We start from the raw sequence: 1123625 nt of genomic DNA, 5'->3' as shown, positions 1-1123625 counted from the left end.
CCAAGCACAAACATAGTCTGTTAGATTCAAATAAAATACATATGGATTGGTTTTATAATAATTATACTAAAAAAAAAACAAGTAAAGTTTTCGAAAAAATTGGCAAAATAATATAAAAAATTAAAATTCCAAAATTAGAACGAAAGCACGAAAAAAATCTTCCTTAAATTACTCACATTTTGAAAGATATAAAAATTGGAAACGTACTAACCCGTTTCATCATTCAAAAAATTTGCATTTTTATTTTTCAAAATGAAAACATTATTATTTGCAAATAAAAATTTTGTTTTTTTAAGCTTTATGTTTAATATTATAAAATATAAATTGTAAAACTAAACGAAATTAATGTAATTTTTTTTTATTTTCAAGTGATTATTAAAAAACTTAATTTAAAATGCTACTATTGGTACAAAAATAATTGATTAAAACACGAGTATCTGAGGAATCACCCCACGAATGCTTTAACACCAGTTACGGACCACTTTGTACATTAAATTCATTAATATACATGAATATATCTTAAACTTATATTATTTTGCCTTAATATTCTGAGTTATACATTATATTGATCACTATATTTATTTTTAAAAACAATTTAAAAAACGCCGTCGGGTAACATATACAAATTTTAATGTATGATTTTTACCCAAAAGTTCTTCATTGCATAAAATATCAATCTAAAAAATAAATAATTATTTGAAATTTCACAAATATTTCAAAATATTAGGCAAAACAGAATATGTCAATTCTCAATTATATTAATTTTCAAAGAGCCCTTAAATTTATTTTAACTAAAATAAAACTTGACAATAAATTTAAATGCGTACATATATATATTCGCGATTTTCTGCACAAAGTGCTAATTTTAATTCACATACTTTCACGTTTTCAAGGTCTCAAATCATTGGTCATTGAGATTTGTTATGCCTATTTTGATATTGAAAAAGATTTATACCTCTCTATATTTTTCTATTCCGTTTAAAACTTTTTTTTGCTAAAAATTTCTTTAAATGAGTGATAGTTGATTGAGAACTACACCTAGAAAACCTTCATTGCAATTTTTTTAAATTGTTACTACTACACTCTAAACAAACATTAACTAGCTCATCTAAACTATGATAGCCGGATTCAGCATGTGCTTCATTAACCTTGTCATCATCATCTTCATGATTCTGTAGTAAATCTTTTGGACAAGCTATATTACGACTTCTATAAAAATCTCTTTCCCTCTTCATTTCATCTAAAAAGAAATATTTCTTTTCAAAAAGTTCCCAGTAAACTTTCAACGTAAGTAAACCCAGTAAACTTTAATACTATAATCCAATAAGTTTTTTTCCAGTATGACGTTCAGCGCTATCTGTTGTCAAGTATTTATATTCAGACTGGAGAATTTATGTCATAATCAATACAAACTATAAAATATATGTTTTGAGTATAATCAGTTTAATAATTTGGGCCATATTTTTTAACGCTTTCATATATAATACTGCGTTTTTACTTTACAATATGTGTCCAAACTGAACACTAAAATAAAAAAAATTTTGACATTCTAAATCTTCTGTCAACAAATTATATACATGTTCTAATCATTTTATTTGCAACATGTTTATATTTGCGCGGTTTCGTGTCAAACCAAATGTATGTGTTAAACACATTTCATATTGATTTTTTTTCTTCAAATTTTATTTTACTGATCGTTTAGTGTATATGTATGTGTTTATCTACATATTCACTATATGACCAACAAATTTAAGCTATAAATTAGACACGTACATATTATGTATTTTATTTGCATACATATCCATTTTAAAAAACAAAAGGGATTTCATACTTAAAAAGCTTTTAAAATATGTAAGTTTTACAATTTTAATGCCTTTATTACATACACACTTATGTATGTGTACGTATTCTAACTTTTTATTAATATTTTCCCATATTTTTTAGTGAGGTATAAACGACCACAAAATAAATGCACACAAAGTAATTTATGTTTATGTAGCTGTCATTAAAAAAGCAAAGTATAATAAATTGTAAGAATCATAGAATCCAAGCACAAACATAGTCTGTTAGATTCAAATAAAATACATATGGATTGGTTTTATAATAATTATACTAAAAAAAAAACAAGTAAAGTTTTCGAAAAAATTGGCAAAATAATATAAAAAATTAAAATTCCAAAATTAGAACGAAAGCACGAAAAAAATCTTCCTTAAATTACTCACATTTTGAAAGATATAAAAATTGGAAACGTACTAACCCGTTTCATCATTCAAAAAATTTGCATTTTTATTTTTCAAAATGAAAACATTATTATTTGCAAATAAAAATTTTGTTTTTTTAAGCTTTATGTTTAATATTATAAAATATAAATTGTAAAACTAAACGAAATTAATGTAATTTTTTTTTATTTTCAAGTGATTATTAAAAAACTTAATTTAAAATGCTACTATTGGTACAAAAATAATTGATTAAAACACGAGTATCTGAGGAATCACCCCACGAATGCTTTAACACCAGTTACGGACCACTTTGTACATTAAATTCATTAATATACATGAATATATCTTAAACTTATATTATTTTGCCTTAATATTCTGAGTTATACATTATATTGATCACTATATTTATTTTTAAAAACAATTTAAAAAACGCCGTCGGGTAACATATACAAATTTTAATGTATGATTTTTACCCAAAAGTTCTTCATTGCATAAAATATCAATCTAAAAAATAAATAATTATTTGAAATTTCACAAATATTTCAAAATATTAGGCAAAACAGAATATGTCAATTCTCAATTATATTAATTTTCAAAGAGCCCTTAAATTTATTTTAACTAAAATAAAACTTGACAATAAATTTAAATGCGTACATATATATATTCGCGATTTTCTGCACAAAGTGCTAATTTTAATTCACATACTTTCACGTTTTCAAGGTCTCAAATCATTGGTCATTGAGATTTGTTATGCCTATTTTGATATTGAAAAAGATTTATACCTCTCTATATTTTTCTATTCCGTTTAAAACTTTTTTTTGCTAAAAATTTCTTTAAATGAGTGATAGTTGATTGAGAACTACACCTAGAAAACCTTCATTGCAATTTTTTTAAATTGTTACTACTACACTCTAAACAAACATTAACTAGCTCATCTAAACTATGATAGCCGGATTCAGCATGTGCTTCATTAACCTTGTCATCATCATCTTCATGATTCTGTAGTAAATCTTTTGGACAAGCTATATTACGACTTCTATAAAAATCTCTTTCCCTCTTCATTTCATCTAAAAAGAAATATTTCTTTTCAAAAAGTTCCCAGTAAACTTTCAACGTAAGTAAACCCAGTAAACTTTAATACTATAATCCAATAAGTTTTTTTCCAGTATGACGTTCAGCGCTATCTGTTGTCAAGTATTTATATTCAGACTGGAGAATTTATGTCATAATCAATACAAACTATAAAATATATGTTTTGAGTATAATCAGTTTAATAATTTGGGCCATATTTTTTAACGCTTTCATATATAATACTGCGTTTTTACTTTACAATATGTGTCCAAACTGAACACTAAAATAAAAAAAATTTTGACATTCTAAATCTTCTGTCAACAAATTATATACATGTTCTAATCATTTTATTTGCAACATGTTTATATTTGCGCGGTTTCGTGTCAAACCAAATGTATGTGTTAAACACATTTCATATTGATTTTTTTTCTTCAAATTTTATTTTACTGATCGTTTAGTGTATATGTATGTGTTTATCTACATATTCACTATATGACCAACAAATTTAAGCTATAAATTAGACACGTCCATATGTATTTTATTTGCATACATATCCATTTTAAAAAACAAAAGGGATTTCATACTTAAAAAGCTTTTAAAATATGTAAGTTTTACAATTTTAATGCCTTTATTACATTCACACTTATGTATGTGTACGTATTCTAACTTTTTATTAATATTTTCCCATATTTTTTAGTGAGGTATAAACGACCACAAAATAAATGCACACAAAGTAATTTATGTTTATGTAGCTGTCAATAAAAAAGCAAAGTATAATAAATTGTAAGAATCATAGAATCCAAGCACAAACATAGTCTGTTAGATTCAAATAAAATACATATGGATTGGTTTTATAATAATTATACTAAAAAAAAACAAGTAAAGTTTTCGAAAAAATTGGCAAAATAATATAAAAAATTAAAATTCCAAAATTAGAACGAAAGCACGAAAAAAATCTTCCTTAAATTACTCACATTTTGAAAGATATAAAAATTGGAAACGTACTAACCCGTTTCATCATTCAAAAAATTTGCATTTTTATTTTTCAAAATGAAAACATTATTATTTGCAAATAAAAATTTTGTTTTTTTAAGCTTTATGTTTAATATTATAAAATATAAATTGTAAAACTAAACGAAATTAATGTAATTTTTTTTATTTTCAAGTGATTATTAAAAAACTTAATTTAAAATGCTACTATTGGTACAAAAATAATTGATTAAAACACGAGTATCTGAGGAATCACCCCACGAATGCTTTAACACCAGTTACGGACCACTTTGTACATTAAATTCATTAATATACATGAATATATCTTAAACTTATATTATTTTGCCTTAATATTCTGAGTTATACATTATATTGATCACTATATTTATTTTTAAAAACAATTTAAAAAACGCCGTCGGGTAACATATACAAATTTTAATGTATGATTTTTACCCAAAAGTTCTTCATTGCATAAAATATCAATCTAAAAAATAAATAATTATTTGAAATTTCACAAATATTTCAAAATATTAGGCAAAACAGAATATGTCAATTCTCAATTATATTAATTTTCAAAGAGCCCTTAAATTTATTTTAACTAAAATAAAACTTGACAATAAATTTAAATGCGTACATATATATATTCGCGATTTTCTGCACAAAGTGCTAATTTTAATTCACATACTTTCACGTTTTCAAGGTCTCAAATCATTGGTCATTGAGATTTGTTATGCCTATTTTGATATTGAAAAAGATTTATACCTCTCTATATTTTTCTATTCCGTTTAAAACTTTTTTTTGCTAAAAATTTCTTTAAATGAGTGATAGTTGATTGAGAACTACACCTAGAAAACCTTCATTGCAATTTTTTTAAATTGTTACTACTACACTCTAAACAAACATTAACTAGCTCATCTAAACTATGATAGCCGGATTCAGCATGTGCTTCATTAACCTTGTCATCATCATCTTCATGATTCTGTAGTAAATCTTTTGGACAAGCTATATTACGACTTCTATAAAAATCTCTTTCCCTCTTCATTTCATCTAAAAAGAAATATTTCTTTTCAAAAAGTTCCCAGTAAACTTTCAACGTAAGTAAACCCAGTAAACTTTAATACTATAATCCAATAAGTTTTTTTCCAGTATGACGTTCAGCGCTATCTGTTGTCAAGTATTTATATTCAGACTGGAGAATTTATGTCATAATCAATACAAACTATAAAATATATGTTTTGAGTATAATCAGTTTAATAATTTGGGCCATATTTTTTAACGCTTTCATATATAATACTGCGTTTTTACTTTACAATATGTGTCCAAACTGAACACTAAAATAAAAAAAATTTTGACATTCTAAATCTTCTGTCAACAAATTATATACATGTTCTAATCATTTTATTTGCAACATGTTTATATTTGCGCGGTTTCGTGTCAAACCAAATGTATGTGTTAAACACATTTCATATTGATTTTTTTTCTTCAAATTTTATTTTACTGATCGTTTAGTGTATATGTATGTGTTTATCTACATATTCACTATATGACCAACAAATTTAAGCTATAAATTAGACACGTACATATTATGTATTTTATTTGCATACATATCCATTTTAAAAAACAAAAGGGATTTCATACTTAAAAAGCTTTTAAAATATGTAAGTTTTACAATTTTAATGCCTTTATTACATACACACTTATGTATGTGTACGTATTCTAACTTTTTATTAATATTTTCCCATATTTTTTAGTGAGGTATAAACGACCACAAAATAAATGCACACAAAGTAATTTATGTTTATGTAGCTGTCATTAAAAAAGCAAAGTATAATAAATTGTAAGAATCATAGAATCCAAGCACAAACATAGTCTGTTAGATTCAAATAAAATACATATGGATTGGTTTTATAATAATTATACTAAAAAAAAAACAAGTAAAGTTTTCGAAAAAATTGGCAAAATAATATAAAAAATTAAAATTCCAAAATTAGAACGAAAGCACGAAAAAAATCTTCCTTAAATTACTCACATTTTGAAAGATATAAAAATTGGAAACGTACTAACCCGTTTCATCATTCAAAAAATTTGCATTTTTATTTTTCAAAATGAAAACATTATTATTTGCAAATAAAAATTTTGTTTTTTTAAGCTTTATGTTTAATATTATAAAATATAAATTGTAAAACTAAACGAAATTAATGTAATTTTTTTTTATTTTCAAGTGATTATTAAAAAACTTAATTTAAAATGCTACTATTGGTACAAAAATAATTGATTAAAACACGAGTATCTGAGGAATCACCCCACGAATGCTTTAACACCAGTTACGGACCACTTTGTACATTAAATTCATTAATATACATGAATATATCTTAAACTTATATTATTTTGCCTTAATATTCTGAGTTATACATTATATTGATCACTATATTTATTTTTAAAAACAATTTAAAAAACGCCGTCGGGTAACATATACAAATTTTAATGTATGATTTTTACCCAAAAGTTCTTCATTGCATAAAATATCAATCTAAAAAATAAATAATTATTTGAAATTTCACAAATATTTCAAAATATTAGGCAAAACAGAATATGTCAATTCTCAATTATATTAATTTTCAAAGAGCCCTTAAATTTATTTTAACTAAAATAAAACTTGACAATAAATTTAAATGCGTACATATATATATTCGCGATTTTCTGCACAAAGTGCTAATTTTAATTCACATACTTTCACGTTTTCAAGGTCTCAAATCATTGGTCATTGAGATTTGTTATGCCTATTTTGATATTGAAAAAGATTTATACCTCTCTATATTTTTCTATTCCGTTTAAAACTTTTTTTTGCTAAAAATTTCTTTAAATGAGTGATAGTTGATTGAGAACTACACCTAGAAAACCTTCATTGCAATTTTTTTAAATTGTTACTACTACACTCTAAACAAACATTAACTAGCTCATCTAAACTATGATAGCCGGATTCAGCATGTGCTTCATTAACCTTGTCATCATCATCTTCATGATTCTGTAGTAAATCTTTTGGACAAGCTATATTACGACTTCTATAAAAATCTCTTTCCCTCTTCATTTCATCTAAAAAGAAATATTTCTTTTCAAAAAGTTCATATTAAAATGCAAAATATATCAACGCACTTTCTTGCAGATTCGGTACTAGTTTATATACTTAATACAAAAACTTATATATTGCAATGGATGTGACTGATGAATAACATTCTCGCATGTCGGACAAGTTTTCTTTTCTTCCAAGTGTTTTACTAAACAACTTTTGCAAACTAAAATTATGTTGTGTGTTTAATTTTTTCAATAAAAACTTTGTTTTAAAAAATATTCAATTCAAATTCCCGATATATAAAATTAAATACTCTCGAGACTTACATGTATGTAAACATTCAGTGACTGTGGTTGCATCAATGAAGTAGCCTCCACATATTTTGCAAGTTATATGAGTGTTTAAAGTACGTAATCTTATTCTTCTTTCCATATTAATATTTCATATATGATTTCCCTCTTCTTCTTGAACAATTTGTTAAGCGCCGTTGCTCAGCTTAATTTTTTCAATCAAAAAGCGTTTTTCCCGCTAAAAAATTATAAAAATTGGTTAAAAAAATTTTTATTCCATAACAATTTCAGTATTTAGACGATATCTACTACAATTTCATATCGAAACATAAGACTATAAATATTTTTAAATTTTAGATTTTGATTTCCATTTCTTCGGAATTCTCGTCTACGTCTTTATAACTTGTTTTATAAATAGATTTTGGTTTTATGTACTCTTCTTTTATATAAACGAAGGGATTTATTCTCAATTGTTCACTACTTGGAGGACTCTTAAAAATTACTTTAGTTATGAATTTTCCTTCCCGCTTCGGACGATTTGAATTTACATCTTTTAAAAGAGAAACTAAGTTGCCTTCTAATTCTTCACTTTTCATATTTAACTAAAATAAAAATTTAAATATTATATATTGAATTTTCCAATTGGATAATAGAATTTTCTTACAGTCCCAATACATGTTGTAATTGAAGCAAAATCTGGCTGATTTTCATCTTTTTCCGCCTTATATTCAATTCCATTTGAAAATTTGGTGATTATATCTTTCAAATTAGGTTGTAGTGCTTACTGGTAAATCAAAATATATGAAAATATGTCAAAACAATTTAACTTTTTCTAATTTGACATCTTGCACTCAGCGCCACATATTGGCAACTAAAGACTTTCATACAACCCAGTAAAGACTTTTTAAATTTGACATCAGCGCCAAAGTATTTATATTCTAAACTAAAGATTTCAAAACATATTTTCTTACTAACAACAATGAAATTTTTGCAGGATTTCTTTAAGAGAAAAACTCTCGGAAAACAGCAGAAAATAAAATGAATTTTTAAATTTTTAATTGAAAACAGGGTACTTTCTTTACACTAGTCCTATAATCAACGAAACCAACTACAACAATATAATACAATATTGCTTATAATACTTACAACGTGCCTTTTTTTGTCGGTATATATTTAATCTATTTCGTTATACGAATTAGAAATGCAACTTTCAAAAGTATATGTAAATCCAATCTAAGTCTGAATCTTATTCAAACAAGATTATAGTCAACGTAAGAAAACCTAGTAAACTTTCATAATATAATCTCATAAACTTTTTTTCTAATAAAACATCTAGCACTCAGCTATTTATTGTCAAGTATTTATATTAAAAACCTGTTTTCAATCTCCTAGGTCATTATAGCCAATAATTTGGCATTTTGAAAAAGTAAATGACAATTAATATTATGCTAATTTTCACAGTGACTTTATCTATGCTTTTAAGCTGCTCTCTCTTCCTCTTGAACAATATGTTAAGCGTCGTTTCTCAGCTTCATTTTTTTTTGCTTTTTCTTCTAAAAATTGTTTATTTTATGCTTACATTAATACCATGACTTATTTGAAAATTTCATTACATTATGTAACTATATGTATATTGAAAAGTTTATCGATTTTTTACGAAGTCAATATATTTTCTTTTGAAAATATATCCAGCATCCATTTAATCCATTTAATAGAAGTGAACTTTTTAGTTTGTAGCCCAGCTCCCATTCCGCGAAGTTAAAATTAAAGTTCGATACATTTTGAACAAAAATCCGATATTTTTTCCAGTGTGTGAGAACACTGCATACAATACGATGACAATTTTATATCAGATGACAATTAAAGTTCCAAATGTCTATATTCAAAACCGTACAATTGAAAATTTATGAATTTAGTATTAAAAGATGATCTAAAAAAATTTCAATGGCATTAAATTTATTTTTTTCCATTTGAATATAAAGGAAATAAGATATATAAGTGTTGAACATTACTTTTAAATATCAGCGGTTTCTTTTGTTTGCGGAGGCCGATATATTTGGAATAAAGCTGACGAGACTTTTCAATGTTATAAAATGTTGGTTTACATTAAGTGAATAGCTTCTACTAAAATTAGCTGAGCAAATAAAACTTATTTAACAGTGATAGTTAAACAAATTTTGCTGGTAAGATATTTTTAACTAAACTTTGTATAAAAATCCAATATACAGTTTAGTAGTAAGTGAATACGAATAAGTTTTTTTAATACGAATAAAAAACATTTTCCGAAAGAATCAAATCGACATTCGTTTAAATTCACAGAAAGTGTGTGCACTTCTCTTAAGAAAAAATACAAAAAGGACAAAATTACGTTTCATTATTTTGTAAATTTAATAAAAAATTTATGTACTTATATGTGTGTACGTGTGTTCTCCCAGCAGTATAAAATTATAGGTTATGTCATCACAAACCATTTAAAATATTTTTGACATCTAAATTTTTAAAATAGTGTTGGAACTAATAACTTAAAGTTTTGCAAATCATTCAACAATACAAGCTCTTGAAAAATTTTTTTTTGAAAATAGCAAAAATTCAACAAATTGTGGAAAAGCATTGCATAAATTGTGTTTTGAAAAATTTGATTGGCAATTTGTAATACTTGAAAAAATCAAATTTTCACACAAAATTAAAATAATTACGTAAAATAATTCATTATTTTGTTATGGAAAAACAACAGGAATATAGAAATAAAAAGCTTGAGTTACAACAAATTCAAAGTTTTTCGAAATAAATGTTTTAGTTTGTGCAATATTTGCTTCATATGCGGTAAAATTGAAATAAAACAAAATTTTTATGGCTGAAAAAACAAAGCTAAAAAAAATGTTCTTTGCCATTGTACGAATTCATCAAAGTAGGAAAAAATTTGTTAAGAAATAAAATAAATTGTAAATGTATATTTTAGATTTAGTTTTGTGTGATTGCTAAATTACAAATTTTCATTATTTTCTTGTTTAACTCAACGATCGTACATTTGTTTTAAATATATAAAACATATTTTATCAGCGCATTAAAAAAATATACGCCAAATTTGTTTCCAAAAACAAGAAAATCATAACATAACGTCTGACCTTAAGTTTTGCATTTAATTTTTAATTTCTAACATGCAGAAAAAATCAACATGAAAAAACTATAGACCCATCACTATGACAAACGATATATATATTTTGGAGAGTTTTATTTAATTAATGTCAAAATAATATTTTGAAGGCGGCTTTGCTTTGCGCGAATATTTTTATTTCCAAAGTTTATAAATTTATATAAATTACAATTTTCAAACTACCTAGTTGCACTTAATTTTAAATAATAAAATTACATGCATAACGCTAAAGCAACATTTTTTCCACTAAAAGTAGACTATTGCAATTTTTAGAAAACTTCCGCATCGGCAGCTAACTTACCAATGTGAGGATAGATACCATTTTATAGATTCATTATGTATAGGTAATGTCATTTCACAAAAGGATTAAATCACACTTAATGTATTAGTTTAATTTTAAGTTTTTGGAATAAGGTTAGTAAATATACATGCATACATACGTACATACCTAATTTTTGCTTCTATTTTCATATTATATAAAAATATTGTTTATGCTCAAGTATTAAAGGCAGATATTAAATTCTCCGTCTGAATTTATAAAAAACAACTTTTTTTATGTTAATAAGTAAGGCAATTCTTTTCATTAAAAGATGCCTTAGTTATTACCGCTGACGCTATTCTTTTTATTTTTTAGAATCATCTTGCGGGCAGAAAACGACAGAACATCTTAGAGTACGTAACAACAAATACCCAATATTTCTATATTTAAAAAATTATATTGGAGCAAATCAATTCAATTTAAACACGAATTTTTTTATAAAATCTTAAAGCGTTTTTTCATTAATAACAATAACTAGACATCAAAACTTTTATATTATCAACATTCACAATGAGCCCTAGAAGAAGAAATCGTGACAGCTCTCCTTGGTCAACAAAACGTTCAAGAAGTCGAAGTTATAGCCCAGGACGCCGGTATCGTCGCAGTCCCAGAAATGATAATAGAAGAAGGTCACGTTCGCGTGATAAATATGCTAAAAGAGATCAATCATCAAACAATTATAGAAGTGATTTTATACCGCATAAAGGAATTTCTTCGTCAAGAGTTCCACCACCGCCACCTCCAACTGTACATTCAATATCAACGGCAACCACATATAACCCTGTACCAGAACCAGATTATAAAAATTATGGTGGGTATAATCAATACAATACTATGCAACCAGATTATGGTCAATCTGCTATGACATCACAATTCAATATGTCATATCCACCACCACCATCGTGGGGCGCAGCTCCTACAGAAACACACGCAATGGCAGCGCCTCCACCTTGGCCAGTGGCTCCACCTATTCCAGCTCCTATCCACCAAGTTCAACCAGTACAACAAATTCAGCCTTTGAAAGAAAATAACTTTGATAATGCGCCTAGAGATGCAGCAGTAGCCCAAGAAATACAAAATCAACGTGAAGAACTTAAGAAGCAACGTAATGATTATTTGAGAAAATCTGATACCATGAAAAAGGAGCTCAAAATGTTAAAAGAACAAATGATTGATTTAATTGGCTCTGGCGACGCTCCTCCAAGTCCAACAACTAAAGGTTATATAGACGAAAATGAAAAACTGCAAGGTCAAATACAGAAAAAAATAAATACAATTGAAAATGTTCTTGATATGTTAAACGGTATTATTGGTGAAGACGATAAAAAAGACAATCTAACAGAAAAGCAAAAAAGTGAATCCAGTGATTCATCTCCATCATCTTCGTCGTCATCTTCGTCTTCAGAGTCAGACGATGATTCATCACCTGAGAGACTGAAGACAAAAGTAATTGAAAGTATGAAATCCAGGAAGGAATCACAAAAAAATGAAGAGAAAAAGAAGGAAAAACGGGAAAATAATGGCGTTTCAGAAAATAAGTTCAATTTTGTTTTCTATGACCCGGAAATGAATTGGTGCCAAACTTGTAATGTATTTCCAAAAAGTGCAAAGGACTATTTAAATCATTTGCATTGCAAAGAGCATATAGATAAAGTTCAAGTTCCACCAACGCCATGGCATGACGATTTTAGAAGTGATGAGTTTCCACATATAGAAAATGCACAAATAAAACGAGTTCCAATTCGTGGTTTGCAATTTTTTGTTCCTTCCCGTGCTTGGTTTTGTAAATTATGTAAAGTTTGGATGGGTGATTTACATTGTGCATCTTTACATTTAAAATCTCGTAAACATTCTGGCAAATACGATGAATTTTTCCAAAAAAATTTAACTTATGAAGTTGAATGGATGGCTGAACGTCAGAAGGCTTTAGATAATTTAAACAGGCTTATATCACCTAATACCAGAAAGATAAGTCAAGCAGAAAATGTTTTTGATAATATTCCGTTGAAACTGGGCAGTTTAAAAAACTCAGAAGATAAACAAACTAAAAGTAAGAAAAGTGAATCTAAAAAATCTAAGAGCAAGAAGAAAAGATCCAAAAAACATAAAAAAGGCTCTTCGTCTTCAACTTCAAATAGCTCATCATCTGAAAGTGAAGCTGGTCCTATTGCAGAAGATCGGGCTGCCTCAATTCGAGTTGCAATGAGAAATATTAAAAATCAGCAAGAAGATATTAAAGATGATTTAACTAGCAAAGGTGGTTATAATCCAATGGACGCTGATGAAACTGAAAGGAAAAAGGATGATCTTATTATGACACAATGGAATACGCCTCAACCAATCATAAGCGAAAGTGAGAAAAAACTTTTAGAACAATTAAAAGGGAAACTTAAAAATAAACCTCATGATGAACCTTCTAAAAAAGAAAATGATTCAAAGAAGTTCAATAGAGATCATATAAGGAGGAGGAGTCCAATAGCAAAAGAGAGGAGTCCTGCCACCAGAAGCAGACAAAATCGAAGTAGAAGTCGGGATCGATATCGCATTCGGGGTGATAGAAGGAGTAGAAGCATTAACCGATATAACAGAAGAAGTCGAAGTCGTGATAGAGACAGACGAAGTCGTAGCCGCGATCGTGATAGACGTAGTCGCAGTCGCAGAAGAAATGGTAGTCGAGGGCGTTCTCCGTATCATTGGAGAGGTGCCAGGAGAAGTATTAGTCGAGAGAGAAGACGATGGAGCGCTTCAAAATCAAAATCTAGATCAAAATCCCGTTCTTCGTCGGCTAGTAGAAGATCTTCACGAATTGAAAAACCATCAGTTCGTTATCCAGAGTTTAGACCCAGAATATCAGAAAATGAATCAAAGAGAAGGTCTGAAAGAGAAAGAAAATTAGCTGGAAATGTTGAAGAAGAAGGCAGTGAACGAAAAAAATCTCCTGCCACGTCATCTAGTTCATCAAATAAAAAGACTACAACAAGCACATCGTCTTATGCCGGTGGAAAGAAATTACCATTTATTGGCAGAATGCCTGTATTAGCAAAAAAACAACAAGAACAAAACAATGAGAATAGTAATGCAGATTTAGGTGATGAAAATATGAATCAAATGCGAGATCCGAAATCAATGGAAGATGGTTATTCACAATATGATAATGACGGTGTTTATTATGACGATTTGATGCCAGATCCAATGCAATATGCGTCATTAATGGGTGCTCCACCACCACCACCACCACCAATGCATGCAATTGATGACAAAGAAATTTTACCACCTGGTATTGATGAAATGGAAACTGATTTTGTACCGAAACCGATAAGTGAAGCTCCAGTGCCACGTAAAGGGCCGCTTCCAAAAGATTTTGAAGAAGCTCTAAATATTATATTTCCAGGTGAAAATAAAACTGATAACAAAATGGATTTACCATTAGAAACTAATACACAAATAAATATTGAAACACCACATGTAGATTTGCAAGATATACAAGAGAATGTTGTTATTGAAACTATTATCGAATCTATTAATGATAATAATCGTAGCGATGATAACCATGATAACACTATTGAAGAAACAATCGTCGATAATATAGAAATAGAATTGCAGCAAATAGAAATGCCTCCTCCAGTTGAAATTTCGGCGATAAATAATGAAAAAACAATGGAAACTCAAGAGGATACTTCAAAAAAAACTCAAAATATTTCAAATAATTCTAATTCTGTACCTCAAGTAGTTACAGAAGAAACTGTTATAAATGAATTATCAATTGCATTACCAGAAGAAAATATAATAACATCTGAAAACAAATCAATTGACGAAAAAAATTTGTATCTTTCACCTGAAATCAAAACATCGTCAAATGAAAAGGTGTTGTCTCCGATTCCAGTACCAAACCCAAAACAAAAAGAATGGCGACCCGAAGAACTTGATGATTTAGCTATGCTTGGTATAGACGCTGATGATTTAGCTGCACAATGTATTTAGTTTCCAAACTAAGAATATAAGAGACCGCTGTTATTAATTAAAAACAACAAAAATTAAACAAAATTATACTTGGAATGACTTTTAAAGTATCCATTACGATTATAAAATTAAAAGAAAAAGGAAATTTGAATTTACTTAAATAAAAATGTTTCATATTAAAAAATTAATTTCAGCTAATTATTTTTGATTCTCTTTCAAAATATTCTAAAGGATTTCATAGAGAAAAGTCGTAATATAATAAAAAATTTCCAAAAAAGTTTAAATTGATATTTATCAAATTCTTCTTAAAAATAATTTAATTTGTTTAAAAAAGTCGTAATATAATAAAAAATTTCCAAAAAAGTTTAAATTGATATTTATCAAATTCTTCTTAAAAATAATTTAATTTGTTTGGCTATACATACATACTAAAATCAGTTATAACAAATATTAAAAATATAAAATTTAGTATAATTATATATTGGTTACTTTTATTCTTATAATTGTATATGATTAATTTATTATAAGATGGTGACAATTTAATATCCGAAACACATAGATACATATATTAAATTCAATTTATAAATTTTAAAAATTTCTTAACTAATTTACAAGTTCTACAGAATAGTAAACAATGTGTAGGGTTTATTCATCTTTTTTGTTTTTTAAGATATGGATAAAAATAAAAATACAACAAAATTTTAAGATTGTTATATAAATATTAGAGTTTTATGTCAGAGTATTTGCAAGGGGTGAAGTTTCGATTATTAAACGAAATAAAGTTAAAATATTAAGAAATTAAAATTAGATTACCTATCAATATAAATTGCTAATCATTCATTTTAAAGAAGAACTGACATTTTCATTTGAACGTTAAACCGGGCATTACATTAAATAAAAATAAAACTGACACAAAATTGAAAGTTTTTATTTTGTTTACCATTCCGTTTTAACACTAAGGCGTTTTTTGATCAGCGTGGAGTTTTGAGTCAATTTAGCCTCGTCTGCCCGTGCATCCGTTCGTCCCTGCGATAACTCGAAAATCCATCAGGCTAGATTTATCAAATTTTCCCCAACTACTAAAAGTTATTTTGAAATTTTTGTTTTATAAATTTGGTTATATATCGGAAAGTGTAAAGGCAATTGAATTAAAATGTTGCGTAAGAGATCATAAGTTATAACAAGGTTGCTATTCCATTAAATTTTGATTGCAGTTGCGAACGTTTTTGCAAAAACTGCCCACACATCTTTGAAAATAATTTCAATTTATTTTGAAAATTACAAAGCCTACAGTATTTAAACTTAATATAAAGGAGCGTTAAAATAGAGGCACTATTTCAATAAAATTTCTAACTTTATTTTTATACTTTGAAATAAAGTATATAAGTTCTTATTTGGTAGTGGTTGTCTAAGTACTTCGAAAATTATAAAGCCTATAGTATTTAAACTCTATATAAAGGAGCGTTAAGGTTGAGCCACTATTTCAGCAAAAATTGGTAGTGATTGTATGAGTTTTTATAACTGGTGCCATACAAATTCAAAAATATTTATATATTAAACAACTTTGCGAACCAAGTGCAGCCAAATAATTTTAGCAATAATACTATAATGAAATATTTTAGTAATGAATATTTTTGTAAGAAAAAATAGTGAAATGTCAAATAACTTTTTAATACATTCGTACGGGTATCAATTCTAATTTAATGTGAATGCATAGTGATTATAAATTTGTTCAATCAAATTTTGTATCACATTCTATCTGTTATTTTTACTATTATCATTTATGAGTATGTTAAATGCATATTTAATATAATCTCTTCCATTCAAATTCTATTCTATATCATTTAAATTAAATGCACACTTTGTATAATCTCTTCAATTATATTTTATCTGGAGATCTACGATAGTACAGTTGTATTAGAATTATACTACATTCTTTCTGTTAGTTTTACTTTAGTAGAATCTTTAGCTTTGCTAAAGTAAAAATTAAAGCTTTTGTTTCTTTAGTAGTTTCTACTAAAGTGGCAACAGCTTTAACCCAACATAATTTTTTACTTTAAAATAACGTATTAAGTAAGAGTTTATCGGTAATTAATTAAAAAATTAATTGTTAATGAGTGATTTAATAACACAAAGTGACTTTTATATAACACTAAGTATAGTGCCTTGACCTCAAATTTATTTTTTTTAAACATTTTTTAATTTTATTTTCTTTTTTTAATTTTTAATCAATTAAGCTCCATTTAAAAAAATTTATATTTTGATTAAAATAATTTTAATATTAAAAAGTAGTGTCATGATAAAATAATAACATTTATTCAATTTAAAGTTAAGTAATATTTAAAATGTTTAATTGTAAGTATACGCATTAATTATGTAAATTAAAATGAAAAGAATTTTAACGGTGTATATAATTTATAAGATATAATTGTTGTATTTATGTCAGTAACAAATTAATTTGCATTAAGAAGATGTGGTATGTATAGAAGTTCAATCATGTATTAATTTGAAATAGATTTAAAATAAAACAATATCAAATGAATTTAGGTAATGAAATTTCCTAAAAGTATGGTACTTGCAACAAAATATTTTAAAAGCTTGAGATGCACTTGCTTTTATTTATTGAAAAACTGACAATAAAGTAAAGCGAAAATATTCATATACTTAATTAACTTTAAAAATTATTTTATAATACGAAGTTTTATTTCTACATATTATATATGTTATTATATATGTAGTAACATGTATAATTATTGTTATGCCCAAATTTCTAAAAAATTATGGATGCAAGAGAAGGCAGATACGGTAAGAAGTTGGAAAGAATTCAACAAAATCAAATTTTGTTATAAAAAATAAGTTGGGCCTAATATACTTAAAAGGATAACTTTACACTTCTTTAAATATAAATTTATAATATCATTTTGTACTTATTTTAATACATTTTTAAATCTTTTCTCAATTAAAATTGAATATAACAGTATCTGACTTTTTAGTTTTTAACGAATGCTGGTGCTGCGTTTTTTAAGACTTGAAACTATTATTTTGTAAATTGTTTTGCCGCAGGCATTACTAAAGACAAATATTTAAATCTTGCTCATTATCGTGTATGCATGCTAGTTATTCAAGCAAACAATCGAAAAAAAAACTAATAATTTGTGAAGGAATAAGTATATGTAATCTAGGAAAGTATTATATTAAATAATTTTTATACAAAATATATTCTTCAATATAAAATTAAAATATTTTATTTTTTTTATTTTTGCTACATTAAAACAGGATTTACACCATTGGTTTTGAGAAAAATTGCTAGGTAGTTTACGGAGCGCGTAAGCGTGATATTTAATTGTAAGGGGTAAGTTGAAAAAAATCATTTTATTAGATGGAACCCTAAAACCTTAAGCTATTTTTATAAAACATCGAACTGTTAAAGTGGAATAATGTGAACGGAACAGTGTAGCCTAAAAAAGTTTGTCCACCACAACAATTGGGAAATGCATTTATCATAAATTTTCCAAATGTACGTAAGTTTATATAATATAAATTTCAACTATTTTACTTTGTGTTATTTAAAATAAAAGTCAATTAAATCAGTTAGCACATTAGAAAAAAATATTGATACCCCATAAATAGAAGATGTTGTTATAATTAAAGAAATTAACTTATTTCAAAATGACGGAGTTGAAAATTCAAGACAGAAGCTCGTCACAAATGCAACTTTCAACACAAAACAATTAAAAAAGCATGTGAACTCCTGAAAAGCGTCTGAGCTCCCGAAAATAATGCGAAATCAATTTCACAAAAGAAGAAAAGTATGTATTTATTAAAATCGGTATTTTTTTTATGAAATTGATCATATTTTTATGTTTAAAGTAATACATTTATCATGTATTTTAATAAAATTAAGAAAAATTTGATTAAAATTACTAATTTATTTATTACTTGAAATTTGAACTTGAGTGTAAAAAATGCATATTTTACTTTGCTCCCACATGAAAAATAAAAAATTTTTTCGTGTCATAAAAATTGATTATACAAAAATGTAATTGTTCTTAATGGGTTAAAATAATTAAATAATTTTATGATTCCTATTTCGAACATGCATATTCCACATATGTATGCATATTCGCATCAGGAATTTAAAACACAAGTAGCTAAATACATTTCTTAATGGTTCTTGATTGTGTTTTCTTGTTTGTGAGAAACTATTGAAAAGTCAAAGCAGGATATTTTTAAAAGCAATGCTTTCAGTTGTTTAGGAAATTTGGCTAAAATTCAATTACCCTTAAATAATGTTTTAAAATTTTCGCTTTTTAATTAAAAATAAAAGTCAATCAATGCTCAGCAATAAGATTTCAAATATTATGTAGCTTGGGTATTAAATTCTTAATTGGGTCTAAAAATTGTATTATTACATTAATAATATGATTATCTAAGGAGTAATGAAATAGATTCTGCTAAATCTTATCTGCTGAAAATGTCTTTTATATTTTTTAGCACGAAATAGAGAATGATTTGAGCTGGGAAACATAAAAGAAGAAGGCGAAAATCTTTTTAATTTATTAAATTTATAAGTTCTTGGTGGAAAGCATAGAATTTTGAATCTTGTGGAAATTATTTTAAGAAGTTTCGATTGAATTTGGCTTTTGAAATTTTCAATAAAATGCTTGTCTATATGCATTAGCAATACATAAATATGTTTGTATGTATATTCTCATTTAAAATTACTTTAGTCTAAGATCAATTCGAAAGTTTTTTTATATTAAGGCAACTTAAATTTTACTGATTTAATAAATTTCTTTTTTAAATTTTATAAATTAGTATAAGTATTTAAGGGAAAATTTTAAAACAAAATTTAATGAATTTAATATTTTTCTTTTTTTTCTTGTTGTCATTTTGCAGGGCGATGAAAAATTATTTTTTAGTATTTTGATTGAAAGTTTTGAATTCGTACATCAGAACTCCTTATGAGATAACACCTATAGACCTAGTTCAACTAATTTGTGAATTCAAGAATAATTCTAAAAATAAATTTCATAAATACAAAGAAGAAGGCATCAACAGAAAATCATAAATAATATAAAAAATGAGCTGGTTTTTTTGAAAGTGGTATAAGTCCACTTTGTAAAAAGACTTTGTTAATGGTGATTTTGATGAGCTATAGACACCTTATCTCCACAGTAACAAACACAATTTCAATTGAGTTCTGCTTAAACATAAAACAAACAAAATATGTTATTATGGTCAAAATTTTTAAATTGATTCAAATGCAAAACCCTTAATATCTCAATATATGAAAAAATGGATTTATAAAACTTTCAAAAAAACCATTTTAAATATAGTTAAAAAAATTAAATGAAATTGGAAAAATATCTTAATGTTAAAGATAACGAAAGATTTTGTATAGTGTAGTTTTTATTTTTATATTTTTAAATAAAAAACTTTGGGTTGTTAGAATACAGCTTATATACTTATTTAATTTTATTTGAACGATAATTTTAAAGTCACTATTATTTTAGTTTTGCAGTCGTGGGACAAATGACATTTTTGTGGGAAGTGACCGTAAACTAAATAAAACTTATCGGAAGTGACCGTTAACCACTAATGAGGCCACAAAAAATACGATGACAGAAATTCTTTTCAACTTGGTTGGTTGGTTTACAGCCACTTCTCACAAAAATACCATTCGGGCTATTTAATTTTCATAAGCTGTGTAGTAATTAAGCGGAAAGTGAAAAAAATACTATTCAGCTAATGAGAATTAAATAGGATAAAATTCTCATTGGCTGAATAGTGAGTTTTCATAAGAATGACAATTAAATATGCGGAATGGTATTTTTGTGGGAAGTGACCGTGGACTTTATAAACGGAATAGTATTTTTGTGGGAAGTGACCGTGCAGGAAGCTTACGAACTCCACAGTAATTTCCCATAAAAATACGGGTTAGGGTTATTTCCCACAAAAATAACATTCAGCTTATAATAATTGAATGGGATGAATTGTATTTTTGTGGGAAGTGACCGTAAACTACCGTAGACCTTATAAGTTGAATAGTATTTTTTGGGAATTGACCATGAACCTCATAAGCTGAACGTTCATAGTCGGTTTACGGCTACTTTCCACAAAAATACCATTTATTCAATTGGTTTACAGTCACTCCCCACAAAAATACTATTTATCCTTTTTAACTCTCATAAGCTGAATGGTATTTTTGTGGTAAGTGATCGTAAAACAAGCATGATGTCCACGGTCACTACAAAAATACCATTCAGTCTATTTAATTCTCATAAGGTGAATAGTACTTTTGCGGGAAGTGATCGTGAGTGTAAAACACTGTAAGCTGTTTTTGAATTTTTTTGTCAGAATTCCACTTTTCATTTAAACTTAGTTTTTTTTTAGTGAAAATATTCAACAAGAGGTGGCGCTTGTATTTTATATATATATATTTTATAAATTATATTTTGACATTTAAAGTGAAAGAATTTTCAAAAAAACTGTACATAGTGCAGTGTTGTTGCAAAAAAAATTTTTGTGTTTATTTAATTTATATTAAAAAAATTCATTATAATCAAACAATAAATGAATCGTATAAAATAAAATATAAATATAATGAAAAACAAAATGAAAATTGTAACAATGTAAAGTGAATAGAAATTAAATGCAAAAACGTTGAAGTAAAGTAAAAACGCTTTCTCTCGGATTGCAACAACGAGAAAAAAAAAACGGGAATAGACGGGCGTTGATCTCATTTTTCATAAAATAAAAGGTTTAATATTTTATTAAAATTTTCAAAAAAAAAAATTTCTTAGAAAAAAATATTTAATATTACGATTTTTAATTTAAAAGCATTTTCATATAAATTTAGAAAAAAATTCGTAGAAAAGAAAATATTCATTGATTTTTCCTTATATTCATATTCTTTTCTGTTCATTCTTTTCTTGTTCATTTTCTTTTTCAAACAAAAATAATATACATACCTACACAAGTGCCATAAAGTAAATATCACTATGTGCGTTTGCAAGTATTTTGTATGTTTACATATTAAAGTTACCAGGTATGTCAAACCAAAATTTGAGAGTTTCAATAAATAGCTATTGTCAGGTATGTAAGAAATTTGGAATTGATTTAGAAAAGCCAAAATCCATGTAATTTGTTTAGAAAAAATTCATAGTTATTTAAATTGTGTATTATATTTTGATTTAAAAACAAATAAGAAAATTAGGTTAAAGATGTTTAAAAACTCTACATATAATTTGTACATGAAACTTTAACAGTTTTCCAGTTCTAACCTTAAGAACTGCAGTTTCAAAATAGCTACTAGATACTTTACTAGATTTTTAATAGCTACGTCAAAGAGAGTGAGTTTTTTCATATGTATCTATCTTTTAAAGCTTTGTTTTCGAAATTAATATTTTGCTTTTTAATCTGGTAACTTTATGCAAATAACATAGGTATGTATGCATAAAATGTGTAGGTAAAAACCGTTAAAAAATAAAAAAATCGCAAGATATGTCTGCCTGCATCTACCTGTATATTGATAAATTCTTTTTATATACGTATGAATGTAGGTATACCTACCCACATACCTAGTTATCATTCAAGTTTTTTGTCATATACATACACTCAATAATAAATATTCATGCATTATAGTTAGACAATTAACTACATAATGGATGTATATAAAATACATAATAAGGTATATATAAGTAAATATGAAACTTAATGTATCTATATTATGTTTATAATAATTTGTACAGATGTTATGTGTTTTTTTCGGATGATGAATAAGATGCCTGCTCCTTTATAAAAAAATAATGTAAATGGTTTTTTATATTTCAATAAGTATGTAATTTCATAGTTATTTTCTTTTGGAAAATTGAACGCAAACCTAAGTATTCAGAAAGCTCATATCTATTTCGTACCATAAAATTTACATTAGTAAAACTAATTTTACATAATATGCTTTGAGGTATATCCATTTATGTACATATGTGCAATTTACTAAAATATGTATGTCAATGCATTTCTTACGTTTTGTTTTACTAGTTTAAAACCATTCCAGTGTCTTCCTTGTCTTTTAGTTTTCTTTTCTTCTAAAATTTTTAAAAGTCAAATAGTAAATACTATTTTATTTTATACTAGTTTTGTTTTACTATTTTAAAACCATTCCAGTGTCTTCCTTGTCTTTTAGTTTTCTTTTCTTCTAAAATTTTTAAAAATCAAATATATATCATTTTATAATGTAAGTGTGTTGTGTAAAATAAATTTAAATTTCAAATAATAAGGAAAGAAAGTTTAATATATAAGAAAGTGTTTAACAATTTGAACGAATTGAAATACCTTTCTATATTACATATTTATTTACATACATATGTTCATGATTATATTTCATACATAATATGATTTGTAAATATATATATATATATATGTATATGTATGTAAATGTTTGTTTTCATTTTTTTCATATACAGAAGTGAACATTTTCCTCACACAAATAATAGTCAAATTGAAAATAATTGTTTATACACAAAATGATCAATATCATAAAAGGAAAAAACAATTTATTTATATATAATTAAACAGCGAAAATAATCTTAATTTAAGAAATCTAGAATTTCAAAAATGCTTATGTATAAATATATGTATGTATAGGAATTCCTAAATTAAAAGAGAAAGAAAAGAAATAGAAATAACTTATTGTTGGCATATGTGTATGCGTGTATATACCAAAAATCTCGTCTTTTATTCAAATTTTTTCTCAAACACAATTAATCTATTGTGTCACTTTTAAATAAAATTAAGCTCAATTTAATAAAATTGATATTTTAATTACAATTATTCCGATGGATTAATATATAACACAAAATGATTTGCATCTTTATGTAATGTTATCGTTTCAAAGTAATTTAAATAAACAAAAAATATCGTAAAACTCAATATGTAATATGTACATACATATGTATGTATGTAAGTTTGATGTAAGTTCAATGTCTAAAAATTACGATTAAAATATTATTGTTAGCTGAAACATGAAAATTGGCTAAAAAAATATGTATGCTCGTTTATGCTTAAATTTATATTCGTTTGAAATGTTTGAATTTGATACATGTTATGCATAATATATGTAGCTATTGAAATTCATTTTGTACGACTGACTCTGCCAGGTTTGAATCGGCTATAAAATTATTATTAAAAGATGAAAGAATTTTTGTCTACTTATAGATAGACTTGTCGTTTGCTTTTGTCCTTTATTTACTTATATACTTAATTTTGTTTAATTGGATTAGTTTCATAAATTTCGATTAGAACATTTCAAATACCAAAGTGATCGTAATTCAATTTTCAAATTTAGCTACATATGCTTCCAAAAGTTTGCTAACACAATGTAACTTTGCACAACTGTAAATAATTCTCCTGAATATAAAAATAAAATTCACTTGTGTTTAACTTACTTAATTACAAATAATAAAAATAATTTTGATATTTCCTTATTTCTGCATCATTTCCCGAAGTACCTAGTATCTACACATTAAGAAAAAAGGTTCCGCACAAAGTCGTATTTAATGTATATAGCAATAGCAATATTATTAATTGAACTATAAAACATTTTTGACACAGAATAAATTAAACTAAAACACAAAAACTTTTCAAATTTACGTATCGAAAATCAAATGATTTATTAAAAAACCGTAATAGAGAATCACAAATAAAAATTTTGAAACAAAAAAATAAACAGTCGGTTTAAAAAACACTCAACAATGCAGCTGTATAAACGAAAAAAACTAAACAATATAAAAACAGCAAAAATATAATACATATAAAGAAAAAATAATGTAATAATACAATACGGAAGGTAAGGGGCGTGCTTATAACACAATTCCAATTAAATTTATATTGTATACTATGTCTACTTTAGCCTTTATTGTTATCGTTTATAATAACTTAATAAAAATATTAGAAATTTAGAAAGAAATTTTAATTAATACACGAAATAGGTGCAGAATAGAAAATTTATTGAATAGCAACTATGTTGCAATTATTTTAGTGTTAATTTAAATTTTCTTTGAAATGCATAAGAGTAGATAAGTTAAATTCATATTTTGATTGTAAAAAGTGATTAACTTTAAATACATACATATGTGTATTCATATTAAAAAAATTAGGTTATATTATTAAATTTATCAATGTAAAAATAAATGTGTGCATTAGAATAAAAAATTTTTTTCTTTTCGTAATTAAGGAATTCATTGAAATAAATACATAAATAATTTGATATATTTTTAATGAGCAATAATTTGACTAAAACAAAAATTGACAAAAAATTTTGTTTTTATTGAAAATAAAAAATTTAAAAGTATAGAGTACAATTTTGAAATAATCATGTTATATGAAACTACAAATTATTTTAGTTCTTAATTTATAATTTAGTTCTTCATTTATAATTTAGTACTAACTTAATTATATAACATTAAGTTAATAATTATTTTTATAAATGTAGTTAATTTGTATCGAAAATTTTTTAACTAAATAATTAGATCAATGAATTTACCGAACACGTTTTAGTAATATCAATTTTTTGCATTTAATATTTTAATACCGCGCTTTAATTTTAACTTGAATTTTAAGAAGTTTTTAATTTTTTTTAATAAGTTAATGTTTAAGTAGTTTTTAATTTTTTTTTACATTCAAGCACTTTAAATTCAAAATAAAAAATTTATAATAATTAAAAAAGATTTCTTATAAATTCTTAGAATGCTCAATAATTCTCACGTATTAAAACTATAATATTAACAGGTCGTTGGGGATTTACATTCTCATTGAAAATTTTTTACATTTAATATTTTAATACCGCGCTTTAATTTTAACTTGAATTTTAAGAAGTTTTTAATTTTTTTTAATAAGTTAATGTTTAAGTAGTTTTTAATTTTTTTTTACATTCAAGCACTTTAAATTCAAAATAAAAAATTTATAATAATTAAAAAAGATTTCTTATAAATTCTTAGAATGCTCAATAATTCTCATATTAAAACTATAATAACAGGTCGTTGGGGATTTACATTCTTATTGAAAATTTTTTTTGAAAATACAATTATATACGACTTTTTATGTATTTAATTTCTTATTATTTATATATAATTCTTATTATTATAAATCAATACTATATTATTCCAAGGATTTTGAATTGTTCGTTAAAAGAATAATAATGAACAACGGTGAATTATTTTTTATTATTTTATCTTATCGCAGAATGAAGTTCTTTTTTAATTTTTATCGTAATTGTAAATTTTTATCAACACATAAAATTCTTATTAAAAATTTTCTTTGATTTTTTTAACTAGTACCTATAACTAATATTTATTTTTATTTCTTATAGAGTATTCAAATACCAAGATTCATTTGTTATCATCATTTGAAACCATTAGAAGGCAAATTTGAAGAATTGAAATATAAAATAAATTACAAAAACTTTTGAAAAAAAAGAAGAAAAGATCAAAATGTCTGGTGGAAAAGATCGAAAATCGCGATCTAATAAAACTCAAGGTTGGGAAGAGGCTGGTGGAGAATTTTATCAAGAAAGTTATCCAGGGGATTTGGAAAATTTACAACGGGATCCTGCTGCATTAGCTACATTACTGCCATCAAAACAAAATAGAGCCGGTAAGTTAGATATTCGGCATAAGAATAGTACATATATTCTACGAGCTTGTTCAATAAGAATTTCGGCCGTTTAAGTGCTGGAATATCATTGTTAATAATCATATTTTTTACAGTAATATTTTCTTTAAGTTATTGAAAAAACATATGAAAAACATACACAAAATGATTTGCATCTCTATGTAATGTTATCGTTTAAAGAGTAATTTAAATAAACAAAAAATATCGTAACATTTAATATGTAATATGTACATATGTATATATGTATGTAAGTTTGATGTAAGTTCAATGAGCCTTATTCTAGTTGTCGCGTCACTTACGTGACATTTGTCGTTGTCGCTGTCACGTCACTTGAAATGTGGTATTCTAGTTGTCGAGTGACGTGACTGCGAGAAATAAACGAAAATGAAACGTTTCAAGTGAAATTGATACATTTTAAAAAGAAATTTTGGCGAGTAAAGTTCAAACTAAAAAAAAAAATTCGGTGTATATATTTATATTTTTAATCCGAGGGAAATAAAAAATGTCGTCATTTGCATTATGGTTTATGGATTCATCAGATTCCGAGAGTAATGAAATTGAAAAAAAAACAACAATTAAGGATCAAAAGATTTAAGATTAGGGACAACTCTATTGGATTTGCCAAATGGAGTGTTATTTACATTTACATTTACATTATAACCGGATGGGTTATCATAGCTTAAACGTTATGTTGATATGTATAACATTGCTTGTTAAATATTTGTAAATATTTTAATATAATGTGACTTAAAGGTTTGAAAATAAAAATTAAATTATATATTATATGGTTTAATTTATGTATTAAATTACAAAATTTATTATTTTTTATATTTTTATTATATTTTTATTAAATTGTTTTGTTTAAACTTACATTTTTGGTGTATCCATCTCGCTTGTCACTTGTTAAATACATTTCGACAAAAAACGTCGTTTTACTACGACATTTGTCGCTCTACAACGACAACTGGAATATACCTGAAACACATTTTCCCGCTATTCCACGACACGTGTCACTGTAATCGCCATTTAGAATATCAAATTCAAGTCGTGACGACAATTGTCGCTCTACTTCGACAACTAGAATAAGGCTCAATGTCTAAAAATTATGATTAAAATATTATTGTTAGCTGAAACATGAAAAATGGTATTTGGAATTGGTATGAAAATTGGATTTTACAGTACTCAATATTTTGATATTGAAATGATAAATATTTAAAATTTAACACTTTATGGACCGGTTGTGGTTGAGCTGCCACTCAGTAAGTACCGGCTAAGTCGCGCCCAGTACCGGTTAAATTTTCACTATGCATTGTGTTGTGCTTATTCCTTTTGTTTTAAAGTAATGAAATTTTATTGATGTTATTTAGAGTGTGGTATCTCTCGTAACAGTCTCCCTTATGTAAGGGAATATTACAAAATTTACATACGAAACAAAAGCCGATTAATAGGTTACCGGCCGATGAGCGTAAGGAATCGAAAAGCTGATAAATAGGCTACCGGTCGATAAAGTGTTAAGTTATTGAAAAAACATATGAAAATTTATATATAATTTGTCCATATATTTACAAAATTTATGTACATATATATATGAAAACCGGAAATGCAAAGAGAGCTCCAAAAAGTTTATCTAATAATTTAAAAATATTAATTTATAATATATTTTACTTAAAAATTTAGTTTATCTAATAATTTAAAAAATTACATTAAACAACTAAAAATTACAGCTTTATTTTTCAATAAAATATATGATTTTAAATGCTTAATGTATTTAATGAAGCGAAATACGTTTAAATTTTTTTTCGGAAATCATTGTCATTTTAAATATTATCAGTGTTGAAAGATTACATTTCTATAAATAGTAATGTTAAACGTAAATAGTGCGCATACCTATAAGTTTCTGCACTTTTGATATTGCTTTAAACAATATTTTGAAAAACTTGGATTTTAAGCAAAACATTTAATAATTCATTTTATAAACTTGAACTTACAAGATTTCACTCTGCTGAAAGTGATTGGTCTGGAGAGAAAAAATTGATTTTATTCTTTATTTTTATTTACAAAAAAAAAATTAAAAAAAATTATGTTTGCATATAAAAGAAAATTGATGTTTGCACATAAATAGTTTAAAATTTTTTGTAAGATAACTTTAAAAGAATAATATGAGCACATTATTAGCGTTAGTTTTTCTAACACGCAACTTTAACCTTCCTAAATTTAGCTAGTTAATAATCATGTCCTTTCCCTTCTTATAAATGGTGTAATTTGTTTGTCATTAAATTGATAATTGCTTAATTGTAACTACATATATTATGACATTTTTTATGCCTTTTAAACTTACTTAATTTGATAGATGCCAACACAAATTTTTTTTATTATAACATATATTATAAAGTACATTCACGAAAGCTATATAAATTAATCATAAAAAGTAAGATCACGAATTAGGTAACGAAAATTTAAAACTTTTTCAATTATAGAACAAAAAGTGTAAAAATAAAATAAAATAAAGAGTATTTTAGACCAAAGAAAGCTCTAATCGTTCATTTACTTCAGATTACATATGCTCATATATATACCGAAAAAAGAATAGTAAATAAAGTTGGGTCAAACCAATGGTTTGTATTGTAGCACTTTTCCCTTCAACAAGTGAAAATTCTGCTTTTAAATACAGTCTATGTGTACCTACCACACTATTAAAATTATTTTCATTCATACATAAAACTATTTCTAGGATTGCCTATATTTAGGATGACGCATATATGCAGTCTTTGAAATAAAGCAAAAATTAATATAAAATGGGGTTAACATTATGCTCGATTTTAAGGGTTAATTGTGTGAGTTAAGAAAAATAATTATATTTTTTAATTTCATGGAATTTACCGTTAGCTTTTTGCGTTTATTAAAATTTGAAAAAACTTGCGGTTTCGGAAATATAAGGTGTCAAAAATTCAAATTTTATGAATTTCAAGAGGCGATAACTTGAGAGGGGGTGGAGATGGAAAAAAATTTTCTTCTAACGAAATGAAGTATTTGTTAATGTCTAAAAGCCCCTGAAATTTCAAAGCTCTATATTATGGGGTCTAGAAGAAAAACGAGATCAAAAATTTAGAAAAAAAGAACTTTAGATAACGGTAAATTTGAACGGCCATTTTGTTTTTCTAAAGTCTAACTATACTATACCGCGCTAGGGGAAGCAAGCCATTGCCTTTCTGCGTTTGCAAAATTTCAAAAATGCTTATGGTTTCATTGCCACAAATAGTTAAAAAAGGCCATTTTTAGGGTTTTGGAGGGGTATAACTTCTAGAGGGGGGGAGATAGGTAAAAATTTTGTTCTACGGAAATAAGTTTCTAATGAAGATCTATGTACGTATGAAATCTCAGCTTTCTATCTTCAAGGGTGTAAAAGTTTTGTAAACAAAAAAAGTGTCCACGGACGGACGGACGGACGGACGGACGGATGGACGGACGGACGGACGGACGGACGGACGGACGGACAGAGTGAAACTAATAAGCACTTTTTTCAAAAAATTTTTTGGAAAAGTGCTAAAAACGAGAAAAAAAAGAGTTGACCTTGTCAACTCTGTGATACCCGTACGAATTTGTTATCCTATGTGCGAATAAATTTGCCATAACTGACTATGGGACAGACTATGACTTTAAGTTGCCGTATTACCATATTAAATTATGCAAAATTTCACTACTGTGTTTTTCAAAATACTGTGTGTGCCAAACTACTATTGAAGTTGTATGGCAGTTACCAGAAAGAGCCAAGCAATTTTAACGTATTTTATTAAGCGTATCGGCCCGACTAATATATTTTCTTGTGTGAAATTTCAATAACGCAGCTTCTATAGTTTCAGAGATATAGCCAAATAAATTTTGAAGTTGTATGGCAGCTACCCGAACCGGTACCCCGATCATGTCCAATTTAAATAGAATTCTGGCACTACAATAAATCATTTGTGAAAATTTGCTAAAGTTAAAGTTTGTTTATCAAACAAATTGGCCCTACTAATATATTCGCTTGTGTGAAATTTCAATACCATAGCGTTTATAGTTTCTGAGACATAGCAAAATAACTTTTGAAGTTGTATGGCAGGTACCAGAGGGAGCCAAGTAATATCAACGACTTTTATGAGACACATTGGCCTACTAATATATTCGTTTGTGTGAAATTTCAATACCACAACTTTTATATTTTCTGAGATATAGCCAAATAAATTTTGAAGTTGTATGGCAGCTACCCAAACCGGTACCCCGATCATGTACAATTTAAATAGGATTCTGGCACTACAATAAATCATTTGTGAAAATTTGCTAAAGTTAGCTCAATTAGTTTTTGAGTTATCATTGGGACGGACGGACGGACGGACAGAAAAAGCTAAATCAACTCAGAATTTGACGCTGATCAAAAACATACACTTGAGTCTATATCTAAGACCGTTATTTCTTAGCGTTACAAACGGTAAGGCAAATTTAGTATACCCTTCGAACATACGTTCGTACGGGTATAATGAAAAACATAAGCAAAGCAGAAAAAAATCAATTACACTTTTCAAATTATTGCTTTAAATAAACCTGTCGTGAATACTAATAGGAATAATATTTTTTTGATTACAGCTTGATAATTTCAGCCGGAAATCCTAATTTTCTTCTTTCTTTTTTTGTGTAATTTATGACTAACTGTAATTTATGACCAACTATTAACTACTTATTTTTTTGATTTTGGTTAACAAATTGATTTCAATTTATTTTAACAAGCCAAATTATTATAATTTTCAAAAAATGGTGATTATGTATAATATAGTTAAATTTTCTTAATTGTTTGGAATGTAAACCATATAATAAAAAATATTTTGCTGTAATAAAAAATATAAACAGTATTGTAGCATTGACAAAAGGATATTCTCCTATAAAGATTTTGCAATTATACGGTTGGATAGGTAATTTAAAATATATAATTATATTTTCTCATAAAAAGCATTAAGCTTTTTATAAATTTTTGAAAAAACTTGTAGTTTCACTTTTGTTCAAATAAAATGAACAATATTTCTGCAATAAATTTAGATTTTTTGTATAAATGGGTGTGAAAATGTTATATATAATGGGTGTAAAGTTTTATATGTCATGAAAAAAAGAAATGAAGAAATAATTAAGATCACTTGTTTTTAAGTTTGTCCAAAATATAAATTAATAAAAAAAAAGAGAAAAAAAAATTTTAGAATAATAACTTATGAAATTTGGAAATTCTATGCCAGTGAAATTAAAAGAAAAATTCTAATAAAAAATATGTGGGTAAATTTTAATTTGGAACTTTTAATAATTTAGCAGTTTTAAATAAAATTGTTCTAATAAATTCCAATTTTTTTCTAAATTTCATTTGAATCTAATATGCATTCGAATATTTACATACATTAATTAAAATATTCACCTACATAATTTACCTAAATTTCAATTACACACACCACTAAATTTCAATTTAGAATCAAAAATTTAGTTTTACTTGCATACTTACATAAACGAAAACTAAAAAGCGTGAGCTTAAGTCGATTAAAATGTTTTTGTTTCGCAGCTCAGATTTCTTCATTATCTTTAATTTTATTAAAATAAGCTTTAATTTAAATTTATCTTTTTTTTGAAATTTTTTTTACTAAAAATGCTTATGTATAAAAAAATTGAACTGAAAATTAATCTTAATCTTATGTATTACACAAAAAACAAATTTTTATTTAAGCACAATTCACCATAAATTGCATACGATGGTAAACTAAAGAGTTTTTACAAAATAATTCCACAAAAAAAAAATGATCAAGAGCCAATAGCCCAGCAACTAGTGCTTTTTAAATATTTAGAAATTAAAACTTTATAATTGACTAATAAACAAATAAATAAATAAATAGCTTTTTAATCTTCTTTTACAATGACATTGAGTTTGCTTTTTAAATGAACATACGTATGTAGGTCATGATTTAGTAATAATGTTAAACTTTATCGAAATAATTTTTTTGAATTGGATTATATGTAGTTGATTTTATTCAATTTGGTAGTTACATATATACATACATACGTATGTATATGAAATTTAGAGAAAAATTCTCAAATTCAAAATAAATATTATTTGTATACAATGTTAGGAAAGACCGCGTTCATTATTAATATTTAAATTTAAAGCTACGTATTACTTAAGATATCTAATATATTTGATCTTAAAGACGGATTTGTTGTTAACTAAATTTTTAAATTTATCATGTGGTCAGCCTTTTAATTTCTTAATATTTCAAAACGTTGTTTTTTAATTTTCGTTTTTTTAGCGTTTTACTTACTCATTTTACATATGTGTTTCTACTTATTTTTTTTTATTACCACAAATAATAAAAATAAAAATCAAAGAAGTTAGGATTAGAGAATTCACTTTTAAAAAATTAAGTCTTGTCTTATTTCATTAAATCAACCAACTAGAAATAACCGACCAGGTACTTTTAATAAAGGAAAATTCCAAAGTTAATGTGATTACATTATTAAATCAAGATGACGAAAACCTTAGTTTAAAAGTAGTAAATCATAAAATGTTTATCATGAACCATTAGGTCGATAAATTGCAAATTTGGCAGCAAAAATTTTCTCCAATTTCAATACAATTTGATAGTCAACGTTTTTATAAAATAAAAAGAACATTTAATGAAGTACTTACCCCTAATAATAATATGGAAAAGCAAAAAAATCCGGTACCTGGCTTGCGTGACAGATATGTTAATTTTTTTTTATAAAATTTTTATGTATATTTTTATATAGATTTATTTAATGCATTTAAGTAACTGTAATGCGAATTTGAATTGGATTACGGAAATAGTTTTTTTCTCTACATACCTAACTATGTTTATATACATAGTATTAAATTGTATTTTGCAATCAAAAAGAAATTTCTACAGTAATACTTAATAGTAACGACTTATTAAAATTACCAGACGACGATTTTCATTGCTTGTAGATTTTGATATTCAATTTTATTTGATGTGTGGGATATTTATGAATACCTATTTATTTATAAAAACACGGAAGCCAATGTAATTGTTGGCTATTTAAGAACAACATTTTTTCTTCTTAAGACTTTATCAATTAGAAGATCAAAATAAAATGAGAAATATTATGTATTTAAAAGTATATAAAAAAAAGAATATAATAGTTATATTATTAAATTAATAATGCAGTTAATTATGACCGAGTATTAAAAACTATAAAATTTCGCCGCATAAGATTATGTATCTTCAGCAGTAGTAGTTTTAAGAGAAGTTCTTCTGTTTAAACATGTTGGATGTAAATTATGAAAAAAAAAAAATGAAAAGAAGAAAAGAAAAATAATTTGTTTTTGCCTAATATACATAGCTTTTATTTTATTCTAGAAATTAAAAGAGCAGGTATAATAAAATAGATAGTTAGTTAGTTTGATAAATTGAAACAGAACTGAAAACAAAAATTATTTTTTTGTCTTTATAAGTATTTTATAAATTTTATTGTTATTATAAGTATTAAAAACAATATTAGTTTTTCATGATATTTTAAGCTATTTGCAAGTATAAAATTTTGTCAAAAATTCCAAAAAAAAATTTTTACTCTTTTAGTTTCATTTTAAATAACAATAGTTAATAGTTAAAAGATGCTGAAATAACCATTAATGATCATAACAGATTTTTTTGTTGTTAATAACAGTAACCGAAAAAACAGAATTTTTTATTTTTTTTTAAATTACAAAATTATTTTACAATTATTTAGTAATATTGTCGTCATTTTTAAATATTTCTTCTGTTTAAAAAAATATTGTACTCAGTTAAAAAATTATTGATATTTTGAATTATTTAAACGTCAATAAGGTGGTTAAAAATTTCATTCAATTTTTCATATTAAATCACATTAAATTTCACACAATTGAGAATGAAGAACTTTTTGCTAACGTACAGAACATTAAAATACAAAATAAAAAAAATCGTACCACTACACGTTCACATAGTTTTTGGTACTATTTTATTATTGATATTATTAATTAACATTTTCATTCTAAATTTATACCTTTTGGCAGTTCAATTTTATAATGTCGTCAACGGGCTGCGTATTACATATGCTTACATGTACCTACTTATATGTACATTAAAATATTAATAATTTTAAAATGAATAGATATATTATATTAATAAACAGATAAAAAACAAACATCATACTTAAAAATCATGTAGTAAAAAAACGAATTCGAAAAAAGGGCATAAAAACCATTTGAAAATGAAAATTTATAGATATTAATTTATTATTATTAATTTAGTTTTTTTTAATATTTAATACAAAGAAGTGTTCAAGATTTTTTGTACTTTATTGTGATAATTGTTTATTTTGTCAACTGAAGGAATATTTTGATTTTTTTTCAAATACATACATACATACATAAAATATGCATTTGTAGCACTTACGAAAATTAAATATACGCACTAAAAAACGACACACACACAATGCTTCATATTATGCTTACGTACCCAAAATACATATGTATGTAAATTATTTAAAAAAATTAATATTCAATTGTTAATATGTTATAAAATTACCGCGATTCCATTATCTGCTAAACAAATAAATAAGAAAGTTGTTAAATTATTACAGCAAATGTAGTATTACGAGTATTAAGTTTTTCGATAATGTACATTAAAGTTAAACTAAAGAAATGCAAAAAAATGTTTAAATCTTTGGGAAATTTTGTGAAAAACACAAATTAACAAAATATACACATTGTTGAGAACATTATTGAAAAACAAATTGTTGAAAAAGAAAAATAAACAAAAAAGTCTTTTTTGTTTTTGTTGTAATTACAAAATAAAATGACATTATAATGTGATACTTACATACACACTCACATGTATTTTTATATAGTTTTTGAAATAATAAGTGGTTGTACATACTTAACATAAATATAGTGAAATATATTTAAAAGTTTGCTTGTTCTTTTAAATATTTATGATATTTTGTAAAATATTGGCGTAATCTGGCATAATTAAATGTTGTATGGTTAGCATGCCGCACTTTTATTTATGTATGGTTAGGTTTTTTGTTGTATGGTTAGCATTAGCACTTTTTACTTTATATACGCTTTACGAAAAATGAGTGTGAAAAATTTTTTAAACACAACATATGTAGTTACATACATATATTTGTTTATAGTATGTATAATAAATTTATAGAGTATATGAATTAAAACTCGAAATATTTAAATAAAAATAAAATAATTATAATTTAAAAAAAAATAAGTTTTAAAAGTTCCAGATCAGTCACGAAAGATTAGAAGTTAATTTAATGTTAAATTTAAAAGTAAATCAGTATTTTTTTCGTTTTGATTAACCAAAATAATTTTTTATAATGCATTTTAGCTCGTTACACAATCATATCTCGTTAATCTTTTACTGTAGACGGATGGGAACTTAAATATCTTCTTTTATTTTCCACTAAATGAAAAAAAAAATAATGACAATGATCTATTACTATCGTTTATATTGTATAAATTAAATTCAAAATCTGATGCATTTTACATACAAACATCAATTTTATAGTCTACTCTTCTATTTTATAACATGAAATTATTTTTGAATTTTATAATACATTATTGAATTTTATAACATAAAAAATTATAGATTATATATAAATACATAATAATATCTATGAATAATATATTTTATTTTAGCTACAACACGACGTGTTCGACCAAATCAACAAGATACAAAAAATACCCGCCGAAGACCTGGAACGGCAACTGGTAGACGTAGGAGTTCACAACCAGGTCAACCTCAATCAACCGCTAATCGTAGAAATTCCCAATACGCAGATGTTCAAGTTTCAATGCTACCAGATTTATCTCAGGATTTAACTGATGAGGAAAGAATATGGGAAGAAATAATGGAAATCAAAACAATGCCAGTTTCAATGGCCCAGAAAAGAGAAATGAAAGCACAACTGCAGGTTAGATAGATAACAAATAAAATTTTACAACTTTTTAATAAATTTAATAACAAATTTTCATTTTTTGTAGAACACGACCACATTACGTTTAAAAGGTTTAGATCAAATCAAATGGCAAAGACGTAAAGTATGGCAACAATTTGTAACAAAATGGTCCGAAATATTAAATAAAATGGAATTATGGCGTTATTCATTAAAACGTATTGAAGGAAATTTTGGTACTGGTGTCGTAGCATATTTTTTGTTTCTAAGATGGCTTATGTTTTTAAATTTAGTAATATTCATTTTGATATTTTCATTTATTGTGATACCACATACTGTATTACATGTACCAAAAGATAAACCATGTGATTCAGATAATGAAATGAATTCAACGCAATGTTGTTTTAAAGATTATATGAATCGGTCTATAGCATCATATACCGTATTGGATATTATACAGGGCACTGGTTTTATGGAAAGGACATTAATGTTTTATGGGATGTATACAAACAAGATATTTGGTTATCATCCATATGGTAATCCATATGATGACGATGATGATATTGATAGTAATTTAAATAATCAATCCTCTTTAGATAGAAAATTTGATCATATTACGGATATATCTATAAATAATTATAACTATAATAATCAAGTCAATGATATTAATAATATTAATAATAATAATAATAATAATAATAATAATAATAGCAATAATAATAACAATAATACTTATATTAATAATAATAATAATAATAATAATAATAATAATAATAATAATAATAACAATAATAATAATAATAGTAATAATAATAATAATAATAGAAATAAAAATAATAATGATAATAATAATAATAGTAACAATAATAATAATAATATTAATGGCAATAATAAAAATAATAATAGCAATAATAATAGTAATAATAATAAGAGTAACAATAATAATAATAATAATAATAATAATAATAATAATAATAATAATAATAATAATAATAATAATAATAATAATAATAATAATAATAATAATAATAATAAAAATAATAATAATAATAATAATAATAATAATAATAATAATAATAATAATAATAATAATAATAATAATAATAATAATAATAATAATAATAATAATAATAATAATAATAATAATAATAACAATAATAATAATAATGATAATTATAGTAATAATAATAATAATAATAACAATAATATTAATAATAATAATAATAAATCGAATGAACTCTATAAAGAGAAAGGTGAGGATGAATTAAATTCAGATGATGTATTATTGCAACAATTGACTGAAAATAATAACAATTCAAGTTCAACTATTAACAATAGTTTTAATTTAAGAAAAAAATTATTATTTAATGACTTGCATAATAAGAATGTAAATTCTAGTCAACAACCTCAACAAGAAGCATTACAACAACAACAGCAAAACACGGACACAAAATCACCTACAATGAGTGAATATGTTACGAATGAATTATATTATGATTTACCTTTAGCTTATGTAAGTGTAACTGCCGTTTACTTTTTGATATCTTTGGCTGCCATTGTTAAATCAGCTTCAAGAGAATTTAAAGACCGTTTGGTTGACGGCGAAGGGCAATTTTATCAATATTGTAATTTAATATTTGGGGGCTGGGACTTTTGCATACATAACGAAAAGTCTGCTGATATTAAACATAAAGCATTATATAATGAAATAAAAAGTTTATTATACTCAAAGCGAATGGAATATGAACGTCATAACCGTTCAAGGGATTACATGTGTAAATTAATACTGATAAGATTAATCGTGAATTTTATTGTGATTTTAATTTTAATTTCGTCAGCCTTTTTAATTTATTATTTATTTAATGTAAGTCTAGAATATTTAGATCCAACACTTAAACAAAATGAACCTTTAACTTTATTCCCAAAAATGAATTTATATGATGAAAACAACAATGAATTTTCAATACCACAAGCAAATGCATTACTAAGTGGTTTACATAATAAAAACAATTCAACATTATTTAATGTTCCATTTGAAGATAGTAGTTTACAAGCATCGGCCGTATCCGATCATACAAACGAACAATATCAAGAAGTTCATAAATTATCAGAAATTCAACAAAAACAACAATCGTCTTCTATATTAAGTTCATCAGAAGAACAATATAATATAATAAAAAACTACGGAAATAATTTCATTGACAAAAAATTATCAAGTGAGGATGATGATGAAGATGAAAATGATAGTCCATTTATTAGAAAATCCGACAGTGAATTATTATTTAAGAGAAATCAACCAGATTTAGTCAAACAGTTGGAAACATTATTTTATGAATTCCTTCCTTATATTGCTATAGTATGTTTAAATCTTCTAGTACCAATATTTTTTAATTATTTATGTGAATTTGAACAATATTCACCAATGTTTGTTATTAAAATAAGTTTATTACGCACTGTATTTTTACGTTTATCGTCATTAGCAGTTCTATTAAGTCGCTTTTATTTTTTGACTATACCTAAAACAGACGATCAATGTTATACAGAAAAGACTGGAACACCACAATGTTGGGAAACTTTCGTTGGACAACAATTTTATAAGCTTGTCATTACAGATTTTGTAACTCATATTTTAGTTACATTTTTTATTAACTTTCCGCGTTCGTTGATAGCAAAACATGTCAAAACAAAATTTGCTCGATTAGTTGGCGAACAAGAATTTGAATTAACGAAGCATGTTCTGGATGTTGTATATTCTCAAACATTGTGTTGGTTAGGTGCTTTTTATGCGCCGTTTTTACCAGCAATTGCAACAATTTTAACGTTCTTTATGTTTTACATCAAGAAATTTCAATGTTTAGTCAATTCAAAACCATCAATAATTTTGTATCGAGCTTCACGCTCTAATTCTCTTTTTATGTTCATATTGTTACTATCATTTGTCATTGCTATTGTTCCAGTAGTCTATGCAATAGCCGAAATAAAACCTTCAAAATCTTGTGGACCGTTTCGTGGCTTAAATTCAGTGTGGGATGCAGCAATAGATTCATTTATGAAAATGCCATCATTTTTTCAAAATTTTATATTTTTTTTGGGTACTGCCGGTTTTGCAATCCCTTGCTTTATTGTACTAACGTTATTTTTATATTATTATTATGCTGTATCCGATGCTAATAAACATATGGTGGAGGTATTAAAAAATCAATTAGTATTAGAAGGTCACGACAAACAATTTTTATTAAATCGATTAAGTTCATTTATCAAACAACAACAAGAATTTCAAAAAAAAATGAGGCAATATGATCCAAGAATGGTTGATTCACAAGTACCACAACATCAACAACAATCACAATCCCATAGAGAAAGTAGAGATCACAGAAGTAGTCGTGAGCGCAATAGACCTGATGGAATGTGTGATTAAATATTATGATATATAAAATGTGAAGATATTAATTTTATAAAGAAGGAACTAGATTAAATGAATTAAGTTGATTGTAAAATATTTAAAAAAGTGATAGTTATTTAAATTTTATTTATACTTCGGAATCATACCTTTACTAAATTTGGTATGCAAAAATATTGCAAAGTAGTGTGTTATAACAGTATTTCAACACAAAAAAATATTTGACTTTCATATTCGTTATTCACAAATTTAGTCTGTGATCTTCTTAATACAAAGAAAAAAATAGTTAAGACACATAGATTAATTATGAAAACAAGTTCACTCAAACTTTAAAAATCTACATAATTAATTCTGAATGTAGATTTTAAATGCACATGGTTGTAACACACTATTAAAGCAATCATTCGTTTATATTAATTAAGAAAGTATATTTATTTATATTCTCATTTTGTAAATAAAAATCGATCATACTTAGATTTTATATAGTTAATAAACAAATTTTAAACAAATATTAGTTAAATTATTTTTCAGAAAAATTATTTTTATTTCACATAAAATAATTGAAACAGTTTAGAAATTATGGAAAAACGTTACAGTTTTTAAGTAATTAAAAAATATTTGAAGATTTTTTATTACGAATTAATAAGAGTAATTTATCTAACTGAAAAAATTTTTTTTCTTTGATTTTTAAGAGCAGAATAAATTATAGTTTATATTCAGTTGTTTTTTCTGTGAAATTTTTATTCTACACAAAAAAAATCTATCCATAAATAAATTACACTAAATATAACTTAAAAGTATCATTTAAATAAAATAAAATAAATTAAAAAAAAAAAAACAAAAAGAATATTGCTTATAATAAAGCAGATAAAATTTTTGTGCATAATAAAGCAAAAAAAATAATTGAACTTTAAGCTGTAACATATTACTATCTATATTCTGAAACTTAATAGAGGAAGAAATAAAATTAAATTATTATTATATTGATTTTGTAAAATTAAATTAATGTAAAAAGAGAAAAAATTCACAAGATTTTATAATTTAAATTGAATAAAATTATGAATGTATTTATGTATATGTGATTGCTTCTATTTGAATATTGTACATAGTATACATATATAAGCTACATAAAAAAATATTTTAAAATTTATTGTTTAAAAATACAAAAAAAAAACATTATATTGCTAGTACACATATTATCTCATACTATATTTGCAAAATGGAACATTTAAGTATTTAAATCATTATTGTTTAAATTATAAAATCCTTAAAGCAACAAAAATATTTTTTTTATAATGGTGAAATATTAACTAAAATTTTGATGTTGTAAAAAAATCGTATTTATAATTTATCTATACAACTCATACGTTATTCTTTCATTAATGTTTGTATTTTGCATTTATTGCAAAACTTCGTTTTTACTTAAGAAAAAATGTATTACAAACAAGTATGTATCTATAAAAAAGGCATAAAAGCATTTTTTCATTTCTCTACTGAAAACAATATAAAATTTAACTGCCAAAACACAAACAAAAAAAGTAAAATAATTAAGTATGAATGTAGTGTTTCAAAAAATTACTGAAATATATAACAATTTTTTATATATGCATCTTTTTTTTTCTTTTTTGTGTTATTCCATTTATATTAAATCTATCTAGAGAAAAGAATAATCATGTAACTAGGTAAAATCAAAGAAAACTTTTTTAGAAATAACTTTTTATAACGAAGGTAACTTATTTCACTGAATTTAAGGTTACATGGACATATGTTCTGCAAAGGTCTTAGTTCTCCATGGTTTTTTGTTCGTCATCAAGACTTTTTAATATGGCCTTTTTTTGGGATAACTTTTGTGATAAACTCTTTTGATCCCTGAAATATTTTCTATTAAAGATATTGAATGAATTGAAAATGATAGATACATTTAAATTGAATCTAATTTACCCAGAATTATTTATAAAATTTTTAATAACTTCTGAAATTGCTAGAAAATCTTTAATCTTATTTTCCTGACTATTTGCAGATTTTTCAAATGCTTCATCTAGTCTCTCAAATTCAAATTTAAGGCAGGAAATTTTGTCTAATAAAACCTGTTTTTCTGCAACTAACTCCTCAAAAACCTAGGAAGCCCAATAAGTAAATTGAAGATTTTGCGTTTTTATGAAATTTAAATATTTTTTAAGATAAGAAGCACTTTAAACTAGATTACCTTTACTTTCGCAAACTTATTGTGTTGCAAAAAGACTGATGAATTTTCACACAAAGTTTCTTCGATATTTTTCATTGAGTATTTACTATTAATTTTTTCAATAGTTTTCATGAAAGAAATGATAAGCAGGTCAAGGGATTGAAGCTTTAAAAATAACTGTTCCGCTAAAATTTAAATTAATTTGTTATTACTCTTTCTAATATACATACAAAGTAAGGAAATGTACATACGTGTAGTTTCACATTCCTTTAAAAAATTAGTTTTCAATAAATTCGCATATTCATTTTTTTCGTCTTGGTATTGTTTTTCAATTAAATTTAGGTTTTCTTGTTTATCTTGAAGTATTTTTTGCTGTTAAAAGGAGAAAAAGTGTTAAATATTTTAAAATTAAATAGTTAAAGCTTAAACACCATATCTTTAAAAAGCTTTTCCAAACATTTTTTATGTTCCATATTTTTAGTTTTCGGATAAATTATATAGGGAGTTAAAAATTTCTCAAAAGTTTTATCTTGAAATCAAATTATAAAAATAGCAATAGGTTTCATATGTATGTACATCAATACTGTACTGTTTACAATCCGTTATTCATACAAAAAACTAAGTGATGATAATCATTCATATAAGTAACAAAAGAACTGTCAGATGACTTACAATTCACAATGGGTAAAAATAAATTAAAAGATTGCAGTAACTTCCCACAAAAATACCATGCAGTTAATAAGAATCAAGTAGTTGAATAGTTTTTCTAGTGATTGTCAATCGTCACTTCACACAAAAAATCCATTCAACTACTTGATTCTCGTAAGTAGAATTGCCTCTTTGTGGATAGTGTCTGTCAATCGTCAATCCAAAATCCGTATCAAATACGCTGAATGCTGTTTTTGTGGGAAGTGACCGTCAATCTTCTGAACGCAACTTTTCGAAATTGATTTGCAGGAAAAAATTCGTAACATATAGTTTATTGGGTTAATCATTTAGCTGTCAATTTTGTTCTATTTTATTAAATAAGAACTAAAAACAATTTTTTTGGAATAAAAATTTAATAATAAAAGCAATATACCCAAAAAAAAATTAATAAAGCATTTAAAGATTTTTTCATAGCTTAAGCATAAATTTTTTGTAAAAACTAAAACTATGGCTCTCAACGGTTGGTTGGATTTTTTTCAAAAAGGAAAGGTTTGTTTCTGAGTAGTACAATAATCCTAAAATATACATTTCGTTCTTAGACTTTTAGACCGAAAAAGCGATTTTCAAGCGGAACAATTCGGTATTCATTGCATAAGCAAGCACAGGCAAGCTTACAATCTGGCATAAATTTGAGACAAGTAGTCAAATTGCCAGCCGGGGAAAACTTAAATGATTGGTTGGCTGTGCATGGTATACTTTAATTTGTGTACGCAAATTATTTTTAAACTTATCCTAATTTTTTTAATTACAGTTGTTGATTTTTTCAATCGTATTAATTTGATTTATGGGACAATATCGGAGTTTTGTAATGAAACTACTTGCCCCACAATGTCTGGGGGGTCTCGTTATGAATATTTATGGGCGGATGGTGATAAGTAAGATTAATTAAATAAACTTTTTAGAGAAATATAATTATCTCAAATTATGTAGTTATAAAAAGCCGACAGCTCTACCGGCTCCTCGTTATATCGAATTATTGATGGACTGGATTGAATCACAAATTAATAATGAAAGTATTTTTCCTGTATCAACAGATGTTCCTTTTCCAAAATCTTTTGCACCTTTATGCAGAAAAATATTAACACGTCTCTTTAGAGTGTTCGTACATGTTTATATTCATCACTTTGATAGGATTGTCAGTATTGGAGCTGTAAGTTATTTCAAATGGTTTTTTTATACATATGTATCTACATATTTACCTATTTAGTCAAAAAATTTTTTTAAATATCCATGTCTTTACATATTTACTTATTTTGATTATACAAAATTAATGTCAAAAATTATATCATTTTAGGAAGCTCACGTAAATATGTGCTATAAACATTTTTACTACTTTGTTCAAGAATTTGAGCTGATATCCAGTAAAGAATTAGAGCCACTAGCTGTAATGACATCGAAACTATGTAAAGATTGTGACTAATTTTAAGATAAGAGATCGAATACTTACAAGGATTATTCCCTAGCATTTACGAACACCACTCTTTAATAGTTTTATTCCATAAGATTGTTTAGCGTTGTTTTAATTGATTTTATCTATTTTTGTGTATATACGTAGATATATAAGTACATATATTAAATAATATTTATTTGAATAGTTAAAATAAATAGGATTTTTAAAGTAAATTTCTTATAATTTTTTTCTGAAAATCCTGATAAAATATGTATACACACTTGACATAGTTCAGATTTATTTCCATAATTCTAAGTCAATTCAGGGTGTGCCTTTGTCATACGGAAGATAAATAATCAAAATAAATAGCTTTTTGTTTGATTGGAATGTATTTCTTATTGATTTTGGTTGTTGGAAAAATACATTTTCAAAGATTTGACCAGTGGAACTTGTTGTTACTTTATTAAAACTCATAAAAATTTTACAGCTTTAAATCTGTTTCAACCCTTTTTAAGTCTTTAATTCCATTATTAAGAACTTTCTGGAACTGAAACTGCAATGAAATAAAACAATTCGATTAAAATGTTTGGTGAAACGAATTTTTATTATTTACTCTTTATTTACAATTCTTTTTTACAGAATAAAGTAAATTTTTCTATTGAATAAAATACTAATAAACATTTCCTTAGTATAAAAGTAAAAGAACATATGTATAAATAAAAATTCAAACGTAATATTTAAGGGCACTTTATTACCCCTGCATCGCAATGAGATCCTAAATCAATTTTCAAGATTTACAAAATAAAATTTTATAGAAAATTTGAGAAAGATTATTCAGATTACACTTTCTCAACAAAAGCAACAAAGAAACATGAAAATTTTATATTAATGATTTCTTACATATTAAAATTTTCTTTTTTAACTAGAAATAATTAACATTAATGTTCTAAAAAGTTTATATTTCTATATTTTCATGATAATCCAGTCTATAACATAATTTTTATTAGTTTATGTGTCAATGAGCAGACATATACACAACGAATTCTTTTGTTACATATTTATAATTAAAATAAAACTAGGATAATTTGCCTTTGACATACATACATGTATACTCTTATCAATGACGAAACGATTGGCAATCGAAAGGAGCGCTTTCATTTTCCTAACCATGTGCAAAACAACATCAGCTTACGAATTATTTGAATACTTTCTTTCATTACTTTCAATATTTTAATTTAGCGCAACATTCGCTTAGATGGATTCGCTGTTGTTGTCCCCAATAATACTCATTTCTCAGTTTTCGATCGTGTCTTTATCGTTGGATTTAATGCTTTTTCCGGTTTCTTTGTTCGAGGTAATGTTGTGTAACTAGATGACATTATTTTTTCCTAAAATTAAACATGTTATTATAGGCAATTATTTTAAATTAAAAAGAAAAAATTACTTAAATCATAAAAAAAAAAATAAAACAGTGATCAAACTATGTATTTAAATTTCTATAATATGCAATGAATTAAATGTATGTATATACATATTTATTATTTTATTCGAAGTTTCGTAAACTTTTCTAAGCAAGAAATCATGTCAAATCCTTGTAAATCGTAATCTTTGTTATAGAATATTGTATATATATTAAATGTTGAAGTATAAGCACCAAAGAGCAGCATGAAAGGTTATTGAGTTACTCAAAAATCAATGAATGATAAGCTTATTTTGCAATGTATATAAAATATAGTGAATAAAAACAAAATTACAATGAAGCTCATAATAACCACTGTAATAATAATTAGTTATATACCCCATGCGAAGATTATCAACGATTTTTTATAAGAATTCGATTAAAAAAACGTTATTTTCAAATTTATAGAATTAATCTACAATAAAAATGCAAACATAAATATTGTTAATCTTGCCTTCTCAATAATCGCCAAGTTTTTGACATTTACTTGAAATCTAATTGCGAAATTATATTTGCGTTTCTTTTCCAAGAAAATCATCATCTGTTTTTGGTTTTGGTGATTCAGAGCGAAAAATAGATGGTAAGTAACTTCTAAAAATATTGCGTCTTGGTTTGTTTACTGGTTTCGGTGAAGGAGAACGAGAATTAGAAGTTGTTTTAGTTTGGGAACAATATTGGATTTGAGGAAATACAGCGGAAGAGGATGATATTGTAGGAGAAGAAGATCTTGATGAAATAGGAGTAACAGAATTTTGAGAAAGATTAGAAGTTAATAGTGTGCTAGAAGGACTGAAGTTGGAACTTAAGGTGGAAATCTTCTTTTTATCAGTAACAGATGCAGTTATTGGACTAGATGGTTCTTGTAAAACAAAAGGTTTAAAAATATCATGCGATGATTCAGTTTGAAATAAGTTTGAAGAAGAAATGTTGCTTGAAATTGAAGTTATTGAGGGTGGGTCAGGAGCTTTGCCTTTACTGTGATGTAATTTCGTATCTTCTGATAAAGTTAAAAAGTTATTTATTTCAATATTAGTATTCGGTTCTGGCCCATTATGGTTATCAGTTTTAGTTTTTTCGGAAACAAATGATAAATCTGGTGTCAATTCCGTTTCCTGAAATTCTTTCGTTCGTTCGTCATTCAATTTAAGAATATGTTCTTTCAATTTTGTAACACTGTCAACTGCTACTGATATATTTTCTTTTAAAGTAGACTTTGAATATTCACTTGCATCATTCGTTTTAGAACTTTCTTTGTTTGAAGTTATTTGGAATAATAATGTACCTTCAGAATTTGTTTTCAGAGTATCCTTTGTTAATTTATCAGTAACTTTTGGCTCATGTGGAACATTTTCATCATGATTTTCTCCTACTAAATTTCTTGTATTAATATTTTTTTCTTCAAGTAATTTGGAGTTGTTTGTTTTCATGTCAAAAACCGCAGTTTCATCAAATCTGTCTAAGCTTCTGTCTTCGTTACTGCCTACCGATATTGTATCTTTAAATTCATCATCTGATATTTGTTGTGCTTCAATTTTTGTTCCAAGCTTTAGAATCTCATCTCCAATTTGACCATTTTCAAGCCATTCACAAAACATTTCAAATTTAGATTGCATTTCTGGGTGCATTTGCGTAGATATAGTTAGAATTTGCCTATCGCTACTTTTATTATCTATAATATTGTTTTTATCTTCTTTCAATATTGTAGAAGACAAGTTTTCATTATTTAAGAAGGCTTGATCTCTAGGTTCTTTTAAAGTTGTTTTATTAAGTGATAATCCTAAATTAGTTTCCAAGCTATATGAGTTCTCTTTGGTGCAATTTTGTTGAGATATATTAGAAATTTGTGGTACATTTTCTATTAGAGATTGAGAACGAATAAAATCAAAATTAGGTACAAAATTTTCACGCAAAATATATTCATTTTCATCATATTCTGAGAAATTTTCATCCTACAATTTTTAAATTAAAACCAAATAAAAAAACAAAAATTAAAAAAAAAATAAACAAATAAAAAAAGACTAAAATTATATTTACCTCTGGTTTTTTTGCTTTAAATCTGAGCCCCTTTGAACTCGTCATCGAAGATGTACGACTTAGTCCACCTGATATTGGCTCAGCACTAGAATATCCAGAACTAATATCATCAGTCGATTTAATATTGTAACTGGAAAACGAAAACAAATATTTACCCACTAATACAAAATATTAATTAATATCTAAGTACTGTAGTGTATCTACAGGTCCTTTAGCTCCAACATCTATTTCAGAAAAATACATTCCTGTTGAATGTCTAGCACCAGATGAAGATGATCTACCTACTTGGGTACGTGGTCGTAAGCCACGATGTTGGGGTCTCGTTAATTCGTCAACCTTTTGAAAGAGTTTAAAGTTTATATTTTTACATCTTTTTTATAATAAATTGTTAAAATTGTTAACCTCGTCTTGTGTTCTATGGACGTCTGGCTCTGATAAGTCACTCAAACTATAACTCCTTCGTATAGTTTGGACTAAATTACCACCACCCTAGAATTAAGAATCGTACAATTTCCTTCAAAATTTATTTAATTTTATAAATATTAAATAAAATTTCCTTTTTTTTATGTTTTATAATGACGAATGAAGTTTGGAATGAGCAAATTAAACAATATAAATTTTTACTCAAAGAACATATAAATAAATAGTCATGCATTATGCGATTTTATTATATTATAATGAAATTTTTCTTTTATTTTATATTTGTAAGTTATCAAATTTATAGTTTAAAATTTTAACATTAAGATTTTTAGTATCATTTTTTTTTTTTAAAAACATTTAACATTTAATAATTTTTATTTTAATAATGTAAAATTATGTTTTTGATTCAATAGCTTATTTTAAAGACAAGAAATTAATAAATTTTATTAAAATAAATCAAAATATTTATGATATTTTGCTATACATATTTGTATTAATGTCTTTATTCTGTAAATATAGAAAAATAAAAAGTAGAAAATTATGTAAATATAAAATATTTAACAAAAACAGTAATTTTTGTGAACTATTTTGAAAAACTATAAAATTAAAAAATTATATACATAAATACGCAAGTTGTAAGTTCGTTTCATTTATTCAGATAATAAATTCAGATAATTAATTTGTTAATTTTAAAATAAATTAAATATCGTGCATACACATTCGAAGGGTATTAGAAATTTTACACTTTTATTTCGTTTGTAACGCTTAGAAATAGACGATTGACACACAGACACAAGTATATTATTTTAATTAGCGCAGAGTTTAGAATCGATTTAGCCATTAGTATCTGTCTGGTTGTCCCTCCCAGCGATAGCTCAAAAACTAATTTAGTAAAGTTCACCAAATTTTCGCAAATGATTTATTATAGTAAATGATAAAAGCATATTTAAAATCTATGTGATCGAGGGAGTTGGCAGGGTAGCTTCCATTTTAATTTTCAATGTTTTTCAACTGAAATTATGGAAGCTAGAGTATCATAATTAAAAATTTTTTCCATTAGAAGTATCTATTTGAATTTAAATTGGTAATTTTAAGCAAAATCGTATTCTATGAACTTTGTTTTCTCATTAACATTCAAGAAAGAAATTTTTACAAATTTTTCTTTATTAAATTTCAAATTTTAAATTTTTAATTGAAACTGTTGTTTAATAACACTGTATATGTACAATATGTAAAATAAGTGAACACAAAATATTTGTAATCAAATTTTTTGTTAACATAATTTTAACTCTTTTATTACCAAATTATTTGAAGAAAATTACTACAGATATGTATATAAACCTTAACAAACTATAAAAACTATCTTAACGTCTATAGCAAAATCAATAAAAAAAACTCTGATTTATTGAAAGGTTATTTTCAATCAAATTCATATATTAATTATAATTATTTCAATTATGACGAGATCATAAAAAAAGTTGCATACGATTGTACAGAATTTGATTCTCAGCAAACTAAAAGTAAGAAATTTTTTTTGTAACTAAACAAGCTATTAAGTAATCAATCGAACAAAAATATTATAATAATACATATTATCTAACTTTTATATTTTAATTATATAAGTGAAAAAAAATCTAATGATATTTTTATTTTATTTATAGCTTGATTGCGTATCTCTCTTTTTACTCACCGAGTGAAAAGAAAATGAGTGAATGTTATATATATCATGTACATCTAATGCAATTTTCATTTGAAAAAATGTTTTTCATTTTGCGTACATATCACTTTTTTTCTAAAAATATGCAACATTAATTCAACATCGAATTATTTTATACTTAAACACGGTAAGTTCAGTTGATATTTTAAGTTTATTTTAGCAAAAAATTGGAAATGCCAATTGTGAAAAAAAGTAATTTTATTGAAAAATGGCATGTGTATTTAACCAAAAACACGAGAATTCTAAATTAAAAAAGCCTAAAAAAGAGAGATACACAGTATATCTCTTTAGTTAGGCTATGTATTTAAATTCAAATATTTGTGGTATTCGCAACTAATTATGAAATAATCTGATTCGCTATGCCTAAAAAATGTGAAAAAGGGAAAGAATGTACATTTTTATTTTTTTAATCTTTTCATTAAGACATTACTTTTATGAATTAAATCTTGTTCATATTAGAAAATTCAAAATAAGTTTTTTTGGAACAGAAAAAATAAATTTAAAATATGATTTAAAATATTAATTCATAAAAAACCCTTATATGTATGTGTACAATTAAAATTTAACTTTCGACATTGCAAATACAAAATTAATATAAACGTATGAACCTTTAAATTTCATAAATAAAAATAAACCTAATCCTTATTTCCTCGCTGAGTGTGTTCAATTTTCATTACTTCAGTTTGCCTATGTTTCATCCCTTTTTCCACAAATTAAATTTGGAGTGTTGCAATTATGAAATTTCTGTCGTCTGTTTTGAATCTAAATTTTTTTAAAATTCTGGAACTATTAACCCTGAGACATTTTTCTTTGTTTTTTTTTGTCATTTATTTTTCGAATTCTCGTTCACTTCATATAAAATACGTTAATTGTACTAAATTCTTTTAATATTATTAAAAAATAAATGATATTTGTTTTTATGTTATATTTGTTTTTCTTCAAAATTTAATTTCAAATATACGTACATATGTACATGTAAAAAAGGATTTAATTTTCGAAAATGAAATGATGTTCAAAAGTAATGTGATGAAGTTGTAAAATCAATAATGTGAGCCAATAATTGTTGAGATGAAACGAAACTTTTTTAAAGGTATGAGATTATTTAAAAAAAAAATGTACATAAGAAAAAATGAAAATAAAGTACATATACATAAATGCTTTCGATAATTATTTTTTTTTCATATTATTCAATATCTATATGCTGCTCAATATTTGCCGCTAGTTCTCTTAAACGTTTGCGTCCCTTAATTGGATAAAGATTACTTCCAGTTACTGTTTGTTTTTTATTATTTATGCTATTGTTTTGCTGGGATTTTTCATTTTTTGATGGAACTGATGCAGAACGTGTCTTACGCTTCGGTAAGACTCGACTACGTGCAGCACCCGATTGTACTACAACGGTTGATTGTAATGCTTCACTAAAATTTTCATCAAATTCATCGTAGGTTTCTAAAGATTGTGGTATAAAACGTTCATCATCTGATGATCCTTGATATAAATATTCATCTTGAAATTCAAATGATGGTGGGCATTTTATATCCATTGACTGTGAACGTGGCATTATATTGTCATTATTATTATTGCTTGATAAATGTTGATCATTAATATTATCTGTTTGATCACTATTTGTTGTCGAAATGGTTGCTCTATTTCTTAAACCATATCTTGACGAAATAGCATTTTCGGAGCGACTTGATGTTAACATACGTCTTTGTTCTAATTGCATTGATCCTTGGCCAAATGTCTATATTATATATATATATACATATATAATGATGAAAATTTTAATTTAGGAAATGGTTGGGCAAATTAAAATTAATAGAAAAAAAGAAATTAAAAAAAAAGGATGGGAAAAAGTATGTATGTACATATAAAAAATGATATTATTTTTAAATTAAAATCATAAGGAATTGTTTTTTCTTGTATTATTCATGTAGATTTTAATTAGGATAAATTCAATATTTTCGGATATAGGTTTTTTTAAGAATTTTACACAATATTTTTGGCTAAAATCTTCATAACATTTTTTTGACTATTTAGTTTTCTTTTTCTAAGTATTTAAAGTTTTTTGTAAGTTATAATAATTTACATTGTTCTCACTTTGTATTTCGTTACAAAAAAATTTAAATTTTTTGGCAAATGTGACAGTTTGTTATTATGAATGGGGAATTCGATTAAAAAACTGGCGACTGAAAATACGATGTCGATGTATTGTGACAGATTTCATTAGAAGATAGTAAAATACCTACTTTCAATACTGTACAATGCCGCCATCGCTAATCCATCGCTATACATAATGCTAGCGAATACAAAATGCTAGCAAATTCGTCAAATTACCGATATCACGATTCGTTGAATGAATTAAATAATGAGAGTTGAATTAAATATTTTAACTAAAACAAGTACGTGTGTGTACAAATATAACAAAGTGAAACCTCCTAAGAATTTCATTTTTAACCTAAATATGTATGTATATTACTTGTTTTCTCTTTTTTTTATTAATTTTTAGATAAAATTAAAAATGTAAATTATTCATTATAATTTCAATTCACGGTTCAAAACTTATGAGCAGAACACCTAAAATATAATTTTTTTTTGTTTTGAAATTTATTGTTAAAAGTTAGAACGGAAACAGAGGTAAATTCAACATTGTTTTTTCAATTCAAATGTGATTCACCCGAAAACAAAAAAAAAAAATAAAATCTCAAAACAAATTTATATTAAATAGTTACCAGGTGAAACAAGACAAAAAAGAAAAAAAATTCAACATAACTTAGTATTATGGAAGTGGAAAAAAAAAAGAAAAATACAGATAACTTATAGAAAGAAAAAATGATTTTCAAATTGTTCCACTTTTGATATACTCAATATTAATTCTATTGTTATAAGTGTATTTTGTAATTATTTCTCGACCGAAACATTAAAATAGAATTACTAAATTTCAAAATATATAAGAACAAATATTTTAAACTCACATGTATGTACAAAGTTCAATAAGCTTTTCACACCTTCTACTTAATTTTAAACTAATTATTTGATTCTGTATTTATTACCTATCCAGAAATTCAGGAATATTTATGAAAATTTAAAAGAATTTAGAACCGGATTCGAATTGAACCGGATTTTTTTCGTGGTAAATTTTTGTGATAAAAGAAATTTATTTAAGTTTTGAAATTATTATTAGAAGGTTTTAGAGACATTTATTGCCGTATTTACATTTACTCATTTGCATACAGGTAGTGCACATATTAAAAATTCTAGCAGATATTTATAGATTCTCAAGAACATAATTCCAAATCATAAACAAATTAAGTAACATTTAAATAGTTTAAAATTCAGGGCAATGCATGAACATTAAAAAAATAAATTATCATAAAGAAATATTCAAAAAGGCTTAATATACATACTTATTTAAACAAATAAGTACGTATATTAATAAAATTCGAGGAATTTCATATTATTCTAAATCAATATTGAGTCAGTCTTAAATTATACTATTATTAGTATATTATATTATGCATTATATTATGCACGTCTTAGGAGTCATTCTTTTGGAAGTATTTCTATTTTTCATTTTCTTTTAATTTTATGATATTCATTTAAAAATTATTTGATTTATATCTATAATTTAATGAACCTATTTAATTCACGGCTGATGACCATTCCTCTTTCATATTATATGTGAATGTAATTTATTTCTTTTATTTTTGTTAAATTAAGTATTAAATTAAACTAAGAAAGTAAAATAAAATACAATGAGGATAATTCTGTTGCACACACCAAATTTCATTAATTATATTTCATTTCATTAAAAAAAAACAAAAATTTAAATTTTTTTAAACTGTAAATTCAATAAGTAATACAAAATACTAAGAAATTATACAGTGAAATTCATTCGAATATAGCAATAATTGACATTTTAAAAAATAATTTTACAATCGACACTATTTAGATATTTAAAATTTTGTTTTTGTAAGTATTTTTATTGAGTTAAACTTTATAATGCGGTCATGTTATAATTAAAAAAATTAAGTTTTTTTCTAAGTTGATGATGCAAAGGTCATAAAATAAATTTAAAAATGTAAAAATTTGATATTTATCCTCCATCCGAACTCAAAATTCGAAACTTCATAAATACAAAAATTAGATATATTAAAATTGTTAAATTCGTTACAATAATAAAAAAACCAAATTCATGAATTGAGAAGACAAAATATACTTTTATTCCAGGTGAATGAGCTAATTTTAAAAAAGATTAACAATGGGAACAAAATAATATTAATTAAATCAGTCAAATTTAAAACAATTTTTCTAAATATGTATAACATAATTTTTGCTAAAAACATTTGTTTTTTACTAATTATTTGTTTTTGGCAAATACACAATTATTGATATAAATAAATTTCACTATATTTATTAAAACTTTTCGCCTTTATCTCTTTTTCCTCAACACCAAATCTTTTTAGTTGTGCCTTTTTTCATAAATAATATGGTGCTAAATAATGAAAATTATTTTTAAAACATTCATAAAATTGAATTTTTTTTAAATGTTTATGTATGTATAGTATAAGTATATTAGAGCATATTATTATTATATTAGAAAATGTGCACATATAAAGTATGTTAAATCAAAATAAATTAATTTAAACAATGATGACAGTATAATTAAAATGACATCAATATTTTTATTTAAAAAAAATCATAAAAAACCCAAATTTCAAAATTGATTAACGAAACGAATTAAGAAAAAAACAGTCCGATTATTATATAATATCATTATAAATAAAATATTTAACGATAAATATAAGAAAAATCAACCAAATAGCCAAGAATTAAAAAAGAGCATCGTGGTTAGCCATAAAACATTTATAATATTATTTAAAATAAATAAAATTATAAATATATATGTATGTATAAATAATAAAAAATGCAAAAAAAATTCAAAATAAAAAAATATATGTATGTTGAACATGAAATTTTGGTAGTTTGTTAAACAAAATAAGAAATAACGACAAATGAGTTAAAATAAAGATAAAATAAAGAAAAAGTGAAAAAAAAAGAAAAAGAAAATTATATAAAATAAAATTTCATTAAAATTTTGTGCGTTTTTCTCTTAGTTTTATAAATATAAAAAAATTTTTTAATAATTCTAAGTGTATATTATATTATTTTTAATTAATTTAGGATTTATTTTTTTTAATAAATTCTTATAAAAGACCAAATTTGGAAGATTATAATAAGCAATGCAAAAACTAATTAATTTATATTGAAAATTAAATTAATTTTGTCAAAATTTAATAAATTAAATTTTAAAAGTTAAAATTTAAAATAAGTTAATTAAAAATTTAAAAGCAACATTTATAAAACATATGAAAATATTTATTAAAGAATTGAAAGTAACATGAAAAAATGAATAAGAAAATAATATAAAAAAAGAATACATTTTTTGAATACTATTAAATACATTTTAAATTTTCAAGAAGTAATAAAATCTACTTCTTTCTAAATAAAAAAAAATCTGTGTTTTTCATATTAAATTTATAATGTTTGTAAATTTTAATATTATCGGTCAAATAAATAATTTTGTTTAAATTTTTTTATTATATAAATTTCTAGTTCGATTTCATAATAGATGATTATTTAATCTTTTTCTGAATGGTATTAACACGTATGTACGTGTACGATATTTAAAAATTAAATTCATATACATATGTATGTATACATTCAAATCTTTATACCTTAAGAGCTGTTTGCATAATAACATTTGTTGCATAATTAACACCCTTAGAGCCAAGTTGTATAACAGCTGTATAACCACGTTCTTTTGCTTGGTTGAGGTACTCATCAATTTCCTACAACAAAAATACAAAAAAAAAATTAAATAACGTTTTTAAAAAAAATTTATTCGATACTTACTTGTTCCCTTCTAGTTAACATTGGGTGCACAAATTTTCGATACAAAACTGAGCTACCCTTTGTTGCAGGATTCAATAACCATAATACAACTATAACTTTTACCTCATAATAAAGCGGAAGCCATGATAAAAATATATCTGTAAAGGTTTCTATACATGTAAAAAATGCAAAAACTATCCAATACATCATCCATTTAACCTGAAAATAAAAAAGTATCAAAAATAATATCCTTATTATTTTTTATTATATTTTAATTTTGTTAAATTATAAATAATAGGTTACTTAATTATGAAATATTGAATTTAAAAATTAAACTAATTCTGTAAAATTAGATATTTTAGACTACACCAATTTAAAAACATACCAAAATTCAAATTATAGCTATATTAGGAAATATTTTATTAATTCAAATAAATTCATTATAAATTTTTACGATTTGAAAATTACTATACCACAGTCATTAATGTATACATACTGTATATTTTATTTACATAATATATTTTTGAGTGCAATTTTACCGAAAATTATGAAGAAAGAGTTTAAAAAAGTTAAAAGGCAAAAATTAATTTATCACTAATTTAATTTTGAAACGTTCGTTTTATATGTCTATATCTTTGATACGTAAAATCATGAATAAGAAACACCGTGTAAAAGAACCCTCGATTAATTTTTAATGCAGTATCGCATAAATTAACAGGTATCTATTCGCTTAATTCACAGATATTTCCAAACACGAATCTCCTTTATTGTCACCAAATTTCGATTAAAATTACATCCTCTGTTGCTGATAAAAGTGGGTGATCCGTCATTTATTAGGCAGAGGTCCTGTTTATTCTCCAACAAATCTTCTAGTTCGCGACCATTTTTGTTGTTTGTTTTGTTCCCCCCATTCTTGGCTTCGTGCGTTTTAGATATGGCGCAGAGGCGCTTTTAATGACTTCTTCTATGACTCTGAAATTGATCGTATTTGTCGAGTGCACATAGGTGTTGATTAACGTCACCTTTTTCGGGATACCTGGCAGGAAGAGTTTTACGGCTATGATTACTTCTTTTGTTTGTGTCGATATGTTGAAGGAATTTTTTGGTAGTTTTTATCAGTCAAAAAATTTGGAATCGATTTTGACGTTGTCAAAAAAAAAATTTTTATTGAACAGACCTTTTTCAAAAAATTAGTGTTGAAGACACTTATGTTGAAAATTTCATATTGAACGATCTTTAATTATAAATAATGATTGTTTTTATTATTTTTGTTCAAAATCTTTTTAATTGATTAATTTGAGTTTGAAACACTAATATGACAATGTTTCTAATAAATCTCTATTATTTAGGTAAAGTTTTAATTGTTTTTAAATCTTTTGACAATTTTTATAATTTTTTATTTGAAATTAGAAAAGTTTTTGTAAGTTACCGGCACGGTGGTAACCGAAGTTACCGGCATGGTGGTTTGTATTGAACACTTACATTCAATACAAATTTGCACTATGCCAGGGATTTTTGACTGTAACCTAAATTATATATTAATCGCCCGATTGCGAAATATTATTTTAAGAGTAATTAATACTGTAAAATTAACAATTGAGATTTAATAAGCACGTCTTTTCGCTTTAAGTTAACACGATAGACTGCACAAGATCAAAATTTTATATTATAGTACGGACGGACAAATTTTTTAGTTTAGAAGTAGTTTTCAATTGAAATTTTTATTTCCAAATTTGACGTTGTCAAAATGGGTAGTTTTTATAAAGTTTGACGTTGTCAAAAAATTTGGAACCGATTTTGACGTTGTCAAAAAAAAATTTTTATTGAACACACCTTTTTCAAAAAATTAGTGTTGAAAACACCTATGTTGAAAATTTCATATTGAACGACCTTTAATTATAAATAATGATTGTTTTTATTATTTTTGTTCAAAATCTTTTTATGTTCAATATGACAATGTTTTTAATAAATTACTAGTATTCAAGTAAAGTTTTAATCGTTTTTAAATCTTTTGACAATTTTTATGAATGTTCATTCCAGGATAAAAACGATTTGTAAGTCGACAGTTTTGTGTTAACCGCCGCCGCGGCACGCTTTATTTCAATACAATTCTGCAGAATGCCTGGGAATTTTGCCAGTGACTAAAATTATATATTGACCGCCTGATTGAGAAATAATATTTTATGAGTTATTGAAACTGTTAAAATTGATAATTGAGTTTTAATTAGCACATCTTTTTGCTTTAAGTTAACATAATAGACTTAATTGTCAAACAAAAACAAAGTTTACATTTCAGAATATTTTTTTAAATTGGCATTATAAATAATATTAAAATTTCCAACCTATTACCTAGTATATTTTTCTACACCACAATCAACCCAAAAAGTCAAAAATTAATGTTGTCAATTTAAATATTAATCAAGGTATACTAAGACGTTTCGAAATCCACTGTATACAATTCGGAACCCGCTATTTTTTAAGATATAATACGAACAGTAATAACGAATACGGAATTGTGCAAACGTAATTTTTCTAGTGCCAATTTTGGCTACAGTAAACTTAACATATGCACCTTGTGCACGTGTATGCATATGTATATCAACACATTTCTGATTTTTAATTTTTGAAATATGTGTCTACTTTCATTTGTAACAATTTAAAAAAACAAAGATGTTTAAAAAATTAACCTAAATTAACCTAAAAAATTAACCTAGATTATAAAAACCTAAAAAATTCAGGTTGAAAAAAATTCTGATCGTGTCATAAACAAAAACAATGAAAGTTTTAAATTAATAGTTAGCAATTTTTTTAAATCCTTGCAACGTCCCACAGCGTTTTTTTGGTTCCCTAAGGTTCTTCGAAACTTCGAAAAAAATTTTTAAACTTTTACTTGAGAAACTTGAAAACAAATTGCTATTATACTTCTGTACCATTAATTATATTGGAAGCTCAAATTGCTCATATTTATTATACTTTTTCCTCTGTAAAGTACAAAAATCCCAACTATGAATATAAAAATCAATAGACTAAAATTTTAGTATAAAATTACTATTAACTTCGCCGAATTTTCCATTTAATTTAAACATTTAACCTGGTGTAATGGTTTATCGAGTGCAAATATTGAGGTGGTAAAAAATTACTATCACATTGTACGAGTTTGAAAGGTTTTACAAAAAGAAAACACGCACTGATTTTGACATCCGCCACTACTTCAAGATTGGTATCATTTTTAATTATCATGCCTACCTACGACTGCTAAAATTACTTCATGCGATATTTGCTTGCAATTGACTATCCCTACATGGGTAGATTTTAAACCGTTTCAAAAATTATCAAAAAATTTTAATTAATCAAATATACAACACAAGTTTTGTTTGTAAATAAAATTTATCGAATACGGGACTTTTTTTCGTAATCACTGAATGCACTCAATGAATTTTGAAAATATGCAAAATTATTTATTGATATAAACGTACTTGCTGCATATATTTATTATTCAATGCGGAATGCACCATTCAATAGTATTATCATTCCTTTTTCTAAAAAAATCATCATTAATGTTATTTAAATTACAATGTTAATTCTTCTACTACTATAAGTATGTGCGCTACATGTATGTTATGTATTATTTATACAATATATAAAATTTCATTTTATTTTTTCTTTGTTCCTTTTAAATCGGTAATTTTCAGTTCAATCAAAAAAAAAAAAGGAAAAAATTAAAATGAAAAAAAACATGAAATAAATTTTACATAAAAACCGATTAATATTCTTTAGTTATAAATGCTTTTTGTATACACAAAAACTGAACTTTATCAAACCAACGCGATTTATACATTTCTATACACACTTCTGTTTTTATTTAACATCTCAGTTGAAAGATATTTTGTTATACATCTGGCCACATCACGTCTTTGCTGTTTTGTAATAAAAGACATTTTAAAGATTAGTTTCTTTTTTTTAATAAAAATTCCTGATTTTATAATTTTTTTAGCTATTTTCAAAATTTATTTATTCTATTACAAATATTCGTATATACGAGTACATACACACAATATTATTATGAAAAGAATATTTAAATTTCAATTTTATTTTCATAATTTAAAAGAGTGCTGTAATTTTTTTTCCTTTACAATTTCCTGAGGATACATAGGGCCCCCACATAGTCTCGCCACCTCACTCTGATTTTGGCTATGTTCTTAATTTCCGACCAAGTCTCGTTGATCCATTCTGTTCCAGCGCTTGACAACCTTCATCTATTTCTGGGTGCTTGATAGTCCATTTCCTTCTTCTTATTTGCATATATGTCGGATCTTGTTGTGCCATACGCCAAAACTCTTTATTTCTGTTCTTCTATGGCGGAAGATCCCACATATTATTTTGAGACAGTAGCGAAGACCTGTATTTTTTGTGATGTTGGTTTTGTTGTCAACCAAGTCTTACTTCTATATTTTAAGGTCTCTTTCAATTTTTTTGTTGCATTTTAAATATATGCAATCATTTGAGATTTTGATATATGATATTTCGTATTAAAACCAGAATTATGACTTTTTAAAGAGAAAAGTACTCTTTAAATTGGTTTGATTCAATTTCCTTTGCTCATATTTTGGCTGTTATTCAAAAAGTATTTATACACTCTTATGTACTCAACACTTCTTTTATACATACATACTAATCTATTCTAAATTGGTTTATAAATTAATACACAAATTAAGAACATTTTGAATTTAGACACGAAAAATTTTATTAAAAGAATGTGAAAATTATTTTTGCTGCGTATTTCTTTCTAATAAAAATAATCGAGGTACTTGAAAAAAACTAAATTTAAATTAAACACACATAATAAATGTTTTATACATAACAAAAGATTTGATCTGTGCGACAGCCAGCGATGCAACATTCATTTCACTAATATGAAAATTTTTCCGGTGGATTATTGAACTTTAATGTTATTTAATTAAAAGTTGAATTTAAGTTTTTCATACACGCTTTTCTTTTTTTTATACCCTGCACTTCGTGAAGGGTATACGAGTATTAACTTTAGTTGAATTTAAGTTTTTCATACACGCTTTTCTTTTTTTATACCCTGCACTTCGTGAAGGGTATATTAACTTTGGTATGGAGTTTGTAACTACTTGAAGGAGTCATCTGGGGTATGGACATATATATATATTCTTTATAGGATATATATATATGTATGGACATATGTATATATTTTTTCCGGTGGATTATTGAACTTTAATGTTATTTAATTAAAAGTTGAATTTAAGTTTTTCATACACGCTTTTCTTCTTTTTATACCCTGCACTTCGTGAAGGGTATATTAACTTTGGTATGGAGTTTATAACTACTTGAAGGAGTCATCTGGGGTATGGACATATATATATATTCTTGCTCAGCGTAAAATTCTGCGTCGATTTAGACATGTCCGTCCGTCCGTCCGATCGCACGATAACTCAAAACGAATAATGCAATTGACACCAAACTTTCACGAGTTTTTTCTTTTGTGCCAAGGACGAACCCTATTGTAATTGGACTAATTCGGACAACTAGTTCGGGTAGCTGCCATACAACTCAGAGAGTTTATTTTAATTATTTCAAAAACTGTTAAAGCTATAAATATAAAATTTTGCATACATGTGTCCAATCATATTCTATACATGCTCAAAAAGTTTTAATATGGTAGCTGCACTGGTTCGGGTGGCTGCCATACAACTCCAAAACCAAATTTTTTATATTTGGAAAAATTCATGAAACTTGGTAGCTGTGTGTTGAGTTATAGCTCAGATATATTTCCAAATATTTATTATAAGTCTAAAAACTTATTTTAAATATTTGGAAAAAGAATAAATTCAGATTCATGAGACTTTACAGTCGTGTGTCTAATTGTAGGTCAGACATATTTGTGAAGTTTTAGTGGACTTGCCATACAAGTTCAAAAGCTAATTTTAAATATTTGGAAAAATTATAAAGTCAGATTCATGAAACTTGGCAGTCGGGTGTCCAATTATGGGTCAGACATATCCGTAAAGCTTCTATAGAATGGTTTCACAGGTTCAAGTAATTGCTATACAATAACGAAAGGTGTAGGGTATAATTCAATCGGTTTATACCGGCTGAAACGTTTTTACTTGTTTTAATTTCTAATTATCCAGTATTTTTACCTTAAATGTTTAATATCAAGAAAAAACTACCACAGACTAGTCACCTACCTAGAGTTAAACTCTACGACGCAATGAAACTAGGGCATGACTATCTATCTAAGTATGGTGAGATTACATGAAGTTAGGTGTTAACTTTTAAAGTATAAGTATACGATGATATTGCGTGTTGCTGTTGCTAATTTGTGATGTACATCAGATGTTGTTCCATAGGTTGTGTGCCTTCAGTAAGCGTGTGATTTGCGCCCGGTCTTGGATTTCGTCGCACCACAAAGCTTCTACCGGGGTGATATTGATATTCTTCCAGTTCGTTTTGGTTATTTTGTAGGTTGTTAGTATATTTTCGATCGTGTATGGGATTCCGTATGTTGTGCACATAAGTCTGTTTGCACCCGTAAAGTGATGTCCATGGTAGAACATGTTAGAACATCCCAGGCGGAGTCTTGCAATATTGACCCAGGAGTTGCGATTCGTGTCTCTTGTGGTTTTTATAACCGCATCTTTTTGTGTACTTGTTCGGTGATTGTTTTTAGTTCTTGCCAGTTTCTTTGGTTGTTTACCGCGATCATGATTTTAAGGTGTCTAGTAGAGTGTGTAAGGGTGGCTGGTATGTCTGTAAAGTTTGGGGCTCTGATGACCCTTCTGGCCTCCTTATCTGCTAGCTAGTTACCGGGTATACCAACATGCCCTGGCAACCACGCCAGTTTGATGTCGCCTCTGCCTTCATACAACAAGGTTCTTATTTTGCGAGCCGCATTGAAGTGCTTATTTGATTTTTTGAATCTACTTTAAGGCTGCCAAGTTGTCGGTCCATACAGGGTTTTCTGTGTTGTCTCATTTGCCCATTTCACGGCTCGAAGTATCGCTTCACGTTCAGCTTCAAATATTGATGTCGTTGGAGGTAAGTTATAGCATTCTATGATGTTAGTTTCAGAGGTGACTGGTAGGCCTACCCCCAGATCGCTTTTAGATGCGTCGGTATATATATTGTTATGGGAGTGATGACGTTCTTCTAATTCCCTGTGCACCTGTAGATACGCGTTATTGCTGATGGTCGATTTGTTATGTGTGGCTAGAGTGGTGTCAATATAATTTATATACACTTGAGGTAGTTCCTGAGCTTGATTGTTTGGTTCGAGCTCTACCTGTAGTGCTTTTAAGTTCTTAGTTGAGAGGACCAACGCGGAACCTTCTGTTCTGTTGTACGTGTGGTTCGGGTTGTGGTAAGCCCTTAGGGCATGCTTACCGGACAAGTAGTCCACCCGGCAGCCCAGGTTGGAAAAACCCGCCTCGATCAATAGGGGAACCGTCTTCGTTGATGTCAGAGCGCCAAGTGCCGCTCTCGCTGTTGGTTCATTGATATCTGTAGCTTGTTCATACGACATTTTGCTGAAAACCCGTAGATACGTAAACCATAGTCTATCCTCCACGTTATTAGTGATGTGGCAATTTTAGATGCAGTTTCGGGTGGTGGTCCAAAACGCCTTCTGCAGAGAAATTTTAACAGTCCGATAACTCGTTTTAAGTTGGCATTGAGTTCTTCTACGTGTTTACTAAAATAGGGAGACCGTCTTCGTTGGTGTCAGAGCGTCAAGTGCCGCTCTAGCTGCTTTGTTCATTGATATCTGTAGCTTGTTAATATGACATTTTGCTGAAAATCCGTAGATAGGTAGACCATAGTCTATCCTTCCCATTATTAATGCCCTGGCAATTTTACATGCAGTTTCGGGTGGTGGTCCAAATGGAGAATGGTGGTGGTTCCTCTATCTCTCCTAAAGCTGTGTATTTTAGGTTTCAGGTGTCTTTCTATTATATCTTCCAGCTTATTGGCTACTAAGCGCTCGATTGCCTTCCCCATAGTGTTGAGAAGCGATATAAAGCGATAATTTTTGGGTAGTAATGGGTCCTTTCTCGATTTGCGGAGTGGATACAGTTTTGCTAATTTCCATGAATGGGGGATAACGCTTGAGTTTATTATGTTTCCGTTGGATCTTTGTCTGGTAGTATAGTGCGCGAGGGCTCCACCCACACCAATTTTTCATATTCTTCAGCCATTTTGTCTAGTACTTCTGGGAGCTCTGTGTAAGTTTGGCCGTCCTCGCGGCAGATTATTATTTTCGCGGGTCTGTGAGAGGTTGCAGTCGTTTATCGATTCGGCAAAGTTGACCCAGCTCTATTTCCTTAATGATTTTGATAGCCCGCCTTAGTAGTGCATCGCTTCTTTTTTAATCGATCAGGTTGGTTTTATTTGGTTTACATTTAAATCCCTGCAGGGCCGTATTTTTCTTCTTTGTTTGGTCACGGACTTCCCGATTGTACCATTTTAGTACCATTTGCCTCGAAGTCTATCCTGATAGCCCTCTCCTCCAAGAAGATTCTTTTAGCGCGTTTGCCTTTTTTGTTTTTAGTTGGTAGGTTGATCATGATTGGATAGTGGTTGTTTTTGTTGTTTGTTTTGTCTCCCCCATTCTTGGCTTCGTGCGTTCATATCTCCCAAAAGGATATATGGCACAGAGGCGCTTTTAATGACTTCCTCTATGGCTTTGAAGTTGATGGGACTTGTCGGATACATGTAGATGTTGATTAGCGTCAATTCTTTCGTGATGCCTGACAGAAAGAGTTTTATGGCTATAATGTTTTCTTTTGCTTGCGTCGGTATGGTCTTAAAGCAAAGGCTTTTATCCACAAGGAATCCGACCTTGAGATCCTTGCCGTGTTCGTTTCTTGAAGACATATAACTAGGGGATCATGTTTCTGTATCAGTAGGTCGATAAATGCTATGTTGGTCTCAAGCCCTTGGATGTTGTATTGCATTATTTCATAATTATGGTGTGTTGTGTTGTTCTGTTTGGCGATCATTGGTGTAGAATTCATTTGGCATTTGGTTGGTTTGATCATGGCCTGATTTATTCATGTTTCCATAGCATTTGTGCGTTCGAGTCGTCAATATCTTCGAACGGGTCACATGTGTCTTTGCTGATTTTTTTGTTTTGAGTTCTGGGAAGCATTTGTATGTTTATCTTTTTTAACTCTTTTATTTGTGCCTTGGTACTGTGATTGTCGGACTGTGTTATTTTGTACTGTATTATTTTTACCAATTTTTGGGTGAAGACACTGGTTTTCAGGTTCTTTAGGCCTGATCTTGTGGCATATTTTTACCGATTGTATTGTGTGCACAATAGGTAGGTTATGTGATGGCAACAAATTTTGCATATCGAGTTTTCGGTGGGAATGCACTTGTCCACAGTAGGGAAGTGTAAATAAACTATTTTTACCAACCTGTCGGTCCGTCGGTCTGTCGGTTTGTCGGTTTGTCGGTCTGTCGGTCTGTCGGTCTGTTTGTGCATGCGCGTATCTCAAGTTCGGCTGAACCGATTTTGATGAAATTTTATATGTAAGCTTATTTCCATGATGGCACGGATTGATCAACTTTTGGGATATATCAGGCCTCGGGAACTGCACTTTTTAGCGGACCTAATTTACATTTTTGAACATTTTGAAAAAAAATTTCAACCAATTTACTTGAAATTTCATATATAAGTTCAGCTCGACCGTCTGCGAAACCTCCTTTTGGAAAAAATCAGGCGTCAGCAACTGGGCGTTTACTACGGGCCAAATAAACATTTTTGCGTATATAAAGAGAAATAATCAACCGATTTCATTCAAATTTAATATTTAAATTCTTCGTACAAAAACAATTAACATATAAATTTTTTGGAAAGATCAGAGCTTGAAAACTGATCTGCGGGCCGATTTTACATTTTTCACCATATCTACAGAACGAATTGATGAAATTTCTTGAAATTTCATATTTGACTTCTGGTTGTTACCGAAACTAACTGCCGAGCATTTCAGTGAATTCGGGTAGCACAAAGCGAAACTCTACTAAGAGCCAAATTTACATTTTTATAGGTATGTCAACTATAAACTTACTAATGTCCTAAAAATTAAAGTATTTAACAGGAAAGAAGTATTTAACAGGCATTTTTTATAATATTCTGTAGCACTTTCACTTAACTAGACAATACACATTGCGGTCGGTTATGTGCTGAACACATCAGATTTTTTATAAGTAAATAAATAAAGCTTGCAAAAAAAATTACTTGTAAAAGTTCTAAAATGCAACCATATTCTTTCAAACGTTTACTTTTCTAGCTTAACAAATTAAACAATGATGGATATTTAAATAAATAAATAATAGTTTAACAGTATTATATAAATTAACGGCTTGCAAAGTAAAAATATAATTTTACTACACTTATATTAATTTTCTCATACATAGATTATCTAATTTTAATGAAAATAAGAAAAACAATTTTACTCAATAATACTGATGTAATACAAAATGGTAAAAATAAATTTCACACAGCAATACAGTCATCACAAAACGATAAAAAAGGATTTTTTTTTTATATTAGAAAATTTATTGCAATAACATTACATAATGAATCATATGCAATTTTATTTAATTTATTAAATGTAATATTTGTCACTCTTTTTGTTTCCTTTTTTTAATTTTTACAACGAATCGACTATTGTTTCTTATTTCTTATAGAAAATTGATTAATTAAAATTTTTCAATATTTTAACAACAATAGTATTTATAATAAATAATAGTAACAACTACATACGTATATAGGTAACAACTACGTATAAAAATAGGTAATTAGTAATTGCTTTCTCAATTTACTTATAAAAAAATATACGAGTATATACAATATTTTTCGAGAAAAATGCAAACATTAAACAACTACTTATGGCAGAATTTTCTATAATTATTATAAAAATAAACAACAAAGAAATGAAAAATAAAATTAGAAATTTTAAAATTATAAATTTAATATTCAATACCAAGCATACTTTTACATATGCATTATTAGAACTTAATATATAAATTCTTATTAATTATTCGTATTGTCACAACAATTTAGTTAAACTTAGATGTGTGAGCTAAATAAACTAAGATGATAAGGAAACTACACACGATATTTTAGCTCTATGAGTTCTTTACTAAAAAATAAATGATTTTTTTGTGTTTTTAACATTTTTCGTTCCAAAAGACACTTCAATTAGACAATTTCAGATAAGCTTACTATTTAAAGCGAATAATTTTTTAATTTTTTACAACCCTTGTATTTACTCACACCGGATGTTTGGGTTTTTGTAAGCTATTTCTACAAGTCTGATGACAATGCAATATTTTAGTTTTTCTTTTTTTTTCTTTTTGCGTTTGGCTCAGTTGAATTAGCTTCCATACAACCCCACCCTAGCGAAATCCGATATCTTTGAATCTGTTTAAATTACATACTTCAAATTTTGCAAAACAGTTGTCGAGTCGTGTGCCTACAATTATGTTATACTGTGGAGGTTTAATATGTCTCCGTTCGATGAGTCATCGAACAACAACTTTTCTGCCCACACTGATCTAACAAATTTACATATTTGAAATACGAGGAGAAGTTGTCGAGTGTTGCGCCTAGAAATTGCCTAGTTGCGCCTATATTGTCGTATATATAAAGGTTGTAGAAAATTCGGTTTCATGAGCCACCGAACAACTCGTCTTCTACCTACGACAATCTATTACAGTTACATTCTTGAAATTAGAAGGTTTGGTTCGTTAAGCTTCCGAACAACTCTTATTTCGCTTGCGATCAAAATTATAAACTTGAAATTCCGTATGATAAAATCGAATTTTGTGCCCAGAAAATTTAAACAAAAATGCTTTAGTAAAAAATTTCATTTAAATTTACACACATCCGCTCTCCAGTGGTGTTATACGACCCGTGTCCAGAGGAAAATGGAGACCAACCTTCATCATACCTCCGCAACAACCGCAGTACAGATAAAGGGCCAGAGGATACTCGTAGCAAACCCTCCACATCGACAGAAGCTGGCACTGCAGGGCGCCTCTCGTGCGAGGAGGTACTACTAAAGAGGCAAATCCGCAAAAGGGAAGAGACTGTAGCAAACAACCTTACTTACCCCCTCTAGGCGAACGTGGAGACCTAGATGACCCTAAACGTGGACTCAGCGGAGCCGATGTCAAATGGTACCTTCGTTTCCTGGAGCAGGGAAAATTCCCTGATGAAGCCAGGAAAATAGCTGAGGACCCGAAGAGATCGGCTGGAGACCTACCACCATCAGCTCACGGAGGGAAAAGAGCACATGAATCCTTAACACTCCAAAATGCTCAAGCAAAAAGAAGAAGAACTCTGCTAAAAAAGGAAATGGAACGCACCCCATATTTTCAACATCACAAGCGGAGCCCGGAACGAGTTACGCCACGGCCACCAAAGTGGTCAAAATATCTACTTCAAACCGGGTATGATAATTGTCGACTGTGCAGGTCAGGAGACGGCGGAGTGGCTGATGGAACGGGCACCAGTGCTGGAAAAATGGGATGGACCCCACTGGTAAATCCCGAAACCACATGTCATCACCGTCTTCATCCCCAGAAGTGCGGCACAGAACTTAAATAGAACGCTGGCGATTTTTCAGGCCCAAAACAGGGGAATTCACACCCCGGTCTGGAAACTCTTGGGCCAGAGAGAGAACGGGGGTGGCCAGGTCTTGAAGATCGGTGTTGACGGTATCGGACAGTAGAGCGGACACTTTTTTTCGCGTTACCGGTTCGGTTAAATTCCCGTTTACGGTCTCAGAACGGGACAGGCACAGGCGGCTGATTTGCACCAGGAGTGGTGTCAGGAGAAATCTCTAGAAGCCGCTCCTAAAGTGGTAAGAAGGATTAGCGATGGGGAAGCATTCTCCGAAGGGTATGAAACACCTGAGGAGAGGTAACCCGCATCGCTAACAACGATGGATGAAATGGTTGAGGACCTGGAGCTAACCCTCCCTAGTCTGAAAGAGCCATCTCAAAAGGGAGATGCTCCAACGGCAGAGGAAGACACCCCTCTCGACAACCAAAGCTATGAAGGCTTGCCAGAAGAACGGCATCCGCCGTCCTTAGCAAAAATATTCACAAAATTACATCAACACGCAGTTATGTTGTAAGAACCCTGTGTATATAGAGGACAAATCAAAGGATTCACGATTAGAGATTTTAAGGTAGTATGGGATTATGGGCAGAACATACTCATACACTGCAACAAAAAGAAGTGGCCACTCATCATCGGATGTAACGCAAACGCACATCACAAGACATGGGGTAGCAACGATATCAATAAAAGAGGTGAGTCGTTGCTAGAATATATAATTAAAAAAATTTAGAAATATTCTATGTAGGGAATCTCCCAACTTTTATTACTTGAGTTAGAGAGGAGGCATTTGATCTTTGACAACACTGTGATCTCGGCATCTGAGGAGGCCGGATGGTAGTTACATGGAGAATGAAGAGCAAAGGGCTCTTCTTCTTTTGGAAATGCATTTTCCTGGCGGTAATTCTGGCCAAAATCGAGTGTCATGGGAACATAGGTCACCATGTCGTGAGGATTGGGAAAGGGCGGCCGATATTTTTACGTACCAGAGGGTTAGATATTGGCACTTTCCGGCCTTTTAAGGCTCCAGGAGTGAATGGGATATCACTAGCACTTCTGTAGCGCGGCCTAGAGGAAGTCTTGCCCTTCTTAATAAGAATATTCAGGAGCAGCTTGGCTCTTGGGCACATCCCCAGATCCTGACGGGTGGCTAGGGTGGTCTTTATCCCTAAGATGGAAAAGAGAGACATGATACCCAAGTTATTTAGGCCAATTCGCGTCACGTCTTACCTTACTGAAGTCATGCGGAAGCCGACAGTCAGCATGCGTATCAGGCGGGTAAATCGACGGAAACCGGCTTTATAGACTGACGAGCACCCTAAACAGGACACTAAAACAAAAAGAGGTGGCGCTGTGTGCGTTTCTGGACATTGGGGAGGCCTTCAATAACACCTCACACGAGGCGGTAAAGAGGGCCTTAGATACCTGGATGTCCAGGATGCATTGGCGTGGATACCTGGATGTCCAGGATGCTCACTACCAGGGCTGGAGAAATTGTAGTCGAGCGGGGCACGGTGAGCATGTGCGCGACTAGGAGCTGTCCACAGGATGGAGTCCTTTCTCCACTGATGTGCAGCCTGGTGGTGGATGGTCTACTTGAGGAGCTTGGCCAATGTTGTTATCATCGCTAGGGGAAAGTTTGAGGAATCTGTTTGCGACAGAGTGCAAAGAGGTCTGCGGGTGACACAGGCCTGGTGTGGCACTGTGTGGGTCAAACTTAGCAAAACGACCTTCACTATGGAAAGCCTTCACTAGGAGGAGGTGACTTGAGCATCTGCGCACTATAAAGTTGCGCGGAGAGACAGTAAAAAGAAAAACGGAAGTGAAATACCTAGGTGTGGTATAGCTTCTTCTGACTCGGACCCCGAACGATTCGAGGAGAATTAAGGAAGGAAATGAAGAGGCAGCGTTCGGAGCACTGGGGGGATACTTCAGGACTTCAGGCAAAGGAGCTTCTGGAATATTATAACTAGAGGCGATTTACGAAAATAATATGGGTCGGCAAGAATCAGGTGAGAATTCTCGAGATTTTGACGGGCCATTGTAGGCTTAGAGGTTTCCTTAGAAAGCTGGGCCTAGAAAGTGAAGGTGTTTGCATGTTTTTCGGACCCTCGCCCGTATGAGAAGGGATCTACTGGGGAACTTCGTGCTCACTAAAGCGGAGTTGCGGTCTACCGGTCCTTTGAGTTCACTATCGACGGGACCAATTGCATGAATATGACATTCCTGCCATGATAGTAAAATTGCATGAATATGACATTGCGGCCAAGTCATAAATCACGTTAGAGAAAACTTTTAAAGCCAATTTTACCTTAACTGCATTCTTGGCAGTCCACGATACACAATTTGCATTTTGCAAGCACTGTATATGAAGCCACAATTACATTACTGATATAATAAAATTTTATGTTATGAGAATGAATATGTCGCATCAAAAAGATATGTAGACTTTTGTGAAAATTCGGTTATCTAACATACACTCGAAAGTCATTATTTGTAGCTTCAAATGTTATAAAAATTAATGACGGCAATTTTACTATTTCTTATTTTTAATATATGCACAACATTTTAAGTTTAGTGAAAAATATCGTGAGAGAATAAAAATAACTTATAGCTGTAATTAGCGCTATTTGGCAAAATATCAAATAGTAGATAAATCTATTTTAAAAAATTTTGTATCACGGACTAAATAACTTTTACTTATTCTTTAAAAAATATATGATAAAGATGCCAAATTTTTCATATTTCGTTGCACATGTGAAGTAATGTACAATACTTAAAAATATATTACGTGTTATCATGTTTTTAAATATGTACATTTACATAAATCCAAAAATTCATAAATTAATTATTTTCAATATTTTCGATTTCTGGCATCAATTTTTGTGTCATAATATAGGACGAAAGTTTACTTTAGGCTAGTTTTTTACCGACCGTATTGTGTATACAATAGGTAGGTTATGTGATGGCAACAAATTTTGCATATCGAGTTTTCGGTGGGAATGCACTTCTCCATAGTAGGGAATTGTAAGTAAACTATTTTTAGCAACCTGTCGGTTTGTCGGTCTGTGTACGCGTGTATCTCAAGTTCGGCTGAACCGATTTTGATGAAATTTCATATGTAAGTATATTTCGACCATGGCACGCATTGATCAACTTTTGGGATATATCAGGTCTCGGGAACTGCACTTTTTAGCGGGCCTGTTTAACATTTTTGACCATTTTAAAGAATATATTCAACCGATTTGTTTGAAACTTCACATATAAGCTTTGCTCGACCGTCCGCGAAACTTCCTAACTTTTGGAAGAAATCAGGTGTCAGCAAATGGATGTTTACTACGGGCCGAATATACATTTTTGCGTATATAAAGAAAAATAATCAACCGAATTCATTGAAATTTAATATTTAAATTCTTCGTATTGAAGTAATGAACATATAGATTTTTTGGAAAGATCAGGGCTCGAAAACTGATCTGCGGGCTGATTTTACATTTTTAACCATATCTACGGAACAAATTGATGGAATTTCTTGAAATTGGATATTTGAGTTCTGGTTGTTACCGAAACTATTATAATATTTACCGGATAGCACAATTTGAAATTCTTGTAAGAGCCAAATTTACATTTTTCTAGGTATGTTAACTATAAGCTTACCAATGCCCTAAAAATTGGAAAGAAGTATTTAACAGTAATTTTTATAATATTCTGTAACATTTTCACTTAACTAGAAAATACACATTGTGGTCGGTTACGTGCTGACCACATCAGATTTTGTTTAAATTAGATAGAAAAGTATATATTTTAGAAACTTTCTCTTCTCTATTTGGAACGTGTATGTTCTTGTTATTTTTTTAAAAAGAAATTATCGAGTTGGAAAAAATTGGTACACGTTATGCAACTGCTTATTGAATCACGTTGTATAAGTAGTTACGTATGTATGTATGTGCGTACATTTCCGTAGGATAATTAATTTTATTTTGAAAATATATTAAATCAGTAACAAAGATAGGAAAACTATTTAAAAGGAAGATAAAAAAACTAAAAACTAAAAAAAAAAAAAATTAAAAAAAAGATAAATTTCTACTTACATATTCTTTAACGTTTTTCGTTCTCACAGCCTTATAAGACGCATATGCTGGATATAATGTACCAAATACCAATCTGAAAGCAGGAAATAATATATTTTGGACACATGCTTTTGGTGATATAAAAGTTGTGATTAAAAAGCATATTCCCATCGCTGTTGTTGACATACGTGGCCACCTTAAATTTGATAGCATATCTAGTAAACGTCCAACGCGTGTTAAACTAATAGCAACATCTTCTTTAACATTATTACCAACAACATCGGCATATTCATTATTATTTTGAATACAAATTGATTTTTTTAATTTATGTTGACGTAGATCAACATCACTGTTATAATAATCAGAATCAGTTAATGATCCAATTGAATCATTTAAGTTACGTCTTATACGTAATCTATTGGCTAATTCTCTTTCAAAGCTATCTCCACCAATTGCTGAATTAAATAACTGTATCGGATCAATAATACCAGCTGGACTGGTACCTCCAACGCCGTTACCACATTGTTGTTGTTGTTCATAATATAATGCTAAATCACGTTGCAATTGTGGTGATGCTTGTAATAATTGTTGAAATAAATTAATATCAATTTTTGATGGAACACCACTACCACAAATACCATATTGACTTGATAAATCTGATTCTGAATCAACGCTATATGATCGTCTTAATGTTGGGGGTGAAATTGGTGGTGATATTGGTTCATTATTGTTAAAGTTATTCATTATTAATTAATTATAGCTACTCATTAATCATTAAAATTTTCTAAACTTATGAATTATTATTTATTTAAGTATTAAGTAATATTTAACAGTTATAAACATTTGGTAATGGACAAGAAATTAAATAATAGAAAATGTTGGAAATTCATTATGCGTTATTTTATGCCTGTCCGTCAGTGTTTCTACAGTTTCACTTTGTTTTTTTTTATTTTTCGTCTTGCTTTTAAAATTTCTATATTATTTTATTGCTTATTTCATATTATATGTAATATAATATTTTCTACATTATTCTATTGTTTATTGTATGAACAAATTTCTAAAACATTTTCGCGATTACGTAATCAATAAACGATGCTATCGCTTTTTTAATATTTTTATTAATGTACCTATGTATTAGAAAATTATTTTTAAAATTAATTTTTTTAAATTTTTCCTTTTTATTAAATGCGCTTTTAAAATATATTTTATATGGGAAAATTATAGAAGAGAATTTACGCAGACCAAACAATTAAAAAACGCGATACAGCAAAAATAAATATCAAACGCTTGAAAATGTTTCATCTTCACAATTGAAAAGAACAAAATTTTCACTAAAAGAATTTTCTTTCTTTTTGATTCAAAGAAACGAAAACAAGAGGAGCCCGAAGATGACTGAAAATTTTGAATTTTTTTGTTGGGAATTAAGAGAAAAAGTAAAATAACAAAAACAAAGCGAAAAAAATTAATGTATGTATGCTATTTAATAGAAAATTTCCACTATATGTCATCACATTATAGAGAGGGAAATGAAAATTAAAATTATAGAGAACATTTTTTCTCAGAGCAAAGATCATCAGATCATATATATTTTTCTTTGTGCTTTTCTTTCATTTTTTTTAACTTCGTAATCATTCAGGCACGCTTTTTCTATTATTTATTTTTTATTTTTTTTATTATATTTATTTATATTCACAATATATATGTATGTAAATAAAAGCGATGATCGGCAGCGAAATCAGACTAAAAATAGATATTTTAGATATAACATGAAAAAAAACAATCATAAAAAGAGTACGTTTTGTACACACAATAATTGTATTATAAAATGTATCATCTCTAATAGAATTTAAATTTGTAAAAACTAAATTAAGAACTTAAAAATAATTCAAACAAAAATAACTTAGTAAAACCACAGAAAATATACAATAAAACATAAAAATTTAATAAAATTTATAATTTAGTGAAACTTTTAATGTTATTCCTTGTTCTATATCATTGGAATTGTTATTTTTAAGTGTATATATATGAATATAAATGTTTTTTTCTCGAATAATAAAAACTAAAGTGACTAAAGAATCATTCCTGAAATTATTTGGCAAGTTATACAAAACTCTCTGTATAAATATGTATAATTAACTTTTGTATTACAAAAACTCTTCTGTAGTCTACTATATTATAATAATGAGGCTATAGAATATTTATTAGAAGGCAATATAAAAATATTATGACTCTACCTTATTACAAATGCATAGTAGGAACGGCGACATATGTTGTTATAACAATATTTTCCGATACGTTTTCTGATAAATTAGCAGAGAATTCGTAAAATTAACACTATCATAATATATAGCAAGCAGATGCAAACGATTCTACAATAGGCAATCAACCAGTTTACGCCTATTAGATAAAACATTTATATAGAATTATCTTAAAGATTAATTACTGAAATTAAAAATAGAAAGGAAATTCTTCTTTTTTTTATTTTGGCCCAGTTTTCATCATGATTTTGTAATATTTAAAAAAAGAGCTAATAATTTCGGATGAAAGATGTTGATTTAAGAAAAATCGAGAAAAGGTAGGTAGGAAACCTTGCGAATGAATGATTTTATGAGTTGTGTGATATTCTTACCACGCTTTTGTTGTTTTATACACTCACTTAATCTTTAGTAATTTTTGAGATAAGACCAAAAATTTTTTAAAGTTTTACGACAGCTATCAAAACGGTTCATGAAATTTTCATGACTTTTATCAACATGAAAAGGAGGAAATTTAAAAATATTATTAATATACATATGTATTTCCCGTATCTTCTTGTATTAAGCATAGAGTATGTTAGAAAAATGTTACCTATCGCACACACGAGAACATTAATGTAACTATGGAGTTAAAAATCTTGTTAATGACTTTTATTATATTGCCGAAAAGAAAATCTTCTCCCTGATATTTTTTATACCCTGCACTTCGTGAAGGGTATATTAACTTTGGTATGGAGTTTGTAACTACTTGAAGGAGTCATTTGCGGTATGGACATATATATATATTCTTGCTCAGAGTAAAATTCTGCGTTGATTTAGACATGTCCGTCCGTCCGTCCGTCCGATCGCACGATAACTCAAAAACGAATAATGCAATCGACACCAAACTTTCACAAGTTACTTCTTTTGTGCCAAGGACGAACCCTATTGTTATTGGACCAATTCGGACAACGGGTTCGGGTAGCTGCCATATAACTCAAAGAGTTTATTTTAATTGTTTAAAAAACTAATAAAGGTACAAATATAAAATTTTATATACATGTGTCCAATTATATTCTACATATGCTGTAAAAATTTTAATGAGATAGCTGCACCGGTTCGGGTGGCTGCCATACAACTCTAAAAGCAAATTTTTTATATTCGGCAAAATAATAAAGTCAGATTCATGAAACTTGGCAGTCGTATGTCCAATTGTAGGTCAAATATATTTCTGAAGTTTTGGTGGAATTGCTTGACTGGTTCGAGTGGCTGCCATACAGGTCCAAGAGCTTATTTTAAATATTTGGAAAAATAATAAAGTCAGATTCATGAAACTTGGCAGTCGTGTGTCCAATTATAGGTCAAAGATATTTCTGAAGTTTTGGTGGAATTGCTTGACTGGTTCGAGTGGCTCCCATACAAGTCCAAAAGCTTACTTTAAATATTTGAAAAAATAAAAAAGGTAGATTCATGAAACTTGGCAGTTGTGTGTCCAATTATAGGTCAAAGATATTTCTGAAGTTTTGGTGGAATTGCTTGACAGGTTCTCCCATACAAGTTCAAAAGCTTATTTTAAATATTTGGAAAAGTAATAAAGTTAGATTCATGAAACTTGGCAGTTTTGTGGCCAATTATAGATCAGATATACCTGCGAAGTTTTAGTGGAATTGCTTGGCAGGGTACCTGCCATACAACTCCAAAAGCCAATTTAAAATATTTGGAAAAATAATAAAGTCAGATTCACGAAACTTGGTAGTTGTGTGTTCAGTTATAGATCAGACATATCCGTGAAGTTTCTATAGAATGGTTTCACAGGTTTGAGTAATTGCTATACAACAATGAAAGGTGCAGGGTATAATTCAATCGGTTCATACCGACTGAAACGTTTTTACTTGTTTTTCCTTTTTACTGTTCTTCAGATATACCTGCGAAGTTTTAGTGGAATTGCTTGGCAGGGTACCTGCCATACAACTCCAAAAGCCAATTTAAAATATTTGGAAAAATAATAAAGTCAGATTCACGAAACTTGGTAGTTGTGTGTTCAGTTATAGATCAGACATATCCGTGAAGTTTCTATAGAATGGTTTCACAGGTTTGAGTAATTGCTATACAACAATGAAAGGTGCAGGGTATAATTCAATCGGTTCATACCGACTGAAACGTTTTTACTTGTTTTTCCTTTTTATTGTTCTTCAGTAAAAATGAAAATTAGGTACCATTCACCATGGGGTGATTATTTCTTAGTCATGATGATTATTTCTTTATTATATAGATTAATTACCATGGATGAAACATTTTTTCTTTTTTGAAGTTATTTAAAATAAAATTTAAATAATAAACTAATGACTTCATATTAAAGTAGTTGCGAAATAATATAATAAAATAAATGTTAATTTTATAAATACAAAAAAAAATATGAAAATTATGGAGAATTCAATTATCATAGAAAAATTATTTATATCGATTTATTTGTTGATAGCACATACAATATATGTATAAAAAATTAATTTGTATTAATATTTATTGGATGTTTTCGTTTTTCACTCAGATAAGATACATATCCGTCAGCAGATCCGTAAAAACAGATCAGCGTTCTTTTTACCGACCGTATTGTGTATACAATAGGTAGGTTATGTGATGGCAACAAATTTTGCATATCGAGTTTTCGGTAGGAATGCACTTCTCCATGGTAGGGAAGTATAAATAAACTACTTTTAGCAACCTGTCGGCCTGTGTGTGCACGCGTGTATCTCAAGTTCGGCTGAACCGATTTTCATGAAATTTTATATGTAAGTTTATTTCGACCATGGCACAGATTGATCAACTTTTGGGGTATATCTATTGAACAACATTTAGGGTATTTGGGGGTATGGGGCTTTGGGAACTGCACTTTTCAGCGGGCCTGTTTTCCATTTTTGACCATTTGAAGAAAATATTCAACCGATTTACTTAAAATTTCATATATAAGCTTTGCTCGACCATCCGCAAAATCTCCTAGCTTTGGGAAGAAATTAGACGTCAGCAACCGATTTCATTGAAATTTAATATTTAAAGTCTTAGTATTAAAACAATGAAAATATAAATTTTATGGAAAGATCAGGGCTGGAAAACGGATCTGCGGGCCGATTTTATATTTTTCACCATATCTATGGAACGAATTGATGCAATTACTTGAAATTTGATATTTGAGTTCTGGTTGTTATCCAAACTAACTGGCAAGCATTTCAGGGAATTCGGGTAGCTATTACATTAACTAGACAATACACATTGCGGTCGGTAATGTGCTGATCACATCACATTTTTTTACCTTAAAGCGCTCAAAGCGCAAAAATCGTTTTGCATAGCAAGAACGCATACACAACTATAAATTAAAGAAATCGTTAAATGGCAGAATAAACTCTATTGTGTGAGTTTTAAAGAAACGAAAAAGCTCAAAAAATATGGCGCATATCAACAATTTTTGACAATTATGTTATTTTTATATTCAAAGTAACCTGAACATATTCTTGCAATAATTAATTGCACTATAAAAACTGATTCAACATTATTTTTAATGAGCACATTTCGCCATAAATTTGGCAATTAATTTAAATGTTCTCCAATTAAAATTATCAAGTGCGTGAAACAATAATTGAGCGTATAACTTTAATAAAACAACAATTCAATAAAGAAAAGCCACAAGCAAGCATTTTATTTGATCATAGCATTAAAAAAAAATCGTTTCTACTTATATTTATTTGATTAGGTATATTAATAATGCTATGACTTAGGCTTATAATAAAAATTTTATTAAAATAAAGGGTTTTTTGAGAAAAGAAACCAAATAATTAAGAACTAATAATGGAAAATATTTCATCTATATTTTCCTCATTCAGCGACATATTTTTTGATTGAATAGAACAAAATTCGACATAAATACTTTTTAATTTTAACGAAATCAAAGGCTAAATAAAATTTTTATGCTAACTTCATTTGTGCAAATATATTCGCATATGTATGTATGTGACTAAATATACGTATATAAGATTGTTAAAATTTCTTTTTCTACTTCAATTTTCTAAACCCACAAAATGGGGTTCTAAACCCACAATTTGGGGCCCAAAACCGCACTGTCACCTCCTAGTGGTGGGCCCGGTAATGGCGGAGGATAAAGGGGTGATTGAAACGATCAAAGTTACGTTCGTGTCGTATTCATGTCTCGCGGCGAGCCTCTTGCTTTGTGAGTTTCAGCCCTATATCTATACGTCAGCTGACGATAGGCGTCCCAAGTCAAGGTGGAACAGCATATGCCGATGACTGCGTGGCTAAGGGGGAGCTTAGTCGTTAGTATGCGGACTCTGGATACCAGGCGCCCTCCAGTTTAAACGAGCCTTCCCATGGTATGCCGGGCTCTGCCATGGGTGACTACACTTTCCCGCGCTACTCGTGGGAACAAGATGGAGAACGCAAACAATAACAATAATAACAACAACAACAAGAACAATAAGAACAACAACTGTGACAAATACAACAACTGCAACAACAACAACAACAATAACAACAGTGACAATTACAACAAGAACAACAATACTAAGGACAACATTAATACAAACAGAGTTAGTGCTCAAGGGTCTGCGGAACCAGAGCTTCTCTCGACTGACGCAGAGGAGCAACTCCTTCTCACGCCAGTAGAGGAAAAGGCTGCGCCTCCGATGGAGACGGATAATCAGGATCCTCTTGGACCTATTATCCAAAAAACTGAGGAGGACCTGAAAAGGTTGGACATCAGGGAAAAAAAACAATATTTCTCTGGTGCATCCAAGCGGCGTATCGCGTTTTATATCAGGGATGGCATGTCCCCAGAGGAAGCTCGCAGATATGAGAAGGAAAGGTTGGAAAAGCTGAAGGCCTGCGGATCGGGTGTTGTGGCCGACCATCCCCAAAAGAGGGAAAGGTCGGAAAGCAACACCCCTGATGCAGGGCCCTCAAAGAAGAGGTCGATGAAGGGCAATGTTGAGGAAAAGGTCCCTGGGAACATTCCTCAACAAAACCCGAAAATGACTTTTTATCGGGATGCAGTAGCACAGGTCAAGGTGGCCATCACTCATAGACTGCATCCAGAGGAAAGGCTATCCGAAGTCCAGATGAGGAAAATCAAAGTAGCCATCATGGATGAAATGGATAGGGTTGTGGACTCTCATCCACAATTCACTGCAGCGTTGCAAAGGGACGGATGGATATCCGTAACATGCAACAATCAAAACACCAGGGAGTGGATAACCAGTGTCTGCAGGAAGATAAAGCCTTGGGACGGTTGCGATGTCGTGGTACTGGTTGGCGACGGCATGCCCAAACAGCATGTCTGCGTCACCTACGTACCAAAGGACGAGACAACCGTCAGTCTCTCCAGGGACAAATTTCTAAGTAGGATAGGGAAGCAAAATCCCAGCCTCAAGATAAGTTCCTGGAGGGTGCTGAGGATGGATAAGGAAAAGGACGGGGGCTGCTGCATCACCTTTTCCGTGGATGATTCCGGATTGGAAGATCTACGGAAAACGGAGTTCCGACTTTTCCTGAATTTCTTCCGTGTTACCGTTCGGGTTAAAGGAAGAAAAACCTCTCAAGGTGCTGGCACCAGGGCAGGACAAAATAAAAAACAAGTGCCCACCGCGACAACGACGAGCACTTCGGGCCAACCAAAAGAGCCAAAACTCATTGGAAAGTCTGAAGTCGCTCCGAAAATGGCGGCAAGGGAAACGGAAGGACCATCGACCAGCACGCCAAATACAAGCGTCCCGGGGGAACCAAAAGGGCTCAAGCCCATTGGGAAGCCCGGAACTGCTTCGGTATTTGCCGTTGGAGGGGCTAGCGTGGCACCTGGGACGGCAAAAGAGGCTGTGGCAGGGCTGGCGCCCACCAAGACGTGTAAAAAGGCGGCAATGGGAGGTAAGGCTCATGTAAAGCCTTTGTCTAAAGGGCCAAAGCCCATAGACAAGAGCCGGAGGAAATAATATGGCTGTGAGGTGCATCCAAATAAATCTACAGCATGCTAGGGCATCCACTGATGTTCTAGCTCATAGATTTATGAAGGATTACCTCGATATCGCCCTTATCCAAGAGCCTTACATAGTGAAGGATCAGGTTAAGGGCCTAACAGATGAGCTATTGTATGATAATACAACTGGGGGCAGGCCTAGGGCTTGCATTTTGTTTAGTAAAAGGCTAACATATTTTCCCATTCCAGATTACTGTTCTAAGGATCAAGTGGCTGCGTTGGTGAAGGTGAAGTCCTGTGGGGGCTGGACAGAGTTCATTGTGTGCCCATCCTACCTCCCGGGGAACTGTGCCTACCCGGACGAGCAACTGAAGGATCTAGTGGACTTTTGTGGAAGGAGGAACTTCCAACTCATAATAGGAAGTGATGCCAATGCCCACCACATCGTCTGGGGAAGCAGCAATATAAACAAAAGAGGTGAGTGCCTACTTGAATTTATATATAGCAATAAATTAATGATTATGAATGAGGGCAATAGGCCGACATTCATAAATGCAATTAGGGAACAGGTCCTTGACATCACCCTTTGCACTGAATTTATCGCCAGTAGGGTTGGTGGATGGCATGTCTCAAATGAGACATCCATGTCCGATCATAGGCAGATTAGGTTTGATATCATGGTCTCCGGGGGCCTGGCAGAAGAAATTTACCGGGTGCCCCAATCCACAGATTGGAGTCAATTCGAAACGCTCCTCATGGATGGGATTGGATCCGTTCCTGCTTCTGTCAGGACGGTGATGGATATCGAACTGGCCAGCGAGTCCCTGACGGCGGCTATTACTAATGCCTATCACGGGAGCTGCCGCGCTAAGCCGAGGCGGAGCAATAGGAAGTGCCCGTGGTGGAATGAAGAGCTTTCAAGGCTTAGACTAAAGACCAGAAAGCTATTCAATAAGGCCAAGCCGTCAGATTCGTGGGAAGAGTATAAGGACTCACTCACAAAATACAATAAAGAAATTAGGAAAGCGAAGAGAATCTCGTGGAGGGCGTTCTGCAAGGGCATTGATGAACTCCCCAGCAGTGCGCATCTTCACAGGGTGCTTTCCAAAAAGTATGCTAGCGGGTTGGACCTAATGGAACGTCCTGATGGCTCCATGACTGAGAACGGAAGGCAGACGTTGGAACTTATGGCGTCAACGCACTTTCCTGACTCGGAGATTCTTCGGAATCACTCAAATGCGCTCATCGAACCGAGGGCATCCTGGCCCAGGAGGGATGACTGGCAACGATCCCGTCTAGTCTTCACGATGGGCAGGATTAGATGGGCTGTTTTCTCTTTCAAGCCCTTCAAATCTTCAGGTGATGACGGGATATATCCTGCATTTTTGCAGAGGGGTTTCCAACATATCGCTAGAGCACTGTTGGAAATTTTTCGTGCCAGCTATGCGTGGGGTTACATCCCTCAGGCATGGAGGGTGGCTAAAGTGACGTACATTCCGAAGGTGGGTAAGCGACCAAGCAACCACCCAAGGTCTTTCCGTCCAATCAGCCTTACTTCTTTTCTATTGAAAGCAATTTAAAAAGTGATTGATAGATTTATACGGGACGACGCACTGGGAAGCAATCCCTTGCACGAATCTCAGTACGCCTATCAGTCGGGAAGGTCTACTGTACTCGCTCTGCAGAGTCTGGTGGGGGTCCTTGAAAACTCACTGGAAGTGCGGGAGGTGGCAGTTGGCTGCTTCCTTGATATAGAGGGAGCTTTTGACAACACCCCATATCATGTCATCTGTGAGTCGTTGCACAAACGAGGGATTGATGCGACGACTAGCAGATGGGTTAATCGGATGCTACAGGATAGGATTATTAAGTCCACCATAGCTGACGATATACTCTTCATCTCTGCTGCAAAAGGATGTCCGCAGGGCGGGGTTCTTTCGCCCCTCCTGTGGTCCATTGTAGTGGATGATCTAATCGCTGCTCTCAGGGGCTCCGGGGCGCGTGTTTGGGGATACGCTGACGGTGTGGCCTTCGTCGTGCGGGGAAAATTTGAGAGCACTATTTCTGATCTTCTACAGCAAAATTTACGTGTTGTGGAAAGGTGGTGCAAAGGCGTTGAGTTAAATATAAATCCAAGCAAGAGCACTTTGGTCGCCTTCACCAGACGCAGAAGCAGGGACAGATTAACGAGCCCAATTCTGTTTTGTGAACGTATTAGTTATTCGAGGGAGGTGAAGTATTTGGGGGTAACCCTGGATGATCGTCTCTCTTGGAATACCCATATCGATAGAGTTATCGGGGGAGCTACGGCGGCCTTGTGGACGTGTAGGAGCTTCATCGGGGGGACCTGGGGAATTAGTCCCAGAATAGCACTGTGGCTATATACGGCCCTTGCTAGGCCCATCGTCACCTATGCGTCGATTGTATGGTGCCGTAAGGCTCAGCAGGCGGGTGTGCGGGCCAAGCTGGAAAAGCTACAGAGGCTGGCCTGCCTGGGAGTGACCGGGGCGATGCGGACGGCTCCCACCGCTGCATTGGAGGTGATGATCGGATTGCCGCCACTGCACCTCCATATATTGAAGGAAGCTCGGCTGGTGACTTACCGACTTCTCTCTGGCGAGGACGGGGCAGGGCTAAAGTTGGCCCACAGAACTCACAGAGACTTCATTGAGGGCGATCCGATTCTAAGGATAACCATGTCAGATACCTTTCTGCCGCGGTACAACTTCGACCACAAGTACAGGATTCTGTTTCCTGATCGATGTACGTGGGATCGGGGTGGTCCGGTACTTAGTTCGGGTTCGAGCGTGTGGTATGCGGACGGGTCCAAAACGGAGTCGGGTGTGGGTTCGGGCGTATACGGTGTCCGCCCGGACACGCGTGTATATGTAACCCTTGACCCGTATTGCACAGTGTTCCAGGCCGAAATACATGCAATAGAGATCTGTCTGAGAATCAATTTGGAAAGGGGGTATAGAAACCGCACTATCTATGTGTTCTCAGACAGCAGGGCTGCACTGCTGGCGCTCCGTTCAGCTCAGGTTACATCCAAGCTGGTCTGCAGCTGCCTTGCTGCACTTATGGAATTGGCATCGGAAAACAGAGTGATGCTCATTTGGGTGCCGGGCCATAGTGGCCATGCGGACAACGAAGTTGCCGATGAGTTGGCGCGGAGGGGATCTGGGGCTGCCTTTGTGCAGCCGCTGCCTTTCTGTGGTCTGCCTTCTTCCGCCGTGGGGGCCAGGCTTGCCTGCCTACTCGCGGCGGAATGCGGTCGTCACTGGCGGGACACGAAAGGGTGCCGTCATGCGAAAGTGTTTATTCCGGCGTGCTCCGGCGGATTCGCCACGGAGTTGCTGGGGATGAGCAGGAGCCGGGTTCGCACTATTGCGAATTTCTTCACGGGGCACTGCCCGGTGAAGTACCACCTGCATAGGCGGGGGAAGTCGGGCTCCCCCCTGTGCAGATTTTGTGGGGGTGGCGATGAGACCGCCGTGCACATTCTCTGCGACTGTTCGGCGCCGCAATTGTCTTGGACATGGGTCCCTAAGTGTTCGGGAACTATTGTCCAACTCCCTTAGGGATATCTCCGGCTTTGTGATTGGGACGGGGATATTATAGACGGGGGAGTGGGGTGGCTACAATAAGTCAAAAATGGCTGCGGTGGCTTGGGGGGATGCTCCTGTCCCACTCGGTTCCCTTAGAATCTACAATCTACAATCTACAAACCCACAAAATCATGTCTGCATGTCGTTATTATTATTACACATTATATATGTATATGTAAATATATACCTACATTATGTATAAATAATTGTAAAAATATTGATATTCAAGAAAAAGATCAAAATTTTTTATTTATTGATTCATTTTATTGTGTCATTTAAACTCTGAATATAAATAATCAAAATAAATCGTTTAAGAATATAATATGGCAGTTGATCTCAAATTGCTAGCAATAGTCAATGAAGATGAGAAACAAATGAGAAACAAAATTTTCACATTCATTTTTTTCTATACTGTATGTTTTTTTATTTGGCCTTATTTATTTATATGGGTGCATATGCACATATATGGTACCATAAAATTTATTAAAATAACCCAGAAAGTCGAGAATTTCTTTGTATATTTTTCATTAATGTTAAAAAACAAATTTTTAATATAGCATCATTACTCATTTTGAGTAATATATATTTTACATGCTTAATGTATATATCTATATCTTCAATTCCGCAAAATCCCAAAAATAAATTATTTTTTTCAGGCATAAACCGCGTTGCCGTCGCTAAATTATAACGCTACATTGTGTTTGAAACTTATCTATGTACATACAAATTTTAGAACAGAAAAACCGCCAAAAATATAAATGAGTTGTGTTTGGAATCTCGTGCCATTTAAACTTTAAATATAAATAATCAAAATATAACAATTAAGCATGAGTGGATCGGGTGGATTCGTCAGATTTCTTCACAAATTTCACAAAAATGTGCGCGATTTCCTCAAAAATATAAAGAAAGTATTTTATTGTCATAGTTGATTTTAAAAAAGATAAAATGCTGCCATTACATAAAGAGAAAAGGCGACTAAACGAGTTTACCACACTTAAAAAAAATTAAATTTTATAAAATAATGTTAGAAAAAGAAAAAATCATATAAACAAAAAAGTTTTATAAGCTGAAAATAAGACTCTTAATATTGAAAGAGTTGACTCATAGGTCAAAGAAAAAATTCGTTGAAAATTACTATTTTTTCCAGCTAAAATTTTAAAATACGAAACATCTTAAACGGCATCACATAAACTCGATTCTCTCTTTTTTGTTGATTTTGAGAAAAAGTAACAAAAATTACACCCAACTCTTTTTTTACACGGTAGATACGTTCCAACGAAAACCGTGTAAAAAAAAAACGTGTAAAAAAAGAAATGCTACTTATATTAAAATTGAGGATGTGTTCCACAATTTTAAAAACCAGTGTAAGATCAAAAAAAGAGTTTTAGATTGACCTAAAAACCATGCAAAAAAGTATAATATTAAAAACCAACAACTATTATAATGAAAAAAAACATATACTTACATACATATTTAATATATATTAATATTAAAAACAAAAACCAAATACAGTTCAAACATATTATGATTAAAAAAATATAAAATAAATAAAAATATAATATAATTCAAATATATTAATAAATTAATTAATAGAAATATAATTAATAAAAAATAAAAATATAATTCAAATATATTAATATTAAATTTACACAATATTATTTCCTTTTTGTTGTAAGTAAATCCAAACGGAAATTATATTGGCACTAAAACTTAAAAAAAACAAATATTTTTTTCTTCGACACACTTTTAATATACAACTATGTTTACATTCTAAATGATAACGCAATTTTGAAAAACAGACAAATATACTCGTAAAGTGCGACTAAAAAAGTTCATCATTTACATTTATTTGATCAGCTCTTTTTTTTACTTCTACATTATATTATACGAATATATTGTATACATTACTTGAAAGACTTAATGCTCGGCAATTCCCAATTCAATCCGTTATAAAATCTTAAAAGTTCGATTTTTAGAACTGTGCAAAATTAAAAAAAAATTAAAATGTAGGCAGATAATTTGGTCATAACAACTTATAGTATTCTGTTTACTTAATGTACAACCTATTATTTTTTAAACATGCATACATACATATGTATATATAATATCCAAAACATCGCATATTTAAGAATAGGTAATAAAGTACGTACATAAAATAATACGCAATGGAGAGAAGAGAAAGGAAAGTTCATTAAACTTACTTTGTAGGCTGTGTTGTGACTATATTTGTTTACATGCACGTATATGTATGTATATGCACATGTATATATATACATATATATATATGTAGATGTGCATGTATATATATAAATATATATATATATATATATAAATATATATATATATATATATATACATAATATGCACATATGTATATTTATGCATTTATGCAAATTTATGTTATTCGTGTACATGATGGCTAAGATTGTGTCTAAAAGTTATGATTAAATCAATTTTGGTAAACTTTTGGAAAAGTGCTAAAAAAGAAAAAATAATAGTAGAAATAAGAAAATAATATACGAAAATAAAAAGAAAAAAAAAAAAAAACAATATAATAGTATTTAATAAATTAGCAAATTAACTTACAAAAAATACCAAAAGTTCATAAAACATAACATTGATTTTTATAAAACATAACATTGATTTTCATAAAACAACCTTTGATAAATTTTCAATTTCACGAAAATCAAAATTCATTAACCAAGACCTTACATTTTTTAAGAAAAGAATAGAATTCCTCTCAGACGTAATTGCAGGTGGGACTTGATTAAAAATTCTCGGAGCCAAAACATCAAAAAAAGTGCTTAGAACTACAGAACTGGGTTCTGGGTACAGAAAACTAAAAACATGATTACTTCTTAAATTATATGATGGAATAATCCTAAAGAGAAGATTGATCTTAAAAAGAAAAGTTTGAGCGTTTTTAGAAAAATACAAGTGATTTAAAATTTATAAAGAATTGTCCCTTTCACATTTATTTTTGAATCTCGTATAAATTTTCCAAGGCGAGATTAAAGAGCATGCAAGATAGACCGTTTCCTTGACTTAAACCATTTAGTGTTAGAAAATTGAATTCTCTCTTTGCTGCATAGAGACGTTTTCTAATTATGCAATTATGTGCATGATTTAAAGTCTATGAACATATAATACGGGTCCATGTTATGTTCTCGAGTTTTTTCGAGTACTTGACTCAAGAAAAATATTTGATCCGATGTGAACATTCCAGATTCGAAGTCAGCTCGGTAACTGCCCATAGGGTTTTCAACAAATGGGCGCAGTTTTTGAAAGAATTTTATAACCCACATTATTTATAACGTCGCAGTTTAATTGGTCTACTTTTTTATGGAGTGGGCATATAAGTCCAACTTCTCATTGTTCTGGCATAATATCATTATTACACATTTTAAGAATGAGACGATAAACTCTATGTAGAAAATCCCCTTCTATATTCTTAAAAAACTCAGCAGGGATTTCATCTAAACTCGGTGATTTGTTCCTATGAAATATTTTTATAGCGGGGTTAAGATCCTCTAGTGTCGGTAGTTCAATTTCACCTACATTTTCTGCTGTATTTTCTTGAATATTTACTACGGGCTGTACATCTTCACTTTTATTTGAAAGTTCATCAAAATGCTGTACCCACCTTTCTAAAATTTGAGACCTATCTGTTAATAAGTTTATTTTTACAATATGCTATCTTTGGTTTGAATTCTTTTCTTTGTTTATTTTTTGATAAATTTTTTTGATTCTTTTCTAGTTTTGTGTTCTTGAAGCTCTTCGAAAATTTTATTATTGAAAATGCGCTTTTGAGCTCTATGTATTCTTTCCTCTGCTCTCCTCAGTTCTTTATAGTTCTCCTCCGTTGCACGAGTTCTATGCTTACTACGCTTTATTTTTTAAATACAAATTTTTTAAATACATGAAGCGGCTTCTGTACTTTAGCCACATTTATTATATTAATAATTAAATGCAAATTTATATATACTGCATTTAAGTTAGTAAATTTATTTTTGAACAATACAGTAATGAAAATTTTGAAAAATTCCCTATTTTTTATGTTTTAATTAAAATGTAATTTTAAAACATTTTTTGTTAAAGACAGATAAACTATTTTTAGCAACCTGTCGGTTTGTCGGTCTGTGTGTGCACGCGTCTATCTCAAGTTCGGCTGAACCGATTTTGATGAAATTTTATATGTAAGTTTGTTTCCACCATGGCACGGATCAGGCCTCGGGAACTGCACTTTTTAGTGGGCCTGTTTTACATTTTTGAACATTTTGAAGAAAATATTCAACCGATTTACTTTTATATATAATTAATTTTATATATAAGCTCAGCTCGACCGTCCGCGAAACCTCCTAACTTTTGGAAAAAATCAGACGTCAGCAACTGGACGTTTACTACGGGCCAAATATACATTTTTGCGTATATAAAGAGAAATAATCAACCGATTTCATTGAAATTTAATATTTAAATTCTTCGTATTAAAACAATGGACATATGAATTTTTTGGAAAGATCAGGGCTCGAAAACTGATCTGCGGGCCGATTTTACATTTTTAACCATATCTACGGAACGAATTGATGGAATTTCTTGAAATTTGATATTTGAGTTGTGGTTCCTACCGAAACTAACTGCCGAGCATTTCAGTAAATTCGGGTAGCACAAAGCGAAACTCTACTAAGAGTCAAATTTACATTGTTCTAGGTATGTTAACTATAAGCTTACTAATGTCTTAAAAATTGGAAAAAAGTATTTGACAGACATTTTTATAATATTCTGTAACACTTTCACTTAACTAGACAATACACATTACGGTCGGTTATGTGCTGACCTCATCAGATTTTTTATTTATACAATGCAGCTAGCAAAAATTTAAAATAAATCTTCTGAAATTTTGATAATGTTAAAATTGGTTTAATTTTTAGTACATTAAGAAACTTAAATTTGTATTTTATAATTTTGACTGCATTTTGCTTATATATATTTAAAACAACTTAAAGCAATAAGCAATATAAAACTCATGTAATAATATATTAATAGTAAGTGTAATTATATGAAATTACAAAAATTATGATTAATACATAAATAAAATTATTTTTCTACATAAATAAATTATTTTTCTTATCATAAATAAGCCTAAAAAAATTTGAAAAATTTTATGTGTTTTAAAGTAATTGTCTCGCCATTACTCGTATAATTAATTAAATATCAACGAAAAGAAAATAATTACATAAAAAAAGCTCAAATACTCTTCCTCCTCCATCAAACTTGTGATAAAAGAATTTATGTTTTAAGATAGAAACTTCCTCAAAATGTCCACCTTTTTAGACATCAAAAAAAAAAAAGAACAATTAAAATTTTTCTTTCTTTTTCTCAAAGTCTAACTATGTTTTTATATCATGCATAAATACTTTTAGATAGTTATGTAAACAAATTAATTAAAACTACTTAATTTATTTTTGTATAACTTATTGAGCTGTAGCAGACCCGAATACAAAAAACAAAAAATTAAAATTTGTTCAGTTAATTACCAAAGTAGCTATAATTTTCGAACCGAAATGGCTGTTATATCATATGTTCAGCGACCGTGAATTTTCAATAAAAATAAAACAAAAATTTTCCATTTTTTTCTTTTTATTTTCCTTAACCTTTCCTTTTATTACGAAAAAATATTGAATGGCGTACAATTTAGTTAAGTTAATATATTAACAGTACACAGATATTTCGGTAAGTTATAATGCAGATCTTAATAAAATTTTATCAAAATCGGTTCAGCCGAACTTGAGATACACACATGCACACATAGATCGACAGACCGACAAACCGATAGACCGACAAAACGACGAACTGAGAGACCGACAGGTTACTAAAAATAGTTTATTTATACTTCCTTATTATGGAAAAGTGTATTCCCATCGAAAACTCGATATATAAAATTTGTTACCATCACATAACCTACCTATTGTATACACAATACGGTCGGTAAAAATTAATGAATCGTTATTGATTAATTATGTGACGGTGTTAGGATCTCAAGTTTGGCTGAACCGATTTTGATGAAATTTTATATGTAAGTTTATTTCGCCCATGGCACGGATTAATCAACTTTTGGGATATATAAGACCTCGGAAACTGCACTTTTTATCGGGCCTGCTTTACATTTTGAAGAAAATATTCAACCGATTTACTTGAAATTTCATATATAAGCTACGTTCGACCGTCCGCGAAACCTCCTAACCTTAAAGAAATCAGGCGTCAGCAACTGGACAACTAAAGATCAACTAAGGATCCATATCTATGGAACGAATTGATGAAATTTCTTGAAATTTGATATTTGAGTTCTGGTTGTTACCGAAACTAACTGGCGAGCATTTCAGGGAATTCGGGTAGCCCAAAGCAAAACTCTACTATGAGCCATAAACTTACATTTTTTCTAGGTATGTTAACTATTAGCTTACTAATGTTCTAAAAATTGGAAAGAAATATTTAACAGACGTTTTTATAATATTCTGTAACACTTTCACTTAACTAGACAATACACATTGCGGTCGGTTATGTGCTGATCACATCAGATTTTTTTTATGTAATATTATGTATTTGATATTCGTTTAATATAATTAAATACAATTATGTAAGCATACTTAATTATTATTACTTACTATGATTTTCATTTTTTTTTGCGGTTTTTAATTCAAAGAACATTTCAGCACATAAAATATATAATTCATCGTACATACAAGTGTATATTGAACAACACCATACACCATCTTGTAAATAATATTAATCGGTTGCGGTCTGATATTTTATTTCACCTAAAATTTGTTGATGATATCATTTTTTAAGACAATTTACTCCTATAATAACAGAAGTAAAAATCTGTGTAGCATAATATAACATGAACGTATATTATAGCTAAAATAAATTTGTATAAATATATAATTATCTGTATATATACTTAAAATACAATTTATATGTTCTTTGACGTTTAATTCTCAATTTTAAAAAACTATTAAATGTGCTTCTCTAAAAAAGTTTGGTATTATTTTAAAATTTGTTTTGTTTCATTGAGAAATATAACAATTATTGTTTATTTTTTACCTTTTCTCGGATTTTACTAAGAATCTAAGTAGCCTAAAACTTATCAAAAATTAATAAATTAAATTATTTAGCCTTGCTTTAATTGTCGAGATTCGGGTTTTGCACTTTTTAGGATTTTTAATATTTATAGTTGTTTAATATGCAAGCATGTATGTATGTATGGTGTATAAGGTATTTATTTGTGTAAAAACATAAAATTTTTCCTAATATAAAATCGAAGTTAAAAGCATGTATTAAAAGAAAGTTGAGTCAAATGTAGAATCTATGGTTTCTAAAGCAGCACCTTTTCCTTCAACAAGTGCTTTTAAAAACAGTCTATAAACAAGTATTTTTAAACAATCTATTTAACAAACCATAACATTTTTAAACAATCTAAAAACAAACTATATCTTTATTAAATTATTTAAATTATTTTCATTCAAATATCAAAATTTAAGATGGTCGAATTCAAAGAATAATTATGTGGATTAAGAAAAATAATATTTTTTGACAGCATTTACGTTAGCTTTTGCGAGGTGCCGAAAATCCTTTCAAATCCTTAAGTGTAAATAAAGGATGATTCTTTGATCAATTTTTGGCGAAAAATTGGAAGGTGCAGATATACTCGCTTTCGAGCTATAGCTTGTTGAAAAAAAATGTACCAGACTTTTCCTGCATAAATATAAATAAATGTCTATAACTTCGGAACCATACAACATAAATAATCATTATGATTCATTATATAACTTGTTTTACAGACGATTGATCGTTCTTTATTTTTTGTCTTACAATTAATTTGATTCGAGCTTTAGTTTTCGAGTTACAGCTCGTCAAAGTCAAATTTGTCGAAAATTTTTATTATTTTTATTAAGTTTGAGTAGATAATTAAAAAAATACCACAATTTACACAACGACTTTTACATCAATCGTTGACATACGTTTCATTCCCCTTCACTCACTGCTTAAAATTTTACGTTCCCTAATTTTTGCTGGAAGTAAAAACTCCTTTTTATGAAAACAACTCTGCTAGCTATATGTTGTAAAGTGTTAAATATCTTAAATTGATTAAAGGGTAATCGAATTTTTTTAAAATTTAATTACTCAACTCCTCTCTACTCCAATAAAAAAAGGAAGACTATATTTTTATTTTGTGTTGTCAGGTTACAAAATTATGTGATAATTCATTACATACCCTTGCGAAAAGAGAATCCCAGCATTGCAAATTAATTAAATTTCTATACTTGCAAAATTTCTATAATTATTTATTTGTACTCGTATACATATATAAATGTAAAAATAAGCCTAATTTTTGTAACAGGCACATACGTACTCTACATTTAATTTTAAATATTTTGAGGTGGGAATAATTTGACGTATTTCTCAGCAAATTCAATATGAAATTTAATTAAGAAGAATATTTAGCAATCAGAATTTTGTCGAATTGTTTTTATGCTTACGTAAGTACATATGTATTATGGTATTGACCTTGATCATGTTTTTTTTTAGGCGAACACTTATTATTCAACAAAACGATGTTGAATAGTACATTAATGTCTTTTTAGTTTCTTTATTTAACTCTTTTTTGTAATTTTTTTTTACTCAAAGCAACAACCGAAAACTGCATCAATAAGATTATTTTTTGTCTACTTTTTTTCCCTTTATTTGTATTTAGTTTTGAAATTTTATTAGAATCATAAAAAAACATAACGAAGAAAAGCATTATTTTTCATTTATTTTTCACTTTGATTGAAAATAATTGGATTAAGTGTGTTTTATTATATATTATACTTTATATATAGTATAGCAAAGAATACTTATAGACATTAAAGTAAATATGGTAAATGATGTCACAAACGATTTTAATAAACTTTATGCACGTTGAAAGGAATCCGAATTTCGTCAAGTATGATTGGATCATGTAATTTAATTAACCCGAAAATATATAATTATTAATGGAAAGGAAGAAGAAAAAAAACAATAGAAAAACGTATGACATATTTTGTAATCTAAAGATTCAACTTTCTTGTAATCTAAAGACTCAACTTTTTTCAACTAATGGAAAAAAAACACAAACAAATTAAATATGCATATAAAAATTATTAATAATAGAAGCAAAACTTTTATGAAATTAAAGTGAGTGAAAATTGACTCTGTCAAGGTCAATTTATTTACAAAAGAAAAGAATTAATATGAATAAATATTTACGAGTAAAAACAAGAAAAAAATTTACGAACTAAAAAAAACATGACAAACCTATATAAGTAATCTGTTTTAAGAAAATTTTCAAATAAAAATTTAAAAATTGAAAATATTTGATATCGTATGTATCAGACATAATAGTATAATTATAAACGCATAATATTTGAATATAATGTGGTAAATTAGAATATATTAATTCATAAACGAATAATTGTAGCATTCCAATTTTTCACCATCAGTTTTAAAACCAAAAAATCTGATGTGGTCAGCACATAACCGGCCGCAATTGTATCGTCTAGCTAAGTAAAAGTGTTACAGAATATTATAAAAATGTCTATTAAGTACTTCTTTCCAATTTTTAGCTTATAGTTAACATACCTAGCAAAATGTAAATTTGGCTCTTAGTAGAGATTCGCTTTGTGCCACCCGAATTCCCTGAAATGCTCTCCAGTTAGTTTGGATAACAAGCAGAACTCAAATATCAAATTTCAAGTAATTGCATCAATTCGTTCCGTAGATATGGTGAAAAATATAAAATCGGCCCGCAGATCCGTTTTCCAGCCCTGATCTTTCCAAAAAATGTACATTGTTTTAATACTAAGAATTTAAATATTAAATTTCCATGAAATCGGTTGCTGACGCCTGATTTCTTCCCAAAGTTTGGAGGTTTCGCGGATGGTCGAGCAAAGCTTATATATCAAATTTCAAGTAAATCGGTTGAATATTTTCTTCAAAATAGTCAAAAATGTAAAACAGGCCCGCTAAAAATTGCAGTTCCCGAGCCCTGATATATCCCAAAAGTTTATCAATCCGTGCCATGGTCGAAATAAATTTACATATAAAATTTCATCAAAATCGGTTCAGCCGAACTCGAGATACATACATACACACACAGACCGACAGGTTGCTAAAAATAGTAAATGGAAAAGATAAAAAAATTTCATTCTCAATAATACCCCCAACGAACGAATGTTCGAAAAGGTATGATAAGGAAGGACTTTTTGACATTGCGTGATGCGCTGCAAGCTCATAATCAGAAATAAAAAAGCTTTTTTGCAATATTTGAAGTAATACAAGATGCGCAAGTATATCAAAATTAAAGTCAGCTTGTCGTTTAATTAATCGGTTCCAAATACAAAATTAAAAAGAAATTGAGAGCGAATTTATTTCAAAGTTGTTGAAAACGCAATTATTTCAGGGCATAAAAATAGAAAAAATCGAAAACTAGTGATAGTATTAGTAGTGTATTATAATAATAAAAGGTGGATTCCCAAAAATTAAAATTATATACACCTTCAATATCCGAAATTTTAATGCTAAAAACATTTTTTGCAATGAAATTTTTTAAACTGCTCATAGGCTAAATGCTGAAACTAATAACTGCTCAGTACTTCAAAATCAAACACTACAAATTTGTAGTTCTTATAATAAATGTTCTAAATAAGAACCGAAAAAGCCCTTATTCAGGTACGAAGCAAAACGCAAATATTAATTTCAAGAACTTCCATCAATTAGTTCCGTTGAAATGTAAAGTCGGCCCCTAGTAAAAGTTCAGTTTCCTAGAACTAATGTTCCCAAAAAATGAATTTATTAAATATTTATAAAGCCGAAAGAAATTTGGTAGTCGTATGTCCAAATATTGGTCATACATATCCGGGAAGTTTTTATAGAATGGTTTGAGACGTTTGTGTAACTTCCATATAATTATAAAAGCTAATTCTAAATATTTCAAAAATAAGTTTTTATGTTCAGATCGTCAAGGTGCAGGGTATAATTCAATCGGTTTAGACCGACTGATATGTTTTAACTTGTTTCTATTTTATTTTGTTACAAATGCAAAAGAACAGAATGCAAGAAAACGATCAAGTAAAAGCGAAATACTGCTATATTACAAAACAGAATATGTATATTACAATAAAATAAACTAACATATTCATGAATTTTTTTCCCTAAAATTCTGAATTTGTATCAAGATAAATGTAGATATTTATGATACAGAAAGAAAAATAAGAAAAAGCAAAAAGAAGAATACGAATAGCAATTATCAATTCAAATCAATTAAGAATATTGTACTTAGTACATTATTACTTAAATATAATAAATGCTTAAGAAAAATATTTATTTTTATTTATATTTATTAAAATGCACATAACAAAAAAACAGCAGGTTAATGATCGTATTTCAAGGACGTAATATCTAAGTATATATCTACATGATATGTACTTCAAACTTAATTCTACTAAAATTTATGTTAAATGACAAATAAATAGGAAAAACTTACTGTAAATTAGAGAATAATTTATATTTTTATTTAGACGATGCCTCGATAAATAAGAATATAAATTATTTAAAGTATTTTTGACTTTTTATATAATTTTATAAATTATGTAAAAAATAAAAAATATTAGATTAAATTTAGGTATCTAAAACTGGTTCCTAATTGGTAACTACTTATCGTGGGATGAGTGCTATTTTGATCCATACGCCATGACTTTTGAATCGAGAAAACCGCATTTGAAGTGTAACAACACTTTATTTCAAAACTAAACGATAGGATTTCTTAAATTTTTGTTACTGGTTTTATTATAGTTTAAAGAGTTTGACTATAAAGTTTTGTGCAATTCCGACAAAACGATGGAGAGTTTTAGTTAAATAATTAGAGAATGTCTAGTGCGATTTTGATTCATATCCACTTTTTCGATCAAAAATGTTGGCTTTGTATGACGTGGATCAAAAATTCATGGATATAGATCAAAATTACTAGACTTTATAGACATTTAAACATACATATATTCTCACTAAGCGTAGGATTCTAGATTCATTTCCGGGTAGCTGAGTAGCTGGGTAGCTAGAAAATAAGTAAGCGATTGAAGTGACACAAGGAAATTCGGTAAAAAAGTTCCAAATTATAGTTTATACATGTCTTAAAACTCAAAAAGAACGAAGCGATCTAATGCTTAATGTGCTATGATGATCCATGTCATAAAAACCATTTTTTTTGTATGATATGGGTCATTATAGCACTCCAAAAATTTTTTGAAAAATTTATATGGAAATTTGATCCATACGCCAACGATTTTGGATATTGATCAAAATACATCGCAAATCGAATTTTAAGTGGAGGTGGATTAAAGTGACATCGGCGTATTCACGAAATTAAATGAGATAGCGAAAATTTGACTAAATATACTGAAAGTTCATCGCCGAAAACCTATGAAAGTGGTCTTATGTCAGAAATTTCAAAAGTGGCGTGTGGATCAAAATAGCACTCAGTCGACGCTATGTAAGTAGCTTTAACAGAAAAAATTAACTATAGAAATAAAAACATATTAAGTAGGTTTTCATTTTAAATTTAGTGTCTTTTTTAATGATTTAATCTTGTAATCATGCTTTAAAATATGGCCAGGCTTACGGGATTTTTTACACTTTATGCAAATCTGACCAATATTTAATTTAATAGTGATTAAATTTGTTTATACGGAAGCAAAGGCAATTATAGTGCAAATCTTGAATTACAAAAAAGGAAAAAATAACATTTTAAAACTGATTTATTAAATTTAAGTTACTTAGTATATCATCAGTATACTATGCTTTGCTAACTTTCCTTTGTCTACATTTAATTGAATAAAAATGTGTATATATATGTATACGTATATGTATAAATCTACTTTTATATTATACACATATCTATATATGAATCAAAGAATCTATATACATACATACATGTATGTACATAGTTTTTTTTAAGTTAGTAAATTATCAATAAACTATGCTTTTCATAAGTTTCCTTTGTCTATATTTAATTGAATAAAAATGTACATATATGTATATATACGTATAAATCTACTTTTATATTATATACATATCTATGTTTTTAAGTCCATAATTTAAAAAAAAAAAATATGAGAAAAGAATAAGTGAAAAATTCAGCCTAAAATTATTTGTAAATAGATAGGTCACCTATTTTCATATATTTTTACTGAACAGAAAAAATTTAATAGGTCTCGTTAGAGCCAATATACTTATAGCAACTTTTTTTAAATTTCAAAAAGCCTAACTAAACTTTTTTAAACAAATTTATAAGATTTATTTTTCATGCAGTAAGTTATGCATTAGTTTTGTTTTAATATTTTATGATAAAATTTACAATGGTTGATAATTCGTGTCCTCCAACGTCCCTGATTGCTTTAGAAGATAGTTATTAGATATTTAAAGAATAAGTATACATACCTACTTTCTTGTATGCATTAAAAAGTTTTAAAAAAGTCAGATATAGATTGTATGTATGTATTTGGTACAATTAAATTTTTTAAGAAAATAACACCCACGTAACATTATGTTACTTTTCTGGTAAGAAGCATTCTTAAATGTTTATTGTAAAAATAAATACATACCTATAATTAAATCTGTGTTTATAAATCAAAAAAATTAAAATTATACATTGCGATGTTTCTTGTTTAATAGTTAAACATAAACAAATTGAAATGCAGCTGTAACATTTCAGTTTCGTTATTAAAAAAAAGCGAAAAATCGATGATGTTGAAATTTATTTTTCTATATACATATTAGGTATACATTAGCTATATAAACGCATATGTATAAATGTATATAGTTATGAATCGCGATGGATATATGCTTTTCAAAAATCCTTGAAAAAAAAAAAACATTTATATGTAACAAAAGATTAATTACTTACATGGCTAATCGAGAAAAAATTGCAGTTATCATTTTAAAACTAAATACTTAAATCTAGAAGGAATCTAATATTTTTATTATTTGGTTAAATTATTAAAAAAAAACTGTGTGCACACAAAACTTTTTATTTTTTTATTAGAATTTTTTTCAATTTTCTTTCACCATGGCATCCTAGTATTACCTAGGATGCGCCTGAATATTTCCTTTTTTTTCTTAAGTGTTAGTTTAAATAAAACAAACACATTAAAATTTTAATAAAATATATGCTTTTTTTTAATTTAAGAAAATTCTATAAAAAAATTAATAATTTTATATTTTTTTCCCCTTTTTAACAATTTTTGGCAATACTCTATTTTTTATAACGCACAACGCGCGCATTTAACAAACAGGAAAAACTGAACATTCAAAAAGTAAAACAATACTACAAAAAGTCAATTTTAGTACATTTTCGCAGCTGTTAAAACTATTTTAAACAGCTGACATTTTTGTAATTAATAGAGTCAGTAGAATTTTTCATATATTTTTGACACAATATCAAGAATGCAAGATTAATACATACAATAACTGCGTCACGATATTATTAAAATGAAATAATTAATCTTCAAAATTTTATTTCACTTTATAACTTTTCGAAAAAGCATTGCTTTTGAATATTCGGTTAAAGTGTCTCATAAAATTTTTGTATTTTATTAAATTTTTAAGCGCATTTGTCATATTTTGAGTAAAAATATCAGCCAAGAGCGAATCACCTATTATGCTTGCGAACCAATAATTATAGCTTAGTACATATTTATAACGATTCAACCCTGTATTCAAACCCAATAATTCCGTTTATTCTAGAAAATTGAGCGTCTGTTATTTTGAAATATTTTTATATTTCAATTAATTATCTTTATTATAGAAAAAAATATGTGCGGACGTGGTTGTGGAAAATATATCCAATGAATTCTAGTTGCCTTGCAATATCGCTACTAATTAGGGTTAGGCACTAAGAGCTACAGATTTTTTTAAATGTTTTTATTTCAAATTTTGTCTTACTAAAATCATCTATTATATAATGCGCCAAACACATTTAAATTCTTATCACAACTCTTCGATCATTAAAATATCTAAAAAAGTCATTTAACATTATAATAATAAATTTTGCAACAGAATCAATTGCAATAACGTAATTACAAAATTGCATATCAGTTAATTTACATAACAATACTAATGTTATATTAACTATTAGATTCTGAAATAATACAATCCACAAAGCAAACAAAATCGAATCTTTAAAAGCGTAAGAAACATGGAAAACATTTGAAATTTAACTGCATCCACAGTACTTGCGTTCTTTTATTTCATTCATCTGCAAAAAAGTATAGCAAACCTTTTTAGACTGATTTGTTTTTATATGTATATATTTGTTAACGGAGCATTCTTAGCTTTGTAAAAGAACTGAATGAAAAATCATGTTCAAAAATTAAAATTTAACTGAATTATTTTCAATTTTTATTTTATTTGAATTTTAATTACGTTTATTTATTTAATTCAAAATTATTTAATTTTAGTTTAAAATTAAACAATTTAATTTAAATGTGAAATTTGTAGTAATTTATATTAATATTTTAATTTAATTTTAGTTTAATTTAAAATTATTTAATTTTATTTTATTTTTTAATTAAACTCAATTTTTATTATATTTTCAATTTTTATTATATTTTACGCAAGTAAAATAAGAGAATTAAGTTTTAAATCAAATGTTGACAAAATCAGCGTAAACAAGGAGCTATTTTCATAAAGTTATGTTAATCGTGTTACTACTAGCTCTTAAAATTTCACAATGGCACTTAGCATGTATTTTATTATGTACTTCAATATAATTTCGTAAATGTCAGAAGTAGGTTTGTTTTTTGTCAAATTGTTGCATTTAGATGCAACTTTAAATTTCACTTTATATTTTTAGAAAATTTTTGAGCGAATATAATTTTAAAGGAACGTTTATACAAAAACAGTTTGTTAATAAGAAATTTAGTATTTTCATTACCACAAAAAAAAATTTTCGCTGAAAATAATTAAAGCTTCAAAAAATACACAGTTTGTTTACATTTTCGATATTCTAAAAGATTTTATAAATATCAAAGTTTTGCTGCCCAAACGAAAAAATATTTTAAGTAAAAGTGTGTAATAATACCATAAATATAAAAATAAAAAAAAAAATAGAAAATGTTAAAACCCTTGCCACAAGATGCTTTTTTTCGTGTAAGACCCCCATCTGAGCTAATGATTCCGCAGCATTTTATTAACCAACAAAACACAGCAGCTTTATTCCAACAACCACACGGACATGATGTTTTTTTAAATGCAAATAATTTTGAAGATATACAAAATGCTGTTGGTATAGATAATTTACCAGGTTCAATAAATCCACACTCGGCTACCACTTTAAATCCAGATCCAAGCTTTTGTCCCGTTTGCGGACAATCATTCATTTTACCTAGTTTATTGCTAGAACATATGCATTTGGTTCATCAAAGTGAACTACTTCTTCCAGGTTTGGAAAATAATATTACTTACTCTTGTCAACAATGTGACGAAACTTTTCGAACAGCTATTGAACTTGATGATCATATGCGAAGTATGCATCAAATTTTGAAATTTTCAAAATGTTCAAATTGTGGCTTATATGGCGTATCTGCAGGTACTGGTGGAGATTCAAAATGTTTACATTGTGGTGCACCGAATATTTTACAGTCCGGAGGTATTTAATAGAAATTGTTATAAATTTCTACATAAAAAACGAATTCATATATTTAATATAGAATAATTTATTCGATTTAGATTCAGGAAATTTGAAATTATTAAAACCAAATACAAAGCCAATTGAACGAGCTCACAGTAGTGTAAATAATAACCATTCAATAGAAAAATTAAGTACATCAAGTCATGCTTCAGCAAACAATTTGTCGAAATCTTTGACAAAAGAAGTAACTGATCACAATATTAATAAATTATTTCCCCACAAGTTGCCATTACAAAATAGTCATCAATTGGATAGTGACCCGAAGCCAAATGCTGGAACACCTACAAACAGGCGCCATAAATGTCCAGACTGTGATAAAACATTCAAAACAACAGCAACTTTAAATTTTCATAAAAAAGTTCATACCGGAGAAGCTGAGTAAGAAAAACTTATAAAAACGCAATATTTTTTTTTTTCTAAATATTTTTTCACAGATTACATGCTAAAGAGCGGCCATATATATGCGCATATTGCAGTAAAACTTTTACACAAAGTAATACGCTTAAACAGCATACAAGAATACATACCGGCGAGAAGCCATTTCAGTGCACGTATTGCGAGAAATCTTTTAGTGTAAAAGATTATTTAAGTTAGTTAAAAAAAATTAAAATTCTTTCAAATATTAATTGAAAACTATTTTAGCGAAACATATAAGAACACACACGGGGGAAAAACCATATAGCTGTACTTACTGTGAAAAGAAGTACGTTACTATTTTTAATTATAACAAAAATTTTATTTATTTTTATGTTCAATATTTTATGTCAGGTTCACCCAAAGATCTGCTTTAACCGTGCACACTTCGAAATTGCACCCTATTTGATGCGGTCCATCAATGTCTAGTACAGCAACAGCAACTACAATTTCAACATCAAAGTCTTCTACATCTCTATCTTTAACACCATCTGCAGTAACAGAAACTGCATCAACCGCAACAACAACAGTACCGATAAATAGACAAACATTTCAAAGAACTTCTCTTTTAGGAAACGAAAATAGTGTAAATAAAAGTGATATAGCCCTAAACAGTAACCTGAATAGCAACAGTAGTAATAATATTAACAACAGTCACAGAAGTTATATCAGTCCGACAATTAAAAATAACTTTCATAATTATGCAAATTATAATTATAGTTGTTTGCCATCAAATTTTGGTAGTTACAATAACTACTCATATGATTGCTGGCGAACAAGTATCGATCCTGGAGGTGCGGGGTCAAATTCGGCAACTAGTAATTACGTATATTTCTATTAACAATTTGATTTTTTATTCTAACTTTTTATTATACATACAAGCATGAAAAATGACGTGCAAAAACAGAACAAACTTTTGTGCGGAAACTATTTTAGATATCTGTATTATAGCAATGTTTGTGTTTTGATAATCTAAAAAAATTACTCAAATAGAGAAATTAATTATTTTTTTAAACACCTGACAAGTAAATGATTTTTAGCAAAGTCAATATTTTAGCAGTTTTAAATAAAATATTTTTAGGTTGTTTTAGTTTTTGAAAAAATGAATAACGAAAACTAAGATCGTTTAAAGACTAAAATAAATTTTTAATACAATTGTAGTGATTATAAAAAAAAGATAAAATAATTTTACATGAAATACCTAGACATATATTTATATAAATTATATCAAATTCTGTTTTTATCAAGATACTAAAAAAGTTTTTTAAATAACAATTTATTTATAAGAATTATTAAGAAATTATATAATTTACCTATTTAATTATGTAAAGATTGAATTAAAGAAATAGATAAATAAAATTTGTATAATAAATAGCTACACTTTTATTTGATTTTCAATTACATAAAAATGAAATTTTTTGATATAATGTAACTTGTTTATTTAAAACAGTAAATGATAAAAACAAAAACAAATTATTTTCAAAATCATTTGGCGCTGAATTCGTTTAAGCTTTATGAAGTTAATATAATAATAAAATATGAAAAAATCTATATAATAATAATAACGCGATAATTATTTATTTTCTTACTTTTAAAAATTTAATTGAGATTATTGAGTATGCTTAGCGGCTTCATTAATTGCTTTCAATTGTTCTGCTGAAGGAAAATGAGTGCACGATATACGTTCGCCTTTTGCGAGCATTTCAGCAAATTCAGTAGGATGTGTAGCTTTTAAATGTCGATGATATGATACTTTATGAACAAATCTTTCACTACATATGCGACATTCGTAGGGTTTTACACCAATATGAATTATTAAATGACAGTGCAAATCTTTAGATCTCTTAAATTCCTTAAACAGTTAAATAGAAAGTCAATAAATATTAATTTTAAAATACTACCTACTTTGTTACAAAAATTGCACTTAAAGTCTTTTACATCTGAATGGACCACCATATGTTTTTTGAGCAGTTGTTTCGTGTTTAAGAGAATACCGCAAATTGAACAAGGAAATGATTCTCCATGAATTAATGTATGTGCCTTATTGAAATTCAAACATGACAAAAAGAACCAGGCAACAATAAATCAGTATTATAATTACCTTTAACCCAACTTTTGCTTTAAATCTTGCGGGACAATATGGACATTGTAAGTTTTTTACATTTGAATGACTGATTTTATGTTTGGCCAAATGACGTTTTGTACGAAATTCTTTACCACATTCTTCGCATATTACAACTTGTTTTTTATCGTGAACTGAATGTATGTGTGACCATCTTCCACCCTCTGAATTGAATTTTTTTTCACAATGTGGGCAAGATAATTGCTTACGTTCGCCACAGGGTAAATGTGCATTTTCATGAGCTTCCAGTCTTGATCTTATTTCAAATGTTTTATCACAAAATTTACATTTATATGGATCTTTCAGAATAGAATGCTTTATTTTCATGTGAACTGTTAATCCTCCTTGATTTGAAAATTTTTTTTCACATATTTTGCACTGAACAGGCTTTTTCTTAAAATCCTTCACATTATTTACCTTTTCTAGTTTGTTTGCATTAGATATATTTCCAGCACATGTTATTTCCTTAATTTGGTAAGATTGTTTAAAATTTTTAATGCTAATTTCACATTCAATGTCGTTCAACAAACTGTAATTAGACGCATCTCCTGAATTCGATGTTCCAATCAAATCACCGACTCCCTTAGCTTCTTTTAAAATGTTTTCCTCGTGTGACTCTTTTATATAAATTAAATTAGTTTACGAATTTTTTTTTAATATTGAAAATACTTGCAAATTAGTGTGTATCACATATTACCTATCAATTCCGGAATTGATAATACATCAGCTTCTTCTTTGATTACATTAGCACAAGTAAATTTATATTTGCTACGTAGATATTCCCAATTATCTGAACTATTTTGTAAAAATTCAATAAACATTTGTTGAGTATTAAAAGAGTTAGTTATGAAATCTTTTAAACTCATTATACTAACATAACAGTTGTTGCATATTTTAGATGGCAAATTGATTCTATTTTCCAACTACAATCGAACAAGTTGTTAAGAAATAAAATACGTAAATTGTAATTTCTAATGTAACACTTAAATACCTTTAAGTTACAAAACTTAACTAAGTCCTCTGCAATAGCAAAATTACTCTCCGGATCTCTAACAAATATATCTATTTCACCTGCTTCGCCACAAGCGCAAAGTCTGCACAAACTTTTCCACTCTTCCATTTTTATGTACCTTTTTAAAAAGATTTTTAAACAAGATCAAATTTAAAGTTCTGCATTTTGCAATAAAAAATTAATTTCAAAAAATATTCGCAAATTTCTTATCACAATATGTCATTGCAAATATTTTAATTTTTATCCTTATAAGATAACAAGATTAATAACAAGATGTTTAAAGTTAATCAACACTAAATAGTTTTTTGTAGTATTTTTTTTTCAAAGTTGTCCGTCCAGTGAAACTCGAAATGAAGAAGTCTTTCATTCTTTACTACATTCAGCCAAGTTAAAACTTAAATCTTTGAAAAACGAAAAACTAAAAATGTCGTGCTATTTAAAATTTCTAAGAATACTTGAAATCTTAATCAACTTCATGCACATATTCATATTGCTTATGAACTCATATGTACATTCCATGGCTGACAGCAATATTGATATTTTTGTTATGTCAAGATATACACTCTATTCTCATGTAATAAACATGTGACATTCAAACAATAAACAAATAAAATTATTGGCTTAACAATTTTTACGTTTTTCAATTTTTGACAGTTTTTTGACGGGTTCTCCAGGGTCGAAATCGTTCTTGTTTTTTATAGCAGATTAAGGCTATTGACTTTTATAGTTTTAAAACTTTCGATTACTCAATCAACTCAATAAAAACCCTTTTTAATGAGGTATTTTTGCTGCTACCTGACAAAACTTAAAACTCCAAGTAATTTTTTATGTAACTAAAGTTTTCATGATTTTTTCTTCAAAACCCATAAGTTTTAGGGTAATCAGATCAAATTTAAAGTTCTGCATTTTGCAATAAAAAATTAATTTCAAAAAATATTCGCAAATTTCTTATCACAATATGTCATTGCAAGTATTTTAATTTTTATCCTTATATAAACACTAACCAGAAACCTTTTAAGTTTAAATAAACTTTTAGAGGCTTAAATTTTACCGTTCACTTGTTATTTTGTTTTTTTTTTTCAAATTCCATTGATATTATTTTGGTAATTACTGTTTTCATTCTTTTTTTTTTATTGGTATGAAAAGGAAACTTCCTTTTATTCGGAATAAAATACTGTTTTTTATTTTTGATAATATATTTCGTGCGCTACATACGCACTTTTTCAAAGCTGATTTTCTCCGAATAAAAGGAAGTTTTCTTTTCATACCAAAAAAAAAAGAATTATATTTCGGAAAAATTATCAACCATTGAAGAATTTTTTGAATGCTGTTTTCATATTATTTTTGGCAGCGTGTAAATGGGGAGATAACGACTATAACGTCAATATTTTTTCAATGAAAAACCTTGACATAAAACAATATCAGCGGTTGAACCTGGACACCTTTTTCTTGACATTTGTGAATCATTTTCGTTTTCATTTCGAATCATTGAAAAATTAATTTCTTTTAAATTGTTTTATAATTTCTATATAGAATAGAAATTATAGAATTTTATATTTTTCTATATAAAATAGAAAAGTGTATTACTTATAATATTATTTTGAAATTTTTTTTTTAATTTATCCACGTATGTGTTAAAAAAAGAATGTACAAAAATTGTTTATAACCGTCATTTTGATTATCAAGTATGCTTAGCTGCTTCATTTATTGCTTTTAGTTGTTCCGGGGGAGGAAAATTACGAGAAGATATTCGCTCACCTCTTGCAACCATATCAGCAAACTGAATGGGATGTGTAGCTTTCAAATGTCGCCGATATGTCATATCGTGTACAAATTTTTGACTACATATCCTACATTCGAAAGGCTTAATACCAATGTGAGTTATCAAATGATAGTTTAATTCTTTAGATCTTTTAAAGTCCTAAAAATTAAAAAAAAATCTAATATAAAAACAAAAAAAATATAATATCAAAATACCTTGTTACAAAAATTGCATTTAAAATTTTTTACATCAGAATGCACTATCATATGCTTTTTTAATAATTGTTTGGTATTCAAAAGAACACCACATATTGCACAAGGAAATGATTCGCCGTGAATTTCTATATGCGCCTAAATTACGAAATATAAATACAACTCAAAGAAAAACTATATGCAATTTTATTACCGTTAATCCAACTTTTGCTTTAAATTTAGCAGGACAATGTGGGCATTGCAAATTTTTTTCTTGAGAATGACTAATTTTATGTTTGACTAAATGATGTTTTGTAGAAAATTCTTTCCCACATTCTTCACATATAACTGCTTTTTTCTTATCATGAACCGAGTGTATATGTGACCACCTACCACTCTCTGAGTTAAACTTTTTTTCACAATGTGGACACGATAGTTGTTTACGTTCTTCAGAGGGCAAATGTGCATTTTCATGAATTTCTAATCGTGATTTTCTTTCAAATGTTTTCTCACAAAACGAGCATTTATATGGATCTTTCATTATAGAGTGTTTTATTTTCATATGAACCGTTAAGCCACCCTGATTTGAAAATAATTTTTCACATATTTTACATTGGAATTCTGTGCATTTCTCGTCCCGATCTTTTCTAATTTTTAATTTATTTGTTCTACTTTTTTTCAAAATATCATCTGAATCTGCTGTTTTTTTAATTTCATCTGATTTTGTTGGACAAATTTTGTTTTCAAGACGATTTGAAAACGTACCATTCAAAGATTCTTCTGCTTCTTTTAAAGCTTCGATATCTTCAAATCCTTCTTGAATATAGATATCAAAGCCTTCATTAGAAGTTATTGAATTTTCCTGAGTAGATTCATTTCTTTCATTCACGAAATCAGAATTAAATTGACATGTGTCTTCTATAAAAGAATCGGACTCAGTTTTGATTTCAGTAAAACAAGGTAATCTGTATTTTTTACGTAATTGATCGTGGTCACTCATATAGTCTTCAACAAATTCAACATACATTTTTTGAGTCCTAAAAACTATTTTGAGGAACTTTTTTAAATTTTTTATGCTAAGATTGCAATTGTTGCATATTTTTGAAGGTAAATCATTTGTACTTTCCAACTGAAATTTTTGTAATACATTAAACGCAAATTTAATACTCATTTACGAGTATATTATTTAACATAAATTATAATTTTCAATTCCCACCTTTAAATTGCATAACCTTTCCAAATCTTCTGCTATGCTGCAACTATTTTCAAAGCTTTTAAAAAATATATCGATTTCATTTATTTCCTTAGAAGCACAAAATCTACACCAGTTTTTCCACTCTTGCATTTTTTTAATTGAATAGTTAAAATAGCACAAGCTTGTTTTCATTAATTCTTTTCTTGCAATAACATTTGCGTATATTCTTTTTTAAATTAAATAAATAGTTATACCTTCCTTGAGGTATAAAAATATTTTCTATACATATATAATATATATATATATATATATATATATATATATATGTGCATATATAATGCATATGTTAATAATAATTTTATATATGTTAGTTCAATTTACGAGTAAGATTAAGTTTTAAGATATGCCTCTTTAATATAAAAAGCGTCTGGGTGAAATAAAATATTCACAAAATATCAAAATATACCGAAACATAAGAAATTAATAAAAATATTTACATTTTTGTTTACAAATGTTGATAATTCACAATTTTAGAATATAGTCATAATACTTTGAAACGAAACGGCATCACTTATTTTACTCCTGCTTTAGTACACTATTCTACCCACAGGTACTTTATAAACTGACGGTCACTTCTAACAAAAATTCCATTTAGCCGCTTAATTTTAATGGGTTGAATGATATCTTTGACCGTGATTGACAGTCACTTCACACAAAAGTATCATTCAGCCCAATTAATTTTAATGGGCTGAATGATATTTTTGTGGGAAGTGACCATCAATCATTTAGGATAGTATATGCATATATGTAAATACTCCGGCTGTCTTAGAATACATAATTAAATATTATATTTCAGCTCTTGTCTCGAAGATTTAGACCTATATTAAATTATTTTGAAGTAGATTTGGAAATAGTATTTCGCAGTTTTTTCAGAATATTTTTTTTTTTGAGTTAATATACTTTGTCTATGAGTGCAATATGAAGATTGAAAATAGATAGCTGTCAAAACTAGATAAACAAATTATTTGTTTTATTTGGAATTTAAAATTTTTCGAAGCCATTAATTCTTTAAAATTTATTAAATACAGAACCTACTTCGGAAAAAAATAAAATTTAAAAGAAATTTAAATTTTATGTTAAGCAAACCTACATTTCCACCAGATTCTAATAAAAAAGTAAAGGAAATTGATGTAAATTTGCTACGATTTATAAAAATTGTATTAAATTTTAGGTTGAAAAATCGAAGTATTTAATTCCTTATTATAAAATTAAAGTTTTATTTTTAAATTAAATCTAATACAATGTTAGAGTGGAAAAGTTGGTGTCGACTGTGTGGTTGCGAAGGATGTAACGAAATTGATATATTTTTTAAAGATATGGAAAATAATGCAACCATAGCGGATGATTTAAAAAAATTATGCAATCTGAAAGTAAGGTTTTAATTTTTTGGCTATTAACTACGTTTTTTTTTATAAATTCCTATATTTTTATATTTTAACATTATACTTGAAAAATATTAAATTGTAGTTGGAGAACACTACTGATTTACCATCAAAAATTTGTAACAACTGTAAAGCAAACATAATTAATTTAAAACATTTCTTATCAAGCACAATTAAAATACAAGAAATGTTTACTGAATTACTGTGTAGTAATAAAAATGATTTTGATGACTTAAGAAAGAAGTACAATCTACATAATGGTACCAATATAAAAGAAGAACAAGATATTTTTTCTGTTTTAGAATCACCGTATAACTATGAAGATATTAAAGCTACTCATTCCATAAGAAGTCAGAACGATGAAAATATGTTAGAAAAAAGTGATTTATTTCAAAAGAATCGCTTAAACGATAGCGTAGATACACATTTTGTGAATACGAAAGGTAGTGAATTTAGCTATAGATTTAAGGCAGAACAAGATGCCAGTGAAATAGAACTTTTTATAGAAGAGGATAAAAGGTTAATTAACTTCAAACAGTTTGAAAAATTAAACATGCAAAGTCACATTGAAATGGTAAAAGGTGAAAAAAATACACCAAAAAAAGGTAAAATATCTATTAAGAAAAAACAAAATAAGATTCCAAAAGATGTAAAAAGGATATCCAAAACTTTTCAATGTAAAGAATGTGAAAAGAATTTTTTAAATCAAGGTGGCCTAACAACACACTTAAAAATAAGTCACTCTATAACAAAAGCACCTTATACCTGCAAATTTTGTGGGAAAAGCTTTGAGAGACGACAACGATTAGAAAACCATGAAAACGCGCATTTGCCATCTGATGAGCGAAAACTTCTATCATGTCCTCATTGTGATAAAAAGTTTAATTCAGAAAGTGGTAGATGGTCACACATTCATACTGTTCATGATAAAGAAAAGGCTGTTATATGTGAAGAATGTGGAAAAGAATTTTCTACAAAGCATCATTTAGGTAGACATAAAATAAGTCATACACAAGAAAAAAATTTTCAATGTCCAAATTGTCCTGCAAGATTCAAAGCCAAAGGTGGATTAGCGGTAAAATAAATATATTTTACTAACTTTTTTTATTAACTCTAAAAGTTTTCATACGTTTCTTCTATACAGGCACATATGCAAGTTCATGGTGAATCTTATCCGTGTTTGACATGTGGGGTACTTTTAAAAACAAAGCAATTGCTAAAAAATCATATGGTTGTTCACTCGGACGTTAAAAATTATAGATGCAATTTTTGTAAAAAGGTTACTGATTTTTCTTTAGTTTATGCTGACTACAACCTAAATTTACATTTTTTTTACAATAAAGATAGGCATCTACATATATAATTTTAAATTATATCCAAATTTTGTATAATACCTTTGTAAATGAAATTTTGCGGCGATAAATTTAAATGTCGAGGCGAGTAATTAAAAAAAAAATAAACAATGTTCTTTTTTAGGATTTCAAAAGGTTAAACGATTTAAATTATCATTTAATAACACATATTGGAATAAAACCATATGAATGTCGTGTTTGCAATCAGAAGTTTGTACATGATATGACATATCGACGACATTTAAAGTCTACACATCCGATACAATTTGCTGAGATGATTGCAAAGGGCGAACGAATTTCTTGTCGGAATTTCCCACCACCGGAACAATTGAAAGCAATAAATGAAGCAGCCAAGAATACGCACGATTATCAAGATAATGTAAAAGCAGAAAATGTTGTAGGAAAGACTAATTGAACTCCTTCACAATTTAATCAGTGTCGTAAAACTAGTTAAAATTTAACTTAATATAGCTGTTATATAACTTAATACATATTCACAAGATTATTATAAGGATCTTTTGTAAATAAATATTTTGACAATGCTGAAAATATGTACATACACATTAGTTATTTTTCATTTTGTTTCTAAAAATAAAAATATACAATTTACTAAATTAATTCTTTTTATTGTTTTTCTTCTAGAGACAGTCATTAAATAATAATCCCTGCAGAAATCATCGCTTCATATACTTATGTAAATATTTATGAAAAAATATGAGTTTTGGAGCAAGATGATAAAATTTCGGAATATGTCTTTTTTTTATATCCAACCATATCGCGGCTGACAAGAACACATACGATATTTTTGTTATATCAAGCATATAATTTTTTCTAGAATATGTAGAATAACTTGACTGATTCTTTAATATTATAAAATCTGAAGAAACAGTTTTAAAAAAATAATGGAAATAAAGTTTACCATTAAGCTTGCTAAAAAATGCCGCCAAAATATTTAAATAAATTTAATTTGAAGAGTTAAAGCTTAAGTTATTTCGTGTTTTCCTTGTTTTAATAACTTCTGACATGTTTTAATTGTTTTCAAAACGTTAAGTTTTTTTTAATCGAAACATTACTCTTATTATTCAACAGGGATTTTCAACGTATTCAACAGGGATGCAGCGGATGTTATAAATGAAACATTTCACTCCACAAACTCCTGGCTTTCCAACTTATAATTTGGTTTTAATTTTGTCAAATTAAAATTTTCCATAAAAACTTATTAATTTTATATTCATTTTCCTGATAAATTTATTAATTTTATATTCCTTTTCCTGATTTCCTGTTTTAACTGAAATTAAATTGTTTACTTTTAAGTAGGTTATTAATATTTACAAACTATTTGTAACGATGCATATATTATTTTGAAATTATTTTCCATTTTAAATAATGAAATAAATAAATACTTCGCATTTCAAATTTTCATTCCTTTTTTTTTGAAAATGCCTTAAATTTTAAATAAAGTTCTTAAATAAACTTTTGCCATTAACATACTAAAAAATAATAATATACTAAAAAATACGCGTGTACAAACATTTTGTAGATTTTGAAATTTTTGTTATTCGTACATTTTCATGAAAACGTTATATATATACTAGCTGTTCTAATCTTTTATTTTGATTGAAAGCAAACTGACATTTCGCATTTCACCCCAAAAGTTTTTGAAAAATTACATTTTTAGCCGAAAAAATGTAATGATGCAAAACTTATTACCATTTAAAAAAAAAATAAACTTCCTAGCATATCCCAATTCTAAAAACAGAAGTTAGAATATGTAAATATCCTAAGCTATTGTTGTTAGATTTTGGCAATGCTTAAAAAAATTAGGATGTCGCTTACTAAAGTCATAAATTGTCAATTATTGACAAAAGTAAATTTAAGCTATAAACGTCAAAAGTTGCCTAAAAAAAGTGATTTACAATTGTAAAGAGTTAGTTTTTATTACATTCGATATATTTAATATATAAGAAAATATTGTAAAAGGAGCAGATAAAAAATAGGTGTAGGTTTAAAATATTCAGAAAGCTAAGGCAAATAGAACAATAATATTAAGATTGAAATTGACTCTTTCAACTACAACTTAGTCACAATGGAAGAAACGCGTGCCGAAAAAGTTTATGGAGGATGTGAAGGTCCTGATGCAATGTACGTTAAACTAATATCTTCAGATGGACATGAATTTATAGTGAAAAGAGAGCACGCACTGACTTCTGGTACAATTAAAGCTATGCTTTCTGGTCCAGGTCAATTTGCCGAGAATGAAGCTAATGAAGTGCATTTCAGAGAAATCCCGTAAGAAAATTTAAAATTTAATTAAACATCCTTATAAAATCATTTATCATTCGAATTAAGTTATGCTAAGTTTTTTGTAATAAATGTTTGAATTTTTTTTATTTAATATTCATGATATTGCCGATATCTTAAAAAATTAAACGCTTAAATACTTAGGATTCTGTAAACGTTTTATATATAGTATAAGTTTTGACGGAAGTGAAAAAAAAAAGAAAATTATCCGTGCAGTGAAAATTAAAGAACGATAAGCATAAAAAACGTTTATCTTATCAGTTTATTTAGTGATAACCTAGGATTAAATTCGGAAGTTATCTTTTAATATAAGAAAGACAAAAAAAACCCAAAATTCCAATAGTATTTCGGGAAGATTCAATATTTTTTTTTCGAATCATGCATTTGGGTTTATCTTTAATACTTTGTTTTACTTTTTTATTAATCGGTTTCTTCACTACAAATAGATTCATGTTATGTCTTGATAAACGTTTTAGCACCAATATTTAATTTCGTAATATGGATCTCTTTTCAATATTCGTCAGAAATTATTTTCTGGCTTCAAATTTTTTATTAATTTTTATTAATTTTTATTTTACAGATCGCATGTACTACAGAAAGTTTGTATGTACTTCACTTATAAAGTTCGTTATACAAATAGTTCAACAGAAATTCCAGAATTTCCTATTGCTCCTGAAATTGCCTTGGAACTGTTAATGGCGGCCAACTTCTTGGATTGCTAAATCAATTGTTTTAATTTTTGTTGTTTAAAAAACCATTATTCAAATTTGAGAATAATAATTATTTATACTTTATCTGATAAACATACTGACGTATCATAATTTTGATTCGATTAAACTTTTTCTTTAAAGAAAATAAATTAATGGATTAGAATATAATTTTTTTTTTATAATATGCAGTAAAAACAGGATGAATAAGAATTTGAAAACTAAATTTTAACACAATAATTGAAAAGATTTTTTTGTTTTTTAGATTATTTAAATTGAAGTTTACTATCCTTCAAGAGGTTTTTTATTATATTACGAAAATATTAGGTTTCAAGTAAAAATATTTATTTTCTCTTATTTTTTCTTTTATATTTCACATTCAAATTTAGTAATGAATGTAAAAAATATTGCATAGCAATTTTAAATTATTTGTAATTCGCCTAAACAACAGCGAATAAACCACAGATTTTATAGGGAAAGACGGTATCTTAATAAAAATCATAAATTTACAATATTTTATTTTTTATTATGTAAAGATGAAAATATTTTAATTTACATTTAATACAAAATAAAAAAATTACGAAAAAATTAAACTTTTGTTATATTAATTCCATACCGCCAATATAAAAATAAAACAAGGGTTTAATGTAATAATATATTTATTATCTAAATACATAGTATATGATGCACTGCTCAAAATAGATTAAGGAATTTTGATAGTTCAGACATGTGTTTAAATTTCTTTTTTGATAACATTACAGATCTTCAGGAACTAACTAGTTTACTTTATCAGATTTTTTTTATCTTATTTGATTTTTAATCTTTCTATAATATATAATAATATTTCTATGTGATTAATTTGAAATTTAAATATAATTTTAGTTTTTTTTTTAAATATACTTTAGAACTTTTTTTCTTCTGTATTTATCGAACATGTTACATTTTAAGATTTTGTAATTTTAATCTATTGAACATGCTTTATTTTAAGGTTTAAGTTAGAAGTGAATTTTCAAAAAATCTGCTAAATACTGTACAAAATTTCCATATTAAGTTAATTATCATAAATCCTTATTAAATCATTAATGTTCATTGGCAGGCTTGTTACTGGACAAATTTTCCTATTTTCTAAATGCGTAGCTATACATTTCCAACAAAATACATATCCCGATATGCCGCTAGCTGTTGGAATGCTAGGTATTTGCAAGCAAATTGGACATTCATTTTTATTATTTAAAGCTAGGATATTAATTTCTGTATTTTTGAAACAAGGTGGATTCTTTAAATTTCCAATATTATTGCTTTCAGGACGTATGTACCACCACTGCATAAATTGTAAAAAAAATGCGAAAAATTCAACTGATTTCAATATTATAGATGTTGCCCTTTCTTCTGTCCCTTGACTGTATGATAACTTAAGACCTAATATGTGGAATATTGGTGAATGCGTTGAGCTGATTTTAACAAGATAAGTTAATATGTTGATTGCTTTTAGAATTTGCAGGAAATAAATACCATTTAATAATAGCTTTTCCATTATATTTCTATTTTCATGATTAGCAGCTCTTGTTTTAAGTTTTTTTTCTAAATAAGGTAATAAGACTAATAATAGAGCTGAATGAAAATGCATTTTAAGTGACGTATCATTTCTTGTTATTCTTTGTAAACCATAAAAACTTTCACCAAATGAAGCATCACGTTTTTTTAAATAAAAGTACTGTAAAGCTAGAGAAATAGCTGGAGAAACATCGTCACTGAATTTTATATACTTGTTTTTTATAGCAAATTTTAGCCCAAGAAAATCACAAATTTTACTCAAAGCTGGATACAACACACTGTCTAGAAATTCTGACGCAGTAACTTCAAAAATTGATGGTAAATAATGAAGATTTGCGGTAAAAGTAACACTTTCTGCCATTTCGATTATGTTCCCATTTATTTTCTTTATTATATCACTTTATTTCTACAAGACAAATATTCTAATTTTAATTCATGTTTGATACAACATATGATTTTGATATTGGAAGAAGATTTTTTGATACAAAAATCATAGACCAAAATCATATATAGTGATAGAAAAATCATAGACGAATAAAGTTATCATCGCAAATACTCGTTTTCGTGCTACAGCCTGTTGAAAAAATTAGTGCCAGATTTTTCCTGTATATAAATAAGCGGTTATGCCTTCGGAACTATGCCACTTCGAGTTACTATGAAGATCATTTTAGAGGTGATTGATTGCTTTTTACTTTCGGCCTACAATTAATTAAATTTGAGCCATAGTTTTTGAGCTAAAGCTGGTCAGAATCAGAATAATTTTTTTTTTTTACTTTTTTTTAAAAACTCGAAATTTCTCGCATATTTGAAAAATATATTTGTGTCAAATATGCATTTTTTGCTTGTTTTTGAAATACATTTAATAGGTTTTACTGGCAAAACTATCAGACATAGAGGAAAATGTTATATGGGTTATATAGAAGAAAATAAATAACATAAGTTTTGTATGAAAATAAATGTGGCAAATTTTCCAATATGAATTATAATTTTCGGCTAACACCCAAAAAAAAAGAAAATCTAACATAATTTAAAATTTAAATCAATTAAAATTTACAGCAAATATTACTTTTGGCGACAAAAGTAAGATTTTCAAAAGAAAAATTTTAAGCTTATTATTAATAACTTTCAGTATCTTTGTAGAATATCTTGGTAAATTAATTTGTTTAGTTCAAAAATTGTGTTGCGTTAGGAAAAATATTTCGCTGACTGAAATACTGTAAAGGAAATATAACTTTTCATAGCTTTTGTTTTTTTTTTAAATTATTTTTCTTTCAAGAAATAATTTTTTATTGGATTAACAATTTTTGAACATTTAAAGTAGCAAATTTATGACTTTGCAAAAACAGTTATTGTATAACAAATTATATTGTATAGCAAGAGAAAATTTAGGACCGGTAGTCTGGTTATTGCTTGTGTTAACTTATGAATATGTTGTTTTTCAATGTTGCAATGTAAGCTCTGAGTTTAAAAACGAGTATGATAGAAATATAATAATTTTCCATATTTGAGGTGTCAAAATAGTATATAATTTCTGTGAAATCTGAAATTTTTTTCGAGATTCAAATGTGATTTGAATATGCTCCTATAATAAAAAAAGAACACAGATTTTTAGCATAGAAACGGCCATATTTAATTATTTAAATATGACTGATATTTAATATTTCCGGCCCAAATTGATTCAGTTCCAACTTTGACTTATTTTACAAAATGAATAGTTTGTCAAAATTATAGGAGTTCAAAATATACATTTTTTTTACGCAACAACACCTATTACATTACAGACATATTTTATTAAACTGATTATATGAGTTCAAAATATACATTTTTTTACGCAACAACACCTATTATATTACAAGCATATTTTATTAAACTGATAATAGAGTCCATAATAGCGACAAATGACTAACTAAATAATAAGGACCTGATTGCCTATCTCGCTATTTTACTCGGCGAGTGAGAAGAAAGCGAGTAACTATTATATGTAACCTCAATGAAATAGACGTGAACATAGAGAGTATAATCGTTGCCTATTTTTTATTTTCTTTAAAGTTAAAAACAGAACAACAACGATTTTCCGCGGTGAAATGTCGGAATCCGTATGGAATATACATTATATATGTGTTTTAATAGAACTGCCTTAAATTGAAATTGCTGCCGCAAATTTAGCCGCCTAAAATACTATTTTGCCGCTGGGATTTTTTTTTCACAAAACCTGTTTCCATGTGTGTGTGACAGTATATACAAAATACTGAACAGTTGATTTTGACGCTCCGCTTTTGTTCTGCGTTAACAACGGATATCGTCCGCCGCTGTCACTCAGCGCTTTGGTTCTGTTTTCACAATAATGAGATTTCATATTTACCCATTTTCCGAAAAATAAATGTATATTTTGGAAAAATATTTTCGTTTAAATCCATAATTTTAGTAGATCATTTCTATTTAGTATTTCTGTCAGCCTTACTTATGTACATACGGAGTGTGCATCTAAAGTCGTATACATTGAAATAAATAAGAAACTCATATTCTGAAAAGATTCTTAAAAATTATAAAGCAATGGAGTAGGTTAATTTTCAATAATACATAATACGAATAGCATAAATGTAGGTAGAGAAGAAGAAATAGGGAGAGGAGAAGAAATATTCAACCACAAAGATTATGACGTTTAAAAAAGAAATTGTATTGTCAGTGTCACTTGAAAAGTTAAAGTAATTTTGCTAAAATATACGAGTTGTTTTGAAAGCTATAGTTTTTGTATTTATTCTGTTTTTAGAGCACAAGCATATATGTACATACATAGGTACATTTGTGTGCATATATTAGCATTTGTTGTTGGTGGAAAATCGTATTTTTCCTGTCAGCAGTGGTGTTTATTTTATAAAATTGTGTTAAAATTAAAACTTTGGTGCTATAAAATTGAATTATAATTTAAATAAAATAGAAACAATTAAATAAAATAAAAACGCCTAAAATGAGCGTACAAAAGGGACTTACAACAAAAGGCAAAGAAATGTACTTATACGAAGGTTTTGAATATATATATCATTAGTAAGTATCTTTTATTTGATTTCTTATAATCTTTGAACATTAAGATACACATGTATGCATATGTAGGTAAATACGTGTAGTATAGGCCGAAAATATTGTTCTTCGTTAATTCTATTTCGATTTGTAGAATGAATTTGCGTTGGCCTAATATTTCTCATATATAAACTCCATTAGATACATTCAAAACCGATTCCCATGTACATTTATAGAGATTTATTTAAATTTGCTAACTCAACATTCTTCTCTCCTGTATCTTTGAGTTTTATGATTCTACTGGTCCAGTATCAGTTTTACTTGTTATGAATCAACTTTTCTTTTATAAAGGACTAGTAATCTGTCCATAAAAAACCATAATCCGAACATGCATAGGTATACTGAATTAAAAAATTATATCCAATTAAAAAACAATTTAACAAATAAATTGAAACCTACATAAATACTTACTATCCTCATTCTAGGATACTTGACACCTGTTGTTTTTATTTTATTTTTTATTTTATTTTATCTCAATCTACTGGGAAATAACCCTTACAGATTTTGGAATAAAAAATACAAAATCAGCTTAAAATTAAGTAAAGAAAAAATTAAACAAATAAAACAAAATTCATTATATGTATATAGTATATAATAAAATTAAAGCTTAAGTACTATTGAAAAATTTGGTGACATCTCTTCTAACTTTATCTCTATTAGAATCAAAATCAATTTCAGAGGAACAAATGTTAAATAAACGTTGAGAAGAAACTATAGGCTCGCAAAAGCCATAATTAGTTCTATGCGAATGAAGATATAGAAAACGACGATTTCTGACAGCATGTGCTGGGGCGTAAATATTATATAAATTCAAAATTTCTGGGCAATTTATTCTCGCAGATAAAACATCATAAGAAAACATTACAGAAGCAACATTACGTCTACATTCAAGAGTTTGAATATCAATGAGTTTACATTTGGCAATGTATCCAGTGGTATTCAATTCCCAATTAAATTTACGCAAGCAAAACCGAACCATATTCTTCTGGACAGATTCAATACGCTTTATATGATTTTCGTACGATGGCATCCAAATAAGAGCAGCATATTCGAGGTGAGGACGGACCAACGAGACAAATAAGCTTTTAAATGTATAGGGATCAGAAAAATGTGCAGACTGCCTCTTGATGAAGCCCAGCATAGAAAAAGCCTTTGAAATTACATGGTCGATATGAGGATTCAAAGTAAGCCTGTTATCAAGAATTATCCCCAAATCCTTTATTTCCTCGACACTATCTAATATAAAATTATTCACCCTATAGCTAAAATTATTGGAATTATTTGTTCTATACAATCTCATGACCTTACATTTTTCTACATTTAACATGAAACCATTCGAAGAACACCAGTTATAAAATTTATGAATATTTAACTGGAGCCGATGACAATCCTCCACTGATCTAATAATAGAAAACAATTTTGTGTCATCAGCGAATGATAAAATAGAACAGTCAATATGACAAGCACAATCATTTGTGAATAAAAGAAAGAGCAAAGGACCCAAATGCGTTCCTTGAGGAAATCCAGAGGTAGCTAGAAATGAATAAGATTCACAATTGGAGATTTTAACTGAAATTTTGCGCTCTAATAAATAAGAACGTATCCACTTCAAAGTTGTACCATGAAAACCTAGTGCTTGTAGCTTAGAAAGAAGTTTAAAATGATCTACTTTATCAAAAGCCTTAGATATATCAGTGAAAATAGCGTCCACCTGGAAAGCACGTTCCACTGCGTTGTAGACTGAGTTCAAAAAAATTGATAAATTAGAACTGGTTGATCTACCTTTGACAAAACCATGTTGATTTGGTGAAATAATTTCCTTGGCTAAAAAATAAACTTTGTCAGTGACTATAGCCTCGAATAGGTCTGTAATTTCTAATATCTAATTTTGAACCGTTCTTAAAAATAGTAAAAATATTAGAAAATTTCCACTGATCAAGAAAAACACCTTCTTTCAAAGACCTATTAAAAATTAATAATAAAGGTTCAGATATACCGGATATACAATTTTTTAGTACAGAATTTGGAATCCCATCTGGACCTGTACTTAAGTTATGATCAGATTGGGAAATCTTATTATAAACGTCACCGTAAGTCAATTGCAAATATCCTAAATCTAGAACCTGGTGAACATCGTCATTATAATCCAGTGACTGAGAAATATTAGATTTTTCATAAACAGATTCAAAGTATTTAGCGAACAAATTACATGTTGATTGAATATCAGAAGCTATAGATTCATTATAAAAAATGCCAGTAGGAAAACCAGAAGATCTTTTATGCGCATTGATATATGTCCAAAAAAATCTAGGGTTAGACTTCATATTCGATTCACAAGCCAAAATATAGTTTTTATATAAAAATTTACTTAAAAAATCGAATTCCCTTCGCAACCTCTGAAAGACTATTTTATCTGCTGAAAGCGAGCTGCGCTTAAATTTTCTATAAGCATTATTCTTCGCATTTTTCAAAGAAAGAAGCCTCTTATTATACCAAGGTGGATGCCGAGACCTGATTACACTTTTCTTTGGAATATATTTAGAAATACCTAAAAATAAAATTTTTAAGGTTTTAGGTCGTAATTCTTTAATACTATTTCACGCAGCCTGTTGAATTGCATTTGTCATAAAATAAAAATCGTAAATTCAATTCTTTTCACTCTTTACTATTTATTTTATTTTTTAATATAGGCAAAGTGCGTCCAAATATCTGTATATTTCTGTGGGAGATTTTCCGTTTTTCCCTTGAGCTATATCAACGTTATCTTTCATTTTTTAACTAAATGCTAGTTAACTAAATTTTAAGTAATCTTTAAGTATTGCTTTGAAGCTGTACAAAAACTATGTATGTATGTACATATGTACGTATACATATTTAAAAACTGCCAATAAAAACTTTCCTGTTTATACTTTATTTTGAAAATGTCCTCCGCTCGTTTTATATTGAAAATGACTTCCGCTCGTAAAACAAAAATTTAATTTTGGAAAGACGTTGGCTTTTTACAAACTGAAGAAATACTAATTTTCAAAGTTTACGTTCTTTTTTAATAATATGACTCTATTTTATAACAGCACAGGAAAAGCAGCTACAAAATATGTGTGCAGAGAACTGCGAAAATTTAAATGTAACGCATATCTTATTGTTAATAGAAAAAATGGTATGGTAACTATTCATCGAAGACACATGCATAATCCAAAATTACAGGAATTAAGGGAAGCGGAGCAAGCTGTAGAAAAAATGAAGCGTGCCGTGGAAGTAAGAGGAGAAAATCCAAAATCTGTACGTACATATGTACATGTATTATTAAACAAGTTGCTTTTCTTTTACAAATTACATATAATAAAATTTAGTTGTCTAAATTTAAATTTTCTTGTTATACATTTATATATTTACAGGTAGTGGAAAATTTCCAACCAAACTTGTCTACGAAAGTTTTGCAAGAAATGCCATCTATATCAGCATTGCATAGAAGACTCTCGAGGGCAAATTCGAGACATTGTAATGAAGATGGAGTACCTGTAGGTATGTTGCAGTATCTGCTATATGATTCAGGTACTTCAACTGATGATCGGATGATGATTTTTTGCAAAACTGAAATGGTACGGGAGTTCGAGAAAAGCGATTTATGGTTTTGTGATGGAACTTTCAGAGTTGCTTCACAAAAAATGGGTTTCAAGAAACTTTACACGGTACATTTTTTCAAAAATAATTTCGCTTTTGCAATAATATTTGCATTGATGCAAACAACATCAAAAAAAGTAATATACGAAAAATTTTTTGAGATTATTAAAAATAAATTAAATCTAAGTTTTGGGCCAAAAATGATGATATGCGATTTTGATCACAGGGCAATCATAGCTTTCAAATCGAAATTTCCTGCAACACGAGTTGCAGGTTCCCATTTTCTTCTTGGACAAAATATTATTAAAAGTTTGAAATCCTTTTCTCTTTATAAATTATACGAAGAGGATGCGGCATTCAAATTTTTAATTCAGAAACTATATTGTTTGAGTTTATTACCTCCACGTGAGGTACGTACAGCTTTCTATCTCCTTTGTGAAATCGAATTTACTGAATACCAAGAACTACCGGCAGTTGACAAATTCTTAAAATGTTTCAGAAGGTATTATATTTCATCTCGAGCTGTATACCCAATAAGCTTTTGGAACCACAATCAAACTGTTTTGGATGGTTATCCGAAAACTAATAATTTCTTGAATGGTTTGCATAATATCCTACACAATAATTTCCAGATTGATCCTACACTTCCAAATTTTTTCAAGACTGCGTTTAAACAGATGGATTTGCAGTATGAAAAATTAGTCAAACCTCCTGAGTCATGCTACCCCTCCAACAAATATATCCAGTTGCCTGAGAAGTTAAAAGAGCTGTTGGAAAATTATGTTCTCACTGATGGGCAGCAAAGAAGTACGGATGACATAATAACATTTCTTGGAACAGCTGCCCTTTTAACTCCAATTAAAGATGTATCCCCGATTTCTGCCTCCGATTAGTTTTTAGTTAAACATACTTAGTGGATTAGGCCTATTGGGGACAGCACTCAAAAAAAAAAACGCGCCAAGTCCTCTACCTCTAAGGTGGTGTGGAAAAGGAGGCAAGTCAGTAACAGGGTCAAAGAGCTAGCTCCAGAAGAAGGATGAAATATTAAAAAACGGTTTTTAACGAAAGAATGAAACGAATGATAGAGATGGACTGAACTTTTCCAGTTGAGAAGGTTAAACAGATGTAAAAGGTTGTAAATGGACATGAAATGATGCAGGAACCGCTATTAAATCTAACTGTCTTGTACGAATGTACATTCAACATACACGTATGTACATATATACATGTACGTTGTACATATATGTATGCGTAAAACACATTTTTATATTCTTGTTAATTTATTAACATACACAATTAATTTCCATGTAGATATGGAAATATTCAATTGTCTACGTTTTGTAAAATCTTGTAAAAATAAGTTATTGTAATTAATTTTGTAATTATGTATTACAAAAATATCATTTCTAACCCAACATCTCATAAGCTTCCCTCAGCATGTTTTTTTGACTACTATGCTTTTATATTGATAGTTTTGTTTTTAATATGTAAAAACAAAACTATCAATATTCCACCGTCCATAATATTTTGTATTTATTCTATAATTCATATTATACAGTATGAATTCCAGGATAAAACAAAAATCAAAGAAATATTTTGCCTACTCATTACATAACTGATTATGTAAATGTAAGTATTTTTACAACTTTTGAAAGAAAGTTTTAAGTTTTTCGGAATATCTTGACAAATTTGATTTAAATATTTTTTGGTATTTAATTTTGTGCGTAATATATAAAAATTTCCATTATGACATCCATCATAGATGGAAATTTTGTATAATTCGGTACCTACTTGAATATAAAACTCTAAAATAAATTTTACAAATCGTTTTTTGGATCATTTTAGATCTACAGAAACAATCTAGTTTACCTTTTCAGGTTTTTAATGTCTTACATTTTTCAATATAATTTTTTTCAAACTAAAAAAATCTTTAAAAATCCTATAGAACTTTAAACATGCTATGATTGTCGATCGTGCTGCTCTTGTAATAAAAATTGCAAGTGCTTTATATTAGGTTCAAGTTAGAATTGAATTTTCGAAAATCGCCAATCATTTAAAGTAAAGAGAAAAAAGAGGTATACCTTTTAAGGAAAAATTAAACGCATTGTTCTAGTAGTGTCTTTTAAACTATTTATTTATTTATTATTTTCTTTAATTTGTGTTTTATTTGAATAATTATGTATATCTTTTACTATGTTTATATTATAATTGTAATAAATATATAAACTTATTGAATATTTACGACATTATAATCCAGGCTTTTTATTTGTTCATGTGTTTTTTTGTAAATTAGTTTTTTATTTCTTAATTGAAACAACTTTGAAGAATAATCAACTAAAATGGGAATTTATTAATAATTTGATTATATAAAATGTTAAGATTATTGTAAGAAAAAGTTAATTCAGAACATTAAAAAAAATATACGTTTATTTTAGACTAGAAATTTTTTTTATGTATTTTACATGAGTAGTATACAGTGATAAATATACATATATGTCTATTTGTTTTATTTTCTAATAAATTGTGTGTATAAAAGATGTTCCTTTTTTTAATTTTTTCATTTTTGTTTATTTACTATATAAAAGCAAGAATTTGGAACGATTTAAAGAAAATACATGAAAAACATGTACATATTTTGTATATTTTGAATTTTTTCCTTTTTTGTAGCGGCAATACATGAGTATAAACTTAAGTATATACCCTTAAAACAGTTAAATGAAACGAAATTATAAAGATAGTGTGTAGTATCATAAAAATTTGAAAATTAATAGTTCAAAAAATTTATATAAAACAAATGTGTAATATTTTCATTTAAGGTTTCTGTATAATTTGATTAAACATTAAATTATAGTTTTGTTTTCATTTCGTTTGCATATTTATGAATTTATTAAGGCTTCAAACAAATTTTCCATTCTTGTTATGTTTGAAAGTTTCGTTTATTGTTAATATTTTCGTTAATTCAAATATTATTTAATTAATTCTTTAAAAGGTATTTGAATTTTGTGTGTTGTAATCGAGATTATATATTCCACTAATGTTTATTATCCTTTTCATTCTATTACTTTTATTTTCATTCGTTCGCATTCGATATTTTATTATGTTTCATATATTTTTATTATTAAATTGAAATTTTTGCTTTTGGTATAAAAAATATTTAAATTTCATATAAAAAGCTGTATTTTTTTAAAGTCACTTTATGTTTTACATTACAATGATTTTAAATAGATTATATAATATAATGAAAATTATAATTTTATTTTCATTTTTATATTATAAAAGCATTTATAAACTTATTTTTTGTTCTTCCACATTACAAAAAAAAAAAGTTTTTTCAGACTTAAAAATTATTAACTAGGTATAAATAGCAATTTTATATTAATAAGTTGCAACTATTATCATAGAAAAAAAAATTTTGATCTATAAAATAAGAAAGATGTTCATAAAGTTATTCACATACAAAGTAATACCTTAAATGACAACTGGAAAAATGAATCACTAATCGAAACAGAATAAATTTATAAAATGAAAGTTTTAAACACCTTAATTTAAAAATCAGATCGGTTAATTTTAATGGATATACTGTAATTTAAAAATCCGATAGCGTTATATAACTGAACTGAACTAGTTAATAATAATATTCATCAAAAAATTTATATATTTATAGACATTTTTTACTTTATTGACTATAATAATAATTACAATTTGCAAGTCCTATTTATATAACAGAACTAATTATTCGTTAAAATTATAATGCTTTTTTTAATAAATTTAATTGTTTAAAAAATTGATGTTCTAATCCGTTTAATTCCTGCAAAAATAAAAGTATTTTCTATAGATTTTTTATAAAAATATCAATTATATTATAATATAATATAATTTAGTATGTTTATATTGTGTATAAAGAACATTTTTGATTTTATTGAGAAAAAGGAAAGAATTTTTATATTTTTATGCTTTGCTTTTTTGGATATTAAAAATTTACAAAATTCTTACCCATAACTATTTCGTAATTAATTCATAGTTAATATTGTTATAATTTAATATATGTGTTTGATTATTAGTTTTTTTCCAATTTAAATTTAATGATATCAAATATGTAGTACATAAGTCAAAATACAGAAATTTATATTAATTAAAATATAAATACACATATATATATAATTATATATATATATATATATATATATATATATATATATATATATAGTCATATATGGACACATAACGTACATGTAGAATACATTTTTCTAAATGTAAATCGCTTTAAATTACAATGAATTATACATTATATTATACTGCTTAAAAATTTTTTTTATTTAACGAAAGAGTCATTATTTCTTTTTTTACTTTACTATACATTTGCAATTTACATAAATTTTTATTTTAATTTTTCACTTTATACTATATTGTAGGATAACTAGTTTTTATAAAGTTTTTAATACCTATTTTCAATGTTTTATTAATATAAAAATTTAACATTCTACAATGATTTCTTTATTTTTCTTCTTGTTTTTTTTTTTTTTTAATTAAGTAATGAATGTTAATTGAGGCATTAATAAATTAATTTGAAATGTGGAGAAAATATAAAATACATCACCAAATAAAATCTACAGGAATAATTATAACAAAAAATAATATTAAAAAATTATGAAGAAAAACAAGAACCAAAATGCAAAACAAGTTAAATCTTTTAGTTCAGAAAATAAAAAAAAAACTATTAAAAAAGTGGAAAAATAGGAAATATTGATTATTAAATAATGATTTTTGTTTCATATATAAGAAAATCTTTTTTTTTATTTGAATTATTATACTTGCTTAAGTTAAGCCACAGCATTTTACAAAGAATGTTTTATCGTTTTTTTAATAGGTCTTAAATGGATAAAAAATTAAGAAAAAAAATCATTATACATTTTTAATATCTCCCTTAAAAAAATTTTTTAATTGCTTCTTTGAAGACTCTAAAATATAAATTATTGAAAAATTTGAGATGTTTGTCAAATCTTTTATTTTTAAATTTAAATTACATAGTTGCGCATATGTGCATATATACATATTATGATTATTTTGTCTTATAAAGTTGAACTATGTATTAATTTTATAAATATTTATTATTCATTTTGTTTAATTTGTAATAAATTTTCAGGTATAACATAAATGTCTTTATTTATACCATGCAAATTATATGCACTTCTAAAAAAATTTCCAATAAAAAGTGATCTGGTAAACATTCATTATTCTTTATTAAATTGTATTTTACTTAAGTAAAAAAATTTAAGTAATTAAAATAAATAAAATTTCCATTTAAAAAAATAATAGTATAATATCAGATTTGTGTGTATATGAATAAATATATGATAATTTTTTTTCTAATTTTCTCCATTTAATTGATTTTCTATTGATAAATTTTGTTCAATTATTTTTAAGCCATTATTTGTTAAAATATCACTCTTCAAGTTATTGCTCGTTAAACTTGAAGTATTGCAATATAAATCATTCGGATCTTCTATAATTTTAAGAGGTTCATCTAAATATGCTGTGGTATTACTAGAATTAATTGAAGATAAGTTTGAGAGTGAATTATTTGTGTTTGTAGCTGTACTATTTTCATTGCCAATAATCGAATTATTAGCTTTGCTAGATAAATTATCAGAAGATAATTTAAAGGAATTACTATGCTTTAATTTACTTTGGATATTAGATGGTTTTATTGCAATAGCAGGCTTTTGTGAGTTTGTTCCTCCCACTGCAATATTATATCCCATTGTATTTCCTATGGTGCTTAAATCTAAATTACCAGTATTACATGCTGCATTTATTATACTACTACAACCACCACCAGTGTTATTTCCGGTATTATATATTCCGCTGGTAGTATTTGAGGAAATGTTATTACTACATGATGTAGAGGAAGATATTTCAAGATTTTTCACCTGTTGTTGTATTATGCATTCGTTATCATAAATTCCTGTTAAACTTGTTGGGGGAGACGTTGTATGATGTAAAAATTGTTTATTTTGCAGTTGTGGGAAATTTTGATAATTTTCACTACACATAATTTGATAACCTTCTTCATTAGTCGATTGGACTGACGATTGTTGTTGACCATGTAATTTAAAATCAACAACATGCTGTTGTAAATTTTTTTGTTGTATTGGTTGTAGTTGTTGTTGCTGTCTGTTTTTTAGATCTACGGACGGAGATTGATGCAGTGTTGTAACTGATGTTGAAACGTTGTTTACCACTGTTCCTAATTTTGCATTTGCAGTTGGAGTTTGAGGTGGTTTGTTAAGAAACAGATTCGGGAAACGTTGCTTAATGGAATCGACAACATCTAGCAAATTTTTAGCATCCATAGCTAATATGTGGGCTGCTGATAGCATATTTCTAAAAAACGTATTTTTTTTCATTAATATAAGAAAAATTGTATTTCAGCATTTATACTCGTATTATTACTTTCTATATTCCGCATCTAATGTTGTTTCGCTATATTGCTGAGCTAAACGCATTGCTGCAACCAATTCAAACATGTCTTTAGACAAAACTTTGTGTGCCATTTCCACTTCCCTGTGAATAAAACAATAAATGAAAATTTAACAAGTTATTTACATTTTGTCTTAATAAAAATATATTACTTATGAGCTTGCGCAGGAAAAACTGTAGATAATGCATCAACTGAAGCTAAAAGATTTCTCAATTCCAGTCCAACATTTTTAACTAGTTCTAAATACTGGGATGCATTTGCCTTCTCAACACCTTGACTCAACATCATAATTGCTTTAACTACTGCTGTTGTAGCTGCATATACAGTGTCGTTTGCCCGATCCAGCGGACATATTTTTGTTGTTCCTGCGGCTGTTGATGCTGAAGTAGTTGCCGTTGAAAATGAATTGATCACCTCGGCACGTAACGATCTTTGGCCACCTCTTTCATCTGATGATGATGAAGGTGTAGTACTTCTTTCGTTTGTTGAATTACTCGATTTTAAAGTTCCTGGATTTGATCCAGGTGTATGCGGTCTTGAGCTCGTCGTGCTATTTGGTGTTTGGGGACAATCGATAGGTAAACTTGATGGACCACAAGATGTAGTTGAACTCTGTGGAGAGAATCTGGTTGCTTGATTAAAACTACTCTGCATTATTGGTGGTGTTGTTGTGCTTGAACTCACAACGTTATTTACATCTTGCTCATTTAGAGATGTTATTAAACTTAAACGTTTCTTCTATAAAAAATAAAATAAAAATGGAATCATTCTCTTGTAGGAAGTCCACATCAAAAAACTTACCAAGTTGTTTTCTTCTTGTATAAGCCATTTACTATCAACCTCACTTTCCATTTGTTGTTTTCTTAATTTAGCTTCCAATTCCTCTTTCGCATCAATTTGTTTCTGTTATTGTAAAAAAGTTCTTAATTGTAATTAACAATTATTTTTAAACATTTTTTTAAAATTTTAGAAATATTTAAAATATTTAAAATATGTAGAAAAAATAATTAGTACTAAATGTAAAAAAATAAATAAAAAAAAGAAAAATACACAAGATAAAATAAAAGGATTCTAAAAGTATAATAAAATATATTAGTTGATAAGAGTTTCTATGATTTAGAATTATTCTGTCCGCATGGAACAGAAGTAAAGAGATTGGTATAAATGTTTAGCACAGGTACATGCAACTTTAATGTAATTACTAAATGTTTTAACTCAAAATTTACTTAGAAAATCTAGAGATTACCAATTAAGAAAAATATATATGTATGAATTTTTTATTACAGGCATTCAGGCTTCGAATCGAAATTATAAAAACATAACTTTAAATAAAAATAAAAAGTATATTCAATTAGCAATCAGCTAATAAAAGTAAAAAATCTATAATCTCGTAATTTGCTTTCAAACCTGAATATCTGTTATTCCGTCACCATGAAATTGTTCATTAGAGTTACTTAAAGCTTTTTGCAAGTTAGCAACATTTTGTTTTTTACCAAAACCAAGGATGGAATTATTGGGAGGAGGACAGGATTGGACGTATTGAACAGTTTGAGAATTTTGAAGTTGAGTTGATATTTGTGTTTGGTGTTGTATTGCTAAACAAGGTCCAACAATTATTTGATTAGCTTGATTTTGCGAATGTGGAGGAGGTAAATTATGTGGCGACACAACTGGGTTCAAAATTGTTAAAGAGGTTGGCTGTGAATTAGACATTTGGGGATGATAACTTTGAAATAGAATTGAATCTTTTGTTGGAATATTTCCAGTTTGCCAAAATTTTGGTACCATTGGAGTATAAGTAGAGTTTTGTGATATTTGTAAATTTTGGTGTTGTGGAGCTTGATAGAATATTGTATTTTGATTTTGAGATTGTTGTTGGGTTGATATTTCTTGCTGAGTTTGTTGCTGATTAATAGAATTATTGCTAGCACTACTTAACATACCGGGTATTTGTGTACCAACTGGTAATAAACCTTTAGCAATACTTTTATTTAATGCAATAGCAGCACAACTTTTAACGTTAGCTCCCCCAAAATCATAAATTTCCTCTTGGAATGGTTCTACTTGTTCAATAGTTTTCATTTGATTGCGATACGCGAAATAACTTGGATTGCGTTCCAAGCTTCCAGAACGGGTTACTGAAACTTGATGAGTTGGATTACCACCACGTTCAAGACTATTTGCTCGATATGCAGCACGATTTCTCATTAGATCATAAGCGCTCGACATTGATTGATTACGCTCTAAACTTCCTCCTTTATTTCGAATTGAAAATTGAGGAGCAACGGGAACGCTATTTTGATTTCGTTCTAAACTACCGTATGATGTACGACTTCGTCTTTCAAGACTATTTTGATGGGAATCAGATGCATAAGTAGGTTCTTGGCCGCCACTTAACTGACGAGTTAAGGAATTTGAACGATTTGACTTAGTTAGTTGTAATCGTTCGAGGGAATTCATTTGGTTTTCATACGGTTGTTGAATATACTGAATATGATTCGGTGGAATTTGTTGATGATACAATACATAATTACTATTCATCACAGCTATTGGGGCCGGATTCATTGGCTGATAGGCTGATTCAATAGATTGTTGTGATTGAATAATTTGCCGCTTCGGAGAAGTGTTAATATTTGTATTAATTACGTCACACGAAGCTGGATATGCTGGTTGAGTTGGATTATGATTATGGGGATACATAGGTGGTAAACCTTGTGGTAATACACTATGAGGATCGATATAACGATCCAAAGTATTTGATTTTGAAGAAGGCGTAGAACCAAGTGAGTCAATAGTTGTTGATGGTGTAATGCCACTACCTCCAGAAGCAGCTGAGGAAGAAAGATTTTCTGAGCAAGATATTTGAGAATTAGCCAAAGAAGGAGAAGAACTTATAGGTATTAAGGATTGGGGAGAGGAATTTTCGTCAGGAACTATAGGATCTAATTTAAGTAATTCAGCCGCAGGTAATTTAACAGTTTTTAAGCTGATTTCAGCTGGATTAACATTAATTAGGTTAGTAGTTTTTGTATCATCCACATCTACAGCTATTGTATTAAATACCGAGGCTGGTGTTGTATAAGAGGAGGGATTTAGTGAACGTTGATCTGTTTCCATCATCAAACGAGCTAAAACGGCTGGATTTTGTGCTATAATATATGTTTGAGGTGCACCAAACTGTTCTATGTCATCAGAGTTTCCTAACCCTGCAGACATCGGAATCATCAATGATGAATCTAAATATATTTGTTAAATTTGAAATAAAAAGAAAAATTAATCAATTGAAACACTGACAAAGCTATTAAAACAAAAATATAAAATAACTACCTCCTGCTGGTCTGGAGGGTTTTGGCGGTGGTACATCATCACCAGCTCCCCAGGACATTGCAGCAACTCGTCTATTTTCTCTACGCATTACTTCACAATCGCTTAAACGTTCTTCAACCAAAATATCACTGTAATTCACAATTTTTCATTAATATTCACTTTTAATTTATAACTAAATTTTAATAGGCCTCACTATAAGGTTTCCTTAATGTTTTTGAAATTAGGTCGCTTTGAAGGTTCGTAAGCCCAACACTGTGACATCAATGAATATAAACGAGGAGGACAATTATTAGGTAAGGGTAAGCGTTCCCCATTTTCCAATTTTCCTATTACATCACTATTTTTTATTCCTTGAAATGGTTTAACACCTAACATCAAAATTTCCCAAACGCATACGCCTGCGAATGGTTTATTTTAAATTTAAACATTTTTTATTATTGTGGATTTTAATTACCGAACATCCAAACATCACTAGAAGCTGTAAAACGCCGAAAATTAATCGACTCTGGTGCCATCCATTTTATCGGAAGCATGCACTTGCTTGAATGATAATATGATTGATCCTGAACCCAACGTGACAAACCAAAATCAGCAAGCTGTGAAAAAAATTTATTCATATTTAAACCTAATTGACTTGGAATTTTTTTTTTATTTTATAATTTCAAAACTCAAACTAAATTAATGTTTATTAATATTTAAAATTAATATAATTTTATGTAACTTCAATACAGACCTTAATACAAGTTGACGAGCTAACAAGCACATTTCTAGCTGCAATATCGCGATGAACAAATTTTTTTGATTCTAGGTAACTGAGAGCTGTTGATAATTGATAACAGTATAATAGAAGAGTGCCCAATTTCAATCTGAAAGATCACATTGCATCATAAAATTAATCAATCATAAAATTTTGAAATAAATATGCGCTTCTATCCTATTCTCAAAAATCCTCGAGTATTTATAGAAAACAAACTAGGATGGAAACAGTGGACTAATTTTGATGAATTAAATCAATGCCATCGGCAAAAATATAAAACGTTGGCAGCGACATACCCAATTATATATAATCCAGAAATTAATGTGGATGAAAATATTGCAGTGAAATTAAAACAGTATTTTGAAAATAGATGTATACGCAAGAAATTAAAAAAATCATATATGGAAAGAGGAAAACAACAACTGTTGCGTTTCAAAAATTATCCAGTACAACCACCTCCAACAATAAACTATTATAAGGAATTAAATTTAAATAGAAATTTTCAAAAGATTACAAAAAAAGATCTATATTTTGAAAATTGGGAAAAAACGAGACGTAAACCAAATCGTTTTGTTAAATTACCTTGCCGCTATACAGCTTCTAAATTCAACAACATAACAACTGAACCACCAAATAAATTTACTAATAGTATACCAACAATGAATTATGCGCAAGTGAAAAAAATTATGGATATTGAAAGAACGCAATCATAAATCAAAGATGTAACTTTCTGATTAAACATATAAAGCAGCATTTACATACATACAAAAATTAAAACTGAAAAATATGTGTTCGCCAATAAAAAAACAGTTAGCTCTAAATTTAATTTAAAATTATTTGGTTATACCTATCTGAATTTGTCTTTAGATATGCTCTCAATTCTCCAAATTTTGCCAATTCCATAACAATCCAAATAGGAGGTGTGCTACATATTCCAATTAATCTAATGATATGAGGATGATCAAATTTTTGCATTATAACTGAAAATAGTAAATTAAAACATTTAAAATATATTAATAAATTTGAAAATATATTTATAATTTTGATTTTACAAGCTTCTTCCAAAAACTTTTCCGTTTTAGCTGAATCATCTTCTGATTTACAGGTTTTCACAGCCACATGAATTAATCCAGTTTTATTATTTAGTGTATCATTATTATTTTCTGTACCACTACTATTCCCACCACTCATATCTGAACCAATTGATGATGTGGAATCACCTAAACGATTTCTTGAAGTTTTCTGTTGTTTAATTCTACATGTACCAATATGAACATCACCAAATTGCCCCACACCGATTATTTCATTCAATGTTATTTGTGAACGGTCTAATTCATAATTTCGTACAGCTGGTGTGGAATAATCACCTTCTTCTTCAATTAAGCCAATTTCTGCATAGTCTTCACTTAATATTGGTTTTTTATTTTCATTTGAATTGGACTTATCGCAACTTTCACTCATATTATTGCCGTCATCTGTTTCGTTTGTTTTATCTTTGGTTGTTGTTGAATTATTTGATTTTTCTAATGAATTCGTTGTACTAGTATTTGGTGTTTGATGTGATCTATTCCATACAGATATATTTTCTTTGGTGTTGCATATACGGCAATAACCGTCGACTAAATCAGCAATACTTTCAGCCGTCTGTAAATTTTTTTTGGTGATAATTTACATAGTTATAGATAATAACCATTTTTTAAATTTATACTTACATTAATACCATCACAGGTTATTACTAAGTCTTCGTCGTTACCGCTAACTTTTATCTTTAATTGTGTTTTGATTTCTCTGCAATTGCATACTTTTTGTTTGTCAATTATTGATTTTTTACTACTTAACGGACTATTTGTTATTGAATTGCTATTACTTGTAACACTGGAATTTAATTTTTGTAACTCACTACATGAATTAATCGATTGCAAATGATATTTTTCCTGATGGCTATCTTTGTCCTTGTTATTGTCTGGCAAAATATAAGTTCGAATCCTTTCAATATCTTGAAAATCAGCAACTTTTGTTAATTTCGCCTGCGGATGTGTTAAGTATGAGATTCCAATGTGAGGGCCAATATAAAGGTGTCCAGATATATTCCAAGCAGAACTTAATGTTACAGCAAATGTTTCCTGATCGTAAACATATTGTGATCGAAGAAGTTCAAAGAATCTAAAATATGAAATATTTAATAAATGTAAAATAATTTTTTAGATTTACAGTATAAACTATCGGGTTAAGATTACCTTAACATGTATTCCATTTCGGTAAAATTATAAACTTTTTTATAGCCAGCTTGTATCATTTTTTTCAAATTTTTTTGTTTGACTGTATGTATCACAGATTTTGGTAAGAAATTACTAAAACCTATTTCTTTTTCAATATAATCCAAATGATTTTTTTTATCTGATGCCTGATTTGTGTCCTTATAATAATGTCTGATACCCAAACAACATAATTGTATTGCAATATCTTGATCTACTGATGGTGTATTTGATTGTATATAATCTTGCTTAACTTGATCAAAATAAAAATGGCAAGTTGTTCTATCTTTTTCGTATAATTCTTTTAAATTTTTTGGTATATAACGTACTCTTAATTCAGCTCTCCATACACTTGTTGTATGTAAACCTGCCGATAAATTTTTTTGTAAAATTTTCTTAGCTGTTGCTGTCTTATCATTATTTGGGCAGTCTGGATTCGGACAGGATGGATTTAATATATGTGCAACTACTTGCGATATTGAAGTATCTTGTGGCATCCAAAGTACTTCTTTGGTAACAATATTTAATAAACGTAATGCATAACAATTTGAATTTGTTTTATGCCCAGTGTTCATATTATTTACAATTAAATTAATTATTTGTTTAACATCTGATGCTTCGTGGAATTTTATCATACGAAATCCTGAATTTGGTAAATGAACTGTTAAAGTGAGACTTTCTGAATCCGCTTTAAATTATACGAAAAAAAATATACATAGACATTTAGTATTTTACAGTAATATCAAAATAATATAAGTATGTGTGTACAGCGTTTCGATTTTTCTTGTATACTTAGTGATTTGTTTGTTTTTTAAAAATATACTCACTCCCATTATTTCGCGATGGACTAAAATTTGGTGAATGGCCCCTTTGCAAATTTATATCAGTCATTTTTATTGATTGATGTTTTGTTAAATATTCACCGCCGAATAAATTTATATGGGTACCTCCGACACCACCAACCCCGCAGCCGTCACTTCCGCAAGATTTTTCACGAAAATCTACAGCAGAGCCGCCTGTCCTCCAATGGAATACTGAATTCGCAGCCGTATCGTATGAAAAACGTGTGTGACGACTGCGTAACAGATTGTTTGAGTTATGAGTGTTTCGTAATTCAGCAGTTATATCGCCATCCTTGTAAAATGAGTCATCATAACTATGTTTAAAATATAGGAAAAATAATAAAAAATATATTAATCGAATTTTGAAATAGAATTCAGTGGAACAGTTGAAATTTGTAAATTTATCTCAGAAAAAGTTGGTATAAATATAAATTAATTATTATAATTGTTAAAAAAGCAATTTAGTTATTATCAATATTATAAACAATTTAGTTATTATCAATATTTTTTTATGCTTTAATAAATTAATTAGATTTTTTTTTATTTTAATGTAATCTATTTCAACTATTTACAATATTTTATGGTATTTTCGCAAGTTTTATATTGTTTTGATTGTAAATATTAACATACAATAATTTCATTAATCATGTTAGTTGGTGTGCATGTCAGTATCATGCACAATGTTTTCTTTTTATTCAATATTAAGACTTGAATTATAACTTTTATTAATATTTCTTTCATTTTATTCGTATTTTATGTACATATGTGAAATTTAATGTATTTTTATAAATTTGCGGTTGCTAATTGTTATGATAATGTCGTTATATTTTAAAATATTCATCAAATTTTCTTTTTGAATTGTATTAATTAAAATTTTATCTATAAAAATGTTTAATTTCAAAAAACCATTTTGATTAATTTTTTTTAAATTGTATATTTTTACAATTCGCGGAAAATAAATTATTTTAATTTCAATAAAAAGTGTTTGTGTAAGTAAACAAACATATATAATATGTGGTAAATATTTTAACAATCTTAAATATGTATGTAGCTATGCACTTCTCATTTTTATTGAACTTTTTGTCTTATACTTACAATTTTTATAATTTATTTTTTTTTATTTGTATAATTTTTGTTTGTTTAATTTCAATAAAATTTTTAAATAAATCAATGTCAATTTTTTAAATTCGAACGACATGGGCTTATTTTAAAACACTTACTCCTTTTCTCATAGTGTTTTATTCGAGTGTTTCTTAATGAGGATATTCTCCTGTTAGCACAGCGCATTTAAACGACCTGCAGAGAAAAAGGTAAAATTGGGAGAGCCTCAGAAACTTAAGGGGGACAGAAAAATTTTTATTGTTTAAAAATAATAAAAAACAAGCAATTTTCACGTTTAAACTTTTTTAAATGACAAAAACAGATAGGAAAACTGAGAACAATGACAACAATAAATGGTAAGTGACAGCTATTTCAACAGGTAAATAAAAATTGTTTTGTAAATAAAAATTGTCAATAGATGTCATAATTAAAAAGTCAACACTTTTTTTAAAAAAAAATAAGAATTGTTCCTCTTAATCCGACTTAATTTTTTTTTTTGTCAAATTTTAATTTTGTAATTTTAAGCGAGCGAAATTGAATGAAATTAGATATTTTGATGTCGAGAATTATGTGATTATAGAAAAATTTTTTTTAAGCGAGTTCCAATATGTGTGAAAGTATATGGAGATTTTTCTTCTCAAAAATTTTGTGAATTTAAGCGAATTGTTCTGCTAGACAAACGCAGAAAAGTAGCTAGCTTCTTCTTCGACAGCTTGTCATAGTTAATCATAGAAATAACAAAATGACAGTTGAAATTAAAGATTCAAAAATTATATTTGTACTTACAACCTTAATACAAAAAATTTTTAATTAAAATAATTTAGTTACATTATTTAAATATTCAACTAAAAAAGACACCAGTCCACAATATAATTGATACCATACATTTGTTGTATGGAAAAGATAAAACCCCGTTTTATCACATAAATAACGCATTTTTAATGTTTTAGAAATTCATAACTATAAAATACTTATAACAAAAAGCAAGAAGTATACGATTTTAAACATATTTACTTGATCATATTAGGTCTGTTTAAGATGAATTCTGCTGTAAGTTTTTTAAGTGGTATATTTTTCTCCAATAAAAAATTATTAATAACTAACTCACATACATATTTCTTCAATTTTATGCTGTCACGTTTCTATTTTAATCAGGTTTCATTACAGATAATTAATACATTAATCAGGTTAATGTATTAATTATCTATCTTGGACAAAACTATTATGTAATCCACTTACTCTTGTGTTTTAAATTTAAAAACATAATTTTAGTCGAATAAGGGTGAATTTAAAATAAAATACACTATGCGTTTGGTATGAGTTATGAAATATGTATTTTAATAAATTTTTTGACAAAAAAATACAAAAAAAGTTTTTTAACCGGTTATTCCAAATGCGATAATTATTTTCTAATTTGTCACACTTGTAAAAAATATTTTGTTTCTTTGAATATTCTCACGTTAAAACTTTTATACGAAAAACATAGCATTGGATTTAAATATATGCTCGTATGTGTATACATAATTCGAAATAATATTTTAACATATTTTAAAAAAATTATTAATTTAATAATAATAAAAGTTATGGCGTTCTCAATTTTAATACATAAACGTTCAACTGTGCAAATACATACACATATATATATATATATATATATATTGAGTATATATATATATATATTATTGAGTATATATATATATATACTCAATAATTATGTATGTATATAGTATATATATATACTATCTTACTGTAATATAAGTATAATTATATATACTACATAAATATTCCATTATTATATAGTAATTTATAACTTTATAATTATACATAGTATATATGTTATATATATATTTAATAATGGATTAGTAAATGAATGTTTAAGAATTTACCCCTGAAATACATATGTAATACATATACATCAATACAAACATTGGATTTAATAATAAATTAAGCTAAAATTGTGATGATTTTTTAGTTTCGGACGTTTTAATGTTAAACAGGGATTATTTATGATAATAACATACTTGTATAATAAAATTTAAGTTCGTTTGTTAGTTTTTTATTTTTTAGCTGCAAGCTACACAAGCTATATGTCCTTTTAATTTTACATTAATTTCGACATCAATTAAAAAATTGAGTTTTCTAAACAAAGCAAGATAAAAGGAAGATTTGGTTTAACTTATTTAATGGGCTATTTTTTTTATTTTAGAAATATTTATTTAAAAAGTAATTCACAGTAATGGTAAAAAAAAATTCTCAGTGATTTTAATATAAAATTTAGAGGTTAATATAAAGTAAAAGGTAAAATGCAATTTAAGTCGACATACTCGTATGGTATAAATAGTGAGGTAGAAATAAATCTGGAAGAATATCATGATTGGTTTTATAATGTGACATCATTTATGTTTTATATAAATGATGTCACACAAAAGTCATACTGGAAGACTTTTTAATGGTTTGATCATAAATGTGTATTATTATAATTGGTAATTTTAAATCGCTGTGCACGAAGAACATGTTAAGATCTACAATAAACTAGATTATCAGAAAAAATTTAAAAATTTTGTTCAGAAAAATTTAAAAAAAAAATCTTTACTTAATTAAAATTTATGATATCGAAATCAACTTTATACTTTATTCAAATATTGCGCTACCAATATTTGAAGAAAGTATAAACATAATTTTAGTTTAAATGTTAATTGTGATCTATAACTAAAAAATCTGATGTGATCAGCTCATAAACGACCGTAATGTGTTTTGTCTAGTTAAGTGAAAGTTTTACAGAAGATTATAAAAATGCCTTTTAAGCACTTCTTTCCAATTTTTTGGACGTTAGTAAACTTTTAGTTACCATTCCAAAAACAATGTAAATTTGGCTCTTAATAGAGTTTCGCTTTGTGCCACCCGAATTCCCTGAAAACCTCGCCAGTTAGTTTCGGTAACAACCAGAGCTCAAATGTCAAAATTAAAGAAATTCCATCAACCCGTTCCGTAGATATGGTAAAAATTGTGAAATCGATCCGCAGTTTGGTTTTCGATCTCCGATCTTTGCAAAACATTTATATTTTCATTGTTTTCACACCTCAAATTTATATTTAATTTCCAGGAAATTAGTTGATTACTTCTCTTCATATGCGCACAAATGTAAAACAAGCCCGCAAAAAAGGCCAGTTCCAAAGGTTTGATATATCGAAAAAGTTGATCAATTCATAACATAGCCAAAACAAACTAACATATAAAATTTCACGAAAATCGATTCAGCCGAACTTGAGATACCCGAGTACACACACAGATAGACAACAGACAGCTCGACTGACTGACATCTCTCTAAAAATTGTTTACTTATAATTCTTTACTATGGTGAAGTACCATCCCGCCGAAAACGATATGCAAAATTTGTTGCCATCACATTACCTCCCTTAATGTATACAATGCGGTAGGTAATAACGTGGTGAATAAAAAAAAAAATTTCAAACTACTTGCAGTTTAATTGGTTTGTTTCAATTTTTTGTTTTTGTACAAAGTATGAATTACTTTCAATGCCCGAACTGTGGAAAGTTGATTGAAAAACTCACTTATTTTTTTCGCTACAAAGCTAAAAATAAAGTTATTTAGCTACTATTAACTTTAAATTTTACGAATAGAGTACATGCTTGAACGATTATTGACAAGAAAACTAGACGAGACTTTATGCAGCAGAGGCGTTAGTACGTTGTTTTTTTTTAGCTTTTTATATTTTTGTATTTTGCTCCATGGTTTTTTTAAAAACCCATGCATGTGTAAAAAATATATAGAAAAAACAACTTATATAAAACTAATGTATGCACATTCTGTATGTTTTACAGAAAATACGACATCCGTATTCAATGAAACAAAAATATACAAAAAAAATTATAACTCAAATTAATAAAGAAACAAAAAATATTTTACACTCTATGTATATGTACACAGTGCTATTTTGGATTATACACCAGGGAAGCGAGCAGCAAGAGTTCTATACCAATTCGTTATGTATAGAAGAAAAATTGAAGCAGAGAAGGAAAATCAGTAGAATAATGAATATTGCATGATTGTGTAAAATATATCAAATTTACAATAACAAATTCTTTAATAATAGTAAGTTATAAAATAATATAGTAATTTAAAGGTTATTTTCGTTACTTTAACGTTGTTGTAGTTGCTCTCTTTTTTAAAGCATTTATTGTTGGCTATATTGAGTCTTCTAAGGTGAGTTATTTTTCTGTACCTATAGGTGGATTTAACCAGATGTCTTAATGTTAATCAAGATCATATTATATTTTATTATTATACTATGGGATTTATTTTCTATTCATTATAATATTAAATATTACATTTAACATATGAACGAGATTTTGTTTAACGCGCTGACAAGAAAAATATGCTTATCCGTTTTTTATACTCTGTACTTCGTGAAGGGTATATTCACTTTGGTATGGAGTTTGTAACCACTTGAAGGAACATATATATAACGTATATTCTTGTTCAGCGCAAAATTCTGCGTTGATTTAGACATGTCCGTCCGTCCGTCCGATCGCACGGTAACTCAAAAACGAATAACGCCATCGACACCAAACTCAAGTTTTTTCTTTTGTGCCAACAATGGCTGCTATTGTAATTGGACAAATTCGGACAACGGGTTCGGGTAGATGCCATACAACCCAAAGAGGTATTTTTAAATCTTTTAAAAACTAATAAAGATATTGATATCAAATTTTGTAAAGGTGTGTCTAATTATGTTCTACATATATTCTGAACATTATAATGGAACAACTGCACTGGTTCGGGTAGCTGCCATACAATTTCAAAAGTTGATTTTAACTATTTGGAAAAATAATAAAGAGAGATTCATGAAACTCAGCAAATGTGTGTCCACTTATAGGTCAGACATAATATCCGTAAAGTTCCTATTAAGTGGTTTGACAAGTTTAAGTAATTGCCATTTAGCAATCAACTAAAACACAGATTGTCAGTAATTGTCATTTAAACTCAGATTGTCAAAGTGCAGGGTATTATTCAGTCGGTTTATACAAACTGAAACGCTTTTACATGTTTTTGTTTACTGTAATATATGTTAATAACGAAAAATATAAGGTTAGTTGTGTTATAAAGTAAAATGTGCTTTAGTAGTATAGTAAGATGTTTTGACATTTTGTTGATTAATATTTTATACAACATGATCTTGAAATTGATACATATACATACATGTACATATTCACGTGCATATATACATATATATAAAATTATTTGTTATTCATAAAATGCAAAAATTGTTGTACATATACATATGTATTTAGATGAAGTTGAAATAATGAAGCAAATTCAGTTAATTGTTTTTAAATTAATTGAAGCATAATATAGTAAAAGTCATACTTTTTATATAAATACATGTAACGCTTTTATAGGTTTATCATGTATAACGACATACACAAAAAATCTGGCGAACGAAAATATAATGTAAGGGTACTGTAAGAACTCTTTTGTGATAAATTATCTTACAGAAAATAAAAATTAAATCAATAATAAAATAAAAACCTTCTTCTATAGATCCAAGTTTTCACAATATCTGTTGAATCCATGCTTTTATGTTCTTTTTCAGTTTCATTACATACGGGACTGTTATGATTATCACTATTATTGTAATGAATGCTGTTGCTACTACTATTATTGCTATTACCATTTAAACGAGAATCAGTTGTTGTATAATTAGTGCTGCTACAACGATGAAAACCAGCAACAGATATATGACGTGATTTACTATTTCGTCTACTCCTACCTTTTATAACTCCATTATTTTGGACAATAAGTATGTTATTGTTATTATTATTAATATTATTATTATTATTATTATTATTATTATTTTTATTATTATTATTATTATTATTATTATTATTGCTATTATTATTATTATTATTATTATTATTATTATTATTATTATTATTATTATTATTATTATTATTATTATTATTATAATTATTATCATGACCTTTAAATGCTGTTTCTATTATTGCATTTGTATTATTTATGCTATTATCATTATTATCTTTGTTATTTATATAATTATTATTAGAACCGAAACGAGGTGGACGTTTAGTTAAAATTTGTATTGAATTATTTTCATTTAATATTGCAGGAAGTAATTGTTGCTCAGGTTGTTGATATTGCTGTTGTTGTTTCTGATCTTGTTTTAAATTTTCGTTTAAGGCACTATTTTTATTCGTAGCGGCTTGATTATCGCTATTAAATTCATTGGTAAATTCAAATTCATAAAATCTCTTCGGGGTATTATTTGAACTCGATGACTTTTTTAAATTTTGTACACTTTTATTTTTCCTATAATTATTATTAAAATTATTATCTTCAATATTGCTGTTATTATTCGTAGTATTTTTTATAAAATACGTAGATTCACTATCTGTCGAACTTTGCCGTGACCAATTTTTATTTGTTCTATTAACAGTAGTTTTTATATTCCGACCGATTTTTGTTGATGATGATGCAAGTCCTCTTATTGATTGTCTTAAGCAAATTTTTCCTGTTATTGGTAATGAATTAATCTTTTCATCATGATCATCTTTATTACTATTACAATTACTTCTAATTGAATCACTAATGCTTACATTTGGATTTGATTCACTTGTAGTTAAGGAATCTGTTATGGACGTAGAATATGATGAATTTAGATGTTGCTGTTCAGCAACTTTTTTCTCATCAGAACGATTAAATGAAAATCTTCTACTCAAACGTTTGAATAAATGCGGTGATGATGTAATCGATGTAAATGTTAAATTAGATGCTGATGCAGTACTTCTATTTTTATTTGTTTGATTTAAATCATCAACACTTAAATTTCTACAGAATGGAATAATGGAATTTTTATTTTTCATTTTAGAATTACTTGATATAACATTTTTGGCACAATTATCATTATCATTTGTAATTTCATCAATACTATCTGGAGTTTTAATTGCAATTGGTAACATTGGTTCACTTGATGATAATGAAAATTTTGATAATCTTAATGCTAACGCAGGCGAATTTGGGATGGAGATATTATTATTTTGTTTAAAATCATCAATATAATTATCAATATCACTTAGAGTATTTAAATTATTATTAATTTCAACATGATTTGGTGTTTTTTGAAATGTTGAAATATTTTCAGAATTCTTTTGAATTTTTTCATTAGAACTATTTTGAAAATCGTCATTGTATTGATTTTGATGGTGAATATCATTTAATTGATAAAAATTCGATGAAGATGCTTTCACTGTTGATGGAAATAATGATGGCGAATTTGAAGATGATGATTGTTGAGGGTCATTTTTACGACGTCTTTTTTTCCACATAAAATTACTTAAATTTTGTTGTTTCATCATGAAAAATCTTTTAAATTTATTAGGTGCCGAAGAATTACATTCAACAACTGGCATAGACGATATAGATAATGGTGTTGTCATTTTATCTGAATTTAAGTATAATGTTTTTGATTCTGATGATGCGACTGTTTCTAAAAATAATGGAATCATTTCAACCTCTTCTGTTAAATCTGGCAAGTGTGTCATAGTTGTTGATGTCGATGGTGTTGTTGATGATGTTGATGACATTCTTTCTTTAACTTTAATTTCGTTGATATTCTCTCTTTTTGATTTGTCTTCCTGTTGATTTGAGTTAATGAACAGCCTTGAATTTGAATATTTTGGTGGCGGCCGATCAACAATAAAAATATTTGCTTTTGTAATAGTTTTTCCTACGGTTGCTGCCTTGGCAGTTGTTATTCGATTGGACATTGTTATATCATGTTTAAAAGACACATTTTCATTTTTATCATTTTTCATTTTTAAATTATTCATATGACTACAAACGTCACTTAAATCCTTCATATTATTATTATCGTTGAGTGCTTCAAATAATGCTAGCTCATTTGAAAAATCAATTAGTCTGTGACAATCCTCTTTTGATGATAAATTTGGTAGCTTATCTGTGAGGAAAATGGCGAGGATGAAATATAATACATTTTCTGATTAAAAATGTATAGCAATTGTATAGATAAAAAAAAAAAACAAAAAAAATTTAGAATTGAAAAAATAATTTATAATTTTTTTTCTACTTAGTTTTTTTACGATTTTGTTAATTTAATTTGCAATTTTCAGGCTAAGGTACAAAAATTGAGGTATTTGACTTTTATGTAAAGTAGATACATATCAATTAAGAGAATTTGGTTTTTTTTTTGTGCGTAGGCAAATAATTGATATGCATATTCAAAAAATGTTCAATATTTATTTATGGGAGTTACTTTTAATTTAAAATAAATGAGTTGTTATAATTACTTGGAAAAACTGGTTTCTTCCAATTTACAATTTATTTTTGCCTTATATAAGTAGATTTAAACTATGGATTATAACATTATAGGCTTACAAGGTCAAAACAATTCTTTAACTGAACTTTTAAAATGTTTCTTCAATAACTTTGAATCGATCATTTACTAACATCAATTCAATTCTACTTAACCTTCAAATTAGCTTCCATTTAAGTTAATTTTATTTTATTAAACTGATAAATGTAAACCGAAATTAATAAATCATAATGTATATTAACTAATTTCATTTTTAATATAAATTGAATTTGTAAGCTTATTTTTCATAAATTCTTACAAAATTGTGCCGAAAAATTAAATTTTATTCAAACTCATTAATGTATTTCAAACTAAAATACTTCATTTTTACCAACTCTCAGCCTTTTTTGCGGTGTACAATATATGTTAAGATCCACTTAAAATTTTTATCTCAAAATATACCAATATTTAAATTAAATCCTAGAAAGAAGTAATTTAAATATTGAAACTAAATCCTAAATTCGAGGTAATTTTAATTAATTTTATTTATTCTTTTATGGGAAAATTCTTTTTTCTTAGTATGGTAAAGGTTAGGAAACATTATTTTAGTATAAATAATTTTTTAGTATGGTAAAGATAATTAAAAAATTGTTGTAGCTAATATCAAAAATAATTCGATTAACGCATTAGCTGCCAAATACGAGTTATCTCGTAGTTGGAATTCGTATCAAAACTGCCAACTACGAGATAACTCGTGGTAAGAACTGTGCAACTATATGAAACTTAATATCTGAAAAACCAGCTCTTTGCGTGAATAATTGTTTCAAAATTTATCACCACAAGTAATTTACTATATTTAATACTTAAAAAAAAAATGAATTTTGTTTTGTTATGGTTTATTTTATTGAAATAAAGTTGAATTTCGAATATTAAATTTAGACTTTTTCTTTTTTATTTTGAAATCAAATAAAAAACTAAGTACGAGCTATCTCGTATTTGGCATATTCAAATAAAATTGTCTAAAGTAGGCCAAAGTACGAGATATCTCGTATTACCTAAAGATACCTAAAAACACCTTACAATAGTTTTGGGAAGCCTCATGAGTGTTTTTATGCAATATTATTGCATTATTTGTCTTGTAAAATAAAAATTTTGAATTGGCACCAGGAGTTAAATATTCCAAAACTCTCTTGGCAGCGAATGCGTTAAGGAAAAACAAAATCATAAAAATATAAAAAAAAATATTGATTTTTTTTTTTGTTTTTTTTTTTGTAAGTCTGTTACTTTTGTATTTAAGTGTAGTAAATTTATAATGGAACCCACCAACATCTTTAGAATTCGAACTTGAACTTCCAGATTTAGGTAATTTTAAAAGAAAATCAAATGTTAAATCATCATCGTTATTTTCATTATCAGCTAAATTTTTTAAATTATCAATGTGCTCATAATATTTTTTATTTGGATGAATATTTAAATTATTTCTTAAACTATTTGAATCACTTTCACTTTGTTCTTGATTGCTTACGATGTTATTACTATTACAATTACTATTATCATAAGTGTTTTGATTTCTGTTATTACTATTATTGCTATTTTCAGGAGGAGAATATTTAATGTCTTTATTTGAACCTTGATTATGTACTTTAAGTATTTTAAGTTTACAATTTAAATCGGACTCAATAATTTTTGAATAACTATTTTCACATTTTTCATCGCTTTCTTCTTCATTATTATAACTATATGTTTTTAACTTTGTTTCTTTAACATTATTTATATCCCATAAATTTTGTTTTTGATCTGAATGTTGATTATCATTATTAATTTCATGATTTGAAACTGCATTTGAACTTGTAACCACAATTAATTTATCAATATATTTTAATTTACTTTTATCACACAATTTTTTTAATTCAATTTCATTTATATCGTAACGTTTAAAAACTGGATAATATTTTGTGTTATCAACAATTAAAATGGATTTATTTTGACCATCATTAACTGATATGTTTCCATTATTTACATCATTTTGAAATATGGATGATGTATTTAATTCTAGGACGGTAGCTTCTTGCGGTTGTGTTGTTGTTGAAGGTTTTATTGAATTTATTTGATTTGATATAATTAAATTACTTGCATTTTCATTACGATTAGTGTTATTATTATGATTTTTATTAATACTATTATTATTATTTGATGTATTACTATTAACATAAATGTTATTACTACTGATATTATTATAATAATTATTATTGTTATTACAATTTAAAAAACAGCCATGTACATTATCATACAAATTTAATTGGTTCTCTACAGTATTTGGTGAATTTTTTGAATTATCATCGATTGGTCGTAATAATAATGGCTCAAAATTTTTTGTATTAACAAGTAAAACTGGTTTATTTTTATGATTTGAGTTGGTAGCATCAGAATTTTTGTTTGTGGTAGTATTAATAATGCGTGGGCATATATCGTGATTAAATACAATTGTAGTATCATTATTATTAAAATTTAAATTATTACTATTACAAGTATAATTTTCAGTCTTTCTGTTTTTGTCTTGTCTTTCATCTAATATATTTAGTTGTTGCTCCCTTCTATGTGAACAACGTATAGCACAACCATCGAGTATTTTACCATTTTCTTGTTGTTCCTTAAATTTACATTGACGACGATTACTACCGCCATATAATAACTCTCTTTGCTTATAAATTTCATCCTCAAGCTCTTTAATCATTTGTAAATTTAATTGGAAATCATCTAAATGGTTTAAATTTGATAATGATTTTAATTCATTACTATTTCCATTTGCTGATTTTGATGTTGGTTGTGATGAATCAGTGCTATGTTGTCGTTGTAAGGCAGTTGATATACGTCTTGTTAAATTAAAATTTGATGGTAAACTTAATGGACGGGTAAAAAATTTTGGCGCTGGTCTTCTCCTTTTACGTACAGGAATTCGATTTTTGTCTAAATTTATAATATTTGTTGGAATGTTAATATTTATATTATTATTATTGTTATTATTGTTATTATTATTATTAGCATTATTTGCATTTTGATTATTATTATAGTTATTATTATTATTTGTATTACTTGATGGAGTTACTGATTCCGGATTTAAAGAAGAATTATTATTGTCATAATTAATTTTTACCATTAATGGTGGTTTTCTACTAATGACATCATTACTTTTATTATTGTTACTATTAATAGCAAAATTTGTATTTTTATTTATGCGTCGATTTGATGCGAAATCATTTTGGGATGGTTTTTGTAGCTGTTGTTGTTCATTACTTCTAGAACGAATATGAGGAACACCGTCAACATCACTTTCATATGCCAATTCTTTTGTCGTAATATTATAGCTATTATTATTGGTTTTGCTGCAGTTGTTTTTTATACCGGCAGGTTCTATTTTTTGTATAGAATTATGTCGATTTGTTGGTTGGTCGACATCATCATTTATATTGCTAATATTGTGGTTCATTTTAATAACTGTGACAAGTATCGTATAGTTATGAATATTATATATTAAATGTTGCTTCTTTAATTAATTTTATATGTACATACATATATGTAAGTGTTTACTTATTGACAATTGAAAAAAATTATACCTGTTTTATTAGTTTCCTGATTTATCTTAATATTTTCATACTCAGATGATTTTGTAGTAGGCGTTGCAACAGTTTTTTCTGTTTTCGTTGAATTACTCGAATTTTCTAATGGTGATGAGTTGTAATATGTTTTTAATATTGATCGCGATAACATATTAAATAAAATTGGAAAAAAAATCAGTTAAAACGCACAAATTACTCAAATTATGTTTGTTTTTATTCCAAAATATTATTCACTCTCCTCTTCATTTATAATATATTTCGGCATAAGTAATCTTAAAATTAATATTAATTTTGGTTTATAAATTGAATTATGATAATAATATTTATTTAAAATATATCTAAAAAATGAAATTTATTAGAATTCAACTTACATCCAAATATAAGTCAGCTAATAGGTAATTTTTAAAACAATATTTTTTTCAATCAAACTGAATTTTTATATTTCTTTTAATATAAATTTTTAAATTTCGATACTTAAATTTTTCTTACGTTTTTAATTTAAGTTAATATTTTTTCAAAATTTGAATAATGTTTTCTATTATCATTTATTTTAATAAAAAAAAAAATTTAATTTCTTAAACCGCATTCATTTATCACGAACGTAAAAAAAATATACAACTTTATTTATATACACAATACACATTATTCATACTTTAATTTTGTAAAAAGACTATTTAATACAAAAACTAATAAGAAAATCAAAACAATAATTACTTGTAGAAAAAATAAAATAATTTATAAAGAGTCACAAATCAAAAACGCCCACTAATGTTTTATATCATTTTTTTCAAGTCATTGAAATTGAATTATACAGTAAATTCTTAATTGAATAAGACTAATTCATATTAATAATTGTTAATTAATAATATAATTATTGTTGTTAATACTCTAGTTCATACATAATCAATCGACTTTATAGTTATATTTTGCAATATAAATTAGCATTTGAATATAATTACTTAATAAAAAATATTAAAATAAATACAGCAAAAGTACTTTTGCAATAGACATTTTCTATCTTCCTGAATGTCGCGTTCCTTTTTTGAAATTATTTAAAACCTAAAAATTTTCGGAATTTTGAAATAAGTTACTGATAGATTACTTAAAATGACTGACTCTAATAATTCTGTTCAATTATTATAATTAGAACGTTCCTGTGCGAGCTTATAATTTGTATATACTTATATACTTATATAAATTTGTAAACAAATTAAATCTAAGTAATATTTCACTAAACAAATTTGGATTTTACTGTAATTGGTTTTATTTTTACTACAAATATAAATATATTTTCTTAATATTGTAATTATATAGTTTCATTTTAAATTCCATTTTTTTCCGATAGTTTTTGATCTCGTTCACAATCATTCTTGTTTGCAGTTTTTCACAGATTTTAATTTTAAACCTATAACAATAATTCTATTTTCTCTTATGTTATAAATGTATTTGTGTGTAAGTTTTATAATAATATTATGTAGGTAAAAATAAGAATATCAAAAAAACAATATTACGAAATACAAATAAACATACCTATTTAAAGAAAAGAAAAAACTAAAAAAAATATATTTTTTTTTCACTTGATTGCCCAATATGTGAGTCTGAAATAAAATTGGAAAAACAGAATTTCCAAAATATTAATACGGAAAATTCTTGAAATAAAAAGTATAAAAGTGTATATGATATGTGTGTATTTATTAGTTTTTACGTATATTTAAATTAAGTATTATATTTTCAAATTTTAGAAGGTAGGTATTGAAATTAAGTTTAAGAGAAGTCTAAAAATTGTACGAATTTTATACACGTATGTTATTCCACATTTAAAATTTAATTTAAAATAAAATTTTTAAAGAAAGTACAGAACAAATAAAATAAAAAAGTTTCGTTTTGCTGTGTGTATAAATATTTACATATATTGCATGTAATTATGCTTTCAAAAATAATTTCCAAAAATAACTTTACGATAATATTTAAATATCATAATATTGCAGGTAGTAAGTATCTCAATTTCTAATATGTAGGTACTTACAAAATTTATAGTTTTTATTTTTTTTATGCAATACAATTTTTAAACATTATTTTTTTTATTGTATTTAAATCACAAATTAAAATAAATGACAAAACACCAAACACAAATATATTGTCAATTTTGATTATTTTTTCATTTTAAAAATTACTACACAAATGACCCAAATTCATGTCAATAATTTTTTAGACGAAGCAAGAAATATGTATATATGTACATAGTCTGTGGAAAATTTATTTTATTAACTTTTTATTTTTACAAACAAAAAATTAAACAAAAAATATAATCATAAATTATTTTAGCTAAGATATGTAGATGAGTACTTATGTAATTTAAGTTTCTTTTTTATAATTAAAAAATATTACTAAACTTTATGTTGTAACATTTCTTTTGAATTTTTCTTCTTAAGAATTTAATATTAAAATAAATAAGTATAAAATACATATATATCTAGAGAATGTTTAACATTATAAAATAGAGTATATACATCAGCGAATATTCAGAAAATTTCTTTTTTTTTAATATAAAATTATGACACTCTCGCAATTAAGTACCATAAATAAATTTTGAACACTTAAATCAAATTTTAAGGGCCTGACCGTCTATCTCACTATTTTACTCGGAAAGTGAGAAGAAAGTGAGTAACTATCATATACTTGTATAATGTAATTTTTGTATTAGAGGAATTATTTACTCGTTTTTCTCTAAAATGCATACAAAACGTTCAATCGATTATTTGAGAAAAAATACAAAAATCCAATTAAAAAAATTAGTGATCTTATTGGAAAAGGAAAACATCCATTAGAAAATACTGACAATTCTCATTTAAAAGTGAATAAAAAGTGAGTAAAAAAGCGAGACACACGATCAGGTTGTAAAGCTTATGCTTCTATAAAAGACTTTAAATTTTAATTTTGTATAGTACTTACAAAGAGGATTTTTTAAGTGTTTTTCTGTTCGAATTTTGAAATAAAAATTACTTACAGCATTTAAAAGCTATTAATTTTTTTAATTAGTTGTGTATTAGTTTTTTTGACATTAATTATTTCGACTTTGTCAAGAATATTATTATTCTCGGCCTTAATTGTGAAATCATTTTTGATGAAGTTATACTTATACTAAGTATAGTATAAATAAAGCAAATTCATGCGAAACTTATTATAAATAAAGTTGGGTCAAACCAATGGTTTGTATTGTAGCACTTTTCCCTTCAACAAGAGAAAATACTGCTTTACAAAACAATCGATGTATACCTACCACACCATTAAAATTATTTTCATTCTTATATGAAACTATTTCTGGGATTGCATGTATTTAGGATAGACAGTCTATGCAGTTTTTAATATAAAGCAAAAATTAATTTAAAGAGGGGTTAACATAATGCTCAACGGACGGACGGGCGGACGGACGGAGTGAAACTAATAAGCACTTTTTTTCAAAATTTTTTTGGAAAAGTGCTAAAAACGAAAGAAAAGAAGGAAAAAAAAATTCACTTCAATGTTTTAGGCTTTTTTTTATTTACTTGAAAGGTGTTTTTTTCTTCTGGTTTTATTATTTTTTAGGGTTTTCATGCTTTTTTTATAATAACTATATTTTGATTTTCATACATAATATTAGATTTATAAACTTTATAAAATGGAAAAACTATTCCATATATTAAATTATAATAAATTAATTTTATAATTTTTGTAAATAGAGAAAAATATAATAGCTACAATACTTTTGCTTTTAATAAAAAAAAGAAATCTTTATAATTTTTCTCATTTTATTTAAATCCATACATAATATTATGTAAATTAAAATGCTATTGATTTGATTTTTAAATATTTTTATAACCTAACCTCTTTTAAGAAATTAAGATTTCTTTGTATAAAAAGTTAGGTTATAAAAAATTTTTTTTTTACAATTACATATATAATTATCGTAGGCTTCACTTAAAAGAAAAGTATCATATATTCATAATCATCAACATAGACACCATTAATTTTTAATAAAGTTATCTAACTGTAAGTAGATGACGCCCTTGACTTGAATAGAATGCCCTTGACTTCTGTAATTGGAATGTTGTTCATAAATGCTAAAATTTATGTTATTTTTCTTGTTTGTACACATTTCCCACAGAACTAAAAATTTATTCATTCTTGCCTGGGAGTTTTGCATTTTGTATTTTTAACTACAAACTTCCGGAAATTATAGATCGCGAAATGTTCAAGGTTGATATATACATTTTTTGATAACTTTATTCAAAAAAAATTTTGTAACATTTATGTAATAAATTTTTTTTATTTATTAGAGAAAATGGTATGCTATTAAATATTTGCAACTAAGAAATATTTTTGTAACTATTGTAGTTTAACTGTTTTTATAAACGAGGGTATACCTATACAATAAGATAAATAATAAAATAATATAATATATATGCCTATATATATTATATATATATATATATATATATTATACATATACATAGTATACTACCTATATATGTATATATATTATATAATATATATAGTAATAGATATGAAAATAGTTAATTAAAATTTATTGTTTTTAAACCTCTACACCATATATAAAATATTATGGTATATAAAATATGTTATATTTACAAATTATTGTTTTATGTTAATATACATATGTATTTTCTACATAATAATACTTATGTAGTAATAATTTATAGTAAAAATAAAAAAAATTTAGTATAAATTATTTTCTAGTTGCTTTATTTGCTTTATATTGAGTCAGAAACATATAATTAAGCATAGTCTGAATATTTCACACAAATTTCACTTTATTTTTTAATGTTTATTATTAATATTTAAATTATATTATCTTTTTGTTTTTAATTAATTACACACACTTATGAAAAAAATTTTAAATTTTCTTTTCTTCTTTTTTATTAAAATCAAAATAAGTTTTAAATTTAAAAATATGTACCACGCGATGTGATTTGAACGGACTTAAAATAAAAGTAATTGCAAATACTTAAGTATATATGGTAGGTAAAAAAATCCATAACTAACGCAGAGTGAAAAATGAAAAATGAGTGCATTTATATAAAAAAAATTAAAAATTTCACCAAAAATAGAAATTTCATTCTAAAATCTTTCAACCGATTCATTCACATTAAAATTGTTGTTGTGTCTCATTTTAAATTTTCATTTTCATTGTATTTCTAGTGAAGGTGAAGGCACATATCAAGTGTATAAAATAAATAACTTACTTAATTTAAACTTAAATTATTGTTAAAAATTTTTGCTTTTAATTTTGGAATTTTGTGCTATTAATTGAAATTTTATTTTGATATTATTATGTATACATTCTTATATACATTCTTAGTTAACAATTATACAAATTTAATTTTTATGTATTTTAGCTTAAAAATAGAAATTACATTGGACATGATGACCCAAATAACTTTATTTCTAAAAAATAATCAAAAGATTTATTATTCATTTTTTTCAATGTAGGTATCCATAGGTATATTGTTTTTTATTATCTATTATATTTATAATAGGGTTCGTTTCAATTATTCAGATTTGAAGTGATTGAAAATCTAAAATAAATAATAAAAATATTTGAATAAAATTATAATTAATGGTTTTGACATAAAACAGATAAGTCTGTTTTTTTACACTTTAAAATATGATTTTTATCACTAAAAGTAAAATTGTTTATTCCCATTAGAAAAATCGATGTTTTTTCTCAAACTTTTCAGACTTTTTATCAAAGGTCAATTTCTCTTTTTCGGATAATTTTGTTTTATGATATATATATATGTATATATAATATATTTGTATACATATGATAATCAACTTCCCGAATAAATTGTTTATAATAGCAAACATCAATATAAGTACGCATAATAAATTCTTATTACTTAAATTTAATTTGACACAATTTCAAATATATTTATTTGCGCAAACTTATTATTAAATAACTTATTCTTTAATATAATTAATATATCTGTTTTTGTTGAAAATTTACGTACACAATATTAACGTACATAAATTTTAATTTTTTTACAAATATTGTTTTCACATACATACATATGTATATGTGTATGTACGTGTAATATTTTATTTGGCTTAGCATGTAAATTCGCAGTACCAAAATGGTTCAAAAAAAAAATTATTATCTAGGAAAATATAGCTTTGGTATATAAGTATATAGCTCAGGTATATATGCAATTATTTAAAATTAATTTTTTTTTTAATTTACTTCGAATAATTATAAATAACTTAATATTGAAAATTGATTATACTTAATATTGAAATTTTAAAATTAAATTACACTTTCTCAAAAAAAAAAGAGAACAAAGAAGTCATTGAAAATCATTTAAAAAACTTTTATTTCATATTATCTTTATTTTTAACAGAATTCAATTATTTTTTATTTTAAACATCATAAAACATGCTAATTAACAGTCACTTAATATTGTATATCACTGATAGGAAAATCGAAGTTATATTGGCTCGACATAACGCCATTATTCACTGTCTTTGTTAATGATGGTCATTATTATTATTCTAAAATAATTTAATCATTAAGTTATTTAAATTTTGAAAATAACATTCTAACAATACTGTTTTTGTTCTATTGAAAGCATAAACCGTTTATCGTTTAGATAAGAAATCAGTATATTATTTACGGTAGTTTTCTAAGCACATAGAACCTTTCAATGCGTGCAAATAAAATTTTATAATAATATTTCCAATTTAAAAATATAGATATAAATATAAAATTATTTATTTCTTTTTTAAATTTGAAAATCATATCTTCTAATAATTCATTAAATTTTTTAATTATATTATCAATTTATGTTTCGATTATTAACATAAAATCATTTCCTTTTACTTTGAATTAAATTATTACAATTTTTTGACAAAAATATATTTAAGTACGTAGGTATTTAATAACAAATCAGACTTTTTTCCTATTTTATTTTTTATGATTTTTTGCACTTAATTTGATTGCAATTATATAAAGAAAATAACAGAATTATTTTTTTTATTTCTTTTCTTTTAAAAAATTTCGAACCAAAACTCTATATGCTTTTTAATATCAAATTAAAAAATAATATTAAACCGATTCCCGAATACAAATGCGTTTAAAATCGTTTTTGTTTTAATATTATTTTTTATGTTTTAAAGAAAACGCGATGTACCACAAATCGATGTTAAAAATAAACTGAAAATACTTTAAAAATTATGAAAAAAACAACTTTATTTTCTTTTTTATTAGTTATTATTTTATTTTCAGATTTTATACATTTAAATGAATGGCTGAAGCTGAATACATAAGTAAAAACGAGTAAAATCGAGTAGCTGGCTAAAAATAAGCGGCTGCTGTAAAATCATTATTATTTATTTAAATGTTTTGCTATTTTATATAATATTATATTAGAGCTAATTGGTTGAACGACTCAAACATAAAAAATATTAAGTAAGTCCTAGAATAACAGTTGTTAAGTGGCCGTGCGCATTTTTCTTTCAAAAAGTAAGTAGCTGCTATTGATTAAAATTTAAACATTATTTTTGTAATGCAGCTGATTTAATTATTGCGACTGTGAAAACCGCTGGTAAAATCAGCTGACTAAAAGTTAAATTCTTTACGATATGATTGTCGTTTGTGTTTGTTTTCTCGCTCTTTTTGTTAAACCAATATTATATTTTACTTTTGCTGCTTTTTTTTTACTTTTGTTATTATGATTGTTTTTTTTATGTGTGTACTTCTTGTTTTTACCTTTTGTTGGCTCATGGTCAGTGTTCCCACTCGGTAAAAAGAAATATAGCCAAAAAGCATGCACTTTCGTAAAGTAGAGTGATTATATTACAATATTAATGTAAACTTGCTTTATTCAGTAAATGTTGGGAGCTTTAATATTTATAGCTAATTCTTTAAGAAACAACATATACATTATGTCGCATTTGAATTATGAATGTTATTTTTAAATAAAAGAGCAAATTGATATTTAGAATAAATTTCCTATTCATGTTGAACATGCTTTAAAAAAATATACATACAAATTATTAACTTTTTCTTGTTAGCATATACAATTCGAAAAGCAGCGCCAACTTAAAAAATGTGAATATTATAGTAATGTTTACTCATTCACAATAATTCGCATTATAAAGAACATTCTGAAAACTTGAATTTAAATAATATAGCATTTTGTTGGTTTTTAATATTTCAGTGTTTGAGGAAGAAATGTGTCCATATGTCAGCAAAAATTTTCAAATGTAGTCGATTTCGGTGTTTTAACAGATTTGAATATATTTGTATCCACACTAAATTTAGAGAAAAAATGTATCCAAATCGATAAAATTGTATCTATGTTGGCATGCTGTTCATAGTATACCTTGGAAACTTTTCTCTTTTTGTTGTTATTGTTATTAAAATTATTTCTCTTATTTGCTGTTGACGCTGTTGGTAACCCGGCTCTCTGAAGCAAAAATATCAAAATTCTAGAAAAAAAGTAGCACAGCTTATTTCATCCAAAATATAGTTTTGAAAGATGAAAAATATTCCTATAACAATAAAAATGGGTCAAACACAAGTAAGTTTTAATAAAAAAAAAAACATTTTCTTAAACTTAAAATATTTTACCAATCCATTTTATAAACAATTTTAACTTAATTTAATTTACTAAAATTAGATTTTAAATAAGAGAATCCGACAGTTTAAATGACAAAAATGCGCTAATTTCAGTCAGTGTCTTTTTATTTTAAATCACAATGACATGAAAATCATTTTATATTTGTAATACTGCCATGATGTGGTATGGCAGTATTACAAATATAAAATTATATAGTATTAAAACTAAAATAAACGCCAAAAAAACAAACAATTATGCAAATGTGAATGGATTTATAAAAAATATAAGTTGAAAATAGCAACTTCGAAATTTAAGTAGCACTTTAAATTTAACTCAAAAAAGTAGCACTTTTGCTACTAAAGTAGGGTCGTGATAACTCTGCCTGTTATATTGTTTGCCTGAGTAAAAATTGACTCATTGTTTGGTGTTTTTTTTTATAACGAAGTGTTGCTAGTGTTAGTTAGTGCTTGTTGCTTGTATATTTGCTGCTAAAATTTATATCATGTTAAAATACATACACGATATTAACTTAAACGAGAAAAAACCCAAAGAAAACCTAAAAAAAATTTTACAAACATAAAAAAAATTTGGATTGTTTAAGCTTACAATGGGATTTTTGTTAAAGATGGTAACTATACCGTACAAAAAAAAGAAAAAATTAAAAAATTTTAAGTGTATAGTATGTATGTATAAAAAAAATAAATAAATTCATACATACTTATACATACATATGTAATCCACAGAAGTACAAAATTTACAAAAAATGAAAATAAGTTGTGTGGATGTACTTATGGAGATTGGGTATGAAGCATTTTTATGCTCAAAAACGAAAATTTTTATGGATTAAATAATGTTTCTTTAATTGTGTTATGTTAATATGTTAAATATACAGGGTGTTTCACAAAAGTAAAAATTTCAGTGAAAATTTTTTGATCAATTTCCCCAAAAAATTGAATGGTCGATGGAGGGGGAAGATGGTGCAGGTATACTTGCTTTCGAGCAGCAAGCTGTTATCGCATCTCCCCCATACAATTTTCAAAGAATGATCCCTAAAATTATTTGCCATTTCATGCAAAACATGCTGTATATTATATTACGAGGGAGGGGGAAGATGGTGCAGGTATACTTGTTTTCGAGCAGCAAGCTGTTACCGCATCTCCCCCATACAATTTTCAAAGAATGATCCCTAAAATTATTTGCCATTTTATGCAAAACATTCTGTATATTATATTAATATATAGTAGGTATATACATACTTATGTGTACGTATGTATGTATATTTATAAATACGTACATAAATATTTATAGTTCGCCATAATATTATTTTATTATAATAGTATTTTAAATAATTTGTATCTACATACAAATACATATATGTATGTATGTACGTAAATAATGTTTTTTCAGAAGAAAAACAATCGACGAGAAAAATCGGATTTTAAAATACCTGTGCTGGAAGTTTACAAGTGCATACAAGGTTCGGTTGTAATTTATCTGTAAATTTTTTTGTTTTTTTTTTATTTGATTATTCTCGACCCACGTTTTTATCTTTTTTCTTCTTTTTTATTTGATTATATGTATGTATGTTATTTTATATTTATTTGCAGATATTTGTTAATAAATAATAGATATATGTATATGTAAGTTTATGTCTTTCGCATATAATTAACATGTACATATGTACATACATAAGTTAGGTACGCAGACTGAAGTTCAAATCATCATATAATCATGGCGTTCACATGTGTATATCGATGTGTTCTCCCCTTCTTATTAAAATATATACCTAAAATAGACGAAAAAATAATAATAAATATGTAAACGTATAAAAGTGTTATTTGTTTTTAAACAGTTGTTCTCAATGTTTTCCCAAAATATTAATTGACGAGTAATAATTGCCTTGGGCTAAGGACCTTTTCATGTAGTTTTACCAATGTTCTTTTAATATTTTAATATACAATATTTACTTTATTTTTCTCAAATGTTAGTGTTATCTTTGGTAATTTTTTTTTGTTTTATTTATTTTTTAAAAATTAGAATTTAAAACTTGCTCGCTTCGCTTTATTTTTGGTATAACAGAATCAACGATGTTTTTCTTTATTTTGTTTTTTAGCATTTTTGTATTTGAAAATAAGTATAAGCATTTTTTTAAAATGTTTATATTCGTATTTACCTACATATACATATGTATACGAACATTGTGTATTTAAGTACCATAAAATAATGATAAAATACTTACATTGTTGCGTAGACATTGGTATTTAGATACAAAATTACTACATTACATAATATTATATTTATATCAAATTTTATACAAATATTTTTATTAATGCCACGAATTATTTATGTAAATATTAGAGTCCGTTTACTTTGCAAAAAAAAAAATTAAAAAGTAAAAAAAAATTGTTTAAATTGTATTAGTGAAAATTAGTTATCATTAGATTTTCATAATTATCACTAGTAATAATAACCCCATTAATATTAGTATACAATGCTTTCAGCATTTTTTTAACAAAATTGAAAAAAGAGCGTATTAGTTTCACTTTGTCTGTCTCTCAGTCCGCCTGTCTGTTTATAAAATTATTACATCCTTAGAAATAGAAACCTGAAATTTTACATACAAATAAAATAGTAGAAACTTTTTTCTCTAGAAGAACATTTATGGTACTTTCCCCTCTTTGTAACAGAATAGTTTCAATGTAAAACTGTAAACGACAAAATGACCGTTAAAATTTTTCACTTTTTTCCGCCTTCATCCCCTCCCAAATTGTCACAGTAAAATTTCAAATTTCCTAAAATTGCAAAAAGCTAACTGTAAATGTCTTGCCAACTAAAAATATAACTATTTGTCTTAACTCAGTTAATTACCTTTTGATTCCGACTAATATGCTGCCGTTTCTTTTAGTTTTTATTCCTAAGAAGCATGCAACATTTTTTTATATGTATGTAGGTAGCAAAAAAATATTTTTTTTATATCAATGAGAATAATTTAAGTATGTATGTGGAAGATTTTAGAAGTTGTAATTCTTAAAAGGAAAATTGATATGTATACAGACCATTGGTTTAATTCAAATTTATTTTAACTTCCAATTAATTTGCACAAAATCCATTAAAATAAGTACACAAATTCATTAAAATAGGTGCACAATGTACTTTGAAATGTAACGTTACCGCTTTAGTCCTTTTTTTCCATAAGTAAATAATGACTTTTCTAGTCATATCTAATTTTTAACAAAATTAGATTACATATTGGGAATACCTGTTAAATGCCTCATACATAAGTGCCACATTTTTAGCACGTCTATTGCATCATCAGCTGATAAATAAAAAATATAGGCAAGCAAAATAACGATTTCATAAAAATTTTATGGTTAAAATCAAAACAATAAAAATTCTCAGATTTAACGAAAAGCAAAAACAAAAAATAAAAAGCTCTATTAATATTCGAAATTTCGTTAATATTTCGAAAAAAAATATAAAAATACTCGTCAGTTTTGTTTCTCTTTTTAAATGAAAGAACAAAAGTATAAGAAAGAATACGAAAAAGAGTGCTAAATTTATACATTTCTAATACATATGTACATATAAAAAATATTCTAAAAACAAAAAAATAAGAAAGTGTTGAAAGTTGATTTCTGGTATGGGGGCCAACGTTTGGCATACTAAAAATTTATTTCTTTTTTTTTTGAATTTTCGTTAATGAGAAAACTTACAAAAGAACCGTCCGTGATCTTGTACTTCGTGAATTTTAAAAATAGGAAGAAAAAATAAGAAAGGAATTAAAAAAATTAATAAAAGAAAGTGGAATAGAAAATACATATAGAACATAAAAATTTTTTTGCAGAATTCAATGTGAACTGTGCAATATAAACGAAGGGGGAAAAAATTTCTTTGTGACAAAGTCAACCCCTCGGCTGAGCTCATTTTCTTTAGTTTGATCAGAACTGTACACAGAGCATCCAATTTTGTAAAAAAAGCGGTTTTTAAGTTTAAGAAAGAGACCGCTTGATATTCTTAAAATACGCTCATACACTATAATACAGATAGATTAATTTTCTGATATTTAATTATACTTAATTTGTATTAGTTTTCTAATTAGGGACCTTTCGTAAATTATTATTCAAGGATGACTAATTTATATTCAACAAATCATACATCTATCTGAAAGCAAGCTATATCTACAAGTATATCACACAAAAATAGTTGGTTGGTTGGTCGTTGACTGTCTAGTTTACTCTGTCTTAACTCCAGAAGAAAAAATTAAATTTAAAAGACGCTTTTTGTTGATATTTTACGCCTCCGCAGATTTTATAATTTTTCTTATTTTGTTTTTATAGTTTTTATTTAATTTTTTTAGTTGTGCTTTCGAAGATTGAGTTTTCTTTTTCATCTTTAGCTGTGCTTATAATTTCGTATATGTACACACATATAAAACTGAAGAACAATGAACATATCGTCGGTATTATGAAAGAGCCACAAAACTGCTTTATTTGTGTTTCGGGAAAAACGTATTTGAAAATATACACACTAATGTCAATTTGTAGATACGTGTAAAATTTACAACGTTATTTTTTCGAAAATAACTTCTAATTTACGCAACATTATTTCAATAGTTTCTTAGATTTAGTTAAACAACTATTAAAATTGTATGGCAGCTTCAAAAAATTTCAACGATTTTTAACACATTACAGACCTAAAAATATATTTGTTTTCGTAATATTTGGATATTATACCTTCAATAATTTCTGAGATAAGTTCAAATAACTTTTGAAGTAATAGAGCAGCTACTTGAACCAGTACCTCCATGACATCCAATTTAAATACGATTCTGGTATTTACTATTATACATAAATCATTTGTGGAAACTTGGTGAGCTGAGCTCAATAATTTTTTGAGTTATCGCTGGGACGGAGGGACAGATATGATTAAATCGACACAGAATTCGACGCTGATCAAAAACATACACTTATGCCTATATCCCAAACCTTTATTTCTTAGCGCTACACTTGCTAAGGCAAATTTAGTACACCTTTCGAAGATACGTTCATGCGGCTATAAAGATAACTTTAGGCAGATGACATTTGGAAGGATTTATACATGTACATTTGCCACTTTATGTGAAATACGCTGTATTTGTGTACAAGAACGCAGGTATATATAAAAAATGTTACTAAATATACACTGTCAAAAATTTAATTTAAATTTTAAAACAAAAATATTATAAATTAGTATGTAAATTACATACATATTAAAATTTGAAAAAGTTTAAAAAAAAAAGGGAAAAAAATAACGTCAAAATAAATCAATTTTTCTGTCTGGAATGCAGTTTTAGTGAAAAAAGCAAAGTAAGGTTAAAATAAAAAAAACAAAATAAAGTCTATTTGGCACGCAATTAACTTGAAAACAACCAAAAACTATTTTTACCAGAAATTTAATATTTTATTTATATTAAAGTTAAATTAATTATATGTATGTAATGAAGTACACAGTTAAAGATATTTTTTTTTTAAATTTCAATAGCCATGAAAATAAAAACTGATATTCCCGATTTTTTCCTTTTCGACTCTTTCTTTTTCCCGATTATTTCTTTTTTGAATTTATTTTAGACTTTAATTTCAATTATAATTCTTATCATAATTCCAACGTTTCTATTTTTGGAACTTAATAAGAAATTTTGAATAAAAAAAAAATAATTTTTAAATTTAACAGTACAATATCTTAGAAAGTTAAAAATAAAATGTTTTAAACCTTGATGGCATCAGCTTCCAACATTTTTAAATAAAAATTTCCCTTTAAAAGAAAAAACTTTTTTTTTTCTACAAAAATTTTATATTTTTATTTAATGTTATTGCACTTATTCACGTTCTTTTTTTGTATAATAATGTAACTATAATTTCCGAGTCAATTTAGTATTCAACACACAAAATTTATATAGGTTTTAATTGTATTTAAATTTTTTTATTTAATTTTAAAGAATGTGCACATGCATTATGTATTTATATACTGTACATATGTATGTAAGTATACACAAAGTATTAGCAACTAAATCAACATTATTTTGTGATCATAATATAAAAATACAAAATTTATTTAAAATATAAAAAATCTTCTGGATTTCAGCGAAGATGTGGTTCTAGATAATGATTTCTTACTTTTTGACGTCATAGTTTATTGTATGAAAAGAAACTTTTGTTCTACCAATCTTGGCCGAATAATATTTTAAAAACGATATTTTCCGAAAAAATATCGTTATTTAGCAAAATAAATATTATTTGTTTTTAAAAAAAACCGTTATATTTTCAAATCCGTTATACTGTTATGTCTTGTATAGAATGATGACGTTCTATGTGTAATAGAAAGATGTCTTAGACGATTGTAATTTGGCCTTGATAGCTCCATTGGTTTAAAAAATTTAAGCTTTTAAAAATTTAAAAAATTTTTTCTTTAAGATTCTTATCGTCATTCAAAGACATGTTGGCCAAAAGATGTAGAACAAAATGTTCCTCTCCTCTGAAAGTATGTGTAAAGCCATTATCTAGAGCCACATTTTCGCTACAATGTCAAAAATTCTATAAAACGCATAACTATTGAAGCTTAGCACACACACAAAATTATTAAAACTTAACATGTCTGAGCTGAGATTGGAAACATGACTGGAAAATCTGATATTTAAAATAAGAATTTGGGACTATACGGCAGATACATGAATCAGCCACTTCACTAGAAATTTCTGAATATTTGACACTTAATATGTTTTGATTTACTATAAGGTATAAAAAGTTCAATAAAATGCGGAAGTACACGAAAAATATTTCAAATTTAAAAATAATTTTAATAAAAGCAAATTTATTCATTCTAAATTATTAAATTAAAAATTATATGAATCACTTAACAGCGAAGATTAGCATTTCATTTTGAAGAGCCATAACTGCGATTTTAAAAACTGATATTTTATTTTCACTTAATTAATAATGCTCTTAGGCAACTAATTTGGAAACACATACAAAAACATACATATTCAACATTCACTTTCTAAAATCAAATTAACCAATATTTTTTATCAATTGCATTTATATAACACAACATTTTACGTGATATGCTTGAAAGCTAATGAAATTTTGCACTTAAATTGATGATGACACATTTGCGAATAATTTTTCCTTTTAAATGATTATTTTGATTTTAAACAAAAACAACAAAAAAAAGCAAAAATAAAAATGGTCATACTAATCAAGTTGATTAAAATGTCAATAAGGAATTTTTTATTATAGTTCCCATATGATGATTATAATAATTACGTGTAAAGTTGGTGATTAGAACTTATTATAATTTTAGTTATATTTTAGGTCGTTATTTTTTTGATTATAGAAAACTTCTAAGCGGCTTTGCATACCATATAGATGATTGATTTTTCACATTTTTAAATTTCTTTCTATATCTTTAAGTGCTAATGACTTCTTTCATTTGATATTAATCGAATTAATAAGAATTTATCTTAAAAAAATAATTTTTTATGTGAGAGAAAATTATCTCCTTGCATTTTTTGCAAATATCAAATGTTAAAGTATTAAAATGAACAAAGTTAAAAAGAAACACACATTAAATTTCTATGGTTAATAGCTACAAGAGTTTTTTTTTATTAATGTGGTGCAATTCGCTTTTGTTTTTAAATAAAATAAAGTTGGGTCAAACCAATGGTTTGTATTATAGCGCTTTTCCCTTCAACAAGTTAAAATTCTGCATTAAATACAGTCTATGTATACCTATCACACTATTAAAATTATTTTCATTCATATACAACACTATTTCTGCATATATGCAGTCTTTGAAATAAAGCAAAAATTAATATAAAGTGGGGTTAACATAATGCTCGATTTTAAGGGTTAATTGTGTGAGTTAAGAAAAATAATTATATTTTTTAATGTCACGGAATTTACCGTTAGCTTTTTGCGTTTATAGAAATTTGAAAAAGCTTGCGGTTTCGGAAATATAAGGTATCAAAAATTCAAATTTTACAAATATTAAGAGACGCTAACTTGAGAGGGGGTGGAGATGGAAAATAATTTTCTTCTAACGAAATGAACTATTTGTTAATGTCTAAAAGCCCCTAAAATTTCAATCTTCTACAGGCTGGTGTCTACTGCCTTTCTGCGTTTGCAAAACTGCTAAAACGCTTATGGTTTCATTGCAGCAAATAGTTAAAAAAGGCAATTTTTAGGATTTTGGAGGGGGTATAACTTCTAGAGAGGGGGAGATAGATAAAAATTTTGTTCTACGGAAATAAGTTTCTAGTAAAGATCTATGTACATATTCAATTTCAGCTTTCTATCTTCAAGGGTGTAAAATTTTGTAAACAAAAAAAGACGGACGGACGGACAGAGTGAAACTAATAAGCACCTTTTTTCAAAAATTTTTTTGGAAAAGTGCTAAAAACAATAAGATTTGTTTTTGGGAAAACTATGTACATATTTTAAGTTTTAATATTTTATTTTTATGGATGTCTCATATTTTCACCACTCTTTAAGTCATTTCTATATGTATGGATGTACGTATATATTCCGTAAAAATTTAATAAAATTATATGAAATAATAATAGGAACTGAAAGTTTGAAAGTTTTTTTAAGAATGAAAAAATATTTTCATTATTAAAAAATATAAAGCATTTATAATACAAAATTATTGAATACATTTATTTATAATTTCACTAAATTTATGTGAAATTTTGTAATAAAAATATTAAATATTAATAAAAAAATTTTGCTTATTTTGTAGTGTTTTCGCTTTTTTCTCGTTCCCCATTAAGAGGTTTAAAGAGTGTTAAAGCAATGAACATGCAAATTTTTTGGAACGATCAGGGCTCGGAAACCGAATTAAGAGCAAAATTTACATTTTTTGCCATATCTATGGAACTAATTGATGTAATTTCTTGAAATTTGATATTTGGGTTTTGGATGTTATCCAAACTAACTGGCGAGCATTTCAGGGGATTCGGGTGGCACAAAGCCAAACTCTACTAAGAGGCACATTTACATTTTTCTAGGTATGTTAGCTAAAAGCTTACTAAAGCCCTAAAAATTGAAAAGAAGTATTTAAAAGGCATTGATATAACATTTTCACTTAACTACACAATACACATTGTGGTCGGTTATGTGCTGATCACATCAGATTTTTTTTTAAACATTACCGCAGCATTTCAAAATGAATCCAATGAAATAAAAATATTAAACTTTTAATATGAACAAAACTTTTATGTGTTGATTTGAACAATAACAAGCAACAACGTTTCAGTCGGTATAAACCGATTGAAAAAGTTATTTGGCGTTATCTCAGAAGTTATTGAAGCTATAATATCGAAATTTTATACAAGCAAATATATTATTAGGTGTAAAAAGTGATAAAAATCGTTGAAATTTCTTGTCTCCTTGCGGTAGCTGACGCACTACTTCAAAATTTATTTGGTAAGGCCACTGTTTTGTGTAAAAGAGATATGATGAGCGCTTATGACAACTTCGATAATCTTTTGATATAGAAATTTCGCGAAAACAAGTATGTTAATGGGGCTGTTACGCTTGTTTTCATACAATTTCAATAGAAATTTTGCATAAATATATATCTGTCCTATAGTCACCTATGACATATTTGCTCGCCCATAGTATAACAAATTCGTACGAGTATCGCAGGTTGTCATGGTCAACTCTAATTTTTCTCTTTTTTAAATATTTTTCGCGTTTATGTTTATAGAAAAATAAAGTTAAAATATGAATAAGTAGGTGGATGGGGAATTTGTAAAAAAAAAAGTTCGTCAGTTAATTCCGGTAGATAATAGGACTAAATCATTCAATTTCAAGTTTTTCGTTCCTTAGACATGATAAAAAATGTTAAATAGACTCGGTATGAAAATTCAACTTCTGTATAATGATATTCCCAAAAATTTAAGAGTTAGTTCCCGAGACTACCCCAAAAGTTGATCAAGTGGCCCCATGTTCGTCGAAGTAAGCAGATATAAAATTTCGTGAAAATCGTTTCAGCCGGACTTAGGTTACAGATCTGCACAGGCAGACTGACAGATATACAAACAGTTCTCAAAAAGTAATATATTTACGTTTTCACCGAAACATGCGAAATTTGGGCCATCACATAATCTCCCTTATTGTATGCCATGCGGGCAGTAAATACAGATCGTAGTCATACAAAATAAGTCAGATACTTATTACTTACAGTAGAAAAATTAAAATGCAAACATAACATATTATTTTAAAATTTACAAAAACGAAAAAAATTTAAAAAGTAATTCAAAATAAATGTCCTATCAATTTATTTAGTTGCTGGTTTGTCTCTCCATTTTTTCGTTTTGTCTATTTTAATAATGACCTTGCGCGGTATTTTTGTTTCAAGTTTTATAAAAACTGACAAAAATTTATTTGTTGTGGAAAAGAAAAAAAAAAGCAAAAACAAATAAAACTTCCATAAAAACTACTAATACACAATTATTGTAAAATGATACCTTATACAAAAAAAATCTGATGTGATCAGCACATAACTGACCGCAAAATGTATTGTCAAGTTAAGTGAAAATGTTACAGAATATTATAAAAATGTCTGTTTAATACTTCTTTCCAATTTTTAGGACATTAGTAAGCTTATAGTTAACATACCTAGAAAAATGCAAATTTGGCTCTTAGTAGAGTTTCGCTTTGTGCTACCCGAATTCACTGAAATGCTCGCCAGTTAATTTCGGTAACAACCAGAACTCAAATATCAAATTTCAAGAAATTCCATCAGTTCGTTCCGTAGATATGGTGGAAAACGTAAAATCGGCTCGCAGATCAGTTTTCGAGACCTGATCTTTCCAAAAAATTTGTATGTTCATTGTTTTAAAACAAATAATTTAAATATTAAATTTCAATAAAATCGGTTGCTTATTTCTCTTTATATACGCAAAAATGTATATTTGGCCCGTAGTAAAACAGGCCCGCTAAAAAGTGTAGTTCCCGAGGCCTGATATATCCCAAAAGTTGATCAATCCGTGCCATGGTCGAAATAAACTTGCATATAAAATTTCATCCAAATCGGTTCAGCAGAACTTGAGATACACGCGTGCACACACAGACCGACAGACCGACAGGTTGCTAAAAATAGTTTTTTTACACTTCTCTACTATAGAGAAGTGCACTCCCACCGAAAACTCGATATGCAAAATTTGTTGCCATCACATAACCTTCCTTTTGTATACGCAATACGGTCGGTAATTTACACGAGATAAAATTTTTTTTTTCAAATAGTTTCAATGCTACTTTTCAATAGTAGTTTTACAAGAATCGAATAATTTAATTAATATTCAGTGGTCAGGCCGCTGCACTACAATTTCAAAAGTTATTTGGCGTTATCTCAGAAGTTATTAAAGCTATAATATCGAAATTTTTATACAACCAAATATAATATTAGGTGTAAAAAGTGATAAAAATCGTTGAAATTTCTTGTCTTCTTGCGGTAGCTGACGCACTACTTCAAAATTTATTTGGTAAGGCCACTGTTTTGTGTAAAAGAGATATGATGAGCGCTTATGACAACTTCGATAATCTTTTGATATAGAAATTTCGCGAAAACAAGTATGTTAATGGGCGATTTGCTTGAAATTTCATATATAAGCTTCGCTCGACCGGCCGCGAAACCTCCTAACTTTTGGAAGAAATCAGGCGTCAGCAACAAGACGTTTACTACGGGTCAAATATACATTTTTGCGTATATAAAGAGAAATAATCAACCAATTTTATTGAAATTTAATATTTAAATTCTTTGTACTAAAACAATGATCATATAAATTTTTTGGAAAGATCAGGGCTCGAAAACTGATCTGCGGGCCGATTTTACATTTTTACCATATCTACGGAGCGAATTGATGGAATTTCTCGAAATTTGTTACTGAAACTAACTGGCGAGCATTTCAATTTCAGGGAATTCGGGTAGCACAAAGCGAAATTCTACTAAGAACCAAATTTACATTTTTCTAGGTATGTTAACTATAAGCTTACTAATGTCCTAAAAATTAGAAAGAAGTATTTAACAGACATTTTTATAGTATTCTGTAACCTTTTCACTTAACTAGACAATACACATTGTGGTCGGTTATGTGCTGACCACATCAGATTTTTTATTTTGACATGACAGTTTAAAATTTTTAACGGTGCCAACACCTTCAACAACCAATTTTAAAAAAATTTTGATATGAATTCTCAAGCAATTTCTTTAATTATAAAGTGTTAATCCATTTATGGGAATTCGAAATATAAAATGCAAAAAAACTCATTTTTAAATTATAATAATATTTTCTTATTACTGGTTGACCATATTGTTAACCAACCGCCATCTCTTTGAAAGGATCCCATTTCAAGGTGTACGATATGATGTGACTTTTAACGATGCCAAACCGCGAATAATTGAAAATATAATTTATTAGTGTATGTAAGAGTATATTTACTTTGTTGGGTGTATGTATATGTATGAGTATATTTTATACTACATACATATTTGTACATGAGCATATTCTTAGCTGAACAAATAGTTCTTATCTTTTTCTGAAGTTTCAAGTAATGATGTCTTCTATTTAATATTTAAGTTATACTTAAGTTCTGACTTTTAACATTCTTTAAGAGGGCATTGCACAAGAAGAAATTTTTTTTTCGTTTCCTTTTGAAATTATTTTTATTTAATTTTTTTTTTCGTGGACTTAATTTTCATAAAATTATACTTGGATTAAAACCTGAAATATTAAATGAAATACAAACAAAAAAATCTGATGTAGTCAGCCCATAACAGACCGCAATGTGTATTGTGTTGTTTAGTTAAAGTGTTACAGAAGGTTACAAAAATACGTTTTAAACACTTCTTTGAAGTTTAAAGGACACTAGCAGTAGGACATTAGTTAACATACCTAGAAAAGTGTAAATTTGGCTCTTAGTAGAATTTACTTTGTGCCATCTGAATACTCTGAAAAGTTCACCAGTTTGTTTTGGTAACAACCAGATCTCAAATACCAAATTTCAAGAAATTCCATGAATCGGTACCGTAGACATGGTAAAAAATGTAAAATCAGCCCTCAGTTTGATTTCCGAGGCCTGATCGTTCCAAAAAATTTATATATTCATTGCTTTAAGACTCTATTCTCCTCATATTTTAAATTGTTTTGACATATTTTTCTTATATGGGCCAAAATGTAAAATTGGCCCGCGAAAAAGTCCAGTTCTCAAGGTCTATATCCCAAAAATTGATCTTAGTTTCGTCTTTTAATTGTTAATACTTATTGTGATTCATCGAAAATTGAAACACGGAAATACATAAATACATATAACGCTTCTCATTTACTTTGTATTATGTATATAGCAAATATTCAAAAGTAAAATTAAAATGTAAAAAAATAATATAATAAAATAATAAGAGGTATTCTTTATTTAATTGTGCTTCTTCATAAAATCTTATATGTATATATTCATACATTTTCAAAGGGTATTGTTTAAGAAATTTTGATTTCTTAAACAATCCTAATTTTTCGCTATAGTTAACTTTAATTTTTCCAATTAAGGATGCAAAATTTATTTTTCATTAAATTATAGAATTTGAAGTCTCTCAATTTTAGTATAATTTACACATTTAGATAATAAATAAATAAAAATCTGATATGATCAGAATATAACTGATTGTGATATAAATTGTCTTGCTTACCGAAAGTGTTGCACAAGATTATGAAAATAACTTTTAAATAATTCTTTCTAATTTTAATGAATTCCTTGATAATTTTCCCTGTCGATTCCGGAAATAAACAGAACTCAAAACAATAAATTTCAAGAAATTTTGTCATTTAGATCCGTAGATATGGTGAAAATGTAATTCCCAAAAAATTTACAAGTTCGTTGTTTTAATACCCTTAATTTAAGTATTTGATTCGAAAAGATGGATTGGCTCTTTCTCTCTAAATGCGCAAAAATATAAATTCCGCACCTAGTAAAAGTCTAGTTGCTGACACCCGATTCCTTCCAAACTCTAGGTGATTTTCCGTAATTCCAAATGAAACTTAACTACTTTCTTAAAATTGATGAATAATATAATACCGGCCCATAAAAGGACCTATTTCTCGAAGCCTGACATACCCCAAAGTTAACCTAACCGTGACATAGCCAAAATGAACTTATAATCGTGTTTTCGCGTACTCTCACACGAAGCTTATAGGACCTTCAAGCTAATATTAAAATAATAGATCTAACTGCGTAAAATTTGGCAGTCATTCTCCGATTATAGTCCAGATATACCTTTGAAGTTTTTATGAAATTGATTAAGTGGTTCGGGTAACTAATACTTACCCCCAAAATCCATTTTTAAATGTTTCAAAAACAGTTTCTTATTGTCAGATTTCCAAAGTACAGGGTATAATTCAGTCCGTTTAAAAACAATTTTTTACTTGTTATTGTATAAATTTTGGTTATATGTTGTTTCAAAATGAAATTAAAATCAAAATTAACTAGCATATCAAAGAAATATAAAAATTTTATTATAAAATTTATTATAAAATTATCAAATTTTAATTTAATAATTTTATAAATAAATCAATACATCATATTTTTTGCTAATGACTTTTTAAAATTTAATACTAGTAGTTAGTTCTCAGGGAATTAACATATATTAAACACATAAGATTATATTCAACAATTTACAAATGGTTCTGGTCAAGACTATACTTTGCCTTTTCCATTACAAACTGTATTTAAAAAATTAATATGTAAGAAGCAAAGAATATTATAATAAATTGAATTTTTCTGCATTGACTCGTTTCTGCTGTTGAATATTCTTTGCTAAAACGAGAATAGATTAGTTGAACTTTTCAGCTCTGCGACACCCGTATGAATAAATAATTTTAAATGTCGGAGATTATTGACATATACAGTTTCATATAATAAAAAAAGTAGCAGATGGCTTCTTCCACCGCGGAATACTATATTTGAACTTTTGAACAAAAACAAAATGGCCGTTAATATTTACCGTTATCTAAAATCCGTTTTTTACTTATTTTTCATATCGTTTTTCTTCTAGACCTCAGGTTGTAGGAGTCCGAAATTTTTGTAGCTCTTAGATATTCATAAATAATTCATTTATGAATATCTATGAGCTACTTGTTCCTATCGAAATTTGTGAAAATTATGGACACATCATCAGATTTGTTTGTTCAAAATTTAAGCTTTCTGCAGCTTCAATAGTTTCCGGGCTATGATGAAACAACTTATCAAGTTGTATGGAAGCTACCAGAAGCAGTCGAGAAATTTTAACGGTTTTTATCTAACATTACAGCCCTAATAGCCCTAATAATATATTTGCTTCTGTGAAATTTCGATACCGTAGCATCTATAATTTCTGAGAAATTGTCAAATAAATTTTTAAGTTGTGTGGCAGCTTCCCGAATCAGTATATCGATCATATCCAATTTAAATAGAGATCTGGCATTTACTATAATAAATCATTTGTGAAAATTTGGTGGATTTTGTTCAATTAGTTCAGATTAGAATAGATCGGACAGACCGGCAGGCGACAGAAATCGTTAAATCGACTCAGGATTCGACGTTGATCAAAAGCAAATGCTTAAGTCTACATCCTGGACCATTATTTCTTAGCGTTACAAATCGTAGAGCAAATTTATCAATAGTTAGAAGTTTCTTTTATATTTTTTTATATATAGAAATTTTCTATATATTTTAATATTAAAATAAAGCGTACGTAAATTTTTTTAGATTTCCAAAGTAATTCGAAATTTTGAAGAAAAGTATTTAAGTTATTTAAGAGACCCGAAAAAAATTCGGCTATATTATTAATTTTATTAAAAGGTCAAATTGGTCATATTTGTTATTCTTTTTGTTGTGTAAAATACAAAAATAGCGATTATCGGTATAAAAATTAGTATAGTAAAACTTTTGCCATAATGTTAATAAAATAATTTTTGTAATTACTAACTTCACCGACCTGCGTGTGCGCATGTGTATCTTAAGTACTGCTAAAACGATTTTGGTAAAATTTTGTATGTGAGTTTTTGAGTGAGCTCTGTCAAAAATTCATCAACTTTTGGAATATGTCAGGCCTCAATAACTGAACGTTGTAGTAAAAGTGCAGATGCTCCCACCAACCACATTACACCATCGACTTTTTTTTTTACTTTTGCTTTTACTTTTAAATTTTTAAAAAAGGACTTTTTTCATTAGTATAGTTTACTAGTGTTAATTTTTGATACAACAGAAACTTTGTAAATTTTTGATTAAGAGTTGATTAAAATTATAGGGCCACTTATTACTTCTAAAAAATTGGGAGATTTCCCGTACTGTCAAACGAAGTTTATACATAAAATTTTAAGAAAATCTGTTAAATATTTCCTTGAAAATGAACAAAAATGTTAAAAAGACTTGTACAGAATTTTACTTTGTGAGTCCATATTTATCCCAAAATTTAAAAAGATAGAATGATATGACAATATCAATAAATGTCGGGTTAATTGTTAATACGATGTTCCATTTCTTTTCTTTTATAAATGTGGATATGTAGATAAAATGAATCATATATAAAGAATATTCATGCGTGTATAAATATATTTGTACAACAGCAATATTTGTTAAATATGGACTTCCTTTACATCTTAATTTATCATAATAACTATTTTGTTTACTTTGTAGGAACATCCAAATTAGATAAGAATTTAAGAATATAGCAAACTGAGAAAATGTTCTGTTAAACGAAAGAGTATAAAATTGAACAAATTTATTTTTCTTTACTTTATTCAATATTAAGCTTTACTTTATTCAATATTAAGCTATTAATTGTAATAAATAAAATTAAAATATTCTTATGATAGTCGTTTATATGGATATACATACATATTATCATTTTATTGAAAGTAAAAACTGTAAATATTTATAAAAGATGAAACACATGAGCTACAATTCAATTGAAATGAAAAATTATTTTTTTAAGTAATTGCATTGCACGTAGGAAAGAAGAAAGTTTCGTAATTTTAAATTACTTAACTTATTTTTATTTTTAAATTATACTACGGTACATAATTTTACAATAAAATTTTATAATGCGTATGATACTGTTAACAATATCTCACATTTAATCTGAGTCTGATGAAAGTAGTATATATGTAAACACTAGTGCAAATAATATATGAATTTGTCTGACGGCAAATAAAAGAAATGATTCTATTTCATTAGATTTACTGTCACATTTTTATACTTAGCTCCTTGGAAAAGCGTTTAACTTTGATGTGAAGATCATAATCATTTTGGAAGCAAACAGAAACAGGCATTGCACAAGATTATTTAATAAAACACTCCTTTGAAATTTAAGGACGCTAATTTCACTTTGTGCCATTCGAATTCGATGAAAAGTTTGCCAGTTATTTCCAGAATAAACAGAACTACTTTCAATTCGGTTTCCGAGTCCTGACATTCCTAAAAAAATATTTAATACCCGAAGTTCAAATATTAAATTTCAGTTTGGCTGATTATTTCTTTGCATATGTAAAAATGTAAATTTGGCCCTTAAAAAAAGTCGAGTTTCCGACACTTGACTTATTTCAAAAGCTGATCCAATCGTTCCATTTTCAAAATAAGGTCAGGTATAAATTTCCGTAAAAATCAACCAAGCTTGGGTACAGATGTGCACAGATAGGCAGGCAAACACACATCTCTCTAAAAATAGTATATTAACTGTCATGGAAAAGAACGTTTCCTTTGAAAATGCCGTCTTTATTGTAAATATAAATTTGCTGTCTTTATTGTATGCAATGCGGTCGGTAAGTATAGTACATTTTTCTGGTGTGTAAGAAATGACCCCGTACATAAAAAAAATTCGAAAATTTTATAAAAATAGTATTTATAATTTCATGTATTCTGCATTTTATCTTATATTTTTAAAAGTGAAAATTGTCAGATAGTAAAATAAAATGTTTAAAAAACAAAGCCACAAAATGTGCTAAAAGAAATACTTATGTATAAGTATAAACAAAAATCACTTTTATTTTCATTTTTCAAACAATATTTTCTATATTTGACATCACTTAAAATGTGGCGCACCATTATTTACGATGACGGTAAGTATAAAAATGGAAAAAAAAAACATTTTTTTTTTGGCAACACTACTAGGAAAAACAATTTTGATTATTTCATATTATGTTGTACAAATGTATGTATACATAAATGATTTAAAATAAGATACATAAATATTAAATTTTAGAGTATTTTATAAATATAGCAAACGTATAATTAAATTTTTAATTTAAAAAAAAGTTAGGTCAAGCCAATGGTTTATAATTAAACAGTTTTCCCTTCAACAAGTGAAAATACTGCTTTTAAGAACAATCAGCTATACACTAGACGAACTTCGGGTATTGTGGACCAGTCGGCTAAAGTGGACCACCAGTGTTTCTCAGTAATAAGCATTCGCTCAACCAAATTAAACGCGTCAAAATATGAAAAAAAATTCAAAAAAGTGTCATAACAAATTAATTTAATTCAAAAAATGATAAGTGATTTTTGAGAAAATAAAAAAAAATAGTGTGTGAGTATTGCACTATTTTTTCATTAGTGTTTTTGTTGTGTGATTATTTGATGTATTTCCAAGTAGCCCTAAGTTTTCTCTTTTCAAGACAACAAAACATTTAAAAAAAAGTTAGGTCAAGCCAATGGTTTATAATTAAACAGTTTTCCCTTCAACAAGTGAAAATACTGCTTTTAAGAACAATCATCTATACACTAGACGAACTTCGGGTATTGTGGACCAGTCGGCTAAAGTGGACCACCAGTGTTTCTCAGTAATAAGCATTCGTTCAACCAAATTAAACGCGTCAAAATATGAAAAAAAAATTCAAAAAAGTGTCATAACAAATTAATTTAATTCCAAAAATGATAAGTGACTTTTGAGAAAATAAAAAAAACTAGTGTGTGAGTATTGCACTATTTTTTCATTAGTGTTTTTGTTGTGTGATTATTTGATGTATTTCCAAGTAGCCCCAAGTTTTCTCTTTTAAAGACAACAAAACAAAATAAAGGGACACATTTTCGTGTTTTTTTTTTTTAAATGGTAAAAAATGACAAAAAAAAATAGATGTATCTTGCGAATTTCTTAAGGAAAATAATAATAATTATCGCTTTTTATTGTTGTATTTCAACCAGGCCGTAAAACACTTATTTACTCTCGAAATAGAAAAACAATTAGTTGGACTCATTCAGGATTAACGTGGCGAGATTATTGAATTTTATAATTATTACATTTAATAAAATTTTCATATTATGTTACGACGAGATTATCATATTCTGGTTAAAAAAGACTAGTAGTCCTAATTACCCGAACATGTGGTCCACATTACACCTCCAAAATCAAAAGTAGAAATTTTGGAATTCATATTCTCTCATAATTTCTGCAAATTCTGAACTAAATAAATTTTATTAAAGTCATTGGGTTTCTAAATATTTACACAATTAGAAAAACCATGGACTGTGAAAGCTTAAAATTGCGGAAGATAAATAGTAAAATATAAAGGGTGGTCCACAATACCCGATGTTCCTCTATTGAAAAATTACTTTCATTCAAATACGAATATATGTATATGTTATAAAAAAAAATGCATTTTTTAGGATGGACAATGCATGAAATCTTTGAAATAAAACAAGAAAAATTGAAAGAGGCGTTAACATAAAATGCTCGAATTTAAGGATTATTTGCGTGAGTAAAAAAACATAATTATATTTTGTAGTGGCATGGAATTTATCGTTTGCTTTCCGCATTTATAGAAATTCGGAAATATCAGGTGCCAAAAGTTCGAATTTTACGTATTTCGAAAGGCGATAACTTTAGAGGGTATGAAGGTGGCAAAAAAATTTTCTTCTAACGAAAAGAACTAGTTATTAGTGTTTGAAAGATGCTTAAATTTCAAACTCCTAAACCTTTCAGTCTAACGGTAAATTTTACAACCATTCTGCTTTTTTAAAGTTAAAATTTTTTTGGAAAAATGCTTAAAAACACCTAAAAACTTAATTCAAAAAAATTTAAATGACCCAAACGCTGTTTTTTGGTGTGGTTTGAAGCACGTTGTTTATTTGTAATTATATATAAGGCGCTCAGCGTATTAGTGGCCTATCTAACATTTTTGCAAAAATGAGTTATTACGTTTAATAGAGCTGTAATGGTCTTAATAATTGTAATGGTCTCTCTAAAAAGAATTCAAAATACTTAGCTTACTCTTCTTTTCACTTTATTTTGACTTAATTTTGCTTTTGCTTTTTAAAAATTTTCTTAAAAATTAAATGTTTAACATTTCAATCGCATATTACTCGAAATGTCATTTTTCCAAGTAGGCCACTAATGCGCTGAGCGCCTCATATGTAGAATCGCATGTTAAAATTTTTTCAAATAATGAATATTACTAGCTACATATTTTACTTATTTTTGAAGCACAACTGTACATATTGTTGTTTAAATAACAAAAAGAAATCACAATTAATAGAAAATAGGGAAACAGTTTAAACTTATAAGTTTTTTATTTATAATACGAGTATAGTAAAAATGTGTTAAGAACACTTATTTATTTATTGTAAGTACATATACATGTGCTATTATTATACGAATTTTATACAAGGTGGCAAATAATTTCGGGGATGATTCTTTGATCAATTTCCTAAAAAAATTTTATTGGTTTGGGCGGATGCAGATATACTCGTTTTCGAGCTACAGTCTGTTGAAAAAAAAAAGTACCGGACTTTTTCTACATATAAATAAATACTTATAACTTCAAACTCATCAAAATCAAAAATTTTTTTCTCGAAAATTTTTGTTATTATTATTTTATTTTTTTTCGATGCGTTACGATGAGATCTAAAAGTTAAACAATATAACATTTTCCTCTATCTCTCATAGTTTTGCCTATAAAACGTGTTAAATGTGTTCAAAAAACATGTAAAATTATTTTCCACCTTATGCGAAACACCCAGTATATTATGTAAATCAAAAACAAAAATTAAATTAACCTTGTTTAGTATTACAACATTTTAGTAAATGAAGCTACATATGTATGTATAAAAAAATTAACAATGTTTTTTCAAATTAAATTTATATTTGCAGGAATGGCGGAATGAAATTAACATTACACATTGGAATTGAGCTTTAATTATGATTATATAAAGTTAAAATTTGAAAGTAGTCTGACAGATAACGTGAACAATGTGCTCTTTTTACAAAAAAAAAATATATTCATTGTTTTACCTATTATTTTGGAATGCTTTTGACTATCCAGGATAACTTTTGCAAAATCTTTTTCTTCTAGTTGTTTCCATTTATAAAAGAAGAAAATAATTATTTTTGGCGCAACTTTCAAAAATTTCTAGTTGTTTTAAAAATATTACAAAATTTGATGATTTCGAAAATGTAAATTTTTTTTAATTCCTCTATATGTTTTTAAAACCTAGTGGATTAATATTTCTGTTCAATTTTATTTTTTTTCTTTTAATATAGACACTTTTTGGAAATTTGGAAATTAGTTAAAAAATTTTATATAATATTATCAACATGAATAAAACCGCTACACTCAAAATATTAAAAAAAAAAAATCGGACAAATTGGTACGTAATAAGACAATTATAGGGAAAAAATGCATTATAAAATTATCCAAAAACTATTAGCAGATGGCATTATGAATATTTCAATTAATTAAAAAAAAGTTGTTTTTTAAATTTACCAACTTTTTCTGAATATTTCGGTTTTTCTGCTTTTCTTTCGTATTGTAAAATACTATGTTAAAGCAACATTTAATTGGTGTATTCGATTGTGGAGGTTCACTTTCTTTCATGAAAACAGATCAGATCACTTACCTGAAATAAAGACAAAAAATTAAATATTAGCATGAGTTTGTTTCTTTTTTTTGATAAAATTTAATTACATCAAAGAGTTTAATGTAAAATTGGGTATAATTTTATGTAAAAAAAATAATTTGAATTTGTTTTACAAAAATGCATAAATATATATTAAAATTAAGAAGATATTTTTTGAAGACAATGAAGATCTAAATTGGGTAAATTTGACCCAAGAGTTTAACATGAAATGGGACTTACATTCAGGAACGTTCAGGACACACATTGTAGAACTACAGTGCAAAGTCCAATGAGAATAGCAAAAAGTTCCACCTCACCTCATCTTCCCTGCCTAGTTGATTCTATTTAGAAGCAATAACATAATTTCTGAGGGAGTTTAAAGAAAAATCTCTCTACAACATGTGGTATAGAAACTATTAATTTCCGACGATAATTTTTGATCTATACTTAAAGTTAAAGTATAAAGTTAAACTTGAATATTCAACAAAAAATTAAATTTTAAAATAAATTCGTAATACCTTTCATTATTATTACCTGCCCAACTATATACTTAAAATATATAAATAATATTGTTTTAAGTTTTTAGACCAGTGATGAGCAACCTTTTTTCAAATTGGGCTAAATGAGAAAAAGCAATCATTTTCCGGGCCGCAGTTATAGCAGATTTATTTTCTAGTTTCAGTAATAAGTAAGTTTAATTTCAGTAATAAGTATTCAAGGCATTTTGTAGTTATTTCTAAATGTTTATTGAATGTATCTTGGGCATCATAATTATTTTCTTAAACTTAAACATATTATTATAAAAATAGTGATTGAAAAATTATAATAAGAAAAAATAAAAATAAGTATTAAAAGTTTTAATGAGAAATTTGACACTCCTTCTTGTCGACAAGTTTAGAAATATTTGCGGGTGTATTAGAAACTGCGACACGTAAACAGCTTTCCAACCTTTCATCATTCAGTCGATTTCGAGCTGAGTTTTTGATAAATTACATTTTTGAAAAAAGCTGTTCGCTTTATATATAATAATTATATATATGTAATAATTTTTATAAGCTAAACTGACTTAAATTCTCAGAATTAAAAACAAACTTTCCATTCAGCTGATACATATATTTACAAAAAAATAATCTGTACTGTACTGACTGATTTAAAATAAATAATTTGAATCATGCTTATACTCGTGCAACTAGTTTTTATACTCTGAGAATTCTATGAGTACTATGATGGAATATTTAAATTTAAATTATAAATTATGTTATTATTATATTAATATTAAATTATGTTAACGGTCTATTACTACGCGGATCTGTGTAAACTGTTTCATAACTTCAATGTTCAGGCCACTGCATTGTACACAGAGTGATTTTTTTATGGGCTGTCGCAAACAGTTAACTTATTAGTTCTTAAATTAATTTTATTTTTGCATTGATTACACGCACCATTGTTATTGCTTGACATCTTCGACAGTTCGTCCTTGGCACAAAAGAAAAAACTTGTGAAGATGTGATGTCGATTGCATTATTAGTTTTTGAGTTATCGTGCGATCCGACGGACGGACATGTCTAAATTGACGTAGAATTTTACTCTGAGCAAGAATATATATATATGTCCATATCGCAGATGAATCCTTCAAGTAATTACAAACTCCATACCAAATTAATACACCCTTTACGAAGTGCAGGTTATAATGAGGAGAAAATATTGGGAAGAAACATGATGGAATTAATAATTGAAGACTTCATTGATTGAAATTAATTAATGTTACGAATTCGGCTAATTTTTGTACCCCACAACTTAGTGAGGTGATTTTTCACTTTCGAAACATTAAAAAGCTCTAAACTTTTTGAAAGTGTTTCTTTAAAGAGGGTTTCTTTAAAAAACGGGCTCGAGTAAATGCCAAATAATTCCAAAAAGATGTTTTAAATAAATTTTAAAGAAACGGCTGTAGTAGTTAGCTGCCATACCACTAAAAGCTAATTTCAAATGTTAAACAGAAAAAAAATGAAGCCAGTATATACTAGAAATTTTAGATATATACTAGAAATTTTTAATTTCCAATATACGTTCGCAAAATTAATATTGTTAAAATTTGGCAGTCGCATGTCCAAATGTAGACCAGATATATCCAAAAGTTTGTAAAATGGCCTACAGATTCAGGAAGTTGCTATGCAAATCTAAAGGCTAATTCTAAATATTTTGAAAACCAGCTTTATAATTAGATTGTCGGGTGGGATGCGATTCAAATTTAAGTAAATAAGTAAAGATAAGTAAATATTCATAAAAAGTTTAATAAGTTTAATAAGTAAGTAAGTAAACATACATAAATAAGTTTCAACAAAATAAAGAAAGCATAATTCACAATTCTTAATTCGGTCCTCTTGCAAAAATCGACTCGATAATAAATCGACTTAATTACGTTTGATCACAGAATCACTATCCCTTCCATTTTCAATAAAACCGAAATAATGTGTTTCAGTAAGTATAAAGATCGTACTACACTTATGAATTCTTAAATCTTTTAAGGTTGCACATTGGTAGCAATTTTAAAAACTATAGCACAGAAAGCATACAATTTCGCCGTATAATTTAAATTATTGTTTATAAATGGATCATATTATTCGTATTGCATATATTTAGGAAGGATGATAGAAAAAAGCAAAATTAATATTGTTAAAATTTGGCAGTCGCATGTCCAAATGTAGACCAGATATATCCAAAAGTTTGTAAAATGGCCTACAGATTCAGGAAGTTGCTATGCAAATCTAAAGGCTAATTCTAAATATTTTGAAAACCAGCTTTATAATTAGATTGTCGGGTGGGATGCGATTCAGTCGGTTTTTGTCAACTAAAACATTCTATCTTGTTATATAACTTAATAATCAGATTGTCAGGTGGGGTACGATTCAGTTGGTTAATGTGAATTAAAACATTCTATCTTGTTATTTCAAAAAATTTTGTTCCAATAATTGAAAAAAGCAAAAAATAATGAATTAAAGGATTAATATAATGTTTAGAAACACCAAAAAACCTACATATAATACAATAAAAAGAAATTAGAGAGAAAAGCGATACAAATTATATTATAATAGATAAAACGATTTTTTGAGTATGAATTATCGCGAGCAATTCAAATTTAAGTAAATAAGTAAAGATAAGTAAATATTCATAAAAAGTTTAATAAGTTTAATAAGTAAGTAAGTAAACATACATAAATAAGTTTCAACAAAATAAAGAAAGCATAATTCACAATTCTTAATTTGGTCCTCTTGCAAAAATCGACTCGATAATAAATCGACTTAATTACGTTTGATCACAGAATCACTATCCCTTCCATTTTCAATAAAACCGAAATAATGTGTTTCAGTAAGTATAAAGATCGTACTACACTTATGAATTCTTAAATCTTTTAAGGTTGCACATTGGTAGCAATTTTAAAAACTATAGCACAGAAAGCATACAATTTCGCCGTATAATTTAAATTATTGTTTATAAATGGATCATATTATTCGTATTGCATATATTTAGGAAGGATGATAGGAAAAAGTTAAAAAATTTTAACCGTTAGGAAATTAAGTTTCGTAAGGTGGTAAGTGGGAAAGGGAAGGGTGAAAAAAAATTTCTTTAAGTCAAATAAATTATTTATTAGGGTCTAATATAATTTTAAATTCTTTATAATTTAAATTTTTTTTAGAATTTCAGGGTCTACAACTCGCAGAGAAAGGAGAATAGGTGAAAATTTTCTTCTACAGAAATAAATTTCTAGTAAAGGTCTTTTTTTGAATATGTCATGGACAGACGAACTGACGAACGGACGAAGGAACAGGGTGAATATAATAAGCAGTTTTTAAACTTTTTTTGGAAAAATGCTAAAAAAAACTAAATAGAAAGCACATTAAAATGATCTGATAAAAATCTTTTGCTCTTGCAATTCACATATAATATACCTACAAAAATTAATTGAACCCAATTGATCGGGACAGTTTTGAAATAAATCTAAAATTTTTCTTTATAAGCCATTTATTACGTATAAAACGGTATTTTGAAATTATAAAATAGAAAATTGTGTAGCTATAACGCTTGTCATACTTATAAGTTTATTGTTTAATTTTTTTTTTAGTTTCGAAATCTTGATTTAAATCAAGTTATTGAAGTGTTTGTAGCGAGGTTTTATTATATGTTTTAATAATTGTAAGATCGGATATTGCAACATGATAGTAACATGATATAGAGTAAATTTTTAAATAAAATTCAAGTTCAACTTATTTCATGATAAATTGAGATGCACGACGAAGCTTCAAAATTTGATGATCATTATTTAATTTTATTTTAAAACGAAACAAACACAAAGAACAAAATATTTGACTCATTAGAGTTACAAAGATTGGTATGCTTAGTTTCAAAAATGCTACATTTCAACATTGCTAATGGAGTTCCATAATGAATAATTGATAATTTGTAGTGAAAAAGTTATTGTACATATAATAATATGAATAAGAGTGTACAAATAGCAAAGTTTTGACATGTGTTTATAATTATTTTTCTTATGTACTGTTTTTAGAAATGATTTGTCATGAAATCTTTCATTGTTAAATTGATTTTATAATTTATATGGCTACAAATAAACATGATTTTATAGGGCTATTTTTTAGTTATATTATTTATAACATTATCGCGTTTGATCAAAAAATATTTAATTTAAATAAATTTACGTATGTATGTATTTAAAAATTAGTACAAATGCCCAATTCGCTGAGCCTCTCAAGACAGACATGTACTGCCCCTGAGGCTACTAGAAATGAATTCAGTGCTCTAATAACAGACTGACTATTCAACATGATCAAGATTTCCTCTTTCAAGGTGAAACTCAATTGCCAACTGCGAACACCTTTGCCGGATGGGTACGTCCACATTGGCTCGAAGAATTTGATTCTTGAAATATCATTGCACGTATCCCCACCTAAATCTTTGATCCATTCGTGTAACGGCGTGTGATTCAAGCGGGTTATGCGCAAACTAGCCTCGCCAGTTCCTTCTATAAATCAGAACCGAGGTGAAGTTTTTTTCGAAGCTATCTTTCCTAACCATATCACCGATGAGACGATCCCAATGCCCCCCCAAATTCGTACAGGTAATGTCTTTATATCTAACAAGTCCCAATACTCAATTTTTTTTACGAAATATTACGAATTTTTGGCTTCGTTGCTGGTTTTTTCTTTAAATGCCACTGATCGTGTCATATTTTTTATTATTTTTTTCTTTTTTTTACGTAAAAAAGAGTTTAATATTTTAAAAAATCTCAGGATACGAGTATTATACACATTTTTTAAAAAGCTTCCCATTTAAATTCTATTGCACGAAAAAGAAAGAAAGGTAGGAGGAAAGAAAAAAATGATAAAAAATTTCAAATTCATATTTCAGTATGGTTTCAAATGTTAATGAGGAAGGATGCATGATTTTTCATGCACATTTTGTATTTCCCAATAAGGTAAGTTGAGTAGTGTCGGCTAACAAAAATGTTAATAAAAGTAATATAGGTTGACACATTTCAACAATTTGAATTATCTCATTTCGATTATTTATACGTTACTTATAAAATTGTTTCAAATAATTTCAGTTAGTTTTTAAGTTATTAAAAGTAAATATGTATCTACCTACTTCCAATAAATTTTTTTTTAAATAATTATTTTAAAACTATTTCAAACATGTTATATTAAGTGCTTCAAAAATTTTGCTGTGCTCTTTTTTCATATTTTATTAGCAGGTAAACAAGAGCACTCTATTTATAAAATGTCCCTGCATGTGTATGTATGACCTACCTTAATTCTAAACGGAAAGAATTTTAAAATACCTGAACAAAAATTTTAAAATACCTGTTATTTTACAGTCGGAATTTTTGTGTCATTTGATAAAATACCATTTATTTCAAAAATAGAAAAATATTCAAATCCGGTCATAAAAATATATCATTGTTTTTTCCAAACATTTCAAATATTTTTTTTTCTTAGGTAATTGATATAAATGATAGTAAGTTTTTAATATTTTTTCAAATAAAAATAGAGGTAATATTTTGAAGTTTATATAAAATTTGTATTTAAAAAATAATATTTGATTGTATTTTAGATATTATTTTCTAATTCCCTCTTAAAATTTTTTCTTTACTACGTATTTATATCAATATTTAATAATTATCTTTCATTAATTATATTTTCAACTTGACACCACAGTTACTCCCCATATCTTGAGTTAACTTACCCTATGAGAAAAAAAAGCTGTTCACTTAAAAATAATGAAATGCTTTCAGTAACATATAAAACGTTGAAGGCGAAGGATGTGCTTGTTGTTTTTCCGCTTTTTTTTAAATTTTAAAATAATTATCAATGAAAATATTAATATATTTTTTTGATTTTTCAAATATATTTTCTAAATTTTACCTGCTTTATAATAAGTGTGAATTTATTTTAATATTTCTTCTCAAAAAATAGCCACTTCGATTTAAAAAAAAAACCATATAAAATAAGGTCGTGCTTTCAAGTTTCTCTCTGAGCATTGGGACTTGTTAGATATAAAGACATTAGTACAGGTATCACAGAATTGACACAGTCAAATCAATTTTTTTTCTATTTTTTATTATATTTGGCTATAAAATAAATTATAGCTTTTCATTGCACTTTTAATTCCTATAATGCATAAAATAAACGAGGAACGTTGGCCTTGATATTTAATATGATATTCGATTGCTTTAGAATAAAAAAATCGAGGAGAAGAAAAAAAAAACTAACATCCAGAAATGGTAAAACATGAAGTATTAATAATAAAAAAATGAATATTTTCTCGACAATGTGTCACAATATTCATTTAAAAGAAATACTTTTTGATATTTTAGGATATCGGCGCGTTAAGTGAAAATAAAAATTAGTAATAAAAATATTAACAACTTTAATTGAATTAACTGTTTCTCAAGAAATATTTTTAATATCGATAATAGAGCTGGTTGTTAGTCAACGTTTAAAAGCCTTACATTTTATAGTAAAAAAATGTTGTAGTAAAAAAAATGTTGTAATAAAAAATTGTTTTATAGCAAAAACGAGAAAAAATAGAGTTGACCGTGTCAACTCTGTGATACCCGTACGATTTTGTTACCCTATGTGTGAATAAATCTGACCATTGGTGCAGTGGTTATGGCACCGGCCCTTTAACCGAAGGGTCTCGGGTTCAAACCCCGGTCAGGTCACTATAAAAATTATATTCAATATTATATAACTTAATATGCAATACTAATAAATATTATACAAGTAATTTTCAAATATTCATAATATTCGATACTAAAAACTGAGAAAAATAAACAGTGTAAATATTAATAACCTCAAATAATTAATATAAATAAAACTACGGCAGGCTAGTCACCTACCTAATTAAACTCTATGACGCTATGAAACTAGTGCATGAGAAATCATGCACTAGCCCTATGCTCCCTCTAGGAGTGAAGAAGGGAAAAAAAAAAAAAAAAAAAAAATGTGTGAATAAATATGCCATAGCTGACTATGGGACATACTATGACTTTAAGTTGTCGAATTACCATATTAAATTATGCAAAAATTACAGTGCTGTGTTTTTAATATTTTTTAAAAGTTTTCACGCTCCCCTACCTTGACAAAAAATTAAAAATTTTCACGTACAAAAAATTAATTAAAATGAATCTCTTGGCAAAAAAATTAAAAATTTTTTAAAAATTTTCAAGTACCCCTACCTTGGAGAAAAATTTGAAATTGTGGAAAATCTGCTGATAACTTTCTCATAAAAACGGTAAATCGACCCGTAATAAAGATCCAGTTCTTAAGAGCTGACATGTCCCAAAAGTTTAAGGACATATCGGTTGTCCCATTCAAAGGAAACTCAGATATAAATTTTAATGAAAATCGATTTAGCCGAAATTGAGATCCGGATCTGCACAAACAGATTGACAGACGAATTGACAGACCGGCAGACATCTCTCTAAAAATGTTCGATCTGCGCTTTCGTATCATGGTCGATACGCAAAGACTGGTGCTACAACGTAACCCTCATTATTGCACGTAATGCGGACGGTAAAAATAAAGAATATATAAATTTATTACAAAAATTCTAAAAACAGGTATTGTTTTAAATATCTTCATAAGAATGTAATGATGCATAAGGACATAAATGAATTTTTTAAAGAAATTAAGAGTGAAAAGAAAAGGAACACAAAAAAACTACAAAACAAATTGCATATGTATTTATTTATTTATTTTACTCAAATGTAAATTACTTAAATAAAAACTAGTTGACTTAACTATGAATTATATGGAAATAAACATAATTTAGTTGATTGATTTTTGAAATTACACAAAAAAAGCTATAATGAATATGTGGTGAATTTTAACAAAAATAAAGTTGAATCAAACTAATGGTTTGTAAAGTAGCACTTTTCCTTTTAACAAATAAAAATACTATTTTTAAAAACAATCTACTACGTTATAATAAAAATACTACTTTTAAAAACACTCTACTACGTTATTAAAATAAATTTCATCCATGTACCGAAATATTTCAAAGATTTATAAAGCATATATCAGGGTGAGCAAGGTATGCAATCTTTGAATAAACAAATAAACACAATGAAAGAGGCGTTAATATATCGCTCAAAGGTTGAATTGCGTGAGTTACGAAAAATAATTATATTTTTTTAAGGGCATGGCATTTACCGTTAGCTTTCTCTATTTATGCAGTTTCGAAAGTATCACAACTTCAAATTTTCAAATTTCATAAGACGACAACTTGCGGAGTAGTGGAGGTGGAAAAATATTTTCTTCTAAAGAAATTAACTATTTGCTAATATCTAAAAGCTGCTAAAATTTCAGACTCACTGGATTTATGGGATTTTCTAACCGATTTTTAAGCCTTTTCTACAAGTCCCATTGGTTTCAAATTTTGCATGGAGTCCTAAATTCGGTGACAGTGCAATATTTTGAGCTTATACGGGTTCCTCAATCCGATGAGTTCCATAGAACTCCCCCTTAGCGAAAGCCGATACTTCAAATACTTCAAATTTTAGGAAAATTTGTCGAGTCTTCTGCCTACAAATATGTTTTGCTGTGGAGGATGAAGACGGCTCGGTCCTCACGCTGATCAAACAAAGTTACATACTTGAAATTAGAAAAAAGGTGGTCGAGTGTTGCATCTAGAAATATATTAGAACATAAAGTAAATAATAAACCCATAACACAATATTTTAAAGTTATATAATATATAAGCGAGTTTACTGTATATATAAGTTTAATACAATTGGACAATTGCAATTTAGTTTTACATAACTCCTCTGGTATTTTTATTATTTATAATATAGGTTGTAAAATAAAAAAAAAAAAATAAAACTGAATACCTAAACCAAAACCAAAACAATGGCCAGAAATAATTATAAAAAGGCAAACAAAATGTATTTGTTCTTATTCAGGAAAAAATTGTTACACAATGATGTCATAAAATTCCATTACCTCACATAACAAAGAAAAATTAACAAAAGCAAAATAATAAGCAAATTATAAAAAAACTTCCCACAACAAAGATTCACTATCTCTTTCTTTCCAGTATATTATTTTATTTTTGTCGTTTAAATAAATTTTTAACGTAAGCAAAGGTTCACGAATTTTTCGTATGGATTTGCATATAAAAAGAATAAAAAGAAAATTGATTTAAAATATTATGAAAATCAAAAAATTTGGATAAACGGTAATGTTTAGCGAATAAATCGCAATAAAAAAGAGCTCAATGAAACGAAGTAAAAATGCTTTAGAAAATCAAACAAAAATTTTTCAGGACTCTGATTATACTTTTGCATAATTACTGGGTAATAGTTATTGCCACCGCCACAAAAACTACGAACAAATAAAGTGAAATCTCAATTATAGCGGCTTAAAAAATAATGCAGAAGAAAACTTTTAAAATGCAATTTGAAGGAATGCACAAACCAAGTGACACATATGATGAGTCATTGTCATTTAAAGTCTTCATTCAATTGGCATAAAAAATAAAACAAAAAGTAATTTTTTTTTTGTAATCCAATTCATATTATACGAGTACATTCATACATAATTTACTTTCCATTCTCTTTTATTTTTTGCATTGATTTTGCATCGTTTTTGCTGCTTTGTTTAGTTTCACTTTGACGCAAATATGGTAAAAACGAATTCAGTTATTTATTTATTTTTTTGTTAAAAAAAATTGATGTGATCAGCTAATGTCTTTATATCTAACAAGTCCCAATACTCAGAGAGAAACTGGAAAGCACTACCTTATTTTATATGGTTTTTTTAAATCGAAGAAGCTATTTTTTGAGAAGAAATATTAAAATAAATTTACACTTATTATAAAGCAGGTAAAATTCTAAAAATATATTTGAAAAATCAAGAAAATATATTAATATTTTCATTCAGAATTATTTTAAAATTCTTGAAACAGCGGAAAAACAAGAAGCACAACCTTCGCCTTCAATGTTTTATATGTTACTGAAAGCATTTCATTATTTTTAAGTGAACAGTTTTTTTTTTCTCATAGGGTAAGTTAACTCAAGATATGGGAAGTAACTGTGGTGTCAAGTTGAAAATATAATTAATGAAAGATAATTATTAAATATTGATATAAATACGTAACAAAGAAAAAATTCTAAGAGAGAATTAGAAAATAATATCTAAAATACAATCAAATATTATTTTTTAAATACAAATTTTATATACACTTCTAAATTTTACCTCTATTTGTGAGAAAATTTTTTAAAACTTAATATATTACCTAAGTAAAAGAATATTTGAAAGGTTTTGGAAAAGACAATTATATATTTTTATGACCGAGTTCGAATATTTTTTTTATTTTTGAAATAAATAGTATCTTACGAACAGCAAATGACTCAAAAACTCCGATTGTAAAATAAAGTAAATAGATAGTAGGTACTGATGTAAATTTTTGTCCGTTTGTGTTTACTATTAAGATTCATACACAGGCAGGGCCATTTTATAAATAGATTGCTCTTGTTTACGTGCTAATAAAATATGAAAGAAAAGCACAACAAAATTTTTGAAGCACTCAATATAACATGTCCGAAATAGTTTAAAAATAATTATTTAAAAAAAATTGATCGGAAGTAGGTACATACATATTTATTTTTAATAACTTAAAAACTAACTGAATTTATTTGAAACAATTTTATAAGTAACGTATAAATAACCCAAATGAGTTAATTCATATTGTTGAAATGTGTCAACCTATATTACTTTTATTAACATTTTTGTTAGCCGACACTACTCAACTTACCTTATTGGGAAATACAAAATGTGCATGAAATATCATACCTCCTCCCTCATTAACATTTGAAATCATACTGAAATATGAATTTGAAATTTTTTATGATTTTTTCTTTCCTCCTACTAATGTCTTTACATCTAAAAAGTCCCAATACTCAATTTTTTTTACGAAATATTACGAATTTTTGCCTTTTCTAACTTTTATGCTCCAACTTTCTGGAAGAAGCATATAATTTCATTTTGAAAAATAATGATACCGCTGTGAAATTATGGAGCATATCTTCAACTAATTCTCCAATTTAGAAAAAAAACATTACATCTATGAAGTTTCATTAAGGGTTCATACAAAATGATGCTTGTACTTAGATACATATCATGTACATGAAAAGTGCGACAGGTTTCTCACCAAAAAAGAAAGGAGGAAAGAAGTAAATAGTTATGCAAGTTTTTCAATACGCTTACTTACTTTACGACACTGAAACTGATTTTACAAAAGAAAATAAATAGATTTGTTCAAGTCACGGATATAGATTTACAGGCAGATCATATTTTTTACAATCAACCAACTGTTATATACAATATTTTATTTATGCACCATATGTTATTTACTTATATTACTGCTGATGCAATTTTTAATTATATAATTAAAATTATATAAGTATATTTTTAAAGCTGTAGAAAATAAGTAAATAAAATACTTGAGAATGAGTCTTGCTAAAAAAAAATGTGACATAATTTTTCATTACAAACTTACGTTTCTAAACACTGAAAATGCTGATAAACCGGCGGACGCCGATAAAAAAATCCTTCAGCTTTTTCCACCATCATGACTTTTTAATTCAAAACAAAAATCTTTTTTTTATTTTTTTTCTTCGGATTTTATGCTAAAATTTTTTATTATTAGTCTCTTTTAAGAGAAAAGAGTCTTTATTTACACACCTTTTTTATTATTCATTTAATTCTTTTATTAAAAAAGAACGTTTAATAGAATAAATTTAATATTTAGTTGAACAACAAAATTTTATTGGAGAGAAAAAATGTTGTTTTTTACAATGAAATTGTAATGTTTATGAATAATTTTTTTTTTTAATTTTTGTTTATGAGTGTATGTATTTAACTAAATTTAAAAAAATTTCGCTTATGTTGAAATTTTAACATAACAATTTAATATTTAATGTTTTTACTTTGTTTTTTTAAAATCATTAAAATCATTATTTTGCATGATTATATGCATATACTGCAGCAATATTAACACAATAAATTATTTTGTATGCTTTATGTTTTACTTAAATTTTTTTATTTACTTTATTTTTGTTCTTTTAATTAGTGCAGAGTCTCTATAATAATAGACTGACAATAATAAATTTTTATTACTAGATTTGTTTAATTTTTGCTCAACACTTTTTATTACACGTATATTATATGTATATTATATGTACTTTTTATTACACGTATATTATATGGCGTTTGGATTGCATTTCAAATTTTATTTTACATTCTTATGTTTTAAATTATTTTAAATTTTCATTATTATTATTAAAAAACTTTTAATATTTGTGAGGTTCACTTTTGCTTTAATATAATTATGTAACATTGAATTTAATGCAAGATTTTAAGATCTTATACTTTAAAAGAATTATTTAATATTATTTTACAACGGTAACTTGCATAAAACTTTGAGGTATTTTTACAATGTATAAGAATTGTCATGTCAAAAATACGTCATTTTTTTTTATTTTTGTAAATTCTTATTACAATCAATAATAGCAAACTGCGTTAATATGAAAATACAATATGTATATTTTCAAAATTTATTTTGACATATCGTTCACTTTTTTCGTCACTTCTTTTCTTAATAAACAATTTGACATATGGTGTTAATTTTACATATTTTTCAACTCCAGTTTTTATTTTCTTTTGCCTCTATTTTAAAAATTTCTGCTTAAATTTTTGTCGTTAGAATAAGTTAAACATAAACAAAAAATAATGTTTTATTAATTTTTCTTTGTTTCCGAATTTGACGTTTTCTAAATTTCTGAAATTATGTTTGTTTATTTATTTTTTTTTTTTAATAAAAATATTTTTTCGGTTAGATCGCTATTTCTCTAAAAACAAAAACTCATTAAAGATATACAAATTTTTTTTAAAATAAAAATAAAATAAATAAAAAAAAATATATTTAATTTGAAATTTTGAAAATTTCTTTGAAAACAAGCAAGGTGGTGACAGAAGAAAATGTGAACATATATAAGCACGTGAGCACATATAAGTATACTAAAGTTGGATAAAATATTTTTTTGTGAAATTGAAGTGCACTTGAAATAATTATTGAAATGTACGTCGATGCAAATGATTGAAGATTAATCATGTGTTATGGATATTTAAGCGTTTTAAAAACGCATCAATTTAGTTTTAAATTTGAAAATGGTTCAGTAAATTGTGAATGAAAAACAATCATTGAAAACTCCATACGCCACTATATGAAATGGTTGCAAATACCAAAATTTTATATAAAATTGAAATATGATAACTAGTTTTGTTAAAGTACATCACATTTTCGACGGAAATTAGCACTTAAAATTTTCATTTTAATTGAAATTTTCGAAAATGTTGTTAATATTTTAAAAATTTTGTATTAATTAATTACACGAATATTAAGTTTCTTGTAAAACGTTCTTTTTTTTAATAAAGTAAAATATGCATGTACTTAGGTATATAATTCTAGAATTTTTTAAATAACACATACATATGTATACATAAGACTGCTTTCATATATAAAAATGTATTTAATTCTACAAAATAAAAAAATAAATAAATTTTATATAATTACAAAATACAAAAATTTTATATAATTACATACATATGTATGTGTACGTTTAATGTATATATATAGAACAATTAAAATATACAATTGGACCTATGGTGTCATCAGTTCTCTTAAAGAAACAAAATCGAAAGTAAAAAAAGAAAGAATATATCATTTTATTTATTTAACTAAAAATAAACTACTTTTACTCTTTCTGGTGGCCCTTAAAATTTGAATAATTTTACTTTTCCGTTTTTGTCACTATACTCATCTTAATTTTTATAATGTAAAACCTAAAAATATTAGAAAAAAACAAAAATGATACACATATTATGTATATACATTTTATTTACTTACACCATTTTTTGTGTTTTCAATAATTTTTAGAATTTTACCAAAGAAATTTTTGAAAAAAAGTACTTATTAGTTCCACTCTGTCGTCCGTCCGTCGACCCGTTCACAAAACTTTTACAACCTTGAAGATAGAAAGCTGAAATTTTATGTATATATTAACTAAAAACTTATTTGCTTAGAAGAAAGTTTTTTCATATCTCCTCTTTGAATAATGAAAGTTTAACTCTGATTGTATACTTTTTAGCACTATAACAAAAAAACCCGATCGAATTACAAAAGTTAACATTATTAAAATACAAGAAAACGAGAATAAATATAGTGACCGTGTCAACTCTGTGTTAAGCGTACGAATAAATGATTTAAATGTCGGAAATAATTGACATACAGTTTCATACAACCTCTTGCTTTTTATGTATAGTGCTATTTTATGCATGTATGTAAGTTACCATATAACTTAACTTATAATTTATTTGCAATTTTTTTGCCGATAATTTTCAACAAACGTATAGATTAGATTCTCTTTCTAATTATGTCTATACCCCCCCTAGTATAGATAACGGTCATCCCCTTTTTAAAGATGTTCATCTTTCAGTAGACAACGTACTTCAGGGTATTTGTGACTTAGAAACCAATAAAGGACCTGGACCGGACCTTATACCGCCTATACTTCTTCATAACTGTAGACACAATTTATCTTATCCGCTTACTTTGATTTTTAACAAATCATTATCCTCTGGTTTTTTCCCCTCAATATGGAAAACTTCATACCTCATACCTATTCATAAAAAGGGGGATAAGACTGCGGTTGAGACTATAGGGGAATTGCCATTCAATCTGTCATTCCTAAATTACTTGAAAAATTGGTTACGGGTATAATTGTACCCATTGTTAACCCATTACTAAATAATGAGCAACACGGCTTTAGGACTGGTCGCTCTACGACCACCAATCTTTCAATTTTTACATCCGATAATCTTTCGTTTATGGAAAGAGGGTTTCAAGTAGATGCGATATATATAGACTTCAGCAAAGCTTTTGATCGCATTGATCACATTATCTTAGAGCATAAGCTAAGACAATTTGGTTTTAGGAACCCACTATTGGGATGGTTAAAATCTAACTTCACTGAAAGGACCCAATTTGTCAAGTTCCAGGGTGTTAAGTCGAAACCTATCCATGTCTACTCTGGAGTTCCCCAAGGAAGTCATTTAGGCCCTATTCTTTTCAATATCTTCATTTCTGACCTCTCTCAGTGTTTGGCGGGTGTTCCGCATCTGAAAATGTATCATATTGTAAAGGATATTTCTGACACTAATTATCTCCAATTAAAGTTAGAACATCTAAATTCTTGGTGCGAGACTAATAAATTAGATCTTAACGTTAAAAAATGTTATGTTATTAGTTTTTCACGTAAGCGTTCAAACCTCTTTCAAGAATATTCACTTCAAAACTCCACTTTAGAACGCGTTGACCATATTACTGATCTAGGTATTATTATGGACAGTAAGCTCAATTTCAATTTTCATTATGATTCTATTGTTTCTAAAGCAAGCAAAATGATAGGTTTCATTAAGAGGAGAGCCAGAGAATTCAACAATACTGAAGTAACTAAATCGCTCTATTGCTCCCTTGTTCGTTCTGTTCTTGAATATGGCAGTATTATTTGGGATCCGGCATTTTCTGTACACAGAAATAAAATTGAGTCGGTTCAAAAACAATTTTTATTATTTGCTTTGAGAAGCCAATATAACCCCAATGACTTCCAGAATATTCCTTCATATAAAATTAGACTTCAATCCCTGAATATGTTGAGTCTGGAGTCACGCCGGTCTTTGTTGTCTTCTTGTTTTACCTATGATGTCCTAAAAGGAAAAATAGACGTGGACTTCATTAGAGACAAAATTATTATCAACAACGTCGTCAGACCTACCAGACATACTAAATTCTTAAAAAAATATACGCATAGGACTGAATATGCTAAAAATGAACCAATAAATAGATGTTGTACTGTATTCAATCGTTTTAGTCATTTTCTTTCACCAGCAGTTACAAAATACACCTTCAAAAAAAAAAATTCATAATTCACTACTGACCTAGTACAATATCATATGATAATTATATGACCTAATTGTACAATTATTAAATCATATTAATATTAAATACCTACTCAGCATAAATGATAACATAATAAAATTCTTTCTTTTTATTTATTATTTTTTTTATATGTATCATATTACATTACTGTAATAAATTCATTTAATGTTTTGTTAGTTTATAAGTATGTATAATGTGTATTTTTGTTTAATTTTTGTAAACTATGTAAATTTTTGTAATTATGTAGCATCTTGCTTGGCGCAAATTAAAAAAAAAATAAAAAAAAAATAAAATAAAATAAAATAACCAAACCATATTACCAAAATAACTTTTCCATACCATATTATAACTAAAATAACTTTCGTAGTTATGTGGCAGCTGTCAACAGTGCTCATGAGATCTCATCGACTTTTAATGAATAAGTATAGCTGCCATTTAACTATATTTGTTTTAACAAAATTTCAGTATATCATACTATTTTTCTGTTTTTGCAAAATTTGAAAAATGTTTATGGCTTCATTGCAATAAATAGTTAAAAAATGCCGTTTTTAGGGTTTTAGGGGGGTATAACTTTTAGAGGGAGGGAAATAGGTGAATATTTCGTTCTACGAAAAAGGGTTTCTAGAAAAGATCTATGTAAGTATAAAATTTTAGCTTTCTATCTTCAATGATGTAGAAGTTTTGTAAACAGGCACATGGACAGACTAACGGACGGACGGACAAAGTGAAACTAATAAGCACTTTTTTTTTAAATTTTTTGAAAAAATGCTAAAAATATTGATTACTAAGAACTGAGTGTCATATCATATCATATACTTATAATTATAAAAACTCATAATCTAAAATGCCAATTACAAAACATCAATCAATTTGTTAAAGTTTAGCAAAAAATGGAATACTTGATTGTACTCGTATTCAAGTAAGTTTTCCACTTACTTCTAGTTTTCATTATTTTTCATAGTTCGTAAAATACCGTGCTAGAAAAATGTTATTTTTCATCAGAAGGGATCGCATGCTGCAAGTTTTAAAGCAAAATTTTCGCTACTTTTTCAGGAGAACCGAAATGTAAATTAGGGACCAAATATTTAGACTTAGAATTTTTTTTGTTAAACAATAATTTCAAAATAAAATTAAGTTGGAGTTTGATTCACAGAGTAGTAGAAGATCGCCTAAGCAAAACACAAATACTAAGAAATAAAATTTCTAAAGAAATTAGAATTTTTTATTTTAAAATCAAACTTATATAACGTCTTTATAGATAATACAACGCATGTGTATATAAAACACACAAGCAAAATATTTTGTTAAAGATATTGCAGGAGACCAGTATTAAATTCATATAAGTAAATAAATTCTTTTTTTTAATTACGTCATTCTTTATCAATATATGCAACTACGTATGTGTACAAGTATGTATATATAAACGTGTAACTGAACTTGACATAATGATTTTTTTTACCAAGCCTACAATATACTTAATGCAAAGACAATGTATAAATTTTACATAAATTTAATTAAGTATTGGGATTTTATAGTATATGTAAATATGAATTTTACTCTTACTGCGTTTATTAATGTTTGTGTAAAGATTTCGCTTACATAAAACGATAATAAAATTTAAGACCTCAAAATATTATTTACCTACATACAGGTGCATATATAGGTACACAGCTTCAGCCCAGAGCTCTTGTGATATGATAAGTAGAACATATTTACCGACCGTGTTGTGATGGCAACAAATTTTGCATATCGAGTTTTCTGCCAGTGCAGACAGGCGTGTGTCTCAAGCTCGGCTGAACCGATTTTCATGAAATTTTAAATGTGGGTCTGTTTTGCCTATATCACGAATTGACCAACTTTTGAAAGAAATAATAAACCAATTTTCTTGATATTTATTATTTAAATTTAAAGTGTTAAAAAAAACCGAAACTAACTGGCGAGTATTTTAGGGATTTCGGATGGCACAAAGCAAAAAAGCCAAATTTACATTTTATTAGTTATGTTAACTAAAAGCTTACTAACGCCCTAAAAAGTATTTAAAAGGCATTTTTATAAAATTCTGTAACACTTTCAGTTAACTAAACAATACACCGTGCGGTCGGTTATGTGCTGGCCACATCAGATTTTTTGTGTATATATATTAGGTTTTTTTATGCGCTGACATTTCAAATAGCAGCAGCAAAACAACAAACAATATTAAAAAGAATTGAATAACTAAAAAATATTGACGTTTACATTTTTTAAATGACGGGTTGGTACGGCTCTTATTTTTTTTTATATATGTACATATATTAAAATTCACAAGAGCTATGCTTGAAAATGTCGTGTTTTTTAATTTTTTTTTATTTTTAGAGAAAATTAGTTTTATAGAGGAAGTCAAAATCTCTATGTGATTTCCTGTTGTATTTTCTAAATGCTATACGTATGAATACCGAAACACAAAACTGTGAAACACTAATTTTGATGGGAATTATCATATAGAATCAATATCTGTGTACATTTGTATGTTTACATAAATAATTAAAATATTTTACATTTTATAAAATAAATACTTGGCACACTTAATAATTTTTTTTAGACAAAGATAGACCATTAAAGGAGCAGAAACTTTTTTCATTTTTTAATTTGCTGTAGACATTTGTAGTAAATTTTTAATTATAATTTAATTGCCCCCTGTTTTATAAGGGAAAAATAAAATCCAACATAACATTTATGTTGACAAACTAATTTTAGATCTCACGATAATGCGTCTTTTTTTTAAATTTAAATATCAAGTGTAATAATTTTTCAAATTATTTAAAAAAAAAAATTAATTTTAAGTAAATAATTTAAACTACCGTTTTGAGTTTTTAGATACGCTATATTTAGTACATAAACAAAAAATTCTGATGTGGTAAACACATAACCGACCGCAATAGGTATTGTCTAATTTGGCAAAAATGTTGCAAAAGATTAAGAAAATACAATTAAAAGATTTTAACTTAATGAAATTTCTTCATACAACTGCAGAACAGATGGATGACGTAATCAAAGGAACGAGTTAAAGGCAGAAAAATTAAAAAATTTTTTTCTCCTCGAACTGGACTCGAACCAGTGACCTACCGCTTTTTAGGCGGACGCTCTACCAACTGAGTTACAGAGGTATGAAGAAATTGCCGACGAAATGTTCTTCACATTGCTTTATACTGTATTCCACATGATTACTGTGGACATGTATTTGTTTACATTGAGTTGCTACATGCAATCTACTATTTGAAACACACATATTTATATTAATAGGTATTAATAGGTACTACATGCAATCTACTATTTGAACAAGAACATATTTATATTAATAGGTATTATGCCTATTACACTAATTATATTATGAATTTACTAATAAATAAATAATAAATTCATTAAGATGTCAAATCGACTAGGACCGCAGACATGTATAGTAAAGAATGCAAAATCAGCCTCAAGTGCGGTTTCCGAGCTCTGATCTTTCCAAAAAATTTATAGGTTCCTGGTTTTAACCACCCAAATTGAGATATTAAATTTCAATTTGGTTTTGGAGATTGGTTGAATATTTCTCTTTATATGCGCTAAAATGTGAAATAAGCAAAAATGTCCAGTTCCCGCGGCCTAATACATCTAAAAAGTTAGTGGATCTGTTACATAGTCAAAATAAACTAACATATAAAATTTCTTCAAAGCCGATTCTGCCGAGCTTGAGATACACGCGTGAACACACAGACAGACAGGTGGACCGACATCTTTTAATATTAAATACACCACAATTGAAATAAAAATCAACTTTAATTATAAGTTAAAATTGACAATTTCATTGTAAATTAAAACTGTCGCAATTGTCTATTATAATATAAGCGTTAAATTTTACCTATTTTGCACTCAACCTAAATATTTTTGTCACGTTTAGTTATTACCTGCAATTAAATTATAAAATTTGAAACATTAAATCAAACTAGAACATTGAAATATATTATCATTTTTGTTTTTCTAAATATGCAAATATATAAACTTTTGAGAAGTGATCGTAAATTGATTATTCAATATTTATTTTTGTAAAAATTTACCAAATTTACTATTTATTTAAAGCTAATAACTATAAATTTAAATTAGTCGAATTAATCTTGCACCTGAATTAAAAAATTAAATTCTATATTCAAACTTGACATAAATAACCATAGCAAATCAAAAAAATTAATTAAAACCAACATTTTCATAGCTACATACATCTATATTCAACATTTTTCTGTTTAGAATGTCACTTCCGGATAATTTTAATTTATGTTTAATACCATAAATTATATTAATATATTTATATAGTGTCCATTTACTTCTGTTTTTTGACTCTTATTTTCAAACTAAATAAGAAAAATTAAAAAAAATTGCTTGAATTAAATATACATATTCAATTTATCTATTATAGCATTAAATATATTCAACGCACGATTCATGCTTCCTTTAGAGATTCATACATCTATAAGTATAGTTTCAACACACTTAATACGATATTTTAGTCGTTTTATTTATTTAAAATTTTCAAGTTGTCTTTTTCATAATATTTTCATTAAAAAATTCACTTATTTATAGCAATAAAATATTTTACAAAGTTCGTTACAGTAAAAATTTTAATAATTGAACACAATTGACTTGTAAAATAAAATAAAATAAAAATTAAAATTTTAACATAAGTATGTATGTATAAAAAACATTTTTATGTGATTTTCAGTACATTAAATTTTAAAAACTTTTAGAAAAAAAATGAAGATTGCTAACAGACTACAAGTTTAAAGCACATTATAAAATTGAAGTGCTAAAAATTACTATACAACATATATGTACATATTTGTTTTTTTTTTAATTGAAAGTAATCATCAACTTGCTTATTATACTATTTTTCTGCTATTTGTAGGTATTAAAATAATTAAGTAATTAAATATGCAATTATTTTAATATTTACCAGTTAATTTAAAATTATTGTGATTTAACATTTTCATTTAATTTTTATTATAATCCGCATAAAGAATATTTATTATCTTAATTATTGTAAACACATTAAAAATATATTTAATTATTGCACTTCAGAATGTAGGAGGTGGCAATAAGCTGAGATTAAGGTAAATTTTTTTATTTAATTATATGTATGAATATTTAATTGTAAACAAGTTCGCCTTAATTATTCTGCATGCAAAACTACCTAAAATTTAATATTTAAAATATGCAGTTAGATAGCTAGAGATATGTTTATCTTACAAATTCAAAAGAAAAAAAACATTTTGACCAAAAAGTCAATTTACCGCTACTATGACAGAAAATTTTTGATATTCGCCACTGCAATTAATTCTTGTATATTGATCGACTTGATACATTAAATACATGTGCATACGGCTCGTGATTATGTGATTGTGCATGTCATTAGTTTTACTTTTTGGTGTCTGACTTAGTCCAAATTGAAATCGTGATATTTTGGCTTCCTACTTTTTTCCTACCTATATTTATATTTTATTTTATCGACGGGTTCGAGATCTTCAATTGAAGTTAAATTAAAAAAAAAAAAAAGATATTTAGATTAGATTAGATTATAGGTATCTTCCCATATGCAAAATAAACAAAAACAAAATTTATTATCAATGATTAAATTTAAAACTTAAACTAAAAAAATCATAAGTTTACTTAGATATATTTAAAAAGCAGAGAATAGTCAGAGACATTTTTATTTTTAATTAATAAAAAGATTAACAAAAACATTGGAAAATGTCACTTCATTGAAAATTAAATGCATTTACAAAAAATTTCAATTTTAAAACAAATAAAAATTAAATGTATGTATATATAACAAATAAAATTAAAACAAAAAAATAAACTTCATTTTCTTTTATAAGATTGTGTAGTTTACAATAGCAAAAGAGAGTAATATTAAAGAAAAAATAATGATTGTAATAAATCAAAAAAGAAATTAAATTAACAAATAAGCAAAATAAAGTTACAAAAAAAAAAATTAAACTTAAGCTATGAAAAAGCAAAATTAGGAAATAAGTAAATTAAAAAACATAAGAGGCAAAGTAAGGGTAAAAAAGAAAAAAAAACAAAAATTGAAACAAATTCATTAAATAATAATATTTTTTAATTATAAAATAATAGCTATTCCTATTTTTTACTTTATAAGAAATTATAATATGGCAATCAATGCTAAATTATGCAATATTTTGATATTGTATTATTGATTGATGACTTTCTTCGAGCATATTTTTCCTAAATTATGAAAATTCCTCAGTGCATAACGCAAGCATTCCTTCAATCGACTCGCATGTTTCATCCATCCCGTATATTCGTCAATAACCACTCCAAGATATCTAAAGGTACTAACATGATCAATTGCAAAACACTCTGAATCACATACAACAGAATTATCATAACAAGCTTAATCAGAACCACTAAAAAATTTACAACTAGAAAGCTTAAAGCGCTTGCATCTAGCATTGTTTCAAATAATTTCAATTAGTTTTTAAGTTATTAAAAATAAATATATTGTATGTAACTAGTGCTTTTAGAACTTGTAAAATTTATTTGTCTTCTTCTTTAATATTTACTAACAGATAAAGAAGAGTTATCTATTTATAAGATGCTATTACCAGAGTAGACATAACCTATTTTAATTTTAAATGCAAAAACTGTACTGTAAGGGACAAAATTTACATAGTTCCCTGTCATTTTACAACCGAAATTTGTGAGTCGTTTGCCAAGATAGTATTTATTTCAAAAATAAAAAAAAAATCAAATTCGGTCAAAAAATATATAATTGTCTTTTCCAAAATATTTTAAATGTTTTTTTTACTTATGTAATTGATAAAGTTTTTAAATTTTTTTTCAAATAAAAATTGAGGTAAAATTTTGAAGTGAATTTGTTTTTGTAAAATAATATTTAATTGTATTTTAGATATTTTTTTCTAATTCCCACTTAAAATTTTTCCTTATTATGTACTTATATCAATATTTAATAATTGTTCTTTCATTAATTATATTTTGAACTTGATGCTGAAATTACTTGTCACATTTTGAATTAACTAACCATAAGAAAAGCTCCTCAATTAAAAAAAAATCTGATGTGGTCAGCACATAACCGGCCGCAATGTGTATTGTCTAGTTAAGTGAAAGTGTTACAGAATATTATAAAAATGTTTGTTAAATACTTCTTACCAATTTTTATGACATTAGTAAGCTTATAGTTAACATACCTAGAAAAATGTAAATTTGGCTCTTAGTAGAATTTCGCTTTGTGCTACCCGAATTCCCTGAAATGCTCGCCAGTTAGTTTCGGTAACAACCAGAACTCAAATATAAAATTTCAAGAAATTCCATCAATTCGTTCCGTAGATATGGTGAAAAATGTAAAATCGGCCGGCAGATAAGTTTTCAAGCCCTGATCTTTCCAAAAAATTTATATGTTCATTGTTTCAATACGAAGAATTTAAATATTAAATTTCAATGAAATCGGTCGATTATTTCTCTTTATATACGCAAAAATATATATTTGGCCCGTAGTAAACGTCCAGTTGCTGATGCCTGATTTTTTCCAAAGGTTAGGAATTTTTGCGGACGGTCGAACAAAGCTTATATATGAAATTTCAAGAAAATCGGTTAAATATTTTCTTCAAAATGTTCAAAAATGTAAAACAGGCCCGCTAAAAAGTGCAGTTCCCGAGGCCTGATATATCCCAAAAGTTGATCAAACCGTGCCATGGTGGAAATAAACTTACATATAAAATTTCATCAAATTTCGGTTCAGCAGAACTTGAGATACACGCGTGCACCCACAGACCGACAAACCGACAGGTTGCTAAAAATAGTTTATTTACACTTCCCTACTATGGAGAAGTGCATTCCTACCGAAAACTCGATATGCAAAATTTGTTGCCATCAAATAACCTACCTATTGTATACACAATACGGTCGGTAATAATGAAATACTTTCAGTATCACATAAAATCTTGAAGGTGAAAATTTATTTATTAGATTATATTTCAAATATCTATATTTGAAATATAACTTCGGAATTTTACTTACGTATAAGGCAGGTATAAATTTATTTGTAAATTGTAAGTAATTATAAGTAAGTATAAATTTATTTTAATATTTTTTCTCAAAAAAAACCATGTCGATTTAAAAAAAACTCATATAAATAAAGGTTGTGCTTTCAAGTTTCTCTTAGCGTTGGGGCTTGTTAGATATGAAGACATTATTACACTAATCATTTGATTATATTTTATTCTAGTTTTCACGCTGTTGAAAGTGCAGAATGCAGTTATTAACTATTTTAAAATTAAATGTCAAAATATCATATGTAATAATTCATTGTTGAAAGTATACATACATATATTACGTACAGTTTTTGTCCATTTTTGTTTTCTTACAAAATATTTTCTATTATTTCAAAAAATCAGTTTTTAATCTTTATTATTAATCTTTTCTATGTACACTTCGTTTTATTTCAAAAAAATTGCATTGCAACTTTATTCATAATTTTGTTTTTCTTTTGTTTTTACTAAATTTTTTACTCTATTTCAAACCTTTGAACTTTGTAAACTTTAATTTTTCTTTTAGACTAATTGGTTGTTAAAATTAATTGTTTTCTGCTTTTATTTATATTTAAAATTGAAAAATTTATTACAATGGAAAAAAGTAATACAACGCGCTTAACATAATAAACGCGTCTGAATAAAAACAAAAAAAGAGAATACATAAATAAAATGAATTAAAATTAATGAATAAAATATATAATTTATTAATCAGACGTAAAAATATACTTTGAATAATTGTGAAATATTTTGAGCATTATTGTGAAGTAAAAATTTTCTTATTATATTAAAATTTGATTTATGAATTAAGTAGTGTTCCTTATTATGTATCCACTTTTAATAAGAAAGGGCTAAAAGTAAAAAATAATCATGTTTATGTTTATGTAGATGGATTGCTTTTATAAATAGCAAATTAATTTTCGATTACATACATGTTTTAAATTAGAATATTTAAATTCAATTTCATTCATTCATTAAAATTAAATTAAAATTTTCGACTTCAAAGACGTTAGAAATTTTGATTATATACTCCCAAACTTTAAGCAATTATTTTATAATTTTTTAATTGCTATCAAATATTTATCGATATCGCCCTTATCCAAGAGCCTTACATAGTGAAGGATCAGATTAAGGGCCTACCAGGTGAGCTATTGTATGACAATACAATTGGGGGCCGCCCTAGCGCTTGCATTTTGTTTAGTAAAAGACTAGCAAATAACAGCTGAGTTATTGAAGGTGAAGTCTTCCGGGGGGTTGGACAAAATTTATTGTGTGCTCATCCTACCTCCTGGGAGTCAGTGCCCACCCAGGCGAACAACTGAAAATTCTAGTGGACTTTTGTGGAAGGAGGAACTTCCAACTGATAATAGGAAGTGATGCCAATGCCCACCACACCGTCTGGGTAAGCAGTGCCTACTGCCTACTTGAACTTATATATAGCAATATGTTATTGAATATGAATGAGGGCAATAAGCCGACATTCATAAATGCAATTAGGGAAGAGGTCCTTGACATCATCCTTTGCACTGAGTTTATCGGCAGTAGGGTTAGTGGATGGCATGTCTTAAGTTTGATATCATGGTCTCCGGGTGCCTGACAGAAAAAATGTATCGGCTGCCCCAATTCACAGATTGGAGTCAATTCGAAACGCTCTTCATGGATAGGATTGGATCCATTTCTACTTCTGTCAAAACGGTGATGGAAATCGAACTGGCCAGCGAGGCCCTGACGTTGGCTATTATTAGTGCCTACCATGGGAGCTGCCGCGTTAAGCCGAGGCGGAGAAATAGAAAGTGCCCGTGGTGGAATGAAGGGCTTTCAAGGCTTAGACTAAGGACCAGAAAGCTATTCAATAAGGCTAAGGCGTCGGGTTCGTGGAAGGCCTCGAATACCTCGAATGCGTTCATTGAACCGAGGGCATCCTGGCCCAGGAGGGATCACTGGCAACGATCCCGTTTGGTCTTCACGATGGACGGGATTAGATAGGCTGTTTTCTCTTTGAGGGCCTTCAAATCTCCAGGTGATGACGATATATACCCTGCGCTTTTGCAGAGGGGTTTCCAATATATTGGAACACTGTTGGAAATTTTTCGTGCCAGCTATCCGTGGAGTTACATCCCTTAGGCATGGGGGTGGCTAAAGTAACGTATATTCCGAAGGCAGGTAAGCAACCAAGCAGCCACCCAAGGTCTTTCAGTCCCATCAGTCTTACTTCTTTTCTATTGAAAGCAATGTAAAAAGTGATGGATATATTCATACAGGACGGCGTATTCGGAAGCGATCCCTTGCATGAGTCTCAATACCCCTTTCAATCGGGACAGTCTACTGCACTGACTTTGCAGATTCTAGTGAGGGTGCTTGAAAACTCACTGGAAGTGCGAGTGGTGGCAGTTGGCTGGCTCCTTGATGTAGAGGGAGCATTTGACAACACTCCATATCATGTCATCTGTGAGTCGTTACACAAACGAGGGATTGATGCGACGACGAGCAGATGGGTTAATCGGATGCTACAGGATAGGATTAATAAGTCCACCATAGCTAACGATACCATCTTCATCTCCGCTGCAAAAGGGTGTCCGCAGGGCGGGGTTCTTTCACCCCTCCTGTGGTCCATTGTAGTGGATAATCTAATCGTTGCTCTCGGGGGCTCCGGGGCACGTGTCTGGGGTTACGCCAACGTTGTGGCCTTCGTCATACGGGGCAAATTTGAGAGCACTGTTTCTGATCTTCTACAGCAAAATTTACGTGTTGTGGAAAAGTGATGCGAAGGCTTGGGTTAAATATAAATCCCAGCATGAGCACTTTGGTTGCCTTCACCAGGCGCAGAAGCAGGGATAAATTAACGAGCCTAATTCTGTTTGGTAAACGTATTAGTTACTCTAGGGAGGTGAAGTATCTGGGGGTAACCATGGATGATCGCCTCTCCTGGAATACTCATATAGGTAGAGTGCGGGAGGGCTACGGCGGCCTTGTGGACATGTAGGAACTTCATCGAAGGACCTGGGGGATCAGTTCCAGTTCCGTTGTGGGGGCCACGATTACCTGCCGCTCGCGGCCTTCACTGGCAGGGCACAAAAGGGTGCCGCTATGCGAAAGCGTTTCTTTCGGCGTGCTCCATCGGACTCACCGTAGAGTTACTGTGGATGAACAAGAGCCGGGTTCGCGCTATTGCGAATTTCTTCACGAGCACTGCCCAGTGAAATACCACCTGCATAAGTCGGGGAAATCATGCTCCCACCTGTGCACATTTTGTGGGTGCGGCACTGGCTGTTCGGCGCCGCAATTGTCTTGAACATGGGTTCCTAAGTGTTCGGGAACTACTGCCCATCTCTCTTAGGAATATCTCCGGCTTTATAGTTAGGTCGGGGTTATTATAGGTGGAAGCGTGGGGAGGCTACAATAAGTCAGAATGGGTTGCGGTGGTTCGGGGGGTTGCTCCTGCCCACTCGGTTCCCTTGAAATCTACAACTCTAAAATCTAATTATATGCAGAAAAAATATGGTACCTTTTTTTTCAACAGGCTCGAAAACGCACATATCTGCGCCCTCAAAATTAACCAAAGATTCATCCCAGAAATTATTTGTTATCTTATGCGAACCACGTATACACCACGTATACGTATATATACTATACATAAATCGCCAGCATACATATTTACTAGTTCATGCAATATTATAAATCAATACAAAAATGATAACGTTTGCATACATTATTCGTTTGCTATTAAGATTGATGTATGTTTCCGTTTTTTGTACGCTATTATTAGTTAACTGCAATCTGAATAACTTACTACCTTTTTATATTACCAATCAATTTACAACAAAATTACGTACTACAACAAAATCTTTTGTGTCTCAACAAAAGAGTTAAAAAGAAAAAAAAATTACAAATTATAAATAATTCCAAGCACACACAATATGCGTTCGAGCTTATGAACATGATGAATGGCTTTAAAATGGCAACACAACAGCTTAAAACGGTAGACAAAAAAGTGTTTTTTTTTGTACATATAATAATAATGTGAACAATAAGACTTAAATCACTTTGAATGAATTTTCCAGGAAATTAAAATGAAAGAGCAAGGAGAGAAAAAAAATACAACAAAAATTGTTGATTTTTTTTGAAATTTGCAAAAAAAAATCTTAAAAAATAAGTAATACGAACACCGAAGTGAGAAAGGGTTCATTATTAAAATACAAACAAAGCAAATTTTAACATTTAGTACATGAATCCAAATTTTTCCAAATTGTTTAATCATGTCACTGAAAATAGACGTATTTCATCAAATAACTTTTACAATTGCGTATCTTTTTTTAAAGAATAACAAAACTGGAAATACAATTCGTTAGTGAATCATAATTCATAAGGCATATGAAATAAAGATAAACTCAAAGATGAGAACAAAAAATATTCAATGAGTTAAAAAAAATTAAATTGAAAAACAGCTTCGAAGCAGTTGAAGAGCATAGTTGTGTTCAGAAACTTTTTTCTCAATTACATAATTTGCCTGCAAAATATTGTGTTTGAGCAGCTATTACTTGAAAACGGTAAATTTGACACCTATTATCGGCATACTGTTATGTAGGTCTATCAATACCCGTATGATATTTTTTTCAATATGTATCATCAATAAATCGTATGATATTTTTTTTATGGCATGCATAGTAGCTTGATTTCAATATGAAAACATTATACAGGTGCTAAAACAAAACGATAAAGCGTGCAAGATTTTATATGTTGTAATGTAAAATCCAGATAATTTAAAATCAACTCAGAAACGGAAACCTGATTTAATTCTAAAATTTCCTTCCTTAAATTAATCATTTATGTAGGGTGTTATATACGTTACATTCATGTTTTAATTTTGTTTCAATATTTTCGAACATATTTGAATTAAATGCGCTCCGCACTATGGGCTTGTAGTTTTATGTAAAATGTAAAATTCAAAATTTTAAATTAAGATATTTAAAAGATATTTCATCTAAATTTCCATTATGGATTTAAATTATTTAAATTTTTTTAAATAAGCAATTTTATTTTATTATTCCGATTTTATTTTTCCGCCTAGAAGCATGCTTTTCTCTCATCTTATTCTCCCATTTTTAAATGTAATGTATACATCTTTTCACAAAAAAATATTCGAAAAACATTTATTACTAAATTTTTTCAGTTTAAGGATATTCTTTTCAAACTAATTTTTAAATAACAATCGCATTGCTATTAAGTTTTTTTTAAATAAACAAAAATTTAATTAAAAGCTTTTTTTCATGCTGAAAGCTGTAAATGATTTCAACAAAAGTATCACCTTTTACATACGATTGTTTCCATTATTATACTCTTTTTTTTTCTTCCTCTATCTTTATTAAATATAATGACGTTTTATTGTTGTAAACAAGTTCTGAAGGATAAATCGCATACATTTTGATATTTTAACACATTCATTAAAAGTACATATAATACTATGGAAGTGTGTTGCGTCGTTGAAAGATATTCAATCAAAAAATTTTATAATAAGTGCAAATAATGTTCAATTAACTGTAGATTTTTAGATCCATTTTTAAAGTATAATGTCAACAAGGACAGACCAATCACTTACACACATATATGTATATACATACTTTAATAACATTTCAGCTTACTGGTAAACTAAATTCCAGTGTTTAAAAAAACGATAAAAAGTTTTATGACGTAGTTTTTTTAATAAAAACAAAATATGACATAATAAACACTTTTTTAATTTTTAACTTTTATAAAGAAATTTCTAATTGCAAATATAAGCTTGCGGGGCAAAAAGTTTGAACTTGGAAGAGTTGAGACGGTTTTAGCAGGTTAATTTACGTAAAGAAAAATTAAAAAACTTAAAAAATTTGTAAAGAGAAAAATTTACTGGTGCTTTAACGTACGTTTCGATAATTTCAATTCATTTATTTAGTATTTATTACTACAATTTTTCTTATTAATTATATCTAATATTTACTAATTATATTTATAATTAATAATATATTAATATTTAATAATATATTAATTTTTAATAATATATTAATATTTAATAATATATTAATATTTAATAATATATTAATATTTACTAATTATAATACTATTATAATTAGTTGCATAATTTAATTAACTATGTATAAGTAAAACAACTGAATTTTATATAACATTAATTTTTTTCATAATATCAACAAATTTTCCTTTTCCTTATATTAATAACATTTCTTTATGAGTACCAATATCTTTCTTTTAAATCTGTTAAAGTTGGTCTAATTTTTAAGTTTTCTTGGCAATTCATTAAAAATTTTTAAAACATTATACATTAACATGTTCTTCATTTTCTCATTTCTAAATAAATCTAGCCTAAAATTATGTAGAATATATATAAATATTATAAAATATTAAACCTGTTACTGCCTACAGGCAGGAACAGGTTATTAAATATCAAATCTTCTACTTTAAATATTTGGTGATATTATTAAAATTATATTTTAAATATGAAAAATTCTATAATTTTTGAATTATTAAAGAAAAATATTTTATGGAAATTAAGTAAAGGTTATAAGCAAAACAATTTTTTTTTTTTAAATTTTGAAAAAAAAACAAACATTCCAATTTCAAAATAAGATAAAAATAATCCGCCAATTTTTCCATTTTTATACCTATTTTCTTATTAAAATTTAACAAGCATTTCGCCGTGTTAATTTCATTTTAAAATTCTTTTCTTACCTTCTTTTTATACTCAAAAAGCAAAATTGAAAAATTATAAATTTCACAATTAAGGCCTTCATGCTTTTCGTTCGCTACAGCAAACTATTCATTGATTATATTAGAGACCATCAAAGAAAAAAGAAAATTATCGATTTTAAAATTTTTTCTTTAAGTTATTTTCAGACTTTTTTTCACCTTTTTATGGATTCTCATACAATGAAATTTTACTATATTAATTATATGGTACTGCAAAACAGAAGAACAAAAAATCAGAAAAAAATCAATTTTTTAAGTACATACGAGAATGTATGTTGAACAATGGACTCAATAAACAAACAAAAATCAGTGCAAAGAGTAAAAAAATATTCCCTCGCGCCGTCTTTCCTCCCATGTTAAATGTTTAAATCTTTTTTCAAGGTTTCAAACAAAATATAATTTATTTTCTTTTAATCGATTTTTATTTTAAAAATGAATCAGTTAAATATTAATATAGGAAACATTTTATTGTCTTAACAACAGAAAATACATCACTGTTTAATAATAAACGTTATTATTATTAGTGAAAGAAAAGAATTTCAATTTAAATAGGTTTTTCTTTAAACGTGTATTTGTAGCAGTAAAACTGAGCCGTAAAATATAAGCATTCCCGCATGTTATTTCTCTCTAGTTTCCTTACTTTTGCTATCTATCTACTTTCATTTCTCTCGTTGCAAAGACTCGGACTGGGGTCGACTTCTGCTAATCTACAATCTAATCCAAACTACTTAAAAGTTCTCAAATTTAGAAATTCATACACTATATTCGATATAATTCTAAAATTATAAGACTCGATCATTTGATATAATTTTTAGAAAGGTATTGATAATTTTTAATGGTATTGATACCACTAGGTACATGTTAGTTGTCTTGAATCTGTGACTGTATTAAGAAAATACTATACCGAAATAGCATTATTTAAAAATTTTATTTTTAGATTTATTTTTATTTGCTTTTCTATTTTCATAAGTAAAAATATGTTAAAAACGTCAATTCATTTGCACTATAACCATTAAAAGAATATTAAACGACAACGAGCACGCTGAAAGAAGCGTGCAGAACTACTGAAAGGAAAATTAGAAATCTGGTTTTATGGTATTCCAAAATTTGAAACATTGGTGGCATCTACAAATATTCTAAATGCAACTAATCTAGTAAAATTAACTTGAATCTAAATTAAATAACTTGAATTGAAAAAGTGCTTATTAGTTTCACTCTGTCCGTCCGTCCGTCTGTCCGTGTGTTTGTTTACAAAACTTCTACACCCTTGAAGATAGAAAGCTGAAATTTTGTATGTATATAGATCTTTACTAGAAACTTATTTCCGTAGAACAAAATTTTTACCTATCTCCCACCCTCTAAAAGTTATATCCCCCCAAAACCCTAAAAATGGCCTTTTTTAACTATTTGTTGCAATGAAACCATAAGCATTTTTGAAATTTTGCAAACGCATAAAGGCAGCGGCAAATTTACATTTTTCTAAATATGTTAACTAAATACACATGTCCTTAAAATTGGTGTAACACTTTCACTCAACTAGACAATACACAATGCGGTCGGTTATGTGCTGACCACATCAGATTTTTTAATTGGTTTATATTTGAGCTTTCTTTTTAAGTTTCTAATTAAAAATATAAAATTCCTTGTACTTAATTATACATTACTTGTATCATTTTCATAAACCCTTATTTATTTTGTATAAGGTAACAATTTTATTGTAAGAGAATATTGCAGTCTTTAAATTTTAAACAACCATTGGCACAATAAGTATTGCCAAAATTTGAAATGGCATGTTGCTATGTTATTGAATTGATCGTGTCATGACGTTTCCATACTCTTTATTTATTAAGAGCCTCTTCGTTTAGAATGTGCCCAATAATGTGCATATGGATCGTAATAACAATAATATAATTGTTATTCCGACATTGAATTCTTTGTTTTGCACAAATAAGACGACAATAATCTGACACATTTAGGGATAACAGGTAACATCAGAAACAATGTTGTTGAAATGGAAAAGAATGTTATAATTTGCAAGGCATACATTGCAAGGTGTATTAATATAAAAAATAAAAGAAGAGAAAACCATTTAAGATTTTAAATCAAGTGTCAAACAACGTACATTTTATAAAGTTCAGATGCTTATTACTCGTATATGCTTAAAATAAGTGAAATTTTTCTCTACTTATATAAGTAATATAGTTTTTATTTTTTGTTTGGTTTTTTGTTTGTTTTTTCATCAATTGCCAAAATCATATGTTTAAAATTTCTCCGTTAACCTTACATTTTCTGCCAATAAATACCCTCGGCGATTGCAAAATGAACAAAATTTTTGAATACTTAAAAATTGGCGACCAGTAAAAGGTTGTCTTAATAAAGTTCTTTGTAATAAAAATAATTTTAAAGTTCACTTACAAACTTGTTTTTCTTATTAAATTTAATTTTGCAAATTTTTAATTTAAAAAGTCATTTTTTGATAAACTTTTGCTGAAACAAATGAATTAACTTTATTAAAGGAACATTTTACAGTCTAAACTAAAATTATTTATAAAAGATTCTGATCTTCTGTCTGATAAGTCCATAATTCGCAAAAACTATTGTTTTCTAATTCCAATCCGATTCGGAGTTTCTTTATGTATGACATAGCTACAATAAAAAACAAAATTTTTATTTTAAAAAATTTCCTAAATATATGCAATTTTTTGCATATATAATAGTTTTTAGCACTTTTCCAAAAAATTTTTTGAAAAAAGTGCTTATTAGTTTCACTCTGTCCGTCCGTCCGTCCGTGGACACTTTTTTTGTTTACAAAACTTCTACACCCTTGAAGATAGAAAGCTGAAATTTCATACGTACATAGATCTTCACTAGAAACTTATTTCCGTAGAACAAAATTTTTACCTATCTCCCCCCCTCTAGAAGTTATACCCCCCCAAAACCCTAAAAATGGCCTTTTTTAAATATTTGTTGCAATGAAACCATAAGCATTTTTGAAATTTTTCAAACGCAGAAAGGCAGCGACTTGCTTCCCCTAGCGCGGTATACTATAGTTAAATTTTAGAAAAACAAAATGGCCGTTCAAATTTACCGTTATCTAAAGTTCTTTTTTTCCAAATTTTTGATCTCGTTTTTCTTCTAGACCCCATAATGTACAACTTTGAAATTTTAGGGGCTTTTAGACATTAACAAATACTTTATTTCGTTAGAAGAAAATTTTTTTCCATCTCCACCCCCTCTCTAGTTATCGCCTCTTGAAATTTGTAAAATTTGAATTTTTGACACCTTATATTTCCGAAACCGTAAGTTTTTTCAAATTTTTATAAACGCAAAAAACTAACGGTAAATTCCATAAAAAAAATATAATTATTTTTCTTAACTCACACAATTAACCCTTAAAATCGAGCATTATGTTAACCCCTTTTTATATTAATTTTTGCTTTATTTCAAAGACTGCATATATGCGTCATCCTAAATATAGGCAATCCTAGAAATAGTTTTATATATGAATGAAAATAATTTTAATAGTGTGGTAGGTACAAATAGACTGTAGTTAAAAGCAGAATTTTCACTTATTGAAGGGAAAAGTGCTACAATACAAACCATTGGTTTGACCCAACTTTATTTTTTCTAAAGTACGTTTTCACCTTCTTTTTAGGACCCTGGCAGGATCGATTTTAAGGGCCTCCAACAAATTTTATAGAACCTGCCAAGATCTTTTCAACCTTATTTGATATTTACATACTCTCAATATTCGATATTTACAAACTCTTTCCTAACAGAATCGTTTTTCGCGGAGTGTCTAAACGCAAAAATTTAGAACACACCGAGATCTTTTGAACCATACTTCACTTCACCATATTTAGGATCTACAATTTTATATGATGGTCGAATTTGGTGAATTAGTCAGTAATGATTATTTTCAGAGTTCTACAACTTGACATCACGGATTTAGAAAATTGAAAAACCTATAAAATTTCTTAAACAAATTTCCAAAGCCAACTAAACCAATAACAATGCTTAAAAACTAAGGCAAATAATAAAATCTCATATTATGATTAGAAAATGCCATCATATGTACATGAACAAGGCAAATTTAAAATAAAGCGTCTCTTGTATATAAAAATTCTTAGTAGATTTTTTGCTAAAAAATTAAATATTGTTTCATCCTTATAGTTATTAGAAAAAAAAGACAAAAATAAAATGAAATAATAAAAAATATTTATGTAGTGCGATCGGTAATAGAGGAGAAAATTTATAAATTTCATACAGATATGTACATATATACAGGGTGTTTCACATAAGGTGGAAAGTAATTTCAGGGCTGATTCTTTGATAAATTTGTGCCACGTTATGCGAAATACTCTATATATGTAAGATTTTATTTTCTTTTTATGTAAGATTTTATTTTCTTTTTTCCTTTTACGTAAACAATATAATAACCATAATAATATTAAGTTTAGGATACCACCTGGTGGTGGATATAACCAAAATTAGACAGTTTAAAACGGACGTGATGTTTTTTTTTGTATGTAATATAAAGTTTATATGACACTTATGATATAATAAAATTCATATGTACCTATAAAAAAGAAATAGAATAGGAAATTTTCAGGTGTGCTTTAATATTAGGGATGCAAGAAAAATTAAAATATTTTAAAAGATATATGCTATAATAAAGGTAAAGAATTTTTTTTACCGTTGAAATAAAGTAAGTATTCATGGTTGATACACAATCTAAAAAGTTACAATAAAATACTATATTTTGGTTAATAAATTATGCGAATATTTTCAATGTAATAAAATAATTAACTATGATCTAAAGTTGCAAACAGAACCTATTTATTTTTATTGTTTAAAATACGATTGACCATTCTTAATATCAATAAGAGTCTCGGTTGTTTTTTTTAAACTACCTTAATTAAGGTTTTGTATTTAACTTAGTGTTTATTCACCATATTCGAAATTTATTCATTTAAATGTTATAAGTCTTATTAATTTAAATTTTTTTTATAATGTTCAAAAAAAGATCAAAATACAAAATTAATGAACGTTAAAAATATCAAATCTTTAAAGAGATTTTATTTTTTGCTTATAATTTTTGTTATGATTTTATCGGTTTTAAAATATTTGTTATTTAACAATTATTATTACCAGAAAAGCAGCTATCTATTAAAAGTAATAAAAATCAGTAGAAAGTCAGAAAAAGTAAAAAAGTTATAGAACCTTATTTATCTATTTTCTCTTTAAATATTACTGTTTAAGCTATTTTTTTTAAATTAGAAAATTTTTAAAAATATTTTCCAATAATATTACAATCATATTAAATTGATATTATTGACCAAATATTATTTAATAAAATATTTTGCGACAAAAATAACATTGTTAGTATAATAATTAACAAATAGAGCACTTATCATACATTTTCTACATACTTACGTTCTAAAATTCCTGGCTTCACATATTTTGTACATATGTGTCACACAAAACGTGGGTTTATACATTTTTTAAGTTAATAATTAATTGCGTTCAACATCGTTTCCAAAAACACACATAATATAAATATGTAATTTCTTAAACAATGTAATTATACGAATAAAGAATTCAACTAATAGCGTTTATATTATTGCATATTATCGCATCTCTATTTTTACCGACCGTATTGTGTATACAATGGGTAGGTGATGTGATGGCAACAAATTTTACGTATCGAGTTTTCGGTGGGAACGCACTTCTCCATGGTAGGAAAGTGTAATTAAAATATTTTTAGCAACCTATCGGTTCGTCGGTCTGTCGGTCTGTGTGTGCACGCGTGTATCTCAAGTTCGGTTGAACCGATTTTGATGAAATTTTATATATAAGTTTATTTCGACCATGGCACGGATTGATCAACTTTTGAGATATATCAGGTACTGGGAACTGCACTTTTTAGCGGGCCTGTTTTACATTTTTGACCATTTTATAGAAAATATTCAACCGATTTACTTGAAATTTCATATATAAGTTTTGCTCGACCATCCGCAAAAATTCCTAACTTTTGGAAGAAATCAGGCATCAGAAACTAGACGTTTACTATGGGTTAAATATACATTTTTTTGTATATGAAGAGAAATAATCCACCGATTTCATTGAAATTTTATATTTAAATTCTTCGTATTGAAACAATAAACATACAGCATCAAATCAGCATATTTTCACCATAGTTACGGAACGAATTGATGGAATTTCTTGAAATTTGATATTTGAGTTCTGGTTGTTACCGAAACTAACTGGCGAGCATTTCAGGGAATTCGGGTAGCACAAAGCGAAACTCTACTAAGAGCCAAATTTATATTTTTCTAGGTATGTTAACTATAAGCTTACTAATATCCTAAAAATGGGAAAAAAGTATTTAACAAGCATTTTTATTAATATTCTGTAACACTTTCACTTAACTAGACAATACACATTGCGGTCGGTAATGTGCTGACCACATCAGATTTTTTTTATTTTGATGTTTGAATGTGCACGTTATTTTAAATTCGTTTATATAATTATATATGAAAAATTCCCTCTTTTTTATCAAGAACAAAAAAAAATTAACATCCGGTCACAATATGCAATTATAAGGAAACTAAGAATAAAATAATAATCTGAAAATATATTCGGATCAAACTAACGGTTTGAAAAGTAGCACTCTGCTCTAGAATAAGTGAAAATACGTTTTATAGAAAAAAAAATATATTGGATATTCTTTGCTAAATTTGAATGGAAATGGGCTTGGCTAATAATAGTATTATGGTATGTAAATTATTTCACGTGCGTATAACTGTTTACTTGTTAAATAGCGTGAAAAAATTTCACCGTAAAGGGGGGCTGTATACATAGAAAAGTTACATACACAGTTGCTGTATTTTCGTTTTTTTTTACCTATGGTTTTTTTTTAAATTGTAATTTCTTATTTTTGTGTTTTTGCGTTTTCTTTTTTACTTTTACTCCACTTCCTCGTAACAATAGCAAAGCAAATGAATATGAATAAATGAATATGAATTTTTCACCTGAAATAAAAGTCACCAATATTTTTCATTTTATTTTTTTTTGTGCAGTACTTCTACTTTTTTATATATATATATTTTTACCGACTGTATTGTGTATACAATAGGTAGGTTATGTGATGGCAACAAATTTTGCATATCGAGTTTTCGGTGGGAACGTACTTCTCCATAGTAGGGAAGTGTAAATAAACTATTTTTAGCAACCTGTCGGTCTGTCGGTCTGTGTGTGCACGCGTGTAACTCAAGTTCGGCTGAACCGATTTTGATGAAATTTTATATGTAAGTTTGTTTCCACCATGGCACGGATCGATCAACTTTTGGTATATATCAGGCCTCGGGAACTGCACTTTTTAGCGGGCCTGTTTTACATTTTTGAACATTTTGAAGAAAATATTCAACCGATTTACTTGAAATTTTATATATAAGCTCAGCTCGACCGTCCGCAAAAATTCGTATGTTTTGGAAGAAATCAGGCATCGGCAACTAGACGTTTACTACGGGCCAAATATACATTTTTGTGTATATAAAGAGAAATAATCAACCGATTTCATTGAAATTTAATATAAGAATTCCCCGTATTAAAACAATGAACATGTAAATTTTTTGGAAAGATCAGGCATCGGCAACTAGACGTTTACTACGGGCCAAACATACACTTTTGTGTATATAAAGAGAAATAATCAACCGATTTCATTGAAATTTAATATATGAATTCCTCATATTAAAGCAATGAACATATAACTTTTTTGGAAAGATCAGGGCTCGAGAACTGATTTGCGGGTCGATTTTACATTTTTTACCATATCCACAGAACAAATTGATGGAATTTCTTGAAATTTGATATTTGAGTTCTGGTTGTTACCGAAACTAACTGGCGAGCATTTCAGGGAATTCGGGTAGCACAAAGCGAAACTCTACTAAGAGCCAAATTTACATTTTCCTAAGTATGTTAACTACAAGCTTACTAATGTCCTAAAAATTGGAAAGAAGTATTTAACACACATTTTTATAATATTCTGTAACACTTTCATTTAACTAGACAATACACAATGCGGTCGGTTATGTGCTGATCACATCAGATTTTTTTTTATTGGTAAACGCTTTTGAAGTTGTGAACACATTCAATTTAAAATAAAAAAAAAGTAAAGTATAAAATTAATGGAAGCAAAAACATAAGAAGAAGAAAAAAGAAAATGTTGGTTTTGTTGCTACTTAAATAAAGTTGCGTCAACCCAACGGTTTGTAATGTAGCACTTTTACATTCAGCAAGTCAAAATATTGCTTCTCAAAACAATCTATGTACTATGTACACTGTTAAAGTTACTTTCATTCATATACGAATATTTTTCCAAAATTGCATAACGTTATGGTGAGTATTGTATGCAATGTTTGAAATAACACAAAAAAAAATAACGAGGTGTTGGCATAATGCTTCAATTCAGGGGTTGGAAAAGCAAAATTTATGAAATATATGTATTTTATGGAAAATATGTATTAAAAATATTTTAAGGAATATTTTAGAGCATATGAAATTTAAGCTCTATCATTACGATAAAAAAAATTTAATTACAAGTATTTTCAAACATTTAAAGGATATCGAGTCTTTTTCTTCATCATACGTACACACATACATATAATAGAAATAGTTTATTTGTGTATAAAAATCTACATACTAACATTTATAACAATTATTTCAATATTAAATACTCTAACAAAAATCTACATAAGTATTATATGTATGTAGTTACTCGATTAAAGGAACGTATTACATTTTATAGTATTTCAGAAGTAAAAAAGTAATCATAATAACCATATTAATATGAATATTAAAATATTTATGAAGGTAAATATAAAAATGTTATTTTCTCTTATGACTCTTATATGTATCTATTATTTCTTTTATATGTATGTATTAAATTAATAAAAATGTTTCAAAAAGTATAATATATTTTCCGAACTATGCTATGAAAGGTAAGTATAAGTATAAACCTTAACTTTTTTCATTAAATCTTAGATGCCTTTAATACAATGTACATTGCATAAGAAACAAGTAATTAGTATATGAAACAACAGAAGCACTCAAACAAAATATAACAACTACACACATACACGTACATTATATAAGTATAAAATTAACTTCCAAAGATTAAAATAGGAACATCAGCTTTCTAAGTGCTTTTTAAATTAATTTACCAACAGAGACAACAACATTCATGCCTTCTTTATTTTTTTTAAATATATTATCAAATATGTCAAACTTTACTTAAACATAGCGTATCCGTACTTAGTTACCTATCACCTCCGCACTCAGTAATAGAACTTATTTATAGTTTGTGAATAAAGCAGAATAACAAAGCAAAATAAAAAAATTTCAACTTTCAATTTTATTCTATCCAAACAAAATACAAAAAAAATTTTCATTTTCTGCCAATTTTGTTTTTACTAAAAAATTAAAAACCAACATGAAAAATTAAAAACACAATACAAATATAAAAAGTACAAGAATCCAGCATTTATTAGTCATGCGCTGAACATCATCACATTTAACATGAATAATGTCATTACTTTTTCTGGTTAACGATACAAAATACGACAGTCCTAGTGTTGACGTTAGTGAAACATTTAGAGTGCCTGTTAGATTTATTCAGTCCGTCCGTCTGTCCGAATGTCTGTTAACAAAAGTTTTACACCCTTGGAGATAGAAAACTGAAATATCATACGTACGTAGATCTTTATTAGAAACTTATTTCCGTAGAAGAAAATTTTTACTTAACTGCCGTTCTCTAAAAGTTATAGCCCCCGAAAACCCTAAGAATGCCATTTTTTGACTATGTTAATTGAACAGTATATAACATGTTATTCTTTCATAGTCTGAATAGGGTATAAGTCGAGTTAGGTATACTCAGATTTCATTTTAAATTTGAATTTTCTTTTAATTTGTCTTAATTTTCGAATCTCATGACCCGAAATTAGAAGTCTTAAGTCTAAGTAAAAATTATGTCTTAAGATTAAACTTAATTTGCAAAGCAGAACTTGACATTTTTCTTTAAAGTTTTTATAAAATTAAATTTTTCAAAGTTTTACGACGTTAGATTAACTCACATATGTGGTTCCAAAAAAAATGGAATTTAATTATACATTTAAAAATTGAAATTTCGAATTAAATTATGGCAAAGGAAAATCCGAGTGTTACTACTCCAACATTTTTTTTATTCATAGGTTTATTTTCATCTCACAAAACTTTAAGAATTCCCTAAGTAATCTTAAAAGTAAATGGTTATATTTCTTCCACATTGTTTTATGTGAGGAAAAAGAAACAAAAACAAAAAACCCTATAATTCTTCTACTCACTCTGAATATTTTACGTTCCTTGGCTTTTGTACTGATAAAAACACTTTGTTTCTTTCTTATAACTTTTGAATAACACAATAAAAGAAAAGAAAAATAGTCAGAGAGGCAAGTAAGCAACATTAAAAAAAATTAACAAAGAGAAAAAAAACTATAAATAAATACACGCGAAATGATATAAAACGAGAAAAGGTAGGGTTGATCGTGTCAACTTTGTAGTAGAATGAATGATTTTATATGTTGTGTGAATTGCTACACTGCTTTATATAATTATATTTATATAGCGCTTTTTTATACGTATATGGTAGTTACCACATAAACTCATACTATCTCAAAAACTTTTACCAAAAACAATGGTCATGTATATTCATTAAAGCACAGCTGTTTCAATAATTTCAGCACAGCTGTTTCAATAGTTTCTAGGATAAGACTAAAAAACTTGTGAGGTTGTATGACAGCTATCATAAAGATTCGGCCAATTTCAATATCTTTTTTCAAACACAACAGCCGCTACAACGTAATTTTTTATGTGAAATTACATTATCTAAGTAGCTTCTATAATTTCAGAGATAAAGTCAAATAACTTTTGAAATTGTAAAGAAGTTAACGGAACCACTACATCAATCATATCCAATTCCAATAGGATTCTGACATTACTACAATAAATTATTTTGAAAATTTTTTAAACTTTACTCACTTTTTAAGTTATCGCTAAAACGGCAAATGAACATACGCACGAACGGAAAGGTGTGGCTAATTCAACTCAAAATTCGACGCTTATCTCGGACGCCTAGCTCTTAATAAATGCCTAGTTCATAATAAACGGTGTCGAAAATTTTTAATATCCTTAGTAGGTATAAAAAGTAATAAAAAAAAAACGATACTGCAGGAAAAATATTAAAAATAGGGACAAAATATAAAAAAAAGTACATGAAACTATAAGGGAAAATCCTATTATTGGAAAACCACCTGGAACGTCAGGGTGTTGAAATTTTTTGCTTAAGTGCTTAGTCCCGTCTATCAGAAATGCTCGTTTTTTCTACTTAAAACAAGACTCAATCATTTTTTTTGCGGAAAATCGTGTTCGAGAAATGAAACCAAAAGTAGTCATGAGTTTTACGAAAAAAATTTGAGAAAAGATTGTTAAATAATGTTGGAAGATACACTTAATATGCTTTTTAAGAATGGAGTTGCTAATATTTTATAACACTTAATCACTTACATTTTAACTTAATCACGAGGTATAGTTAATTATGACAAAGAATTGCAGAATTATGTATATATGAGAAATACGCTCTAAGTTCAAATTTTTTTGGATCGAAATATCGAATTTCTATAGAAATTTTCGACTGTTTCTTCTCACCACTTGGAATTATTCGCTTTAAAAGATTCAACACAATGTGATAAGACGAAATTGCAAATTAATAGTACCTTTTTACGGAATAAAAAAAAAAGGAAGTAAAGATATAAGGAAAAGTATCAAGATTTTGATTTAGGAACATGGGCCTATATTACACAAAGTGTAATAAACTATATTATTCTATTTATATTGTTTAAGAAAACCCTATATGTATATTAATGTACCCATAATTTTATAAAATAAAGAATGGATTCTTCTATAGCTCTCTACAAAGCGAAGACACTTAATATGTTTAGTATGATCTTTTCAAATATATTTTACATATAAATACTAATATTTATATACAAATCAAATATCCATATATACATATTTAATAGACTATAGAGTGTAGTTATTATATAAAGTCACCTTAATATTAACGTGATTAAAAACCTGGTATTGTAGGAATTTGAAAAAGATGTGAAAAATCTTTTTTTACATTTTTATGTGAAAAATGATGAAAATTTTTCCACATTTAATATTTTTATTAATTAACCCTATATATATAATGTACCCATAATTTTATAAAATAACTAATGGATTCTTCTATAGCTCTCTACAAAGCGAAGACACTTAATATGTTTAGTATGATCTTTTCAAATATATTTTACATATGAATACTAATATTTATATACAAATCAAATATCCATATATACATATTTAATAGACTATAGAGTGTAGTTATTATATAAAGTCACCTTAATATTAACGTGATTAAAAACCTGGTATTGTAGAAAAAGGTGTGAAAAATCTTTTTTTTACAAAGGAAAAGATATAAACGAGCAATCAGAAAATTACAATTTTTTGAAACAGTTAGAGCTCTTTTTGCACAGGAAGAACACCACAGCTGAGAAGAGAATGAGTAAACTTTATCGTGACAGCTTGATAAATCTTTTATATAATATGTAGGTATGTATACACGTATATGTACAACAAAAACGAGAAAAAATAAAACTTTTTATTTAGCATTTTTTTTTACGCTTTTCAAAAGTGTTCTTAGAATTTGAAATGAGTATGTTTTAAAAATATTAAGTTCGTATCAGCGAAGAATGTAAAACGCTGTATGATGATTCATATTATCCCATACTAAGCTTCAACGTCTTAGATGGCTGAGTCATGTTGTCAGAGCAGACAATGAAAGGCCAATGTGTAAAATTCTTAATGGCTATCGGCTATCCGTAACTCGGTAAACGGCAAGTCAGACGACCACGAGCAAGGTTCCTAGGCTCTCGAAGAGCTGTAGCGCCATGGAGAAGAAGAATGTATTAAAAAATATTATAAATCGTGCCTAGTTCATTATACACACACGCAATTTATTTAAAAGTTCGTGAAATGCGGGTATCATTAAGCAATATTATACTCTCAGTTAAGTTACTTAACTATAATAGCACAAGGACAAGTACATAAGTAGATATTTCTCATTTTTAAATTATAACAATGCAATGTAATGAAGTGAATAAAATTAATTTATTATATAAGTAAATTGACACTGATGCGTTAACACAGTTTTCGCTGCACAATAAAATATACATTGTAAACTATTATTAATTTCAATAGTCGATCTTAATTTAGGCAGTTATTTTTTGTTGATTCTCGTTTGATATTGTTTGATATATGTATAAAGCGCTTTCGAAATTGAATTTTTAATAAAATCATATATAAGTATAATACTCATATGCTTGCGCAAACAAATTAAATTTTGTTTATGTGGTGATATCATCATTTTGTTGGTATTGTTAACGATTTTGTAGACTTCATTGAATAATTTAAAAAAAATTTATTTATATTTTTTTACCGACCGTATTGTGTATGCAATAGGTTATGTGATGGCAGCAAATTTTGCATATCGAGTTTTCGGTGGGAATGCACTTCTCCATAGTAGGGAAGTGTAAGTAAACTATTTAGCAACCTATCGGTCCGTCGTTCTGTCGGTCTGTCGGTCTGTGTGTGCACGCGTGTATCTCAAGTTCGGCTGAACCGATTTTAATGAAATTTTGTATGTAAGTTTATTTCGACCATGACACTGATTGACCAACTTTTGGGATATATCAGGCCTCGGGAATTGCACTTTTTAGCGGGCCTTTTTTACATTTTTGAGCATTTTGAAGAAAATATTCAACCAATTAACTTGAAATTTTATACATAAGCTTCACTTAACCGACCGCGAAACCTCCTAACTTTTGGAAGAAATCAGGCCTCAGCAACTGGACGTTTACTACGGGCCAAATATACATTTTTGCGTATATAAAGAGAAATAATCAATCGATTTCATTGAAATTTAATATTTGAATTCCTCTTATTAAAACAATAAACATATAAATTTTTTGGAAAGATCAGGGCTCGAAAACTGATTTGATATTTGAGTTCGGGTTGTTACCGAAACTAACTGGCGAGCATTTCAGGGAACTCGGGTAATACAAAGCAAAATTCTACTAAGAGCCAAATTTACTTATTTCTAGGTATGTTAACTAAGCTTACTAATGTCCTAAAAATTGGAAATAAGTATTTAATAGACATTTTTATAATATTCTGTAACATTTTCACTTAACTACCACAGTTAAGTGAAAATGTTACAGAATATTATAAAAATGACCACATCAGATTTTTTTTATAATGTCATACAAGAAATTTTTTAAATAATTGAAAATTGTTTTTAAACATATATGTATGTATGTAATGTGAATAAATTTTAACTTTTACTTTTTATCTGCACTTTATCTCCATCAAGTTTAAATTATTTTTTAAAATGTTTATCTAATACCATTAATGTTTTTGAGTTCGATAACAATAAAACAAGGTTTTTTTTTGGTATTACTTAAAAAGAATTTATAATTAAAATTTGACAATTAAATAATTGAAAATTATAAAATTAAAATAACTTCTCCCAGAGGATAACAGATTATTAGAGATTTTATTTACAAAAATTTAGTAATTTTGATGTATCCAAATGGAAATACTATTAAAAAATTGCTCCTTTTTATGTTGTCCTTCGATTATGCGGTAGACATAAAAAAAAATATATAAAAAACAATATCTGTTTCACATGAGAGTAAAAGTAGACACTCTCACAAGTAATGGGTCCATCACGCCATGCAAGAGATGCCAGAGATTTAGATATACACAAAGATTGTATTTAAATAAGGTAAAGAATGGTGTTACATACTCACAAGTACCTTCCCAAATTGCAAAAGATTATATAGATAAAAGACCTAAGACATTAAAAAGATTAACTACTTTGGGGAATTGGTACGTAGAATGCTAATGGCGTTCTAAGTAGAAACCACGAATTGGAGGTTTTCCTTAGAGCTTAAAATATCCATGTAGATCTCATGTTGTCAGAAACACACTTAGCGAAGAATTTGGATGTGCTCAGTTATAGATTCTATAGGGCAACTCACCCTAGTAGCCATTCAAAGGGAGGTAGTGCTATTTTAATCAAGCAAGTTTCGATTTTTATGGTTAAAATTGAGTTGCCTAAGCAGAACTTTGATGTTGGTTCTGTTAGCAAAGATGTAACATAAGAAAGGATATTTTTAGGGATCTCCTATACGCGCGTGGAAGTAGGTTCTTTCTGGGAGGTGACTATAATGCCAGATGTGGATTGGAGCTCGAGACCAACCCTTAGTGAGAAAATAACTGAGAAATGGAGCGGGTCTACTTTAGTCAACATAATCACAGATTAAGTTTAAACGCTGAACTGCAGACTAGTAATCAACTAGATTCTGAAGTGGAGAGATTTATTAAATTGATTGAAAAATACAAGATAATGTTTGGATTCTCTGAATTCAGAGAACAGATAGATCACGGGCGAAAAGCAATAGGAAAAAAAAAAACAATTTGATGTAAACTTAGTTAAAAATCTCTTAAATTTGGTTATAGATTCCGAAGAACTATTTAATTTCCCACACAATATGACTGCAGGTCTTGTTTTACTTCTGTGTCAACTTTAAGTAATTTTATTTAAAATATTCTCGAATTCTCAAATATTGAATTAACCTTTTATATATCCAAATAATTTTTCTATTCCTTTATTTACCTTTTCTCCCCTTCGTACAGGATTTGGATAAAAAAAAGTCATTTTTTTTCTTAATTTGAAATTTTTTTTGGAATGTTTATTATTTGTTAAAAGGAACTTCCTGTTAAAATTATAAACCATAAAAAAAAAAATAAGAATTTGTTGAAATGTCAAAAATATAAAACATACACACAAAAAGTTCAGCTATTTTGTTTTGGTTTCAATTTTCATTATAATTTAATTTTAGGCTTTATAGCTTTTTTAAAAATAAATTTCAAACTTTCATGTTATAAAAATATTTTGTATGATTCATAGAAAATAATATGTAATTTTTTCAATTGAATGGTTCCAAAACTCAAATTAGTTTTTTTTTCCTTCTTTACTCCTAGGAGGAGCATAGGGTTATTGCATGATATCATGCGTTTCATACCGTTAGAGTACTCATAGAGTTAACTAGGTAGGTGTGACTAAGTAGTTTTTTTTTTTATTTATATTAAATATTTAAGTTTTATTAATATTTACTGTTTATTTTTCTTATTTTCTTTTAATATCGAATATTATGAATATTTAAAAATTACTTTTATAATATTTATTAGTATTGTATATTAAGTTATATAATATTAAATATAATTTTTATAGTAACCTGATCGGGGTTTGAACTCGAGACCCTTCGGTTAAAAGACCGGTACCATAACCACTGCGCCAATGGTCAATACTCAAATTAGTAATTGATTCAAATTTTCTTTGGTTGTCAGACTCCACACTTTTCCGCACACTCCGCACTTTAGTTCCCAGTAACGAGTTTAATTAGTATGTTTCAATCTCTTTTTATTACATCATTAAAGCAATAATTTTTCATTTTTAAATTATTTCTAATAACTTAGGTTACGTAATAACTGATTAAGTATTTAGAAAACTACTATTCATTAAATTGTTTTTTTTTATGTTTTATTCAAAATGAACATAAAATTTCAAAAATAAGAATAAAAATCCCGCGAAAGTATTTCGGTACAGGAAGTTTGTAAGTATATCAGTAACATATTTTTAAACACCCTATAATTTTGAAATTAGGTAGGTATCGCTTTAAGATATGTGTGTTTCATATTTTCAAATAGAAATATACCTATGAACACATTAAGTACGTAAATTAACAGTTCACTGTAATAAATTAAAATTTATACTATATTATCTACATAAAATAGAGGACATTGACAGTCTGTATAGACTTTTTTGTCACAATGACATACATATGTACTATCATCAGTCTTGAACACACAATTTTGAGAATAAGTCAACCGACTTTTGAAAGTGTTTTGATTCAAATTTTTAATATGGAAAACAATATCGATTTATAAAAGAATTTTATTTATTAGTTTTTTGCTCAAATTCAAAGTTTGATTATATGTATGAATGATTTTTACCGACCGTATTGTGTAAACAATAGGTAGGTTTTGTGATGGCAACAAATTTTGCATATCGAGTTTTCGGTGTGAACGTACTTCTCCATAGTAGGGAAGTGTAAATAAACTATTTTTAGCAACCTGTCGGTCTGTCGGTCTGTCCGTCTGTCGTTCTGTGTGTGCACGCGTGTATCTCAAGTTCGGCTGAACCGATTTTGATGAAATTTTATATGTAAGTTTGTTTCCACCATGGCACGGATCGATCAACTTTTGGTATATATCAGACCTCGGGAACTGCGCTTTTTAGCGGACCTGTTTTACATTTTTGAACATTTTGAAGAAAATATTCAACCGATTTACTTGAAATTTTATATATAAGCTCAGCTCGACCGTCCGCAAAAATTCGTATGTTTTGGAAGAAATCAGGCATCGGAACTAGACGTTTACTACGGGCCAAATATACATTTTTGTGTATATAAAGAGAAATAATCAACCGATTATTTTTTTATTAAAAAAAATACCGATTTTACATTTTTCACCATATCCACAGAACAAATTGATGGAATTTCTTGAAATTTGATATTTGAGTTCTGGTTGTTACCGAAACTAACTGGCGAGCATTTCAGGGAATTCGGGTAGCACAAAGTGAAACTCTACTAAGAGCCAAATTTACATTTTCCTAAGTATGTTAACTACAAGCTTACTAATGTCCTAAAAATTGGAAAGAAGTATTTAACAGACATTTTTATAATATTCTGTAACACTTTCATTTAACTAGACAATAGACAATGCGGTCGGTTATGTGCTGACCACATCAAATTTTATTTTTGTACAATATTCAACTTTCTGAATGTTAATTAATTTTATTCACCAATATGAACAAACACAAATTTTGCAAAAATATTGACAAAAATAAAAGAAAAAATCTTAATAAAAAATTTTGCTTATTGGCCAGTTGAGTGAGTTTTAATAGAAATGTGTTTTTGATTAAGTTTGGTTAAGTTTGGTTTTTTTTATTTATATAAACTGTTGGAATCTATTTTCAAATACGCGTTTGTAATGAAATGTTAAAATCAGAATAAATTGATCATTCAGGATTAAACTTATCTAGAATTATGATCACACCACCTTTAAGTCTAATATAAAATTTGAATTTTTATCTGTTGTTATATAATCGCACTATTATTTATCAATTATTATTATATATAAGAAAATTAAAATTAACGTTTTACCTAAATTTTAAAAATGATTCTATTCCTCCAAAATTAATCTTTAAAGAAAAACTTACAAAATTTGCCACTGATACGAAACATAAAAATTTTACTTATAAATTTTTTTTATGAAGTTATTAAAATGAGGTTTACTAGCCTTCAACATACGTGTTAAATTTACACATTAATTATAACAATAACGTCATACTAAGTAATATTAAATTTCATAGATACTAATCATCATGCACATGTTTTATAAGTTTCATCTATAATGACAATAATTTAAAAAATATATGAGTATTAAATTTGATGAGATCATACTTTAATAAAATTTATACGGTTTTCAAAATCAGTAGCAAAACGTTATAAAATTTTATGAATTATTGAAAAGTGAATCAAATGAATTAAAAGTTTATACATCGCATAAAATATTGTGTTGAACATTTCAAGTATAAATACATCAATTTCTTCAGATGCATTAATCAATATTTCCATAATTGCTTAACTACTTCACACTCTGTTACTTAAAATTTAATTTCCAATTAAATGGATTATTGCTATGGATAAATCATAAAAATTAAATCTATGAATAAATTTATACATATATTATAGTATTACATTGAATAAAATTCCTAATCAATGTGGATAACGGATTGGTGAAATATAATTAAAAGTTTGAAATCAAGTTCAATACAACAAAGTGATCAATAAGTAAGTACTATTTAAGCCACATAAATAATCTTTCATTATAACATAATAATTTTTGGTATTCCTTTATTTTCTTTAAATATTATTCTACGTAAGTGACAAATTTAAATGACTTATGAATAAAACTCTTGTTGAACTCATTTTTGTTCGACCCAATTTTGGTCGATTGTATATAAACTAAAATTTTAACAAAAAAAACCCAATTTTTTTTATTTGTTTTCTTATTTCTAAAAAAATATTTTTTGTGTTTAAATGCTTTTCTTAAAATAATAAGTAAAAATTCACTTTTGATATAAAATATTAGAAAAAAAAGAATAAATGTTCTCTTATTTCAAACATTTCGTTGTTTTACTTGTAGTTGGAACAATCCAAAAAGCAGAATTCACTTATAACGAATTTTCAAAATAATTTCAGATTATTCAGAAAGAAAAAAATTATTTTCTTACTATTTTAAATTTTTTTTTTAAATTTTCCATTCTTTGTTAAAATATAAAATACTTAAGAGCACATGTTATGTTTTTTATTTGCAATTTATTTTTAATTAATTTTCAATTTGTTGCAAAGAAAAAAAAATGAAAAAAATTAATACAAATACTTTAATTAAAAATGACCGCACATTATTCTTAATTACTTTTATATTTTTATTTTGTGAATTGATTGCAAAAAAAATACACTTAAAAATTTATAAACTTTAAAATACACACTTGAGTAATGAACAAAATTTTTAATTAAACTTCGTTTTAAATTTAAAAAATTTCAGGTAGGTAAGATTTGTTTTGTTTATAATTGGTTTTTAATTTTGCTGTGTTTAATTAGTTACTCTTTTTTAATCACTAATAAAGTAAATATTTACATGAATTTGAATTTTTTACATCAAATTTGCAATTTGAATATTTTATGAAAAAAGGAAATATTTCGAAATATAAGTATAAAAATACTTTTCCATTGAATTGCAACTTTACTCAAACGAATAATTGATTCAAATATGTAGAACTAGTACGAGAAATGAAGTGATTTTATTTAAGTATATCGATATTATTTACATACATACATACGTATATAACTTACAATAAAACTCCATTTCAGATTCGTTTTGAAATATCACTTTCGTTTTTCAATTCCAAAATATCTATGTAAACAGTAGGTATTACGTTAAAAAAATCAATCAATAAAATATTTTTTTTTTTTTTTCAGTGTGTCCTATAAAATATCCTTTGAAGGTTTTATAAAGCTGCTTTTTAATTTGAATACTTAAATACATACAATTTATTTATGTACATTCATATATGTATGTGTTATGTTCACAACACATACATATGTAAACTACAAATCGTTAAGTTTTCGAATATCCACAATATTTTCTTGCTATATTTTGCAAAAAAAAGTTAATAAATCTTTCTTGAACGGTATATCAAAATGGAAAACAAAATTACAGCCTTCATTTATTTTTCTTTCCTTAGGAAAAGATTAGATATTTGTTGTAAAATACGACCCCGCACGCCGAAACTTCACATAACATTTTTATGAAAATTACGTATTGCACACAGATATTACGTAAAATTTGTAAATTTCAACTTCTTTACCGGCAGCCTGTCGTTCAAAAACTAAATTGAAATATGTTAAGAAGAAAAACCTCGCCAACCGAAAATGTTTTTTACTGTTTTCTCATTCACTATCAAACTAACAACAAAAATAATCAACAACAATAATAAATACAACAAAAAAAACGCAAAAAAAAAAAATTATATGAAAAATAATGTTATGAATAAAAATATATTTAAAAACAACAAAATATCAATGATAGCATAGCAATAGGCAGAAGTTGTGGCAATAGCAGCGACAATAATAACAATAAAATGTTTTACTGTTATAACACAGTAGCAAAATACATAAGTATGATTTTTACCGACCGCATTGTGTGTACAATAGGTAGGTAATGTGATGGCAACAAATTTTGCATATCGGAATACACTTCTCCATAGTAGGGCAGTGTAAATAAATTATTTTTAGCAACCTGTCCGTCTCTCGTTCTGTGTGTGCACGCGTGTATCTCAAGCTCTGCTGAACCGATTTTGATGAAATTTTATATGTAAGTTTATTTCCACCATGGCACGGATTGATCAACTTTTGGGATATATCAGGCCTCGGGAACTGCACTTTTTAGCGGGCATCTTTTACATTTTTGAACATTTTGAAGAAAATATTCAACCGATTTACTTGAAGTTTCATATATAAGTTTTGCTCGACCATCCGCAAAAATTCCTAACTTTTGGAAGAAATCAGGCATCAGCAACTAAACGTTTACTACGGGTTAAATATACATTTTTGTGTATATAAAGAGAAATAATCAACCGATTTCATTGAAATTTAGTATTTAAGTTCTTCGTATTAAAACAATGAACATATAAATTTTTTTGGAAGATCAGGGCTCGAAAAGTGTTACATTTTTCACCGTATTTATGGAACGAATTGATGGAATTTCTCGAAGTTTATTACCGAAACTAACTGGCGAGCATTTCAGGGAATTCGGGTAGCACAAAGCGAAATTCTACTAAGAGAAAAATTTACGTTTTTCTAGGTATGTTAACTATATGTCCTAAAAATTGGAAAGAAGTATTTAACAGAGATTTTTATAATATTTTGTAACACTTTCACTTAACTAGACAATACACATTGCGGTCGGTTATGTGCTGACCACATAAGATTTTTTTATTTAGGGACTCTGTACAAGAATAATTAAGTATGTAAAAATATTTTAAATAGTGACAGTAGCATTAATTATTATCATTAAAAGCTTTGGTTTTTATCTTTGACAAATTGAGTTTGTTATGTATGAAAAAATGAAAAAGTTAAAATGTTCAACTACGGCAGGCTAGTCACCTACCTAGTTAAACCCTATGACGCTATGAAACTAGTGCATGAGAAATCATGCACTAGTCCTATGCTCCTTCTAGGAGTGAACAAAGGAAAAAAAAAAAAAATGTATGAAAAAATGAAAAAGTTAAAATGTTTCAGAATTCTTTTCTTAAAATCTAAGAATGTATGTATTTATTATTTTAGTTTAACTTTTCAATTGCTATTTGTTATGAAAAAAATGCATGTTACTTACACATAAAAATACAAAACATGAATATGAATAAGTAATGAATAAATGAAAACTTGTCCTCCTGTTATAAAACTAAACACAATCACTTAGAAGCATTTTTCTATCGAATATCGTTATCAAAATGAAAAACCGTTATTATCATCGCTATCATAATCATAATCTCTTTTTTATCCTTCATTACTGCTCCAACACAAGAATGTTATATTGAACATGTGCTAGTGTTTTGTTTTGATATATGTATATTTTTGTTTGAAGTGATGTAACGTATATGTTCTATCAAACTTTAGTGCTATTAAATAATTTTTTCTTCATATTACATTGTTTGCGGAATTTTTAATATGAATTACATTTTTTTGTTTCATTGTTTTTTTGTTTTGTTTTACTGCCTTTGTGGATACACAAAGTATATCCTATGATGATAATAATAAAAAGTCAGCTGATTTTATTTATAAAAGAAGGCAAAAAAAATACAATAATAACATACCGAGTAACATAACAATACATTTTTTGTATACATATGAATTTATACAGAAAACTTGTTTCGTGACAGTAAAACAAGAAAAAAATAATCAAAATGTTTGATTGAAAAGTAGAAATAGGGGATTTTGATGGCATAACAGTAATGTGCTTTTAAAAAAAACGTAATAAAAACTGGGAGATGATATTGTTGTTTGATTCTCTTTTGTCGTTTCTCTTATTTATTTGAATTTTTTTCTTTTTTTTTTGTTTCGTTAGGGCAACAAAAATTCATGTAGTATAAGAAATTCTTAAAGAATGTAAAAAAGTACAAAGCTATAAATGCATGTACATACATACAATTAAATTGAAGATAAAATATTTTCGTATGAAAATCAATTTATTATTAACCGTCTCCACTCACACTTATTTTCATTAAACAATTTCACATTAGGATCTACCAGATTCCAATGTGTAATATCGAAAAATATTTAGAAAAAAAATAATTTTGTGCTAATTTGAGTTTTTTTTTCTTTTATTTGAAAATGTAGGTCATACATTTTTTTCCCCAACCTAAATTTCTAAAGAAAAAAAAACTAACTGCAGCTTGCAATATGAATTCCATTTCATTCACATCTTATCGGCGCAATCAGAGTAAATAGGTGTAATTTATATATATATATATATAAATACACCTATATATAATAGGTGTATAATAACTCTCTGTATGATACCTCTCGAAATGTTTCCACTTACTTCCAAAGAGAATTGAATGAATTAAATTCTGTGGGTATCTACTAGACCTCTGTAAGAGTATTTCGGGCTAATAATAGTTAAGAATTCAATTATTTTAATTAACATAAAATATTCTCTTTTAAATTTAATTAAAAAATTAAATTTACCTACTTTTATCTTTAAAAGTAGAGGAAATATGTGACAGCACATAATTATTACAAATTTTGTACACATTTTGTTTTAAAAGCAAGCTATCACATTATACTTTATCTTAGTTTTGTAATAAAGTGTATGAAAAAATCAAAAAATTTTTAAAATTTTGTTGTTCTTTGAAAAAATGAAGCTAACTTATAAAAACTACAGAATTACCATACGGTTAAGCGCTACTTTACAGTAAGAGTAAAATAATTCAAAACGTGCTTATGATAATTTTGAAAATTAATTGTTTCGGTAATTTATGCAACATTCATTCTTATAGTGTTTAATCAGTACATATTTAATAAAATTACAACTTTTTAGAAGATGCTTTAGAGTTATCGACGTTAAATGGACTTAGTTTCGCCTCACGATTCAGAAATATTATTATTCTAAAAATTTTATTTAAGAACACGTCAAGCGAGCAATTATTTTACATACATCAACCGTCACACCTATAAGTGTAAATAAACTATTTTTAGCAACCTCTCGGCCAGTCGGTCATTTTACATTTTTGATCATTATGAAGAAAATATTCGACAGATTTCATACAAAAACTTGAAATTTCATTCAAAAGCTTTGCTCGACCGTCCGCGAAACCGCCTAATTTTTTGGAAGAAATCAGGTGTCACCAACTGGACGTTTACCACAGGCCAAATATACATTTTTGCATATATAAAGAGAAATGATCAACCGATTTCATTGAAATTTAATATTTAAATTTTTCTTATTAATATAATGAACATATATGTAAATTTTTTCAAAAGATCAGGGTTCAGAAACTGATCTGAAGGCCGATTTTACATTTTTTACCATATCTACTAAACAAATTGATAGATTTTTTTGAAATTTGATATTTGAGTTATGGTTGTTATTACTGCCCTAAAAATTGGAAAGAAGAGTTTCAAACGTATTTTAATAATTTTCTGGAATATTTTTACTAGTCTAGACAATATACATTGCGGTCGGTTATGTGCTGACTACATCAGATTTTCTTTATATCGACTCAATACGTTTTATAGCGCTTTTATTACATGGTTTTTTATTTTATGAATATCAAAAACAATGTTCTCCTTTTATATTATAATTATAAGTAAGAAATCAAACGCAAAATAAGAATAAAAATTTATTGAAAAATTCTAGCTGAATAGAAGCTTCTCATAACTTTAATAATAAAAGAAAATTTTACAAAGATGGAAAGAAGTGGAAAGCGTCAAAACTATTTGTTAAAGATTAAGCATGTACGATACTTATAGTGTCATATTAAGTAAGATAAGTGTACCCAGAAATTGCAGATAAATAATAATAATAAATTACTTTACTCACAGTATTATTTCCTAAATGTTGATAAACAATATAAGATATTTTGCAACAATGTAGTTCAATTTATCTATACTTATTACTTAGTTATTATAATCAAAATTTCAATTTTTGTTCCTGAATTTTTCGTGCTGCTCGTGCACTGTTATTTCAAAACCAATGAAAATTGTATTTTACCACTATTTTCATTTTTCATATACATAAGTACATATAACTCATATCTTTCTTTTTTTTATAATATAAACAAAATTTTTTTGTTACCGTTTTACTCGTGCATTTATACCACAGACCTCTTTATATTATTGAGTACTCATATCATTATATGAGAGTGTGGTTTATACGCATGTCACACTCACACATTTAAACGTGCAAAACGGCCTGCAGTTATGATTGAAGTGTTTTTAGTTGCATTCAAAACAATAACTAAGCAGGAATATTAACGCTTATAAGTTTATTTTGATATGTTTTTTTTGTGTTCGCTCATGGTTTATAAATCTATGGTGGATTTTAAAGTGTATTATTTGTATTGGTCATGTAAAAAAATAAAAAGAACAAAAAAAAAAGGAAAAATAGTTCAACAGTAATTCATGCTGGAAAGAGAGAGGGAAAAAGAATGAGATAATAAATCACTAGATTATCAATGGCTTTTTTTATTAAATTTTTAAACATGAATTCCCTGATTTCTATAATGAAGCAACAGTAAAAATCTATTAAAATTTTTTTTCTGAAAATTTTTTTAAAGCAGTCATCAAAATAAAATTTTTATAAATCTTATAACAGGTGAAATGACATGAATTAAACAAATAAAATGTAATGAGAAAAGGCAAGGTGGGGAATATTTACGAAGAGAACGGTAGAGGAGCTAAGGATTCCGTTCTTTATTAACTAATAATATTTTTTTTAAATTTTACTCGGGTATTTATTTACGCACGTTATTTTTTACAATTAAGTATAAATAAAGTCTAATGACAATTTTTTTTTGTTTCAAATTTTTTTTTGTTTTTTTGGTTCAAATTCCTTTCTAATTTTAATTGCTTGATGGCCCCTTTGCAGTGAATTTGGATGATTTTCGACACATAAATAACTTTCCAAAAACCACTTTTTCCAATTTTGCTACAAACTCGGCTAGACGTTCTAGCCCTCGACTAGGTTCTAACCCTTTTCCTAGGCCTGATGGTATTCCTGAAATAATTTTAAGCAAGTTTTGTTTTCAATAAGTCTTACTCTTCAGGAATTTTCCTTTTGATTTGGAAGGAAGGCTTCATTAGACCGACTCATAAAAAGTGATGTGGTAACCTATAGTCTTATTCCTAAACTTTCAGCCATTCCAAAAGTTTTTGAGCTACTGATTTATGATGGCATTTACTCCCATTGCATTTCATTTATTAGTAGTTACCAGCACGGTTTTCTGAAGAAAAAATTAACGGTGACTAATCTGGTGGAAGCTGCCTCTGTTTTTTTGAATAATATGGAAGATAGATGTCAAACGAATGTGGTTTACACTGATTTTAGCAAAGCTTTTGACGTTTTACCCCAAGACGTAATTCTTTTGAAGTTGAGATTATTAGGATTTCCCAATAATTTTATAAGTTGGGTTGGTTCTTGTCTTTCTTCATCGGTGTCATTCCCGCTTGTGTTAATGTGGCAGCGTCCGTTTTGAATTGCAGTGGAATGTTAATTTATGCTGATGATATGAAAATTTTCAAGAGGATTCGTTCTGTTAACGACGCAATTTCTCTGCATAACTTTTGCCGGTGGTGCACTAGTAACAACTTGAAAACCAACGTTAGTAAGTGCGCGCTAATGTGTTATTCCAGGCAGAGACAGCCAATAATATCAGATTATATTTTTTAAGTGTTCAAGTTCTTAATAGGGTAGATTCAATTATGGACTTGGGGGTTTGCTTCGATATTTTTAATATGATCGTCGTCAGTTCTAATGTTAGATCTTGTTCTCCTGATTTCTTATAGTTCCGTTTAATAGAACTAATTATGGGAAACACGAACTTGTCAGAACGTTGAGCCTGTGTAACAAGTTCAAGAACATACTTGACTTCACTTTAACAAAGGACACTACATTTTTTTATACTCTGATTTTCTTATAGGTTTATGCTTCTTCTAGACGATTCTAACTGAATTAATGTTAAATAAACTAAATTAATAATAATACATGTAATATTCGAATACCTGTAATCTTTTGTATTGTTTTTATTTTCTATTTTGGAAATATAGATTTTGGTTTTCTGTAAGACAAAATATGTAAATTGATACGTACATTATATTATAATGTGTTTGAAATATGTTTGAGCTAAGCATGCAAAACAAATAAATAAAAAAAATGCTTCGCACCTTATATGCACATAGAAAAAATAAAAAATAAAAAAATAAAAGAAATACTTCGCACCTATAGGCACAATAATTATACAATAATTTACTCTTCCATTGTAATGTAATTTATTCTTAAATGTAAATCATAACAAGGGAATACATGAAGTTTTTTTCCTTTTTTTCCTTTACATTATTAAAATTGTGATTTTATACTTTAAGATAGATATTATGAAGTCAATTAGTTCAACAGCAAAATATATTTTAAGTCTCAATTTTATTATTACAATTAAATGCAATGTAAATCTATACGCGTACGCACGGGCCTTCCTTATAAATTAAAATAATTTGTTAAATACTTAAAAAAATATTGAATGGCTTTTTTATTTATTCTCAATTTTCAAAAAGATGTGTAATTTTTTTTACGTACTGTCGTATTCACACATCTTTACGTGCAAAATATTTGCAATCTATGCGCATGTTTAAACTTTTAAAAATGCGGAAATCAGTTCTTTCTGCCCCTATTATAACTTTTCGGTTAATCGATGATTTGTTCTATCAAAAAGTAAAAAATAATACTGACTTCCATTTTAAAAATAGATTTTACATTTTTTAAGTGGTTATACCACCGTACAATCGAATGTTCGAAGGGTACTATTATTAATTTGCCTTATAATTTGGAAGGCTAAAAAAAATGGCCTGAGTCGATTGAACAAGATTTGTCTGCCAGCACTTCCGACTGTCCGCTCGCAAAAAATTTATAATAGTAAATGACGGAACCTTTTTTGAATTGGAACTGTTTGAGATTTTGATTCTGGTGGCTGCCCACAAAAATTATTGAAATAATAATATAGATATTTTGACGCAAACAAGTACATTATCAGGGTTGTTATGTGTTAAAAAAGTAGCGTGAATTTTTTGATTTCTTGTGGTTACAACTTTACAGTACTGAAATTTTGCATTAATATGATAATATAGCAACTAATGCTTTCGTACGAACGTTTGTTCAAAGAATATTATAAATTCGTCACTCTGTTTATAACCCTTTGAAAAACAAAACCAGCGTAATTAAAATCACAGTCTGTCCCATAGTCAACTATGACATATTTGTCCGTATCGCAGACTTGACACGATCAACTATATTATTCTCGTTTTTTTTTACTCTTTTTTACGCATCCACTTTATATTCTCTACGCATAATCAGTCTTTTATTACAAAAATAAAAAAAAAAATTTAGACGCTTCGAAATATATTTGCATGTGTTTTTCTGGCTTTCAATATTTTAATCAATTATTCAACTTAAGGAGCGACTACCCTCCTTAGGACTTTTTAAAAAAGTATTCAAATATTTAAAAGTCGTTAAAGGTGTTGACAGTAATTGCGATTTTAATTTCAATTTATTTTCTTTTTATTAATAAAGGTTTTAAAATTTTGATTATTTAAGATTTTTACTTTTGTTTTTTTTTGCTTTTGCTTACTGGAATTTAATGGCTGCAACTTATTCTAGTTTTCCAATTCAATTAAAAAGGGAAATCTGTTATTTTGCATATGTATATGTATGTAGCTTTCTAACGATGTCCTTTTATAGACTTTTCTAATTCGGTAAAGAATAAAAGTAAGTACGTTGCAAACTAAACACTGTTCTTTTGAATGTTTCTGAGCTTACGGGTTCCATTCTATGGGTTTTCAGGTTGAATAGTTATGCACCATAATCCGAATAGAGTTGTTGAGGTACTTTTTTTTGAATAAAAATATAAAAACGAAATAAAGAAGAAATTTTTTTTAATAAAAATTCACAACTCGTGCTAAAACGAATTTTATGTGGTTTTTATTGTCTACTTATTTTGCATTATACGGTCAACCTGTGGAATGGTTTTTCTTTTTTTATATGGTGGTCATTCTGTTATTTATATCTTAAACTTAATTTGTTAACAATAAAAATTAAAATCTGTATATATTTCTGTGTGAAGTAGAATTGGGTTATAAAAATTATAATTATTGAAATAAGCAAAGGAAATACAAAATCTGAATATTTTATCGTAGGCAAAAATATTCTTACAATCAAATGACTTATTTGAAAAATGAGTCAAAAATTAATCATAGTCAATAAATGGCGATTACTAATTGATAATTAACATAAAGGAATGTACAAAATTTAAATGAAGTTAGTTTTAAAAAAGGCTTAATTTCTGTTTTATAAAGTGTTGTATTTATCTAATAATCTATTTGCACATATACGACATAATCATGATAATTGCACTGTATAAAAATATTTTTTGTCAAATAATCAAAAATATATTTGTACAGCTATAATTTCAATAAATTGTTACAGTTGTTAAGAAATAATTAAATTTTATGATTTTTCTTATAATATTTTATATCTTTTCAGATTAGTTTTTAACTGCACATTCCAAGATACCTTTAATACAAAGTAATCATTTTCATATAAGTAAAATTATAATCATATCAAGGAACATCATTCTTGAATTTTCGTATATTACAAAATGTTATATTACAACTCCTATTAAAACATCAATATCATGTCGTCAGAAAGACAATAGCCCTCTTACGCGACATAAATTTTGCATTGGTCACAATTTTCTTATCGCGTAACAAATCAATTTATTTTCTGGTTTGAGTAACTAAATTAATTTTAAAATAGAAAAAATATCATTAAATGAAATAAAAACACTTTTTTAACTTAAATTTAAATTACAATTTCGCGTAACAACGTAAATTCGTACATTTTCAATTAAATGTTCTATTTATTCTCGCATAAAAATCAGTAAATTAATTTCAATTATAAAAACTAATAAAAAATCACTTCCAAAGTATAATTATAATTATTGTGTTTAAATAAAAAATTTTCTAATTTTGTTTTTAAGAATTTATTTAGAAAATTTTGTATTTAATGCAAATTTATTAACTACTTTATTTATTAACTACTTAAAGTTTTTCCAATATGACAAAATTACTCTTCAAACCCTAATTCATTCAAAAATTTCATTCTAAATTCACAGATTATTTAGCAGATACTAAATCATAATTCCAGACTATTCATTAAGCAAACATTTTATGATAACAAATTCATTCCGAAAAAGCTTATCAAAAATTCTGTTTGTTTTTGTTTGTGTACAATTACTCTTTTACAAAAGAATTTACATTTAATTACGATATTTACTAGCAATTTCATGTCGCATATATATATAAAAGCTATTCTTAGCATTTTAATCTTCATTCAAATTCGTAACCTTATATCAAAAGAGCCCAGAAAAATCCACAAAAAAATATGAAATTAATACTAATATTTTTAATTTTTGGAGAAATTTCTGCTACTGCATATTCATGATTCATCTCATTATCTCTATTCACCATATTTTCAAGGAATATTAAGTCATTTCAAAAATTCTGTCGATGATGTTGCTGTAAAAAATCAGCCAGATGAAAAGCAAAATTTTCTTTTTATGCCAGATGATAAAGAAACTAAAATATTGGAAAGAATACCAGAAATGAAAGTTAATCATAATATTCCAGAAACTTTTCATGCTAAAAGATCAGCAATAAATCATGAAAATAGTGGTGGTAGTAAAATTTCAAAAACTAATAAAATTGAAATTTACATTAATATTGCGGATGATAAAGAAGAAAATATTTTAAAATATGTTCACATATTGCCAGAAGATAATGTTGACGATGTTTGTAATAAAGTCAATGCAAGACAAGGAGGATCTTTGCCTCATGATAACACTTTCTTAGAAGATGAATACTACACCATAGGTGGACCATTTTATAAGGGTGTGTAATATAGATTGGATATATTAAGAAGGAAAATGTTTTTTTTTAAGATAATACATTATATGTATTATTATGTTTGTAAAAAGAAATTGTTAAGTAAAAATACTTTATCTTAAAAAAAAGCCGTTGTGTTTAAAACAACATATAATTCAATTTTGCACAAAATATTCTATAATTTGTTTAAAAATAGCATGATACAATGCAGAAAGGGTTGAAAATTAATGTCGAAAATATCCCTACTTTCATTTTAAAATTTTGAAGTTTTGTAAATAAACGACTCTAACGCAGTAAAGCACTGTCGAACAAGGAAATAAGCCCATGACTCAATATTAATATTACTGTGTAAACGCTGGTCATAGTAGAGCTTATAATCAAACATGTTAAATTGCTAAATATTTTATGGAAAAATTAGAAAACTTTTTTTTCACTTTATAGAGAAATAATATTGGGTGTCTAGGATGACATTACTTTAAAATTCCTTGGGTGTTATTTTATATATTATACATATTTATTCAACATGAGGTCTGAATATGTTTTTGTCTGAGTACTTCTTAATATTAAAAGTAGCTTTCCTGTAAAAAATTATTATTGACAATTCAGATAAGTTGTGTAATTCAGATTGGGAACACGAGTCTGAATAACATCACTTATCAGAATAGGTACTTTTTTCTAATTTTTTTGGAAAAGTGCTTATAACTAAAGTAGAACCAAAACCGTTATCAAAACCGTTAATCTTTGCGTCTTAAAAATGAAAGAAACGTCTTTTGTTAATTATATAATTAATTATATGTGTTACGTAATATCTGAGGTTGTTTGTAATATATCTTCTAAAAAAAACTACATATGAAATGTAACAGAAAATTTGCTACAAAGTAAACCAAATTGAGAAAGATTCTTCCTATCTTCCAGGTACCAAAATATAACCCAATTTTGTAATAAATATTCCCAAACGGCAACCCTGATTGTGGATTATCATAATCATCTATGAAATCTAATGATCATATAAAATTATTTTCGTGATTTCCCACTGTTGCTGGACTTTTTACAGTAATTGACGAATTAATATTAAGTATAAAAAAAATGATTAAAAATTGTTTTTTCATTGTGTTTTGATTTAGATGAAGAAAACTTTGATATTTCTTTTTGTTGCAACAAGATGTATTTTACATACGGTTCCAATCAATTAATTAAGCGAAATCTTATTTGGTTTTAGAATTTTTCTAGTAAGTTTATGTTGAAATTAAAGTTATGAAAGAAAATGTAAAACTCTCACTCTAAAATGATTGTATGCGAGTGGGCAATATAAAAGCAAAAATTTTTGAAAAATCTGTATAATGAAATGCCAAGGTAATTTTTTATTTCTTCATCTTATGGATAATTTTTATAATTTGAGAAGCACCGAAACCAACAAGCGTTTGAGCTGATTTTATTAATTTTTAATTTGAAATAATTTGATGGTAACAAAAATTAATTCAAATTTTAATGTGACAACAATTATTATTGTTAAATTAATACCTTTTTTCAAAATAATTTATTATGAGCATTGGTGGTTCAGTGGTAGAATGCTCGCCTGCCACGCGGGCGGCCCGGGTTCGATTCCCGGCCGATGCAATTTTTTTTTAATCCTTAAAATTAATTTATTAATTTTTAATAAAATTAATTATATTAAAAAACTATTTATTATTTGTTAAAGCAAAAATGTTTATCTTTAAATTGAAAAAAAAAATTTAATCCTAAAATGTCAGAATGTTTATAAATATGAATTGTTAAATATTTTAAAAAATATATTGGAGTATTTTATTTTTATCAAGAAAAAAAAATTTTTGGGCTCAACCGGGATTTGAACCCGGGACCTCTCGCACCCAAAGCGAGAATCATACCCCTAGACCATTGAGCCACATAAATTTACTGTTACTTCAATATGCTTTTTAATATTACTTACTTAATAAAATATTCCAGTTTTTTACTTTTTAATTAAAGTGTTTATTATCAAGATCAGCGAAAACATAACAAAAATAAAAAATATTGGCCAAAACTGCATAAATAAATTATACAACATAAATGAAAAACATTAAACTCCAACTGATCTACCATTGAGCATAAAATATGAATGAAAAAAGTAACAAAACGAAAAAATAAAATCTGTTATGATCAACACATAATCTATTGTAAGATGTAATGTCTAGGTTAGCAAGTGTTGCTAGTAGGCTTTTAGTAAAATTCTAGTAGGCTTTTAGTAAACATACACAGAAAAATGCAAATTTGGCTTCTAGTAGAAATTATGTTTGCTTTGTGCCATTAGAATCCATAGAAAAGTTCGTCAGCTTTTCCGGTAGCAAAATAGCCTCAAATATTGAAAATCAAAAAAAGTTCGGCAATTAGGTGCTCAGACATGCTACAAAATGTAAAATCTATGTTAGGGTAAAATGGGTAAATTTGCTTCATGGTAAATCATGGTTTAATGGAAACGCACCTCGCCATTATAAAAGGTCCGGTTGCCAAAGCCTGACATATCGTAAAATTTGATCAATCCATGACATAGCCGAAATAAACCTTTACACAAATTTTTATCAAAATCAGTCCACCCAAACTTGGGATACGCATACACAAATCAATAACAGACCGACATCTCCCTAAAAATAGTTCATTTATACACTTCCATACTATACGGAAGTGCTTTTCCACTACAAACCCGACATGAAAAGTTTAATGTTATCGCATAACCTCGCTTTTATTATGCAAAACGATTAGTAATAAGGCTACCTTGCTCTTCCAGATTATCAAAAAAATTTTGTTTTCATTGTTTTTGGTTTTATATCTATTAAAAATTATACCTTTAAGTATTTTATGTGGTGTGGTGAGTAAATTGATTTCATTTCTTTTTTCAATATGTTTCGTACTTTTCCCCGCTTTTAAATAGGTCTGCGCATGAGCTGATAAATGATGAGCTTTTATTTATTTTTTTAAACTTACATATATCTTATATATGATTTCATATGATAACTTTTAATGGGTTTTGAAAAACTACGAAAAAAAATTATCTGGTTTTATTTGTTTAAGAGAAAGTGCACATTTTTTTAGCTTTAATTCTATTTTTATATGGAAAAATAAAGATTTTGGAATTAAATTGTCTGTTGTTTGGTTAATGCCTTTATATCCAACAAGTCCCAGTGCTAAGAGAGAAATTTGAAAGCACGACCTTATTTTATAAAAATTTTAGTGTGAAGCATAAATTTATGTTGTTATTTTAAAAGATATAACAAATATCTTATTATACTCGTAAAGCAGGTGAAATTGCGATGTTATATTTCAAATGTTTATTACTTAAAATGATATTTCCATTTATAATTATTTAAAATTCTTGAAATACATGCACAAAAAGCGGAAAAACTAAAAGCCAACCTTAATCTTCAACATTTTATTTTTTACTGGAAGCATTTCATTATTTTTAAATGAGAAGAGATTTTTTTATAGGGTAAGTTTATTCAAGATATGGTAAGCAAAGTTGAAAATAAAATTATTGAAAGAACAATTATTAAATGTTGATATAAATACACAATTAAAAAGAGTATGAAGACGGAATTAAAAAATAATATCTAAAATACAATTGAATATTATTTTACCCATACAAATTTTATATACACTTCGAAATTTTATATTTTTATTTGAGAAAAATTTGAAAAACTTAATATCTCAATTACCTAATTATAAAATATATTTAAAATGTTTTGGAAAAGACATATATTTTTATGGCCGGATTTGAAAAATTTTTTTAGTTTTGAAATAAGTAGTATCTTACCAAATGACTCAAAAATTCTGATTGTAAAATACCATGTCCGTTTGCGTTTAAAATTAAAATAGTCATACTTGCACAGGTAAGGAAATTTTGTAAATAGATAAAATGTAATTCTTCTTTACCTATAAATAAATATGAAAGAAGAACACAAATAAATTTTGCAAGCGCAAGATGTAATACATATTTATTTTTATAACTTAAAAACTAATTGAAATTATTCGAAACAATTCTACGAGTATAAGTATCTTTTAAATACTGAGGAATGAGATAATAATTAAAATTACTGCTTTATATTAATTTCATTACATTCTCATTTGCCGACACTATCCAATAATGTCTTTATATCTAACAAGTCCCAATACTCAATTTTTTTTACGAAATATTACGAATTTTTAGCTTCGTTCTGTTTTTTTCTTTAAATGCAACTGATCGTTTTTTAAAAAATCTCAGGAAATTATACACATTTTTTAAAAGCTTCCCATTTAAATTCTATTGTACGAAAAAGAAAGAAAGGTAGGAGGAAAGAAAAAATGAAAAAAAAATTCAAATTCATATTTCAGTATGGTTTCAAATGTTAATGAGGGAGGAGGTATGATTTTTCATGCACATTTTGTATTTCCCAATAAGGTAAGTTGAGTAGTGTCGGCTAACAAAAATGTTAATAAAAGTAATATAGGTTGACACATTTCAACAATTTGAATTATCTCATTTCGATTATTTATACGTTACTTATAAAATTATTTCAAATATGTTCAGCTAGTTTTTAAGTTATTAAAAATAAATATGTATGTACCTACTTCCAATTAATTTTTTTTTAAATAATTATTTTAAAACTATTTCAAACATGTTATATTGGATGCTTCAAAAATTTTGTTGTGTTCTTCTTTTACATTTTATTAGCAGGTAAACAAGAGCAACTTATTTATAAAATGGCTCTGCCTGTTTATGAATCTTAATAGTAAACGAGAACGGACAAAAATTTACATCAGTACCTACTACTTGTCGTTTTCCAATCGGAGTTTTTGAGTCATTTGCTAAGATACTATTTATTTAAAAAATAAAAAAGATATCCGAATTCGGTCATAAAATATATTATTATCTTTTCCAAAACCTTTTAGGTTTTGGAAAAGATAATTAATAGTATATTATTTTACCTTACTTAGGTAAAAAATTTTCTCACAAATAGAAGTAAAATTTAGAAGTGTATATAAAATTTGTATTTAAAAAATAATATTTGATTGTATTTTAGATATTATTTTCTAATTCCCTCTTAAAATTTTTTCTTTACTATGTATTTATTTCAATATTCAATAATTATCTTTCATTAATTATATTTTCAACTTGACACCAAAGTTACTTCCCATATCTTGAGTTAACTTACCTTATGAGAAAAAAAAGCTGTTCACTTAAAAATAATGAAATGCTTTCAGTAACATATAAAACGTTGAAGGCGAAGGTTGTACTTGTTGTTTTTCCGCTATTTTAAGAATTTTAAAATAATTCTGAATGAAAATATTAATATATTTTCTTGATTTTTCAAATATATTTTTAGAGTTTTACCTGCTTTATAATAAGTGTAAATTTATTTCAATATTTCTTTTAAAAAAATAGCCACTTTAATTTAAAAAAATCCATATAAAATAAGGTCGTACTTTCAAGTTTCTCTCTGAGCATTGGGACTTGTTAGATATAAAGACATTACTATCCAACTTACCTTATTGAAAAATACAAAATGTACATGAAAAAGTCTCATATCCCTCTTCATTAATATTTGAAACCATACTTAAAGGCGAATATGAACAATTTTTTCATTTTTCTTTCTCCCATTTTTCTTTTAATTTCATTCAACAGAATTTAAAAGGGAAGTTTTTTAAAAACATGTAGAATTTCAAAAAGCAAAAATCAGAGCAAGAGCAATTTGTAAAGTTCGTAAGAACATCTGTATGCCACCAAGGACTTCACCACTTTTCCCACAAGATCTGCAAGACTTCTTGCTTTCTGTGTTTACCTTCTAAATACACTTTTTCAAATACGTAAAAAATAGTTACCGAAATAGTTAACAATTCGATAAATATCCCGACGGTACCACAATCGTACCAAATTTTTGTGTGATATGCCTGTATGTTTGAAGAGGTATTGAAATTCTCCCTCAATTCCACATCAAATTGTGTTAATACTTCCTGTCATATAAGATTTTCCAACTATTTTCGGAAAATATACGTAAATTAATATTATATTAACATGAATAAAAGATTCAGTTCCATATTTTTATAAAACTTACAAAGTTAATAATGCACGGGTACGTGATTCTGGAATATTCCGTTTGCCTTGTTGTACTGGGTTCCAAAATGGGATAGCGATGCGAATATATGCTGTTGTATGCTCTCCTATCCAATTCCTATCCTCACCTTCGCGAGGTGGAACCTGATACCCTGAGCAACCAGTATGAACGATTGGGTAACCAACCCCAGTGTAGTAATCTGGTCAGGAACGGACGAGGAAGGAAGAAACGGTGCTGCCTTGTACTTGCTGAGATTGGATTCTCAAAGGCTAGGAGACGGAAACTCCGAAATTAAATGACCTGGTCCCCCAAGTTGGGGGTTGTTCGTGCGGCTAACAACCGGACAACGTCAAAAAGAATATTGTTATGGAATCTCACAATGAGCCTCGGATATCGAACGGAAATAATGGTTTGATAATGATTTGAAAATAGCGACTTGGAATGTTAGGACTATGTTACAAATAGGGAAGATGCAAGAGGTAGCAAATGAAATGGCAAAATATAAAATCGACCTTATGGCTTTGCAAGAAATAAGGTGGGCCAATGAAGGAAAAATCGAAAAGCCTCAATATACGTTATTCTACAGCGGAAGCGCACCTGGTAGGAGAACTGGATTGTATGGTACTGGATTCATGATAAACAAAAAGATAAAAAGCACCGTAATGGCTTTTGAACCAGTTAATGATAGAATATCTATGATAAGATTAAAAGGAAAATTTTGTAACATCACAATAGTAACCGCTTACGCCCCGATCGAAGATGCAGATGCTGAAGACAAAGATATATTTTATGAAAGTCTAAGTAATGTGTGCGAAAAAGTAGATAGATATGACACTTTAATATTGATGGGGGATTTCAATGCAAAAGTGGGCAGAGAGCAGCATGTAGTGAATATTGCTGGTAAATACTCATTACATGAAGTATGCAACAATAATGGTCAGCGGATATGCCAGTTTGCCGATGAAATATCAATGAAAATAAAAAGCACGGCATTCGAGCGTAAAAATATATATAAAGGCACATGGAAAGTACCGGGGAGCGGCATAGTAAATCAAATTGAGCATGTTTTAGTTACAACAAGGAGGGCTTCGTCAATAATTGATGTAAGGTCGTGCAGAGGTGCTAATTGCGACAGTGACCATTACCTTGTTAGGGTTACTGTGAGGCAAAGAATATCAAATATTACAAAGCAGCGAGGTAAGAAAAAGATAAAGTGGAATACAGAAAAACTCTTACAGCCCACCGTCAAAGAAAACTATCAAGAGAAAATACAGCATCATTTGTTCCACAATGTAAACAGTCAGAACGAAACAATAGAGAACATGACAGAAAATATCGAAAAAGCCATAATATCAGCTGCAACAGAAATAGTGGGTAAGGCACCAACACAGCGAAATAGTGAATGGTTTGACAACGAATGTAAAGATGCAATTGAAATTAAAAATGAAGCGCGGAAAAAAATGAGCAAACAGAGAAGAATGTAAACGAAAGAGAGTAATTGCTAATAAAATTTGCAAAAAGAAGAAGAAACAAATGATGAAAAGTAAGGTAGAAAATATTCAAAAGGACCACAATAAAAATGACGTTAGAAAATTCTATAATAATATTAAGAAAATGACGAATGGATATCAGCCAAGACTGAATATATGTAGAGATAAGGCAGGGAATATGTTATTAGAAGAAAATAAAATAATGTCACGTTGGGTAGAATATTTTAAAGAGCTATTAAACGTGCCCCATGAACAACAACAAAATGACGAAGAAGAGTTGATGACGGCAGAGCCCCTGGATATATTACCAACATTTGACGAAATTAAAACAGCAATTTTTAAATTGAAAAATAATAAGGCTCCTGGTGAGGATAACGTAACGGCAGAGCTGTTAAAAATGGGTGGTGAGGAGCTTCAGAAAAGTATACATAGATTAATATGTAACATTTGGCAACAAGAGACTATACCTGAAAAGTGGAATATGGGTTTGATTTGTCCCATACACAAAAAGGGTGACAAAACAGACTGTAATAATTATCGAGGGATCACGTTATTAAACTGTATGTATAAGGTCCTGTCTAATGTAATTTATGAACGTGTCAAACCAATGGCTGAGGAGATAATAGATGAATACCAATGTGGGTTCAGAGGCAATAGGTCGACGGTAGACCAAATATTTTTACTGAGACAAAATATGGAGAAATGCTACGAGCACAATGTAGATCTTCATTTGCTCTTTATTGACTATAAACAAGCTTTTGATAGTGTAGATAGAATTAAATTAGAAATAGCACTGAAAAGACAAGGAATACCGCAAAAACTTATAAATTTAATGATAATGACAATAAAAAATTCAAAAGCCAAAATAGTTTTACAAGGACAAACCTCGGGTGCATTTGAAATTAAAACTGGTGTGAGACAGGGAGATGCACTATCTGCACTAATGTTTAATCTTCTTCTACAACATGCTTTAGGAAAATTTTATACTGATGGTAACATTTTTTCAAGAACGTCACAAATAATGGCATATGCAGATGATGTTGTTATAATTGGGAGAAGTGTAAGGGCCATGTGTGAAGCGTTCGTAGAAATCGAAAATGAAACATCAAAAATCGGTTTAAAAATAAATGAGGCAAAAACAAAATACCTAGAAATGTCTAGAACACCGAGAAGGCGACAATTACAAAATATGACAATTGGTCAATACAATTTCGAACGTGTAACAAGTTTTAGCTACCTTGGGGCTGTAGTTCGCAACGACAATAGTATGCACTATACCATAAATGATAGAATACAAGCGGGCAACAGGAGCTATCACGCCAACAAGAAACTCATACAATCGAATCTACTGTCCAGACGAACCAAGCTAATTATATATAAAACAATTATACGTCCAGTCGTGACATATAGTAGTGAGACATGGTCAATGACAAATGGTGATATGCTAGCCCTGCGAGTATTTGAGCGAAAAATATTAAGAAAAATTTTCAAAGCAAGAAGATTGGATAATGATGAATATGAAAGACGAAGCAATAGTGAATTAGAGCAGTTAATAGGGGGAGAAGATATCGTTAGATTTATAAAATCACAGAGATTAAGATGGGCAGGACACGTGGCCCGAATGGATGATGAAAGGGCACAGTTCAAGATTTTTAATGGTCGTCCTTACCTCAGTCGTGCAAGAGGTAGACCAAGAACAAGGTGGGTCGACAATGTAGAAAGCGATGCGCGAAGGCTAGGGATCCAAAATTGGAAAACATCGGCGCAGGAAAGGACAACTTGGAGGCAAATTGTGCAGAAGGCCAAAGCCTACCCCGGGCTGTAGTGCCAAATGATGATGATGATGACTTGTTGTACTATTGTCAGGGGGGAATAAAATGAAAATATATGATATGTAAAGTAACATATAAATTTTCCAGACGTGAAATAATTTTAATACATAAGTAATAACATTTAATTGCAGTAATATTTAGTCCCAAATTATTTCAGAGACTAAATATGTTTTTAATTTGGTATATTTAATAAGAAATTTGTATGAAATGTGTGGAATTTGTATTTTTTGTATGTTTTTTTAACACATTTAACACGTTTTACTGGCAAAACTAGGAGAGTAAAAGGAAAATGTTATATGGATTAACTTTTAGCTCTTATTGCAGCGCATTATAAACGGAAAACAAAAAAAATAATAACACAAGCTTTCGAAAAATTACGAATTTTATACAAAAAAACAATAAGATCAAAAATAAAGAACAATCTTGTAATGTTATCATTTCAAGCTTGTTTTATGCTATGTTATCATTTCAAGTACATTACTGTGCACGGTGCCGAAGTTATAAACATTTATTTATATGCAGGAAAAGTACCTTGTAGCGGTACCTTGTTTTTTAAAAGGCCGTAGCTCGTACTAAAACTGATATATGTATATGCATTATGTTATTTATCAAATTTTTAAGCAAGTGATTTGTATAAGATGTTGATCTTTATTTGTCATTAAATATGATTTTATACATATCTGCGTACATATGTATCTGCAATTGGTATTTTAAATGCCTCCAAAATGAAATTATAAAAAATCAAATGAATTTTTTCTTCTTGTAATAAAGAACTTTTAATGATTGAATTAGCATTTATTTTTTATAATATATTGTAATTTTTTTAGAAAAAGATAACTGACACTTATTTTGTTATAATTATGTTTATGTACTTAATACTCGTATGTAATCATTTTCATTAATTATTAAACACATCGATATACATGGTACTATAGAATTTTTTAAAAAGAAACTATTTACACCTGTTCTCAACAGAATTGTGCTTTTTTCTTGCTTTTTTTATTTCAGTTTAACAATTTCTTATACTTATTATTGGTTATACTAACCAGAGCAGTGATATTATATTATGTCATATACGTTATTTATATGTCAATTTAAAATATGTGTAAGTAAAATTTATGTTCCTTACGATCCTGTTTTGTATAAATAATATTAAATGATAAACAAAACATGTCGCATGTATTTAAGGTACATAAAACATGTATTTAAGGTAAATTTTTAAACGGATTTATTAATTCTCTGTTCACATCAGGACAATGGAGAATATAAGCATAAGTGTGAATTTTATTTAAATTGGTTTTTTGTTAAGTTAAAATCATTATAATTATTTAAAATCTTTATGAAAGTATTTTAATATAACTGGAAATGAGTGGCAGCTGCATTAATAAAATGCAAATATGTACATATATACATATACATAAATATGGTTAGAAAATATACACATGTTGTTGCAGTAAAGACACACATAATGTCTGCATTCTTAAATAACGGTTTAAGATCCAAAAAATTTAGAGCAAATTTTTTGTCTTCCAGCAAGAAAAATATTAAATTATGTTGTATTCGTAAATACACATGTGTGTATTTCATGTATATATGTACATAGTTATAAATTTATACTCAAATAATGTTCTTAATTAAAAATAATTACAATATTTAAATAAATAAAAAATTCTCATTTTAAAAACATATTATAAATAGCACTGCTTCCAATGTTAATTAAGTTTCCCACATGCAAAACAAAATTAACAAAATTTCTCATTGATTTTTGTGCCTATACAAATAATAACAAGATAAAAGAAAAGCAACTGAATCTATTAAGATTCTACTTTTACTGTTCGCAGCATATATTCAACAAGAAATGCGAAAGAGTATATGTATAAGTAAAAGTAATGTACAAAACTATAAATTCATTATATAAACTGAATTATTAAAAACATTTCCTAAATAAAATTTGGAAACTTCCAAAATTCTGCCGCAAGTTACAATGTTGCTTTTTGAAATTGTTGTTTTAAATTTATTTTGTGAAACTTTTTAATTTTTCACTTATTATGTTGAAATTATTATTATAATTCATGGTTTACTTTAAATTTCTTTTACAAAAATTTTGTAATTTGAAAATTTTATTAGCTTTAAACTCCTTTAAAGTGCTTCAAAAGTTTAATAAACCAACTCAGCTTAATTATTTTAGTTCTTACACCTTCAAAAAATTGTTTACCATTTCCAATTTTAATTTCCAATTGCAGGCACATAAATTTTAAGAAGCATTTAAAAACAGCGACACAATAATACAAATTTTTGATGTTGATTTTTAAAACAAACTGGTAAGCGACTAAAATATAAAAATAAATCAAAAAAACAAGAAAAAACTTAAAAAAAAAACGAACAAAAAAAAGAGAGTTGACCATGCCAACTCTGTGATAACGAATTTGCTATCCTATGTGCGAATAAATATGTCATAGCTGACTCTGGAACCGACTATTCCTTTGTTGCCATATTACCATATTAATTTATGAAAAATTTCAGTACATTTCAATATTTTCTAAGATAAAAATAGCGACACAATAATACAAATTTTTGATGTTGATTTTTAAAACAAACTGGTAAGCGACTAAAATATAAAAATAAATCAAAAAAACAAGAAAAAACTTAAAAAAAAAACGAACAAAAAAAAGAGAGTTGACCATGCCAACTCTGTGATAACGAATTTGCTATCCTATGTGCGAATAAATATGTCATAGCTGACTCTGGAACCGACTATTCCTTTGTTGCCATATTACCATATTAATTTATGAAAAATTTCAGTACATTTCAATATTTTCTAAGATAACTCAGAAAGACCCAAGCAATTTCAACAAATTTTATCGAATATATTTGCTTGTGTGAAATTTCAATATCACAGCTTCTATAGTTTCTGAGATATTGAAAATTTGGTAAGCTTAGCTCAATTAGTTTTTGAGTTATCGTTGGGACGGACGGACAGACGAGTCGGAGCTAAATCGACTCAGAATTCGACGCTGATCAAAAACATTCACTTGAATCTATATCTAACACCATTATTTCTTTGCGTTACAAACGGTAAGGAAAATTTGCTGTACCCTTCGAACATACGTTCGTCGGAATAACAATAAAGAGTCATGAAATAATGAAAATAATAATATATGATATATAGGAAAAATTTTCTTTTTTTTAAATCATTATTTTATTATCAATCAACTTTGTAATTAGTAGTCTTGTTCTGGTACATTGTTTTTTACAAATGTCATAATAATGTTACCTTAGTGTGAAAATATTAAAAGAAAACAAAAAAAAACTCTGTGGTTCTCTCTTTGAAAAAGAAAAATTTGATACTTTACTTTATAGTGGAAATTTAATTAATATCAAAAATTAATGTTGGCTACAAGAGTGGTAGAGATTGTAGAGGAAGGACACGATAGGCATCTGTGGAACTAGGAGGGGTCCATAGGATGGAGCGCTTTCTCTATTTACGCTAACATCAACCACGCTCTCACAACGGGCTTGCAAGGAAAGGCCGTCAGCGTTCAGAAATCTGGAAAGGATTGGCCGCATTCCGGAAAAAGATATGTCAGACGCAGAAAGGTCCACATACAACTGGGCAAAGAGTATAGTGGACAAGCATAAGCGAAAAGGAGGTGGCCACTAAACGACAACGTTCCACGGAGGAACCAAAGTCGGAAAGCAAAGAGTCCCAGGTCAGAGAACAAACCCCCAAGCGCAAGGCCGTATAATGAAATCCTGAAGGACCAACTAATTATTGTAGTGGTAGTCCAGGCAAAAGATGATGGCAAGATTTCAGCAGAAAACTGGCGGAAGGTGAAGAATCGATTGATGGCAAGCTTTCCCCAGGTCATGAAAGAAAACCAAGGTTGCAGAATCCAAGGTTGGCTTCTGGGATACGTCAAGCTCGTAGCCTGCGCTGATAATAGATCCCTGCACCTTTATAAGAAGGCAATAGCTAGGAGAGCTCTTTCCCGGCACGAGGCTCGCGGTCGTTGCAAAGGACGATATTGCAAACAGGCCGCGAGCTCGTACCTGGATCCCAGCTGAGACGTCGAACACGGAAACCACCCTAGAGATGATTCAGCTAGGCAATTCCAACTTGCCCACCGCCAACTGGAGGGCAGTCAAGCTAGAAGAGAAGGACGACTACAGCCAGGCCCTCATCATACTGAACAAAGAATCGCTTGCTCCATTGGAGAGGCAGAACTTTGTTCTAAATTATGGGTTCTCCTCCATAACCCACAAGGTGTACAAAACTGACAGAAAAATGGAGGGAACCCAGATGCCGGAGGACGAAAGAGGACCAATCCCAGCCAGGGAGTCCGCGGTCGCCGCCAACAAGAAGGCTGCTGAAGAGTCGGCTGCTCAGATTCCGCTTTCATCAGAAGCAAAAATGCTGGATGGGGCGGATTTGAAAGACGACGATAGCATGCATATGGATCTAGAGGGGGCTTTTTAGCAGCTGAACCTAGATGACGTTGGTGGAGGTTGAGGAAAGCAGTAATGCTTCGAATAACGCAGATCAACCTCCATCCCTTTAAAGCGACATCGGCTGCGCTTTTTCTCCGCCTACAAAGGGGCGGAGAAGACATAGCGCTGGTCCAGGAACCCTGGCTGGCAGGTAGAAGGATCTGTGGGCTCAGGACGGCGAACTACAAACTGTTTTATAGCAACAGCGGCGGAAAAGTACTCGTAAGGTCATGCTTATTATTTAAAAGTAACTTAAATGCTCTTCTGTTGCCTCTTTACAGCAATAAAGATTTGACTGCAGTCAGTCTAGAGGTCGGTGGCAGGATCTAATGGTGGGCCTCAACACACCTGCCCTATGATTTCCAGCGGGTCTTCCGCCCAAAAATATGAGGGACTTAGTGGAGAAAGCACGGTTTTCCAGCACGGACCTCATAATTGGTTGTGGCGGTTAACTCTTCTATTAGGTGCTTAAAAGAAAAATCCAAGAATTTAAATCGGCAACATACGAAAATTATATAAGGAACTTGTCAGCTACGAGGGGAACGAATTAATCCTCATGTAAGGCGGCAGGGAGCAAAAAGAGACCGATTAGGCACGCCCCGCCACTGATGAAAGCAAATGGCAGTTGGACGAGGAGCAATATAGAGAAGGCCGAATTGTTTACTGATCACTTGGAAAACATATTCACGCCAAACGGAATAACCTCAGATGTGGGTTTGGTAGAATCTATCGCAAATGAAGCAGATACCATAGCTCCACTTACTCAATTAGAGGTTGCGGAAGAGATAAGATCCCTCAAGTTGAAAAAATCGCCAAATTTTGATCTTATTACTGCGGAAGTACTGAGAGAGCTACTAGACGAGGCATTGGAACATCTGACGAAAATCATGAATGCAGCTATGGATTTAAGGTATGTTCCTTGTGCTTGGAAAGTCGCGGAGGTACTTATGGTGCCGAAACCCAGGAAATCCTTGAGGGAAACAAAGTCTTACAGGCCCATTTCACTGTTAGCAATGATGTCTAAGCTTTTTGAAAAGCTGCTATTAAGGAGATTGAAGCCAATAATAGAAAATAGGGGCATAATACTGAACCATCAATTTGGTTTTAGAAGAAACCATTCTACAATAGAGCAGGTCCATAGAATAACTAATATTATAGAAAAAAGCTTGGAAAATGAGGAAATCTGCTCTTCCATGTTTCTAGACGTAGCACAGGCATTCGACAAGGTGTGGCACAGGGGCCTTATACTTAAGTTAGGGTAAATGTTACCATCGTCATTTGTAGAAATTTTGAAATCTTACTTAGCTGATAGATCATTTAGAATTAAACAAGATGCTGAACTCTCCACGCTAAGAGAAATAAAGGCAGGTGTGCCTCAAGGCAGTATATTGGGCCCAACGTTGTATCTGCTTTACACGGGTGATTTGCCACAAGTGCTACGATAGCCACTTTTGCTGACGATACTGCAATATTGGCAGTAGGAGCGAACATTGACGATTCGACAAAAAAATTACAGGAGGCAATTGACAAAATAAGCCAGTGGACTAGAGATTGGAGGGTGAAATTGAACGAAGCAAAATTGGTTTACATAAACTTCACCAATCGGAAAATAGTGAATCCACCACAAATTAACGTAAATGGAACGAACGTAGCGATCCATAACTCAGCAAAATACCTAGGAATGACTTTAGATGTCAAGCTAAGGTGGAAAGAGCATATAAAGAGGAAACACATTGAATTAGAAAATAAATATAGAGAAAATTATTGGCTCCTAGGTCGTAAGTCCAGTTTGGCAATTGATAATAAGATCTTAATTTATAACCAAATCATTAAACCAATATGGCGATATGGCATTCAGCTGTGGGGTTGTGCCAAGAAGACTCACATTAACAAAATTCAAACCTTCCAGAATAAAGTTCTACGGGGCATGGTAAATGCGCCATGGTATATACGTAACAGTGATATCCACAGGGACTTAGGAATTCCTTTGGTTGTAGATGAAATTAGGAGTTGTGCTACAAAACATAGGGCTCATCTAGAACAGCATGTAAATATGGAAGCAGCTCGGCTGCTAGACAGCGGCGTTATGACAGAAAGACTTAAACGAACAAGACCATTCGATTTAACACGAAATACCAATTTCCTTATGGAAGGTATTTAATTCCTGCACGGAAAAACTAAGTTAGCGCGGAGGTAATAGTTGGTCTGTAGGACCAGTTTTATCCGTTCAGAATTTGGGTGATTTTTTAGGGTAAGAGTCACGCTCCTCCACTGTCGGAGGAAAAAGGCAGATAGAGCCGTCCTTCTTCGTCTTTCGAGATTTTTTCACCTAGTATAGAAAAAAAACTCAATTCAACAAGGCGAAGTTCACCAGAGCACCATCTGATTGGCTTACAAGCATGACCTCAGAGAATTCAAGAGAGGGTTAGGGAAGACTCAGAGAATCTCCTGAAGGGATTTTTGCGGGAGGATTGAGGGAATCGCAGAGATCTCCATATTTAGGCAGGTTTGACAAGCGACCCAGTCGTGCTAAATTGCCTGCTGGCTTCTGGCGATTGCTGGACCAAGTCTGCTGCGGAATGTTTTGAGTTGCTGCTGGCTGCACACTTTCCTGAAGTTCGCGGAGAGTGTGTTCAGATCCGTTACGATGGCGAATCCTGTGCGGGGGAAGCGGTCTCTGAAAGAGGAATATTGTGGGTCATTCACAGCTTTGAGCCCTACAAGTCGGCGGGCCCTGACGCCATTACGGCGGCAGAAATACAATATGCAGCGGAGGTCATCCTTCCTTGGCTAAGGATCATATATGAGTGCTGTATAGGCTTTATCTACATTCCAATGTTGCTAGGATGGTCTCCCAGCTTAACCTTTAGAAGGAAGGCCAGGTTCCTCGGTTTAATTCTGGATTCAAAACTGAACTGAAAGTCCAACATCATGGAGAGAGTAAGGAAAGCTTCACTCATGTAAGGGGACCATTGGGAAGAGTGACCTCAAGCCTAGCATGGTCTATTGGCCATTTGCCGCGGTGGTGAGACCGATCCTGATGTATGGTGCTCTGGTATGATGACCGGCGCTCCGTATAGTTGCGAATGTTAAACTAATAAGCAAAATTCAAAGAATGGCAATGCTGTGTATCGGGGGGGAGCACAGCCCCCTACTCAAGTCCGTGAGATTCTTTTCCATTTGCTGCCATTAAACATGCAGGGCCGGTAGATGGCCCATTGTGGAATCCGCAGTACGACTCATGGCCGCATCTCAGTGAACATGTGGTACGCAGGGACATGCTTCCGTTCTTGTGGGCTTGGTTGGCACACTTGATTCTGTTTCTCTTGTGCTCTCATTCACCATGAACTTTGGTACCCTGATTCCGCCGAGGCAGACTTGGCTGGACGGGGGCGATCTCGAGGGCGGGTCTGCCAATTTTTACACAGACGAATCTAAACTTGACAACAGAGTGGGGTAACTGGACAAGAGGTCGCGATTGAGGAGGCTCTGCGCTGGCTTGGCGGCAGTGTGATATCTGCCGGTAACGTCAGCATCTTCACGGATAGCCAGGCCGCGATAAGGACATTAGAATCTGGGGTCTCTACATCCAGGACGGTTTTGGAGTGCAGGTCGTCTCTCAATGAGATGGCGAGGTAGTTCGAGATGAACTTGTTTTGGGTTCTCGGACACAGTGATGTTTTCATTAGGACCGTCTACTTTTTAAAGGAAACTATATGGGAACCCTACTTAACGACTGGTAACATTAATTTCTAGTGTAAATTCACCATAATAACAAAAACATTTAGTTATGTGTTTTATTATTTACATATTATACTTCTCATAAAAAACACTATGTACATAAATACGTGCTCTTCTAGATATTTTTTAGGCTTGTGGGTAAGAACTTATGTAATAAAAAAGAATTAAACACAAGAACATAAAAAATAATTTTAAATAAATACATACATAAGTATATGTACACACTAATTTCATTCTTATGCGATTGTATTCGAATATACAAACCGCTTTACTTGCCCAAAAATATTCTATATATGACATATTATACATATATTTACTTTTGCAGATAAATGTTTATACACACAATATTATATTTCATTTGTGCGTATAGACAAAGTTTCCTCCATTTCGTAGCAAGTTGATATCTAAACAATATTATATTAGTAAACATTTGAAGAAGAACTCCTTTAAACCTTTTCGACTTTACGCGATTATAAACATTTTGTTACATACATATATGTAACATGTTGTTTTCATTGTATAATATGATTTACAATCAACATTTTTAAAAAAGAAGTTATTCATACATGTGCTGAAAAAATCTTGAAGAACCTCATAACAATAATAATGAAATGCGAAATTATTGACACATCTATTATACATTATATTTATGCACATTTATTATTTATTTTTCTTTTATTTTATTACTTATCCCATAAAGTATAACTGCAATTGTAGAAACCAAGTTACAATAAGTACTTTTTCTTTTAGGTTTTCTTAAATTTTTTCTAAAATTTTCATAGACGATATTTCAACAAAAAATTTTAAGTCATTTAAATTTTTCAAAATTTCCATTACTTCGTGGGAGATTAATTATGATCTAAATACTACTGTACATAGAACTCCAAACAAGATTTCATTAAAAGTATAAACACTATACTATCATGGTAGCGCGCACAAAATAAAAATTTGGATTGTGCAATACACATATCATAATTAATTTATTTAAAAATAGCAAAAAATAACTGCTAATATGATATTTTTATTTTATACACAATATGAATAAGCTATCAGCTAAATAGCTGCTACAGAGAGCAATTTTAATCTAATTTCTAATTCCTCTTTTTCGTGTTTTGCTTATATTTTTTTTAAATATATTTTATTATTAATGAATGAAATACATACTTATTGCTAACAAATTTTACATCATTTAAAAAAAATCTAATGTGGTCAGCACATAACCGACCGCAATGTGTATGATCTAGTTAAGTGAAAGTGTTACAGAATATTATTAAAATGTCTGCTAAATAGTTCTTTCCAATTTTTAGGACAATAGTAAGCTTATAGTTAAGATACATAGAAAAATGTAATTTGACTCTTAGTAGTTTTTGTAATAAACAGAATTGAAATAACATATTTCAAGAAATTTTATCAATTCAAAAAATGTAAAATCGGCCCTCAGATCAGTTTTCGAGCAATGATCTTTCCAAAAAATTTATATGTTCATTGTTTTAATACGAAGAATTTAAATATTAAATTTCAATGAAATCGGTTGATTATTTCTCTTTATATACGCAAAAATGTATATTTGACCCGTAGTAAACATCCAGTTGCTGACACCTGATTTATTCCAAATTTTCTTCATGATGATCAAAAATGTAAAACAGGCCCGCTAAAAAGTGCAGTTTCCGAGGCCTGATGTATCTCAAAAGTTGATCAAGCCGTGCATTGAAATCGGTTAAGCTGAACTTGAAATACACGCGTGCACACAGACCGACAGACCGACGGACTGCTAAAAATAGTTTATTTAGACTTCATCACGGAGAAGTGCGTTCCTGATGAAAATTTGATATGCATATTGTATACACAATACGGTCGGTAAAAATTTAAGCAAAAACAGAAACAATATTTTTTTATAAAATAAAAGAAGATCATACACTTAGTTAACAAAAAATAAGTAAAGACGTTTAATTTGGTGCGAACAAATTGAATTATACCCTGCATCTTGACAATCTGGATTTAAAAAATTTGATTTATTTAATATTTAGAAATAGTTTTCGGAGTTGTATGTTATCTACCCGAACTTTTCAAGCGATTTCACAAAAACTTTAGTAATATATGACCTGTATTTGGACACACGATTACAGAGTTTCATGAATCTAACTTTATTATTTTTCCAAATATTTAAAACTTCCTTTCGCAGTTGTATAAAAGATATCCCAACCTGTCAAGTAGTTGTACAAAAACCAATAAAAAGAAGAAACTAATAAGAATTATTTTTAATTTTTTTTAAAAAGATGAAAATATTTAAGAGTAGTAAGAAATGAAAAATGGGCTAGATAAAAATATCAAAACTATATACTATACTTATAGACACATAAAAAATAAAACGCAAAATTAAAGCAAAAAAAAAACAATTGAAAGGAGTGAAAAGTTGAAAAAAAAAGAATTAAAAAGAAAATTCAGTTGTTGCGACTTCATGTATTTTATAATCAGAAGAACAGAAATTATAGAAAGACTCGAACGCAACAAAATATTGTATTTCTTCAGCAATAAAAATATTATTTATACTTATCTAAATGTAAATTAAGTATACTTATATAAATAAACATAAATAAAATTCTCATTTATTTTCGTTTATATATTTTAATATTATAATTTAAAAAAAAACAGAAACAATGACAACAAGAAAAAATAGAATTGACCGTGTCAACTCTGTGATACCCGTACGAATTTGTTATCCTATGTGCGAGTTATGAATATCCCATTGCTGATTATTGGGCAGACTATGACTTTGAGTTGCCATATTACCATATCAATTTATGCTAAATTTCAGTACTGTGTACCTTTTGTGTGCAAAATTGCAGTACTTTTTAATATTTTCCAAGATATTGCCAAACTACCGTTGAAGTTGTATGGCAGTTATCAGAAGGAGTCAAGCAATTTCAACGACTTTTGTCAAACACATTGGCCCTACAAATATATTCGTTTGTGTGAAATTTCAATACCACATCTCTGAGGTTTAGCCAAATAAATTTGTAAGTTGTATGAAAGGTAACCGAACCAGTACCACGATCATAACCAATTTTAATAGAGTTCTGGCATTTACTATGATACATCATTTGTGACATACAAATTTGATGAACTTAGCTTCATTAGTTTTTGAGTTATCCTCAGGACGGGCGGACGGACGGAAGGATGAACGGACGGATGGACGGACGGGCGAACGAACGAACGAACGGACAGACGGATGGAGAGACTGAGCTAAATCGACTCCGAATTCGACGTTAATCAAAAACATATACTTGGGTCTATATCTCACACAATTATTTCTTAGCGTTAATAACAAACGAACAACAAGTACAAATTTAGCATACCTTCGAACATATGTGTATACCATGCTGTGTGTTATCACAATAATGCTATAAAAATGATTAAAGAGTAAACTTTGAAAACATTCTGTTGCTTGCATTTCCAAATATGTACGTATACTTATTTATCTTCATATAATTGTGATAAAAATTTAATACAATATAAGTATATAAGGAAATTTAGTAATCTACTCATTTTAGCATGAGTCATAAAACTCGTCGATTCGCTCACAGTAAAAGAGGATTTTTATTTGTAAGAGTATTACTTAAAAATATTGTACATAGAGTAAGTGCGGTGATCGTGGACCATCTATTTTGTTTTTGCAGTTTTCTTTGTTATCTTAAACTTTTTTAACCTGGACAAGAGCCACAGTCAAAGATTGCTTTATTACAATTTTAAATGCAAAATTTGAGACTTCTATGTTTTTGTTGCAAGTTCTTTTTCATTGCAAGAAGTAAAATTCGCAAAGTTCTGAAAATGGATGGGAAATTTGAGCCAAACATGAGGTAAAGGTGGACCATGGTATCAGAATAAAAAAACATTTAAACAGAATAAAAAAAACTACATAAGCAGAATTGAGATAATAAAATTAATCAAAAATTAAACTTTATTCAACAAAACTAAAATGCATGTAAAAATGTGCGCCAAAATACCCGAAGCTTAGTGTACCGAAATACACGGAATTTCGATCCTTGAAAAGAATAAAAATTTTATAATCAAAATAAATGCTTACATCAACTTATTTTAAACAGAATTTTGTATGGTAAAAAACACTTCTTTAGCAGAAAACGGTTTTACCGCGACGGAACACTAAACTACAAAACACAAAAAAACACTGTCGTTAAAAATTTACAATATTTTTTGTAAACTCTTTAGATACTGAAAGATATAGCTACATATACAGATTTCCGACTAATCATTTTTTTTCTTATTATTAATTACAATTTTGCATGTTTCGACATGCATAGATTTAGTAGTTTCTCAGATATAATGGTGGTCCACATTAACCGACTAGGCCATAATCACCGCGCTTACTCTAATTTTGTTCACTACGTATTAATTACGTCTCACAACAAAAAATTTTAAATTTTAAAAACTAAATACTTATATTAATAATTGAGCCGATTGTTTAACTGGTACATATTACTTTTAATGTTTAAAATGTATTCGAAAAATTCGTTTTGATTGTTCAATTAAACGGGATTTTTAAAATTGATTTTTGAATGCACTTTTTTGCATGTTCTCAATGTATATTCAATAAAAGTTTTATAATTCAACAACTAAATTTAATCGGTAAATCAAATTTACCTCAAAAAAATATTTTTTGTCCACTATCACAATTTGACAAGTTTGCAGTCATACAAAACATATGACAATGCCATTAAAAAACGCATTTATAAAACTCTAAAGATAATTCAGACCCAAAAACAATAAGCGAAATATGAATAAAACACAACGCAAAATCTCTACGTTTAAAAGATACTCTTTATACATCAGACAACATGTGTGACTTTCTTGGATAAATGTATTATATCTTAAATTTGTCATTCTTAAATAATGAACTAAAAAAAATCTGGCAAAAAATTATATATAATGAAAATGGCAAAATGACTACTTTGGTTATAATTTTATTTAATTCAAAATTGATCATACATACATAATCAATTTTTTCACTCAATGCTTACATTATGTAGTGTAATACATAACATATTAGCATGAGAACTTCATATTATGTTGAATTTTACATACAATTAGATACAATTACATATTTAAAGATAGGGGTTAAGAAAATAAAAAACTAAATGACTAATGAATTATAAATATTTAAGAGCAAGTAAAATTTTATATAAATTTTGATTTTGATTTACATAGATTTTGTGACAATAAAAATTAAACTTATTTCGTGACTAAATTATAGTAAATCTAGGATTTTGGAAGGAATTTTCAAAGAATTCTAAGCAAAATGGAAGGAACTCACACCATGATGTAAAAAATAGCAAGATGGTGTCTAATAATGCAACATCACTCTCTAGAAAGTGCAATAAAATTTGTAAAATAAATAATATTTTGTGACAACAATATTTTGTGACGAGTACTGCAACAAACTTTTTCACAAGTTCTCCTGCGATTTATCTGACAAAGATTCGCTAAAAGAAAATGTTATGTGTTTTTCTCACTTTAATGTTATACGTTTATTTTCAGTTTAACGTTATATGCTTTAAAATCACCATAGCTTTGTATGGTTCTATTTTCTTGTATTCTTCTTTTGAATTTCAGGTTCATATTGAAATAAATAAAAAACCTAGTTTTTTTTTCGTTTTTGAGTTTGACATTATTATAACATTACGTTAATACAGATAATTTTTTATTTATGATAAAAAAATTTTGCAATATAAAACTCAAAGAAATTTCTATAAAATGTTCACGCTTGACCATGTTGACCAATGTAACATCTTTTTACTGAAATATATTTTATATTCGTACTGCCTACGCAATATGTAGTTATACCACTGGGTGGTAGTTATATAAAATAAAAATTATAAAAACTGTTACTCGTATGTGTAAAAAGGATTTGGAGGAAAAGTTTAATAATTTTTAATGCAAATTAAAATACAACTAAATATATTTATTATAAGCTAAAATTTTGTAAAATTTTTCATAAAAAACAATATGAGATTCAAAATTTATCAAATAAGATTAAATAACTCACCTCGATTTCCAAGGTTTAAATGTTTACCTAGAAACATAAAAAATTGTAGTTAAAATTAATTAAACGTTAAAATATTGCACAAAAAATATATTTCTAAATACTTACATATATAGTAACTAAGGATATACAATATTAGCATAAGTATCTTATTTTATAAAATAAAAAATAATTGACATTTCCTTAAAAATTTTTGCGAAAACTGTGCAAAAAAATGGTATTAGAAAACATATACATATCTACATTATGTATGTATAACTTGATTTGAATATCTGAATAAAAATAAGTACATATATGAAAAAATTATGAAACAATTAAAAAGTCTTAAATGGTGAAATTAGTATGAAGTACTAAGAAATTTTCTGAGAGTACCAGTAATTTACAAAATCAACATTCAATTAAAAGTTTAAATTCAAGCACAATACTAGTAAATAGTAAAGTATACATATTCATTTTTTGCGCAAGTCAAACATTCAATAAGTTTAGAACTATTCTTAGTAAGTGTTTATAGTTATTTTATTTTTGAATGGTTGTGATTTATTTATGTAAATTAAAACTTTTATTAAAGTCGCTTCAAAACGCAAAAGCACCAGTTTAAGTTTATTTATAGAAAAACTTAATACCCATAAGCACTTATAATATACATATCTTAAATAAATTCATCGATTACCTACTTAAAATTTATTTTCTTTGTCTCGTAATTTTTTTTTTTGGAAACCACACCTTATTATCGTAAACAAAAAGAATTAGATTACTATAAAAAAAAACTGGAAATGATAAATTTAATTAGAAACGAGAAAAAAATAGAGTTGACCGTGAAAACTCTGTGATACCCGTACGAATTAGTTATCATATGTGCGAATAAATATGTCATAGCTGAAATTTTCCATATGTTTATGAAAAATTTCGGTACGGTGTTTTTAATGTTTTCTAAGATATGGTCAAACTTCAATTGAAGTTGTATGGCTGCTACCAGAAAAAACCAAACAATTTCAACGACCTTTATCAAACACATCGGTCCTACTTATATATTTGCTTGTGTAAAATTTCAATATCACAGCTTTCATAGTTTCTGAGATATAGCTAAATAACTTTTGAAAATGTATGGTAGCTATCAGAAGGAGCCAAACAATTTCAACGACTTTTATCAAATACATAGGCCCTACCAATATATTTACTTGTGCGACATTTCAATAATAAATCTTTTATAGTTTCTAAGATATAGTTAAATAAATTTTGAAGTTGTATGGCAACTACCCGAACCAGTACCCCGATCATATCCAATTTAAATAGGGTTCTGGCATTTAATATATTAAATCATTTATGAAAATTTCAACTTAGCTCAATTAGTTTTTGAGTTATCGTTGAGACGAACAGACGGACAGACAAAGCTAAGTCGACTAAGAACTCAACGTTAATGAAAAACGATGTTGACGAAAAACATACACTTTAGTCTATACTCAAACCATTATTTCTTAGCGTTACAAACGGTAAGGCAAATTAAGTATACGTTCGTACGGGTATAAACACAAATTTGATCCATCATAAATAAAGAAAATTATACAAATTGAAGGGAGCAGAAAATTACATACTTTTTGTCGATTTGTCTCCCGTCTGCTCCAAAGATATCTCAAAATATAATTAAGTTAAGTTCATAAAATTTTCTTAAATAGTTTATTGTAGTATTGAATAGTTTATATATAGTTAATATACAGAATGCTGTTTAAATTAGATACGATCGAGATGTTGGTTCGGGTAGCTGCCGTAGAACTTAAAAAATTATTCAGCCTATATCGGAAAATTCTGAAGCCAATATATTGAAATTGCCAATATATTGAACACGAAATATATGAATAGCAAAGTCAATATTTATAATAAAAAAAGCATTAAGCAGTGCTGCAATTACCATACAACGCTTTCTTGCATTTATTCGTTCGGTTTTCACAAAACTGAAACGGTCAACTTCATGTTTTTACATCTATGTATGTATGTATATGTTTTCTAATAATATTTATTGGAATTTTTTTTAAATGAAGAAAACAAAACATGTATGTACGTGCAAAAATATAATTTAAATAAAGACACGCATAACCTAGATCTGTTTTTTCTTTCATAAATAAACAAAAGTTATACAAAAATTTTTCTTACTTTTTTTACAACAATCGTACACATCGTAAGTATATGCCGTAATCTACCTGTAAATCTTATGATGTTGGAATATGTTTTACTTTTATATGATATTGGTTTTAATTCTGATTATTGCGAAATTATGAGAGAATAAGACAGCTTTTTAAGAAATACATATACGTATTTAATTATATACTCACCTTTTCTACGAAAGAAAACTTACTATACATAAATAAATATTTTTAATTTAAAGATAGGCACAGCAAATATAGTAGTTTACTATATGTATTTGTGGAAACTAATGTATTTGATTGACATGCATTGGCTTGCCCGAAGAATCTTAGACCTATCAGTCTAACATCATTTTGATCGAAGAAATTGGAAAAATTGATAAAGAGTATCTTTAAACCGTGGTTGATATCTCCGACACATCATGGGTATTGTGAGAGGAAGTCAACGTAAATGGCCCTTTACTCTTTGATATACCATATTGAAAAGTCTGTGGACTGTAGACAATGCACAATAGGTTGCCTTCCTGGGTATTGAAGACGGTTTAAACAGTTTCAAACGCGGCTTATGACACAGGCGCTATCGGAGCTCTCAATACAGAGAGCTCTTTAAGTCCTCTGATAAAGAACATGCTGTCAGGCCGAAACATCAGAGCCAGCTTTGGGCGTACATACATCGAGCGTCTTCCTTGTCTTCTCTGAAAGGTGGATTACATGGTTGTCTTCTACGCTGTTGAGTTCACGGTTGCTGTATCTGACAGCACCTTCATGCCCTAGATGAACTGTTATAAAGAGCCCTAACCTCGTGGGTGATGTTAACCTAACCTAACCTCACCCATACAAAATTTAATAAAAAATAGAAAAAAAATTTGTATTCTTTTTTTATATAATAGCTATTTTTCACATTTTGCTTCTTGTTTTTTATACTGCTTGAGGAGCAATGCACGTCATCATTAAGAATATTGTTTTAACTTTATAAGAAAAAATTTGGTCACCTTTGATTATGAATTTTTAATTCATATTTGCTGCTGATCACTTGATTGAATTTTTAATTTAAGTAAAAAAGAAAAAAATCTGATGTGATCAGCACATAATCGACCGCAACGTGTATTGTCTAGTTAAGTGAAAGTGTTACAGAATATTATAAAAATGCCTGTTAAATACTTCTTTCCAATTTTTAGTGCTTACAGTTAACATACCTAGAAAAGTATAAATTTAGCCCTTAGAAGGGTTTCGCTTTGTGCTAGCCCAATTCTCTGAAATACCTGCCATTTAGTTTCGGTAACAACCAGAACTCAAATATCAAATTTCAAGAAATTCCATCAATTTATTCCGTAGATATGGTAAAAAATGTAAAATCGGCCCTGAGATCAGTTCCCGAGCAATGATCTTTCCAAAAAATTTATATGTTCATTGTTTACGTAGAATTTAAATAATAAATTTCAAGGAAATCGATTGATTATTTCTCATTATATACACAAAAATGTATACTTGGTCCGTAGTAAACATCGAGTTGCTGACACCTGATTTCTTCCAAAGGTTAGGAGGTAAATCTGTTGAATCAAGTAAATCTGTTGAATATTTTCTTCATAATGATCAAAAATGTAAAACAGGCCCGCTTAAAAGTTCAGTGCCAGAGGCCTGATATATCCCAAAAGTTCATCAATCCGCGTCATAGTCCAAATAAACTTACATATTAAATTTCATCAAAATCGGTTCAGCCGAACTTGAGATACACGCGTGCATACACAGACTTACAGACCGATAGGTTGCTACAAATAGTTTATTTACACTTCCCTATCATGGAGAAGTGCCATCACATAACCTACTTATTGTATACACAACGCGGTCTGTAAAAATATATACAATAACGCACTCGGTTTGCTATTGATCCTTTACGTATGTATCTTCCTATCATAAAAGCAGACTTTTACAAATCGAATGATTAAGTGCATATACATATGTATAAGTTTTCAGATGGTCGAGAACTAAAGTTTTCCATTTCAGTATTAAAAACGGGTTATAACACGGCGAAACATTGACACTTGATCAGGGAAAATTTAAATTTCGTTTTTTCGCAACCTATTCGAGAAGTATAATATTTATTCTGCTGGGACGGAAAAATTATAAAAGCATAAAAACCTAAGTGATTTTTAAATATGTACGAATTTAGTTAAGTTTATTCTCAATGGGACAATCAACATATATACAAATTTTTATATATTAATTGGCCTGCAATATTCTTAAAGTAGTCTGGTACAAAGTATTTATAGACTTATTACAAAATTTTCCTGGACTAATGTTTCCCATTGTAGTAGTTATGTACATTGTGAGTTTTTGATTTTATAATAAATACAAAGTAGTTTTCTTTTTTTATGTTTTTTATATTTTTTTTTTATAAATAATGAACTTTAATTTCAATCGATAAGGTCAATTATGATATTAAAAAATTAACTTAAACCAAAAGGAGCGCCTTGAACAAGAGCTTGAACAAGTAAAAATACTTTTCTAAAAGTAATCTAGTAGCTATATAAATTAATTTCATTAAAATATTAAAATATGTATTTCAAATTATTGTATACATTTAGGATTAGCAAAAAAAAATGAAGGAAGCGTACTTCGAATTCAACGATTACTTGCCTGAGTTAAGACAAATGATTACATTGCTTGATATCACGGCATTAACCATTAGCTTTTTGTTTTTGATTGAACTTTGGAACAGTTTGTAGTTTCAAAAATATAATGCGCCTTAAAATTAACATTTTCGAAATTTCAAAAAGTAATAACTTGCGTATTAAATTTCAACTATATATATATATATGGTAAAGGCTGCAGAAAATTTGTACAATATTTTTTGTATTTAAAAAATACCAATACTTCCATTGCATCCCCATAAATTGCACAACACATTTTTAAATCCTCATACACAACACATTTTTTAAATACAAAAAATACCAATACTTCCATTGCATCCCCATAAATTGCATATTTCTTCCAAACAATAAATATATGTATGTATACCATAAAAATATATTTGAATTACTTAATACAAAAAGATTTTACGGTATCCTTTTAGGATAAATTATTGAAAAAGAATTCTAAACTTTTTGTTTGTGTATATATGTACCTTTTTTCGAAATGCATAAATAATTTAACATAAATAATTTAAAAAGAAATGTTTTCAATAAGTACATGTATAACAAAACAAATAACAAACAATTCCCAATAGAAAATTTTTTCTGTACAATTTATCGTAGTGTTTATACTATCCATAAGTATGTTTATCTTTAAAAATGTACTTATCCTATGTAAGTATATGTTATTATATGTACATGTAAGAAAACTGAAAATTATTTAAATATCGTGACAATTTTCCATATATTTAGTAAAAGAATGTGTTCCTGATTAAATATTTAAGTATTTACAGGTGACTAAGAGCAAAAAAGTTGAAGCAAATAATTGTCAGAGCAATGATCTGTTATCATCAATTTATATCATATACTCTAGCTAATTCATATTTTCTACACTTAGAGTTAAAAATATTAATATCACAATTTTATTATACCCTGCCCTTCATGAAGGGTATATTAACTTTGGTATGGAGTTTGTAACTACTTGAAGAAATCGTCTCCGGTATGGACATATATATATATTCTTGCACAGTGTAAAATTCTGCGTCAATTAAGAAATGTCCCCCCGTGCGTCCGTCCGTTGTTTTTTTGTGCCAAGGACGAACCGTATTGTAATTGGACTAATTCGAACAACGGGTAACTATCATGCAACACAAAGAGTTTATATTTAATATTTCAAAAACTAATAAAGGTATAAATATAAAATTTTGTATACATATGTCCAATTATATTCTACACAAGCTCTAAATATTTTAATGAGATAGCTGCACCGGTTCGGGTAGCTGCCATACAACTCCAAAAGCAAATTTTTTATATTCGGAAAAATAATAAAGTCAGATTCATGAAACTTAGCAGTCATCTGTCCAATTATAGGTCAGATATATTTCTGAGGTTTTAGTGGAATTGCTTGATAGGTTCGGGTACCTGCCATACAACTCCAGACGCTAATTTTAAATACTTATTTGGAAAAGTAATAAAGTCAGATTAATGAAACTTAACAGTCGGGTGTCCAATTATGGGTCAGACATATCCGTAAAGTTTCTATAGAAAGGTTTCACAGGTTCGAGTAATTGCTATACAACAACGAAGGGTGCAGGGTATAATTCAATCGGTTTATACCGACTGAAACGTTTTTACTTGTTTTTAATTTAATATTATTCGAATTACAATTAGTATATAAAAGAAAGTGAAACTAATTATGCTCAATTATTTTAAAAATAATTTATGGGATTATGCAAAAGAAAGAGATGTACGCTAAACTATTGAATTTAATTGATTTAAAAATCTTTATTATAATCGGAAATTTATTAATAGAACAGCTTTCATATCAATTGAATTTAGGAATTGAACTGTATATATCTTATCTTATACATTATTTTTAATTTTAATTAAATAATTGGAAATGATGTTTAAGTATGTATTAGGCACTTCATTTTACCAGAATTGTAGTTTGTAAAACAAATCTTCATGAAATTTTATGGGGAGTAATAAAAAATAAAAGGTACCGAGAGAATAAAATTTTGAAGTTTGACCAAAGTAATAGACAGACATGAGTGCAAATTAAAAACGTCATACCTAGAAGATGTAAATCTATAAAAAATATGAACACATTGTAAATCTATGAAGAAGATAATACTAAACCCTGCAGTCATTATCATTTCGGAGTTGGGTTTACCTTGTTCTTAAGAATTTCATATGCAACGTTTAGTTGCTCACATTATATTTTCTTACATTTCCCAGAGCTACAGTTTTTTACTTAATAGTAAAATATAATTTTAATTATTATTACATATAAGATTTTTTTATAAATGGCTTAGTGTTTATTTAAATTTACTTACAACAAATATAATACTGTAGGTACTTGGTACTTTATAGTAAAATATAATTTTAATTATTATTACATATAAGATTTTTTCATAAATGGCTTAGTGTTTATTTAAATTTACTTACAACAAATATACTGTAGGTACTTGGTACTTTAATTTTCAAAGTTCTTGTAAGAATAACATTTTTGAGCTTCGTAAAATAAAGAGATAGATAGAACTGAAATAACTTTATAAAATATATTTATTCAAATTAATTAGATATTTGACTTTAGTGGATAATTAATTTTCATGTTAACAGTTATAAATTTATAATTTTAATTATTATTAACACTGTAAAAATTTTTTTACCCACTTTCGTAAACTGCAGTTAAAAAAAATCTGTTGTTGTCAGAACATAACCGACCGCAATTGGTATTGTTTAGTCTTTAGTCTTTGTTTTGTCTCTAATCTTTCCAAATAATTTATAGGTTCATTGTTTCCACACCTCAATTTTAAATATTAAATTTCAATTTTGCGCTCCTGTTCTTGAACTTATGAAAATCATATTATTTTCGGTTTTTAATTGATAAGGATGAAATTGATATCTCAAATGCACAATAAATGAATCAATGAAAAGAATATCAGTATGATTTTACAGAATTAAATACATTTTCTTACCTATATACTTACTCATATTATGATTGTAATGTATATAACTATATTGATTATATACGTACAAGTGCCTTAAGTAGTTTAAACAACTAAGTAGTAAAGCATTAGGGAATTAAAGAAATTGAATAAAAATTGAAGTTGTTTATTTTTAAGATTCACTTTGTCTTATCCATCAGCCATATTTTTGCATAGTGAATAGAAATCGGGACAGTGGTTAAAAATAGCATTCGTTACTCAGAGCCATAAATTATTGCCGATGCAGCAAAAAATTTTATTGCTCTTCCAATTATTTATTTCAGTCAAGCCTTTGTAATTTGACTTAAGCATTCTCTTTCTAGATTTTACACGTATATATAGAAAAAGCAAGCTATATAAATTGAACAAATTGTCAGCACATATAAACAGTCATAATATTTAACAAAATTTTCATTGACGCAATTATTGAAATATTTTGTTTGTGAAAAATCTCACAAGGTCAACTGAAAATTTTGTTATGAATCGTGGCTACATTTTATTTGTCACTGATTATCTATGTATACCACTACAAAAAAAATATGTATTCAATATTGCTAATAAGTACTGTAATTTCTTTTAGCAGCTTAAGATACAATGCTGCAGTTATTTTTTTGGCTACCAAAATAGTGGCCAGTTATTCAGTTGGAATACATGCATCTGTATATATGCATATTATATGAATATAATAAAAACGTTTTTATATGTATATATGTACATAATTCTATCATTACAAATAAACACATACATATGTACATATAAAATAAGTAAATAAACTAATATGCATGTATATCACAACAAGATATTACAACAAGAAAATTTAATAAAAGCCATGCAAACTGAAATTAAAAATAATAATTGAATAAATTATTTAATTTCAGTAAAGGAAGCTAAAAATTAATTATAATGATTGAATTTCTTAGATTAAAGAAAATATATTTTACTAGGCCATAAGTATAAGGGTGAAATAAGAATATAATATTTCGCAGTCAATGATCTTAACAGAATCGTACTCTTTTTAAAATCACTCTTTTTTTGAAAAATATTTTTATTCCTTACGAAATAAATTTGGTATTTCTTTTTTTTTTAGAATTATTTCTCACATTTTTAACGCTATACGTACTTAATTAATAGCTATTTTAATAGTTAGATACCAAATATTAATACGATTGCAGTTCAGTAGTTAAATCAAAAATGTGCTCACTTATTTAAAGTATACTTGCCTACTACGATAATTCACTACATTAATATGTACATTCAAACCTAACTAACTGCCATAAGTAGATATTTTTATTCCTTTTCTTTTTAGATAGGTAAGTACATATAAATAGCTTAGTATCTATAAATACTCTTTTTACCGGTACATAAAAATGTGTATATGTATGTACATTTGGTGTTAGTAATTCTTATGAAAAATTATTAAAAAAAGATAAAAAATAAATAAAAACAATGAAAAAATTCATGCATACATAGAAATTCTTTTATAAAAAGAAAAGTTTTTGCGAATTTGAGATTACACAGAGTTTAAGATGAAATCATATAAACACATATACATTTGTACAATAAGCATACATAAGATTAACTATTGTAATCTACGATGGGATAAACTCTTATGATATATAATATGTAAACTCCTATAATATAAAGATGTCTGTGAATCTAGGGACACAAATAACGTGTACCTACTTATAATATACATGCACGTTCTGATACGTAATATGAAATGTTATTTGTAGATTTTTACAATAAAAAATTCTATTAATAAAGCAGAATATGTTAAGTATACTACAACCAGTTTTGCAATACTCAGACTCCAGCAGCCAGATCCGATTTTATAGAGAGGTTTAATAGGATTAATGCGTTACATCAGTTACAAAAGGTTATAAGGCAGTTACATTATAACTGTACATGATGACACAATGAAAATAATTCCCATAAAAAACGTTAATTTACGGTGGAGAAATGTAGGTAAAATTATATAACCAGTATTTAATAAAATTGATCATATTGAGAGTCCTCAAAAATTATGTTATTTTGATTGTATTGTTGCATTTGTACATTCCCTATTAAAGATATTTTTCAACAGTATATCATGCACTATTTTGACCCTTTAAAATATTTTGAGCATTTGTTGAGTTTGAGCAAAATAATAGAAGTATGATGAAAATTTGGGTTGAAAAATTTTAATTTAATTAAAAACACACATGTTTAATAGCATACAACTTTGTTTTTATACCAATAATTTCCTTTCATTATCAAAAAAAAAACTTGAAATACTTCAGTTTTACAGCAACAGTTTTATAAAATTTGAAAAATTGTGGTATCTAAAATTTTCTAATTTGCACGTAGTTATGTGCATATGTATACTTATGTTATGTATGTATTTTGGTTTATAATAAATTTCTATGAATTCTCGTTTTCTTAAACTTTTATTTTATATTAAAAAACTAACTCTATTCATTAAATTTATCACAAAATATTACCAACATCTTAGTAATTAATATGAACGGGTTACTGAACCATTTTACATGTTGCTGTAGCAGTTAAATATTGCATAAATAACAGCAGTATAATAATGAAACATTTAAAATAAAGAAAACAAACTTTTTTAAAATATTTTCGGAAATTTATTTAGAAAAAAATATGTTCAGTTATTCAATTCCACGTGTTTATTTATATTATTTTTCTATTGCAACCTCCTTTACATCTATTAATTTAAAAAAAAAACTAAATATTTTTTCACAAAAATGTTCGGATCAGTTCTTGAGCTTATAATTAAATATGGAAGAAAGATTTTCAGATTTCGACAATATATCAAATGAAATAACACTATTTGAAAATCCTTTTACATTTGACGTCGATGTAGCATTTCCAGATATACAGCTTGAGCTTTGCCAATTACAAAGTACCAATAGCTTGAAAGTAAGTTTCAATAAAAAAACATTGGTAGAGTTTTATAAAGGACTATCGAAACAAGATTTTCCAAACCTTAGAATTTTTTTATCAAAAGTGTTTTCAATTTTTGGCAGCTCATACATATGTGAACAAACTTACTCAAAAATGAAAAATGCAAAACCTAACAGCAGAAATAAACTTTCAGTTAATCATTTGCAGGACATTTTAAGAATTTTAACGTCAAAAATAGAACAAAACATTACAAAACTGGCATCTACCATGTAAGCACATTCATCGCACCATATTTAATATATGTAAATATATTTTTGATTTAATTTTTTAAATGTTTTCATTGATAATAAAATACAATAAATTCCAATTTTTATATTATTGGGATTTATACTTTTTAATTTTGAAAAAAAATGAATTAAAATAATTATTCATTAAAATACGCTTAATTTCTTACTTTTGTATTATTGTTTTTTTATATAGTACTTTTTAATTGGCCTTTTTTTTTAAAAAATTATCCCGCCATATCTTGTAAATTTTATTTTTTGGCCCAAGTAAAAATAAGTTTGGGCATCACTGATTTAAAGTATAGTTAGAACTGTACGTGTGGTGTACCTTGTTGTTTACATATTCCAATTAATATACATAAATACATATACACATATTATTTAAGTAACAATAGCCGCTATAGTGAAAAAAAAATATAAAAAAAATGGAACAAATAAAATTTAAATATGTCAAAAATCCTTTTAAAGAAAATAAGAAAAAATCGTACCAAAATAACCATTTTTGAAATATCCTTAAGTGAAGCATTTCTTATCAAAATCTACAGTCAATTTTTTAAATAGATATAATATGTATGTAGATTACTCGAATAAATAAATGTCAAAATAACTAGGTAACCCGATTATCCTAAATATTAAATTTCGATGACACAAGATATATCACCAAAAAAATGTAATAAAATCAGCAAAGAAGAAGTAATAAAATAAGTATTTTGATTGACTTATGTCTATCTGTGCATTATAATACATATTGGATTATAATTAGGTAACAGATAAAACCAAAATTATGTATATAACACACTCAAGTATAAATCATATTTGTACGTAGCTACCTACTATTAATTCACAAAGAACATTTTAAACTATGAATGTATTTATGTATTTATTTAATGTACATATGCATTGTTAAGGAAAAGCACTACGATAAAATCTGAAATATTTGAATATTTAACCAAAAAAATTAATTATATTTACCATTTAAAATTTCACATCAATTTTTATTCAACTAGTCTGATAGTATGTTTTTTATTGTAAGCAAATATTAGTGTTTCAATGTTGTTATACTGTCAATGACCGTCTCTGATTATTAAAATATGAATAGCAGGTGATTCGGTTATTTTTATCAAATTATAATATTTTTTTGCAATTTCACAAAAAAATGGTAAAAAAAAAACAATTTGGGAGCATAAAAAAATACAAATAAATCTTTTTAATTTATCTCAAACTTATTTTTTAGTAAGATTTATTCAATTTTGCATTTCTTTGGAACTTATTAATACATAATTTCGTATTTTATTTTACTCTATAGTTTTTGAAAAAATTTCAATAATAATAAAAAGAATTATTTCCAATATTGAAATTTTCTAATAAACTCAAATTTACTAAGACTAGATATACTTCTGTTTTAATTTAATGTTGCTAAACCTGATTAAAAATAAAGTAACAAAATATTGGAATTTTCAGAATAATTTTTTTTCCAATTTAATTTTGTTTGTAAAAACAAATTTTTATAAATGCTAAAAAAGTAAACGCCACCCAAAAAAGTTCATATTTTTGTTATCACCACACATACAAACCGCAAAATCTATTATATTATGTTATATTGACATTAAAAAAAACAACAAGAAAATAGGAAAACCGATCTGTGCAGAAAACAATAAATTTGTGAATTTTGTTTTCAACTTTTTCACTTATAAAAAACTTTTATTTACCGTAAATTATATTTAAAAATGATTTTGCGTTATTTTTATTATATAAATTTATAAAAAAATTTTAATATTTTACGTTTTATGACAGTAAAAAAGCGTCAGAAAAATAAATACAAACAAAACCCGATTTTACTACTTTTTTCACTACCTTATAATATTTCTTTTGTAGCTGACATTATTTGACAGTTTGAAAAATGTCATTTCATTATATACGAGAAGAGCGACAGTATTCAACCATTTCTATTCTTATCGTTCGCTTCTTGTTGAAATTATATTGTATGTATGTATTATTGTAATATGTATAAATTTGGGTTTTGATTTCAAAACTTCAAAACTACAATACTACATTTTAACTTACACAAAATGCTCTTGATAGATGAATATTTTTACAATGTTATAAAATCATGGATATATAAAAGATTGACGGTTCGTGGCCACTTCGCCCAAAAATACTATTCAGCTTATTTGATTTTGATATGCAGATTGGAAGTTTTGTGGAAAGTGACGAAGTAAAGGAAGTGAAAATATGAAAATGAAATAGGCTGATTGAGGTTTTTGTGAGAAGACGATGAAGACCAAACACAACTGACATGTTAAGAATTGAAAAAATTTTATATAACTTGTTAATGTGCTTTTCATGATTTTCAAGGTACATGATTACTTAACACAAAAACACAATACGAGTATAGCCTATTCGGTTTATGATTGCTCCCACAAAAACACCATTCAGCCTATTTAATTTTAATAGTCTGAATCAGGGCTGACAGAAATACAAAAAATAGAAAAAAGAATGCAATTTTTTTTTCGAAATATTTAATTGATATTGGTGTATTTTTTCAAATTTGAGATAATGTACATTTGATATTAACGAGTTTGCTAATTTTGTATTACATATCGCCCAAAATGCATACTTCTGATATAATCACATATGTATCTAAATATTTTTCATGTGTATACTGTATAAATTAAACTTATATGCTTCATAATTCATAAAAAATATTTCATAATTCTTTTTAGGTATGTATGTGATTTTAGTTTTATAAGGAAATATTTTCACATTGCTAGTAAGAAAATATATTTAATCAAAATTATAGTTAAAATTTGGTATGTTGTTCAGAAAACTGCGAATTTCATGTTAGTATAAAAATTTTTAGGTTTTAGTAAACTTTTCATATAGAAAACTCGAAATGAAAATAGGTAAAAATCATAATTTTTCTAAAAAGACAACAAAAAAAAATTATTCTTCAGAAATGTCATTTCGCTATAAACACATGCAATTTTACAAATTCATTCACAAAAGAAGCGGGGTTTTTTGTAATGTCAAGGTCTGAATGGTGCTTTTGTGGGAAGTGATCATAAAACGGTTAGCTTGGTTTTTTGAAGAATTGTAAATCCCTAGTCAAATCCAAATCTATTTGGAAATTTTCTTGCCAACACATTGCTGAAATCTGTCATTAGCATTTTACTCTGGCAATGACGTGTGTGTCCAATTTTGATTTAATTTAAAGTTATTCAAGTGAAGTAAACAAACCGCCTGTTTTTTTTTATATATTTTCTTATTATGCGAGTTACAAAAAAATTAAAATATTTTATTGAAAAAGAAGGTAATCAGAAACGAAATGTCTGAAAAGAAAGTGTCTGTAAGCGATAGAATAAATAAATTAAACAACTTTCGTTCCAATACACGAACTTCGGGGCCGTTACAGAAACGTTTACATGATTCCAATGGAATTTTTTTAAATAAAAAGATAGGAAGTAGTGAAAGTGATTTAAACACAGCTTTTTTAATTAATTCACCATTATCGAAGCAAACACCTCCAATATCGAAATTCAAATCTAAGTCTTCTACTGCAATAAACGCCTGTTACACGCCGTCTTCGCTGTACCGATTAGCTAATACGACACCTACAACATTGCGAACCCCACGTAAGTTTATCGGCACGCCAAAAAGGCAAATTTCTAGTTCAAAGAAAAGCGAGGAAAATGATATTGATAAAACACCAGAATGTTTCTCAAAAGTTAAAATTTATTCAGCACGAAAATTTGCAAATTTATCAGACGAAGAGAATAAAGCCTCAAATAAGGAAAGTGAAATAAGTAATTTAAAAGTTGCTGTAAGAGTTCGTCCTTTAAATACACAAGAATGCCTAAATCGTTCAGTTTCAAATATTGTAACAGTAAAAGATGAGGAAATTATAATTCATGGGAATCTTTCAAGTGATAGTGCTTTTGGAACAAAACATAGTTTCTTTTATGATAAAATATTTTGGTCATGTAACGCTGATGATCCAAATTATGCAGATCAAAGTTGTGTATTTAATGGAACTGGTCTTCCTTTGATAGAAACAGTTTTCCAGGGATATAATGCTTGTCTTTTCGCTTATGGACAGACAGGTTCTGGTAAAAGTTATAGTATGATGGGGATTGAAAATGATGAAGGCGAAGATACTAATGCTAGTGTTGATGTTGGAATAATTCCACGATTTTGTAAGGAAGTATTTAACCACATTAATCGCGAAAAAAATAAATTGCGAGCTGAAGTTGAGATAAGTTATTTTGAGATATATAATGAAAAAATTCATGACTTGCTCAGTGTTGCTTCGATATCCAATAAAACGGTCGATTGTGGCACAGGCAACTATGTTCAAAAAAATGCGCTTAAAGTTAGGGAACATCCTATCTGGGGTCCTTACGTTGTCGATTTAAGTTCACATCCAGTTGATAACTACACTGCTCTTCGAAACTGGTTAGCTCTTGGAAATAGTCAAAGAGCTACTGCAGCTACTGGAATGAATGATAAAAGTTCTAGATCGCATTCAATTTTCAATATAATTCTAAATTTATCTGAAATCGAAACTACCAATGAAAAAAACAAAATAAAGCAAACAAAAAGAAGTAAAATCAGTTTTGTTGATTTGGCTGGATCGGAAAGAATCAGTAATACATCAGCTAATGGTGACAGAATAAGAGAAGGTGTAAGTATAAACAAAAGTCTTTTAACTTTAGGAAAAGTTATAGCTGCTCTGGCGGAGTCTAAAAAGGGGTTAAACTTCGTTCCTTATCGAGAATCAATTTTAACATGGCTTTTGAGAGAAAATCTTGGTGGGAATTCCAAAACAGTTATGTTAGCAACCATTTCTCCGGCTAACATACATTTAGAGGAAACATTAGCAACTCTTAGATATGCCTGTCAAGCTCGTTCAATTGTAAATCGTGTGAAAATTAATGAAGATCCACATGATAAAGAAATTCGCGAATTACGAGCAGAAATTGAACGCCTTCAAACCTTACGACAAGAATATGAAAGGCAAAAAAAACTTTCGTCAAACGAAAATTTACCTCCTCGAAAAATTATAATAGAAACATCTGTGGACGATTCTGAAATAGAAATGTTACGACAACAATTATCAGAAACAGAAAAACAATTAGCAAAAGCTGAAAAATCATGGATGGAAAGACTAAAAGAGGCCGAAGATCTTCGAAAGTCTGAAGTTAGAATACTAAAAAGAAAAGGTTTAGCAATTGAGTTATCAAGAGAAAACAAGGAAGCTTGTTTAATTAATTTGGCAGCTGATCCAATATTATCAGGCACCTTATTTTATATTTTGCCACCTGGAAAGGTTCTTATAGGACGTTCGGCACCTTCAGCCTTCACACAGCCTGATATAGTATTAGACGGTCCTCTGGTAGCTTTTGAGCATTGTTCAATTAGAAATGAAGAAGGTAATCTATATGTTATACCAGAAAATCCTGATTTTGAAACTTATTTAAATGGAGAATTGGTTCAATATATAAAGCAAATGTATCATGGAGATAGATTAAGTATCGGTGGATCTCATTACTTTCGTATATCTAACCCATTTTGTGTAAATAGGAATGAAAATGTTACCGTTGATTATCAATTAGCTTATCAAGAGGTTTTGCAAAAGCAGGAAGAGAAATTACGCAAAGAAATTGAAAAAGAGAAAAAAGCTGCACTGGATCAAATTGAAATGGAACGTTTAATAAATGAAAAAGCACTGAAAGAGCAAGTGGAAAAAATTGAGCTGGAGAAGGTAAAACTGATATGTACTAAAGAACTCCTAGAAAGTGAAAAAAAAGCTTTTGAGCAAGAACAGTGTGATAAAAAATATGAGTATACTCCTTTTAAATCAACTATCTTAGATGAAATTAGAAAAATAATGGAACGACCAACTGCAGATAGTTTGCATGAAATTCAATTAAAAGTAAAGGAAGCTACAAGACGTTGTCGAGATATAGGCTTGAGATATGATTTTAGACAGTTTCAAGTTTTAGATGAATTCGGAATATTTCGCGCTGTAATTTCAATAATTGATAAAGACAATTTAAGAAAAGCTGAATGGCCCACAGCAAGACTTGATGTTTGGCTAGATATCATGCGCCAGGATGCAAGTCCTGAAGCTGATAATGTATTTAAGCATGTTGATATTGAATGGATCCCATTAGATGAAAATTTTGATGAAAAATATAATGACTCAATAAATTCCAGTAAAATTTCATTAAATTTAAGTGCGGTCAAGGAGGCTTTGTTTAAAGAGTCAAGTAATAAAAAGATATCGAAAATGTTATTAAAAGAACATAATAAAGAAAATTTAATTAATTTGGAGAACATAAATGATTCATTTTCTTCAAATAAAAATGTTCGGAAAACTTTGACTTATGATAATGACGACACTGAAAGATCATTAAAATCGACTTGTATTGATATAGAACAAAAATTTAGTTCAAATGCTTATATGTATTTATCAGATATGCAAAGATCAACTTTAAAATTAAAAAAATTATGTGAACGAGCAGAATCTAAAGATAATTATGATAAAAAGAAACAAACTTTTGACCATTTTAAACGATCTATTGATAAAATAGAAAACATAATATATGATCTAAAAGCAACTCTTACTGAACAAAAACTATCTATCTCACCAACAAAGACTCCAAAATCCGTTCGATTTTTGTTAGACTAAATTAAGATGAATTATGTATACATATATGTATGTATATTTATACATGAAATGATTCGGTAAGCTTTTGAAAATACTGTTAAGCTTTTAAAATGTTTTTGTGATAATGATTTTAGATTTATTCTTGCAGATGGTTCCGTTTTCGGGAGCAGTCAAAGTTTGTTGAATAATGTCATAAGAGTATTAAAAAAATGCATGTTATAAAAACCAATGATTGACGAAATTTTCAATCTGTTATTACTTTATCAGTATGTACACATTTTGTAACAAGTGAATGATATTTTTAATACTTTGCATTAAATAAAAGTTTAAACTTGTTTTAAATTTACCCATAATTTAATTTAAAGTAGTTTAAGTTATAAAAGTTTTTCTTTTTAAACTTTTTAAATTTTGAGGTTTGTATATCTATTAAAATGCTCATTTATAGATGAATTTTATTGTTTTATGATGTTCAAATGTTTTATTGTTTTTAATACAAATTTTATTGTACAATTAATAATTCAACTAAACTAGTAGAATAGACTTTAGGCCTAAATTTATTTTGGAAAAAAGTACTTAACATTTAACTGAATATAAAATAATTTATTTAAATAACAAAAGTGAAAATCGAAAATTTAAATCGAAAAACAGATAATTATGGCACATAATTAAAGTACGGCCACTGAAATCGAATTTTGAGCATTTCATTTTTTAGCCAAAATGGAATTTGTCCTAGTTTTATTGATTTCAGAGTTGTGAAAATCAGGAACATTTTCCAACATGTGGGTACAATTAATTTATACACCGCAATTTTGTTTTTGTCGCTTTCAAATTTTAAATTATAATATATTAAAATTGCAATTTTTCAATATTAATTTTAGGTAAAAATTCAAATGTAAGTAGCAAGTTCACAGGTAATAAATTCAGCGTAAGGAAGTTCATATCTTGACTCCCAACAGCAATATGTATGAATGTTCTAATATAATACAGACTCTTCACAAAACTAAAAAAAAAACTTCCTTATAATTTTTTTGTTAATTTTTTTTTATTTTTAAACATCAACAGTCACTGTAATACAATGTTTCATCATTTTTTTTTCGTTTTGTTTAATTTGGATTTTTTTTCATATTACTGGTCTTTTCTTAACATTTATCTCAAAGTAAATTTTATATAATATGTATTTGTTAAGATTGTACTAATAAATAAGTTTTTACAAATTAAATCAGAAAAATATATACATGAGTTAAAATAAACTAATACAAATACATTTCTTTTTTTTATACATATTATATTTTATGAGAATTGTTTGTTTTATCTAACTTAAAATCATAGATAATTCGTTATACATAAGTGTCCTATGATAATTACTATTATTAAATGTAACAATAAAAATGTAAAAGGAAATAATTATTAAAAAATAAACGATTTTATAATAGTTAAAGTAAGTTTCGATTTTGATTAAAATATGCTGATGAAGGAAGATAAATTTATGCTATAAAATTTTTATAAATGCAATTAATTTATGTAGAAAATTTCAATAAAAAAATTAAAATAAATTTTATGAAATATGAAAATTTATTTAAAAAAATTTTAGATAAATTTTTTATAGTTTATTGGAGAAAATTTTAAATAATTAATGTAATGTCGGTTTCAGTTTGGTTATTAAAATAATTTCAAATTAACGAAATTCGAAGAAAAATAAAATTTCATTTAAATTAAAAATTTTGAATTAGAAGAACGAACGAGTATTTAATTATTATAAGCAAATATATAAATTTTTGAGATTCTAAATTTGAATAAAACACATAAGGTATGACACTTTTTATATTGAAGTTATTTATAGATTTATTTTGCATATTAGCTACACTTAATTAGCATTGTGCATATTAGCTACATAATAGTTAATAAATATAATATAATAAACTTTTTTTTTAAATTTTGTCAAAATTATGATTTGTTTAATGTAAAATTATTGCTTCATATAAAAGAAATAAATTAGTAAAAATAATTTAAGTTGTTGTATATTACTTTGTTTTTAAATTAAAAATTAATATGAGACATAGTATTTCGTTAAGACACCCTGTATGTATATTAATTTGTGAAATATACAATGAAATGAAAAAACTTTTTTATATTTTATTTTTATTATTTAGTGTTTACGCTATATTAATAAGATTCAATAGATTTGAATAGGGTAAAATAACAAAAATAAATCTGATAGGTATATATTCATATACATATATATTATATATATTATATATATATATATATATATATATATATATATATATATATATATGTGATATACATAATACATATATTATATACAAACATGTATATATGTATGTATATATGTATAATTGTATTAAATTTTTTTTCCAAGTATAAAAATTATGTTTGTTTTTTTTTTTTTATAATATATATTTATATATATATATATATATATAAATACATAATAATAAAAAAAATATATATAATAATTTACATTAGTGGTTAAAACGTGTGATTTTATGATTAAAATATAATAAAGGTACATCTGTTTTTTTTCATTTTTTATTTTCTTTTTGTTTTTGTTATAGAAATATTTCCTTCTTTAATAAATTTTCTTTATATTTAACGTACATTAATTTGTAATTTTGGTATTTATATTAAGAGATAGATATTAAATAATTTTTCTTTTCAGAATGTTAAAAATTCTGACAATATCGTTCTAAAATTATTAATATAGATAATATAGTTACAAAGTTTGTTTAGATTATATTGCGTTATTAAATTTGGTTTGAAAAGAAAAATTAAAATATCAACACATAATCCAATCACCATAATTTACCTTATAAGTTTAAGTTATTATGATGATATATGTAGAAAAAACAAGATTTTATAAATTTAAGAGGCATATGACAGATGACTTGAAGTAGAATCCCGTTAATTAAAATTAGGAAACAAAAATTTTCATCTTTAAGATTTATTATAACTATTTTTTACATAATGAATATTTTGAAAACATATTTTATTGTTTTTTATTGTTAATAATTTAATTTTATTATTAATATTTCCAATGTTAACATTTCAAATTTTCTTATTTGATAAAAATGTTTTTTTTTATTTAAAATTTGATTGCTTTTATTGACTAAATAATTCATTAATATTTCTTTAAACTAAAAATTTGATTTCTTTATACAAGATATATTTAATATAAATTAGTATTTTGTGCATTCAATTTATATTTAAATTTACTTATTAAAAATTTAAAAATATTTTGGTCATTGAAATTTTTAAAATACAAATTGCAAGAGAAATAAAAGCATTTAAAAATTTCTTTTTTATTTATTTGAATGTCGTTTGCTACCGATATATTGAATTAATAAAGTATTGTATAAATTTTTTTATACATAAGGTTTATATTTTAATAATTTTAATCAAATGACAAGCTCAATAGAATTACTAACTTCAGTTTAATATTTTTGTTTGTAAACTTAGAATTGAATAATTTTGAATATAAACAATAATGGCTTCAGTTTTCTTTCTTTTTTAAATTAGTTTTACATAATATATATGTAGTTTCTGTATGTATACATATAAAATATAAAAATATTTTTAAAATTAAAGTATATTTGAAGCAATTATTGTGTTAAGTTCAAGCGCTATCTAGCGATAATGAATAATTATATCTTAAGTTCTTAACATTTATTACATAAATATATGGTATCAAAAAATATTTTACGCAAATTTTAAGAACTTAAAATTAGTTAACAAAAATTTTGTTATAAATTATAATTTGTAAATTATAATTTTACATAATATTTTACATAATAAAATTATAATACGGAATATTATTTAACTGAACGTATGTTTCCCCAATATAAAGTATTTTAAATAATTGAATTATAAAATTAAATCAAAAAATTGATATTATATAAAAACAGGAAATTTTGATCGTTTAATTAAAATTTTCCTTATTTTGGATGTGTGTGGAAGCATTCAACACTTTTAAGATACACAGCCAATTATGGAAAATTAGATTAGATTATATTTTTTTATTATGTTTTTATAACATTTTACATAACGTTCAAGTGTAGATAGTAGTTGAAAGTCATTAAAATTGTTAACAGGAATTCCATAAATATTTTTATAAAAAAACGAAAATATTAATAAACAAACTTATTATCTTTCCATTATACGTATTACTTTACTTTCTCTGTTTTTTTTTTTATAAAAATATATACTCAAATATAATATTATAGTTAGATAGAAGATATAAAAAACTTTGTCCAATAAAGTTATTATTACAACTATAAATATCAATTATTACTTAAATTATACAACCTTATTACTACGGCAAAAAAAAAACTTAAATAATATGTGTACATATATAAACACTTCAAATTAACGAACAAAATAACATATTAATAGTAAAATAATATTTTAATATTTTTTTATTTATTAATTGTATGTACATACATTTCGTGTATGATGCAAGTGTGCTTATTTTTATTACTTGGCATTCAAATTGTTTCTTTTTTGTTTCATTTTTTTTTGATTTGCTAAAAGTGTTACTAAATAAAGAATTACTCTTGAAGAATAATTCGATTAATATTTTTAAATAATTGTGTTCTAATGGCACTATTATAGTACATATACGATAATGTTATGCAATAATTTTGATATTAAAAATTAGGAAAATATATGTACATATAACGTATACATACATTCATTCAAATGGATATTTCCGAAACAATATAAAATCAAATTTCAATTAAATTATTGTTTTTTTGACAACAAAAAAAAAGTTAAAATAAAAAATTTTTGTCTTTTAACCTTTACTTGTTTTTAATTTTTTCCTTTTTCTAATTAAATTTTGTTATTTTGTCCTTGACCATTGAATTATTGAAATAAAACTACATACATATATTTTATATATTCTATTTTTTTTTGGGCTAGGTTTTTATACATAGGATATTATCACTATTTTATTTCCATAAAATAATAATAACAACCTATATAATAAATAAACTATATAATTTTATCATTATTTTTTTCCTTTAAATTTATATTTAACATGTATAAATATAATGTTAGCTAAAAAATAGTTAATTGATATATGCTTGTGTACATGTGTAAGATTTTTTTATTTAATATTGAATATATAATGTATATGTAATATTTTTTTAGCAAAGCAATAGGAGGTAAAAAAAACCGGTGTCCTTTTATAAGAAAAAATTTAGTGTGCTTTGTATTCTATTCTTTTTTTTGTTAAATGTTTATTTTTTATCTTACATTTAAAGTTCTTTAACTATGTTAATGCATTTTTAAGATATACATATGTACATATATATTTTGTTTTTGGATTATTGATAACTTGTTAAACGTATATAAATATCGGCATAAATATTATATTATTATAATAATTTAAGTAAAAAATTTATTGTGTTAAAATATGTACGTAATTGATATTTAAATGTACATATTATTATGTCCGTGTGTAATAAATAACATTCATATAATTTCAACGAGTATAAAGAAAAAGATTTATAAGTGTGTTTTCGATAAATTTATTTCAGAATTTAATAACACAGCTATTAAATTTTAAATTAATTAAAAATGAATACCACTTTTTACTATGAATATCGCAGCTGTGATATTTAAGACCGAACGAATATTAACGAAACCCCATCTTAAATTTCACTATATGACTTTTCGATTCATCTTTTTCTATTTTTGAAGATAATTTCTACTGTTCCAAAAATTAAAATTTAATCCCAAATGGAAATCTGAAAAAAATTCAATTAAAAAGTTCTCTAAGGAATGAGACTATTATGAAAAATTTGAATAACACTATAATGAATTAAGCTAAGTTTCTGATGCAAGAATTTTTCAATTACATTTTTTGGAACAGTTTGTATTAGAATAGGGTTCTAATATCAATTTTGTTTTTTGTGGCAAATGGTTAGCTTTAATTATTCATTTTAGAATTTTTTCCATCAAATTTTGTTCAATTAAACTTTGATTAGTTTTTCAAAAGAAATTATTGCGATATAAGCATTTTTTTTAAATTCTGTTATCCAATATTCCAATTTTTTTTTAAATTTAGCCAATTGAATATTTAAAATTTAATTTATTTTTAACTCAGAAATTTATTTTCTTACTAAATGAATTGCACTTAAATTTTGAACTCTTTTCCGTTTTGATAAAATTCAATATTTAATGTTTTGTAAAATGAATCTGTAATTGAAATCTGAAGAACAAAATTATTATGGCGCAAGATTTTTTATGAACATATGTAATTTTAAACTGAATCAAATACATAATATTATTTACATAAATTTTTATTAATTGTATTTTTATTCATTGTTAATTCACTTATTATATTATGTTAATTTATGTTATTATGTTAATTTATTTCTTTTATATCGTTCATTTGTAATTTGAAAGGCAGTTCATCTTCGGTCTGTTTGGTATTTAATTTAAAAAGTGCAAGGAAGAAGTATAAAGAATTAAATTATTAGATTTTATTTTGTGAATTATGAAAAAAAAATTAAATTTTAAAATATTTGTGTGCCTATATTTGTAAAAAAATAATTTTACTTATAATTTAATTTTTGTTAATAACTGGGTCTTTCCATTTACTTTTATTGTTGTTATTATTAATTTAATCATAGTTTTTATATTATGATTATTATTCTTTTTTTTGAGATCATTGAATTCAGTTGCCTTGTGGTTTTCGTAAATTTGTATCATATGCACGTATAACAGCTGACTGTGGAACAACACCACCTTCTTCTTGTGAAAATGCATATCCGTCTGTACACAAAATGTTTGAAAAGATAAATAAAACATTAATTTTTAGTTAGTTTATTTAAATAGATTAATTTAGTGTACATCAATTAGAATATATTAAATATCTATTGTTTGTTAAGTTTTGTTAATAATTTAATTTTAAAAAATTTTTAAATTTCAATTTAATTATTGCGAATTAAAGAGAGGTGCGAATTTTTAGTGTTGTTTTTTTGCATTTTAGTGGAATTTTTTTATGATAATTTTGATAAAAGGATTGAAATACAATATGATTTTAATTGCGAAAACTGCGAAATGATTTTAATTGCGAGAAAATAAATAAATAGAAATTAATTTTTAATTTATATATGATTTTAAAATGAAAAAAATGAAAATTTTTTTTATGAAAAAATTAATATTTTTAAATAAAGAGCAAAAATGATTGAACCATCTTTTTCCAAGTTATCTTGACTTTCTTTTGCACAGCTTAAGTATACATTAAACCTGTTTTTTTTTTTGTAAATTATGATTAATATTAACAGAAGAATCCATGAGTTGAATGGAATTTGAGAATCCATGAGTTGAAATTAGTTGAGCGAATCCCTCTTCTAATCACGTTTTTTTGTCCCATAAGTTCAAAGATTATTTAAAAATCGACTGAAATTGTATTTCATGATCATAAGATATTAAGGTATAAATTGTCTTTTTCTATGTGAATGTTTTAAAAATATACAAATTTTAAAATTATTTATATTTCAGTGAAACTTTTTAATATCAAATTTAATATCTTTTGAGCATTACACTTCAGTCACCGTATATTAAGGGCATCGACGTGTCCCACATACAAAACGCAATTATGTTTTATTACCAAATTTCTTAAATCCTGACCAATTTGTTTTTTCCATATTTTAACATTTTAATCGAGAAATAATTTATTCAGTGAGTTTCAAATTATTTTCTGATTAAATCTAAGGTTATTAAAGCTAAATTTTGATTTTAGATATGACTCATTCAAACACAAATAGAAAGCAAATCCATTTTAAATCGTTTTATTGTAGAGGCCTTGAAATTTTATTTCAATCTACTAGTATATCAGAGGTTTTCAATATTATATACTTTTGTTTAATATATGTATATAACTGATTTCAAGAATTAATTAAGGAAGTATATACTTGAAATATTTGGCAACGGAAAAGCATATACCTAAGCACTTTGCTGTATAAAAACTGCAATGTAAATTAAATTATTTAAGAATTAGGCTCTCATATTATGAAAAATTTATAGAAAAATTTTTGATGCAATAATATAATTTTTATGTCTTTATTTTGATTTAAATTGAATTCCCATGTTGGGCCTTTTATTTAATGTAAATTAATCTTAATGTATTGTACTACTGTAATTGAAAAAATGTAGCAGCTTACGTTTCTGTGCAAAGAAACAATTTCAAACGTAAAAATAACGCAATTCTTTGTGACATGTTTTACGGTTAATAACACCTTTCATTATGTTTAAAATAAGTAAGACACGAAATTTAAAAAAAGTATTGTTTCAATTTCAAAATAGCTATATGTATGGACATTCAATAATACTATAAGAATAAAGGCTACTAGAGTTAGTTAAATATAAATGGATTTTGGATTTAAAACCACAAATATATATTTTTGTATGTGTGTTTAGAGGTCTATTAATTTTTTTGTTTTTTGGTTTATTTTAGAAAATTGTTTGACTAAATTGTTATCGATTTTAGCAATCAGTATAAAGAAAAGGAATGTGTACAATAACATAAGAAAAACTCCTTTTAATAATTTATACCGTTTCGATTATATCAAATACATTTGGATATACTAGGTTTTAAGTTTATTTCCAGGGCAAAGCAATAAAATGTAAAAGGCAAAAATAAAAAAAAATTGTTTTTTTTTTTAAACTATAAAATAATAACGTTCGACAAAGTTCGTTTTCCTCTAAATTCTACTCGTAAGTGTTCTTATTTTTTGTTTTCCTTTTTTTACGTAAATCAAACTTTTCATATGATTTCCTCTTTATGAAATACTTAAATATTAAGTGCAGAAAGTTTCGTGATTAAAAGGAAAACACAACAATTATACATTTATAAATATGTTTACTCAGAGTATATGATGTGTACGTCTTATACACAAACAATTTATTATTTGTCTATAAAAGATACATATGTATATACAATTTAATCGAATAAAGTAATATTAGAAATAATTATTTTCATATGGGGATAAAATTTTCTTAACGGACAAGTGGCCAAAAAATATCATTAAATTCAGGGTTTAATAATACGAACATTGGCATTCTGTTGTCAATGGAAAATTTATTCCGTTGAAGAAATAAAGTTAAGTTACATTTAACAGACAATGTTGTATTAAAAAGTAAATAAAGAAATGCGGCTGCCATCACTTAAATATTTAGAGAGATGTTCTGTATTCTTTTAATGAAGTATGTAAATTTGAAGATTTGTATAATGGGGGTAATAGTGTAGGGCGACCGCATATAAAAATCTATTGTGCCGTTCTTTAAGCGTGGGCCATCCCGTACAACACTCACTGGAGATTCAATCTCTTGTTAAACTCGTGCCCCCTGTGAGAGCGGAAGGGCTCCGAGCTAAGAAGATGTGTTTTAGTCTCATTCCTTGTTATGTGCCTCATTTTCTTCTGTGCCCAAATGGCCTGGCATTCAGCACATCTTAACCCGGTTGCGCCTATCTAATTCATTGAGCCCCTCAAGACAGCTCCATACTACCGCGGAGAGTGTCGAAAACCAATTCAGCACTTCGATGGCAGACTGGCTATCCAACATAATTATTATTTCCTGTTCCAATGGGTAGCCCGAAAAGTCGCATTCCAATCCTTTAGCTGTGCTTCCTTACTACAAAGGGGTAGATCCTTAAATCACATCCGTTGCCACAGCCCAATACGTTCTTATAGTCCCTCTAATGCAGAGGCATACGAGTCTCAATAACGTATGCAAAAACAGACAATTATTTCCGCCAGTTTGTTAACTTCAATTCACAACACTAGCGTCCAATGATATTTGAATTCATTGTTTTTGCAAAATGTTTGCAAACAACGTTTATTAATGATAGAGAAGTGCTTATATTACAATGCAAAGGCATTATCACGTAAAAATTTTATAAAAAAAGTAAAAAAGCAAAATCTTTTCGTTTTTGGTTAAATTAGAAACTTAATGTCTTTATTTTACAAAAAAAATTAATGTCATGTAGTGCGTTTCCAAATATTATTATAGTTTAATATATGAAAAAAAGTCTGTTATAATTAAAGCTGTAAAAGTTACTGTGTTAGTTAGTTTGCTTCTAAATTGTTGTTTTTGTTTAATTTAGTAGGTGTAAATATATATAAAATAAAAAATTATTATTATTTTCTACTTTTTTTATATCATACTTAGTTTCCTTGTTTCTCTTTAATTTTTTTGTGTTATTTTGTTTTATTATTACAATTATTTTTATAGTTGTTTTAAATGAATTTTGTATTGAATTTTTTTTATTTTGTTTCCTTGTTGTTATTATTATTATTATTATTATTACTTTTTTTCTGTTCATTTATTATTTAGAGAAACAATAATATTATTATGTACTCACGGGAAAGTTCTAGTTCCGTGTCAACTCTAGTATTTGTACGACGTGTGAAAACGCTTCGGACATTTCTCAGAAGCCTTGCGGTTTCTGTTAATCTATATATTTTTTTTATTGGCGATGTGGAAAAGAAAAATTGTTTAAAGAAAAATGATTTTTTTTTTTAATATTTCAAAAAGGAATATCAATCATAAATTTATGAGTAGTTAGAGGTAGGTACATGTGTAGGAATTTTTGATTATTACCATTATGAATTGAATTTTTCAATTAATACTTATTAAAACATTGGAATTAAAGGATAAGTTGAAAAGGATATTCAAATACACACAATTATATGTATGTATATAATAATATTAATTTTATATTTTTAATTTTTATTTCATATACTTTTTTTAATTTGAAAAAAAATGGAATATTAAGTTATTGGGACTATAAAGGATTATAGTTTTATATAAATGTTAATTACTTAAGAAATTATAAAAGAAATTTTATACATAAAATTAAAAAAATAAAAATATATAAGAACTATATTAATAAAAAAAATAAAACAGTAAAATCAAAATCAAATAATAATAAATGCTTTTATTCAATAATCTCTTCACATACTCATATTTTTATATTTTTCGAACATAATAATATATAAATATGAAATTACATACGTTTATAAAACAACATAAATATACGAGTATAACAATTATATACACAACAATAGAAAATAATCTATAAAAATTTAACAATTAAGCCGATATAATTGTTAAATTTTTTAATCTCTTTTTAATAGTCATTATTAACTCTAAATTCATATAGAGTATTTTAATATTTTTATAGAAATGAAAAATAAAATAAATTTAGAAATTAATTAAATTGTTTAGTATCATTACACAAAAAAAGGAAAACTATTCAAATTAAAATTTAAACTACAATTTTCTTTAGATTTTTAATAATTTAATTTTTTTTTTTAAACAACATTGACATTTTTAAAAATACAAAGAAATAAATTAAATTACAGTAATACAGTGTCTATACATAATTCATTTGTAGTTGCAGTTATATATTTGCATAATTGAGTAGGTGTCATTGTAGTTTTGATATAGTTTTTTAGTATGTATTTAGGTGGGCAAAAAAAAAATATTTCATTAAGAGTACATTTGTGAAGAAAACATTAATATAATTTAATACAGCAAAAAAAAAACAATAATATGAATATGGAAGCGAATAAATTTTTCATTGCAAATGTGCCATATAATTTGAAAATGTTTCTTATTATTCTATAAGTAGCTATTTATTATTTAAATTTTATTTACAAATAGGATTTGTGAATATTATTATATTATTAATATTGTTTGTGAATATTATTGCGTATTTAAATTTGAAAAAACAAATATTTCATAGTTCACCAAAAAATATGCAATATTTTCAGTTTAACAACTAAGGACATGGTATCAACCTATTTTTTTAGGTTACTCTTAACCTTGTTATAAATTTGTTATTCAATATTATAATTAGGGTATGCAATAAAACGAATATAATTCTTTAATTTTTTTCCGGCATACAACATACTCTTTAAAGTAAATAAAACTGTTCTCGATTAAAAAAAAAATAAATTCAGTTTTTCCAATTAATGAAGAGATTAATTTTTATAATTCGGCATTGCTATTTCCATATTAGTTCTAAATTAGGAGAGAGGTAAAGCTATTTAAAATTTTTCAATTTGAAAGTAATGTTTTAATTGAAACATAAAAATATTTAGCAGCATGAGAAATACAAAAAATAAAAATAAATATTAAAAAGGTGAGGTGATATGAAATCGTGCGAATGTTTTGTAATATGCATTGAAGTAATGTGTGAAACGCTTTTATATGTAAATTGTTGAGTTTATCATAACTAATCTTAATAATGTCTAGTTATGGTCAAAGTAATTTTTTTATCTTTCCCTTATATTATTTTATTTTCAACTTAAAGTGCGTATTTTGTGCTATATGTAAAGTTTTATGTGTAATCTAAGTAATTTGGTTTTAACACTTTATTTTTTCTGTTTTTTGCTTTCTTCTTTTTGAATTACTTACACCTGATTAAAGATCCCAATGCATGCATGGTACTAAAGAAGAACAGAAATATAATATAAAATGATAGTTAAAGAATTTTTTTGTTTTTGTGGATGTTTATGATTATTATTGTTTGTATTTATTTAAGGATTTTATTTTTTTCTCATAATATATAATTAAATAAAGAAATATATATAGAATATATGTAATTAAATTTTTAAAAATTGAAAGGAAAAAGAAGTTACATAGAAAAAATAATGCGTCTTAATTATTTAAAAATTCAAATTATGATTTGAAGATTATTTTATATACTTCCACCATAATCACTTTATGATTAGAAAAAAAAACTTAAATAAAAATAATTAAAAATAGGTAATTAATAGGAAAAAAGAGATGAAAACACATAAAAAAACATATAAAAATTAAAAACAAAAATACTTTACTTTTCTCAGTATAAATGTTACATTTTACATAATGTTTCGATAAAATATTAAAGTATTAAAGACAAACTAATGAAAATTGATTAATTTTATGTGTTGGGAACGGTAATTGATTTAAGTAAGAAAAATTATAAAACTGTACGTGGTTTTTGGTCTTGATTTAAAAATCAATAATCGAAATTGAATTAAGGTAAATTTCTTTAAATGCATTCAATTTTAAAATATACATTAAATGTGACAAAAGAGTTTTTATATTTGTATTAAAATATTCCGTTATTGAATAAAATCGTTTCTTATTTTTTTTTGTTAAATGTTGTTTCAAAATCCAATAATTTGTGCATTCAAAAATTCAAATTTCGATTTTTATAGACCTCAAGTAATATGATGATAAATAAAAAAAAAAATTAAAATTAATTTTTATGAAGAATAAAAAATAAATTATTCTTTTTTTAAAATTCATTAAATATAAAACAATTAATTTTTTTTTCATTTATATTATTTTCTTCTTATCATATTTGATTAGACTGAATTGCTTTCGTAAATTAATATATTCTTATATGCAAACATATAAAGAATTCATGTTACAAGAAAAACAAAGAAAAATCTAGTTTTTCAATAAAAATTTACAGACCCGAAATTTAACTTACATCAAATTTGGATTATAAAAAAATGAATTAACTACTTCTTTTCAGTTTATAATAACCATCTTCCAGTTTTTGTCAATGTTAATTTTACTGTTTTAATTTTTGTGATTTTATCAAATTACTTTGGTGATATAATAAACTAAAACACTTAGTATTTGTAAATGATTACTCACTTTAGTTAACAAAGGAATTTTAAAACCTTAATATTTTATATTTGGTCTAATAATTTTTAGGAAGAGTATAAAAAATCAATTATTTTTAAGTATTAACTAATATTTTCGATTTGTAAATGCAATTGATTCGAATTTCTTTACACACGACTTAATCAAAAATTACTTTTAAAATTTACTTGTATTTAAAATAGAATTATGTATGTATTTTACTTACATGAACTATTATGAACTATTATGTTTTTGTACAAATATGTTTTAATAAATTTTGTTTCATTCTTTTTTAGAAGGACGCAGTGCAGTACGGACAATGAACAATAGCTTTCTTCAATTCAAAATATAACAGAATTATCTCATTCCGATATTTCATTCACCTTTAGAAACACAATACTAAATGCTTGAGAAGTAAATCAAAATACTGTCAGCAACCACAACTTAACGTCCTTAATTTATAATTCAATGTATAATACATGTGTAATTTAAAACTGTACTATTGGATTCAAACTATGTAAGTAGATAATCTGTTCTTAAGTAAGTATTTGCTTTTGAAATATTCTTACTAATTTCTTCTTTAAATAAATTTACGGATAATGAATAACGACGATAAATAATGAATGAGCGCATTTTTAAACAAATAAATAATTTATAAAATAAAAAAAAATATCGTAAATTAATAAGAAAAAAGAAATAATTATGTTATAAAAAATTTATTTCTATTTAACATTAGTTTTAATTTTAACATAATAAGAACACAATATAAAAGTACAGCACAGCTTTAGTTGTTATTTTCAAACTTAATTCAAAATTAAATGCTTATTTCATAAGATTGTTGAATTTTTCAAAAATATAATTTTTTAAGTTTTTTTCGATTTTCATTGATTTATTTAAAACGTATACGACTAATAAATTACTAAATTTTCATTTTTCGTCTTACGAATTAGTTATAGGTTTTTCTTCATTGAAAATTTTCCTTCAAATTTTTCCTTTATTTCATTGGTTAGAATTTTGTTTGACTTTCCGAATAAAAATAATTTTTCTTTATTTCAATTTAAATTGAGTTAATTAGACTTCAGTAAATCTTGTGAGGGGATCATGAACTGTAGGAGATTCTCTAGAAAAATTGAAATGAATGAATTGTTTGTTTTCTTCTTTTATAATTTTTTTTTACTTTAAGTAAATTTAATTTATTTTAACGGTGAAATAATTGCAAAAATTTATGTTCATTGAACTACAAGAATGTTGATTTGTTGAAAATTTTATTTTACTGAATTCAGTGCTATGTTTTTACAATAATAATTTGTCAATTTGCTTAAGAAGTCAAAAGTAAATATTTTGTGGTTATTATTGCGATATGAAAAAAACGAAAATAATTTACGAAAAAAAAGTAGTTTTTTTTTTAAATAGTAAGATTAGCATGATTTGAAAAGAAAATCTATTTTATCTTTAAAATTCAACAATATGAAACAGTTTTAATTATAAAATATTTTATACAAAAAATAATCGTTTATAGCTGATTTTCTCTTTATATGTGTTATAAATGATTTTGTAAAATTGTGATCCTATTCGAAATTAAGCTTGAGATTTAAGTATTTATGCTTCTAGTGCCTTTAAATTGAAACTTTTATTTCAGTGTAATTCCATTAATGTCCAGTGCAGTACTTTTGAATATGTAAATATGTAATGAAAATTTATATTTTACTTGAAAATCTTCAAAAAGTTTATATAAAAATTAAAATTTAATTTCTTAAGAACTTGTAATTCAAAACGCAATATTTTATTAATTAATATTTTATTTTAAAACGAAACCCATTTTATTTATTTAAAACATAACCAAACTTTAATTGCAGACTTATAAAATATCATATGCCGATTATGTCCGCCGCCTTAGTGACAAGCCATAACAAATATAAAAAACTTATAAGAATTATATCAAACTTTTACTGAACAATTTACAATCATACCTTATTTTATTGAAGAGTTTTTAATTTTATTGAAAAGTAGAAATATTAAAAAATTTAAAATTGTTTGAAGAAGAACTGAGCCGAGACGGTATATTTTTTCTTTTTTTTAATTTAATTAATAATTATTTATTATAGCTGAATTTAAACATTATTTAAACATATTTAATTTATTTGTTAAAAACTAAATGAAAGAAATACACTTTTCTTTTAATAAATTTGGAGTTTTTGTGCACAATTCGGACAGAAAATCAATAAAAGCAATTGAGTCTTGTGTTATTTTAAACTATTCAATAACAAAAAAACCCAAAAACAAAAATCAAATTAATAAAAAAAATAAAAACATTTTTTTTTACAAATTAGTAATTACTTTAATCATGAATTACGAATTATAAAATTACGAATCATGTGGGCAATGTAATTTTCAGAAGTTTAAAATTTGAAGTTTTTCATTTAGAAAATTAGACAATAAGTTTGGTATGCTTTCTTTGTAAAAATAAATGTTGTTGTTATCTCAAGATGAAAATTAGTGTGAAATATATTCTTTAATTGTATATAAAAGGAATATCTTAATAATATACAATTTCGCATCGTAATTCATGATATTAAAAAAATGAAAAAAAACATTATTAATATTTTAGTGATTGAAACGGGTTTTTTTTATTTAATTTTTTTAAATATATTTGTATTTTTAATTTTATTACAGTTGATTATACATAAAACTAGCATTTATTCTAAAAAAAAGAAAATTATAAGTAAAATATTAAAAAATTACAATTCTTAATTAGATATTATGGATAATTGATGAGGAAAAAGTTTTAACAGCACATAAAACAAAAATTAAAATTGTAAACAAAAATCAAAATAAAAAAATGTGAAACAAATATTCGGGAGTAGAAAAATTATACATCTAGACAACAATAACTATAATAAATATTTATATAATTAATGTTAATTTTATTTTAATAATTATCAGCTAAATTATATCTACTTGTTTTTCTGCTCTTTTTTTTCTCTCACAACAAACATTTTATATATTTAATAACAATAATTATTTCATAATTACCTATATGTAATTCTAAGTTTTTTTTGTGTTTTTTTTTTCTAATTAAAAACAAAAACGTTAATAATAAATATTTTTGTTTCCTTAATTTTTTAAATCTAGTTTTAAGGTACATCTAATTTTATTTTTTAGATTTTACACTTGATAGTCAAATTTATAAAGCAGCGAAAAAGTAAAGGTTATATATTTAAATGTACCTTAAATAAAATAAACCTGAAATAGTTTAAGAAACTTAAATAATTAGTAATTGAAAATTGCATATAAGCACTTATATTGAGAGACTTGAAACTTACTCATAGATGTTTCCTAAGATTTTGTTTATAATAACTTTTTTTCCATTTATCTTTGCTTAGCATTATTTAAAAAATTATTATTTTTAATAGATTTTTTTGCTGTAAATAACTTATGTTTAAATAATTTTTTTAGTAATAACTTTACAAAAACAAAAAAAGTAATTATTTTAGCAAGAAATATTACTTAGGCAAGAATTTGTTAAACAATCCCTTAAGAAATATTTTTAATGACTTTTTTCTAGTTTTAAAACACAAATGCATTTGAAAATATTAAAGTTGTTAAATAATTTCGTTTAATCTTCGATGATTTATTTTTAATTTATTATTGTTTGATTCCTTTGTTAAAGACAGTTATAGTAAATATATTAAAAAATAAAATATTATTCATGTCTTTACAAAATAAATTTAAGAAGTTTCGATTAAACCTTCTAAAAATGTTTAACATTTTTACATTTCTAGAATCTCATTTCTTTTAAATTATATTTTGAGGTCATAATAAAATATCCTACAACCGAACAATAATGTATGCAGTACAAACATATTCTTAGGAAAATTGATGACTATAAATTACCGACAAAAATTAATTAATGATAAAGGTAGAAACAAAACGAATAAATTTTTAAAATATTAATATTTGAGCTTTGTGCGATTTAAGTCCACCTTTTAAATTTTTAATAAAATTTATTTAATTAATTTTTATTACAGTTATTTATTTTTGGAATAATCAGGTGCAGATTAAATTTACACAAAAAGTTACTTTAACTAAAGAAGAAGTTTAATATGCTGCAATATATAAATATAGTTGTATTCTTTTCAATCACTTTGCCAAATCTTTTCTTTTCAATCACTGTTGATTTTTAGGTGACTAAGGAAAAAGCATAACTCTAGTTAACTGAATGAGATGAAATTGTATGTGTTTTATTAAATGTTCACATCATTCTGAATTTGAAAAATGTTTAAATAACATTTAGTTTTGTAAAATAATAAAATTATTTTGTTCAAGATTGCAATACGATTTTTCTAAAGAGTATTAACATATATATCTGAAGAATAATTTAATCTAATTTAAAAATATGTATTGCTTAGGAAATAAATATCGAAATTGATTGTTATACAGGAAGGTTTATTTATATTCATAATTTGGCGCTTAATTTTAAAATTGATATTTTTATATAAAAAAATAAATTGTATTAAAAATATTAAATTTTTACTCATTTTTTATAAATGAGTATATAAATAAATTATAGAACAGCAAAAATTGTATTTGAATTTATATCATACTGTTGTTCTAAAGATTATGGTCCCTTGATGTAGAACACAAAAATATTTTAAGATCATTTGTATTTGATACTAGACATATTTTAAGGTATCTGATAGCATTTAATTAACGATTTGGTTTTTAATTTTTTTAACAAACATATATTTGTATTTGACTTTTTTAATAATAGTATGTCAATTTTTTACACTTATAACTAAAATTGAATTAAAAATTTGTTCATTGCATTAATTCATATATATATACCATGAATACTGTGTTTATGAAATTATTATTGTACATGTTTTTGTAATACCTATATAAAGAATCTACAGTGTTAAGTACTTTTTACTTTACTGTAATTCAATATAAAATAATTCTTTTATATCATACAAAATCAAATTAAATCAGTTTAGTTAATTATAAGAATCAAAACTGTAATTCAATGTTAAAACTTCTAATATAAAAAATAATTAAGGAAAATGCCTGTGTTTTTTATAAATTTTTCGAAAATTAGTTATCAAATACTATTTCTAATTTAACATTTTATAAAAAAGTGTTTTATTGAGTCCAAATTATTTATAATTGTAATCTTGTGATTTGTTAGACACTTTTGCTAATATTTCATTTAATTTTGTGTAGAACCTCTTGTGTAAATTCTATTTGTTTTTTATTTTAAACTTTTTTTTCTTCATTTTGCAAGTGTGTATAAGACTTACTAAATATCAAGAGTAAAATTACTAGTTTACTTATAATATTATTACATTTTATTACATGTGCAACAAAAGTAATAAGATATATGGGAACATTTTAAAAATTACTACTCCAATGAATTTCTCATGACTTATTTAAAAGAAATATTTTTATTAAATAGTTATTTGTAATGTACATTTTTTATATTTTATAATTTTAATAGCTTATAACTTAATGTACATTTACATTATGCATGTAAGGTTTTATTATCACAGTTGTTTCTAATATTTTTTTCATTTGATTACAAATGCATCGACTATAAATTTATATTTTTAAAAAATAATGAAATAAAATATTATATTTTTTTCATTTGAGCGATTAATTTGCTTTCTTGGATTGACTATTGGTATTTTCTGTGCGTTAATTAATTACTTAATCAAAAAAGTGGAAAAAACGAAATCAATCATTAGAATATTAGTAACTGAAATTGTACAATTTCGATTTTCATAGAATTAATGATTTTTTATGTTTACAATCTAATAAATATATAAATATTATACATAAGAAAAAAGTTATGTTATTTAATTATAAATTAAAATAAATTTTGTTCTCAATTTTGTTTCCCATAATTTTTATTTGAATAGAAAATTTTTATCTATGATAATGAGGATTAAATAAATTTTAGTTTAATTTCCCTAGTGCTTCATTAATGTATTTTTTTTATTTTATAATTTATCTCTTAAATATCAAATATGTAAAGTAGTTGTTGAGGTTGCTGCAGAACAATCAGAAATTCTATTTCGTGTTTTCCAATCATTAATTTCATCTGTATTTTTTGGTGTTATTGGATCCACAGTATTATTTCTTCGCCATGATATACAAATCGGATCATTGCTTCTTCTATACCATTTTGTGTATTTTTATGTACATTTATGTATATGTATGTAGATGTTTTATTATTTTTCATGCATATGTATTTTTTTATTGTATTTAGTATTATAATATTTACAGATGCAAAAAATTGTGATAAAATTTAAAATAAAATATTATTTTTGTTATATGTATTATTAAAAATATGCATATTATTATTTTATTTTGAAAACAAAAAAGAAATAAATAATTAATTTTTGACAAGATTTTAGAAAAAAATAAACGAAAAGAAAAAACAAAAGAAAATTAAAAAAAATTGATTATTTAATTGAAAAGAAAATTTGTTTTACTTAAAATAGTTAAATTTTTTTAACAAGGAAATGTTTTGTGTTTATAAGAAATATGGCAGTTTATATCAACCACTTTTTATTAATAATTTTACAATTTAAATTTGTTAAAAAAATAAAAAAAAAATTTATAATATACCAACGACAATGCATTTTTTATTACATTATTTTCTACCTAAAATTATTCATTTTATTTTAATTTCTATTTATATAATGTAAACCAAACATTAGAAATTGTTTGAACAAACTAGAATGATTTTTAAAGATTTTTTCAAAAGCAGCCGAATCATTTTTATTTATTTTCTTTTTAATATATATTTGTTTACGAAAATATTGTAATTGTTTGGAATAAAATTTTAAATAATAAATTTAAATAGTAAATAATAGTAAATAATAAATTATTTACTATTTTTTACCACTACTATATTTCTGAAGATATAACACATATAAATCTTTAAATATAATATAGTACTCCTTACCCTGTAGAGATCGGTTTTTAAAATCATAATAATATTGATGACCTTAAAATTTAAAATTATTGGAGTTTTACATTTTAAAACTTCTAAAGTTTAAAATTTACGTTTTAAACTTGTAAAGTTTTTTAATAAAATAGCATTATAAATATTTTTGCCTTTTAATTATAGCATTAACTTAGGCTAATGTATTATAAAACCCTCTTTGTAAACTGAAAATATTTCAACATTTTCTTCTTCGAAATCTGAAAAATCTTTTAAGAAAAGTCTATTGAAATTTAAAATCTAACTATATACGTACATATATAATAAAAAATATTAACGAAATTTTTCCACATTATCAACAAATTTATTAAAAACATTCAAACGCAAACATATACTTACATACATACTAATTCAATTTTTTTAAATTAATTGCTAATACTTAATTATTTTCTTTTGAATATATTAAGTAACTCATAATCTGATATTGCCTTTATAAAATATCCTAAAATAATTGAAAAGGTTATGCAAGAATGAAATTTCCAATCAAAAAATTACTAAAATCAGCTTGAATTTTAAAAGTTTTTTTCTTAAATAATATGCTATTTAAACATTTTTTTTATTACCCTGTTAAAAATCTGATGTTAAAAGCAACTTTTTATTTTTAATAAAAAATAATTATAATGAAATTCAAACAAATTGTTAACAGATCTGGAAATGCTTTAACATCTAATGTATAGTTTTTAAAAAGAAAATATGTTCAGTATAAAAGATTTGATCTGAAAAAAGGATAAGAATTAATTAATAAAAAGAAGTATGTGTTCAATTATATATTCTGTTAAAAAAATGCTTAGTTGACGAGGGATTAAGTAGGTGAAAGTAAAGTGAGAAAAATACTACAAGTTTAATATAATAAACAAATTCCCTGATTTCAAAATTGCATTGAGGTTGCTGTAATACACAACGCATTTTATGAGTTATGGTTGAAATGTGTTTTAAAACCGTATTATTGCAATTTAGAAGTATGATATTGTAAGAAATTAATGATTGCTATTAAAATTTTACAAGATTTTAGAAATATTTCCTTAGTATGTATTTAATAATCCCAATATTAAATTTTATTTAATAACTTTTGTGTAAAATTTAATCCCAACCACAGCTTTTGAGATAAATATGTATATGCATTAGAGATAGAAACATATTTATTTTACGCAACAATTTCAATCTAAAATTTTAATACCAGTATATATATGCAGCTTTAAAATAAATAAAATTTAGTTTTTAATTTTAAATCAAATGTCATATCAAAATCCAGTTAAGAATCATATTAAAAGTATTTATGTAAAATTATTTTTTTTTAATGATTCAAAATGCATGAAAATTTCCAGTATATTTTTCATATCAGTTTGTTCAAACAAATAAATGATTTTTAAAAGTTTACTTAGTATCCAAAAAAAATTTGTTCTTAGTATCCAATGAAAATTTGTTCACTTGCACCAGTTTTTTTTTAAATTCGTTATTTAAATACTTAACAATTTCTACGGTTAATTTAGAGGCTCTATATTAGTATTTAGCTATTACTAATTAGATTAATATAGATAATTTTTACCCTTCAATTACATAATTTTTTGAGGAAAACGAAAATCTTTTAACATATTAAATTTTTTTATACTATGTTCTCTTAAATAAATGAATAAATAATAATTTTTTTTGTTATTTTATTAATAACTGCGAAGATTTTTCCAATTATATTCAAGTTCAAATGCCGAATATTTGAATTTTTTAATTATGCTTCGATACGAAGCACGTTTTTCTTTTTCTCATTTATTCAGAGTTTTCCAAAGTTATTATCGTACCTTATTTGCAATAATTCATAGTGGGTTTTGTCTCTGAAAGTTGTAAATATCAAAATGTTGTAAATTTAAATAATAAAAATTATATAAGATTTCTCATTTTAATTTAAAAATTTAATATGCATAACAATAAGAAAATTATTATTATTATTATTCTTAATGTTATTATTTTGTTACATACATTATGATCGAAGATAAATTAGTTAATCGAAGCATTTTACTTTTTTTTGTTTAAAAATTTATTTCTATTTTTAATTATATTTATGATTTGACAATAAGCGAGCAATGTCGATTTCTTTTTAAAAGCATAAACACTGATACAATGATAATATGCGTTATTTATATCACCATACAAAAATTGGATTTCTCTGCAACAACTAAAATATTAGCGCAGTACAATACATTTGTAAATTTTTCAATAAATTCTAAATATTGTCTATTATGTTCTATTATTTTTTATTTATCACTGGTTTCTATATAGGTGATTTAATAGAAATCTGCAGATTATAATATGTAAAAGAAAGAAATGTTGAAATAATAAGAATTAAGATTACAATCGGAAAAATTAATATTTAAGTTGATATAAACGTTTAAATCCAAGTTTAATATCAAATTAATTAATTCAGCAATTAAAATTAGATTCCTGTATAAGTCAATCTGACGTTAGATGTGCCTTTTGATTGTCTTTAAATTTTTTTTCATTAATTAACACAGTTCAATCACAAACATCTATCATAATATGTATATTCAAATTCACATTAATAAAAGTTTAATCTTTATTTGAATTTATGCTTTTAATTTAAAATTTACCTATTATAATATGTTTAAACCAAACATGATACGATCGAATTTTTAATATTATAACAAATCCGTAATTTCATTTACTGTAAAAAAATGTCTAAGAACAATCATATCCTAATATCCTAATTATAATATAGTAATTTTCAAGAATAAAATAATACGGTATATGATATGAAGTTAATCATATTCAATAATAATGAATGCATTGAACAATTGGAAAAATAATTCAATTTAGCAGATTCGCTTCTTCCTTAATGCAAATACATTAAATATTGAATAAAAATCCAAAATAATATACAACATACAAAGTAAAAGAAAACAAAAATATAAAACAAAAATTTTAAAATGAAAAAAGAAACGTATGAATAGAAGAAATGGAAAAATTTTATTATTCAACTAGATTGTAGTTCAACAACTTAAGCTTTATTTTGATCTAACTCAAATCTTAGATTTTAAAATAAAATTTTTATTCCTTATATGATTCTTTTGAGGATATTGCATATTTAATATGAAATTCGTATAATTATAGTGTTTGTTTGTGTTAATTTATAAAAAAATTGTCAAAAAAGTCAAAATGAATTGTTTACCAACAATTTCATTTCTTAGCAATACCACGCACATTTAAACGCTTCATTTAAATTTTCATTTATGATCGACGCCAATATTCAAAAATTAAAAAAAAATATCATAGCATAGTGTGAAGTAAAATAATTAATTTACAACATTTAGAGATTTAACAGAACAATAAATTAAAAATATATGCATATATCTGTATAAAATATACATAATGCAAGCATTTACCTAGCATATACCACCATATTTTTAACAAAAAACTTAAAATATCTCCTTTAAGTTTTAAATGAAATTTATTGAATAAAATGCAAACCGGTTTATTTAAGGGAACAAAAAAGCATAATTCTTAAGCAAATATGATTTTATAGTTTGTTAAACTTTTTTTAAATTAAAATATTGTAAAACACCATAGACTCCTTATTTTCAACAATAATGTTAATGTAATAAATGCAATTTATATATAGTTAAAAGCGTAAAATACATTGATTTAGAATATACATATATTCTATATGTTAAAATAAAATATAGCATACAGTATATTTAAGATAAAATATAGCATATATATTCAAGAAACAGAAAAAATTGTATGCATAATTTATATTTATTACAATTTAGTAAGACTTAAATTGATTACAGATATTCGTACATACTCATATTTTATATAAAGATATTATTTAAAAACTTATTTGAAAACTCTAAATGAAATAAATTGATAATGGTATCTTATCTAAAATTAATAGTATGTTACGTAAAAAGGGTGTAAAACTCAATAAACAATTTTGGTAAGTTGTAACATATTTTATATTCACTTTGAAAATAGAAACACATAATCATGTCCTTTACAAATTTAGTTTTAATCGTTAATAAATGAACAAGATACCATTTTGATATTATAAATTATCATTTAAAACGAAAATATTGTAAGGAGAGATTATATATAAAATTATTTTATTATAAAACATAATATAATTTATTAAAAATATATATTAAAAATAAATTTTAAATAAGTATGTTATATTTAAGTTATTATCAAAGGACGTATAGAGAAAACAAAATCTTTAGAAATTAATTTGAAAAAAAATATATATATATAAAAACATATAAAATGCGTTTGAAAACCCTTTTAACAAAATATCGAATGTAAAATGGAAAGTTTTCTGTATATAAGAAAGTTAAAGTTAGTCTTAGACATAAATAATTTTACTAATGAAATTTTGAACTTGATTAAACAATTTTTTAATTTATGGTATGCAAGAAATTCGTTATCATTTAAAATAAGATTATAAATTTTAAATTCACAATTTAAAACATTAAAAAGAAAAACTTTCCATTATGAATTACTATGCATCATTATTTTAAAAATAACATTTACGCATGAATATTAAATTTTTAGGTAAATAATTATACATACGTTTAGATAACATTTATTAATTTAATATTAAAAATAAAAAACAAAATAAACTATAATGCATAATTTTGAAACTTAATTACATAAATTTACGTACAAATATATTCATTCAAATTTAATATACATATATAGTAATAATTCTACAAACTCTTATATTTAAAAAAAATATACATATTTTTGTTTTATAATTTAGATTTTAAGATACATTTTACTTTTGATTAGATTTATTTACTTAATAAATAAACGACGTAGATGAAAATATACAAAATATTAAAACTCAAAATACAAAAACGTTAAAAACAAATAAAAAACGAATAAACATTACAAAAAAAATAAAAAACCCTTTTTCCGAACATAAAGAAAATAGAAGTTCAACAAAAACTGGTTATTTTTTAATAACAGAAGATAAAAGCTTAATTAATTTTATAAGTTTGTAAAACATAAAACTACAAACTGCTTTTTGATTAAAAAAACAACGAAAACCCAAAAAATTAAAAAAAGTTTTTAAAAGGAAAGTAAACTATTTTTTTTGCATAGAGGGATTGGTTTAATGATAGGAATTATCAAAATTAATTTTGAATACTATAAGTCTATGAAGTATATATATTTTTTTTGTGCGGTTTATTATAAATTTCAATAGAATATTAAATTTATAAAAAGCGTATTATTTTAAGTAAATTTATTACTTATTATTAAAGCATATTATTTTAATAAATTTAGTTAGATTTAATAAATTTTGGAATGAATTTTTGTGAAACAATAAGTGGAAACTGAAATAACTTTTCTTTCTTAAACTTAATTTTTTAATTATTTAAAAACACAGTGGTGATTTTCAAAATTTTTAAAGTAAATAATATTTGAGATGTAGTAGGCTACAAGATAAATTCACTCCATGATCGTTTTCAAATATCTTTTATTTAAAATAATTTGTTTTATTTAGAATTTCTTAATTTATACAAATATATATACATTTGATTTGACTTTTGCATTCAAAAAAATTTTGTTTTGGATATTTTATAACGGAAATATATATTTTCAAAATATTTAAAATTTTTAATTAAAAATATATTCCCATTTGAAAAGAGATTTTGTTTGAATTTGTACTTACGAAGATCTAGATTCTCTCATAACATGACCTGGATCATCACGTTTAATTTCCATTTCTCTAACAGCCTCTGTTAGTGGCTTATAAATAGATAAATGAATACTAAAATGAAAATTTTAATTTTTATTACTAAATGAACTTTTAATTACATTAAAATGGATTATTACATTAGATACTATTAAAAGAAATCGATTTTTCGAGCATCTTGGTTTTATAAATAATTTTTGAAGATATAATCATTGATTTTAAAATCATACTTACAATTTAACTGAAACATCTACTAAAAGTGAAGCTAATGGAATTAAAAATAACCCCAACCAAAATACAGGTGATGATAAGAGAATTTTATCCATTCCACAAAATACAGCAGCAAATGGAAAATGAGGCCATAAATGGCTGTATACAAGAATGAATAAGAACCATAATAATATTGATCCCCATATTGAAACATGAGTTAACCACGTCCATGACTTCATAATGAGACCGGCTTTCAAACAAACTGTGATCACCACAAACTAAAATTTATGAAACAAAAAAAAACCAATTAGTTAGGACAATGCTTAAAGGAAAATAAATAACTAAATTTATGCCTTTATCTCTACTCACTGTATAAACTGTATTTCCTAAAACTAAATAGCCACCAGTTTTTCCATTACCCCATATCGATTCTGATTGATAAGCCAACAGTGGTAACCAAAATAATAATATCGAATGTAATAATGCATTACCAATCCATATCCAAAAAACTTTGACATTAAATAAAGTTGCACTTTGTGACGTTTTATATAATGCGGGATATTTTATCATAGTTTCCGCTGAACATACTTTATCAAAAAGACCCATGGAAAAAGGTGGTAATGCTGTGAAAAACACATTGTAAAAACCAATAGTCCATCTTTCAAATAGAATTTGTCCAGACCTAAATAATTAAAAAAGGTTTTGATAAATGACTTAAAATATATCGAAATATTGAAAATTTACTTACCATCCAGAATAGATGGCGAACCATAACTCAATTACGTATAAACAAACATTTTTATAAAAACTATATAAAATTAATTTTGTTATTCGGCTATAATTCCATGCTCCATGTACTAGTAGTAAACGTAACAAATATTTAAATTGTGCTATTGAATAATCAGATGCACATGCCGCTTGCAAACCTTCTACTCCTGAAATTCCTACGCCTACATGTGCTTTTTGTATCATTGCTACATCATTAGCACCGTCGCCAATTGCCAATGTTACGCTTTTAGTATTCGTTGAAACTAAGTCTACAACCTATTTGTTAAAGAAAAGTTCTCCATAAGTTATTAAAAATATTTTGCGAAAATTTTGTTTTCGTACCTCCGCTTTTTGAATCGGGGAAACTCTACAGCATATAACGACTCGACATGCTATACACAATTCCAAAAAATCTAATCTCAAATCACAGCTTAGAGCATATTTTAATGTCTTTCCATCTATAATTAATGCAACATTACATTCTTTTATACCTTGTTCTCTAAGTTCACCACAATGTTTATGAATAATTTCTCTAGTACTCTAAAAGTCAAAAACAAAAATATAAACTTAATATTGCTTACTTATGAACATTATTGCTTTTCATAAAGTTTATTACTTACATCTAAACTGTCTTCATTCAATATTATTAAGTCCATTGAACTAGTTATAAGTTTACAAGAATGCCCAATATTGATTGCAGTTTCTTGTTTATCTCCCGTTAGTAACCATATATTTATATCAGCCTTTAATAATGTGGCAATTGTTTCTGGAACACCATCTTGTAATTTATCTTCTATAGCAGTTGCACCTAACAACATTAGATTATTTTCTATTAAATTTGCAGCATCTTCTAATTTTCTTTCACGGTAGTTCACTGCAGTTGCTGCTTTATGATAAGTTTCTTTCCATTCAGCATAAACATCTTCAGGTATTACAGCTACAGCACAACATAATGTACGTAAACCTTCACAAGCAAATTCTTCTAAATGTCTTAAAGTAACTTCTCGATAAGCTTGACCTTGTGGTGATAAACGTTCAAATATAACAGTATCAGCTCCTTTACAAAATAATTTTATTTCACCTTCTGGTGTTCGAACTATAACTGACATTCGTTTTCTAGTGGATGTAAATTCAATAACATTTAAGATTTCAAATCGCAGGAGTTCACCTAAAGCGAAAATTTCAACGTATGTAGGAGTTCGATTATCAAAAATATAACCAAAATATTTGGCACCATCAACTAAAGCTCTTTCATCTGGGCTAGCCGCATGATAAGTAATTGAACCATCATCATTCTTTTCCGGTATTACAGTATGACAAACTGCTAATAAATTCATAAATTCCTTGATTATCGGTGCTGTTTGATGCTTATTACGAATATTTTGAACTAAAAGTGATTGTTCGGGATCGCTTTCAACTAAATATACATTTCTAGCAATTGAACATTTTTTAAATTCCATAACGTTTCTTGTTAAAGTGCCGGTTTTATCGGAAAATATATATTTTACTTGTCCAAGTTCTTCATTTAAATTTGATGTTCTTGCCATTGCTGGAGTATCAGTTTCTTCATGATACATTTCAACATCAAAATTGATGAAAATTGCCTATAAAAAACGAAAAAACAATTAAAATTTGGAAAATATATTTAAAAAAAAATAAGGCTTTACTTGTAAGAAACGAACTAATTCCAGCGTTACTTGGAGAGATATAGGAATCAAATTATTGTATAAAATAATAAATGTAAGAAGATTGTATCCAAAATTTTTACTTAAAACATCTACTGTAAAAAGAAGCGATTAATATACAAAAATTTAAGGTTAGTTAATGAGTGAAATGGGTATTTTAATGGAAAATGATTATTATTAGTACTAAGTGTATAGAAAATTAAAATTTTACCGTCTAATCCAAGATACCAGTCTGTTGTTAAATGGTTTCTTGTCCATATTTCGTTAAAAATGGCACTTGTAAGGCAAAGAAAAATAAGTATTATAAATAACATCAAAATCTGTGTATTGGTCAGTCTGTCAACAGTTGAACGCTTTAACGGTGCTGAGGTAGAATTTCTTAAGAGCTTTGTATCATGCCCAGTATAAACAACAATACCAAATACCCATGATGTATTGCGTAACATTGCACCTCGTAATAACAATTGATCTGGTCCAAGGGCAACAGATCTATAAAAATTTTAAGTTTTTGAATTGTATTTTAAAATTTAACTCTTGAATATAAAACTAACGGAGCAGCAGTTTCCTTAAGAACTCCATTGAATTCATATAAATGTCTATTTGGCAATTCACATTCTAATACACCCGTTAAATTATTTAAACCATATGTATCTAATAGACGAGCTGTTGAAGGTACACCTTGTCGTATTTTCAAATTTGTTTCACCATCAAGATTTGCTGTTTCTATAAAAGACATACCCTGTGGTTCACTGAAATTTTAAAAATTTTTGAATATAATTTAACTAGATGAACTAATAATTGAATGAAATAAATTTATATTGTAAGATTTTAACGTACATAGATATATATTTTTTTTAATATTAACATATATATATGTTGCATAAAATGAATATTAATTTTCTAGTTCCCCAATTATCGAAATGTTAAAAATATTATGTTCGCATGACATATTTTTAAAAATATTATGCCACTTTGATGACAGTATAATGAGTTTGTCGTTGAGGAAATAGGTATGTAGTGAAAAATATTATAATAATTATCTTCTCTGTTGAATTTTCAAAGAATAATTAAATCGAAATTTTTAAAAATAATTCTAAGTTATAAATAATTGTAATGAATAATTATGATGTCATTGCATTTAGTTCACCCTTCAGATAGTTTAATTATTTAAATTTTTTATTAATTGAAATCTATCAATTACTAAAAAATTTAAATAATATTTTAAATTCAAATACAATTGAAAATAAATTTTTAAACTTACAAGAAAGACTGTTTTTCTATTTTAGAATTTGTCGCACATCAAAGAGATAAACATGAATAAAGAAAATCGAATGAAATGCAAACAATTTATGAGAAATTTAACTCGAAATAATAGATATTTATTTGAAATGTTGTTTTATTATATATTTAAATTACCTTGAAGACAACAAAACTAAATCGGCTGGGAAGAATGTATTATTATGAATTTTAACAATATCACCTACTGATAGCATATGCCATTGAACAGAACTCCATGAGCCATTCTTTAATGTTTCAACTTTTCTATTATTAATTTCATTGTCAGCTCTATGCCGCTTCTGAAATAATTTTTAATATTTTTAATTTTAATTATAAATTTTGATTGAATATGTTTCTATACACTGTACTACTCACAAAATCTTCAACAATTTCTTTTATTGCGCTCACTGCAAGTATAAAAATTAATGGAACTAATGTTGTATAACGGCCAGTTGGGGATACATCTGGAATTTGCTGAAGTAATGCAATTAATAAGAAGAAACAATTTGAATATCGTCTAAACTGCTCGAAAAGAAACGATGGTAAAAAGCTAATGATACTGTAATATGTAAAAAATATAGAAAAAACAAAGAAAAATTAACTTATCTTGTTTAAAATAGAAAATTTTTAAAATTTACTTCCGCAAATCTAAGTATATATATTGTTATTTATTCAAACAATTTATTGAACGAAATTTTTATTTTGTTTAAGTTGACAACATTAGCAAAGTCAAGTAATAACAAACAAAATGATTTGGGTAAATACAAGGCAACAAACGGATAATCAAATTATCGCTAGGCCAAAAACTGAATGTTGAATATAGATTTTAGTTATAAGTAACGAAATATGTCTGTGCTGTTTATTACTCGTTTATTACCGACCGTATTGTGTATACAATAAGTAGGTTATGTGATGTGATGGCAACAAATTTTGCATATCGAGTTTTCGATGGGAATACACCATCGAAAACTCGATATGCAAAATAGCAGTATTTTTAAATAGTAGTATTTACACTTCCATAGTAGGGAAGTGTAGGTAATCTATTTTTAGCAACCTGTCGGTTTGTCGGTCTGTGTGCGCACACGTGTATCTCAAGTTCGGCTGAACCGATTTTGATGAAATTTTATGTGTAAATTTATTTCGACTGCGGCCCGGATTGATGAACTTTTGGGATATATCAGGCCTCAGAAACTGCACTTTTAAGCGGACCTGTTTTACATTTTTGACCATTTTGAAGAAAATATTCAACCGATTTACTTGAAATTTCATATATAAGCTTTGCTCGACCATCCGCGAAACCTCCAAACTTTGGGAAAAAATCAGGCGTCAGCAATCGATTTCGTTGAAATTTAATATTTAAATTCTTAGTATTAAAACAATGTACATTTTTTGGAAAGATCAGGGCTGGAAAACGGATCTGCGGGCCGATTTTATATTTTCCACCATTTCTACGGAACGAATTAATGCAATTACTTGAAATTTGATATTTGAGTTCTGGTTGTTATCCAAACTAACTGGAGACCATTTCAGGGAATTCGGGTAGCACAAAGCGAAACTCTACTAAGAGCCAAATTTGCATTTTTCTAGGTATGTTAACTATAAGTTTACTAATGCCCTAAAAATTGGAAAGATGTATTTAACAGTCATTTTTATAATATCCCGTAACACTTTCAGTTAACTAGACAATACACATTGCGGTCGGTTATGTGCTGATCACATCAGATTTTGTTTACTTTCAAATTAACGCTTAAATATTTCTAATTGAATGCCAAAGATGATTAAGAGTGTTGACGGTGTAACTATCTAAACTCTATTTAAAAATTAGAGCTACAAATTTATTTATTCCGCACATAATCTTCATAAACTAAAATCTATTTTATCGACTTCATTTAACTTTAATTCGTCCTTTAACATTTGATGAAAATGTTTTTCTATCAACAAAAAATTGTAATTTTAATATTTATGCTTTTCTAAACGAGACAGGATAAAAAAGAAAGATAATAAGATTTAATTTCTTAAGAAAATTTTTAATATCTATGTTATAATATGAATTATAACAGTTTTCTAAAAACGCTTTATTAATTTCTTCGAGTGTATCATAAGTATATCTCAATATAAAAGCTCGCCATTTTTAATAGTAAAATAAAGATATGAACATTAACCATTTTAAATAACCTAATTCGCGTGTTTGAAGAAATCGAACTTGAAAAAAATATCCACATCATTTAGAATTATTTCAATACATGGCATATACATAAGTATTTTCAAATTTAAGAAAAACGTCCTATTATTATAAAATTTTTTTTATTATAAAATAAGTTTTATAAGGAACCCTCTCTGCGTGTGGAACGCATTTTATATACTTACAATATAATATATAAATTTATTGATATTATTGTAGAATTAATCATCAAAGCGTTGTTAAATTCCTAAATCTTGCACACTATTAAAATTGCCATCGTTAAGATGTGGTTTGTTTTTGCTTTTTGCAAACATTAAAACACATAACATGCAACCTTAATTTTTTTAGTTCAATGAACCTTTTTTACTTTATTTTAAGTGTTCAATATAATTGAAAATGCAATTCAAGGATTTTAAAAATATTATTATATTAGATTCCCCAAGGGAAAAACATTTTTGTAATAAATTTTATTTTTTTAAAATTTAAAGAGTATGAGTAAATCATTAGATTGAATTTTGTCCAAGACAGCTGAATGAATAATTTGGCAATTAAAAACGTATGTACCCAAAAGTCACAATATCACACAACCGTTGTCATCGAATTACATTTCTTCATAAGACACATACATAATATATATCACAAAAACAATAGACATTCCGAATGAACCAACAGAAATATTGGAGCTTATCAACAGATATGCGACCCTATCGAAGAATTAGCTTTAGAAAAAATAAGAGGAAAAAGAAGAGCTCTCCGCAATTTCGTTGTTCGACTAAAACAAAAATGTTTTAAAGTTATGTTATAATGAAGTACAAGAGCTTTTTTTATGGAAAACGGCAATTTACCTTTTTAAATTTCAACATTGCGTGCATACTTGTTCTTTTAATGAAATAAATTTTTTAATGGTAAAGCAGTTTACAAAAGAAAATTCTTCTACTATTACTTGTAAACTATCAAAAATTTTTAACATTCCCTAATAGAAAAGCTAGCTAGAACATACTTGAACGCAAACGCAGGTAATTTTTGCTTAATTGAATATTTTCAGTTAATAACACCGCATACAATTAATTGAAGAGTGTGTTAATTAATTTTATACGAAATTTAGTATGATAGTTAATAAATAAAATAGCAAATTGTAAGAAGTCTATGAAAACAGAAATATTAATTTTTTTACATATAAACTCATCTCATTAATACAATTAAATTGAAATACATTTCGGGTGTAAAAATATCAATATTTTTTCAGAAAGTGTTTCATTAAAACGAAATCTATAATTAAAATTTTGTTTTTTTATTCGACAAAATCTATCGATTATATTATGCATTATTTTATATTTTTCTTATTGATTTTGCATACTTCAATTTAAAAAACATATGTGTATTCCAAATTATGTTGAATAATATACTATTCCTATATAAATGAAAATGCATGTGTAAATTTCCATTTTACCCACATGTATAAACTTGCATTATGTGTAAACTTGCATTATACATTTACACATACATACTATTGGTAATTTTTTATACGTATGCATATGAAAAAATTTTTATATTATATGATTGTTACCTATATTTTGCAGTCGATATGTAATTATTACAAAATTTTTGTTGTTGCGGTGAGTTTATATATATGACACGTTTTTCTGAGTCTTCTAACGTCACACCAGATGTCGTTGCGTCATCATCATCTAGAATAAATATAAAAAAAAATTAAATTAAGATAATTTTAAATTTTGGATGTTTTTTAATTTAAAATAAGGATTCAGTTCGCAATAAATGATATGTAAAAAAAAATTAAAAAAAAAGTAATACAAATATACATAAAAAACATTATTGTTGGCGGTTTCCTGCAGTATGGCAAGTGTAAAAATGACACTACGAATTTCGTTTTAAATTTTTGATGACGATTAAGGTATTGAATTGTAAGTTTTTATTGATGGATTTAGCAGCTCGGGCAGTAATAGTTTGCTTTCAAAGTCAACCTTCTTTATTTGATTTATTTCACAAACTGGACAAGAAAAACAAAATTGCTACATATTATACTTAAATTTTAATTTTTCGAATGTCAAAACTTTTCGTCCAAAAATATAAAGAATCGTCTTCAAAATATCAATTTTAGATTTTTTTACTTTTTTAAAATATCCTCTAATGCGGCGATTTCTCCTACTTTTCCTCATATCTTTTTATACCTGTACGAACGTATGTTCGAAGGATATAATAAATTTGTCTTATAGTTTGTAACGTTAAGAAATAATGCTAAGAGATCTGAGGTACCTAAGTGTACGTTTTTGGTCAGCGTAGAATTCTGAGTCGATTTAACCATGCCTGTCAGTCCGTGTTTACTGGGGCTCGTTGAAATTTCTTGACTTCTTGTGGTACTTATTAATAACTTATAAATTGTTGAAGCTACGGTACTGAAATTTTGCAATAACAAATATGGTAAAATACATATACGTTACTTTCGGTAAAAGCTGTTAACTTTAAAAGTAATTTCACTAGATTTCTGAAATTATAAAGCCAATATTTTATTATGGTTCTTATGTTTAATAAAACTAGTTAAAGTTTCTTGACTTGTGGTGATACCTGTTAGACAACTTCAAAACTAATTTGGTCGTATATTATGAACACTATTGAAATAACAGTGCTGCAATTTTACATAAAGGAATAAAAAAAAAGGAATACATGTGGAATATTGTCACTCAGCATACAGCACTTAAAATCATTCATTCGTAAGGGTATCACAGAATTGACACGGCCAACCCGTGCGGTACAGGTATCACTACATATTCTCGTTTCTTGTGTTTTTGTTTGTTTTAACATTTAAAAATTTTTTATAATATAAAGTTATAAAAAAATAAGAAATTATAAATATCGTATTCCTACGAGAGTGCATTTTCTTCACAGCTTGAAGAAATGGATTTTCAAGGTTTCATTTACCTTATAACGGTTTATGCAATATAAATATATAACGTCAATTCAATTATTATTTAATACGTTATTAATTTAATGTATCAGTAAAATATCAGCAACAAAAGAAAAATAACGCCGTCAAGTTGATTGCTGTCTATACTCAATATAATACGCATGCATTGTCAGGTTGTGGAACAAGTTCTTTCAATTTTAAAGATAATTATCAGATGTAGGTAGTATTTTTTGTGATTATCATTATCATCAAGTATTTGGATCCTGATCCGACATTACTATATTATTATAACAGCAGTCTCAGTATTTTGAATGAATACTCTAATGTTGAAAGCTTACTGGGAAAAGTTTTCTGCTTACAGTCATTTGAAGGAGTACACTTCAAGCTGGGAATGATAATTATCAACTGTGTTAGTGAAGAGACGGCGGAATGATTACTGGTCGGGTGGGCAGCAGTCGCGGAGAAATCGGATGGGTCCCACTGAGTTCCAAGAAGGAATATGACGTCGCTGTGCGAGATAGAAGTTGAATAAGGCGGTAGCGATTTTTCAAGTTCGGCACATATAGATTCACATTCGGCTCTGGAAACAAATAAAGCCCTTGCGATAAAACGAAAAACTACCCTCTAAGTTAACTTCCACCATGCCGGTTGAGCATTTCTTGTTGTGGCTGTAAAGTTCGCGAAAAAAAATCTCGGCATAGTTATGTTGGAAGACCCAAAGGGTATATTAGAGGACAAATCAAAGCATTATCAATTAAAGATGATTATGGTTTTCGCTTCTCTTCGCACGCTTTTTTCTCCATTGAGAACTAACGGTGGACGATCGACGACATTCTGGCCCATACTGATTAGATTGTTATTATAGCTAGGCGGAAATTTTAGGAGAGCATGAGGTAGAGTCCAACCGCGGCAATGAAATGATTTTAGGACTAATACCACTTCACCTCGTTCTCGAGATTCGAGCGGTGAAAGCTGCCATTTTGAAGTTCGGAAAGAACAGGATGGGAAAGATTGGGGTGGATCATCAGGATAGTCTTCTCGGTGAGGTTTCGGTCCTTGCACTGCCTAGGGATGATATAGTTATGAAATATAGCTTCCGGGAAAATTTCACCTCGTTGCTGATAAGAGAAGGGACTAAGGAGTTGACTTCGCGGGTTACCCGGTTGGGTTACACGCCATGGCCATCGTGTGGTATCGAATGCGGGGTTATTTGGGCCAAGAACTATATTCTTCAAACCAATGGGGATGTACCCTAGCGTCTTTTGAACTGATGAGGAAACCTCAGTGAATCTTTTGGATTGTGGGGACCTCATCTTCAGGAGAACAAAAATACTGGGAAACTACATACTCACTCCGATGAAGTTGCGGTTTGTCAGGACTTGCAATCTTCTCGAATTCATCAGGAGTATATACGATGGTCGCGGTGCGCTCATATCCCATCTGCATAATATACACTGATTTATGGCATTTACTTTCTTAAATTTTATTTTTTTAAACCTAAATTTTATTCATCTATACATATTTTAAAAGAAAATCGATAAAAACTTTAATATTAAGTTACTATTCTGTTTTCGTTCAAAATATAATATGCAATTTAAATTTTATATTTTAATTTTATATTCCTAGTGGTGGGCCCCGATAATGGCGGAGGATAAAGGGGTGATTGAAACGATCAAAGTTACGTTCGTGTCGTGATCATGTCTCGCGGCGAACCTCTTCCTTTGTGAGTTTCAGCCCTATATCTATACGTCAGCTGACGACAGGCGTCCCAAGTCAAGATGGATGGCATATGCCGATGACTGCGTGGCTTAGGGGGAGCTTAGTCGTTAGTATGCGGACTCTGGATACCAGGCGCCCTCCAGTTTAAACGAGCCTTCCCATGGTATGCCGAGCTCTGCCATGGGTGACTATACTTTCCTGCGCTACTCGTGGGAACAAAATGGAGAATGTAAACAATAACAACAACAACAACAACAATAACAAAAATGACAATTACAACAACAACAATAATACTAAGGACAACATTAATACAAACACAGTTAGTGCTCAAGGGTCTGCGGAACCAGAGCTTCCCTCGACTGACGCAGAGGAGGAACTCTTTCTCACGTCAGTAGAGGAAAAGGCGGCGCCTCCGATGGAGATGGATAATCAGGATCCTCTTGGACTCAACAAACTGAGGAGGATCTGAAAATGTTGGACATCAGGGGAAAAAAACAATATTTCTCTGGTGCATCCCAACGGCGTATCGTAGCTTATATCAGGGATGGCATGTCCCCAGAGGAAGCTCGCAGATATGAGAAGAAAAGGCTAGAAAAGCTGAGTTCCTGCGGATCGGGTGTTGTGGACGACCATCCCCAGAAGAGGGAAAGGTCAGAACGCAACACCCCTGATGCAAGGCCTTCAAAAAAGAGGTCGATGAAGGGCAATGTTGAGGAAAAGGTCCCTGGGAACATTCCTCAACTAAAACCCGAAAATGACTTCTTATCGGGATGCAGTAGCACAGGTCAAGGTGGCCATCACCCATAAACTGCACCCAGAGGAAAGGCTATCCGAAGTCCAGATGGGAAAATTAAAGTAGCCATCATGGATGAAATGGATAAAGTTGTGGATTCTCATCCACAATTCACTGTAGCGTTGCAAAGGGATGGATGGATATCCGTAACAGGATAGGGAAGCAAAATCCCAGCCTCAAGATGAGTTCCTGGAGGGTGCTGAGGATGGATAAGGAAAAGGACGGGGGCTGCTCCATCACCTTTTCCGTGGATGATTCCGGATTGGAAGATCTACGGAAAGCGGAGTTCCGACTTTTCCTGAACTTCTTCCGTGTTACCGTTTGGGTTAAAGGAAGAAAATCCTCTTAAGGTGCTGGCGGCAGGGCAGTACAAAATAAAAAAACCAAAGCCCACCGTGACAACGACGAGCACTTCAGGCCAACCAAAAGAGCCAAAACTCATTGAAGAGTCTGAAGTTGCCCCGAAAACGGCGGAAACGGAAGGACCATCGAACAGCGCACCGGATACAAGCGTCCCGGGTGAACCAAAAGGGCCCAAGTCCATTGGGAAGCCCGGTACTGCTTCGGTATTTGCTGTTGGAGGGGCTAGTGTGGCACCTAGGACGGCAAAAGAGACAGAGCAGGCGCTGGACGGCAAAAGAGGCAGGGCAATGATATGGCTGTGAGGTGCATCCAAATAAATTTACAGCATGCTAGGGCATCTACTGATGTTCTAGCTCATAGATTTATGAAGGATCACCTCGATATCGCCCTTATCCAAGAGCCTTACATAGTGAAGGATCAGGTTAAGGGCCTAACAGGTGAGCTATTGCATGACCTGGTATGGGGGCAGGCCTAGGGCTTGCATTTTGTTTAGTAAAAGGCTAACGTATATTCCAGATTACTGTTCTAAGGATCAGATAGCTGCGTTGGTGAAGGTGAAGTCTTCCGGGGGTTGGACAGAGTTTATTGTGTGCTCATCCTACCTCCTGGGAGACTGTGCCCACCCAGAAGAACAACTGAAAAATCTAGTGGACTTTTGTGGAAGGAGGAATTTCCAACTAATAATAGGAAGTGATGCCAATACCCACCACACCGTCTGGGGAAGCAGTAATATAAACAAAAGAGGTGAGTGCCTACTTGAATTTATATATAGCAATAAATTAATGGTTATGAATGAGGGCAATAGGCCGACATTCATGAATGCAATTAGGGAAGAGGTCCTTGACATCACCCTTTGCACTGAGTTTATCGGCAGTAGGGTTAGTGGATGGCATGTCTCAAATGATACATCCATGTCCGATCATAGGCATATTAGGTTTGATATCATGGTCTCCAGGGGCCTGGCAGAAGAATTGTATCGGGTACCCCAATCCACAGATTGGAGTGAATTCGAAACACTCCTCATGGATAAGATTGGATCTATTCCTGTTTCTGTCAGAACGGTGATGGATATCGAACTGGCCAGCGAGGCTCTGACGGTGGCTATTACTAGTACCTACCATGGGAAATGCCGCGCTAAGCCGAGGCGGAGCTATAGGAAGTACCCGTGGTGGAATGAAGAGCTTTCAAGGCTTAGACTAAAGACCAGAAAGCTATTCAATAAGGCCAAGGCGTCGGGTTCGTGGGAAGAGTATAAAAACTCACTTATAATAAAGAAATACAATAAAGAAATTAGGAAAGCGAGGAGAATTTCGTGGAGGGCGTTCTGCCAGGGCATTGATGAACTCCCCAGCAGTGCGCGTCTTCACAGGCTGCTTTCCAAAAAGTATGCTAGCGGGTTAGGCCTAATGAAACGGCCTGATGGCTCCATGACTGAGAACGGAAAGCAGGCGTTGGAGCTTATGGCCTCAACGCACTTTCGTGACTCGGGGATTCTTCGGAATCACTCGAATGCGTTCATTGAACCGAGGGCATCCTGGCCCAGGAGGGGTCACTGGCAATGATCCCGTTTGGTCTTCACGATGGAGGGGATTAGATAGGCTGTTTTCTCTTTGAGGGCCTTCAAATCTCCAGGTGATGACGGTATATATCCTGCGTTTTTGCAGAGGGGTTTCCAATATATTGGAACACTATTGGAAATTTTTCGTGCCAGCTATGCGTGGGGTTACATCCCTCAGGCATGGACGGTGGCTAAAGTGAAGTATATTCCGAAGGCGGGTAAGCGACCAAGCAACCACCCAAGGTCTTTCCGTCCAATCAGCCTTACTTCTTTTCTATTGAAAGCAATGGAAAAAGTGATTGATAGATTTATACGAGATTCATGCAAGGGAAGCAATCCCTTGCATGAATCTCAGTACGCCTATCAGTCGGGAAGGTCTATTGTACTCGCTCTGCAGAGTCTGGTGGGGGTCCTTGAAAACTCACTAGATACGGCGGCCTTGTGGACGTGTAGGAGCTTCATCGGGGGGACCTGGGGAATTAGTCCCAGGATAGCACTGTGGCTATATACGGCCCTTGCTAGGCTCAACAGGCGGGTGTGCGGGCCAAACTGGAAAACCTACAGAGGCTGGCCTGCTTGGGAGTGACCGGGGCAATGCGGACGGCTCCTACCGCTGCATTGGAGGTGATGATCGGGTTGCCGCCATTGCACCTCCATATATTGAAGGATGCTCGGCTAGCGACTTATCAACTTCTCTCTGGCGAGGACAGGGCAGGGCTAAAGTTGGCCCACAGGACTCACAACGACTTCATTGAAAGCGATCCGATTCTAAGAATAACCATGTCGGATTCCTGTCTGCCGCTGCCTAGAAAGGGGGTGTAGAAACCGCACCATCTATGTGTTCACGGACAGCAGGGCTGCACTGCTGGCGCTTCGTTCAACTCAGGTTACATCCAAGCTGGTCTGGGGCTGCTTGGCTGCACTTAAGGAATTGGCATCGGAGAACAGAGTCACGCTCATTTGAGTACTCCAGCGGATTCACCGCAGGGTTGTTGGGGATGAGCAGGAGCCGAGTTCGCACTATTGCGAATTTCTGCATAGGCTGGGAAAGTCGGGCTCCCCCCTGTGCAAATTTTGTGGGGGTGGCGATGAGACCGCCGTGCACATTCTCTGCGACTGCCGGCACTGGCTATTCGGCGCCGCAATTGTCTTGGACATGGGTCCCTAAGTGTTCGGGAATTGTTGTCCAACTCCCTTAATGATATCTCCGGCTTTGTGGTTGGGACGGGGATATTATAGGCGGGAGCGTGGGAAGGCTACAATAAGTCAAGAATGGCTGCGGTGGCTTGGGGGGTTACTCCTGTCCCACTCGGTTCTCTTAAAATCTACAAATCTACAATCTACCGTTATTAAAATTACCTCCAATTACTTTTTTATAAAGCTATAAAATGAAACAAAAAGCAAATAAATAGAAAAAATGAAACTGTTCTTTTATTCGCTTCGAATATTTTTTTTAAAAGCATAAAATTCACATAAAAATGAAATCATTTACGTTATATGAAATCTTTTATATCATAAATGAAAATTTTTATCAAATATTTTCACCTGATGTTTTCTCTATTGTTTTTTTTTTCAATTCCCCTCAACAATATTCCTTTTCTGTATATGAATAATATGTATGTCCTAGTTTTCCACTTTAAAAAAATAAAAAGAAACAGCCAAATTACTTTTGAATGTAATTTATTATCTTAAAACTGTTTACATAGCAAAAATAAAATAATTCCAACAATAATTTCAAAAACTAACGTAAGATATCACAAAGGCTAAAAAAGAATTAAAAAATTTGCATATCAGGAGGGAAACAAATAAACAGAGAAAGGAGAAAAAGAAACAAAAAAACCTTCTTTAAACAATTACATTAAAAGCGGCAATACAAGGGAGTGCAAATTTTTTTGAATTTTAATTTAAAAAAAATATAAGAAAGAGAGAGAGACCAAATTTGTATGAACAAATGAAGATTTATGTAAGTATATTAGTTTTTTGATGCCATGTTTAAATTTATGTAAATTAATTTTTAGTTGTCAAGTTCCATAATATTCAATAATTTACGCGTAACTAAATCTTGTCATAGTGAAAGTGACTTCTTGGAAAACTAAATTTTCTCAAAACCTTTAATAACTCACAATTATAAACACAAATATGATTTCATATAACTTAATACGAGTACTATGTTCATTAAATTTTAATGAACATAATGAACATGTATATGTGCATAATAAAAAACCGTTTCTTTAACGTATTTGGTTTTGGTACAACTGGAGAGTATGGATGTAAAAGAGTACACAAATTGAACTAAGAAATAATAATTTTGGGGATGGTAAATAATAATGATTTGTATTGTATAAAATCAATGGAAAAAATACACAAGTTTCTGACCTTATATTTCTAGAAAATATTAAAGAGTGATTTTATTACAAATAATTTTAAAATATTTTTGTTTCACAAAGAATCATTAAAAAGCGTTGGTTGTTCTTTTGCAATTATTTTTTTCCAAATTTTATAATTTTTGTTTAGTTTTCCTTGGTTTAAAAATATGTATTAATTATCCATGTATACGTCAAGTACATACTAGCATAAATAAACAGGTAATCGTAATTAAACGTTTTATTTTATTTATTTCACATAAAATATTTATTTTAGAACTATGTAAATAAAAATTCCGTTTTATCAAATATAATTAAAGCCGCTAGCGGGACTTTTTCGACGAGTTAAAAATTTTGGTCACAAGGGAAAAAAACAACATCGACAAGGTTCAAATGAATTTAATATAAGCAAATTTAATAAGTAAGCGATTTTTGAAAATATTAAAAAAACATTTTGAAAAAAAGATCGAAATGGTACTTAGTGTTCATGAACATCAATAAACCTTGCTGTATAGCGTTTTCCATATTTTCAATCATTATTTTATCCTTGGGAAAGTAGAAATATTTTTTTACTTTAATTTAATTAACTTCATTTTATGTACTTATTTCCATTGTTATATAGGTATTTTTTATAATAATTAGATATTTGTTTTTTCTTTATCAGAACAATATCTTGAATATACGTAAAACAAAGTAATATGGATTTTCGTTAGGAATTCCCAAGGCAATTTATGTACAAATAATTAGTTTTTAAAAATAAAAACTAAAGCAAAAAAAAAATTAAAAATTAAGGCAATATTATACATTCATACATAATGCTTGTATAGTTGATTGTTATTACTTAAAATTATATTAAGTAAGCAACTTTAAATATTTAAATAAGTTAAAATACATTTTTCCCATGTTTTTCATATTATACTGCAAAAATGAAAACGTTGCATAGTTTTAGAAGCATATTTCTATATGTTAAAGTATGGTGTTTTAAGTTAATTTATTTAGCTAGTTGTTTTTTTTTTGTTCTTAAAAAAAATAAAATATTACCATTTAACACACAACTTTACTAAACACATTTTGTATATTATGTGAAAAAAATTTCTACTTTTCTTTCAAAATGAGTTTATAAGAGTTCTAATAAAAAGAATATGGAGCTATTCTTACGGCAAGATGCAGCGATATTGTCACTATAAATGAAATTTCAAAATCATCTAACTATTAAACGCTTCCCAAAGACTGTTTACAATATGTCGTAAGAATACAGAAATTGAATTTACTATAGAAATTAAATTCTATATGAATATAGAAAACAATATGAATTTTATGTGCGTGTGTATTCAATTTAATGATTTTACCTAATATGTATTTCTACAAAAGAATGTTTTGTTTTTTTCTTATACATTTTCTTATACTTATTACAGCAATAATTGAAAATATAACAGAAATACTTTTATTTAATTGTTTGTTTTCTGATTTTTCTTATTCTTTTTATTATTATTACATTTTGTTTCTTTTTTTATGCTTTTATGTAAGGACAACTACGGTATATTTTTTTGAAGTATTCAAGATCCTAATTTTCTGATAAAAGAAATATATCAAATGGTTACTCATTTACACACACATTTTGGTTGTTCTAATAGTATTTTTTTTATGGAAAATATTTATAGGGATTACGGTTTAACTAAAAATTACGGTAATTCTAAATCAATTACAAAAAAAAAAATAATTTGTCAATGAAAATTAAAAATTAAGTGTGAGACTATATTGATTTTTGATACAATCGAAGAAAAAAAAAAGAAAAGTTAAAGAAAATTTGTACGTAAACCAAGGAAATTTTTGGTTTCCTTAAACCTTGTTAAAAAGAGAAAAAGGCTAATTTAAAATTTTAAAGCTTTTTGCTTGACCAATTGTTTGATTGACCTTAATAGTTTTAAAGGTTAATAAGATATATATATATATATATATATATATATATATATATATAAGTTATTGAAGGTTATAATCGAAATTTTCATTTTATATTCAATATATATAATGTTATTTACTCAGTGTCATTTGATACATTTTAGCTTTAATTTATTCTTACGTTTATGAACGTTTAAGATATTATCGAACTTGTTGTCATACGTTTTTTCTAAAGTTGCTAAACGATTATTTAAACGTCATTTAGACAGTTTTTCAATAAATGTTTAAACACCTAATAAACATGTGTCAAAATATTATTCAAACAGTTTGACAGATAATTAGTAAAAATTCGTTCAACATCTTCTCTTGATGGACAATTTTTTTGGAATCTCTATATTACGACTCTCTATTTAATGAAATTCTCTATATTAATGATTTCCAAAATGTCTATACAGAAGATTGTACGGAGCTACCACAAAGAATCAAGAAATCTCAACGACTTTTATAAGATATAACAGTCCTAATAATACACTTGTTTTCATGAGATTTCTATATTATATCCAATAATTTCTGAGATAGTGACAAATAATTTTTGGAGTTGTATGACGACTACCAGAAGGGGCCAAGCAAATTCAACGACTCTTATCAAACACATTGGCCCTACTAATATATTCGTTTGGGTGAAACTTCAATACCACAGCTTTTATAGTTTTTAAGATATAGCCAAATAAATTTGGAAGTTGTATAACAGGTACCCGAACCAGTACCACGATCATAACCAATCTATATAGGGTTCTGGCATTTACTATAATAAACTGTTTCTGAAAATTAGGTGAACTTAGCTCAATTAGTTTTTGATCTATGGTTGGGGCGGACGAACAGAGGGACAGGCAAAGCTAAATCGACTCAGAATTCGACGCTGATCAAAAACATATAGTTGAGTCTATATCTCAGACCATTATTTCTTAGCGTTGCAACCGATAAGGCAAATTTAGTATACCCTTCGAACATACGTTCGTACGGGTATAAATATGAATTTAGTTAAATAAGTTTTTTATTTAACTTTCTCACATCATAGGTGTACCTTGCTAGTGTTAAAAATTTAAGTCTATCAAAGAAAGTGGCAGGGAGTCTATCAAAAATTGATAAACACAACAAGTGTCTACGAGAGAAAAGTTTGGGAGCCTTTGCTATATACTATATAATAAACAAATTAAATTTTCTATTTCTAATAAATATCCTCTCCATAACCTTAAAAAATCTTTTGTCAATTCGACTAAAAAAATTTGGTGACAATGCTCTTCTTTATTTTAATTGACATTTGGTTGGTATAGACAATTGACATGCCATTACTAAGTGTGGTTTGTAAGAACACAGTTATATTTTATCTTCAGTTTTTATTTTTGCCAAAAAGAAATAACGCAAACATTTCACAATCAATTTTAAATTTTGGTATGTGCACATATTTAAATTTTTATAATGTGTATATACATACTTATTGTGCTTTTTTCGAAGCTCACTAGATTACATATTTTTGTTTGTAATAAAAAGGATACGAGTTTATCTACATTACGAGTGAAATATATGTGTTCGTAATAAAGAGAACGTCAATTTAATGAAATCTCAATACAACAAGAAAAAAATTCTTGGGATTAAAGATGTTCGTTATATGGAGATTCCACTGATTTAAAAATTAGAAAATAATAATAAACGACTTTTATATGTTCAACAATTATTTAAAAGTGTTTTAAATCAACAAATCTGATCCATTAATTTTATTCCATCTACCATTATCATATCAATTATTTTATAATAGAACAAAATATAAAATACAGTTAAAGATTTTTATTAATGTTTTGTAAATTGATAATTCAAATATTATAAAAGTTATGTTAAAAATTAATTTATTTGATAGTTATTGCAAAAATGATTACTTAAAATCCATACGAGTATCACATAAAAATTATCGTACTACATAATAAAAATATGTATAGTATGAAATATATGTATAGTCTTAACATGGCATTTATTTTTTACAAAATATTTTTGGCGTCACCGATACTGTTATGAATGTTATTATAAACATATTATATAATCAATTAATAAATTAGGAAAATATTTACTGAGTTAAGAGTAATATTAAAATCATTATAATCATGATAAACATGTTAAATACCCATATAAAAAAAATAACAAGTAAAAACGTTTCAGTCAGTTTAAACCGATTGAATTGTACCCTGCACCTTCCGTTGTTGTATAGCAATTACTCAAACCTGTGAAACCATTCTATAGAAACTTCACGAATATGTCTGATCTATAATTGGACACACAACTGCCAAGTTTAATGAATCTGACTTTATTATTTTTCCAAATATTTAAAATAAGCTTTTGGACTTGTATGGGAGCTACTCGAACCTGTCAAGCAATTCAACCAAAACTTCAGAAATATGTTTAAATTTTACGGTTTCTCAATTTAATGGAAAATAATTTAGTTTTTTAATTTCCTTCATAAAGAAAAAGTAAAGTAAGAGCAAAAATTTTACTTAAATTTCAAATAAATTAATTTTTTACGGAAATTATTTTTAGTAGCACTTGAAATTGCATGTCAAAAAGCTTATTTTCTATTTTAAAAATTAAAAACAAAATTAAAACGAAAAGGATATTAGGTAAAGTTATTTTTTATTTTAAAATGCATTTTAATGCATTTTTTATCTAGATTTTGTAGAAATTGTTATTGATGCTAAGTGAATTTAATTAAGTAAATGGTAACATAATAGTTTTTAACATTTTATGTTTGTAGAAAGAGGAAATGGGTTTACTATAGAATTTGCTTCATAACACGTAAACTTGGCAAAGTTTTACTCATTAAAAAGAGTATTGAGATCGTGCTTCAAATAGTTTTTTTTACGTTATTTTAAATTTTAATATATTCTCGTACCCATTTAGGCCTTCCTCTTAGCAATAAACATTATTAGGTTGTAAATGTATCTTTAAGGTGTTAAATACCTTAAACATACCTCATAACCGAAAAGTATGCAATATTTTTGAATTTATTCTATACTTCAATTTAATTACATATTCTATTAAACTTTTTCTTTTTTCAGATATTCCTATTGTATTTACTGTTTTAGAATGAAACTAGCTAGGTTTTTCTTTAAGAATAATTACATTTTGTTTTTTGTCATTTAAATTTTAAAGAACCATATTGCAAACTTTAAAGCAAAAGCTATTATTTTTATATGTTTACTTTTTTATTACTTTTCCAAAAAATTTTTGAAAAAAAAGTGCTTATTAGTTTCACTCCTTCCGTCCGTCCGTCCGTCTGTCCGTGTGTTTGTTTACAAAGCTTCTGAAATAGAAAGCTGAAATTTTGTACGTACATAGATTTTTACTAGAAACTTATTTTCGTAGAACGAAATTTTTACCTATCTCCCCCCCCCCCCTCTAGAAGTTATACCCCCCCAAAACCTTAAAAATGGCCTTTTTTAACTATTTGTCGCAATGAAACCATAAGCATTTTTGAAATTTTGCAAACGCATAAAGGCAGCGGCTTGCTTCCCCTAGCGCGGTATACTATAGTTAAACTTTAGAAAAACGAAAAAGCCGTTCAAATTTACCATTATCTAAAGTTTTTTTTTTCCAAATTTTTGATATCGTTTTTCTTCTAGACCCCAGCTTGTAGAAGTTTGAAATTTATCTAAAAGCGGCTTTTAGATATTAACAAATAGTCCATTTCGTTAAAAAAAATTTTTTTCCATCTTCACCCCCTCTCAAGTTATCGCCTCGTGAAATTTGTAAAATTTGAATTTTTGACACCTTATATTTCAGAAACCGCAAGTTTTTTCAAATTTCTATAAACACAAAAAGATAACGGTGAATTTCATGACATTTTTCTTAACTCACACAATTAACCCTTAAAATCGAGCATTATATTAACCCCACTTTATATTAATTTTTCCTTTATTTCAAAGACTGCATGTATGCATCATCCTAAATATATGCAATCCTAGAAATAGTTTTGAGTTTTGTATATGAATGAAAATAGTTTTAATAGTGTTATAGGTATACATAGACTATTTAAAAGCAGAATTTTCACTTGTTGAAGGGAAAAGTGCTATAATACAAACCATTGGTTTGGCCCAACTTTATTTATTTTTAAAGTTTTAAACTTTCTTTAAATGCATAGCAATTTAAAGGAAGAACGAGAGAGCAAGAGCACGTTATTAAAATAGAAAAACATGGAGAAAGGAACCATGAAAAATAAGACTACATGGAGGGGAAAAGGTAAAATCAAAAAATATTTATGCGCCTTTAAAATTTGAATGGAATAGAAAAATTAATTTATGCAAAAATTTTTATTAAATTTACTTTTTTCAAGGTCAATTAATTAAAGACTACTTACTATCTTTCACAGAAGCACGACGTCCTTATGAATGTGCAACATGTTGGCATCAAAATCTCTAGACTTCCGTGAAACAATACCAGAGGACATTCACAGCGAGGTACTATCACCCTTGATATAAAGTCTGGTTATGAACGGACTTCTCACGGAGATGACTGGCATCAATAGGCCTATGTTGATGATATTATATCATTATTGTCAGGAGGAAGTTACGCCAGGTTGTATGTGATGTCATACAGAAGGGGCTCTAAATATTCATTAAAAAAAGAAGTCTGCGACGTCTGTATGCAATAACATTGCATGGAGAAGTTACTGAAACAAGGGAAGTCAAATATTTTGGTTTCACATTTGACAAGGGGGTTCGGTAGAACAAACACGAAGAGGTTGGCTGGTTAACGTGGCCGGTGCACCAGGTTCACCTGACTCCAATTAGGACAAATGTGCCATTTTGCTACCACTATCCTATGATCACCAAGCTGTCGTTTAGCGTACGATTACAGGTCTGGCCGTGCCCAGAAACGGACACTGGCACAGATAGTGCTCCAGCTTCCTTCTCCTAGTGAAGAGTACCAGAGCCGTCTTGCTAGGGTTAAGTCTAAATCCACCATCGCACCAGGCCTGCGCCACCCGTAATGCTTTTCGGACTATTTCTAAAGGAGTCTCCTCAAACTTACCCCTGCCACTGAAAAAAATATCATCGGCATAAGTCTTGACACCAATTTCTTGACAAGGACTGAATGCACCACCAGACTCCACATCACCGTAGATAGAACTCCACCCTTTGGACATCCCCTAGCCAATCTTAGGATGCCTGGCTCCTTGTCATTTTCTGCAACTCTCATAGGCAGCATGTTATAACGTACAACCATAGAAAGGTGGTGGGACCCATGTTCCTACCGTCCCGACGAACTCTAAGGAAAACACTACCCAGTCTTTGCAGCCAGAAAATCCCCCCAAACTCTGGCTATTTGCGGGGCGACAAAGTTCTTTCATATTTTCTGAAGTACTTCTTGCATGATTGCCATGACCTCGTTCTAAAAGCAGACATTCAAATTTTCTCTAGCTATCTCCCTGTAATTCGTTGAATCTCCATTCCACCATGGGCGATAAGTTTAGAGAGCAGGAGGCCCTGAAGGCCACATCCGTGACACCGAAGGGTAATCATGGCGATACTCCTGTCATCATGAAATACAAGGCTGCTCAATGAATACAAGGCTGCTGATGGATGCCGAGGAAGCATGTGAAAACTGTCACAGGTTTTCTGACGGGACATTGCGGCTTAAGAAACATCCAAGCAAAATAGGCTTAGGGATTGACCGATATTGCTGGTACTATGGAAAAGGTTTGGAAACCCGAATGAACCTTTTCAATAAGTGTGCAGAATTTGCAAAATTGATTCATTAGAGATGGGACAACTTGGGTGGACACGTCGTTGTAGAATGTTTCCTCGGAATTAAAAATTGTAATAAATCCCGAGGAAGTGCTTTAGAGTCTAGACAAGACACTAGGTACTCATGAGACGAGGAAATTAGATCTATTAGGTCGCAGTGCATCATAACCCCAATCTGCAATATACAATCTACAATCTTTCATAGAATTTAAAACAAAGGTTTAAAGGATATTTTTATAATATTATGCAATACTAAATAAAAATGCTACCGGTAATATCTTAAGTGCTTCTTACCCTTTTTGATTTGCTTTTGAAAATAGGGTGTCATTAATAAAAACATATTTTACTGCCAACACCTGAATATTAAAAACGTTTTAGTGAAAAAAAAAGAAAAAAATAAAAATAAATAAACGTAAAAATAAATGTGAAAATAGATAACTTAATGTTCGGGAGAGGTACTTTTAATGGTTTTTTTTTTCATTTTCATAGAATTAAGAGAAAAATAAAAAAAAATACAATGATAGATTGATGAAAATTACAGTCTCTTTTAAGTTCATACCCTAAGAAAAAAAAATAATAAAATAACCATCGTTTCTGATTAATATTTTTGTATAAAGTAAAGCAAAAAGTAGTTGTTTCTTTATAACTAGAACAAGAAAAAGAAAAAAATGAATGCCAAAAATTAAATCACTTAAAAATTTGTTATTGTTAGAGAAAATATAAACAATAACAAATAAAAATCTTAAGTCTTGAAAACTTGCAAAATTTTTCATGTCAACACATATGTTTTTGCATGGTCATCATCAGTCATTAGATGATGTCTAATGTCTGTAAATGGTGTATTCTTGGTGTCTGTTACATAAATAGGTGACATAAAAAGCTCTCTTTTAAAACAATATTTATGTAAATAATAATATACCTTAATAATAAGTAATAGACATCACAATAGCTTAAAATGGTAAAATAAAAGTTTAAAAAACTAAAATGTTATTCTATTAAAACCTAATAATTTCTAGTTGTGGGAATTATAATCATACGTACATACATACATATGTATATTTGCATATAATATTTATATTTGAATTGTGTAACGTCAAAAACCTAAAAATTAAACATAACTTAACAAATTTTTACAACAACTTAATTTTATTAAGACTAAATTAAAAGATATTGGCCTTGAACTTGATCATAAAATTCCTACAATTTTCATTTCAATAGCATTTTCAATAGCATTTATTTTAAAAATTTCTTTTATTTGATTGTGACAGATAAATTACATATTGAAATCAATCGAAATATTATTATTTTTATTAAGCATAATAAATTAAGAGCTAGGTAAAAAAAAGCAACAAAAAAAAAACTTGAAGCGAAAAGCAAAAGTAAGAAAACCATAAAGACCATTATTTTTTTTTTGTCAAAAAATTTCTATTTGCTTACGGCTAAGGCGCATTCGAAAGGCTTTATAAACATTTCGAAACGCCATTATAGTCGTTGGTTTTTTATTGTTCCATTTGTTTTGCACTTTTATTAGTTTTTATTCTTGTTTCTTTTTATTCTCCTTAATTGTTGTTTTTTTTCCATTATGATTATTCCTTGGACTTGACAGTTCAAAAATAAACGATTACAAATATGACTATGTTATGTATGCTTATTTTTGTTTTCATTTTTTGTTAGAATTTTTTATAAATGTGTTGAAGCGTGTATAAATACTTTTATACACTATAAATCAATGCATACATTTATATTCATTTTGCAATATAGTTTATGTTATAAATTGTCCTTCTAAAAATTTTATAATACAGCGTTAAGAATAAATTGTATAAAAATAAAATGTAGATGTGTGTGAGATTGTGTAGAAAAAATTATAAAAGAAGAATGTTATAAAGAAAATGAAAATAAAAAGAAAGATATAAAAACAAATGTTATATTGCGCATGTACGCGTTTTTCATAATGTTTATTGACGTAAGACGAGGTTTTGATAAGTAATAAATTATGTCGAAGCTGATTTTTATACTTGTACACTGTAATAATACGAGTGTTTTGTATGTTTAAATTTAGATGAATATTGTATTGATATTATCGTTGATATATCTTTTCTTTTTTTTTATAGTCAACATAGCAATATATATTGACAGGTTAATTTTATCGTTTCTACTAAGAAGTTTTAAGTGAAGTTTCCAAAATTAAAATTTCTTTTCATCTTGTTTTTTTTTGTCTCAACGTAGAATTCAATAATTATTTTACGTGTAAATTAATATGGATATTATTATTTTATTTATACCACAATATATACATTTATGTATATATTTTGGTATAAATAAAACTATTTTGTATAAAAATTTTGTACATATCATTTGTACATTAAGACCTTTTTATATATTTTGATTAAATTGTTTTGCATTTAAATAAGAAAAGACAATTTTAATCCACTATTTAGACAAGATTTTTTGTGATGAACACAGCATAGATTTGGAAACCTCTGGTGTTATTACTTAATAACCAATTAATTCGACACTTGTACAAAGTTATTTATTAAAGATAGTATTTCGAGTATAAAGCAATTAAATCAAAAAATTAATCAAAATAAAATTTGAGAACTTAAAATTAACAATATTCACCTATTATGAATAAGCACGAAACGATTTACTGATAACATTTTAAAATTTACTTATATATTCTAATTTTAAGAGCTACTTAATTTTAAGAATAAAACACTGAACTAAAGTGCATCATAAATATTAATATGTTATGATGAAATGGCATGCGAAATATATAGTAAAATTACGTAAACAGATTAACATACTAAATTTAAAATGTGTACTTTTAAAATGCATTTAATAATATTTCGAATTCAAATAAAATTCCAATAATTTTAAAGATTAAAACTTTTCACTTTAATTTCCTAGTATATTTTATGTTTTAATTTTCTTCTGTAATTTTTTATTTTAAACACTAATTTTTAATATTACAAATTTTTATATTTTAACACATGCATGCGAATACCACACAGGCGTTATGAATCATTAATAATTGTGGTAATTCAACGAACATTTTTCCAAAATCTACTCGGCGCGGTACATAATTTTATTACATTTTCAATTTTAAGAGTTTTACGTTTTTTACAAGGGCTGTAATAAAATTAATATAAAAATAATCAATTATAATTATATACGTTACATTTTTGAAACTATTATATGTCGAAAAAATATTGTGTAAAAATAACAATTACGAATTTTTACATAGCTATGTTGTAACATAATTATAAATCTAATAAATCTAGTTTTGAAATTGTATTATGTAAAAATGTGTATGTGATAATAAAATTTTTGTGACAATAACATATTTTAACTGAATCTTACTCGATATATCATGTGTATTAAGATGACAATTCGATGGTGAATTATTCATTCTATGACTGTCATCAAATTGAAGAAATAATATTAAGAATTTTAATGTTATTTATGCATTGATTTACTTTTTAACGTAAATACAATAATTTGTATAACGGTAGATAAATAACATAATATGAAATACAACAGTTTGTGACATAATTTATAGCCAATCAAAACCCGATGTAATTATATATTTTGTATGCGGCCCTGTATTTCTACATGTCAGTTTTTTTTATTTTATTGTTTTTTTTTTGTATTATTATTTAGGTTTCTATGTTGAAAAATTTATTTGATAATCCCTATTTTTATTTTTTACATCACAGTTACACACTAACACTATTGTAATTTTTTAGCTTTAATAAATTTGTTTTGCTCCGTTTTACTCTTATATGCTCTCATCTTTATAAGTTGTTAACATGTATTTGTGTACATATATATTTTTTATATATTTGTGTACATATGTATGAAATATATGTCCGTTAAATGTTATATAAATTTATATGATTTGTGTTGTATATAATTTGTTTTTGTAAATATGGAATGTTACGTATTTAAGCGTATAAGTGTTTGTAGACTTATATTTACATATATCTAAAAAATTTTGCTTAAAAGAGAAACAAAATTAGGAAAAGAGTTTAAAGAAAAAATGACTAAAAAAAGTGTTGGTTTGTTTGTCATAGAAAAATGTAGAAAAGAAATTGAAGAATAAGGAAAAAATTTAAAGAATTTTTCCAATATAAAATTTTTTTCTTTTTGTTTTTGTTTTCTCTCAAAAATAAATTATGATTTCACTTCAAATTACTTAAAAGACTTTTGCTTTCTTTTTCTACCCTTTAAACTTTTTCTTTAATTTGAAAACAACGTTTTAACACTTTTTTTTACTATCGTTATATTTTACATTTAGAAAAAATTAGAAACACTTTGTAACTTTTAAAATTTTAATTAATTTTTTCTGCCTGTCTATGATTTTTAGAGTTTTTTTGTTATATATCTTAACATTTTTAAACAATTTACATTAATTTTGAAGCTTTTCTACAAATTTTATAGTATTAAAGTTGCACACACCACATTTAAATATTAAAATCTTCTTCACTATAAATTTTTTTTTTTAAAATTCATTTTTATTTATAAAAAATATATTTTATATTTAAATTATATAAAAAACATATTTTAGATTTGTATAGAAATTTCTTGAATTTGTAGAAGTTTTGTATATTTGAAACTTTTTTATTATTTTGTTTTCCATAATTTCAAATTTCAAAAATAATTGACAAGTTCATTTGCACACACAAAAGCAGGAAAAGAAAAAAAAAAATAAAAACATGAAAAATTTCTTATGAAATTAAACGAAACTAGAAGAATTATGAATTTTTTTTTATTTTATTGTAATAATTTAACTATAAAAAAAAACTAACAAGCTTAAATTTTAAAGTTTAAAATTAATCATTCAGCAGAAAAGTCCATTTTCTTCTTCATTTTCATGTAAAAAACCCTAGTACATGGTATTATAGAACCTAGATTTTTTTTAAATTCGAAAATTAATAACTTTTTTTAATTTTATTTTAATTTTTTTATTTATTAAAAAATCTATTAAAAAATTTTGTAAAGCAACTCAATAGTTGCGAATCCACCAAATGACTAAAAAAAAATTAAATTTAGGATTGAAAATTTTTTCGTGTTATTTTTTTTATTACGAACAATCACTAACACATATTGTGCTATGAAAAACTGGGGAACAATTTTAAAAAAAAGGAAAAAAAAAAAACATTTTTTTAGTCCTTTTTACTTTTCAATTTGTTTATTTTCCTTTCCGAGGCCGCTTATTTGGTTTTTGTATTTAGCAGGGTTCTACAAAAAAGTGTTACCCACCTCATATGCAATCGATAATTACATACCAATGGCAATAACACAACATTCTAAACCAAAATTGTATTTTAATTAGTTGAATAAAAATGGCATGTGACTTATTTTACACTTATGAAAGAAACGAAAAAGTTTAGATTTTTTTCATCTTTTATGAATCTTATATAGGAAACCTATTTGCAGAAGATATCGTAAATAAGTGAAATAAAAAGTATGACATTTTTTATAAAGTTCAAAATTCAAATTTAAATTCCTGAAGTAAAGCACGCGGTAGGAGTAAAGTTTAAAATGAAGTATAAATTTTCCTTTTCTTGTAAAGTATAAATTTTCCATTAAGCGGAATTAAATTATTAAACTATGTACAGTAACACAATATTATAGTAATTTCAATAATTTTAAATTTAATAAAAATATTTTAAAATAATATGGCAATGCCAATACCAATAATTATCTAAACTCAAACAATAAATATCAATTTGAAAAGAAACTATATATAAAAAATACCAGTATACTAAACAAATAACATGATTACATGAATAAACGAATACACAAACACATAGCCATAAAAATAGCCGGATAAAATCAAAATGCTGTGAACAAAATTGAAAGAAGAATTTGCAATAAATTTGAGTGGTATAGGTGTTTTCTTATCATCTTTATACACACTGCATGAAAATATAATAATAAATACATGTGTGTGTGTATAGAGTGTATGAGCAGAGTAGCGCTGGGATGGTATGTGAGAACTGTAATTTGTGACAAAAAAACATGAAAGAAAACATACATCGAAAACATGAAGAAAGAGAGAAACAATATAAATACAAAGAAACAATATAAATACAAAAATAAGAAACAGAAAATGAAATTTTTGATTTTTCTCTTGATTTTTTTGTAGCAAAGGGAAACAAACTTTAAAAGCTTTCTGTTCTGTGCTTTATTTAGTGCAAATTAAGTGCATACACGTTTATTTCACATTTTTTGTTGTTTTTTATTTTTTATTTTGTTCTCTTTATTTATGATAAAGTTACTCTTATGAATTTTTCTGTTTTCTACTGTTAATAGAAATGAAAATTAAAAATTTTCCCTTGATGAACTAGCTGATGTCATATCCCATATATTTTAGCTTTTATAGGATACACTTAACTGTGTCAACATATTTAGAAATATAAAAATATTAAATATAAGGGACTATAATAACATTTAATGATTTATATACATACATTATTGACGTATATATGTATGTGGTTTTCAAAAACTCTTACATATTTCATTGGAATATGTTATAATAATAATAATAATAATAATAATAATAATAATAATAATAATAAACAATAAATTATATTAACAAAAATTAAATTAAAATGAAAAAAGGATATTTTTAATCGGTTATATCGCAATGAATGCTTTAATATTATATTTTGGTGAATATAAATTACATATTGACAAATGTTTAAGCAAATATATTAGTTTGTACACATAGATATATGTATATCATTTTGTATATATGTAGTTATTTTCCATTTATTTATTAATTAGTTTTGTTCACATGTGCACCTACATATATGGGAAGTTTAATGGAATGTTAAGAAAATTATATATACAGAAAAAATAGGATAACAATAAATTTTTGTATTAGGGTCTTAATATTTACATATAAAAAGCATAAGAAAGAGTAATGTAATATGCATATAGAAAGTAAATATTGACATTAGTGAAGGAATTTGAAATAAAAAATTATGTAGGTCATAGGGAAATATTTAAATTCATTCATTGAAAATACAGAAAAAAAAGAAAGTGAATCGATTATTTTTAATTTAAATTTGTATTTGAAAAAAAAATTATTTTTATTGTTTTAAGTTAAAATTCAAGTTAGCAAAAAATAGTAAATAGTATGATACTTCATACTTAACTCGCTTTATTTATTTATTTATTTACCAAAAGTACAATTTAAGAAAAATTAGAGATACCTAAGCAAACCACATATTTCTTAGATTTCCTGTATATGATATGTATATTGTATATGATACAAACCCGGATTGAACTTAATAAGAAATTCCAGAGTCAGCATGTGGTTATTCCTGGGCAAAATAAGACATGTTATCCTTCTTCATCTAAAAAATCTAAAGTACTTGTATAAGTAACCCAGACAGTGAGTTTTAATTACCTTTACCAAAAAATCAAAGATCGAAAATCAAGATAATCACATCAATCAAAATAACACATAAGTCAAGATAATATTAAAATACCACATATGAGAAACTGTAGAATATAAGGCGAAACGTTATCTCTCCTCTACAAAATGTAGACATACATAGTTATTGAATTAAATGACATCGAATTTCGCAATCATACATCATTTATGGCATTGCATTGTGCCAACCCTATACTAAGAGGGTTGGCATAATTAGATCCTTATATGCCGTCGATTATCGTCGATAATCACATTTATATTTACTTGGATTAACGGACAATCCGTTAGTAATTGACGAGGCATTTATGAGGTTCAAATCAGCGTTTAAATGTATACTTGAGTGTTAGATTGTGATAAATATATCAATAAAAAACATAGAAAATAATGAAAGCCTAGTTAGTTTAATATAACCTTAATTAACTACTTAGTTTTATATTAACTAGTTAGTTTAGCTCAAAACCAACCCTATCAAAAGCTCTAGAAAAATCGAACAACACCCTCAGTCACTAGGTTTCAATCAATATCATGGGTATTATCAGTAGAACAGGGCAGACGGGCATCTGTTTCACTATTTATAAGCCTACGGTAATCCATGAAATATCGACCTAAAGTCGCCGCTTTTCCTATCTTTGAGAATAGGCACTATTTTAGAAAATTTCCAATCTCCAAGAAACTATCTCCCTATGGGAACATGGCAGAAATTTTTCTTATACATGGGAAAAAATTTCAAATATGAGTAAGGTGACTTCTTTCATAGCTTGTTCATGTTTGGAATAACGCAGTCTCTTTAACTAACTAAATTTTAAAATAAAAAATTGCATTAAAAATCATATTTCTTACAATTCAATGAGAAAACGCATTCAAAATTATTGCGAATTTTTTCGAATAATTTGAATGCAATGCAAATGCAATTTATTCACAATATATCGCGTTTTAAAAAAATAGAGTTTTAAAAAAAAAAATAGAGTTTTAAAAAAATAAATATAAAAATTTAAAATGTAAATAAAAAAATGCAAAATAAAAAAGTGTAAAATGAAAAAACAATAATAAAAGATAATAAATATAAGCACAAGAAACAAATATATAGGAGAAGAGGAAATGTTATTAAAAAACACAAAAAAAGAAAATAAAAAAAATTAAAAGCAAAAAAAATAATTGACGCATGCTCACATTTTATCCTGGAATTATCCAATTTACTATCATGGTCACTACTACCATTTACATTTCCTATTCTTTCTCTTTCACTACCGTTAAATATATCTATTGCAAATGATTGTTCTGTTGATGACGTTGGTATTGTTATTTGTGTGGTTGTTATTGCTCCTTCTCCTATTATTGTTCCGCCTAGCTCTGTTGTTGTTGTTTGTATTCTTTTTTGATTTCGAAAACTTGCTTTACGTTTTGGACGATATCTTCGCCAAGTTTGTTGTGTTGTTCTCCTTATACGATTGCCACTATGTAATAAAAATGTTCTCACTTGTTGCAATCGTATTGATATAAATGTCATCAGCTGTGTACTAATACCATTACTACCGATTGTGTCTGTTTGATCCATTGATGCGATTGTTTTTATGTTGTATAATAAAACGGTTATTTTGTTATTTTTCTTGCAGTTGTTGTTATTGTGCTTAATAATACTGTTGTTATTATTAATATTGCTTATTTTTTTTACAATAAAGTGGATTTTTTGTATTATTTTAGGAAAGTTTCACAAAAATGAATTTTGTTGAAATGTTCACAAAAACGAATTTAAAAAACTGTTTTTTTTTTCATATTCATTGGTTTGATGGTGTAATGCAATGTGAAATTGAACTTTATGTTTTTTAATCTTTCACTTCATGCACCTTAGTATATTAAATGTCCATAAGTATTTAAATTTATTAGCACTATTTTGAGTTAAAAGAATTTTTTTTCTCTTTTAAAAGAAAATTTTTTTAATATTTACAATTTTTTTTATGTTTTTTTAAAATGCCAATTGATTTTCAAATATTTAAGAATTTTAAGTAAGATGTTTATGCACGGAAAATTGTGCTATTATAATTATGAATTATTAAGGCAATTTAATTTTAATTCCTCAAACATAATTTAATAATTTATAAATTTCAATTTATAAATTTAAATAATTGCTTCTTAACATCACTTTTTTTTATATTTTTGAAATTTCAAATTTCAAACAAAGTTCAATACAGATTTTATTTAAGCTCAGGAACAAATTAATAATTTTTTAAATTTTAAATTTTTTTTTAAATTGAATTTCTTGTTCAACATTCTTAAGTAAGCAATTTAATTCTTTAGATGATCAAACAAAATTAAAAATTAAAACATTTAAATTAATTGGAACTTTGAAGAAAAATAATGAAAATGAAGGAATATGAATGAAAAAAAATTATATGAGTACATAACGAAATTACAAAAAAAGTGTACAAATTTTTAATGAATACACACACGTATAACAAAAAACAATTAATTAAGTGTTATAAAATTTTATACCGTTTTCCTTTCTTTAGTAATGTTGTTCTTTTCTAAATAGATTGCTTTTTAATTCTCAGCATTGCTTAAAGTGTTTATCGAAGACGTGACGAAACATTTATTTTTAAAACTATTTTACAAATCACGTTATACAAATGAATATATTGTTCTACACGGAATTATATTATAACTTTTTAGTTTATAATTTATTCCATTTATTTTGCCGAAAAATAGTATTCGTTCGATTTTTGTGAATTTTATGTGTTTAATTTTAATTTATTTTAATATTTTAAATATATTTTAATTAATATTTTTGTAATGTAATAAAAGTAAACCAATTATAATTTGAAAATAAAAAAGTCTTAGTTCACAAAATTAATATAAAAAAATATCTTTTAAAAATGCAAATCGCTTTGAGATAAATACGCTGAACACGTTATTTTTTTAAATATACTCGTATATTAGAACATTTAAATTTAACCAAACAATGAAAATGTAAATTAATTAATTTTTGAAAATTTTTCAAATTCATTTGATAACTTTTTTATTTGCCATTCTTTGCTCTGTAATGCTTAAAGTTTTTGACGCGCAATTTCAAACACACTAGGTAGTATTGATTTCTTTTCAAATATTTTATTTCGTTACAATTTGTAATCCTTTCTGACAATGCTCTGTGTTTCTCGTTTTGTTCCAAGTTTTTTTTCTTAAAAAAGGATAGTGTCACATTAGGAAGATTTCAAATGAATTGCTCTGAAAATTTGCAATAGAAAAATGTTTTTTAAATTGTTTTTTATGGAAAAAATTAAACAGGATTTTTTCATAAAATGCATTTGAATGCTTTTGGTTGTTTGTGTTTAAAGTAAATGTTACGTTAATTTCCAAAGACTAAAATAAAACGCAAATTTATTTATGATTATATATATGGTTGTGAATTCCATTTTAATTTAAATTTCATTGAAGCTTTAATACTATTTTGGCTCAAATTTGCTTTGAACCTAAACTACAATTAAATTAATCGTAAAAACTACAAAAATATTTTTTACTAATGTGAAAGGAAACAGGTAAAGAATTAATTCCTATAAGCTCCTATCCAGTAGGAATTATGTTTTAATACTGAAAACTGGTGTCTCTAACCGAAATACAAAACCTGGTACTTGTTAAAATTATTGATACTTTTTTCTCCATACTCATCATTTTTTTTTTTTTTTTTCCTTTGTTCACTCCTAGAAGGAGCATAGGGCTAGTGCATGATTTCTCATGCACTAGTTTCATAGCGTCATAGGGTTTAACTAGGTAGGTGACTAGCCTGCCATACTCATCATAGTGAGTATTAATATAACTCAGAATGAGTAGAACCATACTTCTTCAAAATTACAGATGGAAAATCCTATTTTATCCGACTTCAACTAAATTATATACATTTCACATGAACATTTATTAAGACTTCAAAGAAGCTTCATAATAACTAATATCTTCGAGGGTATTCACAACCATATTTTAATTAATAACATTTTTTAGCTTAAGCATATTTTATTTATATCTAATATGGTTTTACTAGTATAATACTCATATATTATAACTTAAAAATATATAATTATATATATGTTTCTTATTTATGTAATAACTAATTTTTTAATCCAATTATTTTCCAAGTACACAACAACACTAAGTGTTACTGCATTTTAGTAAAAAAAAAGAAAAAAAAATTTAGCACATCCACATTTTCTAATTAGTACAAAATGTTCATTAATAATTGAAAAACATAACTATATATTTAACAAAAACATGTACATAATCTACAGTAAAACATATTCAATTTAAAAGCAAACACATGTAGTCAATTTAAAAGCAAAAATATTTATTACAAACTATAAATATGTACAATATTTAATTTTTCCTAAGTTATTTATACCTTCAAAACACCAAAAGAGCTGTAACATTAAACAGATTACACTTTAAAATTAAGAAAATCCAACATGCCCCAAAATATTATACAAGCAGAAAAAAATTTATAAGCATCCGTTTAGATACAATTCATTAACGAAAAAAAAAATTCAGGGGATATTAATTAATTATAGAAATTTTGTACTTAATATTACTAACACGAGAAAGAGGATCATCATAGTAAAGATAAAAAATAGAAAAAATCAACTAATAGCAAATAAGTAAAAAAGTTAAAAGTGAATCAGCGGAAAACTTTTCCATAACGATGGAAAAACCAAACCAAAAACAAATTGTAAACCCTTGTTAAAAAACATAATAAAAAAAAATTCAAGATTCACAAAAAAAATGCCATTAATTCTAATAATAATTATTAATTCTAATAAATGCCATTGCACTAATTGATTAGTTTTACAATTTTACGACTATTTCAAATTGAATTTACTCAAAACACAGTTTCCTGACTTAATGCTTTCTGCTTTTTAACCGACGTTATCATCTTTTTCTTAAATTCCTGAATCTTACACACTCTTTTACTTTTATACTCTTATATATATAATAAATTGTTCCGTTATATACAGGAAAATAAAATTTTTGTGTTCTAGTTAATCAATTTTGTATCCCTTAATAGTTAACAATAGTATTTCTATGTATCAATATAGGTACTTGTATTTTTATAAGTATATAAAATTGCACGTAGAGATCAGAAAACATAAAAAGCAAATCTTTTAAAAATTAAAGGACAGAAAAAGTTTATATACCTATTGTTTTTTGTTTTCCGATTCCTTTTTAAATTTTAATAAAATTAAATTACATATTTGGAAAAATGTTTTGCCTGTTATTCGGATTACAACATTTGAAACACAAATTTTACTATGTAGTTATGAAAAATAAATTTCAAGTTGAAATTTGCAAAGTTTTGCTTATTTAAAAAAATTCAATTGATGTGGTAAGTAGAAGGTGTTTTAAAATAGAATATTTAAAAATTTAATTTTTAAATTTTGATTATTGAAAACAAACAATTTTGCGTGCCAACAATAGTATAAACCTTTTTTGTATAAAACATTGACGAACTATTAAATTTCGAATTCTCTTTCAGTACACGTATCAAGGTCTAATTAACGTAAAAGATTGTTTTATATCAATTTTTTTAATGAGAATATGCTTTTCTAAATAAATTGTCTCTGAATTCTTTATTTTCTTATACTTATTTGATTTTTTTGTGTTTTTCCTTATATTTTATAATTTCTTTTTAAGAAGATTCAAATAAATTTAAAAGAATATAGCATTACTAATTTACATTTGTATAATTACGTGTAAAGACGTATAAGTATAGAAATCTAACATATAGAATTATAAGAGAACAGACCGACAGCATGGCGTCAAAAGTAACAAAATACGGTTGTTTAATTTTGTGTTTTGTTTTGTCCCCAAGTTATTAGCACTTTTCCAAAAATTTTTTGAAAGAAAGTGCTTATTAGTTTCACTCTGTCCGTCCGTCCGTACAATTTTTATTTACAAAACTTCTACACCCTTGAAGATAAAAAGCTGAAATTTAATACGTACATAGATCTTTACTAGAAACTTTTTTTATTTACAAAACTTCTACACCCTTGAAGATAAAAAGCTGAAATTTAATACGTACATAGATCTTTACTAGAAACTTATTTCCGTAGAACAAAATTTTTACCTATCTCCCCCCCCCCCCCGCCCCCCCCCCCCAAAAAACCTAAAAATGGCAGAAAGGCAGTGGCTTACTTACCCTAGCGCGGTATACTATAGTTAAACTTTAGAAAAACAAAATGGCCGTTCAAATTTACCGGTATCTAAAGTCCTTTTTTTCCAAATTTTTGATGTCGTTTTTCTTCTAGACCCCAGCCTGTAGGAGGTTGGGGGCTTTTATACATTAACAAACAGTTTATTTCGTTAGAAGAAAATTTTTTTCCATCTCCACCCCCCTCTCAAGTTATCGCCTCTTGAAATTTGTAAAATTTGAATTTTTGACACCTTATATTTCCGAAACCGCAAGCTATGCAAATGCAAAAAGCTAACGGTAAATTCCATGACATGAAAAATTATAATTATTTTGCTTAAATCACGCAATTAACCCTTAAAATTGAGCATTATGTTAACCCACTTTATATTAATTTTTGCTTTATTTCAAAGACTGCATATATGCATCATCCTAAATATATGCAATCCTAGAAAAAGTTTTGTATATGAATGCAAATAATTTTAATAGTGTGATAGGTATACTAGACTGTGTTTAAAAGCAGTACTTTCACGTTGAAGGGAAAAGTGCTACAATACAAACCATTGGTTTGATCCAACTTTATTGTTTTATTTTATTCACTTTTTTTAACCTTCCATTTCATACATAGAAACAGGAAAAATTTCAGAAACTTTCTTATATTTTATTCCATTTTATTGTATAACAAACAATAATCGTACCAAATAGCATGAAAAAAAAGGTAAAGAAAACTTTCGTACTTTTTGGGTTCCATGCCGTTTTCTTTATTTTTGCCCTAGTGTGAAGTCTAAAAAATCCAAAAAGAAAAAATTTTCAATTTTTTAATATTCTTCTAAGTTGATTAAGTTTTGACTATTATATTTATTTTAGTTCTTAAAAATTATTCGAAAGTGAAATGAATTCTAAATACTTGTGTTTTTTGTCCTCTTAAAACGATGATTACAAAAAATATTTATTTTCAAAAGGATAATTTAAAATGATTTCAAAAGAACGAAATCTCGAATGACTCTTAATTTACTCAAAATATTACTGTATTATTTTAGGCAGCGTTTACAAATCAAGCAAAATCGTAAGATTTAGTTTGATACAAACTAAATTTGAAACATAAGTATTTATTTTGTAAATATCCAATCCAATTAAATCGTATGAGAAAAATAGAATCTTGTCCTATTTTTCATCGAATCAAATTAAATCGTATGAGAAAATCAGAGTCTTGTTCTATTTTACATCCAATTTTTTGACAGCTGAAGCAAAAAAATAGAATCTCGTCCTTTTTTTTTATCCAATTTTTCATCAGGTGAAACAATTAAAAATGCTGATGTAAAATTTTCGATGTGTTATATAAGTGTGATCAGCTGATTTTAATTTGTTTTTACTGATTTTTAATTACCTATTTACAGAATATTTGAGTTGTCATTTGTCACGGCAATATCAATATTAAATATTTGAAATTTTATGTTTTAGTTTTTCAAAATGTCTATAAGAAAATATAAATTGTGCGGCGACAATTTAATAGAATTTGCTTTGGAATTCGAGAAAAGGGAGTGCCTTTGGAACATAAAAAAATTATAAAAACCTAAATATATAGCAAAAGGCGTATGAAGAGTTATCAAATAAATTCGAGCTGTCCCTGTATGAGGTTAAAAAATATAAATAAGATAAAATACTTTTGTGTTGTGTTTGACAGCTAGTTTCTCTAACAAAAGCACGAGGAAATTTCGCAAGCAAAGTTAAGAGAGCGGCCGTATTTGGGCCGGAGATTAAACATCTCGTCCGGTTCACACTTGGAATTTTTTTTTAAATGAATTAAGAAATTTGAAAAAATCCTTAGATTATTTTTTAAAAACAACAAAAAATGTTAAATCGTCCCATAATAGAGTTCCACTTTTTTTGAATTCCACCTACCTCATAAGTTGTACATTTCGTCGTACAACCAGAATAAACTCAAAAATAAATTTACGATGAAATTTTTTCAACCGCAAGTACAAAGGCAGACAGGCATCTACCCTTCTTTTGCGAAATTTTGTTTCATCAGATACCTTTTATAATAAAATTAAGTGTATTAATAAAATTAAAATTAAGTGACTACACTTCGTTCTTTTTTTATGTGGTGGACGCGTTCCAGGGAAATCCGCATATAAAAATATCGCACAAAAAAAGACATACATTTATATGTAAAATGATGGATACGTTCCATTTATTAAAAAAATCGCATAAAATCTAAATAATGTTTTAAAATGCACCAGAAATCGCATAAAAAAAGATTTGTAAATAATATGTATAATGAATTATATATAATAAAATATAATGAATTATAAATAATATAAATTTTTTTTCATTATATTTTAATAAATGGCACATATGTATATTAATAACAAAAGAAAAATTAATATGTAAAAAAAACGTAAACAAAACTTAATTTAAAATCATATTAAGAATGTTTTCATCATTATTCGTTGTCCGATAATGTGCGATCCCGTTTGTGGATTGGTGCAAGATCACTTTCATCACTTGAAGATAAAATTACCTCATCAGATCTACATGGTAATGCTTCTTCAGGAACTTCAGTGATTTTTTTTTTCTTTGACAAGGTAGTCAGTAATCAAACGCTGTGTTGGCTTGACAAGTTCTTTGTAGATTTCCAGACATACAAAATTTCAGATCACGTTGGAATTTTAGGGCGCGTTCTACATCATTATCATTTTGAATAAAAGAATTTACCAATTTACCGGAAAGTTGAAGGCCTTCCTCAAGGTAATTTTTCATCCAGTGGAGTAACATCTTCTTCCGGTTCGGTATCTACTGTTTCGAAAGTATCTACCATACTTTCCAAAATTTCATCATTATTTAGGGCTTCGGCCACAAGCAATTCTTCTATATCATCCTCGCCAAAATCATCAAAACCTTCCCTACCTATTTTCTTAGCAATTGAAATAATATCTGATGTTACTATTGTTGTTCTACTTGATTCAGAGTTGTAGTTGTTATTCTTATTCATTTTCAGAAAAAGCGAATCACCAAAAAAATTTAAATTTCGAAATTCGAATAACTTTTTTTCTTTTCTTGCATCGCATAACTTCTAAAACCGTATAAAAACAGAACGAAGTTATGTTGAATTTTTGTAAAAGACTTTTTTTTCAAATTTTTTCTTAAAAAAAATCAATTAAAACATTTCAGATTATTAATATATACATATAGATAAAAATATTAAATTATAGTTATTTAAAATTACGTTATATTTACGTATTGTAAAATGTTACAACAAGATATTATCCTACATAAAAAAATTTTTTGTGTGTCCATACACAAGAAAATATTAATTTTCTTTAATCATTCATTCAAGGTATTAAGAATATAGCATATTTATGGGGGATAATACGATATAATATACAAGAATACATCAGTATAACATTTGTAAGCTTAAAAATCTATGTATTTAAATACCTATTGAATATGCTATAAACGGAATTGTGAAAATTAAATAAAAAATATTTTTAGTTGAAGTATGAAGATTTTCAAAAGAAACCATATCGCAAACAATATTTTTTTGCAAAAGAGCTCTCCTTCAGCTTATCGAATCACTGCAACGTCTTTCAAGTAAAAGTGATTGTGGTTGAAGAGGTTCTGCACCGACTTGGTGACAATTTGGCGCCTGCGTTAGTAACAGACAAACAAACTACGATAAGGATGCTAGAATCTGAAAGTTACACGTCCAGAATTGATCTAAATTGTAGATCGGTTCTCAATGAGATAGCGGGGAAATAATGAGCCTGATCAACCTCAGCTACACAAATTGGACAACAAGCAAGAACAGACAAGGAGGTTCTGACTTGCATCGCACAAGGGATCTGATATCTCTTTAAAAGAATGATGTCAGGACGGCAATAGGGCTTATAACCGGGCACGGTCTGATTGATGATCATTCCAGGAGGATGGGCCGTCCTGCATACGGTCTCTGTAAGAGCTGCTATGACGAGGAGAGAAGGAAACTAAGGACCCACCTACCGTGCGGTACTGGCGAGCTCCAAGCGGAGATTTCTTCGGTCTTACTCTTTTCAACAGGCTATGCATTTAGGGAATGTAAATGGTAGGAGCCTCGGCCGGTTCCTAAATGGCATACGTGTATCCTTTGAGGAGCCACGTAAACTCAACCTAACCTGGTAGCAAAATGGTTTTACCTAACCTGGTAAAAAGCTTAGTAGTGATCTTAAAATTTGATATTTTCATAATGTTACAATTTGCGGTCAAGTATGTGCTGACCACACTAGATTTTTTCTTCGTTTCTATTCTTAATTTTCATACACAATGAAAAAACAAACAAATTTTTAAAATTTATTTTGCGCCTATCAATTTTAATTCAATTTATTTGATCAAACCCTTTCATGTGAAGTACATGTAATTTTTTTCTTTAGTAAAATAGAAAGTTTTGAAGTTTTTCCTTTTTTCAAAATTTTTTCAAAAACACATTTTCATTGAAAAAGGCAATATTTTATTTTTACTAACAATAGCTAGTAAAATATTTTAAAATTAAAAACTAAAAAAAAGTTATTCTACAAAACACACGCTTTTTTCCATCACTACATTTTTTTCATAACTCATAATATTTTTTTACAATTAAAGGTTGTTCAACTACAAGTGGTATGACATATTTGAAAATTAAACATTCAAAATGAAAAGGAAAATGAGAAATGTGGAATGTGTATACATAAACGATCTCGAATTTTCTGCCAAGGATTTTTGAAATTTTCTTATTTTTAATTTCCTTCGTATGCAGTTTGTTGTCATATGCTTTTAATTTCACTGTAGTTTTTAAATTTTACAATACCTTTTGAAAGAATGAAAATGAACTTTCATTCTTTTTTATGATTTTTAACGAGTTTATATACTTGAAAATTTAAGTTGGAGTTTACAGTTGGTCGGATATAATTCTGAAAATATTAAAAAACAAGTAAAAAACTTTCAGTCGGTATAAACCGACTGAATAATACCCTGCACTTTGACAATCTGAGCTTAAAAATATGTTTTTGAAATAATTAGAAATAACTTTGATTGCTAAATGGCGATTACTTCAACATGTCAAACCACTTAATAGAAACTTCACGGATATTATATCTGACCTGCAATTGGACACACGACTGCCTAGTTTCATGAATCTAGCCTTAATATTGTTCCAAATATTAAGAAGTAACTTTGGGAGTTGTATGGCAGTTACCCGAAACTGTCAAGCAATTCTACTAAAAGTTCAAAAGTACATCTGACTTGAAATTAGACACACGCCTGTCAAGTTTCACGAATCTAACCTTAATATTTTTCTAAATATTTAAAATTAACTTTCGGCAGCTACCCCAACCAGTGCAACCATTCCATTATAATTGTCAGAACAAATGTGAAGTGTAATTGGACATATCTTTGTTAAATTTGATGTTAATATCTCTATTACTTTTTGAAATATTAATAAAAACCTCTTTGAGTTGTATGGCAGCTACCCGAACCCGTTGTCCGAATTAGTCCAATTACAATAGCAGCCGTTGCTGGCACAAAAGAAAAACTTGTGAAAGTTTGGTGTCGATTGCATTATTCGCTTTTGAGTTATCGTGCGATCGGACGGACGGACATGTCTAAATCGATGCAGAATTTTACGGTGAGGAAGAATGTATATGTATGTCCCTACCGGAGACGACTTCTTCAAGTGGTTACAAACTCCATACCAAAGTGAATATATGCTTCACGAAGGGCAGGGTATAAAAATTAAAATATTATAAGTATGTATATGATAATTTTAATTTCTCCAACGAAATTAAATTTAGTTTTTCCAAAAAAATTTTTGAAAATCAAAACCTCAACAGAGAAATTAGCGTATGCGTACTTATCATACATGGAATTCGCAAAAAAATCCGGTTCGATTTAAAATACAAGCTAAAAGTAACGTAAGACAAAATAAAATGTGTTTTTTTTTAACACAGGTCATCAGACCTATCAATAGTGGAGGACTTTAACCCAACCTAAAACGCACCTGAATGGTAATAAACTCCTAAGACAAGTCAAACTGACCATTAGTTTTTCTCTATCGTGCTTTTGTCTATATTCCATAAAGGAGGGTATGGAAGTACATGGAAAATTTTGTATTGATTCCTTTATTAGTTTTTGAAATATTTAAAATAAACTCTTTGAATTGTATGGCAGCTACCCGAACCCGTTGTCCGAATTAGTCCAATTAAAATAGGGTTCGTCCTTGGCACAAAAGAAACAACTTGCGAAAGTTTGGTATCGATACCCTCCACGAAGTGCAGGGTATTAAAATTGTTTTTGTATATTTTTCCTATTTAACATTTCGAAAAATAATTTCAGCTTGGAGGCGTGATAGATATATAGGGCATTAGTTGCATGCCTGTATGATACTGATTTTAATTTTTCTTCTGAGCGTTTGAGAAAGTCTATTCACAATCGATTTATCATCTGAGTGCCACGACTCTTGCTATTTACATCTAGCCCTTCTTTTTTTATACTATTAAATCAGTTATATCCTTAATATAATAACTTTAATACAGGTTTTAATTCAGAGAATATTGTATTTTTCCAGGCGGCTTCTGTATCAATTTGACCTACCCAATGGTTGTTGTTCACTAAAGTGGCTACGCTCCGTTTGTTAGCTATTTTCTCACTAAGGGTTAAATTAAATAAAATGTTAAAGTTTTTTCAAGTGCATTCAATAATGTCGAAATTTTTCAGGTCTCTTTTATCTATTGTTAACGAATGTAAATACACGTTGAAATACCGACCTTCAAAAGCCTTCATATTTTTAAATAGAAGAAAAATATTTCTTTTTATATTTTCCTCTTTAAAAAATAGTATTATTCTGGTAATTTGTTTAGTTTAAAAAGTAGAAAACGACAATAAAATATTTATTACAAAAATTTTAAAAATTAATCAAAGGAAAATATTTGTTTTATTCTCCTTTCACTTTAAAAATTTTTCATTTCAAATCAATCAATTTGATAGACGGTTGAATACACGTCATGACAAATTAATGAAATTAAATTTTAATTTTTTTTCAAATAATTCATTTAAAATTTACAAAATTCAAGTTTTTATCTGCAAATATATTCATACATATATATTTTATATATGTGTAAGAACATAGTTAAGTGGAAAAGAATATGTACATCGAACCTCGTTTGGATTAGTAGCAGAGTTGAAAATTTCATGATTCAGAGAAAATTTAAATTCATTAAGTATTTCAATTACATTGTAACAACATGTATAATGAAAGAGATTTGACTAATAATATACTGCAGTAAAAACAATACATATTTTATTTTAGAGCTTATTTTAAATTTAAAGTTCTAAAGACTTCTATTTAAGAAGCTATTTAAGAAGTAGATAAATGGAAATACAAAGAAATACACTCTTAAATGTTCTAATACTTATACTTTAATACCATGAAAAGTAGAAGCATCGGGGGCTAAAAAGAATATTAAGTAAGAATTTCATTTCTAATAAAATATTATTGTTCAAATTTTCATTTCATGCAAATAAAATTTTAAATCTGTTTTAAAATTAATATTAAAAATCTGTTTTTAAAATAATAAAATGGTAAATGATTAATTATTTATTATACAGAAAAATACCCATTAACCACAAATTTTTTTGTAGGTTTTTTCGGATTTATTTAAAATCTGTTTGCAAAAGAAAGAAAAAGTTATAAACAAACTTTTATACAGAATTTATAGAAATTATTTTATTTACATTTTAAAATATTTTTATAATATAAGGGTCTATACTTTTATGTGACTTACCTAAAGTGTGCACATCAAAATAGTATTACGTATATTATTACATGTATAAATAATACATAAGTTAATAGGTATACTTATTAAATTCTAATCATTTATAAATTTCCTTTTTTTATTAAATATTATTATTTAGTTCAAGGGAAATTTTTAAATTAAATACAAGTGTTATATAATAAATTAATTATTAATAACTTATCTACTATGTAATTATGTATATGTATACATAATTAAAAATGTGTGCACACATTAAAAAGAAACTAAATACTTTTGTAAAAAAATATTTTTGAACATAGCACAAGTATAAACGAGTATATCAGAAAATCGTGACGTAACCATATAATTAAAACAATTAAAATATAAATATGAATATTTAGATCAAATGTAACATATGTATAGTAAAAGGAAAGAAAGTATATGCACATACGTTAAAACCTAAAAAATACCTATTAAATTTGCATGGTATTATAATAAATTTATAGGTGGTTTATGTAGATAAAATTATAAAATATGCACATACAATTATGATTAAAAATTTTAAATTTTAAAATATGTACTCGTTAATTTTATTACATATGTAATATTTAACATCACCAAAATCTGTAGGTTCAAATCGGTTTATTATTTCCCTTTATATACTCTGAAATGTATATTGTGCCCGTAGTAAACGTCCAGTTGCTGATGCCTGATTTCTTCCAAAAGGTTTCGCGGTCGGTCGAGCAAAGTTTATACATGAAATTTCAAATAAATTGGTTGAATACTTTCTTCAAAGTGGCCAAAAATGTAAAACAGGCCCGCTAAAAAGTGCACTTCCCGAAGCCTGGTATATTCCAAAAGTTGATCAATCCGTGCCATGGTCGAAATAAATTTACATATAAAATTTCATCAAAATCGGTTCAGTTGCACTTGAGATACACGCGTGCACACATAGACCGACAGGTCGCTAAAAATAGTTTATATACACTTCCCTACCATGGAGAAGTGCGTTCCCACCGAAAACTCGATATGCAAAATTTGTTGCCATCACATAACCTACCTATTGTATACACAATACGGTCGGTAAAAATTTACATCATATCTGTACTTTCGCACATACCTATATGTACATATGCATTTTGCTCTATAAAAATTACAATTTCTCAATTTTCATTTATGTTTTATCACATGTTATAAAGAAACAATAAAAAAATCAAAATTGTATGTGTTGTGTTCTTAACTTTTTAGTTTTTATTTTTGGAATTATTCCAAAATTAAGTAGAAATTTAAATATATTTATAACAAAATACTAAGCAACGGCTGTTTGATTTCAAATTTCTTGATTTGAAAAGTGATAAATGGAAAAATATGGGTGTTAGGTAACAAAAATTATAAAAAAAAAATATAAAAAAATAATTTATCTTCTCTCCTCTCTGTTGATTTCATTAACTATGTTGATGAGGTTGGCTAGTGAAGTGATCAACGAATGACGAACTATTTATAAAGTGGCAAATTTTGACAGATTCAGTTTCTAATTTATATTTTTTTTAATAATTTTATTGTCATTAAAATTATGAAAATTTTCAGAATTTTATAGATTGAAAACTCCAGGTTCCTCATTTCTATATGTACTCGTATGTATGTATGTTTCATATATTTGTCGCCATTAATTTTTTTTCTTTCGTTTTTTGATTTGGTTTAAAATTTTATAGGCGTATCAAAAAGAAAAACAAAAAAAAAATTTTTCATGACCTTCATAAATTTTAAGAGCTGATTTGAATTTTCAATATGTTTTTAGATTTTTTAAAAATAGAGAAAATTCTAACACTTTTAAGAATATTCGAATTCGTGTGGTATTTGAAATCAAAAAAAGTGTTTGAAGGTTAGAAGAGTTAGAGTCAAACAAGAAAATTGATAAACTTTTAAAGTAGACTGCGCCATTCGATGAATGCAAAGAATTTTTAAATGAAAAAAAAAAATTTTATTGTTTTAAATTTACAAATGAAGATTATACAATATTGTATATTGTAAAGAACTTTGCTTTTAGTTTTACATATGAACTTGTCATGTAATAATCATTCTGATGATTATTATGTATCTGATGAAGACGTATAATATTTAATGCTTGAATATTTGAAAAAACTACCTTATCTCTCACAAAATAAGATAATAATGTGTACACAAAATTGGCCATTGGTTCGTTCCATAAAGTATATTTACAGTTATGTTTATAAACGTAATTATAATGAATTCTTCGAAAAAAGCTTAAAAGAAAAAATAAAAATTTTATTTTTAAAATTTTTGTCGCAATTCGTCTGTAAGATAATAAATTTAAAGATAAGCTATATACGTCCTTTGGTAGGAAGATCTTTTTAAAAATATATATTATGCATAGAAAAACGAGAATAGGTAGAGCTGAACATGTCAATTGTGTGTAAAAGTTTAACTAATTCAGTAAAAGTTTGCAAACTGGTTAAAAATTTATTATTACAATGTTTCTATATTTCCAGAATTCATACACAAAACTTGTAAGCTATTTAAAATTTTGAATGTACTTATTAAGAATTAAAAGTAGAAAATTTAAATAAAATTTTTGACTCTTTATGAAAATATTTGCTTTTTATTACCAAGTATGAAGTTTTCCATTAGTCTTACATTATTTATCTGAATACCCTGACGGTCAGTACATTAAATTTCAACAAATTCTATTGTTTCCTAGATATGGTGAAAAATTAAAATTCGACTGCCGGTTCCAAACCTTGATATTTCTAAAAATTTTACAAGCTCATTGTTTTATCACCACGAATGCATGTGTTAAATTTTGGTGCATATGGGCAAAAATGTATATTTGTCCCATAATAAACGTCCAGTTGCTGACATCTGATTTCTTCCAAAAGTTAGGTGGTTTCTCGTCTCGTCCAAGGAAGCTTACATATAAAATTTCAAGTTAATCGGCTGAATATTTTCTCAAAATGATCAAAAATGTAAAACCGGCCATTAAAGAGTCCAGCTTCACGGGGCGTGACATATCCCTGACATATGATCAATCCGTCCCATAGCCAAAATAAAGTCACATAAAATTTCATCAACATCGATTCAATCGAACCTGATATACACGTTTGCATACACAGACCGACAGGCCGCAAAATCGACATCATTTCGCAAATAGTTTATTTACGTTTCTCTACCATGAGGAAGTAAAACACATTATGCGATATTGGGTGTGATCATATCACCCCTCTTATTGTATGAAACGCGGTCGGTACTAATTTATGGCTTAAAAAATACTGAACATTTTGTTTAATTTTAAAGAATATGTATAAATAGATATTAGTATAGGCGCAGATAATTTAAGAAAGTTCATAAAAGTGATTTGTACTTGTATTAAATTGTTTGTCATTAAATTTATAAAGAAAAATAAGTTGTGAGAGTATTTAAATAAAAATGTATTTACTTGGATAATTATTATTTTACTTAATTCCATATGAAACTCATATGTTATTTTCCATTTTAAATCAAATATGAAACAAAATATGAGCATTATTTTTATTTTAAATATGTAATTATCAGCCGCTACACACTAATGAGGTTAAAAATGTATAAACATACAAAAAAAAGCGATAACGCGTTATCAGTAATGTATTTAAATAACTTTAATTTGCATACATATGTACTGACATTCACTACTTATATTGTAAATTCTATGAGTTTATTAATTATTAATTAAAGTGTAAATAAATATTACTACAAGAATTCATTGTAGATTGCAGATTATACAGATGAGATAACAGTGCACTGCGACCAGTTTATAGGGATCTATTGTATCTACAGTGGGTGCGGGATTCGCTTTCACAACAACCAATCGAGACTCACCATTCTTATGAACTCGAGTAACCAGAAAACGCAGCTCCACTGTAGTGAGTAAGTTGTTTTCCAATATTACCCTTCTCCAGCAGGTAAAGGCCACACAACTTGCCAGCAAGTGAATTCAAATCACATCATTCTCCTTCTAAAATCTACAAGGCCCCTTCAGTACTTTGAACGCCACCTCTAAATTTCCTTTATTAATTCTCCACGAGTTGAATCTACCCAATTCGTTGAGCCTCTCAAGGCGGCCCAGGAGGATATCGAAAATAAATTAATCATTCTGATGATAGTTTGACTGTCTGACATGATCACGATTTGCTGTTCCCAATATCCTCTTTCAAGGTTGAAATGCAAGCAAATGCCAATGGTTTGCACCTCGCCTGAAAGACGCCAGAGTACGTCCTTATGGGCCCGAAGAATTAACTTCATGACCCAAATACCCTTTACCAGTACCCACACAGATCTTTGAGTAAGTGAAGTTTTTCTCGATATCAGCACATTAAAAATTGCAATTTACTGAAATGAAGCTTATATATGAAGTTTCAATTAAATCTATTGAATATTTTCTTCAAAATGATCAAAAACGTAAACCAGGCCATTAAAAAGTCCAGTTCCCAATATATCCCAAAAGTTGATCAATCCGTGCCACAGTCGAAATAAACTTATACATATATAAAATTTCATCAAAATCGGTTCAGCCGAACTTGAGATATACGCGTGCCCACACAGACCGACAGGTTGCTAAAAATAGTTTATTTACAATTCCCTATCATGAAGAAGTGTGTTCCCACAGAAAACTCGATATGCAAAATTTGTTGCCATCACATAAAATGTAGGTTACCGTTGCTATCACATAAAGGTAGTTTACCGACCGCATTGTATACAAACAGTTTATTTATGTTTATTTATTTTAATTTTAGATTTGTTTCTGATTTTTTGTTAATATTAGATGAACTAATAACGATAAATTCGAAAAATTAAAAAATTTGGGAAATCTTTTTTGCTTTCTTTAAAAAATCAAATCCGCAATAGTTTATGGACTATTTTTCTTCATCAATTAATTATCCAAATCAGTGAAATAAAATATTTTCATGATAATGTAGTCATGAGTGCCATTCTTACAGTCATTATAATGAAAATCTTAGACTTAAATTGCAGTAGAATTAGAAATTTCAGTAAAAAGAATGTCTAAATATTCAGTTACACATCTTATTGTGTTAAAGAATTAGTTGATTAAAGAATTTTTTACTCGCCAACAAAAACTCAACAAAAAACTTTAACGGTGAAATACTACCTTTTGTTTCTTTTCAGGGAGAATCAAGTTCTTGCTTCCCTTTGAATTACTTTGTATTCATATACAACCTTTATAATTATTTTTATAATTAAAGCTATATTCTTAAATAATTATTAATTTGATATTTCTAAATTAATAATTTCATTTTACTCCTTTCGAAATAATTTCATATGATTTGAAATAAATTTTTTTGGGGTTGTAACATAGCATGCGATATTGCATGCCACATATTAACAATACTATTACTTAATATTTATTTTTTGTCACCAAAATTTTAAAAGTACAAAACCAATTCACATGCATAACTTTTGTTTCTTTGAAATTTAATACATATACATATGTAATTGTTATTAGTTTTTTTAACGTCACAATTGTACTACAAATAACATATGTAGTAATATTTTAAAAAAGAAAACAATGAAAGTCGGTTTGAAATTCTTTGATTACAATTTTTTTTTGGGCACTTTATTTAAAAAAAATTTAAACCATATTTACAGAAATTTGTTTAAGAAACTTTAATTTTTTTAGATAATATTGCATGTAACCTTCCTTTACTTTCCTTTGGATTCCAAGGTTTCAATCTTGATTGACCAACTATTACTTTTTTAATTTTATTAAAACTTTAACCTGCTATTTAAAGTAAATTATTTACAGTAAAGTCCAATATAACGTAGTCTATTTTCATATTTAAAGTGCTTTTCTTCTTAAAATAATATTTAACAAGTATATTTTTGCGCAAATTTGAAATGAAGAGAAACAAATATAATTTAAATATTCAGTATGAGAATTTTTTTAATTGTTTTTCTATATTTATGTCATTTTACATTTGACATACCGAAAACATGCTCATATATACATAAGTATAACAAAATAAAATAAAAAAGCAACAAAATAACAAAATGGTTTCAAATAAATATTTTCATTTTTATTTTCAAATATATTTTACTAATTTGTTTGAATTTAATAAAATGAAAAACACCTACAAGGACCATGACATTAATATTTTAAAATATTTAAAAAAAATCATTATTGTTTTTAATAATTTCATTCTGTTGCCTTTGAAAATTCGTTTCAGATTAAGCTTGAAAATTTCACAAATAAAATTACTGAAACAATTCTAATTTATGTATGAAGGTTAATAAAAAAGGAAAAGTCAATTTGTAAATAGAATATCTAAACTTAAAATTGTCTTTTGATAATTAAAAGGTAGTTTTAATATAATAGATTACGTATTTCAATCACGTAGTACAGTTTTGGATGAAAATAAAATCGTAACTCAAGTAAAGCATTCTTTAATAGAAAAATTATTAAAAGTATGCAAGATTTTGTGGTTTTTCTTCGAATTTCCAAACTTAAATTTGAGGCATTCAATGAGTTCTAATACAACATATTATTTTGTGGTTATATATGTACTTAGTAACTTAAAATCTTACCTTTTTTAAATCAATTATTTTCATAAAGTGAAGCCTTAAAGTGACAAAAGTAAAAATCTGAAAAAATTTTCTAAACTTTTACGTGTTTATTTAAAAAAAATATAATTTTTTCTTTGTTTTTGCACAAATTGTTTTAATTTTTTTTACTACTTACATATGTATGTATATGGTGCTCTAATTCCAAAAAAAAATAATTTGAGATTAAATTCACCAAGTCTAATTCAAAATTAAGTACGAAAAAGAACATACATTATATTACTTATTTAAACGCATGATACAAAACAATAAAGATTTTATAAAAAAAAGAAAATTTAAAAAATTTTTGACATAAGTACTTAATATTTTATAAAAATGTGATAATTGTTTTGTCAGCATTCCAAGAAAAAATAAAATAAAAAAAAAGTTTAAAAATTAATTTTTAAAAAAGGAAAAACAAAAAATGTTTTGTCTCTTAAAACAATCTCCTTCCTACCTGATTTTCTAAACAATAACTTTTTTATATCATGAGAGTACATTTTTAACTACATAGGTTAGCGAAATCATTTTATAAGTCATTTTTAATTATACGCTCTTTTTCATTGTGAAATTATTTTTCTCATCTATCAAATATAAAGTTTCATTTATCGGCCATCCGTTTGTTACTACTACATAACTGCTTAAAGTGAGTTTTTGAAGTGAAAATTCTTATGCATTTAGTATTTAGGAAATGTGCTTTTTTTTACACAAATAAAGTTTTCTATTCAAATTTACATGAAAATTTTTCAGTTTTTCTTCTCTATAAAACAGCTACTGTTTTCATTATAGTTTTTGTTTAATAAAGGAAAAAAATTTTAACTAAATGAGATGTATATAATATTTAATATATACTCACTGAAATTTTACTGATAATGAAGAGATATACCATTTCATAACAATACACCGCACATTGGGAAGAATAACGACACAAGTCAAAAATGTAGCTTCCGGAATTTAAAGTATTTATAGCTAAGTGTAAATTACTATCGAAGGCTAAACTATTCTAGAAGTTTCTGTCTTATTTTGTTACAGAAAACTTTTATATATTAAAATATAGTAGTAATAAAAGCAAGTTTACGACTTATTGCATTTTGACTTATGTCATTGTTCTCGCAAATGTGCGATATGCACATCATTTTATTAATATATGCAGGCTTTCTAAAGTAAACACATGGCGTATAAAGTAATAAAATTTTTACATTCAAACATGTTTCATAAATAGTTTCGTTTCGCAACTAAGTTGTGAAAAATTATTATATTTTTTGAAAGCATGGCATTTACTGTTAGCTTTCTGCATTTATAGAAATTTGGGAAACCTTGCAGTTTCAGAAATATAAGCTGCAGAGAATTCAAATTTAACAATGTTGCGAGAAATTCAAGTTAAAAAAAATTAAAAAAAAAAGCAAAATGAACTGCTGGTATTTAAAAGCAGTTAAAATTTCAGACTCGTACAGCTTAACGTCTAGAAGAAAACCGATATCAAACGTTTAGAAAAAAACGGGTTTTACATAACGATTGATTTTATCAACCATTATCGCGGTAGAAAATGTTCTCTACTACTTTTCTGCGTTTATAGAATTAAAAAAATGTAAGGTTTCGCTGTAATAAGTACTAAGTAATTAGTGATACCTACTCATCACTTTTGTTGGCAGATTTGTCCAAATATTTATCTTTACATACCAGCCTCTTTATATACAAAATATATCAATATGTTAATTGCAATTACAACCATTAACGAATGTATTTAACAATTAACACAATTTGTTGTAAATATATTTTTGTTTTTCTACAAAATAACATTGTATGGAGGAATAAAGTTAAAAAATTTTATTTTAAAAATGTTTTGCATTTCACTCGAGCTATGAAGAGATGTACTTTTACAAATCAAAATAAAATTTCAATCTACAAAAATTTTGACAATTTCAAATTATGTTTGTATGTATATGTATGTATGAAATAAATATTAATTTTGTTTTTATAATTTGCCTCTTTTCAATGCTAAAGCTAAAATATCAATTATGCGGATATTCTGACCTAAACTTTGATGGAAAAAGTTAAAATTCATTTAAATAATTAAATATATTCATAAATATGTATGTATATATGTACAAACACTCATAAGTATAATCAAAAGTTTCCTATTCTTCTTATTTTTGTTAGTAAAAAAATTATTCTATAGCACCTATAGTGATTCTAATAATATAACAAAATAAGTATAAAACAAAATAAATATAAAAGCATGACGCCATGGTTAATGCCAATTTTAAATGGATCCAGATATGTACATACATATGTATATATGTACATATCTGGAACTTTGGGTATAAACAAATAACAATTAAAAAAAAATTGCTAGTTTTATTTTAGAGAATAAAATTATTTGGTATTCGATATACATAGTATTGGATATGGTATTTATCTAATACTGAGGACGCATCTGAATAAATACTGAAGGAGAATTATATACGCTATATACATATATATGAATATATTATACAATACAATAAAAGGAGAGAAAATTGGAGGCTTATAAACAATGAAGTTTATCCAGAAACATAATACATGCATGCAATTATTTATCGAATTCTTACACTAAATTGATATTTGAATAAAATATATGTCCGTCCAGGAATGATAAGATCAAAATTATGTTAGTAAGATATTAACATCCAATGAATGCAAAATTTTCTAACTCAACTTTCTGTGTAATGTTGTTCAACATGTTGCTTAAGATATTCCAATTCAAATACTCATTGTTAGACATTTCAGCTCTACACTCCATCATAGTGTATACATATAATCAATTTATAAATTTTAAATACAATATGCTTAGACATTTAAAAATGAGCTTACAATATTACAAATGTTTCTTTCCAAAGCTAATTTAAAAACAACAATACTACTTATTTATAATATTTAAAAACAATCTACTTATTTATAATATTTAAGTAAATAGAAATTTTAGAACAAAAAATGTCGCTGGACAAGTATGAATGAATAAAAGCACTCAAAAGCACATAAATATATATAAATATATATATACATATATACATACTTTCAAAATTACGCAAATAAGTATATACACCCATGCAATGTGAACCAGAAGCAACCAAATGCATTCTGTTATTGCAAATTAAAAAAAAAAAAGCAACAATAAAATTAATAAATAGAATTTTTAAACCACCTGCCTTTTTTTATGTTTTCTTTTTTTAAACTGTTTATTCATATTTTCAAAAAAATTTGAATACCCGAGTTGCTACAAAAACAAAATAGATTGATAAGATAAAAATGACGAATTTATTTTGAATTTTATTTAAATGGAAATTTGCATAAAATATTCAGTTCTTTAATGCACACTTATTAAGTAAGAAAAGAAATTTTTCGACGTAAATTGACATTAATTTCACTGCACTTTGACACTTTGTCAAATTATAAAACAAATCAAACACTTTTTATTTTCCATTTAATTCGCATTTTTATTTAACAAGAATTTGCAACGAAATATTTATTTTTGTAATGAAATATAAAAAAAAAATAAAAAAACCAATTTGCAAAGTATTTATAAAAATCAAAACCATGCGAAAAAGAGAAAAAATTTTCACTACACATTGGGGAATTTTAATTTTTTTTATTAATTTCTCAAACCAAAAAAAATATAGAAAACTTTCTAAATTTCTACAAACTACATAATATGTATGCATGTATAAATATAAAACACAAAAGCAAAATATTTTTTTTGAATTTTAATTATAACACATAATTTTTAAGATAAAATTTATTACAGATGATTTTTAAGATTTAAATTAATTTTTAAACATAAAAAAACTATATTATAGTGATTAAACGATGTAGAAAAACGAAATTAAAAAATTTACGAAAATGCATTTAGCCGACGCATTTCGACAACAACAGTACACAATTGACTCGACATCATACTATTTACTATTACTACATCATTATAGTAACGGTTCTATTATTTTTTTTCTCTATTATTTGTCTATACAAAATTTGTGCTCCTACGTGTGCATGTATGTTTGTAGCAGTATAGCAACCGTAAATTATAATTTTTTTATACACACTATTCGGGGTTCGTACATCGACTATTTCAACAAATTTATTGAATCAATATGAAAGAAGCAACAGAAAATAAATAAAGAAGAAATAGGTTTATGCAGGGCCGGTACTACTAAACGGAAAAAATGTTCGACTGCCTAGGGCGCCCCGTTTAAAATTTTACATGTGTATAATTTAAAAAAAATAATTTGTAAGTTTATTATTTCAACTTTTTTATAGACTTTGTTAGGATTATAATTTAATCTTCTTTGTACAAGAAAAACTTCAACACATGTGAAAATGAAACAGTTAACAACATATTAAACTTCAAATTGGTATTTATATTTCTACTTTTGGTAAATTCTATGCCAAAACAGGAAGAAAGAACCAATATGGAGAAAAGGGAACCATGTAACAAAAAGAAAGAAAGAACGCAATTTTGGTTGAAAACCTTCGAAATCACTAAAAGTAGCAACCCTGATTATAAAGTACAAAATGCTGACATTCTTTACCACAAAAAGCATACTGTAACTGTGTAAGCGACAAAAATTGTTCGTACATTATATGTAGGGAAGTGTGTATATAATACATGCATAAGAAAAAATATTAGAAATCCAACAGAAAAAATAGTTGAAATAGAACAACAGCGAAATCGCCAATCAGCAGTTTAGTATTTTTCATATACGTTAATGTTACACGCGCATGGAAACAAGTGATATCAAACAAATCACCAGCAATAAAATAGAATTTAAGACTATTTTTCGCTTCATTGGGGGCAGTCACAACTTCAACTTGTATACATATGTGCATTCTATATGAATTTTAATTTTTGTTACAGAAAATCGCTCTTATTCTACCTTGTTCTTTATAGTCTTACATTTGAAAAAAAAATAAAAAATTCAAATTGAAAAATTTTAGAAGTGAACGAAACTCAAATTTTTGAATGTTTTTGAAAAAGTTCTCATATAGAAATGTTCAGAAAAAAAGGTGAGTAAGAAAAAAAAAATTAAAAACAAAAAACAAAAAAAACACTCATTGTATTTCCCCTACTTAAATAGCGTCACAACAGAAAATACGTACTTATGTATATTAGCGTTTTGTAATAGGTACTTTTAACTTTTTAATTTTTTTTTTCCTTTCTCTTTCCATCTTCTTTTTCGTACCGGGAATCATGTAAATGCGATCTGTCTTAACACAAAATTAATTAAGTTTTGAACTTGAAAGAGCTTTTTTCTACATACTTTTTCTACATTTTTTAGAAGTTTTTCCATTCTGCTCCTGCTGTCCTGCTATAAGCCCAAGTACTATAGTATACAAGCAAAACTACTGAAAAGTACACTTTGATAAGTATAATTTATATTTGTGAGTTGACTTTTTAATCTAATTTTGTGAGCTCTAAGCTTTTGCCTGTAGAAAAAGTAATAAAAATTAAATTAGAAAATATGAATTTCCAAACCTCATACTTATTAATTGTTATATTCAAAAATACCGCTAAAAGTTATTTTGCTATATAAAAAAGAACACAACATGCATAAAGAAATTGTTAGTAAAGCTAAATAAGTGAAAGTTTCACTATGATACCTTATTATTCTTAACAAAGCTTTTTAATCGATAAAGTAATTATTATTTTAAAATTTCAATAAAGAAATTCAGTTTCAATATGATATACATATGTACAAAGACAATTTTTCAATTTTAATGTATAGGTACCTATTACATAATAACAGATTTTTTTACTTTTTAATTATTCATAATAACAGTACTTGCAGTTAGGTTAACATATTTTTTTTCATAAAATTTTTCACATACAATACAAAAGCTCTTAAAATTGTTTTATGAGCAAGTAAAATAAATGAATAAAAACTCTTAGTATTAATTAAATTCATGGAAATGTACTTAAGCACTGAAAATATTATTCACCATTGCAGAATTATAAGAGCTCAAAAACAATAAGAGACGTGACTATGTTGACTAATTTTCAGGTTTTTTTTTTTGTTTCTACATGAAAGAACAAATTCAAAAAGAGATTAAGGTACGTGAGAGAATTTTTTCTTATAGTTTTGTATACAAATAACTTGAAAATATATACATATATATATATATATATATATATATATTTGAATGAAATATAAATAAAAGTATCAAGTCAGGTTGGCCGAGCGGTCTAAGGCGCCAGATTTAAGCTCTAGTTCCCTAATGGGAGCGTGGGTTCGAACCCCACACCTGACAAAGAAAAGTTTTTTTTTAGCCATTTTGTTTAACTAAAGTTTAAAAAAATTTAAAATATATTAAGCAAATTTTAAACCTTACAAATAACCAATCACCTTTCAAAATTAATTCATTTTAAGCAAAATCAAACTGAAATACATACAATACCTATTCTACGTTATTTTTAAATTTTCAAGAAGTTTTGAATATATTTTTTGTTGTATTTAAAGATCTTCCATTTCCATATGCTGCTGCTTACCTAAAAGAAAATAAAATAAGAGTAATGATAATTAATATTGTTTTAGTACAAATGTAATTTATATTGTATATTTATATAATATTGTGATTTTTCAAAATTTAATTTTATAAATAGCACGAAATAAATAAAAACGTATCTTAAATTAAAATTAAAAATATGTATACGTATTCGTACATTAGTACCTAGTTGAAAAGATAAAATATATTTTCCATTCTTGTGTTAATCATAAAGGTTATGACGAGCAATAAATTCAATTAGAAATTTTTATATTGGTCATAATTTTAACACCAGGAGGAGTAATGATAATATATACCAATACCAAATGTATGTATTTTTTTTTGTTAACATAATAATAAATTCTACGATGATGATTGAAAGTAAATTTAATAACACGAATATGCGACAACAATAATTATTGTGTAGTAATTTTACAATAGTAAATATAAATATAAATTTTATATTGACTTTTTTGAAATTATATAAAATTTTTTTAAACAATATTTTTCCAAGATAGCTATTTCTACGGTTTTCTATCAGAACATGATGTCTTTGCTTGCTAATTTACAGCCTTGCTTTCTAATGCAAAAAAAAAAAAACTAATTTTTTCAGTAGTTTAAAAAAAATCCTTGCTAAAAATTTTTGGAACAATTGGTTATTTATATTATAATTGGTTATATATTATATTTATGAAACATCTGCAAATATTCATTTCTGCATTTCATATTTAAATGTTCCTGTTGGTTATTTTCATATAAGTGAAGTACTCGTTTAAAAATATTTAAAACGAGATAAGTGAACTTAGTCAGTTCTGATTGATACTAATTTCGATTGGAAAAAGTGTATATCTTATTTGATGTCGAAAAATATGTTAAAATTTTAATACTATGTAATATTTAGTAGCAAAATTTTAAAATGCTGATTTTTTAAACCATCTTTATTTAACTTTCACTAGTTCATGTTTTATGTTAGTAAAACAAATATAACGCAAAGAAAATTTCAATGGTGTTTTGCTCGAAATGGCAAAAAGATAGATATCACGTTCTGACAAAGAAACCTATATTTTTAGTTATAATTTAACTGGAGTTGAGCTTTTAGAAATATTTCATGTTTTAGTATCATAAGATTATTATTATTATTGTATAATTACAATTTTTTAGAAATTCTTATTTTAAAAGCATAATGTCACTCTAAATTTATAAGAAACTATGTACTTAGGTGTCAATATAAAGTAGAACTTGACAAAAACACTTATACAGATTTAGTATCGCAGACGACTCGAAACACAATATACAAACATAAAATAATCGTCAAATTTTTGATATTTGACTTCATTTGTCTAAGTTCACATTCTTCATTTCAGTATCATTAAACTGAAATTGTATGAAACAATACAATACTAATTTTTAAAATATATACATACTCGTATATGTAACATATATGTATATTTTTTTTTCCATTTCCAATTTTCAACATATTCACCGACGCATGGTTGTAATTTCTATTAATTCAACTGAATATACAAAAAATAATTACAATTAAAAGATAAGTGTTTACAATTTCTACAACACCAAAAAATTTAAACAAAAAAAATGTATATTTCAAACAACAATAAAAAATAATTAAATTGTACAAAACAACTAAACGTTGAATGAATTTTAATGAATAAGAAGCTCCAGATAGAGTGCAAATTTATGAGCTGAAACTCACATAGAACTAGATAAGCGTATTTATACCGTGCAACTTGCTGAAATATATGCAAAAAAAATCTGTCTGATAGTCAATTTAGAAAGGAGATATTAAAATCTCGACATCTATGTGCTCTCAGACAGCATTGGTGGCTTAGGCTGCATCAAAGCAGGTTTGGAACTGTGGGGGGCTGGCATCAACAAACAGACAGAACAGGGGCGACGAAATTGATTACGGTTCGCCCCCTTTTGTGGACTGTTAATATCTGCCATTAGAGACGGGTTTGACGTTGTGATTGAAAGGGAACCCAATTATCGCTGGGGGACTACTGAGGGATGTTATCGTGAGAAGTTGTTCCTTCCATATCGCTCACGGAAGTTTTCTTCATAGTTGCTAGGACCTTCTCCAAAGATTCTCCTGGGATGGTAAGGCTATACATATTCTGTGTGACTGTTCTGCCCGTCAGAATGCTCGGATGATTTTGGGCGGAGCCTTTTCAGTATTGAGGAGCTCGCATTCATTTCCCTAGGGGTACTTCAGGGTATTTACTTTGAATCAGGATAATACAAGTTGGATATGAATGTGAGGGTACTACAATAAGCCATCGTTCCTCTCTCGGTATCGTTCTTCAGTAGTCTACAAGCTGCTATTGTAAGTGAACCAATTCGGACAACGCGTTTTAATGGAATGGCTGCACGGATTCAGGTAACTGCCATATAACTTTAAAAGCTGATGGATATTAAATAGTTGAAAATATGCGTGAAATTGAAGTTTTTATGAAATCGCTTAACAGGTTTATATTCAGAGCACTAAGGTTCAGGGTATAATCTACCGATTTAGCCCGGCTGAAGCGTTTTTGTAGCTTTTGTGTTACAAAAACGTTTCAAATACAATGTATGCGACAATTTTAGAATGGAATTTGAATTTGTATTTTTGTTTTATTTGAATTACATTTCGATTTTGCATTTATTGTTACAATATGCAACAAAATAATTAGGCAAGAATCTATGAATTTTTTTCATCGACCTATACAATTTCACAATTATTCAATTTTAGAAGGTGAAATAATGGCAGCTTTTTATGCTACCGAACTTGTTGTTTTAATTTCCAAAAATTTCTATTGTTTTCTTTTTCTATTTCTATGAAAAAATTTTAAAGGATGCGTGTAATCACGCGCCCTTGGTAATTTTCCGGATAGCCTAACTTTTGCAATTAGTAGCACAATTCAAGTTAATGTTTAAAATGAATTCAATACTTATTTTATCCTTAACTTTTTACTTTTAAATTTTATTTTAACTCTATTGTGTTAGGTTTTTTTTTCATAAAAGAGAAACCCTCACATTACATATTTAACCTAAAAATCAATTTTGTATGTATTCCTATATACATACAAATGTACACATACAGTTGTATATAAAAGAATAGATATTCTAAATAACAAGGAAATTATAGAATTTTTTTAAATAAACTGGTATTAGGTCATTTTTGTACAGACACACATATATATGTATAAAATAAATATTCACCTGTTATTTTTCTCACCATTATATTAATAAGTAGATATGAAATTACATAGGTACGTGTATTGTAAAAATAAATATACATACTTATTTCTATAAAAATATATGAAGGTACACACCTTATTTCATATAGTTATTGGATCACACTATGCCTTTGAAGAAGTGACGATGGTATATATATGTATGTGTACATGTTTACTAATGGAATGTACTTTATTTAAGTATAGGAAATAATTCAATTAAATTTATTTTGGATTCCAAATTACTAATAATTTTTACTAATTATTTTTATATAATATTTTTTACTAAAATATTTTTTAAATTTTTAAAACTTTAAGTGAAATTAAGTTATCTATAACAATTTCATATTTAATATTGAGCTTATCTGAGACCGGAATGCAGTCATACTTAAAATTTGAAAAAGCAAAAAAGACAGTAGAGATTTTAAGTCAATGTAGGAGTAGTTCGAAGCCTGAAACTTATACATACACTGGTGGCCAGCTAAATAAGACACCCTAGCTAATATTAATCTTTTGACTGCCTTCCTCTCTCAGAATTTCAAAGCATTGGCTATATATTTTTTTGATTTAGCTTAGAAAATTTAAAAAAAAGTTTTACAGATAACGGGAGTTTTTGTTTTCGATATAACAGACGCCTTAAATGTACTTCTTCATTTATACTGTGGACATCTAAATAAGACAGTGTGCAAAAGTAACAATTATTTTAATAATTTTAATAGTAAAAGCTAACAATTATTGAGTTTTGGAATTTTAGAGCTTCTATATTAAAAAGAAATAAATATTGCTAAGAAATATTGTGGAAGTATTCATAAAATAGGAAAATGGGGAGAGGAAAACACTGAACTCCAGATGAAAGGCTGTTAAGTTAGAGTGTGTTTGAAAAATGTACTAGTAAGGGCCAAATTTCGACCCTGATAGGAAGATCTCGATGTTTTGTACAAAACCAACAGTTTTTGGAAAAGTTATAAAGCTTAAATGAAAAAAAAACAACGGTCATAAAAGATAGAACTATAGTACGTTTAAATTAAAAAGATTCTTTTCTTGCTCTTTTTCCAAGATTCAGCAACAACTGAAAAAAGATTTAAATTTAGAAGTGTCTGCGAAAACTGCTAGCAAACGTTTATTAGACGCAGGACTTAGAGGGTGCATTGACAAGAAGAAACCTCTTGTTTCTTTAAACAATATAAAACGTTACTTAGAATTTCCGAAAATGTAATTTTCGATGAAAGTAAGTTTAATAGAGTCTGTAGCGACGATAAATGCTGCGTTTGTTGCCAGAAAAATGAGTCTTGCAACCAACTCTACTCTTTAGCACGGTGGTAAACATTAAAATTTCCTGTTTTAATTTTTAAAAATTAGCTGGCCACTAGTGTATAATGTGAGTACATAAACATTTAATTAAAATTTCTTTTTTAGAAAATCATACATACATACGTACATATTTTATTTTTAAATATCACATTAATAAACACGATTTTCGTTGGAACATCCAATAAAAATTAGCAAATTAATAAATTAACCTGTTCGCTTCAATTTTAGACTGCAAAAATTTATAAATATTCTCAAAATAACAAAATTAAAATTATGTTACAACAATAATAATTAATATTATAAAGAAAGCTTTAAATTTTATTTATGTGCACATCTTTAAAAATAAAGAAAAAATTAATTTTATTTTTTGTGAGTAGAAGTAAGAAATAAAAATCTATACCCGTTCGTTTATTCTAAAATAACAAATAAAATTGTTCTGGTTCTATGATTCTAGGAATTCAAAAAATAAACACATACGAGTAATTAAAATTAAATATTACAATAGAATTTTTTTTGCTTTTAGTTGAATGATGCACTCCAATTAAATACAATTAAAATTTAGGAAAGCAAAAATGTTTTTGTGCATTCGACTTTACCAATAATTTTAAATTTTATGAAGTCAATCTGTTAAAAATTGCAGAGTCTAGATGTAAACAAAGAAAAAATTCTATTATGTACAAAAAAAAGAAATTGAAAATGTAAATATTGCATTTTATTTACATTTTAATGTAAACAAAATTTTCTAAAAATTTTTAATTTTAGTTTTGCAATTCTTTCTTTTATGTAAATTTATGGATTAATGAGCTGCTGGACGACAGTGATGGGAGTGATTTGGGGATTATTGCATCTAGTCGTATGGATGATTTCCAATGCTGGTTGGATCGACAATATTAAGACAAAGCGAAAGCTGTTAGGTCAGAAAACAGAAATGCACTAATGCTCTAATAGAATACCGCTCCCAGAACTCTCTGGAATTAAGCTGCAGACGTAGAGAATCATAATTGCACGCCTAGGGAGGTCGCGAGTGTTGATTTTGTACGCTCACTGGCATCATGCTTTCTATTTCAAACCCTGGAGGCTAGTTTTTTCCAAGGGAAAGGTAGCAGCCATTTGCAGGCTTCGCCTATTGAGGTGCCTTCTAAGTCATCAGTGACCCGAAAAGATCGATAATTAAAATGAAAAAAATCATCATTATTACTTGTAATGAAGTACTACTTCATTTATAGGAAACAATGAAACATCAAAAAGTTTACACGTTCAATTAAAAATATTGCGAAAATCAAAAAATTAAAAATAGTTTCTTTTATTTATGGCAAATATTACGCTTATTTAAATTCAACAATGAAAGCTTTGATACTTGATAATTTATTCTTTGATAATTTATTCTTTACTTACTGTTTTGTTTTACTTACTGTTTATTTTTACGATATGCATGAGAAAAAAATTGCACCACTAGCATAGTCAAATGATGATGCCGAAAAAATTGGTGTGACTATGAAATAATTTTTACACGTTTAGAATTTTACACATGAATTGTTTACATTCGTAATAATAGAAATTAATTGGATTGTGGCTTTTTTGATTTGTTTCTTTTTTTTCTCAATTGAAATTTTTATACTCCTTTAATCTTTGACAGCCCAAAATTTCTACTAATTTTTCAAAAAGGAAAATAAAGGTGCTCAGGTATACATGTTTAGATTAAAGTTTGTCATATTTAAGTGACCTATTTTTAAAGTTGTAATCAAGAATTGTCTAGTTTACGAAAAGACGAATATTTAGAATAATGATGTTATATTATCTATGATGCACCCCATTTATGCTTTAAGAGGGCTTACTGCAGGTGCGACATATTGATTATGTCAGGCAGTTTTATTTAGATTGCTATTTGATTTCTGCCTGGGTAGTACGCGAATATCTTAAAAGACTCAACCTGTTGGAACAAAATAATTTCGATGTGATGAAAAACGTGAAGCTGAGGCCATCCTTTAGTTTATTGTACTAAAGCCTTTTTGTTGATTCGGACCAAGAAATATGCGTAAAATGCCAATATTCGCAGTGAACCAGAAAAGACGAGAGTTATGGAAAATGCGTCCTATCATTTATTATCATGTTTCAAATGCAACCAATATTAAAGAAAATATACAATTTCAACACATTTTTAACTTTTACAATGGTTTATATAAAATGGTAAAATGTTTTCTAAATTTGTTTTTTCTAATTTCTTTTGTTCTATTGTAATTCCAATTGGAAGTAGTTAGTAATATTACTAATTACTTGAAAAAAATTATAATAAAAAAAAATTATATTACCTTTAATATTTTTTGACTTTACAAATGGTTTCAATTTTTCTTCCGGGTATGGAAGTAGTTTTATTCATTTTCATAAAGAAAATATTTTCATTTTAAGTGTACCCCCATTCAGTTTAATAATAGAAATAGCATACTCTTTATTTGATATCATAACATGGTCAGGTTACGTAAAACAAAAAAATTTTAAAATCAAAATTTTATTTACTCTTAATATTATTCAGTTTTTCTTCTACTTTTAATATTATTCGGTCTTTTTTTATACCCTGCACTTCGTGAAGGGTATATTAACTTTGATATGGAGTTTGTAACTACTTGAAGGAGTCATCTGCGGTATGGACATATATATATATTCTTGCTCAGCGTAAAATTCTGCGTTGATTTAGACATGTCCGTCCGTCCGTCCGTCCGATCGCACGATAACTTAAAAACGAATAATGCCATCGACACCAAAATTTCACAAGTTGCTTCTTTTGTGCCAAGGACGAACCCTATTGTTATTGGACCAATTCGGACAACGGGTTCGGGTAGCTGCCATACAACTCAAAGAGTTTATTTTAATTATTTCAAAAACTAATAAAGGTACAAATATAAAATTTTGTATACATGTGTCCAATTATATTCTACATATGCTCTAAAAATTTTAATGAGATAGCTGCACCGGTTCGGGTGGCTGCCATACAACTCCAAAAGCAAATTTTTATATTCGGTAAAATAATAAAGTCAGATTCATGAAACTTGGCAGTCGTGTGTCCAATTATAGGTCAAAGATATTTCTGAAGTTTTGGTGGAACTGCTTGACAGGTTCGAGTGGCTCAAATACAAGTCCAAAAGCTTATTTCAAATATTTGGAAAAATAATAAAGTCAGATTCATGAAACTTGGCAGTTGTGTGTCCAATTATAGGTCAAAGATATTTCTGAAGTTTTGGTGGAATTGCTTGACAGGTTCGAGTAGCTCCTATACAAGTCCAAAAGCTTACTTTAAATATTTGAAAAAATAAAAAAGTTAGATTCATGGAACTTGGCGGTTGTGTGTCCAATTATAGATCAGATATATTAGCGAAGTTTTAGTGGAATTGCTTGGCAGGTTCGGGTACCTGCCATACAACTCCAAAAGCTAATTTTAAATATTTGGAAAAATAATAAAGTCAAATTCATGAAACTTGGCTGTTGTGTGTCCAATTATAGATCAGATATATTTGCGAAGTTTTAGTGGAATTGCTTGGCAGGTTCGGGTACCTGCCATACAACTCCAAAAGCTAATTTTAAATATTTGGAAAAATAATAAAGACAGATTCATGAAACTTGGCAGTTGTGTGTCCAATTATAGGTCAAAGATATTTCTGAAGTTTTGGTGGAATTGCTTGACAGGTTCGAGTGGCTCCCATACAAGTCCAAAAGCTTATTTTAAATATTTGGAAAAGTAATAAAGTTAGATTCATGAAACTTGGCAGTTGTGTGTCCAATTATAGATCAAATATATTAGCGAAGTTTTAGTGGAATTGCTTGACAGGTTCGGGTACCTGCCATACAAGTCCAAAAGCTAATTTTAAATATTTGGAAAAATAATAAAGTCAGATTCACGAAACTTGGTAGTTCACGAAACTTGGTATCCGTGAAGTTTCTATAGAATGGTTTCACGGGTTTGAGTAATTGCTATACAACAATGAAAGGTGCAGGGTATAATTCAATCGGTTCATACCGACTGAAACGTTTTTACTTGTTTTAATTACCTATGTTAACGAAATATACTAAAAAAAAGTATTCATTTCTTTTTCTTACAATATCTGATTAACAAAATGATGATAATGCATCTGAAATGACGTTGATGGCAAAGGAAAGAAAAAACAATGATGAAAACAAAACAAAAAAAAAACAACAGAGAGAGAAAAAGCACTTTTTTAAAAATGAAAATTTTTCTTTCATAAGGATTTTACAACTTTATTTGTTTGGTAAATGAAGGCGAATTCAAATATAATATTAAAATACAAACATAAATATTGAAATAAACTGAATGTAAAATTCATTCTGCAAAGCAAGCAAAAATTATTCAACAACAAAAAAATAGAACAACGGTAACCTTCCCTTTCCTCTGTTTTTAACTAACCTTCACTTTTAAATAAAAATAAAAAAACATGTGAAAAAACTAATAATCCAAGCAGATAAATTGTCAGAATATCAAAATGGAAGAGAAATAGAGACTTTCTTAGTTTAGTTTACACCTCATTAACGCTTCCATAGTGATATGTTCTCATTAAAATAAAATGTCCTTAAATGTCCTTCTAGGATTAAAATCTAGATGATATTCTTCAATTTCTTTTTTTTTTTGAATTTTATTTTTTACTTATTTTTTTTATTATGTGACATATTAATTCATAGTCAAATATCAATTAATTAAAAGACATGTTGTTGGATTTGATCAGAAAGACAGCATTTTTTCCGTGATTAAAAACAAATAGACAAAGGTGGAGAGTAACATTTGCCTTTTCTGTCAACTCTAGATAAAAACTGATGAGAGGCATCTGTTGTACTTGTGCAAGCTCGTTGCCTGCTTAATTTCCAATTATTTGGGAGGGCAGTAGGCTAAAATTTGCAAATTTCGTCGATTAGTATAAATGCTCTATCGGAATTTATTATGAACTCAGTAACCTAGAAAAAGCTATAACGTAGGTTTGGCCATGATCACAAGTTTTCCTGTGGGCAAAGTTATATATATATATATATATATATGACAGTTGTATTTAAATAAAAATTATGTTGCCCCTTTGTATTGGCAGGTTTAAATTGATTTCTGCCTAATTATATAATATTGTCAGAAATAAAAAAGATATATCATCATTCGCAAGAACAGGAAATTTACGATGGTGACATTTTCTATTTTCTGAACTCACACATACATAAATCAAAATTAAATATGCAAACATAACATAGATCAAATCTACAAACGTGATACAAACATAAACACCATACATACATTCAATAATAGATACTGAGTATCGCCGTTCTTCTTATAAATACGGACCGTATTGCATTCAATAATGGAATTTATGTGATGGCACCAAACTTCTAATGTTGAGTTTTCGGGAAGCATAACAAACTATTTTTAGAGAGATGTCGGTCTGTCGGAATCTTTAAATTTTTTGAAAAGGTCACAGCTCTCACATCGAAGTGGGGTGAACATTTCAAACCAAAGTGAAATTAACATTTTCAGGGAATTCGGGTGAATAAGAGCCATATTTAGACTTTTCTAGGTATGTTAAATAAAAGCATGCTAACTTCCTTAAAACTGAAGTGAGTATTCAAAAGGAATTTCAATAATCTTCTGTAATACTTTAACTAAACTAGGCAATTCACATTGCGGTCAATTTTGTGTTCACCACATCGAATTTTTGTTAACATGCCATCATAATTTTTCCATACAATATTATGCCACATTGTATGTTTATATATATAATTATATATGTATATGTACATATAATATGTGCATTCATAACACATTCACATATTCATATATGAACATACAAAGTCATTTCAAACATACAACATCATTTTATCATTTTTAATGACTCTTTTTAATTAAATTCTAAATGAAAAAAAATAGACACAAAAAACAAATAATAAAAAAAAATAATAATAAAAAAAATAATAAAAATGGTAACAATAACAAAATAAAAAAATAAAGGTAAAAAAATTATAGAAAATAAAAATAGAGTAAAAAATAACAATTTCAAATAAAAAATAACTTGTGTGTGTTCCCAAAATGATAATTAGTGCTATTTTAATAAACATGAAATGTGTATTCACTTTTTTTTGTAATACACAAGAGAGCGAATAGAAATAAAATGTAAAACAAATATGCGGTATATGACTTTCACAAAAAAAAAAAAAAATCAAATAAAAAAGGATATAATATATGTATATGAAAATATCAAGAATAAAAAAGTATTTCATTAAAATACATAAAAGAAATTTAAAATTTAAATGAATATAGAAGAGGAAAAAGGAAGAAATTTTATTTTAATGGTTAGTTATAAATTATTTAGCAACTATGAAAAGTATATAGAACAGATTGAGTACACTAAAATCACTTAAATCAACAAGATTCCAGATTATGATTTCATTGCTGCTAAGATAATAAGAGAATTAACACAAGCATTAACACTTTTGAAAAAATTGATGATTGCAGTAGTAAACCAAGCGTATGTTCCTAATCCTTGGAAAGCAGAAGTTATTATGATAGAGATAGAGGAACACCCTCAAATGAGTCAAAGTCATACAAGCTGAAATCTCTGATACCAGTTATGTATATCAAAAATTTTTGAAAAATTGTTGTTAACTGAAACCATCAATCTGTTTCTAGAACGAAGCATACAACATTTGTAAAAATTCGAGTGTCCAGATCTTCTTGAACATTGTGGGCTTTACTCTAAACTCATTTTGGCTATGTTATTCAAGGGTTTTCTTAGAAAGCGTCCAATCCACCTCCACTTGTTTGTCGGATCTGCTTGCCGATAGGTTCATGTTATACAAGGAATTAAAGCTCCCCATTACTTATAGTTTTTGGCCAGAATATTCGACATAATATTCAAAGACATTTATTTGTAAAAAGCTTTTAAATAGTTAATTTCGATGTAAGTCAGGTTTTGCTACCGTATATTTAACTTGATTTTATGCATGAGTGAAATGTTCTGCGTTTAGCTGCTCAGGATATTTGAGTATTTCGGTTGCAGTCTATCAAATTCTGCCCTTGCTTTCTTGCCCTACTTTCCATATCTCCTTCCGGCTCGCCTTCAATCGCCTGCCAGCACACACACAAACAATATTGCTTTATTAAAAGACTTACTTTTTGTTTATGTAGTAACTAAAGTATACACCATTTAAATAAAAGTAATATACAATCATATAAAAGTAATATACAATCTATAGTTTAGATTTTTTTTTAAATTGAACTATACATACAGCAATAAAGTTTTAAAAACAATTAAACAAACAGAATTGCACATACATACTCTTACGTATGCATATATATATATATATATATATATATAAATCTTGGTTTATTTGAATATTATCCTTTTATGAAAATATTCTTTTTTTATATATAATATTAATCTATTCACCTTTAACTTTTTAATAAATTTTTATATTTTTAATAAATTTTAAAGTATACCAACAAATAAAATTAATAATTTTTACATATTAACACACACATGCGCAAATTATATTTATATACATCAAATTATACACATATAAATTAACAATTGCATACAGCTTGTATATTATAAATATAAAGTAAAATAATTTAATTGGAAGAAACTATATGAATAATATATATATATATATTACATATGTACATGTATACACGTAAATATTTTGTATAAAAATATTGAAAATTAACAATCATTATTTACGTACATATATAGACAACAATAACAAACAAATAAGGATAATTTAATAATTTTTTAATGGATTCACTTTTATGAAAAGAACATTTTCATTAAAAATTTAAATAAGGCCGGCACACTGTCTCTCTCTGTCCTCCTTATCCCAATGCCGCTCCAACTGCCATATTTTTTATACATTTTTATCACATTTAAGGTAATATCTCAAATGGTATATATATTTCTTTTAAATTTAACAACGTAAATAAAAATAAAATATTATAAACTGTTTTTTTAGACCATATAGTAGGTCCAATTATTATGAGAAATTCTGGTCATGGGAAATTTTTAATATGAGTTGTAATATGAGCTGTCCAGAACCAAGGGCATCCTTTTTTAATATGAGTTGTAATATGAGTTGTCATTCCACCGAGGGGATCCTGGCCCAGGAGGGATGACTGCCAACGATCCCGTTTGGTCTTCACGATGGGAGGATTAGATGGGCTGTTTTCTCTTTCAGGCCTTTCAAATCTCCAGGTGATGACGGGATATATCCTGCGTTTCTGCAGAGGGGTTTCCAACACATAGCTAGAACACTGTTAGAAATTTTTCGTACCAGCTAAAGTGACGTATATTCCGAAGGCAGGTAAGCGACCAAGCAACCACCCAAGGTCTTTCCGTCCCATTAGCCTTATTTCTTTTCTATTAAAAGCAATGATTGATAAATTTATACGGGATAACGCACTGGGAAGCAATCCCTTACATGAGTCTCAGTACGCCTATCAGTCGGGAAGGTCTACTGTATTCGCTCTACAGAGTCTGGTGAGGGTCCCTGAAAACTTACTGGAGGTGCGGTAAGTGGCAGTTGGCTGCTTCCCTGATATGAAGGGAGCTTTTGACAACACTCCATATCTTGTCATCTGTGAGTCGTTGCACAAACGAGGGATTGATGCGACGACGAGCAGATGGGATGCTACAGGATAAGATTATTAAGTCCACCATAGCTGACGATACACTTCGCTGCAAAAGAGTGTCCGCAGAGCGGGGTTCTCCGGGGCACGTGTCTCGGGTTACGCCGACGATGTGCCCTTCTTCGTACGGGGCAAATTTGAGATTATTATTTCTGATCTTCTACAGCAAAATTTACGTGTTGTGGAAAGGTGGTGCGAAGGCGTTGGGTTATATATATATCCAAGCAAGAGCACTTTGGTCGCCTCCACCAGACGCAGAAGCAGGGATAGATTACTCTAGGGAGGTGAAGTATCTGGGGGTAACCCTGGATGATCGTCTCTCCTGGAATACTCATATAAATAGAGTTATCGAAAGGGCTGCGGCGGCCTTACAGACGTGTAGGAGCTTCATCGGTGGGACCTGGGGGATCAGTCCCAGGATACGACTGTAGCTATATACGGCCCTTGCTAGGCCCATCGTCACCTACGCGTCGATTGTATGGTGCCGTAGGGCTGTGCAGGCCAAGCTGGAAAAGCTACATGAGCTGGCCTGCCTAGAAGTGACCGGGGCCATACGGACGGCTCCTACCGCTGAATGAAGCTCGACTAGTGACTTACCGACTTCTCTCTGGCGAGGACTAAAGTTGATCCACGGGAGTTACAGAGACTTCATTGAGAGCGATCCGATTCTAAGAATAACCATGTGGAATGCCTGTCTGCCGCGGTACAACTTCGACCGTAAGCACAGGGTTCTGTTTCCCGATCGATGGACGTGTGATCGGAGTGACCCGGTATTTGAGACGGGTTCGAGCATGTGGTATGCAGACGGGTCTAAGACGGAGTCTGGTGTGGGTTCGAATATATACGGTGTCCGCCCGGAATACATGCAATAAAAATCTGTCTGAGAATCAATTTAGAAAGGGGGTATAGAAACCACACCATCAGTTCTCGGACAGCAAGGCTGAACTGTTGTTGGCGCTTCATTCAGCTCAGGTTACATCCAAGCTGTTCTGGGGCTGCCTTGCTGCACTTGCGGAATCGGCATCGGAGAACAGAGTCACGCTCATTTGGGTGCCGGGCCACAGTGGCCATGCGCGCAACAAAATTGCCGATGGGCTGGCGCGAAGAGGATATATCCGACTTTGTGTTTGGGACGGGGATATTATAGGTGGGAGCGTGGGGAAGCTACAATAAGTCAAGAATGGCTGCGGTGGCTTGGGGGGTTACTCCTGTCCCACTCCGTCCCCTTGAAATCTACAATATGAGCTGTGGATTCCCGCAAATAAATAAATGTCGAACAAAGAGGTTTAATTAAAAACACATAACATTTTAAAATGAAAATTCTCTTTATTTTTCTATTTTCTCCTAACTTTTAAAAAATTTTAAAACTTGTTTTTTTTTGCAGGATAATCTTTAACACAACATTTTAATGAAAATTTGCTCAAAGCCAATATTATTTTAAAAATTCTTGCCAAAAGATTGTAAAATCCTTGCCAAAAAATAAAACGAAAAAAAGAAAAAGGTAATAAGTACGAGGGACACTTTTGCATGCGCTGAAACCAATTTTCGTAACACTTTTTCCACTTCGATTGAGACACCTCCAAAACATGGTTTTTGAACGCATCGACTGCTTCTTCAGGTGTTGAAAATCGTTGTCCACGCATTTTTTTTTTGATGTGAGGGAATAAGAAGAAGTCATTGGGTGATAAATCAGGACTGTACGGCGGATGACCCATCAATTCGACATTTTGAGTGCTCAAATAGTCCATTGTTTCAGCTGATTTGTGAGAGCTTGCATTCTCATGATGAAGAATGATTCGCCGGCGCTTGTTTGTTTTCCTTATTTCTTCGAAAACTTTCGGCAAACAGATGGTGGTGTACCATTCAGAATTGACCGTCCTACGTTCAACTAAAGGTACTGTGGCCACATGACCAGTTATACCAAAAAAAAACGCGATCATTTGCTTCGATGTGCTTCTTTCACGAACAACTTTTGTTGGATTTGGCTCGTCTTGGAACACCTATACATATGCATAGATCCATGATTCATCACCTGTGACTATCTTATAAACGTCTTTTGACGCACCGCGATTGAATTTTTTCAACATTTCTTTGCTCCAATCGACACGAGCCTTCTTTTGTGCAATCGTCAAATTTTTTGGGATCCATCGACAACACACCTTTTTCACGGCAAGATGTTCATGCAATATCTTATGTACGCTGGTGGAACTAATGCCCAAGGATGCCTCAATCTCACAGTATGTCACCACTTATACTACCACCAACCGTATTACCACTACCGCTACCTCCTGCACTGTAAATAAAACCACTTCCCCCTCCAATACCGTGCCCAGATGTACCAGAAGTACCACATGTATTTACTGAAAATCGATCATCGTTATTATTTACATATGATGAATTGAAATTATAACCATTATTACTATTATTATTATTATTATTATTATTATAATTATTATTATTATTATTATTATTATTATTATTATTATTATTATTATTATTATTATTATATAAATTTTGTTGTGAAAATGGTGGAAATGATGTTGTTGTATTTACAGAACCAGGTGTCGTTAATGAATTTAAATTTGATGTACTATCATCAGCAAAACGCAATATACTACGGTCATTACGTGCTAGAAATGATTCAATATTTGGTTCACTTGGCGTATGCTGTAATAATTGATTGTCTGATAGTATTTCAGTTTGTGCTAATGGCGGTACTTTTTGTTCTTGCTGCGGTTGTTGTTGCGATGATTGTTGTTGAAAATTATAATGCAATTGTAATTGTGATCCATATGTACCAACCGATGAGGATTTTTTTTGTAATTTTGGTTGTAATTGTTGAGATGTTTTTAATGGTGCCAACTGTTTTTGATATTGTTGTAAACTTTCCAATGGAAGTGTCAGATTGCACCTGGCAGCACTAGTATTGCCAGGACCCGAAATATAAATAGTGACCCTCGTATTAAAAATTTTTTAAAAATGTTCCACGAATTTTTCAAAAATGTAAAAAAAGCACTGAATAAAATGAAAATAAACTCTATGAACATATATATTTACAAATAATGGTCAGTAACCAACTTTATTAACTTTAAAAAAAAACTAAAAATTAAAATAAAAAATGCAAAAGGAAAACAGGTAAAAAAAAAATCTTTTTTATTCAATTTTCAACCAAATGAGGAGAAAAACAAAATTAAAAATAAAAGAAACAGTTTGGAGTAGCAATATCGATATTTTTCAAAATTTAATTTACTTTTTCTATCGAAGGAAAAAGCCACACTATGAAAAAACCAAAAAAAAAATGTAGATAAAAAAATAGGATTTACGTTTTAGAGTATGTATTTTCAATCTATAAATAACCTAAATTTCTTTTCGAAAAATTATTCGAATGTAATCGTTACGTACGCAAAATTGAATTACATAAATTAAAACAAGAACTAAATTTTTTAAAAAATTGTAATTAATGTTTTACCAAACAAAATTCTAAATTCAATTTTATTTTTCAACTGGATGTTTCGTGCCTACTCTGTCTTTTTTATTACACTCGTCACATATTTAATTGATTTTGCAAAATAAAAAAAAATAGTGAATTAAAACTAAATTCAATTAGGCAAATTTGGAATTTGACTAAATTTTAAAGTAACACAAATTTAAAAAGACCTGTATCCAACCCGTAATTCAGTATAATATGTATATAAGTACAAATGTTATATGAGTTGATTTTGTTTAACTGCTTGAGTTATAGCTGAAAATGTAAGCATACAGCTCTTTTTCATTCATTACCCTTAAAATGCTTCGTACTTATTTATCTAAAAGAATTCAATATTTATTTAAATTATATACTTTATATACTGAACGTAGTTAATAATAATACAATGTATATGTGTTTGCGTATATGTATATGAATATTTCAAAATAAGGAAAAAGTTTAAAAAAAAAAATTTCATTTTACCAGCAAACCAAAATACGAATTGTCATATTTTGTTGATTATATGCTTAATTAATAAAAAGCTTTATTGAAAATTTGCCGAATTATTTTCTTATTATAGATAAATGAATTGAAATGCAAATGTGTCCGCGAAGAGAATTATTACACCAAGACTTAAGAAACATTTAAGTCAGGTAAAACGTGCAGGGAGAGTAGGAATTAACACGACTTTCGATTCAATAGTTGCACAAAACATTTATAAACGGATGACATAATTATAGAAGATAATTTGAAGGTATTAAAAGAGGTGAAAGGAAAACATAGGAAAGAAGTTCATAAAAGCATGCAGATATACACATCAAAGAAAGACAGCCTATTGAACACGGATGAAGGTAACGCAGCTACTTGGCTCTTTAAATTAATTATTTTACCAGTTTTAAGGATTAAAACTTTTAGTTTGTTATTAATAATAACAAAAAAAAATTAGGTTAAGTCAGGTATAATATTTCCAATTTTATTAGATTTTAATTTTATTGTTTGTTGTCTTATTTATAACTAAATCAGATTCGATAAAGTGCGTATGTACCGCAGGAAATATATTAGGAAAAAAAAAGTATTTTATTCCGAAAAAAAAGGAGTTTTCTTTTCATACACCTAAAAAAAAGATTTCATATTTCGGAAAAATTATCAACATTTTCATTGAAGATTTTCTTTTTAAATGGAATTGAAAATTAATTATAATTACATTTTGTTTTTGTTTTTTTCAACAAAATATTTGCAAAACATGTTCAAAGTTCATAAACACATATCCTTTCCCATACTCGGGCCACTCCATTTTTTTTTGACATAACCCATTAGATTTTTCATTTAATTCAGCATTAAACATTAGATATTATTTTATGCCAAAATTTTGTTATTATCTCAAACCACTCCTATAATACACTAGTAAACATTAGTTTTATAGTATATTCTATATAAGTAAAAGATAATAATATACTGACTCATAACAAAAGAAATAACTGTAGACATGAGCAACATTGATATTCAATTCAATTATCAAATAATGTTACACTTCAAAAAAAAATGGAAAAATAGAGTGATATAAGAAAATAACACACCTTTACAAGACTTTATTTTTTCTTGCTTGTTTTCTTATGTTTTGACATTATAGTACATAATTACATACATAATATATGTTTGTATATTATTTGAGAATTTTTAACAAGAGAGCCAAAAAAGACATCATAAATTAAATTAACAAACAAATAAAAAAGAAAAAAAGTGAATTAAAAAAGGATATGAAACTTTGATATAAGTAAAGAGAGAAAAGGAAAAAAAAGAAAGAGAAAGAAAAGAGTAAAAAAATAAAGTTTCTTGTTTTGTTTACATTTTGTTTTTCTTTGTATTTTTTTGTTTGTAACAATCGTTTCTGATTAGATAATAAAATGAAAAATAAAGTTTAAAAGTCAATAACCTTATAATTTACAAGGGAAGTTAATAAATAAATTACTAAAAAACAATAAAAAAAATTCAATTCAATTTGAAAAATTCACTTCAATTTAGTACTAAAGTAATAAAAAATAAGTAAGTACAAATTTAGTAATAATCCCTTATTAATAAATTTAGTAATAAAGAAAAAACATGAAAAACAAAAAAGTGATTTAACGATTTTCAATATTTAATTCATTATTCAAGTGTTGAGTACTATGAAATTACAACTATGATTGATCGTGACCAAAATTAAAATAAATTGAAAACTGCGAGTAGATCATTTTGAATAAAATTTTACTGTCTTTTGCGTTTTTTTTAATAGAACAAAATAAAGCAATATTTCAATTATGCAATTTACTAGTTTTTAGTAATTTGCTCTTTGGTATTATAGTATAAGAAATATTTATATACCAACCTTCAAATTCTTGTCTTTTTTTTCTTATAAATGATGCTGTTAAACGTATACCACGATTAATATCTAGTATACTTTTGCGGCTTTTTGCACTTAAACTACTTAAAATTGATCCTTTCGATTCTTTACGTTTACCGTATCCATCTAATGTATCATTAAGACCTCCACTTATACTACCACCAACCGTATTACCACTACCGCTACCTCCTGCACTGTAAATAAAACCACTTCCCCCTCCAATACCGTGCCCAGATGTACCAGAAGTACCACATGTATTTACTGAAAATCGATCATCGTTATTATTTACATATGATGAATTGAAATTATAACCATTATTACTATTATTATTATTATTATTATTATTATTATATAAATTTTGTTGTGAAAATGGTGGAAATGATGTTGTTGTATTTACAGAACCAGGTGTCGTTAATGAATTTAAATTTGATGTACTATCATCAGCAAAACGCAATATACTACGGTCATTACGTGCTAGAAATGATTCAATATTTGGTTCACTTGGCGTATGCTGTAATAATTGATTGTCTGATAGTATTTCAGTTTGTGCTAATGGCGGTACTTTTTGTTCTTGCTGCGGTTGTTGTTGCGATGATTGTTGTTGAAAATTATAATGCAATTGTAATTGTGATCCATATGTACCAACCGATGAGGATTTTTTTTGTAATTTTGGTTGTAATTGTTGAGATGTTTTTAATGGTGCCAACTGTTTTTGATATTGTTGTAAACGTTTATTACTATTATACGATGGTATATTATCATTTGATGTTGATGAAATTGATTTTAATTTATTAATAATATCATTGTTATCACTGTTTATATTTTTATTACGACCGCTAATGTCATCATTATTATCATCATCATCGTCATCATCACTATCATCTGTTATATTAAATGGTGGTAATGAATGACGAAATGTAGCTTTTAATGTAGAAGTATCATCATTAACGTTTTTTAATTCTAAGCTGTTACGTTTGCGATTCCGATTCGATGACATTTCGTTGCGTCATTTATTAAAAAAAAATCCGTTTTTTTTTCTTTCTTCCCTTTATACATACATAAAATAAATATGCATATGTTTTTAATTTTACAATTATATTATCGAAAGGTTTTGTTTTATAAGGTGAAATTATATACAGTTATATTAAATTAAAGGTGTTATTAATTCTGCTTTCTTTATGTTAATTTCTATAGTTTTCTTTTTAATTTAATCTTATGTTATAGAGATTTTTGTTTTTCGGAGAATTGGTTCGAAATATATTTTATATAAACATATACTATATAGCTATTGCAATTAAGGCACAGACTTAATCTGAGTATTTTTTTTTTTGGTACAATCTTAAATATTTTTATAGAAATCATTATGGTGATTATATAGAATTCATTATTTAGAATTCATCTATAATTCATTTTTATTTTTTATTAAAAAACAATCCTTGATTTGTGGTTGTTTTAATATTAAATTTCACGTTATTATTAATTGTAAAATTCAAAATAAATAATTGAAGATAAAGTTGAATTAAAGTTTAAGTGAGAGTTCAATAATTATCAGAGAATATTTATTAAGTAGAATAAATTGGATTTCGAAAAGAGAGTAAGAGAAATAGTTGTAGAAAGAGAGAAGAGTAGTTGAATGTTTTTATAATTTTTAATACTAAAAATAAAAATTTTAATTTATTTTCGTAATTTAATTTTTCTAGCAATATTTAAATTTTTCAATATTGTAAAATTTATTTTCAAATACTGATTATATTTTATAATAAGTTATTTATTTTTTGTTTTATATAATAATAATTATAACATTCTTTGGTTGTTTGATTTTAAGGCACAAGAGAGGGCACACAATTTTTGTATACAATTTTATATACTATAAAGATTTTATTTTTTTACATATTATATAGTTAATGTCAAATAAAACATCCGAGATCAAAAAAAGTGTTAATAGATTTTTGCACTTAATTATATGAAAAATTTTCGAAATAAATAAATTTATATATATGTATATATGTATATGTATTTGTATATATATATACAATTAATTATATAGAAATTGTGTTGGCACTACAATTCTAGTTTTCTTAACACTATTTAAAATTTAAAAATTAAAAACACTGAACTAGTTTCACGATTTTTTTTTGTTTGGTTCTTCAAGCTTTTGTATAGTGTTGAAAAATGAACGCGACTATTATTTTAAAATTTGTTCGTCCCTTTACTATTTTTATTTTAGTTATTATAATTATTATTTTTTTGGCTTTGTCGAATAATGAATCTTTAAATCATATAATGTACACAAAAAACTTATTCTTTTTACTTATTTTATAGTTTAATTTCCTATGTTAAAGTGTCATTATAATAAATACAAAATATAAATTTTATTGGCATATTTTTTGGATTTTGTGGAGAATTTCATACATAATTTATTTTTTATTTTTTTTGTTTTTTCCTTAATTTATTGGAAATAAAATTATGTGAATTATGAAAAAAACAAATCTTCTTTTTTATCAAAAATACTAAAACCACTAAACCGTGTAAGAGAAAAGGACTAAGAAGACAAAAACAATTGTCAAAAGTGTTAGGATTTGCCAGATGTGCAATTACTTTACATCTTCAACTCTTTCAGTTAAATTTCTTGTGTTTTTGAACAAAACGTTTATCAAAGGGAATAGATAGCGTTGTTACCTTTTATACTGTGTTTAGAGTAGCGCATCAAATTTGTTACCAAAGACGTTGAAGAAATATGTTCATTAACATTTATTCCACAAACATCGACTAATGTCAAAAGAAGCTATTCAACATACAGTTAAATAAGTTAAGCAAATAAATCTTTCAAAAGAAAATGTAAAATATAAAACACGAATATCAACTTCTCTTCCCTATATAGCAAAAATCATATTTAATAACAGCATGAACTTTTAAACATACTAAAAAACTCATTTTAGTCTTACATTTCTGAAATATAAAGTCAGTATAATTTTTTATACATCCCACACAAATATCTTTGTTTTTCAATTAAAACAAATGCTGAATTCAAGAAATCTTTTTTTTATAAAATGTGTGAAAATTGCTCAAAGAAAAGTGATGACTGTAGCAATGATAAAGGATTTAAAAAAAATCAAAAATTGAAATTTTTTCTGCAATTTAAATTATGTATATTTGGGATCAAATGTCTTTGAATTCTTTTGATGTTTTTGATTTCAGTATAGTTGTTATACATACATAATTATGATATAACTAGTAAAACAACAACTCGGTCTACACCGACTTTATTATATCCTGCACCTTGACAGTCTGCGCATAAAAATTTGTTTTTGGAATATTAAAATTAGTTTTTGAGAGTTGCATTGCGGCTGCTTGAACGTGATAAACCATTCAACAAAATCTTCCACAAGAAAGGGTATATATTTGAGCTAAAATTGACCACATAACTACCAAATTTTACGCAACTTTAATATTTTTTCAACTATTTAACATCAGCTTTTAGATTACATGGCATCTAACTGAATCAGTGCAGCCATTCCATTAAAATTTTTAGAATATGTGTAAAATTTTATATTAATACATTGTTAGTTTTTTGGAATATGTAAAATAATCTCTCTAAGTTGTTAACTTTGTTAATGTTTAACTTAATTTTAAGGTGAGCAAGGCAATATATATACTTAATGAAGTAGGTGAAAATATTTTGAACCAGAAAACAAATACAATAATATTATTTTGTAGACAATTAATATAAAATAATAAGCACTTTAAATTAGTTTTATATTAATTAAGAAAAATTATTTACAAAATTGTTAAAAAAGCATATAATTTATAAATTGTTATATACTGCATATTTTATATACCGTTTACTTTTTTTATTATCATAACTGTAATAAAATATAATGTAATACAGGACAAGTTGTTATTGCAGAGAATATTCGATAATGCATAATAAGAATTTCTATAAGAATATATATATACTTACATGGCAGTATAATACATACGTATGTATAAAAGAAAACAACAATCTGAACTGAAACACGATATTCTGTCTATAAATACTCGTACATAGTTTAATTACAGTGTTTCTTAATTTATGTACATGTTGCGTACATATACGTGTATACATTGTACATGCATATAAAAATAAAAATTATTACGAGTATATGTCAAAATTTAATGCGTTATTAAATTAATAAAATTAATTTAAACTCGTACATAGTTTAATTACAGTGTTTCTTAATTTATGTACATGTTGCGTACATATACGTGTATACATTGTACATGCATATAAAAATAAAAATTATTACGAGTATATGTCAAAATTTAATGCGTTATTAAATTAATAAAATTAATTTCTTAGAAGAAATTTGCAAAACACATACTTTATTTTCTTGCAGTTATAGCGACTATGTATACGTATAAGTGTAATAATTATGAAAAGAGGATTATATTTATTAATTAATTGATCTGGATGCTCAAAAAATTCTTCAAAAAATCTTCAAAACTCTCAAAATGAAACTTGTCCAAAAAATTTTTTTTTTCATAATACGCAAGCGCTGGCGAAGTACAACCTTAATTATCCCAACAACTCAAAAATACCAACAAATGCTCATATTTAATGTTTTGGTAATTTATTTCACAAGTGCTGATTCAAGTAAAGTATATCGACCGCAATATTGTTTTGCTAACACTAGTAGAACTATCGCCCTCAACCTGGCTATATATTTTCTCGACCACATAACACCTTGATACTTTCGCACATTTATATGGTGCCCCAAAATACTTCTTTTCCTTGTGTACATTAAAATAATTTTCAATTGCCTCAATGTTGTATGCTTCGAGCAATCACTTTCTGAAACGTTGTACCCAATTTGATCAGGTTGTCAACCTTATTTTGACCCCTTTCGTTCCTAAAACCTTTAGAGCACTCACGTAATCTTCCCAATCAAACTCTATTTTGAGTAACTTATTTTTTCGAGTATTACTTTTTCTGCTTAACATATAAGTATATAAATAAAGAAAAAGTATAAGATATAAGTATATATAAAGAAAAACATTACAGTTTAAATACTACTGATCTATTTTAAGTATACGCGCTTGTACATAAATAAAACATTTGTCACATATATGATTAAAAGATATAAAATAAATAAAATAAATGAAACAGAATACAAATCGATCAATTATTAAAAATAATTTATTAAAAATAATTCACGTTTATTTTGATTTCTAAGCAATATTTCTACATACAGATGGCGGTATTATGTTAAGTAAAATATTATATTCGAATAATACTCAAATTATATGAATAATACACAGTCAAATAAAGAAAAAATGACACAAATATTTAATAAATATTTATATGTATTGAAAAATATATAAATATTTCATTTAATTTCTTTTTGTCCATAGAATACGTATTACCGTGTACTCACATGACATTGACATATGACGTTTTTTATTTGGGTTCAGCTCTTTTATTTTATTAAGAAATATGCAAAATTGAAAATAATTAATTCATTAAATAAAAATTATTAAATAAAATGAGGCAACTCTTATTCGCTACAAGTAGTATGCAGTTTTTTAAAAATACAATACACATTGAAAATATAAATTTTTTGATTGATTTATACGTATGTATATTGATTTAAGTTTAAAGCGATTTAAATTAAAAATACTGTTACCAAACTTTTTTCTTACGTTACGAGTATTTATGTGGTAAAGTATGTTTATTACATTCTCGCTTGCATAAACTTGTAAATATTATAAAAAATAAAATAATCTTATTATAAAATTAATTTGTTAACAGAAAAAAGTGACGTTGAAAATTACAACATAGATTTATAGACATTTTTCTTGTAAACCGTTATGTTATATTTAATTTATAATAGTGCATCCATTTTTCACATTTTAAGGTAACAGTTTTAAGGTTTTTAAATGCGGAATTTGATAAACTAAAAAAAATTGCATTTTATGATATGTAAAACAAAATATTAATTATTTCACAAATGACAAAACAGATTGTCAAATAGTTATACTCGTACTCTGTCAAATTATCAAAGATATCACTTTTGTTAAAGTACTTTTATAATTCAAATCGTTCGATAAATTAAAGAAACTCAGTCAAGTTTGATCACACATTAACATGACTATACTAACAAAGCGCGGAGTAAAAAACATTCTTTTCTGTAAGTTTTAACATTCAAATTAACAATCAAATACCACTTATCAATATAATGCATATAATTATGCATTGTATTATGTGCTCAGTATGTCATATGCAGTATTTAATAATTTTTTTTTTTTATTTTGAATTCAGTTTTTCATTTTTATTTATTTATTTGACCTAATTAAATTGTATCATTTTTTTATATGTATAGGAAATATTATTTATATATTATGAAAATTAAAAGTTGTACACATAAACACTAAATAAAATGTTAATTTACATTATTGCATATTTAAAGGGGATATGTATAACGCATAAATTTGATATTTTTTTTTACAAAATATGGCGACTGTATTAGATTCAATTCCTTTAAAGTTTGAGGTGATTTAGAATTATGTCAAAGTTCTCGCAGGTTGTTTCCTTGGAGTTTGTTTAGGAAAAAAAAAAAATTTTCGCAATTCGCGATGAATTTTTAAATTTTTAAATTTTTTAAAGAGCTGATTGTGTACTTTTTACCATGTGTAAGAAAGTAACTCACAAACTTTTCTTAATTCAGATAGTATAGAGTGAACCTCTACTAACAGTTAAATTTTAGTTTTTCTAGGAACCTTCAAACTTCTTTTTCTTCCTTAAAATATTTTATACAAAAACAAATTATTATAAATTTAAACCATTTTTTACCAATTTTTATTTCCAGTTCAAGTTTATATTAAAACACTCTTCACCCTTACTTTTCAAAAAAACTAATTGAAAATTGGATTATTTACCGAAAAAAATTCAATTAATGAAAATCTTATAATTTTAAATCTAATAATAAAATAATTAATTACAAACAAAAGTTTTTTTTTCAATTGTTTAATGAATATTAACCACAAAACAAAGGCAAAATCGAAACCACAAATTTCGAATTGAAAAACAGATTGTGGTGCACAAATTCGAGAAAAAAATTATGACCTTTCTTAAAAAATAAACCACCCTTACGAAACAACTTTTGACCTAATTTGTTCACACAAACAAACATAAGTAAAAATCTAAATTTTATTTTTCATATTTCATTTATCAAATTTTTTGTATGAATTTACGCAGCAATGAACCACAACGATCTCAATCAAAAGAAAAGCAAATCAAAAATCAAAAATATCACAATAGAGGAGAAGAACAGAAGAGCAACAAAATCAAAAAATGTACTTTTTTCCTCTATACATACCGAAACATATAAGAAAAACAACAAAATTGACGAATATCAAAAACAATAGTGTAACACTGCACAGCTATCAAAATGAAAATCGCTTTGATTGTTCAACTGTTGAATTGTCAGTGAAACTCAAAATATTTTCAACGTATTTGAATAAAATTTTCAAATGTATATACATATGTATGCATATTATGTATTGTATGTTAGACATTTTAGACAAGAATGTAAGACGTTTGAACTTTGTATAAGGAAACAAGATCTATAAAGCAATTAAAATATTTAAATAATTTATACAAAGTTCATCTAATGCATCTAATTATTTATAATTGTATGGGTTTATATTTGTAAAAGTTGAAAGGAAACTCTTAATTAAATATTCTAAAAACTTTAAATATTTTCTTGTTCAATTGTAGACTAAATCCTCCACAAATTTAATTTATTAAATTTATTTAAAATTTTTCTCTTCGTTCAAATTATATTTTAATTAATTTATCAATTTGATTTTAAGCAATTTATTAATTCAATATTGATTAATAATTAATTACAATTTCACGTTATATTGTAATATTAATTTATAATAGTAATCAATAATAAGTTAAAAAAAAATTCTGATATTTAATTGTTTAACGGTAACACTTTTTATTTTCTTCAAGGATATTATAAACATTTAATTAATTTATTATAATTTTCTTTATTTTTAATATCATTTCAATTAACTTAAGAACTTGATTAAATTCATTTTAACAATAAAACATAAAAAATTTAAAAACTTTATATCCAAGGAATATTGATATTATACAACTTTATGCCAAAAATTATTACAGCGACGATAACGGCAATCACTGCGATATCAATATTAACGACAGAAGTGATGACCAAAACGTCAATAATAACGGTAAGTTTAAATTGAAACATTATATTTATTTCAAATTAAAAAAAAAATCAAAATCACGGCAACATTTTCTATTCATATCGGAACACATATTATATCAAAAAAAAATTAGAAAATTGAAAATAATTCCTTTTGAATATTTTTTTAATGTTATCTCTTTCTATTTTTTAGTGATAAATGCAAATTATTATAAATACTGTTAAGGATAATTACTTCATTACAATTTTCTCACAGTTAGTTACACGAGTATATTTTTATTTTTTGCATTTTCTTATATTTTTTCTTTTTATTTAAGTGTTTCATTATGTACTTTTTCCTACTTTGTTTCCTTTTACTATCCGACTGAACACGACTGCCTTGACCAAAGGATAAACAACGACTGAAGAATAATTGAACGAAAAGAAATTATGAAAAAGAATATTTTTTTATATTTTGTATTTTTTCAAAATGTACAAATATAACGGTATTTTTAACAGAATATATTTTTTTAATGATTTGTTGTTCTTCTGTTGTTGTTCTTTTCTCTGTTCATTTTATATTTTATACAGTTTTCACGTTTGTTATTTAACACTTTGACAAAAAATTTACAAGAATATACATACATAGGAAATAGGAATAATATGTATGCACAGAATATACTTGCCTGTTTGTTTATTAAATGAGAAATATTATTGTATAGGTTTTATGTAATACTGAGATAATAATGCATATACATATTTATTACTGTTAGATTCAGCAAGGATAAATACTTGATGATATACCTAACAGTTGAATAAAAAAATCCTGAATAATATTTTTTTCTTTTTTTTTTTGTGTTTTTTTATACTTTGCGTTTTGTATTTTATGCTCAATGTTGTTTTCATCCTCTTTTAATGACTTTATTTTTAATTTTTGTGTTTTGTTAATTTGTTTTAGAGGTATTTGGATGTGTGTATGTAAGTATGTATACATTTTGAATAAATGTTCGAAGGGTATTAAAAATTTACTATCCCATTTATAACGGTAAAACAAGGGCGTCTGGGGTATAGACATATATAAATACATACATATGTATATTTGATCAGCGAATTCTGACTTAATTAAGCCATGTTTGTCCGTCTATTTGTTTACCTGCCTCAGCGATAACTCAAAAATGCATTGAGAAAAACTAATCAAATTTACACGAATTGCTTAGTAATTATGGTACCAACCCTATTAAATTTGGGTCTGACAAAGCATTGGTACTTTTTACCATGTGTAAGAAAGTACTTGCCATACAACTCCAAACATAATTTGCTTGCATCTCAGAAACTATTCAAAAATGAGTCCGATCAGTGTAAAATAGCGGTAAAATTTCGAAAAAAATTTTAGCATTAAGTAAGTTCTTCTGTCAATTTTCACATAACTTTTCACAAAAATTCGTACAGGTACCATAAAGTTGACATGGCCAACTTTATCTTTTCTCGTTTGAAACGGGGTTTTAAAAGTAAAATCTAATATAATTAAAATTAATTTTTTTTTACAAAAATATACTGATTTGAATTTATGCATATATACATATAAATATACAGAATGTATTTAAATAATATTTATAATTGAATTATAAAATTTAAGTGAGTTAAAATAAATATATAAGCTACATTTTTACACGAAATAGCTACATATGTACATATATAAAAATAAAATATTAGAAAAAAAATAGAATCAATTCAAAAAAGATTCAAGTTCAAAATAATTGAGGATTAAGTTCTAAATTTGTTACAATAATTATAAAATGCATAAATATAATTTTTTATAATTTTTAATTACTCTGCCTTTATTATTTTTACATAAATGCTTTAATTCCTGATGACATTGATTCGGATTTACATATGAATGTTTATTTTTTTTAATACAACTGTTTTCTTTTACATCTTGACCTTGTTAACTGTACATTTATAAATGTACTTGATAATATACATACACAAATAAAGGGTTTGTCATATACTTTATAACAATATATAAAATAAAGTGTTAAAATGTTCTGCAACTATGAAATAAAATATTCAATCTAAATTTCTATATCTAAAACTTATAAAGTTTTTTATCCGGTAGTTGAATTAAGGCACGTCTTCAAGCATATAATCATCACCTAGTTTAAGGCGCGTATTGTTCATTATATTCAATCTTAGGCATTCAGTTTTATTGGTGTTAATATTGAGGTCAACTCCCGCAACATCTCTTTCTAGAATGTTTATTTTAGTTTGCATTTTTTTTATTGCCGAAGAGTGATATGGGCAAAGCATTTTCGTCTTTTCCAGCAGCCAGTCATGGCTTATTATAGTCCTTCCATATACCACTTTAACTAACCCAAGCAACTGCCCAGTGATAGTATATTTTATTTTGCATATTGGCATATGTATGTATGAGCTCAGAGGCAGATGTTATCATATTGTTCTAGGACAATTTGGAATTTTTTTCGAGTGGTCTACGAGTATACAGCTTTCTTTCAGAATCCGGCCTGCTTTTCTCCACGTAATTGATCTATTTTCGGTTTAATTCCACTCATTTTCTCAGTCAGTGTCAGCACCTGATGTGTTAAAGCAAATTATACCCCTTGGATTCGCAAATTCTTGAAGATTGTTTTTCTTCAGCAGTTTTATAAGTATTCCTAGTTTCCATTTGTTATCTTTTTTTATTGCGAAATCTTCTCTATTATGGGCCCGAGACGTCTAGTTGCCAGACTAGAGTTAGCCCCAGTTCAGCCGGCACTCCTACCAAAACTGAGGCCTTGTTGTCTTTCAATTTCATAATTGCTTTAATCTTCTGATTCTCTTTCACGGCTTTCCTAGCCTAATTCAAATTAATCTAAATACTCCACCCATTTTGGAAATTGTTCTTGTGTGTTTTTAATCAGGTTATCTTTCTTGTTTTTAATTGGATCGCGTCTTTTGATGCTTTTATTTGTAAGGACATTAATGCATTTATGTATGCGGCTTATGTTGTTCATGTCTCTGTTCGTGCTTTTCTCTCTATTTTGTTATGAAATCTTCACTTATCTCTTTTAGCTTTTTAATTTCCTTTACAACCGAATTGTGTAGAGTTTCTTGGTTGTTATTTTGTTGGAGTTGCCTTTTAAGCTTACACCTGGCCTCTTTTTTTGCCCACATCTCATCCGATATCCACGTTGCTTTTCTGAGCGTACTGTGCCTAATACGACCACATCCACTTGGCTATATACGTAATGTTTTGTGTATGGTTTTCATTTATATTTCTTCTGTCCTCTGTTATGTTTCATATAAATTTCCGCTTTATATCTCTATTGTTCAGTTTGTGCGTTTCAATATTTTCCGTTCTTGTGAATGTATTCTGACCTCTTTTGCCTTGGGTTTTATTTGTCTGCTGTGATCAGCACATAGTCATTGTGTATGTTGACACCCCTCCACGTCCTGCAGTGAAGAAGCGAGTTCCTCAACTTTCCGCCCATAAAAATGCGGTCTATTTCGATTTTAGTCACATTGGTAACCACATGCGTGTGACTGGATGGCAATATTTATTTATTGTCTTATGCGGCAAGATGCCGAATATCATACCGTGTTCTTCGCATATGTCTACCATTAGTTCTCCGTTGTTGTTAAGGATATCCAGCCCATTCATATTTATTTATTTATTTAGTTCATGTTTACCTCAAACATTTTACAAAATATTGTATATACTAAGAATTTTTTTAAGAATGAAAACTTACAATAAGATCTGTAATTATACATATTACAAATTATTTTTTTATTTCTACTTATTAATGCATGAACAATTATGCATATATTCATGCATACATTTTTTATACATCTCACATTAGCGTTAATGTTAATTTACTCAAAATGAGCTCCGATTTCAAAATATGGAAAGCAAAAGTAACAATTTCTCGTCTTTTACAGGATCTTTCCATTCTTAGACGAAAGGAATACCATTTATAAATGTTTTTCAAGTCATTCTGAAGTACTTGGGAATCAGCTAATGAAATCTTTTTAAAAATTTTCATATCATCAACATAAATTAGGGCCCCGCTGTCTCTCAACTTCGAAAACACATAATTCACAAAAATTATGAATAACAATGGCTCGAAATGGCTGTCCTGTGGAATTTTTAATTGCGGTTCCCGTGGAATTTGAATCCACGCTCCCATTTTAATAGGATATGTCTAGAAATTATAATAGACTTTCTCCCTAGTTTTAAAAGAACGGGGAATGACGCTCCCCCGTTATAATGGAATCAATATTTAAACCTGAAGCAAAAATGCGTAAGAACATGCATTATACTCGTACATGTATAAGAAAAAACTATACACTGAAAGGAATCGTCTTTTCTATGTACAATAAAGTATACAACAATAAAAAAGACAATAATAGGCTTTTGAATTTAACATAAAAAAATATCCTGTTGTGTTATACAAATAAAGAGTATAGAGGGAAAATAAAAAGACAAATAAATCGAGACGAAAACTTAATCCCAACATTTACAGTTTTATTCGTGCTGCCAACGTTATACTTCAATTTCGTCGTCTATAGTTTTATACATACGAAAAAGGAATATAAATTAAAAAATGAATCGTTACTCATGAATGAAGAATCATGTAAACCCCAGTTGAATTAATTGGAATGAGTTTTTTTTTAACAAGAAAGTCTATACCACAGAAGGTCCAACAGTAGGAGGAAGGAGGAAAACTATACTATCAATTCGTTTCTATTTTCTTTAATTTTTTGCTTTGGTTTGACATTAATTTTTTTTTCTTTCCTTTATTTTATTTTTGTTATTTATTTTGGCGGGCTGACCAAATGAAATAAAAGAATTATTATTTTTGTGATTTTATTGCACTTTTTTATTCCTTTTTTTCATTTTTGCATAGTTAAAGAGATTAAAAATTAAAAAACTTTTATACTTTTGTAAATAAATTATTTTTGTTCGGCGTACTCCGACGAGTGTCTATACACAAAGATGTTCACGTATTATATACAAAGATGTTTCCACCCGTACGGCTCAGTAATTTTTTTGTTTAAACTCTGCGCATGTGTCGCAACATCATCACCGTCAGCTTCAAAAAGTATACTATTAAAAGTATACTATTAAAATAAATCATTTCTGTACATTTTAACTAAAAATAGTTTAAAGCAGGGGTTCCCAAGGGTTTTTCCCTCGTAGACCCCTTGTCGTGTTTTTGAATTTTTGTTAGACCCCCTTAATACTTATTTAATTAATTTCAAATTGGAATCACTGGTTTAAAGCTTCTCAATTATTAAAATCAGCTCTTCTATACTAACATATGTATGTATGGTAAATGTTTAAACTTAAATTTCAAATCATTTTAAGAACAGTAAAATTTTATGCACGTCTTTAAAAACATTCAAGAATCAAATAGTTGAACTAGCGACAATTATGGTGGAGAACAAATTGTATACATGTATATATACATATATAAGAATATATTATGTATGTACATATATACATATAAATGTATTTACTTAATCATTTTAGTATAACACAAATTCAAAATTGTATTTTATATGCAAAAAGTTATCTTAAGATCATAGAATTTAAATAAAATACCATATTAAAATTTTCTGTTATACTACATACCGATAAATATTGGCGCCTTATAAATTCTTTAAAAAAATTAATGTCACACACACATATACCTATTTTACTCATGCTATATACGCACATATACATATTTATAGTTATGTGCTCACATTTATTGATATTGGCTTTCAATACAAATAATATGAAAAACAAAAAAATTAAAGCATAAAAATATTGTAGCAAAACCAAAAAAACAATTTTTTATTTGTTGTTGTTTTCCTTTTCATCCTCAAGGAGCACAGTGGGAATTTAATATACTATGTTTCTACATACTTGTTCCAATACAATATTCTCTTCTATTTCTATAAATTGGAGACAAAAAGAAAAGACTTTAAATAAAAATATGTATAAAAATTGTACTTTTCTTGCTCTTGAAGTTTCTTAACGTATGATCCATTGAGAATAAGCGTTAAAACAGCTTTTGTTACCAATTTTTTACCAATTTTTTTTTTCTTTTAGCTATTTTCGTTTTTCTTTCTCTTTTCAATAAAATTGTTGTTTTCATTATAAAATATGTGTATGTATACATAAATACAATATTATAATTTTTCTATTTACTGTATATTGTTTTATGAAACTAGGTTAAACAAAAGAATGACATAATCCTTAAAGTACTAAGTATTAGTTAAGATTTTCAAATTTTTTCAATATTTTTTATTTTCGTATACGACATATTATGTTACGCCAGTTACCATTTATGTTGAATTGGTATTAATGTTGAATTTCTTATTACGTTGAACGCAATAGAACAAAATAAAAAAGCAAAACTCTCTCATACTAATTTGTCAAAACTTAATTTGTCAAAATCCGATACTACCAAATTACAGTTTTAAATACTTATAGTACTTTTTTCTTTTTGTTGTTTCGATAGAGAAGTTGTTAATAGTTAAGTTGGCCTCCTTCTGTATCAAATATACAATATTAAATTATATGTTAGTGTTCAATTAAATGGCTAAGTTTTGTATGTAATTCTAAGACCAAAAGCTCTAAATTTTCTCAAAAGTTTTGCTTTTTAAATTTGAGGTTCTTGAATTAATAATACATATTAAGCTTTATGAATAATTGTAAGAGACTACAATCTGTATGAACAGGATAAACTAGTAAAAACGTTTCAGTCGATACAATCCGATTGAATTATACCCCTCACCTTTCTTTATTGTATAGCAACTACTCGAACCTGTGAAACCATTCAATAGAAACTTCAGAAATATGTCTGACCTATAATTGGACACACGACTGCCAAGTTTCAAGAAACTGGCTTTATTATTTTTCCAAATATTTACAATAAGCTTTTGGACTTGTATGGAGCAACTCGAACCTGTCAAGCAATTCCACCAAAACTTCAGAATTATATCTGATCTATAACTCGACACACAACTGCCAAGTTTCATGAATCTGACTTTATTATTTTTCCAAATATTTAAAATTAGCTTCTGGAGTTGTATAGCAGGTACCCGAGCCTGTCAAGCAATTTCACTAAAACTTCAGAAACATATCTGGCCTATAATTGGACACATGACTGCCAAGTTTCATGAATCTGATTTTATTATTTTTCCGAATATAAAAAATTTGCTTTTGGAGTTGTATGACAGCCACCCGAACCGGTGCAGCTATTCCATTAAAATTTAGAGCATGTGTAGAATATAATTGGACACATGCATACAAAATTTTATATTTATACCTTTATTAGTTTTTGAAATATTTAAAATAAACTCTTTGAGTTGTATGGCAGCTACCCGAACCCGTTGTCCGAATCAGTCTAATTACAACAGGGTTCGTTCTTGACACAAAAGAAAAAACCTGTGAAAGTTTGGTGTCGATTGCATTATTCGTTTATGAGTCATACCCTCACGAAGTGCAGGGTATAACTCATTAATTAAAAAGATGATTAAAAAAGTTTTAAAAACCAATTTTTCTCTTTAAATATTTTGTGATATCTTATGGATCACAAAACACAAATTGTCCACAATATGCCCTGCAAGAATTATAAAATAAAAACAATAGCAATAAAAAATGAAAATTTATAAAATAAAAAGAAAATGCAACAAAAAAAACTAAGAAAAACAATTGCGAGTGAAATTTTTCAGGATTAATTGACTTATTTTGGGCGCGTGTACATGTGAGTGTAAAATTTTTCTTTCTTCTTTTTGTAAATAAGTAAATTCGGATCCTTCTGCTTACTAAGTAGCACATAGAAAAAAATTTAAAAAAACCATCTTCTCTATTTAAAATGAGAAGTAAAATTAAAAGAATATTTACCATAATGGTTGCGCTTAATCATTCAAAGGGAGTTTCTTTTAAAAAAATAAGTTTTTGAGGAAAATTCATTAGTATATAAAATTTCTCCTTTGCATCTCATAGCACAAGAAAGTTAGTACACAAACGCACGAACGGACGGACGCAGAGACAAAAAAAAACTAATAAACTTTTTTTTTAATTTTGTTGGAAACGTGCATTCTGCTTTCTTGGACACGTTTATATTTGTATACAAGTAGTATTTTTCTTTAAAATTTTTATCACGGGCAATGTATACAATAAACTATAAAAATAAAAGAGTAACAAAAATTACTGGGAAGGATAATATCATTGAATTCGAGAATAAAATATATGTATTCATTTAAAAGGGAGACAAGTTCGTGTTTCAAGCAAAATATAATAATAAATGACATTATATATGGAAGATATTATTCCTCAAAGGCCATTTTATATATTTATCTCATAGGACATTTAAAATAAAATGGAAAGAAATGACCATAAAATCACTTAAAATGATGTTTATCTAAAATAAAATGTTATGATTTGTGCGTGTTTATGAAGAAGCAAAAATCAACATGGAAAGAGAAGAAAGTAAATTATACATGCAACTTTTATATTATACAAGAAAGATGAAATGATCTAAGCTTGTTGTAATTTGAAGATTTTATTAGACAAATATAGGAAGCCATAAACTGCAAAAGTAATATTGTCCAATATTTTGAAAAATTAAGACGTGACGTTAAATAAACTGTACGAATTTTGTATTTTTTTGTAATTAATTTTGAAAAATGTTTGCAGTAATTACGAAAATACAGAAGCTTGGAGTTTTGGAAATATAAGGTGCCAAATTTTCAAATTTTTCAAATTTCTAGAGGCAACACCTTGAGTGTGGAAAAAAATTTTCTTCTAACGAAATGAACTATTTATCAGTGTCTAAAAACTGTTAAAATAAAATTTTTAAATTAGCGTTGTAGCGATGCCAACGTACCGTCTAGAAGAAACACGATATCAACAATTTAGAAAAAACTTATTTTAGATAACATTAAATTTTATTGGCCATTTTGTTTTTTTTTAAAGTTCAAATATATTTTCTGTTTTTACAAAATTTGAAAAATGATTATGGTTTCACTGCAATAAATAGTTGAAAAAAGGCGTTTTTTGGGATTTTTGGGGGCTACAACTTTTAGAGGGGGGGGGGGGGGAGATAGATAAATATTTTCTTCTACGAAAATAAGTTTCTAGTAAAGATCTATGTATGTACATGTCAAATATCAGCTTTCTATCTTCAAGGGTGTAGAAGTTTTGTAAACATGTTCACGGACGGATGGACTGAAGGGCCGAGTGAAACTAATACGCACTTGTTTTTAACATTTTTTTGGAAAAGTGCTAAAAAAACATTAGGAAAGAAAAGATAAAATATTTTTATTACAATGAGATTTACGGATATCAGTTTAGTTTCTTTTGTGTAATGTTTATTTTTAATAAAAATAATTAAATAAAATTTAATATACTCGTATATATGAAAATATATTTTCAAAGATAATAATAGAACATAAATAATAGGAAGATTACAGGATTGGTTAGTTTAATCAACGCAGCTTTAACTTTGCACACCCTTAATTTTAAATAACATAAAAGTTTTCTTAATTAAAGTGTTGATTAACATTACGATTAATAACGCCAAAAAAGGAAAAAAATTTTAACACCAAAAACTTGGTATTTAATAAACAAAATTTGTTATTGCTTTTAAAAAAATCGAAAAATAACTAAATTATAATTTAATTGTTGTTAGATGTTCATTCCTCTGATTAAGTGTACCAGTAGGCCATTGTACTCCAAGTATACAATGGCCTACTGGTACACTTAATTCTAAATTAAAGCATCTTTTTTATATAAGTTGGACCGCCACTGATGTTAAAATTCTCTGGGAGGAGCGAAGGAGACTCAAACTTTTAGGGCTTGTTTTGGAAAATTTTGTCTGAAAAGTATTTATAACATAGTTTCGAAAATGAAAACATTAAAGCAATGCCACACGTACCATTTGTCAGGTAATATACCTAGGCAGAACAATAACAGCAAACTACTAAAGACATAGAGCACAGAATTACTAAGGCAAAGTATGCGTTCAGCAGGTTGCAGGTAACCTGGAAGTAAACTAACATAGGACGCGGAACCAAGTTAAGAATATTCAACGCGTGTGTTAAGTCGGTGCTGCTTTACAGAAGTGAGACATGGTTGGCGTCCAAAGCTAATAAGTTACAGGTCTTCGTAAACAAATGCCTCAAAATAATATGTAGAATATTCTGGCCAAGAAGAATCATTAACCAAGAGCTGTTTCGGTAATGACGAAACAAGACACTCAAAGAAGAAGAAAAAAATGGAAATGGATTGGCCACATTCTAAGGCGCCTAAAAACAGCCGTTGCGCGGAAGTAGGGTCCCTAAGGAAGAAATATGAGGAGTCCGAGAGAGATTTGGAGAAGAAGTGTGTATAACGAGCTAGAAAAATCAGTCAGAACGCGGACAGAAGTAAAGAAAAGGCTATATTTGAAAAACTATATTCCCAAGGCGAAGAACAAGAAAGAAAAAAAAATTGCATAGTTTTAGGACATATGTATTTTTAAATCTAGGCTGTTACTTAAGATTATATAACTTTTTTCTTATATAATTTTTTAGTATATTAAATTAAATTTAAACACTTATATAGTTATGGAAAAAATTTGTTTTTTAAAATATGCAATTCCCTTTATATTTTCCTAAAAAATAAATTAAATGAAGGCACTGTTACATAAAAATTTTTAATTATAAAATTAAATATTTAAATAAAGACTGTAAACTTTCAAACATTATAAAGTATCCTTTGGGATTCAAGTCAATAAGGTACATTAAATCTATACATACATATAGCAAGAATAAAGTTTTTATATAAAAAATATGTTAATTAAAATTGAAATGTTTTGAAACTCAAATTTTTGTTTACGAATTTGATGGAAATAAAAAAAAAAACAATTTAATATGTTATCTATGTATGTTTCCATTTTTTGAAATAAAATAAGTTCATTTTGAGCATTTTACACCAAAATATGTATGTAACATATGTATATAATTGTAAATCTATTCAGGGAAGGTGATGTAGCGTGAATCTTAAAAAATTTTTTTGAATATAAAATGAAATATTAAACAAAAACATAAAATATTGCAAAAGTTCGTGGTACAATATATTACAATGTACACCAACATACGTACATATATATAAATCCAAAAATTTAATGCAAAAAATACATTTTATTTTATTTACTTAAAACATGATTGTCGAAAATAAAAAAAAATATGTATGTATCTTTTATTTTCGGAACATAAAAAATTTTAATGCCCCAATAAAATTTTCATTTCTCATATTTGTATAGGTTTTACACAATAAGTATATTAAATAACGTACATAACTGAGCTCATAACTTATAAGTACGTATATGTATATGTATGCACAATTTGTAGTTGTAAATTTTCCTTCAAGTTGTTATAAATACAAACATGCGTGGGTATTTAAATATCTACGTATGCATGCATACATATGATATATATACATAAATTAAATATGCATTAGCATCCTTCAATGAAAATTTTCTTCTTAAATAAAGTTAAACACAAGAAAAAACGAGCAACCTTCATTATTTGAAATGTCCTTCTTCTGTTAACAAAATCAGTCATCAATTAAAACTAAAAGAAATTCATTATACTTAATCAAATGAGTGTGTAGTTTATTTTCATACTTATGTACATACTAATGTATATATTCATCACATTGTACATTTATTTAAATATAAAAATATATAAAAATTTTATGCTTATTATACCTATACAAATACAAAATAAGTTAATATATAAATTGAAAATAAATATGATGATAAAAGTGTTTATGATGTCATCGATTTTATTGAGGTTAAAATGAAACATGAAAACTACATCATTTATTAAAGAGAATAAAAAAAAGAAAAAAATTAAAAAGAGTAGTATACATTTATATATACTCACATATAATATTTATATTATACAAACACAGGCCCTTATATATTTACTAGAGTACACAAATATAATAAGAATGACAACAAATTGTTTTTGCTCAAAAATTATTTACTCAGTGGAATTTAAATTAAATAAAAAATGTAAAAATTAGGAAGCCCTCCTATCTGCCATCACTGGGTCAGCCTGGGTGCTTGGATGATCCGAGGAGACGAGGACTCAGCGGTGCAGGTGTCAGATGGCGCTTCCTGGAGCAGGGAAAATCACCTGATGAGGAAACTGGCGGAAGAAAGGAAGAAACCTATTGGAGGCGTACCTTCACTGGCTCCGGGGGGCAAGCGTGAACGTGAGTCCTTGACACCCCAAGAAGAGCAGGCCAAAAAAAGGAAGACGGCTGAAAGAAGGAATATTCACTCCATACCCTCCAACTCGAAAGCGGAACCGGGCACTAGCTATGCCACGGCCGCCAAAATTGTGAAGCTGGCAGTTCTATCGAGGGAATACCCCTCCATTATGCTGACCCAGCTGGAGGAGGCAATAATCGACGAGGTAGCCAAGGGCTGGGATAACATCATCCAATTTAAGGGAATACACTTCAGGCCCGGGATGGTACTCGTCGATTGTGCAGATGAGAAGACAGCTGAATGGCTGATCAAGCGAGCGCCAGTTCTGAGTACATGGAGCGGACCAGAATTGATGGCAAGGAAGGGAGATGACATCCCTAAGCCTTGTGTAATCACTACCTTCGTCCCCAGGAGCGGGGACTGGGAAAAAACGCTGGCCATTTTCCAGGCCCAAAACGGGGGAATACACACCCGGGTCTGGAAGCTGATGGGGCAGCGAGAGGACGGTAGCGGAAAGGTTCTCCGAGTAGGGATCGATAACTCTTCCGCGGAAGCCATCAGGCGGGGCGGTCACATTCTGCGGTACCGGTTCAGGAAAATCCCTGTACACGCGCTCAGAATGGGGCAGCCCGAAAGAACGGGGTTGTTGGAATCCTCGCCGGGCCGGGTAGAATCGCCACGGGAGTCATATGATCCCAAAAAGGAATCGGCGGACGAGGGGGATCTTTCCGAGAGATATGAAACCCCGGATGAAGGACGTTCCCCTTCATTAACGACGGAGGAGATGGTGGAGGACCTGGAGCTAACTCTTCTAAGTCTTAGGGAGTCCTTCCCAGAAAATGACATCCCGATGGCAGGGAAAGATCACCCTGCCAGTCAACTCAACAAATGAGAGACGAAGGAAACAGGATCGCCCAGGTGAATGTCCACCACGCCAGAGCTCCTTCGGCTGCTCTGGAAAGGATGTTCACCAAGGAACATCTGGGCATAGCCATGGTACAGGAGCCCTGGGTATACGGGGGGTACATCAAAGGACTGTCAATTGGGGATGCGTAGGTAGTATGGGATTGTGGGGAGGACCAGGACCTGCATTCTAACTAGAAAAAATATTAACTTTATTTTACTTTCAGCGTACATGACAAGTAACCTCACACCTGTCAGGGCCCGCATTAATGTTGGGGGCAAGGATTTGGAGATAGTACTCGCATCAGCGTACTTTCCGGGGGGTGGAGCATCCCTCCACCACCGGAGGTACGGAGGCTTGTGGAGCAGTGCAATAGGAAGAGGTGGCCACCCATCATGGGCTGTGATGCGAATGCGCATCACGTTTCATGGGGCAGCAGCGACACCAATACTAGAGGTGAGTCCTTATTAGAATTTGTAGTTAAAGAAAACCTAGACATATTTAATGTAGGGAATGCCCCAACTTTTGTAACTAGGGTTAGAGAGGAGGTACTGGATATCACATTCGGCAGTCCGAATGTGGGGTTTCTGGTACGCGACTGGAAGGTATCGAGGGAGGTTTCTATGTCAGATCATAGAATCATCCGGTTTTGTCTGGGTGGCTTGATGGAGGAGAAATCTTCCTTCAGAAATCCGAGGCGGACAAGCTGGGAGGGATACAGAAGGGACCTGGAGGCAAAACTGTCGGGCGCCTCGGTTAGAACTGTGGCCAGGCATTCCCTGGTGTTGAGAAGCTGTGGAGGAGCTCGGGGGAATTATGGTCGAGGCTTTTGAGTCGAGCTGCCCCATTAGTGTGCGGGGTTCGCAGGCTTTTCAATAAAGCTAAGCGAGAGGGTACTTGGGAAGAGTACAAGATGAACTTGACAGCCTACAGCAAGAAGATCCGCAGGGCTAAGCGCAGAAGCTTTAAATCATTCTGCGAGAGCAAAGCGGAGACGCCGGCGGCTGCGAGGCTGCACAGGGCCCTGGTTAGAAATACGGTGTCCAGTGACTGTTTCTTTAAGGAGGCCGGATGGCGGCTACACGGAGAACGAGGAGCAAAGGGCTCCTGAGGATTGGCGGAGAGCTGCGAGCATAATTACGGAGGAAAGGATAAAGTGGGCTGTTGGCACTTTCCAGCCCTTCAAGGCATCGGGAGTGGATGGGATTTCACCAGTATTTCTACAACGCGGGCTGCAGCCAATTATGCCTTTCTTAATAAGAATATTTAGGAGTAGCTTGGCTCTCGGATATATTCCCGAGTCCTGGCGGGTGGCTAGGGTTGTCTTTATTCCCAAAGTGGGAAGAAGGGACATGTTGCCCACGTCATTCATACCGATTAGCCTCACTTCGTTTTTATTGAAGGCGATGGAGAAAATAATTGATAACTATGTCCGGGTAGGGGTGCTGGCGAGGAGGCCGCTGAGCGATTGCCAGCATGCGTATCGGGCGGGGAGGTCGACAGAGACCGCTTTGTTTCGCCTTGCCAGTACCCTAGAAAGCACAATAGAGCAGGGAGAGGTGGCGCTATGCGCGGTCCTGGATATCGAGGGGGCCTTCGACTACACTTCTCATGGTGTGATTGCGGGCGCACTGAGGCGTAGAGACGTGGATGATAGCACCCCTCTATGGATGTCCAATATGTTATCTACAAATGTGCGTGGCCAGGGGATGCCCACGGGGTGGGATTCTGTCCCCGCTAATGTGGAGTTTGGTGGTGGATGAGCTCCTTGATGAGCTGCTTCGTCAGGGAATTGGTGTCCAGGCTTATGCCGATGATATAGTCATCATCGCTCGAGGTAAGTTTGAGGGAACCTTTTGTGATATAGTCCAAAGGGGATTACGGGTGGCCCGGGCCTGGTCCGATACTGTGGGCCTCAGGCTTAACCCTAACAAGACGGCCCTGGTGCCTTTCACTAGGAAAAGGAAGCTGGAGCATCTGCGCACAATATACGTGTGCGGAGGGGCTGTAGAGAGAAAATCGGAGGTCAAATACTTAGGTGATACTAGGAGTGGCTAAGTCACGAGGAAGCTGTGTGTACACGGGCAACTCGGGCACTTATGGTTTGCAGGGCCATCTCGGGCAGGTCGTGGGGCTGCTCCCCGTCTGTCATGTGGTGGATGTATACCATGATGGTCGTGCCGCTCCTAACTTATGGAGCAGTGGCATGGGCAAGAAGGGTGGCTCTTGGTACGGCTAGAAGAAACCTGGAACGATTGCAGAGACTCGCATTCGTCTGCATCACAGGGGCTATGAGAGCTTGTCCAACGGCGGCAATGGAGGTGATTTTGGGACTAACCTCCTTGCATCTTGTTGTGAAGATGGCAGCGAAGGCTGCCATTTTCAGGTTGGGAGAAATGGAGCCGGAATAATCGGTGTGAGAGATCGGGGTCGTCTTATCGGGGAGGTTCCGCTCCTATCGATGCCTAGGGACGACATGGTAAAGAGGTACAGCTTCGAGAAAAATTTTGCCTCGTTGCTGAGTAACAGAAGGGACTGGAAGCGTGAAGGGACTGGGAGCGTGACTGTGTTGGATGCCGGGCCATGTGGCCGTGGAAGGAAATGAGGCCGCTGATGCACTTGCGAGGAAGGGGGCAAACACACCTTTTCTTGGGCATGAGCCCTTCTGCGGAATCGGACCACATACTATTCTTTGGGAATTAAGGAAGGAATCAGAAAGAAGGCGGTCGGAGCGCTGGAGAAGTCTTCCGGGGCTGCGACAAGCCAAAGAGCTCCTGGGAGATTATGACCGGAAGCGATTTAAGAAAATTATAGGGTTGGGCAAGAACCAGGTGAGAGTCTTTACCGGCATTTTGACGGGTCACTGCAGGCGTAGGGGACACCTCAGTCGGACACCTCAGTGAGGATGCTTACAGATTCTGTGGGGAGTATGGAGAGACCTCAAAGCACCTCCTGGGGGAGTGTGATGCTCTTGCTCGTAGGAGGGGGGAGGTGCTGGGAGGCTTCGCTCTAACGGTGGCGTAGTTACGGTCTTCTGGTCCTCACAAGTTGCTTGAGTTCATCAGGAGGATGGGTCTCGAGCGTGTGTTGTAGGGCATGTCCCGCACTCGGGTGGGGCGCGCAATAGATCCTTATACGAGCTCGCGGTGCATTATTGCCCCTGTTGTACAAATCTACAATCTACAATCTAATTATTGTATATTGTTTTTTTTTTATTTTTTATTTTAATTTGCACCAAGCAAGATGCTACATAATTACAAAAATTAACAAAAAAATATACATTATACATACTTATAAACTAAATTGAACTACACTAACAAAACATTAAATTCGAGGTTTAATTATTAAATCATATTAATATTAAATTATTTACGTCATATTATTATGATATGATATTGTACTAGGTCAGTAGTGAATTATGAATTTTTTTTTTAAGGTGTATTTTGTAACTGCTGGTGAAAAAAGATGACTAAAACAATTCAATACAGTACAACATCTATTTATTGGTTCATTTTTAGCATATTCAGTCCTATGCGTATATTCTTTTAAGAATTTAGTATGTCTGGTAGGTCTGACGTCGTTGTTGATAATAATTTTGTCTCTAATGAAGTCCACGTCTATTTTTCCTGTTAGGACATCATAGGTAAAACAAGAAGACAACAAAGACTGGCTTGACTGCAGACTCAACATATTCAGGGATTGAAGTCTAATTTTATATGAAGGAATATTGTGAAAGTCATTGGGGTTATATTGGCTTCTCAAAGCAAATAATAAAAATTGTTTTTGAACCGACTCAATTTTATTTCTGTGTACAGAAAATGCCGGATCCCAAATAATACTGCCATATTCAAGAACAGAACGAACAAGGGAGCAATAGAGCGATTTAGTTACTTCAGTATTGTTGAATTCTCTAGCTCTCCTCTTAATGAAACCTAACATTTTGCTTGCTTTAGAAACAATAGAATCATAATGAAAATTGAAATTGAGTTTACTGTCCATAATAATACCTAGATCTAAAGTGGAGTTTTGAAGTGAATATTCTTGAAAGAGGTTTGAACGCTTACGTGAAAAATTAATAACATAACATTTTTTAACGTTAAGATCTAATTTATTAGTCTCGCACCAAGAATTTAGATGTTCTAACTTTAATTGGAGATAATTAGTGTCAGAAATATCTTTTACAATATGATACATTTTCAGATCATCAGCATAAATCAGATGCGGAACACCCGCCAAACACTGAGAGAGGTCAGAAAAGAAGATATTGAAAAGAATAGGGCCTAAATGACTTCCTTGGGGAACTGCAGAGTAGACATGGATAGGTTTCGACTTAACATCCTGGAACTTGAAAAATTGGGTCCTTTCAGTGAAGTAAGATTTTAACCATCCCCATAGTGGGTTATTAAAACCATATTGTCTTAGCTTATGCTCTAAGATAATGTGATCAATGCGATCAAAAGCTTTGCTGAAGTCTGTATATATCGCATCTACTTGAAACCCTCTTTGCATAAACGAAAGAATATCGGATGTAAAAATTGAAAGGTTGGTGGTCGTAGAGCGACCAGTCCTAAAGCCGTGTTGCTCATTATTTAGTAATGGGTTAACAATGGGTGCAATTATACCCGTAACCAATTTTTCAAGTAATTTAGGAATGACAGATTGAATGGCAATTCCCCTATAGTTTTCCCCCTTTTTATGAATGGGTATGAGGTATGAAGTTTTCCATATTGACGGGAAAAAACCAGAGGATAATGATTTGTTTAAAATCAAAGTAAGCGGATATGATAAATTGTGTCTACAGTTATGAAGAAGTATAGGCGGTATAAGGAAGTACGTTGTCTACTGAAAGATGAACATATTTAAAAAGGGGATGACCGTTATCTATACTAGTGGGGGTATAGACATAATTAGAAAGATAATCTAATCTATAAGTTTGTTGAAAATTATCGGCAAAAAAATTGCAAATCTCAGAGTTAGAAGATGATATTAACCCGTTCTTGCTCATGGAGCTCGAATATCCCGACGATTTACGTTTGGAGTTGACAAAGTCAAAAAATCTTTTCGGGTTCCCCAAAATCGAGCTGCCTATATTTTGGATATAAATATCATATGCCTCATTGGATTTATTTTTGAATTCATTCGCCAACTCATTATATTCATTAATAAGTGAGTTATTGTGTCTAGAATGCTTAATTTTATTGTATAATTTATTTCTCCGATTACGTAATTGTCTTAAATTACGGTCTAACCATGGTTCCGCCAGTCTATCCTTTTTAAGGATTCTTGGAACATGGGGGTCAATTATTCTGAAGAAAATAGAGTAAAAATCGGAAACAATATTGTCTAAATTGTGCTAATGGAACATATCGTTCCAATTAATTAAGCTAAGAGCATAATTGATGCCGTTGTAGTCGGCGTTAAGAAAATCATATACAATCTCTTTATTGTAAGATTTAGAGAACTTAAGTTTGTTATTAGGAAATTCGAGAACAATTGCATTATGATGAATTGAATTTTTGAAAAGGTTCTCTTCGTCTGTAGCAAGTCGGACCCGTATGCTGTCATAGGCATTTGAGAAAGCTAAGTCCAACCAATTACCTCTTTCATTTGGGTAACGTACCACCTGCTGCAAGTCATTCCCATAGAACATACTAACGAGATTAAAATCGATGTCTTTCATGAAGTTGACTGGAAGAAGATGGTTATCATATTCATCGTTGATAAACGATAAAGCCGACCGATTAAAGTCACCTAGAACAACTATCTCATTATCCTCATGCATTTGTCAAAATATTTCGTTACATATGGTAAAGGAATCGTTATAAGAGGATTCGTCAGAATTAGGGGGAAAGTAAACCACTCCCACATAGGTATAGATTCTACCTGAGTATATTTTGATAAATTGATGGTCGAATGTGGAAAAAACTGAAGTGGATACCAATTGGTTTGGTAACCGATTATTGACGGCGATCAAAACGCCCCCGCCCCTGGATTGACCAGTAGTTGTATAATCACGGTCTTTTCTGTATACAGACCCATTACTGTCAAGTATTTCCTCATTTTTGAAAGAATCGTTCAATCACGTATCCGTAAGAGTTAAAATATTGAAATTGCAAGATTTAGCGTCAATAAAGAGATTTTTAAGCTTTCCTCTTAAACCGCTGCAATTATGGTAAAATATGTTAGGGAAAACAGACGATTTGATGGGACGAATGGTCACAAGACTACTATGGGAGGCTTTAAAGGTGGGTCCGTCACTATTTAAACCATTTTGATGGCGATTTAGAGGATCCTGACGGAAGAAAAAACCTATCGTTTGATTCCCTCATTCTTTGAAAGTAATCAACCCATTTACTCTTCATGTGTTTCCGATAAGTCTGTAGGTCCTTCTCGACACTTGCAGGTTGCATATTTAAAGTTTCATGAAATCTTTTGTACAGTCTCAAGAGGAGAGTGTAATCAGAGGGGCAACCCTCACTTTCTATGAAACTTTTATGCTGAACTATATAGGGTAGTTAAGTCATCTTATTACAATTTCTTTATGTTATAATTCTTCATTATACCTAAGCATGAATTATAAGGTTGTATAGGTAAAGAGATTTCATTTTTGATATAAAATTTTATTAAAAAGTTGATGATAAAAGACTGTAGGATAATCCTCGTAAAATTGGTTATTCGTTAAGATTATAATGGAAACTAATCAGGTATATCTATTAAATTGAAGTTTTACTACGCTTATATCTATTTAATTGAAGTTTTACATATATTTTAGGATGTGTGAATTAAATAAATGAATGGTATTCATCGAAAAAAAAAAATTAAAAAACCAATCACCTTAAATTTATTTAACATGCTCTCTTGAATTATAAAAAATTTTTTGAAATTATGATTATTTTTATTTTTTCATATTATTTAAAAGTAGGTTCTTTTTTTTATATTATACCAGCCATCAAGTGAGAAGACAGTTGACCTTATTGTTCATTATTTAAATTCAAATTTGTATGTAAATTTTAGAATTGTTATCAAGGAAGTTAGTTTAAAAAAGCAAAATTAGTTAAGAATACAAAATGTTTTACTCAGTTTATTATTTGCTTTTCTTTTATATCTTACCCTAAATATTATGTGCATAATCATAATAATAGTTTTTAATAATAGTATGGGATGAAATTATAACAAAGAAATTTTTTTCTTAATTTAAATTAGTTTTTTTTTTAAAACATATATACTTCAAGAGAAAAATTTTTTTAATTAAATATGAAAAATATTTCATCCTCTCTCTACACATTATCACTTTGCAAAAACTTAAAAAATTTTCATATTAACAGTGTTGATAGATTCAGTTCCTCTCTAAATATATTCATGGCCGAAACGTACCTAGTAAACTCATCCGCTTACCCATTTTCCAATAAATTTTAGTGCCGCGATTCCCAAGACTCGCAGAAGCGTGACGCAGTGACAATGCCTTTTCCACTGACTACGAGAAAGAAATTCAACACAAAAATTCTTGTCGAAATCCAACATTGGAATACATTAGTATGTAATCATAGGGGTTTTTCCCACAAAATATTACCATGGCAATACGACCTTTCGTTCCTGCACCCAGCTTCCCTGAATCAAAGCTGCCCAAAACTCTACCGGAAGCAAATAAAGATGCGTCTTTAAGCATTAGTGGGTGACGAACTTTATACCCCCTTAGTACGAAAGCATGCAATGCTTTGAACCCTACAAATCTTGCTACGATTTCATGCCTTTTACATCACCGAGCACCACACAAGAGCTTCACAAGCGGGGAAAAAAGGGGCTCAAAAAATTATTTATTTATTTTGTTAGAAAAACTATAAAGATTGGAACATATAATTGTATAATTAGAATAGCATTTTCTCATTTGAGTAGGTTGGTCTGATCATCTCAGAATGCCGCCGTATAGAGATAGCGTATTATTATTAGCCTTCCTAGCGTTGTGCTCTCGTAGAATAATCGGTCACGTAGTTTTTATTCATCAACTTGTTTCGAGGAAAGTTTTTCACCATTTTTGTTGGAGCAGGTGCCTTCACAGTACCGATTATGGTAGGAATAAGCGTCGATTATGCTTAACTAAGGGCTATATAGCGGTGATCTTGCTGGTTATTTTTTTTTTCGCTATTTTTTGTTAATTTTTTTTTGTTTTTCTGTAAAATTTAATACAAAAATCTTTTTACGTCACTCACACTAATAAGCTCTTCACTTTCCTTTTCGTCCCTCATAAAATGATGACGATTTTGCTAGACAATCTGAATAATCGCACTGAACTTCTAAATGATGATTGATTTGGCTCTCTCATACAATATTGGTTTGCATGGCAATTGATAGTTTTCCTTCAAAGCAATTTCGTCTGACATAATTTTAAATTCAAAGAAATTTTCTACTAATTTCTCTTCAATATTTTACTCTTTACTCATCCCTGTGTAATTTAAGTAATTTATAATAAAGTATAATTTAATTAATTTAAAAGCAGAAAAAATATATTTTAATTTAAAAATATGAGAGTAAGCAAATAGATGTGGCGATGATCTAACAACAAGTTTTATTATTAAAGGATGAATTTATGTCTGAAATGAAATATTCGTACAATTTTGTTTTGGTTAACTTTTTATTAAGGAATACGTAAGTATATTATGCTTACCGGATTTTTCGTTTTCGTTTTTCTTTTTTCTCATTCAAAGTATAATTTTGCTCACTTATATGTCACATCTCTTTGATGTTCACGAATTTTTTTCATATTTACGACATTACCAACATAACATTTAAAAAATTATTTTGATGACAATGATGGTGATGTTGTCTTTGCAAGATTAATAGCTTGCTCTTCATTTTGGTTCTTATTAACTTTTTTGTTGTAAATTGCTTTATTTTATTTACTGTATTCTATTAATTATGTGTGCTTCTAAATTCATAAAGTAAAACATAATTTAGTCTTATTTCTATTCCATGATCTTTTTTGGATTTTTTGAAGCTTTGAGATCTTACTTTAAATGTTAGTAATAAAAAAAATGTCGAGATAATTTTTCTGCGAACTTCGCTTTAAAGGAAAATGATCAGAAAGTACTTATGGTAAATTTTAAAATGTGCTGAAATTGGTTTAATGGGGAAACAAAAAAATCGAGTTACGTAAGGGGTGTTTATTAAATAATTTTTTAATTCAAAGATCGAGTTTTTGGAATGAAAATGTATAAATAGTGGTTTCGCGAACTTGAGATGATACCACATATTTCTTTGTAAATTTATACTTGAATTACTTACTATTTTATTACTATGAACACTTTTTAAAAATTGGAAATTCAGTTATTAAAACTCATGATTTTAGTTAAAAAGCATAAAGAACCACTAATGATAATAAAAAGTTAGATACTACACTTTACTATTTTCCTAAAAATAGGAAATGTAATTTTTTGAAGTGACATTAACAAATTTATAAGGTTAATATTTGTAATGTGTATAAATATATATACACATATAACTATGTAAATAAATGTAAAGGTTGTGATAACAAATTGTAAGTATATCGTCAGAAAATGCTTAACATAGAACCAAAATAATAATCTGTTACGTAATAATTTCAGTAACAATAAAATATAGATATGCAAGTACGAGTAAAAGATAACACTTAAAAATAAAAATAAAATAAAAGTAATAATAAATCATTTACAGTTTATATAATATAATAATTACATATATTGTAATATATAGAAGCCATAATTTTTATTAATGCTAATAAAAATTAACAATTTTAATCTGAAATTTTGCTTTTAGAATATTTAACATTTTTCAAACCAATTACATTTAATTTAATTATAAAATGACAATGAGCGTTTTTTATGAATCGAAAAAATTGTGACCTACAAAAGCACGTTTATCAAATAATTTTTTAATTTAAAATATGACAAGAAGATTAATTTATAATATAAATTACATTTTCGTAATTCTTACTACTTATCCACACCACTGTACACACTATTACCCTTATCATTCAACATTTCATACTTTAAATCCAATCAAAAAAAACACGTGCATTAATAGCGACGTCAGTATTCAGTACTCTTTTTGCTTTTTTATGTTTAATGAAAATGGAGGCCTAATAGTAGACGAAGAAAACTTACTATTTTTTAATATTACAAAAGTAAATTAAATTAAGTTAATAACAAAAATTGAAAAGCAAAATTTGTATACATCTAACTAATTATAGAATATGTCCACAATATAAAAATAATAGTGAACATTTTCCTTTTTTCCACTACTTTTCGATTTATAGGCCACTTCTTTAATCCTTTTCAGAAAAACTATAGCTTTGATCATTTTTTAAATTTTTTCTTATAACTCGTCTTATGTACGTCTCTGCTCTTACTATTATCTTGATCCAACAGTACCATCGAATTTTGGACACACTGTATATTCATTAAAATATTATGGATGTCCTTCAAATTTTAAATGAATAATAATAAAATGCTGAACATTAAATAGCAGCTAAATTAAAAGGATAAAGAAATAAGAAAATAGAAAATGCCGGTTGTTTTATTATTTTCCACAAAGAAATATACGTAAAACATCTTCAAGGAAATTCATTTAAAAAGTAATTATGCAAAAAAAAATACTTCAAAATTAATTAATGTTTCCAAAGTGTATTTTTCTTCGTTTTTTTTTATGTTTCAAACGAGAAGTAAGTAAGATAAAAGAAAAACACAAAAAATAATGAAAAAAATTCTTTAATACACAAAAATTCATTAAAGAAATGTTTTTAATTTGATGAATAATTAAGTGTGTCAATCTTCTCATTTTATATTCGACATAAAGGCGCTAAAATTTTAATAATCCTTTTTTATTATTATAAACACAATAGATGACAATAATAATAAAGATGACAACGATAAATGGAATTATTAAATTTTTTAATCTAAGTTTTAAAATATTAAACAAAATTCCTGAAAATTTTGGTATGAAATCATAATTTTTTGCAATTTATATTTTAGAACGAAACTTTAAAAAAATTTAGCAGATTGGGTATAATATTATTGTTTCTAAAATCGAATTGGGATTATTTGCTACTTAAAACTATAATTAAATAATTCTTTTCCATATAATCATTTTTACAATTTTTTTCTTATTGCTGTACAATAAGCAGTATATTTTATATGATTGAAATCATTACTCCTTAATAGACTGCTTCCATCATTACACCTATAATAGATTGCTTCCATCATTATCATAAGTTCATGGGATAAAATATGTTAACAATTAAGTAAGCGGCAACATTAGCCTCATATTGAAATGTTTTAATATACCTATTATACTTATAAATACATTTTATAATAAACTATTAGCGTGTGATTCATAAAAATTTGATTAAAATTAAGAATAATTTATTAAATAAATATAGGTAATTACTTTACTTTTAATTTTATTTCATTAGATTTTTATGCGATATTCAAAAATATTTAATTTAATAAAAAAAAATAAACCGCTAATAAGCTGTTCTACTTAGACATTAGAAATTGTAAAGAATCCAAAATGTTAAAAATAATGCTTTTCTTTCACCTAAAATATGGTGTAATGTAGACAAATGGTAGTAAATCAGTGTGTATATTATGTAAATCAGTTTACATTATATGCATCTACGTCTTATGCAAATTATTCATATTCACATATGATTATACAGAAACTTAAAAGGCTTTAAAGCTTATATCTATAAATATATAGCATATATTATTATATTTATACTCGTTATGTACATAATATGAGCATTTTGTTCATATGCATACACTACCTAAGTATATATATTTTGTCGTTATAACTTATAAATTAATATTTACACATGTAAATATGATTTTACATAATATGTAAACTGATATCTAGCTCCTTAATGTCGACTTGTATTTTATTTTAAACAATAAATGTGTATATATATAAAACGAGGTTAATTAATGCAATAACCCTCATATTCTAAGATAAATATTGGAATACATACATAGTATATGTTAGTACATAACTTTGCTGTACGTCAAAAAGTTTTCAATTTATGTGGATGTATTATAGGCATAAGTACATTGAAATCCATAATTTGTTTAAAATCTAATAAGTAATAATTAAGTTTTACAATATAATAAATTAAGTTGTTTTACAATAATTGAATAAGGGGCGTTAAAAAAAATACAACTTGCATTTTTATTTGCTGAAAAGTCCATATATTTGCATCAGCATAAAGTGTATGTATGTATATGTATATCTATTTATGTATATATATTTTATTTTCGCTTGACTTACCTTCATTTACTGGACATTTTTTTCTGTTCCTAGGAAAATATCTAACAAAATCGATTCCAAAATCCATTTGGATTGGATTTGCTGAATTTCTAAGTCTAAACTTTAAAATTTTTGCATTAAAATCTTATTGTAACATTTATAATACTTATTTCCTATTAATATCTTAATTAAAATTTCTATAAAACGCCAATAAAACACACAAAAATACAAATTTTATCATCAAAATTTCAATTTTAAAAATTTTGGTCTTACATAAAAATGACAACATACAACGCTTATTAAAAAAAAAATCCTAAATATCTACAATATTCAAAATAATTTCAATATGACGAATAATGCACATTATATCATTTATAAATAACTAATTATTATCTTGAAATTCAACAAGTTCTACTTTTAAAAAAATATTATTAAAATCTAACATTATTGTTATGATGAGTATACACTACACGGCATTTACATTAAACACATACAATACAATCATTTTCTTTTATTTCAATTAGAAAATAAAAACAAAATTATAGAGTTGCCGTTTCACCAATATGTCAGAGTTACTGCCATATTTAATAAATGACATTTTATTAAACATCATTCTGTAAAGGAGATGCCACAATCAAAATTAAATCAAAAATTAATGCCATATTGCGTTAATTAAAATCTGAACAGAAGTTTGATGCGTACTGTTTTTTGAGTTTCTATTGTTCTTTATTTTCATATCAAACCGCCTCTTTCGACGAGCATTCCTTTAGAGGAAGCACTCTACTGAAGCAGGCTATTTTAAATTCTCTACTGACTAAGCAGGATTGTCTAACTATTATGTATGTACATATTTAAAATTTTCAAATTATACACACCAATTTCAATTTAACATAATTTTTCGAACAGAAAAATTTTTATTTTAAAAGATATTACATTGTAGGACGTTCAAAAAAACTAAAGCTTGATGTTTGCCTAAACTGAAATATACGATCTATATACACTTCTACAAATACTTGAATAGATGTACAAAAAACACTTTCAATTACTATCAAACGTAAATCAAACGTAAACATAAATGACAAAATTATAGAATCTCCAAATCAACATTCCTTTCATACTCTGTCATATATTTTTGATCTATATACACTTCTACAAATACTTGAATAGATGTACAAAAAACGCTTTCAATTACTATCAAACGCAAATCAAACGTAAACGTAAATGACAAAATTATAGAATCTCCAAATCAAACATTCCTTTCATACTCTGTTATATATTTTTACGATAACGAAAATGTACATATGCATCTAGCTATTTAGGTGCAAATTCATACATATGTATGTACATAAGATGCAAATTCAATTCATGTGTACGTAGATGCCTTCAAAAGTATTTATATATTTATGTAGAGTTTTCAATGATCTATGTACAATTAGTATATGTATGTATATGTATGTATGTTTTCTAAGAATGATTTGGATGCTTAATATAATTTCCTTTTTTTTTCAATATAGGGCATTAATTGTACTTTATAAATATTCAAATAAGGATGTATGTATGTATGTAATTAATGATTAATATTTTTGTTCTGTTATTATTATAATCTTATAAAAACTTTTCCCTCATTTCATTTGCATTTCATTTCACAGAAATCGCAATTTTTTTTTTTATTTTTCAAATACAAAATAAACAATTTAAAAATAAAAAGCTTTCCTGGTATTCCCTAATTTTGACCTTTTAAATTGATTAAATTATATAGAATAGCCCCACCATTAAAAATTATATTCCGATAAGAGAAATTTGCAAATAAGGAAATTTAATATTTAAAGGAATTTTAAATGAAAGCTCTTTAGTAAATATTTAGTACGCTTCGTAATGATGGGAATTTTAAATTTTATATTTTCTGCTACTTTTGTAACAACGGCATTAAGTGCCACTGTTCCATCATCGTCTTTTAATGCAGGCGGAAGATGTGTTTTACCAGTAAAATCTAATAAACATTGGAAAACATTTTGGCCTTTAGTATTTCGAGCTACTGGAACTTTGTATCCAGTTAAAGAAACTGAAATAAATTCAAGCGAAGAATTGGATTCAGAATTGGATGTTGTTGTAACCAAAGGTGAAGAGGTTATCATTTCATGTGGACCAAATTATATTGCTTCAGAATATAGATCGACTTCTTTAAATGTGAAATGTGGAGAAGATGGTAGTTTTTATACATTGAAAGGTGATGCTAAAGAATTAAAAGAATTATCATGCGATTTAAGATCAGTCGAAGAAGTTATAGTTCCTGTGGATGGTTGTCCAACAACTGCAACTTCTGGAAAATTCGGTTATGTTCACCCGATTGATAAAACAACAAGAATAATTGGTGAATCATGTTATTTAGAGAATGAAGGACGTACTTTGTTCGCTCATATTCGTCTTGGTCAAGATGCTTCAGAAGATTCAATTTCAAATGAAAAATTAAATGACAAATATTTTATTGGAAAACAATTTCCTAATAGTCGATATAAATTAGATTTTATGAAAGGTTTTCGTATTGATGAATTTAAAAATAAAATGAAATTATTATTAGATAATGACGTTAAAATACCGCATTATTCATTGGGTAATTTCGTTGACATTGAACATTTGATATCGAATAAACAATTTTTTGCTGTTAAAAAATTAGTTTGGAATTATTTTCCTGTTTTTGATAATCAAATACCATATTTAGATGCAGTTAGAAAAGATATTGTTGAATTAAGTAGATCTAATGAAATTGATGTTTATGTTGGAAGTTATGGTATTATGGAATTGGAAGGTAAAAGTGGTGAAAAAGTTTCAATTTATTTAGATCCAATTGGTAATAAATATCCTGTTCCAAAATATATTTGGTTTATTATCAAGAGCGGCAAGAATACAATTGGAATTGCTGTAGCAAACGATCCAAATACTACTGTTAGTGATAGTTTAAAGATTTGTTCAAGTCAATGTAATAAAGTTTCATGGTTAAGTAACGTAAAAACCGCTGGATATTCAAATCAAGCAAATAAAATTGTCTGCTGTGGTTATAATACTATGAAAAATATTATACCTGAAATACCAGACATAGCACTTACTTCAAAAATTTGAGTCAAAATATGTAATTTTTAAGTTTGTTTATTATAAATTAAATTTTTTTATATAAATTAAGTATTTTTTTTAATTTTTTTTTTATATCTGTTACGAAAAGATAATGCAAGAGAAAAACAAAATTTTAATAAACACCAAAACAACATTTAATTTTTGACTTTGACTTCTTTATTTTCATCTTTACAAGTATATAATAATAATTAATAATTTTTCTTTAAATAAATATTCAAATACAATAAGACACGAAAAAGTTAATTCTGTTATTTTATTTCCTTTTTTAATTTTTCTTTTTCGAATATAATATATAAATTATAAATATTACAATGTAATATATATATGTATATGTAATTAAATTAATTTTCGAATATTTTTTCTTCACAATTTAATAGATAGTTTATTACTTTTATTTTTTGTTTTTTTTTTGTTTTTTTTCATTAGGTTTTTTGTTGAACGAAACTTTTACAAACATGAATGTATATTTTTTTCTTTTTTTTTTCATTTTTTTTTATTTTTTTTTATATTCTCTTATTAAAAGTTTATTATTATTTTCAGCCCAATTAAATATTGTATTTTTATGTTAAAAAAATTAATCAATACATTGAAAGCATGTAAATACTTTTAATAATTTAGTTACATTTTTAAGAAGAATTTAATTTACTCGATTAAATACGTGTTTTAACATTAAAATGATTTTGAAAAGTATAATATCATTTATGGTGAAATGGTTATGATTAAATATACAATACTACAATTTTATTTTCAACAAAGAATTAGAGGAAGAATAATCTAAATTTGAAAGAATTAAGTTTTAAATCGAATTAAGGATGGGATAGTTTAGCCCATATAATCAATTTCATTTTCTTCGACACATAATTTAAGCTAATTAGAAATTATTTAAAAAACTTATAATTTTCAAAGTAAAATCAGTTTCAAAATTTCGACTTTTATACCGAATATCCCAATAATTTTAAATAATCATTTTTTTGATCCATCATTTTGAATTATATAAGTATAATTTTTGTAATAATTAATGTAAATCTATATAAATATTCAATAATTTTTAATGAAACTTATTGAATTGAGATACTGATTAATTTCATTTTTAATACTTTTTTGTTTCGCAGAATAAAAAAATATAGACCTGAGGTTTTGGGTAAAATATTACAGCGTTCAATGTATATATTTAAACATTCCCACATTTAACTGACTTTTTTTTCTTTATTAAAGTTTTTGAAATGATAAAAGACGATGGTTAACAATTTTCATTTTATTGTGTTTTAAATACTATGTATACCTATATATATACTGAATTTTATTTTTTCCTTTAAAATTAATATTAATTTATTTTTTGTTTGTTCCTTTAGTATGTTCTTAAAAAGTAAATTTCTAAAATTTTTATTTTAATATTACATTTTTGAGTTATTTTATATAATAATTATTATCATTATTTAGTTTTTTTTTCAATAGCCCATAAATATATATTTCATAATAATTGATTTTTCTTTTTGTTGAAATATATGTAATAAATTAAATATATATAGAGTTATGCTTAGATTTTCATTTTTATTTGTTTTGAAAATATCGACACATTGTGTATTAAAGTTAATTATTATTATTTTTATAATTAAATTTTTCAAATAGTATAATTTGAAAAATTGTATGTGTGTTTTTTTCTTTTATTATTAAATATTATTTATTAAAATATTACAATATTATTATTTTGAAATTTTAATTGCTTAGACATCATTTTTGTTAAATAGATTCTAACATAATAAATAGGATATAAATATTAACGTTAAATAAGATAACCTTTTTAATTTGTAATGTAATAGTAAAAATGGTAATGAAATGAACTCGTTTTTTGGACAGGTAGTGTTAATTACAATAGAAAATAGGAAGTGAATATTTTTTAAAATAATTTTTTGATCAAACAAGAATTAAAAATATAAAGTGAAATTTAAAACTTTTACGTATTTTCCTTTTTTACGAAAATGTTAATTTTATTTAAAAATCATCATTTGTTTAAATCGCAGTAAAATTGACTATATTAACCCTAATACGGCAATTACTTTTTTATATAGTTAAAAAACATCTATTTTTTTCATTTCTTATGCTGTTTATTTGTGTTTATTACACATAATTACAATTAATTATCCTATTTTTTTTTTTTGTTTTAACACAATGTTTTTTAACAATTTCATAATTCTGAGTTATTTGGGTATTGTTTTAAGTATAAAATATTTTAAAAGTTATATCTCTTGTTTTTTTTTCAACATTTGTTATTATACCCGAACATATAAACTCATTTGATTTTTTAAAACTTGAAAACAATGAATGATTTTTAATTTTTTAAAAACATTTGTTATTTTTTAATTTTAATTCATTTGATGTGTTTAATTTGAATTATTTAAATTATATTGGAAATTATTTAAATGTTTCAATTAAAGTATCTTCACTATATTTGTTTATTTTTATTGAGTATTTTTCGAGAAAGTTTAAGTATTTGAGAGTTAAGTGGGCGATTTTTTATTTTTTAATAGGGTAAATAAAATATATAGACTATTCATAAAAAACTATAATATTTTCCTTTCATTGAATTAGTACATTAACTGTCCAAATTTTGTGAGTACATTATTGTTCTCGCGTTATTGTTATAAAGAACAAAACAAAAACTTAGTATTATTAAGTTGATTATTTAACATTCGAAGATAAATATACAATTTAATTTTGATAGAATATCAGTTACATTTAAAAATACATTTAATTTATTTGTTTATTTTTTCTTTTTTTCATTTTGTCACAAGCATATTTTTAAGAGAATTTAAAGATAAAGAAAAATATTATGTAATTCCAAGTTTTTTCTTATTATTGATTAATTTAAAATTTCAATTTAAAAAACGACACAATTTTTATTATTTTTTTTTGTTGTATTTTTAATTTAATAATTCAACGTAGAGTTAAATGCACATTTAAATACATTATGTACGCATACATGTAATAATAATATTTATTTGAAACATACAATTCATTTATTTTTCGTTTTAATTGTATAATAAGTAAAAATTTTAAAGAGAGAGAAACTAACAAAAAGAAAAATAAGCTGAGAAATCATTTTTTTAAGAGGGTATTAAAAGCATTACGATTTTAATAAAGCTTTGCAATGGCGAAAATTTAATTTATAAAAATTTGTTTTTTTTTTGTTTATTTTTTATTAAAATTTACTTTATATTTCATTCAATTATTAATAAAAGTTGTTAGTAACATTTTTTATTATCAGAATTATTTTGAAAGAGAAAAGTTAAAAAAAATGCATTTTAAAGATTTTAAAATATAAAAACGTTATTGAATGTTACTTATTATTTTTCATAGCAAATAAATTTTTTGGGTAAAATTTTTAATGATTAATTTAAGTAAATATATTATAATTATTATCACATATTACAAAAATTCAATAAATGCATTTAATGCTATGTAATGAGAATTTTTCAATAGTATTTATATTGTAATTTTTATAACAGTAATGACAATAAATATGTAAATAAAATATATTTTTATTGTAAAAATACTATTTGTAACAATTACTAATTTCCTTTACAAATAATTTTTGCAAATGAGAGCACAAATTTTAAGTAATTTAAAATGTTAAAAAATGTTAAAAATTTTTTAATATTAATTTAAACTCGAAATATTTTAAATATTACCCTTAAAATCAAAGTTTGTAGATACATAAAATCTCAAAAAATCTGTGTATTTTAAACGTTTTAGAAATTTAGGTTTGTTCATGTGTCTGAAAAAAATTATAATATTTATAATATTCTCTTGATATTTTAAAATAAGTTACCAATTACAATATGGAAATTAAAAAAAAACTGATAAAATTAAATGAGTACTTTTACAATAAATTTATATTTATTTAATTTTAACATAAAAAAAACATACAAAATGTTTGTATATTTTTTAATTTTAAAAATTTAAAATGATTTTTAAAAAACATTTGATACATATGCCTTTTTTTTTATTTTAAAAAAATTCTATGTTTGATAAATAAAACATAAATATTTTATTTTGTATTAAATTTTTAGAAAAAATTCAAAAAAAAAGATAATAGTTATTTAATTTTACTTTATTTGTTTTTAAATATTTTATTAAATTGTTTTTCGATATTATATTAACGAATATGAATTAAAATTTTATGATTCTTATAATATTTGAATAATTTTATCAATTATTTTATTTTATGTGAATATTAAAATTTTACGTCAAATGTTTTAGATAGTTATATAATATTATAATAGTATTTTTTTACGTGTACATTTAAATAATTTCTTTTTTTTTCCAAAATTCTGAATACCCTACACTAGTTTGTTGTATCTTGTTTTCTATTTTTTTAATATATTTTAATATTTAATATCTTATTTTTGTATGCATATTATAATTTTATATATATGTTTTTTTTTCTTTTTTTTTGAGATTTTGAAAACAATAATTTTATAATTAATTAACTATGTATTGTCTTGTTTTTCATATTATGTATGAAATATTCAAATACCTTTTCTTTATTAAATTGTATAAACGCTCAATATTAAATTTTTTGATTTCCACATTATTTTACATTTCATTTATTTTTTGCAATTTTTTATTTTCTTATTTATTTTTTCTTAGTCAACAAGAGAGGATAATATTAAAATAAAACAAAAAATATGTTTGAAAATTAATGAATTTTTTTTAATTTACTACTTATTAATTTTTATTTACATTTTTTGAAATAAAATTTTGCAACTTCATGGCAATACGGTTTTATTCAAAAAATTGTAAGTGAATTTTGATAAAAATCATTATGCAAAATATTCGGTAATATATGATTCATAAGTATATTTAAAAAACGATGGTTTGAAACCATATTTTAGAAGTTCTGTTTTTAATTACAATTTATCTTTTGTTTTAAATATTTGGTTAAAAATGCTTTTTTAATTTTAAGTAATGACAAGTTTTCTTTATTATCATTAGTTTAATAGATTTTATAATCAATATCATAAAAATCATTTATATTTTATATAAATGATATTTTTTTGAAAATTTAAATCAAATTTAAAATATGTTCAGGAAAAAATTGTTAAAATCCTATCAAAAAAATATTTTAATTAGTTTTTAAATTTCAGAAATTTAATTGTAGTACTTCAATATCAAACTAAAGTATAATTGTAATATATGTATGTATACATGTTTTATAATATTTTGTTTATTCAGTAAAATCATTTCAACTCATATTTATATAAATAAACGTTCATATAGCATGCAATACATATAATCTTCACTAATTGGGCTTTAGCTATAATTATGGACCAATTCCAAATTATATACAATATTATTAATTTATTTTCAATATTTATAGTTAATAAATGTATCTAAATAATTTAAAAAAAGTTAAAATCCTAATGACTATAACAATTATTTGAAAATATTTTATAATGAATAATAAAACTTGTAAGAAAATAAAATAGAATAAAAGTTATATATTAATAAATTTCAATTTAATTTATTACATATTATTTGGACAGTGATATTTTTGATGAAATAAATTTTATAATGATTGATACTAAAACAACTATTGAAAAATAACTGTTTTTTACATTATTTATGTTTTAAATACAGAACTTCTATATATTATTAAACGTTTTTGATTTAAATATAAAAATAATAATTTTATAAATATTTATTAAGCGAAAGTATGATATTCTTTTTTAATTTAATATTTTCATGAATTTAATTTTCGTTACACTTAATTTTAATTGTCATGTTAAAATCTTTTTTTTTTTACTTAATAAAACTTAAAAAATTATTCAATGACATAAAACTTAAAGGAAACTTTTATTTTTAACAAAAAAATAATTAGAAATACAAATACGAAGTGTTTTTACGTAACTTTCAAACTTTTTGAAATATTATACAATAATATAAATGATACAATTCTTTTTTTTTATTAGGTATTCTGAAACATACTTTACCAATTATTCTTTTTTAATTAAAATAAATCATTTTTAAATTTCTTTTTATTAAAATTAGAAAACAAGTTTAAATTCTTATTTGAAATTATCAAAATATAAATGTGTTTATGTGAGTTTTGGATTTAGTAAAATTATAAAATTAACACAATTATATAAAAGCAAATATATTTATTTATAATTTGTTCATTTTGTACATAATAGTTCTTTTTATCTTAGTTTTATGATAATGATAACAGAAAATTTATAACTTGTAACTCGTTTATTTATAAATTAAATAATAACTACAATTACATATGAAAAAGTTGAAAATTATTTTACTACAAAACAAGAAAAAAAATAATAATTTTTTTTTATATAATATTAAGTATTATCTTTTTATTTGAATTGTTTATTCATTCATTTTTCATAACTATTGCATAGTTCTTGATAAAGAATTATTTTTCTGATTAACTTAATGTCGAAATTAATTATATTTTTTTTCTTTCTTTGTTTATGAGATTAATCCTTCTTGATTTATGGTAAAGGAACCACAATTTGAACGTAAGTTTGTGGAAAATATCCGGTTCGACCATTAACACTTCCTTCATACCAATTTTCATCAACTCGATTTAAAAGTGTAATTATATCATTTTCCTAAAATATAACGAAATTTTAATTCAAATTTTTTTGTAGTTAATATGAGATTAATATGGTATTAATTTTTAATATTTAATTAATATGAATTTAATAACAACAGTAACCTTGAATCCTAATTCGCCTGGATTTTCTGGTTCAAAATCATATAATGCCTGACAACATGGTTGTTTTTGAGTGGCCGGAGTTTTTGCTGGAGATCTCATTGGTGATGGTAATGGTGATGCTATAAATTTATTAAAAGTCAAAAATTAATTTAATTTTTTTAAATTTTTCCGTTTGTTTTTTAATAAAACACATTTAAAAAAATATGCATTACAATATGCGAGTACGTGGCTTATAAATATAGTTCTATTTACAAATTCAGAAAAAAGCTATTTTTAAAATATAATTTTTTTTATTTAAACTATTCATGCAATATATAATGAAACAAAATAATATAAGAACTAATACATATTTACAATACAAACATTATAAATAATACAATAGCAAATAATATTACTGACATGTGAAGGGTAATGTTAAACAAGAATTTCAAAACCATGTACATATACAATTACGGAAAAGGCTGCAAAGGATATTAATAAAATCATGTGCACAAAAACGGAACATAAAAGAAAAGATTAACTGAATTAGTTTTCGAAAAAAAAAAGTAAATGAAGACAGCATAGACAAAATGTATAACAAAGATGTACCTGGAAACCATAAATAAATTGATAAAAAAAGGGATAATATTTAAAAGTTAGATAAATAAATCACTATATTTACTTAAAATTTAATAAGATTTGTAACTCATAAATTTTAATTTAAGTATTGGTTGTTTAAGTAGCTTAAATGTTTTTTGTTTTATATAATGTATGTTATTATATAGTATATTATATTATATTTGTATTATATAATATAATGTCTGGCATTTTATAAATAATATAATATAATATTATAATATAGAATCACAATTTTAATTATATTTTTAAAAATTTAAAATTTTTGTTTAAAAAAATAATTTGCACAAATTTTAGAATATCTTAATAGCCAAGCTATATACGAATTAAATAATTATAATTTTTAATGGTCATATATCAAATATAGTGTACTGAAAAAGGGATGTTTTTCTTTGGTTCAAATCTTACTTTTTTAAATATCACGTAAAATTCAATAACGAATTTTATTATTTCTATTAGAAATTTATAAATTACCTAGGAAAATATAAAATAGTTAATCCTGACTTAATCAAAGAAAAATCATGATAAAAAATTATTTAAACAATCTGTATCTGTATCACTTTTACAAAATTAATTGTATTTTTCAATTTGAATTTGTTTGAAACTTTTCATTTTACGGTAATAACAAAAATTATAAACTAAAACTACATTTTGAAAATACAACACAAAACGTAAAGAACATTTATATAAAAACACACAAAAATACTAAAACACATTTTACGGGAAACTTTTTGAATCATGCAAATTTCAAAAAATTTTGAAATTCTTTTAATCTTGTGATTTAATTAAGTAATTTTTATTTTTCTCTAATTATTGTTTAATTTATTTATTATTTTACTTTTAAATTAAAAAAAAAAAAAAAATTAACAAAGCTCAATAAATAAAAAAAATTTAGATTAAATATTGGGATTTAAATCAATTTTAAACTTATTTTTATTTTATCATATTTTATTTTTATGTGAAATTTTAAAATTAAATTTTCATTTTACCATTCGTAGATCTAGCTTGTACATGACCATTATCCAATTCCAGATGAGTAGGTTTCGTTACTATAATAATATTGTAATAATTTAGCAAAAAAGCAATTCTTTGTGTTTTTATAATTTTGTATTAAATTATTTAATTAAAAATAAGTATTTTAATATTTTATTTTTTTTTGTTCTTTAACTTTTTTTTAAAAGAATATCAACTTTTTCAAATTTAAATACTTTATAGAAAAAAAAGAGAAACATTTAAACAAAAAAGCAAATTAAATACAAAATTTATATAGAGAATGAATATAAGAAAATAAAAAAATATATCTTTCAACATTTTAAATTAGAGAGAGAAAGTAGTTTATAGCAAAGTCGAAAAACATTTCTAAAAACAAAGAACAATTTCAAAAAAAACTTTAATTTCCTAGCTTTGATTAACTAACTTGAGTAAATAACAAATTTCAAAAATGACTATTATTTCTAAGCAAGACAACAAATCAAAAATGTGTATAGAAAATATTGGTTAAGACAATAAACATATTACAAAATTGGAGGTGCTTTATATAGAATAGAGGATGGAAAAATTTTAATTTCACAGAATTTAGATAAATCATTCTTTTATACCCTACACCTTTCTGAAGAATATTGTATGAACCTTCTAACCACTTGAAAGAATCTGTAGTATAAATATATATGTGCCTGCCTCGATTTAAAATTGCTGTCAGTAGTTTCAAAAACAAATAAAGCTAACTGCATGAAATTTCGTAGTCGTGTGTCCAATCAATTTGATTGCATGGCTCACTACTTTAAACGAAATGTTTTTTAGCTCAAATTTTTATAAAATTACGAAAATTTTACAAAAAAAAAATGCAGAAAAAATTTTGTTAATGAATCTGATTGAGAAATTCTAAATAGTGAGATATTTCTGATGCTAATAAGCTGATTTTTTTTATATCTGCCTCGATAATAAGTAAAATTTTTGCAAGCTTTGAAACGAGTTGGTAGCATGCAGCTGTTTCTTTAAAATGAAGATGCTTCCGACGTTCTAAGTAGCATTTATACAATAGGTTTTAATGATTAAGCTGCATTTCCGTTATAAAGCAGTTTGAAGTGCTTACTTGCTTGAAAGATTGTTTAAATAACACTTGATTCTGCTCAAAAACAAAAAATCTAGGAGCACATACTTTGATTAGCAGAACTTTTGGAATGTTTTTTTAATTTTTTTTTGTCTTAATAAAAAAAAAATAAATGGTTTTCTATTTACTAAAAGTAAGAAGCAAAATGAATGGTTTTCTATTTACTAAAAGTAAGAAAAATGCTAATGGTTTAATAAATTTGTATAAAATTCCTCAGTAAAAAGTTATAAAATATCATAAACATCAAAACAAGGAATCTTTCCGTTTCTAAATAAGTTCACATACATGATTTTAAGTTAACTATTTAAAAACTTATTTTTAACCTGCATTAATAGCAATGTCTAATGCGATTTCAATAAAAATAAATACACAACTAATGTGAGAAGATAACCGCAAACATGAGAACTCCCGTTATCTAACATTGTAGCTACAATTTTATTCCTGTGTGAGTGTTAACGCAACATAATTATTCCCTATTTACAAATATTAATTGTCAGGAAAATATTACCTTTTTTTTTCTTTGTAAATGAATATACTTGTTTTTTAGTTTTTTTTAAATACAGAAATTTTAGTGGAACGGTCTGACAACCTCACCGAAATTCTTAAAAACTAATTTTATGTATTTCAAACATTAATTAAGGTAACTTCAATAAATTTTATAAGAAAGTGGGATTTTAGTTTACATACGCTCCATAATTTTTTTTCTGGCTGGTCGGCTATAATTTAGTCAATTAAGTTCGACTGATCCATTTACAATATTGATATTATTGTTATAATTTTAATCTATTCAAAATATTACAAATATTTCATTTATTTCAACTTAGAAGCAACCAACACCCACAAATTTATCTAAACAAAAATATTTCATAGTTATACATATTTCATATGTTTCATAATTTTATTGAACATGAGTTTTCAATATTACCATTGCTATTTGGAAAACATGAAGCAAATCAACTTTTCAATTTTAAATTAAATTTCAACAAGATATTATTCGACTTTCCAAAAATATTGAGATAGAAACATAATTACTAATAATGTATATTACAATTTTACGTATAGAATACACATAAAATTGAATTTGAATAGAATTAATAATAGACTTCTAAATTTAACTAATATGAAAACAATTCTTATTTACTTGAGAGTCAAATGCAATATTCTTTTTCCAATAAAAAGAAAGAATTAATACAATGTCGTTGAACTTTTCAATATTATATGTATTAAAATTAATATAAAATTCCTTTTTATAATGATTATTTCTGATATTTATAATTTACGAACAAGAAAAACATATTAAGCAACATAAAATATTTAAAATAATAAATAAGAACGTTTTACAATATATCCTTAAAGAAATAAATGCTAACACTCACAATATATAAAAGCTTAAATTAAAAAGATTTTTCAGAAAATATCAGAAATAATTATAAAAAAGAAGATAATATTGTCAAAAAACTTAATCTAATTATTTTATGCTATAATATAATGGAGGATAATATAGACATGACAATTTAAAATTTAATACTCTAGAAATAATAAAAAATTCAACATTAAATATTAATATAATTATAAATATAAATATATGAAAATGTTTATCAAAAAATAAGATTTCAATTGCTGATTTCGTCTTTTAAGCAATGCAAAATAAATTTTTTCAACAATACAAACTCTCTTTAAAATAAATAAAATAAAACAAATATACTTTACGAAGAAAACTAACTAAAAATTCAATCATAATTTACTATATTTTAACTTTAACTAATAAATCTTATTGAACAAATAATAATAAAAAACAATGTTAAATAAATAATTTAAATAATTTAAAATTATTTTGTTTTTATTATTTTATTTTTTTTTTAATTTTGAAAGAAATTCCGAAAATCCCATCACCAGTTTTTTTTAGTTGTTTCGTGTTTTGTTTTTCTGTTATTAGTGTTTTAGAATATGGTTATAATGTACTTGAATTCATAATTTGATTAAATCATAAAATAGAAATAATATAAAAATAATATAGAAAGAAATTACGTATTTATCTTAATGAAAATATTTGGAATTTCATAAGAAAAAGAATAAAGATTTAATTATAAAATTTTTACTTAAATTTATTTGACGGCAAAATTGACTTTACTAGGTTATTTTACCGACCTTATGCTAGATAAGGCAGTTTTCTCTTTAACAAAATATTTAACATTATACTATATAAACTTTAAATTTTATACCATCTTAAAATTATTCGAAAAAATTATAATTGCTATATTATTATTTTTTTTTTTTGAAATTATGAATTCAATTTTATGCAAATGACTGTATTACTTTTTAATATCATATTTAGGATTAGTATATGAACTAGTTATTAAAAATGGGAGGAATTTAGAAATGAAGAATGTTCTGAAAGAAACTTACGAATGTTTTATTTTAATATTTTACAAATTTTTTACATGGAATAACCACCTATATTCTTTTAAACATACCATTAAGGAGATAGTTATTATTCAAAAATGTCGTAATTTTGAAGATTCACAAAAATTTTGGTAATTTCCAAGCTGATATACTTTTGAATAATACTCTATAGTTACAAAAAGAATATTTGTGATTATCTATTAGTGTGTACACATGTGATATACTCCAAATTGTACTTAAAAATATGTTGATTAAATTATATACATACATGTAATAATACTAAAATATATTATTATTTACAACTTGATTAAAAATAAATAATTTACGTTACTAATAAAGTAAGATATTTTCCTTATTATTTTATTTCAAAATATTTGCAAAATTTGGAGTTTTATTTTCAATTTCATTTCAATTTTTCTAAATAAGTTTTAAGTAAAATTGTCCATAAAGTACTAAACTAAAATGTACCGTTTGGGATAGTAATAAAAATATACTCTGATTAAATAACTAAATTTCAATTTAGTTAATCGAACTGTTTTGCTTTAAAGAAACTTTTATACAATATTGTGTATACAAACTTTTATACAATTTTTAAAGCATATCTATGTTATACTATTCAAAGCACTAGTCAAACTAATTTGAATAACAAATCTTTGTCAAAATTACTTGCACTATAAATTTTTTTATTTTTAAAATTAATACTTACAAAAGTTGAAAAATATCAATATAAAAGAAAATCTTTATTTAAGAAGAAGAATCGCTATTTCTAAATTAATATTAATTATCTAATTGTTGAAATTTTGCTATTATTAGAAAATACATGTAAGTGTTTCTAGAGTTGAATGTTTTATATTGTATATATATTTCAAAAATATATATAAATATAAAAAAATTAATAATTTTAATTTTTATAAAATAGTATTCAGTTTTATATTTACTCGATAATTATTCGATATATCAAAAAGAATTACTAAAAACTTATAACCTATTAGAAATCCAAAAAAATTCAATCATGTGCCCTGAAGGATGAAGAATGTTTTTAGTGCTATTTTTCGGGTAAAAAAGTTAAACAGTAATTATTTTTGAATTGGACACTTAAAATTACGTTTTTGAATATAATAAATTACTTTGATTCGAATCATATTAAGCAATAATGTTTCAGAATAAAAATGATATCATTCATATGTTTGTTTGTTTAAAACTCTAAAGCATTCAAATAAAAACTGTGCCTTGGATATGAAAACAACAATAATTGGATTTTTCTCAAATGAGGAAAAGTGTTTTTGGTTTAAACCGCATTTAAGAAACACCTATCAGTCATACAATTCTTGTCTGAATACAAATTATAATAAAATGAGATTAATGGGTTTTCAAATTCTAATTATGATAATGAGATCATAAAAATTAATCCAATGAAATTCGAATATAAATTAGAATGAAATGAAATTTAAACGAGAAAAATGATGTTATTCAGTCATTTATGAAAACAAAAATCTGATTTAAAAAAAATTTTAATTTTTATTTAATAATGAATTGTGAACTAACTTAAAATGTAACTAGAATTCAAGTTTTTTTCCAACGATTTTTAAATATTTCATGATTTCAAAACAAATAAAGTGAATAAAAAAAAATTTATGAAGTGAAAAATTAACATAAAATAACAAAAAGAAATGAAAAAAAAACAAAAAAAAAATCACCTGTCCAAGGATCTTTGTTGAAATTAGAAACATTCGTTTTAACAAATTGCTGTGAAATGTTTCTACTAACATTACTATTTAAATTTCGATCTAAGTTATTCTTATTTGCCGCTATTGTTGATGAATTATTTTTATTTACTTTACCATATGATGGAGGAATAGGTGGGGGATTATCCCAAGCATTTAACCAATCAAAACTAGAATTTAAATCAAGAGCATCTGTTGTTATTGACATTTGATTTTTATTATTATTATAACTACTACTGTTATTATTTGAACTATTATTACTATTAACAAGTGATAAGTTTTTTGGTGTTAATGATTGATGTGAACCATAAATTCGATTTCTTGAAAAATTTGTACTTTTTGTGTTATTTGTATCATATGTTGTACGGATTGAATTTTGTTGAGAATTATATAGAAATTGGTGATGGGAATTTTGTTTACTATTATTATTAATATTATTAATATTTGTACTAATGGTTGTTGTTGGGCGACTACCACTGTTAAAATTTATATTATTTGAATTTAATACACTAAAAGAATTTGTCGTTGTTGTGCCGCCAAAACCACCACCATCATTATAATTATTATTGCTATTAATACTACTTGTGCTATTACTAATAATTGAACCTCTATTCCCTCTAGTATTAGCACTAGTAGTTAATATATTATTATTATTATTATTGTTATTATTATTATTTTTATTTCCCCAAAGTCCATGTCTATTCGCACCTCCTCCGTTGGCTTCTACACCATCAGTACCTTCATCAATTTTCAATTCAGCCAATGATTTCGGTATAAATTCTGACTTTGGTCGACACTCAGCTTCATTTCGTCTTAAAAAAAATATGAAATTAATTAACTTGAATAAGATTGATGGATGAATAAATATTTACTTTTCTTCCAGTGTTCCTTGGAGAGTTTTCAATATTTCAGCGCATTGTGAATGGTAGTCATGCATAGCTTCACAGAATGTTACTAATTGAGAAATTTGTTCAACCTAAGATAGTGTAAGATAAATAATCCAAAAACGTATTATTATTAATTTTACTTACATCATTTTCTAACAAATTAAACATTCCCATTTGTGCCAATTGCAATGATTCAGCAAATTTTTCTTCAGCACTGCGTATTTCATCATCTGTAATGTGAGATCCTTTCATATTAAAGTCCCATAATAACATTTTTTTTAAATATTTTAAAAATGTTTACAATTAAATCCAATATTTTTTAAATAAAAATCATTTACAATTAAATAATTGTATAATTATGCAATAATTGTAGTGTGTAAAATTAAAAAAACAAAATATATGATGGATTAGGATTTAAAAAAATATATAAATATATTAAATTTACAATCCAAAGTAAAATGGGAATCGTGATAGTTCAAAAATGTCATCGTTTTTTTATATGATTAAATAATGTTAAGTTAAGTGAATTTCCAAAAATAAAGCCATCCAAAATTAACATTGGTCAACCAGTGTAGAATCGTTAATGATTTTTTTGTAAGTTTTGGTGTACAAATCATAAATAAAACCGAAAAAGAAAATAAAAAAAATTGCTAAATATGAATATATATTTTAAAGCAAAAATAATATAATTTTTTTATATTCTAATTAGATATAAATTAAAAATATAAAATTGTAAATAATAAAAATTTTGCATACACATAATTATATACATAATGTAAGTAACTAAATATTTATATAATGAATTTTAGCGATTAAGAAATTATTTAATAGACAAAAAATGCAATTTGTTTTTAAGATTATTGTATTTATTTTATTAAATGAGTGATTTTACTAAGGGATGTCTTTAAGAGCGCTTCTTATCTAACTTTTCAATATTTTTATAATTTTCAACTATATAGAATATAAAGCTATTCACTCTTTGGTTAAGGGTGTAATAATCTTGTAGTTATGACATTTAGTCCTATTTAAAGTTTTTTTTAAAGACTTTTTTAACATTAAGTATGCAATGGAATTTTAAAAAAATAATATTCAGAAGGTTTTGAATTTATATAATAAATCATTGCCCTGGTTAGTGTTTAAAAGCCTTCGCGAAAAGAGAGCAAAAATTTACACATACTCCCAATTTTACTAGTCTTTTACTCGATTTTCTCTGAAATTCAATCCTAATCGCTTTTGGATGTACTTATAGATATGAATAAAAGTGTTAAGTAATTTTAATAATTGCAAATTTTAAATTTGAGCTAGTATATATAAAACTATAAGAATTAAAATTTAAAGAAAAATAACTATAATAATAATAAAAATACGATATATTTGGGAAAAATTAAAATAAAATGTTATTGGGAGTCAATAAACAATTGATTTTATCATTTTGAATTTTAAGAAATTTTATTCTCTTAAAAGCCATATAGAGATGGTTTTTAAATTTTCATAATTCTTTATCCTAACATGTGTGAGGCGTCCAATCAATACGATTAAGCATAAACGAATTAATTAAAATTATACTACTAACTTTCTTTTAAAAAAGATAGATCTTACGTGAATATGAGCATATAAATTAATTGAAATGAAACTTTTAGAAGCGCATCCTTGATAATTTTAACCCAAAAAAAAATATTAATATATATATATGTATATATATACAAACATACATAAATATAATAAAAAAAACCTAGCGACATATTACTACTTTTTTTTTAAATTTTATAATGAAAAGTTTTCTTTTGTTTTTAAATATACCATTAGATTTCATTTGTCGGATAGGACTGCTCATAGGTGAAAGATATCCACCTGTTAAATCAAAAATTGTTTGAAGAATATTTCATTGTAAGAACAGCATTAAGAAATAAACATGAAATTAATAGAATTTTATTATAGCTATAACCAAAAAATAACTAAAAAGGGGTTCAACAAAACAAAAAAAATAAATAAAACCAGAACAAATAAAACATTTGAAAATCGTTTCGAAAAAAATAAATAAGTACTTGTTTTTATACTTGGGATTTTGATGTAATATTATTTTTAATATTTTTTTATTATTCAAATAAAATAACTTTTTAAAACTAAAAATAGAAAGCAAAAGAATAATAACCAACACTTTGGATTTCATTTTTTAAATTACCTTTAGCTTGTCTACGTCTTTTACAATCAAAATCAAGTCGACGTCCTTGTAATTTTTTTCGGTGATGCTACAATTAAAAATTAATAAAAAATTAGAAATCATTCTAAATTTTTTTTCTTGGTTAAAATAATCAAATTGGCTCCAATATTATAGAATTACATACTGCGAAGACCCAGAAGTTCGAACATTGTTTGAATCAAAAAATGAAATGAAAATATTACAATAATATTGCAAAAGTATTCAAAGTTCTTGGGAATATTAGCATTAAAAATATTATAAAATGGAAAAAAATAAAAAGTAAGTTTAACAATAAATTTAGTTACAAATTCGGTGAACTGTTTTGTAAATTAAATAAAATATTAAAATTAAAAATAGTAACTAAATAGTCAACTAAGAGAAATATTTCCTACCCAACTAGAAATAGAAATTATACTTAAAAAAATTAAATTATATTTCACATGACAACAATAACAAAGAATTATTTTAAAGCAAAAAACTTTTATTTAAAGCTAATTTTTCATATAAAATATTATCTAAGATAATAGAATAAAAGTAATTATATAGTTTTGGCTAATATATTTTATAATTTTTCAAAATGTGGATTTTATTATTTTTATTGCAATTTGGGCTCTACACCACTTGAAAAACGTAATTGTATTCTACAGAAATTTCACACGGTATTTGTTTTCGCATACAAATGTTTAAATTTAAATAAAATTTGTTTTTATTGATTTGATTTCACGGCATTCGCGTTTTACTTCGCGTTCGTTTAGACCGAAACTTTTTTCTTTGACAAAAATTTGGAATTTTCGCTACGTAAATTCAGAATTTAATGTACTTTAGATTAGTAATAAAGTAGAATTTGCATAATTTGCATTTTTGAATAATAGAAATAAAAAATTTAAAAATATTAAATCTAAAAATTTAAATTATTTTTAGATATTTTTTTTCTTTACATTTTTAATGAATTTATTAATAATTCTGTATTATAATTGGTATAATATAGAATGTTGGGAGCATTTTCAGATATACAAAAATAAACACTTACTTGTTTTATTGTAAGGTAAAAAAAATTAATTAATATTAACATTGAAAATTTAGCATGGGAAATATAAACTTGATATTGGTTGAGACCTACAAATATTATGATTTAATGTACATAAATAAAACTTAATTATAACTTGAATATATTTTAAGTAAATACAAAAAAAAATTTACAAAATAAAAATCTTCTAGTTGGGTACAAAATATTTTTAAAATCAACCAATGTCCGAACTCTTTTTATATTTTGTACATATTAGTTTTAGCTCTTAGTTTCTGATTTCTTTTTGTCTTTATTTTGTTATAGAATTGAGCTTGTTAGTGTTATTAGCTTTTATAGATCAAACAACAACCATTTCACAATAACTTTAACCAAAAGTTCTTTTTACCATAACTTCTTTAATGTCTTTTGTTTGCAAATGATGTAATGGCTCAAGAACATTTTGTTTAATATTATCATCAAGTGAGTATTTAACATCAGCCATTTGCCTCAATGATTCACCATATTCAATAAGAGCTTGTGCTAAAAAATTCAATAATTTGTTAATAACATTTAATCGATACACAAAAAAAAATTAGTTTATTTTTTTTATTCCAAAATTAAAGTCTCGTTTTCTTTTGAGAAGAACCTTAGGCTTATAAATAAATAATGAATCTTACCGAAAATGCTGTCTTCTCCTAATTTTTTACCATATGTTAGCATACATTCTGAAAGTATACCCTCTGGTTGTGGGTAAGTATTTGTTTTTGCTTGACCAGATAATTTTGATATTCCTTTTACAGCTGCCATTTTAGCTCTTGCTGTTGGATTTGGTTGTAAATATTCTTTTGTTTTTATTTGCAATTCTTCTACTAATTCAGCTGTAACATCAGTTTTCTACAAAAGAAACAAACAAAAAAAATATGTGGATGAGTATATTCAAAAATTTATGACTCATAAGATTAATTTAAAGTGAATGCTTACTCTTTCCATTTCCATAAAATCATAGTCCAATTTTGTGCCTTCGGCACCACCCATCTTTTCCGTGACATACTGCAAAACAAAAAAAAAAGTAAAATTATTAAATATTTAATACTTATTAAATGCTACATTATGCACTTTGCATAATGTATATAAAAAATATATATAATGTGAATATTATATATATTTACACAGTATAAAACACCTTAATTGAATATTTATTTAACGTAAAAACAAGTTAATATAAACATTTCTAGCAATAACAATAACATTTGATTACAAAGTTCTTTTTTTACGGCTTTTTTGAAGATTTCAAGGTTTCTTACAGTTATGTATATATAACATTTGTACAACCCTAGAGGTAAAATAAATTGCATAGAGCATCAATAATTTTGATTAATCAAAATATATAAAAAATTTATTATATTTAAAAGGCAAAAGTTTGAGTAATTGAAGATCTTTCAAATTGAGTAAAGAGAAATGAGATAAGAGACTTGATTTAACCAGAATATTATATTAAGTTTCTTGTATTTTGTATATTTGAATATTTACATATTCCTTGAGTTTAAAAATATAATTTAGAACTTAATATTCGACGTGTTATTCGACGTATAGCACGACGTGTTTTCAAAATTTAAATCGAATCATAAAACCATTCAGTTTTAAAATACTTATAAGTTTTGTTTTAAATTTTTGTTTATAACGTAAACGATAATAGTACCAGCTTTGAAACTGCTATGCATATTTGTCAGACAGGACTTTTTCATCTGATTTTCTTTAATTCTTGACTTGGGGACAGTAAATAATGATTATGTCCGATAATCGAGCTGTGATTGGAGCGCTGAATTCATTTCCGTCATCCTCCACAATAAGGTGGTTCTGTCTTGAGAGGCGCAACAAATTAAATAGGCGAAACCAGGTCCGTCTGTGTTGGGCGGTAGTTTATTTGGAAATAAATTACGACGCTTTGGCAAAGATGGAGTTAACACACCTCTTCTTGCACCGGAGGCCTTCTTCGGAATCGGACTACATACTGTTCAATGGGAACTACGAAAGAAGTAAGAGAGGAGGCAGTGGGGGTGCTGGAGAAGTCTTCGCGGCTGCGGCAGACCAAGGAACTTCTGGGAGATTATGACTAGAAGTGACTGAGGAAGATTATAGCGATGGGCAAGAATCAGATGGGAATTCCCATCGGCGTTTTATCTCATAGTTCTAAACTTAGAGGGCACCTCATTAGGCTGCCTCTGGAAAGTGAAAATGGTAAGATCTCAGTACACCTTCCGGGTGAGGATGAATTACAATATATCACTATGCGTGACTGCAAAGCACTGTTACCCTGGCTGTACAAATCTATAGACTACAGCCTCTAAACTTACTATCCGGTATTTATTCATAATTTAAATAAACACTTTTTACAGTTAAAATATAAGATGTAATATTAAAATATTAATATATTTTATACTAATATGTGTTTGTGCACCAAATCTATATGCACATTATAACTATAAGAGCGCATGTGTGTATTTTTGTTTTAAAGTTACAGCAGGATGTGTGCTTTAAATTAACATTTCATAAAATTTTAATTTAACTGAAAGCATTTAAAAGGATTTGTTTTTAAACTAACAATTACTTAAAGATGATATAAATGAATTTTTGTAGATATTTAAATACATAATGTAAATTTAGGCTTTAAACATACTCACTTATATTATAAATTGGTTTGTTTACATACTCACATTCAAATTTCAAAATACGATTTCTCAAACCCACACACATTTGTGTTTGTATTTAAAATAAAAATGCTTGGAAGCTATATTTAATTTTTGTTTTTCCTTTTGAATAGATTTAATCAAAGAAATTTGTGTACACATTTACAACAACGATTCAAATTTTGAAAACGAATAGGCAAAAAATAATATTGTACAGCTTATTTATGTGAAAAAAAAATAATAATCTAAATATTAAAATTAAAAAAATTAAAAAAATATATAATTTTTTATAGTTTTTTGCAATTGCTACACAACTTAAAAAAAATAAAATTATAGACTAATAGTCTGTGGATCAGTTAGGCATTTTCCGACATTTAAGATTTTTATAAATACATATTAACATTCCATTTTGTGCGATTACATTTACATTATTTGTATGTTTAGATGTAGATATATACATAAGTAGAACAAAGAGTTCAGACCCAAATTCAGTAAGGGCGGATGTAAAAATTTACCTACATTCGAAAACAAAAACAAATATGAAAATATTACCACCAGCTTATTAAGATGATTCAAAGAAAATGGAACAAGAATATTTGATTACCTAAATGTATAAAACTAACACTGTACATGTACATATGTATATGTATACAGGTATTTAGTCAATTTCACACTCACAACACTTATGAACATATTTCGTTTTTTGGATATTTTATAATGAAGCTTTTATAATTGGCTTTTTAAATTTTTAAATTTTTTCCTTTGAGTGACGCACAATCAGAGTAAAACAATTACGGTAAATATGTAATTATTTTAACATGATTTTTTTCTGCAGTGTATTAAACAAAATTTAAGCTCATTAGAATAAAGCTATTAAAATAACAAATAAAAGGTTTAAAATAAGTAAAACAAATAAAAAATTGAGAGTAAGTAGAAGAAAAAACAAAAAAATGAGACGTTAAACTAGGTCAAAATTATATTTAAAATAATAGATAAAAAATTTATTTTGCTTTATTCATGCAAAAGTGACATTAAGAAGAGGTAGGGCATCGGTTTACTGGCTTTAAACCGCGGTAGTGTGACCTGTACTGATGTACGGTGTTCAGGGGTGGTTCTGGTGTGGTGGTCAGTACGAAACTGGCAAGCAAGGTCCAAAGGATAACATTGACATGCGTTGGAGGAGCATTGCGTTCAACTCCCACATAGACCCGCACGGTAAATATGATGTCTCCCCTCGACGTGACATCGGTGCTATCACAGAAGATATAACTGGGCACTGTTTGATTACTGGATACGCTAGGAGGTTGGGCACTCCGCTAACGGTTTTTGCAGGAGCTGCTCTGACGAGAAGGAAGAAGAGAAAATTATTTTAATCCTTCTAGTATTTATGATGTCTATGTGTAGTATAAGGCCTTTTAAACTAAATACCAAATTTTATGACTTGCATTCAAAAGTTCAATGTACTTATACGCATATACAATTTTTATTTCATAATAAAAGTTCGGTTTTTAAAAACTTTAATGTTTCTCTCCTTTTTCATGAAATGAAAATGTAATGCGTGACGATAGGAAAAATATTACTTATAAACAAAAATATTTAACATTTCATATTATTAGATTATTTAAATAATCAAATACTGACTGATTTAATGTGCAAATGCTTGTTAAAATATTTGTGTGCTTATTAAGGAATTTTTTGATTGCAAGTATATTTAATAATAAAATAATACAACAACCATATTAAAAGTTATAATCAATTTTAAAAAACTAAAAATTAATTGTTTTTCCTCTTTCCAAGTTTAACAATTGTCTTCAAAATAAAGGAAAATTTGAAGGTCCAACCTAGTAAGTAAAATAGATACATGCATAGCAAATTATTGGAAATTTTAATTGCGTTTCGTGGTGAAACTGCAAGAATATTTTTTTAGAAATAAGAATACATACTGCATATAATCTAATTAAGTTATAAAAAAAATTTTGAGTTTTCAATGAAACTACAAGAGATACAGATCTCTTGCCATAATTATTAGCTCCGTTTAAAAGGTTTACAAAAATGGATGTAACGTGCAAAAAAAAACAAAATATAAAAAAATGTGAATAAAAAACTATAATCTGTTTTTCTACATTCTTACAATTTGTTATACATATATACAATATACAAATTTTTTTATTTTTGTAGCTATAAAATACTTTCATATTAAAATTGCAAGAACGGAACTATTAAATTATACAACTCAGAGTTTTTGTTTGAAAAAAAGAACACTCGCATTTTATGCTTGGGACGTGTATATACACACACCTCTAAATATATAGGTATGTATATAACAAAAAAATAAATTTTTTTTTTTTATATAATAAAATAAATATTTATAAACAAACATTCTGCATAATTTGACTTTTTTCGTATAATATACAAAGTAAGTATACAATTATTTAATATTGTTAGTATATATGTATATAAGTTGTAATTGTGACAACGTTATTTAATGTATGAAAAAAAAACAAAAAAATAATTTGAAAATTAGGTCACGGTCATGAGCAAGAACGATTTTGTAATCATCATTATCGCAACTGTCATATTTTGTTTTACATATGTATGTTTGCATGTATGTACACACAAAAATTTTTCATTGTGTATTAAAAAATAATACTATTTAATACATGCCATCAATATAATCATCATCATCATCATTCTCATCATATTAAACATTATTTTTTAAATATTAACTACCAACAAGTTCTATTTTACTTTGTTCCTTCTTATCCCTTTAATACAACAATACAACAAAAAAAACAAAATGAAAATACAAATTTATATGTATATATATACCTATGTAATATAAAGTAAAATACCGTCATAAACACAAATAAAGCACAACAAGGAAACAAAAATAAATATGTACCTACACAATAATATTATGTATATTTTTAATATAGTAAAAAAATTATATTGTATTTAGTTTTTCTTTTTTTTGTGCGTACATAATATGATTTTCGTATTACAAATATATACACATATATGTATATTACGATGTACACATACATTAATATATTTTTACTTAAGAATTATGTGTAACCCTATAATCAATTTTCTTTCAAATATCAAAAACATTGGTTTTTTAAAATATCCATTTTTCATTGAAATACATACATATGTACATATATCAATGTTTTCCATTTTCATTTCAATTTAATTCTACAATATGTACGTAAAATACAATATACGTCGTAACGCATATAATTACATATGTATATAGGTGTATATTGATGACATATAGGTTTTTTATAATATTACACATATACCATTACATCGACTGGAAAATTTTCCTTCTAAGAATCTCTCTATCTCTCTATGCGTATAACCAAGACATCTTTATAAATAGGAGTTTATTATATTTATATATGGTACATTATAGGAGTTTATGGTATAAAATAAGAAACATTAACTTCATCTGTTATCGCTAACTTAAAAGTATACCGTAACATAAAATGAAATGAATCTTTTTTTTCTGTTATTGATAGCAAAAAAAGGGCAATAAGAAAAACTTATGAAACCTTACGAGTATAAGCAAAACTAGAAAGGCAAATAAATCTAAGCAAAAACGCAAAAAAGGATAACGAATATTCTTTTTACATGCTATTTTCTTAAGCATTAAATTTCCATTGAATTGATTTACAGGATTTTAAAAAAATTCCTTTTTTTTATCTTTATTTTTCCATATTATTATAAACTAATGTAAAATATAATAAAACGTATGTGTTTGTGTATACAAAAAGATTAAAATAAAAAACTGGCAACATTTTCTTATTATGAAGAAAATTTACGATGGGTCTGCGATAAAAAAAAATATATATGCGTATCTAAATATATGTATATGAAAATAATAAAAATTACTCCCTTATTACTTTTATTACGTCCAAATCCTATATGATAAATTTTTAATTTTCTTACTTTCATATCATTGGATATTAATTTATATTACAAAATATATACGCATCTGTGTATCAACATTTATAAGATTTTCTTTTAAATTTGTGCTTGTATAATCTACAATATGTCTATAATTTGAATAGTAATATACGTCTATAAATTCAATAATACACAATTTTGAAACATTGAATGTGTTTTAAATTTGTGTAGAAAAAAGTGAATTAATTCAGAGATTCTTTTTAAAAAAAATTATAAATTTATTAAGCAGTATTAGGTTAAATTTTATTATTTAAAATTGAGAATAACTATTTAAGAACAATATTTTTTTAAGTCCATGCGATACACAATGACAAGCTAAATATCATAAATTTTTAATGTCCGTCTGATCTTACACTAAAGACATCCAATACAGCTTATCTTACTTAGTTATATTGAAATAATAATATTACTGCATGAATATTTTTTTAATGTTATTTTTTGTTTTGTTTCACTTTTTTTGTTGACATAAACTTTAAATTTATTTTCTAATATAACTAAGTAAGAAATAATTTAGATCAGTTTATCTAGTTGTAATTGAAATTAAAAATAGATAATCTGATCTTCTACAGTCTCAATCTACAACTGTTTTTTAGTACTTTCTTTCGCAATTAAAACTTATTTTTAAATGTAATATATAAATTACTTTTGTATTTTATGGACATTACCATAATACAATAAAATAATTATATAATTACAATTATTCACTATTAACGACCGCATAGAAAGGTAAGGGAGGTTATGTAGTGGCACTAAATTTTGCATGTCAAGTTTTTGCGGAAATGTGTTTCTCCATGCCAGGGAAGCGTAAATAAACTATTTTTAGACAAATACCTATCTGGTTGTTTGTCTGTGTATCCGTTTGTCTATCTGTATGGCTGTGTTTCAGTTTATCTGTGTGCACTCCTGTATTTCAAGCTTAGTTGAACCGATTTTCACGAAAATTTATATCGGTGTTCACTTCGAGTAGGAGGTCGATTTAACATTTTTAACTCTTTTGAGGAAATAATCAACGGACTTTCCTGAAATTTTATGTGCAAGCCCTCTTTTACAGACAAATTTCCATTTTTGCTCATATTAATACTTTTTATATTTGCTCATACACATCGTATTTTTCAGAAATATTAGGGCACAGAAACAGAACTTTCATTAGTAGCCGATTTTACATTGTTTTTCGTATCTAAAAAACATATTAAAATTAAAAATTTGAGTCCTGGTTGATAAATGAACAGAAAATGAACCTCTACTCAGAACCAAACTTATATTTTCCTAGATATAGAAGATGGGTAGAAGCTAGAGGGTATTTTCTATTTTTTATAGAATTGCAATTAAGTGTTTAAAGGATATTTTTATAATCTTATGCAATACTACAGTCGTTTATACGTTGCTCATAACAGATCTTTTTTAACCTCTAAATAGCGGAATAATAGTAATTAACGAATAACCTAAATTCTTTACTTAACTAACTTCTTTTTAATTTTAAAAACGTTCTGGTTAATAGAAATGCACATACATGTATAAGGAAAAAATAAAATTGATTTAATGTAATTAAACTCACCTGATTTGCTTTATTTATTTGTTTTTTGAATCCAGCGAAAGCCATTTTTTCTGATTAATTTCTACAAAAAAGCAAAAAAAAAAACACTTATGCAATTTTTTTACATATTAATTCAAAAAAACCGGCTAAAAAATTAAATATTTTCCACAAATATAGTAATTTATTTTTAAAACGTACTGCAATCACAGCTGCTCTCCTGAAGGTTTTCAAAAAGAAAAATTAAAAATAAAACTAGTGTCGTCAGACTAGTAATAATTTTCTTTGTAGTTTTCTTATGTTTTTATTTAAAATTGATTTAAAAAAACTAAAAATATTTAAATAAAATTTAGGCTGAACGTACTCGTACGTTAAGTACGTTTATAATATAATTTTTTTTACAGCACCGTACAATATTAAATATTTCGCACCGTTATTACTTGCGCACTCCAAATATAGTTAGGAAATTGATTAAAACTGAAAGTATAAAGAAAAAAAGAAAAAATTAGTTTATTAAATGAAAATGAAAAATTTTACTTTTATATATTAATATAAATGTGTACAGGTATACATTTGTATATATATATGAGTACATTGGTATGCTTAAGTAGAATGAAGAGTGAAATGTATTATTAAACCGTCACATGTACACATTATTATTGTTGGAGAGAAATTATGACTATACTTTAAAAGTAGTCAAAATTAGTATGGCCTAAATAAAATTCCAGTTTGCATGATGCTAAAATATACAAAACGGTAAAGAAAATATAATAGTGACTGTTAATTATGGTTTTAAATAACGATAAATAAACGTATGTATAAGTACGTCATAAATATGCTTTCTCACATGAACTTCTTTAAAGGCATGGAAATCGAAAAATTTCCTTTTAAAAATCAATAGAAGTCTTAATATGAGTACATACAGATAGGATTTAATATGGATATTAAAAGTAGGAAAATCACTTAATATTTTGAACTTGAATAAATTAACGATAAACGCTGTAATTTTCTCAAGGTAAAATATACAAGGTAAAATAGTTGGTAACCAAGAGTTCTTACGTAGGACGTAGTAAAACTTAGAACTACAACACACTTTTTTTTTAAACTACAGCTACAAGTGATTTGATTACGGACATAAATTTCTAGTAAAGGTCTATGTACATATAAAATTTCAGCTTTCTATCTCCAAGGGTGTAGAAGTTCTGTAAACATTTCTACAAACGGACGGAAAGAGTGAAACTAATAAGGACTTTTTTCTAATTTTTTTTAGGAAAATTGTTTCAAATTATAAGTTTAAAATAAAAAATTATGACTCATTGCAAGTAGAGTAGAGAAACTTTAATTTCAATAATAATAATCTGCTTTTGTGGAAAAAGCAAGAATAATTATCTGCTACAAGCATTGAAATTCGTAATCACATATATGAAATAGATGGTGATTTCTAATAGTATAAGAATGAGTGAATTTTTTTTTAGTGTTTATAGTTAAATGTTAAAATTAATTTTTAATTCTATGGTTGCGTTCATCGCGGTTTCTTCCACTTGCCCGTTCATTTTTTGAAAATAAAAAAATATTACTTATGTGTTATATATTAAAAATGATTTTACAATTGGTTGTATAGTGAAATTTTTGCAAATTCGTAAAAACGTTGAAATGTCACATAAATATTGCATTAGATGACGTCTATGAATAATAATAGATATTAAAACTAAACAAACTAACTTCACTAGTATAAAAATTGTTCGTGTGGTGCAGAATCAGTTTATCATTTCATTATTAAACCATTAGTTTTAAATTAAATTTAAAATTAATACCATAACTACCACTTACCATAATACCCACAAAAATAATAAATTTCATTATTTCATAAATCTATATAGAAAAATTCAAAAATTTCACTTAATTTCAATTTAAAATATTTATTGATAAACTTCATTCAATATAACATTATTACATAATATGCAGGTATATATGCTTATACGTGCGCATGCAATGTGTACAAATATAATAATTCATCATATTACTGAAGAAAGTTAATAAATTTAAATTTACAGCTACTATTTTGAATTACTATCCATACATATAAGTACGTAAAGCACAAGATATTATTTGGGATAATATTTTTTTAATTGAATGATAAAAATAATTGATATTAACCTAAAATAAAATTCATGACTCTTTATGTTTAAGGTTAATATTCGAAAATATGAAATTTTGAGATAAAATTAAATTTATAATAAATAGTCTGTTATTTTAAATAGAACATAATATAGAATAAGAACAGAATGACACAGAATGAATGTATTTTCTATTCGCAATTTCAGGAAAATATAAATTCTTCAAGTGTTCCTGAGGCATTTAGGTCTTTTTAAACCTAGTGGGTTCCACCCCAAGCTCATTCTAGTGATATTATTGGCGGATTTTCTTAGACTGTATTTAATCCATTTCCACTTTCTTTATATTATTTGTATACCGATATATTCCTTGCCTTATATGATCAAGATTGCCTTATATATATTATTCTGAGGCATTCAGTTATGAACACTTGCATCTTCTGGTTAACGGATTGACACTTTCGCTGTCGTACAACAGAATCGATTTTACACAGGACTCTAATATTTTAAGTTTAGTCGATCTGGATATCTGACTGCTTCTTCATATCGGTTGTAGTCTGCCAAACGCGGTCCTCACTTTCTTCAGTGTGTTGTCTACATCTACCTAAGCGCCACTATTAAGTCTTATAATGTAGCAGAAACTGTTATTTGACGAACTCTATTTGTTGGCTTTTGATTTCCAGGTTGGCTATGCTAGATGAGTTTATTTTCATCGCCTTAGTTTGGACTATATGTTTATTTCTAAACCCACATGTGTAGCAAGTTGCTCAAGGTATTTTATTTGGTTCTGCATGTTGCTGTTTGAAAACATTGCTCGGATTAGCCCTATTATTTTTTAATTTTTTCGGCTGTTCCTTTTTCCTTATACGTATTGCGGTGGATTGTGTTGAAAGCTTTCTGAAGCCGATAAAGAATATATATAGCGGTGTTCCATACTCTATAGATTGTTGGGCTACGATTCGAAGTGTATTTGCTTGATCGACACAGCTCCAAAGCGGACGGAACCCAGTCTGTTCATCACGATGTTTACCTCCTATTTTTTCACTCAAGCTGTTCTAAATAATTGTTGCCAACACTTCCCAATTATAGCTGTAAGACAAATTGCCCTTCTTATGTTAGTGTAAGGTTATTATACCCATACGAACGTATGTTCAAAGGGTGTACAAAATTTGCCTTATCGTTTGTAACGCTAAGAAATATTGTCCTGAGATATAGACTCAAGTGTATGTTTTTGATCAGCGTCGAATTCTGAGTTGATTTAGCTTTGTCTGTCTGTCTGTTCGTCCGTCCGCCCGTCCCAGCGATAACTCAAAAACTAATTGAGCTAAGTTCACCAAATTTTCACAAATGATTTATTGTAGTAAGTTCCAGAACCCTATTTAAATTGGACATAATCGGGGTACTGGTTCGGGTAGCTGCCATACAACTTCAAAATTTATTTAGCTATATCTAGAAACTATTAAAGCTGTGATATTGAAATTTCACACAAGCGAATATATTAGTAAGACCGATGTGTTTGATAAAATTCCTTAAAATTGCTTAGCTCTTTCTGGTAGCTGCCATACAACATAGTTGTCATAGTAGTTTGGCACACACAGTATTTTGAAGAAGCAGTACTGATATTTTGCATAAATTAATATGATAATACGGCAACTTAAAGTCATAGTCTGTTCCATAGTCAGTTATGGCATATTTATTCGCACATAGGATAACAAATTCGTACGGGTATGACAAGGTAAACTCTATTTTTTCTCGTATTTTTTATTGTTTTTATTGTTGCTGTTATACATGTTGGATACAAAATTAAGCTAATATGCCATATTAATTTCATATTCAATTTATATATTTTTAACTATATTGGAACCGCTGTGTCGAATAGTTAATGCAGCACCTGTGGAACTAGCAAAAATAGAGCATTTTTATTGAAATTTCAATAATTAATTTTCGCATTAAGTTTATGATACACCTACTTATTCACTTAATGTGGAAAGTTTTAAATAACTTTGAAAACAATGTTATTTGTTAAGTGCATAAAATTAATTCAATTTAATTATTATTAATTAACAATTGAATTTTAAGACAGGTAATTTTTTAATGAAAAAATAAAATCAACAAGTTATTTAATATTTTGTATATAAAAAAATTTTATTAAAAATTGTTAACTTAATCAATGAAAATACTTAAATACCCAATAATTATAAGAACAATAATATCATAATTGAATTGAGTAAAAATTTTTATATTAAATTATAATTTATTGAAATTTTACTGTAACATCACTTATTTCATAAAAATAAACCAACATATTTTTACATACAAATGTATGTATTTTAATAGTACATAACTTCGTTAGTTCTATATTAAAAATAAAATTAAAATTTTTGTTATAGAATTAAATTAACGAAACTCATAAAATTACGCGTTATGCATAACAGTAAAAATCACGAAATTACAGCACAATTAATTTCATAATTTTAAACGATAATTTTCTCGTATACTTAAATGTTTTCATTTTTGATATCACAATATATAAATTGCAATACATAAATTGTAAGTGAATATCTTCTACTTAATATACATATACATAATATTTTATTTATTATATGTGTTTGTATGTATTAGCTTTCCGAAAAAAAAAACAATTCTATCTAGAACAGCGTTTTAAATACACCAATGTACTATAATCATTTATTATACACAGAAATCACTCTTTCTATTTCATGATAACTTAAAATTATTAACAGTTTTAATAAAACAATTTATACACACACATATAAAATATAAAAAAGAATTCGTTTTTTTTATATTATTATACATATTATATGACAAAAAATTGAAATGTAAAAAAAAATTTGCGTTGATAAGTAATGATTGTAATAATATGAACTAATGCCGCATTATTTGAAGAGAGGGCGACCGTTTAATAGTTCAATTTAATAAAAAATACGTAATTTTAGATTGATGTCTTCATGATGTCGCCAATACTCATTTAAATATTTTTATACTAAAATCATTCTAAGACTTAAAAAAATAAATATTATTAAAAATTCTTTTGCGTGAATTCTGATTAATGAGGAATTCTATTTTTCTTTGAAAATAAAGTGGGACCCACCTAGTATTACTTTATATATCCGTCTATATACGAATCAAAGGCATGAAAATAAAAGATTAAATAAAAATGCATTTCACTCAACAACGAAAAAAAGTCTAAAAATTTAAAAGCGAAAAAATATCAACCAGAATTTCGTTTTGTCACAAAGAAATGGAAAAATCATAAAAAAAAAATAAAATAAACATTGATTTTTCTTTTTTAGAAATAGAATAGCAGACATTGCTTTAGAGTTCCGGGTTTATTTGTTGAGAAGTTCCAAATCATTGAAAATGGTTAAAATATGTATTTTGAATTTTCACTTGATTTCTTTTTATTTTAAATTTTTAATGCTTTAAAAACATTCCAATTTTTTTTTTCAAATAATTTAAAAAATTTAATTAAACAAAATAAAAAATTTTTTGATGTGTGAAGTCCCAAATAAAAAGGGAAATAAAGCATTTCTGTTTTCAAAATTATACTTATCCACATTCAAAAAGCAAAAAGTAAATTTTACTGCAAATGAGAAATTAAGGGAATCTACAACTCTAAATAATAAATTGAATGTTTAATTCGTAGTTTCTTAGTTTATTTTTTAAAAACAACGTTAATATAATAAATTAAATATAATTTATAGTTAAATTATATTTAAATTTTCAAATGTTAAAATAATTTAATTAAAGCTTATGGCACTGCGATATCTTCATGATAATTTTCATCTTATCTTCCCTAATTAAATATGACTTAAAAAATAAGAATGGTAACATAAGCGACAGAAGAACTTTCTTTTGAAATTATATAGCATCAAATAAAACAAAAAGAATACAATAAAATGAAAATTCGACCCAATTGTCACATATAATTATGTATATTTATTTCACTTTACTTATACCTAAAGGTTGCCATTTTATATCGCATTTATTATAAAAGAAAATTTAGAAAAAATTTTTTCAAAAAATTTTGCTAAATTTCAGAAGGGCTTCAGAAAATTGAATATTTTGTGAGAAGAAAATTAATTTATTCTTTTGAAATCATTTAAAAACGAGAAAAAATAGAGTTAACCGTGTCAACTCTGTGATACCCGTACGAATTTGCTATCCTATGTGCGAATGAATGTGTCATAGCTGACTATGGGACAGACTATAACCTTGAGTTACCATATTAATATATGCAAACTTTCACTACTTGGTTTTCTAAAATATGGCCAACCTATTATTAAAGTTGTATGGCAGCTACCAGAAAGAGTCAAGCAATTTCAACAAATTTTATCAAACACATTGGCCCTACTAATATATTCGTTTGTGTGAAATTTTAATATCATAGCTTTTACAGTTTCTGAGATATAGCTAAATAAATTTTGAAGTTGTATGGCAGCTACCTGAACTGGTACCCCCATCATATCCAATTTAAACAGGATTCTGGCTATGTAAAAATTTGGTGAACTTAGCTTAATTAGTTTTTGAGTTATCGTTGGGACAGACGGACAGACAAAGCTAAATCGACTCAGAATTCGACGCTGATCAAAAACATACGCTTGAGTCTATATCTAAGACCGTTATTTCTTAATTATACGCTTCGAACATATGTTCGTACGGATATAATTCCTAATTGCACTTGCATACTTTTATTAATTCATGAATATACATATGTATGGCAAGATTGCTCCTACGACTTTCAACAACAATTTCTTTTATTATTGTTAAAATGGCACACAATACATTAATGAATAATTTATTGGCTTCACATGGTACAAATATGACAGAAGGGGAATTATATTAAGTTCATTTAGTTATGTGTAATATTATTGATTTTCAAATGGATTTCTTAAATGCCAAATTAATTACGAAACAATTGTAACAAAATTGTAATGTAATTTTTATGTAATAAGTATACAGTTTCATACATATGTAATTACATGACAAATTAAAGTGTAGAGAAAAAAAAACGGATATAAAAAGAATATTTTTTTTCCTTTTAATAAAAGAAAACTTTGAATCGAAAACATTTATTCAGACCCTAAATTGTTAAAATAAAGAATTTATTAGATAAAAAAAAGTAATTATGAAAATATTGATGACATTTAAATTTTGGACGACTTTAATTAGTCGTTCAATCGACGAATAATTAAAATATATTAATTTTTTTTTATTTAAAAATTATTTTTTCCTGTTTTCCAATAAAATGAATTATATTTTGTACAAATTATGTTTATTTATAAACTAGTTGATAAATTAAATTATATAAAAAAAAAGTTAATTATGAAAATTTTTTGTCATTCTCGTTAATTTTTTTAATTATTTTACTTTAATCTGAAAATTGTATTAAAGTCCTTTAAAAGAATTTAATTTACTGAGAAATATTATATTAACTTTTGTTAGTACGTATTTGTTTTTGTTAACACATTAATCTTAAATAATTAGATATATCCATTATTATGTAGTTACCCTAGCTAGATGTTTTGCAATAGATCACTTACTACATGTAACATTAATATTATCTTTACGTCCCTATTCATTTGAACGATCATATCATATAAAGTATAATTCTTGTTACATCTAGTAATAAATTAAAACGATTTACGCCTAACGTTAAATGAGTACACAGTACACTTGTTTTGATAGGATGAAAGGGAATATGTACTTTTTTGTTTGCAACTGAATTTGTTTATAAAAAGGTATGTATAATGTATTTTATGTATGTGAATGTGTATTATTGCGAACATTTATTCGTTACGATAAACTGACTAAACGAACCACTTTTAATTTGAAATACTATAGTGACTTAAAGTTGGGAGTTAAAGAAATATTGGAGATTGATTTTGCAAATGGGAACTGTGGTCGAAACAAAGAGTAAATACTTAAAACTTCTTAAATTTCTATACACAAGAAATATTTTAGCGAAAAGAACAAAATGTTAAAGAAAGAAAGTATACTATTATACGCTGTTAATATTCATTAAACTAAAGTTTTAAAAGATTATCTATATGTATATAAAGAAAATGTATAAAAAGAAAATCTATAAGTATATAAAATTTTTATTTGTATAACATTATTGTAACATACATATATTTATACTTACACACACATTTAATTAAAATTAGTGGATTCGAAAAAGACTTCTTTTATTTGTTGTTGAACAACACACATAAATATGTAATAATCTTAGTGAAAACTTTGGTTAACCAGTAAATATGTTAAACTAATTTTGGAATGGTATTTTAAATTAATAAAATAAAATTTTTGTTTCATCTTTTAAGTAATTTCAAAAACAAGTATTCCCAACTTTCATTAGAAATTTATTTTTTTTTTTCAATATAATCAGCTTACAATTTTAATATTTAATAACAATTTAATCTCTGCAAATCAAAGAGAAAAGCAAAAGTACCGATTAAAGTTTTTTTTCGCCCTCTGATGTTTTTATTTTAACCTAAAAAAACCACAGAAACAGAAAATTCTAATGATAAAAAATTCTAAATTGATGAAAAAATTTTAGTACAAAATGTCCTTGTAATAAAAAAACTTTCATTTAAAATAAGTTTTTTAAATATTTTTTAACATTAATGTTAATATTTAACATTAACGCAAAAATATTTACGATTACATATGTACTTATATGTACATTAATATTTACTTTCGTAATCGAAAGTTACTATAAGTAGGTACTAAATGCTTATGAATTTAACTTTTAGGTTTCGATTTTATACAAATTATCGTTGTAATATTGTAAACTGTTTTGTACGATTAAATGTTAATGTTGCATGTCACTCCAAATTCCTGCTCATTATATGTAAAAGTCACACATTTGAATTACTTAACATCAGTATTGTATTAGTTGTCACGAAGATTTTAATATATTGTTTCCACAATATTATCCTATTAATTTTTTTTTAATTATTTTATAAAACTTTTCTTATTCTAAAACAAAAATATAATGTACGTTACGTACATATGTTCATATTGACAGGGTTTAACTGAAAGACTATGCATCATTTGAACTCAACCTTAAGAAAATTCCACAATATTATTGCTTTATTTAATTGTTTTTACATTGAGTAAGCATACACATCAAAACAATAATCTATTAAGAATTTTAAAATTTACAAATTTTTCTTTTACAAAAATCACTTCTATATACAAAAACACAATTAGTTTGAGTATATGTATGTATTTTCATTGGTTGTTAAAATAATTTTTTAAGAAAACCTTAAGTCTTTGAAGTCGTTAAATATTTTTATTTCTCCAACGGCATTGATTAAATGAAGTTATGTATTGTCTTTTGGGAAAATATTTTTATTATTTTCATCAGAATTAATTTTCTTTGACAACACAAAACTGTTTTTTTAATAAAATATTGCTATTATAAATAATAAAAAAGTATAAAAATGTCGAAATTTATTAAGAACGATATAAGTATGTATTTTTATTTTGTTTTTATTAAATAAATAATTAGTACCTTTTCCATACATATAACGTTTGTTCGAATGAGGCTGAAGACAAAAATCGCCTTTTTTTCATTTTATAAATAATTTTTTATTAACTTGAGATTTATAGGACAAAATATACTTAATGGAAAAGGAAATAAACCAGGACTGTCTGTTTAAAAGCTAATATTAAAAAACAATTCCAATGAGGAAAAATTTTTGCTTTAAAAAATTACGTGCGATATTTAAAAATGGCAATTTCGAATATCACAATCTAATATATAAAAATATTGCTATATGGAAATTTGAGGAAAATGTTTTGATATTACGATAACAGACATTCAATCGCTAGTGCATTGTTTGAAATCAACATAAAAATTCTACTTTCTTTTTGAAAACTATTATTTCCTATATTAAGTGTAAATAATATATTCGCGCTATATATTTCTTGGCGAATAAAAACCAAAAAAATACAATAAAACTTATTTCATTAAAACATCAAGCATATTTTTGAAAAATTTAAATATTATTGTCAATACTCTTACATTTGTGAGTTTTATTCAAATAACAGATACATATCTCCAATTTTTAAAAACAACAGGAGATAAAAGAAACAAAAAACTAATTTAAGAAAATCTCATTCTCAATAATGAAGAACAAACAATTGCTGGAATACCCACCGGATAAATCCCTACGCATTTTCTTTTAATTTTCATTATAAAAAAAATTCTTTTCCAGATGTATTTCAAAAATGTATACAATAAAAGTGAATAAATAATTAATGCTATAAATATGTATATACTTACGAGTACATATATGTACATAATTTCAAAATGGAAATGGCTATTCACAATTTTTTATTTTTGTTTTGCTTTATTTTATCATATCCAATTTTTCATCATGCATCAATATTTTAGTTTTTTCTTCTTAAATTTTCATATTTTATTTAAATTTTGATCCAAATTTTCATATACATACTAAGAATATGTCTATCTATACAAAAAGAACATCATATTTAAGAAAATACAGATATCTGTCTGCTAAACAACGTATGCATATAAGAACAAATATGGTTTATATTATATGCAAAGATATATAAATATAGTGTTATACTCGTATGTGTACATAAGCTGTATAAAAGTCATTTGAACATATCTGTATCAAAAAATTCATCATGATTTCTTTAAAATTATTGATTACATTGTTTTTTTTTTTGTTGTGTAGTTCAGTTTACGGCATTAAACCTAAAATAGAACACTGCTTTATATTAACAATTTTCTTATTGACCGCTATTAGGTTTGTGATTAAAAGTGATCAACTTTTCTATAGCGTGTGGAAATCCGTTTAGGACAAATAATTTATAGGTTTTCATATTGTAACAAAAATTTTTAGAATTCGTTCTAAGTATGTAAGAAATTGATTATGAACAGAAACTAGTTTTAACTGGTCCCACCAAGTTTGCGATGCTGAAACCTAAAAGAAACTAAAATAAATTAACATGTAAGTAATTAAAAAAATTATTACTAGTACCACCATTTAGCCGTCATCATTACTAGTGTAAAGATCAGCTACCAAATTTTTTTCTTCTGCGATGCTTTCAAATTTCAATCTACTTTTTAAGTGTGAATAGGTTTAATAATTTGAAATTAAACCTATTTGAAAAACTTATTTCCAAGCATACAAATTCCGTATTTTAATTAATTAAAGATTAATTTTTTGTTAACCTATTTTTTTTTAAGTATTTAAAAAAAAAACATGATAAACAAAATCCTTTGCTAAAAAAAACTAATAAATTTTAATGACAAAGTGAAAATAAATAATCGACTCTCCCCACCACAAAAATATACGCAAAAGTAGTTTGTAATTTCTACACCAGAAAGTTTGCCTTTGCATATTGTTGTAATTTATAAGCAACGAAATATACATATGTATGTGCAAGCATTTTGCACGTATCCTAATAAATCTAAATAACTGAATAAAATGTTTCAAAATATAAATATATTAATAAGCACATAATAAGTAATTATTTATTTCTGTTTCTAGTGATTTAAGAAAATTCAAATGCCAATGACATTGAAATTATTCTCATATTTTTATAACCGTACGAACGTATGTTTGAAGGGTATACTAAATTTGCCTTACCGTTTGTAACGCTAAGAAATAGCGGTGTTAGATATAGACTCAAGTGTATGTTTTTGATTAGCGTCAAATTCTGAGTTGATTTAGCTTTGTCTGTCCGTCCGTCCGTCCGAATGATAACTCAAAAACTAATTGAGCTAAGTTCACCAAATTTTCACAAATGATTTATTGTAGTAAGTGCCAGAACCCTATTTAAATTGGACGTGATCGGGGGTACCGGTTCGGGTAGCTGCCATACAACTTCAAAATTTTTTTGGCTATATCTCAGAAACTATAAAAGTTGTGGTATTGAAATTTCACACAAACGAATATATTAATAGGGCCAATGTGTCTCATAAAAGTCGTTGTAATTACTTGGCTCCTTCTGGTACCTGCCATACAACTTCAAAAGTTATTTGACTATATTTCAGAAACTATTAAAGCTATGGTATTGAAATTTCACACAAACGAATATATTAATAGGGCCAATTTGTCTCATAAAAGTCGTACTTGGCTCCTTCTGGTACCTGCCATACAACTTCAAAAGTTATTTGACTATATTTCACAAACTATTAAAGCTATGGTATTGAAATTTCACACAAACGAATATATTAATAGGGCCAATGTGTCTCATAAAAGCCGTTGAAATTACTTGGCTCCTTCTGGTATCTGCCATACAACTTCAAAAGTTATTTGGCTATATCTCAGAAACTATAAAAGCTGTGATATTGAGATTTCACACAAGTGAATATATTAGTAGGGCCGATGTGCTTGATAAAATTCGCTAAAATTTCTTGGCTCTTTCTGGTAGCTGCCATACAACATAGTTGTCATAGTAGTTTGGCACAACCAGTATTTTGAAAAACACATAGTACTGAAATTTTTCATAAATTAATTTGGTAATACGGCAACTTAAAGTCATAATCTGCCCCATAGTTAGTTATGGCACATTAGTTATTCGCACATAGGATAACAAATTCGTACGGGTATCACAGAGTTGACAAGGTCAACTCTACTTTTTTTCTCGTTTTTTATAAATTTCACTCATCTTAGTCATCATTATCATTATCATGATGATCAACATCACAGTGTACACACCACAGAGCATTATATGTAAAACGATTCTCGTTTTTTTTTTATTTATTTTTTGCTTTAATTCTAATTATTCGTAGAAAACTTCCCCTTAGAACTTTGATGCTTTTAGTCATTTTTATTTTCTTTTTTTTGTTTAGTTTAGTTATATTTGTATTTGTATATTTTATGGCTTTTTGTCGTCAGTTTTGGAATTTAATTAATGAAAAATGGGCTTCTGGGCTTTTATCATAAAAATGGATAAAAAAGAACAAACTACAAAAAGAATAATAAAAAAAAAAATAAATAATATATATGCATGTATGTATGTATGTATGTATATATTTTTTCGATTTTTACTAAATTAGCAATTTTTTTATTTTCCATTATATGAAGAATTACAAAACATGTAAAGGAGATTAAATCACATAAAAAACAGTACAATTTTCTCCCCATTTCATACATAAGTACATATATATATAGGTACATATGTCCATACTTTACAGTACATAAAGAGTCATATTGTCTTTTTGTTTTCTAAATTATTTTGATATTTTGCATAACGCCTACAAATAAAAATAAGCATTTATAATTAACTCTTAAGATAACTGAAAAAAAATAACAGAAAAATTTATCTTAATTAAATATGTATTTCTGAAGAAAATACTAGATGTATTTTTTTTAAAATAAAGCACTTTGATGTTTTACACAACGAAAATTATCTTTTCTTAAAAAATTGCAAGCAATAACTCTGTCTAAGTCGAATTTAAAAAATCTTATTTTGTTAGAAATTCCAATAATCTAAATACATTTTAATTGATATTCTATTAAAATTTGGGAAATGTATCGCAATTGCATAGTGGATGATTATGATGAGAATTTTCTTATGTTATTAGTCAAGTCTTTTTAAATCACAAATTAAAAACCGTTTCATGTGAAACTTTTACTTACCCTTACATTCAATTTATTTATTTTAAGAATTTAATTTAACACAAAAATATGTATTTACATATATAGTTGAGATTGTATGTATATTTAAATACAATTTTTTTGTCTTTCAGTATTTGCATTATATTTTTATGATTCAACTGTATTTAAGTATTTTGTTTAACAAAATTAATGAACTCATTAAAAGCAAAATAAACAACACTGAACATTGCTCTTTTTTTAATGCACACCCTCATACATACATACATATGTACATTAGCATATTTATCTTAGAATTTCATGAAATTTAAAGTTAAACTAAAAGGAAATATGTATGTATATATTATGGAAAAAAAAATATGAAAGCTTTCAGTTCGGCATATTTTGTGGTCACTGACACAATCTTAATTTTACAGTTAATATTAATTTTTTTCTTTTTACTTCTACCATTCTCTTAAAAGTGCAATACATATATTTATATACTTTTTCTAAGTTTAACAATTTTCTATTTAAATTAAAATAGAAACAATAACGTCGCTTTATATGCTTAGGAAAAATGACCTAATTTGGAAATTTTTAATAATAAATGTTACTCATTTTTTTACATATATAGCTTAAGATTCCGTAAATATTTACGACTTTATCTACCATATTTGATGTATAAAGATAGTTGGAACTAAGATTACATATACGAAATTTTAATCATTCAAATAGAAACTTAAAAACTCTAACTCCAAATTTGAAGAGTATGTATGAGTTTCTTGAACTCAATATAAACCAATGCAATTCAGCACATGTTGAATATTGATTTAACTCCAAAGCTTTAATATGCGTGAGTTTTTTTCATGAATTATTTACAATACATTAATTTTCTAAGAGGGTAGACTTATTTTTAATAGTTCCTCACATCTAATCTAACATTTTCAAATTTACTTTTATATTATAAGTTATTATTTATTATATAAATTACATGATTTTGTAAATAATTTAATTACGTTCACATTATTCTCTTTGAAAATCATTCTTTTTAAAATTATTCTAAAACTTACGATATCAGCAAGCTTAAAATTGATAAGAATTACAAACATTTTTTTTTTGTATTTATCATAATTCCAAGGCAATAGTTGTAAATAAAGTATCACACACATTTAAAACATATGTACTTATGTGTATATATTTATTAATTAAGTAACTACTACAGTCAATATCAATAAATCTAATACAATGTTAAATTTTCTAAATTGTTCAATAAACAACTTATCTATGGTGAGTTATGATGTGATAAGTAAATGCGTTTTAAATTATTAATATAAAATTAATTTATTATTTCGTTATTATGGATAAAATATACTAAATATTTGTCATATTTATATTAAATGCATTAAAATAAATGTGTACCTAGATGTATACAAAATATAAACAAAACAGAATATTAAAAAAACAGAAAAAGATCAATAAAAAATATTTATAATTTTCAATCTATTTACAGAATGATTATAATTACAGAATATTTATACTTGTCATTTCCACCATTTACTAATACGCAATAATATGCAATAAATTGAATAATTAATGAATTTAAAATTTTATGCGCTATACAATTTAAAAATTTTTTCATTAAAATGAATAAGCTTATTGTACTTCATATAGTACAATTGTTCTTATTGTACTTCATATAGTACAATAAGAATTTAAGCAAATTTTTTTGAAAAGTATTTACTTAACCTACATACAGTTTTTACCATTGCCGTCTGCTACAAAAATTATGATTCAATAAAGTTTTATAATTTAAATTTATTGCAAACAGCAAGAGAGAAATTTTTCTTTAATTGTAAATAAATTTATACTTAATAATATTGTGAGTTAATTTATACTCGATATTATTTTTATTTTTATTATGAATTCAAACATAAAATTTGACAATCACTTGACATAAAAAATTTTTTGACAATCATTGACAACCAACACACATACATTAAATTTTTTTCTGTTTGACATTCATTAAAACTACTTTATTTCATTTCTTTTCTGCTGTTTCATGAAATGCATTATAACAATATGCAAAAAGAAAACCCGCACATGTAAACACGATAGGTATTAAAAAAATAAAAACAAAATAGTTAATGTAAAAAGATTTGACCCATTTCAAACACAAAAAAATTTTTATAAATTGTTCATTTTTTTTTTTTTTTGTTTTATTTATTACTGACTCTATAGTATATATGGTTATTTATGCTGACTATGCTATATCAGCAGATAAAAGCAGGACTAAAATTATTTAATTATCAAAAAATAGGACACATTCGGATAAATTATAATAAATATTGGACATAAGTAGTTATTACAAGCAAAAACTACTTATATGTCCAATTCGTTTATTTTAAATTTTATTGAAAATTCGTATAAGTAAAAAAACTTAATTTCTATTGCTGATATACTTAAATAAATATTTTTCTTTCAGTAACTTTTGAAAATTAATTAATATTTGTTTTCCTGTGTTATTTTTTTGTCAAAATTGGATTAATGCTCCACATTTTATTCCGAAATTATGGATAAAAGTATATGAAGCTCCAACTTTTCTAAAATAAACTTTAACTTTGATTTATTCGAAGTAAGTGTTTTAGGACGATACCAAAATCTCATTTCGTTTTAACTTGAAGAAAGAATTTTTTATCAATATTATTATTTATTTTTATAATTTAGAAGAATAAGAAAAAAAATATTTTAATAATTTTAAAAAAATATTGTGCTTTGTTTTTGTGATTTGATTTTATTGAAACTCCCTTCAAGGTATTTTTGTTATTTTACGCATAATACATATATAATTATAAAAATTCTTTTAAGAAATTTTGTTTATCTCTTTGCTTAGTTAAATCATACGCAAACAATTTTTTGGCTTGAGAATATTTTCGATTATACTTTTTATATTTTTTATAATAAAAGTTGATATTTTTAATACTTCACGTATTCGGAAATAAAATATTCACAATTTGAACTAATACATAAAAATCTTATTTAGCAAAAAATTATTCAACCTTGAAATATTTAAATTTAAAATACTTAAATTAAGAAAAACAAACATCAAACAGAAAATTTGTTATAATTATTTTTTTTACGAGAAATGAAATTAAAATGTGAAAAATATTGTGAATTAAAATAAAATTTTAAATATTCATTAGAATTTATTTTACACTAGAAAAAAAAATTGATTTTTTATTAAACAAATTGAATTCAAATCATAATTTTTATTGACCCCATTCCCGCAGGCTTTACTTTACGTTACGCCCCTAAATATTTTTAATCATCTTCAATATGTTAATATTTGACTCCAAACATTGTTTCATTCTCATTGCTAACATTCAAATTGAATTTGAATTAATTTCGAATGTTAACAATGAAATAAAACAATGATTTGAAATTTTTGGATAAAACTTTTTTCATTCTTGTTTCTTTCATTAATTTTACAAAAAATATTTTAATTTTAATTACAAAATTTTTAATTTATACAAATTTGACAATAATAATCGAAAGACAAGCAATTTAGTTTAATCCTTGAAAATATTCTTAACAATATTTTTGTGTATATACATATAGATGTATTCTATTTTCTACAAAATTCTGTGTAACAATAAAAAGAAATGAAAATCTTTTTGAAAAAGAGCAAAACAAAAAAATCCAAATCTAATTTAATATAATGTAAGAATAAAATTAAGATAAAAGAAAAAATTAAATAAAATACAGAAAATATTTTTTAAAAATAATTTCAGAATGAAGTTAATTTTGCAAGATAAAACATTTATACACTATATACATACACATATATAAAACATAAAAAATTACAGAAACAAGGCAACAATATTTTTATAAAACACCGTTATGTGTAGAATCCTTAACGAGAAAAATGTTTAAGGATAAGTAAGTACAACATAAGGATAAGAAAAAGGGAAAATAAGAACAGGAAAATGAGCATTTAGGTATATTATTCTTACACCTTTAAGGCTTTAAGTATATCCTAAAGGATTTTTGCATTTTTTATTTTTCTTTCTTTTTGCGTACATGCTTATACAATCTATAAAATGTCATACACAATATTAAGTGTGTTGTATAAGATGTTCAAATATATATAAAATACGCAGATAAATGGAAGTTTTAACTTAACAATCAAATAAGAATTAACTCCATCATTATAAAATTTTAAATTTTATTCTTATTTCTATAATTGAAAAGTTTTAATAAATATATTAGAACAACCACATTACACACAACAAGTTGATGAATGAAACCCTTGTTAGAAAACACTCTATGACAACGAAACCAAATTCAAAAGCTGAGATCTATTTTCATAATGGTGCAATCTAAATGGACCAATTTATAATACGAAAAGCAAGATTACGTAAACGTTTTTGCACAGTCTTAAAACGAAAAGGAGACCAGTTCAGAAATCCGTACTCAAACATCGGCATCGCGAAAGCTACATAAAGATGTTTTGCTATAATTAGATGATTAAATTCCCTATCCCACTCATGACAAAACAAAGAATAGAATTTACCCTTTTAACCACCAAATTAAGATGGATCTTAAAATCGAGCCTACAAACAAATATACATACAGTAAGCCTGTTTATATTACATAAGAAAGTAACCACCTACATGAATAATATCCATTGACATTTGTAAATTGATTTTTTTTATTCTATTTTCGAATAAAAAAGGATGCTTAGACTATTTGGAGACAAAAGAAATATTTATTATAAACCTACCTCCTATAGATATCTATATAAAATAAAATTTATACATATATAAATATGTGTACTAAATGTAGATAAAATGTATTTTTATGATTATAAAGTAGAAAAACCAGGAGCCGCTGTGGTTACACAAAAAATTTCTGAACTGGAAAAAGTCTGACGATGATGATGAAAAATATTAAAATATAATATTGTATATAGATGAAAATAAATTTTATATTTATATTATTTTTCCTATATTTTTATAGTTATATGAACATACAAGTCTTTAAGGTTTTCGTTATAGGAATATTGATTTTTGTCTCTGTGCCATTTTCTTCTTTCTCACCTATCTAGTTTTCTCGGTCCTTTTTTCTAATTTATAATTTTCTTTTTTTCCCTCTTATATAAATTTTATTTTTATTTATTTCTTATTATTTATCATTCTTATTATTATTGTTTATATGAAATGTGATTTTAGAGCATTTATGAGAGAATATGCAAGAAATTTAATGAATGATTTATAGTTTCTAAGCAACATAACATGTAGCAGTATGCATTAACTTTTTACCTATTCATACTATTTAACTATAATGCCATTCTATATATGTAATCTATCTACAGCAGCATCCATATTTTTGCACGAATACCTTTTTGCCCAAAATTTGTTAGTATACAATACGATTTAGAACAAATACTTATGTACACATAAATTCTTAAATTATATGGTTGATATTTATAAAATATCCTTACCCTTACCATTTGTAATTATCCTTGTTCTTGCTCTTTATAAACGCTCATTTTATTTTTATGTACATACTCGTACATACATATTATATAAGTAGTGTTTTTCTCTTTTTTTATATAATATTTCTGCTGCTTTATATATACAAAATCTAAGAAGTATGAAGATTATTATTTTTGTTTTTGTTTTTTTTTTTTCAAATTTATTTTTATTTTTAAGTACTTTTAAAAGGATGAGACCTCATTTCTAGGACATTTTCTTTTATCGTAAAAATTAAAAAAGTATATAGCGCATATGTAAAGAAAATATAGATTTTCATTTTGTATGTGGAATGCAAAATGTGAGTTGAATATTGTAAAAGGAAAGAAAAGCAACATAAATAAAAAATAAAAGAAAGAAACAAAAATAGAAACGAAAAAACAAGAAAAAGAAAACTAAAAAAAACCAAAATTAAATTAAAATAATGACGAAAGTTTTCGTGAATTTTTGTAAATAAAGAAAAAAATTTACAACGTCTTGAATCCTGCCTTGAATCCTTGAATTTGTACAGAAGGAAAAAATGACAAGGAAATTATATATCTTTTTCTCAAAAATATCTTTATATGCTTTTTTTTGTATTTGACATGGATACGCGAATTTTTATGTAAAAAATTTTATCACATGAGATTAAAAAAAAACACCAAAAGTTTAAGTATATTTGGAATTTAGACATAATTTCAAAAATAGTGTTACCCATTTTATTTATATAAATGACATTTGACTTTTGTAAGCACAGAAAACTTCTTCCTCCTTATGTGTTTGATTGAACTCGCGTTTGCGGTTCTGAATACGAGAGATCTTATCAGTTAAAAGAGCAGCAGTAGAACTACTAAAGCAGCGCTACCTGGTGTCAAAAAGTTAGATTTATATTTTAACGACATTAACAGTTGATAATAAATTTCAATAATAATTGATTTTCTAATGAATGCGGCTATGGAAAAACTTTTATGCTGATTTGACAGAAGCAATTATACCAACAAAACCAGAAAAAATTTATCGGAAATTAATATGCCGCTATATAGCTAAGTCGTCATGCTTCGGTTTCTTTTTAATAAAATTTAGTTGACAAACAGCGCGTGTAATATCTTTAATTATTACATCGCATTCAATTATTACATATTCATATTTGTTACAAATTACTTTTGAACCTTTACTACATCATTTTGCAAACCAAATCTATTGCTAATTTTAATTTTAAAATTATCAAATTCCAATAAGACAAACGAAAGACCTGGAAAATGCGAACAAATTTGTGATTTTCATAACTAAAAAACATTGTACAGGAGAAGTATAAATCTTAAGTTCGTATGTACATAAATGCACTAATTTTTTTTTCCCCCTTATTCACTCTAGAAGAAGCATAGGGCTAGTGCATGATATCATGCTCTAGTTTCATAGCGTCATACAGTTTAACTAGGTAGGTGACTAGCCTGCCGTAATTTTATTTATATTACAATTATATTTGAGGATATTTACTGTTTATTTTTCTTAATTTTTTTTTTAGTATCGAATATTATGAATATTTGAAAATTACTTGTACAATATTTATTAGTATTTTATATTAAGTTATAATAATATTGAATATAATTTTTATAGTGACCTGACCAGGGTTTGAACCCGAGACCCTTCGGATAAAGGACCGGTGCCATAACCACTGCACCAATGGTCAAATGCACTAATTAATTGATAAAAATAAAAAACAAAATTTATGAACTTTGGGTATGTAAAAGAAATTCACTCCTCTTCACGTTCATCCATTCACTACACCTACGTACACAATAACAAAATTATTAGAATTCTTTTTCGATTTTAAAGTTTACTTCTCAACAGCAATATTAATAAAAATATTTATTGTTAAACAATGGTTGGTAACACCAAAAACACTGAATGCGTGGAGTCATCAAATACATTAAAGATTCCCTTATTTGCTTTCTTTTTTCAATTTGTACATATGTACATATTTTAACATTTATACGAGTAGTATGTGAATGTATATTCATTTTCTCACTAATGGATTGCATATATGTGTTGATATATATTTGTGAATGTGTTCATAGAATTTTCAATAATTTTATAAGTTGCGTAAAAATATTGAACTCTCAGGCGTAAACATATATATTTTATTTAAAAACATCCAAAGGAACACCAAAAAATGATTTTCATAAAAACGAGAAAGAAAATCATTTAAACTTTTGCTTCTCTTTCCCTTTCGTTTCTGATATTTATTTTAAATATTAGCATATGAAAATAAAAGTATTGATCTTTAATAAAGTAAATGTAAGAAATGTGAGTTTTGTTATATGTAATCATTCATTTATCCTATTTTGTACAAGGAGAAAATACATAACTTTGTATTTATAAATGTAAATATACATACATGCATAAGCCTTTGCTTCTACAATAATATTCGCATTAAAATATTATTATAACAAGACATCAAACATAAGAGTCTATGTACAAATATAAAGATGTCTGTGCATCAAATTAATTTGAGCGCCATTATAACTAATATAGCTTAAACTATTTAGTCATTATACATTCATACTATATGCACTTATTCTTTTATGTATATATATGTATATGTTAAGATGTACAAATATGTGCAGTAATGTAATTTTAAATTATGTGATCTGATAACTAATCAAGTGGAGTGTGCAGGTGTGTTAGGCAAAACTGAATTGAATTTAAGAATAACACTACTGCAAAAACAAATTTCCAATTAATTCCAATATTTTCTGTAATTATTAAAATAATCTAACAAATCTCATAAAATTCGAGTCAAAAAAAAGAATAAATGTTAAGTTAAATTTAAACTGCAAAATTTTCGTATAACAACATTTGTGACATTTTTTAAAAATAGCATTTACTTAAAAAATTTTTTTTGTATTCAAAAAAAAAAAAATACAACAAAGTAAAAATAATCTCCAATACTTACTAACCTGAAACGAAAACAACCATAATATTCAGGACATCAATTTCCTTCCGTTTAATTTTTTTTTCTTTTGTGTTCCTTTTTTCATTTTATAACGTTACTGCCTTTTTACTGTTTATGCCATCTTTATACTACTATTCAACTTGTATTTACTTGTAAATATTATTAACGTCACACTAGAGTCATAGGTTTTAACGGGCCTTATTGTTTAAACAATTGAATTTTAATAAAGTTGTTTTTATTTTTCAATTAAATATATATGTACGTATGTATATCAAAAGTTGTTTTTATGTATTTTTAAATTATCTACATATTATGTATGTAAATATGTGTTTTCACCATTTTCAAAGTAATTTATAACCGAATTTCTTTATCTACCTAATGTAAGTACTTTGTTTTAAAAGTTAAAAAAAAAAATACATAATTTGTGTTTCTTTTTGCCAATGCCTAACTCTATTTAGTTTTTGGCGAAGGGGAAATAATATGTACTAAATATCAATAAATAAGCAGCACTCATTTAACACAAAAAACTTAAATAATTGCAGGAATGATTCTTTGATCAATTTCAAGCATAAAATTTTTTGGGGCGAGAAGTACAGATATGCTCGTTTTCGAACTACAGTCTGTTGAAAAAAAGGTACGAGATTCCTCCTGCGTGTAAATAAATGCTAATAACTTCTTAACTTTAAAATTATTTGCCATTTTATACGAGACACCCTATATGTTATGTTATATTATGTATGGGGCAACTTTAATTAGCACCTCGATCATACAGGTTTTTTGTGAATCCTCGCGCCAGATCATTAGAACTCAAGATTAAGGCTTCCGATAAATTTTAACAGGCCCGCCATGCAAAACGATTCATAAGAATCCAAGTCCAAAGCCCCGAGAAATCTGCATCTAGAACAGACCAAGCTGTCACACTCAAATAGGACATGAGTGGAGTCCTCCGTGCTCCGGTCGCAGAATCCACATTGCTGCGTATTTGATCTATCAATTTTTTGTAAATATGAGTTAAAGGCCCATGCCCAGTGACAAACCACGATAGAACCCTCAGTGGAGAGCGGCTCCGCCTTATGATGTAAGGAATGTCCGCGATCCGTCGACCAAAGAAGTCTTTGGATCGCAACAGCCCCGCACGGTAGCGCAACAGCTCCGTGGAACCTTTGTTTCCACGTACTTGACGTGCGGGTTCCACATTAGACGCCTGTCCAACATCACCCCCAAAAATTAGACGTCTCCAGTCATCAGAACAGGAGGGGCGTGATCTTCCATGCCCAATTTCGGTGCATGGAAGATCACGCCCCTCCTTGGCGAAAGGTACACACTTTACCTGGTACACATTTTAAATTCACATTTAAATCCGCCCCTTACACCAGTCCTCAATTACAGCCAAAGCCTGCTGAGTGCGTTTTGACACTGTGGTCTTGAACTTGCCCTGGACCATCACAACCAGGTCATCGGCAGTGCTAATGCATCCGAATCCTGATCGCTCCTATCTCAGAAGTAGCTGGTCCATAACCAGAAGCCGCAAAAATGGGGAAAGAACCCACCAGTCAGTATCAATTACCACCTCGATTCTTCTATCCCTGAATATCCAATGAAGGAGGAGCAGGTGTCCCTCGACCTCATCACTTGCTCAATGACCCCAAAACTGTTACTGTCGAAAGCACGCGAAATATCTAAGAAAGTACCCGCCAGTATCTCCTTATAGCGCGAAACACGCTGTGTAAATAAATATATGTAAATTTATTTTGAGTGCATGTTTATATGAAAGTTTATTATATTCTGATAAGAGAATAAATATAGCTACTATCGTATTAGATTTTATGCATTTACCGAGAGTGCTCTAGTTTTTCATGTCGGCACAAAAAAATTGTTAATTTCCAAAACGAGAGAAATAAATTAAGAGGGGTAAAATGAAAGAGAATTTTAAAACTCAACCGAAAAAAGTAATAAGAATGCTATTTAATTACCAAATACTTTAATGATTGGTGGAAAATTCTAAATTTTGTTTCTGTATGTTCGTATTAAAGAAAAAGAAATGAATTTTCTTGGCCATAATCCTGGCCGTTTTTTCTTTTTATTTTAATACTGATATACGAGTTCTGTATAGCATTCTTTATTTTTAAATTTATTCCACTAGAGTCACCTATAGAAAGTATTATAAAAGTTAGAAAATTTGTGTTGTTCCTATTAAAAAAAAATCGATTTTCTTTTTTTGTTTTTTATTGTAGCAAAGTTTTTTAATATATTTTCTATTCTATACTATTTTTGTCAATGTGGTGTACTTATGATACACTAAAAAAAAACCCCATTAGCTTCATTGTGCACACATATACTTTTTTTACATTTAACCTCTAGATAAAAAGGTATTATTATAGTCAGAAAAAATTTCACATTTCTTGAAATTTATGTTTAAAAGAAACCTACATATTATATCGAAAAGTTTTCCTTTCTTTTTTTGTTTCAACCTATCTTTTTTCTTCTTTCCTATTCTCATTTATATAATAACAAAATTTAATAAGATTATCAAGTTTTTCAAATTATACTAATTGACACAATCTGTAATTGCAATTTATTTTTCCATTTTTAATTGTAAGTGTAACTTTAATATGAAATTTTTGTTTCATTTTAAAGTTAATAAAATTAAAAAAGGAATGTTAGAAGATTTGTTATACATAATTGTTATTAAGAAATAGGTACATTGGCCACATTCGTAAATTGGCTACAAGGAGACATAAAATCACTAAAAACTAAAACTATGGTTCAACAAAAAAAGCATACGTAATAAGTTTATTCCACAAATTATTGATTGTGGCTCAAAATAATAAATCAGCTCTCAAATATCGGGTATATCAGTGACTTAAATTTATAAACAAATTTTCTAAAATTGTGTGAGTATTGGGGAGAAAAATTTATTTGAGATTTTATAAAATAATTACTGTTGTAATTTGTATTTGAAATTAATTCAATTTTGATGAATATTTCTTATAATTTACCCCAATTTTAAAATCATTAATTTTACAATCATTCATTTACATATTTCACATTATATAGAAACCGAATTATTAAATTTGATCCAGTTCTATTATTCTTATATTATCAGATCTAACATGCTTTACAATAAATATTCAATTTTAATCAGTAAAATGTCACTTTTAATTTAATTATAATTTAATATTTAATACTTAATTATCTTTTTTAAAAAGATGAAATAAAATGAAATAAAATTTCAATATTTAATAGATTGGGCTGAAGAACTCAAGGAAGAACACAAAATCGACAAGAGAACTTAAGAAAAAACTTTTTAACAAAAAATATTGCTTATAATTGCTTATATTTACATAATTACATACATAAAATGCTTTCGACTCGTTATTAATACAATATTTACTTAACAGATATTTACGTAACCCAGATTATTTCCCAAATACACACACATACGTTAACTATATAGATTTTACATATACAGTACATATCCATATCATATTACATAATTATCATACTTATAATTTCTAAAAAGCGTTATTATTTTTGAAATATTTTAGAAAAATTATATATTTAAAGCATTTACTAACAAAACCATCTTAAAAATTCAATTATAAAATATTCTGCTTACTTAATCTATAAGAATTAGCTTGAAATTATTTTGTAAATGTTTCCCTTTCTTACCTTTTAAGAATTCTTAAACTAAGTTTAATTCTTAAACTAATTCTTAAACTAATTAGTAACTAAGTTACTAAGTAACTCACTAAAAAGGGGAACAATCTTAAATCTCAACCAAAACCTAGAAGATATAAATTATGGGCATGACATCTGCTTTCTCTCTTACAAGATCAGTGACATGCAGAATAAACTAAAACACCTTCAACAACTTCTCAGACGTACGAGTTGATAAATAAACATAGACAAATCTAAGGCGATTAAAATAAAATCTACTAGCACAAGCAGCCTGGATTTGATTTCAGATTTTTCTACTTGGCCAGCATCATAATACCTAATGGTGGAGCCCATCATGGAAAGAGGGCTGAAGAAATCAACAGCAACATTTGGCAGAATACAACCGATATAGGAAAGTATAGCCACTCACTTTTTCAGACAAAATTTTTTACTGAAATTTCACACAAACGAATATATTAGTAAGGCCAATGTGTTTGATAAATGTCGTTGAAATCGCTCGGTTCTTTCTGGTAGCAGCCATACAACTTTAAAAGCTATTGGGCATTATTTTAATTATAATATAAACGAGTGTGTTTTTAGGGCTGTAAGGTGTAATGTGAGTTTCTTGACTCGTTATGGTAGCAACCATACAACTTCAATAATAGTTTGGTCATATCTTAGAAAATATTGAAAACACAGTACTGAAATTTTGCATAAATTAATATGGTAATACGGCAACTTAAAGTCATAGTCTGTCCCATAGTCAGCTATGGTATATTTATTCGCACAAAGGATAACAAATTCGTACGGGTATCACAGAATTGACACGGTCACGCTATATTTTTTCTCGTTCAATTAAAAATTTATTAGGAGTCCAAATATGAACATATTATTAGGCATACAATATGTACACCTAATAATTAGTTTAGTACACACGTACGTGATAAATTCGCGTAAATGTTGGAGCATGTATTGCAATATAAAACTCATTTTAAAATTATCAGAAGCTAATTAATTCAAAAAAGTTGGATCTTTTATAAAAAATATAGTTTTTATAATGTACGTTTTTTTGTAACGAATAAACTTTACAAACTCGAAATTATTTGTAATTTTTTTTATAACAAGAAATTTCACTTTAACTAAAATTTAAATTCGAAGCCTCATTTTACGTTTATACTGGCAAGTGGCGTTCACTCACTTTTTTTTCATTAAGGAATGACTTATGATCTATTTAAAAAGTCTACAGTTTAAAAAAAAAATTAATTCTTTTTTAAAAAATTAATTCATGTATTTCTTAATCATACATTTCCTGATTTTGGATTTGATTATCAATTCGTTTGGGATTTTAATATTTTTTATATTCATAATTTTTCTCATGAATTTTCAATATACACATTATTAAATTTAAAATAGACTAAACTAATATTAAACTTATTAAGAAGATATTCTAAACTCGGGAAGACATGTATCAAAAAATCGAATTACACTCAATCCACGTCAACACACGTTTTTTATATGTATAAAAAAATAATTTCACTATATTTCTTTTATTAGTTAATATCTCTTTCATGTATTGTTAATCACATCACACTTTTTATAAAATTGATTTTTCAATTTAAACAAAATACAACAAAACAACATAAATAAATATGAGAGAAAACCACTTATACAGGCACTTGAATGAAAATATCTACGTATTTGTTGCTAAATAGATTAGAAATCCGCATGCTTAACTATACGTATCCAATTTATCAGTGCATTAATTAGCATTCATTGTCAAATATTGACGTTATTATACATTAAAAATAATAAGATATGTTAAATTGATACACTATGTACTATAGTAATCTTTAGTTTTAGTTATACTTGCAAATAAAAATAAACCCATGTGTAAGTAAAACAATTTTCTTTTTAAAAAAGAATTAATGATATGACCAAAAGTATGATCACGTACGCAATGGATTATTTGTAAATTTTTTTAAAATATAAAAGCCCAATTACAATTTGAATTTAAGTAGAACTAAGCACAGGTTCATACAATAGAATATTTCCGCTAATTTCATATAAATATTTGCTCAAAATTTTGTAATTTTAAGTAAATAAAAAAATTTTGTAATTAACCTCGAAAACTTGATTTCAATTAGTTGAATAAAATAATGAGTTAAAAACAACAGTTTTATAAGAACGTAAGAATTTGTGTAAGTGCTTTAGATAAAATATTTTTTAAAACCATTTAAAAAATATAAAATAAACAAATTTGTCCTTATAAAATCGCAAAATTTTACTTTCAATCAAGATTTACTACTGCTCCAACAACCTGACAATTATAATATGAAGAATTCCGTTGCTAAGCGACTCTTAGGGAGCATAGAGCGACTTTTAGGGACATTAATTCTCATATTTGGTTATTATTTTGGACATTAATTCTCATATTTTTTTGTCTATTCGTGTTTATTCAGAGACTGACTCTCATGGCATTTTATTTCAGATCGTGTAGTTTGTTTCGAATGTCTTTGTGTGTGGGCAAGTAGGGCTATGTCATCTGCATATTTCAGATTTTCAAATCTATTTGTAAAGGTTTACTTAATACCAGTGGTAGTAGTTGGGGCTCCTCTTACGGCATCGTCTAACATCTCATTGAGCAAGAGTAGGAAGAATGGACATCCTTTTTTGACTCCCACCCTCAATGTTGTTGAGTTGCTTAATTGGCCTTAATGAAACACCCTTAGCTCCGCATCTTCATATAGTGACATTATTGCGTTGATTTTTTTGTTTAGATGACCTTTATTCTCTAAGGTTTGCCATACAGCCTCCCGGTTGATCGTGTCGAAGGCCCATTCGAAATCCACGAAAGTGATGTACAGTGATAAATTCCATTCGGTTGACTGTTCTGCGATTATTCTAAGTGTTCTAGACTGGTCGATGCAGCATTTATGACATGTTCGACATAACCTTATGTCAATTATGACATAAAAAGTTTTTAACTAATATAAATCCCTTACTTTTTTTTGAAAATCCATACGTTTTTCTAGAATTTGAAGAAGATCATAACATTTTAAAAAAATTTTTTATGAGTATACTCATGTTTTAATATCGTGTATTTTACGTATAAACACGTCATTAAATCTATCATGTAGACATGCAGTTAAGAATTCATTTTTTTTACTGCAATCCAAACATCTGCTTTTGAAATTTATAAATATATACATATACATGTACATATATGCATACAGGTATGTCGCAAAAAAAAAAGATGTAACATAAACTATTGCACTTAAACGTAAGTAATATTTTTAGAACAAAATACATACTTAAACAAAAAAATTAATAAAAAAACGGAAATTCTATAAAAAAATTAATGACACAAAAAATATAACATCAAAATTGATTTTGACGTTCTCACCTTTTTCTTCAAATATAAATACAAAAAAATTAATATTCAATAGTAGTAGAGTGAAAAAAATTAATATTCAAATATGAGGTTCTAACAGATATTTACCGAGAGCTTTATTAATTTATAATTTTTCTAAATAACAAGAATATTCAATTTAAATAAATGCAAAAATAAAATAAGAATTATATTAGAATTAGCATTTATACATTCATAATCCACAACAAAAACATTTTCTTTGCACCAATAAGCCATTATACCAATAATTATATGAATATTAATTGTAAATTATGTGGGAATACAATTTTTGGATAATAGTTTTTTTAGTGGCAAGATAAATAATAAAATATAATTTAAAGGTTTAAAATCACGCAATCCCTTACAAAAAAAAGTATTCATTAAATTGAGTTATGGTTATTATTTTATAAAATGTGTTGGGAAAAATAAATCATACGCGGTCACTCTATTTTAATTGCTAAGGACAGAATTTCATAAATTTTTAATTTGGTTTTTTTTTAATAAGTTTTATGCTATTAAAATCGATGAAAATTTTCAGAACACATTAAAATATTGGTGTACTACTTAATTTACGTACTTAATTACATATATACTTTCATGTATATAAATACACACAAATCCATGTATTCAAATTTTTTGGAATGTAATATAAGTAATATAATTTAATAGATTTTTATTACTTTGTATTATTAAATAAGGGTGTCTATTAAAATTATTCATATTTGCTCAAATAAAATAAACATTAAATGTACGTTGTGTCCTCTGTGTTAGGTAAATGAAGAAATTAAAAAATATTATAATATTCGATGTGAAAAATCAAATTCGATTACTCTTATTCCCTAAAGTTGCTTTAAAACAGCCAACGTTTTTATCGTTTGATTTTAGGTTTTTTACATATTTTACAAACTATTATACTTTTTTATTTAACGATCACATTTAAAAAAATAAAGTTTTTTCAAACCGTCATTCTTTAGCATTCTGAAATTTAAATATATACTTACATTACTGCCAAAAAATGTTTTAGTGGATGTGATTAAAACTTCAATCTAACACAGAAACCTTATTTCAATAAAAAATTCTAAATTTAAAGGAAATGTTTGGTTAAATAATTGAGACTGGTAGTTTCCTAAATTCATTTATATTGATTTCATAACGTATAAAATAGCTGAGCTGTACTAAAAAAATTTTAGCATAGATTATACGACATAAAAAAATCAATTTTTATTAAAAACAAAAAAAAAAAGATATCAATTTAAAATTAAGTCACCTTATATAAAATAATCGCGATTGAAATATAGTAGTTCAGATAATTATAAGAAGAAAAAATATATATTTTAATATGTATATTAAAATATTTAATTGCTTTTCTTTATAAAATACAATTTTATAATATTCATAACTTTAACACATTAAAGATTAACCCAAATTAATTCCCAAACAAACAAAAAATTTTATCCCATTAAATAAATTAAATATCTAGATATTCATTGTGCATAAATTTATTTTTATTTTATGTAATTTACTTAAATATCGTTATTGTTCAGGAAACAAGACTTCACGCGTCTTATACAACAATTTAAAAAAATGTAATTAAAAACAATGAAATTATAATTTTGTATTATTATGGAATAATGGAAAATAATAATAACACAGAAACTTTATTTTAATGCATTAAAATTAATACAAAATGCAAAGTTTATAATGCAATCTTATAGTTTTTATGAAACTTTAAAACTGATTTGTTTTTTATCGATAAAAATCCTTACGCCTATAATGCGAATTAATTTTTCTGTTCTTTGAATAAAATTTACATTTTAAAAAAATATATTTAAATTAATTGCATTTAAAGAGATTGTTTGTATATGGCAAAAAAAAAAACCAAAAAAACTTGTAATTGATTATTTTTATATAAAAAAAATCTCTCAGTCACTCAAAAAAAAATCAATATCTCGTGCTTTTATATTTGCCAAGAGAACATGAGCACATAAGCTTTTAAACGAAAAAAGGGTTAAAATTTTATAAAAGAAGGAAAAAGAATATTTTTAATTTAAAAGCTTATTTTTCTTTACAAATTTGGTTTATTAGTCAAATTATCAAGTATCGAAATGTTAAATATACCACGCACACTTAAAACCAACTCCAATTTTCATAATTATTAATTTTAAGAGTTTAACATAAATTAAACTAAATTCACCAACTTATACGTTTTACACTTCGTTTTATACATTCTCTTATGGCTACATAAAAAAAGTTTTAATCTCTCTATACTTATGTGATTTTACAAAAAAAATGATGTAAAAAAAGGGACCAAACTGAATTATAAATAATGTAAATACAATATTTAAGCCATTATAAAGTCACAATATTTTGAATTAACAAAATTTTGTACAATAAAAATACAATTCATCCTCAAAGATCAAATTTTTACACTTATTCTGTAACAAAATTTAATAAAAATTTATTTATAATTTAATGACCATGATTTACTGTTATTTTATAATAAAAAAAAATTATTATTTTACAGAAAAAATTATTTATGCAGAAAAAATGCGAATTTAAGTTGGAGGTCCTTTTTATTTTTTCTCATATTTTTTTTATAATAAATTTCTCTCAATTTTACCCTTGTTTTTCTGAAATATTTTTTTAGCACATTAATTCATATCATTGTTAAACCCTATGATATATCTTTCATTATAATATTATTATAATCGATTTTGGATTTGATCCAATTTAAGATGGAAAAAAAAATTCTGTTATATAAAAAATTTCTAATATAAAAATCATGTAATCCATCCAATAACAAAATCCTTCAAATTGTCTTTGAAAGAAATAATAAGACATTTGCACTAATTCTTATATTTGTTATCATTGCTACATCAAATTTAATTTTTTATTGATTTCTTATTTAACGTGCTGAATTTATTTAATACAAAAAAATACCCAATAAGGAACGAAAAACATACTTATAAAATAAAAATATCCTTTGTTAAATAGCATATTAAAAAGTAGAAATAAAATAAAATTCAGAAACCAAAAAAGAAAGAATTTTTTCAATTTTCTACCACGACTTTTTATAATTTTCGAATTTTGCTTTAAAGGAACAAAATATTTTATTAATAATATAATAATAATAAAGTTACATACATACATCCGTTATACTTACACACAGTTAAACATTTTTTTTAAATTAAATAAAAAAGAAAATTGTATGAGATGCATGGAATATTGTTAGAAAATATTTTGTTGTAATCAAGAAATGTAAATGTAATTTTCCGCAAGATGCATTGGCAAAAACTGGTACGTCAATAATTAAAATGATTCCAAAGTTGTACTTGACCTTATGACATATACATATTATTCTGCCGCAATATAGTTTTAATTATAAGTATAAACTGTGTTTTCTCTGATTGAATTGTTTGTGAACAGTCTGGTTTTAATTTCGAATATTATTTCACTCATATCATACAAAATTTAGTTTTTATTATAATCCCAATTCTAAATCACTCTGAATGATGTTTATTTTTGAGTACTTATAAATATGAATATACAAACATTTATACATCTGTAATTATTGTGCTTACGTAGAAAAACGGGTAAATTATAATAATTTTCCAGTTAGAAAACTCATATGTAATAAAAGCTCAATAACTAACCAAAAAAAATTCAGTTTTAAGTTTAAGCACCTATTAAATAGGTACCTACATATTCACATGCATGTAATACTAAGAAACCAGATAAAAATTTAAGGGAAAGTAAGAAACTGAAAGTTAAAAGATCAAATAAAAATGCGTTACTTAAATATTATTAAAAAATTTGTAATGTATTAAAAAATCTTGTAAAAGGGAATCCAAAGGAAACAACTTAAAAACTAAAAAACAAAAGGGAGACGAACAAAAAAAGAAAACAAAAAATAAATTAAAAACAAAAAGAAATAGACAGATTGATAATATTTTCCTGCAGCAAAATTAAAAAATTTTCTTTTCTCTCTCTCTCTCTCTCTTTACCATCTGGATTCTTGAATTTTGACCGGCTTCTTCTTTTCTCTTTTTATATTTTGTTTTATCAGTTTTTATTTTTTCCTTTTTTTAAATTCACATTTGAATTTGAAAGGTCATGTATGCAATTGTTGAAAAACAATTGCACATTTTATTTTCAATTTTAATTTTATTTAAAAAAATTTAGAAATTTTCCATTGTTTCTTTTATACATACATACATACATACATATCTTTTTTAGTTACCTGATTTTTACAATTTTGGTTAATTTTTTCTTAATTTCCTCGATTGTACGAAGAAAATTTTCTCCTATATCTTACATTTCTTCTGATTTTTTAAATAATTTTGCTGTTTTCTTTTTTTATTAGAACATGCGCAATAATTTTTGTCATTGCATAATTTCACAATAACAGAAAGCAAAATAAAAAATATTATGAAAAACTTAAGAAGCAAAAAAAATGTACACGCTTTTCTTTATTATTTCTTTAGCTTTCTTTTATATAAATATGTATATAAAAAAAAGCAAAAATATTTTTTTAAATACCCACTGATGGGTACTGAACAGAAAAAAAAAATTATTAAATTTTGTAGATATCAGTTTAGTAGTCTCCATATAATATTGAATATTTAAAATTAATATGTATATGTATGTATGTATGTATGTACATATGAAGGCATTTTCAATAAATATGAAGATATGTATATGCTCTCATGTTACAATTATATGTACATATATATATATATATACATAATTAGAAAATGATAGTGAGTTTAAAAAATTAGTTTAAAAAGTATCAACACATAAGAGGTTATAAGTATGTACATATAACTCATATGGATATGGTTTTATATACAAACATATGTATGTATATAGTATGTAAGTTTAGAAAAATTCTTTTAAATCAAAGTTCGAAACAGATTTGAATACAATTCGGTTTATAGCATTATGGAATTCAATTTTATGCCATTTTTTAAATAACCAACTACATACATACATATGTGTGTAAGTATGTATGGTGGACATAATCAGTTATAAGGTTAACCTAAAAAAAAAATTTAATAGAAAATCTGGAAAAAGAACCTTGAACTTGAATGTATCTAAGCCTTTTTTTTATTTTGATTTGTAATTTTAATTTGAATAATTCCTAAGAACTTAAAATTAAATGCATAATTAAATTTCTAACGGAAAATCATTTTTTTTATGATAATCCCTTTGAAAAATTTTGGTAGAAAAATATGTTGAAAAAATATGTTAGAAAAAACGTGTAAAGGGTTTTTCGTTTTCAATTAAATTTTAATTTATTTTTCAATATATTAATTTAATGCAGTGACGGATACCTAATATATGTACAATTGTATATTTTTATTTTAATTTATTTAAAATTGATACTATTGTAATATTTATAACAAGCAGCGAAATGGTCATTTCACCTACAAATAACTTTTAAATAAAAAATGTAATGTTTTTATGTCAAATTTTACATATCAAAGCTAATTAAGAATTTTTAGCCAATAAGAATACATTTCGCACCCTTACGATAAAAATGTAAGAATTAAAAAAAAAAAGAGAAAAAATAGAGTTGACCGTGTTGTACGAATTTGTTATCCCATGTGCGAATATATATGCCATAACTGACTATGGGACAGACTATGACTTTAAGTTGCCATATTAACATATTAAATAGTGCAAAATTTCAGTAATGTGTTTTCAGTATTTTCTATGTGAAACGAGCCAAGAAATTTCCATGATTTTTATTACATATAACAGACCAATAATAATATCCTTGTTTTCACGAGATTTCTCTATTATAGTTTCAATAACTTCTGAGATAATGCCAAATAACTTTTCAAGTTGTATGGCAGCTACCAAAGAGAGCCAAACAATTTCAATGACTTTTATCAGACATTGGCCCTACTAATATATTCGCTTGTGTGAAGTTTCAATACCATAGCTTTTATAGTTTCTGAGATATAGCTAAATAAATTTTGAAGTTGTATGGCAGCTACCCGAACCAGTACTCCGATCATGTCTAATTTAAATAGGGTTCTAGCACTTCCTACAATAAATAAATTGTGAAAATTTGGTTAACTTAGCTCAATTAGTTTTTCAGCAATCACGGGGACGGACGGACGAACAGACAAAGCTAAATCGACTCAGAATTCGACGCTGATCAAAACCATACACTTGAGTCTATATCTCTGACCATTATTTCTTAGCGTTACAAACGGTAAGGCAAATTTAGTATACCCTTCGAACATACGTTCGTACGGGTATAAAAAGAGTTCAAGAAAACTCTTTTCAAGTATACGGTACAAAGAAATGTAAAATCCGAATCAATTATAGCAGAAACAAATGAATTTAAATCTATAGACATATATTTATACATAGATACAGTTAACAAAATCGGGGCAAATAACCATCTCGGAGATCTCCGCGGTATATCTTTCATCGTTTATACGAAGTAGTGTTTTCTAATCAACCCACGTGGCCACAGAGTGGTCTAGTTTTTAAGATTGGTTCTGGTGCATGGTACACTGGTAGGTCAAAAAAGGACTCGGAGGTGGGTTCGACCGTGTACTGAGTGCAGCTAATACTAATAATAACAACCATAACAATAATAACAATAGTAAAAATAACATTAATAATAATAAGTGATAATTTTAAATTAATAAAATATTGAAATTAAAAAATTGATTTTAATTAAATGTTACTGCGCACTCGTATGTTTGAAAAATTGAAAAGAAATAAAAAAATATTTATATTTTTACTTTTTTTGTAAAGTATTATTTAAATTAGAATGAAAATGTATTACATAAAACCAAACAAGCAAATGATAATATCCTTGAAAAAAATTTACGCCTTGATTCATGCAATATAAATTTCATGAATCTACATTTATGTATATGTAAATGTATGTATGTTCAATTAAAACATACAATAATCTAAATGTATAATGAATTCCAAATTGCAGAAAGATTTTTAATAATTTTTCCACTTTCAACACAAAATTAAATTTAAATTATACGAGTACAAATTTATATAATAAATAAAAAACCAAAGTTTCAAAAGCATACAAGAAGAAAAAATAAAACAATATGGGAGAGCCTTTAGAGATCCTTCAGGGATTTCTTTTTCATACATGTACATATATACGTAGCATCATGATTTTACTTTGAAAATATTATGAATTACTGCTGTTTTTTACATAAATATAATCTTACTTTATACTCTCTCTTTTCTAATTTTCTATCTCTCTTTCTCTCTCTCTCTCTTATTCTTTAGTTATAATTCAGTTCAGCTTTCTTTTTTTTGTTAATTGATTTAATAAAAGAAAAATATTATATTGAGAAGACAAAAGATCTTTTTAGTAGTGTTGCATTCACTTGAAACAACACAAACAAATAAACGTAGAAGGAATATATTGAGAACACAATAAAGAAATAAGCAGATAATAATTGCAATAATAATAAGAGTGTGTAATAGAGCAAAATAGAATCAACAGTTTAAGTACTTATTTTCTGTTTTAAACTTTTTCTTCTTAGAACAAAATAAGTACATTATGTAGATAGTATGAATTACCATGGGACATACGTAAATTATATATACAACATAAGAAAAAGCAAAAAAAATGGCATTTTTATCCTTTCAATTAACTGTGATTATGTTTTTTTTCTTATATCAAATGATGATTTTTTCCCTTTATTTTTATGAATTCATACAAAAGTAATACCTATAGTCTTTTCATATTTACATATATGTATGTATATATGTATGCATGTACGTATACACTCGTGTTTATGTAAATCTATTTACAATACACAATTTGTATTGTATATACATGCATGGCATTATATTACTTTGTTTTTTAATAAAGTCGTTGAGAAAAATCATGGTCATTTGTATTACTTACATATTATTGTATATATAAAAACATAGAAGTAATTGTATACAATATGTACTTACATATTTATATATTAAAAATGAAACTTGAAATTAATAGACAAACAGACGTGGGCCTTTTCAACAAATAAATAAAAAATTAACAATTAAAGCAGAAAAATCAGAATAAAAATACATTGGAAAAAGGAAGAAAAATTTTTAAATAATGTACTTGTAACTACATACGTACACATATTTTTATAGGGGTTAAAATGAAAAAAAATATCCTACTTAATTAAGTTCACAAGGTTTTCTCTTATATATCATACACATTAAATATATTTACATGCACAAATATATTTTGTATACAAACAATCATAATCAAGATAGTTTTTAAACTAAATACATGTATGTACCCATAAAAAAAATTTGTACCTTTTGAAAGATAGGCATGTTAACATTCACACTGTATTTTATAAATAAAAATAGAGGGCTTTTCGTAATGGATTTTCTATTGCTTATATTTCGTATACATAAATTATTTTACGTATAACATATTAACAAAAGTAATTAACGAAAAAGATTGCGATCCTTTTAAAACAACATTATAAAATTCAAACTACCACAGAGTAATAGCATCCAGCGAGATAAATGTGGGCAATCCCTCAACAATTCTTATGCAGCTACTGGTGTATCAGTGTTATACTCTTGGATGAGTGCTTCGCGTAAAAAATTATACATACACTCTTAAAATAAATGTTCGTTATGCCTAGAAATGTAAATATGTATAGTTTATCACTAAATTATATAAATGAGTACGAATCCTCAATGTGATCATCGCATTCTTTTATATCAATAAATAAATCATATTAGTTATATTGTATAATAATATTTATTATGAGAGTATTGTGCTACACCATTTATAATTAAAACAATGCTTAATTGGAAATAGATATTTTTGCAGTCTTTCTGCTTAAATAAAATTCAGAGATTTGTTAATTTTATACGAGTTGTGTTGTAATGCCCCAGTCTTCAAATAAAATGCCGAGCAAGATTATATTTATTAATTTCTTCATTCTGTGACTACGCAATTTTCTTTGAAAATATCTATATTAGTATGTATGTTCTTATATTTAAGTAAGTATATATGTATGTGTATAAGATTTCTAAAAAAAATATACTTAATAAAGTTGAATAATTCATTATTTTTCTAATATTGAATACACAAAATTGCAAATTTCGTAGAAGAAGGATATGACAAATTGAAATAAATATTTAGTGGAAACAAAAACAAAAATATGAAAATCTGAATAGAATTTTAAGTATGTAAATATATAATTGTATTATGTAAGAGAACATTTAGTTTAAAAGGAATTTAGAAAATTCAAATTTCTTCTCATTATTAAATTTAATGTTTTAAAAGCAATACTTATTATAAAAAAGTACATATACCACAATATTATGATTTTTATATTTTTATATTTTTTTTCTTGTAGAGTCCTTGTTAGAAAATAATCAAGAATACTTTGTGGTGGAAACAAAAATCTCAGTTCAAACATCTAAATTTCAGTACCCAGAGTTATATTAGATAGAAGAAGCAAAAAATAAAGTTGTGATAAGTTAATGGTACAACTAATGGTATGAGAATGAAAACATATTAAAAATAGTGATCTACAAACTGATTCTTACAACTAACCATACTTGTTAATCATATCTCCTTTGATTTGAAAAGTTAATTCAAACTCTGAATTTTAAAAGAAAGGCTTTCATAAAATTTAACACCAAATACACCGAAGCATTCATATTGCAGAAAAATTGTTAAAAGCACCGAAGCATTCATATTGTTAACAAAGGTTAAAATAAACTTACAGTGAATCTACATCCTCAAAATTGAAATTTATTGTAAGGTAAATAAAAATTACTTATTTAGTGACATGAAGAGCGATAATTATTATCATTACTAATTATTATTAGTAGTGATTATTATTATAACTTTAATTTTGTGTTTACACTGTTAAAATGATTAAATTTAAATATAATAGGAATGCGCAAGTCAGGAAGTACCTGAACTTTATATACACACATATACATATAATTGTTCATTTATACCCAAAACTGATTAAAATTAGAATAAACAATTTAATAAAATCTTAACTATCGTTAAATAAAAATTTATCTTATCTATATCGTCAAATAAAAATTTACAAAAAAAGTTAAATTTTAATTGAATCAATTTTCGTAAAAATCAAAATTTTGATTTCAATTTTAATAATTTTCAATATTCATTTTGAATATTTTAATTTTTAGAAATTACAACTTGACTGTAACAAGTTTTCTGATAAACGATTACATAGTGAATTACTTATAATGAATTTGCAAATATATAAAAAAACACGCTGTTTTAATTTGTTTACACCTGCTCTAAAAAAAAGAAAGAAAAACAATAACAAAACCAAAGTTTAAACAAGTTTTTCCCTCCTTACTATACAAGAACTCTATCATCACCAATACATCTTAATTTCATTTATTATAAATTTATTGCTACTGTTGTTATTTTTATTTTATATCACCGCTTAAATACAATGACGTCATTTTGTATACAAATTTATTGCATTCTCTAAAATAAAAATACAAAATTATGAAATGGAAATATACATAAGCATGTTGGCATTATGACAAATAATATTTCAAAACAGGTTTAAAATTTTTAAGTTTAAACAAAATTCTGCTACTTTTGTGTTTATATTCAAATCCATTTGTTACGATACAATTTGAAAAATTTTTCAATTTATTTCAAGTTAAAATTGGATTGTTCCGAAATTTTTTTATTGAAAATCTATAATACAGAATTGAAGTAAATATCAAACTTCTTGGATTCTACGAATCTTCTTTTGCCATATTGTTGAATATATCGAGCGCTTATTATTATTATTCGACACGCATTATTATGATACTCGTATTTTTAAAACTTTTTGAAAAATTTAAAAGATATTACACTTACACATACACACATATTTTTTATTTTCACCTGGATAAACAGTTTTTATACCGTTTTTATGTTCTATTTAATTTTTGCTATCAATAACAGGTATCTTCACCTGTTCTATTCTGCTTTAAATACCTACGTTAACATTTGTTACAACTTTTTGTTTCATTTTTACTCATGTATTAAACTAACTTCTGGGTAACCTTCAAATTTCATAATTTTTTTCCTGTTTCCATTTATTTTTTTTTGTTGTTTCTTTGATTAATTAAAATTAAAAGATTCTCAATTTCTTGTTGTAAAGAATCATTTAATTAATTACCTATTAGAAACAGATAAATTCAATTAAAAATATTTAATTATATAGAAATTGTAAATTTATTGTAAGCGAACTGTCATAATTCTATAAGTATATATTTATATGTAGTCACGTGTATACACTACATATATGTACATGTGTATATAAATTAAAAAACTGCTAATTTTTCTCTTTAAATTATTTGTGAGTAAATTAAATTCTCCCATCTCCATAACGACACATGTCCATTTTTACCAATATTTTAATGTGAGAATTGCAATTCTATGTTGAATATGTCAAGGTCATTATTTTTGATCAAAATGTTTGGTAAGTCTTGCTCTTTAAAAAAAATATTCCCTTAATTATTCACGAAAATAAAGAAAGTTTTTATTAAGTGAAAAAATTTATTGAGGAAAAATATGTTCTTGATAAAGATATTTTTTAAATATTAAAAAACTTCATAATGAAACTGCCTTTTTTATAAATAGACAACAGTAAGGATTAGAGATTTCATTTATAAATTATTTTATACTTCAAAATAGGCACATAACTACTTATTATATAGGATGTCTAAATAATAAATAAGTAAAATATTCGTTATTGTAAATTTAATCCGATTAATGTCAATTTGTTTAAGTTTTAATAGAAAATTAGAAAATAAAAAAATTTATATGTGGGCGCATACATACTTAAAAAAGTATACTGTAGGAATCAATTTTCATTAATATTTTTTCAGTATATACATATACATATATACATATATATATATATATATATATATATGTATATATATATATATGTATATATATATATAAATATATATATATATATATATATATATTTATATATATATATATATATATACATATATATATATATATATATATATATATATGTATATATATATATATATATATACATATATACATCCATTTATTTATGTGAATTTGTTATACATATAGTAGGTTTTAGCACATTAATAAGAATAGAAAGTATGTATGGCACATGTGTACTTATAAGTATGTATAGCTTACAATGTCCTTCACATTTAACCTTTATAAAATAATAAATAAAAAAATATAACTACATGATTTTAAGAAAATCTTTTGTTATTAATTACAAATATTAAAAATAGTCAGAATTTCTAATTAAGAATTGTATATTTTGTATAATATCAAAATGTATAAATATTTTATATACATATGTATGTATGTAGGTATTTAATTTAAAAGGTAGTTAAATGGGCATTCTATAACTTTCCCTATGATTTATACTTATACTATTTTATTTTAAATTAAACATTTTTTATTTTTTTAAGCTAGTAGATACGTACAAACCCACTTAGAAACAGCAGCACATTGGCAAAATGGCAATTTTGTTTAAAATTAAGAAAAAAATTTTTTGTTTTAATTTTTATTCGAATTTTCTATATTATATCAAATAAACAGGAATAATTTTTTTTTACAATTTCTTTACTGCATTTTCTATTTTTTTCATAATTTCTATTTCTATTCATAAACACATGTGTATGTATAAATAAAAGAATTTTTCATCATATCGAAAATAAAATCCAAGTTCATATGGTATAACAATATCTATCTATTCCATGCTTATTTTGTTTGATACACATTCATATTTTGTGAAATATACCGTATATTCTTCTCCTTTATTTACATACATTTTTTTTCTAAAATTATCTACATCCATATGTACATACATATATACATACAAAACTCATATAGATGTGAAAATTTGTAGTAAGTATTTGTAATTTTCTGTATTCATAGGGAAAATGATTTTAATTTTTGTTTTTTTTTTCTTGCCTTTTTACCTTGAATCATGCATATCCAATGATGTACTCTATGGGGACAAGGACAAAACTAACAATAGTTATAAATTGTAAAATTTCATATTATTATTACAATATATACGAGTAATACAGTATACACCTACATTCTCATATACAAGATATGTAAATGTTTTAAGCCGAATTTTGAAAGTTATATGTAAGTTTGAAAGATCTATGTAGGTATCTAATAATTGTTAAGTAAGATAGGTAGGACCCACCAGCTGTGGATAATGAAAAAAAAAAAAATGATTGAATATAAAAATTTTAAATTTGGTAAAATTTGTAAATTAAGGTAAAAATAAATAAAATTGGGTAGTTCTCTAAAAATGCTGTGGTATTTAACTGATGAATTTTTTTCTATTTAATTTTTAAAATTCCATTTGCTAGTTTCATTCAATAAGTACCTGCAACTTTTAGAAATCATTATTATGTTGCTAACAAATTTGTTATCAAATTGCATACATACACGTATTTTTACTTAAAATATCTAATCACCTTCACAAATTATGTTGTTTTTTGTTTTTCAATAACCGTGGATCGACTAATATACAATATAATAGATGTTTTTAATATATACACTCATTCAATCAATTAATTGATTCATTGAGGGAGGTCGCCTTTAAAATTAAATAGTTTCTCTAAATGAAATGAACTTATATGTTTTGTATGTATTTATGATCCTACATTCTTTTAATATATGTAGATACATTAAGTCTAAACATACATACATATATACCTAGATACATGTTACTCACTTAAAAGAGTCGCAAGAGTAAAATGAGTTATGGATTTGGTAGATATTTCTGCAGTTTTTTTTATTTGTTTTTTGTTCCTTTTCCTACTTATATAAAGTGTAGGAAGTTTTAATGCCCCTTGTGAAGAGTCAGCAAGAGATGTAAATTAGCTTAATAAATTGGAAGATGTAGAATTTTTATTTATCGATATTTAATTTTAATATTTGTATTAAAAAATATAGGTATATATGTTTTTTATAGAAAAATTACTTACATTTTAATTCTGAGGGGTTTTAAAATTTAATATTTTAAATAATAATTAAAGATTTTCCTTTATTAAAATAATGAAATTCCACTTTTTGTTGTTTTTTTTTAACAAAACTGGTGAGATGGATAATTTTTTCTGGCACTTCAACTTCCCGTAATTTTTTTATTTTTCTTTTCTCAAAAGAGAACTTTTTACAATATTTTCATAAGCTTTTTAAATATTAATTTTGCAATGCAAATATTGATCCAACTAAAAATAAATTTTTATTAAAAGAAATACTTGTGGAAAAATATATGTATATATTTTTTATCTTTTTTTTTTCTATTTTTATTATTTTTTTTTCAATATAATGGCACTAGAATTTTTTTTTCCTTTTCTACACTTTTATATATTTTATATTTCCCGAAGCACAAAATTCTTTATGAGGTTTATTCACAAAATTCTCCAAAATGACTAAACCAAAAATTTTCAAGAGCAGAATACAATGTCAAATAAACGGCGGTGCCGTAGTGGTGCAATAAGAATGGTGAAAAACTGATTTTGTACTATAAAATTGAAATTATCGAGAATTTAATATTTAATAAATATAGATTTTCGAGACTTATTTGGTTTTTAGAATTTTACCTTTTAAATGTTTATTGGGACTAATCGACGTGTTTACACGCAGTTGTTTTTATATTCATTCCCTTTTCTGCTATGTAATTATATATGAATTTTTAATTTAATATTCAATTCTATAGTTTTTTGTACTTGCAGTATAGGTAAAGGAATAAAAATCCTCGAAAAAAATTTCTCTTATTTTCAACAAACCAAAGGCTTCAAGCAATTTTCTGCTGAATGCTTATTTTTATACTCGCTTAACTTAAGCCATTTAAGAATTCTTAAGTAAAAACAAGTATGCTTCATTATGCAGCAGTTTAGCTTTGACATTTTGATGTCTTATAAACATTTTGGAAAGATGTATATGTATCTCAGAGTATAATCGTGCTGAACTGATAATTTTTCATTGTGAATTTATTATTTTCACCATTTTGAATGAAGAATGCTGAAAATTTTTATGGCTTCTTAAAGGAATAATTGCAAAAATAAAACCAAAGCAGTGAACGGGAATGGCGGGCGATTCAATCCCGCAAAAGTCAAAATCAATTGTACAATTGTATTATAAAGTAACATGGAAACAAATGATATAAAAAAAGCCACCAACTGTAAAATAGAATAAAATGTATATTCTATATGTCAGGCGAAATGTTAGAATTCATGTGGAATACACTTCTGACAAAAATATATGATGGAATAAAATGACTCTCGAATTTTAAATTTTTCTCGCTTAATGTCAAATTTAAAGAAAATCTGTAAACTGGCCAAAGGTGACAATGCCACATGATTAAATATCGAACACATCATTCTGCGTTCTGCTAAATTTCGTAAAAATAAAAATAAAAGGTTACTAATTTTAAATGCAATTCAATTCCACAAAAAAACAAAAGAGACAAAGTTATTTAGATTTATTGATATTTTTTAGACAAATTTTAAATTTTTTATAAAACTGAATTTTAAAAAACGCTAAGTTTTTTGAATTAATTGTGACATTTTTTAACACAATACAATATTTTACAATGTGGCAACGTTCATATACGACGTGAAATAAAAATATAAAATTGTTTTTGGCAAAGGCTATTTAAACTTTTGTAAAAGTAAAGAAAAAAGTTTTGTAAAGCTATATTAATTTTTTGTATTATTAAGGACTAGAATTAAAAATGGAATTTTTAATAGCAAGTGTAGATCATTTAGAGTTCAAAATTGAAAGAGATTTGAATCAACAATTCGGAGCCTTACCTTTACCTTTTCCCGGCATGGATAGTGAGTTGAAAACTTTGATAACAATTATGAAAAATTATTTTATTATGAATAGAAAGATAATTGGCATTATTTTTTCTAGAATCTACCGCTGCTGTGTGTCAGTTTTTCAATGGTGTCGATGGATCAGAATGTGACAAAGGTGCATCGTGTCCATTTCGTCATATTCGTGGGGGCACTATTGTATGTAAACATTGGTTAAGAGGTTTATGTAAAAAAGGAGATCAATGTGAATTTTTGCACGAATATGATATGACAAAAATGCCTGAATGCTACTTTTACTCAAGGTTTAATGCATGCCACAATAAAGAATGTCCATTTCTGCATATAGATCCAGAAAGCAAAATTAAAGATTGCCCGTGGTACGACCGTGGATTTTGTAGGCATGGGCCTCATTGCCGTCACAGGCATGTACGTCGTGTGTTATGCATGAATTACTTAGCTGGATTTTGTCCAGATGGACATCAATGTAAATATATGCATCCCAGATTTGAATTACCTCCCCCGCCTGAAATTCCTAAAGATCAAATAGTTAAAAGACCTCCAACATGTCATTATTGTGGTGAGCTCGGTCATAAAGCTTCTGGTTGCAGTAAAATGCCTCCAGAACAAAAAGAAGCCACAATTAGACAAGAAGAAGCTAGATTTAAAGCCCTTAGTTATTTTAAACAACAGCATCATCGTGAACAACAGCAAATATATCAACAACAACTGCAAGGTGCTAATGAAAATGGAAATAATGAGAACCACAATGACCGGTCGCAAAGTGAATCTAAACCTCCGAATCCAAAACCTGCTCCAAAACCGTTAGAAGAAATAACCTGCTTTAAATGTGGTAATAAAGGTCATTATGCAAATAAGTGTCCAAAGGGACATTTAGCTTTTTTGTCAAATCGAAATCAACAAAGCTGATTTCATATAGAGAAAAAGTAAAATTAGGTTTTTTTTAAAGTGTAATAGTCTGTAAATTAATTATTTTTAATATTTTTAAAACCTATAATAGAGTTAGCAAATAAGAATTTGAAACTCAAATACCTGGTTTAGGTTGAACGAGTAAAAACATGGATGCTTTATAGAATGACAAGAATATAATAATCTAATTGCATGTTTAAGAAATTCTCAGTAATCCTAAATATGCAATAAGAATTTTATGCTCATTAAATAAATAAAATTATCACAAATTTATTTCGACTTATGTATATATAAACAATTTTAACAATAGTATAAACAAATTCAAAATAGCGTCTTTAATCAAATTTGTCCGAAAATTTCATTTATTTCTACCGGCTCTTTCCAATTCATCTCGTGTTAATTCATATGCAGGTCGAAAAGTTATTTCACCTGTCACAGGGTTCACTATTTTTAAATGTGGATTCGGTTTAGTGTTAGAACGATCTCCAAGCGAAGTATATCCATGATTGTATAAGGAACAAAATGGAACATTAAATGTTAAGATGTAGTTCCATATGTCTTCACAAGTCCAAAATAATAAAGGATTAACTCTCATCAAAATTGGCCAGTTTGGGTCTGTCAGCTATAATTACATATAAGCAATATTTTCTGTAAATTGTTAGTGTTTTATAAAATAGTTATACAAATAATTTATAGCATTAATACACAAACTATCTCAAATTATATTGTGCAAGAAGATTGTTGAGTGATTATTATATTTAACTAATAACAATTTTATTATTACAATATAAATATTTTTTTGAATTTCATATCATGAGTAAATAAACTTTAATCACAAATATATTAAAATTACTTATATAAATAAATATGCATATACATATATATTTACATAAGTAGAAGTTAAACACTTACTTGCATATAATCGAGGTTTTCGCAATGTGGATCCGTTCTTCTACAACCCATAATGACTGCTTTTAAACTTTTATCTTCACAAACCTCTTCTAATATATTTTTCAATTTACCTTGTCTTTTTTCAATGAAAACATTATAAGTTTTTGTACATTTATCAACAAAATCTTCAACTTCTTCAAAAGGTTCTGTTGGTTGTATATAGATTATTCTAATATTTTTATTGTGAATTAAAGGTTGCGTCTTTAAGTACTTATAAAGCAAATCTAACAAAACCGTACAATCTTTTCCACCATTAAACGAAAGAAACACTTGATCCATTGAGTATGCAGCAAATGTTTTTGTAAAAATCTGGAAAGAGAAAATTTTTTGGTCGATTTTAGGTTATTATAAAACCATTATTGTTTTACATACTTCATATACTTGGTGGATTTTATGTTGTAAATCTGTAGAACTCTCAGATTCAGTGGAATGACTTGTGTGTGTCATTTTGTAATCTAATGTTGATGTTTTTGAATTGATTAAAAATTTACATAATAATTAGAATATGTAAAATTTAAATAATAATCTATCAAAGAAATTTAACGTTATATGTGTACGACTTCACAGAAACTTTTAAAATAAAATTAGCTGAAGTGTGACGTCATTTGACAGTGAAATCAAGGTTGTTTCACGCTCATTCACAAGTGTCAAAATTACAGTAGCACACAAGAGTGCATGATGACGTACAACATGAGGTCTGTCTGATATAAAACTTGAAAAAATTTAAAAATAGATACGGCTTATAAATAAAACTATTCACAATAGATGTATTCGTTAAATTAATACAAATCTGTCAAATTTAAAAAGAAAATAAATGTTTGTTTACAAAAATTAAATGACAGTCTATTGCTTTTGTTATTATTTTAATAAGAATCTTTTAATAATTTTAAAAAGTTGTGAAAATTATAAAATATGGCTTGTAAAATCGTGGAAGCAATTAGTAAAGATTGTACTAAGCTTATTCAAAATTTTGTAGCACAAAACAATTCAGAATTCAGTAGTTTTTGCAATGAATACAAAAAAATTAAATTTTATCATATTTATACGTAAGTATACTTCGAAAACGTAGAAAATGGTATCTACAAGCAATCAAAGGGTTTTTGTACCTACATATGTGCATATTCTACCAAAATTAGCAATAACTCTTCAAATATTTAATAAAAAATTTTATTTGAACTGTAAGCATATTTCAGAATTCAATTAACTGACACTGATATGATATTAACAACTCGTCATATAATGAGCTATTGCAAAGATTATTTTCACAAAACAACAATTACTACGGTAATGGAAAAAATTGGAGCCTTGTATTTAATGTATTGTATATATTACCAACAACCGCAGAAACTTCTTGTTAAAATTCAAGTAGATATGGATACTTATGTAAATTTGAGGAAATTTATAGCAATGATTGATGAAAAACAAAATTATGATCAAGTTCGTTATATTTTCTATCACTTATTGAGCGTAAATGCGTTTAGGTATGTACATACATACATATATGGAAAATTACTCATGTAAATAGTTAAATAGAAAATTAATTAACTATATGCATATATAATGAAATTATCTTCTTATATAACTTTTTCAGATTTGTAGCTTCAGAAATATTTTACGGTTTGGAACCCTTCTTATGTAAGAAATTTAATTATCCTACTATTGTTGAATCTGAGCTCAATAGAAAGAATTTTTTGAATCCAGAAATGTCTAATTTAATAGATAAAGAAAAAGGATTTTGTGTAGCTTTCAAATTATTAGAAACCAAATATAATGAAATGAAATCAAAAATAAATAAAAAGGAAAAAAATGAAGGTAATAAAATTGAGTACTCTAACATAGCCGAACAGTATGAAAAACAGCTTGAAAAAATTGAAAAAATGTTAAATACAAATACAAAGGACGGTGAGCAAAGTAATCAGAGTGAAAATGAGAGTAGTAAAAAATCAATGGTTGTTAGGGAAATAAAAAAAACTGCATTTTCGAAAAACTTTAGCTCATTTCAAAAGTCAATTTTAGATGGTAATTCAATGGAAGACAGTTCAAGTAATTCGGAACAGACAACAGATGATGATCTCGAGCCACCCAAAGCAGTTTATTTAAAAAGAAAATACAGCGCAGTAAAAATTCTTAATGAAAAGTTGCCAAAGCAAGTTTTTCAAATATACTTTCAAACGAGGGATTTAATTCGTATTTTGTTTCTTTGTAGGGAAGTATTGAAAGAACTTGGAGATTGTTGAATGGTGCACTTTATGTGAACAGTAAATATTTTTTATTTAAGTAATAATACTGTTGTTTGCAAAACAAATTACACATTTCAATTTTATTTGATAATAAGAAACAACTTATTTTTATCTTAATTATAGTCATGAAATTATCTTGTTAACCTTGAATGATGTACTATGAATGAACCTTCAAGAGAACTAGTAATGGGACCAAGAGTTTCCTTTAAGTATTCAATAAATTTTTCACACTTCATCCTGAAATAAAAACTTGTTTTTTAATAAGAATACATTCATTTAATTTTTTATTACCTTGAATTTAAATCATTTGAGGAACCCCATAAAATAACACCATCAGCGTTAAGTGATTTTATCGTACTAAACATTTCAAATGTTTCTAATTCTGGCAAAAATTCGAAAGAATCTGTATAAACATATCTATGATAAACATATATTAGGGGTTTTGAAACTGCATCTTCAAATTTATTTGCTAATCGTGTTGCTTCCTTAACACGTCCTCTGACTAATGGCAGTCGACTGGATTTTGGGATATCTTCATTCAAATAAACAGACGGTAAAATTATATCAGAATTACCGAAAAGCCATGAAATGCTGAAATTTGCAACAAATTTAAGACTGTTAAGAAAATTTTAGTGTAGAAAAATAATTAATATTAAATTATGATAATTAAAATTTGATTTCATTTTTAATTCTTCAATAATATTTACTTATCATTTTCCTCTGTAACACCATTAGCACATGATTCAGGATTATTTATATCACGTCCATTAAAACAGTAGGGAAATGCATAATAACCCCATTTAGCATATGGCCTCAATCTTTTAGCGAATAAAATTGTTTCCTCCATAAAAACTCTTCCAGCTTTTTCAAAACGAACTTTCGCCTCATGTTCCAATTTTTTCATACTCCATTTTGGATGTAATTTTTTCTCTAAATAAATTGAAAGTTCTTTGTATGGCTTTAAAGTTCCAAAATTTTGTCTATATATTGGTCTCCATGATTCAAAATCTATTATTGCTAAACCACTAAAATTCTTATCAGGTATAAATTCATTAATATGATTTTCAAATTCTGTTAAATGCACTGTTAAATTTCCTTCCTGTGGTACACCTTTATTACGATAAAAATACTCTTGTTGTTCTGAGTTTGCATATTTTAAAATAGCTGGGAACTTTCCAGGATCATATAAAATTGCTATTTTGTCACCACGAAAACTGTCATTTTCATTTATTTTAATACCAAATTGTTTTGTTATATTTTCTGGATTTATATTATATTTATGGCACATGAAAGATGGAATATTCCAATAAAATTCAAAATTTCTGCAGAAAAATTAAAAGACAAATATTAATAAAAAATTTCGTAATCTTTCGACAAATATAAAAAAAATCCGTAAATTACTTTTGAAAACTAGTAACGTTGTTAGTTATTCCAGATATTAAATATATAAAATAAATAGTTATAATCTTGTAGGCGCTTGACATCATCTGTAATTTATAAAAGAGAAAAAGTTGAAAAAAAAACAATATTAAGTTTAAAAATATTCAAAGTGATATTGTAATTTTAAAATTTACAATAAATTTTAAGCTTTTGGAAACGCCTTGGACAAATGGTAAAAACTAATTTGTTGAACCTTGTTTAAATGTTTTAATGATTTTCTTTAGAAACTATTTTAGCTTCTTTTTTTTGGGAGGTTTCCGATTAAATAAATCTCAGATCAATTGTTTTTTAGTATAAATGGTCAAAAACCTTACATTCATTCATATTATTGTTTACATTGTTTACTATATAAAATGTTACTATTTCAATGACCCAAAACTTTTGAATGGCTAGACGATTCATTAATATATGTATGTAAACATATTATAATTTATTGTAAACATAATAATTATTACTTATCCATTTGTATAAATATTCAAGTATTTCATGCACTTTATCTATGTATGTATATATCGCATCAGGAAATTGCTATGCATATAATTGTAAATATATAATTATATACATATGTACATAATTCGTGAGCCTAAATAAAGAACAAATTGATAAAATTGTTTACGTATCGAATAAATTTGTTTTCCCATTTATATTGTTCATCAGATGGTTAATTTAACATTCGCATTAAATCGCAAATTCTTTAAAATTATTCGTCGACGGAAGGAAGTAAAGAAAGTTGATCGTACTTAAAGTAAGTTTAAATAAAATTGAGTTCTCTTTAAATACATCCATACATATATAATTAGAATATTCAATTAGTTAAACTGATTGAAAAAAAAACTTTTATTTTTTCATTATTAATAATTTCGAATTTGTCATTTGTAATTTGGAATTCAGATTTCTTGTATGGACATACATACATATATTTATATAACATCCTTATGCATTTTTGTGCATTCAATTTGATTACTAAGTAAACTACGACAAATAAATAACATAATTATAAAATTTAATAAAAAATTTAATAATCGGTACGTGATTCTATGTGAAATACATATGTAAATTATAAAAAGATATTTAATTTATTTAATTTTTAGAATCTTCCTAATAAAGTTATTTTATTCAATTAAAGATTTTAGAAGTTCACAGTAATTTACTGTCTATGTTTTTGGTTTAATTCATAATAAACAATAAATTGCAATTATTTTTCGATTCCGTTTTTCTTATTTTTATATATTCAAATATTTTTAATTTTATATTAATTTTTTATTTCATTTTTGTGTAACTTTAAAGATTATAGAAAATTTTAATGAATCACATTTGAAGTCCATAATGATTAGGAATTTTAAATTTTACATACCGAACGTGCTAATTGCAACTCAAAAAGTGGAATAATAATTTTTCATAAACAATTTTATCGGCAAAAATACAGATTAATAATATTATGTACATTATGTAAAATTTATGTATTAAGTATGTAATTTATTTGCATTTCCATAAATAAGCATACTTTAGAAAATTTTATACTTAATATGTCTATATGTATCTACTTATAACTTATGTTAAATTGTAAAAGCTTATTTTCATGAAAATTTGTTATTCAGCATATTTTACAACACATATCATAAAAATGTATGCATATACATATTGGTTGAAAATATTACATCAATTTAACCGTGTTAAATTTTATAAAATTTCAATGCCATCCATAGTCACGAAAAAAAAACATAAAGTGGCAACTAAATTTGTAACTATTTCACATAATATCAAATTAAATGAATTTCTATCAATATTTCAGTAGAAATTTTATAAAATACTCAACTATTATACTAAAAATTAAATGACATATTAAGATAAAGTTAAACAAAAGCAAATGTTTGGAACAGAAAAATGATAAAAATAAAAACAAACTGAGATCAAATCCGATTTTGACAAATAGAAGAGACAATATCTGATTTTTTTAATTTACAAACAAAATTTATGAGATTTTCATTGTTCATTATCATGGTGTTAACTGTATCACCTTTAGTAAAACAGAATAATTCAAGAGTTCAAGATATCTTAATCTTTCCAAAAAAATTGTACATGATTGAAAATTATAGACTGTAAATCAAATATTTATATGCTTAGCTAGTATTAATGGATAACTTACTGAATTACCGAATAATCAACGATCATATATGTATATATGTATGTGCTGCAGTAAAATCTTAAACACGATAATATTATCTTTATTTTTAAAATGTTGTGATTACAAAACTATGTTTTTTTTAAATATTTTTATATCTTAATTCAAAGTTAACAAAAAATCAAAACATTTACATTGAAAAATGTATTAACATCTTATCATGTCTCATTTTAAATTGACCGATATGGAATAATTTTAAGTTAACACAATAATTGGCGATTGAAAAAAAAGTATTTTTTATAAATGTTTTTAAGCGATAATGATTTTCATCTTTTTTAATTCTTAAGTGTAAATTTGTTCATTTTATATTTGTTTTTATTTTGAGTGTCAACCGATATCATGCAATGAATTATAACAACAATTACCATCTATTTATATTTATATATCATTTTTAAAATGCTTGAACTGATTGATTATAAATATGATTTGGTTAAGATAAGCATATATTGAATTAAATTAATATTCCTATTTTAGTCAATTACAATTTATATAATTTTCTATGCCCATACCATATAAATGTTTTGATTTTAAACATTTGTGGTACATACCTATGCAGCATTATAAAGCGATTACAGTATTATGATCAAGACCTTCATTTTTTAAGAACTACTTCCCTGAGTTTCTTAAACTTACCGTTTGAATCATCAAACTTACAGTTTGAATTCTTTTACTGTTCTAGACAATCATATAAAAACTAACTTAATATTCATGTTTTGAAAGTTAATGGAGGAAAATATACATAATTACTTAATTGTTTCTTTAAATTTTTGAAAACACTAAATGATATATCGATATTTATTTAAAGATATTTCCCTTGTCCTCACTGTCATATCGGATTTTTGAAATATCAAAAATTATAATATCAAAATATCAAAAAAATCAATTATAAATTTTTAACGAATGATTACATTAACATTGCCTGTATACTCATAAAATACAAGTATTCCGTATATACTCGTATTATGTCATAGTAGTATGTATATTTATGTATTATGGACAATATTTCATAAATAAAAAATGTAGTGTTTGTAAACATTTAATTATCTTAATTAGTATAAAATTATATTGTTTATCATTATTATATTAGAAAAATTTAGAGATGAGATAATATTTTTTTTACATATTATCATAATAAAAGTAAATAAATTACTTTATTATATTAAGAATATGAATTGTATTTAAAATAATATTTGAATTGTGTATTTAATGTATGGATGTACGTATATAATATTGTTTCAATGGATCACTTTCAAAAGGAAATCGGTCACTTTTTCACAAAATATTTGAAAACAAGTTATTTTTAAATTTTTAACATTTTTCCACACATAATAGAAAATATTACAATTATATTACTTCCCTTACAAACACAAAAAAAATTTAACATAATTAAACATTAAAAATTAAAATAAAATTCCAAAAAAAATTCCTAAAACAATAAACAATGGCCCTGGATTTCCTTGAGAAATATACAAGATTTTCTTTTTCTTTTTCTTTTGTTTTAAAACAGTTTTTATAAAGTTTAAATTAGAAGATATGTCAAGTGCTTATAACTATTTATTTCTTTATTTTATTGTCGAATAAAATCGAAATTTTGATATTTAAAAAAAAAACACAATTTTTAATTGATAACTTGTGATGAGAAAATTGCTTACCAAATTGTATTTTTGAAATTTCGCTCCTATGAATCTTTAATTTCTGTAATTTATCTCTATTACCTCACTATTACCATATTTAAATGCTAGTTGAAGATATTATGTAATCACTTGCTCTCCTCTAGATTTTGATTGTAAACTGACAAGGAAGTTAATTTCATCAACATTTAAAAAAAAAAATTCATTTTGTTAATTTCGCCAATTCGAAGTTAAAAATTAAAGAAAAGCAATTTAAAACCCGAAAAAAACTTCCAAATTTTTCTTGTGTTTTTACACAAAAAAAAATTAACCCTTTAACGGTATACATATTACACATTATCACAAATTTATTCGCGAAAAAAATATGAAAAGTATATAACCAAAAGTTTACCATTCTTAAAAAAAAGCTTGATCAGTTTAATTACTGACTGGTTTAGTTGGTTAATTTAGCAAACAATTTTTTATAAATCATACTTGGCTGCAATCATAATAATCGTCAAGCAATCAACGCATAGTTATAATAATGTTATACTATTATAAATAATATTTAAGTATATACATAAACATCTATAGGGACTTATATAACATATATTACTTAGGTGTATTAAAACTATTATTATTAAAAATTTCATAACATAATCAATTTATTACAAATTTACGTATACCAATATACTCTATATGTGGAGTATATCTGAACTGCATAATAATAGAGTTTATGACGTATTGAAAGAAAAATTGTCAAGAGCAAAAATTATATATAACCGTATCATATAAGATATGTTCATTGAATGAGATTTTATATACATTCCATAATAACACTTGCAACATGTAAATATGTATATCAAAATATGTAATTTACACTGTGTAGCTACATTGTCCCATGTATAGCATTATAAATGCTATAAGTAATTATATATATACAATGCTAAAACCACAAATCGCTATATGACAATAAGAATTCATAACTTTTTATTTACATTTCATATATAATGAAATGATTTGAAATCCATAACAAAATTTCAATATTCTAAGTATGAGTAACATAAATTGGAACGGCAAATAAAAAAATATTTGATTTCTTGCATCAAAAAAAGAAAATATTATCGGCTAAACATTTGATCGTAATTGTGTATCAATGGCGCAAAATGCATAAAATATTAAAGATTTCATCACTTATAGTTAATTGACTATAATCTAGTAAGCAAAATACATACATACGTGTAGCTACGTCACATCTTATGTTGAATTTTAAGAGAAAATTTACTAAAGCATATTTAGCAATCGACATACGAAATTATTTTATACGAAAATTATTTAATGAAAAATTTTCAAATTGTAAATGAAAAAATTTTTATCATCGTCTATCTGGCTATTTTACTCGTCAAGTTGAAAGAAAGTGAGTAACTATCATATATTTGTATATAATATTTGAGGATCAGGGCTGCCGTTTGGCTTCGATTTGAAATTTATGACCCCGCCTTCTCCTTTTAAATTTTGAAAAAACGTATTGATAATTGTTCTTAAAAAATTTTTTCAGATGAAAGTATAATTTTTAAATAAAAAAAAAATTTTTTTTATCAAAACCGTGGCTAATGAAGGTATGTAGGAATAATTAAGCCGCTACCTGTTTTAATTTATTATATAATTAACGTGGTGAATAAAATGAATTGTCGCAGTATACGAAATTTCAGCTTTATATATTGAACGGTGTTAATAGACAGACATAGAAAAAGTGAAACTGATAAAGGCACATTTTTAACAATTTCAAATAAAATTAATTGCTATATATATTCTTTTAATTTAATTAATAAATTTGAAAAAATACATCTCTATATGATATACACGGGTATACATAGCTATAAATTAAATTATGTGCATTTAAAGATTGATGTTGTAAACAAAACATCAGGTTGAATTTTTATATTTTGTATATTGCATATTTATATTAAGGTACTTGTATGTTATATTTAAATTTAATAGAAATTTTTTATTTTACTCCCTTCATAAACTTTGTTAACTACTTAATGTTCATAATGGGTGATTTTTTAAGCATTTGGTTTCTAAGTACAGAATGCCATCAAAATTACTAAATTTTGCACATAGATAATTTTTTATTTGAATTAATCAATCAATCGTTGCCACTTTTTTTTCATATAAGTAAGTCCCCTTTTTCATATTTTGCGCATTTCGCTCTAAAAATTACAAGTTATATACCTTTACATTTGTTTTACAAAGTATATATAGCCGATTCTGATGATCAATACAAACAAGGGATTAAGAATTTTTGACGGGGAGTTTTGAAACTGAATTCTGTCTGTACACTCTTAATTAATATTTTTTGGATACACGTACTCGTATATTAATAATTATAAAAGGCGTCAAATGGCAAATAATGTCACAAAAGAAATTAAAACAACCACACGCAGCAAGGAAGTCACCCATTCCACTAGTTTAACATATATTAATTCAAAAATATATTTTATAACCTTTTCAAAAAATTTTTGAAAATAAGCAGAACTTATTAGTTTCCCTCTGTCCATCCGTCCGTGGATATGTTTACATATTCCCTCTGTAAACTTATGCGTAGGAAATTAGAAAGTATATAAGTAGATCTTTACTAGAAACTGATTTCCGTAGAAGAAATTTTATACCTATCTCCCCTCCTCTAAAAGTCAGAAATACCATTTTCTAATTATATATTGCAGCGAAACCATAAACATTTTTTAAATTTTGCAAAAGCAAAAAGGTAGTGGCTGGCTTCTTCTACCGAGACATACCATATTTGAACTTTAAAAAAACAAAATGATCGTTAAAATTTGCCGATATCTAAAATATGTTTTCTCCAAATTTTTGATATTGTTTTCTTCTAGACCTCATTAAATTTTAGCAGCCTTTAGACATTAATAAATAGTCCATTTTGATAGACGAAAATTTTTTTCCACCTCCACACCCTCTCTCTCAAGTTATCGACTTTTGAAATTTGTAAAATTTGAATTTTTGCCACCCTATATTTCCGAAGCTGCAAACAATTGCAAATTTCTATTAACGCTGAAATTTATCAGTAAAGATCATGCCATTAAAAAATATAATTATTCTTCTTAACTCACGCAATTAACGCTTAAATACGAGCAATATGTTAATAGCTCTCACACTGCTCCACCTAAATGTATGCAATCTTTAAAATATATTCGTATATAAATGAAAGTAATTTTAATAATGTAGTAAATACATAGATTTTAAAGAAATATTTTCACTTGTTGAATGAAAAAGGGCTACATTACAAACCATTGGTTTGACCCAATATTATTAAAATATAATTTTCATCTTATTCTTTTTTGAAAATAAACAAATAATTTGTTGATAATTTTCATTTTTGTCAATTGTACATAATTTTTTTATTAATGAAAATTACAAAGTTTCATTAACTACATTGAACGACCTTTTATAACTGAACCGTATATGAATAAATTTTTGTAAATAATATTATTATCAAATCAGAAATATATAAAAATTAACTATCACTATACTATATACTACTTATTTGAGGAATTCGTAATACCTACATAAAAACAATATACACAATATAATAAACTATGTGTATATAAACCTATACATGAATATATTGCATGAACTAAGTATGAGTGCTGCAAACAAATTGAAAATATTTATTTATATCACTTTTCTTACATTAATAAAAAACTAATAGTTCCAAAAAAATCAAAATTATTTTAAATTTCAATTAATTATTATTTACATTGCTTGGGTAGATCGAATATATAAAATTTTGTTTAAAAATTATTGTTTATAGCACAATACAAATTCTATTATTATTTTTATGAACTACATTTTACAAAACTTTTGAAATTATATAAATTAATCATATTTTGTTTTTCTAGACTTATATACGTGTAATAGATTAAAATAACGTCAACTTTAATTTTAATTTTAAAATAAAAAAAATTAAGACTCTACCTACATACAAACATATATTTCAATTATAATATAAAAAAAAATTCTTTTCCTTCTACTGTTTGTATATAATTTATTAATAAAAGTTATTTTAAAATAACTTTAAAATATACTTTAATGATTATTAAAATACTTAAACATGTCATATATATTATTATATGCATTTCCATTCATATATATATACTCGTATGTCGTACTCTCGCGGGATAAAACCAACTTAAAAGAAATTACAATGAAAATATATAAATTTGTAATTAAAAAAAATGCATAAAAAATCTTATTAAATGACTTACACGATTTAAAATATAAAATTGTGCTATATTATTAATTATATTCCTTATAATTCTTAAGCTATGTAGTAAGTAAAACAATAATAAATGTTTGTTAATTATTCTAAACTATTTAAATAATCATTTTATAACAATATAAATAATGAATAAAATTTATTTAGTATGTAATATTTAAAATATAATTTTGCAATTTTAATTACCTTGTACTTGTATTTTATATAAATTGTAAGTTTTCCAAATAAAGAAATTAAAATATTGTTGTAGTAGACAAAAAGACGACAAGTTTTAATCTTACAAATTGAATATCACAATTAAAAAAAAATTTCTTCGCTTTTTAGTATTTATATAAAAATACTTTTTCAAAGTTTCACTTTCAATTTTATAATTTTTGTTTAATTGTTTAAATAATAAGTATATTATCATAACATTATAATTATTATCAACTTATATATACAGTTAGATAAAATTCTTTATGTTTTGTATTATTTTATATATTTTTACCTTATTTATTTAACTTTAATTAAAAAACTTAATTATATTATTATTGTTGAGCAAGTATTTCCTACTATTACAGTTAGACAAATACAAAAGGTCCTTTCAAAAATTTTTATCTGTAAGTATTTATTGTTTATCATGTGTAGAAGAAAAAAGTTAATTATTCGGTAAAATAGAAATTATTTTATTAAAAATTACTTATTTATAATAAGTATTTTTTACATTCTATAACACAATGCAAACTTTTAAAGTTATTGTTACGTGATGCCTTATTAATTAAATGTACTTTTATTATATACATAATATGCATATCCCTTAAGTGTAATTCTTTTTTGAGATTAATAAAATAATTTTGTTAAATTACTTTAAATTTTTAAATTATCGCCCTTAAATATATCACTTTTAATAAATGTGCATATTATAAATTCGTTTACCACATAAAGTATAAATACTAAGGAATTTACAAAAAGATCATAAAATTCAACAAAAAAATCTATTTTATACCATTGTCTGCTATTTAAAAGTTGATTAAAAAAATTTATGTGTTTGCTTTAAAATTTATAGGAAATATTGTTAAAACCACCCGTATTCTTTAAAACTTAAAAATTTAATGAATTGTCGAACAATGTTTTGATAAAATTAAATTAAATTTTATATAAAAACTTAAAATAAAATGAGAAAAATATAATAAAGGTGTTATTTTTTTGTGCTCAAGAAGCTTATGACTGTTTGTTTTTTTTTTTCAACTTTTACTCATTAATAAAACATATATAAAACTTGTAGTATTTCCAACTTAAAAATAAATGTATGTATGTAGTTATATTTTGTATATTAAACCATTGTACTATTTAAAGCTTTTTTAAAAGTTTTCCGGTACATACAATTTGATCATACATATTTTTGTATAGTATAGTTTGATGCAGAAACTGAAAGCGTTACATTCCGTATGATAACTGAGTTTTTTTATAAGAATACGCATGATTATGTATATATGTATTATGTGAAATTACGGTGTTATGCAAATTTTTAAACCGTTAATAAGTTTTTGTCATGTACAGGGTGGCGCAAAAAGAACGATGTGGTTGGAATTCTTGATAACTTTTTTATTTAAATGAAAATATTAATTTTTTTTTTGGTAAATACAAATATACAAATGGCAAATTTTTTTGGTTTAAATATGAAAAATTATATCCGGCAAGTGGAGTCTATTAGCTGCTTTGCAAATTCGTGCTCTTTCCAGCACATTTTCCATCAGTTTTTTAGCTCGTTTAGGGTCTGTGGATAATTTACGTACACCTTTTCTTTTAAATAACCTCAAAGAAAACAGTCTGGTGCTGTTAAATCTGGTGAACGCGGAGGCCAACTAAAAACACTTCTGCGCGAAATAATGCGATCACCAAAAATGTCCCGTAAAATAACCATTGTCTCCCTTGCAGTATGAGCAGTGGCTCCATTTTGCTGAAACCACAACTGTGGATGGTTTTGCACTGCTGGCCTCAAAAAGTTTTCCAGCATAGTTCTATACAGAGCGCCATTAACGGTAATTGCGTCGCCATGTCCATCTGCAAAGAAATATGAGCCAATTATCCTTTCGGACGATATACCGCACCAAACAGTATTTTTAAGTGGGTGTAATTGGCGCTGATGTACTGCTCGTGGGTTCTCCGTCGCCCATATTCTGCAGTTTTGCTTATTAACAAAACCATTTGATTGGAAGTGAGCTTCATCGCTCATTATCAAATTGTGTATGAAATTTGGATTTTCTTCTGCTTTTTGTTGGAAAGAAATGACATAATCAAGCCTTTGTTGATAGTCTACCGGCTTCAACTCTTGCACAAGCTGAATTTTATATGGGAACATGCGTATTGAGGCCAAAATTCTCTGAAGGGATCTTCGTGATAGTCCCAGATGTGTCGAACGTCTACTTGTCTTCCGCACATTGAAATATCGCCGATATGCTCGCCGAGTTAAAGTAACTGACCTGTGATTTGGATAGTAAAATTCTATGATCTTTGTTTGTTGCTGCATTGTGTACTGCTCCATTATAAATTTGCCAACCCTTGTTTACAAGATTCTGAAATAAAAAAAAAATTTAATTAATAAAAAAGTATCGTTCAGATCGTTCATTGAATTCAAAACATATCGTTCTTTTTGCGCCATCCTGTAGTTAAGATGTCAAAAGAATGATGACGTCCAAAAATATTTGGCCTGCTCAAAAAGGAAGACAGAAGCAATGGCATAAAACTGAAACTGAGTAACTGCCGTTGCGAAATATATTTGCACTCAAAATTGAAAAACGGCTGAGTTCTCATATGTTGTTTCTCCCAGAATATTGAAATTTTCCGCCTCTTGATTTGTATTCTTTTGATTTTGTATTCTTATGACGATAAAAAATAGTTTTTGTTCTGGTGATGAATAAGATAATTAAGTGTTTTATGCAAATAAAATTTTTTTTTCTCATTTCCATTACTGATATATTTATGATGAATAAAGTGTTTTGTGAAAATAAAAATTAAAAAAAGAAAAAACATAACTAAAATTAATCATCAAAATATGTAATTCTAAACTAAACATTTGAAAAATATGAAATATTTGGAATATAAATATGAAGTGCTGCGTTAAAAAGTCCTTTTACATAATTAAATATTACGTACTACATACATACATATGAACTAAAATTTTCATAAATAATTAGTTTTATTTCAACATCAATTTCGTTCTTATATTATTCTTTTAAGGAATCTTTTCTAGCGGCTCATTTCAAATTTTAACTTATTTTGCTAAAATGATATATTGTCAAAAACATCTGAGTTCCCATATTATAAATTTTTTTACTCTACTGTCAGTCTGTTGAACTAGTAAATTTATTGTTTTTTAAATGTAAATTTTAAATGACATTGCGCTCTTAAGAATATGCATTTGTTTTCTCTGTTAAAAATCCGGATTTTTTGGTAATGTCAACAATCTTCATCGTTTAAAAAAAATACAAAATTTAAGTGCAAAATATATCTATAATTCATATTTAAAAATAATAAGTATGAACAAAATTTTGGGTTCAGCGACTTTGCTTTCTAAATTTCGCGGCTGCCTTCAGGGTGGCCTGATGGGAGATTGTTGCGGAGCTCCTTACGAAGGTGAAAAGTTAGACAAACCCCAAAAGTATCAATTGCAAAAATCTTTAGATGAACTTGAAGCTAAATCGGTCAAAGGTAAAATTTTAATTAATAAATAGAAAAAGATTTTCAAAAAATAATTTTTGAAGTTTTAAAGCCGTACACAGATGATACAGCATTGAGTATAGCTTTGGCAACATGTTTAATTAAAAACGGCAAACTACCACATAAAGAATTAGCGAAACAATTTTGTAAATCTTATTTTTCAAATACTAATCGTGGATTTGGTGGCGGCATACCTAAGGTATTTATTAAGTTGAGAAGTTCAAAATTTGAAGATCCCTTACTCCCAGCAAAAGAGCAATTCAGTGGACATGGTTCATATGGGAACGGCGCCGCGATGCGCGTTGCGCCAGCTGCTTTATTTTGTTTTAACCAACCTGTAGAAAACCTTATAAAGTTGGTAAAAGATTCGGCTGTTATCACACATACTCATTATTTAGCTATAAATGGGGCAATATTACTTGCTTTAGCTATAAACTACTGCCTAAAAATTAAACCGGATGAATTCAACGAACAAAATTTTTTGACTTACTTAAAATATGAAATGCAGAAGATAGAGAACGAAGGAATCGATATGGATGACCCTAGCGATGAATACGTAAAGCAAATATTAAAAATCGAAGAATTATTGAAGCGGGAACCGTCAGACGAGATGGTTATAAATAAATTGGGAAATAGTGCAGAGGCCTTGTTTTCGGTTCCAACAGCAATTTATTGTTTTCTAAGAGCGCAGAACACAATTAAAAAAATTGAAGTATGTACTCAACAAAGGTTTTTATATTAATATAATATACATTTATTTAAAACAACTGTTTAGTGAAGATTTTGCTTCTAGACTAAAAATGTGATTAGAAGAACAATTGAATATGCAATTCATTTGGGTGGTGATACCGACACGATTGCAAGTATGGCAGGTTCGCTAGTCGGATCTCTCTATGGAGAAGAATTTATATCAAAAAATATTATAAGTTATTGCGAAGCAAGCGAAGAAATTTCTAAAATAGCGAGTCAATTGTATGAAAATTGGGTAAAGTTAAATACTTGACAGCGAAAAATTCTCAATGCGTCTGTAACATGTTAAATTAAGCCAAGTAGAATCAGTTAGTTTTTGTAATAGTTCTTAAATCATATCAGAAATTGAACCTCGTTTGTAATTTTCAATAATTGTATGTATCTAGCTATTTAGCTAAATATTTTATTAAAATATTTTAAAATTTATAAAAAATTATTTGAGCTAGGTATCTTATATGCACTGCAAAGTTTTAACAAACTTTGGTAATTTTCTTAAGGTTTTTGTATATTTGAACATTCCTTATGTTTTCAAAATAGATTCAGCTTAGATTATTGCTAAGGGAATCCAACTAATTTAAAATCCATTTAAACGTGTCGCCGGTGTTCAGCGTGATTCATGTAAAATGTAATGTTTCCATAAAAAAATATAAACGTTGTTCCTTTAGATCTTCAATTAAAGTTAAATTAAAAAAAGAAGGATTTCAGGAAACCAAAATATCAATTTTAATTCGAACCAAAGTAAACACCAAAAACAAAAAACAATGATATGGACAATGACATGATTAGTTATGAGCCGTATGCGAACTTAATTGACGCACCAAGTCGATTATTGATATGAAATTAATTGCAGCGAATATCAAAAATTTTCAGTCATACTAAATCGGCTTTTTGATCAAAATTTTTTCTTGTAAACTTTGGAAAATATGGAAAAAAGTGTAAAAAATTCCAATTCTGAAAAACTTCAGTTGCATTAAAACACCTGAATTTTGAAGATATTTTTATATGTAAAATTTAGAAATTGTAAAAATCTTATTTCGGAGTTTGGCACAAAAAATATCTCCGAAAACCCTTCTTTTTAAGATAAACCTTCACTTTTACAGCGCTGCTCACAGTACTAATGCGTGCCGTCAAAGATCAGTACAAATGCGTGCAAACAATCTTTTTCAAAAATAGGGCCACTTTTCACTTTTTTGTACCCTTTCCAATTTCTCTCATTCTTGGTATTCAATTAGAAAATGGAATGAAAAAATTTTCCAGTTCAATTGTACATTTTACATGGGCCGTCCTCGAACCAAGTGTAGGCGATTCACTCGATTATGTATGCACGGATAAAACTACTTTTTATCAAGTACATGAATTTGATTCAGTTTTGGCAGCTTCGGCAATACTTTCTTGCTCAATTTACCACTTTTGTTCAAAAATTTTTTCCCTATAATTTCGTTTTAAGAAATTTTTCATATATACAAATGCCAACAGAAATACAGGCCAGGACTAAGAGCGACAATTCACAACTGGCGAATTTACACGTGTTCTTATGGAAGCTGTGAGTGAACCTTTTTAACATCATAAATCCCTCATAAGATCAACTTTCTTTAAACTTTTTCAAATTTTTAATTAGACAAAGTTAAAATTCAATCTTTCTCTACATTCCTAGTGCTCATATTTTTAAAATTTTGTGTTAATAAACCATTAATAAATTGATTTAAAAAAAAACTTTGTAGGCTCTGTTTATTTTTTTAAAATTTCAATGTACGCTACAAGAAAATAAAATTAGCGCAAATCTTTTTTCTCGAAGAATTAAGTTGATTTTTACGCTTTTTTTTTAAATTACATATTTCTTATATAATCGCACATTTATTTTTTGGTTATATTATATTGTTTTAATTAAATTAATATACATACTTCATAATTCATATTATTGGAAATTTCACACGATTTGGCAATACTGGTTTAATTATTTAAGAAAAACTGAAATAAAAATGAAAGTTTATCAGCTGTTAAATACAAATACGTATTTATTTTTTTTTGAGTGATAACTACTTTTTTTTTATCATTAAGGTATCTCTCAGGGCTCGAAAAAATAATTAATAAAAATTGAACTTTGGTTTCTATAGAAGCTTCAAAACTCAACTTAGTATCTTTTATTTTGTGTTGTTAAATAAAACATTAAAAATAGTTTTGTAAACGACGAAGCAAAATATAAAACAAGATGGATAACCCAACGAATTATCGAGCGCCATTGTTGGAGCCATCATTTCCGTCAAATATAATGCGGACACCATTGGGAAATGTGTATCCATCCAGTAATACGGAGCCACCTTCATTACCACCACCACTAAATGTGTCGGAAACAATGAATTTTGGATCATATTCTTCCGGTTTTGGAAGTTATGGAAATTCATATAATGGTTACGGAAATAATTATGGTGGCTATGGTGTGAGCCCATTTGGATATTCGAATTTCGGAAGCGGTATGTTTGGTAGTGGGATGTATGGGGGTTATGGTCGTGGGTTTGGTTGTGTGCCCAATTCATGTTTAAATCCATACGATCCGGAAAGTCGCTTCATACAATTGGCAGAAGAAAATTCCAGGCCTGCATTTGAAAGTATTGGGTCATTAGTATCAGCTGTTGCGAATATTGCTGCTATGTTAGATTCAACGTTCTATGCCATAACGAGCTCATTTCATGCTATTCTTGGAGTAGCAGCTAATTTTGGACGTTTGAGAGGTGTTTTTGCCCAATTTTGGCAAACTTTTGCTATTCTTAGAGGACTTAGTTGGCTTTACAAAAAGTACATAATAAAATATGGTGTGTCTTATTTTAAAATATGGAATAAATTTTTTTAGACTGCTATATTGGATGAAAATTTCTAATATAGATCCATCATCACAAATATTCAAAGAGGCTTTTGAAGCAGCAAAAAATGAAACACTTGAAAATAACATTGATGCAGGAAATAAGGGCAAAAAACAGTCACCATGGCCAGTTGTAATATTTTTGGGATTTATTTTTACAGCACCATATATTGTAATGAAACTGTTGGGTAATTTAACATCATCGGTTCTACAGGAAAGTAAGTAATATAGTATCTTACGGAAAAAGAAAAACTTGTGCGTAAATGTATACATGTTAGTAAAGTTTAAGAATGATAATCCTTATACATACTTTTTGATAACATAATCAAATAAAATCTGTTATCTTTAAATAAATAGTTCCCGTTCAGTATTGTATTTCTGATTGAAAATATGCTTATCGCAAAAATCGTACTTGCTTTTTTTTTTTGACCTAATTTATTTCAATATTTTTTGAATTATGCAGAATCATTTAAATTATTAAAATATGCTTGAAAGAATCTTTTATGTTACTTAAAACTTTCAAAATAAGACAATAGATTTTGTTTACAATTTGTTGCAAATTGAATATTTTGTTTTTTAGCTAAAGATCCTCGTCGATGGGTGAAACCAATCAAATCTGTAGCGCTTTATGATTTCCAAGCCCGCAATGCCGCTGAATTAACAATAAAAGCTGGCCAAACCTTATACATTGCTCCAAAAGAAATTCAGCTGTCTCAAAAGCTTTTAAATACAGGATGGGCAATGGCTACAGTCGATGCTGTTCATTCCGGATTGATTCCAATAACTTATTGTAAGAGAATGAATGATATAGTTGAGTTGTCACAAACACAAAACACTTCAAACATCACGCAATCATCAAATGTTATTGAACCGATTTTAACGGATAAAAAATTAGGTTTGAATACAGAAAATTTGGATAAAATTCCATCAGATTTTATGAAAATTTTTAATTCGGAAGATTTACAAGAACATAATCTCGAAGGACTGGGCAAGTTAAAAGAATCCAGTAAAGATAATGAAAAATCTTAGAAATCTTTGAGTGCAGATAATGAAAAATTCTGAATTGTAAGAAAACGTAATATTATATATTAATATGTACTTCATTTTCGATCTTCATAAATCTTAAAAAAGTTAACCAAAGTCAAAACGAATCTGTGAAAAAGCAGCTGTTTTAAAAAATTAACATTATTGAAAAATTTATGGGTATAGAGAACAAATTGAGTATTATTTTTAAGTTTGGAATTTACATGCTTCAAGTTACATAAAATAATTTTTTAAATTCAAACGTAGAGTTCTTTAAGCTAATAGATTTAAGTTCGGTTAAAATGTATAACAAGACTTTCTGAAAAGCTACACAATTTTTGTAAGTTAAATTTTTAATTACGATTCCTTAAATAAAAATGTTGAATAAAATAGAATTTTATTCCAAAAACTAAAACGATATTTTATTTTCATTTTTACAATATTCGATTTCCTTGAATATTATTTTGATTATTAATTTTTGTTTGTTCTTGCTTTTTCTTTTCCTCTTTGAAGGCCTCGGCATTAGCTTTTTTCTCAACACGCCTCTCAGCACGATACTCTTTTAATAATCGTTTTCTTTCACGTTTTTCTTCCGGAGTTTCATCTTTTGGTCTAATAGATAATACACTCAACGTTGAGAGCATTGATTTTGCACACAGAGATTTTGAACCAGAAATTTCTTGTTTATTTTCTGCATCATTTTGATTGTCAAATTTGGAAAGAGCTTTTGCGGTCAAGATTTGTGAGTCATCATTCTTTAACACGTGCATTGGAATTCCAGTTTTCGAATCAATTTCTATTTTTGATTCTCTGTTTTGAGATTTACGTGATTTTCTTGGCTCTTCTATTAATTTCGGATGATTGTATGTGTTTGAATATGTTGATAATATGCTTTCACAGTCCCATCTTTTTTTTGACTTTTTGTCATTCACTTCAACCTCAACGATCTCATCATCAGAACCATTTTCGTGGATTTCTCTATATTTTTCAACTCTTTCCTTGTCCCATTCTTTAGAATAATCTTCAATTTTTTCACCTCTCTTCAGTTCACGAAGACACTGTCGGATTAATCTATTTCTAGGACCAAGTTTTCCATCTATATCTTCCGTGTCTAATGGGCCAATTTCTATATCATCATAAGTTTCATAAAATTTTTCAAAGCGATCATCAAGCAAGCTAAGTTGTTCATTGCGTCTTATTACACTAGATGACATGGAATATTCAGTGAAGCGAGATTTAACTTCTTCATCTATAAAGCGATTATTTCGTAACGGTGCTAAGTTATCCATACCTTCATTCTCAAGTTCACCATCACTTTCATCGGTAAAATCCCCTAAATTTTCTGAACTAACATCACTGTCTTCGTCTTCATATTCATCGTCATACTCGTCATCGTCTCCTTGCATAGCTTTTGCAATAAAATCATCTTCCATTACGTTTTCAGGATCATCAAAATCAAAATCGTCATCAAGAGCTGCGACAATATCTGGATCCCAATCAGGTCTTGGACCAGGTCGTGGAGCTGCTTTGTTTAACAAACCTTCATCTTCTTCAAAATCAGTTTCAAAAACTGAACTGGGAAGTTGTAATTTTGGTTTCTCTTTTTTGATTTTTTGTTGATTTGGTGTTCCAACATATTCCCATACTGTTGTATTATTGCTTGGTGCCTTAAGATGTTGCAAATAGTTGTAATCGTCGTCATAATAAACCCCAAATTTACGTTGCTGTTCTTTTCTTTTTTCTTTATCTTCTATAGGATTTGATGCATGATCGTCTTTTTGATTTTTAAAGGTAGTTTCCAATAAAACGTGCTGTGGGGCTGTTTCATCAGTAATTAGAGGATCATGTTGACTTCTGTGGACTAAGTGGAATGTTACGGCTTGCTTACGATCGATAAAAGCTTTTTTGCCTTTTCCCTAAAAGACGTGTAAAAATTTATTTAATAATTTTGTAAGTCTTGTTCAAAAATATTTTTACCATTTTAAAAAGAAAAAATCTTAATGTTTCCTATGTTTTACTGATCTAAAAGAATTCCTAAAACCCTCACCACAATCAACCAATAAAATAAACATGTGTATTGTACTTGACATTACAAAAAATCATTCCTATCTGCCGTGGTATTGTATTATGTAGTATATAACAAATATGTCAAATATATTTGTCAGCCTGACGTCTAATTGAAATTTCAAAACAGTATAATATGTAAACAAATTTACGAAATTCGTTACCCTTACAATACTAACCCAGCATTTACACGTACAAGTTACTTGCAAGAAAGTTGCAATACATACAAAAATTTTACTAACACATTGAAATATTTCTACTTGCTTGTTTACTTGCAGTTCAACTTGCAAGAAAATTTTGTTGCCAGTAATTTGAGCAAGTAATTTGACATATTGAGAAATTCACAAAAAAAAATTTGTTGTTTTGATTTTTTTTTTTTTTTAATTTAAAATTTTTGAATTTTCTTTTAAAAAAATTAAACTTAGCAAACTTATGGTTTCTAAAATTTAGAAACAATTATATATATTGCTAGTTGTTTTCTTCTCAAAGACATTTTCAAAAATTAACTTGCTAAACGCCTACGTCATAATAGCAAGTAATTTGACATTTCGAAAAACTAATTGACAATTAATATTATACAAACTTGCTTGCAAGTAACTTGTATGTGTAAATGCTGGGTTAAATTAGTATGAAGATGAACTCTATAATTTCTTAATATATAATACTGTTTTTTATTAAAGTAAAATATAATTGAAAAATCTATTTAAATTTTAAAAATTTAATAGTAAAGTTCTAGATATCACCCGTAAATGCTGCTCAAAAAGATTAAGCCTGTTGATATATATTTAATTCTTACATTTTTCATAATCCACTTGGAAGCATAGGTCTTTCCAACTTCGCAAGGCTGCCTTACTTCAATAAGGCTGCCATAGTATTCCTTTTATATTGTACAATTATACATAATATTGAAAGTTCTTAACACTTATAATTTATTTTTGCGAAGTATGTTTAATACCGGAGGGTAAATTTTTTTTAATTATAAAACTGGATAGTAAGATACATGTTTATATAATACTAAATTTAAATTTTTTAATTATCCGAACTAGTTATCACATCCAATATTACTCGACGCTTGAAAAAAAAAAAGCCGTCGGACCTTTAGCAACATTAGTTACCAGAAGTTGCGTTAGTTCACCAATGTCTGATGTTATAAAATTTAGTATCAGCATTTAATGAAAAGCTGGGCCACTTTCAGTTTTTAAAAAAAAAATCTGAATTTGTATAATAGTGCATCGGTTATGAACCGATTCTATAACTACTGCACTATTAGTCAGGTTCAAATCTAATGCTATTCATACACTTTCAACTTGGTCCTTTAACACGTTGAAAAAAACGCTAGTCAACATATCCAATTTTTTTTCAAAACTACAGACGTAGTTTTATACAATATACAAAGCCTAAAAAAAAAATTAAAATTTTTTAATATTTTCTTCAACCAAGTTTAAACCTCTAACAATTCAACGTGTTGGAAATTTGGTATGTTCTCAACATGTTGAGGGACAAAATTAAATAGCATAATATATTCATTATAGTCAAACTTAATTTTCTCTAAACTGAATAAATGACTTTGACAGTTATAAGTGAGATAAATGAATATAAAAACATTAAAAAAACAAACGTATTACAAATTCGTTAGCTTTGCCCAGATTTATCAGTGAAGAATTTATTTTATCAAAAAAAAAAGTGTTTCTGACTTTCCATTTCTAAAAGTACTTCGAATTCGAACTTGTTTTGAAATAAATAATGGCATCAAAACGGAATTTTGAAGATTTAGACGCAGATTTTTACGATGCTGCAAATAGAAAACAAGCCCGTTTCAATGAAAATGAAGATTATGTGAAAAAGCACACCCTGGATTCGGATGAGGAAGATAGTGGCGCTGAAGAAGAAAGGTAGGAATTATTACTTTTCAAAAACTCAATCATATATATTTTTGAAAGCTTTATAGATTTTACAATGAATAATATAGGACTGTTCATATTCTTTTCATAAAATTTATTTTTTTTTTATTATGTACATATATTGAATCTTTATCATTTTGAGCTTTTGTTTTAGAAAATTTCACTAGAACTTATTAATAACATTTATAAATGAAATAAATTTGAATTATGGACATAAGATTTATTTAAGAAATTTAAGAATAGATTAAGTGATATATTCAGATTTAGGGCATGTAGGTACGGTGATGTACATAATTTGCTATGCGATCTTATGATTTTAAAGTAGAAATTAATTCATTTTTCTTTTAAAGGTACAATGTTATGCACGAAGATGATATTGAAGGTGAAGAGGATGGAATTTCCAGTATCAGAGATGAAACAAAAATAACACCATTTAATATGAAAGAAGAACTGGAAGAGGGCCATTTTGATCGAGAAGGTCATTTTCAGTGGAAGAAAGATAAAGAAATTAGAGATAATTGGCTCGATAATATTGACTGGATAAAGGCTAATACATAATTTTTATAAAGATCTCAAAATAGCTTGTAAATGCTAAACTACGGCCTTTATATATTTTTAGGTAAAAACTGATAAAAAATATATTGAAAAAACTAACACGGGACTCGCTGATTCGAGTGATGATGATGAAAATGGAAATTCTAAAGGACCTATTAAGGTTTTTAATGAAATATCTACGTATAAAGAAATTTTGGAGTATATGAAACCTGGAGAAACCTTAGCAAAAACTTTGCAAAGATTGGGTAAGAATAAGCAGAAATTTTCATCAGTGGAAAGATGGCGCAGAAAGAAAACGGGTATGGTAGATACAGAGGGACAGGCCATCACAAAATTAACTGAATTGGCTAATAATATATTAACAAATCTGGGAAATATGGATGTTTATCAAGAAACATATGAAATGATCGAAAGAAAGATTAATAAAAGTAAATCGAAAATCGGAAAATCTTCGAAAATTGAAGGCAACGATCTTGACATGTATGCTGAAGATTTTGATCAAAAAGAAAAAACAAAATTACAATTAAATGAAACTTCAAATAAAAATGAAACAAATGATTCTAATAAAAATTCCGACGAGAATTTATCTGAATTACCAAAATTGCAATGGGAGTATAAATGGAAACAAGATGATGAGCAAATTCACGGTCCTTTTACAACCGAACAAATGCAAAAATGGGTTGATGAAAACTACTTTCCTAATGGGGTTTTTGTGCGCAAATATAATATTGAAGATCAAAAATTTTATAACAGCAACAGAATTGATTTCGAGTTATACTTATAAAGTTGACGTTTTTTATTGTATTCTACAATAAAAGCTGAAAATAATAAATATGGCAATTGGAACTTTTTTAATGTACAAAACAATTTATAAATTCAAACTTCCATTAAAAAAATTTTACTCCTTGATTATCGTCAAACAGTATTAATTCACATTTTCCCTTATCTTCTAAACATTTTAATGCCTTTAGTATCACACCTTCATCAAGACCATGAAATTTTTGATCTGTTGTATTATCACCGTTTGAAATTTCGTACAAAGTACAAACACTGTTTGTTTGTCCTGTTTCAACAGCCCAATTATATATTATATTAGCCCATTCATCTAACGTATGCCAATAAATTTCCCATTGATCTTTTTTCTTGTCTAGAGGTGCAGCGTGTCCAGTTTTAGTAAGCGTTTCTAATATCACTTGGCGTGCGTCAATTTTTAACTTTCGGTTTAGTTTCTCATTATGGAAAAGCTCATTATCATCGTTTACGTTTAATTGTGATTGATTTTTATGTTTATGATATTTCAGTATCAAATTTGACCATACTGATATCTGTTGATCTTTGGTTTCAGCGTGTGGCTGTAAACTAAAATGTACGGATATTAAATATTTTTTTTGTATCAGTTTTGTATCTTACGTAAAAAAAGGTGGGAAATTGTATTCCCATGGCCAATCAAAATTTTCCATTTCAAAATATTTATTAATTTATCAATCAGTTGTTAAAAAATAGAATATGTATTCTTTATTGAAGAAGTTTGTCACATATGTATTGTATGTTTATTTTCACTTTCATTTGGCGTCAGAAAAGTTTTATGACATTAAAGTTTTCAAAGTGATGTCATAAAAGTTTAAAGTTAAAATTTATGATGATTTATTTAGTTAAAAATAGTAGCAAAATCAAAATTGAATGTTTTGTAGCTAGTTATATAGATTGATTATCCATAACAGGGATATTACGAGCTTAGATTAAAAATGAAAAATTTGAATATTGAAAACTACGGCCGTTTACATAATCTAAGGTTAAATGTGCGACGAAATCTGACGATATATCAGAATGAATTCATCAGAGGATCAAACTCAACTTTTGTCAAAATTCAATAATTTTTTTTATTAATTTCGAAATACATGGTCAAATGGTGAGTTGTCAATGATCTCAATTGTCGTCATTTTACTTTTAATAAATCTGACAGTAAATTTGAGGATATTTGTATTATTTACGTCAAACAAAATCTGATTTTAAACAGAATTTACACATACGATTTTTATCAGGCTAAGATAAAATAACAAATACTTACCCCGTTTATATGGCAAATTCAGGGGTACTGAGAGTTTACTTTATGTCTGTATAATTTCACTTGAACCGGTTTCTTTCAAGTCAATCAAAAATTTGAAATATGATGCCAAACATTATCTTCGGGCTTTCAAGCTGACATAGTAGAAACGCACCTTGAGTTTCGAAATGGTTTCAGCTCATGAATATAAAAAAAGGAAATTACTGTGTATGTAAACAATTTTTCTTTGAATGTCAAATTATAAAAAAAGTTATATTGACATGTAAGTTTTAACTAAATAAACCGAAAATTAAAATTTTTAATTTTCGGTTTATTTAGTTAAAACATTTAATTTCTTAAACGTTTAAGAAACTCTTAGAAGTTAAACGTTTTTAAGTTAGTTTAATTAAAAGTTTCTTAAGTCGGTTTCTTGACTTTTTGTAGCTAGAATGAAATTAGCTGTTATTCAAACACAGTGAAATTAGAGTTTTCTGAAAATATTTCCTAATAAAACTAAAATCACTCAGATACCTTAAAAGAATTATATGGACTTTTAATATAAAAGTAATTTTGATGAATTGTGAAGCATATAAATTTAATTTATATAGTGTACACTTAAAAAATATACATACATATTAGTAGAATCATAAAGAAGTATGCATTTTGGGAGACCTATAATAAAAAATTAGCAAACTCGTTAATATCAAATGTACGTTTTCTCAAATTTGCAAAAATACACCAAAATCAAGTAAACACTTGGAAAAACAAGCACTATTTTTTTTTCTTGGAGTGTAGCATTTATTGAAATCTAAAAAATGAACAAAGCCTGAAGGGTTTTTTTAATCAATCTTTTAATGTTTTGATAAAACAAAACTTTAAGAATGTAAGCAGTAGTTAAGTAAACAGATTGAATTTTAACTTTGTTTATTAAAAATTTCAAAAAAGTTGATGTTGTGAAAGATTTATGATTTTAAAAAGGGTCCTGTATTGATCCTATAAGAATACGTGTAATATCGAAAACGTCAAACGGCTATAAAATTTTACATACATATGTATATTAAATTGTACATACTTATATTATTTATTTTACTCTAATTATGTTTAATTAGAAAAAGAGTTTTTAGTATTATTAAATTAAAGGTAAAAATTAAACTAAAATCAAGCAATTAAGCTGAATTCAAGTATTTTTTCTAAGATATTTTTCAAAAAATGACAAATCAAGAAATTTATGATTTTCTAAAAACTTTGAATTGTTGTAATATTTGTTGTTTGCGCTATTTAAAAGCACGTGGAGATGAATATGAACAAATAGAAAGAACTTTCAAAGATGTAAGTTGATAACAAAATGTAATTCTTACAACAAATTTTGTATCATCATATATTTTTAGCTTGGAGTTGTTTTTAAAATTGAAAGCTCAGGAACAATTGGATCAAATATAAAGAAATTCAAACCCAATATTTGTTCAGTATGCTTTGATGTTTTTTCTAACTCCTTTTTGGATTCCGTAATTGATAGCATTTCAAAAAGTCCGGAAATTAATAAATTTCAATGCGACAAAGTGGTAACTGCAATTAGTTTGCCGACACTTTTTTATATAAGACAACTTTCCGTAGGTTTCATTAATTTTTTTTGTAAAAGTTAGATAGATAATTTTTATTATTTTCGTTAGATTTGGTTATTACTTTGCGAAAAGTTCCCCAGTAGAATATCAAGAGAAAAGCCACCCGATGTCCCTATAAAAGAAGCAATTAAACTTATTATGAATCCAAGAATTTGTCGGGCGCTTGGTAAATCCTATGATACCAGTAGTAATTTGGGCGTAATGATAAATATTACATTAAACCATAAAAGTGAACAAGATGAAATTGAAAAAATGAGTCAGTTTATTTGTGAATTGAAACTCGAAAAGACCTCGAAGCATCGAAAACGAATTGTGGCTACAAGAGGTTTATTAGAGAAATGTTTTACACCAACGAAGGTGTCATTAAATGAATTTCAGAAATATTTCAATGTTTTATTAGAAATTCCGATTGAAGCGATTTACCTGGAAAGTATTTCATTTGCAGGCCCTACAGTTTTTTTGGCTGGAAGATATAGAAAATTATCCCGCAATTTACCTCATTCGCCATGGATCCTTGATGGGCAAAGAGTTTTAGAAGAAAGTATACAAGAAATTATAATCGAAAATATTTCGGAATATTTTGGGTATTTTCCTTATTATTTATTTATCGTTTTTAATTAAATACTTTTTCTTTCAATTCTAATAACTTTGCTTGAATTTTAGAACATCAAATTCAAATATCATATTTTCTTCAAGTGGTAGAGAAGACGTTGATGTAAGATGTTTAGGTAATGGTCGTCCATTTGTTTTAGAAATTCCTGATTCAAAAGTCACCAATTTATCTTTAAGAAGTGCTGCTCAAATGGAATTTAATATTGAAAAATCAAAGAAAATATCTGTGATAAATTTGCAAATGGTAAACCGTGACGAACTCATCCATATTAAAAGTGGTGAAGAAAATAAAAAAAAAATTTATCGCGCCTTATGCGTTTTGGGCACGCCCGTGACTATAGAAATTCTTAAAAAATTGAACATGCCAAATGGTTTTATCACACAACAAAAAACACCTATACGAGTACTTCATAGAAGACCATTACATACGAGACCTAAAATTGTACATAGTGTTCAAGCTACAATTAGTAAGGATAAGAAAAATATATTGATTTTAGATTTGACGACTCAGGCTGGTTGTTATATAAAAGAGCTTGTCCATGGAGAATTTGGTAGAACCCATCCGTCAATATCATCAATTATAAATCAACCAGTTGATATTATAGCTCTTGATGTAATTGGCATCGACTTAGATTGGCCAAAAAACATTGATAACAGACAATATTTATAGAAGAAGTTACATTGTAAATAGTTTACGTTATATACTATCTTTATATAAATAAATGTAAATTTTAAAAGAAAAGTAGGTTTATTTTTAATTAAAACGTTTTATACTAAATACATAAATCGAAAATATGACTTGCAACGTATTGATTAACAGAAGTTAAAAATTTTGTCCTCAAAATTTCTTGAACTTTTGCCTGAGTTTAAATTTTAGAAAAAATAAATATTAAAATTTTTTTTGAAAAAATATTGAATAGAAAACAACCAAAATTTATTAGATAATAATATTTTTGTATAAATTTATAAGAGAGCATTACAATAATACATCTAAAATTATAATTCTCGATTATTAAATTTAGTTAATTAAAAAAAAAATAATGAATTTTTTATTCAGTAAAAAAAGGTTAAAAAAAAAAACTTTAAAAAAACTACAAACTAATGAAAAATGGAATATTAAAATTTGAATAAATATTTAAAACAAATAATTCATAATAGCCATACATATAATAAAAATTAATACAAAAATAAATACAAGAAATGAAAATAATATATTTTTTGATATTATTTGTTTCTTTTAAATTTGTACGAAAATTCCTAAACACATTACAAAGATTCCTATTTTATATTTTATTTAATTGAAAATAATTTTAACTAAAAGTAATGAGAGCTGATAAATATTCATATACATCGACTTACATATAAAATAAATATACACGAAATATAAAAATTTCTTAATTATTAAAATTCTTAAAACGACAAAACTGTTCTCGCCTTTATAATATTAAAAAAATATAATAATTTAAAATACATTTAAAAAAATATTCGTATTTTATTTTTGTGTTTTGAAATTATGGAAAAATTTATCTGAATTTAAATTTTATTTCAAAAATTTAAATTTCTGAAATTCAAATATGAGGTGATTTTAAAAAAAATAAAAAAAAAAATGAGAAAAAAAATACTTCATTTATACTAAATTTAAGATCTAATGTAAACATAAGATAAAAATATAATAAAGAAATTTATTCTAATTAAAGCATAAACGTTTTAAAGATTTTCTTTTCATATTTAAATTACGTGATCCACTAGATTTATAATTTATTCCAGAATTGTTTCTTTTTGGTGATTTCATTATTTCTAAAATACCATTTTGCACATCCTCCTTTGACGGTGAAACTGATGCTGTTAATTTACATTTTTCCATGGGATGATAATCACAGAAACATTCTAAACAATATTTAAATTTACATTTAATTGATGTGCATTCGCCATATGGTTGAAATTTTGATATTTCCTGTAATAAACGATTTTTTCTTAATTGTCCTTGCCACGAATCAACAGAAAATGCTTTTTTTAATTTCATTTTTTCATTATTCGAATTTTGTGTAACAGAATGTGTTTTTAAACTAGATCTTCTTAATAAATCTGTTGTTAGATTTTTATTTTCCTCATCTATTGTTTGAAAAAAATATTGTTGTTTTTGCTGTGATTGTATCGATTTTAACTGAAATTTATCTACATTAATGTTCAGATTAAAAATGTTTTCAAATTCATTTCTTACTGTATCATTATTGATGTTTTTGAATTTTATTTCCCTATTATTAAGTATTGATGCATCCAATTCTGGAAATGAATCTAAAGGTGGTTGATTTATAATATAACTTGCCATCGCACAGCGTGGACATTTTCCCATATTTTCGTTATTTGAAAGATTTTTAATTATCTTAAAATAAAAAGAACAAATAAAATTTTTTTAAATTAAGTCCAAGTAAAAAATTATTTTTACCTTTTGATATTCGTGGAATTTGCGCTTTGAAGGACTTGCAGTAGGCGATTTATTTAAAGATTTATCGTGTACTAAATTATTTTTAGAGTCTCGTTTAGATAGCAGTTTTTCATTGTGCAATGTGAATGGCTTGATTTTATTGTAATTATTATTGTAATTGTTTATATTATCATTACAACTGTTTATATTATCAAAATGAGATTGCTTGCAATAGTTCTCTTTACGTACCTTATAATCTCTTATAAATTTAATTAATCTTAGATTCGTTTTATAATTATCATGAAGAATTCTACGATAAACTTTTGTTGTCATTGATAAATTTAACAAATCCTCATCAGATAAATAATAAAAAATTTTTTCTAATACAATTGTGTACAATTCTAGTTTTCCAATTATATTTAAATATGTACAACCATTATAAAAGATTCTATTTGTATGTGGTTTAGATTTTATTATAATTTTTTTGTTTTTTTTTGGTGATTTTTTCGGACTATTATTTTTGAATTTTTTTTTAGGAGTTTCTGGTATTGTCGGATATAATATTTCAAATCTTTCTTTATCAATCGAAAATAAAGAACATTTTTGTGATGAAGTTGAAGTTGATCTGATTGACGTGCGGGGGGGTGTTGTTAGGGAAGATTTTTCCAATTCACCATTTTCTGCACTGTTTTCCAAATAGATAAAATCGTCATCTTTCCCAAATTTATTTAAAGGTGGCGTCAGTGGCATGAAATCATCTAAAGAGTTCTCCTCAATTAAGTGTAATTTTGTTTCATTCATAAGATCAGTTTCACCTAATTTTTTAAATTGAAAATTAGTTTCAATTGGGCTTACATCCATATCACAACTTTCAATATTCGAAATTACAATATTCTTAGATTCATTACAAGGTGGTGTTATATCCATGTTTATATTTTGTGTTGAATTTACTGGAGTTTCAGTTATGAAATTTTTCAACTTAATTTTCATACATTTAGGGCTTGAATTAATATCGATCTTTTTTGAATTATCGATTGAATTATTTTGAAATGAAATGTTATTCACGATCTCATTTTTATTCGACTGGCAAAGTTGATCAGGTGTATTTTTACTTTTTTCAAAATTTACTTCTAAGTTTTTCCCATTTAATTCAGCTAATCGTTCTGCATTTATACGTTTTTTAGCCTTTAACCGATCTTGAATGACGGAATGGATTGCCGGATGAGTTTTTCGTTTGTTCGGCATGACTGCAAAAGCTTGAACGTTTTCATTTTCTAATATTGATTTATCGTCGTTTAAAATAGATAACGAATTGTTTTGACTGCTAAATTTTAAGAATCGACGAAACGTTTTACATGAAGCTTTCTTATTTATTTCTAGTGCACTAAAATTAATTTTAAGTTTTGAAATCTTATTCATATATTAAAACAATATCTTACCAATTTATTAAATTATTTTCATCACTTAGGACATTGTTAAGTCTTTTAACAGTAACAAGCTTTGTTTTCCTGGGTGAATTTAAAGCATCCGAATTTAAAATTGATTCAAAAGCGTCATTCGAACAATTTAGTAGATCATTCAAAGAGTTTTCGTTAATTTTGTTTAATGGTGTCGTAAGCAAATTTCGTTTTAATGTATTTATTGGCGTATTTTTCGGTGTACTACTGCCTCTTTGTTGAATAGGCTGTAAAGGATTTCTTTTAGGTGTTGATTGAGCTGGCGTTTTCCATGACTTAATATCATCATCTTTTGAATTATTTTCGAAGTCTGGTGCTGAATGTAATCTTTTAAAGAGGTTACCTTTTTCCTTTTTATGCTTTTGTGGAGTGGAATATATATCACAATTAGATGATTTTAGTTTTTTGGGTGTGCTTTGAAATTCAACAAGAGAATAATTAGATGGTCGTTTGGTAATGCAACTTAAATGTGAATCACTTCTCGGTGTTGTTATATGGAACGCAGATATACGTTTTGCATTTTGTGTTACTGGTGTCAAAGTCAATAAGTCATTTTTGCTAATTGAACTCCCAAATTTATCTTCAAAAATATTCGATTGAGATTTGTATGAGTTTTTTGTTGAATTAAACGATTGGGTAATTGATGATGAGTATGTAGAAAATTGTGATGAACTTAATATAGAAGTCGGAGTTGACAAATTACTATAAGCTGATTGATATGCACTATCTGCTCCAGTTGTGTTAACACAGTTTTCATGAAATAGGAAAAACTTTTCATCCTCTTTCATCTCATTAAATTTTGATGAATTTTCTTCATTTTTTGTACGATAATTTAAAAAATTCCTTGATATAAAAGTTGGATCAAGGTTTTCCATTTTTACATTTTCCTCCATTCTGTTACAAAATACTGATACTCAAAGTCTAAAAATTATAATAAACAGTTATATAAAATAGTTTAATATAATTATATGCTAAGTCATTTGGAAGGAAGGGTAGTATTCATGAATCTATTTTTTAAGTTTGATGCTGTTTCCTTTCATTAGTTTGACTTTTTAAAAGTCAAACTAATGAAAGGAAATTATTTCAAGTTTCAACAATCATGAAAGCAAAAGGTTATCAAATTTTTAAAGTTCAATTTGAATTTTTAGTTTGTTTATGCATCGCGCCAAAAAAAACAAATTCGTATTATTATATACCTTCGTATGTGTATGCACACAAATTATGAAAATTAAAAATTCATAGATAAATACTACATAAGTTAATAATGTTGTGAACAGAGCAATTTTATTTTTAACTAATTGTCCATACCGTACAATAGATTTGGCATCATTACAGTTTCAAGGTCAATTTTAACATTATTGCAGAAATTCGGCTTAGTATATTACCCAAGTATATGAAAATGATTTCTTTAAAATTAGGCACCGACTAAAATTTATTTTTGTCGAAAATATAATAGAAATGTAACACTATTCTTAATAATATCAAAGAATTTAGAGCAGTTGCTCAAATTCTTCTTGTTTTTATATGAAACTTCAAAATGAACGCATCAAAAAAGCATACCTTACAATTTTATTAATTAGAAACTCGTACAATATAAATCCATTGAATATAATATGAACTTATTATTTTTCCTCAATTTTTATTTTTTTAATGCTATTTACATTTCAATGAAAATATTTTTATTAAATCTCGTAAATTTTATTTTAAATTTTTAATTGCTTATAAAATTTATTATTTTAGGGGAAAAGCAAAGCAAACTTTTATTTAATAATTTGAGTAAGCAACTTATTTGACAATTCTTTAGTTTTGACATATCAATTTATATATGAATTTGTGCAAGAAAATGGGGTTGCGTAAGATTGACGGTCATTTCTCATAAAAATACCAATCAGCACATTAATATTGATTGACGGTCACTTCCCACAAAAATATAATTCAGCCCACTAAAATTAAGTTTCTGAATGGTATTTTTGTGGGAAGTGATCATCAATTCGGCAATCGATTGATTGACAGTTTCTTTCCGTAAAAATACCATTCACCTGAGCAATCAAAAGATTGACGATTTTAATGAGTTGCTTAATTTTAATGAGTTGCATAGTAAAAGCATTGACGGTGACTCCTCACAATAATACCACACAGCAAATTAATTTTAATGGGTTGTATGGTATTTTTATGGGAAGTGAGCGTCAAACGATGAAAGCAACGAATGCTATTTTTCTGGAAAGTGACCGTTAACCCATTTTCATCATGTTTTTTAGTATAAATAAATTAAGGTTAAATAAACTAGTTCCATAGAATCATTACGTACAAAGTTGAAAATTTATTACAAAATTTTATTTTAATAGTATAGCATAATTTTATGATATTAATAATTAATTGAAAAATGAAAATTTTAAATTATTAATAATATGAATTATGTTGTTTTGCCCGACTTGTGGTAATTTATTATTAATTGCTGAAGATAACTACGGACTTAGATTCTCTTGTAATACTTGTCCATACATTTGCAAAATTAAAAAGAAAATATCAACAAAAACTTATCCTAAACTGAAGGTAATATTAAGTAAAAATTGAAATTTATAATTTCACTAATAAAATTCAATGGAATTTCAGGAAGTTGACCATGTAATGGGCGGTTCAGCTGCTTGGGAGAACGTTGATTCGACTGATGCTGAGTGCCCGGCCTGTTTTCATAAGAAAGCTTATTTCATGCAAATGCAAACACGTTCTGCTGATGAACCTATGACTACATTTTATAAATGCTGTAATCAACAGTGTGGGCATAATTGGAGAGATTAAATTTTGCATTATTTCTATATTTATAGTCAATGATCAGATTAAAAGATTTCGTTGCATGTACAATTTTCAAAAATTCTAAATTAAACTTTTATTCTAAAATGACGTTACAAAAAATTTTTGTTTCCGAAACAGAAAATTCAATAGAAAAAGCTACCGAAATTCTAAACATGGGGCAAGTGATAGCAGTGCCAACAGATACAGTTTACGGATTAGCTTGTAATGCTAATGATTCGGTAGCAATAAAGAAATTATATAATATTAAAGGTAGAGATAAATTAAAACCTGTCGCAATTTGTGTTGCCAATTTACAAAATGTAAAATATTATGGCAAAGCGGAACACTTACCGGAAAATTTATTAAACGAATTGCTACCAGGTCCAATTACTATAGTATTAGAAAAAACAAAAAAGCTTAGTTCACCATTTTTAAATCCAGGAATAAATAAAATTGGCATTAGAATACCAAAGCTTAAATTTATACAAAATTTATGCAGTAAATTAGAATTTCCGATAGCATTAACAAGTGCTAATTTATCGAGTGAACCAAGTAGCCTTAATATTCAGGAATTTGCAAGTATATGGCCTAGCTTAGGCGGAATTTTCGATGGTGGAATTTTGAGCCTTGACGAAACGTCCAGATCTGCTTCAACAGTTATTGATTTATCAGTTCCAGATAAATATAAAATAATTCGTAGAGGTATTATGGCGGATGAAATCGTTGAAATTTTAAGAAAATACGGTATAAAACCTTAGATTAAAAATTTAGATTTTGTAAAGATACATATGATGTATATTTTATTTAAGCTATTTTATTACAATAAATTAATTATTAAAAAAAACTAAGTTTTATCAATTACGTTCATGTTCACATTTGCAAATTTTCTAAACTAAAATTCAATTTACACGTACACCTATGTATTTAACCACATTCTTTTTGTAAACAAGTTTTAACATTATCTACTGTAGTGATCCCTTTAAAAATTAGAATCGTTTTTTGACGAGATTTTGATCCTTTATCCAGCGTTACGTCACTTTTTCTTAATCCAAGAATTGAAGATAAATATTTAACCAGTTCTATAATGAATAAAATGCATATGTATGAACAGTACTGATGAAAGTACATTAAACAATATTGATATCTTTTTATATTTAGAAGCTGAGTATGTTAGTACAACAGTTGAGTTATTTTATACTGACCAGTGTTCGCCTCGCCTTCAACAGGTGGTGCTGAGATTTGTACTCCTACTCCTTCATCTGATATATTTGTTATAGAATTTTGTTTTGCACCGGGTTTTGCTAAAATTTTAATAACGATGTTTCCTTGCTTATCCATTTGAATTGGTTCAGTTTTAGATATTCCTACGGTTTGCGGTATGTCTAATTTCTTTGAAGATTTTTTGCTTTTCGACATGGTATTTGCTATATAAACTATTTTTCGCATTCAAAGGTTTAAATAAAGTTTCTCAAAGCAAAATTTTTTGTTTCTTTAGAATTTTAGATAGTTTTTAAAATATGTATGTAAACAAACTTTCACATTATTTTTACAACTTCGGAATTATGTACTTTATATAATACACTTTTGATACAGGGTTGCCATTCGCACGCTTTTAAGTGTAAGTGTTTACTTTTCATCGCTTTACATTTCATTTACTTTACTTTTTTCCAAAAACCTTTTTTAAAATCTTTTTTTTTTTGACAAGAGAGAAAAACTCCTTCATTTATTTCTGATTTTTGTTTCAAAAAAAAAACTGTGTTTGCCGTTTATAGTCAAACATTTGACAGTTTGACGTTTTTAAAGGAAATAAAAGTCTTCTTTATAAACAATGGTCTGATAATCGGAATAGATTAAGTATAAAACAATTAAAAATTTTATGCATGTTTGTTTGGAAAAATTATGATTTTTGCCTATTTTTATTTCGAATTTTTCATATGAAAAGTTGACTAAAATCTAAAAATTTTCATACTAAAATGGAGTTTAGAGTTTTTTGAACAACATATCAAAAACTCAAATTGCAACTCAAAATTTTAACTATAATTTTGATTAAATGTATTTTTCGAGTTTTTTCCGCATTTTTTTGTATCGCCATGTCAGGCAACATATCTGAGAGAATTGAGAGTAAAAAATGGTATAACAGTGAATGAAAAAAAATTTGGTGCTATATTTTTTAGTCTAGAATACACGACTTAAAATAAAGTTAATAAAAATTTTATTAATATTATAAAACATCAATGTTTTATATAGAAACAATTTTATATTCATCATTCGATCATGTAATCTAAGAAGTACCAATACTGCGAACTAATAAACACAATACTGCGAAACAATAATACATACGCAATATATTTTCAACAGTTGTATAAAAACTTTTGCTGTTTTGAATTTGCAGTATTATGTTCATGAACAAAAAATGTCCTTAACAAAAAAAATTTATTTATTTTGAACCAAATAGTGGAAAATTCTATTTAAGGAAAAAAAAGATTAAGAAAAACTAAAAAAGAAAACGAAAACAAAAAGAAATTTTGTTATGTTTAAATACATCAATTAACAAACGAATTCCTAAAAAAACTGTAAAAGCTAGTAAAAAAAAAGTGCAGCTGATTTAACTACGCTAGCCATGATAATTAAAATATTTTTGTGATCGTTTAGCAATGTTTATGAAAAAACTTGAACACAAATATAGCGCAGTTCTCGCTATATTCTCAATTTTTTAGAATGGTAGCTCCTAAGGACATATTATACCATATGGACAGAGATTGGCAGAAATTTTTTGAAGCCAGCATAGAATATGATTTATATGCTGCAACATGAAAAGTTGTTGCCAGCGTAAACCCAAAAGTAATAACATTTTCCCCTCGTAGAATTTTTTGTGTGAAATTTTTTATGCCAAATTTCACACAAAATGTATAAGCAAAATTATTAAAGTTTTATTAGAACTGATGTATTTTGTGTATTAAGTAATTTAATAAAAAAAATTTAGACAATTTGTCAAAGTTTAAAAAAAAAATTATTTTGTTTTAGGAAATAAATATAATTGTTTAAAAAAGTTCATTAAATAAAAAAAATATACGTAACCCAGCATTTACACATACAAGTTACTTGCAAGCAAGTTTGTATAATATTAATTGTCAATTAGTTTTTCCAAATGTCAAATTACTTGCTATTATGACGTAGGCGTTTAGCAAGTTAATTTTTGAAAATGTCTTTGAGAAGAAAACAACTAGCAATATATATAATTGTTTATAAATTTTAGAAACCATAAGTTTGCTAAGTTTAATTTTTTCAAAGAAAAATTCAAAAATTTTAAATTAAAAAAAAAAAAAATCAAAACAACAAATTTTTTTTTGTGAATTTCTCAATATGTCAAATTACTTGCTCAAATTACTGGCAACAAAATTTTCTTGCAAGTTGAACTGCAAGTAAACAAGCAAGTAGAAATATTTCAATGTGTTAGTAAAATTTTTGTATGTATTGCAACTTTCTTGCAAGTAACTTGTACGTGTAAATGCTGGGTAAGTGAAAAAGTGGTTTGTTTTGCTTACTTTTTTAAATTAAAAAAGTGTGGCCATAACAAAAGTTTTTTTTGTTACTTTGTTCACTTCTAGGAGAAGCATAGGGCTAGTGCGTGATATCATGCCCTAGCTCCGTAGCGTCATACAGTTTTAACTAGGTAGGTGACTAGCCCGCCGTAGTTTTTTCTTTTATGTTAAGTATTTAATTTTTTACAATTTTTTAACCATTTTATTTTAAATTGAAGTTTTTTTTCAATTTCTCATAACTTTTATTCTCTATTTTAATATTTTCATTTTAACTTGCCAAAGACACTGTGACTTTTTATATTTTAGCATCACTTTTTCTCTACGAAAAGAATATAAAAGTAGCTAACCATATTTTATAGTACATCCATGGCAACTCCCAAAAAAAACTTGACAGTGACATTGCAAAATTCTGCACAAATTAATAAGAATGTTTCATTCTTTAACCTGAAACCGGTGGGGTTAAACTTTTATTTATTAGCTTAAAGTTAACTTTTTTAATAGAAGGAGTACTAAGACATTTTTTCAGAGAAATATAGTATGAGTTCATTTAAATTGGTGACAAATACGAAAATAAATGGCTATATCGACGCTCAGAAATACAAATCAGAGCAAACTGGATTAAAAGTAGTGATCTGTGATGTTGATGGTCCTGTGGTAAATGGTTATTACACATTAGGTAAGGTTTATAAAAAATTGTTTAGATTTTGCGTTGTATATCTATCATAAAAAGACACATTTCAGCAACTGAAGCTCATGATGATGATGGACTGCCGCACACCTTAGAACATCTTATATTTCTGGGGTCTGAAAAATATCCCTATAAGGGTGTTTTAGACTTATTAGCAAACCGTTGTTTAGCTTCAGGAACGAATGCATGGACTGATACAGATCACACCTGTTATACCATGACTACGGCAGGTAGTGATGGGTTTTTAACATTAATGCCTATATACCTCGACCATGTTTTGTATCCAATATTATCAGTAGGCTTATTTGATTACTTTTCAAATTAAAACATGTAAATAAGCAATTTTTTAAGGATTCTGGATTTATTACTGAGGTTCATCATATTTCTGGGGAGGGAGAAGATGGTGGCGTGGTTTACTGTGAAATGCAAGGTCGTGAAAATACTGGTGAATCGCGAGCAAATTTACAAATGCTTCGTCTGGCATATCCTAGTTCAGGTTATAGTGCAGAAACTGGAGGAATAATGAAAAATTTGAGGACAAGTTGTAATAATGATAAAGTACATACATAAAAGTTATTTTTTACATTTTGAAAATCAATTATTTTACAAATATAAAATACCTATACGATTTTCAAGATCAATATTCTTGACATTTTATATTAATTTCAGATTAAAAAATATCATGCCAAGTTTTATCGCCCGGAAAATTTAACTTTGATAATAGCTGGAAAAGTGAAACCTGAAAAAGTATTTGAAGCTTTAGAGCCGGTGGAGCAGAAAATTATTGGGAAAGGAAAGCTGCCGAAGTTTGAGAAACCATGGCAAACTCCGGTGGCACCTTTGACTGAATCTCACGATATCAAAATTTTGTATCCATCGGATGAAGAAGACTGTGGGTTGGTTTACATTGGCTATCGAGGACCAAACTGCATTCATGAATATAAAAAACTGATGGCATGCAACGTATTGCTTAGATATTTAAGTGATACTCCTGTAAGTCCATTGCAAAGAGAGTTCGTAGAAATTGATGATCCCTTTGCCAGCAAAGTATCTCATAGTTTGCTAGAAAATTATGAATCATTATTAGTTTTCATTTTTGATAATGTTCCGATTGAAAAAATTGATTTAGTTTTAAGCAAACTCAAAGAGACTTTGAAAAAATTTTTGGTTGGTAAGAAAAATAAATACAACAACAATTTGACTACTTGAATGATATTTGATTTTTAAGGGGAAGAAAAAGTTGATATGTCCAGAATGAAATCTATTCTTGATCGTCTAATTTTAGAAAATTTGAGTAATTTGGAAAATGAACCGCATGATACTGCAGCTTATTTGGTAATAGGCGATGCTTTATATGGAACTAATGATAATGATGTAAAAAGGATTTTTGTGTTTATATGACTAGAAGCTTTAATTTCTTTGTTTTAGTTTTGTGACCGATTGAATCCTAATAAATTTTTTGAAGCGTTTTTAGAAATGGATGAGAATTATTGGATCACTTTAATCAAAGAGTATTTATTTTCTGTTAGTAATATTAATCTGAAAAATATTTAAATATTAAATTTTCATATTTTAAAAATTAAATTTTCATATGTATTTTAAAAATTAAATTTTCATATTTTAAAAATTAAATTTTCTAAATTTCAGGGCAGTTTTATTTGTGTCAGAGCATTTCCAAGCATTGAGGAAAATAATAGAATGTCGAAAGAAGAACTGGATAGAATAGAGAAACAAAGAGTAGCTTTGGGACAAGTTGGTTTAAATGAAAAAGGGGAAAAGCTACAAAAAGCAATGGATGAAAATGAAGTGAAATATATAAGCATTTAAACTTATTCCATTTTATTTGATTTTATACCTTTCGTTTAGATACCACCACCACCAGAAATGCTTACGCATGTTCCTGTACCTTCTATTGACGGAATAAATTTTCATGAGCTAAAAATTTATAAGGCCTCTAACACTGAATCAATTTCTTGTTTTAACTTCTCCGATATTCCAGTCTACAGTGAAGTTTACGATATTAATACAAATTTTATTTACGTAAGTTTTTAACAAATTTCTCGTAATGAGTACACCATTTATGCGTTTCTTAGATAACTATAACAATGAATACGAGTGGGTTGGAACCAAAATATCGTTCATACTTACTCTTGTTATTGGAAATGCTTTTAGAGTCACCAGTTCGTCGTAATGGCACTCTCATTCCTTATGAGGAAGTCGTTGCAGCTTTGGAAAGAGACACTATTGATAGCAGCACAACGCTCGGTTTGGAGGGGTGCGGATTTTCAGTAGGTGTATTTTCTCATGTAGCCACACTGTCAATTCAAGTGGATTCAAAGAAGTATGAAAAAGGTGTTGAATGGGTAATTGATTTACTACATTCAACGGAATTTCCAGCTGATCGAATAAAAGTATGTGCCTCAAAAATGTTCAATAATGTGTCTCAAGCAAAACGTAAAGGCCACACCATTGCCAAAGACTTGTTGAAAGCCATGTATTATGATGAGGGTACTCTTCTCTATTTATTTAAAGACCTTTTTTTAAATTCAATTTTTTTTAGAAAGCAATGTTAAAAAAAGTTCTGTATTAAAACAACAGAAATTTTTGGGAGAAATTATAGAGTATCTTGATAAATCGCAAGATGTCGAAAGAATTATAGCTGACATTGCAAAAGTTAGGAGTGAATTATTAAAACCAGAAAATCTTTCAATACATATTGCTGCGAATGTTAAAATGCATTCTAAAAATAAACACAATTTGTCAGAACCTTGGAAAAATATTTTAAGAGAGGGCAAGGGTGTAAATAAGAAAGAGTAAGTAAACGCACAAAAAGCATTACTAAAAAATAATCTTTATATTAATTTTAAAGGTTAATAGTAATTCCCGATTGGAAAATTATTAAATCTGATGGAATTTATCCTGATATGCAAGGAACTGTTGTTGGGATGGGTTGTGTAGAGAGTGCATTTTTATTTCATTCCATTCCAAGCATAAAAAATTTCAATGATCCAGACTTGCCAGCTTTGATGCTGTACTTGCAATATTTGACACAATTAGAGGGACCATTGTGGCGTCAAATTCGTGGGCAAGGTTTTGCATATTGCTACACTTTGATTCCTCGACCTCAAGAAGGTGTTCTTTCTTTGTCTCTATATCGTGCGTCAAACGTTGTAGCAGCGTTTAAAGAAGCTAAATCAATTATCGAAAATCATTTATCTTCGGCTGAAGTTTGGGATGAAAATTTATTTGAATCAGCTCGAAGCTCTTTAATATTTGAATTGATTGAAAGAGAACATAGTATTGGAAACTTAGTAACACAGGGTATTCTTTGTGGTTATAAAATGGTAGATTCCAATCACAATCGCCATTTAGTTAGAGTAAATACTTCTTATCTTTTTCGATTTCACAAAATTAATTTTTTATTATTTGTAGGAAGTAAGTAAAATAAAGATGGAACAATTAAAAACCATTGGGGCAAAATATGTATCCCCTTTGTTTTCCAAAAACGCTAAAACAGCAATTGTTTGTCATCCTGATCGAGTTCAAGAAATAGCAAATGGTTTTGCAAGGTATTATTAAACGAAACAATTTTCGAGTTGTTAAAATAATTTTATATTTTATTATTTAGCATGGATCGGAAATTAACAACCGCAACCACTTTGGAAGAAAGTATACTTTCTAAATAAACTCTTAATTGGAATTTTAAATACGAGTGAGGAATGTTACAAAGACGAATTTAATAAACAAAACAAGCTAATAAAATTTGCTAAATTTTCTCTTTTTTTAATAAAAACTCAGCACAGTGATGAATGGACGAATTTTTTCGCACTTAAAACCATACTTTGTTATATGTATGTAGTTTCTTTGTTGAAATATTTTACATTTAAAAATTAAAAAGACTAATCATTTACAGGATTTTAATATTAAAACATTTTTAAACAACTTTATAAAAATCTATCTGTATTGAAAAAGTAATAAAAATTTATCTTCTACAATTTTCAAAAAGCTTTAATTTACAACTACAAATTAAATTAAACAATGGTTAAATAGAAACTAAACCACGCCGATTCAAAATATCAAATATTTAACCCATACTTTATAATATTATATGTATACAATACATATACTATTCTATATTAACTTCAAACCAATTTGCAAATCTTTCAGCGTTGTTGATGTCTGTTATAGGTTAAAAAAAAATTTCATCGATATAATTTTTTGAAAGAACTCTCAACAGCTGTTTTCAATTCTCTTATAACTTGTTTTTGATTAGGGGCCTGAATAATTCCTGTACCTGAAACAATCCAATTGGCTCCAGCTTCTGCACAAGAACTGATAGTTTTAGGTCCAACTCCACCATCAACTTCAATATTTAACTCTGGATAATTATCTCTCAACCACTTGACTTTCTGCATCATGCCTTCCATAAATGCTTGACCACCGAATCCCGGTTCAACGGTCATAATTAATACTAGATCAACTAATGGTATAAATTCCTCTATAACATTGACTGGAGTTTTAGGTTTTAAACCGATTCCAACTTTCATTCCGTTCTCACGAATTTTCCGACATACATCTGGAATACTTTCTTTTTCATTCAGAGCTTCATAATGGAATGTATACTAAAAAATAAGTCTAGAAGTAGTTTTAAATATTTACATGGTTTAAAAATTTTATACTTGATCTACTCCAGCATCAGCCATTGGTTCTATCCATTGATTGGGATTTGACACCATCATATGAGTTTCAAAAAATACATCTTTGATTTTATTTCTTAAACATTTAACAACAGGATGTCCAAACGTTAACTGCAAAAATCAAATGAAAACATTTTGAAAATGTTTGATAACTAAACTATTTTTTTACATTTGGGACGAAATGACCATCCATCACATCTAAATGTAAATAATCAGCTCCATTCGATATTAACTTTTGAGATTCAACTTCAAGTTGACACAAATCTGCATTTAAAATAGATGGACCAATTTTCGCTTCTAATGGCATTTTGATAATTATATTCCAATTTTTTATATTGTATTTTTAAAAACTTTTATGAGATAGTTGTTACTTTTGTCTAAACAGTCATAAAACACGAGACTCTTTATTCCGGTTTTCGTCAATGAAATAAGAAAAACAATGAAAAAGTAAATATTTCATTACTGAACTTTGATAACCTTCGATTGGGAAATGACATTCGGTAGTGGTTTGTAAACCTATAAAAAAAGTATTTTTGTGCAATGTATGTATGTTGTATAGTATGATAACTTTAAGTTTTGGTATGATAACTTTAAGTAAGTAGGCGCCAAAGTTGAAAATGTGTTTCAATTTCATATTGAAGAGTAAAAGATATATGGATTTTGTATGAGTTTTATGCATGAATGCCTGTGCCCAGTTAATTCATTTATAAGAAATTGATGAACGCAATTAATTTAGCGTAGTGCCATTTAATTTTTTAACTATTAAAATTTTAATGTATTGATTTATATGTATTACATATTCATATAATTAATTAAATAGGAAAATTCTTAAAATGAAAATAATAATCCGTAATCTAGCAAGTTGATTTGAAAGAAATACGAGATCACAATGGTATAAAATAAAATTAATAAAGTTTTCCGCAATCACCGTTAGTTGTCAGAGTAGTCGATTCAAATAAAATTTTATACGCATGATTTCAACATCCGAACTTTGTTTAATTATTAAAACACTGTTATTAAAATATTTGACATTTTTACTTTCAGATTATTGTACTTAAGAACGAGTGTTTCAATAAAGAAGTTACTTTTTCATTTCAAATAATAATAAAAAAAATTATAAAAAAAGAAAAACAGAAGCGAATATTTTTTAAAATTTTAATTGCATACTTTATATACAATAATATTTACATAAATAATATTATTAAAAGAAAATGTAGTATACATATATTTAAAAAATTGTTTTGCTATTTTTGTGCAATATATAGTAATAAATTCAATTTATAGCTCCCTTCTAAACTAAATTATTGAGAGATTATTATTATTTAAGGGCGTGTATCAAATTTTTTTACTATTAAAATTTTCCAAGAATAAGTTAATGCATTTTGATAATGTAAAATATAGTGTTTTTTCTTTCTCATTTTGATATTTTGTTGAAAAGATTTTAAAAATTTAAAAGATATGTACCGTACTTTACACAGTTTACATTTATGCGGTATTTACATACATTATTTATATGTTGCCTGGGGTATATATTGTTTATGTTAATTGTACTTTTATTAAAGCAAATTGAAAGAAGAATTGTGTTTTTATTTTAATTAATAATTTATATGAAATTCGTACCTGGCTAATTTTTTATATGTAAGTATTTATATTCACTATATTTTCTATAAAAGATTTTGGAAATAATGTAAAACTTGCGTAAATGTTCTAAAGTAATTTTAAGTTTTTCAAACCTACATAATATATGTACATACTTTCTATGTACTTACATATGTACATTAAGTATAAAATAAGCTTTTCTTTTCTAATATAATGTTACTAATTTAAAAAAAAAATTACAATGCATTTGTTGTGTATGTCAAAAAATTAGGTGTTTTATAATTTTTACCGTTCAATGTCTAACCATATTTTTTTAACAGTTTAAATTTTATTACGTAAATAGCCAAAAACTGAAGAAGTAATACATATGTAATAAAATTTAAGAATAAAAAATCTATCCTTGGTGATATGTGTAGATATGTTGAAAAAATCAATACTTTCCATTTCTTTCTGCTTTTGTTTGCTTTTTGTTTTCATATATGTATGTAATATAGTTTAAGTATATACTTCATAGTATCTGTCATTATTTTTTTTTAAATAACTTAATATTTATTATATTATATATATTAAACAGAATTCATTTACTAATCAAAGAATTACACTTTCTAAAAAAATAAAAAAGAAAGCAGTACGTCGATTCAATTTAAAATCAACTCTTAATTTTTATAATGATTTTGTTATATAATTGGGAATATCGATTAATCAACAAAAATATGCTCATATACTCGTAAATAAAAATATACGAGTTCAAAAATATGAGTGTATGTGCATTGTATGCACGTACATTTAATACTAAAAGTATAGTGAGTGTATGTATGTACATATGTTTATGCACATAAGCACAAAAATGCCGAGAAAAGGGTCGCTGACATGTGAAAATATTGAACAATTCAATAACGATGAACAGTATTTGAAATTAATTTTGTTTTCTCTTTTTTTTATTGCTTATGATTCATTTATTAAAAGAACTTTTGCCCAGATGTTCTCTTTCCACCATTGGATTTTATGACATTGTATTGAACAACATTTATATAACATTATGGAAGTAGAATTGAATTTTCATAATATTATGTATATTGGTGCCACGGATGTATACATATATATTATATCTGATTCAATATTTATAACTCCTTATCTAATAGATATGTACTCACATATATATGGTGTATGCTTTTACTCGTTAGTGCATAGATAAAAATGCATTGTATTGAATAAGTGCATACGTACTTACTGTTATATATATACTCATATAACAAGAAGTATGTTATGTATAAATTAATGTTTCATTTTCATACGTACATAGAAATTGCAGTTAATTCATTTTCTCTTTTTCATATTTTCTGGAAAGTGTAAATTTTAGCAGCTTTAGTGTCTAAAAGCTGCTAAAATTTCAGATTCCTACAACCTGCAGTCTATGGGAAGCACGATCTCAAAAATTTGGAAAAAACTGATTTTAGATAACAGTAAATTTTAATGATTTGTTCTTTTAAAGTTCAAATACGATATGCTGCAGCCGAAGAAGTCAGCCACTACTTTTCTGCGTTTGCAAAATTTTAAAATGTCTTTGAGGGACTATAACTCTTGGAGTGGGGGAGATAGGTAAAGATTTTCTTCTACGGAAATAAGTTTCTAATAGAGATTTATATTCTCTATAGAGATCTAGCATATGAATTTTTCAGCTTTCTATCTTCAAGGGTGTAGAAGTTTTGTAAATAGACATACGGACAGACAATAGTGTAGGTTTTATGCACATTGAAACTTTTTAATCAAAATCGTTATAAATGTATTATGTATATTTTTTATAATAATATTTTCGTAAATTGAATTTAAACAAGTACGAACGTACATATACATACATATATACATTGTTTTTAAATTAAGGTGCGTTTTAATTATTTTACTTTCCAAAATTTTCTTTAGATTTTAATTTAGAGCATAGATTACGATTTATGCGTACCAATTTAATGTAAAATTGTTTGATTTTCGATGGATGGTAATTTTTAACAGAAGCTTAATGGCAGCATACAATTATTTATTTTAGGTATGATCCATACAATTGATATTAATTTTTACCGACCGCAATTCCATACAATAAGGGAGGTTATGTGATGGCAACTAATTTTGCATATCGAGTTAGGAAACAGTTTATGTACACTTCCCTCTCCATAGTAAGGAAGTGTAAATAAACTATTTTTAGAGAGGTGTCGGTGTGTCCGCCTGTCTGTCTGTGTGTGCACGCGTGTATCTCAAGTTCGGTTGAACCGATTTTGATAAAATTTTATATGTAAGCTTATTTCGGCTATGGCACGAATTGATCAATTTTTGGGATACATCAGGCCTCGGGAACTGCACTTTTTAGCGGGTATGTTTTACATTTTTTCATCATTTTGAAGAAAATATTCAACATATTTACTTGAAATTTCATATATAAGCTTCATTTGATCGTACGCGCAACGTCCTAGCTCTCGGAAGAAATAAGATGTCAGCAACTGGATGCTTACTACGAGCCAAATATGTATTTTTGCGTATATATAAAGAGAAATAATCAACCGATTTCATTGAAATTTAATATTCAAATTCGAGCTGTTAAAACAATGAATCTATAAATATTTTGGAAAGATCAGGGCTCGGAAACTCGATTTTACTTTTTTTACCATATCTACAGAATGAATTGATGGAATTTCTTGAAAATTGATATTTAAGTTCTGGTTTTTACCGAAACTAACTGGCGAGCATTTCAGGGAATTTTTCTAGGTATGTTAACTAAAAGCTTACTAATGCCCTAAAAATTGGGAAGAAGTATTTAACAGGCATTTTTATAATATTCTGTAACACTTTCACTTACCTAGACAATAGACATTGCGGTCGGTTATGGCTCGATCACATCAGATTTTTTTTACTTAAATTTATGTTAAACATGACAGGTTATGTTATATAAAATACATACATTTAATAAAAAAAGTTAAAAAAATGATTTTGAAATTTGCTAAAGTCAGGAGAAGATCAAGTAAAAGTTTGAAAATTTTCTTTTTGGTTAGTTTAGATTGAGTGCTTGTGGAATTTAAATTTTTAAAATTTTGTACAGAATTTCGTCTCTGAAGCTCGTTGCATTAAATTTATTATGAGTATTATTCAATTTTTACTCAATCAATTATAAAATTATTATATGACAAATTTAAAATTGGCATATAAGAAAGAAATACATTGTTATGTAGTTTTCATTGAATAAAAAAAATAATTTTTGAGTTTTCTTAAAGTCAAATTTGCTAAAGATATTTTAAATTCATTCTTATTATATTTTTTACTTTTAGATGTTTTGTATGTATGCGTGTGTGTATATAAAAGACAGAAATAATTTAATTTTCTTTTCTTTTTTTATGTTGGGAATATTGTTTTTATTTATTTAAGTCAAAAAATTTAAAATGAATTTTCTTTATTGCAGATGTAACTATCTGTACTTAAAATACATATGCGATGCCAAATATGTATAAAAAAAAAATTTTAAAATCCTATATGATAAAAACAAAGTTCAAACGTGATCAATGTTTAGGTTATTCGAAAAATAAAAATAATGGAAAATAAAAAAAAAATAGAACAGGTAAAAACGTTTCAGTCGGTATAAATCGATTGAATTATACCCTGCACTTTTCGTTATTGTGTAGCAATTACTTGAACCTCTGAAATCATTCTATAGAAACTTCACGGACGTGTCTGACCTATAATTGGACATCCGACTGCCCAGTTTCATGAATCTGACCTTATAATTTTTCCAAATATTTAAAATTAACTTTTGGAGTTGTATGGTAAGTACCTGAACCTGTCAAGCAATTCTACTAAAACTTCACAAATATATCTGATCTATAATCGGACACACAACTGCCAAGTTTCATGAATCTGACTTTATTATTTTTCCAAATATTAAGAATAAGCTTTTGGAGTTGTATGGCAAGTACCCGAACCTGTCAAGCAATCGCACCAAAACTTTAGAAATATGTGTGACCTATAATTGGACACACGACTGCCAAGTCTAATGAATTTGACTTCATTATTTTTCCAAATATTTAAAATAAGCTTTTAGACTTGTATGGGAGCAACTCGAACCTGTCGAGCAATTCCACCAAAACTTCAGAAATATATTTGAGCCATAATTGGACACATGACTGCCAAGTTTCATGAATCTGACTTTATTATTTTTCCAAATATTTAAAATTAGCTTCTGGAGTTGTATGGCAGGTACCCGAACCTGTCAAGCGATTCCTCTAAAACTTCAGAAATATCTTTGACCTATAATTGGACACACAACTGCCAAGTTTCATGAATTTGACTTTATTATTTTTCCGAATATAAAAAATTTGCTGTTGGAGTTGTATGGCAGCAACCCGAACCGGTGCAGCTATCTCATTAAAATTTTTAGAGCATATGTAGAATATAATTGGACACATGTAAACAAAATTTTATATTTGTACCTTTATTAGTTTTTGAAATAATTAAAATAAACTCTTTAATAAACCCGAACCCGTTGTTCGAATTGGTCCAATAACAATAGGGTTCGTCCTTGGCACAAAAGAAAAAACTTGTGAAAGTAATCGACACCAAAAAACTGAAAATATTTAAAAAAATATTTATCTTTTTAAAAATTTTTAAAAAGTGAAATACGAGTATATTTAAAATTTGGAATAGTAAAAAAAAATAAATCAATAAATATTTGTGAAGCAAAGCGTAAATTTCGAAGAAATTGAAAGAGGAAATAGATATTTTTTAGAACAACAACAGAAACAAAAATTAAAACTGTAATACACCATTTACTGTACTCATTTATCTGTAATATCTTAAAGGTATCTCTAATTTCTCAGGTGTAAAATATTTAAAATATTTTAATATTACCTCTCTTTTGCATTTTTATTTATTTAAATAAAGAGAATTTTTTCTTTTTTTGTTCTCCCTTAGGAAGCATAGGACATCTACAAATCTTCTCCTTCTAACTTTATTGTGTGCCAGGAACTACATTTAGGTTCATATTTTGTAGTTCCCTTTTATTTCCTTCTTACAAAGATGATTCCATTCTAGTGACTTTTTTCGAATGTTTTTTCCTTGGTATAAATAACAAACCCCTAGAATAACATATCCCTTAGGATGGAATTCTACTGGGCAAATCACTGGTTCTTTTCAATTTTCTCTTCTTTATCTGGGTTTCTATGAGTTTTACTTTGTCAACTCCCCGAGCTCTGATTTTCTCATTTACCTTGGACAGAATATCTTTCATATAAGTTTTCGGCATTTGTTTACACATGCGTTACACATGATTTTACACATGCGTTAAATATTCGTATATTTGTGTGCCTAGCTTAGTGGCGTTGCCTCCAAAACGGCCAAAGTCTTAAAAACGCCATTCAAGCGAGTTTTATGCGGCTCTTCTTGCCTTTTCTGGAACCTCGCTCCATTGTAATTATACTACAAAGGTAACGGAATTCAGTGACATTTTCTACTTCTATTTATTTTCAGAGCAGCATTATTTCGGGCGCTGTTTTTCATATTTTTTCGTCTTAATCGTGTTTATTCAGAGATCGACTCTCAAGGCATTTTGTTAAAGATCGTGCAGTCGGTCTTGCATGGCTTTGTGTGTGTGGGGAAGCTTCTGTATATTTCATGCTTTCGAATGTATTTGATAACTCAGGAAGTAGTTATTTGTAATCTTATCACATCGTCTGAAACCACATTAAACAGAAGTTGAGAGGGAGGGCATTTTTGCTTGACTCTGGCCCCCAATGTTATTGAGTTGCTTACTTGGCTTTGATGAAGTACTCTTAGCTCGCATCCACCCTATCGATTCAAGCAAGATATAAACAAATAAAGAGAAATAGTCTTTAAAAATCAAAAACTTAATTTTTTTTATAATATTTTATTATAGAAAAAACATTAAGTTTTAAAAAATTTAAATTTACTAACTACATATTTATTGATTACCGTCGTGTGCATCGTAAAGTTTCTTGATGAACTTTTGAATAATTTACTTTAAAACCACTTATTTCTGGTAGTTTAGATAGAAAATGTCACAAAAACGCAGTGAAAAATTTCAAGAAACCTTCATTTGACGTGCTGATTTTACATGTTAAGTATATCATAATTGTTTTGAAGTTTTCAAAAATTTTCTTAAATAATGACTATCCACAATGGTTTAACCAGAAGACACTGTTGGTTTTCTAAAAACCAAAAAGTTTAATAATATTTTGGTTTTTAGAAAAATTAGAAATGTAACACACACAGTTGATTTATAATTCATATAGTATAGTAGAAGTAGACAAACATTTAAATTTTATTTTAGATAATTTATAAATTTTTTTTTTTAAAAGTTGATTATGCTTTATATTTATTTTTTATATTTATTTTTTTTTATTATTTTCCATAACCATTGCTGTATGCTCTATACACATAAATACTTACATACAATATAGCAAATATGAAAATGAGGAAAACAAAAAAAAAGGGTTTTCAAATAAAAAGAAATTGGTTTTCATCTTCTTATATTAGAATTTTAAAAATTTATGAAAATGAAAAGAGAATCATTTTGAAACATCAAACACCATACACATATACCTATACCATTCCTACCCACTTTATACAATACGTCGCTAAAAATTCTACTATTATACAATGATCAAAAGATCTTCAAAAATTCAAATTTTAATATTATACAAATCAAGTTGAAAGGCAAAAAAAAGAAAAAAAGAAAATTCAATGTTTTTTTTTTCATTTTAAGAAAAATTATGCAACGATATTTTTCCCTTATGGTAATTATTTTTCCTTAGAAAATGGAATACCGAACTTTTTTATAAAATGAATGAAAAATTCAAAAGTCCTTCGAGAGAAAATAAAATTTTTTTTCTGAAAAATATATGAATCACGTTCGTATATATATATGTATATTATCATAACAGTTTAGATTTTTATATATTATGTAAAAATAACTGTATAAGATAAAAAAACATGAATTTTAACATTTTTTTGTTTTATTCGGTTTTAATTTTTTTTAGAAAATTGCAATAAGGACATTTGTTTTTTTTTGTTACAGTTTCAGTAAACTGCAACCATTTTTATGTTAAATTCCATTTTCTATAGCAAAGATTCTGTTTAAATGTGAACTTTACAATATAATCCGTGTTTCACTCCTGAGAAAATAATTTCTTTATTATATTAACCCTTTAAGTCTAGAGCACAAAAGATCTTGTTTAGTTTAAAATGCTTGCCATAGTGTTTTATTTTTTTCAAAATTTTAAAATGAAAGTAAATAAAAAATTTTAATTTCAATGAACAAAATTTTCGACACAATAAAAGTTAAAGATCTCTGCGAAATTAACCTAAAGGTACGCATACATACATGTGCAAAAATGTATACATGTAGGTTCAGAGAGCGTTAAAGTTAAAAGTATTTTGTTTTAAAGTAGAAAAGCTTAAGAGTTTCACTTTATTTTATAAATGTATTAAAAATCGAAAAAAAAAACAAAAAGCATTGTTTTCGGTCGACCTAGACCTAAGGATATGATTCAATTGTTCGGTTCAATTGCCATACAGAATATCAAAATGAATAAAAGAAAATATTAAAAAATAAGAAGAAATAATTTAAAATATTTTTGGACATAAAATTTAAAAGTTTTTAATGACGAGTTGTGTGCACATGTCTCATTATTTTAACCATTTGTTTTCTTGATTTCTTTTTTTTGAATTTTGAATCAATTTTTGAAATATTTAATAAATTGAAACAAATTAAGTTCAAAAGGGGTACGATTATATGAAATAATTTTGTTTTTAATATTGAAATAACTGCTTGCGTATAGTGGGTTGATTATTGAACTGAATCCTTGTATTTATGCATTTGTTTTCTGAAATATTTCAGTAAAAACGGATATTTTTAGATCAAAGATGAATTATTTATTTAAAAAAATTGACGTGGATTAAGAAAATCGGTAAATCTTTAAGACACGGCTGTATAAAAATTTATTGGGTCAGTCAATTTTCGTTGTTCTTCTTACTTTGCTTTGGACGAAATTCAAAAATTTTCTAGAGAAACAAACAATGTGTCATAAATTGTCTTGCCTAATTGGACACATGACTGCCAAGTTTCAATAATTTAACTTTTTTATTTTTCTGAGTATTTAATACATAATATCTTTGGATGTTGCATGGCAGCTCCCAGAACCTGTGCAGCTATTCTATTAAATTTTCAGAATATGTGTAAAATGTAATTCGATGCACGTTTACAGAATTTCGTGTAAATATCCTAATTCGTTTTTGAAATATTTAAAATAATCTCCAAAACCCAAACCCATTGTCCGAATTGGTCCAATAACAACAGCAGCCAACCTTAACAAGAAAGAAATATTCAGGGAACGTTTGGTAATATTTACTTTATTCGTTTGTGAGTTATCGCTGGACAGGACTGCCAGACAGACTGACGGACATTTGTAAATCAACGCAAAATTTTCCGCTATGCTAATATATATATGTACATGTTCATATCGTAGATGACTTCTTCATATGGTTACAAACTTCATCACAAAGTTAATGTACCCTTCACGAAGGTGTAGGGTATAATAATATAAGTACTTATATAATTATTATGTTAAATTACGAACGAATGCTATTTTATTAAATAATTATTGTGCTTGCCATATGCATTTAAAGTGTGTTAATTATCTATGCAAATGAACAATTAAGTTGTACATTAACCATGTTTTTATTACAAATTGCATTAATTTCACATATTTTCAAAATAGCTACTAAACCAAATAATTGCATTATAATAATGCCCTACATATATATATATATATATATATATACATAATAATCGTTATTTATTGATAATATAATGTAATTTAAACGTTATTTATTGATAACAATATAAAATTATAACTGTATGTTTTTATTTAATAATTAAAATTAAACTATGTACAATATTAACTGTATATTTTTATTACTATTTAATATGAAAATTTATGTAGGAGAACTGTGTACCTAATTCCACACTTCTATATTTATGTTAATTTTCTGATTATTATTGTAATTATAGTATCTAAATAATAATTACATAATTATTTAATTTGTATAAAAGTTTTGGCCTGAATTATTGATCGTATGTATAAGAATATTTTTTCTGAAAATAGTGTTTTCCAATAATTCGGTAATGTACAGTAATACTCTCAAAATAGTATAACTGAAAACTCTTTTAAATAAAAGTTTGTAAAATACCAATGTATTAGCTACATAAGCATTTTAAGGATTTGAAATATGTCCTTAAATATAAAGTTAGGTCAAACCACCGCTTTGCAATTTAGAACTTTTCCATTCAGCAAGTGAAAATACTGCTTTTAAAAAGAATCTAGCTATGCACTACATTATTAAAAACACTTTCATTCAAATACAAATATACATATTTCGCCGGTCCACGGACGGACGGACGGACAGAGCGAAACTAATATTTTTTTGGAAAAGTGCTAAAAACAAAGATGAAACGAAAAAATCAAAAAAGAAAAGAAAAAACTTAAAGGAAACTTATCATGTAGACGTAGGTGATTTTAACACAAAAGGTGTAAAACAAAAGAGAAAAAAAAAGCACAAAACGAATTTTAAATTTTGAAATGTTGGTAAGAGTGTATGAATATTTACATATATGTATAGAAATTTTTTGCTTTCATTTGTTTCATCTTAATACAAATTTTTCATTATAAATATATGTAAAAGGAAAAGAATACAAAATGAAAACTAAAAAAAATCAAAAAAGCGCAAAAAAAAAACAAAAAAGCTCTTTCGGATATGCATACAGATTATAGGGTAGTTAGAAATTTAATTTTAATTGACCAAACATTAAGCCACAGAATTTCGTATAGTTGTATGTGGTAAAGGTAAAAAAGGTCAAACATGTAAGGAATCTCTTAAATTTTATTTGTTCGTTTTATAAAATGTATTTATTTTCTAGTTCTAATTCTTTTGAGTAATTCACTTTAAAGATAATATGAAAAAACAACAAGAAAATTAAAGTTTTGTATAAAGCGTAAAAAAATCATAGCGTTTTTAATGTAGTCAGAACTACCGGTAATGTGATTTAATGAAATGCAAATATCACTTCAGTAGACCTCTGAAGACTGGGGTAAGGTTCCCGTCAATCTTTGATTTTATTCATTGTAAATCTACTTTCGTATTTATTATTCTATTAGGGAAATGAAGAAAAAATGTTTTATTTAAAGTTCAGTAAGTATGACACGGGACCCCCACTGGTTGAATCCCGAAACCACATGTCATTATCGTCTTCATCTCCAGAAGTGCGGCACAGAACTTAAATAGGACGCTCGCAACTTTTTGGGGTCCAAAACCGCACTGTCACTTCCGGTGAGCTCCGGTAATGACGGAGGATAAAGGGGTGATTGAAACGATCAAAGTTGGATTCGAGTCGTGGTCATGTCTCGAGGCGAATCTCTTGCTTTGTGAGTTTCAGCCCTACATGGAACAGCATATGCCGATAACTGCGTGGCTAAGGGGGACCTTAGTCGTTAATATGCGGACTCTGGATACCGGGAACCCTCCAGTTTAAACAAGCCTTCCCATGGCATGCCGGGCCTTGCTATGGGTGACTATACTTTCAACAACAACAACAACAACAACAACTAAACGACAATAATAACAACAGTGACAACTACAACAACAATAATAATGACAATACTAAGGACAACATTAATACTAACACAGTTAGTGCTCAAGGGTCTGCGGAACCAGAGCTTCTCTCGACTGACGCAGAGGAGGAACTCCTTCTCACGCCAGTAGAAGAAAAGGCTGCGCTTCCGATGGAGATCTATTATCCAACAAAGTGAGGAGGACCTGAAAAGATTCAGTGGAAAACGGAATATTTCTCTGGAGCATCCAAGCGGTGTATCGCAGCATACATGGATGGGATGTTCCCAAAGGAAGCTTGCAGATATGAAAAGGAAAGGCTCGAGAAGGCCTGCGGATTAGATGTTGGGGTCAACCATCCCCAGAAGAGGGAGAGATCAGAAAGCAACACCCCGGATGCAGGACCCAAAAAAGAGATCGATGAAAGGCAACGTTGAGGGAAAGGTCCCTGGGAACATTCCTCAACAAAACCCGAAAATTACTTCTTATCGAGATGCAGTAGCACAGGACAAGGAGGCCATCACTCATGGAATGCATCTAGAGGAAAGGCTATCCGAAGTATAGATGGGGAAAATCAGAGTAGTCATCATGGATGAAATGGATAAAGTTGTGGATTCTCATCCACAATTCACTGTAGCGTTGCAAAGAGATGGATGGATATCCGTCACATGCAACAATCAACACATCAGGGAGTGGATAACCAGTATCTGCAGGAAGATAAAGCCTTGGGAGCCTTGGGCTGCAATATCGTAGTACTGGATGGAGCCGACGTGCCTAAACACCATACCTGCTTCACTTACGTGCCAAAAGACGAGACAATCGTCAATCTCTACAGGGACAAATTTCTATAATGAGTTCTTGGAGGGTGCTGAGGATGGATAAGGAAAAGGATGGGCCTGCTCCATCATCTTCTCCATGAATGACTCCGGCTTGGAAGATCTACGGAAAGCGGAGTTCCCACTTTCCTCTCAAGGTGCTCACCGCGACAACAACGAGCACTTCAGGCCAACCAAAAGAGTCAAAACTCATTGGAAGTCATGATGGCAAGGGAAATGGAAGGACTATCGACCAGCACGCCAAGTAAAAGCGTCCCGGGTGAACCAAAAGGGTTCAAGCTCATTGGGAAGCCCGGAACTGTTTCGGTATTTGCTGTTGGAGGGGCTAGTGCGTTTTATAAGAGGCAAAAGGGGCTGAGGCGGGGCAGGCGCCCACCAAAACGCGTAAAAAGGCGGCAATGAGAAGTACTAGGACGGCAATGAGAAGTACATTTTGTTTAGTAAAAGACTAACATATCTTCTCATTCCGGATTACTGCTCCAAGGATCAGGTAGTTGCGTTGGTGAAGGTGAAGTCTTCCGGGGGTCGGATAGGGTTTATTGTGTGCTCACCCTACCTCCCGGGGGAACTGTGCCCACCCAGACGAACAACTGAATGACCTAGTAGACTTTTGTGGAAGAAGGAACTTTCAACTGATAATAGGAAGTGATGTCGATGCCCACCACACTGTCTTATAAATAAAAGAGGTGAGTGCCTACTTGAATTTATGTATAGCATTAAGTTAATGATTATGAATAAGGACAAAAAGCCGACATTCATTAATGCAATTAGGAAAGAGGTCCTTGACATCACCCTTTGCACTGAGTTTACGGAAAAGCAATGTGTCGGGTGCCCCAATCTACAGATTGGAGTCAATTCGAAACGCTCCACATGGATGGGATTGGATCCATTCCTACTTCTGTCAGAACGATGATGGATATCGAACTGGCCAGGGAGGCCCCGACGGTGGCTATGACTAGTGCCTACCATGGGAGCTGCCGCGCTAAGCCGAGGCGGAGCAATAGAAAATGCCCGTGGTGCAGTTGGAGGGCTTTCAAGGCTTAGACTAAGGACCAGAGAGCTATTCAATAAAGAGGAGTATAAATACTCACTCACGAAATATAATAAAGAAATTAGGAAAGCGAAGAGAAGTTCGTGGAGGGCGTTCTGCAAGGGCATTGATGAACTCCCTAGCAGTGCGCGTCTTCACAGGTTACTTTCCAAAAAGCATGCTATCGCGTTGGGCCTAATGGAAATGCCTGATGGCTTCATGACTGAGAACGGAAAGCAGGCGTTGGAGCTTATTACCTCAACGCACTTTTCTGACTCGGAGATTCTTTGGAATCACTCGAATGCGGTCTTTGAACCGAGGGCATCCTGGCCAGGGATGACTGGCAACGATCTTCACGATGGGCAGGATTAGATGGGCTGTTTTCTCTTTTAGACCTTTCAAATCTCCAGCTGATGACGGGATATATCCTACGTTTTTGCACAGGGGCTTCCAACGTATAGCTAGGACACTGTTGAAAATTTTTCGTGCCAGTTATGCGTGGGCTTACATCCCTCAGGCTGGGAGGTTGGCTAGGGTGACGTATATTCCGAAGGCAGGTAAGCGACCGAGCAACCACACAAGGTCTTTCCGTTCCATCAGCCTTACTTCATTTCTATTAAAAGCAATGGAAAAAGTGTTTGATAGATTCATACGGGACGGCGCACTCGGAAGCGATCCCTTGCATGAGTCTCAGTACGCCTTTCAGTCGGGAAGATCTACTGTACTGGCTCTGCAGAGTCTAGTTAGGGTGCTTGAAAACTCACTGGAAGTGCGGGTGGTGGCAGTTGGCTGGCTCCTTGATGTAGAGGAAGCTTTTGACGACACTCCATATCATGTCATCTGTGAGTCGTTGCACAAACGTGGGATTGATGCGACGACGAGTAGATGGGTTAATCGAATGCTACAAGATAGGATTATTAAGCCCACCATAGCTAACGATACACTCTTCACTCCGCTGCAAAAGGATGTCCGCAGGGCGGGGTTCTTTCGCCCCTCTTGTGGTCCATTGTAGCGGATGATTTAATCGCTGCTCTAGGGGGCTCTGGGGTACGAGTCGGGGGTTACGCCGACGATGTGGCCTTCGTCATACGGGGCAAATTTGAGAGCACTATTTCTGATCTTCTACAGCAAAATTTACGTGTTGTGGAAAGGTGGTGCGAAGGCGTTGGGTTAAATATAAATCCCAGCAAGAGCACTTTGGTTGCCTTCACCAGACGCAGAAGCAGGAATAAATTAACAAGCCCAATTCTGTTTGGTGAACGTATTAGTTACTCTAAGGAGGGAATGTATCTAGGGGTAACCCTGGATGATCGCCTCTCTTGGAATACCCATGTAGATAGAGTTATCGGGAGGGCTACAGCGGCCTTGTGGACGTGTAGGAGCTCCATCGCTGGGACCTGGGGGATCAGTTCCAGGATGCCACTGTGGCTATATACGGCCCTTGCTAGGCCCTTCGTCATCTACGCGTCGATTGTATGGTGCCATAAGGCTCACCAGGCGGGTGTGCGGACCAAGCTGGAAAAGCTGCAGAGGTTGACTCGGAGATTCTTTAGAATCACTCGAATGCGGTCTTTGTGAGAAGTACTAGGGCGGCAATGAGAAGTACATTTTGTTTAGTAAAAGACTAACATATCTGCTCATTCCGGATTACTGCTCCAAGGATCAGGTAGCTGCGTTGGTGAAGGTGAAGTCTTCGGGGGGTCGGATAGGGTTTATTGTGTGCTCACCCTACGAGTACCTCCCGAGGGAACTGTGCCCATCCTAACGAACAACTGAATGACCTAGTAGACTTTTGTGGAAGAAAAACTTCCAACTGATAATAGGAAGTGATGTCAATGCCCACCACACTATCTTCTAAATAAAAGAGGTGAGTGCCTACTTGAATTTATATATAGCATTAAGTTAATGATTATGAATAAGGACAAAAAGCCGACATTCATTAATGCAATTAGGAAAGAGGTCCTTGACATCACCCTTTGCACTGAGTTTACGGAGAAGCAATGTGTCGGGTGCCCCAATCTACAGATTGGAGTCAATTCGAAACGCTCCACATGGATGGGATTGGATCCATTCCTACTTCTGTCAGAACGATGATGGATATCGAACTGGCCAGGGAGGCCCCGACGGTGGCTATTACTAGTGCCTACTATGGGAGCTGCCGCGCTAAGCCGAGGCGGAGCAATAGAAAATGCCCGTGGTGCAGTTGGAGGGTTTTCAAGGCTTAGACTAAGGACCAACAAGCTATTCAATAAGGAGGAGTATAAATACTCACTCACGAAATATAATAAAGAAATTAGGAAAGCGAAGAGAAGTTCGTGGAGGGCGTTCTGCAAGGGCATTGATGAACTCCCTAGCAGTGCGCGTCTTCACAGGTTACTTTCCAAAAAGCATGCTATCGCGTTGGGCCTAATGGAAATGCCTGATGGCTTCATGACTGAGAACGGAAAGCAGGCGTTGGAGCTTATTACCTCAATGCACTTTCCTGACTCGGAGATTCTTTGGAATCACTTAAATGCGGTCTTTGAACCGAGGGCATCCTGGCCAGGGATGACTGGCAACGATCTTCACGATGGGCAGGATTAGATGGGCTGTTTTCTCTTTTAGACCCTTCAAATCTCCAGGTGATGACGGGATATGTCCTGCGTTTTTGCAGAGGGACTTCCAACATATTGCTAGAACACTGTTGGAAATTTTTCGTGACAGTTATGCGTGGGGTTACATCCCTCAGGCTGGGAGGTTGGCTAAGGTGACGTATATTCCGAAGGCAGGTAAGCGACCAAGCAACCATACAAGGTCTTTCCGTCCAATCAGCCTTACTTCTTTTCTATTGAAAGCAATGGAAAAAGTGATTGATAGATTTATACGGGACGATGCACTGGGAAGCAATCCCTTGCATGAATCTCAGTACGCCTATCAGTCGGGAAGGTCTATTGTACTGGCTCTGCAGAGTCTGGTGGGGGTCCTTGAAAACTCACTGGAAGTGCGGGAGGTGGCAGTTGGCTGCTTCCTTGATATAGAGTGAGCTTTTGACAACACCCCATATCATGTCATCTGTGAGTCGTTGCACAAACGAGGGATTGATGCGACGACGAGCAGATGGGTTAATCGAATGCTACAAGATAGGATTATTAAGCCCACCATAGCTAACGATACACTCTTCATCTCCGTTGCAAAGGGATGTCCGCAGGGCGGGGTTCTTTCGCCCCTCTTGTGGTCCATTGTAGCGGATGATTTAATCGCTGCTCTCGGGGGCTCCGGGGTACGAGTCGGGGGTTACGCCGACGATGTGGCCTTCGTCATACGGGGCAAATTTGAGAGCACTATTTCTGATCTTCTACAGCAAAATTTACGTGTTGTGGAAAGATGGTGCGAAGGCGTTGGGTTAAATATAAATCCCAGCAAGAGCACTTTGGTTGCCTTCACCAGACGCAGAAGTAGGAATAATTTAACAAGCCCAATTCTGTTTGGTGAACGTATTAGTTACTCTAGGGAGGGGATGTATCTGGGGGTAACCCTGGATGATCCCCTCTCCTGAAATACCCATGTAGATAGAGTTATCGGGAGGGTTACGGCGGCCTTGTGGACGTGTAGGAGCTTCATTGCTGGGACCTGGGGGATCAGTCCCAGGATGGCACTGTGGCTATATACGGCCCTTGCTAGGCCCTTCGTCATCTACGCGTCGATTGTATGGTGCCATAAGGCTCACCAGGTGGGTGTGCGGACCAAGCTGGAAAAGCTGCAGAGGTTGGCCTACTTGGGATGAACAGGTCAATGCGGATGGCTCCTACCGCTGTGTTGGGGGTGATGATTGGGCTGCCACCGCTGCACCTTTATATATCGAAAGAAGCTAGGTTAGTGACTTACCGATTTCTCTCTGGCGAGGACAAGGCGGAGCGAAAGTTGGCCCACACGACTCACAGAGACTTCATTGAGGGTGATCCGATTCTAGAAATTGCCATGCCGGATGCCTGTTTGCCACTGTACAACTTCGACCGCAAGTACAGGGTTCTGTTTCCCGATCTTTTAGGGTAGCCCTTTATTTTTGACCAGTATTTTCTAGTTGGTTCGACTATTTTAAGTGTGGTTCGTAGTCACGTGTTATGATTTCTACACACCTTCCTTTTTTCTTGTGGGTTCCGATCTAACACTTGCCTGGCTATCGAATTATTTGGCCTTTGTATTATGTCCCAGGCATTTCCATTTTTACTATTGGGTCAGAATATTGCACATATTACTGTTAGCTACCCGTTGATATTTACCTGTGTCTTAATATTATATGCTGGATAGATCAGCCATGCTTCGCAGCGGAACAGTGGTGCTAAATTTGATCTTGATTTAATTTTTATCATCTGGGCAGACTCTTTGTCAAGAAGTGTTGGGTACTATCAAAAATAGCGGGTAATTTTTTTTAATAAAATTTGTTCAATTAAAACCTAAAAATTTTTGGTCTGTTCAAGAAGAAAGAAAAATTATCTTTTGTGCTTGTTGACATTTTTTCGTTTTTTTGTTACTTTTTTTCGTACAAAACTGAAGTAAAAGTATATGAAAAAGAAGATAAAAAGATTTTCATTTTCACGCTAGTAGAATGCGAAGTTTTCTTTAATAAAAAACAATTGTAAATTCATATCGTCAAAATGAGTAATCAGGCTGTCATGTATGTGAACAAAGTGTTTTTTGTGCGTGTTAATAATAAATATTTTATAAATATTTTAAATGACGAAGAGTTATAGAAAAGTAAGTGAAGAATAATTCTGTTGATTACTTATAATATTAAAAAATATCTCAAGAACTTTTTTCAACATAAAATATGAAAAATCAAAAGACAAAAAATTTAATAATGTATAGGAGAAGATAAAAACTCAAGAATTTTTCTATGTTCACTTAAAAAAAAAATGGTATTCTTTTATTTTGACAACATTGATAAGGAAATTTTTTTTTTGATTTTGTATAGAATAAGGCCGGACACAATAATATATATGTTACGTAATAAATTAGCAAAAAAGATTAACAGGTTGAGAAAAAAATGAAGTTATCGAATAAGATATCAAAAGCAAATTAAATTTGTAATTAATTTGAATTTTTCCAGTAAAAAAGCAAACCGAGAAAGTATTGTTATTAACTTAAATAGATGAATTTATTCAGTTGAATTGTTAAAATCGCTGCATTATAAATTAAATTGTGTAAAATTTAAACTTTTCAAATGACCATCAAGTTTTAACACGTTTTTAATTATCCCAATCCACTACATGTATAATTTCATTATTTTGTCACGACTAAGTACTTTTAGTTTTGTTTTCTCCCTGAAAGTATACAATAATTATGACATTATGAGAACAATGCAAATATTCCTTTTACCAAGAGGACATTAGCTTGCCATACTTTTTCGTCCAGATTTGAAACTATTATAAAAAAGGTATTTTCCGATTTAGTGACCATCATTTGTAAATAGGTTTGTATATGGAATCGCAATAAATTTTTCTCTATTTAAAAGTTTAAAATAAAAATTTATGATTTTTCCAAGCTCAAGATTTCAAAAAAAATTTTTGGAAAGCTCTTCTTCTTTTTCTTTTGAATGAATATTTTGGATCCGCTTTCATACTTTTTTTTCACTTTTATATTAAAATATTTGGATGGTTAAAATTGTAATGAATGAAAGAAATCATCTACCATAAAATTGTATTACTCAAATTAGAATATATTTCAAGTACATTAAGTAAAAAATTAGAATAATCATTAAATTTAATTTTAAGTAGCTATCAAGAATCATCATAGTAGCTAATGAAACATTACGAAATGTGGAAGAACAAGAAAATAGAAAAGAGGAAAACGAGGAAAAAGAGAGATAAAATAAAATGGAAAGTTAAATAGCTAAAACTAGGGAAATTGCGGGAATATATATGGGAATAAAAAAAGGGGAGATTATTCATTTATTTTAGAGGGTTCCAATTTTTTTATTTTAGTTCTGTGTTGATTTTATAATATTTATTGTTATTTCATTTTTGTGGAATATAAAATTAAAATACAAATTATTAGTTTTGTAATAATCGTTTATGGGTATGAAATAAAATTATTGTAATTTTTGGAATATCTTTTAATATTGTCATTAAGTCTAAAATACATAAAATTTTTCTTATTATTAGATAATTTTTCTTTCCCTTATTCTCTCTTCCGTCAATTTTCTCTCGCGGTGCTCAATTTAATTGAATTTTTTTAATCATTCGCAAATGTTTTTTTTTTTTTGTATTTTTCAACAATGTTATTTCCTGATTTGCATTTTTATATTGTAAACATAATTACAATTTTTTTTGTATTTAACAATTTCATTTCATATTAATAACTTAAGCCGTTATAATAGTAGTAATTCGCTTATCCTTTTAAGCTAGAAGAAAATATTTGAGTTTAAAAATAATTGCTACTATTTTGATATTCTGAGTACTTTAAAGAATGTTTGTTAAATATTTGGTTAAAATAAGTTAACCTTAATGTATTGCAAAATACCTTGTAAAATGCGAATTCATATGAGATTCTGTAACTTTGTTTTAAAGAATAATATAGTTATTTGGGTTTCGTTTCCAATACTACGCGAAAACAAGAGCATTTTAGGAATTTCAAATCCACTAATTTTTTAATGGTGATATTTGGCCTAAAACTTCCTGTTGAATGTTTTTGGTGCTCATTGATATGTGTAATGTCGTTTCTGTTGGAGGGAACAGGTATAGGTTTCAAAAATTGTGAATAAAAAAATAAAAAACAATTAAAATTAAAAATTGGTAACGTAACTGAAAAGAGGACTAAAATAATATGTGACTAAAAATAAATATATATATACATATACTTCATTTATTCATAGTTTTTTTTTATTAAATTTTTAAATACTATGCTTAAATATTTAAAATCCTTTGGTACAGCTATAAAGAAAACACATTTTAAGTTAGTTTTTATTCTAAATGAATTCAATACGATTTAAAATTCTATTAATTAAAACAGTTTTTAGATCCCTAATTTAATTTGAATTTACGTCCTTTTCTTTTTATTCTTTTGCTCTAACAAATTCTTTTGATATTTCGAATTGTTATAATATAGTTTCAATAATCAATGGAAAATGGTATAACCAAAGGGAATTTCATTTCACTTTTTTATCTCTCTTTCTTGCTTTTAATTTAGTACTTATTTTGTGCCTTCTTTACTCTTAACGGAAAATAAAATTTAACATTCGATATCCTTAAATTTGAATGCATAAAGTTATTATTAAAGGCATAAGAATAGGTTATACGAGTTTGTTTGCATGTTTATCTGTATGTGTAGTTAAGTAATTTTCATATTTTATTATTATTTATAAAAGTGTTATACACGAAAAAAAATCAAATTTCGTTTAAAAATTAACAAGGAAGTTTGGTCATACGCTGTGAAGAGACACATTTCCTGGACAAGGTGTCGCAATAAATATGATAGTACTTGCAGATTTGGTATGCAAAAATAATTTTAAAATATTTTTTGTGTAAATATGAAGAAACCAAACTTAAAACTCCAAATTTTAAATTTAGTGCTCGGAACCTGTAAGATATAGAATTTATACTATGTATTTATAAATCGTATTTAAAACTTATGCTATGTTTTTTCAGTAGTATAAACAATTTAATAAAATAATAAGGTACAAGATTACATAACTCTTTTGAACCTGATCCAGCAAATGATTTTGATTTAGTAGTTCCAAGTGTTTTTAAGACGGTCGTATTTTTCAAATTAGGTAAATAAAAACTTAGATAAACATTTTCTTAGAGAAATTTACTTGTACTGTGCTCCCCAAAATGAAATATTATCACCAAAATCACCTATAAAATAAATTTCGACTTGTATATATTTTATTCCATTAATTCTATGTTGAATAGAAAGACATGCTACATATTTAAATTCAAATATTATTGTCATATATGTACATATGTATGTATATGGGAAAATAAATCATGAAAGCTTTTTCTGGTTTACATATTTTTTACTTATTAGATTGCTTCTGAAATTAACATAAAGGTGCCAATTCATTTATCATAATATTTGTTTTTCTTTTTTGTAAAAATTGAATCGTATAATATGTTGACATCCTTAATACATAATATATATAAAACAGTGCAGTAATAATATCCTTATTTATAAAATTATTTGATAAAAACAGTAAACTTTAAATTACCAAGAAAAATGAAAAAAAGAAAGCTGAAAAAGTTACTCATCATTATAATCTCATACAATTTTTTGTATTTACCTAACGTAATTCATCTAATATGAGTAATAAAAATATACAGAAAATTTCATAAAAAAAAATTATAACGTATGTATGTAGGTATCACTTTTGAGTGATAAGACTTGTAAATAGTAAGCTATATGTAAGATGTTTTTTTTTATATGCATGTATAAATATGTTGCCTTTTCGTTTACCTTCATTCATGTAATACTTATTAGAGTGTTATCACAACGTACTATCAAACACACAAACCACCCGCTACCATAGGCTTTAATGGATTGCAGTGTGGCACCTGCTCAATTAGTTAAAACACCTTGGCCGTTACCAAAGCCGTTTACAACAGATTCTACGCATTGTCATCGTATTTAATAATGTTTAAATGCAAAACTAGTTATCCTTCAAGTAAGATACCATTTATTGTACATACTCGATGTACATACTCTTTAAATTTAATTTACATTATATTAGCATCATAGTCTATTATCGTTATTATCATAAAGATAATAACTTTAAATGGTTTGTTATACCATATAGTTGTCCCATTATTATTATTGTAGTTCAGTACGGATATGACCTCAGAGGCATTCAAGCATAATCCAACGGACGTAGCGTTATACCACGGCTCTATCGAACAATTATTGTGCAACTGGTTGGACAACAATTATTGTGCCATACCTGTGGTTCCTCTCGTACTACGCAATAATACTGTCACAATGATATACTGTAATCAGTAGGGTAAACTAACCTGTTGCACGGCGGTCTAAACCCAGCTGAAGTTCCCTTGAATGGCTGAACAATTCAACTCTTGGTGAATTTTGCTTCAGAATGATAGGAAGTATCAAAGAGCAATGTCGATATAAACGCCTGGCTGCCACAGGTTAGTTATCCTTTTGGTAACTTTTCTGACACTTCTTGTTAAAAATTCTTTAAACCAAAAGGATCTATATTCGGCTGGGACACCTTCCTTAAATTTAAGAAATGTACCGCCTCAGTCAAATTCTCCACCTATAGATGTCCTTGAATTGTGTCAAGAAGAAGCTACTCAAATAAATAAAAAACCAATATGTGGCTTAATAATTTTTGATCATTTAAAAAAAAAAGAAGTTATATTTTCGAAGCCGTCTGACGGATATTGCTATGTTCTATAGGTAAATGAAAGATGATCACCCAGCCATTAACTAACCTTTTGTGAAAACTGTTTAGTAATGCAAATACTCTTTTAGGAGAATTTTATGTAAATATGAGGAAATAAAATGGAAGAAAATTTTTTTATTTTAGATTGTTTTTTTTTATATAAGCAAATGTGAGTACACATATGTACATACATGCAGGCGCGGTCCTAATGTATTCGTCGCCCTAAGCGGTTCCTAAAAAGTGCGCTCCTCCTTCAATCGTTTCACCTATTTTATTACTGTGAACAAAATTTAATAGGCATTGCACATGCATCATAAAGCACTTTCTTGTAACCTTATTATGTTGAATTATAGAATTAAAGTCTGGAACTAAACTTTCAATTTTTTGTTTTATAAATTCAAAAACAAGGTAATTTATTTAACTGTATGTTTTTTTATGAAGTTATGATCAGATTTATATCAATCATTTAAACTTGATTTTTTGATTTTAACAACCAAAAAATTTACTTTTTGACGTTTGTGAAACTTATTGTAAAAGGTTCTATGAAAATTATATCAAATGAACTTTTTCAAAGCTTATTTGAATATGAAAATAAGAAAAAATTTATTTTTATTTTTATTCGTAATTTTAAATTTACGAATAAAATTTGGCTTTTTATTTCACAAATCGCCTGAGAAATGAAGCAGCGTATAAAAAAAGTTACGACTTGCATTCAAAAATTTAAGGAAAATCAAAGTTTCGGTCTAAAATTTGCGACTTAAAAACTAAGCTTTTCATGTACATAGCTATAAGCTTTTATACTGTTCATTATATTTTTTAGATTTTATTAAAATAAATGCATTTGCTGGTATTTATAGGCTTGTGGTTTTGAAATTTCAGAATGTCGTTCTGCTTAACTGTTTTAATTTTAGAGAAAAATGTGTGAAACAAATTATGCGCCATTTCATTTTACTCTTATTTTTTGGATGACTTACACTACATCAATTCAACATAAAAATTCTTAACATTCGCTTGATTATTAAATAACATTTTTTCAATTTAATATAAGAAATAGATATTACCAATTAATATTTAATTCTGTGATTGATAACAGTTTTAACTCAAAAACGAAAGCAAAACATAGTATTAGTAGAAATTCATAACGATCATGTAATTTTGAAATTCATTCAAAATTTTTTGTTGTTAAACAAAAAGAAAATATTGGTATACACAATCTCAATATCAAGCTATGCATTCCATTATTTAAGAATATTGCTCTCATTCTCTTTTTCTAATTTCTTTCTCTTCTTATTCTTAATTTTTGTTTTTTTTTGTTTTGTTCTTGTTGTTGACTAATGCAATAGTATACAGAAAAAGTAATACATTATAATAATGTGTTTGTTTGTTTGGTGAGTGGGCGACAACTAAGCATAAATAAAATTTTGCATATATGAAACAATTTAAATATAATGTGTACGAACGAGTGTAGCCGGGGAGATCACTAAGCATAATAAAAATTTTGCTTTGTGATATAATTATATGTGTACGAGCGAGTGTTGATAGGGAGCAATCTCAGCAAAATAAAAATGTTGCTTTATGAGATAATTATACGTGTACGCATGAGTGTTGATCATATTCATATTAAACAATATAAGTTATGTGTACATGTGTATTTTTATATATTTTTATTTTTCGCGTATCTTGCTTCTATGTATATTATATGAGACGATGTCACTTATGTATATGTAGGATTGAATGTGTACAGCTGTATATTTTCTGTTTATAGGCATAATATTAATATATTCTGTTTATAGGAAAAATTAATACGAGTAATTGCAATTCTGATGATTCATATATTGAAAAAAAAATTTTGTGTATTCGTACAAAAAATAAAAATAAAAGAGAAGTGTAGAGTAAGAAAATGTGTGAATAATTTTCATTCTATGAACATTTCATTGTACGGTGCGAAAGGAAAATATATGAAGATCAATACTTAGTGTTTTGCGTAACTGACCGTTTTTTTTCATGCACATTTTTTGTATTATTAGGAATAAAATATTATGTTTGTATGTAAGTACATTTTATCAAGTAAATTTCACTGTAAATTGAATTAAATTTGTATTAAATTTTTTTTTTTAAATTTATGGTTTTTTAAAGTTTTTAATGGCGCCCCTCCTTTTCTGTCGCACACTGCAAATGCATACTTTGCATATATGGACCATCCGTCCCTGCATACATGCATATATCCTTATATATGTATATTTGTAATAATGTTAATTGACATCTTAAGTTTATTCAAAGTAATTTAATAACATCATATCTTACATGCAAACCTATTTTTATTTATAATTAATACTTTTATGTTCTCAGTTTGAATTTTGGATAAAAAAATTATCAAAATTAAATTGGTCTCATTTGTTTCTGCATCTATTTATGTATATAAAGTGCATATAAATGTATGTATGTATGTGCACATAAATTATGTTTTGTTGAGGAGCAATTTTACTTAACCTATAAGTTATGCTAATTTGTTCATTCAAGGACTGAAAGTAATGTAATTTGTTTTTAGTTTTTCTTTTTGTATTTCTTTATAATATAATAATTGATATAAGACGTCGTGCCCTTACCTTTGATCATTGAATTTTTTTTTGAATATTTATCGTTATCTACATGTGCATGTGTATACATTATTGTGTATACATATTGTACAAATTTATGTGTATACATTATTGTATAATAATATTTTGTGTATTATATATATATATATATAATACATATATATATATATATATATTATGTATTATATATATTCTACATATATATTACGTTTGTTTTTCTTGTTTTTTAATGTAAATGGTTTATTTGCGTGGATCAAGGAAATTTTATTAATATTAATGTTTTATGTAATATTATATATATATATATATATATATATATATATATATATATATATATATATGTACATATGTGTATATAAATATATATGAGAAGAGCATAATCTACATATATTTATGAGGCATTTATAGTTTTCGTAGTGGAGGGCATTTGTGTTATAATTTAAATTATATAACGTATAACGAAACCTACAAACATACATAAGTTATTAAAACTTAAATCAATATGTAAAACATATAATTAAATTATGTATGCATATATAAATTCATATATAATAATAAATAAACGTATAGTGTATATTGCTATATGTAGCGAAATAGCGTAGCGTAATAGCGTATAATATATTATACATATAAAAATATACAATATACGCTATAAAAAACGTTGATATAAGTTATAACGAAAAATATATGATGTCAACATTTTAGTCCTTTTTACCACTAGTTCAAAAAATTTTGAAAAAAAGTGCTTATTAGTTTCACTCTGCGCTCGTCCGTCTGGATATGTTTACAAAGCTTCTACATCCTTAAAAACAAAAAGCTGAAATTTTATATGTACGCAGATCTATGCTTGAAACTTATTTCTGTAAAAGAAACTTTTTACCTTTCTCCTCTCTTTTAAAAGTTATGGCCCCTCAAAAATCTAAAAATGCCATTTTTTAACTACTTATTGAAGCGAAATTACAAAAATTTTTCAAATTTTGCAAAGGCAGAAGCTGGCTTCTTCTACTGCCACATACCTTAGGTTACAGGAGTCTGAAATTTTAGCAGATTTTAGATAGTAATAAATAGTTCATTTTGTAAGAAGAAATTTTTTTCACGTCCCCTCAAGTTATTGCCTCTTGAAATTTTTAAAATGTTAATTTTTGGTACCTTATCTTTCCGAATCTGCAAGCTGTACAAAATTTCTATAAATAAAGAAAGCTAGCAGTTAATGCCATACCAATAAAGAATACTATTATTTTCCTTATCACGCGCAATTAACTCATTTTTTTTCTTTTATTACAAAGATTGCATACACTGCCCATCTTAAATGTATGGAATTTTTAAAATATATATTCCAATATGAATGAAAATTATTTTAATTATTTTCATTCATATTGGATTGTTTTTAAAAGCAGTATTTTCACTTGTTGAAGGAAAAAAGTGCTACACTACAAATCATTGGTTTGATCAACATTATTTATATTATACATAAATACATAGATACGAGTACACCATATAAATATAAAAACAAACCATAATAATATAAAAATTGTATCTTCTTTTTTATGCATAAAGGATCTCAATCTGATTTTATTATTATTTGTTCTTTTTTTATATAATATGGTTTGTTTTGTTCTGTTTTCATTTGTTTCTCTTTTTTTTGTTTTTGCTCTCTTTAGGAACTAAAAAGCTTTCTAAAATCAAAACACGTTCAAAATTTTTATGCTCTGTTTTAATGTTATTTTCGTTTTCTTTATTTTTTTTTTGTTTTGTTTATATTTTTATTAAAACGCTCGTATGTTAAAGTTCGAGTGTGGAATTAATACATGAGTTCTTTTTAATTTTTTTTACTTTTCAAAATGTACCGTTATGTATATGTTAAATAAATACATATATTATTTACATTCATATATTGTTATATAACGCAAAATATACGATTTAAGATTGACAGAGGGCATCTATTAATTTTAAACTTTCATTGAAGGAAGAAGTTTTCAAAAACAGCCGCCTAGCTTTTCGGGGAAATCAGGTGTCAACAATTGGAATTTTACTCAGGTTGAATTACTTATATGCGTATCTACAAAGGTTTCACCTTAGAATCTTAAAAAAAAGCAAGTTAGTGTTTTGAGAATAGCAAGACTCGAGAATCGAATTTTCACTAGGGGCAGATTTCACAGTTCTTACCATATTTAGGCAACTAATTGACAGAATGTTTTAATGTGAGAAAAATAAGTAAAATTTTGTATGATTAAAATATGTACAAGAAAAATTTTTGATAATAATTCACTGGTATGGCAACTTGTGGATTACGTATGTATGCCTATGTGCCAAAATAAATTTTTTGTAATTTAGTTCGTTTTAAGAATTCGTTTTTAAATTGTGTGATGTCAGAAAATGATTTTGTCGTTCTTTTTTTGTTTTTATTTTTTACTCTATTTCAAATTAGAAAACACAACAAATATAACATATTATTATACAAATATTTATGTATATAAAATATATGTGATGTATAATAATGTACACATATGTAGGTATATGTGAATGTATAATAATGTGCACATATGTAGGTATATGTGAATGTATAATAATGTACACATAAAACACATCGATTTTGAGAGAAGGATAATAATATTGTAAGATTTTTTATATCATACATTTGTGCAATATACGCGTGTATGATGTACAGGGTATATCTAAATATTTATAAGAATAACATAGTAAATATTAATATTTGCATATATAATATCATGTACATATATACTTATATTTGTATCATGTATATTGTTTTACTTTGCTGATGATGCTTTCATCATCAAGACTAATTGGAAGAATAAGTTGTGAATGTTAATTAGAGAAAATGTTCTAAAAGAAAATTGAACAAGTATAAACCGAACGAATTATACCCTGCACGTTAACAATCTGAGTTTAAAATTTGTTTTTGAAGCATCTAGAATTAGCTCTAATTGTTATATACCAAGTATTCAAACCTGACAAACCACTCCATTGAAACTCCATAGATATGTCTGACCTATAATTGGACGCACAACTGCCAAGTTTCATGAATCTAACTCTATTATTTTTTTTGAATATTTTAAATTAGCTTTTGGAGCTCCATGGCAGCTACTCAAACCTGTTAGGCCATTCCATTAAAACTTCAGGGATATGTGTGGGCTGATACTTCAGGGATATATGTGAGCACGCGACTGCCGAGTTTCGTGAATCTAGCTCTATTATTTTCCCAAATCATTAAAATTTGCTTTTGGAGTTGAATGGCAGCTACCCGAATCTTTCAAGTCATTCCAACAAAACTTCGAGAATATATGTGAACAACAATTAGACACATAACTGCCAACTTTCATGAATCTAGCTTTATTATTTTTCCGAATATTTGAAGTTAGCTGTCGGAGCAAAACTTTAGCAAATTAAACCTACCAAATTTAGTGAATGTAACTTTATTACTAAATTTAGTGAATGTGACTTTATTATTTTTCCAAACATTTAAAATTGACGTTTGGAGTTGTCCGAATTGGCCCAATTACAATAGCAGTCGTCGTTTTCGTGAAAGAAGCAACTTGTAAAAGTTTGGTGCCGATTGCTTTATTCGTTTTTGAGTTATCATGGGATCGGACGGACGGACACGTCTTCGTAGATTCGTAGATTCCAAGGGAACCGAGTGGGACAGGAGCATCCCCCCAAGCCACCGCAGCCATTTTTGACTTATTGTAGTCACCCCACTCCCCCGCCTATAATATCCCATTCCCAATCACAAAGCCGGAGATATCCCTAAGGGAGTTGGACAATAGTTCCCGAACACTTAGGGACCCAATTCGCAATAGTGCGAACCCGGCTCCTGCTCATCCCCAGCAACTCCGCGGCGAATCCGCCGGAGCACGCCGGAATAAACACTTTCGCATGACGGCACCCTTTCGTGTCCCGCCAGTGACGACCGCATTCCGCCGCGAGTAGGCAGGCAAGCCTGGCCCCCACGGCGGAAAAAGGCAGACCACAGAAAGGCAGCGGCTGCACAAAGGCAGCCCCAGATCACCTCCGCGCCAACTCATCGGCAACTTCGTTGCCCGCATGGCCACTATGGCCCGGCACCCAAATGAGCATCACTCTGTTTTCCGATGCCAATTCCATAAGTGCAGCAAGGCAGCACCAGACCAGCTTGGATGTAACCTGAGCTGAACGGAGCGCCAGCAGTGCAGCCCTGCTGTCTGAGAACACATAGATGGTGCGGTTTCTATACCCCCTTTCCAAATTGATTCTCAGACAGATCTCTATTGCATATATTTCGGCCTGGAACACTGTGCAATACGGGTCAAGGGTTGCATATACACGCGTGTCCGGGCGGACACCGTATACGCCCGAACCCACACCCGACTCCGTTTTGGAACCGTCCGCATACCACACGCTCGAACCCGACCTAAGTACCGGACCACCCCGATCCCACGTCCATCGATCGGGAAACAGAACCCTGTACTTGTGGTCGAAGTTGTACCGCGGCAGACAGTTATCTGACATGGTTATCCTTAGAATCGGATCGCCCTCAATGAAGTCTCTGTGAGTTCTGTGGGCCAACTTTAGCCCTGCCCCGTCCTCGCCAGAGAGAAGTCGGTAAGTCACCAGCCGAGCTTCCTTCAGTATATGGAGGTGGAGTGGCGGCAATCCGATCATCACCTCCAATGCAGCGGTGAGAGCCGTCCGCATCGCCCCGGTCACTCCCAGGCAGGCTATCCTCTGTAGCTTTTCCAGCTTAGCCCGCACACCCGCCTGCTGAGCCTTACGGCACCATACAATCGACGCATAGGTGACGATGGGCCTAGCAAGGGCCGTATATAGCCACAGCGCTATTCTGGGACTAATTCCCCAGGTCCCCCCGATGAAGCTCCTACACGTCCACAAGGCCGCCGTGGCTCTCCCGATAACTCTATCGATATGGGTATTCCAAGAGAGCCGATCATCCAGGGTTACCCCCAGATACTTCACCTCCCTCGAGTAACTAATACGTTCGCCAAACAGAATTGGGCCCGTTAATCTGTCCCTGCTTCTGCGTCTGGTGAAGGCGACCAAAGTGCTCTTGCTTGGATTTATATTTAACTCAACGCCTTTGCACCATCTTTCCACAACACGTAAATTTTGCTGTAGAAGATCAGAAATAGTGCTCTCAAATTTTCCCCGCACGACGAAGGCCACATCGTCAGCGTATCCCCAGACACGCGCCCCAGAGCCCCTGAGAGCAGCGATTAGATCATCCACTACAATGGACCACAGGAGGGGCGAAAGAACCCCGCCCTGCGGACATCCTTTTGCAGCGGAGATGAAGAGTATATCGTCCGCTATGGTGGACTTAATAATCCTATCCTGTAGCATCCGATTAACCCATCTGCTAGTCGTCGCATCAATCCCTCGTTTGTGCAACGACTCACAGATGACATGATATGGGGTGTTGTCAAAAGCTCCCTCTATATCAAGGAAGCAGCCAACTGCCACCTCTCGCACTTCCAGTGAGTTTTCAAGGACCCCCACCAGACTCTGCAGAGCGAGTACAGTAGACCTTCCCGACTGATAGGCGTACTGAGATTCGTGCAAGGGATTGCTTCCCAGTGCATCGTCCCGTATAAATCTATCAATCACTTTTTCCATTGCTTTCAATAGAAAAGAAGTAAGGCTGATTGGACGGAAAGACCTTGGGTGGTTGCTTGGTCGCTTACCCACCTTCGGAATGTACGTCACTTTAGCCACCCTCTATGCCTGAGGGATGTAACCCCACGCATAGCTGGCACGAAAAATTTCCAACAGTGCTCTAGCGATATGTTGGAAACCCCTCTGCAAGAATGCAGGAAATATCCCGTCATCACCTGGAGATTTGAAGGTCTTGAAAGAGAAAACAGCCCATCTAATCCTGCCCATCGTGAAGACTAGACGGGATCGTTTCCAGTCATCCCTCCTGGGCCAGGATGCCCTCGGTTCGATGACCGCATTTGAGTGATTCCGAAGAATCTCCGAGTCAGGAAAGTGCGTTGACGCCATAAGCTCCAACGTCTGCCTTCCGTTCTCAGTCATGGAGCCATCAGAACGTTCCATTAGGCCCAACCCGCTAGCATACTTTTTGGAAAGCACCCTGTGAAGACGCGCACTGCTGGGGAGTTCATCAATACCCTTGCAGAACGCCCTCCACGAGATTCTCTTCGCTTTCCTAATTTCTTTATTGTATTTTGTGAGTGAGTCCTTATACTCTTCCCACGAACCTGACGCCTTGGCCTTATTGAATAGCTTTCTGGTCTTTAGTCTAAGCCTTGAAAGCTCTTCATTCCACCACGGGCACTTCCTATTGCTCCGCCTCGGCTTAGCGCGGCAGCTCCCGTGATAGGCATTAGTAATAGCCGCCGTCAGGGCCTCGCTGGCCAGTTCGATATCCATCACCGTCCTGACAGAAGCAGGAACGGATCCAATCCCATCCATGAGGAGCGTTTCGAATTGACTCCAATCTGTGGATTGGGGCACCCGGTAAATTTCTTCTGCCAGGTCCCCGGAGACCATGATATCAAACCTAATCTGCCTATGATCGGACATGGATGTCTCATTTGAGACATGCCATCCACCAACCCTACTGCCGATAAATTCAGTGCAAAGGGTGATGTCAAGGACCTCTTCCCTAATTGCATTTATGAATGTCGGCCTATTGCCCTCATTCATAATCATTAATTTATTGCTATATATAAATTCAAGTAGGCACTCACCTCTTTTGTTTATATTGCTGCTTCCCCAGACGATGTGGTGGGCATTGGCATCACTTCCTATTATGAGTTGGAAGTTCCTCCTTCCACAAAAGTCCACTAGATCCTTCAGTTGCTCGTCCGGGTGGGCACAGTCCCTCGGGAGGTAGGATGAGCACACAATGAATTCTGTCCAGCCCCCGCAGGACTTCACCTTCACCAACGCAGCTACTTGATCCTTAGAACAGTAATCTGGAATGGGAAAATATGTTAGCCTCTTACTAAACAAAATGCAAGCCCTAGGCCTGCCCCCAGTTGTATTATCATACAATAGCTCACCTGTTAGGCCCTTAACCTGATCCTTCACTATGTAAGGCTCTTGGATAAGGGCGATATCGAGGTGATCCTTCATAAATCTATGAGCTAGAACATCAGTGGATGCCCTAGCATGCTGTAGATTTATTTGGATGCACCTCACAGCCATATTATTTCCTCCGGCTCTTGTCTATGGGCTTTGGCCCTTTAGACAAAGGCTTTACAGGAGCCTTACCTCCCATTGCCGCCTTTTTACACATCTTGGTGGGCGCCTGCCCTGCCACAGCCTCTTTTGCCGTCCCAGGTGCCACGCTAGCCCCTCCAACGGAAATATTGTTTTTTTTCCCTGATGTCCAACCTTTTCAGATCCTCCTCAGTTTTTTGGATAATAGGTCCAAGAGGATCCTGATTATCCGTCTCCATCGGAGGCGCCGCCTTTTCCTCTACTGGCGTGAGAAGGAGTTCCTCCTCTGCGTCAGTCGAGAGAAACTCTGGTTCCGCAGACCCTTGAGCACTAACTCTGTTTGTATTAATGTTGTCCTTATTATTGTTGTTGTTGTTGTTGTAGTTGTTGTATTTGTCACAGTTGTTGTTCTTGTTGTTGCTGTTGTTGTTGTTGTCGTTATTATTGTTATTGTTTTCGTTCTCCATCTTGTTCCCACGAGTAGCGCGGGAAAGTGTAGTCACCCATGGCAGAGCCCGGCATACCATGGGAAGGCTCGTTTAAACTGGAGGGCGCCTGGTATCCAGAGTCCGCATACTAACGACTAAGCTCCCCCTTAGCCACGCAGTCATCGGCATATGCTGTTCCACCTTGACTTGGGACGCCTGTCGTCAGCTGGCGTATAGATATAGGGCTGAAACTCACAAAGCAAGAGGCTCGCCGCGAGACATGACCACGACACGAACGTAACTTTGATCGTTTCAATCACCCCTTTATCCTCCGCCATTACCGGGGCCCACCACTAGGAGGTGACAGTGCGGTTTTGGGCCCCACGGACACGTCTTAGTCAACGCAGAATTTTACGCTGACCAAGAATATATATATATATGTCCATATCGAAGACGACTCCTTCAAGTGGTTACAAACTGCATACCAAAGCGAATATACCCTTCACGAAGTGCAGGGTATAAAAAGTAGTATATATGTAGGTATGTAATGTATATTGGTTAATGTTTGTACAATTACATATCTACATTAAATTTCACATAAATCCTATTTTATATATAAGTTAATAATATGCGTTTACGAAACGAAAACTTAAAATTACATAAAATAGAAAAAGTAACGTAAAAAGTTAAAAAAAACAAGAAAAAATAGAGTTAACCTTGTCAACTCTGTGATGACCGTACGAATTTGTTATCCTATGTGTGAATAAATATGCCATAACTGACTATGATACTGACTATATTAATTTATGCATTAACATTAACATATTAATTTGTGCAAAATTTCAGTACTGTGTTTTTCAAAATACTATGTGTGCCAAACTACTATTGAAGTTGCATGGCAGCTACCAGAAAGAGCCAAGGAATTTTAACGAATTTTATCAAGCACATCGGCCCTACTAATATATTCGCTTGAGTGAAATTTCAATACCATAGCTTTTATAGTTTCTGAGATATAGCTAAATAAGTTTTGAAGCTGTATGGCAGCTACCCGAACCGGTATCCCGATCATGTCCAATTTAAATAGGGTTCTGGCAATTAGTACAATAAATCATTTATGAAAATTTGGTGAATTCAGCTCAATTAATTTTTGAGTTATCGCTGGGACGGACAGACAGACAAAGCTGAATCAACTCAGAATTCGATGCTGATCAAAAACATACACTTGAGTCTATATCTCAGACCGTTATTTCTTAGCGTTACAAACGGTAAGGAAAATTTAGTATACCCTTCGAACATACGTTCGTACGGGTATAATTAAAGTATATAAGAAATCTTCAATATTATAATTGCACGAGTATATAAATCATATGTACATATAGTATTTGTATAGGTATATAACTATACATTTGCGATGTAATATGTGTGTATATCACTACATTGGTATTTCAAGTATAAAAAAATTTTAAAGGGATTTAACTACAAAAATTTCTTAATTTTGGTTTTCTTTCTGATTTTTTTTATTTATATTACATTTGCGTTAGGAAGTTTGTGTTTCAATAATGCTTGTTTTTGGAAAATTTGTAAATAGGAGTATTGTTTCAAGATAATATAACACATATTCATTACAGATATTTTACAATGTATGTGTTTTATAAAAATAAAAATTGCTATTAAAAATTTTTTATACAGTGGAAAAACAGGATACATGTAAAAAATTAAGGAAAAAAAAGCTGATGTGGTCCGTTCAATTAAGCAAAAGTATTGCTTAAGATTATGAAAATGTCATTTGAAAACTTCTTTCAAATTTCCAGGACACTAGTAAGCTTTTAGTTAACATTTCTTTGAATTTATATATTAAATTTCAAGGAGATTGGCTGAATATTTCTCTTTATATGCGCAAAACTGTAAATTTGACCCTTATTAAAAATCCAGTTGAGAACATTCTTCCAAAGGTTAAACAGTTTCCCGTACTATCAAACAAAGTTTATGTATAAAATTTCAATTTAATTTGTTTAATACTTTCTTAAATATGATCGAACATGAAAAATCATATCCTTTTCTCAAGGTCTGACAAATTCCAAAAGTTGATCAGTCTGGCACATAGGCAAAGTGAACTCATATATAAATTTTCATCAAAATCGGTTCAGCCGAACTTGAGATACATGTGTGTATAAACCGATCGACATTTTTCTAAAAATATTTTACTTACCAACTGGCGATTACAGGGACAAGTGTCCCTGCAATCGCCAATTGAAATATCAAATTCAAGTTGTAACGGCATTTGCTGGTCTACTGCGGAAACTAGAAAAAGGCTTATTACTTAATTGTGATACTGCAGATGTTTAAATAATATAATATATTTAATTCAACACATTTTCTAATTTTAAATTCGGTGTTGAACTTACAATGGCAACCATTAATATTTTAAATTATATAATTTGTAAATTTTACTAAAAAATTTTTTACAACTAGATTGATCTAGAAAATTCAATTACAAAAATTTTAGTTTAAAGAATTCTAATTTTATAAGAACTATTATTGGTGATTGAATATAGATAATAAATCTATACATAGTTATTGATATATTAAAGAAAATCAATTTAATTTTTTTCTTTCGACCAAAATCGAAAGTGTTATACCTCAGTATTCTTATAATCTTCTATACAATATTTATGTTGTATATGGGATTAATTTTCTATTATTCCTAAAGTTTTTGGTTTTGTTATTATCTTCCTTATTTTGAAAATTCTAAAATATCATAAATGTTTAATAGAAATCCGCAAGAGAAATTTCAATTCAATTTAAAAAAAAAAAAATTTATACAAATTGGAAAACGCCAGATGTAATGAATTGCATTTAATGTACAAAAGTGTTTTTATATGTACTCGTATATAGTTTTAGTACAGTAATGGCAGAAAAAAATGGAAATCATATAGATATACATTTTTACTGGTCCAACGAAATTTATTATAATTCTGATACTAAATTTATAAAATTATCTGCTGGAGCAAATATTTTAATAAAAAATTCCGAAAAAAATAGGCTTTTTAGTTTTCTTCGTTTGAACGTCCCTTCGCTCACAAAATTTCTAGAATGGTCGATAAATAAACTTTTCATGATACATACTTATTTAATTACAAGGCATACTTATTTGGAGTCGGGAAAATGCAAGTTTTTGATAAAATGTTTTACTGCGCGCAAACCAAGGCTAATAAGTAATCAAATAATTTCCGTCATTAAGATGTCAATTTTTGCTTATTTGATTTTTGATATTTTTTTTAATGTCTTTTAATGTATTCTACATTTAAAAAAAAATATAAAGAAGAGATATTGTTATTGAGGATTGCAAATCGGTACATAAGGATTTATATAAAACAATAAAAAAAATAAAATAAAATCAAAAACATTTGTTCTACATTGTTATAAATGCTAGATTCAACATATTGTGATAGTGTTTCATCCCCAAAAATTTGGTTTCTTACTAAAGAAAGTAAAAACATAAACGAAGAAGTTGATTCCTTTATTTCTAGATGTATTATGATAATGGTATTGCAATAATATTATTGAATATTTTCATATATACTAAATATCCTTATGGTGCTCCTTTTGTGCTATTGTATTACTTTCTTTATTTTTTTCTTCCTATACTTTTTTGTTTCGTCATATAAATTTGGATAAATTTTCAAAAAATATATGATACCAAAAACCGAGTAGTAAAAAGGAAAAGAAGAGGTTTTTACTTTGTATATTATTTTTTAACATCGAGTATGCACTTTAATTTCAATGTTATTATTCTATGTATTCTCGGTATTCTTCTCCTGTTTTCTCGATCTATGTAGGTAGTATAAGTTATATTTATGTATATAGTGATTTTTCTGGATATTTTTTTTAATGCATGATATATTTATTATATAATATACCAAAATAAGAGAAAATTTGAAAAATAAGGATATCATATAATTTTGAAGCAACTATAAGATAAATTTAAGACAGAGATTTAATCATAATTTAAGTTAAAAAAATTTTAATTCCTTATTAGTTTCAAATAGTTCTTAAAATGGTTATGTAGTTCGGTCCAAACGCAATGAAGCACCAACATTTTAGATTTTGCCTAAAAAGATTGCCTAAGTTATAACCAAAATTCTGTGTAATTGGGTAAATAATGATGCTCGCAATATTTATTCGAAAATAAAAATGACGTAGTCAAAGCTGGATTCAATATTGACGATTGCTTTACGAGTGCTTTTTTCTTTCGTAGAGCTTTCCAGATGTGGTTCTCGTTAATATTAATAAAAACTATCTAAAAATAATAAAAACGCGACGGTGTGTTATTTTTGTACAAGTACGGCTCCGCGGAGCCTGTGATATTTTTGGATATCGCAAGCTGCTTAATTTTTCTGTTCATTTTTTCTGTTTCGCACGGAAAGGAATGCTCTCTCCAACGTCGTTCATCATAATGAGAAAATGCTTAAATATATTCATAGCATAAATATAATATTTATTAAAAATTGAGTAATATTTGAAACTATCAGCAACTTCAAGAACTTTAAATGAATATTCTGTAAGAGATTTCTTTTTGTTTCAGCATTAAATATTTGTTGCATATGTAAATTAAAATGTTTAAACCAAAAATTCATGTATGTTGTCAATTGTCATAATAGTTATTTCGAAAAACATGTGAAATCTTTAATTTTATTTAATATCAATTGAATTTTTTTTTTTTTAAAATCTGATAAAATCAGATTTTAAAATGGAATTCAATATAAAAATCTTGACCTTTCAGTTTGATATACGGAATAAGGATATGTTTTTATATTTTCTTCATATTGGTTTGAACCAATTGTTCTGGAAAATGAAAGATCTGTTTAAAAATTGTTTTCTGATGATATTTCTTATATTATTTTATCTTTTTAAGTTTTTCCTATTTCGATATTTGGATTTAAATCTAGAAATATAAATCTTTATACGTTATTGTTTTCAAATTTGTTTTATTGATGAATTTGTAATAAAATATATTTGTTGTATTTGAAAAAATTAGTTAATTGAAAGTTGATATTGTACGCTCACTAAAATAATTTATGGTTTTAAGCATCTTTCCTTGACTCTTGGTCCGTCCGTTCGTCCGTGAACCCGTTTACAAAACTTTTACACAATTGCAGATAGAAAGCAGAAATTTTTCAATATGCATAGATCTTTGCTAGAAATTTATTTCCGTAGCAGAAAATGTTTACTTAGCACCCCCTCTAAAAGTTATACCCACCAAAATCCTATAAATGCGATTTTTTAACTATTACGCAATTAATCCATTGCGTATAGTTTACGCAATTAACCCTTTGCTTATAATTTACGCAATTAACCCTTAAAATTCGAGCATTATGTTAACGCCTTTTTCAATTTTTTTTTGCCTCATCCTAACTGTATGCAATTTTTTAAAATATATATTTCAATATGAATGAAAGAAATTTTAATAATGTAGTGCCTATATTGTTTTTAGCAGCAGTATCGTTTACCAGAAGGGAAAAATTATAGTTACAAACCATCGCTTAGTAGTGATTCATATATCACAAACTTCTCGTTTTGGTATTGGTCTGAGAAAAGGGCTCGTGGAACTAGTTACGAAGAAGAAATTCGTTCTATTGTTGTTGATTGCTTATAAAGGAATATAAATCAACAAAGGAGCAACGTTTAGCTGTTAAAGTCAGTACGAAGAAAAGAATAAAATGAATGAAATTCACCACTGATATACATACATATGTACACTTCTAACATTCCAGTAAGAATATCGGGTGTGAAAGAAAATAGAAGAAGTGAGGAAAATTAAGGACAATATTAAGAAGATGCTGTTGAATTTACATTTAAGTTACACATTTCTTTTTCTTATACAAAAAACTTCATATTCAAAAGTGCAACAAATAATATATTTAATATACGTATTTCATATTATATTATATGCCGTTATATTACAAGCAGTGTTTTTATGTTTATATATTTGTTCGTTGTTGATAAATTATGTATCACACTGAATTTTTTTTCTCTTTTGAATTTTTTTCTGTGTTCACACTTGTTTGTCATGAAAATAACCTTTGGAACAATAGTTTTTTTATACACCTGCTAAGATTTTAATACCAATTACTAAGATTATTTTTATGAAAAAATTACGTGTTTTTTTGTAAAAAAATTTCACTTTTGTTTTTAGTTCATATAAAATAATTTACATTGTGTAATAATTTATATCGTTATACCTGATTAGTTCATTCAGTTCACTAGAAGGTTATTACTTTCTTAGTTAAATTTTTATTCCTTAATTTCATTAAATTTCATTAAATATTGTCGAATAAATTAAAAATCTAATTAATATTTATTATTTGTCAATTCTACTCAGTATGATTTTGAGTCTTGTAACTGTGTTTAAATTTAAATACTGATATATAAAATTTGGTGTAAAAAAATGATTTCCCCTCTCAACATACAATGCAATCATATATTTCAAATAATTGTACACAAATTTGAAACAAATTTATCACTCTTCAATTATAATAAACTATCAATGATCCCTACTTATAATTATTTTTATAAATAAATATATATAAATATATTAATCTATAATTTACAGAAGTAATTTCAAAATATTCTAATTTTTGTTTGAACCGAAATTTTAATTTTTGGTGCAACAATTGCGTTTATCTACAGGACCGTAATATATTATAATGTAAATTATTACTAATGGCTAATCAGAAATGAAAAAAAGAGAAACCTGAATCATAAGTGATCAATTTAAAAAATATATGCGTTTGCTTTTTTTATTTTTCACAAATTTTGTTTTGAATCAAACCACAAAAATCATTATACCCGTAAGAGCGTATGTTCGAAGGGTATACTAAATTTGCCTCACCGTTTGTTATATCCGTATGAATGTATGTTCGAAGGGTATACTAAATTTGCCTTACCGTTTGTAATGCTAAGAATAACGGTCTGAGATATAAACTCAAGTGTATGTTTTTGATCATTCTAAATCGATTTAGCTTTATCTGTCTGTCCGTCCGTCCATCCGTCCCAACGATAATTCAAAAACTAATTGAGCTAAGTTCACCAAACTTAAACAAATGATTTATTGTAATAAGTGCCAGAACCCTATTTAAATTGGACATGATCGGGGTACTGGTTTGGATAGCTGCCATACAACTTCAAAATTTATTTAGCTATATCTCAGAAACTATTAAAGCTGTGGTATTGGAATTTCACACAAGCGAATATATTAGTAGGGTCAATGTGTTCGACAAAAGTCGTTGAAATTACTTGGCTCCGTCTGGTACCTGCCATACAACTTCAATAGTAGTTTGGCCATTTTTTAAATAATACTGAAAAGACAGTACTGAAATTTTGCAGAAATTAATATGGTAACTTAAAGTTATAGTCTGTTCCATAGTCAGCAAAATCGAACGGGTATCACAGAGTTGACGGTCAACTATATTTTTTTTTAAATTGAAATCAATAAAATATATAGCTGGAAAAAATTCATAAATGCATTATATTTACTTCTATATGTATTATATAAATGATTTTATATTTTATGTCCCTCGGTATAGTATGCAAATTTATTTAGTTTTATGTAATTGTACACACAGTTCTATTGGTAGGCATTTAAAATTAAATGTGTGAAATTAACATTTTACCACTGTCTAAGTTGTGGTGGCGCAATATGCATAATATGTAGAATATTATTTATTTCTGTAATTGAAAATTGAATTGATTTAATTTTCAATTTTGAATTTGGATTTTTTCCGGAAATTTTAAATTAGTGAAACTCTATATAATAGATACATATAAATAATATATAGTAATAATATATAGTGTTATTATATGTATATATATATACATGCTATATATATACAACTAATAATATAAAAATATAAAAATGTATGGATTTTTGAAATATATTTGTATGTAATTGTACATGTAATACATATCCATATACACTTGGGTGTATACAAATATCAAAAGCTTTGTACATACTTAAAAAACAAACTTAATTTATAAGTATATTGAAGCTTAACGTTATAGGGCTGTAAATTTTAGTTGAAGAATTAAGTAGAGATAAATATGTACATTTATATGAAAAATAAATTGAATATATATTTTAATATCATTTTAAAATTAAGAAAAAATAAGTGGCAGTTTTAGAAGAATGCAAAACTTAAAATTTTATGAAAATTAAATTTTAATATATGTGACAACATATAAATGATTTTGTACTCGTATATAAAACCGTTGAGGAAATAGAGATATATAAGGAGTTACAGAGATTATTTGTTTAAACAATTGACTGTCGGTGAAATTTTTTCGAAGAAATTTTAAGCAAAGAAAAAATAAATAATTTTTAAGAAAACGGTCTCATTATAATCCAACTATGGTGGAATGTTGCATCATTCTAACCGCGCCCATTATACTCGTAGTAATTGGGCTCTACGAATAGTAACAAGATAAGCAGGAGTATGGTAGTTGATAGACGTAGATGAGTTTAATTAATTTATTGACAGAAAAAATTAAGGTTTCCACCTATTATTTACCAGCGGCTCTGAACAGAACTGTCTCTGTTAACAAATATTTAATTATTCAATGATTCTAAGAAAATTTCTGAATTTTTATTACTTGTGTTAATTTCAAATATATATATATAATCATTTTTGTGAAATTATTGAGAAATTATCATTTTAGTAAATTAAGTGAAGGCAGCAAGAAATAGCAGTGTATACGAATTCCACATTATCATCATTCTTGGAATGATACCAATGTGAAATGAGAAAGTATAACTGAACATATATACATATATAGAAAAATCGAAAAATTATGAGAAAAACAAAAAGAAAGACCCAAAAAAAAGTAAGATGAAAACGAAAAATTAAAAAATAACGTTAAAAGAATATCAGGAAAAATAATGATGTGAAAAATAACTATTGGATGTGCTTCTTGAATAGCTTATCTTTTAAAAAAGGACGTGAATAGTTTCTGAAATTTTTTCTCTTTTTGTTCTTAATTTTCTATTTTCAATTTTGTTTTTTTTTTGTATTACCCACATTTACTTCTCGATTTCTTTTGTATTATAGGATTCCAATGTATTTTGTAAAAAAGAAAAGAAGAAGAATTCATTTTAGATATAGTAAAGGATATTAGACTATAATAGCAGAGCATAGACAGAACACAAGTATATATATATCGCATTCTAAGTTCAAAATTAGTAGAAGAAAGGCAAAAAAAAAAACAAAAAAAAGATGAAAATTGAGAATGAAAATGACATCCGGTCTATTTGAACAGGCAAAACAAATATAAAACCAATAAGAAAAAGAAAGAAAAAATATTTGAAAAATATAAAAAGGAAAAAATTCGTTGTCCTTATTTAGAATTTGTTCGTTGAACATTGGTTCATTTTTCAATTTTATATTTTGTTTTATTTTTGTTTTTATGTTTTTTTTTGGGTTACCAGTTTAAAAGAAAATATATTAGAGAAAAAGAAAATATTTTCTTGCGTTTTTTTTAAATTTATTTTAGTACTTTTTTTTTGCATTCTACGTTGTAGTAAATTTGAAATGGGTTAGCAACAATAAATGTTTTAATATTTTTACACAGGACATACCATTTTTACCAAAAAACTTGTTTGAAGAAAATTGTTTTATTAATTAATTATTTCTAAGCGAGGTTAACATTTTATTTCTAAGCGATTTTCCTCATATTTCCTTTTTTCCCGCTAATTGTGATTACTTAGAATTAATTTACCTTTTACAATGTAAAGAGATACAAGTTATTACTCTATTGTGCTTTAGTATATGAAATGAGCATAATGTATCAATAATATATACACGATGGCATATTAGTGTCACAATAATATATACACGATGGCATATTATGATGTTACGGAGTTCAAAAACAAATATGGCAGCCACATATGAATTTATTTGAAAAAAAATTACCTGGCTTGTTTAACTATGATATCTTATGAGAAAATAACCATATGATTAGTTTGTCATATTATATCGAACTCGAAATTTACAAGCAGTGAAGTATTTAGCAAAAGAATTTTTTTGAGCATGGTGTTTAAAACTTTTTGGATTGTAGGCAATTTTCCAGCTGCCGAAAAAATTTTAAATCCCGCGAGACAAAGTCCTTTTCGAAGTATCCCGGTCTCAGACCAGCCACTGGTACTTATTCACATAACAAGTATTAAACCGTTTCATTCTCTTCTAGGAGGAGATGGTGGACCTCGCCTTCCTCTTGCCTGTGCATATCTATGTGCTTGTTTGGTTGGACGATTTACTAGAATATACATTTCACACTAGGAACACGTCTTATAACCATTACCGACTTGTCATCACAAACATCAATCAGCAATTATTGATGCCAAATTTAAATGAATTCGTCATTTTTTAAAAATTAAGCTATAAAAAGAACAATACATCTTATTACATTTTGTTATAAAGTAAGAACTTCTATATTTGGTTTTTAGAACTTCTTTATTTGGTTATTTTTATTCGAAAAATATAAAAAAATTGTTTTTAAATAGAAATCAAAATGCAAATTCGATAAGACACAAGATCTTTTTGTTCTCTTTTGTTTGGTTTGTGTTTTTGTTTTTCATGTTCTATACACGGGTCTTATTTGAGTCTACTAGACACATGTACAGCCATGTACATACATACATATATTTCATTTGTACACGCTCCCATTTCTTTATGGCAATATTATAATAGGTAATTTCCCATTTATTATCGTTTTTTGATTTCCTTTTGTTATGTTTATCCATATTACATAGTTGATCAAAAATATATTACATATATTATTTTTTAAATAAATTTCAATTCTTTACGATTCTTTACTAGCATATTCCAAAAATAATAATGGTAAAATAAAATAATAAACAAAAAACATTTTGACAAAATCTAATCATTTTTAACATATTCGAAATTTATGACATACATATGTGTATGCGACTGTGTTCCAGTATTGTCATATCAATATTAACCTTATTAAATAACATATTTAATAAAAATTTAGGATTTTTTAATATAAGTTAAAGTTCTGGCTGTCCAAGTTTTTTTTATATTCAAAAAATTTTCTTTTGAAAAAATGCAAAAATTATATTATTTAAAATAGAATTAGATTGATCACTTCAGTGATAAGCCATTTCAACAAAGTAAGCCATTTGGCTCTAGCATATTGTCGGAATTGGGACCCATATTTTAAACCCGAGTTATATGTAAATCGGGTTGCCCCGATCCCACGTCCATGTAATTAAAACAGAAATTTGTACTGTACTCAAAATTTTACCGTGTCAGACAGGAATCCGACATGGCTGTGGATAGAATCATATCACACTCAATGAAGTCTCTGTGAGTCTTTTGGGCCAACTTCTGCCCTGGCCCGTCCTTTCTAAGAAGTCGGTAAGTCGTTATCAAAGCTTTTTTCACTGATTGGAGGGGCAGTGCTAACCGCTTGAACTAACCCGTGGAAAATCCTAGTTCTATTGACAATCATGTAATTCAAAAATCTGTTTTAATCTCTATATCTTTTATTTTATCTATACATTTTTATAAACTTGAAGGTAAAATATGTTTAATTTAGCACTTTACTTTAGTTATTTCAGGTATGGGCAAACAAATATTTATTTGAAATGAAAAGGAAACTTCTGTTTATGTTCGATAAAACTCTCAAATTTTTCTTTTACTCAAAGCAAATTATTCATGCAACCTTAACATAACTTAAATGTCGCTTAAATTCAATAATGAAAATTTCATATTTCAATTATAAAGTGAAAAACTTATGAAAAATCCTGAAATTTATTTAGCACTTATTTTAATAAATTAACTGAATTTTCTCTTTTAAAAGAAAATAAAATTTTTTAAAGAAAATTAATGGCATAACCAAATTATTCTGTTTATCAATATGAAGGACAAAAAATAACGATTTAATTTGGTTTTAACCACTTCGTTAGGCATTTTTCCCTTCATACTATAAAAATTAGTTTTTTTTTATTGTTATTATTTTTTCTCCTTTAGGTTGTTCCAATTTTTATTATTTTATTTTACATAATTATTTAACATTGATGTAATATAAAGATATAAAGAATATCCTTAAAAACCTCATCGCATCCTTGCTATAACTTACTCTTATAATATGGTTTTCTTCTTTACTTGCATATGTATGTACCCTTATTTATTAGGCCACATTCAGATATTTAGTCCTTAAAGATTTTTTCAAAGAAATTAAATAAGATAGTGTGTTGCTTGTATACTGAATGAAACATAGGCGAGGGTGGTTATAACTGAAAACATTGATATAAGAAATAAACTAAAAGAATAATAAAAAAGAAAGCAGAAAAAATTTGAGTTCTTCTTTTACTATTTCTGGTGTCATGTTGTACTTGAGAGCATTTCATTAAAAATTTGCTTTGGTTTAGCAAACATTTGTAGGTACACTGAAAAAAAAAAGAAAAATTCCGACCATTTTCTTAAAAAAGAATTTTTTTCCACATGTACACCTAATATGTGAATACATATTATATGTATGTATATATATTGATCGTCTACATCATCATATTTGAATTTTCGATTTTATTTTCTTTTTTATTTTTTTAAATGAAAGAATAATAAAATAGAATACTGTCGATATGTTTGTATTTAGGACTAGGAACCTTTTCAGAATATCAATGTAAAATTTGTGATAATATAGGGATTGATAAAAACAAAAAAATAAAAAGTGGAACGAATGAAAAATAAACCTTGTTCTGCTAATTATTAGGTATGCTTCTACTACTTTTTAAAAATTGTGATAAAGGCTACGCTTTTGCTCATTAGATTCCTGTATGTAAATGATTTGTTTTTTCCAAAAACGATTTGTGTGAATTCAAATGTCTGAAGTTCGGGAATGTCATTCGATTTCCGATATTCAAACAAGTTGTTAAATTAAAATTTGTTCTAATCGACTGTAGACTTCAATAAAATAAATATTATAAACAAAATTTCTGTAAATTAAGTTTTGTAGACTATGTAGATTATGTGGGCCCCGAAGGGCCCAGGGCTTCTCTGTCTACATTGATGGTTTTAAGACATCCAGTGGGACTGTGAGATGGGGTTAAAGCTATCTGTTAGGCTGCCGGACTGCAGTAGCGTATTTCAGGCTGAGGTGCTTGCGCTGAAATTGCGGTGACGAACGGCGTATTAGCTGGGTGGATATCAGGGAGGCTCTTGGGGCGCTGGGTTCCCGCATCTTCAAATTTAGATTAGAGCGACGATGTAGGGCGGCCTTAAGGGCCTTATGCGGGTCATGTAGAGTGACCTTGTGCTGGGTTCCGGGACATAGTGGTGTCGAAGGAAACGAGATGGCCGACGACCTGGCCAGATCGAGGGCGGCCACTGACAATGCGGCAGTGGACTGGTCGGTGCTTCCGCCCTTAGGGGCTTTTGCAGATTAGTATAGATGAGGAAACTGGAATTAGTGGCAGCATTGGGGCTAAACTAACTAAACTTATGTAGATAATGACAAACGTACATAATCAATAATCTTTCGTTATAAGATTTAACGCCGAAAATCGGAATATGACAAACCTTGTAATTACATTTCTTGTGATTAAATTTGTAATACCTTTCGGATATAAAAGTTAACATAATAACAAAAAGTCCTATATGCAGTAGAAATGAAATACAAACTCATTGAAAGATGTTAGATGTTGAAAGTATAATTTAATAGAATAGAAAAATGATATCTTCACAAGACGATTTCACGATATCTTCACATGACTTTAAAATTTTATTGCATACGTAAAACACATAAACATATTTTCCATTTCTTATTGAAAATTATTAAAGATTTATTTTGTAAATTCATGCACATTTAAAAAATTTTTATTTTCATAATTTTTGTAATAGCTATGTAAATATGGAAAATTTCTTAAAATTACAAATATTTGTAATTTAAAATATTATCATATTACATACTTTAAAGCGTCCATATTAAAAATAAGCAAGTAAATATACTTTCTTCATTCTGTTATTACAAAAGTTAAGATGCACTTTTGTTTAGCAGGAATTATAAAAGTAAATTTATCTTTAAAAATATCTATTTTCTAGAAATATCATTTCTAAAAATAAAAATGTTAAAACATTAAATATTATTGCTATTTCAAAGTAGGTATACGAGTACATAATGCACTGTGAATACAAAAAAAATTAAATAATGAAAGTTTGCATTTACATAGAAAATTTTTATTAATTTTCAATCAAATATATTTAAAATTTTCTTTACAAAAAATCGATCGATTACTAATAAAACAGAAATGGAAAACTTTAGAAGCATATAAAGAAAGTTTTTTTTATTTGTGTTCTTAAGACTTATTCAACCACTCAACAACTAACGTATGTACATATATGTTCAATATTATAAATTTTGAACTAAAGAAATTTATAAAAGGGGAGAGGAGGCGGCGTAGGGGCGGGTTACTGTATAACTAATACTCATCACGGTTTCATTAAAATTTTTAAAAATTAATTTGATTCATTACAACTCTAGACATATGAAAAGCGGAGAATTACTTCCCGACAATTTTATGAATACATATTGACCAAAAACAAAAATTTGTGTTTATTTGCACAAATTTATTCCAAATTGTTTGGCTCAAACGCGAACCTGGAATGAATGAGTGCAAATAAACATTGAATTTGGTGTGTTTAACTGTAGATTACATTTATAATATTCGCATATTATAAATTTAGAATAAATAGTACTAAATGGGACAAAATTCGAAGTATATACATTATTAATGCATTCATTTTATTCTATAGCAATAGTGTAATCTACAATTATTTAGAAATTATTAAACATTTAATAAATATTGTCTCAGCATAAAATGTAATTATCCTCTTTCAAGGATTTTCAATTTTTTTTAATATTTTATTTTGAATTATAGAAAATGTTTGTATTCTTTTCTTTGTTTTACTTTTATATGCTTTTTATTACAGCACATAGTACGTAGAGCAGTTTTAAACTTTACATGTATGGTGAATTAATCCCATGTTGGGAAACCAATTTATATCGCATACTATTAGACGCATGAATAATTACGTACACATGTATTTAATGTTTGTTTAAAAATACATGTTTTTAAATACATTCATATTCAATTTATAATATTTGCATTTTATACTATTATATTTTTCATTGAACAGTGTCTACAGTTTATTATTCGAAAATTGTCACAGTTTTTTATTATAAACAAATAAATAAGTAAATGAAAAACGGAAAACTATGGTAGGTGGTAAAGGAAAATTTAAAAATAGTAAAAATGAAAAGTATTTTTTAAACAACTTAAAACAGAGATTAACCTAGCATTGTGTTTTATTTGTTAGTGGAAAAGTATCCTAATTTTTAATAAAATTTATTAAGAGTTATTGGAAATTTTCTCATTTAAATTTTTTTGTGGTTTTCAGATAACTCGACTTTTACACACGTACATATTAATTCAAGTATACAAAGATCCGTTTAGACATCTAAGCGAGAAAGAAAGAAAATCATATGTATATTGTTAACTATACAGTAGAAACTTTTCATATGGAATTTTAAGCATTGCATATATATAGTTTTGGCGAGACAAAACAAAAAAAAACAAGGAAACAGCAAATATATTTTATTTTCATTGGTAAGTAGTTAAAGTTAATTTTTTATTATAATATTTTCACATCCTAAAACTAGAGTCATATTAATTATAAAGTTTGCATTTTATTTTTATATAATCTACGAGTATACTGTGTTAAGATCTTGAATAGTAATGTCTTAAAAAGTTATTCTAATATTCTAAAATTTTAATTACACTTGGTATATATTGATATAATAATTTTGAGAAAGTTCTAAAAATAAATTGGTAAAATCTTCATCTTAATTTAGTTTTTATTCGCCAGAGCTTCGCTATCCAGTTAAATGTCTAATAGCATCCTAGCAGAATTGGACACGGAAACAAACCCCTCCATGAGGAGCGTTTCGAATTGATCCAATCTGTAGATTGAAGCATCCGATCTGTTTCTTCTGCCAAGCTCCCAGAGACTAGGATATCAAATCTAATCTGCGTATGGTCGGACGTAAATTTCATTTGAGACAAGCCATCCATCAGCCTTATTACTGACTCAAATTAAATTCTTCGCTAATTGGACCTATGAACGTTGGCCTGTTCCCTCATTTATAATCGATAATTTATTGATGTATACGAATTCAAGGAGGCATTCACCTCTGTTATTAATATTTCCGCTACCCCAGATGATGTGGTAGACATTGGCGTCACATCCTATTTTCAATTGGAGTTTCCTCCTTTCACATTAGTTCCATCAACTGCTTGTTGATGAACATACGACAAACTCCGTTCAGACCCCACGAAACTCCACCTTTACCAACGCAGCTACCTGATTCTTGGAGCAGCAATGACCTTTCGCCCTTTTGGTTCCCCTGAAGGGTCCGTAACCTAGGCACTAGTCATTGTTTTTATCAGCTCCTTCGAACCTGAAGGGTCCGTAACTTTTCGCTGGAGAGACCGATGGTTGTCTCATTCTTTGATACGTATGATGTGTAGCTCATGTTAGATATATATATAAGTGAGATATGTTGAAATTCCAATATTTTTTAATATTCACTTTTATGTTTACCAGGCGCCACATAACACAAAACTCATGCAAAACCATTTGAAAGAAAAAATTATAAATTTTCAGAACTTTTAGTATAAATTTGTTATTTTTTATAGATTATAATATTTTAAATTTTGTCGGTTTTGTATACATGCAGGTTTATTTACAATTTAAATGTAAATATAAAAATGTATAGTGTGTATGTGTTACAAAATTCAATTTTCGAAATTAGAATTTGTTTTTTTTTTCCTAAGATCAAATCAATATAATTTATAAATTTAATAAAATAAATTTTCTTTAAAAAAAGTAAAAATATGAGAAAACAAACAAAAAAAGACAATGTTTATGAATGCTGAAAAAAAAACGAAAACAAAAACAAATAAAAAAATCAAAATTAAATATTTTTCGGAAACTAATTCATATTTTTGTTCCTTATCGTTTCCCTTTTCAAAAAGTATCCGTAAATATTTTGATATACTACTACATGTATAAGTAAATGTATGAGAAAGCGTCTATATCAATTTTTGAATATTTTCAAATTTTTTTTTAAAACTTTCTTATTAACATTTTGTTATTTATACGTTACTTGATGTACTGGTAATAATGTTGCCAGAAATGAGGGAAAATGGAATTTTGCACAACGTAGAATATATAAATTAATAATTTTAAATAATACAACACCTTAAACTGAAATAAAGATAGATTCAAATGCAACAACAGATTCAATTATTGTGTTACGCGTTACAGCATATTTTGGGAGCTCTCTACTATAAAATGAAAACATGTTGTTTACAATTTTATAAAAAAAAAAACGGTATGAAATGATGATTTGATAAATATCATAATTAGTGGAAGAAATGAAGAAAATTGTTTTAAATGATGCAAATATCAAAAATTTACTTTAAGGCATAGTAAAACAATTTATGAATTATGTACATTTTGCTTTTACAATATTATATAAATTATCAATACATACATTTGTAAATATACAAAAACAAAAACAATTTTACAACTAACTAGTTAACAAAATTCATAGATTTATTCACGTATTATATCAGTCTTTTTTATATTTATGAAATGGTTGCATTATGACGATAGAATATCTTAGGATATATTACATAAAATTTACAAAGATCTCTTATAATCGTATATTTAAAAAGAAAGGGGTAAATATAAAAGCTAACTTGTTTTTTCGGTTGTCATTTTTTGTGATTGAAAAATAAAATTTTGCTTTCCGTTCTTCAATTTTTATATTTATTAGATCACCTCCGATTTCCACCTTTTCTTTAATATAGAAAAAAACGGATTTGTATACTACTTTACCATTTTCGTCAAAATATTCATAGATAATGAATTTTTGCTTTATTTGGCAATTGCCAACAATAACCTGGAAAAAAAATTTGGTGCAAAATCGAATTGTGAAAATTTGTATAAATAAGTATGATGGGAATGATTATATAAAATGATTTTTTTCGTAAGAGATATTTGGTGTGCATTATTACCATGACCTATTACTATATATAACTAATCTTGTTGTATTCTTGGCTATAGCGTGTACGTATCTTCTTGAACATTGTGGATTCCACTCTAAACTCTTTCTGATGGTTTCTTAGAGTATACAGTTCACCTCAAATTCCTCCTTCGGATCTGCTAAAAAAGAGTTCGACATCACTTATAATTTTCGGCCAGAATATTAAACGTATTATTTATTGATGAAAACTTGCAGCTTCTGCTGTAAGGAAACCGATTTTATACATGACCAGAATAATTTGAGTTTGGTTGATCTAGACATCTGTTTCTGTTCTTCCGTATCCGTTGCAGCTTAGTAATGCTGCTCTTGCTTTCTTGAATCTGTTTTTCGATTCTTTTTAGGCTCGCCTTCAGGTGATATTACAAATAGAAGAAACTGCTAACGAGCCACTGATTTCCAGACTCGCTGCGCTGTGGTTTTGTAGATATTTATTTCGAGATCTACACGTTTTTCGAGAGCTTCTAATTTGTTCTGTATCTCATTTATTATTTTTTCGGGGGTTCCTTTTATCTTATTGTCTTCCGTATTGCATTGCGGTTGATCGTTTCGAAAGCCTTTCTGTAATCGATTAACAGCATATATAGCAACGTTTTCTATTCAATAAATCGGTCGAAACAAAGTGTATTTACTTGATTAAAGCAGCCCCAATGCAGACAGAATCCAGCCTGTTCTTCACGTATTTTGCGTTCTACTTTTCACTCAAGGGATTCTGAATATGTGTTGCTTAATAGGACATGTTTAGTAGGGTTAATAACTCTCCAATTATCGCAGTTAATCAAGTTACCCTTGGTAGCATAATGATAAGTCCCTTTTTTGTTTGAAATACTCCCACTGCTATGTTGCGACCTTGTTTTATTTCAAATTCTTTACTCCTGCTTTTATTTCACTCACGCTAGGAGATTCTGCAGATATTCCTAAGATTTGTCTTGTTGGGTTGCTGTCATATATTTCTTCGCTGGTTGCATACATTGTATCAAAATATTTTTCCGCTTTTGCAGCTGAACCTATTCATTTGCTATTAGGTTGTCACTAGTATCATTGACAGGACGTCAATTATTTTTTCGTTACCTGGTAATTTAGTTAATTAATCATTTTCTTTTCTTTTCCTTATTACAGATGTAAAGATTTATTAATATTTCAAAGTGACAAATCATAAACTTTCATGGATTTTGAATAATCAATTCGATGAAATTATAAATTTCATTTTGGTTTTTTTGAAACCATCACTATATAGATTTTGCATTCGTTGCTCGACAGAATTCTCCTTTGACTTTCAGGAACCCCAGGCGGACTGATTGCCAGAGTTCCGAGACTAGCTAAGCGATGTCCTTGGACCCGGAGTCCCTTCATGTTCTAGGACGCCTGCTGACCTCGACAGTATGGCCTGCACAGTATGGCCGAAGGGTTAAACGCCCTTCGTCAAAAATGCAGAACTCAATGTAGAAAAAATGTAGAAAAATGTAGAAGTTTCGCGGCAAGATTGGAGAAACTGCGGAGGTTTCCGGGCTTGGACGGATTTTGGCAAGTGACCCAGCCGTGCCAAGCTACTTTATGGCTGATGGCGGCTCCTGGACCAATTTCGCTACGGGGTCTCTGGAGCTGCTCTTGGATACGCATTTTTCTGATAATTGGGGAGAGCGTGCTCCGACTAGTCGTTTTGGAGAATGCTGCGCAGGAGCAGTGGTCACTGAGAGGGGAATACTCTGGGCCATGCTCGGCTGATCCAATTAAGTCGGCAGGCCCTGACGACATAGTCCCAGCAGAAGTACAATACGCTGAGGAAATCATCCTTCCTTGGCTTAAGATCATCTACGATATATAAACTTAACGTACATTCCAAGAACGTGGAGTGTTGCTAAGGTGGCCTTCATCCCTAATTCATTCTATAAGGTGATAGCTTACGCTGATGACTTGGTGGTCGCGGTGCCTGGAAAGCACCTTCATGCCCTAAGGGGGCTGGTGCAAAGGACCTGGGCTTCATTTCTGGCTGGGCTGGCGGCTGTGGGCTGACTATCAACCCACAAAAGAGCTAACTGGTTATTTTCATGTGGAGATGCAAGATACCAACAATAGCTTCGCCAACACTCAACGGAATCCGCTTATCTTTTATCAGGGAGGCTAGATTCCTGGGTCTAATTCTTGATTCGAAGTTGAACTGGAGGTTTAACGTTATGGAGAGAGTAACGAAGGCTTTTATTGCGCTTTACTCTTGTAAAAAGGCCGGCGGGAAGAGGTGGGGCCTAAAACCAAGCATGGTTTATTGGCTATACACCGCAGTGGTGAGGTCGATCCTAATGTACGGCGTTCTGGTGTGGAGGCCAGCGCTCAACACAGTCGGGAACTTCAGAGTGATAAGCAAAATTCAAAATATGGCAATAGTGTGCATTGGTGGGGCTCTCGAAATTCTCTTCCATTTGCCGCCATTAGATGTACTGGGTTGGCAGATGGCTGCGGGATCTGCGGTGCGCTTACGAGCCGCATTTCAGTGGTCGTGTGCCCCTAGCGGTACCATGCTGCCGTTCTTGTGGACTGTGGACATGCGGTGGGGGCAATTGATTATATCTCCCGGTGCTAACTTTGGAACCTCCATTCCGCTTAGGGAAGCCTGACTGAACAAGGGAGTTGTTGACGGTGGATCGGTCTATTTTTACGCGGACGGATCCAAACTTGATGGCAGGGAAGGTGGGGGAGTTTATTTTGAGCAATTACATGTTGGGCTCTTCTTCCCTCTGCCGGATCACTGTAGTGTATTTTAGGCCGAGCTGGTCGCAATTGGGGAGGCTCTGCGCTGGCTTGGTTGCAATGTCGTATCGGCTGGTGGCGTCAGTATTTTCACTGACAGCCAGGCCGCGATAAGGGCACTAGAATCTGAAGCCTCCACGTCTAGAATGGTCCGGGACTGCAGGTCGTTTCTTAACGAGATGGCGGAACAGTTTGAAACAAACTTGGTCTGGGTCCCCGGACACAGTGAGGTCGCAAAAACTGCAGGGCGAGGGAGCTTGCGAGGCGTGGAAAAATGCCTGCTGCGCAACGCGACAGTGGAGCGTATCAACCTTAGATGGGCTAATGGAGCAACGTGTAACGCGAAAAGGAATTTGTGGCCAAAGTTGGATTTACGTCCAGAAGGGAGGATATTGAGGAGCTCGAACTGATTTTTGAGGAGCGGAAAGGGAGAGATTCGGCTTATGTGTACGCTTCGGGGAGCCGCGACAACCTTACCTAACATTAATTATCGAAGTAGTTATCTAGTTATACTTTAAGTATTGGTATGGTATTACTTTCTCGAAAATAATGCCACACCAATACTTAAGTTTTAGTGCTATTGAACCACATATTTCTTTTTTATTTTCCTGTTTCTGTCTGTTATACAACATACTCTCAATGTTTTTCAACTTTTTATAGTTATTGAAAAATATATTTTTATAAATAAAAATAAAATTTAACGATAATGTATTTTGTTACCTATGTTCATATGTATGTATATATGTTTGTATATGTATATGTATATATGTAGTATGTATATATGTATATTTGCATGGAGATGAGCTTAATATACTGTTTTTCGTCATTTCACTTCAAGGACAACCATTATGTAAAGATGTGTTTTTTTTGGTTGAACATAAAATATTACATTTTAAAATTTGTTTTTATATCAACGGTAAAAAGCGAATATCGAAACATTGAATGTTATATTTAGTGTGTATATAAAACAAAGTATGATGATGTTTTTTTAAATCTGTATAAGTAAATTAGAATTAAACCAATGTTTTGAAAAGAAGCACATTTGTGTTGAATAACTAGAAATGTTTTTGTTTTTATTAATTATTAAACTAATTCTCATTAATGTATTGAAATATTTTATAGTTATTGTTTACTTTTAGAATGAGAGAAAAAAAATTAGAAGCATTAGCATAGTCTTTGAATTCAATGATATTTATCGTTAGTCCTATTGTTTCAAAAAATATGAAAAAGGGTTTGAAATGACAGTTAGTTTTAACAGTCATTTCATGGTTGCAATTTTTGCCTACAATGTTTCATGGTAGAAGAAATAAGCTTTTTTTTCTGCTTTTGCGAATTCGGGACGCAATAAATTGTCAAAAAATTGTATTTTTAGGATTTTGTGCTAAAATTTTCTAGAGAAGTAAGTTTCTCAGTATTTGTAACAATATTACATGCATATGTTTTTTAAGCACGGCAGACGGGCAAACAGAGTGAAACAAATAAGCACACCTTTTTTTAATTTTGTAATTGGAAATGTGCTAAAAACTGATAAATTTGAGTAATAATTTTTAATATTTTATATTTTTTTAACTTATTTTTATACGGTTAAAGGGCGTAATGTACGCACGAATATACTTTGTCAAACTGTATTTACGCATTGTTATAAAAATAAACTAGTTGCATTATTTAAGGATTTATTGATCTACATTTATAAAAATCTCTAAAAAAACTGTTTTCATTAAAGAAATTCAAATAATATGCTATTCATTTGAGTTCTTAGATATTTATATTACAATTACAGTAGCCACGCGTTTATATGAACTAATTAAAGCAAAGCCAATTCATATAAACGAAGTTTTCATATAAGTGGGGGTAAATAAAAGACATTATTTTTACGCTAATTGAATGTGTTATGTTTAATCTCAATAATTCATAATTCCAATTTTATTTTTATTAATGTTACATATAGTCGATTTTGCCACATTATATTCATTTGCTAAATTAGTTACAGTTGCACTTTTTTTTAATTTTTCTATTATACACTGTTTGTCATTAAGCCTTAAAACTTTGCGTATTTTACGAACCATAGCGAAAATAATACTGACCTACAACAATACGTATTGCTTAAAACAAAACCAAGAATTGAAATGTTTATGTATTTTTAAGATCATGTATGTACACAAAAAAACCGTTCAAGAATCAACATGCAGTTTCCCTGATAGCAAAAATTCGGCGATTTTACCAAAGCATAAAGCAAAATACACATGGCTCTGAAAGATTTGCATGCTATCTGGGTATCAATTTCATATTCTTCATATTTTTGGTACCGTAAATTTTTATTTGTATTTATGTGATTACGATTTTAAATAGAGAAAAAAAAAATGTTCATATAAAAGAGTGTGAATTTTTTAAGTGTTCATATAATAGAGTTGTTAATGTTAAAAAATCGCTGTTCATATAATCCCGATGTTCACATAAAGCGATGTTCATATAAACGCGTGACTACTGTAATTATTGTTTAATTATATTAAGTCTGTTAAACAAAATTCACATAGAAAGTCAGTCATTGTTATTGAAATTCACCATGTAGAAACATCGAAAACACAAAATAAACCAAAATAAATAATATTATAAGTTGAAGTTTATAATTAAAATTTTAATCTTCACTTGTTGGAATACGCCCATATAAACATTCATCATATGTACAAACAATTAAATTTTTTCCTGATTAATTAAATTGAAATTCAGGACATTTTTGATCATAAAATAGATGATAGATACAAAATAAGAATTTCTTTATAATATGGGAACAGAAAACTAAAAGAAACCGAGAAAAAACTGATTGTCTGGGAAATCTCGTAAATAAATTAGAGAAAACGTAAATAACACCAGAAACCAAAAAAACAAAAATAAAAAGGTAACAAAATAAAAACAATGTACAAAATTTTCGTTGTTTCTCTTTTTTTTTGCTTTCAACCCGTTCTATCAAATTTATTGTTTAAAAACTAAAAATAAAAGAAGTAATCAAAATTTTTTTTTAATCACTTCCATCATCGTTATCTTGATAATCACAATGAATCATCATGAGTGATGAATCATCAAGAATGTTAAATGAATATATGTTGGTTATTTTGTTTTTTTCTTACGGAGCAGCAGAGGAAGTTGGTATTTTCTTCTAGGTCCTTTAGTAATATTTGAATATTTTTGATTCCAAATTGTCGTAATGTACTATCATAATTTATAAATTTGCTATTAGAATTAAGACGGTTATTGTAGCGAGAAAATCGTTTCGATTTCGGTATTTTACAAATAAAAACACAGTCTAATATGAAAATAGCCTACATAAAAATATTAAACATAATGCTAGGATTTAAAGGTTAATTGCACGAGTTAAGAAAAATTATTATATTTTATAATATGGAAAAGCGTGCAATTTCGGTCCAAAAACTCAAGTTTTATAAATTTTAAGACGAGATAACTTAAGAGGATGTGGAAAAAAATTCTTCTAACAAAATGAGGTATTTATTAGTGGCTAAAAGCTGCTAAAATTTCAGAATCGTACAACCTGAGGTATAGAAAAAAAACAGTACAAAAAATTTATAAAAACGGATTTGAGGTAACTGTAAATTTTAACGACTTTTTTGTTTTTACATAGTTTGTATACATGTGTTTTACTGTAAACTTCAGGTCGTTAAGCAAAATTCAAAAAATGGCAAAATTGTGCCATCATTAGATATAATAGATTTAGAGGTGGCTGTGAGATTCGAAGTATCGTTGGGGACCGCGTCCTAAGGGGCATTTGACTAACATGCTTTCGTTCTTGCCGACTGGAGACACGCGGTGTTAACAATTGATTCTGTTCCTCTTCTGTTTTCATTCTCGGAGAACTTTGGGATTTTGATAACGCCGAAGCAAATGTGGCCGAACGCAGAAGGTGGCTTTCTCAAGAATTTGTTTTTCGTTATTTTAAGATATAAACTCCAAATCATAATGTTTTTCTTGTTGGTTAACCCTTTGTTATTGATAAAAACTATGTATTTCATTAAAAACAGAAATAAATAATTTTGTTTTTAGTATATAACATAAAACGTACGTGTGCATATGTGAGAACGGAATGACGTGATAATAGACATTCGGGGACACCCAAAACTCGTTCATTCCTTATTCTAAGAACAACACCAATATAAAAAAGAAAGAACCTAAAAAATAAAAACAATTTATTTTTTTTACGAATTTCATATTGTTTCTTTCCTTTATTTTTTTTTTTATTATCTTATTTAAAAATTTTCTCTTGGTATATGTGAAGGTTTTCTTTCTGGTTAGTGAAGAGGTTTTTGATGACGGTCATCATAATAAAAATCACAAAATTTATTTTCTCATTTTTCTTTTGTTTTTTTCTTTTCTTAAACGTCTTTGTTTGAATGAAAAAGAGAATTGAATCTCCTTTGCACACAAACAATAAATATTAATGATAACAGCAAAAACAGAAAAATTCTGAAAATTTTGAATTTGAGTTTATTTAAAAGAACGTATTTGTTTATTTTGTACACAAATTATTAATTTTTATTGATATCGCAAAAAATATCTCTGTAAATACGAAATTATGTTGATGATAGTTGTGATTATAGTAATTCTTACCTAATCTTGCTCATCTTATTAATTTCGCCCTGATTATTGCATCTTCATATTAAAATCTAATGTTGATGCACTGATTGTAGATTATAAATTGCAAAGAAAGGGTAACAGTGCACCGCGACCAGAAAATATAGATCCATTGTGCCCCCAACTAGATGCGGGACGAAGCCCTGCAACACCCCCTCGAGACCCACCCACCTGATGAATTCGAGTAACTTTGAAGGGCCGGCAAAACGAAGCTCCGCCGGCGTCAGCACATAGTTCCCCAGTACCTCCCTTCTCATGCAGATGAGGGCCCCGAATTCCTTTAGAAGGTGCACCGAGAACTCCTTATCCTCTCCGCAAAACCTCCATTCATCTTCACTTCCCAGGCCCACCCTTCTAAAGTGAGCCCAAATAACAATTTTTATCTCATAACACTCTTGTAGAGCTATATTAAGAATTCTTCAACAATATTACTCTTATAATTTCAGTCTTGTAGAACACTAAAAGACCCTAATGAGGTCTTTATTAGAGCAAAAGAGCGCAATTACTAGAGTTATTAATTCTTGTAATGAGAGTTAAGCTCCCATTAAAAGAGTTTTTAAAGCATATAACTCTCATACTAGTTTTGGTATACAAAAACTCTCACAAGCCATTTATAATAGTGTTACTAGAAAGAGAAAGCAATACATTGTAGAATAAATATATCGGTCTTACTTCGAACTTTATAAAAAATATATCTATTCCGCTTTTAATAATTATTTTTTTAACAAAACTGATACAACCTATACATATATTTACGTATATGATATGTAATCAATAAATATTTGTATTCAAAAACTTAATATCATAAAATTATAAATATGGAAAATTAAAATATTTTTTTTGCCATGATTATTAATCAAAAAGTAGCTGGCATTAAAATTTTATTGATAAAAGTTGATATTATACTTCGAAAAAAAGCAACGACAACTAAAAATAATTAAAATTTAAAAAATTTTTATTCATATTTTTTAACCCAATGATATCTTATTTCTTTTTTTTTTACATAAATTTTAAAATTTAAGAATTGTTAAACAAAAAATAAAACAAAAGATAAATATACTAAATACTTTTCTTTTGTTTGTGCATAAATTCCAACTAAAGCTTTATTATATTCAATAAAAACTATTATAAAATTTTATATTGCATTAACTTAAAATTTATTAATTTCTGTACAATAAATATTTTTCGGACTTCTTTCCAAAAAAAAGAATTCTCAGTCTCATTAGGGTTAAAATTTAGATAATTAAGAATGACAATATTAAAATGGCCGTAGTTTTCCTATGAGAGTAGCAGAATTTTTAACACTCTAAGTGCTAAGTATTACTATAAGAACATTATGAGAGTTGCATAAAAACAAAAAAAGAAAAAAAAATTATGAGAGTATTGGAGTGTGGTATGAGAGTTTTTGAAAATTGTTACTTGGGAGCCGTAAGGCGACAATACCCCGTCAAGACCCCGGTGAGAATTCCCACCTGATTCCTGCCAAGTCCCATTATTTTCCTGGTCATAATTTCCCAGATGCTACTTAGCCTGTCGAAGTCTTGGAAGACATCTACAGCGCTCCGAACGCCGCCTCTCCATTTCCTTCCTCCATTCTCCTCTAATAGTATGTGGTCCAATTCCGCAGAAGGGCTCTGGCCCAAGAAGAGGTGTGCTTGTGAAAATGTTCACCATGCCCCGCCCGACTACAGTTTCTGCAACCCTTGTAGCGTGCATCCTGGACATCCAGAGCGATGTCGTGGTATCCACGCCCCTGCTCCCGAAGGCTCTCGTACGAGGTGTTATCGATGGCCCCCTTAATGCCCAGAAACGCACCACCTCGTTTTGTTCTAACGCCCTATTTACGGTGCTTGTTAGTCGATGTAGTGCGGTCTCCGTCGATTTACCCGCCTGATATGCATGCTGATTGTCGCTTAGCAGCCTCCGCACCAACACATTGGCCCTGATATGATTGATCAGTAACCTTCTCCATCATTTTCAGTAAGAAAGACGTGAGGCAAATTGGCCTGAATGACTTGGACACCATGTCCTTCCTTCCCAAGAGCCAAGCTGCTCCTGAATATTCTTATTAAGAAGGGCAATACCTCATCCAGGCCGCGCTGCAGAAGTGCTGATGATATCCTATCCAATCCTGGAGCCTTAAAAGGCTGAAAGGTGCCAATAGCCCATCTCACCCTCTGATACGTATAAATATCTGCCGCTCTTTTCCGATCCTCATAGCTGCTGTGATACATAGCAACATCTTAATAATAAAATTATTTCTACGTAAGATTCAATTAACCTCTAAATTATAGACTCCAAGATGAAAAAATTAAAAATTACCGTAAATTAAACAGAAAATTCTTTAGTAATTTTTCGTTAATTAAAAGTTAATTATTTTATTTAGAAATTTTCTTTGACTGTAAATTATTTCCTTATTAAACTACTAAAAATTGTTCTAAAAATAAAATAAAATTTTTCTTTAGAATCTAAACCATATAACATATTAAACATTAAATCATTTGAAAATTTTTCAATTTTCAAGAGCTGAAAGAAGAAAATCAATTCCAGTTAAAAACCAAAATTTTTCCTTGTTCTTTTTTTAATATTCGATTTGAACGAAATTAAATGACGTAATTTCCTCACTTAAACATGCTCACTTCTCTTCCATTCTACTTTAAACTAATGTATAGATTTTTTTCATTTATCTAATTTTAAACACATGAGATACGTTCGTTTTACATTATTATTTTATTTATATATGCATGTATACTAATTACATATTAAAATAAATAATAATATAATAAAAAAAAAAATTTGTACAAGAACAAAAAAAATAAAATTAATTTTTTTTCCTTTTTTTGACTTAGTATGTTACTTATTTAAAAAAGTTCCACATGTCTTAAATGCCAGAAGGTATGCAAAGAATAAAAAAAACAATTTTTGTCATATTGTACATACTTTCAAATTATTCTGTCTAAACACATACACGCACACACACACACATATATATATATATATATTTGCTAAATTATATTATATAGGCCATTATTAAAGCAAATAAATTAAGGGAAACATAAAAGAATTTGCTTTAAAATATTTTCTCGATTATTTTCTTAAATATTTTTGTAGAATTTATCTGCAAAGTAAAAAAGCAAAAACGAATGCTGAAAAAAAATAAAAAATCAAAATAATTTTTTTATCGTATTTCTGCACAGAAAACATCTGTTTATATTTTTGTTGCATTATGGCATTTACAGAAATACAGAATAGCTTTATACTTCAATTTTGTTGCAAACGTTCAATGAATATCCTAAATTTTTTTAAGTATTTATTTTGCACATGTTTATATACATTTGGGTAAGGATATTTTAAAATTTTTATGTGCTGGAATTATGTACATATAATATTTACTTGCATATTTCAAAAATATATATTATGTAAAAAAACAAAAAAAAAATGGTATGATATCCTTGAGAAATAAAGGCCAAATAAAAATAATAATTGATATATGAGAAAAAAAAATTCTCCTCTAAATATAAAAAAGTAAGTGCAAAGCAAAAATTATAAAAATTTTTACTCTGAAGTTTAAATTTTTTTCCTACTCTTCATAACAATCCTTCTCTCAATTTAAGTTTAGGTAACATTTTTAAAAAGAGAAAATATGAAAAAAGAGAAAATATTGAATAATCATTTGTGAGCAAATAAAAATGAACTAGTATTTAGGATTCAGTATGTAATTTGAAATGTGGAGAAAAATTTTCAAATTTTTTAAGATTTGATGCAGTTAATTAAAAACAAAAATCAAAAAAATTATGAAAAAATTTTAATAAAGTAAGCCAACGTAGAGTAAACGTAAAGTAAGAAATTATAATTTTATTCCCAATATGAAAATATTGAGGCAACGCAACGTAAATGACAATTTTAAAAGATATTTCCTAACATTATTTTGACGCAATTGACATACATTTTAATCATGTTTTTAAAAATTTAATTTGGTTTAAGGAAAATATTAATCAAAACTTCTTGCCAATATAATTTTATATATAATCTTATATATTTTTAATATTAAAAAGTATTGATAATGTAGTGTAAAGAAAATTTCCCAAGAAAACCAATGTTGTGTAAGTTTTATCAACATAATTTACTCTACTTTTATTATTTGGATGAAGTTTTTGAGAAATTAGTACTTTTTACTCAAAGAAATTTTTATGAGCGCATTACACAAAAAATGGCAAAATATATTATAATATACAAAAAATAAAAAGTTATACCGAAGTTAAAATATTTCCGATTGAAACTTCGTTAATGCAATATAAATTAGTAAGATATTATACACATAATATGTTATATACATATGGCTATTGAAATATAACAACAACGTGCGCATGCGTTAACAAAAAAAAATTTTGTTGTTAGTCAATAGTCACACACAATATTTTATTATATGCAGCGTTCCCACTTGGATACAATTGTATCCATTTGGATACATTTTTGCTTTAAAATTTAGCTTGGATACAAAGATACTCAAATCTGCTAAAATGTCAAAATTGGCTACATTTTAAAATTTTGCTGAAATATGGATACATTTCTTTCTCGAACACTAAATAAATATTAGAAAACTTTTAAAGTGCTGTTACTTTTAAGTGAAAAATCTTCCAAAAAATTTTATTTGCTGACTAAATAAAATTTGCCTGTTTTCATGCTGAATCGTTTTTACCGCATAGTTCAATAGCTACAGAACATATATTTTCTGACCTTAAATTTTAAAATGTAATAGAAATAGCGTGTGATTTCTAAAAGAATTTACTACAAATAATGAAACTGACATTGTTGAATAAAGCAAATTAATATTATTTACGAGTTTATTGGTATAAAATAAGACGATTTAGTATAATAATTCTACTTTAGGAGGCTGGCTACATTTTGGATACATTTTTTTCTCGAAATTGGATACATTTTGTTTTTATTGACTGGGAACACTGATTATATGTATATATTTCTTATGTATTACGTTTTTTTTTCATTTTATTTAAACCATACCTTATCCTTTTCTTTGAGTATATAAAGTGTCTTTAAAATTAAAAATATTGCTTACGTCACAATAAAAAAAGAATAAAATTTGAACAAAATGAGAAAAAAGAAAAAAAAACGGAGAAGGAATTTAATTAACACTTACATAATATATTTACACATTTACAAATATGTACATACAAATGTTATAAAACAAGTTAAAGGACAATACGATGTTAAACTGTAATATTATATAATGGTATATATAAATTTATCTTTAATATTTATGTATAACGAGAAAAAAGAAGAAAATGACAGTAGTCGTATAGTAAAATAGAATATTGTCCAAGTTAAGGAAAAGAGAGAGAGAGAGTGAGATTTTGTACTTATACATCATAATATTATATGATACATTATAATATTGGGAAAATTCTTTTAGAGCTCGTGTATAAATTGTTGCTATAATAAATTATTATTATTATTTATAATAATAATATAATACTTACATATAATATAACTATGTATATTATATATGATGATAATAATATTATATTATTATTATATAAAAATGTTTGCGAAAACATACTTTTAACATAAAATTATAAGTATAAATTTACATACGGTTTCAATTTTATAAAAATTTTCTGCAAATACATAATGTACATCAGTATGTTATTAAGTAGTTTTTATAAAAAAAATTGTGTATATAGAAGTGGACTTTCACATAGTATGTAATAACTTATACAATATTTTATGTATATATTGTGTATGCATGTAATGTATTATGTGTTTTTCTATGTATATACTTTGTATCACATTTCATAAGAAAAAATAGTTTATATACCTACTCTTGTTTTTGTGTGAAAATTCTTGTTGCTATAACAATATTGAAATGTTAGTGATTCGGCATTTTTTTATTTCCGTTATACATTTATATACATATAATTATGTAAAAATTTATATTCATTTTATACATTTATTAAAACATATATTCATATCACACTTTTTACGTAGTTACATAATTTTCTATATAATATTATAATATATACTTATACACAATTAAATTATGTAAGAATATAAAAATTTTTTTTTTCTTTATTTTTCAATTTACAGGGTGACATAATGAGTTTTTGTTGGTTCAATATTTTAAAATTAAAATAATTAAAATATATATTTAAAACTTATGTAAGTTAATTTAAGAAGAAAAAAAAATATTTATGATATTTAATATTAAAATACTCAAAGAAAATAAAAATAAAAAGGCAAATATTAAAAAAATATAAGGAGAAAGAGAAAATTCAATGCGTGAGTATTAAAGAGAGAGATGAGAAAATTTGAAGTAACGATTAAAATATACCAACATAGAAAAAAGTGAATATAAAAATAGTATGTTGTTTTGTATTTTATTTAGTTAAATAAAGAGAACAAAAAAAAGAGAGAGAGCGAGAAAGAGAAAAAATAACCATTTTTGAGATTTATTAAATAATAGAAAAACCGAAAAACGGAAAAACTCATATAATTTTCCTTGCGAGAAAAATTTTTTTATTTGCTTTGTTGTTTGTTTTTATTCTTTTTTTGTTCTCTGTATTCAGTTATATATCGTTATTATACGGGAATTTGCATCCTCGGAATTTTTTTCCTATATTGAAAATATTATAACAAAGTAATCGGGTGGAGTTATTCAATACGAAAGGATAATAGCGATATTCTTACGGATATGTAAAATAAAAATATATAGAAAAAAGAAAATAACAGTAAAAATAAAAACATAAAAAAAATAATTTTGTGAATCAAAATAAAAAAAAAACGAAAAACCGTTTTATTTTTCTTACTTTATAAATTTAATTGATGATTGTCAAAAGAGTTGTATATAAATTAATATTATAATTAAAGTTAAAAGAAACGAAACATAACTTATACAATTGTATGTGTATATAATACCATTTATTAAATTTACTAAATAAATTACAACATTATTGAAATATAAATAGCAAGCAAAAAAAATTAATAATATACGTACATAATTACATACCAAAAAAACACATATATTATATATGAATACGTGTATGTTATTTTGTATATATACTTACATAACAAGTGTTTTCATAGTCATTATCCTTTTTTTATTAAATCCTAAAATTCTTCAGTATAAAATCATATAATTGGAAAATAAAAAAAGAACAAAAAATAAATAGAATTAAAAAAAAATTCAAATTTTTATTTTTTTTTACATTTCCTAATTGAATAAAAAAAAAAACAAAATTCATTGGAAATTTTATGAAAAAAGGTCATATATAGTGTGAATTATAATTTAAATAAGAAAAAAACAAAAGAATTTTCGCATTTATTATGAGAGAAAAATTGTAATTTACTTGAAGTGAAAAAGTAAAAATTTATTTAATTTTATTGGATATAAAGAAATTAAAAATAATAAATAGTTATTTTAATTTCAATATTAAAATTAATGAGAGATTAAAAAGTTTTTTTAATTTAAAGTAATTGATTTTAAAAGAAAATAGAAAACTCAATTAAAATTGACATAATTATTATATAAATACTTCGTTTTTATATAATACAATATACTTAAAGAATTTGTTAAAAAATGATTTTTTCATTTAACTAGATAAAAATTGGATTATTTAACATTTTCTTATATGTTATACAAACTAAGGTAATCATTTTTTTTCATTATTCAATAAAATTCGATAAAACACCAAAATAATTAATAATATGTAAATTTTTCGTAATTCCTACTATATTCCTACTTTATTCCTACACTATTCCTACTACACAATAATTTTGTTGAATTTAATTTTTAAATGTTTTAGGTTACAAAATTTTTCCTAAATATAATATTTTTATTAGATATGACAATTCACATATTTATTTAATTTTCACACTTTTTTATTTTTTCTATAGCTAAGTGTAAGTATAAACATATGTATGTACGTATATAATATTATATGTAATAATGAAAATGTGGCGTTAAAAACTTTTCATAACCATTTTCTTAGAAATGTGAAAATTAAAAAGAAAAAAAAGAAAAGTTTGTTTTCACTTCATTCATTTTTTTTTGTAGAAAATGATACGACAAAGAAAAAGAAAAATTTTAATATTGAATTTTTTTTCCTTGAATTTTAAAAGGATTTTATTTAAAAAAGAAACTGTTTTATCATACTTATGCTTAACAAATTAATTTACTTTAATATTTTAAATATTATCAAAATTACAAGCCTTTTAATTTTAAAAATTTCCAATATATTTGGATTGAAAAATACATATGTGTAAAAACATGTATGTGATTTAGTGTATTAACATTAAAAATTTTTACTTTGATTTATTAAACTAAGATATTTTAAATATTTTCAAATTTATTGCTGTATAGTGTAGGAAATTTAAATTGCTAAACATTAATTAGAAAACTAGAAAAAATACTGAAAGTTACTATAATGATAAATGTTATAATTGAATTTTTATTTTTGAACATTTTAACTAAATAGTAATTAATATTGAATAAATTTTTAATAATGCTTTCTAAATGTATTAGATATCGATTATTTACTATATAAAATCAATGAAATCGATTATTAACTAATGTATTTAGTAGCTTTAATGTTTCTTGTTTCAAATATATTGTAATATGTAAACTAGTAGCAATATTAGATTAATTAATTAATAAAAAGAAGAAAATCAAAAAAATATAAATGTAGTATTTCCTACTGAATTCCTATATACATTTTTATTGATTTCTATATATTTCTATTGGTTTCTATTTATTTCTATTTAACATAATTTTGCGTACACTAGCGCTGATTTTATGCAACTTTTAAAGTTAAAGAAAAACCTTTGAAGGAATTGTTTTGGTGTGTGATTTTATGGAGATTTGTTTTTTGTTTTCAAATCATAGATTGTTTTTTTGTTTGCTTTTAAAAGGTTTTCGAAAAAATTTTAAATTTTTCTTTATTTTCATGGTACATTAAATTAAATTCGGATATCGTTTTACCAAAACGTGAACACTTTTCTTTCATTTTCAAACAATTTAAATTTGAAATACCCATGTTACACTATATATCTAAAATTCATAATAATAAAAAAAAACTTAATAAAAAATATTATAGAACTTTAAAAGCAAAATGACTTTTGAAATATTTTTCAAACACATTAAATCCTTTCGAAATTAATATTCGATCAAAAATTTTAAAGTAAATATTTGAAATGATTTTCGTTTTAAAAAATAAATGTACTTACATACATACATAATTAATCTCTCCATTATATACACATTCAAAATAAAATTAACATTATCATGGAGTAATGAAAAAAAGTTTATATTATATATATATAAAAAAAAAGTAGAAAAAAAGTTAAATAAAAAATCATTATTCGCTTTTAGCCATTCTCAAACAATTGATTGATACGTACATGAATTTTCAATTTAAACTTTTATATTTTACACTAAATGCACGTACTCATTCTTTATACTATTCACCATTTTCTATATATATATACGTTATATATACTTGTAAAATGTACAATATTGTGCGTTTAATATACATATTATATTTAAATTCTATACACATTCATATATTAAATTATACAATTTCAATAATATATAAGTATGTATAAATATACAAGTACTATATATGTATATTTACATACATTTATTACATTCTCTATATTAAACTCTTTTTTTTAACTTAAAAGAAAAAAACAAAATGAAAAACAGTTTTATTCTTCTTTATTTAAAAAGCTCATTTAACATAGTAATAAAATATTCAATTCTTGTATAAGAAAAATTTGAAAATGTTATGTAACATGATGAATTCAAAATAAAAAGAATTATATTTATATAATAATAATAATGTAATATTTTATTATTCATAAAAATAAATGTTAAATAAAAATATGCTAAACTAGAATTTTCTTGGTGTTTTGTTATAAATAAATTCGAATTTATTGTAAGAGAATAAAAATTTTTTTGAAAATTATTGTACTGCTCAGTGGACTTTTATATAAATAATTTAAATATGAGTCATAAGTTCATTTATACGGGTAAATTCTTCTTGTATACACTAAAGAGAGCATAAAATATAAAATAGCTAGTATATGTTGTTTGGTCTTTGACATTCGATTAAACACACAATTAAATATATTTTAAATATTTTTCATAAATTATCTAAATTTTTGTTCCATATTTTTGGCTTGAAGTTATGCAATTTTTTAAAAGTATCAAATGAAGCAAGAAAAACAAAATTACGCAGAGTGTGGTTATATAAGTGAAAAGTGAAGAACACTTCAAGAAATTTATTGTCAATACTTTTAACTCAATCTAAACTGGAGTCTTTTCCAAATGCAATTGAGTTTTACAATTCTGTTTTCTGAATTCTAAATGAAAAATTGAAAATTTAAATTCATAAGATTTTAAGGTTGTGATTTTTAAATTTAAAGTAAAGCACACTAATGAATTGCAGATTTGAATGTAATTTTTTTTCGTGTTGATTAACATGGCTTAGTTTGTGTTAAATGTATTCAGTAAGACAATTATATTGTTAATAAGTTTATTGTAGTTGCGATGAAATAAATTTGCAATATATACATATGTTGCATTATAACTGTTTTTGTAAAAGAATTAAACTTTGTACTTAATGAGCCATTTGGAAATTGAGTTTAGTTATAAAGAAATGCTAAATATCAAATTATCTAACTTTGACTGATAAAAATTTGCAGAAAGTTATTCAATATAACCTAAAATAACCTTTATAACTTAAAATAATATTTAATCGATTTTGTTTGACAATTAAGTAAATAATAATTTTCTTTATATATATGTATATATATATATTCTATATTCTTTTTATATATATTTATACATTATATATTATATAATACGTACTTACATGTCTGTATTAACATTATGCTTATAACTATATATAAAACTTCCAAGAAGTGTCATTAAAATAATAAAATATTTAAGTTATGATTTTTAAGTATGGTTAATTTTGTTATGTACATACATTACATATATATTTTCTTTATAATATAATATAACTGTTGTTGAAAATTTTAATATAATTATATAGGATTACATCATCAAAAATGATTCATTGCAGAAACTTGGAATTTCTGTACTTATAGAATTCTATATAAATCTATTGGTTGTTTATGTAAACTTGCTACGTATATGTCAAAAATAAATGTATAAGGAAACAAACGAAAAAAAAATTTTTTTTGAAAAAATCGTGTAATTATATTACACGCAATTCAATCCAAATTTACCGTTAGGCATTTAATCATCAATCATTTTCCGAAATAATTGTTATTACTGCGTTTTATAATCGATTACCTATCAGAAAAGTTTACTTTATCTCCTTATTATTGTGATTATTACATGTATTATAAATTACTAGTTTATTTTTAATTTCAGTATTGAATTTTCTTTTTTTAAATACAATAATATTAAATGTACGTTATAGAAAGTTAATACATAATAATAATTATGTATTGTATTTTCTTTTCGATATAATAACGATATTATTTTAATTAATAAAATTTTTAATAAGTATGCAATAGTCTTAAATAAGAATATTAAAATTTAAATAAAACATTTAATTGATGGCGGCAGTATACTGTACTGTAGGGGGTTAGACTATTTTGGGGTCAGTTCGATAAAATGAAAGATTAGGCACAATATTAGCGGGGTGTGGGGTGTACCAGGAATAAATGTTATCACTATTTTATTTATAAATGTTTTCTCTGTAGTTTTATAAAAAAGAGTAATTTTTGGTAGAATTATTATACCTTCCTTCCATTAAAAAGCTTACATATGCATGATCGGATAGTGGGCGGACTCAACTTTGGAATCTTCAGAATACAAATTTCCTAATCGAATAATAAAATACGTCGCTAAAAATATTCAAGAAAGTTATTTTATAAAATGAGGATTGGTTTGTCAGCCAGTGAATACATTACACCTATACGTAAACCAACCTCTGCAGGTTTTGTGTATTTCTGTCCTTCGCAATATTAAAGGATTTCATTAAGGCCTTGCTTTCAAGTATGCAAACATCTCCTGTAGAAGACATCAATAGTACTTCAACTGTGTGATATTTTATTAAAGTATATTTTCGTTTATTAACATATCAGAGCTTGTCATAATTCAATTCTCTAACTGCTCTTGTATTGAAAAAATTTGTAAGTTAGCATTTCAATAATATTGCACATTTAAACTAAAAATCCTTTTTTTTTACAAATAAAAAATTGGGAAAATATACAATAATTCGACAACTCTAATTTGACCTCGAAAAGGATAGTATTTAAAACAAGATCTGCTTCATATACATGCAATTCAATTTTTGTAGATTCATTACTTTTTATGTTTACGGAGGTATTCAAAACTTAAGTTTATTTTGTGAAACTTAATGTGTGATAGGGTTATGTGGGTTCTTTCTTGATCATGCAGTCAACGTGCTAATATTAGTTTCTGACATTTCTTTACAGTCAAATTCAATGGCAAATGAATTCCACAACTATTCCGCAATTATTCATTGTGAATAATTAAAATTTTTTTAATTTTCTATAATTAAATGAGTATTTTTAATGCAATAATAATGGCATTGAAAATCCCCAATTTTAAATACAAATAATTCCCGACATTTAATTAATAATGTTATTAAATATTTTGTTGATTTTAAAATATGTAAATTCTTTAATGAACTCTTTCAAAATGTAAAACAAATACATATGATAATTATGATTTAGAATTTATCCAAATGGAATTTCAATTTCCAGAGATAATTTAAATTTACGTAAATTGACATTATTTTATAAAAATGTTAGTAAAAACAACAATTTATTGTTATTGATTGTTTTTTATGACAAGTTACCGCAATTTTATTCAAAAACAAATTTTTTTTTTAGAAAATTTAATTATCACGCCATTTTTTAATTTATTTTATAATTTTAAAATAAAAAAAAACATTATTCTGTTTATACAAATTGCATTGTTTTTTGAAAAATAAGCGGTTTAGAAACAAGAATTATAATAAAAATCTTAAAATTGCAATTTATTAAATGTTCAGATTTTATTTCAAATTTTGTATTTGCGAAAGTATTATTAATGTAGATTTGCAGGAGTCACCCTTAGTAACTGCAGCCACAAAGACTTATTGTAGCATCGCACTTTATAAAGCTTCAAGCCCATAGTCCTTACGCAATTCTTTCAAGCACCATTTCTCAAAAGTGTGAGAGCACAACCATAATCCCTCCAAGTGAAAGTCTCCTGGCCAATGTTTCACAAAAACAGAGAAGCTCAGCCAACAGAGAATCTTCATCATGGCAAAATATACACAAACTGTATTCCAATCCTTGATTGTTCCAATTCATGCAAGTGATATCCCAATATGGAATGACCAAAGAATTGACCGCTTTTTCGTTAACATAATTACCCACATGCGCCACAAAAGGACAACTTTATTCCCCCTAATAAGTTCTACTAGCGTTGTAGACACAATCATCAAAAATTCGATTTGATTTAGTATCCGAGGATATGTTAATGGTTGTGTTCACATATCCTCTACGAATGTTGTCAGGTATACAAAGGTCCAAAACAAAAAGCTCTGCCTGGAAAACCTCTGCCAAGACGCGTTAACATAAATGTAAGTTTATGCTAAATTTTTTTTATAATTAAATATTTTTATATCTAAGAGTAAGAAGAGGTGTTTTGAATTTTTGAAATTTTTATTAGCAAAATAAAAAGCCTCAAAATGTTTTTTGAAATATTTGTTTGCTGAAAGAAAACAAAGAAAAATTGTTCAATTGTATATAATCGAAAGGTTATATACTAACCTTTTCTTTCTTTCCAAAGTATAAAACTCGTCACTAAGTGTTCAGATCATTCCTCACTAAGTTTTCGGATCATCATGAAACAGAATTAATGGATCTATATAATTGGAAATATGTATGTGATAATCACAGTTCCAGGTCAAATTTAAGTTTTAGTTCCTTAAATTGCTTTTAGATGGCAGTATTAATTTAAAATATTCAAACGATATAAAATGCATGAAAAAACTTGCGTTTTGAGAAAATTATTAAAAAAAAACTTTTAATTTTGTTTTATACCTACTTATTAACCAGTAGAAAAAAAAAGAGGAAAATAAGAAAAATGAAATTACTATTACAAGTTGATATGGGAAAACGAAATAAAATAAAAATAAGAAAAAGAAATAAATAAAAAAAATGGAAAGTTTTGGTGTTATGCAATGAATACAACGGTTTGTATACGTACCCTTACTTTTGAAAATTTATAAGAAAAAGAGAATATTGAGAACTTCTTTTTTTTAATTTTTTGTCCTTTTTATTTTTCTATTTCTTATTGTTTTGGGAGCCTTGTGTTATATGTTCTTGTTCTTATTGCAAATGGAAAACCCGAAAAAATATTTCATTTTTTTTCTTGTTTCATTTTTCCCCTTTATTTTGTTTTTCGACATTTCTTCTATGGTTTATATTACAAACACGATTGCAAAAGAGGACAAATGTACATATTGCTTTTATTTTTTTCTTCAATTTAATTTCATATTTTTTTTTGTTTTTCTGCTTCATTCTTTTTGGAGTTTGCAAAACGGCATTCGTGTGCATCGCATGAGTTTTAGAATTTTCAAAAAAAAAAAACTCAAAAAAAAAACTTTTTGTGTAGTTTTGTTTTATTGTGTTTTATTTTTTTGCCGTACTGCTCCTCTATTGTAAGTACGAGGAACGAGAGTATAAAATAAAAATGAAACGATCTGACGTATTTTTAAATTTTATTTTCTTCTGACTTTTATTCCATTTTTTTTACTTTCTTTCCTTGAAAAATGAGGAAAATTTAATGCAGCAGAATTATAATGGTGAATTTCAAGGATTTCTTTATATAACAGCAATGATGAACATTTTTTTTAACCTCAACTTAATTTTTATTACTTTTTAATGTATTTGTATGTTTTTAACATAATACGAGTATGTGAAATATTGTAGAAAAATTACTTGAAAAATTATTGAATTTTTTTATGTTAAAAAGTGTATGTGTAAACGAGTTCAAATATATTATATTTGATAATTAATTTACGTGCAAGTTTACATACATTATTACACATGTATACATTGTGTGTAGTTCGAAATACATATCTAATTTTATCAATAAAGGTTATTTTTTTCTCCTTATTTCATTTTTTTTTACTTGAATAATTATATTAAATATAGTAAGCATAAGCATTATATTGATTACAAAGGCAGTATATATGAATAATGATGGTTTATTATATATTACATATACATGTATTTGTTTATCGAAGGGTATATTTGATAAGTTTTACATAATATAAGGTGAATTGCTTAAAATTATTTGATTTTTTGAGTTTCCAATCTCTAAAATGATTAAATATACAAAGTTTTATGATAACTAAAATTGAATTTTCATAATAGCCAAAATGGAACTAAAAATATTTCAGGATTTCATGCTCGTAGTAATTTCTACCATCTGACCAATGGTGCAGTGGTTATGACACCGGCCCTTTAAACGAAGGGTCTCGGGTTCAAACCCCGGTCAGGTCACATATAAAAATTATATTCAATATTATATAACTTAATATACAATACTAATAAATATTATACAAGTAATTTTCAAATATTCATAATATTCAATACTAAGACTAAGAAAAAATAAACAGTAAATATTAATAAAAACTGAAATATTTAATATAAATAAAACTACGGTAGGCTAGTCACCTACCTAGCTAACTCTCTATGACTATAGAAACTAGTGCATGATAGATATCATGCACTAGCCCTATGCTCCTCCTAGGAGTGAAGAAGGAAGAAAAAAAAAACGTAGTTTCTACTAAAGCTGATTGTCTTTCATTAAGATAACAATAATGAGAGATTAATATAATATATCATAAACAGTTATATTCACCAACTGAACCAATATACAAAGATGCATTTCATAAAACAGAAGATGAAATAATAACTGAATTTAAATAATGTTAATGAAAAAACAGAACTTTAAAGAAGAAAAGCATATTGAACAAAGCTTGTTCCAAGGAAAAATAAAGTGGGAATCTTTCAATGATATTTATTTAATCAATTTGATAAGCAAGCCACTAATTAATTGAAACCAGCTGTAAAGACGAATTGAAAGGTTATTTGATTGTTCCAGAGGCAAACTCAAAATCTATAATATATTGAAAATACAATGCACAAATGAGGCAAGGCCAACCATATTTTGGCGATACCAGATTTTTTTTTATTAAATTTAGAATTTTATTTCCTTCTAGTTATTTTGTGTTTTTCTTTACTTATTCATTTAGGATTTTTACCTTATTACAATAAAGTTGTTGTTTTTGTTTTGTAATATGATAAAAGTAAAGTCATACAAATCAATAGGAATGAAAAAAAAACGTAAATTCAACATGATGAAAAAGGAATTCGAATATGAACTATTCATGTTGCAAATATTGAAAGAACAAAGTGAATTTTTTTATTACACATTTTTTATTTTTCTACCCAAAAACAAAAACATTATATTTGAATACTCTTGCATTATATATTTATTAACTTTAACAATTGGTTTGGGGTGAATTATCAATGTCCTTTTATAATATCATAATATATTTACACATATCCATATATATGTGTAGGCATTCACACAGCCATACAAACATATTGTGAACGATGATTTATATGAAATATCTAGAATCTTAATATGGTTTCTGTACTTATGTGCAATATATAAGTATAAGTTGTATTGTAATCATATTGTAAGTGCACATAAACATACAAGCAATAGTGATTGCATAAAGTCGTTATATAGTTTAAGTAAGGAATTTAAAAAGAGCAGAAAAAACTACAAAGTGGATATTCAATATTTTGATTTTATCAGGTTTCTACAATAATATTATACAATAATCAAATATATACAATAATACAACATAAATATACACACATGCATGATATAGTCAACGTAGGAATTGCTATCATGAAGAGAAGGAGGAAACGGTGGCTCACCTACCGTGCTCATGTCTGGCTCTGGCGAACTCCAGACGGAGTGAATGTGAAAAATGACACTTTCTACCATGATTGTGGATACATTGCCTATTTTCAATTAGCTGGAAAAATTAAATTAATTTTGTTATACAAATATATACATTAACTGCATACTTTTAGTAGAAAAATTTAAAATTTTTCGTTTTTACCAAAATGTTGATCCAAAATGTCTGTATATATAAAAGCTTTATTAATGTTTTAAATTTGCCTCTTCAAGTAGAAAATATTTATAATAATATTAAAATTATGAATTTTTCAGAAATGTTCAAGAAAAGGTGAAAAACAAAAATATTATAAGATGTTTTAGCAAATTTATTCAAAATAGAAAATCTGATATTCTTAAAGTATAATATATATTGAGAAATATGAAGTTCATATTATACCTGAATACTTGAATACCTGAAATCACATTAAAAAAATATAATGCTAAGGAGCTTTTCCCTTAGCTTGGAAATGAAAAAAGGAAAATGTCAACATATCTTTTTTTTAGAAATATTTTTCCTATCTCGCAAAATTTCATATCTAGTACAAAATTTTTCCTACTTTTGTTTTCTTTTTTGAAAGAAAGGTAAATTTTGTGCCACTTATCAGTTTAGGGACATTTTTCTTTTGCAAAAGGATATTGTTTTTTTTTCTCTTGTCTTACTTTCCTGACTTTATAATATATTTCTGTTTTATTATCACTGCATTCTTTGCTCGTCTTATAAGAATTTTCATGGTATTTTTGTATTTTTTTGTCATTTTTACCGTTTTTAAACATTAACTATGTGTACATTATACTGAATTCATATTTATTTTTAGAATTTTCATGTTTTTTTTGTGTGAGAACAGTTGTTTTTTTTATTTATTTTGAATTTTAAAAATTTCTCTGTATTACGTTATTTCAAATTTTTTCGTGTTTATTATAATAAAATTTCAGTAGTATACTAAAATCAAAGTAACGCGCTTACTCTATTCCAGAGTTGGGGAGCCTTTTTACCCACAGAGGTCAAATTTAAAGTTACAATAACTAAGGAGGCCGCATAAGTTTCAATACCCATAAATGTAGTTTTTGTACAGTTATTGCTGTGAAAATTGCCTTTTTTTTAAAAATCAGTTGTTTTTTTTCAAATTCAATTTTTTGTATTTTGAAGTAAACATTTTTTTTTGTGCATACCAGATAAGTACATGCAAAAATTACTAAAATTAAATTAATAAAACAAAAAATCAATTCAATCAAAAAGTAAACAATTAAACGTCCTACAAAAATTTTTGTTATTTCTAATGTTCATGCTGTTTTATAACCCAATTAAAATATAATTTTCGTAATAATTACAATATTTAAAAATTGTTTTCAATTTATTGCCCGAATGATAGTGGGTTACGTTATTTTAACATGGATTTTTTTGTATAATATAATGAAAATAATTAAAGAATGTTATATTTGTTTATTTATAGCTTATAATAAAATTTGTTCATTTTTATTTTTTACGTTCAAACTGTTACACCCACATTATAATTTGTTAGTGGTAGGTCTATAGAAATAAATAATTCAAGGATATCATTTTCAAGTTTTCGGTGATTTCACTTTTATTTTAGTTTTGTGCATTTTATGATTTGAAAGTGTGTGTATTTCTTTTAATAGCATTCCGTTTTATATCGAAGATTTTCAAACTGCTCTCTAATTTTTCACCTACATATATATGATCATCACTCCTAGGCAGCATACGTGAAGGGGTTCTATAAAATCATCATAATTTATATCGAATTTTTGCCTTCTATTCATAAGAAACACCAAACACTGCAGGTCATTCCGAGACCTGCGGATGGATTCTCTTTTAAATTTTTCTTATAATTATATTTATTTTTTGTACGTATTTTCGATGACTTTCTTTAAACCTTCCTACGGAGAATTTATATATTATCTGATTTTACTTTTTAGAAAATTACGCCACTTTACTTTGTTAGTGGTTTTCTTTATAATTGTATGTTGTAAGAAACACCTACCGACTAATACAATAAAATAAATATTATTATAATATATTAAATATTCATCTCATATGCATTAAAACTCAATAATAATAAAAATGTTATTTAGTTGTAGTATCTTTTACGGATACTGTGTTATATAACTACCGTAGTCATATTATGTAATATGTAAAGAATGTTATCTTCGCTCGCAAAATTTTCCATTTAGAATTCCCAAAAAGAAAAACATAAATAAAAAATATATAAAAGGATAAGATTACAAACACTGTACAGTACATACAGGAAGCGATTACATTTTAGATTCCAAGATCTTATTATTCTCCGTGTATAGTTATTTTTATTACATTTTTTTTTCTTAAAGAAGTTTATTTCATTATGATTTCATTATATTCTGTATGGTGAACATTAAGATGTATGTGTATGAGCACAATAAACTTCAATTAAAAATAAGTTTAATAGAAGAACATGGAAACTAATAACAATGAAGGTAAATACAAAAAAAAGTAATAAAAATAGTCTAATGTAACAGTAATGTGACATCAAAATGAGGAAAGTAATAATAAAAATTAAAGGGAAAAAAATACAACATTTCTTATGCAACAAACATTAAAATATGACTAAATTTACATTATTCTCTATCTTTCTCTCTCTCTATCTCTCTGTATTATATATGCGACAAGACAAGTGCTTTTAAAAAAATTCCTTTACATTTTCATATCCTTTCATATATGTATGTATAAATGTGCCACTTCGTTTGTTACGATAGGGAATAACACACTGAAATATAGACGCAAGTACATATAATATGTTTTTAATCAATGTCGAATTTTGAGTCTACGCGTCCGTTCCAGCGACATTTCAAAAATTAATTAAGTGAAGTTCACCAAATTTTCAGAAATGGTTTATTGAAGTAATTGTCAGAACTCTATTTAATTGAACGTGTTCGAGACAGTTGTTCGATAGTTGCTCTACAACTTCGAAAATTATTTGTCTACATCTCAGAACATGGCAAAACTCGCACGAAAAAATATTTTATTAGGGCTCTTGTGTATGATAAAAATGCACATGACTCGTTGTGGTATCTGCCATAACACTTCAAAAATTATTAGGTGATATTTTATAGGAACGATTGAAATTACAGTGCTGAAACTTTGCCTAAATAAGTATGGTAATACGGTTCTTACTCTTAGTAAGAGTTTTAATAATGTTATAAGTTTATATGGAATAACAGCCATATGTATGTATAAATAAGCAGTGTGATTAGTATCATACAACTCTTAAAATCATTCATTCGTATAGATATTATAAAGTTGACACGAACAACCCGACCATTTCTCGTTTTTTTCTTTTATTTTTGCCCTAAACTTTCTTCCAGTATGTTTGCTTTTTTTCTCTTATTATTTTATAAGTCTGTACCTGAACAATAAACCGGTAAATAAAGCGTAATAACAGTTATATAATTTTATAAATTACCGTTACATAAAGAAATACAAAAATAATATACCTTACAATAACAGGAAAAAAAGTACAAACAATAATGAAAATAAAAAAAATAATAAAATTAATTTACAGCAAAATGTTTATGTGCGTTTATAAGTGTGTTTATAGAGTTAGTAGATTCTATTTGATAATATGAGAAATATAACATGTAGTTTTATTTTATTTTTGTTTCTTTCTCAATGCCACTCAATGTGTTATGTAGGAAAAAATAATTCATTGTTGAAAAATTTTATTTTTCTCTTAAGAATGTCTGTGGCATTAAATAAGCGTCAAGAATTGCCTGATGCTACGAAGGTTATTTAAATTAAATTATAATTACAACTATATTCCTTTTAAATAATTTTGATTTTAATAAAATTTATATATTTTTATTTAATTTATACATATGTTTTAATTAAGATGTTTCCCCATCTTTCAAATTATTATAGTAGGTCTTTGTTCCGCAGATAAGACAAAAATTTATCAAACTATTAAGATTTTTATATTTATATTTCTACAAGACTAGAAAATAAAAGGACGAAAAAGAAAAAACTAAAATAATATAAATATAAAACTAAAATAATATAAACTAAAATAATATAAATATGAAACAAAGTGAATAAAAATAAAGTAAAAACCCGTTAAAAGATAAAAAAATAAAGAAAAGGAAGGAAAGGGAAAGGAAGGAAAGGGAAAAGAATAAATATATGAGAAAAAGGAAAAACGATAAACAAAAGCAGAAAAACCAGGAAAAAGAAAGAAATTTATTTTCGAATGATAAATAGCTAAACATTTAACAAACAATTTGCCTTAACACATTCTTCTAAATTAATAGCAAACAGAAGAGCATAGGACAATAAATAGTATGTTTGAAATAAAGAGTATATAAGGGAAAATAAAAGAGACGAAAGTAACAGTTGCATAACACAGCGATAATAACACTACAAAGAAAAACAAAATCCACTTTAAAAAGAAAAAGCAGGAACATTAAATGAGAAAATATGATATATGAGAAAAAAAGAGAAGTTGATAATTGAAGTAATGAAGGTTGTGTTGTGTTGAGCGGAATATTAACACATTTTATTAAAACTTTCATATAAAATTAATGCGTAAATATTTTACTGTTTATGGTACTGTTATACATGTAATTATGTTACAACGATATGTAGAATTTATGTATGCTTGAACATTTACGTACAAAACTACGTTAGGCACTTTCCGTAATCTCATTTTGAAAAGGACCTAGTTCTAGTACTCTTGTATAAATTTCAGTTCTCTAAATTATATTGATCATGTTAATTTATTATGACTTTTCATGATAATAATGCTTTACCATTATTATTGTCGATTTTATTGGGCTTCCACGCTCTGTTTCCAGGATAGGCACTTTATTTTTGAATAACGCTTTCCACTTGATTCGGTTTTCTTAAAATTGACTCGCCTCCATGTGTTATGCAGTTTAGTGATGCTTTCGACGACGTTTTTCGTCGACTCCTTTTCCGGCATTCTTTGGTCTATATCTTGATTCGTTTCCTTAATATTAACGATGCTGCTCAGGTAGTCGAATTGGGGCTAGTCCTCTGTCGGGCTGTCGTCTAGTTGAAGGAGCGTAGTGTTTTCGCATACCTTTTCGATCTCAGGCATTTACTTTTATTGGCTTGAGGCAGTCCCATTTTCTAGAATTTTAATTTTGGTCTGTATTCCTGCATATGTATGTGTTAGCTAGAGGCAGGTATCGTCTGCACACTCAAAATCCTCTAGTCTATAGGTCAATCGTTACATGATGCGCTCGACGTCCCCTTATAGCCCTTACATTACCTTGTCCAACACCTTTATGTAGAGGAACAGTGATAGAGGATACCGCTGCTTGACACACGAAGTTATTTGAATAGCCACGCTTAATTATACTTCGTGAGAAAGCCTGGCCTCAATGATGTTTACAATTTTTGTGTGGATGCCCTTATAGTGTAATGTCCTGCAGATGGCTTCATGTTTAACCTAGTTGATAGTTAATAGTTGATAATTTCAGAATAATTAATTTTAAATTTCATTAAAATTTGTTGGGGAGCTCATTTCGTTTTTTTTCTTTACTAAATTTTTTTAATTTAACTTTTTGCTTTATAAATAGTTCTATTTACTGCACAATAAAATGCTCAAAAATTAACAGAAGAACAAACAAACAAATATAAAAGTTAAACTTAATTTATGTGAGTTTCAATTTAACATGACTCTATTTTTTCTCTCTTCATGCGATATACACTTTATAGGCTAGGATACTTTTTTCTCATGTTAATACGAGTACCTAACGGAATTAAAAGAAAAATATTTTTTTAATACTCTAGTTAATTTTATTTAGTTTAAATCTCAATTAAATTTTGTTATTTTAATTTTAATACCGAAAAGTATAAGCAAGACCATTAAAAACTTACATCAGAAGTCACTTAAAATGTCGTAAATTATATAGTAAAGCTGATTCTAAATAATTTTTTTTTGTTCTGTTATTACTTTTGAGTAATACATGGATATGTGTATATATGCATATTTAGCAAAGAAGTTCATTTTTGTTTCATGTTTTTGGGAATTTTATTCTTAAAATGTTTACATATATGCAAATATTAATGTGATAGCTTGAAAAAGAAACAAATAGGAGGAAATGTGTGAATATTTTTATTAAAAATTTGGAACAGCGCCGGATTATCTAACAGTATGGTAAAATATTTAATACTTTGAATATTTGCATAATAATCGCCTTACTTTACGATATAAAACATTCTGATTTAAATTAAGGACACATTAGAACATAATATTAACATAGAATATAAAAAATAAAACAAAGAACATGTTGCAGCAATAACAATATAATCAAACAATATACATTTTGCTCGACTGCGAACACATAACAAAATTTCTATGATATAAACTTACGATATAAATATGCACTTTGTTTGATCAATATAAAACAATAAGAGATTAGATAACAAAAAAATGCAATTAGTTGCAAAAAAATTACAAACTGTTTGATTGCTTAATTGCATGCGATCATGTTGATGCATGTGTGCTCTTGAATATAAACCTATGGACTACAAATAAGCAATCAAACAGTTACGCACCTCAAAATTTCATGTCTGCCTAAGCTCTAACTGAATTGTGTTTACGTATAAAATGTTAAGAATTTGATGTCATGTTATATTTTGTATCAAAAAATTTTTTTTTGATATCAAACGAACAACAAATTTAACAAATGTCAAATATTGACAGAATTTTAAAAAATTATTACGCTGTATTAACAGCTGTAATAAAAAAAAACATTTTATTAAAAGTAAAACAAAAAAAATAAAATGAAAAAAATAAATTACAAATACAAATAAAAGACAAACAAAGGAGATCAAAAAACAATTAAATACGAGTATGGCTGAGTGAGAAAAATGACATTTTCACATTTGGAAAAGTTTTTCTCTTATTTTATTTATTCTTTTCATCCTTTTCTTGTATTATATATAAATTTTTGATTGCATTTGAAAAGCGAAAAATAAATAAAAATTATTAAGAGTAAAAAAAAGAAGAAAACAGTAGAATTTCTAGTGTAATCTAATATAGAAAGTTGTAAATGAAAATATTGTGTGTGTGCATGTTTGTGCACCAATTATTGTATACACTAGGATATTTTATTCAGTAAAATAAAAAATATAGAAAAGGATTTTTCTATATAAAATTATCCTTGATGCATTTTTGTATATTTGTAGAAAAAAGAAAATGAAAAATAAAAAGGATGTTTTCATCATAATGAGTTTTTATTTATTTGAAAAAAAAAACAAGTAAAAAAGCACAGAATTGAAATGAAAAGAATAAATAAAACAGAAAATTCAAATAATGATACTTTGTATAACATTTTGTAATTTGTAACGGTTTAATTATATTGTAAATATAATTTTGTACCAAAAAACAAAAACAAACAGAAAAAAATTTCGTATAATTAAGAAAGTTAGAATGGTGGATTTTTGTGTTTAGATTTTTTTAGAAAAAATAATGAGTTTTGAAACAAATTGTAATTATGAAAAATTTTTGCAAAAATTTTATTTTGTATATTTTGTTCTTTCTTGTAAAAATTTTATTTTTAATAAAGTTTCAATAGAAAACAATTTTAATGTTCTAAGGATGTTACAAAAAAAGTTACTATATGAGAAATTTTAAGAAATTTGATTGGACATACATAAATTTTTTCGGAAAAAAAAATTACGAATTGAGTTTTGGAAAAATGAAAATGCTGCTTTAGAAGTCAATTTACTTTATTATTTAAAATACCTTCATTCATATACCAAAATACATAATAAAATGTATATAAATTTATTGCATACGTCATGAATGAGCAAAGGAAAAAAATAGAAAAAAAAATTCGATGGTTATATAAAAGAGTTAAGATAAATACAAAATTCTATTTTTTGATTGTATGGTTTTCACGTTTTTCAAAATTTTCATTTATGTTATATTAATGAAAATTGCCGTTTTCCACACCACCGTTTTGGTGGTTTCATGAAAATGGTCGATTAATTTTATGACATTATTATTCTTAATTGCAATTGTACAGTAATATTCATTACATACAAATATATTTGTATAAATTTTATTTTATGAAAGTATAACAGAATTCACTGTATGAATGTATAAACTTGTTCATGCCTCTGTATAAACATGTATATTTTGTATGTATGTGTACCTATATAGATGAAATTTTTTTAAGCATTTATGCTTTGCTTGTAGAAATTAAAAAATGGTGTTAGGAGAATATGAATACAATCTAATTATGTGTCATCTACATATTTACCTAAGAGCTAAAAATCTATGGGCGATTTATCAATAATTTAAAATCATTTGCGTGATCATATAATATTGCATTATAACATGAAATTGCAATTATACATTATGAAAAAATGTGCACATACATTTTGTGACAATAATTAAATAAAATTGTTATAGTAGCATAGTACATTTGTTTACGTATAGAGGATTTGAAATTGAAAATTGCACAGAAAAGTTATTTTGCATTTCAAAAATTTAAAAAATATATTTGCGTATGTGTTAAAAGTATTATATTATATTACGCATATTAGAAAAAATAGTGGAAATTTTAGTTATAGGCATACAATTATTAGTCAAACAACGAGGAATTCATTCTTATGAATGGGCTCACACCAGCAGTCAACGAGAGATTAAATAACAAAGTAAGCAGTGACAGCTAACAACATTTTTACGAAAAACCACAGGCTGTACGTGATCAAAACTCGAAGAATAATTATCAAACAAAAACAAGAGATGCCGAAGAAACTCGTCAATCGCTAAAACTCAAATCAAAACAATTACTGTAATCAAATAAAAACGCCCGATAATTGAAAAAGTACCGGAGAAATGAAAAGTGAAAAGGTTAGAAATTACCGCAGAATCATTAGAAGATTGGTTGAAAAGTGCCAAAGAAGACGGGTAGCCATCAGAATATATTTATAGTTCATAAATTCATGGACCCTCCTAGTATTAACAAAAATACCACGAATAATCCTATCCGAATACTTATTGTATCAAGCTGATTCCAAAACTATTAGACAAACCAACATTCTGATGATGATTATGTACCCCGAAGGGTACACATAGGCCAACTAGGCCCGTTGTGGTACCGTCGGATCTCTTCCTCCTCGCTCCTCATCTGCACCAGCCCGAACCCTTTAAAAATCGAATTCCTAACGCTTACATCCGCTAAGTCCGTAGCGTGCCCGAAGAAGTAAGACCCAAGGAATTTCTGCCTGGAGTTCGCCAGTGTCGGACATGAGCATAGAAGGTGGCTCACCATTTCCGCCTTCCCCGCGTCACAGCAACTCCTACAAAGATGGTTTGCGGGGCGGCTCATTCTCGTTGCATGTTCGTCGATCAGACAATGGCCCGTCAGTACCCCTACCACAGCACTGATGTCCTCCCTTCTGAGAGAGATCAGATCCCTTGTACGACGTAAATCCAGCTTTAGCCACAAATTCCTTGTCGCGTTACACGTTGCTCCATTAGCCCATCTAAGGTTGGTGCGCTCCACTGCCGCGTTGCGCAACAGCAGCCCTAGGGTTCTTAGAGGCATGCCCAAGTTCTCCTTTTCAGGTGGAATCTCCAGAGTAGTTCCATGCCTCGCAAGCTCGTCCGCCTTGCAGTTACGCGGAACCCCACTGTGTCCAGGGACCCAGACCAAGTTTATTTCGAACTGCCCCGCCATCTCGTTGAGAGACGACCTGCAGTCCCGGACCGTTCTAGACGTGGAGACCTCAGAGCCCAGTGCCCTTATCGCGGCCTGGCTGTCAGTGAAAATACTGACGCCACCAGCCGATAAGACATTGCACCCAAGCCAGTCCAGAGCCTCCCCAATTGCGGCCACCTCGACCTGAAATACACTACAGTGATCCGGCAGACGGAAGGAGAGCTCAACATCTAATTGCTCAAAATAAACTCCTCCACCCACCCTACCACCGACTTTGGATCCGTCTGTGTAAAAATGTACTGATCCGTCGTCAGTAACTCCCTCGTTCAGCCAGGCTTCCTTAAGCGGGTACATAATCAGTTGCCCCCACAGCACAAGACCACTGAGATGCGGCCCGCAAGCGCAAGCGGATTCCGTTGAGTGTTGGCGGAGTTATTGTTGGTATCTTATATCTCCTACTGAAAATAACCAGTTCCGTCTTTTGTGGGTTGATAGTCAACCCACAGCTGACAGCCCAGCCAGAAACGAGGCCCAGGCCTTTCTGCATCAGCCCATTTAGGGCATGAAGGTGCTTTTGAGACACCGAAACAGTCAAGTCATCAGCGTAAGCCTCCACCTTGTAGCCCTTCCCCTTCAGGCATACCAGTAATTGATTAATTACGAGGTTCCAGAGAAGAGGAGAAAGTACACCTACTTGCGGGGTGCCCCTGTCAACGGAGCGCTCAATGCATGATCCCCCAGAGCTAGCCCTGATGGTTCTACCTGACAGCATGTTGACTATCTGAGCAATCAGAGAGCCATGAATCGATAGCCCCGGCAGGGCCCGGGTGATTGTTAAATGCGCCCTTAATATCCAGGAAAGCAGCTATTGTATACTCTCTGCAGTCCAGAGACTTTTCAATCTAGTGTATCAAAGAGTGGAGGGCCGTTTCCGTTGACCTCCCCTTACAATACGCATGTTGTGCCGGAGATATAAGCCTTGGGTTAAGGTTGCTCCTTATGTTTACTTCCATCAACTTTTCCCATATCTTTAATAGAAAAGCCGTTAAGCTGGTAGGTCTAAGATCCTTTGGGCAGCTGTGAGAACTCCTCCCAGCCTTAGGGATGAAGGCCAATTTAACCAATTTAACCCATTTTTAACCCATCGAACCACCATTGTGGTTTCTTGTTGCCTCTTATTCGAGTTAACGGGCACTCCTCCCTAGACGCGCCACTTATGGCTCCAGTGAGCGTAGAAACCATACTGTCGTGGTTCGCAGGCATCTCAGGACGTGAAGGGAATTGTGCCTAGCAACGAATTCAAATTCTATATAGCGATGGTCCGAAAAGGAATGTTACGATACGTAACCGAGCCAAAAATAATTTGTGAGGCAATGGTTATGTCTATAACTTCCTGCTTATTTTTAGTAACGAATGTGGGCTCTGAGCCTCTATTGCATAGTGTGAGGTTAGTAGTCAAGATAAAATCAAAAAGTGACTCACCTCTAGTGTTGGTATCCGAGCTTCCCCAGATCACGTGATGTGCGTTGGCATCGCTCGCAATGATGAGACCAGTGCTAAGAGACCGCGCCTTCTCCACCAGGTCTCTCAGATTGCTAGGTGGAAGCATCCCCTGGGAATAATAGGGCAGGTATACTGAGGCCCACCAGGAGATCCTGCCACCGATCTCGAGACTGACTGCAGTCAAATCTTCATTGCTGTAAAGAGGCGACAGAAAAGCATTTAAGTTACTTTTAATTAATATGCATGATCTTACCTTTCCGCCGCTGTTGCTATAAAACAGCTTATAGTTCGTCGTCCTGAGTCCACAGATCCTTCCACCTGCCAGCAAGGGTTCCTGGACCAGAACTATGTTTTCTCTGCCCCTTTGTAGGCGGAGAAGGAGCGCAGCTGATGCCGCTTTAGAGTGGTGGAGGTTGAACTGGATTATTCGAAGCATTACTGCTTTCGTCAGCCACCACCAACGTCCGATTCGACCCATCCAGCATTTCTGCTTCTGTCTGAACAGACACCGATCCAATTAACGGCAGAAATATTAAAACTAATGTCAATACAGAAATACATGACAAAGTAGTCGAGCGGATTTCACGAGTCAAAGACATGAACAACTTGTGTAGACAACTTACCATAAGCTACGATTTTCTGAGCCGCGAAAATTCTCTGGGGACATTAATCATCTAGTAAAAACAAATTCAACTGGTCAAAACTAATTAATATCCCCACTAAAAAAAAATATATAGATATTGTGGAGCCAAGTCTTACTAATCGATTAATAAGATCATAATGAGACTAAAGCAACAACTGATAAATATCCCGCGTTTTAGTTTGAAAACCTCATACTTTTTAGTAAAGCATAGAGAGATAATCTAGTTTTACGAAGTGGTATCCCTCTGGACCACTTGACACATTGCCCCTACCCCTCTATAATTAAATTCCTTAACGATGATTAAGGAATTTAAATATAGAATAAGGAATTTAAGGTCATTGGTAAGGTTTCCGAACGCATTATAGCCGAGAAGTGCTCGCGAACAGTATCCCTAAATCTTGCGCTCAAAGCGGTCTTCAGACACCCTATATTCTTGGCAATTCGATGGATAATAGCATTGCACTTAGTACTCAAAAAAACATGAGATATAAACACCAACCTATTTCCTGACACCGGTAAAACAAACATAGAAAATCATAGACCTCGAAATAACCGAAAAGTACAACAGAAAATTATGATAAATAAAGTAATAAAATTAATTTTTACTTTATAATTAACGCAAAAATAATCGATATAGGTATAATTTAATAACACTAGTGATCTACTTAATTAATTTGATTTTAAATTTTTTATACTTCTATATTTAATTTTCACAAATACCTGTTAGGTAGTTATTATCATGCTCGTACCATTTATTATATTGCATACAACATTTCTTAGGAACTCTGTATTTATGTGATGAACACTTACTTTCAGCTTGAAATTACTTCAATGTTGAATACTGTATATTTTTCAAATTGTGTTTTTGTTTGTGTTATTTAATTGTTAATAATTATAATTATTATTACAAGTTTTATTAAACAAATTGTGGAAAAATTTCCTACCACTTTATTATCTTTTTTCTTTTTTTAGCCAAGATTTGTATTATTTCTAGTAGAGGGTTGAAAAAGTGTGTACGTTTACATTTTCTTATTTTTTGTACAAAAAATTGTTATTTAATCATACACGGTTACATATTATTGTGACGATTATTTTGGGTTATATTAGTGCGGTCTTTATATAAATACAGAAGAAAAAACACATTATAAATATAAAAAAAATAATTATTAAAAATAATTATAATTATAAAAATTAAAAAGTAGTTTAAAAAGTGTGTCAATTAAATTTTATTTTGAGATTAAGTTCATACACATAAATTGAATTAAATTATATAATTGAAATAACATTTCGAAGAGTTAATTAAAAACTCAAAAGCGCTTACTGTAAATAATGACTACTTATTATATTATTATAATAGATTTTAATATATCGAATTTTGTGGAAAACGGTTCTACTGCTTAAATGTGCCCAGAATATGCTTTTATTTGATATTCCGGAATGTTATATCTGCAAAAATAACTATACTAACTACATATATACTCTTAAAAATTGAATCATTATTTTTATTCTATATATGTATATATCTATATATGTTAGTATAATAACCTCCATTAAAAATCTAAATAATAGAATAGTTTTGGAATTGAAGCTCTACATAAGTTCATACGATACATACTCATATTATCATTTATATTTCAAATGTAGAAACAATATTCAATAGAGTGCTAACATTGTGCAAAATTATAGTACCCCTATTTATTATCTGTTATTCTTACCAAACAATGCCATATCCCCTTTACTATAGTTGGCCATACCATAGCAATTCTAAACCACATTAATATTTTATGTAGGTATACAATGTTGTAAGTATATGCATAATTGTGATGAAAAATAAAATAAAATAGAAAATGCTTTTAAAACATTATGAAAATTTTAACATAAAAAATAGAAAAAAATCTGAAAAGAAAACAAAACACTATGAAGAAGGAGAAATTTATGTTTCAGACCTGAGTCCTGACAGTAACACATTACGAATACATAATTATATATATTGAATATTTGTATGTATATATGCATCTGTAACTTTAAACCAATATCTCTTTAGCCTTATCTCATTTTGTGTATTGACATTCAGTCGAAATACTTTGACTCTTACATTTTTGTTCTCTTCTATATTTTTCTATTTTTTTATTTTCTCCTTGTTTTTTTTCACTTCTCTTTATATCTGCTTAGGTATTTTTGTGTTCTGCTATTATTCTACTATTGTTATGTCAAATAACATAGAGTTCAAAAGAAGGCGATGAAATTGCGGGGGTAATTTTTGTTTCGAGTTTTTACATAATTTAGTTGGTGCTGGTTGTGGGATTCCAATGTAATATTATATTAAGGGAACAACTCACTTAAATTTGAAAAAAAAAATCTTTTGTTTTCTATTTTAACTAAATAGGGGGTGGTTGATTTGACACTATTCAACTTAATGTATTTTAGTATACATAACATTATGTTTGTACATTATGTACATAATATGTGAATGGCTTCATATGGTATATCTGATATATATCATACGTTCGCTTTTATAATGTTATAATAATGTATTTTGGAATATAATATGCATAGTTGGTAAGTTTGATTTTAAGCTAGGGGTAACTCATCTAAAAATTTGAATATAGAATAAAAGACAGAAAATGAAGGGAGGAAAATAAATGCCTTTACATCATATAAATTTACAGAAAATCATGGGAGAGGGAGAAATGTAAAGTTGTAGATGTAAAAATACAAAGTGGAAAGGAATGAAAGAAATTAGAACAAAGCTAAATTTTTCTTTTTTTAATATTATTTTTTTTTTATTATTGTACGTTATTCAGTTTTTCTGTTCGCTTCAATTCGATTTTATATTGAAGGGCGTACATGTATAAGTTTCCGATTTAAAAAGTTAATTTTAAATGAAGCAAAAATTAATAAGATTATGTTAAAAGAAAAACAAAATTAATGTAAAAGTAATTATATTTATGCGTTATAAATAGAACGTAAATGACAATGAATGATGTATTTTAATAGAAGTGGATGTAAGCGGCGAAAGCAATAATAATTAGAGTTTCCTATGTTTTTTAAAGCATACACTTAAATATTTTTCATTTTTTTTATTTAAAATATTCTATATTTTAACTGCAGTATAAAGGAATTCTAGTGAAATGGTCGTTTAATTAATTTTTTTGCGGAAATTTCATTATAATGTGAATAAATTTTTTTTTTCAAATTGAAAGTTTAACGAGATCAAAATTTAAATTCAGTTTTTTACGGAAAATTTGTACAAAAACCATTGTGGTAAAAATAATGCTTAATATTTATTTTCTTTATAGTTCAGCTAGTGATAGTTTTTTTTTTTGAGAAGGTTTAGATTAGTTCAATTTTATAATAAAAATCCAAAAATTTTATAATAAATTTTCCCCAAAGACCAGTGAAGAATTAATTGTTTTTAGCATGATTTATTTTTTAATTTCATTTTTAAATTTTTTAAATTTCTATGATCTTAATAATTTTGAAGAGCAATACTTCATTATTTTGTTACTAATAATAATTAAATTAAAAAAAAAACAATAAAAAAAATTGTTTTGGAGATGCGGGGCATCGATCCCCGTACCTCTCACATGCTAAGCGAGCGCTCTACCATCTGAGCTACATCCCCCTATATAAATTCATTATAAAATAAAATAAATAAATTTTTCTTATTGAATATCTAAATGAATTTAAATAAAAACTTTTGATTATATTAAAAAACTCATTTTCTTTTTTTATGTTCAAAAATAATTATTCAAATTTGTAAAAATTAAAAAAAAACAATGAAATAAATTCGGCGATTTGCGTTTCTCTTTCGACTTTTTTTTGCTTTGAATCTAAAAATAACTGATCTGCCATTCCGTATACATTGTGTGAGTTGCTTGCCCAGCATTTTATGTTTAATTGTTTTAATTTAATGCTGTTAGCATAATTCCAAGTGCCTTTGAATGTTGTGTGTTTTATTCATTGTGGAAAGTGTATATAATTAAACGATATTTTTTTATAAAAATAACATTTTGCGTTTATGTTGTCAATAGATTAAAAATATTGCGTTAATCGAATTAGATATCTGGATCATTCAATATTAATAAGCTTTTTATTATTTTCGAATTCGAAATACATAATATTTAATTATAATGATTATAAAGGTTTTCATTGATAAAAATGTTGACTGGGTGAGTTTTATCACTTAAATTTTTTTTTAAGTACCTTTTAAGCAATTTGACTTTGCTCAATAATTAGTTGGAAAATAAGCGTATAAAGATTAAGCAAAAGAAGGAGATGACGATGAACATTTTTTTTCATTAGTTCAAAGATTTTATGCTTAAATTTGTTTATGTTACAGAGTAATTTCTGATATGTCCTAAACATAAATTGAGTCGCCGTCTCACACCAGTAACACATCTTAATAACTTGCTTCTCACCCAGGGCTGAGTTTATTCCAATGATCCAAACCGCCTTTTTATGTGAAAATCATACATAGTATACATACAAATTTTATAAAAATTTTATAAACATTTTATAAAAAATTAACAAACAACGTTTTGTCAATACAATTAAAATTAATGCCTTGTACTGTTTTCAAAGTTATATAATTAATATTGTTATAGCACTGACAACGCCTTGTTAAAAAAATGTTTTACTTCGTTAAATTTTTGATTTTAATTATTCCGTCCTTTTCTGTTTATTTATTTATAAATGCAAATATGTTTTACATTTAACTAAAATTAAATTCATTTTTAATGCCTTGATGAAACTGTCAATCGTTCACGCCTATAAAATTTACATTTTTTATTAAAAACAACGCTTCTTGGATTCCTTTTTGGCTGTGATTTACATTTAATACAGATTTTTTTTTCGCAATTTATAACCTTTAGCTGTAGAATGTAATTTAAATAAAAGAGCTGTTGGGAAAAAATTATAAAATGATGTTTCTTTTTATTAAAAAAAAATAATAAAAAGAAATTTAACAATTTAAACTTTAAAGCGGTGGTATGAAACTGTATATATATCAGATATATGAATTTTTAGCGAAATAAGCTGACTATATAGATACCTTAGTATAAGTACGAGTAGAAGGTACTACATAATAATTTAGTTATATGTGCTAATTATAATTGATTACCAGACATTTTTGTTAAAAATTTCGTTACAAATCTAGATAATGATTCGAAAATTTTTCGTTTTATCTAAAATCTTAAATTTAAAGATATCATTGAATCTCAAATTAAGTTGGGACTCCGTCACGCCACTCAGCTCATGCGCTGGACCAACAGGAAGAAGCATCGATAGCCCCCAAATCAACAGTCTACAACCCCTCTTGTAATACAGACAACAAAAACCACCTGCAGGAATCAATCAACCTCTTTGGCGAATCTCAAGAGCATCACCAAAGACAGCTTGCCCGAGTCATTATTTGAAGGGGACTCAGAATATGATGGCTCTTCCACATCCTAACCTCTTGGCCACTTTCTCTAAGAGACAATGTCCCATCAGCACCCCCAACAATATGCTGAGATCAGCGCTGCGGTATTCCAATAACGCTTTTCTTTTCATCCCTTAAAGGCCACAGGGCACCTAAACTTGAGTATACCTTCAAAATGTATGAAACGTAAAAATATTTATACATTTTTATTTTTTGTGCTTGAGGTGAATTTTATATTAAATTTTACATTATGTTCTTTTTGTTTATATTCTTTTTGAAATATTCAAAATAAAATTAATTAAAACTATGTTTTTTATACATTCACAATGTTTTTTATGTCATATCACAAAAATTTTTAACTGTAAATGCAAAAAAAAATCAAAAAAGTGCATTTTGTCCCAATTTTTCTTCATAATTCTTAATTTTTTTTTGTTTTATAAAAATTTCCATGCGAAAAATATTTTCATTTTTATTTTCGTTTTGTTTTTTCATTTCCTTATTTATTTGTTTTTATTATTTTATTTTTATTATTTTTTTTTCAGCGAATAAAAATTACATTTCCTTTTCCTTAGTTCTGTTTTCTTTGTTTTTCGTTTTTTTTTTGATGCAGGAAACTAAAATGGATTTATTCTTTTAAAGAAAAAAAAAATCATAACTGTTCATCATAAAATAATGTTAAAAATGAAAAAATTTTACATATTTTTTTTTAAAGAAAAAATTCTGTTATGTTATGTCAAGTCTTTTTGATGAATTATTGTCCTAGTTATTTTTATACGATAGAATAGTTGAGTATAATGTTCAACTCAATATAATACAATCGTAGTTAGAATCATATTACTCACTACATATCAACTCACTCTCCTAACATTTTATGGTAATACAAAAAATAAAACCAAAAAAAAGAGAAGAAAAAGAAAGAGTAAATAATATTTTCTATGAGTCAACGTATAACTGAATTATCCTGATGAGATTCGTACTTTTACGTTATAATATTTTCCCCTTTTCTTGTTTGGTTTGATTTAAGTGTTGTCAACCTATACTGAACTAAATTATATTAATTAACGATATTATATTTATAAAATAACAATAATTAATGATTTGTGATTTTCATTTTTTTTCTCTTTCAAAAGGCATAATGAACTTAAAGTGTGCCTTGCGTAGCTGTTGGAAGATTAAAACGTTTGTACGATATATTAAAAGATTTTATAGCATTTGCTTCTTCGTATTGTAAAATGCCGAATAGAATAAAGAAGGTGTTCTAAAATTTTGCTTTCTCCGAGCTCGTTACAATTGCAATCATATAGAGCGTGCGATGAAGTAAATATAATATTTGTTCTTCTCCACTTATATGAGTTCCATAATTTATTTTATTAATTCTTTTGAAGATTGCTAACATCTTGTTGTTTTAGGCTTTTGTATATTATTAAATATTGAGAGTATGCTCGTCAACCGCGCATTTGGCATATTTTTTTTCCTCTCAATAAAAGTGTGGCCCCGCTAAAAGCTTAGTTGAAGTAACAGATTTTTAGTTACGTATTTTGCTCTTTATGTTTTATGTAAAATAGACACGATATGGCAATGCTTTTCTGTTTTTATGAAATTCTTTTATATTTCAAAAATTATGGTGTTTTATTTTTTTTTGATTTTGTTTTGTTTTTTTTTTTGTTGGTTTTCTTAACATAAATTTGTTTAACTAACGTCAAGTGCCTATGTTTTTTACTTTCTACTTTAAGTTATTATTAAATTTTTATATCCAAATGTATATGTTTTGCAAATTTGTATTATAATTTGGTTGTAGGTGATCTAAGTTACACATATAGTGGTTCCACGTATCATGAAGTAGTTTTAAGGTATATTGGAATGGCAATGGCGTACCTAAGTAATATACTATGTTATATAATAAAAGTACCATCATATGGAGAAAAATTTTAGTTTTTCAGCTTTTTTTATTTTAGAAACCACATGACGCTAAAGGATAAATTTTATAGTTTCTCATACTATTCAGTTAAACCATATATTCATATATATTGAAGAACAAAAAACCAACAAAAATTGTAAAGGAGAAAATCATTCAAGAATGTTGAGAAAATTTAAGCTCTTTAAGTATTCGATTCATGTACTTTTATTATGAAAGGGCTATAATATGAAGGGTGCCTTTATTTCTTATAAAAAAAAACTTTAATTTTATTTATTTTCAGTATTGTTGAAACTAACAGCAAAATTATTATGAATATTTGTTTTAACTTTCAGAATTGTACAAATCACTTTTCATTTATGATTAAAATTTTTCTATTTTAAAAAAAAACTTTGCATTATTAAAATTGCAATTCTGTTTGAAAGTAATAAAAATTAAAGTAAATTATTTTCAAGTATTCTAATAATTTTTATGTACAATATTGTAGAAGGTGTACTCGAATATACAATTTTAGGTCCATATTCGATTCATGGCAATACCACTTTACATGACAAATCCAACTTTTACACTTTTTATAACTTTTATAATATAATGGTATATGTAAGTATTTCAATGGTACAGGGGTTGGTTATTAGAAAAGAAAAATTGAATATATTCGTTCTTACGTACGGGAACATAGAGTTTTTTAGTTTTAATTATATGCAATAATTCTTTTTTGTTAGAAGCTAATTCAACATTATATAATGGAAGTAATGTAAAGTGAATTTTTTTTTTATTTTTCATTTTCTTCAATTTTTTATTTTAATTTCATCATATTTTAATGAAGATATGCTAATTATTCTCTTTAAATTAATTTTTATTTCATAATTATCATATTTTATAAAGTTAAACTTTTACAAGCAGAAGAACACATAGATAAAGGGAATAATTATTAAAATATGAAAGAGATTCGTGACAAATTGATTCTTTATTGTAATTTTACTATGCATTATTGTGATTTAATTTTGCAATTGTATTTGAAGTATTATTTAAAAGTCCATACAAATAAGTTCCTCAATGGCGTATTACATATATATATATAAATAAATTTGAAAAGGTCATAAAAACTTGCCAATATTATTTTATTCACCTGGTCACTCGCATCTTGTAATTAAATATCAAAATTCAATTCATAATTATGACGAATTTTTAATAATAATTTCTAACGTACGTATATTTTTGTATGTACCTTTTTTTTGTACACATGTTCCTACGTACCGTTATAAAAATATTTATATATATATTTTGTACCGATATTGCATAAGATGCTGCATTCATTAGTTTTATTGACCCTACTTTTTTCATTCTGTATATATTTTAAAGTGCATATGTAAGCAAAAATTAATTTTGCAATAAAGAAAAAAAGAATAATGAAAAATTTTTTATGCTTATTTAAGATATTTTTACCATTGTAATAAATTTTCCACTCACCTACATATTTCAATTGTTCATACTTAAATTATGTATACCATTTTGTAATCAAGGTCGTATTTTTTCTTCACAAAATACCTATACATGCAAAAAAATTCATCCATCTTTTTATATCTTTTCCCTTTCAGTTAATTTAAGTTACATTGTGCTTACATATTGTTTAAATTCGAAATTATCTACATGTAAGGGAAAATTTTCAATTTATGAATAATAAATATTAAACGGCAATTAATTATTTAATTCTAATTTCAGAATAATTATAAAAATATTTGCAATGATCAATGTTAATTTTTGCATATATATAAATTCATGCAAAATTAGATTTTTATGCTGTATAAGAGTTTTAATAACCCTAAATTTATGCAAAATATATTTACTATAAAAAAATTAAAAAGCTCATCCTGAAAATATGCAAATTTTTGTCTTTTTTACATTGAAATTATTTTCTTGCCTTTATTATTGCTCTTCAATCAAAATATGTAAATTATAATCTTCTAACATTGTTATTGAAAAAAAAAGTGTCTAAACGAAATATTCAATTAAAAATTATCAATTTATTATTTAATTAATACCATTTATTTATTTATTCATTAATATTTATATGAAGATATTTCGATTATAATTTAATTAATTTAAAATTATGAAGTAATATTAATTTTATTTACATAGGTATCTTTCGCAAATAATTTTTTGGGAAATATTAAATATTGCTGTTGTTTATTGTTAATATAAATTGAACAAATATACCTTTGAATATAATATTGAAATGATTGTAAAATGTACTATTTAAATATATAAATGTACATGCATGTGATGATTTTAATTTTATTTTTTTTATTTTTTTTAAAATAATTTTGTTAAGAGCATTTTAATATATTACATAATATTGTATATGTATATATACTAAAGTATATTTATGTATAGATGTACTATTCATACTGAAATGAAATAATATTATACTTTGTTAATTAATTTAAAAATTTCATACAAAAAAAAGTAAAAATCTAGAATATTTTTAATAAATAAATTTTTGTAGGTGTATGTACATTTAAACATACTATACTATATATTATTTATAAATATTGAAAATATGAGAGAAGAAATTATGTTGCCGTTTAGGAATATTGAAATAAAGACACGTACTTGTACTAATTAAGTCATTTTTAGTTCCTATTATACTTGAATAATTGATTTACCTTATAAGCTTTAATATATGATTAAGCTTTAAAAATATGCAATGTTGATGTTAAACAATAAATAATTGGGATTCTGTAAATTTTAATTTCATTGAATGACTCTTTATCATAGAAAATTCGTGATTACTAAGTGTGGATTGCTTAACATACTCAGAAAAGTCTAAAATGTAAAAAAAACTTCGATTTCATAGATGAATTAAATCAGAATAATATAATCTTTGTTGTGGCACAAAATCATGCAAATCCAGAATATAGTTTATAAATCCAGAAATTAAAGAGACCAATAAAATTGCACTAATTGATTAGTTTTAAAATTTTACGATTTTTTCAAATTGAATTTACTCAAAACACACCTGACTTAATGCTTTCCTGACTTAATGCTTTCTGCTTCTTAACCGACGGTATGTAATCCGATATTGAAGAGGTTCTACATAGTAGTAAACATACTACACATAGAATACGAGTATAACATAATTTACTTAATTATTACAACTTTCACAATAATTGTAGAATAAATATACATGTATACATTGTTATAATCTATATCCGCTGTACACACTCTATATTCTTTAATTTGTTTTAGTGTGAGTGTATGTGTATATACATATGTATGCCAAAAATTTGTAATACAAAATAAAGTAATTTCCATTATAATGCAATTAACATCAATCATTATGATTTTATATCAGATTAAATAAATAGAAAGTAAATAAATTTATAATGAAATAAATAAATAATAAATAAAATTATTGTGAGGAAAGGTTATAAAAGAGAAAATTTACAACATTATTATAATTTTATGTACAACAATAACCATAATATTTTTATTACAACATTTTTATATACATATATTATGTCTATGTATTATACATATATACACTTACATGCACAAAAAGATTAATTTTATTACTTAATCCCATTTGAAATGCGTAATTAGAACTCAGTAATAATTTGGCTTTTCTTTTCTTTTACATTAAGAATGCATGTATGTACGTAGAGATACGAGAATATTACAGTAATTTTTATAAGGATATAAAGAAAATTGGTTAGTACAGTGGTAAATTTTTTTTATGTGAATGTATTTTACTTATATGTACATATTATAAAATTTAATACTAAATTAACCTTTAAATTACATAATACACTGAAGCCTCGCTATACGGCCGCTCTTTATACGGCCTTTCGCTATAACGGCCCTCTTTAATTAAGGTACGTTTTCAATATACGGCCTAAAATGTTTTGCTATAACGGCTTTTTTTTTCTATGTCGATATATTGCGCAAGCGCAATCTTTATTTCTTTGTGTTTCCCTTGTTTACGAGTGTTATTCAGTGTGTACTTATAATGCGACTGGTTTAGATTTGTCTGTGAGTGTTTTATGTACATATTTATTAGTGATTGTTACAAATTAACTGAAAAAGTTGTAAACAATTAGAAACATTTTTGGACGGTAAGTACTCATTTTTTACAATTTTAAAAAAATTTTGATATGTATTTTTAATTTAGAATTTCATTATTTTTTAGACAAAATGGCAACGAAACGATTACCGACTTCGGAGACTGATAAAAAAAGATGCCGCAAAGCAATCACGCTAGAAACTAAAAAAGAAGTATTACGTCGTATAGAAGCTGGAGAGAAAATTGTTGAAATATCCAAGGCAATGGGACTTGCGAAATCGAGCATTCAAACTATTCGCGATAAAAAGGAGGATATTAAAGCATATTTGGAATCTGCTGCACCTTTAAATATCTCAAGATTAACACGCCATAGAAATTGGATTATGGAAAAAATGGAAAAACTATTGATTATATGGATTGAGGACAATAACAAACGGAAAATTCCAATGAGTAAAATGACTATCCAGGAAAAAGCTTTGGGTATTTTCGAAAATTTGAAGAAAGGAGATACCAATGAATCTGAAGATGTCACATTCCAAGCAAGTCGAGGATGGTTTGAAAAATTTAAAAATAGATTTAATTTGCATAATTTGAAATTGAAAGGTGAAGCAGCTAGCGCCGATGAGGCCGCATCTAACGAATATCCCAACATTTTAAAAGGAATTATTGAAAGAGGTGGTTATAAACCTGAGCAAGTGTTTAACGTAGACGAAACAGGGCTTTATTGGAAGCGAATGCCTGTTCGCACATACGTTTCAAAAACCGAAAAATCTGCGCCTGGTTATAAGGTGTCCAAAGAACGTTTAACGTTGCTACTTGGTGCAAATGCTACGGGTGATTTTAAGCTAAAACCACTTTTGATATATTTGTCCGAAAATCCAAGGCCTTTTAAAAGATTAAATAAAAATCAATTACCCGTCATATGGAGATCCAACAAAAAAGCTTGGATGACTAAAGCTATTTTTGAGGATTGGTTCAAAAATCACTTTTGTACAGAAGTCAAAAAATATTTACTAGACAATAACTTAAGCAACAAGGCTTTGCTAATTTTAGATAATGCACCAGGGCATCCTACTAATTTATCCGAACTATCAGAAGATGTGATGATTGAGTACCTTCCGAAAAATACAACAGCTCTGATCCAACCAATGGATCAGGGTGCAATAGCCACGTTTAAAGCATATTACCTACGCCGAACATTCCAACAACTTATAAGTGAAACCGATGGTACATCATCAATTAAAACGTTTTGGAAAAACTATAATATCAAGGATGCTGTTGAGAACATTAGTGAATCCTGGAAGGAATTAAAATCGACAACAATGAACCATGTTTGGAAAAAAATATGGCCAGAATGTATAAAAACTACCGATGCAGAAGTTAATTTCCTTCCTGAAGTTAGACAAAATATTTTGGATTTAGCACATGATCTCGGTTTTGAAGATTTAAACGAATCTGATGTGCTGGATCTACTTGCAGCTGATAGAGAACCCCTTTCATATGAGGAACTCATTCAGTTGCAAGCAGAACCAGCAATTGATGAAGGTACAGAGCCTGTTGTATCCAAACAGCTAACATCAAAAATCATTTCGAGCGCTTTTTCTTATTTTGAACAAGGAATAAACATCCTCCTTGAAAACGATCCTGACGTCGAACGTAGCGCTAATGTGTCTCGAGGAATTAACTCAGCCATTAGCTGTTATAAATCACTAAAGGAAGAAATAGACAAGAAGGCAAGACAAACAACTTTAGACAATTTTTTCAAACCACCAGCGCAAAATGATGATGACAGTGATCTGTAGGTTTTAGTTGTTTCATTTTTATTTAAAAATTATGTAATGTTTTTGGAGTTTTTTATTTTATGTAAAATTTATGTTCTTGTTAAATATGTTTATAATTTAAACAAAATAAAAAAATAAAATGCATTTTGAATGATAAACCATATTATATATTTATCAAATTTGGAACCGATCCCATTGAATTTGTATGAATACGTATTAGAATAATTGATTCGTTATACGGCTTTTCGCTTTACGGCCAAGTTTTGCGGAACGTATCTAGGCCGTAAAGCGAGGTTTGGGTGTATATAAATTTGATTGTTTTCGTTTGTTTATTTTCTTAACTGGTGTTAAGTATATAAAACATAATGTTTTTATAGTGTTTTTATGTGTTCTTTCATGTTAAAACAACGCGTAACTTATAATAAATTCAGTGCGCTTTTTAGAGTAGGATGGTGTAATACGAGTACATTAACTCTCTTATAAAATAACAAAGTTGTCGAGAGGTCTCAAATAAGAGACCTTGTTTCATATTTTACAATGATCAACATAATATAATTTTGTGTTCCTGGAAATAAGTGTTCAATTGTCGGTGAATGTTAATTGTATGTAATTGCAATTAAGATTCACCGACAATTAATCATATCGAATCTTCTATGTTCTTCTGTGTTTATTAACATTCACCGACAAATAATTGAATCTTCTGTGTTTATTTTCTGTTCGATGTGATTCTTTTGAACGAAACGATTTTTCATTAACACCCCCTTTTTTATTTTAATTAAAATATTATAATTTTGCTCCCGTCTATCTTTTTCTTTCAAACCATTTCAACGACTACACATTATTACAAATTTCATTTGTTTATTAGTGGATTTCTTCTTTTCTACACTATATGAACAGTAAATAAATAATTTTTTGATCTTTTTGAATTTAAATTTTCAAACTTTTTTTTTTCTATTTCAGGTAAAAGAAAAGAAATATCAACAAATCTACGAAATGAAAGCCTACGGTAAGGTTTTATAATTTGTGAATGGTCTTAATAAACATTTGGCAATAAGCACAGAAAAAAGAAAAATAAGTAACTAAAAAAATAAAAATTAAAGATGGAGAAAAGGTGAAAAAATACCTAAAAGAAACAAAAATTATTTTGCCTTTTGTCTTTTTACTACTTAGCACACTGTCGAAAATTCTTCTATATGCTTGTTATTTAAAATTTTATTGAAGTTTAAGTGGACGAAAAATATGTTTTATTGCTGTTAATTTTTTTTTTGTATTTGATAAAAAGGGGAAGACGACATAGAAAAATCAATAGAAAAGTAGGAGAAGGAAAGAAGAGTTAATTTGAAAAATTCTGTTTAATAGTAAAAATCGTAGTTAATGTTAAAAAATTTTTTGAAAAAAAAAGAAAGTTTCTCATAATTTCAATAAATGTAAAGTTTAATTTACTTAGTTCTTGTAAATAAATTTAAGTTATTGTATACAATATGAAACTCTGCTCTATGCAAGTTCATAATTTCCTAATAATTTTTTCAATCCTTATATATGTATATGATCTGCCGCCATCTCATGTAAGACTTAACCTAAAATGAAAGTTCTGTTCAATAAATAATAATTTTTCAACTCATAAATTTTTAAATCGTCATAAGTATGTTATAGATCATTAATTCCAATTTTAAAAACGTCCTCCTGCTATAAATAATGTACTATAAATGTCTTCAATATTTAATTGTTAATTCAAATCGACACATTATAAGTATGGGTAGCGTTTCTGTAGAAAGTAAAAGTGACGTTATTTTATTGCAAAGGAAGCGAGAGAATAAAGAATTAACTTCTTACGGCACGTCACATTTTATATTTTACACAGATATTTTGTACATGATGAGAAATTTTTGTACTAAATTTATTTTACAATATAAAATTGTATCTTCGGTCTCGTCTTCGAAATATTTTTTAATAAAAAGATTGTATACTTATTTATATAGATGAACAAATTGATTACTTTGTATTCTAGGAATAATTAATTTTTGAAAATTCTTCACTCTCTTCATTTGCACAATTATAGGAGTTTTTCAAAAATGTATAAAATTGTGTTAACGTATATATATATATATATATATGTTATATATATTTGTGTTTTTGTCCTTACCCAATTCACACCATCCAATATACCTGCTTCCGCATTTACCTTATGTTTCGATAAAATTTGGTTGTCCTTTTTTATTCTTTTTTGTTTCATTCAAAATGATTTATTATCAAATAATATGGGGAATCTTCTTTAAATTTATTGGTAAAAGTTTATTTATTATATAAGAAAAAAAAACAATAAAAAAAAGAATAATGATATTTATTATCTTTAACACATTTTCAAGGTTAAAAAATGCTTCAGTTGTGTTCTTTTTTTTTTGTTATAATTTTCTTTGTTGCCGCCTTATTAAGTGATTAATAGGAATCGAAAACGATCTGCTTAATTTTCCATCTTTTTATCTTCAGTTTTTGTTTTTACAATACAATGTTGTTATGGTTGACAATAATGATGGTGATGAGATGAAAAATATAAAATTGATTTTAATGGTTTATTGATATTTATAAAGGAAAAAAATCAAACCAAAGAGGAACATTTTTTTTCTTATATTGTTCCAACAATGAGCGCTTTCCAGTTTTCTCTTTTTGTTTTATTGTAATTGGGTTTGTTTTGTGGCTTTCCTTGTCTTTATTAAAATTGATTTATATATTTTGAAAAAAGAAAAAAATAAAAACAATATGAAAATAATAATAAATTTCCGGGAGTAATTTAAGAGAAAATATATATTAATTGACAATATCCGATTTATATATATACTCGTATAATACTATAAGTATGTAGGTAGATCTGTCGATAATATCATCATTAATTTCAATTAAAATGTGAAAACTGTGGGACTTAATTTATACATTTCTTCTCAATTTACTAGATATAAGATCCTAATTTTTTAATTTAGTTTTATTACACATCCAAAATAAAAGAGAGTACTTGTTCTATTTCAAATATTTTTTAGGCCTCTCATATTCTAGCTCACTCAAGATATTGTGAATGTTTTTGTATTGTCTTATTTAAGCTTTGTGCACTAAAACTTTTGTCGATATTATTTCTATTATATTTACTCGTTATTTCCTGCATATAAATCTCGGGAATTTGCTTTTTGAAGACTTGCATTTAATTTGCACATTTTTCCTTGATTAGTCAAGTTTTACTTCTATATAAGAGCACCGGTTTTACGCAGACGTTGAATATTCGTATTTTTGTTTCAGTAGCTAAGTGGCGTAATCTCTAGAATCTCTCAAACGCTATTCTGGTGAGTTTTATACGGCTCTCTATGTCTTTTTCAGCACCTCCATCTGTAGTAATTATACTACCAAGGTAGCAGAATTCAGTGACATCTTCTATTTCTGTGTTGTTTATTTTTAACGGGGCATTATTGCAAACGTTAGTTCACATACTTTTTGTCTAACTCGTGTTTATTCGGAAACCGACTTTTATGCTATTTTGGTCCAGATCGTGTAGTTTATAAAGTAGGACTAAGCCGCGTGTTCCAGGTTTTTGAGTCTATTCGTGAAAATCCACTTCATATCTCTGGTAGTAGTTTTTGGTCCTTCTATGACGTCGTCTAACACCATATTAAAAAGGAGTGGAGATAGAACAGATACTTGCTTGCCTCCGGTCCTAAATTTTTTTGGAGTTGCTTATCAGGCCTTGGCGAAGCACTCTTAGCTCCGCATCCCCATATAGTGACATTATATTGATTATTTTGTTAAGAATGCCTTTATTTACTATGAAATGCCATATGGCTTCCCGGTTGATCGTATCGAAGTCTTTTTCGAAGTTCACAAAAGTGATATGCAATAGTGTACTTCATTCGATTGACTGTGTTGTGATTATCTGTGGTCGGCACAGTTGTGGCCCCTACTGAGTCCCGCAATATATTGTTCAGTTATAGCTATTTTCAGTATTGTATACTCCGCCAGTTCTTGTATTCTGTTAAGTCTCCCTTTTTTGGTAGCTTAATTATAATGCCCTTTTTCCATCAGCACGATAGATATTTGTTCTACCTTTATTGGGGTTTATTTTTTGTTGTTTTCAGTCTATGTATCGCATTCATTATATCTGTTCTGAATACTGTTAGTGGCTGTATACTGTCAGTTTTAGATACTATTTACTGTTGCATGATAATGGCTGACCCTGTCTGTTTTTGAGTGCATGGATCTGATGCTTGACATTATTTTAGAGTATTCGTACGAAGAATGCGAGCATATTGATAAGTTGCAACAATTATTTAATATTTTAACTTCGTTATTTAAGAAATGAGACATGTCAATTTCCATATTCAGTCGGGCATTCGATTTGGTGCTTTATGTACCGAAATGTAGAATATCAGAATGTTGTCAGTTTTCTTTAAAACTTAATTCCAGTTTCAGTCATTTTTCTTGTCTTCAAAATACATATTTCAAATTATTTTTTCAAACTTTTAACGTTTTTTTATAAATATATTTTAAAATAAATTATTATATTAAATTACAAAACAATTAAATGTAAACATTCATTAAATGATAATGCACATCTTATACCAACTTACATGTTATGGTACACATGAGAGAAACTTTGAACTATTAAATCTATATTATGTTATCTATATCTAATATTATTAAGTTTTTTTAAAAGATTCTTGCATCAAGAAATTATACAACAATCTTTAGAGAAAATTTAATAATATTATCCTCTTGGTTTATATTTTTAAATGAAAAGTTAGTATCATATAGAGTAAAGTTAGAAATAACTAAACTTGTATGACAAGAAAGTAATAACTATCATAGCAGCAACAACAACGATAGCAAAAACAACAACAAAAACGTGGATAATGTTATAAAATAAGTATGACAATATAAAAAATAAGAAAAGTATTGTATTTTTATGACCCTTAATGTTGCATATCCTCGTATAGATCTTCTTAAAATGTTGTTATAACCTTATCTCGTATAATTTTTGAAATATAAAACTCACCTTTATTAAAAATATATAAATCCATATAAAATTATGTATATTTATGTATATACATATATACAACATGCTTTCTAGAGTATAAAAAAGTAAAAAATATTTGTTTTTTTTGCGATCATCATAAAAACATAGCTTTTCTTCTTTAGCAGTTCTTTCCCTTTCTTTCTTTTATAGGTGTTTATATTTGTAATTTTTTTTGGATGAATCATTAAAGCCAGGATGTGTCAAAATATCATAGCTTTTGGTGTCGATATATTACTCTCTATCTCTTTCTCTCATTTTTTGTAGGTTTTATTTTCTTGACTTTGTTGAGAAATTTTATATATTTTGCATCATAAAATAGGGAAAAAATCTAATTTAATTTTCTTATACTTATTTTTTGATATTTGGTTCTTTCATTTTTATAACAAAACAAAACGAACTTAATCACAACGTGCATATTTAGTAAGAAAGTCCAGAATTGTTTAAATACCATTTAGAATATATAGAAAACCAAAAGTATAGAAAATATTCATAAAAATTCAATATAAAAAAGATATAAAAAGAATGCATATTATTACTTACCGTGTAGATTGCCAACTTTTAGGATGATAGTATACCGTGACCGATAAAATTTAATGTACTCGCCTTTATACTATAAAAAATTTTTTGTATTTTCATAATATAAAAGAAATTGCGGTTATATAAATGAAATTTATAATAAAGGCAGAGATTACCTGTAAGTAATTTAAAACCAAAAAAATAGATTTTTGAGAAATTTAAATTAATTTCAAAGATATTAATTGCAAGATATGTAAGGTGCAGCATATCTTATATGACAATTTTATCCAATTGATTATAATTACTGGATTTACTTAAAGTGGTGAGTACGATTCTCTTTATTATTTTGATCATTATTTAATGATCTAAGCAACTGAAAATACATATAAGTTTGACTTCTTAGAGACTACTTTGACTCTGACTTCGAATCAAATTTCAATTTTCTTATTTCGGCTCAGCAATTATTATGCCAGGGCTACATTTAATTGTGGTGAGAGAAAATGAAATTTATTTTTCATAAAATATCCAAAAAAGATGGGTTTAATATTATTTTTATGTACTTTATAGCCTTTTTCTTAAATTGTTTTAAAGATTTTGATGTTGCATATAGAAAAACCAAAACATTTCAATATACTTAGCATTTAAAAATTTAAGAATATATAAACGATTTTTTAATAAATGTTGAAAAAGAGCATGTTTTTATTGTCAAATGTACATACAAATGCGTATATATTTTTGAGGTGTACACATACAGTGATTCTGTTTTTTAAATAGCTATGAAAACCTCACCTCCTTTTTTAACTCAAAAATATTACTTTTCACATTGGTCTCTAAATATTCGCCGTTCTACTGTATAAACATAAGCAAGAGCATTAAATGTTGTACGCGATTAAGAGATTTAATCTAAAATCATGTAAGAAACATATTTATAAAAACAAAAAGTTAAACAGAAAACGTCACACGTAATAACGCTATATGCATACAATAGAAGTAACATAAAATGAAATGGTGAAAATGGTTATAAACGGTACAGTAACTAAAAAAAAAACAAATATACAAACAAAATTTAAACTAAAACCATTTCCTACCTGACTGTAATCGGTGGAACCATTTTGCTTATAGCGTTCTTTTTTTATGATTTTTTCATACTAAAAAATTCCTCTTTGTTTTTTTTTATTTATCGCACTCACAAAAAAAACGAAAATAAAATGATTTTGTATGGGTTCCGGATATTATTTAGAACAACTTAAGGACATCATAGTTTATAGCGAAAAACAAAAAAAATTGCAAATCGTAAAATTCTTTCTGTGCGGGTTGATGATTCAATGGGAATTTTTATATGGGGAAATGTTCGTATATATATTTATGTATGTATATAACATACAATATAAGTGTATATGGGAATAAAAGTGGATTTTATCGAAAGAATTTGTTGGTCCAAAATGATCGTTTCTAAAATGTTTTGAGAGTAAAAGTTTTATGAGAGGAACAAAAATATATAAAAAAACCAAAACATATAACGGAAATCACTAAAAGTATTTTCTGGAGCAAAGTATTTTCTTTTTAAACAGGATTTGTTGGTCTTTTAAAATTTTAATAAAAAGTTCTTAATACTTTGAATATACTATTTTACTGTCACTTTTTTTTTGAAAACTTTTAACGATATTTTACTGGGGACAGTTGCTAGCCAAAAATGATATTGTATAATGTGCTGGAACGTACGTGTTTCTATCTACCTTTAAAATTTGATCTTTTATGAACATAATAAAATTCAAGATTTATGAAGTCTCTTAGCCTCAAGTTAGAAAACTTTCGCAGAACTTAGTTATCTTAGTAATTACACTCATTGATTTATAGGTGGTCAACTAAATAAAAGTATTCTTCGTTTTCCGAACCTATGCGATTATAATACATAAGAATAGTTTACCTTACAAATTTTACAGTTTTTGCATTCTTAAACTGATATTAACTTGTCTCACCAAATTTTATTTTATTAAAAATAAATGTTGTAGAAAAATATAAAGCTACATTCTATGTACTAAAGCATTAAAAAAGAATGAAAAATTGAAATTTTCAAATGATAGCCTATAAAAATAAAGTTGGTCAAAGATATGAAATTGATATAAAAAACAAAAATTTAAATAATTTTTTTCCGGTTTTATAGTGTTTGTGAAAATTTTAATATAACGGTTCATAAAATGACGGTAGTTTTCGCTATATTTTTTTATATTAAGCAGGTTTAAATGGAAATATGAAAATTGTTGTATTAAAATTTGAAAGATTAAGGAATTTATGAGTAAATTTAGGAATTTTTGCCATTTTCGATACATTTAGGTGCTGATGGGCCTAGCAGGGATTGTGTGTAATCACAGTTGTGTCCTAAAACTGACGCACCAGGTCTTGCCAACTAAATTCCTACACTTTTATGACACCGTTGTAGTCCTCTCGGTGACACTGGGTATTCTACGAGAGCCGAGAGCCGGTTACCACTGATTGTAGATTGTAGATTCTAAGGGAACCGAGTGGGATAGGAGCATCCCCCCAAGCCACCGCAGCCATTTTTGACTTATTGTAGCCACCCCACTCTCCCGTCTATAATATCCCCGTCCCAATCACAAAGCCGGAGATATCCCTAAGGGAGTTGGACAACAGTTTCCGAACACTTAGGGACCCATGTCCAAGACAATTGCGGCGCCGAACAGCCAGTGCCGGACAGTCGCAGAGAATGTGCAGGGCGGTCTTATCGCCACCCCCACAAAATCTGCACAGGGGGGAGCCCGACTTCCCCAGCCTATGCGGGTGGTACTTCACCGGGCAGTGCCCCGTGAAGAAATTCGCAATAGTGCGAACCCGGCTCCTGCTCATCCCCAGCAACTCCGCGGCGAATCCGCCGGAGCACGCCGGAAGAAACACCTTCGCATGACGGCACCCTTTCGTGTCCCGCCAGTGACGGCCGCATTCCGCCGCGAGTAGGCAGGCAAGCCTGGCCCCCACGGCGGAAGAAGGCAGACCGTAGAAAGGCAGCCCCAGATCCCCTCCGCGCCAACTCATCGGCAACTTCGTTGCCCGCATGACCACTATGGCCCGGCACCCAAATGAGCATCACTCTGTTCTCCGATGCCAATTCCATAAGTGCAGCAAGGCAGCTCCAGACCAGCTTGGATGTAACCTGAGCTGAACGGAGCGCCAGCAGTGCAGCCCTGCTGTCTGAGAACACATAGATGGTGCGGTTTCTATACCCCCTTTCCAAATTGATTCTCAGACAGATCTCTATTGCATGTATTTCGGCCTGGAATACTGTGCAATACGGGTCATGGGTTGCATATATACGCGTGTCCGGGCGGACACCGTATACGCCCGAACCCACACCCGACTCCGTTTTGGACCCGTCCGCATACCACACGCTCGAACCCGACCTAATAACCGGACCACCCCGATCCCACGTCCATCGATCGGGAAACAGAACCCTGTACCTGTGGTCGAAGTTGTACCGCGGCAGACAGGTATCTGACATGGTTATTCTTAGAATCGGATCGCCCTCAATGAAGTCTCTGTGAGTTCTGTGGGCCAACTTTAGCCCTGCCCCGTCCTCGCCAGAGAGAAGTCGGTAAGTCACCAGCCGAGCTTCCTTCAATATATGGAGGTGCAGTGGCGGCAATCCGATCATCACCTCCAATGCAGCGGTGGGAGCCGTCCGCATCGCCCCGGTCACTCCCAGGCAGGCCAGCCTCTGTAGTTTTTCCAGCTTGGCCCGCACACCCGCCTGCTGAGCCTTACGGCACCATACAATCGACGTATAGGTGACGATGGGCCTAGCAAGGGCCGTATATAGCCCAGGTCCCCCCGATGAAGCTCCTACACGTCCACAAGGCCGCCGTAGCTCTCCCGATAACTCTATCACTCGTCTGGTGAAGGCGACCAAAAAGCTCTTGCTTGGATTTATATTTAACTCAACGCCTTTGCACCACCTTTCCACAACACGTAAATTTTGCTGTAGAAGATCAGAAATAGTGCTCTCAAATTTTCCCCGCACGACGAAGGCCACATTGTCAGCGTATCCCCAGACACGCGCCCCCGAGCCCCTGAGAGCAGCGATTAGATCATCCACTACAATGGACCACAGGAGGGGCGAAAGAACCCCCCTGCGGACATCCTTTTGCAGCGGAAATGAAGAGTATATCGTCAGCTATGGTGGACTTAATAATCCTATCCTGTAGCATCCGATTAACCCATCTGCTAGTCGTCGCATCAATCCCTCGTTTGTGCAACGACTCACAGATGACATGATATGGGGTGTTGTCAAAAGCTCCCTCTATATCAAGGAAGCAGCCAACTGCCACCTCCCGTACTTCCAGTGAGTTTTCGAGGACCCCCACCAGACTCTGCAGAGCGAGTACAGTAGACCTTCCCGACTGATAGGCGTACTGAGATTCATGCAAGGGATTGCTTCCCAGTGCACCGTCCCGTATAAATCTATCAATCACTTTTTCCATTGCTTTCAATAGAAAAGAAGTAAGGCTGATTGGACGGAAAGACCTTGGGTGGTTGGTTGGTCGCTTATCCACCTTCGGAATATACGTCACTTTAGCCACCCTCCATGCCTGAGGGATGTAACCCCACGCATAGCTGGCACGAAAAATTTCCAACAGTGCTCTAGCGATATGTTGGAAACCCCTCTGCAAAAATGCAGGATATATCCCGTCATCACCTGGAGATTTGAAGGGCCTGAAAGAGAAAACAGCCCATCTAATCCTGCCCATCGTGAAGACTAGACGGGATCGTTGCCAGTCATCCCTCCTGGGCCAGGATGCCCTTGGTTCGATGACTGCATTTGAGTGATTCCGAAGAATCTCCGAGTCTCTCTTCGCTTTCCTAATTTCTTTATTGTATTTTGTGAGTGAGTCCTTATACTCTTCCCACGAACCTGACGCCTTGGCCTTATTGAATAGCTTTCTGGTCTTTAGTCTAAGCCTTGAAAGCTCTTCATTCCATCACGGGCACTTCCTATTGCTCCGCCTCGGCTTAGCGCGGCAGCTCCCGTGATAGGCATTAGTAATAGCCGCCGTCAGGGCCTCGCTGGCCAGTTCGATATCCATCACCGTTCTGACAGAAGCAGGAACGGATCCAATCCCATCCATGAGGAGCGTTTCGAATTGACTCCAATCTGTGGATTGGGGCACCCGATAAATTTCTTCTGCCAGGCCCCCGGAGACCATGATATCAAACCTAATCTGCCTATGATCGGACATGGATGTCTCATTTGAGACATGCCATCCACTAACCCTACTGCCGATAAATTCAGTGCAAAAGGTGATGTCAAGGACCTCTTCCCTAATTGCATTTATGAATGTCGGCCTATTGCCCTCATTCATAATCATTAATTTATTGCTATATATAAATTCAAGTAGGCACTCACCTCTTTTGTTTATATTGCTGCTTCCCCAGACGGTGTGGGGGGCATTGGCATCACTTATTATTATAACTTGGAAGTTCCTCCTTCCACAAAAGTCCACTAGATCCTTCAGTTGCTCGTCCGGGTGGGCACAGTCCCCCGGGAGGTAGGATGAGCACACAATGAACTCTGTCCAGCCCCCGCAGGACTTCACCTTCACCAACGCAGCTACGTGATCCTTAGAACAGTAATCTGGAATGGGAAAATACGTTAGCCTTTTACTAAACAAGATGCAAGCCCTAGGCCTGCCCCCAGTTGTATTATCATACAATAGCTCACCTGTTAGGCCCTTAACCTGATCCTTCACTATGTAAGGCTCTTGGATAAAGGCGATATCGAGGTGATCCTTCATAAATCTATGAGCCAGAACATCAATAGATGCCCTAGCATGCTGTAGATTTATTTGGATGCACCTCACAGCCATATTATTTCCTCCGGCTCTTGTCTATGGGATTTGGCCCTTTAGACAATGGCTTTACATGAGCCTTACCTCCCATTGCCGCCTTTTTACACATCTTAGTGGGCGCCTGCCATGCCACTGCCTCTTTTGCCGTCCCAGGTGCCACGCTAGCCCCTCCAGCAGCAAATACGGAAGCAGTTCCGGGCTTCCCAATGGGCTTGAGCCTTTTTGGTTCCCCCGGGACGCTTGTATTTGGCGTGCTTGTCGATGGTCCTTCTGTTTCCCTTGCCGCCATTTACGGAGTGCTCGTCGTTGTCGCGGTGGGCACTGGTTTTTTATTTTGTCCTGCCCTGGCGCCAGCACCTTGAGAGGATTTTCTTCCTTTAACCCGAACGGTAACACGGAAGAAATTCAGGAAAAGTCGGAAGTCCGCTTTCCGTAGATCTTCCAATCCGGAATCATCCACGGAAAAGGTGATGGAGCAGCCCCCGTCCTTTTCCTTATCCATCCTCAGCACCCTCCAGGAACTTATCTTGAGGCTGGGATTTTGCTTCCCTATCCTACTTAGAAATTTGTCCCTGGAGAGACTGACGGTTGTCTCGTCCTTTGGTACGTAGGTGACGCAGACGTGCTGTTTGGGCATGCCGTCGCCGTCCAGTATCACGACATCGCAACCGTCCCAAGGCTTTATCTTCCTGCAGACACTGGTTATCCACTCCCTGGTGTTTTGATTGTTGCATGTTACGGATATCCATCCGTCCCTTTGCAACGCTGCAGTGAATTGTGGATGAGAGTCCACAACCCTATCCATTTCATCCATGATGGCTACTTTGATTTTCCCCATCTGGACTTCGGATAGCCTTTCCTCTGGATGCAGTCTATGAGTGATGGGCACCTTGACCTGTGCTACTGCATCCCGATAAGAAGTCATTTTCGGGTTTTGTTGAGGAATGTTCCCAGTGACCTTTTCCTCAACATTGCCCTTCATCGACCTCTTCTTTGAGGGCCCTGCATCAGGGGTGTTGCTTTCCGACCTTTCCCTCTTTTGGGGATGGTCGGCCACAACACCCGATCCGCAGGCCTTCAGCTTTTCCAGCCTTTCCTTCTCATATCTGCGAGCTTCCTCTGGGGACATGCCATCCCTGATATAAGCCACGATACGCCGCTTGGATGCACCAGAGAAATATTGTTTTTTTCCCCTGATGTCCAACCTTTTCAGGTCCTCCTCAGTTTTTTGGATAATAGGTCCAAGAGGATCCTGATTATCCGTCTCCATCGGAGGCGCCGCCCTTTCCTGAACAAACTCACAAAGCAAGAGGCTCGCCGCAAGACATGACCACGACACGAACGTAACTTTGATCGTTTCAATCACCCCTTTATCCTCCGCCATTACCGGGGCCCACCACTTGGAGGTGACAGTGCGGTTTTGGGCCCCGTTATCACTGATACTTCACCTTTCTAGAATAGCCAATACGTTCAAAAACAGAATTGGGCTCTTAAAATTTATTCGTACATCTACATCTGGTGAATTCAACCACGGTGCTTTTGCTGAGAACGTAGTTTTGCTGTAGAAGGTCGAAAATCGTCCTCTCTCATGGATCTATGAACCACTTTCTCTATCGCCTTCAATAGAAAAGGAGTTAGACTAATTGGACGAAAATATCTTGGATGGTTGCTATCTGAAGGCAGAGTTTCATTTCCTTTTCAGGTTACATTTCTTGAAAAATTCCTTTCAAGTGATCACCAAATAGTTCAGCTTTATTCCTGTTGCTTGTAGTCCATGATCAATCTGGATAATTCTTCAATGGGGGAATTCGCTTTATCAACTTTTTGGTACTCATCGTTGCTTTCCACATCGAATAATTGGTTTTTTTAGTTGCCGGCCTTTCATATAATTCTCGTATGATTCTAATATAAAATTTTTTCTTTTTCTTTTGAGTGTTTGAGAAAGTCTATCCACATTTTCTATCCCTTCTTCTTTGTACTATTAAATCAGTTTTGTCCTTAGGATAATTACTTGATACACATCTTTCTCTATCAAACCCTCCACCTCAAAATTTAATTGATCTCTAGTTTGCATGCAGTTCAGCATTGAAATTTATTTGATACACATCTTTTTCTATCAAACCCTCCACCTCAAAATTTAATTGATCTCTAGTTTGCATGCAGTTCAGCATTAAAATTTATGTCTAATAATATCATATTTGAAGCCCCCCCTATCCATGGTTTTGTTGACTAAAGTGGATACGCTCCGTTTGTTACTATATTACAGCACAGTGATCGGAATTCAGATTAAAATCATCTTCCAAGTTCAAATTTGTTGAAATTCTTTTAGATATAAAGTCAATAAGATCCGGGATATAGTTCTTAGCATCAACAAGTCGGACTGCTAGTAGAATGAAAGGAAAACATCCCAACTCCCGAATGGCTTTTCTAAATTCTCTACATCTAGTTAAGGTTAATATAGAGTCAAAATCCACATGTTTGGCATTATAGTCACCTCCCAGTAAATATTAGTTTCCTCCAGCGCTTAAAAATATTCTTCTTTGTATTACATCCCGGTGGGTAATGTACTGAACCAACATTAAAGTCCTGCCTGGTAGACTTTAACCACAACAAGTTGAACCTCCTCAGTTTCTACTTTGGATTCCTCATCATGGAATTTTGGAAGCTACTTGTGAGTATATAACATCATTTTTAACCTTATTTGATGTAAAAGCACTATTCGTTTTTGATTGGGATTATGATTCACTCGTACCCAGAGCTCGTTTGGGCCGATTCATTTTCATTCTTCTTTTTTGTAATTCCTCAGCCACTAAACAGTTCCGGTAAATAGCAGGGTGTGGCTCATTACAGCTTGCGCACCTTGCCTGAAATTTTTCTTCTTATTACATTCCGCCGTCATATGATTACCAGCACATTTAACACATTTAGCCCTTCCTTGGCAAAATCTTTGTGTATAACCGAATCTGTGGCATCTTTTCGGGATGGATCCATTATTTCTAAGAGGCCCAATTTTTGCTTTCATGGGCTGACGAGATTCTATTTTATATATTTTATTTATGTTTTCGGGGTGATCGAAGGACTTTATAAGAAGGGGCAATTTTTTAATAGTATTAAATAATTTTCTTTTATTTTTTTATTTTATTTATGACACCTACGCATTTGAATCCCCTTTGGATAAGTTTACTTTTAATATCCTGGGGCTCACATGATGGATGTAGGTTACTGACTGTAACTTAATTGGCCTCGTCAATTTATTTTCATAAGTATGCCATTTCAATTTGGACTTATTAACAGCTTCTGTTAATTGTCTATATTCATTTTCATTTTCAACATTTATTTTTAGTTGATTGTTGTTCGTCATGTTTACCTTCATGATAATACTTTCCTCTTTGAGGATCCTTATTTATCTTGAGGATATCGGCTGAGGTTTATGTTCTTTAAGCTGAACATTTTTTCATTTTGTGGAGATTTGTCCACCAAAGAAGAATTCTGCTGTCCCAGAGAGTCTTAGATTTTTAAGTCTTAAATTTTCTACCTTAAACTTCCAGATCTCTTCTTTCAGCTCCTCACACAGATTCTCAAAGTCTCTTATACGCGAATCGACTGTTGGTCTCTGATGTAACGTGCTTTTTATATTACTTTCAGAGGTTCTACTTTTGTTGCCTTCTTCAGACTTTTTTCTATATAACCTTCTATGACTTTTCATCTAACTTCCCCAATAGGAGGAGACCCTCTCAGCTAAGCCCTCGCCGACAGCCTTGGTCTCTGCCGACGTTTTAGTAGATATCCCTACCGCATTTATACTCTTATTATCACATTTCATAGTTGTTTATAAGTTATATTTATTAAGTAATAAATACAAATACCAACATAATTGGTCCTTGGAATTTTTTATTTTTAGTATGCATTTATATTGTACATATAATTTTACTAATACTATAAATATAATAAATAAATGAAAATAAAAAAATGTAGAATATGAAAAATAGTTTATATGACATTTAATTTAACCTCAAAAAGCAGACAAACAACTTGCCTTGAACATGATTAGAGGAAAGAGAACAAAAAAGACAAGAAATTATAATACAAAGTCAAAAATAAAAACTAAGGAAAAGGATAATATCAATTTTGAAAAACTAAATTAAAGCAGTCTTAGCCAACTTTTTTGCTGCAATAAACATATAATAAAGTTTAGCCAAAATAATGTGCTAACCTTAGAATGAAAAATTTTATTGCTTTGCAGTCATTTGAAATAATTCGAGTATTTTCAAACTGATTGATTATGTTGATAGTAGAATTACAGATTTGGTTTTATCAATCATTGCAATCTTATACATTAATATTATTATTATGACATGTGAGTTGACTCATAATTTTATGTTTTTGAAATTTTCCAGAGAAGTTTCATTATAATCCGATGGTTTGATTGAATTTATAAAAGTAGTTTTGCATTGCTTAAAGATAAATATTACTCTTAATACGAGTGATGCGTTTCGGTTTGAAAAATTTTTATTATCTAGATGTATCGAAAATTCTCTATGTGTGAGACGAATATAGTTGCAACTGACAAAATGTTTTTATTCTTTACATAGTGTACCAAGCTAAAAAGAAAGTTTTATTAAAAAATCATATAGGTTAACAGATTATATTATGTTTAATTTATGTCTAAAAATAAATGGATTATATCATTTTGCTTATTAGACTACGAGTAAAATTTTTTTTTTATCAAATTCTAAAAAATGTTACCAATCACTGAACTGAAACTATATTAAACCCTATGTTTATATAACGCGTTGTTTTGTTATATTGTTGTTCATAAAATTTTAATAATCGGTTTTAGTCAGGCCAAGTTATTTCATTCCTTTTTAAAGGATAACGAGAAAAATATATACCAAACTACTTACAAATTTCAGTTATATACTTTGTTCATACATACTTCTGTATTAAATTTTTGTATTTTGGACATAGATTTGAATAATTTTTCCTTAAGTTTGTTAATGTTGATTTTTAATTTTCTTTTTATTTTTAGAAATTTTTAAAATTGTACCGTATATGGGGGAATTTTTTTTATTAAATCTTAATTATTATTATAGATTAGAAATAAAAAAGCAAACTAAACTTTGATAAAAGTTTCTAAATAACTAAGGAAAAAACTGAATTTTCGTTTGTTCACAATTAAGGTTATAAATTTCATATAATTTTCATCAGAACAAATTTAATTCAATTTTTTCAAAATTTCTATTAAACTTATTTTATTTGTAATAAACTTTTTAACACAAAAATTTTAATTGATTTTTGAACAAATAGCATTTAAACCTATTTAATCAGTAGAAATATTTTTTTTTAATATACTGTGTGTGTACATATATATATGTTAATAAAAGAAGAGAGAAATATAATACATAAGAGGATAACAAAAACAAACACGAGGGTAAATAAGAGCATAACAATAATAATTATTGTTTATTATGAAAATAAGGATTAAAAATAATAACAAGCGTCGAAATAAAAGTAATACAAAAAACAATTTGAAATTACTATTAAATTTACATTACTGGTACAATATAGCAGAGGTGGGGAACCTTTTTACCCATGGAGGCCACATTTAAAATAACAATAACCGCATAAGTAATACGATTAAATGTAGCTTTTGCACGGTTATTACTGTGCAAATTTAATTTTTTTTTTTTTATTTTAAATTCAGTTTTATTTATACTCGTAGCAAATAAATTTTTTTTATTTTGAAGTCAATATTTTTTTTATGTATATATACATATGCAAATGTATATAAAAATGAATAAAATTATATTAATAAAACAAAAAATAAATTCAATTTTTAATAAATTTAATTCAAATTAGATTATATTTAGCGAGATACTTGCATTTGTTTTTTACTTGAAAGCAATTCAATATTGAAATGGCATATAAATCGAAAAGGCGGCGAGGCGAAACCGCACAAAAACCCTCAGAGGCCACATGCGGCCTCGAGAGCAAGGTTTTCCCACCTCTGCAATATTATATGTAATATATAAACAAGATGACAATATTATAAGGATACTTATGCATAATTGTATACCTGCAGATTTCCTGTTAAAAAATTTAAATGAACAATTTTATTATATACAAGTTTAATTCGTGTTCAGTTCATAAAATCTCAATATTAAATTTGTTGTTTTATCATTTGAATATTTGTAAATATGTACATAATTCTGTATATATATTAATCGATATTCATTTAACTTTAAATTGAGATTTCAAGTGGAATCAAAATACAACAAACAGATATTTCCTTTAATATTTTACTATATTTTATAGCCTCTGGTGGTTCTTAAGTAAGAATGAAGTACAATTAAAGTATGACTAAATTAATTGAAATAATAAAATTTTAATATAGTATGACAAATTGTCCAATAAATTTAATATCTGAATAAAAGTAAAAGCTATTTAGTTTTGTTGGTCATTTCAAAAAGTTTAAGTTTTTAAATTAAAGTATTGGTATTTATGGTATTTAATTGTAAAATATAGTGACAGTTAAAAGAAACACTGAATTTAATTTTGAGTTGACACCAGTGTTTATGATTCGAAATCGATTTCTTTCTCTGAATAAAAGTTTGCGAATTATGCAAAAGTAATTAGTATGATGGTACAAGATTTTATGAAATTGTTTCGTTTGAGTTGAAATTTGTTCCAGTTGAAATTTGCGCACCGTATAATCGCTACTACGAGTATTACTTGCAGGACGAGATTATTGAAATCCGATATTAGCTGAGAAGTTGTCGTATAATCTGAGAGAGAGTTGGGAATGTCAATATTTTACTATTCTGCTTCATATAGCTCGTTTTAAAATTTTTTCTCTTCTTTTTGAATATACAAACGTTTGGAATAATATAATATTCATAATTAACTTTAGTATTGCTGCAGATTTGTGTTCTTCCGTGTGATACATATTTATGCCATTTACTTATTTGACTTTTATCTTATTTAAGATCAACTTATTTCTAACATTTGCAGCATTTTTCTTTAAGTTTCTCAAATTTAATACAAAGAATCGTACATCAAAATTGAATTTGGTTTTTAAAATAAAATTAAACAAGTAAAAACGTTTCAGTCGGTATAAACCGATTGAATAATACCCTGCACCTTTCGTTATTGTGTAGCAATTACTCGAACCTGTGAAGTCATTCTATAGAAACTTCACGGATATGTCTGACCTATAATTGGACATCCGACTGCCAAGTTTCATAAATCTGACTTTATAATTTTTCCAAATATTTAAAATTAGCTTTTGGAGTTGTATGGCAAGTACCTGAACCTGTCAAACAATTCCATCAAAACTTCACAAATATATCTGATCTACAATCGGACACACAACTGCCAAGTATCATGAATCTGACTTTATTATTTTTCCAAATATTTAAAATATGCTTTTGGAGTTGTTTGGCAAGTCCCCGAACCTGTCAAGCAATTCCACTAAAACTTCACAAATATATATGATCTATAATCGGACACACAACTGCCAAGTTTCATGGATCTGACTTTATTATTTTTCCAAATATTAAGAATAAGCTTTAAGACTTGTATGGGAGCTACTCGAACCTGTCAAGCAATCCCATTAAAACTTTAGAAATATGTCTGACCTATAATTGGACACACAACTGCCAAGTTTCATCAATCTGACTTTATTATTTCTCCAAATATTTAAAATTAGCTTCTGGAGTTGTATGGCAGGTACCCGAACCTGTCAAGCAATTCCCCTAAAACTTCACAAATATATCTGATCTATAATCGGACATCCAACTGCCAAGTTTCATGAATCTGACTTTATTATTTTTCCAAATATTTAAAATTAGCTTCTGGAGTTGTATGGCAGGTACCCGAACCTGTAAAGCAATTCCTCTAAAACTTCAGAAGTATATTTGACCTATAATTGGACACATGACTGCCAAGTTTCATGAATCTGACATTATTTTGCCGAATATAAAAAATTTGCTGTTGGAGTTGTATGGCAGCCACCCGAACCGGTGCAGCTATCCCATTATAATTTTTAGAGCATGTGTAGAATATAATTGGACACATGTGTACAAAGTTTTATATTTACAGCTTTATTAGTTTTTGAAATATTCAAAATAAACTCTTTGAGTTGTATGGCAGCTACCCGAACCCGTTGTCCGAATTAGTCCAATAACAATAGCGCTCGTCCTTGGCACAAAAGAAAAAACTTGTGAAAGTTTGGTGTCGATTGCATTATTCGTTTTTGAGTTATCGTGCGAACGGACGGACGGACGGACGGACGGACGGACGGACGGACGGACAGACGGACATGTCTAAATCGACGCAGAATTTTACGCTGAGCAAGAATATATATATATGTCCATACCGCAGATGACTCCTTCAAGTAGTTACAAACTCCATACCAAAGTTAATATACCCTTCACGAAGTGCAGGGTATAAAAATTTGTTTAAGTAATGCGATTGAATACAATATATTTGGAGCAACATTTGTTCTTAGCAATTTAATTTTGTATGTAATATACTTAGGTAAAAATACAAAATTTAAATATTTTATTTAATTCAAGGTAAATATGTGACACATATGTTTAAATAAAAGCAAAATTACTGTTAAAAAAAATACAAAAAGAAATATTTGTGTACAAGGTATAGCACGTCATGTGTACATGGCTGTGCAAGTAACAACATCACATACATACCTTTCTAATATTATAGATTTTTTTAAATATTTTTCATTCTTTCTAATATTACTATAGTTATATTAATATTACTATATTAATATAGTATAGAAAGTACAGCATTTCATGAGTATTTTCATATTCCTTTTTTAAATATTCACGAAGAAAAAAATTATATTCTTCGCTTTCCAAATTTCTTATAAATTTTTATGCGAATTTTCTAGAAACAAATTTGAATAATTTATCTTTAGATTTGTACTTATCTATTCATTTATCTATGTACATTTTACCTTCAATGTAATCATTTACGATTTAGTAAACTTTAACTAAAACTTTTGATATGATAAATTCTTTTCATTTTCTTTAAGAAAACTGAAAAAGGATAAGGCGATCTCTTCCAAAATTCTATATTCCTTGTGCACATTAGAAATCTAAAATTCTAATGTTTTGTATTATAACTATAAGTAAGTTTATATAATATGTTAGGTTTGATTATATTAAAATTTCTAAAAATAAAATTCTAAAAAAATGTAATGAATTTGATTTAACTTTTTTCTTATATACAAAAGCAAAAGTGACAATCATGGATAATTTAACTTGAATTACTTTTGTTTATTTATTATTTTCGTATTATTTAAATATTGTGTCTTTCCTTAAACTTATTTTTGTGTTTGAAGCTCTAAAGAAAATTGACGAATCGAATGATATGTAAATAGTGTTTTAGTAACATATTTATAAATATCTAAATCAGACATGTGCAACTTGCGAATCGTGTGATCATTTTATTTAACAAATGAAAGTTTCTTAAAATGTTATTGATTCTGGTAATTGAGTAATTAAAATCCCATGATTGTTTCTGATGAAAATAAGTTTCAGGTGTACTTAAATCTTTTAGAAATATTTAATCTGTTTTCGAAATCTCTTTCAAAATAATTAAAAAGTCACAAAGTTCGAAGCTCACGTTATATTCATTCAGAAAGATTTCAGAAACATTTTCTAAAATTTAGTACGTATAGAATCAATTACCGGAAATTTTGTGTAAATTAATTTTGAAAAGTTTATTGAAAAAAAGGGGTATTAACCTGAAAAAAAAGAAAGAGTTACTCTTATGTATACGCCTATCAACTTTTCCAATATCTTTAATAGAAATGATGGTTAACTGATAGATCTAAGATTCTTTGGGCAGCTGTGAGAGCTTCTACCAACCTTAGGCGAATGACATATTCCTGGAGCACGGTCCTCACAACCTCAGAAAAATGTGCATCCAGTTGCAGCCCCAGAGACTCCGAAGCGGAATTGGTCCAAGAATTTCCAGCACCTTTCAAGTAACTTGGCACTTGCTAAAAGCCTTCCAAATTTGGAGACCTCAGCAGTTTCCCCAATCCTTCAGTATAGCTAGGTAACTCAAAAATTATAGTATAGCAGTTGTCTTAACTGCGAGATTTTTATCGGAGTCATAAAGCTCCTTCCGAAGCACCACAGTCGTAGGCTAGCGACCGAACCGCTTAAACATGAATATTATATTATATTTTCCATTTTACATAACCGCCATCATCCTCATCATAAAAATAATGAAGTGGGAGGTAAATAAGGAATAAGTTTTAAGAATATTTTTATTCTTTATTCATGTTGAATAAATTTTTCAAACTCATCTCATTATAAATTTGATTCAAGTTTTCTCTATGTACTTATGAACTGTATATATATAATTCTTAAATAGTCTTTAGTCACCCTCACTAATGGAATTTACACGGCAGTACTGAAATATAGGAAAGAAATAACGAAAAAAATTTGTTATTTTTTTGCTTTTGTTTTTTTTTTTATATTTTTGATGGATTATTTTGACATGTTTCCATCAAAGTTTCACAGTCAGGCAATCATTATTCAGTTTTGTAGACTATCCCAATATGGAAACAGTTAAAATAGCGTGATCTGAGGAAATCAACTTTTATGATTTGAGAAATAACAAGAAATAAAAAGAGAAAAGAAAAAAACCAGAGAATTATTTTGGTTTTTTTTTTCTTTAATATTTTTTATATTTTCTTGTGTTTTTTTTAAATCAGTGTGGCCAGATAGTGGAATAATTAATTACAGAACGGAATGTATATCTAACAAAAGTTTTGTTGAAAATTTTAAAATTTTGGGAGTAATAGTAATAGGCTGGTAATAGTTCTTATTGCTAGTCAGTGTTATTGGCCAGTAATAGTTTTTTTAATAAAATTTTATATACCTAGATTCCAGCAACTAAGTGTACATACATATATGTTAAGAATTATGTATTGATTTTTACTGAAATTAAACATGAATCATAACTTTGAAACTATTGCAGATATTAATATAAATTAAAAGTAAAATACTACTAATTTGAAAATAAATTGCAACGCGCTTTAAAATATGTTGTGTATGAATATGTATAAATAAAATAAAAATACCAAAGAGTATGATGTGAAGTATTACTGAGATGATAACTCTTCATTATATGTGTATGAAGTAATGGAAATTTTAAATTGAAAATTGAAGTGACAATGGTTTTACAAGGGCAGATGACAATTCAAAATACTCTTTTTGTTTGAGAAAAGGAAGGAAAAACAAAAATTAAATGAAAATTAAAATGGAATAAAATAAAAATTGGATGTAAACGTTCTTCAAATATGTTAAAAAATCTACTGAAATATAATAACAACACGTTTTTACTCATCCATCTTTAAACATACAAAATTTATAGAAATTATGTAAGAGAAAAAAAAAGGTTTTCGTTTAATGTTTTCCTTTTTTTCTTAAGAGAAAAAACACCTACTCTATAGAATTTTATATAACATATTTTGAACTTCAATATGTTAAACGCGTGACTTAGGTTGGGCCAAAGAAATTGTTTTTGTCAGATACTTTTGTAATTATTAATGTGCATTTTTTCTTCACTCAATTGCAAATCTGTTCAAAATTATTCATTTATTCTTCGGTTTTCCGAAAAGAGCAACAGTTGGTGCTGCGAAGATAGATAAGTTTTATACAAACATTTAGCTAAGTATAATATTACAAGCTAAATAAACTCATTCTCAGATAAAAACGATTCTAAGGTAAAAACGATTGTAACGGTATAATTTTGTTTTACTTAAATTCAGTGTGCCCAAAATATTATAACACTAGCTGCGGGTGTATTTCTTTTTAAATATTAGATAATATATCATTATTACAATAAGGAGAAACGGCTTTTTGTATAATATAATCCGTACGCCACTTCTGTCATTTCCTTTTAGAATTTTTGTTATTTATTTGTGTATAGCTAGGGCAATATAACATATTTTCACATTTACGATCCACTCTAGAGTGTGTTTATATTATATTCGTATACCATCATGAACAAATATGTACAACGTCAATATTATTATCCTTTTCTTTAAATTAATTAAAAAAATTTCAATGTTAATGTCATTTAAGTAACTTTTGAATTCTTTTTACATTTTATATGGATTAAATAAAAAATGGGCTATAAAAATAATGGTATATGACTATCATCCTACTCTTGATATAAAAACATATAAGTATGTATATTAAAGTCAAATAAATATGTAAGTTATAAAATTATATAATAAACGTCAAACAGAAGAAAATTACGTATTTGGATATTTTGGAGATTTTATTGGATATTTTAGAGCAAATTGCTTAATCTTAAATATAATACCTAATAAATTTTAAAGTAATTCTCCTTTTAATAGGCAATATTTTTGCATAAATAAGTTCCAATTCATATTTAGTAGTTATTTAGCACATAACTATTTAGTTATTCTTGATTGCTTACTGATGGAAATAGATGTTCAATTAGAATTATTTTTTTAGAATCTTAAAATATTATTCTATGAAGACACTCTTAATTTGGAATTTAAATTCAAAAAGTCTTCCCAAATTACCAAAGTGCATTATTTTTTGTCCCTCGAAAATTGTAAGTCAATAAATTAACATTATTTTATAAAATTATTATTTCAGAAAACTTCCTGCAGTCTTAATAAACTGTGGAAAATTTTATTCTTGGAATCTTGACGAAAATTAAATTTGTGTGGGAAGCTATAATAATTGGCGTCACTGTTTTACAAATTGTTTTCTTTCTATATACTATATAAAGTACTTTTAAAAAGAACAAGACGAATAAAAGATAAAAAATCCAGATATTATGAAAAACTGGTAAAATAACAATTTTTCTGTGATGAACATTTCATTTTTATATTTTTCTTTCGTACTTTTAAAAACTATTAGTAACAAATTTATATTCAACCAAAATTAATTGTATATATCCTCTTGAAAAGTTTAAAAATGAATTTTATATTGCCTTTTGGTGCCTATTCTATAACTGAGTATCTGAGCGTGTGTGTTTGTACCTTTTAGTGTATATGACAATATTCTTAGCACTTTTCCAAACATTTTTTGAAAAAAATTGCTTATTAGTTTCACTCTGTCCAACCGTCCGTCCGTCTGTCCGTGTGTCTGTTTACAAAACTTCTACACTCTTGAAGATAGCTGAAGTTTAGTACGTACTAGAAACTTATAGATCTTTACTAGAAACTTATTTTCGTAGAACAAATTTAATATTTTATTTATAACAAAACATTTTCCCGAATCCGAATAAAAAATCCCGAAAAACCTTAAATATGCCATTTTTTAACTATTATTATTTCAGGTAGAAGCCTGAAATTTTAGGGACTTTTAGACACTAATAAATGCTTCATTTTGTTAGAAGAAAATGAAGCATTGTTTTTTTCCATCTCCATCCCCTCTCAAGTTATCGCCTCTTGAAATTTGGAAAATTTGAATTTTTGACACCTTATATTTCCGAAACCGCAAGCTTTTTCAGGTTTCTCTAAACGCAAAAAGCTAACGGTAAATTCCATGACATATTAAAAAATTATTTTTCTTAACTCACACAATTAACCCTTAAAATCGAGCATTATGTTAACCCCTCCTTATATTAATTTTTGCTTTATTTCAAAGACTGCATAAATTGTTCATCCAAAATATATGCAATCCTAAAAATAGTTTCGTTTATAAATGAAAATAATTTTAATAGTGTGGTGGATATACATATACTGTTTTTAAAAGCAGTATTTTCACTTGTTGAAGGGAAAAGTGCTACAATACAAACCATTGGTTTGAGCCAACTTTATTAATCAACATTTTTGCTGTTCTCGATATATATTTACTATACACGAAAAAAACCTATCAAATCTAAATGGCGTGTTACTTAAACAAAAAATAAAAGAATTTATACATACTCTCTATGTAAAAAAGGACATAAGAATTAAAAATAATAGAACGCTAAAAGTAAAAAAAAAAAGACAAAAAAAATAATTTAATTCGATTTGAATATTTTATGAAGTTCGTTATTATACTCGTATTATGGCGCCAACAAAACGGCGACCTTCCTTGAAAATAGAAAGAAATTATTAAAAAACTAGCTGGTTGTTAATTTTATTTTGTTCTTCTATGTAAAAAAAAACAAACAAAAAACTGAAATACAAAAAAAAGGAAGTTTATTTCTATGAGAAGTTTGAAAAAATAAAATTTGTGTTTACAAAGTGTCTCGTTTTGGCTTGTTGATTGAAATGGCCGAATCATCGTGATACTTCAGTGGCCACTGTTATATCGAGTTGCTGCTTACGTCTGGAAACCTGCTTGCATGCAAGAAATAATATCGCTTTTAAATAATGTCGTTTCACATTGGACTAGGCAATCCAAGTACGTTATAGTAATACGTTATATACACGACAAGCAAGTTCGTTATATAGTTCAAAGTGTCTAGGATGATTTTAAAATTTCGAGATGTAATAGGTCCGAAGAAAATAAACCAAAAAAAAATAAACAAACAATGACTGCAAGAATACGTACAAAAATTTAAAAAATAGCGTCAATACAATTAAACGCCCACACAGAACTAACGAGTGATAATGCAAAAAATGAATTCTACTCACAATTAGACATAGAACTAAACAATGGACCCGTCGTAATGATTGTAATAATAATGAGCAGTTCAGAAATAATAAGTCTAGGTATAATTAATGACAACATCGGGCGACTGACCGAAAATACCCTTTCGATAATCGAAGGACAGTCAGTTGAATGGAATTCACCACGGTTTATCGCTTTTGTGGATTTCGAAAGGGCCTTTAATACGATCAAGCGAGAGCCAATGTTGCAATTCTTACCAAATAAAGACATTCCAAACAAAACGAGCAACAAAACAAAGTCACTTGTAAATAGGAAGATGTAAAGCTAAAAGGGCCACATCACAGGCAATTTAGCGACTCAATTAGGACGGCCAGAGTATCGCAAACTCGCGTATTGAAAAGCAGTCCCTAGAAGGTAAACGGAAAGTGCGCAGAAGTTGCGCAGACCCGTTAAGAAAGAAATGGAAGAGAACTGCAGAACACGGCCCGATATAAAATTACTGGCACACAATATAGTTAAATTGAGAGGTTTTGTGGATGATAATTATTATTCCTAAGGTGAATAAGATTTACATACGAAACAGATAATAATTCTGTTTCTGCATATGTAGTTTTAAGGTTACGATAAGACACTAAGTTAAACTATTGTGAATACAAAAACTATAATTACACTATATTTCAGTGAAATAGACATTCAAGTAGGAGATAATGAAAGTAAAACTCCATTACAAACGAGTATGCAATTTTAAATATTTCCGGTCCTATTATATAGAAAAAAGCCTTTTGTAAATATAATTTATTATTTATTATAGTTACTTGGTTGTGTTGAACAAAAAAAAGTTTCACAACTATTTCATTAATTGGTTTTTAATATAGTCGTGTACACAAATTGTTTTCCATTATTAAAAGTTGTACTTTATATTTTAAATTCATTTTTCATTTTTCGCCTTATTTTACTGGTATTTCATATAAAATGACGATTGGCGTATTTATATTATGTGTATGTATGTGAATGACGTTATATCGTACGCTTTTTTATATGTGCATTTTTGCATGTGTTGATATAATGAAAAACTGTAATTTTCATTTTCTCGTATTGACGTATTTTGCTATTCAATTTCAGTAATAATTTATTATACATGGAAAGTTTATAATAATTTCAATGAAGGTTTTATGACCTTGACCATATTATTGCATTGTTAAAGGTAAAATAAACAAATTGTTTTTGTTATAGTGCGCCTCTGTATTTTCTAAATCTAAATCAAAAGTAAAATTTACTTTATTAAATATACATAGTTCTATTATATACTGAATTAATATTTTAATGATTGCTTGCGTAAATCTAATACAACTTGAAGCTGTACATAATAACATAAAAATTAAGTTTTAGTTTATACTTTTAAATAGGATTTCTGGTATATGCCCCTAATAAAACTGTAAGTTGTAAAAAGAAATAGTGAATTTTTCTAGGTGAAATTCAAACATTATATTACTTGTGGATTCATTTAACGCTATAGTGCGGCCATTTTCTTATTAATAAACTTGTTAAGGTAACATTTACTCAAAAAAGGTAATTTAAGTAACACGTAATTAGCTTCGAGTGCGACGTTTCGAATTTTTAACCATTTTTGAAGTAGTTTCATTGTTTTCCTTTTTTTCGAACATTTTTGGTAGCACATAAGCATTTCGTTGAGCATTTTTTTAACAGCTAAAATACAATATTTAAAAGTTAAAAGATAATGTAAAAGATAAAATTTAATATAAAAATAAAAACATTTTTATGCAAAAAAAAATTGCAGAGACTCGAAAGTTATAAATACCATAGCGAGTTTATAGTTTTAAAAAATAAACTTATTTTCTTGCTTATTCTCTGGAGTCTACGTAAATATTTATTTTTATCGAGTTTTTTTTTTAAATGTGGGGATGAAATTGAAAATTAGAAGAAGAGAAAAAATTAAAATTTTCTTTTAAATAACCACTTTAAAATTTCAACGTAGGCTCTCTTAATCTCCAAAAGTTCCTCAAAAGATTTAATTCATGTTTTTTTTAGTTGTTTCTATTAAGAGTGAGAAGAAAAATAATTTTATGTAAATAAGGGCATCATAAATTATAGGCATGTACTCGTAGAAGACAATGCTAACAGGATTGTATTCAGTTTAATTGTGATGTTTTATGTAATAATATAGTGCATAGATTTCTTAGATTAAGTGATGAGATACTTAGCCAGTTATAAATCATAGGTTAATCGAGGAGTAAAAAACCCCTTCCTTGCCCAAGAACATCAACAGAGAATTCATATTGCTTTTTATCTTCCTTATTGTATAGAAACTGCATAATTAGTTCGCGATAAGATCCGAGTTGTGCTTATGATTATTAATCTACTAGTCGGCCGTTGTTAAGTCACTAGTGGTTTCGTAATCTAATTTGGAAAGAAATAGATAAGATGGTTTTAAACTGACATAAATTAAGTTCATATAAGCATTAATCATCTACTAAATTTTTTTAATGTTATTAAATGAAAGTCTTTGGTGTTAGAAAAGGTGTTCTTTTCGTCAATAATCGGGTTCGGTGTAAGAATAAGCTACCTTAAATTCCTTTTGTTCGTAAGATATGAGTAGATTTGTGCAACGGGGGCAACAATGCACCACGACCACGTATAAGGATCTATTGTGCGACCCCACCCGAGTGTGGGGTATGCCTTACAACACACGCTCGAGACCCATCCTCCTGATGAACTCAAGCAACTTGTGAGGACCAGAAGACCGTAACTCCGCCACCGTTAGAGCAAAGCCTCTCAGAACCTTTCCCCTCCTACGAGCAAGAGCATCACACTCCCCCAGGAGATGCACTGAGGTCTCTCCATACTCCCCATAGAATCTGCAAGCATCCTCATTTTCCAGGCCCAGCCGACTGAGATGTCCCCTAAGCCTGCAGTGACCCGTCAAAATGCCGGTGAGGACTCTCACCTAGTTCTTGCCCGTCCCTATAATTTTTTTAAATCGCTTCTGGCCATAATCTCCCAGTAGCTCTTTGGCTTGCCGCAGCCCCGGAAGACTTCTCCAGTGCTCGTCTCTTGAAGACTTCTCGTCGCAGCAAAGAAGGCGGTCGTCTTTCTGATTCCTTCCTTAATTCCCAACGAATAGTATGTGGTCCGATCCCGCAGAAGGGCTCCGGCCCAAGAAGAGGTGTGCTTGCCCCCTTCCTCGCAAGCGCATCAGTGGCCTCATTTGCTTCCACGCCCACATGGACCGGCACCCAACACAGTGTGACCCGGTTGGATCTGCCTAACTCATTGAGCTTCTCAAGACAGCCCCATACTGCCGCGGAGGATACTGAAAACGAGCTCAGCGCTCCGATCGCAGCCCGGCTATCCGACATAATCATTATTTCCTTTCCCCGATACCCCCTTTCTAGGCTGAACCGCATGCACATTTCACGCCATTGAAATCAGCCCGAAACACACTCGGAGAAGTTCCCATAGGTTCGGAGAATTTGGTCCTTGGCCCAAATACCCCCGCACCCGTCCCAATACTGGTCTTTGACCCATCAGCGTACCATCTAATAACGTGTGTTCCAACTGGGAGGCCCGAAAATCACGCTCCCAGTCCCTTCTGTTACTCAGCAACGAGGCAAAATTTTTTTCGAAGCTGTATCTCCTTACCATGTCGTCCCTAGGCATCGATAGGAGCGGAACCTCCCTGACAATACGACCCCGATCTCTCACACCGATTATTCCGGCTCCATTTCTCCCCAACCTGAAAATGGCAGCGTTCGCTGCCATCTGTAAGGATGCACAACAAGGTGCAAGGGGGTCAGTCCCAAAATCACCTCCATTGCCGCCGTTGGACAAGTTCTCATAGCTCCTGTGATGCAGACGCATGCGAGTCTCTGCAATCGTTCCAGGTTCCTTCTAGCCGTACTAAGAGCCACCCTTCTTTCCCATGCCACTGCTCCATAAGTTAGGAGCGGCACGACCATCGTGGTATACATCCACCACATGACAGACGGGGAGCAGCCCCACAACCTGCCCGAGATGGCCCTACAAACCATAAGTGCCCGGGTTGCCCGTGTACACACAGTTTCCTCGTGACTTCGCCAAAAAAGCTTGGAATCAAATACCACTTCTAAGTATTTGACCTCCGATTTTCTCTCTACAGCCGCTCCGCACACGTATATTGTGCGCAGATGCTTCAGCTTCCTTCTCCTAGTGAAAGGCACCAGGGCCGTCTTGCCAGGGTTTAGCCTGAGACCCACTGTATCGCACCAGGTCCGGACCACCCGTAATCCCCTTTGGACTATATCACAAAGAGTTCCCTCAAACTTACCTCTAGCGATGATGACTATATCACCGGTATAAGCCTGGACACCGATTCTTTGACGAAGCAGCTCATCAAGGAGTTCATCCACCACCAAACTCCACATTAGCGGGGACAGAACCCCACCCTGTGGACATCCCTTGGCCATGCGCATTCTTAGGGTGCTCTGCCCCACAGCAGTCTCTGCTACCATCGTAGCCAACATATTGGACATCCATAGAGAGGTGCCATCATCCACGTCTCTACACCTCAGGGCGCCCGCAATCGCCTCATGAGAAGTGTTGTCGAAGGCCCCCTAGATGTCCAGCTCCACCTCTCCCTGTTCTATTGTGCGTTCTAGGGTACTGGCAAGGTGAAACAGAGCAGTCTCTGTTGACCTCCCGCCCGATACGCATGCTGGCAATCGCTCAGCGGCCTCCTTGCCAGCACCCCAACCCGGACATGGTTATCAATTATTTTCTCCATCGTCTTCAATAAGAACGGTGAGACTAATCAGTCTGAATGACTTTGACACCATGTCCCTTCTTCCCACTTTGGGAATAAAGATAACCCTAGCCATCCGCCAGGACTCGGGAATGTATTCGAGAGCCAAGCTACTCCTAAATATTCTTATTAAGCATAATTGGCTCCAGCCCGCGTTGCAGAAGTGCTGGTGAAATACCATCCACTCCCGACGCCTTGAAGTGCTGGAAAGTGTCAACAGCCCACCTTGTCCTTTCCTCCGTAATTATGCGCGCAGCTCTCCGCCAATCCTCAGGATGTGGTGTTCTGCATTCAGACGCCTCGGATCCGATCCTGTCTCTAGCCAGGGTCCTGTGCAGCCTTGCAGCCACCGGCGTCTCCGCTATGCTCCCGCAGAATGATCTAAAGCTTCTGCGCTTAGCCCTGCGGATCTCCTTGCTGTAGGCTGTCAAGTTCATCTTGTACTCTTCCCAAGCACCCTCTCGCTTAGCTTTATTGAAAAGCCTGCGAACCCCGACCTTCAGATTTTCCAATCGCGGGGTTCACCAAGGTGCATCTGTGAAATCCCTTGGCACACTAATGGGGCAGCTTGACACAAAAGCCTCGACCATAATTCCCCCGAGCTCTTCCACAGCTCTTTCCAACACCAGGGGATGCCTGGCCATAGTTCTAACCGAGGCGCCCGACAGTTTTGTCTCCAGGTCCCTTCTGTATCCCTCCCAGTTTGTCCGCCTCGGATTTCTGAAGGAAGATTCCTCCTCCATCAACCCACCCAGATAAAACCGGATGATTCTATGATCTGACATCAAAACCTCCCTCGATACCTTCCAATCGCGTACCAGAAATCCCACATTCTGCCGAATGTGATATCCAGTACCTCCTCTCTAACCCTAGTTACAAAAGTTGGGGCATTCCCTACATTAAATATTTCTAGGTTTTCTTTAACTACAAATTCTAATAAGGACTCACCTCTAGCATTGTTGTCGCTGCTCCCCCATACAACGTGATGCGCATTTGCATCACAGCCCATGATGAGTGGCCACCTCTTCCTATTGCACTCTCCAAGTCCTTGCCTCCAACATTAATGCGGGCCCTGACAGGTAATCTGAAAGTAAAATCCTGGGCCGGTCCTGCCCACAATCCCATACTACCTGCGCATCCCTAATTGACAGTCCTTTGATGTGCCCCCTGTATACCCAGGGCTCCTGTACCATGGCTATGCCCAGATGTTAATTGGTGAACATCCTTGCCAGAACAGCCGAAGCTGCTGGCAAGGATGGTGGACATTCACCCGGGCGACCCTGGTGTCTTCGTCCCTCATTTGTTGAGTTGCCTGGCAGGGTGATCTTCCCCTGCCATCGGGACGTCATTTTCTGGGAAGGACTCCCTGAGACTTAGAAGAGTTAGCTCCAGGTCCTCCACCATCTCCTCCGTTGTTAATGAAGGGGGACGCCCCTCATCAGGGGTTTCATATCTCTCGGAAAGACCCCTCTCGTCCGCCGATTCCTTTTTGGGATCATTTGACTCCCGTGGCGATTCTACCCGGCCCGCCGAGGATTCCATTAACCCCGCTTTTTCGGACTGCCCCATTCTGAGCCCGTGTACAGGGATTTTCCCGAACCGGTACCGCAGAATGTGACCTGATGGCTTCCGCGGAAGAGTCATCGATCCCTATTCGGAGAACCTTTCCGCAACCGTCCTCTCGCTGCCCCATCAGCTTCCAGAGCTGGGTGTGTATTCCCCTGTTTTGCGCCTGGAAGATGGCCAGCGTTTTTTCCCAGGCTTGGCCTCCGCTCCTGGGGACGAAGACAGTGATTACACAAGGCTTTGGGATGTCATCTCCCTTCCTTGCCATCAATTCTGGTTCGCTCCATGTACCCAGAACTGGCGCTCGTTTGATCAGCCATTCAGCTGTCTCCTCATCTGCACAATCGACGAGTACCATCCCGGGCCTGAAGCGTATTCCTTCAAATTGGATGATGTTATCCCAGCCCTTGGCTACCTCGTTGATTATAGCTTCCTCCAGTTGGGTGCGCTCATGCTGGGTCAGCATAATGAAGGGGTATCCCCCGACAGAACTGCCACCTTCACAATTTTGGCGGCCATGGCATAGCTAGTGCCCGGTTCTGCTTTCTAGGTGGAGGGTATTGGGTGAATTCCCATATTCTTTCTTTCAGCCGTCTTACTTCTTTTGGCCTGCTCTTCTTGGGGTGTCAAGGACTCACGTCCACGCTTGCCCCCCGGAGAAAGTGGAGGTACGTCTCCAATAGGCCTCTTCCTTTCTTCCGCCAGTTTCCTAGCCTCATCAGGTGATTTTCCCTGCTCCAGGAAGCGCAGGTACCATCTGACACCTGCACCACTCAGTCCTTGTCTCCTCGGATCATCCAAGCCTCCAGGCTGACCCAGTGATGGCAGATAGGAGGGCTTCCTCCTTCCTCCCGGACCATGACGGTGTTTTCCCGTCGTACCGATCTTTCTATTTTCTTTGTTTTGTTTCTTCCATTCATGTTTGGTCCCACGAATAGCTAGGGAAAGGGTAGTCCGCTACGCCAGAGCCCCGCATGACGTAGTAAGGTCAAAAATACTCTCTGAGGTGACCCGGTATCAGAGAGACTCCGTTCGCGGCAGCCAGTATATCCCCCGGCTACCAACTAGTCCACTAGGCACGGGTCGTGTAACACCATTGGATTGGGGGGAGGGACTTATTGAAGGTAAGCTTACGCAGTTACTTCATGCCCAGGAGATTCTCTTGGTTTTCATGTCTCACTTACGACCTTGTCAGCATGGTTGCACCTGCCAGAAACCACAGAGTCGTGGTATCCGCCGCCATCGCTCTTAAGATCATTGACCCTACTTCAGCCCCTTCACCACGGCAAGGTGGAATCCCATCGAAGGAGAAGATATGAGTAGATAATAAGTACGAGTTTTATATTCCATAACTAAAATCAATAATTGTGAAAACAACTAAAACGAAAGAAGAACACAGTCTCTATTCAAAAATTTACTGATTTTTATTTGTTTTTTCTTTGTATTTCAATATAAAGAAGCAGCAAAGTATTTTCGGAATGTCTTACATAGAAATTTTCGTATATTAAAATATATTGTTTATTATATTTCCTATTAAATCTTCAACATATTGGAAATGTTCGTTTCCCTAAGCTTGGAAAGATAATTTTAAATTATTGTAAATTTCTACAGTAAAAAGTAAATAGAGCAAATTATACATAGGAATATTTTATCAATATTATAAAGAAACTGATGGTATGGGATTACACAAATAAAACCGCATAATAAAAAAATAAAAAAGTAAAAATGAATAAAAAAAAGTCTAATGGAGAAGAAAAGAAGTTTTTTAAGAGTTTTTGTTTTTTTTTGTATAATTTTTGCGTAAATGTTTATATTTTAATGGTATGGCTATACCACCCATCAGAATGAAAGTTTATTTATTTATTTATATTTTCTTTGTTGTTTTGTTTTTCCTTTTCAAGAAAACCACTTTAATGCTATTATCCTTAAAACCTTAAACTTCCGGATTTTTATTCATATACACGTGTATCAGGTAATTGTATGTACGTGCAACCTGTATATGCCTGTATATTTTATTTATTTCCTTCATTATAAAAAAAAAGATTCAGAGTTCCTTGAAATTTTTTATTGAATAAGATGCGGACAAGTAGGTATACATTATGTAAATAATAAGAGTGCCTGGGTACTCTATACCATTATAAATAAGCTCTAGAGAATAGAAATTGTGCGATTCTAAAGTATAAAAGATTCTCTTGTTAAATAATAGATAATTTTAAAAAGAATTTTATGCCTTTACATAAATATAAAAAAATATAAATAAAATTATATCTAATAAAAAATTAAAAATTTAATTAAGAATATTTTGGACCTAAAGTCTTTGAATATTTCATTTAAAAGGATCTTCAATAAAAAATTTATTTTGATAAAAATTATAATTCAAGACAAGAATTATTCTTAAATAAAGTTAATATTTTATATTAAAAATAAATTTATCATATATCCGGTTTGTAATTATTTTGGAAAATATTTTAGATGAAAAAAGAAACTTAATCTAAAATTTAAACTTGTTCTAATTAAAATTAAATTTTATTTAAGCAATCTAATAAATGAAAGATAACATACGATCAATTCGATTTAAGTAAGTTCAATACTCCATAATAAAAGAGGTCGAGCTCAACAAAAGCTAATAGCAAAGTTTTGTGATTATTAATATGGAACTATGTTATTAAACACTATTTTAATATGATATTACGAGTATGAACTTTATTTTACGCTTGTGTTAAGACATGGCTGAGCATATACTTTTTTACAGTGCTGAGGTGACGTTTATAGTTGAAAAATCTCTAAAATGGAAAATGATACATCCGCATATTCTTGCTTAGTGAAGAACTTGATGGAAAACTTTTTTAATCTACGGGATATTAGAGCAATTTTTTTAGTAAGTAGTAATTTGGTTTTTGAATACCTGGAAAAGCCAAAGAACTGCACTCATTTGCTGTATACTCTGCTGTAGTATGGTACTATAGGAAGTAAAAGAAACTTTAAATTATCTTTAGTGTGGGTTTTTAATATGTACAGAAACGCTGATTAAGTATATACTCATTGCCGCAGAGATTCAGTCTACCGTATGTAATGACTTGTTTGAGTTAATTATAAATATAGTGGGTCTCCAAGAGATATTGAAAAAGAAACTTGTTACCTTTATACGTAATCTACTCTAAGTTGCGAATAATATATTGTTTCGTCCTTTATACCATAATAAATTCTTTTTTAAATATCTATGTATTTCCAATTACTGCTATGATATTAATTTAATAAAATTTATCTCATTGTAGTTGCACCAGAAAAAAAATGTAGGAAGCAAGAAATCCTTTTAATTTGATTGGAATTTATTTATTTAAAAATATTTATATTCTTTTACTATTTTAGCATTGACTAACATATCCTTCCTTATGACTATCTATTACTATTACACCTTTATATTATTTCTTTTAACTATCATAAATTAATTTAAGTTTTAATATACAATGTTAACCTTTTTTATTTCGGTTTGATGCCTAATACTATATGCGATTTAATATGTGTTTGATGGTATTTATTGTATGGGCATAAGAAAATTTTTCTAAACACCTTATAATTCACAATCAATTTAATTTTTATATATGTGTGTGCAAATATCATATAGCATATGTAAAATTTCAGATACACAGTTTTCTGCCTTTAATTCTTTCGGGATACTAGATACAAAAATATTAAGTAGAGGTCTACACGGATTATGCAGAAACAGAAAAAATTTCTCTATATGGGCCACTAGTTTTAGTTCTTTACCACTTTATATATGCATGTATCTTCTATTTTAAAGTTAAGTAATATTTTGCTTTTAAACCAAAAATATACAAGTATATATGGGCATAGTCAAGTCGCTCTTACGTTAAATCCTTTTTAATGTAAGAAAAAAGAAGAATCTTCTGTTTTTTCTTTGTTTCTCATTTATTATACATAAAAGTGTAAATTATTTGACTTTAAAGGAGGCTAAAATACAAAAAAAAAATACTTTTTTCGAGGGTTATAATTTTATATTTGTTTTTACTTTTGTTGGTGGGTTCTTAACCTGACTTTGTTTTGGTACGTCCTTATATGTTTCATTTTTGTTTTTCTGGGGTGTCTCTTTTTTTTTTCCTGATGATTGTAATTTTATATCAAAAATTATATCTTGCGTAACTTTTAATATTGTTGTAAGTAGGGTCTTATTTTTTACCTTCGTATTAAAATTATATTAGAAAAAGTAATTTTCTTTTGGTAAAGATGGCCAACCCCAATAAAAAAAAAAAAAATGCATATTAGTTCAAATCGACCGCCGCTGAATCTGTAGTGATAAGATCTGCGTGATGACCTCTTGCAGATCTGAATTTGGAAAATGCTGCTGCTTATTTAAAGCAAAAAAGCTTTAAATCTTAAAAATGTATTTTCAGGGCATTTCTCCTCCTTCTACAAAGGGCTGATAGTGAAATAAGAAATGTTGTTTTAAATTCGACGGGAAAGGTACTGGTATTCATTGCAAATTGACCGAATTGCATACCTTTTTTTGCAGTCATCTCGCCGTTTTTTGCAGACCTTTTCATGACTCATAGCGGGAATCTTTTGTGATCTTTTGTGATTCTTTCCATCATGGTTACAAAATCACTTCTGAAGCATCTCAGTCGTAGGCGAGTCAACGCCTCCTAATGTTCTGTCCTTTTCAAATGAAGCATCTGGAGGCGATTTCCAATGAGTACACACATCAATAGCCTATTGGTGGATTTACGCATTGGATATTGCCTCTCTAACCCAATAACTGTCCGACATAATATAGATCAAATTCTTCCTGAGCTTCCTTCGGATATACTCCGAAGCACACAATTTAATAGCATTTGTTTGAGATAATATTCCCTTCATAATACTAAGGTATCTCCTCAGATCATTAGCTTTTGAATCTCTGCTCTATATTGCTCTATTCGAAATATTCCCTTCAATAGTCTCTTTTTTAAGGTGAACTTGAAGTGAATCCATGTCCAAAAGAGCTTATTTTGAGGCAGTGGGACACGTCTTTAGAGGACTCGTTATATAAGGCACGCAAGGCGCTGCAGTCACGTGAGAGCAGTAGGCGCCGTCGTCTGTCCTGCTTTCTGTCACCATATGACAAAATTATATACAATTCAGTATATTGCATTTTAATTTCAAGACCTCATGTATTTTCATTATTGTCATTTTACAAAACAAACTTACGAAATAATTTGGAAACTCTAAACTATACCAAATTATTAATGCTTTAGCATACATTTTGAATAAATATATAGAAACATTTCCATAACCAGCAATTTGTTGCTGTTGAATTTTATTTTGAAATGAAGAAGAAAAAAAAGTAAAGAAAAACCAATGAAAATCAGCAGAAAAATAAAAAAAAAATAAAAAAAGGTCATTTTCTCAATTTTATGAGTTTCCCGTGGTATCCTTTTTTGGTTATTTGGTCCATAATAATATATATTTACAGGAGCAAAAAAATGCTACTATATTACTCCCATTCGCATTATTGTTGTTCACTAGAAAAATAAGATAAAAAAACTGTTGAACAATTTCATACCTTCTTTTTTTAATTTGTTGTTATTTTGATATGTCTTTGGTACCTGAGAAATTTTATTATAAATAAAAATCTTATTTAAGTCGTAGACGTTTCCCTTTTCAAAACATTTTGTACATGAAATAGAATATAAAAGAAGTTGATAAGATTATCCTTTGAATACACATAGTATGAGTGAAATTTTCTTCTATTCAGGATCCTTAAACATACAAAGGCACATCATAGCTGAAAAATGTATATTGATATTCTTAAGAATGAATTATTTCTTTAATATTTCTTTTTTTTGTTTTATTTTTACTTTAAGAAAATCGATGATCTGAAATTTTAGAGATAGTGTAACTGTTTTTCCTAAAATGCAGTTAAAAAATCTATTATCTATTTTCTGAGTCAGAATTTTATTAACTAGAGTGGTTAGTGTATCAGGCTGACGAGCATTTCAATAAAATAAGGCTAACATTGTTCACTTCTATTTTCTGAGGATTTTCTTAATATTCTTGACATCAATTTTAGATAAGTCATCCAACTACGCCTGGGTTCATCATTACGGTGAACCTAGGAAGAAAAAACTATTACAGCCGGCTTACAAAACCATTGGATCGGGCGAGGAAACAAAAATCATTGAAATAATCGATGAATAGAGTGATATGTTCTAAGTGTATTTTTTTCTCTTTATACGTTCTTCTTAACTGGTCTTCGAAATTATAAGACAAATTTATTGTGTACAGAATTGCAGTGTAAAATACTTGTGTTACTGAAAGTTATTATCTAAAAGTAAAGAAGTCTATATTATTTTGATCTTATTTTTGTATATAAACATATTTTTTAAGTATGGTTAAGATCCTCTAATTCATATCGTAGAATATCATTGACTATAAATTTTTAATCGTTTTGCGGATGTAATTAATTGGAAATGCCAGCTTCTGTGTTTTTATTCTTTTTCTTATTTTTCTTACAACTTTTTTTTATTTGTGTTGCTTACCATTTTTTTTACAAATTTTTTCATTTTCCTTCCATTTTTAGGATATCAAAGTAGGAAGGGCAAATATGGAGGCTATATAAAATTTAATATTTTTATTTTACCTTTACATACGAAATGGAAGGGGTGAATATAACATGTAGTACTTCAATTTAGTTAAAAATTTTGATATATTTGTGGTTTAATTTAGCTGATGTTGGTAGTAGGCACTGTTAAAAATTTTGATATGGTTGTTTGTTCCCGCTTGTAAATTTTATGTTATTCTTGTTGTGTTTATACTGTTAGTGATGTTGATTGTGATGTTTGTGAGGATGATGGTGATGATGCAAGTGATGAAGATGACGAAAATCTTTATAGGTTAAAATTTTCATCTATTTTGTTGTTTTGTTAGTTAAATGTGTCCTTTTTGATATAATAATCAAAAATTCAAGAATATCCTTAGGAATGGTTTTGTCTTTTAAGATGTCCTAAGGAGAAAAACAAAAATGAAATTGTTGATGATAATGTTTTATTTTAAGGTAAAATAAAATAGAACAAAACAAAGTTAAAAAAAAATTACTAAAGGACATAATCTTGATTGAAGAGAAAAAACTTTTTTTAGGTATTTAAAGGATAAAAAAAGGTGAATAAAATGAATTAAAGGTACATTTTTACTTAGCTCGTCATACATAGCTGGAAAGGGGTTTTTTTTTTACTTTTGTGTTTCTTTATAAAAAGAAGTAGAACTAAATTGTTGGTTGAAATGGTGGAGGACGTTGTTGTTAATGAAAAAACACATACAAGTAATAAAATGTTGACTCGAACATTAATAGTCATTCCTATTCAAAATTTTATATTATCATGCAAAATTTAACCAGCACATCTTTACAAGAGTTACTAAAATTTCAATTCTTCAGTTACTAAAATTATATAATGTTTCCTAACCAAACTGATCTTGTCTTAAAGTGAAGTTCTTGCAATTACACTGCTTAAATTTATCTTGATTTATAGTGTAAAGAAGCGATTTCCAACTATGTGATGTCACAGTACTATGAAGTCTTCACAGTACTATATAATACTTGCAATGCGTATAGAATTCTGTTATTTAATAAAATTTAATTTAATAGCATTGAAATTGAAATTTGTTTTCTATTTGGAAAGTAGCACTGGAACAGAATGTTACTGTCGTTTGTCACTAGTTATTCGGAAATTACAAGGAAATCGTAAATTAAAATTTAATGTAAATTTTTCGTAATGAAAATTTTATAATAATTTTTCTATTAGTAATTGAAATATTCATGTACAAATCTACATTAATTCAAATCGTATTCATATCTTCTAAAATTCTAGCATAAAAAAATAATTTTTTGATTTTGAATAGTACAAGTTTTTATTCCATTCTCTGTGTGTAGTATATACATAGACAAATTTTGTAATATTTTTCAATGTTTTAAGTTCGAAAATCTTTAAGAAAAAAATTTTTTTTTTCATTTCTTAATTTCCTTTCATTTTTTTTTTCATTTTATTTCATTCACTTTGTATTCCTTAACATTTTAAGGTTATCTTTTTATCTTAAGGATTCTAAATGTGTTTTATATATACATTATGTAACCTTTTCATTAACAAAAATTGAGTGCGTGATTTGGTTTCGTAACAAAAAAAAAGGGAGAAAAGCAACCAAATCAAATTTTAAAATGTACACGAAAGAAAATTGTTATTTTTTTTAGATTTTCAATAGCAAAATGGGAAAATATTCTTAAAAATTCTTAAATAATGAAAAAAATTTCTTAAAAGAAAAAATTTTTAGGTTGACTATCTATCCCTTTAATAAAGCTTTGGAATATACAATTTTGGCAGAAGAAGAGAAGCGATACTTTACGGTAATGAAAATTTGAAATGAACATAAATTAAAAATAAAGAAACCGAAGAAGAATTTGAAGAGAATTTTGGTGTTCGTATTTTTTCTTTCGCATCGGAATATTTTATGAGTTTTAATTAAAAATTAAAAGAAAAAGAAAAAGAAGTTTCGAAAAACAAAAAATTTTTTTTCGAGATTCAAAATGAATTTTTTTTTATAATAACGAATTGAAATGAGAAGAAAAAAATTCAAATAATTTTTTTTTAATTTAATTGAACTTTGCTTTTATTACAGAATTTTGATTAGAAGACTTTGGAATTTTAATGCTTTCAGAAGAGAATTTATACTTTGTTATAATTACGACCTCATTTTGAAATTATTTTCCATTAAACCTACTATCGCTCTTCAAAAACCAATAAAATAGAAATGTTGTTTAGTATAAAAATGTTTAAACAAATTTTCTATTTTCATTCCCTTGTATATTGTTGTGATTTTTGAAATTTCATCGCTGTTTCCATATAATTTAAAAAATTAACTTTTTCGCATTGGGCTGATGATTTGGGAATAATTATTTGAATTAAAAAAATTACAACATAGTCTTATGACGCGCATTTTGAATACTTTTAATAAGTTTTGACATAAAAACTTCTACATCGTAAGTTAGTTTTCACCAAATTAAATTTAATATATTACTCCCATATATATGCGATCTTTTTCAGAAATTTCAGAAGTTCATAATTAAAACTTAAAAATCAAAAACTTATAAAAGTACATATGATATACTATTAAATAGTATTATATAAATGTTTGGTTGCTTGACGTAGCAGGTGCAGCAGATCTACCGCACCCCAATTAGTAGAAATGTGTCGTTTTGCTACCACTACCGTGATTACTGGGTCGTCATTGAACGTACTATTATAGGTGGCTTATCTAAGCCACCCGGTTCTCTTCAGGAATCTATCTAAACCCCCGATGCTAATTTTCGGTATCTCCCATGATCTGCCTGACGTGAAGCAGACATTAAGAGGCCAGCTTCGCCCAGAGCGGGACGCTCGCAGAAATAGTGGAAAATGTTCTCCGTCTTGTCCTTTTCCCGATAGCTGCGAAGCGTTTTGTCGAAGGGTCGCATGCTCCCCCAACGGCTAGTGTGCTGTGCAGACTGTCGTCAAGAAAGGAATGTCCCCCAAGACATAAAGTATTCCACCATCCGAACAACCTCATGTAATGCAGTGTCGGTGGACCTGCGCATCTGATAAGCGTGCTGTGATTCTGAGAGCTTAGCAGACCAAGATTTCCCTCACCAAAGTTTAATATGACAGCACGGTTATCTGAATTCAAATCAAGGCCATCTTCCAAATTCAAAAATTTTGATGAAATTATTTTGGAAAAATATAAAAGTCAAAAATGATTGGCCAGTTATTTGGATGGCCAATTGAATGTTGAGGTCATTTTAGAACCCCAATTCACATGTTTGGCATTATAGTGACCTCCTAGTAAGAATCGATTTCCATCCGTATATAGAATCTTGGTTGTTGAAGTTTTGCTTGGTAGACTCAATCTTAACCATACGAGTACAAGTTGATCGTTAATGTAACGATCACGTTGTAATCATACGTTGACCATTCGTCTCTATTTGGGATTCTTCATTATGTTTTATGGTATCCTTAACTAAAATAGCGTTATCTCACAATGAATAGTTACTAAGATGAGTTGCCCTATAACAGTTGTAATCTAACACATCTAAATCATTCCCTAAGTGTCTTTCCGATTTAATTTCAAGGAAATCGTAGAATTAAGAAACAAAAAATAATAAAGTTAATTTATAAATTGAAAAGAAAAAATAATAATAATTAAATTTTCAATTAAATAAAATTTATTTATTTGTTGTTTTTCGTTACAGAGTATGAAATATCCTTGGGCTGGTTTTCCGGTCGGTAAGTAGCTAAATTAAAGAAAAATTCATATGTTTTCATATATTGTTTCTTTTCTTATATTTTACAATAAAATTTACAAGATTTAATATTTATAGAATATTTATTCAATAATTTTAATCCTTTTTTGTTGACTTTATTGTATTTGAATTTGACATTTCTACTTTTCTGATTTTATTGTATTTGAATTTGACATTTCTACTTTTCTCTCTTTGACATTTATTTTAATTGATTATTAGTTAATTACAAGCAAACATTTGTTGTATGTATAATCGATTAGCATTTTTCTATTCGAATATTGAATATAATTTTCTTATTTATAAACAGTTTAAAAAAAAGAGAATAGTGAAAGAGATTGAAAGTGGTAAGAGAGTAAAAATAAAATATAAGAGAATAGAAGTAAAAAAATGTGGGGGTAGATGGAAAATATTTTTTATTTTATTTATTTTGTTCGTTTATTTCTTATTTTGCCTTTGTATTTTTGATATTTATTTTTTTTTATATATATAAATAATTCAACTGTCACTGATGATTTATTAAATTATTCATGCATGTATATTTAACGTACACGTTTTTATTTTTATCTATGTATAAAATATTGCGTGGTGGAAGGATTTTCAATATTGTACTTCAATATAAATAGAATTATATAAATAAATGTTATGTTTATACACGTTATATAATCTTATAAGCAATATATACGAAAATATAGAATTGAGTTTTTTTTATATTTTTATGTAAATAATGTAAATGTATGCATATCGATTACGTATATTTGTATACATCAAGTATTTTCATTTGGGAATAACAATATAAAAATTGTTAAACGGAATTACCAATCGATTCAATTTTTCGTCAAACATATACATACATACTTGTATTAATTTGGGTTATGTATATACCATTATATAATAAGCAAATATCGTATAGGAGAGAAAAGAAGAATATTATATAAGTAAATTTTTTTAATGTTTTATTTAATTAAAATTCTTTTTTAAAAATTGACTTTTGAATAAAACTTGAAAATAATAATAGGTTTGAGGTTGATTTGAAATAACATATTTGTATGTATTACATATGCACATAACTTGTTATTTGTATTATATGGGACATATTTAACTTTTGCGTATGAGGCGTGTAGCATTGCAAAAATGAACTAAATTTCATATTTAAAATAATAAGATTGTTGTATAAAATAATTTAATTGATTTTTTAGAATTTGATTTGCATAAAATGTATTTAGTTTAAGTTTTTCTTTTTTAAATTACATTTAAATTCAGAATTTCAATTTTGTAATTTAGTTCATGTTTTAGAGTCCCTATTATATAGAAAATTTGCATTTTAATTTAGATCTGAAAATATTTTTTCATTCTGAACTGTCTTTTATTTAATATTATTTAAACATGATTTTTTATTTTATTTTTGTAAATGCTTTGAATTTTAATACTTGAAAACTGTACTCAATAGTTTTATTTTTAAATAGTTATTGGAGTAGATTGTAGATTGTAGATTCCAAGGCAACCGAGTGGGACAGGAGTAACCCCCCAAGCCACCGCAGCCATTTTTGACTTATTGTAGCCCCCCACTCTCCCGTCTATAATATCCCCGTCCCAATCACAAAGCCGGAGATATCCCTAAGGCAGTTGGACAACAGTTCCTGAACTTTATGTCCAAGACATTTGCGACCCATGTCCAAGACAATTGCGGCACCAAACAGCCAGTGCCGGACAGTCGCAGAGAATGTGCACGGCGGTCTCATCGCCACCCCCACAAAATCTACACAGGGGGGAACCCGACTTCCCCAGCCTATGCAGGTGGTACTTCACAAGTGCAGCAAGGCAGCTCCAGACCAGCTTGGATGTAACCTGAGCTGAACGGGGCGGACACCGTATACGCCCGAACCCACACCCGACTCCGTTTTGGACCCGTCCACATACCACACGCTCGAACCCGACCTAAGTACCGAACCACCCCTATCCCACGTCCATCGATCGGGAAACAGAACCCTGTACCTGTGGTCGAAGTTGTACCGCGGCAGACAGGTATCCGACATGGTTAAACTTAGAATCGGATCGCCCTCAATGAAGTCTCTGTGAGTTCTGTGAGCCAACTTTAGCCCTGCCCCGTCCTCGCCAGAGAGAAGTCGGTAAATCACTAACCGAGCCTCCTTCAATATATGGAGGTGCAGTGGCGGCAATCCGATCATCTGCCCCGGTCACTCCCAGGCAGGCCAGCCTCTGTAGGTTTTCCAGCTTGGCCCCCACACCCGCCTGCTGAGCCTTACGGCACCATACAATCGACGCATAGGTGACGATGGGCCTAGCAAGGGCCGTATATAGCCACAGTGCTATTCTGGGACTAATTCCCCAGGTCCCCCCGATGAAGGGTTACCCCCAGATACTTCACTTCCCTCGAGTAACTAATACGTTCACCACACAGAATTGGGCTCGTTAATCTGTCCCTGCTTCTGCGTGTGGTGAAGGCAACCAACGTGCTCTTGCTTGGATTTATATTTAACTCAACGCCTTTGCACCACCTTTCCACAACACGTAAATTTTGCTGTAGAAGAGCAGAAATAGTGCTCTCAAATTTTCCCCGCACGGCGAAGGCCACATCGTCGGCGTATCCCCAGACACGCGCCCCGGAGCCCCTGAGAGCAGCGATTAGATCATCCACTACAATGGACCACAGGAGGGGCGAAAGAACCCCACCCTGCGGAAATCCTTTTGCAGCGGAAATGAAGAGTATATCGTCAGCTATGGTGGACTTAATAATCCTATCCTGTAGCATCCGATTAACCCATCTGCTAGTCGTCGCATCAATCCCTCGTTTGTGCAACGAGTCACAGATGACATGATATGGGGTGTTGTCAAAAGCTCCCTCTATATCAAGGAAGCAGCCAACTGCCACCTCCCGCACTTCCAGTGAGTTTTCAAGGACCCCCACCAGACTCTGCAGAGCCAGTACAATAGACCTTCCCGACTGATAGGCGTACTGAGATTCATGCAAGGGATTGCTTCCCAGTGCATCGTCCCGTATAAATCTATCAATCACTTTTTCCATTGCTTTCAATAGAAAAGAAGTAAGGCTTTGACGGAAAGACCTTGTATGGTTGCTTGGTCGCTTACCCACCTTCTGAATATACGTCACTTTAGCCACCCTCCATGCCTGAGGGATGTAACCCCACGCATAGCTGGCACGAAAGATTTCCAACAGTGCTCTAGCGATATGTTGGAAACCCCTCTGCAAAAACGCAGGATATATCCCGTCATCACCTGGAGATTTGAAGGGCCTGAAAGAGAAAACAGCCCTTCTAATCCTGCCCATCGTGAAGACTAGACGGGATCGTTTCCAGTCATCCCTCTTGGGCCAGGATGCCCTCGGTTCGATGACCGCATTTGAGTGATTCCGAAGAATCTCCGAGTCAGGAAAGTGCGTTGAGGTAATAAGCTCCAACGTCTGCTTTCCGTTCTCAGTCATGAAGCCATCAGGAAGTTCCATTAGGCCCAACCCGCTAGCATACTTTTTGGAAAGCACCCTGTGAAGACGCGCACTGCTGGAGAGTTCATCAATGCCCTTGCAGAACGCCATCCACGAGATTCTCTTCGCTTTCCTAATTTCTTTATTGTATTTTGTGAGTGAGTCCTTATACTCTTCCCACGAACCCGACGCCTTGGCCTTATTGAATAGCTTTCTGGTCTTTAGTCTAAGCCTTGAAAGCTCTTGATTCCACCACGGGCACTTCCTATTGCTCCGCCTCGGCTTAGCGCGGCAGCTCCCGTGATAGGCATTAGTAATAGCCGCCGTCAGGGCCTCGCTGGCCAGTTCGATATCCATCACCGTTCTGACAGAAGCAGGAACGGATCCAATCCCATCCATGAGGAGCGTTTCGGATTGACTCCAAGCTGTGGATTGGGGCACCCGGTAAATTTCTTCTGCCAGGCCCCCGGAGACAATGATATCAAACCTAATCTGTCTATGATCGGACATGGATGTCTCATTTGAGACATGCCATCCACCAACCCTACTGCCGATAAATTCAGTGCAAAGGGTGATGTCAAGGACCTCTTCCCTAATTGCATTTATGAATGTCGGCCTATTGCCCTCATTCATAATCATTAATTTATTGCTATATATAAATTCAAGTAGGCACTCACCTCTTTTGTTTATATTGCTGCTTCCCCAGACGGTGTGGGGGGCATTGGCATCACTTCCTATTACAAGTTGGAAGTTCCTCCTTCCACAAAAGTCCACTAGATCCTTCATTTGCTCGTCCGGGTGGGCCATATCATTTCCTCCGGATCTTGTCTATGGGCATTGGCCCTTTAGACAAAGGCTTTATATGAGCCTTACCTCCCATTGCCGTCTTTTTACACATCTTGGTGGGCGCCTGCCCTGCCACAGCCTCTTTTGCGTCCCAGGTGCCACGCTAGCCCCTCCAACAGCAAATACCGAATCAGTTTCGGGCTTCCCAATGGGCTTGAGCCCTTTTGGTCCCCCCGGGACGCTTGTATTTGGCGTGCTGGTCGATGGTCCTTCCGTTTCCCTTGCCGCCATTTTTGGAGCGACTTCAGACTTTTCAATGAGTTTTGGCTCTTTTGGTTGGCCTGAAGTGCTCGTCGTTGTCGCGATGGGCACTGGTTTTTTATTTTGTCCTGCCCTGCCGCCAGCATCTTGAGAGGATTTTCTTCCTTTAACCCGAACGGTAACACGGAAGAAATTCAGGAAAAGTCGGAACTCCGCTTTCCATAGATCTTCCAATCCGGAATCATCCACGGAAAAGGTGATTTAGCAGCCCCCGTCCTTTTCCTTATCCATCCTCAGCACCCTCCAGGAACTCATCTTGAGGCTGGGATTTTGCTTCCTTATCCTACTTAGAAATTTGTCCCTGGAGAGACTGACGGTTGTTTCGTCCTTTGGCACGTAAGTGACGCATACATGCTGTTTGGGCATGTCGTCGCCATCCAGCACCACGACGTTGCAACCGTCCCAAGGCTTTATCTTCCTGCAGATACTGGTTATCCACTCCCTGGTGTTTTGATTGTTGCATGTTACGGATATCCATCCATCCCTTTGCAACGCTACAGTAAATTGTGGATGAGAGTCCACAACTTCATTCATTTCATCCATGATGGCTACTTTGATTTTCCCCATCTGAACTTCGGATAGCCTTTCCTCTGGATGCAGTCTATGAGTGATGGCCACCTTGACCTGTTCTACTGCATCCCGATAAGAATTCATTTTCGGGTTTTGTTGAGGAATGTTCCCAGTGACCTTTTCCTCAACATTGCCCTTCATCGACCTCTTCTTTGAGGGCCCTGCATCAAGGGTGTTGCTTTCTGACCTTTCCCTCTTTTGGGGATGGGCGGCCACAACACCCGATCCGCAGGCCTTCAGCTTTTCCAGCCTTTCCTTCTCATATCTGCGAGCTTCCTCTGGGGACATGCCATCCCTGATATAAGCCGCAATACGCCGCTTGGATCTACCAGAGAAATATTGTGTTTTTCCCCTGATGTCCAACGTTTTCAGGTCCTCCTCAGTTTGTTGGATAATAGGTCCAAGAGGATCCTGATTATCCGTCTACATCGGAGGCGCCGCCTTTTCCTCTACTGGCGTGAGAAGGAGTTCCTCCTCTGCGTCAGTCAAGCGAAGCTCTGGTTCCGAAGACCCTTGAGCACTAACTGGGTTTATGTTGTCCTTAGTATTGTTGTTGTTGTTATAATTGTCACTGTTGTTATTGTTGTTGTTGTTGTTGCAGTTGTCGTGTTTGTTACAGTTGTTCTTGTTGTTTTTGTTTTTGCTGTTATTTTTGTTTAGATTGTTTTTCATTCTTGGTCCCACGAATAGCGCGGGAGAGTAAAGCCCCCATGGCAGAGCCCGGCATACCATGGGAAGGCTCGCTTAAACTGGAGGACGCCTGGTATCCAGAGTCTGCGTACTAACGACTAAGCTACCCCTTAGCCACGCAGTCATTGGCATATGCTGTTCCACCTTGACTTGGGACGCCCGTCGTCAGCTGACGTATAGATATAGGGCTGAAACTCACAAAGCAAGAGGCTCGCCGCGAGACATGACCACGACACGAAGGTAACTTTGATCTTTTCAATCACCCCTTTATCCTCCGCCATTACCAGGGCCCACCACTAGGAGGTGACAGTGCGGTTTTGGGCCTCTTGGAGTACTTTTCTGAAATTTACGAGTAGTCTTTTCTGAAATTTAAAAAAAAATGGTATATAATTAGTTCGAATACTGAATCGAATGTTTTCAAATACGTTTTTAAAAAAATGAGTGGCGAAAAGCTCAAGAATACCTGCATTTTAACATAAATCAATAAACAATTTAAATTTGCATATAATTAGGCGTTTCCTTTTCATTTTTTAAAATTTTTTTTTCTATTTTGTACAAAACTTTCTAACTTTTAATAACATCAGCATGAGTAAACGACTATCCAAATTTTCCAATTCGATTTGTGTTCCAATTCGAGGCATAATATCGAAGTATGTTGGAAGATTTCTCAAAATTTTTAAATACGAAATTGAAATTTCATATATAATTCGAAATCATGACGTTCATTATAAATTCTTTTTTTTTATAATTTGAAATGTCAAAAAACTTTCGATTTTATTTTGTTTCAATTTTTTAATTTTGCGTTTTGCTGGTTTTGCATTACATGACTCGACATTGCATATTATTAAAGAGTAATGACTCGAAATAATGGAAAAATATTTCCTCATTTTTTTTTTTATTTGCTTTGAAAAAGTACAATGAACGTTATTTTATTAAAAAAAAAAGAAATTAAACCCTTTAGATCTAGTGTTCATTACATTTTCAAGTAGGATTTCATACCGAAGCACTTTTTTTTATATATAATAAAATATTAATTTATAAAGTATACAAATATGTTATTAAATAAAGAAGTAGAAAAGGATACATTTATATAAGGAAGAGCAAACATATTATTGTTGACAAAAGTTAGAAAAAGATAACAATAAAAGAAGAAAATATTAGATAAAATTCTTTGTATATTATTTTGTGTTGGTTAAAAAATTGTTGCTTCCCTCTTAATCTACCATTATTTTTGCCTATAAAGTTATACGTATATATGTGAATAATATATTGTAACAAATTTAATGAGAACATACGTATATCTAGATTTTCATGTGCTCTTATCATTATTTATTTAAATTTTAGCAAAAGTAAGAAAAATTTGAAAAACAGTATGAACAATATTTCTTCAATTGTAAATGAAATTTAAAATATAATTATAATGAAAGCAGAGTGTTAAAGAAATTATTATCAAAAGTTAATTTGGGGAAAGTTTGAGAATTGCAGTTGGCCAGGAAATATGAAAAATAAGAGGATAATTATTTTAATAAAGCCGAGTTGAAAATGGCAGTAGACACTTGGCTCCATATAATTGAACATCTTCTATCATCTATATCATCTATCTTCTTATACTATACATAACTATACTTCTATATCTATACTGTACATAAAAGTATGTACTAAAATGGAAGACTCTTAATTTAATTACCTTAAAATTTTGAGAAATTGAAAGTTAATCACGTCTGTTAGTCAAGCGGTTTGGTCATACATGTTTATCATACATGTTTGTTCCGTATTTGTGTTATTTTGTTTTTTTTTCTCAAATTGGTCATACATGTTGGGACGAACATTGCATATTCGTTATGCATGTTGATCATGCATGTTACTGATCAATACTCGAATTGTATATGATTTTATTATCTTTTATAATGAGCCACGCAAAACATATACAATAAAATATTAAGCAGAGTGGCGTAAGCCACAATGTGGGTTATGCCACTTTGCTTTTGAAAAATCAGAAAATTTTTACAAAAGCAAAAGTATTTTTGTAAAAAATAAATAGGGAAAAAACTATTTCGAAACTGGAAACTATCACTAATTTTAGAAGATATACATAACCGATTGCAGCAAAAAAATATTTTTTTTTTATTTGTAGCTTACGCCACTCCGCTTCTGAGACCCTAATATATGATTTGTGGATATATGTACGGGTATGTATATATGTGGATATATGTACGGGTTATACGGCTTAAATCACAACATGTAAAATAATCAATTTGAAAACTTCATTCATTGCAATATTTGTGTTGTTGTGTATTTTTTACTGTCTTTGTCAACTTGTAGCTTTTATTCCTTTCTATTCCTTTTGTAGTTTTATAAGGCATATATTATACATAAGATACTATGTAAATATTTTGAATAGAATATCATTTCTTTTCTATTATACTTTATATATTTTTTGTTTTCTTTTTTTGTAAGTTTCATTCTTTTCGTTTCCTTTGCTTCCACACTAGAGGAGCACTTGTACGATGTTTTGTTTTCATGTATAATCTTGTCAACAAAAAAATAATATAATAATTTCAATTTTCACTTACACAAAATTTGTACATGCATTTTATACAACGTGTGTAAGATAACCAACATGTTTTTATTCTTTATAGATAAAAGAGAATGATAGTTGTACAATACAAACTTAGTGTAAAAAAAGTGTTTTTTTTCTTATAAAAATATTAAATTTATAATTATTAAATAGAAGTTAAACAAACTATTAAACCACCACATGCTATGTATAAAAAATGATGCAATATAAAACTTTTATAATTATTGTATGAAATGTTTCAATACAAAGGTGAATTACTTTTAAACATGTTTGCTAAATTGACTGACGTTGTTCCTGCCATTATATAAATGTTTTTGTTTTCTTCTATCATTTATGTTTCGATTGTTGTTATTATTTTGTTACAAATGTTATAATATGTACATAAAGTTATTGTGGTTTTTAGCAAATATTTTTATTCTGTTTCTGTTTGATTATATTTGTGATTACGCGTCACAAATTTAAACACAAATTAACATTAAAGTGTTCTGTGGAAAATGTAGGTACTTATGTATATTTTGTAACTTGAGGAGTTAAAAACTTCAAGAAAGAGGTAGAACATAAATTTCTAGTATGCTTTTGCTATATAATTGCAATACCACTGGCATTACATAGAATGCTTGTTTTGTTTTTAAAGCATTTTGATTACTGAAAAAAAAAACAAAAAATTAGGCCAAAAATTATTGGTTTATTTAATAAAAGAAAATTAATTTTAGCAAATTTTTATAAATGAATTTGCATATAATGATTACAATATTCGTATTTACGCGTGTGAAAGAATAATAAAATGTAAAAATAAATAAATATAATTTTGTATGTTAAAAATTGAAAGAGAATTAGAGAAAATAAAACAAATTAGTTAATATTTCGGAAGTCTGAAGGGTGCTGGGGTAGTAAGTAATTTTATGTTAGAGTAACATGTTAAAGTCGTTACTGATACGGCGAAAATATGAGCTGGCTGGTTGGTAACGTGAGATCTTGCAGACGAATCAGGCAGTCAGGTAACGATAAGAGCGATGGAATTAGAAACGTCCACTTATGGAACGGTTCGATACTGCAAGTAAACCAGTTGTTCGATACAAAAAGTCACTTCGCAACAGGATAGCGAATCAGTGCGGAATTGTGCTTATTTGGGCTCGTATGGGACGTCTCTCGGGTTTATACCTGGGAAGGAGGGGCTCGGAATGTGTCTGAGTACGTAAAACTTATTGCTACGAAACACGGCAATTGAGCAAGGGATTGGTAGATGTGCGAATGGAATTACATGTAACTCGACCAGAGAACTGTGGGCAAGGTATGATCTGTGATACCAATGTCTGTGAGAGACATTGGAGCTATGATAGGCGTCACAACGAAACTTTGTCTTATTGTCGAACATTCCAGGAGGGTGAACGCCTTGCGAATGATCTGTGTAAGAGTTGTTGTGACGTGGAAGGGAGGCGGAAGGTTTTCATTTTTGTCCACAGAAAAGCCAATGTGCCAAGATAGTAAATATAGTAAACTTTTTGCCTATATAAAATAAACGAAGCGGAAATTAAATTTTAACCTCAATTCAATTTATTTCTACGTTTTTACATAAGTACATATGCATTCGTTATATGCAAAATATATTTAAAATTGTATAGAAGTACATTGTCTTTTTAATGGTTTTTCTTATGTTCTTGTTTCAAACCTATTATTATAATATTGACCCAAATTCTTGAACAATAAATATATCCAGCCTATGCAATATTATGTAGCATTCTTTTGAAAAAAAATTGTAAGACTTTTTGTTGTTTTTAAGTGTTTTTCTACTTCTTTTCATATTTTGCCTTTTGTTTTTCATCTGTAGTAGCAAAAATGAAATTTTAATATGAAAAATATTTGAATAAGTTTTTTTTTCACATACTTGTCACAGTTTTTCTGTTGTGTCAAATTTCCCATTACCGCTGCACAAACAGATATTACAAATCCAATATTTTTATTATTTTCAAACTTATATTTTAAAAAAAAAAAATTTTCAATTTTTCAGTTATTTGGCTGAATAATTTTTAATGGAAATGAAGTATGATAATACTATCAAGATAAATCAGCTACCAACAGTACACGCAAACCTACAAAATGTATTGTTGTTTATTGGAATTTATTTATAGAATATTTTTAAATAAATGTTAATCTAAATAAACAATTGTATGAAAAGCAATTAGAAGTTAAACATAATTACTTAAAAACAGTTACTCACCCAAACATTATTTTTAAAAAAAATTATTTTATGATTTAATCGTTATATAATTTTAGCTTTGGGCCCGAAAAATGTTGAAATGTTTTCGTTTGGTTTTTAGCACTTTAGCAAATGCAAATTTCGGCGATCTGGTTATCATGCGCTTGAAATAATATCGAGGGTAAAATTCATCCCTTATTAATAAAACTTAAGTATAAGTATAGACATAGTCCCATTCTGCCAGGCAAACCTCAGTCTCAATGTCCTAGTGCTTTTAATAATTTAGCATGTCGGTAATAATTTAACAAGCTACATAACATTACATTTTCCCATCTAGTGCTATAAGAGGAAAACTCCAAAGAAGGATTTTCTTGATCCTTAATTTTGCAAGATGGGTTGGCAAAATTAAGGATCTCGGAATGAATACTTCGGAATTCCTTAAATATATTCATTTAAATCATATAGCATTTTATGAGTACAGAGAGAAGCAGGGGAAAATGAAAAAAACTAATGGAAAAACTACGTAATTGTTCTATAACACATAGTGTATTCTATGTATTCTATTTAGTATTTAAATATATATTTCCTAGCTTTTCAACATCTAGCCATAACTAACTATCGTCTACATTCTCTAAAATAAAATAAAGTCGCTTCATTTGTGTTAAATAAAAAAACTCTTTGCAAAATGCGAAGTAAGAACAGCAAAAAATTTTTTTTTTCTTTGAACTAAAATCAAATATGTATATACATATGTATAAATTTAATATTAATACTTCAAAAAGAAATGTAAATGCGCAAATATCTAAAATTATAAAACTGATAACGGTAATGTATGTATATGGGATTCTTTATATTCGTAAATAATGAAGGAATTAAAAGAGAACAAAATTTTTTTATGATTACGATTATGTAACATTCTGTGTGTATATCATTTGCATTCATAGAATTGTAAAGTAGAAAATGATAGTAATGAAGCCTAATATATTTGAAACACAAGAAATGTGAAACGATGAAACTAAATTGAATCGTAGCTTTATTTATTTTACTATAGGGAAGGTACTCGTATTGTGAGTAGCATGTACCAAAGTCAGCTGCATTCTACTGACGAGTAATATTGACATGAATAAAAGAAAAAACTCAGAAAAAAGTAAAGAAAAAATATTTTGAGCCCATTTTCTAAAAGTAAGAGTACGTATTGTAGCCATTCGTAAATTTATGTTTTTGCTGTTTGTTCCGTTCTTATGTAGTATGAAAATAAATATCAAAAAAATAAAAATAAAAATTAATGCTTCTCGCTTCAAGTGTTGACATATTTTATGTTGCTAAATGATGCCAACTTAAATGTTGTCATGTTTTACTAAAAACAACAATCAATTATTATAGTTTTTCATAGTTACATCATAATTTAATCAATATGTACTAGTACATATTGATCAATAGGATTAGTATATAAAAATTTTATGCAAGCGTAAGTTTTTGTTTTGATGTGTGGAAAAAAATTGAGTTGTTTATTCTAAATTCTCCCCTCCTCTATATGACTTCATTATTTTTCGATTTTCACTTTTGCCGTAACACCTCTTAAAAGGACTGGAAAAAAATTGATCTCTCCCCTGGAACTTATGAGCAAACATGTTTGTCAACTTTTTTTTCTTTTTTGGAAGGCATTTGCAGAGTTTTCTTCTAATTTCCAAAACATTTATGGTAATCGGATTAACAGTATAGCAGTCCATAAAGGACAGAGGCGGAAGTACATATATATACAGTTACTCGTTTTTATGTACATACATACACATTACTTCATGACTATGAATTTAATTGAGGTATATCAATCAAATTGGGACATATGTACATATGCATGCACATATTCAATAACAAATATATAGGTGATCATGCTGGTACAGCAAATTAGATAAAAAATAAAGTCCTCCATATATGATAACATTCCGGAGACGTTTGTCGAATTCCATTATTTTATTCCGTTGTTAGGAAATTGCATTCAAAGCCTAAATATATTTTGCGTGTAAGGGTTTTATAAAATAAAATCTATGTGGTATGTACAACATTTAAGTTCTTACATCTGTATGTATGTAATATTACGTTCGAAATCCTGAACTTTATGCCTAATATAAAAGGAATGAGAATGGTATAAAAATATTTTCTCAATTTTATTTTATTCTTTTTTTGTTTTTCTTTCTTCTGAGTTGTTTTTTTTTTATTTTTATTTTTAATGAAAAAATCTCAAAATTTAGGACAATGGTATGTAATACGACATGTATACAGACATACATATCTTTAAATATTTATGAAAAGTCATCATTATAGTCATGTAATTTCAGTGTAAAAAATATATATGAAATAAGTTTCATTTTTGCTCTTCTCTGTTTGAAAACTTTATTTAGTTTAGATTTTTCTTTTTTTTTTGTTGAATGAATCCTGAATATTGAATGAAAAACTTAAGCGTAATAAAAATTGATATTGTAATGGAATTGCACGGGGACTTAGTGGTTTTAATATGCAATCTATGTTATTCTGAATGAGTAAATCTATTTCTACGTATTCGCGTATCATCCATTTTCTATTTTTAAAATAAAGACAGAAATATACATTCCTTTGTCTTGCTAAGAGATGAATATCTCATGCATGTAAAAGAAGAAGTATGTTCTTGATATATTGAGATCAGGACATATTTTTTAATAAATCTTAAGGACCAAAATGTAACAAGAAAATAAAAGTGAAAACAATACACCAAGTAAAAACAATGAAATCATAGAAGAAAAAAATTTACATAGAAAGCAATGAATTGAGATAATATATTATATACATATATATAAATATAATGTACATACGAGTATATATGTTTGAATATTCTTTATAGAATATTGCTTTCTGACTATATTTTAGTTATAAGAAAGGAAATCAAGAATATATTGTTAAAATATTTCAAATGGAAGTGAGGGTTGCATTCTAAATATAGTTTTATGTATAGAATGGATTTTATCTTTCTTTGTATTATATTGGAAAGAAAACCTGTTAGGAGTGGTTTTCATACTAATTCATAATTTAAAATGCAATTGAATAAACATGTTTGTTGATATATGTCGATAGGAAGATATTCTAGAAAATATGTTCTATATATTCTACATATTCTATACAAAATTTTCCGTTTAATTTCCCAATGCTACATAGTCTTTATTATTGTATTACTATAAATCACAAAATTGTATGGAATTAGTGGAAAATTCGATATTATCAAAATTTTCTATGTTCACCATTTTGTAGTTAAACAAAACATATTGAAGTTTTGAGTTGCTAATAGCTTTGTTTCTACACTAAAACTTCAAATTTAATTGTCATCAAATTAGCTTTTTCGATCATTTTGCTGCCGTTAAATATTAAAATTAAAGTTTAAGTTTTCACCTAAAAGTATGCAATTTTTTATATTTTGTTCCAAGCAATTTTGTTCATTAGGAGTTAAAATTTCCACTAACAATAACAATAAATAATAATATATAATATATAATAATATATAACAATCAATTTTGGAGTCAGCGATCAATTATTGTATATAATTAAATAATTGATTGTTGACTGCCAAATTCATTTTCAAAGAAATCGAGAATAGGTATATTTGACCGTGTTTTATAGACAATAACACAGCCTTGGCCAAAACTATATTTAATACAAAAATTTAATATTAATTTTTTCCTTCTGATTTTAAAACGAAAATTTTCAAAAATAATAAAAAAACAACAACAACAGAAATAAATAACTTTACACTCTAATTATTAAGTTAATTTCTGTCTGATTAACAAATAAATTTTCAAAGCAATGAGAGTAGATAATAAACATAAATATTATTTTTAATCTTATTTACGAGATAATTTTCTTGTAAATAATTTCATTTATTCCAAAAAAAAACAGAAGAAATTTTATTTTTTCTTTTCCTTCTTTTCCTAGTTAGTTATGGAAAACAAAATAAATTTTAACATGTTTCTTCATTTCCTTTTTAGGACTTTTTCGAAAACTGATTGGAATGAAAACGCATGTTAGTTTCACTCTACCTGTTCGTCCGTCCGTTGATTAACAGTCACATCTGTTTAGGAGACTACAGAAAATTTTTACATATCTCACGCTTTTCTTTTCTATATTAGAAGCTTTTTTTGATCTCTGTAAAAGCTAAAAGCTAATGGTGAAAGCCCTATCATCAAAAAATACAATTACATTTGCTTTTTGCTCGTCCCAACTTCATGCAATAATTTAATGTGTATAAAACTGATAATTTGATTTGTAATGAATTTTTTTAAAAACAGTGTTTTCGTTTTTTTAAAGAAAAAGTGCTACTTTAAATTCCTTCACATTATTTTACTGTACTTCCATAAAATTAGAAGTCAAAGTAATTCAGTGAATGAAAAGGCACAAAGAACAGCAAGAATTAAAGAAGAACTCTGGAAACAGAGAAAGTGTGAGAGGTATGAGCGTAGGAAGAAAAGAAATGTGGGCGTTAAGAAAATGAGAGCTCATGAAATCATGGAAAATTTAATATTAAATTCTATTGTATAATTTAATATAAATGTATTATATTAGTTATGTAATATATGTAAATGTGTGTTTAGAGAGTGTTCCAGTTATAAGCAAAATCAAAATAAGTTCTTTTATTATTATAGGCAAAATGACTGCTATTATCAGATTTATTCTTGTCGGAATTTGGAAGATCAAGAAAATTATTGCAATTCGAAAGAGTAAGCTGAGAACCTTCTAGCAATTTTGCAATAATTACCTAGAATACGAGAGCACCCTAGCTTATGTGATGTTCTATGTGACTTAGATGTTTTTCTGTTAGAGAATGTAAAGTTTTCACCCACAGAATAAGGGAGTCTTTCACGACTGCTACACTTCCGTAACACAGCTACACGTTCTTGATTCTCACAAAGTAGTTGAATTTTTCAGACTTTGTTGTCAGGTAGGTAAATAGGGTGCAGGTTATGGATTATTTGCTCTTGACTTAATTAGTTTCTTCAATATTTTCAATAAAATAAAGACAATTTTCGCGTGGCAAGCTTGAAAGATCCTTTTACACTCTGCTTTAAACTTTTAAACGTCTTAAAAAATTTGCGATATTGTATTTTCTTTGAGTTGAATTTTTTTAATTTTTTTTTTGTAAATTTGTAAGTCGACAGATGGTAATTTAATTTGTGATTAAAAAAAGTTCTATTTGTTTTTGCTCGACAGTAGGTTGAAATTTTGATATTCAACATGATAAACTCAATGAGAGAAGAAATTGAATAACAAGCTGTAATTACTTAATGGTAAATTTTCGGGGAAACTAAAAAAAAATTGTTTACTTTAAGTTATTTCATCAACTTTCAACATAAATGAAAATTCATTATTATTTTAAAAAGTCGATTGTTTTAAAGTTTACTTTCTTATAAAGCGTAAATTATTTAATTGGGAAGCAGGTTAGTTACAATCATGCAGTTATCTACAGTTGAAGAAATACATTTTCTGCAGAACCCAATTTTAGAAGTGAACAGTTAACTAAGTATGTACATCGTCATCTCTTTCGACTTGTGGTGAAGTATTTATAGTAAGTTATCAGCGGTATGTACCAAAAATTTTATATTACATTTAAGTCACGATGAGTTAGAGCACCAACATGAGTATCTTTTCCTGTTTAGTCTATATAAAATGATTGTCGCCCAGCTTGGATGAATAGGAATAAAGATTCTATTAAAAGAAAAATTATTTGGTTCAGGGTGATCATCCCAGTAACGTTGGAGCAAATTTGCGACACTCTTTTCTGAAGGACAATGAACACGTTTTTCTACATGAATCATACGAAAAGCATAGGACGGCTTCATTCTTTCGACTTAACGAATGTATACTAAGGTAACTTCAGCATCGATTTAATTTCGTACGAATCAAGTAATCCGGCTCTTGTTACTGCCGGACTCCTTGAAAATTTCAATACAGTTTTATTTGTACATTTGCTTCGAATATTGTTTCTTATATAATATCGAGTAGAAAATATTTCTACTTGACTCAAATTGTTTCACGAATAGTTTTACAATAAAAGTTTTTATTAATGCTTTGTTACAGGTAGGGTTTGGTGTGGTGGTAAATAACAAAGAAAAAATAAAAACCAACAAAAAACGTCAATATAATGGAAAAATTTTGGTGCCACATTGTCTCAAACTGATCGATTTTTCCAGTGTGTGCAAGTTTTTGTTTCAATTTTCTTTTTGTTTTTAAATTTCTTTTTATTTTATGTTTTTTGTTGTTTTTTTTTGTTAGTTTTACCATTGTTACTTTCAAACTCCTTTGGGAAATAATTTTTTATCCATTTTATTTGACTTTAATATTATTAAAATGTAGAACAGTGTAAAATAGGAATTGAAACAAAAGCAAATGTAATTAAAGAATAAATTAATAAAGTTGGATCCACAGTGATACGGAATGCTTTTTGAGTAATTTTTTTTTAGTTCGTGGATTTGAACTGAAAGATAATTGAAGGGTAATGACATTACATTCCACATATACAAGGGAGATTGTGAACCTCATATTAAACTGTACATCATTTGGATACACTGGGTGTTTTCTCAAGAAAATCTCTTCAGATTCTCTCGTGGACCTATCACAGCCTTACAACTTGAACTTTATTCTTATTATCTCACCATTGATTTCACATAAGTTTCCGTTTTTTATGGGGCTTTCCAATTTTCAAATTTTGGTCGTATTCTTATGCAATGTTAAATTTCGTCTAATTTTAATTGAACCTCCAATTGATAATGTAAATTGAACTAGTTCAAATATATTTGTTCGATTACCACTACATATATTATGTCCTTACAAATTATTCATGCATCCTATGAATAAATTAATTTAATACAACAAAATACATAGATTTTTAACTTAAAGAAAATGTCATTTGAAATAAGTGAATAAGAATTTTATGAAACATGATTTTAATTTTCTAAGAGCTACAACGTTTACATTATACTTTCTGTATTCTATAAATTTTAAATTTATTTAAATCTCTATTGGTTCGAGTCTATTTAAAATGCCATATTAAGTGTAAATAATAATAACTTGCTTATTATCACGTATTCTATATTAAATAAAATAAGTAAAAACTATTGGTAAAACTTAATTTCAAAATGTGTTAAGAAAATGAAAGAAAGTTTAAGGGGAAATATGTATTCCCTTTGCAATTTCATTTTTTATTTTGCTAATATCATTATGAGTACCTTACTCACGTTTTTGTTCTATGCGCAAAAAATTGCCAAACTTATACTTTTTTTCACATAGAAATTTCATGGAATTACAATATATTTTTGGTTTGGTTCTTATTTTTTGTCCTGAATTGAGTTCATCTTCTTACTTCAGATAATTTTAAACAAATTTATAAATAAATTTTGTTCATCTTTTTGTTTCAATTTAAGTTTTTTATTTCATTTGAGTCAATAAAGAGCATACTTCTAGGCTACTAAATAGGATTTTCAGAATATCATTTTAGAGAAAATATCATTTATATATCAAAATGTTATGTAGTTATAGTAGTAATAAATAATCTGTGGAAAATGGAAAAATAAGGAATCCATTTCCAAAGACTAAAGTAGTAGAAAGTAAGAGAAAAATAAAGTTAAAACGAGAAAAAAAAGAGTTGACCTTGTCAACTCTGTGATACCCGTACGAATTTGTTATGCTATGTGCGAATAAATATGCCATAACTGAATATGGGACAGACTATGACTTTAATTTGCCATATTAATTTATGAAAATTTCAGTACTGTGTTTTTCCAAATACTGTCTGTGCCTACTACTATTAAAGTTGTATAACTAAATAAATTTTGAAGTTGTATGGCAGCTACCCGAACCAGTACTCCGATCATGTCCAATTTAAATAGGGTTCTGGCCCTTGCAACCGTAAATCATTTGTGAAAATTTGGTGAACTTAGCTCAATTAGTTTTTGAGTTATCGTTGGGACGGATGGACGGACGGACGGACGGACAGACAAAGCTAAATCAACTCAGAACTTGACGCTGCTCAAAAACATACACTTGAGTCTATATCTAAGACCGTTATTTCATAGCGTTACAAACGGTAAGGCATATTTAGTATACTCTTCGAAGATACGTTCGTACGGGTATAATGAATATCAAAGTAAGAGAAAAGTATTTCTTTAGGCGCTGATATTTAAATTTGAAAAACTTAAAATTTAAAATCCAAATCTTCTTAAGGAATAAGATTAATCCCTTGGCCAGCATTGGGAATATCCAGACTTTCATATACAGGATATACAGAAATTGGATATTCCCAGTTTTATCGTAAATTTGGTTGCTAAAGGTGTAAACAATATACAAAATAAAGGGTATATAACAAGGTGTACGTAAAAAAAATTGAAGAAGAGTTAACAAAATTTGTAGATTTTAAAAATCAACATAAACCAACCAAAAAAAAGATAAAAAATTCTAAAATTTTTTTTTTTTTTAAACTCCACGCAAATATAAAAACAAAATAAAAATATCTTTTGAAAATTGTAAAAAATTGAATTAAATATTGCATGACTCATTCGCGTTTTACTCGCAATTCTATTTTCATTTTTCTTTTTTCTTTCTTTTTTGTTTTGTTTTTTTTTCATTTTCGTGCTTTTAATATGCGGCAAAGGATAATAGTATGTTTCACAGTGTAGAAATACAAAAATAAAAGAAAAATTTCAAAACACAAAATTTACAATAGTCAATATGAAAAGGAAAGAAGGAGAAAGATAATGTTTTCTTTTAATACAAGCGTAAAAGAGATAGAAATAAAATGATAATTTTCATAAAGAAAAGCTTTAAATTATAGTCTTAGGATAAGAAAATCGTTGTCGTCGTGATATTTTTTTTGCTTTAGTTGCTGTTTTGAGTTTTTTTTGTTAAAAAATAAAATAAAAAAAAAGATTTCGTGCATAGGACGACATAAATGGGTTTAGATTTTCTGTTTTTCTTATTTTGTGTTCCTTTTTTGGTATGAATAAAATTAATGCGGCATAGATAAGTTTTCGTCAATTTGCGTCAATTGCGCGTAGGTATATAAGAAATATTAGGAAAAATTTTGGAAAACAAAAAAACCTTTTAGTTTTTTTTAGTTTGTTTTTACTTTTCTTTCGTTTTGTTTCAATAATTGTTTTTTTGTTATTTTCGAAAAAAAAGAAGAAGTAGGACTCTATATTTTCTGACTTTTATTTTATTTATGTTTCTTGTTGTCGTTGTCGTAATCGTAAGAGGCCGTCGTTCCGTTACTTTTTTATCGTCTTTGAATTTTTGTAAGTAAATAAAAATATGTATATTGAAAAATAAGAGAAAATAAAGAAACATTTTCCAGTTTTCTGTCTTAGATAATTTTTTGCGTTAATTAGAAAGGTGTAATCACGTCTTTTCTAGCATAGCGTATTTAACCAAAATTTAATATAATTTTATGAAACATTGTAGACAATGATGCTTCTTATATTGTCTACACAGCACACTGCAATAGGTATTTTTTCAATTATTGTTATCACATTCAAAAATTTTGCTTTGTCATATAAGTATAACAATTCAAATTTGCTTTTAATATAGCAACTGTGAAGTCTCTCATGCTATAAGTGTTATATGTGTAACTATATAACAGTAGTATTACAGTGTGTTCCGAATTTTGAAAAAATTTTCACGACTTTAAATTAATTGAATTTGTTATTTTTCTTTTATTATGTTCCATTTCAATTTCATTAAATAATTAAAACCTGCATAACTTTTTGTTAGACAATTTAAAATTTCAAACTATATAATAAGATTTTATTTTTTTATTCAATATATTAAACGAGAACATCTAAAATTGTTAAAAGCAAAAGAAAAACATTGGGTAAAAATTTAATGGAAAAATTTCAGATAAAATTACAAAAAGTTGAAAAAAATGCTAAATTTAATAAAAAAAGATAAAAGTAAGTTTTGTAATGGAATTTTGTTTAATTTTGTTTATTCTGTTTCGGCGTTTTTTGTTTATTTTTTTTAACTTGTTTTAATAATAAACTTTTAACTTTTAAAATGGCGTTATTTTTGACAGCACAATACGTCAATCATGATAATACGCATAATGTACACTTAATAAGTATATTATGTGAATAATACATATGTACGAGTAAAAGAGAAGCTAAATACATGTGAACAAATAAATGTTAGTATTTTATTATATTTTGCTTTAAAAATAATTTAATAAAAAGTATTTTTATAATATAAAAAAAGAAAAAATATTAAAAATCGTATAAAAATAATTTGCAGTTTGAAAGGAAAGTTTTTTTGCTGGAATTTTCTAAAAGAATTTTTGGAATTCCAATGAATTGTTGTTTTTTATATATATGGATACAATGTTCTTTAAAGACAGCACTTTTTAGTAAATATAGGCATATAAAACAACATTCGCATATACAAGTGAAAAAATTCTATAGAGTTTTTGTATTTCTACAGGCCATTAATTTAGCAAATATATCTATACAAGAAATTTGAATTATTGCTTCTCTTATAGTTCAGTCTGTTACAATTGATGAGGACGGTAACAAATCAATTTCTTTACCTACTTATTATATCTACTTACATAAACCATCAATTTCTTACCTAATTATTTATCTACTTACATAAACCAACAATTTCAACAAAATAACATAACAAAAATAAATGTAAGTATGTAAATATAAATGTTTTTTTGACGATACTTTATTTATTTTTTAGTTAATAATATTTTTTAGTTATTTTTTAATAATAAATGTTAAATTTTATACTGAAGAGAAAGTACTAAACTCTATATTATTTAAAAATATTCGAGATCTCGATGTTAATCTAAAATTTAAGCTCTATATAGTTTCATTATATGCTTGATCGCGTTCTTAGAATACAGCAAATTACATAATTTAAATTAACAATTATAATCCTATAATAATAATTTCTTTTTTCATTATAAAATTTATTTAATTTATTCCACAACATAAAAAAAAATAAAATCTGATGTGGTCAGCAGGTAACCGAACTCTATGTATATTGTCTAGTTATCGAAAATGTTTCATTAGATTATGAAAATGCCCTTGAAATATTTCTTTCAAATTTTAAGGACCGTAGTAAGCTTTTAGTAAACATACCTAGAAAAATTCGAGCTTGGCTCTTAGTATAGTTTAACTTTATGCCATACGAATTTCCTGAAAAATTTGTCAGTTACTTCCGGTAGGAAACAGAACTCAACTTAATTCCTCAGATATGCCAAAAATATAAAATCGGCCTCTAGTGAAAGTGATATTCACAAAAAATTTATAAGTTCATTGTTTTCACACTGTGAATTCAAATATTAAATAGCAAGGAAATCAATTGATTACTTCTCTTTATATATTCAAAAATATAAATTTTGCCCACAGTAAACGTCAAGTTTCTGGCACATAACTTTTTCCAAAAGTAAAATGTTTAAATACAGCCAAAATGAAAATCTACCTATAAAAACTCAGATATAAATTTTCGTATAGATCGGTCCATCCGACTTGACATACTGATCTACACAGACAGACTTACAGACAGGCCCACAGACTAATAGAAATTTCTCTAAAAATGGCTTAATGACGATTCCCTAGCTTGGAGAAAAACATTTCCGCCTAAAACTCGACATGTGAAATATGGTGCCATCATATAACCTCCCTTATTGTATGCCGTGCGGTCAGTAAAAACAGAAACCTCATTAAGTGTACACTAACAAAGCAAACAAAAACAAAAATAATAATAACAGTAGAGAAATTAAAATATTACAAGCACTTTATACAAACCAAAGCCCTTGGTATGCTTGTCAGGACAGGATTTATTTTTTTTTATTTTTCTGCTTATTTTTTAAGTCAAATTACGACGATTACAATGATTTTTTTTTTGTTTTTGTTATTCTGTTTTTAATAAAATTATGTGTGTATTATTATAATGATTAATTTAATCATAGTGAAAAATATTGTATTTTCTCTTTCTCTCTCGCTAACTCTCTCTCCTTTTTTATTTAGGGTCATTGAATTGATATTTTGTAATTCCATAATTTCAAAGAGAATTATAATTTTAGTACATTAAACTTAAGAAAAATTAATTATACTGATTAAAATTTTGTGTGATTTTATAAGGATTAAGTACATTTGATATTATGTGCCAAATTTAATTTAATTTTTTTTAATAAAGTCATTATAATTGTTCATGTTAGATAGAATTAAATATGTCAAAAGTAATTTCGAATTTATGTTGTTGTATTTGTAAGGGTATAACTTTTTTTGGGTGGTATTTCCACATTTTTAATAATTTCTGTATTTGAAATAAAAATTTAGTTCAATAAATTTAATCTAAAAAATGAATGTTAAAGTATTTTTTTCGGAATTTGGAAAAATTTACATACATTACGTCATTTCATCCGCAGCATTGTGCAAGTATTTTTTATTTACCATTCATTCTAGTGAAGAGAGAATGCATGAGAATGCTTGTAACCATACTATACAACGAGTACTAAATGTTTTCAACGAGCATGTTTTGAATGAGTTCGCTGGCATTTAAAGAAAACGTTCGAATTACTTTTGGTAATCTGAAGTACTTTTAAGAAATTGAAATTAACACGTTCACCTAATATTGTAATACGAAATTCTGAGAAGATTTTGGATCCAAGCGTGATTATTAATGTGCTGTTTTAACAATCATATGTAATCATATAGTGAATGTAGGGAAATTCAACAAGTTATATAATGATTAAGGTTTTCAAGATTTTTTTCCTTTTTTCTGAAGAAATTACGAATAAAAATTCCTTAAAATTCAAAGACATTTTTCCGCAACTTTAATAAAGTCCGATAATAAAATCCAAGGATTTAATATTTAAGTTTAATGCCATTATTTTTAACCTAATTTCATTTACGCTTAATAAAAATTGTTGCATTTTAATAGAAATAAATTATGCTTAGTTGTTTTGTGCTTTTATTTTTTCTTTAATCTTTTCCCATTTTCCTAATTTATACTTGAATATTGAGTATAAAAATTTGTGAAGAGGTCTTTTTTTATTTTTCTTTTCAATTTCAATTTAAATTACAAGAATATTTAGATTTGGTCTTGTTTTTTGTGTGTTTCTTTCGTAATTTCCACAATATATACTAAATATCAGTACTTTATAGTCGTGGGACTACATATTTAATATCATAATATTTCCTGTAATAAAAATTTTTATAACACAAAAAAATACAATATTAGCAATATATACAAACAACGGAGAATAAAAATAGAATTGAAATAAAAAAGAAAAGTATGTATAGAGAAAAGAGAATAAAGATATTGAAATAATAATAATAATAATAATAATAATAATAATAATAATAATAATAATAATAATAATAATAATAATAATAATAATAAAGTCATTTCCTTGTATAAAAATTCAAAATTTTTATGAAAAAAAACGAAAAGTAAAGCAAAAAACAATCCTACATCCCCGCAACAATATGAGAAAAGGAATTTTTGTTTTACACTATAAAATTGCATTATTAAACGACATACTATGCGTGTGTGTTAGAATATTATCTAACATAAAAATTATATTAGAAGAGAGTAAATATGATTATACAATGCAAAAATTCAAATGTTACCGCCGCCCCTCTATCAACCTTATTTCTGTTTCACATTGTTTTCCCGTTTTTTGTATTATTTTTTCTTTAATGGAATATTTGCCTTGTTTGTTCTTCGATGGTTATATTTTTATTTTTATTACTATTATTTTTATATGGTTTAGTTTTTTCTTGTTTTCGTATAAAAACGGCTCAAAATCATCCTAAAGAGAAAAAATATAAATGGATAACATAACATTCTGTTTTTTTTATGTTTTTTTCGGCCGTTTTTTCCTTCTCATAAATTTTTAGAATATAAAATTATGCATACGAAAACATTAAGAATTAGAAAAATAAAAAATAAGAGAAAATAGTGCTATTGGTTAAATGTGAGATGTTTTTTTTTTAAGTGGAACAAAACAATTTAATATAACGGTAAGTATGGGGAAAAAATATTCCTTATAAATAAAAATTGCATTTAATTTTTCGGTATTTTAACACAAATTACCTGAGTTTAAAAATGTTTCATTAAACTTTAGAATAAAATAAAATATTGAATTCGAATCAATGTTATATAGAGACACTTTAACAATTCCAGGAGAGTGAAATATTATATTCTGAGGGCTTCTTTTTCTGATAGAGAAACCTTGTAGATTGCAGATTACTGAAGAGAGATATGTATATGCAAACTCCTCTCCTCCGACCGCAACAGAATTCATCCTCGCAGTAGAATCTGCACAAGAGAGAGTCTGATTTGCCTAGTTGTAATGGAAATTTCTTCATACAACAGCAGATTAGATGGATGACTGAGATGTATTCATCAAAGGTACGAGTTAAGGCATAACGAGGTCAGGCCACAAAGGGCTGAAAGGGAGTGCCCTGGTGGAATGGGAGGCTGGCTGGGTTAAAGAGGAGTGTTAAGAAACTCTTCAATAGGGCCAAGAAAACTTCTGACTAGGAGAGCTATCACTGGGCTCTCAGAGAATATAATAAAGAGATTCGCAGATCTAAGAGAAAGACATGGCGAGCTTCTCGTCTGCTTAGGGCGCTTTCTAAAGATCATACGAATGGCATTGGCATGCTCCGGAAAGACGATGGTTCTTTTACTGACAATGCCGGGGGGGCCGCAATGCTTCTCCTTAGGACGCACTTTCCGGACTGCGAGTGTGCACAAACATAATCCCACGGGAACACGGGAACTGTAAGCCCAATTCGAAGGGCGGAGGGGTGTCGAGAAGCTGGGTTAGGAACCTGTGAGGAAAAATCTTTCATAGGTAGAGAGTCAGGTAGGCTGTGGGGACCTTTAAGCGTGGAGTCCTAAAGTGGGGATGGAATCTATCCCGCCATGTTGCAGGAGACCATGGAGGACTTGGTTCCGCTCCTAGCACAAATATTCTGGGCCAGTGCTTGCTATGACCATATTCCAGAGAGCTGCAGGAAGGTGAGAATGGTATTCATACCGAAGGCTTACACGGCATGGGGATGCCCTTGGACTTTATCTGAGAGAGAGTAACATATTGAGGCCATACGTTGCGGATCTAGTTGAAACGCAGATCTGGGACGGGGGGCCTCAACTTAGCCCTGGGGCCGTGGTCTTCTATATGGATGGATCCAAAACTAATGACGGGGTGGGCGTGACTGTGTATGGTGTAAGCATAACGAGAGTCGTGGGGCACTGTCCATCTGTATTTCAGGCCGAGACATAGGTCGAGTTGTGTGCTCTGGAATGTATCAGGAGGAATATTGGAAGGAGCAGGATATTTATTATGTCGGACAGTAGGGCCGTTCTTGGGGCCCTCTCGGCTGATGTGGTAGGATCCAGGCTGCTGAAGGAATGCATCGACACCCTCGGCGTCCTGGCTGGTGTGGACGGGAATGAGGGAGTTGATGGTCTTGCCAGGGAGGGGGCGGCGGCTCCTTTCATTGGTCTGGGGACATGTTTTGGGGTGCCCAGGACAACGATCTTGCGTTCCCTCAACGGATGGGAGGAACGGGTCAGGGTTGAACACTGGAACGGCTGTCCTGGCCTGTCGCACTCTAACAAATTTGTGCCTCCCCAGACACTGGAGGACGGGGTCTGGTCATGCCCGACCGTCTAGAATTGAGTCTATTGGTGTTGGTTCTCACTGGGTACTGCCTTTTGAGGGACCATCTGAAGGTGATGGGCAGAGTGGCGAACGAAGTCTGCCGTTTGTGCATGGACGTGGACGAAACCATGGAGCACTTATTGTGGTTGCTCACCTGTGATTGAGATGTTCGGGATGGAATTTGTGAGCCCGGCAAAAAAAAGCATAAAAATATTCTGCAGTTGTATAAAGAAATTTGCATTAGTTACTGGGACTGTTTTACTGAAATTCTACCGCGGTAGACGTAGGTACGAGATGGCTATTCCTGAAAGGCACTTTCTCAATTTGAATTTTTATATTGCGTGTGACACATTTTATAATAAATAGGTACACAAATTCTCCATAGCAAATCCATAGCAGTCGGGGGAGCCGTTTGCATTACTCCAATGAGATGGTTCAGCCCCTGAAACTTTCCTGAAAGGCACTTTCTCAATTTGAATTTTTATATTGCGTGTGAGACATTTTATAATAAATAGGTACACAAATTCTTTACGAAGTATAATATACGCAGCCATTTAATATCGTTACATTTCTGATATAGTTGATATTCTCAAATAATTTAAAAAATAATATTTTTTTATGAATTTGATTACCAAATATGCATGTTATCAATAATATTGATGAGAAGAATATTTGGGTAGCTTAGTTTTAATATAATTGTGTTGTTATGGTGATGAATAAGTGAAAAGTCGTAAATAAATATTATCTTCAGCAAGTAAAAGATAGTAAAATTTGGCTTTCCTCTTCTTTTCCTTGCTATGTACACTGCACAAATTAAGATATACTTAGATTTTGATATTTTTCTAAACATGTGATTCAAAATTCACCATTATTCGGTGAAAGTTGATTGTGTACTCAAGTATTCAAAAATATATTCTTGTGTTATGTCGTAAAAAAATGTTTTTCTTTTTTATTAATTTTATCTCTTGTAAACCAACATTCCACCTGGTTGATTTTTAAATTTATGAATAACTGCTTTTCTATTCTTCAAATATAATAAAAAATATTTGGCACATCATGAATAAAAAACCCAGTAAACATTTTATTATTTTTCAACCTTTTTATTACATCAAACATTGTGAATATAATGGGAATACGGTATAATTTGTATAATATATAACATAAAAATATAAAAAATGTCCTTTTTATAACCTTTGTTGTTATTGGTCTTATTTTTATTTTGTATTACTTCTATATGTATAAATTTCTGTTTGTTTGTTTGAGAATGTTTTCTATATACAGATTATTCAAAATATTTTTGTTTTAGTATAAAATTTTAAAAGAGAAAATGTTACTTTCTTTTAATATTTTTGCAATTGTAAATTTTCTACCAGACTGGAAGAAAATTTTCAGAAAGGGGAAGCGGTTGACACGTGTTAAGTTTAAAAATTTAAATAATTTAACATTTTTTTCATACATAACTGGTCTTTGTTTTGAGCATTTTAATATAAAGAAGAATTTTGGTTTACTTTATATACAACATTATAGAACATAATATTTTATATCTTATATATGTACTTATTGTAGTGGGTAAATTTTCATTTTGATATATGTATCAAGTCCTTTAATCATGAGATCATAAAACAAATAAATAAAAAATAAGAATAAAAAAAGCAGAAACATAAAACAAAATATGTTATGAAAGTAGAAAATTTATATATTTTTAATTGTTTACAAAATGCTCAACAGAAAATTTATAAAGCATGTTTTTAGAAAAAAAAAAGAGAGAAAAGAAGTACAAGCTAAAAGAGAATATCATAATGAATAATAACTGTTAACATGTGTGTATATACTCAAAAATTTATATTTAAACAAAATGTTCTTGTTGTTTAGAGAATGAATGAATTGAATGTGGATACAGATTATGAATATGTTATGGCCAAAACGAACAAGGACAAGAATAGCATAATATAACGTCCGTACCCTCCAGAGCCTCGCAAAGCATCAAGGCTCGTACAACTAGAAAAACAAATGAATCGCGCAATGAGGTAGAATATCGACTCCCACACGGCAGATATGCTAGTATACTACACTTCAATTACCAACATAACGAATTAGTCGTGGAAGATATAAATGATAGTAACCCAACCAAAAGAAAAGTAAACTTAGGAATATCTGAAGATCCCTCAAACTTCAGTGAAATGGAAACAGCATGGCTTAACAGCAGAACTTCTCCAGGCGGTCACACTAACTATGGCGCAGTTTTTACACCATACTAATCGCGAGCTTGGAGTGAAGAAAGAAATGCGTAGTTATGGAGGAAAGACCTAATCATCAAACCACCAAAAAAAGAGATACTTAAACCCATTGTGATAATTGAAAGTCATCGCACAATTGAACAAGTTGCCACACATGTGGGTCTAGAAATAAGCATAGACAAAACTAAGGCAGTGAAAATAAAATCAACCAGCACAATCAGCTTAGACTTAATAGCTAACAAATAGAGCTCGGCCGCAGCTTCTGCGATTTGAGCAGCATCATAACACCTGATTTGTTATGGGCAACTATACCTAAATAGTTTTGCCAGTAACAAATATTTACGTAAATAACTACAATTCAAACACATATTACATACGTATTTAAAAATTGTGCATGTAGGAAAAATGAGAAATTGTGATGAAAGATAATATGCCATTTTTTTTGATATTTTTTATGAATATAGACACAGATATAAAGGAGATAATAATTAACTACAATATTTTTGTAATATCAACATGGGATCTGGGAAAATAATTTCTTACGCACTGAGAAAATTATTTCATACTCGTATTAGTCCTTTTCAATATTAACAAGCAAAGTAAAAAAGCTAGATTAAAACTTTGCTTAAATTTTTTCTGTTTTTAATTATTAAATTAAATGAAAATTTTTTCGAATCCTTTCCAATTTAAAGTCAAAGTAATTAAATTAAGAATTTTTGCAAGAATTTCTTTTTATTTTCTCTTAATTTAAGAAAGGCATTTTACTGAAATTGAAATCCAAGGTAAAAAAGAGAAAAATCACATTGTTTCCCTCTTCTAATATTTTCTTTAAAAATTTGTGTCCCTTTATTTCTTTCTTAAATTTTAAGTAATTATTTTGAAAGAAAGTAACATAAAAAAAGAGGAAAAAAAATTAAAGAAGAAAAGAAAAGAAAAACAAGCATCACTTGTTAAAATTGTTTTAATTGCAACACCTTTTTAATTATTTCCAAATCGTTAATTCTTTTGTTGAAAAATTAAAATAAAATTGAATGAAAAATATAAGGAAAAACTTCAAATATTAAAAAAAAAAAGTGTTACCCCTTTTCTCTTTTTTTCCATACTACACAAAACTTTTTAATTTTTTTAGGCTTTCACATTTTTCCGAATAATTAATTATAGATGTATGTATACATATACGAAATATTTTATGAAGAAGAAAAGAAAATTTTTCAATTGTGTCAAAATCATAGGCATTGTAACGTAAGGACTACCTAATAATAAAGTAGTTTACGTATGTACGTATGTGTTTGAAAGGTTGGCGAAGGTTAAGAAAACTCAACTATGGTTTATCGGTTATTTAATTTAAGACCCGATATAATTATTCGTGAAATCGTTTAAGAATTCGCAACAATATTTTCTCCAATTATTTATTTACTGAAAATATAAATGTATGCATGTTTACGATAATAAGCTGGAGCAAAAATATTTTTGGAGATAAACTAGAAGAGATAGAGCGACTCTAAGTGTTTTGCTTCAACACCAGGAACTCACAGAATCCATCAATATGATAATAACCTGTAGCGATTCTAAGTAATTTTTTGGGATCACCAGTAACTCGCAAATTCCGCCAATATATGTTTTCAAATTTGTTGTTCTTCTGCAACTGGCTTCTTTTCAGAGTCTTATTTTTAGTTTCTCTTCAGAGTCCTGTTTATTGTAGTCTTTATCTGAGAGAGCACTTTAAAAAAAAAGGACAAAATGCTCAGTCTGCTTACTCTCAGTCTCATACAATGTAATGTTTTTTTTTTTATTTGTACTTAAGATGGCGTTTAAAATATTTCCTGTCATACGAATTCTAATTTATCCAATTAGAACATTGTTTTGCTTTGTCCGTAAAATTATGTAAATTCCAATTGTAACATGGATAGGCGTTGTACTCTAATGCTTGATAGTAATGCTTAATATTAAACAGTTCGTTAGAATAATTACAAAATTTAATTTAATAATGGTTTTCAATTACAAAATTTTATAATTATAAAATATTTTATACTACAATAATTTTTAAAAAAAGTATACTTCAAAAAAATTTTTAGTTTTCTTTAGTCTTAAGAGTTTTAAGAGCATTATTATAAATTTTCCATTTTTTTTAAAGAAAACTGTTCAAAGTCCATTTAAAAATGTGAGAAAAAAATATCTTGTGCTTTTTTGGCATAAATTTTTAAAATTTGTGAAAAGGATGGCATGCTGTTAACAAATTTTAAATAAATTTTGTAAGTTGTTTTTTTTGTTTCTTCATAGTTTTGCTTTATCTTGTTGGTAAATGACCAATACATATATTTTAATTGTGTTCTATGCAACTTTTATTAATATTATACAATTTGTTATACGGCTTTTCATTTCTTATTCTCAGCAATTTTTTCCTTTTTTATAGCTTGCTTCTTTTGTAGTTTTTTTTAGCATGAGTGGTAGGCTTTCAGTCTTTGGAAATTTAAACAAATTCAATAGAACAGTTATTCTTCAAAGTAGTAGGACATTTTTTGTGCTAATATAAAACAAACGAGAAAAAAAAAGAGTTGACCGTGTCATCTGTCGCGACCGTGTCAAGTAATTTCAACGAAATTTATCAAACACAATGGCCCTACTAATATATTCATTTGTGCGGAATTTCAATATCACAGCTTTTATAGTTTCTGAGATATACCCAAATAACTTTTGAAATTGTATGGCAGCTATCCGAACCAGTACACCAATCATGTCCAATTTAATCTGGCACCTATTACAATAAATCATTTGTGAAAATTTGGTGAGCTTAGCTCAATTAGTTTTTGAGTTTTCGTTGGGACGGATTAAAGGAAGGACGGACATACAAAGCTAAATCGAATCAGAATTCTCGCTGATCAAAAACATACACTTGAGTCTATATCTCAGAGTATTATTTCTTAGCGTTACAAACGGTAAGGCAAATTTAGTATTCGAACATACGTTCGTACGGGTATAAAGATGTTTGTCCAACATGTTGTTGTATGTTTGATGCCGAGGAGGAACATTTCATATATATTTGAATCCGAAATTGATCTGACGTTTATGAAAACATAATTATTTAAACTTTAGGAATTTCTCATTGAAATGTAATAATCTTTGAACAATCTTTTTGCAAGGGTTACAAGCAAAATTCTAAAAATCGGTTTTGAAGGTTCTTAATCTTACTTCCATTTTCAATAGTTTTTTTTTTTAGAAAATATTTGATAAAAGGCTAAAAATTTTTCTTTTTAATAACATCTAAATTTTAAATCAAGCTTCAAACAATCAAGCCGTTAATTAATATATAGTATGAAGTGAATATGGGTTTCTTCCGATTTGTAAAAATTACGAAATTGAATTGTAACGCGCTTAGAATCTTATTTGCAATTTTGTTGTCTGTCGCTAATATTGCATATTATATGCAAGAGTTCCATTTTATTATATAAGTGAAATATAAAAATTATGTATTGCATAAGAATGAAATAAAGCGAATTGCAAAATATATAGAAATCTGAAATATTTATTTCCTACTTTAAAAATGGGAAAAAAATGACAAAGTACAATATAGTTTTTTTTTCTTATTTCCTCTCAAACTACTTTACATTTCAAAATTTTGTGCGCCATTTATTGTATTGTATGAGTATTCGTATCTCTTTTTTTACTAATTTTGTTAGCACTTTGTGCTGCTACTGAAGTTGTCAACAGCTTATACTTACAACTTAACGGACTATAACTCTTCCATTTGCGGAAATTAGTTAAAGTGGTTAACAAGAACAAGAATATTAAAAACAAATACAAATTATTCGCAAGCTGTTAGTTATTGTTGTCGTTATGGATTAGTTATGTCGTTAAGAAAAAATTAAAACTTTTCTCTCTAGTTTTTTTCTTGTAATACTTAAGTATAGGTGTAGTTGTCAAAATTTAGAACGAACTTGTTTTTTAATTATTTTTCTTTTTTCAATTGTTTCTTACACTTTTCAACTTCTTTATTATTTATTATCGAATGAAATAAATTCTGTCTTTGTTCTTTGTCTTATACATATGTACGTACATAATCTGTTCAATTTAAATTTTCTTTTTTGATATTCTAGAAAACGCAAGGAAAAAGGATTCAGAATAATTTTAATTTTTTTTTTTCAAATTTGTTTTTGATGTCATTCTCAATTTTGAAAACCAGAAAAAGTGAAAGACAAGTGAAATGACGGAATTTGCTTGGCGTATTCGATGCTTTTTTTTTATTTTTGTGAACTTTTTGAAAATTAAAATAGATGAATGGATGAATGTTTTAAGTTTTAAGACAATTTAATTCACATTCGCGTGGTAAAAGAATTATACAAGAATAAGTGCAAAAAAAAATAACTGGAATTTTAATCTTCCTGTTGTAGAATTGAGTTAAAAGTTAAAAATGTTTTGCTGTGTAAGGAGGATTATAAAGAAATATAAAATAAAAAAAATTAAGTAAAGTAACAAATTTTTCTTTAAAAGCTTTTAAAGTTGTCAGTTTTGTCAGATCAAAGTGAAGTTCCACCAGGGTGAATTCGTAATGGAAAAAAAAACACAAAAAAAAAATGTGATTTTAATCCGTACAAAAGACTTTCGTAATTTTATTATAGAATTACTACTCAAGATTCTTGTTGAATAATGGAATTATAAGACCTCCTAATTATCGTTCCAAGTTTATTAAATTTCGACTTAGTTTAAGCAATGACTAGAATGACTACAACAGTCTTTAGAATCTTTTGCAAAGTTCAAATTTTACATAGAAAAATTCAGTTGATAGGCAATTATAATGAATATTTATTAATAGAGAGTTGCCGCTCTAAAAAGTAGTTGGACATCGTTATATAAATTCTTTTCGTAGACAATGTTCTCTCTCTGGTATCATACAGGCAACATGATTAACCTACTTTTTTTTGTTTTATGAGGATCTCAACTTTTTTTATCACTTTTATTTTTCGTTTTTTTTTTTAGTTTAAAGCTATAAAGACGATTATTAGTTTATGAGAAGAGTTTTTGTTTAATTTGTAATTCGGTTTTTTCCCAGTGGTGGGGATTTGAAGGATTCATGTAGTATTTAAAATAGAGAACATTAAAAAAATATCTTTTTAATGTAATTTTAAGAGAAAATAAAGTTAACGGTTATTATACAACTTTATTATATTTCTTTGAAATTTTATTATATTTCTCGTCGTTTTCAACATAAAAAAAAATCGTGTGGAAAGAGTAAAATGTTTCGGGAAAAGTTTTTAACAACATTATACGAAGTGTTAAATTTTTAATGTTTTAATTGTTTATAAGGAAACAAAAAGAAATAAATGTGGTCTAAATTAAGTTATAAAATGTAAAGTCAAATGTGGGATCCTGAAGCAAGGGGAAAATATATAGTTACCCTATTAAATTATATTAGATTTCGTCAGGAAATATGAGAAATGTTAAGTACCGCAAATTTCAATGAGAGAGGCGATGATAATATTTAATTTCGTTTAATATCATCAATAATAAAAACTAAATTTTCAGTATATAGCGACAGGGCGACTGTTGGACTAAAGTCGCAAGTTTCTGCGATTTTGATGATCGTACTCTCAAATCGGTTAAGGACGATAATTTATGACATATTTGTTTCATTGATATTTTGCACTTTAATTTTCATTTATTTTTTGGATTGAATATTTTTTAACAGATGATGTCATGTCTCTTGAGGCTATCAAAGTTTTCATGTACATTTGATGTAAATTCGGATTTTCTTTTCCTCTGCGACAACTCGATTTAAAATGAAAAATTTAGAATTTAAATGCATTGATTTTATGCATTTTAAACGTATCGTACTCGTATTATAAGAGGACTTCAAATGAAATTTCATTAGGTGCTTGAACGATTAAAATCCAATGTTACAATATGAAATATCTGAATTTGACGGTGTATTGTGAAGATTTTATAATATTGATAATGTATTTTAAAAGAATTTTGCTTACCATTTCTTTTTTCTCTTCCATCATCTTATATCAAATTTTTGTTTTTGTTGCATAAACTTACATAAGATGGATTGAAAGATTTTTGTAGTTGTTGTATTACAAATAAACATTATGCAACTGCATTTTATATCCTCTTTATATTTCCATTTCTTTTCAATAAACACAGTTATTTTTATTCACTTACATACGTTATATGTGTATATGTATATTTGGTAAGCAAGTGTGAAGAGAGAATTTTTTTTTTAGTTTTCCTTATCAAATATTCGAATTTTCCACATCGTTTCATGTTTTATGACTTTTAAAGGAAAAGTATTAATATTGGGAACGGTTATATAAAAATGCAGAGAAAAAAAAGTGTAATCCTGGGGTTATGGAGAAAACATATTTTTCTTATTCTGCACTTTCTTTTTAGAAAAATCCAGCATTAAACGAAAATTGAACGGATTGTTTCTTGAATTCATTGAATTTTTTAGTGCATTTTCGTTTAGCTTTTATAATTCAAAAAAATTTTCGAATAAATATTTTTCATAGCATTTTAGATAAATTTCAAAGTCTATTCAAGAATTTTTAATATTTTTCTTGTTTGTGTGATTTGTGAGAGTATAGAAATTGAATTAAGAAAAAAATTTTTGTAAAATAAGGGTGAAATCTGATAAATTTGTTATACTTGTGGGTTTGATGTGAACGAGGTATAAAAATTTGTGTAGTTGAAACTTTTAAAAAGTTTTATGATATCAATTTTTTAGAAAAAAAAAGTGGCAATTACCAATATTAAAAAATTTTTCATAGTTGCAATATTTAATAATGACCCTTCTTTTTCAAATTTTTAATTGAAATTTTCAAAAAATTTTGAAAGGTCTTCTTGACCTGATATCTGTGCGCGAAGGATGACCCTTTAGCTTAAATTTAATATCATCCAGGCCCCGCAGACTCCTTTATTTCGGCAATATTGAGCACATATGTTCTTTCAGGGTCTCCTTAAAAATATACTAGTCGGTACCTTTCTTGGCTTGAATTCTTACAGATATTCAGATGGCGTTGCCATCCCTGAGACACTCCAATCCACTTTCACCGTCCATGAAGGGAGATTATTTGGTGAGGTCTAGCATCTCGCTCCTCGAATGGTTACATCTTCTTCGCGGCCGCTGATGGTCAATTTCTTCTATCTTGCTCTCACAAATAATGGGCAACCATCGGTCTTCTTAGAAGCGCCTAAGGAAATCTATTGCGCATCTGAGCTTTCTCATTTCCTTATACAAACAAACTCAGATACCTTTCATATAGCAAAGCAGATTATCAAGGTGTAAGATATTATTTTTTGGATTGAGATAAGCTTCTAAAACATTATTACTGTTTTCTATCAAACTGAACTTAACAAGAAGATCTTTGGAGTTCTAAAATAAAATTTAAACATTAAATTTTAAAATAAATTTTAAATTTAAATGCTGAAAACTTATAATTTGTGTTTACTTTTAATTAGTTTTTATGAAAATCTGTTGTATAACAAAGTTGAGAATTTTCTTATAAGATACTAGCAGAATTTATTGTAATCTGATTAGCATTCAAAATGTTGACAAATATGCATTTGAACTTTAATAATAGTGTGATACTTTAGAAATAATCTGTGTGTATGAATTTTGGAGAGGCCTGAAAGTACTATTGTGAATGCCAATTTAAAATAAAATTGTCTTCTATGAATATTAAATTCAAATTTAAGCACCACTTATTAGAACTTAAAAAATTTTCTGTTTGTTCGGTTTCTTAATATAATAATAATTGATTGATTCTAATTGGATATCAATTAACACCACAAATAATTTCTACCTGAAATATCTCAATAAATTTGAACATTTCGAATAATTTGAATTTTTAAATTATAAACAAATATTTGTTTACGAATCGTTCAATTGAGAGTATCAGAACAATTATTCGAAAATTAAAAATCATCATACTATTACAAACTATTTTGGTGCACACTGGAATTTATTTCTTTTTTGTTTTAATTATTTAAAATGAAATAATGAATTGTAGGCTCTAGTAAGTCTATATGGGATTAGTTTGTATACGTGTAAGTATAAATTTCAATTTGTATTCAGATTTATGATACAAAAACCTTGTTTTTGTATTTCTGTGTTGCATGTAAACTAGGACATTGTACAGAGGATGTGCTTTGAAAACACAATATTTTTGATTTTTTTTCTAAATGAACAAGAATGTGGCAAGTTTACGTCATCCGCTTGAGTTTTTTAAGATACATAAAATAAAATATGGAATAAAAGCACATATACGAGTGGAATACTTTTAATTAAAAGAAAAATTTTCAATTCTCTGGGAAGTGAACTAAAGATTTTCTTTGCTAAAAACAGAAAAAAAAAGTAAGGATTTCTTGTTTTCAATAAAAATTATGTAAGAAAAAAATGCAATTTTTTTAATTATGATAATTAAAAGGAAAACAAATTCCAGTGTAGTTGTTTTGTGGGATATTTTAAAAAAGGAAAATTTGTAAAGAAAATAAGAATCATGGGATATAATTTGTGTTTTTTTCGGGTTTTAACAAAATTTTTCACATTGGGGCAAAGAAATAATATGCTACGAGTAGTTAGTTTTATTTGTTCATTAATCTTTCTTTTGCTTACAAAAACTACACCTTCATATATAATTATTGTCTATCGTATGCCGGTCGTTTATTATAAAAGTAAGTATTATATGTCTAAAATACGATTTTGGAAAGTTGAGTGTACTCCTGAAGATCACTTGAGAGAGGAGAGAAGAGTTGAGAGTAATTTGAACCCAACTTATTAGGGGCGCGCAACTAAACTAGAATTGCTCTTCAATTTACTATCTCTGCAAATGCGGTGCCATAAATTAACTTTGGATGATTAGATGAAAAGATTGAATGAGTATCGAAATTTCATATCAGGCTTTTAAGCATAGGTACGATTTCTGTATTTATACATGTATTAGAATTTTTTATTTTAATTAATATTTATTAAAAATTGAAACTCTTGTAAATTAAAACTATAAAATGAATTAGAAAAAATTTTTAAAAATTTTCCATTATAAATTTCTTTTTTTCTAAATTCCCTTTTCATATTTGAATGCGCTTTTTGATACGTGTACGTTTTCTTTAATTTAATTACACGCAAAAGAAAAGCATTCCGATGGCCTAGTATCTGGTAAATAACATAAAAAGAGATACAAAAAAATTAGAATGTCGAATAAAAGCGACCTTTAATTATAATATTCAAATCCTACGGTATTATACGAAATATCAAATAGAAAATCTCTTTAAATTTTAATTTTCCTGAACAGTGTGTATTTGGCTTTAATATTCCAATAACATTTAAGAGGTAATGAGGACAATATTTTCAAATTAAAAATTTTTAAAGAAATTATGATCCATTAGTTAGTAGTGTCATTAGTAACATAGTTTTTAAATTCAATGTGTAATGCCTTAATGTGCTTTTCGACCAATATTTTACAAAAAGTGGGGAAAGATATGACACGAAAGTGTTACGATTTAATGGAATAATGAAATTCTTTATGTGTTATAGGCGCGTTTTGTTTGAAATTTATGTTAAACTTTTGAAATTTTTATTGAATATTTTGCTTGAAAAATTTTATTAATTTTAATACATTCTTATCATCATAAGCTTATTGATTTCAAACCTGAAATTGATAAGTCTGTGATGAGTAATTTTTAGAATTATTTTCTTAAAAGCATTAGAAGTGTTAATGCAAGGAAATATCAGTCACAATCATAATGTTTAACAATTAAGTAGAGTTGAATTAGAATATACAATATTTATAGATTTTAGAATCCCTAGTTAAAGCATGTTGTATATACTTTAATAAATTAGATTACAATTGTTAACATGTATATATGAGCGTTTATAAACGCGGTACTGAATATATGATTCTGATGAAATTTAATTTCAATTAAATAAAACTACTCACATATAATAGTTTACATTTAATTCTATATTCACTATAAAAACATTTTTAAATTTTCTATAAATTTTTTTTTTCTTGCTTTAAAATCTTTTCCTTCCATATGTCTTGTTGTTTTCCCTTTTTCTTAACTTTTCTCCTTTTCTTATCTTAAATTCACATAATTTCCCTTAATGAACTATTAAAAATTATGATTTATTGTACTTTTTTCTGAATAGAAGGAAAGAAAAAATTAAAAAAGAATGAAAATAAAAAACAAGTAAACGAAAAAAATAAAAAAAAAATGGAGAAACTCCTGGTGATTTCCAACGATTTGTTTTTCTTTCATTAGTGCAAGATATAAAGTAAAAACAGAAAATGAATAGAAAAAGATTAAGGCTAATAAAGAATTAAGAAAACAAAAGAAAAACAGAAAGTAAACAAAAATAAAAAACTACATTGTTTTCTTTCATTCATTTAACTGTAAAATAAAGAAATGAATTAATCCTCTAAGAAGAGAGAAAGGAAAATTGCAAGAAAAGACTATAATTCGAAATTTTGGTTGAATGGTTCCACAGTTCAAGAGTTGATCTATCATCAGTATACCAAATAGGTTACCATAGAGAAGAAAGAAAGAAGAATAGAGGCATTTTAGAGTTTTAATTACAAAAACTATAGCGACATTGTTTTATTATTTTCTTTGTAAAATAATTGAAATTTAGATTCAAAACAAAATTTAAAAATAAAAGCAAAATTATACCTTCTGAATTTTTTGTTTAGAAAATTTTACAATAAGGGTAATTTTAACGATTTTGTATGCACTTTTCTAAAGAATTATTGTAATTACGGCAATATTACATATATTCGGTTTAACAAATGTTTTATAAAGTAGCGCTTTTCCTTTTTTTCCTTCTTATTTCATATGTTTAGGAGACGAACAAAAAAATTGAGGAATTCAAATATGTATTTAAATATATTTTCTAAAAGGTGGGTACTTATCGTTAGTTTTTTACTTTTATAAAAATTTAGAAAACCTTACAGTTCCAGGAGAATAATTGACAAAAATGTGGTCCCGGTAGCCTATAGGGGTAAAACACGCGACTGTAGATATGTAATCAACTTGAGCAACGTGCTCAAGTTCAAATCGTACGGGTGGCGCGTTGGCTATCCGATGCTAACTGCACAAGGGTACCAGTATATTGGTGAAAATATATAGTATTAGAATAAAAATTAATAATTAATATTATCTTAATTTAATATCAATATGCATAGCAGCAACAACAAAAATAATACAAAAATATAACCTTAATAACAAGATACGGGAAATTATAACACTGACATAACATCTAAAATATATAATATTTAAACATATAACATAATCATAACAAAATCATAGTCATAAATATACTTGGGAGGCGGAAGCACTAAAAATCAAATTGATCACATGTGTATCAGCATCAAATAAAGACAATCTCTATTAGATGTATGAACAGAGAGGCGCATATATAAATAGTAATCTCATACTCATAACAGCGGATCTAAGATTAAGACCAAATGGTCTAAGACATGCAGCTGCCTTAAGATGACAAAAATTGCGCATTACGGGACTACGATTGAAGGGACTACGAAAACTGGGATTTGTATCGAAGACCCAAGACTTAGAGAGGCACATAAACCATGAGAGAATATACAATCATGTATAAGGAAAATAGGTGAAGAAGTATTAGGAACCATGGACCCAGAAAGAAAGATCTGGATCTCTGATGAGACATGGACAAAAGACATAGAGGGCTCAGGATTGAAAACTTAACGCGCCCCTCGCCCGAACTAAAAACACAATATAACAGAATTGCAGAAGAAGTTAAGAAGTCTGCCAGAAAAGACAAACGCCGATACTAAAACAAGATTGCCACTGAAGCCCAAGCAGCAGCCGAACAAAATAATTTACGCACCATCTACAGCAAAATAAAAACGCTCGCCAAGAACAACATCATGACTAATCGGCCTTCCACACCAAACAATTGCAACGATGGAGAGAATACTTTGAAGAAGTTGTCTCCCCCGCAGGGAGAGCCACAACAAAAAAGTTGGGCCACAACAAACGCAAGATACGTCCGAATCCCAGCGGACTCAGCAGCCTCGAATAAGCACAGGTATTCCCACACAACGAGAAATCATGGACGCACTAAAGTTCAAGAACAACAAAGCAGAAGGCCCCGATGGTATCCCCGCAGAATTATTACTAGTCGATATAAGTAGTATTGCCAGGGTTCTTCAGCCCATACTGCAAAATATGTGGGAAAGTCAAAGAATCCCGGAATCCTGGAAGCAAGCGATAATTATCAAAATTCTGAAGAAGGGCGACCTTAGGGAGTGCGGGAACTAGAGAGGTTTGACTGTCCTGAACACAGCCAACAAGGTGCTGGTACTTATAATTCTGTCCAGAATTATAACGAAAATTGAAAAAACTATGCAGGAAGAGCAAGCTGGGTTCAGGAAACAAAGATGATGCATAGACAACTCAAACACCCAGATTAATTGTGGAGCAGTCAATTGAGTGGAAATCCCCACTATACATAACATTCGTCGACTTTGAAAGAGCATTCGACACAGTAAGGCGAGAGGCCATATGAAGAGTATTAACTAGTAGAGGAACACCACAAAAAGTAAGGAATCTCATACAAGCTCTATACAAAAATGCTGAAGTTTGAGTCATCCATAATTATAAATTGGGTAAGCCACTACGCATCGAAGCGGGTGTCCATCCTCTCCGCTTCTATTCAACATATAGTATTCAACATATATCAAAGTAATGCGGAAGTTAACAACCACTCCAAAGGGCATACAATGGACTTTAACGAGCCGCCTAGAGGATTTGGAATACGCAGATGACATCGTTCTGCTGTCCCACACACATTCAGAGCTGCATATAAAAGCAGCAGCGGTCGGTCTGAAGATAAACACAAGAGATACCAAATCACTCCGAATCAACGCAGCAAACACTATCCCCTTCGTCATAAATACAGCCGCTATACAAGATTCTGAACAATTCAACTACCTCGGTAGTATAATATCAAAGAAGTCGGAGAGGTCAAAGAAGGCGTTGAAAATAGACTAAAGTTTGCTAAGGCGGCATTCGACAGATTATGGGCCATATGGAAGTCCTCACACTTATCCAGGAATAGAAAGCTGAGAATATTCAACACATGTGTGAAGCCGGTCCTGTTGTATGGCTGCGAAACATGGCTAGTGAAAAATGAATATACAAATAAAATGCAGGTATTCATAAATAGGAGCCTAAAGATCATCTGACGAATAATCGACATAGACCTCTGGGCCTTAACCCACCAAGAACCAACCGCAAGGGTCATAAAGAACAAAAAATGGGAATGGATAGGCCATACATTGCAATTCCCGCCTGAAACCATCGCAAGACCGGTATTGGAGTGGAATCCGCAAGGTAGAAGTGTTGGACCGCCAAAGAATACGTGGCAAAGAACAATAAAGAAAGAAATCGCCACGGCTAACATGACATGGGAAGAAGGAAAAAGAATGGCCCCTAACAGAGTTCGTTGGAGAAGCTTTGTGGAAGCCCTATGTTCCCAAGGGGAGTAAAGCAGGAACAAAAAAAATTGAAATTTTTAATTTAAACTTTCATTGAAACATTTAAAGTTTCATAAAAAAACTAGTAATAAAAATAACAAGGGAAAACACTTTATAATAAATGAATTTTTACATGTTTTAAAATTACTCTTCTTCTTTGCATACCTGCGGGCGTTTATTTTAAAATTCAAAGTTTAATGATTTTTAAACTCCTTTTTGTGTCTGGAACCATGTGCTATAGTGTTTTTTTCTTCTTTCGTTTAATTTTAGTTTTAATCAAAATTTTAAGTATGTATTCATTTAAAGCTTTAAAGGAAAGCTAAGAAAAAAAAACCTTAAAATATAAGAACATTTTATTATTATTTTTCTAAAGGTAAAAAAGCGTAAATTTATTTTTAAACTAGGAAAATCTGTTTTTCCTATCCATTTAAATTATAAGAAATGTTAGTCAAGAAACATTAAAAAACACAGGTATTTAATAATAGCAGGTAACTGGAGATAAACTAAGTTTTAGAACAAGTTCGTCCCCTCCTCTAGAAAACAGGTGTTGATACCAAAATAGAACAAAACAAACAAAATATACATATTATAAATCACTCTTGTTTCAGTTTAGAAAACATTATAAATATATTTTAGTAAAAGAATAGTGAATGTAATATAATCCTTCTTCTGAATTTTTAATATCAAGTGAAAAAAGTACCTTAAGGATATTCTAGTTATACGTTCGTATATATATATATATATATATATATATATATATATATATATATGTAGTCATTAATATAACAGAAGCTAATGTTACTTTTCTCAGGATCCTAGATATTTTCTTACCTGTTTTGTGTTTTTTTGGAACACAAAAATAAACAAAAATATTTCAATCTTGTCTATAAGGATAATTTATCCGAGTGTTGAATGCAACCCTATTATATAATAAGAACGTATTATTAAAGTATTTTTGCAAGTAAAGAGTAATACAATCCTACTGATTTTCGTTTATTTTTTTTTGTTTTGTTCTCAGAAATTTTATATTTGGTTAACAACCCCTTAGCTCACTATATTTCTGAAAATCCTGCAGTTAGAAGGAAGAATAAAAAGTTCTGAAGTAATATTTTTAATTATTTAATGAATGCTTTTTCGAATATAGTGTGTTTCATTTTGTAAGCGTAAAACAAAATTTTTTGTTAAAAATGATTTCATTTAAAAATCATTTTTTATGATTTCTTTATTACAATTGCCTTTCCTTTAGAGAAAAATGGACAGTGGATATTTCAGTAAAATTAGAAGAATGGTTCCTTACTTAATTATCAATGAATTTCATACACCTTTCAATTGGAATTATTATACCTTGCACTTCGTAAAGGGTATATTAACTTTGGTATGGAGTTTGTAACTACTTGAAGGAGTCGTCTCCGGTATGGACATATATATATATATTCTTGCTCAGCGTCAAATTCTGCGTCGATGTAGACATGTCCGTCCGTCCGATCGACACCAAACTTTCACAAGTTTTTTCTTTTGTGCCAAGGACGAACCTTATTGTAATTGGACTAATTCGGATAACGGGTTCGGGTAGCTGCCATACAACTCAAAGAGTTTATTTTAAATATTTCAAAAACTAATAAAGGTACAAATATAAAATTTTGTATACATGTGTCCAATTATATTCTACACATTCTCTAAAAATTTTAATGGGATAGCTGCACCGGTTCGGGTGACTGTCGTACAACTCCAAAAGCAAATTTTTTATATTCGGAAAAATAATAAGGTCAGATTAATGAAACTTGGCAGTCATGTGTCGAATTATAGGTCAGATATATTTCTGAAGTTTTCGTGGAATTGCTTGATTTTAAATATTTGGAAAAATAATAAAGCCAGTTTCTTGAAACTTGGCAGTCGTGTGTCCAATTATAGGTCAGATATATTTCTGAAGTTTCTATAGAATGGTTTCACAGGTTCGAGTAATTGCTATACAATAACGAAAGGTGAGGGGCATAATTCAATCGGTTTATACCGACTGAAACGTTTTTACTTGTTTTCAAATCAATTTAAGATTTCTTTAACGATGTTCCTATTAAATTGTAGTATAATTTTTGTAATTGTTTCCTGGAGGAAAAGCTAGTGAATCCGGTAAAGTACAGTAACATCAAGAATAGGAGATATACTGAAAACAAAATAGTGATTAGGTTTTGAAGCGCTGTACCCGACATTGAAAAACATTTGAATTGTGGAGTTTTACTTTATGAGAATGGCTCATTGATTCGTCGCTGAATTTCGTTGATTAATTTTTCGTTAAGCTTTTTCCTAAGTCTTGTATTTAGCGTAGCTCCTATTATGTAATTACTATGGGTTGCTCCGTATAGAGGTGAAATACAGACTTGTTATTTAACTAATTAAAAGTGGTAGTTGAACGGAGTGAATATTTCTTAGAATTTTCGATAATTTTGCTGCGAAAATGATTTGTATAGAAATGTTTTTTAAAGGCACCCGGTCTCATGAATAATAATAATATTAATTAGTTTTTTTTGATAACACGGCATCGATGGATAAAATAAAAAACTAAAGAAAATAACAGGCAAGTTCACATTGTTTTGTTCTTCTTTTCAATAATTGTTTTCACCTTCTCTTCAGATTTAACTTAATATATAGTTAAGAAATGACGGAAGAACATAATAACACATAAAACACATATTTTAAAATGATTACATGCCTTAAGGGATAACTATATCACCGTTTTCATTTACCGGATTTCAATTTCCCTCTGATTATAACCTAAAAATATTAATATTAAAAAATGGATAGAAGGAGGCCAAAAGCAGTTGTTTCATAGAGGATGTTAGGTACGTAACATAGTTATGTAGAATAGGCTGACAAGGAGCAAGCTTTTCTTTCTTAATGCACCTCCTTTTTTCTCTCTATCTTTCTCTATAAAATAATATACATATATATATATATATATATATAATATTTTATTAAAGGAGAAAAATATAAAAGAAAAATATTATTTGTGTTAGTTCTTCGGCGTTATTTACCTTAAGGTAATTGAAATAGGCGCAAATAAGGGGAGGTATTATAATACATAAAAGCCGGAGAATATTAAGGTCTATTCCATTTCAGTTATTTTTCGCCTAAAATAATATTTTATTTAAATGGAAAGAGTTACAATCCTACAGTTTGTGTGCCAAATTAAAGAAGGTAAAATTCTTTGAAAACAATAATTTATACAATATTAATAATATTTAATTAAGATTAGAATTTAAAATTCATTCCTTATTCAAACATTTGGGGTTTTTATCAGTTCTTGTAGGAATTCAGCTGAAGATGTATAATTAAATTACTTTTCCCGCAATTTTATATATAAGAATAGCAAAATTAAAATTTGTACTCGTAATACCTTACTTATAGTAAAAGTGCTGTTTAATGGACTTTTTATATTAACAATTAGGAAAGATCGGACTAAAAAGCGGCAAGAAATAGAATGTGAAATTATAGATGAACATTAAGCGAATTCAATAAACAAGAGATAAAAATATTGAATGCATTGTAAATCACATGCTCTGATGAATAAAAGGCTTGAAAATAATGGAAAAAAAATTTCCTCTCTTGTCTGTTCTATTATTCATTATATTCGCTTGTATTTACTCTTAAAAAAATTACTCAAATATGAAAAGAATTTAGAAACTAAGTTTATAGGTTGGGTAATTTTTTGGAAGGAGATTGTAGAATTTTCTCATTGTAGAAGAAAAAATATAGATTAAGGATATTTTTTCATTTCATTTTAAGAATACATAAGAGGGTAAAAAAGTAGGGGACAAAAAAGAAAAAGGTGAGGAAATTATCTTAAAAGTAAAGAAAAAGAATTTATCTTCTTTTCTATTAAAGATGCCTTTAAACACTCTAAAAGAATACCTGCGCTCTCCTTAAGTATTTTCGAATTTAAGCAGACTATATATACATATTATGTAAGAAGAATAGTTACTAGGTTCTTAAGATGTAATTTTATTAGATTCAATAAGATTTATGTACGATTATTCAAGAATAAATTCGGGTTTTTTTTTACATTTTTAATATTTTGCTTACAGGCATTACCTTTTGTGAAAAATTACTGCACTCATGTAGAGAGAAACCTGAAGAACAGAGAAAGGATAATCTAATTTTAATAAATTTTTTTTTTAAAGATGATGTAATAAGAAAATTCAATTTAATTTTATTTATTTGTTTTTCATGTTTTTCAAATTTATAGACTTATTTTGTTTTTGTTTTACCATTTTTTTCTTTTTAATTTTGGTTTATCCAAAAGATTATTTTGTAGTTCTTTTAAAAAGTATTCTCCCTTTTTTTCACCTGTATTTTAACGTTATTGTGTTTTGTGAAGAAAATAATTTAAAAAAATTATTGCTTAATAAAATTATTTGTAAAATTATTGGAAGTTCATTGAATTCTTTTGTAAAATCTTTTGTTTTCTTTCATTACTGAAATTAAAAGCATTAAAAAGTATTAAGGTATCAAATTTTGGATATTGTGGAATAATAAATCGAAGGAACCATAAAAATTAATTCAAAATAAAAAATTTCTCAATGATTTAAGGAACTATTTTACATGAATAATAATTTTTTAGTGTTTCTTGTGGCATCTGCCAAAAATGTCTTTGAAATGAGGCCTCGAACCTCATAATTAGATCAAATAATGGTTCCCTTGATAGCAGTTATTTATTCTTGATTAATAAGAAACAAAGCTTAATTTTTCTTTTCCTCCGAAATTTAAAAATTACATTTAGTTTTGATACAATAGAAAATTTTTAACTTTCCAAAGACATTATCCATCTATCATTTTATAACAACTGAAATTTAAAATTTGTAAGGCCAAAAATATTTAACAATCGGGTTAATTTTATAAATAGAAAATATGAATAATTTTTGTAAAATAATTTTTATATACTTATTTTGTTAATTCCAGTTATTTACATCGAATTTATCCACAAATTAAAAAATAAATATAATAGGATCTTGTCATAAACAGGCGTTTAAAATACCAATTTCAAAATAATTTGTAAATTATTCCCCTTTGTTCTATTTTCTTTTTGAGCAGCTAAAAAATCTGAACCTGAATAAATTTCCCTTTTTATTTTAATGTTTAAGTGTTATAAGTTCAAGTGGGGCTACCACTTTAAAATTTCATTCTTTATAAATTTTGAATGATATGATAAAAAAATATTATTCCCGGATTGTTACAAAATGAAAACGAACAAACAAACAAGATACATATATAAACTTCCCATTCGTCGTATTAAGGAAAATAAGATGAGGAAGTAGGAGGAATAGGAGGTTTAGAAACAGAAGGAAAGGGTAAATTGCGTGTTCATCAGGATGTTGTTATTTTCTTGTTTCCATTATTATTAATAAAACTGAAAAATGAAAACAAAATAAAAACATGATGTTTAAATTTTTTACTTAAACATCAACAGGATAATAATATTAACTTAAACCTAATTCCTTCTTCTGTGTTACTTTACGGGGAAAAGTAAAAAAGAAGAAATATAAAAGTAATGGCAATCTGAACAACTTTTATTAAATCTGTTTCCTTAAATTACTTATACGAATTGAAAAATTAAAATTCATCAAGAAGAAAATATAAGAGAGAAAAAGAGATTTTCATTACAAAATTTTTAAAGTGATAAAGTGCCGAATTACAATTGGAAAATTTTTGACAACTTTATACTGTGACTACAATAATCCATGGCTGGGTGCGGTTGTCGGAGAGAAGGAGTTGGCAATACTTGAGTTGAAAAATCCAAAATCTACAATGCTATTATTTGTTTATATCATAATTATCAGATTCCAATCACAACACTTTCTCATGATAAATTTGTTTTTCAAGTTGTACGACAATTTCCTAATAGTTTCGTACCAAATCTCACTGCAATTTAGAAGACTGTTGTAAAGGCGCGATTTATTAACAACTAATATAGACTTTTACATTCAACTTTTGCTAAATTACTTAAAACTTGCCATAAACGTTCATAATCTGATGGTCCCCTTAATTTAAGAAAACTTTTTTTATACAGCTTATCGTCTGTAATTTATAATTTTCATTATTTTTTGGTATCATATTATGCTCCACGTTGGCATCCTTAATTTCTTTTTGTATCCAAATTTAAATCAAACAAAAAATATCGAAAAAAAATTTTGAACGGGTTATCTTTTCGAAGAGAACAAAGAAAAAATAAAAACGAAAAAAATATAACAAAAACAACTATAAAACATAGGAATAAAGGACCTTTATCCATTTTAAGTAAGATACAATCTTATGGAATTGAATTTTTTTAATATTTTTTTTTTTTGTGTTTTATTTTTGCTCTTATTTTTCGCTTATCCTCTGCTTATAATTTTAAAATTATCTTAACTACCATATTGGTTGTCTGAATATGAAACCCATTTTGGCGTAAAGTATAAGATCCTTTATCAGAAAAAAAATTATACTAATAGAATGGGAAATTTATAATCAGTGTGTATGTATGTATAAACAGTCGAATATACAAATTATTTGAACAACATGAAATTTCGTTTTTGTATATGACAATGCTTACGGGCTAATAAAACCTTAAGTGATGGAAGTAATAAAAGAGTAGAATGAATTATAGAATAAAGATTAGAGAATAATGGACGTCCATAAGTAGAGAGATTCTTTATGAAGATCTTCCCTGCTGCACGAAAGTTCTGGAAAAATCGATATTTTTTACCATGCATATTGGTCGTACCTGTTGATCATGCAGTGTGATCGTACAGGTTAGTCATCTATGTAGCTGATCTATGTTGGTAATACCATTTGATCACGCCAATTGCTCACGCATGCTTGTCTTGCATGCCTCTTAGTCATGCCAGTTTGTAACACATGTTAGTGTTAGTCATGTCAGTTACTCATGCAGGTTTATCATACATTTTGACTATCTAAACTAGTTGTTCAAAATGCTAATGCTATTGCTAATCTTCACTAAATTACTATTGGCCTAAATTTAAAAATATAATTAAGTGCTTATTTAAGCCCTTAAATTACAAGCTCTGTACTATGTCGAATTTTTTACATCTTTTATAATTTGTCCTTATGTCAGTAACACAGTATATTTAAGTACCTATGCGTGATAGTGTAAGCATGATATTAAATTACATTCAGTGCAAAAAAAAACATACATACATATGTATATAACAAATAGTATAATGTTTCATAAATGTTCATACATTTTGTATAAATATTTATGTGAAATAAAAATAAATTTTTTCTTTTCTTAAAAAAACAATAACATAAAAGAGAAAGAAAAATTTTACAAATTGCTCTTCCTGGAACTAACAAAAAAAAATGAAAATTTCAAAAAAAAAAAAAAACAAGCAAGAAAAAAAAATATATGTAATTTTTTGTAAGTGACTCTCATTATAATTTTATTGCTGAGAGAGATGAGAACATTTTACAGTTTGTTAAGATGAGAAACAGCAAAACAATACAAAAATAATGTGTAGTAACAAAAAACAATAACAAAAATCAAAAACAATACACACATAATATTATTATTATTTTTTTAATGTTAAAAATCGCATGCAATAGAATTTTTATTGCGTTCAAGAGTATTGTATTTTACTCCATAATGTTCGGAACAAAAGAAAAATGAAATGAGAGGAAAAGAAAAAATTATTCCGTGACGTTGTTTCTTTTTCAAACAAATAAGTGACATAAATATGAATAAGTATAATATATGTGTGTATGTGTGACTTGAAATTTTCATACAATCTTACGCATGTAGAATACAATATGAAGTTATAGCATCGCTTAATAGTTTAACAAAAAAAATAAAAGGAATAAAAGAAATTATTTTTATTTTACTTAATGTTGCGAATTATACTCGTACAAATATATGTTTGCAGTTACTATATAAATACATTAATAATATTTACTTAAATCCATTTATTTTTTGTTTTTGTCTTATCTCTTTATTGACTGCATTGCATGCAATAAGAGAAATGTTGCAATCGCACCAAATTTTGCAAGTTGAATTATTAAGGTACGTTTATCCGTTAAGGCATCGTATTAAGGTCCGTTAAGGCATCGTTTTAAATGTGTGTTCGTAGATCTGTCTGTACAATTCCTAGAACGGAAATGTTTGATCAATTTTTTTATTTAAAAATAATATTTGGTTTAATCTCTTTCATAAGTATTATTCATAGCTTTAAATTTCAGTTTCGGGAAGCTTCGGCAACTGAGAGAACAACTACATATTTGAGAAATGTGATGCAAATAAAATTATTTGTAAAAAGCAAATAAAAGTATTTTTAAATATCATTCGGAAAGTACATAATATATAATTGGTCGATTATGTGCTGATCGCATCACATTTTTGCTTTGTTAATATGTAACATACCTATTCTCTTGCATATCATAATGTACATTTCCACTCATATTTTTCTTTAGAAGGGTTATTAAATTTTTTTTTCTTTTATATTATTTTTCATTATTACAATTTTTTAATATTCTTTTATTTTTGTTATAAAATATAATAATATATTATTTCATGAGATTTATATGTCATAAAGAGAAATTATACCTACGTTTTATCTCATTGTTACTATATTTGTGTACGTACGGAAAGGGTTGAGACATTGAGAGTTTTTGTTCTTGATTGATGGTGTTCGTTGATAATAATTAACAATAATATTTTTTTTATGTGAAGGGGAGTGACAGTATATGAGAATGATAATAGTAACAATGAAGCTTGATTGTATTAATAATTTTTAATGAAAAATTTTCATTCTTAATAATAATAAAATAAAATAAAATTAATTTTAATTAATGATAATAATAATAAAAAAATATCCATAAAACGTATAATTAAATTTATAATAAAGTGTTAAATTAATACATATAAAAATTTTTAAGTATATAGATTGTGGTTTATGTAATGATTATGCAAAAGTATAACAATATTAAAGATAATTTTAAATTATATTCATTATAATTCATTATCTGTTACAGATAATTATTTTAGTAAGTAACAACTTTAATTCTTCCTAACGTTTTATAAGTCTTAATCTAAACTTAGAGCAAAAATTTAATAGAACTTTGAATTTTATCAACGCTTTTTCTTTACCTAAATAAATTATTACAAAAATAAATGCTTAAGTGGAGGATAAAAGAAAAGTAAGACGAAGCTGTGACTCATCTGCTGTGTCCGACGAACTCAAAACGAAAGTTTCTTTTGTCTTACTTCTTTCAGCGGACAACAGACTAAGCGAATGTAAATGCTAGGCGCCTTGTTCAGTTCCTAAGGAACCCGGGCCGGTTTTAATGGAAAGGGAAGAAAGGAATCCGACGGAACTGCAACGGGCTTCAATGGCCTAAGTAAACAACCGGACATAAGTGTAGGTAATAAGTGCCTAGGTTAGGTTAGGTTAGGTTGTCGCGACCCCCGAAGAGTACACTTGGGCCAATTTGGTCCGTTATGATGCCGCCGGATTCCTCGTTCTCTGCCCCTCATCCAAACCAGACGGAGCTCTTCAAAAAATCGGCTCAAACCCCTAAAGCTTACATCTACGAAGTCCGCAGTGCGTCCGAAGAAATAAAAGCCAAGAAATCTCTACCTGGAACCCGCTAGCGCCGGACATGAGCATAAAAGGATACTCACCGTTTCCTTCTCCCTTCGTTACAACAATTTCTAAAAAGATTATTTAGGGGGCGGCTAATTCTCCTTGAATGTTCATCAATCAAACATTGCCCCGTCAGAACCCCTACCACAGCACTGATATCTTCCCGCCTGAGAGACATCAGATCGCTTGTGCGACGCAAATCTAGCTTTGGGCACAAATTGCTTGCCGCATTTCATGTTGCTCCATTAGCTCATCTAAGGTTGGTGTGCTCTACTGTCGCGTTGCACAGCAGAGGCCTGTAGGTGGCAAGGTCTTCCTTTCAGATGGAACCCCAAGGGTAGTTCCACGCCTCGCAAACTCAGCCAAGCCAGCACAAAGCCTCCGCAATCATGATCTGGTAAACGGAAGAAGAGCTCAAAATCCAGTTGCTCGAAGCATACCATTCGGGTGACCATTGAGACGCTGCTTGTAAACGCAATACAAGGGGTGAATCTCAAGCACTGCCTAGGAGTGGAGAGTAATAATTCACCAAGGCAGACCACTGCCTTTCCTTAAATTTTGCTTATCAGTCTAAAGTTCACAGCTAAACAGTTGTTCACAGTTGGCCACCACACCAGAACATCAAAATCGGCTTCAGCACTGCGGTGTATAGCCTATAAACCGTGCTTGGTTTCAAGCGTCCCCTCTTTCTAATGGCCTTTTTAGATGAGTAAAGCGCAATAGTTGCCTTTCTTACTCGCTATATAATGTTGAACCTCCAGTTCAATTTCGAATCAAGATTTAAATCTAAAAATCTAACCTCCTTGCTAATGGATAAGCGGATTCCGTTGAATATTGGCGGAGCTATGGTTGGTATCTTGTATCTCCTGCTGAAAATAACTAGTTCCGTCTTTTGTCAGAAACGAAGCCCAAGGCTCTCTGCATAAGCCCATTTAAGACATGAAGGTACTTCCCAGACACAGCCACCGTGAAGTCGTTGGTGTGCGCTATCACCTTGTAGCCCTCCTCCTCCAGGCATATTAGTAACTGATTAGTCACCAGGCTCCAGAGGAGAGGAGAAAATACACCTTCTTGTGTGGTGCTCCTGCTAAACCCCAAAGCTAGCCCTGATGGTTCTGCCTGACAGCATGTTGCCTATCAGAGGTGGTTCCTTTGTGGAGCTTTGACGTTTAGGAGCCACTCTCTTTTCGCTCGTGTACTTGTCCACTATACTCCTCGCCCTGTAATTGTATGTGGACCTTTCTTCATTCGACCTATCTTTTTTTCCGAATACGGCCGATCCTTTCCAGATTTCTGAAAGCCGACAGCCGTTCCCTACTTGTGAGTGCTTTTGTGAGGACATTATTGACTTTGGCGCCCTTCCTTTTCTCTGGGTAGTCTGTGTGACTGACCCGATTCGCTAACACCGGCACTTTGCCTGACTTTGTCATAGCTTTGTGCGAGGAAGCTTCGTCCCGGTTTGGGTTCCTGTTTCACCTTCGGTTTCGCGACAGTGCTTTTCACATTTTGTCGGTTACCTTTGGTCTGGGCCCCTTGCTAAGGTGATTATCGGCACGGGTCGTATAACACCTTACTCCCGGCCATGAGAGTTTGGAATGATAGGAATCAATAAGAGAGATATGTTGGGAAATAGGATTGATTGTCTTTTGGTTTCATATCTCATCTGGGAATGACTCCCGAGAGTCCTCGACACTACTCGGCCCCTAAACAGCGACGAGGTAGACAATCGTGCAGAAGAATACGTGTCTAAATGTGGTAACATTAAAACTAGATTTTTTTGGTTTTACGATAAAGAAGTCTAATAAAAATAAGGTGACCAAAATTACATTAATGGTTAAATGTTAGGACCGTTGGTCTATGGCCTTTTGTACTCTTAAGCTTTAACAATCAAAAAAAATATGTAAAATTTTCTTGCTTTTTGTTTTTTTTTTTGAAACAAAGTCATTAACCAGTACCTTTTTTCCTCTTTGTTTTTCGTTCCATTATTAAAACATTTTGATCCCTACATTAAAAGTTTCTTTTTATCTCTTCTTAAGAGTTTCGGTATTTTTTTGTTTTTTAATCATAATTTTGTTTTTAATATTTTCTTTATTTTAGAGCTCATTGACTTCTTCCAGTTTGCGACAAAATGAGAAATAAAAGATAGAGAGGAAATTACAAAAACGAAGAGAAAGAGAAAACAAAAAAACTGAAGAGAAATTTTCGTCGAAAAGCAACCGTGTTATTACAAATTGTTATTGTTCTTGTTGTTTTTTTTCCTTTGTTAACAACTTTTTTAACTTCAGATTATGGAATATAAAGAGATTGCAATAACAATCCTTTCTACAAATATCCTTGTTTATCAATTCGCAATCAAACTTGTTCTTTATTTTTACATATAATTTTTTTTCTTCTATTTTGTTTTAAAATTTCCATTTCTAGGGTTCGTTTTTGTATTTTTGTTTTTGAGCTAAAAAGAAAATAGAAAAATTATCTAGATGACAAGAAAAGTCAACAAAATTAATTTAACTTTTATTTTATATTTTTTTCTTTTTTGTTTATCTTGTTTTCTTTAAATTATTAAAGGACAATCATAATAAGAGCAAATTTTTACGGCACTTTAATTTTAATTGGAATTGAATTATTGCTCTTAATTTGAAATATTTAGAAATATTTGGCTCAAATATATTAATATTTATTTTATGAAAATTATTTTAAAATTAAAATTAATTTAATTTCGATACAATCCTTACTACATAAATTTAAAAAAATTGCATACTTTTAAAAAAATTGTATTAATATATAAATAATAAAAAAGTGCATACTTTTAGGAAAATTGTTTAAAATATTTTATATTTTATTAAGACTTAAATTACATTTCGAAAACATATTTGTGTCGCCGTTTTACGAAGTTGGTGTTTCATGTTTTCGCATTCTAAAATAAATATAGGAAGTAGTAAGAACAAAAGAAAAAATTTGTTCTGAGGAACCAAAAAAAATTTTATATTTGTTTTAAATTTCTTGAAAATCTAATGCAAAATACACTTTAAAAGAGAATGCAATTTTTTTGAGATCAATTCAAAAACAACTCTAAGAACCAACTCCCCTTTCACCAACCCTTCATGGTATGGCAATCTATGCTAGGTCCTAAACTTTTTCAAAGTACTTAAAATTCACATTTATTTCATTTGATAATTTGAAGATTTGCCAAAAAAAAATTGAACATTGCAAAAAAATTTAATTTGTTTTCTATTCTAAAATTTTTTTCGTAATGAATTCTTTATGTAAAAAAAAGTATTATTTTTAAATTTACACACATTTATAAGATTATTAAAGCTTCGGGATGTAAATATTTTTTTTTTCATTATTTTGCAAATTCACTTTATGTTATGGTATTTTCATAATATCCCATTTTGGGGAAAAAAATATTTTGTCTGAGTTTTTATTAGTTTTTAAGCATAGATTCAAAAATAAAATTATATTACTATTTTATTTTTAATATCTTATTTTATTTGACATCGAATATTCTAGGAATTAAGGACTCTAAAAAATTTAATTCGAAATTGGCTTATTTTTCTCTTAAGGTACATGGATAACATTGACTATATTTGCAATTGTAAACATTACACATAAAAGCGATTGATACAAAATGAAAACTGTGGCCCACGCTAGTATAGTTGCCTGAGCTTAATCATAGCAGTAAGATATAAAGAGTACTACTTCACTTTCTACAATGAAAGTATAGACAAAAATGAATTTTTTTCTCTTTCATATTATTGTGAATATTTTCTTTAACATTTTTATTCTTGGAATTTTGCATTTCAATTACAATACGAATTTCAATAAAAAATTTTAATTTCATTTTATGATTTGATGTCGCCAAGTTTTCTTATTGATTACTAAAAATAGAAAGAGAAAACATTTTATAAATTACTACCACAAGAAAAAATTATTACGATAAAGAAAAGAGAAGAGGAACAACAGAAAAACAAAATGTAAAGAATGAAAACGGCCATTATAAAAATACTACGTTTTTTTTTTATTTTAGGTCTTTTGTCTACAAATTTTTATTGCTTTCCTTCACAAATATATTTTAACACTAAGTGACTAATGCGTACATGCGTTTCTATTTCTTTTGGTTTTTCTGTATCCGTCATTTAACTACGCCATTTATGATAACAAGGATGTTACATTTTCTATATAAAATCATTTTAACAAATTACGAAAATAAAATTTTAAATTTTCTTAATTAGAGTCCATCCAATGCAAAATAATTGCATATAATTGAGTTAGTTTAAATATCACGCGTAACGATGTGATTCTTATATTTATTGCATTTTTTATAGCGCAATAGCGTACTTTATTATTAATACTTGCTCTAATTATACTGTTGATATATTGAGCCATCATCGAAGATATAATGAGCTATATGCTTGCTCTCGATGTGATAAATGAAATTTTTTGTTCTTGATGTTATTTTTTTGCTGATGTTCTAATGTCATACGCATATACATTTTTTAATGCTTTGCTTTGTATTGTTCGTGTATACGTGTTTCCACAAATTTCTATACCATAAGTTACAGTTGAATGAAACAGGCAAGGTGTTTTTAAGTTGTCTTCTGCTTGTTTAATCTAAATTAATAAGAAGAAGATATTTCATATCACGTTCTAATTTTTTATATATTTTTTTATTTTATTAAATAATTAATTATTAAAATTTCCCAGAAAATTAATCTGAAGCTGAGAATAGAAATATTTCTATTAACAAAAAAATCCCATCCAAAAGGGTTGACAGACCGTAATAGAAATAAAAACAAAATAAAATGAGACAAGAATCGAAAGGACTGAAAATTATTTTTAAAAATGTTTTCCCTTCTTTTCTTTACTAAATACCATGAAAAGAGGAGGTGAAAGAAAGGCGGGGATCCTGAAAATCTTATTTTTTTATGAAATTTTAATACTTGATTTTTAATACCATTTATGTTTTTTGCTTTTTTTTAAATTTAAGGAATTTTTTAAGATTTACGTTAAATAAATTTTTTTTTATTTAAAAAACCCATAAACCACAGGTAAATTAAAAGCAATAACATTGTTTTTTCTTATTTTTTATTATAAACATCCACACATTATTTTTTATTTTACCCCTATTTCCTCTTTCATTCCATATCCCTCTCTATTTGAAATTCTTTTTTCAATTCTGGTTATACCTTACCTCAATTTATTTCTATGAGAAAATTTAGTTTAAAAGAGTATACAGACAAAAACAAAAAATAAGATAAATAAATAAAATAGAACGAGAAGAATTGAATTATTTGTGGTCTATTTTTTCTTGTCTTAAGGAAATTTTCATTTTCTGCGTTCTCTAAAGAATTCAAAAGAAATTTTTATATGAACTGAATTTTTTCATTAGAGTCTCGTATACATTAAAATTTAAGGTCTATATAACTGTGTACAAAATGGTACCTGACATAATATAATTAATCTTTATTAAATGTTCTCTCTATGTGTGATTATACACAACAAAACATAAATTTCATTTTGTTTTATAGAAAAGAAAATTTAACCACCTTAAAAGCGTTTAATATCCTTAAAATATAAAAAAACAACATTAACAAGTAAAAGACCTTTCAAGACTCACATATAAAAAGTCACCGTTTTGTTGAGCTAAAAGTAGCCAAAAAAAACAGGACAATTCATTTTTTCTGTCTTTTTTCCTATTTTATTTGGTATGTTTTTGATCATGAAACAAGAAAGGTTACTGCTTCATACCTAAAATATATAAACTAAATCAATATTAAGGTATTATATTGCGGTTATACGTAGACAATATAAAAAAGGATACGTTTGTGATAAAAAAATACTCATCTACTCACATAAAGTAAAAAAAAGAAAAAAAACACCATGGAAGATTAATTTAACCTTAAATATAGATGATTTTGAATTCCTTTTTTTTTTTTTTCTCTAGATCGACTACTGAGAAAATCCAAAAAAAAAGAAACCTATGTTATATAGGCGAAAAATAATATTAAACCATCCAAGTATACGCTAAGGAAATAAAGAAATGTGAACCTATCCAAGTCCGGAATGAGTCGAATTCTTATATTCTTTATAAAAAAAAAACACAACCAATACAACTAAGAATTTAAATGGAGCAACAAAAAGAAGACAGGAACAAAAATCATAAAGTGGTTCGTGTCGTGTCTTTTATGAAAAATTTATTACAAGAAAATATTTTTTTTTGTTTTTTATAAATAAACTTAACCTGTCTGATATCATGTTTCAATATTATTACATAATATAGTCATATTCTCGTACAATATTATTTTTAATGCTAAAAATAATGGTTATATAGAGGAGAAACTAAAATATACCCTTAATATATTATTCAAACATTTATTATTATACTAAATTATACTAAATTTTTTTTGTAAAACAGGAAAAAATTAATTTTAGTCAATTTCTATCAAATATAATAAATTAGGTGTTTAACTATAATGTCAATGCATACTTAATAAGATCATTATTATAGGAATGAATGTATAGTATTTTTATGCACATAATTGGGCAGGGAATTCGGAACTCACAAAATATTTACGATAATAGTACAGACACAAACCAAATAAAGTAATTTTTCTAATTATTTGAAATTAAGAATATTTTAAATTTATTACATGTTATTCCTCACATTTTGAACAAAAAGTTGGTGTTAAACTAAAGCTCACAAGAGAAGCTTTTACCTCACATTAAGAACGTCAGATAATTACGAACAAGTTTAAATAACATGCGATATTAAAGTATATTATAACATTAAAAAAACTCTAAAAAATTTTGATTTTGTGCTTTAAAATGGAAATAGGCTGTATTATGTGAGAAAAAACAACTAAAAATTAGAGATGGGGGCAAAAAAGAAATATATTTCTTATTTTTTTTTCATTTATCAAGGGTCTTTTTTTTCCGTTCTATTTTGGAAAGAATATATGTTTTGGACACCCTGTATGACCATATCATTTTTTTTTATTTTTGTGTTGTCATTGGAACTGCTGTATAAAAAATTATAAAATATTATAGACTTATGATGAAAAATTTATGACATTTATTGTGTTTTATTAAAAAAATCTATTGCCAAACTAAACATAGGTGCTGCCGTGAGAACAAAAATGCAATTATAAATAATAGTTAACACAAATATAATAGTTTTTCTATAATGAAAAAGACAAAAAACTGATGTTACAAAAACGAAAATGACTTAGCCTGGAAAAATTTCTCATAATAATAATTGATAAGAAGAGAAAGCTCGCCCGGAAAGAGTTTAATATATAAAGTTATGACAGTTTAAATTTATTGTTTCATTTCAGAAGAGTTTCACCATATTATCAGTTTTATATCAATTCTACTTCACCTCATACGCACACATACAAATATAGAAATGCTTTAATTTGTTGAAGTTTATGGTTTTATTTATTCCGAAGTCGTTTAATAATCAAAAGAACCTCTGATTCCTTGACTTTTATTTTTATTATATAATTTTTATTTTTTTCTTTGCCAACTCAATTACCAAGAGCTTAAATTTAAAGCTTTTTTAGTTACCATAACCAATTTCTTACATAATAAATTAACTCTTAATTTTATTGTTTTAGTAACAAGAAAAAAGTAAAATGAAAACTCTAATACAGATTTTTCTCCATCTTTTACGCATTAGAAGAATAATTGCTAATACAAATTCAGGAACTTTCATTTAAATTCTAACTGAGAAGACAAATAACGGCAACAACAACAGCATTGTATACGAATATAGTTCCAATATAATAAATTCCTACGTACTTAGAATCAACAAATACACATTTACCTCAATTTATTGCACAATTATTTAACGATCTAAAAGTGAAGATGAAAAAAAAAATAAATTTAATAAGAATGAAAACGTAAAAGTTTTTTGTAACTTTTTCTTTTACCATTTCTCCTTTCCATATAGAAATTGAAGACCTATTTTTCTGCCCAAATAAATTCTATAGTATAAAAAAACAAAAAAAAACAAATAAAAAAAGTCAAATAAAATATATGAAAATCATTTAACATCCGTAACAAAAACACAAGAACAACAATAACAATTTTTTTCTTACAAAATTTCGCAGCAGAAGGTGAAGGACAAATAGTGTATTTGTTAAACTAAACACATACATTCATTAGAATAAAAATAGATCATGAAATCAAATAGAGAATAGAAAATTCGCTTTTATAAAAAATAGTAATAAGGTAAGAAGAAGTGGGAAAGTGGGGAAAAAATTTTATTACCAAGAAAACAGAAACACAACAACATAATATCAATGAGTAGTGATTCTACAAAACAAATGTCGTAGTACTTAAAGTGGTTTTTCTTTAATTTCTATTTAATGCTTGGAAATATACTTAAAAAGAGATAGTAGCTGTATAACATGATGTCACCATATTTAAATTCATGTTACATGGAATACACGGCATAGCGAGTGGAAACAACAATTAAGAAATGCTGATAAAATTTTGCAGGCCTTCCAATTCAGCTACCGTGGCACCATCTTTCACATTAAGCTATATATAAATATGTGTGGTTCCGCTAACGGCCAAATAATAAACCAGCTTGACTGCATATGATTTAGCAGAAGATTTAGGAAATCTATATTGGATGTGAAAAATAGAAAAGGAGCAGACAAAGGCAATGATCTCAAACTGCTGACAGATGATGTCACACTAAAAATGAAAAGAAAGAGGCAGTATAACAACAAAAACAAATTATACAATACACCTCATCAATAAAAGGAGAAATATTAAGCAACTAGCGACTTAAGAAGACCGCTAAAAGAGGCACCCCGGGCTGTTGCCAAACAGAACAACATGCGTCTCTTACACGAAATTATGGGCCACCTCACTAGACAAAAAGAAAATGCAACACGCCCTGTATTAATAATATAAATAATATAAAATAACATAATAATATATATTATTATAATATATAATATATAATATATATTTTATAAATAATATAAAATAACATATAATATAATAATATAAAATAACATAAAACAAGTTTTCAAAAATAATTTTATTACGAACGAAAACTTTGTCGGAACCTAAAACGTTAAGAAAGGCCAGGGGATTAAATTTTTTTTGTTTTATTTTATTTTATAACCAATTTTATTACTTAGCACGAAAACTTGAGTGATCCTTTTGACACGTGAACTATAAAAGAGCCTAGTGATACACATTGTAAGAATATAATAAAAAAGAAAATGTGAAGAAAATAAAATGAACGACTTAGTTGTATATATTTATATAGACGGCATACCATACACAACGCATAACCTAACAAATTGCCATCTCTCTATTTCTACATTCATTTATGTAGCAATTATGTAGAGTAGAGGTGGTGTTTTTTCTTTCTATAATAAAAATACCCCCCCTCCCCCTCTCTTTTATTTTGAATTTTCCTTATTTTTTTTATGTTTTTGTTTTTACGAATACATAGTGGAATTTTTTATAGTTCCACTACTGTTGTTAAAATATACAACAAATGAGTCATAATACAAAATTTATTCTGATGACTCATAAAAGTCAAAGTTATTTTCTCCTTTTAAACGCGTGTGTAACAAAATGAAAAATAGAAACAAAAATTTATATACATATATAGTATATGAGAAAGAAATGAGTATATTATTATAACACAAAAAAATATAGAGATTATATTTAATGTAGGTATGAGAAGAGTGAGAAGATTTATTATTTTGTTTTATTTTTGCTTACTCTTATTCATTATTTAAAATTTATATATGAAAAGACTAAGAGCCATGAGAAAATACAAAAAACAGCAAAACACTTTTCTATGAATGGTAATTGCGACGCGTCAGGCCAAACAAAAATGAAAAAATAAAAAAAAATGTTTGAGAGAAAAAAAGAGGAAATTGAAATTTTTTTACATATTTTATTCTTGGTCGAATTTTTACAGTTATAATGTGTATACAGTGAATATCCTAAATAATATGTACATAAAAGCACGTACATATTTGTACATGTATTCTTATACATTATCATTTATTAATGAGAAAGAGAAACAATATAGAAATGAGCTATGATGGGGTTGAGGTTCAGAGAGAAAATAAATAATATGAAATTAAAATAATATGCTCAGTCATAATGATAACCTAATTTTGCTCTACATTTTTCATATTTGACTCTCATTAAAATGATTTTTTCTTACTTTTTTAAATACGAACTACCCAGCTAGCTAGAGGATGTTTTATTCTATATACATAAGTAAACAAAACTTTAAGCATACATACTTTTAGTGGATCTCATTTTCAGTAAAATGTAATTTCTTACATATGATGATTAACTGAAATACACTCGCTATATGTATTTATAAGGCGACAAAAGAAAAACAAAACATAAAAACTATATGCTTTTACAAGCTTATTGTGTTGAGCTTTTAAACAATGTTTATAAGTATATGTATTGTTAGTTTTATTTAACGTACATATGTATATAGAAGAAAATTTTCAAAAAGGTTGAGGTTATGACAAAACACATGAAAAAGAAAGAAAGAAAAATAAGAAAATAATTCAAGTTTTATGGTAAAATTTTGGCGACTGATGTCTGCGTTAAAAAAGTTTTTGGTTTTTTTTTTTAATTATTTTGTTTTCCCTGTTTTTCTTTGGAATTTTCTGTTTTAAAAATTTTTTGTATAAGAATAATTTAAGATTTTATTGAATTCGTTGTTCTATTTTCGAAAGCAGGTAATCTTTTCTAATTTTTCTTTTCTAATAAAGAAAAGAAAATATCGAAATTTGATTCAATTGCACTTAAAAGTCAAAATTTTATTATTCAATTTAATGAAAGAGTAGAAAAAGTTTTATTGTTGCTGTATTAAAAATTTTGATTTGTGAATAATTTTTGTACTAAAACCCCCCTGTGAGTAGTGTGTGAATGAGTTTTTATTATATTTTTAAGACATTTTAAAATTGATATTACATACTCTACTCTTTTCATACTCTACTTCTATAAGTAATTAATTTTATACTCTTTTTTAATTCTCTTTTTTAATAGCATTGTCCAAAACAGTATTGAAAATGTTTAAACTACATAAAATTAGCTTGAAAATAATTCTCACATTTTTCACCTCTAATGTTTACTTTTTGAATGTTAACTATAAATTGATATTTTTCACAGTAAAACAGAATACTCTTGAGTTTAAGAGATCCGAAGTGATTAAAATTCGAATTAAAAAATTTTGAAATGAGTGTATTTTTGTTCTTTTTTCAAATTCAATTTCAATGTACCATTCACAATTTATCATGCAACACAAAAGAAATATTTTTAATAAATAAAATTAGCAAAAAAAAAATAAATTGAAACATTTCGTATTATAAAATTTTTCTTCATAAATCTCTACCAAAATTAAAAAAAAAACGAAGAGAAAAATAACGAAAAATAATAAAAATTAACTTTTTTATTATAACATATTCCTTCAACATTATATTGAATTTTTTTCCCCTTTGTATTTCGGTGAAAAAAACAGTATAAAAGAAAAAATTAATTTCCCTTAATGTTATAACACACTATCAATAACCTGTAATATAAACTGAATAATTTTATAACATCCTCTTTTTGTACTTCACTTTTACTCACTTGTTTTGCTTTCAATTCATTGTTCTTTTGTTTCTTTATGTTGTTGTTTGTCTTTTTATCTTACCTTCATATATCTTACTTTTTTTCGCATTTCATTTACACTCTTTATCTTTACTGGATCGTACAATATTTTATCAAATCACTTATTCTGTTCTCTTTTTGTTACTGTTATATTTTTTTCCTAAAAATTCGATTTTGAAAAGGACATAAAAATACAAAAAAAAAAGGGAAACAAAAAAAAACGATAAAATATCAAAACATACCATAATTTATCGATTTATCTGATCAATTTAACAACACAAGGATTCAACCTCAAAACGATAGGTGAAACGAGGTAAAAAATTTAATTTTCCTGAATTAAAAAATCAAAATATGTTACGTATGGATGTATGTGTATATATAAATAAAAATAAATTAAATAAATGAATTCATGATGACGTAAGAGGGAAAGCAGAACGATTATGATAGAATTTGCAATAGGTAACTAGTCACTTATTACAGTTGCTTACATAGCAAAATGATTTTGTTCACAAGTACATAATAATTAAAAATATGATTCAGGCATAATCGACCTCTAGATATGCAATTTTTTAACTATACAAATTTTTCATAATAATTTAAAAAAACAGTTATTTAACCTTACACAAATTGCAGAGGTACTTGAATTTTTTCTATATATTTCTTGTACGTACTAAGTTATTCGCATTATATTTCACGGTTGAGAAAATGATTAAGTCGGATAGCCGGGCCACTATCGCATCGTTGCATTAATTTTCTGTATCCTTCGGGGCATTACGGAACTGTATTGAAAAGCTGAATGAATTAAACAGGTGCAACTGGGGTACCCTGTCCTAGACGCTAGGCCATGTGGAAGTGGAAGAAAATGAGACACCTGACTCACTGGCAAGGAAGTAGACTAGCATACTTTCCCCGTCCCAGAGGCTTTCTGAGGAATCGGACCACATACTGCTCGTTGAAAACTAAGAAAGGAATCACAGAGGAGGTGGCCGGAGCGCTGTTGAAGTATTTCAGGGTTGTGGCAAGTCTAGGAGCTTCTAGAAAAGTTACTGCAGACTTAGAGGGAAGTGAAACCAGAGTACACCTTCTGTAAGAGTGTGATGCTTTCGCTCGTAGGTTAAAGCAAATTTTCAGAAACTTTGCTCTTACAGCGGTGGAATTGCGGTTTTTAAAGCCTCACAAGTTGCTCGAGCTTATCAGGGGAGTAGATCTTAAACGGTTGCTGTACTGTCCCTCTGGGACGGGTGAGATACAACAGACCTTTATACATGATCGCAGTGAACTTCGTGAAAACATAATATGCTTCCGTAATTGAACGATTTGTGGTCAATAAAAAAATACTTTAATAATCTTTAAGAAATTCTTTAATAGAGATTTCATTTTTCTATATTATATTTAATTCAACTTGATTTGTTTATATTTCTAAAATTTTCAGGTTTTATTATAAAAATATATTGTGATCAGTGAATTGTATAAAATTGAAATAAAGAAAATAAAATTAAATAAATAAAAGATAAAGAAGAGAATTTTGTATGGCAGTTACAATATTTCCAATGATTGCATATCAATTTCTACTCTCGTATAATGTATTATAGTATATTTACCGGTATGTATATATATACATATAACAGTTATAATATACATGTAAATAAACACATCTAAACGTTTATTTTCTTCAAATACAATATTTTTCTTATATGCTTGTATGATCTAGGTATGTGGTGCACAATATATTGTGCAAACAAAAATGTAGGAAGTATTAAATTTAAATTATTATCCTTCGAGTCCTTATACATCAATTTATATATATATATATATATACACCTCTATGCATACATTTACTTTGCATACTACTGTTTTTTCAAAATTGTGTAAGTACACATATATGAGAATTTTGGTTTTGTTCTCGTACTTCTGGTACACAGGACGATATTTTGTTTTATTTGCTTTGCTGTTCGTTTCTACTTGTTTTTAAAAAGGTACTAGAAAGGAAATGAATTTTATAAAAACATCAAGTGAATTTGTTTAACAACTTTACGTTTGCTTTTATTTTAGTTTTGTTTTTTCTCAATTTCCAATTGCTCTCCTTGTTGCGCTTAGCTAAACAAGATGAAAATGAATTACAAAACAGGAAAATTAGAAGAAAAAAAGTAATAAAAATTCGGAAATTGAAAATAAAAAAAATTTTCACTTCATAAAAACTATATTGGAATATTTTCTAAGTAATAGAATGAAAATTAAGGATAAAAAATTGAAATTTATTATAAAAAAAACAGTAACAGTATAGCAATGATAGTATCAAGAGTTGAAATATTATTTGCAAACACACTCCTTGTACTCTCTATGGTCCCTGTACCCTCTGTATTTTGTTTTATTTTTGTTTGGCTGATTGCCCCTTTCCTATATTTTTTCTGTTATGCAATTGCTCATCTTCCTATTGAGTTCAACTATAAGTTTTATATTTTAGTTTCACCCATTTGTTTTTTCATATCTCAATTATATTTCTTCAAAAAAAAAAAAAACAATTTTTTAATTTAAAGTTTTTTATGAAATATTTGGTGTTGAAAAAATTTGTTCAAAATTTTTTATTACATTATAAATAACTTAATATTTTACGTTATATTGGTTGCCTTGTATCAAGTGCATATATGTGTATAAAATTATGTCTTTTATTTTCTTTGGCTTCTTAGGTTCCAAAAAAAATTCATCTTAAGTTCATATACAATAATTATGTTTGAATATTTGTGAGACACCTAATTCTTTTGGAAGATAAAAGTTTTCCTATTGTTAAATTTACCTTTATGAAAGCAACCTTCTTTGGGTATCAAATATGTTAATGTGTTAAAAAACTGTAAGACCGGAACTACCTTTTTTGACTCTGTGAAATTTTTAAAAGCGAACTACTTCTTCTATCGGGAAATGGACCAGGCAAGTCTTAGTAAAATTTAAATGAAATAATCATTGAAGTTGGATGTTGTAAAAGTGCACCACGACCAGAATAAAGGATCAATACCAGGTGTGAACCACGTCCTTACAACACTCGTGACCCACCCTCCTCATGAATTCAAGTAATTTGAAGAGTTCGGATAATCGCAGCTTCGCCGAAGGCAGTATTTTCTTTGTTCTCATAGGTTTATCGCTGAGGTATTCTCAACCTCCAAAACAGAATTTGTAAGTACCGCACTTATTAGACACACAAGTTGATCCCCAATCCTGCAATGTCACGACAAGCTGGTTTATGCCCAACCGTATAATCTTCCTGAGGCGCATCTGTTCATAGTCTGCCAGAAGTTAAGCTTTTAAAAATAACACTGCGCGGGTGATACTGATACTAAATCATTTTCAGTATCCTCCGCGTATCCTCTGAAAATATGTGATTTGTTTTCAAATATTTGATGTAATAGTTTTCTTAAACGGCTTAAAACCTCCATGATAGCAGATAGATATTAATTAATGTTTTTTTTTATATTTATTACTTCATTTAAAATAAGTGATATTTTAAATTTTGTTAACTAATGTTGTTGTTATTCTAAATTGAAAAAAAAAACTAAAATCAAAATAAATTTATTGCCACGGACAGTCTGTTCCGGACGACAGATCCGACTTTACAATATGTTAAAATTTATTATAGTTTATCATTTTATTTGTTCTACGTGTTAAATAGAACAATACTAATTCATTCTAATATAATAGCAAACTAATTTCATATTACTTTAATATTTAACAATTTTTAAAAAAATGAAATATTCCAATAAATAAATTCCAAAAAAATTTCATCCCCATTGTAATTCTGACTAATAATTTTAATGTTACAGATCAATATTAATTTTAATTATTTATATAATATAAAAAATTAATTTAATTATAATTTATGACGATTTTATACGTCTAAAATGGGTTATGAAATTGGCCAATTTCTCTGTCAAATAAAATTTCCATTGTTTATTTATGTAATTATACAATCTATTTTAAAATAATCCTTTCGGACGTGCGATATACCAAATAACAATATTCTAAATGAGTACAATTAAAATGTAAAAGTATAGGAGAGCAAAATAACACAGAAAAAAAATCCTTTGATAAATTTTCCTAATTATAACTGTAACAAAAATTGCCATTAACATTACCATTAATTTACAAAAAAAATCAAAAGAATAAAAGAAAATTATAAAATTTTTTTTAAAGTGGGAAGAAACTTTCAGTGGGAACATAAAAAATCATTAATTTAAGGATCAAAATAATTTGCTTTACTAAATTTTTTTTTTTTGCTATACCGAAAAATATTTGCTTCTTATTCATGAAAACGAAATCCTTCGCGTGTACACAGAGAGAAACTAAATGTAATTTCATTAATTTTGGTGTTAATTTATTTTAAATTAAATTAAATTATCTTTAATATTAGAATTATATATATATATATATATATATATATATATATATAATTTTTTTCTGATATTTGGTAGAAATTCTATTTACTTTTTTGTTTCTGTACATTAAACAGCTTGTTTTATTATACATTAAGTCTAAATGCTGTTATACAAACTCTCCAATATCTATAAGGATATATGTATAATATACTCATAGACTTAGTTAAAATCCTTAATATAAATTTATATAATAACTTTAAAATATCCTTGAAAGATAACAAACGAAACAGATGATTCATCCATGCTTAACAATAAGTATGTACATTTAATATAGTATATAGACTGGTATAAGTCAGTGACTAATTTGCAATGGTAATAACAAAAATTATATTAAAAAATACAACGCCAACAACATAGCACAAACATATTTTAAAAATTTAATTTTCCCATATTTCCCTTTCTATGTGTTGGTGTATATTTACATAATAATAATAATAATATATGTATATATGTACTCGTATAATATAATAAGAAGAATTCAAAGCAAATGACAAAACCATGAATCCTTTTTTTTTCAGTTGTTGTTGCCGTTGTTAAAATGAACACAGTATGTATATATAATGACTGTGTTGTTAAAATAACAACATATAATAAGAGCAAAAGCAACTCTATATAATGATATGTACATATGTAATATAATATGTTTGTATGTTTGTATATTCCTTTGTATATAATTCAATTTTAAATTGTGTATTCTTTTATACAGAGAGGAAAACCGTAAAAAAAATTATAAATTGATTTTGTTGTTTTTTTTGTTATATCCAATATTTTTATAGATAATTTCATGTATACACGTATAACAATATAATAAAAATATACAAATTTAATTTAAAAATATATATAACATTATTATAATTTGAACGTTATTCATATATACACATATTGTTTTAAATTTAGAAGGTCTTTAAAAAGGAAAAATATTTGAAATTCTTTTCATTCAATTTTTCTACTTCAGTTTTTTTCTAGTTTTTTCCTTTGTATTTAAACAATCGGACTATATTCTATATAACATTGTACTAATTTTTTAATAGTGTTACCACATATTCATGGATTAATTATGTAGTGTCATTATTTAGTATAAGTTGCGGTCTATTACCGGAGATAAAAATAAATTCTACTCACAATCGGAGGGAGAACCAAGCAATGCACCTTTCCAAGATATTATCGTAATGGTAAGTGACATGAATTCTCGGGTGGGTATGAAGTAATGAGCGGACATTTTGTAAGTATAATAATAACAACACAAACCGGATGATTGCGTCATGTCAAGAACATAACATGATGATAGGCGGTACCACGGTCCCACGCAAATCAATACACAAATACACATGGGCCTCGCCAAATCAAAGCACGTGAAACCAGACTAACCATATACGATCACTCATAAATGGAGGCGCTCCTTACATGTTCTTATGCCATACTTGTGCATCCTAATTTTGTTGAAAAATAATTTAATTTTTCAAACGGAATACTTGTCATACCCTCGTTTTTTTTTTAAACAAAATGCTGAAATAAAAAATTTGAAAGAGGCAAAACAACCGAAAGGCTTACAGTGGTAAGTCTTTCAATTGTACGTCAAATTTGTCTGTTTTTCGTTCGTCTATAAAGATGTACGAAATAAATCCTAAAACAAAAACAGCAACAAATTTGTATACATCTATACATACATATCTTAATAATTGTAAAGCTTATTTTTCCGATATTCGAAAAACTTTATTTTATTTTCATATGACGATAATTTTTTTGTACATAAATAAACAACAACAACAAAAATTATAACAAAAACAACGAAGTCATGAAATAAAAAAACAAAACAACTAAGAAAATCCGATTTCGACCCGAATTTTTTCTTTATATAAAATTCAATAGAAATGAGAGACAAAAACAAAATTTAATTTTTTTTTTAATTTCTTGTGCTTTCTTCTTCAATGTTCGTATAACCAACACGACAATGAGCAAAAGTACTACAAACTCACATATAAATGCTTCAAAGCATAGAATGATTGCTAATTTTCTGTTCGCAAGTAGGAAAAAAAAACAACTTTTTTGTCGAATTTGTTTTTTTTATCCTTCTGATATTTTCGATATTTTCGTTTGATTTTTTTCATTTATATTCAAAAAATAACTTTTCTTTTTCTCTCTTTTTTACTTTCTTTCTACAATAAACCATAACTCCGCGCACACACACACACACATTTTTTTTGTTTCATTTTTTTTTATATACTTTTAGTTATAGTTTAATAATTTACTGAATGGCTGGGTTATGTTGTATGTTTGCTTTTTTGGTTTGTTACTTGAGTAGCTAGAATCAATTTTCATAAGCGTAAGTATGACTGTGTCTAACATTTTATGCTGTGTTGAAGTTTCTCATTATTTTTTATTTTTTTAATTTAATAATTTTTTTATACATATTTCTTTCTCTATCGTTGTAGTGTATAGTTGTAGTTGGTTGTCCTTGAAAAAACAAAGCTTTTAAACTTTATTTTAGTTGAATTTTAGTTGTCCTAGCGGTTGGATGGAATATAAAGTACTTAAATTTAATAAAGACTACGTAATAAGAAAAACCTTATCGGAAAACTAATAAAAATTTAATAAAATTAAATAAAGAATAAAGTAAAATTTTTTGTACACTTATATTTTTTTTATTAAACATATTTGTATTAGTATATGTTTATGTGTAGCAGTACATTATGTACAATAATAGGAAATATAGTGTATATTCGTGTACAATATTTGAATATTCGTAGTATTAGTCATAGTGAGACGAAAATTTTAGATTTCTTTTCTGTTGTTCGCGTTTTTCATATATAAAATAAAAAATTGAATCGTTTTTGTGTTAGACTAACGAATAGAAATTCGACATTAATTTTCTGAAATTGAAATCAGTTTTCTTTCTGCGTGTTTAAAATTATTTTCTTTTTCTTTTTGTATTTTTGGTTTATTTGATTTTTCAAGGATTTTTTTCTAATGTTAATAATTTTTGGGATTCCAATTAAAACCTTATGAAAATGTTTGATTTAATAAAAAAAAAACAAAAACCAATTTAAGCAAAATGAAATAATTGAAATTTTTCATTAAAAATCCAAAAAACAAAATAACAAACTAAAATTAAAATAAAAAATTCACAGCTTTTGAAAATATTAACAACAAAAATTAATAACGGAATTCAATTTAAATATTTACCGGAGAAATGTCAACTGTTTTATATTTTTATTAAAAGGAAATTAAAAATACACCAACAAAACAAAAAAAAATAACTGTAAGGGCATAATAAAAATTCTATAACAATACATACATAAAATAGTAGATAAAATGAGAAGTAAAACAAATAACGGTATTTAATTACAACAGTATAAATTGAAAAAAAAGAATTTTAAAACAGAAACAATAAAGAAACCCCTTCGTTTACAAAAGAACATGAAACACGAACTTTAAATGGAAGTTAATAACAAGAAGAAACAATCAAAAAATAATAGTACAAAAAAAAATTTTTTTTTCTCCCTCTCTTTCTCTCTTTTGCCAATTTTTTAAAAATTAAAAATTTTTCCAATTGAAAAAATTCCAGACGGATTTGTCACCTTCAATTTCAACTTCACTCTCTTGCTAATCATTTTACTATGTAAAAAAATTACTCGACTTTCTCCAACTCATTCTCTTTTTTTTTTTAATCTACTTAAAATTTTATAATTTATTTTTCATTCCTGTACCTTAACAATGTTTTTGTTGTTGCCTTCAAATATTGGGGAAAAAAATATTTTTTGCTCTTGGTTATTGTTATGTACGAATTTATTTTGAGTGTTAATGAATTGCACAAGGGATGAAATATGAATTTGATTACATGAGAAATCGCTTTCATAACTTAATTTTGGTTCTATTATACGAATAGAGTAAAAGTGTCATGCCAGCAGGGCGAAGAGGATATGAAAATTGTAAATTTTTTTGTTTTTGTTTCTCTTTCGTTTAATATAGGTTTTTACTCCGGTTCTTCTCTTTTAATTTTGTTTGTGTTATTTGATTATACTTTTTTTTTGCCTTTCAATTTATTGAGAATTTATTATGTTAGTTCAATAAATTTTTTATTGTAAGTGGGTGAAAATTTTCCTTTTTCAATTTAATTTTGGGAATTTTCAATAATAAAGAATAAGTTGAATTTTGTGTTAGATGAACAGAAAAAGTCGTATTATTTTTGTTATTTTTTATTTCTAAATGGTGTTGATAATTGACAATTTTTTATTTTCTTACTCATTCAGATTTCCCATTAAATTTTTATTTGAATTAAAAGTGAGTCATTTAAGGCCCATAATATATGCATATATTAAATTTTAGGTTTATATATATGTACATGAAATTAAAAATTATTTAAGAAGAGATTTAATATGTTCGACAATTTTACTTTTTATAATATGTTCCATACTTAATATTTTAAAATTTTCTATTCTCCTCTATTTCTCCTCCTATTTAACATGATTTTTTGAAATATTTCCACATATTAAACGCAAAAGCTCTTCAAATAATTTTTTAATTCACCTAAATAATTTATTGGCATTTCATTAATTTTTGAAAAAATTTTAATTATTTTGCTATGCAATGTTCATTATTTAATTTAATTAAATTTTGTTTATTTAATTTTTCTTTACTTTTTAACCAATTTAACTTTACTTTTTATTCAATATGTTTTAATGGGTTTGTATATATTTTAAACATAAATTACATATATATATATACGAGTACGAGTATTATTATTGTATTTTGATTAAATTTTAATTTGTGATAAAAATGATTCCAACTTTTATTAAATCCTTGTATTTTTAATTAATTTTTTGTAGAAAATGGAAAATTTAATAGAAAAGAATAATTTTAATTTAAAAAGAGATTATAATTAAAAATCAAGTATTCTTTAATTTTTTTTTTCATTTTTGTTTAATTTAAATAACAATAAGAAATAAATAATTTTAATATGAAAAGTGAATATTTATAAGAAATCAAATTTAAAACTTATTCAAGAATAAAACAATAAAATCAAAGTGGCGACTTCGAAAGAAATTAATTCAGTTAAATGCTCAACGATTTTAATATCATTGTGCATTATACTAAACTCATATAATTCACCATTAGCAACATCATTACGTCATTCACATCCATTTTTATTTAATTTGGATGTTATTACAGCAAGTCTTTTATTAACTGTAATATTAATAACAGATCCAGATTTATTTGATGCAATGGGTTTGAAAAAAGCAAGATATTTAATAGGTAAATTTTTATAAATTTTATATTCTTTTTTAACAAGTTAAAAAGATAAGCAAAAAAATTATTGAACAAATTAATTAACTAAACCTTAATTATAGAAAATAAAAGATTCCTCAAGTATTTTGAATGTATAATTAAACAAAACAAGGTTATGTATTTGAGCAAACTGCATAAATACATATACGAGTACTTACCTACAATAAACGTCTATTACTTGAAACTTAACCCTGGATTGGTAACTTAATAATATTGACCTAGACAAGGTCAGGTCTACTACGCCTTTCTCACAATTATAGGTTGGCTTCTCCTCCTCCAATCTGACTCCTTCCGGAATTTCTCGATCCTCTCCAAATTTCTGAAAGCCGATCTGTATTCTCTCTCCGCATCACAATGTGACCCAGGGGAATGATGGTATTTATTAGGAAGGGTGGGTTGAACAAAAATACTATTATAGCTCTTTTATAGCTTCAGATCTAATCTTTTTTCGCTTTTTCAAATTTAATGTATTAGGAATTTTGTGTAAAAACGCCACGATTTAATTACACTAGTCATGACACATTCACCATATTATTGATAAAATCTACATTATTACGAATAAAATTGATTTTTTAAATTAATTTGATTTTAATATAAATAAATTTTAAAAATCACAATCTATAACATCATAATTATGACAGTAGACACGTGAACAGATACTTTATATAATTAATTTGTAATAAAATATTTATTTATGAAGAATTGTAATTAAATATTTATTGACTTAGTTTATTTGTTATTATTTCTATAATTCTCTATGTTTGTATGAACATTAATAGATTTTAAATAATTATATCTATAAGTAAATTAAAATTTTTACTATAATACAATCAAAGATAAGGCTATAATATATAGTACACAAGGGAATAAGCAAAAACTATTTTAATGAGTGGGAAACTAAATACTATATATTCATAATTATTTAATAATTTATTACTTACTAATCTTAAATTATAAGAAAATTTCAATCTTATTTAATATATAATAAATGTATTATGCCTATAAGCATATAAAAATAGATAACGTTATACAAAATATTTATACAAATTATGAATAATGTATGTTATAGAAATATCCTTGTTAAAACATCCTTTTCTTGTTTTTTCTTTTCATTTTGTATTCTTTGTGAATAAATAGTCTAAAAGTTTTCATGTAATTATTATAATTTGATAAAAATCTCGATAATGCTTTAATTTTAGTTTTTGTTCGACTTGTTGTTGTACTTTTCTTTCTTTTTACTTTCCATTAAATTAGTTTTGTTAGTGCGCAATATTTTATTAAAACAAAAAATAAAAATCGATAATTTTAATTAAATGATGACTCCATATAAACACAATACTATAACAATATGGTATGACAGTATTACAAAAATTTAGTTCAGTAATAACATACCATACAAACTCTCATAATAAACACGGGAATTCCAAACAAAATGAAGCCATAAAAAAACTAATTTAATTTTTAATATTGTTGTAGCTGCAACATATAGTACAATATATAGTATAACAATAAAAGTATAACAATAATTGCAATTATAATATTTTAATCTTTAAATATTTAAGTCTTTAAATTTTTAAAGTGAACTATTGAAATTTCTTAAATTACTTAAATTTTTTTATTTTTATTAAGTATGTTGCTAGGTTTAAAGTTCCTTTAGACTAGTGTTATAATATATTCTAATATTATAACAGTTTCTTAGCTTTCTTCATAGTATAACAGTTTCAAAATTGTATAATATTTATTCCTAAATTCATTCTGTTATTTTAGATAACTTGAATTATGTAATGAATTTTGTGAGAGTTTTAATTTCATTCGATGAAGAGAGCAAAAAGAGGATAATTATTTTTAGTTTATCTGAGTACATTCTATTATCTGAGATTCCGAAATACTATTGAAAAATTTATGCGACAAATATGAAAATAAAATTTTTAACCAAAAAGTAAGTCGCGTGATTAAGGACCTCATTTACATAGTTTGGAAAATGTTTCAATATACCTGTGACTACTTCATTCTATGTATAGAATAAATGCAGATTAATTTTCCATTTAGAGAAAGCCCATCTACATAATTTATAAAAAAATTCTTTGATTAACCACCGAAAAATATTTTCGGTGATTAATGTGGAACTCCAAATATTGATTTCATATCTTCCTTTACATTTTTAAGGGAAAGAGAATATGTTGAAGTTACAATACAATTTTTTATAAAAAGAAAAGTATGACAAACAATTTTTTCTTGTTTTTATAAAAAAATTAATTAATTTACCCCTTTAATCTTTTCTTATGACATCATAGACTTTTAATAATAAAATATTCTCAAAGTAGGTGTACAAAATTACAAAAAAATAAAGAAAATTTGATTCTTTTTAAAGATACATGACTAAAGTACAAAATCAATAAAGGTAAAAATAATTGCAGAACAGACATGTTGTGTCCTTGAATGTTTTAGTGAATCATATTGTATTCGTAACAAAAATAAATGATTTTTATGACCTTTGGACATGATCCAGACTATAAAATTACAATACACAAAAAAAGGACACTTGGTTTTATGTTTTTTTTTTGTTTTTTTTTTCTAATCTGCTCATAAATATTTTTAATTAATTTCTCTTACCTTGTATCATAAAAATAAATTTTTGGTTTTTACACACAAATTAGTTCAAGTTCTCTAATTGCTTTAAAAAAATCTTAGATAATTATCATTTAATATGTTTTTAGGACTATAAAGCCATTCGTTTAAAAACTAATAAGAAATTAAGTACTATTTCAAGATCAAAAACTAAATTTGATACTGAAATAATATATACAAGAATTTTGTATTATATGAAGCTATAGGCAGTATAGCAGAGAGAGTAGTCCTAATCTGCATGTTCCCTAAGCATATAGGCGTGTACGGTAACGAGAGAGTATAAGTTTCTTCGCAAAGAAAGCCTAGTACGAACTCTTTCTTATATGCAATCACAACAAAATTAATCTGATAATAATAGAAATATGGTGAAACTGGTGGTTCGACGGCATGACCAGTTCTGGGAGAGGCAGTTGAGAACGCTGTTGCTAACAAATAAAAATAATTTTGTCATTTTTTTTTTTATAAAACTCCAAACACTACTTGAAACTTTTCATAAATTGAGAATTTTAAACACAACCACGGTGTATTGTTTTCTCTTTTCGGTTTGTAACATATCTTTACTTCCATTTAATTAAATTTTCAATTAATATCTGCAATATACATACGTATACAAAAAATTTGTTTGCAATTTTATTTTAAAATCATTATAGGCACTAAAAAAATATTTATATATATGAAAATTTTTTAATGAAAAATTCAATAGTTGTTTGCTTTTATAGTTTTTTTAATGAATATATACGAAAAAATCCTGGTTAAACACTGAAATATAATAGCAATATACCATCTAGCATCTGGTTATATTCTCATTAAAATTGTATGCTAGTATTTGATTTATAATTATTATTAGTTGAACGTCAACACCACCAAACCAAAAAGAAATAAAATCATTAACATCGAATAAAATTTACAAAAAAATGTCGAAAACACATACACATAGTACAGAATAAAAAGAAACTGTAATTGTGTTTTCTAAATGAGCTGAAACGAAAAAGAACAGTTGAATGTTTATTCAAAGGCACTAGATTTAATCAGAAATTGACTTTTTCTAGATTTATGTTTGTATATTTGGGGATGACTGCAATTTAAAATGGAATCCGCCTCTAGAGATTTAAAGGTTAATATAAGCGCATTAAAGAAAAGAAAAATTCTAATATGTAGATTGTAGATTACTGAAAAGAGATATGGGCAAAGGAACTCCTCCTAAATCCAATTGCTCCTAATGCCTAACATTGAAGAGGCCTTGATGAACAAAAGAGATCTCAGATCCCCAACTTTTCAATAGTTTGGTTGTCCTTGTGCGCGTGGGCCCCGGTATAAAATGATCGCAAAGGCTAGTCCGGGGAGTACAACTACTGAAGTGTTCCCAATTTGGCCTTACACGTACCTGTTCCACTTTGCGGCACCACGCCACGGGCACCAGGCTTAACAAGAGCCATGTTTAGCCACACTGCTACCCTAGGACTAACGCCCCAAGTTTTGCCAGCAAAACACCTGTACATCCGCAAGGCCATCGATGTTTTTTCTATAACCCTATCAATATAAGAATTCCAGGAGAGGTGATCATTTAGGGCTACCTAAATGTATATCATTTAGCACCGATTCAATTACAAAAGGGGTAATAGGTAAGCATGCTGTATAGGGCTGGCTTGTTTTGTTATTGAATAAAGCTATGCTGTTGTGGTTAGGCAGAGATGGGTGCTACTTGACTATCCTTAATTCCTATTTTGACATAAAAATGCATACATCAGGACCCCTAAGAGGATTTCAGGCTTTTAACTTGATGTTGCTCCCCTGCCTTAAAACCGTCATTATGTAAAGGGTTTCGATTTGGATATAAATTCCACTATACGTTTTCATGGTTCTTAATAAATTTAGAGTGCTTCAAAATTATATCTATTTCTAATGGAATCAGTTTTCTTTCATTTGTTATTTATTAAAATTTTTTATAAACATTATTAAAACAAAATATAAGTAAAATAAATCATGATATCAACATTTTCTCTTAATGATGGCTTTGGTTTCAGTCACATTTTAAATAAATTGCCCCACATAAATATTTATTCACATTACAGAAATTGTAGAAGCTCTATTGTGGTGTACATCTTTTGTCCATTCATGCGTTCTATTATTGATTTTGTATCCTACATAGAAAGTAAAGTGGCTTATATTAAGTGCCAATCACCTTTATAAAATAATAATTGAAGGATTGTATGCAATTCTATTTTTGACAAATGAAGGAAGCATTAATTACGGACTCATCTATATTTTAAAATCGTACTTTGAGTATTATAAAGTGCCAATTAACAACTAAAAAACAAATAGAAATTTTTTTATTAAAATTATTAACTGGTTTAGAACAATATTAAATTTTTTGAATATTTATTACGAATACCTGAAAAGGTCTAAAATTGTAATGGATTGAGATATTTTTTAAGTGCCAATATCCTACTTTCAAAGAAAAAAAATTTAACTTTTTTTTTATTTTCACGCCGGATATTAAAAACGACTGAATTGTAAAATTTTCTTTTTTATATTTCGTTTCTTGTTTCTGTTTTTTCTTAATAAGCATGGCAAATAAAATTTTCCAATGAAAATTTTGGAATTTTCCACCCATTTGTATTTTATTGTGTGGGAAAAGCTTTTAAAGTGAATTATTTTAACACATTGTTATAATTTTGTTTATTATCAGAAATATTAAATGAACTGTTATTTTATAATAAAAAAAACCTTATAACCTTATTTGCTTAAATTAAATTTAGGAAATTCTATTATAATTTTAAAATTTAAATTAAATTTTTATTTTATATTTTTATACTTACAGGTAAGCGGTGGTCTTAGTTTTGAATGTTGTTGTCGGGTGAAATTTTAAATAGGGCACCATTGAGCGTGGCTATATTACCGCCACCCTCATTGATTGAACTTTGTAAAGCAATGGCGGCTATTGCCACACTTGCAAGTTCACAAAATATTGACGATGATGATATATTTTTAGGTAAGAAAGAAATTTTATTATAAATTTTTATTCTATATTTAAAATTATTATTTTTCACTAACAAATAAAAAAAAATTTTAGAGTGAAAAATTGAATAAAATTGGTATTATTTATTAAATTGGCGGCCATTACGACAACAAATACCATACTCATTAATATTGTAAAATTATTAACTCTTAACAACCCTAGAATTAATAGTTTTTACACAAGCATATGAAATTATTAAAAATATTATTACTCTGATTGTGATGACAATAATACTCACTATTATTGCCATCATAGTTTATCTATGTTGGAAGGAACTTAAACTGTTTTGTTGTTGTGGTTTACCATTTTTGTTTGTAAGTAAGATTTCTTCAGAATATTAAGTTTCATTAACTTTAATTAACTGTACACTCAATGGAAAATTTAATGCTTTATTATCCATAGATGTGTTAATTTTATTTAGTATTCCCATAATATATTATTAAAAATATAATTAAAATGAGCGAAAACTGTACCTACGGGAACATTCATCAATATATAGTAAAGTTTTATTTAATAAATTACGAAATTTTAATATTAAATTTCTTCTGCTCGATTCAAAATACTTTCACTCCATTCTCAATTTCATTATTTATATTCATAGTTTCCTTGCAAACATCCATAATAATATTTTTTTATTAGTATATTCCACACAATTTCATCCAATTAGTACGCTATTAGAATGCCAAAAAAATTCCATTTTAAAGCGATTAAACAGTGTTGAATGAGACCAAACCAGAAAAGTTTTATAATTTTGTTTTTTAATTAAAAATTATATTGGCTGAAATAACTGTTTCTAAAATTTCTTAAAATTGCTTGAATTTTTAAATAAAATAAGACCGAAAACTTCTTCTTAAGACTTTATCAAAACGAGAAATTCTATAAAGCTGCAAAGCAACCAAAGGTAGCATGTATTTAAAAATACCAGATTTAACTGTACTTTTAGTTTAAAAATCCGCTAGTACACCGTTCGATCGAACAATGCCGCTTTACCATCAGAAAGCAATGGTGCAGTTTTTATATCCCTTTTCTGAAGTCTTTCTGGGGCAGATCTCAATTGCATGTTTTTCTCTTTAAAACAATAAGCAATATGGGTACAGATTCGTTTTTTAAGGCATGTCCGCCGCACTTCATACATGCGCGCTCCCACACCCGAGGTCGTTTTCGAGCCATCAGTGTATCATACGCCAGAACCAAACCGAAAACGTTACCCTGTACCCATAGGCCGCGATCAGAAGACAAAACTTAGCTTTCGACGAAAGCCCTATGAGTGCCAGACCAATTATTTCTCTAGATCATTATCACCAGCGAGAAATGGACAAATTGTTAGCAGAGCTTGCCGTACAATGTGGAGCTGCAATGGCGCCAGACCAACAAATGCTTACAGAGTAGCTTTGGTGTTCAGCCGCCTTGCTCAAATCACTCCCAAACAAGCCATTATCTGAAACTTCCTCAACTTGACCTGCAGACCCACCAGCTCCACCTTGCAGCACTTCACCTAGGACACAGAGCTACCCTGGGACTAATACACTAAATTCTGTTACAGAAGGTCAGAGATCATGCTCTCAAATTTTCTCCGGGCGAAAAAACCTTTCACAATCAGCACATTATATATTTATTCTCTTTCAAATGTAAACATATACTGTTGTTCTATACAAACTTTATAAAAATAATAATTTCATCACTATAACTGCGAAAGCATAAATGTTTCATCACCAATATATGCTAATGTTATAATTCCGAAAGGAGAACTTAAATATAACGTACGAACACATAAACCGCATAAAATTAGAAAAAAACACTTCGTTTTTTTACGATTTTAAATTTTATTAAAATGCCATCATAATCGTATAATTATATCGTGAAAGAAAAATCTCATGACATAATTTTATAATTAAAACAAAAAAACAAAAAGAAAACACGCAGAAAAAAATAAATGAAACAGCGTGCTATAAAATTTTAAGGAGATCTTTTCTTTCTTTAATTTTTATTTTTGTTTTTAATAAAGAAAATAATAAAGTGAATAAAAAAGGTTTAAAATTTTTGTGAGAAAACATTTTTTTAATGCTCATGATTGGGTATTTTAAAGTTTTTGAAAAATTGAGTTTAAATTTTATTTGTATGTGTTTAAATGTAACTGTTAATTTAGAAATTTTTGTTCCTTTTTTGGTATTAAACTTGATATATATTTTGTAGTAACCCGTGGAGTAGGTGTAGTACAACTGTTGCTCTATTAACTTGTTGATTTTATGATATAACAACAGCGTTTATATATGCTATTATATATATACCTATAGATATATTTTGGAAATTTTAAATTGGTTACATTTATTATGATATTTAAGTTTTAAATGAGTGTGAAAAGTATGCATCTAGATTTTAGACTGTTTATATACAATATAATAGTTTTATGGCCAATTATATCTCACACAATATGTATATATAATTAATGTATTTTTAATATTTCACTTATGTATTATACATTTCGTTATAAGTATCTGTATGTAAATATTATATTTGAATATTAATTTTCTCGGTTGTAAATAAATGATTCGGTAAAACTAATATTAACTGTACATAATATGCATAAATAGCCCTATATTATGTCACATTAATTTAATCGTAAATTTATAATATAACTGTTCATTTATGCCAATTGAAGTAATTTATTTATTTTTCTACCATAATTTCTTAATTAAAAGGACAAAAGAGAAATATTAATTTAAATTTAATTGTTAGAAATTTTAGTTAGGTAAAATTAATTTTTATTAAACACTAGTTTCTTTTAGTGAAGATAAACTCAGTGTGATTTTTGGCACATTCTGTTTTTATCGGTTGTATATAACACCTAGATTGAGAAATCAAATAATTACACAAAAATTGGGTTAAAATAACTGCTGACTTTTAAAGAATTGACTTACCATTGAAAATAATCGTAGTAATATTCGTTTTAATAACAAAATATGCTGCATAATTTTTCTAATATAAGTTATACTTTGATATTTTTTATGAGTAAACTTTATAAATTTAATTTCCTGCCCTCTTCCTTCTTTATTTCCTGTCGTGTGTTTCGTGTATTGGACGTTTTAATTTTACGATAGTTTTTTTAAAGCATTTTTCCTTTTCTATTGTATTTATTAAAATTTTACTGTCTGTTTCTTTTCTTCAAAACATGAATCTTTATTATTCATAAATTGTGGAAAATGAATTTTAATGAATTTTTTGGCGACAGTTGTTTTCATAGTTTTTTTTCTTCTTTAGTTTTAATTTTGCTTTATTTATATTTGTATGATTTTACGAGAAATCACACGAAAAATTAGAAAATAGTTAAAAAAAAAATTAAATTTGAATGAGTTTTGAAAAGAATAGACATTTATACGGTAATTAGGTTATAATACGTAAATATTGCATATTTATAGGCAATAACAGTAATTATATATTAGTAAACTTTTGCTGTATTTAGTTCTACTTATTTTATTTAACAATGTGGTTTTCACATTTTCTAATCACCATCTTTGAATAAAGAAATGACATTATTTGCTATTGTGTTCTCACTTTCTTTCTCTATCAAACGTATATTACAGTAAATGTGGAGCAATTTACTTGTACATTTAATATACTAAACCGTCAAAATAAGCAACATAAGCAAGAATCAAACAAACAAACGAACAGAAAACAAACAAATAAGTAACAAAACAGAAAGTAGAACAAAAAACAGAAATGAAACAGTAAAAAACCTTTATAACAAAAAAAAAAGAAAGAGAACGCCGTATACAAACAAACATAAAAACAAAAAATAAGAAAAGAAATGTAGCGTGACTTTTTATGACTTCTAACTGTCGTTGAAAGCTTTAAGTTTTATTTTTTTTCTTTTCTTTTTTTTAATAGGGCGTCTGACAGAATATAACAAATGAAAACAAACATAATAAAATAAAGTTTCATTATTGCGATGTAGTTCTGTTATTTTTTCTTGTGTTTTTCTTAAATGTAAAAAAACCTTACATTTTTTCTCGATTTTTTCATTCTCCTTTTTCTTTGTATGTGAATAAGTACGCAATCCTTAAATTGGTATATTTCTGTTACAGTTATTTTAATATTACAGTTTAATAAATTGTAAGGGATATAATATGAATCTATGTATTAAAAATTTCATTATACGTGGAGTTCATGACTGATACTCTTGTAATAAAATTACGATAATTGTTGTTATAATTGTCTGATAATGTTAACTCAAAAGTACGATTTAAAGAGAGATTTCAGTTACAAGAGAATCTATTAAGAGAAGCTAGACAGTAAACTTTCAGAAAAATTAAAGAAAAGATGACTGAAATAACTGTCAAGTAACTGTTTTTTAAATATGAAAGCTTTGTTGAAGCTATTAAATCGTGTCTATTTTACATGATACCGAAAATATTTTTAAATTTTATGTGTCAGGTTGTACTAAGCCTTCCAGTATTTTCGTGTCATGGATATGTACACATAAAAATCTATATGAATCTATTTATTTTACAAAGTTATAATAAAAAAATTCTAATAAAAATATTTCATATAAAATTAGTTTTCTAAAAAAAGGTTATAGATACAACATAAAAGACAGGATAACGTGTTAAAAGATTGAGGTTAGTTTGATTGTATACAATTATAAAACAAAATGTTTGTGGAAGAATTTCATATTTTCCACTTTTTTCTTTCTCTTTCTTAAGTGGTAAAATATTTGTAAATATAAAAAATATTGTAAATGATGTGTGGAAATAAAATGAAAAAAAAAAAACAAAAATAAAATTAAATTACTTTTATTAGAATGGAACACAATGAACGTTGTATATTTGAAAGTGTAGACGTGTTTTTTTCAATTTTGTTATATTTCATGTGTGTTAAGACAAAAAAAAAGACTAAAATAAATATAAGGTTATGTAATTGATAAAATTGTTTATTCAACTCATTTCATTTTTTATACTCAGTTTGATTTGTTGGTTCTCAAACAATTTTTTTTATTTTTTCAAGACTATAACTCAATCATAACACAAAAACAGCAAAAACATTTCAAGTTCTTTTTATTCGTAAAATTTTGTCTTTTGTTTTGGAGAAAGATGTGAAAAAAGAGTATTTTATTACACTTTTGAATTTGTATGAGGATGGACGGATGAATGAATGTTTGACGGTTGGTGCTTTTTATTTCTCTTTTAGTATTTTAATGGCGGAGAGATGTTGAAAATATTTAATTTTATTAATTTCGAAATTATTTTTTTATAGCATGAGACACAAAATATATATATGGTGCTTTATATTTTATATGTATATACCTATAATATATGTATGGTGATAGTATATTGTATGTTGTATACTTATATATGTATAACAGATATATTATTACAAACTTGTATAACAATTAAATTGAGCAACTCAATAAAAATGTAAAATATTTGAGTTGAGTAGGAATTTAATAAATTATTAACCTTAATAAATATTAAACCTTTAATAATAATTAGTAAATGGTTAATATTTTATCATTCCGCCTATTCAATTCCCGCTTCCAAATTATGGAATATATTATAAGCACAAGTACCTTTATGGTTGCGTCCAGTATTGTTATATTCCGTCAGTTTTTGCATTCCATTAAGTTTCCCCTCTTTTTGGGTAGCTTTATTTTAACGAACTTCTTCTAACAGCACGATATTTATTCTGTTTGCTAGATTCTCTGACCCAATTATTGGCTGCATTATTTTTGTTGTTCTATTGGGGCTTATTTTTAGCAGCTCCTGATTCAGATTCATTCTAGTGTTCTGAAAACTGTTGGCGGCTATGTACCGTTGGTTCTGGATTCTGTCGCTGTTTATTTCTTTAAAGTAATTTTGCAATTTTTGAAGCTGCATTTATGTGAGTGACAAGGGTTGGTCCTGTCTATGCTTGATTGGTTGATTCTGATTCTTGCCCTTATTTAGGAGTATTCGTTTGTTACTGTAGGGTGCGCGCATACTGTTCAATTCTACTGCTTTTTGTGCTTCTGTAGCTATTTTATTATATTAGTTTCTCTTATCTTTTCTTGCTGCTTTTTTTTTGCTATTCTTTATTTCCCTGATCTTTTCTTTGTACCACGTTGTAAGCTCCATACTGTGTACTACCAGTAATTTTCTTTGAGCTCTTTTCTTTCTTTGATTTTTTCCATGTCGTGTCTAAGATCCACTCCTTCTTTTCCCTTATTTCAGCACCTGAGAACTCTTCTTCCATTTATATGAATATGTTTTGCATACCTGCTTCACACACAGTTTCTTACTTTTTCTTTATGTTTTCCATACTAATTTTTCTTTTGCGCTTTTAAGCTTTTGAGCGTCAATTTTTCTTTTTTTTCTGGGTATTATTGGGTTTTATAGCTGTAAATCTCAGACAGATATTTGCTTCGAGGAGTTCAGTTCAGTTGATCTAACGAGGCCTATGTGTATTTGTCTACTGATTTGTGTGGGAAATTGTTATGTTCTTGAATTATTGCAATCAGCCGCCCGTCGTTGTCGTTCATTATGCCTGGACTCAGTTGAACCCACCTTACCATTTATGCCTCGTTTTGAATATTTTTGAGTTTACATTAACAGCAAATGGCTTATATTATTTACAAGAAAAAAAAAAAGCACAAATTTTAAGTCGATTCAAAAAAAAAAAGGAAATTATTCAGATATGTCATTTTGCTATAAATACCCTCGCAGTTTCAACACATACTTTCACAAAAAAGAAGGATCCAGGTCTTGATATTTTTGTTATGTCAAGGTTTGAGTACTTTTAGAATTCTGAAATATTTTAACAATTTGACATTTAATTCAAATAATTTTCTATTAATAAGATTTTATTACGTATATATCTACGCATATTTTGATATACGTATATATGAATATGTGTTTGCATTTAATTTTTGTTGATGTTTCCCAAAAGAAATACATATGTATGTAAATAAAATAACTTTTCTAAAAAGTAAAAAACCATAAATGAATTCCCAGAGTATAATGAAATATCAGAAAAACTTACTTTTACAATAAATTATTTATTACATGTATTAACATAGATACATATATAAAAATGTACATACAAAAGCTACTTAAATCATATTTCAAATACACTAAAATTTTAAGTTACTAAAAAAAACGTCGTGTAGGAAAGAAATATTTTTTTCTCTTTCAATCAATTTTTTGGGAGAATTTTTTTTAATAAATGTTAGACATTTGATTCCCTAAAGAAATTTGAAATTTTATTAACTTTTTGATTACAAAATTCCTATATAACGTATATATGTATCTGTGTATGTATAAAATCAAAAAAGAAAATGAAATTCAATTAAAACTTTAATTGGTATAAAAATGTTACAAGAATGTGAGTGTGAAGTTAAAAATGTGTTATACAATGTGCGTATGTATGTATCAAAAATATTATTCAGGGAAAATTTATTAAATAATATTTAAAAATTATTTAATTCTTTATTGTAAAATACCAAACATACCTAGATATTTAAATAAAAAAACTAGGAAAAATGAAGAAAAGTAAAGAATTGATGCGGTCATACATCGTATATATCAATATTGTTGAACTTATGTTCAGATTTATTATGCTGGGACTTTTATAATAAATTTTAAGGAAAGGTTTTTTGGAATAGTTAAATTTCAATTTTATGATTTCAAGTTCATAAATTAAAATCACATATTTGCCACAATTTTTTAGCCATTTCGGATTCTCTTAGACTAAAGCTCACAGAAATTTGAATTTTTAAAATTTAAAATTTTGAAAAGCAAAATTTCATGTAACAGCTTTAAATAATTTACATGGAAGAAAAGTTGAGATTAAAAAAAAATTAAAAACAATCAAAAAACAAGAGAAAGAAAAAAAATTGTGAAAGAGCAACAAATAGTCAAAAAGTTTTTCAAAAACAAGAAACAAAAAGAGAAGAACAAAACAATTGAAAGTTCTCACGGTATTCCCAATCATTACTTCGCGATTTCCTTTCACAGCCCTCCTCATTATTCGCTTATTTATTTTCTCTTTTACAATATAAATTACTGGTATTATACTCGTACCTTCCTTTACTCAAACTTGTGTTTTTTTTCCATTTTCATTTTACCTACTTCCAACATATTTTTTTTTTCATATTTCCCAAAGGTAATTGAGTAAAGAAAATTTATCCCAATTGTTGTTTTTTTAGATTGTTTTCATTGTATTGCGTGTTTTCAGATTTTAAGATTTTTAAAACTGTTTAGGGGCAGTAATGGTAGTGCGAGTGAGTTAAAATCAAGAAATGGAAAATTAAAATGAATACTCTACTACTTGAAGAAATAAAAAGAAAAAGGACTTAAGTATTTCTTTCTGTTTTGTTTTGTTTTTTCATTACTATGGGAAAAGTGAAGAACTGACGAGCTGAAAAGAGAAGAAAAATAAATTCATTTTAAATTTGTACAATTTTTTTATTTAGAACGTTAAGTTTTTTTTACTGTTATGACGTTGATTTATAAGAATATGATTGTACAAAAAATTACAAATTAAAAATGTTGGGAATCATAAAAAGTATACTTTCTGTTTTTTTTTTGTTTCATATTAATTTTACCTCTTGAAAGTCTGAGTGTTTTTTTATTTTTTATTTCTGAAAAGAAAGCATATTTTCTATCATTATTAATATACAATTTAGTTAATAAGGTCTAAAATAAAATAGAAAGAAAGGGTAAATTGTTCGTAAATGATTGCGTGTAGCATTAATAAATTATATACGAAATTAGAAAGAAACAGATGCATTTCCATTACATTATTTTATTTTGTTTTTGAAAAATAGAGTACTATTATTATACTTTATAATATGTGTATATTTGGGGTACTCACTGGACATTTTCCCTCAATGACCAAAATAAAAGGAACGACAAGATGAGGAGTGAGTTCTGCCATCTCTGTTCTCTCAGTTCTCAGGTTTAAGTAGATTGTAATGAGCCAGCTTTCTGACAAACATAACAAAAAATATTAAAATCTTCAAATTTTAATTAAACCAATTCATTACTATAACATTTATGAATTTCTAACGTACCTTCCATTATCCATTTTAAAGTTTTAAGACTGAACAAATTTTTCTTAAAATTTTTCATTTTGTTTCTATTTTTCCTGTTTTTTTTTATTATATTTTTTATATAATTGATTGGATAGGTGCAAAGTCTAATTTATCACGAAAATATCATAGTGGAGAATAAAAAAAGAGAAAAACGTGCATATAAAATTGAAAGAGAAAGAAAAAAAAGAAATATTAAAACACTAGAAAATAACACCCATAATCATTAAATGTTTTGGCGCCAGACAACCTGGCTGCAATTTGCATTCCTACTTTATATGCAATTTATAATAAGAAAATAAATGTTTCTGCATTTAATATATCGGTTTGTATGAGTAGTATTGTGATATGCCCACAATTCGTTCCTGTGTAATGGTAACTTTCATATTCATATTATACTAAATTTATGATAGTTGTTTCTTTTTGTAAAAGAACAAGAAAAGTGGAAGTGACTCTTAAAAGAAATTTTGTTCTGTCGTTTAAATCAAAGCAAGAGTATTTTGTGTAATAAGTATAAAAATAACATCTATTATATGTAAATATTCAACTTGTTTTAAAAATTAATTCTTCATTAGACTTAAATTGCTTTCTTTACAGAAATCTTCATACCTGTTGTCGCAGCATTATTTTGTGATGTATCAATTGCAGTTTTATTATAAAATATGGGAAATAAATTCCATACTTGTTTCTAGCACACTCTAAACTAAGTGTACTTACCCATAACGTTATATTCTGTATTAATTACTATTTATTTTTAACATTTTCACTCCGTACAATCATAATTATTCATCGTGACTCAACTCAATGCAAATTTATTGATTAAATGTCTGTTTTTTTTAAACAAAAAAAGTTCAAAAAACTTTTTCTTAGATTATTTCAAATTATACATAATGAAATGAAATGAAAAAGAAAACGAATAAATTCTTACTAATTGAAAATTGGAACGTCTGCATTCTGGAATTCCCTAAAAAAGTCATTATCCTTTTTTTAAGTAACCTCATTTCAAAGACGCCATATAATAAAAAAAAATTCCATATTAATGCAAAGCAATTCGTTTTATTAAAGAAAAAAAACATTCTTGCATGGAAATTCCAAAAAAAAAAACTAAAAAGCTAAAGAAAAAATCGAAACTTATTGTAGAATGAGTAAGACTAACTAATAACAACCACATGACAGAAAATCAACACTCTTCAAAAGAAATAACACAAAAAAACTTCAATTTCAAAATAATAATTTTTATTTTGCTCAAAAAAAATAAGAAAAATTCATATTTGAAAATCCTTTACTAAAAATTCTACTACTTAACGATTCCTGATTGCTTTTGATGATAACCATATTGGCATATTCAATGAATAAATTTTCATTCAAGTTACAACATTAGTAGATAAGCGCGAATAAATCAAATGGCATGTATAATTTATCTTTCAATCTTTTTGAAATTAATAAGTCTAAGCAATTCTCGATGATTTTATCGCCGCTGCCTATACTAAGTCGCCAAATTCCTTGTAAAGCATGTCTTTAATTGTTATAAACGAATATTTTTTTTAATTTTTAGCACTTTTCCAAAAAATTTTTGAAAAAAAGTGCTTATAAATTTCACTCTGTGAAATTAATGTGTCTGTTAACAAAACTTTTACACCTTTGAAGATAGAAAGCTGAAATTTTACACGTATGTAGATCTTTACTACAAACCCTTTTCCGTAGAACAAAATTTTCACCTATCTCCCCCCCCCTCTAAAAGTTATACCCCCTCCCCCTAATTTGAATATTTGGCACCTTATATTTGCGAAAGCACAAGCTTTTTCAAATTTCTATAAACGCAAAAAGCTAACGGTAAATTCCGTGTCATTAAAAAATATAATTATTTTTCTTAACTCACACAATTAAAATTGAGCATCATGTGAACCCTTCTTTAAATTTATTTTTGCTTTATTTCAGACTGCATAAATTGTTCATCTGAAACGCTAAGTACAATGTAATCTTAGAAATAGATTAGTACATGAATGAAAATAATTTTAATAGTATGGAAGTAATATTATAAATAAAATTTTATTTGTTTTGCCACATGTAATTTTCATCCATGTGATTAAAAGTTACAATGATTTCACAATACAATTTGAATCGTTTTTATATTTACAATGTGACCTATGTCTGCCGGAATTTAATATTTATTAACAACATATGAAATGACGTTCAAAACCAAAGTGTGTACAATAAAATCTAATAAAAATGTTTGTTATGTGCCTCATGTGGCACGAAATTTTATTCTATAAACGTCATACAAGTTATAGAAATTGCTCTAGCCGAAAATAATACTTTCAATCACTAAATAAAAATTCATAAATGTACACATAAATTATGGAGGGGGAATGGGAATATCAGGATCAAATCAGTTTATTATGATTTTTTTCTTTCCTTTTTTTATTTCAGTATAATTTTTATTTCTTTTTTTGCCGACCGCATTGTATATAATATGGGAGGTTATGTGATGGCACCAAATTTCGGGTGTCGAGTTTTCGGTGTGCACGCACTCCTTCATAATAGTGAAGCGTAAATAAACTATTTTTAGAGACTTGTCGGTCTGTCGGTCTGTGCGTGCATGTGTGTATCTTAATTTCGGCTGAACTGATTTTGACGAAATCAAAATAAAATATGACGTATAAAAAGAAATTATCAATCAATTTCCTTGAAATTTAATGTTCAAATTCGGGGTGTTAAAAAAATGAATCTACAAATTTTTGGAAACATTTCCAAGAACTTGGAAATCGACAGGGGGCCGATTTTACATTTTTTACCATATTTACGAAACGGATTGATGAGATTCCTTGAAATTTGATATTTGAGTTCTGGTTGTTATCGAAACTGGTGAACTTTCAGGGAATCCGGGTAGCACAAAGCCAAATTTACACTTTTCTAGGTATGTTAACAAAAACCTTTTGATGAGATTCCTTGAAATTTGATATTTGAGTTCTGGTTGTTATCGAAACTGGTGAACTTTCAGGGAATCCGGGTAGCACAAAGCCAAATTTACACTTTTCTAGGTATGTTAACAAAAACCTTGCTAAACTCCTTAAAATTGAAGGGAAGTGTTCAAGAGCCATTTTTATTATCTTGTGCAACACTTTCCTTAGTATAAAGGCAATACACATTGCGGTCGCTTATGTGCTGACTATATCAAGTTTTTTGTTCTTATTATTCCGTTTCAATCTTATTTTGACTATTATTGATAGATTGTATAATGGAAATTTTTTCAATAAATTTTTGTTTTATTCTTTCCCCATATCAAAAGTATAGTTTTCATATATGTACATATATGGTCCTTTTACTAGTCTTTCATATACTTTTTTTAAATATTTTCTCTATATACAGAGAACAATGATGTAATAATAATTCTTGAAAGGAACATTTACGTCTACCGAACCTAGGTAATCTATACAATACATTTTTCTTGTAGAACAGTATATACACTTTTCAGGTTCATTGATCCATTTTGACTTGATATGGGGTTATTTTTGTTTGCCTTTTTTTATATTTAATGTAGCTTTTTTGTGGTTCAATGAAATTTCTATTGGTGAAAGGTTCTAAAATTTTTCTCAGCTTTCGTGCTTTAACAGGATACGTGTATATAACATATAACTAAACCTATGTGTATATTACAGTTTAGTTACTTTTTTATTACATAATATTTATTTTATTATAACTATTTAGTGTTATTATGGTTAAACTTTATTTGATACTTGGATACTTAAAGAAAAACAAAAAAATAAAAAAAATAAATAAAGAGAAAATTAATGGTTGGTTCGCATTAACTTTCTTTATTGTGCGCACTACAAATAATTAATATACTTAAATTACTATAGCTATAAAATTTGTTTTTTTTTTTTGTTTTTAGTATAACATTAACCAAATATAAAGCAACATATTATGACTAAAAATTTTCTATTATATTAATAATATAATTCTGATTAGCAATAGTACCTAGTACTAATTTCTTTCCCAGTTATTTTATAATATCGACATGCAGTTTAATTCACTTTTTTTTTAAAATAATTTATGAAACAAAAAGAAAATTTTAGTTTAAAAAAAAATTTCACTGTTACTTTGTTGTACGTCATTATTACGACATTTGATATTTCAATTCAACACAAATCGATTAATTCATTTTCATAACATTATTAATTGTGAATACGATTAAAATAATTGTGAATATAATATTGAAGAACACGATAATTTTGAAAATAAGAAAACGCAATTTTAAATAAAGTACTATTGTTGAAAAATTAATTAATTTTAGAGTTGAAGTAAAAATAAAATCAATAAATGAATAATGTAAATGCAGTGAAAATTAGTTTAATTAATTTTATGTGAATTTAATATCAAATTGTAATTATATAACGTTGTTGAGGCATAAGGTATGCATGAAAGTTTCATAATTATTTGTGTGAATAAAAATAAAATAGCTTAGCAATGTACATATGTCAAGGGTGTTCATTAGGCCAAGCTACATTAGCACTATACCCGTTTCCCTGATATATTGTAGTATAGCAGCCATCTCAAGTCGCGAAATTTCTATCGGCGTCACTAAACCCCTTCCGAAACATTCCTGATGTAGGCGGGCCACTGCCTCGTATTCGTATAATAAGTGTTCCATCGTTTCAACCTCCTGCGCAGAAACGTCAGATGTCATCCTCCAAGGACGAGTCCAGTGAGTACACGCACTCATAGCCTTAAATCTGAATGGCCAAGTGTGGCCAGTTCCCGTTACCTCGATTTCAAGGGAGACAAAATTGTTTTTTGAAAATTGTTCAGTGATCGACCTCATACCGTTTCTCTTAACCATTCAGGATGCGCAGGACCGTTGTCCCTGGTACTCCAAAATATGACTCCATCCTAATAAAAGGAGTTGCCGCTCGTCTCCAGGCAGATCATCAGCTTTCTCATTTCCGTCTATTCCGTAATGAATAAATTTATTTAAAGTGTATTGTAAGACTGAAGCATTGTACTCGTATATTAATTTTAAAAAATTTAAAACAGTTTAAAGTTTCAGTTTTTAATATTTTGTAAAATGTTACTATTAAATTTTAATATTTAATGTTTATGAGAATTTGTGTGAGATTTCAACAAAATTTACACATAATAATAAAAATTTCCATAACTTTTATAATTCGATAAATCTATTGGATCGAGCTGACATACACCCTATAACATGTACAATAACATGACAATTATATAACATGTAATTCACAATAAGTGAGTCGTTGTTTAATGTATTTCAAATATTATTACAATTATGGAAGACTTTACGAATTATTTTCTCATTGGTATTTTATATCGAACCTTTATATGTAGTAGAAAATTTATTTTAAATAAATACTCCTTGAACTTTATTCATTTATATAAAAATTGAACTCTTAAAATCTTAAACATTTATTTTACCCGGTAATTAAAACTCTATTTGCACCAAGGTTCTTTCAATTTAATTTAATATACAATCATTTTTTTTGCTTTTATGTTATTTAAAAATTCTAGTGATGTGCAATTGTAAAAAACATTTTTAATGAGCACCACAGCACCTTTCACGTTTTATTATACCCGTACGAACGTATGTTCGAAGGGTATACTAAATTTGCCTTACCGTTTGTAACGCTAAGAAATAACGGTGTTAGATATAGACCCAAGTGTATGTTTTTGATCAGCGTCAAATTCTGAGTTGATTTAGCTTTGCCTGTCCGTCCGTCCGTCCGTCCGTCCGTCTGTCCGCCCGTCCGCCCGTCCGTCCGTACGTCCGAACGATAACTCAAAAACTAATTGAGCTAAGTTCACCAAATTTTTACAAATGATTTATTGTAGTAAGTGCCAGAACCCTATTTAAATTGGACGTGATCGGGGTACCGGTTCGGGTAGCTGCCATACAACTTCAAAATTTATTTGGCTATATCTCAGAAACTATAAAAGTTGTGGTATTGAAATTTCACACAAACGAATATATTAATAGGGCCAATGTGTCTCATAAAAGTCGTTGAAATTACTTGGCTCCTTCTGGTACCTGCCACACAACTTCAAAAGTTATTTGGCTATATCTCAGAAACTATAAAAGCTGTGATATTGAGATTTCACACAAGTGAATATATTAGTAGGGCCGATGTGCTTGATAAAATTCGCTAAAATTTCTTGGCTCTTTCTGGTAGCTGCCATACAACTTCAATAGTAGTTTGGCACAACCAGTATTTTGAAAAACACATAGTACTGAAATTTTACATAAATTTATATGGTAATACGGCAACTTAAAGTCATAGTCTGCCCCATAGTTAGTTATGGCACATTAGTTATTCGCACATAGGATAAAAAATTCGTACGGGTATCACAGAGTTGACAAGGTCAACTCTACTTTTTTTCTTGTTTTTCATATAAAAACGGAAATTTTATTCTTGTGATTTTTTCTTTTTTTTTTAATTATGAGTAAATTTTTTTTAATATATTTAAACATGAACATTAAAATGCTATTACAATTTGATAAATGTTTTTTGAAATTAAAAATTTCCGATTAATTTTTCGCTGGGAAAGCGGAGAACACATTTTTTTTTTAAAGAATAATATTTAAAAAATATTTCGTTGAAACTTCAAAACTGAACTAGAAATTTGACGAAGCTCTAAATCTATAAAGTTCTTCCAGTTGTTATTCACCAATCAAATAAGGATCATCTTACAATAGAACCTTCGTCCAAGCGTTAGATTTGTCTCAGTCAAAATCTAAATTTCGAAAAATTCTAAAATTATTTTTGCTCCTCTTTTTTTTTTTGATTTTATAGTAGAACACAGACAATTTTTTTCAGAAAAATATTTCCATTTTAACCATATCATACCGTTTTAATAATAAAGTGAACATCATGAAAAGTTTCGCTCTTTTTTTCTTCTTTTCTTTCTGTTTCATACTTTCAGAACAGAAGATTTATGTTATAATTTTAAAAGAATTTTGCTTTTTTACACTTTTACTGTTATAAACTGCTTCCTCGTTTCTATTTCTCTTTTTGTTATTTTTTTCCGAAATTGCAGGTGTAACTTTTAATCTTCGGCAAATTCCAACGGGAGAAAATGATAAAAAAGAAAAAAGGATAAAAAAGAGAATATTAAAAGTTTTTAAAACTTACCGCAACGCTGCGCTCAATTTTCTTTTTCTTTTGTCTGGATCCCCATTTTGAAATAAACCGGCAATGTTACCTACCTACCTACAGAGTATTTAAAGAACTGTTTTAAACAAAAAATGGCGGTATCAGTGTCGTTATTTTCAACCTGTTTTTCAGTAACCTTTTGTCACAAGAAAAGTAGTACGAAGAGCTCTAGCATAGTATTTTGAATTATCATTAAAACAAAAAGTAAGGCATTTACATAAATGGATGCGTGGCGCGTTGTGCTTGTCTCAAAATCTTCTTGTACTTGTATATTGTCAATTCACATGAGTAAGCACGCACTTAAAGTTTAACTATATAAAATTCTTCTGGAGAATAATTTTCTATTTTTTTGTCATTTGGCGGAATTATATTCAAAACAACTTTCAATAAACGTAGATCCTTAATCTACCCGTTTTCAAAACTTCGCGCTTGTACTTCATATTGAAAATAACAACGGCGAGATTTCAGTAATTTTATTAAAAATTAATTTCCACACGAGCTTTTGATAATATCAAATTTCGATGTCAGACGTTTTTTTCGCGGTAATAACTTGCCCTAAATTTAATAACTTAATAATAAGCCGCTAAATTTAATTTTTTCGTTGTACTATGAAGTGGTTTTTGTAGTAACAATGCTAATGACATTTTCACAACAATACATCTGTATTTCATAATTATTTCATAATACATTTTCATAAAAAAATAAAAATACTAATGACATTTTCTATAATATGAATGATTGCAAAAATAATGCAAAAAAGTAGTGAAAATGGCTTTGCAATAGTACAGTAGCAGAGAATACCAAAATATAGTAAAAAAGTACAATTGTAGTAAAAATAACAGCACTGGGCGGTATATGTTATCTTTTTTTCTCATTTGACAACTAAAATTATGAAACCGGCAAATTTATTGAATGAGATGGAATAAAAAATCTCTTAATTTATGAGAATGGTCAACATTTTAACGTCTCATAGTATGTGTGTGTATACATCTTCAGTATTAAAGTTTTTAAAGTTTTTTAAAGTTTCTCAGTATGTGTGTGTGTATACATCTTATGCATGGAACATAAGACTCACGTTCTGATGACAGTAATTACAGTTATTTTTATTGCTGTATTTTTTTTTTTGTTATAGAAGTAACTTTTAAATTTAGTTAAAAATGGTTTCTTAAATTAAACAATAGGAACTGTTTTTTTTTGATTAATTTTTTTTATATTTTATTTCATTAAAAAGTTGAAACGAAAACTTAAAAGAAAAAATTGTATGAGAAAGTTGTGTGTGTAAAATTTATTCAAAATGAAACAAAACTGATTTTTTTTATTAGAACAGAACAGAACATGGACTTTTAGCGTAAAAAGGGTGAAATAGTTTTTTTTTTACGCTTAAGAAAGCACAAAAAACACAGCAGGTTTTCATAGAATTTAACAATTTAGTTTTTACTGGACAATTTATATATTTAAAATATCCGTTATAATTAAGAGGCCAATATTGAAATTTAAAAAATTTTTATTTTAGGTAGAAATACGAATTAAAATTAGAAATTAATATCTAATTCACATGATTTAACACAAATTCAAAATTAAAAAGTTGAGTGCAAAATGTAGAGTGAAAGCACATTGCATATGTCATATTACGCCAAAAAATCTGTGAGTTGTAAATTTGACTCCGTCTGATAAGATTTACATGACTTTATACCGACGAACAGAAAGCCAAAGGCAGAATACTTACTGTTTTCAGTGGAGCTGTTCAAATATTTAAAAAAAAAAGTATTTAGAAATTTTGGATAAAAGTATTTTTACAAAGGTACTATAAAAAACTCCAAATTTTTATATTTATTTTAAAATTTTCTGGTATTAAAAGACGTTTTAGCTCAAAATAAATAAATTTTGTATTCAACTTCTGTGCTAGGATTATTTGGAAACTATTTTCAAAGTTTAAATTTCAGAATGAGTACATTTTTTTTAAATAAGTAAACTTTTTATATATACATCTACTCTTGTCTGTTCCATTTTAATAAGGACTAACATTATATAATTTAATATGCGGAAAATTGTTTTGTTTTTTGCACAAAATTTTGACGCTTTATCGCAGTTGGTGTTTTTTTTTCATGTTCTCTTATTTTTTTTACTTTATAACAAATGGCCAGTTTCAAAATTTGAAACTTTAAAAATTACGTGATTTGTATATTGTTTTAGTCATTATGTTTCCTCATAAACTTTCATTAGTGTCTACAAGACTTACAATAAAAAATTGAAAAAAAAAACTTATTACCTGCCCCACAGGATATTTTTATTTACCTGAATGTAATTATTTGGAGAACATAAAATGATAAAAATAGAAGAGAACACAAATTCGGATCATAAAAAACAGCACATTTCTCTAGAACAAGTGGAAATAATTGATTTTAAATTTAGTTAAATTATTTTCATTAATATTCCAAAATACGTTATAACTATTGCATTTGTTAGGATTATAAGAAAAAAGAAAACAAACAGTAGCAGAAACAAATTGTGTTTGCCAAATTCAAAAATGTTTATTACTTCGAACACAACAACTATCTTAAAGAATATAGAATTTTACAAAGAAACGCCAGCAGGCATGCACGAATGAATGCGCTTTACTAATAAGCACATTTTTTTCGATTTAGTGTTAAATATTCTAAAAAACGTAAAAGGAAATTTCTACCAATAATGGATTTTTGTCATTAAATAATGAATATTTATGCATATAGTAAAGTTGTTAATTTATATAAAAAAAGAAAAGAATAAAAAAAAATAAGGTTTCGACTTTATGTAGATCTATATGGTGTAATAAATTTTTTGAACTTGGAATTTAAAAATACTTAGTGGCGGTTATTAAAAGTACTTATAAGCTTATATAATTATAATTTATGTTTTTTGAAAAAGAAATTATGAAATTTATAATACTACTACACAATTTCCTATACCACTGTAACAATATCTTCCCTTGAGTTCCTATTTAAGTCATAATATTGATTCTTTAAGTCATAATATTGATTCACCACGGTATATCACCAGAAGCCCTCACAAAGCTGTATTTTGACCACATTAGCCTTTTGACCAAATTGTCTGGCATGTAGAGGGGATTTTCTAACTGCGGTTAGTAAACCATAGATAATGCATATATATATTCATCTTGTTAGAGATTTAGATATGTTTGAAATTTACAGGTTTATATTGGCAATTCACTTTCATATTATAATTAAAATTAATTTACCTATGTTTGAATTGATTTATTGATTGTGAACTATCTAAATTATGTAAACATAAAACAACATATGAACGGCAGGTACTTTCTGTCATTTATTAATTAAGAATTATTTCTTATTGTTTTTTTTATTCATTCTCTTATCAACCTTTGAAGGTAGCAGATGTATTATTAATAAAATATTATAAAATATTAAAACCTGTTTGTTGCTATTCTATAACTTTAACAGGTTATGGGTCCAGGCACATGTTTTTTTTAAAATGTAAAATTAAATATAATTTGGCCTGAATAATTTAATATTATTATAAATTCAAAAAAAAAAAAATTTTTGAATTAATCAAAATGAATATTACAAGTAATTGTGTGGAGAAGTTGAATAATGATAATTATGAATCGTGGAGGTTACAAATCAGGAGTGTACTTGTATTTAACGATCTCTGGCAATATGTAAATGAAGATATAAAGTGTCCTACTGCTGGAGTAGAAAGAAAATTATGGAAATCTAAAGACGCAAAGGCTTTAGCATTGATGTTACTTTTATTAAAAGAAAATCAACTGCAACATGTCAAAAGGGCTACAACTTCGAATGAAGCATGGAATATTCTGGCAAAATTGTATACCTCACGTGGACCTGCAAAGAAGGTGATGATATATAAAAAATTATTTTCGTTGAAGAAAAATTTGGATCAAAGTATGACAGAGCACATAGCGCATTTCTTGAATTTAGTGGATCAAATGGAGGAAATTGGCGTTATATTACCAAAAGATTTAGTTTCAATTATGTTATTAAATTCATTGCCGGATGATTTTGAAAACTTTATTGTTGCGATGGAAAGCAAACATGAACTTCCTGAACCAAATGTGTTCAAAATTAAATTATTAGAAGAACAAAATAGGAGACAAAATTCTGTTAATGTAAAAGATAACTTTAAGCAAAATATTTTCTTATCGAAAAATGCAACAAAAGGTAATTTTAAAAGAAACTTTAAGAGTCAGTATTCTAATAATAGCAATAATTATAATTTCAAATATAATACTCAAACCAATCGTTTTTCTGGAACATGTTATTTTTGCGGCAGACAAATCAAGTGATTGCTATAAAAAAAAAACAAGATTGTAAGAAGGATGATACGACAAAAACAAACGCTGTAATGACTACTGTATTGTGTGCTAAAAATAGTCAAGTTCATTCGAGTTCACATCAATGGCATTTAGACAGCGGTGCAACTACTCATATGTGTAATAGAAAAGAATTATTTACAAGTTGGGCTTCAAAATCAATTTCAATGATAGAAACAACTGGTGGTCATAAATTAAAATCAAGAGTAGGTAATGTAATAATTAATATAATAAATAATGAGAACACTGCTGAAATTACTCTAACAAATGTATCATACGTGCCAAATTTAAATTATAATTTGATATCTGTATCGGAAGCATCTGAAAAGAATTATAAAACTATATTCAATAAAAATTATGCATACGTAATGAATGACAATAATATGTGTGTTGTAAAAGCAAAACGAGAAGGTAACCTTCATGTAGTGAAGACAAGAAATAATGCAAATAATTTTTCTTTCCTTTCGAATCATAAAAATAACAATGAAATAATTAAATGGCATCAACGTTACGGTCATCTAAATTTTAGAGATTTACGTTAATTAAAAGACAGAAATATAATAAATACAGTTCCAAAAGATTTAAAATTTGAAAATTTGAGATGCATTATTTGTGAAAAATCAAAAATTCATCAAATGCCGTTTCAAAACTCAAAAACAAAACAAACCCAAGTCTTAGAAGTTGTGCATTCTGATATTTGTGGCCCGTTAAGCACCAAATCTGTTGGAGGCGCACAATATTTTGTAACTTTTATAGACGGCAAGTCAAGATATGTTCACGTGGCCTTTTTAAGAAATAGAAGCGATGTTTTTGAAGTGTTTAAAAGTTATCAAAAATATGTAGAACGAGAAACCGGAAGAAAAATAAAATGCCTAAGGACTGGAACGGACGGGACTGATAACGGACGGGAATATTTGTCAAAACAGTTTAGTGAATATTTAAAACAAAATGGAATTAAACGAGAACTTTCAGTACCATATACTCCACAGCAGAATGGTATCGCTGAGCGAGCAAATCGCACTTTAATGGAGATGGCGCGTTGTATGTTATTGGATTCAGGACTTCCTATATCATTGTGGGGTGAAGCTATTAACACCGCTGCTTATGTCCGCAATAGATCACCTTTAAGTGCAAATGATGGTTTAACACCATACGAGTTATGGACTGGACGAAAACTAGAAATAAATCATTTTAGAACTTCTGGTAGCAAAGTTATTTCACTTCGTAAAGGCAAAAATTTTTCCAAATTGGAGCCTAAAGGTAAAGAATACACTTTTGTGGGTTATGATATTAATTCAAAAGCTTTTCGTTTGTGGGATGGAAGTCAAAATATTATTATAAGCAGAGATGTAAGTTTTTTTGAAAGAATAAATACAAATAATTATTTAGTTGTAGATTTGTTTTTATCCCACTAATGATGAAAATGCTCTTCATGAAAGAAAAGTTGAATTTATTGATATATGCGACGATCGAATTAAAGAAACTAAATTACAAGAAACTAGTGAAAACCCTGATGAAGTTACGAAATCTGAAATAGTAAATGAAGGTATTGTAAGTCAAAAAGGATCTACATCGAATAATATAAATAATGAAAGCAGTGATTCGTTTCAGACGGTAGATGATGATTCTTGTTCAAAATCTGAAGTGTCTGAAGTTGAAACTAGTGAAGAAACAAATGGATTTTTTTTTGATAAATATGTAAAGAAAAAAGGTAGAGGCAGACCGAAACTGATTAAAACTGGAATGAGAGGTGGACCTAAAAAATCGTATTCAGAAAAAGCAAATTTAACATCAGATATATCATTGAAACTCCAAGTACATTTAATGAAGTTTTGTAAAGTTGTAATAGTGAAAAACGAAAGAAAGCCATGATAGAAGAATTAAATTCATTGAAACAAAATGAAACCTGGACATTAGTAGATCGGCCAAAAGATAAAAAGGTTTTAAGCAACAGAAGAGTCTATTGTATAAAAGATAATTTTGGTGATATTATATTTAAAGCCAGACTTGTTGTCCGAGGATGTGAGCAGGAAAGCGGTATAGATTATAAAGAAGTATATGCTCCAGTAGCAAGATTTGAGTCATTAAGAACGCTATTAGCTCTGTATGCACAATATGAATTACATTTGCATCAAATGGATGTTAAAACTGCGTTTGTACAAGGCGACTTAGAAGACGTAATTTTTATGGGACAACCATTAAACCCTGGGACAAAATTTAATAAAAATATTGTTTGTAAATTAAGCAAGCCGCTTTACGGTCTAAAACAAGCGAGCCATCAATCGCACAAAAAGTTAGACAGTTTTTTTAAATCTATAAAAATGAAGCAAACTTCAACCGATCAGTGTCTGTATGTGAAACAAAAAATGATGAATTGATTATTATGTTAATATAAGTAGACGATATTTTATTGACATCTAATTCAATATCACTTCTAAATAATACCAAGAAATTACTTTCAGCTGAATTTGATATAAAGGATATTCCCATTCTTTGAATAGCCGGTGAATAAAGCCACCTCATCATCTTCTCCACATAAGTCCTCCAGTTAAGCTTTGAGTCCAACCTAGCAAATACTATTAGTTCGGTTCTTCATTACCATTAATTCAACATATTACATTCTACACCATTAGTTCGGTAAGGCAGCCCGGTATCTTTGTTTTTGCCTTAATATGCATGTATACAACACTTTCTATCTTTCGCTATTTCACAGTTATGAAATTTCATTTCAATTTATTTAATTTTCTATAATAGTAATCAAAAATTTCAATAATTTTAATTTTTTTTTTGTTTTGGCTTTATTCAGAAATTCTAAAATTTCGGATGTTTGTAGGTTGTGTTAAATTTTTTTCTTTGTTTCAAAAATTCCAGTGAAATTTTTCAAAATCTCATTTTTTTTTTCATTTTTATAATCGAAACTTTTCTTTCAACTTCAAATTTCTTTTTTTACTTTAAAAACATGGCAAAAAAATACGTTTAATTTTATACTTTTTATGCCAAAAACAAAAAATAAAGTTAAAGAAGTTTATTTCGAGCACATATCCTTTCTACTATTTTGAAAATTGATTCGTATAATTTTTGTATTAAAAAATAAAAAAAAATGAAAGATTTAAAAAATTCATACTGTTGATTCCATGATTCGTCGCTTGGTTTTTTCATCTTTTCCGTTATTTTTTGCTTTTTGCAACAAATTGTGTATAGTTGGAGCCGTTGGTCGATTTATTCCGGGTTGGCTTAATAGGTATTCTTTTTTCTTCAATTTTTTCCAAATGATTTTTATTTAGAGCACTAAGTTTTAATGTTATATACTATTTTTAATTCTATACACTTATATATTTACTTTATATACATTTACTTATTCACATATATACAAACAAAAAAAACTTTTGTAATAATATAAACTTTGAAGTTAAATTGAAAAGAATTATTATTTTTTTTATTATGTTTTTCATTCGATTCTTTTTTGTTTTTTTTTGTTGTACATAATTTACTTTGTTCTTATTCTTCTTCTGATTTTAAATTTAATGGAAATTTCGTTTCAATTACACTCAGTTACTCTCCTATCATTTCGCCACTGCCATGCCACCACTATACACAACATATGATATACATATTAAATGTTAAATTCAATTACTTTATTTTAGAATACTTTTGTACTAATATATTGCATAAAGTCAGGCAAAGCAACATCATTTAAATATGCAAAGTTGTAATATACTGTAGCGTATATTGTAGTTTATATTTTAGCATATATTATAGTATATATAACAGTTTATAGTCAAACAAAGAAGTAATGAGAATTTATGAAGAGTAAAGTAAAGTAAGTACATAGTATTATAGGAAGAGAAAATAAAAAGTAAAAATGTATTTATAAATTTTATGATTTCTACGAGTATATCTCCTTCTCTTCTCTCTTGTTATTACTGTAATTTCGTATTTGTATTTCTCAATTATTCAGAAAGTATGTATACCGCATGCTAAATAACGCGTTTACAAGTGAAATGTTACCAAATTTATTTTGAATAAATAAAAATTTAATTTTGAAAGGTGAAAATATAAGTACTTACCACTTTTTTTTTATTCATTTGTTGTCTTATATTTTTTGTTAACAAGAACAAGTTTTAAAATGTCTAAAAGAAAAAAAATTGTAGTAGGAAGGAAAGAGAAAAATAAAATATCCTTAAAATGTTTGAATCCTTTATTAATTTATTTACTTTTTTTATATTTTTGTTCTGTTCTTTCAAGTTATAACACTCCACTGCTATAATTTTTTTTTTGTTTTTTAAGAGTCCTGCAATATACCAAAGAGATGTAATTAAGAATAGAAAGAGAGAGTAACCTGTAAGAGTCTTCATACCTTTATTTATTTCGCTGTAATTTTTAATAATAAAAGAGATGCTTAAAGTTACCGTTGTTTATTTAAAATCATTTTGTGGTTAATTTCATGAATTAGAAAATTTCACCTTATATACCATAGTAGCCATATATTTATGCAAACGGAGGGGGCTGAGTATGGGCCAGAAACTCAACATTTTTAAAAAGAAATGAAAAATAAAATTTTACGAAAATTTCCGTATTTTTCATTTTGTTTTTCTTGTGTTGTTTTGATTTATTTTTGCTACAAGCAAGTTCTTGCTTCGTTTTTATTTTTTTCTAAAAAAAAAAAATTAATTTTAGGAAGAAATTTTGTTTTTTAGACCTTCAGACCTTCCATTTAATTTCTAAGTTTATGGTCTTCGGTAAGAGGTTGCCTTATTATATTGTTATGGTATGAGTTTATTACAGTTATTTAAAGGTTATATACAGAATTCTTTTATGTTAATGATTGTGTGTACATGGATGTTGTACGTATTGTGCATTGTTGTAGTGGTTATAATTAAAATGAGAGGTAATGTTTTTTATGCTTCTGTTTAGGGCTCAGATGTAATTTTTTTTTTTTTTTAATTTTTATGAAATATAATTTTATAATTTTGTTCTTTTTTTTTCTTTTATTGTTTTGATAACTTGTAATTACTCGAGAAATTAAAGTTGAAATAGGGGAAGCGGGATCTTTTTTAATTTTATATTTTTCAAAAGTATTTTCACTTTTCCCTATGCTTCGAATTTTAAAATATTAAAATGATTTTATTTTATTTCAAAAAAAAATTATTTTAGTTAATGGTCAATATATTACATATAACATACTATATGTATGTAGGAGGAATAGACCAGAAAGCATATATTATTATAAAGGTACTTGTAGTTTAAAGAGCAAATCGAAAATGCTTGAGTGGAATAACTACCTAATGTGTACAAATAATTCTTGGTTATAATTGAAATTCTTTGCGGCTAGAATATCCTAGAAATTTAGGATAATCATCTTTTTAGTAGAATATCGATGGGAATGTTGATATTATTAAGTGTTGCCGTAACCTCTACTTCAATAAGTTTTCGTTATATATAAATATTTTTTTGAAATTCATTTTGTAAATATTTTTTAATTCCCTAAAAATTTTTTTTTGAAAAATTAATGAAGAAATAAATATCAATAAATTAATAATAAAAAAAATAAAGATGAAATGGAAGCTAGGGAAAAAATATATTAATCTTGAATGCATTGCAGAAAAATGAAAGTTTTAAGGTTAAAAACCGAAAAAAAAATTTGTTTTTTTTTTTTTTGACAGATACGAATATTATAGGTTAATGGCTAATAGCAATTTTTAAAGGTGTGAAAAAGGAGAAGGAGAAGCTAAAACAAAAAAAAAACTAAAAAAAAAGTGAAATAAAATTTTGAAAAAGGTTTTAATTCGTAAATATTTACCCTCGGGTGAAAATATTAATGGAAATTTAATGGTTATTAAATTTCTTTAGAATTTAATTTTAGAACCTATAAATTGTTAAAAAATCTTGGTTATATAAGATTAAGTAAAACTTAAGAGGTTTTTTTTTTTTTAAAATAATTAACTCCTAAGGTTTTCAATTTAAATAAAATATTTGTTAAAAAAATTTAAATAGGTAATTTTCCACATGGAAGACAGAAATAAATTACTTCTACACCTTAATGTCGATTTACTTCATTACTTAATGTAAATTATTCTACTTCATTACATCATTATTGCATTTCAGCTTATAAAGGTCTATTTGGAGTTAGAAATCAAAAAAGTTCTTTTGATTTAGTCACGTAATTACAAGAGCGGTCACCTATCAAATATAATCAAACATATACCTGTAAATAATTATAAAATTTGAATTACGTCCCTATATGTTAAATAATGGAAAATTATACAAATTATGATCGTTTTTTATTGGTACACCACTTGAAGAAGTGTGCGATGTGAATATGTGTATACTTTTTGATCGAATAATGTGCGGCCCTCCGTCTGATTGTACACTAAAACGAATAATGCCAAAACCACCAAACTTTCACAAATTGTCTCTTTTCTGCGAAGAAGAATTACAATAAGAGCGTAATTGAATTAATTCGTATAAAGTATTCGAGTAACTGCCAGATAACGCTAAAAGCTGATGTTACATAGCTGAAATAATAATAAAGTTAGTTGCACTTGGCAGTCGTTTGTCCAATTATAAACCCAGATATATTCGTGAATTTTTTGTGGAATGACTTGACAGGTTTGGTAAGCTGCCATACAAATTTAAATATTTAAAAAACAAATTTTTATACTCGTATTATTATATATATTGATATAAGGCAGGATAGATTGTAGATTGCAGAATGGAATGATGATGCACCGCGAGCTAAAAGATTTATTGTAACCTCGCCACGAGTTTGCAGTATCCTGTCTAGAGTACCCCCACTTCTGATAAATCCGAGCAACTTTTCCGTGGAGATATCCTACAACGGCCTGTCCACCAGCCAAAGTTCGCCCAAATTGGTCTTTCTTTTATTTACCAACGCTCCACACTCACTGTGAAGTTCCACAGGGGCTTCCTCTCCTTCACCACAGTACCTGCAAGATTCGTCGATCCCCAGGTCGCGTCAGGAAACCCATGAGAATTCTCAAATAATGGAAGTGGCATCCGTCCTTCGCCAGCATATTTGCTTCCTCATTTCCTTCTACGTCAAGGTGCCCGGAACCAACCACAACGTGACCTGGTTGTCTCCACCCAACCGGTCTAGCTTACCTCGACAGTTCCACAGCATTCGAAAGGAAACCTCACAAGAGTTCAGAGCCCTTATGGCAGCCTGACTGTCGGATATTATCGCTATATCGCACCTGCAGTAACCCCTATCCAGGTTAAATTAGTCGCACCTTTCTATAGCGTGTATTTCCGACTGAAAGGTACTTGAGTACGTTTCCATAGGCTCGTTGCTTCATGGCCCGAATACTTGAACACCCGTAGCGGATGACATTTTCAACCAGTATCTGATGGTTGTCATTGCTTCCTCAAGAGATAAGATAGAGTATAATTTAATCGGTTTAGGCCGACTGAAACGTTTTTACTTGTTAATCAGTACTTTTATGACTTATTCTAGAACGTCAGGTGTGTACTAGCATAAGTCATTCAATTTCAATTGCGCGAATGCATGTATGTATGTGTATTTACGCACATGGTATTTCTAAAAAAGGCAAACGCAGCATAAAATAATTATTCTTACTAATACCATAAGAATTTTGGAGCAATAAATCCCGGTTATTGCTATGTGCAACAGGTTATGAATCATTACTGTATGTTATAATTCTGGGAGATTTTTATTACAGCTTAAATTAAATTGCTTACAAATTTAATTCTGCAAAACTTATACAAATTTTACTTAGTCTTAAGAAATGGTTAACAAAAAACTGCAACTTAAACGACGAATTAATAAATGTAATAATTATTGTGTTAGTGTGTCTTTATAAATACTCTGAATAATATCAGTTTAGGAAAACAATTGAATGAGCAGTGTTGCAGATATTTTCCAATAATAATAAAACTCTGCTTCGTATATGGAAAGAAACACAAACAAAACAAAATATACGTTATGTTAGAGTTTTTTAAATATGCGTACTTAAATGGATTTTTAGTACTGAAATTTATATACGAGTATGCGTTAGTGTTTGATTTAACTATGTAATTCATGTATTAGAAACAAATAAAAATTTATATAAGCAAAAGTTTGTGGAAGATATTTGAACCCGTAAATAACACTAAAGTGATAATATATCGGTCCCCTTCCTACTATAAAACTCACGATGAAACTATTCACTTTTAAATAAACTATTTATACAATTACAATTACAAATTTATATAGAGATATTGCCTGTAATATTTGTGTGTTTATATTTCCTATAGTGAGCTGAAAATAAGGACAACTTCCATTCTAATGACTTTATTTGAATTTTCAATAAATTAACTATTAAAAAGCAAATAAATTAAATAATGTTTCGACATACCCGGCTGTTAAATGGCTTGCAAATAATACGTAATGTACACATATCTATATTGTGTGTGCATCTATATTGTATATATATATATAGTGTGTGCATTATAAGAAACTGGAAAATGTAAAAAAGAAAATATTTGGAACATTTCAAATATACTGAATATAATACAGAGTGTGTTTTTCAATTGTGTCACTTAAATTGTGTGCTCCTATATATCGTATCTTGAGGTTGGGGATATGGAAATCCAGCAGTATTAAAACGGGCCTACTTGGTCAAAGTGTATCCTCGGAAAGCCATTTCAACCTAAACCTAGATCGTATATTATGCAAAGAAAATATTAAATTTAAAACTTTTTTCTTTAAAACTTGGCAAACAAGTCAAAAGAAAATTCGAAGAAAAGTTCCGCTCAGAATTTTAAATTTCATGCAGTGTGTATAGTAGGCGGCGCTGTGGCATATAAAGCATTTTAAGCGCCCAGATTATTTCAAAAGTAACCAAGGCCCTCTCAATTCATCAATAATTTTTCTCAGCTTAAACTTAAAGTACTCTATGAACTATTAAAGCGTTATAAATTTATGTAAGTACCCATCAACAGTAAAATCTAATTAATTTAACTGTTAAGAAAAATCTGTTATATTAATTAATATCTGTTAAGAAAAATAAAACACAACTTTTATATCCCGATTTACGGAAAACAATAACTAACTTATTCTATTGTTTGAGGTACTTATTTAAAACATTTTTCTCAACATAATAAGGAACACTCTCTCCAAATACTCGTTTAAATACTGCGAATTTTTAAATATTAAATATATATATAAGTGAAAACAGGACGTTTTGCTGAAATAATTAATTTTTCTTTTCTTTCTTTCAAATTTAATTTTTTGTGATTCAGTTTGGCCTTCTTTTTTTTCTCAGCTTGTACAAATTTATGCAGTTGGAATGAATGAAGAATTTTTCTTTCATTTTGGCTTACTCTCTTGTACACGACAATATTTTACTTTTATTTCTTTTTTTGTATTTTAGAAAATTAAACCAGGGCAGCAATTATTTGCTTTTGAACTCCCACCTGATATTGTCAAATTTATTCGATGAGAAAATAAAATTTAATTTTTGGAGTTTTGTTCTCTTTATTTTGATTTTCGTTTTTATCATGTTTCCTTCATATTAATTGAGAATTTTGTCTTTTAATACTTGGAGGATAAAAATAGTCTTCGACAAAATTTTTGGATTAACAACAATCAGAAGCAACTAATTTTGCTTTTGACAGTTAAACTTTATTAGTCAAATTCTCCAACCATTTTATTTTTATGAATGTTCGACGGTTGAATGCTCAATATTGTATGACTTTCTATACCATTTAGAAAATATATAATACAATTTTGACATTCATAATCAGTATATCGGCAAAATTATTATAAACAAACCTGTAATTATTATGAAAATAATTGAAAATGAAAGAATCGTTTTATTAAAAAATCACGATAAGCAAAATTATTCAATTATACCAAACTGGATTTGTCTACAGACAAAATTAACTACAAAAAGTTAATTTAAATGAATGGACCAGCCTGTGGGCCTCTTAGGTTCATCTGTTAACACCGTCCGATAATTTTCTATTGAGTTGAAACTACATTAATTAAGGAATTGTACGAGAAAATCAAAGATTTTTAAGTATTTTCAAAATTTTTATATTCTAACAGATTTTATGTCATTACTGTGCTTGTATTCTACCACAAATAGCACAAATTTTCGGTAAATTTTTCTATATACGAAAACTAAGAACAAATATGTGAAAAAAGTCATATTGTGTATGTCACCTAACTTAGTTTTCCCTCTCTATTTTTTTTTATTTTGAGGTCGAACAACGATATTACTTAATATTTGTCTTCAATAAATAATGCAAAAAGTAAATTTTAAGTATAACAAAAAAAACAAAAAGTCATGTGGTCCCATTTAATATTATTTGTGATGCCATAGGACATAATTTATTTTCAACGTCTACAGCGACTATAGGAATTGGGAGGAGGGGACCGAAGGAAATAATAAAAAACAGAAATTGCTTACCGTTTAATTTTATAACTAAACAACACAGTAAATATTTATTATTATAATATGGTTTTTGTCGTCCACCTTCTTTTTAAATGAACTCTACGAACGTCCCACTTAAACTTCAGTTGAATCTCAGTGAAAAATTTTCATCGTTCCATTGTGGTAATTTTATGTTTTCCTCAAAATAATAAGGATAAAGAGAACAAAAAACGGAAAAAAATTCTTGTTTTCCACTACCTACGACATTAATATAAAAAAGGATCAAAAAATTTTTTCCTCATAAAAATATTTTCAGAGTTCTTCATATTGTTATTTTTGAATTAAATTTAATTATTATTACCCGATTCCGGTATAAATATTAACTCGTACTTAGTTCAATGAGTGTGCACTATATTACCATTAGTTTTTATGGTATATTCAAAAATTATTTTACAAAAAAAAATGTAATTTAATATTCTTATGGTGTAACGCTTATGGTTTAAGAATGTCCTAATTAACGGTAATAATATGGTGGAGAAAAAATAAAGTCATTAATGTTTTATACTTGCACAATCAAAGGAAAGTATTATGATAAAATATTGAATTGCAATAAAGCTGGTATTGTTACAGTTGGTTTAGAAAAGTTAGGGAATAACTCATTCTTTATAAAAAAGTATTATGATAAAATATTGAATTGCAATAAAGCTGGTATTGTTACAGTTGGTTTAGAAAAGTTAGGGAATAACTCATTCTTTGTAACTAGTAATATAATAGGGAAATATTAAGAACCTTCAATAAAATTTTAGAATGACGTAAAAAAATAAATAACCACAACTACGTCGTAGCGGTAGTAAAATTTAAACTTAATTTTAGGAGCAAAAATAAAGATTCCTGATTTATTATTGTTATATTTGCTAAATTTTCAAATTGTTACATTAACGTAACAACAAATACTCGTAACAAAAAACCAAAAATTTACCATAAACAAAAAAGTTGCTGATTTCAACAATAATAATTGACGATCATTTTGACATATGGGTTACAATGACGAACAAATGTGTTTAATAATAATAGGTTATTATTACCACAACCACTCGCACAACTGAAATCTAAGTCTATCCAAGAAATCTATACTAACTTAGTTTTGATCCACGTATACTTAATAAAATTAACAAAACTTGACATTACTGATAAACCTATTCGAAATTCGGAAATACTGTATAAAATAAGAATAAACTGGCAAGATTTATTCTATATATATTAAAAGAGAACGGGAATAAAATGTTATTCCTTAAGAAAAGCTTCATTTTTGTTTTTTGTATTAAACGTATAAATACAATCTTAAGTATTAGATTAATTTGTTATACAACAGTATATTATAACGCCTATAGTATATGTATGTAGACATTATAATTTATAATTAAATAAGACTATAATTTAACACGGAGCATATAATAAGAAAACTTTTTTATTTTATTCCAATAGAATGTAAAAGGACACATATAAAAAGTGTCAAAGTAAAACAACAAAAATTTGTACCTGTACGTAATAACCACTAAAACATAAGAAACTTAAGTCATATAACCTTATTTACAACAAATTTGGGTAAGATTTTTGAAAATACACATATACAAGACACAAACAAATTTTATTAAAGTTTTATAATAAAATGTTAAGGTAATTTTAAAAAGTATTATTTTAATGAGAAAAAGTAGATAACTAATACCTAGTCACATTCCTGTTTATACTTTTATATGTTTTAACAAGCGTAAGAAATTCCGACAAACGGAATTGTTTACGAAAGAAACTTCGAATACAATGACGGCACATACTATATTTCATAATTGTTATTCGATTAGGTTTAAGGGACTTGTAAATCGAAAAATTTAAACTCTTAGGAGAACCTGAAAATGTTTATGAAATGTAGCTAAATTCTGAGGCACCAAAATGTTAAAGATTAATTACGTATCTGTTTATAAACATAACTACATTAAATATACAAATTGTCAAAAAAAAAAGAGTTTTTAATAATGTATTGTCATTTAAAGTCAGTGAGAAATATTGACCAGTAGCAAATTTAATTTTTGGGGTAAGGCAATTTAAATTTAAAAAATTTTTAGAGAAATCAATTTAAAAGTTCCTGACTACCATGCTGGTTACATTCAGTAAACATTTTGTAAAAAATCAGTAGTACCAACTATTTAAAAAAAGTACATAACAGTCATTGGCAGAAAATTTCTATATACAATACATACAATACAATATTTTATTAATACATAAAAGTAACTTAAATATGTATAGAAAAATTTCAATTCAAAAGAACACCCGAATAAAAGATGAACTCATTAATTTATTACTATATAATTATTTTAATTAAAGTTTAGGATCTTTCTAAATTACTTAAACAAAAACAAAAAATAGGAAGAAAGAAGTAGGAAGAACGTGTTCTGCAGAAGCTTCCTAATATTTTACATGGAACCAAACGAAATAATAAAAAATTTATAAGGTTTTTCAACCTGTAAACCACATGAATTCTCTACATAATAAATTAGGTAATTTTTCTTTTTCTTGCCCCAATGTTCTTTTCATTGTTTTTTCATTCGTTCCGTCAGATTTGATTGAATCACGTAAATAAGATTTACAGATTGTTTTTAATTACATTTTTATATTATTTTAGTTATTTGGAACAAAAATAAAATTTAAAAATTATTTACTTTTTATGTTAATTAATGTATATACAGCATTTTGTAATTTAATAGAATCAACGATAATAATAGTGATTATATTGATTGAAAATGATTATATTTTATTTTATTACCAAATTTTAGAAAAAAAAAGTTGATTGAAAAAGATATTTTCGTTTTTTGAGATCCAAATTGGATTTTAAAATTAACAATTAATTGAAATCGTTGATGAATAATGAAAATTGGGCAATTTAAAATTAATATATTGATTACATTTTTGTAAAATATTTGGCATGCATAGCCTTAATTACATTATCTTTAACTTAATACATAATTTATTAAAATTTCCTTATATAGATTAATTTTTACTTTTAATGGATCGTTCTTTTTTTTCAATTACAGAAAACGGACTGTTAAGCTACGAAAATCCAAATTATCACATGGATCCACAAAGAATTGAACGTAATTCTCATTTGTATGAGGAAATATTATCGGAATTACATCAGCAACAAAGTTCCTTAAAAAATCCAAATAAACCACATATTGTTAGTAGCCGTAAGGATTATGCCCGGATTGATATTGAATCAATGGGAGTTGATTTAAAAGAAAATTTCAGGCAAGTTTCAAATTGCATTTTTCTCTTTGTTTTTAAAAATACAGGTCAAAATCATCGAAGGATAAAGATAGGCGGTCATAAATTCCTAAAACTAGTCAAACTGACTAACCATTAGTTTTGTTCTATCGTGTTTTTGTGGCTATATTGAAGTAGGGCAAGGAAGTGCTGGCAATGCACTTTAGGCTAATTCAAAAGGTCTCGTTCGCTTCAGTCTTTTTGCCCAAACCCTCTCCCCTATAAGTCTGCAGGCCTCGATATTTACACACTGTTCCAAACATGCCCTATGTTTCATGGCAAAGTTCGTTATCTCCTCACTTTCTTGAACTTTATCATTTGGTTATATATCAACATCTTATTGTATGTTGACGATCCAGACTCACGACCTAGGAGTCAATTGTAGATTGTAGATTTGTGCAACGGGGCAACAATGCACCGCGACCACCGATAATGATCTATTGCACCCTCCTGATGAACTCAAGCAACTTGTGAGGACCAGAAGACCGTAACTCCGCTACCCTTAGAGCAAAGCTTCCCAGCACCTCCCCCCTCCTACGAGCAAGAGGATCACACTCCCCCAGGAGGTGCACTGAGGTCTCTCCATACTCCCCACAGAATCTGCAAGTATCCTCATTTTCCAGGCCCAGCCGACTGAGGTGTCCCCTAAGCCTGCAGTGACCCGTCAAAATGCCGGTGAGGACTCTCACCTGGTTCTTGCCCATCCCTATAATTTTCTTAAATCGCTTCTGGTCATATTCACCCAGGAGCTCTTTGGCTTGCCGCAGCCCCGGAAGACTTCTCCAGCGCTCCGACCGCCTTCTTTCTGATTCTTTCCTTAATTCCCAACGAATCGTATGTGGTCCAATCCCGCAGAAGGGCTCCGGCCCAAGAAGAGGTGTGCCTGCCCCCTTCCTCGCAAGCGCATCAGCGGCCTCATTTCCTTCCACGCCCACATGGCCCGGCACCCAACACATGTTGACCCAGTTGCATCTGCCTAACTCATTGAGCTTCTCAAGACAGCCCCATACTGCCGCCGAGGATACCGAAAACGAGTTCAGCGCTCCGATCGCAGCCCGGCTATCCGACATAATCATTATTTCCTTTCCCCGATACCCCTTTCTAGACTGAACCGTACGTGCAACTCAGCCCGACACACACTCGGAAAAGTTCCCATAGGTTCGGAGAATTTGGTCCTTGGCCCAAATACCCCCGCTCCAGTACTGGTCTTTGACCCATCTGCGTACCATCTAATAACGTGTGTTCCACCTGGGAGGCCCGAAAAGTCACGCTCCCAGTCCCTTCTGTTACTCAGCAACGAGGCAAAATTTTTCTCTAAGCTGTATCTCCCTACCATGTCGTCTCTAGGCATCGATAGGAGCGGAACCTCGCCGACAAGACGACCCCGATCTCTCACACCGATTATTCCGGCTCCATTTCTCCCCAACCTGAAAATGGCAGCCTTCGCTGCCATCTCCACAACAAGGTGCAAGGGGGTTAGTCCCAAAATCACCTCCATTGCCGCCGTTGGACAAGTTCTCATAGCCCCTGTGATGCAGACGCATGCGAGTCTCTGCAATCGTTCCAGGTTCCTTCTAGCCGTACCAAGAGCCACCCTTCTTGCCCATGCCACTGCTCCATAAGTTAGGAGCGGCACGACCATCATGGTATACTTCCACCACATGACAGACGAGGAGCAGGCCCACAACCTGCCCGAGATGGCCCTGCAACCATAAGTGCCCGGGTTGCCCGTGTACACACAGCTTCCTCGTGACTTCGCCAAAGAACTTGGAATCAAACACCACTCCTAAGTATTTGACCTCCGATTTTCTCTCTACAGCAGCTCCGCACACTTATATTGTGCGCAGATGCTTCAGCTTCCTTCTCCTAGTGAAAGGCACCAGGGTCGTATTGTCAGGGTTAAGCCTGTGGCCCACTGTATCGCACCAGGTCCGGGCCACCCGTAATCACCTTTGGATTATATCACAAAGAGTTCCCTCAAACTTACCTCTAGCGATGATGACTATATAATTGGCATAAGCCTGGACACCGATTCCCTGACGAAGCAGCTCATCAAGGAGTTCATCCACCACCAAACTCCACATTAGCAGGGACAGAACCCCATCCTGTGGACATCCCCTGGCCACGCCCATTCTTAGGGTGCTCTGCCCCACAGCAGTCTCTGCTACCCTCATAGCCAACATATTGGACATCCGTAGAGAGGTGCCATCATCCACGTCTCTACGCCTGAGGACGCCCGCAATCGCTTCATGAGAAGTGTTGTCGAAGGCCCCTCGATGTCCAGAAACGCGCATAGCGCCATCACTCCCTGTTCTATTGCGCTTTCTAGGGTACTGGCAAGGCGAAACAGAGCAGTCTCTGTTGACCTACCCGCCCGATACGCATGCTGGCAATAGCTCACCGGCCTCCTCGCCACCACCCCCACTCGGACATGGTTATCGATTATTTTCTCCATCGTCTTCAATAAGAACGAAGTGAATCTAATCGGTCTGAATGACTTTGGCACCATGTCCCTTCTTCCCACTTTGGAAATAAAGACAACCCTAGCCACCCGCCAGGACTCGGGAATGTATCCGAGAGCCAAGCTACTTCTTAATATTCTTATTAAGAAAGGCATAATTGGCTCCAGCCCGCGTTGCAGAAGTGCTGGTGAAATCCCATCCACTCCAGACGCCTTGAAGGGCTGAAAAGTGCCAACAGCCCACCTTATTCTTTCCTCCGTAATTATGCGCGAAGCTCTCCGCCAACCCTCATGACGTGGTGTTTTGCATTCCCACGCCCCGGATCCGACATACGGAGTACTGCCAGGGAAATGCGCCTCCAGGAGGAGAAGAGCCCTTTGCTCCTCGTTCTCCGTGTAGCCGCCATCCGGCCTCTTTAAAGAAGCAGTCACTGGCACCCGGTCTCTAGCCAGGGCCCTGTGTAGCCTCGCAGCCGCCGGCGTCTCCGCTATGCTCCCGCAGAATGATCTAAAGCTTATGCGCTTAGCCCTGCGGATCTCCTTGCTGTAGGCTATCAGGTTCATCTTGTACTCTTCCCAAGTACCCTCTCGCTTAGCTTTATTGAAAAGCCTGCGAACCCCGACTCTCAGGTCCACGCGGGGTCCACCAAGGTGCATCTGTGAAATCCCTTGGCACACTAATAGGGCAGTTCGACTCAAAAGCCTCGACCATAATTCCTCCGCGCTCCTCCACAGCCCTTTAGAACACCAGGGGATGCCTGGCCACAGTTGTAACCGAGGCACCCGACAGTTTTGCCTCCAGGTCCTTTCTGTATCCCTCCCAGTTTGTCCGCCTCGGATTTCTGAAAGAAGATTTCTCCTCCATCAACCCACCCAGACAAAACCGGATCATTCTATGATCTGACATAGAAGCCTCCCTCGATACCTTCCAGTCGCGTACCAGAAACCCCACATTTGGACTGCCGAATGTGATATCCAGTACCTGCTCTCTAACCCTAGTCACAAAAGTTGGGGCATTCCCTACATTAAATATTTCTAGGTTTTCTTTAACTACAAATTCTAATAAGGACTCACCTCTAGTATTGTTGTCGCTGCTCCCCCATGCAACGTGATGCGCATTTGCATCACAGCCCATGATGAGTGGCCACCTCTTCCTATTCCACTGCTCCACAAGCCTCATCAGGTGATTTTCCCTGCTTCAGGAAGCGCAGGTACCATCTGACACCTGCACCACTCAGTCCTCGTCTCCTCGGATCATCCAAGCCTCCAGGCTTCCTCCTTCTGCCCCCACGGTGCATCCTGGAAGGCTTGCGCCCACCATTGATAGCCTGCGAAGAATCGGAGGGCTTGCTCCGACTTTCCTCCATGGCATTCCTCCCTTTTTCGTTATTGCAAGGAGTACCACGGAGGTTAGTCTCCATTTCCTTTGCAACCCTCTCCTTTTTTGTTATGTCCAGTTGCTCCCGGACCATGACGGTGTTTTCCCGTCGTACCGATCTTTCTATTTTCTTTGTTTTATTTGTTCCATTTATGTTTTGGTCCCACGAATAGCTAGGGAAAGGGTAGTCCGCTACGCCAGAGCCCCGCATGACGTAGTAAGGTCAAAAATACTCTCTGAGGTGACCCGGTATCAAAGCGACTCCGTTCGCGGTAGCCAGTATACCCCCCGGCTACCAACTAGTCCACTAGGCACGGGTCATGAAACACCGTTGGATTGGGGGGGGGCTTATTGAAGGTAAGCTTACGCCGTTACTTCATGCCCAGGAGATTCTCTTGGTTTTCAGGTCTCACTTACGACCTTGTCGGCATGTTTGCACCTGCCACACACCACAGAGTCGTGGTATCCGCCGACATCGCTCCTAAGATCATTGACCCTACTTCAGCCCCTTCACCACGGCAAGGTGGAATCCCATCGAAGGAGTAGGAGTCAATAGTTTTCCCTATTTTTGTTTTCTAATTCTATTCTTTTTTTTCTTTTCATGCTCTTTCCATCTGAACTTAACATCCAAAGTCATACCTAAGTATTTCGCTGTATTGTGGATTGAGTGTAGTGGGTTCACTAAATTTTTGTTTGTGAAATTCATATGTACAAATTTAGATTTATTTAGCCTTATTTTCCATATATTTGTCCATTTACTTATATTGTTACTTGCTTCCTGTAATTTTTTTATCAATTCTTCAACATTTGATTGCACTGCCAATATTGATTTATCGTCTAAAAATGTAGCCAAAGTAGCACCTTTTAAATCTAGTAAACCACTTGTATAAAGCAAGTATAATATAGGACTCAGAATACTGCCTTGACGGGCACTAGCCCTAATTTCCCTTAACATAGAGTACTCGTCGTCCTGTTTGATTCGAAAAGCCTGTTACATAAATATGATTCAAGTAACTACACGAATTTCAAAGGTATAAATTTCTTAAGTTTAAATAATAAGCCGTCGTGCCAAACTTTATCTAACGCCTGACTACATCCCGAAATATTGTCGAGCATTTTTGCCTTTCCTCTAACCCCTTTTCCACAATATTTGTTATTCTGCGTACTTCAATCAATTGTTGCATGCTTTGTTGTAAAACCTAACTGATGATTTGGAATCAATTTTTTATTTTCTATTACAGGCATCAACCTTGTTAACAACAATTTTTCAAAATGTTTTGATATTATTGGTAATAGACAAATCGGTCTATATGACTTTGCCTCATTCAAGGGTTTCCCCGATTTTCCTATCAAAAAAACTTTTTAAGCAGTAGGAACGTACCTAAGGTTAACTACTACATTTATCATTTTTTTTCAAAAATGTCATAGCTCTTCTCGACAACTCTTTTAATAGTAGTAGTAGCAGTAGTAAGAGAGGGGGGCTCCACCCGTAAACTCGCGCGAAGCCCATGCACTAAGCTATCAGAAGAGGCCCATCGGCGGCCTCCAAAACCAACACTCGACAACCCCCATGCAATCCAATCCACAAGACCCCCTATCCAAACTAGCCAATCTTCCTAGGAAAGCCCAAAAGTCGCGCGAGAGACACCCCAGATACGTCCCCCAGACCATCATAAAAGTTAGCTCCCAAGATAGTTTTTTCTCTTCCACACTAAAAGCGGACAGGCACAAAGAACATGTTCTACATCCTTCACCTCCGCCACATCCCAACATCCACGACTTACATCCATTGTAGCGACCCCAAACTTCCTGGCCATTTTCCCCAAAAGACAATGCCCCGTCAGGACCCTACGAGTGTGCTGAGATCAGCCCCACCATACCTCAACAGCATCCTCGTTGTTTTGGTCACCCTACACGTGTGAGCCTCAAGACGTCAAGATACGCTCTTAGCGGCAGAAGCATCGACCCATCTACAATGTCAGCATCCCCGCCTGCTCTAGTCCTCTCAAGACGATCTGTCATCTCATTACCCAGTAACGCGCTGTGGCCGGAAGCACAATCACCCTGCGCATATTGCAAAGTGCCTCGAGTGCCCTCCTGCATCGACTCACCAAAGTCGACCCAACCTAATATGACGCGAGGGCTCCAATCGCCGCCCTACTATCCACAAAAATTGCCAGCTCGCATCCCCCCACCCGTTTAGTGGCAGCCAATTCCCCCGCCTGAGCACCGCCAAAATCTTTGCCTGAAAAACCCCACATTCATCAGGCAACCAAATCGATAGCTCTATCTCCGACTCTTCGGAGAAGACCCCCGCCCCCGTACCATCCATGGTCCTAGAACCATCCGTATAGATGGACAAGCCCTCATGCATGCATAGCCCTTGCTTACTCTCCCTTTGTGGAATCACAACCCCGTAATCAACCCTCCAGTCGGTATATGGCACCACAAAGTCAGATATAATGTACATAGGCCGCATTCCATATTCTACTAGAATCCTACTGTGTGCCTATCCCCTGTTTTTAAGTATGCCTATCGCTTGTAGCCTCAAGGCACTCCTCGCAGCCACTGCTTTCACTTGCTCACTCACCGAATCCAAGTCGAGAATAACCTCCAAGCCAAAATGGGTGTAGCACGTAATGCACCAGTTACCCCAACACACGCCATACGTTGCACTTATTTGATCCGCATACGCTTACTTGAGCCGCACTCAGCCGCTACCACCTTTGTAGTAAGCATTTGCCCTATCCATCTGATTATATTTTCCTCTACCCCTAGATTCTCAAGAGCGCTTACGAAAGCCTCAACTCGCACATTACTGAAAGTACCCTCAACATCCAACAAAGCAGCCAAAGTATACTCCTTGTACTGCAAAAACACTTTCACCTGTGTGACCACCGCGTGCAGCGCCGTCTCCACAGATCACCCTCTTCTGTAGGGCTGCTGGTCATTTGACAGACTCGACTCCCTTTCCTCATTTCTTATATAATTTTCTACTAACTTCTCCACGGTCCTCAGCATAAAAGACGATAAGCTGATTAGTCGGAAATCCCTCGCACTGACAGGGCTATTTCTACCAGGCTTCGGCACAAAAATCGTCCTCACTTCTCTCCATTTCCTTGGGACATACCCCATATACAGGCAGCTACGAAAGATTACCACCGACCAATCGATGATAAAGCTCGGTGCCCCCCGCAGGATAATAAGCCGCACCTCATCCGTTTCCGGAGACTTGTAGCGGCCTCCCCCATCCGGTATCCTCTCCCCTGAAAAACTTTCTTTTCCCAAAACTCGTACGGCCTCCGTTCTTCTCCTCGGGACCCCTCTGGCTTTAATTCTTCCTGTTACCCGGGAATTGATCCCGAAAAGTGAACCCCATCAGCTCCTTCAACGTTTCTATACTATAGCCAGCCCTAGTAACATCATCTCTTTTGACAAAACGAGGTATCAGGGGCTCCCCCGATAGTAGCTTCCTTAATCTTGCAACCTCATTGGTATTTTCCAATGACCGCAAGACCACTGTTTGGCCTTCCTGATTGTGTACCTAAATGCCCTCAGTTCCTTCTTATATTCATCCAACATGGATGGCCTGCTTCGGTAAATTATGTAGCCTCCTTACCGTCCTTCTGGATTCACCAATTTCGTTACACCACCATGATGATTTACTGCACTTTGCAATTGGCCTTGAAGGCCCCCGCATAGCCGTACTCTGGCACTCAACCGCACTGTCAATTGACTTACCCCTTCTTATCAGTTCTTGTACCGGCCCGTCCGTGGCATATTCCAGGGCCGCCGAGTACCCATCCCCATTTGCCTTTCGGGGGTTCCTAAATGGCGCCCGCACTATCCAATGGCAAATTTATCCTAAAACGAATACAGCAATGGTTCGAGAGCGAAGACTCCTCCGATACCATCCAGTTATAGCGGTATAGAACCTCACAACTATTCCTAATGACGAAAAAAGGGTCGCAGCCCCTATTACATACACAAAGGTTAGTACCATTAACAACTCTTTTAATATCTCAGCAATAATGAGATCGAAACTTGGGGCCAGGTTCGATTTAAGCGACTTTATTGCTTGGAAAATATCGTTTTAATAAATAAAACCATAGTGCTTTCATCCACATAAAAATCATCTACGAAAGAAATACTAGAATTCAGTTAACATGATTGAAAAATGCCTTCCCAGTTTACTTCCAATTCAGCTTTATTTCTTTTGCTTTTTGCCCATGATCAGTCTTCTTTTTTCAGCGAATCCCCCGCTTTATCGTCTTCTTGGTACTCTTCGTTGCTTTCTACAACAAATAATTCGTTTCTTTAGTTGCCGTATATAATTCTCGTATGATACTGATTCAAAATTTTCTATTTTTCATTTGATTGTTTGAAAAAGTCTATTCCCAATCATTTTGTCATCTGGGTGACGCGACTCTTGCCATATACATCTAGCCTTTCTCTTTTGCACTATTAAATCAGTTATGTCCTTAGCACAACTAATACTTGATATAGGTTTCAAGTCAAGGAATCTTCAATTTTTGCAGGCGACTTTTTGAATCAATTTGATAAAATCCTCCACCTTAAAATCTAGTTGATCTCTAGTCTGCAATTTAGCATTAAGATTTATATGTCTAATAACATCATGGTTGAAGTCTACTCAATCCGTGGTTTCGTTGACTAAAGTAGATACGCTCCGTTCGTAAGCTATTTTCTCACTAAGGGTTATGGCCATTCCCTTTCATTCTCTTGTTCTGTAATTTCTTGACCACTAAACAGCGCCAGTAACTAGCATGGTGTACCAAATTGCAGTTTGTTGACCACATCAGATTTTTTTAAATTTATTTATGACATCTACACATTTGAATCCCCTTTGGATAAGTTCTTACTTAATATCCTGTGGCTCACATAATGGATGTAGGTTTCTAACTATTACTTTAATTGCCCTCCTCTATTTATTTTCATAGGTACGTCATTCCAATTTTGCCCTATTAAAAACTTTAATTAATTGCCTATATTCATTTTCATTTTAAACATTTATTTTCAGTTGATCGTTGTTCATCATATTTATCTTCACGTTAATTCTTTCCCTTTGAGGATCCTTATTAGCTGCGTGTAATATAACATTATATAACCATAGCGGAGGTTTATGTTTTTTAAGTTGAGCTTTCTTCTTTGGTGGAGATTTCTCAACCCTGGTGCTATTAATTACTAGTGCCGGTCCTATTTCTGGTGAAGTCTTGGCTTTTCACTTCTTTGAGCTTCTTTTGGTTTTAAGAATCCAATAGGTTTCTCTAACCAAATCTTCCTCATCTGTTTCATTCACAATCACTCCTATTTTGTCCTTGTCGGTGCCATTCGAAGCTGTATTCTGCTGTTCCAATAATCCTAAAATTTCTGCCTTAAGTTTGAAGCTCCTTACACAGGTTCTTCAAGTCGCTTATACGTGAATCGACCATTGGTCCCTGATGAAACGGTCTTTTACATTACCTTCAGAGGTTTTACTTTTGTTGTCTTCTTAAGACCTTCTTTTTGTATGACCTTTTATGGTTTGTCTTCTAACTTCCTCCATAGGAGGAGACCTTGCAACCCTTAAGCTCTTGCCAAACGGGTTCATTTAATTCTCTAAGTGATCTTTTTTTTCCACTGGCGACTTATGTGAACATCTTAAACATTCAGTCAAGCCCTCGCCGACAGCCGTGGCCTCTGCCGATACTTTAATAAATATCCCTACCGCATATATATTCTTATTATTGAAATTTTATATTTGTTATGAGTTATATGGCCACTGCCGTCCCTCTAGGATCAGACGCAGACCAGGAAGCAATCCATTCTGGATCAGACGCGCATGAATATACCGGATTTTAGTGGCTTCGTACTATAAGCATGCCTACTATATGTATTTCTATTCCCCAACCCACTGGGTTTTGATTCGCTAAAAAACTTTTTAAAACTGATAATCTTTACAACCTGTAGTATAAAAGTTTTGAGCATCACATTGTACAAATAATTTTGAGAATTTTTAAGTTTATCATCGTGAGATGAAATTAAAATGTTTTCAAATAGTTAATGACAGTTTGCTATCTCGGACTATTACTTTAATATCATGGTTTGGGATGAATTTATAAAACAAAATTTTTACATTGATTTCCGCATTTAAAACAGATATAATCTAATATATATGCCCTAATTTTAATTTTTTTCCTTTACATACCATAATATATAGTGCATCAGAAAAACATTTACTTTATGATACATCACCATCTGAATCAAAAACTAAATCAGATCAAAAAGAACGTGAAGATTTAAAAAATTCCATAGATTTAAATAATAAATCAAACAAGGATATTAAAGAAAAGGACAATAATTCATTGCCTATAAAATATATATCGGGTAATTTAAATTCTGATGATTTATATGCACTACCAAATAAATCGGCAACAACAACAACCACAACACCATCTACAGGAGTTACTGTAAATAATCGTAACAATAAAGATTTTAATAATGAATTGGTAGATGAAATTGCACCAGAAGATGATGTTATAGATTATGATGGTAGTGGTGATGTAGAAGATGAAGCAAATCAAAAAAGTAAATTAACAAATCGTACCAGAATAAATGAAAATAATAATCGGAGTCAACAGCAACAACAACAACAGCAGCAACAACAACAATTTCAAAATGCTAATGAATATGATGATGAAGAAGGTGATGAAGAGAAAGGTAAAAAAGAAGAAATTGAAGGAATTGAAGATAAGGATGCTAATAAAGATTTGCCACCTGGATGGGAAAAACATGAAGGTTTGTTGTTTATTTCGTTTCTTTCTTATTGTTCTGTTGCTTACAAAATAAATATAAAATTTCTGCATGATTTTGTAATGGTGAATGGGGATATATTTTGGTAACCTGATATATGATGCAGACTTAAATTTTAGGTTAAGTAACATAAAAATTGCATTTTTCTATTTTAAAAATTGCATTATTTTTTTTGTTTTCCCCCAGGATTTTATTACGCTTATTGACCTTTATTTATACCTAATATACTTGTGTATACAAAAGCCTTTCACTGTTAAAATTAAATAATTTAATTAATCCAAATAATATTGACGTAAATTTGTTATTTTTTAATTAGAACAATATAAATTTTATGTTACTATCATTAACATAATAAAGCGATAAATAGATGAAGTATTTCGAGGACGTAGCGCCGCAGGGAATGACTTTTCCTGTGGATCAACACTAGACACTCACGGATAACGTCCAACAAACCTCCGAAATCAATGTCCCATTAGGAGAGTCCTGAGTGCACTTATATACTCTTAATCATTCCTAACATTTTCTTATAAAACTTCAAGTCGGTATTAAACGAGCTTTAGAAGGTATTAAGCTCCTTTTTGAGCTATCGACTATTAACATTTTCTAATTAGAATTAAAACCCTGGGCAAGTTTTTCCCAGCCCCATTTCTTTTATTTTAAAGGGCTCCTGTGGCTGCCTTCACCCCGGCCCCTGATTTTGCTGTAGAGCATAATTGGTACCTATAAGGTAGTGATAGTTTTATCAGCTCTACTCCTAAGTTGTAACTCCAAACTCAGCTTTCTATTCAGGACCAACTCCAGATATTTGACCCTACTGGGTTGCAAAATCAGCAAGTTTTCCTCTTTGCCCTATGAACTTTTCCATTATTTTTTGTAAGAGTCCTATCCCAATCGCTACTATCTATTGTCAGAGGTTCTTTTAGGCCCTTCCGCGCCTTTTCATTTCGATAAGTTTGCCATTCTAACACGTTATGTTCCTTATCGACTTACCCCTTATTGTTGGGCGGCTGTTTTAGTTGGATTGGTTAATCAAGAGTCACAGGTCGGGGAAATCTACGGGGAGATTTTGTCAAACACATACCAGTTTTATATTTGGAGAGTCACCAAAGGACTAGTTATGATAAGATCTAAGACCTACCTGCATACTGAATATATAAAGGTTGGTCCAACAGGCTTTTGGACGTCTTATTTGTGTAACTTCATATTGCAGTATAACGCATATTTGTAATTCGCAGTTTGTATGTAAAATATGACATGATTTTAATGCAATTCATAAAGTTGATTTAAAAAAACTGAATTTTCAGTTTTTATTGAAGTATTCATTTTAAATAATAATTTATATAATGATCTCAACAAAATTTTGTTTGAATCAAGGTAAAACTCTCAAAATAGGTAATTTAAAATAATTTTGTTGATCTTCGTCTTTAAAACAAAAAATTAAAATATTACATTTTTCTCTTCTTAAATTCATTTGCTTTTTCATTTTTGTTTAATCTATCTACCTGTTCATATACATATTCAGATAATGATGGACCATATTATTGGCATATTAAATCTGGCACCATACAAAGAGAACCACCAATATGGCCAAAATGTGGTAATAAAGAACTTAAAACTCCTGTAACAACATCATCAACAATGAATCCAACATTTATACCACATCGTAGTCCAAATAATAATATTTCATCATTTCAAACACAATTTTATGGTTCAAGTGGTGGTACTATAGGAGGTGTTAGTGGTAGTGGTGGTAATATTGTTGGAGGTAGTTGTGGTTTAAATGGTACAAGAGATATTATGACAGGAAGTCGAATATCAGTAGTAAGTATTAGTTAATTTTTTTTTTTTTTTTATAATCTTATATATTATATTTTTCTTTATGGTGTGAAAGAAAACAAAAATGAAATTTATTAGATTATACGGGGGGTAATTGAGTGTATATTATATAAGTATTAATAGAGAACAACTTAAGTATGGCAATGAATTCTAATTAAATGCCACTCTACCAAAATTACACAGTAAGGATGTGTATATGTACATTTATACGTATATTATTTTTCCTTTTTGTGTTTATTACTTTGAAGAAGATTTGATTACCTTGTAGATACGAATATATATATTGAGTCTAATATTATTTTTGGTTGGGAATTTGTTGTTTCTTCAACTTTGTCTAATTACGACCACTTCTTTCGTTAATAATATGGTTAACAAAAAACATATTTTGTTTACAAATAAATTAATAGAAAAATATTATAAATTTCTACAACTTGAACTTTAAACTTTAATTTATTATAACAAATTAATATTTTGGTTGCGAAGACTGAAGTATGTTAGAAATAGATTACAAAATTTTAAAGAGACTTATAGTTTGCCTTTGTTTTTAATAAACTATTTGAAATACTCAGATTAACATGTTTACGTAACAAAATTGTAAATGATAATGATTAATTAACAATAAATCATTATTTTAGATTTTATAATAATAAAATCATAAATTTATTATTCTTTGTTCTTCATCACTTTTAAAATTCCAACATTCACTCAAAATGAGATTACGTGTCAATTTACATAAAATTTAGTTATAAATTTTCGTCTGCTATACTAATATCTACTCCTTTATTTTAAAAAATTCCAATACAGTGTTTAAACGTTCCAAAATTGCAATTGATAAATGAAATGATTTAAAATTTATTACAGTTTACCTCTAGAAGTATGTTATATTTTTAGTAAATTATGTGCTCACGTTGCGGTCTTTACCTATTAAAATTTTGAAATGAAAATTCCACTTTTTTCAAAATACACATTTAATATTGATATAACCTAAAATATACGAGTATCAGAGTAAAATAAAATATTTACAAAACTATATTTTAAACGATATTTTACATCGCTTTAATTTCACTGACATTAATATTAATAAAAATTTCAAATCGTATTCAAACACTTTGCCGCTTACTGTTACAATACGCAATGACGATCACTTTATACTATTGTTAAAATTATGCCGCAAATAGTGTAATCAAAATATATATGAAATAACCTAACCGAAGGTCGATAGAGATGACATTTACATATCAAAATTTATAAAACATTTTGGAAAAAAAAAGTACCAGATTAAAATGCTACATTTTGAATAATGTTTCGGAAATATGTAAACAAAATCAAAACTGTTAAAAAAATTTTTTCACCTACTAAAAATATGCAACATCTGTCAACGAAATTCAATTTAAATTGAATTTTTACTTTGCTATAATAATGTGTTAGGTGCTATATGGGTTTGCTGTCTGTCTATATCCTATAATAACATAGAGATGAGAATTATTTTTATTTTTCGTTTCTGAAAATATGCAATAAATTGCCATTTCAATAAAAATCAATAAAATTTATTTTATATTTTTTTTCTTCATTTTTTCCTAATTTTTTATTTTTTTTTCCCTATATTCTTAATACTGAATCGTTTTTTGTTGTCCTTTTTAAGGATTCACAAGGTTTATCGGTAACTCGTAGCAATACTATTAGTTCTTCATTGGACCAAGAGGAGGAGCGGAGAAGACGTGAAGATTTATCTTATAAGTAAGTTTAAATTATTTTTTTTTATTTAATTTTTTCTTACTATTTTTTTATCCTTTAAATTAAAATAAGCATGTATAGAAGGTTTTTAAATAGATTTTTGCGTTTCATGAAAAATACTTTTGTGCTCGTTTCACAACGAATGAAAAATAAGTGAAGTATAGAAAAAATATTAAAAATTTATACTTACTACAATATCCTGGTAGTAAGCGCAATTATTTCCTTTAATGCAATAAATTTTGCGACCGTACATAGAAAAAAACAAAGCTGCAAGTTTAAAATGCGATTTGATTGTTGCTTCGACTTTTTATGTTAAAGTCAACAAAGTATATATTATAATTTTATAACTAATACCTATATATACCTAGTATATAACTAATTACTAATACAATTTTTAGTTGTTTACTTTATTATTCATTTCTTATGAGAATAACAAATGGAAATTCCTTCATACGTAATTTAAGGAACAAGTGAAGGCAGGAAAATTAAAACAAATTTTTATTGAACTAGATACGAACCGACAACCTACTGCTTTCTAGGCGGACATTGGTGAAGCAACCTCAACTGAAAGATCTTGTTCGGGTTATGAAAAATATATAATATACATGCGAAACTTCACCTTTCTTCCCAAATATTTTTAAACAAAAGTTTCATCCACTCTCCATTATAATGCCGCACTGTTTACAAAATCACCCTGTATACGAGTATTTTTTCTTTTACAAAATAAATAAATACAACTATGTATAGTATTTTTATACGTACAATGCATACATACACATATACAAAAATATATTACGCTTTTTTTTTAGACGGCGAAGTTATCCTTTAAAATCCGATTCAGATAGACCAATACGTTTTGCGGTAAGATCACTTGGTTGGGTTGAAATTGCTGAAGAAGATTTAACACCAGAAAGGTCATCAAAAGCTGTTAACAAATGTATTGTAGATTTATCATTAGGAAGAAATGATTTATTAGACGTTGTTGGTCGTTGGGGTGATGTAAGTATTTTATTTTATAATTTTTTTTATGACAAAATAGATTGGTTATGCTTATAAAAATTATATTGAAACATGATTATATTAAAAAAGTGTTTGTAATATAAGATGCATTAAAATGCATCAGCTTTGTGTAAGATTTTTAAGGTTATCGTTGTAAAAATCGAAGTATTTAAAGAAACTTGTAATAAGCATTAATTTTTCATTTCAAATAAAATTCAGAAAACAAGTAAATTATTCGAAAAGGAAATTCTCAAGTTTAAAAAAAAACTTGGTTTAATATTTCTACGTTAAGTACAAAATACTTGTAATATTAAAAAAGTAAACCTTCTTCTTAAATTCCAAAGTATTTAAAGTTTCTTTTATATTTTCATAGTCTGTTATTTGTAGATGAATCGTAAATGAAACATTTTGAAGTGCACTTATTTCGAGGGTACATTGTACATAAGTTATCCTTATATCCTTTGAACTCTACATGAATGAGATGGAAAATATGATTTTACTTTTATACATTTTTTTTTTTTTTTTTTTTTTTTGTTTTTTTTACCGAGAGGAAGGGTGAAAATCTCGAAAGACACTGCCAGACGAAAAGCAGTAGTGTGGAACTTTAATCCACTAAAAAACACCCTCCTCAAAATAAACTATAAAACTAGTCGAAAACGACAAACCATTCATTTTGCTCTAACCTTTTTGATTATTTACAAGCTTTTGATCTGGCACAATAGCGTACTAAGTACTCATTGTTCCAGATAAAAAACTCTAAACTAACTCGAGAGGTCTCGTACGTTTAAGTCTCCTAACAAAGTTTTGATTGTCAACCAATCGAGCCGCCTCGATATTGACATGATTGAATAAACGCATTTTATGATTGGCTGCTTGCTTTTTAATTTCGTCTGTGACACTTAGGATCGTGAGATCCCTGTGTATATCGGCATTACGGACATACCAAGGGGCGTTTACAATGTCCCGTAATACTCTATTTTGAAATCTTTGTATAGATTGGATATGAGTCTGCGCAGCGCAGCCCCATAACTGATTACCGTAAGCCCAGACAGGCTTAAATATTTGATTATATATCAAAACTTTGTTGTATATTGTCAATTTGGAACGCCTCCCCAAAAGCCATTCGAACTTTCTGTATTCCTTTCTGTATTCTGTATGTGCTCCTTTCATCTGAGCTTCGCGTCCAACGTCATTCCCAAATACTTCGCTGTGTTTGCGGACGGAATCAAGACGCCATTAATGAAAATGAATTATCAATTTTCCTATTAGTGAAATTTACGTGTACTGATTTCACCTCGTTAAGTTTTATATTCCACTTTCTAGGCCATTTTGAGATCTCATCACTGGCCCTTTGCAATTTTTGTGTAGATTCATTTTCATTTCGTCCTATTGCGATAACTGCTGTATCGTCAGCAAATGCAGCTGTTGTCACTCCTTCCGATTCAGGAATATCACACGTATATAGCAAGTATAGTATCGGGCCCAATATACTCCCCTGTGGTACCCCCGACTTGATATCCCTAAGCGAAGAGTACTCCTCTTCCTGTTTAACTCGAAATACCCTATTAGTCAGGTAAGATCCGAGCAGGTCAACATACTGCCTTGGTAGCAATCGCCTAAGTTTTTTTATTAATCCACAATGCCAAACCTTATCGAAGGCCTGGGCTACGTCCAAAAATATGATAGAACATATTGTTTTTTCTTCCAGTGAATTTTCTATTAGGTCAGTTATTCTATGAATCTGATCTATGGTTGAATCGTTGCGGCGAAAACCAAATTGATGATTCGGGATTAACTTTTTACTTTCATTTATATGCTGGAGTCTTCTCAATAAAAGTTTCTCTATCAGTTTTGAAATCATAGGCAACAATGAGATTGGTCTATAAGAAGTCGCCTTGTCTATAGGTTTGCCAGGTTTGTGCAGCATGATTATCTCTGCAACTTTCCAAATTTCAGGCACGTAATTGAACCTTATACACGCATTTATTAGGCGCTTAAGCATCGTTATACCCCTTTTGGGTAATTCTTTCAAAATATCGACCGTTATTAGGTCAAATCCTGGGGCCTTTTTAGGTTTAAGAGTCCTGATTTCTTCTATGACCTCTCTTTCCTTGACAATTGGAATAGTCACGCTATCCCCAACAAAAGCAGATTCCTCATTTTCATACACGCTCCGGCTGTCATGCGGGCAGAATATATCGGCCAAATGATCCGCAAACGCATTTGCCTTGTCCTTGTCAGTTTTTGCCCACGTTCCATCTTTGTTTTTAATAGGAGCGAGATGTTTGATAGGTTGCTTCATTTTCTTTGTTGCCCTCCACAGTGAGTAATTGGTTTTCTCACACGCCGTCAAATTTTGAATATAATCAGCAACCGAATCCTCTTTGTATTTTCTAATACAGCGTCTTAGTTGCTGCGATTCATGATTATATCTGGTTTTATCAGCAGGATCACGCGTTTGTTGCCATCTTTTTCTCGCCCGCCTGTTTCGTTTTACTTTTGCTAGTATATGTGGGGGATAGTTAATGCCCCCCCTCATAATAACGTTAATTTTGGAACTACTCCAAGCCGCATTTTGAATAATTTTAGTAAAGTTTTCGGCCTCCTCATCTATGTGCTGGGTCGTTCTTATTCTTTTCCTTAGATCTATTTGACATTCAATCTCTAAGCGAAATCTTGACCAATCTGTAGTTCCATTTGTCAGCGCAGGTTTCGCTCTTTTCATAACTATATTTTCCTTAAGTACAAGAATAACCACCGACTGATCGGAGTCAAGATCGTAGTTATCATGTACCCCGATGAAATTTTTCGCAATCCGTTTCGTCATGAAAAAATCTATTAAATCTGGACACTTATTAACATCGGTTGGCCAATACGTTGGCTTCGCAGTAGAATGAAAAAGGCACCCCGTGCCGCCAATTGCTGTCCTAAGTTCTGTTCCTCTAGTTGAAGTATGCCTTGAACCCCAATCAGTGTGCTTGGCGTTAAAGTCACCCCCCAATATAAATCTATCGCCCAGGTCTGTCAGGACGCATTGAAACATTTCTGCCGTAATTTTAAATCTAGGGTGACAATATAATGCAGCCACTCTAAATTTCTGCTTAGTCGAAGTGATCTGAACCGCTGTCATTTGCATTCCCTCGGTTTGCATCTGGTGCAGATCGCAATGCACCACATTTTTTTTAATTATTATCGCCGTTCCGCCCTTCCCTATATTTCCAGGATGGTTCGAGTTGTAAATTCTATAACCTGGAAACCGAATCCTGCTTCTTAAGGTCATATGTGTTTCAGTTACGAGGCACACGTCTATATTCTGTGTATGCAGAAAAACTTCAAGCATGTCTTTTTTATTTGCAATACCATTGCAATTCCATGTTGCTATTTTAAAATTACCTCGTGCCATCTTTTACCAGGTCTTTTGGTATTCGATTTTTTCCCTTCGCTCTCTAAAATACTCAATCTCTGAGAGATTTTGTCCATCATATCTAGCATGTTCTGCATCATATTTTGCATTTTATACAAAACATTCACGTCACTGGCCCTTTTTTTATTGCTCGTGCCACCGTCATCAGTTTTCGTTTAGAGAACGTCCCTGTATGTTACATCTTTTGAGACTATTCTCGAGGTGAATTTCCTCGGTGGCCGTTCAGAATTCTTCAGGTTGTTGTTGCTGTTCAAATTTCTACGTTTTTGCAGTTCCTTAGTTACAAGGCATCCCCTATAGTTTGCTGGGTGGGCCTCCAAGCGATTGGAACACTTTGCTGCAGTACTCTTCGGCTTACTGCAATCTGATGTTAAGTGCCTGTCTGCACATTTAACACAATTCGGTTCTCTCTGGCAAAATTTTTGTGTATGCCCATACCTTTGACACCTTTTACACTGCGGAATGGTCCTGTCCTTTCGAAGTGCCTCTATCCTAACTTTCATCCTGTTTATGTAATCGATTTCATAAATTTTTTTCATCTCTTCTTCATTTGAGAATGTTAACATAAACAGCGGTAGAGGCACCATAATGTTTTTCCCATTTTCTTTCATTTTTTTAATTTTATTGCTTACATCTAAGATCTTGTAACCCCTAGAGCTTAGGTCTTCCTTTATATCTTCCGGTTTACAACTGGGGTGAAGACCTCTTACCATGACTTTTATTGGTCTGGCCTGCTTGTTTTCATAGGTATACCATTCTAGTCCAGATCCATTCATGGCTCTGGTATTTTTATACATAGCATCTCTTAAGATTTATTATTTTATGAATATTTAAATTTTCTACAATATTCTATTTTATTTTTTTTTCGTTTTTATTTTCTAGTTTCTAATTTAAAGTTCTAATGCTTTTCCTTAGCACTTTATAAATTAAATCACGATTTTATTAAGGTATGATGAAATATTATTGCTATACTCGAAATGGTTTTTGAAAAACAAATACTCAGCGTTATATAACATATATAAGTAATTTATCAAAAATGCATTTATAGATCTTTGAGAAAAATATTGTATGTTCACTACGAACTGATGTTCGATTACGAATAAATATCGAGTATTTATGTCACTTATTTAGGGGATGATAAATTCCCTATAAAGTTTTAAATTACGACAAAGCAATGTATTTGTGAATATAATTAGTCAAAATGTTATTTTCTAATTAACATTTTACAAAACAAAAAATGTATTCAATGGAAATATTTACTTGCATAATTATTATTACAATGTAAAATTAACTTTATTATAACGTGAGTGATGTTTTATACTCTTCCTAAAGAGCTTTCTGTTTCTGAGCCTTGAAATTTCCTGTTCTGACAGAAGTGTCAGGAATGGATTCAATCCCATCCGCGAGGAGCGTTCTGAATTGACTCCAATCTGTGGATTGAGGCACTCGATACATCTTTTCTGCCAGGCCTCTGGAGATCAGTATATCAAGCCTAATCTGCCTATGGTCGGAACTGGATGTCTCATTTGAGACATACCAACCACCAACCCTACTGCCGATAAACTCATTGCAAAGGGTATTGTCAAGAACCTCTTCCCTAAATGCGTTTATGAATGTCGGCCTATTACCGACGATTACATTCTAACCGTAAACTTATTGTTGTATATAAATTCAAGTAGGCACTCACCTTTTGGGCGGTGTAGTGAGCATTGACATCACTTCCTATTATCAACTGGAAGTTCCTTCTTCCATAGAAATTCACTAGGTAATTTAATTGTCCGTCTGAATGGACACAGTCTCCCGAGAGATAGGATGAGCATACAATAAACTCTGCACAGCCCCCAGGGGACTTTACGCTACCTGACCAACGCAGCTACCTCATCATTGGGACAGTAATCTGAAGTGGGAAAATATGTCTTTTTCTAAACAAGATGCAGACCCAATTGCAATATCATACAATATTCTTCCCCCAATTGTATTATCATACAATAGCTCACCTGTTAGGTCCTTAACCTCATTCTACACTATGCAAGGCTCTTGATGTCGAGGTGATCCTTCATAAATCTGTGAGTCAGAACATCCGCAGTTGCCCTGGCATATTGTAGACTCATTTGGATGCACCCTGCAGCCATATCATTTTTCCTTGATATTGTTCGGGTTTCCCAATGGGGTTGAACCCTTTTAGTTTACCCGGGACGCTTGCATTTGGTGCGCTGGTCGTTGGCTTCCATTCCTCTGGCCGCCATTTTCGAAGCGACTTTAGGTTTTACCAATGAGCTTTGGATCTTTTGTTTCGTCTGAAGTGCTCGTTATTGTCGTGGTGGGAGTTGGTCTTTTAAATTATTCTGCCCAGTCGCAAGCCCCTTGAGAGAGTTTCCTTCCCTTGACTGAAGGGTAACACGGAAGAAGTTCAGAAAAAGTCGAAACTCCCCTTTCCGTATATCTTGCAAACCGAAACCATACACGGAGAAGGTGATGAAGCAGCCCCGTCCTTTACCTTATCAATCCTCGCCACCCTCCAGGAACTCATTTTGAGGCTGGGATTTTAGCTACTTTGGCTAAAATCCCAGCCTCATTGGCTACATTGACTATACAACATCAAAACCACAGGCCCTCAGTTTGTCGAGCCTTTCCTTCCCGTATCTGCGAGCTTCCTGATGCATCCAGGCAGTGTATGCTGCGATACACCACCTGGATGCGCCAGAGAAATATTGTTTTTCCATCTGATTAAGCAGGCCCTTAAGGGCTCTCCACTAGGAAGTGACTGTGATTTTGGTCCCCAAAATATATAATCAGCAATTTTAGCTATATACCCATTATATATAATCAGAATATTAGTTCAGCGAAACCCAAAACTTAACAAATTATCGTTTTATACTTTAGTTTTACTGTTCTAGGAATGCAAATAAAATTTTGAATCAATTACTTTGATTAATATTAATAATTATGAATTGCAAATGCAGAGTAACTTTTCTGATAAAAATAACATCCTTTATTATGGGAAAAGGGGAAAATATGCTACTTGAATAGTATAAAAACTATATACGTAAATAATGGTAAAAATTTCAAAATTTTATTCAATTATATTAACAAAAAGCAACAAAAAACGAACCAAAATAATGAACAACATTTTATTCAAGGAATAGAGATTTGTATACTACAATAATATAAAGCTTAAAAAAATAATGTTTCATGCTTTGTTTCAATGATGAAAAAAACAAATTTAACTATATATAAATAATATTATATATTATATATACGTAACGATATTTGTTGACCTAAATAATTCTATTTCAAGAAAAAAAATTTTCTTAATTGAAAATATGAAGGAACGCTTTTGTAGTACTGTATATAGGGATGAAGTATAAATGGTGTTATAAATTAAATAATTAAAAACTAGAACGGAAAATTATATTTTGTAAAATTAAATGTAACAATATTAAATTGCATAAAAAGAACAATATTTTTTTTAAATTTCAATTTCTGTACGAGATTCCTACACACTACTTACAATTTTTTTGTTTAACTTTTTAAGAAACACTTATTTTCATTAATTTAAATTTTGTATTCTTCTTAAATATTTAGGGTAAAGATTTATTCATGGATTTAGATGAAGGTGCTTTAAAATTAATAGATCCCGAAAATTTGACAATACTAAATACACAACCGATACATACAATTCGTGTATGGGGAGTTGGACGTGATAATGGAAGGTATAAAATATTAATTTAAAATTATTTAAAAAATATTATACGTTAATATAGAGGAATAATATAAATTATATTAGAAAACTTTTTTTATAACATGTTTGATAGTTTATAGTTGTGTTTGTATACATATATATATATTTAAATTAAAAAAAAAAAATTCTATAGTTCAGCCAGCCACCAAACAGCCTAGGTAACTAGCAGGATGTGCCTCATCACAGTTTGCACATTTGGCTTGAAAGATATCTTTCCTATTACGAACTTTCGTCATATGATAATCAGCATTTTAAAATTTTTAGACCCTCTTTGAGAAAATCTTTGTGTATGTCCGAACTTCCGGCGTTTCTTGCATTAGTAAATAAGCCTATTGCTTCTAATGCTTAGGCTCGTCAATTTATTTTTATAAGTATGCCATTTTAATTTGGCCTAATTAACAGCTTTAGGTAGTCGTCTGTATTCATTTTCATTATTAACATTTATTTTAATTTGATCACGTTCATCATGCTTACCATCACATCCATATTTTCCTCTTTAAGGCTCCTGATTAGTTGTGTAATGGATTATATTAGCCCTGGTGGAGGCTTATGTTTTCTAAGTTCAACATTTTTCTACGGTGGAGATCTCTCTACTTTAGTGTTATTTATTTCCAATGGCGGCTTCATATTTGGTGAACTTTGGATTTTTCGCTTTTTTGAGTTAAGAATACAATCGATTTCTCTAGCCAACTCTTCTCCTTCTCGGTTTCGTACACGACCATACCAATTTTGTCTTTCTCGGTGTTATTTAAAACTGTATTCTGCTGTCCCAATAATCTTAGATTTGCTGCTTTGAATTTGAAAATCTCTTTTTTTAGCTCCTAACACAGGAGCTATAAATCGCTTATACACAAATCTATCATTGGTCCACTTTGTTAAAATATTTAGTTTATTCCTCTTTCCACTCTATTTTGACATAAGTTTGTTTTTGCCTTTTAAAAATTTTTTTTAAAAAATTAAATATTTAACATTTAAATCGCAATTTATTCGAAATGTCAAGGTCAGTAATGCGCTGAGCGCCTCATATCACTTTTAGAGTTTTTACTTTTATTGTCTTCTTCAGACTTCCTTTCTTTACAGTTTTCTAAGGTTTTCTTTTTTACTTCCTCCATAGGTGAACCTTGTGACCTTTGAGCTCTTACCAAATGGGTAGATTAATTTCGCTAAACGTACTTTTTTTGCCACTGGCAGCTCTCCAAATGCCCTAAAAATTTATCAAAGCTTCCGTTGAGAGCCTTTGTCTCTGAATATTCATTAGATATCCCTACCGCATCTCTAAGATATTGGTGGACTCATACCACATGCACACTATGGGTATTCCTTGTATTATTTAGCTCAGTAAGATATAGAGCTAATCTAGCTAATCTAGCTCTATATCTTAGTAATTGAACATCTTCGAACCACGTCTTTTAGTAGACCTTTAAGCTGTTATTCTTCCTCTAGCCCCGCTGTTATTTTTCTCCTTCACTATCTGTTTCGTGAGTATCAATACTATCATTTGAGTACTCGTAATACTATTACGAGTATTATTTACGGTATTATATGTATATGTATTACTTATTATTATTATTTACGGTCCATGTACCTTATAAATACATGTATATATATATATATTTATATATGAACACAATACTTTTTTAAGTTATTTAATTTATCGATATAATTATTATAAGTTTTAATACTTCATTAAATTTAAAAAAATTATATTTATATATGAATGATTTTACATAATCATACTTAAAAAATTTATAATAATTAATTAGAATTTTTTCTATACTATAAAATTGCAATATAGAAAAAAAATTAATATTTATTTTAAGCATTTAGATAAATTATAATATTTATGTATTAATTACTAATAATATAAAAAAAATATTATTATTCTAGAAAAATTGAATTTTAACTCTTGTTTTCTTGTTTTTTCATTTTTCACTTTGTTTTCTTGTTTCTCTTTTTTCCTCCCATTGTGTTTTTTCATTATCGTTACCATAATAATTCGAATTAAAATGCTATCTAAAATTATCAAAAAAATAAAAAACATTACATTTGTTAATGATTAATGAACAAAAATTGACAAAACAAAAAAACAAATAATATTTTTTATATAGAGAGAGGTTAGTATTTATAATGATTTGTTTTTATAAAATTAATTAAATAAATAAGTTTTTTTCATTTTTAAAATAATATTTATATATTAAAAATTAATAGTAGTTTTAATGAATGGTCTTTAATTTTTTTTATTAAAGAGTATTAATTAGTTTATTAAATTGCATGGAAATAAAACTATTTTCGACAGCACAATACGACTTTTTTCATTATTTTATTATTAAAATTAAACTATTAAACATTTAATTTTTTGGACTAAAGAATTTGGTCAAGATCATGCAAAAAATTAAAAAGCTCAAAAATATTAAAATTATAAGATTATAAGATTTATTGCTATGCGTTCGCCTGTTATTAGAGAAAGAAAGGAAGTGCAAACTTAACACTTATTATAAATAATTATTTTGACACGCAAATTTAATAAATTTTAAAATACTCTTGCACTTTTAAATTTCCTTTACTAGTTATCAAAATCTAGAAATAATTATCTTATTTTTATAATAAATTCTTTAAAAAATTGAGAATCTATCATTATTTATCATTTACATTAAAATTGCCATTTAATGGCACAGTATCTATAATTTTATTAAATGAAAATTTTTAAATCACAAAATTCTTGTTTATCGCCACCGTGTTTTTAATATCTTATACCTAAAAAAACTAGAATAGTTGTAAGCTATAGAATTTTATATATCTCTTAAATAAAAATATAAAAAATTTATTCTTAATTAATTTTATTTTATATTTAATTAATATTAATTTCATAGTAAACTACATAGAAGATTTCAAGTAAAGCTGTTCGATCTACTAATATTTATTTGTAATGCCTTATTATTTTCATCAATAGTAGTTTTTATTGCTTTATTTTTTATGTAGTTTGTATATAAAAAAATTATGGAAAATTTTGTATGTATTTTATTTAGAATTTTGTAAATACTTATGGAATTTGATTTTATACCAAAAATCATTGATTCGGGTGGAATGTTCAAAATAGAAAATTAGCAAACCGATAATAGTTACATATATTTATATTTACTTACTAACATTTCACACATATATATGCATATATTTATATGTGTTAGAAAAGTTTCCGTACAAATTACACAAGTCCTTTTGGCTTCACAAAATAAAATAAAAGCAATACAAAATTATAAAAAATAAATATTTATTTGAAAAAAAAAAATATTTTTGTCATAAAATAATAATTTTTCTATTTTGTTTTTCAATGTTTCATTTTCTATATTTATTTTGTTCAGGGATTTTGCATATGTTGCACGTGATAGATTAACAAGAATTCATATGTGTCATGTATTCAGATGTGATACAGCAGCTAGAACAATTGCGAATACTTTAAGGTAAAATGATTTCCAAAATTTATTTTATAATTTTGTCATTTAATTCAATTATAAACACATTCAATAATTTTTAAACGCGAATATAACAAAATTTCTATTGAAATTGGTTTTTTTTTTAATATTTTAAATTTTTGTAGGGATATTTGTAAACGAATAATGATTGAAAGATCATTACAATTGGATAGCAACAGTAGCAGCATAAATAGTTCACCAAACACATCAAATGGTCGTAGTGCAATACGTCCAACTGATTTACCAACAGAGAATAGAAAATGGGCAAGACATCGTAAGTTTTGTTTTTTTTATTCCATATTTTAATAAAATATTTCAAAAACATTTTTCATTTCTTATGTAAAAGCAAATTAATTATATAAACTTCTTTCTTTTTCATAGCTCAATCATTCCCAACGCCAATGGAAGAACCTAAAAAAGTTTTAAAGGCATCATATTTAGGTTCAATGGAAGTAAATCAACCAACTGGTATGGAAATATTAAATAATGCAATTGATTCTGTAATGGCTAAAACAAGACCTGAACAGTGGGAAAATGTTAATGTATCTGTCGCACCGTCTATGATTAGTGTTCATAGTTCAGGGGTAATTCTTAATTATACTTTACTTTCCAAGCATATCTTACAATGTATAAGCAATTCAAGTTAAAATAAATTATTTAAAAAAACTGATGTAATTGTATATCATGGCTGCTTATAAAATCCAATTTCATTAACACTTTTGAAAAAATTTCGTTTTAGGATGATTCAAAACTTTTAACTGAATGTAGAGTCAGATATTTAAGTTTTTTGGGTATTGGAAAAAATGTTAAAAATTGTGCTTTTATAATGCATACAGCACAAGATAAATTTGTTGCACATGTATTTCATTGTGAACCGTCCAGCGGTGCTCTATGTAAAACAATTGAAGCCGCATGTAAAGTAAGTTTTACCACCATTTTGGAAATTTAAATAATACTTCCTGAAATTACAATATGTTCGAATTTATTAATGTTTATTCATCATATATTTCAGTTACGTTACCAAAAATGTTTGGATGCACATCCAGAAACACGTTTATCCTCCGATTCTAATACACCTAGTAAAGGTATCGGTGCGACAATAAAAAACTTGATGAGCTCCTTATCATTAAAAAAAGATCGAACGAATTCCTGAGAAAGAGCTAAATCTCTGCAGGTATATACTATAACAAAATATATAAAACAAGTTGAAAGTAATATTAATGTAAAATATATTTTGCAATAGAAAAATTTGTTTAAAAACTTTAACTTTAAAAAACAAAAAATATTTTTTATATAAATGATTTTAATTTTATACAAGTTGAATTGTCAAATAATTTTAAATCATAATCTTTTTAAAATAACAAAAATCATGGCCACAATTTATTCATGTTTTTTCAATAAACTTGTCATGCTTTTGAATCATGTAAGCTTATGTGCCATTTTAATTTCAGTTTCAAGCTTATTATTAACTCTATTTTGAATTAAGTGTATAATTAATCAAACTGACTGACCTGAAAAATACAGTTATGACGTCACATCACTTCAAATATTCCTTTCTGGTAGTCGTGTCTGTAGACGCAATAAAACTAACAGCAGTCGTGCTTTCATAAAAAAATTAAATTGATTATTTGCATATAAAAAAAAACAAAAAAAAGTAATTATTAAAAAAATTTTTTAATTCGTAAAATTTGTACATTTACCAGAAACACCTTCGGTTGTGTCAACATTTTGTCTACCATTAAGTTTAATAAAAGCTCAAAATGCTCATAATATATGCACGTTATTCTTTTTGTTCAGGAAATTACAAAAACAGAATTACATTAGATTAGTAGAATACATTAGTAGAATAAAATATAATTTTTGTAATTACTAACTCCGCCGATTTGTCCATCTTAACTATAATGTATACCCAGCAAAATCCATCGAGTGCAAATATTGAAGTGATTAAAAATGATTATCACGTCGTATGAAATGGGTGAATAGTTTAGTTATATTTTCTCTTATCAATAATTGTGAACAAAATTTTAAGGATAGCTTATTTTTCCTAATGTTAATAAGATATTAATGTTTTATTTGCAAAAATTGGCTGCTGGCAGCCACATTTTTATTTAACCCATACATAATGAATAAAAAAAACAGGGGAGCAACAAACTTTTTGAAACCAATTTGCATTTTGAACTTTTTAAAAACGTTATGATTTTAAATAGAAGACAAACACAACTTCATTCAATTTTCATTTTTATATCTTTTTAATTTTCTTTTTAAATGAAAAAATTCAAACAATAGACTTTTTTAAAAAATGCTAACAGCTAATTTTTTTATTTTTTTTTAACTTTTTTGCTTTTATTCTTGTTTTTCAAACCACAAAAATAAAACAAAAAAAAAAACTAAAAAACTAAAAAACTTGTTAATTCGTAATTTAAAATTTTTAAAAATAAAAAAAAAATAATATTTAAAAATTTTTATTTTTATTTTTTCTCTCCTTATCAAAATTAAAAGCTAAGGCATTTAAGCAATTAATTTTTTAAAGATTTTATTTTCTAAAGTTCTACTTAAGTTTTCCACAAAATTAAAAGTTTTTTTTATAATAATTGGATGTTTTCTTTAATATTAAAATACATATTGTATTAAATTATATTATTGTTATTGATTATAAAAATTTTATCAACAATTTTTTGGTTATTTTCTAGAAATTAAGGCAAATCAGTGTTGCAATTAAAATTTTTGTATTAATATTTAACAAAACCTTATTTAATTTTAAATTGACTTTTTAATACACTTATACTAATGTCATTTCCAAATGATATTATGGATTCGTTTAATTAAATTATAATTAATCTTTCCTTTTTGTAAGAAAATAAATAACATTTTAAGCAGTTGAAATCAAAATAATTCCCGTTAAAAAAAAAAACATATTATGAAAGACTCTTTTATTCGCTAAAAACTTTAAAATTCTATTAAAGCATTAATTTTTAAGTATGGCAAGGACATTTCTTTGTTTTAAAAGAAATTAGAAATTATAATCAAAACAATTAATATCCTAATACCATACAATATGTATTTAAGATCCACATCCTTTTAAATCAGAGCAAAAAAATATAAAATTCACAAACACATCTTCTTTCTAAAAATTTTTTATATAAAATTTCCTTATTTCTTAAAATTATTTTTCTTATTTTTAAAATTTTTCTATTTTCTTGTTACTAAAATACAAATTTTTTTCTTATTTTTCTATACATTTCTTATTTTATAAAATTCGAAATATAATATTTACTCTACAAAATATTCTACAATAACAACATATTTAACCAAAAATAAACATAATACACAATAAAACTTCTGTCATACACAACTACTATACTATCAACATTTAATGCACAAATTTAACCTTAATTGAATTTATAACAAAAAAAAACTTTATTTCACCATTTTGATTTTTTTTTTTAATTTTTAAAAATTTATGTTTTAAATTTTAAAATGCTAATAATGAAAATAAAAAAAAATAAAAACAAAACTCAAATCAATAATCAACAATAAAACAAAAACCGATCCCAAAAAAATGTATATGTATATATAAAAATATATATAAAATGAACCAAAATAAAATCTAGGAGCTATGGCCACTACCTACAGAGCGGGAAATCATTCCACATAGACATCTGCAATCACCTTTAACGTATAAAAAAAATTTCGGTCATTCACAGAGTCCGTAACGTCAGCTGCAACAAAAATTGGATAACACTATCTTAAATGCAATAACGGCAACAACAACAGCAACATCAGCAACAACCACAACATTAGAAATGTCAAAAAATTTAAGTAAACAAATATTTTTGAAAAATAAAGTCATGACAAAATCTTTATCACCAGCATCGTTATCAAAATTATTAACGTCACCCACGAATCTGACATCAGAAATATCTGAATTGCCATTGTAAATTTCAAAAGTTTTCATAAAGAAATAATTTCGAATGTAATAAGATAAAAAAAATAAATTGTCATTTTCATTATATATCATAATAAAATTAATATTTTAATTGCATTAGATTGAATATTACATTGTATACATACATTTACATACAAAACATACTAATGAATTTAGCAATCGCTAAAATTGAAAATTGTTATTTTAATAAAAATCAATTTGCAAAATCTTATATAAAATAAAAAATTATGTAGGTATGTAACAGGAAAATGCTGAGAAAAATATATACTCTTATAAAAAATTAATATATATTGTAAATGGATAATTTTTTCAACATGAAAATTTATTAATTTATATACTAAATAGGATATTTTAGCAAAGGAACAAAAAAAAAGAAAATACAATAAAGAAGAGTAACCTTTTTTATATGAAAAATAAAAAAAATGCATATATATATATATATATATATATTAAATACAAAAGTATTACAAATTTCAAATAAAAAGAATAGAAAAACAAACAAAAAAATTATAAATGTATAAAATTATTTATATATAAACAGATTATATATAAACAAATTATTTATATATTTAATTAAATTACAAAAAAAAAAAAAACAAGAAAAAAATTGATATAAAAAATCGATTTAATTAAAAAAAAAATAATTCACAATATTTGTTTATAAGCTCAGTATTAAATTTAAATGAATTCCAAAAAAGCTTTGTAAAATTCGTACTTACCTGTATTTAATTAAAAAATAACAAAAAAAAACGCAAACAATTAAAGCAAAATTAAATAAGCAAGGTATACAATTTCATTAATTAAATAATTATAAATATAGAAAAATTTGAACACAGGAATAAACAGGATATTGTGTTAGAGAAAAAAAATATAAAAAAAAATCCTTAATAAAATGAAAAAAAAAAAAAATATTAATATTTAATAACATTTTTCTAATAATTAACTCAATTATATAATTATATCTTTTTTTATTGTTTTCGAAATTCTTCCCTTATTTCAAATGCCTTTTATATCAAAATAAGTTATTTACTTATGCTTTAATTTATTTAGATGCAACATTTTTTATTTGATCGAATTTGTAACTTAGATTTATTTTAAGAATTTAAACATATCATTTAAAATGTTACATTTTTAATTTTAATTTATTTTTTTTTCTTGCAAATGAACATAAATAATATTTATGCAATATTATTATTCGTTTTTATTTATTTTTTTTTTTATGTTATAAAGTATTTTAAATGCTTTGTCAAAATTTATATCAAATATCGAAAATTAAATCGAATACGTAAATTTCTAATTTTTAACTATACTTATACAAAATAAAAACAAAATAACTTTGACATCAAAATGAAAAACTGTTATTACTCTTGATAAGGAAAAGTGCTATTTAAATAATTGCTTTTATTTTTAAAATCCTTTTTTTATCTAACAATAAAATTACATATAATTTTTAATTGAATTTTAATGAAACTGTTGTAAAATAAAAGTTAGAAATAAACAAAAATTTTTAAGAAAATTATAAGCCATCGTTCAGTTTACTTAATGTTTACATTTCGTATGAAACCTTTGTAATAACATTTTAGAAACAATTATAGCATCACACTCCGTTCTCCTTTTTTTATTCCTAAAAAGAAAAAAAACAAAAGATTATAATTATTATAACGAAAGCATTTCAATTATTTATGATATTATTATGAAACAGAAACCTACTAAACTAAATTATTAGTTAAAAAATGCAACAATATAATGTCCCTCCATTTTTAAGAAAAAGTATAAATAAAAAAATAAAGTATAATTAAAAAAATTAATAGCTGAAAAACTCATTATTTTGTATCTGTAATTACTATTATACATGCATATTATATATATTAGTAGTGCAAATATATTCAAAAAAAAAAAATAGTTTTGTATATTTAATGAAAAAAAAACAAGTAGATCACTTAGATGAAAACTAAATAAACATTTAGAGCGCATCAAAATGATAAAATACGTTAACAACATTGTTGGATTAAATTAAAATTTTCTAAAAATTGCTATTTAACATATAAAATTTTGCCACACTCATTCCACAATTTAACTTATCCAAATTAAATTTAATTAATATGTCGCTAAATTGAATAAGTTTGAATTTCTTTTATTTGCGAACTTGTTTTATATTTTTTTTTATTGTATATAACATTTACATACTTAAGTTCTCATTCTATGTTTAATTTTTGACACTGAGTAGCTTTGTGATCAAAACTACTGAGTGTCAAATTTTTAATGTATTTCTCATTTCATATACATATGTATGTATTTCCAAAATTATTCTTAAATATTTCTAATTAAATCGGCAAACCATTTTGCGAATTTTTTAATTGCAACTTAAAGAATAATGATAACAACCCTCTTTTAGATAATAAAATGTGAATAAAATATTAAAATCGAAATACTGAACTTGTTCCACAATTCAATTTTCATATTCCATTAAAGTTGAATTTAAAACAAATAATTGAAAAAATTTATTATTTTTCTTATAAATTTAATTTATTTCACAAAATTTTTTTGATTATTCTGTAGAAAATCAAGGCTTTACTTAAATAAATTTTAATCACGCCATTTAAAAAAAAAAACAATGTCAGTAAGTCATGATATTACAGTGTTATCATATACCATCAAATAACAATCTGCTCTACAATGCATACCCAACTTAAGGTTCATATTATTTAGTTTTAATTTGACATTGACACCATTCACAATAGTCTTATTTTTATATTATTATAAATAAATGAAAAATTATTTTAATTTTTACTTAATCCTTGTTAGTGAATTATTTAAAAAATAAAAAATGTTTAGAAAATTTTATGTAAAAATTAATCATATTATTTATAGAATTTGTTTAAACTAATCTTTTATAGTAATCAAAAAATAAATACAAAAACTAAATCAGCATAAATTATTAAATGCATACATAAACAAAATTAACGCCATGTACTTTTAACAAAAAAAAAACAAAAAAAAACATTTTGACATATCTGAAGTAGTCAAGTACTGTTTAAGAATTAAAATTTGACATGTTATTTTTTAACATAACAGAACACAAAATTAAATTATTTCATTTCACACCTCTTATTGTTCATTTTTATAATATTTAATTTTAAATAATGATGAAAATTTAAATATTATATTTTGCAATTTTTTATTGTGTTCATGTAAATTTCATTAAATTACTTTACTTTTTTTTCTTCTTTAGAAATTTTTAATGTAAAATAAAAAATGATTTTATATTTAAAATTGTAAGTTGCCTAAAATTGACGCTGGCGTCTCTTTAATTCTTCTCTTTTTTTTTTATTTTTCTTCCTTTCTTTCTTTCACTTATTAATAACTAACAAAAAAATAAGAATTCTAAAAAAAAATAAAAAATGTTTCAATTGTATATTCATATAAAAAAAAATCTTACAAATATAAATTCCTCTCTCATTTAAAGATTTTTAAATTTTAGCAAAAATTATTGTAAAATTATTATCAAAATACTTTATAATTTGTAGGCGTATTAGTAATTGATATATAAGAAACAATAGAAATATGAAATAATATATATTATTACATATATTTTAGAATATATATTATAAAATATATACATATATACATGGAAAATTAAAATGTAACTTTGTAAAATGTAACGCTGCCTTGAAAATATTTTTTAAGTAATTAATTTTTAATTATAATATGAAAAGATATTTAAAAGCAAACAAATATTAAACAAAAAACAAAAAAAAAAATATAAAAAAAAAGAGTCAAAAAGAAAAAAAAATTATAATTAAAAATATTTATATTGTATGTATTTCTTTTTAAAATTAATTGCAAATTTATTTTGCTATATACTAAAACAATAGTCAAAAATAATATAAGATAAAACCGAATTGAAAAAAGATTATAAAAAAAATCTAGAATTTTCAACAATAGTAATTGAACAAATTACATTAAAAAAAACAATTAAAGAACCAAAAATAAAGAATGAAATCGTATATAATTAAAGAAATAAAAAAGATGGAAATGAAAACGATTAAAGAAAAATTGTGGTTTAGAAAAAAAAAACAAAATATAAAAACTAGTCTGAGTTCAAATGAAAGAATAATTTAAAAGAACTCATGTAAATTTTTGTATAACATATATAAATTATATAACAATAATAAAATGAAATAAGAAATAAGAGAAAACAAGAGAAACCGTATTAAATTTATATATATAAAACAATTATTTAAGAAAAGTAACTATTGTATAAGAATGAACGTAAAAAATTAAAGAAAAAATGAAAAAAAAACACAAAATGTACGTATTTATACAGTCTTATAAAACCAAATTAAAGCTTAGGTAAAAGTAAAATAATATAGAAATTATAAACAGAAAACATAACAGAAGAAAACCATTTCACATATTACTTTAAATTAATTTGTAAGAATATTTAAGCAAAAAAAATTAAAATTAATTTTAAGAAATTTAAAACATTAAAAACGAAAAGCTGTAATCGATGTTATAATAATAATTATTGTATTATTTCAAATAATGAAAAAAGAAAATAAAGTTAATATCACTAAAAAAGAAATATTTCATATAACGAGCATAATTTAATTATTATTTTATCACACATAATTTTTCTATATTCTGTAAACAAAGTAATTCGATTCCCGGCCATTATTAAAATTTTTATTTTGTAATTATTAATTAAAATGTAAAAAATAATGTATTATTCTTTTTTATGTATTGCAAAATACAATAATAATGTGATATTATTCAATATAATTAAATTATAAATAAACATCATTTGGTTGTTTAATTTGGTTAAATTAATTTCATGTTGAATGAGCTCTCTGGTATTTCTTCATAACAGTCATTTCTATTTTGACTGAAATACAGAATTGTCATTTCAATAAACTCTCATGAATAAAGTATATAAAAAATCAAGCATTTTAAAAAAATATATAATAATTAAATTTAATTTTCATTTTAACTGCAATTTATTTAATTCTTATGTTACTTAATATTTATTTATAGGTACTTGTTATAAATTTTGAAAAAAAATTATTTTGTTTACAGAATTATTCAAATTATAAAAAAAAAAATAATCAAACAAAATTAAAAAAACAAAAATTTATCAACAAAAACCACTCAAAGAAAAAAAACTGTTTTAAAACTCACATATAATGAATTTTATTGCTGGGCTTTTGCGACTTTTACAATCTCTACAACAAATATACTTACATATATAAATTTAATTATACTAAAATACATGTATAACACATTTATTTTTTTTCCTTTTAAAATTACAAATTTGTAAACTAATTAAATAATAATAATGAAAAAGAAATGTCAAAAAGAAATGGAATATATACCTACATATGTATATATTCATATAGCATATATGTATATTTTATATACGTATATGTGTAACAATTAAAAATAAAATATTATGAAAAAATCCCACATGAAAAATCTCACTGTAAAATAATTTTTTTGAAAAAACAAAATATTTAAATAAAAATATATAACAAATTTTAGTAAAAAAAAGAAAAAACAAACATATTAAATTTCAAAAATTGTATATTTTCTAAAAATAAGAGAAAAATTTAAAAAAAAATAACACAAAAAATTAATTTTATGCTGTTGAATATTGTAGAATTGCATTATTAAATGTATTATTTAAGATAAATTATATATAAAAAAAATAACTATACAAAAACAAAAAAGAAAAAAAAAAGAAAATATAATTATATCAATATTACATAATATTATATAAACATACAAATATATATGCTATTATTATATTAAAAGAATTTCTGTTCAACTAAATACAACCTTTTTTTTTTTAGTTTTTTTATTATTTTTTAAAATTTTATAAATTAATAAAAATAGCAACTCATTGCTATTTCTCAAACAATGGGTGAAATCAAAAAGTAAATATTATATAACACTGGGTGAGACTTCGACGTGGCAGCAAAATTACAATATTATGTTGCGATATTAAGTATCGTTATAATATTAAGTAGCGTTGCTTTAGTTAGGACTTTCAATGCAACACTGTTGCATAATACGACAATTTTTATATTTACAATTATATTTGATTTTAGTTTGTGAATTTGTGAACAAATTCACTTTTAATCGTTTGACAATAAAAATATTCTCCCTACTAAATAACAACATGATAACAATACACTACAATAATAATAATATAGCAACATGAAATATCGTATTGCAGAAATTAATTATGTTACTCTGATTTCGCAATATGAAAATCTTATTTTTCTTACTTATTTGAAAAATAAGTTTTTGATTATGTTGCATACTTTTGCATTTCACCTAATCTTTTAATTTTAATTAGAAAATTATGTTATTGACTTGTTTACTTACATTACTTCTTTCTTAACAGTGCTAATATTAAAATATAATTAAATTACCAGTAACTTGATATGTACAATATTGATCTATTCTAAGAGAAAAACTCTTGACATAAGCTATATAGAGTGTTACAATTACCATTAAATGGAGCGCAAGCAATAAATTATTTGTAGGTTTACAATCTTTTTGATCTTTTTGAATACAACAAACATATCGAATAGTTAATTTAATAATTAACGATAGTTTCTTTTTTTATTTTTGATTGATTATATTTTCTGTTGAAAAATCAATTCTCTCACAATTTTTAGTGACTTTTTTTTCATTTTACTTAAGTGATTTTACGATTATTTTACATTTTGTTAGTAAAAATTAACTGAAATTCTTAAGAAAATCAAAATTAATTAAAAGTGAATCTTATTATATGAAGTTTTAAATATTATTCAATTCCCTGTTTGTGACATGTACCAATCATTATGTGCATATGTATTCATGTATTTTGTTAATCAAAAAAATAAATTCGTTCTTGGTTTTCATCTTGTTTTTTAAATAAAAACTTGCCATTACTCCTGCCTGATTAGCTTTCCAAATTTTTAACAGTTCCATTGAAAGTTAGGTGGATCTACAATACATGTTTGTATAAGAATAGATATTTAAAAATATTTTGTAATTTTATTTTAATTTTCATTTACAATCCTTGTTTTTCTTTTCATTTATTTTTATTTAACAAAATTACAAAAATTTAACATTTAAATTTTTAATTATTTTCATATAATATTTTAATATTAAAAATATTATAAAATGTAATTTGAACTTTTAGTAATATTTCAATAGTTAAAAAAAAATAAATAAAACAAATGAAAAAAAAATAAAAAATGATGCTTGCTTTTGCACATGTATGCACTAAATAAAATCTATAAATAAAATAAACAAAAAAACATATATAAATATATATTTTAAATGAAATGTAGCTTTCTAAAATCATACAAAACAAAAAAAAATTGCTGCAAAATAAAAATTTAATAAAATCCAAAAAAAAAAATAAAAGATAAAAAAAGCAAAAGTTATTCTTTAGAATATTTTTATATTTCTGTGTAAAATGTAAAATTAGGCAAAAATTGAATCAAACTACATAATAACAAAAAAAAAAATAATATTAAAATGATTAGTTAAAAAATTAAAGCAAAAAAACATAATAAGAAAATCAGTGAATTTTTTTCAGTAAATTTTTGAATATATACCCCCATTACCTTATTATATAAAACTAAAAAAAACTTCAAAAACAACCGAGAATACATTTAAAAATAATTAATGATGAATTTATAAACCAAAACGAAAATTTCAAATTTTAATAAAAAAGCATATAATATATTATATAAAATGATTATTATATAAATAATGAAACCATATGCAATTAAATAACAAGAATTGAATCACAAATTAATCAAATATAAAATATTTGAATATTGAATCTAAAGATTCAGATTCAAATATTTGGATCTAAAAGATTCAGATTAGAATTTTTGATTAAAAATTATTTATTTTTAATAAAAAATTTTGTGTCTGATTTTAAAATTTGTGGAACAAATTCATTTGTATCAGTTACTAGTCAATAAAATCAAAAACATATCGTAAAAAAATAATTTTCAATAATATCTTATCACCTCAAGTGATATGACTAACAGAATTTGATTAAATATTTTACATAATAAATTAAACAATTAATTATAACAACTATACAAAATATCCAACTAGCAAGTACTTAAAGAACCAGGTGCACAAACTCATTTCGATAGGTGACTTAGAAAACAGGGAGCGATTTATAAAGTGGCTGTAACCAATCCAATACTCTAATGGAAATAAATAGTTTGTTTTGTATGGAAATCCTTTTACATACGATTCAAAACTAAATCATAAAATTTATATAGATCCAATTTTCATGATTATTTTCAATATAAAATATTAAGCCCTCTACCGGAATAATGTATTACACCATGTATAAGCTAGCGGAGTTATACGCTCGTTTATAGTGTTTACGTTCAGCGTTTTATTATTTGTCCCCTTAAATGGAACACTATATTAATCAATAAATAACTTTATATTTGTTTTCATAATCAAATTTACATTGTTCATAATAAAATAATATGTATATGGTTTCATTAATTATTTGATACTATTATTAATTTGTACATTTTCTAATACATACATATATTACATTCAATGCTATATTTTATTTCTGTTTCTATATATATTATATATAATATAAATTGTTGGTGCTTCTGTAATTAAAATTAAAATTTCTATTAACAAAAATTATAAAATTATAACCATATTTATATATATCTATATATATGAAATATATATAAATATAATACACATTATGTATATAAGTGTTGATTAAGTTCTCTTACATAAGAAAATGAAAAGCCTCTTTATGATTTTTTAATATAACAGTTTTTTACAATAAAAAAAAATATTTTTAATTTTCTGGAAATTACATATACACTAATATATGTACATTCGTGTACTCTTAATTATATAATAAAACAATTATATTAACAAAGAAATGAAAACAAAAAAATTATAAAACTGCTTCAATAGTAAAACAAAATAAACAATTTATTCTAAGTGATGTATAAGAAAAAATAAGAAATATAAAGATACGTATATTAAAATATAAATATATATTTACATAAAATTATATAATATATTCATTAAAAATAAACACATACAATATACATGTCTAGTTAAATAAAATATAAAAACAAAATATACTATTTATGTATACATAATATTAATATTATATTTACTATATAATATTGTTACAATATTGTAGATATATATATATATATATATATATATATCTACAATAATAATATATATATATATATTGATTAAAACATATATACGCAAAATAATATTTTATGTTTTTTATTCTGTTTTCAAACTGTACATGTAATTGTTTACCTAAAATGATTTTAATATTTATTATACGTATTACAACAAATATATTATTATACTTAATATACTTGATATATAATAAATATTCAAGAAGAAAATCATAATTCATATTATATTTACATATATACATTTATATGATAATGAAATAGTAATATAAATAGTAAATATAATAGTAATATAAATTGTAAGAAATACACAATATAAATTAATTTATTAGATTATTTTATATGTCAATAATCCAATTTTGTATAAACAAAAAATAATATAATAATTCGATTTATTTTACTGTTTTATAAACTATTCTTTGATTTCCTTAATTGCAATTTCTTAAAATTTCAAAATATATATGTACGAAAAATTTATTTATATTATATTCTTTATATTTAATCATATTTTATGATCAAGTTAATAAAATCCAACATTCATGAGATTACATAATTAAGGAGTTTTAAAATTTTAAAATATATTAAATAATTTGAATAATTAAGACTTTTGTAAAGCTGTACTTTAGAAAAAGTATTTATATATACATATTGGCTTTATGTACAACTCTACGTAAGAATGATCTTGCATGTAAAATTTCATATTATACACAACTACCACTGCTGTAATTGAACTACTAAAAATAAGTATATCAATCTAAGCAGATTTTTTCATTTCAGTTGAGCTATATAACAACAAAATTAATATAAAAGATGTTTTATAGATCATCGTTACTAAAATACCGAGTTCGTTATTATTATAATTGATAATAAATAATGATTACTCTTATTAGTATTTTTACTAGTACATATACCTTTTGATATAACAAAAATATCTTCGATATTTTTCTCAATGTATAGAAAAAATTTTCTATTTAAATAAATTTAATTTTCATATACACTATTTATATATTGGATTGTTGGATATTTATTAAATTTTAATAACACATACATACATATTAATATTCCTTATACGGAAAGAATAGTAAAATTTTATACACTAATTATACAAATAATTTTATAAATTAAAATAACCTATGATAAAATTTCAAATATTATCCATCAAATAATATCCGAAAATGAGTTTTAATTAAATATTTTTAGTTTTACAAGAATATTTATTTAAAATATTTGAAATTGATTATTTTTTTAATTAAGTTTATATTAAAGAATTATTATATACATATATCCTTATTATTACTCAAATTATAATATTTTAAATATACTTATATCCAATATTGTTAATTTTTTAATGATTTTATAATTAACGAAGCATAATTATTAATATAATATAGAAACAAAAATTAATATTCAAATACAATAAAACATTTATTTAATAAAATAAAAAATAATAAACAAAAAAAACCAAAAATGACTGCATCGCTTTTAAAAAAAAACAAAACTACATTGTACATTGTATAAATAAAAAAAAAGAAAATTATAAAAAAAATATTAAAAAAATTATAAAAATTTCAAAAAAAGGAAGACAATTTAACAAAAACAAAATAATGAAAAATAAAGAAAAATTTCGAAGAAAAAACAAATAAAATTTTATTTATTATTTTTTTTTAATTAAGAAAAAAACTGACACAGCTTTTAAAACTTCAGGCCCAGGTGATAATGGCAGCGGGAGTGATAAAGCTTCTAATAAATTTTAGTTCTAAAAAAGGAAATTTACATTAAAATTCTTTAACTAAAGAATTTTTTAAAAAAGTAAATTTATCTTGCCCACCTTAACCTCAGTCCACTATTCCCATACTTTTGATGCCGATGAATGATTGATTCGACCCATTTTGATTTGTTGAATATTGGTTCGGTACGAGCGTTTTGACTGAGCGAGCTTGAGCCGGTACTTTAGTGATCTCAGGTTACCACAATAGATTCTTGGGATGTCTATCTGAGATATGTTATATAGTTTTAACTGAATATTCCTTAAATTTAAATAAAAAAAAGGAATCTACATTAAAAAAGTTATTTAAATTTTTAATGTTGCAATAAATTTGTTTACAAAAAAGCATGTTGATTCAAATTAAGTGATTATTTTACTGTTAAAAAATCATTTTAAAAAAGTTAAAATGATAAAACGTTTAAATTTAGAATATTATATTATATTGAAATTTATAATATAATACCGTCATAAATAAATTAATGTTAATAAAATTCAGCAAAAAAAGATATTAAATTTTCCTAAACAATGTCAAAATTTTTGCAAAATTCATAAAACATTAAACATTTGTAGTTTAACCCCATAATAAATTGATATTATTATTTTGTGGTTTTCATTATTCCAAAATTTCGTTTTGTTTTGATTTATTTTAATTTTGAAAAAATCTTGTTTCTGTTTTAATAAATTTAAACGACCCCAATTTTTTAACAATAGAAGGGAAATTATCAATGCAAATTAAAAAAAATTATTGTACAACATAACATTCAGATAAAAAATATTTTTACTGCTCAGAAACAGGTAATAAAACATGGTCATTTGCATTTAAACACAAAATTATTGAAAGATCAAATAACGCAACATAAATAGTTGATAAGCGTTTACGATAATTGATGGTTTTAAATGTTTTCAAATTTTAGTAATAATTTTTATATAGGCGCCTTAGAACAAGACTTTTAAACTCATAAAATTTTTTTATAAAAAAAATATTTTTCATATTGCAAAATTATTTTCGTAACATAACGTCATAATGAAATAAAGGAATAAAAATATTGAGCTATTTTTAAAAATTGTTACAGTTTAAAAACTTTAAAAGTAAAATAAGTTCGGAATAGATTTCCCAGTATCTGTTTCAAAAAATTGTATACTTATATGCAAGGAAACTTTCTTATTAAAAAGAGCAAAATTAAAAACGATACTTCAAAATTAAAACGATACTTCTCTATTATGGGCCCAAAAACTGCAGCTGCCAGACTAGTAACAGCTCTAAGCAGTTCACGGGGCATTCCGTCCGCACCTGAAGTCTTTCAATCGCATGATTAAGTCTCTTGACTCTATTTGAGATGGAGGCTTAGTTAAAAAGTGGCCGATATTACTGTCATCTTTTGGTTCCCTTTTGGGGGTTTTTGGTCCAATTCATTTGTTTCATTGAAATGTTCCCTGCATCTTACAAGTTGTTCTTGTATGTTTGTGATCAGATTACCTTTCTTATCTGTATAGTATTCTAACTTTTATGTTGCCATTTTGTTGAGGTAGCCTGTGGAGCAAAAGTCGACCTAAATTTCTCCCACGTCTTCAGTTAAGGTCATAATATGACCTTAACTGTTTTTGTTTTTTTGATAAAAATTCCCGCTTTACATGTACGTTGTTCAGTTTTTGGGTTTTAATATTTTTCTTTCTTCCGGATGTATTCTGAACCCTTATAGTCGCGAATTTTATTTAAACATCTGCACGTCGTCACTGCGCACGTCGGCTTCCCTCCACTTTCTGCAGTTAAGAAGACAGTTTCTCCAACTTTGTCTCATATAAATGTGATCTAATTGGCTTTTGGTTCTGCTCTCAAGCTCCGTCAATTACCATGCCATGTATCTATCACTCTTTCTTCGTTGTTACGGACAGTCAACCCATGTTGACCTGCTATAGTTGTCTTAATATCTCGAATTTTTGCGATAAATTCGTCCAATAAAATGCATATTACATTATTCTGGCTATTGCTCACAACGTTGTTGACATGTGAAATAGAAAAATATTTTTTTTAATTTTTAACTTTTTTCTTGAATTCAAAATTTTGTGTTCAAAAATTCATTAAATGCAAAATTTTCAAGTTTTTTTCTTTCACTATCAATTTGGGAACTTGAAAAATGAATATAAAAGTACATCTTCAGATATGTATAAATTTATTTTTAATTGAATTTTAAATTGTTTTGTTTAATTTTTATTTTATAAAATTTAATTGAGAAAAGGAAGATTAATCTGGAAGCTATACAATTTAAAAAAATATTCACACTAAATACCATTTTAAATCATTACTGTTTTACAATAGAAGATGCTAATTTTTATTGTCAAGGCTATCATCTTTATATTATGTATTATTATATAATATAAAAGACAAAAAATCAGCAGGTGACTTCTTTCTAAAAAATCTCAAAAGTTTAGAGTCGTCTTTGAAATTTATTATTTTATAATTTGAAAAGAAACAATAATCAATTTTGCTTGCTTTTATTTTTTTGGAATTCTGTTATTGTATAGTAAAATTAAATATGTATGTGTATTATGTAATATTGTCGAGTCTTGAATTTTATAAGCATCAACATTTTTATATTTTTTATATGTCAATCATAATCAAAAAAAAAAATTTTTTTAAGATTTCATAAATATAATATATGTAATTGATTAAAAAATAAAGAATTAATTGTTTCCCGTTCAAAAATTAAGATTGCCAGATCTATAAAAAAATCGTTTAAAATTATATTTATAATAAAATATAAACAACATACTGTATACATATTTAAAAAGTTTATTTACATTACATCTAATGGGGCTCGGTAAACAGATAAATAGGTACGATTGGATGAGTAACAAGTATACACTCTACCTAAAAAGTTATTTTCTATCTTCCGGAGTCATTGATCGAATCTTTTTTCAATATCATTTGATTTGCGTATCTTTTTTGTCTTTGAGGGTTCTAATTTTACTACCGCAAATTCCAAAAAATTCGAAAATATTAATTTTTATTTTCGGCAACTGCATATTAAAGTACTCGCAAATAAGCAAAATAAACAACATCAGTTTGGTCACTTCAATATAACTACATATATGAATAGAAACGTTATGTACACATTTGAAAATGAAATTAATAAACAATAAAAATATCGAAAAAGAAAAAGAGAATAGTATATGCATTAGAGTGATTCGAAAATATGGCAATAAAAAAAAGAGCACGTGAATTATTAAATATTGAAATTATTATTATATTATTATAAAATTGTATATTTTTAAATCAATTTACATTTTAAAAGAATAAAAAACGGTACAATAGTTTTATATTTTCATAAACATTCATTTGTTATTCTTTTGTTAAAAGTTTTCAAAATATATTCATAAAACTCATAAATCTAGATTATTAACTCAGTATTATGAAATAGTTTTCATTTTTGATTTGCTGACATCATAATAAAATATTATATAGTATTCCTATGTATTTAATAATTTAGAATATCACAATTTGTTTAACAACTTAAGGTTCCCGCATTTAAAGGAATCGTGTTATATAAATTTAACAAATTTGTGTTATAATTTTGCGATCAATATTTTATGCCATTTAATGAGTATCATGATTTAAAAGAGTGCGTTCGTTCTTTCTAGACAACTACAGCATGACAGACAACATATATAATAACACTGTTTTTGTTTTTTAGAATTTAAGGCTTCCAACTACCCAATCGGATGAGAAACTCAATTAATATTCAACATTTTCGATATTGTAATAAAATATTTACTATATGCAATGACTCTCACATGTTTTTTTTTAATTTGTCCTCTTTATAATTATAATTTTTTTTATAAATTAAAATTTTTAGTTTTGACTTTATAATTAAAGAAATAATTTACCTATTTTACTTAGATTGTTACAATAATTTGTTAATGTGAGAACTCTGAAAATCGTTTTTTTTTTTTATTTTTACTCAAAATTTTATTAAATGTATTATTAAAAATTTATTAAAAACTGTAATAAAAAAAAAATCCTCTCTATTCGTTTTCAATTTCCGCTAACATTTTCTAAGAGAATACAGTTGATCTTTTAACGAGGATATAATGTAAACTTTTCATGTTGCTTTTTTATTTTTAAATCTTCAATTTTTCGGAATAAATTCTTTTCTTATTAAAAAACTGTAAATGAACCTTAAATAATTTATTAACAAATTAATATAATATAACCTACTAATGTCTGTTTTAAAATGACAACGCGTAAAAATTGGTTCGCTACCTTGCTTTTTAAACCAGTTATTTTTATTCTTTTTCGTTTTTTCTTCTAAATAAAATCTATTCGTTCATTTTGTAGTCACAAACCTTAATAATTTGCCATACAAAAAAAAAAAAAACCATTAAACTAAATAACTTTAAAATATTCAAGCGGAATTTATCATTTATATAGATTTTTCTTATAAACCGTCCCCAACCAAGAAGTTAAAATCGATATAGACCATATACATAATATGAATATGGATATTAAAAATAGATATAACCAGAAATACTATTTGTTATATTTATATTGACTTTTTAAATATTCAATTCTAATTAACATAATTTATAAATAAATTTTTATAATAAATTTCGTTTTAAACACTAATTTTATTTAGAATTAATTTGAATATTGAAATATTGGAGAAAGAAATAGTTTAAAAACAAATATTTCATGGTTTAATTTAACAAAATCAAAATATATATAACTACTAAATAAAGCAATGTATGTATATAATATAAATGCTAATAATTTCATATATGAGCGAAATTCATGACCAAATTCATTACTAAACGAAAATTATCTGATTAAGTTAGCTGTTAAAACTTCAATTTATATAAGAAATAAACTAACAATAAAATCATACAGTGTTGACGTTTTACTGTTAAATTATGATATATGATTCTCAAAACAATAAGAATAATAATATTTCTAATAATGTTTTATTTTAATAAAAAATTAATAAAATCGAATCAATAACTATAATATTAATTAATTAAAATCTAATCAGCAAATAAAAAATGCTCATTGCTGTTCCAAAATTTTATGTTTTTGCATATTCCTTCTAGTTCGTTGTAGACATTTAATTGTGTTTTCGCCTCATTCGTGTAAAAAAATTCATTTTATTTTTTATTGTCAACTCAATTAATCATAATGTAGTAAGTTTACTATATTAGTATTCTGAATGTAATACTAATTCAAATATTATAATTAATTCAGATTTAAAACAAAAAAACGAATAAAATCGAAATTGAATTAATTTTTATAAGCATTTGCTTTTATTTTTACCCGTTTATCTTTCGTCTTCCTTTTTGATTATATTGAAAAACGAAACTGACCGATTTTAAATTCGTTGTTTTTTTTCTGCTATCTTTATTATATTTTTTGTTTATTTATTTTTTTTTATATAATAAGCATAATTTAGTCACTTTTTAACACTTTTTTAACGATTTTAAGAATATGTATATTAATTTTGTGAATACATAACTTTAATTAAACAGGTATGTATTATATATAAACATACCCATATTTAAACAAATTTTTTTCTCCATTTTTTTTTGAAATTTTTAGATTTCACGCTGTGAGTTTATTGATTTTTAAAGCAGAATTTAGTGTATTTTCCACAAAAAAAAAACTAAATGCATATTAATTATAGAAACGAAGAATTTCAATTTGAAATAATATGGTCTAATTTAAATTTAAATAAAATTTAAAATAAAGTAAAAATATTTTTAAATGTACGAAATTATTCTGATGAAATACAGTAAAGTCCAAAAAATATTAAAAAAAATTTTTTGGACTGTACTGTATTTCATCAGAAAAGATGGTGTGGATGTAGATTCATTAGAAGAAAATATGACATTCTACGTATATTCAGCAGAAATTTAATTTTGCAATCAACTCAGCAGTTAATAAGATCTTTGCAATTTACAGTTATGTGTTATTTAATAATAACCATAGATGAGTTCTATTAATAACTGTATTAGCTTTCGATTAGGAGAATGCATCTAATTTGTTAATTGAAACCTGTTATATTATTGCCATAAGCATTTAAATGGGACTATACAAAATTTATTGCTTATAATTTCATTCATTTTATTATTATAAATCCTGCTGAGTCTAGATTTTTTATACATATGAATATGAACTTCTACACATAAAAATTGACATATTACTTTTTTATATAAAAATTGACATAATTTGTCAATTTTTATGTATAAAATGTGGAAGCACTCATTTTAAATCAAAAATTAAAGAAATTCAAAATTCGATTCATTAATAAAACTAAGGCATTTAGAATGCAAAAATAAATTTTAAAAAGTTAACTTTTTATTCAATAATTTTAAGTTTTTATAAATAATAAAATGATATGTTTCTATTAGTGTTGATTATAGAAACTAATTTAATTAGTTTCTATAATCAAGCTGCCTCCTAACGACCGAAAAATGTAATCGATGGGCCTCAGTAGACTACCAGATTAAGACATCTGAAAGAAGTAGCAGTAGAAAGTAGGCAAGGGAAGATCGTGTACAGAGGTTTAAGAATATTTTAGGCATAATCGAACATAAGTTACTCTTAAATGGAGAAGTATAATTTTCAACATTCGGAATTTTTAAAGTGGCTAAATAGGGAGTGTGCAGAAGATGAAACCAGCTGACTTCTTTGACAAAAGGGCCCGAAATAATAAATTGATCGAAACTAAATTGTAAAGTATGAAGGAATGTAACACGTTCTTTCCCTAAACTAACATAGAAATTAACAATTTTCAGCCTTTCCAAATGCTGAAATTAAATGATGCACCGCGAGTACTCCTGCAGCGAAGAACCCCTTTTAACCGCATGCTATGCGCATTCATAGATATAGAGTACACGTTTAAAATCGAATGGTGAGAACGGACACTTTTAAGTACTGATATATACATGTTATACGTACCCAATATATTGATTAGAAGGGGGAAAAGTTTTTAAAATTAATTTAAAAACCAAACACTTAAAAATTGATCAAAATTATTTGCTTTTTCTCTTTTAATACTAATAATTTTAGTATTACTAGTGATTTTAAATAAAAGGTGTAGGTTTTTTTGAATTTGAATATCAATTCCACTGTTAATAAAAATTTGCGTTTCGATGAGAATAAAAAAAAACAAATGTACATATGATTTGCATATATTATGTTGGTTAGTCATTTAGTTTATTTAAATTATGTATGTCAAATTTATTGTGTTATATTCAACAATTCTTTTTTTTGTCTCGTTAAACAAATTATTCATAGTTAATTTTATGTTTTTAGTTACACGACAATCTTTATTTTGATTAATTAGAAAATTTTTATTTTAAAATATTTTTAAATTTGCTTTGGTTTTTTATGATTAAAATATGTTTTAAAATTGGCTTTATTAATTAATCTTTTAGCTGTGATAGTTTTGAGTCATTTTATTTTGGCATTGAAAATTATTATGAATGATCTAAGCATAATTTGTTAAATTTTATGTTTTTGAGTAAATTCTTTTTTTCCTTCTTTTCTTTTCTTTTTAGTAAAACAATCTTAACTAATTTTTGTAAAAACATACATATGTATGTGGCTAGTTGTTTGCGTTAATATTTCAGAAAACTTGACTATAAAATCAATAATTTTTAAATTTTTTTTTTGTTGAAACTATCATCTACTGAACTGATCAGACTAATTGTGTAATTGACGGCACTATTTCCATTGTAAAAATGCGCTTGGAATTTGTAAAAAAAAAATAAATTTTGTAAATTACATTTTGTAAAAAAAAAATTAAAATTAGGCATCTTTTAACTAGTTAGAAGTCTTTTAATAATCAATAACGCTCTATTAATTTATAATCGAATTGAAAAACTGTGAAAATTTTCATAATATAAATTATTGCTATACGTATTACCACTTATAAATACCTTAACTCAACTATGTAAGGTTACAATAAAATATAATTAATTTTCAATAATTTATTACTAAAAGATGGCGCTTTATTTAATTTTTTACTTTTTTTCAATTTTATATTCTCCTCTTAGTAAAATCATATTAATATGTACATATAAATAAATAAATATTAGTATATTTATTATTGAACCAATATAAATGTTCTATTATGTATTTTTTAATTAAAATTATTTAAGTTCGAAATAAATTAATTATAGAAGAACAATACAAAAGAATTTCTATAAGGTTTTTCAACCTATGCTTATATAAAAGTACAGTTAAAATCTTCATAATTATTTTACCTATGCTATGATATATTGAAACATGTATATATAATCAGAAATAGGTATAGAATGGTTTTGAAATATTATTTATCATGATGAGAATGTATATTGATTGTGTATAGACGTGGTTCGGTTTCTATTTTGTTGTAAAATAGTTAGTTATTTTGCTATACTTAAAACAAAAAGTTAAAACAAAAACTAGATTATCGTATATAACAAACAAGTTCTATACATAGATTTATTTATGCAAAATAATTGAAAAGTCTAAAATACTCAAAAAATATATATATAAAAAATTTTCGAAGTTCCTATTGTATATAACTATTTTTGTCTTTCCTTGAACTCATCACACTATTATTCTTATTTTTTTGTTATTCTAATCTAATTTACCTAACAATAAAAAATATCCTGCTTTTTTATTATTATACAAGTACAGTTTAGTTTTCTATCCCCACTTTTAGATTAATAGAATTTGTATATATATAAATCCTAAATTGTAAAAATGTAAAATATTCTTTTCGTTTTATATTTGCTTTTAGCATTTGATTAAGACTTAGTTAAAGAAGAACTTGAAAAACAATAATTTGCAAATCCATATTTATATGGAGCTCATTATAACAATAATATAATTTTAATATGCAAATCTATCTACATATATATAAATATGCGATATAACATTATTTAGCTTTTTTTTTTGTTATAAGTATTCTATTTTTGTTTTTTGTCCAATATGACCATGATCATTTTTTCATAATGTGATCACATATTATTTTAATTTAAATAATAAAACTATTTCCCATGTAGAAACCCAGAAATGTCGGTCTATTTTATATGCTCTTCGCACGTTTTTTTTTAATTTATATTTTTTAAAATCTAGTTTTAAAGATTTTACTACTCTTATACAATCTGTGTTTGTTATCTACATATATAAAATTTTATTTTAAATTTGTATATGTAGATGTAAAACACAAACGTTTTACATTTTTGATTTTATTTTTTATAATTAAAAACCATTTTAACACCTCGTATTGTAATAAATAGAAATCATAAAGAGAAAATTTAAAGAAAACCTGTGTTCACATTATTATTTCTTTAAATAAAACGAAAAGTAAAAAAAAAAATTTTATACTATTTTGGAAATAAACTAGTTTGAATCTTCACTTATTTGGTTTATTATTCTAATTTGGTTTAGGAAAAAACATTTAATTTTATTCAAATATTTGTTGAAAAATTGTATTTACTATGTATGTACGTTACAAAATATAATCGAAATAATCTACTCTACAACTTATGATATTTGGTTCGATGTTCTCTATCAGTTCTGGTCTAAGAAAATAAAGAATGTTTGATAACGCAAATTTTTATCTTGATATTTATTCATCATTCGAAATTTAAGTATTAAGTAAGGATTCATATGAAATATACACAAATAAGTAATAACTTAAACAAAAATCATACCTTTATCATCTGAAAAATTTGAATAGAACCGTTCAATAAAACTTCGTATCAAATTTAAACACTGCTGCATTCATAGAACTTGCTTATTGAAATTCACAATAGCAATTAAATTAAGAACATCATTATAACAGAATTGGTTACATCTATCGCAAGCATCGACGTATTTAGCATAAAATCGATTAATGTGTCACATTTTATCTCAGAGGGAATATGTTGTATAAACAAATCTAAAAATAGTTTATTATTTTAATGACATAATTTCTTATTTAAAATATAAAATAAAAATTTAAATAATAAAGTGGAAAAAATGAACCAAAAAAAAAAACTAATTCATCTAGCCACAAGTAGAATACAAATAAAATTAAAATTTTCATTGTATTTGTTAAGTTTCAGGATGTTCTAGTTCATTTTAAAAGCGAAGCTGGAAGAACCTGTCTAGAATTTAGAATACAATTTAACAATCTTTGCGTTATTGTATGATTTCAATTATTGAAATAAATTTTTACGAAATCTATTTAGAATAACTGATAGAAATACAAGAATATTAATGTGACTCCTATAAAACTCAAACTGAAAATGGATTTAATTTTCAAGAACTATTTTTCAAACAAAGCGTTTTACAACCTGTATCAATTTATATTGATGTTTATATTGATTATATTGATGTTTTGGTTGGAAAGCTCAAAACTTTAATAGCTATTAATACCGTTGCAAGAATTAAGTTATCTGAACAGTGGGCTCACCAAGGAGTACATAGGTTTCGTACAAGAATCATGGGATTATGGCGGGGGGCAAATCAAGGAACAGCAAGAAAATGAGGGTTGATTTATTCAAATGAATATGATAGACCAACAACAAATAATGCCCCACCCCTCACAGGACGTAGAAAAGCCCGTTGAGTACAGCAGAAAAAAGAATGCAAAACTCATAATCGGCTGTAATGCCAATGCTCATCAGAATGTGTGGGGTAGCACCGACATCAATCCTGGAGGTGAGTTTATATTTGAATTTTTGTGACATAATATGTAATTTAAATATAGCTAACAAAGGTAGTGAACCGATCTTCACAAATAAAATACGTAGAAAAATCTTAAATTTTACAATTTGTAGTTCAGTAAAATCTTGAAACTCAAGCTACTCGACTCTGCTGGAACTACACCATCATTATTAGGCCAATGGTGATGTGCTCCTCTCATTTGATGGCTACTCTGTAGGATAAATCTGATATCTACTTATTAATAATTGATTCTAACATTTAGCAAACATCGTATTTGAATTTATCATGCGATAGAAGAGGTTTTTAAAAGTATCTCCGATATGTATATTTGATCTTGACATTCTTCTCATATGAAAAACCTAATCTTTCCTTAATTATAAACATTATATTTCATTTTAATGCTAAACAATAACTTTTGTAAATAATCTATTCTTTAAATGTGTAATTTATCTCACTTATAAACATTTATATAAGTGCAAAAAAGTAAAAACCAAACAAAAATCCGGAGAACTTTAAGCGGTTTTTAGCAAAATTACCTTTTTCAATATTTATAATTAATTGTGTTCTTTTGAAATATTATGCTTTTAACAGGTAGCACAAATCATTTTAAAAATTATAAGTATAGTATACATTTTCAAGCACCTACTACGTATCTATATTATTAAGTCATTATTTTTTTAATATTAAGTAATATGAGATTTATTGTATTATTTTTAATAATTTGTTAAGTTTTTGTTTGGGTTTATCATTTCCCATTTTTCTTAAATAGAAGGTCGATTATAATATTGATGAGGGTTATTAATCAAAATTAAAAAGAAAAACAACGATAAGTTTTTAAATTATTTTATACACAGTTAACTTTTAATTTACTGTTTAAAGTTCATTCGTTACCATTAATTTGAAATATTACCTTTATTTAATTGTTATTATCTTAAATTTAATTTTGGAACGTGTTTACGATATTTCTTATATTTCACATGGCTTATATTAGATGTCATTAATAATAATAAAATATAAAATGAATTTAATAATAAAAGATAAAATGTGGAAATATTTTACACAAAAGATACAGATGGCAACAGTTGAATTGTTCTCCTGACAAATTCAGTCACAACTAAATTGAAATAAACTTGATATTCGACTAAAACTAAAGGGTCCACCAACTTAATATACCTTGTTGATTATTACAATCAGTTTTAATAATAATTATTTTAATCAGATTGGTTTTTATGACGTGAACAATTTTATATAAAAAAAATACATTTATCAATTAGTTATGAAGTTATGTAAAAAAATACATTTTTCAATTATTAGTTATTTTTTTATTTTCATTAAACATAAATTTTTAGCACTTATAACAATAAATTGTTAAAAATCAATTCAAAAATAGAAACAAAGTATTTACATACATATATTTTAATGTTCAACATATGGATGAGCTTTAGCCCATTCTAAAGCTCTTACAATATAATCTGGTACAGCTGGTACATGTGATCCAGATGGTTGATAACCATTTTCATCGGCAGTATATTGCACTGAAATATGCTCACCTTCTGGGCTAGTCCACTCGAAGACACCTTTGGCAAATTCACCACCTTTACCATTTTCAGATGCAGTTATTCCATTACCAGTTTCATATTCCCAACCATATGAACCATCATCCTTTAAATCATATGACTTCGCTAAAATATCCACGCTATCGGATGGTGGAATTTGTTTTACAGCTGCATAAGAAAGACTAAAAATTACAGAAAAAATTACCTAAAAAAGAAATAATTAATTTTTTTTTTATATATACATATATGTAACGTATATAATTTTTTAAATTTTAAATTTTTTTTTCAAATTCAATAAACACTAGCCCCGATTTATGTATGTTGCGTGATTGTGTTACATTGAATTGCAAATGTAATCCAAAATAATTTTTTATTTTCTTGTGTAATAAGCAAAGCAATTCTTTTGCTTAAATAAAGAAATATTAACTCACGATAAATTTCATTTTGAATGTTTCAATTGAATGTTTCAGCTAGAACGATCGAATCTAAGTTTTTAATCTAAAATCTTTAGTTTCGTTCCTATTTATATTTGAAAAATAATTCAGATTGGAATTGTACTCTTTTTCTCCTTTTGAATAAATTAATTTTTAAATTAGATTTAAACTTTTAATAAAGAAATTTTCGAAATTCCAAAAACCAGTTCAAGTAATAAACTAAAGTACCCATAATTGTTAGCATCTATAATAAATCACGACTAATTCAGCAAATATAAATTAGAAGTAGGATATAAAAACCCGATCTGGCTGCTACATAATCGATGGCATGCTATATTATGCAAGTTTTGTCACTGGTGAATTAACTTTTAAAACTAGAAATACCTGACAGATGTAAATGAAGATAGCTTCTCTTCGGCTTTAGATGTCGATCGTATTCTGTTTTTTAAAAGAAAAATATTTCGAATTAAATTTTAAACTGGTGAAATTTTGATATCAAAATAATACCTCTCATAAATTGTAAAAATGGTTTATATAAAAATGCTGCAGTAGTTTTCTTTCTTTGAAAACATTATTTGACTGATGAAGAACAAGTTTGTTTTCATTTTCTTCCAAGATGAAATTTCATCACATAGTGGTCGCTATATAAATTTAAATGTATCTATTTAATTTAAAATACCTAATAGGTAAATCATAAATAATTATACAGCTTTTCATCAATATAAATTAATACTTTCGCAAAAGTTCATTATAAAGCGCTATCTTATGAAATTAATTTTGAACCAATAATATTCAGAATTCTAAACTACTAGACATAAGGACTTATCTGATACTGTGTATCAGTATCACAAAAATGTATATGGCTATGTAAATATATAAAAATGGAAAGCACAAAATATGAATTTATTAAAAATCAAAAAAAAAAAAGAAATAAAAAAATAGTTTTTTCAAGGTTGATCCCAATTTTTGAATTGAAAAGAATAAAAATGGAGTCTTTTACTGTTACTATTTTTCCATTCTTCTCCATTTTACTTTTCATTTTTTCCAATATACCCAAAATACGCATGTTAGCTGTTCGAATTAAGAACGTTAGATAACAACCAGTTTTTCAACTTATTTTTTTGGATTATTTTTCTAAGTCATCTTTTAATGAATTTTACATTCATTATGTTAAAAAAAAAAAAAAGATCACGAGAATTATTGCGAAGAAAATTTAAGTTTGAATTATAATTGCATTTTAATAAAAACTTGTTTTTGCTTGAATTATTGCGTACAGATTGATATTATTTGACTGTCACGATTCTCTTGGCAAAAGTGAATAACGAGCCATCCAGAAATAAAACCTCCTTTTATATACATAAGTCTAATTATTTTGGAGCAAACTAAGCAGAAATAATGAAACCTTGTCAAGAATTGAATGACATTTTTACTCGTTTAAATCTATACAATATTTTAATGTGAAATAAAGCAATTGATTATTAATTTTTTTTCTTTATGTCTTAAAGTTGGAATTAAACATTATTTCGTTTATAAAATACATATTTGTTTTTTAAATGATGTTATTAAAATTTGGCTGGCAAATATTCTTATTAAGATACTTACCTTATTTAATTCGCTTCAATTTCATTCGTATTTGTGTTTTTTTATCAATTTGACACTGTAATTATTTAAAACGTTTTTCTTCTTACGTATTTATATCTCAGTATTATTTCCACTTATATTCGACCATATTATGTAATTGTCAAGTCAAGAATTGTCAAACTTCTTTTTTTGTTATACATATACGTACTAAGTTAACTATTGTCAAAATACATTCTTGTTTACATATTACAGAAAAAAATTTACAATATACTTATAAAATATATTAAACAAAATATATTTATATTTCACAAATTCACAATTAATTAAAATTATGTCATTGACAACTTAATAAAAAAGAAACACTGTTTTATTTCATGCTATATAGTAAATACCGCCTACATAGTAAAATTAGCTAAAGTTAAACCACAGTTAAAGGATACTTTTACAAAACTAAATTAATACACAATATTTAAAAAAATTATGATATTTTACCCATTTTAACCTTTTAAAATTGAAAACAAAATCAATACAGAATTTTATTAATTATAACAGAAAATTTAAATCAAAAACTTAAGATTATTAAAAATTAGTTAATTAATTTAATTAATTAATTTATTTTGATTAAGCAAACCAATCACTATACAAGAATGACATTCTTTAGCATTATGTCAACATTGCGTCATTTTTTGACGTTGGTTTATTATAAAAATAAGTGTGAAGAAATAACCGAAAACCTACATACATGCATACAAATATTAATTTTTGTCTTTCTTTTACACTTATTTTTAACTTGAATTTTATATAAAAATAAACGTATGCTGTAAATTAAAAATATATTAAAAAATTCAATAATATTAATAATATGGAATTTATTATTAAAATTTGCAAAAAAAATCAAATATGTAAAAAAAAATGTTAATAAAAGATGCTCTTTAGTCTTTTGTTCTTTTTGTTTTTAATCAATTTGAAAAGTAGTTAAACCGCTAAAATTGCTGTTAAAATTTTTTCACGGTAGTTTACTTAATAAAAGAATATAAATACATATGTAAATATGTATGTATATTCTTTCATGTATGTAATATAGAGCGTTTTTATAAACAATAAAAATAACATTCTCAACTTTAAACTGGAAGTTAGCGTTATTTAACAATGCATAACGTAGAATATTATGTAGAAATTGAGAATATACATAATAATGCAGATAATAGAAAATAAAAAATGGATTCAAAACTATCAATTTGGTTTTGAAACGAAATGTGCAACAATTGACCACAGAATAACAAATTTTGTAGAAAAGCCTTTAGAAGAACGGAAAATATGTTCAACAATATTTCTGGACGTGGTCCAGGCGTTTGATAAAGTTTTGGGTGAAGTCTTGTTATTTAGACTTGAGATATTGATACTTTTTAAATCCGTGTAAAAGTATTTTAATCAAAAATAGTTCAAGTAACTACACGGCAAAAATCGACAAAAAAAATACAAAAAGGTATTAGTGATATAAGTAAGTGGACACATAAATAGAAGACAAAAAATGAAAGTAAATCCGTAAACTCACAAATAAAAATTTAGAAAACCTACCACAATTTAATTTAAATGGTGCTAGAGTATCATAGTAAAAAACCTAGAAAGGGCTTTGAATGTCAAATTCAGATAACAAGAACATATCAAAAAGAAAAAGCTAGAATTTCAAAACGAAAATGGAGATACATAACTATTGGTTCATAGGTTGTGTACCTAAATTGGCAACATACAACAAATTGTTGATATGTAAAAATATACAGCTAGGAAATTAATAGGTCTGGCGATTTTTAACACTTGTATAGAAAAAATTAAATTGTAATTATGTATATTTTGTGTTTCATTGTTACTACTTCCGGTTACTTATGGTACCATATTTTTGTATAAATTTTATGATTTTAAATAATACACAAATTGCTTCAAATTGTTTCAAGATTTAATGTTTTAAACGTCAAATTAAGAATAAATAAATTTATTAATTCTAAAATAATATAATTATGTTGATATTCTAACAATTTATAAAAAATTATGCATACATAAAGGAGATAATTTTTATTAATAATATTATTAATTTTAATAAAATCTAGTTTATAATATAATCCATATAAATGAAAACAATACAAACAAATCTTTTTTTTTATTAGAATTAATTTACAAAATTTTATTCCTGATAAACAATATATTTTAATTTTTGCCTTGTATAAATATGAAAAATTTTATCCTAAAATGCATCAGTTAACATTTTACCGTCAAATTAACTACGATCTACGAAAAAAAAACTAAAAAATCTTCAAAATGAAATTTATTGTAAGGACATTACATAAAACGAATTTTTATTATTAAAATGGATTAAATAAAAAAATATTTAAAAATTTTTATATATAATCAGTGAAAAAATCAAAAAATATGAAAATTATTTGTGAAAAATTGTAAAAATATAACAATTTATTTGAATAAAATTTAAAAAATATAACAAAGAAATTTTGTTGAAGGATTAAATTTTGTAAAAAATTCCATTGATAGTGCTTTTGTGTTACAATTAAAATTTTAATTAAATATAGCGATCCAAAGATTAGGGTTATTTATACCTCATACTTTTTTTCGATTATCCGATAGAAATTTAAAATATTTTTATACATATTCGGGGTATTTCTGGCTGTGCCAGAACAATTTTGATATTAAAAAAACTTTTAAAAATTTTATTAAATTCATTTTTAAAATTTTCTCTTAATTTATCGCTGAATACCTAAATTTCTTTCAATAAACTACAATAAAACTTCATTATTATAATATAATTATATTAATAAGAATTAATAGGATAGTTAATTTTTAAAATAATTCATATGTTTTCTTATTTTTGTCTTATATAGATTGTTTTTATTGCAATTTTTGCTATCACATCGGCTGATGATAATGAAATTTTAAATAAAAATTATGATTTAAAAGAAGATGGTTCATACGGTTGGGAATATGAAACTGGTAACGGAATAAGTGCATCTGAAAATGGTAAAGGTGGTGAATTTGCAAAAGGTGTTTTCGAATGGACTAGTCCAGAAGGTGAACATGTTTCAATTCAATATACAGCTGACGAAAACGGTTATCAACCATCTGGATCACATGTACCAGCTGTACCAGATTATATTGTAAGAGCTTTAGAATACATCAAAGCTCATCCACCACCACCAGAAAAATAAATCAAATTATAAGAATTTTTTTGGTTTATGAAATACATTAAATAATTTATAATACTTATATACATAGTTATTAAATAAATGTTTGCTCTAAAAAAAAAATAATTTCTCTCAGAATACTGTTTTCATAGGTTTTAATAAAATAGGCATTTTTATAAACACAATACTGCAAAACAATAGTGTGATAGTTTTAATACAGTTGTATTAAAACTATTGCTATTTTGAATTTGCAGTATTGTGTTCATGAACAAAAAATGTCGTTTACAAAAAAAATTTAATTATTTTGGGCCAAATAGTGAAAAATTCTATTTTAGGAAAAATAAAAATTAAGAAAAACAAAAAAAGAAAACTGAAACAAAAAGAAATTTTGTTACTTTTAAGTACAAAAATTCATAGACGAATTCCTAAAAAAACTGCAAAAACTATTTAAAAAAAAATACAGCTTATTTAACTGCGCTAGCCATGATAATGTAAATATTTTTGTGATAGGTTAGCAATGTTTATGAACATAAACATAGCGCAGTTTTCTCTATACAATATAGCAATATACTGTTTTTATGAAAAGGCCTAATATGTTTTATATTTACTTGCTTTATGACATATTGCACAAATAAAATTGTATGACCAAAGGCAGATAATTGAGAAATTCGATGATAACTTTAAAAAGCTTATCTTATAAATCTCGCTGATTTTGCATGATTCTCACATTTTTACAGAGAAAATTAGGAAATATTTTACTAACATTCTTATTATTTAATTACAAAGCAATCAATGAATCTCAAAAATAATATTTGTTTAATGTTCTAACTCATAATTAAATGAAGTATAAGTTAATATTCTTCTCCGATTCTTAACCACATTTCTTCTATCAGTAATTTATTAATATATTCAATTAAAATTAACCTAATATATCATAATATAAGATTCTCACCCCATTTTGTCTTATTTAAGTATAAAACGTTATAAAGAAACTTGAATTTCAAAAAAACACAATAGAAAACCAGCTAACCACCTAAAATTCTAATATATTATAATTATCTTGATTATACGTATATATATGTATATATATACATATATATGTATATTGATATGAGTATTATGTTATATTTCAATGTAATAATATTAATAGTAGTTTAAAAATTTTTAATTAATAATTCTTAAAATATTCATTTATTCATAAAATTTGAAGCGGTAAATCCGGATCAATATCGATTGTTATAATATGATTGTTATATATGTGTATATACATATATACACATACGTTATATTTATAAATATATTATAATTTTATTTATGTATCTAGTTTTTATTGTATTCATAAAAGAACAAATTTTAAAGTCATTATAATGAAAAATAGCCATATAAAAGCTTAAAGATTATTTGAATTAGATCACTCGTCCATATTCTATAATTAAAAAAAACTAAAGAAAAAAATACAAACTATATTTTAATCATTTATAATTCACAGTTAAAAACCAGTCACATGAATAATTATCAGTACATCTTTATTGATGTTTATATCAAATTTTCATCATAATAAAGTATTTTGTATGATAAAATTTTTGAAATAAAGGGACTCCAATCGTTGTCAGAGTTTAGCTCAACTTAATAGAGTACTCGTAATTTCCTAAAACCAGTCAATCTGACTAACCACTAGTTTTGCTTCACCGTATTTTTGAGTTTATAATCCATGAAGGAAGTGCTGGCACAGAACTTTAAGGTAAATTGTTACGTAAAGATTAATGTAAGTTCTATAAGTAGTAGGGCTCTACTAATATTCACATGCTGCTCCGAATGTACTCTATGAATAGAACAATAATCACACTCATTTTTACCAACTTTTTGTTAATTGATGACACAATAATCACACCCTTTTCTTAGACTAAATCAATTCTCCTCGCGTTATTTATTACTTATTGCAAGATGAAAGTATTGATGTTATATACGTAAGTCAAATTAAAAATGCGTTTATGCTAATATTTAATATTTTATTCTTTGAAAACATGTCATTGAAACATTTGTTATTTTAATTAGCTACATATGTACATATGTGTTAATTTTTTTTATTTAGAAATAAAAAATTTTTTTGGTTTGTATAAAAGAAAAAAAAGAAAAATTAATTTGCAGAATTTTTGATGTTTGTCTAACAAAAGAATAACCTTGAGAATTTTACCTAAAAATCAAAAAATTTTATGACCTAATAAGTTATCATAAATTTTCGTTTTCTTTATATTTTTTTTTTTATTATATTGTTAATTTGTACGCATAAAAAGAAATTATATAATGAAAAATAAGTACATATAGGAAAAAACTTAAAAAATGGACATAGAAACAAAGGAAAAAAGTAGAAAAAACATAAATTAAAAAAAGTATATGATACCAGTGATATGGTTACAAGAAAACGAATGTGCACCTTACCAGTGCCAAAGCTGAACACAAAGACTACAACTCACCCTCCTCTCCTTCTCCTCGTTAAAGTACCTATCGCTCAGATACCTTGTGAAAAATTAGTGTGCAGACCTCCCGAGAGATCGATGCTCTTTAAAATCTAATAAATTCATGTTTTATCAAAAATATTTATTCGAAATAAAATTAAAACAATTGAATTTTTGTAATACACAAAATAAATAATCTATTTATTTTCTGTTTTTCTTATTTAACACATTTTTGTTTTTTTTGTTTCAGTTTATTATAAAGACTAGTTTCTTACTTGAGACTTAATAAATTATAACAATTATGATATATTAAACATAATTATCCAATTCTAATTAAAAAAAAAAAGAAACCGCAAAATAAAAAACTTCTAAGATAAGAAATTTTCCATTATCACAATTCCTTTAATTTTATTAAAATTATTTATTGTTCAGCTGATGGATGAGCTTTAATCCATTCTAAAGCACGTACAATATATTCTGGGATTTGTGGAACATGTGATCCAGATGGTTGATAACCGTTTTCATCGGCAGTATATTGAAGAACAATATGTTCGCCTTCAGGGCTAGTCCATTCAGCAGCACCTTTAGCAAATTCACCACCTTTACCATTTTCTGATTGACTGATACCATTGGCAGCTTCAAATTCCCATCCATATGAACCATCTTCATTTAAATCAAATGATTTTGATAAAATACCAGAATCATCACCAGCTGCAGCTGCACTTGCAGCAGCTTTTGATGCTAATGGTGATGCTGGAGCACGAGCAGCAGCAATAGCAACGCAAGCACATAATACAATCTTTAATGTAAAAGCAAAAATCAAAAATTAATAATTGAAATTTTAAACTTTTTTAATCACATTCTATTTTCAGCACGATTTTTTTTAATTTAACTAATTATTCTACAAAAAAATCATTTTAAATTTAAAAAGAACAAAATTAAAAAATGTCCTTACTAAGAATTTCATTTTAATTTATTTTTAATGAAATTTATGAACACAACACAAAATTTTTTGGTAAAGTCCCAAGTAATGATCACTTTAGATCTTCAAAATTGAATCTGATAATTTTCGACCAGGTGAATTCGATATTTATACAAATCTAGAAAAATTTTAAAAATCTAGAAATTTTTTTTCCTTCTTCTATACCAAAAAATGATTATTAATTTCGATTTCCTAATATTAGATTGGATCGAACAAGTTTCTGTTATAATTTTTGTCTTCGCCTTTTTTTTCTTTTTTTTTGTTGTAATTTTCTGAATTTCGTCTCATAGGTACTATTATTAATTTTTGCAAATTAAAAATTTTTATTAGATTGTCCAAAAGAATATTTTAATTCAAGAAAATAATAATAATAACAATAAAAATTAAAAGCAGATGAGACTAATTCCATTAAAAAATTTATGCTCAAATTATTATTATTAATTTATGATAATAAAAAAAATTAACTGGTTAAGAAAAGCTAATATTTTAATAGATAAAAAGAACCAACTACTAGAAGAGTAACAACAATGTTATAAAATATAAAAAAAATGTTATAGAAAATGGAAACGAGAGAGAGACGCGTAAGACAAGAAAATTTAAAGCAGATTATCGCACCTTTCGACCACCATTATCAAGCCACAAATCACCAAATCAAACACAATAGAATTTTTGTATACATATACACATGGACGTGTGTTCATTTTATTATCCTAAATGTGATTCACAATTATTATAATTTTGTATTGTTATACAGATGAATTATTGGACAGATATTTAATATTTAATTATAACTCTTTCGAAATATTGAGACCAGTTTTAATTTTTAAAAGTTTTTACATAACTTTTATTGTTTAGTTTCTTTTCTTTTATTTTCTATAGTAAACAACCGTTTCCTTAAAACGCAATTTTTAAACAAAAGTTGAATACACTTGCGATTCATTTTTAACACATTGTTAACTCGAAAATGATTTATTAAAATTATGAATTTGATTTGTTGATATATTTGCTGCTAGGATTAATGTCAATTCTCATAATTTGTAATTCACTTTTATTGATGAAATTTGAATATTTAATGAAATTTGAATAATAGTTTTAGAAAATAAATTAGAAAATACTAATTAAGTTCTAAAGCATATTGCATTATCAAAAGACCCACCATATAATTTTGAATTTCAAATTATGCGAATGCTTTTTAATAAACACTTTTATGTCTCTTATGTTTGTAGGTTTTCACAGACAAACTTATTGTAATAAACAAGATATATAAAACAATGAATATCCATAAACATACGTTAATGTATCTCAACTTTTCTTTACTGCTAAAAGAAAAATGCTAATCCTGATATAACGCGCTTTTAATACAACTTTCATAAATATAAATATACAAAAGAAAATTTAAAATTGTGTAGCGGTAAATAAACAAAAATCCTACCTACAATAAATTAATCAACAGGTTATCGGTCATCAAAGTGTTAACATAACTTACAAGCCATCATTTAAAACAAAAATAACTAATTTCCCAATTTTTTTTTTCTGTTTAAAATTTAATTAATTTAGATGATCTTTTTTTGTTTTCAATTTTAATTTTTTTTTTTTATTGTATTTTATGTTAACAGTAACTTTTCTATTAATTTTTACCTTCATTGATAAATTGATCATCAATGAAATTACCTTGTAAGAAAAAAAGTTACGTTTTTTTATAATTAAATAATTAACAGAAAAGTATTATACCTTTTTTATTTTGTTTAGTTTTTTTAAAACTTTTTGTTAAATTTCACGTTTTCCTATTAGCACTTTTTCTGTTTTTTCTTTTGTTTCAAAAACAAAAGTAGTAGTTTTTATTACTTTTATGGATTTGTTTGCAATAATTAATAATTTGACATGAAGATCCCATAGATCTCATTCATTTAATCTTTAATAAGTACAAATTTTTTTTTTTTGTTGTCTAAGTTGTATGACAAGTCTTAAAAATAATCACGAATGGATAATTCGATTTAATTTTTTATTTACCAAATTAATATTCAATAATTTCAACATGAAAACAGAAAATAAAGTTAATTTCTTTAAAATAATTTTCAAGGTTTTAAAGTATTATATATACAAATGTAATATACATACGCGTACATATAAAATTTGACACATATTATTTAAAAAGTAAACCTATACAATTCATAAGATAAAGTTAAAAAAAATTAAGAAAGAAAAATTTGCAATGTTAAAGAATATGTATTATACATATACATATATATACACACATATGAACTGTCCTAAAGTAATTTAATTTCAAAATCAAAATATGAATCCAAATTTAGAAATTTCGAAACATAATTTAAGAACATAATACTCTGGAATATCTTACAAAAATATTAGGATATAAAATGAAAAAGAAATACTTTTTCTCTTGCATAAATCATTACTACTAAAAATAATTAATAAAACAATTGTATTAAAAAATATAATGTGTAATTAATAATAACTCACAATTATATGCTAATATTTAATTTCGGTATAACAATTACTAAATTTCCATATCGCGAATAAGAGGTACCTACATATATATACAGCAATCCCTCCTATAACGTAATTTTTGGGACCGAAAAATTTTTACGTTAAGTGAAATTACATTATAGGAGGTCCAACTAAACTAATATGACTAAAATGTATATACATACATATGTATGTATGTACTTGATATTTGCCTAAACTAGTAAGTTGTCTGTTGGTAAAGAAAGAAATTTAAATGAAAAAAAAAATAGATTATTGCATATTAAATTATTTTAAAATTACGTAAAACGAGGTAAAAATTACATTAAGTGAAAATAGGTAGGAAAAATAAAATTTACATAATTATATCGAAATTAGATAGTAAGATGTTACGTTACAGGAGGGATTGCTGTATATATAAAATACTTCAAAATCGTCGTAGTTCTCTTATTATGTAATTCTATAGTCAACATAATTTATAAGAACTTAAAACAAGTTTTTTTTTTTGTTATTGTGACTTCATCATTGTTATACCATTCAAAATGCACTCCCAAAAATGTAAAAAATTTTTTTAAATTTCGAATGTATTATATGGTATGTTATTAAAAGTGCTGGCGCTTTTAAAACAGAATTGTAATATTGATTCGTAATATGTTATTTATAATGTTAGTGTGTTTTTCAAATAACATAAATTTTGATTAAAATTTTCAAAATATCATTTATTGTATTCTTCAAATTATTCAAGGTGATTTCAACTCTCAAAATAATTAATACATAACATTAAACCAAATAAAAACTGTCATAATATGATGAGGTTAAATTAGTTTCAATAATTAGCATAGGATCAATAAAAACTTATTTAACCAAATATTTTAATTGCTAAAAGTAGCTTTTCTAATGTTTAATATATATAATACGTTTTGTTTTTATGTCGAACACTGATGAATATTGGATGAGAAAGAGACCAAATAAATCAATTAAATTAATTCAGTACAAACTGTCAAGTTTTTAGATAAACACCTAAATATCTGGCAAATCAATTTTAAAAATTTAATAATTCAACTTTATATTTTTAATCCAACTATGTTCTTATAGTTTTCAAGTTGATCTGGTCACCTCTACTTGACTCTATCGTCCAATAGGTTCTTTGACATAGGTCAAAGTTTTTGCTGTGTTGAAAGCTTATATCTTTCATTTTTGATAAAACCGTGACAAATTGCTAAATTGCTTAGTTTTAATTATTACACTCTGAAAATTGGAGGAAAAGCGTCAGATTAATTTTTTTGAAATAAATAATTTATTTGTTTTTTTTTGATATTTTCTAATTTTTTTTTCTTTAGAAGTTCACAATTCATAATAATGTATGTTTAATAAAAATTTATAACAAAATAATAATAACTAAAAGGAGCTTTGCCCTCTTTTCTTATTTTTTTAAAACAGTTTTTGCAAAGTCTTTTTCACATATTATTATTATTGTGATGGGTGAGTTCTAATCCATTCTAATGCACGTGTAATATATTCCGGAATTTGAGGTACATGTGATCCAGATGGCTGATAACCATTTTCATCGGCGGTATATTGTAAAATGATATGTTCACCTTCAGGGCTAGTCCATTCAGCAGCACCTTTAGCATATTGTCCACCTACACCATTTTCTGATGCACTAATACCATTAGCGGTTTCATATTCCCATGCATATGAACCGTCTGGATTAATATCATATGATTGTGCTAAAATACCAGAATCATCACCAGCTGCAGCTAAACGTGCTGCTCCAGCTTTTTGTAATGGTGATTGAGGAGCACGTGCAGCAACAATAGCAATGCATGCGAATAAAGCGATCTAAAATATAAGTGTTATGTTAAAATATTGAGTTCGAGTAATTATTAATCCAAGGAATAAAAAGTATTTTATTATATATAAAACGAAATTTTTAATCCTTACAAAGAATTTCATTTTGATAATAAATTCGTGTAGTTTCTTTTGTTTGTTATGTAATCCAAGATATCTGAACTGCGTCTGATGAATATTTTTATAAAAAAATCTGTATTTATATACAAAAAACATATGCGATACAAATCAAATTTCGATTTCGATTTTTATATTTCTTCTTTTTTAAATTAAATTAAATTCATTTTTGAAATATATTTTTTCGCTTATTATTGGAACTAAAACATAACAAAAACTAAAAAAGAAATAAAGAAAAATTTTTTCTATTTCCTATTCCGATGCTTTCTGTAACTCTTATTCACTTCCAAAAAGTATCATCAAATTTTCTTTTCATAAAATATCATGAAAAAACTAACGAAACTCTTTTATGGTGAGCGTTTAATTTATCTGATAGTGGAATTAAATTTATATTTTCTTTCTCTTTCCATCACTGTTTTTTCTTTGTATTCAACTGTGTTTTGCGGTCAAATTTGTAAGTGAGATGATAAAGTTTTTTTTAATTTTTCTGATACTTTTTGTTTGCTTTTCTTAAAACCTACAAGGTATAATGTTAAATTACATTAGTTGTTGCGAAATTTTGTTAAATTATTTATGACCAAATAATAATAATGAATATCAAATAAGTTTTTCAAGTTGAACGAGACCATTCAGTAACAACATGCTTAATTTTATGGGAAAAATCAATTTTAATTTCCCACTTGATTGATTTATTTAAAAAATTTAAATATCTAAGAACAAATTATTACTTTAGTGTAAAAATTAAATTTTTTCTCATAAAATTTTAAGTTTAGAATTAGATGATCAAATTTAAAATTAAGATATTTTTTTTATATTTATTAGCTGTTAAAAAGAATTTATCATTCATTTAATGTTTATCCATAAAAATAGAACAAGAAAATATTTTATGACCCCAAATGTATGTAAATTTACAAATTTTATCAATTTCAAATATATTGTACGTATATGACCAGAATCAATTAATTTCCATTTGAAAAAAATAAGAATCCAATCTTAAATTTTAGAACTGACTTCGACTTTTCACATCAAACTTTATTTAAAAACTTCTTAAATTTAATATATATAAATATAAATTTAATAATATGCTTAAGTAAACTATGAGTTTCTTAAAATTTGAGATAAACATTATTATTCGAAAACTGGCACTAAAATTATAACATTATAAATGTTAACACCTACATATTATTGACTTAAAAAAGTTAATTACATTAAATATGTAATTAACTGTAATAGTTTTCATTCAAGTTGAAGTTTACAATTTATGCATATAAATATCCATATATTTTTAAAATTTCTGTAATAACATTGTAAAACTATATATATTATTATATATACTACTTATAATTATTACTACTATTATATATTATTATTACTACTACGGTTTAGTTGAAAATTGCAATTCCTAACTTAAAACTAAACAGCACCAATTACAAAGAATATAATTGAATAATATATGGGATTTAAAAATACACTAATATAATATACACTAATACGATATAATAATTTAAATAAATATACCAGTATTATAATAAAATTAGTTATATACGTTATGTAATATTTTAACAAAGTTAAATTAAATCTTAAATCTTATACATATTATTTTTATTTCTCACAATTAACAGTGACAAAGATTATAATTTTAATATTATATTTAAAAAATCCACTATATTTCATTAAAAATGATAAGATTTGAAAAATGAGTAAATTTGAAATTAGAACTGCGTTCTATAAAGTGGTAAAACTCATAAATTTAAGATAATATAAATGTGAGTAGATTTTTTTTTTATTTTATTATTTATGATTTGTGAAATATAATCATAAAAAGATAATGAAATCAATAGTTTTACTTTTAATTTATTCAATAATTTAGATTATATACTTTCAAATAAAACTAGTCCTATTTTAAAAATTATATAATGTAAATAAAGCTTAATGGTAATCTGAACAGTTCTTAACTACTTGCGTTCATCCAGCTTTTCAAAATTGATTAATAATTACTTACTTATTCATATTAAAAATTTTATATCTATTTGTTTTAGTTCTGCTCTATGAGTTCTTTGGAAAATTATTAAGATTTTTACTATTGTTATTAAGTAATGGAAAGCCATACCTCGAAATTAAGAATTTAGTATTTCAATTTTCTTTATGCTTTACTAATAAAAACATACATATATTAATTTAATATTAAAAATGTCTACAATTCAAGACTTTTGAATTCAATTGGTTGGTATTATAGTAAAGTGTATAAACACAAAAATTATAGTTTAGTCTAGACTTATATATTATTGTAGACCTTGCATAATACCTATTTAAATATATATTAAATAGAATCAAGTTCGCCTTTATTATCTTAAAAGAAACTAATTTTGATTATTTTTTTTTTATATATTATGTAATGTACATTAATTTCGTCATAAATTCAACCAAATATTCAACCACCTATATAAGGTAATAATCTAAATTTTTTGATCTAGATTTTTATTATAAAAGTTATAAATAATTTGTATAAAAATCAACAAAACAAAATATATTATTTATAAAGAAGAAGATACAGTCAAAGCCAGCAATAACCAAAATTTGGAAGGTGTAAAGCTAATTTTAATATTCTCTTTATGAATTTTTTTTTGTATGACAACTTGTATTTCTAGATTTGGTCCTACTAAAGCGATCTATCTAAGATTAAATTAATTCGATTTTTTAAATTTTATAAATTATTATTTTTTTTTTTTTTGGTTTTTTATAAATATTAATGTTACAATGGAAATGATTTGTACATATCTGTATTATATTTAAGCTTCTAGTTTGCATAAACAAGCTATTAAAATATTTTTGATTTATTTATTATAATTTTCTTTATTCGCAACAAGACAACAAGAAAATGAATGGTAAATTAACAATTTCTTTCATGATTTTCGAAAAACGTTTCAAATTTTTTTTTTCAAACAATAAATATTTTGTCATAATAATAATTTTAATTTTTTTGTTCTTTTTTAACGTGTGATATCTGAACAATTAAATAATGTTCAGATTCCGGATGAGATTAAAGATCATAAAATAAATTGCTTTGTTTTTCTTTTTTAATTTTTATACTTTTTTAATATAAGATAAAGAATATTGATACAATTCTTTGATTTCATGGTAATTAGATTGTATCAAATATTAAAATGGTTTTTTAATTTTACTCAATCGATTATGATATGTGTTATAATTTCAAAATTACTTTTGTGTTATTGAAAGTTGATATAAAAAATATTTTCTTTTAATATAGCTGCTATATGCTACAAAATTGCTATAGAAAATATAAAGTAAATAATTATAATATATCAAAGCAATTATTGAACTTAAAGTAGTTTGATAGATCAGCGGTCCGCTTTCTGTAGCCATTAATTCTTAATGTGATACTTCATCCGAGCAAGAGAACTTACGAAATATCAAAGTAGTACAAGTTCTCTCTCGTCCGGCCCGTCCTACACTATCGTGGCCGTTAACAGTTCCAATTTATGCATATCATAACTTAGATCCCAATGGTCAACCGCCACTTACAACTGCTTCATACTATAGAATGGGCACCATTATAGATCACAGAATAGTTCAAGACAAACGAATCCTGTTTTCGCTTTGCGCTTAGTTAAAATATTGCGCTTAATAGTTAAGTAGACATTTCTTCATTCAAAAGAGCAGCAAATATATTTCTACCTAAAAAACAATAGTAAGTACACCCAAACTTTTAAGTAATCTATGGTGCGAACTGACATCAAAGACTTTTGATAGGGGTTCATCCTCGGTTTCCTGTACGATCCCAGCTTAGTTTAATCTAGCCTATCCTCTCTTCTGGAAAGACCATAAGATAATGGTGAAATTTATTTTATATTTAACTTATTATATTAAAACATTCGTATATTATACCCTTTTTTAATTATTCATAAATTTTTTAAAAAAAAAAATTTATCTCATAGATTACAGGCCTAATTTAAAATATAATTACGTTTTCCACACAACTTTTACTATGTTAAAATTATTAATATAACAAATGTATTTTGCATAATGCATTATAGTTTTATAATTAAGTATAAAAAAATGTTAATTAATATTTAATTGCAATTTCCTAAAGTAAAATGATTTTGTGATTTGATGATGTTTCACGATAATTTTTATTAGAAATTTTATGAGGAACAAGAATACCAGTTTGCAAAATTATTTCAATATTTCTTTTTATCAATGAAACGCATTTAAATCAGCTTTATTTAAGATGCATAAATATATAACTCATAAAGATCTTTTTGCAGTTAAGTTTAATACTTAACTAAATTTAAACGTTACTAGAATAAAAAAGAGATTACCTTCAAGATTATCTTAATAATTTTCAAAAATATTCGGGAGGAATTAAAATAAAACGATTTCAACTCTTTTATTCTGCTGGAATAGGCCAGCAGGAAAATTTTGTTTTCGGCTTTACAAAACATCATATAAAACAACATAACAAGTTCAACATTATTATGCGATACAACAAATTTAAAGTGTTAGTTTTTTCTATAATACCCTAAAGCTAAAGTATGTATATAGTCAGCTTTTTAAATAATTTGTAATTATTTTCTATTCGACAACATTTATTTTGATTGGACATCAGCTAATTTCTTTTTGTCATACCATACACACATATAATATACATATATCAATTAATATAATATTTACCATATTTTGAAAACTGATTAAAGAGCGTTTTATTATGCTATTCCCAAAGCAAATTAAATAACAGAAATTAATAAAGAGGAAGATGATTCATTATTGTTACCCTAATTAACTAAATGAAGCATAGACAAAAGCTACCAAATTAGTTTTCAATAACAATTCGTCAAAACAATAACGATTAAGATAAATATAAGTTCCCCTTAATAACATTTTAACACGCTGAAATTATAAAATTCTTTTAATTCTTTTTTAAATTTTTTCTTTTCAATTTCAACTATGATTAAATAATTTATTAGATTCTGTTGTACATGTATATATTTACATTTATACAATTATTCAAAAAAAAATTAAAAACAATATAATTAATTTTGAGTTGCTGAACTTTATCTCATAAAAAAATTGTTTTCTGAATAATAATACATCTAAGGAGAAGGAAATAGAGCTTTTAACATATTTAGGGAGAATTCACATTAATAAATTATATAATTTCCCGACAGGATTTACACTTTTTCTCTTTTGTTTAACTTTATTTTAAATTTACATACAAAAAAGTATAAAAATGATTCAAAAAATTGTGTATAATATGAATAACTGCTTAAATACCAATTTGAAGTATTTACATTAAAAAAAAATTTTAAGTACCCATGAAAAGTTATATCTTTTTTTTATTTTTCAAAACAAACGGGTAGAATAAATTTATAATTTATTTGAAATTTCTTGTTTTTGGACGGAAACATAATATGTATGTATGTATTGAAACGAAAAAAACAATCAAGACAATAAAGCGTCATAATTCTTTCAAAAATTTGACACAGCATGAAATTTGGATGCTTTATGACCGCTTCTATTTTCGTAAATTATATAATCGCATTTTTGTACAAAAAATCTATTTTTAAAGGTTACTTTAAAATAAATTAACTCTTTGTTGTATTATATTAGCGTTTATGGTACAATTTATTAAAATTTTATTCATTAATAAGTGGATCAAAAATTACATACTTATGATCATTAATTGAATGAAATGTATTTATTCAAATTTTGTAGTTGTACACATATGGAAATTAATTTCAAATAGAGTTTTAAGAACAACAGGAGACCTAATTTAAAAAATATAAATTACATTAAAATATTTTAATGAAATTAAACTTATATACCAAAACATGCATATTTAGATCTAAATAATTAATTTTAATTAAAATATGTTAATCTACGATAAGGTTATTGTTGTAGATTATCATCAGCTCTTATGTGCTGATTTCCATTTTGAGATATGTATGTATATAATACTCTAAATGTACCACAATACAAGTGTATATATTCCCAACTAGACCGGTCTGTGTAAACGAGCTGTTAAGAGGGGTTGCACATTTATCCGGGAGATATAAAATTTGAAATTTGAATGTGTAGTTAATAATTTTGTTATAAATGTTGTAAAGTAATGGAACGCTATAATTTATTATTTTACAGAATTTATTGTCTGATAGGTGTGAAGGGGCTGATGTCTTTAAAAAAAAAAAAAAAAAAAGAAGTAAAACAAAAAATGTGCTTTCATGCTTTTTTTTATGCTTCATCTGACTAAAAGCGAGAATAACAAAATTAATGATTTTAATTTACTTTTTTTTATATCAATGATGTCATTTTTAATAGTTTCAATCAACAAATTCACTATCCGTTAAGAACTATCCGTTAAGAATCCTCAAATCGTTAAAATAAAATTTTATATTAATAAATGATTTTCCCGTACATTTTGACGCTCTAAAAAGGTTTCTTTTTAGTTTTATAATATTATAATAAAAAAAAACTTTTATAATACTTACTTGAAATTAAAATCTATGAAACAAAAAATTTATGTTTTAACTTAATGTTTTAAAAAATATGGCTGTAAAAGAATTTAAAAGTTGTCGTGTTCCCGAATTAATTTTTTATCTTAATTATTATATCGATATTTAAAAAAAGTTGACTAATAAAATATCAGTATTAATTAAATATATATTTTAATCGATTTGAAAAAAAAATATAAAAATGTATTTATATTTTGGATATTAGTTAAACTTTAAAATTTTAATATAATTGGGTATGGAATATAAAAACGTAATGTCTTTACATTTTTATATTCCATACCCAATTTACAAAATCTTAAACAAAGTTTCAAAATAAAAAAAAACATGATAAACAAAAATCACCTATATTCATTGATAAGTTTGTATAGTATGATGATAATTAAAATACATTAATAAGATACAGACAATCTTGAAATAATAGCAGTCAATTAAATACAGCCCTTCTAAAATATTTATCATACATTAAATTTGCAATTCACTTGTTGCATTTAGTGTAGAACCTGCAATCTAATACATAATATTACATGAATATTATATTTTTTCAACTGCTTTGCTAATTAAGCTATATAATAACAGTGTTTTAATTCCATTAAAATATAATTCTAAAGGATGACGAATAATGAAATCTAATAATAGGGAAAGTTTAATGAAAACTGATTGATTATTCAACAGTAACAATTATTTAAAAAAAATCTTTTACTATAACATTAAAAACTCATAATAATTAATATTTATATTCATTTTGTCAATATATGTATAAATATAATTATTTTAATTATACTAAAATACAGAAACTTAGGTGTACTTTTATTTTAAAAATCGTATATTAGATTTTATTTTTTTATTAAATTTAACATATTTTTAAAATATAGGAAGTAGTCAGCAGTCAGAGAATATTACAATTTTTATGACGAAAAAAAATTTTTTTACGATCTTGCAGGTTCAATAAAATTTTTCCATATTTGATCATAATTAAACTATTTTCAGAGGGTATTATAAAGTTTTTACTTCATTTATAATAACGAAATTTCAATAAAATGTTATCATGTACAGTACAGGTCCAAGTATTCAAAAAGTTCGAGAATATAACTTTCAAACTTATAAATATCTGAAATAAATCAAAAATTGTTTTAATTTTACACAATATTGATTTCTAAAAAATAACATTCTTTTCGCAAAAGAAAATATATTCGAAGATTAACGTCGGCGATTTAGATAGATTCCTCAAAAGAATATGGTGACTTGAATAGATCACCTGTAATAAAATGTTGAATAACGAGCTGGTGATCACAGGGTGCTGGTTACAAAACGATACATTTGTGCTCTGATTCCGATACTGTAGATCTGTTGCACTGTCCACGTCAGTCAACCGATCCAGTTCTTAATTCGGATTTTCAAAAAACAAATTTTACGAAAAATGTTTCGTTTCATAGAAAAACAATACAGAGAAAAAAAGAAATTCCTTTCGGTACCACAGAGTTGATGGGCTAACACTTCTCACGTTTTGTGTTATTTTATTATTTCCTAAAATTATAAATATTAAGTTTAGTTTATCGTTTCATCAATTTGACAAAATGGAAGAGAAAAAAAAATTTTATGAATTCAAAATCAAATTTAATCGATAAGATTCACAAGCTTTTAAAGACACTAAAAGTATAAATGAACACTTAAAAAACAATAAAAAAAAGAATATTTTATTATATATGGCGGGCCCCATTTTTATATATACATTTCACTGAAATAAATTTTTTTCTAAATAAAGCTGCATAAAAAAATCCGAAACAAAATTTACGCAAATTTATAAAATTTATTGCATAATAAAAGGCTTTTTAAGCTACTTGTTCAGTACTATACATTTAGCAATATAAATCAATTTTATTATCTTTTTCGACATAAAAAGTAATCAATTGAAATACTAATGTAACTAAAAATAAAGTCTCGTTTTAGTTAGGTGGTGCCATATGTAGTATATCCTAACAAAATGTTGGTTTTTAGTTGAAAATTGCTCAAGCTTTTAACTGAATTACTTCTAATTAAAATTAAGTTTTATTCATACCAAATTATATGAATTTTGCGTTGACATTTCAATAAGATTTATACATTTTCTTAAAGGATAATCACTCACTTGAGGCAATTTTCAAAAATATTTGTTCAAATGTTTGGATATTATGTTTCAAAAAATTAAAAGAAGAATTTCTTAAAAGTTTGAAAGTATTAATTGAATATTTTAATAACATGTTAATCTTAAGTTATTCAAATATGTTAAAAGAAAACTTACTTGGTTTCAAATGTTGAGTTGTTGAAAGCTGCTTACTTATAAAATTGGTTCGATGTTCATAAGTTAAAGACACTATGTACGCCTCATTCTTGAATTTTAAATACAGTTTTCTGCAATCCAAAAGTTTAACTAATTTGCGGTATCTTCACTACATTATTCTTTGTTTTTTTTTTTTTATTTTCATTCCAATGCAATATGATATTTTTAGAGATTTCTCACAAAAGTACAATAGTGTATAATTCAAAATTCATCGATTTCTTTTTTTCCTATTTATTACAGCCAATCTCTTCAACATTCTATTGATTAACCAAAATGGATTAACCACAATGGTTAATAAAAACCTACAAAAAAAAAAGAAAAAATTTAGGTTAATCCAGAAATACCGACCAATCGTAAAAAATGTAATATTCAAATTAGGTTAAATACAATACAATTTTATGTTACATAAGAGCTAGGTAAAAAAAAAATGTATTTTGTTCAATGCAAATAGAATCCTTCACATGTTATAATTTTAGCTCTCCATATTCAAAAATATTTAATTCTGCATATTAAATGCATATCTTTGATTGAAAAAAATAACAAAGCCCAACAAAGGTCATATACATAAAATAAATTTTCTGAAAAATTTATTAACAAAAATTTGTGACTGACGTATTATACAACACAGTAAGTTCATCTCATTAGGTTTTCGTAATAATTGAAATTTAAAAAGTCCAAAAACACTTTCCGCTCCAGCAGAATGAAAAGCGTATTACAATTAAAACATTTTTGTTAAATTTTTAACTCATTCAATTAACACTTTCATTTGCTTTTCAACATAAAATAAAATTTTTTACAAATTATACCGTAATTCCTTTTTAAAATTTGAAAAAATTAAAATATGTAACTCAAATATTTAGAGCTTTTTACTTCTATATTTTTTTTACTAAATAACAAATAAATAGCTTAAAATTTTAGTTAAGGAGCACCTAAACACCTAAAACGTGTTTTTTTAAAATTAATGAACAATGTTATTATTTGCGTGTAATTTATCTAACCACTTAATAAATTTCAAACCCATACCATTAAATGTTATTTGTATTGAAGTTTTTGTATTTTTACCTTTTAAAATAATGGTAAAATAATGAAAAATTTTTAAATTCTCAGTAAATTGAAAACTTGTTCACACATAACAATTCTCAAATATAGGAAATACAACAAAATTTATAAGACTATTAAAAAAGAAAAAAATAAATTAAATACATATTGAAAAGCTATTACAAATCTACGTTTTTGTTGTTCCTTTTTTCTTCTTTTTTTACTTTAATTCAAATTTAAAATGAGTGATTAGAAATAATGGTTTTATATTTGTTTCGTATATGATATTTATTTTTAGTATAAATATTGATTTTTTGCTAGATTATTCATCAGAAGCAACTTAGATATCTTTTGGATTACATAACTCGAAAAGGATACTTCAATATTAAAATCAAAATGAAATTCTCTGTAAGGATTACATATTAGCAATTATTTTATATTCCAATATATGTTTATAATTATAAAATTAATATTTTATTTAATTTTTACGTGTAGATTGTATTATTTGCTTGCATCACAATCGCTGCTGCTCGTGCTCCAGCATCACCATTGGCAAGAGCTGGTGCCGCACATGCTGCGGCAGCTGGTGATGATTCTGGTATTTTATCAAAATCATATGATTTGAATCCAGATGGTTCATATGCATGGGAATTTGAAGCTGCCAATGGAATTAGTGCATCGGAAAATGGTGTAGGTGGACAATATGCTAAAGGTGCTGCTGAATGGACTAGCCCTGAAGGTGAACATATTATTTTACAATACACTGCTGACGAAAATGGTTATCAACCATCGGGATCACATGTACCACAAGTTCCCGAATATATTACACGTGCATTAGAATGGATTAGAACTCATCCAAATCCTGAATATCAAAATTAAAAGCAAATAACAACAAAGATGAAGAAACCATTTTTGATAATAAAAACAAAAGATACCTCCCCCACGACATAAAAGAAAACAAAAAAAATCATCATTTTGTTAAATTATATGCTCATATAAATAGTTATTAAATGTGTGTGTGCAACTTAAAAATCAAGACAAAAATTAATAAAAAAAAATATATTATTTATTTTCATTTACTATACGAAAAACAAATTTTTATAGTTTTTTCTTTTTGAAAGTGTAAAAATTAAAAATATTGAAAAAAAAATTTTGCTTCTCAACAACGAGTATCAAAATTTAAACTATCTTGTTAATTTCCCTACGAAAAAAAGAATGCTGCAAAATGAAGATTTTAGTTGAATTAACCCTCAGAGATTCGGAATTTCCATAATTTCTGAGATGCAAATAAAAAAAGAATTTATATGTATTTTTGGTTTTCATAAATGAGACAATTAAAGAGCACACCCGAAAAATGTTTTGTTGCAATCAATGTTAGAAAACTTAATTTAACATTTCCAAATTATTTATACATTCAGTTTCCCCACATTGTGCTTCCCATCATGAAATTGTTATTTAATGATTTTCAGCTCTACTATTTGCGGAACAAAACCATTGAATAGAAAACTTCACAAATTTTCAACACTCTACCGCTTTCGCCCCTATAAATTTTAAATTATATATACAAATATTCAAGTGTACTTAATATTAAATATATTTACTTGTTTTTTTTCTATGACTGTAGTTAAAAAGTGGGAAAAACCTTGAAGTTTTCGTTATAGCCGACTTCCGAAAGCAATGTTAAATTTAAAATTTGACATACTTAAATTTTTAGGTACGCATTTTTTTATGAAATTACGGGTAGATTATTTATGAGGGTAATCTTTGTATTTGTAAAAATATATTGTGAATAATCATCAAACCTCACTTTTTCAATCCTAAATTGTTGTTCTTAAAAATTATTATAAAAAATGAAGTTAATATCATTTCTAAGGTCTTATGATGGCACCAAATTTCGGATTTCAAGTTTTCGGTCAAAACGCACTTCTTCATAGAAGGGAAGCTTACTTAAACAATTTTTAGGGAGATGTTGGTCTATGGATCTGTATGTGCATGCGTGTATCTCAGGTTCGGCTGAGCCAACATTGATGAAATTTTATATGTCAGTGTATTTTGGGGTATGTCACGGATTGATCAACTTTTGGAATATGCCAAGATTTGGGAACTAAACCTCTTTGCAAGACGATTTTACTTTTTTTTGTATACAAAGAGAAATAATGAACCAAATTTCTTGTTTTAATTCTGGTTATTAACGAAACTAACTGCGGAACTTTTTAAAGAATTCGAATGAATTAAAGCGAAGAGTTTCAGAGGCAAATTTACAATTTTCGAGGAATGTTAATTAAAAGCTATAAGAAACATTTTCATAATTTTCTGTAACATTTTCACTCAACTAGACAATATATGTACATCGTGGTCGATTATATGCAGACCACCTCAGATTTTTTTTATTTGTCAACAGTTTTCATTAAGAACAAGTTTTAACCCAGACACTGCGAAATAATTTTCCCAAAATAGAAAACTTAAAATATGAAGAATTCGAAACTGAGATGAATGCCCAAAAAAATATCTAACTGAACAAGAGTTGTAGAGTTTCTCGAGAATTTTTCAGAAAGGACCATTTTAGGACCACGAACAAAAGCTGCTCAGTTATACCAGACTTTTTCAACAATATAATGAATGACTGACTATATTTCTTAATGATTGACTATATTACAGAATCAGTTTTTAAAACAGTCGTTAGAGATTTCTAAAAAGTTGCTACTTATTCTAGCAGACCAATTTTACGTATATTTTCAATACCCACCTCAAATATATTTTTTTAAATAATATGCAGGCTAACATAAAAATTACAAAAAGTATATGATTATCAGAGAAAAACAGCACAGACTTTAGAAACCTAAAATGTTGGATTTATAGACATTTCAATAATTTAACGCACTAGAGGATAACTAAACACAGAAGGGAGGTTAAATAAAAAGAAAGAAATATTTGACCAACATAATATGTATGTGCGAAGTGTGTTCAGAAAAGTACTTTATTTACGAATTTCGATTCAAATCTAGCCGTTTATACACTTATTTCGAAAAGGTGCAGAACCGGCACCTTGTTGAGTATCACAGTGCGGGAACTAAATTTCCCGCACTGTGATACTCAACTAGATCTCTCTCATACTAATAAAAGTTCTCCTTTTATTTAAATATTTTTTTTTAATGTGCACAACCATGAGTCATTTGTAAGTAGGAAATAACAAAAAAATTTAATTTTTGTTCTCGTTAAGATCAACATTCCTAAGACTTCAACAACTTAAGACATAAAATACATAAAAAAAGCTTATTGAATTTAGGAGTTTTAGGAGTTTTTATTTAATATTACTAGCTCAAAATAAATTTTAAATCTAAAATAAATGCTCACATTATTAGTTTTTATAATTTCAATAAAAAAAAATAAATAATGAAAAATTTTTGAATTCTCAGATAAACTGAAAACTTGTTCATACATACGAGTAGCAATTTTCAAATGTAGGAAGTACAAGAAAATAAGAAAAACGAAAAGAAGACGAATTAAATAATAAAACATTATTACAAACCATCACTTTTTTTGTTCCTTTCTTCTTCTTTTAAAAATTAGTGATTAGAAAGAATACCTGTATATTTTTTTGTACATAATATTTTTAGTATAAATATCGATTTTTTGCTAAATTATTCAACAGAAACAATTCAGAAATCTTTTGGATTACACAACTTAAACAGGATACTTCAACATTATTAAATTTAAAATGAAATTCTCTGTAAGGATTACATATTAACAATTATTTTATATTCCATTACATTATAATTAGGTATAAACTTAATATTTTTTTTAATTTTTACGTGTAGATTGTATTATTTGCTTGCATCACAATCGCTGCTGCTCGTGCTCCAGCATCACCATTAGCAAGAGCTGGTGCCGCACATGCTGCGGCAGCTGGTGATGATTCTGGAATTTTATCAAAATCATTCGATTTAAATGAAGACGGTTCATATGCTTGGGAATTTGAAACTGCGAATGGTATCAGTCAATCAGAAAATGGTGCCGGTGGACAATATGCTAAAGGTGCTGCTGAATGGACTAGCCCTGAAGGTGAACATATTATTTTGCAATACACTGCTGACGAAAATGGTTATCAACCATCTGGATCACATGTACCACAAGTTCCCGAATATATTACACGTGCATTAGAATGGATTAGAACTCATCCAAATCCTGAATATCAAAATTAAAGACAAATAACAATAAAGATGAAGAAACCATTTTTAATAAAAACACACGATATCCAACGATAGAAAAGAAAACAAAACAAACATCATCTTAATAACTTATATACTCATAAAATATAGTCATCAAAATTTTGTCAAAAGAAAAATTAAGATAAAAAAAATAAATTATTTATTTTTATTTACTGTAAAGAAATTTTTTTGTTTTTTTTTTATATATGTACATACATACACGTGTACATACAAGGATTTTATAGTAAAGAGAAAGCAGAACTTTTTTAACCCAACGGCATTAACTGAAAAACCAGAATTTGAATTAAATTGCTTACAAGACATATTTATTGTCAATTTTAATGGCATTAATATTAAAACAAACTCAGGATTCAAATAAATTAGAAAATATACTTAAGTAGGTACCTAGATACTTGATTATTCTAAGCATCTTGGAAATAAACGAAGAATAATCACATACTCTCTAACGTTTAATTTAAATCATTGACGTGCACCTAACTTCGATTTTTCTTACAAATACATACATTAATATAAACATTCTACAGTCTATTTTCTATTCGCAAAACTTGTTTAAAACATTTCACATCACAAAACATGTATAAAACCTTTTCGTAACACTTATTGATACTCACAGGTAATTATGCTGATGAAAATGCAATTTCCTGGCACAATTTTTTCTAAACAAACAGCGTTTACAATACCAATTCAAAAAACTAAATAGAATAGTACATGGGAGAATGTTGGAAAAATTAAAATATGAATAAAATATACAGGATTTAAAATTATACTTCCAAATTACAATTATTTCATTCAAATTATGAGCTTGTAAAAGGATGATCTAAAACTACTTAAAAATTATTTGAAACTGGTTTTGAAAAATACTTAAAGACACATATTTACTTAGCTATAGGCACCTATTTACTTAGCTCTTAAATGTTATTTTATGCTAAAAATGCCAGTTAGATAATGCATTAACGAATTAAAAAAAACTAATTAGGTATTTAGGTAGGTTAATCACCAAGTTACCTATACAAAAGATTTTAAAGAATTTCTATTAATACAATAACAACATGAAAGTTGTTATTTTATTAGTAGGATCTGTATTTTAAAATGTCTATATTCTTATATTTTCTCACTAAAATGCGTATATTTATAACACTGCCCTGGTAAGTATACCTATATGCAAGTATATGAGATACTGGTAAGTATACCTACATGTAAGTACATAGGATATTGGTAAGTATATAGCTATACTTTCCAGGGCAGTGCCTATAATAAAAATAAACATGCCATAATTATTCCACTCGAATTCCAAGTTAATTAAGCTATAAAATATAAATTTCAACGCGTTTTCTTTTAAACTAAAACAAAATTGAAACTAGATTTTTTATGAAATCTTAAGCTTTCACTTCCTTTTTTAACTTAAATTCTTCTGTTAAACCTGTTAGTTAAGTTCATTTTAATACTTGAACCAATAAATCTAATAACATCTAATTAATCAATTTTCACAGACTGCTTTATATCTGGAAACATAAACTTTTTGTCATTTTATTAAAAATTTAATAAAATTCAAAATAATTTTAAAATCGCCATTTTGATATACATAAATTTAAATTAAGTCTTTATAAACTTAACGTAACTACATATATAGAAAAAAAATATAACAAGATGAAAACTCTTATAGAAACTATCAATAATTTATCGAACATATCGGATAATTTTAATCTACGAAGGAACTGGTTTGATTTAATTTAAAGTTTAGAATCTTTTGAATATCTATAGATAAAATGTAAAAAATAAATTGAAACTTACATTTTGTATATTATAAATATAAGTAGTATAATTTTATAGACTTATAGAAATTTGATTAGAAATTTAAAATTATTCTAGTTAAAAATTTTCAAAGTAAAATTTTCTTATTTTCACAATTAAAATTTTTATTTCCTGTACAATAAATTTAGCTCTATTTAAAAACAAGATCATCGACATTATTTTGGGTATTAAACATTCTCCACATAAAAATATTTTAAATGTTTTCAAAATAATCATGTTTTTAAAAATAATATGGAAATTAAATTTTGCAAAATTTTACTTTGTGAGAAATCAAAACTTAAACTATGACATATGCTGAAATTATATTCATTCATGTGTATATACTTCCAGCATATTTCATACCAAACAATGTAATCTCCTCTAAATTCTTACCTTACAATAAATTTTGCTTCCTTCTTTATACATACATACTTATGAATATGTGTGTATGTACACAGGTAACGATGATGCTTACCGATTATATTTAATTTTATCCTTCCAAATGGTGCCTTTTGTTCATTTTGCCTTTCGTATAATTTCTAATTCAAATCGAATTGTACAGCTTAGCCTAGGAATTCGCCTAATATTTTTCAGTGTTAAATTTGATTGATGATCTCGGTTCAATGATAATCTTAAGCAATGAAAAGCGTATCGGTTAGTTTCAAAACATACATATCTTCAAAATATGTTTGACATAGTACATCTTAAAACTCAATTTTAATGCATATTCTTCTTTTAATTAAATTCTGTGCACCGCTTAACAATAATTTGCAAAATTAATAAAGATTTGTTCACCGCTTCACTTTACTGCACTATGAAAGTATGTATGTATGTATGTAAAAAATCCGCTATTTTAAAAACTTAATTTCTACTTTATTGTACATTAGCGTTGCCAAGATAGAAAAAAAAATCAGTGATATACAAATCAGCACGAACGTGTTTTTTTCTACGAATAATTTTTTATTTAATATTTTAACAAGTCTTTCTCTTGTTGCCATATATGTATTTTGAAGTTGTCAAAAATAACGCAGTTATTTTTTAAATATTTTTTTTAATTAGCCTCTAAGTTTATTATTTTTACTAAATTTATAAAAATAAAGTTATCTTATCCGTTTTTTTTTCATTCGTATGTAAGCGTAGTAAACTTGTTATATGTATTGGAATGTTGTTTTTGTAATTCTGTGATTGCTACACAGCTTTGTAAACGAATTGTATAAAAAGTCGGGAATTGAAATTTCACAGAGGTATTTTATAATTTTTGTTTCGTGAAGAGACCTAGACTAAAAAAAGAAGAAAAATAATCTATTCAGTATATATTGTAGTGTTGATTTGTCAGAAAAAATTAATTTCTTTTTCCTTATTATTATTTTATCGCTAACTTCCTAAGGAAAATTTCTTAACATTGCTGCTAGATTTTTTCAGTTACTTGTTTGTAACCTATTGTAATTATGCAATTTTACAACTTGCTGGATATAGCTTCAAAGTCGCTAGCGCGACCTGTCAATCCAATACTGTAATACTAGCATGATACTCTTTGATTATCTTAATTTTGAATAAATTATGCTACACTCAACACAACATTTCACGTGCATTGACAACGTGTAATAATAGATTTATCTATAAATACACATATTATATTTAAATTTATTATATTTTTTTAATTATTTCTATATTTTAATGTAAATGAACTTTACAATTTTCTTTGTATTAATATTTTATATCTTTCATTTTGATTTAATTAACGTATTAATTTCACACCGTAAATAGATAGTTTCTTAGTCATTTCATATTAGGTTGTTTGCGATTGTGACGTTTAATGACCAATGTTGCATAATGGAATTCGATATTACAAATTTTTTATATTGTGCAGTGTTAATGTTTAAGTAGGTATTTCTCACGATAGTTTTTCAAAGAAAAAAAAAGAAAACAGCAAAAAGTTAAACATTAAAACTTATGTAGAATTTTTAACCAACATAACAATATAATAATTAGTATTCCAAAATTTACATTAATGATTTTATTCAGCGATTCTCAATCTTTATTGTTTATCGAAATTATTATTGGGTCATTATCATGTCTTGCTATAATTCGTATTGGAATGTATCGTTGTTTTTTTTGTTTTGTTTTATAATGTATTTGATTTCATTTTAATTATTATTTCATTTAATTAAAAATCAAGATTTTTGTTTAAATCTCGTTAATTAAGTTAAAAATAAAAAAAATATATTATTTTAGTTAATTTATATTATTTTTATATGTATGCCTATAAACATATCGTATGTATGAATGTACTTGGTTTTTCTTCGAAGATAATATGTTTAATAATTAAATGGGCAATGTTTCGGTCGACTGTAGATATGGCATATTAAAAGATTATCTTGTTGATGTGGTTAATTTTTTATTTCTTTAAAAATTTTTTAATAACGTTTAGTTTGACCGTGAAGGAAGTTAATACAATTACGATTGTGATCTGAATAAATATTTTTTATTCTTTTAATCAAACAATTCTTTCTGAATACATTAAAATTATTTTTCTTTTTGAATCATCATACCTTAAATATTCTTATAAAATATATAGAATGTTGTAGCATAACTTTATGGACTTAAAAAAGTAAGATATTATTATAAGAAATTGGCAATCACAATGATGTACCCAAATCCATAAGATAAACACTGAAAATGTTTTTACTGCATTTTATCATAAACTCCTATAATGAGAATAAAAATGTTTGTGATTTTATGGAAAAATATATAACACATATATACATTAAAGCGTAATTTTATTTGTAAAGTATTCATCGTGTAACTCGATCATATGATAAGTTAAATAAATATCCACCTTGATTAGCAATAACTCTGTGACTTCAAATTTTTTTCCGAATTTTCAAAAATATAAAGTGATTTTTAAACTATTCCGAATCCAAAAATTATGTCGTGAGCATAGTGACAGTAAAATGACAATTTTAATCGACCAACTCAAGCTTTAATAGTTTTCTGTTTGCACTAATTTACACATATAATTAGCAAACTTGTTAATATTAAATGTACGTTTTCTCAAATTTGGAAAGAAACAAAAATCAGCTTAATACTTCGAAAAAAAAAATTTATACTATTTTTTTTTGTAGTGAAGCATTTATTCAAATCTTAAAAAAATTAACAGAGCCTGGAAGGTTTCTAAATCTATTTTTTAATATTTTAACAATACAAGACTTTAGGAATGTAAACACTAGTAAAATAGGAAAAGATTGAATTTTAACTTTTTCTAATTCAAAATTTGAAAAAAAAAATTTTCCATAAAAATACGTGCAAATTCGTCAGCTGCGAACTGTCACTCTCTCTTAGGCATATATTTCTGTCAGGGGTGGTTTTGACTTTTGATATTGGTTTGATAGCCATTTGGCACAAGTTCAGTCCCATTTCCTATTATTTAGTTTATAGAAAGTAAAACTGCAATTTAAATTAAATTAAGGGCATTTCTGTTTTCAAAATTATTAAAATATCAGGGGTAAATATTAAATTCAAAATTAATTAAAATGAAATGTAAAACTAAATATGTATATGCAAAACTTCACACGAATTTTTTTTGGGTCTATTGGTTGAGGTAAACTTAAAGCGTTGTTTTATTTCTAGGAAAATTTCTAGCAGCAGATTTTATAGTGATTTATTGTATAGTCGTTTTAACGCAATTAAATATATTGGTACATAACAAAATAGTAATTAATTTCTTATTCATTAACTATATCATAACATCTAAAATAAACCAAACAAGATAAAAAATTAAAAAATGGGTTCTTACCTTCTACACAATATTTTTGCATAGAAAAATACGTTATAAGCTTAGTACTAAACGTAATATAACGTTCATAATACATATCAAATTTTATTTTATTACCTACATTAAAGACCAATTATAGTTCTAATAAACGCCAATATATTATTATGTTGGACATGTTTAACTATTAATTTTAATAAACAATAACTAATTTTAAACAATATAATACTTTTTTCATATTAGATTTATATTAAATAATATATTGCACATTTTTGGTAATACTATGATTGAACTAGTTATATATTTGTGCAAAATTAAATGGGTAAGTACATTTTTCAAAATAAAGATATATATATGTATATATATGTATATGAATTAAATAAAATAAATCTATAGAAAACAATCATTTAATAATTTATTGAAATTAATTTCTGTGAAAAAAAAGAAGAAGAAAAGTAGAATTAAATGACCAGCAGTAAAAATGGTGATTTAGTTTTATTTCATGAATGGACACCAAAATTTTTAATAATAAATTTATATAAAATTTTCTATTTGTTTTTTAGATTAGAATATCTAGTTCTAGATCACTTCACCGTCATGTTGTGTATTAGATTTATGTAAAAATTTCATTATACTACTCTTATTCATACATATGTATGTTCATATTAAATTGCAAAGAAGAACAAAAGAATTTTTAACCTTCATAATATTGTGGGTTCTACCATTGATTATTCTATTCTTTTTTTATAATTTTTAATTTTTACTTTCGTTGTTTTTTAGTTATTTGTATTTGTAAATATATAATAAGATTGCTAAATATACATATGTATGTATAATAAGATAAATTTTTCTCATCAATGAATATAATATATATGAAAGTAATTGTGCACAGTTGAAGAATTTGAACCAAATTAAGTAAAATTGAAATAATAGTTGCCTGGTTAGTATTAATTTATATAATAAATGAACATTAAAAATGCTATTGTTTGTTCATTAAAATTTTGGAGTTTTTGGACTCTTAAAATATTGATTTTTTTTAACTTTTATGTGAGATCATTTTCAAAATATATGTACAAATATGTATATAGTGTTGTACACAAGTAAATAATGTAAAACAATTTCATTAAATTTTATTTTTGACTTTTAGTATAAAAAGAATTTTTGTCTTTTTAAAATATCATAAAACGTTTAGAAACCATTAAGATCACTTGATCATATATTTTAATTGTTTTCTTGTCGAAATTACATACTTGCAATATGAAATACTTTGTAAGGATATTTTGATTTTACATATTCAGTGCTATAATATAATTTTAGTTAAATTTTTAATTAATACAAGAATGAAAAAATCGGAAAATAACATAAAATACATATAGAAAATGTTAGATTACTACAATTTAAAAAAATACATAATAACCTAGTTAATACATAACAAGGATAACGTTACTTTGCAAGGATTAAGTGCAATAAATCACAAAAATGTGATTTATAAAAATTAATAACTATGTACTTAAAAAAGGAAAAAAAACATAATAAAAGAATTATGCCTTATTATAAATAACACTGAGTTTCGAAAATGGCATATATTCATCGGGATATTTTCAAATTTCAAAATTTCCTAAGAAATTTTCTTAAACTTAAAATTTTTAAAATTTATTGATCCGTCAAGCGTAAATATTATAAAATACGAAAAACCATCTATAATTTTCTTGTAAATTATTTTTTTTAATATTTATAATACTTAAAAAAATTTGGTCAAAAGAATAAATAATTTTAATTTTGATGTTTTTTTTTTTTTAAAAAAAAAAGGTTGTCCTTTGTACGATTTTTGTTATTGCTACAGCTGCTGGTAGACAACCAGTTGGACGCCAACAACAACGACCACAAGCTCGTGCACAGGCACGTCCAGTGCCAGCACCACGTGCCTCACCATTAGCTAAATCTGCTGCAGCACATGCAGCTGCAGCTGGTGATGATTCCGGTATATTAACAAAATCATATGATTTAAGTCCAGACGGTTCATATGCATGGGAATATGAAACCGCTAATGGTATTAGTGCATCTGAAAATGGTGTCGGTGGGCAATACGCTAAAGGTGCTGCTGAATGGACTAGCCCTGAAGGTGAACATATCATTTTACAATATACTGCTGATGAAAATGGTTATCAACCATCGGGATCACATGTACCACAAGTTCCAGAATATATTACACGTGCATTAGAATGGATTAGAACTCATCCAAATCCTGAATATCAAAATTATTAGTTAAACTAAAAAAAAAACAAGAAAATTCTCATGGAAAAATATGTAATACATTTGTAGTGTTCTTTTTTCTAATTTAAAATAACTGCCAAATAAAATTTAGAATAAATTATTTTATTAATTTTTAAAACGAAAAACGGAAAGAAAATGCATTTCATTCAGTATATTGAACGCTTACGTAATCTAATTTTGAAATTATTCTACTGCACTATAAAGCTTACGACCACCAAACAAGACAATTTATTTTAAATATATGTTAATAAATATATCTAAAATTTGTAAAATATTTATATATATATTTGTATATACATATATAAATGTATGAAAAGAAAATAAAATTTAATATTAAAAATTAAGAAAAAAATTTTATTTTAACACCAATTTATTAATTTTTTGTGTCGATTCTATTGTACTCTTATAATTTTTTTTCGATTTTGAACTAGTTTAACAAAATATCGAAATAAAATGCATTGTGAACGAACAATGATTGTATCGACAATGGTAGTATAGAGGATTATAAGAGAAAAAAAATATGCAAATGATAATTTATGCAAATTGAATTAGTTTTCAAAGGTTCGATATACAAATAGAGAAAGATAATTTTGCTTTATGACCAGATTGCAGAAAGGTCATCAAAATAATGATTGATATTTGAAAAAGAAACAAATTTTTTTTCTTTCAAGTTTTATTTTTAAACAAGATTTGCAATGAATTTCTAAATTTATAAAATTTTTATTGTATTTCAAAGAAAAATGAAGGTAATGTATAGCTTTATTTGATACATAAAAATATTTAATTTAAATTTTAATATATGTATGTGTTTATTAATCCAAGGAGCGAATTCGACTAATCAGGAAGAGAAAGCTCGCTACTCTGCAGATATGGCAGGAATACTTTAGATAAAGCAACAATTACAAAAAACTACAACAATAACGCTAACAGAGTAAACAGTAAAAGCCACCAAGTAAAAGAGAAATTATTGATCCCATAAGGGAAAATGAGGCGGAAAATATTTACGGAACACGATATGAACTCTTTAAAGTAAGTTCAAATAAAATTTATAAAGTACTCAATACGATTTTTCGCACAGAAAAATATCTAGCTATTATAAGTACTTAACTCTGCTATCAAAGTGTTTCACTTGCATAATCTAATATCCACAATAAAAAGCAAAACAATCACAAGCCTCAGACAAAAAGAGCATCATTATGGTATTTTTTAACAAGGAAAATTCCTCAAAAAATAATAAAAATAAAGCATTATATGAACAGGCAGAGCAGAAAATACTTCAACGTAGAGACTTGACTAATCTCTGAACTAGCACAAATAGTTTGTAAGATGTGGAATATGCAGATGACAAACAAAATTAAGTGTGTAAGTGTAAATGCAACAAAAATTATGCCTGGGAAAGTAAGCAACCACAATGTGTTTGAATTCCGTTACCTGGGTTATTAAGTTACTGCAGATGATATTGTGGAGAGGATTAGAAAACAACAACTTGACATTGAATAGGCAAAGGGTATCTAATATTTTTAAAATACAATTTGATATTTAATATCTAAAGAAAAGTGATAATTAAAAACAAGTAAATTAATATTACCATAATAATAGTCAATTCCATTACCATAAAACAACATTTATTACAATCTTTCGTTATTTTAATGCCTAAATAAAACCAAATAATATATTTTTATTTCATTCCTAATAACTTTTAAAGTAATTTTTCTGATATTTTTTATTCTGACTTTTAAAGTTATTCCATATACGTAGATATTTTTAAAATTTTATTTCATAAATTACTCTCATCTATAAATTAATACATAAACTATTTCGTTAATATTAAAGTCAAGTACCTACATGAAAACATTTAATCAAACTGTAATAAAATTGCAACGCTTTTAAAATTTATATCTTTCGTTTGTTGAGCGAAACAACGATAATAACATGTTAATATTGTTAATTAACACAAAGTTTTTCACTGAAGTCATTCGTTTTTAAAGTATTATAAATAATTGCTTGTGCTTTACAGAAATTTAGTTAAAAATTTTTGTAAACTATATGATGAATTTAAAAATATCTAAAAAAATTTAATGTTTCCCCTCATCATCAATCAAAACAAACTGGTTCTTAAATATATTATATAATAATTAATGTACTCACATAAAAATAATGGAATAATTGAATTAGGTATCTTTACAATTCGTCCAGATATTTGAATCATATTTGTCTGAAACACTTTTTCGATTTAAGTAGGACCTAATATATTCCACGTGACAATATTCTGAAGAACACTGCGTTGACCTATGGGTCCAATATTATACGTGTTACTGTAGCTACATTTCCCGACGATGCAGGAATATTGGCAGTGTGACCTAATGTTGAAAAATCAACAAAAAATTTTATAATAATATAATTTAATAATATATATGCAATTATAATAATATAAGTAAATATATAGACAAATAAATAAAAGATAAAGATAAACGAAAGTAAGTTTCATAAACAAAAATTTCGTAAGCCCATCACAATTAAATTTGAATAGAGTAAAATCTAAAATAAAGCAAAGTACCAAGAAATGACTTCGGTTGTCAAACTCAGATGAAAAGAGCGTGTCAACAAGAAAAAAATAGGATTAGAAAACATATAGACTCTGGGTTCCTAGAGCATGGGTCTAAATTGGCAACATACAACAAAACATTAATATACACCAAATAATTAGGTTTATATTGACATAACGTATATCAAGCAAATACTTACAAACTTTTCGGAACAAGCTGCTTCATAATATAGTAATGTCCTTTGTGGTAGACTTCAGCATCATTTGCAAGATAATAACAAAATATATGTAGGTATAAATCTTTATATATAAATTGAGAGAAAAATATGAAAAATTATTAGGTGATTCATTTCTTAATTCTATTATTTCTATATGTCTTTTTATAATATTTTTATTTAAGGTGGATCTCCCTTGTATAAGTGCGCAATAGTGATATTTTTAGGAATCTGGTTGGCCTCCAAGTAAATGAAGAAATAGGGTAAAGCGCCATGAAACAGACGGTGCTTTTGGGACAGCATGTAAATATCGAGGCCTCTCGACTTAGCCTAAAGCGAACGAAACCTCTCAATTTAACCAGAGTACAGAGGCAGAAAAAATTTATAATTTTCAAAATTCCAGATTATATAAGGAAGAATATTATTTAAACTTACAGTGTACATATAATAGATGGCTGAGACATCTAATAAGAATGGACGATGCAAGGATTGTAAAAAAAAGTTTTTAAAACGGTTCCTGAAAGGTATAGAAGGTGCGGTAGACCAAGATAAAGATAAATTGAAGATGTTGAACACATCCAATAATAATGAACATCTCTGATTGGTACAGTCTTGCAAAACAGAGAGATCAATGACATGTAGTAGTAGCAGAAGCAATGGTTCCCGTCGGACTGTTTAGCTGAGATGATGATGAATATTCTCATAATATTCGGGCATTATTTGACTCCACAGATAGCAAAAATTTTTAATTTTACATAATAAACATATTTTCATTGTAACAGATAATTAATAAAGATTCTTATATTTCGTCGAATTTGTTTGTCGAAATGAGTACGAATATGTTTCATGTTTACATAATATAAATAGAAACTTACGGTAAAATTCAAAACTCATTATTTTTATTCTAAATATTGCAATATTAAATTCTATATTCTTTGTTATTCTTTTCACAATTTATGATGAATCTTAGTTAAAAATCCTATAAAAACTAAATATTAAACATTGTTACTATTTACGCGCATATTATGCCTTTTATTCAAACAAGACGATATTATGCAAATTTATAATTGAAAGTAAATAAAAATTATTAAAGTCATGATAGAATTTGAATTTTGAATTAGTATGTTCCATTTTTATTTAACTTCCAAAGTGGATGAGTAACAATACATGGAAATTGTTTAATTCTTATGGTTTAATTAGAAACATTTTAAAAGAATTTGAGTATACAAAAACTTAATTTGTTATTTTTGTCGTTTATATTTTGTTAGAATAAAAGAATTGGATTAATAATAAAAAATTACAAATTAATTTCTATAAACTGATGGATGAGCTCTAATCCATGCTAATGCACGTGCTATATACTCTGGAGCTTGTGGTACATGTGATCCAGATGGTTGATAACCATTTTCATCAGCAGTATATTGAAGAATAATATGTTCACCTTCAGGGCTAGTCCATTCAACAGTACCTTTAGCATATTGTCCACCTACACCATTTTCTGACGCGCTAATCCCATTTGCGGTTTCATATTCCCATCCATAGGAACCATCGTCTTTTAAATCATATGATTTTGAAAGAATGTCACCATTATCAGCAGGTAATTGATTTCTTACATGTGATCGAGCTGCAGCAATAGCTATAATAGCTAATACAATCTGCAATTAAAATAAAAAATTTAAATATAAATGTTAGTTGGGGCAAATACCTTTTTGGAGAATTAACTATTTTAGATTAAATATCGTGTTTTAGATACATTGAACTAATTCGGTAACATATGTAGATATGTATATGAAAATAATTTAATAAGAAGTAGTCAAGTTTGTTTTAGATCTATACATTGAGCTAAAAGCGCGTATTTTCTTTTTTATCTACATATTTAAATATCATATATTGGAATAATGCAATATATATATATATATGTATATTGCGACCCACAAAAGACAATGATTAAATGATATATGAAACTTCCAAACACTTATTTCTAAAGAAACTTTTATATATCAATCTTATATTGAATATAAATTTTTGATTCACAAATCCTAATTTAGATGTTATTTTATAATAATTTTGGTGTAATATTCTTTAAGTCTCGCGTGGGTGCCTAGTCCAACTATTATTTGTAATATCTTTTCGTGATTTTCTTTTGCACTTTTTAATATTTATTATTAAGATTACAATAATTTTTAGAACAAGAATAATTTTTTACTTATTGTTTTGCACTATTTCAGACTAATTTTAATTTACTTATTCATCTAGAAGAACATTTTAATTTATAAATTTCCACTATAATCACAATTATTCTATAGTAAGTATTTTTGTTTATTGAGTTTGGGGTTAAATTATAAATTTATGCATAAAAGTACACTACTATATACATATGTATATATGAATATATACACAATACTATAAAATAAATTAAATAATCCTTACAAAGAGCTTCATGATAATAAATAAATTATTTATTTTTAAAAAAGCAACTATTCTACCAAATAACTAAGAAGTTAAATGATAATTGATTTGCGATTCTAGATTTATATACCCTTTGTTTTTGCACCAAATTTTTATTACATTTTTTCACAAATAAGTTTAATGATATACAAACATTATGTTGCATATATGCCTGTATGTATGTAGATGTAACTAACTATCTTTATAATTATAATACAGTTTTGTATTTGGCATTCTTATCGCACTTATGTTTGATCCAGTTGATTAATTTTTTTTACTCATTTTGATTTATTTACGTTTATACTCAAGTTTTGGCTATTAAAACAGCACCCAATAATAGTGAAATAAATTAAAATTAGGAATATTATAATTTACTGGTTCTTAAAATAAAGTTATTGCTTCTTTTTATTGTTTATAGTTGTTAAATGAACTTTTATTGCCTGACATAAAATCAATTCATAAAAGTTTTGATCAAAAATTAATGATCGTGTACAAACATTCCCAGGTACCTACTTACTTACAAAACTTTCATTTTTTGGATCGATCATTTTTTGGATCGATCATTTTTTGTTATGATCATGGGCAGGTATCCAAAAAAAACCAAACTTTTTATTTCTAAAACCCGAATGATTAGAGAATTCACAGTCACTTCCCACAGAAATATCATTCAGCCCATTCAAATCAAACGGCTGAATTTTTTATATTTTGTGAGAAGTGATCGTAAATTTTTTCACTTTGTTATTGTAATTCTGAAATTTTATTATCTAAGTTTATACCGAATCTTAGAGATCATCTTGCATAGAGAAAATGCAACATTATCATGAGAACCAGAAAAACAAATTGAAATATGTATTTGCGATATCTTCAAGTTTTAGGTTAAATTTTTCTTACATATAACTCAATTAACGTTTCACTCATAAAATATTTTTTTAATCAAGTGTTGAAGAAAATAATACAAAGCAATAATTATTTCTACTTTGTATTAAGCTATTTATTTATTCGTTTTTTCGCCGCAGTAGCGCTTCGATCAACTTCTGAACTGTACCAATTTAATATTCTCATTGCAGCCCTGATATCTTTGTTTATTTTTTTTTTTTAATAAAAAATGACAACTTCAGTATTTTTGGCGCTCAAAGTATTTATCGCGCTTATTAGAGAAAGCATATTTTTTGATAAAAGTAACTTTCATTAATTTATTTTAAATATATATAAAATTTTTCCAAAATATAAATAAATTAGAAATAACTTCTAAAAGTATTAAAAACAGAAAAAGATTTTCGTAAATCTTTGTTAAGCAGAATAAATTGAATTTTTGAGACTCCCAACATTATTTTGAAGATATATGTAGATATAAAGGAGGAAAATATATGTAGATATAAATCTATATTTGAAAGAAAAATATGAAAAATTATTCGAGGTGATTAATTTCTTAATTCTATTATTATGTGTTCTTTTATAGTATTTTTATTTAAGGTTATAAAGAAATCAAATCAAAAAGTTGAAAGGCCTTTGACACACTTAATTAACATTTAATTGCATTTGTGTATATGTGTAATTAAATAAAGGTACCAGTGTTGAGGTCAAGAAATATTACATGCATAAGACCAAAAGATGGTTGGTTTAGTGAAAGAATATCAAGATGTTCTTGAAACATCCAAAGATGTTGTAAGACTAAAGCAAAGACATTTGATAAAAGAAGTAAGTAGTCATAAGATTTAATCAATTGAATGAAGTTTAAAAATGGGAAATACAATTATTTTGCTAATACTTATTATCAATACTAATCAAATTTGAATTATTGAAAATATTTTAATTATGTATGTAAATAGGTAGTACCTACTATACAAATCTAAAAAATATCTACTGACAAAAATATTTGTTTAGGTATTGGAGCGTTTGAATTTTATAACTGTGTCTGAAGATACTACCATAACATTTTTAACAAATGAACAAGTTCGATTTTTCTTCATTGATATACTATCATTAGTAGTTGATAATGATTCAGCTATACAGTGTGGTGCCATAAATGCCATTGAAAAAATCTTATCTAAAATAGAGCCTTCTGCGTATCAAACAAGTTCCGAATGGCCCATCATTCGTGACAGAATTGTTGAGGAATACACACAGCACATCAGTAAAGTTCGTGATTCATCCAATAATGTTAACTGGTACAAAATATGGTGCCTATTAATACAGGTCCTTGATCAGGACATCATACGAAGTGTACTTATAATTAATAAATATTTAGCTATAGTCGAGCAAAGCTTCAAGTCTCCAAATTTAGAAGTTCGTGCCCAAGCTTTTATATGCTGGAAAGCCTTAGTAAAAATGTTTTTTAAATACAATGAACTAATACCAACAAAACGTGTTAAACTGGTTAATATACCATTCCGATCATCTCAAGCTAAAACCTTATATGCCGCTGAAACTAAATTTGAAGCATATTGGTATTTTTTAGTAAAATTAAGTGAAAGTCATACAATAAATGCAGATTCAAATTACAACAACAGTTTAGAGTTGCACCAAGAATTGGTTTTTGCTCCATTTTTGCAATTTTGTTTTGGAAATTCAATAAATGGATATTCAACACTTAAACAATATCCAAAAATGAAGGAAATTACAATTTATGTTTTGATCGCTATGCTCAATCCTAACAATAAGGAAATTGAAGTACAATTAGAGTACAATAATCTCGAGAAACCGAAAGAGGCTGTAATATCCGAAATGATAATGCAAACTAATTGGAAAGCTATTATTCGATCCTGTTTTGAAGCTTCTTTAATAATTGGTATACCCTCTTGTTTTTATTTAAAAATAATACTATTTTTATAATTTGTTTAAATTATTTCAATTGCAGTTGGACAAGGTAAAGCTCGGAAAAAATTGTTCGATTTATTGTGGCATGGATTGGTACACCATGTAATCCAGTCAAGAAACCCCGAAATTTATAAAGAATGCTGTTCAGTTATACAACAACTTATTGATACTGATAAAGAAAATCCAGAATTACTTATGAAATCTAATATTTTAGATATGGTACAAGTATTCGGAACACATTATAATTATTTATATGACATTAATAACAATACTGCAAATTATGTACAAATTTTCGAAATAGTCACTTGCATTACTGATATTTTATTATTAAACGAGGAAAATTATTTTTCAGAAATTATTTTTGAACCTATAACTAAAAATGTTTACAATTTAGAAAAATATAAAAATTTGACAAAATTTTGGGAATTAAAAAAGGATTTAATAGAATATATATTAACCACAGATCAGTTAAATGATTTTACCAACTTTGCTATTAAAATTTCAATATGGAAAGCTTTCTCAGTTGTTTTATGTGATTACATGAACAGCAAATTGTTTGAGTTCAGATTACAAAGTAAATTTGAAGTAGTTAATAAATGGGTAGTCTGGCCACTTAAAAAGTGTGGGTGGATTCAGGAAACCAAGCAAAAGGCTGTAGAGAAAATAATTGATAATTCATTTTTCGTATTATGGAAGAAAGTTATGTTATGTAGTGCTAATGCGCAAGGGAGAAGTAATTTTATAAAACAAATCATACCATCGATGAGAATGTTGAGTGAAAGGAAGGATACAATTCCACATTTTGATGATGTTTTCAGTTGTTATATTGAGTGCATGGACAAGAATTTTGGTAAAATTAAGATATTTGGTTAATATCTCAAATTTAATTTGTTTCTTTTTTTTGTACAGAGAAAAATTCAAAACCTACAGAAACTTTGGATCTTTTGAAGACAGTTTTGTCCAAAACCCCTCCGAAAAATTGTAGCTATAATAAAATCATAGAAAATTTTCTAGGTTACATATCTGACTTAAAGGATATTCAAATTATTTTAATTTTTGAAGAGTTAAAATCTATTACAACGACATTAGGACAGGCGGACAAACTAAGGTACATTACAAAGAACTGTTTTGAATTATATAAGAAAACAGTAATCGAATTACTGAAAAGAGAATCGTTAGATAAGAAATATCTAAAAGAATTTCGTTCTGCTTTGAAATCAGATGAATTTGTAATTATTCCTTCAGTATGGGCTTTAAATCCAGAACGTTTAACAGAACATCAGAAAGAAAAAATGAAAGAGAAAAAGGATAATATTCCAGCTCTATATAATGATATGAACTCCGATTCACATTCGCAAGATTCTTCATCAATTAAACCTTGGACTCCAAACAAAATTGTTATTCCTAGAGGCAAAGATCAACTCATTATTAGTAGTCCAAAAACGACAGCATCAGATACGCAATCGAAGGAAATGAAAAACCCCCCAGAAGAAAAAGGAAACCAATATCTAAACCAAAATTTAACAGAAAAAAGTCCATTTAAGAAACCAAAAGAAAAAACCAACTCAATCTCGTCTCCTGTCAAAAGCCCATTGAAAAAGTTAAGAGAAGAAAAAATATCCCCATTAAAAGCCAATAAAAGTGTTAATTCCAACAGTTCTGAAAGCGATAATGTTGAAAAAATGGTTAAAGACTCTGATGAGAAAGAAAAAAAAATATCTCCGAAACAAAATTCTAACAGAAGCAAGAGTGTAGATCCAAAAAAATACAAAATAACAAAAGAAGATGAAGCTCTACTAAAATCGATGAATGTTGACGTGCAAGATGAAAAAAAGAGATATCTCATCTTATGCAACATAAAGTCTTTGCGTATTGATACTGTAGAAGGAAAAAAATTGCTAAAAAGTCAATTCGCAAAAGAAAGAACTAGAAAGTCGGCAAATCCGAAGAAAAATGAGGGAGGTATTACGTCAAGGAAAATAAATGATAAAAAAAAAGCAGAAAAACGAAATGTAAGAAATAGAAAATCGTTAATTGATAAAAATACGGAAGATAATTTGTCCCCAAAAAATAAATTGAATGAAAACGAGACTCTCACTGAAGAGAAGAATGAAAAAATTAAAAGCCATGAAAATAACAAGTCAAAAGGAGATTTTAATCTTAACACAATATTAGCTCAAAAAAACTCCAAAGTAGAAATCCTTCAGAACTCTTCCGTAAGTGTAAGTTCAGAGGATGAATTCATAGAACCATCTCAAAGGTCTGAATCTATACTTGCTCGCCGACCAAGAAAATCATCAATTAATATGACCACTACTTGTCAAAGTCCTCTTAAAAATAATTTAGGCAATGTTGAAACATTAAATAAACATGACAAAAATTTAAACGAAGATGTTTTTGCTAATACAACCGCAGAAGGTAAGATACAAACTTTTACAACATACTGTTACTCTAAAAATAACTTTATGATATGTTTAGGAAAAGCAAACGTATTGAGAAACATAGACTATAATGACAACAAAAATATTTCAATCGAAAATAAAAAAATTTCTGAAATGGACACCGAATTAAATACTGAATTTCTTCAATCTGAGAAAATCGTTCCTATAACTAGAAAAGAAGAACAAAGTAGCCGCCTTTTAAAAAACACTTCATCAGAAGAATCACAAGAGAGAGAACTTTCCAGAAAATCACCAAGAAAGCGTCTTGTTTATGAAACAGTTATAGAAAATACATCCAAGGATAAAGTTGTTCGGAGTATTAATAATAGTGCAGATATGGATGGAAATAATACTGACTCCATAATTTTCCCATCGTTAACGCAATCTCCTGCGGTTGACAAAACGTCACGAAGCGGTTTAGTTGAAAAACTTATTGCTGCGGCTGAAGCTTCTCCTAAAATGCAAAAATTATTGAACGAAGTTTGTAATGGAGAGAATTCCAAAAATATCGTTACTAGGTCTAGCCCAAGAAAGTCACCGCAATTATCGAAAATTATAACTGGGATAGAAACACAACCAAATACTGAATGTGATTTGAATGCAGAAATGACAAAAACAGAAACCCAAATCCGATCTCGCAACCCCCGAAAGTTACCCGGTTGGGCAAAGAAAAACCCCAGTGAGGTGGACACTGAACCAAATGCAGAACTTTTAAATTCTTCAGTTCAAGAAAAAGGAAATACACCACAAAGCCCTTCTACCCCAAAACGTGATAGTGACATTTATAAATATAATGAAGATAGGCTTATAGAATCACCAGCATATTCACCAATAAAACCTTTTAATAACTCACTTAAAAAAGTATTGAATCAAAGCATCATTGCATCCCCTGAATGTGGAGACTTTGAAGAAAAAAATGCTGAATTCATGAATAATACTCTTAACATATCCCCCATTCCCATCGATAACGATAAAATTGAAACAAATTCTAAAGTTGCAGATTCCCATGCTGATCGATTATTTGATGATTTAAAATCTTTGAATGAACATGCTAAAATTGGATCTGATATTATAAAACAAACTTCCCCAATTAAAAAATCAACTAAACCAGCATCTTTGAATTCTCCACCGGATCGTAAAAACACCAATAATTCCGCTAGTCCTGCTCTAAAATCAAAAAATCAATCTGGCTTAACCGGACGCGGTGCACAATTGATTAATATGATAAGAAACCGTAAAATTGATACATCAACTCGTTTCAGTTCTTCTCCATTTAGAACTCCTAAAAGCGAAGAAGGTTCTATTCTACAAGAACAAAATTCTCATCATAATAGCTTACCAACTCCACCAAGCCCACCTAAAAAATCTTTTGAAAATAATAATGGTACAACAGCTCCACCAACACCACAAGCAGCACATGATCTCTTAACTTTTTCCAAAACCCTTCCATCTCCATATGCTAGCCCTTCAGCCAGTATATTAAAACGGAAATTTCGTAAAGAAAGTTTAGAGGATTACGATTCGCCAGCTTATAAACGTAAACGGGTTAGTTTTCATGATCCACCAGTATCTGTAACAAAAGAGTATGTTAAACATAGCGAAGAAGATAAACCGACTCAAATGCGACCTAATAAGTAAGCAAATTTTTAATAATTTTATAAAAAATGAATTTAATTATTTTATATAAAACAGAATGCATCAGGAGCGTACTAGTACACCAACGAACAATTCAATGAAGCATTCTCTGAAACGTAAAAATCGAATAGATAGCATGCTTGAATTGGCTAGATTTAATGATTCACCACAGCAATTGTCAAATGTTAGAATGATTGAAATACCAAGAAAATCAATCGAAAACGAAATTGATACAATTGAAGTGGCAAATTCGATCAATAACATCGAAAAATTGTCTTCAAAAGATCAATTGTTACCATCAAGCTCTGCTTTAACTTCAGAACTTCAAGAATGTGATTCGTCAAAGCAAATGGTAACTGATGAAACAATAAATAATGTACCTGCAACCTCTGTTCAAATGGATTCGCTTAAATTTAATGCAACTGCTGATAGTACAACCAATATACAACAAAATCGTGATAGAATAGTAATTGATGAAGATGACGATGAACCAAGAATGATAACACCATCACCTTCTATATATTTCACTGATGAAAATGCTGTTTTAAAATATGTAGTAGAAAAATATGCTTTTGATGAGATTTATGAAAAATATAGAGAGGGAAGAGAAAATAATAAAGATTTTCTAACCAACAAATTAGTTCGAACTGTATTTAAAGATTTATCAGTAGTGATGGAAAAAGATGTTCGAATTAAAACTAATGTATTAGAAATGTTATCAGAAAAACATCCAAAGGAATTTTTAGATCATGCGATTCAAGAAAATTTATCGTCAGTTGTCTGTGAACGTTTAAACACAAATTCAGTTATAGATTATATCTGTGAAACATTTAAAAATAATATTGATTCGAGAAAAATGATTTTGGATAAAATATCAAATATTTTGACAACAGAACGATTTAATTTAGAACGTCATGAATATTTCATAAAATTATTGCATTATGAGAAAATGTCTAGTGAAGAAATAATTGATTGTATAGAAATTATAACTAAAAATAGACGCTGATAATGTAGGTTACTAATGATCAAAATTTGAATTTACATATTTGGTTTCTAGAAAGCTGAAAGCTAAAATTACCTGATTAAAGATTTGATATTTTTTATTTTGCGGTTAACTAATTTTTTTGTTTTGATTTTATTGTCCACACGCTATAATGCTTTATAGTTATGCTTTTAATTAATTTTTTTTTTTGTATACTTTAATGGAAATAATTTTAATTAAGTTAAATACAAAAAAAGGATAAAAAATTTCCCAATATAAGTTTTTCAAATCCTTATTTTTATTTGTATTAATCTTAGTTTGGAACGTAGTTTTAGATATTATTAAATGATTAATTTTTTTTTTGATTTTATTTTATTTTAATATGAAATATGAACATATATATTTTATATATGTACATATCTTTAAATTTAGCAAAAATAAATAATATAAAATTCGAAAGGATCTATAGTTAAAACAAAAAAACATCTATTTTTGGAAAAAAACAATCTACAAATTTTTAAGATACACTTATCTAGGTAGTTATAGAGTAGTTTAGTAAATAATATGAATTTTATATAGGTCTATGTACAAGTTCTAGTAACAGATATGTACCGATAACAAAACCTTTTTATATAATTTCTTAATTTTCATGATTCAATTCAATCCTTAAGATTAAACAAAAAATTTTAAAACATTTAGGCTCATATCATAAAATAAAACATGATCTTTTGAAGTTATAATTACACTATGTATATCGTATATAGTTTTTTTTTTTACTCTTAATATGGTATTACAATTAACTATTACAATATTATGTAGTTGACATAATATTAAACATAAAAATATTGTATAACATTTGATTCAAAAATCAAAAGGAAATTAGAGTTTTCATTGGTTTATTAAAATTTTAAATTTTCATTTATATGCGCATATTAAAAACATTGATTTAATTAAAAAAAAATAAGAATTTAATAAGTAGATTTTTATACATATTTAACAATAATGTTTGGAAAAATTGCAAACATTTTAAATTAATAAATTTTTAAAAGGTTTTACTTTATTTATAGGATTAAGATTTGATTTTTATTATGATGCAATTAGAACAGAAAAATAATTGTGGTGAATCAAAAAATTACTTTTAAATCGCGTATTATTTCCACCAGTAGTAGCAAATTTTTGATCTCTTTAACATCGGTAATATTAAAAGTATACAAAAATTCTATTGTTGATGTCAATATTGGCTAAAATGAATTATGTTTTATTTAGTTAACAATTAAATAAAGGTTCTAAGTGAAGTAAATTTTTAAATTTGTTTAAAAATAAAATACTTTTAATTTAAATATTTTACTAAACATTTTCAATTCATATTAACATTTTTTTGAAATTATATCATACAAATTTTTTTTTAATGCATATAAACCAAATTTTATTTGCTTTCAACTTTTTAAAACAAACTACCAAAGATTATAAATTTTGTATATTTTCTAACAAAACGATTAAATATTTATATGGGCAAATAATCAAAAAAAGAAAAAACTGCGAAATATTCATAATGTGCCGTACATACATACATATATAATTACTATAAAAAGAAATCTTTTCATTATGTTTTTAATTAAATTAAGTTGATCATGAAGTACTTATGTCTTCAAGATGCGATATTTTTAGTTCCAGAAATTTATGTCGTAACTCGAATTATCGCTTGAGGAAGAAAAAAAATGTATGGAAACAAAGAGTTAACTAGGCAAACTATTTTGTATTAAAAATCACCTCTTTTTTCTTTTAAAAAGTGACAAAGAACCAAAAAATTCAATTTTGTAACAATAGTAAATAAAATAAAGTCTGATTAATTTGATATGTACATAACTTCAATTCGTATTTTTAACTACTGACTAATGTTTCCAACTAAAAAGAATTCATTATTGAAGTATGTGCTTTAGACTTGTCGTATAACTAAATTTGGTATAGACTTATTCAAAAATCAGTAAAATCTGTCCAAAAAAATTAAAAAAAATTAATGTATCAGGAACAATGTTGCAAGCAGAATAAAGTAGGTCAGAATTTATATCATGTCGTAATTCGAAATGCCGTATTAGAATATGTCATATCTCGAGGACTTAGTGTAGTTGATAGTGGACAAGCAAAGAGAGTTTTAAAACTAAAATTTGCCTTTTTTTAACATTTTTATGTGTTAAATGAATTAATTAAACATTATTTTAAAATAATTATTTAAAGGTACATACATACATACGTTTACTTGAAATTTTAAATGGAATAAATTACGTAATATATTTATGTTTTTTATTGTTTCATTTATATTAAAATATGAGAAAATACAAATATTAAAAAAAAAAATTCAAATTATTTAGTTAAAAATCATTTTAATTTTATGTATACCTTATATTATTATAAAATAAATATAAAAAATTAATTTTTAATATTAAATAAAAATGGTTTTTATTAAAATAAAATAATATATCCCTAACAATATGAGTAAGGCACCTAGAATGATTTGTTTAAAATTAAAAATTTGTTTTTATAACGACATCAGATAAATAGTGAGGGAGAGTTTGTGACAATAGCGTGGTTTTGTTTTGGCATTTTAATGTATAAAAACTTAATTGTGTATTTGATACAATAACTTTTTACGGAAGCAAAGTATTAAAGAGAATTCATGAATATCAATTTCATTCCTATTATTGAAATTAGAAGACTTCATTAACTTGTTTCTTAATTAAATTAAATTAAAATTCATTGCTATGTAAAAAGCTGTACTTATATAAATGATGTTGTTTTAAAATTAATGTAATTTGTTTAGAAAAAAACTGTAATAAACTAATAAAGAGTAGTGAGAGTTTTATGTTGCAATCGTTTTTGGTGTAGCAGAGCTATTCATGTAAAATGCTCTAATTTAATTGCCAGTGAATTACATGTTATAAATACAAATATGAATCCATAAAGTTCGCATGTAATGATTGGTTTGACAAAGGATTGGAACATGTTAATAAAAAAATACGAGTAAATATGAGTTAATATAAAAGATTCGAATTAAACACACTGAAAATATGAAATGGTCGAGAAATATTTGAAATCGTATAATTAGTTATGTAATAACTTCTATCTTCCTGGATACTTTAGAAACCGGAACTTATTACTAGATGCAATTCTGCTTGTTTTTTTTGTCGTTATCTTATACATTTCAACTTTTTTTTTATTTTATTATTTTATTTGCAAAACGTAATTTATTCCACCCCAGGATAAAATATTTTAAAAAGACTCGTGAGCAAATTTTTAACTAAGTAACACCATAGTAGTAGCAACAAAAAAAAGCAAAAGAAAAACAATTTAAAAGGCAAAAAGTTTAAAGTAAAAGGATAAAGTAAAATATCTGTATCAGTCACAGCATCTTTATGAATTACGATGATGAATAAATGAGAATAATAATTTAAAAAACATATATATAATGACAAGGTATATGCATATTGTATAACGTTTCAAAAGCGTTTAACTGCACAATGGTGTAAAAGACTCTTAGTTTATTCTTAACAATTTTTATAATTTTAAAGATAAGTTATGTTATTAGAACTCAAAAATGAAAGCAATAATTATTAAAATGTCATCAGCGTTCCCACTTGGATACAATTGTATCCATTTGGATACATTTTTGCTTTAAAATTTAGCTTGGATACAAAGATACTCAAATCTGCTAAAATGTCGAAATTGGCTACATTTTAAAATTTTGCTGAAATATGAATACATTTCTTTCTCGAACACTAAATAAATATTAGAAAACTTTTAAAGTGCTGTAACTTTTAAGTGCTTTATCTTCCAAAAAACTTAATTTGCTGACTAAATAAAATTTGCCCGTTTCATGCTGAATCATTTTTACCGCATAGTTCAACAGCTACAGAACATATATTTTCTGACCTTAAATTTTAAAATGTAGTAGAAATTGCGTGTGATTTCTAAAAGAATTTACTATAAATAACGAAACTCACATTGTTGAATAAAGCAAATTAATATTATTTACGAGTTTATTTGTATAAAATAAGACGATTTAGTATAATAATTCTACTTTAGGAGGCTGGATACATTTTGGATACATTTTTTTCTCGAAATTGGATACATTTTGTTTTTATTGAGTGGGAACACTGAATGTCATTGAATGTTTAAGAACCGAAATATGCACATATGTACATATGTATGTATGTACATGTGTATTAAACAAACAAAAATAATATGGAATTATAAAAACCTCTAGAATATAAATTAATTCGGCATAAATTAAATTTGACGGTTCTAAATTTATATAATCAATATTACTGTAATTATTGTATAACAGTGGTTTATGTTTTACTGTGTTTAATATTATATTGATATTATATTGTAATATTATATTAATATTATATTTAGTTATGTAAACAAAAATATATGTACATATGCATTTGTATGTACATATAAAAGCTTTTAAAATATGAGAACAAGTTACAAAATAATTTAGTTTGCAACTGAATCCATTTAATTTTTAGATTAAACGCCAAATATTTAGATTAACACATATCACACATCTAATACATATGTATGTATATGCATATACATATTATATAACATTCCGTGACTTCAAAAATGCAGTAATACGGTATAAATACCGTCTGTAAATGGCCTGGACGAGATCGAACATTAGAATCGGCTATTTAGATAGATTCCTCAAGAGCGCCGGGTGGTTTAGATAAGGCTACCTGTAATCGTACGGTCAAAGACGTCCTGGTAATCGCTGTAAACCAACTGATGATCTGATCAACAAAACGGCAAATTTGTGCTAATTGGACCTCGGTGGACTTGCTGCACTGGCTATGTAAACCAAATAACCAATCAAAGGTATTAATTAAAACGGTTCAGTTTAAGAGTTTTGGTTGTTGAATTCGTGCAAAAATACAGTTTTACTGCAATTACGAAATCATGAAATTTTTATTTTAATCCTTATATAAATGCATACATACATACATAAAATTTTTCATTACATTTACTATCCATGTGAACAATACAATGAAAAATGATAGCATACAAAAATTATTACTTTGTTTATAACATTTAAAAAAAATGTAATTTTGAGCTCAAAAGTGTACAATTAAACAATTTGAATTTTTCAAAATATTTCAATTATGTTTAAAGTTTATGATTTTATTACCAAATACAATTGCCATGACCCTGGTTGCAAGCTACATATAATTATATAGCCAACATTTTCTGGCAATAATTTTTATGTCTGATTATGAAATTTAGTTTGCAAATGGTAGTTGCTGAATTGTTTAGTTATATCGTATTATTGTATGTAAAATTATTAGCATTTTGTCGTAATATTATAATAGTCTTATTACAAAATACAAATTTGCAATATTAATCGACACCTTAGCTTGCGATTTGTATTTGATGAATAATTACGTTTGAAAACCATATTACCGCAATTTTTGAAATCGCAAAATTATACCCTAAAAATGTCTCTGTTGATTCCTTAAAGTATGTAGCTTCATTTCTTTAACTATAAAAGAAATCAAGTCAAGTCAAGTGCGATTTGATAAAAAAAAAATTTTTTTTTACTGTGTTTACTTGAATACTAAATATGAATAATTTTATGTCAAGATTTATAAAAAATCTGAAAATAAAAAAAAGCAATTTTTTTTTTTGCTTCTTTTTACCCTTGCATTTTATTCAACTCGACTTGGTTTCATAAACTTTAATGAAATGCATATATCAGTTATATGACACTTTAGTTTTTTCTTATGCTTTTTTGTTACACTAGCACTTTTTGCAAAATTTTCAACAGTGTTTTTCTTGTTTTACTTTTTGTTATTGTAAAGTGAACTTCCTCTTTACCCTTATTTGCTGTCATAATATTCATATAGAAAAAGTAATTTTAGGTTTGATTCTCCGTTTTGTTATTTTTAGCTCTTCTTCTTGTTTAATATAGGAATATTAAATAACATGGAAAAAACTGCACATTTTTTTTATGTTGCACATATGTATAATCACCTGAAATTAGAAAAAAACACACACTTTTTTGAAACAAGATTTTAGTGTTATTTTTATGAGCATATACAGTAGTTTCAGGGAAAATGTCGCACAAGGAAAATTAAGTGTAGTTACTAAATAAATTTATCGTGACGGAAACTGGAAAAAGTAAGCAAATGTAATATTACAATACGGTACGCTATCACTGCAATTACTGTCACTAAAAGAAGGAATTAATTTTATTTTTTGACTTTTGGCATTTGATAGTAGAACATATCTTAACAACTAAAATCCCTTATAATGTAGTGATATAGAGCTCCGCGACAACAACTCATAAGCTTAATTGAGCAATTATACAGTATTAACTCATTTTAGATATTAGCTGTCTATAATATATAAAATCTATATATGCTTTTTCAAAATCTCTGGAAAAAAAATCTTTATAGGAGAGCTAGCTCACATTTTCCTGCTGGGGAATAATTATTTATATTTGTGAGTAGTTTCAATTAAGAATTTATTAAAATTTATGTAAAACAATGATAAAAAAAAATTGTGTAAAACTTACATATTGCACTTATAACTCCATCTGTTGCAAAAAATTAAACTTAAAGTTGTTATGATTTTATGTTACATTGTGTTGTTATCCTATTTTCAAAAAAGTCGCATTCAACTGAGTTTTAGTGTAGTGAATAAATTCTAGTATAAATCTATACGATAAGAGCACAGTATTTGAATTTCGCGAGTTTATGCTATTTGAAAAAAAGAGTTATTTTCGTTCTTATATCTTCAAAATGACTTTGTGTGCTGAAAAAGTGTGTACCTTAGCATACACATTTTAACATAATACACGCTATATAGCTTTGTTGAATATATGTACATATTATGTAATACTAGTGAATGAATTTTAATTTAAATTCATGATTAAAAATGATACGCAATGAAGTCATTACAAAAAACTTCTAAAAAAAAAAAGAATGATTACTTAAGATTCCTTTAAAAAAAGTATTAATGAGACCAGGTTAATGCAAATAATTGAAACATTACAGTTTAAAATTTTTATTAAAATGAATGGTTATGTAGTCCGTACAGCATAGCAATACTCTAATGGGAAAATACTTAAATTTTCCATATAAACAGATTAAAACTCAATATTGTGTGAAATTCTCTATTGTGTAAAATTTGTGTATTTTTAGGAAATAATTTTCCAAAATTTTTAATAAAATTAAAATTTTTATCATGAGGAATTTTTGATTTTTGAAATTTTTTAAAAAGGTCTAGGTAACAAGTATGGTATACCGAAAACGGATTAATTAAATCTATGGGACTTAAATAAACGGAATTTTCAAAATCAAGGCGCATTCACATTAGTTCAATTTATTAAACGTAATTTTTACGTAAAACACTTAATCTTTTAAAACTAAATACTAACCACGTATCATATAATATATTAAATTAAAAAACAAATTACATATACTAAAAATATTTATAAATTTTTATAAAATGAAAGTTTAATTAAAGAGCATCTATGCATGTGATTTAAATAACGTGATGGAAAGAGTCGCAAACATCAAACATAACTATGTATATGGAAAAATGTAACCAGAAAAAACTGATTTTCATACCTACAGTGTTGGTGTAGCCGTGTATGTACAAATATTTAAGTTTTGTTTTCTCTCACTTTTTATTTTCTTTCTTTTTTTTTTCTTTTACATTTTCTAAATTCTCGAAATAGAAAAGTTTTTTATATGTATGTACTTGAAAAATATGCATGTACCTATACTCACACATACAATAGATTCCTGTGGATATATTATTACCTATGTTATGTAAGTAGGTATTTGCAATCAATTTCCAATTTTAGGGTTAACCTATCTTTTTCACCTTAACTTTTACCCTCAACTAAATTTAAATGTGTTTTTTTCTTTTTGAACTCTTAAAGTTTTTTGTTCATACCATGGTGCCGTGCAAAACAACAAAAAAGAAATCAAAATAGAAAACATAAAAATGCGGAATGCAGAGAATGGTAAAAGTATCGAAGGAAAAATATATGTGAATGAAACAAATTTTTTGTTCACTCTTCGCTCCAAGTGAAATCGCAATGTTTCAGAGTGAAAATTAGACAAATTTAGTTTTTTCTATAATTTTCCTCTAAGAAAGTATAAAAATAAAAAAAAATTTTTTGAGTAATTTTGAAAAACAAAATTCATTCCTTGTGTTTTTATAATGTGATTCCTATAATGATTCTTTTGAGTTCTACAAATAATATGAAAGTTAGAGAGTTTCAAAAGATTTTTACAAATGTGGAAACATCATCTACTATTCTCAATGTTTTCTATAATTCATATTCAATAGAAACAGAGAGCGAGCAATTTCTCAAATTTTAATGTTTTCAGCGAGTCCTACAATTCCTTGTTGTACTGAAGACGCTGCAATTAACTTTTATTAATATTTTTGGACTTGTCCCAAAATATTATGATCAAAATAAAACAGTAAAATATTTTTTGTGCAATTATCATCACTGCAATCAATAAAGTTACTTTTAAACTTGTCTTCATTTATAATGAGCTTCTAGAATTACTCTTATAATGCAATTTCTTTAGAAAAAAACTGTTATATTCCTGTATACTTCAAGTATATAAAAGAAAATTGAAGTTAAAAGAAAAACAAATACGCAGGAAGTAAAGGATATTGAATATTTTGATTTGATTTTTGTTTTCGCTTTTTTTCTCTCTGTGCATCACAACTTAATGTGAAATAACTAGTACGCGCTTATTGCTGAGTACTGAATAGTTACATACTCATTTATGTATACGTATATTTAGAAAACCAAATTCTAGTATGTATATATAGTAAATGATTATGTACGCATATATAGAGAAATCAAATTTTGCAACATTATATAAAAGAACAAAACTTGGAAAATGAAAACTTTTCTTAAATTTTCATTTTTATTATTGCTGTTATTATTTTCGTTTTAACTTTTCTATTTTCTTATATTTTCTATATTTTTTATTTTAGAAAATTTTCTAATAAAATAAAATGACAAAAGTTCTATTACAACCCCATATTTTGATTCAAAGAACATTTCGTGTTTTGAATGCAAAGGTAAGGCAAAATATTAAAAAATAAAATTCAGTTGACTTGGCTAATTTTAGGATATTATTTTGGTAATCAAATGAATTAAATTTTTGGAACCATGGAATATATTTATATTTACATAGTATGTTGAGGTATACTTTGTCTATGCTAAATGTTTATATATATGTACATATAAAATATATTAATAGATAGAGATGTTTAATTTTATTTTTATATTTATATTCTCTTAGTATATTATTCTTTATGATTTTTTTAAAAAAATAAGGTTATAAAAGGAAAGCTAACAACAAAGGAAAATAAGCTGTCATGAGCAGAATCGAACCAAAAGTTGACAAAATACTGGGAGAAGAACAAACCGGAAGATTCTTCTATTCTGTAAGAATAGAAGCTGTATAGACCCCATAAACCTATTCAGAATTATCATAGAACAATCTAGTAAGTTGAATAGTTACCTCTACTGCACTTTCACCGATTTTGAGTAATCATTCGACAAAGTTAAACATGACCTCGAATGCATTACACTCTAACAAAGCCACCTCGAATGTATTACACTTTAAAGAGATTCCCAGAAAAATTGCAAACATCATTAAAGTCATGTATGAGAATATGAGTTCCAACTTAGCGCGTCTATTGAAATAACTTCGGGTATCTGGCCAGAGTGTCCGTTCTGCAGGCAATATCTTCCTCTTAGTTCATACTTATGCGGATTTGCAGACCAAAATAAACATCCTAGAAAGGGAAGCTGGATGTGTCGGCCTCGAGATCAATTGGGTGGCAACAAAATTGAGGACGTGTTCCAATTCAACACCAAAGATTGTCGAAAGTAAGATTGTCGATGGCATTTGGCCTGGTAATGGCCCGTTTGAAAGTTCTTCCACTTGGCAAAGAGTACCAAAATCAGAATATTCAATGCCTGTGTAAGGTCGGTACTATTGTACGCCAGCGAATTATGGCTGCTATAAAACTATTCTTCAGCTTATATCATTTTACGATTGCAATATGTATATGCGCATAACTACAATTTATAGATATTTTTTTCAATATAACGTATATACATAGACATAAATAATCTAAAATTATCAATAATTGACTTTATTATAAACGTTAAATGAATTCAAGTAATAGGTATTCAAAAATTCGATTTATACAATAATCTACAACTGTATATATCATACAAATAAAGAGCAACAAAAGGTAAAATAAAAAAATAAATAATAGCTGTACAAAATCAATAATACAAAATTTTTTTTTTCTTAATATATACACTTTTTATTTTGATTTTAGTTTCTGAAGGAGTTTCGAATCCTTCGCAATGAAATCACATAATACGTATAGGAAAGAATGTCTTAAAAAACCTATTTTTCTTCTTCTATTTTACTAGTTAAAATTACATTTACGTACACCTACTTTAAATTATACACCTTTGTATCTATAATCCAAAAATTATTGGTAAAGTTAGGAAAAATAATAAAAAGAAGAAGATAATAATAAAGTTAGTCATATACATGGGTATAAATCTACGCCAAAGTACAATATAACTCGTTCGGTTTCAGAGCTTTCGTTGTTATATATATATTGAAGAACTCAAAATGGAAAGCCTTTTGCAATGTTTTACAAATAAAATAGTATTGTATACCCTAGGATTTAAACTTTTATTTTATTTTAATTTTATTTCGGAAAATAAAGTATTTAAAGTCTATTTAAACAATAATACAAAAATGTGTATAAACATATGTATTTATATATAGCAAAAAACCCTTAAAATTATATATCATTATATAAATTTCACATTATAATGAGAAAATTATACAAAAAAAATAAAACAAGAATAAAGCACAATAAAATAATAAAGAATGCACATCAAATTCCTTTAGAATTTTCTAATTTTCTTCATCCTTAAAATTTTTACTTGAAACGTGATCATAGTAAATTTTCCAAAAAAAAAATTGAAATCTAAAAATACATATATAAAATGAAAAATCAAAAAGTTAATTTTAAAATTATGTAAAAAAATAAAACAGAAAAAAATCAAAGAAATAAACTTGAAAATTACACAGGACAATTTTATTTTTTTTAAAGAAAAATATTTATAATTGGAAAAATATGATAATTTTAAAATGAAAACAGTTCGCTTTCTATTGAATTTTTAATATAGATTGAGAGCATATAGATAGCAATCCGACATTGGAATTAATAATTTTAAATTTAATTACGTATGTGTATGTATTTATGTATATATTTCAAGCTGAAGTACATGTAATAGAGATGTGCCTGAAAATGAATTTAGATATAAAAATCACAACATCTATGTGTATATAGACAGCAAAGTGGCGTTATCGACGCCCCAATATACTCAGGTTACATGCAAGCGGTTTGGTGATCTGTGCTCGCACTCGTGAAACAGATATCAACAAACACAGTAACATTGTGTGCTGGAGTACAGTGAGTACAAAGGCAACGAGATTACTGACGAGTTGGCGCGGGGGGATCTGAGATTCCTTTCGTTCGTCCTTTACTGTGGACTGTCAATGTCTGCCATTAGGGGCGCACTTGACATCCTGGTTGAGGGAGAATCAGCTTACTCTGTTTATCAAACTACTGAGGGATATTATCATGCGAAGTTGTTCCTTCCATTTGGTTTTATCAGCAGGCATTGTTATGGAAAATATTATCTGCAGAAACTGAGCAAATCGGATTCCCTTTTGGGTAAACTCTGCCGGGCGGGCTCAAAATCGCACTGTTACCGCCAAGTGGTGAGCCCTGGTAATGGCGGAGGATAGAAAGGTGATTGAAATGAGCAAAGTTACATTCGTGTCGTGGTCATATCTCAGCGGCGAATTCCTTGCTTTGTGAATTTCAGCCTGATATCTATACGTCCGCTTACGACAGGCATCTCAAGGCATGGTGGAACAGCATATGCTGATGACTACGTGGCTAAGGGGGAGCTTAGTCGTTAATATGCGAACTCTGAATACCAGGCGCCGTCCAATTTAAATTAGGTATGTCGTACTCTGCCATGGGTGACCGGATTTCCCGCACTACTTGTGGGATCACAATGAACAAAGAAACAAAAAAACAACAACAACTACGATAACAGAAACAACAACGACAATCACTTCAACAAGGACAAAACAGAGAACAAAAACGGCAAGAACAAGAAGGACAACAACGTGGTGGCCGGTAATGACATGATCGGTTTTCGGAACCAGAGCTCATTTCGACCGCAGAGGAGGAGCTTCTTCTCACGCCGGTGGAAGATGCAACAACGGCTCCGGCGGAAACGGATAAGCAGGATCCTATGGGACCTCTTATCCAGGAAGCCGAAGAGGAAAGATCAGAGAGAAAAGAGGGAAAGATCAGAGAGTAACACTCCTGGCGCAGGGTCTTCAGTTTAATGCGTCGTCGCAAAGGGACGGATGGATATCCGTCACATGCAACAACAGGGACACCAGGGATTGGATTACCAGTATCTGCAGCAGGATTAAACATCGGGATGGTTGTAACGTAGCTGTGTTAGATGACGATAACGTTCCCAGAGAGCACATCTGTGTCACCTATGTCCCACAGGACGAAACAACCGTCAGTCTGTCCAAGGAGAAGTTCATCGATAGGGGAGGGAAGCAAAATCCCAACCTGCAGATGAGCTCTTGGAGGGTGCTGCGTATGGATAGAGGAAAGAACGGTAACTGGTTTAGTAAAAGACTAACAAATCTTCCCATTCCAGATTACTGCTTCAAGGATCGGGTAGCTGCGTTGGTGAAGGGGCCGGACAGAGTATGTTGTATGCTAGTTCTATATCCCGAGTGACTATGCCCATCCAAACGAATAGTTGAAGGACCTAGTGGACTCTGTGGAAGGAGAAACTTCCAGCTGATAATAGAAAGTGACGCCAATGCCCACCACACAGGAGGTGCCCGTGGTGGAATGAGGAGATCACGGCTTAGACAGAGGACTAGAAAGCTCTTCAATAGGACCAAGGCGTCGGGTTTGTGGGGGGAATATAAAGACTCACTCACGACATACAATAAGGAAATAAGGAAAGCGAAAAGAAGCTCAGAGAGGGCGTTCTGCAAGGGCACTTTCCTGACTCGGAAGTTCTTCGGAATCACTCGGATGCGGTCATTGAACCAGGGGCATCTTGGCCCAGGAAAGATGACTGACAACGGTTCAGTACGGTCTTCACAATGGGCAGGATTAGGTAGGCTGTGTGATCGTGCAAGCCCTTCAAATCTCCAGGTGATGACGGGATATATCTTATGTTTTTGCAGACGGGTTTTCAATATATCGCTGGGGTATTGTTGGAAATGCCAGCTATGCATGGGGTTACATTCCCCAGGCAAGGAGGGTGGCCAAGGTGATGTATATTCCGAAGGCAGGTAAGCAACCAAGTAACAAAGTCTTTTCGTCCCATCAGCCTTACCTCTTTTTTATTAAAAGCAATGGAAAAAGTGGTAGATTGGTTTATGCCTATCAATCAGGAAAGCCTACTACGCTCACTCTGCAGGGTCTAGTAGGGTCCTCGGGAACTCACTGAACGTGCGGGAGGTGGTAGTTGGGTGCTTTCTTGATATTGAGGGTGCTTTTGATAACACCCCATATCGTGTCATCTGCGACTTGTTGCATAAACGTGGGATTGATGCGATCACGGGCAGGTGGGTTTGTTGAATGTTACGGGATAGAATCATTAAATCCATCATAACTGACGACACACTCTTCATCTCCGCTGCAAAGGGGTGTCCGCAGGGTGGGGTTCTTTCGACCCTTTTATGGTTCATCGTTGTAGATGATTTAATTGCTGCGCTTAGAGGCTCCGGGGCGCACGTCTGAACCTACGGCGACGATGTGGCGTTAGTCATACGCAGTAAATTTGAAGGCACTATATCTGACCTTCTGCAAAATTTACGTGTTGCAGAAGGGTGGTGCGAATGCGTTGGGTTAAATATAAATCCTGGATGATCGACTCTCCTGGGATAGAGTCATTGGGAGGGCTACAATGGCCTTGTGGAAGTGCAAGAGCTTCATCGGTGGGGCCTGGCGCATCAGTCCTAGGGTGGCATTGTGGCTATATACGGTTTTTGCTAGGTCCATCGTCACCTACGCGTCGAGTGTGTGGTGCAAAAGGCCCAACAAGTGAGTGTGTGGGCTAAGCTAGAAAAGATTCAGAGGCTGGCCTGCTTGGGAGTGACCGGGGCTATTTTGAGAATAATCCGGTCGGATTCCTGTCTGCCATGGTACAATTTCGACTGCGAGTACAGGGTTCTGCTTCCAGATCGATGTACATGTGAGCGAGCGGCCCGCTACGTGAGTCGGATTCAAGCGTGTGGTATGCGGATGGCTCCAAAACGGAGTCGGATGTGGGTTCGGGTGTGCACGGTGTCCGCCCGGACACGCGTATATATGTGAGCCTGGACCCATATTGCACAGTGTTTCAGGCCGAAATACATGCAATAGAGATCGGTCTGAGAGTCAGTTTGGAAAGGGGGTATAGGAACCGTACCATTTATTTGTTCTCAGACAGCAGGGCGGCATTGCTGGTGCTTCCGTCGGCCCAGGTTACATTCAGGCTTGTCTGGAGCAGCCTTACTGCACCTGTGGAATTGGCATCGGTAAACAGAGTGACACTTATTTGGGTACCTGGCAGTGGACATGCGGCTAACGAGGTTGCCGATGGACTGGCGCAGAGGGAACCTGGGGCTAACTTTTGTGCAGCTGCTGCCTTTCTGTGGTCTGCCTTCCTCCGCCGTGTGGGTTAGGCTCGCCTGCCTGCTTGCTGCGGAATGCGGTCTTCATTGGTGTGACACGAAAGAGTGTCGTCAGGCGAAGTTGTTTCTTCCAACATGCTCGGGAAAGTTCACAGCGGAGCTGTTGGGATGAGCAGGAGCCGGGTCCGCGCTTTTGCGAATTTTTTCACGGGCCATTGCCCGGTTAAATATCACCTGCAAATCGGGCTCTGCCAGTGCAGATTTTGCGGGAGCGGTAATGAAATTGCCGTGCACATACTTCACGACTGCCCAGTACTGGCTGTCCGGGGGCGCAATTGTTTTGGGCAGGGATTCTTAAGCGTTCGGGAACTGCTGTCTAACTCCTTTAGGGATGTCTCCGGTTTCGTACTTGGAACGGGGATATTGTAGGAGGGGTGTGAGGAAGCTACAATAAGTCGCGAATGGCTACGGTGGCCCGGGGATACTACTGCCCCACTCGGTTCCCTTGAAAAATCTACAATCTACAAACTCGGCTGGAGGAGACGACTATGCATATATTTTGTGTGACTGTCCTACTCAGACTGTCAGAAAGTTAGAACGGGGTGGGCGGGCAATACTCAGTGTTTGATAGCTCGTATCCAACTCCTTGACGGATATCTCCGCGGGTATTTACTTGGGACCGGTAAGGTAATAAGCAAGATATGGAGGGATTACAATAAGCCATGGCAGGATGCGGTGGTCATAGGGGAGATGCTTCTTTGCCCATATTCTCTTTCAATAATCTACAATATAAAATAAATTTAATTAGAAATATTCTAATATTTATATAATAAAAGCATATTTCATTTATTTATATATATATATACATATACATATATTAAAATTAAATAAAGTTTTTAAATTATAATTTTTATGGACAAAATAATAAATATATACACAATTTTCTGAAACTTTTTTCAAATTAAAATGAAAAGTTAATTTTATTTGATTTCAATTTCTAGAATACAATCAAATTTCACAAAAATAGTAGTTAAAAATTTAATTCAGTTATTATATATATATAATAGATTTTTAAAAAAAATTCACTTAACTTATATGACGTATTATATTTCATTAGGTACTGGAGAGGTTTAAGACCTTTATCTATAATTTTGAATTAAATTTGAAGTATGATTCTTTGAAAATCGTACTACTGCATGAGTTTGAAAGCACACATTATCATGCTCCAGAACGAGGTTATTCGAAAAAGCAACAATGGCAATATTTTTTTATACGTACAATACAATATTATTTAAATTAAATAAAATTCATTGTAAAATTTACTTATTTAATTTTTATTTCATGGTTTTTCGGTCGTCACACAAGAAGTCGCTCTCAATTGAACTTTCTACTAAAAAAATTTCTCGCTCTTCATACAATTCTAGCCCTAATTATAACAAAAACAACAGACCTAAATATAAAATAGCATTAAACAGTAAAAGAAAATTTAAACAAAAAAAAACCCTGAAATAAGAGAATGAAAGAAAAAGAGGATATAAATAATTACAATAAAAATAGAACAAAAAAAAAATTGAATAATATTTTTATTGGAAAATTGGAAAAATTTGCGTAAAGCTTAATTTAACATTGAAAAGCTTCAAGCTATCAATTTTCAATTTAATTCCCTTTGAATAATTTAACAAATTATAATTCATCGGATTTTCTTTTTTTAACAGTCTTAATTTTATTCTCCTTTTTTTCTGGTTTCATTTTCCTGGTTTTTGATTCTTTTTTTTTGTCCCGTTCAATATTGTGTATAATATTTGAAGGATATTCTTTTTTCAATAAGCAATGTTAATAATTTTATAAAAGAATATTTTTCGAAGCGTCAATTAGCTGCCATTTTTTTTTAATTTTATACGATAGTTTCTGTTATTTACTTATATAAAAATAACTGTACATGTTCAATTTATGTTCAATTACATGTTAAAAACAAAAACCAGAAATTGTTAACTGATTAAAAGTTAAAAATATCCGAAACCTGAATCAATTTAAATTTTATATTTTAAAATAATAGTTCAATTAATATTTGACCGCAATTAATCAAAATATTACCATGGTTATATTATTTTTGATAGATTAATTGTGTGTATGTACGTATGTATGTCCATGTTGTGCTTATTTGAAGTTATATAAATTATTGAAGTAATAAGTAGTTAAGCAGATGTCCAGCTATCCAAATAAGAAAGAAGTTTTGTTTTAATATTGTACGTTAAGGGATGAATCTAATAAATAGAAGAAATATTTTAAAATTAAATACAAGAGCAAAATGTCAAAATTCATATATAAAAGGTAAAATTTAATTTTAATATACCTAACATTTTTATAATTGTGGCAGCACTTAACAAGTAAATATTACTTTTTTCAGTGTTGCCACAAAAGTTTTAGTTGTAAGTTGTTTTATATTTTTTATTAGTATTTTAGTAATTTTTATGAATATTGCTAAATTTGCAATTCGATGAACGGTATTTTGGATTTTTATTTTTTTTTGTTGTTTATAAAACGATCTGAAAATTTGCATTTTTTTCTCTATCTTTTTTTATTGTCTTATAGAAATTTTTCTGTTTTATTTTTTTTTTTTTTTTTAATGTTGTCATTGTTATAAATTGATGATGTTGATAGTGTGAAACCGTTATTGCGCGGTTATGGCTTTTAAACACAACAGCATAACCGTACATTTTCATATAAATGAATTAAAATACCAAAAAATAAGCAATAAACAAAAAAAAGAGATGTAGTTAAAAAAGAAAACGAGAAAAGTATTAAGCAGAAACGAATTAATTTCCATCAGTCTGAACAATCCTTCAATATTATATTCGTTGTACCATATTACAATTAACGATGAATTTCAATGAAAATTGCATGTTTTTTCTATATTTTACATCGTATACAATTCACGTTTGCTTAAAGAGTGCGGAGTATTTTTCAATATTCTTTTATTTAAATTATTTTAATTTTGTATTTTTATTTATTGATGAATTCATTACTGTATTCGCACGAGTAGATGGGTTGACTTGAATGGCATATAGACGCAATGTTAGCAAAATTCATAAATCGTTTTTTTCACTGTGGAATAAAAAATGGCATTACCAATTTATTTTCCAGCTCATATCAGCCCTTAAACCATATATTTTATCAGTTTTATTGTATTTTCTAAAAAAAACAGTAATAGGAGAAAATACTGCAATAATACAAAAAAGTTTCATAAAATTTTAGATGTTACAAATACATAATATGCACATATGTGTATGAATATATAAATTAATTCGAATTTAGGATTCTTAAACGAAGGAATGTGTAAAGCTGTACCTTTTATAAATATTTTTATTCTAACATTTTGTATATGTATATGTATAGCAATAAAAAATTAAAATTTTATTGCATACTTTCAGGGAATGAGAAAGTAATCGAAGAGAGCTTCATTATAGCAGAATAATTTGTGAAAGTCAAAACGTGAAAACTATTCTTCATAATTTTTTATTATTTAAAATATATGATGGGAAATACTTCAAAATAAGATTTGAACAAAGTTCTTAAATTCTTTTAAAGTGTATATAACTAAATGTTGATTTTACTGTGGTTAATTCAATTTTAAAAATCGTATTTCCATATACCGACCACACCCGAAGTCAACACCATATATTTTTATTTTCGCAAAAGAAAATGGTGTTCACCAAAATAAAATATTTTATTTTCTTTATTATACTTTTATATAAATCGTTTGAGAAATTCGTTATTTAATGAACCCTAACACTATAATTTTAGTTGATTTTCCATATACACAAGGGTGAAATGAAAAAAAAAGAGAAGAAATATTGTAAAAAGCAAAATGGAAGCTATGTACATTATAAAATATGTTACCGTTAAAAATAACTTTTACAAATTAAAAGTAAAAATTTTTACAAAATACAAAAAACACCATTCTAATGATGAAATACTCTACAGCGTAATAACAACTAAAAGCAATTTGTCTCTTTAATTGTATTAAAGGAAGCAAAAAAAAAAAAACGACATGAAGTTATCTTTTTCGTATCTAATCAACTGAAAACTTATCATTATATACAAGACATTTTAAAATTTCACACTTTTAAAATAAAGAGCTGCCGTTTCAATATTTTTCTTTTAAAAATTTCCATTTTTTACAAAGACAATGATTTTTGATTTTAAGCTTGACTAACCCGACTAAAATTTACAAAATATTCGAAATCATTTAATATAGTATAGAGGCAGTAAAGAGGAGTTCTACAACATACTATTTAATTTGCAAACCCCCTTATGGTTTATACAGTAAAATTCAGTTTCAAATAAATTTGAAAAATTTTTATTATAAATGCGATGGTCTATCTTTATATTTTATAAATCCTAACTTGAGTTTTCATTTAATAGACTAAATGTACATAAACTAATATATTTAAATTATTTCCAATTCACTTCAAATACACAATTTTGTTATTTTTGGCTTTTTCAAAAACTTTTAATTCTAGGATATTTATTTCCTGTCAACTATCATATAAATTTTATATTTTTTAAAATACAAATTTATATATATGCATTAAGTGCTGCTTATTTTAAGTACAACTTTTGCACATATATCATATTGAAATTTTAATCATTATATATAATTATCTGCTACTATACCAAAAGAAGGCACAAAGAAATTTTAAAATACAATATATATGTATGTAATTGCTTTAAAATTTAAATTTAAATCTACTGCCGAAAGATTCTGTATTAAAACTTTTATAATAAGGTTTTCTCAATACATGGCAACCCTTTCATTTAATACTGATTCAATCTTATACTCTGTTGATGATATTACATAATACAAGACACTACCATCTGTAGATAAATATTGTTATAATATTATTAATATTGAGAAAAAAAGAAGAAAAATAATAAAGAAGAAGGGGTGGGGTACCTATAATTTTAAAAATTCATTTACGGTATTTTTAATTTAAATTACATAATTTAAAAACTAGATGGTGTGACTTTGTCGTCGTTGTGTTCGTTCGTATACAAGATTCGATAAGTTATTTTACTGATTTATTTTCGAGTTTTTAAATTACTTTCTATCTTCTTCTCGACGTCATGATAATGATGATGAACATTATTTTTCGATACGAAGGATTTATTTAAAAAACAAAGAAAACAAAAAAATTACAATTTTTCTACTACATTATAATTATACTTTTTATTTTACTCGTTCGTGCGCTGATAGCATTTTTTCCGTTTTTATAATATGTTTTTAAATTAGTTAGAGAAAAAAAACCTTCAGGTACATGAATTTTTATACACTCTTCATGTAATTAGCATTATATGTACTTATGTACTGAATTATAAAATATTATTATGAGCTCTTTTTCCTTATATACACTCCTGCTTTTTTTTTTGTTGAAGAAATGCAAAATTATCTATGTTTTGAACTTATAAAAAAAGAAAGAAATGGGAAGTTATTCTTTTTTTCATTTTTCGTATCTTGTCTTTAAAAATGGTTAATTAATTTAATTAGGGTAATAATTTTCAAGGATATAAGGATGTGGTGCGATATAATATTAATTTTCTTTAAGTTTCATCAAGTAATTGAGAATAAAAGATCTAGAAGAATAGACGTATAAGAAGAGAAAGAGAGAAAGAGTCAATAAAAAAGTTTTAAATTATGATAAAAGTGTAGGGAATTTATTAAAAAAATGTTAAATTATCAAAGTTTGAAGAGTGTGTGTAATAATTTGTGTATTAGAAGTATTTTGTAATAGAAGAGCTAAATTCTAAAATATTTTCATATAATATTTTTCGGTTTTTATAGGGAAACTAAAGGTAAAAAATTTTCAAAATATTTTTTTACAGGTTTTTTTTTTTTGTTTTTTCTTAATTAAGGATGTAAAATAATTTATGATTCTTGTACATAAAAAATGAATTTTTGGGCAAAAAAGAAAAGAGAAAAGTAAAAATAAACATCTGAAAAAAGTTATCAAATTTGTTTTAAAAGAAAACTTTATATCAGAATTTTTTTAGTGTGGTAAATTTCTTTAAAACAACAAAAAAAGATGAAACACCATTTTTGTCTTAAAATTCAATCACAACAAATTTTTTTGCATTTTTTTTTTAATCAAATTTTATAACGTTTTAGAAATTCTATTAATGATCTAGTGTAATATAAAATTTTGTACGCGGGACAATTTTATGGGAAAATAACTTTTTTTATGTAAAACGACTTTGTAAGACAAGGGTTAAATTTTATGAAAATATTCTTTTATCATATATAAACATATAAACACCAAATTGTTTGGAGTAGACTCCTCCCTCAAGCCTATCATTCAGAATCCATCCATTCCTATCATTCGGAACCCATCCATTTCCAGGATAGAGCCGTTCGATATGTTGCCTAGGTTTGCTTTAATGTTCCAAGAATTGCTTTAATTGGTTGATGGGAGTGAAGTGCCAAGTTCCTTCGCGAATAAGAAAGCACAGCAGAAATATAGTCAACCTACTGCGACAGTAGTTTCCAGTATGGTCGCGTGCTTTTCAAGACCGCTCAACTTTGATGCAGCCCTCAGACGAAAAGCTGATCCTGCCACAACCCAATTGAAAGAAGATCCAATAAAGCCGTAGTGTAAATCCATTCTATGCGTAACTCGAGGCCCCATCTCTTCCCGATGTCTTGCACGAGAAAAGCGCATTAGTTGCTTTCCTCACTCACTCCCTCCTTGACTTTGGACCTCTAGATTTAACTAGAGTCCAAGATTAAGTCAAAGAATCTTGTCTCAGAGGAGGAAGAAAGCCTTGTTTCAGAATTTTGTATTTCCTGCTAAAGACATCAAGCTCCGTATTACGGGAGTTGACGCCAGCGATGATTTATTCCTTTCATGCATAGCAGAAGTTGATTCACTACCACGTTCCAAAAAATAAGAGACCGCACCACACTGTGGCATGTTCCTTCCAAAAGATAGCACGATATACGAAACCTAAATCAGAAAATAACAAAACTTAAATTACGAGTTTAAACCTATATAGTATAATCAAACTATACTACAAGCATTGTATATAATATATAAATAAATAATATTTCAATGGATTTTTGCTTCATTTCTCATTTCATTCGATATCGTTTTCAATAATCATCTAAAACCTAATATAAAATTTTTACTAATATTTAATTTAGATTTTTTTTTTAATGAATATTTTGGTTATTTTTATTATTATTGTTATAGTTGTATTTAATTTGTTCTCTATCATACACATTTTTTTCAAATTGTAGATTTTACATTTTTACTGATTATTTTAGGTGAAACCTGAAAACTAACCCGAGAAAAAGAGGAAATCATTGTTTTGTTTAACTTTTTATATTAAAGCTCATTTAAAAAACTATATTAACACACTATATACAAACATGTTTGAATATTAAGGTTCTTCGCACATTGTATATATAATTTATAAAACAATCCTTATTTTATCTTTTCAAAAGAATCATCGAGATTTAAATTATTACATATATGGGGTTATTGTGGTTTTATTTCATCTTATTCTATAATTTCCTATACAATTAAGTATTATTTGTAAGCACCACAATTATATATACTCGAATATATAAGAATATAGTTTTGTTGTTGACTTTCTTTATTTTTCTTTTGTTGCTATTGATTTTGTATTTTTTTTTCATATTTCCAGCCAGTATTCACATCTCAAGTCAGTATACATATCCCCAGCCAGCCAGGTATTATCTTGTTGCACATTATGCAAGATTAAATGAACTCTATATAATTGTAATTTGCATTCTTATGTATATGCACACCATGTAATATAACACAGTAATGGTTAATAAGGGAACACAAAAATTGACCAAAATAGTACACATAATTAATATATACCTATATAGACAAAATATAGAAAAAAGAAAAAAAGTTATAAGAAAATTTTTTTCGAAATTATGAAAATTCCATTGAAAAAAACAGTGAAGCAAAAGGATGTTGGAACCTTCGTTTGAATATTTCGTTATCTAAATGACATCGGTAGCTCGTTAAGAACTCATAAAGTCTCAAAATTCAATTTAAGTCTTTCGTGTATCTATATTCACGATGTATACCATATTTACTTTGAAAATAGTCACTTCGAATCTGGGTGTATCCAGAGTGTTCGCGAACTTGGATACGATTTGCCACTAAAAAATATGAAAATATTAAAAAACTAATCATACTTTAATTTTATTTATAATACACATTTAACAATTGTAAAATTCATAACTCTTTTTATAAACATTTTTTATCCCTTATACAATTTGTTATATACTCGATCTGTTGTACTGGTAATCAATACAGAAATGTTTATTCTTGCATATCAATAGCGCAGGCTTAAACGAGTTAAAAATAATTATTATTTAGTAAGTATTGAATTCCTTTCTGATAATCCGAAAGATACTTTAAGTAAATAATATTAAATTTTTGGAAAAAACTGTTATTACTATATTAATCATGCGGTTCCTAAGATTTCACTGTTTATTATATATGAAGTTTAATATTAAATTTTTTTTATTTTGAAACTTAATTGAGTGAAAATTTTTCGGATAAAACTTAAAATTACAATTTTTTTTTTTTTAAATACATACACATATTATTTTTTAAATATATACTTATATAGATTTTTTCATAATATAAAAGTTTTTGCATTGGTTTGCTAAAAAACAATTGCATACTTGCATTCACAATTCAACCATAATAAAATTTCATTATATTTTCATACAGGCACACACATATTATACTAATAATATACTTTTATAGCACATGAATTGTACGTGTAAAATGTGGTTAAGTAACATGTTATTTTTCCTTTTCTGCTCTCATATACAATACTTTCTTTTTTTGTTATTCCATTTTTACACAATATCCAAATATACCTATACATATGAATGTATATTGAAAGAAAAAAATTATAAGCAAATTTTATAAAATATTTTCTAAATTTGTTTTTAAACAAAAGAGGTATATACATATGAGTACATTTCAACTATTTACATTATGCTATATACAAATGTACAGGCATACATTATATACTCATTATATATTGCAGGATATTATGTGTAATGTGCAAGTATCGAAAAGTATGTAAAATGTAAAAATGTGTGAGACAAATAAAAATAATGGTAAAAGGGCCACTAAATTAGCCAATTTATTCAGGTATTTTATACATTCACAATTTTTACATAAAGAGTATAAAATATTTTGTGCACAACTCGGAAGTTTAAAGTTTTTTATAATATCTATGAAAAGAATTTAAAAAGTTTTTAAATGTATTTCTAAAAAATTTAAAATATTAAAATCCGGCGGAAATGCTTTTTTATTTATAAAATAAAAAAAATTGCTTTCAAATAAAATAAAGGTGGGTAATAATAAAGGTAGGTAATTATTAATAAAATAAAGGTAGGTATAAATTTTTTTTAGAAAAATTTACATAATATATTTACACCATGCTATACTTTTTAGAATTGCAGTAGAAAATGTTGCTCATACTGTAAAAATTTAATAGCATTTAAAAAGTATTTACAAAAATTAATTTTTTGAAATTTTTCATATTTATAGTTTCTTCGTTATACAGTTTTAAAATAGACTATATTCCAACAATTAAATAAACCTGTCTGTTTCAATGAATGATCCACTCATTTTTGTAATAATTTCAATATAGTTTAACACATACACTGAAACTTAATAAAAATGGGTTTTTAATCATGTAATTTTATATTTTCCAAATGTAGTTTAATAAAGGCCACTTAGGCCTGTTTTGGTACTGCCGGATCTATCCTCTTGCGCTCCTCTTTACAAACACCCAGAACACCTTTTAAAACCGTCTAACATCCTTAATTTTTACATTCACTAAGTCCGTAGCGCATCGAAAGAAATGAGACACCGATAATGAGCATAGGGACTAAATCGCCGTTTCTCCTTCTCTTCATTGCAGCTTCTAAGGAGATGGTTTACGGGTCATCCATCCTCCTTGCATGTTCGCCAATCAGACAATGACTCGTCAAAACCCCTATTACACCGCTAATATCCTCCGGTCGAAGAAGTATTAGATCCGTTGTGCGACGCAAGTATAGCTTTGGCCAAAATTTCTTTGTCATGTTACACTTTGTTTGATTCGTTCATTTGAGGTTGGGTCATTCCAGTTCTGTGTTGTAGTTACTTAAAGGCATGCCCTGGTTCTCCTTTCCAGGAATATCTGTTTTATGTCTCGCAAAACTCACAAATTCCTTCCAATAGGAACAGTGCCTTCCTCAACAGTACCAATATGATAGTGCACTGATGAACTTCTCATTAATGAATTGAGTTTTACATTTTTTTCGTAGAGCGTTTTTTTTGGTAAAACCACCACTGTGGTTTCTGCTTGCCTCTTAACTATCCAAGTTAGGTGATTCCTCTTGAGGGGCGAAATTAATGGCCTCAGTGAACTTGGAGCGTTTTGGGGTCCAGGAAATCGCTAAGCGAATCTCTGAAGCTTGACCAGTCAATTCGCCTACGACTCCTGAAAATTGAAGAAGTATGAATCAAAATTCTATAAAGCGATGGTCGGTAAAGAAATGCTCTTGCGATACTTTCCAATTTGTAACTAAGACAATAATAATTTTTAGTAACGAAAATGGGCTCTGCTCCTCTATTACACAATGTGAGTGTAGTGCTCAAGATAAACTCAAAAAGTGGCTCACCAAGTAGAAGCACCAAATAATTTAAAAGACTTTGTTAGTATTAGTCTCGAGACTGACTGGAGTCAAATCTTCAATGCTGTAAAGAGGCAACAGAAAAACATTTAAATAACTTTTAATTAATATGAATGTCCTTACCTTTTCGCCGCTATTACTATAAAACAACTTACTGTTGGCCATTCTGCGCTCTCAGATCCTTCCATGGGTCATGATTTATCCGCTCCTTTTAGAAAGAGAAAAAGCGCAGACGATAAAGCTTGAGAGTGGTGTTTGATCTTAATTATTCGAAGTATTACTGCATCCGCCAACCTCAAAAAAGGTTTTTTCTGCATCATAATCTAGGTTCAGATCTAACAGGACTTCTCCAAATCTAGATGCATAGTTTTGTCGTCGTTCATACTTTTTCCAAAGCGGAGTCTGCACAGACGACTCCACAGGCACTACACTCTTGTCGAGAAACCCATAATTAATCACGAAATTCTGTTTGTTCAGAAGAGCCAACGATTCCCTGTTTAAGATTATCAGAGCCTGTTCAGTATTACGCGACGTATTAAAAACACCGACCTTGATTGTAGTTCTTACGCTGAAAATTTAAATTTTTTGTAATAAATATGGAAACGTGTCTTAGGCATAGTATTATTTTAAATCTCATAAAAGCAAATGATGGAGACCTCATAAAAGCAAATGATCAACTAGGAACAACTAGGAAAATATGTTCAAGAGACCAAGCCGGAGCTACGGAAAAATTTTTCCCGCCTGCGAAATATTAAATTCCTTTTGAGTGATTATCGCTAAAGAAGTTTTGTAAGAAAATTATAGGAACAGGATAGAATCAAATCGGAATGATCCAAAGGTTCTTAACGGAAAGGATGACCTGAGGATGTTCGATTTGTAGAACAAGGACACTTGCAGGTTCTGTGGTGAGACTAAAAAGATTTTAATGAATATTACACATTTTATTTGATTAAGTAACAAAATATAGCATACAATTCCATGTTTCCGGCTAGTTATTGCTTTGTTTATCCTTATTTTGCATTCAATATTTTCACAATATAGTTATATTCATATGTATGTATATATATATATCGATTATATATACATATAATGAGTACAAATCAACAAATTTTTAATATTTTTTTTTATTTAACATCAAAATAACTATTAACTATTGTTTTTAGTGCATTTTAATTGCTTTACAAATCACTATTTAATTATTAAATTTTATTTAATATTATAGTTTAAATATAGTATATACATATATATGTATATATATATATATATATATATATATACATGTAAACATGCGCATATACGTGTATTTATATATTATATTTTTATATTATTATTTGCAATTATTTATATAATGTTAACAAGTGAATTTTAAAACTCATTAAAACTCGATTAAATGTTAATTTTATATCCTTGGATTTAAAAGTATAATATTGTACAAAGTATACCTATAGCATGTGTATTCATTTTATACATAAATATAAATATATATATATATGCATATATATATATATATATATATATATATATATGCATATTATAAAAATAAAATGTCGATAGAAGAATTTATATTTGCACCCATTCCATATATACAATTTGCACCCATTACATATACAAAAATTTGTGTATATAAATAATATATATATTAGTTTAATTGTATATAAAATCAAAGAAAAATATAACAATAAAGATTTAAATCCTTAAAGATCCTTTTAAATTATGCTTAAATGTGAAAATACAGAAGTTAATCACTAATAAATGCCTTGTGAATTAATTTAGTAGTACAGTTATATTATCAAGTTTTTTTCTAAAACATATACATACATATATATGATCTAAATATAATTTTTTTAATAGGTACAAGGTGAGCACAATAATAAATAACAAAATAAATTTTTCCTATTTCAGGAAACATATTAAAAGTATACAGATGATTGCAAATATACAGATGATCTGTTGGTGCTTTAGCATTAATTAATATTGATATAAGAATATTATACTAATTAATTAAAATACCTTGACTATTTCTGGGTTTTTTATTATTTATTAATTTATATTGTCTTACTTGGATTCAGTTTAAAAATCGTGTGACTACAATATACGTTTGAGTTTAAAACACCTTTAATTTATTATTTTTCAAGCGGACAAAATACTTCAAATATATGAAAACTTTCATAACTCGAATTAGTTTAATATTAAAAATATTTTAACAACAACATTATGAGGTATAAATAAGAATGTATAAGTTTTATAAATATAATTTGAACTTAAAACTATGTAATTAATTTAAAAAATTAAATTACTAAAAAATTTAAAAGAGTCTGTCAAACAGATTCATAGATGCACTTATCCTCTTTAATGAATTTAGAAGCTTTTTTAAATGAGATGCTCTTTTAAATTTGCTTTTCAATGTAATTTTATTGCTAAATTCAAATTAACGAAATATCCTGTATATTACATATGAGTATGATATATGTGTGTATATATGTATATTTAATATTGTATTGTAGTGTTTAATGTATAAAGTTAAAGCAAAAATGTGGTGAATGTGTTTTATATGTACTTGATAACTTTCTCTCAGACGAATTCAATTTCATGTTAATAAGTAAATTTGATTACTCAAACACTTCATATAAATTAATTATTTATACGTAAGTATAAGAACATATTATAATTTATGGTAAAGAAACTCGTTTTTAAAATTAAGACAAAAGTTAGAATTTTTTTTTTCCTTCTTCATCTAAACCACATACAATTTCTCTCAAAAGGACTCATTTTTCCTTCTTTTTTTGTACTGTACCAAACTTTTGATAATTTTTGTTTTAAACGTACAGTGCATGTAGCACTTATATAATTATTAATAATATCTTGCAGCTATGTTCATATGTATATACACACGCAGCACAACAATTGAGTAGAAATATAGTTGTATAGAAGTAAAAGTGGAAAGTTTGATATTTGCAAAATTAATTACCAGCTTATTTTAATTTGTTCATAAAATTCTTTATATATGTAAATATATATATATGTAAATATACATACTATTTCCATATTATATATGTACATTTCTAAAATTCAGAATCTAAAAAAAAATTATTAATAAGTACAAGAAACTTACCCATATTAATAATTTATGGGATCTTGTATTTTTATTTTAATAAAATAAAGAGGTAAAATAAAAATATAAAAGACAAAAATAATAGGTTAAACCTGCCATTCATAGAATTATTCAAGGATAAAATCTAGATATTAAATTAAATCTCATATAATTACATATCTATACATATATGCACATATACACAAATCTTAATTTTCATATCCCCCCTATACATTTATAATATTGCATTGAATATACATACATACATATACACATACAAATTATTATTGCTTAATCAGTTGAAAATAATAGATTTATTAAAAAGCTTTAAGGAGAAAATCAATTAATTTTGTATTTGAATATTATTTTATTTGATTTATATAAGATTATTATGTATTTTGTTCGATGATGTATAAAATGTGTGAAAATCTTTTATATGTATACAACAATATTTATGTAAATATATGCATATATGCGTAAAATGTAAGAGCATACAGCATAACCACTATATATACATATGTAAATCAAAGTAAAATCTTCTATGCCTATATTAATTCTAAAATACTTTGAACATTATTAAATAATTGATTATGTGAGAAAATTTTATTATAAAAAAAGATAAAAAAAAATTAAAATCGAAAAGTACGTTTATGAGTTCGTTATTTTAAGTCACACGAGGGTTTTTGTTCGCAGCGCTACAATTAAATGTCAAAATAACAGGATGTCTGAAAACATGGGAAATAGTAAATTAGAAATAATATTTTCACCTTCAGGAACAAAGAACGTAAATGTAGTGTAGTTTGCTTAGTTTTGGCTATTCATGAGTAGTTTGAACACATAAATGTAACGCAAATATCATAAGTTTGAATAAAATTGAACTTCAAATGTCATGTTAAGTCATATTTTTTATTTATTTTTAATTCTAATATAATACACTTAAATTTTTATTTGAAAAAAAAACTCTTTCTCTTATTAACCGAAGCCCTACACGCAAAGTAATATACCAGTGTTCACACATGTAAAAGTATTATAAAGATGTACCACACAAAAACAAAATCTATTCATATTACTACTTCTTACACTTGCCATAAAAAAATATCTGTCCGTATAGCCCCAAATTCATTTTTTTAACTTATTACCGCTCCCCACATTATTTTGTTCTTATATTTTTTTATTTTTATTAGAGTTTATATTTTTACTCATTTTCATTTTTTGTTTTTTCCATTTTTTCTTACTTTTAATTTTTTTCCTTTTTTATTCTTATTATAGTTTTTCTTATTTTTATAGCTTAAATGTATATAAAAAGAACCTGCAGTATAAAACACGTACAAACAAACAGCACAACTGTAATATGCAAAAAAAAATGTGGAACTTATGATTGCATAAAAGGATTTCTATTTATCATTTTGAAAAGAAAATGAAAATCCTTGTGAAAAATGATCCTAAAATATTTAAATAACTCTTTTTATTTTTCTTTCCCTTGCTTACCATTTTTCCTTTTTAATCCTAACAAAAAAAAAAAATAAGAAACACTTTTTATAAAATGTAAGAAAAATCTAAATACTCAAATATTCTTATTATATAAATTTCTTAATAGTATGTACTTAGAGAGGGGCTGCAAGCAATAACGACAACCTGTTAAATTATCGTAAATAAGGCCCATTTAATAATTAGTTTAATTATAATATGATGTTGTTAAAAATAATGTTTCTTTTCCTTCGACTAGTAAGAATATTAGAAAAAACAAGATAACTTGCAACACAATCTACAACATATTGTGAATTGACTACGAAAACAAATAATCTAGGTTATGCCGGAATTAAATTAAATGGGTATTTGCAATTTCAAATAAACAAAAATAGTTTGTCGATCCATAATTCAGCAGTATCCGGAAATATATAGGATTTCCTATTACAAAAATGGATATAAATATTATCTATATATGTATATACTCATATACACAAATATGGAACTAAAATTGATGAAATATATTGCCAAATTGTCCATCTGTTATTTTTACCTACTTTGTCATTTAGTATTTATTTCCAAAACGCCTTATTAATAAAAATTTCACAATTATTATGGGCATCATAATAGTTTAACTGGACTTTTAAAAATTGAAATGAATAAGAAGACAAAAAAAATTTTTTAATGTTAAGATAAATAATAAAATGAAGAACTTCAAGTTTATCATTTTATCCTGAAATATCCCATTTTTATATACTATTTTCCATTATGTCGAGAGTAAAAAAGTGATGAAATTCATCAAAAAATAAAAATATAAAAAACGAACAAACACAAAACAAAACACTTAAACGTACGTTATCATATAGACTGCGACGTTAGCAGACTTTTTACCGTATTCATTTTACTTTATTTAGTGTTAAAAAGGAATTTATTTGTAAAAATCCTTAAAACAGAGATGTAGCCAAGTGTAGCTATTTAACAATGTTATAAATGCAAAAAATATAAAAAAATTGTGCCTATGCTAACTTACCGAGCTATATAGTAGATTTTCATAAACGCAATACTGCAAAAACATGATGATTGATGAATATGCAATATATTTATATTTATTCTATAAAATTAAAACAGTTATATGATTATACTTTGCTACTCATACTAATTTTGAGCTACATTGCTAAAAATTAGCCATGTTTATGAGCAAATTAAGTTAACCACATTTGTGTATGAACGCCCATATAACGCATTTGCTATAAAAATATCGCGTTATACTATGTTTATGAAAAGGCCTATTATTTTAATTGCTCATATACATAATAAATACATAGTAAATGAGTTTGCTGAATTCATAGTAATTGCATAATCATAGTACCGTGTTTTACTGTAATTTTGAAGTCAAGGTACGCACCTGTTTAATGTTTTTTTTATTGTCGTATTATTTCTGTTTTATATAAACATTTAATTTTGTTTTGTCCTTCTTATTATTTATATGTACAAATATAGTGTAAAACTGTATGTAGAGTGTATTATATTATAATTTAAATGCTATCTACAAGGTAGTATACATATGTGTATGTATATTTTTTTGTTTATTTATTTTATTCTCGTCTATGTTTATTTATCACTTTAAAAGTATCAAAGTACCAGATCTTTATTATATAATTTATTAAGAACACACAGAGTTGGATGTTATTTTCTTGTTTATATACGTATACATACGTATAAATCATACATGTAAAAACCCTATCTGCTTCTTGTCCCTTTTAGATATATTCTAGATGGAATGGTATTACTTAACTTTTTCCTATTATCAGAAGAAAATTCACACACTTAGATGTTATTCTTATTGTGTTTCCCTCTACACCATTCAACTCTATATTATTATTACATTGATATAAATTCTACCTTTTAGAACGTATTCCCTTTAGCCCTTTTTTTTCTTTGAAAAATGTAAGCGTACGTTGTGCTTATATTAAAACTTTACGAATTTTATTTTAAGAAATCCTTTTTTTTAGATATTTTTTTTAACACATTTATATTATTCTTACAGTTTTATTCTATGTAATGTACTTTCTTTTGCCTTTCTTTTAAAATTATAGTGTCGTTGAGGTTTGTAAGAAAAACGACTGAAAAAAAACACACATGGTTATGTACTTACAGTATAAATATATGTATAACACAACAGGGCTAAAACAAAAATAGTTTTTCTGCGTTTTTTTTGGTATTTCTTTAGGAACAAACAGTATGAAAAATATTAAGAAAGAAAATAATGTAAACACATAACATATCTTTATTTAGTGAAGACATGAAACAAATATCCTTGTTAAAATGGTCATTTTGCCAAATCCTTAATATGCTTTTTTTTCTTTTTTTTAAATTTTCGCTCTAATTTTAAACTGATGAAAACAGAAAAAGTACATAAGAATGGAATAAAAAATAAAAGGACAAATTTTATTAAAGAAAATTCAAATACAAAAGTTTAATACCGTGGTTTCACGAAACTATTCTATTTAGACTAATAATTAAAAATTTAACAATTACATAATTTCAATTTTAATGAAATAAAAAATTCAATCACTAGATTGTGATTTTACTTATATTTGAAATGTGTATTTTACTTGTGATTAGATTACCTATTGAAATTTATTTAACAAAGTACGCTTTTTCTTACCGGAATGCACTCAATTGCATTTAAAAATTGAAATTTGCAACCAAATTATGCACTTAAATTTTGTACAATTATGTACTTCCAAAAAGTTTAAGTTACTTTCAATATTTAATTTTCAAAAAATTTCATTTACATTTTATAATAATAAAGTACATATTTCGTATATGTTTGTTTAAATTAATAATAAATTTAAAAAGAAATAATTATCTTTTTAAGAAACTATAATATAAAAAATTGAGAACAATCTAAAAAATTTTTATTGCAAAAAAAAAAACAATTAATTGTGATAAAAATTAAACATTGTTTCCAAATATTGCAAATAAGTATGACTGGTAATTTGAAATTTTAACACCATACCTATTTCAATTTTTGTTGTTAAGCTAAATTCAATATTTTGGTAATTCAGAATATCTTGGTGGTGTTGACCAACAAACACTTGAATTTCTCGTACAATATCTTGGATCAATTGTTGGGAAAACTTCTTTTAAATCTGGTGTTAGTGGTGTTACAGGGAAAAAGGAATCAACTAAAGCTGTTGGCATGTATGCCTGTAAAAGCAAACTTTTTTGTCGTACTTCTCCTAAAGTGAAAAATTAATTATAACTTGTTAAATTAAAACATATTAAATTTATTTTCTATCTTACTTGTCGCCCATTCTGGTAATGGTGGCCTCTTTTTAGATGGATTATCTTCATCGTCGGTTTCATCTTCCGTAAGTAGCATTTCAAAATTATAGAGAGGATTTTCTTTTGCTTTGTTTTTTAATAGTTTTTGGTTTTTAAAATATTCCTGTTGCAGTTTTTCTTTTGCTTTCTGAATTTTCAAATTTTCTAGAATTTCACGTTCTTTCTTTGCGGCTGCTACTGCGGCTTGTTTTTCTAATTTCTGCATTTCTAATTTACGTTTTTGTTCATTTTTCTCATCCAAAAGCTTAAGATTTCTTTGAATCTCTTCTAAATGACGTTTTTGTTCAGCGTTCTTTTTTTTTTCTTCACGTTCTTCAATTAGTCGTTTAATACGTTCTTCACGTTCTTTTTCCTTTTGCTGCCTTAAAATCAAAGCTTGTTGTTGTTTTTCATCTCGTTGTTTTTTTCTCTCGCTTATTTCTTGAAGTTTAAGGTAACCCCGCTTTAGGTCTTCAACGCTGTTTTCTCTTGATCTTGTAGATTGTTGCCCGAATGATGTTTTACTCATAGTTGATAAGCTTTTTACGAGACCAATTGCCTTTGATTCACTGTTTGGTGCCTTTTTAATTATATTTCCTATTGTTGGAGTTATAGTTGAAGAAGATTGTGAAGGTGTTAAAATACGGCCAAAGCCACGCGAGGCAGTAGGAGTAACATTTTTCGATGAGCCTTTTAAGGTAGAAACAACCTGTAGTTCAATGAATCTTTTTAAAAACTTAATTAAAAATATTTTTATTTACTACCTTATTTTTTATTTCTGAATTTTCGTCATTTTGTTCTTTTTGCTTTCCTTTATTGTTCGCTTTTAATCGATTTGATGCATCTTTTCCAGCGTCTGCTGCAGCTTTTTCAAATGCCTCTACTTTTGTTTTTAGCGGACTTTGAATGAAAGGACTTAAAAAAAATTAATACAAAAATTATAAATAAAATTATAATATTTTTTCCAAAAATTACTTGAAAAGCTGATTTTTTTCCATTTTTGATTTCGGTTTAGGTTTGTATTTACTTTTTGGACGTTCTTCCATTTCTTCACAATTATTTACTTTTACAACATAATCTCGAACATATGTTTCACCTAAATTCACTATAGGATTTGTTCGTATTTCAAAAGTTGCATTTGAATCTATGATGTCTTCTCCTTGTTTAAGCGTCAAAGTTGCATTATGAATTTTGTTGTCCAAAATGAAAGTTGCTTGATCTGTAGGAGTAGATGCGACACTTTTATTTAATGTTAGTTCAGCCATAGCCACTGCTATATTGTGTGCTGCTGCTGGTAGACCCTGAGCAGAAACAAATGTCGCATCATTTTTATCTGAAGTTCTTTCTTCATTATGTAAATTTTGTTTATCTAATTTTGATGCTTTATCGTTTGGTAATATATCACCGTGGGGTGAATTCACTTTATTGTTAGACGGACGGTTTTCTTCTATCTGCATGTTAGAAAATTGCTTGATGTTTTCAGATGTTAGTGGCATTGCATCTTCATAAACCGATTCTAAACTTCCTTTGCGGTTAGAGTTGTTTGATTGTCTATCTTTCTTTTCTGATTTTTTATTCTTCTTATTCTCTTGAGGAGCATCATTATTAGCATCTACAAGACTAAGTTTTTCTTCTTTGATTTTGATTGGGTTGGGAAATTTAGATTTATTTTCTTTTTTTTTCTGCGTTTTGGAAATAGTTGATTCTAATGAAGTACTTGAATTTGTTTGATTTCTCTCCTAAAATAACGTTTCGGAGTAAGCATTTCATATAGTGTTATTTTTTAATTTAACTTACTGTAGTATTATTCGTATCTTCATTAGGATTAAAACTGATTTTCTCACACTTTATAGGCCTGGGTATTTCTACGTTAACAGTTTCTTGTGATATATTCTTCTTTCGAATACCTAAATTTAATTTATATATAAAGCATTTTACAATATTTTTGTGCAAGTTTCTTTACGTTTTTTTGTTCCTGGAACTGGAGGGGGTGGCATTTTATCTGATTCAACGTCAGACTCAATTTCAACAACAGTGTTTCTTTTGCTAAGTATCAAAATTGAATTCTCGCTAATTGTACTTCCACAATTATTATCAACTTGCATTGGTTCATCTGGAATTTGCTTATCCTCTCCTGATTTATCAATTACACTATCATTTTTTTCTTGTTTTATGTAAATATTGGTAGTTACACTTGGATCGAAATTAGATGGTCGGCGAATTTTTGTGCTCAAAGGTTTTTCCTTCTAAATAGTAAATATTTTGAAATTTTAAAAATATAATAGCTGTTTCTTGTTAACGCGGAAGAAGTTAGTTCAAAGTTTAAAAATTAAAGTGTTATTCAATTTCTTACCAAATCTAAATTTTTCTTGGCCGCTCGAGGATGTCTGAATGATCTCCCAGATTCATTTTCACGTGTTACTGTACTATCTAAAATAAATACAGTCGCTTTAAATTAAAAATATAAGTAAACGAACAGTTCTACTCAATTTACCTTCACTATTTTCCTCATTCAATTTTGAAAGTTTTTTTGAACGTTTTTTTATTTGTTGTGGAGTTTTGTCTGCAGTAAGTGAGTCAACAATAGCATTTGTTTTAAAAAAATTCTGAATTTTTTCCAAATTTTTCTGAAATTTTTAAAATTACTATATTGTGGTAAACTGATTACTAGTTTTTCAAATTGTAACATAACTCATACATATGTAGATAAATTATGCTAATTCATGCAAGTAATTTTGAAATAAGATCCTTACTTTGAATAACATTAAACAACTTACTTTCATTTCAATTTTTATATAATTGAAATTTTTAATAAAATTTAGATTTTTTTACAACTCTGAAAAGGCACAAATACATTTTATAAAACGCGAAGCGACCATTACTTATTCTAATCATAGTAAAAAATAGTTTCACCTACTAATGTGTAAAACTTAATATTTTAATTTCAAACATTAATTGTACTACCATATTTTGTAAGTACCGACCTATGCAATAAAATAATTTTTGTTTCATTTATGTACCTTATAATCTTCTTCCAGTTTTTGGAGAGCATTATCATGAAATTCAAATAATGCTTCTAATTGCGAACATAGCAAAGGATCCGTTTCTAACAATTTCTCCATGTTAAAATTTAATGAAAATATTAAAAATATTTCCACTGATATATCCTTTTTTTTTTTATTTTAAATTTAATCGCGAATTTAGTTTTATATGACGCTAAACTTCAATTAGAGCTCACTCTAATCAATAAAATTTGAAAATCAAAAATTGAAAAAAGAGAATCAAATGTTTTTTCGAGTATCGATTCTCGAAAATAAAAGATGCGCCACTGCTAATTTGCGATCATTTTTCAGCGCTCCTATCGGTAGAAATTGAAAAATTATTTAGCAACATGACTAGTTAATCAGTAATATTTACACAATATAATAAAATTTGATTGGTCTTTTCACAAATGCAAATTAAATTTTGACTAAGCAAAAAACAAAATAATAAGTTTTGTCTCCTGAGGATCATTTCGACAAAAATTTCCATTAGTTGATTATCTAAGTTTACACGACGAGTTTTGCATCTATTACCCGGTTACGTGGTAGCTTCAAGTGTACTTGAAGCCTATTTCATGCCCATATAAACTTTACTTACCTTGAAATGTCAAATGTAATAGCTAAAAGTAATTTTCGGTTTTTCAAGCTGATATGATAAAAACGCAGCTGGAGTGTCGAGGCAACTTGGCTAACGCAAGCTGCCATACAAACGAGTATGTTAATCAGTGATGCAAAAATCATTGTGCAAACCAAGGTATTGATTATAACACAAAGAAAACTAAAAAAATTTACCCGAAATTTTAATATTACGAACGAAGTCTACTTGCCAAATTAATTTTTCCATCTGTCAAAATAGCGGTTCTTTTTCACTTTACATTGGGGGCGCCTATTTTTAGCTCAGAGGTGATCAGATTCAAATTTTGTACAAAAACAAACACACTATAGATCTTTTTTTAATTTTAAAGTGGTTAAATAAAATCAAAAATGTAAATCAGCTCTATGAAATCTGAAATTTTTTTCGAGCGCACACGATGAGCTCTGAGCGCTCCGAAATAAGACGAAAACGGATCTATTTTTTGATAGATCTGATGTTAAAATCAGTTTTCCTTGGCATTCTTTATAAATCATGCAAAATGAGATAACTAAATTGCACAATTAATCGAATGGTTCTTTAGATTCTAAATTATTTTTCTATAAAAATACATTTCTGTAAAAAAAAGCTGTAAAAAAATAAGCTGTAGTAAAAATAGTTTTTGGTGATATTTGAAGAGCTTTAAACGCGTTTTCTGACTAAACGAAAGTAATAGAGCAATTCTAAGTGTTTTTGGTGATCACCAGGAACTTACCAGGAATCCCTCAATATACAATATATATGTATGTCCGTATCTGATATTATATTGAGTATTGGAAGATACATTTAATTTCCCTATTGTGCAAGAATAATCATGTAACATAGCAAACATACACATACGTATACATTATATGTATAATATTATATATTTTTATATATGGAAATATTCTTGGTTCTGCGCAACTTTACACAACTGTGGAGCCCTGCGGTAATAATAATGTTCAAAATTTGAGCACGTTCAAGTGTAATCCAGTTTAATTCTATCCAGTTTTTTTTATATAAACTCGTGCAATTTTTTTCGATTTAAATCGATTTGATTTTTAGTTTTGTAAAATATATAAGATTGTATAATGTATAATATGGTACATAATTTCAAGTGATATTTATTATATGTATAAGTAAGTAAAAAAAAAGTAGGAAAAAAACAAGAATAAATGGTAAAAGGTGTTTTAGCTATTTTTTGTTTAAATTTTTAATCAATTACTTTTGATTTTATATCGTGATTCAGTAAAAAAGAATTATTACTAAGAAGGTTTTAAAGGGTTAATAAGAGTCAGTGTTTAAAAGGTCCTAAAGGGATAATAAGATTGAGATCATTACAAATGTTGATCTAAAAATAATTTGACTTGTTTATTTAATTAATTTTTCGCTATGTTTAGTTTATTAAAATTCAATAATTTTCAATGATGTGCAATATAATACAATAAATTTAAAATAAGAAAATGAAGCCGATCTTAGCCATGGTTTGTATAATTGCAGAATTTCTTTTACCAATTTAATTATAAAATCTGTTTTATACATTTATTTTAGCTTCAGGTTGAAATATAAAAAAAAACGTTCTATTCAAATAATTCCCTTTTTTACCATATAATTTCGCTTAAATTTTTTAAAGCGATTATACATATGTATTAAAAAAAAAAACTAGATGTATAAAGCTTAAATTATACACATACAACCACATGTCTGTGGTCTATCAAATTCAATAGTAATAAAATAGTACCATTTTTGATGCACTGAACCGTAGAGGTATTTGGTTATCTGTGGGGTGTGTAAATCTTACCTATATACTATATAATAACGTACATACAACATAATCTGTTGCAGTTCTTATTTGTATGTACATTAAAACTTAATTCTTTGTGTACTTATAGCTACATATGTATGTATGGAGATTTCAACCCACCAACTACCCAAGTGTGCAATCAGTTTGATAAGGTAACGTTCATTCAATCAACTATCTATAAGAGAAATGCAACCTTCTTGCAAAATGCAAAATTGTAAATAACATTTATATGAATCGAACATTATTGTCAAAACTGGAGGCGAAATCCATGACCATAATTTTCGAGTCATGGACATTTAGTCCGTTTTTATTTAATAAGTGTCCGTTACTCTAATTTTCATAATAACATCTAAACTTCATCAGACCCAACATTCAGCAACATTACACGTTGTTATTAGCAAAATCAGCAATACAACTGTCAACCAGATTCAATTAAGGTACAAAATAATCTTAAACTATTAATCCAATAAGGTATTCCTTATATTATAGCTTTTAACAATTATAAAGCTTTCTTTTATACACGCATTTTTTATTGAATGTTTCAAAAGTTTCTAGATAAAATTTTAGCATATAACAACAAAAAATAAAATGTTATAAAATCATTCAATTTCAAAAATTTTGTTAAATTGATATACATATTAATAAAATAAAATTTCAGTAAGTCAAAATTTTCATATACCAAATCTACATATCCATATGTACATATGTACATATAAAACACTGTTAATATATTTTATGATATTATTACATGCAATTCATATTAGAATTTGGGAATAATTTTCCTTAATAAGATTTTTATTAAAAAATATTAAATAACATTACATATACATATATTCTGTTGATAATACATATTTTATAAGCAGTTTAGTCAAACTTAAATTAGTTATACATTAATGTAATGTACTGCTATAATAGTTTATTATGTAAGTATTTAAGGTATACAATAAACGCGATTGCGTACCTACATATCACATACATGTACATACGTTTATATAATATAGGAGAACATTATTTTCCTTTTATTTCCCTAAATACCAATTTTTAGTCAATTAAATTGGATGTTATATATTATTATATTATGATATAATAATTTGAGTTCCTAAATATTTATAATAAATATCAAAATACATACATATGTATATGTATTTAGCCACTTGTTATGTCTGTACAATTTAACATATTTAATAGAATTTAGTTTACTAGCGTTACTATGTTTGAACGTTTGAAATAGATATTATGAAAGAACTTTTAAATATTATGAGATTTTATATAGTATCTTATATAGTATATTATTAATAAATATACATTACACCTTTATTAAATTATATTTTATATTATATATACATATTTTACCAAGATACGAAGATATTGTGTCATTTGTATCAAAAAGTTTGGAATTTTTGAGAGGAATACAAAAATATTTACTAATTTTTTTTAATAAAATTTTTTCAAATTGCCATAATAATACAATCAATTCATTTAAAATTGTATGCTATTTCTGGATCAATTTTAAAACAATTCCTGATTGGGCATAAAACTTGATTAAACAAAGTCTATTTTATTGTGTTGAAATCTTATACGTAATGCTTTTATGCTTAAAATAATAATTCTGTAACCTATATTTTATGCAGATTTATTGATTAACTGTATATTTTTAATAGTTAATTTGGTAAAGTATGACGATTTCAATGATATGGTGCAATGGTTATAGTCTCTGGTTATGGTCAAATAGTCTCAGGCTCTTCAATTCTTGATTGGGTCGTTAATCATTATAAATAATGCGATATATCTAAAAAAAAGTAAATATTTTATTATTAACATTAGTATAAAAAATAATGTAAAATTAATTATACCACATTCAAAAGAGAACCTCAAAGTCAGAAAATTCAAGGTAGCGTAGGTCCTCCATATAAAGATATTTTGCAACAAACGACTATTTTACGACCAGATGGCCGTGTAGATTGTCAGCCTGCTGCTGAAAACTTATGATGTACAAAACTAAGGGCTAATTTTTAAGTAATAAGCAGTCTCTTATGGAGTGAAAAATAGAGTGACGCTAATGATATAAAATTTTAGTACATTTTAACATGACTTTTCTTATTTAGTAAACAATCATAAACAGGATTCTGTCAGTTACCTAAAATTGAAGTAGAAAAAATTAATTAAGAAATTTGAGTATTTTTAATTATTTATGATACTGATGCCAGAAATTGGAGAATTTTTTAAAATAACATAATTTCATTTTTTAAAGTAAACAATATACATATGTAAATAATTAAGTAAATTGAGTATTTGATAACATTTTTTGTAGTTAATCTACTTAATCATTAAAAATTTTTATGTATTTTAGAAACTATTTCCCATACGCAGGGGTAAATTTATTTATGTATATATAGAATATAATTGTATATATACATCAGTGTTATATTGTCTGTGATAGTTTTTTTTTTTTTTTAACACTTAATCAATTTTGACAATTTTTTCTAAAAATAATTCCAATAAAGTACGTAAATACGTAAATGAATTGAGGAAGTAAATTCTAATTTTATACATTATTTTATTACAAGGTTGAAGGGTTAAAGAAATCTGAATGTAGTGCAAAAAATTTATTTGAAAATGTCCATATATTTGAACATATACGAGTATATAACAATATCAAATTAGATGAAGGTATATAATATACACCGCATATAATATTTAGAATACTATTATAGTTTTCTTTTTGAACGCAAATATTGATAACCTTATAGTAAAAAAATTTTTTTCTCATTTTGATTTTGTTGAATCGTAACAAGTTGTTTTTGGAAATTTATACCCATTTATGTGGCTCTGATTTCTGAATACCAAAAATATTCTACGAAATTTATTACGGTATTATGGAATATTTCTATACGTGTAAATTATATGTATGTAATTGTGAACCTATATTATACTAAACGCATAATTAATATTTTAAAATGTTTTTAATGAGAATAATGAAAATTTTATTGAATTTGAATGAAATATTATTATGTACATACAAAATATAAAATGTATAAATATGGTGAAATATTATTTAAAATTAAATTTAAATTTTTAATTGACACAAATCAATTTAAAAAGACATTATTAAAAGGTAAAATTTATATGTATACACACATTCATAGAATATGAAAATTGAGTTACAATGTAAATAATGTACACGATGTTTGGTCATAAATTTTGTATGGTTATTTATATTATAAAAATAGTTATACATTTATGAAGTTTCATATATAAATTTAATTAAAATTGACGGAAATTCTTTTAATAAATAATTATTGTATTTTCTACTCATTTTATTAAAATGAGTAGAAAATACAATAATTATTTATTTAAAGAATTTATTATTAAAATTAATTTAATAATTTATTCACAATGGAATTTATATTTAAAAAAGTCAATAATTTTGAAATTGTAGCTTGTTAAAGAATTGTTTGAAATTTTTCTTTATATTGTTTTTGCTCTGGTTTGATTTTCTTATTTATTATGAACAATCAGATTGCAATCACTTCCATGGCACTTATTTGAAGTATAAGTGTACTTTTTTATCTGTTTTTTATTTATGCAAATCTTCAATCAATTTCTGTAGATTTTGGTAATCTAAATAAAAGTTTTTTTTGAACAATTATTTACATCTAATTTTCCTCTTTTTTTTCGCAAATTTTCGTAATTGTATAATGTGTGTGGTAATAAAGAGTAGTATAGTAATACAAAATATCCTCAAATATGAAAACTTCGAAACAATTTGAAATTTTTATTCAATTTCTACTTTATGGTAAGTTGAAAATGATTTTTCCTTTCCTTGTTTTTTAAGAAATAAATTTTCATGAAAAGTTTTATTTGTTTGAATTAATTTTTAAGTAGTAAATGTATAAATGATATTGAAAATTTATTTTTCATATTGTAATACCGGAATTATGATGTTACTTTTATGATATGTCGCATAAGCTCGGTGTTTAATTTTGTGAATCAAACTCTGCTTGTGTTTTAATAATGAATTAATACAGGAATTTTAAATTCGATAAAATTAAAATAGAAACTGAAAAGTTCAAATAAGCATTAATTATTGAATTGAATTTGAATTTAAAAACAGTTTTTTCGCAATTTTTTCATTGTCTCATTTGTGATAAAAAAAAATTAAAAATACGTTTTTGATTAACAAAAATTAAAGCACTTTTTTCTTATAAATTGTCTGATCAATGTAACATTTTCTTGTTCTCGAAAATTTTCGGAATAAATGTAGGGAAATTCTATAAAAGAAAAAAAATCAAGAAAGAATGAAATTTAATCCAAATTATTTTTAAAGTTGAGTATAAAATAGAAAAAAAATATTTTTGGACAAAGCGAGAACAAAAAGTATGTAATACGCTTTCAAAATTTGTTCAATTGCATAATTTTACACTCCGCTGTGATATCAATTTTACGGAGGCAAACAAAAGAGAATACTAAAAAAAAAGTTTTTAAAAGTAAAGTTTTTGGAATTTTTGAAACATATTTTATTTTCTAATTTTTTTTTTGTTTCTCATAAAAATTTAAAATTTTTTTACATCAATGTTCCGCAAAAAAAATTGTGCTTAAAGTTTACAGGTTGTCTGTCTAATATTTGAATGAATTCAAATTAAATGAAAATTGCATAATATTTATACTAGAAGGGCTCCTTAATTATGCATTCATGCATAAGATAACTCTTAACTTCAGAGAAAACATGTGAGGGAAAAATTAAAACTACTAAACGAAATTTCTTTCTCCGAGATTTTATCGTTTTCCTTAATTATGACAATCCAAATATTACAATCTTGCAAAATTACTACAGGAAAGTCTTCAACTTCACCAATGCATTCACCCAATTTTATGACATCACAATAAATTTACATTACAATACATTCATTTTTCCCTGGTCTAAAAAAGCCTAAAAAAGTTTAAACAATTGTAATTTTGTTTATTATTTTTCAAATTTTAAAATAAAAAATATTTTTACATTTAGTTTAATATGGTTTGATTAATTTTTTGCAATTCTATTTTAACACCCATCTGCGCCAATAAACATGAAAATAAACAAAGAATCAAGAATAATTGTTGCTTGTGTAAGACAAAATAATTAAATAATGAAAAAAAGTAAAATAATGTAAATTAATAAAATTTAAAATATAATAAAAAAAAATTAACAAAAGAAAATTTACATATAAATTATTATTAAAGGTTTTCGAGTTGAAATTCTCTTTTTCAAATATTGAAAATAAAATATGCAAATTGTTAAAAAACAAAAAAAAAACAAAATATTTAGTTGTTAACTTAAAAATTTTGCAATAAATGTTTTTTTTCTTGTTTTAATGTAAAATTTAAATTTTAAATTCATAAAAATATGTTTTTCAAGTGAAATAGAAATTAAATGAGAATTTTGATCTTTATAAAAATTTTTCTGCTGCGTAAAGTTAAAATATTGATTTAAATTAAAATAATTATTCTTCGAATTCATGGTTCATTTTCAATTTATTCTTAGATCATCTGGAAATTACTGGCTTACAATTGTTTGAAGTTTAAATAATTTTTTCTTATTGTTCAGTAATTATCCAAGCTCATTTTCGCAGTAAAATCCGTCAGAGGTCGAATTCCAAACTAGTGACAAATGAATCACACTTGTCGCGAGCTTGAAGTGAAAAAAGATTCTCGAAGTTACAGGCCTAATCACCAATTTACAAAAAAAAGTGCTTTACACTATAAAATGTGAAGAACACCTTGGGTTTCGCCCGCATCGGAATTTTGTCGATTAAGTGAATACATTTCGAATAATTGTCGAACTCCGCACGATCCCGCAGTAATACGCAGACGAAATATAAGCGAGCCACAGCACTTAATCAGGAGTCAAACAGGGTTCTCAGCCAACATCTAGGAATTCAGAAATGCGGAGAAGACATATGCTTTCTCTTCTACTAAATCAGCGAGATCTAGAACAAATTAAAACACCTTGAACAACTTGCCAGAGATGAGGATCTAGAAATAAACATAGACAAAACTGAGCCGATGAAAATAAACTCTACTAGCACAGCCAGTTTAGAAGATAAAAGCCAACAAATAGAGTTAGCAGTCTGTTTATACAAGTTTTGACAATTTAATATTTAGCATCAGGAAGATTATAAAAAATTTTGTGTTCTTATTGCAACCTATGTCTCATTTACAGATTTCAAATAATAGCTATATTTTATATTTGAAGAGAATTTCTTTTTTTTTCTAAAAGGATTTCTTTAAATTCATTATTCTTTTAAAATTAAATTGTTTTGATTTTATATTATGAATGTACTTTAAATTACGTACATTTACGTTAAAACAAAGTTTAACAAACGCTTATTTATAGTGCGATGAATAACAAAATTACATAATAAAAATATTGTAAATAAATAATAAACACATGAAAAATTGTGTTCGTTTCTATCTACATTAGTACTCGTATGTGTAAAAATTTTTTTTATATATGAGAGTAAAAATAGGCTCATTTTTTTAACCGAAAAATCATTTGAAATATTTAAAATGCTTTAGTCATTTATCATTATCATTGAGCCCATTGGGAGGATTTTATATATCAAATTTTTATACAGAAATGTAATAATTTAAAAAAAAAAGGAAAATATGGCATACAATGGAAGTACTATAGTATAGGTATTTGTATAACTAGTATATTCGTGTACATTGTTGGCTTTTATGCCTCCAAGCATAGGAAAAATCATATTAGCAGTCAGCACTATTGTCGATTATTTCGATGATGAATTACAAAAAAGAACAGCACATACTGTTGTATACACATAAAATACTTATAATATATTCTTATGTTGGTTTTTAGAACTTTTTCTCCGTATATAAAATACAGTTTTAAAAAATTTTTAAAAATCTAGAAATTTGTAAAAAATCAAATCAAAAAAATAATATTGTGGTTGTAATATCGTTGAATATAAAGGAAACGAACAACAAATTTAAGACAACCAATAAAAGTTAATAATGATTGGGGGCTATTCAATTTTTTTAAAAATTAGTATGCTTCTCTAGGAAAAAGGTATATATATGTATATGTTTATATTTTTGACCTAAAGATTCTACTTAAACAGCAAAATCCCTTTATTTGAAAATTATTATTTAATCATGTATAGGTACATGATAATATTCAATATTATGCAGATAATATAGAGTAATCTGTACATATTTGATATTAATTGTAATGATCTAATGGAGTCTTAAGCTTGAAATCTTTCGGTTGTTGGTTCCATAACTACTGTTTTTAAGAATAAGATAAAAAAATGCTTTCCTAAGTAGTACCTAACAATTTCAAATAATTGCACTGTATTAAAAAATGTGTGTATAAAGATTTTGTCTTTTTGCACTACAATACATTAATTTTTCATTTTTTTTATTTTAGGAAATTTATGAAATATGTTGAGATCGTTTATTATTTAAAGTTCGTTATTTTAAAGAAGAGAAACACATGCAAACTGACGAAAATTTTTTTTATGTGCCTTTTTGTTTGAAAACAAGAATCAAATTCTACTTATACCAAGAGTTTATTCTGGTAAAGCCACCATACTCACTTCCCCGTATTATTCCAAACACTCTTTTTACCATGTGTTTATTATATGACAAGAATATTATTATGTAGCTACATACATAATATTTTACTCAATTTATGTATGTTTGATATAGTCCTCTATGAATATAGATAATAATAAATGATCGATGTTCTTCAAAGTCAGAAGCCATATTAAACTTATTTTGCAACATAAAATTAATAATGATGATAATATACTCTTGAATATTTATAAATTGTATACGAAAAGAATAAAAAATATACAAAAAAATTGTGATCCTTGAGCACTATGCAAAGCTCTGGGGTATTTTTTATTTTATATATATGTATATGTACTTATGAAAGTAGTAGTATAATAATAGTGAGTACTAAGGATAGATCCTTGTGATTTAGAATTTAAATAGATATTTTGTATTTAAGACCAAAATGAAAAAGTTTGCAATGCATATTAACAAATTTATGATACAAACGTACGTACCTACATATATGAAAATATTTTATTATTATTATAAAAATCTTATTCATCAACGTTTTACATATTGTATGCCTTTATTCATTTTCTTAAGTTGTGATATTGGGTGTGTAAATCGCTTGTGGTTTTCAAGACACAGTGACATGAAAATAAGGCAGAATATTGTGTCGAACTACAATTTATATTATTTTGAAATATATTTTTATATATTGCACGCGTGTGAGTATATAGAGTAAACAAATTATAATTTATTGTATGGGAGTAGGCTTGCAATCGAAATATAAAATGTTTTAAGTAAGAAAAGTCTATTATTGAAAGAACTACTAACTGGTGCAATTTAAAATATATTTATTTTTTTTTGAATTAATCATTTTAAAACATCTAATGAAATCATTAATCCAATAATAAAAAATCAGAAATATATATGTATAAATAATAAAATTATAAAAATACCGCTCGATATTGCTAATAACGCTTACGCTCTTTTTCAGGTGCATAAGAATCCAAACTACTCTCGAAGAAATTGAGGGTAATTTGTAAATAAAACGGTGTTTTGAACAGTAATTGTGTTATTGTGCAAGAACAAAAAATTACGCGTTAAATTGACAATTGATTTTTTGATAATGATATAACATAAATAATAAAATTATAAAAATACCGCTCGATATTGCTAATAACGCTTACGCTCTTTTTCAGGTGCATAAGAATCCAAACTACTCTCGAAGAAATTGAGGGTAATTGTGTTATTGTGAGGGTAATTGTGTTATTTGAACAGTAATTGTGTTATTGTGCAAGAACAAAAAATTACGCGTTAAATTGACAATTGATTTTTTGATAATGAGTGATTTTATGTTTGACTACTTTACATTATCAGTAAGTGCTTATAGTTTAAATTAAAGAAGTTCATTAATGCAGTAGACGTATACCTCTAAATATTTTCTTAAAATTGACTTGTGACAATATAAAAATCAAATATAAAAATCATGCACGGTTGTGTAAAAATAATCAATTGTGGTCCTCTCAATATTTAATGTCATGCAATTTTATAAGAAACAAGTCAATTTTTTGTACGAAATAAATTTTTTATGCCTTTCGGCTGTGAGTTGAATAATTAACAAATTATGATATAAAACTTCCAACTATCTGCCCAAATTAAGCAAAAGTATTAAACTATAAAAAAAAGAACGTGAGCGATGATGGTATATTGCACTCTGGTGGCTAAATTAATATAATATGACATTTAATGACAGTAAAAAAAAATTTTATAGAAATTGAGTACAAGGGAAAGGAATTTAGTGAAGTGTGTTTTTGTACCCTGCACATTTGTGAAGGATATATTAGCTTTGATATGGGATTTATCACTTGAAGGACTCATCTGGGGTATAAACATATACATAAAGTATATATATTCCTGCTTTTCGAAAAATTTGTGTTGAAATAGACATGTCTGTACGTCCATTAGTCAACAGCAACAACAACAAAACGCAATCACCTCGGCAAGAGTCAGTCAGCGCCTTGTCTGGAACGAGATATTGGCCTCCAGTTAGGAGACGATTAAATCTTCATATGCAGTGAGAGAACGTGGTCACCGAAACAACCACAACCGAAAGCCGAGAAGATTGCTCGAAATGAAATCGGTAAGAAACTCTTCGAAAGGGCTATTAGGGCCAAAATCAAATACCAGAAGGCTATTGATGAGTTCTTATATGGATCTTATTACCATCGAAGCAAAGATTCCTTGAGCTTTGACTCATCCGAGGTAGTCTGGGGCTACAGACTGTGCCCAAGGTAGTTTGGGCTCCCGCGAGACTGTGCCCATCCAGGCGAACAAGTGAAAGACCTAGTGGATTTTTCTGGAAGAAGGAACTTCCAACTGATAATAGAAAGTTATTCCAATGCCCAGCACACCGTTTGGGGAAGCACTGATATAAATAAAAGAGATGAGTGCCTACTTGAATTTGTATATAGCAATAAGTTACTGATTATGAACTTCACTTATGGAATTTGCATCGGTAAACAGAGTGAGACTTATTTGGGTGCCTGAACATAGTGGAGATGCGGGAAACGAGGTTGCCGATGGACTGGCAACCTCGTGCCGATGGACTGGTTGCCAATGGAGGGGACCTGGAGCTGACTTTGTGCGGCCGCTGCCTTTCTGTGGTCTGCCTTCATCTGCCGTGCGGGCTAGGCTCGCCTGCCGCTTGCGGCGGAATGCGGTTTTCACTGGCGGAACACAAAAGGGTGCGGTCATGTGCGGGGAAATTCGCTGCGGAGCAGTTAGGGATGAGCAGGAGCCGGGTTTGCGCTATTGCGTATTTTTTCACGGGCCATTGCCACCTGCACAGGGTGGGGAAATCGGGCTCTGCCCAGTGCAAATTTTGCGGGGGCGGTGATGAAACTGTTCATCAGCCTTACTTCTTTTTTATTTAAAGCAATGGAAAAAGTGATTGATTGATTGATATGGGACGACCCACTGGGAACCAGTCCCTTGCATGAGTCTTAGTACGCCCATCAGTCGCAAAAGTCTACTGTACTCGCTCTGCAGAATCTAGTGGGGAATCCTTGAAAACTCACAGAAAGTGCGGGAGGGGGGTTTTGACAACACTCCATATAATGTCATCTGTGCGTCGTTGCACAAACGAGGGATTAATGCGACGACGAGCAGATGGGTTAATCGAATGCTACAAGATAGGATTATTAAGTCCACCATAGCTAACGATACACTCTTCATTTCCGCTACAAAAAGATGTCCGCAGGGCGGGGTTCTTTCGCCCCTCTTGTAGTCCATTGTAGCGGATGATCTAATCGCTGCTTTCGGGGGCTCCGGGGTACGTGTCTGGGGTTACGCCGACGATGTTGTCTTCGTCATACGGGGCAAATTTGAGAGCACTATTTCTGATCTTTTACAGCAAACGTGTTGTGGAGAGGTGGTGCGAAGGCGGTGAGTTAAGCAAGAGCACTTTAGTTGCCTTCACCAGACGTAGAAGCAGGAATAAATTAACAAGCCCAATCCTGTTTGGTGAACATATTAGTTACTCTACGGAGGGGAGGTAACTTGGGGGTAATCCTGGATGTTCACCTCTCCTGGAATACCCATATAAATAGAGTTATCGGGAGGGCTACGGCGGCCTTATGGACGTGTAGGAGCTTCATCAGTGGGACCTGGGGGATCAATCCTAGGATAGCACTGTGGCTATATATGGCCCTTGCTAGCCCCATTGTCACCTACGCGTCGATTATATAGTGCCATAAGGCTCAGCAGGCGCGTTTGCGAGCCAAGTTGGAAAAGCTGCAGAGATTGGCCTGCCTGGAAGTGACCAGAGCAATGCGGACGGCTCCTACCGCTGGGTAGGAGGTGATGATTGGGTTACCACCACTGCACCTCCATATATTCAAGGAAGCTCGGTTAGTGATTTACCGACTTTTCTCTGACGAGGACAAGGCGGGTCGAACGTTGGCCCACAGGACTCACAGAGACTTAATTAAGAGCGATCCGATTCTAAGAATAACCATGTCGGATGCCTGTCTACCGCGGTACAACTTCGGCCGTAGGTACAGAGTTCTGTTACCCGATCGATGGACGTGAGATCGGAGTGGCCCGGTACTTGAGTCGGGTTTTAGCGTGTGGTATGCAGACGGGTCCAAAACGGAATCGAGTGTGGCTTCGGGTGTATACGGTGACTGCCCGGACACGCGTATATAAGCGGCCCTTGACCCGTATTGCACGGTCTTCCAAGCCGAAATACGTGCAATAGAGATCTGTCTGTAAGTCAATTTAGATAGGGGGTATAAAAACCGTATCACCTATGTGTTCTCAGAAAGCAGGGCTGCATTGTGGGCATGTTGGTCTGGGGCTGCCCTGCTGCACTTGTAGAATTGGCATCGGAGAACAGAGTCACGCTCATTCAGGTGCCGGGTTAGACTGGCCATGCGGACAACGAGGTTGCCGATCGGCTAACTCGGAGGGGATCTGGGGCTGCTTTTGTGCAGCCGCTGCCTTCTGTAGGTTGCTATCTTCCAACGTGAAGGCCAGGCTATCCTACCTGCTCGCGGCAGAATGCAGCCTTCACTGGCAGGACACGAAAGGGTGCCGTCATGCGAAGGTTTTCCTTTCGGCGTGCTTCAGCGGGAATGAAGAGGAGCCGAATTCGCACTATTGCGAATTTCTTCGCGGAGCACTGGCAAGTGAAGTACCACCTGCATAGTCTGGGGAAGTCGGGCTCCTCCCTTTGCAGACTTTGGGGGGACGGTGACGAAACCGCCGTGCACTTCCTTCGCGACTGTCCGGCGCCGGCATTGTCTTGGAGATGTCTCCGGCTTTGTAGTTGGGACGGGGATATTATAGGTTGGAGCGTGAGGAGGCTACAATAAGTCAGGAATGGCTACGGTGGCTCAGGCGGTTGCTCCTGCCCCACTCGGTTCCCTTGAAAATCTAATCTAAATCTAAATCTGGAGCTACAAGGTGATAAAATGCGAGAACCGTGAATTTCTCAAATCGTTCGTCACTAAGATTAGTGGCGACTGCAATGGGTCCAAGATTGAACTAGCTTCTGCTAAGGAAATCCCTGCTACATCGGTCACGTCAACCAACCACTCGTCCGCTTGCACGATAATTTATAAACGAATTCAGCAAACACAACAAAACTTTCGCCAATTGTTTCTTTTCTGCCAACTGTTGTAAGCTATAATGTAAAATATTTAAAAATCAGATTGTTAAGTTGTAGAGTACACTTCGAGATCTCATTTGACATTTATTAGGAGGCCCAAAACCGCACTGTCACCTCCTAGTGGTGGGCCCTGGTAATGGCGGAGGTTAAAGGGGTGATTGAAATGATCAAAGTTATGGTCATGTCTCGCGGTCATGTCTCGCGGCGAGCCTCTTGCTTAGTGAGTTTCAGCCCTATATCTATACGTCAGCTGGCGACAGGCGTCCCAAGTCAAGGTGATACGGCATATGCCGATGACTGCGTGGCTAAGGGCGAGCTTAGTCGTTAGTATGCGGACTCTGGATACCAGGCACCCTCCAGTTTAAACAAGCCTTCCCATGGCATGCCGGGCTCTGCTATTCGTGGGAACAAAAACTGGAAAACATAAACAATAATAGCAATAACAGCAACAACAAGAACAACAACTGTGACAAATACAACAACTGCAACAACAACAATAACAACAACAATAATAACAACAGTGACAACAACAACAACAATACTACGGACAACATTAATATAAACAAAATTAGTGCTCAGGGGTCTGCGGAACCAGAGCTTCTCTCGACTGACACAGAGGAGGAATTCCTTCTAACGCCAGTAGAGGAAAAAGCGGGGCCTCCGATGGAGACGGATAATCAGGATCCTTTAGGACCTATTATCCAACAAACTGAGGAGGACCTGAAAAGGTTGGACATCGGGGGAAAAAAACATTTCTCCGGTGCATCCAATCGGCGTATCGCGGCTTATATCAGGGATGGGATGTCCCCAGAGGAAGCTTGCAGATATGAGAAGGAAAGGCTAGAAAAGCTCAGGGCCTGTGAATCGGGTGTTGTGGCCGACCATTCCCAGAGGAGGGAAAGGTCAGAAAGCTGATGCAGGGCCCTCAAAAAAGAGGTCTATGAAGGGCAATGTTGAGGGAAAGGTCCCTGGGAACATTCCTCAACAAAACCCGAAAATGACTTGCTATCGGGATGCAGTGGCACAGGTCAAGGTCGCCATCACTCATAAACTGCATCCAGAGGAAAGGCTATCCGAAGTTCAGATGGGGAAAATCAAAGTAGCCATCATGGATGAGGCAGATAAAGTTGTGGATTCTCATCCACAATTCACTGCAGCGTTGCAAAGGGATGAATGGATATCCGTAACATGCAACAATCAAAACACCAGGGAGTGGATAACCAGTGTCTGCAGAAAGATAAAGCCTTGGGACGGTTGCAACGTCCTGGTGCTGGATGGCGACGACATGCCCAAACAGCATGTCTGCGTCGCTCACGTGCCAAAGGACGAAACAACCGTCATTCTCTCCAGGGACAAATTTCTAAGTAGGATAAGGAAGCAAAATCCCAGCCTCAAGATGAGTTCTTGGAGGGTGCTGAGGATGGATAAGGAAAAGGACGGGGGCTCCTCCATTACCTTTTCCGTGGATGATTCCGGATTGGAAGATCTACGGAAAGCGGAGTTCCGATTTTTCCTGAATTTCTTCCGTGTTACCGTTCGGGTAAAGGAAGAAAATCGTCTCAAGGTGCTGGCAGCAGGGCAGGACAAAATAAAAAACTAACGCCCACAGCGACAACGACGAGTACTTCAGGCCAACCAAAAGAGCCAAAACTCATTGGAAAGTCTGAAGTCACTCTGAAAACGGTGGAAACGGAAGGACCATCGACCAGCGCGCCGGATACAAGCGTCCCGGGTGAACCAAAAGGGCCCAAGCCCATTGGGAAGCCCGGTACTGCTTCAGTTTCTGCTGTGGGAGGGGCTAGCGTTGCATCTAGGACGGCAAAGGAGGCTGTGGCAGGGCAGGCGCACACCAAGATGCGTAAAGAGGCGGCAATGGGAAGCAAGGCTCATGTAAAGCCTTTGTCTAAAGGGCCAAAGCCCATAGACAAGAGCCGGAGGAAATGATATGGCTGTGAGGTGCATCCAAATAAATCTACGGCATGATAGGGCATCTACTGATGTTCTAGCTCATAGATTTATAAAGGATCACCTCGATATCGCCCTTATTCAAGAGCCTTACATAGTGAAGGATCGGGTTAAGGGCCTAACAGGTGAGCTATTGTATGATAATACAATTGGAGGCAGGCCTAGGGCTTGCATTTTGTTTAGTAAAAGGCTAACGTATTTTCCCGTTCCAGATTACTATTCTAAGGATCAGGTAGCTGCGTTGGTGAAGGTGAAGTCTTTCGGGGGTTTATTGTGTGCTCATCCTACCTCCTGGGAGACTGTGCCCACCCAGAAGAACAACTGAAAAATCTAGTGGACTTTTGTGGAAGGAGGAACTTCCAACTAATAATAGGAAGTGTTGCCAATACCCCCCACACCGTCTGGGGAAGCAGTAATATAAACAAAAGAGGTGAGTGCCTACTTGAATTTATATATAGCAATAAATTAATGGTTATGAATGAGGACAATAGGCCGATATTCATAAATGCAATTAGGGAAGAGGTCGTTGACATAACCCTTTGCACTGAGTTTATCGGCAGTAGGGTTGGTGGATGGCATGTCTCAAATGAGACATTCATGTCCGATCATAGGCAGATTAGGTTTGATATCATGGTCTCCGGGGGCCTGGCAGAAGAAACGTATCGAGTGCCCCAATCCACAGATTGGAGTCAATTCGAAACACTCCTCATGGATGGGATTGGATCCGTTCCTGCTTCTGTCAGAACGGTGATGGTGACGGTAAAGTGACGTATATTCCGAACGCAGGTAAGCGACCAAGCAACCACCCAAGGTCTTTCCGTCCAATCAGCCTTACCTCTTCTCTATTGAAAGCAATGGAAAAAGTGATTGATAGATTTATTCGGGACTATGCACTGGGAAGCAATTCCTTGCATGAATCTCAGTACGCATATCAGTCAGGAAGGTCTACTGTACTCGCTCTGCAGAGTCTGGTGGGTGTCCTTGAAAACTCACTGGAGGTGCGGGAGGTGGCAGTTGGCTGCTTCCTTGATATACAGGGAGCTTTTGACAACACCCCATAGCATGTCATCTGTGAGTCGTTGCATAAACGAGGGATTGATGCGACGACTAGCAGATTGGTCAATCGGATGCTACAGGATAGGATTATTAAGTCCACTATAGCTGACGATATACTCTTCATCTCCGCTGCAAAAGGGTGTCCGCAGGGTGGGGTTCTTTCGCTAGGGATAGGTTAACGAGCCCAATTCTATTTGGTGAACGTATTAGTTACTCTAGGGAGGTGAAGTATCTGGGGGTAACCCTGGATGATCGTCTCTCCTGGAATACCCATATAGATAGAGTTATCGAGAGGGCTACGGCGGCCTTGTGGACGTGTAGGAGCTTCATCGGGCCGAACTGGGGAATCAGTCCCAGAATAGCACTGTGGCTATATACGGCCCTTACTAGGCCCATCGTCACCTATGTGTCGATTGTATGGTGCCGTAAGGGTCAGCAGGTTGGAATGCGGGCCAAGTTGGAAAAGCTACGGAGGCTGGCCTACCAGGGTGTGACCAGGGCAATGCGGACGGCTCCTACCGCTGCATTGGAGGTGATGATCGGGTTACCGCCACTGCACCTCCATGTATTGAAGGAAGCTCGGCTAGTGACTTACCGACTTCTCTCTGGCGAGGACAGGGCAGGGCTAAAGTTGGCCCACAGGACTTACAGAGACTTAATTGAGAGCCAACTGTTGTAATTGAAAGCTATAATTTAAAATATAAAATCAGATTGTTAAGTTGTAGAGTACACTTCGAGATCTCATTTGACATTTATTAGGGGGCCCAAAACCGCACTGTCACCTCCTAGTGGTGAGCCCCGGTAATGGCAGAGGTTTAAGGGGGTGATTGAAACGATAAAAGTTACGTTCGTGTCGTGGTCATGTCTCGCGGCGAGCCTCTTGCTTTGTGAGTTTCAGCCCTATATCTATACGTCAGCTGACGACAGGCGTCCCAAGTCAAGGTGGAACAGCATATACCGATAGTGACAAATACAACAACAACAACAATACTAAGGAGAACATTAATAGAAACAAAGTTAGTGCTCAAGGGTCTGCGGAACCAGAGCTTCTCTCGATTGACGGAGAGGAGGAACTCCTTCTAACGCCAGTAGAGGAAAAAGCGGCGCCTCCGATGGAGACGGATAATCAGGATCCTCTAGGACCTATTATCCAACAAACTGAGGAGGACCTGAAAAGGTTGGACATCGGGGGAAAAAAACATTTCTTCGGTGCATCCAATCGGCGTATCGCGGCTTATATCAGGGATGGGATGTCCCCAGAGGAAGCTCGCAGATATGGAAAGGAAAGGCTAGAAAAGCTCAGGGTCTGTGGATCGGGCGTTGTGTCCGACCATCCCCAGAAGAGGAAAAGATCAGAAAGCAACACCCCTGATGCAGGGCCCTCAAAAAAAAGTTGAGGGAAAGGTCCCTGGGAACATTCCTCAACAAAACCCGAAAATGACTTGCTATCGGGATGCAGTGGCACAGGTCAAGGTCGCCATCACTCATAAACTGCATCCAGAGGAAAGGCTATCCGAAGTTCAGATGGGGAAAATCAAAGTAGCCATCATGGATGAGGCAGATAAAGTTGTGGATTCTCATCCACAATTCACTGCAGCGTTGCAAAGGGATGGATGGATATCCGTAACATGCAACAATCAAAACACCAGGGAGTGGATAACCAGTGTCTGCAGAAAGATAAAGCCTTGGGACGGTTGCAACGTCCTGGTGCTGGATGGCGACGACATACCCAAACAGCATGTCTGCGTCACTCACGTGCCAAAGGACGAAACAATCGTCAGTCTCTCCAGGGACAAATTTCTAAGTAGGATAAGGAAGCAAAATCCCAGCCTCAAGATGAGTTCCTGGAGGGTGCTGAGGATGGATAAGGAAAAGGACGGGGGCTGCTCCATTACCTTTTCCGTGGATGATTCCGGATTGGAAGATCTACGGAAAGCGGAGTTCCGATTTTTCCTGAATTTCTTCCGTGTTACCGTTCGGGTAAAGGAAGAAAATCGTCTCAAGGTGCTGGCAGCAGGGCAGGACAAAATAAAAAACTAACGCCCACCGCGACAACGACGAGTACTTCAGGCCAACCAAAAGAGCCAAAACTCATTGGAAAGTCTGAAGTCACTCTGAAAACGGTGGAAACGGAAGGACCATCGACCAGCGCGCCGGATACAAGCGTCCCGGGTGAACCAAAAGGGCCCAAGCCCATTGGGAAGCCCGGTACTGCTTCAGTTTCTGCTGTGGGAGGGGCTAGCGTTGCATTTAGGGCGGCAAAGGAGGCTGTGGCAGGGCAGGCGCACACCAAGATGCGTAAAGAGGCGGCAATGGGAAGCAAGGCTCATGTAAAGCCTTTGTCTAAAGGGCCAAAGCCCATAGACAAGAGCCGGAGGAAATGATATGGCTGTGAGGTGCATCCAAATAAATCTACAGCATGATAGGGCATCTACTGATGTTCTAGCTCATAGATTTATAAAGGATCACCTCGATATCGCCCTTATTCAAGAGCCTTACATAGTGAAGGATCGGGTTAAGGGCCTAACAGGTGAGCTATTGTATGATAATACAATTGGAGGCAGGCCTAGGGCTTGCATTTTGTTTAGTAAAAGGCTAACGTATTTTCCCGTTCCAGATTACTATTCTAAGGATCAGGTAGCTGCGTTGGTGAAGGTGAAGTCTTTCGGGGGTTTATTGTGTGCTCATCCTACCTCCTGGGAGACTGTGCCCACCCAGAAGAACAACTGAAAAATCTAGTGGACTTTTGTGGAAGGAGGAACTTCCAACTAATAATAGGAAGTGTTGCCAATACCCCCCACACCGTCTGGGGAAGCAGTAATATAAACAAAAGAGGTGAGTGCCTACTTGAATTTTTATATAGCAATAAATTAATGGTTATGAATGAGGACAATAGGGCGATGTTCATAAATGCAATTAGGGAAGAGGTCCTTGACATCACCCTTTGCACTGAGTTTATCGGCAGTAGGGTTGGTGGATGGCATGTCTCAAATGAGACATTCATGTCTGATCATAGGCAGATTAGGTTTGATATCATGGTCTCCGGGGGCCTGGCAGAAGAAACGTATCGGGTGCCCCAATCCACAGATTGGAGTCAATTCGAAACACTCCTCATGGATGGGATTGGATCCGTTCCTGCTTCTGTCAGAACAGTGATGGTGACGGTAAAGTGACGTATATTCCGAACGCAGGTAAGCGACCAAGCAACCACCCAAGGTCTTTCCGTCCAATCAGCCTTACCTCTTCTCTATTGAAAGCAATGGAAAAAGTGATTGATAGATTTATTCGGGACGATGCACTGGGAAGCAATCCCTTGCATGAATCTCAGTACGCATATCAGTCAGGAAGGTCTACTGTACTCGCTCTGCAGAGTCTGGTGGGTGTCCTTGAAAACTCACTGGAGGTGCGGGAGGTGGCAGTTGGATGCTTCCTTGATATACAGGGAGCTTTTGACAACACCCCATAGCATGTCATCTGTGAGTCGTTGCATAAACGAGGGATTGATGCGACGACTAGCAGATTGGTCAATCGGATGCTACAGGATAGGATTATTAAGTCCACTATAGCTGACGATATACTCTTCATCTCCGCTGCAAAAGGGTGTCCGCAGGGTGGGGTTCCTTCGCTAGGGATAGGTTAACGAGCCCAATTCTATTTGGTGAACGTATTAGTTACTCTAGGGAGGTGAAGTATCTGGGGGTAACCCTGGATGATCGTCTCTCCTGGAATACCCATATAGATAGAGTTATCGAGAGGGCTACGGCGGCCTTGTGGACGTGTAGGAGCTTCATCGGGCCGAACTGGGGAATCAGTCCCAGAATAGCACTGTGGCTATATACGGCCCTTACTAGGCCCATCGTCACCTATGTGTCGATTGTATGGTGCCGTAAGGGTCAGCAGGTTGGAATGCGGGCCAAGTTGGAAAAGCTACGGAGGCTGGCCTACCAGGGTGTGACCAGGGCAATGCGGACGGCTAATACCGCTGCATTGGAAGTGATGATCGGGTTACCGCCACTGCACCTCCATGTATTGAAGGAAGCTCGGCTAGTGACTTACCGACTTCTCTCTGGCGAGGACAGGGTAGGGCTAAAGTTGGCCCACAGGACTTACAGAGACTTAATTGAGAGCGATCCGATTCTAAGAATGACCATGTCGGATACCTGTCTGCCGCGGTACAACTTCAGCCATAGGTACAGGGTTCTGTTTCCCGATCGATGGACGTGGGATCGGGGTGGCCCGGTACTTGAGTCGGGTTCTAGCGTGTGGTATGCGGACGGGTCCAAAAAGCAGTTGGGGTGGGTTCGGGTGTATACGGTGTCCGCCCGGACACGCGTGTATATGCAACCCTTGACCCGTATTGCACAGTGTTCCAGGCCGAAATACATGCAATAGAGATCTGTCTGAGAATCAATTTAGAAAGGGGGTATAGAAACCGCACCATCTATGTGTTCTCGGACAGCATGGCTGCGCTGCTGGCGCTTCGTTCAGCTCAGGTTACATCCAAGCTTGTTTGGGGCTGCCTTGCTGCACTTATGGAATTGGCATCGGAGAATAGAGTCACGCTCATTTAGGTGCCGGGCCATAGTGGCCATGCGGGCAACGCAATTGCCGGTGGGCTGGCGCGGAGGGGATCTGGGGCTGACTTTGCGCAGCCGCTGCCTTTCTGCGGTTTGCCTTCTTCCGCCGTGGGCGCCAGGCTTGCCTGCTTGCTAGCGGCGGAATGCGGTCGTCACTGGCGGGCACCAAAGGGTGCCGTCATGCGAAAGTGTTTCTTTCGGCGTGCTCCAACGGATTCACCGCAGAGTTGCTGGGGATGTGCAGGAGCCGGGTTCGCACTATTGCGAATTTTTTCACTGCCCAGTGAAGTACCACCTGCATAGGCTGGGGAGGTCGGGTTCCCCCCTGTGCAGATTTTGTGGGCGTGGCGATGAGACCGCCGTGCACATTCTCTGCGACTGTCTGGCACTGGCTGTTCGGCGCCACAATTGTCTTGGACATGGGTTCCTAAGTGTTCGGGAACTGTTGTTCAACTCCCTTGGGGATATCTCCGGCTTTGTGGTTGGGACGGGGATATTATAGGCGGGGGCGTGGGGGGCTACAATAAGTCAAAAAATGGCTGCGGTGGATTAGGGCCTAGCTCCTGCCCCACTCGGTTCCCTTGAGCATCTAATCTAAATCTAAATCTGGGGCTACAGGGTGATAAAATGCGAGAACCGTGAATTTCTCAAATCGTTCGTCACTAAGATTAGTGGCGACTGCAATGGGTCCAAGATTGAACTAGCCTCTGCTAAGGAAATCCCTGCTACATCGGTCACGTCAACCAACCACTCGTCCGCTTGCAGGAGAATTTATAAACGTATTCAGCAAACACAACGAAACTTTCACAAATTGTTTCTTTTCTGCCAACTGTTGTAATTGAAAGCTATAATTTAAAATATTTAAAAATCAGATAGTTAAGTTGTAGAGTACACTTCGAGATCTCATTTGACATTTATTAGGGGGCCCAAAACCGCACTGTCACCTCCTAGTGGTGGGCCCCGGTAATGGCGGAGGTTAAAGGGGTGATTGAAACGATAAAAGTTACGTTCGTGTCGTGGTCATGTCTCGCGGCGAGCCTCTTGCTTTGTGAGTTTCAGCCCAATATCTATACGTCAGCTGACGACAGGCGTCCCAAGTCAAGGTGAAACAGCATATACCGATAGTGACAAATACAACAACAACAACAATACTAAGGAGAACATTAATAGAAACAAAGTTAGTGCTCAAGGGTCTGCGGAACCAGAGCTTCTCTCGACTGACGGAGAGGAGGAACTCCTTCTAACGCCAGTAGAGGAAAAAGCGGCGCCTCCGATGGAGACGGATAATCAGGATCCTCTAGGACCTATTATCCAACAAACTGAGGAGGACCTGAAAAGGTTGGACATCGGGGGAAAAAAACATTTCTTCGGTGCATCCAATCGGCGTATCGCGGCTTATATCAGGGATGGGATGTCCCCAGAGGAAGCTCGCAGATATGGAAAGGAAAGGCTAGAAAAGCTCAGGGTCTGTGGATCGGGCGTTGTGTCCGACCATCCCCAGAAGAGGAAAAGATCAGAAAGCAACACCCCTGATGCAGGGCCCTCAAAAAAAAGTTGAGGGAAAGGTCCCCGGGAACATTCCTCAACAAAACCCGAAAATGACTTGCTATCGGGATGCAGTGGCACAGGTCAAGGTCGCCATCACTCATAAACTGCATCCAGAGGAAAGGCTATCCGAAGTTCAGATGGGGAAAATCAAAGTAGCCATCATGGATGAGGCAGATAAAGTTGTGGATTCTCATCCACAATTCACTGCAGCGTTGCAAAGGGATGGATGGATATCCGTAACATGCAACAATCAAAACACCAGGGAGTGGATAACCAGTGTCTGCAGAAAGATAAAGCCTTGGGACGGTTGCAACGTCCTGGTGCTGGATGGCGACGACATACCCAAACAGCATGTCTGCGTCACTCACGTGCCAAAGGACGAAACAATCGTCAGTCTCTCCAGGGACAAATTTCTAAGTAGGATAAGGAAGCAAAATCCCAGCCTCAAGATGAGTTCCTGGAGGGTGCTGAGGATGGATAAGGAAAAGGACGGGGGCTGCTCCATTACCTTTTCCGTGGATGATTCCGGATTGGAAGATCTACGGAAAGCGGAGTTCCGATTTTTCCTGAATTTCTTCCGTGTTACCGTTCGGGTAAAGGAAGAAAATCGTCTCAAGGTGCTGGCAGCAGGGCAGGACAAAATAAAAAACTAACGCCCACCGCGACAACGACGAGTACTTCAGGCCAACCAAAAGAGCCAAAACTCATTGGAAAGTCTGAAGTCACTCTGAAAACGGTGGAAACGGAAGGACCATCGACCAGCGCGCCGGATACAAGCGTCCCGGGTGAACCAAAAGGGCCCAAGCCCATTGGGAAGCCCGGTACTGCTTCAGTTTCTGCTGTGGGAGGGGCTAGCGTTGCATTTAGGGCGGCAAAGGAGGCTGTGGCAGGGCAGGCGCACACCAAGATGCGTAAAAAGGCGGCAATGGGAAGCAAGGCTCATGTAAAGCCTTTGTCTAAAGGGCCAAAGCCCATAGACAAGAGCCGGAGGAAATGATATGGCTGTGAGGTGCATCCAAATAAATCTACAGCATGATAGGGCATCTACTGATGTTCTAGCTCATAGATTTATAAAGGATCACCTCGATATCGCCCTTATTCAAGAGCCTTACATAGTGAAGGATCGGGTTAAGGGCCTAACAGGCGAGCTTTTGTATGATAATACAATTGGAGGCAGGCCTAGGGCTTGCATTTTGTTTAGTAAAAGGCTAACGTATTTTCCCGTTCCAGATTACTATTCTAAGGATCAGGTAGCTGCGTTGGTGAAGGTGAAGTCTTTCGGGGGTTTGACAGAGTTTATTGTGTGCTCATCCTACCTCCTGGGAGACTGTGCCCACCCAGAAGAACAACTGAAAAATCTAGTGGACTTTTGTGGAAGGAGGAACTTCCAACTTATAATAGTAAGTGATGCCAATGCCCACCACACCGTCTGGGGAAGCAGTAATATAAACAAAGGAGGTGAGTGCCTACTTGAATTTATATATAGCAATAAATTAATGGTTATGAATGAGGATAATAGGCCGATGTTCATAAATGCAATTAGGGAAGAGGTCCTTGACATCACCCTTTGCACTGAGTTTATCGGCAGTAGGGTTGGTGGATGGCATGTCTCAAATGAGACATTCATGTCCGGTCATAGGCAGATTAGGTTTGATATCATGGTCTCCGGGGGTCTGGCAGAAGAAACGTATCGGGTACCCCAATCCACAGATTGGAGTCAATGAAACACTCCTCATGGATGGGATTGGATCCGTTCCTGCTTCTGTCAGAACGGTGATGGATATCGAACTGGCCAGCGAGGCTCTGACGTCGACTATTACTAGTGCCTACCATGGGAGCACTAGTTTCAAGGCTTAGACTAAAGACCAGAAAGCTATTCAATAGGGCCAAGGTGTCGGGTTCGTGGGAAGAGCATAAAGACTCACTTACGAAATACAATAAAGAAATTATTAAAGCGAAGAGAATTTCGTGGAAGGCAAGGGCATTGATGAACTCTCCAGCAAGGCGCGTCTTCACAGGGTGCTTTCCAAAAAGTATGTAGGCGTGTTGGGCCTAATGGAACGACCTGATGGCTCCAGGACTGAGAACGGAAAGCAGACGTTGCAGCTTATGGCGTCTGCGCACTTTCCTGACTCGGAGATTCTTCGGAATCACTCAAATGCGGTCATTGAACCGAAGGCATCCTGGCCCAGGAGGGATGACTGGCAACGATCCCGTCTGGTCTTCACGATGGGCAGGATTAGATGGGCTGTTTTCTCTTTCAGACCCTTCAAATCTCCAGGTGATGACGACTTACAGAGACTTAATTGAGAGCGATCTGATTCTAAGAATGACCATGTCGGATACCTGTCTGCCGCGGTACAACTTCAGCCATAGGTACAGGGTTCTGTTTCCCGATCGATGGACGTAGGATCGTGGTGGCTCGGTACTTGAGTCGGGCTCTAGCGTGTGGTATGCGGACGGGTGCAAAAAGGAGTCGGGGTGGGTTTGGGTGTATACGGTGTCCGCCCGGACACGCGTGTATATGCAACCCTTGACCCGTATTGCACAGTGTTCCAGGCCGAAATATATGCAATAGAGGTCTGTCTGAGAATCAATTTAGAAAGGGGGTATAGAAACCGCACCATCTATGTGTTCTCGGACAGCATGGCTGCGCTGCTGGCGCTTCGTTCAGCTCAGGTTACATCCAAGCTGGTCTGGGGCTGCCTTGCTGCACTTATGGAATTGGCATCAGAGAATAGAGTCACGCTCATTTGGGTGTCGGGCCATAGTGGCCATGCGGGTAACGAAATTGCCGATGGGCTGGCGCGGAGGGGATCTCGGGCTGACTTTGCGCAGCCGCTGCCTTTCTGCGGTCTGCTTTCTTCCGCCGTGGGGGTCAGGCTTGCCTGCCTGCTAGCGGCGGAATGCGGCTGTCACTGGCGGGGCACGAAAGGGTGTCGTCATGCGAAAGTGTTTCTTTCGGCGTGCTCCAGCGGATTCACCGCAGAGTTGCTGGGGATGTGCAGGAGCCGGGTTCGCACTATTGCGTATTTTTTTACGGGGCAATGCCCAGTGAAGTACCACCTGCATAGGATGGGGAAGTCGGGCTCCCCCCTCTTTTGCAGATTTTGTGGCGATGAGACCGCCGTGCACATTCTCTGCGACTGTCCGGCATTGGCTGTTCGGCGCCGCAATTGTCTTGGACATGGGTCCCTAAGTGTTCGGGAACTGGTACTAGTATCAGCAAATGGCATGACCAACTATATTACTAACTTGAATGACCGATATACATGGCCACATTATACTATTACACAATAAATCATTTATTTTTTGATTGAAAAAGTATTAAGTGGTTTTAGTGTTGTAGTTCAAATAATATGTATGTATAATGATATTTATTGAGAAAAATTTACGCTAAACGTAAATGAAGACTACAGGCATTACACTAAAAAAAGTTGGAATATAATTACTGAATAAATATGTTATAGAAAATTAATGACGGGTGAATTTTCTTAGCTATTGCCAAGTATCATATGAATTTCATAGTCAAATAATTTTAATTTATTTTGTAAGGATTCTTTATAGTTTTTATATAAATTTTTAATAAATTTTCAAATTATTCATTTTAAATTAAATTATGAAAAGATGACAAGAGAATAGCTATTGTGTATAGTGACTGAAAATTCAGTTCAGATCAAGAAATCTTAAAATTTTTAAACTATTTAGAAACTCTTTCATTTGAAAATTTGATATAATTTAAAATTTAATAATAATAAGAGAGCTCAAGTTTGGAATATCGGTTTTTAAAAATAGTGAATACAGTTATTGAAATTAATGGAGAAGAAATTATATAATAGATAATATTTTGAAATAAATGAGTATTTCAAATTGTATCTTAATTTTTCTTTTATGAATTCTGTATAAAATTACATAAAATGGAAAAATTATTTTATTTTAAAATTTTGCATCTTTGTTTCAATATTTGATAAATGGGAAAAAGATCTTATTTAAAATTATAGAAAACTATAATTGGATATTGGAACCGATTTTCTAAGGAAAATGTGTAGTAAATTTAGGCTATTGTCAGCAAATGTTCAGTGAGTACATCCACTAATAGTCTCAAATTTGGATGGCTAAGTGCACGCCAGGTACCGCCCTCTCGGCCTTAAGGGAGACATAAATTTTTTTGGAGTAAGATGGACCCGAGCAATTGTTTCAACGAGCCCGACACGTTTAAGATACCACGACATGACTTCCACATGATGTCGTTAAGCTCTTCAATACTGAAGAAGTCCTTCAAGCACTTTGCGCTTCAATACTCTGCCTTTCAATACTCCAGCTCCAAAAATTTTAATCAAAATATTTTTCGGGTTTACATTTTGAACGGTTTATAAGTAATTTTCTGACAAACTTTTATATTTTTCTTATCGAAATTTCCTTTAATTTTCATTTTTAACATCCTTTTAAACTTATGATAACAAAAATAGATTGTCCAAAATAATTGATTTAATGTTCAATAAAATAAAATTAATGTTAATATACGTCATGTGTGCGTGTGTGAATTTACATAAATTTACCATGCAAAAGTATATAGAAATACCCATTAGAATGTATTATACATAAACTATTTATTAGATGAGAATTCGAATACATAAAAACAAAAAAAAAAAAACAAAATAAACCTCGCGTATTTATACAACAACAAAATACAGACAACAAAAATGAGAAGTAAGTAAATTGAAAAGGATCTAAATAAATAGACTATAACAGTAATCTACAAAACTGACATTTTGCTATCATCGTAGTTATCCTTCAAAAGAAACAAATTTTATCTTCTTTTCTTTAAAATATCATGAGATTGTATAAGAGTATACGTTCATGATAGAGATGATGATGATATAGAAACCCTCTTAACATTAATATAAAGTCGTGCTGGTATATTGACTTAAAAAAATGAGCAAAAAAAATAAATAAATATCTTTTCTCTCTTCTGCAATATTAATAATTTCTTAGTAAAAATATGGTCATAGAATTTTCTTTATTTATTCTACAGAGTGGCTAAGAAATAGTGAAATAAATTTTTTTTTAATTGAGTGATTAATGAAAAGATACATTATATTCTATACCATTAATAATCTTAATACCACTAAAGGAAGACGTTTAAATTTTTAAAATGATGTCAAATATCCGAGTTGTTGCGTATAGGAGAAAAATATTTCGAAGATCAACGAAACAGTATGGTTTGAATCTATAATTTGAAAGCTTGATGTTTGTTATATAAATATTATATGATAGTAAAAATTTTTTATGGTAGGAGTAATAATTTTTAATCTCGCTGCGTTTACAGATCGTGCAAACTCCGAACGTGCTGAACTGAAAGTGCTCATGCTAGACAAGAAAAACGAAGGTAAGGTACGAAAAAATTTTATTATATAGGTAAATGTTCCACAAAACCTTCTATTTACAAAACTTCTACACCATCATACATCTTTTTATCTGGTGTAGTTCAGAACTGTACAAATTTTGTGAATTTGCTAAAAGAAAGATACAGACGGACAAACAGAGTGGCACATCTTTTCCAATATTTTTCTGGATATGTGTCAAAGTGAAAAAACCATTTACATGCACCTTTTGGAAATTATGTTTGAAATAAGGTTTTTATTACGAAAAACATTATTTATTTACATTATCATTTTTTTTTTCGAAAACAAAAAATGTATTTTATTGACAACCTTCTATATGAATTCTCATCAAAGAGATTACTACTACGAGTTATTATATAATAAGAAATCACAAAGCAAATGAAGGACTATAAAATTATCAGGAGGAAAAATAAATATAACAGAAAAAAAATCAAATCATCAGCATTATACAAAAAAAATCTGCAATAACGCTTTTTCTTTTAAATTCCTTCACATTGAGTCATTATATGCGCGCTATACCCATTCTACACTATTTTAAAGAGGCACGTACAAAATTTTCCAACCTAAAATACGCAAATAAATAAAATTTTTAACGAAATGGATTGATTCACTTGGGAAATCGAAAATAATATCGTATTATCAAAACAAGAAAAAAAAATAATAAAAACGAACACAAAAAACCATAAAAAATAAATAAAAAGCGCAACAAAACTGGTTTTCTTTCCATGTAGCCAATTTAAGCGTTTTTACTTAGTTTTTTTTTTCTTGTATTTTAAGTCTTGACTTTTTGATTTCTTTAATATTTTTTTAACATAGACAGTATTATACACGTGTAATATTAAATTCGGAAAGTGTACAGAAGTTTGTTTAAATTGAAAAAAAAAATTGGTGGTGATAACTGTGTGCTTGTCGTATCTGATCTATGCTTTTATTTTCATTTAATGTGCTCCTACTACACTCCTAAGTTCTAAATTTAACTATCAAAATTTACAAGAAATGTTAGAAGAAAAACATACAATAAGTAAAAAAAAATGGGAGGGAGAGCCGTATAAGTCTGCCATATAGGAAGACCATAGGAATTGAAATCAAATTTCTTTACATTCCGTTTCTTTATTTTTTGTTTTTTCCTCTCTCTTTCTCTCTCTTGAAACGTTCCTTTATCATTAGTAAGTCTTCACACCCAATCTAAGGTAATTTGTTTCAAGACGTGCACATAATTTTAAATAGAAATGTTGTTATCCTTTTTTTTTACTTTTTTTCATTTGGTATGTGTTTCTCTTTTCTGTAGTTAATGGTATTCATGCAAAAAAGAACAGCAAACCAATATAACCTTTATTCAATTTGGTTGTACATACTTAGGTGATTTTTTTTTGTTATACGTATAAGAACTGTTAACGGTTCATGAAGAACTTAAAAAATCTAGTTATTATTAAAAGGGGAAACAAATAAATTGTTAGTAAAAAAGTAACATTTTAAATAAGAAGAATCAGTATAAAAAAAAGAAAAGAAAAATTTAAATCAAATGAAAAGAAAAATCGAAAGCAGATTAGTTTTTCATTCCTTTTTTTGATATTTGTATTTAAAAAATCTGTAATACTGTAATATTAAAAACATACTCGTGTGTCCTTTCATATACATTCACGTTTACGTTAATAGAGTAAGAACACCATGTGTGAAAAAGTTAAAAAAACTTGATTTATATTACATAAATATTTTAAGATTTTCGAAATTTTCATATTATTTAAAGTTAAACAAAAAAAATCAAAATAAGTTCAATTTTTGATTTGAACTGAATTGAAGAATTGGTTTATCAATTTTCAACACAACATCAGATAGAAATTCATTTTTGGGTATTAGATTTTAAGGTAAATAATTATGTGGAAAGTTTTAAAAGCATTAAAGTTTATAAAGCATTAAATATAAAAAATTATTTTTTCACATCTTAGTAAGCAAGTTCCCGAACAAATATAGTACAAATTAGGTTAACGCGGCACTTCGACGAATACACCTAGGCACTAGGTTACTTACCTAGTACACCTTGTTCGATTCGCATATCTGAGGTTGGTGCGTTGCGCTTTTTGGTGCTTAGATATCTCATTCTTTGAATTTTGCTTATCAATCTGTAGTATACAGTTGTTACGAAGTGCTGGCCAATATATCGGAACACCATATATCATAACCGACCTCAACACTACGTTGTATAGCCAATAAATCATCTTGGGTCTGAGATCTCACTTCTTCATGATGGCATTTTTACATGAGAAAAGTTCAATAGTTGCTTTTTTTACTCTTTCCATAATGTTGGCCCAGTTCGGATTCCGTTGAGTTTCGGTGGAGTCATGCTTGGTACTTTGAATCTCCTGCGAAAAATAACTAGTTCCGTCTTTTGTGAGTTAGTAGTCAGCTCAGGGCCGTCCGCATCAACCCATTCAGGACACCAACGTGCTTCCCAGATACAACTACAACCAAGTCATCAACGTAGGCGAAAATGTTATAGCCCTCCAGGTATACCTTAAAAGAGAATAAACTTTTAAATGCTAAATTATTTAAGTAAAAAGATTTTAGGTTTCATTTGGCTTATGGTACCAAAATTACTTTAAATTACAGACGCTTATAAGTTCAATATATTTTTCAAGAAAAAAGTAGGAATCATTATTAAGAATTTTTGTGGTATAAATAATGAAATTTCAACAAATATGAGATTCCGCAAGATCATATGTATATACATACGACTCAATATACATGCACACGTAGATTTTTTCACAAATTTTAGAAATTAACAAATTAATTTGGTTGATTTAATTAACCGGATAGGACTGGCTGAATAAGTTGGTATAAATCGTATATCAATTTGAATAGAGAAAAGTTATGCAGGTATGTATTTTTTACAAATTGTTCTACTCATTATAATAGTATTTATATGTTCATATATGCAACTTGTGCCTTAGGAATACATTATAAACTATTTTCGTTTGTAAACGAATTTTGAAAGTTTCGTTTGTAAACTAATTTATTGCAGTCCAGAAGCAAAAATTATTATTTTATTTGTTACTGTATCAATTTTACCTGCCTATCATATAAAGTTGATATTGCTACTTCACAATATTGCATACAGAATTGTTAAAATAACAAAAATTACGTTTGTTTTAAAAATTTCAATATTTTAATTCTCTGTCAAATTGGAAAAGTCTAAAAGAATCAAATCGATATTTGATATTTTGATAATTTTTTTAAACGATGTTTTTTTTTATAAAATTTTTTTCGTTTTTCCATTAAATTTGATTCTATTACTTTTTGTTTCAAATTTTTTTTCAGATAAAAATAAATCTAAAATGTCATTGAAAAGTTGACATTTTCAAATACATTTTGAGACAATTTTAAATTGCCAATTTCAGCAATATAATCTACGAAATTCATTCAGCCCTTCCCAATATAAAATATTTACGTGTACATACATACATTAGTATATGTAAGTATTTATGTACCTACAATATAAATATGAATAAAAAATAAAGCTTAAACTATCTGTCACTTTGTTTCTTTGCTAGTTTATTATCAGATATTTTTCTTTAACGTTGTATTGATTTTAAAATGAAAATTTTTATGTTTTTTTCGTTTAACATTATTGTTGGTGTGACACATGAATGTTAACTGTAAAATGAATAGAAAACTTAAAAGTTCAATTTATTCTGGAAATAATAACGATGAGCTTCAAAATAAAAAAATATAAAAATAAAACGAAAAAAAAACATTTTGTCATGTCTAATATTTTCAATAGACATTTTGAATTTGATTGAAGAATTTCTTAAATGCCGGGCTATTATGAATTTAAAATTTTATTTGTAATATTGCAATGAAGTAACGGTGTTATAAGATATACATTACAAGCACCACAGACAGAGGATACTATAATCCTACGTAGGTGGCTAGTGCATTTTTTGCACGAAGATTGAAAGATAAGCTCTCCAAGAAAAAGAGTCTCATCTTCAGATAGGCAAGCGTAGATGTTTTTCGCAATATCCTGACAACATCGACAGCATATATATTTCTGACTCGCATGAATTTACCCATTCTTTCCAAGAAACAAAGTTCCGCCAGCAACCCAAACAATATGCTGAGATCAGTAGTACTATATGCTAATGACGCCACTATTCTTCTCTCAACTTCAGAACATATAACTACAAGTACTTACAAGCAAGCAAACTATCCGTAAACTTTTTTATTGTTCTTGTAGTTAGTGCTGCGTACTCAATCCCGATATTTTAAGCTACGCAGCAAATTTATTGTATAGGTCTGTGTACTTGGAACATAATACTTTCTTCCGAACATTCACTTCATACTGCAACTTACAGTTGACCGTCAATAAATTTATAATTGTATTTTTTTTTGTTAAATAGTGTTCTTTGAAACTTAACTCTTTTCACGCATATAGAATGTTTCAAATGCTATACTCGCATGTATGTATAAAATATGGTAATATTGTAAGCAAATTATGCTTTTGAATTCACGAAATAAAGTGATTTAAGTCTATGAATTTTTCGAAATCTATATTTGAAAATCAAATTCAAATGGACATGAAATGGATGTCTTATGTTTGTATGAAGGATTTGTCCATTGATCTTCAATTGATTTGTTTTCATTTTGGAATACTTATTGCTATTAATGTATGTGACTGTATGCAACTGATAAAATGAACAAAAAAATATAAAGAGAGCAATGTAAAATATAAACTTGGCTACAATACAATAATTTTTCCATTTTAAATGTTATTGAGAATATTTTTTTTTTGCTCGAATGAGAATATTTGCTGAGTGGGATGGATGCTTAAGCCCATAAATCAATCAAAATTTGATTATTTTATAAAAAAAAAACAAAAAAAAATTGAGAGAAAATTTGAGAAATATTTCTGTCATTCATTTTTTCCAATTCTATTTCTTTATTTTTTCAAATGACCTTATCCAATAAAAGCAATTTTTTTTTGATTTTTATATAAATTCAAAAAAGTTTAATTTGATTGCGTTTGGGTAGACATGATTTAAGTGAGAAAAATTTTCATATGTTAACATACAAACATACATATGCATCGAAATATTTGGAATACAGAGAAGTGAAAACCGTCTTTCTTTTATTTTGAAATATAGGACTTTTAAAACTAAATTTGATCTCAGGATCATAAAATGAAAAATCAGAAAGTTTGTCTTTTGAAATGAAATAATTTGTGAATTTTTTTTGAATATAAAATAAGTAATAATAGTTAAAATGAAGAATTTTAATTAATTTCTTTCAACAAATTTTTAAGCAGTAAATTTTAAAGTCATTATTTTACATTGTATACCATTATAAAAATTTATGCTTCCAATAAATTGATCTATGTATGTATTTGTGTACACCTATATTTAAATATATTACAATGTTTTACGTAAACTTCAAACAAAATTTATAAAAATATCCTAGCATTTTTTCTATATCTTTTCATTACAAAATTAAAATTGAAAGCCTGCAAGTAAAAAATTTTATTTTTGTTCTTTCCTTTATTATTGACTTACTTTTTTTTTGTATTTTAAGATCTTTTAATTAACTTCCACGTTTTATTAAAAAAAAATTTTTTTCTATTTATTTTTTATTCTTTAATTCAATTAGGTCCTGTGAAATTAAAAAGAGAATAAAATTAAAAATATAACAAAATCATAATTAAAAAATTGAAACCTTGTAAAAAGATATCCCCTATATTTTTTGTAACCTTTACAAAAAAAAAATTTATTAATAGGGAAATTAATTGTTCGCAGAATTTTTTGAAAGTTGAATAATGAAATTTTATATTTACACAAAATGTATTTAGGCGAATAAAATTCATATCGCACTTGTGTTGTGTAGTCGATTTTATCTAATAATGGAGTAGACGCACTCAATGTACTTGTACGAATCATTAATTTTACTTTATATACCTCATTTTAATATAGACCCTGTGATGTATTAGTGAAAGTTTTTACTTTAAGAAAAAAGGTGCTTGTCTTGAATTTTAAAAAAGTTTCTTAAAATATTTTTCTTAAATCTAAAAGTTTTAAATTTAAAGTAGATACAATAGGTAAATTTTAAAGTAGATTTTGTTTTACCCAAAATTCTGCATAAAAATGTTTAAGAGGAACGTCGCTATGAGGAATATGTCATGTACACAATATACCAATGTATACATATTATATTTACTATTTATCAATGCGATATCTACATGTAAATGTAATGGTCATACATACATGCAATCTTTGTTTCAGATTTTTTATCCTCAACTGAGTCTACAGGTCTCAATATTCACCTTATGTTTCAAGCCACAGTTCCTTAGCTCTTCGCTTACTTCGGGGACACTAAAATTCATTAGCGGATTCTGAGAGCTACTGGTGATCCCGAAAAACACTAACAATCGCTCTATATCTCCTAGTATAGCAAAAACACGCTTTCAAAATTTTTTCAAATATTTTTTCAAATATCTTTATGAAATAACTTTCTCAACAAAGTTTATATTTGCTTGATATGTGTTTCCTTGGCACACAACCGTAACTGGGTGTATACCATATTGACATATAGACTTTATTATTTCATTGTATATCAACACCTTTTTGTATGTTACCAATTCCGACTGATTTTGTATTTTTCTTATTTTTTCTTGGTGCCAATTTAAACCCAAGACCTAGGAGCCAATAAATTTCTTTATATTTGTTTTCTATTCTTTCTATTTTTTCCTTCTTCAAATGTTCTTTCCTTCTGGCTTGACATACAAAGTCATTGCTAGGCATTTTTCTACGTTTTGAATTGATACTCTCGCGCGATTGACACTCATCGAATTAAAAATACCCTTTAATTCAAGTATTTATGGTTTTTTCTAGAAATTGATTAATAATTTTTCTTTAATAAATCTTGTGTTTGTATGATCCTTTCACTTAAGAAAGATTTTTGATTATGATTTTAAAATGATTTTCAAAATTTTATAAAAAACACTTATATTTATATAAGTATATATAAGTATGTATATAAGTATATACATTGTTCCATTTTTAAGCTGACAATAGTACAGTAAAATCGTAGTTTTTTAACATTATTAAAATATAATATTTTTTATAGAATACGTAAGATTCATTCATGGTTCAAAATTTATTCAATCATGTACACAAATAATAACACACGAGCATAATATGATGTTGTATCAAGCATGATAACCCAAAAATTTTCAACTAAAACATAAAGCCAACTTTATGTTATTTAAAACATTTAGAAAACAAACACTAATCCATACAAAGGTCTACATAAATACACCATGTATAGGAACTTTAATTCATACCATGCATATTTTGAAATTTTGTTTTAAAAACCGTCGTATTTAAGTTAAATGAAAATTTTCCTTAATGCTTTCTTGCCATGTCACCAAAATTTCTACAAAAAAAAAAAAAATATGTTAAAAAAATATTATTATTAAATTTTTCTTAAAGGAAAATTATTAAAAAATGAAAAAAATCAAAATATAATTTTCCGAAAGCAATTTTTTCTTAAGAAACTTGACTAAAAATTTCATTAATCACAGTCAATAAGTTTTGCTCCTGGTTATGGTATTATAAATATCTGAGGTTTTGACGTGACCAAACATAAAAATTAAAGAATTATAGACGGATTTTTTTGATTTTTTTTTCCTTTTTTTTCATTTCTGCTCTTATGCTTGGTGTTTCCTTTTTCTTGGATTAATTTTTTCGTTTTATTTATTCTGAATTTTTTTGTGCGACTTTATGTTTGAATTTTTGCTTCCACTATTCATATTTTTGTGTGTAAGGGATACAAAGCTGAAAATAAAAATTCAATTTCATATAAAATCGACACTATAAGTTTTGCATACATATATATGTATACATAATTTATCCATGAGAAGTGAAATGAAAGTGTGCATAGGAAAAATGAAGCATACACATACATACATGATTCCACAATTTCTTCTTCTTGTGTATTTTAAATTGAAAAAAAGTGTTAGAAATATGAAATTTAATTTTTTCCATCGCCCGTTTCCAAAAAAAAAGATAAATTACCTTAAAGGATTTGTTTGAAGCTCGTGTTAGAGTCTCATTTAGCATTATTTAAGTGTTCTTTCTTTTCAAAATATATCAACAAATTGGGGCAGTCCAGAGCAACATCCAATAGCTTAAATATATTAATTTTCCTCAAAACCTTAATTCAATTTACAAAAAACGAGTGTAATAATATTGTAAAAGCAGTTATCTCACTGATCTCAAATGCATTCAAATGTTAAAACGACTCTAGTTATATTATTCTTCCTTACAGTTTTTCAATTCTCGATTACATCTGAAAATTATTCAAAACGCAAGATGTAAAAATGAAACTAATGCATAAAAGAATTTTTTTTAGAGAATTTTAAAAATAAAATCTATGTTAAAAAACAGAAATTTTAAGGATGTCGGCTTTTTGATAAATTTACGCGGAAACGGGTCTGATTTTAGTAATCTCCTGAAATTATATAATTTTTATTTTGTTTTATAAGAAAAGTTTTTTGTAAAATTTTAAGTGCAAATTAAAGGATAAAATAAAAAGAATAAAAATGTAAAGGACATAATTTTATTGGTTCATAAAATCTCTTTCTTGTATTATTTCTATAAGAAATGCAGTTAAAACGTGATTTATTTGTCGAAAATATTATTGGAATTTAAAGAAAATCACAGCACGTTTTTGTTATTAATTTCAAAGAAAGCATGAAATGTAAAGTTATTGTTTTTATCTTTTTATTTGCTTTTTTAAAAAAAAAAAATTGTTTTAAATTTTATTTGGTTTTAGTTTTTTACTAGAAAAAAGTTAAGGAGTTAGCCTGAAAGCAAAGATTTTATAAGCGATAGATTTTGATTAAAAAATTTGTAAGTTTAGTCAAATTTGAAATAAATTTAAAAGCTTAGTTCCTTAAGTCCATAACGCAAAATAATGTTATAACTTAATTCAGCTTAAGAATTGGAATTGCTGAATTATGTAAGAATATAATATTACCGAAACTTTGCAATGTTGTTAATTATTTAATTGTATTAAACTGAATGATGCTTTATTAAAGTTTTTTTTTTGCAATGAATCGACAGGCGAAACAAATTAAATAGAATAAAATTAAAACATTTTTATTTTTTTTTGCGTTCCTTTTCTTTTTTTTGTAATACATAATTGTAAAAACATGCAATTATTATGCTGTCATACAATTTTTACAAATTTATTAATGGAACGCAGCCATAATACGATATAAAAAGTAATAAAATTAAACTTATATTTTATTTTTTAAATCAGGATATGGTCGGGGGTCAAAAATATCCCATGGAGAACTATTTCTGTTCATTTTATTGCTTGTTTCTTTAGAAATCAAGGAAATAAGAAAAAGAAAACCTCATGGGTAATTAAAGTTGGCATAATATAAGAATTCCGTTATTTAATTCCAAGAATTTCAATTTATTTTAGAAATTTATTCCTTGTACACACTTTGTATTTAGAATTTATTCGCCTCCTGGAATGATTTTTCAAAAATACTTAATATGTATATTATGTATGTATGAATACATATAAAATATAGTTGTATTTCTTTTGTTAACCACTGCGGTGTTTAAATTTTAAAACTAATTTCTTGTGAAAACTAATAGAATTTCTATAATTAATTGGATAATTTTCAAAATGGATACATGAGTTTTTGTAGAAATGAAAAAAGTACTTATAAGGAAATCTAATATTTTATTTAATTCATTTATATATACATATGCACATATAAGTTTTGTTATGATGAAATATGTCTAAAAGTTTTAAGAGTATAACTTATTTTTCATATAATCATATCATATAATTTCTCAGTTGGAGAGTTTTGTCATTTCTACATTATTTAGCTCTTTCCTTAAGATAAAAGCATAAAGATTATTGAATCTCCTAATTGGATATAATTTGTTTTGAGCATATAATTTGCCACGTTTATTTGAAAGTCTGCTTGTGCAACAGAAAATAGGTATAATCTAAAGCTTTAAAGAGGTGAAAATGAAAATTATTGAAATTTGAAAATTTGGGAATACCTAATTTTAAGAAGTCTTCCGCCATATTAAAAAACTTTGCCACGAAGAGATAAATCTTAGTAAATTTGTAATAACCACAAGAAGCTCTCTCAACATAATGAAGATGAAATGGAGAATTTTGAAATTAGTATTTGGAACTTGGAACATTACGTGTCAATGTATTAAGATCCGCCGTTCCAACTATTTCTCTATAAAAGGTTCGGTGCTAACTAGCAAAATTATTAAAAATGTGCATTCTATTTCTGTGTCCTATCCCAATGTAAACTGAAATTTCAATTTTCTTAATTTTAAAACACACATACAAAATTTTTTTTTTTATTTATTCCACCCATTGCGATTTTAATATACGAACAAATTGCATGTGCAAGATTTATTTTGCCTTTTATATTATATAATAGTAACGTAATGTGTATAGAAATTTTTTCTGAAAAAAAAAGAGATAAAAATTGTGGTGAAAATAAAATTACAAAAAAAGAAAAGGATTTGATTAATAGCTGCATATGTCATGGTACACTAATTACTAAATGCGCTCACTCCTGTAGGGCAAATGTCAGTAATTTAACATTGTTTATATCTTCTATTTCTTCTCATATACAGTAATTTTGTTTAACTTTGTTTGAAATCGGAATGGGTAGATAATCCTCGTTTAATTCAAAAATTTTAATTCAACAATTTTGTTTTATATTACTTTTATACAAATGTTATTTTATGGGACTTAATTCAGAAAGGATGTTATTACTAAAATTCTATAGGTGTATGTATTATTCTTATTCGAATACAATACAGAGTAGCCCGAAAAATATTCCATTCACAAAGTTTTTAGACTACAGGTGACAGTCAAGCATTTTAAGTATAAACGGCAGAGGTAACTTCTTACAATAAAGGAAATCTACTATTAAATCTAACCTATTATAAAACACACCTTCATTTAATAAAAATTTGTAGAAAAATTTTTGTCCTTGGCAAATGGTTGGCTGGATTACATATTGCTGGCTTGAAAAAGTACAAACATAACAAAAACAGCGCAGCAATATGTAATTTTGTTTTTGATGTCATACGTTGTCTAATAAGAGTTACGTTAAATACATCTTTGATCCAGTGCATCGAAATCAATTCCTTAGTTTTACTTCTCGAAAACGCCTTTGTCTGTAAAAAAAAATAATCTCTATAATTTTAAAGACTCTAGGAACATACTTGCCGAAAAACCGGTTACTCCTTTCAATTGTTTTCTATATAGACAGATTTTTTTCTCTTTTGCCATAATTTTAGAAAATAAATGAAACATGTACGGCATTAAGTTCAGAGGCCTGAAGGGGTCGTCATCAGCCAACCTTTTTCTAGTTCGCAACACCTGAATAAAATTGAAAATAATTACTACATATTTCAAATGTTACTATGTATTTTACAATTACTACACCACACTGTTCTACGAAACTATATCAAATTTAAGTTTAATTTAGATTCAAATGAAAAATGAGCAGTATAAAAAGCAAAAATTGTTAACTGGATATGAATTATACAGTTATCTTATATTAAAAATTATTCTATATTTTTAATTTAGGTAAAAGAAGTGAGATGTTTTTAATTTTTTTTGGGTTGTGTTCACATTTTGTTTTATTTAAATGTTATACAATCATTTTTGAAAACCAAAAAATTGTATACCAATATAGAGTAAGTAAACTATACAAAATATGTATACGAAGTGTAAATGAGTAGTTTTATAATGTCCTTGATGATATCTTTTTTGTTTTTTTAAATTAATGATTTTTTTTTTATTTTATTAGAGTTTTAAGATATAGAAAAGTAAAATACCTAAAACCTCTTCAAAATAATTTAAAACTACAACCAGAACATTTATACTTTAAAATATTTTACAAAATTGTTCACTATTTGCTATTATTAAGTGTAGTATTCTGATTAATTACTGAAGTAGATGGCCGTACATATTCTATGTGGCTGTCTTACTCTGGTCGTCAGGAGCCTCAGAAGTTTTAGGCGGGGCTAGTATTATGGTGATCGTAAAGGAGGTATTCTTTTATCCATGAGGTGAATCGTTATTGCATTTATTAGTGCACTGCGGAAATAAGGTTTACCATCAAAAACTAATGCGTTTTATACTCAACTAAATTTAATTGAATTTAAAAAAAAAATTTCGTCTATTTTCTCATATTTCGGTTGTAAACGAAAACTACTCATATCAATGTAAAATTGAAGAAGTGCAATGGAAAAACCTTGACAATATTTTAGAGTCTTTGATTTATTTATTATTCTCTTTTTAAATTTTATATCAGTATATAAGAAGGACAACATGTAATTTTTACTTTTGGTTAATGCAGAACTGAAATTTACTTTAGTTTTTATTTAAAAATTTTTTCTTTTTAAAAATATTTTCTTAAGCATTCTAAGAAATACTGTATATTTATTTATCAGAAAGCTGCATTCATACACATGTATTTTTTATATCTGTGCTCTACATACGAGTAATAGAGCACAGATAGTAGATTATATTTTACTTCACATGTGTAAAGTATATGTATATGCGCACCATATATAGTGTTGTAAGATCTTAATCTGCAGTTGATGACATTATAAAATTTTAAAAATCTTATTCATAGTGTGACAAAGTTACATAAATGCATATTATATTTCATCATGCCAGGCCATAACAGAATGTAGAACTTCAGTAAAGTGTTTATTATCAAAATAATGTAGCTAATATACAAGTCAAGTAGGTTAAAACTTTAAACATAAAAAAATTAAAAGGCGAGAAATGTAACAGTGTAAAGTAACAAAACAACAGCAGCCATCGGGTGTAGGAAATTATCAGCGTCGAAACGACTCTACAAAGGCTAACCGAAAGAAAGTTACACATATAACTGCACCAGATTCCGTAGTTAAAAAGTTCAGTTACATCTTGTGTTGAGAATTTTCGCGCTGTAAAGTTAAAGGAAAGTAAAAAATATAATATTAAACAGGCCATCATGTGCACTTTTTAAATTATCGTGATTTTTATAAAAAGCAGATCAATGGAACGGAAACTCAACTGCATGTTTTTTCTTTTTTTTGAATGAAAATTAATTCTTTCCATGATGAAAACGTATTTTTTTACTTAAATTTTTCTTTTTTGAAATTGAAGATTTTTTCATTGCTGATATTTCAATTAGGGGCACATGTAGAAATATTTTGTACATATTTAATAGACATAAGTTTTTAGTTTATACATTTTCAATAAATTGGCATAATACATGATTCTATTTTAGTTATACGAGCAGGAATAAAAGAAATTGGGTTGAATTTTCTCTTAATTTTGAAATTTTAATAGGAAATTACTTTAAAAATGTGCAATAAATTATTAAATGACATAGAAGGAAATGGGGATATTTCCTTTTTCATCCTTATTTTTTTGTTTTATAGGTTATGTAAGTGCGAAATAGTTTAAATTTTAATGATGTAAAACAGTTAATATGCTTTGCCTTGTAGTTTAGGCACCACTCTTGGAATATTGTACTTGAAGTGAGTTATTGGAAATGGTGGGACATTAAAGTCAGAAAATAGTTGAATAATGAGAAATCTATTCCTCCATAACGTTATTATGCGTTAAAAATTTTATTAAAGATTAATATTTTTTGTTGTAAAATGAACATTTGAAATTAACCTTTAACTATACCGGAAAAATTTTTTCTCTTTACAATTATCTCTTCTTACTGAATGTTGGTATTGTTGTTCAATAACTGATAGTTGTTTTGTTTCGAATACTTTCTTTTGTTTTATTTTTTTACTTTATGCCTTAAGTGCAACTTTTTTCTCTTTAATGAAAAGTACATGAATGTTAATGTTATTAAAAACATCACATGGCAATAGTTTTGTTACATTCTATTTTCTTAAAATTGCAAGTGCCTTTCATTTTAACATGTTGTTCTGTTAAAATTACGTTTTGATAACTCATTTTTTGCACTTTAGTTTATGGCTTAAAATAAGGTATAAAACAAATAATAAAGCAAAATAAAATAAAAAGAAAAAACTTGTTTGGAATTCCAAGCTTTTTGAGCTTGTATTGCATTTTTCATATCAAGCATTATTTCTAAAAATAAGCGACAAAGCTACTTAACGTAATATAAATTTAAAAACAGTATGTGCTTACGATTTGTTTTTTAAAGTTGAGTAGAGAGAGAAAGAGAAGTAGTTTTTAATTTTACTACATCTTATTTTACTATTAATTATGTTACTTTTGGGCTTTGCACGCAATAAGTACCTAAAATAATGTAAAGTGAATAATATTGAATTTGAATAATTAAATATGTGACAAAGTAAAAATCAAATGAAAATTATGTTTTTATCTACTTCTACAACAATTCATTTTTCATTGAACAGCTGAAAAATTTTCGTGGTACTTAATATTTTAGGTGTATTTGTTACAAAACAATATGACTTTTAATTATTTCACTCCAAAAGTTCGTTTTTATAAATTTACATGTACCATTTACATGTGCTTCTGTTATACACTATCTTGCCAAAAAAATAAATGGTCACACTACTTGTTAACTAATAGTTTTATTGTCACTATTTGCTTTTTAGTTGTGTTTCAAAAACAATAGAAAAAGGTGCTCAGAAGCTTTTAAAGCCTGTGTTCGCAAATATTATTTGAACTTTTTATATTAAAAAAAATTTGAAACTGTGATCAAAAGAAAAAAAGCTGTCGTATTAAACAAAAATAAAAACAAATTCCATTGTTTTCTTAATTCAATTAAAACAAATTAAGTTGCGTAATGCATTCTTTCAGCGATTTACCTATAGAAGTAATAATAAATATAATTTTGATAAATGCATATTGCGACTTAAATTTGATTCGCGTTACATACAAAAAAATTTTCTAAATTTCAGGTAATAGCCAACATATATAGATATTTAGACATCCAAGATATATTATCAGCAGAACAAACATGTCATCAATGGCTTCAAGTTTCTCAATTGAAAGAATTTACTGATTTAATAGTGCTAAAAATTATTCAGTTGGATGAGACAGTTCGGAACTTATTCATGGAAACCTGTAGAAAATTTTCGTCATTGCATTTAAAATTTAATGCGTACACCAACTGTTATTCTCCAAAGGATGCTGAATTTGCACGTATCACAAATGATCAATTACTTAATTTTTTTTCTTTATCGAATATAACTTATAATATCGAATATTTGACGTTGGAAAATATCAAATTACTTTCTTTTTCAACTTTTTGTGAAATATTAAAAAGCATGCCAAATCTTAAAGAACTAAAATGTAAACAAGTTAAATTTATATATTCCTTAAATGAATTCTTTTTTGATCCAAATATATGGGAATATTCTACAAGAATGTTAAATACTATGTCTTTAAAATTACAATCATTATGTATAGAGAATTGTGAACCATTACAGTTATTCCAGTGTATTAAAAATTTGAAGCAATTACATGTGTTATACAATGAAAGTATTCAAGATGAAGCTAGTTTTGAAACAATAGTAAAAAATAACGAAAGTTCTCTTAAGAGCTTAAAGTTAGAATCTTGGACACTTCATGTTAGTATAAATTGGGGAAATTTTACCAATTTGTCCGAATTAAAATTAAAAGAGTTTTATCTTTCTACTGATTATGGAACGATGTCATATTACGACAGTTTTCTCAAATTTTTAAAATCCCAAAAATTTTTAACAGATTTATGTGTAATAAATATAAACAAATTAAATAACAAAGATTTTAATGAAATATTGGAAATGTTACCAAATATACAAAAATTAAATTTTAGCTATAACAAAAATTTATCAAGTGTTATATGTAAAACAATTTCAAATTTGATGGATATTAATTCTTTAACTTTAAATGGTTTAAAACCTGCAAAAAAATATCGAATTTTTAATGACTTTGTTTGTAAAAAGAAATGTAACTTGTTGGAATTAAGACTTTTAGATGTTAAATTAGCTGATGAAAATTATATTTCTATAGCAGAAAATTTAAGCAATTTAAAAGTATTACATGGTGGGAACGGAAATTTAACGGACAATAGTTTATATTGTATTTTGAAAAATTGTAAGAACATTGTTGATTTAGTAATTCATAATGGCAAAGTGCGTAGAACTTCAGATTTTAAACTTTGTAATAAATTCAAATTAATATTTTCTAATTTCTGTCTATAGGTAACCGATAACGCTTTGATAGGACCAGAGTTGCAGTCTAAAAAATTGTTATACCTAAGCTTGCAATGCGAGAAAATTTCCGATGAAACGTTGACTAATGGTTTTAAATTTGAAAACTTAACAGTGCTTAGTCTACTCATTACCTCAAATATGTCAGCGGAAGGCTTTAAGCAATTGACTGATAATTGTTTAAATATTAAAGTTTTAACTTTAAGAAAAATATGTTCAAGTAAAATATCATTGAATTTTCTACAGATAATTTGTATAGCAGTGATAAATTTTTCAAAACTAAAAAAATTGAATGTAAATAGAAAATGTGTATGTATGGACTGGGATTATGAGGTAAATTATATTTGCTCAAAATAACATCTATATGGTAACACCCTCTTTTCGTTATTCTAATATAACACTATATTTAATTATAACTTGAATTACAGTACTAATTAATTTGAACAGATAATAAAATCTAATTAAAAAATTACATAATTTTTTTTTTCATTTTAGATATATTTATTTAAAAACTCCAAAAAGAACGATTTTCCAACTAAGTTTAGAGAAACTTGTACGTGTGATTTTAGGACGTACTGTGTGGAGTTGTTAGACTGTTGGAAAAATCCATCATTTCCGTTTTATCTTTTATAATTCAAATTAAATAATTTATATTGAGCTATAAAATCAAATAAATAAATTTTGTGATGAATAATAGGTGCTATTGTACGTGAGAATATAAAAGCAACAGCTCAGTTTATGTTATTTTAACATAACATAAGTTTTGATGTAAATAATGTTATTTTTTTAAATGCTTGAAAAAACGTTTATTCAATGCGAAATAAAGCTTTTTTTTTCAAATGAAAAGCTTTTAGCTTTATATTTTTTTTAAAAAAGAGAATTTTACATGGGTAAGAGAATAAAGAGAATTACGAGTATATTAAAAATTTTTATATTGTATGACGTTTATTTCGGAGTCCAAAACCTAAGTGCGTAAAGTAAATATTTAATTTATTTTTATCATAATTTAAAAAATATTTATCATGTGTTCTTGCACCCCTTAAGAGGAATTTAATTAATATAGAGCCATAGGGAATAATTTTGAAAAATGTACATAATTTACACTAAAAATGCACAACTTACATAATTGTAAAATTATTAAAGCAGTGACTTTTTTGACGCTACTATGGGGTTACATTAAAGTTATCTTAGAATCTTCGATTCGTTTTCTAATTTACCTACAATTAGCGTTATATCTTTTGTGCAAACTTTACACCTTGTGAAATACTTTAAAGACAATTTTTTTTATGAAGTCTCTTTTTCGATTTGCTGTCTTTTATGATTATTCATTTGTTTTGAGGTATCGAAAAGCACTATAACGTATTGAAACAAAATTATTCCTGAAGGAAGTGAAAGTTCACAATTCCAAATCTCTAGAAATGCTTAACGGCAGCTCCCTTCTTACACTACTTTATAAATTTAATGTATGGCCACACTAACTTATTGACTAATGGTTTGTTTTAGATTTTTTCATCTTTCGTTCTTTTAGTTTTGTTTCGAAAGCAGTAGAGAAATAGGTGTATAATACTTATCGGTTCTGGCTCACAAAATTATTAATATTAACTGCGATCAAAAGGCACAAACTGTGATATAGGACAAGAAAAATATATCTAGTATTTTAATTTTTTATTTAATTAAAATTGGTCAATAAAACAATGTATTCATTCAACAACTTACCAGTAGAGGTAAAAATAGCATAGACAATTTCAATCAATTGGTTTTACCCACTGATGGTGCATGCATTCGTAACTTATTTAGCATGAAATAACTGACTCATCTAAAAAAACATTTATTTGACCATGCAATTGCGAAACATTTGTTATCACCAAAGCGAAGACAATTTTTTAACAGGAGATTAAAGTAGTAAAAAATTCTGAAAATGACAGAGAAAAATTAATTAGTAGAATAAAGAGAGAGTAAAAGAGATGTAAATGAGAGATTAAAAGTATAAAACCACATTTTAATCATCATGCATGCTATCGTCATACTTTAATACATAAACCTAATTAAATGTTTTCGTGTAGCTTCTAGTGTTTCTACAAAGTGGAAAGTTATTGTTGGTTGTAACCAAATGTAGTAACAAATACGTACATTATGTTATTATATTTTAGGTCTCGTGCCTAAAATGTTATATTGAATAGCTGATGAAAACAACTAAAAAAATTTAGCAAAGTAATGAAATATGGGTATACAATAACAATTTTTTTATTATTGTTTTTAGGTTATTGCCAACATATATAGATACTTAGAAGTCCAAGATATATTATCAGCAGAACAAACATGCCATCAATGGTTAAAAGTTTCTCAATTTAAAGAATTTGTGGATTTAAAATGTTTAAAGCTTACTCGGTTGAATGAGGCAGTCAAAAATTTATTTATGAAAAGCTGTAGAAGATTCTCATCATTGCATTTAAGGTTGAATGAAAGTACAATTTTTTACACTTCGAAAGATGCCGAATTTGCACATATTGCAAACGATCAATTACTTGAGTTTTTTTCTTTATCAAATATAACAAATAATATAGAAAATTTGACGTTGGAAAACTTTAACTCAATTCCTTATTCCACGCTATGTGAAATATTAAGAAGTTTGCCAAATCTTAAAGAATTTAGAGGCATAGAAGTAAATTTTAAATACTCTTTGCATGAATTTTTTTTTGATTCAACTATAGCTGAATTTTCTGAGAAAATGTCAAATATTATACCAACAAAATTAAGATCATTAAGTTTAAAAAATTGTGTGCCTTTAGAACTGTTTTCCAATATCAAAAATTTGAAGAAATTGTACGTGCTATATAATGAAAGTATTGTGGATGAAGACGGTTTTATGGCAATAGTCAAAAATAACGAAAGTTCACTAAGTAGCTTAGAATTAGAATCTTGGACAGTTCATGTCGATATAGTTTGGAAAGAATTTGCGAACTTATCAAAACTAAAAAAGTTTTATCTTTCTACTGATTACGGAATGATGACATATTACGAAGATTTTATAAAATTCTTAAAATCCCAAATATTTTTAACTGATTTAAGTATAGTAAATGTAAATTCACTAACCGATGAAGATATAACGGAATTATTACAATATTTACCAAACATACAAAAACTAAATTTGAGCAGTAATAAAAATTTGACAAGTTCTATTTTTAAACCAATTTTGAAATTGAATAATATCAAATCTTTAGCAATAAATAACTTGAAATATGTCAAAATTCCAAATGGGATTTTTAATGATCTACATATGTAGAAAGAATCACGATATCTATGAATTGAGTTTTTTAAATGTGGAATTGACTGATGCAGATTACATTTCTATAGCCGAAAATTTAAAAAAATTGAGAATTTTAAACGGTGGTAGCGGAAATTTAACTGATAATAGTTTATATCGAATTTTGGAAAACTGCAAGAACATTGTTGATTTAGTAATTCATAATGACAATGTGCGTATAACTTCAGATTTTAAAATTTGTAATAGTTTTAAATTAATATTTTCTAATTTCTTTCCATAGGTAACCGATAATGCTTTGATAGGATCAGAGCTGGAGTCTAAAAAGCTGTTATACCTAAGCTTACAATGCGCCAAAATTTCCGATGAAACGTTGATTAATAGTTTTAAATTTAAAAATTTAACAGTCCTTAATCTACTCATTACTTCAAATATGTCAGCGGAAGGCTTCAAACAATTGGCTGATAATTGTTCAAATATTAAAAAACTGATTTTAAGAAAAATATGTTCAAATAAAATTTCATTGAATTTTCTGCAAATACTTTGTGTAGCAGTAATAAATCTTTCAAAACTGGAAAAGTTGAATATTAGAAGAAAATGTAAATGTACTGCCTTTGATTGTCAGGTAAATAATTTCTAGATTACTTACATACATACGTGCAAATATCAATATTAATAATATTCCAATTCTAGATACATGTATCTAAAAGCTCTAAAAAGGAGAATTTTGCACCGAACTATTTGCGTTCTTGTAGTTGTGATTTTTGGAAACATGCTGTTGAGTTGGTTGACTGTTGGAATAATCCATCATTTCCGTTTTCACTTTTATAATTTCATTTGAAAAATTTGTATTGAGATTATGCTGCGGTCTCAAACAAATATATCATATGGTGATTGGCAAGTGAATTATTGTTTGTATAAAAATTTTCAACCAATAAATATAATTACGTTGAGTTTTATTATTGTAATCTTTTTAAATAATTCTCAACAAACTTTTAATTTTTTTTGAAAACCACGGCTTTAAACTAAATTAAAAAATAAGTAAAAACATTTGAAAGATTACTATTGATACGACATATATGTTATTTTTAAAAATTCATGCGTATTTACATATTTCAACCAATTTCAACATAACATGGTCAAATAATATATGTATGTATAAGTTTTGATGAATTTTTTTTCTTTATTTTGTATGCTCAAACTAAAACAACTAAATGGAAAATAAAAAAACTTCTTTGGTATTCAAAGCTTTTCAATTTTACACTTAAAATATATTCCGCAAACAAAAAAAAAAAAAGACAAAAAATGAGGAGAACAAAACAATACGAAAGCAATGGAAATTTCAAAACAAAATTTACGATTTTTAAAGGCCGAATAGAGAGAACAATTACCAATTTTGAAGGCTTCTAAAATCGGTACACATACATATAAAATATGATAGGCGAATCGTATTGAAATACTTGAATCGAATGAATATATTATTTTTGATTCAGATTACCGAAGCTGCAAAGTATGTACATATATATCTATATAGATAGATAATTTTATGTTACTACTTAATTGTGAAATAAAGATATTTCAATTACACAATTACAGCACAGATAAATGGTGTATATAGATGCCAGAAGGAACTGCAGGGAAAGAAACTTAAAAGTTTTTATCGAACTGGTTCAGAACTATCAATGTACATTTTTACTATTTTTTTTAATGTACTTGATTATTTCTTTTAAAAATTTCTTTTAAAAAAAATTTTTAAAAATGCATGTTAAAAATAAAGCCTTGTTTTAAATGACCAATTATTCATTTTCTACTAATTTCTAATATCAACTTTATCCATTTGTTTTGTGGTATCAAAAAGTAAAAATAATACTAACACATAAAGAAATATAGTATTTTTTTCACACTAGTTTTATAAACTAGAGATACGGTCACGCTATCACATTAGTAATAAATATTTTTATTTCTTTTCACCGTTTTAGTTTTGTTTTGAAAACCACCGAAATAGGTGCTCATTATTGTCAGTTCTGTTTTAAAAGCCACCGAAAAAGGTGCTTATGATAGTCAGTTTACGCGATTACTAATGTTATCAAATTATATTTTTTTTACTGTTATTTAAAAAATTTAAACTGTGATTACATGACATAGGCTGTGATACTAAATTGAAACTGTGGAAAAATTTTTTTTAAAAGTGTCTTATGGTTTTAATCTAATTAAAATCATTTAATTGCGTAATGCATTCTTTCAATAACTTACCAATAGAGGTAATAACAATCAATTGACTAATGACTTTACAAAAAAGTAAAGTCATTACAAAAAAGTAAAATTCACGTTCGAATTGTTTGACTCGCCGTTAACTTATTAAAATACTCAAATATTTGATTTAAACAATGCCAAAAATTAAATACATAATGTACACATAATAGTAAGGGCAGTAAGAGAAGCTGATGAGATATTATGAAATAATGAAAATAATTGAGTAACTGAGACTTGAGAGAGATTATTTTTATACGTAAAAAATAGCATAAAATAAATTTGGAATAAAAAGAATTTGTAGAATAAACTGAGTAAAAACAGTGTAAAGAAGTCGAAATAAAAGCACATTTTTTTTTATGCATTTCACTTTTCATGGTGTGTGCTTATGCAGATTTATTCAGCATAATCAAATGTTTTCACGTTCCTCTCTAGAGTGTAGAAAATTATAACTGCAGCTGTGTTATAATTAACAAAAGTTTCTATATTACTCTAGTTTTAATTTTAATCGTTGCCATAATATGAAAATTCGAATTAAACCATGTCTGTAAAATATTTGTCTATTAATCTTTTAAAATGTATTTTCATTAGTTCTTCATTAAATTTAACTTTCGAACTAAAAATATTTTGAAGAGAATAAATCTCATGCATATTCACAAATTTTTTTTATTATAAATTTTAGGTAATAGCCAACATATATAGATACTTAGACGTCCAAGATATATTATCAGCTGAACAAACATGCCATCAATGGTTGAAAGTTTCTCAATTTAAAGAATTTTTGGATTTAAAATGTTTAAAGCTTACTCGGTTGAATGAGGCAGTCCAAGATTTATTTATGAAAAGCTGTAGAAGATTCTCATCATTGCATTTAAAGTTGAATGAATATGCTGTTAATTATACTCCGAAGGAAGCTGAATTTGCACATATTGCAAACGATCAATTACTTGAGTTTTTTTCTTTATCAAATATAACAAATAATGTAGAAAATTTGACGTTGGAAAACTTTGTGTCAATTCCGTATTCAACTCTATGTGAAATATTAAAAAACTTACCAAATCTTATAGAATTAAAGTGTATTAACGTGATATTCGAATGTTCTTTGAGTGAAAACTATTTAGACTTAACTATAAAAGAATGTTCTGAGAAAATGTCAAATATTTTATCACCCAAATTAAGATCATTAAATTTAGAAAATTCTGAACCTTTAGAACTTTTTTGTCATATTACAAATTTAGAACAATTGTACATATTGTGTAATGAAAGTAGCAACGATGATGATAGCTTTAGAGTAATAGTGAAAAATAATGAAAAATCATTAAATAATTTAAAGTTAGAATCCTGGACAGTTGTTGATATAGATTGGAAAGAATTTGCAACTTTATCAAAATTAAAATTAAAAGAATTTTCTTTTTCTACTGAATACGGGATTATGTCGTTTCATGAATATTTTGTAAAATTTTTAAAATCTCAGTCAAGTATAACTGATTTAAGTGTCATAAATCTTAACACATTAAACGATAAAAATATAACTGAAATATTGGAAAATTTGCCAAATATACAAAAATTAAATTTGAGCTATAATAAAAATTTGACAAGTTCTATTTTTAAACCAATTTTAAAATTGAATAATATCAAATCTTTAGCAATAAATAACCTGAAATATGTCAAACCAAATGGAATTTTTAATTATTTATGTAGAAAAAATCGCGATATCTATGAATTGAGTTTTTTAAATGTGGAATTGACTGATGCAGATTACATTTCTATAGCCGAAAATTTAAAAAAATTGAGAATTTTAAATGGCGGTAGCGGAAATTTAACTGATAATAGTTTATATCGAATTTTGGAAAACTGCAAGAACATTGTTGATTTAGTAATTCATAATGGCAATGTATGAAAAATTCAAATTAAAAACTTTGTAATAATTTTAGATTAATATTTTCTAATTTCTTTCCGCAGGTAACCGATAACGCTTTGATAGGACCTGAGTTGGAGTCTAAAAAATTGTTGTACTTGAGTTTACAATGTGAGAAAATTTCCGATGAAACTTTGAACAATGGTTTTAAGTTTAGAAATTTAACAGCTCTTAATTTACTTATTACATCAAATATGTCAGCGGAAGGCTTTAAACAATTAACTGAAAATTGCTCTAATATTGAAGATTTAATATTAAGAAAAATATGTTCAAGTCAAATTTCATTGAATTTTCTTCAGATAATTTGTATAGCAGTGATCAATCTATTGAAATTAAAAAAGTTGGATATAAGAAGAAGATGCTCATGTCTAGACACTATTTCTTTTGATTATCAGGTAAAAGTTTTTTCAAATAAATAATATTTTTCTTATAGAATGTCTTGTACACAATAAACAAGGTACAAAAAACTATTTTTAAAAATAATTCAAGTTTTATTGCATTATTTAAAGAATTTATTATTATATTTAAATGAATAATCTTTACACATTTTAATTTTAGATGATTTTATATAAATTTTCGAAAAAGGAGTGTTTGGCGACCAAAAACAGACGAAATTGCACTTGCGAATTTTGGATACACTGTGTTGAGTTATTGGATTGCTGGAATAATCCTTCATTTCCTTTTTCCATTTTATGATTTTACTAATTTATTATAATAACGTTTACAGACATTTAGTTTTAATTAAGACCTAAATTCACTTTTAATAGTTTTCGATTAGTTTTATTGATTTAGTGAGGTTGGCGGTTTTATTGGATTATCATTACACCTAGTAGATCTGACAACATTATTTTGAATTTTCGTAAGTCACTGAAAACTTTAAAAATTTAACGTTTTAGAGACACATTTTAGAGTAAGACAATCTTTCATTTACATTTTGTATAACAATAAATATTATTGCATAATATAACAATTTAATTTCTTTTGAATAATATTGCATGAGTTGTAATTTAAATTGTAACTCTTTATTTGAACAATATGTTAAGTAAAAGTTATTATATTTCATTATTAATGGGTTGTATACGAATTAAAAAAATTGTATAAAATAAATCTAAAGTATTATATGTACAATTATATGTATATGTACTCTTAAGTTTTTTTCATTCATATCTTAACAAAATAATTTCCTTACATTCGAAACATACATGGTACACGTTTAATATACATATATGTGTGTGCAAAACTATTATTATAAAATAATATAATTTATGTAACCAAAGGACAATTTATTTTCATTCTTTAGAGAGTCCTTTATTTTATTTATTTAGAAAAACATGAAGCATAAAAAAGTAAAAAGTTAAAGCGCTTTACGAAATCGTTTAAAAATAGCAATATGAAGCAAATATGAAAAATTGGAATATGTTTAGATGTTTGAATTATTCATCCATATAGATCCATAGTAAATAATTATGTTTTGAAAACAGGTATACTTTGAATAACGCATAAATAAGCTTTAATAAAATTATTTAAATGGCATTCGGAGTATTTTTTGAATCGTCGAAGTACTTTTAAGACTGTAATGTTATGACATTTTGAGCAAACAAAAGTGTCAAAAGCAATATTTTAAAATTCGTTAATTAGCTTTTAAAAAATAATGAAATTGTCAGATAAATAGGCAGACGGATATCTTTCTAAGACAGTTTATTTCATTTCAGTTTAATGTATTTCCGTCGAAAATTCAAAATGCGAACCTCATAATAACCCTTTTGGCATGCAATGCTGTGTATAAAAAATAAATCAATCTTTAGAATGTGCACGAAAATTTTGAATTAGGTTATAATGATGTATAAATTTCACAGAAAAAATTAACAGCGTTATTTGAGGGAAGCCTGTATTTTAGTATTACAGATTTTGAATGAATTTCGCATATTATGATATTCCTGTATAAATATGTAAAGTAATAATTTACGTACATACATACATATTAATGTATAAATTTAATATAATATTATAAATAAATATGATACTCGAAAACACTCAAAATTAGACTGAATGTCTAGACCATAGACCTACTTTTCATAATATTAAACTAATACGTGAACATAATCTTATATATATATATAACATATATGTGTGTGGATATATGAATTTATATCATAAATAAATTTTACTTCGGTTGGGTTAATTTTTTTTTTCTTTTTCTGTAATATTATATTTTGAGTTTTGCAATAAAGTTTTGTTGTAATATATAGATTCAATTTAATAATAAAAATATGTACTATTGCCTTTATACTAATAAAATTTACAGTCATTTCCAAAAATAACTTTATATTTAAAACTTTATACATTTTGCATTAAAATTACGAAGTAACGGTAAATATTTTTTTGTATTAATTTAAGTGTTCCTTCGACGAAAAGTATGCATTTACCTTCTTATTGTGATATGAAGAACATTGTAAATATAGCAATCATTTATAGGTGCAACAAAATAGTTGCTTCGAAAAAGATTGTTTTTTATTCTTTAAGAGAAATATGCAACTTTACAATTATTTCGATTTGGTCCAAATTTGTAGAAAAAAATATTGAAATTTAAATCGAACTAGCAAAATTGAGTGTTTTAATATTTGATTTTTGTTGAAAATACTTTATGCTTTTACTGTACCGCAAATAATAAATTATATATTTAATATTTAAAGTTAAAAAAATTATTAAATATGAAATAAAGGGGGTGTGTAAACTGTATAAGCATATAAAGAACGAAAATATTTATAGATAGATTTTAAGCCATTTTGAATATAAAATTTACATACGTATATGAGGCGGAATCCCCCCGCCTTTTAATTATTTGTTAAAGTCAAACATGACTTTATAATAGTACCTTTTATTCTTGTTCTATAAATGTTCAAATAACATTTATTAAAATTAAGTGTTTGTTTGTTCGGACCAGAATATTCTTAATATTTAAAAATATTTTTGATTTAATTAATATTCCCCAACAATAATTAAAAATCCGTGTTTTCTATTACAGAGTTTAGTTATTTTGAATTTTGTGCATGTATATTCTGCAAATACAGTAGTATTAACTTCAATACAAAATAAGATATTATTATAATATTAATATGAGGCTGCATTATCAAGCTAATCTTCAGATTTGTATTTATATTAAATTTGATTCATAGACTTACATTAATAGCTGTTACGACTTAAAAATTAAAGAAAAAAAAATTTATTGTATATTAAAAAATATTTTATGTAAATTATTTCTTTCCGATGGTAACACCATACATAATAAATTTTAAACCGCACGAACGTGTTAAACAGCAAAAATATGAAAAGTAAAAGAAAATAAGGAAAAAAGAAAACAGAGAAAATTGTTTAACAAAATAAATTGCTGCTAAAAAATGAATCATTCCACTTGAATAAGTTTTATGGCTTAAGAGTATTTACATATGTATAGAATATAAATATTATATATACATACATCAGTAGACGTAACAGACTCATCCATACACAATGTGCAACATTATTATATTAGTGTTTAAAAATATATTTTAGAGAAAAAATTGAAATATTTTCATTTATATACACAATTCACTTAGACGGCACAAGGTATTTTAATTGTAACCAAAGTGGTGAGCAGAAGCAAGGCAGTGACCGGCAACGACGGATGATTTCCGTTGTTAACTCAGAACAAAAAAAGAACTATAAAATTATGTGTTAGTATTTTGCATAAAATATCACACACGCGTGGTCAACTGTCGTTTGTATGATTAAACGAGAAAAAAAATAGAGTTGACCTTGTCAACTCTGTGATACCCGTACGAATTTGTTATCCTATGTGCGAATAACTAATGTGCCATAACTAACTATGGGGCAGACTATGACTTTAAGTTGCCGTATTACCATGTTAATTTATGCAAAATTTCAGTACTATGTGTTATTCAAAATACTGGTTGTGCCAAACTACTATTGATGTTGTATGGCAGCTACCAGAAAGAGCCAAGAAATTTTAGCGAATTTTATCAAGCACATCGGCCCTACTAATATATTCACTTGTGTGAAATCTCAATATCACAGCTTTTATAGTTTCTGAGATATAGTGAAATAACTTTTGAAGTTGTATGGCAGGTACCAGAAGGAGCCAAGTAATTTCAACGACTTTTATGAGACACATTGGCCCTACTAATATATTCGTTTGTGTGAAATTTCATTACAATAGCTTTAATAATTTCTGAAATATAGTCAAATAACTTTTGAAGTTGTATGGCAGGTACCAGAAGGAGCCGAGTAATTTCAACGACTTTTATGTGACACATTGGCCCTACTAATATATTCGCTTGTGTGAAATTTCAATACCATAGCTTTAATAGTTTCTGAAATATAGCCAAATATTTTGGAAGTTGTATGGCAGGTACCAGAAGGAGCCAAGTAATTTCAACGACTTTTATGTGGCATATTGGCCCTACTAATATATTCGTTTGTGTGAAATTTCAATACCATAACTTTTATAGTTTCTGAGATATAGCCAAATAAATTTTGAAGTTGTATGGCAGCTACCCGAACCGGTACCCCGATCATATCCAATTTAAATAGGGTTCTGGCACTTACTACAACAAATCATTTGTGAAAATTTGGTGAACTTAGCTCAATTAGTTTTTGAGTTATCGTTGGGACGGACGGACAGACAAAGCTAAATCAACTCAGAATTTGACGCTGATCAAAAACATACACTTGAGTCTATATCTAACACCGTTATTTCTTAGCGTTACAAACGGTAAGGCAAATTTAGTATACCCTTCGAACATACGTTCGTACGGGTATAAAAAAAAAAGACGCCAGCAGTAAAATAAGAATTCATATTATTTTACCGCCAGTTCTTCGAGTGGGCAGTCCTATTTCAATAATGTGTATTCTCTACTAATTTTGACTTTTCTCCGTGGAAAATCGCTCTTGTTCTATTTTCAACTTAAATAGGAAAAATTCATAACAAAAATTATAAAAATTCGAAAACATATAAATTTATGTAAAAATTTTATACCGTTCTATGAAATTTTATCAATTCCAAATCAATTCTAGTATTTCAATAAAATTTTTAAATAAAATAAATTGCAGAAGTGACATTTCAAAGTTTTGTAATTACAACTAAATAATATTCAGAATAGACTGCAGATTCGTTGATAATGATAATATGCGTGAATGAAGAGCTTTTAATATTTACACTTTTAATATTACAATTTCCGAGTGGAGAAAACTATGTTTATATTGTTTCATTTTAGTAAATAATAGAGGGAGACAGTACACAGTGTTGTTATGATAGAGTGTGTAATTTAAATTTTCTGTCAATACATTTATTTTTTATGATACTATTACGGTTCTTTCATCTATCACAATGCTTTATTAAATATTTTTTTAGTTTTCTGTATAAGTTTTTAGTACGAAACCTATGAAGCCGATATGTTTTTCTTTTTTTTTTTTACATTTTATAGATTTATTTTCTTACATCATTAACCATGTAAATTGTATTTTAAAATTTACATGATGAGAAAAAAGTCTTCAATTTGCTTTTCATTTGCTTTTACTTTTTCAAAGTTTTTTTATGTATTGTGGATTCTCCCGGTGGGTTGGGGAGTAGCAATACCCACAGCAGATATGCTTGTGGTACGAGTCCACTAAAATACTGACAAAATCCAGGCGCCTCTGACCCAAAATGGGCGGCTTCCTTGTCTGCGTCTGATTACAGAGGGACGGCATTGGAAGAAACCACAGCTGGGTTAATAGTCATACAGCTTATAAACAAATATGAAATGTCCAATAATAAGAATAAAAATGCGGTAGGGATATCTATCAAAAGGTCTATCAGGAGCCAATGGTCGATTCATGTATAAGCGACTTGAGAAACTGTGCAAAGAGCTGAAAAAGGAAATCTGCAAAACTTAAGGCAAAAAATAAAGGAATATTGGGACATCAGAATGCAGTTTCAAATGACACCAAGAAAGACAAAATAAGTGTGTGAAACAGATGAAGAAGAGTTTCTTTAGCCAAGAGAAAAGCCAAGAGTTCACTAGAAATTAGTTCACTAGAAATTAATACCACCGGGTTGGAGAAATCTACAACCATCAAGAATACTCAACTTAGAAAACATAAACCTCTATATAACCTCATAACTAGTTACACGCACCTAATAAGGATCCTCAAAGAGGAAAGTATTAACGTGAAGGTAAACATAATGAACAACAATCAACTAAAAATAAATGATGAAAATGAAAATAGACAATTTAATGAAGCTGCTAATAATGCCAAGGAATAGCATACTTATTAAAATAAATTGACGAGGCCAATTAAAGTAATGGTCAGAAACCTGGCTCACATCCATTATATGAGCCACAAGATATTAAATAAGAACTTATCCAAAGGGAATTTACATGAGTGTAGGTATACAAAGGGTGTAGATGTTATAAATAAAATTAAAAAAATAAAAGAAAATTATGTAAATACTATCAAAAAGCCCCTTTATATGTTGTCCTATGATCACACCAAAGACCTATGTATAATATATAAAATAGAATATCTTCAGCACATAAAGGTAAAAGTTGAACCTCTTAGAAATAATGGATTCATCCTGCAATGCCAGAGATGCCAGAGGTTCGGTCATACGCAAAGGTTTTGCCAAAAAAGGGTCAAATGTGTTAAATGTGCTGGTAATCATATGGTGGCAGAATGTAATAAGAAAGATAATTTTCAGGCTAGGTGTGCAAACTTGAACGAGGTACAATCTGTTAGTTACCGGGGTTGTTTATTGCCTAAGGAATTACAAAAAAGAAGAATGAAAAGGAATCGGCCTAAACGGATCCTGGGTATTCATAAAAGGACCCCAAAAATGATTAATTCTTTTACATCAAATGCGGTAAGAAATGGTGCTACATACTCAAAAGTGGCTTCCAAATGAGCAGAAAATTATATAGATAAAAACTTAAGAAAGCATAAAGAAAATGATAAAAATACAATGCAAAAATCTAAAGAAATATGTTAACTTTTTCTAACTACCTAATCTAACCTAACGGTAGCTGAAGCGATTTCTGAAAAATGACAGTATATAAAACTCGAATAATGGAGGGGAAATGGCGTTCTAAGTGGAAGGCACAAATTGGCGGTTTTTTTTAGAACTAAAAATATCGATGTATGTCTGATATCGAGTGCGTTTCTGACACTGGGGGAAGGACTTGGATGTACTGAGTTATAGATGCTGTAGGGCAACTCATCCTGGTAACCATTCAAGAGCAGGTAGTGCTATTTTAATTAGGGACATCATAAAACATGATGAGGAATCCGAAATAGAGATTGTGTAGGTTCAACTTATTGTGGTTAAAATTAAAGCTACCAAGCAGGACTTCAATGTTGGTTGAGTATATTGTCCACCGAGATGTAACATAAAAAGGATATTTTTAAGCATCTGCGGAAGGAAACCGATTTTTGCTGGGAGGTGAATATAATGCCAAACATATGGATTGGGGCTTTAGATTGACCTTAACTAGAGGTAGAGAACCAAGGAAAGCCATACGGGAGTTGGGATATTCCTATCATTCTACTGACCATCCGACTTATTGGACTTATGATGCTAAAAAAGTTCCGGATCTTATTGAATTTCTTATATCTAAAAGAATTTCAGTAAATTTTTGCATACTCAGAAGATGATTTTAATTTGAATTCCGATCACTCTGCTGTAATAGTAACCCTTAGTGAGAAAATAGCTAACAAACGGAGCGTACCTACTTTAGTCAATAAAATTACAGATTGGGTAGGCTTCAAACATGACGTTTGTTAGAAATCTCAATGCTAAACTGCAGGCTAGAGATCACTTATCCTATGGGGTGGAGGGTTTTATCAAATTGATACAGAAAGTCGCCCGGAAAAATACAAGATTCTCTGAATTGAAACCTGTATCAAGTCATTATCCTAAGGACATAACTGATATAGCCCCATGGTTTGATCTCATTACTGCTGAGATATTAAGAGAGTTGTCGAGAAAGGCTATGACACTTTTGAAAAAATTGATAAATGCAGCAGTTAACCTAAGATATGTTTCTAGTGCTTAGAAAGCAGCGGAAGTTACGATAGGGAAACAGGGGAAACCCTTGAGTTATTGTTGCTAACAAGGCTGATGCCTATAATAGAAAATTGATTCCAAACCATCAGTTTGGTTTTAGTACAAAGCATGCAACAATTGACCAAGTACGCAGAATAACAAATATTGTGGAATAGGTGTTAGAGTAAAGGCAAATAAAGGTTAGAGTAAAGGCAAAGGTGTTAGAGTCATATTTATGTGACAGGCTTTTCCGAATCAAACAGAACGTCGAGTACTCTACGCTAAGGAAATTAGGACTGGTGTGCGTTAAGACAGTATTCTGGGCCTATATTACACATGCTTTATAAAGGTGTTACTTTCGAGATATTTACCGACGATACATCAATATTGAGAGTGGGATCAAGTGCTGACAAATAAATTACAGGCAGCAAGTAACAATATAAGTAAAAGGACAAATACATGAAAATAAGGCTAAATGAAAGTAAATCATGTGATGTACTTTGTGTGAAATTGATCTGTACATGTGAATTTCACAAACGAAAATTTAGTGAAACCATCACAATTGAGTTTGATTGGTGCTAAGCATCAATCCAAAACACAGCGAAATTCCTAGGTATGGCTCTGGATGTCAAGTTCAGATAGAAAGAACATGTAAAGAAGAAAAGAATACAATTAGAAAACAAATATAGAGGAACTATTGGCTCCTAGGTCGTGGGTCTGGATTGTCAACATACAATAAGGTGTTGATATATAACCAAATGATAAAGCCTATATGGACGTATGGCTTGCAGTTATGGGATTGTGCCAAGCAAACACACATCAAACAAATACAAACTTTCCAGACCAAGGTCCTTCGTAATATGATCGGTGCTGCTTGGTAGGTCTTGCTTGATATATTATTTGAAGGGTACTAATGATTCCAACTAGTTAAAACACCAACTGTTAACATAAAATTTATATTAAGCCATTGCATTTTTACAACATTTTAATTATAACAATTAACTGATCTCATTAGTTTTTAACCATTGTTGTTATTGCTTATGCTTACATGATACATATGTACTAATAACTAAATGAGAAAAAGGAATTATGTTAATCAAATTATTTATGCAACATCTGCAATGATTTTTTTTAAGAAAAACTATTGCATATAGTAAAATTGGATATAATAAAATATTTAGCAGTAAAAATTAGTTAATGGATTTTTAATTGCTATAATAAAAGGTTAAAATCTCTTAAACATTTATATATGCGATATTTGCAACGATGACTGTATGTACATCACAATATGTAATGTGTTTTAGCACAACCATACAATTTAATACTGTAAAAATTCACAGGTGATCTTTTTTCGTGCATTTCAATTTTTTTTGCATTATTTAATTTTATTGTTTTATATTTCAATTAACGTGGCCTTCTTTATGTACTTTATGAAAAAATATATATAACCAATTAGCGTTCCATTTTAACAACTGTAAACGTATATTATAACAATATACTAACTGTATCACTACTATTTACTAACTCCAGCACTTTATTACATTACATGTACTTATCAATACGAAAAGTAAAAGCGTATACAAAATAGTAGTTGAGAAGAGTGGTTACGCGTATTAATTCCGAAAAATGTCTTCATCGAGACTGAGAAAATTAAACATCAAACTTTTAATATTGATGTGACGTTTAGATTAGTTTTTGCTCTTCTATGACAGGTCTGTCATATAAAACAGTGTTTTTTTACAAATTGCACCAATTACTCTTAGAAACTTGGCTTTAATTTGCAGTATTATAAAACGGTAAAACGAACACACCAAATATAATATATCGTCTACATACATGAATATATGTATATATATATGTATTTGAGTTTTAACAAACACGGTGCTACTAACAATGTATTACTTGTTTAAAAAATTTTGTTTTTACCTGCACAATGTAATTAACGTAATGAAAAATTTAATTAAATTTAATTGAATTTATTTTGTATTTTATTTCTACGCTGGTCAACTGATATGATTAAGTAAGTATATCAAGTAAAATTTTGTATATTAGTATGCCTCAAATATTTGACAACGTTACAAAAAAATTTCGTTTATTCACGATAGGAATATTACAATGCAATTTTTTATTTAAAATAATTATATATGCTACCTTGTAGATGAACTTAATAATATCATAATATAGATGTATATTATAGAATGCGATTGATTTAGACAAATGTTCGTAGTCAATTCAAATTATAGAGTAAAATTCAATTTTCAAATTAACGTGTTGACTAGTTCCCGGTACACATTGTTTACATGTATGCATAATGAGTGCGTTTATTTTAAAGTCTTATTTAAAAATAAAATTAAGGATAAAGAAATGTGGTTGAATTAGCATTTTAATTGAATTTGAATTAATTGAAGCGTAGTAGATTTGTAGATTTATTTTTTTAATTTGATTTTTTACCAATATTGGAATATAAATGTCGTTTGTAATGTAATATAAAACTTAATATTTTTGCTTAAAAAATTCGCAATATTTTGGGAAAAAGTACGCCTATCAATTTAAATTTCCCCACCAGAGACGTTAATCATAATATTACATCTCTATAGAACCAGAAGTTTACGTATCCCCCTAACCCGCAGCTATTCTATAGCCCTACTACATTTCATTATAGCCTGTAACATTTTTTGAAAACCTATCTACATAATATGCATTTTAAAGAAGTCTAGCTACCTTTACGAAAGTTCAAAATCCTTATACATACAGGTATTTAAAAAAAAAATACTGCTAAAATTTCTAAGCACTAAACATTTTACTTTCTAGGCGATAACGGTCCAGCATCCGATAAATATCCAGTATTATATTCCAATAATTTAGAGCGTATGAATCTTGTATAACAAATGAAATATACGAAGAAATGGTTTGATATCTCCCCATATATTGGTTTTTATTAAGTAAGCGACTTTTATTTTGATATATTCTCTTTCTTTGTTCATCTCTTTTAAATTCCCTTCTGTCATAACTTGAGTAAGTGATAAAAATATAAAATGCAATGTCATTTTAAAACAGGATGCTACTATTTTCAATTTAAGCATCAGGTGCTGTTCTGTTACGAATATAATAAGGAGTAGACGTACATTTTCTGAACTTCCAAAGGAAAATGAATTTTAAGAAAAAAAATTTTTTTCTTGCAATAGTATATTTACGTCTTTCACTATCTTAATATTACTTTATCTTACTGATTTTGGGAATTGAAGAAAAGCTTTCTATATCCAGACTATAATTTAAAGAAGATGAGGATGAAAAATAACCGTTTTATAACTATATATGAGAATTTTCTTCACTATAAAATTTAAACGATGACAATTTATGCCTGATAAATTTTTATCAGGTATCCTCTACAATATATGCATTAATGCAACAGCACATAAATGGTTGAAAACTGCTTTTAGAACAGGTTATTCTGAAATTAATGAGGTGAAAAGTGAAGTAAAAAAACTAAATTACGAAGTCGTGCAAAGAAGCTCCCCTGGTCCTACTGTATTTTTATGCTACGTAACTGACAAATATTTATATATTATGCAAATGATTTGTCGTTAGCTTTGTAGATTGTAGAATGGGCCGATGACGCGCCGCGACCTAAAAGGTTTATTATTCCCCCACCACAAGCGCCCAGTGTCCGCCTGAGTACCCCCTCGGGACCCATACTTTTGATGAATCCGACCAAATTTTCCGTGGAGGTGTCCCACAACGACATGCCCACCAGCCAGGGCCGGCCAAGCAGGCCGTCCTCTTATGGACCAACGGTCTACACTCGCTCAGAAGGTGCACCAGAGTCTCCACCCCCTCACCGCAGTACTCGCAAGATCCGTCGATCCCTATGCTCAGCTTGCATAGGTGTTTCTTAAGCCTGCAGTGCCCCCGTCGGAAACCCATGAGAATTCTCACATGATTATGCGGCATTCTTATGATTGCCCAATATCGCTTTCGGTCATAACTGCCTAAAAGCGATTCGTAGCTTCAGTATTTCTTCCTTCGTTTCTTAGCACTTCACTGGTTGATCTTACCCGTTCTAATCCCGCAAAGAGTGCTCCGACCCAGCAAAACTGGAACTGGCCCCCCGCTTGGCCGGTATATGTGTTTCCTTATTTTCTTTTATGTCAAGGTGCCCTGGCAGTTTTTCTGGCCTAACGTAGCCATATCATCCGCCGGCCGGCACAATACGTGAATCGTCATGGAGAGGGTATTTCGGTCCTTTGGCCCAATGATAGCCTCCGTCTCTCCAGATCTTCCACCCAACCGTGTGTTCGGAAAATAAATCTTCAGAATAAGAAGAGCGATTTGCTCTTCATCTTACGTGTAACTTCATCAGGGGTCTTAACTTCTCCTTTAACTTTTGCTTGTATTATAAAATTATTTTAATTGTTTTAAACTCCCAAATAAAGCAATAAAAAATGTGAATGCGCGTAAAAAATTGTGTACAGGGTGGCATAAAAAAGGAATTTTTATTTTTTTTACATTGTAAATTGAAAGTAACATCCTTAAATAATTTGAAGTTCTAGTTAAATGCAATAAAAAATGAAATTACTAACATTTTTTGTTTTTTTTGTCCTTTTAACTCCTCATATTAATTTTTTTTTCTTACTTATGTGTAGTCCGTACATACTTATATATGTTATACTATGCAGTTTTTTGTTGAAATATTCAACTCTTTTTTCTTAATGATGTGATGATAAGTTCTAAGTACATTATAATATGAAGTACATTAAAAAAAAAATGTAGCAGGAAAATAAGAACAAAATATTCAGGATAACAGGATAAAAACATTAGATATTAAAAATATTAAAAAAGAAGAACTATATATGAGTTATATAACAAAACAAGAAACATGTAAGAGCGAAAAAAAGGATCTATGTTGCTTTTTGTTGTGTGTGTAGAAATGTGTATATAACTGTGGTCTATAATAATGAGGTATGTTAAAACATAGTATAACATATGCTTAAATAGCAAATTCTCTAGGTTACATAATGTAAGCATTATACAAACAAAAAACACAGAAAGTAGTTCGCAGTTTAACTATGAATTTGTTGTTTTCTTTGTTCCTTGCGACTTAATATGTTCATTAAGCTGTAATTTCAAGTATGTTAAATATACATATAACAGTTATATGTTATATTCATATGTTATGTACCTATATACAATATATGTATAATTCATATATACTATTCATGATGTTAATAACTGCCAAATGAGAAGTACAACATTAAAATTTTACTCGCCCAAAAATTTTTTGGTGAAATAAAAGTAATAAAATAATTAAAATTTATACAAGCTTAATACAAAGAAAATTGGCTCCCATCTGTAGTAGAAAACTTTATGTTAGGAACAATCTACACGAAATCTGTTATGAAGATGTTAAAATTAAATGAAATGTATTGAAGAACTTTGAGATTATTTTGAGAAATGAATGCAAATAAATTTTAATTTGAGATTTTATAAATTGGAAAAATACTTGTAACTGAGCAAAACTTTCATTTTGCCTTTCCGTTGTGCGTCTTATTAAAAACTTCTAAAATTAAAGCAATATTTAATTTTATAATCTTATCACCATGCTTTTTTGAATTTATGTTGTCATCCTAGAAGTATGCTAATATCATCCTAGAAGTATCTTAAATGAAGCTATATTTTATATAATAGGAGAGCTGTTAGATTAGCTAGATAGATTTTGAATTCAGAATGCAATGAATTCAAATTTTGACTTGCTTAAATCAAAATTTATTTGAATACTCAATATAGTTAGGTGTTGTATTTTCATATATAACATACATAGATAATGTAAAGTAAAACAATAATATTAAATTGTTGTGTTTAAGAACTCATTCAAATGAATGCATTACCATATTAAAAACCCAAAAAAAACAAGACTTTATTTAAAAACAAAACGAAAAAAAAGGGCTAACATTATTAAAAAGAACTCATTTACAGTGCAATTTAGCAGATTATAAGGATACTTAAAAAATGTGTTACAACCTAAAATTCTCATAGAGCATCCCGTCCCGTTCCTTTCCACTATTATAACTTTTAATGTGTATTATGTGTATATATTTTTAATATGTATGTATATTGCACCCGTTTTTTCACTGTTATACACAAGGAAATATCGTTTAAATTATCCTTTTAATTTTTATTTCAATTTTATGGACATATATATAACAGACAGGATACAATCAAAAATATTATACGTAGGAGTAAATTCACAAAAAAAACGAGTTAAAGCCTCAAAAAAAACTTAGTTGATAAGACAACATCTAGGTTCCTTTATCACTGCTAAAGAAGATTGATCACAAGAAAATGATTGATTAGAAGATTGGGAGTAAGGTTACAGCATATCAAGTAGATGTTATAGTCGATTCGGTACAGTTTATTCTATTTGCTCTGCCTATGTCTCTACCTGTTCAAATTGACTAGATAATTTGAACTAGATAAACATACTCTTGTACTTTTTAATTGGAAGCGTAGATGCTCTGTCTTAATGTGTAAATTATTAACTCTATTGCTTATCTTCAAACCATTATAAAGAGGGACATTTGTTGGCGGTGGTGTTTTTGTATTTGCGTTTACACTAAAAAAAAATTTTTCTAGTCAGAAATGCAAACGTGAAATCAATCTAGGCTAATGATTAAAGTGGTATTTAGTGACGAAGTATTAACAAATCTTTATCCTGTTATGAATGCTATAGGAAATTCACTATATATTTATTTCGGTTCGAATTTATTGTTATACATATAACACACAAGAATATGAATAAAAGAATTGATGCTTTTTTTTCTCTTATGTTCCTAAACCCGAAACAACTTTATTTATTATGCCTTCTGCTTTTTTTTAGTTTTTTCGTTTTTTGGGTCAATTCCAAAACGACCTTTGTTTCAAGAGTGCTTTTTTTTTTTTCTGTTTCCATTTTGTTGCTGTGTGCGGAAACTAATTTAACCCATTCAAATTTTCATTGTGAAATTTAATTTTGAATGTACTATGTTTTTATAAATTCACTGTTTTATATTTGAAACACAAAAGACAGAAAACTTATGCTCATGTACACGTTATTTGGCACACACACACATAATCTCATACACATATGTACCTATATATATTTAACAAGTATAAAGGAAATAATAATATTGAAAGAAAAAAATTAACTGAGAAAATTTTCATGAAATTTTACTCTTATTTTTTTTCTTATTGATGTCCTTTAAATGTAAATGTGTATGTACGCTCTATAATATTAAAAGATCCGCTCATTTGCATAATCAGAATACCAATTTTTAATATTCTTGTTTCATCGTAATTTTCTTTCTCTTTCTGATTTTTTATTATTTTTTTGGTTTTTCAACAAAACTCTTTTAAATGTTTAATCCTCCAGATCCCGTTAAAATTTCCTAAACTGATGTTTTATAATTAATTTTTTTTTCTCTTTTTTATTATTTTTTTTTTTTTTTTTACCGTTTAAATACTAAAAATAACAGATTTTAAATTTCTTTTTTAAGCCAATGTCAGAATTTCCGCGGTTATCATTATTGTTTAAATAAAAAATAAATATTTTAGTAATATAAAAATTTTTAAAATTAAAAATGCATTTGAAAGTTAAATGTTATGATTAAAAGTTAAGGATCTCATGGTTAAGGTTTTGTTTTTTCAAATTTTAGAAAATTAACCTCAAATAATCAGAAAATTTAAATGAAATCATTATTGTATGCTTTATAAATTTTTATTGGGTTGTTATTGAAAATAGAATTAGATTTCGGTAAATAATTGGAAATCTTCTATTAAAAATAGTACATGTAGTGTACAAAGAAATATAGAGAAGTTAAAGTAAAAGAATAACGGGAATCTGTTTAAAGCTTCAAGCCTAGATAAAGAGTAATTTTTATCAACTGTGTTTTCCTTCTTTTGCGAGCGGGAATTTCACATTTTCCCAAAAAGGTGTACTAAGTAAATTCTTATCTTCTTTATAGAATCTGCAAGTGTCTGCACTTTCCAGGGCCATCCTACTAACGTGCCCCGGTGAGAATTGTCACCTAATTCTGGACAATTCTGAAGCTTCTTGGCCTCTCTACTCAATTTTGAGTAGATAATTTCAGTTTTTTTCTTTCGTTTTAAAGGCTTCAAAGTATATCTATTTTTGCGCATGTTTTATTTTAGTTGGAGCTCATTCCTTTGCGTGTGACCTGTTTCATAAACATGAAGGAGAAATGTCAGTTTTAGAAGTGAAAATTAAATCATGCATTAAAAAAGACTTTTTTGCATCTGAATATATTTTGGACGACTCCAGTTAATGAATAATTTGTTATGGTATGTAAGCTTATCTTTGCACTTGTGCAAAATAATGCGTTTAAGCCGCACACATTATCAGAAAACCGTATATATACCTAACTTTTCTTGTAACTTGCAGGAGTATTATATCATGTATTTGTTAATCGTATTATGTAGAAACTTATACTTGTATATGCACACGTTCATAAGTGTAAATATAAAATATAATATTTAAATATTCGTAAAATTAATGATAATTAATCAAATTCAAAAGTAAAACTTTTCGGATTATTATTCAATCATCGTTTTAAAATTTTATGCGTAAAAATAAAAATATTTTCATTTAATCATTATTTCTCTGGGAAATTCATGAAAATAAAACAGAAAAACTAAAAAAAAAATGGCGACAATATTGCGTTTTGATTAACCGTTTTTTTCTCACAATATGATACTGACAGTTATCTGTCTTCACTATTTGACTTCTATGATTAATGATTATATAATTATACTTTGTCTTTACTTTAAAGTGGGTATGCAAATATACACATACACTTTTTTTAATAAATGAAATAATAACATATTTTTTGACATTTTTTAAAATTATTTTTTTTTTTTCAAGATTTTTCTCTATTTTACTTTTTGTTTTTGATCTGAAAATCTCTCCAATATTTTAACACGCGTTTATATTATAAAATATACAGTAGGGTCTAGGTAAATTCAAAGATAAAATATATTTTAGGAAAATCAATTGAGATTTGTTGTAAATTTTTCAAATTTTGTGGAAAAATGTGAATAAAAAATTTAGTTTACAGTTGCGCATTGATTTTGTTATGTTGGGCCTTGGAAATTTTTTCGTAAAGTGCCTTTTAATATTATACGTATGTAATATTAATCCAATATATTGTGAGTAAAAAGATGTAGGGTCCCCTCACTAACAGACTTTTTAAGGAATGTTAAGAAAAATAATCTAGTACGGATTAATGTGCATTTCAAATTTAAAACCTACTAATGAAGTGTAAAAACTAAAATAATTTTATTTCACTGTATTCAACTCTTAAGCCTATATTTCATTAATTGTATTTTTATGTGTACGAGTATACATGTAAGTATAATAAAAAATATTAAACTTAAATAATAAGTAAATGTAATTAATGAATCTTTTCAGAGAAGTTTTAAGTTAAAAATTGAAAAATTATTTAAAAACAGAAAGGAAATGGAGCTGGATGACAATATTGAATATTTTATCTTATTTTAACATTGAAAACCTTCAGTGATGTTGTGACAACTTAAAATGAAAACTACACTTAAGAATAGCTACAGAGTTAATCATCTGCCGCTAACGGTATTTGAAAATTAAAGAGTATGAGTGATCCTACTTCATTTTCTATACTATTTTGATTCCGCATAAATTAAATTTTGCATGCAGAAATGTTCCTAATAATCCTTTGAAGAGTTGTCTTTCATTTCTTAATAAGTAGGTTCAGTAGTTAATAAATACCCAAAACCGAAGGAATAGCAACATGTGCATAAAACTCCTTGACCATCAATATTTCACAATCACAATTTTAATTTCAATTTTATATTATCAACTTTAAAGTAAATTTTTTCATATCCGATATTCCATTAACCACCATAAGTACTCAAAAAATTTCTTAATTTTCTAAAATTTTAAAACCTATTGCCTTAAATTGAAAATTTTCTTTAAAATCAAATCAAATTTCCCCTTAAGTTATTTATACAAATACAAAAAAACAGCAAAAAACATAACCTCAAAAATTTTTTTAAGTGGTTATGGTTTACATTAAACATTATTTTCATACAGCTAATAATAATAAATAATGTTTTCTATTTCACCCTCATTCCAACAAAACAAAAACGTTAGAGGCTAATACTTAATCTTATAAGAAATGAACAAAAAAATAACAAAACAGAACGAAAAAACAAAAAGGAAAAAAATACCATAAACTCAAAATGACATTTCAATAATGACATTTAAATCATTTATCAAAAGAGCGCCTTTTGGCTAAATAATCATTTGTCAATGTAACGAGAGAACATAAATTATGGCGCGTAATTGAATTTCATTCAACACCTTTTCCTTTAATTTTCAACTTTTTATTTTTATTGTAATTTTTTATGCTCCTTTTTTTTATTATCCTTTTTTTTTGTTGATTATTTTCAATAATATTCAAACATTTGTAAATAATATAAAACAGCAATACCACAATAACAATAACGATAGAGAAAAAGTCGAAGGGTTGTGAATTATTTCTTTTCTCTTTTTTTTTTTTGCTTACTTTAAGTTTTAAAATCGAAACTCTTAAAAAAGTTGTTCGTTTCTTTTTCTTCGATTTTTTAAATTAGTCAGCAAATGTCTTTATATACTTTTTTGTTTCTTGTTATGGAAAGATTTTACCGAAAGTTTTGGTAAGCAATTTGTAAATGTGATTGTGGGTGTGTGGAAAACTGTGAGGTTCAAAACGATATCAATTAATGGAATATTCACATTAAGTATGCAACTGTTATGATACGAAAATTGTAATTATAAGAGCTCGCTTAAGTTATTCAGTTTTTCATTTTACACATTTTTGAACTTTAGAAAGGCGTTTCAATATGTAAATCGTGCGGCTCAAATGAAAACTAAACGGAAATTTTCGATCGTTTCCAATATTCAATAGTATGATAGCGGACAAAAGATAAGTAATAACTTAAAACATATCAACTGACAAAACTCTGCTGTATAAACTTGTCCGTCCCCAATTCAGTATCCAGTCTATTGTCAAAATATTCACGGCCAATTGACACAACCCATCAAACATCTAAACTTTTTGTTAAAAAAGCTTAGTGCTGTACAGATTAGCAACAACATCTTCTTGAAAAAATTATCTCTACAAAATGACATAAACACGTTATAAAAAGTCTTACATACCATGTAGGTTACATTTGAAGAGAAATGCAAGGCACAGTTATAAACGAAACAGTTTTTGCAGTAAATGTTTTTTCAAGAAAAAAACGAACTTATAAACAAAAAAAGCAAAAAAATAATATAAATATATATTTTGAAGCCGAGGGTAAATTTTTGTAATTGCGAAAATGAATTTTCTCTTATAATAAGCCTAAGGGTGTATTGATGAAGAAATTTACTTTGACAGCAAAGTTGTTGATTCGTTGATTTTTTTCTTTTTATTTTCGTTTAAGGCTTTCAAAAGAAAAAATAATTTTGGTTTATTTTTATTTTATTAAATTATTTGATACAGACTTTGCACTACGTTTCCATAAACTGTTTAACTACTGATTAATATAAGTTTGTATTTGTTTTTTAAATTTTAATGTTCGACGAAATTGCATACTGTAGGAGAACATTTGTGTGGAGTAAAAATAAATAGACTTTCTTTTTGTATTGATTCTCTTCTTGTTCGCTTTTCTAGGATTTCACACGCGCTTTTTCAAATAAATGCTACAACTTTTGTACGGTGCTGCGGTAAATATGGTAATGAATGTTCGGTGCTTCTGTAAAAATAATTTTTAATAATAATTTAAAAATGTCAAAGGTAAAGATTTAAGGATTAGGCAGAGATTCTCAGCGACAGTTTCATCAAAATCAAAAAGATTAAAAGTGCGCAAAAAGATTAATAACATATTTAAGTATTGTGTGTGGTAAATTGACAGAGGGGTAAATATGACAAGGGTCCTTGGACATTTTCAAACTGAAACATATTCTATTGAATTGTTTGCTCTGGAGTATATCGGAAGGAACCTCAGAAGGAGCAGAATCTTTGTTAAGTCAAACAAGAAGGTGGTCCGCGGGGTTCTCTCTTCTGAAGTAGCGGGATCCAAACTACTAGAGCAATGCGTTAATGCTGTTGGCGTTTTAACTAGTTATGTATAATAAGATAATTTTGATAGACGGAAATTAAAAATCGTCGGCCTTTTCATTGCGCCGAAACCATGCTTTAGGGGTCCAAGCACAACGGTCCTGCGCACCATGAATTGCCAAGAGTAACGGGCCAGAATCGGTCGTGGGAGCAACTGCCGGGCTGGAAAAATTGCAGGGTTGAATTGCAACAATAAAGGGATGGTTTCCGTGTCTGATTCGGTGGAGTAATAGACTCCACCGGTGATTCGGTGGAGTTTCATAACACATGTATTGTGTTATGAAACGCCATCCATGTAGATCTTGTTGGTTTAAAAAAAAAAAATTTTTTTGCTTAAAAAAGCTGTGAATTTTTCAACGATGATAAAAGTTAATAAAATTTTTTTAACTAACAATAACGGAGGAAAAACAAAACTAAAAAGTAAAAACAAGCTGAAATTATAAAATTAAATCTTAAAAGAGATTTTCGATTTGTTCTCATTACTTTATTATTGGAAATATTTGAAATAAAAAAAAATAAAAATTATTTTCTTCATTTCTTTTTATCGGCAAACCTAAAGAATTGTTTCATGTCGGTTGGGGCATTTTTATTGGTATCGCGTTTATTAGTATCGGTAAAAAAAAAATGTTTCAAAATTTTTTTATGAAAACTTTTATTTTATTTTCCCTTTAACTTTGTATCCTTTTATTTTCCTTTACTTTATTCAATTTTCTTGTTCAATGTTTTGTACGTAGGTACAAGAGGTCTCGAATAATCTTAAATAAAATAAATGATCTTAAATTAATAAAAAAGATATGTGAAGTAGGTTCGACACATGGGTGGCCGGTGCTTTCACGGTTATCTTTAGCATTTAAATTGATCGAGAAAGCTTTTAATTAGAGATTGGAATTGAGATTAATAGATGTTAGGACATAAAATTGACTTTTGAATTTGGTTTTTTTTTGCATAATGTATCCTAAAACTATGCAATTTTTTACTTTATTAAAATATTATTAACTATGCATTAATAGCTTAAATTAAATATCAATTAAGTGCTCTAGGGATAATCAATGCCTATTCAAATACATAATATGAATTACTTCCGTTGAGACTATTTATAACACTTTATAATTTTGTTTCAATTACAGTGCTGTGAATAAATATAGACTCAAAATAATTTTTAACGTTTTTTTTTTTATATTTTTCAAATTCAAAAAATTTGTTACGGTTTCGAATAAAGGGGAGTCCCCAAAAAATTCTCATGTACAAATATTGAATTTTTCTTTCTTTAGTGATAATTTAATTGTGATTAACGTAAAGTTAATGTGATATAGATGTGAATAATTATAAACTCAACCAGTAATTAAAGACTTTTGGCAGAAAAATATTTGTGTTTTTAGGTATTAATGGAAGAAAATAGAACCAAAAAAGGAAAATAAATCAATTTTTATATATTTTTTTTATGTATAGAAATTACAAGCAATTCTGAAAAGATGCCACGAGGAAAAGAGTTAAATGAGATAGAGCAACAACGTATTCTCGATTTAAGAAGCTGTGGAAAAACGCAACGGGAAATTGCAGTAATTATTAACAGGTCCCAGGGAGTAGTTAAAAACTTTTTACTGAAAGGTAAAGAAAATTATAAAGCCAACAAGCGTCCAGGGCGTCCTCAAAAATTAAGTGACACCGTTAAAAGGGCTGTTTTAAGAGAAATGTCGAAAAATGGGACTTCATCTTCCAAAGTTGTAACCAAATTTGGTCTAGATTGTGATTCTAGTTTAATTAGGAAATTGGCTGCGAAATCAGAATATCTGAAATTTCGCAAATGCATGCGAAAACCGAAGTTAAAAGAAAAGCATATTGTAGCAAGACTACAGTTCGCTGAAAAGTACATACAAAAGCATCACATGTGGAAACATGTAATATTCAGCGATGAGAAAAAGTTCAACCTAGATGGCCCTGATGGTTGCAACTTTTATTGGCACGATCTCAGAAAAGAACCAAAAGTTTTTTCAAGAAGAGGCCATGGAGGTGGATCAGTTATGGTGTGGGCGGCATTTTCTAAGCGTTTAAAGTCGGAGATTGCATTTGTTAGTAGTAAAATGAATTCTGTGCAGTATCAGGGATTATTGGAAAATTATCTTCTCCCATTCATAACCTTGACAGAGGACGAGAAAGTAATATTTCAACAGGATAACGCACCAATTCATAGAGCTTCCACAACAATAAATTGGTTTAATGACTTTGGCATTAAATTGTTACCATGGCCGGCTTTAAGTCCTGATCTCAACCCCATTGAGAACCTTTGGGGCATCCTAGTGAAAAAAGTTTACGACCCAGAAAAGCCGGAAATCGAAAATATTTGCGAATTAAAGCAGCGAATATCTGAAGCCTGGAGAAATATACCAAGGTTGACTTTAAAAATCCTCAATCGAAGTATGGCCAATCGCTTGATTGAGGTTATTCAAAACAAAGGCAGTCACGTCATATTGAAAAATAGTCGTTAAGAATAGTTCATTTTAGTATAAGAAAGTTGTTTGAGTTTATATTTTTTCACAGCTTTTTGTTAAGTTTTTTCAAATTATGAACATCTGTTTTTAAAATAAATGAAAAAAAAAATTTAATTTCACTTTAAAAACTTTTATTTAGAACTAGAATCATGTTTCAGTTTAGTTTTGACGAATTGGTGAAAATATTTTAACTTTTTACTTAAAAATTTGTTTGAGTCTATATTTATTCACACCACTGTATATTTTAGACACCCCATTTGTATTCTTATTTGATTATTGAAAGCTTTGCCAAAATTAATAGAATTCTCTGAAAGATCTTTGAATTTAATTAAATTTTTAGCATTAAAATTTACAAAGCAAATGTTTTTTCTGCTATATATGATTGTATTGATATTATGGAGAGTATATAGAGTCCTTATAAGGAAAATAGCAACATATACAACAAAAAAAGGATCAATAATTATTTTGGTGCGTATAACAAATTATTTTAAATTTTCGCTATGGCGTTTTTTATTTTTAATTTTTATTTTTCCTCCTATACTTTGTAGAAAAAAAAAATGTTTCATTGAAAGCAAAAGAAATAAAGGAATTTTTCTTTGAAATGACAATAAAACATGAAGGAAAAAAATTTTTTTTTAAATGAGTAAAAATAAATGGATTCGTTGTCTTTGAAGAATTTTGTTGCTTCCTCTTTCTAAAATTGTCATAGCAATAAAGTTTTCAGAGAGCAAAAAAGAGAAAAAAAAATTTAATAAAAATGGTTGGAATTTCGTTTTGAAATTTGAAATTAGAAACTCAAATAAATCAAAACTTTGATTGTTATGTTAAGGTGAAAAAAAGAATAAAAAGAAAAAAAGAAAATGAAATTTCACTTTTTTTCTTGAATGACAAGAAAACGTGGACTTCATGAAGGACATTTTTTGAATAATTAAGGTAAAAACGAAAAGTTAATTCGATTCGAGATTTAAATTGGGATCGCAAAACAAATTGAAAAAAATATCAAAAACTTCAAAAGGTAAAAGAAACCTTCTATAATGAAATTGAAACTTTTTTTTGCATTTGTGTGATTTTTTTTCTGTGTATCGGAAAAGGTTGTAAAATTTTGTATCAATTTTAATTTTCGCTCCTTATTAAAAAAAAAAAAATAGAAAAGTGGGAAAACAATACAAAGTCAGTAATATTCGAAGTTATTTTTTAACTTACTTTTTTAATTTAAAATTTTTTTAATTTCTTTTTATACTAAATAGTAAAATTTGATTATTAATGCGAAAATTATTAATGCGAAAATTCACTTGTGTGAAAATCGAAGATAAAAGTATAATTTTCATTCTGGATAAATAAAATTCTTCATTTTCAAAAATATAAAAATGTTGCGGATATTTGTGTAATTGTAAAAATTAATTTGAAATGATGCCTTTATTTTCGATTCTCTCTCTCTCTTCTCTTAATTTTTATCCCACCTAGGTAGGGTCGGTCTTTGTTCTGAATCACCAAGATGATCTATCAATCTTCAAGATTCCCTTCTTGTAAGTCCCTTTGCACAGCACGCAGCCACGTCCTTCTCGGTCGTCCTCTTCATTTTGGTGGTTCTTCTATAATCAATGCAGTGTGTACTATGAGGTTTTCATCCCTCCTCACAACATGGCCATACCATCGCAGTCTTTGTACTCATAAAACTTCCTCCAATGTACTCATAAAACTTCTTCCAGATACATACACACTTTAACCACATAATCCTCCGTAATTATAGAGGCAAGATAGCTGAATGATGATGTCTTGGGTGAGCGGTCCCTGCCATACCAGATCCCTAGGTAACACTGCCAATTATGCCTTTTCCAGGTCTATAAATGCCATATGTAATCTTTCTTTTTTAGCTAGTACTTTTCCACAGTCTATAGATGATCTTCCATTGACAAATCCTCACTGTTTTAGAGTTATGGTAGTATTTCTTTCTATACTACTGTGAATTATTTTTTTTCGAAAGCTTCAGGGTATGAAATGTCAATTTAATACCCCTGTAATTTTTGCAGTTTAATACATTGCCTTTGTTTTTGTAAATTGGCACTATTGTACTACACCTCCATTCTTCTGGCATCGTATGTCCTTGCGAGATTTTGTTGGATAGTTGCTTCAATCACATACTGCCAGAGTTCACGAATATTTTCCAAATTTCTATAGGAACATTATCGGGTCCAACAGTTTCACCACTTTTCTTTTTTTTCAGTTCGGTATCTAGTTCATGTGCTGAAATTTCGCATATCGGACCCTGAGTTGGCTCTATTTGACTAAGTGCAAAGTGGCTCTCGAGTGAACTCTTCGTTTAGCAAAGGAATATCACTAGAACGAGTTTATAAATGTTGTTTAGTTAATAATTGTTGTTTAGAAAATCACCAAATAATGATCTTTCACTCAAAGTAAGCACTCACGGATTTAATTTAAATGAACTATGCTTTTCGAATTTGATTTTATTGTTATTGTTAATTAAATGCATCATTAATTATGATCCGATTATGTTCCATTTAATATAACAATAACAAGTAAAAACGTTTCAGTCGGTATAAACCGATTGAATTATACCCTGCACCTTTCGTTATTGTGTAGCAATTACTCGAACCTGTGAGATCATTCTATAGAAACTTCACGGACATGTCTGACCTATCATTGGACATCCGACTGCCAAGTTTCATCAATCTGACCTTATAATTTTTCAAAATATTTAAAATTAGCTTTTGGAGTTGTATGGTAAGTACCTAAACCTGCCAAGCAATTTCATCAAAACTTCACAAATATATCTGATCTATAATCGGACACACAACTGCCAAGTTTCATGAATCTGACTTTATTATTTTTCCAAATATTAAGAATAAGCTTTTAGACTTGTATGGGATCTACTCGAACCTGTTAAGCAATTCCACCACAACTTCAGAAATATGTCTGACCCATAATTGGATACATGACTGCCAAGTTTCATGAATCTGACTTTATTATTTTTCCAAATATTAAGAATAAGCTTTTAGACTTGTATGGGAGCTACTCGAACCTGTCAAGCAATCGCATCAAAACTTAAGAAATATGTCTGACCCATAATTCGACACACGACTGCCAAGTCTCATGAATTTGACTTTATTATTTTTCCAAATATTTGAAATAAGCTTTTGGGGTTGTATGGCAAGTAACCGAACCTGTCAAGCAATTCCGCTAAAACTTCACAAATATATCTGATCTATAATCGGACACACAACTGCCAAGTTTCATGAATCTAACTTTATTATTTTTCCAAATATTTAAAATTAACTTATGGAGTTGTATGGCAGGTACCCAAACCTGTCAAGCAATTCCTCCAAAACTTCGGAAATATATCTGATCTATAATCGGACACACAACTGCCAAGTTTCATGAATCTAACTTTATTATTTTTCCAAATATTTAAAATTAGCTTATGGAGTTGTATGGCAGGTACCAGAACCTGTCAAGCAATTCCTCCAAAACTTCGGAAATATATTTGACCTATAATTGGACACATGACTGCCAAGTTTCATGAATCTGACTTTATTATTTTTCCGAATATAAAAAATTTGCTGTTGGAGTTGTATGGCAGCCACCCGAACCGGTGCAGCTATCCCATTATAATTTTTAGAGCATGTGTAGAATATAATTGGACACATGTATACAAAATTTTATATTTATAGCTTTATTAGTTTTTGAAATATTTAAAATAAACTCTTGGAGTTATATGGCAGCTACCCGAACCCGTTGTCCGACTTAGTCCAATAACAATAGGGTTCGTCCTTGGCACAAAAGAAAAAACTTGTGAAAGTTTGGTGTCGATTGCATTATTCGTTTTTGAGTTATCGTGCGATCGGACGGACGGACGGACGGACGGACGGACGGACGGACATGTCTAAATCGACGCAGAATTTTACGCTGAGCAAGAATATATATATATGTCCATACCGCAGATGACTCCTTCAAGTAGTTACAAACTCCATACCAAAGTTAATATACCCTTCACGAAGTGCAGGGTATAAAAACAAGATTTGAAAACAATTAAAAGGACAAGCAGCATTTTCTATGACAAAATATGCACGGCTAATAAAATAACATTTATTTTTTGTTTTAATTACATTGATTAAATTACAATTAAATTTTTAATATACAAGTAGAAAATTGAAATAAAGAAAAAAAATTAAAAATATAAATTAATTACATTTTCGAGGTAAATTGAATTAAAAAGTATGTAATTAAATTTTTATTTTCACAAACAAAGTAAGTTAATAAAGTAAGCAAATTAATTTGATTTCAGTAAAAAAATAACAAAACAAGGTGAAATTTTCATTGGCGCTCAATAAAATACCACGGAATAGCACACACATACACACTTGTGTTATATTTTTGTCCTTGAAATGTGGTAAATTTTCTATATACGCGTTACTTTGATTAAATTAATTATCAAAGAATATTTTCACAATATTACTTCTATACCTACCATAATACAATTTTACTCTGTATGTGTAGTATACGTATAACTTAAAAATAAGGAAAAATTAAGTAATTAAAAAATGGAAAATAAGAAATTTTTCGTTCATTATTTTTTTTTAAGATTCAATTTCAAATATCCATAAAATTTGACTTTTTATTTTTTTTAATTTTAAATTTCTGCCTAAAATTACAATGAAAAATCATAGAATTTAGAGGGAAGAGAAAACTTTATACCTGTAACTTGCTATTTATTCAAGCATTTTTATGTTTCTTTAAAGAATGCAATTATGGAAGAATAAAGGAACCAAACATTTAGAAAATATACAATATAGTGATAGGTATTCTTGAGTTTTTGACTCTAACCAATTTAATAAAGAAAAAAATACAATATAAAAATAAAAAAACAGTGGTAAGGTAAACAGGAAGAACATAATTTCAAAGTTTAATTAAGGAAGTTTAAATGAAAAGTGAATAAAAGAGTAAATTTTAATATTTAAGATTTAAGAGTGACAGTACAGTGACATAGTTTTTAGTGATTTTAGGAATTCTAATAATTTTGAATAATATAAAAAAAAATATGAATAAAAATATGAAAATTACTAGTACGGAAGAAATATTCAAAACGTTGAACAATTTTTTGTTAATAATGGAGAAAAAATAAACTCTTTATTCGTGATATTTGAATTTGATTGAGGTACAATTTGAAGTTGTGTTGAGATATCAGAAAATATTGGGAGAGAAGGGTAGAGATATTTCGAAATATGAATAAATATTCGGTTATCGAGATTTTAAAAGTGAAGAGGTATTCGTTAAGAACTATTCATAAGTACGAAGAGAAAGACAACGAAATTGAAGACGCTTTCGTGAGAGCAGTAAATGAATAGAAAGAGATGGCTCTGGGAAATTATATATAAATATGGGGAGCTAACGGTAAATATATGGTGAGATACTCAAGAGCGTATTTAACATTACTTTCACAATTTCAATTTGTTATTAAAATCAAAAAGGTTATATGTCTTACGGCCTAAACTTATATTTAAATTAAATTTCAATTGAATTTATTTTCAAACAGAACAATTTCTGCAATAGAAAAATCTGGAGTATAATTTTATTTTTTGTTTTTACAAATTCTTTGTTGAATTGTTTAAGTACTTTAAAGTGGTTAAGATTTTGTAGTTGTTTTTTTGTTGTTGCATAATTTGAAGTGTTTTTTCTCTGTACAGGAAATTTTCCCTATCACATTTTCCATAAAGTGTAACGTAGAGTCTCTCATTGTTTGAAATAGAAAAAAAAATTACTTTTTTGTTTTGTGGTTGCGCTCTTGTATTTTGTTCAGGGCTTTATGACTTTTCTCATTGTCATATTTTTGATATAATTTTGTGTTTTCCTTTTGTTTTCATATTTATGTAATAATATTTTGTTAAAAATCGCGATAAGAATAAAAATATATTATGTATTTTAAATTTTTTTTGTTATTTTCATATTTTTCCTTTATATATTAAAATTTTCTTTAGTGTTGACTATTGCGAATTTCCTCCTTTTGCTTTTTGTGTTCTATTTCATATGATTGTATCTATCGTGAAAATGTTCGTTTTTTTTGGAAAAAAATTCTATACTTTTAATAATAATTTTAAAAGAATTTTTATTTATTTTGTTTTTTTTTCTAAAAATTAAACGGAAGTGCCTTTTATTAGAAATTTTTGAAAATGGTTAAAAAAGAGGAAGAAAAGAAATATTTTTGGAAATATAATATTAAATATGATAACATAAATGTTATAGATATACATATTTGGGATGGAAACATTGTGTGTATGATTGGGTTTCCCGAGCTCAAACAATTTAAATATAATAGGAAAAATTTTAGATTTTGTTTAATTACAGGATATTTTGTTCAATTATTTATTCTAAAAAGTTTGAATACAGTTATAGCTTTGGATTACAATATTAGAAGTTATATAACCAATACTTTAGTTCATTACGACATCATCAACAAACATTGAATTCTAAAATTTTGAAAATGACACTAACTGTATATGGCCATGTCGTTCAGTAGTCTATTTAGTGGTTGTATTCACGTTTTCATTCTTATGACTCAATTAAAAATGACGCCGTATGTACATTTATCAACTAACTCTTTTGAAAATTTGCAATTTTTTCCAAGTTTTGTTTAAAATAGAATTTGGCTTGATCAATCTTAAGTAATTTAAATTAATTTTTAATGATTTTGAAAATAATTTTACACTTCACACTTGTAAGAAAAATAAATAATTTTGAATAAACGGTAACACTTTTATTTGAAAAATTACTGATGTTTATTTTTGCAATAAGGTTGTACAACAAGGTTGTAGAATTTTGCCTTTTTTTTCGTGTATGAGTTGAGAAGATAGTGTACTCATATAAAAGTCAAAAAAATATTTTCTGGAAGATTAACTGTAGTATTTGTTTTGCTTGTTCTAAATTTAATTAAGTTATCAATTTGTTTTGTATCTTTTGTGTTTCTATAGAATTATATAACAAATTATGTAATAAAGTTTATAAAATATGATTTTTAAAAGGTTTGAATGTGAAAAAATTTAAGTGTAATAATATTGAAGTTTTTATAACGGTTCAATTCGATTTTATGTTTAAGGAGTATTAAAGATTTTGGTTTTTTAAATTTTGTAAAATCGGATAATGGAAACAGGTTAAAACAGTAATTTTAAATGTTCAAGCACTGTGCTTTTGTTGAAGTTATTCCAATATTATTCACAGATGTTGTGTTGTGTGTACAACAACTCAAGACAACAGTATGACATCAGTAGCACTGATGAGAGTTATAATTATATTAGAAATTGTTTTAGAGTTGTAAAAATCGATTACGTAGCTTTACATTAATATTTCAAATGTAGGATATCCAATGTAGAGGTATTTTTCTTTTATTACACATGAGAGAAGAACTTCTATGTCATGTCCCATGTAAGATTTTCGTCTAATATATCTAAAAGATATTTGTATTGCAGAACTTTATCTAATTTGCGGTTACTGAAGGAGACATTTATACTATTATTCGTCCATTCGTTGGTTTTATTGAAGAACACATATTTGGATTTCTTGTGTTGATGGTTAGCTTTCGTCACTTCAGTGCTGGTTGACAGGGTTCGTTGTAAATCATTATCAAGTTATCCGCAAACATAATTGGTTAATACCTAACTTTATATAGAGTAGCCTGTTGACGTAGTAGGAAAATAGTATTGCAATTGGCCCGCCCCAATGCTGTGTTCTGCACTACATCATTGTGAATTGCGTCGAGACTTATTTTTATTCTCTGAAACTCAGCGAATGGTTATCTATCTTTAAAGCAACTGGCAAACCGTTTAAATATTCATCACCTCTAGTAGAATATCCTAATTAACCCAGGCGAAAACCTTTTCAAAATCAAAGAATACAAGAACAGCCTTTTTAACTTTTTTCGATATCATATTGAATGCCAATCAAATAGCGTTGCTTCGGTACAATCCGTATTGCTGATTGCTCAACAACCCTTCAGTATCTAATAACGCTGTTAACTAGTTGTTATTGTACGACTTTATCAGTTTGCTTTGAGATAGCAGTCATTCTGAAATTATTAATGTTGTTCGGATCTCTTTTAAATGACGCCAACATGTAAAAAAATTTTACTCAACATGTACAGTAATTCAACGGTATTGAAATATATCATTAGTGTGACATGACTTATTACAATTAAATAAATTTATAAAAATTGCATAAACTTCGGGGATTTAAGCAAATTAGCTTAATTTTGTTTTGTTTTTAACACAAAAATGGAGGTGAAATAGTGAAAATAAAATTATCTTAACAAAAATTACCGCAAAGAAAAAATATCTCTAAACTTTAATAATATAAATAATGCATCTAAAGAAGTTCTTTCACAAAAAAGAAAAAACAAAAGCAGAAAAAAATTATTTAATTGCATTTCTTTACATTTACCCAACCAGCCAGCCGGCTTGTATAGTGTGCATCATTAAAAAGGATAAACTTAAATTGTAAAAGACAACAAAATGCACTTTTCTGTTCTTTTTTTTTCATTTTCCCCTTTTAAATGTTATAAGGTACATAACAGTGTCTTTAAGTAAAAGTAAATGTCATTATCCTATTTCTTTTATACAAGAATAATAGTAAGACTGAAAATAAAGATAATAAAAAGTACAAGAATGTAAAAAATAAACTAAAAATTTTAAAGAAAGATTATTTACTATTAAAACTATTTTACTTCTTTGTTTTTTCGGGCGAGCTCTTCATACCCACCTTTATTTTTCTAATATTACATAGAGGTTTCCTCATTGTTGTATTTTTCTTTTTCTAGGATTATTTTTTTTATTCTTCTTATTTGTTACTTTCTACTAAATTTTCTTTTTTATAAATATTATTTTCTATTTTATTTTTTGCGTTTTTTGAAGATATGATAGACATGTACCGCAGGTGAAATAAAAAGACAATTTACTTGTTCAAAACGTCTTATGTTTCAAACCCTGAAAATAGGGAATAAAAGACAAATAAGGATAACACGGTGGTGCAACCGAAAGAGGAAAAAAGGAAGCTTGTTCTTTAGAAGAAGAACAAATGAAAAAATTTAGGAGAACAGTTAGATCTACGAAATAGAAGAGAAGAAAAAAACAACTGAGAGAAAAGAAGAAGTAGAAGAAAGAGGGAGGCAGATACCTTTTACTTGTTCTTTTTTCTTTTTTTTCTCCCCCTTTCTTACTTATACAAACAATGAAGTCATATTATAAAAATTAATGTTCTTCCAAAGTGTCGTCTTTTGTAATTTATTAGATATATAAAAAGAAAAATTATATTTTCATGTTTTTCTCACTTAAGTTCTCTATTTTTCATAGACTGCAGTGCAAAGAAATCGCATAAAATGTGGTATGTTGAAATTTTAATAGAAATGTACTCACCCGTGTTAGGGAAATGTAAATAAAACAATTTCAAAGGGATAGCCGTTTTAGGAACTGGCAACCCTATTGCTCCTTCGGTTTTTCGATCGGTTTGTTAGTTTGCAAGTACAAGAAGCCTTTTGCTCATCAGCCTGTTTATTTGCATATCTATCAGTGTTTTCCACTTTATCTATATATGTCTATTACTTCTTTAGTTTATTTTTGGCAACACAAATCTTGTGGAAATTTTATATTGAAATTTTCTTTGTCAATTCCATATAAATTAATGATATTTTAGATGATTTTAGGTACCAAATACTAAATCTTTGCCACGAACACATTAGAACTTGCAAATATACAACAGCAGCTAAGCTGGCCACATCGAACTTGTTTTGCAAATTTGCTTTTAAATATTCGAATTTAAGAAGAATATTACTTTATATATTTTACTATTCATTTACTCGAAGTATATGAAATTATTTTGCTGGATACAAAGAATTAATATTTAAATTACTATGAATCTTTCTTTTTTGATTTCATAACGTATAATATCTATATCGTTTTTATAAAGTGATAGGGAACATATGTGTACATAAATTGCAAACGGTCATATAAAATTAAAAACTATTTCACCGGTTATGAAAACAAACAGTTTATGAATTTACTGAAACAAATTTTTGCAGTGTTGAAAAGATTTTGATATGTACATACATGTTCATTAATAATAAAAAAAAAATTATACGAAAAATTACCTTAGTTTAATATCCAATATGTAGGCAGCAACAATAAAAACAATATGGCAAAAATAATGACACTGAAATAATACCTTAAAGACGGCATCTTAACGCCAGGGGTGGGTTTATCCGCAACGATATTTGACGGAAAAAAACTGGTGGAATCTTGCCACGTTAGACGAAAAATATGCAGGAAATAGCTATTAAAGTGAACTCCTACAGTAGGCCAATCACCTGTTTTAACAGTACAAATAAATTGAAAACGAAACTAGACGTACCCTCGAATGCACGAATGTTCTCACTGGAACAAACACTAGAACACGAATAAGAGAAAGAATAGCACGATGAAGCGCCCGTATCTTCTGTGAAGCATCAATGGTTATATAATTTAAATACGTGAGTGCTGGGTTCCATTTGCATTGGATTTTTTTTCGATCAAGCAAACACACTTCGTACAATAGCCGGTATAATGCAACAGTCAATAGAATACAGAACACCACTATACATGGTTTTCATCGACTTCAAGAAGGCCTTCGACACAATCAAGACCGATGCTATATGGAAAGCATTAAATGATAGGGGAACCTCAGACAAAATATTCCGCATGATTTAAACGCCCTACGAAGAAGACGAGATCACGGTAATGTATAGATAAAAATTAAGAAAGCCATTCACCGCCCAATCACGAGTCAAACAAGATTGCCAACTTCCGACGCTGCTCTTTAAAACTGTGCTAGATAACATACTGTAAGTCTTCTGTTTACAAAAAAGGGGTGTAATTTGGAATCTCACTCAACACATAGGGATTTGATAACGCGGTTGTGTTAGAAATATCAACAATAATGTATGGTTTGAAAGTTAGAGGAAAAATCTTATTAGTAAAAAATTTAAAAATTTTAATTTTTATCTAATTAAAAATCATTTTTTTCAACAATTTTCATATCTTCTACGTTAAGAGTTTAAATATTCTCAATCATAGCAACATATTTTTTCTCTTTGATACTTTCAAGAAAAGCTCAGAAAGAAAGGCACATAGGGAGAGAGAGACACAGAGGAAGGGAGATAAAAATAGTTCATGTAAAAATGGTAGTAATCCTTTCTTTTACTTTGGATTCTTCGAGAATTAAAAGTCAATATTCAAAAGAATTTTCTTTTAATACAAAAGTTCCTTTCTGTTTTTCAAATAAGAAAATTTGTTAGTTTAAATAGATAATCATTTAAAATGAGGAAAAAAAATACAAGAGTCTTGTAATAATAAAAAAAAATATTATTAGCTTGCATGGGTGGAAAAGGTCAACAAACAAAAATTTAGTATTTTTTGATTATTAAAAAAGAATTTAAAAAAGAAAAGAAAGGAAAAATTACAAATTACAAAATTCAGCAGACAAAGGTAATTTTAAATGAAAAAGGAGAAAAAAAGAATAAAAATTTTTTCTAAAAAAAAATTCAAAGGGCAAAAGAACGACAGAATACTTTTTGGGTCCTTCCATATCTTGTCTTGTTTTTCAAAAGGATAACCTCTCCTATAATGTCTATTTTTATCTAAAAATTTTGTTCCTATTTTTTACCTGTTAAGAAAAGGTATTTCATGTCTTTTGTTATTGTTGTTTGGTTTTTGTGTTGTTTGGGTATAATTCATTTTTGTTTTGTGTTGTGTTGTGTATTTTATATTTAATTTTTAAGGTGTAACTAAAAATGAAATTGTCATCGCTTAAATCATTTATCTTAATCATGGTAAGGAAATCTTCTTTATATAGATATTTTTTGTATTCACTATTCATTTTCCTGTTTTCCTTTAATACTTTGGAGAACCAAAGGAAAATTTTGATATGGGAATAGGTCCCTTTTTATTTTTTATTTCTTTTTTCTAAAATTAAGTTACAAAAGAAAACAAAAATTAAAACAACTAAACATTTTTACAACTTAAAAGTGTAAAACAATGTACGAAACGAAAAAAAACCCAAAATTTTCCAAAAACATTGTGAACAAAACAAAAAATACAACATTTGAGAAAGCAAAAATGAGAATTGTAATGAAAATATAAACATTGAACCCATCTGTTGAAGAATTTATTAAGTTATTCAATAAGTTAAAACGGGAAAAAAGTTTTTTTTCTTATTATTGTGTTTTTTTTTGTTTGGTATTGTTTGTAGATTTAAAAAACAGGGGTATTGTATTTATGTTTGAAAAAATTTAGGATTTTTTGTTTTGTGAAAAATTCTTATTAATTTGAACACCATAATACGTTACGCTATCATACGATTGTTGGGTACTTCAAGATTAGAAGGGTAATGCGTGTTAGCCTTTGCTTTGTATAAAACTACATGACGACGACGTTTCTTATATTCCAATTCCTGGAAACTTCTTACTAGTATAATACTTTGACATATTTTAAATTCTCATATATTCGCACTGAATAATTTTATTCATAATTATCACTATGAAATGTTAGCCAGCTTCAGAGCAGGAGCTTTAACGATTTCCTTTCTCAGAAAGCGATGTAATTCTTGCAGCTTTTAGTACATCAGCAATAAAAAACACGAAATTTTTGTCATTTTACAGATTGACATAGCTGCTACGTCTGACTTATGTTTTGAAATTGCGGAAGTAGGTCCCTTAATATTATTTGAAAGAATTACAAAAATAAAGTAAGCTGCAGAAATTCTTGCGACAGTAATATCTTAATTTTATAAAACAGAACTATACCTAGCCTAACTTTATGTTAACGAAATCCACTACGCACAAGTATTCAACATTTTAAGGGTTACAAAATTTGGCAGGACAAGACACGATTAAAAAACGTGCACTCACATTACTAAAACTTCAAAAATTCAAAATTCAAATTAGATCGATATTGCAAAAATTCCAACAAAACGTTAAAAATTGCAATTTTAAATTGAATTAATGCTGCCTGGTCAGCCAATTTAAATCCCCATATCAGAAAATAACAATGCGTGAATTTTAAGGTAAAGATTTTTTTTGTTTCTTTTCAAACAAAAAATGGTCGTTCTCTTATTGTTTTTTAATCCTTTTCTTCTTCTACGTCCATTGTTTAGAATCCATTTAAAAATTTTAAGTCTACCTCTAAGTATTTTAATGGCCTTTTATATTTGCAGGTCTTTTTTTTTTGTTTTTTTTTTGCTATGATTGAATAAAAAGGGAAGAAAATTGAAGGAAAGTAAAAGTAAACTTAGATAAAAGAATAAATGTCGAAAAATTATCTCTTTAAAATTGGGGCACAGTTTGTTTGCATATTTTACCTTTTACTATATTTCAAACAAAAAAAAAGTTTTTAAAGAAAAGTTTAATAACATTTTAATGAAATTTGCCTAATCCTTTAATTAAGGCTTATGTTAGAAAGTGAAGATAAAAATATAAGGAGAATGCTTATAACTGACATTAACAGGGATGAGTATTCAATAAAAAGGAACGCTTGCCTGTATTTTGTTTATAAAAGAGTGAATAAGTCAATTTGATATTAACTTCAAAAATACAATTTTTTCAGTTAATAGAGATCAATTGTTGTATTAGGTATACCAAATTCATTTGATAAGCTTATAGCTAAAATAGAAACCCGAAAAAGTTCTGGTTTTTATAACCTTCATGGTTAAGTGTCTAATCACTCCCGTGATATCTTTTGATCAAATCTATCCCGTGATATCTTTTGATCTGGAATATTTTGTAGATTTTGTGGATTTGTAAAATCCAGGCAACAATGCACCGTGATCTATTATAAGCGTTCCCTCTGAAGTGCCCCCTAAGTCTGCACTGCCCTGGTAAGATCCCGGTGAGTTCTCAATATTGGAATATTGAGAATAATCCAAGTTTTCATTTTGAGTGATTCTAATTTTATATATGATTTTATTTTATGATATTAATTTCTTTACAAAATATTTTGAATTTCCCAGCTTTGTATATATGAAAATTTTTAAATACCAAACTTTAACGCAAAGTTTTAAATACCAAAACTGTTAAAATTCTTTTTGTTATTTGGAAAATAATAAAGAAAAAAAAATGCAGTTAAGACTGAAACTTCAATTAAAATTATAAAATAAAAGAAATTTGAAATAGAAAAAAGTTTAGAAATATTTCGCTACCAAAAAAAAATTGAAAATACAAAAGCAATTGTTTTTGTTTTAAATTTTTATATTTTTTATGACAATTTATAACATAAAATATATGGTCTTCATCTGAAATTATCATTTAAATTTGTCGAAAATTGTGCATAATATGCACTAAGTACGAGTACATATACCTATTTAGGTGTATATATATCTATGTATGATTGTTTATCTCAAAATTATTTCAGAATTGAAGGATAAAGTTTAAAAAACATAAATTTTTCTTAGATTTTTTATTTTAATTTTTTCTTGTTTTGTTTTGAAAAATTTTTACTAAATAAATGAAAAATTTTTTAAAATACGAGTACTTTTTAGTGCAACCTGCATCAAAACGATGTTTTAGAATTATTATAAAAGTATTCATATTAGTCTAATGTAGATATATCAAATTCTGATATTATTGCAAGTAAAGGGTGTTAGGCAAAAATTATGCTCCAGTATGTAAGTACTTATGAAAAGCATACGTAATGGGTTTTTTAAAACGTAAAAAACCCATTATATTGTTTACGTAAGCAGTAAAAAATACAATATTTCCATGTAAAACATAAATAACTCGATATTGTTTACGTACCTATTGTTAGTTATATTACTAAATATTTTTATTAAACCAAATATGAAAAAGCTGAGTTATTACTGAAGCTATATTGTATACTAGAGAAACTATATACTTACATCCGCACTTAAGATGGGGTGTTTTATCACTATACTCATCAGAAATGTTAGAAGTTGCTCAACTACGCAGTAACATCCAGTGAAAAAAATTCTCTCTCTAGAATTATTAATATAGCTATGATAGTAAGGTATGATAGGTACTCGAAAGCGAAACAACATAAGGAACTTAAGCATTAAATTTAGGACACATAGCAACTAACGTAGGAGGAGTGAAAAAACATTTTAAAAAAGTGATATGTATTTCACCACTAATATGACCAGAATCGGGAAGAATAACAATTAAAAATTTACTTGGAAATATGTATATAGAAAATATCATCAAAATTCAAGGGGATATTTGAAGGGTAAGTGGAAAACGAATACGAATGGTAAATAAAAGCTTTTAATATTTTTTGCATTAAAAAAAGTTAATATTTGTACAATATGTTCTTTAAACAAAAAACAAAATGAAAGTAAACCCATACAAAAATAAATTTTTGGCGTTCTTTTGTATGTGTTTGGTTTTTTATTTTTTATGATTTAGACAATATTTCAATGGTTAAGAAAAAGAATGCGCGCATAATGTACACAATGTATTTTTTACATTTTGCACATACGGATGTGTTTACCAAAATAATTAATTTGTATATGTACATATATATACTATGTATAAAAATATTGAGTTTTGTTTTTCCCAATGAATCTATTTTTTATAATTCTACAATTATATAATTATTTCTTATAAAAATAAAAAGCGAAATGGCGACAATAGAAAAGAGCAATAAATTATGCAGCTCCTGTAAAAGAGGCTTCAAAGGCCAAGCATAGCGAGTAGACCCTTGAGGTCCAGACACGTTGTCCTGGCGTTATTTATCCTCATTGTTTTGGTTTTTTCTATGTTTATTTCCAGACCCGCATGCCTGATAAGTTCTTCAAATTGTCTTCTAGTCAAATTTAAGTCTTCTAGTTGTTGAGTGAAACCCGGAATTATGTTCCTTCTTTATGAGCAGCCGAGCTGTAGTATGTTACCTAGCATAACTGTGAAATGTAGCAGTGAAAGTGGTGAGCCCTGTTTTACTGCTGAGGTAGTGACAAAGGATTCGCTTATTTGCCTTTTGTGTATTACTGCGAGTTCGGCTTCTTCAATCAATAGATTTTAAAAATTAAATGACATACTTTTTTCTAGTTATATTGTAATAATTTTCCTATTAGCAATATTTTGAAAGATGTAATTGAATTTTACAAAATATTTATCTAGAAGTAAAAATTTATCATTTCAATTTAATTATGTTTTCATTGAATCAATTTTCCTAACAAAATATGTACATACAAAAATTTATATGTACGTGTTATATTCGACTTCTTATATTGGTATAATATTCCTTATAAGCGTTTATGACTATCGGCATTGTTTTAATTAACGTATATTTTTTCAAAGTTTTTAAATGTAGTGCCAAGTGCAGCTGAATTATCAGTATATAAATCAATGACATGACGTTAACACATAGGACATAACTAAGAGGTAATAAAACGTTGCAAATTGGAAGCCAATTGATGCAGGCTTATTTTTCAAATGTTTTTGTGATAAATTGAGTTTTAAATAATGGTTATCATGCCGGTGTTGAATTTGAAACCAAATTTCGTCATGATGAATTTCATACCTATAATCACTGCTTCCGGTATATTCAAAATGATCGTCATTTGACCGTCGCAGTTAACACTTGCAATTATTTTTTATAATAAATTTGCTTTCAATAGTTAGTTTTTTCTATAAAAGTTAAGGATTATGAATGAATATTCCGAGATCAATTCGTAATATACTTTGTAAAATTTCGTAAAATATTATCTTAAAAAAAAATATTAATGTATGTAAAAATAAAAATTTTATAAAAATATTTTAGGTGGAGCTACATACTCGTTTATTATAATGTTTAGTTGAGATTTTTCAAAGCAAATTTCAACCTCACAGTAAATACTTATCTAATTTAGGAACTCAACTTGTCGTCTACATGAAAGGGAAGCCCTATAATACACCAAATAAAATTCATAAATATTTTGTTAGGTTCTCAAATATCTTTATATAATTGTGTTATTAAAAAAATTTCCATTACACAATGAACCGCAAAAATATATTGAAGGTTTCTTGTTCTATAATTTTTATTTTTCTCTATATATGTTTACACATTTTTGTATATATTTATTTGTGGTATGATTTGGAACAGTACCACAACAGAGTCAGAAGAACACAGTAAAAAGAAAACATATACAGTAACCACAACGTGAAGGTCTTTTTCTTTCTTTTTTTTTCAAGGGATGTTATTATGTTTATTATCTATTCGGAATGTCCTACGGATATGTCATTACAATATGAAGAAAATAAGAAACGATTCAACGAAAGAAAAATATGTTTTCTTTATAAAAATTAGCTATAAAATTTTTTTTTGTTTTTGTTCTAGATGTTATGTCCTTTATAATAAATATGTGTACGTGTAGAATATGTTATGTGTGAGTGTATTATATAGATATTATGTATATGTATTTTTTTTTTTGAAGAAAATATTATTGCATTTTTCTATTTATGGTTTGTCGTTTTACCTTGAGGCATTTAATAATATTTTAAGGGAAAGTAAAGTAACAGAAAAACGATTTCTGTTTCTATTCTTTTGTATTCATATAAGAGTGAATAAACTAAGGAAATATGAAGGAAAATAATAGAAGGCGTTATACTCGCTCATTCAAAGTATTAAATGTAATAGATTTTATTGGGATGATAAAATTATCTAAAATCTATTGAAAAAAGGAGTCGAAAAATATTTCAATCATTTCCATAATTATTTTGGTATCTAAAATAAGGGCACCCCGTTAGGTGCCACTTATTGATCAGTTATATTGCCTCTGTTAACTCGAATTGTAAAAAATTAACTTTATTACAATTATATTTTATTTATTACAATGACGATTAAAATATTCGCTTAACAGTTTATTTGATACTACCGTTATTAAGACCTTATTTTAAACTAAGCAATATCTTAAAATCTATAACAGTATTTAAACTAATTAAAATTTACTTCATTTCCGGCCTTGCGTACATTTGTAGACGTTAGATCAGTAGTTTTGGCGGAAACGATAATTTCATAATTCTGGAATTTACTTGCTGTGACAGTATTTTTGGTGTGAACAGAAATTGGTATCATACTGAAGATGCAATTTTATACCTCTTGAATATGTTACTTGACACGACGATAACTTATATAATGAAGTTCAATATGGTAGAACACGACATAAGTTTTTCAGTTTTTATATTTGTTTATTGGTTAATCCCAACATTCAGATTGCTCTATTATTTTCAGAAAACGAAACACAAACAAGTAGTTATTTATGTTAAGTGCTGCTGAATATGAAGTTACTTTCAGATATTACAAACGAATCACATGAAAATCAACATAATACTTACCATACAAAATATTAAAAGAAATTTTTTTTGAAAAAAAAAAGAAAAAGCGAACAACATACGATAAATGAAAATTAAGAATTTCAAAATAAATGGAGAAGGAAACAGGAAGAAAAAAAAAATCAAAACAAAAACCAAAAATAATATTGAGGAATATTTATTGGAAACTCATTTTAGTGAATCCTTAAACCATGTGTCTATACATGTATGAATAAATATGTAGTAGCAAAGTGGAAGAGAAAAATAATATAGGAGAGAGGAAAACTGGTATGATATTTTTTTTTGAAATAACAAAATGCTAGGACATCGTAGGAATACCAAATGAATCGCATTATAAATTTTTGGATATTTGTAATAAGTTTTTCTTTTCATTTTCATTGTTGCTTTTCTTTTTTAGATCTTTTATTTTTACTTTTATTTTGTTTGAACAAAAGTTTTGTATTCTCATCTAATTCTCAATTCTAGAATAGAGAATAGATTGATTTTCGTCTTCCTAATTTTTATTTTATTTTATTGAATTGCATATGTATAGGTGTTCTTATTTAATTCAATGGTTAAAATTTACTTTTTCTCAATTCATTTCGGTATTTTGGTTTTATTTTGTGTTTATTTTTGTTGTATTGTAAAAAAAAAAGATAAATACGTTTCAATAATTGTAAAGAGTAAAAAAGCACGAAATTTCTTCACTAAAGAGCACAAAGAAAGAAAAAGTTCATTTCTTATCAATACTTAATCTTTTGTTATAAAGAAACTCTTATGCGTATAAAAATTTTGATATTATTCACATTGATCTACTTGTTTTTTGACGTATTGTTACGAGTATATGCGCCTATTTATTGCTATTTTTCAGGGGTGATGCGTATATAATGTTGTTTTCGCGTTAAAAAATTTGGAAACTTAATATACCGACGACTAAATATCAATTGTGGGGATTGCACGTGTAGTAAATGTAATGGTCTCGATATTTTCGCACTCTCACAAAGATATTACAGGCTTTGAAATTAGTCAAATCTAAAATCCCATATTCATGTTTTCCTTAAAATCTTTTTCAAATTGAAGCAATTCTAATATCTCGGTGCTTGTGTTTTATCTGTAATTTATGCTGAATCGATCAAATACTTTTTTTTATTTTGGGAAATAAGAGTCAAAAACTTTTCGTATAAGATCAAAAAACTTATAGTTTGAAAATAGGTCACAGAATATGATATAGTAGCCAACTTGAAGAAAGCTGTGTACCAACAAAAGAAAGGCATTCATCGACTTATTTGGTCCTTAATTATACTGCAGTGTACTGGGAAGTTAACGTATGTAGAGTCCCTTGAAAATGAATGGTTTGAAAATATTCACAAATGCTCTTGCAACATGCGGCTTGCTAATTATTATTCAAGGTTACTGAACTTAATCCAAAAATACACGCTTCTACATGGATCTATGCAGAAGTAACTACTATTTGTATAAGTTGAAACTATTTTTATAAGTTGTAGATTGTAGATTTGTAGATTCTAAGGGAACCGAGTGGGACAGGAGCATCCCCCCCAAGCCACCGCAGCCATTTTTGACTTATTGTAGCCACCCCACTCTCCCGTCTATAATATCCCCGTCCCAATTACAAAGCCGGAGATATCCCTAAGGGAGTTGGACAACAGTTCCCGAACACTTAGGGACCCATGTCCAAGACAATTGCGGCGCCGAACAGCTAGTGCCGGACAGTCGCAGAGAATGTGCACGGCGGTCTCATCGCCACCCCCACAAAATCTGCACAGGGGGGAGCCCGACTTCCCCAGCCTATGCAGGTGGTACTTCACCGGGCAGTGCCCCGTGAAGAAATTCGCAATAGTGCGAACCCGGCTCCTGCTCATCCCCAGCAACTCCGCGGCGAATCCGCCAGAGCACGCCGGAAGAAACACTTTCGCATGACGGCACCCTTTCGTGTCCCGCCAGTGACGGCCGCATTCCGCCGCGAGTAGGCAGGCAAGCCTGGCCCCCACGGCGGAAGAAGGCAGACCGCAGAAAGGCAGCGGCTGCACAAAGGCAGCCCCAGATCCCCTCGGCGCCAACTCATCGGCAATTTCGTTGCCCGCATGACCACTATGGCCCGGCACCCAAATGAGCATCACTCTGTTCTCCGATGCCAATTCCCTAAGTGCAGCAAGGCAGCTCCAGACCAGCTTGGATGTAACCTGAGCTGAACGGAGTGCCAGCAGTGCAGCCCTGCTGTCTGAGAACACATAGATGGTGCGGTTTCTATACCCCCTTTCCAAATTGATTCTCATACAGATCTCTATTGCATGTATTTCGGCCTGGAACACTGCAATACGGATCAAGGGTTGCATATATACGCGTGTCCGGGCGGACACCATATACGCCCGAACCCACACCCGACTCCGTTTTGGACCCGTCCGCATACCACACGCTCGAACCCGACCTAAGTACCGGACCACCCCTATCCCACGTTCGTCGATCGGGAAACAGAACCCTGTACCTGTGGTTGAAGTTGTACCGCGGCAGACAGGTATCTGACATGGTTATTCTTAGAATCGGATCGCCCTCAATAAAGTCTCTGTGAGTTCTGTGGGCCAACTTTAGCCCTGCCCCGTCCTCGCCAGAGAGAAGTCGGTAAGTCATCAGGCGAGCTTCCTTCAATATATGGAGGTGCAGTGGCGGCAATCCGATCATCACCTCCAATGCAGCGGTGGGAGCCGTCCGCATCGCCCCGGTCACTCCCAGGCAGGCCAGCCTCTGTAGCTTTTCCAGCTTGTCCCGCACACCCGCCTGCTGAGCCTTACGGCACCATACAATCGACGCATAGGTGACGATGGGCCTAGCAAGGGCCGTATATAGCCACAGTGCTATTCTGGGACTAATTCCCCAGGTCCCCCCGATGAAGCTCCTACGCGTCCACAAGGCCGCCGTAGCTCTCCCGATAACTCTATCGATATGGGTATTCCAAGAGAGACGATCATCCAGGGTTACCCCCAGATACTTCACCTCCCTCGAGTAACTAATACGTTCACCAAACAGAATTGGGCTCGTTAATCTGTCCCTGCTTCTGCGTCTGGTGAAGGCGACCAAAGTGCTCTTGCTTGGATTTATATTTAACTCAACGCCTTTGCACCACCTTTCCACAACACGTAAATTTTGCTGTAGAAAATCAGAAATAGTGCTCTCAAATTTTCCCCGCACGACGAAGGCCACATCGTCAGCGTATCCCCAGACACGCGCCCCGGAGCCCCTGAGAGCAGCGATTAGATCATCCACTACAATGGACCACAGGAGGGGCGAAAGAACCCCGCCCTGCGGACATCCTTTTGCAGCGGAGATGAAAGTTGAAACTAACTGTAAAGCAGTTTAAATGTTGCGTACTTACTGACAAGGAGCTGGTGTAACTGACTGTGGTTAATGAAGTAGGATACTAATTTCAACACAATAAGTGAAACATTATTTTCATATATTCTCCGATTACTGAATTTTATTTTAGTGAAACAAACAAGAAATATTGCCGCCACAATTTTTTTTTTGTTAAGTTAAAAATTTACTTTGTACGAAGTAACCACATAATATAAAGAATTCAAAAGGGATTGGGATTCGAGAACAGCGGTTAGTGGAGTAAAGTAGGTACAACAAACTAAACGAAAATGAGAAAAAATAAGAAAAATATAATGAAAAATTAAGGATATTAATATCAACTTCAAATAAGCTCTAAGCAATATTGAATTTTTATATTATTTTATTTTTCTTAAATTGTCGATTCTGTGAGGGTATTGTGACAAAGGAGGATAAAAGATGATTGTACTTATACATAAACATTTGAAACCAAATTTATTTATTTTCTAGAATTTTTGAATTTTGCCAAGTTTAGATTTGAAATAAAATAAATTTTCTAGAATTAAAATAAAGAAGAAATATATCGGTAATGATGTGTGTAATGACATTTGAAGTAGATAATATGAGTAACTACTTTATTTTATTTTAGTATTTCTAATTGTGCTACATTTCAATTTCTAATATTGGGAGTAGGATCTAATTTACAAAAAAATTAAAACCAAATAGATCGAAGTAACGGATGAATGTGGCCCCCGACTTATAGAAGAGAAGATTAGAACTTGAAGAGTAATATTAATTAGAATGTTGGAGTAATTCTTCGAGAACAATCTCTAAATTCAGCAACCAAAAATTTCGACCTATCACTCAGGTGCAGACTAAAATATGCACTGTTATTACGGACTCGAATTCTACAAAGTTTAGTTAAGAACTGTTTATACTAACATAATATTTATTAATAATAAATATGAACATGTATGCGTAGGTTGGTCAAATCTTACACTGAATTCCTAATTTTGTAATTTTCAATATAATGTTGCTAATAATAATTGATATTCTTCAATATTTTATTTTTTTATTTCTTTTCTTATTATAAATCATATACGTTTTAGGCTATTTTTAGGAGATTTTTAAGATTTCTATGAGAACATATTTTATACCTCAGTATATACATACGTGTACACACACGCGCTTTTTTGTGTTCAAATGTTAATAATAGCTATGATATTATTTCTCATATTGCAATCGTTGGAGTCAATAAAAATTATTTTAATGCAAATATAGATAATATTTAATAAATATAGATAGTAAGGAGATTTTATTAAAATATTATTTATTTAATACAGAATAATTAATAATTTTGTTGTTAATCGTATTATTGGAATTAATTTAATATTAATAGGTTTGAATTCTTATAAGATGGCGATAAGATTTATAATTTAAAAGTTTGTTCAAACATTGGAAAACTGGGAAAAATTTAATGTATTACATTGTTCGCGTTAAAGCGTGAGTTATGCTAAGTTTTATTTGACTTCTGTGGTGTACTACAATACATAAAATTTTGATTACAGGTTTAATAATCAGATCCAGGAGAGGGTTGATTGAACCTACACCCAGGAGTTTCTTTGGCTCGACTTTGAAGCCTATCTTAATTTTATAGTTAATAGAATGAACTCTAACGATTCTTTTGTGGCGGAATATTATGTTGCTTTCGGGAGGCTGTGGAGTCCAGGTTTTAGAGTGTGCAGTCCGGTCTGCTATTAGTGATGTTGACATAGATTTTATTGAAGCCGTGCAGGGCTGTTTCTTTTGTTTTTTCCTTTTGTAGTATGGATTAGTCGCATTCATTTAGATTGCCACCTTATAAAAGTAGACCTTCGCTTTTGAACTTAAGGCCGCTTCGTTGTCGTAGGGTGGTTTCTCACACAGTTTTTATTCATTGATTTGTTGTCATTCACGTGGTTGCCTTGATTTTATTAGGTTGAATTTTTTACAAAGAGTAATTTCAGTAAATTAAACGTCGGTCGAGCTTTTCAATATTCCGCATTATAGCATGGACTACGGAATGAACGGACCAACGACGCGTATGTTGCGCAAAATTAACTTGTATTTATTGGTTTTTTGTGCGAATATAAGTAAGAGCTCAGACTCTATTGTAGCACTGATTTTGTTTAATTTATTCTTACTTTATGTGACGTTTTATTTCATTATACTATTAAATTGTCAAGCAGTGTTAGTACACGTTTGGTTTTGGTAGTTTAGTTCTTAATTTATAACATTTTACATATTAATATTAAATTCACACCACCAATATTACTTTTCCTTCCTCTTTCCCTTTCCATCCATAAATTATTACGATTTTAGTTACAGACAGCAACATATGTTGACTAAGTGATGTTTATTTTGCTATAATAAATGCTTGTAATAAGCAATCGTCTTATTAACATTTAAAATGATTTTTAAAATTATTAAAAAACTCTTACATGGCTGTCAAAGTGATTTTATAGAAGTATTTCATTCTAAATGCTATTAAAATATTTAAAAAAAAAAAATTCTGACCTTCCCATTCAAAATAATTAGAAAAATGAAACCATAAAGCTTTATTTTATGGTTTTTTTATATTTATGTAGAAGGTCATCATTAACATATTAATATTTTTAAGGATGACAATTTCAACTTTATTTTCCATATTGCTAGATAGCTATAAATAAATTTTTTAAAATAGGGAAAAAAAATTTCCATTTAAGTTTAAAAAAGTAGAAAAAAAAAATTACAAAAATAAAACTTTTTTCATTTTTAATCAAAGTCAAATTCAGCGGAAATATAAAATAAACGTCAATGTCGTCTTGGTCTTCATCTTCTTCTGCTTCTTCTTTTTTGTTCAGGAAAATTTTTCCTTTATTTTTTTCTTTTATAAATTTTATTTAATCATCATTATGGAAAATGCTTAGGTGATAGATGTTTGTTCGCGTTTATTTTTTTTATTTTTTTTTTTTAAATTATAGACAAATAAATTTCTTCAATACACCATCTTAAAGTTGTTAAGGAAAAAAATTAAAAGAAATGGAACATAAAAAATAAGAAATTCTAAAGGAAACTTTTCAATTTCATTTTACTTGTTTCTTTTTTCTTTAAAATTGTAGTAAAAGTTTATAGAAAATTATTTTGCTATTGTGTAAATTTTAAATTAAAATATTATGAAAAATTTATGAATCATGTTATGGTAAAATATCGAATGAGACCCCCTTAGGAATTCGGAGGTTAAGTTAACTCATTTATGTAAAATTGTAAAACCTTGTTCTTCAAATAGGAGTGACAAAAAAGAATTATTCGTGAAATTTCATGATTGCACTAAGAAAATTAACGAATATAAGTAGCTGGTTCTCATTGTGACAAATTTTTTTTGAGTTTTTTAAAAATAGAAAATTTTCAGAATTTTGCATATTTTAAGGCGTTTCCATCGCCTGAAAATATGCGAAACCATTCTCTCATTCAATAAAAAAATTTTTGAACTATATTTTTGAAAAGCTTTTTTTTTGAAGTTTTTGAAATCAGAACTCACTTTTAAGTTTTGAATGGCAGCTATGTATTGTATATGTATACTATAGAATTCTTAAAGAAATGAGTGCTATATAAAAACGAGTATGATTTAAATGAATTCCATTTACTATACGACATTATTTAATTGTATATAGATAGCTTCTTCTATTATTTATATTCATTAAACTATTGTTTGAATTTAGAATGAAAGCTTGAATATTGTTGTTATTATTTTAACTTTCTCTATATTTTTGTTTTTGTTTTGCTGCTCTGTATTTTGCCTAATTAATGAGCTGACAGGAAACGGACATAAAAATCCTTTTAAGATTTAAAATCTGGTTGACTATATTCCTTTTTATATGTATGTAGACTAAAATACATATTAATAAAAGTAAAATCTTACTTTTTTTAAATTGTATAAGTTAGTACAAATCTATGTACATTATTTTATCATCATTGTACATATAATTTTTCATTATAATAGTTAAAAGAAACAAAAATTAAAATAAAAAGGATGTTTGAATTGAAAAGAAGAATTGAAGACATTTTTTTTTGTTTTGAGTGAAAAATAATGGTAAAATAATGATATTTATTTTTATTTTATTTGTATAAAAGAAATTTGCTTTGATTCCAAGAATTTTCAAATAATATGACATTTATGGTTTTTATTTTAATTAATTTAGCTAAAAGTTTTCAAATGTCAGATATATAAAATGTTGTGTTAAAACAAGTCTTAGATTTGTTAATAATTCCGAAAATTTATGAAAATTTCAGTTTTCTAAGTTAAGTCCCATTAAATGATTTGTATATAGTTCAGTAATTCCTATATTGAAAAGAAGCAGAAGTATAATCAATTGTTTCGACAAACCTTTTAGAGAAAAGTTCTCGAGTTAAAATTATAATTTGAGAATTATCATATCCCTTATGAATGTTTTCACGTATACAACGCTAAGACCTCTGCATGGAAAAACTTTGGAAAGGCCCCCAAGCTTCTAGACAGTCTAATGCGCAGTCTCAACCCAAAGGCGCCTGAGCACCTTGAGAGACTTATCGAAGTTAAATCATAGCCCACACTCGTCCAGCGGCACCCACGGCAAGCCTGAGTCTACCAAAGCTTCCACCACGGTCTAATAATCACAGCTACCAGCCAGCAACATCCCCGACTGTCAAGATTAGCGATTTTTCGCACAGCCATACCAGTCTAGGTTCTAACCCCAAAATACATTGGAGGAAAGTTTAACACGAGTTTTTACAAACGTTAAAGACGTATTCGCTATTGCACCAGTGATATTTAAGCACGCGATTCTTTCCAGTCTTGAGCGCTTCGAGTTATCTCGCGATTATGCTCCGTGAACGCCTCCGTATAACGTTGCTACTCCTCAGACAACCTATTCTTCACCCTATTGAATAACTGTCTGATCCTCCTACTTAGGTCATTCCACTATGGAACATTCCTGCTGGTGCGCTTTCCACCGTAGAGAGTATCTTTTGTTAGTTTTTGGTCCCCTTTATGTATTCGTTACTAAGCAAAATTACCGTTTAGAAATTCACAAGCAGTCCTTTTGTGGCCTATCCAGTAAAAATTACTATTTGGAGACGGAGGGTACCTGAATTAAATTAATAAAATGTATAAAACTGAGCGCATCTTTTACCTATTACAATGTTGAATCTTTTTCGTTTTAGTTTGAAAATCCTTAAGAAATATGTGATTTTATCAGAAAAAAGCAATAACCTTCTAAGAAGGTTGGCAAAATCATTTTTTATGTATGCGCATATTTTAATATTCGTAGACTTTCAACAAAATCTAATTATTCTTAGTCATTATTAGTTTTTAATTTTAATAAATAAACTCTTAACCTTATTATGAACATTTTGTACCTTATTATTTATTTTTACTTTTAAGTATACCTCCAATTATTTCCATAATAAATTAAGAAAAACATTGAATTTCAATCCGTCTAAATAAAATAAAAAAAAATTTTATTAAATATACTTCGTCGTATTTAATTTTAAAAGATAAAAACTAATTTATGTTAAAAAAAAATTTCATTCTTTTTCTTATAAAATTGGATTTGTTTTAATAAAATAAAATCATTAGAGCCTATGTAATTTGGAATGAAAAGAAAAACAAATCCTTGATTCCTTTTTTTTAAATGCAATTAAAATGAGAATAATATGCGGCATCGACTCCTTTTATATCGTTTTTCTTGTTTGTGTTCTTGCCTTGAAAAAATGAACAAAGACGAAACCTCAAGAAAAAAAAAATTATTTTTATATTTTAGCTTTTTATATTTATTTGTCTATCTCGAAAATGAGCTTAAAAACAAGACAAAAATCTCGACATAAAATATTATTAAAATATGCAAATATTCATTCATGAGGGATTTTTTATAAAAATAAAACAAAAAATTAATGAAAAAAATTAGCCTTTATGAATATTATAGCAAAAGTATCCTCAAGAAAGGAATAAACGAAGTAAAAGAAATAAAAATTTACTAAGAACCTTAACAATAAAAACCAAAAATAAAAAAAACTTTAAACGTGACTAAAATTAAGAAAAAATGTTTGGATTACATTCTCTGTCTGCAAATTTATTATTGCCTACTTATAGGAGGATGTATTGGATTAGGAATAATTTTAATATTAATTTTAAAATACATCGAATTATATTTGAAAATGACAAAGAAAAAGACGAATAGTTTACGCAAAATATAAATTCGGCAAAAGTTAATCCTTTAAATTCGAGATTTCAAGAGTTCGCTGCAAGAGGGGCCTTTTCACTATCTCTCTCGGTTTGAACAACTACGTCATAAGAAAATTTATGTTAAATCATCTTCGTATTTTAGAACCATTTCAACACTAATTCAGTAAGAGGGACCTGTGTAGAAGATGAAAGCTCAAATATAAATTGTACGCAATTAACTTTTCTGATCTTTGACATTAGAAAAAGCTTTAATTACCGTTTTTGCACATAAATTTATTTTCAAGTGATATAAAAAATATTTTTTCAGGTGTCCTACCTACATTTTACTTTTCAAAACACCTAATGTTATGTTCTCTTCTTGAATGTTAAAATATATAGTATCAGTTTCATAAGAAAAATTTTGGTTTTTTATTCTAACCTAACTAGGAGCAATTAATAAAATAAAACAACCTTATTCCAATATTAAATATTTCATGACTTTCAATAGAAAGGTTTAAAATTTCTTTAACAAGATTAAAACCAAGATTTCCGATAATTTTTCTTTTTTTTTTTTTTTCTCTAAAGTTTATATTTTCAAAGGAAAATAGATTAATATTAGAAAAACCCAGAACACCCAACTTAAATTTCAATAAGATCAGAAATATAACAATGGAAAAAAATATTTAATTTCTTATTTCGTTAATTTTTTTTTCTTTGAAATAGAGGAAGCAATTACATCTTATTTTGTGAAAAACTGCACGTGTACCAAATATATAAAATATCGGTTAATAAAAACAAGAAGAAATAATACATAATTTAAAAACAAAAGAAAATGGAATAAATTTAATTCTTGCAACAATTGAGAAGCAGAGGTCGAGAGCCAATATTGAAAATAAAAAAATTTAAGAAGGTGTACTGAAATATCTTTCACTTTCCTAGAATTTCCCAGAGATTTCTCCTTAATTTAATCGTCTTAAAATACTTCTTACTATAACCTTCCAAAGCGCATCGTGAAGATTCCTCCACCGCTTCTGCCGCGCCTTCTCTACTGTATCTTTAGTTTACCTTGCGTTGTACGTGGTCCGATTCCCCAGAAGCGCTCCGGCCAGATGAAGGATGTACTAGTACCTCCCATTTTATTCCTCTCTAAGCGAAAATATCCAGATTTACTACAAATTTAAATCAGTGTAAATTAAAAAACTGAAAAGAATATGCTATATTTTTTTCTAAAATTATTATTTTAAGTTTTTTCACTTAGAAAACATATATAAATTGTGGCAGACATGATAACTCGTAATAGGCAGAATTACTTATGAGCTCAGAATTTCTACTTAAATGACCTTAAGTATAGTTCTAATTCAGATATCTTCTTTTTCTTCTTCTCCATAAACCGGCAGGTTTTCTTTTGGGTCCAAATATTTTTCTGACAATCTTTCGTTCAAAGACCTCTAATTAGATCTCATCCGCTTTTTTCAACACCCATGTTTCACATCCATATGCTATGATATGATATGTTATGGTCTTATTATTGTCTTATATATAACTATTTTTGATGTACATGTTAATAAATTTGACGATAAGACTTTTTTAAGTCCAAACAAACATCAGTTTACCATTTTCATCCTTTTATTTATTTTAACGCGGGAGAGATAATAGAGTCATTTTCAGGAGAGATAATTGATCCCAAGTATTGAAATTATGAAACACACTCAATAGTTGGGGATGTTCATAGTTTGCACTATTGAGTTATTTCTACTCACACACAGAAATTTAGTCTTACTTTGGCCTAATTACCCCATTTCTAGCATTGCATTCCATAGATATGTTCTATTGATGCTATCATATGCCTGCTTGTAATCAATAAAAAGGTGATAAGTGTAAAGACTTGATACGTAGTTGTTCTATTCGGCATGAATCTTGCTTGGTAATCTCCAATCGCGCGGTTTGCATATGGTTGTAGTTTGCTTGCTATTAGTCCAACTAATATTTTGTATACTGTGCCAGTTAGTGTAATTCCCTAATAGTTATTGGATTCCAATTTACTTCCTTTTTTGCGCAGTGGAATTTATTAGACCTATGTTCCAGTCTTCAGGCATGTTTTCATTTTCCCATACTTTGTACATTAATTTGTATATGTGGTGCTCTAAAATTTCCCCTTCAAACTTCATAATTTCAGTATCAATGTTATCCCGAATAATTCCCGGAGATTTTCTACTCGTAATTTTCAACGTTTTTATTTGCACGCCCACTTCTAGAAGGTTGGGCTGTTCTACGATGTTATTTCTGTTACCTTTGCCTCGATCGTATAAATTCGCAGTCACGTTACTGTAAGTATTCGAGGAGTAATTGAGTACTTCACCAAAATATTCAGCCCATCTTGCTACGACCTGATTTAACTCGTTGACCATTTCACCTTCTTTATTCATGATAGCACTTGCTCTAGGCTGGAAACCATTTTTTATAGAATTAATATTTTCACAAAATTTAGTAATTTCTCTTTGTTGTCTTTCATTTTCTAGCTTTTCAAATTTTACATTCATCCCATGCCCTTTCGTTTTAATGAAATATTTTTTAGCAGCTTTCCTTTTAGTTTTATACTCTTTTTCATTTGATCGACTATTTCTTTTTACCATTTTTCGTCCAGCCAAGTTTTCCGTGTCAAGTTCCGCTTGACATTCTGTATCCCACCAATTCAGATATCACTCGTTCAAAAGTACTGACTCTAAAATGGAAATTGTCAAGTTCATGCGAGAAAAGAGAACACATTTTAAAGAATTTTTTTCTTTAATTTTGAAATTTTTTATAATTCATTTATGGTCCTTTTTCTGATGGCTGTTCAAGTTAAAGAATTTCTTGGATTTTTATTCATATATGTACATATATAAACAACAGAACATACACAAAATCAATATCATTACAATCTTAAAATCATCATCATTATAATCATTGGGTGTCATCGTCTCAATTTCATTTGAGAATTCGAATAAAACAAATTGGTTCATTACATCAAGAACGTGCTTAAACATTAATAAAGCTGCAAATAATATTAGAATTCTTTTTTGCCGAATGAAAGAAAATGAAAAAATTAAGTTTATTTTTTTTGAAGAAAAATAATAAAACAATAAAATAAAAAAAAATATACCACATCATACAACTATTGAAATACATTTTAATTTTTGGTTTCTTAGAGTAAATTTTGTATACTAAGTATACATTAATTTTTCTTATTTGTAAACTTTTACAATACACTTAAATATTGTCCCCTTAGGAGTCATGTTCTAGCTTTTTATTTGAAATGTAAATAGAGCTCTCAGAATATGATTTAAAACTCTTGCAATAATAATCATAAAGAATTTTAATTACTGTCAAATTAAATTATTGCTAGTTACGATCTACGATATACATTAATGTACACTCATCAAATTTAAGGAAACAAAGAATAACAAGTATTGATCTGATCAGTTGTGTTTTTTTTTGTGAAGGTGCGGAAGTGCTGTCTAAGCACTTTAAGCTTAGTAGCACTTCCGCAGTCTAAGACAGCGGAAGTCACCCCATGATCCAGGAGCCATTAGTTTTCTCTATATTTGTTTGCTAATTCTATTTTTTCATTCTTGATAAATCTGTTCCATCTGAGCTTGACATCCTAGATATTTTGCTTAGTTTTAGTTTAATTCACCATTCAAATTTAATTGTGTCGGATGTACAAAATTTTTGTCTGTGAAATTCATATGCACAAATTTACCTTCATTTAGGTTTATTTTAGATATATTTTCTCTAGTATTTTTTTTTCGTAATTGTTCAACATTAGGCTCTACTGTAAATGTTGCTGTATCGCCGGCCAATGTAGGCACAATTACATTACCCTACCTTGTAAAATCAGCTCTATAAAGCACGTTTTACATGGGATCCAGAATACTGCCGTGAGTGTTGCGGTAGCAGAAATATCATCCTACATGACTTTGCCCCATTTAATGGTTTCTCTGGCTATTCTATTATATTAATATCCGCTACTTTCTAAGCATTAGGAACATACTTTAGCTTAGGTTTTTTGCTGCATTCATAAATTTTTTGTCTGAAATCTTAATGACTTTCTCGGCAATTTTCTTACTATATCAGCAGTAATGAGATCAAAACCTTGGGCTTTACTTGATTTAAGCGATTTTACTGCTTTTGAGTTATTACAAGCTTTTGAGTTATTACGTAAATTGAGTTATACAAGCTGCAAAAAGACGATATAATTTTGTTTTATATGCAAATCTAAATAGAAATAGCGTATATTTATCACCAGAGCTCGCACGAATATAAAAACTATTAATAAATTTTTAATTATGTAAAATATAATTTTATTTTTCAAATTTCCAATATAAAGATTTTATAGTGTAAAGTATATAAAACCTCATGTTGAAATTTTAAAGTTAATTTTTAAATTTAAATAAATTATAATTGATTGATTAGAGTACAAGTACAAGTAATTTTTCCAAAATACAAATTCATAGTTATCTCTATATGTATTGGTGTGGTTTTTGTTGAATTCAAAATAAATACAATTTAAAAGTAGAAACATTAATATTCTGTTTCCTTTGTGGTTACTTAATTTTTCAGAAAATTTTATATTTTACAATAGTTTAAAAAATTTTCGTTGTATTTTGTACTGCAATATTGAAAATATTCAAAACTTTTATCTCAAATGTGAGTATATTACATTTAACGTCGAAAATTATAAAAAATATATAGCGATGGAACGATTAAATTACTCGTATCTGCACGCTGGTAATGCTTTTTAATTAAATTAAAATATTAATATTCTTATTGCAGCCACATCTAATTTCAATATTTAGCAAAAATTTCTATATACTAAATTGAGGAAAATAGTTACTTTTGTAATTTCTTGATAAAAAAATCCAGTTGTAGATTTTTAGCTTACGCCAAATTCTAAAATACAAAACAAAATTTTACTTTAACGAAATTTTAAAATTACAGACATTCGAGATTTAAATGAATGAACTAAACAATGAACACCACAAAGGAAACAGGGCCGATTAATTGAGAATTTTTGAAATAATTGCTTTCTCAGGTTTGTTGAGTAATTGCCCACTACTATAGCTTTATACTCGTAGTTAAATTGAACTGATATTAAGCTAAGAAGTTCTAAGGATTTGATTAGTTTAAGCGTAAAATACAAAATTAGTACAATACAAGTTTTTGTAAATTTGTAATTTATAAATCTTTTTCCGTCTATGACATTGGTTTCATAGTTCTTGAATACATTGTATACCGCAATTGTATACTATAATTCCCAAAATATAATTGTCGTAATTTCTTTTGTATACAATATTCTCTTTAGAAAATTATATATTTAAGGAATGAATAAAATAAGAGAATTTTATTTTCACTTTTTTTTTTTTAATGAAGCAAAGTAAATATTTCTAAGGAAATTTTCAGCTTTATAAATATAGTACAAGTATCTAAAATGAATAAAATATTTTGGTTTGAAAATGGGGGGAAAAGAGGCATACAAAATAGTGTTGATTTAGGATTCCATGAACCACGAATAAATTTAATTATTTAAAATATATTTTACTTTTTGAGTATAGAATAAATTTTCTTAACTTTATGGTTTTCTTTTCCTCTTTGCCGTACTATTTTAGTATTTTGTTAACTTTATTTTTACGATTATAAAAATTATACATATATAATGAAAATATGTTTATAAACAGCTATATTGTTAAAATGGTTCCAAATGAACAACGATTATATTATTTATATAATATTTATATAATAAAGGAGTTGTGTATTTACATTTAAATATAAATAGATGAATAGAAATTTTAAATAGAATTACAAGTTTCCTGGATTATTATTGTAATGGAAAAGTGCGGTAAAAACAGTAAGATAAGATAAGACTTATATACACAATTTTAGAATCAAAACTATTTTTTTTTTGCTGTCCAAAAAATTTTTTTTGGAGTATTTTTCATAACGTATATCCATTGAATACTGAAATTTTCTATTATCTATACTTATGCAATATGTACGGATAATTATTAATCTAAAACGTTTTAAGATTTTAAACGCAAAATTTTAATATTACATTTAGACACATAAATTTGCGTTTCTTTTCAAATTTCAAGAAATTTCAAAATTACATATTGCACCGTTTAGAAGTTCAAATAGTGAATGTGAATTGTATTCCGAACAAAATATTTTTGCAATATAAAACTAATTGTATAACAACAATAATATTCTCCAAAATTTTTAGTTCAAGACCATTGAGAAATTTTCATTCGTTATATTATACTATATATATCAGAATGTTGAAGTAAAGTTAAGTAAGTATTCTACATATTCTTTATGAAAAGGAAAAGAAATTCTAATATTTTTGTTTTTTTTTGGTAGCATATGTTGCTCTTAATCAGATAAGGGCAGAAGTTTTTCGTTTAAAAATTTTGATTCTCTGTTCTCTTGGTCACAATAAAATACAGCAAAATTTAAATTTCACATTAACAAGCAATAATACTAATTATTTTTTTGATTTAAAACATTTTTATCATATTCTGCTTTTAATATTTAAAATAAAATTTTCAACATTATTCAGACGAAATTATTTTTTTTAAGCAGGAATGGTTTAACAATAAATTTAATTTCATTCAATTCGGAACTTTTGTATAATTTATTAATGTATAACTACTATTTTACTGTTGGGATAACAATTAAAATATGTTTACATACCCACACAGTAAGTTGCACTTGTTTGTAATATTTATAGAAAGTTTTTTTATTTCATTTGTGATAAAGAAAATTCAAGTTTTTTTTGCAATGGAGCATTTTGTAGGGACAATTGTTCACATGATCGACCCTGGCCCGTTCCTCTCAAATATTCAGGGCACGCATGACCTAGTTTTTTTTGGCTGCGGCCTAATTAAAGAAGTTGGCGCTCCCTTTCGGTCGAGACTATTAACTTTCTTACTTTGTCTACGTCGTTATGTCTCCGCATCTATGTACATCAAAATTACCTTGTCATACCTAGCCAGGGCATCAGCTCATTCTCTTCGTAGATTGGATCCCACTACATCAGACGATAGAGCCCAAAGAACGGCCCTACTGTCCGACAAAACAAAGGTTTTACTCGTCCTGAGGTTCGCTCTGATACTCTGATCACATACAGAGCGCACAATCCAATAGCATATGTTTCAGCCTGAAATATTGATGGATAGTGTCTGATAGCCTCTGCGGTATTAATTGATGGCTTATTTGATATTAATTGCTTATTTTTTAATATAAAAATATGTTGAAATTTTATACTCATAAAAATTTTCAGAATTTTCATTTTAAAATTTAATTTTACCAGCATATATTAAAGTGAGTACCGCAATTTAATAATAAATTTAATAATTGAATAGAAATTGACCTTTGTTTATTAAAATTGATTTTGATTTTATTCTTATTTTAACAGGAAACAAAAAATCCTCGTACAATTATTTTGAAAAATTGATTATTTATCAAATTTCCTTTTTTAATACTTTTTAAATTTCTATTTTCCAAGAAAAAAAAAATTTAAATATCAAATTTGAATTGAATTTACTTGCACCTATATAAAAGAATTAATTTTTAATAAACTAAACACAGGGGTGACTTACACGCCGCTTTAATTTTCTGTTAAAAAATTTTTACTCAATCAATAATATTTATACATAATAACGTATTGTAATTTGCCAATGTAAATATAATAAAAATAAGAATTTTCGACCATGGAAAGAAATTTTATGAAATAATTCAATTTTGAAGAGAATGTCAAAACTGTCATATGCGGCAGTGAACTGCCGCATTTGACAGTTTTAACTTTCTTGAACTGTGAAAATGAATTCGTACGCATGCAATTTCAATGAAATTTTTCAATTCCAACATGAAATTGTTGCAACCCTAGTGAAACAGACCAAATAATCCAAAAAAAAATTGCTTTACTTTCATATGTTTTATATGTATTTATATCTTAAAGTTGATTCGGTCAATGTAAAAATTTTTCATAAAAAAAAGAAACAAGAGAGAGAGGGAGAGAGAAAATAATAAAAACTTTTTAATTAATTCTAATAATCATCACAATTAAATTGTATAAAATTTAATTAAAAACATATGAGATTATCAAATTAAATATTTTTTTCTTAAAAACAACAAAATGTAAAATAATATTAAAATAAAAATTCACCATTAAATCAGAAAACATAATTATGGTGAAAATGATGATACCATAAAATTTCACCAATTTAAAAAATTAAATAAAAAAAAAAGGAAAAAAAAAATTTTCTCTTTTTTTTTGCTATTTAATTCAAAAACTTTAATTTAATTTTCAGGATTGTTATCTTCCAAAACGTAATTATTATGTTATATAATACAGAGAAGAATTTAAAAAACAAAAAAAGTAACTATTTAAATAATATACTTTTATTATAATTTTTGTTTCATTATTCTTTTTAATTAAATTAAACTGAAAATTTTAAAATATTTTTTGTTTTTATTTGGCAGCACATTTTAAGTATGTATTATAATAAAGTTATTGTAAATTTTATTTATTTAAATTCGCTTTCATTATTGCTTGTCTGTCCCTACGTGTGCACAACATTAAATGCAATATTGCAAGTTTTTCAAAGGTAGTCAAAATTAAAGAATTTAATAAAATTTGCTAAATTGAGACCTAAATTGTGACCAATATTCAATGCTGTGGCAAACCGCCTTGATCAAAGTTCTACAAATTGAAATTTACTCTGACCCAATATTAAGCTTCTAACATCAATAACCTATAATATTCAAAAATACATATTTTTTTTAATACAGATATTGAAAATCCTTGTGAGACTAAAATAGGTAAACTCAAATCGTCGTCAGTCCTTTCTAGTAGGAAATGTTAAACCAATCTAAAACGAAACTCATCTGATCATAACTTCCTAAATTAGTCAAACTAACTAACCATTAATTTCATATTGGCTTTATTTTTGGTTATATTTCCACACTTTGTTGTATGTTGTCAATTTAGATGTAGATTGATCTAGGAGTCAATAGTTTTCTCTGTATTTGTTTACTAATTCTATTTTTTTCTTCTGGATGTGGAATTCAGTTGCACAGATATACTTTAATTTAGCTTTATCTTAAATTTATTTGTCCATTTACTTATATTATTACTAGCATCTTGTAATCTATTTGCAGATTTTTCAACACTAGATCCCAATATTGCCCCATAGATTGCAAATGTGGCCATAGTTATATTTCCTTATTGTAATAAGTTCTGTAATAAAATACATACGTATAATATTGGACACAAAATACTGCCTGAGGCACATCTGCCCTAATGTCCCCAAGTGTGAAGTACTCATGCAGGATAATTCGAAAAATTCTTTGAGATAAATAAGTTTTAAGCATTTATCTCCACTCAGTTTTAAGTTCGACACATGAGAGAATTTATGAGATTTTTAGATTTTAAAGAATTTTTTAGATGATATCAAATTTAGAAAAGTATTAAGATACGTTTCGATCCACTGTTATTTCATTAACTTCAAATTAAAATGTTTTGATTAGTTGTGTTTTAATTAATGTATTTATAAATCTATCGCAATTATATTAATTTTATGAAAAAGAATGTTGGTATTTTTGTATTAATTTACATATGTTTGTGTATATGTATGTACTTATTTCAAATTTAATAGAAATATTTACATTAAGTGTACAAAATGATTTCCACTTCAATATAAAAATAATTATTTTCAACTAGAAAATTATAAAATGTTCTAAATGTAGGAACGATATTGCTGATTTTATACTTGTACTCTTACTCAAGCATATTTTAATGCGCTATACACATATACACGCCTGCATCCATACGTATATGTAGATGGAAGCGTAAATATAAGTTCTGTTTTTCATATGCTTTATCTTTATACTTTATTATGAAAATAATAATAAAAATAATTTCTGCCCTTTTTCTCTAAATTCTTATATTCAAATTAAATTGAACTAATCAAGTTTCATAATGGTTTAAAATTAATCAAAGTTCTATATAACTACATAAACATAATAATAAAAAAAGAACTAGAATTTTACCCCTTCCATCTTATTGTTCTATTCCTTCTGAACGCATTTTTGTACAAGTCTAATTTCTTTTACTTTTTTGTATAAATTTTTGTAATATTTTTAAGAATTTCTTTTTATTTTTCTCTTGTATGAATAAAATTATAATATTATATTTAAGGAGAGAAAAGAGAGGGGTTTACTTCTCCTGTATGTACATTTTTCTTCCAATGACATAAACGAGAATATTATCTACCGTAAAAAACGAAATAATTTCCTTTATATTCCAAGCTCTTCATATTGTATTTTAAACTTTTAAAAGGAAAACAAGTGAAATTTTGAAAAAAAAACCAATTCATAGAACCAATATGAAAATCGTCATCGTCTTCTTTTCCATCAACATCGCATTATAAAACAAGAGAGACTACATATAGTTTTATAATACACATATAATTGTGAAATACAATCGTCAAAAAGAAAAAAGAAAAAAGAGGAGCAACACAGAGAAAAAAAAACAACATAAACAAACAAAATAATAAAAAAAATTATCATCATCAATATCTGTAAGGATATTTTTTGTATATCGAATATTTAAAATAATAAATACAAAGAAGAAAAATAAAAAAATGAGGGAAAAGAAGATGAAAATAATACTAAAAAGTTGACTCACAAACAATGTTTTTTTGATTAGCAACATTAGCTACCCAAAATTACTTTAATCACAAGGGAAATTATTTTAAGAAAAGCAGAACAACAAAGAAAACAAGAAATAATAAAAACGAAAATTAAAATAAAAATAAAAGCGACTAAAAGAAAATTCAAAAGTAAATAAAACGATTGAAATGAATTATTTTCATTATTTACATTCTTTAAAACGAAATACACACTTTTATACATACAATAAATATATGAGTAAATTCATTCATGTATACGTGTATCTACTTAGTTGAACAGCCTGACTTTAAACACTTTTTTGAAGAGTGTACAGCTAAAACTCTCGGAAAGCAAACGAAACATGCGAAATAATACACCACAACTTGCTGCCTTTGATTTTTCAGTAAGAAAGTTTAGTAAGCTTGAGCAATATTATTTAGTCTCTTAATGATCCAACAAAATACTTAATTCAACACTGTAAGTTTAGCAATGGCGCCCGAAATAATGACATAGCTCCACATAGACCAGTATTTAAGTGTTTTTATTCATTGCTGTTTCTCACACAGCATATCTTACAGTTCATAATTTATTCTGACACAATCAAATGTGTATATTACAAGAGGAAAATCGAGTTCATTATAATTCAAAAATTATATACGTATAAGAGAAAAAAATTACAAAATAAGTATGAGGCAAGAGCAAAAAAAAATAAAGAGAATAATGTACTATTTTTCTTACTTAAGGAAGGATATATCAAGGACTAAAAGATTTCCGTCATTTACAATAAAAATAAGTTTAATGTTCTCGTATATTGATAAAAGTCACAAAATGTTATCATTATATTTTTTCTTATGTTAAATTTCCAGCTTTTTTTGTACCTATAGATTCTGTCACATATACTAATACTTATTGATGGGAAAGAGCTAATAATTTTTAACATTTAAATAAAATTAAATTGGCGTTTTAAAGATTTTATGTTAAAAAAAATTAAGCAATATACTTTCAGTGTTTGTCATATTTTATTTCATTCAAAGTATTAAAGTTTAGAAAAGTTAATCAAAATATTTTGCTAGATATTTTTAGTTTAAAGAAACTCGAAATATTTTGGAGATGAAGAAATTAAATTTTAAATAACCATAAATTGTTTTATATTTGTGTATTTTTTAGTGGATGTTATGGAAATGTGATTATTATTTCTTATATTATAGTATATATATTGTAAATTAAACTATATAATATAATTAAGCTATGAATATAATTTTTATTATGAAGGACAATAATTACTGCACCAATGATCAGATTAAACCCTTAATAAATAACTATACCACCCCATTATCAGCCTCTTCGTCCTGTTTGCATTACAATAACTATCAACTTTCTCCTAAAACTATATCTCCTTTTATCAGTCTCCATATCATAACCTAGATAACGAACCCATTAAAAGTTTTTATATGGCAGGTTTCTAAATTATCTAGTGATGTATTGAAGATAGGTTATTCTATATCGGGTTTGTCAATCGAAATTGACTCTTATAATCTTGTCGAAATAAGTAGAAAATTTTATTAATACTAAATAGGAGAAATTATTTTTGAGGAATATTTAAAATCATGCAGTAATTCGCTTTTAATGTTCCAGCGTGTCCCTTCGCATGTTATTACAATTTACACAATTTTTAATGTAATTAATTATATTACTACTACATTTTTATCTACAGAGAACGAAATTTTATAACGATTTACAACTAATTTATCTTACACATAAAATAAAAATATTTTACACAATAATTCACACTCTTATATAATTCATAATTTCTTTTAAAGAAATTTTCAAAATAATATTTCAAGGAAAATAATAAAAAATTCATTTATTTAACAGAACAATTTTTGTAATAAAATACACAACATAACCACAAAATTTATTAATAATTATTGTAAAATAATTGAATTAGCATTTAATATTTTTGCTTTCCCTTTGTTATTTTTATATCTACAATAATAATTACTAGCTACTTTCTGAAGTTATGCAACACTCCAGGTATCACATTTTCAATCTCACCCTCTCTCATAAAAGAATAAAACAAAACACAAAGGGAGAAACAGCAAAAATTTACATAAGCGGAAATGTGAAATTAAAAATAAAATTTAATTAATTATCTCATCCATTATCATTAAAGGGAAATTAATGTGAGACATAAACACTTTGAAGAATTTCTCTTTTTTCATTTTCTAAATTTTTTCTCAAAAAATTCTCTCTGTCTCTCTTTCTCAGTTCCACTGTACAGGGTATTTTTCTGTATATATAATATTTTTCCGTATCATATTTTAACCGGAAGTAATAATTCATTTCCGCTGTTTTAAAAAGGAAAAGAAGAAAAAAGAATTCGTTTTCAAAAAAAAATGTTACAGGAAAAATTTCGTTATGAAAATGTGCAAATTTTTTTTTTATTATTATTATTAAAATTTATTCGAATATATACATAATTTTTATATATTTTTTATATATTAATATATTTTTTCATTCATTACAGTTAAAATGAAAAAAACATTCATTTGATATTTCTTTAACATAAAAAAAAATATGGAAAATTAACGAGAAAATTTTTCACACATAATTATACAGCGAAACAGAAAAAAGATGGTGTTAAAGAAAATTAGTTTATGGAAAAAAGAAATCAACGTGTCAAAATGATGGAAATAACTACACAAGTTGAAACGGATGTAATAAACACTGAACTTTGCAAAAACTAATATACATCGTTATAAATACATAGTACACACGTTTCTATGCTATTATGTTATTACATTATTACATTCCCTTTTAATGATATGTCTATGATTCTACGAGGCACTAATATGCTAATGTTCTTAAATAAAATTATAACATTTATATATTACCCTTGCAGTATGTGTACATTCTCAAATTATAAACTCAAATTTATATATTATGTGTACATCAGCTCATGACTGTGTTAACAAATTTCAACTTATCGATTGAAATTTCAACTTACCGTTTGTAAAAGTGCATTAGATTTGATTACACTTGGGATAACAATCCACCGCGCCTAAAGCGCACCCTCGAGACTAAGTGTTTTTAATAAAGTTACGATAGTGGTTTTAACCCCTTCTTAAAACCAGGAGGCAAGTAAGAAAATAAGCCAGTGGACAAAAGATTGGAAAATGAAGTTGAATGAAGCAAAACTGGTTCACATAAACTTCACCAATCGAAATATAGTAAATTCGCCACAAATTAACTTAAATGGAATGAACGCAGCGATTCATAACCCAGCAAAATACCTAGGGATGACTTTAGATGTCAAACTAAGGTAGAAAAAGCATATAAAGAAGAAACACAGAATTAGAAAATAAATATAGATGAAATTATTAGCTCAGGAGTCGTAAGTCCAATTTGGCAATTGAAAACAAAATATTGATTTATAACCAAATCGTTAAACCATTATAGCTATATGGCATTCAACTGTGGTGGTGTGACAGGAAGACTCACATTAACTAAATTCAAATCTTGAAGAATAAGGTTCTACGGGACATGGTAAATGTGCCACGATATATGCTTAACAATGACATTCACGGGGACTTGGAAACTCCTTAGGTTGTAGATGAAATTAGAAGTTGTGCTGCAAAGCATAGGGCTCGTCAAGAGCAGCATGTAAATATGGAAGCAGCTCGGCTGCTAGACAATGGCGTTATGGCAGAAAGACTTAAACGAACAAGACTTTTCGAGTTCCAATCACAATTTCGAGCACAAAATTCCAATTTGGTAATGGAAGGTAATTAATTCCTGTACGGAAAAACCAAGTTAGGACAGAGGTAATAGTTGGTCTATTATACCACATTCTTAAAAAGGTGTAATAATAAATTTTCCAAAGAAAGGAGATACAACTGGCTACAAAAACTGGGGTGGTATAGCTATCCAGAATACAGTAAACAAAGTATTGGCCGTCATAATCCTGAAGAGCAAGCTGGCTTCCGCAAGCAGCGTGGATGCATAGAGCAGTCCAATACACTAAGACTAATTGTAGAACTCGACGTTATACATCACATTTGTCGACTTCGGAACGGCCTTTGACGCATTGACAGAGAAGCTATTTAGAGAGCGTTCAGAAGAAAAGAATACCTGCGAAAATAATCAGAATGTTTAAGGCACTTTACAGCCATAACGAAGCCAAAATGCTCCACAATGGAAAGGTAAGTGAGTCCATAATTATAAGTACAGGTGTAAGGTACGGATGCTCCCTTTCCTCAATCGCATAATGACATGCAGATAAAAATCAATTTCTTAAGTGACAAAGCCAAAATGACTGCTCCAGTCATTATCCATCGAGTAGACGTACAGAAAACTTAGTCAGTTAGAATAAGCAGTAGAAATAATGATACGGTCAACGAAACTCCAATCGAAGATGTCGCAAGATTTAACTACCTTGTAGATTTGTAGATTTGTGCACCCTCCTGATGAAGTCAAGCAACTTGTGAGGACCAGAAGACCGTAGCTCCGCTACCGTTAGAGCAAAGCTTCCCAGCACCTCCCCCCTCCTACGAGCAAGAGCATCACACTCCCCAGAAGGTGCACTGAGGTCTCCCCATACTCCCCACAGAATCTGCAAGTATCCTCATTTTCCAGGCCCAGCCGACTGAGGTGTCCCCTAAGCCCGCAGTTACCCGTCAAAATGCCGGTGAGGACTCTCACCTGGTTCTTGCCCATCCCTATAATTTTCTTAAATCGCTTCTGGTCATAATCTCCCAGGAGCTCTTTGGCTTGCCGCAGCCCCGGAAGACTTCTCCAGCGCTCCTACCGCCTTCTTTCTGATTCCTTCCTTAATTCCCAACGAATCGTATTGTGGTCCAATCCCGCAGAAGGGCTCCGGCCCAAGAAGAGGTGTGCCTGCCCCCTTCCTCGCAAGCGCATCAGCGGCCTCATTTCCTTCCACGCCCACATGGCCTGGCACCCAACACAGTGTGACCCGGTTGCATCTGCCTAACTCATTGAGCTTCTCAAGACAGCCCCATACTGCCGCGGAGAATACTGAAAACGAGTTCAGCGCTCCGATCGCAGCCCGGCTAACCGACATAATCATTATTTCCTTTCCCCGATACCCCCTTTCTAGGCTGAACCGTGCGCACATTTCAATGGCGTGCAACTCAGCCCGAAACACACTCGGAAAAGTTCCCATAGATTCGGAGAATTTGGTCCTTGGCCCAAATACCCCGCACCCGTCCCAGTACTGGTCTTTGACCCATCTGCGTACCATCTAATAACGTGTGTTCCACCTGGGAGGCCCGAAAAGTCACGCTCCCAGTCCCTTCTGTTACTCAGCAACGAGGCAAAATTTTTCTCGAAGCTGCATCTCCTTACCATGTCGTCTCTAGGCATCGATAGGAGCGGAACCACCCCGACAAGACGACCCCGATCTCTCACACCGATTATTCCGGCTCCATTTCTCCCCAACCTGAAAATGGCAGCCTTCGCTGCCATCTCCACAACAAGGTGCAAGGGGGTTAGTCCCAAAATCACCTCCATTGCCGCCGTTGGACAAGTTCTCATAGCCCCTGTGATGCAGACGCATGCGAGTCTCTGCAATCGTTCCAGGTTCCTTCTAGCCGTACCAAGAGCCACCCTTCTTGCCCATGCCACTGCTCCATAAGTTAGGAGCGGCACAACCATCATGGTATACATCCACCACATGACAGACGGGGAGCAGCCCCACGACCTGCCCGAGATGGCCCTGCAGACCATAATCGCCCGGGTTGCCCGTGTACACACAGCTTCCTCGTGACTTCGCCAAAGAAGCTTGGAATCAAACACCACTCCTAAGTATTTGACCCTACCTTGGTAGTATAATTACTTCAGATCGGTGAGTTGAGGCGGACATAAACAACACAATAAGATTGGGTAGAACGGCGTTTGAAAGGATGTGGGGAGCGTGGAGATTACCACACTTGGCCAAAAACACGAAAATTAGAATATTCAACTCCTGCATCAAGTCGGTACTATTATATGGTAGCGAAGTCTGGCACACAAACCTGAAAAAACATTAACAAGATTCATCATTATCTTTATATCACATATTCATCAATAAGTGTCTAAGAAGCATATTCAGGATCTTCTGGCCAAGAAGAATTAGCAACGACGTTCATTGAATATATGGTGAGATAGTATGAGAAACGAGGTTCTGTATTTCTTCAGCAATATGCTAGCCTTTGAACATATTATTATATATCAAATAAGAAAATTGTTATATAACCTTGGTTTATCAAAATTCCAATTTATTTGTGACGATAGTTACAAAACATAGACAGTTTTATTTCAATTTTATTCTACATTTCAATTTTTTTTCTTTAATTTTGTTTTTGTTTTAATTTATTTTTATTTTGTTATAATTTTCTAATATAGTTCACCTTCATTATGTTACAGGTGTTAAGAAAAGTATATATATAGCGTTTCTATGCAAAAAAGGGTTTTGTTTTGTTCGCAACACAATTTCTTTAAAATTGAGTTTATGAGTTTCTCTTATTATATAAATAAATATTTTAAAAAGAAGTTACATACATATTATTTTGTAAAAAGGAAAAAGATGTCAGTTTATAACAGATATAACAGATTGTTATTGATTTTTTTTTTCTATTTTCGTTCACCGTTTCAAAGGAGACTTCTGAAAGTGAGCACACGTAAATATACTCAGATTGGCGGTACCGTCGTTTTCAATGTTCATTTTGTTATACTGCAAATAAAAAAGTTGCAAATTTTGTTTAAAAATTATCCTTTTTCCTAATAGATTACATGGAATATTAGAATATGGTCTTATATTGCATATAATATGAGTTACAAAAAAAAAGAAATAAATAAATAAAAAAACGAAACTTCAAAAAGAATTCAAATAGTTCCTGCAGAACAACGTAGAAATAGTTAGTTTTTATCTGTTAGTTTAAAATGGTGGCGGTGCAAATAAAAAAATAATAAATCTCTATTACAGGTGTTGTTCGTTTCTTATTAAAGCATTATATAACAATGAAAAAGAACGAAAATAAGAATTGTTGTAAAAGAAAAAAAAATTATTTTTAAGCTTTAAAGAAATTAAATTAAATTTGAAAAAATTATAATAAATGAAATGAACGACAATATTATGGTAAACAATATTTCAATCAACGGATCCTAATCAACAAACCCTATAAAATCGCGTAATTTAATCTTATTTGGTAAATAGTTTTGAAATTCGAAATTTTTGCCGTAAATATCCTTTTCTTAAATTTTCGAAAATTGGAATTTTCAAAATTATTTCTATTTCGGCAATACGAAATTACTATTTCGAAAATTCGTAAATTCGAAATTACTATTTCGAAAATTCGAATTTACTATCAAATATTAATACTTTTGAGTAAAACAACAAATCTCAACAATATTTTCCTTTGCTTTTTTTTATTCCAAAGGCGTCACAAGAATATCATTATTTACGCTTAATTAATAAGTAAAATACGTTCCAGTATACCAGTGTTATAACAAAAATATGAGCGAAAACATTCTGTAGTTCTCATAATCCATTTAAAATTACATTGCGTTTAAACGGCAAAAATGAATAAAAATTTTATGCCATTCTCTTTTAACTACATATAGTTTTTTTATTCGTTTCTATAAAATTCCTCAATGTAAACTAGAAAATCAAAAAACGAAACATTATAGATTGAGCAATACTTTTATAACCTACCCGATTTTTTGATATGTACCTACATTATTTGCTTTATCCGCGATGTTTTTTAGAAAAATGCATTAAATAAGAATGGTTCAACAATAGGTTCAATTTTCCATTTTACTGTGACATTATCCCCGGGTGCTCCTAAATGTGTAATATTATGCTTAGTTCAGACCTTTGACAAATATAGCAGTTATAAGTAATAAAAAAGTAAATAAAAGTAAAAAAAAATTGACTCCCTTGTATACGTATATTTTTTTGTAAATTTTACATTTTTTTATTTGTTTTTCTTTTTTGCCTTTATTATTTGATATCTTCAAGTATATTTCATCGTACATCGTATATTTCACACGGTATATGATGTTTTTGTGCCCTGAGGTTTTTAAAGTGGAGCCAATTTGCAAAACGAAAAAGTATTGAGAGAGAGAGAAATGGAAAAAATAACACAAATTTCGTTAAAAAAAATCAACCGCAACATCTTTATATGTAAATCAAAGTTACCTCGAATAGCAAGCAACCATGATAGTAAAAAGCAATTCTACATAAACGTGCAAAAGTAACTTAAATCTTTATAAAATCATTGTGTTCATTGCCTTGGTCATGTTTGTTTGTATTACGACACCACACGTCTTAAACATGACAGCTTTATTGCTATGGGTTTTTTTACTTATTTTGCTTTTTTCAATTTGTTTTCCCTTACGCTAACTCAGATAAATGGGCCACAATTTCCGACGCCTTCGTAGTGAAAAAAAGTTGTTTTCATTTTATCTTACTTCTTGTTATTGTTTTATTTTCTTTGTATACATACGTATTCAATAATATATAGTTAAAATATTTTAAATTGAGGTAAAATATTGTAATGTGAAATGGAAGAATATAAAATATAATTACATATATAAAATTATTTTCGTATAGATTATAAGATTTAAATATTCATTTTAAAATTTTGTTAACTTTTGAAGCAAAAACCCTTTGAAGTATTACATATATGTACACTATAGAGTTATAGCACAAATTTATTGCAAACAAATGAAAGCTGTGTTCAATCTGAGGTTACCGTCTTGGTTGGACAGGTCAGTTGATGTTGGAAAAGCATAAATATATCGTTTACCAACCATCGCCCTTAGATCATGCTGTTATCGAATGTTTGATTCCATGTCGCCTATCTGAGCTACCCGGTTAATTTAAGAACTTCAACTATATAGAAAACAATTTCAATTTTAAAAAAATTTTATTATTTCAGAAAATGTCAACTGCTTACCATTAATTTTTGGTAATTCTATCAAAGATTAACAGTATTCTAACTATAATCTGATTCTTAAATTACAACTCAAATATCAGCTGTATATTCTTAACACCTCTTATCTTATCGTCTCTTGAGCTTATAATATATTTTTTTTCCGCATTCTCTACACAATTATGAACTTTTTATTAATTTTTGGTTTTGTTTTATTAAAGAATATCATTGCCATGGCAGCTGCAAACTAAATTAATGTCTAGATTTTCTTTAATATGTTGGTTTTTTTTTACCTTGTGCAATACAAAATGGAAATTTCACTGCGTTTGTACTCATGAAAATTTTCTTATTCGGTCAATTTAATTCATTCGTGCACTATGGGTCTTGCTGAAATTTTAGTAAAGGAAAATTAAAATTGGGTACTATGAAAAGAAGAAAAAACGAAAATGTTTTTATTTTATGTCTTTTTAAAGAAAAGTAAACAAAAAAGTACCGAAATACAGAATAGCAAAGGGAATGGAATTGCTTCTAAAAAAAATTTCGTTTGCATTACTTTTAAAGTGTATGAATATACGAAGACAAAATGTATAAAAAATGCTTTTCTGTAAATACTCGTAATTGATCTAAGAAGATTTTAAAGAAATATTTTCAACTGTTTGCAATTAAATTTAAATTTTGAAAAATTTCCGGAAAAAAAGAGTTTTTCCAGAAAAGGGAAAATTAAACTCTTAAAGTTTTCTGTTAAATATAAAAATTTTGTTAAATTTAACGTACTTTGCAAGAAATTCCCTAGCTATAACTGAAATACCCTGGGATATAAGTTTTCTGAAATTTTTTACTAATAAGAATATTGAACATAAATTTAAAATCGTTGAGATTTTCATTTAAAATTTTTTTTTAATATAATTTGAGCTTAATTCAATGTTTGAAAAGTTAGCACTTAAACGATAAACCTTCTTGTATTATTATTGTGGAATATAGTTAGTTATACATAGACACGTGTACTAAAACCGCACAAATGGTCAATTAACATGTGCTTTTAAACTGAAATGAAAGTGAAATTTGGATGCTGCTAAATAACAACATTTGGATGCTGCTAAATAAATAAGATATGGTGTTAAAATAGCATTTACTGAAAAATATTTTTAAATTACATATATGTAAATTAATTGGAAGAAGAATAGCGAGACCATGAAGACAAATCTATACTGGATTTCGGTCAGGGTTGTCATAAAACATTCTCCTGCACTGGGACGAACTGTGAACAACATGTTGTGGCAATCGTGAAGGCATTCCCTGAGCTGGTAATTAGTCGACTCAGGGGAGTGTCAGACGTCCTGACTATCATTGATACGTAGGCCATTAAGTGTATACTGAGGTTATGGTGAGAATTCACGTTCAGAAATTTTAAAAATTGGGCGAGATAATCCTTTAATTATCCTATGGGGTTATACAATATAGATAAGACACCGACTTTGTGTCGCGGACTTCGTTGAACTCTGGTGCAAGGGCACAAAATTAGATAATTCGAGCTGAGTGTGCTTCATGCTGAGGCACAATTCGTTTTATCCTTGAGAACATATCGGAAATAAGATCTAGTGGTTAATTCGAACTATTCGGTGGCCAATGGGACGCAGTAGCAGCCCGGCTTATATAAACTTTGTGTAAACTGGTGTATTGTAAATTCTTAATAGGTGACCTGTGAAATAACGCAAATACTGAACAACGGATAACTTTGTACTGCGTGCCAGCGCACTTGAAGTACTGGGTAAGAAATTCGTCAACGTATCAAGAAAGAGGCGAGCACATTTCCGATATGCCAAACTCTTTTCAAGAAGTAGGTCCACAAAAGTACGGAAAGAGCTCAGGAAAGAAATCGAAAGGGGGAAGTTTCTTCATCTTATACACTTTTGAATTCTATTTTTTCCATTCCATATACGACATTACGTTGGTTGTTTATTTAATTGGATATTGCCTTTGTTCACATATGTTTTTTTCTGGTTTTAGTACTCCAAATCTTATTTTCCTCCACGGTCTCTTCAAGACAATGCTTTTATATAGGGTCAGGCCTGCCTACCTTATTACGTACTTGTATTAACAAGTTTTCATGTTGTCATTTAAATATGAAGAGCTAAAGTGGATATTGCACGTTACACTCCAGGCACAGAAACCACATTTGGGGCGATACACGATTCAGTATTTCCAAATTATTTTCTTTACATAAATAGAAAGTCAAAATAAATTTTTACGAAATTTCGACACCATGTAGACTTAAAATACAAATTTGACTTTTTTTATAATAACTACTTAAATAAATAAAAATAACAAAAAAAATTGCTTTGATTTTTAGTGTCTCTTCTGTTCTATCTTTTCTCCACCCTTTTTCCAACGAATTTCTCCGCCTCCTATCTCTTCCCTCCACAATAAAATACTTCGTTATTACATTTCTATATTCTTATTGTCAGCAAATGTAATTTTATTTTGGTAATTTGGAAAAAATGAAAAAAAATAATACAAGAAGGACCATTTTATGGACACAAAAATAAAAAATAAAAACATAAATGATCTAGATATTCATTTACTCTACCATAAAAATACATAAAATCATCCTCTTAATAAAGTTATACCATATTATAAAAAAAAGATATTCTCGTTTTACCCATCACAAAATATATAAGATCCTTACAACATACACGCACACTTTTATATGCGCTTACATGTTTATATAACAAATATGGTAATATAAATGAAATTTTATACAAAATTTAACCATATGTGCTTAAATTGAATACAATCATCATTGCGATCATTATCATCATCAAGAAAGTAGTAAAATACAAAATGGCACATGAAGTTTTTAGGGACATATTTGTATGTATAAAGGATACAGGTAGAAATAAAAGATTAGAAATTATATTAGAATATAACACCAAGATATAAAAATGAAAAGGTAATGATATTAAAATAGAAAAAAAAAATGGAATATTGCAGACGACGATTTTTATCTTAATTCTTTTTAATGTAAAAAATAAAGAAAATGGTTCCTTCACTCCAATGGAAATACCAAATACCATTTACTGCATCATTTACTAGATATATGATTATAAAAAGCCTCAAATAGAAATTCTAAATAGAAAAAATGTCCAAAAAAATAATTTGAAAATTTCCTCCTTTTTGGCTGTTATTAAATATTAAGCGTAAAGTTCTCTTTTTATTTTCAAATGTAAAGGTAATTTGAAAATTTTTCCATTTTCTTTAAATCAAATGATAATATTTTATTTTTTTTTTCTCCATGTATATAGTTGTAATATAGAGAAATTATCCTAGAGACCCCAACATTAATGTGAAATTAAATATGTTATAAAATATAAAATTTTAAATTTATGATACATTAGAAAAATTAAAAACATAAAACTTATTGAATTGTTTGTATAATAGAAAATTGTTGTACTAGGACAAAAAGTTAGGTTTGTCAAGTACATATACCTATAGCCATATAACGTAATGATATTATAAGTGCTCGTAACTCTTCTTTAAAAATTTTTAATATCTTAAGTGATTGATAATAAATAATTGGATATTTTATGAACAAAATTTATTGCCTTAATTTAAGTTTTTCGTAAAATTCATTTTCTATATATCTGTAGTATAAGCGAAATTTATTGCCTACTTTCTGGGGAAATGAATTTTCAATTCCCGAGATTATTTTATACTTTATTTTTCTAATAAATAAAATAAGAAATGGAATTTATTTAAGAAAAGTTTGTTGATGAAATTAAAGCAGTGTTAAGAAAAAATACAGTATAATGGTGACAAATTATGGGAAAAGAATAAGTGGTAAATACTGATGCATAATCTATTATATGAATATTTTAAACATATTCTTTTTATATTGTTTCGTTCTTTATAATAAGGTTTTTACACAAAAATACTTGTTTAGTGATAATTGCATTAATTTTCATTTTTTATTATAAGCAAAAATTCTTAAATCTTTAAATAATTTTCTAATATCTACATTCAAGTAAAATTCTATTATGTTTAGAAAATCGAATAACGCTTCCATTTGTATTAGGACACTTTACCAATAACATAAACATAACATTATTTTACACATGTGCTTAAGAACCTTCTTATTATTTCACTTTTTTTCTGTATTCAGTTTTTTTTTGAGAAGATTATCCTTTTTGAAAATTAGACTTACCGTTGGGTTTTCTTAATGTGATCGTACCCTTTAAATGTGAATTTAATTTTTATACAAACGAAATATTTTGTAATTGAATTTAATAAAAGCGATATTTTTTTATTTAAAAATTCAAATAATTTATTTTGTCACACAGTCTGGTATCTATTCTTGAATTACTAATATTTAGGAAAATTTTTTTTTGAAACTTAGTGATAGAAGTTTTTAGAGATTTTCTATATTATAAGTTAAAATCAAATTTAGTTTTCAAAAATAATAAGTATATGCAAAAAACTTCTTAAATGGAAGAATTGATAAAAAATAATTAAAAGTAAAAAAAATTGCATACTTATAGGCATACACAAATTTTGTATTTTTATTTTCACTCATTTGCTTTTTTAACCATACTGTAATAGTAAATGCGATAGATTTTTTTCTATTTATTTATATTTTGGAAATAAAAGGGATTTTCTTTGTAAAATGTATGATTTCCGTTTCCCTACTACAATAAAAAAAAATGTTCTTGAAAATCTCTTTTATGCATAGAATATCATATTGAATAAAAATATTCAGTAATTTTTATGAATTGAAATTGAAAAGAAAAACTGATTCTATTTGGTTGGTTTTCTTTTCGAATGTAAGTATATACTTATATATCGGAGATTATGTTGTATTGAATAAGAATTTTCAATTATAATATGGCTAAAAAATACCCGCAAAAAATACTTACATATATAACAAACTTCCTTAAAGTCATATTTTGCATTAGATAATTATTATGTAATAAGGGAAATTTTATGTAAGGAAACACTTAAAGCAATTCAAATAACTTTAATTTTGGGAAACTTAATAATTTTATTATATATGAGCAACATTTATTCATTCATTATTTAAGGCACTCTAGTAAAGTTAGTTTTATATAAACACTGAGATTGACTGAGAAGTTTCGATTAAGAAGCAAAAGTATGAATATATGAATTATTACATGAACATTACATGAACTAGAGATTGTAGATTTGTTCATCCAGGTTAATAGTGAAATTCGGCCATGAATAAAAATCTTTTGCGCCGCCCTTCTCGTGCGGGTACAACATCTGTTATATTTTCCCCCCCTCAAGCAACTTGTGATCAGTTCCGAAGGCTCACGACATGTCCCGATGGATTCTGATCTACTTCGATTAAAAAAGACTTCAAAAACTCTAACAACTTCTGGTTGCTCTGGAAAGTTTCTAGAAGTTTGAAGGAGTTTCAAAGATTTCCGAGATATTTCGCAAGCACTTCCTTAAATTCGGGCAAATCTCAATTGCTGCCGAAGTGGCTCAACGTGTTCTATTTAGTTTATTTTGTTATATAAGTTCGTTAAATTCATTGTATTCAGTAAGTTACGTATAACGAATCGAAGCCGGAATTATTTTTCATTTTATCCATTGCTGGTTTTTATGTAAAATATTTTATGATTCTAATTCTTCTTTTGTTATTTCCCATAATTGAAAAATTTTGAGCATAAAATTTTTATTTAATTTAGTAAATGATTTTAATTTTAATTTACGCTATTACATTTTTTTTTACGTCTTTTGAGGTGATTTTAAAATATTTCAAATATTACTCGTATTATATTTTTAATATATTTCTATAAACAATTTTCTGACCAAAAAGCAATTTATTTCAAAAATTTTAATTAAAAATAAAATTTTATTTTTTATTTTATTTTCTCAAAATCCTGGCACATTATTAACAATGGAGTTGTATATAAAATTACTGTTGCTATCTACCATTTAAAATAAAAAATTTATGCAATAGCAAGTAAGCATGTAATATGAATACCAACAAAATTACCACTATCAATTATTTTTTTTTATTTTAATATTCCTACGTTGACATACATCGAGCATCAGGCAATAGACACATTTATATGTGTGTATAAAATTTGTAATATTACCTATAAACCTATATTTATAAGAAAATTTTCTGTATGTGTGTGTTTATCTTAATTTTTATTTGAAAAATTCAACCACATAAAAATTTTTTTAAAATTATTTCTATTTAAAAATTGAGTAAAAAATAAATGATTTTTTCCTTTCTTTAATTTGCCTTTAGAATAAAAAAAAAAAAAATGTTTTTATTATAAAAATATTTTGATTTTTTTTTTCTAATAAATAAATTTTTTGTCTTTTACTCTTTGATTTAATGTAAAAACATCAAATTTCAAAGAAAAAAAATAAGAAAGTATTTATAAAATAAAAATACAATGTAAATAGGTATATAATTAGTCAAAAAACATAGATCGATATGTATGTACCTACATATATCCATATGTGGAAGAGAAAAACCAAAAAAAAAAAATTAATTTAGAAAAAGAACTCGTAATATAATGCAAGAAGAGACCAATTAAGTTTCGAAAAGTTACCGAAATATTTCACAAATATTTGTTTGACCATAGTGTGTATTATCTTTAAGAAATCGAAGTGTCACAAAAAAGTCAACATTAGAATAGAAAACTGACAGTTTCAGGTTACGAAAAAAACAAAATTTTGAGTCACATTTTATTCAAAGTATGTGGTTCAGAAAAGAATCAGAATTTTGTAATATGAAAGTAATACTTATATTATGGAAGCAATATTAACAATTTTTTTTATAATAATAAAGAAATTTTTTTCTTAAAAATAGTTTATAAATTAAGAAAGATGGTTTATCGTATCTTTATGAAAAGTAATGCAAGAACGTAACACCTTAAACCTCGCAATGTCTAAAATAGCAAATTTTCCTTTATCGATTTCAGATAAAATCCTGCGTTTATAGTTGCAAACTAAATTGTAGATTTGTAAATTCGTAGATTGAGAGGGATCAGTAATATATGATTCCTATAGGGTGTCACTATATATCTCTACGATTGGACCAATCGCCTCCTGAACAATATTTCACAACGAAAAAAAGTGCATTGGGAGTAGACATTTTACAAAGTCGGTAGAATTGCAGGTCCTTCTAATTGATAACTAACATGAAATCTGTATGGCCAAGTGCCTTTGATTCATGTTTAGACAGACATTTGTTGAAAAACAAAAATTGAATCATTTTCAAAGTTTTCTTGGAAAAGTTATTGTGTTGCACCAGCAATATACGAGCAATTTAGTTATTATATAAAAAGTTATTTAAAATAACAGAAATTAAATTTTTGCATATTTTTTTAAAATAAAAATTCTTTATGATATATTAAAAATATTAATTTGACTTTTATATAACACTAAAAATTAAAATTTAAAGTAAACATAAATAAAAAGAGAAAAGTAAAACTCAAAAAAAAGAAAAATATTATAACTTTCAGTTTAATTTTTACAAAGTATACCAAAAAAGAGGGGACGTCAAAATGACAAAAAGTCCCTACTGTTTTTGGTTCTTATTTTTTTTTTTTATTATTTATTCTTTGTGTGTATCCTACATATTATTTTTCCTTTAATTGTTTAATTGGTTTTTATGGGAAGCTCTTTAAAGTGGTGTAAAACTATTATAAAATAAAGTTGTACTGCACCCGCATGTCATATGTACATATATAGCACATACGTATATATGTATATATATATATATATATATATATATATATATATATATATATACATATATAATTGAATACACATGTGAACAGTTGTAGATATCATATTGTCCACTGTGTATACACAACCATAATATATATGTATGTATTTGATACTTAAACATGGAAACACTCACAAAATAATTTAATTTTTAGAGTTTTTTATTTTATTTTAAGTCTATATGTCTGGAAAATATTTTCATTACTAACAAAAATAATAATGAAAAGTGTTTATAGAAGGAGCGAGGAAGAAGAGAGAATTAAAAGATGGAAAATTTTGCAAACCCTAAAGGAGAGCAAAAGTAGAGTAAAAAAAATGCACTACTATTCTGCGTGTATATAGTATACTATAATTCTTACAGAAAACGTACACATTTTATAACATGTGTAATACCAAATGCAACTCTTATTCATTTATAATATACATAAAAGAGTGTATTTTAAATATGATAACGTCCTATATGTGGTTCCAATAATAATGATAAATATATAGGGTTATATATACAGTATTTGCTTATATTGTGAAGTTTAAAATGAGTGATGTGTTCCGAAAAAATATAAAAAAAAAGAAAAATTAAACAAGTAGAAAATTACTACTAGAGACACAACTCCTTTGTACAATTTGTTTATGCAATTTAAATGCAAATTGAACAATTTTACTTGTACACAATGTTACTATAAATATAAAAAAAATATATAAATGACAACATTTATCTATGTAGTACAATATTATATAAGAATTTACATGTTAAATATTAACTTACATATGTAAACTTTTGAAAAGATATTGTGTAGATTTAATTTTACTTTGTTTTCGTTATTTAAATAGATTTTTACATTGGGATATATGAAAGTACCTTCATATTATGTACATAATATAAAGTTTGTTTTTCAACTGGAGGAAAGAGCATACGCAATACACTTTACTTTTAGGTGTTGTAGAAATAGATATGTGTTGTGTCTGAACAGTACATTAATAACAACATGCAGTGTGCAATGCAATTATTAAAAAGAAAACTTTTACAATTTTATTAAGTTTCCCGATCTGTTGGAGGCACGATATTAAAAGTTTTCAAGATCCCATTTCTCTTTTTTGGCAATGGTTGTCTCGTGTTACGAATCCAATCCAATGTAGAATTCTGATTTCGGTCAACACCATGAGAACAGAACGAGACTGTCAAACTTAATTTGAGCCAATAAGTGATAAATTTGATAAGCGAAATATGATAGAGTGAATGTGGCAGATGTTCATGACATGCAAATCAATTTTATCGTACTTGCTACTTGCATCTGGTAATCCAAAAAGCAAGCAATGTAAATATAAATCAACCAATTAATTATTAATTGTTGAGATATTCTTGAGAATGTTGAGTAACCTTGTATTAGAATGCTTTAGTACTACATACATGTACATACATGAAATGTGAAAAAAATTGTACTATGAAATTTTAAACGCGAAGCTTTAATTAAAGGCAGTCAAAATTGATACTTAGTAATCTACAATATACATTAGTAGCTTCAAATACGAATTTAATATAAAATATAAAATTTTCATATACTTACGAACATGTGTATAATAATATACAATATATACAATGTGTATGTGCATGCAATAAATGTATAATTATGTATTTATGTACCGGAAGTAAAAAAAATGGCGTCTTATTGAAAGCCTTTTAATCTTAAATCTAAAACTTTTTTTTTCAAAACTCCACACAAAATATTTTATAGTTTTTAAATGCAGGATGCAAGCCTCCTAGCCCGGTAATCTTTTTTGAAGAGACAAAGTTTTACTCATCACTAAAATTTTATTGGCTAGCGACAGATTTTTGTTAATCACAATTTGAAAATATTTAATTAATAATTTCTTATTAATAACAGAATCACAAGGCTTTTCTGCGCACCTATTCACATATTAAATTTTTTATTATTAATGATGTGTAAATTTAACTACCACAATGGTTCCGACTGCGCAAATTTTTTATTTCTTTTCGCCTTCTTTCTAGTTTTTACTTTCTTGACGTATAATTACAAACTAAACATTTTAGGGAAATAAATTTACAAGAGCTTGAATATCCTAGGAAACCAAAAAATCCATTGAAATTTCGTTTATTCAAAGCGCTACATTTAGCTCTAGCGGTTAATAGTAATGTTAAAATTTGCTTATAATATCAGCAATGGCAGCATTGAATTTCAAATTAATTTTAATACGTACTTGATCATACATGTCCAAAAATGTTCAATATAGAAAAAACAAGATCGCAGTGGTCGTGAAATTTTTCAATTTCTGTATTTGTTATTTAATTAAATCAAATTTTGAATATACAGGTTTGTTTATTTCATTCAAGAGTCAAGTAGGTCCTTAAGGTTTAACGATAATATACATATGTATAAATAAAAGTTTGTATGGATATTTTGTGAAATACAAATTTTGAAATTAATTCCAGGAGTAACTACTATAATACTATAGTAGTTTTCAACAAACTTGCTGGACATTTAAATAGTTATTCAAACTCGTGCCTATTACATATCCAGATTTCATATCCTTTGCCGGGAATGTCAAATCAGAGATAAAGTCTCAATTAACACAATGTCATCTAGATAGGTACATATGTATGTATGTATGTACAAACATTTTCACTCGTATTAATATTGTTTAAAAAAGATTGCAATTTCAGATGTGCTACAAAATAATTTTGGTTTTGTGTTTTAAATATGAAAAGGATATTAATCTAATACATGGTAATTTTTATATTTCATTGTACCTACATATCCAGAATGAGAAAAGAAATGCTTGTAAATTAAAATGTTAAAAGTTGGTTAAGAAACTGAAGTGTAATTTGAAGCTTAAAGTTAATTGAAATGAGTAAGTATAACAAGATAAAAAAATTTTTTTTAACATTCTTGATTGGATATTACAAGTTGCGGTCATATAATAATTGAACTCCTGTGGCTTTTCTATTTAACTATAAGATGACATTCGGTCACTTGGCATAATTTATAAATTTGTATACACAATATAAAGAAGCTATAAATTTGATAAAATTAAGATATTTAAATTTTGGATGAGATTTGTTAAAATTAAAAATTTTACTGTTTTTAGGATACTTTGCTCAATTGAATAACTTCCTAAGGAAATTTAAGCTAAGTTTAAATAATATTGAATTTTGTAATTGGATGTTTCAAAATTTAGAAATCACGTAAGTTTATAAATCAGAAATTAATCTTTTGTTAGACCTTTCCTATGAAATAATTTTCCTTTGAAATAATATTTCCTTTGAAATAATTTTCACTCAAAATTTTATAATTCTAAAATACAAATTCTTTCAATAAAATCGAAATTTTCAACTGCTACAAATATTTAATTTTTGAAAATTTTTAACTTAAAATTAATTAAATTTTCTAAATCTTTTGAGGAAATAATTAAATTTCCTTTAAAATAATTTACTTTACATTAATGTAAATGTGAACATTATATTAATACCTATAGTTTACAGTTCTACGTATAGACTCAAACATAGTGCTTTAAAAGATAATAAATTAATGTAATCTTACATGATTGTATACAAAATCACAAATTAAAGTCAATAAATTTGTCAATTATTATCTTAACTTAACGTAAATTTTATGATGATGATAAAGTGATATAATAAAGAATAATAAAATGAAAATTTCATACATATATCCTACATATGAAATATACTTTGTACATATGAATATAAACTATGTATTTAATAATATTAAAATGTTTTTTATATAGGTATATATATAAAATTGCATGTACTCGTATTAATGTGCATATGAAATAAAGTAATGATATTGTAATAATTTTAAAAGTAATAAAAATGAATCCGAAAGGATATAACACAATATTCAATTCCCAATGCAATCATCATCAGGAAATGAAAGGATCATGAAAATCATAAAAGTTGGAAAAAGAAAAACAAATTTTTTCGTTGTTTAAAAAATTATGAAGTGTCTAACGAACTGGGCCGTCATAAGAGAATCAAAGCAGAATTTTAACAAAACACCATTTACCTTTCTAAAATAACAAAAATTTTCTAAAAAAGTCTTGTAATAAAAAGGGATGTATGTATGTAGTTAACGTTGCATGTTTTCATCCATTTTCAATTGAAATGTTTAAATTTTGATAATATATGCACTTTTATACAATGCAATAGCCAGTGTTATTTAGATTAAACTCAAAACCAAAGATTTAAAAAATTTCCTTATAAAGACGATATAATTCTTTTTTGGCCAGAAAACACGTCTGAAATTCTTGAAAATGTTTTATACTGTACAATGCAAAGAGAGCTCGAACTTTGTGAAAACTATCTAAGGCCTACAGAACGTTTTTGTACGGATTTGAGTTTCAAAAATTCCAGAAAACTCTCCTGGTTCAAAAAAATCTATTCCAGAACAAATATAATTATGTATTAATTTTTCCTTTTCGAAAATTGTTTAATACTACCCACGATCCACAGATTTCTCAATCTATTGAACGCCTCTAAAATAATAACATTTTTCGCATGAATCTTAAGTTTAAATAAACTCACTATAAAGTAATCAGTTCAAATTGAAAATATGAAAATCATATACATATATTATGTAGCATAAAAAAGGTATAGCTTATAGTACCTTAGTTATACTTGGTTATATTGCTTATATGTACATTTTTAGTTTGAATATTGCAGTACATATTTATAATTGTTTCTGTAATTTAATTTTAACTACATATATTGTAATTGTTGCATTAAATATTCTTTAAAATCGTTATATACGTACATAAATTATCAATAAATTAATAAAGTGGAATGAATTAATTACATGAAATCAATGAAAGAAAGGATATTTTAAGGATAATAACATAAATTATTATATTTATGAGAATAACTATCAGCATAAATATCTCAGTTAACAAAATAAAGAACAAAATTAAAAATTTAAATAAACTATTGTTCAGCCAAATCGCATGTGAATATTTTTTTTTGAATTGAGTTCTTTGAAGAAATGAAAATTGAAAGAAACTAATTATATATAAAATCTGCTGCAATTTACATATGCGGCACAATAAATGTTCGATTCGTTAAGTATTAGCGCTAGCTCCATTTCTCATAAAAAGATTGTTCTAAGAAAAAAAATGTCCACACTTACACTCTATACGGGGTTTCTCAATGTTCACAGTGTAAGTGTCTGATAAATTTTAAGTTCGAAAGAACTAAATCAGGGGGCCACGTCCCACAACATATGTCAGCTTCATACATAAAATTTCGCGTTTTCCCTAATATTTTCACTCGGCGGATTCAAATTGTTACCCAATTTCACATATTTTAGTTTAAATTGTAATGTCAATAAATATTTCGAGTATAATTGAGTTTTCCGGAATTCGTGAACTAGTAATGTTTTAAAATTTTTTTAATATACTCTTAAATTATATTCTTGCTTTAGTATTTACCAAATGTTAAAAATATTTATTCATTTTCTGGCGCATATGTACACTTACTTTCATATGAACTAAACTTATAGGCTTTGTACGTATATAATTAAATTTTATTATTTTTTAAAATCGAAAATTTAATATTAAGTTATTTAAAATGCATGTAGTGTTTCCTGTTATAGTGTCTATATATGCTTATGATCTACATATAAAAGTTTTAAAAAATGAACTTATCAAAATCCAAAATTCACAAATCTTATTTATAGCGCCCAAAAGTCATAATAACCATCGTTTTTATGTAAATTCTATAAAATTAAAATTTTATTACTGAATTTATTATTTTCTGTCCTCCCAAAAGCACACAATTTTCATATAACTGAATTTTTTTTATATACATTACAAAATATAAATATTATTGAACTGAATAATTTTGTATATATAATATAATATATGGATGATAAAAATCAAATATTGAAAATTTGTTGAGGAAAAATTTAATAACAGGATTTAATAACATAGAATAATGATATAAAAATTATTTTAATCTTTATGTATTTTAAATATACTTAGATTAAACATGTTGTATTTACATAAAACACATTCATGTTATGCACACAACACATATAAACTTCATAATATGAAATATACACATTTTGGGGTGTTCTGTTCAAGGACATGTAACACTAATAAAATTCCAAATATACATTAGCGTATATAAAGCAGAAGTGGAGAGTTACGCTTACCTATTCCGGTAGATGGCTTGCCATTTTTATATGGAAAATTAATGCCGAAACTTCAATATTTCAAATTAAAGGTTAGCTTTTGTTCCTATATAACAAAATCTGCATACACCACAGCATTTCGTTTACAAAAAACTTCCTACGAATTCTGAGTACTTCAAAAGTGTTATATTTTTGCAAAAGGAACGTAAAAATAATGTATATTTTTGATTTTTGTTGCTATATTTGAAAATATTTAATTAATTACATTTCCATTCATATATTAAATCTGCTTACACAGACTTCGTGAATTGATATTTTTATTTGAAATATACTTGTAATTTATGTTAGTTTATTATAAAATGCACTGTGATTTTACCCAGCACTCATTGTTATATTTACATACAGTTGTAGTATTATTTAGAAATATTTTAAGTACAGTGGGGAAAAGTAAAGGTTTTTTCTGTAATTTATTCAAAACATTATTATAAATGTATTATAAGGTTAATGTGAATGTTATGAAAGTGTTTATCAATGAGTTTTTACACAATATTTTGTATTAACAGTGCAAATATGGGATGAAGGTGAAAAGAGTTCAATAATATTATATTGTAATAATTCCGTTTTATGATAATTCTTATATTAATATATAAAATGAAATCTACTTGAATAGTATATTTTTAGTATATGAATTTGTAAACTAAAATTATTTTATTAAAAATACAATTAGGAAAAGGTAAAAATTTGTTTTTGAAAATATTAAATGAATTTTGAAGCACATATTTATATTAAAATTTTAAAATCTAAAATTCTTTGAAATATAGAAACTAGAACACAATTTTAATCGGTACAAAGAGTTAATTTCAAGAGCTCAAATTCCATGCTCAACTCACATCAAATATATGAGAGTTGTTTGTATTTACTACCCGTTTTTGTTATTTGTATGTTGTATTTAGGCGGCGATCTCTTTATATAAGCGATTTCTTTTGGAGTTGTGAACAATTGCTTATGTTTTGCACAAGTTAAGTCCTAACAAATGGTTTATTATAGATTTATTAAGTTATTGGAATTATTACAAAACAAAATATGGTTGACTGTGAGTTAATAATAAAATAACAATTACATTAAGAATTCTATATTAACCCTTACTCTTATTATAATTTTAGGAATGTGAAAAATCTATTAAATTTGGCGCTATAAAATTGAAGTTCACATATCATACAACAAAACCAAGGTTACTTTAACTTATAAGATGGATATGGTTTTGCATATAGGATGAACTAAGAAAATCAATGACCTTATAATTAATGTAATATATACATAATAATAATGATAGTATGTAACCAATTTGATTCTAGTTTCCAAAATCGTTAAATGTATATTTTGTATGCTATTCAGTTTATCAACATTAATAGTTCACTTACTTATTGTGGTATAATAATAATGTGTGGGCATATCTGGTTACACAAATTGTGTATAGTATCATGATCAAACTCATATTTTCTTGCATATTGCGGTCCTATAAATCCATAAACCATATTTTAATTCTTTATTCAAATCACAATGACAAGAAAAAAAACGAAAAATTTTCGATAATATCTTGATATCGAATCGTGCTGATTTGTTGAATTTTAAAGATATATGAAGATACAAAATGGTTGAAAAATATATGAGTTAAATTTTCAAAATGCTTATTTTTTGTGAGAATTTTATGTTGCATTGTAAGTGGAAATGTATTTTATGTATGTATACAATTTATTGTAGTTGTATAATTCGAATTTTTCATAAAATTTTGTAGAGTATATATGTTGCGTTACTACAGTACGTAAATAGTCAATCGAGTGAAGAATGCAAGTTTTAATAAATTCGCTTGATTTGCATAAATCTATGTTATTGCAATATCGATTTGTAATGAAAATAAGTATATACATACATTGTAATAATGGCAGTTATTATTTTGAACTATACTGTGAGAATATTATTAAACGACTTGACATATATTTAACGTGTGATATATATTTAACGTATCATCGTGTATTCATATATATATGTTAGTAAAACATAAGAAGGATAAAATTAAAATTTATCGCAAAATTTTCATTAAGTTTCGATAATTTTGAGTATTAAGGACAAATGTAGAAAATTATCGTGCAGGTGTGTGATATTAAAATTTGTTGCGTTTGCTGTTATTTGTATTATTACAAATTTCGAGAAAAATTTTATTTGGATTAACGAGAAAGAAAACGTGTGTGTCTTTTATAAAGAGGTCAAAAAAATGTCCATTTGATTCTTGTTTTAACCATTATTATCGACTGCATTGCATGCAATAAGGGACGTTATGTGATTGCACCAAATTTTGCATATCGAGTTTTCGGTGGAAACCTACTTCTCTATGATAAGGAAGCGTAAATAAATTATTTTTAGAGAAATTTCGGTCTGTCTGTTTAAATGTGCACGTCTTGGAAAGATCGGGGCTCCCAAACCTAACTAGGATCCCATTTTCAATTTTTTATTATATTTACGGAAATAATTCATGAAATTTAATGTTTGAGTTCTGATTGTTACCGGAACTAACTGGCGAATTTTTCAGGGAGTTCGGATGGCACAAAACTAAACACTAGTTAGAGCCAAACCTACATTTTTCTGGGTATGGTAGTTCGAAGCAGAGAATTGAAAGAGGTAAGGAAAATAGAATTTGGGGGCTGGAGGGGCGTAGCAATAAATATTTTTAGCAATAACCTGTACGCTTTTGGAATAGTTCTAGCTATTAAATTGCTTCAGAGCTTATACGAGAACTTCTTAAGGTTTGAAATTCTGGTGACTGGTATTGAAGAAGCTAATACTTTGGATTAGTGGCAGATCCCATAGTAGGGACTTTTAATAGCAACGGTGAGGCTCATTTTCGAGATTGTTTGGCAGAGGATTGCTGCAGCTGATAGTATTTACAAAATACTGATAAATAAATACGTTATCTGAAACAAAATCTGTACTCTATTTTGACTGAACGGTGCACTACTGATAGCACATTATACATGGAAATGTAGGTCAATAGACTTGAACTCACGAGGAAGATAGCATTCGTTCGGGACTCTTGGCTGCCTCAATAGAAGGAGCATTTGTAAAGATCAGTAAATTTGTTACTCAATTTAACTCTTTCATTAAGGTAAAAAAACCTACCAAGCCTTAAAATATTTACATCTTGCGTTAAATGAGGGGAAAGATAAAAATGTTTACTTTTATCATGATTAAATGATTTTTTTCTCTTTTTATTCCAGAGAAAGTTTTTATTAGTTTTGTAGTGTTGAGATAAGGATTCATAGTTTTAATGTTTTACTCCTCATATCATCTTGCAAAACTATATTTAACGCAGGGATCTCTTAAAACTAAGTTTTTAAATAATTTATAGTATCGTTTTTTTTAACTCTCTACTTGAAACATTACAAAAGTGAAAATTACCAGAAAAACAACAAGAGAGTAGTTAGTTGAACACTTTTCTGGGTTTTTGAATAAAATTGTTAAAGTTACAAAATTTGTTAACAAAAAATTAAACTTTTTGAAAATTGTTAATGATAATAGAAAAAACAGAAAAACATTTTTTCAATATTTTTTTTATTTCAAATTTGCAAAAAAAAAAAAAACGAATGAAATTTTATCAAATTTTTAAAGTAGATTAAGAATTTTGAAGTTCAGAATTTAATAGAAGGGAGGTTGGTATATAAAATTTTTTTTATTTATTTAACTAGAATACGAGTATGTAAAGTTTTATATGTAAAAAATTAATTTTATTGAAATCTAAAATTTCCAGAATTTTCTACATGTAAATTTATATTTTGTTAATATTGTTTTTTTAGGAATGTTAATTCATTAAAACATTGTTTTATAATGCTTCGAAATTACCTGAAAATATGTACAAATCAACTAAAACTTGTTAGGTAGAATCGGAAAAAATCTTCACTTCTATTCAATGTTGAACTATCAAACTAGTCATACACTCTAACTGCTCTTATTCAAAGATTCGTGAAGAACCAAAATCTAATTAATAATTTGCAAAAAGATGAGATTATTTGGACAAGTATACTGCTAAAGGTAATTTTGTCTCGAACAGTCGTTTCAAAAGTTATGCTTGAACTCATAGGAATGAGTGTTTAAATTCAATTGAACCTTGTGCAATAAGTGAATGCGTAAAATATTTAAATTCTCGTATGTTTTACTAAGATTCTAGCTCCAAAGATCGAAGACTTGCCTTTATTCTTCAAAAACTTTTTTTAAATAACAATAAAATATTGGGGAATAACCATATTTATCGTCAATAACATCTTTCAACAAAATTTTATCCATTTATTTTAAACTCATCTACTGCCTTTAAAATCTCATACTTTTTTTTATAACCATAAAATTCTCTGAAATCTAATATTCCCAATAAGTTTTATTCTTTCTTTTTTTTTATATTGTCATAAATAATTAATATTAAATCTTTATTATCCTTTTAAATAAATCTAATAGGTGTTCTTCAGAAAGCTATAAAAAATTACTCCAATTCCAGTAAATTCCCCCCTCTACTTGTTTCTTAATCTTCTTTTACAATTTTCTATTTTATTCTGTGTATTTTAATAGGTAGGAGGGATGTGGTGATGGGGGCATCCTTTTCGATTAAAAATATTTTACAATATTTTCAATAATTTTATAATATTAAAGAATTTACAAAAAACAAAAACAAATAACAACAATTAAAAATTTTATTAAAATTTCTTCTTCCTTCCATTTCTTAAAAATAAAATAGAAAAACAAATAAAAACACAATTGATGTAGATTAATATAAAATATCCTGAAGTCCTTGATGATAAAAATGATCATCATGAAAATCAGAAAAGAAAAATATTTTTGTTTTGTAAAATGTCCTTGTCTATAACTAAGTATTATATAACAACGTACGAGTATAAGAGAAATTCATTTATACAAAAAAAAAAAATTGGTATTGGTAAAGTCAATTTATGTCGGGAGAAAATAAAAAAATTTTTTTTTGGTAAATACCCTAGAGATGAATAAAATCATCGAACCAATAAATGAAACTAATGTGGCACCACAAATTAACATCCAATGGGGTTTTTTTTTATTTTTATGATGGAATTTCGAACAAAATAGCAAAAAGGGAACAAAAGTCAACAATAAAGCTCACCAACGCCAATAAAAAAAATTATATAAAATTTGAAAGCTTATAAATACAAAAAAGTGAAAAAATCATAAAAGGGATGATTGGAACAGGTTCTTCTTAAGCACTATTCGTAAATTATATTCATTTTCCACTAACCGTGTGTTCATAGCTAAGGTGAATTATTTTAGAAAACCGTGTGTATTGATATGAGGTGTTATTTTGTATTTGATTTAGCTCTTTTTTTTTTGGCTCCAGTTGCTCTCATTTCCGATATTATAGCGGTGGATATAAACAAAATTGATTTTTTTTCTTCATTTTCTCCTGTTGTTACATTCATTTTGCAATAAAATAATTTTATTTGAATTTTAAGATTTGAAGTGATTCCTTGTTTTTTTGCTTGTAGAATGAGGCAAAATGGCTGTTTCTAATACGTATATCGAACGTAAAATTGAAAAATGAAAAGTAAAACAAAAGTAACGAGGAAGTTTTTTGCTGTTTGTAATTCATTGAAAGTATCAACGTGAAATTGACCTATTGGTTTGCAACCTCTCCATGAAAACGCTATCGGAAACTTAACAAGTATTTTATCAATCAAATAATTTCAGGTTTTTGAACCAATAGTTGATCACTAATATTATGCGGGCCTAACTGCTTTGATTTTTGATTGATCTTGGTAAGTTTATTGGTTTGTAAAACAATGGAACGTTTTTTTTAAATTGAATTGAATTTTATTTTTCAAGTATCAACGTGCTATTTGGTTGTTTCTCAATTTAAAGCAAATTGTTCAACTACAATCTTTTGTTCTTGTTTTGTATTTGAAATTGTAGACGAAGATGCTAAAAAGTTTTCTTTTTACGTAAAAAGTAAGCTATATTTTTAATTACTCTGTATTCTTATATCTCTTATTACATCAAATTAACAATAAAATTTTAAATTAAAAAAAAACTAAAATCTCTTAAAATCTCTAAATAAATTTTAAAATGGGAAAATGAAAATTATAAAAAACTAAATTAAAAAATTCCCACCTAGCTGTTCTTTAAATTCCCAATAAAATTTATTGAACTGATGAGTTCCTGTATGTTTGTGCTTTAATATCTTTTGCTATATGCTCTGAAGTTGTAATTAACTGTCAGGATATTTCCCATTTTCATTTTATAAACCATAAAAATTAGAAATATATTATTATATTTATTATATTATATTTTGTATAACAATTTCGAAATGTATTTTTCAAATACTTGAAACATTATATAAAATACATGTATAAGTATGCATATGCTTTGTACATTTATACGAATAGCATACCAATATACTTACATATATTTTCAGTAAAGTATATAAATTTCAAATAATTAAGTTGCCAAATATATTTAAAGAGTATTTTCATTTTTGATACTATAGTTTTATTTAAGGATAGCTAATATTATATTCCCATTATATTATTGTGTAGGTACTTATCTAATAAAATTATTTTTATATACATTTATAATAAAATACGTTATATTACATACTCCCTTAGAACTTACTGTATTGTTTCTATACTCTTGTATGACCATTAAAAATACTATCATCAATTTTAATTTTGTATAGGCTTCCAATCGATGTAAATATGCTAAATTCGGAGCGTTACCATATGAATGCAGTGCAAAAAAGTAACAAGATTTCATTTTCTAATGTAAAATATACAATAGTTGGTTTGGCGAGAGCTTCCGGGGTTTTGATTCTAGTACTATTAATTTGATTCTAGTACAATGAAATTTAACAGCAAAACTGCTTCAGAAAGGTGAGAAACAGGATAACTCAACCAAGAAAATCTAAGGGCGGTAGAAATTTGAAATTACCTTATTGTTCTCAAGCCCAGTAGACAATTGTTCTATGATATGATTGGCTAATATGATACGATTAAATGTTGCGATTCTAAATGTAGAATTGTAAATGTTATATATGTATTATATTGCATCGAGAAAAATGGTAAGGTTCAGTCGGTCGAAGGAAGATAATACTAATGGGGGAGGCGGTTCGGGGAATGGAGTTAATCCAAGTCAATAATCATCACAGTAGAACCGCTACTGGCAATCTAATGGAGTACATTAGCGCTAATTACATCCAAATGGCGCTCACTCAGGAACCGCGGGTGGATGGTATGGAGAGGATTCAACGTTTGAGCTTTAAGGACTATGTTCTGTTTTACAAAGTGGGAGGTAGACAATGATCTTGTATTTTAGCTAGGAAAGAACTAATACTTTTTCTTTTAAATAATTTTAGTGACGAGGACTGTGGTGATATGAGAAAAGGAGAAGAAAGATTGACCTATTCTTCTGATCTCATGGTATATGCCCTACCACAGCAAGCAAATGCCACCGCCAGAGAAGTTGACAAAGCTATTAAGGTATGGAGGTACGATACGAATGCGCACAACATTCTTTGGGGTAGCTCGGATGAGACTCAGCAAGGTAAGTTCTTAATAGATTTTCCTAGTGGCACTAACCTTTATGTATGCATTAGCGTTTGCGACCCAGCTGTCGTTCTTAGGAATAGGCGTGAGGTGCTTGACTTTACTTTAGTAAAGTCAAGCACATTACTTGATTGACTTTGCTAAATCTGGGACTTCAGCGGTCAGTAACTGAATGGTCACACAGGTGAGGGTGTCGCTTCAGTACAAGAAAGATATTTGACTGCTGAGGCCGCCTTCAACAATGTGTGGGTGGGAACTATCGTAACGGCTCTTGAAAAGGTAGTGAAGGAGGGTATAATGAATTGGATGAGGCAGGTGTTTTCCACAAGGCTGAATGAGACTCGCTTGAGGTTAGGATCCTACCTAATGACAGTTATCTTAAGCTCATAGGGGATAGTGGCAACAGAGATACCGCATATGCGGATAATGTGGCTATTCTGGTATCGGGTTTGGCTAGAAGACAATGAGGGGTTAGTCATCTTTTGGTCTACTGGTCGTATGGGTGTAAGATTAGGCTTGTTTTAATTTATGGAGCGTTGGTCTGATGATCAGCGAGAACGTAGCAGAAGAAGCTTGAGAGCAGGATCCTCAATAGGATGTCGAGGGAGTATGGAGTGCACGCTAGGGATGTTGGATCTGACTTTGTAGTGCCATATGCTGAATGGGAGGTTGATTACGGCATTGACATTCCACAAAGAGAGAATTAAAGTACTGGGGGGCTAAGCATGCAAGAAGGTTTGTCTATTTATACGAGTGCTTCTAAGATCACAGAAGGTAAGAGAAATTCTTCTCCGAGGAATTAGTGATGATGCTATTGTTTAGGCTGTCTGATGACTGTGGGGTCTTCGGCGAAAATTTTTGCTGTATTCAAGCCGGCGGAAATGGCCGCAATTAGACGGGCGAGAGAGTGCCATCTACTATTCTTCATGGGTAGTAGCGCGACTATCGAGGACCTCGCGTCCTACTCAGGTTAGGTTTGGTAGGGAGATACAGGAAGATAGGGCATTTTGTAATATGTGCAGGGTTACTGTGTGCTGGGTTCCGGATTGCAACGAGGGTACGGGGAAATGGTGTGGCAAATTGTCTTGCAAGGGCGTGAGTTCTAACCTACTGGATGGGTCTACCGCTGGGGGAGTTTTTTGGCATCATAGGTAGGGAGTCTAAAAGGAGGGGCTAAATATTGTGACCATGAGATGGAAAAAGGCCATGAGGCTTAGAGTCGTGACCACGGATGTATGTCTTGGATGTGAGGAGGTGGACGATGTTGAACATGCTTTTCTTTTGCGGTTCCGTCTCTGATATGTAAGAGGAAGCGCGTCCTGGGGGTTTTTAGAATTACATTACATCGGCTTTGTGGGATGTTAATTTGAGGGTTGATGGATGGTTCTTGTTGGCATAGTGAGTGGACCAGGTGGGGCCTTCCTTTCTTACTACTACTGCTACTACTACTACTATCGTTGCATCGTTGTAAAAATTGCAATATTCATTGATAACCGCATATATATAGTTAGATTGATTTTACGAATATGGGTGTTAGTTTTTGTTTCGGCAGTGATTTCACTCCAACGGAACCCCAAAGACTTTAATTTAAATTTGTGATCATTATCTTTTACAAATTTGTGTTGAAAATTCGTATATATAGGTTAATTTAAATCTGGTAATTCTAAAATCAAAATTTCATCCCATTACAAGTCTAGTATTTTTGGAAAATATCTAATTTAATTCCCACAGTAAAAATAAATCTTCATTTAATATGATACAAAAAGTACATTGCACACTCACAAACCTACTTAATTTTATGTGGGTATGTACCGACATTATTTTTCTTTTATCTCAAAAGCAAATAGTAATGAAATTTCAACATTTTCACTATTAAATTGGACATATAAGGTACAATATTTTTATGATTGTTATTTTGTGTGTAGATACCATTAAAAAGACGTCAGTTTAGCAAAATTTGATTTTATACTATATTAGTCAATATATTAATATTGTGGTGAGTTAGTCAGGTAGAGTAAGTGGTCAAAATTAAAAGATTTTTGGTGTCCGCAACCAAAATAATAATTTAACTACCTTTCAAAGGGAATAACAAATAACAAAGGGAATTGGAAAAAAAACTAAATTTTTGTTTTAAAGTAAAATGAAGTTTTTTATTTTTTTAAAAGTTTAACATAATTTAATTACAATTCAGATAAAATACTAGAAAGAGAGGAAGGACAGTTAGATTAACTTGAATTTCAAAGTAGAAATGGTCACATTTTATAATATATACATAATTAGAAGCTGTACTAGGAAAAAATTAATGATTGATTAATTTAAAGAACCTTTTCAAGGATATTTAAAAAAAATTTTTTTTTGCGTATTACAAACAAATTTTGTCAAAAAGTTTTAAAATATTATTTATTTGGGAATTAAGAAAATTACAATTTAGCAACAAAAACTGACAATGTTTTTTTTTTACCCTAGATAAAAGATTTCAATGTACCTTGTATGAAGAAAGCATTTTCACAATTGTAAATCACATATAAAAATTAAAGTGTTCTCTTCAAATCTCAAATTCGAAAGCTCACAAGAAAATATGCCATCAAAAATTATTATGAAAACGCAACCTTTATTCCTGAGGTGAAATAGTAATTAATTGATTTAAATTTTATTAACTTCAAATTACTAATTTTGCAATGGAAATGCATTTTAATAAAGTCTTAAAATAAATTGCTAACGAAAACTAATATAAATCTTCTCAACTGCTGCCAATATACGTGCATGCTTTAGAATATAATTAATCTATACTTTTTGTAATTTTTATCTCAAATACAGTCTGTCATTATCATTTCTTATATCGAATAATTTGCGCAAATATTTAACTTTTATTTTTATATAATATTTTAATGCCTTTACAAAAGAAAAAGACTGTGTAGTGTGATTTAATAAAAATTAAAGACCTTTTCATAAACACAGCCCTTTTCATAAACTATGTATATCGCGATATATAGCGAGAACTGCACTATATTTGCATTTATAAACCTTGCTAACTTATCACAAAAATATTTAAATTATCATGGCTAGCGCAGTTAATGTTTATAAACAAATAAAAGCAATGTAAAGGCAGAAAAATTACCAACTGAGCTACAGATACTGTGTACATTGTTTACATTGTATCTGTAGTTTTTTTTTTGTGGTTTTTAGAGCATAAGAACAACTTATATGTCTCTAATGACAAAAATTTTCATCATTGATTTTAAGTTCATATGTATATATTTATGTACCTTTGTGTATACTCGTATATTGTATACAAAAATATACTATAATTACCCTTCTATTAAAAAAAAAAAATAATTTAAAGAAAATAGAATTAATTTCGTATTTTAATTTATTTTTAAACACTTATTGTCTTAAAGGTTCTCACAGACTGATCACAAAAACACTTAAAATCGCTCTATCTCTTCCTGTTTAGCCAGAAAACGCGTTTAAAGTTTGGCAAAAGATTTTTTTAAATATCTCCAAAAATATTTTTGCTTCATCCTATTATCATATATTGGCGGAATCTGTGAACTCCCAGTGGTCACAAAAAACACTTAAAATCGCTCTATCTCTTCTAGTTTAGCCAGAAAACGCGTTTAAAGTTTTGCAAAAGATTTTTTTAAATATCTCCAAAAATATTTTTGTTACAGTCTATTATCATATATTGGCGGAATCTGTGAACTCCCAGTGATCACAAAAAACACTTAAAATCGCTCTATCTCTTCTAGTTTAGCCAGAAAACGCGTTTAAAGTTTTGCAAAAGATTTTTTTAAATATCTCCAAAAATATTTTTGTTACAGTCTATTATCATATATTGGCGGAATCTGTGAACTCCCAGTGATCACAAAAAACACTTAAAATCGCTCTATCTCTTCTAGTTTAGCCAGAAAACGCGTTTAAAGTTTTGCAAAAGATTTTTTTAAATATCTCCAAAAATATTTTTGATACAGCCTATTATCATATATTGGCGCAATCTGTGAACTCCCAGTGATCACAAAAAAACACTTAAAATCGCTCTATCTCTTCTAGTTTAGCCAGAAAACGCGTTTAAAGTTTTGTAAAATATTTTTCTAAATATCTCCAAAAATATTTTTGCTACATCCTATTATCATATATTGGCGGAATCTATGAACTCCCAGTGATCACAAAAAACACTTAAAATCGCTCTATCTCTTCTAGTTTAGCCAGAAAACGCGTTTAAAGTTTTGCAAAAGATTTTTTTAAATATCTCCAAAAATATTTTTGCTACAGCCTGTTATCATACATTGGCGGAATCTGTGAACTCCCAGTGATCACAAAAAACAGTTAAAATCGCTCTATCTCTTCTAGTTTAGCCAGAAAACGCTTTTAAAGTTTTGCAAAAGATTTTTTTAAATATCTCCAAAAATATTTTTGCTACAGCCTATTATCATATATTGGCGGAATCTGTGAACTCCCATTGATCACAAAAAACACTTAAAATCGCTCTATCTCTTCTAGTTTAGCCAGAAAACGCGTTTAAAGTTTTGTAAAATATTTTTCTAAATATCTCCAAAAATATTTTTGCTACATCCTATTATCATATATTGGCGGAATCTGTGAACTCCCAGTGATCACAAAAAACACTTAAAATCGCTCTATCTCTTCTAGTTTAGCCAGAAAACGCGTTTAAAGTTTTGCAAAAGATTCTTTTAAATATCTCCAAAAATATTTTTGCTACAGCCTATTATCATATATTGGCGGAATCTGTGAACTCCCAGTGATCACAAAAAACACTTAAAATCGCTCTATCTCTTCTAGTTTAGCCAGAAAACGCGTTTAAAGTTTTGCAAAAGATTTTTTTAAATATCTCCAAAAATATTTTTGCTACAGCCTGTTATCATACATTGGCGGAATCTGTGAACTCCCAGTGATCAGAAAAAACAGTTAAAATCGCTCTATCTCTTCTAGTTTAGCCAGAAAACGCGTTTAAAGTTTTGCAAAAGATTTTTTTAAATATCTCCAAAAATATTTTTGCTACATCCTATTATCATATATTGGCGGAATCTGTGAACTCCCAGTGATCACAAAAAACACTTAAAATCGCTCTATCTCTTCTAGTTTAGCCAGAAAACGCGTTTAAAGCTTTGCAAAAGATTTTTTTAAATATCTCCAAAAATATTTTTGCTACATTCCTATTATCATATATTGACGGAATCTGTGAACTCCCAGTGATCAGAAAAAACAGTTAAAATCGCTCTATCTCTTCTAGTTTAGCCAGAAAACGCGTTTAAAGTTTTGCAAAAGATTTTTTTAAATATCTCCAAAAATATTTTTGCTACATCCTATTATCATATATTGGAATCTGTGGACTCCCAGCGATCACAAAAAACACTTAAAATCGCTCTATCTCTTCTAGTTTAAGATTTTTTTAAATATCTCCAAAAATATTTTTGCTACATCCTATTATCATATATTGGCGGAATCTGTGAATTCCCAGTGATCACAAAAAACATTTAAAATCGCTCTATCTCTTCTAGTTTAGCCAGAAAACGCATTTAAAGTTTTGCAAAAGATTCTTTTAAATATCTCCAAAAATATTTTTGCTACAGCCTATTATCATATATTGGCGGAATCTGTGAACTCCCAGTTTTAGCCAGAAAACGCGTTTAAAGTTTTGTAAAATATTTTTCTAAATATCTCCAAAAATATTTTTGCTACATCCTATTATCATATATTGGCGGAATCTGTGAACTCCCAGTGATCACAAAAAACACTTAAAATCGCTCTATCTCTTCTAGTTTAGCCAGAAAACGCGTTTAAAGTTTTGCAACAGATTTTTTTAAATATCTCCAAAAATATTTTTGCTACAGCCTATTATCATATATCTGCGGAAAAAACACTTGAAATCGCTCCATCTCTTCTAGTTTAGCCAGAAAACGCGTTTAAAGTTTTTCAAAAGATTTTTTTAAATATCTCCAAAAATATTTTTGCTACAGCCTATTATCATATATTGGCGGAATCTGTGAACTCCCAGTGATCACAAAAAACACTTAAAATCGCTCTATCTCTTCTAGTTTAGCCAGAAAACGCGTTTAAAGTTTTGCAAAAGATTCTTTTAAATATCTCCAAAAATATTTTTGCTACAGCCTATTATCATATATTGGCGGAATCTGTGAACTCCCAGTGATCAGAAAAAACAGTTAAAATCGCTCTATCTCTTCTAGTTTAGCCAGAAAACGCGTTTAAAGTTTTGCAAAAGAATTTTTTAAATATCTGCAAAAATATTTTTGCTACATCCTATTATCATATATTGGCGGAATCTGTGAATTCCCAGTGATCACAAAAAACATTTAAAATCGCTCTATCTCTTCTAGTTTAGCCAGAAAACGCATTTAAAATTTTGCAAAAGATTTTTTTAAATATCTCCAAAAATATTTTTACTACAGCCTTTTATCATATATTGGCGGAATCTGTGGACTCCCAGTGATCACAAAAAACACTTAAAATCGCTCTATCTCTTCTAGTTTAGCCAGAAAACGCGTTTAAAGTTTTGTAAAATATTTTTCTAAATATCTCCAAAAATATTTTTGCTACATCCTATTATCATATATTGGCGGAATCTGTGAACTCCCAGTGATCACAAAAAACACTTAAAATCGCTCTATCTCTTCTAGTTTAGCCAGAAAACGCGTTTAAAGTTTTGCAAAAGATTTTTTTAAATATCTCCAAAAATATTTTTGCTACAGCCTTTTATCATATATTGGCGGAATCTGTGGACTCCCAGTGATCACAAAAAACACTTAAAATCGCTCTATCTCTTCTAGTTTAGCCAGAAAACGCGTTTAAAGTTTTGTAAAATATTTTTCTAAATATCTCCAAAAATATTTTTGCTACATCCTATTATCATATATTGGCGGAATGTGTGAACTCCCAGTGATCACAAAAAACACTTAAAATCGCTCTATCTCTTCTAGTTTAGCCAGAAAACGCGTTTAAAGTTTTGTAAAATATTTTTCTAAATATCTCCAAAAATATTTTTGCTACATCCTATTATCATATATTGGCGGAATCTGTGAACTCCCAGTGATCACAAAAAACACTTAAAATCGCTCTATCTCTTCTAGTTTAGCCAGAAAACGCGTTTAAAGTTTTGCAAAAGATTTTTTTAAATATCTCCAAAAATATTTTGGCTACAGCCTATTATCATATATTGGCGGAATGTGTGAACTCCCAGTGATCACAAAAAACACTTAAAATCGCTCTATCTCTTCTAGTTTAGCCAGAAAACGCGTTTAAAGTTTTGTAAAATATTTTTCTAAATATCTCCAAAAATATTTTTGCTACATCCTATTATCATATATTGGCGGAATGTGTGAACTCCCAGTGATCACAAAAAACACTTAAAATCGCTCTATCTCTTCTAGTTTAGCCAGAAAACGCGTTTAAAGTTTTGTAAAATATTTTTCTAAATATCTCCAAAAATATTTTTGCTACATCCTATTATCATATATTGGCGGAATCTGTGGACTCCCAGTGATCACAAAAAACACTTAAAATCGCTCTATCTCTTCTAGTTTAGCCAGAAAACGCATTTAAAATTTTGCAAAAGATTTTTTTAAATATCTCCAAAAATATTTTTACTACAGCCTTTTATCGTATATTGGCGGAATCTGTGGACTCCCAGTGATCACAAAAAACACTTAAAATCGCTCTATCTCTTCTAGTTTAGCCAGAAAACGCGTTTAAAGTTTTGTAAAATATTTTTCTAAATATCTCCAAAAATATTTTTGCTACATCCTATTATCATATATTGGCGGAATGTGTGAACTCCCAGTGATCACAAAAAACACTTAAAATCGCTCTATCTCTTCTAGTTTAGCCAGAAAACGCGTTTAAAGTTTTGTAAAATATTTTTCTAAATATCTCCAAAAATATTTTTGCTACATCCTATTATCATATATTGGCGGAATCTGTGAACTCCCAGTGATCACAAAAAACACTTAAAATCGCTCTATCTCTTCTAGTTTAGCCAGAAAACGCGTTTAAAGTTTTGCAAAAGATTTTTTTAAATATCTCCAAAAATATTTTTGCTACAGCCTATTATCATATATTGGCGGAATGTGTGAACTCCCAGTGATCACAAAAAACACTTAGAATCACTCTATCTCTTCTAGTTTAGCCAGAAAACGCGTTTAAAGTTTTGTAAAATATTTTTCTAAATATCTCCAAAAATATTTTTGCTACATCCTATTATCATATATTGGCGGAATCTGTGAACTCCCAGTGATCACAAAAAATACTTAAAATCGCTCTATCTCTTCTAGTTTAGCCAGAAAACGCGTTTAACGTTTTGCAAAAGATTTTTTTAAATATCTCCACAAATATTTTTGCTACAGCCTATTATCATATATTGGCGGAATCTGTGAACTCCCAGTGATCACAAAAAACACTTAAAATCGCTCTATCTCTTCTAGTTTAGCCAGAAAACGCGTTTAAAGTTTTGCAAAAGATTTTTTTAAATATCTCCAAAAATATTTTTGCTACAGCCTATTATCATATATTGGCGGAATCTGTGAATTCCCAGTGATCACAAAAAACATTTAAAATCGCTCTATCTCTTCTAGTTTAGCCAGAAAACGCATTTAAAGTTTTGCAAAAGATTCTTTTAAATATCTCCAAAAATATTTTTGCTACAGCCTATTATCATATATTGGCGGAATCTGTGAACTCCCAGTTTTAGCCAGAAAACGCGTTTAAAGTTTTGTAAAATATTTTTCTAAATATCTCCAAAAATATTTTTGCTACATCCTATTATCATATATTGGCGGAATCTGTGAACTCCCAGTGATCACAAAAAACACTTAAAATCGCTCTATCTCTTCTAGTTTAGCCAGAAAACGCGTTTAAAGTTTTGCAACAGATTTTTTTAAATATCTCCAAAAATATTTTTGCTACAGCCTATTATCATATATCTGCGGAAAAAACACTTGAAATCGCTCCATCTCTTCTAGTTTAGCCAGAAAACGCGTTTAAAGTTTTTCAAAAGATTTTTTTAAATATCTCCAAAAATATTTTTGCTACAGCCTATTATCATATATTGGCGGAATCTGTGAACTCCCAGTGATCACAAAAAACACTTAAAATCGCTCTATCTCTTCTAGTTTAGCCAGAAAACGCGTTTAAAGTTTTGCAAAAGATTCTTTTAAATATCTCCAAAAATATTTTTGCTACAGCCTATTATCATATATTGGCGGAATCTGTGAACTCCCAGTGATCAGAAAAAACAGTTAAAATCGCTCTATCTCTTCTAGTTTAGCCAGAAAACGCGTTTAAAGTTTTGTAAAATATTTTTCTAAATATCTCCAAAAATATTTTTGCTACATCCTATTATCATATATTGGCGGAATCTGTGAACTCCCAGTGATCACAAAAAACACTTAAAATCGCTCTATCTCTTCTAGTTTAGCCAGAAAACGCGTTTAAAGTTTTGCAAAAGATTTTTTTAAATATCTCCAAAAATATTTTTGCTACAGCCTTTTATCATATATTGGCGGAATCTGTGGACTCCCAGTGATCACAAAAAACACTTAAAATCGCTCTATCTCTTCTAGTTTAGCCAGAAAACGCGTTTAAAGTTTTGTAAAATATTTTTCTAAATATCTCCAAAAATATTTTTGCTACATCCTATTATCATATATTGGCGGAATGTGTGAACTCCCAGTGATCACAAAAAACACTTAAAATCGCTCTATCTCTTCTAGTTTAGCCAGAAAACGCGTTTAAAGTTTTGTAAAATATTTTTCTAAATATCTCCAAAAATATTTTTGCTACATCCTATTATCATATATTGGCGGAATCTGTGAACTCCCAGTGATCACAAAAAACACTTAAAATCGCTCTATCTCTTCTAGTTTAGCCAGAAAACGCGTTTAAAGTTTTGCAAAAGATTTTTTTAAATATCTCCAAAAATATTTTGGCTACAGCCTATTATCATATATTGGCGGAATGTGTGAACTCCCAGTGATCACAAAAAACACTTAAAATCGCTCTATCTCTTCTAGTTTAGCCAGAAAACGCGTTTAAAGTTTTGTAAAATATTTTTCTAAATATCTCCAAAAATATTTTTGCTACATCCTATTATCATATATTGGCGGAATGTGTGAACTCCCAGTGATCACAAAAAACACTTAAAATCGCTCTATCTCTTCTAGTTTAGCCAGAAAACGCGTTTAAAGTTTTGTAAAATATTTTTCTAAATATCTCCAAAAATATTTTTGCTACATCCTATTATCATATATTGGCGGAATCTGTGGACTCCCAGTGATCACAAAAAACACTTAAAATCGCTCTATCTCTTCTAGTTTAGCCAGAAAACGCATTTAAAATTTTGCAAAAGATTTTTTTAAATATCTCCAAAAATATTTTTACTACAGCCTTTTATCGTATATTGGCGGAATCTGTGGACTCCCAGTGATCACAAAAAACACTTAAAATCGCTCTATCTCTTCTAGTTTAGCCAGAAAACGCGTTTAAAGTTTTGTAAAATATTTTTCTAAATATCTCCAAAAATATTTTTGCTACATCCTATTATCATATATTGGCGGAATGTGTGAACTCCCAGTGATCACAAAAAACACTTAAAATCGCTCTATCTCTTCTAGTTTAGCCAGAAAACGCGTTTAAAGTTTTGTAAAATATTTTTCTAAATATCTCCAAAAATATTTTTGCTACATCCTATTATCATATATTGGCGGAATCTGTGAACTCCCAGTGATCACAAAAAACACTTAAAATCGCTCTATCTCTTCTAGTTTAGCCAGAAAACGCGTTTAAAGTTTTGCAAAAGATTTTTTTAAATATCTCCAAAAATATTTTTGCTACAGCCTATTATCATATATTGGCGGAATGTGTGAACTCCCAGTGATCACAAAAAACACTTAGAATCACTCTATCTCTTCTAGTTTAGCCAGAAAACGCGTTTAAAGTTTTGTAAAATATTTTTCTAAATATCTCCAAAAATATTTTTGCTACATCCTATTATCATATATTGGCGGAATCTGTGAACTCCCAGTGATCACAAAAAATACTTAAAATCGCTCTATCTCTTCTAGTTTAGCCAGAAAACGCGTTTAACGTTTTGCAAAAGATTTTTTTAAATATCTCCACAAATATTTTTGCTACAGCCTATTATCATATATTGGCGGAATCTGTGAACTCCCAGTGATCACAAAAAACACTTAAAATCGCTCTATCTCTTCTAGTTTAGCCAGAAAACGCGTTTAAAGTTTTGCAAAAGATTTTTTTAAATATCTCCAAAAATATTTTTGCTACAGCCTATTATCATATATTGGCGGAATCTGTGAACTCCCAGTGATCACAAAAAACACTTAAAATCGCTCTATCTCTTCTAGTTTAGCCAGAAAACGCGTTTAAAGTTTTGCAAAAGATTTTTTTAAATATCTCCAAAAATATTTTTGCCACATCCTATTATCATATATTGGCGGCATTTGTGTACTCCCAGTGATCACAAAAAACATTTAAAATCGCTCTATCTCTTCTAGTTTAGCCAGAAAACGCGTTTAAAATTTTGCAAAAGATTTTTTTAAATATCTCCAAAAATATTTTTACTACAGCCTATTATCATATATTGGCGGAATCTGTGAACTCCCAGCGATCACAAAAAATATTTAAAATCGCTCTATCTCTTCTAGTTTAGCCAGAAAACGCGTTTAAAGTTTTGTAAAATATTTTTCTAAATATCTCCAAAAATATTTTTGCTACAGCCTATTATCATATATTGGCGGAATCTGTGAACTCCCAGTGATCACAAAAAACACTTAAAATCGCTCTATCTCTTCTAGTTTAGCCAGAAAACGCGTTTAAAGTTTTGCAAAAGATTTTTTTAAATATCTCCAAAAATATTTTTGCTACAGCCTATTATCATATATTGGCGGAATCTGTGAACTCCCAGTGATCACAAAAAACACTTAAAATCGCTCTATCTCTTCTAGTTTAGCCAGAAAACGCGTTTAAAGTTTTGCAAAAGATTTTTTTAAATATCTCCAAAAATATTTTTACTACAGCCTATTATCATATATTGCCGAAATCTGTGAACTCCCAGTGATCACAAAAAATACTTAAAATCGCTCTATCTCTTCTAGTTTACTCCTAGTGAACTCCCAGTGATCACAAAAAACATTAAAAATCGCTCTATCTCTTCTAGTTTAGCCAGAAAACGCATTTAAAATTTTGCAAAAGATTTTTTTAAATATCTCCAAAAATATTTTTACTACAGCCTATTATCATATATTGGCGGAATCTGTGAACTTCCAGCGATCACAAAAAACACCTAAAATCGCTCTATCTCTTCTAGTTTAGCCAGAAAACGCATTTAAAATTTTGCAATAGATTTTTTTAAATATCTCCAAAAATATTTTTACTACAGCCTATTATCATATATTGGCGGAATCTGTGAACTCCCAGTGATCACAAAAAACACTTAAAATCGCTCTATCTCTTCTAGTTTAGCCAGAAAACGCGTTTAAAGTGTTGCAAAAGATTTTTTTAAATATCTCCAAAAATATTTTTGCTACATCCTATTATCATATATTGGCGGAATCTGTGAACTCCCAGTGATCACAAAAAACATTTAAAATCGCTCTATCTCTTCTAGTTTAGCCAGAAAACGCGTCTAAAATTTTGCAAAAGATTTTTTTAAATATCTCCAAAAATATTTTTACTACAGCCTATTATCATATATTGGCGGAATCTGTGGACTCCCAGCGATCACAAAAAACACTTAAAATCGCTCTATCTCTTCTAGTTTAGCCAGAAAACGCGTTTAAAGTTTTGCAAAAGATTTTTTTAAATATCTCCAAAAATATTTTTGCTACAGCCTATTATCATATATTGGCGGAATCTGTGAACTCCCAGTGATCACAAAAAACACTTAAAATCGCTCTATCTCTTCTAGTTTAGCCAGAAAACGCGTCTAAAATTTTGCAAAAGATTTTTTTAAATATCTTCAAAAATATTTTTACTACAGCCTATTATCATATATTGCCGAAATCTGTGAACTCCCAGTGATCACAAAAAATAGTTAAAATCGCTCTATCTCTTCTAGTTTACTCCTAGTGAACTCCCAGTGATCACAAAAAACATTTAAAATCTCTTCTAGTTTAGCCAGAAAACGCATTTAAAATTTTGCAAAAGATTTTTTTAAATATCTCCAAAAATATTTTTACTACAGCCTATTATCATATATTGGCGGAATCTGTGAACTCCCAGCGATCACAAAAAACACCTAAAATCGCTCTATCTCTTCTAGTTTAGCCAGAAAACGCATTTAAAATTTTGCAAAAGATTTTTTTAAATATCTCCAAAAATATTTTTACTACAGCCTATTATCATATATTGGCGGAATCTGTGAACTCCCAGCGATCACAAAAAACACTTAAAATCGCTCTATCTCTTCTAGTTTAGCCAGAAAACGCGTTTAAAGTGTTGCAAAAGATTTTTTTAAATATCTCCAAAAATATTTTTGCTACATCCTATTATCATATATTGGCGGAATCTGTGAACTCCCAGTGATCACAAAAAACATTTAAAATCGCTCTATCTCTTCTAGTTTAGCCAGAAAACGCGTCTAAAATTTTGCAAAAGATTTTTTTAAATATCTCCAAAAATATTTTTACTACAGCCTATTATCATATATTGGCGGAATCTGTGCACTCACAGCGATCACAAAAAACACTTAAAATCGCTCTATCTCTTCTAGTTTAGCCAGAAAACGCGTTTAAAGTTTTGCAAAAGATTTTTTTAAATATCTCCAAAAATATTTTTGCTACAGCCTATTATCATATATTGGCGGAATGTGTGAACTCCCAGTGATCACAAAAAACACTTAAAATCGCTCTATCTCTTCTAGTTTAGCCAGAAAACGCGTTTAAAGTTTTGTAAAATATTTTTCTAAATATCTCCAAAAATATTTTTGCTACATCCTATTATCATATATTGGCGGAATCTGTGAACTCCCAGTGATCACAAAAAATACTTAAAATCGCTCTATCTCTTCTAGTTTAGCCAGAAAACGCGTTTAACGTTTTGCAAAAGATTTTTTTAAATATCTCCAAAAATATTTTTGCTACAGCCTATTATCATATATTGGCGGAACCTGTGAACTCCCAGTGATCACAAAAAACACTTAAAATCGCTCTATCTCTTCTAGTTTAGCCAGAAAACGCGTTTAAAGTTTTGCAAAAGATTTTTTTAAATATCTCCAAAAATATTTTTGCTACAGCCTATTACCATATATTGGCGGAATCTGTGAACTCCCAGTGATCACAAAAAACACTTAAAATCGCTCTATCTCTTCTAGTTTAGCCAGAAAACGCGTTTAAAGTTTTGCAAAAGATTTTTTTAAATATCTCCAAAAACATTTTTGCTACAGCCTATTACCATATATTGGCGGAATCTGTGAACTCCCAGTGATCACAAAAAACACTTAAAATCGCTCTATCTCTTCTAGTTTAGCCAGAAAACGCGTTTAAAGTTTTGCAAAAGATTTTTTTAAATATCTCCAAAAATATTTTTGCTACAGCCTATTATCATATATTGGCGGAATCTGTGAACTCCCAGTGATCACAAAAAACACTTAAAATTGCTCTATCTCTTCTAGTTTAGCCAGAAAACGCGTTTAAAGTTTTGCAAAAGATTTTTTTAAATATCTCCAAAAATATTTTTGCTACAGCCTATTATCATATATTGGCGGAATCTGTGAACTCCCAGTGATCACAAAAAACACTTAAAATCGCTCTATCTCTTCTAGTTTAGCCAGAAAACGCGTTTAAAGTTTTGCAAAAGATTTTTTTAAATATCTCCAAAAATATTTTTGCTACAGCCTATTATCATATATTGGCGGAATGTGTGAACTCCCAGTGATCACAAAAAACACTTAAAATCGCTCTAGCTCTTCTAGTTTAGCCAGAAAACGCGTTTAAAGTTTTGCAAAAGATTTTTTTAAATATCTCCAAAAATATTTTTGCTACAGCCTATTATCATAATATTGGCGGAATGTGTGAACTCCCAGTGATCACAAAAAACACTTAAAATCGCTCTATCTCTTCTAGTTTAGCCAGAAAACGCGTTTAAATTTTTGCAAAAGATTTTTTTAAATATCTCCAAAAATATTTTTGCTACAGCCTATTATCATATAATGGCGGAATCTGTGAACTCCCAGTGATCACAAAAAACACTTAAAATCGCTCTATCTCTTCTAGTTTAGCCAGAAAACGCGTTTAAAGTTTTGCAAAAGATTTTTTTAAATATCTCCAAAAATATTTTTGCCACATCCTATTATCATATATTGGCGGAATCTCTGAACTCCCAGCGATCACAAAAAATATTTAAAATCGCTCTATCTCTTCTAGTTTAGCCAGAAAACGCGTTTAAAGTTTTGCAAAAGATTTTTTTAAATATCTCCAAAAATATTTTTGCTACATCCTATTATCATATATTGGCGGAATCTGTGAACTCCTAGTGATCACAAAAAATACTTAAAATCGCTCTATCTCTTCTAGTTTAGCCAGAAAACGCGTTTAAAGTTTTGCAAAAGATTTTTTTAAATATCTCCAAAAATATTTTTGCTACAGCCTATTATCATATATTGGCGGAATCTGTGAACTCCCAGCGATCACAAAAAACACCTAAAATCGCTCTATCTCTTCTAGTTTAGCCAGAAAACGCGTTTAAAGTTTTGCAAAAGATTTTTTTAAATATCTCCAAAAATATTTTTGCTACAGCCTATTATCATAATATTGGCGGAATGTGTGAACTCCCAGTGATCACAAAAAACACTTAAAATCGCTCTATCTCTTCTAGTTTAGCCAGAAAACGCGTTTAAATTTTTGCAAAAGATTTTTTTAAATATCTCCAAAAATATTTTTGCTACAGCCTATTATCATATATTGGCGGAATCTGTGAACTCCCAGTGATCACAAAAAACACTTAAAATCGCTCTATCTCTTCTAGTTTAGCCAGAAAACGCGTTTAAAGTTTTGCAAAAGATTTTTTTAAATATCTCCAAAAATATTTTTGCCACATCCTATTATCATATATTGGCGGAATCTGTGAACTCCCAGCGATCACAAAAAATATTTAAAATCGCTCTATCTCTTCTAGTTTAGCCAGAATACGCGTTTAAAGTTTTGCAAAAGATTTTTTTAAATATCTCCAAAAATATTTTTGCTACATCCTATTATCATATATTGGCGGAATCTGTGAACTCCTAGTGATCACAAAAAATACTTAAAATCGCTCTATCTCTTCTAGTTTAGCCAGAAAACGCGTTTAAAGTTTTGCAAAAGATTTTTTTAAATATCTCCAAAAATATTTTTGCTACAGCCTATTATCATATATTGGCGGAATCTGTGAACTCCCAGTGATCACAAAAAACACTTAAAATCGCTCTATCTCTTCTAGTTTAGCCAGAAAACGCGTTTAAAGTTTTGCAAAAGATTTTTTTAAATATCTCCAAAAATATTTTTGCTACAGCCTATTATCATATATTGGCGGAATCTGTGAACTCCCAGTGATCACAAAAAACACTTAAAATCGCTCTATCTCTTCTAGTTTAGCCAGAAAACGCGTTTAAAGTTTTGCAAAAGATTTTTTTAAATATCTCCAAAAATATTTTTGCTACAGCCTATTATCATATATTGGCGGAATCTGTGAACTCCCAGTGATCACAAAAAACACTTAAAATCGCTCTATCTCTTCTAGTTTAGCCAGAAAACGCGTTTAAAGTTTTGCAAAAGATTTTTTTAAAGATCTCCAAAAATATTTTTGCCACATCCTATTATCATATATTGGCGGAATCTGTGTACTCCCAGTGATCACAAAAAACACTTAAAATCGCTCTATCTCTTCTAGTTTAGCCAGAAAACGCGTTTAAAGTTTTGCAAAAGATTTTTTTAAATATCTCCAAAAATATTTTTGCCACATCCTATTATCATATATTGGCGGAATCTGTGAACTCCCAGCGATAACAAAAAATATTTAAAATCGCTCTATCTCTTCTAGTTTAGCCAGAATACGCGTTTAAAGTTTTGCAAAAGATTTTTTTAAATATCTCCAAAAATATTTTTGCTACATCCTATTATCATATATTGGCGGAATCTGTGAACTCCTAGTGATCACAAAAAATACTTAAAATCGCTCTATCTCTTCTAGTTTAGCCAGAAAACGCGTTTAAAGTTTTGCAAAAGATTTTTTTAAATATCTCCAAAAATATTTTTGCTACAGCCTATTATCATATATTGGCGGAATCTGTGAACTCCCAGTGATCACAAAAAACACTTAAAATCGCTCTATCTCTTCTAGTTTAGCCAGAAAACGCGTTTAAAGTTTTGCAAAAGATTTTTTTAAATATCTCCAAAAATATTTTTGCTACAGCCTATTATCATATATTGGCGGAATGTGTGAACTCCCAGTGATCACAAAAAACACTTAAAATCGCTCTATCTCTTCTAGTTTAGCCAGAAAACGCGTTTAAAGTTTTGCAAAAGATTTTTTTAAATATCTCCAAAAATATTTTTGCTACAGCCTATTATCATATATTGGCGGAATCTGTGAACTCCCAGTGATCACAAAAAACACTTAAAATCGCTCTATCTCTTCTAGTTTAGCCAGAAAACGCGTTTAAAGTTTTGCAAAAGATTTTTTTAAAGATCTCCAAAAATATTTTTGCCACATCCTATTATCATATATTGGCGGAATCTGTGTACTCCCAGTGATCACAAAAAACATTTAAAATCGCTCTATCTCTTCTAGTTTAGTCAGAAAACGCGTTTAAAATTTTGCAAAAGATTTTTTTAAATATCTCCAAAAATATTTTTACTACAGCCTATTATCATATATTGGCGGAATCTGTGAACTCCCAGCGATCACAAAGAATATTTAAAATCGCTCTATCTCTTCTAGTTTAGCCAGAATACGCGTTTAAAGTTTTGCAAAAGATTTTTTTAAATATCTCCAAAAATATTTTTGCTACATCCTATTATCATATATTGGCGGAATCTGTGAACTCCTAGTGATCACAAAAAATACTTAAAATCGCTCTATCTCTTCTAGTTTAGCCAGAAAACGCGTTTAAAGTTTTGTAAAAGATTTTTTTAAATATCTCCAAAAATATTTTTGCTACAGCCTATTATCATATATTGGCGGAATCTGTGAACTCCCAGTGATCACAAAAAACACTTAAAATCGCTCTATCTCTTCTAGTTTAGCCAGAAAACGCGTTTAAAGTTTTTAGAAAGATTTTTTTAAATATCTCCAAAAATATTTTTGCTACAGCCTATTATCATATATTGGCGGAATCTGTGAACTCCCAGTGATCACAAAAAACACTTAAAATCGCTCTATCTCTTCTAGTTTAGCCAGAAAACGCGTTTAAAGTTTTGCAAAAGATTTTTTTAAATATCTCCAAAAATATTTTTGCTACAGCCTATTATCATATATTGGCGGAATGTGTGAACTCCCAGTGATCACAAAAAACACTTAAAATCGCTCTATCTCTTCTAGTTTAGCCAGAAAACGCGTTTAAAGTTTTGCAAAAGATTTTTTTAAATATCTCCAAAAATATTTTTGCTACAGCCTATTATCATATATTGGCGGAATCTGTGAACTCCCAGTGATCACAAAAAACACTTAAAATCGCTCTATCTCTTCTAGTTTAGCCAGAAAACGCGTTTAAAGTTTTGCAAAAGATTTTTTTAAATATCTCCAAAAATATTTTTGCTACAGCCTATTATCATATATTGGCGGAATCTGTGAACTCCCAGTGATCACAAAAAACACTTAAAATCGCTCTATCTCTTCTAGTTTAGCCAGAAAACGCGTTTAAAGTTTTGCAAAAGATTTTTTTAAATATCTCCAAAAATATTTTTGCTACAGCCTATTATCATATATTGGCGGAATCTGTGAACTCCCAGTGATCACAAAAAACACTTAAAATCGCTCTATCTCTTCTAGTTCAGCCAGAAAACGCGTTTAGAGTTTTGCAAAAGATTTTTTTAAAGATCTCCAAAAATATTTTTGCTACAGCCTATTATCATATATTGGCGGAATCTGTGAACTCCCAGTGATCACAAAAAACACTTAAAATCGCTCTATCTCTTCTAGTTTAGCCAGAAAACGCGTTTAAAGTTTTGCAAAAGATTTTTTTAAAGATCTCCAAAAATATTTTTGCTACAGCCTATTATCATATATTGGCGGAATCTGTGAACTCCCAGTGATCACAAAAAACACTTAAAATCGCTCTATCTCTTCTAGTTTAGAGAGAAAACGCGTTTAAAGTTTTGCAAAAGATTCTTTTAAATATCTCCAAAAATATTTTTGCTACAGCCTATATTCATATATTGCCGGAATCTGTGAACTCCCAGTGATCACAAAAAACACTTAAAATCGCTCTATCTCTTCTAGTTTAGCCAGAAAACGCGTTTAAAGTTTTGCAAAAGATTTTTTTAAAGATCCCCAAAAATATTTTTGCTACAGCCTATATTCATATATTGGCGGAATCTGTGAACTCCCAGTGATCACAAAAAACACTTAAAATCGCTCTATCTCTTCTAGTTTAGCCAGAAAACGCTTTTAAAGTTTTGCAAAAGATTTTTTTAAAGATCTCCAAAAATATTTTTGCTACAGCCTATTATCATATATTGGCGGAATCTGTGAACTCCCAGTGATCACAAAAAAACACTTAAAATCGCTCTATCTCTTCTAGTTTAGAGAGAAAACGCGTTTAAAGTTTTGCAAAAGATTCTTTTAAATATCTCCAAAAATATTTTTGCTACAGCCTATATTCATATATTGGCGGAATCTGTGAACTCCCAGTGATCACAAAAAACACTTAAAATCGCTCTATCTCTTCTAGTTTAGCCAGAAAACGCGTTTAAAGTTTTGCAAAAGATTTTTTTAAAGATCTCCAAAAATATTTTTGCTACAGCCTATTATCATATATTGGCGGAATCTGTGAACTCCCAGTGATCACAAAAAAACACTTAAAATCGCTCTATCTCTTCTAGTTTAGCCAGAAAACGCGTTTAAAGTTTTGTAAAATATTTTTCTAAATATCTCCAAAAATATTTTTGCTACATCCTATTATCATATATTGGCGGAATCTGTGAACTCCCAGTGATCACAAAAAATACTTAAAATCGCTCTATCTCTTCTAGTTTAGCCAGAAAACGCGTTTAACGTTTTGCAAAAGATTTTTTTAAATATCTCCACAAATATTTTTGCTACAGCCTATTATCATATATTGGCGGAATCTGTGAACTCCCAGTGATCACAAAAAACACTTAAAATCGCTCTATCTCTTCTAGTTTAGCCAGAAAACGCGTTTTAAAGTTTTGCAAAAGATTTTTTTAAATATCTCCAAAAATATTTTTGCTACAGCCTATTATCATATATTGGCGGAATCTGTGAACTCCCAGTGATCACAAAAAACACTTAAAATCGCTCTATCTCTTCTAGTTTAGCCAGAAAACGCGTTTAAAGTTTTGCAAAAGATTTTTTTAAATATCTCCAAAAATATTTTTGCCACATCCTATTATCATATATTGGCGGAATCTGTGTACTCCCAGTGATCACAAAAAACACTTAAAATCGCTCTATCTCTTCTAGTTTAGCCAGAAAACGCGTTTAGAGTTTTGCAAAAGATTTTTTTTAAAGATCTCCAAAAATATTTTTGCTACAGCCTATTATCATATATTGGCGGAATCTGTGAACTCCCAGTGATCACAAAAAACACTTAAAATCGCTCTATCTCTTCTAGTTTAGCCAGAAAACGCGTTTAAAGTTTTGCAAAAGATTTTTTTAAAGATCTCCAAAAATAATTTTTGCTACAGCCTATTATCATATATTGGCGGAATCTGTGAACTCCCAGTGATCACAAAAAACACTTAAAATCGCTCTATCTCTTCTAGTTTAGCCAGAAAACGCGTTTAAAGTTTTGCAAAAGATTTTTTTAAAGATCCCCAAAAATATTTTTGCTACAGCCTATTATCATATATTGGCGGAATCTGTGAACTCCCAGTGATCACAAAAAAACACTTAAAATCGCTCTATCTCTTCTAGTTTAGCCAGAAAACGCGTTTAAAGTTTTGTAAAATATTTTTCTAAATATCTCCAAAAATATTTTTGCTACATCCTATTATCATATATTGGCGGAATCTGTGAACTCCCAGTGATCACAAAAAATACTTAAAATCGCTCTATCTCTTCTAGTTTAGCCAGAAAACGCGTTTAACGTTTTGCAAAAGATTTTTTTTAAATATCTCCACAAATATTTTTTGCTACAGCCTATTATCATATATTGGCGGAATCTGTGAACTCCCAGTGATCACAAAAAACACTTAAAATCGCTCTATCTCTTCTAGTTTAGCCAGAAAACGCGTTTAAAGTTTTGCAAAAGATTTTTTTAAATATCTCCAAAAATATTTTTGCTACAGCCTATTATCATATATTGGCGGAATCTGTGAACTCCCAGTGATCACAAAAAACACTTAAAATCGCTCTATCTCTTCTAGTTTAGCCAGAAAACGCGTTTAAAGTTTTGCAAAAGATTTTTTTAAATATCTCCAAAAATATTTTTGCCACATCCTATTATCATATATTGGCGGAATCTGTGTACTCCCAGTGATCACAAAAAACACTTAAAATCGCTCTATCTCTTCTAGTTTAGCCAGAAAACGCGTTTAGAGTTTTGCAAAAGATTTTTTTAAATATCTCCAAAAATATTTTTGCTACAGCCTATTATCATATATTGGCGGAATCTGTGAACTCCCAGTGATCACAAAAAACACTTAAAATCGCTCTATCTCTTCTAGTTTAGCCAGAAAACGCGTTTAAAGTTTTGCAAAAGATTTTTTTAAATATCTCCAAAAAATATTTTTGCTACAGCCTATTATCATATATTGGCGGAATCTGTGAACTCCCAGTGATCACAAAAAACACTTAAAATCGCTCTATCTCTTCTAGTTTAGCCAGAAAACGCGTTTAGAGTTTTGCAAAAGATTTTTTTAAAGATCCCCAAAAATATTTTTGCTACAGCCTATATTCATATATTGGCGGAATCTGTGAACTCCCAGTGATCACAAAAAACACTTAAAATCGCTCTATCTCTTCTAGTTTAGCCAGAAAACGCGTTTAAAGTTTTGCAAAAGATTTTTTTAAAGATCTCCAAAAATATTTTTGCTACAGCCTATTATCATATATTGGCGGAATCTGTGAACTCCCAGTGATCACAAAAAACACTTAAAATCGCTCTATCTCTTCTAGTTTAGAGAGAAAACGCGTTTAAAGTTTTGCAAAAGATTCTTTTAAATATCTCCAAAAATATTTTTGCTACAGCCTATATTCATATATTGCCGGAATCTGTGAACTCCCAGTGATCACAAAAAACACTTAAAATCGCTCTATCTCTTCTAGTTTAGCCAGAAAACGCGTTTAAAGTTTTGCAAAAGATTTTTTTAAAGATCCCCAAAAATATTTTTGCTACAGCCTATATTCATATATTGGCGGAATCTGTGAACTCCCAGTGATCACAAAAAAACACTTAAAATCGCTCTATCTCTTCTAGTTTAGCCAGAAAACGCTTTTAAAGTTTTGCAAAAGATTTTTTTAAAGATCTCCAAAAATATTTTTGCTACAGCCTATTATCATATATTGGCGGAATCTGTGAACTCCCAGTGATCACAAAAAACACTTAAAATCGCTCTATCTCTTCTAGTTTAGAGAGAAAACGCGTTTAAAGTTTTGCAAAAGATTCTTTTAAATATCTCCAAAAATATTTTTGCTACAGCCTATATTCATATATTGGCGGAATCTGTGAACTCCCAGTGATCACAAAAAAACACTTAAAATCGCTCTATCTCTTCTGGTTTAGCCAGAAAACGCGTTTAAAGTTTTGCAAAAGATTTTTTTAAAGATCTCCAAAAATATTTTTGCTACAGCCTATTATCATATATTGGCGGAATCTGTGAACTCCCAGTGATCACAAAAAACACTTAAAATCGCTCTATCTCTTCTAGTTTAGCCAGAAAACGCGTTTAAAGTTTTGTAAAATATTTTTCTAAATATCTCCAAAAATATTTTTGCTACATCCTATTATCATATATTGGCGGAATCTGTGAACTCCCAGTGATCACAAAAAATACTTAAAATCGCTCTATCTCTTCTAGTTTAGCCAGAAAACGCGTTTAAACGTTTTGCAAAAGATTTTTTTAAATATCTCCACAAATATTTTTGCTACAGCCTATTATCATATATTGGCGGAATCTGTGAACTCCCAGTGATCACAAAAAACACTTAAAATCGCTCTATCTCTTCTAGTTTAGCCAGAAAACGCGTTTAAAGTTTTGCAAAAGATTTTTTTTAAATATCTCCAAAAAATATTTTTGCTACAGCCTATTATCATATATTGGCGGAATCTGTGAACTCCCAGTGATCACAAAAAACACTTAAAATCGCTCTATCTCTTCTAGTTTAGCCAGAAAACGCGTTTAAAGTTTTGCAAAAGATTTTTTTAAATATCTCCAAAAATATTTTTGCCACATCCTATTATCATATATTGGCGGAATCTGTGTACTCCCAGTGATCACAAAAAACACTTAAAATCGCTCTATCTCTTCTAGTTTAGCCAGAAAACGCGTTTAGAGTTTTGCAAAAGATTTTTTTAAAGATCTCCAAAAATATTTTTGCTACAGCCTATTATCATATATTGGCGGAATCTGTGAACTCCCAGTGATCACAAAAAACACTTAAAATCGCTCTATCTCTTCTAGTTTAGCCAGAAAAACGCGTTTAAAGTTTTGCAAAAGATTTTTTTAAAGATCTCCAAAAATATTTTTGCTACAGCCTATTATCATATATTGGCGGAATCTGTGAACTCCCAGTGATCACAAAAAACACTTAAAATCGCTCTATCTCTTCTAGTTTAGAGAGAAAACGCGTTTAAAGTTTTGCAAAAGATTCTTTTAAATATCTCCAAAAATATTTTTGCTACAGCCTATATTCATATATTGCCGGAATCTGTGAACTCCCAGTGATCACAAAAAACACTTAAAATCGCTCTATCTCTTCTAGTTTAGCCAGAAAACGCGTTTAAAGTTTTGCAAAAGATTTTTTTAAAGATCCCCAAAAATATTTTTGCTACAGCCTATTATCATATATTGGCGGAATCTGTGAACTCCCAGTGATCACAAAAAACACTTAAAATCGCTCTATCTCTTCTAGTTTAGCCAGAAAACGCGTTTAAAGTTTTGTAAAATATTTTTCTAAATATCTCCAAAAATATTTTTGCTACATCCTATTATCATATATTGGCGGAATCTGTGAACTCCCAGTGATCACAAAAAATACTTAAAATCGCTCTATCTCTTCTAGTTTAGCCAGAAAAACGCGTTTAACGTTTTGCAAAAGATTTTTTTAAATATCTCCACAAATATTTTTGCTTCAGCCTATTATCATATATTGGCGGAATCTGTGAACTCCCAGTGATCACAAAAAACACTTAAAATCGCTCTATCTCTTCTAGTTTAGCCAGAAAACGCGTTTAAAGTTTTGCAAAAGATTTTTTTAAATATCTCCAAAAAATATTTTTGCTACAGCCTATTATCATATATTGGCGGAATCTGTGAACTCCCAGTGATCACAAAAAAACACTTAAAATCGCTCTATCTCTTCTAGTTTAGCCAGAAAACGCGTTTAAAGTTTTGCAAAAGATTTTTTTAAAGATCTCCAAAAATATTTTTGCTACAGCCTATTATCATATATTGGCGGAATCTGTGAACTCCCAGTGATCACAAAAAACACTTAAAATCGCTCTATCTCTTCTAGTTTAGAGAGAAAACGCGTTTAAAGTTTTGCAAAAGATTCTTTTAAATATCTCCAAAAATATTTTTGCTACAGCCTATATTCATATATTGCCGGAATCTGTGAACTCCCAGTGATCACAAAAAAACACTTAAAATCGCTCTATCTCTTCTAGTTTAGCCAGAAAACGCGTTTAAAGTTTTGCAAAAGATTTTTTTAAAGATCCCCAAAAATATTTTTGCTACAGCCTATATTCATATATTGGCGGAATCTGTGAACTCCCAGTGATCACAAAAAAACACTTAAAATCGCTCTATCTCTTCTAGTTTAGCCAGAAAACGCGTTTAAAGTTTTGTAAAATATTTTTCTAAATATCTCCAAAAATATTTTTGCTACATCCTATTATCATATATTGGCGGAATCTGTGAACTCCCAGTGATCACAAAAAACACTTAAAATCGCTCTATCTCTTCTAGTTTAGCCAGAAAACGCGTTTAAAGTTTTGTAAAATATTTTTCTAAATATCTCCAAAAATATTTTTGCTACAGCCTATATTCATATATTGCCGGAATCTGTGAACTCCCAGTGATCACAAAAAACACTTAAAATCGCTCTATCTCTTCTAGTTTAGCCAGAAAAACGCGTTTAAAGTTTTGCAAAAGATTTTTTTAAAGATCCCCAAAAATATTTTTGCTACAGCCTATATTCATATATTGGCGGAATCTGTGAACTCCCAGTGATCACAAAAAAACACTTAAAATCGCTCTATCTCTTCTAGTTTAGCCAGAAAACGCGTTTAAAGTTTTGCAAAAGATTTTTTTTAAATATCTCCAAAAATATTTTTGCTACAGCCTATTATCATATATTGGCGGAATCTGTGAACTCCCAGTGATCACAAAAAAACACTTAAAATCGCTCTATCTCTTCTAGTTTAGCCAGAAAACGCTTTTTAAAGTTTTGCAAAAGATTTTTTTAAAGATCTCCAAAAATATTTTTGCTACAGCCTATTATCATATATTGGCGGAATCTGTGAACTCCCAGTGATCACAAAAAACACTTAAAATCGCTCTATCTCTTCTAGTTTAGAGAGAAAACGCGTTTAAAGTTTTGCAAAAGATTCTTTTAAATATCTCCAAAAATATTTTTGCTACAGCCTATATTCATATATTGGCGGAATCTGTGAACTCCCAGTGATCACAAAAAACACTTAAAATCGCTCTATCTCTTCTAGTTTAGCCAGAAAACGCGTTTAAAGTTTTGCAAAAGATTTTTTTAAAGATCTCCAAAAATATTTTTGCTACAGCCTATTATCATATATTGGCGGAATCTGTGAACTCCCAGTGATCACAAAAAACACTTAAAATCGCTCTATCTCTTCTAGTTTAGCCAGAAAACGCGTTTAAAGTTTTGTAAAATATTTTTCTAAATATCTCCAAAAATATTTTTGCTACATCCTATTATCATATATTGGCGGAATCTGTGAACTCCCAGTGATCACAAAAAATACTTAAAATCGCTCTATCTCTTCTAGTTTAGCCAGAAAACGCGTTTAACGTTTTGCAAAAGATTTTTTTAAATATCTCCACAAATATTTTTGCTACAGCCTATTATCATATATTGGCGGAATCTGTGAACTCCCAGTGATCACAAAAAACACTTAAAATCGCTCTATCTCTTCTAGTTTAGCCAGAAAACGCGTTTAAAGTTTTGCAAAAGATTTTTTTAAATATCTCCAAAAATATTTTTGCTACAGCCTATTATCATATATTGGCGGAATCTGTGAACTCCCAGTGATCACAAAAAACACTTAAAATCGCTCTATCTCTTCTAGTTTAGCCAGAAAACGCGTTTAAAGTTTTGCAAAAGATTTTTTTAAATATCTCCAAAAATATTTTTGCCACATCCTATTATCATATATTGGCGGAATCTGTGTACTCCCAGTGATCACAAAAAACATTTAAAATCGCTCTATCTCTTCTAGTTTAGCCAGAAAACGCGTTTAAAATTTTGCAAAAGATTTTTTTAAATATCTCCAAAAATATTTTTACTACAGCCTATTATCATATATTGGCGGAATCTGTGAACTCCTAGTGATCACAAAAAATACTTAAAATCGCTCTATCTCTTCTAGTTTAGCCAGAAAACGCGTTTAAAGTTTTGTAAAAGATTTTTTTAAATATCTCCAAAAATATTTTTGCTACAGCCTATTATCATATATTGGCGGAATCTGTGAACTCCCAGTGATCACAAAAAACACTTAAAATCGCTCTATCTCTTCTAGTTTAGCCAGAAAACGCGTTTAAAGTTTTGCAAAAGATTTTTTTAAATATCTCCAAAAATATTTTTGCTACAGCCTATTATCATATATTGGCGGAATGTGTGAACTCCCAGTGATCACAAAAAACACTTAAAATCGCTCTATCTTTTCTAGTTTAGCCAGAAAACGCGTTTAACGTTTTGCAAAAGATTTTTTTAAATATCTCCAAAAATATTTTTGCTACAGCCTATTATCATATATTGGCGGAATCTGTGAACTCCCAATGATCACAAAAAACACTTAAAATCGCTCTATCTCTTCTAGTTTAGCCAGAAAAACGCGTTTAAAGTTTTGCAAAAGATTTTTTTAAATATCTCCAAAAATATTTTTGCTACAGCCTATTATCATATATTGGCGGAATCTGTGAACTCCCAGTGATCACAAAAAACACTTAAAATCGCTCTATCTCTTGTAGTTTAGCCAGAAAAACGCGTTTAAAGTTTTGCAAAAGATTTTTTTAAATATCTCCAAAAATATTTTTGCTACAGCCTATTATCATATATTGGCGGAATCTGTGAACTCCCAGTGATCACAAAAAACACTTAAAATCGCTCTATTTCTTCTAGTTTAGTCAGAAAACGCGTTTAAAGTTTTGCAAAAAGATTTTTTTAAATATCTCCAAAAATATTTTTGCTACAGCCTATTATCATATATTGGCGGAATCTGTGAACTCCCAGTGATCACAAAAAACACTTAAAATCGCTCTATCTCTTCTAGTTTAGCCAGAAAGCGCGTTTAAAGTTTTGTAAAATATTTTTCTAAATATCTCCAAAAATATTTTTGCTACATCCTATTATCATATATTGGCGGAATCTGTGAACTCCCAGTGATCACAAAAAACAGTTAAAATCGCTCTATCTCTTCTAGTTTAGCCAGAAAACGCGTTTAAAGTTTTGCAAAAGATTTTTTTAAATATCTCCAAAAATATTTTTGCTACAGCCTATTATCATATATTGGCGGAATCTGTGAACTCCCAGTGATCACAAAAAACACTTAAAATCGCTCTATCTCTTCTAGTTTAGCCAGAAAACGCGTTTAAAGTTTTGCAAAAGATTCTTTTAAATATCTCCAAAAATATTTTTGCTACAGCCTATATTCATATATTGGCGGAATCTGTGAACTCCCAGTGATCACAAAAAACACTTAAAATCGCTCTATCTCTTCTAGTTTAGCCAGAAAACGCGTTTAAAGTTTTGCAAAAGATTTTTTTTAAATATCTCCAAAAATATTTTTGCTACAGCCTATTATCATATATTGGCGGAATCTGTGAACTCCCAGTGATCACAAAAAAACACTTAAAATCGCTCTATCTCTTCTAGTTTAGCCAGAAAACGCGTTTAAAGTTTTGCAAAAGATTTTTTTAAATATCTCCAAAAATATTTTTGCTACATCCTATTATCATATATTGGCGGAATCTGTGAACTCCCAGTGATCACAAAAAACACTTAAAATCGCTCTATTTCTTCTAGTTTAGTCAGAAAACGCGTTTAAAGTTTTGCAAAAGATTTTTTTAAATATCTCCAAAAATATTTTTGCTACAGCCTATTATTATATATTGGCGGAATCTGTGAACTCCCAGTGATCACAAAAAACACTTAAAATCGCTCTCTTCTAGTTTAGCCAGAAAACGCGTTTAAAGTTTTGCAAAAGATTTTTTTAAATATCTCCAAAAATATTTTTGCTACAGCCTATTATCATACATTGGCGGAATCTGTGAACTCTCAGTGAACACAAAAAACACTTAAAATCGCTCTATCTCTTTTAGTTTAGCCAGAAAACGCGTTTAAAGTTTTGCAAAAGAATTTTTTAAATATCTGCAAAAATATTTTTGCTACAGCCTATATTCATATATTGGCGGAATCTGTGAACTCCCAGTGATCACAAAAAGCACTTAAAATCGCTCTATCTCTTCTAGTTTAGCCAGAAAACGCGTTTAAAGTTTTGCAAAAGATTCTTTTACATATCTCCAAAAATATTTTTGCTACAGCCTATATTCATATATTGGCGGAATCTGTGAACTCCCAGTGATCACAAAAAACACTTAAAATCGCTCTATCTCTTCTAGATTAGCCAGAAAACGCGTTTAAAGTTTTGCAAAAGATTTTTGTAAATATCTCCAAAAATATTTTTGCTACAGCCTATTATCATACATTGGCGGAATCTGTGAACTCTCAGTGAACACAAAAAACACTTAAAATCGCTCTATCTCTTTTAGTTTAGCCAGAAAACGCGTTTAAAGTTTTGCAAAAGAATTTTTTAAATATCTGCAAAAATATTTTTGCTACAGCCTATATTCATATATTGGCGGAATCTGTGAACTCCCAGTGATCACAAAAAACACTTAAAATCGCTCTATCTCTTCTAGTTTAGCCTGAAAACGCGTTTAAAGTTTTGCAAAAGATTTTTTTAAATATCTCCAAAAATATTTTTGCTACAGCCTATTATCATATATTGGCGGAATCTGTGAACTCCCAGTTATCACAAAAAACACTTAAAATCGCTCTATCTCTTCTAGTTTAGCCAGAAAACGCGTTTAAAGTTTTGCAAAAGATTTTTTTAAATATCTCCAAAAATATTTTTGCTACAGCCTATTATCATATATTGGCGGAATGTGTGAACTCCCAGTGATCACAAAAAACACTTAAAATCGCTCTATCTCTTCTAGTTTAGCCAGAAAACGCGTTTAAAGTTTTGCAAAAGATTTTTTTAAATATCTCCAAAAATATTTTTGCTACAGCCTATTATCATATATTGGCGGAATGTGTGAACTCCCAGTGATCACAAAAAACACTTAAAATCGCTCTATCTCTTCTAGTTTAGCCAGAAAACGCGTTTAAAGTTTTGTAAAATATTTTTCTAAATATCTCCAAAAATATTTTTGCTACATCCTATTATCATATATTGGCGGAATCTGTGAACTCCCAGTGATCACAAAAAATACTTAAAATCGCTCTATCTCTTCTAGTTTAGCCAGAAAACGCGTTTAAAGTTTTGCAAAAGATTTTTTTAAATATCTCCACAAATATTTTTGCTACAGCCTATTATCATATATTGGCGGAATCTGTGAACTCCCAGTGATCACAAAAAACACTTAAAATCGCTCTATCTCTTCTAGTTTAGCCAGAAAACGCGTTTAAAGTTTTGCAAAAGATTTTTTTAAATATCTCCAAAAATATTTTTGCTACAGCCTATTATCATATATTGGCGGAATCTGTGAACTCCCAGTGATCACAAAAAACACTTAAAATCGCTCTATCTCTTCTAGTTTAGCCAGAAAACGCGTTTAAAGTTTTGCAAAAGATTTTTTTAAATATCTCCAAAAATATTTTTGCCACATCCTATTATCATATGTTGGCGGAATCTGTGTACTCCCAGTGATCACAAAAAACATTTAAAATCGCTCTATCTCTTCTAGTTTAGCCAGAAAACGCGTTTAAAATTTTGCAAAAGATTTTTTTAAATATCTCCAAAAATATTTTTACTACAGCGTATTATCATATATTGGCGGAATCTGTGAACTCCCAGCGATCACAAAAAATATTTAAAATCGCTCTATCTCTTCTAGTTTAGCCAGAAAACGCGTTTAAAGTTTTGCAAAAGATTCTTTTAAATATCTCCAAAAATATTTTTGCTACAGCCTATATTCATATATTGGCGGAATCTGTGAACTCCCAGTGATCACAAAAAACACTTAAAATCGCTCTATCTCTTCTAGTTTAGCCAGAAAACGCGTTTAAAGTTTTGCAAAAGATTTTTTTAAATATCTCCAAAAATATTTTTGCCACATCCTATTATCATATATTGGCGGAATCTGTGTACTCCCAGTGATCACAAAAAACATTTAAAATCGCTCTATCTCTTCTAGTTTAGCCAGAAAACGCGTTTAAAATTTTGCAAAAGATTTTTTTAAATATCTCCAAAAATATTTTTACTACAGCCTATATTCATATATTGGCGGAATCTGTGAACTCCCAGTGATCACAAAAAACACTTAAAATCGCTCTATCTCTTCTAGTTTAGCCAGAAAACGCGTTTAAAGTTTTGCAAAAGATTTTTTTAAAGATCTCCAAAAATATTTTTGCTACAGCCTATTATCATATATTGGCGGAATCTGTGAACTCCTAGTGATCACAAAAAATACTTAAAATCGCTCTATCTCTTCTAGTTTAGCCAGAAAACGCGTTTAAAGTTTTGTAAAAGATTTTTTTAAATATCTCCAAAAATATTTTTGCTACAGCCTATTATCATATATTGGCGGAATCTGTGAACTCCCAGTGATCACAAAAAACACTTAAAATCGCTCTATCTCTTCTAGTTTAGCCAGAAAACGCGTTTAAAGTTTTGCGAAAGATTTTTTTAAATATCTCCAAAAATATTTTTGCTTCAGCCTATTATCATATATTGGCGGAATCTGTGAACTCCCAGTGATCACAAAAAACACTTAAAATCGCTCTATCTCTTCTAGTTTAGCCAGAAAACGCGTTTAAAGTTTTGCAAAAGATTTTTTTAAATATCTCCAAAAATATTTTTGCTACAGCCTATTATCATCTATTGGCGGAATGTGTGAACTCCCAGTGATCACAAAAAACACTTAAAATCGCTCTATCTCTTCTAGTTTAGCCAGAAAACGCGTTTAAAGTTTTGCAAAAGATTTTTTTAAATATCTCCAAAAATATTTTTGCTACAGCCTATTATCATATATTGGCGGAATCTGTGAACTCCCAGTGATCACAAAAAACACTTAAAATCGCTCTATCTCTTCTAGTTTAGCCAGAAAACGCGTTTAAAGTTTTGCAAAAGATTTTTTTAAATATCTCCAAAAATATTTTTGCTACAGCCTATTATCATATATTGGCGGAATGTGTGAACTCCCAGTGATCACAAAAAACACTTAAAATCGCTCTATCTCTTCTAGTTTAGCCAGAAAACGCGTTTAAAGTTTTGTAAAATATTTTTCTAAATATCTCCAAAAATATTTTTGCTACATCCTATTATCATATATTGGCGGAATCTGTGAACTCCCAGTGATCACAAAAAATACTTAAAATCGCTCTATCTCTTCTAGTTTAGCCAGAAAATGCGTTTAACGTTTTGCAAAAGATTTTTTTAAATATCTCCAAAAATATTTTTGCTACAGCCTATTATCATATATTGGCGGAATCTGTGAACTCCCAGTGATCACAAAAAACACTTAAAATCGCTCTATCTCTTCTAGTTTAGCCAGAAAACGCGTTTAGAGTTTTGTAAAATATTTTTCTAAATAGCTCCAAAAATATTTTTGCTACATCCTATTATCATATATTGGCGGAATCTGTGAACTCCCAGTGATCACAAAAAATACTTAAAATCGCTCTATCTCCTCTAGTTTAGCCAGAAAACGCGTTTAACGTTTTGCAAAAGATTTTTTTAAATATCTCCAAAAATATTTTTGCTACAGCCTATTATCATATATTGGCGGAATCTGTGAACTCCCAGTGATCACAAAAAACACTTAAAATCGCTCTATTTCTTCTAGTTTAGCCAGAAAACGCGTTTAAAGTTTTGCAAAATATTTTTTTAAATATCTCCAAAAATATTTTTGCTACAGCCTATTATCATATATTGGCGGAATCTGTGAACTCCCAGTGATCACAAAAAACACTTAAAATCGCTCTATCTCTTCTAGTTTAGCCAGAAAACGCGTTTAAAGTTTTGCAAAAGATTTTTTTAAATATCTCCAAAAATATTTTTGCTACAGCCTATTATCATATATTGGCGGAATGTGTGAACTCCCAGTGATCACAAAAAACACTTAAAATCGCTCTATCTCTTCTAGTTTAGCCAGAAAACGCGTTTAGAGTTTTGCAAAAGATTTTTTTAAAGATCTCCAAAAATATTTTTGCTACAGCCTATTATCATATATTGGCGGAATCTGTGAACTCCTAGTGATCACAAAAAATACTTAAAATCGCTCTATCTCTTCTAGTTTAGCCAGAAAACGCGTTTAAAGTTTTGTAAAAGATTTTTTTAAATATCTCCAAAAATATTTTTGCTACAGCCTATTATCATATATTGGCGGAATCTGTGAACTCCCAGTGATCACAAAAAACACTTAAAATCGCTCTATCTCTTCTAGTTTAGCCAGAAAACGCGTTTAAAGTTTTGCGAAAGATTTTTTTAAATATCTCCAAAAATATTTTTGCTTCAGCCTATTATCATATATTGGCGGAATCTGTGAACTCCCAGTGATCACAAAAAACACTTAAAATCGCTCTATCTCTTCTAGTTTAGCCAGAAAACGCGTTTAAAGTTTTGCAAAAGATTTTTTTAAATATCTCCAAAAATATTTTTGCTACAGCCTATTATCATCTATTGGCGGAATGTGTGAACTCCCAGTGATCACAAAAAACACTTAAAATCGCTCTATCTCTTCTAGTTTAGCCAGAAAACGCGTTTAAAGTTTTGCAAAAGATTTTTTTAAATATCTCCAAAAATATTTTTGCTACAGCCTATTATCATATATTATCGGAATCTGTGAACTCCCAGTGATCACAAAAAACACTTAAAATCGCTCTATCTCTTCTAGTTTAGCCAGAAAACGCGTTTAAAGTTTTGCAAAAGATTTTTTTAAATATCTCCAAAAATATTTTTGCTACAGCCTATTATCATATATTGGCGGAATGTGTGAACTCCCAGTGATCACAAAAAACACTTAAAATCGCTCTATCTCTTCTAGTTTAGCCAGAAAACGCGTTTAAAGTTTTGTAAAATATTTTTCTAAATATCTCCAAAAATATTTTTGCTACATCCTATTATCATATATTGGCGGAATCTGTGAACTCCCAGTGATCACAAAAAATACTTAAAATCGCTCTATCTCTTCTAGTTTAGCCAGAAAACGCGTTTAACGTTTTGCAAAAGATTTTTTTAAATATCTCCAAAAATATTTTTGCTACAGCCTATTATCATATATTGGCGGAATCTGTGAACTCCCAGTGATCACAAAAAACACTTAAAATCGCTCTATCTCTTCTAGTTTAGCCAGAAAACGCGTTTAAAGTTTTGCAAAATATATTTTTTTTAAATATCTCCAAAAATATTTTTGCTACAGCCTATTATCATATATTGGCGGAATCTGTGAACTCCCAGTGATCACAAAAAACACTTAAAATCGCTCTATCTCTTCTAGTTTAGCCAGAAAACGCGTTTAAAGTTTTGCAAAAGATTTTTTTAAATATCTCCAAAATATTTTTGCTACATCCTATTATCATATATTGGCGGAATCTGTGAACTCCCAGTGATCACAAAAAACACTTAAAATCGCTCTATTTCTTCTAGTTTAGTCAGAAAACGCGTTTAAAGTTTTGCAAAAGATTTTTTTAAATATCTCCAAAAATATTTTTGCTACAGCCTATTATCATATATTGGCGGAATCTGTGAACTCCCAGTGATCACAAAAAACACTTAAAATCGCTCTATCTCTTCTAGTTTAGCCAGAAAGCGCGTTTAAAGTTTTGTAAAATATTTTTCTAAATATCTCCAAAAATATTTTTGCTACATCCTATTATCATATATTGGCGGAATCTGTGAACTCCCAGTGATCACAAAAACACTTAAAATCGCTCTATCTCTTCTAGTTTAGCCAGAAAACGCGTTTAAAGTTTTGCAAAAGATTTTTTTAAATATCTCCAAAAATATTTTTGCTACAGCCTATTATCATATATTGGCGGAATCTGTGAACTCCCAGTGATCACAAAAAACACTTAAAATCGCTCTATCTCTTCTAGTTTAGCCAGAAAACGCGTTTAAAGTTTTGCAAAAGATTCTTTTAAATATCTCCAAAAATATTTTTGCTACAGCCTATATTCATATATTGGCGGAATCTGTGAACTCCAGTGATCACAAAAAACACTTAAAATCGCTCTATCTCTTCTAGTTTAGCCAGAAAACGCGTTTAAAGTTTTGCAAAAGATTCTTTTAAATATCTCCAAAAATATTTTTGCTACAGCCTATATTCATATATTGGCGGAATCTGTGAACTCCCAGTGATCACAAAAAATATTTAAAATCGCTCTATCTCTTCTAGTTTAGCCAGAAAACGCGTTTAAACTTTTGCAAAAGATTTTTTTAAATATCTCCACAAATATTTTTGCTACAGCCTATTATCATATATTGGCGGAATCTGTGAACTCCCAGTGATCACAAAAAACACTTAAAATCGCTCTATCTCTTCTAGTTTAGCCAGAAAACGCGTTTAAAGTTTTGCAAAAGATTTTTTTAAATATCTCCAAAAATATTTTTGCTACAGCCTATTATCATATATTGGCGGAATCTGTGAACTCCCAGTGATCACAAAAAACACTTAAAATCGCTCTATCTCTTCTAGTTTAGCCAGAAAACGCGTTTAAAGTTTTGCAAAAGATTTTTTTAAATATCTCCAAAAATATTTTTGCTACAGCCTATTATCATATATTGGCGGAATCTGTGTACTCCCAGTGATCACAAAAAACATTTAAAATCGCTCTATCTCTTCTAGTTTAGCCAGAAAACGCGTTTAAAATTTTGCAAAAGATTTTTTCTAAATATCTCCAAAAATATTTTTGCTACATCCTATTATCATATATTGGCGGAATCTGTGAACTCCTAGTGATCACAAAAAATACTTAAAATCGCTCTATCTCTTCTAGTTTAGCCAGAAAACGCGTTTAAAGTTTTGTAAAAGATTTTTTTAAATATCTCCAAAAATATTTTTGCTACAGCCTATTATCATATATTGGCGGAATCTGTGAACTCCCAGTGATCACAAAAAACACTTAAAATCGCTCTATCTCTTCTAGTTTAGCCAGAAAACGCGTTTAAAGTTTTGCAAAAGATTTTTTTAAATATCTCCAAAAATATTTTTGCTACAGCCTATTATCATATATTGGCGGAATCTGTGAACTCCCAGTGATCACAAAAAACACTTAAAATCGCATCTATCTCTTCTAGTTTAGCCAGAAAACGCGTTTAAAGTTTTGCAAAAGATTTTTTTAAATATCTCCAAAAATATTTTTGCTACATCCTATTATCATATATTGGCGGAATCTGTGAACTCCCAGTGATCACAAAAAACACTTAAAATCGCTCTATTTCTTCTAGTTTAGTCAGAAAACGCGTTTAAAGTTTTGCAAAAGATTTTTTTAAATATCTCCAAAATATTTTTGCTACAGCCTATTATCATATATTGGCGGAATCTGTGAACTCCCAGTGATCACAAAAAACACTTAAAATCGCTCTATCTCTTCTAGTTTAGCCAGAAAGCGCGTTTTAAAGTTTTGTAAAATATTTTTCTAAATATCTCCAAAAATATTTTTGCTACATCCTATTATCATATATTGGCGGAATCTGTGAACTCCCAGTGATCACAAAAAACACTTAAAATCGCTCTATCTCTTCTAGTTTAGCCAGAAAACGCGTTTAAAGTTTTGCAAAAGATTTTTTTAAATATCTCCAAAAATATTTTTGCTACAGCCTATTATCATATATTGGCGGAATCTGTGAACTCCCAGTGATCACAAAAAACACTTAAAATCGCTCTATCTCTTCTAGTTTAGCCAGAAAACGCGTTTAAAGTTTTGCAAAAGATTCTTTTAAATATCTCCAAAAATATTTTTGCTACAGCCTATATTCATATATTGGCGGAATCTGTGAACTCCCAGTGATCACAAAAAACACTTAAAATCGCTCTATCTCTTCTAGTTTAGCCAGAAAACGCGTTTAAAGTTTTGCAAAAGATTTTTTTAAATATCTCCAAAAATATTTTTGCTACAGCCTATTATCATATATTGGCGGAATCTGTGAACTCCCAGTGATCACAAAAAACACTTAAAATCGCTCTAATCTCTTCTAGTTTAGCCAGAAAACGCGTTTAAAGTTTTGTAAAATATTTTTCTAAATATCTCCAAAAATATTTTTGCTACATCCTATTATCATATATTGGCGGAATCTGTGAACTCCCAGTGATCACAAAAAATACTTAAAATCGCTCTATCTCTTCTAGTTTAGCCAGAAAACGCGTTTAACGTTTTGCAAAAGATTTTTTTAAATATCTCCAAAAATATTTTTGCTACAGCCTATTATCATATATTGGCGGAATCTGTGAACTCCCAGTGATCACAAAAAACACTTAAAATCGCTCTATCCCTTCTAGTTTAGCCAGAAAACGCGTTTAAAGTTTTGCAAAAGAATTTTTTAAATATCTCCAAAAATATTTTTGCTACAGCCTATATTCATATATTGGCGGAATCTGTGAACTCCCAGTGATCACAAAAAAACACTTAAAATCGCTCTATCTCTTCTAGTTTAGCCTGAAAAGGCGTTTAAAGTTTTGCAAAAGATTTTTTTAAATATCTCCAAAAATATTTTTGCTACAGCCTATTATCATATATTGGCGAAATGTGTGAACTCCCAGTGATCACAAAAAATACTTAAAATCGCTCTATCCCTTCTAGTTTAGCCAGAAAACGCGTTTAAAGTTTTGCAAAAGAATTTTTTAATATCTCCAAAAATATTTTTGCTACAGCCTATATTCATATATTGGCGGAATCTGTGAACTCCCAGTGATCACAAAAAACAGTTAAAATCGCTCTATCTCTTCTAGTTTAGCCAGAAAACGCGTTTAAAGTTTTGCAAAAGATTTTTTAAATATCTCCAAAAATATTTTTGCTACATCCTATTATCATATATTGGCGGAATCTGTGAACTGCCAGCGATCACAAAAAACACTTAAAATCGCTCTATCTCTTCTAGTTTAGCCAGAAAACGCGTTTAAAGTTTTGCAAAAGATTTTTTTAAATATCTCCAAAAATATTTTTGATACAGCCTATTATCATATATTGGCGAAATGTGTGAACTCCCAGTGATCACAAAAAATACTTAAAATCGCTCTATCTCTTCTAGTTTAGCCAGAAAACGCGTTTAACGTTTTGCAAAAGATTTTTTTTAAATATCTCCAAAAATATTTTTGCTACAGCCTATTATCATATATTGGCGAAATGTGTGAACTCCCAGTGATCACAAAAAATACTTAAAATCGCTCTATCTCTTCTAGTTTAGCCAGAAAACGCGTTTAACGTTTTGCAAAAGATTTTTTTAAATATCTCCAAAAATATTTTTGCTACATCCTATTATCATATATTGGCGGAATCTGTGAACTGCCCAGCGATCACAAAAAACACTTAAAATCGCTCTATCTCTTCTAGTTTAGCCAGAAAACGCGTTTAAAGTTTGCAAAAGATTTTTTTAAATATCTCCAAAAATATTTTTGATACATTCTATTATCATATATTGGCAAAATGTGTGAACTCCCAGTGATCACAAAAAATACTTAAAATCGCTCTATCTCTTCTAGTTTAGCCAGAAAACGCGTTTAAAGTTTTGCAAAAGAATTTTTTAAATATCTCCAAAAATATTTTTGCTACAGCCTATATTCATATATTGGCGGAATCTGTGAACTCCCAGTGATCACAAAAAACACTTAAAATCGCTCTATCTCTTCTAGTTTAGCCAGAAAACGCGTTTAAAGTTTTGCAAAAGATTTTTTTAAATATCTCCAAAAATATTTTTGCTACATCCTATTATCATATATTGGCGGAATCTGTGAACTGCCAGCGATCACAAAAAACACTTAAAATCGCTCTATCTCTTCTAGTTTAGCCAGAAACGCGTTTAAAGTTTTGCAAAAGATTTTTTTAAATATCTCCAAAAATATTTTTGCTACAGCCTATTATCATATATTGGCGGAATCTGTGAACTCCCAGTGATCACAAAAAACACTTAAAATCGCTCTATCTCTTCTAGTTTAGCCAGAAAACGCTTTTAAAGTTTTGCAAAAGATTCTTTTAAATATCTCCAAAAATATTTTTGCTACAGCCTATTATCATATATTGGCGGAATCTGTGAACTCCCAGTGATCACAAAAAACACTTAAAATCGCTCCATCTCTTCTAGTTTAGCCAGAAAACGCTTTTAAAGTTTTGCAAAAGATTCTTTTAAATATCTCCAAAAATATTTTTGCTACAGCCTATTATCATACATTGGCGGAATCTGTGAATTCCCAGTGATCACAAAAAACACTTAAAATCGCTCTATCTCTTCTAGTTTAGCCAGAATACGCGTTTAAAGTTTTGCAAAAGATTTTTTTAAATATCTCCAAAAATATTTTTGCTACATCCTATTATCATATATTGGCGGAATCTGTGAACTCCCAGTGATCACAAAAAACACTTAAAATCGCTCTATTTCTTCTAGTTTAGTCAGAAAACGCGTTTAAAGTTTTGCAAAAGGTTTTTTTAAATATCTCCAAAAATATTTTTGCTACAGCCTATTATCATATATTGGCGGAATCTGTGAACTCCAGTGATCACAAAAAACACTTAAAATCGCTCTATCTCTTCTAGTTTAGCCAGAAAACGCGTTTAAAGTTTTGTAAAATATTTTTCTAAATATCTCCAAAAATATTTTTGCTACATCCTATTATCATATATTGGCGGAATCTGTGAACTCCCAGTGATCACAAAAAATACTTAAAATCGCTCTATCTCTTCTAGTTTAGCCAGAAAACGCGTTTAACGTTTTGCAAAAGATTTTTTTAAATATCTCCAAAAATATTTTTGCTACAGCCTATTATCATATATTGGCGGAATCTGTGAACTCCCAGTGATCACAAAAAATACTTAAAATCGCTCTATCCCTTCTAGTTTAGCCAGAAAACGCGTTTAAAGTTTTGCAAAAGAATTTTTTAAATATCTCCAAAAATATTTTTGCTACATCCTATTATCATATATTGGCGGAATCTGTGAACTCCCAGTGATCACAAAAAACACTTAAAATCGCTCTATCTCTTCTAGTTTAGCCTGAAAAGGCGTTTAAAGTTTTGCAAAAGATTTTTTTTAAATATCTCCAAAAATATTTTTGCTACAGCCTATTATCATATATTGGCGAAATGTGTGAACTCCCAGTGATCACAAAAAATACTTAAAATCGCTCTATCCCTTCTAGTTTAGCCAGAAAACGCGTTTAAAGTTTTGCAAAAGAATTTTTTAAATATCTCCAAAAATATTTTTGCTACAGCCTATATTCATATATTGGCGGAATCTGTGAACTCCCAGTGATCACAAAAAACACTTAAAATCGCTCTATCTCTTCTAGTTTAGCCAGAAAACGCGTTTAAAGTTTTGCAAAAGATTTTTTTAAATATCTCCAAAAATATTTTTGCTACATCCTATTATCATATATTGGCGGAATCTGTGAACTGCCAGCGATCACAAAAAACACTTAAAATCGCTCTATCTCTTCTAGTTTAGCCAGAAAACGCGTTTAAAGTTTTGCAAAAGATTTTTTTAAATATCTCCAAAAATATTTTTGATACAGCCTATTATCATATATTGGCGAAATGTGTGAACTCCCAGTGATCACAAAAAATACTTAAAATCGCTCTATCTCTTCTAGTTTAGCCAGAAAACGCGTTTAACGTTTTGCAAAAGATTTTTTTAAATATCTCCAAAAATATTTTTTGCTACAGCCTATTATCATATATTGGCGAAATGTGTGAACTCCCAGTGATCACAAAAAATACTTAAAATCGCTCTATCTCTTCTAGTTTAGCCAGAAAACGCGTTTAACGTTTTGCAAAAGATTTTTTTAAATATCTCCAAAAATATTTTTGCTACATCCTATTATCATATATTGGCGGAATCTGTGAACTGCCAGCGATCACAAAAAAACACTTAAAATCGCTCTATCTCTTCTAGTTTAGCCAGAAAACGCGTTTAAAGTTTTGCAAAAGATTTTTTTAAATATCTCCAAAAATATTTTTGATACAGCCTATTATCATATATTGGCGAAATGTGTGAACTCCCAGTGATCACAAAAAATACTTAAAATCGCTCTATCTCTTCTAGTTTAGCCAGAAAACGCGTTTAAAGTTTTGCAAAAGAATTTTTTAAATATCTCCAAAAATATTTTTGCTACAGCCTATATTCATATATTGGCGGAATCTGTGAACTCCCAGTGATCACAAAAAACACTTAAAATCGCTCTATCTCTTCTAGTTTAGCCAGAAAACGCGTTTAAAGTTTTGCAAAAGATTTTTTTAAATATCTCCAAAAATATTTTTGCTACATCCTATTATCATATATTGGCGGAATCTGTGAACTGCCAGCGATCACAAAAAACACTTAAAATCGCTCTATCTCTTCTAGTTTAGCCAGAAAACGCGTTTAAAGTTTTGCAAAAGATTTTTTTAAATATCTCCAAAAATATTTTTGATACAGCCTATTATCATATATTGGCGAAATGTGTGAACTCCCAGTGATCACAAAAAATACTTAAAATCGCTCTATCTCTTCTAGTTTAGCCAGAAAACGCGTTTAAAGTTTTGTAAAATATTTTTCTAAATATCTCCAAAAATATTTTTGCTACATCCTATTATCATATATTGGCGGAATCTGTGAACTCCCAGTGATCACAAAAAATACTTAAAATCGCTCTATCTCTTCTAGTTTAGCCAGAAAACGCGTTTAACGTTTTGCAAAAGATTTTTTTAAATATCTCCAAAAATATTTTTGCTACAGCCTATTATCATATATTGGCGAAATGTGTGAACTCCCAGTGATCACAAAAAATACTTAAAATCGCTCTATCCCTTCTAGTTTAGCCAGAAAACGCGTTTAAAGTTTTGCAAAAGAATTTTTTAAATATCTCCAAAAATATTTTTGCTACAGCCTATATTCATATATTGGCGGAATCTGTGAACTCCCAGTGATCACAAAAAACACTTAAAATCGCTCTATCTCTTCTAGTTTAGCCTGAAAAGGCGTTTAAAGTTTTGCAAAAGATTTTTTTAAATATCTCCAAAAATATTTTTGCTACAGCCTATTATCATATATTGGCGAAATGTGTGAACTGCCAGCGATCACAAAAAACACTTAAAATCGCTCTATCTCTTCTAGTTTAGCCAGAAAACGCGTTTAAAGTTTGCAAAAGATTTTTTTAAATATCTCCAAAAATATTTTTGATACAGCCTATTATCATATATTGGCGAAATGTGTGAACTCCCAGTGATCACAAAAAATACTTAAAATCGCTCTATCCCTTCTAGTTTAGCCAGAAAACGCGTTTAAAGTTTTGCAAAAGAATTTTTTAAATATCTCCAAAAATATTTTTGCTACAGCCTATATTCATATATTGGCGGAATCTGTGAACTCCCAGTGATCACAAAAAACACTTAAAATCGCTCTATCTCTTCTAGTTTAGCCTGAAAAGGCGTTTAAAGTTTTGCAAAAGATTTTTTTTAAATATCTCCAAAAATATTTTTGCTACAGCCTATTATCATACATTGGCGGAATCTGTGAACTCCCAGTGATCACAAAAAACACTTAAAATCGCTCTATCTCTTCTAGTTAGCCAGAAAACGCGTTTAAAGTTTTGTAAAATATTTTTCTAAATATCTCCAAAAATATTTTTGCTACATCCTATTATCATATATTGGCGGAATCTGTGAACTCCCAGTGATCACAAAAAACACTTAAAATCGCTCTATCTCTTCTAGTTTAGCCAGAAAACGCGTTTAAAGTTTTGCAAAAGATTTTTTTAAATATCTCCAAAAATATTTTTGCTACAGCCTATTATCATATATTGGCGGAATCTGTGAACTCCCAGTGATCACAAAAAACACTTAAAATCGCTCTATCTCTTCTAGTTTAGCCAGAAAACGCGTTTAAAGTTTTGCAAAAGATTTTTTTAAATATCTCCAAAAATATTTTTGCTACAGCCTATTATCATATATTGGCGGAATCTGTGAACTCCCAGTGATCACAAAAAACACTTAAAATCGCTCTATCTCTTCTAGTTTAGCCAGAAAACGCGTTTAAAGTTTTGCAAAAGATTTTTTTAAATATCTCCAAAAATATTTTTGCTACATCCTATTATCATATATTGGCGGAATCTGTGAACTGCCAGCGATCACAAAAAACACTTAAAATCGCTCTATCTCTTCTAGTTTAGCCAGAAAACGCGTTTAAAGTTTTGCAAAAGA

General features: G+C 28.2%; 47 protein-coding genes, 1 long non-coding RNA gene and 4 other non-coding genes across 91 annotated transcripts; 29 read left to right on the top strand and 23 right to left on the bottom strand.

Moving 5' to 3' along the window:
* Positions 1-7101: 7101 nt before the first annotated feature.
* Positions 7102-8555, bottom strand: LOC129610002 (uncharacterized). The gene is made up of 3 exons (XR_008697068.1): positions 8305-8555; positions 7677-8242; positions 7102-7573 (listed from the first exon to the last, which is right to left on the bottom strand). It is a non-coding gene; the product is annotated as an uncharacterized LOC129610002 (long non-coding RNA).
* A 941-nt stretch (positions 8556-9496) lies between these two features.
* On the top strand, positions 9497-15604 carry LOC129609967 (zinc finger matrin-type protein CG9776). Of its 4 annotated transcripts, none has more exons than XM_055522253.1 (3): positions 9497-9823; positions 11068-11138; positions 11429-15604. In XM_055522253.1, exon 3 carries the CDS (start codon positions 11624-11626, stop codon positions 15092-15094), a length of 3471 nt encoding a protein of 1156 aa, XP_055378228.1. In that variant the 5' UTR covers positions 9497-9823; positions 11068-11138; positions 11429-11623; the 3' UTR covers positions 15095-15604. The 4 variants fall into 4 exon arrangements, with proteins under 4 accessions (XP_055378228.1, XP_055378227.1, XP_055378225.1 ...); XM_055522252.1 differs by having other exon boundaries at positions 11068-11208; XM_055522251.1 differs by lacking the exons at positions 9497-9823; positions 11068-11138 and adding exons at positions 11188-11208; positions 11295-11359.
* Positions 15605-21579: 5975 nt separating this feature from the next.
* Positions 21580-40595, top strand: LOC129609995 (transmembrane channel-like protein 7). Its single transcript, XM_055522289.1, has 5 exons — positions 21580-21836; positions 26445-26728; positions 36462-36736; positions 36807-37439; positions 37830-40595. Exons 2-5 carry the CDS (start codon positions 26566-26568, stop codon positions 40134-40136), a joined length of 3378 nt encoding a protein of 1125 aa, XP_055378264.1. The 5' UTR covers positions 21580-21836; positions 26445-26565; the 3' UTR covers positions 40137-40595.
* A 1162-nt stretch (positions 40596-41757) lies between these two features.
* On the bottom strand, positions 41758-42776 carry LOC129609994 (uncharacterized). Its single transcript, XM_055522288.1, has 5 exons — positions 42735-42776; positions 42555-42675; positions 42325-42488; positions 42060-42235; positions 41758-41987 (listed from the first exon to the last, which is right to left on the bottom strand). The coding sequence occupies exons 1-5, from the start codon at positions 42774-42776 to the stop codon at positions 41900-41902; spliced, it is 591 nt and encodes a 196-aa protein (XP_055378263.1). The 3' UTR covers positions 41758-41899.
* Positions 42777-43307: 531 nt separating this feature from the next.
* LOC129610001 (MOB kinase activator-like 3) lies at positions 43308-44634 on the top strand. Its single transcript, XM_055522296.1, has 5 exons — positions 43308-43500; positions 43551-43701; positions 43763-43886; positions 43942-44161; positions 44306-44634. The coding sequence occupies exons 1-5, from the start codon at positions 43459-43461 to the stop codon at positions 44429-44431; spliced, it is 663 nt and encodes a 220-aa protein (XP_055378271.1). The 5' UTR covers positions 43308-43458; the 3' UTR covers positions 44432-44634.
* Positions 44635-44978: 344 nt separating this feature from the next.
* On the bottom strand, positions 44979-74060 carry LOC129610009 (uncharacterized). The gene is made up of 8 exons (XM_055522316.1): positions 72670-74060; positions 55948-56145; positions 55770-55883; positions 48297-48383; positions 48085-48230; positions 47895-48024; positions 46315-47809; positions 44979-45789 (listed from the first exon to the last, which is right to left on the bottom strand). The coding sequence occupies exons 1-7, from the start codon at positions 73390-73392 to the stop codon at positions 46367-46369; spliced, it is 2841 nt and encodes a 946-aa protein (XP_055378291.1). The 5' UTR covers positions 73393-74060; the 3' UTR covers positions 44979-45789; positions 46315-46366.
* Positions 74061-100403: 26343 nt separating this feature from the next.
* LOC129609993 (zinc finger protein Xfin-like) lies at positions 100404-111653 on the top strand. Its single transcript, XM_055522287.1, has 11 exons — positions 100404-101181; positions 101262-101601; positions 101658-101812; positions 101866-101926; positions 102067-102463; positions 109008-109109; positions 109151-109164; positions 109208-109349; positions 109447-110436; positions 110506-110640; positions 110838-111653. The coding sequence occupies exons 1-11, from the start codon at positions 100647-100649 to the stop codon at positions 111126-111128; spliced, it is 3162 nt and encodes a 1053-aa protein (XP_055378262.1). The 5' UTR covers positions 100404-100646; the 3' UTR covers positions 111129-111653.
* Positions 103003-105645, bottom strand: LOC129610006 (zinc finger protein 181-like). The gene is made up of 5 exons (XM_055522313.1): positions 104751-105645; positions 104457-104682; positions 103739-104376; positions 103543-103677; positions 103003-103489 (listed from the first exon to the last, which is right to left on the bottom strand). The coding sequence occupies exons 1-5, from the start codon at positions 104877-104879 to the stop codon at positions 103247-103249; spliced, it is 1371 nt and encodes a 456-aa protein (XP_055378288.1). The 5' UTR covers positions 104880-105645; the 3' UTR covers positions 103003-103246.
* Positions 105958-108172, bottom strand: LOC129610005 (zinc finger protein 493-like). Of its 2 annotated transcripts, XM_055522312.1 has the most exons (5): positions 107941-108172; positions 107703-107853; positions 106939-107642; positions 106749-106883; positions 105958-106692 (listed from the first exon to the last, which is right to left on the bottom strand). In XM_055522312.1, the coding sequence occupies exons 1-5, from the start codon at positions 108109-108111 to the stop codon at positions 106453-106455; spliced, it is 1401 nt and encodes a 466-aa protein (XP_055378287.1). In that variant the 5' UTR covers positions 108112-108172; the 3' UTR covers positions 105958-106452. The 2 variants fall into 2 exon arrangements, with proteins under 2 accessions (XP_055378287.1, XP_055378286.1); XM_055522311.1 differs by having other exon boundaries at positions 106939-107853.
* A 1107-nt stretch (positions 111654-112760) lies between the features above and the next one.
* On the top strand, positions 112761-113880 carry LOC129610008 (elongin-C). The gene is made up of 2 exons (XM_055522315.1): positions 112761-113002; positions 113595-113880. The coding sequence occupies exons 1-2, from the start codon at positions 112800-112802 to the stop codon at positions 113734-113736; spliced, it is 345 nt and encodes a 114-aa protein (XP_055378290.1). The 5' UTR covers positions 112761-112799; the 3' UTR covers positions 113737-113880.
* An 886-nt stretch (positions 113881-114766) lies between these two features.
* LOC129610007 (peroxisome assembly protein 12) lies at positions 114767-115721 on the bottom strand. The gene has a single exon (XM_055522314.1). It carries the CDS (start codon positions 115634-115636, stop codon positions 114773-114775), a length of 864 nt encoding a protein of 287 aa, XP_055378289.1. The 5' UTR covers positions 115637-115721; the 3' UTR covers positions 114767-114772.
* A 2300-nt stretch (positions 115722-118021) lies between these two features.
* LOC129609977 (uncharacterized) lies at positions 118022-123421 on the top strand. Its single transcript, XM_055522271.1, has 3 exons — positions 118022-118320; positions 121425-121632; positions 121749-123421. The coding sequence occupies exons 1-3, from the start codon at positions 118244-118246 to the stop codon at positions 122865-122867; spliced, it is 1404 nt and encodes a 467-aa protein (XP_055378246.1). The 5' UTR covers positions 118022-118243; the 3' UTR covers positions 122868-123421.
* A 2133-nt stretch (positions 123422-125554) lies between these two features.
* LOC129609976 (putative uncharacterized protein DDB_G0282133) lies at positions 125555-191542 on the bottom strand. 7 transcript variants are annotated; one of them, XM_055522268.1, is made up of 18 exons: positions 148702-148922; positions 146411-148582; positions 142288-144772; positions 135622-135950; positions 134777-135482; positions 134252-134702; positions 133592-134183; positions 133387-133519; positions 132516-132648; positions 132237-132378; positions 131976-132180; positions 131783-131910; positions 129863-131691; positions 129257-129358; positions 128607-129193; positions 128428-128538; positions 127905-128358; positions 125555-125782 (listed from the first exon to the last, which is right to left on the bottom strand). In XM_055522268.1, the coding sequence occupies exons 1-18, from the start codon at positions 148853-148855 to the stop codon at positions 125720-125722; spliced, it is 10776 nt and encodes a 3591-aa protein (XP_055378243.1). In that variant the 5' UTR covers positions 148856-148922; the 3' UTR covers positions 125555-125719. The 7 variants fall into 7 exon arrangements, with proteins under 7 accessions (XP_055378243.1, XP_055378241.1, XP_055378242.1 ...); XM_055522266.1 differs by having other exon boundaries at positions 125629-125782; positions 127769-128358; XM_055522267.1 differs by lacking the exon at positions 125555-125782 and adding an exon at positions 126250-126581 and having other exon boundaries at positions 127769-128358.
* Positions 191543-243195: 51653 nt separating this feature from the next.
* Positions 243196-243266, top strand: Trnag-gcc (transfer RNA glycine (anticodon GCC)). Its single transcript has one exon. It is a non-coding gene; the product is annotated as a tRNA-Gly (tRNA).
* Positions 243267-243480: 214 nt separating this feature from the next.
* On the bottom strand, positions 243481-243552 carry Trnap-ugg (transfer RNA proline (anticodon UGG)). The gene has a single exon. It is a non-coding gene; the product is annotated as a tRNA-Pro (tRNA).
* A 4632-nt stretch (positions 243553-248184) lies between these two features.
* LOC129609992 (craniofacial development protein 2-like) lies at positions 248185-249216 on the top strand. Its single transcript, XM_055522286.1, has one exon. The coding sequence runs from the start codon at positions 248185-248187 to the stop codon at positions 249214-249216; it is 1032 nt and encodes a 343-aa protein (XP_055378261.1).
* Positions 249217-279518: 30302 nt separating this feature from the next.
* LOC129609961 (kinesin-like protein KIF14) lies at positions 279519-284406 on the top strand. 3 transcript variants are annotated; one of them, XM_055522236.1, is made up of 3 exons: positions 279519-283034; positions 283106-283223; positions 283836-284406. In XM_055522236.1, exon 1 carries the CDS (start codon positions 279613-279615, stop codon positions 282976-282978), a length of 3366 nt encoding a protein of 1121 aa, XP_055378211.1. In that variant the 5' UTR covers positions 279519-279612; the 3' UTR covers positions 282979-283034; positions 283106-283223; positions 283836-284406. The 3 variants fall into 3 exon arrangements, with proteins under 3 accessions (XP_055378211.1, XP_055378210.1, XP_055378212.1); XM_055522235.1 differs by lacking the exon at positions 283836-284406 and having other exon boundaries at positions 283106-283298; XM_055522237.1 differs by lacking the exon at positions 283836-284406 and having other exon boundaries at positions 283092-283298.
* Positions 284407-286558: 2152 nt separating this feature from the next.
* Positions 286559-420343, bottom strand: LOC129610003 (probable phospholipid-transporting ATPase IA). Of its 13 annotated transcripts, none has more exons than XM_055522308.1 (17): positions 420066-420343; positions 342815-343543; positions 341495-342613; positions 317035-317155; positions 313661-313844; positions 313424-313584; positions 312559-312756; positions 312219-312496; positions 311990-312102; positions 310943-311926; positions 310665-310862; positions 310303-310598; positions 309924-310236; positions 309579-309832; positions 309321-309419; positions 293351-293442; positions 286560-289755 (listed from the first exon to the last, which is right to left on the bottom strand). In XM_055522308.1, exons 3-17 carry the CDS (start codon positions 341877-341879, stop codon positions 289658-289660), a joined length of 3774 nt encoding a protein of 1257 aa, XP_055378283.1. In that variant the 5' UTR covers positions 341880-342613; positions 342815-343543; positions 420066-420343; the 3' UTR covers positions 286560-289657. The 13 variants fall into 13 exon arrangements, with proteins under 13 accessions (XP_055378276.1, XP_055378272.1, XP_055378277.1 ...); XM_055522307.1 differs by lacking the exon at positions 420066-420343 and adding an exon at positions 365993-366096; XM_055522309.1 differs by lacking the exon at positions 420066-420343 and adding an exon at positions 358124-358142.
* Trnal-uaa (transfer RNA leucine (anticodon UAA)) lies at positions 367058-367141 on the top strand. The gene has a single exon. It is a non-coding gene; the product is annotated as a tRNA-Leu (tRNA).
* A 1576-nt stretch (positions 420344-421919) lies between the features above and the next one.
* LOC129609991 (uncharacterized) lies at positions 421920-426257 on the top strand. The gene has a single exon (XM_055522284.1). It carries the CDS (start codon positions 421920-421922, stop codon positions 423159-423161), a length of 1242 nt encoding a protein of 413 aa, XP_055378259.1. The 3' UTR covers positions 423162-426257.
* A 1311-nt stretch (positions 426258-427568) lies between these two features.
* Positions 427569-492811, bottom strand: LOC129609956 (endophilin-A). 6 transcript variants are annotated; one of them, XM_055522225.1, is made up of 15 exons: positions 492304-492809; positions 492051-492199; positions 449240-449515; positions 449063-449123; positions 441833-441901; positions 441529-441745; positions 441258-441391; positions 439828-439894; positions 439446-439496; positions 437790-437875; positions 437631-437734; positions 437467-437570; positions 431511-431570; positions 429907-430025; positions 427569-429799 (listed from the first exon to the last, which is right to left on the bottom strand). In XM_055522225.1, exons 4-15 carry the CDS (start codon positions 449105-449107, stop codon positions 429680-429682), a joined length of 1176 nt encoding a protein of 391 aa, XP_055378200.1. In that variant the 5' UTR covers positions 449108-449123; positions 449240-449515; positions 492051-492199; positions 492304-492809; the 3' UTR covers positions 427569-429679. The 6 variants fall into 6 exon arrangements, with proteins under 6 accessions (XP_055378200.1, XP_055378201.1, XP_055378199.1 ...); XM_055522226.1 differs by lacking the exon at positions 492051-492199 and having other exon boundaries at positions 437497-437570; positions 492304-492811; XM_055522224.1 differs by lacking the exon at positions 492051-492199.
* A 1152-nt stretch (positions 492812-493963) lies between these two features.
* On the top strand, positions 493964-495167 carry LOC129609971 (cleavage and polyadenylation specificity factor subunit 4). The gene is made up of 2 exons (XM_055522258.1): positions 493964-494157; positions 494237-495167. The coding sequence occupies exons 1-2, from the start codon at positions 494055-494057 to the stop codon at positions 495064-495066; spliced, it is 933 nt and encodes a 310-aa protein (XP_055378233.1). The 5' UTR covers positions 493964-494054; the 3' UTR covers positions 495067-495167.
* Positions 495168-495311: 144 nt separating this feature from the next.
* Positions 495312-496596, bottom strand: LOC129609972 (FAD synthase). The gene is made up of 3 exons (XM_055522259.1): positions 496390-496596; positions 495979-496326; positions 495312-495688 (listed from the first exon to the last, which is right to left on the bottom strand). The coding sequence occupies exons 1-3, from the start codon at positions 496462-496464 to the stop codon at positions 495425-495427; spliced, it is 687 nt and encodes a 228-aa protein (XP_055378234.1). The 5' UTR covers positions 496465-496596; the 3' UTR covers positions 495312-495424.
* Positions 496597-496849: 253 nt separating this feature from the next.
* On the top strand, positions 496850-498506 carry LOC129609964 (uncharacterized). 4 transcript variants are annotated; one of them, XM_055522244.1, is made up of 6 exons: positions 496850-497063; positions 497211-497498; positions 497609-497652; positions 497737-498163; positions 498224-498275; positions 498381-498506. In XM_055522244.1, exons 1-5 carry the CDS (start codon positions 496930-496932, stop codon positions 498252-498254), a joined length of 924 nt encoding a protein of 307 aa, XP_055378219.1. In that variant the 5' UTR covers positions 496850-496929; the 3' UTR covers positions 498255-498275; positions 498381-498506. The 4 variants fall into 4 exon arrangements, with proteins under 4 accessions (XP_055378219.1, XP_055378217.1, XP_055378218.1 ...); XM_055522242.1 differs by having other exon boundaries at positions 497609-498163; XM_055522243.1 differs by having other exon boundaries at positions 497609-498163; positions 498224-498294; positions 498381-498504.
* Positions 498313-508885, bottom strand: LOC129609963 (hyaluronidase Tab y 2.0101-like). Of its 3 annotated transcripts, none has more exons than XM_055522238.1 (5): positions 508769-508885; positions 499659-499744; positions 498965-499579; positions 498549-498848; positions 498313-498494 (listed from the first exon to the last, which is right to left on the bottom strand). In XM_055522238.1, exons 1-5 carry the CDS (start codon positions 508769-508771, stop codon positions 498389-498391), a joined length of 1110 nt encoding a protein of 369 aa, XP_055378213.1. In that variant the 5' UTR covers positions 508772-508885; the 3' UTR covers positions 498313-498388. The 3 variants fall into 3 exon arrangements, with proteins under 3 accessions (XP_055378213.1, XP_055378214.1, XP_055378216.1); XM_055522239.1 differs by lacking the exon at positions 508769-508885 and adding an exon at positions 507970-508091; XM_055522241.1 differs by lacking the exons at positions 499659-499744; positions 508769-508885 and adding an exon at positions 503532-503608.
* Positions 508886-511162: 2277 nt separating this feature from the next.
* Positions 511163-514004, top strand: LOC129609979 (ADP-ribosylhydrolase ARH3-like). The gene is made up of 3 exons (XM_055522272.1): positions 511163-511473; positions 511527-512194; positions 512276-514004. Exons 1-3 carry the CDS (start codon positions 511302-511304, stop codon positions 512483-512485), a joined length of 1050 nt encoding a protein of 349 aa, XP_055378247.1. The 5' UTR covers positions 511163-511301; the 3' UTR covers positions 512486-514004.
* Positions 514005-514234: 230 nt separating this feature from the next.
* On the top strand, positions 514235-516474 carry LOC129609960 (peroxisomal membrane protein PEX13). Its single transcript, XM_055522234.1, has 3 exons — positions 514235-515025; positions 515081-515307; positions 515670-516474. The coding sequence occupies exons 1-3, from the start codon at positions 514442-514444 to the stop codon at positions 516116-516118; spliced, it is 1260 nt and encodes a 419-aa protein (XP_055378209.1). The 5' UTR covers positions 514235-514441; the 3' UTR covers positions 516119-516474.
* Positions 516475-516507: 33 nt separating this feature from the next.
* Positions 516508-518232, bottom strand: LOC129609959 (protein LTV1 homolog). Its single transcript, XM_055522233.1, has 2 exons — positions 518090-518232; positions 516508-518028 (listed from the first exon to the last, which is right to left on the bottom strand). The coding sequence occupies exons 1-2, from the start codon at positions 518090-518092 to the stop codon at positions 516547-516549; spliced, it is 1485 nt and encodes a 494-aa protein (XP_055378208.1). The 5' UTR covers positions 518093-518232; the 3' UTR covers positions 516508-516546.
* A 1540-nt stretch (positions 518233-519772) lies between these two features.
* LOC129609969 (CD2 antigen cytoplasmic tail-binding protein 2 homolog) lies at positions 519773-521544 on the top strand. The gene is made up of 3 exons (XM_055522256.1): positions 519773-520068; positions 520428-520623; positions 520697-521544. The coding sequence occupies exons 1-3, from the start codon at positions 519920-519922 to the stop codon at positions 521414-521416; spliced, it is 1065 nt and encodes a 354-aa protein (XP_055378231.1). The 5' UTR covers positions 519773-519919; the 3' UTR covers positions 521417-521544.
* Positions 521500-522355, bottom strand: LOC129609970 (vacuolar protein-sorting-associated protein 25). Its single transcript, XM_055522257.1, has 2 exons — positions 522043-522355; positions 521500-521991 (listed from the first exon to the last, which is right to left on the bottom strand). Exons 1-2 carry the CDS (start codon positions 522090-522092, stop codon positions 521520-521522), a joined length of 522 nt encoding a protein of 173 aa, XP_055378232.1. The 5' UTR covers positions 522093-522355; the 3' UTR covers positions 521500-521519.
* Positions 522356-523162: 807 nt separating this feature from the next.
* On the top strand, positions 523163-525725 carry LOC129609998 (putative tRNA pseudouridine synthase Pus10). The gene is made up of 5 exons (XM_055522292.1): positions 523163-523816; positions 523872-524005; positions 524065-524286; positions 524347-524882; positions 524962-525725. The coding sequence occupies exons 2-5, from the start codon at positions 523886-523888 to the stop codon at positions 525578-525580; spliced, it is 1497 nt and encodes a 498-aa protein (XP_055378267.1). The 5' UTR covers positions 523163-523816; positions 523872-523885; the 3' UTR covers positions 525581-525725.
* A 323-nt stretch (positions 525726-526048) lies between these two features.
* Positions 526049-530517, bottom strand: LOC129609997 (M-phase inducer phosphatase). The gene is made up of 5 exons (XM_055522291.1): positions 530353-530517; positions 528775-529713; positions 527357-528719; positions 527132-527293; positions 526049-527074 (listed from the first exon to the last, which is right to left on the bottom strand). Exons 2-5 carry the CDS (start codon positions 529683-529685, stop codon positions 526598-526600), a joined length of 2913 nt encoding a protein of 970 aa, XP_055378266.1. The 5' UTR covers positions 529686-529713; positions 530353-530517; the 3' UTR covers positions 526049-526597.
* A 442-nt stretch (positions 530518-530959) lies between these two features.
* Positions 530960-531597, top strand: LOC129609975 (DNA-directed RNA polymerase III subunit RPC10). The gene is made up of 2 exons (XM_055522263.1): positions 530960-531345; positions 531406-531597. The coding sequence occupies exons 1-2, from the start codon at positions 531208-531210 to the stop codon at positions 531589-531591; spliced, it is 324 nt and encodes a 107-aa protein (XP_055378238.1). The 5' UTR covers positions 530960-531207; the 3' UTR covers positions 531592-531597.
* A 23-nt stretch (positions 531598-531620) lies between these two features.
* On the top strand, positions 531621-532423 carry LOC129609973 (threonylcarbamoyl-AMP synthase). The gene has a single exon (XM_055522260.1). It carries the CDS (start codon positions 531621-531623, stop codon positions 532341-532343), a length of 723 nt encoding a protein of 240 aa, XP_055378235.1. The 3' UTR covers positions 532344-532423.
* Positions 532380-533309, bottom strand: LOC129609974 (UPF0235 protein C15orf40 homolog). Its single transcript, XM_055522261.1, has 2 exons — positions 532788-533309; positions 532380-532664 (listed from the first exon to the last, which is right to left on the bottom strand). The coding sequence occupies exons 1-2, from the start codon at positions 533029-533031 to the stop codon at positions 532510-532512; spliced, it is 399 nt and encodes a 132-aa protein (XP_055378236.1). The 5' UTR covers positions 533032-533309; the 3' UTR covers positions 532380-532509.
* A 2262-nt stretch (positions 533310-535571) lies between these two features.
* On the top strand, positions 535572-539583 carry LOC129609957 (uncharacterized protein C05D11.1-like). The gene is made up of 13 exons (XM_055522231.1): positions 535572-535803; positions 535869-536110; positions 536167-536373; positions 536485-536986; positions 537044-537189; positions 537244-537339; positions 537463-537621; positions 537682-537855; positions 537909-538323; positions 538376-538628; positions 538685-539192; positions 539248-539384; positions 539444-539583. The coding sequence occupies exons 1-13, from the start codon at positions 535665-535667 to the stop codon at positions 539499-539501; spliced, it is 3036 nt and encodes a 1011-aa protein (XP_055378206.1). The 5' UTR covers positions 535572-535664; the 3' UTR covers positions 539502-539583.
* On the bottom strand, positions 539412-540988 carry LOC129609958 (ribulose-phosphate 3-epimerase). The gene is made up of 3 exons (XM_055522232.1): positions 540682-540988; positions 540495-540623; positions 539412-540437 (listed from the first exon to the last, which is right to left on the bottom strand). Exons 1-3 carry the CDS (start codon positions 540817-540819, stop codon positions 540018-540020), a joined length of 687 nt encoding a protein of 228 aa, XP_055378207.1. The 5' UTR covers positions 540820-540988; the 3' UTR covers positions 539412-540017.
* Positions 540989-541586: 598 nt separating this feature from the next.
* On the top strand, positions 541587-827545 carry LOC129609965 (amyloid beta precursor protein binding family B member 2-like). Of its 4 annotated transcripts, XM_055522249.1 has the most exons (17): positions 541587-542150; positions 589705-589913; positions 642831-642876; positions 684556-684589; positions 763085-763255; positions 797341-797554; positions 807626-808203; positions 809741-810039; positions 811697-811791; positions 812598-812787; positions 819797-819924; positions 823313-823411; positions 823549-823697; positions 823805-824007; positions 824163-824342; positions 824436-824597; positions 827035-827545. In XM_055522249.1, exons 5-16 carry the CDS (start codon positions 763108-763110, stop codon positions 824574-824576), a joined length of 2424 nt encoding a protein of 807 aa, XP_055378224.1. In that variant the 5' UTR covers positions 541587-542150; positions 589705-589913; positions 642831-642876; positions 684556-684589; positions 763085-763107; the 3' UTR covers positions 824577-824597; positions 827035-827545. The 4 variants fall into 4 exon arrangements, with proteins under 4 accessions (XP_055378224.1, XP_055378223.1, XP_055378222.1 ...); XM_055522247.1 differs by lacking the exons at positions 541587-542150; positions 589705-589913 and adding an exon at positions 607089-607463; XM_055522248.1 differs by lacking the exons at positions 541587-542150; positions 589705-589913; positions 642831-642876; positions 827035-827545 and adding exons at positions 607088-607463; positions 825923-826117.
* Positions 632242-632314, bottom strand: Trnaa-agc (transfer RNA alanine (anticodon AGC)). Its single transcript has one exon. It is a non-coding gene; the product is annotated as a tRNA-Ala (tRNA).
* Positions 639965-641891, top strand: LOC129609990 (tigger transposable element-derived protein 1-like). The gene is made up of 2 exons (XM_055522283.1): positions 639965-640141; positions 640198-641891. Exon 2 carries the CDS (start codon positions 640221-640223, stop codon positions 641889-641891), a length of 1671 nt encoding a protein of 556 aa, XP_055378258.1. The 5' UTR covers positions 639965-640141; positions 640198-640220.
* A 22919-nt stretch (positions 827546-850464) lies between the features above and the next one.
* Positions 850465-853273, bottom strand: LOC129609989 (pupal cuticle protein-like). The gene is made up of 2 exons (XM_055522282.1): positions 853251-853273; positions 850465-850786 (listed from the first exon to the last, which is right to left on the bottom strand). Exons 1-2 carry the CDS (start codon positions 853271-853273, stop codon positions 850465-850467), a joined length of 345 nt encoding a protein of 114 aa, XP_055378257.1.
* Positions 853274-854150: 877 nt separating this feature from the next.
* On the top strand, positions 854151-855831 carry LOC129609987 (pupal cuticle protein-like). Its single transcript, XM_055522281.1, has 2 exons — positions 854151-854156; positions 855508-855831. Exons 1-2 carry the CDS (start codon positions 854151-854153, stop codon positions 855829-855831), a joined length of 330 nt encoding a protein of 109 aa, XP_055378256.1.
* Positions 855832-858684: 2853 nt separating this feature from the next.
* On the bottom strand, positions 858685-860904 carry LOC129609986 (pupal cuticle protein-like). Its single transcript, XM_055522280.1, has 2 exons — positions 860884-860904; positions 858685-859062 (listed from the first exon to the last, which is right to left on the bottom strand). The coding sequence occupies exons 1-2, from the start codon at positions 860902-860904 to the stop codon at positions 858685-858687; spliced, it is 399 nt and encodes a 132-aa protein (XP_055378255.1).
* Positions 860905-863199: 2295 nt separating this feature from the next.
* LOC129609985 (pupal cuticle protein-like) lies at positions 863200-863716 on the bottom strand. Its single transcript, XM_055522279.1, has 2 exons — positions 863674-863716; positions 863200-863571 (listed from the first exon to the last, which is right to left on the bottom strand). The coding sequence occupies exons 1-2, from the start codon at positions 863683-863685 to the stop codon at positions 863200-863202; spliced, it is 384 nt and encodes a 127-aa protein (XP_055378254.1). The 5' UTR covers positions 863686-863716.
* A 10262-nt stretch (positions 863717-873978) lies between these two features.
* Positions 873979-874468, top strand: LOC129609984 (pupal cuticle protein-like). Its single transcript, XM_055522278.1, has 2 exons — positions 873979-873990; positions 874078-874468. The coding sequence occupies exons 1-2, from the start codon at positions 873979-873981 to the stop codon at positions 874459-874461; spliced, it is 396 nt and encodes a 131-aa protein (XP_055378253.1). The 3' UTR covers positions 874462-874468.
* A 1753-nt stretch (positions 874469-876221) lies between these two features.
* On the top strand, positions 876222-877784 carry LOC129609983 (pupal cuticle protein-like). Its single transcript, XM_055522277.1, has 2 exons — positions 876222-876260; positions 877401-877784. Exons 1-2 carry the CDS (start codon positions 876222-876224, stop codon positions 877782-877784), a joined length of 423 nt encoding a protein of 140 aa, XP_055378252.1.
* A 5873-nt stretch (positions 877785-883657) lies between these two features.
* LOC129609982 (pupal cuticle protein-like) lies at positions 883658-885639 on the top strand. Its single transcript, XM_055522276.1, has 2 exons — positions 883658-883696; positions 885184-885639. Exons 1-2 carry the CDS (start codon positions 883658-883660, stop codon positions 885637-885639), a joined length of 495 nt encoding a protein of 164 aa, XP_055378251.1.
* Positions 885640-889712: 4073 nt separating this feature from the next.
* Positions 889713-890877, bottom strand: LOC129609981 (pupal cuticle protein-like). The gene is made up of 2 exons (XM_055522275.1): positions 890839-890877; positions 889713-890063 (listed from the first exon to the last, which is right to left on the bottom strand). The coding sequence occupies exons 1-2, from the start codon at positions 890848-890850 to the stop codon at positions 889713-889715; spliced, it is 363 nt and encodes a 120-aa protein (XP_055378250.1). The 5' UTR covers positions 890851-890877.
* A 1221-nt stretch (positions 890878-892098) lies between these two features.
* On the top strand, positions 892099-899011 carry LOC129609968 (telomere-associated protein RIF1). The gene is made up of 7 exons (XM_055522255.1): positions 892099-892273; positions 892330-892554; positions 892741-893644; positions 893714-894523; positions 894583-896091; positions 896152-897748; positions 897807-899011. Exons 2-7 carry the CDS (start codon positions 892468-892470, stop codon positions 898753-898755), a joined length of 5856 nt encoding a protein of 1951 aa, XP_055378230.1. The 5' UTR covers positions 892099-892273; positions 892330-892467; the 3' UTR covers positions 898756-899011.
* A 32775-nt stretch (positions 899012-931786) lies between these two features.
* LOC129609980 (inner centromere protein A) lies at positions 931787-935397 on the bottom strand. Its single transcript, XM_055522273.1, has 9 exons — positions 935191-935397; positions 934665-934797; positions 934524-934600; positions 934134-934416; positions 933968-934077; positions 933146-933909; positions 932935-933085; positions 932150-932879; positions 931787-932085 (listed from the first exon to the last, which is right to left on the bottom strand). The coding sequence occupies exons 1-9, from the start codon at positions 935290-935292 to the stop codon at positions 931892-931894; spliced, it is 2544 nt and encodes an 847-aa protein (XP_055378248.1). The 5' UTR covers positions 935293-935397; the 3' UTR covers positions 931787-931891.
* A 44174-nt stretch (positions 935398-979571) lies between these two features.
* On the top strand, positions 979572-981957 carry LOC129609996 (uncharacterized). Its single transcript, XM_055522290.1, has 4 exons — positions 979572-979778; positions 979864-981081; positions 981151-981492; positions 981655-981957. Exons 1-4 carry the CDS (start codon positions 979749-979751, stop codon positions 981790-981792), a joined length of 1728 nt encoding a protein of 575 aa, XP_055378265.1. The 5' UTR covers positions 979572-979748; the 3' UTR covers positions 981793-981957.
* A 606-nt stretch (positions 981958-982563) lies between these two features.
* On the top strand, positions 982564-992389 carry LOC129609999 (uncharacterized). 3 transcript variants are annotated; one of them, XM_055522294.1, is made up of 6 exons: positions 982564-982883; positions 983420-984635; positions 984705-985046; positions 987354-988565; positions 988634-988984; positions 989148-992389. In XM_055522294.1, exons 2-6 carry the CDS (start codon positions 984399-984401, stop codon positions 989283-989285), a joined length of 2280 nt encoding a protein of 759 aa, XP_055378269.1. In that variant the 5' UTR covers positions 982564-982883; positions 983420-984398; the 3' UTR covers positions 989286-992389. The 3 variants fall into 3 exon arrangements, with proteins under 3 accessions (XP_055378269.1, XP_055378268.1, XP_055378270.1); XM_055522293.1 differs by having other exon boundaries at positions 982564-984635; XM_055522295.1 differs by lacking the exons at positions 982564-982883; positions 983420-984635; positions 984705-985046 and adding an exon at positions 986400-986682 and having other exon boundaries at positions 989148-992388.
* Positions 992390-1123625: the final 131236 nt, after the last annotated feature.

This window comes from Condylostylus longicornis, unplaced genomic scaffold (genome assembly GCF_029603195.1).
Source record: "Condylostylus longicornis isolate FDR11 unplaced genomic scaffold, ASM2960319v2 ptg000042l, whole genome shotgun sequence".
Taxonomy (NCBI): Eukaryota; Metazoa; Arthropoda; class Insecta; order Diptera; family Dolichopodidae; genus Condylostylus; species Condylostylus longicornis.
This window is presented reverse-complemented; position numbering and strand designations above follow the sequence as displayed.

Excerpts from the sequence above, each read along its gene's own strand:
- LOC129609971 (XM_055522258.1), top strand. The coding sequence starts at position 494,055 with ATGGAATTTTTAATAGCAAGTGTAGATCATTTAGAGTTCAAAATTGAA. Across the intron at positions 494,158-494,236 it reads ACCTTTTCCCGGCATGGATA|AATCTACCGCTGCTGTGTGT; the intron begins GTGAGTTGAAAA and ends TATTTTTTCTAG.
- LOC129609977 (XM_055522271.1), top strand. The coding sequence starts at position 118,244 with ATGAGCGTACAAAAGGGACTTACAACAAAAGGCAAAGAAATGTACTTA. Across the intron at positions 118,321-121,424 it reads TTTGAATATATATATCATTA|CACAGGAAAAGCAGCTACAA; the intron begins GTAAGTATCTTT and ends ATTTTATAACAG. Across the intron at positions 121,633-121,748 it reads GAGGAGAAAATCCAAAATCT|GTAGTGGAAAATTTCCAACC; the intron begins GTACGTACATAT and ends ATATATTTACAG.
- LOC129609989 (XM_055522282.1), bottom strand. The coding sequence starts at position 853,273 with ATGTCATTCTTGTATAGTGATTG. Across the intron at positions 850,787-853,250 it reads TCATTCTTGTATAGTGATTG|TCTTTCTTATGCAGCTGTAA; the intron begins GTTTGCTTAATC and ends TGTAATTTTTAG.
- LOC129610007 (XM_055522314.1), bottom strand. The coding sequence starts at position 115,636 with ATGGCAGAAAGTGTTACTTTTACCGCAAATCTTCATTATTTACCATCA.
- LOC129609961 (XM_055522236.1), top strand. The coding sequence starts at position 279,613 with ATGTCTGAAAAGAAAGTGTCTGTAAGCGATAGAATAAATAAATTAAAC.
- LOC129609993 (XM_055522287.1), top strand. The coding sequence starts at position 100,647 with ATGTTAAAACCCTTGCCACAAGATGCTTTTTTTCGTGTAAGACCCCCA. Across the intron at positions 101,602-101,657 it reads GTTCATACCGGAGAAGCTGA|ATTACATGCTAAAGAGCGGC; the intron begins GTAAGAAAAACT and ends ATTTTTTCACAG. Across the intron at positions 110,437-110,505 it reads AAGCCAAAGGTGGATTAGCG|GCACATATGCAAGTTCATGG; the intron begins GTAAAATAAATA and ends TCTTCTATACAG.
- LOC129609969 (XM_055522256.1), top strand. The coding sequence starts at position 519,920 with ATGGCATCAAAACGGAATTTTGAAGATTTAGACGCAGATTTTTACGAT. Across the intron at positions 520,069-520,427 it reads AGTGGCGCTGAAGAAGAAAG|GTACAATGTTATGCACGAAG; the intron begins GTAGGAATTATT and ends TTTCTTTTAAAG. Across the intron at positions 520,624-520,696 it reads ATAATATTGACTGGATAAAG|GTAAAAACTGATAAAAAATA; the intron begins GCTAATACATAA and ends ATATATTTTTAG.
- LOC129609980 (XM_055522273.1), bottom strand. The coding sequence starts at position 935,292 with ATGGAGAAATTGTTAGAAACGGATCCTTTGCTATGTTCGCAATTAGAA. Across the intron at positions 933,086-933,145 it reads GAAAAAAATCAGCTTTTCAA|TCCTTTCATTCAAAGTCCGC; the intron begins GTAATTTTTGGA and ends ATTTTTTTTAAG. Across the intron at positions 932,880-932,934 it reads ATTCAGAAATAAAAAATAAG|GTTGTTTCTACCTTAAAAGG; the intron begins GTAGTAAATAAA and ends ATTGAACTACAG.
- LOC129609974 (XM_055522261.1), bottom strand. The coding sequence starts at position 533,031 with ATGCGAAAAATAGTTTATATAGCAAATACCATGTCGAAAAGCAAAAAA. Across the intron at positions 532,665-532,787 it reads TGAAGGCGAGGCGAACACTG|AACTGGTTAAATATTTATCT; the intron begins GTCAGTATAAAA and ends TATTCATTATAG.
- LOC129609964 (XM_055522242.1), top strand. The coding sequence starts at position 496,930 with ATGGCTTGTAAAATCGTGGAAGCAATTAGTAAAGATTGTACTAAGCTT. Across the intron at positions 497,499-497,608 it reads TTGAGCGTAAATGCGTTTAG|ATTTGTAGCTTCAGAAATAT; the intron begins GTATGTACATAC and ends TAACTTTTTCAG. Across the intron at positions 498,164-498,223 it reads CTTAATGAAAAGTTGCCAAA|GGAAGTATTGAAAGAACTTG; the intron begins GCAAGTTTTTCA and ends GTTTCTTTGTAG.
- LOC129609982 (XM_055522276.1), top strand. The coding sequence starts at position 883,658 with ATGATTGAACTAGTTATATATTTGTGCAAAATTAAATGG. Across the intron at positions 883,697-885,183 it reads ATTTGTGCAAAATTAAATGG|GTTGTCCTTTGTACGATTTT; the intron begins GTAAGTACATTT and ends TAAAAAAAAAAG.
- LOC129609997 (XM_055522291.1), bottom strand. The coding sequence starts at position 529,685 with ATGGAGGAAAATGTAAAAATGGAAAACCTTGATCCAACTTTTATATCA. Across the intron at positions 528,720-528,774 it reads GAAAATAATTTAATAAATTG|TGCACTAGAAATAAATAAGA; the intron begins GTAAGATATTGT and ends AATTAATTTTAG. Across the intron at positions 527,075-527,131 it reads AAAACATCAATAATGATACA|TTAAAATCGATACAATCACA; the intron begins GTAAGAAATGAA and ends GATAAATTTCAG.
- LOC129609957 (XM_055522231.1), top strand. The coding sequence starts at position 535,665 with ATGAGTTCATTTAAATTGGTGACAAATACGAAAATAAATGGCTATATC. Across the intron at positions 538,324-538,375 it reads AGCCATGTATTATGATGAGG|AAAGCAATGTTAAAAAAAGT; the intron begins GTACTCTTCTCT and ends AATTTTTTTTAG. Across the intron at positions 539,193-539,247 it reads ACAATCGCCATTTAGTTAGA|GAAGTAAGTAAAATAAAGAT; the intron begins GTAAATACTTCT and ends TATTATTTGTAG.
- LOC129609968 (XM_055522255.1), top strand. The coding sequence starts at position 892,468 with ATGGTTGGTTTAGTGAAAGAATATCAAGATGTTCTTGAAACATCCAAA. Across the intron at positions 892,555-892,740 it reads AAAGACATTTGATAAAAGAA|GTATTGGAGCGTTTGAATTT; the intron begins GTAAGTAGTCAT and ends ATATTTGTTTAG. Across the intron at positions 896,092-896,151 it reads TGCTAATACAACCGCAGAAG|GAAAAGCAAACGTATTGAGA; the intron begins GTAAGATACAAA and ends TGATATGTTTAG.
- LOC129609976 (XM_055522264.1), bottom strand. The coding sequence starts at position 148,855 with ATGTTATCGCGATCAATATTAAAAACATATTACAACTCATCACCATTA. Across the intron at positions 144,773-146,410 it reads TTCGAATTCTAAAGATGTTG|AAAATGTATTATATTTCATC; the intron begins GTGGGTTCCATT and ends ATTTTTAATCAG. Across the intron at positions 131,911-131,975 it reads AACATTAAGGAAACCTTATA|TGATATTTTGGTTGAAGAAC; the intron begins GTGAGGCCTATT and ends TGTGAATTACAG.
- LOC129610005 (XM_055522311.1), bottom strand. The coding sequence starts at position 108,111 with ATGAAAACAAGCTTGTGCTATTTTAACTATTCAATTAAAAAAATGCAA. Across the intron at positions 107,854-107,940 it reads AAAGGTTATGCAATTTAAAG|TTGGAAAGTACAAATGATTT; the intron begins GTGGGAATTGAA and ends CAAAAATTTCAG. Across the intron at positions 106,884-106,938 it reads AAGCAAAAGTTGGATTAACG|GCGCATATAGAAATTCACGG; the intron begins GTAATAAAATTG and ends TTCGTAATTTAG.
- LOC129609963 (XM_055522238.1), bottom strand. Across the intron at positions 498,849-498,964 it reads GTTACAGAGGAAAATGATAA|CATTTCATGGCTTTTCGGTA; the intron begins GTAAATATTATT and ends TGCAAATTTCAG. Across the intron at positions 498,495-498,548 it reads TCAAATGATTTAAATTCAAG|GATGAAGTGTGAAAAATTTA; the intron begins GTAATAAAAAAT and ends TTTTTATTTCAG.
- LOC129609960 (XM_055522234.1), top strand. The coding sequence starts at position 514,442 with ATGGATAACCCAACGAATTATCGAGCGCCATTGTTGGAGCCATCATTT. Across the intron at positions 515,026-515,080 it reads CTTAGTTGGCTTTACAAAAA|ACTGCTATATTGGATGAAAA; the intron begins GTACATAATAAA and ends AAATTTTTTTAG. Across the intron at positions 515,308-515,669 it reads ATCATCGGTTCTACAGGAAA|CTAAAGATCCTCGTCGATGG; the intron begins GTAAGTAATATA and ends TTTGTTTTTTAG.
- LOC129609973 (XM_055522260.1), top strand. The coding sequence starts at position 531,621 with ATGATCAGATTAAAAGATTTCGTTGCATGTACAATTTTCAAAAATTCT.
- LOC129610009 (XM_055522316.1), bottom strand. The coding sequence starts at position 73,392 with ATGAATAACTTTAACAATAATGAACCAATATCACCACCAATTTCACCC. Across the intron at positions 56,146-72,669 it reads CGAAAAACGTTAAAGAATAT|GTTAAATGGATGATGTATTG; the intron begins GTAAGTAGAAAT and ends TTTTATTTTCAG. Across the intron at positions 48,231-48,296 it reads TCCATAGAACACAAGACGAG|GTTGACGAATTAACGAGACC; the intron begins GTTAACAATTTT and ends CTCTTTCAAAAG.
- LOC129609975 (XM_055522263.1), top strand. The coding sequence starts at position 531,208 with ATGTTGTTTTGCCCGACTTGTGGTAATTTATTATTAATTGCTGAAGAT. Across the intron at positions 531,346-531,405 it reads AAACTTATCCTAAACTGAAG|GAAGTTGACCATGTAATGGG; the intron begins GTAATATTAAGT and ends ATGGAATTTCAG.
- LOC129610001 (XM_055522296.1), top strand. The coding sequence starts at position 43,459 with ATGGCTCTCAACGGTTGGTTGGATTTTTTTCAAAAAGGAAAG. Across the intron at positions 43,501-43,550 it reads ATTTTTTTCAAAAAGGAAAG|ACTTTTAGACCGAAAAAGCG; the intron begins GTTTGTTTCTGA and ends TTTCGTTCTTAG. Across the intron at positions 43,887-43,941 it reads TTATGGGCGGATGGTGATAA|TTATAAAAAGCCGACAGCTC; the intron begins GTAAGATTAATT and ends CAAATTATGTAG.
- LOC129610008 (XM_055522315.1), top strand. The coding sequence starts at position 112,800 with ATGGAAGAAACGCGTGCCGAAAAAGTTTATGGAGGATGTGAAGGTCCT. Across the intron at positions 113,003-113,594 it reads GTGCATTTCAGAGAAATCCC|ATCGCATGTACTACAGAAAG; the intron begins GTAAGAAAATTT and ends TTTATTTTACAG.
- LOC129609990 (XM_055522283.1), top strand. The coding sequence starts at position 640,221 with ATGGCAACGAAACGATTACCGACTTCGGAGACTGATAAAAAAAGATGC.
- LOC129609999 (XM_055522294.1), top strand. The coding sequence starts at position 984,399 with ATGTCAAAATTCCAAATGGGATTTTTAATGATCTACATATGTAGAAAG. Across the intron at positions 984,636-984,704 it reads TAGTAATTCATAATGACAAT|GTAACCGATAATGCTTTGAT; the intron begins GTGCGTATAACT and ends TTCTTTCCATAG. Across the intron at positions 985,047-987,353 it reads GTACTGCCTTTGATTGTCAG|GTAATAGCCAACATATATAG; the intron begins GTAAATAATTTC and ends TATAAATTTTAG.
- LOC129609996 (XM_055522290.1), top strand. The coding sequence starts at position 979,749 with ATGCATTCTTTCAGCGATTTACCTATAGAA. Across the intron at positions 981,082-981,150 it reads TAGTAATTCATAATGGCAAA|GTAACCGATAACGCTTTGAT; the intron begins GTGCGTAGAACT and ends TTCTGTCTATAG. Across the intron at positions 981,493-981,654 it reads GTATGGACTGGGATTATGAG|ATATATTTATTTAAAAACTC; the intron begins GTAAATTATATT and ends TTTTCATTTTAG.
- LOC129609958 (XM_055522232.1), bottom strand. The coding sequence starts at position 540,819 with ATGCCATTAGAAGCGAAAATTGGTCCATCTATTTTAAATGCAGATTTG. Across the intron at positions 540,624-540,681 it reads ATGGTCATTTCGTCCCAAAT|TTAACGTTTGGACATCCTGT; the intron begins GTAAAAAAATAG and ends TGATTTTTGCAG. Across the intron at positions 540,438-540,494 it reads CTGATGCTGGAGTAGATCAA|TATACATTCCATTATGAAGC; the intron begins GTATAAAATTTT and ends CTTATTTTTTAG.
- LOC129610003 (XM_055522297.1), bottom strand. The coding sequence starts at position 387,418 with ATGTCATCGAATCGGAATCGCAAACGTAACAGCTTAGAATTAAAAAAC. Across the intron at positions 312,497-312,558 it reads CTTAAGGAAACTGCTGCTCC|ATCTGTTGCCCTTGGACCAG; the intron begins GTTAGTTTTATA and ends AAATTTTTATAG. Across the intron at positions 309,833-309,923 it reads TAGGAAATACAGTTTATACA|TTTGTGGTGATCACAGTTTG; the intron begins GTGAGTAGAGAT and ends CATAAATTTTAG.
- LOC129609986 (XM_055522280.1), bottom strand. The coding sequence starts at position 860,904 with ATGATCAATTTATCAATGAAG. Across the intron at positions 859,063-860,883 it reads TGATCAATTTATCAATGAAG|ATTGTATTATGTGCTTGCGT; the intron begins GTAAAAATTAAT and ends TTTACATTAAAG.
- LOC129610006 (XM_055522313.1), bottom strand. The coding sequence starts at position 104,879 with ATGGAAGAGTGGAAAAGTTTGTGCAGACTTTGCGCTTGTGGCGAAGCA. Across the intron at positions 103,678-103,738 it reads AAGCAAAAGTTGGGTTAAAG|GCACATACATTAATTCATGG; the intron begins GTAATTATAATA and ends AATTTCAATAAG. Across the intron at positions 103,490-103,542 it reads AGTGCAATTTTTGTAACAAA|GAATTTAAGAGATCTAAAGA; the intron begins GTAGGTAGTATT and ends TAACTGTTTAAG.
- LOC129609979 (XM_055522272.1), top strand. The coding sequence starts at position 511,302 with ATGAACAAAATTTTGGGTTCAGCGACTTTGCTTTCTAAATTTCGCGGC. Across the intron at positions 511,474-511,526 it reads TGAAGCTAAATCGGTCAAAG|TTTTAAAGCCGTACACAGAT; the intron begins GTAAAATTTTAA and ends TAATTTTTGAAG. Across the intron at positions 512,195-512,275 it reads ACACAATTAAAAAAATTGAA|ACTAAAAATGTGATTAGAAG; the intron begins GTATGTACTCAA and ends TTTTGCTTCTAG.
- LOC129609983 (XM_055522277.1), top strand. The coding sequence starts at position 876,222 with ATGATTGACTATATTACAGAATCAGTTTTTAAAACAGTC. Across the intron at positions 876,261-877,400 it reads AATCAGTTTTTAAAACAGTC|ATTGTATTATTTGCTTGCAT; the intron begins GTTAGAGATTTC and ends TTTTACGTGTAG.
- LOC129609994 (XM_055522288.1), bottom strand. The coding sequence starts at position 42,776 with ATGGAACATAAAAAATGTTTGGAAAAGCTTTTTAAAGATATG. Across the intron at positions 42,676-42,734 it reads AAAAGCTTTTTAAAGATATG|CAAAAAATACTTCAAGATAA; the intron begins GTGTTTAAGCTT and ends TCCTTTTAACAG. Across the intron at positions 42,236-42,324 it reads ATAAGTTTGCGAAAGTAAAG|GTTTTTGAGGAGTTAGTTGC; the intron begins GTAATCTAGTTT and ends TGGGCTTCCTAG.
- LOC129609967 (XM_055522250.1), top strand. The coding sequence starts at position 11,624 with ATGAGCCCTAGAAGAAGAAATCGTGACAGCTCTCCTTGGTCAACAAAA.
- LOC129609956 (XM_055522225.1), bottom strand. The coding sequence starts at position 449,107 with ATGGCTTTCGCTGGATTCAAAAAACAAATAAATAAAGCAAATCAG. Across the intron at positions 431,571-437,466 it reads TGTAGAAGCCAACGGAGGAG|TAACGAAACCTACTCATCTG; the intron begins GTGCGAATAGAC and ends ATATTATTATAG. Across the intron at positions 430,026-431,510 it reads ACAAGCTAGATCTACGAATG|CATCACCATTACCATCACCA; the intron begins GTAAAATGAAAA and ends ATAAATTTATAG.
- LOC129609995 (XM_055522289.1), top strand. The coding sequence starts at position 26,566 with ATGTCTGGTGGAAAAGATCGAAAATCGCGATCTAATAAAACTCAAGGT. Across the intron at positions 36,737-36,806 it reads AAATGAAAGCACAACTGCAG|AACACGACCACATTACGTTT; the intron begins GTTAGATAGATA and ends CATTTTTTGTAG. Across the intron at positions 37,440-37,829 it reads ATAATAATAGCAATAATAAT|AATAATAATAATAATAATAA; the intron begins AACAATAATACT and ends AATAATAATAAT.
- LOC129609970 (XM_055522257.1), bottom strand. The coding sequence starts at position 522,092 with ATGGAAAATTTTGATTGGCCATGGGAATACAATTTCCCACCTTTTTTT. Across the intron at positions 521,992-522,042 it reads AATTTCCCACCTTTTTTTAC|TTTACAGCCACACGCTGAAA; the intron begins GTAAGATACAAA and ends CGTACATTTTAG.
- LOC129609972 (XM_055522259.1), bottom strand. The coding sequence starts at position 496,464 with ATGACACACACAAGTCATTCCACTGAATCTGAGAGTTCTACAGATTTA. Across the intron at positions 496,327-496,389 it reads AAATCCACCAAGTATATGAA|ATTTTTACAAAAACATTTGC; the intron begins GTATGTAAAACA and ends TTCTCTTTCCAG. Across the intron at positions 495,689-495,978 it reads AAAACCTCGATTATATGCAA|CTGACAGACCCAAACTGGCC; the intron begins GTAAGTGTTTAA and ends ATGTAATTATAG.
- LOC129609991 (XM_055522284.1), top strand. The coding sequence starts at position 421,920 with ATGATGGGAATTTTAAATTTTATATTTTCTGCTACTTTTGTAACAACG.
- LOC129609965 (XM_055522249.1), top strand. The coding sequence starts at position 763,108 with ATGTTGTTGTCGGGTGAAATTTTAAATAGGGCACCATTGAGCGTGGCT. Across the intron at positions 810,040-811,696 it reads CAGGAAGTCGAATATCAGTA|GATTCACAAGGTTTATCGGT; the intron begins GTAAGTATTAGT and ends GTCCTTTTTAAG. Across the intron at positions 812,788-819,796 it reads TTGTTGGTCGTTGGGGTGAT|GGTAAAGATTTATTCATGGA; the intron begins GTAAGTATTTTA and ends TTAAATATTTAG.
- LOC129609992 (XM_055522286.1), top strand. The coding sequence starts at position 248,185 with ATGTTACAAATAGGGAAGATGCAAGAGGTAGCAAATGAAATGGCAAAA.
- LOC129609998 (XM_055522292.1), top strand. The coding sequence starts at position 523,886 with ATGACAAATCAAGAAATTTATGATTTTCTAAAAACTTTGAATTGTTGT. Across the intron at positions 524,006-524,064 it reads TAGAAAGAACTTTCAAAGAT|CTTGGAGTTGTTTTTAAAAT; the intron begins GTAAGTTGATAA and ends ATATATTTTTAG. Across the intron at positions 524,287-524,346 it reads TTTATATAAGACAACTTTCC|ATTTGGTTATTACTTTGCGA; the intron begins GTAGGTTTCATT and ends TATTTTCGTTAG.